This window comes from Hermetia illucens, chromosome 2 (assembly GCF_905115235.1).
Source record: "Hermetia illucens chromosome 2, iHerIll2.2.curated.20191125, whole genome shotgun sequence".
NCBI lineage: Eukaryota > Metazoa > Arthropoda > Insecta > Diptera > Stratiomyidae > Hermetia > Hermetia illucens.
In genome coordinates this window covers 19,015,735-20,169,167 of record NC_051850.1, presented here as the reverse complement: position 1 = coordinate 20,169,167, position 1,153,433 = coordinate 19,015,735, and the positions used below count along the sequence as shown (strand labels likewise).

Below are 1,153,433 nucleotides of genomic sequence, written 5' to 3'. Positions count from 1 at the left end.
TTCTGGAAAATCATCCCCATTATGATAACGCCAGCCATACTTATGACATACAGAGGCACTTTTTCCAATGTCATGTTAACCACCTTTTTGAAACAGTTACGCACAGCAGCTAAAATTCGATTCTATTCGAATCATGAAGTGTTACCTTTGAAGAGCCGTTTCTCATTTGTCGCTACTAGACGGATCCAGCTACCGGTTCCCCTTATATACTCATAGCCACGCGACGTCATCTGCGCGATTGTCAATTGTTTGATTGCCCGCGCATTGTGCGGACGCCGAAAGATATAAAAACCGTGGAAGCTCAAAACACTGGATATTTGCTTGAAGACAAAACATAAACAAATATCCAAAATGTCACTTAGCCGCTATAAGAAACGAGTCTTTTTTGCAAATCCTGGTCACTAACGAGAAAATCTCCACTTTGAAACGTCTAAACTCATTCCACGGACCAAAAAGATGATCATCTCGTAGACATACTAGTAGTAGTGACGGGGGAGTCGAATACAATGGACCACTACGGCCTGAGTGCTCAGAGGCTACGCTTCCCCCCTACCTTAAACATACCTAAACGTACTAGTATGGGGGAAAATAATATATGACGACCAACTAACCAAAGCCCTCTTTTTCACAAAAAGGAATGAAAACGTACGTGTAACCGAACGATCCACAAAGCACTGTAGAACCTCTCAACTAATCAATATCTACCAACAAATGTTTGGTTTTCCAGCAAGACTCAATGACCAACACACGAAGAATCAACGGTCAACACACACTTCACAAAAATGAACTTATGAAGAGAAGGTTAGTGGACGAACCCCAATAGTTACTCTGGAGACACCAGAAAACTTCAGAGAGAAATAAACAGTCTCATCGAACGTAACCAACAATTATTTAATTTAATGGTAAAAAAAATCGTGTTTCCAAAACTCGAAAATTCTCCATATGGAAAAATTCGGCTCACGCTTCTCCCTACAAGGCGCTGAAATTTGTCGTTCTGTGGCGCGGCAGTATTGGAGTGCGAATGCGAACGGATAGATGACGCCGCCGGCGCTCTCCGCGCTTTTTAGAACTCACCATAGGAGTGGAGAGATTAAATTTCGTCCTAGTTAAAATGAGAGTCCAAGAAACGCCAAAAAAAGATTAAATAAAAAAAAAGATTAAATAAAAAAAAAATGTAAAACAAAAAAAAATAAGCGACAAAAAAGATAAAAAAAAACAGAAAAAAGAAACAAAAAAAATAAGACAAAGAAAATTAAAAATAGAAAAAATAAACTAAAAGAAATAGAAACAAAGAAACCAAAACAGAACGAAAGAGCCCTCAAAAAAACATTAAAAAATAACATTGTTAAAAACAATAACGGAAAAAACATATATACAGTCTGTCAAGTAAGAGCGTGGTGGACTTCACCGACAGGTAATGGAAGATTTCGCTCTAATTCCTTCGCGAGCCGATAGAGGGAAGCTTTGTCCTTGATGCATTGCCAACAAAGATTCAGTTGTCGTTGATCTTTTGAAAGAGAATCACGTTAAACGCCATGAGTGCTAAGTACGCGTCGCGGTACGAGGCTGTGTTCCTTTGCATCCACCCGAAAGGTCTCAAAATATCGCAATCAGCGGTTGCTAAATATATGAGAAAGTCGAAGGCATTTGTACAGGAGTGGATACCGCGATATAAAGTCATTAAAAATGTCGATGATTTACCAAAACGTGGCTCGATAGGAAAAGTGAGCAAAAAAAGATGAAAAAAGAATAGTGAATCTGTTTTCGCGGAATTCTGCTTTGACACTGCGGCAAGGACAAGCAAAATTAATGGCAAAAGGTTTAGATATATCCTACGAAACTATCCGAACTCATCATTGTACTCATGATCTGAAATGGCGCAACACAATGACGAAGCCTCTGTTGACTGAAAAACATGTGACAAAGCGACTCACTTGGGCGCATGAGAATATTGATAGACTGGTCAACTTCCACCAATAGGCTTGTTCAACGGACCGTAAAACATGGAATAAAGGTGCATCTTTGGGGCTGCTTCTCAAAGCCGAGATTCGGCACTTTGCACTTCTTTACTGGCAACATAAATGCCGAGAAAATGATAAAAATCTACAAAAAGGCTTTACTGCCATCTGCCAAACGATGGTTCATCACAAGAAATGAAGATTGGATTCTGCAGGAGGACAACGATCCTAAACACCGCAGCAAGGTCTGTACTCAGTGGAAGACTCAATCTGGCATCGTTACATTGGATTGGCCGTCGCAGTCGCCCGATGCAAACCCTATTGAAAATGTGTGGGCGTATATTAAACGGAAGCTTCGTGGAAGACGCACATACACTTTCAAGCAGTTGTCTTACGAAATTCGTCGGATCTGGAGATCCTTGCCACTAGAATACGCCGTCAAATTAGTAGAAAGCATGCCTCGGAGATGCCAGGCAATTATCGATGCCGGTGGTGACTGGACACATTATTGACTGAATTGCATCATTGTTTGTAATGTGTACAATGAATATATGAATATGAAAGTTTCATTAAATAAATTTTTTTATAAATTAACACGACCACGCTCTTACTTGACAGACTGTAGTAGAATAATAAATACAATATTGCAGTATTAAATGGGTCGAGGAGAGGAGAGCGAAGGAGACTTCTTCAGCAGCCCGGGGATAAGAAGGACACTTGGAAACTTATTGCCCTGAAACACGTGGTGTTTCTTCTGTGTCAAATGTAAGTTACAGACACAATCAATTTTTCGCATTACGTCTCTGCTATTTCATTTTCAAATAGGCCGTGCTTCAGTTTAATTATCATTACACGCCATGACTTGCCGGGATTGGAACCCAGGCCAATGAGATCGAGAGACTGAATGCTCAACCGACTCGGCCATCATATGGGCACTTAAATTTTCGACAGGGACTGACAGTCGCATGGTTACAGTAGCTAAAGGCTTTCAGATATTGCCCAGGACAGTTGCAGGCGAATTTGGGAATATTTTATCAATTGGTAAGCTATCCAGTAGGTAAAGGCGTAAAGATCCTGGTTTCTATATGGCACCGGAGTAAATCAGAAGAATTAGAGGAATAAAAGACCTAAATAATTGAAATGCTCCGATTTGTTCGAATAACAACCCAGCGTTCGTGGTCGGTAATAGTCAACTCGAATAATTAGTTAACCAGCACTTAACCTCATGCTCATTAAACCCAATTTTACCAACTTTAAACTTTCTATAAATTCTTCTATAAAGGCCTTATAATGTGACAACAGTACGATTACCAGTTCAATTGTATTCATGTTAACACCAGAAAAAAAACAACAAAAGCTTATATAACAAACGTCATTAGATGCGCTTCAGCTCTCTTAAAAATACGAAATTAATTCTATAGCCCTTGGAAATAATCTATATTAAAATTCCGAATCCAAGGTTTATACCTGGAAACGTTCTACTTAAGTTCCTCGACTTGCAAGTTGATTAATGATACGACTGTTGGCAGCAGAGCTCCACATTAAAGAATGTTCGAAAAATATCAAACAATATATACGATACTCTCGATTTGATATCACACATAATCCTAATCTAAAAAAAAAAAAAAAAAATATCTACTGCGCAGTTTGCACTTCCTCATTCCCATTGTGTACTGATAGTGTTACATCACGAGAAGTTACGAGATATATTTCGTATTCATATATTGCACAGGATGGTACCACTGCGGAATAGATGACGCTGCAGCAACTAGCAAAACGTCAGTTGAAGTTCAAGGCTTATGGAAGAGACGTGTCATTCTGTTTTAATTATAGTGTACTCCATTCTTAATTTACGCAACCTTGAAATGGAACCTGCACCTGGTGTCCCCAGGCTCTGGAAGTAAGAGGACGCCTATCAATGATAACAGAAATTTTTCCTCAAGTTGTTGATGATGCTGCACACCACTAGAAGTTTGGAGCGCGTTGTTTACGCATGAGATTTTGGAGATAATTTTAAAAAATACGAACGCTGAAATTGAAAGATACTTGGCTACACAAACCGAATACTATAATAATAAGTCCGCGTCTATGCGAATTGTGACGATGAATGAATTGAAAGCGTTTATAGGACTCCTGTATTATCTAGGAATAAACAAAAGCAATTAGGTAGGAACATGATTTCGGAACTATGCTCTGTAAAGTATCGATGTCACAACGACATTTTAAATTTATTAACTGTCGAATTAGATTTGACGATAAAAACGCACGATCTGAAGAACGCGCTGCAGATGTTCTGGCACCAATTCGCAAAATTTGATGAGTGATGCCAAAAAGTTTTATATCGGGCAAGTATCATTTGACCCCGGCGAAAGTATACCAACGGGCGTAAATTGAGTGAGACGATTCGTAACACACCTCGAAATATCACATGTGGCAACTGGTTCACATCTATCGAACTGTTCAACGCTACGATGAAGGGGCTGGCCGAAATCGAGGAAAATTGAAAATTTCCACGACCCCCGGGTCGTAAAAATTTACAAAAATGCAAAATCGTCAGATTGCTGTGGGCGATACCTCGTTCGAACGAGGCGACCCAGATTCAGGAAATCCAAGAATTTTAGTGCTACGACAGTAACGCCAGATATACGAGAAAATCGACGGTCAGAGGAGCTGTCCGAAATCGAGGAAAATTGGAAATTTCCACAACCCCCGAGTCGTGAAAATATGCAAAAATGCAAAATCGTCGGATTGTTGTCGCCGATACCTCGTTCGAACGGGGAGGCGATCCAGATTCAGGAAGTGCAGATACTCTTTTGGAAATTCATCCCTGAAGTTCCGCTCTTTTGCCGAGTTTTTATTTTGGTCTAAGCTTCAAGCGTCCGCTCCGGGGTGCGTCGGTGGTTTTTGTTTTTTTCTGTCGTACGGGCATTTGGGGGTGCGGTCTGCCGACGTCATAGCAGGGTCTTTTGAAATTCGTTACAGCCGCGTCCTCGACTCAACTCAGAGCGTGAAACTTTGCTTTTGTCATGTCGCTAGACGACAAAGACGCGGCAGGATTCGCGGCATTCGAAATTTATTTCGAATGTCGCGAATACCAGCGGACAGATGACGTCACCGGCGCTCCATTCAGATCAGACCTCGCTACAAGAATGAAGAACAGAGTAGGTGACGAGAAACGTCAGATAAGAAAGATAATAATTGAAGTTAAGAAAAAAGAGGTTTGACATGTAATTTTTTCAAACAAACAAAACTAATTATTTAAGCTACAAGGGGTCCGTGGACCAGGAAAGAGGGAGTAAGTTGCTCCCCATTTGGTCCGGTCCTGCATTAAGTTGATGCGGACTTAGGACCCCATCATTCTCAAAACGAGTGCGTTTTCTATGTTTATTTTAAAATGTATTACTAAACTTTCAACATACTCGTTGTGTAAAATATGTATGTTTAATTAAGTCGTACTAAGACCAAAAGCTCATCGGGCCCTCAGGTGACCGCCTTCGCTGTACGCGTCCCTCCTTTTTGGCGGAGGAATCCGGAACTGTGGTTCGTCCATCTGGAGGCGTAATTCCAGATGTCCGGATGACGGGGATAATAATGTTGTCCGCGAAGCACAAGACGGGAAAACAATACCCAGACAGCGATAAGCCAGAGATGTTTGCTTCTACAATGAAACAAAATGTGGGGCAGATGTCTTTGATCAACTGTGCGCGAACTACACGTGTGTTCGACGGAACAACCGATGGACGTAGGAGTATTTTATCAATCTAGCCGCCCAAAACCCGATTTCTTAAAAACTGCCCTTATTTGAAATAATTGTTATTTTCAGGTAGCCGACTCCTCTATGCGTTACTTCCAGGTATGTTTTCTTTCCACGGTTCAAATACTTAGGTTTTACATTTAGTCGAAATTGAACATTGCTACCGTGCAAATCACAACTTTGAACGACCTCTGCGTAGAGGCATTTTGAATTTAGTTTTCTTGAGTGTTAAGTGAAGTTTTGGAGAAGAAAGTCATGGATTCCGAGAAAGCAGGTAAGTGTGTCGAATCTTTATATTTTTTAAATTTTCATTTGCCGACAAAATGTTTTCCTAAATATTTTCTTAAGGCACTGATTCCACGTTTTTGAACAGTACGTGTTCTGTTTTTATAGATACCAAAAAGATTGATCCCGCATTTTGGAAATAGTGTGACTTTAATTCATGCAGAAAATAACTGTTTAAAAGTCGATATCTTGTACTTGCCTATATTATGACATTTTTCTGTTTACAGTAGTAATGACTCGGAAACAATTATTCAATTATATGAAACATTTAGAGGAATACCTCCTAAACCTCGGACCATTTTCAAATGAGGATACAGTCAAAACAAAGAGATATACGTCGTTTGATATCGGAAATTAAGACCAAATTGTCAAATCCACAAAACATAGAAAAAATATTTGCGAAAAAGCACAAACTATGGTTAGACGGAACGTTTAGTGTATAAAAAAACTAAAACTCTGTCTAGAGGACGACAACAGATAATGTTTCCCATTCCAAACGGGAGAATCAATAGAAAAAAAAACGGAACAACTACCAAGAAAGAATGAATTATAAGTGCTCACATTGACTGCGCAATCTAAACTTCGTGAGCAAGGGAAAAGAGACGCTTCATTAGTGCTCAAGGATATAATTCCATCGCCAAATCGAGTGAGATAGTACAAAAAAGCAGTTAGTGGTAGCCAATCAAAAGAAAAAGCGCAGTTGACACCACAACAAGCTTTACCTATGTTTATAGAAGCTGATCTATCAAGAAGACAACACGAAATCATAAGCTATAACCCGGACATGTATCCTTGATACACTAAAATACAGCAAGCTAAACAGGATTTTTGTTTGAGGATTGGGGAGTCCTAAGTCCGCACCCACTTGATGGCGAACCGCACCAAATGGAGAGCAACTTACTCCCACTGTTTGTGGTCCACAGACTCCTCTTTTTGGGTTAAACACCCAAAGTTCAAAAGTTTAAAGAAGGGCGAAGATGGCTACGGTTTCATACCACCACACCGCTGTCCTGAGAGCAGTGCGACCGAAGCGGCTAGCAGATGTTATACGCGTTTACAATTCGCAAAACACGACAAGCGTGCGAATTATATTCATCGTAAATCCGCCCGCAGCTCGGACCGGAGCAAGACAAATTATCCTCAAACAAAAATTGTCTAGCTCCAGTCAAGCTTTGGTCCGAACTGCGGGTGGATTTACGTTAAATATAATTCGTACCCTTGTTGTGTTTTTCGAATTATAAAAGGGCTGTCTTCGTCCCTCTTTGAATAAACAGAATTACTAACCTGACGAGGAGTCCTTTCATATTACAGAAACTATAGCCAAACTTAAGCTCTAGAGTTTAATGAACTACACAGGTTCCAGACTGCTGATAGATCTTAAAAAAAAATAATGGAAACACTTCAAGAAGAAGAAGAGTTCCCTGATGCTTATGTGCAAGTAGGGATGTGATGGAGCAAAACAAGTGCAATACAAGCAAAGATTTCTATTCAGATGCCAACTGGTTTCAAAGTTCTTTTGTGCCCCTCCATCTGATTTGCTTCAACAATAACAGAATTTGGTGGCATAATCCGACTCCTTCATCCCCGCGTTATTACAGGTGATTACACCAGAACAAGAGTTGATATTGTCTAAATACTTGTAATCGGCTGCGGTATGCGAAAGCAAATTTGACGAAAATATCCCAGCCATGGAGAGTAAACTAGATAGCATGATCGGATTGGCTTTATAATTTCATGAAGAGACTAGCGCCCTCCGGAAGCAACCAGTTTGGCGAGGGCTACAAGCTTCAACATAACAAATGTTCCAAAATGTTCTACTTTACTAAAATATATATTAGGTAAATATAGTACAAATTTGAGCCTCAAGATATATACAACGTTATGGAAACAGGAATCACAACAGTGGAAAAACTAGACAGAGTGGTTGCACGAAAAGGATTCAAGCAAATAGGACGTATAACTTCAGCTGAAAAAGCATGTCTAGTGACTCTCCCAGCATGCATCCCAACGAAAGCTACTACGATTCCCCCTTTCTTTGTTTTTCCACGAATTAAGTTCAAGGAACACTTTCTCCAGGGTGCACCACCTGGCTCAAATGGAGATGTTAACAAATCAGTTTATAAAATATGTAAAACTGTGGCGCGGCAGGATTCACGCCACCGGCGCTCTCCGCTCAGTTTAGACACACGCCACAGGAGTGGAGAGCAGAGTGCCATGAAGGGACGGCAAAATGTCAAAATAATTGCTGGACTTCGACTTCGACTCACAACGACCTGTGAAAAAAAGGAATCGACATCTGCACTCCGCTTACATTTTGAGATATAAAAAGTTTTTATGAATTGTGTTAGTTTGTGAAATTAATTTTGCTTTTTAATTAAAATTAAGTTTAACAGTATATAATTCACTAAACACTAAAAAACATTTCATTCATTTTACGAGATGTTTGAAAGAGAAGTTCCTCTTTCCCTTGATAACCACAACTCCCACTTATCTATTGGGGAATTTGATTTGATCAAAGAGAACGGGGCTGGGGTTTGACCATTTCCTCCGCACTCCAGTCATAAGTTACAACCTTTGGACAGGAGTATTTTCGGGCCGTTCAAAAATGAATTAACTCTGGCTGTGCTCTTGGTTAACGAACAATCTTTATCATATTCCGTCAATAGTAAACATTGCATTCCCACTTGCTTTGACCCCAACTATCCCCAGACTCCCCTACTATTACAGAATATCTGCCAGGTGCTTGGTACCAACGATGTAAATCGACCTGACGTAGAGGTCGGTTCGAATAAATTGAAGAGAAAGATCGTGAACGCGAAATGCAAAAAGCGAACATGCAACGATCATCGTATTTCGTACTGCAGAATGTGCTTTTCGTATCTTTTTGCACAAGTTTGAACATTTTGAATTCGAAATATGTAACTTTTTTTCAATAAAAGATCATTATCATATTTCTTACAGCTTCGACTCCATATTTTCAAGAAAATTGTGCCAGTGAATGCATGAAGCATGATCCTACCAAATTTGGTTGAAATCGTACTACTATCAACCAAATTATAATAGAGCAAAACCTTAGATTGGATATCAGTACTAAAGTGAATAATCTCACATAATATATACATATACATTACGAGCTATGCACAAATTGGATAATATACAAATATACCTACCTGAAACGCTCAGCTGCTGATTTCCCAACTTGTTTTTGTTCCCCACTCTCAAATAAAAGGTGCGTAGACAACAACGTTCATCGCCTCAGAAAGCTGTTGAACACTTCCAAACCAATGTTTCTACGATATCAGCTTCAGAGTGGAAAAAATGTTTCCGAAATTGGTTTGAGTGTTTGTGAAAATTTGTAGATCTTAAAGGCGAATATTTCCGAAAACAATAAAACTCTTTGTTTCGAACTTACTACCCGCTCTTACATTGATCTTTCGAAAATATCAATCGGCAACTGGTTCTTGTCAAAACTTTATGACAATTTAACAGCTAGTACACAAGTTACAGTAGATTTCGTGACGCTACTTTTGTTATTTATATTATTTATTGTTATTTATGATATAATCATGGAAAAAAGGAATTTCGTGTGTTGATTAAACATTGCTTTTGGATAGGAAAAAGTATGCCATCCAAACAAAGGAGTGACTTGATAAATGTTACGAAGCCAAAACAATTGCTTTTTGCTTTACTAATTTAAAGGCGACTCTATCTATGCCGATGAAGCTTAGCGTTGTTCACGCGCAAGTATCATAAAGTCTATCGTAATCCAGAGGCAAAAATTGATGAATTAAAAAAAATACTCCAAGGGACAACATGGAGATTATCATGGAACAACAACTAATAAGCATATATAGAGCCAGTGTTAGACTCGGCTGTATACTAACCTCATGAAGGCAGATTAAAAAGGCTTTCTTAGCAAAACCAGGGCAAGATCAAACCTAGGCCAAAGTTGACAGGTCAATCATTCGGACCTGCTTTCTTGTTAAAGCTGAATGAGAAGCACAAGAAGGAGCAACTGCATCAGCCATATCATGGCATAGTACCCTGCCCTGTTTGGCAAGAGCCAGATTTCGTCTGCTACAAGGTCCTACAAAAGTGGTGAAAGGAACTTCCCATGCAAGTATACTATGTGCACATCAGCGCACATATTCTCATCACAAAAGTGTGTTTCAACCCACCTGCTTTGCAAAAGTGATCGTAGTAATCTGTATATTTTGCTTCCTATAACGAATGCATTGGTGGCTAACATCATAAATTCAAAGGAGGAAGTTGCTTGTATTTCCTTTAGAACCGCGACTCCCTTTGTTGTTAAATGTGGTTTCAATCTCCAATACTAGCTGATGTAAAGCCTCCTACCCTCTGCACCCCAGCCGTTGAAATCTTATGAGATAACTCTGCATTAGTTAGTAGGGGAAATTGACATGATAACAAAGAATGAAATTGCAAGGGCTAATGATATTAATGCACTTTGGAAAAATCCCTACAAGCGCCCTCAGCGAGCTCAACGCTAATGTGATCGAAAAAATTTTGTGATAAACTCCAGCAAATCTATTGTACTGGTTTTACCAAAAAATAGACCGAATTCAAGCTCTCAAATATTTTTGGAGAACAGCCTGAATGGATGCTAGATACAAACCTCAATTGGAGAAAACATGTCGACCATATAACGAACGAAACCAAGCGGGTATTGTTTGCTACAAGAGAACCGTAGACGAGACATGGGGATCAAAACCATACATGGTATACTACACTGGATATACCAGGACATAGTAAGACCCGTGCTTTTCTACGAAGAAAGGACTAATTCGTCCGTTGTTGCCGAAAACGTATTTTTTGTTTTCATTAAATATCGATGTTTTGAACACTAATTGTCCTTTTCATTGGTGAATCTTAGCCTTTTTTAAAAATTTTGACAGCCTAGCTTCTCCTTTCAGTACCCTAACCTTAATTACTTCTTACTTTCAAACGAAATAGCCAATTCCACCATAGCAAAATTAGCCTTAATGCAACCAGAAAATGTACAGCAGAAGAGAGATGCAGAAAACTTATTCCGGCTCAAGAGTTTGTGGCGCGGCAGGATCTGCAGAATACGAAATTTATTTCGAATGTTGCGGATGCGGACGGGACTCTCCACTCACTCATTTTCTGAACGCACCAGGGGAGTGGAGAATTAGCGGTGGAAAAATGCCGTTGGTTGGGACAGTAAGGACCGCATGGAAATAAGTCGGTCTCTTCTGTTTCCAACCGCGGCGGCGTACACACGCATTTCAAGTTAGCGAGTCAAATAAATTAAATTTGTCGTGTGAATTTCAAGTTATTGCCAAATTGGTTTCAATAAAGTTTAATGTTTGGATTTATTACAAAAGTTTGATTTCCGCGGTTAAAAGTTCCTTATCTCTGCATTATGGACGCTATAAAGACTAACCCACCAACCGAACTTTAAAAATGAGCAGGGATTTAAGTTTGTCAACGTTCTGCTCTACTTATTGAAATTCCTAGAAACTATATACTATAGAATATAAATAGATAAAAAATGAAATATGTATCACGAACAGAGAAGCATGGAGTGTATCTAAAACAAGACATATACTATAGATACTCCAAGGTCAACATACTACAGGCCTTGAACGCTTTTGAGTGTCTTCAAACTAAATCCAAATTAGTGCTAGAATATCAGAACTTCAAAATCCTGACAAGAGGCCACGAGGTAACGTTGAACTGGGTAGTGGCAAGAAAGAGATACCGATCACCATTTGTAAAATCAGAACCTGCCATTAGCAAATCCACGAATGGGAGAACTGTAAAGGACTGAACAATCAGACAATCAGACAATCAGACAACCAGACGATCGACAGAAAACAGCGGTGAAAAATTCATGCTAGGAGATAGATGGAGTCCTCCAAACAAGAAATTCGTCATATTTTACGTTTTTACTATCTGAGAGGTAAAAATGCAACGAAGGCGACCAAAAATTTGTGAAGTTTATGGGCCCGATTCTGTAACGATTCGCACAGCACAGCGTTGGTTCGAACGATTTCGTTCTCGTGAAGTAGATGTCGAAGATACACCCCGTACTGGTAGGCCAATCGTCGTAGAAACCGATAAAATCATCAAAATCGTCCAAGTAGACCGGCATGTGAGCATTCGCTCGATTGGCCAGGAACTGGGTAAAAATGTAACTCGTCGCAACTAAGATACAGTCAACGCTGTATCACTCGTACACTCGGTGTACGTGGTACTACGGTACGGAATGCCATCAGATTTTTTCAGGAGACAGGCCAGATCAAGGCCGACATCAATGCACTTCAATTCGAGATGGCCGCTTAGTTATAAGCAACGTGTTAAAAAATCGCTTTTGCACCGCTACTGAAGTTCGTACGCGTGTTTTTGAGGTGAGAAATGGCAATGTAAGTTAATGTACCATTAAAAGAAGACTGCAGAAAAAAATCTGAGGACTCTTCGCCCAGCTCGCGTTCTACATCTGCTCCCACAATCCGTAGAGCTAGACGCGTTTAGGCGGGAATATGCTGACTGAACTGCGGAAAAATGAAAGGACGTCCTGTTCTCGGATAAAAACAGATAGCCTTAAGAGGTCCAGATGAACGTCAATCGTCGAAAGGTTTACTCTATTCGCTATATTCAAAACAATAAATTATCAGGGAGGGGTAGATATCTCTTACGAGGCTCGTACGGATCTTGTAGTGGTCGATAAAAGCAGTGTGATCCTTCAAAGATACCTGGAAGATATTCTTCACAACCATGTAATACCTTTCGCACCATTCATTGCATTTTCAGATTCATGCATGACAACGCATGTTGCCATACCAGAAAGACCGTCCTAAGTACCTTAATGAGGTCGGGGGTTTATCAGGTCCAATTGAATACATTCGAGACAATCTCTAAAGATGAGCAAGAGTGCCAGCCAATACGGCCCAGGGCGAGCTCAAGGCTGCTGTGATAGAAGTGTCATAATAGCCCCCAATCGGATATCCAACATATCATAAGAAGTTTGTCAAACCGGCTCCAACAAGTTATAAGGACCAGAGGCAACACTTCAAGAATTCTTTTTCCTTTAATTTAATCTTAAAGTCTTAGATTGCATATCAGTACTAAAGTGAATAATATCCCATACAATACGCATATACATTACGAGCTATGCACAAATTGGATAAATGTCCACCAAATATATTTTTTTATAAGAAATACCTAAAACCTTGAGGTATACGCCAAGCTTCTGGTTTCGCGACTTGTTTTTGTCCCCCACTCTCAAATAAAAAGTGCGTAGACAGCAAGTTTCATCGCCTCAGAGCTGTTGAATTCTTTCAAAATCATGTTTTTACGATATCAGCTGCAGAGTGAAAAAAATGTTTTTGAAATTGGCTTAAGCGTATACCAAAATTTGTAGATCTTAAAGGCGAATATTTCGTAAAACAATAATTCTTTGTTTCGAACTTACTACGTGATTTAAAAAGTCCCCGCTTTTACATTGATTTTTCGAAAATACCAATCACCAACTGATTCTTGTCAAAATTTTATGACAATTTGACATGCAGTATACAAAGTAGTTTTCATGATACTACTTTTGTTATTTATATTATTTATTGTTATTTATGTTATAATTATGGTAAAAAGGAATTTCGTATGTTGATTAAACATTGCTTTTAGATAGGAAAGTATGCAATCCAAACAAAGGAGTGATTTGATGAATGTTATGAAAAACAAGTGAAAATAAAAAATTTTCAGTGATTTTGACCTGTCTGTGATTGAAATGTCGAAAAGAATTCAAAAAAAAATTTGAATTGTTATACATAATAACCCCATTAGAAATAGTCCATATTAAGAAGAAAAAAAAGAAACATCGAGTGAGTAGTGCACTCTGTAACGTAGATGAGCGGTCTATTTAGTGCGAAGCTTGAAATTCACATGACCCTGTTCACAAAATATGCCATCTAAGTGAAGAAGTGACTTGATAAATGTTACGGGGACACAACTATTGCCCTTTGCTTTACTAATTTAAAAGCGGTCCTAGCCTATGCCGATGAAGCTTAGCACTGTTCAAGTGCAAGTATCAAAAAGTCTATCGTAACACAGGCTAAAATTGATCAATTACGGTTCGACCTTCCAAAACTGGAAAAGAAGTAAACCAAGGGAAAAGATCAAGTGATCGCTGTCCTCTGAAGTTTCTTTTTTGAGGAACAAAACAAAACGTTTTATGAGAAAGGTGTAGAAATGTTGAAATATTGAATTTCCTATATCACTCCTCCAGGACAATGTTTCTCCCCTCTTAGCCTGGATACATTTTGAACCATGCAGGATGGATGTGCATAACAAACGCCGAATGCAAACATTTCTCAGAAACCCATGAGTATGCAGACGACAAAAGTGCCTTTTACATAACCCAAAATAATATATGTCATCAATTTTGGGGCAAAATCCCTACATAATTCGATTCTTATTCTTTCTAAAATATCACACATAAAAGTGATAAATTGTAGTAAATTCAAATCAAATCTTAAATGTGATCAGCATCATCATCAAATGCTGGCATAGATACTTGAACGTCTTCAGCGTAAACGATGTCCTTCTTCAAGGATGAAAAATTTAAACGCTTTGTTCATCATCCTTTTTCAGTTTGAACACCTCGTTCAAGATTTTTCTTGCAGTTGTTATGAATATATAAAGGGAGCCGATAACATCTGCCGGCTAACTTGTACCGTAGAACTCCCTTTTTATCATTGTGCAACTGCAGCTTTCAAAAAAAAATATTCAAAATGCAGAAAGTAAGTTGGCACTATTCAACCCAACCAAACTTTAGAGCACTGCCTAATGTGTATGGACGCGCTCCAAAATAATTGGCGTAGATTATAAAAAGAGAGTAAAACGCCTGTTGAGCGTAATAAAAACTCAACAAGATTTTGAAGTAAATGCAAATGTAGCAAGCAACCAATTTCAGTCGGCTTCCCGAGGAGCCCTGACGGGAGCTAAAACAAATCTCCAGAAACCGAAAACGATAGCGTCTAGGTATAATGTACCCGTTATTTCCCGCGGAAAAACAGTGATAACAATATAATCTAAGTAGAGTGTGACAAAGCACAGGCAAGATTGTTTATATATTCCGTAGTCGATCAATCTTCCAAAGGAGAACTATGACATACCCTGAATAGGAAAGCATTGGGTGAATTAATAATTACTGTTGAAATTTCGGAATCACTTTCTGACAATTCAACTGAACAAACCGAACTGGGCTTGAATTTTGCCACGAGAGGCAGCAGCATCGGCAAAGAGAGATATCAAAACGTCAGTCGCAACAACGCATAACCTTCTAGTTTAGTTTTAGTATTCTCGAATGGAATAAAGTGGTTTGTATTTAGAAATACCTCCTCGTGCTTCCTTTATGGAGAAAGATGTACACATGGCGATACACCCGCTCCCTATAACTTCATTAGTTTGTGGCGGCACAGGAGAGACCTGAACCAATGACTGGATCGCCAGCAGTGTGAACGCCTCCGTCGAGTGCGGAAGTATTGTTCTTGCAAAATATATTCTAGACCTGTTTCCTCCCTTTCTTTTATTAAAACAATAAAACAGGAGTTTTATAAAAAAAAGCAAATTTTTTTATCAACCCCGGCTGACCAGCATTTAAACCGAAACCTTTATGGCTGTATCAGCACCTTGGGTTTTTTCCTCTTTGATACGATCATTTTTGATCTTGTTGGCGGCGGTATGGAAGCGACCGTGTCCCATCTATCGATGAATTTGAGACTGATTTTCCCCAAAGCGGTGCGTTTAGTGTATACAAAAATGGATTTCCGAAGATTGATGACACGCTTCTTGGATCCAATACAGCATCTCCTAAGCATAACGAAGTCGTTGTTGCCTTCTGGGTGGAGAAACCACCTAAGGAAGTGATGGACTTGTCAGTGAAAGTTAGTACTCGGTGGAAGCGTTGTTCTTAATAATCTTTCCATTTTCGGTGTGGATTCCAGCTCCGACGCGGTGGTTCTTCGTGTTGATTCCAGTATGATGGTGGTAGACCTTTTGACCGGCACGAGACACAACTTAGAATCCAAGCTCCAATAAAAGCGACCTTGCGCAGAGCCTTCTGTGTCTTGCATGACGATTTCATGGTATGTCATGGCTGGTCACACCTTTGAAACCTTCACCCTTGATTACACCGAAGCAATCGATCATTTCATCTTGGACGAAGACTCAGCTGACTAGAATTGGCCTTTCAAGGTACTCTTTGATTCAATTGACTTTGTCCTCGATGGAGCCTCCATTCAATTAGATCTCCATGATGTGACCCAGGCTTCTGGCGTTGCTTGATTAAACGGGCAGTGACGTGGATTGACTTGCATTACCGGATCATCTTCTTGAAGTCGTTTTCGATGTTCTTGCCGAAATCTTCGGGCCATCGCTCGGAAGATTTGTTGAAAGCCTTCTTCTTGCTCTTGTACCAGTTCTTGTTGAAGCGATGACAACATTCCTCCGACAAATGCTGAGCCCATACGTTGAGGAGGGCGCGCGTGCCGAATAAAATCTCGATTCAGCCGACGGCACCCACAACAATCATTGGTGGGGTTTCCAAGAAAAGACCAGACGCAAAGTCAGCACAAAAAGTGCATAAAGTAAAGGGATGCATAACTTCTCGGCTCTCTGTCTCTTGTAAACCACGATTCCCTGCGTACACACCTGTGATGTACTAATCTATTCTCCGTTAAATAAATAAATATTTTATTCTTTCGTCTAAAAAGTGTGTTTTAATTTCTCCAACAAGTTGGTCACGGCGTATCTTAAAACTTCATTTTATTTTTCTGTGTTACCGGTGGCTACGACGTATTTAGTCAGGATCAATTTCGGGACCGTCTGCCAGATATTGATCTCTGGAAGCAGACCCTAAGCGACCGAAAATTTTTCGCGAAGTTCTATGGAGATATTCGACGTTTGGTGTCTGAACTGGTTGAGACCCCGCGAGGCAGCTTGCGGCTGCGAAAACATTGCTTGGCCATTGGTTAGATAGTTAAAATAGCGGGTCAAAAACGCTACTTGGAACTGGATGCAACGGAAGGCGAAAGCCGAGGTCGAAGTGGCTCAATCTTGTGGTACTTGCATTGCGGTGAGATGGGAAACCAATGGTAAGATTGCGAAGGAGAATTATGTAGGTTCTGTTAGGGCTTTGGCGTTGCGCGCTTCCAAAAAACTTCAGAGTTCGTTCCCCAGGGGAAGGGGACCGCAAATTTCAATTGCTATCACAACTCTAAACGCCCCGACTGCCGATCCGAACACCTATTATTCCTAAAAGGTTCTGAGGCCGTTGCACATGAGACTACAAAAATACCAAGCGACCAGGGATCAGATCTTCGAAGTAGCAGAGGTGACGATGCAAAAACCAAAGCGCTCTACTCTTCGTTTACGTCTAAATTGGCGCCGAGTAATGCACAATTGTCGTCTCACTACTCTACCGTTTTTACAAGTCGGCCCAATAACGATATTCCCCCATATGTGGGATGTTACAGTCTTGGGTGAACATATTTTAAGGCAGACTGATACCGGAGCCATCGTAAGTTGTTTGGCTTCGGATTACACCCGGAAAATTGTTAGCGACGATCCGTGCAAGTGGGAGAAATTATACATCGGTCTCAGAACAGCAGGCAGTGTCCATTGACATCACGTTTCGTGTTAGGACGGAATCGATGTCGTTCCTCCTTATCCCATCGTTAACTCAAAATTAATACTTTGGTGCGAATTTTGTGCGCAGGTTCGAACTCGCACAGGACTTATTTGCACCCTCCGTATGTTCAATAGGAAATGTCGATGTTGCAAGGCGCCTGGTTTTCGCCATTCACTCTTTTGGTGAAACCTGGAAAAGTGCGGCTTTGCCTTGATTCGCGTAAAGTGAACAGTGTCATCGTGGGGAACAATTGTTCTTTACCCTACCATCGAGGGGATTTTCAATTGTCTCCCAAAGGCTAGATTTATTACGAGTCTAAAGTTCAAAAATGCCTTCCGGGAAATTTCGCTGGATGAAGCGTCCAAAGATAAGGCTCATAGTTCCAAAGCGGCCACTCTATAATTTTGTGACTATGCCCTTTAGGTTCTGCAATACACTTCAAAATATGCAGCGACTGATGGACGAAGTAATCCTTTTTCAATTGCGCCATCAAGTTTTCATATATTTAGATGACTTCCTGCTCATCACAAAGCCCTTCGACCAGCATTTGTTGCTATTAAGCGAATTGGCTCTCTGTATAAGAAGCACTGGCCTGACATTTGCAAAGGAAGAGCAAATTTGTCACGAAGGAGGTTCGATACTTGGGGCATCGGTAATAGGACAATTTGTACCGATCCTGACAAAGTGCACGCCATCAAAGATCTTCCGCAGCCTAAAACTGTCAAATAACTATGGCGGCTTCTGGGAATGTGTGGATGGTATCAACGAGTTGTGCTGAATTACGCTTTGCTGACTGCACCGTTAACAGGATTGCTTCAGAAGAAACGCAGTTTTGCTGGATTGAGGAAGTCATATCGGCCTTCAACGCTCTGAAAACGAGTCTCTCCTCTTCGGCTCCAGGCTTGTACAGCCCCGACTACTCCAAACCTTTTCCCATACATTGTGACGCAAATCAACATGGCATAAGAACACGGCTAATGCTGAAGACAGAGGAGGGAGATGAAATTTCTATAGCGTATGTGTCAAAGTAGCGTATTCACCCTTGGCGAAACTGCATTATCACTGAGCAGGAATGTTCGACATTGCGCAAATTGGTGATTGGTAAAACCTTGAGTAATCTGCCTTCATGGTTTTATTGGCCTAAAATGGTTTGACAGGTCAAAGACCACATCCCTAATCGTGAAACGTACAAGACATCAAAAGCTCCAGGTTCTATTGGGAAAGCGTTCATCTCCGATGGGGTATTTCAACGCTTGTATATCGATCTGATTGGAAAATATCCCAGAGATCTCGCGCCGAAAACATAGGAGCAATAGTCTTTCTCGATTCTCTTTCGAAGTTTTCATTCGTGGAGCTGATTAAATGCTTTGCCGCGAACGAATACTTGGAGAAGGGGATATTTTATGTGTTTGGAATCCCTGGATCGATATTAACTATGGAGTATAATTCAAATATGTGGCATTCAACACATTGTTCGACCAGTTGTCCGTTGCGGTCACGCCACCTCAGTCAGTGTGGAAAGTTGTGTCGATATAAACGCATCTATTCGCCCGTGAGAATTTCTTTAGAAAACAAGTTTTCCATTTCGCGAAAAACGTAATAGCAGTTTTTCGAGAGCAACGAGCGACTGTGAAATTTTGCTTCTTTCTGTCAAAATCGTCCGTGGAAACTATTGTAATGCTTAAGACTGTTTATGGGGATACTGCCTCACCTAAGTAAAACCAGAGTCTACGGGTGGCTTTCAGGTTTTAAAAATGGAGAAATATCAATTGAATATCGAACCCGTTCAACGTCAAGAAGTGATAAAAACGTCGACAAGATCAATACCCTCGCTCGCGAAAACCGTCGCCGAACTAGTATCAACTCTATAACATATCTGCAATATTATGGAGTTCAATTCAGAAGATTTACACATGAGAAGCGTTACAGCTAAATTCATTCCTCGTCTTCTCGTAGACGACCTTCAAAACCAGCTCAAAGAGGAGTCTGAATTTGTTCCCAAGGGGATTACCGACGATGAAACGGGGTGCTTTGGGTACGACCCCAAAACATAGAAACAATCAAACCAGTGAAATACAGCTGGCTCCCTTCATCACAAAAAATCTCCCAAGTGAAATCAAACATCAATGCTCATTTGTTTTTTTTTTCGACTGCAGAGATGTTGTGCAGGCAGAGTTCGCTGTCCCGGATCAAACTTCCAACCAGAAGTCATATGCTACTTGGAGGTTGCCGAAAAATAATTGTGTAGAGGGGGAGTGGGGAATCAAAAAGAAACATATCGCAGTGATCGCTTTACATAAACGTAACAGAACATCAAAAGACATTTTTGAAATTTTAAAGCCTTTAAAAATAACGAGAAATTTTACGGTATTCTGGCAGAGCGAGTAACTTGCGTGAGACTGTGCTTCGGAGGCACGAAACACGAATGCACCGCCATGGTGAATTCGCCTCTACCCAAGCACCGAACTGCCACCGACACAGCTGATCACTTGACAGGAGGCGGGTCGCAAGAAAATTTCACTCTCTCTCACTAACTACCTGTCAGAGCGATCAGTCAAACACAATATAACTCTTACCAAAATCTTTTTGTTAAAGTATGAAAAAAGGATGGTAGAAAACCCAAGAATCCAAGTGTTAAGAGCGAAAGGTTCCATGCCAAAATGGATAGGATTCCCCAGCCGAAGTACTTGCCTAAGACCTTTTCCGCCGAGATGTGTGGCCCGATCTATCGGGAAGCGTGGTTTCCAGATCCAGGCGAGGATCTTGCGCTGTTGTTTCGCCACAATCTGTGTCGACGACTTTAGCAGGTTCGCGTAGGCAATGGATGAAGTAGACTGAGAATACGAACGTTCCCATCATTCGCTCCATCATACCGCCCCTTGTTGCAACAGAGATTCGTCGAGCGCTTCTCGCAATATGCGCACGTGACTCACAGTGACACAATCCCGGCCATCATCAGGGAACGTGTCCGCCTTAAGATCATTGTGGAAACTGGTGGCCATGAGTCAGTTTCAGTATAAGGCGAAGTATTCTTCATCGTCCGGCTCAAGTCTGCGCTGAAGTTCGGGACGAATTCCAAAGAGCGTGTATAGAATTTTCGGAAATTAACCCTTTGCATAGACCAAATATTCCCAGGCTCTACGCATCTGCACCAACCCCATGAATTCTATCTTAAATTAATGATAAGATTGCATCTCGACTGTGTGTGATACGTAGCTATTTCAACTACAATCAAGTATGTATTGTGGTGCAGTTACGGCTGCCAGATTCTAGAGCGAGATTTGCTTCGCGTTATTAGTTTGAGTGACCGAAAAGATCCACCATGGAAAATTCGTCTAAAGCGTCGACGTGATTCATTACGGCAGAACATTGCTAGACTGATTCAGATCAGCACTGACAATGCCAGCATACGGCTGAAAAGTAAAGTGCAGGGAGTTTATCGGAACTATGTCATCCCCAGTGAGGTACTCCTAGTTGAAATTTTGGACCCGCTTAAGAGGAAACCTTCTTCTAATATGCAGTTGGTTGCGACGATATGACGAAAGTCACTCCAGACCTGTGCAGAATGAAACTTACGCGGACCCCACAGACACATGACCGATTACTTGCTTACTAACCCTCTACAAGTTCATAAGGCCTATTATTACTGGAAAGGTTAATGCGCACCAGGACCCCAATAGGTCCCAGGTGCAGAGTCGTATTATGGGGTTGCAAATAGCTGTATGGCACTGAACCGCTCTTTATCTCTATTAAATGAAAATGGAGCCCTGGTTCCGCAATAAAATATGGCCTACGTGGTAAATACGAGATTATACACTTGATGTACTTAGATAACATCAAGTTGTACGCTGGTACTGACGACCACCTTAGAAATCCGTTGCAAATAGTAGACATGTTTAGCCGTGATATTCGGGTAAAATTGCGATTTGACAAGTCTCGAAACCAAGTCATCCGCAAAAGTCAGCCAGACACAGCATTTATCCCTTGCATGCGGCGGTTTGTAAAGCAAATTGAGGGTTGACTCCACTTAACTTGAAGGATCGATTTTTCAATCTTCTGAGTGGAATGAGGTCAGACCAGGAGCGGATCGATGAGTGGCAAAGCAAGGCATCGAAGGTAAACACTTTAATTGCTCTGGTAACCATTTCCAAACAGATGGCGTGGTTGCCATGCGAGCTTATAAGAAGTCCATAATGAAAGAGCAAGTGGAGAACGATCAGTACAGAATGTGTGATTCGGCGTTGGAAACGTTGGATCGTTCTTATTTATGGCTGCAATGCTACGGCACCTGTGCAATACATGACCGTGTAAGGCGATCCACCCAAATCTTGCATGCAGCGTTTCACGAGTGCCTCTGCCATGGTACGAAACCGAAAAGCCATCTTCGCTTTTTACTTTTTAAATGGAGATTGTTTATTGATGGCTCAAACAAAGTTGAAAAGCCGTTTTGCTCCACAATGGCAACATACTTTAATCTTTGGCTGTTGCACTTACAAGAAACCTATATTTTGAAACATAGACTTTAAAGTTCTGGAAAAAATCAAATGTGGAAAACACAAGTGGCATATATGTGCAGATTTAAAGGTAGTGGCTTTAATTTTAGAGTCGCAAACTGACTATAGGAAATATTGTTGTTTCCTCTATGAATGCGATAGCAGAACAACCAAGACGGCGTTGTCCTCCACATCAACACCTCTGATCGGCTCCCCAAAATCCACCCCTAACTCCTTCCTAACTACGCTGTCACTAATTGGTCGCATCTCAACCTTAATCTATGTGACAATCTGTCGACTATCCACCTCCCATACAGCCCTTCCCTTTCAGAAATCGATTCTGCCATGCAAAAGTTTACGGAAGTAATGCTAAGAGTTGGCCACAAAACTATCTCATAATCGCAGAAATTAATCCGAAGAAGGTAGGCTTCTAGTCAAGTGATAACAGAACCCCAGAGATTCCATGCTACTCCCGAAACTACAGGAAGTCCAACTACTATCCTGATCTGTGTCCAATTTTACTCTCGCCAAATCCAGCTGATCAAATTCTAAATTCATCAGCCGGCCTCAGTTCTGCTAATTCCAACTATTGTTAACCCCGAGCTTGAACTTCAAAACTAATCGGCGCAGTAAAAGCAAAAATTACATCAAATTGCATTACTAGAGGCATGCAAATTCGCCCCAGCATAGGTCAACCGCTTTGCCAAGCTTTAATAATCAGTCTGTTTCTAGCTCTCGACAGAGACGATCGCGTTTGTCAGAGCGAAAATTTTCCAAACTTGTGTCAAGTGTGCCGAATAAGCAATTTCGTGCGAACATAGGGCATTCTTTCCGAAGTGAAATAGTGACCAGTGCGTAATAAAAAGAAATGAGTGCGCCGCAACCAGATGGGTTCACGAAAGTGACCCAGAAGTAGCACCGCAAGGCTACCGATAGCCAAATCGGCGACCTTCAGCCGGAAAGCGCTGACAAGGGAGGGGAGACAGCGTCCGAGGTGAAGCTCTCCAGTGACTGCGAGTCCAACTCGCAAGCGGGCTCTGATGGGACGGTCAAGACCACAGTTTCGCTTGGCGCAATCGTCCTGCGCAAGCAAAACAAAACACTAATGAAGAAGCTGCAGTGATCGCGTCGCTCGAAGCCATGATCGCCCGTTCCTTCGGGGCATCCAGCCCCCCTCCGGCGCCAACCGCGCCAACTACACCAACCAAGGTGATGGACACCTACGTCCACGTGGAGCACCACTCGCTCTACCGTCCGGGTCCCACCCCGAGGACTACACCACATTCAGCGAGGCGAAGAAGCTGCATCCCGCCAGCGCAATCAAACAGCCACCACCGAAGCAACCTCAAAAGCCGAGACCATGTGGCGCGGCAGGATCTGCAGCATCCGAAATTTATTTCGGATGTTGCGGATGCGGACGGGTAGATGGCGCTGAACTCAGAAACTCTCCACTCACTAGTTTCCAGAACGCACCAGGGGAGTGGAGAACCAGCTGTAAAGAAATGCCGTTGGTTGGGACAGTAAGGACCGCATGGAAATAAGTCGGTCTCTTCTGTATCCAACCGCGGCGCGAGACATACATAACGTCACATCGCTCGTGACTAAATAAAGTTGAGCGTTTCCTCTTAAATTTATAATAAAAATTAGCTTTATTATGTTTTCTTCTGAATATTGAGTTATTGATTTTGATATTATTTGAATTTAACTTGTTCGTTACTGTTCTGGTCTAAAATAAATATATTAAACTCGTAAATTATTTTGTAAAAATGAAAGTAGTTTCGTTTCATAATGTCGGCTAGCATCCAAATTTCTTAATGAGTGACGTTCGTTGGGATAGATTTGAAGTTGATACGGTTTGTTCGCTTTAACTAACGAGTTAATTAGTTGCGATGAAACTTCTCAATATACATCCGCGCGAATCAACACATATCACACAGTAGCCTTATGCGGCAAGCATATGCATTCGAAGCTGACGCATTCCTTTAAAACCAATTTGCTAAGACCACCTGCTGCAGCCTCATCCAAGGTGGTAAGTCGAAGAATATCTCAACTCATGAAAGTCGAAAACCCGGATGCCTTCAAAGTTATCAAATAAACCATATCCCGTGCACTCCCTAATAACTACCTGCTCAAGAAATCAAGTAGTGCCGCCAAATTATCACAAAAACGCCGGTAGATTAGATTGCTTGACCGCGAAAAAAATCCTTGTGGAGAAGAATAATAAGTTCTTCGCATACACCCTCCCTTCTGAGAAGACGACCAGCAGCATCCTCCGAGACCTTAATACGACGTTCTCCCTTCGCTTCGCTCCGATCGCTTTCTCCTGACCGCAACTTCCATCGGCACAGGACGTACCTTTGGCATATAGTAATAGGGAAGTGTTCTCAGTATACTGTGATAGAACAGCATACAATTTTGCAAGAATTCGTATAAATAGTGACTTTGAGAATTAATAAGAAATAAAAATTTCTTAAAAAATAACGTGATCTATTTCCTTATAATTGGAACGTTCAAGTCCATCGGTGTTTCTAATAGAGAAACTTCCAAAGAACTATCGTCGGTACCAACGCGGAAGTCGTGAAAAACACAAAGGATCGAGCACCCTACAATAATTTTAAAAAAATAAAAACTTAATAAAAAGGGCCACATCCTCAACAGGCACTACATCCAGAAGGAGATTTACCTGTTTCATCATTTACCCCTCTATACGCAAAAACCGCAGCCAGCCGACGAAAACGCCGATAGCGTCGACTTTGTAGAAGAACTAAAGGAACTCTACAGAGCGACAACATTCAGAAAATGAAATGGAAAACCCCGAATTACAGCCCCCGCCCATTAGAACTGAGCTTTGAGGAAATGCTGAAGGATGCAGGGGATAATGAAACTTTCGCATTGAATACTTGGCTCGAGGAAACTCATACATTGTTAACACTAGTCCCCCAGGGACAGCAGTAAATCTACTTCTTCCGAGGGCTGCTGAGTAGAATTCAGGGACCAGCGAGGAACACCATACAAAAGGTCACGGAACTCAACTGAATAAACACAAAAACCGCGCTTATTTCATCATTTGGAGTTAGCGAATCATACACAGATAAAAGCAGCAGGATCACTCTCAAGACCATTCGACATCAACAACAGTCTGCGACAAGGGGATGCCCTATCATGCGTCCTCTTTAACCTGGCCTTGGAAAAAGCGATCCGTGATGCTGAGGTAAATGCAAGGGGTACGATCCTCTATAAGTCCACCCAATTACTGGCCTATGCTGACAATATCGACATCATGGGAAGAACGACCCGAATCCTATAAACTCCCTTCATCCAGATCGAGCAGGTGGCGCGAGTTTTGGGCTGCACATCAATGAAGGCAAGACGAAGTACATGGTGGCCACGTCAGCACCAAAAACCAAACAACCAACAACATCAAACCGCACTGATCAAACGAGAAAAAAAAAGATAGGAGACTACAACTTTGAGACCGTTAATAATTTTTCCTATCTAGGATCGAAAATCACAATCGATAACAACTATGACGATGAAATCGGCGCATGGTTGTTGGCAGCTAACAGAGCCTATTTCAGCTTACAAAAACTGTTTCACTCGAAACTTCTCACCATAGGGTTATAGGGTGATCTTGCCAGTCTTCATGCATTCTTCGGAAACTTGGGTTCTTAGCAAGAAAAATTGTCGGTGGATGGTGTATGGATGAGGATGATTCAGCCCGGGAAATCTATAAAGGCAATATCTATGGTAGAAAAAGAAGACGAGGGGAGGGGGGCCTCTAAATGGCAACAAGTTTGCGAACAAAACGGCGCATATTTGACTTAAATCGGATAATTCTATTATAAGTATGTTAAATAAAGCGTCAAATTTCGATCACAAATACATTTCTTTTTCCCCAACCTTTACTATTTCAAAAGCTCATCATCAACTCATCGTCCCAACTCTATCCGGCCCCTAAGCTTAACGGCGATCTTGTTCAGACTATAGACACCTGAATGCTCTGGCAACCCCGGACCAGTACCCCATCGCCCTTATCGAAGAGTACTTAGCAAATTGTCGTGTTTCTCGACCTTTTATTTCGCCGACAACTAAGACTGAATAATGCCCCAATCGGAAAAAGCGCGCGAGCAGCCACGAGGCCTGTGATGAAACGTTACCTTGCCCAATCGAGCAAAATCCCGCGGAGGAGACACTTCGGAAGAAAGTAAAGCCTCAAAATAAATAGAGTAACTAGATCAATAATAAATTGAACAAATAGTTATAGTAATTAAGTGGTTTCAATAGTAACATTTTCCATTAAAACCATTCAGGATTTCGTACTCTTAACAAACTTTGATTTCACTTAGGATTTTGTTGCAACATATGTGTCAGCAAGAGAAAGTGATCATCGGGCCCTACTTTTTCTAAAGAGAACGTCACCGTCAATAGTAACCGCTACCTAGAAGTATTAAACAAGTGTTTGCACCGTAAACAAATATCTCTGTCCAGAATATAGTTAAAAAAAAAAAAAAAAAAAAAAAAAAAACCGAGCGACATCACTTATTGCTCCCAAAGAAAAGCCTCCAAATTAGTTGATTTCCAAAAACACGGAGTTTGGCTGCCACGCAGTCAAGATCTTGCGCCACTGAAATATTTTATGAGGCCATCTGAACAGCATGGTATAATTAAACAAGTCAAGAAGCAGCGAGGCCCTAAAATCTGCGACTGGGAGTGAAATTTTAAAAATTATAAAGAAGAGTCGTAATCGTGAATTTCAAGAAAAAGGTAGTCAAATGCAAAAGACAACGTGGTTGTTCAAAAAAATGAATTTCTCATAAAATGACATGAGACCAAAGAATTCAATATATTGAAATATTTCCGCTCATTCGTGAAAATTCAAGAACAGTGTTCTCATAATCGTGAAGAACGAGGGGGTGTGGTGGTACGTCCAATTCACTGAAACTGACAGCAGGGGGCTGCGTTTCAATTTCAAAGTGACGTGTAAAAAGCGTCATCTGACGAAAATTCCTTCTTGCCCTGCTATAAACAACGCCTTCGAAGTCGTCAATCGTCGGTTTGTATTATTTACTATGAGGATGCTTGGTGTCTTACACGCCGGAGCCGAAAAATGGTTCGCCTTTATGGATCTACATTAGCCTCAATTTCCGAGAACGTATGCCGACTTAAGAGAAATTGTTAGCAGCGCCACAGAAAAAGTAAAAAATATGTCAATAAAAAGTGCAGGTGATGAAAAAGACGCCTAACATTAGAGAAAACCCTAAATTCCATCGGACTGACCATCTCAGGCGATGACAATTAGCGAAATCTCTCAACTCTCAACTCTTTAGATGGCGTGGTATCCTTAATAGGATATCATAAAAACAAAGTCTTTTGCGGAAAAATAAAAAAGGTGCAGCACATTATATGAGGAGCATAAGGGAACGGGCGACGCAAACCACGTTAGTCCCTGCAGCCGGAAAGCCTAAAAGTCGGAGAAGATGCGGCGTCCATGGTGATGCTCTCAAGCGACTGCGAATCCGACTCGCAGTCAAGTTTCCACAATACGGTCAGAATTTCCACTTCTGTTGGCGCGACCTGCGAGGTGGTCGACCTACGAAAGCGGAACAAGAAGTTAATGAAGAAACCCGAGGAAGCTCGAGAATAACTGCCGGCAAGAAGATCGGATTAAGGAGCTTACAGCCGTGATCATGCCGCTCGAGATCACGATCACGCGTACTTTTTTGGCATCCAGCACGTGATCGTTCGCTTCGAGCAGATTAAAAACAAGCAAATGCTGCAATGTAAGAATTGCCAGCGCATCGGACACGCGGCTACCAACTGCCACCTCGCTTACAGATGCGTTAAGTATGACCAGCTGCATGGTCCAGGCGAATGCGTCAAAACTGTTGAACAGCCACGTGCGTTAACTGTGGGGGCAACAACCACCCCACAAATTACAGAAAATTCCCTCGTGTTTCCAGGTGGTGGCAAGGAGAAACCCACACAAACGTGCGCCTCAAACCCATCCTCTCCACACAACTTCTTGTGACCTTTTCTTCATCAATAGTAATCTCCTTATCCAGTTCCATTTCTCACCAGTTCCCTCTGACCTCCCAACAATCCTAGGTGTTAGTGATCATGACGGTGTAGTTCTGTAGTTCTGCAGTTCTACATCAATGAACGGCTCCAAAAAATCCAACCAAAACTTCTTCCTGACTTGTTGTTTAGGATCTGCGGGATCCAAAGTCCACATCCACGTGATGGTGGACCAGACTAAATGAGGAGCAACTTACTCCCACGTTTTTTAGTCCATGGATCCCTAGTTTGGAGCGTAGCACCCCAAGCATTAAAAATCAAAAAAATCAAAAATTGACTGACGGTTTCGTTTCCTCATTTAGTCCGGTCCACCATCACGTGGATGTGGACTTATGATCCCGCAGATCCTAACACAACAACCTAGCTTTAGCCTTAGTCTAGCTTAGACTGCAACGACTGGCGTTTTAAGCCCAATATAATTCGCAACCTTGTCGTGTTTTTGCGATGATAAAAGGGAGCGTCTTTCCACCTGTTGGCACTTTCGGTCACGCTGCTCCCAGGGCAGAGGTGATGAGTTGGTGAGTTATACAATAACATGAACCACTGAAATCCCCCAAGGGATGTTACCAAACCATCCCACCTAGTCCCTTAAACTACAATAGTCTAACCACCCTCCAAAAAAAAACCCCGGCCAATTCCACGGCAACAGATACAACCCACGATTCAATTTCCTCAAAATACGCATTAACTCACTGACATTCCTTACAGCCCATCATACAACTCTCAACCTTTCAGACCCACCCACTTAATCTGCATACCTAATGACCAACCCTCCGAATACACCAATCTTTTGACACCCCGATTCTAGCCTTTTCCCCACAGGTCCACAGATGCAGATGAAATCCCAATCATAATCCTTAAGAAGTGTGGTAAGACCCTAAGTCCTCTTCTGCTTTATTGCAGCACATTTCCCCACCCTATGGAAACAAGCGCACACCCTACCTATCCCCAAAAAAAAGAACCCCTCCTTGTCGCCAATTGTGTAATTCATCGTCGCGGAGCGGTGGAATAACACTCTTTTTCTTTCTGTCCACTCGGGTTGTTCGTTCCCCTCCGTTCACCCAGCTTAACAGGCGCCACGCAGTATGTCGCAGTAGGACAAAGCGACATCGAGCAGCACGATGCCCTCTGTAGCACCTGTCGCAGTGAGTGTGTCCCGCTTTTGGGAGTCATGGTTCTGCCAATTGGAAACGCAAATGCGCATGTGGGCGTCACAACGGACACCACGTGCTTCAATCATGCCCTTGTGGCGCGGCAGGATCTGCAGCATTCGAAATTTATTTCGAATGTTGCGGATGCGGACGAGTAGATGGCGCGGAACTCTCCACTCACTCATTTTCTGAACGCACCGGGGGAGTGGAGAATTAGCGGTGGAAAAATGCCGTTGGTTGGGACAGTAAGGACCGCATGGAAATAAGTCGGTCTCTTCTGTTCTAAACCGCGGCGGCATACACACGTAACCACCTAAAAGAAAAAAACAGTGGTGACCCCGAGAACGCGCAGTCGACTTAGAGTTTTTTTTAAAAAAAAAAAAAGAAAAATAGTTAGTTAATAGTAATATTAAATTATATTCATATATTCAATTTTTTTTAAAAGAATAATAATTGAAAATCGCTGCAAGAGACGGCGTTAGGTGTTTCGCATCGTGAGTTCTCCATTTCTTTGGTGTTGTTTTGGTCTGCGCTGGAGAGCGTCCGCTTCGGTCGTAATTTTCTCTGTCCGTGCGTGCATTTGTGGGTGCGGCCTTCCGTGTCGGAGTAAAATTCACCGCGTTTCGTTTTAAATTCACCGCGTCTGCATTACAACTCGTACTTTTCGTGAAACAAGATGTCGTTTGATGGCAAAGACGCGGCAGGCCCATCAAACCCGCAAGTGACCGCCCTCGCCGTACGCGTTCCTCCGTTTTGGCGGCGGAACCCCGAGCTGTGGTTCGTGCATTTGGAAGCGCAGTTCCAAATGTCCGGCATCACATCGGACGCGACCCGCTTCAACTACGCGGTGGTCGGCCTGGACGAGGAGTCCATACTTCTGGTGTCCGACGTAGTGAAGTCGGCATCGTACTCGCAGCTCAAGAGCGAGTTGATCAGGCGCCTGTCGGCAAGCGAGTCGGCAAAATTAGACCACTTGCTGGCGGGTTTAATGTTGGGTGATCGAACTCCCAGCCAATTGCTTCGTGAAATGAGGCAATTGGGTGGGAGCAAGATCGGCGACGATCTGATCAAGTCGCTCTGGCTGCGTCGGCTCCCGGAGGGCACCCAGGCGATCCTAGCCTGTGTCTCCGGTTATTTGGAGGAACTAGCAAAGACGGCCGACCAGGTACAGGAGGTGTACGTTCGCCCAACCATAGCGGCCGTTCAACCACAGTCGGATGAGATGAGCGACTTATGGCGCGAGATAGCGGCTTTAACGGCCAGCGTGGCCGAGATGCGGGCGACGTTGGACGCTCAGCGTTCGAGTGCCAGATCGCGAGCTCGCTCACGGTCTGCCACACGAAAAGGGCGTTCGGGTAGCAGGTCGTCAAGACAGCCTGCGGACACAGGTACAAATCCCAGGACACAACTTCAAATCCCAGGAAAATAAAGACACTCTCCTTCCATCCAGAACGGTTAAAATAATTTTTGAAGGATCTGAGATTTCTAAAGACATTTCAATAGGAAACGTAAGAGGTGAGGTAGACCACTACGTAAATAGACCAAGACAATGGTTCTCTAGTGGTAGATTGGGACACATTTTGACAAACTGTAAATCTTAATTTAAAAATGCCTACGATGCAGCGGACCTAAGGATCACAATCAGAGGAAGGAAAAAATAAAGGTCTACGATCGAAATAAATCCGCATCTCAACACCAGAAAACTTTTTCCTGAAGCAAACCATCAAGAACTACCCATATCAAACCATCCCGGCTTCAAACACCTATAATCCTATACAGTGGTAACGAAATATCAAAAGGTCCTTTCGCAAACACTAAAGCTTATGACTAACATCTCCTTAAAAATACAAGATGCGTCCGTTGCAGAAGATACACACAAAGTCAAAAACTAAATTAACAAACTAAACACCTCGAGTGACTTAACGAAATTAATTAAAGAAATAGCAAATGGTCAGCGTTCTTCAATATAACATTCAAAGTCTAACCGTCAAAATTCAACAGAAATATAAAATCGGCCTCCTTCGCCAAAAATTTGCCTTGGAGTCAATTTCCCCCAGTGAAAATGGCATTTTGACATCCGAAACACAAACTAAAATAAAAGAATCAACCTTCAAAATCCGTAAAGGCTCTACCCACAAACCATTTTGGAACAGCAAACTGAAAAAACTTTTTGTTAAAAAAGACCTTTATTTGAAGCAAACAACAAATGGGTACTACCTGGGAAAGCCGCAAAGAAGAAAGCCTGAGACGGGATCTGGAATGAACTCTGTGTTGAAAAAGACACTAAGATGTCCTGGAAAAGCATCAACAATTTTAAAAACTTTCAAGAAGAAAACAGAACTTCGGGCTCTGAAAATGACCAAAAACACCTTAAAGGGAGAGACAGTGTAGAGAGTAAAAAAAATTGTTTTTTTTTTGTCTTAAAAAAACCTTCATTTTCTCCCGAATAAAACGCGGGCACTCTGAGCGCTGAATTCAAAAAATTCCCGCCCCTACAAGTGTACTTTGATTTTTCTGCTTGTCAGCTGGCCCGCTGCGGATTGGCTGGCGCACACTCGCTTCTCTTGAGTAGGGGAGCCAAGGATGAGAACTTTCCTGCATGGTGGAGGCTCTACGCTTTTGATAAAGCACTAGGTATTCGTGCTATTTATTAAAAGGCTGCTATTGTTGTTTGTTCACAACTGTTTGGTTAGATTGTTTACGTTTGTAAAGTACCTTTTTATTATTCAGTGAATAATAAAAATTCCCGGAAAGAAACTAAAACAAGCAACCAACGTGCTGGACACTCCAAAAAAGAAAATTCTACGGCAATCAACATTCCCAGAACGACGAGGAGGGAACTAACCAACGTCAAAACGTCAACAAGAAAACTTCGTACAAGCAACGAATTTGTTCTTTCCACAATACAGAACTTTGTGCATGTCATTTTGGAGTTCTTCTCGGTGTTCTTTCAGAAACAGTTAGTTGTGGAAAGTGTCATGAAAAAGTCGAGTTCGTGATCTCTCAGGAACGTGAACTAGGATTTAAAATAAACGTTCAGTGAAGTTCCGGAAAGTGCAAATCTGTTGAGATACCATCTTGTCTCTTTGGTTGTGGTTATTAGGTTAACCTAACACTTTTTTGCTATGAGGTTGCTTGGAATGGGTGATATCGACAAAGGAGAAATAATTACCTTATTTCATAAAAAATATAGCACACGACAAATGGCGGTCGTTTTGGGCCTTAGTCAGTCCTCGGTAGCTGACTTTTAAAAACAAAATTCGGGCCACTGGATCTATTGTCCGGAAACGGGGTTCTGGAAGGCCGAGAAAGACATCAGTCGAAAACTGATTGATGCGCTGATTCTATCTGCGGAATCGGTTCAAAGAGCTCAAGGATGTCATTGTGACAGAATTGAGGCATCAACGGTTCGTCGAGGGCTCAGAGAGGGTGGATTTCATGGTCGACGTCCCGCAAAGAGGACTTTTAAATGGAAGAATGCGGAAGCAACGCTATTTATAGGCAAAGGACCACGAAAATTAGACCCTGGCACAGCGGGAAGTTCCAATGAATCCCAATTTAATATTTTCGGCTCCACCACGTATGGTGAAGATCAGGTGAGCGATTGAATGGTGTATTCAGATCACAGTACGCCAACCGGTGAGCAGGATGATCTGGGTATGCTTTCCGTTTTATGGTTTGAAAAGACTTTCATTAATTGATGTAAGAGTCAATGGTGTAGCCTATAAACGAATCTTGGAGGAGCATCTGCATTGAAGAACAGTATCAGTATTCCGGTGGGATCATTTTTCAGGACGATTCTGCGACCTGCCACAGGTCCCACATTGAAAGAATTATTTTTTTTCATTTTCTCTAGCTGTTATATAAGAAATATTGAAGGCTTTCTATTTATGTGATCTTTTTTGCCTTGGAGGTGCGCAACCTTCTGGCCGAAAACTCACTAAATTAGCTGACTTGGTCCGGAAACAGCCCGGATTTAAACCCCACAGAAAACTTGTGGACACTAATGAAGAAGAAACAGAAGCCGAAAATCTTTTCAGCCTCCTCCTCTTAAGGACGTGAAATGATAAAATTGACCTGTAGATTCTGCAGGACTCGTCGACTATCAGCCGCTTAGAGGAGACGTGTTTCGAGATCTTCGGAAACCGAATTGTGTGCGACCTTTATCACGATGATTCCCTTGTGCGATAAAGTGTGTTTAGTGAGTACCTTTGCGAATTGTTTACGACGCTATGTCGTAAACAAACTCATTAGTGAGTGACCGCTTACGTAGACTATAGTGAAGTGAAACCATGACCTTTTGATACACTTGTGGTAGTGTGGTCTCGGGGTTGCGGCCGAAAAAAATTTTGATTTTTCGGCAAGAAGGAGCGAGGTACGAAATCGAGCCGCCCCAAGGTTGCCGAGGCTACGGTGGAACTCGACGAGATGGTCGAGTGTGGGCAGATTGCTGGCAAACTTGTCAGTTTTTTTTTACCCTAAGGGTGCCCTCCGAGAAGGAGCAGAAGAAGGCGGTCGAGAACCCCCAAGTTCTCGGAGCACGGCCTGGAGGTGACTGTAGCTCAGAAGCTTGGGCCTAGGGCCATCATATACGATGCCCACTGCTGCATTAGTGCCGATAAGCTGATTCATGAGAATCATCTCGCGGAAAAGATATCAGTAGAAAAGTCCCGGAAGAAAATTAAAATAGTCAATCGGCCGATCCGCGCGGGTCCGGAGGATGTGAGTAATGTTGTGCTGAAGGGAACTCTAGCAGTCATCGATAGGTTGACGGCCGCAGAAAAGGTGTATATGAGAATCATCTCGCGGAAAAGATATCAGTAGAAAAGTCCCGGAAGAAAATTAAAATAGTCAATCGGCCGATCCGCGCGGGTCCGGAGGCTGTGAGTAATGTTGTGCTGTTGGGAACTCTAGCAGTCATCGATAAGTTGATGGCCGGAAGTGGTTTAGCTACCGGGCTCGGTAGCATGACATGCTTCCTGCATGTTTTAGGTATCTTGGGTTTGACTGTAGGGTCGCCGATTGCAAGGCTGTGTGCGCCCGTTGCCATATGGCCTCCTCGTGCAGAAACGAGGTGAACTGCAGGAACTGTGCGATCCGGGGACTTCCGGCACGGCATATGCTTCGGCCAATGTTGTGCCCATTTACGCTGTAAGGGTGGCTAGAGCTCGCCACTGAGTGCCATGTCGCTCACACCACTGCAGCTGAACTGCGCCAGAGCAGCTGCCGTCATGCATGATCTCGGCCAGCACATGCGCGAGAACATTAGCGTGGCGACATGCGGGTGTTCACTGCTAGTCTAGATTGCGTCTGTGTTGAGAGCCTCACTAATGAGTGGGGCGTATGTGTCTCAATCACGGGGCCTTTAGGGCGGTGGTTATGTTCGGGTATGTACTGGCCACCTACAGACGACCTGGAGCAGTATATCGAGGTGGATGAGGTGTTCCGCGTATTCGCGGAACGACATTCATCCTGGGCATAAACGCGAATGCCGGTCTCCTCTAGCACATGATCGATGTTGATTAGCTTAGGCTCGCATATAGGCGAGGTGCCTTGTCTTATAAAGAGTTTCTGAGACAGTTGAAGGAAGAAGCGCTCAGGAAGGGGAAGAAATTCCTCCCCTGAGGAGTTGTGAGATCGAGGAGAGCATGGCGAGGCTCAGGTCTCGGTAGTCACCCGGCTGGGATCGGATGACTGGAGAGATGTGCAAAGCCATCTGGCAGGCCTTCCCATCTAACATCCTGTTTGTTTGAATGTTGTTTTCGGGAGGGTTATTTCCCTGCAATCTAGAAGGCTGCCAGGGTGGTTGTACTCCTGAAGTCGCCAGAGAAGGATAAGAATAGTCCTCGATCGTACAGGGCGATATCTCTTCTCCCGGCCCTTGGCAAGGTCCTGGAGAGGATTATGGTCCAGCGACTGGCGATGAAAATATCCCATCTGACGTCTAACAGGCAGTATGACTTCCGTACTGGTAGGGCCACCGACGACGCCTTGATGCATATGAAGAACTTTGCTGTCCGTTGTCCAAGCAAGTACGTCCCTGGAATTTTTGTAGATTTCAAAGGCGGATTAGATTACCTAAGTTGATCGTCTGTGCTGTCTAAAATTTGTGAATGGGACTGCCAGGAATTAGCTGTGTGGAAGAATTACTTCCATGGTAGGAAGGCATTCGTTCAAGGTGTCAATGAGCGTGTGTGGGTGAATGTGGAGCGCGGCTGCCCGCAGGGATCTATCGCGGGTCCATTTATATAGAATCTGATAATGGACGAACTGCTGGGTGAGCTTTCTACCGTCGTTGAGTGTATAGCTCACGCGAATGATCTCCTCATTCTTGTTGAGGGGAACACTCGTCTTGAGCTCGAGCACCAGGCTACTGAATACATGCGCATCGTTTGCGCTTGGTCCCTTAAAGTCGGTGTCGCGATCTCAATGGATAAAACCGTTGCGATTGTGCTTAAAGGCATCCTACGTCGTCCGCCATATGTAAGGATAAATGGCATTACGTTGAAAACCCGGCAGAAAGTGGCATACTTGGAGTCACGATCGCGGAACGCATGTCTTCGGGCGCACACCTGCGCGAGTTCAAACCGCGTCTGACTAAATTGGTGTGTATGTTGAGGCGTGTACTTAATCGATGCACATTGGCCTGAATGCAATGCTAACTATGAAGGGAGCAATGGAGGAATGGAGGTGAAAGGCATTCTTGAAATTTATAAAAGCCCAGTGAACTTGAGAGATGTTCGCTATCTGGACTGCACAGCTGATGACGACACGAATAAATATAAAGCAATCTCTGAGGCTAAACCATATGGAGAGCATCCTGTTAAAAAAAAGTATGTGTTAACCAAGTTAGCGAAAGAATGGGCTCGAGACTAAGGAACTTGGAAAAGCTTCACCCTTCTTTGAAAGGGAAACGCAAATTGACTGAAGCGCAAACAAATTGTCCAAATATTATGGAAATGTAATCAAAAGCAACCTTTTTGAGGTAGAAGAAATGAGAAACGCCATAATGGGCACCTATTACCATCGTGCCTCAACCAACAATGACCCTCGGCACTTTTACTGCTCGCAAGGTGAAACTCCATGGTGTGGCTGACAGCGGGCTATGGCAAAGAATGAAAAATACAAACAACAGGATGCCCTTCCCTATGAAGTTATAACTTCAATGGAACCAATCTATAAGGATCTAACAAAAGAAGAGTTGCTGATAAGATATGTACGAGTCTCTGATCAAAAGGCAAATGAAAGGGCACTTCACTCTTTGCTGCCAGCCCCGCGGAGCTGGTATACGGGGAGAAACCAAGGCTCCCAAGTGATCTGGCTTCGACAAGAGATCGGGTCTCACAGATTCTGGATTGCTGAGTCTGCGGAGAGACAACGTCCACCGCCTGAAAAACACACCTCCCACACGACACATATCCGCACCTGCCTGCGCGCCTAAGAAACTGGACACCTGCACGCACGTCCTGGCCAGGACGGATGCTGTCCAGAGGCCGCCGCAGCCTCCATACGAAGGCCCGTACCGGATTCTTGAGCAAGGAGAAGTTCTTCCAGCTCGAGTTCGCTTCGCCGAATGATGGGGAACGCAGTTCCGACTTCGGTCGCTGAAACCCCTAGGTTTCATCTGGGGGCGGAGTGATGTGGCGCAGCAGGGTAACATGTTGTTAATGCGAGGGACAGATGCCACCATCGGTGCTCTCCGTGGCGTATTCGAACTCGCCACGAGTGAGGAAAACCAACGGCGAAAATATATTTTAAAGTTAAATCGGAAATTGAATTACAAAGTTAATAAGTGAGAAATAATTCAAACTTAAAGTTAAATTTTATTGTCAAAGAACAACAACGATTGATTGACAACTGGTCACATTACGATTCTTGAGATAAGAAAATGATGTGCCATGTAGTAATCAGCAATTCAAAGAACTAAAACGCTGCTGTAACCCATAAATCGGGATTACCAGTTGCGGCTAGAATCCCATAACACTATCTTGGTACCATTGGTAGTAAGTTAATCTATGGCATATTCTCTAGCAATGCCAGTACGGAATCCACTCTCCTTATGTGGAGCGCAATTTGAGCGGTAGCCCTAAAGCCACACCGGAGAAAACTAGTGACAAGACGAGTCCCTTGGTGAGTTATTCAAAAAACGAATACCCTTAACATTTGAGAGCAGCGACTTCAGCACGTGGTTAACATAGTGATTCCTCAGGATCAGGCTACGAAACGAACCCGCCTGTTCTTTCATCTTGTGACATGGCAACAACTGCGCTTTACAGTAACTTGTGTGAAAGTAGCTTTTTCAAGCTTGCTTCAAATTAATTGTTATCAAGGACAGAAGGACTCCATAAGATTTAATACGTGCTACGAAAAAGATAATGGATATGTGGCTTATGTGAGCGTTTCTCTGGTGCCAGGTTTTCACCTGCCAGGGAGTCCCGTGAATTAGTCGCGCGCGATGCCGTAATAAATCATCGTATCATAAAATATGCATAGGACATGCGATCAAGCTGCTCAATGGTTGCACTTATTGAATCAGGTGACAATCAAAGTGAAGTTATTCGACATCTGAATTTAAGTCATTACTTTGTCTGGTGTGTGTACCAGAGGTATCCAACAGGCTGGGGTCTATACAAAGCGATGTAGGTCTGAATGAAAACGCCATACATACCAACAAGATGCTGCATGATGCCACCACCTCAATAAGAAATCGACATCTAAATGCAGCTCAACTGGAACAACACTTACAAGATGTTCAGCGAGTCAATAACAAGCCGTGAACAGTAGGAATATATCGAGATATTTTACATCCCACAGGTCACAAAAAAAAATTCGGAAGCAGATGTAATAAGTGTATTTTGATTAAACTTGAACGAATAAACGATAAAAGAGTAAAAAAAACGCATCTTTTATTTAAAAGAAATTGTAAATATCCTAAAGTGGTGACTCCGACGGGACCACTCTGACTGCGGCGGCTCGCGGAAAACACCGGCGCCATCTTTGCCTGCGCGGACTCGGGGTCGCTGGAAGTGTTGCCCGCCACGACTGACAAAGTACACGAGGTGTACGCACGCCCCGCGGTCGCGTAGGTTTCCCGTTCGGGGAGTAGATCTAGATCGTAGTCACGATCATCATAATCATCTCACGATGTTATCATCAAATATCAATACGATTAACATTTGTTCTTCGTTTACTCCAGGCTAAGCACAAAGAGGCAACCCGATCAAGGGATTTAACCGAAGAGGTTACTCTTAACTTGCTCATCAGGCGACCTGTCAGCAAGTGAGACAGCTAAGCTGAATCAATCGTTATCAATAAAATATCATTGGAAATGTCATAAACAGGAAAAAACAATAATTATAATGCACAGTACATATAAAAAGAGGCAGACGGCACTGGAAGGAGGCGTGAGCGCCACATAGATTTTCACGTCCGCCAGTCGACCACGGAAATCCCTCGATTTCAGCTGGAGGTGGCGTACTGTGGCTGAACGATAGTTAACACCTGCTTTACATTCCTGTTCGCAACGGGCGATGAACGCGCCCACCGGACACGCTAGCAACTAAGTCAATGTACGGCGTGCCCCTCGAACACGCCAACAGCCAGAAAGAACGCGCGGGCGGCCACGAGGCCGATGGAGAAACAGGACTCGATAGCGATTACGCACCAGAAGGGCCATGTTAACACCAAGTCGCCCCTACGTGTTGCGGTTTCCCAATGCACATTGAAAATTTCCCTCAAAACAAAGTTAAATAGATATCGAAGTGGTTTGTCAAAAGGCTCAAAGGAAAAGGATGTGGCGGCACATCGGAGGCGCGAACCTAGGCGGCATTATGAATCCGTCTCCGCCACTGCATCCAACGACCGCAGAAACAGCTAATGGACTGACATGAAACTGAGTTTAGAGATGTCATTCTTGCCGCCATAGGTTATTTCCTGCTGCAAGACAATAAACCCAGTAATCGGCACGTTCTACGAAAGCATTTTTTGCCGTACGTGATGCACTCGCTATAGTCATTTGTTTCGCCACCAAAATGCAGGTTATTGATGCGTGTAGATATCGTCTATCTAGGCGTCGTCATCGAGGTGACTCCAAGCTTAGGCGAAACACGATAGTCGATTACTACAGCAGAAACAACAGAACTAACTAAAGTAATCACTTCGCAGAGTGACCTGGCACTAGGTGGCGATTGGAAAACGGTCCAAATTGATGTGATTTTCCTCTTAAAAATATGATCGGGGCCGTATTACCGAACAAGTGATTATAACCGTGCTCGGGTGAACCTGTGGCGCAGCAGGATTCGCAGCATTCGAAATTTATTCATCTTCGTTACAAACTCGCCTCGCAACAGTAGTTTTTTTTGTCAGAATGTCGGTCGACAGCAAAGACGCGGCAGGTCCATAGGACCCGCAAGTGACCGCCCTCGCCGTACGCGTTCTTCCGTTTTGGCGGCGGAACCCGGAGCTGTTGTTCGTGCATTTGGAAGGTCGTCAGGACAACCTACGGTGATAAAGCGACCAGATGTACGCTCCCTTGTAAATTCGCGCCTACCGCAAAAAACTAGGTCCGCGGGGGATCGTGGCGACGGCCACCCAGAACGCAGCGCCACGTCGCCTATTTTCGACCCCCTCAGCAGGCGCAACTACCTCGTGGATAATGGTGCGGAGGTTTCGGTTCTTCCCGTACCCCGGCACCATCGACTTTTTCCACAACCGCTCAAACTGGCGGCAGCAAATTCATCCTGCATCAACACATACGGGTATAGGCAAGTGGAGATGAGTCTTGGCTTGCGTAGGACGTTTCCCTGGCGGATGTCACCTTCCCCACATTAGGGGCAGATTTCTTGTATCACTATGGGTTGCTGGTGGACTTGCAAAATAAGTCCCTTATAGATCCCACGTCCAACCTTAATTCGTCGGGCCAAATGGCATCTCACCCAGACAATAACCTTTCCGTTCTTTTAGAAGACATTACCGACTCTCGTGTTCGGATACTTCTCCAAAAGTTCATCCAGGTTACTACCGAGTGTAGTCTCTCAAAACCAGTGAAGCACAATATGCAGCACCACATTAACACTACTAGTTCCCCGATCTTCTCGAAGGTGCGTCCTATACCACCCCAGAAACTGGCTATTGCACGGAAAGAATTTGAACAACTTGTTCAACAGGATATCTGCAGGCCCTCAAACAGCTGTTGGTCTTCCCCGCTGCATATGGTCCCTAAGCCAAACGGCGAATGGCACCCCTGTGGGGATTACAGAAGGCTAAATGCACAGACTGTTCCTGACCGATATCCAACTCCACTCATCCACGACTTTGCGCATCACCTCGCCAATTGCCGCATCTTTTCGACCTTGGACTTAGCCAAGGCTTATCATCAAATCCCTGTAGCTCCAGAAGACATACCAAAGACGGCAATATGCACACCCTTTGGACTCTTCGAGTTCACCCGGATGACTGCGATACACAATATTTCGCAAACAAAAAAAAATTATTTGGTAATGTCGCGCCATAGGAAGGATAGCACGGGGCCTTCTTCCGCCTTAGTCGCCATTTCGGTCAGGGTTCCGACGTTTTCGCGGCGGAACCCTGAGGCGTGATTCTTCCCGTTAGAAACGTAATTCACACTGACGAGCGACACGACCAGCGCCAATAAATTCAAGCACACTTTGGTCGGCCTGAATATGGAATCACTCGTTGCTGACGCACTGAACGAGGGCTCCTATACCCAACTCAAAGCCCAGCTCATCAGACACCTGTCGATAAGTGAGACAGCCAGGCTGAACCACTTGCCTGACCCTTGGTGACCACACCCTTAGCTAGCAACTTCGGGAGATGAACCAGTTGGGTGGGGCAAAGGTTGGCTCCTCGTGGTTTCAGCGACTATCGGAAGGCAAGCAGGCCATACTAGCGTGTGCGAAGTACACCACAGCTGCAGATAACAACTAACCACTTAGTTGAATCACTATCATCATTGGAATTGTCATAAAAAAGAAATAGACAATAATCATAGTTCATGGAAAATACATATAAGGTAAGAAATTTATTGCCTTGTGCAAACATAGAATACAAGATAAGAATTTATTATATAAACTATGTAACAAGTAAGGACTTTGCTACATGCTTATATCGAAAGTAAGACTGTCACTTCGGTGCTGTCGCTTTAAGTGAAATAGTTTCCCTAGGAATAAATGGATGATCAATCGTTTCAATATTACGACCATAGCAAATATATTATTGCATAGAGCATTTCACACTCCTCCAAAAATATCGCAACTTTTATTACAAAATATAGTATACCAGCACAACATCAATTACCGTCGCGGTCGAAAATGCGCAATGATTTTTGTCCCCATAAAATTTAGAATAATGCGTTGGGAATTGCATCTCCTGTATATAGTCTTCTTGGACTGTACAATGCGACGCAAACCTTTGAGAGATTTATCCACTCTGTGCTGCGAAACTTCCACTTCATTTGGATGATAAGTCCGAGCTTTTAGAGCACTTGGAGTGGACTTTGGACCAGCATTGTACTCAGCATGGAGAAATATAAATTTCTCGGCCACCCGACTGCCCCTGAAGGCATCCAACGGACCCAGTCAAAGAGCGAACGATTTCGACCTTCCCGCTTTCGAAAAACAGTCAAAAATCTGAGAAGGTCTTTGGTCATGTTAAACCCCTATTGTCGATTATTAAAAAAAACCTGCGTTTAGAGCGTTTAAGTAAAGTATTGTAACTACAAATGAAAAAATCCAACCGTTGCTTGTTCAGGCACCTCAGTTGCGGCAAATAGTTGCTGAAATATGCATATTTGCAAAAGAATAAAATTTTTTCAGTAACATGTACGGAAACGGCTTGAATTTTTTATTTATAGTTCTATTGTCGTTTCTTGCCCAAGGCCGCCCACCATCAATCGATCCTTAACGCCTACTTGTCTAAGGCGAAGGACAAAGATTCCCGCCTGATTGCGTAGATCCCAGAGACCCACAAGTAACAGCTGGTGAATGCTAACACCTCTGGCATTCACTCATCAAGATGCATGTCGTAGGTGCTGCTCTTCATGAAAAGGGGAAACACATCTGGCAGCCGTTGAGCTTCTTTTACAAGCAGTTGACCCCGCTCAACGAAACTACAACACTTACGATCGTAAGTTGTTCACAGCAACGAATCGATTGGTCACTGCAAAGTATTTTTTGGCCGTCCATGACCCAGGACATTTAACGCGACATTTGCCCTGATAAGAAACCCTAAAGCCGTCTTCGCCTAATAGTTTGGGTGTTAAGCCCTAAATGAGGGGTCCGTGGACGAAAAAAATAGTAAGTTGCTCCCCATTCGGTCCGGTTCGATATCAAGTGGATGCGGACTTAGGGCCCCGCAATCCTTAAAAAAAATAACAACGTTGTTTCTGGCCCAGACAGTGCATTCCAGAAGTGAAAAACTACAAAACATGCAAGAAAAAAGGTAGGCGTGTTCCCTCGGTCCACCACGCGTTTCCAAAACAATCCATCTCGATTTAATTATCCCTTTACGCAATTTCAGGTATTCCCTCAAAGCACACAAGGCGATGCCTCTGAAAGTCATTTCTGCACAATTTTATACCGAGGTCCTCTGCCAAAAGTGGATTCCACCCTTCGATGTGGCGGCAATTATAATGGCCGAGCAAGGAATACAGTTTAAGTTTTTTCTTTCCTCAGAGTTCGGAAAACTCCTCGCCACCAGACAATCGCGTACAATCCGTGTTGCAATGGGATGCTTGAAAGGTTAGACGATCCTCCTTGATCGCAGTTCGTGCCACTCGTCGTTCTACTTGGCTTCCTGACAGTCCGTCGAGAAGGATTTACTGTAAGTCCCGCAGAGCTGGTATACTAAGAGATCTTGAGACTCCCCAGCAGCCCTATTCTCGACATCAGGTCGGGACTTAACACTACTGGTTTGTTTCGTCTCCCCAGGTGCGCAATAACGAAGTTGAAGCCTCAACCACGCGTAATCCGTGGCTGACATGCCCAGGGACCACGAATCCTGCACGCATGTCCTAATTAAGACGGACGCCTCTCGGAAGCCCCTGCAACCACATTACGAAGGCATTTCAAAGTCTTTGAACGAAGCCGACACCATTTTAGCCTTAACATCGAGGGCGCAGTCAAGGGGATCTCCTTAACTCGACTAAAGCCCTTCTTACAGGAAGAAACTGCAACCGGGAGAAGTGCACGACGCTAAATTTTAATTTGGGGCAGCCGAGTTGAGGGGGTTGTGCATTTGATTCCTCGCTCAAACCTCCTTTGGTTTCAGCTGAGGCTGGAATGCTGTGTCAGAGCGAGCAACTTCCGGGTTTAATACACCCAAATGCAAATGGCGGTGGCCACGACATCGAAAAACAATTTTTGACAGCGAACATTTTTTCTCAGTATCAGTGTAGAAATGGAGTGGACATCCGCACTCCTATTATCGCTTGAATTAATAAAAAGTGGCAGGTGCTGAGCAAAAAATACAATAGAATGCAAAGAACCGGGTGTGCAAATGTTACCGGGACTCTGAAGTCCTGCCCGACAGATGCTCTCAATGTACTCCTACACCTCCTTCACTTCGACGTTCAAATTAAATACGTTGAAGCGTACAGTGCTGAGAAACGACATAAGTCCGTATGTTGAATAGTGAAGTCCTACGATCATAGTTATATCCTAGACGATATACCTCAGTAATTCTGGGTATACCCTACGGACTATGCCACACGCAAATCGAAGTTCACGAGGAATTTTACTGTGAACTTTCCAACCACGGCAGAGTCGAAGACCGGCGAAGTACTACGGGAATATGACGCAGTAATCTTCACCGACAGAGTAAAGATAGTCTGATAGACAGCGCAGTCAAGTACGGCCTCCATAAATTTGGCAGTGCATTCTAAGCAGAAGCACTGGCGATAGTGAAAGCCCATCGATGGCTGAGGCATGATCATGATCTCAAGCATAACATAACCATTCTGCCCGACTACTAAGCGGCCATTAAGGTTTTTTACTCAGCACCGACATCCTCCGAGCTGGTGGAGTAGTGCAGCGACGCGCTGAATAATCTGGTCGGCATGCTCAAAGTCTCCTTCCTCTGTGCGCACAGTCATATTAACATAGAGAGGAATGAGCGGATTGATGGGCTCTGCTCTCAACAGTCCCTCGCTGGGAACAATCTCTGCCCTGTTGGTGACTGTTAAGAGTGGAACCTACTCGCACAACTTAGTTGCCGCGGACTTCAGATGGCGAAGGCACACCACAAACGCAAAGTCAGGAGAATTCCGCCGGCCTAGAGTAAGATCCGATCGTAAAAGCTCTTGTGCAATCTACACGGTGTACTAGTATAGAGACAGAAATGCACAAGTAATTTCTTTGTGATTGCCAAGCTCCAACTAGAGCCAGGCTACAGAACTAGATAAACCATTCTTTGAGGATCTCAGGGAGATCTCTAGCTGCAGGGTAGAAAAGCTATTTCCCTTCGTGAAAGGGGGTGGGCTGGCTCTGATCCACCTGGACTCTGCCCTCACCACAGCTGTCATGGTGGCAGAAAAGTTTATAGCATCAAAACGCCGCACCACAACGCTAATTGGCCTCCTCGAAGCAGCTACAGACAGTTTTGATGTATGCCGGTACTGTTGTGATCGCGATACTGCCAACAAGTACACAAGGAAGAACGAAAAAGAGAGCACTAAGTGCACGAAAAAGAGAGCACTAAGTGCGCGAAAGAGCGAGTAAAGAACAGTGTAGTGGCTGCCGTGGAATGAGTTCAAAGGAGGATAGAGGATTCGTCACGCTCTGGACGGCCGACGCGTGGTGCTCTTGTGGCGCGGCAGGATTCGAAATTTATTTCGAATGCGAGCAAATAGATGGCGCGCCGAACTCTCCACTCTTTAGAGTTCGCCACGGGTGTGGAGGACTAGCGGTAAGAAGGTGCCTTTGGTTGGTAAAGGGAAAGACCGCATGGAGATAAGCCGTTCTCTTCTGTCTTGACCACCGGCAAGTACGCACAGCACGCTTTCTTTTCGAACATGGATGGAAGAGAATTTATAACGGGTAGTCGAACTCATGGTAGAGTCCTCTGAAACGTCTTCGTGTAAAGGCTGTTTGCAGACGGAAATCAAAATTTAAATGCTATCCAAAACTGCAGTATTGGGAGCTCATGAAGAGTCAGTTGACAGTCGATCCTACATTCTTTTCGAGTATCATCCTATGGTCTGACGAGGTTGTTTAAATTATCGGGACGTGTGAATCGTCATAGCTAACCTGTATTGGGACTCCGCATTTCACATTGGAACAGCAGCCAAACGGGGAGGAAGTCCTCACTTTGGAGGGATTTGGGAGGCAGCAGTCAAAAGTATGAAACGTCATTTGATCAAACCCATTGGTGTGCACTTGTTAAAAGTGGAAGAAATGTTCACGCTGTTAGGACAAATCGAAACATATATGAACTCGACGCCCTTGACACCATTGAGCACTGATCTACATGAACTTACCGCTTTGACTTCTGGACATTTCTTGACGGGGGAACATCTGTTTGAACTGCCGGACGAAGTTACAGAAGACAATGTGACAAAAAAGTGGCAACTAGTACAAAGACTCAAACGACAGTTTTGGCAGCGATGGAGTTTGGAGAATTTGACACAGTTGCAGCAACGAGCAAAGTGGTTTAGTGAGAATTGGAAAATAAATGTGGATGACCTAGTCCTCATTAAATGCGAAAATCAACCGACTGGCCGATGGCCTCTAGAAAGAATTGTGGTAGTTCATCCTGGACGTGATGGACAAACTAGAGTAGTCACGCTGAAGACCGAAAATAACATATTCAAACGACCTATTTCGAAGATTTGTCCTTTGCCAAACAACGGGGAACAAACACTAGAGCCAACGATAGCTGACATTGGTATCCACCCAAATCGACAGAAAAGGAAACAAGAATATCGGTCTGTGGGAAAGACATCAAAAATGTCCAAACTGATGATCAACCTATTCGCTTTGTTAGTTTGTGTCACGGGGGCAAAAAGCAACTATACCTACCAAAAAGCACCCTGAACCGGGGATATATGTCGAGCATTTGGGTCAGGTCCGACTAATAAAAGGACAATTCCGGTTGGACATCAATCTCTTTAGTGAAGAGATCATGTCTGATCTAGAGCCCACTCGACAGATATATCAGAATATGTCCAATGTCTGTAAAGAAGGCCTACGATTACATCCAGATATACGGTGTGCGGAGCTTGTGACTCAACTGGAACAAGAAGTCAACATAACAATAGACGTTAAAGGGGGGAGTCAATGCGGGCTCCTAGGAAATCTGCTGCAAGGAACCATCGGAGTGAACGACGGAAGCTACGCAGACATCGATAAACTAGATGAAAATCAAAGGCAAATCATCAAAACTTTGGAGCACCACAGGCAACCTCTTGCTAAGCACTACCGCACTTGTGAAAGAGACACGACAAGCTCTTACCACTAAATTACACAATTACCAATCACAACCGGGTCAATATTCAACTCTTGAGAGCGTATCAGGCAGCATTCACTTGGCTGGAGCACACTCAGAGGCATTATGAAGCGATTTACAAAATTAAATCAGGAACATAAAATACTACCAGCATTGACCATAGCGACTACCCTCTCTCGAAATGCAAGAAAAGCTAGGAGGTTAACTAATCCTAGTTTCACAAGAAGTAGGCAAACCTGGCATTTCTACCTAGGGAAACGGAATTACGAGTTCCGGCTGGTTCCACATCGTTGAACGGAAGAAATCCGAGCTCACGCATTTCATCGGAATTCCACACAATTTAGGAAATGTAAATTTCTCAGCTCCCGGTATACAACAGGTTCAACAAGACACCATGCCCGCAACACATTCACGTGAAGAATACGTGAAGAAACAGTGAATACGACCCAACACTTGGCTGTTTTTTGCTTCTACCACGAATCCTGTCGTTCTCACTTGCAAGGAACAAAGGCAAGACCTGCAACTCGAAGGTGTAGGCATCTTAGAAATGGACCCAAGTTGCAGTCTGAAGAGTTCCACAGTACACCTACGTGAAACCCGTCATCATCCAACGATTTGACACAACACGACAGTTGTGTACGTACCATCAAAGACAATTCTCGAACGAGACGACAACTTCATTGAGGAGACTCAACCTCAAGAAGCCCAATTTCGGGCCGATACGAAGACTACTACTTGGCATCACACCTAAGGCATCAGACCATCGTATTAGGATCCGGCCTTGGGTTCGGGTTCCGAAATTTATTTCAAATGTTGTTAATGCGAGCGGATAGATAACCCTGCCGACGCTCTCCGAACTCGCCACGAGAGGGGAAGGCCAGCGGTAAAAAGTTCCGTTGGTTGGAGACAAAGGGACCGCATGGAAAACCAACCAACGATCCAACCACGATGAAAAGAACACGTTGTTCGATAACTTTAACAAAAAGTAAAAAAGATAAAATAAAGTTCTTCTTACCTTCTTGCTCGCAAAAAAAAGACATACCAAAGGCGGCAATATGCACACCCTTTGGACTCTTCGAGTTCACCCGGATGACTTTCGGGTTGTGCAATGGAGCGCAAACCTTTCAGAGGTTCATTCACTCGGCCCTGCGAAACCTCAATTTCTGTGTCGTGTCCTTGGATGTTTTGGTCGCTTCTTCCGCTAAGCACTTAGCCCATCTCGAGTATATTTTTCAACGTCTCCTTGAGGACGGGTTAGTCCTAAATGTTGAGAAATGCAATTTCCTTCAAACACAGGTGAGAGTCCTCAGCCACTCCATTTCCCCTGAAGGAATACAGCCCGACCCAGAAAAGGTGCAAGCAATTACAAGCTTCCCGCGTCCGAAAACAGTGAAGGAGTTGAGGAGGTTCTTGGGCATGTTAAATTTCTATCGTCGTTTCCTCCCCAAGGCCGCCCAACACCAGTCCGTTTTAAACACGTACTTGTCTGACACACGAGAGATTGTGTGGTCTGAAGAGGCTGTCTGCGCGTTTGATAAATCCTGTCAACAACTGGCTGATGCTACACTCTTAGCATTTCCTCTACAAGATGCACCCCTAGCGGTAGGTGCTGCTCTTCACCAAAAGGTGAATCAAATTTGACAGCCGTTGAGCTTCTTCTCTAAACAGTTAAACCCCGCTCAACGGAACTACAGTACCCACGATCGCGAACTGCTTGCCGCGTACCTAAGCATTAAACACTTCCGCTTCTCCCTAGAAGGCAGGTCGTTCACAGTGTTCACGGACCAGAAGTCTTTCACGTATGCTTGGAAACAAAGGTCCGACGAAGCGTCCGCTCGTCAGCTTCGACACCTGAGCTTTACAAGCCAGTTTACGTCAAACATCCAGCACGTGTCCGGCAAGGACAACATAGTTTCTGACGCTTTGCCACGTGTCTCCGAGGTTAACGAACTCGACTTCTCGGCTATCGCCAAGGCGCAGGAGGATGACGCAGTACTTCAGAGCCTCAAATCCAACCCCAAATACTAATTTCGAAAACTCTGAAAAGGGCCATACATTCCGGCCACTTTCGCAAGGCAGTGTTCCACGCGGTTCGCGACTTACCGTATCCAGGCATTAGGACAGCAAATCGGCTAGTCACCGAAAAATACTTCTGGCCCTCCATAAATGAGGATGTCAACTCTTGGGCCACAGCGTGCATCGCATGCCAGAAGTGTAAAGTCACCAGGCATGTAAGGAAAGAAGTGGGCTCATTCCCACGCACTCCCTAGCGGCTCCACACCACACACCTCGACATAGTAGGCCCTTTGCGAGACTCGCACGGTTTCAAGTATTGCCTTACAATCATCGACAGGGTCACGCGGTGGCCTGAAGCGGAGCCGGTATACGGGGAGAACCCAAGGCTCCCAGGTGACCCGGTCTTCGACAAGAGATCGGGTCTTACAGAGTCGGCATTGCTGCGCCTGCTGAGGGACAATCTTCGACGCATCAAAGCGACACCTCCCACCCGACACTCATCCGTACCTGTCTGCGGGCCCAAGGAGCTGGACACGTGCAAACACGTCCTAGCCAGGACGGATGCCGTCCGGAAGCCGGTGCAGCCTCCATATGAAGGCCGGTACCGTGTTCTCAAGCGGGGAGAGTATTTCTTCCAACTCGAGATCGGAGGAAACAAAAAGGCGGTCTCCTTATTAAGGCTGAAGACCGTGTGCGTCCCAAAACAACGTCGCGTTCGCTTCGCGGAATGATGAGGAACGTAGTTCCGGGTTTGGTCGCTGAAACCCCTAGGTTTCATCTGGGGGCCAAGTGAAATATAACCAATGCATTTATATATAAGTATTTAGTTATCTTTTGAACTACACCAAAAGTTACACTAGCAGCGGAATTTTTCGCGTTTGCAATATGTCTACTTTACGCTATGCTCATCAATTCCGCGACGATCTAAGCACCTCTCCCAACAAAATAAACGGCACGAACCTTCCAGTCGGCGCTGATATGGGACGTTCTCGGCTGAATTCAACTACGTGGCGGCCACGACCACGACGGCGGCTTTCCACGAAATGAATCCCTTGCGATCGCTCATTCGAAGCCGCGTTAGCGGTACTGCGTCTGACTCCTTCTGGCGCACGGTTAAGCTACCCTTCGCCGTCTTCGCAACGAGCGGTACACAAAAAACAGCCCGAACTGGCCCTGCGACGATGTCAGCCCTCGCTCAAGTCCTGACTGCGCTGCCTGGGCCCAATCGTCGCAATTGCAAATTTCCGCACAAACCTGCCTTTTCTCCTCGTTCCAATCAATCGGGAATTTTATTCCAATTATTCTCGAACTGGGCGAGTTCTTCGGGGTCACCTAGTTTCTAGAGTTCGACCAAACTGGTCACATGAAGACTTAAGAATTTACTCGTCAGTCACAGAAAGGAGAAGAACAAGAGAAGAAAAATACAACTGATCACCGTAGAGGCCAATAACCGACCAGTCACATATTACCCCATGCTGGTGAATTTTACGCTAAGAATAGAAGCTAAACTAATTTACAAATGGCCAAAAATGCAATGTCTGACTTTACTATACCTCATTTCACTAAAATTATATTTCTGCGCGATGAAAGTGCTGTGGAATAGTCATATCGCCTAGATTTCACACTATTACCAAGGTCAATTTCTTAAAATTAGTAAAAATCTTATTATTAAGAAATGATATCTTAAAATTATCATTGATGATATACTTTTGATCCAGATAATTCATGGAATCACACTGCCATATTCAATTCTTATAAACCCAGAAAATGAAACCAGCAATTTCCACTTTATCTTAATTATTTCCTAGTGTGACATGACTTAGTATGACTTAGCAACATAAACCTAGAGCGAATATACCTGATTTCATTTTCCGACCGTAATTCTATGTTTGAAAACTTAAAAACTACTCACAATACGTTGAATCTTATTCGTCTCATTCCGGTAAGAAGTTCGGATCAAGATAGTTGTATTGCTCGTGCTTAGAAAACTTCGAAGGCATGTAATCCTTATCAAATACGTTTGTTTCAAAACCTGCTTTATTAGAATCCTCGTCGTTTTCTGAGTCCTCCTCAAACGGGCTATTGGTTCGGGGAGCGTTTGAAGACGCAACGTGACTTACTCGTACTCCATTGAATTTATGATGCACTGGGTGCGAATCGTCCGACACTATTTGAGTTATCAAACAATCCGAACAATAGTCCACTGATTTATCTTTGCACGTAACGCAGTGCCAACGAGTCCCAATGATTGGCTCAACAGAACAGAAGTCACATTCAAAACCGATATGTTCACTGTATGGGCGATCTACATTATCCTTTTCCTTGTCTTTGCGGACACGCTGAAGCAGCTTCAGAATTCTACCTTTAGAATTCGTCTCCTTGTCGTCATCACTGTGCTCATCGACTATAATGAAACCTTGGGAAGGCTGTTCACGATCTAGCGAAGTTACACTGTTTGCGTGGGACGAGCCAGCTCTTTGCAAATGGTCTAGCGGAATGCCACTTGTAAAATCGTCATCGTCCGGCATTGTAACCGGTACATCATGCGCGGGGAAAAAGGTGGATGGTCGAAGGGAGTGTTTATGCAAACGATGATTTCTCGAAGCGTATTGTCTTTGAGCTTTTGGAAGACGGCCAGGAACAGGCATCCCAACTGAATGTAACTTTTTGAAAAACTTCTGGATTCTACTCGCTACCTGCTTCGTTGTACGATTGCCGAGAGCTCGAGCGATTTTTGCGAACCGACGCATTTCGATAGGTTCCGGGGGATACTCAACGAGAAGCTCCTCGAGTCGACGTTGTTCTTCACATGTCCAAAGCTGGAAATACACGAAAAAAATTATTCAAGCAAACACATTGCTGGGCATGCAGCATGGGATCGTACCTGATTAAATGTTTCAGGTTTGGTCTGGTCGAAAACCCGACCACGGACTACCAAATCTGGATTGGTTGCACTGTCCGTTGTTGTAGTTTTTGGCAATTCGGGAAATGTAACGTTGTATTTGGCAAAATCAATTTTTGGAAGCTGTAAGTTGGAAAGAAGAAATTATTAGTTTCAACGCTAGGGAAAATTTCTGTAGATAAAATTAATATTATTTTAGTTTCGTTTCACAGTTCCTTTTCGATGAAAAACTAACATTAAAGCTACTGCGCTTCTAGCAAATAGAACAATTCAAATGTACAGAATCGTAGCGGTAAACCCACCCCACAAAGCATCCTCTGACGACAGATTGCACAGTTACATCCTGGTGGTTTAATGTGAGTACAGTTTAGACCTAACACCACGGTATCCTTAAGACATGGGTTGATTTTGTGAATACAATCAGAGCCCCGCTATGACAAAACTGAGTGCATGACTCAGCATTCATCCTGGTGGATGCCTGATGCAAGGTAAATATGTACCGAACTAAGGAGTACGGCACCCGAGTTGATATGCAACTCGACGTTTCAGATCCGAAGGTCTCTTAATTCGCTTGGACGTAACCACAACCTCCACGAAACTCTCAGTACGGGGATAACCACTAATAAACGGACTGAAAGCACATGCCCCAGAAATTCTCCTGAGGCATGTGAACTCAGGGCACTATCCCGGTTGCCAAGGTACCAGTATAACCCTGGTAAGGTTTCGTGACCGAAGCCATTGCAGATGAGTCCCATGCAGGCTCGGGTCTGGCCGCCCTAAGTCATGGAGACCTTGACTGCCACACAGAAGAGACCCACGGTAGAAGATGCCATCAAATGCGAATGTTCGGAGGTAACTAATGTCCGGATCGGTATCACCTCTGCGAACTCCCGAGGCCAAAAACTCGCTGTGTTGGAAGTTGCCGAGCAATACGTTGCGCACACTGCGGGCTCGGGGCGATGTCCAATCTTCAGAACAGAATTGGAAACAGGTAGGACGCGTTCAACATGATTCTCATCCTACAAATCAACATGCATCGGAGTGCAACCGCTCACGAGTTTCTAGCGCAGTTTGCTGCGAAGACCAAAGCTGATTTAGTACTCATCAGTGGGCAGTACCGAAAAAAGAACCCAGTTTCATGGCACCCTGACATATCAGGTACCGCTGCCATATGGGTTCGGGAATGAGAAGATGCCGGACTTTCGACGCAGGTTTGATGCTTTGGAGGACGGTATCTTAGGCACGAATAGGCGGATCCTGGTCGGAGGTGACGTCAATGCCAGGGTGCTTGAATGGGGCAACCCTCACTCAGACTCCAGAGGGAAATGAATCCTCGAAATGGCGGCGAGAACAGAACTGGTAGTTCTAAACACCGCATCCACCCCCAACGTTCCGGCGCCCAGGCCGCGAGGGAAGCATTCTTCACTGAACGGATAGCGAGTTCTGGAAGACTTCTCGGCAAATGACCATCAATACATTGTCTTCGAAGAGGTGGACACAAACTCTCGGTATGCGTTCTTTTTGTGCATGGAACGTTGCGAAAGTGAATACCGGAAGATTTATCGAAACTCTTGGAACAGGTGGGGCCGCGCTGGAGGGTACTTCTAGGGGATGGTGGCGATGCAGTTGAGATTGTCGTAAACTCAGTTATGAACTTGACAACGACGGTTTCCGGAGCGTCCATGCCCTCCTGGGCATGGAGACGTGGCAAACCTTCTATGTATTGGTGGACGGTGGAAATTGCGGAGCTACGGAAAGAGTGTCACAGGCTTTGCCGCTTAACACAACGTCTAAGGCAAACGGAGGAGGCATGTACCATAATGACGGAGTTCAAATAAGCCAAAAGGAGGCCCCGCAGTGCAATAAACAGGAGCAAAACTCGCTGCTGGCGGGACCTGGTCGACGAGGTGAATGGGAAGCCGTGGGGACTCGGGTACAAACTTGTAACCCTGCGGAAACCCAGCTCGCTTAAGGCCGAGCAGATGGGCCGTATTGTACGAGTACTACTTCCTGTGCACCACGTACAAAAGAGTTGAAACAAGCAATCCTTCCTATGAAAAGCAGGAAGGCGCCAGGACCCTATGCGTATTCCAGCAAAGGTGTATAAACTGGTATTCCAACATAGTTCAGACCTACTGCTCGCCGCATTCAACGCTTGCCTGAAAGAGAGCACTTTCCCTGTTCGTTGGAAGGTGTCAAGGCTCGCGCTGATAAGCAAAAGGAAAGGCGACCCTGAGTTGTCGTCTTCATATCGCCCATTTTGTATGCTTGACACTGCTGGGAAAGTGCTCGAAAAGCTCATCAGAAGTAGACAGACGCTAAAGCGATACGCGCTGCCGAAGACTTATCTCCACGGCAGTTCTGTTTTAGAGCAAGTAGATCGACAGTTGATGCTGTCATACAAGTCATGGATGCCGTTCGACGAGCGGAGGCACATAGCCGCCGAACTCTTCGGGTGGTGCTCCTCATAATGCTTGACGAAACGCCTGTAATTTCGTAAGATGGAAAAACATTCTAGGCACACTAGACAATATTTTTCACGTGGCGAACTAGCTCTTACGGATATTAAGAGACTATATGAGGAAACGCTAGAGGATCAGAGGTGGATGGAGGTCGCCTCGGGGGTAGCATCCTAGGGCCGGGCTTCTGGGACGCTACTTATCTACTTAAACTCGACATACCAGAAAGGTCGCGCCTGGTCGATTATGCAGACGATGTTGCGGGGCTTGTTACTGGACGCACTGTCGCAAAGCAGACTCGGCATATTGATCCGACGGATAAGCGGATGGATGACTACTCATGGTTTCAATCTTGCACTGGAAAAAATGAAGTAGTCATCCTGACTAAAGAGAGAATTCCGACTCTGCGTCCCATATCGTTTGGCGAGTCAATAATCGTGTTAAACTCAATGGTAAAGTACCTCGGACTGACTCTTAACTCAAAGACGAGCTTTTCTGAGCAAATCAAAGCAGCAGTTGGAGTTTCGGCGTTAAGTAGGCTAATGGCAAATATTTGGCGTCCTACGTCTAGCAGGCGACGTCTCCTTCTGTTTTGCAATTGAGTTGTGGACGACACCCATCACACCTTTTTTTCTTATGGAAGGCGGGATGGGATTCGTCAGCAGCTCTATTTAAACACAGGGGATCTCTCTCCAGACAACATTGTCAAGGAGATGCTGAGGTGCGCCAACAGGTGGGGCCGTTCACCATGGTCACGGAACACGAGCCCCTTATTTTCCTTCTTAAACAAAAGCTCGACAAAGCGCCTCCTCACCAACTGAGCTTCATCGGCCAATTTACTTTCGACACCCAAAACGAAAAGACAACGTCGTTGTGGACGCTTTGTCATGAATCTCAGAGGTCACAGTACCAGCCGCGGTCAATTATGCGGCAATCACCGAGGTGCAGAAAGACGACGCAGAGCTTCAGAGCCTAAGGGCAAACTCTAAATACAAATTCAAGGAGTTTCATACCTTCGGCTTAAACTGTTTTTTACTCTGGGAGATCTCAGACAAGGGACCTAGGCCATTTATTTCGACCGATTTTCACAGTACGCGATATATTTCTGGCCATCCCTGAACAAGGACGTAAACAGACGTAATTATTTATCACGGACCAGGGAGTGCAATTCTCGGAGTTAGACAAGCTCCTTAGCTTCAAACGGCACACGACTACTGCATACACAGTAAAATGGGATGCTGGAACGTTGGCGCCGGTCGCCTTAGTGGCTCACAACGATCTGTCGTGGTCGCGCTCCTTGCCTTTCTTCCTCCTCGACTTCCGCACAGCCCCGCGGAGACGGTGTACGGAGAGAATCTGCATGTGTGCCGTGTGTGGACTATGCTGGATATCAGAGCAAGGTTAAGCGACTCCGGCATGCTGCGTCTGCTCAGAGACCCGATTTGGAAGTTGCGACCGACGCCGGAGTTCGACACCCGCAGGGACTTCGAGACATGTTCACAGGTCCTTATTAGGGTGGACATTCCACGGAGGCCGCTGTGCCCCTTTAAAAATCATGACCGTCGCCTCCGCACTCCTTCAAATTTAATATTCGGGGCGGGCCTAAATGGGTTTCCTTGTTGAGGCTGAAGGCTTTCACTCAACCAAAAGACGCTCCAAAAAAGTTCCCGCGAAGCGTCAGGTTCGCCCGGCAAACAGACTGGCGGGATTATATCCAGGGTTCCACCGCTGAATCCGCACAGTTTCAGCAGGGGGTGGAGTGATGTGGCGGCGCATCGGAAGCATGAACCAGGACTGCATTGTCTCCGCCGAGGCAGGGACTATTGAGCCAGCACCAACTTCGAGATATATCCTGTCGAAATCCGCGTTCTTTTTCAAAGCTCTACGCTCGGGAAGACAAGCGTAGATCTATGTCGTAATTTTGAATAAAGATAGGCGGTAAATTTATTTGAACCCGACAAATCGACTGGTCCAGATAGAATCTACCTTGTGCTCCAAAAACGTAGGCTTTACTCGAGGAATTAAAAATATAAGCAGCGAAGATGTTACTTGGGTACAAACCCAGGGCAGAAAACCAGGCCAAATCAAGGTATATAGATCAATTAGTCTCATCCCCCTCCTTGTCAAAATTTTAGCGAAATTATACGTTTTCCAACCTTTTTTTTTTCTCAAAGAAATCGGTTTAATCCTACCGCAAGAATCAACTGCACCTGTGTACGCATCGCGGTCGAAAAAGTTCACTCAAAATAAATTGAAATAAATGTGGAGTTGTTCGTCAAAAGGATGGAAGAAAAAGGGTTCTGTTTGCTGCCACAGGATAATAAACCTAACAATTGACACCTTTGTCGAAGATACTTCCTGCCGCAGTGAAGTAGTTGACGTTTGGGATAATGAGGGATCTAAGCCCACATCCACTTGATGTTGGACCGGACCAAATGAAGAACAAATTACTCTCACGTTTTTTATTTCATGGCCCCTCGTTTTGGGACATAGCACCCAAGTATTCAAAAATAGGGACTAACGGTTTCCCCCAGGGCAGAGGCAACTCATCAGACGCTGCCTTACCTCTGCCAACAGGTCGAAAAAGATCCTTTATATATTCGCAAAAACACGACAAGGGTGCGGATTATATCCAAGTTAAACCGCCAATACCAACGTAAAATCACCATTAAAACTTTGTACTCAGTGGCGACATACTTCAGGATAGTGGAACAGAGCAAGAACGGTCTGAACAGTTTGGGCAGCATACTGAAAAAGAGGGTGTCCCGCAAGGGTTGCACAGGGTGTAATCTACTTGCGTTTCTAAATAGCCGCTGACTTTAGATTATTAAGACTCATCACCTATGCTAATTCAATGAAAAACTGGCCCTTCTACAGCAAAACCCACTACCGACAATTTTCAGACCAGACGATACTTAACACCTATAGAATTACAGCCTTTTACACAGGACACCGGCGTACAGAGGACCATGCCGCCAAACCCGGCACACGGTGCAATGAGCATTATCGAGGACGGACCGGAGAGGGAGATGAACCTTCAGGCATATCCTTTGCGATTGTCCCGCGAGCCAGGCTGTGAACAATGAGCACTTCTATGGAGACCTTGAGGTAATCTCTAGTTGTAGAGTGTGGGGAGTGCTATCCTTCATCAACGCTACGAGTTGGCTCAAAAAATCTAGACCGAATAGCTTGTTTCCCTTAAGCTTCTCACAATAGTCACGGTCTCAAGAATTTGCCGCATCAAAGCGGCGCGCCATAACGCTAATTGGGGCCTTCCGAGCCACTATGGCTAAAGCTTTCCTTAACGTTAAAACCGGGTTCGTATTATCATGGAAGTAGCAACCCGATCAGCGAATTAAGGATAGAGCATCTCTCAAAGGCGGTCAAAGGGTAGTATGGGTCCCAGGGCGAAACGTGGATTGGTACCCACGATGGAACATAAAACCTGGGAAACGCCTGCTGAATCAACACCAACAGCTCTACTACCAAACCCTATCTCTACCTCCACGTGGTGATCGCTGGGAGTTCTTTTTTTGTGAAAAACTGCAGACGGAGAAGGATGAAGGCGAGTCTCCCGCGCCTAAAAACGGGACAAAATGTACCAACTGGTCCTCCAGGTTGGGGGTTGGGTAGGGCTGACAACCCTACATGGAAAACCGATGTTATGAAGCCACGAAAGGAGCCTCGGACAGAATGGATCTTGCAACGACGAACCCGACAACGGACTAACGATTTGCGCATTTTCTCATGGAACGTGCACTCCCTGTACAGACAGAATACTGCTGAGCAGCTAGCCGATACTCTGTCCCAATATAAGGCTGATGTAACAGCGTTACAAGAGATGCGATGGACAGGGACCGGTTTCCTGGAGAAGAGTTGCTACACCATATATTATAGCGGTCATCCAGTAAACCATGTGCTCGAAATAGGTTTTTTAGTCAGCCAAAAAATGAAACCTGCTGTTATCGGCTTTGAAAATATAAGCGAAAGGCTGTGCACTTTGCGTTTGTGTGGCAAGTTCAGAAATATAAACCTCATAAACGTTCACGCCCCTAAAGAGGAGACTGCAGGGTCGAAGAAGGATACCTTCTACGAGGCAGTTGAACGGACTCTCGAAGCTTGTCCCAAGTATGATATCAAAATCATACTTGGAGATTTCAACAGTCAAGTAGGGACGGAGCCCGTATTCAGGCGATACGTTGGCTCCCATAGCTTACATAAGGATACCAATGATAACGAATTGCGCATTATCCAGTTAGCAGCATCACACGAAATGATTGTTGGAAGTACCTGGTTTGCGCGAAAAGCGGTTCACAAACATACGTGGGCCACTTTCAACCAAATTGACCACGTGCTGATTGAACGCCGCCACCTCTCAGCCTTGATGAATGTCAGAAGATATGGGGGGGGCCAATATAGACTCGGACCAGTATCCCGTTGGCATGGTGGTCCGAGCTGGAATTACGACACCACCTACAATCCCCTCTGACAATCAGGTGAGAGTGAATAATGAAGGCATCCACAACACAGCCCTCCGCGACACCTTTAAGAATCCTCCGAAGAATTTTTGGCCCCCTACATGAAGATGGACGCTGGGCGGGTCACTTAATCCGTATGGATGAGGACGATCCAGCCCGGAAAGTCTATAAGGGCAATATCTATGGTAGAAAAAGAAAACGAGGCAGACTCTGCCTGAGTTGGAACGATGGCGTAGGTCAGGTCGCCAGACAGCTTTTAGGGACATCAAATTGGGGGACCTCAGCGCCAAACCGGGATGTCTGGAGTTCCTTATTAAGGCAGGCCTAGACCGGATACCGGTTGTTGCGCCGTTGATGATGATCACGCCCAAAATTGAAAGACGGAGTTGTCGCCCCAAATGGCTACATGTAACACTACGTAGAACACGGAAAAATCCAATAATCACTTACTCTACTGCTTTTTGGTATCGATGGGCGAACAACCACATTGTTGAGATCCAAATTCCTTAAAATAAGGCCATTTAAAGCGTTGACACTGTTCCACAAGTCAAATTTGTTAAACTCCGTATTAGGAAAATTTGCGTCGCCAACGTTTGGCACCCTGACCTTTACTCCACTTTAATGTGAGAGTGCTGCTGCAGGACATGATGGCCAAAGTAAAGAATCTTCCTCCCGGGGGACATGCAAGAGTCAGGCTAAGTGTGCCGTGTTCTGACCATCAACGGCTCTTCGAAAAATAAAGGATTTCCTGAGAATTTGTGAATTTCACAACACGCCTGCTCTTCCCCCTCAACCAGAAATATTCAGGAAAATTCGAAAGTTACCGCCAACGTGCACTCACCGACAATAAACCAAAAATTCACTTGAAAATCCAGACGCCATTCGATATACCGTTAGAGGACCGCGTGACGACGCGCAATTCGTTCTTCAATACCGTTAACTGAAGAGGTTAACGGGAGCTGAGGATAGGCACGTATAGCTGCAAAGTGGGTGGATTGCCAAATGTTGAAAATGGTTCGACTTACCTCAAAAATAGAAATCGGTGCCGGGACTCCCAGCTCCTCGCCAGCCGCTAGCTTGGCCACAAATGCTTCCGGGTCGTCGAGGGCCTTCTTTTCGGCCAATGATAATTTGTCCACTTCCTTTGTTGCTTGGATGCGCTGCGCCTGCAGGATTGCGATTGTTCGTAGGACGGCGGCATAGTCTGGGTTCCCACGCAATGCCAAGTGGTCTGACTCGAAACAGAACTCCTCGTTATCCACGTCGGCTTCGGTTTGATCCTCGATAAAAGGCGGATCCATTCCTGAGACTCGACACAACCGGCGAATAATGCGGCAAACACGGAAACTTCCCGGAGAGACTTAAAATGCAACAAGTCTCGCTTATCACCGACTGTTTGTGCTTCGTATGTATTCGAACAGCTGACCTAGTTCGGGCGCAAACCTACGTAACTCCAACGTTTTTAGATTATTTGTAGATTTGGAATTTGATTCTTTCGGATAATTCCGTAAGATTTTATATCTGAAATTATACCAATGCGTGCGTTATTCATTCAGCCTCAATCACCTGTTTTTCAATCACTTTCTTCCGAATAAAATTGAATGAAAATTGACAGTGGCAGCACTCCGCCCTAAATGTTGGTGAAACAAAACATGTGAGACGAAATCCATATGATTTTGACATTTCGGATGTGATTACAACCGGCAACCTCGTCCTCGTTTAGTGATTCCGGGTTTTGTCCATTTATTTTTAAAAAATGCGGAGAATGCTTATTAGACGATTCCACAACTATGCGTATTTGTGTCGCGAAAAGAAGCCGGAATCCGCCAAGGAACTGCTAGAAAATGCCGCGACATACGAAAACGCGAAACCAGCGAGTGCCGAGGACGAGTGGTACACTCTTCCCTACGCAGAAGGAAGCCCTCTCAAGCGCGGACAAGGAGCCCGCTCCCTCCGTCCAAATGTCGACCCAAAGGACACTTCCATAATTCTCTTCCCCGGCCAAGGCGCTCAATTCGTAGGGATGGCGAAAGATCTCCTGAAATTCCCCGGAGCGCGGGATATTTTCGAACTGGCGAACGAAATCCTTAAATACGACTTGCTTAAGCTATGCCTAGAAGGACCGAAGAAGGATCTTGATCAGACAATCCACTGCCAGCCTGCTGTCATGGTGGCTTCCCTCGCAGCGTTGGAACGACTCCGTGAAGAGCGACCGAAAGCAATCGATAACTGCGTCGCCACGGCGGGTTTCAGTCTCGGTGAAATCACCGCGTTAGTGTTTGCCGGAGCAATTCCCTTCGATAAGGCCTTGAAGCTGGTACAGGTCCGGGCCGAAGCAATGCAGAAAGCGAGCACCGAATTCCCGGGCGGAATGGCGACTGTTCTGTACGGTCCCGACTCCGAATTGAGTCTTGCCTGCAAAAAGGCACAACAGTGGTGTCTCGAAAGAGGCGTGGAGAACCCCCAATGCACAGTTGCCAACTACCTCTATCCGCATTGCAAGGTGATAGCAGGCAGCCGCGAAGCTCTCAAGTACATAGAAACGAATTACAAACATTTTAACATCAAAAGAGTCAGATCATTGCCAGTGAGTGGGGCCTTCCACACCGAACTGATGTCGTCTGCTGTTGATCCCTTCAAAAGGGCGTTGCGGTCTATCCAATTGGAAGATCCGATAATCCCAGTGCACTCGAATGTCGACGGCAAAAGGTACGCCAACGCCGCCCATATCGTTCGACAGCTCCCGAAACAGGTAACCAAATTCTCACCCTCAAGACCTCATCCCCTTCAAACCTCACTTATTATTTGTCATCCTCAGATTATCCGCCCAGTGAAATGGGAGCAGACGCTGCATATTTTATACGAACGAAAACAAGAAACCAACTTCCCAAGGACGTTCGAATGCGGACCAGGCCGAGGGCTCACGACCATCCTGAAACAAGTCAACGCCAAGGCGTGGGACTCTGCAATGAATGTCGAAGCGTGAACTAGTCTAAGCTCAAATGTTGTAAATAGAGTAGTCAATAAATTTCATAGAAAATTTTCCTTTCGCTGTTTTTTGTATAAAAATGCAATATTATTGTAAAAATAAGTCATTCAAAGTATTACCCATCGCTAGCTTCAACATTTTTCCGGGAGAGCTTCAGACTTTCCACGAATGAAGCCATTATTCGATGTCTTCTTCTTTTTCTTCAGCTTTTGTTCCGTTCACAAGCGGGGTCAACTCGCCGTGATCGGTTTCGCCATTTGGCTCTATCGAATGCCTGATCTGGGTGCAATCTTGAGGCTTTTAAATTCCCATCCAGCGTATCAAGCCACCGTTGTTTCGGCCTGCCTTTTGATCGTTTACCATCGACTTCGATGTTCTGACCAATCTTGGCAAGTGAATTCGTTAGCGCGAACCGCGTGACCATATCATCGAAGACGCCTCCTTCGCAATTTTTCCACGATCGGTGCAACGAACCTCATAACGATCGCGGATATTCTCATTTCGGATGTCATTAAAACGTTTCACGCCACTAGTCCAACGCAACACCTTTGTCTCCATTAGCGCAACACGCCGTTCATTGTCTTTTATAGTCGGCCAGCACTCAGAACCATAGAGAGCGATAAGACGGACGACATTGCGGTAAATTTTAGATTTGAGACGTTTGTTGATACGTCGATCATAAAGAACACCAGTTGTGGAACACTACTTCATCCAGGTTGCGTTAATGCGTGAAGCAATTTCATAACGCACACTTCTCCATTGGCTGATAGCGTTGACCCGAGGTATTTAAATTGCTCAGTTCTAGGCAGATCATTGCCGCTGATAGTGATTGTGCCTGTTTCACGGGGATCGGTCGTCAAAATGCGCTGGACGTTGGATATCCCGTTTGACGGTGTCCGTAACAAGAACAAAGAGGGGTGGTGAGAGGGCGTTTGCCAGTATTGGGGCTGTTTTCGCACAGTGTTCTGTTCAGTTGCATTAATTAAAGTCGAATAGCGTGTATATTTGGCCGAACTGACGGCGAAGAATCAAGGCCCACACCTTCCCCATGACTATGAATGAATACGTTTTTGATCACTCGTCACAGTGTGTTGAAGAAAAGCTTTCCTTTTTTGCCGCTGAAGCTCAACGTTTCTTAGTTTCAAATCATAAGAAATGCAAGTTCCTTACTTTCGAATAATTTCCGACGCTTGCAATCGCTTTCTGCACTCAACATGGATCCTCATCGAGCAATTAATCTAATTTAGCATCTTCAAAGGTTTTAGACCCCTCTTCACAGTCATCAACATCAAATTCACCATCTTTAAAACGACGGATCCAATCACGGCACGTTGTTTAATCTAGAGCAGCATTTCTGTAAACTTTTTTGTAACTCTCGACTTGCTACAGCCACCGTTTTCTTTGAATGAAATAAGAAAAGTAGCACTTCCGGCTAATGACGATTATTTGGCAGAAAATCAGACATTTTCACACAACTAAAAGTACATATGGCAGGTAGGTAGGTATCAGTGGCCACTCCGAGGAGCCCAAGTAGCGCTGTGGTGCCCCGTTTTGATGCCATAAACTCCTACGACCGTGACTGCGGTTATGAGAGCAGGGAGGCAGGGTCCAACCAACTCAGATCTTCAGAGCCAACCCGTAGCATTCACTGAGGTTCCCAAAGAATGGTTTACCCAGTGTCCGGAGTCGGATTTTAGTCGGAACTGGTCAATGCCCCGTGAAGGCGGCCGTAATCTTGAAAGCTTTTGCATGCGTTGTTGTAGTTCTTCTGGTGGAGCTGATCGGTCGTGAGCCATGTAAGCCGGGGAAACATACACTTCCTCTGCCCTCGCCTGCTCCAGTTTAACCACGACTAGGTCGCAGGAACTCAGCTCTGGGCACAGAAAAGCGTACAGACTCTTCCTGGCGAGGACACATGCTCCTTGTCTGTCCTCCGGGCACTCTCCGTTTATAGGGAGTAGAAAAGGTTGGCTGTTTGTCTGAAGTTCCTCCTCCGTGATAACAACACAGTCATCCATGGGAATCCTGGATTTTTGAAGGGGCAGGGATTGGACGAACTTGTCCTTATCCAAGCGGATCTTCGGCAATCAAATACGGGCGACCGGTCTCCTGGGAATTTCGTCGTAAGGGATGAAATTGAGTTTTACGCCCGCCCAGTCGTCGCTGATCTTAGCGGCGCACGAACCGAGAAAGTCCTTGAAGAATTGGTCCTCGCAAGCTATAACGTGGAACTCACGGACCACTTGAGAAGAATCAGAGCAGGGGATGAATTGGGTGTCCAGGAGATGCTCAGCGACAATCCTCCAACAGCCTGGCCTCAACACTGGTCCACACCTCCGGCGCTAGTTTGCCGCTAGCAGAATTACCATCGCCACACGTAAGTGGCTCCTGGCCACGTTGCTGAAAGGTTTCGCAGTTCATGGCTCGTCGGTTAACTACTTCTTCAGATGTTACTTAGCGTCTGAGCTCTTGCCCATTCTGGTCCGCGTACTTTTCTTCAGATGTTACTTAGCGTCTGAGCTCTTGCCCATTCTGGTCCGCTTGTGATCTTGATCGATTTCGTCTTGAGATCGATTGCGTTTCAGAGCGATGGGCTTTTGAATACAGGCTGGAAACCACTAGTCCTTTTGCCGCCTCGCTTTGGGAGTTCCCTGCGGTTGGTTTCAGCACAGCGGTGCTACGGCTTGCATCGACCGTACTGGTCTCGACGGCTACTGCCTCCCGGCTGAATGCCAGCAGCTTGTCGACCGATGATGTGCCTGGCATCACCTACCCTTCTTCTATCGTCGTTTTTTTTATTTTTAAAATTGAGTCCATGCCTTGGTTCTACGAGTAGTCTAGGAAGAATGTCCACGCTGGCTAGCCTAGAAACTGAAGGTGCCCCATGTATTCAGAGTTCGCATACCCCTCGGCGTATGCTGTTCCATCTTGGCTTCGGATCCTATTAACACCTTCAATACAGGGAGGACGATCCCCGGGATGTTGCTTCGGCCCGTGCCCCCTCCAGATCTACTTGCTCCTAACCCATGACCAGCAGACAAGCAGATCCTCGTCAGTTGGATGAACTAATGTGCCATTAAGTAGATGCCGGGCTCCAGACAACTCATTCATAAACTGCTTTCTATGTGTTTCTGGGTAATACCGGTATTCAGGACTCTACTTACCCTTCTATGCTTCAGTCATTAAAGTCTCACGGCAGAGACCACTCTGAGTCCTGCTGAAAAAGGGGAAGCAAAAAAACACTAAATTCTGAATGGATAAGCAAAATTTAAACGACAAGGGCAGAGATGTTTAATGGTCTCGAGAGTGATCCTGCTGCTTTTATCTAGCCTCGTACATTAGTCAGGGTCAGCCTAGTCAGTCTTATCAATTTTCTTGGGATACCGAAGTCGATGAAAAGATGGTACAACTGATGTCTATATTCCAACAGTTTTTCCATCGCTTGCTGCAGAGAGAAAATCTGATCTGTTGCTGATTTGCCTGGAGTGAAGTCTCTTTGGTATGTGCCAATGATGTTCTGGGCGTATGGGGTTATCCGACCTAGCAAGATAGTGGAGAATATCTTATAGATTGTACTTAGCAATGTGATACCTCTTTATTTGCTGCACTGCATGATATCTCCCTTTTTATGTATGGGACAAATAATGCCTCTTTGTCAGTCGTCAGACATTGATTCGCTATCCCACACCTTGAGCATCCGTTGATGAACCATTTGGTGTAATTGGGCACCTCCATATTTACCCAATTCGGCTGCAATTCTATCGGCTCCTGGCGACTTATGATTTTTAAGCAGTTATTGCACGGACTGTTTCTTCTATACCTGGTGATGGCAGCATTTGTCCGTTGTCTTCAGTTGGCAGGACCTAAAACTCGCCGATCTTCTGGTTGTTGATCAGTTCATTAAAATACTGAACCCATCGCTTCAATATGCCCATTCTGTCGGAAATCAGATTTTCCTCTATGTCTCCGCAGGATCATCCTGCTGGGTTGTTGGTAAAGCTTCCGCGCCTGGTGCGGTTGCTCCCTGCATTTTCGAGTTCACAGACCTGTTGGTTATCCCAGACTTCCTTTTGCAAGTCACTTTTCCGCTCGCCGGAGTTCGTGATACGTCTCCGCGCGTGCCCGCCTCCTTTGAGAATGCAACATTACTCGGCATGCGACATTCTTTCGTTCCGTTGCTAACTTACATTCATCGTCGAACCAACCGCTCCAACTTTTTTTGCGACTGGGTTCCAAGTATGTTTCTGGCCGTATTAATGATGACGTTCTTCAGGTGATTATGAAAATTATCTGTTGATGGGATTTGCTTTCCAGGATCTCTGTTGACTACGGTTATTGCGGTATCCATTTCCCCCTTATAAGTGTTACGGAGGGCTTTTTTGTGGATGGCTTCAGGGCTAGCTCTCACATGATTGTCATAGGAGACTCTAGGTGTTATTGTTATTGGAGCCCGGAGCACTATGCCAACGAGATTGCCCCCCCTTTTTTGTTCTGACATTCATCGAGGATGAAAGAGATGAACACTTGGTCAGTTTGGTTGAAAGTGGTCCCATCTGGAGGGGAACACGTTTGTTTATAGACCGCTTTCTGCGCAAACAAGATACTTCCATTAAGTATTTCGTACATCATCATTTCGTACGGGGTGCACAGAGAATCGTGCACGTACAATCCGGTCCATCTGCTCGGCCTTAAGTGAACAGAATTTCCAAAGAGTCCCGATTTTTTTAGTTACCACTTTGTAACCGAGTCCCCACGGGTCCTCATTCAGATTCTGCCAGCTTTGCTCCTGTTTATCGCGCTGCGGAGTCTACTTTTGGCTGATCTGTGCTCTGTCATTATGGAGCGTGCCACACTCCGGTCGTTTAGACGTTGTGTTAAGCGGCGGAGTCTGTGACACTCCTCCCGGAGCTCTGCAATTTCCGCCGTCTACTATTACATAGAAGATTTGCCACGTCTCGATGCCTTCCTGAGCATGTAAGCTTACGAGGAAAGATACTTGGGAGAACACATTGGAGTGGAAAGCCTATCGAGATCGCGGAAGCCAAAAGGGGATCGAGCGGGGCAAAGACTTTGGTGCTCACCAACACCAATTTTCGACCAAAACCGAACACGAATGACAGAAATGCTGTTCTCCGTCCGCTAAGTCGAAAACATCCGCCGCAACAAAGACACTTGGGGAATATGCAGGGTAAGTATAAAGTAGCCAACTGGCGCGTGGCGCGTACGGTCGAACCCTTCACACACGAGTCATTGAAGAACTTCGAACATGTGCGATGCTTTTCTTCCACCATAAAAATTCAAGTATTGAATTAAACGTTGGATTCTACCACGCCAAGAATTGCATAATGTGCTTTGATTAATTAGATTCTTGCAGAATCATTTCACGTTATTTTTGAGCAGCCAGGAGTTTGAGGCTCTACTGTCATTCTCATACTTGGGGTGATGTAATTGCTTTTAATACCGCATGACTGTTAGAGAGAATATGAATATTAGTATGTTCCTACCTCCTCCATAGATTCTCCTTGAAATACTAGTTTATTGCATACACATGCGAATGGAAAACAGTAATATGTTCACCTAGGGATTGTCACACCTCGGGTTCAATATATCCCAGCTTCAGTCCCGGCTTCCGTCTTAGATTTATCTCTTTACCACAGTATGAGTATGTAGTTCATCAGATGGTTATTATTTTAATGAATCCGGTCCATAAACTTTCAACTGAAGCCTTTACGCTGATAGCCTCACATCTACTTTCAAGGCTAGTAACTGTAGCAGAAGATCTGAACCCGACTCAAGTGTGAACTATTAGAGAAGGTCACCAACTTATTTGCTATGAAAATTCTACCGAATCCTGTCAATCCACCCTGAAATCAATAAAATAATAACAGAACCACATTCAAATAACAGTTAATATGTAACTTATAACAGGTAATATTGTGTTATGCTGTAATAGATAGTTCCCTTACCACATAATAGGTATCCAAAGCCATCAAATTGGTCTTAATTGTTATTTCGAATTAATTACAACCTCCGTCCGTGAACAACTGATTGATTATCGATGTCAGTAACCGATACAGTGATTTATCGTCCTAATGATCCCAATACATTAACAGCAATACCTAATGAATATTAAACGAATGCAGTTAAAACCTAATAACAGGACGTGACACAGGACCAACAATTTTTATGTTAAAACAATCGCTTTATTGTTTACATTCAACTTAAAACTAAAAATAAAATTTCAAATAGAAACGGATCAATTATTATCCATTATGCCGGCAATAGATCGAAATCGCTCACGTGTACCATGGGTACGTGCTGTTCATCAATCACAGGTCTAGAATTAAAATCACAAAGCAAGTGCTCCTTCAAGCCCCATTCCCAGTCCATTTTCTGTACAGCATGTAGACTTTCGGCTTCGTTGTGATGTCGTAGAACCATTGCTTCCTGAAAAAAGGATAAAACTTCTTTAATTGTAAGGCATTAGGTACTGTGTTTGCGGTTGACATGTCCATTGGATTTGATTGAGCTACTGATTGATAGTAATGGAGCCAAGTCACACGCATGTAAAGTTGTTCGGGTCTGTTATCTCTGCTTCAGAATCGATTTCAATTACCGTGGAAATTCCCACGGTTGAATAGTAATTTTGATAGAGAAGAGAAAATGAGCAACATTCTTACAAGGTAGAAACTGTATTTATTATATTTTATCGGTCCGCGTTCAGTGAGTTAGATTCAGAATGTACAGTTGAAATTATCAACTAACTAGTGAAAACCAGCACTTCGCTTCGGGCATAAAGGTTTTGCGAGCCACCCTTAAAATCAGTGCAAAATGATGCCACCCGTTGTACGCAAAGGGATTCATAGACCACAGGTTCTCACCAAATTTGGTGACAATTGGTTTAGTCGTTGCCGAGTAAATCGACTGTGACAGACAGAGAGATAGATCATGTGACGCGTCCATGTCTAGGAGGACCCCATTCCTCAGTAAAATACCAAACTACTGGTGGAATACTGAACTGACTGGCCTTCAGACTATCACCAGGCTAGAACAATGGCTCAGAGGGCGGTTAGCAGAATTGACCAAGAGCAAAAGGAGGAGGAGCAAGGGAGCAAGAGGGAATGCTTTAAGGAGCTCTGTTTGTAAGTGGACGTAAACCCGTGGGAGAGCACCTATAGAATCCTGATGAGGTGATTAAGAGGCCTGCCCTACCCTCTTGTTAAAAATCATCCAGGGGTTATTCCCCCCGCATGAGGAGGGCACTGACAGCTTCCAGCGACCGCAGAATGTGACGGCAACACGGCCAGTCCACAGTGATGAACTGCCGGAGATCTGCGCTAGAATAGGAGACAACAAAGCTTTTGGTCTGGATGGCGTACCGGATAGGGCCCTTAAGCTTGCCGTGAAACCCTGACAATTCACGGAAAGAGGAGTACTAGCAAACATTGCGTGGTGGGGACCCTGGACGTGAGAAATGCATTCAATCTCTGGCGAAGATTGGTATTCGTGTTTATCCCGCAGCTATTGTCAACAGCTATTTACAGGAACGGAGGTTCCGGAATGACACCGATGACGGACCCCAGGAGTACGTTGTCTCTGCAGGTATTCCACAGGGCTCCGTACTGGGCCCATTGCTGTGTAACATCATGTACAGCGATGTTCTTAATCTTCCGTTTCCGGAGGAAGCCACGATGGTGGCTTGGTTATTGTCGCGAAGGATCTCGAAGATACTGAGTTATACTCATGCGAAGCGATCAGTGCGGTTAAAGGTTGACTAGAGAGATCTGGTCTGATGCCTGCGGAGGAAAAAACGGTGGCAATCCTCTTCACCAAGCGCTGTAAAATAAATTATGCCGGTATTCAAATTGGGAATCATATCATCATTTCTAAGTCTATACTATACTTGGGATGATGGTAGACGAAAAGCACAGCTATAAGAAACACCTGCAGTATATTTGTGACAAAGCATCCATCGCATCTGTGGCCCTGGCAAGGATGATGCGGAACCTGGGACTGCCACGACATGATTCCAGGTTGCTTATAGCTAGGGTAGTCAGTTCGATCTTGCTCTATGTAGCTCCAGTTTGGGGAAAGGCATTACAGGTCGCATTTAACGCTAACAAATTGCATGCAGCCTACAGACGAACAGTCCTAAGGGTGTGCTCTGCGTTTAGTCTCCGATGATGCAGTATTCGTCATCTCGGGAATGATACCTATTGACACCTTGGCAGATGAGATGACGAACATATATAATGTGAAGTGTATCTCTCTTTTACCGCAGGCGCTGAAAGGGAGAGATCTCTAAATAGATGGTAAGAGCGGTAAGAACGCTCGGGATACGCTCGGTCGACACACAGGTTGATCCCTGCCATCAAGGAGTGATTGGAGGACGGCACGCTGAGATTAACTATAATCTTACCAAGTTTGTCACGGAACATGGAGTGCCAGTGCCTGTACAGGTTTAAACTGGATACCTCACCGGAATGTCTGAACTGCAATGGAGTCCTAGACTCAGAGCACGTATTCTTTTACTGTTTAACATTTATGAAAAAAGGAAGAAACTAAAGTAGACTCTGGGAGAGGTGCTGGTACCACAAAATCTGGTGGGAAGAACGCTATTATGTCAGGAAGACTGGGATGTGAACAATTCTATGGTCGCACCTATCCAGATCAAAACGGCGAATGGCAGAGGAATCGAAAAAAGCACGGATACGTATGCCGCGTAGAGACGAAAGGTGACCAAGCATATGGTGGTTCCACGGGGCATGGTTGAAGTCGGGGTGGTTTTAGCGGGTAAAAATACCACACGCTGGCGTGTCTAGGTATCTTTTGAAGATTTCTACCTCCTCAAAAAAAAAAATCCCTGACGATGTGTGTGTTCGCTTCCTGTGATTCTCGAAATGTCTACCACGCCTCAGAATCGGACTGATCTTTCATCTACGACTTTTTGCCTTCGTAGCTTATGATTGGATTCTGGAATGTGTTCTGGAATATCCTACCTTGAAGACGATGTAAACCCTTTTCAGAATGATCGTTTACTCTAAGTTCAACGATACAGGTTGGTCATTCTGGGGTTATGCAAGATAAGATGTTCGGACTTTGAAGAACACTCGTCTTCCTCTGAAAGAACTGTGCTATTGTACTCTGGGAGACCTGCTGAAAGTTAGCGTGAATCTAGTGTTGAAATCGTTTACCATGCTCTCATGCCTAGAAATCGATATCAAATAGAATATTAACTGCGAGATTCCGATCCAGAGTGAGGAACAGTTTATTATGCACCAATGGAGACTTCCGATGAAAAGGAGGAAGCTTTCTATAAGCACTTTAACGCAGCCCATGAAAGACTTCCTAATGATGACATGATGATATCAACGCGAAGGTGTTAATATTAAGCGGGCACATGATGGGAAAACACAATATTAGGGACCGTAATGGCAATCGGGAGAGATTCGCCGCGTTGTGCAGCTTCCATCGCCTCGTCATTTGCCGCACATTTTATTCAAAAGTAGATTTAGGAAGTTGAAATTAATGTCCATGTTTTTTCTACAGTTAATATATAAGTTAACAAAGGAACTAGGTGTTTTTCCTTATACTGTAAATATTTCTATTTTCCTTCCGCATATAATTGTTTTGGAGACCACGTGCCTCCTTCCTCAGTGGTAGTACCTAATTTAGGAAGGATTAGGTAGAGCTTTAGGAGGAGGTCACGGCCCGAAGGGAACGGCGTTGGAAAAGGTGAGTCAGTCATGCAGGCGAGTAATTGAGGCATCCCACTCTACAATTTCGCGACGGTGCTTCCATCTTAGTAGGAAACCAAACAACTGCTGGAACCAGGAAATCTCGATATTGAGATCATCGTGTCTGTGAGTGAGGAGACTTTTCCAAAGGACAAGAGGGGAGCCAGAAATCCGGCAGATGAAGAAAAAATACGGCGATCTTCGAAGTAGTCTTAAGAAAGCCATACACGGACTTGCTACAGACAGCTGTGAATTGAGGCAAAACGAACCCGTGGGGCGTTGCAAATAAGATTGTAATGAGCAAGATTCGTGAACAATTAACGTGCCGATAACCCTTGTTCAAAATAGTCGCAATTCTTTTCCCACAACAGGAAGAATATGAACCTCAGCCAACGGTTCCCCATCCCCGGGGTAACCGAGGAGGAACTACGAGAGATCTGCAGACGAAGTGGGGATAACAAGGCTCCGGGATTGGAAGAAATTCCACCATGCGGTTTTGGTCAACGGATGTTCTCCGCGCATATATTGAATTGTGCAGTGTTGTCAGGATCGGAGAATAGGATACTACACAGCGAGGTCTTGTTGGGAGTAGGGTAGATGTATGCGTTTACGCTCAGAGTGTTGAACTCCCGCAACAGTAAGCTGTCGGATTACCAACTAAACACCTCCCTATCAACAGAAATTAAACCTGGAACCATTTGATATATTACTTCAGACTAGCCGTCCCGGTTTCCCGGCTTGGAGAACCTTCAAGTCAGGGAATTCTCTTCACCAACGGGGGAAGGGAGTTGTTAGTTCAGGGACACCCTTACCATCCGGTCCCTCCGGTTCAATATTCTTCGCATTAAGAGCCCGAATATAATGCGCAACACGACTCCAGCTGCCAGCGTTCTTCAGCATCTCTCTGACAATGTTATCTGGAGAGACCTCCCCTGTGTCTGCATAAAGTTGCTGACCAAAGCCCTCCCATCTCTCGCAAGAGAAAAAGGTGTGCTCACAGAACACACAATCAGGAGATCGCGCGCCTTCCCAATCTTGTGTAGGTAAGACTGAAAACCTCCATTTCCGCTTAGAAGTTGGGTAAGGAAGTAATCAATCTCACTGTGCATTCGGTTTAGTCACGGGTCTAAATTGTCAATGCCCTCCTTCAACTTCCGCCGAGATGTCATCAGGACCCTTCTTGTTTTTCATAGTGAGAACCACTTCTTCGTGCTCTCTCATCTGGACGCTTTCCACGCTATTGACATCAACCCGTACAGGATGTCTGGGGAACAATGTTCGTACAATGCGCTGCAGAGTGTCCTTTTTCCTGATCTATACTGTGCCTTTATGGCGCATGCCTCCTCGTTGGCGTACAAATGTTGTGCCAAACGCCGGAGCTTATGACACTCCCTCCGTAGGTCGGCAATTTCTGCCGTCCACCAGTACATAGAAGGGTTGTCGCGACTGGGGCCTCTCCGGACCATAGAAGCCTCACACGCCAGCGTTATCAGGTTCATCACTGAATTTACGACGATGTCAGCTGCGGCGCTACCACCCCCCGGAATGTCCTCCAGCGCGGCTCTGCCTGCTCCAAGAGCTTCGATGAACTTCCCGATGTTCTGCACTGGACAGCGAGGTCTTACGGTAATAGCAACACCTTGGACATACTACCAAGACGACTTTAGACATTTTCAACGATCTACGCTCCACCTCAGAAGAAACTTTGGGACGATATTTGTAATAAGGGCGGAGTATAAAACTGATGATGTGTCACACTTCTTTTAGATTTCTTTTTTTGGTTACTGAGGATATCCGCGATCGTTATGGGGTAGCACCGATCGTGGAAAAGTTGCGAGAGAGGCGTCTTCGATGGTACGGTCACGCAATTCGTGCAAACGAGAATTCACTTGCCAAGATTGGTCTGAACATCGAAGTCGATGGTAAACGACCAAAAGGCAGACCTAAGCAACGGTGGCTTGATACGCTGGATGGGGATTTGAAAGCCTCGAGATTGCACCCAGATCAGGCATTCGATAGAGCCAAATGGTGAAGCCGATCACGACGGGCCGACCCCGCTTGTGAACGGGACAAAGGCTGAAGAAAAAGAAGAGGTTACTGAAGGAATATACGAGCTCGTCAGAAGATGCTACGCTCTCGACTATGGGCACAAATAGCCCAGTCTGTCGTGAAGAACGGAGTCTACCCGCATTGTTTGTCAACTGGTGACTCCTGATGCCATATGTTCAGTACCTGTACTAGAGAGAGGAAGATTTGGCTCTTCTATGAGAAAATCTTGACATGGACCTTACGAGTCATCTCTCGTTGATTTGTACGGGACAGTGGCCAATAGGGGGTCATACGACCAGATTGGGCATATGTTATGATATGCACTGCCGAAGTTGAGGTGAGGAAGGCGAGACTATCATACGATCGTCCAACCCTACCTACCGCCAAGCAGTGAACACTAGGTAAACCATTCTCTGGTGACTTTAATGGAGAGAGAGAGTTGTTGCCTTTCGTGCACTCCATGGGCTGGCTCTAAGGTTCAGAGCCCGTCAGATTCAAAGCCGTCCGCCTTATAGAGACCACGGGTTTGGCGATTGTGGCATCAAAACGGCGCACTAGAACGCTAATTGGTTTCTGCTACGCAGAGTGGCGTACCTACTTATTTCCAGGGAAAAATATCTTCTCCCTTAGCTCAGAAAGCGGGCGAATGGTCTATTGAGTTGACGGAGGCATAGAGGAACCACTGGCATTCAACATTTCACATGATAAGTCAGCAATAAAAAAGTTGCTCACGATGGACAACTACCCCCTTATGAATAAACCGCCTCCCCATAACATACCATGCAATATGGGCGACTTTAAGAGGGACGTCCAAAGATTTAAAAGAGAGCCTCTCAGAGATATAGGCAGCACACGCACCATTGGTCAGTTAATGACTTTATTTCGATTTGATTGGTGATCAGGGCAAGCTATCTTTTCCTCTGCCAAGCCCAATTTGGCCATTCGTAATGATGAATTGCTGATATGAATAGTTTCACCTCACTTCGACAGGCAAGCTGCAAAACAGATCACCGTTGTATTCTCTTGGATGTAAAGGCCGCATAATTCATCATATGTGCTTTTCATTCCTTTACAGATATCCCAATACAGAACCTTGAAGAAGTCTATATCTTACCAGACAACTCCATTTGATTATATAGATCCGAATAAATCTGGGTTTCCTGTCTAGATGGCCGAGTTAAAAGCAGTTTTTGGCGTTCAGCGTCACTAATTTGCACTTCTTTCTCTCGACTACCATTGCTGAGACAGCGACGGTAAAGCAAGTTTGCTACATATGGTCAGATAGTTTTTAGAATTGGGTTGGTTTAGTCCGACCAACTGCTCTTTACTTCGAGTTATCACCACGTCGACAGAACACGAATTTTACTTGATAATAATACTAAGCACCAATCAGTTAGGACGGACCATCCTACCTACTTAAAAAGAATAGAGACGCTTTCGTGGTGGTGCCAGGCGGTAGGTCAGTTGGGATATCCAGCGAGAACTTCCGCAACATTTAACACGTTTGAAGAATGGTGTACTTCTGCATAGTTTGAGCCGGACTGTGTGAGACCCCCAGATCGTTTAGGGAAGCTGTAAGTTACGTCATGAAGACGAACCAATCCTACCCCAATCAACAAGACTTTTCGATTTAGATATCAAATTTGAGCCTAGAAAGTGCAACTTGGAACAAACGTATAATTAGGTTCAATATTTCATCTTAATACCAACAATTCATCTTACCTTAATCTTTTCCCATTTATCGTCCACATCTTGTAGCCAACTAATAAACAACCGTCCATTGTAACGCGATCGTGCGTTGCGATCCTTCTCTTCCTGCTCAGGCGTTATCATATTATAAACCTCTTCGTCCTTCAAAATTGTGCAAGCCGAAAACGGCACTGACTGGCATGCCAAACTTCTCGCGGCTTTTCCATGAACGCGTAGAATTTCCTGTTCAACGGTCAATCCAAGTTTCTCCTTCTCCACAATGTGCTGCATCTTCAATTTGTGACGTTCCTTCTCCTGCGCTATAAAAAGATCCTTCATTTGAGCCGGTAGATTAGAGGGCAAGGCTATCGTAGGCTCCGAGGGTGTTTTTCCGTGTAAGACGTAAGTTCTGCGATTCATTAAATAGTCCTTGAAACCTTGCGGCGGACGAGGTTGAATCGGGAACAATGTGCGATGCTTTTTTTCAATTTGTTTGCGAATATTGAGGAACATCTGATAGCAATTAGTGAATGGGTGGTCATGCGGATGAATCTCATTAACAGAAGAAGTGGTCTCGGCATTAGACTGATTAGAAGTTGCGTTCGAAGTAGACTTGTTGGCCTCCTCCTGCTTGGCACGGATTTTACGCTTGCGTGGATGAAGCTCGACCGTGCTTTGCTGCTCAGTTTTCGATGAGCATGTCGACGAAGCAGAAGGGCTCGGGGCATTAATGGTCGTCTCATTTTCAGATTGATGCTGCGGTGGAGCTGCGGGGCTGGCATTGCTCGTACCAGACGTTTTTCCGGCTGCGCTCTCGTTGGCTTCATTACTTGCAGCAGGTGCAGCCGGTGAAGGTGAACTGCTTTGCAATTGAGGTGAAGAATTATTGGAGCCGCGATCTACACCTTGACCGCTGCCGCCAGAACGATGGGAGCTTCTCAAAACTCGTTGTTGGGCTCGTTCTTCGCTTGTTGCTTTTGAATTTTTCTCTTCAGAAGTTGCTGAAATGTTGGACGAGCTCCCCTTGCCTGTGCTTTCTGCGGGGCTAGCGCATCGTGAGGAGGCGCTCTCTTTATCTGCGGTCAATGAGTCGTTGCTATTCGAAGATGAGGCGACTACATAGGGGAGAGCAGCGTGGCTACGATTTGAATTGTTTTTTCCGTTACGCGAACCAGTCTCCATATCACCACTGGAGCTTTGTTGAGGTATAACAATTTTCAGAGGGGGTACTTTGGGACCCCCGTTGCCGAAATTATCACTACTTTTGTTTTCGTCTGTTTCCGCATCACTATCTGTCTGTTTGTTGGCTGGTTTCGGGCTAGCACATGGACTTTTCCGTTCGAGACTGGTATTAACTTTGGCCGCTATGCCCCCCAGAGATTTCGCAGAACTGCCTGCACTTTTCGAACCTTTATCTTGTCTCTGTGGAGCATTGCGATTGCCGGAGCCTGTTTTTCCTGATGGTTCTTTTACATTCTCCGAATCTTTTCGTTTTTTGCGTTTATTGTCTTCCTGTTCGGTATTGTCTTCATTGACATTTTCAACTTCCGAGTAAGGTCTTTTGGATTGCCCACCTGAGCTCACATTAGCGCTCGTTCCGCTACCTGAAGAGCTTGAGGTTGCGGGAGTTTCTTCCATAGATTTGTCATCAGATACAGCGGATTTGTCACTCTTTCGCAACTCGGTTTTGGTGTCATCACCTCCGCTACCGGTACCGGACCCTGCACTACCGTCTTTTGGTGTTGTTTTGAATTCATAGATATCTTCTTCGTCTTTATTGTTAACTGCTGCCGACGCCGCTGAAGAAGATGAATTCGCCGAAGACGCTGTGGTATTGGAGGTACTGGCACCTCCTCCCTCGGCCCCATCGTCTGATGACTTCTTTTGATCCGCGGGTTTCTTAATTTGTTGTGATGAGCGACCTGACGATGACGACGATGATGATGATGTGGTAGACGAGTCTGCAATGAAAGAAAGAATGTAAACAATTTGTCGATGGTTTCGATTGTGTGGATATGGGTAATCAGTGATGTGAGGCAAGCTAATAAGAATAAAAGGTATATGGGGAATGCGAGCGGCAGTAGCATTACAATGGAGGCATTGAGGGACCTCCCGTGGATTGGGTGGATTTTTTGTGTCTAGATAGCACTACTTCATTATAATATGGATTTGACGCCTCCAAATATGCTGATGGCGTCGGAATAATGTTATTGAGAAGCATTTATTGCATTATCGCCATTTCTCTTCTTTTATATTGTATTTAAAAATATGGGGTATGATTGTATGGTGAATAGCACATGACACAATTGTTAAAAGTAATCATCTTTGCACATATTTGCTGAGCTAAAAATCGACGAAAATCCCCCCAAAAATGAGAAGAAAGCTGTTACAACATTCACAATTCATTACACGTATGTGTTCTCACGGCGCAATTGTCGAGGTGGATGAACGTTAGCCTCTCGATATCTTGTTCCGGGTTCGTATCCTGGTTGCGTCATGAGTGTTTGTGTTTATCTTTGCGCTTGCCCCGGTGCTGTGGGCTTATCATTTACATAGCATTTAGTGTAATGATAATGAAAGTCAACACAATATTTCAGAAAAAGATAGTTTATCTTATTCTTAGTGAAAATAATTTGACACTGATTTCGGTGATTAATTTCGTTAAATTAAGGGAACATTTTGGGCAACTAGCTGCGGGGCTGTTTTTTTTTTAAGCATTCAATTTTTCACTTTTTCTATTGTACTACTAAGGAGATACTTAGACAATCACGGTTGAGATTCGAACCCTATATTTCTGTGCCTGCACACCTATTTTAAGCCTAATAGAGGGACACCCCAAATTAACTTTCCTACTATTTGACTCAAGGACTTGTAAGGTTCGTTTCATACGTAGTTCATTTTAGTTTTAGTTTAGGTCGCCGCCGACAAATGTAAAACGATGTTTCGACTTCAATATGGTGTCTATTTGGCACTTAATCGAAACCGTATAGAACCGAATACTCCAACGACACGAATAAGTTTTATCAGGTTTCAGTGCGGCTCGAATTCGTGTGCGAGGAACGGAAATAACAATTTTCACACACGCACGGTTGAGTTTAGGTTGTGACCTCACAGTGAGTGGATTTGGATGAAATGAGCAATTTACCGAATAAAAACCGTGTATTTACGAAAGGGTTTCGTCCAGTTCGGTTTGTTTTAGGTTGCGAACGAAAACCGAATATACGCCTACTGATGGCTATATCGTCATTGCTGGCGATTTTAATGATCATGTGGCTATAAGGCAAACGGAAACCGGTGCCATAGGGAAATGGTTGTAGATTACGCAAAGGGGGTGCCAAGCGCACAGGCAATTTTTGCAAAATAATTATATCCTCATAGCAGCCCGCCATTTTTTCATCGTCCATGACTGGAAAGTTGTTCTCTATGAGACCATCGTACCTCAACATCGGCCTTTATCGGTTGTTGATTGCTATTTGCGCATCAAGCCACAGATAAAAACAAAACATGAAAAACGACCTGGCCCGCTCCAAATTAAAAAGTGGCAAAGGGAAGAAATGACCTCTTCCGATTGTCGAATAAATAAAGGTCCGTGAGTAAAAACCCCTCTACAATAAGTTTCTCGTCAATAAAAACTTGGCCAATTAGCAAATCTACAAAAATGCCAACCAAGAAGCGAAGAAAGTGATCGCTGTTATCCGAGCAGCCTGAACTGACGGTGAGATAGATCTGTATCGACTTGTCAAAAGCCGACATCATAGCACACTGGGTATCGCGAACACTTTTGTTGCATTAGTGACAAGAACAGTACTTTGCTTAAGGAGTGGCAACGGACTGATGATGGCAATTTTTCCAAGCATATTTCATTTCAAAAATTTATTCATCCCCATTGCTGACATTTGGAGCAATTCCACCTGTCAGTGAGACTGGTGCTCTAAGGTGGCGAGGAGAAAGACGCGGCTGCAATCCTGTCGACCGATCAAAAGCAAATAGCCGAGGAGAACCTCCACGTGGCGGCACCGGAAAACGCTGTACTCACAATGCTCTAAGGCCTAATTAGGGCAGACCTGAGTCTTCACGGGACACACTCGAAATGGCTTAGTTCACGAAATCTCATCAGATGTATACTGGTGCCATAGAAACCGGGATAGCCCTCTGAGTTTTGTATGTCTCAGAAGGATTCCTGGGGCATGTGTTCTCAGTTCTGTTATTAGCGATTGGGCCCCTGGTGGAAGTTTCATGAGTAGAATTCGTAGAGTTGCATTTACAACTCGGGTGCCGTACTCCTTAGTTCGATAGAAATTCTGATAGGTTTTGCATCCACCAGTACCGGGGCTCTGATTGTGGTTACAAAATCAATCCGGGACTTAAGAAGACTTTAAAGTTAGGTCTCAATGGCGAGTACTTACGCTAAACCACCAAGACATAACTGTCAGCGAAACTGAATTTGAAAAGGCAAAAAAACGAATGAAAGCAACAGGTCCAGATAAGATGGCATCTGAGCTCTGGAATGCGAAGAGCTGGGACCCAACACTGTGGCACAGTGACCTTTTCATTCGAGTTATTGAGGAAGATAGAACACTATCTAGGGGGCGAGAAACCAAGTCCGTTCCAATATGGAATAAGGTAGTCCAGCAGCCCATGCCATGAAGATTTTGGAATGCATTCTCGACAATCGTGTTCGCTCGGAACTACTAATGCTCATGGAGAAACACCGTGAGAAGCATTTCTGGATCTAAAGAATGCGTTTGACTGTGTGCCATGTTCTGCGACAACCGTGAGTTGAATTTTGCTCTACGACGGTCCGAAAAGTAAAGTTCAAAATGAAACGGGTATATTAATACCGATTCGTGTCTCTGTCAACGAAGCGCTCTCTCACCTCTCCTATTTGTTCATATTATGGACAGTGTCACATGGGATATCCAGCGTCCAGCGCCCTAAACATTGTTTTATGCAGATGATGTTTTCTTAGCATCTCACAGCAAAGCTGATTTCGAGCAGCTTCTTCAAAAATCCGATATCCGAGTAAATTTGAATAAAACAGAATTTTTAGCTCTTAATGAAACAGGGACCATCCTTTTCAGTGGCAGGGAACATCCCAACTATCTCGGAACAATGCTACCAGCCAATGGTGAATTGCGTTATGAAAAACCTGGATAAAGTGGTGTTCCACAACTGGCGCTATCTGTGATCGACGTATCAACGAATGACTCAAATCTAAAATTTACCGCAGTATCATCCGCTCTGTCGCCCTACGTGGTTCGGAATGTTGGCCGAAATGACAATGAACGGCGGTGACACCATTCATTGGATGGTGCTCTAAAAGCTTCGCCACTGCATCCAGATTAGGTCTTTGACAGGGCAAAATAGCGTAGCCGATCAAGACGAGTCGGTCCGACTTTTGAACGGGATAAAGGCGGAAGAAGAAGAACAAGAACAATCATTTTTTCTAGTTGTTAGTAATCTGGCTTCGTTTGCTCGCAAAGAGTCAGAATGATCTCAATATTGTAATTTATTGTAGTTCAGCTTGAGATTAGCCTCGTCTTGGGATGCAACCCTCCGGGCCGTAATATTGAAAATCCATGCGGCGTTTTTATGCCACAAACTCCTAATATCATGACTGATGTGGTAAAAGCAAGGGAGGCAGAACCCAGCCAGTTGAGATCTTCACAGTCAGCCCGTAGTATTCACGAAGCAAAGCAGGTCTTCCCCTCTGCACCTGGATATCTCTCCAAGGTTTCCAAAGAATGGTTTACCTAGTGTCCGTCGTCTGGTTCTAGCTAGAGCGGAGCAATCGCAAAGGAAGTGCCTGAGGATTTCTCCCTCCTTTCCGCAGCATCTATAATGCGAATTGTGAGATATGTTGAGTCTGGCGGCATAGCTTTCTATAGGTCAGTGCCCCGATTATTGCATTTGCACGCGTTTGGTACACGAGCTCCTGTGATCGGGTCTTGTTATAGAGGAACCAAATCCTCCTTGACTTAGCAAAGCTGGTGAGACTTCGCACATCTAAAGTTAGTGGCTGCTAAGATACCGTTCTTGAAAGTCGCCAGGAGGACACAGACTGCGTCCACCGAAGGTATGCTATGGGCCCGGTATGGCCAGCAAGTTCATTCCCCTCTATGTCTTGATGGCCAACGACGAGAATTCAGCTCGTCTTTGCACTGTCTCACCATCCTGGACGAAGTCGCCACTGAGTATAATGACTTAATGGCCGCTTGGCAGTCGATCAGAACGGCTATGTTGGGCTCGGAGCTCGGATCACACCCCAACCATAGTCCGGCTTCCAGTATCGCTAATACTTCCGTTTGGAAAACACTTGCGAATCCTGGAACACCGCACCATTCGGCTACGCTGTGTGTCCGAGAAAACTCCTGCACCGACTCCACAGACCATCTTTGATCGATCGGTGAAAAATATTGTGTCATAACCTTGCATGACGTCGCTGGCCTTCCACTGTGCCCTGGTTCGAAAGTCCACAGCAACTATACTCGTGAAGCTGGGTTTCCGTGTGGCGTATTCCGTAGGGAGCTAACAGATTTTTCGAGGTACTTAATCCTGGATGCTACTATAACCGTACGGTTGGCCAGTGCTGCGTTTCGAGACATTGAGAATAACATGAAAGAATTTGAGCAATGTTTGGTTCGCTAGAGAATCAGACAACGAAATAAAATGTGGTCAGGTCATGTTCTCATTAAACAAATGAACATGTGTTTTAGCCAAGCTTAACGCTTACTCATTCCTCAGTTTAAGGAGGTTAAATAACAGTAAATTCAGAGAGAAGAGTCACTTGAAAGAAATGTATTGATGGCAAAAAACGTAGGACAACCTGTGATTCAAAAAATGTGTCGTGGTTACTCAACAAATTTTCCAACGTAACACATCGTTCAATAAGTCCCGGGACTAACTGTGAAAGCGACATTTTATCGGCAAAATTCTTTATTATTCATCAACATAATCTCCTTCGAGGGTTATACAATCATTCCAACGCTTCTCTAACTTTTCAATGCCATGTTTGTAGAACGATTTGTCTTTTGACTCAAAATGAGCCTCAGTAGCAGCGATCACCTCCTCATTTGAGCCAAATCTTTTTCCCTGGAGCATCTTTTTGAGATCCGCAAAGAGCCAGCAGTCGCTGGGGGCCAGATCCGGCGAGTACGGAGGATGAGGAAGCAGTTGGAAGCCTAATTCCTTGAATTTGGTCATCGTTTTGATTGACTTGTGGCACGGTGCGTTGTCTTGATGAAAGATGACTTTCTACTTCTTCATGTGGGGGCGTTTTTTCGCTATTTCGGCCTTCAAACGATCCAATAACACCATGTAGTAGTCGCTATTGATAGTTTTTCCTTTTTCGAGGTAGTCAATGAAAATTATACCATTCGCATCCCAGAATACGGACGCCATCATTTTGCCGCCCGACTGTTGTGTTTTTGCACGCTTCGGGCGGCTTTTACCGGTCGTACGCCATTCAGCTGACTGCCGACTTGACTCCGGAGTGAAATAGTGAATCCATGTTTCGTCCACTGTCACATATCGAAGCCAAAAATCCTGTTTATTGCGAGTAAACAGTGCCAAACAGCTCTCCGAATCATTGATACGTTGTTGCTTTTGTTCCATTGTGAGCAAACGCGGCAGCCATTTGGAAAAAACCTTTTTCATAGCCAATTTTTGGTGCAAAATAGTAAATGCACTACCAGTTGATATGTTCGCCATCTTAGCTATCTCGTGCACTTTCATTTTGCGGTCACCCATCACGATTTTCAATACTTGCTTGGTGTTTTCGGGAGTTACTCCCTCATTTGGCCGACCCGAACGTTCCGCATCATTTGTATCAGCACGACCGCGTTTCACGTCGAAAACCACCGACAAATGGTTATTTTCGACGGAGTAGAGTCCGGATAACGTTTTTCAAGTCATTGCTGAGCTTGAACAGTGTTTTTTCCCCATTAGAAAACAATGTTTTATCAACACACGAAACTCGTTTTGGTCCATTTTTTCACGATTGCAAAGGTAGCGTCAGTTTAACCACTATAGCTTCCTTGGTTATGTTTCGAATTACATCAAATTTTGACACATCTTATCTGAAGGTTGGTACTTGGTATATAAATGGCATTATTAGCGCCATTTCTACGCTAGTCCCGGGACTTATTGAACGATGTGTTAAAGCAGTCAATGAACGGCGCCTTGCGGTAATGGAGACGAAGATGTTGTGTTGGACTAGTGGCGTCACACGCTTTGATCACATCCATAAATGAGGATATCCGCAATCGATATAGAGTTGCACCGATCGTGGAAAAATTACGCGGGAGGCGTCTTCGATAGTATGGTCACATAATTAGCACTAACGAGAATTCAGTTGCCAAAATTGGTCAGAACATGGAAGTCGATGGTAAGCAACATAAAGGCCGGCCGAAACAACGATGGCTTGATAGGGATTTGGCAGCCTCGCGATTGCATCCAGATTAGGCATTTGATAGAATCAAATAGCGAAACCGATCACGACGCGCGAACCCCGCTTGTGAACGGGACAAAGGCTGAAGAAAAATAAGATAAAGCCAATCTGGGCTTATAGTGTACGGCTTTGGGGTTTTCATTACCACCATTTTTAACACTTTATAAGTGATAAATCGGCAGCTGCAGGGAAAGTATAAAGTGAATAATATTCGAACCCGGGGCACGAGATCGAGAGGCTAACGCTCAACCAACTCGGCCATCTTATGATCAAGTTGTCAGAAGAGTTAGAATCCCTAAGGGCTCATTAAATGTTGCTAAAGCTATAGTAAATTGTGTTTATCACATCTTTCAAAGGAGCTATGAAATATTAAGAACGAACTAATACCTCTCGGTCAAATCATAAAATTCAATTCGAACACGGATGTCTAGTAGGACTTTATTGTTGAACACAAAAACTCTCCCAACTGCAACAAACATTTCGACAATAAATCGTGTGCCAAGTTCTTAAATTAACATTTCACCGCATCGAATGAGCCTTCAAAGTATAACTTTTAGCAAGTGACCCCACCGTCGGCCATATCACATTCCTTTCTCACAAGCATTCATTTGTAATAAACGCAGTAACTTGACTGAGTGTAGTAAATTCAGCCATAAAACAGGGAGGAGCTATTACCTAATAATAACTTTAATATCCCCGTGCATATTTCAACTTTACTGCACTCATGAAGCTAAATTCATTTAATTAACAATAAGTGAAAAGGCAGCTTCTTCGCTCATACATAATATTTGCCCTACGATTTCTCCGTTTTATATTGTATGCGGTTGATATTGGCTACACGTTAAGGCTCTTATGTGCCCGCTTGAATTTGCCGTCAGAACGTCCTCCCATAAAACTCCATGAAGACTCGTTCATTGGAAATAGCCATTTCGCATTACCTATAGTTCTCAGATAATTTCCCTTGGAATATTATGACCATCATCTCTCTTACCGCAGAAATCCTCCAAGGAAATAAATAAAGCTACGACGTAATAAACAAGTTTTTGATAACTTAGCCATAACTATATCCTATTAAATTTCACAGATGCTATTATAGAAAGTGATCCAGGGACGTCGAGAATATAAGCGAATTGAATATCGATCTGGGGAGAGAGGTATCGATGGCAATGTGACATGCTTTCTTCTTGAATGTCCTTTATATCCCTAGGACTTTCTTTATATGAAGGGATCACATATTGGTATGGAAATACGAAACCTGGTACAATACTATTCCATAAAAAAGAGGAAGGAAGCCGAAGGATGGAAGGGACCAAATAAAAATAAGAGAAACCAAGGAAACATTTTATAACCAAAAAATCAAACTTCTTCTCAGTTCCTACTCTTGCAATATCCATTTATCATTTCTTAAGTGGTCATAAATAAACTATGCAATTTCTTCAAACTTTTTAGGTCCCGTCAAACTTTCTTTAACTCAATTTGGAATCGTCATTGCCTACGTTGCTTTTTGAAGAAAATATAAGTGACGTATCACCAAATATCATGAACGGACTTAAATGTTCCTCATCATCATCAAAGAAATTTGCGAAAAATTATTCAAAATGAATGCAAAATCAAATTTGAACAGAAGAAAAAAATGGCCCGACTGCGGGCGCCTAGCACGAAAAAATGAGACATCTGTGTCATCATCTTTAAGGGACGATCCGCGACTGAGAATACCATTTAGTGCTTCTTCTGTCTCAGGCGTCGATGAGGCGCAGCCGAAGGATGTCTCTCGGACATTATATATACCCTACCTCGATGTCTCTCGGTCGTTATATATGGAGATACCCCTTAATTGTAAATGGCACCCAATCTGATCCCAAACATTCGTTAGGCTCCAGCACAGTGAATCTATGGAAGACAAGATCTTCTAGCACTGAACTCCATTTTTGGTTTGCTGGGTAGAGATGACACCGCTCTTTCCTCCGCAGCTTTTTACTTTCCTTCCCATCCTAGCAGCCATTAGCACCTCCATTATCCTGTTTTTGAAATCCTAATTCCCACCCCGACTTCATATCATGCAAAAGCATTACATAAATGATCAGTTTAATTCCCTACAAAAATCCCTCCACCTTTAAATTTTCTGAAAGCCTAAAACCTATCTAAATATTATCCCATTCCAATACAGAAATGTTCAAAGACCCAAAATGATCATTAACTTTTTTTGTTGTTGTTTTACTTATATATTATTATACGATATATAAAGTGGACCAATAATTTGGAAAAATTAAGTTGAAACAAATGGTTAGCAAGTTACTAAACTATATTAAGGAGCATTGGTCCAGTTTTGCACCAACCTTCGGCGATTAGGAAATTTAGTACTTAGTGAAATACCTCTTTGCTTCTATCAAATGTTTTATTCTATTTGGCATAGAATCATGGAGTTTGCAACATATTCTGCAGTCTTACAGTTCATCAATGCCTTTTGTTGGAGTTCACTCTCAATTCTTTATAGGATTCAAATCCAGGATCTGTCCATGCTATTACTACTAATTTACAGGATGCGGTCCATTCCATTACACTCAAAGAGCCGCCATCATGTTCCACCGCTTCCTCAACTGCCAGTGGATGGATTTCTCGGGTGGGCCTTTCTCAGTGCCATGCCTTACTATCTGACTCATAATCATCATCAGCGAGGCAACAACCGATATCCGGCCTAGGCCTGCCTTAATAAGGAACTCCAAACATCGCGGCTTTACGCTGAGATCCACCAATTCGATATCCCTAAAAGCTGTCTGGCGTCCTGGCCTACGCCATCGTTAATCTCAGGCAGGGTCTGCCTTGTCTTCTTTTTCTACCATAGATATTGCCCTTATAAACTTTCCGGGCTCCATCATTTTCAGCCATACGGATTAAGTGACCCGCTCACCGTAAACTAGTGAGCCAGATTTTATCCACAACCAGATGATCATAGTATCGCTCATAAATTTAGTCGTTATGTAGGCTACGGAATCGTCCATCCTCATGTAGGGGGCCAAAAATTCTTCGGAGGATTCTTCTCTCGAACGCGGCCAAGGGTTCGCAATTTTTCTTCCTAAGAACCCAAGTTTCCGAGGAATACATGAGGACTGGCAAGATCATTGCCTTGTACGGTAAGAGCTTTGACCCTATGGTGAGACGCTTTTAGCTTAGGCTCGGTTGTTAGCAACAAAGCCTAAGCAGAAATATTAATCCATTTTAAATCTTAATTCATAAATATTAAGTGTTTCCTATTCACTTCTTAGTGGTGTATCCACACAGACTGCGCTTCAGTTTCACTATCATCACACTTAAAGCTGTGCAAGTAATAAGCTCACAGCAGCGAGACAAACTCAAGGCGAACACAGACACCCATGACTACTGGGATTCGAACCCACAGCAGCGAGATTGAGAGGCTGACGAGACTCTACCCCATCCACCATTGTGCCGTAAATTTATAATTGATCATTTTAATTCCTTACAAAAACCTCTCTCACCTTTCAATTTTCCGAAACTATAAAAGCCATTTAAATATTATTCAACGCTAATATATGTAGAAACGTTCAAAAACCCAAAAATGATCATTAGCCTTTTTTTGTTGTTGCTGTCCTTATATATTGTATGGCCCGGGCATATGCTATACATGCCCATACTGTGTATTTGCAAATACACTTTTGTACAGCAATACTTCTGCGGGATGTCTCCAAAATAACCCCCAATATTCGCGAGCCTGTCAAGCACAGACGAGTACAAGCACGTGTCGGCAGGACACTTTCGTGGAGCTACATTATTTCCAGGCGGATCTTCTCCGTGAACTTAGCTTTTTCTTGAGGATTTTTGGATAGCTATGCGTCTTTGGCTATCGCACAATTCATACTAAGCTATTACAAGGATGGAAAATAAAACATATCTATTTCTCTCTTGAGTTGAAAAAAGGAGAGAGCTTGTATTAGGTTGGAAACAGAAGACTGTGTCAAAGGGTTATACTCGGTCGTCCCCCCTTATTTTGCTCCTTCGCGTTTGGGTGCATACACAGAAGGTAGAGATGATCCCTTTTCTTTCAGCATGATGTATTGAAGAGACGCCTATTCTTCGTTGTCAGTAGGAGATTGATAATTAATTGGAAACGAAAGTACTGACATACTTACTTACTTGAGTGAATTTTATGCAAATCCATTGCATGAATTTAAAAAATTTTGGGGATAAAATCGAACTTTGTCATCTGTGAATTTTGCTGACAAGTTGGAGTTGAAAGATTGAGAGAGAGTTCAGAATTGTTCGAGAATTTGCTATCGACTCCTATGTGAAGCATATCGCGTCACTCACATCTATACACCATTGCTGTCGATTCCAGGCAATATGCTCCAGCTGCCCCACGACTTTACGAGAAGCTTGCATTCTTCTTTCATTGTTCTGCGTCATGTAGTTGTCAGGGGACCAACGCTTGGCCGCCCGGGGATAAGGCACTGATACACAAAAGGATATGTTCTCGGAGCTGTTCGAAAGGCACATGTCCCAGGATATCTTTCCTGCACCATGGAAGCGGCAGAAGCTCGTCTTGCTGCCTAAGGCTAGCAAACCTCCAGGGGACCCCCCCCCCCCCCCACCCCCCAATTGTCCAATATGACCCATATGTCTTCTAGACACTATGGGGAAAATGTTGGAGCGGGTTATTTCTAATAGACTACTCCCAGTCGTCGAGAGCCAAGGGGGCCTTTCAGATAGGCAGTATAGGTTCCGTAAAGCCAGATCAACCATTGATGCCATAAAATGGTTACTGGCTTGGCCGAAAATGCAATTCACGGAATGAGTTGTACCAACAAATATTGTGTCGTGATGATCATGGATGTGAGGAATGCATTCAACTTGGTCAATTGGAATCTTATACGAAAATCTCTGGGAACGATTGGTGTTCCCACCGACCTCGCCGCGATTATCGAAAGCTACTTGCAAAAGCGGACGCTCTGGTATTATACCGATGATGGACCCAAGGAGTACATTGTCTCCGCGGGTGTCCCATAGGGCTCTGTACTGTGCCCGCTACTGAACATCATGTATGATGATGTACTTAACCTTCCGGTTCCAGATGAGTGGTGGGTTACGTCGACGATATAGCACTGGTTGTGGTCGCAAAGCATCTGGAGGATGCTGAGTTGTGCTCAAGCGAAGCAATCAGTATTGTTAGGGCTTGGTTAGAGAGTGCTAGTAGAGTAGAGAGGAACCGATCATCATCACTAAGCGCCGCAAAAGAAACTACGTCTGTATTAGAATCGGGAATCGAATCATCACTTCCCAGCCGCCCATCAAATACTTAGGGGTGATGATAGACGCAAAACTCAATTTTAAGCAGCACATAGAGCATACTTGCCAGAAAGCATCCACCACGAGTATAGCTCTGGCAAGGATAATGCGGGCGGCATAGTTACAGGCTGCACATAGCGAGGGTGGTGAGTTTTATCTCGCTGTATGCAGTCTCAGTTTGGGAAAAAGCGCTGCATGTTTTAGGTAATGCACATAAACTGAGCACAGTTTACAGAAGAACAGCGTCAAGGGTGTGTACTACCTTCAGATCCATCTCAGATGATGCAGCGTTCGTTTTCTCAGGAATGATGTCGATTGACATCCTGGAAACCGAAATGATAAACATTTATAAGACCAGGTCCATCTCTTCCTTATTGCAGGTGAAAAAAGCCGAAAGGGAGAAATCCATAAACAGATGGCAACAGCAATGGGACCAGTCAGAAAAGGGTCGTTGGACTTTCAGGTTGATCCCTTCCATCGGGGAGTGGTTGGAAAGAAAACATGGGGAGATTAATTATAATCTCACCCAGTTTCTCACCGGCCATGAAGGATACCCTCAATACCTGTAAAGGTTTAAATTGGACACCTCGCCTAATTGTCCAAACTGCGACGGGATCCCAGCGCACGTATTCGGAGGAACTTAGAGGAAATTCTAGATTGCCAGGAGGACTGGGATGCGATCAATTCCATGATCGTAGTAATCCAAGATAAACTGCGAAAAATAGAAGAAGTGAGTAAGGCGCGATTACGAATCCCGCGAGTAGACGAAGGAGACCTAGCTAAAGTAAGCTAACTCCGCCCCGTGATGTAATACCTAAATTCCATATTCCAGCGTGCCCAGGCCAGAGTCTTTTGGAGATTTCCACTTCCTTAAAAAAAAAGACAGACAGTAAACCGATTTTAATAAGGTTTCGTTTTACACAAAACCTTAAAAAGGGTCCGTGGCCCAAACAAGTAGGAGAAAATTTCTCTTCAATTGATCCGGCTCGCCATCAAGTGGATGCGGACTCAGGAATCCTCATTTCTTAACCAAAAAAGAAACAGATATAGCTTCTGTAGCTTTCGTTGAACGTCAAAAACGTTTCATTAAAATTGAAACTTTCCGTGGCAAAACCTCTGCAGAAATTCGTCGGGCTTTAAGTGAGGGTGGTGGTAACTTTGGAGTGTCTTTGTCTAGTTAGAATAGTTGCTTTCGAGAAGGTCATGAAAGTATAAATAATGGTCAACGGGAAGGAAGACCCGAGAATATCAATTGATCACCTGACTCGGTGTTTTTCCATGAAGATCGTTAGACCAATATATCAGAAAATATTTTGTGCTGCTGAAATGTGAACTTCATTGTTTTCCTTATTTTGAATGCAACATAAGAAAATTCTCTTTCGATGGGCAGAAAAGACGCAATAACATTGCAACACAAATTCGCCGTTGAAGGTAATGTATTTCTTTTGCGAACTAGAATTGAAATGCCAATCAAATGGAAAGTCTATATTTCGTGCAACCGAAAAAAATCAGGCAGATGATCATCTCTGAAAGGGTCGTTTTAGGAGACCTCGTGTTATCGCGCCTTTTGGGTGAAATATAATAGAACAGTACCCAAAATATGGTCTGATTTCTTCATTTCACTACTGATTGGGTATAACAATGCATGCTCTAACGTCAGGATCATTATGGTGGACCTCGGTGCAAAACTGGGATATGTCTGGAGTTCCTTATTAAGGCAGGCCTAGACTGGATACCGGTTGTTGCGTCGTAGTTGATGATGGTCATTAAGGTTTATTCACTGCTCCAGTATAAACTGAGAAGTGTTGTCTCACCCCACACCTCGACATAAGTCCACTAGATTTCAACTTGTTTCTCAAGCCAAAGAACCCTTAGCACGGGCGGCGTTTTCCTTTTCAAAAGGAGCTTTTTAATCCGGTTAATGGACGAACTCAACAGTTGAACAGAAGTGGTCAGCTAGCTGGCAAAGGAAATCTTCAGAGGAATTGGTGATTGGGATGCAGGGGGACTACATAGAAAGGCTGCAGAGGGAGATTGCATATAATAGATTTTAACTTAAAATAACAAAATAGCGTGAATTAGTGAGATTATCTGAAACTATTATGAGAGTCCTCAGTACAATGACCGAAACTAAAATGCAATTCATTTATTTGTTTTAAGTCGAAGAGATAATTTGACTTCACTGTATAGTCGATAACTCTTCAATTTTCTGGTAAACATTGATACGATAAGAATAGATTTGAGCGGAATTTTCAGCTGATAACCATAATCGGAGGAATGAGGGAGGTCTACGACGGCGTAGTGATACCCAATACGTTGACCTTTGATTTCATGAAAAAATTTAATAAAACGGTAGATTAATTAAATTGAACAAAAATTATTTTTGGGTAAATCTACGGCATTGATTAAGTTAATAATATAGAATAAAAAATGATAAAAAATACAATTTTTCCAGGAAAATATCTGGAAAAATTTGATACATAAACGCTTGGTTTCACAAAGAGAAAAAAGGACAAAAAATTGGATTTTTGATTAAACTATTATATCATATATATCAGTAGATACGATGCTTAACTAATACACCTTTTATCTTAGAATAATTAGCGCCCAGTTCTAGGAAGAGAAGCTCTGTCAAACTTGAAAATTCCCCTTTTATCTAAAATGCAGTTGGCGTAATGCAGATAGCAGATTTCCGGAGGGATTCTCTTCCAGATAGTTATATAAGTTTTCGAACTACTTCATTAATAATAAGTTATCGGTTGCGACCTGAAGAGTTTCGTCTTATAAATGGGCTACAAATCAAGGACATCAATACCCCGCAGGTCGTAGTCAAACAGTGCAGGTTTAGGTCTCTAATTCACCTATTTTGAATAACTGTCGAGAAGATATTTAACAACTGTCAAAGGGCGCATTTAGAGTACAATATCGGAAGAGGTAGGTTTTAGAGTTAAATTTGCTGGTATTTGGAGGCATTTGAAATAGGAGGGAATTTTTTTGTAGGGTGTATTCCAACAAAAATTAGAAGAGAAGAGAATGAGAAGGATAACTGCTTTGCATAACGTGAACTCAATTTTTCGATTTTTTTTGGGCATACCTGGATCGTCGTTGAAGTCATTCAGCAGCTCCTGAGCAATGCTCATGCGACAGTTCTTTTAATCAAAATTTAACAGTTTTGGGACAAACTTTGCTGCCACACGTCTCATGCCGACTAATATGCCAACATCCTCAGCAACTTCTCTTAAGGTAATTCGACGCTTTTCCAAAACAATTTTCTTTACAGCTTCGACGTTATCATCTGTTGTTGATGTGCTAGGGCGTACAGATAGAGGTTCATCATTGACATCTTCTCGGCCATCTTGAAAGAGCTTGTACCATTTGTAAACATTTTTTGTACCCAGACTAACCGTATGCCTCTGTCAACATACTAAGTGTTTCAGAGCACTTGATTCCATTTTTTACACAAAATTTGATGCACATTCTTTGCGTTATTTTTTGTAATAATGGAAAATCGCCGAACACACTAAAACACGCCTAACTTTTCTATCTGCCAAAAACAAAGTATGCTATATACTTGAGACTGTGCACATTTATTGGGAACATGTATACCAACACGCAACAACAAAAGTTTTCGATATTCGAATGTACGTTGCCCGCGCAATTTGAAAATTCGCCTTACTTTTTGAACATGTAGAAGAAGATTACAAGAAATTGCAAAAGTGAAAGTTAACCGATCCAGATGGGATACTGTCTTTACAAGAAGTTTGCATTCTGGATATAATTGGTATTTTGGCATCATTACCCTTGGAGAACTCGAAGTTATCTTCTCAAGATAGGATTAATACTCCTTTTTTTTTGCAGTCCAGAACTAATTATATAGCATTTCATCAAGTAAACTCTTTTTTTTATATTCAATATTTAATTGAACCCTTTTAGTTTCATATCAAACTCTACAACAATTACTGATTTGCAAAGTCCTTTTTTCCACCTTCTATATTCAAAGCTTCCTCTGAGTAAGTTATTCAAATTCTTTTACTCAGCGGTTGTCCCGGGCAACTGATAACAGCAAAGTGTACCATATCAGTTGACAATTTGTTGGCATCTTAGTATAAGTCCTTGGGCCATCTCAAAGTTAATGATGAAGAAGTTTATTTCTGACATGTTTGTGATGAGTGCACAGAAAGTTGAAAATACACTTTGATAAACTTTAAATGAGCAGGTATCGATTCCAGGGGATTCGCAATTGCAGCACACCCTAACTATAGTTATCTTTTGTTCTGGAAATAATCTGGAAAAAACAGATAAAACAGTTGCTGGAAACACTCTGAAACATCTCTACTTTTTTATTTCGTTGGGATCAAATTAAATAATGGGAAATCGATACAACCTGAGTCCGAATGCCTAAAAAATACCACAAAAATTCATGGAACTACCTTAACTCTAAAAGTAAATAAAGTTTTCAAAAGAATGACAGACGATTTCATCCAGGGCAGAGACAACTCATCAGACGCTGCCTCACCTCTGCCAGGGGAGAAGCGTGGCTGGAAGTGGCAAACGTTCCTTTGTATATAATCGCAAACACGACATGGGTGCGAATCATATCCAAGTGAAATCCGCCTCTGTAGTTAGACCCAAACTAGGCCGATGAGATGATTAGAGCGTTGGCTTCTCTATCTCGTTGCCCTGGGCTCGACTCTCAGTTCTCGTAGATATTTGTGGCTGACTTGCTGCTGTGAGCTAATCACTTGCATAGCGTTAAGTGTGATGATAGTGAAACTGAAGCACAGTCTGATTATGTAGATGCCCTATACTCCAAAGAAGTTAATATTAGGCAAACATATCTACTAATTGCTAGAAGGCCAATTTTTTATCTAAGCTAATCTGATTGACATCAGAACTCTTAACATGGTTCTTGGATTTACGCAAGAAAGACCATTACACTCTCAGAAAATAAGGGTTTGGTGTATTTCTTTGAAAATGAAGACGGTGACACCGCTGTCATACAATTATGGGTGACCTTTTCTGGCCAAAATTTGAGAGAAAAGACAGCGCTGCATGCCGCACAATGAAATTTCGATACCTTAGGTACGTAAGCAATCCCATCAATTTGTTTCCCTTACTGTAGGATCCACAAGAAATCAGAAGCTTCACCAGAAAGAACAACGATCAGCTAGATTTTTTCCACACGCTCATACCGCGGGGTAAATTGCGACACCACCACTTCATTAGCAACCCGGCAAAAAAACTTTGGATTAAAGCAAAGCGAAGGGCTGACCCCAATATTATTTAACATAATTGCGGAGTATATAATTCAAAAATATACCAGTGGATCTAGAGGGTATGCTACTACACAAATCAATCCAGACGGTGGTGTATGCAGACGATCACTTTTTTATTTATTCATTATTAACGAAGAAAAATAACAGAGTAAACTCCAGTTACTTGTTTCCCTCTGTAAGATGAGAAAGTAAGAACCTTAACCTATGCCTAAAACCACTGATAGAAGAGAAGTTAAAGGGACCAAGCTGTTGTGCGTTATAACTTTGACAAAGTCAACAAATCGGGGAATGGAAATAGATTTCTAGTTTCGTGAAGGGCACATTGAAAATGTTTGCGTTTCGTCTATTATAAGAAACAGGACGACAAGTGATATCGTTAGAGGTGGAGCAATCCATCAAATACAAGGAAAATTTGAACAATGTGCATAAATCCTGATAGGTTCTATGCAGTTGTAGGAAGAGGAGGTCCAGAAAGTGGAGACGAGAGGGGTAGTCCTCAAAGGGTCAGTTTTTCTTAAAGAAGTGGGAATCGGTGAATTTATGTTGCACCTTTTCTACTCAAAGTTACGAGAGTCACCAGATCACGGAGCAGTACTGGAGCGATTTGAAAAGAGTTAAAAAAGGTTGGATGGAGTCAAAATCAGAGGACGAGCGAAGTATAATGTCCGAAAATTTTGATGCTCCAGTGGTGACTTCGTCCAACAATCTCTCTCAGATGGCAAGGAGATTCCCTCCCCACTGCTTTTCTTAGGTATCCTAACTCTTGAAGTTCCCCCTAAATGCAAGCCAAGTTACCACTGCGTTACCTGCATCATATCCTTACCAGAACTCAAATATGATATCCTTGCCAGAACTCAAATATCGGCTTTGGTTGTACGATAATATTTCTTCCTAATATTTGTGGCTCTCTCCCCATAAAGGAAAAGTAGACACTTAGGGTCCTCATGTTCATTCAGAGATTCAAACCTTGATAAGCTCCACCTTCCTTGCCCTATCCGGCCAATAAGTACAGCTTGCTATGGAACCTTTTGAAGATTATTGTGGATTTAAGGGAGGTCAAAAGACAATCTTGGGTGGCCAGAATCGACCAAGAAGGTCTCTTTACCACTGCCACCGGGCGTACATAACGTTCCAAAATAAAATCCAAAAAATTCCTTAGTAAGTTTTAAATACCAGCAAAATACCAATTTCTTTTATGTACGAAACTGGAAAAACAAATGAAATGGCAGATATAGGCACATGTAGGGCGTAATTTACCAAACTAAAATTGTCCTACCTTTCTCTCTGTCCTTCTGTTAACATATTCATGTTAGCCGCCCGAGTTCTAGGTACTGAAACTCCAGCTTAAGGTCGTAGGCACAGAACACGTAGGAGAGGGGGAGGTCGTTGATGAAGAATAAAAATAGTAAAGGGCCCAAAACGGATCCTTGTTGAACGCCAGAGAAGGGAGAGAAGGAACGGGATGTGCGGTTATCAAAAGAGACGCGGCAGGATCGGTTGGAAAGGTAAAAGACGAACCTTGAAATAAGTGACATGGGAACGCTGAGAGAGAAGAGTTTAGACAGAATTATCTTGTGATTTACAGTGTCGAAGGCTTTAGTAAAGTTAGTGTAGATAGTATGCACCTCCAGCTGTGAATTTAGATATTTGGAATAATAAAAAACTTGTTATTTCTATTTCGCTGATGTAGATATATTTATTTTTGCAAATACCGATATTTCGCGAACCACTTATTGCCTTCATCAGTGCTGGTGTGACTACACCAGCGAAAAAAAAACAAATTTTTATTATTCAAAATAATTAATCGCTGGAAATACCGCATAATTACACTCAGATTTAGATATTTGATCACAAAGTTGATGAAGTCGAGCAGTTTGGTGACAGTGAACCTACGTTTAATAAAACCGTGCAGCTCTTTCACCATGAGGTGACCAAAGTGGGTGGACAATCAAGATTTTGGAAGAGGACGAGAGAAGCGAAATGGGATGGCAATTGTCAACGAGAGTTCGATCGAGACTTTGCGACTTTTGTGAATGGAGATGATGAGAGCTTGGCCAGGAAAATGGTTATCTTCGAGGGTTTTGTTGAAAATAATTTAGAGGGGAAGGAGGGACGGCGATGGACGGAACAGTTTTAAGCAAAAAAAGGTTTGGTAGACCGTAGTACTTACCGCTGACATTGGTGTCATGATTGTTGCCAGTGAGATACTCGACAAGGAGAGAAGTAAGGAGGGAAATGGTAGGAGATACGGGCAGGCTGCATCCACCAGAGAGACAGAAGGTCAGGGAGGAGAGGGAATATAGACTGAGGAAAAGTAGTGGCAGAGTAAATCACAAGACAGTTGCGGAGGAGCCAGAGCATTTAATGAAAGGAGGAGATAGCTTGGCGAGAATGTGAGAGCAACGAATGTGGAAGCAGAATGGTTTTAGGTTTCTGCCCTCCAGTGAGCGTTTGAAAATAGCGAAGTATAGGTCAGAGGACAAGAACTTTTTTGCTAAAAGTGAGTTTTTGACAAAGTTTTTTTGTGAACTTCAGTGGTGAATCAGACAGATAAGAGCGCAGGAACTTAGGAGACGAAGGGACTTAAGAGGGAAGAGGACCTGATAATATGATATGGACGGTACTGAGTGCATAACCACATGTTAATGGAGTGAATAGGGGAGCCCAATTGATTGTCGCTAGGGCTGAGTTGAGACGAAAGTAACAGAAGCTAAACCTTCGCACGACAGGAGACTGGAGTCGGGTGAGCTGAGCATCAAACTTGAGAGACGTCAGAAACGTCAGGAGCAAAGTAAGAGGGGGCATGATGGGTTTAGGCAAGGCAATGCGTACAAAGGTTGGGCAGGACGAAATCAAGAATGGGATTTAAATGATTTTTGAAAACATTAAATGGGAGGGGTTCATGAAAGTGGATAAAGGAAGAAAAGGGTGAGTGGAGTTATTGGGGAAGGAAGAAAGGCCGGGAGTAGTAAGCCAAGAGAGCATAGGAAAGTGAAAGTCGCCAGAGGAAATCTTTGAACAAAGGAGGGGGTTGAGGCAAGGAAAATATACCCAGGATGTGATAAAGGGCAGACATTTGGCGAAACGACTCATACGGTCACACACACTGAATGCAGGAGGAGGAAAATGTGGTTTCGGTACGGTCGGAAGAGAGCGCGAAAAGACCCTAGTGAAGCTTGATGACATAGCAAAAGTAGTTGACCTTAGTACAAATGAAGAGAAGATTAAAATTTTGACGCAAACTAGAAAGTACCAATAAGGTAGAATGCGATTCTAAATGATTGCAGCTTCGAATGTGTTGACAGTTTTGTTTACTTAGGCACAACTCTCATAAAGGGCAACAACGAAATAGATGAAATCAACATGCTTCCCAACAAAACTTTTTATCTTGTAATGCTGATTCAGCAAAATAAAAATATACGTAGGAAAACAAAGTTCACATTATATAAAACTTTGGTTCAGCCTGTCCTATGACACGGCAGCGAGAATTGGTCGAACAACCAGCTGGAAGAGCAAAAAACCAATGTTTTCGAAGGTCCACTCCGCAGAATAATTGGGTTTAATGAAGGTGGACAACCGATGGGAAATGAGATATAACAATGAGTAGTATCTATTCTACGACGAAGCCGCTACCTACAATAAGATTCAAAAGCCCCTGGAGGCAATCAGTATAGAGCGTATGGACGTCAGGCGATTACTCAAAGGCAAGATGAAAAGTAAATTACCACCTGGAAAACCCAGAAAAAGATGGGAGGACTCAGCGAACAACGAAAGTTACACAATGTTGGTTTCCGAAATTAGAGAACGCGGTCGATCGGCCGAGAAGAATAGAGACGAACAGTTCGGACGTCCAAAGACAAACATCGGACTGTAGCGCCATAGAAAAATAAAAAGAAGAACAATAGAAGTTAATGAATTCTTTAAGGGCAAGTTATTCTAAAATTCGAAATAGAAAAATGAATGTTATTCCACGAAAAATGTATTTTGAAAGCTTCCTGACCCTTTGTTACCAGAATCAGGTTACTTGGACATGTAACATATTTTTTTTTATTAATTTTAAAAGACCTCTTACTAGAGCTGCGATTCATTAAATTCAATGTTAAATGAATTTAATCATTTTTCAAGAAATCCATTTGTTTTTTTTTATTTTTGTTTCGTTCAAAATTCGATATTTATTTATTTTATTTTATTATTTTAATTTTAATCCAACGCTTTCGGGGATGTGGAGCACTGAAAAATAAAAAATCCTTTTTCGAAAAATAAAGAGTTTTTTTTTTAATATCTACACAAATCAAGCATCAACACCTATATTTTCACCTACATCAAATCAACATTGAAATTTCAAAAACTTTCCCAGCCCTGCTCAGCAAAGTAGAAAGTATTCAATATTCAGTCCTCGGATATTGCCTAGAAATAGCATTGGATAACAGAACATGCATTCCAAGTTCTAAGTGTCGCATAAATCAATAGAAAAACGATAGCCAGATAGAGTGCAGCAGCAGCATTGGAACCCAAAACGCCATTAATATATTTATCGAGGTGGTTTGCGCACACAAGCCCATCTCCGTGTACCTATCCAGATCCCCGACCGGTAGATGATTCCCCTGGAGCATTCGATAATATCATGGTCACACAGATACGTGCCTATATGCAGAGTTGGTCCTGGCGGACAGTAACAGTTTGAGGTGTTCAACATTGAAATGCTTCCATCAAATATTATTCCAGAGCAAGTGGGGACAGGACTAATAAACAGCCTCTCAACGCTGAGCCGGACTCGACCCAGAGCCCCATCAAATAATATTTATTTATTGTAACAAGTATTCTGTTATGAATTCAATCACGTTTCATCGATCCAATTACTCGATTCGCTGTGGGAAAAATTGCACAGAATATTGAGAATATCGAGTCGATGCACACACATGTATCACATAAATGTTATACTTCCCATTAGAAATCATGTTTAATGTTTATGATTCATTGAATTTTAAAATTGGATTATCTTTGATCCTTTTGTGAAGCATTGATGCAACAGAGCACCCACACTTGAAATGTTTGTCGGAGCATGGACGTTGTTATTGGGAGGCATCTGGCCAATTTGAAATTGGAGAGAATTCGATTTAATTAACTGTGTTGCTACGGATCTAGTAACGAAACTGTTTGTGTTGCTTGTGGGGTGATATCCTAAATTGGCCTTTTAATGCCTGAAGGCAATCAATTTGTTTGAAGTTTGCACAAAATTAGTTGTGTGTGTACCAATAGCTGCTTGTCAAGTGCAGAGATGTAAATCGAAATTAATTTCAAATCGAAAACCGAATAATGTTATCCAACCTGTTGTCTGTTGATTGCAGTTTGTACTATAGAATCCAATGATTGTATCTATCGCTTAGCGTCCTTTTGACTATCAAAATTATAACTGCGAATCATTGAAATAATGAAAATTGGCTAATGAACTAACTTCCTACCCCAACGATGAGCCAAGGGTGGGTTTGACTAAACTATCTCTTTTTTCAGATATTAAATGTGGCGGTGCAGAAAAAAGGACAGAATTAGATAATTCGTGAACTACATCAAATCTAAAATTTACCCCAATGTCGTCTGTCTTGTCCCTCTCTATGGTTCTGAGTGTTGGCCGACTATAAAAGACAATGAACGGCGTCTTGCGGAAAAAGAAAAAAGAAGAGTAAAAAGCAAAGAATGCAACTGATTCCTTCGCAGTGCTCATACGATAGTAAACTCGAAAAGAGGAGAGGAGGCATTGCAGTCAGCTAAATTATTATCCTCATTTAACTTAGGTGCTCATTCCTAAGTCGACTGATATCTCACTTCCAGCCAGGATAGAATCCTCTTTACCGCCAGTGAACTTTGAACCGGGTACGCCAGCCTTGTGCTTTAGCCACACGCTTTCTGGACGATATCAAATATGTCATCATTTTTTGGAAAGTCAAATCTAGCCCGGAAAAACCGCGGGACCTTAAATAAAACTCAATCATCTCAAGAGGGAAGGTTGTTGTTGAAAATGTCTTCCGACACATTCACTGGACATCTCCGAACCCTAGCCAAACAGTTCGAACTACTTGACTACAATAGTAAGGAGGAAAGTCAGGGAAATCGGTGAGAACTATACTTCAATCTTCCATCATATCAAACATTGATGGCGCGACAGAGATTGTTTTCGCATAAAGAATGCAGGAAGTCCGGGTTGCCCCATGAAAACAGGAGACTTACAACGGAGGCATGTGACCCTGTTACATCGAAAGGAGGATATTTCACCAATAGGCAGTCTAACGACTGGGGGAACGACAATTCCGCTGGCTGCTATTTAGTAGTTTGGATTTGTACAATGCGTATACCAATCCGCAGAGGCAGGCAATATGCATAACACAGTAATATTTTAAAGAACTATGCGAGGGGCCAAACTCCTAGTCAAAGGGTAATATAGGTCTCAGGGCGAATCGAAGATTGATACCCACGATGGAGCATAAAACCTGGGAAACGCCTGATGAACCAACCTGCTCTGCTAGCAAACCCTATCTCCACCTCCATGTGGTGATCGCTGGGAGCTCTTCCTTTATGAAAAACCGCAGACGGATAAGGATGAAAGCGAGGCTCCTGCGACTAAAAACGAGACAAAATGTACCAACTGCTCCCCCAGGTTGGGGGTTGGGTAGCGCTGACAACCCTACATGGAAAACCAACGAAGCCACGAAAGGAGCCTCGGACAGGATGGATTTTACAACGACGAACCCGGCGACAACGGATTAACGATTTATATTATAGCGGCCATCCAGTAAACCATGTGCCCGAAATCTGCTCTTATCGGCCTTGAAAACATAAGCGAAAGGCTATGCACTCTGCGTTTGTGAGGCAAGTTTAGAAATATAAGCTTCATAAACGTAGAAGGCTGTAGATTCGGAGAAGGATACTTTCTACGAGCCAGTTGAACGGACTCTCGAAGCCTGTCCCAAGTATGATATCAAAATCATACTGTCAAGTAGGGCCCGTATTCAGGCGATACGTTGGCTCCCATAGGTTACTTAGGGATACCAATGAAACGGACTGTGCATTATCCAGTTAGCAGTATTGCACGAAATAGTTGTTGGAAGTACCTGGTTTGCGCGGAAAGCGGTTCACAAACATACGTGGGCCTCTCCAGAAGGGATCGCCAACCAAATTGACCACGTGCTGATTGAACGCCGCCTCCTCTCAGCCTTGATGAATGTCAGAACATATAGGGGGGGGCCAATATAGACTCGGACCACTATTTCTTTGGCATGGTGCTCCGAGCTCGAATTACGACACCAACCACAATCCACTCTGACAATCAGGTGAGAGTGAATACTGAAGCCATTCACAACACAACCCTCCGCGACATCTATAAGAGGGAAATGGATGCCGCAATAACCGCAGTCAACAGAGATCCTGGAGATGAAGCATCAACAAATGATCTTCACAACCACCTGATGAACATTATCATTGATATGGCCACAAAGATACTTGGCCCCAGCTGCAAAACAAATCGGAACGGCTGGTTGGATGATGAATGTAAGCTAGTTACAGAACGAAAGAATGCCGCATGCCGAGTAATGTTGCATTCTCAAAGAACGGGCACGCACGAACTCCGGCGAGCGGAGAAGCGACTTCACAGATGGGAAAAAGAAGCCTGGGAGAACCAACAAGTCAATGAACTGGAAAAATACAGGGAGCAAACGCACCAGGTGCGCAAGTTTTACCAACAAGTCAGCAGGATGAAGCCTTATACACCTCGATGCTCACCATGCCGAGATAAAGAGGGAAATCTGATTTCCGACAGAATGGGCATATTGGAGCGATGGGTTGAGTACTTTGATGAACTACTGAACAACCAGAACATCGGCGAGTTGGAGGTCCCGCCAACTGAACACGACGGACAAATATTGCCACCACCCAATATAGGAGAGACAGTCCGTGCAATTCATCGGCTTAAAAATCATAAGTAGCCAGGAGCCGATGGAATTACAGCCGAACTGGTTAAATATGGAGGCGACCAGTTACACCAAGCAAATCGATGCCGGACGATTGGCAACGAGGCATTATCTGTCTCATACATAAAAAGGGAGATATCACACAGTGCAGCAATTATAGAGAGATCACGTTGCTGAGTACCATCTATAAGATATTCTCCGCTATCTTGCTAGCTCGGATAGCCCCATATGCCCAGAACATCATTGGCAAAAAACCAAAGAGGCTTCACTCCAGGCAAATCAGCAACAGATCAGATTTTATCTCTGTGGCAAGCGATGGAAAACCTGTTGGAATATGGACACCAGTTGCACCATCTATTCATCAACTTTAAAGTCGCCTATGATAGCATTTTTTTCTTTTTGGAAGTAGGGTAGGTGAATGCGTTTACGCACAGAGTGTTGGACTCCCGCAACAGCACGCTGGCGGACTACCAACTAAACACCTCCCTGTCATCAGAGAACTAGCCTGGAACCGTTTGACACATTACTTCGGGCTAGCCCTCCCGCTCTCCCGGCTTTGGGAGCCTTCAAGTCAGGGAATTCCTTTCACCAACGGGAGGGGAGGGGAAGGAACTTGTTGTTAGTTCAGGGAAGCCCTTACCGTCCGATCCCTCCGCCGGTCGGGTTCAATCTTCTTCGTAGTAAGAAGAGCCCGAAAATAATGCGCAATACGATTCCAGTTGTCAGCGCTCTTCAGCATCTCTCTGACAATGTTGTCTGGAGAGAGGTCCCCTGCGTCTGCATAAAGCTGCTGGCGGAGGCCGTCCCACCTCTCGCAAGAGAAAAAGGTGTGCTCAGCGTCATCCGTCACTCCATTGCAGAACACACAATCAGGAGATCGCGCCTTCCCAATCCTGTGCAGGTAAGACTGAAAACCTCCATGCCCACTTAGAAGTTGGGTAAGGAAGTAATCAATCTCACTGTGCTTTCTGTTCAACCATGGGTCTAGTTTGTCGATGAGCCGCGCAGTCCACTTGCCCCTTGGCTCATTTTGCAAAGAAAGTTGCCACTCGCTAAGGGTGCGTTGACGTTTTTCACGGGTAACCACTTCTCTTAAGTTTTCGCCCTTACGGTGATAGATAGCTTTGCGCTCCTTGGCAAGGACGGCAACGGGGATCACTTCCGCAATCACCATCACAGCCGGTTCGGAGACGGTGCGATAAGCAGACGCCACTCCCAAAGCTCCCCGTCTCAGCACTTGAGCGAGGCGTTTACGATGCACCTCCTTGTCAAGGGCATCAGCCCATACCTCCGCACCGTAGAGAAGAACGGATTGCGTTGCTCCCATGAGGAGATGTTTCCTAGTTGATATAGGGCCTCCGACATTCACCATTAGTCGACTCAAGGCCGCGACTCCAACTGCAGCCCTGTTCGCTGCTGCTTTGATTTGCTCGAAGAAGCTCGCGTTCGAGAGAAGAATCTTCCGAAAGAATTGTTGGCCTCCTACATCAGGATGGACGATTCCGTAGCCTACATAACGACGAAATCTATGAGCGATACCATGGCCGTCCGGTTGTGGATAAAATCCGGCTCAATAGGTTATCTGTATGGATGAGGATGATTTAGTTGGGAAAGTCTATAAGGCCAATATCTATGGTAGAAATAGAAGACGAAGCAGACCTTGCCTGAGGTGGAGCGATGGCTTAGGTCAGGACGCCAGACAGCTTTTAGGGATATCGAATTGGTGGACCTCGGCGTAAAACCGGGAGTTCCGGCAGGCCTAGATCGGATACCGGTTGTTGCGCTGTTGATGATGATGATGATGATATCTATCCGGTAGCTTTAGGAATGAGGTAGAGAATTTTGTAGATTTTAAGACAAACATGAATCTAGATGATATTATCAACAAAATTGTTATGGTGGAGGTATGTAACCACGTCAAATGGCCTAACCATGGTTTTTGTTAAAAGTAACGACAACTGGGTTCACCTATCAGAAAAAGTAGGTTTTGCGGCCCAACATTTTACCCATACTTGAAGATTATTCAGACGCAGGTCCGATTGATTGACATACCTTCGAAATATGCCTTATCTCCACCCAATTGTAAAAAAAAATGGTCACTCTGTTGAAGCCCCAATATGTGTATATCCGCTGTTTAAGAAGCATGGGAGGAGATGTTAAAAAGGATCATATTTTTTATTTTTCTTTTATATTTGATCGTTTCAGTTATAAAGGTAAATATACTGAAGATGTGGAATTATACTCAAGCCATTCATGACATCATGGATTCCTTCGTAGTCTGTTACATATTGACCACAGCTTGGCAGTAGCAAGATGGTCTTATTGTAAAATTCAGATGACTCGGATAAGAAGAAAAAGGAGTTCCGGATTTTAAAGCATCCTCGTTAAAAAAAAATTTCCTTTCAAATTATTGTCCAAGGAAAGCAGTAATTCACAATTTTTCTCTGAGTGAGATTAGTTTTGCTATAATAAAATATGGCATCATCTCTATTCTCTAGCATTGGACGGTTTTGCTTTAACACTGCTTCGAGACGGTCTGGCTGCGTATAGTATACTTTCGCTGCTAGGATTTGGTTGCATAGTAGTAGTTCTCAGTGAATAGCCCTTCGAATATCCACTCAAACACCCAATAAGACCTTACAAGAGTGAAATCCCGCTCTTGATATTCAGGTGTGAAACACAATTGCTCAGGTGGTCTCCCTTGTTCTTGGGCCACAAATCGTGGGAAGCCAAAATATTAAATTTCAAAACATAACCATGGGATCGAATTCTACTTTTCATTAGGGATACGGTGTACGTTGAACCTCTCTGTTAGTTTAGCAATAGTTAGCATATCCTCCTCTTATAATGCCCATAATAATTGGTCGCTTTCAAGTTTACTTGCTCTTCCAGAACGCGACTGATTTCCGATTCATCTTTCTCCACCACGAGAAGCACTTTGGAGACATACGTTTGGTGAAGACGCCACAGGTCATACAGGAGAGACTAGATATTAACTACCCCTAGTTTAGCGGTCTCTTTTAATAGGACTTTTTCCAAGCTATACTTGCTGGCCTTCATCATCAACGGCGCAGCAATCGCCAATCAATAAGGAACTCCAGAACCCCGATTTTGCGCCGAGGTCCACCAATTCGATATTCCCTGTAGTAAAAGATCGCTTGTAAATGAGTGAGGGTAGCGACTGGGAACTGGATAACTAAACTATACCTGGCGGAAAAAATACTGACCTAGTCTTTATCACGAGCCACAGAAAAAAATAGGACAGTATAAAAAGGAAGAAAAACTATTAATATTTAGATTGATATCACATGGTATGTTTGGACAATGAACAGGGAAAGCATAAGAAACTAGTTGAACTTCAACATGCTTAATGCCTAACATTGGGGAGGCCAAAATACATTTACAAACTGCTAGTGACCGGGATGCTATAGTTCATCTTGCAACATCTGGCTCTTAAGTCGTTACAGGCCAATACTGATTAACAGTTTTGCACCAGAATCATTTTCATAGTTATAGGGGTAGGGTAGGTATCAGTGGCCGCTCCGAGGAGCCCAATTAGCGATTTGGTACGCCGTTTTGATGCCACAAACTCCTTAGACCGTGACTGTTGTTATGGGAGCAGGGAAACAGAGTCCAGCCGGCTCGGATCTTCAGAGCCAGCCCGTAGCATTCACGAAGGAAAGCAGCTCTTCCACCCTGCAGCTAGAAATCTCTCTGAGGTCCCCAAAGAATGGTTTACCCAGTGTCCGCAGCCTGACTCTAGCCAGAGCTGGGCAATCGCAGAGAAAGTGCATGAGGGTTTCCCTTCCTTCTCCGCAGCTTCGGCAATGCGAGTTGTAGGGTATGCCGAGCCTAGCGGCATGGTCCCCTATGGGCCAGTGCCTCGTGCAGACCGCCGTAATCTTGGCACAGGAGTTCTCGTGATCGGGCTAGGGGGAGGAGATGCAGGAGTACATTGAGAGCATCTGCCGGGCAGGACTGCAGAGCCCCCGTAGCACCTGCACACGCGGTTCTTTGAATCCTATTAAGCTTCATTCCATAGTTATATTTGACGGTGGTTTCGTTGCGATATGGACGAAAAGAGGGTGATAGAGGGTATATACGAAAACCACAAACTGCAGAAATCTTACACGTGAAATGTGGGTAATATGACTGGCGAAAATTGACCGAAGGTTATTCACTTCAGGAACTAACCATTTGAAAGCCAAGGACGAGTAGCTTCATCTGAGCAATTAGCTTCCACCTTCATGACGTGAGTCTATGCATTGCTGTGCCTATATTGATATGACAAACACAAAAGCAAGCAGAAACACTCATAACCAGGTTTTGAGCTTGGGATACGAGATGGAAATACAGATACTCAACCGCTTCGGTAATCGAACTTTTGAATGAAGGAAGGTGTACTCTATATGAATAGCCGAGCCCCGGTGAAAATCATCATCCCCTCCTTCCTTCAACGAAATTGTACATTTGACCTAGTTTTATTAAATTTTAAATTCCGGCTTTTCCGAGAAAACCTCGGGCCCTGAGGAAGTCACTCCTTTTCCCTCCCCTTCTAGCCATGAATAATGCAGCCCAAGCGATAATACGCCGCTCAGGGTTTTCCATTAGATGTGATAATAAATTTATATTTAAGATTGATTTTGAAATTATCGAGCTGACTTGACTATTTGTGTGGTTGTGACCGCTTCAACCCCAAACCGAAACTAATAATCTTAATAATTAGCCCCACATCTACTTGATATAAATTATCTCCAATATATGGAATTTATTTCAGATCAATAATCTTCCCTGCATATTAATACAAACCACAGAATGCATCTTCGATTCGATAGATTTCAATTGTATCTATAAACCATGCACTATCTAATTTTATTCAATTATTTTCAATTGCCAAGCAATACAGCGTTTCAAAGCGAATGTCTTTCGAAATTCTTTGTGTCTTCTGGATCAATTCAAAATATCTCCACAATGTTCGTTTTTGTAATTGATATATGCTAAAGGGGAGAGAAGCCCAGAAGAACTTAAATTTATCTTCGATTAATGTTTGCTATCATCAAGGGGCTATGAATAGAATATGTTTGCAATTCGAGGAGTGACGATGAATCATATATTTTTTATTTCTTTTTTTTTTAAAGGTTATTCCTGGGGGAATCGTTGACTGTAAGGGAATGACGTTGATATAATTAGACTTGCTGCACATTAAAAAATACGATAAGATTCATTGTGCACTGGAGAAGGGAATCTTTTCGGTTTTCTGTTCTTGCTTCCTTTTGCAGTGAAAATTATACAGCACGAAATGAGAATAATATTATATTAACATCTGTTTCGGGAAGAAATCATTAAAAACCGAAAAATTATGTGGATTTTTTCCTGAAGAGTTGGCGACATTTTCTCGACCGAAAGGACTCTAGTAGGTCTCGTTGGTTGTCCGGCGAAACTTTTAGAGATTCTCTGAGGGAGGGGGTTGCCAACAGCGAGGAGTTGTCTCCCTTCTGTTATGACTCCTGGTAATATACACCTTGCTATGGGTGCTGGAGGAAACAAAGGTCTTTGGGCAAGCATTTGCGACCAATTTAGCCCTAATATTATCGGCGGACACACTATGTGATCATTGAATGCAACTCTCTAAATAATCGATAGCTGGTACCTCCATACCGGACTCACGGTGGAGGCTAGAAAGACTGGACGAGGTATGTTCACTGGGAACTAGAGGTGGAGCATCTACCCACTTTATCAGGACTAGAATTCCAGTTGGTACAAACGGTCGAATAGTTAGGGGTACATCTCAAATCCATGCTAACATGGACGCATCATCAGGAACAATATCAGAAATTCTGTAGGTTGCTTTAGCGTCGGATTGCAATAGGTAGGACCTGGGGACTTCCACTGCAATGGATTCAGTGGATGTGCACATCATTTGGTGGTCAAGCCTGAACTTTGCTAACAGCAGAAAGTTGCTGCCTCAGATCGATTGCCTAAGTATTTCTGGAGCAATAAGGACTACGCCCCCCCCCCCCCCCCCCTTCATTTGGAGTTGAAAAGGAAAGCAACTAGCAGCGCATGACGGCTTGATAACAATCAGCATTAATGACAACCGTTATTCGGTCTAGGCCTGCCTTAGTGAGCAACTCCAGATACCCCTGTTTCCCAAGGAGGTCCAGTGGTTCGATATCCCTAAAAGTTATCTGTCGTCCTGGCCTACGCCATTGTCTTCTTTTTTTTTACTATATGTTGCCCTTACAGAAGTTTGTTACAAAAGACAACTAAGATTTCGTCCAGGGCAAAGGTAACTCGTCAGACTCTGCCTCTGCTCTGGGATCAGCGCGACCGAAGTGGTTAGCAGATGTAGTTCGCTCCTTTTTACTAATCTGCAAAAACGTCATAGTTGTGAATAATAACCCCGGCGAAAACTACCTAGTATTTTTAGCCAAAAGCCGACCGAAACTGAAATAATAATTGTTTGGAATTGACGGAGCCCTGAATCCGCCGGTATGTAAAGGTTTTGTCTTTGAGAAGACATTTTCTGTTGTTATCACCAAAAGAGAATTATCAACAAATGGCCACGAATCTTTTGGAAATGGCAGCTGAATGGGGAAATATGAATGTCTGCCAGCAGGCCAAAATATTTGTGAAAGAACCCGAGAGCAATATTTGTATTGTCCTTTAGATAACGGGCCATGAAAGCTCTAGTAAGAAATTTACCGAACACAGCTTTCTAAGCTACTATATGGAAAAAGGGTAGTCTCGACTATAAGTAGCCAATATGAGAAAGAGGCCGAGACGCCCAGCATTTCATATGCAGCTGCAAGGCTTTCCTAAATTTCGGACGAAGGGTTTTTTTCAACAAAGAATCTGTAAATTCCCAGCCTGTGGCTGATGTTCTTAGATTTGCAAAAACCTGCGAACGCTGCAGGTGGAAGGCCATTGGATAGGCGATTTCAGAGAATAGCACAATGGGTCTAACAAAAGGCCTGAGCGCTTGAAGCTGGGGATTTCCCAGTAAACTGATTTGTTACTAGTCGTTTTATTGTCAGGCGGGTCACATTGTGCTTGTAGGGATTCTAAGTTCCAGCGTTATCAGTTGTCAAAGGTTTTATTTTATTCGAACAGTGTTATCAGTTGCCAAAGCTTTGTATTGTTTCCTCGAACATTTTTGGTTCGTCTAGTCGGATTACGCCTGGATTTCTAAACAAGTACAGTTGGATAAATGAAATTTCCTTTTTATGTTAGAAATTGATTTGTCTTGCATTAGTGCTGCATATTGGTCTTTGCACTTTTTCGAAGTTTTGTAACAACATCGGTGCAGCCTCCTTTGATTGCGTTACGTTAGGACTGCATATCGGTCGTTGGTTTTTGGGGATTGGGGTTACCTGTGGAATTGTTCCCTGTCGAGCTTCAGTTTGCGTTATTTCTTCAAATGGATTTTCAAGAGATTATTGACGTCTATCAAAAAGGGTGGTTAAAATTGAAGAAATAAGGGAAAGTGTTTGTAAATTGGGACTAGAAAATTGGAGTTTTGAAAAATGTGAGAGCGTGTGGCAGGAGATTCAGCAGACCTACGCTGAATTCCTTGAAGATCATAAGAGACTTCTGGAATTTAAAGTACCAGATCTGCTGTACTTCCGTGAAGATAAGTTTGCGTTTATGAACAGCATCTACTTAAGAGCCATAGAATTCATCAGTCGAATCCATGCTAGGTTGGCTCCCGAGGAAAGTTCGATCGACCATTATCTGAGAGAATTAGAATGTGTTCTAAAGGGATATGTTCAGTGATAGAAGGACGAAGTAGTCGTATCAGTAATAACCCTAAATTAATTCAAGAGAGAACCTGGAGGAGACCCGAGGAAATGAGGAATATTGTTGAGCAGTCGACAGTACAAAGGTTTACATCTCCCCATTAGGGTTCGGTGGACCGAGGCCAGTGATTGATGGGGAAATAATCGTATAACCTCACACAGAGAATTTGCCTTCCTGGAATCGCGATTATCGGCCAAGACCCAGTCGTCCAGTGCCAGAGATCTCTGTGTCCCAAGGAGATATTAGTCACTATGCGTCATTCAGAAGTCTATTTAACTCGGTTTATAACGGCTCCGATATTGGTAGTGCGGAGCGTCGGATGATGTTCCAAAGTAAGTTGAGGGGCGACTAAAAGCGGGTGACAGATCACCTTGGGGTCTATGGGGAAAATTATGCTCAAGCATTGGATCTGTTGAATGGACGATACAGAAATCGACGAACTCTGATAAAGAAAGAAATCCAGGCACTCCAGGCATCCAGGGCAGGGAGTTTGACATGGCATTGCGAAATCCCAAAATTCCCATCACAATTAACGAGATGAACCTGTTTCTGAGCTGCAATTAGTCGTACGTCGAAACCCTTTTTGGATCTGCTATGACTATATACGACCGCCGCATATCCGTTACCTGCCGCACCACTGAATCCTACTAGCTACATTTCTTCCTTTGAGCTACTGTGCTAAGTCCAGCGTAGGGTACTCACCCCAGTTCATCTAGTGCCTGGCCGGACCAGAAATGACATCATCCCAACCGTAACCTTCCTGCCACAATCGCTGAATTTCGATTGCCATTTCGATGACGGGCAACAACCAATCGATCGGATCGTATATGCTGATCAATAGACTCAATACCCTTCGTTTTGTATTCACAATTTTCTCACAGAGGTGGATTCTATAACGAAAACAATCCTCTTTAGGAATATAATGAAACCCTAGGATTCTAATGCTGCATTCTGTCTTCTCGAGTTTTATATATGATTTGCTTACTTTCGTCAACATCCCGTAGAACCTTAGGGCCATTGGACGCCCATTTTGTTAGAGGCAGTTTCGGCTTCTCTAAAGTTTCTGACAGTTTTTTAACAGTGTCTTGGGCCTTCTCCAAACTATCTGCTTCATAGAACAAGTCATCCATATAAAAAGCGCGATGGATAACCCATTGAATCTCCTTATCACTGGTATTATCTTCTGCTGTGTCCGGATAGCTGAGTGGTTAGAGCACAAGGCTGTCGTACGGGAGGTCGCCGTTCAAATCTCACTGGTGGCAGTGGAATTTGTATCGTGATTTAACGTCGGATACCAGTCGACTCAGCTGTGAATTAGTGCCTGACTCAAAATTCATCACGGTCGGAAATTGCAGAACCATATACTTGGCATCGTGGCAAGAATATGCAACTTCAAATTTGTCTTTTCTAGTGACATTACCAAAATTTACAGACAGATATTGTTAAGGCCAAAGGATCGGAATATGTTTAGGATTTTATAGAGGGCAAATAGCGAGGAACCGTTGATGGAGTACTTCCTGAGAACCGCTACTTACGGCGTGGATCGCGCGCTTTGGCAGGCCATCCAAACCCTTCATCAGGCGGCAGAAGAGAATACCAGTGATAAGGAGATTCAATGGGTTATCAATCGCGCTTTTTATATGGATGACCTGTTCTATGGCTTACAAGCTGCGCCAAGTCAAGGAGAATTTGGCCCGTTTATAACATAGCCCGATCACGAGAGCTCCTGTGCCAGACGCGTGCAAATGCATGCAAGATTACGGCGGTCTGCACGGAGCACTGGCCCATAGGGGACCATGCCGCTAGGCTCGGCACACCCTACAACTTGCATTGCCGAAGCTGCGGAGAAGGAAGGGAAACCCTCATGCACTTTCTCTACGATTGCTAGAGTCAGGCTGCGGACACTGGATAAACCATTCTTTGGGGACCTCAGAAAGATCTCTAGCTGCAGGGTGGGAGAGCTGCTTTCCTTCGTGAATGCTACGGGCTGGCTCTGAAGATCCGAGCCGGCTGGACTCTGCCTCCCTGCTCCCATAACAACAGTCACGGTCTTAGGAGTTTGTGGCATCAAAACGGTGCACCAAAGCGCTAATTGGGCTCCTCGGAGCGACCACTGATATCCACTTACCTACCTACCACACTTCTCCCGAAGTATCCTGGTGCAAACATCTTGGCACCTCCGTTTAATATTCACGCATGAACCAATCCGACTTCTTTTTAAGCTCAACGTTTTCCGCTCATCTTTTTTCTTGGCCCAGGAACTGTCATACCACCTTATGATACGAGTTGCCTAGTTTGACGTTATCCCTTCGACAGGGGGTTAGGACTACGAACCTTCTTTCCAATGTTCGATAATGATTTTTTTCGTACAGCTTCTCACATGCCTGATCATCAACGAGATTAGCTTCTGGACCATATCCTTTTTGTCACAACCGCTGAATTTTGACCCTCAGCCTTATTATGACAGGGAATATCCAATCGATTGGATCATATATGCTGGCCACTAGATTCAATACCCTTCGTTTGGTATACATATTTTCTCACCCAGGTTAATTCTATAATGAAAACAGTCATTTACCTGGGCGTGTTCAGATGGTGTAGATTTCTTGACGCATCAAGGATCTTGTCAACAGTTTCTCACTGAGGGAACTAGAGGCTCCTATCACCATTCTTGTTACTTTATTTAACGTCCCTTTGATGTGCTTAAAACTAGGTGATGACAATCCGCGTTATTGAAGGTTTAATGCACTTCGAGAATATGTGACTGATAAATTGCCCTTAGTATGCCATTTGCAGTTGGTCTTATTCTGGGAGTTTCATGCAGGTTGGAAATTGATGCGTAAAGTAGATATTTCTTTTGTGTGTGCTGTCTGAGATAGTGTTTTCCAATCGAGAGCCGAGTAGATTTTGAACCTGAGTCCAGAATCTGTTGATCTGAAAGCACTCAGTAGGCATACCAATCTTCTCCCACATAATGCTCTACTTCTTATAGAAGTTCTACAATTATTCCCCTTTATGTGCCTATAACTTACACGTACCACCATCACTTTATCTTAATTTCATTAATTAGCAATAATTTAATTAAATTTTTGAGGCGGTATTCAATGCAAAGTATGCTTGTATGCCACCGACTCAGTTATGCTTACACATGGATAGCTCAATTAAAGAAGATAACATACGACGCCAAGACGCCTATGTAGTATAAAATCTTCTCATTAGCATTTTCGCTCTAAAGTTTTAATTGCTCAAATATTCACCTACATAAAAGCCAAACCATTTCATGACATTGCGGAACCAAAAGTTTAAGCACAATAGAAGTAGGAGTGCGAAGATTCGATAAGGTAATCTCATTATAAATTTTGAGTTGTTAAACTGGTGTTGAATTGGAAAAGGGCTGGAAAGTAGATATAGATTTTTCTTTGTTTGTCGCCTTTGTTTGAGGAAAACTTTCGAATTTCTTAAGGAGCGGAGTCATCGTTAGAAAATGTGCGATTTTCACTGCGATTATTTACTATTGACTATCACCAATTTTTGAATCTACAATGAGTCCTTTGTGCTAGTGAAATTCAACAATCAACACTTCAAATTGTATATTTCTGAAATAGGGACGCAAAAATAATCTATCTTAAAATCTTTCCATGGGATAAAATCTACTTTAATCGGACCGGAAAAGAAATTTGGTGGATCAATATCAGTTTAGATAAGATATTGATGACCATATAAGCAGGATTCACAAGGTAGCATAAAACTATGTGTCGAATTCGGTAACCCATCAACAGGATCGATTGAAATCATCATCAACGTTTCATAGATTATTGAACATAAAAATGCGTCATATAAATTTGATATGACCATGTTTCGAATGTAGTCTAATGAAATTCTTTATATGTCGTAAATCAGAAGGAAAAAGGTACAAACGACACATATTCAGAATACAAAATGGGATATTCCGAATTTATATGAAACAAGATACACATGTTCTCCTTGAGACGTTCGGGAATTTCCTATTTTATCTTCAATTTAATCCAAAAAAAAATATATCAAGTTAATAGATTTCAATTTTATATGAATGAGTAATATGGAAGCAAGAAAGCGCAGAAAGATGGATATTTTAGAAGTTGTTTTTTCTCTGCTTGTTTTCCCGGGGAAAGGGTTGAATTCCGTCAATATATGCATGTAGAAAACTTGAGCCATTCAGAAAACAAGTCAGGAAACCGGAAGCTGGACGCTTCAGATATGAAAGGTTTTGTGTATTCCTTTTATAAATACATTTGAATGTGGATTTGTCCCGTTAATACATAGTACGTTATATATAAATGCCAATACCCGAAAATTATAGTAATATACTATTATTAACTTTATTTGAACAGATATCGGTATGGAGCAAATGTCAAAATTAAGACCAGCTTCGGAAAGTACTAATCGAGAGCTTTCATTTGATATCTCATATGACTATATTTGGTGAAAAAAAAATGTACACCCTCCTTTTGCATGTAGGGAGACCCGCCCTTAAATTCAACGTAAAAGGATGTAACTCATTGTATGCGGGAGCGTTTATAGTTCGCACCTTTCCATTAAATTTGGTGGATTGACGCTATAACCATCTCCGAGAAAAATGTGTGTGACGGACAGACAGACAGACAGACCTGTGCGGAGTTTGTAGGTCCCCGACACAACGTGCACGGCGAAATAAAATGCCAAGTGTGTGCTATCAGATCGATGTTATTTGAAGGCCGAAACGAGCTACACTGCTCTAAGAAAAAAAAAAAATATTACAGTAGAAGTAGCAACACAAACGTCCTCAACATCAATACACCTGATAGGAACTCGAACTATAGCTGATAATCTAGCAGTGGATTCATTTCGTGAAAAAGAAATAGCAAAACCCCGCAAAACGGCATAGGGACACTAATGTAGAATTTTCAGAGCGGACTCCAAGTTTTCCCGATGAAAATCTATCAAACCATCAGGAGATACTCGTCAGTGACTGTACTTGGACTAAAGTAGAGCGAAAAGGTAGGTTACAAAAGAGGTCGCTGCCCGACGCACTGATTATAAAATCAACAACCGATCTGACATATGCAGAAATCTTGTGGAAAGTGAAAACAGACCGTTCCCTCTTGGCCTTGGGTGAACACGTGAACCGTATACGACGCACGCAGAAAGGCAAATTGCTCCTTGAGCTTAGGCCAGGGGAGAGTAAGACCCACGATCTATATAAGAAGATCGAGTCGTCACTGGACAAAGTAGCGGAGGTAAAGATGAGCCAGGACTCAATGCTGATTGACTGCAAGGACCACAAAAGCAGAGATCTGCGAGGTCTTAAAGACTCAACTCGGGCTAGATTCGATCCTTGAGTCCAATGTGATAAGGCTCCGAAAAGCATATGGTGGTACTCAGACTTCCACAATAACCTTACCATTCGAAGCAGCAAAAAAGGCTAATACTGTTAGCAAAATATGCGTCGGCTGACAGCTGACCCAGCTGTTGACTGCGAGAACGGATATCGCCAAAGAGGTGTTTCAAATGCCTGGAATTTGGACAGGTCCTTGAAAAGTTGCAAAAAGCGTGTGACGCTTCCATGCCCCGCCACACGGTACTCAAAAAATGAATGCCCAATTTCTGGTGGAATGCCGAAATCAAAGAACTTCGTAAAGTTTGCCTTAAAGCCAGAAGACACATGCAACGTAGCAGAAACCGGTTTGAGTCTGAAGAATTGCACAACCAATATAAGAAGGGGAGGAAAGAATTGCAAACAGCCATCTCTAGAAGTAAAACTGAACACTTTAAGAGGTTATGCAAGGAAGCGGACTTCGACCCATGGGGAGGTGCATACAAGGCAGTTATGGCAACAATCAAGGGAAAGCGCTCACCGTCGATCACCACCACAATGTTGGGACGCATAACTAGAGCATGCGACGTTGCTATACTGAGGCGTGGATTTCTCGCAAAAAGGCGCTCAAACTATTGGTACGACGAGATCGCGGGATTGCGAGATGCATGTTTTCGAGCTAGAAGGATCTGCCAACGAAATAGAGGAAGACCGGACTTCGATGAGAAACGGCAAATATATGTGAACCTTCGAGGTAGGCTTAAGCAAGCTATACGGACCAGGCAAGCGAGAATGCTTCAAGGAACGTTGCGTAGAGGCAGACCAAAGCCCCTGGGGAACAGCGTACAGGGTGGTTATGAAGAAGATGAGAGGGCGAACACCACAACTGACCTGCCCGCATCTTTTCCTCGATATAGTGATGGCGCCTCCCCCCAGATAAAGGGGAGGCAAACAACACAAGCAAGCATTAGACGTCTACACCATACCTCCGGTAACTGAGGAGGAGCTTGCGACAATTTGCTGGAGAATTGGTGATAACAAAGCACCCGGTCTGGATGCTGTTCTCAATAGAGCTTTTAAACTCGCTGTTAAGACCAGACCCGACTGGTTTATCAGCGTATTTGAAACATGCATCATAGGAGTTTTCCCCGACCGGTGGAAGAGGCAAAAACTAGATTTGTTCCCGAAGCGGAATAAGCACCCAGGACATCCATCATCATACCACCCGATTTGCCTCATCGACACGATAGGAAAGATGCTCGCAAGGGCCATCTACAATAGACTGCTCCCTATCATTGAATATCAGGATGGAGTATCGGAGCGACAATTTGGAGACCGACAAGCCCACTCAACCATTGACACCGTAGTCGTTGTTTTGAAGCTGGCTCAAGATGCGATGTCATCTAATAAATGGTGTGCCGTGATGACATTGGACGTCAAAAATGCGTTCATTTCCGCTAGCTGGGAGTGGATAAAAAGCTCACTGGCTAAAACGGGTGTCCCTAGTTATTTGATTAATTTCCTCGGAAGTTACCTCTCGGAGAGAGTACGATACGGATGAGGGATCCAAGCAGTACACCGTCACCGCAGGAGTACCACAGGGCTCAAGGTTGGGTCCTCTCCTGTGGAACGTCATGTACAATGGGGTCCTTGTCCTTCCCGTGCTAAAGGGGGCCACGATAATCGATTTCGCAGATGATCTAGGTGTGGTTGTTGTCGCGAAACAACCTGAAGGCGTTGAAACCATTAAAGCCATAAAAGTGTGGCTGGAGATGGTTCAGCTTGACCATGCGGAACAAAAGATCAAGGCGTTCTTGATTACTAACCGTAGGAAGAGGAATACAGTTAATATTTGTTTTGGTGGTCACATCATTACTTCGAAACCGGTTATCAAATCCCTGGGGGTGATGATTGACGCTGAAATCAATTTCAAGGGATACCTGGACTATGTAATATTGCAGTTTGAGAGGAAGCAATAGCGTGTGAGAGTAATCGGAGGAGGTTAAGTACGACTTACCACTTAGTGACACTAAGGGTGTGCAGCGCATTCAGAACAATATCAGGCGACGCAGGGTGTGGTTTTGCGGCACTGATCCCGATACACATTCTGTCAGGTGAGACACGCTGCCTGTACGAGGGAAGGAAAGTGAATTCATCTGAAAAGAATACCGAAAGGCGACCAGGCCAAAGTCGCTGGAAAAGTGGCAGCAACGGTGGAAGGACTGTTCTAATATGGAAAAAGAAAGGTAGTCCAGCAGAATGTTCAAATTACCGTCCGATCCGGTTACTTTGCCGTACTATGAAGATTTTTTGAACGCATTCTTGACAACCGTATTCGCTAAATCGTTGAAATAACCGTGAACCAAGCCGGATTTGTCAAAAACTGCGGAACTACTGACGCAATATACGCTGTGCGGTTACTCATGGAGAAACACCGTGAGAAGCATCGCCCTCTTTACATTGCATTTCTGGATCTAGAGAAAGCGTTTGACCGTATGCCACTCGAACTCATCTGGTATGGTTTACGACAACACTTAGCGCCAGAAGAACTCGTACGCTGGATTCAATTGCTCTACCATGATCCGAAAAGTAAAGTTCGAAGTATGGCGGGTGTATCAAAACCGCTTCGTGTCTCTGTTGGTGTTCATCAAGGAAACGCCCTGTCACCACTCCTCTTTGTTCTTGTTATGGACACCGTCACACGGGACATCCAACGTTCACTGCTTCATGCAGTTGATGTTTTCCTAGCATCTAATAGCAAAAATGATCTCGAGCAACTTGTCCAAAAATGGAATGATCGCCTCATGCAACACGATCTCAGATTGAATTTAAACAAAACTGAATTTTTGACGATCGATCCCCATGAAAAAGGCACAATGACTATCAGCGGCAGTGATCTGCCCAGAACTGAGCGATTTAAATACCTCGGATCAACGCTATCAACCAATGGAGAAATGCGTTATGAAATTGCTTCACGCATTAACGCAACTTGGATTAAGTGGCGTTCCACAACTGGTCTTCTTTGTGAACGACGTATCAACGAACGTCTCAAATCTAAAATTTACCGCAGTGTCATCCGTCCTGTCGCCCTCTGTGGCTCTGAGTGTTGGCCGACTATAAAAGACAATGAAAGGAGTCTTGCGGTAATGGAAAAGAAGATGTTGCGTTGGTCTAGCGGCGTGGCACGTTTTGATCACATCCGATGAGAGGATATTCACGATCGTTATGGAGTTGCACCGATCGCGGAAAAAGTTGCGAGAGATGTAATTCGTGCTAACGACCAAAAGGCAGGCCGAAACAACGCTTGATACGTTGGATGGGGATTTAAAAACCTCGAGATTGCACCCAGATCAGGGATTTGCTAGAACCTAATGGCGAAACCAATTACGACGAGCCGATCCCCTTTGTGAATGGGACAAAGGCTGAACGGTGGGAGGACTCTGGGGTCGCTGGACCCACACTTGGATTCCCCGTATTGAGGAGCGGATTCAGCGACGATACGGTGAGATTAACTACTATCTGATGCACTTCCCGTCAGGACATTGTGGTTACAGGAAGTATCTGCACCAATTGAGGCTGGATGATTCTCCCTTTTGTCCGGAATGTTGTTCCACACCTGAAGACCCGGAGCATGTTATATTTCACTGTCCACGATTTTACTCAGAGGGGAGCCTGGAAGACTCGCTGAAAATCAACTTAAGCCCGCAGAACATCGTTGGGGAAATGCTGAAGGCGAAGGGAAACTGGTGTACGGTGAACTCCACAATCAATATAGAAGGAATTTGGAAAGAGGAGCGCGCAAGGAGGACGCGAAGAACAGAAGATTTGGTCCCTTAAAAGACAGTGCACCCCGCGAAATAATGCATTGCGGCGGTTCCGCGGAGAAGGAAGAAGGAGAAAGTGGGGATGGTTTTAGTGGGTGAGAATCCCACACACTGCTGCAACCTGGTGCGGCAGTGTGTTTGTAAGATTTCCACCACCATCCATAAAAAAGATGACAGATAGACAATAAACCGATTTTAATAAGGGTTTGTTTTACACAAAACCTTAAAAAGGATTGTCTATCATTGAAATCGTTTCGGACTAAATCTTCTACCCCAACTTTCTTTCTTCTTAATGTAAAGAATTTTTTTACCCTTCCTGATGAGATATCGCCATAGTGACGATGTCATGTTGAAAAACATGAAATGTTAGCACGAGCGATATCAAATTTCCTTCTAATAATATCGTATTCAATGGTATCTTTTGTGTTATTTGTTGAAGGGTTTTTTTTTCTTGTAGGTGTGTTGTTGATTTGTAGTTGAGAAACTCCATGTTTTCGGGGAAAGTGTAATTATCCCTTTACCTTTTTTAAAAAAAGAAAATACGTTCTATGCCAAAATTTAATGCTTTATCAAAGATGATCAAGAGATAAACCTAAAGTATGAATGGATATGAATTTATGAAGTCCATCAGATGTAATTCTGTCCATTTTCAGTTTTTTTTTACAAAAACAAATGCTTTTCCATTATGTTTTAATGGATCTATACAACCCCCAACAAAATAAATAAGGAGAAATCATGGCATAAAGATATCTACTGGATTCCGAATAATATGAATACAAAATACCAACAATACTCCTCCATCTTCCTGCAAGTAGTAATCCAACAACGGACATGATAGTGCACATGATGTACATGTTTTAATGTGTGTATTTACTCTTTATAAACTTTTGTTGATTTAATTCATCTGGTGTTTATTTAAATGCCCATTACATTGATGTTTCTTAATTTTTCTGTTGAGAAGTTGAATTTGGAATCTCAAATTTTTTTGGTTGTTTTCTTTTTGCGTTAAATCTCTCGTGATATGTTTGCTGTGATTGATGGTTTTCCCAAGAAATTTAATATTTTTTGGAATATCCATACCGACAGAGAAGCTACGCCTTTTTCTCCACATTGAAATTGGGGCGTTGTAATTAACTGAAAAAATATGTGTAAGACATTTTAAGAGCATCGGCCGAGTTTGTTTTTAAATACCAGAAGTTGACTGACCTCAGTCGATCAAATGTATAATAATAAGCCAACATCACACTAAGCAAGAATGTATTTGGTACATATGGTAATTATTCAGTGTTAGAATATGGTTATAAGCGCGTTCATTAGTTTAATTTCAGTTTTCAGTAACAGCTTGCTATTAATTTCATATATACTTCTTCTCGAGGAATAGTCTTGCAAAGTGCGAAGAGAACATTAATAATGGCAGTCATAGTATTTAAAAGAAAAAGGCAAATATATGATAAACAAACGCCCTCAGAAAAAGGATTTGCGTCAGTTCATTCGCATTGTCCAGTGACAAGCTGATGAGAAAATTCATTCACTAATATGCGGCATATTTGTTTTCGACGTTTGGCCCCCTTTATTTACCAATTACACTCCTTTCAATTTCCTATTTCTCATCACAACGGCTAACTATTTAAGATTAATTTTAAAATGATAATTTTTGTTTTCAATTTTCTTTACAAAACTTTCTCGCATTTTTACTTCCCATGAAACCCTAAACCCTCTTCAAATATTGTCATGGTTAATAAAAGACATTTTCCAATATTTCGAAAATGATCATTGACCTTTTTAAGGTTTTGTGTAAACACAAAACCTTATTAAAATCGGTTTACTGTCTGTCTGTCCGTCACACGCATTTTTTTCGGAGACGGTTATAGCGATTGACACCAAATTTGGTAGAGGGGTGGGAACTGTGAATGCTCACGCATACAGTGAATTACATTCTTTTACGTTGAATTTAAGGGGGGGTCCCCATACATGCAAAAGGGGGGTGTAAAATTTTTTTTCATCAAATATAGTCATGTGGGGTATCAAATTAAAGGTCTCCATTAGTACTTTTCAAAGCCGGTCTTAGTTTTGACATTCGTTGGAAGGGTGGGGAGCGCAGGGTGTTGAAAGTGATAACTTCTTTAAGGGGGCGATTCTCAGAAACTACCAAACCGAAAAATCTGAAAAAAATCAACAGGCTGCCACTATATGGTGCCTGGGCTCCGAAATACCTTCCATGCCGATATCTGTTTAAATAAAGTTAATAATAGTATATTACTACAATTTTTTGTAATTGGTTAGAAACCCCCCTTAAGTCCATCCTAATACCATGAAATTTTACAGTGATATAGGCTATAATATAGAGCATGATCTTACTAAGTTTGATGAAAATCGCACTATTACTAACAAAGTTATAATACCTCAAATTTGTTGCTTCTTTGAAAATTGAAGACTATGAATGTCAATATCACCCGAAAGTGGATACTCTCACATAATATATGGATATATTACGTGCTACGTGCTAAGAAATACACAAAACCTTTCGTACCTGAAGCGCCCAGCTTCCGGTTTCCCGGCTTGTTTGTTGTTGTTTGCAAGTAGATTTAATTATGTTGCATATTGCAAAATGCATTACTAACGCTTGTGTCCGACTAAGGCTAAATTTTCTGCACCCAAATGCAAATGATGAGATAAAGTGGAACTTTTATTGGGTGGATGCTGGCTCGATGAAGGCGGCTGAGCCAGTGCTTTAGAGTTAAGAAGTAGCAGCGGGAGCACTTCAAATATAAAAGTTGCGGAAAGTGTGAGTGGCGAATTTTCTGCTTAATTTTTAAAGACACAAAAAAAAAAGAAGTCTAGTGCTGGTGACAGCGTGATTCTATGAAATTTACCACGAATTATTCAAATTTAATTTCAATGTGAAATCTTCAGAAACAAAATTTGTTTGAAGTTAGCACCAGTCGAGGAAAAGAATGGGGTTTTCGAAGTTTTCACCAGGCGTAGAAAATTCCCCATATTCTAAGTGTCAGATGTGAACGGTTTTGTGAATCTCTTCTATAAAAACATTTGAGGGGATATTTGTTCTATTAGTGCCTAGCACGTAATATACAGTCGCGACCAATGAAATGTGGAGAAGCTATAAAAGTTCAATAAAAGGGTTTTATGGAAACTCAGCTACTTTGTTTTGCAGGTAGTAAATTTTTTAGTGTAAATACATGCGACTTTGAAGATTTTAGACCAATAATGTGTGTGTGGTGTGACGCGACAGACAACAGTTAAAAAAACCCAAAGGATATCGAATGTGAAGAAAATGAGCGAAGTTGTAAAAGGGAAGATTTTGGTGTTGCGAGCTGAATCTTTAAGAGTGCGGGAAATTTCGGCTAGGATAGGGTACAGTAAGTTTGTAGTAGCAACTTTTTAAAAAAAAATTTGCTGAGACTGGGTCCACTGAACGAAAAGTAGGACCAGGAGCTCAAAGAGAGACTTCTGCAAGTGAAGATCGATTCTTAAAGAGGGTTAGTCTTAGAGACTTAGAAGGCATTTTGTTGGGCTTTGAAGGAACACCAGTTTCTACAAGGACTGTACGACGAAGGCTCCAACAGGCTGGGATATGTGCACACCGACCTGTTAAGAAACCGCGCTTGACCGCTCAAATGAAACGAAAACGCCTTGAGTGGACTAAAGAGCACAAAAGCTGGACTGTTGATGATTGGAAGAATGTGATCTTTTCAGATGAAACGAGGTTCATCGAGGACGATCAAGGCTGTTGATTATAAAAACATCCTGGAAGAAAATTTGGGACCTGACCTCGAAGAGCATTTTTCGCATGTGGATAAAAATTTTTGCCAACATTATTCCGCTTCTTGTCATCGAGGTCAATTGGTCTCCTTAATTCTTATTTCATCCTCAACAATAGCCTGCAATTTCAACTGTCTTACCTTTCCTAATTTTTAATAGGTCAAGAATTATTTACGCGAACTCAGTGTTTCCTATATGTTATGGCCTGGCAACAGTCCGGATCTTAACCCAATAGAGAACCTTTGGCGCATAATGAAAGTGCACATAGCTAAAGAGGCCCTCTTTCGCTATCTGCTAATTTAGAAGAGTTAGACAGAATAATCCAAAAGGTTTGGTATGAAGGCATTCCAACAGAAGTCTTGAAAAATTTAATCAGTTCAATGCCACGTCGAGTTATGGCGGTTAGCAAGCGAGAGGCAGTTTAACAAAATAATGAAAAATGCGTTTAATATGCACCAATATTACCAATATTACCACTTGAAAGATCAAACGTCAAAACGTTTAAAGGAATTTAATACAAATCTTACATAATTTTACTTAATTTTGTTGTTTGTAGATAGTCTGCAAATTGGTTGGGCGGATTTGAATAAAAGAGGAAATAAATACTAATGCCTTACATCTTATGACAAATCCACATCGAATCAAATCAATGAGTAGCATCTATAAGACATTCTCCGCTATCTTGCTACCCCTGCCCAGAATATCATTGGCCCATATCAAAGAGGCTTCACTACGGGCAAATCAGCGACCGATCAAATTTTTTCTCTGTGGCGAGTGATGGAAAAACTGTTGCAATATGGACATGAGTTGCACCATATTTTCGTCGAATTTAAAGCTGCCTATGATAGCATAGCCAGGGTAAAACTGTACACAGCCATGAGAGAATTCGGTATCCCGACGAAATTGATAAGACTGACTAGGCTGACCCTGACCAATGGGTGAGGTGAGATAAAAACAGCAGGACAACCCTCAAGACCATTCGACATCAACAACGGTCTAAGACAAGAGGATGCATGCGTCCTCTTTAACCTGGCCCTGGAGAAAGTGATCCGTGATGCTGAGTTAAATGCGAGGGGTACGATCCTCTTTAAGTCCACCCATCTACTGGCCTATGATGACGATGTCGACATCGCATACGATTGTTGGCAGCCAACAGAGCCTATTTCAGCTTACAAAAACTGTTCCGCTCGAAACGTCTCATCATAGGGTCAAAGCTCTTACTGTACAAGACTATGATCTTGCCAGTCTTCATGTATTCCTCGGAGACTTGGGTTCTTAGCAAGAAAAATTGCGAACTCTTGGTCGCGTTTGAGAGAAGAATCCTCCGAAGAGTTTTTGGTTGTAGGGACATGAGGATGGACGATTCCGTAGCCTACATAACGACGAAATCTATGAGTGATACCATGACCGTCAAGTTGTGGATAAAATCCGGCTCAACAGGTTGCGGTGGGCAGATCACTTAATCCGTATGGATGAGGATGATCCAGCCCGGAAAGTCTATGGCAGAAAAAGAAGACAAGGCAGACTCTGTATGAGGTGGAGATAGGGTTTGGTAGTACAGCTGTTGATGTTGGTTCAGCAGGCGTTTCTGTGTACCTCCTGTTCTGTAAATGTAAATAACCCAGCTTCTGGCTATGTTCTTTACCCAGAATCCGCTTCAGTTTTGAGGTTGCCTCAAGAGAGTTGGTCTCTTCGCAAAACCGTCTCCATGATGAACGTTTAGCCGATCTTATGCTCTTCTTTAGGGTATTCTGTGATTATTTTTAGCGATTTCAGCTAGCGGCTGAATCACGCTTCAGAGCACGATTGAGGAGCATCCTCGTCGTTCTCCTCTGTTTTGCCAAATCCGAGTTCCACCATGGTGTTTTACTTTTCTTTGGTATTTTGAGTGGACAGATTTCTTCGAAAGCTTCTGTTATGTTAGTTGTGATCATCTGGGTTGCCTTCTCAATTCTAGCAATAGATTTGATACGCCTCCCAGGGATCGTGATCGGGCGCTCAATACTATTTTATACGTCGCCGAACCTGTTTTCCGCGGATTCCGAAGTGGAGTGGGTGAAAGTGGATCTATGCCGATTACGAAATCAATGTGTCTATGATCCGAGAGTGTGATATCCTCTGATCCTCTCCACTCGCCGACCTGAACCGCGATGTCAGGGGATGCCACCGTGATGTCGATGACCCGCCTGACTACTTTGAAGAAAGTGGGTTCATTATCCGAATTAAGCATCTGCAAATCGGTGCCTACTAGATACTCCAGTAGTTACGATCCTCTTGCATTGATGTTGGAACTCCCATGTGGTAAAAGTTGACATCACATCCTGCTATTACCCCCTATTTTTGGCATATTGGATAGCTCTAATGAATGTTCCACTGGGAACTTCTTCTGTGTCATAGGGGAAATATGTAGAGCACCACAGTATCTCTTTATCTCCTTGTTGAATTTTTATGGTTAGTTTAGTTGATTTGGTGTCGCCATCACATACGTCGTTAACCAAATTAGCTTAGAAGTCTTTTGAGATTACCATCTAGGAGCGGGGTTGATCGCCTCCATTGGCATACAACAGGTCAGCATATTGGAAGTTTAGCCCCCCCGTCCCCCTACCCTACCAACAACCCACGGATCTACCGTTTGGTGGGTTCTTTTCAAAAATTCTCAGGCAAAGCAGGGTGTGTTGTGGGAAGATTGGTCCTGATTGATTTCCTGGAGAGCGATGGTTCAACGATGGCACAGTGAAATTAGTGAGGCAACCTGGTAGTTGCAAAAAACACTTGAACCGATTCAGTTTCGATGATTTTGTTAATCTACTTTTCGTGGCTTGTCACAAAGAGGAAGAGGTTGCAAGATGAAAGTTAGCATAAACTCGATAACGAGATATTGAAAGTGAGAAGAATGAAAGACCAGGCTCGAAACTTTCAAAATAACCCAAATGCATCTAGAGGATTTCCATACATACATCCAATGAAATTAAATGGAAAAAGCTGAATCCTGCTTGTTATCCCATTTCTCTTTTGCAGTACCACTAAGTTGACTTTCGGTATTTTACGTTTTCAGCATTTCGACGCTATAGTCGCATTGGAAATAATAATTTTAATCCGATTTTATCAGCCTAAGAGAATAAAAAAATATCAAAATGTTGCTTGTCAACATCAATATATCGTTAAATAGGAAAACGAGAAAATATTTCGTAATGAGCTTGACAGCAGGGAAACAAAACAAATCCTTTCCCACTTCGTCACTTTTGTTGTCCTGCCCTCTTGTGTGTGACCTTTGCCGCATGCAGATACAATAGGTTGAAAAATAACGAAATATAAATATATCGTAGCATAAAGTCCTCTGTAAAGTACCATTTCACCAGTAAGCGGAAATACAATTATGAATATTTATAATAGTGGAGCATATGCATATTTAATTTATTTGGAATGATAATCCATTTTAGAATACGCTGCTTACTGAAAGGAGATCACGGGGTCTAACCTTTCCAAAAACGTATATCTGTGCTATTATATAAACCTTTCAACTGTTTCAGTTTATTAGTCTTATTATAAGAAAGGCAATAACTTACGATTTTTATTCTTGATTCCCAAGAAATCGCTGAAATACTCACCTGGAAAGGATAAAGAAAAGGTTTGATTAAAATCAACGATTTGATTAAATAATCATTTAAAAAAATGCAAATGCAAATGAGCAAATTCTTATCAATGGTGAAATTTTTTGCTTTCCGTATTCGGTAAAGTATCTAACAAGTTTCTAGTCTAGTAGATTGTATCTTTTTTCAATAAATTTCTATATCTTTCAACTTTTATTACCTTTGACGTAGTAAGGAGTATCATTTGAATTATGATATGCTTTATAGCTTATCTGAAAATCCTGAACTATTGCAAAAGGATTGCAATTACTTAGTTTTACTTTACCCTATGAGGATTTGTTAATTATAAAAATGTAGAGTGAAACAATAAAATGGGCATTACAAAATCAATAAGCAGAAAAAAAATATCATTCAATGACTGGCCTTAAGTTAGTAGTATTTACAGTGTGACGCACGAAATTTCAACGTTCTTTCATTACTTTTTTTTTAACAAGAAAATAATACAGGATCGTTTTGAAATGTGAATATGATTTCAATAGAATCTTAAACTATGCAAAAAAAGAAAGATTTTTACTTAATTTTGCGTAACTTCTTTATGTTTTTATGGCGAAATTAGACACCTTTAAAAAAATATGACGTCTTTCGTTGGAGCACGCAGGCTCCTGTGGTGGTCCGAATTCAAAAAAATTAATTTCTTTCTATTCTGCAGACTTGTCCCAATATGTGGAACATCGAAAATAAAAATATTTTCTAAAAATAGCACAATGGTGATTTTATGATTTTTTTTTTCAAAATCGTTTATCTTTTTCATGTTAAATAGTTATTATTATAAATATTTTTGGAGTTCCAGATATCAGATTCAAATTTCAGATAATTGGATAAAATAGTTTTTTGTGATTGCTTCTCCGAAACGTTAAAAATATGGTTTCGAATAAAACGCATTTAAAGTTTTCACAATCCGTTTTTCGTAACAAGGCTTATTGATGAGATGTTCCAAAATTTTTTCTTGTTACTGTGCAAATTGTTATTTCCCGACAGAATATATTTTTGCATAATGCCTAGAACTTAGGCAGGAAACTATAACAATATAGGATCAAGGATAGGATATTACAGAAAGGGACGATTGGAGCAACCAGTGCCCGGCAATTTTCATTTTTATACCTACTCCAACGCGCTCTATTCTGTGCACTATAACTTACAAAATATGTTGAATTTCAATTAGACATTTTCACGACATATTTTTGGGAATTTGTAAAAAAAAAACAAATCGGAAAACCGGAAGGTAGACCCTTCAGATATAAAAGAGTTTGCCAATCGATACCAAAATCTACACCCGTTATTTCCATGTGTGAGAATCCCCCTTAACCTCAATACAGAACGATATTACCCAGTGCATACAAGGGGTGTCACAGTTCCCATCTTTCCACCAAATTTCGTATCAATAGGGGTAACTATTTATGAGGAAATGGGTGTGACAGATAGACAGACAGGCATTTCCAAATTCACGAAAAAAATAATATCAGTTTCAGAAAGTTCTAATCGAGACCTTTCATTTGATACCCCACATGACTATATTTGATGAAAAAATTTTTTACAACACCCCTTTGCCCCCCTTTAAACTCTGCGTGAATTTATGTCATTCGTTTCGGATAGGTATTTACATCACCTTCGCTGGCCAGAATTCCGTGAGAGACTGCTCTCTGCTGTATGAGACGCTGGAGGGTCAGAGCATGATGGAAATCACATCGGGAGTAGCTCAGACCGGATCTTTGAAACGGATCCCACGATAACCTGCTAAAACTGGACGTGAGGAAAGAAAAGCGCCTGGTCCGTTATGCTATGTTGCGACACTGGTTTCCGGACGCAAGAGGTAAGCGAAAGATTTCAGCCTTACTCTGAGAGAATCTATGTCGTCCGGTTCAATGGTAAAGCCGCCTTTTGCCTGGCAAGTAATATGCCTACGTCCTGGCAAATTAGTAAGCGCTTCACGTACAGCAGCCACTAGGCAACGACTTTTGAACAAGAGATGGGGACACATGGCAGGAAACCCGCATGCCGGAAACCAAATTGAAAAGAACGCCAAGGTATCCTGGTAAAAGCAATGGATGAACAAACATGATGGAGGTGTGGGTAGACCAGCCTAAAAAGGCAGATACCGCCACAGATAGAGCTCTCCTCGCCACATAATGCACCTAAAGCACGTGACGCATCGATGCCTAGGAAATGCTAATTCCTCACTAGAAGATACAATTACTGGAAGAATAGTGAACTGGCCAGCCTTTGATCAACTTCCCACCGAGCCAGACGAACGGCGAACGAGAGTAATAGGTAGGATCGATCAAGAGCAAAAGGAGCATGCCTATAAGGAAGCCTACAAGAACCTCAAGCTTGTTATCCAGCCGGATAAAAAGGAATGTTTTCAGGAGATCCATTCGGAGGGGGACATAGACCCTTGGAGTAGCGCCTATAAAATCGTGACGGGGCGATTCAGAGGCCGTTCATCTTCGCAGATCACGTGACCTTCCCTCTTGTTAAAAAAATCATCTAGGGATTATTTCCCCTGCAAGAGGGGGATACTGACAATTTCCAGAGAGCCCTGTATTCGACGCCGATTCCGGCAGTCACTAGAAACGAACTGTGGAGATCTCCGGTCGAATAGGCTGTCGCCGGGTCTTAACGACATATCGAAAAAGGTTCCTAAATTTGTCGTGAAATGTAGGCCGGATATGTTCGCAGAGTTGTTCGAAGTGTGCATAACCGAGGGGATTTTTCCTGCATCATTGAAGCGGCAGAAGTTGATACTGCTGCCTAAGGCTGGTGAACCATCCTTCTATAAACCCAACTATGTCTTCTAGACATTATGAGGAAAATGTTTGTAATTTATAGTAATTACTCGAGGTTGTCGACAGCCAAAGAGGCTTTTCAGATCAGCAGTATGGGTTCCAGAGAGAGCTAGATCAACCGTTGATGCCATCAAAATAGTTACTGGCTTGGCGAAAAATTTCATTTTCAGAGGGATGTAGTGTTTCCTATTTACTCTTTGTGAAGTATAGGGCATCCGCGCAGTCGGATCCTGCTTCAGTTTCACTATCATCACACTTAACGCTATATAAATGATAAGCTCACAGCAGTGAGATCCAACACAAGACAAACACGGATACCCATAACGACTGGGTTTCTAGTACCGAGATTGGGAGACTAACGTTTTACCCCCTCAACCATCGCGCCATCGAGCTTGTGGTTAGTAATTATGTAGCCTAACTAGATCATCCGTTTATGCCGCGATAGATGTTATTGATACCTTTCACATCTATTTTTTGATTCACGGTTGGGTTGGAGGGCCTGTAGGATCGTCGTTGCCGAATATTTTAATCTCATCAAAAAGGGATGTGTGGTTCTCGTTTATGTAGTGATTAAGTAGTGCCGTTTTATGTCCGTTTTTGTTCTTGAAGGGGGTTATACCAGGAAATCTTTGGTGGTGATGACTCTGCACGTGAGAAACATTTCTGCTGTTTTTTGATGTTCCCACCTATTTATAGCTTCTATTGTCGATAGTTACTTTCGAGAACGGACGCTCTGGTATGACACCGATGATGGACCCAAGCAGTACGTTGTCTCCGAGGGTGCCCCACAGGGCTCCGTACTAGGCCCACTACTGTGAAACATGTATAATGGCATACTTAACCTTCCTTCCTGGAGGATGTTGCGATGATGGGTTATGTCAACGATGTAGCTAGCACTGTTGTGATTGCAAAGCATCTCGAAGATGCAGAGTTGTACTCATGCGAAGTAATCGTGCTGTAAGGCTTGGTTAGAGAGTGCTAGATTACAATTTATGGAGGAAAGGACGGAAGCGGTCCTCATCACTAAGCGCCGTAAGAGAAATTACACCTAGCAGTACGCTTCATTAGCTTTGGGAAGCCCTACGGCCACAGTAACATCCAAGAGGAAATACCTCAAGAAATCTGGGTATTCTCCACGGACGATGCCACACGCAAGCTGAACTTCACGAGAAACTTTGCTGTGGACTTTCCACCCAGGGCAAAGTGGAAGACCGGCGGCGTGTTGCAAGGTCGTGATATAATATTCTTTACCAACGGTCTCCCAGGTTTCGCCAGTGTCTTCCAAGTGGAGGTACTGGTGATACTCTGTCGATGGCTGGAGCATGATCCGAGCCCCAAGCTTAACATAGCCATTCTGACCGACAGCCAAGCGGTCAATCAGGCCTTGTATTAAGCGACGACATCCTCTAGGCTGTGAACTAGAAAAGTACAGGGAGCAACCGCACCAGGCGCGGAAGTTTTACCAACAAGTCAGCAGGATGAAGCCTTATACATCTCGATGCTCATCCTGCCGAGACAAAGATGATTTCCGACAGAATGGGCATATCGGAGCGATGAGTGGAGTACTTTCATGAGCTACTGAACAACCAGAACATCGGCGAGTTGGAGGTCCCGCCAACTGAAGACGACGGACAAATACTGCCATCACCAAGTTTAGGAGAAACAGTCCGTGCAATTCATCGGCTAAAAAAAGATAAGTCGTCAGGAGCCGAATTACACCAAGTGGTTCATCAACTTGTGCTCAAGTTGTGGAACAACGAATCAATGCCCGACGACTGGCAAAGAGGCATCTGTCTCATACATAAAAAGGGAAATATCACACAATCCAGCAATTATAGAGGTATCACGTTGCTGAGTACCATCTATAAGATATTCTCCACTATCTTGCTAGGCCGGATAACCCCATACGCCCAGAACATCATTGGCCCATACCAAAGAGGCTTCACTCCAGGCAAATCAGCGACAGATCAGATTTTCTCTCTGCGGCAAGCGATGGAAAAACTGTTGGAATATGGACAACAGTTGCACCATCTATTCAACGACTTTAAGCCGCCTATGATAGCATAGCCAGGGTAAAACTGTACACGGCCATGAGAGAATTCGGTATCCCGACGAAATTAATAAGACTGACTAGGCTGACCCTGACCAATGTGCGAGGCCAGATAAAAGCAGCAGGATCACTCTCAAGACCATTCGACATCAACAACGGTCTACGACAAGCGGATGCTCAATCATGCGTCCTCTTTAACCTGGCCCTCGAGAAAGTGATCCGTGATGCTGATGTAAATGCAAGAGGTACGATCCTCCCCTCCTATGGTCTCCTATGGTGACGATATCGACATCATGGCAAGAACCACCCGAGACGTACAAACTGCCTTCATCCAGATCGAGCAGGAGGCGCGAGATCTAGGGCTGCGCATTAATGAAGGCAAGACTAAATATATGGTGGCAGCGTCAACACCGAAGACCAACCAACCATCAACATCAAACCGCACTGGTCAAACAGGAAGAATAAGGATAGGAGAATACAACTTTGAGACTCATACTGTACAAGACTATGATCTTGCCAGTCCTCATGTATTCCTCGGAAACTTGGGTTCATAGCAAGAAAAATTGCGAACTCCTGGCCGCGTTCGAGAGGAAAATCCAACGAAGAATTTTTGGCCCCCTACATGAGGATGGACGATTCCGTAGCCTAAACAATGACCAAATATTATGAGCGATACCATGACCGTCAAGTTGTGGATAAAATCCGGCTCAATAGGTGGCGATGGGCGGGTCACTTAATCCGTATGGATGAGGATGATCCAGCCCGGAAAGTCTATAAGGGCAATATCTATGGTAGAAGAAGAAGACGAGGCAGACCCTGCCTAAGATAGAGCAACGGCGTAGGCCCGGATGCCAGACAGCTTTTATGGATATGGACCTCGGCGCAAAACCGGGATGTCTGGAGTTCCTTATTAAGGCAGGCCTACACCGGATACCGGTTGTTGCGCCGTTGATGATGATGATCCTTCAGACTGGTGGGACAGTACCGAAAGGCGCTGAACAGTCTGAACGTCACGCTCAAGGTCACCCTCTTCTGGGTTCCCGGGCATAGGAACATACAGGGGAATGAGCGGGCTGCCGGATTTGGGGGGCTTACTCTTGACACGGATCTAGACGGTGTCTCGCTGGCACTACTTAGCGGGCCTTAAACGGTGAAAGCTTACTACTTGTGCCAAGTCAAGGATAATTTGACCCGCTTATAATATAACGCGATCAGTAGAGCTTTTGTGAAAACGCATGCCAATGCATACAAAATTACGGCGATCTGCACGGGGCATTGGCCCATAGGGGACCATTCTGCCAGGCTCGGCATACCCTACAATTCGCATTGCCAATGCTGTGGAGAAGGGATTGAAATCCTCAGGCACTTCCTCTGCGATTGCCCAGCTCTAGCTATAGTCAGGCTACGGACACTGGGTAAGCCATTCTTTGGGGACCTCCAGAGAGATTTCTAGCTGCAGGGTGGGAAAGTTGCTTTCCTTCGTGAATGCTATGTCCTGGCTCTGAAGATCTGAGCCGGCTGGATTCTGCTTCCTTGCTCTCATGACAGCTGTCACGATGTTAGGAGTTTGTGGCATCAAAACGGCACACTACATTGCTAATTGGGCTCCTCGGAGCGGATTTCGATACCTACCTACCTATACTACAGGATTACAGTACCCTATAGGTGGCAACATGGTCAACATTGCGCTCGCCCGATATTATTACCCTAATTTGATTCAGGTACTCGTTCGCAGCTGAATCGACTGGTATCCGACGTCAAATCACGATACAAATTCCACTGCCACCAGGGAGATGTGAACCGCGACCTTCCGTACACAGCCTTGTACTCTAACGACTCAGCTATCCGGACGCAGGAAGCTGGCAAAAGGTGGTCTAAATACATGATGCCTTCACTTCCTAATTTTTATTATTTACTTTTCTTTGAATAAATATGTATGTTTCATTAACTCCATAAGAATTTCTAGTAAAATACGGCCACGAACCTTTATTTTCACCATTTTTGAAAACGCTTGCGAATTAGAAATTATGGAAAAAATGGGAAGAGTCAAAACTTTTTTTCTAACACGACCACAGAATTAGAACGAACTCAAACTGATTGCAATAGATGCAATCTAAACCCAAACGAATCTTGAGAATTTCAGTTAGTTTTTGTCCCCAAGCAAAACTTTGCAGCGAAAAGCAAATATATTCCAAAAACATGCATACATTCACTCATAGCAATTTAATATTCTAAATCTAGTTCCAATCTTTTCCCTTACAACGTATCTAACTTGCTAAATAGCAAAAAGTGAAAAACCGAACTAAAAATTGTATCTTTTGTGGAATGTGTGAGAATGCGTAGTAGATAAATGAATGAATGAATATTTCATGAATTCCAGACGAGAGGGAATTGATTCAATTGTTAAAATAAACACATTATTAATATTCCACAAATCTGGTTCTGTGGAAGTACTCCTGAAGTGGACTAATCAATTCGCACTGTTGTGAGCCGATGGAATATGTGCGTCGAAAAAAGAGATTTGCATTCAAATTGAGTGTGTGTAATTGGAAGAAGTGGGTATGCAAAAACAGGCACAGATGCATTGTATGCGTGCTTTTATGGAGGTTTATATTAAACAGAGAAATATTTAAAGCGGACTGGTTCCAATCAATGTATTTCAAGTGGATGAAATTGAAATACTGTTTCGATCTGACAGTAAAAAACTGACATTTTTTCAAAACCTCTACTGTATCACCCGTCAACATTCATAGAGTGCATGTAGGTGTTATCTACTCCATTATAGATGGAATCGAAAGGAAAGCTTACTTTTCACTACGCGTATTTACTTTCCATAAGCAAATACACCATAGAAACACAATATCCGATATCCTTCTCTACGTGAAACATCAATTCATGATAAGCCACTCCCTGGAAGCATTTTCTAAGAATCATCATATCGATATCATTCCCACACACATATGATACTAGAATTTGCCCAAGGATCTAATGAAGTCATCAACATCCTTGGAATATGTCGATGTTGATTTTTCATATTTCTGGCATTTCATGTCTATCCTTCTTTGATTGCAAAGAACTTTGACAGCAATAAAATTGACTTTTCATGTTCTAAGTAGATTTTCACTGAACATTATCTTCTTTGTTACAAAGGAGTGATATGAAATCAATACACCGAGGCATTTGCTTTTCATTAATTTTTACTGAGCTCAGGAGCAACAATGAAGTTTGAATTTGGTTGGGCGAATTTGAGAAAGAAAGGAAATAAGTACAAATTTCTTCCATCATTTTATAGATTCAAATCGAATCAAGTTTCGCTGAGGTGTCTAGCCAATAAATTAAGAGAACTGAAACCATCGCTACTTTCATAATATAATAAGGGTCATCATATGTACACTAGTCAATCTGGGTTCTTTCGTGGGTTAAAAGAACCTCTGAAGACGACTGTTGGCAGCTGCATGAGTAGGACTAACTTAAAAGTCGAGAACAAAAAAATGTCAGAAATTCCGCAGGGGGCACTAGAAGCTTGCATTGCGAGTAAGATCAATTTTAAAACATCCCTAAGCACTCTCCCAGTATGCCTGTTAGCCGTTTGGCTTCCGTTCATCTGTCAAAATATGACAAGAAATGCAGCACATGATGGCTATCTGCCAACAAGGAGGACAGAGGGGAGAGAATCCTAAAAAATTTTGTAGACAAGCAAACATGTTAAACGCGGCGTTTCCTCTCGAAATTGGAAGACCCGGAGTTAATTTCTAACTAAGCCAATACGGTTTACAAGATACCGAACCGAACCAGCAAGTGTGAGGTGTCGGGAAGACATGGAGGAAGTGGAGCATCTACTGCTAAACTGGCAATGATGCTAGGCATTAGTCCCAGATTATTGTTAGTTGCGCACTAGTCCCATTTAGGGAACACGGTCAGCCATACATACCGAGGTTAGACAATTAAGTAATGAGACTGATTTTATTGCCGCGCTTGTGGTAAACCCGCAACCTTCAAAGTCCCTTCCCCTTCCCCGACATCCTTCCTCTCTGCATTGATATATTCATCATCGCTCTAGCTTGTTTAGTTTGCCTGCTGTGTCGTGTTGAGTAGACGTATGTTGGTGGTGCTCGCTACGAAAATGGAGAAACGAAATCTAGAGCAATGTGTCGCGATAAAATTTTGCGCCAGATTGGGCGAAACAGCTTCGGAAACGTAGGCTAAAATTGTAAAAGTGCATGGTGATAGTGCTCGTAGTCGTGCCCAGGTGTTTCGATGGCATAAAGAGTTTAAGGAGGGGCGTGAAAGCGTGGAAGACGAAGCGCGGAGTGGGAGATCAATCGAGGTGCTGACTGACGCGAATGCGCGCCCTAATCCGTGAAGATCAGCGTTTAGCAGTTCGAATGTTGGTCTCGGAACTCGGTATGAACCGTGAAACAGTCAGGCAAATTTTAACAGGCGATTTCGGGATGAAAAAGTTGTGCGCGAAGATGGTTCCAAAGAACCTTTCTGAGGAGCAAAAGCAGCATCGAATGACCGTCGCAGAAGACTATTTGGAACAAGTGGAAAACGATCCCGCGCTGCTTGATCGAGTTATTACATGCGATGAGAGCTGGTTTTTCCAATACGCCAAACGCCAAAGCTGACAATAGTTGTCTTCGCACGCGCCCCGCGCTCAAAAAAGTTCGCATGAGTAAGTCGAAGGTGAAAACGATGATTATTATCGTGCACAAAGAATTTGTTCCACCGGGGCAAACCGTAAATCAAGCCTACTATCGCCAAGTACTCGAAAGATTGCAAAAACGAGTCAACAGGGTGCGCCCAGACATCGCTCGTAATTGGATCCTTCATCACGAAAACGCACCGTGCCATACCGCCCTCAGAGTGTCCCAGTATTTAGCCTCTAAAGGGATCGCCGTGTTGCAACAGCCCGATATGTCACCCGGTGACTTTTTTTTTGTTCCCTAGAACAAAACCGGTGGTCAAAGGAATCCATTTTGAGTCAATTACGGACATCCAACCGGTCGTGATGAGGGTACCCGCGGACATCCCAGCCGAAGCGTTCCAGAAATGTTACCAAAAACTGGAAAATGCGCTGGAATGGCTGCCCAAGGGGACTACTGGCAGAGCTGTAGAATAATTTTTAAATATACGGTTTTTATAGAATCGGTCTCATTACTTAATTGTCTAACCCCGTATGTCAGAATTTATAAATAAATAATAAATATTGGGGGTTAGATGACAACCTTACACGGAAAACCGATGTTACGAAGCCACGAAAGGAGAGTAGGACAGGATGGAGCTTGCAACGATGAACCCGGCAATGACAACGGATTATCGATTTGCGCATTTTCTCATGGAACGTGCGCTCCCTGTACAGCTGATGTAAGAGCGTCGCAAAAGATGCGATGGACAGGAACCGGTTTCCTGGAAAAGAGTCGCTACACCATATATTATAGTGGCCATCCAGTAACCCATGTGCTCGGAGTAGGTTTGAGCAGGAATGAGCATATTGGAGCGATGAGTTGAGTATTTTGATGAACTGCTCAACAACCAAAATATCGGCGAATTGGAGGTCGCACCAACTGAAGACGACGGACATATGCTGCCACCACTAAGCGTATAAGAAACAGTCTGGGGGCGGGGGACGAGGGGGGCATTATCTGTCCCATACATAAAAAGGAGGATATCACGCAATGCCGCAATTATAGAGGTATCACGTTGCTGAGTACCATCTATAAGATACGCTCAGAACATCATTGGTAGGCTAAAGAGGCTTCACTCCAGACAAATCAGCAACGGATCAGATTTTCTCTCGGCGGCAAGCGATGGAAAAAACTGTTTACAAACATGTCATTGTTGCAGGCTGGGGCAAAAGTAATCACTCTATTGGAAAAAGCTATAACTTTTGTAAATGGCTCCAATTGTCAATTCGGTTTTGACATTTGTGAAGTAAACAAGCCCACAACACAAAAAAACTGGGACAACATGAGATGTTCGAAAGGCTGGCCGGCCCCGGAACAGTGGTTCTGCTGGGAGTATCGCTTCTGTTGCCCAAGATGTCGACCAGACGATGTGCCACGTAATTGGGTATTAGCCGACGGTCCATTCGCAAAATTTTGATGGAAGATTTGAAGATGTTCCCTTGCAAAGCGTAGACTGTTGACCGCTAAATCTGTCTAGCCTACGGTAGGAGGAAGATTTTTCATCTAAAATTATCATGAGCGATGAAGTTCATTTTCATCTTTCCGGTTACATGCATAAACAAAATAGTTATTTCTAGGACCCCGAAAATCGGTGTATCACCCACGAAGAACCATTACCCCCGCTCATACTTACAGCGTGGTGTGCTGTTTACGCTGGAGAAGTCATTGGGCCATTTTTCTTTGAGAACCCCGCGGGCGAAACGACGACCGTGGACGGCGAGCCCTACAGAGCCATGATCACCGATTTATTTTCTTTTTTAACCCTTTTTTATCTTATAGGTAAACCGTTGTTATCTTTATTGCTTTACGTAATCGAACTGCAAAATATATATGTTGAATTTCTTTGGTATGTTTGGTCTAAACAAGATATGGATTTTAATCCACGCAGCTAGGACCTTCACCTGAAACGTGGTTGACGCCGGTTCATCTCCTATATGCATTTGGGTCTTTTATATTATTCTGTTAAGGGAAAGTCGCACCGCGTCCTTTAAGAACTGTTGTGCTCCTTGTACTGGTCGTAGTGTACCTATTAATCATAGTATCTCAAGCAGGAGACGTTAGTATACTCCCTACTTCCAGATCTTTCAGCTTTGCATCTGGTATTAAGTGTTCTCCCAGATGCCTCGACCTACTTGGCACAAGTGCCGGACACTGTTCCAGGACGTGTATAGAGGTTTCGTTCTCCTAGCTTCCCTAGGTGATAGTTCAGCCGAAAATGACCACTATGATTCGGAGGTTCTTTTTGATGAGGTTTAAGCAATCCTTTGTGCGTATGGGTTCGTATCCCCTAATAAGCACCCTGGAATGCTCCACCCCTGGTAGGCCCGCCCAGTATAGTTCCCTTAATCGTTCCTCTTTATTTCTTAGATTCAAACCCATGAAACCGTTTCCGATTCCACAGGTTCTGGCCCGTGTAAAGGCGTCCCTGCTCCCTTCTTGGGTAGTTCGTCCGCTGCGTTGGTCTATTGCTTGGGTCCACGCATCCACAACAAGGTGGCATATACCATGCAAGTATCAGCTTCTGACTCACAATGTATAGATCGAAACAACGATCGTTTTATACTTGTGATTATGATCAAGAACCTGTCGATTCCCCTGGAACAAAGCCTATGTTCGATAAAAATTGTAGACCCGATCTACATGAGATGAGCCCGCGTATCGAACAAGACAAAACCTGAGAACTGAAGTAGAAGAAAACAAATCGGTTTGTACGTAGCCCGTAATGTATATATTTAGCACGCCAGGTGGGTACCGGGGCACTCTAACATTGTTGGTAATGAGGAGGCTGACAGACTGGCTCGCCGAGGGTCTGGATCCACAATGGTGGGGCAACAACCAGCTTGTGGAATCCAGCCATCTACTGTCAAGTATACTCTGAAGGGTGAAATTGCAAGGATGGAGTGGAGAAATTTGAATTCTTGCCGGCAGGCGAACGCAGTAGGACGCAAGCCATTGAATAGGTGATTCACGGGGATAGTACAATGGGTCTAACAGTGGCCTAAGTGCTCGGAGCTGCGACTCCCCCAAGTAAACTAAACTAACTAACTAGCACGCCAGGTTACTCACTTTTTTGTGATATTAATATTTAGTATGTTGGGTTGCAGTAAATTTACACGGAAAAGGCAAAGTCGAGCTACTGTAACTTTTTCAGTAATATTACGATTTTGATCAGATCATGCTTCATACTACAGTCTATGTTATTGCAAATTTTTATGACTCTGGATAAACTTAAGGGGGTTTTCTAGCCAAATTTCCAAAAATACATTGGGTAGATATCAATATGGAGGGTATTTTGAGGCCTGGAGACCGTATAGAGGTTGCATCATGAATTTTTTCAGATTTTCCGATTGGGCAGTTTCTGAGAATGTGCCCGTTAAAGAAATGATCACTTTCAAGCCTCTTTATTCTTCGTCTTTCCTACAGATGTCAAAACTAAGACAAATCGAGAAATTTTATTTGAAACCCATTACCGGTATATTCAGTGAAAAAAATTTACTCCCCCCCCCTCTTCCTCCCTTAAAGGCAACGTTGAAAAATGTGACTCACTGCATGTGTGGACGTTCACAGTTTCCACCTTCCCATCAAATTTCATGCCAATTGGAACATCCGTTTCTGAGAAAAGTGCGTGTGACAGACATACAGACAGACATTCAATCGATTTTAAAACTGTAAATTACCCATACCCGTAAACCACTTCGAAAGTCAGACTGCTCTACCAGGGGTGTGTTTGGCCTTAATTTAGATTCGATTAGAAAGGATTTATCTCTCTTGTGTCTCTCGTTTCCGTACTATTTCTTCCTATTGATATCTTTGATTAGGCAGGTTTTATAGATTCAATTATGTAGTTGGTCACTGAAATTTATAAAGAACACTTTGGAAACAAAACGTTCAAAATCTAATCGTCCTAGTGAATTTTACTACATATTTGCTTTGGAACTTATTCGTTTTGTTCTTTTTTTTGTTAACATTTTCAGACTCGTAAACTTTACCAATTTATAAATATCCCTGTGCTCCGAAAAAATGTCTGATTGAGATATCCTTCTGAATTGTTCAACATACACCACAATATCGGATGTCACAGCATTCAATCAATTTCTAAAATTAGACTACATGGAAGGAATCACATTTCTAATATAAATATGGATTTATACGATCTGCAGAAAGTCGGCCTCAGTCTGAAAACGGTTACACACTTCAAGGATAAAATAAAGAAGGAACAACACAAATAAAAAACGATAGCTTCGTCCTTAATTCCAAAAATAATTTCAGGTAAAATTCCATCTTCTCCCTTATTTTCCTCATTCCATCTACAAAAGCTATTATTCTTACTTTCGAGAAAATACCTCAAAATATCTAAGGATTGAATCCCTTTCTACATTTTTCATTAAACAATCATTTCGTAAAATATCCTTCGTGCTCAAAAGGGTTGTGTAAAATATTAATTTGTCGAATTCTAATTAAAGAAATCGGATAATTGGGATTTATTAGAAATTCAGAGTTAAGAAGGAGGAGTAGATTTGAATAAATTAAGGATCGTTTTACGTTGGAAATTATTATTGGAGAATATTTAAATAGCAGTCTGGAACAGGGGGTAGATCAAAGTTTATTAAATCTATAGAGTTTGCTGCAGCATTATCTAAGGACGAAACTCATCAATAATCATTTTGAGTTTTATAAACCACACTCAAGGACGGAATGATTTACTCCTTGAGTGTGGTTTATAAAACTTCTTACCTATTCGATTTTCTTTAATATCGACCAAAAGATGGAATTTTTATTTTCACAACAAACACAAAGACACAAAATGAAAACCATGACCCGAATCAGGATACTATAACGAACTGCGTAAGTCAAAGGATGACAAGATTTTCTGGAGTTCAATTTTGTCAACTACGACGATGATTCATTATAAATCGTCACCAAGATGGGGCATAAATAACCGGAATCGAAAGCCTTCTTGGAAATCATTTTTGAAAAGTACTTTAAGCTGTAAAAAGTCGGTAAACCGGAAGCTGGACGCTTCAGGTATGAAAGGTTCTGTATATTTCTTATATAAAGTCATTTGAGTGTGCATTTGCTCCATTAGTATGTAGGACGTAATATATGCATATATTTTGTGAGATTATCCACTTTCGGGTGATAGTCTTGAATTTGTAAAGAAACGACAATTTTGATCTATTATAATTTCGTTAGTAATAGTGCGATTTCCACCAAACTTGGTACGATTATGCTCTATATACAGGAGTGCCTCGGTGGTGGACAACTTAGCCACCGTGGCATCTAATACTACAAGTGTTTTAGATTTGGAGAAGGTGTTCAAACGAAGCACAACTCTGCCAAGAACACCAATTGCAAAGGTAAAGAATGATGGGCTAAAAGGAGATAGATGGCCAAAAAGGTGATTTCGACACCCATCGGATTTGATCAAGAAGTACTCCAGCAAGAGTAAATAGATCCATTCAGGAGAAGCTCATCAATTTTACGATCTCCTCCAATATCAAAGCCGGCAAAAGAGAAAGTTCATGGGAGCTCATCAATTGAAAAAGGTGAAGGAATCAGTAAAAGGAGTAATCTGGCCAAGACTCACCAAGAACAGAGCCCTGACCCAGAAGAACTACCTTTAATGCAGCTTGGGACTAAAATAGTTGAACTGTTTGAATTCATCAAGGACAAGCATAACGCATACCTCGCTATTAAGAACATGGTGAAAGCCATCAGGATGCTTTACAATAGGTCGCAGGAAGAAGTAAGAAAGCCTAAGGAAAGGCCAGACATCCCAGCCCCAACAGTGTCATAGGTGACCCAAGTGACACCAAAGCACAAGGATATCGATCTTCGATTAAATAAGAGAGTGCGAGACAAAAAGGGGAAAGTTTTGGGGAATCAACAAGCACCAAAAATCTAAAAAGAGGTCTTCAGCAGTCCAACAAACGGAACTAAAAGTTTAGTGCCCAAAGTACGAACCGAAGGAAAATAAGAACGGTGGTGCGAATTCGCCCGGAGGCAATTGTATCTCCAGCAGAGGACATCTAACGTATGCGGAGATACTGAAGAAGGTGGAATCTGAGTGGAATCTCCAGCAGAGGACATCTAACGTATGCGGAGATACTGAAGAAGGTGGAATCTGACCACGATCTAAAAGACCTAGGTGGAAAGGGGATCTCATGTTTGAACTGAAAAAATCCAGCGTGGGGAAAACTGACGGCTTTCGTAACCAAGTTATAAACTCACTTGGGGAGAATATCGCGTTTCGTTCCCAAAAACATGAGAAGAAACAAGGATCTCGATGAGGTAACATCCAGAGAAGAGATCTGTACTGCCTTGAACCAACAACTCAAGTTGGAGGAATTCACCGAAGAATCTATCGTGAGCCTAAGAAAAGCTTATGGCGGTACTTAAACGGCCACAATACGACTGCTTCTGAAGTCAGCGCAGAAGTTGTTGGCTGTAGGGAAAGTTCGGATTGGATTGGTTAAATTTAGGAAGGCGTTAACTGCAGTGAAAAAATGAGGTTAATACATATAATTCTCAATCATTGTAGGGTCGCGCAAGATTTGCTTGCGTAGACCACTTACGAATCCGCGATGGAGATTGCTATCATTAGTGAACCGTACAGAAATTTCTGCGGTGGGGTGTGGGTCACAAATTCGACTGGTGCTGCGGCGATATGGGCGTGTGGGCGTCAAGCCATACAATATAGCATGGGTCCGGCGGCTAGTGGCTTTGTTTGGGCAAAAATAAGTGGTATATTCGTATACAGCTGCTACGCCCGTTCGAGCCTCACACTGCCTGAGTTTGAAGACATGTTAGACGATCTTGTTCGCGTCTAAAGGTGATAACCGGTGACTTTAATGCGTGGGCCATCGAGTGGAGCAGCATAGAGACTAACGCAAGGGGCGGTGCTTATTGGAAGCATTCGCCCAGTTGGATGTAGTTCTGGCCAACGAAGACGATGTAAACACTTATCTGAAAGGGAGAACTGGTCCAATTGTAGATCTGACTTTTGTCAGCCCTGCGTTAGCACGTGCCATGTCCCGGCAAGTTAGTGAGGACTACACGTACAGCGAGCACCAGGCAATCACCTTTGAACTAAGGACGGTATGGCAGAAGACCCGCACTCCAGAAGCCGAAATCCAGAAGAACACCAGGATGGTCTGCAAAAGCGATAGATGACCAAATATTCATGCAAGTGTGGTTAGACCTACCTAGCATAGCAGGCACCTCCACAGATAGAGCTCTCCATGTTATACATACATGCATCTCTAAAGCATGTCACGCGTCGATGTCTAGGAGATGCTCATTCCCCACTAGAAGACCCAATTATTGTTGGAATAATGAACTTGCCAACCTTCGATCGATTTGCCACAGAGCCAAACGAACGGCTCAGAGAACAATAGGTAAGCTCGATCAAGGGCAAAAGGAGCATGCTTATAGGGAAGCTAGCTCTGTTTGGAAGCGAACATAAATCCGTAAGGTAGTGCCTATAAAATCGTGAGAGGACGATTCAGAGGCCGATCATCTCCCCAGATCACGTGCCCTATGCTCTTATTTAATATAATTTTGGGGTTATTTCCCCAGCAAGAGGGGGGTACTGATATCTTCCAGCGTCCCCTGAATGTGACGCCAATTCCATCAGTTACCAGGGACGAGCTGCTGGAGACCTGCAGTCGAATAGGGACAGCAAAACCGCGGGTGTGGATGGCATACCGAAACTTGCCGTCAAATGTACACCGGATACGTTCGCGGAGCTGTTCGAAACGTGCATGTTTGAGGGTATCTTATCTGCACCATGGAAGCGGCAGAAGCTGGTGCTGCTGCCTCAGGCTAGCAAACCTCCAGGGGAACCGTCCTATAGACCCAAATGTCTTCTAGACACCATGGGGAAAATTTTGGAGCGGGTTATTTATAGTAAATTACTGTCAGCTGTCGAGAGCCAAAGGAAAGCCAGATCAACCATTGATGCTATCAAAATGGTTACTGACTTGGCCAAAAATGCCATTCACGGAAGGGATTGTACCAGCAAACATTGTGTGGTGATGACCCTGGATGTGAGGAATGCATTCAACTCGGCCAATTGGAACCTTATATGAAAGTCTATGGCGACGATTGGTGTTCCCACCTACCTCGCCGCTATTATCGATAGCTACTTACATGAGCAGACACTCTGGTATAATACTGATGATGGATCCAAGGAGTATGTTGTCTTCGCGGGTGTCCCACAGAGCTCTGTACTGGGCCGACTACTGTGGAACACCATGTATAATGATGTATATAACCTTCCGGTTCCGGAGGAGGCCACGGTGCTAGGTTACGCCGATGATATAGCACTGCTTGTAGTCACAAAGCATCTCGAGGATGCTGAGTTGTGCTCAAGCGAAGCAATCAGTGTTTTTAAGGCTTGGTTAGAGAGTGCTGGACTGGCACTCTCGGAGGAAAAGACGGAAGCGGTTCTCATCACTAGCGCCGCAAAAGAAATTACGCCTGCATTAGAATCGGGAATCGTATCATCACTTCAAAGCCGGCTATCAAATATTTGGGGGTGATGATAGACGGAAAACTCAAATTTAAGCAGCACATAGAGTATACTTGCGAAAGCGCATCCACCACGAGTTTGGCTGTCGCAAGGAGGATGCCGAACGTAGGAGGACCGCGGCATACTTGCAGGCTGTTCATAGTGGTGGTGAGTTCTAGCATGCTGCATGCAGTCTCAGTTTGGGGAAAAGCGCTGCAGGTTTTAGGAAAAGCACATAAACTGAGTACGGTTTACAGAAGAACAGCTTGAAGGGTGTGTTCTGCCTTCAGGGCCGTCTCAGACGATGCAGCGTTTGTCATCTCGGGAATGATGCCAATTGACATCCTGACAACCGAAATGATGAACATTTATAACACCAGGTCCATCTCTTCCTTATCGCAGGTGAAAAGGCCGAAAGGGTTTTAGTGCCCTGGCCAGAGTCTTTTGAAGATTTCCACCTCCACAGACAGACAATAAACCGATTTTAGTAAGGTTTTGTTTTACACAAAACCTTAAAAATGACGAAAACTGACCTGGAAGGTGCAGTGTCGCAGCAATGACCTGCTAGTCAGTTCAGGAAGATGATGTCTAGAAGGACGCAATATAGGAAAAGTGGAAAGTATCCCTCAACGTCATTCTGCGTTAAAATTGAAGACCAAAATTTTTTTTTGTTTTTAAGGAAAATCTTAGCAATTAAATGTTGTTTCCACACTGGTGGTGAAGGATAGTGTTCAAGTGAAATAAATAGCAAGCGCACTGCAAATTTGCGGGAAAACGTTTGCGATTTGAAAATTAGGAGGAAGAAAAATGGGAGACCAATATTCGCAGAGTGCATGTGCAGCAATCATGGGGACAAAAGAAAAACCTTCCATATGTTTTCGTCAATGCTGTAGATTACCAATAGTAAAACTAAATCAATAGGTAAGCTAATTTGTGGTAAAGATAGCACACACACACACTTTCCCTACTTCACCGATCTAATAGTGATTCAAGTGCTTCTTCAAGTTACCTTGGCATTAAATTAAGCTCCTGCTCAAGTCCTTCAGCCTAGCTTATACCATGCTTCCTGATAGGTAGCGCCAACTTTAGATTTCAAGTTCTTTTTGAGATTTTCACAAAGATTAAATTGTATCTTTTTGTGGTGCTAAATTGCTTGTGTGTTAACTGATAGTCGAGGAGAACATCATGAAAATCTTTAACGTTGAGATAAGTGCCGTTTCCATCACTCTAATGTTCAAAGCAACTTCGTTCATAGAATTTTCGTTGGCTTCCATAAAAAAGGACTTTTTCATTTTCACATTTTACGCTTTTCTTATATTGTACACTTTGATGGAGTAGTTTTCGAGAGTTTTCCAAAAGGAAAGTAGGTTCTTAGTTTGGGGAGATTAAAACCGGGAGGATTGGGTGGCGCAGCAAGGCCACAAACTAACGGAGAGAATTAGTTTGGAGTAAATTGGAAGTTTGAAGTTTTGTTGTTAAACTTTTTTCGAGGGCTTAACTGGGTTTTTAATGATAATTTCATGTCTGGCTTTATCAGAAAGTATATCTGAAAAATATCAAGACGTATATGCAACCACCATCGGAAATACATCCGACAGCAATCATGGGTTGCTTGAAACCGAAGAAGATAGAGTAACATAGAGTAAATAGGTAGGGGAAGAATAATTCCTAACCGGGCAATAGGTGTTGGTGGTTGAACTATTGTTGAAATGGACTCCCAGCAGGCATTGGATAGGACACAAACTCAAATGGGGATACTTCAAAGAACTATGGGAAGAAATAAACATTAATCTTTCAGTTAATGTCTTTAATCCTGGTGTAAAATAATGTAAGAATGGAATGCTTACCGATGAGAAAATAGGTGGTAGCAATATGCTTTGCTTACAGGATAGATAGCATAATTTGGGGTGTGAGTACGTGCAAACGGAGAAAATGACTTTCGAAAGTCGAGTTTATCAATATTGCAATGTTGTGTAAAGGAGAATGAGTATCGAAGGTTCCAATTCTATACAAGCGACTTTCATTTATTGATCATCATCTAAGGCGTTGAGGTGAAAAGATGCTAACAAAGTTTTTTACAAGCCACCGTTGTTTCGGCCTGACTTTTTATCGTTTACCATCGGCTTCGATGTTCAGACCAATCTTGGCAAGTGAATTCTCGTTAGCACGAATTGCGTGACCACAACACCGAAGACGCCTCTCTCGCAATTTTTCCACGATCGATGCAACCCCATAACGATCGCGGATATTCTCATTTCGGATATGATCAAAATGTGTCACGCCACTAGTCCAACGCAACATCTTCGTCTCCATTAGCGCAAGACGCCGTTCATTGTCTTTTATAGTCGGCCAATACTCAGAACCATAGAGAGCGACAGGACGGACGACACTGCGGTAAATTTTAGATTTGAGAGGTTGCGTTAATGCGTGAAGCAACTTCATAACGCAGTTCTCCATTGGCTGATAGCGTTGACCTGATTTTAAAACGTGTCAAAGTATGACTGCCGCCTAGCAATAATGCATGATTCAGTATAAAGCTTTAAGAAGCTATTAAGGAACGATGTGTGCAATGATTAAAACATTTTTTCCAGGAACACTGAAATAAGAGGGAAGGGCACCATGTGATGGGGAAAGTTGTATTAAGGGTGTTTGGGCGGGAGTATTTTGGGATTTACTGAATCAAGGACTCCTGAAAAATCAGTTTAAATGGCGTGCACTCTGGACCATGCGTTAAAATACTTAACAACAGTGTTGGAGTTAGTAGACTTACGTTCTACGTGAATTCCCGTAGTGGCGGTCAAACATTACTGGATATATTTCTAAAGAATTTCAGAAAAAGAGGAGGGTAGCGGAGTTCACACCAAGAGCAGAATCTCCGCTTTTATAAAGACCAATGAGAAAGAACCCTTTTCAAAGTATTGGGAAATAATTCCTCTCGAGTCTTATTGAAGATTACGGTTAAGGTTTAGATAGGTTCATTAAGGTTGGGAAAATCGTGGAGAGCAGGCCTGATATTGTCATTATGTTTGGTAATGAGGAATTCAAAGAAGGACGAGGAAGGAGCAGGGGACGGGGTGGTAGTAAGCGGGAGAGTAAAGACGAATCAAAGAGGAGTTATACACGGATGAGAATGAAAAATTGTAGTAAGTTTGAAGTTAATGTGGCAGGATTCAGGTACTAAAGGTTTTGTACATTTCTAATATAAAGAGATTAGAGTGTGCGTTTGTCCCATTAGCACGTAGCACGTCATATATTATATGGTGATATTGACATTCATAGTCTTGAATTTGCGAAGAAGCGGCAACTTTGACCTATTTTAATTTTGTTAGTAATAGTGCGATTTCCACCAAACTTGATAGGATCATGCTCTATGTTATACCCTGCATTGTTGCATTTGGTGCTAGAATGAACTGCCGGGGGGTTTGCACCCAATTGCTAAAAATTATAGTAATATAGCATTATTAACTTTATTTAAACAAATATCGGTATGTATGATATTTCGGAGCCTAGACACCATATAGTGGCAGCGGCTTGATTTTTTTTTCAGATTTTTCCATTAGGTAGTTTCTGAGAATGGGTCCGTTAAAGAAATGAACAATTTCGACTCCCCGAACTCCCCACTTTTCCAACAAATGTCAAAACTAAAATGTCTTCGGGAAGTACTAACCGATACCTTTCATTTAATACCTCACATGACTATATTTGATGAAAAAAAATTACACCCCCCCCCTTAAATTCGGTGTAGAATTATGTGACTCACTGTATGCGTGAGCGTTCACAGTTCCTACGTTTCCACCAAATTTGGTGTGAATCGCTACAGCCGTCTCCGAAGAAATGTGTGTGACGGACAGACCGACAACCTGTGGGAAGTTCCCAGATCTTCCATCAGGCGCATGCCTTCGTGCGGATAAGGGAATTCCCGATGGTGTACGAACATGCACTTGTACGCATTTGGAGATGGACATGTTTATTATCCACAGGTCGGGCAGGTGGGAGAAAAGGCCCACCCGTGGACATTCGATGACTGGCACCCTGCCTGCATATTTTTTTTCTAATTTGTCACTTTACGAACGTCTTTTCAACAGGGTATTCTTCCTTATATTGGAATTTCACTTTTCCTTGCTTTTTGTTTACGAACATAAAACCGAATTATATGTTTGCTTTTGTAGCGTTATATGACAAGCCTGGAATACTTCAGATGATTTCTAAAGACACGTTAAAATCTACACTTTCGCACAATAAATTACGTCGCAGAAGCACTCCCCACTAATCTCCCCCGGCCAAAGTAAAAATATCCAAACCATCAACTCTCCGGTCCAACTGTTCTGCTATCCATCGATCAGCCGGTCCCGCTAATCCTCAATGCAACAATACATTTTCAGTCGTAAATGGGTTTTACATATTTTAGATAATGGTAACAAGGGGTAGCTTTTGGAAAAATAGAAATGCTGGCACGACCACGTTTGAAACCAACTACCCACCTTATGGATGAGGATGATCCAGCCCGGAAAGTCTATAAGAGCGATATCTATTGTCGAAAAAGAACACGAGGCGGACCATGCCTGAAATGGAGCGATGGGGGATGTCTGGAGTTCCTTATTAAGGCAGGCCTAGACCGGACACCGGTTGTTGCGCCGTTGATGATGATGAGAAGATGATAACATTGTAGTTCAACGGTCGATTTTAGGAAGCCAAGGGGAGGGAATTGTGACTTCGTGGCTGACGACTTGAGTTACCTAACCCAGGAAAATAAATCAGGATTTGACATTACGATGTCAGAGACCAGGACGAACATAATTATCCATGATATTACCGGTATTGAAACTCGGGGCAAAGAGATCCAGATCTTAACTGAAAATGATGCTGATTATGGATGGTCCTTTTTAGTAATTTAATGTGTACAGAAGGAGTTAAAAGAATAGGGCGCAGTTCTGCCATGGGTAGCTTCTGGATGGAACTAGCGTGCACTGCTTTCATCTATTTCTAAATTGATTCACGGATAAAACGTCTTCAAAATTGCGTCTGGTATCAGGGAAGCTAGTCCCACCCGAGACGAATACGAGGAGTAAAGATCTGATTTTTTTAGCCAGTCCAATGTGCGTGTTGATGAGTTGATAGTTCACAAAGAAGCATAGTAAAAACTCCCCTAAACGAGTTGTAGGAGTGCATATGACAGAGAAAAAAAAACAAAAATCAAAACCTCCATTTCGATGTAAACTGTAAACTCAGCTAGTTTCTAGCCATGGAAAGCATCTTCCCAATGATGACATTGAACATTGAGATAGATACTGCTTCCATCGTATATGCTCGTACTAATGTTTCGAGGCGGCGGCGGCGTCGGCGGTGGAACCAACCCAAAACGTGTTGCGCGCTGCTAACAGGGCCAGCATCCGACCCGAGAAATATTTTCTTTATTCATTCATGAAGAAGTGGCTTTGCTTCCAGTGAATATAAATTGCACAATTACTTTATGTTGTGCTGATATTATGAATCATAAATTCAGCAGCCATATTGACGATGCTGCTGCTGTTGCTGCTTCTGTATACAAGTTGAGTGCGCGACATTATTCTCGTATTACTTTTTACAGCATTCGCTGAAGGAAAAGGAAAATGATTGCGTATCGACGTTTTGAACGAGCTCTGGAAAAGCGGAGCGTATATAAATTTTATAGACAGTTCTCAATGAAAACATGGAAGATTTGTGTTTCAGAATGTGAAAAGTAAGTGGGAATTCTACTCCATTATTTGGAAAAATGGGTTTATTTAGAAGAAAAATTTTAGGTACCCATGAAAATGTATCACGCAAAGAAAAAGGAGAAATAATTTTTTTGTTGCTTGCTCAAAAATGTTCTAGGAATATGTGGATTGCGCATACACTCCTCTAGAGTGTTAAGCCAAGATCGTGGCTTGTTTAGCGTCCTCAGGACAATAAAAATATTCTGCGGCGAAATAAATAGCTGATTCTCTTGGATACTTAATTAAAAGTTTCTTCACCCTAAGAAACAAAAGCGGACAAACATCGAATTCAACAAAGAATGTAATATCAACCAATAGGAAGTCTACCAGTAATAATTTTCCACTCCAGACAAGGTGGATGACTCTAGTTGTGGAGAAATCACTCCAATTACTTGATGTGGAGAGGAACGTTTTCGACAGAAGTAGTTTTTACAAAGATCATAGTGAGACACTTCAAATAGTTTGTCTCCTCTCTGGGGTCGCCGAGGGACTTTAGCTGTTCGCTCACGATACGGGGAGCAATGTCCCCGAGGTGTCCGATTGAGAAATTCTGACCCCTAGATAGTAGCCTTGAGAAAGCCTCCCTGCGAAAAGAGAATCGCCAGTAACCGGTGCATGTCGAAATATGGACAGTTGGGGACATATCAAGAGCTAGCTCCTTCGGGATCCTGGTCAGGTAGTGTGCTTTGAACCGGTGTTAGTGGATCGTGTCCTTCCGAGCAAGTGGAGATCCGCCCGTTAGTTCCGGGCCCAGCTAAGGGTAGGTCCGGCCTCAGGTAACTGAAGTAGGGACTTTGTCTCCGAGGGTACACCCGTTCTTGACTATTGAGGTACACGATGCGCTGGTAAAATGGAGAACAAAGGAATAAGATATACACAACAAAAATAATAAGATACACAAAATTAGTAAAATAGCGGGGAAAAAGGAAGAGTCGACTACGTTTGGGCGCCGAACGAAAATCCGTCGCTCACCGCAGCGCCCAGTGAGAGAAGCAGGAAGGGCTGAAACACCAGACGAGAAACGGCGATGCACACGTTCAAATAAAGAGGAAGCTTCGCAAAATCAATTTTATATTATTTTCTATAAATGGTCATTGCAATGTATTCAGTTGGTTACAGTTGTATTCGTATCTAAATCTCATATTCGTCTACAGTCCAGAATGAATCATGAAGTTGCTGATTTTCTATTGCGATTGTTATAATCTTTTTTGATTAGAAATTATCAACTACTATATCATGATATCATACATGGTATTTTGTTTACTTAATTCTTGAGAAAATGGAAGTAAAAATCACTGAGAATGTCTACGACATTTCGGAAACGACTATGACGTCGATGCGTGAAATATTTCAAATTTCTTTGATTTATTTTTAACATCTGGTCATTCCTGTCAAGACAGAATTACCCCACTGAAAAATTCACATTTTCTTATTATTTTTGTGTTGGTAATGCTGTTCCTTTACTCCATTTTGTTATAAATATCATTCAATTATGACGATTGGTGATAGCGAGACGAATTTATTGTTGAATGGCTTCGTCAATAAACAAAATTGTCGTAATTGTACTGTTGTGTATTTCGTCCTCAGTGAGTTTTAGTCTAATTAGAGGCAAAGACTAACAATCACTGAGGAAGAGAACAACTGGTCCTCGAAATATCGGCTCTTTTTCAGTAACACTCAAATCCTATTGCTTTTATCTCATTCTAAAAATCAATCGCTCCTATTGGGAGATCCTATACAATTTCCCTATCAAACTTATCCCAGAATTCATAAAGTATATACCAAAATTGTTGATGCGTAATTAAACACAAAACAAAAGCAGGTACCTATCTGGCTTTAGAAAAACTGTTTTGATCGAACACTAAAAAGTGTCTAGTCACCGAAAACCCCGGCTTTTATCATGATCTCTTTTTCTTAAATTTTTTTTTTCTCTCTTTAAAACTGTCTGCCGTAAAGGTCAACTTTCAGTATTTCTGGGAATTCATTTGAAATGGGCAACAAAAGCTCTTATAATATTTGAAAATAAAATGGATTTTATCAACAGTTATTTTATGGATAAAAATAGAAAAATAAAAGATCATGAAGTTGAAAAAAAAAATTGGAAAAAATGAGATACACCCCCTTAAATGTGGAAGAGAAAATAAGGTAAAATATATTGGGACGAACCGTATGAGTTCATGTTGCGAATGACAAACAAGTCGGGAAACCGGAAGCTTGACGCTTCAGGTATAAAAGGTTTTGTGTTTCCCTATGTGAGGAGCATAACGTAGTTCTCCATTGGCTTATAGCATTGACCCGAGATATTTAAATCGCTCAGTTCTGGGCAGGTTACCACCATTGCCAGAACTCAGCGATTTAAATATCTGGAGGGGCAGATTACTGCCATTGAAAGAACTGAGCGATTTAAATATCTCGAGTCAACGCTATCAGTCAATGGAGAACTGCATAATGAAATGTTTCAAGCATTAACGCTACCTGGATGAAGTGACATTCCGCAACTGGTGTTCTTTGTGATCGACGTATCAGCGCACGTCCCAAATCTAAAATTTACTGCAATGTCGTCCGTCTGTCGCTCTCTATAGTTTGAGTGTTGACTATAAAGGACAATGAACGGCGTCTTGCGGTAATGGGGACGAAGATGTTGCATTGCACTGGTGGCGTGACACGTTTTGATTACGTCTGAAATGAGAATATCCGCGATCGATATGGGTTTGCACAAATCGATAAGCAGATAAGTAGATTCTTCATAAATGCGATTTTAATATTTCACGCGAATGTCAATTATTCCGGGTAATTATGACGTCAGCATCTGATTTGCATGGCTTTGGAAGCGGTAAATTCGCGCGAAATTGCTAAGTTTGAACTGCTATAACTTTGGCGTTAATTGCCAGATTTCTACGAAATTTTGCGTGTATATACAAAATATTTTCCTCTATGCTGGTACAAAATTCGGAAGTCCTAGGATGAATTTAAGGGGGGTTTTTCAGTAAATTTCTATAAAGTAGTAATATACTATTAGTAAGTTTATTTGAGCAGGTATCGGAATGGGACATATTTTGAGGCCTAGATTTTATCTAGGCGCACCACTCCGATTTTTAGGTTGGGTAGTTTCCGAAAATGAGTCCTGTCTCACTTCAAGTGCGTACATTTTGACTCATTACTCACGCACTTTGCAATTTATGCCAAAACTAATATCAGTTTCGGAAAGTACAAATCGATACCTTTCATTTGATACCCTACACAACTATATCCGGTGAAAAAATTTTTTTAATCCCCTCTTTGCATGTATGGGGAGCCCCCCTTTAAACTCCACCTAAATTTATGCCACTCCCTGTATGCGTGGGATTTTATAGTTCCCACCTGTCCACTGAATTTCGTTCGGATCGGTTTAGCCGTTTTGGAGAGAAATGCGTGTGACGGACAGACAGACAGACAGACATTGAATCGATTTTAATAAGGTTTTGTTTTACACAAAACCTTAAAAAGGAGCCGAAAAATCACACAAAAGAATTTTTCTCCTGGATTCTGATTGCCCACCAATTTGTGTTGTCAACAGATTAAACTATCTTTTCTCCTCTCCAGTGCAATGTCGTAACCATTTAGTTCCAGCCTTTTGAGTGAGGGTCAAATCCTCACTCTCACTCATTCAAATAACAATTGTGAGAATATCTCCACGGTGCAGTCTAAATAAGTCGTCAACCTTAAAAGGGGAACTTTCCAGAATTTTTTCAATATCTTTTATCATTTAATTTTCACTAATTCCATGAACTAACTAAATTTAGATTAAATAAACTAGATCATTGGCGTCCAGCCTTTTTAGGGATTTTAGGGTAAAAGTCATTACCTTGATCGGCTGTCGGTGTTGGGAAGGCAACTTCCGCACACTTCGGTGTTCCTGTTATGGGAAAAAGTCCAGAGAAAAATCACTAGAACTGAGCAGGTTGATTCCGACATAAGCCGAGTGGGAGCGCAGTTCTTGCTAGAGTCGAAGAGGAAACGCTCATCATGAAATGCGAGGCAGGGAACATTGCTCAAAAAGAATGTCAGCAAAGGCATGAAAAACGGGCTGATGGGACTGGAAGAGCTCCAGAGCCGCATTTCCTCCTACAGATGGACATAGATAGCAGCGGTCGACGCGCAAAAAGCAGCAACAGTCGTGCTTCTCACTGAGACCATCTACTACGAAGCGAATTGAGGAAAAGACAGAAAAAGAAGGACACGTTTGGAGGAGACTTTATCCAAGTAGTCTCCAGGGCCCAAAAAAGGCAAAGAAGAACAGAAGGAAACAACACCTCTCACAACCAGAAAACTGTCTGTCCAAAGTCAAGGCGGCTACGAATGGTAAATTACCAACGGAAAAGCCGAGGAGGCGAAGAAAGACCAGACGTCGGCTCTACTCATTAAACTGGTGGAAATCAAGACATTTGTGGAAATTCTTAGCGAGATCTTCTATAATATCAAGTCCGAACGCAGTGAAACAGAAATATCTTCCATACGGAAAACGAGATAGAGTCCTGTTTGGATCAGGCCCGAAGACAACTAACGAGGCGGCCAAAGGGCTGTTGGGAGTACAGAAAAGGCCAAAGAGGAGGAGATCATCAAGCTTGAATGCGCGGAGGTAAGCAATGCCCGGATAGCTATTATGTCTGTGAATTCTCGAGGCCAAAAACTCGCTATGATAGCAGTTGTTGAGCAATATGCGAGGTAACTCCTTAACAGCGGGAAAATCAAAATAGGATGGATAGTATGTAGGGTATGAATACGGATAGCTCCCACCAAGTGCTTCAGATGTGTAGACTATACCCACACGTTTACAATTTGCCGGGGATCTGACAGGAGGATAGCATGCCGTTCATGCGGCCAGGCAGATCACGAAGCGAAGACTTATAACTTGCAAGAGAATTACTTTCTCTGCAGAGATCGTGGCGCATTTGGTGAGATCATTGCGTACACTGTGGGCTCGTGCAGTCTTCAGGACGGAACTAGAAAAGAGTAGGACGCGGCTAGAATAATCCGTAGCCTACAAATCAACATGAACCGGAGGGCAACTTCTTACAAATTGCTAGCGCTGTTCGCTGTGGAAATAAAAACTGATCTAGTGCTAATTAGTAAACAATGCCGGAACAAGGATCGAGCTTCATGGTATTTCGAGCTATCGGGCACCGCAACCATCTGGGTTCGAGACGACAGCCAATATTAACTGATGCCGAAGATAGAGGGGAAGACTTTATCTGGATTCGGAGTATAGGAATAACATTTATTTAATACCGAAATTGGACGGTGCGAGACTTTTGTAGCAGGCCTGATGGTCTGAAGGACGTCGTTTTGACAAGGAGGGCTGAATCTTGATAGAGGTGACTTCAATGCTAGGATCCTTGAATGGGGCATTGCTCATCCAGACTGAGGGAAACGAATTGTGGAAATGACGGCTAGAACCGAGTTGATAAGTTTGAAGGCCGGATCCACGCAAATGTCCCGGCACTCAGGCTATGAAGGAAGGATCCCTGATGTAACCTTTTTGTCCGAATCACTGGCACCGTTGATGGATGGGTGACGAGTCCTGGAAGATTTCTTGGCAGGTGGCCACCAATACATCGCGCTCGAAATGATTGACCTTCTATGTACTGGTGGACATTCGGAAATTACCGACCTGCAGAAGGAGTGTCAATAGGCTCCACGTTTGGACACAGCGTTCAAAACGCCCGGGAGGAGGCATGCGTCAGAATGGTATCGATCATCTAAAAGCAGACTCCGCAGCGCGATAAATAAAAGCTACCCTCGGAGCTGGCAGGACCTAGACGACGAGATAATAGGGGATCATTGGGGACTCGGTTATGAACCTGTATTTATAACCACCACTGAACAGAGGGATCGCATTGTATGGGTTTAGCACTTTTGCACTCACTCTTTATTGCTGGGGAGTGAAAAGCATTTTTTTTCAAACCGTTTACGAGGTTTAGCTGAATAAAATGGGAATTAACACGACCAATTCAACGAATCAACTTGCAAGTGTGATATGACTGCTTTTTAATAAGACGTGACTAATTTTTCTGCGAATGTCGTGGACTACGTCCGGACTCGCCGGCGGTCAGGCTGCCAGCTGTGTCGGCAGAGGTGTTCTCACCGCCGGAAATACAGTCGGTGTTTCCTGCTTCCGATGTGCCGCCACACGGGCATTATTCCCTGAACAAGCCAAACGGGTTGATGCCGACAGTGAGGTAAGCTTAGAGAAATGGTCACTTTTTACCATGAAAGGGATAAAGGAGGCAGCTTTCACTATGAAAAACAAGAAGGCGTGAGGTATACACAACGTCCGTTTAGTAAGGCTGGTTCCAAAAATCAAAATTTACTGCAAGTATCATTACAATTACTTAATAATCTTCAAAATACATTTCTCCTGCATCGATGCACTTAGTTCGGCGTGTCTGCCAGTGGTCAGAAGCCCACTGGAAGTCGATTTGCAGAATGATGTTGAGAGGCTTTGTCGTCGTTGCTTGAATAGCCTTGATGATGTGGAACCGATATCCCTTGACCTGCCTTTTCATTCGCGGAAACAAGGGTGGAGGGGGATGGGTGTGTGTGAAGCAACGTTACCACGCCAAATTTCGCCAGAAGCTGTCGCACAATAATCGCACTGTGGAACAAAACTTTCGGCACCAGTCGCGCGCATACTTTCCTCTTGGCAAGATCCTCTCTACTTACATTTTGTACAACTCTTGTGCGGCCTAAGGCATCATCCCCATAAGCCTGTTCAATGAGTTTAAGGGTTTCCGACGATTTTTTCGGCTTCACAGTGTATGGTTGCTTGCCGGTGCGCTAAATGCTGGCGCAACGACACCACCAAAAATCCATCTCCTCTTTCAATGCACACCCGCAGTTGATTGAACTAGAGTGGTGGGCGAACTCCTATACCGAGCCCGAGGCTGCTCCGCCATCGTCCAGACCACTGCTCGATGCGTGCAGCGCTTGTATTAACAAGGGAGGGCATTTTTCCTTGCCGCAGTAGTGTTCGAAAAGCACATCAGGAGTAGACTTGCCTAAGCAATATGTGCTGTCGAGGGTTTATCTACAAGCCAGTTCAGCTTTAGAGGCAAATTAATGGTGGATGCTGTTACGGAAGTTGTGAATGGGTTTCATCGAACCGAGACCCTTAGTTTCCGAGCTATCTCTTGCGGATATTGAGGGATTATCTGAGAGACCGCTCCCTGCTTCATAAGAGAATTGAGATTATGCTGAGGATGTAGCATAGGGATCCATGCTAGGGCCGGACCCTTTGGAACGCTTCCTATGATAGTCTGATGGCGCTGGACATTTCAGAAGAGCAGCGCTTGAATTGACGCAAAGCAGACTTGGCATATTGATGCGGCGGATAAGTGGATGAATAACTGATCATGGTTTCAGCTTTTGAGCTGGAGAAAACCGAAGTATTCATCTTGATCAGAAACAGAATCCCGATCCTGCGTCCAATATTGATCAGCGAATTGAGAGTAAGAGAGTCAAAACCGATGGTTAAGTACTTTGGGGTAAAGTCTGACTCGAAAATGAGGTTGTTTAGGCAACTAAAAGCAGCAGTGCATAAGGCAGCAGCTGGATTCTCGGCTTATAACGAATGTTTGGGGTCCTAAATTTACCAGATGTCTTCTTATGGGTGCAACGCAGTCAGTGGAGTGGTAAATGATACAAGGTAACACCTTTTTCTCTTTTAGAAGATGAACTTTATGCAGTGACAGGGGAGCTCTGACAGACAACGTTGTCAGAGAGATGCTGAAAAACGCTGGTGGATTTAGTCATGTTGCCCATCTTATTAAAGGAAGATTGAGCTCGACCGTTGGAAAGAATCGTCTCGGATTCCTTGAACTAACAACTCCTGCCTCCTCTCTACTCCCTTGTTAAAGGAAATCCCTGACTTGTAGGAGAGAGAGCGACAGAACTAGCACGTAGTAATGTGTCAAATGGTTCCAAGCTAGTTCTCTGATGGCAGAGAGGTGTTTAGTTGTTAACCCGACGTTAAAGTGGTGTTACAAGAAGCGGTTTTCAAGTTCAAGTTTGATTACAACTCGTGCTTTCCCGAATCAAATTCGAAAATTGCTTTAGTATGATGCGTTTTGGTACATGTATAAAGCGAGGCCGCTGGTTGGGGGAAGCGGATCACAAGTGGGAGCGCGATTAAGACACTAATTCCTGAGTTAGCTTGTTCATGACTATCGCAGCGGATAAAACCGCCATGGGTAGAAGCTCTTCAAGGAGGCAATGGTGGGGAGGAACAAAGAAAAAAACTTTGTCTGGTCCCCCATCTAAATGCCAACCATTAACAAAAACTCTTAACCTTAGTGGTCGGATGACCATCATATCATCATATCGTATATTGAATTTCTAGAGCAAACTTAGGGAGGATTTTCCGGTAAATTTATAAAATTTAACTTAGCAAAATAGTATTATTAGCTTTATTTGAAAATGGGTTAGCACCCAAACCCGTGCAAGTGATGAGCTCACAGCAGTGAGGCAAACACAAGACGAACATAAACATTCATGACTACTGGGATTCGAGCCCAGGGCTAGTGGTCTACATCCACAACCACCGCATTCTCCTATTAGGGATGCAAGCGCGAAAAAATGTGGAAAATCAAAGCGTTTTTATACTTCATTAATTCATATATTTTTCCCAATATTTCAATCACTTTTTAAGGCCTTTAATAAAAAGATGAATCTGAAAAATTTTCTCAAGTACAACTCAGCCTGGAATGCCACAATACATTCACAGTGAAGCTCATAATGTTTTCGCTATGTCTAGAAATGTCTGTTTCATTTAAAACTGAATTTTAATTCCCCCTCGCATGCAAAACTACTCGTAAACACAGCGCACTAATAAAATCCATTCGTTTACTTCCTTTCCCTCATTCGAATAATTCTGTGCATCTTTCCATTGGGTGCTTATCGGCTACTCTAAAAATAAATTGTTTCATATAAATTCTGTAAGCAAACAAATGGGGAAATACGCAGAGAAGTAGTGCAAATAATCAACACAATATTAGTCACATTAATTTCAAGATAATTTTTAAATGTTCTTTCTGAACTTCATTAAAACTGGAAGAATTGAAAGTGTAAAGTTGCAACAACCATCGTCAGTGGGAAATTAATTATAAAATCGCAAAAATAAACACTTTTTGTTTAAGGAGAAATTTGCTGGTACGTAGGTAGGTGGCATTTACACGGCGCCATCCATGGAGACAATTGAAATGTTTGGAGAGAATATCAAGGCAAAATATTCTGGTTGATGATTATTGAGCTCGTTGCCTTTTCAAAAACATCATTTGTCTTATTTATTGATTTTGTTTTTCATTTTGATTTGAAATAATTTCATATTTCCCATGAAATTGGACTCGACATTTAGCTATAAATAGGATGCTGTAATTAATGGCATCTTTTGGCATTTTCTGACGTTTTGGGTTACTGGAAAACCCTATTTTAATGGTTTTAATATGCGTTCCTCGCTGGAATTCCACTGAGTAATTGAAATTGCAGTTCTAGAAATTGTTGACAAAAATGCGAAGTATTGATACGAGTTTCTTTATTTGTTTAATTTCTCTCATTTCTTCATAGTTCTTTTATGGTTTAACTATTGTTCCTTGTATAACGACAGTTTGAATACAAAAAAAGAGCCTGTCATCAGTGCCTCAATACTATGAGACACTGCATTCTTTGATGCAATTATGGAATATTTTGCTAGTAAAGGTTAACAGATTGCATGAGTTTGTATCTTAAATTAGTAATTTGTATCTGCAATATGCCCTAATTCGTTTTTTCTAATCCGGATGCGGTTATAGATCCCATGCCATTTTTTTAATATCCTCCATTTTCTTCCAAGTTCATACTGAACGCATCAGTCTTTCTTTAGATTACTTGGTAGGCTTTATGATGATTAAGTATATTTCCCTTACTATTTTCGTGGTGTCATTTTAATTGTTTACCAGACGTTCAGCTAACCCTACATACCTTTATCAGCGTTGTACGCTTCTGAAACTTCTTGAATACTTGACATTAATTCCTTGAAAGATAATACAGACAAACACATAATGCCACAGACTTGATGTCGTTTAAGGACAAATTGCCCAACGTTTGAGTTGAAAGACTTAATGACTTTGTTATTCTCACATACATTAATAAGCCTATTTTGACGCTTTTTCTACCTTCATTCATTCCATGATTTTTAAGGTTTTGTTAGTAAACGTTTGTTAACGCCCACACATGCAAAAAGGAGGTATACATTTTCTTTTTCACCGAATATAGTCATGTTGGGTATCAAATAAAAGGTCGCGATTAGTCCTTTCCGCAGTAGTAGTTCTGACATTTGTTGGCAAGGCGGCGAGTGCGGGGGTTGAAAGTCACGATTTCTTTGATGGACCCATGTTCAGAAACTACCCACAACTATTTGTACACTTCAATGTTCAATTTTAAAGTTAATATAAATAAAATAGTTTGTTTGCTTATCTAATCATCATCATCATCAACGGCGCAACAACCTGTATCCGGTCTAGGCCTGCCTTAATAAGGAACCCCGGACACCGCGGTTTTGCGCCAAGGTCCACCAATTTGATATCCCTAAAAGCTGTCTGGCATCCTGACCTACGCCATCGCTCCATCTCAGGCAGGGTCTGCCTCGTCTTCTTTTTCTACCATAGATATTGCCCTTAAAGACTTTCCGGGCTGGGTCATCCTCATCCATACGGATTAAGTGACCCGCCCACTGTAACCTATTGAGCCGGATTTTATCCACTACTGGACAGTCATGGTATCGCTTATAGATTTCGTCGTTATGTAGACTACGAAATCGTCCATCCTCATGTAGGGGGTCAAAAATTCTTCAGAGGATACTTCTCTCGAACGCGGTCAAGAGTTGCAATTTTTTTCGGTAAGAACCCAAGTACAATAAGAACTTGGACCCTATGGTGAGACATTTCGAGCGGAACAGTTTTTGTAAGCTGAAATAGGCTCTGTTGGGTGACAACAACCGTGCGCGGATTTCATCATCGTAACTGTTATCGGTTGTGATTTTTGACCTTAAATAGGATAAATTATCAACGGTCTCAAAGTTGTAGTCTCCTATCTTTATTCTTCCCGTTTGACCAGTGCGGCTTGATATTGTTGGTTGGTTGGTTTTTGGTGCTGACGTTGCCACCATATACTTTGTCTTGTCTTCATTGATGTGCAGCCCAAAATCTCGCGCGGGCTGCTTGTTCTTCCTATGATGTCGATATCGTCAGCATAGGCTAGTTGTTGGGTGGACATAAAGAGGATCGTACCCCTCGCATTTACCTCCGCATCACGGATCACTTCCTCGAGGTTAAAGAGGACGCATGATAGGGTATCCCCTTTTCGTAGACCGTTGTTGATGTTGAACGATCTTTATCTGTTCTCGCACATTGGTCAGGGTCAACCTAGTCAGTCTTATCAATTTCGTCGGGATACCGTATTTACTCATGGCCGTGTACAGTTTTACCCTGGCTATGCTATCATAGACGGCTTTAAAATCGATGAGAAGATGGTGCAACTGATGTCCATATTCCAACAGTTTTTCCATCGCTTGTCGTAGAGAGAAAATCTGATCTGTTGCTGATTTGCCTGGAGTGAAGCCTCTTTGGTATGGGCCAATGATGTTCTGGTTGTATGGGGCTATCCAGTCTAGCAAGATAGCGGAGAATATCTTATAGATGGTACTCAGCAACGTGATACCTCAATAATTGCTGCACTGTGTGATATCTCCCTTTTTATGTATGAGACAGATAATGCCTCTTTGCCAATTGGCAGGCATTGATTCGGTGTCCCACACCTTGAGCATCAGTTGATGAACCAATTGATGTAGTTGGTCGCCTCCATATTTAACCAATTCGGTTGTAATGTTATCGTCTCCTGGCGATTTATGGTTTTTAAGCCAATGAATTACACGGACTGCTTTTTCCATGATTGGTGATGGCCGCATTTGTCCGTCGTCTTCAGTTGGGACCGCCAACTCGCCGATATTTTGTTTGTTGAGCTGTTCATCGAAATACTCAACCGCTCTAATATTCCAATTCTGTCGGAAATGAGATTTCCCTCTTTGTCTCCGCAGGATAAGCATCAAGGTGTATAAGGCTTCATCCTCCTGACTTGTTGGTAAAATTTGCGCCGCTGGTGCGGTTGTTTCTTGTATTTTCGAGTTCACAGACCTGTTCGTTCTCCTAGGCTTCCTTCTTCCGTCTGCGAAATCGCTTCTCCGTTGGTAGGTCTCCGCGCGTGCCTGCGTTTTTTGAGAATGCAATATTACTCGGTATGCAGCATTCTTCCTTTCCGCCACTAGCTTACATTTATCGTCGAACCAATCGTTCCGACTTTTCTTGCGCCTGGGGTCAAGTATATTTGCGAACGTATCATTGACAACGCTCTTTAGGCGGTTGTGAAGATCATTTGTCGATGCTTCATCTCCAGGACATCTGTTAGCTGCGGTTATTGCGGCAGCCATTTCCCCCTTATAGGTGTTGATGATGGCTGTGTTGTGAAGGGCTTCAGTATTCACTCTCAACTGATTGTCAGAGGGGATTGTAGGTGGTATTGTAATTCGAGCTCGGAGTACTATGCCTATACTGACATTCATCAAGGCTGAGAGGAGATCAATGTGCTTGAAATTGGTCCCGTCTGGGGAGGCCCTCGTATGTTTGTGGACCGCGTAAATCAGGTACTTCCAACAACCATTTCATGCGATACTGCTAACTGAATAATCTGCAGTCCGTTATCATTGGTATCCCAATTTAAGCTATGGGACCCGACTTAATACGGGCTCCGTCTATACTTGACTGTTGAAATCTCCACGTATGATTTTGATATCATACTTGGGAGAGGCTTCAAGGGTCCGCTCAACTGCCTCGTAGAAGGTATCCTTCTCCGACTCTGCAGTCTCCTCTGTAGGGGCGTGAACGTTTATGAGAATTATATTTTTAAATTTGCCTCGCAAGTGCAGAGTGCATATTCTTTCGCTTATGTTTTCAGCATCTTTCATTTTTTGGTTGACTGAGAAACCTACTCGGAGTACATGATTTACTGGGTGGCTACTATAATATATGTTGTAGTGGCTCTTCTTCAGAAAACCAGTGCCTGCCCAACGCATCTCCTGCAACGCTGTAATATCAGCCTTATATTGGGACAGGGTATCGGCTAGCTGCTTGGCAGCTCCTTTACTGTACAGGGATGCTGCATGAGAAAATCCCCAAAGCGTTATTCCGTTTTCGTTGCCGGGTTCGCCGTAATCGAGGTGTCTTTTGTGGTTTCGATGTTGTTTTCCGTGCTTGGTTGGCAGCCCTACTCAACCCCCAACCTAGAGGACCAGTTGGTACAATTTGTCCCGTTTTTAGGCGCGGGAGGCTCGTCTTCATCCTTCTCCGTCTGCAGCTTTTCGTTAAGAAAGAGCCCCCAACGGTTGGGTGGAGGTGGAGATAGGATTTGGCAGTAGAGCTGTTGGTGTTGATTCAGCAAGCGTTTCTCAGGTTTTATGCTCCATCGTGGGTACCAATCTACATTTCACCCTGGGACCTATACTACCCTTTGACCGCTTGCTTGAATGGCTCAAGTGGTTAGAACGCTGCGTTGTCGAAGAGGAAGGCCGTGGTTCAAATCTCAGTTGTGGCAGAGGGATTTGCTAACGTGACTGGATGTCGGATACCAGTCAACTCAACTATGAATGAGTACCTGAGTCAAATCAGGCTAATAGTCTCGGGGATGTACATTGTACTTTAGTGTGTCGTTACCGTCTTGAATGAGGTGCTCTAACACACTTCAAGGCCCTGATCCAATTGGATTGTTGCGCCAACGATTATTATTATTTTTGGAAAGAAATAATTATTTAGTTAAGCTAATAGACAGAAAAAACGGCCGAAAAATGACGAATAAATAATGCAATCTGGCCATGAGTGTACATCGTTGACTGCCTGTTTTCTACAAAACTAACCGCTAAGTGAAGAATCAAAACCTACATCTGATATTTCCTATTTGTGACAGGAGAAAAATTGATGGAGGCAGGGAAAACACTGAAGCGACCTTAAGAAGTTATAGCGAGTTGAAACCCAGAAGCTCGTCACTCGTCAGATATAAAAGGTTTTGTCTAGTTCTTTGAGTGCAGAACTATACCATTTTTACGTCGCCCGTAAAGTATATAAACATTTAACATGTCAAACTACTCACTTTAGTGTGATATTGATATTTAATATTTTGCTTTCCAGTACATTTACACGGAAAAGACAACTTTAAGCTACTGTAACTTTATCCGTAATAATATGATTTTGATCAAACTTCGCGATATCATGCTTCACACTATAGCCTATATTACCACACATTAGGATAAACTTAAGTGGGGTTTCTAGGAAATTTCCTAAAAACAGGAATATACTTTTATTCACTTAATTTGAGTAGACATTGATAAGGAGAGTATTTTGCGGCGCGGACACTGTACAGTATGATGTATGATTTCTTTCAGATTTTTCTTTCGGGTAGTTTCTGAGAATAGCTCCGTTAAAGAAATGTTCATTTTCGGCCCCACTTTCCGCTTTTCCAGCAAATGTCAAAACTAAGACTGGTTTCGGAAAGTACTAATCGAGAATTTACATTTGATGTCCCAATATAGTAATTGGGTGAAAAATAATGTTATACCATCATTTTGCATGTTTGACATGTGTACACGAAATAGTGTCCTTTATGATGCGAAATTTTGCAGTCCTAGGATGAACTTAAGGGGGGTTTTTCAGTCAATTTCTAAAAGTTGATAATATACTATTAGTAAGATTATTTGAGCAGATATCAGCATGTGCCATATTTTGATCCCTAGATTTCATCTAAGCACACCTTCTTGATTTTTGGGTTGGATAGTTTCCGAAAATGAAGCCTGTCTCACTTTATGTGTGCATTTTGACTCCTTACTCGCGCACTTTGAAATTCACGCCAAACTAACATCAGTTTCGGAAAGTACTAAGCGCGACCTTTGATTTGATACCCCATGCGACTATATCCGGTGAAAAGTTTTTTTAAACCCAACCTTTGCATGTAACCCCCTTTAAAATCCGCCTACATTTATGTCACTGGCTGTATGCGTGGGAGTTCCCATCTGTCCACCAAATTTCGCTCGAATCGGTTAACCCGTTTTCGAGGAAAGTGCGTGTGACAGACAGACAGACAGACAGTGAATCGATTCTAATCAGGTTTTGTTTTACACAAATGTACAGGTAACATTATGAGTAGAAAAGAAGGAAAAAAATATTGACCAAGACTAGGACGTTTGGCACGAATCCTATAGAAATGAAAGAGTACAAGCAAACTAAGAAGATCCAGTAAAACTCAAAAGCAAAATGCGGAAATTCAAAGAACTCTACAGCGATCTAAACATCAACCATTGGAGATTAGATTAGAAGATTGAAATACACAAACTTCAAGGTAAATCTCCCGATGTTTTGAAGCAGCGATATGCATAGCTAACTCTCAGTTGTTTTCCTACGAGCCACTAAGGGAAGAACTGGACACAATAGTTCTTTAAGGACGCGGTTTGACTTCCTCTTAACAGAAGGGTAGAACTAGAAAAGAAGTCTGACGTCCCATTCTGTTCGAAGGTGAATTATTTGCAGTATTGAAAAAAACAAGTACCCAATCCTGATGGAGTAATTAAAGAGGTTATAAAGATACCACAAGCCGAAACACCAAGTGATATGGAAAAATAACAATTAATCTTGCTGAGTAAGGACAAATTGGATCCAACTCATACCAATCAATTCGTATGCAGACCTATTCCTAGAATGGTCGTAGCTGAGAAGATGATAGAAACAAGTTTGAAAATCGGGACTGGGAGAAGCTTTTTCGAAATTCTAGTGGTCCTTGGAGAAGCTGTACCGCTTTAGAACTCGGTAAATCAATTCGCCAGCTGCCATGCGAAGAAAACAAATAAGATTTGGTGTAACCCAGGTTTCATTCCAGGAGTGAAGACTTTTAGCTATCGAAAACGGACTGTCATTAATTACAAGAAAGTGCGGCCGCGCTTCGACGACAGTAGCGAGGGTTTTCAGAATGCTCGTTTTCTCCAAGTTGAGCGGGAATTCCAACGAATCAGCTGGACATTCAAAGCCTAACCGAAATAAGATGATGGAACTGTAGAGAGCAGTCCTTTCCCTTTTGCTTTTTAGTGGAGTGCCTTTGTACTCTGGAAAGCCAAGTGTTAGAGACGCGAATCCGGTGTCGGATTCCTTCTGACGGCTAGATGCGCTCTCTTAACCTGTGAGTCAGTTTCTGACAGACTCCTAACTGCAGGTTAAGGAGCATGTAGTGAAGAAGGATACTTTCTACAATACCTTGCTTGGACTTGTGGTGCAGAAATACGGTCTTGGTGACCGTAACCATGATGGTGGGAGGTCTGTAAATTTCCGCCCGGGTCGCAGGAAAGGTGGCAGACAGAGAGCAGAGACAAATGGACTATACAACTGATTCCTAACGTGAGAAAATGAATCGAATGAGATTTTGGCGAGGTAAATCACAACTTAACACAAATCTAACGACGTCTTATTATTGAAACGATGACTGGAACTGAAGAGCAGTGCACCAGATCAATATCTATTTATGGTATTTTTTGGAAAAAGAAACTGTGTCTCGATGAAGCATCACAACGACAAGCCACCTAAGCCAATAGAGTTTTGAAGATGGTAATCGAAGACGAAAACTTTAACCAAAACTTAGAAGCCTTGACGGAAGCCCAGACATGGGTTAGATTAAATGGGAAAGCATGTCTTTTCTGAACTTTTTGTAAGCACAGAGTTTGACATTGCATATTTTTGTACCAAATTCTGTGTTGTTTAGGGATAGCTCCAGACAAACTTTGGTCTGAAGTGTTGGCGGATTTACGTTCCATATAATTCCATCCACGTTGTGTTTTGCAAATTATAAAAGGCAGCGTATAACACCTGCTAACCGCTTCGTCCGATGAGTTACCTTTGCTCTGGTAGGAAACCGTAAAACGTCATCGTTGTCTTTTAATACCTAATGTTCTGTTTAAGATAGACCAACACTTTCGAACGGAAGGAACTAATAATTCCAGGAGTTAAAAATTTTAATCAGTCCAGAACTTCGTTCAGTGTGTCTTTATTTTTAAATTTTATGCACGAAAAGGGAACTTGAAATGGTACTTGAAGTTCGAAGTTAACAATTTCCTACTTGTCTGCTTCATCTTATAGTGAAGGAAAGCATTTGTTTTTTTTCAGAATTCTATTTTTTTTATGGTTCCAATATTCATAAAACGAAAAAGTTCTGGTTTCACCATTTGCCCATTTCGTATATATATGCATTTTGCCTCTCAAACAGATCAGATGACGTGAAAAATGATGATAATAAATATGTATAAGTTATAAAATTTTTTCTCCAACATCAGTTATATGCAAATTGCAGGTCATAGTGCATTTTTATGTGTTTCATTTCCATGCAGTCAACACTTATATGACTTTTATATCTCAATGGTTCGTGTGAAATCGTATTCGCAAGAGGAAAAAAAATATCTGAGAACAGAGAAAGAATTTCGCATTTGGCTATAAAAAAATTCACATGAAAAAACTATATAAAAATGCACAAGGAACTATAAGGCACGAACGAATCCTTGGAAGCAGCAAAAAGAGAGAATACATTTTATTTTATTGCCATGATAAAAACGTTTACCTATTACGTTACAATCTTGGCGTCTTGGGGAGTTATTGCTCTTTGTTGGATGAATTTGCTGAGTGGAAGGGGTACCTTGTTATGGGAAGGAAGTGGTATGTAGCACATTTTAAGAGTTTTCCATTCAAATGGAGTAAAATATATGCAAAATTCCGCTTCAGTGTATCATCATGCAATATTTCACAAAGCTCTTCTAAAATCTTGTATCTACAGTATCTCAAAAGATTGAGATATTAAAGTTTCATGAATTTCACAAAAATAAATATATTCTCAACTAACTCTCGAAAATGAACTTAAAAATCATCCGTCCAAGTCTATACACCAACTAATGTTAGAAACGCTCAATTTTTTTGGTTTTGTATCTAACTTTCTACTATAAAAACTTTGTTAGATTGAAGATTCATTCAAAAATAAGAGGCGTACTAAATTTATGTCATGATGCTAAAGACTTAACGTAAATATCTGACTTCACCGTTTACTTTTCATTCTCATGGTGGCACTCTATTAGTCCCGTACTATGCACGTACTTAGTACGCAAACAAGGCTATCTACTCACTGGCTTCATATTGAAGCTTAAGTTCTTTCATTATCTTAAATGCCTGGGAAAACTTACACAGTCAGCCTCCGAAGATATGAAAATCACCTAAGCCGAAATGAGATAGTAGAATAAAATTTCCTTTTATCATACTTTTATCTTCGATTAAGATAGAACAAATTCGGGAGTAGTATAGACTTTCAGGACCTTGTGCATATATGTCATCACAAATCTAGATATAATGTTAACGATGGTAATCTTATTGTAAACTTACCGTTCAGACATTTTAACAACAAAATATCGTCTTACCTTGAAAGAAAAAGAAAAGAAAAATTATTAATTTCCTGTTTGTGTATGTGGGATGGGGGAGAAGTTATAGCTTCTGAGCGTTCAGACCGTGTTCGCCCATTGTACTCGCCACCCCCATCTAACGGAATATTGCGGATTTGTTAACGTAAACGCATTTAGGCTCTGCCACCTGTCATTGTGGGAAGCTTGGTCCCCGTTTTTGAAGACAGCCTCAGCCAATGCTACTGGTACTCCGATTGCTGGTTCTGGTCGTGGCATGGGGGAGATTGACCCCAGATTTCATTTCCCTCTACGCCACAGTGACCAGGTATCCAGAGTAGTTTCACCGTATTGAATCTAGAGATAGACTTCAAACGGTTTTTGCATTCCTGAACGATTTTCGAGGTGATCAATGGACTACTCAAGATCCTCAATGCAGCCTGCTTGTCATGGCAGATTGCAATGCGCCTGCCCTTCAACCGCTCGTCAATCACCCAGTTTGACACCCTTAGGATCGCATAAACTTCGGTTTTAAAAACCGTTGCATATTTTCCCAAAGGAAAAGCCCACTTCTCGTTTTTATTCGAGAGGTATACTCCGGCTCCCTGTTCTATTTTTGAGCCATTGATGTAGAAGACTTCCGTATACTCTGCCACGCATTCCTCTGGGATTTCCCAGTTCTCTCTACGCATCAGGGTAATTTCATATTTTCTACCAAACAGATGTATGGGGACACGAAAATCGGAAGGCATTGTAAGAACTGGATTCAGTGCTCCCAGTAACTCTTCCAATGCTCTGTGCCCCCCACATCCGTTGTTTCCCCATAGATCAAATCGAATTAGTCTATGAGCTGCTCTCATTGTAGTGCTTTGAATAAATATATCCAGGGACTACAAATTTAGAGCTGCGCCGCAAAGTCCCTCCAGTTGCTCCTTTTTATGAATAATACCATTGTAGTTTTTATTTGGATTAACTGAAAGACCAGGTCTGAGACACCAAGTGTCTATCAAATCAACGGCAAGTTGTATATTTCTACACACCGTCCCAAGATCCCGATCAACAACAAGCACAGCCACGTCATCAGCATAAGCTTGAGCGTGTATTGGCAAATTTTGCAGTTCGCATAGTAGTGAGTCGATTAGCATACCCCACAGAAGTAGCGAAAGCACACCTCCTTGGAGGCAGCCTTTCATTGCTTCTGCTGTTAGATAGCGATCGACACTCACCTCTGCGCACAGCAATCTCTGTCTCCACTTAATTAAAGCATCATCAACACCATGCGCTCTGGCGGCACCACAAAGTTTTTGAAAAGGCGTCCAGTCAAACGCCTCTTCAATGTCCACGAACATCCCCATCGCGTACTCACTATTCAGAGTTGCATCCTCTATCTTTGTAACCAAAGAATGAAGAGCAGACCCCCCAGGACTTTCCACACTGATATGTTGGTTTTCATTAAGTGGGTGCGACCTAAGTGTGTTTCCACGAATGTAACGCTCAACCAGTCTCTCCAGACATTTCGGTAAGAATGAAATCAAGCTGGTTTGTCTGAGTGATCTTTCGCAGGTTTCGATATGAAGACCTTCTGTCACGAGGAAGGCACGTAGCTCAGAGCAAGACATCCTCAAACAATATTTCTTAGAAGTTGCTCTAAGTGCTCCATACCCTCCTTTAGCATTGCTGAATAGATGGCATCCATGCCAAGTGCATTGGAATGTTCAAAGGACAGTATGGCAGCTCTCATATTTTCATAGGTAACGACCGCTTTTGCAGTATTCCAGTTCCCCTTGCAGCACTTGCATGTTGAAAAGGTTGCAAGAACCGTCAACTCTCCCCTTACAACTTCTGTCAACCGTTCTCCCGGGTGGTGCACCTCCAGGAGGATCTGTACGGATTTCAGTCCGGAGCTCGTCCGGTTTTCCAAAAGAGTCCAACTTGGTCGATATATCCCTTTTAAGGACTCTGAACAGCCTTGAAATCTCTCTTTAGCCTTCCACTATCTCACAGTACGCTTTGGCCTGGGGAAATAGGACAAGACTCTTCATAGCATTCTAAAAGTGTGCAGTTCAGAATTTCCAATTCATCTTCCAACGCCAAAGGAGTCCTTAGTCGCCTAGGGAGCTGTACTTTGCTGCCAAGAAGTTGACTGAACTTTGTCCAATCCGTTCTCCTAGGGTTCCGTCTTTATACTGCAGACTGTTCGCCCGCAATAGTCATTGAATTCTAGATATCGTTGATCTGACAATGAGACCTCGTCTAGCACCCGCCAGTGTGTAATCAACATTTTTGAAGTACAAATTGTTAAATCAATTACTTCGCTTCTTTTCAGTCGCACAAACGTAGGGGCGCCCCTCCGTTTGCAGCCATGAAATCAAATAGTTTCCTTCGCTTTGGATTGTATTTGCTACTGCATCGCAACCTACTAAGACCACACGACACCACTTGATTCTGCATACGCTATCAGATCCTTTAGCTCTTGCGTCGGTAGAGTATACAAAGAATCATAGGGTAAATAAGCGAAGGTAACTATGTTTTTCCTCTCGCCATTAATCTGATATGATACGATAACTGTAACTAAGTCCTGGGAGCGAAACTGTCTCAGCATGGTAGCTTCTAACCGTCTTGACATCAGGACACAAGCTCTCGCTCTTATGGATCTTTCATCGTAGAAAATCCTAGCCCTCTTTACTGATCCAATGCCACAGATTCTGTTAAACCGAACCCAGGGCTCCTGCACCAGAAAAAATGTAGGGGCAGTCCTGCAGCTTTGTCAGCCTCGCTGCCAATAGATAGGAGGTTTTGGCATGGTGCAAGGTTGATTTAATCAATCTTTGTTTTTCGACATAAACTTATTATAATGTGTTATGGAAAACAGAAGCATTTGCCGCGGTCCGCGTATGGCGGGGCTTCCCTTACACCGCACCGCCAGAGATCCTGGCCTCCCCTCGTGTTTGATTTCTTTCGTTTTCATGTCCTCATCTCATCCCACAGAGTATTCGTCTGTTTTCAAATTAGCAAATTGAATGGTTTGCGGTGTCTGGTTTGCGGTGTCTGGTTTGCATAGATTCGATCACTCGAACTGGCATCAAGTCAGTTCCGTTTACGTATCTGGTTTTACTTTCTTCCGTCTATTCCTTGGAAAGTGCAGGAGAAGTTACTAGCAGGTAGGATTCATTCTGTAGTCCCTTCAACAGTGCAAACCCCCACACGGGGGTTCTCCCACTGTATCACTATCCTACGCACGAGGCTCCATTGTAGGAGAGTGCACCGAAGATGCTGCAATTTACTCTATATTGTGTGAGTCGAAGACTATTTTTCTTTTTCGCCCTCAAAATGGAGATGATGCTCTACAGTCCTGAGATGACTGAATTTCAGTCTATCTAGGAAAAAGTGGAGTACCATATGGTGACTTCCCCTGAACACATTCAGACTCTTTTGGTCCGGTTCGAATACCAAATTGAAACCCTTCACGTTTGTAGACTTGTCCTTCTTGGCATTCATGAATTTTACCCTTCAGTGTTCAAAGTCCGTGCCCGGGTTATGGTCACCCAGCATGCGGATGATGTCCTCTGCCTTCCTTCAGGGCGCGGAATTGCCTGCTGGAGCCACTTTAAGGCAACCTCGTCAGTGCACTTCAGCTCATCACGAAAATCTTGATTGTTAAATCGTGGCTTCGTTCCAAGCTTCAGCATTGTTTTCCACAGGCATTCCCGGAGAATGGTAAATTGTCCCTGACATTTTTTCATCCTTGGAGGAAATTCCCAAGGCAGTAGTCAAAACAGAGGCTGAAGCTTGCGCATACGTCCTCTTTCTTCCCGCCTTCGTGCCCGTATTCCTATGAGAAGGACCAGCTTCATTGAGATGTCTCTCGCTAATATGATCACCTCCCGGCACACCGGTCCTAATCCCTCGGGATGTGTGGATGTAAGCCTTAGTACGAAGTACAATAAAGCGTTGGCCACAACAGATGTGTTGGTCTTACGCTTCTTGCGCGAATTACCGCTGACAGAAGAGTCTGGTGCGTCCAGTTTGGATCTCACTGGGGTTACCAGTTTATCCCCACATTGCGCCGGAGATTCCGCTTCCTTGCGTCCGATTTCCCTGTACGTTACCGCACCTAGTGGTACAGCTACATCCACGTCTTCATTCCCAAGGTGCGTCATCTTCCTTCGCAGTGCCCTCTTCTGCCGCCGGATTGGGGCCTTTCCAGGTTGACGATGTCCGGGCCGCTTGGATCCATTTCCATATACCGGCGTTAAACCAGTAGCGTCTACGTCACCAGCTTTCCTTTCTTCCGCTCTTCTCGGTAAGGGTGAAGGAGAAGGTTCTGACAGGAAGGATTCAGCCTGTAGTCCCCCGCCCCCCTTAGTGGCTGAACTTCCCTTCTACCGAGCCTTTCTCTTCCGTTTGCGGGTACATTTGGCCTGTAGTACCGCGGATGGGCCCGACCGTAGTTGGATTTCCAGTTTCTCCGAAATTGAGAGTTACCGACCGTACTTTCCTTTCTAGCGAGCTTCGCCGTAGGCACTAAATGCAAGCTTTCCACTGAGTCGGAAAGCATGCTTTCTACAGATTTGTTTACAGCGGGGTATGAATGTGGTGGGGCCTCCAAAATTCGCGTCTCGGCGGCGACATGATTGCCGATGGTCGCGGGTGGATTCGAAGTCTGTGACTTCTTATCACTTGGAGAGTTTCAATCCTTCGTTTCTATATTCATGCTTTGGACGTCCTCAGTGTAATAGTAGACTACAACAGCCTCCCCCACCACATTAAGGGGGTGTCCGAGGCGGAGCATTAATTTCCTAGTAACAAAGAAATAATTCAAGCCACAGAAGTCGCTCTCAAAACTATCAATTTTCAATGCAGAATAATATTTATTATTTTTATTACCTCATCTCAGGTAATTTTCTATAAAACGACGTACATAGCATGTGCATACGAGAACTTCATATGCAAATGCGGACTGGATAGAATCACCCACAATAAAACTTTTATATCTACAGTAATTGAAATATTCCCTGGTCGCAAGGAAAACGCAATCGCTTTACATTTGCAACAATGTTAATTGTAAATCCAATGAAGGAATGAATTGTGAATATACGATTATAAAATGCATTATTCATCACATTCTTTGCATTTTTTCTAGATTTCAAGATTATAAATTCGAAACGTTATCAATTGTTGTAGCTGATGCAATATTATGATCCGTTGTGGTTGCGTTCTGTAAATATCTAACTACGTATAGATGACGCAGCGTTGTTGATAATTTGATATGGACACAAATGCAAACAGATAAAAAGATACTAAAATCTAAATATCGACGAGTGGATTTGTTGAGTTTTTGAATCAGCAAACTGTGATAAATTTAGTGTTTATTAACAGGTAAATAATAATCGGTGAATCCAAGAGTGTTTCATAACTGGGAAATATTGATTTTTAAAAATCTATGGGAAAGAAAAGATGTATTGATTCAATGAAAAATAGTTATGTGAACGCGATAAAGTATGATTAATGCGTTTATAATTGACAAAGATTGAGGGAAAAAGATAAAAATAGATAGTAATTTGGTTTTAGGTAAAAATCGTTTGAACTTTACGATGGAATATTGTATACCAAATAAATAGCGAATGCAAATTTTTTGCAATCTAATATAGTCATGTGGGAAATTAAATAAATTGTCCTTTCGCAAATTGAATTGACATGTCTAGAAAAACAATAACTAATATTAATTTTGGAATTACCGCATACTAGATATTGAGGAGTCATAGTGTACTAGTCTTAAAGTATATGGTCGGTTCCCGACCGTAACAGAAAGATACAAGATTTTATTTTAAAATATTGGAACTATATGAAAATAAATGTTTTCTCTTGGAAGATTTAGATATGTTTAATATACCAAATGATAAATAAATTCATAGATACGATTCCATCATTACATATAACTCAATTTCAAAGATAAAGACAAAAATATAACTGTTTTCGCCCGGGATCGAACCGGGGACCTTCCGCGTGTTAGGCGGATGTGATAACCAGTACACCACGAAAACTGGATGACTGTATCTTTAAATCAGACAATCCAAATTTATACCTGCCTTATTTATTGATATACGATCGAAATTTAATTCATCGAAACCTGATTAGCCACCCAAATATGCTTAGCTGATACGATGAGAAGCAGACGTTAGCTGATTATCTAAAAGACAGTCTACTAGATAAAATTTCATTTGGATGGAATATAAAAGATTTCGGAAATGTGCCATAGATTTTGATTGGTTCTGATTAACTTTATAATGTTTTATTTATTGGTTAATGATTTGTGACTTCTTTGGATCAGACAACGTAAGTTACAAGCAATTTAGGTTGTTTTTGGATATTTAAAAAAATAGCAAATTTCGTCTATATTTATTTCTATATTTAAGGGGGCCACCCTTTGTAAAGGCCGATTTTTTCGCTTTTTTTAGAAATTTTTTGTGAAGAACTGGATAAAGACACAAATACAAATTTCTCACCATATATTTATTCATATCTTGAGCATGTCTAATAATTTTTCCAGCGCGATAGCATAGGTCATTATTGAAATACAGAGCAATTTATACACCCATCTCCAAAGCAAGTCGGAATACCGGAAGCTTGCGCTTCGGGTATGAAGGTTTTGTGTTCATCTTATGTAAGAAACTTCAACGTACATTTTTCTATCCGTATATTACTACAAATTCAACAGAATCGTTCATATTTTTACAAACTACAAGGCATACGTACATATTACAGCCATATATTATATCCTCATCCTAAACAAACAAACTGCCCATTTCCGAATATTGTACATATATATGCACGCATATAAATTGATCGCACCCATATTTCCGATTTACTTCGTACGCAAAAGAATACATATATACATATATAGTATGTATATTAAATACGGCTGGTTGAATGTACAATGTTGAATTAGATACTACGCGCAAACTTCATTAGCGCGCATATACTATATACCTCCATACACACATGTCTGTTTAGAGTAATTGATATTCATATACAAATGACTAAAAACCTAAAACAAAATAATTCTTTGCGACCCCATTCATAAGAACTCATTTCGTTGTCGTATTGACGAATTGATGTGTGATGATGGCGTCATATAGGTTGCAGAATGCACGAAATTCACAAAAAATGGCAAAATTTCACTCCCTATAACTTTGTTAATAATAGTTGGATTTTCTTCAAACTTGATCAAATTGTGTACTATGTTATCCCTTACACCCACGCCAACTTTATTTGTGCAGATATCGGAACCGGATGTATTTTGAGGCCTAGATTTCGTAGAGATGCACCACTGTGATTTTTTCAGATTTTTCGAATGAATAGGTTCTGAGAACGAGACCTGTTACACTTTTTGAGGGTCATACTTTGAGCCCTCGCTCCCCTACGTATCACCCGATATCAAATGTAGAACTAGTTTCGGAAAGTAATAATTGAGACCTTTCATTTAATACCCCACGTGGCTATATTCTATGAAAAAAAATTTTGCACCGTCGATTCACATGTATGGGGAGCAGTCAGTTATGCCAAAAGAACCCGCAGTGCAACCGACCCGCCAGTTGAACTGAAAGCACCCATCCACGTACCGGTAAGGCAATTGGCATCACTAGTTGAATTCTGGACGTGGAAGACGTTGAGACCAACATTTTAGGTAGGTTTATTTTCTCTCAGCTTACATAAATAGGAAGTTCTCGCTTACAGCCTAAACAAACAGGTCCGGCCGGTTGTCCGAATAATTTTTTATTTGATCACTGACCGCTTGAAGAGTCCAAACTAACGGGCCAGCTGCATTCTATTCATGTTCCGGCCACCGATCAAGTGCGGATTGTTCAGGAGTAACTGACCGGACGAATTGAACGAGAATGACGGCTTTTAATATTTACAAGCGGCAAGCCTATAGCAGTGGGACAACACTAAGTCGTTTGTGTTCGAGTCCACTTCCATGGCCAACCAGGACTCGAATCCAGGGAAACGAGATCGAACGTTGACGCTCAACCAACTCGCACATCGCACCATTAAATTGGTCAACTGTACGTCTAAGGGTCGATGGACTATTTTTTTTTTACCTGAATACCACCGAAAAGGCTGTTGACTATGGAAAAAAATTGTAGGGCATCCCTGTCCTTCACGAATAAACGTATACTATGAGTGCGAGAGGATTGGTCGAAAACTCTTTGATAGCCAAATAAATATGTATGTTCAGTGACTATTAACCAAATTTGTAAAAACGTAATATTTTAGAATCAAACTGTTTTTTAAGGTTTTGTGAGAAACAAAACCTTATTAAAATCGATTCAATGTCTGTCTTTCTATTTGTTCTTTTTTAAGGAGGTGGAAATCTTCAAAAGACTCTGGTGTGGGATTTTTACCCAGCAAAACCACCTCCGACCATCACAATTTGGACAATCTGGTGAGGTGTCCAATTTAAACCTATACAGGTATTGACGATATCCTCCAAGGCCCGTGAGAAACTGAGTGAGATTTCAATTGATCTCCCCATGCTTTCTCTTCAGCCACTCTCCAAACGAGGGAATCAACCTGTAAGTCTAACGCCCTTTTTCTGACTGGTGCCATCGCTGCTGCTATCTGCTTATGGATTCCTCCCTTTCGGCTTTTTTCACCCGCCATAAAGGAGAGATTTGGTGTTATATGTGTTCATCATCTCGTCTGCCAGGATGTCAATCGCCATCATTCCCGAGATGATGAACGCTACATCATCTGAAACGGTTTTGAAGGTATAAAACACCTTTAGCGCTGTTCCTCTGTATACCACATTCAGTTTATGTGGATTGTATACCGTAAGATGGAAATTACCACCCCACCCTTGCTTGGAAGTGATGATAAGATTTCCAATTCAAATGCAGGCGTAATTTCTTTTGCGGCGCTTAGTGATGTCTGTCTTTTCCTTCGCGAGTGCTAGTCCAGCACTCTCTAACCAAGCCTTAAAAACACTGATTGCTTCGCTTGAGTAAACCTCAGCATCTTCAAGATGCCATGCAACAACAACCAGTGCTATATCGTCGGCGTAACGCACCACCGTGACCTTCTTCGAAATCGGACGGTTAAATACATCATTATGCATGATGTTCCACAGTAATGGGCCCAGCACAGAGACCTGTGGGTCCATCATTGGTATCATACCAGAGCGTCCGCTCTTACAAGTAGTTATCGACAATCGTAACGAGGTAGATGTGAACACCAATCGTCGCCAGAGACTTTTATATAAGATTCCAATTGGCCGAGTTGAATGCATTCTTCACGTTCAGGGTCACCACCATGTAATATTTACTGGTATATTCCCTTCCCTGGGCATATTAGAGCGATGGGCTGATGAACTACTGAACAACCAGAACATCGACAAGTTGGAGTTCCCTCCAACTGAAGTATAGAAGAAACAGTCCGTGTAATTCATCGGCTAAAAATCATAAGTCGCCAGGAGCCGATGGAATTACAGCCGAATTGGTTAAATATGGAGGCGACCAATTACACCTAGTGGTCCATCAACTTGTGCTCAAAGTATGGGACAGCGAATCAATGCCTGACGACTGGCAAAGAGGCATTATCTGTCTCATACATGAAAAGGGATAGGGGAGCCGCCTATGATAGCATAGCCAGGGTAAAACTGTACACGGCCATGAGAGAATTCGGTATCTCGACGAAATTGGTAAGACCGACTAGGCTGATCCTGAGCAATGTACGAGGCCAGATAAAAGCAGTAGGATCACTCTCAAGACCATTCGACATCAACAACGGTCCACGACAAGGGGATGCCCTATCATGCGTTCTCTTTAACCTGGCCCTGGAGAAAGTGATCCATGATGCTGAGGTAAATGCGAGGGGTAGGATCTTCTTTAAGTCCACCCAACTACTGACCTATGCTGACGATATCGACATTATGGGAAGAACCACCCGAGACGTACAAACTGCCTTCATCTAGATCTAACAGGCGGCGATTGGCGCGAGATGTTGGGCTGCGCATCAATGAAGGCAAGACAAAATATAAGATGGCAACGTCAGCACCGAAAACCAATCGACAACATCAAACTGCACTGGTTAAACGGGAAGAATAAAGATAGGAGAATACAACTTTGAGACCGTTGATAATTTATATTATCTAGGGTCAAAAATCACAACCGATAACAGCAATGATAATGAAATCCGCGCACGGTTGTGGGCTGCTAACAGAGCCTATTTCAGCTTACAAAAACTGTTCTGCTCGGAACGTCTCACCATAGGGTCAAAGCTCTTACTGGACAAGACAATGATCTTGCCAGTCCTCATGTATTCCTCGGAGACTTGGGTTCTTAGCAAGAAAAATCGCGAACTCTTGGCCGCGTTCGAGAGAAGAATCCTCCGAAGAATTTTTGGTCCCCTACATGAGGATGGACGATTCCGTAGCCTACATAATGACGAAAACTATGAGCGATATTCTGACCGTCAGATTATGGATAAAATGCGGCTCAATAGGTTACGGTGGGCGGGTCACTTATCCGTATGTCCTACCAGACATCACAAACCAGTGAAGGTGTTAAGTCGAAAACAAACGAATGATCTGCGCGCTGAGATGAGACCTTTTATGGATGAGGACATGATAATTGCAGTACTTCCAAGTGCGACTTTTTTCAGAGAAATCAAACAAGAGGGGGTTGAATCCCTGGCGGTACGACGTGGGGGAAATCCCGTCATACTCGGACCGCGACATATGCTGCCAACAGTTTTCCATCACATATTAGACTAGGCTTATGTCGAAAAACATAAAGATTGGTCAAATTCACCTGCAGCATGACAAGGACTGCCACTATATTTTTCTGGTGCAACAGCCATGGGTTCGATTTAATGGAATCTGTGGCATTGGAACCGCTTATTTACCCTATGATTCTTTGTATCCTCTACCGACGCAAGAACTAAGTGGTCTGGTAGTGTATGCAGAACCAAGTGATCTCGAACTCTTAATAGTTTGCGATGCGAATGTCCAACATTTTTGTTGGGGCCTATATCCTGAGGCCAAAACGGTGAAACGGTTCTTAGGTGGAATCGGGAATTGTAAAAACTCAGGAAATCAACCAGGCGACTTCTGAACCGTACTTGCAAAAGTAATAAGAATGAAGACTTCTGGAACTCACATCACTTCTGAAACTCAGAGCGTGAATATAAGAGGCTCGTTAGGTATTCGAAATGAGACTCCTTTCAAGCGTACTGTGAGGAACTGGAAAGCGAAAGAGGGACTTTAAGACTGTGCAGAGTTCTTAAAAGGGATGAGTCGACCAAGTTGGATTCTCTTAGAAAACACGATGGTATTTTCACGAGCTCCAGACTGAAATCAGTACAGACCCCCCTGAAAGTACACCATCCGGGAGAATGGGTGAGAGAAGTGGTAGGGAAAGGTTGGTGGTTCTTGCAATCCCACCGCAAAAGCGGTTGTTACTTATGAAAAAGTAAGAGCTGCTATACTGTCCTTTGAACATTTCAATGCATCTGCCATGGATGGCATCTATCCAGCAATGCAAAGGCACCGAGAACGATTGGTAAGAAATATTTTCTAGCAGATCTTGCTTCGGGTTATCCGCCTACCTCTTGGCACAAGGCACCGAAACCTGGGAAAGATGACTATTCTAATCCAGACAGGTCAGATTGATTTCACTTTTTGAAAGGTTTGAAGAGACTGTTTGAGTGTTACATTCGCGAAAAGGGGCTAAAGTCGCACCCCCTAAATGTAAACCAACATGCTGACTAACGTGGAAAGTACTGTGGGTCTGCTCTTCATTTTTTAGTTTCAAAGATAGGGGATGCAACTCTGAAGGGTGAGTAGGCGATGGGAGTGTTCGTGGACATTGAAGGGGCTTTTGACTGTGCGCCCTTCCAAAAACTCTGTGATGCCGCCAGAGAGCATGGTGTTGACGAAACTCTAATAAAGCGGATCTATGTTACGCTATGCTAACTCAGAGATTGTTTGTGTACTAAAGTGGGTGATCGCTACTTAACAACGGAAGCGACGAAAGGCTGCCCTCAAGGAGGTGTGGTATCGCCACTTCTGTGGAGTATGCTGATCAACTCGCTACTATGCGAACTGCAAAATCTGCCAATACAATTTCAAGCTTATGCGAATGACGTGACTGTGCTAGTTGTTGGTCGAGATCTCGGAATGGTGTATAGAAATACACAACGCGCCGTTAATTTGATTGACAGTTGGTGTCACAGGAATGAACTTTCAGTAAATTAAAATAAAACCAAAAAGGAGGAAACTGAATAGTGTTTGCCTTCCAGAGATGAGGGGTACACCCCTTCAACTCTCGGAAGAAGTGAAATATCTCGGAATTATTCTAGACAAGAAGAAGGAACAAACATGTAGAGGTAAATTTGGAATGAGCTCCCACAGCTTATGGGCTGTGTAGACGGATCTTTGCCCCAAAATGGGGATTCAGGTCTCATGTGGTAATGTGGATATAAGTTGCTATCATTAGGCCGATATTCGCTTATTTATCCGTAGTGTGGTGGGTTAAGCTGAGACAATAAGGTTTTCACCTTAAATTAGCCGCGATGCAAGGAACTGTGTTTCTGGGTATTACCGATGCCATGAGTACATTGTCTAAATGCATTACTCAATTCACAACTCCGGGATATATTCATTCAAAGCACTGTAATGAGAGTAGCTCATAGACTAATTCGATTAGATCTATCGGGAAACAATGGATGCGGGGACACAGAGCAGTGGAAGAGTTATTGGAAGCACTGAATCCACTTCTTACAATGTTTTCCGGTTTTCGGGTCCCCATACATCTGTTTCCCAGGGAAATGCGTGGCGGAATATACGGAAGTTTTCTACACCGATGGCTCAAAAACAGAACAGGGTTCTGGAGCCGGAGTATACCTCTCGAATAAAAACAACAAGTGGGCTTTTCTTTTGGGACAATATGCAAGGGGTTTTCAAGCCGAAGTATATGCGATTCTAAGGGCGGCAAACTGGGTGATTGACGAGCGGTTAAAGGGGAGGCGCATTGCAATCTGCATTGCATCGTTCAGGAATGCAGAAATCGTTTGAACTCTATCTCTAGATTCAATATGGTGGAACTACTCTGCTGGATATTTGGTCACTGTGGCATAGAGGGAAATTAAATCTTGGATGCTTTAGCAACAGAGGGTTCAATCTCCCCCCATGCCAGGACGGGAACAAGTAATTGGAGTATCAGTAGCGCTAAGCCTGTCTTCAAAAACTGGGAACGAGCTTCCCACAATGACAGGTGGCAGAGCTTAAATGCTTCTAGCTACAACAAACGTTTTCTGTCAGAACCGAACATGCACACCGCAAAGTTTATCCTGTCGAAAAGTAGGAGTATCGTAGTCATTCTGACAGGACGTATTTCACTAGCTGGACATATGTTCAGAATAGGAATTATTCAATGATGATACGTGCCCCTCCTGTTAAGAGGAAGCGGAATCCTTGGGCGCATCAGACATCAGATCTTCGGTGCCGATGTTCTCCAGCTGCGACGGGGTATATCGCATCCACAAACGGAAACCCTGCGATATGGTAACGAATTCGGGATGTGGGGGTGTCAAGTACAATAGGCCTCCACGGCCTGAGTGCTCAGAAGGTATAGCTATATATATACTGTACTGATACCCATCGCCATTCCTCGCAATTGAAGGCATATACGAGTAGTTACTTTATTTTTTCTCGACTGAAATTCTATAACATCAGTCATAGACAATAGGTACATAAAGTTAAAAGCAACCAGGTTTCCTGATATAATCAGTTGGGAAAACGATTTTTTTTTCAATCTATACATTTATTTTGCAATTTGGATAAAATTAGCCTAATTATAATGTATCCCTCCATGAAGCATAGTAGACAGAAGACAATTTTGGATCACTTTGTAACATGCTTTAACAGAAAAGATTTCAGTTGAGTTTTTCACAATCTTTCCTGCTCTAGATATTTCCAAATGTCTCAGCCATACAATTTCATGATGATGATAAAGAGCATAACATATTTTCAAGGCTGAAATAAGTGAAAGCTACAATGTTTTGCTCTGAACGCCTCCAGAGAGAGATAAACCAAGGCAAATCTTATCCATCCACAGACCCCATATTTATCAACTCGTATAATACTTTATGACATCTAAAAACCTTAAGATGCCCTTTTACACCCGGAAAAAAATATATAAACTTGTTATCCAAATTAGAGTCGCATTTATTAAATCCCAGTCCAAAGTAAATAAAGAGAAGGACGATAACTCCAGCTTCTACTTTATATAGTGATAAAGTAGAGGATGATTTACAATCTGCCCCTCTATATTTTTATAGGTGTCATTTCTGGTAAATATCCCGTTCGTTTTATCAGCAATAAAAGGGTAAGATATTTTAGTCCTGTGAAATTCATTGTCGGAGCTTCTTTTTCTATGGGTCCTATTCAGTTTTTTATTGTTGGAAGCGAAAGCATAAAAGCTCTCGATTAAGATACTAGCGTACCACGACCTTCCATTTGAAAAGATTTAGTAAATTACCGGCATTTAAGATGGTGTATTCAAGCATCTTTACGAGGGAGTCTGTGACGACTTGAAGAACGTAAAGAGTGACGAGAATTGTACTGAAAAGGATACAATTCACCAATAAATTCTGCCTGTCTGTAATTACCTTTTTGCAAATCTGTTGGTGTCATAAAAAATAATGTAACCAAATTAACTCTCCCTTGTAGAATTAATTGATCCCACTTGAACAATGAACTTGCAGATTCTATAAATCTGTGTACAGTCATCGGAGCCATTGTTTACCAATCGCATTAAGACCATACTGGAAAATTGTGAGTTTTAAAACTTAACACTACATAATTTCGTATTCACGGGGGCTATCAATCATAAATTAACGTTTCATTGAAAAATATTCGTACAATTTCATGCCTGATGAATGACAAAATACAACGATTGTTTTCCTATTCAATGAATCCCCCGATGATAGCCCCCATCATGAAAAATATTTAAATAAATAAAAAATATACCTATCATGTGCAAGTATGAATAAAAACACGTATTATATGGATGTTGATATGAATCCAACAAAGCCAGGTCATATCAATCGTTAATTGATTGATGGTTCAATGAATTCTCATGGTCTCCATTTCTGTTGCAACCATAACTCATACAATTCAGCTCTTTACTTACACACTCTATCGGGAATTTATTAATAACACCAGATCGAGTAGCATTTGAAGCTGATTTGAAGATTTAAAATTCATCGTTTAGTATTTCAGATTCTTTTGAATTTATGCGTTTTATTAGGAAAAGCAATCAATTACGCATTCTCTTTGTGAATATAATCTTTTGTGATTCAGAGTTGCAATTGCAAATTATAGTGATAAATGGGAACGGGGATGATTTTGGACAGTATCGATACTTTCGATATCGGTCTCATTTAAATCTGAATATGAAACGATCAATTATAGATGATTTCACTTGAAAAGAGAGATTAAGGTTAGAGCTATGCATAAATCAATTTAATATACATATATCTTTGATTACCTTAACAAATGGCACTGAGATTGAAACTTATATTAATTGCAGAGAGGAGGGGGAGGACTGGATATCCAAATCCAAATAATTTACTTGAATTCGTTTTCTGCTGTTATCGACGCGAGATATCACGGCTGGGGACAACATTTTCGTTTGTATTTATGTCGCCGTCACGATACGACAGAAACATCTAAATTTGCATTACCACAGGCACTGGCCAATAAGGGGCAATGTCTAACTCAAATGAAGCAGGTGCATACGCAAATAAGTCGGAATACCGGAAGGTGGACGTTTAGAAAAGGCTTTGTGTTCCTATGCACGTGTTTCCATTCATACATAGCTAAAAATTCAAAATATTCCTTGATAAATACAACTCCGCCATTCATATGAGTTCACTTTATATGATGATGACATCATGTATGCCTTAAAGTACAATAAACTTATGTGAAATTCTAAATTGTGAAATTTTATAACTTCGTTAATAATGGTTGGATTTCCCTCAAACTTTTCAAAATTGTGTACTGTGTAAGTTCTGCACTTCTAGTATGATTTTAAGTGCTGTTTTCGGGCGAAATTCTAAAATATGGTTATATGCTATTATTAATTTTATTTGGGCAGGTATCGGAATAGGATGTATCTTGAGGCCTAGATTTTGTTTAGGTCCATCATTACGAATTTTTTCAGATTTTTCGGTTGTATAGGTTCTGAGAATGAGCCCTGTTACGCTTTTCGAGGCACATATTTTGAACTCTCACTCCCCTAACTTTCTTGCAATAATAGATAAATTCATGGTTTGAATCAGGAAGTTGTTTGTTAGCCAAAGTTTTAAAATGAAAGATTGCTTTGGAAGATATTTTTCCGTTTTATTGGCTACAAATGTCTAATTTAAACAAATACTGTCCCCTACTTCAGTGTTTATCTTCTGAAAAAAGTTTCCCCGATTTGGGTTTTTTTATATACCTGTTCTAGTGATTCTAATATCCTAATTAGGCTTTTATTCTTCTCCTAAAAATTCTACCAAAGTGGAAAAATTGTTGCCCATGTCTGTGTTGTGGGTGGTCAAAGGGTAGTATAGGTCCCGGGGCGAAACGTGGATTGGTACCCACGATGGAGCATAAAACCTGGGAAATGCCTGCTGAACCAACACCAACAGCTCTACTACCAAACCCTATCTCCACCTCCACGTGGTGACCGCTGGGAGCTCTTTCTTGACGAAAAGCTGCAGACGGAGAAGGATGAAGGCGAGTCTCCCGCGCCTAAAAACGGGACAAATTGTACCAACTGGTCCTCCAGGTTGGGGGTTGGGTAGGGCTGACAACCCTACACGGAAAACAACCTGTTACGAAGCCACAACAGGAGCCTCGGATAGGACGGATTTTAAAACGACGGACCCGGCAACGACAAAGGAACAACGATTTGCGCATTTTCTCATGGAACGTGCGCTCCCTGTACAGAGATGAAGCTGATAAGCAGCTAGCCGATACCCTGTCCCAATATAGGGCTGATGTAACAGCGTTGCAAGAGATGCGATGGACAGGGACCGGTTTCCTGGAGAAGAGCCACTACACCATATATTATAGCGGTCATCCAGTAAACCATGTGCTCGGAGTAGGTTTCTTAGTCAGCCAAAAAATGAAACCTGCTGTTATCGGCTTTGAAAGTATAAGCGAACGGCTATGCACTCTGCGCTTGCGAGGCAAGTTTAGAAATATAAGCCTCATAAACGTTCACGCCCCTACAGAGGAGACTGCAGAGTCGGAGAAGGATACCTTCTACGAGGCAGTAGAAAGAACCCTCGAAGCCTGTCCCAGATATGATATCAAAATCATACTTGGGGATTTTAACAGCCAAGTAGGGAAGGAGCCCGTATTCAGGCGATACGTTGGCTCCCATAGCTTATACGAAAAAACAAATGATAACGGACTGCGGACTATTCAATTAGCAGGGTCACACGAAATGGTTGTTGGAAGTACCTGGTTTGCGCGGAAAGCGGTCCACAAACATACGTGGGCCTCTCCAGACGGGACCACTTTCAACCAAATTGACCACGTGTTGATCGAACGCCGCAACCTCTCAGCCTTGATGAATGTCAGAACATATAGGGGGGCCAATATAGACTCGGATCACTATCTCGTTGGCATGGTGCTCCGAGCTCGAATAACAATACCACCTAGAATCCCCTCTGACAATCAGGTGAGAGTGAACACTGAAGCCATCCACAACACAACCCTCCGCGACACCTATAAGAGGGAAATGGATGCCGCAATAACCGCAGTCAATAGAGGACCTGGAGATGAAGCATCAACTAATGATCTTCACAACCACCTGAAGAACGTTATCATGGATACGACCACAAATATACTTGGCCCCAGCCGCAAAAGGAGTCGGAACTCCGTCGAGCGGAGAAGCGACTTCACAGACGGAAAAAGGAAGCCTGGGAGAACCAAAAAGTCTGTGAACTAGAAAAGTTCAAGGAGCAACCGCACCAGGCGCGAAGTTTTACCAACAAGTCAGCAGGATGAAGCCTTATACACCTCGATGCTCATCCTGCCGAGACAAAGAGGGAAATCCGATTTCCGACAGAATGGGCATATTAGAGCGATGGGTTGAGTACTTTGATGAGCTACTGAACAACCAGAACATCGGCGAGTTGGAGGTCCCGCCAACTGAAGACGACGGACAAATACTGCCACCACCAAGTTTAGGAGAAACAGTCCGTGCAATTCATCGGCTAAAAAATCATAAGTCGCCAGGAGCCGATGGAATTACAGCCGAATTGGTTAAATATGGAGGCGACCAGTTACACCAAGTGGTTCATCAACTTGTGCTCAAGGTATGGGACAGCGAATCAATGCCTGACGATTGGCAGCGAGGCATAATCTGTCTCACACATAAAAAGGGAGATATCACACAGTGCAGCAATTATAGAGGTATCACGTTGCTGAGTACTATCTATAAGATATTCTCCACTATCTTGCTAGGCCGGATAGCCCCATACGCCCAGAACATCATTGGCCCATACCAAAGAGGCTTCACTCCAGGCAAATCAGCAACAGATCAGATTTTCTCTCTGCGGCAGGCGATGGAAAAACTGTTGGAATATGGACAACAGTTGCACCATCTGTTCATCGACTTTAAAGCCGCCTATGATAGCATGGCCAGGGTAAAACTGTACACGGCCATGAGAGAATTCGGTATCCCGACGAAATTAATAAGACTGACTAGGCTGACCCTGACCAATGTGCGAGGCCAGATAAAAGCAGCAGGATCACTCTCAAGACCATTCGACATCAATAACGGTCTACGACAAGGGGATGCGCTATCATGCGTCCTTTTTAACCTGGCCCTCGAGAAGGTGATCCGTGATGCTGAGGTGAATGCAAGAGGTACGATCCTCTTCAAGTCCACCCAACTACTGGCCTATGCTGACGATATCGACATCATGGGAAGAACCACCCGAGACGTTCAAACTGCCTTCATCCAGATCGAGCAGGCGGCGCGAGATCTTGGGCTGCACATCAATGAAGGCAAGACAAAATACATGGTGGCAACGTCAGCACCGAAGACGAATCAACCAACGACATCAAACCGCACTGGTCAAACACAAGCACGAACAAGAATAAGGATAGGGGAATACAACTTTGAGACCGTTTCTCCAATCTAGGGTCGAAAATCACAACCGATAACAACTACGATGATGAAATCCGCGCACGGTTGTTGTCAGCCAACAGAGCCTACTTCAGCTTACAAAGACTGTTCCGCTCGAAACGTCTCACCATAGGGTCAAAGCTCTTACTGTACAAGACTATGATCTTGCCAGTCCTCATGTATTCCTCGAAAACTTGGGTTCGCAGCAAGAAAAATTGCGAACTCTTGGCCGCGTTCGAGAGAAGAATCCTCCGAAGAATTTTTGGCCCCCTACATGAGGATGGACGATTCCGTAGCCTACACAATGACGAAATCTATGAGCGATACCATGACCGTCCGGTTGTGGATAAAATCCGACTCAATAGGTTACGGTGGACGGGTCACTTAATCTGTATGAATGAAGATGATCCCACCCGGAAAGTCTATAAGGGCAATATCTATGGTAGGAAAAGAAGACGAGGCAGACCCTGCCTAAGATGGAGCGATGGCGTGGGCCAGGACGCCAGACAGCTTTTAGGGATATCGAATTGGTGGACCTCGGCGCAAAACCGAGATGTCTGGAGTTCCGTATTAAGGCAGGCCTAGACCGGATACCGGTTGTTGCGCCGTTGATGATGATGATGATGTCTGTGTTTTACCTTTTTTGGGGAGAATTTTCGAAATGTGGAGACTCTTGTAGGAATCTGGTCTCCTAACATCGTTCACCTCCTTCAAGATATTGAGACATCTGTCCAATGATATGTGTGTCCCTGCTCTATTATGTGTCCGGCAACCGCGGACCTTATGTGTGGGCTATTCTTATTTTTAACGAATTCGGCCTCTTTTGAGTGTTCTAACACCCTAGTGTGGACTGGCCGTTTCGTTTGCCCTACGTAAATCTTGTCGCAGTCTGTGCAGGAGACCTTATAAATGGCGCTTTTTTCCGAACACTCTTTTTTACCCTTGACTGATAGTACCTGGATCCTAAGTAGGTATCGTCTGCTGCGAGGTGACCTGCAATCCATGTTTATGCAGCCGCCTTTTGATGGTCTGCATCCGGCCCGAGTAGGTTAGTGTTATCCATTGCCTAGGTTTTATGTTAACCTCCTAGAAAAGTGTTGAAAGTTGTTGTCTTGAGGCCTGGCGTAGTTTCTTTTTGATCCGATTTTCGATGAGGTTTATCATTCATCCTGGAAACACCCAAGAAAAACGGATACAACTGGAACCTTATCGAAAATGAGGTCAAAATGAAACTACTCCTACGAGAATCTCCACACTTCGAAAATTCCCCCCGAAAATAGGTTAAAGACAGACATACACAACAATTTTTCCACCTTGGTGGAAGTTTTAGGAGAAGAATAGAAGCCGAATTAGGATATTAGAATCACTAGAGCAGGTATATAAAAAAACCCAAATCGGGGAAACTTTTTTTAGAAGATAAAAACACTGAAGAAGGGAACAGTTGGTCCCCAAAGTACGTATTTGTTTTAGAAACTTTTACCTAATAAAACGAAAAGATAAGACCAGTTTCGAGAAGCACTAATCGAGCCCACTCACTTGATACCCCACATGACCATATTTTGTGAAAAAAAATTGCACCCTTTTGCATGCTTTGAGAGCCCCCCGTAAACTCAACACAAAATGGCGCCACTTGCTATGTGTAAAGACATTGACAGAACACATATTCTCATCAAATTTCGTAACAATAGTTTTCGCTGTTTCCGAATAAATTGGGTGTGGCAGAGAGCTGGACAGAAGGACATCGAATTAATTCTAATAAGATTTTACTTCACACAAAGCCTTAAAAACAGCGCCAATAAACAATAGTTACATACATAAAGAAATAGTTTGCCATTTTCGGTTTAAAACCAGCTTCAATCATATACTTAAAATTCAATTCATTTTTAATAACAGAACTGCAATCATTATGGAAACGAATACGTTTTGTAACGTCCTTTCTGAGCTATTGAAAGGACCAATTGTGAAGTAATTCTTACACTTACTGGGTGTTCCTGAAGTAAAAGTGATAAAGATTCAACCCCATCTCCCGAAGGGATGCAAAGTCTATGGAGGAGAGAGGTCCTCTCTCTTCAAACCAGATGAAAACTCGTGGCTGTCACTACCTCTGAAAAAGTGATGGACCATTAGATTGCGGTTTCTTGATATCATCATGGTAAAATTTAAAAGTTTAACCATACTCAGTGAGGAGGAGAGGAGAGAGGGTATATTTAGAAGAAAGAGGAAGCTTTCTCCTCTCGAACGCCGTAAAAAATTGCTACGGTCATCTCCTAAAAAAGTTATAGCATCCTAAACTGGGGTTATTTTCATTTAAAACGGTAAGATTTAACTTCACTATTCAACTCTAAAGAACTTCTGGCAAATCTGATGTGATTCTAATAGTACTGAAAACCCTCCAAGCCATCAGCCGGTAAACCGAGTTCACCTGCTTCCGTCTCTGAGAGTTTGTAAGTACCTCTACCCGCACAGGTGACGAGTAGAGCAGGATGGAGTGCACCACTCCGGCTAGAAGCCTCCAACAGTGTTTCCGCCCACCAATATTCGGCAACATTTTTGCAGGTGCCGCGGTGGAACTGGCTGCCTTTTGGCATGCATATTCTAGGTGTTCCCTAAAGCTAAATTTGGTGTCAATTATCACCTCTAGGTATTTGATAGCCAGTTTTGATACGACCATATATTTACCGAGTTCCATTTTCACAGTGTTATTTTCTAGCAGTTGGTTATTAAGACCGCCTCCGTTCTCGCGCCCGACAATCTCCGCCCAGCTCTTTCTAGCCACGACTTTACCGATCTTAATATTGCGTCCCGTAGACCTCCACATCTTCTGGATGTTTTGCTGTAACAACCACAGCTAGGTCATCAGCAAAGCCCCCAATTGTAGTTTCGTAGTCCCCTCTGAGACGGGAAGAGCAAGTATCCCATTATACCTGATATTCCACAACAGGGGACCAAGTACCGATCCCTGTCGTACCCCAGCTGTGACAATGTACTCTTTGGGGCCCTCATCCGTCCCGTACTAGAGAGTCCTCTCTGAGAGGGAGTTTTCCACCAAATTCGCTAAAAACCCGAGAACACCTATGTCAGCTAACGCCCCTTTAATTCTATTCCAGTTAGGCGAGTTACGGCACAGTAGCCACCAGAAATCATTGCACCTTTTGCCAGGTTTATTATCATGTTAACTGCGTCCACCGTAGAGTGGGCACGTTAAAAACCAAACTATTGCTGGCTTCGACGATTGGTAAGAGTCAGTTGTAGATGACTCTCTCCATCTTCTTTCCCATTGTATCCAGCAGGCAGATATGACGATACGATGCTGGGTTTCGAGGTGGCTTGCCAGGTTTCGGAAGCAACACCAACTTTTGCTTTTCCCACTGGACAGGGAATATTCCTTCTTGTAGGCGGTTGGGGATACCATCCAAACCTGGGGCCTTGTTGTCACCGATCCTACCATATATATTCCGCAGCTCTTTCACAATTACTGGAGGTATTATGCCCTCATTTATCTGGACAACCATTTGCCTTCATCTATTTTCGTGGTGGGGGAACTAAATGGTAACAATTTGTTTCAGGAGGCGCGGACAGGTCACCTGAGTTGATCTCTACAGTCTTTTAATTACCTTCCTGTAGACCTCGCCTCAAGGGTTTATGTTGGCATGGCCATACAGCTCTGAATGGCTTCTTTTAGGTGGCCACGCAGTTGCCTGTGTGCCTCCTCTCGGTCGTGGCCACCGGGCGTTCCCCTGAGCCTGTGGCAAAGCCTCCTTGCCCGGAAATATGCGGTCCGCAAGCTTATAATTTCATTGTTCCATCAGCAGTTGGGTTGCCTACTGGGGAGCAATCGGCTTCTGGGCATAGTAGCATCGCATGCTTCCGTCATTCATCAGGTGATTTGGGTGCGGGAAACGTGTCCCCCCAAAAGCTTTCGCTGTCCAGCCGAGCATACCACCCGGCATTCTGTGAGAACTCTTTTTTTTTAGCTCAATTTGTCCTTGATAAGGCGGAATGCATCAAAAGTTAACATCGAAGCGTCGCCGCACTGCCATCTTCCATTTTTTTGAAAGATGAACCCCAGGATATGGTTTATGAAGATGGAAGCAGCGACCTGGACGTTTCTTTCCCTGGCTCCGATATCGAGAAGGTGACTGACTGAAAAGCAACAGGTACGATCATCTGAAGGCAGTGATACTTCACCGTCTCACGGATTCATCAGACCGGCAACTGCATTAGTTATTCACCGTATTGGAGCTTGGCGATAGGAAGCTTTCGCAGCTTTTCCCACAGACGCGCGTACTCGCAGGATTGGCTGTCACTAATGACACGCTATGAGTGAAGTGGTTGAACTTGCTGTGCCCTAAACTGAGGAGATTTCTGAAGCGCGTAAGGTCTCTAGTTTCAACGCATATGCAATATTCGTAGGCGAGCTCGTAGTCTTCCATCTCTGCCATGAACCGTCTCTCCAGTAGGTTCCAGCATACGGCAAACGAATTAACAGCACTTGGACTCAATATGACCCAGTTGATATCTTCGACCAGGCAACTGATTTAACGTCACGCACCTCCGTAATAGAGCAACAGGAGCAAGGACATTCCCGCAGAAAATCTGTACGTATTCTACCGTAACAGCCGAAGTTCTCGATTAACTCAGGTTTCATAATTTCGTTGAATTCTAAGCCTGTCGTTAAGATGAAGTAAATCTAACGCCAGTCTTATATTCTCCATGCAGCTCACGCTTCGCCGAACGCCACGTTTGGGACGGACACAATGTCGTTCAATTTGGGTTTGCCGCGTTCGAACTCCTGGCAGCTCGCCATGGTAGACTTGCAATGGGTGATCACCGCCGGGGATTTTTTGTCCCAAACCGGCTTATTAATCGGCAAGTTAGGAAAGTCTTTGACTGGGCTTACCGCGTACGGCAACGAAGATGCTCTTCTAAAATTCGAGGATGTTTACCCTCCACAGAGCATAACCATCTCGCTTTCGGGCATACCAGTGCACCATGAGAATCGGTTTCCTGATATTCAAGCCCGGCGCAGGCTCGGCGGACCCCATTAAAAAGCAATTTCGTGATTTACAGGAGCAGGGTATCGTTCGACCGTCGTCCCACCTGTGTGCCAGTTCGCTTTATCGCTTTAAAGGCAGATGGCACATGGTGAATCACCATAGCGACTACTATGCCTGAACGCTAGCACGACTCCCATACGACCATTACCCGCTGTGTATCTTCGAGGATTTGTCGAGAGGCGAATTGTTTTCTGTAATCGACCTTCATCAGGCCTTTTACCAGATTTCAATCGCAGAAAAGGACATTCCGAAGATGGCGATCACACTTCCGTTCGGCCTCTTTGAATTCACCAGGTCACCAATGGCTCTCCGCAATATAACCCAGTCTGTGCAAAGTACCATGGATCACCTCCTGCGGGACTGGTTTGGTTGGTGCGAATAACAACGATCATTATCTTCAAAGTTTTCGACAAGCTTCACAACCTGGCGTATCCCAGCGTGACAGCCTTAGTTCATATGCTTCTCCAGAAGTACATCCAGCCAGGCATCCGAAAATATGCCGCCGGATGGACTCAACAATGCCAACCGTATCAACGCTCCTAGGTGCAACCACAACGCCTTGGGATTCTTCGTCAGACAACCGATTCGATCATACTCGTAATAACGTTGCAGGTATAAAGAATGCAATATTATCTAACCGTCATCGATAGTCTTTCTAGGTTGCCGCTTGCCGTCCGTCTTCAAGACCAACGAGGTGCTGTCTCCTGCACTTAGAGTGGATCCATGTTTTCAATTCGCCATTCACGCTTTCATCGGACCAAGATGTGCAGTTCGAATTAACAGTTTTTATCAAGCTGGCCAAGCTTCCCGGTATCAGTCTAATCTGAATAGCAAACGGCATCGTTGAGTAATTCCATTGAAACGCGCAAGGCGGTGCTAATGTTCATACAACCGAAATATCCCTTGGTTCGAGCAATTACAGACAGTCCTTCTCGGGACGACTCTTTCATCGTTCGTGGGAGGTTTATGTCATCTCGATATGGTTATTAAGCTTATACTAGCATCCAGGCAGGTCGCGATCAGGAAATTGCGTTCGAGTTGTTCTTATAGGGTCAACTCAGTACGAAAAGCATTGGAGCAGCCTTATACAGACTCGCATACGGTCATTCAACGCAAGTTACTCCACCTACGACCTAAAACCAGGACATTTTCAATCGGCAGTTCTCTCAACGTTAACCTCCACGTCGACATCAATTCCTTCGAAGCATAGTAATCAACCCGGGACCACATTGCCAGAGTGACGAGAGTCATCACCATCGGTCTCACAACCGATCACAAGACAACCAAATACACGCGTTTTCTTCTATCCGCAATAAGTGATCAGCGCTGCAGGGGAAGTGGCTATCGCGTCAGCGACATCGATTTCAATTTCATGCCGAAAGCAGAGAATCAAATCAAGAACAATCTTTACCGACACCTGGACGCTCTTCTAGCGCATTCAATTCTCACGTGGCGTCATTTTGAAAACAAGAAGAACACCGATTCCAGATTCTTCCTATTACAGTTGGATCATGAACTCCCCCAACGCTCTAATTCGAGAAAAAAAACATCCTTCAAGAGCTCTCTCGTGATTTTTGTCTAGCAAGAGATCAGACGTTTTTGAGGCTCTGAGATTTACAATTTGATAAAAAACTAATCTGAATTTTAGTCTTTACTTTCTATATGTGTCCTTTTCCATCCACGGAACGTTATTTCTGCTGACGGCGTCGCCGAAATAGATATCGCTCGGCACGCGGAGGATGGATCACTCTGCCATGTTGCTGCTATGTGTTATGTGAATCAAGTTTTTTACCCGGAACTGCGTCCTACCCTTATTATTTAAATTATGACTATAAATGGAACGATCAGCTAAATGTTAAGATTTTTCGATTTTAACTTCAATATGTATGTCAAGAGATGAGTAGATGATGCGTGCCCAAATTTATATAGCCAGGGTGATATCACCTTGAAGTGTAATATCATATGAACATCACCGAGTGCTATTCAAATATCATTAAACATCATAGCTTAACTAACTAGGAAAAGTGATATTACCCTTGTACTAAGTAATGTTCACATTACCAAACATCACCGAGTAATTGCGTGGATTGCTCGCATTGTTACAGTTCTTAATAGTGCAAATGGTATTGGCGGTTGTTGGGGGCGCCGGTGATGATTAGTGTGTTATCATTACCTGTTCTTTTGGCTGGCTTTGACATGGAAAAATGATGATTTTGCATGTATTGAAGTTCTACTCTTTATTCATTACCTACTTGATGCTGACATATATTTTACTCTGATATTTAATTAAGTAATTTGTGTTAATATCGGCTGCCGAGTGTAACACGTGACATTTGTGAAATAACATCACATGTAAGATTAGGGTAATGAGAGGTGATATTTGTGATATTATTTTGTAGGCTAATACTTTGTGATATCATTTTTTGAACTTGATGTGATATCACATCACCTACTGAGGTTTTTGAAGCTGATGTGATATCACATCACCTACTGGGGTGATATTTGGCGAATCATTAAAGAATGTAGCAGGGAAAAAAGGTAAGGTTATGTCGTGACAGACATATGAAATGAGCCCCGGTAAGTACGACAAATACTGCAAATTAATAACGGTGAAGCTAAACACAGTGTCCTTTTTTTGATTTTATAATAGGAATGAAATGACGAGACGGGCTTCGTATATTAAAACTGTAAATATATTCTGCAGCTGTCAAGAAGTTTTCATTTTCATAGTTGAAACTTTTATAAGCAAGAACGAACCGTCAAGTTCCAAACTTTAAGGAGTTATACCGTGGACAATGTTTTCTGCTAATTGCTTTGCAAATGCGAAATGTTCACGAGAAAGTTTGCTAAGCTATTAGAAATTACACATCTACATGTAGATGTTTGTCTCATCCTCCCCATTAATTCTGTAATGCAGGGCCCTTTACGAAGGTAACAGTTGCAGAAATCAAGTAGCAATCTAAATGTAGAGTCTCGAGCGGTCTTATCCATTTATCATTCCATTATATTCACATTATCTATTGTACTTTGCTCTAATGAATGAACAATTTCATTTGTATTTCTATCTCAAGGTAGTCGCAGACTAACAGAACTGTGGGCAAGGAAGTTTATTACTGATACCTACATATATATATGGGCAATCTGAATATCAAATCCTCGATGCTCGCTGATTATTTCTATTCATACCATTCAACGTTTTCACAGAGCCTCCATGGTCACTGCAGTATGCCCTTCCAAATCGTAACCACAGAACCATTGGAGAAATGTTTATTCAAGCAATAAGCAACAGAAACATTTGAGTGGCCGAGCAGCATACAAGTATTATAATCAGAGTATATGCAAATGTTACTATACCTAAAACATATTAACCGTATCCAGTGAGCAACACATAGGGAAAAGGAAGAGGGCAATAGAGGCACAGGGCCTCTTATTACGTAGACATGGTAACGAACTGATTAGTGCTATTAAGGGTTTTGCGTGTTTCTTTTGTACGTTGGTCGGATAGAGAATATTAAGTTCAATGACATACCGAGTGAATTGCAATAACAGGCGCAACATTAGCAAGAGTGCATGTAATGCACTTAGTGAAGCTAATCGCATGATTTGGTCTTTCAAATGATATGGAAGGGATAGGAGAAGATTGTGCGCTCACTAGGTATATGTCAGCTTTGACAGTTTTTCACAGGGATAAATGGATTCACCACATCACGCGAGTCCTGACCATGACCAATCACTAGCATCTCAAACCGTACATGAGATGACCTCCGAAAATTGAAGGCCAAAAGATCAAATAACAGAATACAAAGGAGGACATTACTCTATACAAAACGAATGGTGGAAGAACTACTTGCACCAGTGCCAGGATATGAACGTTTTCAAAATACAAAAGTTCGGCAAACCTCGAAATTGTCATGAGATGAACAATGAGATACAAGTATCTAACATACAAACTACGAACCACCTTCCGCATCTGAGTTACTAGTAGGAGTGAGTATTCCGGAATCACTACCGTAATGAAGTTCCTATCCTTATAATTGTCATTCATTCTCGACACCGAACCAACTAGAACCGGATAAATTACACAACAATCTGAATGCAATTAGACAACAAACCGTCTCTTAATTAAATATGTAAATGCATTCTAATGTGAATATGCGACAACAAGCATTAAGATTTTCAGTGATGATAACACCAGCAACAACGAGACAATCATTTTTCAAGTTGTTATAATATGGCCGCCATTCAGTCTATGCATGCTAAATTGTTGGAGTTGTCTGATATGCATTCAGGCTAAGTTGCTAAGCAACTTTGCGACAACTTTTACAGCTTACAGCGATTCTTTTACATGAGTAATATCGTAGTTGTTGCTATCAGCATTCATTTTTTGCTTTAGTTTATTTTCTGAGTATGGAAAGTGCTAAAAACAAGAAAAGAAAATCGTGATGAGAAAAATTTTTGATTTTCTGTAACTTAAGGACGATATACAAGTCGCTTAGTTGCTGTAAATGCAAAACATTTCTTTTTAGGGCTTCAAAGTTGTTAATGGAAGGTGACCGCGTTCAGTCAGAAGCAAACATTTTTTCAAATGCTTTCAATATTGATTCAACAGCGTCAAATAAGAAAATTAACTTTTGAAATTGAAAGTAAATTGAATTACCATTAATTCACGAGGAGAAATGACTTTGATGGGAACTTGGTAGTCGAGTGATTCTCAAGCATGAAATTGGATGGAAATGATTTTTTCTTCTCTAGAAAGGTTATGCTTCATCAAAGATTTTAGCAGGATAATATAGTAAAACAATAATATATGCGGGAATAATTTCTTTTGCGATAAGTCAATAATACTGCATTTTAGGTTTAGATTTATCTGGCGATTAAATGGTAGCACAGATTCAAGAAATCATCACTTTCGACCCACCGCACCCCCACGTTTCCAAAAACAAAACTAAGAATGGTTTCGAAAAGCACTAACCGAGACCTTTCATTAGATACCCAACATGACTAAACTTTTACACCCCTCTTTTGCATCTATAAGGACCCCCTTAAGCCCAACATAGAAAGATCTAACTACAAGTGTGCACAGTTCCCACCTTTTCACCGAATTTCGCGAAAAGTACGTGTGACAGACAGACGGACAGACATTGAACCGATTTTAATAAGGTCTTGTTTTATGAACGAAACCTTAAAAACGCCATTTTCGCTTACAAAATCGACATATTTGCTACAGTGAAGTAAAAAATAACTACTAATAAATATTATAAAAAAAAACTCGAAAGCGTTACCTCGGGTGAATGAAAGCTGGACGAAATGTGTTAACGGGAAGGGCTGATAACCCTAGACGAAAAACAATTCTATGGAAGATAGGTAGAAGTGGAGAAGCAACTTCACAGACAAAAAAGGAAATCTGACAGAGCCAATAGATTTGTGAGCTCGAGAAGTACAGGGAGCGGCCGTACCAGACGTACAAACTTTACTAACAAGTCAATACAATGAAGCCATACCCACCTCAATGCTCATCCTGTTGTGATAAAGGAGGAAATCGGATTTGAAGAACTGCTCGAGAATTAGAATATTGACGATTTGGAGGTTCTGGCAACTGAGGACAACACACAAATGTTGATATCACCAAGCATGGAAGACAATCAATTCATTGGCTTAAGAATCATAGCCTGGCAGGATCCGAGGGAATTATAGCCGAACTGGTTAAATATAGAGGTGATGAACTGAACCAAGCGGTTAGTAGTGTCCGCGTCCTTGCTACAGATACAGTCCTTCATTCGCCTTTTCAGGGATAATCTAAAAAGGGAATGCATTTACTAATATGTATCATAATATTCTTTCTTTTTCTTCTTCTTTAACACCCCGTAGCCTTCCTAATATACTTCTCCCAATTTACTTTTCCCGTCCTCGACATTCACTTACATTAATCACATAAAATTCTAAAATTAATATCATTTTATTTTTCAAAGCCTACCACCTGTTATCTTGCCCTAAAAATGATAAAATTTATTCACATTTGAACAAATTGTCACCTCGTACATAATAGCAATGCTAAAATATTGCATGACCGGTCAAAAGGGAACATTGATTTTGCACTTAAAATAGATGTTTGTTGTTTCTGTTTGAGGCGACTGAAAATGCATTTGACATTGGGAATTAGCGGCAACGAGACCAGCTGATCGATAGACAGCACACACAACTGAACCCGGTAGATCATATTTGGTTTTTCGGGGGTGTAGATGGGTATTGTAGAAGCTGAGTTTTTGGTAGCGGAGGGAATAATACATAATTAAAAAGTGAAGTAGTGATTGAACAAAAAAATATTAGCTTGTTTCACATGAAATGGTCGATTTGGCAATCAAGTGAAGCTAGTTGCGATTTTGCTATATCAAACCACCACCAGTTGGCGCTGTTGGTGTCGGATAATGAAGTATAAATACTCCCACATTTAATCAAGGAGTCATTTCAGTTTTGGCCATCGTTGTGATAACAGTGAATAAAAAGGAACAAAAGGATGGAAAAGAGCCAAGAACGTATACTTTGTCTTGAGTTCAAACTCGGTCATAAAGCAGCCGAGGCGACCAAGAACATTAACAGCGCATTTAGAGCTGATACGGTAAGCGAACAAACCACACGGCGGTGGTTCGAAAAATTCCGGTCAGGCGACGTAAACCTTCAAAGTGAGCTACGTGGACATCCAGGACCATCGATTAACAACGACGAGCTGCGTTTGCTAGTCGAATCCGACACACGTCAGTCTGTAAAAGGCACTGCAGAGAAACTGGGCGTACAATATTCGACAGTTTCCCGACACTTTCAACAACTTGGAAAGGTGAAAAAGCTCGAAAAATGGGTTCCGCATGCCCTTACGGAAATTTGCAGTTTTTTACTCTCCCATAACAGAAGCGATCCCTTTTTGCTCATACGACAATCGTCGCCGATCAGCACAATGGCTAGATGCTGATGAGCCACCGAAGCATATGCCGAAACCGAGCCTCCATCCGAAGAAGGTAATGGGGACTGGTTGGTGGTCTACAGCTGGAATTGTCCACTATTCGTTTTTGGCACCTGGAGAAACGATAAATACACAGAAATACTGTACCCAACTGCACCAAAAATTGACTATTCAACGGCCGAGATTGGTCAACAGAGATGGTGTGATACTCCTTCACGACAATGCACGACCTTATGTATCCAGCACAACGGTTCAAAAGTTGAACAAAACTCTGCGTCATCCACCATATTCGACTGGATGTCGGACACCAGTCGACTCAGCTGTGAATGAGTACCTGAGTCAAATCAGGGTAATAATCTCGGGCGAGCGCAATGCTGACCACATTGCCTCCCACAGTGTACTGTGGTGTACCGTTACGGTCTTGAATGAAGTGCTCTAACACACTTCAAGGCCCTGATCCAATATGGATTGTTGCGCCAACGATTATTATTATTATCCACCATATTCACCGGACCTTTCACCAACCGACTACCACTTTTTTAAGCATTTGGATCATTTTTTGGCGGAGAAACAATTTAGGAACGAAGAGGGTGTCAAAATTGCCTTCGACGAATTTATCAACACCGGACAGTTGGACTTCTACGATACTGGCATACATGGTCTTGAATCTCGCTGGGAGAAGTGTTTTGAATCGACTGGCACCTATTTTGATTGAATAAATAAATTTTTGTAAGCTTTACAATCGTTTCAAATTTTAGTACCAAAACGGCCATTTCATTTGCAACAATCTAATAATAAGATTCTGGAGGAAACTTTTGAAGTTGATGGTGTGAATTGCCAAAATGGATTAGACGAATTAGACCACATTGTCCTCATTGTTGGTTTAGGAATTATTAATGGAGAATCGTATTAGTTGATTTAGAATTTTTGGTTGAATTATTGACGCAATACTTTTTAGTGTCTGCGGGGTTTTTTTTTTCGAATTTGATGGTTTAGCTGGCGGGTTCGGTTATTTCGGTAGGAACTCGCGATTCCCCGCGTTTTTGATTTTCTTTTCTTTTCAGAGAGTCTTCACTCTAGGCAAATCAGCAACAGATTAGATTTTCATTTTGCGGTAAATGATGCAAGAATTGTTGGAATATGACCATGAGTTGAATCATCTTTTCATAAACGTCAAGGCCACCTATGATAACATAATCAGGGTAAAACTGTACTCGGCCATGAGAAAGTATTACAACAGATAAAAGCAGCGTGATCACTTTCGAGACCTGTTACCATTAACAACGGTCTAAAGCAAGCGGATCATATTATGTAACCCTGTTGATGTGGCCTTGGAAAAGGTAAATCGTGATACTCAGTAAATTCCAGAGGCCCTCTTCAAGCTCACCAAGCTGTTGGCCTATGCTGACGATATCGAAATTATAGGGAGAACAACCCGAAATGTACAAAGTGGCTTCATCTGGGTTGACAAGGCCGTGATTGGCGCTACACCTTAAAGAAGGCAAGACATGGTGGAAATCGCAGTACCAAAAACCAAAGAAACAACATCAAATAACTGGAAAACTGAAAACAATAAAGATAGGAGTGTACAGCTTTAAAACCTCCGATAATTTCTCCTTGGATGGATTCAGAGGAGCGAAGTATAAAATCTGACAATTTTGCTGCTCGATTGGTGACTTCGAAGCAGTGGGTGTCGAAGCGGAGCTTGTTGTCGAAAGTGACTGCGAGGTCTTGAGTGTGGTTCTGATTTGATTGGGAGGAGAGTAGGAAACGGAAGTGAGTAAGGATTTGAGCGAGTAGCACATTGAGTGACACTATCTGACGTTTAGCGCTAAACCATTAGCACCAGTGAACCAAAGTGTCTAGGTTTGATTGAAGGAGAACACAGTCGATATAGCGGAAAACAGTTTAAAGTCGTCGGCATAGAGCTAACATGGACAAGGAGGAAGATCATTGAAAATAAATAAAAATAATAAAGGGCCCAGAATAGATCCCTGTGGGACGCCAGATGAGGAGAAGGAATAGGATATTCAGGCATCAAAATAAACGCAGCAGAATCGGATGAAAAGGTCTTACCATGAAATAAATGATATAGGAATGCGTCAAGTGGAAAGTTTGGACAGCAGTATTGTGTGTTTAACAACATCGAAGGCTTTAGTAAAATCAGAGTACATAACATGTACTTCCTGCCTTGAATTTGTACATTTGGGCACAACGTTTATGAAGTCGTGGAGATTGGAGGCAGCGGACTTATGCTTAACAAAGCGGTATTGCTCTTTTAATACGAGGCGGCGAACAACCAGTCGCTGACATACCTTTCCAGGAATAGCACGACAGGAGCGAAATAGGACGGTAATTCTGAGAGAGAGTGCGATCGCCACTTTATGAATGGGGATGACGACAGCCTCTTTCCATAGGTCAAGAAGAAGGAAGATGGACTGACCAGTTTTAAGCAGAAAGACTTTGAGAGCCGATAATGGCGTCAAGCTTGCCAATGAGTAGGGGAATGGTAGGACGCTACATCCACTAGCGGGAGGAAAGAAGAGGAAGGAGAGGACATAGATTGAAGAAAAGTAGCGGCAGAGTAAATCACAACATAGTTGGGGGAAGTTAGTAGAGAATTCAATGGAAGGAGGAGATGGCTGGACGAGGCTGCGGGAGTTGTGAATGTGAAGTCAGAATGGTTTGAAGTTTCAGCGCTGCAGGGTGCCCTCAATACTGGCCAAATAATGCTTCTAGATTTAAGTATCATATTAACGATTAGACTTAGGAACGTAGAACCGACATCAGCATAGTTTTCAGGGGAGAAGAACTTCCTCCCAGAAAGTGTTTGTGGCGAAATTTTTAGTGGACTTCAGTGGTGAACTAGATAGGAGGTGCAGTCGGATGATCTGAGCACCAAACTAGAGAGCAGGGATGATGGGCGTAAGGAGCAACATAAGAGGGGGCATGAGGGAATTAGGAAAATCGCAGGATCAAGAGAGCGATTTAAGTGATTTCTGCAAAGATTAAATTAAAGGGCGGCCCAGGTTTTCATGAAAATGGATGAACAAAAGGAAAGGTGGCAGGATTTATTGGGAAGGGAAGAAAGGACGGGAGGAATAGCCAAGAAAGTAATTCTGAAAATTAAAGGAGTTTTTTGTTGATGCTATTTGAATATATTTGTTTTTATTATATATTTAGTATTAAACAATATCGGATAATCCTGGGGATCCCGGGAAAAAACTGTGCCTTTTTAGTTCTCGACGATTCACTTTAATGTGATACTGATATTCCACACATGATGTCTCAGGATGCAGTAAATTTACGTAAAAGAGAAAAAAATTCACCCACTAGAATTTAATTAATGTAGCTAGGTTTTTCACCAAACTTTCCAGTATTAGGCTCTATATTAAAACTCGCATTATTGCGACTTCTTCTTTGAACTTTTACGATTAGTTTAAAAGGGGTTTACGGCAAATTGACAATATACAACTAATTTTATTTGAGCAGATATCATTTTTGATTCGTTTACACAAAGTCTTAAAATGAAGAGAAAAGGCTACAAAGTTCAACAAAACATTGTTATTCTACGGAACTAGCTTTGTTTGAGGCATTTGTATCGGATATAAAAAAAAGATTATCAAGTATGAAATAGAGTACTAACAACACATGGACAATGATGTGGTTCGAAGATACATATAATTAGATTTTGCATTGTTCATGACCTTGTCAGGAATTGACTCCGAAAAAGATGTTACTCTGGAAACGACTGCCGTTAGGCAAAATAACTGTCACCTGTTTAAGTGGAAATCGTAGATAGTTATCGCTATGAACAGGATCACTCGTCCACAATACTGATTTACCCTTTGAATTTCTCACGATTCTGTTCTACTAGCAAAATTGAGAAATTGCGGGTACCGATATTTCAAGGTTTATTGAAGACCAGTCGTCTAATAATGCACCCATGCCTACGATTGGGATATTTTCCAGGAAAGTTAGCCTCCGGAAATTTGTTCAAGGTTACTGCACCACAACCTACTACCAGGGAGTAACCACAACTAAGGTGACATTGCACATAAATGATAATTGAAAATCTATCAGACATTTACTGCATCGTGATGGCGAGCACCTAGTGTCCGATTTTATTGAGGGTAAAGCATCGTATCTACTCACAAGGACAATTTTCTCTCTGAAGTATGTCAACTTGATTCGCTTTTTAATCGATTTTCCGAGTTTAACACAATTTGTTCTCTGGAACGACGGGTTAGTTATGGAACAGGGATCGGAACCAGGAAATTTGATTATGGAATTGGGTTAGTTCCTCGGAAAATAATGACCAATATACCAGGCAGAGATATTTGTCATTTGAATGTTCCGACAATCAATCTACGTTATCAGTTTTAAATAATAATGACATCAAGCACTTTGTGATGGGTGAAGTTCCAATGATTCATATGAAAATTTGAACTGATATCTGTAAGCGTAAATCTTTCTTGAGGAACTTCATTTGTACTTTTATTGTCCTTTTAAAATTCTTGGAAGTGGGGACACTACTCATTAAATTATCACCTGAAGGAAGTCGGGGTGGTATATTCGTTAATTTATAGCTGTTAGGAAGAAGCCTAGATGAACCTGCAATTTATACGTAGCTTCCCAGCTTCCTCAGAAGAAAAGGATTCTAAGATTTAAAATTATGAATAGACATATCAGAGGATAATGCAATGAATCTAATTTATGAGGCTTGATCTCCGGTTTTTCCCTTAACCTAAGAACCTAGTTGCGAAGGTTAATAACTTCATTGGTGTTGCAAGTAAGTTTCCAAGGGGACCAATTTGGTTAGCAATGCAAGAAAGAACGTTCTGTACGATTTTTACAAACGGCAATTAAGCCGTACTTTATGTAGATGGTTTTATCTTGTTTGGTTGCTATTGAAGAAAATGGCGACTTTCAGAAAACAGTGAGGATTATGTCTGTGCTCGGAATTAAGAGACTTTAACAAAACTGGAATAGTTATGCAATTTTAGGTGAGCCCGCATTTTTTTCACTCCGGGGCAAGTCTTCTCTAAGCTAAATTTAACTTTAGATCTGCAACATTTTCCATAAATCTAATAATTTTGAAACAAAGTAAATAAGTCAATGGGGTCAAGCAGTGCACTGTAGGATAGACTGACGCGGAACATAGCTCCCTGAGGCCAACCTATCTCTCTCTGAGGATGAGCTGTTTCTCCTCTGGGGCAGTGTGTGGCTTTTGAGGGGTCAAGCCTCTCGTCTAGCAAGACCATTAGCAAGTGGTAATAGCCACACCCTGTACGAGGTGACCCTACTATTAACAAAACGCTACGGATGGGGACTGGGTGTTATGCGAACAGTGCCTATTGGATAGTTTGCAGTCAGGAGTAACTTTCTGTATTCGAACGGAGCCTCACTGATACCTGGTCGCCTGAGTGAGTAAGTTAGACTTTACCGTGCTACGGGGGGCTATGACACCGCGGACCTCCTAACCCCCATACTCGTGAGAATAAAATGAGTACAAACAACAATGAAAAGAAAATAAAAATCAACAAAGCGGGGCCCCGTATCGCACAAAAACTGGTTAATCAGACGGAGGCATATCTCCGAAATTCTAAGAGCCAGGTGATTACACCCAAGAAGGGAGAAGTTGAGACGTCAAGCAGTGGATCCAAGGCGTGTCTGTTAACAAGTGCTGGGGATGATACACCAGGAGCCCACATGGTGACAGTTTTTCTCCCTAAAGCCGCGACAATAGAGACGGAAGACCCTATGTGTCTCCTAATCACCCAGAATGAAGATCTCCATACCTGACTATGGAGAGTCTTCAGAAGCAAGGTGGAGGACAAGGGCAAGGAGTTGCCATATCAACTACCAATTTGGCAACATACCCGTGCCTGTGTGCAGGGAAAAGCCGAGGAAAGATACCTCGGAGGAAACACCGGGTGAAAAATATACTGAAGTCCCGGAAGTAGTCTCGAAAGCCATTGAGGCGGAAAGGACTGGATCAACCAGGGAAGTAGATCTGCTGCCCAGTGAAGGCAGAAGCTAGACGACCTAGCCCTAGGACACCTAGGGCTCAGGGTGGACATCAATGTGCAGGAAAGCGCCATCGTAGGAGGAGGGCGATACTCTGACAGTGAAGAAGAGCTCCAAACAATAACGGAGCCAATGGCTAGCACTAAGATAGCCCAGATAAACTTCCACCATACGAAAGCTGCATCTGCGATAATTGCAAGTTCCAAGGAGAACATTGGAATAGTATTGACTCAGGAGCCCTGGGTGTACCAGGCGCAGATTCGCGGTCTGCAAGGAGGAAGCATGCAGGTAATTTGGAACTCCTGTTGTGAAAAACCAAGAGCTTGCATAATTCTTACACGTAATTTAAAATACATATGTCTTTCAGAGTTCTTAACAGTGGACCTTGTGGCTATCCAAGTCTTATTGGAAGTCGGGAGGAGCACTCGAGAGGCAGTCGTGGCATCGGGATACATCCCAGGAGACGAAATCCGGGCTCCACCGGAACAAGTCGCAAAACTAACGAAGTATTGTGAGAAGAGGGCGTTACCACTGCTCCTCGGGTGCGATGCCAGTGCCCACCACGAAGTCTGGGGAACCAGTGACACCTATCGTAGAGGTGAGTACCTTCTTGAATTTATTCTTAGCAATAAGTTAGAAATATATAACTTAAGGAACACTCCAACATTTGTGACCAGTACTAGACAGGAGGTACTAGATATAACTCTGGGAAATACTCTAATGAACGGAATGGTCAGGAATTGGAGGGTGTCGGATGAACCCTCTATGTCTGATCACAGGATAATCTGATTCGACATTGAGGGTAACTCCGAAATAGAAAGAATAATAGGAATCCTAGGAGAACGGATTGGGAATTTTTCGCAACGCATCTGAACAATAACATGGCTCACCTCCAAGGAGGCGATGACATCAGGAGCGAACTGGAACTCGAAACAGTGGTAGAAAACCTCAACACACTCGTTATTGACGCATATGAGGCCAGCTGTCCGGCTAAGGCAGTTAAGTCATCAAGAGATGTACCATGGTGGAACAGGAACCTGGCCAGAATGAGAATAGAGGCACCCGGCAAAACAAACCGGGGCAACAGGGCAAAACAAACCGGGGCAACAGGGCAAAACAAACCGGGGACTGGCAGAGGTAGAAAAATGCACTGACTGTTTATAGCAACGCGATCAGGGAAGCAAAATGGAACAGCTTCAGGGGATTCTGTGAAGCAACCAGGCTTTACAAGGCTGTAGCCAAAGACGGGGCAATAATTTCTGTCTGTTTGAAGAAGGAAAATGGGACATTTATCGAGAATGAGGAGGAAAGGGTACACCTGTTTCTCAGAACTCATTTCCCGGGGTCCTACCCCACGGTGGCAGACGACAACATTCTGCCTGACACCCCAACAACGAATAAACGGGGAAGAAAGGAGAACTGTAAACTAGCAAAAAAGGTATGCTAAGAAGCTAGGCTAAGGTGGGCAGTGGGAACTTTTGAACCACTGAATTCTCCCGGAGTATATGGCATTTTCCTAGCACTAATCCAGAGAGGCCTAGGAATTGGTCTCTCGCAAAAGTGGTCTTTATTCCGAAAGCGGGTAAAAAGGATTCTTTTCACCCTAAATCTTTCAGACCAATTTGCCTAACATCGTTCGTACTCTAAACGGTGGAGAACTGTATTAGAACTAACGTTCTAAAGCGTAATCCCCTACATTACATGCTTACCGCTTAGTATAAATGAGGCGGGGAGCTGCCTAAATCAAAGGAAGATTGATATTCTTTCTAGGCGGTCTCCCGAGTTACTTATACCAAGGGATAACATGGCAGCGAGGTTTCACTTCGATAAAAACACGTTGGAATAACAAGTCAAACTGGGAGAGCGTGGCTGCGACATACGGCTTAAATCAACAACTGATTACTTGGTACATTGACGGATCCCTTACAGCAGAGGGAGTGAATGCCGGTGTCATTGGTCCAAGGAAAATGTACTTTGAGCCAATGGACAGGTACACTAGCATATTCCAGGCGGAAATATACGCCATAGACAAATGTGCCTGCTTTAATCTACAGAGGAACTACAGGGGGCAGAATATAGCTATTCTCACCGATAGTCAAGCAGCGATCAAGGCAATTAGGTCCAACCAGGTGAACTCTAAACTGGTATGGGAATGCCTTGAAAGACTGAATACACTCGGCTTGTCCAATAAGGTCTGGATACTTTGGGTTCCAGGCCATGCTCGGTTGGAAGGCAATGGGGCAGCGGACGATCTAGCCACGAAGGGAGCAGGGACGCCTTTACATGGGCCAGAACCCTTCTGTGGAATCGGAACGGAACGGTTTCATGGCTAGGACACTAAGAAATGAAGAGGAACAATTGAGGGAACTATATTGGGCGCGCCTACCAGGGATGGAGCAGTCCAGGGTGCTAGCATAAGAACCCATACGCACAAAGGATTGCTTAAACCTCACTAAAAAGAACCTTCGAATCATAGTAGGAATTCTCACTGGTTACTGTCGGCTGAACTATCACCTAGGGAAATTAGGGATATCTACGAACACTGCCTGCAGGTTTTGTGCGGACTGTGATGAAACCTCTATACACGTCCTGGGACAGTTGCACGTGTGCAAAGTAGGCCGAGGCATCTAGGAGAACATTTAACATCAGATGCAAAGTTGAAAGACCTGGAAGTAGAGAATGTACTAAAGTTCCTGTCGGTTATAGGCCTGCTTGAAATACTATGACCAATAGGTACACTATAACCAGTAAAAGGGGCACAATAGTTCTTTAAGGACGCGGTGGGACTTTCCCTTAACAGAATAATAATAATGCAGATGCAAGCGAGTCGTTGGAGCAAGGGTAGTTTCTTGACAGTTTGTCTCTGTTCCGTCTTTAGTCAGCATGCTAAGGTAAGATAAGTACGGGCTTCAGAAGAAGATTGAAGCTGGTCAGGCCAGCTTCCCTTAACAGAATAATACTAATAATAATAATAAATAGGTAAATCTAAAGTACTAATTCTCCTCAACCAAAATTTCACGATTAATAATCCCACTTATCTGAACTAACCCTTTCGATTTCAACGTGATTATAGCATGCCATGCATTTTATTGCAATGAAACTTGCTGGTATAAATTGCAAGCCTTTTATTAATACCCACCACATCAAACCTATGTTCAGAGTAGCAATTTTCGAAAAAAGTAAAACAACAATTATTATTCATATGTAATTAGTTGGAATAGAAAAAGTCATTCATTACCATATCAACGTTATAAATAGCCTGAATGGATTTGCATCGGTCTATATGGAAGCAAGGACCCAGTATAAAATGGTGCAGTATCTTTCAGTATAAATCCGAATTTAATTTCTATTTTATGAGTTATGGAATGAGTGTGTTTCGATCCAGCACCGTCATATCTGCCTTGAATCAATATTGTGGTAGATAAACTACCATGACTAACGTTTTCAGACTGGTGTTCTAATACCTCAAGCGTTTAATTGCTTAATCAAGCGGGTTATATTAGAAAAAAAAATACTTCTGCAGAAAGATATGTATCTTTTGATTCCAGGAAGTAGTTTCAAAGAGTCTGATATGGGTGCCATCATATTGCTCAAAACCTCCACAAGACCATTTAATATTTCAGGGCTAGGCGTAGTTCAAAACTTTTCTCAAGCTGTTGTCGTGGGGACTTAGATTTTATCGGAGATTTCGTTCCGGAGCACCTTTACAACAGCAGTCTGTAATCTTTACTAGATGCACTCAGATAGAATTAATTCGAGTTGAATTAATTTCCAACTAGTAACCAGACCCATGTGTGACAATGGGTTATCAATGGTGCAAACACATGTAGGGGCAAAACTATGTAGTCCGTGCACACAAATATGCATATCCATATCTTTAAAGTAGTTTGAAGCTTGGACTGCAGCGAAATAGAGCATGCATGGTACAATTAATCCATACAGTGAATTTTCGAAAAGTAAAATGGAACGTAAGACGACGCATCGCTGGTATGACCGGGCAACCTCTACGCCACAACTATAAGCTAGCCGGGTCTGCTTCAGGTTTAGTTGTAGATATACTCGGTATCATGAAGTGCTGGAAGGAATCTTAAGTGATTGTCGCTCAAGTCCATTTTAAAAGCAAACACGACTTGCTTGCACAAATGTCGAGATATATACAACATTGAGTATTGAAGAAATTATTGTATTTAGTGTAAAATGGGGCAAGGGTGAGAAATTAGCAGGCGGAAAATTGTGGAAAATTTATGGGGATATTTGAATTGGTCTGGAAATCAATATTCTTAATGTAATAAATTATTGCTTCATTGTTTGGAAATGTTTATATTGAAAATTTTGATGTGTGGTATATATGAGGATGAGAGTAGTAAATTTCTAAGACGAACTAGAAGCAAGAAAAATTGGGGGTTGTTATAAGGAAATCTTTTCCGAAGACGCGAAGAAAAAGGAAGACACTACATTATTTATGACGTCAATTAAAATAATTAGGGACCAGCTTATGGAAAGCGGACTACCAATCTTTTTAAAACGAGCGCAATTATCTAGTTTTTCAGACTAGGTGTGATTTTCGGAAGAGATAAGTGGGTATATAGACCAGACATCAGCAGACTAATTGGAAGTAATCCTCGACTCAGACAAAACCAAACTTTGTTCAAAACTGCATATCTAGAGCAATTGTGTGATCTATCCACTGCCATTTCCGCTTTCCGATTACATCGCGTATAAGTGCCGACTGAGTTTTTCGTTTGAAAAAGTATCAGGCCAGCGTACTCCGAAGGGAGAACTCTCCGCTTAGGACCAGAATGTCCAGTTTACCATTGTAGAGCTTGCGCACATATCAGAAACCAATCACAGTTTTCGATAGCCAAAGGTCGTAGCTGTGAAATCAGTCCCTATCCGAGGGGTTTCTTGACGTTTCGGTAGCAATAGTTTCAAAATTTGCACATTGCTTGCATACTAATTTCTATCACTTTTAGTCGCCTCTTATCTCCTTTTTCTTCAGCTTTTGTCCCCTTCACGAGCGGTGTCGGCTCGTCGTGATCGACTTCGCCATTTGGTTCTATCGAATGCCTGCTCTGGATGCAATCGCGAGGCTTTTAAATCCCCATCCAGCGTATCAAGCCACCGTTGATTCCTTTTGGTCGCTTAACATCGACTTCGATGATCAGACCAATCTTGGCAAATAAATTCTCGTTAGCGGGAATTACGTGACCATATACCATCAAAGACGCCCCTCTCGCAGTTTTTCCACGATCGGTGCAACCCCACATCGATCGCGGATATCCTCATTTCGGACGTGACCAAAGCGTGTCATGCCAGTATTCCAACGCAACACCTTCGTCTCCATTACCATAAGATGCCGTTCATTGTGTTTTATAGTTGACCAACACTCAGAACCATAGAGAGCGACACGACGGACGACATTGCGGTAAATTTTAGATTTGAGACGTTCGTTGATACGTCGATCATAAACAATACCAGTTGTGGAACGCCACTTCACCCAGGTTAATGTGTGAAACAATTTCATAACGCAGTTCTCCATTGCTGATAGCCTTGACTCGAGATATTTAAATCGCTCAATTCCGGGCAGGTCACTGCCGCTGACAGTGATTGTGCTTGTTTCATGGGGATCGGTCGTCAAAAATTCTGTTTTATTCAAATTCAATCTGAAACCTTGTTGCATGAGGCGATCATTCCATTTTTAGACAAATTGCAGAGATCATTTTTGTTATAAGACGCTAGGAAAACATCATCTGCATACAACAGTGTATAAGGCCCTGGACGTTGGATATCCCTTGCGACGGTGTCCATAGCAAGAACAAAGGAGTGGTAAGAGGGCGCCACGGATCGTGGTACAGCAATTGAATCCAACGCACGAGTTCTTCTGGCACTAAGTGTTGTCGTGGAGCATACCAGATGAGTTCCGATGGCACCCGGTCAAACGCGTTCTCTAGATCCTGAAATGCTAGGTAAAGAGCGCGATGCTTCTCACGGTGTTTCTCCATGAGTAACCGCGCAGCGTGTATTGCGTCAGTAGTTCCGCAGTTCTTGACAAATCCGGCTTGATTCACGGTTATTTCAACGATTTCGCGAATATGGTTGTCAAGAATGCGTTCAAAAATCGTCATGGTATGGGAAAGTAACCGGATCGGACGGTAATTTGAACATTCTGCTGGGCTACCTTTCTTTTTCCATATTGGAACAGTGGTACTTTCTTGCCAGTCAGATGGTGTTCTTCCTTCCTGAATAATGTGACGCCACTAGTCCAACGTAGCATCTTCATCTCCATTACCGCAAGACGCCGTTCATTGTCTTTTATGGTCGGCCAACACTCAGAACCATAGAGAGCGACTGGACGGACGACCTTGCGGTAAATTTTAGATTTGAGACGTTCGTTGATACGTCGATCACAAAGAACTCCAGTTGTGGAACGCCACTTCATCCAGGTTGCGTTAATGCGTGAAGCAATTTCATAATCCAGTTCTCCAGTGGCTGATAGCGTTGACCCGAGGTATTTAAATTGCTCAGTTCTGGGCAGATCACTGCCACTGACAGTGATTGTGCCTGTTTCATGGGGATCGGTCATCAAAAATTCTGTTTTATTCAGATTCAATCTGAGGCCTTGTTGCATGGGGCGATCATTCCATTTTTGGACAAATTGCCGAGATCATTTTTGTTATAAGACGCTAGGAAAACATCATCTGCATAAAACAGTGTATAGGGCGCTGGACGTTGGATATCCCTTGCGACGGTGTCCATAGTAAGAAAAAAGAAGTGGTGAGAGGGCGCCACGGATCGTGGTACAGCAACTGAATCCAGCGCACGAGTTCTTCTGGAACTAAGTGTTGTCGTAGAGAATACCAGATGAGTTCACGGTGTTCCTTCATAAGTAATCGCACAGCGTGCATTGCGTCAGTAGTTCCGCAGTTTTTGACAAACCCAACTTGATTTACGGATATTTCAACGATTTTGCGAATACAGTTATCAAGAATGCGTTCGAAAAACTTCATGGTATGGGAAAGTAACCGGATTAGACGATAATCTGAACATTCTATTGAACTACCTTTCTTTTTCCACATTGGAACAGAGGAACTTTCTTGCCAGTCAGATGATGTTCTTCCTTCCTGAATAACCCGATTAAAGAACTCACTGAGCCAGTGTTGGGTCCCAGCTCTTCGCTTTCCAGAGCTCAGATGCGATGTCGTCAGGTCCCGTGGCTTTCCCCGATTTCATTCGTTTTATTGCCTCCTCAACTTCAGTTACGCTGACACGAGAGTCCTAGGGAGGTTTTACGTGAGTATTTATCTCGTGGACCTAATCCCACGGTCTTCTTAAGACACGGATTGATTTTGTGACTACAATCAGAGCCTTGCTGTGGCATGGCTCACCATTCATACTGGTGGATGTAAGACCCACCGAAATCTCTACCGAACTAAGGAGTACGGCACCCGTGTTGAAATGCAACACCCCGCTGAGACCCAAAGGTCTCTGTTCGCTTGAACGCAGCCACAACCCCCATGAAGCTCCCACTAGGGGGCCAACCGCAAACAACCGAGCTGAACGTACGCGGTTTCGTGATTATTGCCACTTCAGATGAGTCCCTATGCAGATTCGGGTCTGATCGCCCTTATTAAGCCTTGGGAGCATTCGCCTACTGCATCACGGCCGGCAAGCCAATACGATACAGCCTCACCGGCCACTTGGTTTTGGATCAGCCGACAGAGTTGCCGCCCCATCTTCCTCCCCGCCACCTCTGAGCACCAGTTACGCTGAGAGTTGGAACTACTCGAAATGTCGGCAATGATTGTGGACGTGGAGGATGAGCAAATTTTTCAGTTGAAATCTGTTCGAAATATTCTCGCCATCTATCCGTTGCGGCTTGACGGTTGGTAAGCAAAGTACCGCTCTTGTCACAGAAGTGTTCGATATTCTGTGTACGCTCGGTACGGCTTTTAGCAAGTCGATACAGATCTCTCTCGCCATTGCGAGTGTCCTGTTTATCATACAGATTTTTGTAATGGTTCGCTCGGGTGACAGCGACCGCTTTCTTTGCTTCACGGTTGGCATTCTTATAAATTTCCCAATTAGCAGGCATTTTATCGTCCAGAAATTTGTAGTAGAGGCGTTTCTTTTCACGGACTCTCATTCAAACATCATCATTCCAAAGCCAAGTATCTCGGTTGATGTACCACTTACCCGGCTTGGTGACCCCGAGAGTTGCAGAGGCCGCTTTGTGGATCGTGTCTTTCATTTGGTTCCACGATTCTTCCACATTCGTAATGGTCATTTCTTCTCACGAAATCACCACCATTTAATGCGCGGCGGGCTAGTGCGTTCCTCACGCGGTTTTATTGGTGGCTTCTTTCGCAGGACGACAATCAATGGGCGTTGTTGAAGTGCGATGGTCTCATAGGGAACGGCTTTGCAATCAGCGACGGTGATGAAATGTCGGCGTCTTATGAGAATATAGTCGATTTCCATTTTACTGTTCCCACTATAAAATGTAGGAAGATGAGACAATCGTTTGATGAACCATGTATTCATAAGTACAGGTGTCCGCAAAATCGATTATACGCTCGCCACCCTCATTCGGCGCTCCGAACCTCTTTCCCCCATGCCACCTGTTACCGTCTGCCTTTTCACCCACTTGACCATTAAAGTCGCTGACAATGATGATATAGTCGTCAGCAAGCACGTGACAAGTCTTTTTATTGAGAAGTTGCCAGAAGGCATCTTTCTCGGCATCAGGTCGACCTGTTTGTGGTGCATACGCGGTGAAGAAGTGAATAGTGCGATCAGCTGATATAATGGTGAGCTTCATCAGCCGATCATCAAATCGTTCGACTTCTTTAATGGCACCACGGAAACCTTGTGAGATGGCAATGTCAACATCATATTGAGTGTGTGGACTACCGAAATAGAGAAATTTATAGCCATTTTTACCGCGTCCGCGTTCAATGTCGCGTCTATTGGCACCAGAACACCGGGTTTCTTGAAGAGCGCAGATATCAATGCGCCTTTTCCGAAGGGTTCCTGCGAGTTGCTCGGTCTTTCCAGTTAGGGTATCAACATTTAGCGTGCAGCCACGTATTTGTTTTGTTCGTTGTGGTCGGACTAACTGGCTTACGTCCTGACTCTTGCCTATTTTTCGACAGGACCGGGGCCTTTCCTGCCGCCTTAGCAGAAAAGATTTTGAGTATATTCTTAAGCCCCAGCTCACAGGACTATTTCAAATTTGTTAGAAGTGCCTATTTTTGAGTAACATTTTTTGTTTCTTAGCTCTATGATTCAAAAGACGGCCCATCGAAGTTAATATAGAATAATGGGCAGTATGAAAACGAAAATGATTAGAAATGAAGGATCAGATTTGATGTGGAAGATGTGGTGACAAAAAAATAACTCTAATTTCCACTAATAATTATATAAATTATACAAACCTACGTAGTTCACATTTTACATAAAGTATATTCAAATTTGTTTGAGTTGCTTACCTGGAAAAAAAGAAAAGAATTTTTTGAGTAAACGTCGTGAAATATGATAATAAATAAGTATTATTTGTGGAAGATCTACTTTATATGATTGTTACTGTCCCAGAAGTGTCAAAAATAGCACTCATCGATACAAGGAATAATGACTGCCAAAGTAATTTCATTTATATAATTTTATATATTATTTATATTCTTCAAATCAGATGGAGCCAGTTTACATTCTACCACGCAGCTATGCTCATATATAATTGGTTACCTCCTCGTAATAAAAGTCTGTCGATTTTTTGAATATTTTGGGCAACAATATCAACATTAACTTCGGAAGTTACTCTATAAATTCGTCTTTAGATAGTCTCTAAAATGGATTGCGCTTATGATCATATTATAAATGCAAATTTCGGTGAAAAGCTGATGAAGGAACGAATTCACTACTGGCTCAAATCAATCAGGAATTTAGGTCACTTTCTTTGCATTCCGAGAAGTCTGTCTTGGTTCTTCTTAAGTTATAACTGTTTCTAATACTGGGGTTCAGTACTATTCTTGATTAAATACACATGGGATGTGAGTAGTTATTACTATTAAATGAGCACACTAAGGGAGTCGCAGGAACAGCCTAATAGCTTACTATTCATAAGTTGACAAGCCACCTCCATATGAACATTTGAACCCACCTAGATTATCTGATTTCCAGACAGCGAACTGAAAGCTCATCAATAGAATTCTGGAATTCAAGTGTGGTCTACTCCTCCTCCATCCGACAATATTCTTTCTAACAATATATATATTAAACCACACTGGTCAAATAGGAAGAATAAGGATAGGAGACTACAACTTTGAGACCTTTGACAATTTCTCCTATCTAGGGTCGACAATCACAACCGATAACAACTACGATGATGAAATCCGCGCACGGTTGTTGTCAGCCAACAGAGCCTATTTCAGCTTACAAAAACTGTTTCGCTCAAAACGTCTCATCATAGGGTCAGAGCTCTGACTGTACAAGACAATGATCTTGCCAGTCCTCATGTATTCCTCAGAGACTTGGGTTCTTAGCAAAAAAAATTGCAACTCTTGGCCGCGTTCGAGAGAAGAATCCTCCGAAGAATTTTTTGCCCTTACATGAGGATGGACGATTTCGTAGCCTACATAACGACAAAATCTATGAGCTATACCACAACCGTCTGGTTGTAGATAAAATCCGACTCAACAGGTTACGGTGGGCAGGTCACTTAATCCGTATGGATGATGATGATTCAGCCCGGAAAGTCTATAAGGGCAGTATCTATGGTAGAAAAAGAAGACAAGATAGATCCTGCCTGCGATGGAGCGATGGCGTAGGTTAGGACGCCAGACAGCTTTTAGGGATATCGAATTAGTGGACCTCGGCGCAAAATCGGGATGTCTGGAGTTCCTTACTAAGGCAGGCTTAGACTGGATACCGGTTGTTACGCCGTTGATGATGATGAATCAGTTTCCAAACAAGAAGCCTAGGGTCCGCACATGCATAAGAATTGCATGTGGGCAAAATTGTTCGACGATAACCACGATCACCACTAGTATATGGATAACACGTAAAGCAGGGGATTGCTGAGGATTACCCAGTTAGAGTGTGAAAGTTTTTGCGGAAGGGATATTTTTCGAAGCTATTCAGACCGAAACGCATTTCAACGACACGATCGTACATGTTTTTGTGTAAAGTGACTCTATCAGCGATTCAGCGGAATTATTCAATAGTTCTGAATGAAAGGACCCATACAGCCATAGAATAACTGTTTCAAACAGGTGTGTGAAGAGGCCGGCATAAATCCCTTGGGTAAGGCTTTCAGGATCTTAATAAAAAAGTTGCGAGAACTCTAGGTATTCTGGTGGAAGATCCTTCTTGAAATCATAACATATTAGGCACCTTTTTCGTTTACGAAGAGACTACGGAAATCAAACAGCGGCACAATTTTACGAGAACTGAATATGTCCAGTCGCCTCAGAGAAGCTGCTGGAAATATATAGAATCGTCACCAAGAACGGTTTAGATTTAGATGGCACTCTACCAACGCAGCTTTGAAGCGATAGAGAAAATGTCCAATTTAGTCGTGAATGGCAGGCTTCTACTTATCGTTGGAAGCAGTAGTGGTCTGCGGAAGTGTCTATAGGTTTCCGTATGGCCATTTCAAAATGCATACCATAAGTTGTGAACATGTCAAAAAGGGTTAGTATGTTCAATTCTGGAAGTTAGTAACAAATCACAAGGACTTCTTGAGTACTTGCTGAAGCTGGTCGAGAATTACTTATTGTATCGTATCTGGTATGGAACGGACGATGGCCCCAAAAAATTACATCGTCGCAGCCGGGGTATGATAAAGCTTGGTCCTATGATCCCTATTGTGCAATGTGATGTATAAGAGTTCTTTTGCTTGCGTCCGCGGGAGAGTTTACTATTATGTGTGTGACAGATGCCGAAGCCGTGGTTACCACCGCAAAATATCCGATGGCGGAGAATTATACAACGAAAATGGTTAAACCCCGACGAGAAAGGCCCTTTCTTCGAGGAAGGATGACGAAGCCGTGTTTACCATCACAAAATATGCGAGGGTGGGGGATTATGCAACGAAAACAGTACAACTCTGACAGGGAAAGCCCTTTCGTCGAAAAAACACTATCAAAAGAGAAGGTCGATGGACATACGATCATCTTGAAGCCGACTGTTAAATACTAGCATCTAGGAGTGATGATCGAAGGTTAGTTTAGATTCTAGTGAAATCAAGACCAAGAATGTTGCTGAATATCGAGTCGGAGATACACATCGGAGGATCAAGAACATGTGTTGAATCATTGCTTCAAATTTGAGGCTGAGAGGAGGATAAACATCGTGCTGGACGCACTCTGAGGATAATTGGGAAAAAGCTCAAGTCAACGAAACTCATTTGTCGTAATCTATCCAAATCATGACCAAGAGTCTCAAAGAAGTATTAAGTGTGTGAAAACAAGGTCCAACAAGGTCTGGATACTTTGGGTTGGAAGGCAATGAGGCAGCGGATGAACTAGCCAAGAAGGGAGCAGGGATGCCTTTACATGGGCCAGAACCCTTCTGTGGAATCGGAAACGGTTTCATGGCTATGAATCTAAGAAACGAAGAGAAACGGTTGAGGGAACTATATTGGGCGGGCCTACAGTCTGTTACATAAGAGCGTGGTCACTGTTATACGTAGATAAAAAATCAGAGCGTCCTGTTTCTTTTTCTATGACATAGAGGGCACCTCAGTCCTTCATGCTTTTTGTAAAAAGTCAGCTCTCTGTCAAATTTAGTCTTCAATTGAGTGGTTTTTCGAAATGAATGCTGTTTACGCCTTTCGCTTTGAGGCAATTTTTCTATGTTTGCATGAAAAAGGAACCAAATTAACGCAAACTGCTGCTGCGAAATATATGGGAAAGTCGAAGCAGTTCGTTAGCAAGTGGATAAATCGCTATAAAAAGGTCGGTAACGTTGATGATTTTCCTGATCGCGGAAGTGCAAGCAAAGTCTCAAAAAAAGACGAAAAAAAGATTCTCGCATTGTTCTCGAAAGATCCAACTTCGACTTTACGTAGAGCTGCTGTGAAATTGAAAGCAAAAGGTGTTGACATATCTTACGGAACGATTCGTAGGCACTTGCTTGCCAATAAACTGAAATATCGCAGTACTTTGGAAAAACCAATGTTGAATGCAAAACACGTTGAAAAACGAGTGGAATGGGCGAAGGAAAACTTGGACCGCGATTGGAGCAACGTAATTTTTTCTGATGAATCCTCCTTCTGGGCATTTCCGAGCATCAAACACGCCAGGACAAACTCCACCAGTAGGATGCTTCAACGGACTCTTAAACACCCCGTCAAGGTCCATGTTTGGGGGTGCTTCTCAAACAAAGGTTTCGGTACTTTGTTCTTATTTATCGAGAATTTAAATGCCGAAAAAATGAATAAAATATATCAAAAGGCTTTGTTACCATCTGCTAAGCAATGGTATATCAAGAAAAATGAAAGCTGGATCCTTCAAGAGGACAACGATCCGAAACATCGGAGTCGAGCGTGTAGCGAGTGGAAGGCGCAAAACGGAGTTGTCACTTTAGATTGGCCATCTCAGTCACCGGATGCAAATCCCATAGAAAATGTGTGGGCTCTGATGAAAATGCAGCTTCGCAGACACAAGCCATGTAATTTAGATCAACTTTCTCGACAAATTCGGAAAATTTGGAGGTCTTTTCCGGTAGAATATGCAGAAAAACTAGTGGAAAATATGCCCCGACGGTGCCAGGCCATAATTGACAATGCAGGAGATTGGACTTGCTACTGAGGTATTTGCATTGAGTATTGACGACCAAATTATCAATAAATTTGCGAATTTTCGAAAAATCAATTGTTGTTATTATTTAACAGTAACCACGCTCTTATGTAACAGACTGTACCAGGGATGGAGCAGTCCAGGGTGCTTATTGGGGGATACGAACCCATGCGTACAAAGGATTGCTTAAACCTCACCAAAAAGAACCTCCGAATCATAGTTGGAATTCTTACTGGTCATTGTCGGGTGAACTATCACCTAGGGAAGCTAGGGATATCTACGGACAATGCCTGCAGGTTCTGTGAGGATTACGACGAAACCTCTATGCACGTCCTGGGACAGTGTCCGGCACTTGTGCAAAGTAGGTCGATACATCTGGGAGAACACTTAATACCAGATGCAAAGCTGACACTTCTGGAAATGGGGAACATACTAAAGTTCCTAACGGTTACAGGCCTGCTTGAGATACTATGATCAACAGGTACACTATAACCAGTAAAAGGGGCACAATAGTTCTTCAAGGACGCGGTGCGACTTTCCCTTAACAGAATAATAATAATAGCTGATAGATGGGAATATCTTAGTAACTGATTTGAACTTTACATGTGGCAATATTGCACCCGAAAAGCCTATGTACCAGCTATCTAACGCAGTTCTATTTGTTCCTTTATGGTGCCAACAAGTGTGCTTGTATCGTCAAGTTTTGTGCCCCTTTTCGCCGGAAGTATTGCTGTATTATCTTTCCTTGGAGAAAAGTGCGGCGAAATCGCATGGACTGCTTGTGAAAGCATACAGCGCCAAGAGTTCGCATGTGCTAAGAATAGTTTCAGTAGTTCAAAGATGACTTTAGTGTAAAATATAGAGAACATGGACGACCGAAGAAGAAGTTCAAAGATGGAAAACTGCAACAAGTGTTGGATGCAGACTCCTGTCAAACGTAACAGCCGTTTGCTGATGCATTGGGGGTCGATCGATCATCTATTGCATACTGCCTAGAAACCATGAGAAAGACTTAGAAGGAAGGGAAATGGGTGCCACATGAATTGTCTTAGAGAGCCATTACAAGATGCCAGCAAGTCTGCGAATTGTTTTTTGATAGGAATAAAAGGGTAGGTTTCAGGTAGCCAGCCATCAAAATCCCAGCCAAAGAACTGTCATTTTCATACACCTAATATTATCAAAATTGTAGTCCAAAACGCACGCGTCTTTTAGACCTTCTTGACACAGAAAAATGGATATAACCCTATACCATTTATGTGCACATTACGGTTTTTGAGAAAACGTCAGACAAACGGTTTTTTAGGAAAATTTGGATTCGATTTAATGCAGGAGTCAGCAACTGTCATAACTGAAGCCGATAGAAAATGTATCCATTTTAATGTTGTCTGACTTGCAGCCAACTTCCTCTTTGCAGAAACCAAATCATCAAAAAAATCTGAAAAATGGGGTAATCTTCGAAATTTAGGCTCCTAATCAAGTCATTCCGATACCTCTTGAACAAAATATGGAAATCAATCAATTCAAAATATTTTCTACTATTTCATTGAGGAAATCCTTTTGACTTGGTTTGACTGATATCGGTATAAACAACAATATTGAAAAATTTGGTGCAAACTGGTGCCTTTTTAACGAAGTTAGGGTAGGAGGAGTTAATTTTTTTATCAAAAATGGTTGTGTTTTACATTATCCTGACAAACAAACTCAAATACCAGCAAAATATAAAACTGAGCATCAAATGTGAGCTACTATGGTCAGTAGTTTTGCATAAAGGTGAAATGTCATTCTGACTCGATAAATATCACTTTCCCCAGCAGAAACACGGAATAGATCCGAATGGTTTCATATTGTAAAGTTTTACATAATTTTCTCTATAAAATCATCGAATGAAACAATATTTCTCGAAATTATTAATATTATCCGCTTTACCATCACATCCTGTAACCAAACAAGAACTTAAGAGGGTTTTAAATTTCAAGAAAGAAGACATGAGACCATTAATTTCGCTATTTAAAATCTTATCCACAAATTGTAAATTATGCGCAAGACACTATGCAATTGCGAATATTGGCAAATGTCTGGTTGGATTGCTGAACTTGCAACGAACGGGCTGGACCGCTTGTAGCTTCTTCAGTTAAGGCCACTACGACAACGAGGCATCATTTTGCAAGGTGACGTACGTTAATATATCACACATTTATCGAGCTTGGAATTGGCAAGAAGTGGGCGCCGTTCATATTCATTTTCGAGTTTGTATCGAAGACAAGTGTTTTTGAATATGTGCACAATTTACGGCACCAAGTCCCCACATTTACCCCGTTCAGTTCCTCCTTTATGACGGTATGTGCGCCATGTTCCATGGCACTCGTCTTCCATTTAGCAATGGGCTCACCGGAAAAGCTGATTCGTGCCATATCTCATTGTCACATCTTTTTTCCTTGGAGCGGACGTGAAGCGCAAGTCGTGTTAGGGTTAATTGGAGAGCACGAGAAACTGGAAATGAACATCTTGGGGAGTTAATTTTTTGGGCGTTTGTTTGGTCTGCAATGTAACATCTGGGAGGAAATGGGGACTATAGTTAGCAATATTCGAAATGATTTGAATATGAGCACATATGCAGGGACAGGTATACTGGGAAGTGATGGTAATTATGAAATGTAATACAACTGACATATGGTTACGGATGAATTTACATGCAATGTGTGAGCTTCCATTAAAAACAGGAAAACGTATATGAGCATGGGTATCTATGATAATTTCCAATTATTGTCCAGATACAAATAGCTTGCTTTAACGAAAAATATGAGTTCAAAAGAGGCAATGATTTCCCCCTGCGACTTCAAGTGATTTAATAATTTGATCCAGTGAGTCAAAGATAATTACTAAGGAATGCATCTATATCTGCACGAACTGGTCTTCGCTACATCTGAACTGGTAAGCCCATTTCCCTTACGATTTCACTAACAACTGAGGCCAATTATTTAACACATTGTAGATTTGCCATGCAAACTTCAAATTAAGGAAAATCACATAATCTAGGCAGCGTGCAGCAATCGACAAAGGCAATGTCGCTTAGTTGTTTGCAACAAAAGGGGAGAAGACATGCAAAAAAATTTAACACTGCCACCTTTTGAAAGAAAAACCAACATTAGTCACCTCGACTGGGGCAACATACATATTCGCACATCTTTGCGAAACCTTCAATTCTATAAAGTTGCAACAATGTGGCCACCGACTGGATGAAAATACGTAACAAATAGAGCAACAAATATGTACACAAGCACGTATGCTGGCTCAAAAGAGAAAACTGTTTTCATCACGCTAATTGTTGTTAATTACTACTAAGCGATGTTGGGCTTATTTTTAGCCACAACATAAATTATTTCAAAATAGTTTGACTAAAGTGATAAAAATTGCTCTCAGACATTCTTTCTCGACATACTGAGCGAGCGATAAGAAAACTAGTAAAAATAGTATGGATTGTAGATAAGAAAGTTGTTCTTATCTAGAGGAGTGACACATTGAAGAGTAGGAAGCAACATAGAATTATCAGTTCAACATTATTTCTTTTACACGAAGTTATGGTGAGGATTTGGGAGATAATAGCATTTGAGATTGGTTGTAAATAGAATAGATTAGAAAATGGGCGTTTAGCTTGAAAACCTGCTGGGCCGAAACGATAAATAATTCGTCACTAGCGAGACCATAGCGAGGGAGAAGCATCCCAAGTTTGGCGAGCCAGATACAAGGACGCCCCGAACCTAAAATTCAAGCTCTTAATATGGATAAAGTACCAAGCGTGCATGTAATAGCGACAGAGGTATGGAAAAACGATAGTAATTGTACCAAAGATTGTCCATTTGTTTGTGCCAGCTCGTTTGACGTGAGCCTTGTGGCGGACTGCACTTCTTCCGGCCGATGATACATCGTACATTTGCCTGTGCTTGATATCGCTCCATCACAGCACTCCGCCTCCACAAGGTCGCCATTTGCCGTTAGGACCAGAAGGGGTGGAGACGACCAACTGCTGTTGGAAGGTTTGCATATACCGTCCAAGCGCTAGAAATCACCAATCAACAACTGGTAGACGCTAATCTTTTGGCATTCCCTTAACAAGATGCACCTCTAGCCGTGTTCGTTGATGCCTTAGACAGTAGACGCTGCTCTTCACCAATGCAACCGTTGGGTTTCTTCTTTAAACAATTGAATCCCGCTCAATGGAATTACAGCGCCTATAATCCTGAATTGCTAGCCACGAGCTGAATCTGGGTCGCATCCCCTTTCCAACGAGGTATCGCCCACAGCAATCCGCCGATTTTGCATTTTTCCAAATTCTTACAACACTGGGGTCGTGGCAATTTTCAATTTTCCTCGATTTCGTCGAATTTCCGCCATATTTCGCGTTATCGACACAGTATCGTGAAAATGCTTGCTTTTCCTGAATCTGACCTGGGGGTCGCGGAAATTTTCAATTTTCCTCCATTTCGACCAGCCTCTTTGGCCGTCGAATTTCCACCATATTCTATTGAAGGTAGACCGTTCACCTTGTTCACGGACCATAAGCTTCTGACAAAGCGTCCCCCCGCCAACTTCGGTAGTTAGCCTACTTCAGCCAATTCGCATCGGACATCCTACATGTGTCAGGTAAAGACAACTAGTCACTGGCGCTTTGTCCCGGATCTTCGAGATAAACATCCCAGCCGCAATCGATTTTCCGGCAATCGCTGTGGCCCAGAAGCATGACGCAGCTCTTCAGAGCCTGGAATTGGATTCCAAATACAAGTTCAAAGAGTTCAATATCTTTGGCTGACATTCTTCTATCTACCGCGATATCTCTGAAAAGGAAAGTAGGCCAAATATTCCGGCCGCACTCTGGCATTCGGAAAACGAATCGGCTAGTCTCCAGCAAATATTTCTGACTATCCATGAACAAGGATGTGAATTTTTGGGCTAGAGAAAGGAACGCATGACAAAGCTGTTAAGTCAGTAGGCAAGCTAAAAAGGAAGTAGGTGTATTCCCTAAGTCGACAAACCGCTTCCACACTATACACCGCGACATTTGTGAGCCTCGCACGGCTGCAAGTACTGCCTAATGATTTTTGATCGGTTTACCAGGTGTACCAATACCTCTGAAGAACATAACAGTGCCGCCATGTGCTGAGATCCTCTGTTGGGATTGGATTCCGCGGTTTGGTGTTCCCTCAGTAGTCATCACAGAACAGGGAATGCAATTTGAATCTATTCTTTTCTCGGAGCTCGGAATGCTTTTGGGTTTCAAATATCAGCGGACAACAACATACCGCTCGCAGTTTAATGGGATGCTAGGACCTTGGTATCCGACGCTGAAGCCTACCTACCTTGGCCGCAGGTTTTGCTTTTCCTTCAGCTTGGCCTTCGTACAGCCATCCACGAGGAATTTACTATCAGCCCTGTTGAGCTGGTGTGCAAGAGGAAAGATGGGCGTGAAGAGATCGGAAGCTGTTCCCAAATTAAAGCCAACATTTGGCCACACACAGCTAGCGGCCCATACCCCTAGGAAACTCGGGAGTCTGTATCTACGTTTTGGTCAGGACTGATGCCCGCCGGAAGCCGGCCTCTATAAGATCTTCGAGCTTGAGGAGTACATATTCAATTTGGGCGTCGGTGACAAATCCAAGACGATCTCTTTGGACAAGTTGAAGCCTTTTTTTCCAGGAAGCAGACCGCACTGGTAGGAAGCAAGGGTGCCGCCTTCGTTTTGACGTCCATCAGTCGGTCGCGGCAGAGTAGCCCTGTCACGAGTTCTCTAGCTGAAACCCCTAGATTCCAACTGGGGTAGGAGTGCTGTGGCGCAACGATACCAAGCACAGGCTAATGTGTCGTGTGCAGATTTTCCAATACTCGAAGTGGCTTTTTTGAGTGTAATATTTCAACATTCGACAGATACCAGTGGAAGTAGGAAGAATATTCCCCTTCAAAATAACGCAAATATCCCAATCATACTGGGCGGTTTTTAAACCACCATTCTCGGTAACATGTCGAAAATCAAGTAGTATGAAGAGTGCCTTCTAGAGTATGCCAACGCTTTTTCACATGATATACTGCTTACGATTAACAGCTGAAAAGGGTAAAGCACAAAATTCACCTTTGAATTAAGGAGTAAACTGTGGAACGCTGGATAGTGCTAAACAACTGTGATGACATTAGGGTTGGTTTAGAGTGAAGATGCGTGAAATTCAGGGCTTGGCTTGTTTCTGCCCATTCGGTATGGAGGATACCGTTCGCAAGTAGCTTAGTTGATGAGTCATGTGATTTTAGTATGTAGGTAAACTCTAGGGGGGGGGGGGGGGTCGTAACACGTGGCAAACGTTGGGCTAGCAGATTTCCAGCACAGAAGCGCGAGGTTACACTCAAACATCACTTTCTATTTAAAACCTTCATTAAGAATTGTCTGCGGTGTGTTGTCGGAATACTCTGACCTGATACAACTTCGTCAGGACATGGAACAGTAATCGGTAGACGAGTTAATCAGAAAGCGGAAGTGGCAGCGGATGGGTCACACCATAAGGACGACAACCCTACTGCTGGCTAGAGATGCAATGGAATCTACTACCCCAAGGTGGTCGACGATTGGCTCGGCCCAGGAAAGCATTGTAGAACAGTGGTAGAGGAGGAGTAAAAGCTTCTTGGAGAGAAGTGAATCAAATTTTAGAAAATCATGAGGGACGGCGCGTGGGTTGGTGGTTGCCTTATGCCCCATTTAAGGGTAACTGGCAGTCGTGACTATGAAAGCTGAGAAATTGGAATTGGATTTGTATGGTTGTGTTTGACGCGCAAGAGTATAATTGAGTAATGTTTCGTTTTCTAGCAGAGTGTCGGTGTTACTCCAGATTCAGTTCTAAGTGTAACATAGCGCAATGTATATCCTACGTGAACCATGATCTTGGCATTTCTGTTTCTAAAAATTATTCTTTGTATCTTATAAATATAATATATGCTGTCAAGTTGCGAAACGTTGGGAGAACCCAGTCGAATCAGTCACAAGACAGAAAATTCAGTGAAATATCGGCTATTTCCCGACCTCACCAACCCCCCCTCTCTAAACGATAGGTTTAGGTCATGAGGATATGATTTGTGAAAGCATCAAAATACCATTGCTGTCATGGAAAATTCTTACGAAAGATTTGTGGACGAATGAGGGATAATAAGGCTCCAGGATCGGACGGCATTCAGTATAAAGCCCTGAAGTCAGCTGCTAAAATCAGCCCCACATGATTCATAAGCCTTTTTGAATCTTGCATCGTGAAAGGTGCATTTCCCGTCCAATGGAAGAGGTAGAAATTGATTCTGCTACCGAAGCCCCAAAAACCTCCTGGCACAACGTCTTCACATTATTCTTTCTGACACTATGGAGAAGATGTCGGAAAGGGTGATATAAAGCAGGCTGCTTCCATCCCTCGAGCTAGTGAATGGTGGATCGGAGGCGGGAGTATGGGTTTCGGCGAGTCCGTTCTACGGTCGATGCGATAGCAATGATCATGGGACTTGCACAGTAGGGGGCGTTGGTAAGTGCCGCGTCGTGATGATGTTAGGTTTTGGAAATGCCTTTAATTCCGCTAACTAGTATTGGATTAGAAGCACATTGGCAAACCAAATGGCCCTGGTTACTTGGTTCAGTTAGAGAGATTTTTTGGTGCGAAGCAGATGACGCGCCGGAAGAATGTGTTGTGGCAACAGATGTTCCCCAAGGTTCAGCTTTGGGGCTCTTCTTATGGAACATAATGTACGATAGAGTGCTTGGTGTTAACGTACCATAGGAAGCAACGTTGATTGGTTTTACAGACAACTGGCGGTAGTGGTAGTTACGAAGAATTCCAAGGTCGTGGAACTTTATGGAAGTGAAATCATTCATGTCATCAAAGCATGGTTATGAATGGTGAAGCTGGACCTTGTCAACGAAAAGGAAAACAGACATGATGTCAACCTGGGCCTAAAGGGGCATTTGAAACAAGCATGGGAAATAGCAGCAGAGGCTGGTTTACCTCCAGCAAGCGTGATACCTAATATTGGAGTGGTAAAATATATACGCCAGCTGCTTACTCATCCTTTTATACATGGCTTCTGTCTGGACGAGAGAACTGGACGGTATACCGCCCAATTTTGGTGAGGTTGTGTAGCGCATATAGGACAATATTGTGGGAATGATTCCCATCTTCCATCGAATGTAATGTACTGTCTCTACGACAGGATGGCGAATGCGCCCGATGTGACTGCAGACTTCCGAAAATTCGCTAGTAGAGGCTGCAAAAAAAAATGGCGGCAGTGATGGGATAACTCCGGAAATAACCATTAGACCGATCCATACACTGATCCCGTGTATTGAGAAATGGGCCCAGCGAAAACACGGAAAATTGATTTAAAATTTAACACAGTTCCTTAAGTTGCATAGTGATTGCAAGAAGTGTTTGCATCGTTTTGGATTGGACGCGTCCCTCGACGGTCCTAAATGCACCAAAGGACCCAGGGTATGTTATGTTTCATGGTTCGGGATTTGCCGATGAAATGGGCAAGTTGAACGACCCCTTCAAAATAGTTGTCGGTCCCCATGATATCGTGGAGGAGATAATGAGCGTGGCAAACGTAACAACCGCAATACAAAAAAAGCTGTAGTAAATGAATGGGGTGCGGAAATCGCAACCGACGCATGATTTAATCGTTCTGGTGTAGACCAGAGCACTCCCTGCAAAGTAATAGTTTCCGGTGGTTCCGCGGGGATGTGGACGGAGAAGTTAGTAGTAGTTTTAGTGGGTGAGAACTCGACACATCTACAAACCATCCATAAACAAGTCGGGAAACCGGAAGCTGGGCGCTTCAGGTATGACAGGTTTTGTTTGTTTCTTCTGTGAGTATATTTACATAAGTGTAGAACTATCTCATAGCCCGTTATGTATATGCATTTAGCATGTCTGACTACCCAGTTTATTGTGATATTGATATTTAGTTCCCGTAAATTTACACGGTAAAGTCAATTTTAGGCTACTGTAACTTTGTTACTAATAGTACGATTTTGATCAAACTTGGAGATAATATGCTTCATATTATATTTTATACTTTTACCAACTTTTATAACTCTGGGATAAACTTAAGGGGGGTTTTACTCAATTTCCCCAAAAATATGGTAAAAATTCTATTATTAACTTAATTTGAGCGGATATCGATATGGAGAGTATTTTGAGGCAGCTTCATGATTTTTTTCAGATTTTTCGGTTTGGTAGTTTCTGAGAATGGGTCCGTTAAAGAAATCATCGCTTTCGACCCCTCCCACTCCCCGTCTTTCTAATAAATCTCAAAACTAAGACTGGTTTCGAAAAGTACTAATCGAGACCTTTCATTTGATACCCCACATGACTATATTCCCCCCTTTTATATGTAAGGGGACCTCCGCTTAATCTCAACGTAGAAGGATATCACTCACTGCATGTCTGGGGGTCCACAGTTCCCACCTTTTCACCAAATTTCGTGCCAATCGGTATAGCCGTTTCTGAGAAAAGTGCTTGTGACAGACAGACGGACAGACAGACAGCCCTACATTGAACCGATTTTAATAAGGTTTTGATTTGCAAATAAAACCTTAAAACGATACAAATTGCATTGTTACACCATGGATTATTATTATCGTTGGCGAAGCATGTTTCCAAGAAAAATTGCCGAGTTTTGTGGTTGTAGATGATTTTATGGTGATCATTATGTAGTTTTGTCACAAGCTTTTCGTGGTTTCGATAATTTGGGTTATGATTCCCAACCAGAGCCCAGTCTCCATAATGACCTTAATAACAGCGATGTAGGTTATATCTTAGCTGCTCTTAATATGAACTAACCTAGAATACTTCTAAGTTTTAGGCAATAGTGCTCTAGTCATGGATCAGTATATGAAGGAAGTCACGTTGTTATATTTATACGAATGACTTTTGCGATATTTTCCTCAGTTTTTCAGTTACGTGGACTCTGTAAATTTAATTTGTTTTTTTCGCATTTTTCGATATTGGCTGCTTAGTCACTTAGTCATATTCTTCAATTCTAAGATAGTTGGGCGTGGTATTCACTCATCCATGTCAACTAGTTGAAAGAATGTATTTTCTATAGCCCACAGCCTTTTCGTCATGAACGATTTCTACGAATTCTTAAATGATTCATCAACAGAATATTATGGGAAAAAGGCTGCAAAAAATGGGAATGGGTTCCATGAAAACGTTTAATACGCCTGCGTGAAGGCGAATTCAGAAACCAGATCAAAGCAAAGTTCGCAAACTGGACCCTAAGAATACTCTGCTTGCTACACAACAGACTGCATCACCCGCCATTCCGACTGTTGACTTCATGTAAGCTCGACTATTGTCTGCTTTTCTGATCTCTCTCTTTTGATCGAAAACGGTAATATGACAATCTTTAGAATGGTTTATCCAAAAATTCGTTTTTTATAGTGCGCCACCGACAGATATGCTTCAGAAGTAGCATTAGCATTAGTTTTGCTAGGCCGAAGAACCTACTTCGGCCTTCAGGAAACTAAAAATGAGTCCCTCCTCAGCTATGATCTTCCAGTCTCCACTTTTACGAACCCCTTTCTACGCATTGCGAAATAAGTCAACATACTGATATAGAAAATAGATGACGTGAGTGAACTTGCGATTTGTACAAGTCCAGAAACTTGTAACACCAGAGTAAATGCCCGAAACTTTCCACGGGCAACCAATCGAAGAACGTCGAACATGTGCAATGATTTTCTTCCAATATACGAATTCAAGCAATGTGCCGAGAGACGAATTTCTTGAGTGTAGTCTTTTTGTCTGTGATATAATCTTAGTTGCCCTAATATCCTGGCCTTTTAATGCCTGCACAAACGATTATCGTCATTCCTTCTATTCGTTCCGGCGTTAATTGCAGCTTTTATAGTAGTGTGTCTTTCCCTTTTTGTCTTTACAATGGAACTCTCTGATAAGTGGAATAAACAAATAAAAAGTATTTTGAATTTTTTAGTTTGAAGTATTAAATCTAAAGCCGAAAAGCCATGAAATCATTGGACATAAGATGAACTTTGAATTCACAAAACATAATCCGGAACTCCGAAATACAAGGATGAATATATTTCCTCGACCAAATAGATGAAAGATTAGATTTGCATTTAAATTAAGTGGTTCGCAGATACAGACAAGAAACAAATGTTTATACTCGGAGACATGTACGTAAGGAGTAAATACCCAAAAGTCAATAAGATGACAAACAACTCGGGAAAGTAAATTATAAATGAAGCATGAAAGAGTAAGATGAGTTGATCTATTTGTCTATGTTTAGATTGTTGTTAAGAACATAATTTTTAGATAAATTTTTGAATTTTGTTTAGTGTTTTCAAACCACTTCTCCATACATCGCAATGTACATAGATTACTTTCCATTGTTCGAGGAATTAGGGACGAGGACGGACGATTGCGACATCAAGAAGACCTTATGTTAGGATTTATGGCTTTCAACTATGCGAGGCATTGATTATTTTGGCATTAGTCTATTGTTCGGTGTGTTACTTTAGAATAAACTCTGCGAGCGACAGGAAGAGGAAATTCTTTCGTTGAGTAACTCTTCCTTCTTGAGTTCCGGAATTCTGGTGAATCCGGTCAAACATCAAAAGGGCATAACAACTTTGTATCTAAAAATCCAAGCCAGAAAATAAGATTCAATTGATAAATGAGACAGTGGAGGCTATATAGTAGTTATCTTATTTAATCAAATATATCTCATTTGATACATTGAATTGGGCACGGGAATGAAAGTACATGGGAACATTTTCATTCTTGTTTGTACCCAAGAAGGAAAATGTTTGCGGAATTCCCTTGCTAAGCAATTTCAATAGGAAACAATTCGGAAGTGTGAAGGGTTTCGTTGAATTTTTATACATGAATATCTAGGTATGGTGAACATACCCGATATTCAATTCGATGGGGTACTGACATTTTATCTCGTAGGGAGTACCAATCTGACGCAAAAGAGCTAATTTTGACCTACTGTAACTGTGTGAATAATAGTAGGATTTCCACCAAACTTTCCAATATGCAGTATACTAGAATATTAAAATATATACAAGTGTATTTCATGGGTCTAGGATGAACTTAAAGGGAGTTCGCAGTAAATTTTTAAAATATATTAATAAACTATTATATTATTAACTTTATTTGGGCGGATATCGGAATGGAGCGTATTTCAGGGTCAAGATGTCATATAGAGGGGTCATCATGATGTTTTTGAGATTTTTTTTTTTGGGTCTTTTCTGACAATGACCCTTTAATTTAAGTGACCCTTTTATGATCTCCTCACTCCTGTTTTGCAACGGGCTTCAAAACTAAGATCTGCTTCGAACAGTACTAATCGGAACATTTCGAAAAGTACTAATCGGGACCTTTCATTTGATATGTCGCATTGGGTGAACAAAACCCCCTTCTGCATGTATGCCCCCCCCCCCCCCTAACTTTAATCCAGAAGGATATAATTCACTGCATATGTAGGCATTCACAGTTGCCATCTTTCCACAAAATTTCATGTCATCACAAAAGCGGAGATCTGCGAGGCCTTAAACATTCAATTTTAACTAGATTCGATTCTTGAGTCCAATGTGATCAGGCTACATAATGCCTATGGTGGTATTCAGAACGACCACAATAGCCTTGCCATCCGAAGCGGCGAAAAAAGCTATTGCTGTTGGCAAAATTCGCGTCGGCTGGGTCAGCTGTCGACTATCGCCAAAGAGATGTTTCACATGCCAGGAATTTCGACATATTTCGGGAAACTGTACAGGCAAACACGAAAGATCTAAATTATGCCGCAGATCCGCAGAAGAAAGACTTATTGCCAAAAAGGCAATGGGAATCCTAAATGCTTGGTATGCAGAAAAACACAGGACCATATCACAGGCAGTTATAAATGTTCGGCGTTCAAGAAAGCGATTTCAGCTTTCAGTTAACGAAGTTCCTACAACTGAATTTAAACCAGGGCCCAAGGAGTGCTTGAGAATCAAATCGATCAATTTTGGATACATTGCGCAGAAGTAAAGTATGTTCCAGTGAGTGTATTTAGCATCGAAAGAAATGAATGATAGTCGGTTGGTGTCAATCTGGTGAATACAGCTGGTGAGGTAAAAATTCTCAGCCACTATTCTCCAAGTAATTTTTGACCGGTATAACAATGTGTGACCGAGCGATCTCATGATGGAAAGTTACAGACTCGTGCCTGGTCGCATATTCCGACTGTTTTTCTGTCAATTTCGCTTCAAACGAATTAATTATTGTCAGTACAACTGTCCCGTAATGGTTTCACCTGATTTCAGCAACTCGTAGTGGATCGGTCCCTTCTAAACCCACTAAATACAGAACCTTATCTTAAGAGCCGTGTATATTCGCCTTTGTCATCGATGTTCCTGGTTGGCCAGGCTTCACATACGATGCACTTCCGGTTATCATATTGTATTCATTTTTTGTCGCCTGTATTAATGTGATGCAAAAACGACCTTCTTTTGTAGCGTTCCAGGTACATTTCAGACATACATAATCGCCTTTCGACATCTCTCGGCTTCAGTTTGTGCAGGACCCAATTTCCTACCTTATGGATGAACCCCAACACTTTCAAATGCCTGGAAACGCCTAGTTCTTTTGCGAGCTCATCTTGCGTTAGATACAAGTCTTCACAGAGGAGGGTCTCTAATTCTTCGTTTTCAAATTGTTTCCCTTGACTCGCCCTGGTTTGCCCTTGATGTCGAAATCGGCAGTTTCGAGCGTTTAAACCACCCACTGTCTGAGAAAATATGATGTATGAACAATGTAAGCAAATTGTCTTTTTGACTTTGACAGCTAACCGATGCAGTGTTTCAGCGCACCCAATAGAATGAAATTCGCAACGCCATATCGATTGAGTGTATTGCGAACGTTGTTCGCTTACCGTGCAACATCAGACGAAGGAGTATTTGTGGTTCCAGGCATGGTCCTCATTGTCTCTTGGTGGTAGTATCGCAGCTGACATCGTCGTTAATTCAGTAATGAACCTGATAACGACGGCGTGTGAGGTTTCCATGCCCCGGAGGGGCCCCAGGCGCGACAAGCTTTCTATGTACTGGTGGACGGCAAAAATTGCCGACCTACGGAGGGAGTGTCATAAGCTCCGCTGTTTGACACAACGTTTGCACGCCAACGAGGAGGCATGCGTCATAAAGGCACAGTATAGATCAACAAAAAGGAGACTCCGCAGCGCTATAAATAAAAGCAAAGCTCGTGGCTGGTAGAACCTTGTTAACGAGGTGAATGAGTACCCGAGGGGACTTGATTATAAGCTTGTGACCCTGAAAATCGGGGCTCTGCGAAGACCAGATGGACCGAATTATACGGGCGTTATACCCCAGACACCCTGTACGGGTTGATAGAAATAACGCGGAAAGCGTCGAGGATTGCCCCCTTTTCATAGTGAGCGAGCTCGAGGAAAGGTTCTCACTATGAGAAACAGGAAGGCGCCCGGCCCTGATGGCATCCCGGCGTTTACAAACTGGTGTTCTGCCAACTGCCAGAATTGCTGCTTAAGTGTTCAACGCTTCCTTGAAGAAGGGGATTTTTCCTTGTCGCTGGAAAGTGGCCAGACTCACGTTGATCAGTAAGGGTAAAGGAGACCCGGAGCTCCCGTCTGCAGAAAAGTGCTCGAGAAGCTCATCAGGGGTAGACTCGCTGAAGCGATCCGCGCCACCGGAGACTTATCCCCAAGGCAGTTCGGGTTGAGAACAGGGAGATCTACAGTGGATGCTGTTATGAAGGTCATAGATGCGGTTCATCGAGTCGAGGCACACAGCCCCCGATCTCGACGGATAGTGCTCCTCATAACGCGTGATGTCAGAAATACCTTCAATTCCGTAAGATGGACAGATATGGTAGGCATACTAGAAAACTTATTTCACGTGCCAAGTTATCTCTTGCGGATATTGAGGGATTATCTGAAAGACCGCTCCCTGCTCTATGAGACGCTAGACGGCCAAAGGAGGATGGAAATCACGTCGGGAGTAGCACAGGGATCCATCCTAGGGCCGGACCTCTGGAACGCTTGCTACGATAGTCTGCTGAGACTCGATATGCCCGAGTCGCGCTTGGTCGGTTATGCAGACGACGTTGCCGCACTTGTTGCCGGACGCACTGTTGAACAGGCGCAAAGCAGACTTGGCATATTGATGTGACGGGTAAGCGGATGGATGATTGCTCACAGTTTCAGCCTTGAGTTGGAAAAGACCGAACTAGTCATCGTGAGCAGAAGGAGAATCCCGACCCTGCGTCCCATATCGATCGGCGAGTTGACTATAGAGTCTAAACCAGCGGTTAAATACTTTGGTTTAATGCTCGACTCGAAGATGAACTTCTTCGAGTAAATCAAAGCAGCAGCGGACAGGGCTACAGCTGAAGTCGCGGCCTTGAGTCGGCTAATGGCGAATGTTGGGGGCCTTATATCAACTATGAGATGTCTCCTTATGGGAGCAACGCAGTCGGTTCTGCTCTATGGTGCGGAGGTATGGGCTGATGCCCTTGACAAGGAGGTGCATTCGTAAACACCTTGCTTAAGTGAGAGGCGGGGAGCTTTGCGAGTGGCGTCTGCTTATCGCATCGTCTCCGAACCGACTGTGATAGTGATCGCGGGAGTGATCCCCGTTGCCTTCCTTGCCAAGGAGCGCAAACCTATCTACCGCTGCAAGGGCGAGAACTTAAGAGACGTGGTTGCCCGTGAAGAACGTCAACGCGCCCTTAACGAGTGGCAACTTTCTTGGCAAAATGAGCCAAGGGGCAGATGGACGCGCGGCTCATCGACAAGAACGCGCGGTGAGATTGATTACTTCCTTACCCAACTTCTAAGTGGGCATGGAGGTTTTCAGTGTTACCAGCACAGGATCGGGAAGGCGCGATTTCCTGATTGTATGTTCTGCAATGGAGTGGCGGACGACGCTGAACACACCATTTTCTCTTGCGAAAAGTGGGACGGCTTTCGTCAGCAGCTTTATGCAGACACGAGGGAGCTCTCTCCAGGCAACATTGTTAGAGAGATGCTGAAGAGCGCTGGCAGCTGGAATTGTATTGCGCATTATGTTCGAGCTCTTCTTATTGGAAAGAAGATTGAACTCGACCGGCGGAGGGATCAGACGGTAAAGGGTTCCCTTAACTAACAACAACTTCCTTCCTCCCTCCCCTCCCGTTGATGAAAGGAATTGCCTGACTTGAAGGCCGGGAGAGCGGAAGGGCTAGCTCGAAGTAATGTGTCAAACGGTTCCAGGCTACTTCTCTGATGACAGGGAGGTGTTTAGCTGATAGTCTGACAGCGTACTGTTGCGGAAGTCCAACACGCATTCAAGTACCCTACTCCGAAAAAAAAATGCCTCTTAGCGGACGAGTGCCGACACCTCTATGACCCATCATATGCAGTAAGTTAGCCCGCTATCTATCGTCAGAAACTAGCATGCAGTGAAACTATCTTGAAGTGGTAAAACAAATGGAATGATTCCCCTAAAGGACGCTGGACTCGTAGGATTATTCTATATGTCCCAAAATGGATCAAACGAAGGCGAAGTTAGCTACGACCTAACTAAATTCCTAAGTGGAAACGAAGGGTACCGTGCATACCTTTATTTCTTTGAGCGTGATAACTCCCTATATGGCTCAACGTGCGAGATGACCCCGGAGAATGCGGAGCATCCAGTTTTTAACAGCCTGTTCGCCGCACACAGAGCGAAGGTGGAAACTGACGCCGTTTTTTCATAGACAGGTTAGTCTATGAAAAAACTTGGACGCCGATGGAAAACGATCTACAATCTCCTGAGGAAGGAGGAGCTTCGGAGGAAAGTAGTAAATAATGGCACGAGTCGTAGTTCGTTATTGATCCTTCCCGGCGATGTAATACCGAGAGGGCGGTCTCACGGGGTAAGCGAAGCAGAAGGAGGTGGTCTTAATGAGTAAGAGTCTCACATAAACGTGCGGTAGGAGCCTGTTGTAGACTTTGAACGTCAAAAACGACAGGCAGACAGACAGGAAACAGATTTTAATAAAGTTTTGTGTTCAAGAAAGCCTTAAAAGCTGGAATTGGACCTCCAGAAGGGATCGTGTGATAAGAGTGAAACAGTCCACGTGCGTTTATTTGAGAGGAAGCGAAGCGTAATATCGAGTACCTGAAAAAATGTTGTGCTAAAAAATGTCTAACATCGTAGGAGGTATTTCCAATGTGAACGTAAATCCTTAATTAAAGGAAAAAATTATTTCGTATCTAAAAATATTTCTAAAAATATTATGTCGAAATATCACACAAAATACCAACTTGAAAAAGTTTATCCTTTATATCGGCCACAATTCGCCATTATCAAGGCACAATTAAAAGAAGCTAACAATTCTAATGGTGTAGTTAGAAACCTGTTATTACGCTCGTGTTTAACTCCGCTCTATCCGTAATGTTGAGATACTTTTTCAATTGTTCAATTGTTAGAATATAGACCACCTTCGGTACGTCAACTATATTTATCCAAATGTATTCAACAGAAGAACAAATAACGAAATACCATCTAATAATGGAAATATAAAGCAAAATTTACCTTTCGATTGTTGAGAGGCTGGTGTACGACGTTGCACTGGAGTATTTTGTTTGTTCATTTTGTCAGTTCTCTAATGACGTTTTCGCATTAATTTTATATTTTCAATTTGAAATTCCTACACTAAGTATACTTGTTGGTTGTATTTATTTTCTTTTTTCTTTTTTTAATTTTTGGTAAGACGTAAGCGCTTATGTTTACATTTCTTTAAATACGTTTATTAGATATAGTGGAATTATTAAACTAACGATCGGAGAATATAGAGTTGTGTATATTTACTAAATATAATGGATTTATATTGTTGTCACATGGTTTGTTTAATTAAAAGTAAAAACAGTCTGATTTGTTATATGTTGCGAACGAATGTAAAGTAACATTTGATAGAGGAAAAAACCAGAAATGTCGTCTAAAGATATCACATCAAGTTTCACTTAAATTTACATTGAATAGGAGTTGATTTTATCATACAAAAGTTATACCAATAAAACTTTTCGTCACTTTAAAAGGTTTACAACTTGCAGTTTACACTTGTACATTTTGCGTAATATGTTCTTCCATCACGAATCGGTTCAAGTATTAAGCGTAGACGAGAGTTATTAACCATTGTTTCACGCAGAAGAGCCTGGAAGTGGTGTTCAGATGATGTTGTGGATTTCAGAGTCAGAGTAATGAAAAGAAAACATCTGTTCTAAGAGCATGGGAAAACGTGTACATTTTCGAATATATATACATAATTAACTTTTTAACAGTGTATCGAAAATGAGAGCACATTTTCATCGTTATAAATATTTTGCAATTTTCATTTTTAAAAATGTTCTTAGATCAGACGTTTTGACATATAGCATAGCATTACGTAGCAGTGACGTTAAAAATTTGAGTTCTTTTGCAATTAATAAATGGTACAAATTACAGCCAACCTTACTGAATATAATAATAGCTAAGATAGAATCTTCTTCTTCTTTTTCTTCAGCCTTTGTCCCGTTCACAAGCGGGGTCGGCTCGTCGTGATCGATTTCTCCATTTGGCTCTATCGAATGCCTGATCTGGGTGCAATCTCGAGGCTTTCAAATCCCCATCCAGCGTATCAAGCCACCGTTGTTTAGGCCTGACTTTTGGTCGTTTACCATCGACTTCGATTTTCAGACCAATCTTGGCAAGTGAATTCTCGTTAGCACGAATTGCGTGACCATGGCATTGAAGACGCCTCTCTCGCAACTTTTCCACGATCGGTGCAACCCCATGGCGATCGCGGATATCCTCATTTCGGATGTGATCTAAACGTGTGATGCCACTAGTCCAACGTAACATCTTCGTCTCCATTACCACAAGACGCCGTTCATTGTCTTTTATAGTTGGTCAACACTCAGAACCATAGAGGGTGACAGGACGGATGGCATTGCGGTAAATTTTTGATTTGAGACGTTCGTTGATACATCGATCATAAAGAACACCAGTTGTGGAACGCCACTTCATCTAGGTTGCGTTAATGCGTGAAGCAATTTCATTACGCAGCTCTCCATTGCCTGATAGCGTTGACCCAGGTACTTAAATCGCTCAGTTCTGGGCAGATCATTGCCGCTGACAGTGATTGTGCCTGCTTCATGGGGATCGGTCGTCAAAAATTCAGTTTTGTTTAGGTTCAATCTGAGACGGTGTTGCATGAGGCGATCATTCCACTTTTGGACAAGTTGCTCGAGATCATTTTTGCTGTCAGATGCTAGGAAAACATCATCTGCATAAAGCAGTGTGTAGGGACGTTGGATGTCCATAACAAGAACAAAGAGGAGTGGTGAGAGGACGCTGTCTTGATGAACACCAACAGAGACACGAAGCGGTTTTGATAAACCCGCCAGACTTCGAACTTTACTTTTCGGATCAATTGCTGAACCCAGCGCACGAATTCTTCTGGCACTAAGTGTTGTCGTAAAGCACGCTTTCTCTAGATCCGGAAATGTAAACAGGGCGATGCGTCTGACGGTTTTTCTCCATGAGTAACCGCGCAGCGTGTATTGCGTCAATAGTTCCGCAATTTTTGACAAATCCGGCTTGATTCACCGTTATTTTAACAATTTCGCGAATACGGTTGCCAAGAATGCGTTCAAAAATCTTCATGGTATGGGAAAGTAGCCGGATCGAACGGTAATTCTTATAAATTTGTCAATTGCCCGGTGTTTTATCGTCGAGAAATTTGTGGTAGAGGCGTTTCTTTTAACGGACCTTCATTTCAACATCCTCATTCCAAAGTCAAGTATCTCGGTTGATGTACCGCTTACCCGGCTTGGTGACCCCTCGGGTTGCAGGGGCCGCTTTGTGGATCGTGTCTTTCATTTGATTCCACGATTCTTCCACATTCGTAATGATCGGTAATCGTGTGAGTGAGATCATTCCTTCTTTCTTCTCACCAAATCGAGACCATTTAATGCGCCGCGGGCCAGTGCGTTCCTCACGCTGTTTTATCGGTGGGTTAATTCGCAGGACGGCAATCAACGGCCGATGTTGAGGTGTGATGGTCTTATAGGGAACGACTTTGCAATCAGTGACAGTGGTAAAATGTCGGTGTCTTATGAGAATATAGCCGATTTGCATTTTTGTTTCCACTATAAAATGTAGGAAAATGAGACAATCGTTTGATGAACCATGTGTTCATTAGTACAAGGTCATGGGTGTGCGCAAAATCGATTCTACGCTCGCCACCCTCATTGTGCGCTCCGAACCCTTTTTCCCCATGGCACCGATTTATTTTAGGTGGAGATACAGATCATATATGAAAACATGTAGATGGAAATTACTCTGACAGTCACTCATAAGTGAGGTGGTGACTCTCAAGTTGAAAAATGCAGCTCCAGGCATTGAGGCACTGCAGAAGGTAGCGTCCTAATTTTGGTTCCCCTGTATTCCCATACCCATGTCTAATTGCAGCTGAACCTATTGCTTTACAGATGATGAGTTTTTCTTTGAATCTGGCTTCATAATCAGTTTGAACAAAAACATAAGTTGAATCTTCCCCTTACAGTCCTGTCCCACGTTAATTGGGAATTATACAACTATGAACAGGCGACCAGAACATTGTATCGGTTTTCGTGGTAATATACCAGATTTGGGGATTTGTTCCGTATGTTGACAACTTCCTTTCCTGTTTGACAAATGACAGATCATCAGTTTGATTGAAATAGGTTCATTGAATGAACAAGTTTTTGTAAGAAATGTAAATGTCATTTTTGAGAAGATTCAATACAGGTATTTTGCGTTTTTGGACATCGAAGGTGCTTCTGACAAGGCATTGCATGCAGGAATTCAGAATTCTCTGAGGACAAAACGTTATAGAAAAGGCACCAATTTTATTCTCATGAATACAACCAAAGGTTATCCCTAGGAAGCAGAACTACCATCAATAATGCGGAGTATGGTAGTTGACGAACTCTTAGAAGAGCTAACCCATGTTGGAATGAAAATACAGAGCTACACTAACGATATTGGATTAACCTGTGCATATGAGTACATCCAACATGTTAAAATCCAACTGGAGTTGGGAACTGCTGGTAACTGATAGAGGGCGAGGTTGCACATCAATACAGCAAGGCCGCTATAGTGCTATTAACTAGGAAGCGCAAGCTTGACTACTTGCTAGACATTACACTGCACGATATAGAAAACAGGAAACAGAGGTCAAGTATTTCCGCTTGAAATACACTGGCGATACCGGAAACCTATCGATGTCTGGGGCATGATCCGAGCCCCAAACGTAACATAGCCATTTTGAGCCACAATCAAGCAATCATTTAGACCATATATTCAATGAAGACATCCTCCAAGCTGATGGGGACGCTGGGGCTGGGGGGCACGCTCAGGGTCATCCTTCTGGGGGTTTGTGGTAAGAGAAACATAGAGGAGAATGAGGAGGCTGACGTACTGGCCCGCCGGGACTTTGTTCTTGGTAGTGCCTCTGGGGGGAGGTGTAGAGCACAATGTGTGTCCCGCTAGCAACTGTCACCGGTGGAATCTACTAGCAATATTTAGTAGAAGCGGACCTCAAATGGCGCAGGTTCATCGCCAAGTCAAGGAGACTTTGGCCCGCTTATAACAAGACCCAATCGCAAAAGCTCTTGCGCCAGGTGCGTGCAAATGCGTACAAGACTACGGACGGCTGTCTGCATGGGGCACCGGCCGGAAGGAGACCATGCCAGACTTGGCGTACCCTACAATTCGCATTGCCGAAAGTGCGGAGAAAAAGAAGAAACCCTCAAGTAATTCATTTACGATTGGCCAGTACTGGGTAGAGGCTACGGCTACGGAAACCAGATTTTTTGAAGACATCAGAGAGATCTGTAGCCTCAGCGTGGGAGAGCTGCTTCTCTTCGTAAATGCTACGGTCTAGATCGGGAAGATCTGAGCCGGCTGCACTCTGTCCCCTTGCTCTTATCACAGCAGTTATAGTGTTGAGAACTTGAGGCATTAAAGTGGGCACCACGGCGCTAATTAGGCTCCCCGGAGCCGCCACTAATACCTACCTACTTATTATTCTGTTTTGTCATGAAGATATCGACGGAGAATACTAGACCGGAGAAAACTTCGTGGCCAAAGAAGATAATTCAGCTACTTCCGAAGGGAGATGTGGAAAAGAAACAGAACTAACTAAACTAAAAAATTGTCTAAAGTAAATTTATTGCAGAGACGGAAGATCCGTCCATTTTTAAGGACTTCTCAATAACTACAATAACTACTAACTAACTACAGAAATATATCCATTTCAGCTCCAACTTGTGCAAATTTAAAAGGTATTCCTATGAATTGAAGTACGCGCCAAGCTGTTCAAATTAGCGATCCTGAAAGTAGTTTTTGAATCAAGGATCCAATATGCTGTATGCTCCTTGTTCGCTTTATTGTAGAGAATAGAGTACCCACATAATCTCTTTTCCATATTATTATGTTTTTCCTATTTGAATTTTAAGACTGGTCTTCAGCTTTATTCTAATCATACTTAATGCTCTACAAGTGAAACGAAGACTAACACAAGCATCCATGACCAAGCGTCATTTGAGCCCGAGCATCCAGATCGGGAGGCTGACGTTCAATCAACTCGGAAATGCACCGTCAAATTAGTACATACGAGAAGAGAAAGGCAAAAGCTGTTTGCTGGTCTATGCTTTGACGACGGGTTGATCGCAGTAACAGACCTCAAATCTCTCAAGTTTAGAGGATTTGATTTGGACAGCGCGATGGTTAAGTAGTTCGAGTATTGGTCTCCAAATTTCTCGTTGTTCTGGGTTCGACTCTGATCCCAAGTTACTTGAAATCTTAACGAAGGGGACGTTACAGGATTTAAGACACTCTCCAGATTCACTCTCAAGACCTTACAAAAGTAAGAAGACAACGAAGTCGAGCACAAACGGGACCAGGGGGATGGCTTCAGATATTGGAACCGCCTATGCAGGTGAAGTTAACAGCCGATGGTTATCATATCGAGGACAGGGGCCGCGATTATAGGAGCGAGCAAGGGAGCTAAAGGCTAACATGAAAAATATATCTCAGGAAATTGTTGATCTCAACATTAGAATCCTTCAGACAACAACGCAGAAGCTGTACAGTAAGCGAATTGCTTTGAAAAATTATGTATCAATCAAGCCATTCGGGACGAGTTCGGAAGTGACAGATGCTCACTAATGAACAAATAGTCAATATCTTGATGAAGCCAGTATAAAGACCACCATGCAATGTGGCATGGTTTTCGAACGGAGATTTTGAATAAAGCGGAATTTGAACAAAGGAAAGGACCAAAGAAATGTTCTTATCCTAGTTGCCATATCTTTGCTATTTTCCTAAACAAGGAAAATATATGTATCAGTCGATTCCTCTCTGCAACCCTGCGAACCAGGAGAGATATCCTGCATAAGGCCACTGTTTATGGTAGAGCAAATAGAAGAAGTGATCTTGCCCATGAAGGACAACAAACTAACCAGGACTAGATGGAATCCCGACCACTCGGTACTTCGACCCATATTTGGCAGTTTGGTGCTGATGAGGAAGAGCAGAGAAGACCTTTTTTTGCTGAAATCATAACTGAAAGCACACACAGATTGCAGCCGGAACGTATTACTCCGTTTCTAGTAATTGTCATTGGTACACGGTACAATTCATCCTTCTCTATGCCATGTATGGGCTAGTAACCTTAGTAAGCAGGTTCAAGTCGGGGGCTTTGCGTGTAGGGTCCTCTTACTGCACTGGTTCGGAACTATCGGTATTGGTGATAACGAGAGTAAAAGCGATCGTTTTGCATGATGCGGAGCGGAGATACATATTCTTTAGAAAAAGTCAGAAATATAAGCAAGGAGTTGCTTATGGAAGAGTACAAGCACGGGTAGATAATCAGAGAAGTGCAACCATAATATAGATGAGCACTGAGCGGGGATCACTATTACTAGCTACCCAGTGGACACAGCTATTTCTGGTTTTGATTGCACCAAATTGGGAAATCATGGTCGTATTTACTACCATATTTTCTTCTTCTATAGAAGACGGGAGCTTCTTTGTTAGAAGCGATCAGGTGCTTACCGACATATTGATTGAGGCCATGCTGAAAAGTGAACATATGTAGTGACGGGGTCCTCCTGCACTCCAGATATTCTTTAAACGAAAAAGATGCAAATGGATAGGAGAGATGACAAACAAACCCTTCTAAATGGCTGTAGGTTAGAAACCTAAAAGCAACAGAGTGGTGTTTTAGCAGGTAGTTTGTCTCAGAACAGCAGTCTGACAGTTTGGGAGAAAATGCATTTCAGCCCTTTATTCAAAACAAGTTGTCCAAGGGTTCCGGATGTGACCCAGATTGGTAGATATGAAAAGACGAATATTCTACCTATTTTGATAGTAACTAAACTAGTCAGGGAGAATGACAGAGGAAATGAAAAAAGGCTTCAACATAACAATTCTCGATTCAGATGTTACAGAGTGTGATTCCCAATGAACACATCGTGAATGCGCATTAAAAGGAAATCTTGCAAGATCGATCAGAAAGACAGAAAGCAACTGAATTCCAGGTAGAGAAGGAGAACGATAGAAGGACGAGTCTTTTAGATTGTCAATATCATGGAGAATGCTGTTTTGATATGAATAAATAATTAAAAAATGAAGAAACTTTCTTGGAAAACAAAAAAATTAAAACTCCGCGAGAAGCATCTCAAACATTGATAGGCCCGTAATTTGGATCGGGAAGAAAAATAATAACGCAATAATCGAAACTAACAGGCATTTCAATATCACTTCCTTATTGACAAAGTAACCATAGATACGTGGGGAAGGTAGGTCAGAAAAATAACAGGTGTCTGAACAGAATGTCATGCCTAAATATTAAAAAATATCTGGTGCAATTCAAAAAGTAAGGGTCAATCCCAGTGAACGTTTATAGGGAAAATCACCTTTGGACGTCTCCACCCCTTGCGTTTGAGGATTCTGATGGTGGATTTGTGGTTGTCTTGCTCCTGTAGGCTTGTCATACAATTGATAATGAAACTGAGGTGCAACCTCATTGTAAGCCATGCTCAAGCAGAAATATGTTCCTCAAATGGAAGGAACATATGAGGGGAACTTGTAACTTTCAGAGAAAAACAAGTCGGGAAACCGGAAGCTAGACGCTTCAGGTATAAAAGGTTTTGTGTATTTCTTTTATAAAGAGATATGAGTGTGCATTTGTCCCATTAGTATGTAGCACGTAATATATGCATATATTATGTGAAAATATCCACTTTCAAGTGATATTGACATTCAAAGTCTTGAATTTGCACAGAAGCGACAGCTTTGACCTAGTATAACTTTGCTAGTAATAGTGCGATTTTTACCAAATTTGGTAGAACCATGAACTTAAGGAGGGTTTTCCTGTTAATTACTAAAAATTATAGTAATGTACTATTATTAACTTTATTTGAACAGGTATCGGTATGGAGGGTATTTCGGAGCCTAGGCACCATATAGTGGCAGCCTCTTGACTTTTTTCAGATTTTTCCGTTAAGTAATTTTTAAGAATGGGTCCGTTGAAGAAATGATCACTTTCAACCCCACGGACTCCCTATCTTTGCAACAAATGTCAAAACTAAGACCGGCTTCGAAAAGTACTAACCGAGGCCTTTAATTCAATACCCCACATGACTATATTTGATGAAAAAAAATGTACACCCCCCTTTTGAATGTATGGGGACCCCTCCCCCTAAATTCGACGTAAAAGGATATAACTCACTATATGCGTGAGCGTTCACAGTTCCCACCTTTCTGCCAAATTTGGTGTCAGTAGCTACAACCGTCTCCGAGAAAAATGCGTGTGACCGACAGACAGGCAGTAAACCGATTTTAATAAGGTTTTGTGATTACGCAGGGATACAGGGAATACTTGAATTGCTCCGGACTGGATGAGTTCCCAGACCGTCCCAAATGCGCCGCCCATTTAGTGGGTGAGAATCCTGGCACAGCAGCATCTTTTTAAAATTTCCACCTCCACACATAAAAAAAAACATGAAAAATACTCGTAATTTCCTTCGTCCACTACCCCACGCAAATTATAGCATTTACAGGATATTCAACATAATTCGTGAAATTTAATGGACAATACTAGACTTTAAGATTGTGGATTCCATAGAACGCTCTTTTTGGATATGAGTAAATAACTATAAAAGGAAGATAACATCAAGGAAAAGATAAAATTAAAACTCTGTAAAAAGCATCTCAAAAATGGATAACCTCAGTCGAAAGATACTAGAGAGAGATTGTTCACTACTTTTAGGTAGGTAAGGTAGCATTGTGGATAATTTACTAATCAAACACAATTATCTCCAGGCCCCTAATTTACAGGTAGATCGGAAAGAAAAATAATAATGCAATAATCAAAATTCACAGATATTTCAATATCATTGGCTTAAAGTATAGATACGTGGGGATAAAGGGTGACCATTTGTAAAGAACAGAAATATGAAGAAGTCAGTGCTTAGAAAAATGTCAGATGTCGGAGGGAATAACAAAATGTGATGTCCAAATATCACAAGATATCTGAGACGATTGAAAAAGTAAGATTCAGGTCGGATGATCGTTTATAGGTGAAATCATATCTGATTTTTCTTGTCTTGATCCTGTAACTGCTGTCACAAAATTGATAATGAACCTGAGGTGCAGCCTGATTGCAAGTCATGCTGAAGCAGAAATATGTTTCCCAAATGCAAGAAACATGTGGGTGGAGCCTGTGATTTTCAGAAAATGAAATGCACCTTGGGTTGTTGTGAATGAGAATAATGAAGGTCATGGGGGTTTAACGTGAGTAGCTGCCTTGTAGGTATAATCGCAAGTTCCTCTTCGGACACGAATTTATTAGGAGACCACAGTCACAGCCCCGTCATGACTAGCACAGCGGTACTGGTTTATACTTAGTGCATGCTCAGTATTCATACCAGTGGATGCGAGGCCAATCTAACACCTCTGACGCAACTAAGGGGTACGACACCCGAATTATACGGCCCTTGAGCTCACAAGGAGCGCGACGCAAGCATACCTACAGCCACCATGAAACTCCCACAAGGGGGCCAACCGCAAATAATCGGGCCGAAAGCGCATTCTCCTGAAGCATATGCTCTCAGAGGGCCATCCCGGTTCTCATGGTACCAGATGACCTCCAGCGAGGCTCCATGGCAAGAGCCACTTCAGATGAGTCCCTTGCAGACTTGATTCTGAACGCCCTCTTTGGGTACGTGGGGACGGCACTGAGTAAGAATAATACAGAATTAGGTGAAATTATTTTCACTAACATTTTTTGGAGAAGTTTCGCGAAAAGAAATTATTACGGCGATGTGCGCATCCGCTGGTTTTTTTGAAGGGCACTATCGGCGTCAAGACTGCCAACATCTCATACTTTTTATACGGACTTTATTTATATTATACCAAAATCGAAGATTATTCAATAATAAATGTGAACGGACAGATAGCCCAAGTACCAGTGCATCGAAATCAGTTATGGGAAAATATAACTATGTAGAAAACAGTTCCCAAGGCATGGTCGACCAAAACCAACATTCGTTGCGTTTGTATGAAACCTGAGAAATGAATGTAGAATTGGTTTATTTCTGAGATCAATATCTTCTACACCAATCTACATTTCGTTGACTCTCCATGGCGTCCTAAAGCTTGGAAATATTCATGTCTCTTATCAATTTGCGAAAATCATTAAATTCATATGAGAAAAACAACTTCCAGATTACATTAATAGACATTATTTTCCGGACAAATATAAAATCATCAATTTCATCAATACCGAACACTATATCCGCTGAAGATACAATATCCCTTGTGAGCCAGCCATTCGACTTAATCTTATCTCAAAGTTTACTAACTATTTTGAAATGATCATCATCATTATGTTTCTCGCCTGAATCCACTTTATGCTCCCATCTCTAGTCGGCATCCATTTCGAAAGACTGTTAAGCTAATTTCTTACTTCCGTCTTCTTTTGATCTCTTCGTTTGTTTGTCTTCATCTTTTATTAAAACGAATGAAATGGCGCTTTTTTATAAGATCTGAGAATTGAAATAGATATTTTTGTATGCCTTTCCACAGTCTTTATATCTGTAAGCTGGTAGCCGGGTTACATAGTGTGATTGAGCTACTCAAAGGTTTTGTTATTCGTTTTATTCCATTGAGTAGTGTAGGAGTTTCAATTTTCCAAATGATTTCGATTAATCGTGTCTTGTATGTATCTTTTTCGATGAACTTGCTTACTCAGCATGAAATTGATAGTGTCGGGTCAGAGTATTAAGCAAGGTCTCCGGACAATAAACAATGAAGATTATTGACTCTATTTGAAGAAGTAATATTTCGAATGGTAATTTATTTACAATACCGACTAATTCTAGAAATCATACTTGGATGAATGTCCAAAGTTGCGGATATAAATCTAGCACTTTCTCAGATTCAACATAAAGAACAGATCGATGATATAGGGAGACAGAATAAAGATTTGATAGTACAAACAATGGTCACAGTTCCAAATTACTGAACTACTTCAATTATAAAAAATACTAACGGAAATGATGAAAAAAACCTATAAATCACAAACATCTTATAATTTCTCTGAAAAGCACTAGAATGAATCTTGAAGATCTCAAATATTGATAAGCGAAATAAAAGTGATTTTAATGTCAGATTTATGTTCTTCGTCGACTAAAGAACTGAACTTTTTAGATTTTTTATCGCATCTAAGCAGCGACTCATTCTCAAGAATTTCTTATTATTGTGTGTGCCCCACTCGAACGACTAATCACTATGTAGTGATCTGTTCAAGTACGCCTGGAAGCAACACATTCGATTGTCGGTTGTTGTCGATATTCTAAATTTAAAAGCACTTCCTCCGCATTAGCGTTAGTGAATGATTTCTTGAAAAATATTGTGATAGTGGGTGATTAGAATTGTAAACAATATAAAGAAGAATCTAATACGTTAATTGGAGTATCTTTCTTAGCTTTCATCATATTTTGTTTCTTCTAAGAGATCCAGGCGAACGAGTTTATTAACAATGACTAAATATCTACCTATTGGCAACAAAAAACATGATGAATGGCTCCAGATTTTCTTAGGAGAGAACGTTTTCCACTTTAATATGATGCTGACTATCCATGATGTTCTAAGGTGCAGTAAATTCACAGGTAAACCTCAAGTTTGGTTGTCCATAAATTTGTTAATAATAGTCTACTTTATATAATAATAGTCTACTTTGCACCAAACTTTTCAAAACTGCACTCGTAACTATAAACTATGGCAGTTTTCGAGTAAATGTCGATAGATAACCAGCCGTGTATCTTTACGATATTTTTCAGGTGGGCATTTTCTGGGAATGACTCCTGCCTTTAAGTCTGTACTTTCTGAGACACCTTCTTCATATCCTTGCAGCCAACGTCAACACTAAGACATTTCACCACCGTACATGGTTATATTCAGGGAAAAATGTTCACCCCCCCCCCCCCTCCTCTTGGTCCTTGAAAATTTGGGAAGCTTTCGTAAAGTCAACGTGATATATATGTCTCTTGTTTACTTCTTTGTGGAGCATAGGACATGCGTACAGTATATTCACTGTTGGTTTTGCTTCCACTTTGATATTCAATGAGCTTTAATTTTATTATCGCCACACGCAATGTGCAAGTGATAAGTCCCCGTTGAGATGAAGGACTGTCCAAGGCAAAATTACTACAATCACTCAAAGAGAATTTTGTTAAATGTTCCAGTTCGGTTTTTACCATTGAAGATCATCCTACCTTCTGTGTCATCTCTTTAATTCCATAATCGATGACAAAAACATGCTTATAATGAGCCACATTTCAAAAAGCAACAGGTGATTCCTTGAGGATAGTTGCAGCACTTTCTCTGGTATCTATGATTTGTTATTTATGCTGCCTTTTTTATTTTGCTCGTTATCATGCCCAGAGCACAATTCGTCATTGGCAGCGTTTAACAATACACAAAAATTATTCTGTTTGATGTATCAAGCGAAATTTAAAAAAAGTTGACTGAGGGTTTCGTCTAGGGCAAAGGCAACTCCTCAGATGCTGCCTCATACTGCCCTGGGAGCAGCGTGACCGAAAGTAGCGACAGCGTGATGAGGCAGCGTCTGAGGAATTGCCTCTGCTCTGGACGAAACCGTCAGTCAACTTTTTTTTTTTTTAAAACTTGAGTGTTTGACCCAAAAAAGTGGAGTCCGTGGACCACAAGAGAGAAAGTAAATTGCCCCCAAGTGGTCCGGTCTGTCATCAAGTGTGTGCGAATTCAGGACTCCCAGCATTCTCAAAAAAAAAAAGATTGGAATTTTTTCACTAGCAGCCTACAAGTTTCGAAACTTTATATATATCGAAACGTCAGCTGCGCTTCGTGTACGGGCTACCCTCCCTATTAACTATGGGGAAACAGTTTATTATTGGTTTCGGGAATGTGCGTACGCTCCTCGAAAACGGTATCGACGGCCTCCAGAATGTTCACTTTCTGCAACGTGACCTAGAATTTCACGGCTAAACTTATTGGGTGTAAGTGAAGTGAATTGATGGAATTGAGTACTCCTCTCTGGCTTGCGTCACTGTACCTTTATAGTCTAGAAAACCTAGTAGTTGTAAACGAGAATCCAATGCCGAACATATGAGCAATTATATTTAATTCAGAAGAGGCATTGTGACCTTGACGGGTGATGTGAATGGCAGGATGGGCTCTGATGACACCTTATTCGGGCATGTGACTATTGGCTATGGGCTTGGTGACCGTAACAACAACGATGAAAATCTCTTTCATATCCTCGTCATTGGCTGTACGCTGTTCGAGCAAAGGGCCTGCCACTAGATTAACTGGATTCCGACATAGCGACAGCGAAGATCTAATCAAATTGAGCGCATCGCCATCAGTAGTAGATACAGGAGTTGGCCTCAAAATGTGGGTAACACCGTCACATGAGGAGAACAAATTAACAAAGATAAAAAGAGATTCCTTTGTATCCTGCTTATTTCTCTGGCGACGAATTTTCTGGTGGAACATTGATAAGGGCTATCCAAATGACAAGAATAAAGACATTAACGAACTGCGATGCTAACACCTACCATATTTGTTGGGAAAATGCAACATAAACTCCCAATGTAGATTCTCAGTTTGAGACAATGAACAAATTTTGTTCAGGTGGGAGTTCCTTCATGGCATTATATTCTGGTATGGCGGTTCTCATTAGATAATCGTCTTTTTCTCGAGCCTTCATCCCACTCCCAGGCGGGGTCGGCTCGTCGTGATCGATTTTGCCATTTGCTTCTATAAAATGCCTGATCTGGATGCAAATTTCGACGCTTTTAAATCCCCATCCAGCGTATCAACGCACCGTTGCTTCGGCCAGCCTTTTAGTCGCTATCAACTTCGATGTTTAGACCAATCTTGGCAAGCGAATTCTTGTTGGGGCGAATTACGTGACCATACCGTCGAAGGCGCCTCCCTCATAATTTCTTCACAATCGCGGCAACCCCATAGTGATCGCGGATATCCATTTCGGATATGATCAAAACGTGTCACGCCACTAGTTCAACGTAACATATTCGTCGCCGGATGCCGTTCATTGTCTTTTATGATCGGCAAACACTCAGAACCATAGAGAGCGACAGGACGGGAGAATTTGCGGTAAATTTTAGATTTGAGACGCTCGTTGATACGTCGATCACAAAGAGCACCAATTGTGAAACGCAACTTCATCCAGGTTGCGTTAATGCGAGAACCCATTTCATAACGCAGTTCTCCATTGGTTGATAGCGTTGACCCGAGGTATTTAAATCACTCAGTTCTGGGCAGATTACTGCCGCTGTTTCATGGGGATCGATTATCAGAAACACAGTTTTATTCAAATTCAATCTGAGACCGTGTTGCTTGAGGGGAGTATTCCATTTTTGGACAAGTTGCTCCCAGTCATTTCTGCTATTAGACGCTAGGAAAATAGCATCTGCATAAAACAATGTATAGATGGCTGGACGTCGGATGTCGCGTGTGACAGTGTCCATAACAAGAACAAAGAGGAGTGGTGAGAGGGCGTTTCCTTGATGAACATCAATAGAGACACGAAACTGTTTTGATACACTCGCCATACTTCGAACTTTACTTTTCGGATCGTGGTAGAGCAATTGGACCCAGGGCACGAGTTCTTCTGCTACTAAGTGTTGTCGTAGAGGCTCTCATTAGACAATGGTGGGGGTATTAAACTCTGTCCCACCCTTTTTGCCTTTTGTATGTGCCTTCTAGCCCTGTAGCCTTCAACTCGCAGACAGGACTTCAGCATCCAAAATAGCATAGCCTCATTGAGATGAGCAGGAATTAGTTGGGGGTCAGATGATATGGTTAGAATAAAGAGATGACATCATCTCTTCCTGGCTACAGAGAGATGATATCATTTCTGTCCTAGTTATTGAGGGAATAATGATGTGTTGGCCAAAGTGATTGGAGCACCAGCTGCAAAATTTTGACCTTGTTCCCTAGTCAAAACCCGATCACAGTCCTAAATGGTTTTGGTTGTCTAAAGTGGATAGATATATGTAGTACATTGGCCTACTAAAGGCCTGAGTGCTGGAATTACGATTGTTGCCGAAAACAAAGTAGAGGAAATAGCTGTCTTCTATATAAGGAATATATAGCGTACAAACTTGGCACAGGCTTATTTTTCAATACCTTGGCGGCTCGTTAAGCTAATATTTGAAGGATTTTAGCTTCCCTTCTACGAAAAAGATTCAAAGACTAAATAATCGGACCATAAAAGATCGGAATAGTCAGTTAGCCGCTTCACTTCAGGTAACATGCCCACCAGAAAGGCCAATCAACTGAGACAGCGATTTTCAAAGAGAAATATGTCTTGAGCGCACTCAAGATGTACAGTGATCTGCGAGGCAGCATGGGATCGGTCGGGAGAAAATTACTTGGGGCTAAGTGGGTTGTACCATCACCCTCGTTACGGACTGATTAATCATGATCCACTGCTCTGCTTTTAAAACAGATTTACGATGAATGCTAGGAAGACTGGACTAGTTATTCAACTTCCGAAATTTTATAGTATTGTAGGACCGCGGAAGGTAGGACTTGGGGTCTTTCGCTATAATCGGTCCGCGGAATATAAACATCGACAATAAAACCACTTTTGATGTAGCAGAAAACTTCTGGCACTAATCTAAAACTCCATTTCCCTAAGCATTGCTGAAGTGGTGCAAGCGAAACTATCCTAAGTTTCCCCCATTCATTTGAAGATTGAAGGAGAAGCAATTGAAATCACATCTAAATTTGGTACAATTAGCGGATGTATTCATTCTGCTGGGACGGGACCTATTGTCCTCAATATTGCTAGCATTCCGATGTACTAGTCGTGGGGGCCCTATATCCAGTGTGAGCTTTGTTATGGGATCCTTTTTACCAGTTGTCCAATAGTTGGAAGTGACGAACGCCCAGTATCAGTGTCTTGAGGTCTAGCTAATATCGATGACATTGGAAATGGAACATTGGAAAATATGACGTAAGTTTTTCCAAGCTCCATTAAGAGGAATAAATGAGCCACAAGACACGAACCCGGCAGAATAGCCGCTTAGGAATCACTAATGGTCTCAATGATGAGCCTTATCTACAGGAGACCGCTTCACAAGAAATCAACTATGTACTGATGGGTAGTTGAAATTGCTAACTTAGGAAGTAAATAAGTTTCCGCGGATTGCACAGCGCACAAGAGGTCAAGACTAGGTATATCATAGATCCTCAAAGTACAAAGCCGCTGGCTATGACATGCAATGGAGGTATCGCCATCTCTTAATGTTTGACCTATCCACTGCCACTGTTTTCTTCCGTTGAACATGTCTACGGGTATCTGATCCGAACACTGTTGGTTTTTATTGACTTAAGACAGAGTGCAGCAGCGACACGAGTTGATAAAAGCTTGTAATTTTCAATTGACTGTCACTTTCCATGTACTGCTTACATCTAACAAAACAGGCATCATATTGGTGCGGAAGAAGCTCAACTTAACATGGATGTTCGGTATCTGCCTTTCTTTACTTTTCTTTTTAAATTCACAACCGCTGAGAGAACAGCAAGGTGTCATTTGGGTGATTGGGATATGTTTTTTTATAATTCGGTAAGACAGCCCCTTCGGGAAAACAAGAAAAAAGGATATTTTCTGCACTAATAGTAATATATTCATCTAATTCAACCTTTTTTGCAATGAAAAAGGATTATTGGAGCGTTTAGTAGGCTATCCAAGTTTTGCTTAAATGGCGCCCAACGTGGGACATGTACCCACGTTGGGCGCCAAATGGACAAAGTCAATTTTTAGTTGTCTAGCGGAAATTGTGATACTTTTTGTGATGAAGACTGAATTTTGGGAGTAGCTGTTAGATCCCCTAACAGCCTGATAGATTGGTTAATACTTCTAACAAGAAATAGGTACTAAGAGCAAAAGTACAGAATGATTCAAGGACTTTGAAAAACTGTTGAAAGCATCGGAAAAAGGGGAACACGTTTTCTATAGATTTCTTTGTTTGGCTTTGGAAGATCTGTGGAAGGCCCTCCACAGATTGGGTGGAGTTAAGTTTATACAATTGCTCTGAGTCACTCTAGGACGACCTAATATATTTCTTCAAATTGTTCTTTTTTATTGGGCGATTTTTATTGCATAGGTTCCGAAAGTTAGGTTGCATCTCCTAGTTAACGTCAGCGACAACCATACAATGAAAAGTTCCACTTAATCCACTCTCATTTTCAATGCAAAGACACCACAAAAACATTTGTCACTTTTCAAGTTCGCACTCGAGTGGCACTAATCAATGTTCGTGTCCATTTGCAGATACTGAGAGATCTACTTCCAAGAAAGAATCAAAACAAACTGCTAATCGCTTGGCAGCAGTTGGACGGAAACGATCCTCGGTCACGATCGTTGTATCTCGGATCCATGTAATGGTAGGTGATGCGTAGCGTCTTAGCCGGATCGCGGCTACATCACGTTTTTGATGCCATTTGATTTATCGCTGTGTGGCATCATTTGTTTATTGTCAAGCAACATCGTCGCTGCTTTTGTCGCGCACAAGAAAGCGACGCTTCCTCGAGCGTGTGATGACCGATCACGCGTGTGTACACTTACCGAGGTTCGCGCAACACCCGCATACTTGTGACGCGATTTCAACTCGGCGCAACGTGATTTCAGTTACAACAACGCCGATAACGAGACAATCAACTGATGAACAACGGTTAGCAGATTCCAATTACGTTTCAGATGCGATTACTGCTCGAGGGCTGCCCCCGGATAATTGAATAATCCAATTTTGGACTGTTGAAAACGATAACAGCGACAAATACAAGCAACGAAACTGAGAGCGCGCCACTAAGGGGGGACACGGGGAATCCGCGCTATCTGACAAACCAACAATCGGGCAGCACCTGTGTTCCATTCGCACACACCTAGCGTGAACAGGACAATGTACCGCAGCAGTTGGAGTCGAACTAGCGGACCGAGCAGATTGGCAGCTGCAGAGTCTGATTAGGCATTTCATTTGACAAAGCGGGAATGCCGCTACTAGTGGAGTCAGTGTTCAATAGAGTCCATTCCGCGCCCTCTCATGCCCACGGCACGTCTTCCAACCGTCATTGTATATGGACGCAATTAGTAAAGAATAAAACAAACGAAATTAGCATACGAATGGCGATTAGATTCTAGATAGCATCGGGAATCGAGTATCGGCCACCGATCCACAGAGTGGAAATGCATGTGTGCATCACCCCAATGGGCACATGAACACGAGGATAGATGAGTGAGCCGCGGGACGACTCAGGAGGCGAGAAGCTGGTTCACACATTCGCAAGCTGAGATGTCAAAATCATTCCATATAGCGGAGTCCACCCAGCTTTGTGGGAATGATGAACGACCTGCCCAATGCGAGCGGGTGTAGGCGCACAGAGGAAAGTCGGTGCGGCAAGGGGGCGGTTGTAAATCAGATTTGAAGGTAAGATTGCACGTTTGAGTGACATTCGAGAGTGAATCAATTTCGCTTTCTTTCAGGTGAGGCAACAGAGGGCTGAACTATATAATGATCTCCATATTCCGAAGGGTAAACAATCACTGCTACATGCCAGCACCTTCTAGGCGAGTGCCAAAAATCAACACTTTCGTCACCACGAAAGTTCACAATTCACAACAAATCAACAGAAAAAAAAACGGAATTATCTGTACTTTTATCTTTTTCAGAATTTCTCACATTGTCAAGCGATAAAAACTGTTTAATGTGTATGTAAATACACTAATAGTACCGGTAAAACTACCACCTTTAAACACCCACATCGACGTTGTAATTGTAACAAAACAGCAACAGCAATATAACAACAAGACGATAATATAGCAATAACAGGGGGGACACGCAGGGGGCGGAGTACCGCGACGTACTATCGCAACAACACACACGTATCTAGATTCGAAATCATTTGTGAACTCACAAAATGAGAGCGTTCCGAGACACTACAAGTGAATCGCACGACGGTTCCAAGTGTGTCTGCTACGAGGACACAGTCAGAATCAGCGGAAACGCAACACTCGTCGCACTCGGCACTGCAATATCTGCGACGTTGTAGTACTCCAACCCGTGGCCAAGCACATTGCCCCAAGCTCCACAGCTGTTATTGGAGCGCTGCTGAATGGAGAAAGGTCTCACTCGTTTAGATACAGAAAGTATCTGATGCGGCTAGGCCGGCTCGATGGCAGTCATACAGAGTACACCAAGCCAATAAGCCCCAACATGGCACCGAGCATAAACAGCAACAAGATTGCAGGCATGGAAGCTAGCCAAGCAGCTGATATGGTTTACGAATCTTCTGTATTTTAGCTGGCAAACGCATAATATCAGGCGCATGAATCAAACGTGGTGAGAACGCAAGGAGAACGAACCATCACAGATACTGAACGCAGAGAGACAAACAAATCCCACATCGGAAATATGGAAGCAATGAGAATATGCTGCGCAGAAATAAAGATTTGATTTTCGTGTGAATCAAGGGGGGGGCTTTGCCTCACCAACATCCGTACGAGTTCCCCACGCTGCAATTCATCTGGCATAGGGGATACAACAGTTGCTTGCCACACATGTTCCTAATGTCTGCAGGCGGGAGCGAATGACCACCGCAGTGAATTAATTTCATCTTGTAGGCGATAGAGAAGCGATTTATTGTGATGTTCTTTCAATTCAGTTGAATGAATTCGCTGATTTATGGTGTGCTGGAGAAAGAAGCAGCGAAACGAAGAAGCGCGCACTGGCGAGGTTAATTGCTAATAATGAAGTGCCCATTTGGAAGTGGAGGAGTTCAATGGGAAATGTAGAGCATTTTATGCTATCCATTCAGAGATAATATTGGAAATTAATCAGAAGTCTTTATGCGGGAACTAGATAAATATTTGAGTAGCTTGTTATACGGAAGGGGAGCCTGAAGGGGTGATTGGCTACATAAATTCCGGTCGATTAGCTCCTAAAGATTTTATTTGAAATTTATTGCTCCAATTATCTGGTACCGTGGGAGAATGTAAGACAAAAAACGCAATGCATTATTTTCGCAATTGAGGGTTGCTATTTATCTAGTCCCAAAATGAATATACCCCGGTATTGTTTGGCATAACTAGCATAAAGTTCTTCTCCTTAACGTTCGCCACAGCGCAAAATATCAGAGTCCTGTGTGACAGAAATATCATAGGAAATCTTTCCACCTTTATGGACCAAATTACATTGTGACAGAAATACAGGAGTTCACTTTTTAAAACAATAATAGTTCTAGTCCCTCAAAGAGGTTGATAGGCTCGGACGTAAAGTAGTTAGCTAAAAACATAGGTATGTTAAGAAGCGAGGTAGCTTAACCTTACTTCCTAAAGAAGCAATGAACTTACCAAGTGTAATGCAATGCTTGAATTTGTATGGTAAAAGAAAATCATTGCACATATTTGATTTTCTTCGATCACTTGCGCGTGAAAAATTTCGCGCATTTACTCTACTGTTAGTGCCATGCATGTGATACAGTGCATGGGTGCACCTTTGGGTGCACGTGGTTGCGAACCAATTAGCTCGTATCTTTTATCTATTCCGCAAATACGCAATATTCCTAAAAACTTGATTTGTTTCCCCTGTGTATAGTCTTCTTGTTTTTCCGGTTTTTTTTTTTCATAGGTCGATGCAGGACAAGAGTCAACATCGACCGTACGGTCAAATCGCTTCGGAAAATAGACGACGCTCTGTGTTTAGTGGGACCAGACTAGTGTGGTGTATTATAAGCTCTTGAAACATGACGAAATTTTAATCGCGAAACTGATGGGAAGTGTCGCCCTATGCGCTCTTAGCGAGGAAGTCCGGAATAAAGCGGAAACAAGCCAGGAAAATGGAAGCTTTACCCTTCAGGTATAAAAGGAGGAGCGATAAGTGCATTACAGTTCCGTGTGCACATAGCTAAAAACTCCATTGCCCTCTATTTTTTAGAAAGCGATTTAAAAAAAAAAATAATTTGATGGAAAGTACTGTATTGATAACAATCAACTTCATACGCTTCACACTCGGAGTTTAATATTATTAGCAAATGTGAAGAACTTAACCTACAACAGATACAAACAAGTTGGGAAATTGGAAGCTAGACGCTTCAAGTATGGAAGGTTTCGTGTATTTCTTTTATAAAGAGATTTGAGTGTGCATTTGTCCCATTAGTATGTAGCACGTAATATATGCATACATTATGTGAAAATATCCACTTTCATGTGATATTGACATTTAAAGTTTTGAATTTGCACAGAAGCGACAGCTATAGTAATAGTGCGATTTTCACCAAATTGGGTAGGATCATGGTCTATGCTGTAGCCTACATGGATGGAATTCTAGGATGAACTTAAAGGGGGTTTTCGTGTCAATTACTAAGAATTATAGTAATTATTATTAACTTTATTTGAACAGGTATTGATATGGAGGGTATTTTGGGGCCTAGGCACCATGCAGTGGTAGCCTTTGACTTTTTTCAGATTTTTCGGTTAAGTACTTTCTGAGAATGAGTCCGTTAGAGAAATGATCACTTTCAACCCCCCGCACTCCCCACCTTTCCAACAGATGTCAAAACTAAGACCGGCTTCGAGAAGTACTAACCGATACCTTTAATTTGATACCCCACATGACTATATTTGATGAAAAAAAAATTACACCCTACTTTTGCATGTATGGGGACCCCCCTTAAATTCGACGTAAAAGGATGCAACTCATTATGTGCATGGCCATTCACAGTTCGCACCTTTCTACCAACTTTAGTGTCAATCGCTACAACCGTCTCCGAAAAAAATGCGTGTGACGGACAGACAGACAGACCGTAAACCGATTTTAATAAGGTTTTGTGTTTACATAAAACTTTAAAAAGAGTTGGGCAGAAGTTGTTTCTTCAGGAATGGAATTTTAATATTTCACTAGAATCTCAATTATTCTCGTTAATTATGACAACAGCATCTTATTTGCATGGTTTTAGAAGCAGTAAATTTGCGCGAAGTTGCCAAGTTTGACCTATTGGCGTTAATGGTGAGATTGCCATGAAATTTGGCATGTGTGTGAAAGATATTGCCCTCTATGATGTTGCAAAATTTGGTAGTTCTAGGATGAACTTAAGGGGGTTCTTCAGTCAATTTCAAAAAGTTGGGTAATATAATATTAGCAAGTTTATTTGAGTAGTTATCGAAATGGCACATATGTTAAGTCTTAGATTTCATCTGAGCGCACCACCCTGATTTTTTTCGGATTTTTGGGTTGGGTAGTTTCCGAAAATGAGTCCTGTCTCACTTTAAGTATGTACATTTTCACTCCTTACTCGCGCACTTTACAATTCAAGTCAAAACTAATATCAGTTTCGGAAAGTATAATACTAACCGATACCCCACACGGCTATATCCGGTGAAAAAAAATTTAAATCACCCCTTTGTATGTATGGGGAGCCCCCCTTAAACTCCACCTAAAATTATATCACTCACTGTATGTGTGGGATTTCATAGTTCCAGACAGAAAGCGAATCGATTTTAAAACCTTCAAAACTACGCTCTGAGTGAACATTGTTTAGGTTCCTCTATTATTCCTTTTTTTTATTGAAGTACGTATTCCGAACTCAGGGAATCCTCCCCCTCGACCGCTATTATACAGATGCTGTATTCACAAATTACCAGGAATGTGGGGATAATGTACTAATGTCAATAATAATAATAATCATTGGCGCAACAATCCATATTGGATCAGGGCCTCGAAGTGTGTTAGAGCTCTTCATTCAAGACCGTAACGATACACTACAGTATACTGTAGGAGGCAATGTGACCAACATTGCGCCTGCCCGAGATTATTATCCTGATTTGACTCAGGTACCCATTTACAGCTGAGTCGACTGGCATCCGACGTCAAATCACGATACAAATCCCACTGCCACCAGTGAGATCCTTAACGGATCATTTCCTCATCTTTTTACATTTTTAAGATAGCTCTTCCCTCTTAGTTGCCACCGGCCATTCAGGATGGTACTTTGTCCATTACGTATCCCGACGAAGTGAACGAATTTATCGTCCGCACCTACTACCGTGTCACGGACAAAGTTCAGACATCGATTTTCAGGAACCAAGCCATATACTGGAACAGAAGGTTGCCAATCAGTACTGAGTAAAAATCTATCAAGAAGGCAGAGTCATACGTGCCACAATCGTCAAGCCCTTAACTGCGCTGATTAGGGTGTACTAGAGGAGAAACATTCGTTCGCAAAAAAAGGAAGAACGGAATAGTAAAAATTTAAGAGCCCTTAAGGATCAGTTAGTCAGCTAGGTAAACACTCGGTGACTACTGTTGGGAGGAGTGTTCCCAAAATACTGGCAGATATAATTACTTTTTTTTATTATTAAAATTAATAATTCAGAGCTTTTTCTTTTTGCCTTACTAAAAAGTTTTTTTCTCTGCAAATATGAATATTTCGGGGCGTATTTGCTTCCTCTCTCAGTGCTAGGATTCGATGAGGAAGGCGATTGTGGGCTTATATTGGTAGAAATTATCACGATTATCAATTATTGGGAAGTACAAAATAAAAAACAAATACCTCAGACGACCGGCAAATTTATACAAATTAGCCAGAAATACGAATAATCCGGAGTTCTATTGCAATTGAAATGAGTGAAATATATTACCAGGGCGGTCCGATAAGTACTTAGACGCCCGTTGGCACCACTTGTCGAAAGAGAAATTCACTATCGTATAGTACATTCTTGTAGACGCCCACTGTCAAAATTCCAGCCGAACCGGACTTGCAGTTTTGTTTTGACTACGTATAGAAGCGGACGTGTTTGAGGATTTTAGAAAAATGGAAAAGGGCAACATCGGTCAGTGATTCGATTTATGTTTTTGGAACAACGCAACGAAATCAAAGAGTGCTTGGATTCCCTATACGATGACTCTGCTCCTGCGATGGGGACCGACCGTAAAAAATTGGTTTAATGAGTTGCAACATGGTCGCACGTCGGGTTTTGGTGAGCCACGCCCAGATGTCGCGAAAACGACTACCACGAAGGATAGCGTGACAAAAATTCAGGATCTCGTATTGACAAACCACCGGTTGAAGATGCGCGAGATGTCAGTAGGCATTTAAAAAGGCGGTGTGGATCATATTCCGTATGAAATTTGGTGGATGCGAACTCTGCTGCCGCGTTTGTTCACTCCGGATAATAAGCGCAATCGTGAAACCACTTCAAAGCAGAATGACCGTTGACGAAATAAGGGTCCACTGGTACACCAGAGGCCACGGAACAGTGGAAAGCGTGGCCTCTCCTCGGTGATTGTGCTGCGATGAAGGTGAAGACTGCCCCATCAGCCGGAAAGGCGATAGCTACCGTTTTCTGAGATACACAAGGTGTGATTTGAATCGATAGCCTGTAGAAGAGCAAAAAGATCATAGAGCTCTACTATGCGGAATTATGGGGCCGATTCGACGCCGAACTGAAGAAAAAAAAAACACTTTCGCCGCCGCCACGTTCAAATCGGTCGAATTGGGCTACGAACTGCTACCCCATCCACCGTATTCGCCAAATTTTGCTCCCGTTAGATTTCTTATTGTTTCCAAACGTTAAAAATTCATTCGCCGGGCAGAAATTTGAGTCGAATGAGGAGGTCATCGCCGTAACGTATTTTGCAGACCTTGAGAAAACATATTTTTCAGATGGGTTAAAGAAATTGGGGCATCGTCGCATCAGGTGGTTGTTCTTTCAACGGGTCACGAAATTTGGTCAGATGTTTGCGAATCTGCAGAGTCAAATTCTTCTTCTTCTTCATCCTTCGTCCCGTTCAGAAGCGGAGTCGGTTCGTCTAGATCGGCTGCGCCACTTTGTTCGGTCATGATCTGATCGAGAGGTTCAAATCAGCATCTAGCGCATCAAGTCAAAGTTGTTTCGACCAATCTTTTAGTCTTTCCCCATCGACTTGATGCCCCACCACTTATCTTGGCAAGTGAGTTTACATCAGCGCGAATCACATGTCCATACTATTGAAGAGCCCCTCTCTCGTAATTCATATACGATCGGTGTAACCCCATGTCGATCGCGACACAGTGTTTCACCATATCTAACCGCGCAGTGTTTATTGTGTCAGCAGTACCGCAGTGCTTGACAAACCCGGCTTGATTCACGGTTATTTCAGCGATGTCGCGAATACGGTTGTAAAAAGTACGTTCATCCCCATGATATGAGACAGCTGGTGCTTTCTTGTCAATCAGATGGTGTTCTACCCCAATTAGCAATAAGTTAGAGATATATAACATAGGGAACACTCCAACATTCATTATATGAGGCCAGCTGTCTGGCTAAGACAGTTAAGTCATCAAGGATGTACCCTGGTAGAATAGGAACCTAGCCAGAATGAGGAGGGCAGAGTATAACTGCTTCACAGGACTCATTCCCAAGGGTCCTACCTCACGGGGGAAGGCGACGACAATCTGCCTGACACTCCAACAACGAATAAAAGGAGAAGAATGGAGAACTGGAAACTAGCAAAGGAAGTATGTTCGGAAGCTAGGGTAAGGTGGGCAGTAGGAACTTTTAAACCATTGAAACCACCCGGAGCAGATGATATCTTCCCAGCAATAATCCAGAGAGGCCTAGAAATCGTCTTAGAGTTTCTTTTAATGGTGATAAGGGGCAATATAGGCCTGGCATATATTCCAAAGGCGTGGAGATGAGCTAAAGTTGTCTTTATTCCGAAAGTGGAAAAAAGGATCCTTTTCACCCAAAATCTTTCAAATCAGTTTGTATAACATCGTTCATACTCAAACGTTCAACCGAAACTGTTTTGTGCCAGTTGATGGATGCATCACGGGGTGCCAAACAAAAAAAAACACTGTGCGTTCGCATTCGATAACACATCGCATACAGAGATAGAAGATGCCCTGATCCGCAAGGCAGTGGGAAAAACCCCGGCTTTCTAAACTGGCAAAATGTTAGAAAGCAGGCAAATAGAAGTACCGAAGTACAAATTCTACTGTCATGAATACTACTCAAGGTCGTCCACAGGGCGGGGCACTATCACCACTTATGTGAGTAGTGGATGAACTCCTAGACGAGCTAAAAATTACTGGAATACCAGTCCAGGGCTATGCGAACAATACACGTCCAGGGTTACGCGGACGACACTGTTTTAATCTGTAAGCGCAAATATAAGGATACCCTATGTAATAGAATCCAAACTGGATTAAGGGCTACTAGTGCCTGGTATTTAAAGGTAAGACTGCGTATCAATCCAGCGAAAACCACTATAGTACCATTCACTAGGAACCGTAAGCTTGATCACCTGAGCGCCATGCATGGCATGGATATGAAACGAAAAACAGAGGTCAAATATTTGAGAATTACGCTGGACCAAAAATTACTCTGGAAAATGCATATCAGAATCACTTGTTGAGGGTTCTGATGACTTGCAGGTCCATAGCAGGAAAAAAATGAGATTGCACTCCGAAGACACTACTTTGGATATACACTAAGGCCCTATGGGGCGGTAATTTGGGCAGAAAGAACCGAACGCAGCTTATATGCCAAGAAGTTACACAAACTCCAAAGACTGGCTTGCGTGTGTATCAGTGGGGCAATGATGACATATCCAAAGGCATCACTGAAGGTCCTTTTGGGATTCATCCCTCTCCATCTGCACATACAGATGCAGACAAGGAGGGCAATCTTCAGGATGGCCGGGAGTATTAGCGAGGCGGGGAGCTGCGGTAGGCGATATCCAGAATTATTGATACCAAGGTATAACATGACAACGAGGTTTCACTTCGATGAGAGGTTTTAAACACGTTGGAGTAACAAGGGAAACTGGGAGAGCGTGACTGTGATATACGACTTAAACCAGCAACTGATTGGTACACTGACGGATTCCTCACAGCAAAGGGAGCGAATGCCGGGGTCATTGGTCCAAGGAAAATGTACTTAGAGCCAATGGGTAAAGCACACTAGCAAGCGGAAATATACGCAGACAGATGTGCCTCTTTTTATTTGCAAAGGAATTATAGGGAGCTATTTTTACTGACAGACAAGCGGCGATCATGGCATTAAGGTTCAACCAGGTGAACCCTAAAGTCGTATGGGAATGCCATGAGAGACTGAATACGCTCGGCTCGCACAATAAGGTCTGAATACTCTGGGTTTCAAGCCATGTTGACGAACTGGCCAAAAAGGGAGCAGGGACGCTTTTACACGGATCAGAATCCTTCTGGGGAATCGAGAACAGGTTCATGGCTATGACATTAAGAAGTGAAGAGAAAACTATACAGGGCGAGCCTACCAGAAACGGAGTAGTCCAGGGTGCTTATTGGGGAATGAGAACCCAAGCGCACAAAGGACTATTTACACCTCAAGAAGACGAACTTCCAAATCATAGTGGGAATTCTCACTGGTCACTGCCGACTAAACTATCACCTAGGGAAGCTAGGGATATCAACGGACATTGCCTGCATGCTCTTTGGCGAGTGTGTAGAAAATCTCTATATACGTTCTGGGACATTGTCCTGCGCTTATGCAAAGTAGGTCGAGGCACTTGGGAGGACACTTAATACCAAATGCAAAGTTGAAAGATTTGGAAGAAGGGAATATACGAAAATTCCTAACGGTAATAGTCTTGCTTGACATACTATAGTTAATAGGTACACTAAAACCAGTAAAAGGGGGACAATAATTCTTTAAGGACGCAGTGCGACTTCCCCTTAACAGAATAAAAGAAAAAAAAAGATCTCCTCAATAATCCGATTGGTGAACTCACTGAACTAAAGTGTTGGTTTCGAGTTCTTCGCTTTCAAGAGCTCAGATTATATATCGTCAGGTTCTGTCGCTTTCCACGATTTCATTCGTTTGATTGCTTCCCCAAGTTTAGTAGCGCTGACAGTTACGGCTCTGTGGATGATCGTGGGTACCTGTCGCTAGGACTTAATCCCACGGTCTTCTTAAGCCACTGATTAATTTTGCGACCACAATCAGAGCTCCTCTTCGACAAGCAACAACGGTACCAGTCTACACTGAGTGCATGGTTCCAGCATTCATACTGGATGATGCAAGACCTACCTAAATCACTATCGAACTGTGGAGTACGGCAACCGTGTTGAAACGCAACACCACGTTTGAGGCCCGAAGGACGCAACCACAATCCCCATGAAACTCCCACTAGCGGGAGTTTGACTAGGGGACCCTGCTGAACGCACATACAACAGGAATCCCCCGAAGTCTGTGAATTCAGATTTCGTGACCTACTGCTACTTTAGCTGAGTCCTCATGCAGATTCGGATTTGATCGGCCTAATTAGGTCTTGCGAGCATTCCCCTACTGCCTCACGGTGGGCAAACCAATGTCATACAGCATCTCTCTCTACTCCCTCCTCCTTGGCCACTTGGTTTTCGTTCGGCCGACAGGGATGCCGCCCCCATCTTCCTGTAGAAGTGGAGGATGTACAAACTCTTCCATTCGAAACTGATCGAAATATTTCCGCCAACTGCAAAATATTTACTACTTTTCATGGTGATAATCTTAATCCGATTGGAGAGCGGAATATTATCATTGGTCCTTTCTTCTTCTGGGATTAAATAAGACAATCTGTCAACCATGGAAGGAAGAATAGGTGGCCTAAGGATTTTGGATTTATCTAGTACCAGTTGCTCCAATTTTAAGATACTCTAAAACTGAAAAACGAAATGGCTTCAAAAATGGAAAACCTTAAATTCATACAGACCTACAATTCATACATATATTTTCCTTCTTCGACTGACCGCATTTCATTTTCCTGCCCTATTTTCCTTGCACTTAAATATTCCGTAAGCAACCGAAAAGCAGTCGTTGAAGCTTTTAAAAAAATGGGGTAATGACACAGGTGTTGTGTAACAGATCTCGAAAGCTACACTAGTGAAAAGTGTCAGCAAAGGAGTGTACTTCCCTTGTGTAAAAAGCTGGAGTATCTGCTGGACGATGACATAAAAGAATATATTAAATTATCATAACCATAATTTTGAAAAGGTATTTTCCAGAAATATAAAATTCAGGCGTAGTAAGCAGTGTATTTGACGGAGTACTCATGCATAAAACGGTGAAGCTGTTTTCCTTTCAGGGAGGTGGATGCGATGCTGTAAACGCACATCGACAATAACAAGTATACAATGAATATGAATAAGATGAACGACATCAGCCAGTTTTGCATCTATCCAAAAACGGATAGACTCGTCAGACAATTCCATTAATATTCACTAAAAATGCCGCTCGCCATATACAACAGGAATCACGTTAATGTAAACTGCATGCAAATATCGCTACCTACATATGACCTAACTAGTATGGTACGTAAATAAAATTCCCCAGATCGAACGGAGAAAAAAAATCAAATTCAGATTTCCAGTAGAAAATCTAATAAAGGAAATTTTACACGGTTCGTCGCCGGGCTATAAATTTCTCAGCTCCACTGCCTGGTGTAATGGCATCGTTTTGCTTGCCTTGTATACAGAACACGGCGATGTTATTGTATTGGGCGCACCTATTGATTTCTACAACTCCTCAATCTTGAGCAAAAATGGGAGAGATATAACAAAAACACACATTCGTCTCGCAACCTAACAAATTCACAGACATTAATATTTATTAGACGGCACTCCGAAAACCTTTCCCAGCTCCTCGGCATTCCCAAGGCAAAGTGACGAGGCGGAGGCCGGAAGGACAATAATCCCAAAACAGTACCTGTGTATAAATGCCGTGCAATCCATCAGCGAAGAAAGCACTGTGACCGAAAGGCAACAATTCCACCACCAACGATTGGGGAGGTCCTCAAGGACGAAGGGACGGAGACGAGTTGCCTACATTATCAAAGGGACGAAGACTGAGATGCATCGCCAATGAAACGAATTTATCGCAGAGCCAATTAATTAGGGAGTTCAAGGTTCATTCCAGGTACCAAGCTTTTTTGTCGTGTCATAGGAGATCACAGGCAGGATTCAGATGACCCCCTCCCTTCCGGGACGCGTACATGTGCTTAATTCATTGCAAAATCGTAACCAGGTGACGGTTGGTGTCTCACGTGGATACTGTGAATATAAAACATTTTGCGGAATAACAAACGCCAAATGGGAATTTTCATCTTAATCGAGTTCCGTGGAAGTCATGCTATGCTCCTATGAATGTTCGAAGTTGGGGCATATTTAACTCCGCCCAGAGATTCATCGTTCCATTTAGAATTATTACAGTGAATTTTCCGAATAATTGTTCCGGAGAGAATTAGTACATTGTCGAGGGAGACCGAAAGCAATCTGTTCACTCTGCAAGGGGTAGTTTGACTCATGATAGGACCGCAACCATGGGGGAAAGACGGAAGCTCCCCTGGATGGTTGGGGATGTACGATATAATTCTACAACGCTGCCAACATGATATGAAAAATGTTATATACGAGCATGGCTCTCAGGATTCTTTTTGTTGTAGAAGAGTGGAAAAAAAAGTCATTGTATATGGTAGCGGAGGTGAATGAATTGGAAGGAAAAATTGATGGAGTTTAGGAAGTGAAAACCGATTAAAAATGGGAAATTGCATCAGTTGGGATGGGCTGAAAAGGGGACAAAATTGGGAACTGTGAGACCCTTAAAAACTAGCCTTAGAGTTTATAGTACACACATTTGACAGTGTGATGATTAAGTTGATAGAGCGTCAGCCCCTCGATATCCCATCCCGGGAATCGAACCCCGGGTACGTCATGAATGCCGATGTTCATCTTTGTGATTACCCCCGCTGTAGGTTTATCATTTGCACTGTGATGAATGTGGAGATAATGGAAAACAGAAAGTCATTTTTTGATGACTTTCAAAGACGAACGATCAATAAATGGTCAACAAACACTGACGGCATGGAAAATGGTTTCTACAAACCAGTAATGAATTTGCGAATCAGGGAAGAGCTCTTCTTTATTTCGACTTCTTGTAGATTGTTCAGTAATACCAAGTCACATCATGTAGGTTCTCCTTGGAGCGGTTTTTCTCATACAACACTTGGAAAAGCATTAAAATCAAATTGTTCCAAGAGGCCTATTGGCAGCGTCGATAAGGACCTTATATTTGTATCTTCGAAGCCAAATGACATCCCCCCATTTTATTACCGAGAGAAGAGGTGAGCTAAATTGAGACAAGCTAACTCCGCTACTGAGCAGAACAAAGGCTAAAGAAAAGAGAAAATTACGGATCTTCAAAACAGGTAAGTTTCCTTGAATAATCCTGCATTAACCTGGAAACTTTAAAGGGAAGATAAGCTTTTCATGGAAACTTGTAGGTAAACTAGAAGAAGAAGAATAAAACAGAATAAATTATAGTAATTTTAAATAGTTATCCTTCATCCCTTGATGGGGTATAGCGTCAGCTCTCCCCACGGCTTCTCGAGACGCCAAGTGCTTTTGGGAAGACCCACGTCGGCCATCTTGGGAGAATGGATTCCACTGCATGGCGTAGTACGCAATGCAATTGTCACCCCTCCTTAAGGTGTGACCTATCCACTGCCACTTCCGTTTTCCTATTACATCACATACGAGTGCCAAGCCTGTGCGCCGAACAAGTTCTTCGTTGCAGATGGTGTCAGGCCAGCGTACTCTGATAATACGACGCAGACATGTATTGACGAAAACTTGGGAGCTTTTGAGTAACAGTGGAGTTCATTTTCCATGTGCTACTCTCAAATAGCAACACAGAAAGAACACTAGCATAGAACAGTCTCAACTTGATCTTGGTGCTGAGATAACCGCATTTTAACATTTTAGACAGGACAGCGAAAGCTGATCTAGCGTTGTTAATGCGTCAAGCAACATCTAGTTTAGATGCCGCCGTCGGCAGAAACCACGCTTCCTAGATATACAAATTCATCGACGCTTTCGATGCTCTGCCCATTAATGCAGATAGGGAGAGTGCGATGATCCGTCAAACTGAGAATCTTGGTTTTGTGGGTGTTTATCTTCAGTCACTCCTATCTGTATCTTCACGCAGGTGCTCAATGTCACTCCTGAGTTCCAGATTGATTCAACTAAATTAAAGACGCCGGTCAGTAAGCTTAGACTCTAACGAAACTTTTGAAAAGGGAAATTGCCGATGCAACTAGACTTTGCATTAATCACACTGGCCAGCCAAATTTGTGGTTTGACCCCAACGCTTAAGTTTTACTTTAAAAGGAAAAAAATCGCGTATAGTCGTTTTAGGACTAGGTCCAACACTAAAAATTTTCTCTACTTTTTGAGAAGGCCATACGTCTGTGGAGGATGATGGTTGCGAACGCTAAACGGAAGCGTTGGCATGAAATTTGGTCTGATTTATTTGAGACAAAAGTTGTTATGTCCTCCTGGAAAATCATAAAGGGATTTCGTGGGTATTTTAATGACAGGCCCCCAACTAGGGATCCGAGGAAGAATGTGGAATATCTCGACTAACTAGCTGGACAGTGCAGCCCCCTACTCCTCACTCTCTTCCTGGTGGCCTCAGATATCCCACAGTATCTCTACCCTTGTCTTCAGAAGAGCTTACTGATGTTTTGTTCAAGCACAAACGCATCAATATCTACGCTGGTTGGCGCCTGAAGCCCTCTCGGCTTTGCTACAGGTTCTAATAGTATTCAAATTTTCCAATATGCGGATGATTTTCTTATTTTGGCAACCGGTGACAATTGGAACTCGACCTCCAAATGTCTGCAAAGACAGGTTAATCTCTGGCCTACCAATTAATACAATCAAATCCCAATCTATATCCTTTACGCGAAGCAGGATCCCAGCCCTGCTCATTACACCCTTGCTTATGTCAAATCCATTACCTTCTTAGGCAGGGAGATAACGAGGACTTGTTCGGTCATTTGAATCATTTGAACTCTATTATCCCGAAAACCTTCAAGGCCGGCAGGATGACTAATTTTGCAATTTTGGGGCCCTCACACCCCAGAAGCCCATCAATCTCTATAGATCGGTGGTAAGGCCTATCTTAGAGTATGCAGCAGATGAAAATAAGTTTAACTCTATATCTACTTGTATTTTGAGAAAATACCTGAGGCTGACCAGAACCACCTCCTTGTACAAGAATTTGCTTTGGCTAAGGAGCCGCCGTTCCGTTTCAGAAGGTCCCTCTTGCCAGCCATCTTCTCAAGTAAAAGGAAAGGAATCCTAAAACCTATAATTTGGTGATACAAAACCCGGACGCTGATAATGATCTCTCCTTGATCTATTGGTTTTCCGGAGCCTGTTTGACACTGCATTTGCCAATGAAGTTCCCGTGATTTCAAATAAGGTGCATTTGTCTTATGATTCGGGAGGAACCTGTTCCGCCTGTGCGGTGGTTGCTCCAGGTGGGACCCAGATCTCACGCTTTTCGTTGAATATCAGTTCAGTTTTGGCGGCTGAACTTATTGCTGTCCCCACGTACTCGAGGAGGACGATCAGACCCGAAGCCTCACCGGTTATCTGGTACCATGGGAACCGCAATGGCCCTCTGAGAGCATGTGCTCTTGGAGAATTCTTGGGGGATGTACTCTCGACCCGGTTATTTGCGGTTGGCTTCCTTGGGGAAGTTTCATGGTGGTCGTGGTTATGCCTACATCGCGGACAGAGCTTCTTGGAGCTCAAGCGTGGAGTTGGGCTGTACAACTCGGGTGCCGTGCACCTTAGTTGCGGTAGAGGTGTTAGATAGGCCTTGCATCCACTGGTTTGCATGCTCAGCTTGCACTCAGGCTCTGATTGTGGTCTCCGAATTAATCCGATACCACCGTCTTTGGTTCTTGGCATTGATATATCCGTGCCTTTCCGCCCTCTAACGGTTCGCTGTGGTGAGTACAGTCCCGGTGACCTTCCTGTTTCACACTTTGTTGGATACATTTATATTATCGAGCAGGCTTCATGCGTTCGTGCGTTCAGATTTACCGGCCTTCTGTTCCGTTCTGGGCAATTTCGAATGGAGATTTAATATCATCACTTTAACTTTATCAACGCAACAATGACTAAACATTCACAATGATCTTGCCAGTTCTCATGCATTCCTTGGAGACTTGGATTCACAACAACCAAAACTGCAAACTGTTGGCCGTTTTTGAAAGAGGAGGATGGACGATTCCCTAGTCTATATAATGGCGAAATTTATTAACGATACCACGATCGTTTAGTTGTTGATGAAATCCGACTCAACGTCTTGAATTTGCACCACCTTTCCGGCAATGATGTTCCTTTCCCTGAACATTGTTCTTTTTCTTCAGCCTTTGTTCCGTTCAGAAGCGGTGCCGCCTCATTTTGATCGGTTGCGGTTGCGATTTGGCTCGATGGTACGTCCGATCTGGATGGAGTGAGGCTCTCAAATCACTATCTAGCTCATCAAGCCAATATTGCTTCGGTCGACCTTTTTGCTGTTTCCCAAAGACTTCGATCCAAGTTAAGTACATAGAATAATCTACGCGGCTTAAACTTTTGCCCACCGCGAGTATCGATCAGTCAAAGTCGAATTTGCCAACATCCTCTCGATGTTGACACGGGCCCGACGATGGTAAGGAGAACACAATAGAAACTTTTGTTCGAAGTAGGCTTGGCTTGAGGTAGTGGTATATAATGGTCCAATTTCGTCCTCTAGGACGGTATTAGCTGTTTTATACTCAATTTTATATTTAGAGGTCATGAAAAAACAGCAAAGTATGAGGGGACTACATTTCTTCTCAGACCGAATACTATGGTTCATTAAAACAAATCTCTGCTCGATCCTTATCCGGTGGTAAAATGTTATATGTTCATAGGCCTCAAAAGCCAAATCTAGCAAATTATTTGCGTTGCCATAATTATGCCAAATGACGACGCACCTTTTGTTGCTGAATGGAGTCGTAACTAAGCGAAATTGTCGATTTTATGCTACCCAAAACTGCTAATTTATCTAAAAACGGCCGAAAAATGACACCAGGTGTCAATAGTGGGAATCATCGAGACCATTCGAACTATATATTCTCCAAAAGGAATTGGGAGCAAATCTCCTTCATTTAAAATAAATTATTATCCAAATCCGATGAAGAATAAAGACGTGAGGTCTGTCTCGATAGAGAGTCGGCATATTGATCTGGAGTGACCGCGGCGTCGCGACAGGAGCGGAATCTCATTTGCTTTTTTCTGAATTAATTTGCTAAAATAATGCATTCCATAATGTTCAATTACCCCAATTTTCGTCGCAGATTGCACATTATTGAATGCATTCGGGCGAATTGATCTTAACAGAGGGAAATGATCTGCCGCATCCGCGCGCTCATATTGCTGTAACATGTATTCTCGAAGTTCAATCGAGTTCAAGGCGAGCGTAGCGGCATGGGGACCGGTTCGTGAGTGGACAGCAGATCAACGGCTGGCGGGATTTAAAAATTTCATTGTTTTCGTTGAAGCCGTGTAGAGTGGAGTTGGTTGGTTTCTTGGTCTCCTGAATTCAGCTTCGGGCATTAAGTAAAGTGAATTTTTTTTCAAAATTCTTATAAATAATATACTGACTTGAAAAATGCATTCCATCCTCGTAATAAGTAGATCCAAGTGGATTTTTTTTTGATAAAACAAGCATTGAAAAACGCTGGGATTCGGAAAGGAATGGACGTCGTGGAGGCGTAGTTGGAAAGTCAGGGAATTAGTTTGCTGAGCTAGCGGTGCATAGTTTTGATGTCGTAACGACGTTAATCAAGTTTTGGTAGTTTTGTGCATGGGCGTGAGGCGGCAGGATGAAATGCGACAGAAAACATAGTTTGCCAAGAAGATGTCATTAACGAAGGGTAAAACGTTTGTCAAAGAGGAGTTTGTTTTGCTGTCGCTAATGTGAATTTCCTCGGTTTCACACTGGAACAATCGTGAAGTGATTTTGTGGTGAAGTTTTAGTTTCGAGTTGCGGCAGACCTTCCTCATTGAGTGTGCGACATCCATAGAATATTGCATTTATAGCCTTCATGCGGACCCACGCATCGGTATAGATACGTTAATTTTGTATTAATGACACGTGAGGAATCAAAGCGAGGCTTGCAAGAACGTGTCAACCGAGCACTTTGATGGAGATTCAGTCTTTGCAGGCGGAACTTCACAAACTTTTCAGGTTTCTGGAATAGCTCTTCCTCTCTAGGTCGTCTTTGGCCACTCAGGAGGGTCTTTTGATCATCCTATTTCCTTTAGGTTCATTACAGATCCGAGCGAATACCCTCGCTGTTGTATCTAAGTTTTCTCTCTTGTGAGCAATAACAGGGAGTCTAAACTTTAAAAGCGAATAAATGAAGGAACGTAAATCGGAGATTACTTCATCATCGAAAAAAGTTTCATTTAATAAAGGAATATCCAATTAGCACAGTAAATTATTCTAAAATTACCGCTCCCTTTTTAATTCAGGGTTAAACTCCGCACAAGTATTCAAATAGCTGACATCAATAGATTAAGGGTTCAATACTGACTGAGCTTTTATTCCACTTTTCAGAACTTGAAGGGGAAATCTTGATAATTGATATACCGGGGCTAAATTCGGACATATATGAGAGTCAGAAACCAGGCCGATGTCAACACTGAACGTGCTTAATGATAATCGAAACAGGTTGCATATCGTAGCCTACTGTTCCCATATCATTATGAAAGTAATATATTGAAATTCCTCACAATATTACAAGAATTATTTTACATTAACAGAATTTGCGATCTGATCTCATCACTCCCTTAAAATTTCTCTATTAAACACAAATATCAATCACCTCCTCTGGTAACATTTCTCCCTGCCTACCCAGAAAAGCTCACACGAACGCCCAAAAAACCCACCTCATGTTGATTTCAATCTAACAGAAATGCGAATATTTTAGACCTATCCGTGGATAAGCAAGTTTTGGACTGAGCGAGTGAAGTTGAGTTCATTGAATTTCTCTGGTTACCTTTTTCGGACTAATAAACTTTTCGTGTGAACAAATCATAACAGCCCACATTGGTGGTGCCTACGCCGCTGACAATGGACATCCATGTCGATTGGATTCGATGGACTCGAAAAGATATCGATTATCAATTACCAGATAGAAAAGATTAGGATATAAAGAGAGAATAGTATCGTGGGGCACAAGTGACAAGAAGTGTATACATTTGGATACATGCACGTGTGGAGCAGGCTAGGAGAATAGAAGGAGGATTAAAAAACAATTGGGATAATAGTTGAATGACCGTTCAAGGTACTTATCACGGAGTCCTTTAAACACAAGGATACTGACAATGGATGTTCTCAACTAAGAGCTGGATGAGAAATAGTGTGGAGTTTTACAGGGGAAAGAAGCCATTTCAGCTATGAACTGGAAGCTCATTCCATGTTGATAATTACAAAAATTGTTTATGTTTGATAGCCTGAGAAGTTTTCGATTCTTCAGGGCAAGTTCACCATAAAAAAAAACCCATTTATATAAAAGTTTCATTGACTGTAATTGGGTACTTGGTTTACAGTGGCCTTCGGACTACTCAATGCCAGATAATGATTATAAACATCCATAACATAAAACACAGTATATTAGGCCCACCAACAATAAGCCAGGATTAAAAACTGATGTACAATTGAAATAGGAAAAGTTCAATAAATTAAGGTGTCCCTACAAATTGTCTTCGAAGTAATCAGCGTTTTTCTAAGCGCTCTGGCGAAAATAGTCCGCCTACGAAAACCTTAAGGGGGTTCATTGAGGAAGCCAAGGAACAAACTTAGTCTGTTGAAGCTAAGGGCGGTCGCTAAATTTATTCTTGATTTGACGATGCCACCTTATCACGACCCAAAGAAGAAATCATGATAAAGAGATTTCCACTAAAATAAGTAGGAAATGTCTAAGATTGGTGCATGTACGACGGGCGCTCGAAAAAGTTGAAGACAAGCGAATTTATGCTACAAAAGAAGGTCTGCCGCTTGTATCGAGAATAGCTACACATGGATGGTATCTACAAAATCCGTGCGTCCGGAGTAGTGAGTTCTATTGTACATTACTTCGTCAGGAGTTAAAAGGATTAGATAATGTCTTCAGCAAGAAAGTTGAACTGGTGATTAGCAGTCGGTCTTGTTACGGACGATGCACTTTGCCTTTAGCGTAAGTTTAGTTCGCTTTATCCTTCGGGGTTTGTGACCTTTCCTGCATGTGATTAAATTCGGATTATTGAAAGCTTTATTCCAGGCTGTCGATCGTTGGTTGGCCCAGAACACGCTTCAATTCTACCAACAGGTTCAATTCGATCAGAAATCTTTCTCACGGTACTCGAAGATTTCGAGAACTAGAATTCATCGATGTCAGTTTCCGAGCAGCGAGAGTTAATTTTCAGGCTTCTGAAGCGGATAGCGTTTGAACAGTGAGGTTCGTTCTCAAGGTTTTGGAAGATGTCGAGCGGTAAGGGTCGAAGAGTTGATACCGCACTGTTTCCAGGTACGGATCCGATTGTGACGACGTAAGAAGCGGTGTTGTAGCAGCTGACGCGCCCTAGTATCTGGACTCTCGAGCTGGACAACGCTTCACTGAGGGATGCTAGTTGTTTCTCGTTATAACCTTTTGGAATCCACCAGAGCCTGATGACGAAACCATAGGCTAGGATCGCGCGAGTGGACGAATTACTTGATCGAAAATGTCGGAAAACGTCGCCTCGAGCGTTTCGTTCTGCATTTTTTTTAAGCAAAGGTCCTTGATACAATTTTATGTTCTGGTGTCGTCAAGCTGCGAGTTCCGCTTTACGTAGTTACAGCCACCACGTAGAAGTGATTTGTGAAAAAAGACTGTTAGGGAGGAATATCAACTCTCTGCAAATTTCCGAGCAGCAGGCGTCTCTGCCGACCGTTGGAGCACAAGAAGCGTCCTCTACGTCATAATTGTCACCGCAGCTGATGCTATTTCATTTGAAGCTTCGATATTTCGAGCATCTTCGCCTTTCGTACAAAGTAATGATATTGCGCTAAAGACGATCGTGCAAGGTAAATTTAGATTCGCTAAAGACCTACTTACGTTGGAAGTTGATTGGCCCGCACGACTAACAGGGAGTGTGAGGAAAGAAGTTGAAGTTGCTGGTACCATATATTTTCTTTTTTCTTAAGGGGGTTATCCCGAGTGTCGACTCCGAACGCCGTAATAAAGCGCGTACTTATGGATCCGAATAACATTCGAATGACTTCGCTAAAATCATAAGAATTGAAGCCAAGGCCTTACAAGTATTTCTTCAAACCTAACGTTTATGGACTAGATACAGCAGATTAATGGTCAGTTAAGATTTTATGGTTAAAAATTGCGTTTTTCTAAAAACTGCATGTACCTGCAGGTACCTTTGCGCTATGGTGGCAGCAGATTTTCAACATGCAATTTCGAGATCTATCCAACGAAATTCTTGAAAATTTCACGACCTATTCAGAACATATTTCTACGATCCGCAAACTAGGATAATGGCAGTTCACTCGGTAGTTTTTTTTTATTCATTAAAGAAGTCTTGAAAAAACACCAAAATTTACAAAAAAAAGTTCAACAAGGCACCAAAAATTTAGCTTTTAATATTTTTTAATAATCCTAGTTTGCGGACTATGATTAAGTCCGCACGTTAAAATGCCGTTTACTTTTTTCTTTAAGATAATCACAGCGCCCTCTAGCGTGGCAGCTGAAAAACACCTTTTTTTAGGAGATGCATATATAAGTTGCTTTGTATTTCAATAATAAACTATGCTATCGGGCTGAAAAAACGACTACGCATGGCCAAGATATTAATAAATATATGATGAAAAATTCGTATCTGTATCTTTATCCGTTTCTTCACAAAAGCTTTCTAAAAAAAGCGAAAAAACAGCCTTCATATGGAATGACCCCCTTAAATCATTTCCATGGCAAGCCTCTATAGAGATCATTTATGCAAAATTGAACATATTGGTTACCTCGATATGTGAGTTATGTTTTTTACATCTGAGGCAGAAGAGAAATCAGATAAGGATGTGGATCTTTCTTCTATGACGCAACATTGATAAGTTATCCGGTTCCACACGCGCGGTCGAGTTGGCATATTTATTTTTGTTTTCCAATTTAGCTTCGTGTATGTTTTCCATAAAATACTGCGATTCCTCCAAATGAATATTTCAGATTTTGATGCGACTCCAGCGCATCTTGCATAGGACATGCGAGCTTTTGTACATAACATAGGAAGGAGTGAGGTGTCCAAAAAGATAAAACGAAAAATAAGACAAAAAATAAATTCATACGGTTCCCTATCTACATACTCAATATTTCCAAAAACGCTTAACTTTGTTGATATGCTTAATTTTCCCAAAATTCATATCATTTATTGATTTGAATGAGATTCTATTGAGGTTGGACAGTATATACAGTGAATTGAGTGCTTGTTTTTTTTTCTCTCTGCTAACACTTGAAAAAGTACCATTATACTTTGCTTCGCGTTGAAATGTGCTACAGAATAGAAATGCGATCGAGCATCATTGCGCGTTGTCTATCATCGGTAAAACAGGCGAATATTTTTGTGAAATCCATGTAATACTATTCAATCCACCAAGGTCAATAATTACTATAATAAAATTTAAGAATTTTAAAGGTAAGTAGCTTACCAAATATTCTTTTTCGTCAGGTTATGAGAAAATAGTATAATTACAAGTATAGGCAGGAAAATTGATATTTCAGCAGTAAAAAAAGATGGCATTTCGGCTCTTATTTAGAATTAATGGCACAGTTATCGAGAAATTTGTCGATTAGAATGGGTAAGTAAAATCACGTTCGGGTGCTTTTCGGCCCATTCAGGTCATTTACCGTGCAATGTTCGATCTGAAGGTATCATTTGCTTTCGATATCGTTCAGCTGTCACAGTTTGATTTGGTTGCAGCAACTCGTAATACAGCATACCTTGCTGATACACAACATAGGCTTCTTCCCGTGGATGTCTTGTTTTGGTGTAGATATTGACTGTTTAACTGCCTTCACTCTTGTTTTTTTCGCTTAGGATTGTCATAGTGAATCCACTTTTCATCATCATCATCATCAACGGCGCAACAACCGGTATCCGGTCTAGGCCTGCCTTAATAAGGAACTCCAGACATCCCGGTTTTGCACCGAGGTCCACCAATTCGATATCCCTAAAAGCTGTCTGGCGTCCTGGCCTACGCCATCGCTCCATCTTAGGCAGGGTCTGCCTCGTCTTCTTTTTCTACCATAGATATTGCCCTTATAGACTTTCCGGGTGGGATCATCCTCATCCATACGGATTAAGTGACCCGCCCACCATAATCTATTGAGCCGGATTTTATCCACAACCGGACGGTCATGGTATCGCTCATAGATTTCGTCATTGTGTAGGCTACGGAATCGTCCATCCTCATGTAGGGGGCCAAAAATTCTTCGGAGGATTCTTCTCTCGAACGCGGCCAAGAGTTCCCAATTTTTCTTACTAAGAACCCAAGTTTCCGAGGAATACATGAGGACTGGCAAGATCATAGTCTTGTACAGTAAAAGCTTTGACCCTATGGTGAGACGTTTCGAGCGGAACAGTCTTTATAAGCTGAAATAGGCTCTGTTGGCTGACAACAACCGTGCGCGTATTTCATCATCGTAGTTGTTATCGGTTGTGATTTTCGACCCTAGATAGGAGAAATTGTCAACGGTCTCAAAATTGTATTCTCCTATTCTTATTCTTCTTCGTGTTTGTGTTTGACCAGTGCGGTTTGATGTTGTTGGTTGATTCGTCTTCGGTGCTGACGTTGCCACCATATATTTCGTCTTGCCTTCATTGATGTGCAGCCCAAGATCTCGCGCAGTCTGCTCGATCTGGATGAAGGCAGTTTGTACGTCTCGGGTGGTTCTTCCCATGATGTCGATATCGTCAGCATAGGCCAGTAGTTGGGTGGACTTGAAGAGGATCGTATCTCTTGCATTCACCTCAGCATCACGGATCACTTTCTCGAGGGCCAGGTTAAAGAGGACGCATGATAGCGCATCCCCTTGTCGTAGACCGTTGTTGATGTCGAATGGCCTTGAGAGTGATCCTGCTGCTTTTATCTGGCCTCGCACATTGGTCAGGGTCAGCCTAGTCAGTCTTATTAATTTCGTCGGGATACCGAATTCTCTCATGGCCGTGTACAGTTTTACCCTGGCTATGCTACCATAGGCGGCTTTAAAGTCGATGAACAGATGGTGCAACTGTTGTCCATATTCCAACAGTTTTTCCATCGCCTGCCGCAGAGAGAAAATCTGATCTGTTGCTGATTTGCCTGGAGTGAAGCCTCTTTGGTATGGGCCAATGATGTTCTGGGCGTATGGGGCTATCCGGCCTAGCAAGATAGTGGAGAATATCTTATAGATGGTACTCAGCAACGTGATACCTCTATAATTGCTGCACTGTGTGATATCTCCCTTTTTATGTATGAGACAGATAATGCCTCGTTGCCAATCGTCAGGCATTGATTCGCTGTCCCATACCTTGAGCACAAGTTGATGAACCACTTGGTGTAACTGGTCGCCTCCATATTTAACCAATTCGGCTGTAATTCCATCGGCTCCTGGCGACTTATGATTTTTTAGCCGATGAATTGCACGTACTGTTTCTCCTAAACTTGGTGGTGGCAGTATTTGTCCGTCGTCTTCAGTTGGCGGGACCTCCAACTCGCCGATGTTCTGGTTGTTCAGTAGCTCATCAAAGTACTCAACCCATCGCTCTAATATGCCCATTCTGTCGGAAATCAGATTTCCCTCTTTGTCTCGGCAGGATGAGCATCGAGGTGTATAAGGCTTCATCCTGCTGACTTGTTGGTAAAACTTCCGCGCCTGGTGCGGTTGCTCCCTGTACTTTTCTAGTTCACAGACTTGTTGGTTCTCCCAGGCTTCCTTTTTCCGTCTGTGAAGTCGCTTCTCCGCTCGACGGAGTTCGTGATAAGTCTCTGCGCGTGCCCGCGTTCTTTGAGAATGCAACATTACTCGGTATGCGGCATTCTTCCGTTCCGTTGCTAGCTTACATTCATCGTCAAACCAGCGGTTCCGACTCCTTTTACGGCTGGGGCCAAGTATATTTGTGGCCGTATCCATGATAACGTTCTTCAGGTGGTTGTGAAGATAATTTGTTGATGCTTCATCTCCAGGTCCTCTGTTGACTGCGGTTATTGCGGCATCCATTTCCCTCTTATAGGTGTCGCGGAGGGTTGTGTTGTGTATGGCTTCAGTGTTCACTCTCACCTGATTGTCAGAGGGGATTCTAGGTGGTATTGTTATTCGGGCTCGGAGCACCATGCCAACGAGAAAGTGGTCCGAGTCTATATTAATAATCGTTGGCGCAACAATCCATATTGGATCAGGGCCTTGAAGTGTGTTAGAGCACTTCATTCAAGACCGTCTATATTGGCCCCCTTATATGTTCTGACATTCATCAAGGCTGAGAGGTGGCGGCGTTCGATCAACACGTTTTCAATTTGGTTGAAAGTGGTCCCGTCTGGAGAGGCCCACGTATGTTTGTGGACCGCTTTCCGCGCAAACCAGGTACTTCCAACAACCATTTCGTGTGACCCTGCTAATTGAATAGTCCGCAGTCCGTTATCATTTGTTTTTTCGTGTAAGCTATGGGAGCCAACGTATCGCCTGAATACGGGCTCCTTCCCTACTTGGCTGTTAAAATCCCCAAGTATGATTTTGATATCATATCTGGGACAGGCTTCGAGGGTTCGTTCTACTGCCTCGTAGAAGGTATCCTTCTTCGACTCTGCAGTCTCCTCTGTAGGGGCGTGAACGTTTATGAGGCTTATATTTCTAAACTTGCCTCGCAAGCGCAGAGTGCATAGCCGTTCGCTTATGTTTTCAAAGCCGATAACAGCAGGTTTCATTTTTTGGCTGACTAAGAAACCTACTCCGAGCACATGGTTTACTGGATGACCGCTATAATATATGGTGTAGTGGCTCTTTTCCAGGAAACCGGTCCCTGTCCATCGCATCTTTTGCAACGCTGTTATATCAGCCCTATATTGGGACAGGGTATCGGCTAGCTGCTCATCAGCTTCATCTCTGTACAGGGAGCGCACGTTCCATGAGAAAATGCGCAAATCGTTGTTCCGCTGTCGTTGCCGGGTCCGTCGTTTTAAAATCTGTCCTGTCCGAGGCTCCTGTTGTGGCTTCGTAACAAGTTGTTTTCCGTGTAGGGTTGTCAGCCCTACCCAACCCCCAACCTGGAGGACCAGTTGGTACAATTTGTCCCGTTTTTAGGCGCAGGAGACTCGCCTTCATCCTTCTCCGTCTGCAGCTTTTCGTCAAGAAAGAGCTCCCAGCGGTCACCACGTGGAGGTGGAGATAGGGTTAGGTAGAAGAGCTGTTGGTGTTGGTTCAGCAGGCATTTCCCAGGTTTTATGCTCCATCGTGGGTACCAATCCACGTTTCGCCCCGGGACCTATACTACCCTTTGACCACCCACCCCCCCACTTTTCATCACCGATACAAAATTGATTTCTTTTTGTGCCTTTCAAGAAGCAGTTCACAAGTGCTATCTTTAGGTCAACTGGTTCAGTGCCGAATTTCCTTCTTTTTCGATGAATCCAAGTTTGTGTACGTATTGTCAAACTGTCGCTGAATCTACATTTAACGCTTCTGATAATTCCTGCAAAGTTCGACACGGATCTTCTTGGAGTAATGCTTCCAGTTCTTCGTCATTAAACTTTTTTGGTGCACGCACAAATTACCACTTTTGAATCGGCTAATCCCTGCATTTGCTGTCCGATAGTGCGTAGCCGCCGTAAGCTTCGACAAGCAACCTATGACTTTCAGCGGCACTTTTTTTTCCAATTTGGAAAAGTATAGAGAAACCTGCCGCTAATGCTTCTTCGTAACTATAAAATTTCCACTGTCGCCAGTGAAATTTGAACCGCAATCTTCCGTACGACAGCCTTGTGCTCTAACGAATCCGGACACAGACAAAGGGGGTGGAAAGCTCCGTTTAAATTCAAAACAGTATAAAACATTCGCTGGGGCTGATTGGAAAAAGGTAAGGCATAAACCAAATATTTAAGACTTTAATTATTACAAAAAGTAACTGTGACCCATTTTGGGTTTTTTTTAACTCCCCTTTAAGTCTGAAAGCGTTGATAGAAAAGTTTGTCTCCGTAGAACGACCAATAGATTCAACTGACAGTTAAGCACCTCCTTCAGCGTTGGTTAGGAGCCTGGCAGTCGTGGAGCTTATACCTGGTGGAAACAGTATGAACCTCCAACCAATTTTAAAAGTTTTAAACAATATTCTTTTGCCTTTTAAATAACAAATGGAAGCAAGTAAAAGATTTGTTCAGTCGGAACATCATCATTTTTCTGTTTCCTGACAGTAACCTAATTGAACACGTGATTAAATTTGAAGTTTTTTTAAGGCTAATAAATTTATATTCTATTATTGTATTTTGTAGTACTTTTGTGTGTGTTTTTTTAAATTCTCTAATTTTTCTTTTCATTTTTTCCTTTGAGAAGAAAATGGAACAAATAAAAGTTCGAAAAATGCTGCACCGTTATTTGAAAATATAGTTCAAAAGCAAAAGAAAATGATCCATGATACAACTGTCGGAATACCGAAGTTTAAGGTCGATGAAGATAAAGTCGAAAAACAGCGACATTCAGATTAACCACCCATTCTGGGTACCGAAGCTTCATGCATCGCTGTTGAGGCTAGCCTTTACAGTCGCGCTAATTTTTTTTTATTTTGACAGACCAATTACATTGCACCTTCAGCTCTTGGGAAATAAATGATTTAGAGAAGTGTATCACGACTCAGCAGAAGAGCTAAAAACCATGCCAAAAATTGCTGGACAATTCGGATGATGAGCGTTTTACATCGCCGAATTCTGATATGCGATAAAAAGTGTGCCGATTTCAGCAATCCAGACAAATAAAACCTGTGGTTGAACCTCGGGCGAATAGCATAATAGACTAAACATTATTGTGCGTTTAGTAAAATTTCGAAGAAAGTCCACTTTGAATTGAATCCAAACGGTCGGACTACTGACGCAGACCTTTACGTTGCCTAATTTTATTGAATGTATGCGGCGTTTAGCGAGAAATATTCTACTTTGCTCAACCAGAACTGGACACTTTTGCAACAGGGCAAGGCAAAACAGCACACTATTAGGCGAACAAATGAAAAGATAGAAAATCTCGCCAACATGCGATCGGGAACTTGGGCCTTCCTCCTATTTATCATCTATTCCGGTTAACGGCACGCTTGCTTCAAAAATCTCGACTGGATTGAAAGAAGGTGCCGCGATTTTTTGCCTCTCAGGACAAGGAATGGTACTGTGGATTGAGAAACTTTCTATTAAAAGGGTTCATGCCATTTATTCGAATAGCTTCCAGTCCGTAAGATGAAGTTTTTTAATTATCGTTTTATCTGCTTTGAAAATTTTAATAAAAAAGAACCTTTCCTTTCCCCCAATATTTGATTTTTTCATTTGATTCTTTCACGCCAACATATTTCACATATTAGGATTCTTTTCTACAAAACGATAAACAATACACTCTGAAAAAAAAAAAACGGGATCTAACTCTAAAAATGAAGTGATCAAACGTTCTCCATTTGTAATAGAAATTACACCAAATTTCTACATGAAACCTTTAATTCTTTTTCATGGATTGTGACAAGGATTAATTGGAAGCTTATTTCTGTTTTTCATCTACGTATATAGTTTGCTTTTGAGAATTAATTTTTGAAATATTCAGAGTAGTTTCAACCCAAACCCACAAAAATCAGTAAATTTTGCACTTACCTCTTACTGATGTCAAGTAGGAGACGACCGAAGCTGCTGCAACATCTGCCGGCGTTTTCCCTTTACGATTTTTAGCATGAACGTCAGCTCCTTTCTCGACAAGCATTTTAACCAATTTTAAATGACCACTAACGGCAGCATCATGCAAAGGTGTGTCGTCATCTAAACCTTTAGCATTGACATTAGCCCCGGCTTTAACTAATGCCAATGCAACATTATAATGCGCATGATTGCAAGCTTCGTGTAACGGAGTCCAACCTGATGGGAATGAGAGAAATCAGGTGAATAATATATTTAAAGGCGGATGATAGTATTGGTGTAAAAAAAACATTCTTGTGTGAGGGGCTTTGGGTCGTTAAAGGCGACTGAAAGGTATAGAAGTCTATGGACCAACAATCTGCAAAAAATCATATCCTCTATGCTAACGAAATGTTATTCACCTTTTGGATAAGGACTAATTAATCGACAAAGACTTCCAACTATCGTACAAAGATAGAATTCGTTTTTGGAATACGCGTACGCTCCACGAGAACTGAATAATTTGGTTGACCTACCCAGCAATGCTGATGTGTGCATCAACCCAGAATTTTTTTTCGAAACACTTTTCACGTATAGCATGTCCTGGATATCGATGTCGGGCACTAATATACGCCTTCCCTCTTCTACTTCTGGTCATTCTACGCCTATGTGGGACTGTACAGAACTAAATTTTTTGACGATTTCTGTCAAGTGATAAGTGTTTGCACAATTTCCAGGACGTTAGATCTGACAACATCCTTGTCATTATTACCACCCAAGAACTGGACGACGTTCGTCGAGACAACAAAGAGCTGTCCGCGACTTCTGACCTTGCAAACTGGACAGTACACACTCCATCTACTACGATACGATTCAATATTATGGGTCATTGCAAAAGAAATTGTTTATAAGACATGCACCCAAATGGACAACCCACGAGTAAAATGATACAGCAGTTTGTCTGGCTAGGAAGGGTTAGCTGTTTCAAACGCAACACTACGTTTGAAGCCCAAAGGGCGTTTGTCCGCTTGGAAGTAACTACAACCCCCCTAGGAGGGCAACCACAATAACCAAGCTGAACGTACATGTACAGGAGTTCTGCTGAGAAATGTAAATTAACCCTGACCTTAAGCCGCTTCAGATAATGATTGTGTTGGAACATTCGCCGATTTCATCATGGCCAGCAAATCAAAGTAGTAGAGTAGTGTTTTCCGGTGCCACCACATGGAGATTCTCCTTGGCCACTCGCTTTTGGTCTGGCAAACAGAGTTGTTGCCCCGTCTTCTTCGTCGCCACCTCAGATCACCGCCGAACACCTAGCGCCACTTGCGACGCTGCAAACGACCATTTCCTTGCCAATACTACTACCGCTGGTAGAAAACAGAATCGGCTTGTCTTGATTGGTTGCGCAATTTTGCACTGTCAAAGGCCTGATTTGGGTGCAGCTGTGAGGCTTTCAAATCACCATTCAGCATATCAAATCATTTCCCGACTTCGATGTTCAGATCAATCTTGGCAAGTGAATTCTCCTTAACGCCTATTACGTGATCATACCATCGAAGACGCCTCTCAATTTTGCTACGATTTCTGCAAATGCATATCGTCCTCATTGTTGATGTAATCATGGCGTGTTACGCCACTGGTTCAACGCAACATCTTTGTCTTCACTACCGCGAGACGCCGTTCATTGTCTTTTATAGTCAGCTACCACTAAGAACCATAAAGGGGGAAATGGTGGAAGACACTGCGGTAAATTTTCGATTTGAGACGTTGCTTTCATTCTCAATTCTAAGATATTTCTCCGTAGCGGAATGGACCGCACTGGGTTCAATGTGGTTATGAGCATCGACCAAATAGTAGCTTTGAGGGACCATCTACTAAATCCTGAGACAATAAATTCGGAAACCGACAAAAACTTAAGTGTAACTACAACATCTCGACTAAACTTAGGGAAATGGATTTCAAAAATTTTCATCGTTCGATTAAACAGTCGCTACTTCCTCTCGTCTTCGTTGGCGAACTGGTGCTGAACCATGTCAGTTGTGAACGGAATAAATGGATTCATACGCATTAGGGAACGTCTAGAATACTCTTTTGTTTGTCGGAACAAGAACATAATCCGTTCATTTGGTTTAAGAATCATCATGTTCTTATCTGACGTTCACATTTCGTAGCTTTGCATGGAGGCCCAAAATTAGTACAAGCTGCCCACGAGAAAATGATGTATTTTGGATTAAATTTATCAACATGATCATAGGTGTTCGATATTGCGTCCTTTCCAGCTATAAGTGCAAGAATGACCCGACCAATTTCTCAAATCGGAGTGGACTTCGTTGGTTATTTTCGTTTCTCTTGTAGTTAAGGCTGTATACCTTCAACTGAACAGGATACTTCCTAGTCAATGCTCTGCTAGTTACAAATCTAGAGTCCTTCGAAGCTGAAAATCTTCCTTTGGCATTTAGTTCACTTTAAGCCTGTATTCGATATCATTGTCTCCGCCTTCGGAGCTGCGCAGACCTACGAGGCCTTTGTAATATACAGTCAAAGAGAAGCGACGTTAAAAGTAGCTGAATTCCGCCGCTTATTCAATACTGCCTTTACTTTGCATTAAGAAGTTGCACTTGTGATCGCCAAGGATAATTTTTCGCGTACCTCGCGTGCACCGAATTTCAGTGGTTTCAAAGAAACAACTGTTCATTCGATGAAACGGTATTATCAATCACGCCGTGGGAAGGTACCTCTGAGCAGAAGATATCATTGTACTTTTTGTTTGCCAGCTGGTTCAGCAAATGAAGTTCGTGTTTTGGCAAATCTGATCTCTGCTTCAACAACGTCCAAAGTCTCTCCAGGCAAACGTTGATCATCATGTCCTTTTAAGGATAAATATGTGTCTTCTGTCAATTGGCTACTTGTTTGAATTATGCATCACATCCTCCCCAAATTTCCGTGTCCATGCCCTTCCTCCACCATTCTACGATGTGTGATCTATCCACCGCCGTGAGCGACTGGTCAGTACAGCGACGAATTTATTAATTTGTTACTGTTTCAGACCAGGGTACTCCGATCACTTGACGTAGACATGAATTAATAAAAGCTTGTCAATTCGGCGATCACTTTCTACGTGGTATTCCATATAGAAACACAATATCCATTGGCACAGAGTAGCTTCAAGTTAATGACGGTGTTGAGATAGTTGCGTTTCCATATTGTGGACAAAACCGCGAAGTTGGATTTAACGATGTTAATACGCCGGACGAATTGGTGGACCTCGGCGCAAAACGGGGGTGTCTGGAGTTCCCTACGAAGGCAGGCCTAGACCGGATAGCGGTCGTTGCGCCGTTGATGATAATGAACATGCCGGACGGCGTCAAAGCGTAATACAGGTCGCAGGGGGAAACGTAGATTGGTACCCACGTTGAAACATAAAACCTGGGAAACGCCTGCTGAACTAACACCAAAAGCTCTACTACCAAACTCTATGCCCACCTCCACGTGGTGAACGCTGGGAATCTCCTGCTCCTAAAACCGGAGCAAATAGTACCAATTTGCCCTCCAGACTGGGGGCTGGGTAGGGCTAAAAATCCTATACGGAAGACCAAAGTTACGGAGCCTTGGACTGAATTGACAGTACAACGACGAACCTGGCCTGACACTGTCCCAAACAAACAACTTGGTCGGCGCACAGGTTTGGCACTCATATGAGATGTGATAGCAAGACGGAAGAGGCAGTAGATAGGTAACATATTAAGGAGTTAGGTAACATATTACATTGAGGGCTATGAGATACAGTGGAATCCATCCCTATACCCCATCAAGCGATGAATGGCAAGGGTAGGCTCTGCTCACAATTTTGGCGTTTGGATTGGATGCCAATGCATTACCCTTGCTCGATATGATGCACCTTTCAGCTATGAGCTCAGAAATGCTGGAGTAGACTTCTCTTTGGCGCCGAGCGTCACCTGGTAAGAAACGGGAAACATTTAATAGGACCCCAAATAGCTCTTAGGGATATCGAATTGGAAGACTTCGTCGCAAAACCAGAATGTCTGGAGTTCATAACTAACGGACACGTCCTCATCAATGCTCGTGTTTTGGTAAAGCTGGCGACTAAACCACTTGCCTTTGTTTTAACGTCGAAAGTCACTCCGATTTGTGATCTTGTCTTTTTGGGAACAAATTTGTTTCTCTAGCCAAGTTGCCATTTGCGGGAGTTATGTAAATTTGTGTCCGGATAGCTCAGTGGTTAGAGCACTGGGTTGTCATACGGAAGGCCGCGGTTCAAATCTCGCTGGTGGCAGTGGGATTTGTATCGTGACTTGACGTCGGATGCCAGTCGACTCAGCTGTGAATGAGTACCTGAGTCAAATCAGGGTAATAATCTCGGGCGAGCGCATTGCTGACCACATTGCCTCCTACAGTGTTCTGTAGTGTACCGTTACGGTCTTGAATGAAGTGCTCTAACACACTTCAAGGCCCTGATCCAATATGGATTGTTGCGCCAACGATTATTATTATTATGTAAATTTTTCCTGGGCTCCATTAATGGAGCCTGTTGTGAGGTTATAATATATATGTTTGCCAGAAACTTCAATGTGGAGCATAGTGCGGTCGTCGCTGCCGGTATCCTCCTAAATTTCCGAGGATCCTACGCTCTTTTTTCTTATGCACCACGTAGCTCTAGGAGGATTCATTCATGCTAGAATAGTAGGTTCCATTGCATGACATAACCCGAAAGAAAGTTGCCTTTTCTCAGTGTGTGATGTCTCTACTGCCACTTCCATCTGCTCATTAACATGTAAACGAGCGAATGGTCAGTATGAATTATTAATTTGTTGTTGCCTCAGGCCAGAGTACCCTGATAAACCCAACGTAGACATGATTGATGAAAAATTGAAGCTTCCGTCGGCATTTTAGTGAAGGTGGATTTAGCGCTAACGATATGTCAGCCGCAAAAATAACGCTTCTTAAAAAATACTGTGCGACTGCTTCGATATTCTGCTCATTAATGCAAATAGGAATAATGCGATGACCATTCAAAATAAACACCTTGGTCTTCAATCCGACCCCCTTTGCTTCGTTCTCTAAATCCAGAACCATTTGATTAAGGTCCATGAATCGGTTAGAGAGCAAGAACATGTCGTCAGCCCAATGTATGTGTTTGGGGAAAGATGACCTCGTCCCCTGAATCTTTCGAGGTTCTCCGGGCAACAAAGCATGAAGGAAGTCACAGATAACGAGACGAACCCTGGAGTTGAAATTCTCCTAAGATTTTACCTCGATGCAGAACACAACACTTTGCGCGGTCATATGTTGCTCTGAAAACAGCTGTTAGTTTTTCCGGGGTGCTCGTCCTCCTGCGTATAGAAGTTCATATACACTCACTCTTTACGCTGCCGAGAGTGTGTTGAAATCTATAGAAAGGAGGTAGAGGCGAGATTTGAGCTCTGCATTCTGCCCCGTAATGATCCGGAGGATGTAAATGTGATAGATACAGGAGAATCTAGAGCGGAGCACACCCTACTCTTAGTCGAACAAGCTTTCGAGATGTTCTCTGATACGTTCTAAGATGATTTTAGCTAGTATTTTCACAACAGCAGGAAGCCTGTAAATACCTGTTTCCATTTTTTACATGAAAAACTGGTGCACTTGTTCATCTCAACATCTTTTGCCACCTTTAGTAGCGACGTCTGCATCATGTCCGTCATTTCCCTCTACCGTAAATATGGTGTATGTAGCGTTGGCGAAATAGCTGACCAATTTGCAATTCCGGACGTTGTCCAAGAAACTCGGAAACATATGCAAGTTTACATTGGGCCCGTACGCTACAATGAAACTTGGAGAAATTGGCTTTAAAAATGTTCACCGTTTGTTTCCGTTATTTGAGTCTACTGTCTTCGATGGAGAACTAATGTCGCACTGCATTAACAGTCGAATGTCATCATTCGATTATTCTGTCTAAGGATCATCATATCGGTCTCTGACCTGGTGTTCACATTTTGCAACGAATCAACGTTCTGCTTACGTGAGAATATTGGATTTTGAATTTGGCATACCCACATAACCGTAAGCCACATTGTATGCCAATGCAGCGCCTCTGTTTCATAAGGCACCCAATCCAGCAATAAGCTCAAGAACAGCCCGACTACTTTCTCATATCGAAGTGGACTTCGCCGATAATTTTTGGTTCTGAGCATCATGTGATCTTGAACAGAAAACATTTAAAGACGCATCGTAGGTTGGATTTCATAACTTCACAAGCATCGAATTTCGATAGTCTCAAAGGAGATATTCTACAAAATTCGCCAAAGAGAACAAAGTGACTTTTGAAAATTTCACCACATTTTTGTTTAGAATATGAGGGATACATATTCAGCAACTTATTCCCTTTTTTAGGGCATAGCAAACAAGTTCACAAATAGACAGAAAAACTGACGGTTTCGTAATCAGACGCTGCTTCACGTCTGCCCTAGGAGCAGCGTCCCTGGACGCAACCGTCAGTCGTGTTTTCGCCATTATATAAAGGAGCGCTTTACACCTGTTACCGATTTCGGTCACGCTGCTCCCTGGGCAGATGTGAGGCAGCGTCTGATGAATTGCCCCTGTCCTGGACGAGACCGTCAGTCTTTCCTTCCTCACCACATTGCTTGCGCCTTAAAGGACTCGCGTCCTTTTTACACCAACAACTCGGAAGATTTTGACAACACGTTATCAACGTTAGGATTGATCCTTACAGATAGTCAATCAGCCACACCGCTAGAATTTAAGTATCAGTTAAAGACGGTTAGTGTACCTGTCGTTAGCAGCTGGTTCAGTAAACCAAGTTCGTGTTTTAGTAAAGCTGCCAAGGAGATTACCTATGCCTTAACAACGTCCAGGCAAAGGCTGGTGATCTTGTCCCGTTTGAGGACAAATTTATGCCAGCAATCAAGTGACCACTTCGCAAAACATATCTCTGCGGCATCGCTGCCCGTTCCTGGCAAGGCGCTTCAACCTTCTTGTGATAAACTGGTGCTCTTCGTCGACTGGTAGTCCTGGTCATCCCATGCTAGCAACCCCGATTGCATGACATAACCCGTAATCGAGTTGTTACCTTTTTTCAAAGTATGACTTATCCACTATCACTTATTAACAAGTCCACGAATATAAGGCCACTACGCCAACGAAGTTCTTTATTTGTTATTGTCGATGTTCTGACCATTAACACAAATGGGAAGCGTGCGATGTTCACTCAGCCTGTTTATCTTCAGTCCGACTTCTCATGCCTTTTGGGTCGTTTGGCTCTAACTCGGTAAGAGTCATCAGTGTAGTTGAGGTTTGGACATAGCACCTTGAAACCCTCTACACACAACGAAGAAGAACGTCACGGGATATCTCGGTCAGATCTGTTTGTTGTTTTTTCACGAAACCCTTCGTGCGTAGAGCGTCCCAGACAACTTCCCTGTTCACATTCTCGAAAGCCTCCTTGAGATTGATAGAAAGCAGATGAAGCAGGGATCTAAATTCCACACACGGTTCTACAATTGATTTCAGGATGATGTCAGCTAGTATATTCACGACAATGTGTCCGAATAGCTGCGTGGTTAGGCTGTCATACGAAAGGTTGCGGTTCCAATCTCACTGGTAGCAACCGGATTTGTGTCGTGATTTGACGTCGGATGCCAGTCGACTCAGCTGTGAATGAGTACCTGAGACAAATCAGGGTAATAATCTCGGGCGAGTGCAATGCTGACCACATTGCCTCCTATAGTGTATGGTAGTGTCCCGTTACGGTCTTGAACGAAGTGTTCTAACGCAACTCAAGGCTGACCCAATATAGATTGTTGCGCCAACGATTATTATTATTACCTTCATGACAATAGTAAGTACACAAATAGCCTTCCTTAACTCTTTCCCAAAGTCTTCTTTTTTCCTCTAGCGTTTGGTTCACTCGTTAGCGAAGTCGACTCACCTGGATCGGGTTGATTTGATCTTGATTTGGGCTGGGTGGAATCGGGAATATTTCAAGTCCCGCAAGCGCCATCACTTTTTCGGGTGGCCTTGGATCGTTTTCCATTGGCGCAGATGACATGACCACACCATCAAAGGTGTTTCGCAACTATCTTCGTTTCCAAAGCAAAGAAGTGGCGTTTGTTGTCTTTGGTAGTAAATTTTGGATTTAAGACGTTCGTTGATGCATCAATCACAAATTACGCCAGCCATATGCGAGTCACCTCCTAAAAGGTGAGCTATCTGAGGTGTCTAAAGCGCTCAGTATTCAGTTTAATCCATGTCTTGGCTGTGGACTCTTGTTCTTTATGGATAGCACCTTACAAAGCGTTTGGTGATCGATTTCGAACTGAATGATATGGCGGAGATGGGTCTGTTCTGAACTGTGCAACAAATTCGAATTTTTTTTCGTTTCGTGGAGCAAAGCTGATGGATAAGCGTAGCCCAATGGATATGATACCGCAAGACTAGAGGGAGAGTATTTATGTCTGAGGTCGAAACAGTGGATACAAGGGTGCCGTGGAATTATTTCAGGAGTTAATAGCCTTTAAATTGTAAAATCAAAAGAAATTTGTTGGACTCACTGACTCTGGCGTAAGCAATTCTAGATATTCCTTGGGCGACCGTAATACTTTTCCCGTCAAACTTACCTGCGAAATCCGTCACATCTGGGCTTATTCCAGACTCCAAAAGTTTCTTCACCGTTTCCTGATCGCCTTTTATAGCTGCAAAATGCAAAGTGGTCTCGCCCCTTTCGTTCCGATCACGAGATCTTGCCGGTCCATGGGAGCTACCGGGGCTCATCTCTGAAATCACAAAAATTCCATAGTTCAGTAACCCGCCAACGTCTGATACCACAAAAGCAACTCACCAGCATTCGATGAGGACGACGGCGACGTTGACGAGGATGTCATTTGCATGAGAAGAGCCATTTGTTGGCGCTCAGACATTGGAGTGTTTGGGGCCGGACGGCCAGCACCTCCCCCGGAACCACCCGCGAAACCTCTTGGCCTTGATGGTGCGGGCATCCTGTTTACATCCTACAAAGGTCACGGAAACAATCAATTATCATTCGGTTGTCGGCAAAACAATGCGGCAAGCGGAATTTGTTTGACGACACTTTGACAGTGGCCGAGTTACGGGATGTAAACAACGAAAAGTGTCAATGCGCCTTTTTGACGTTTACGTGCAGGCGGCTGTCTGGTGATTTTTGCCCGCTCAAACGTTATTCGCACGCCGGTACTCACCAAAACTTTGCGCAAACTGGAAAGGCGACACTCAGCGATGCAATGGAAACGTCTGTTGTTCGCGACACAACCGGGAACGTGTAATATTTGCTAGAATTTCACTAACCGATGCGATTTCAGACACTCCGCCACTAGTCTCGGTTACGTTTACACGATGCAGTCGGTGGGAAAATTCGTCGTCACTCGGAGAGCACACGGTGACAGGACTGCGTGTATGGATACGGCCGTTGTGGATGGAGTGGTGAGTGGATCGCAAAAAATCTGCGTAGTTGCGCGCAACTACAAACAAATCCGGAATTGAATTGGGAGAATGGCGGACATTTTGGTAATGCCATGTGGAAGCAACTTTCATTGAAATTTTGAAGAAATTTTTATTGTTTTCTGAATGGACCGCATTTACGCAAATCTGTGGCGTGTACTGACGGTAATAGTAAAATAAAGAAGATTCAATTTTCCTTTCACAAAAATGAAAAGTTTCTAATATGGCTTCCTTGGTTCTTGTATATGCTAGAGGCCTCCACCGTGTATAAGATAAAAACAGTGCAGCACAAAAATAAACACCAAATGAGCGATTTTCCAAAAATAGGTCAATTCACTTCCAACTTTGAATATTAGTGTAGCTATTTCTGGAATTTGTGCTTTTAACCGCGATTTAGCTGAATTGACGTCTCAAATCTAAAATTTATCGTAATGTCATCCGTCCTGTCGCTCTCTATGGTTCTGAGTGTTCGCCGACTATAAAAGACAATGAATGGCGTCTTGTGGTAATGGAGAGGAAGATGTTGCGTTGGATTAGTGGCGTGACACGTTTTGATCACATCCGAAATGAGGATATTCGCGATCGATATGGAGTTGCATCGATCCTGGAAAGACTGCGAGAGAGGCGTCTTCGATGGTATGGTCAAGTAATTCGCGCTAACAAAAATCCATTTGCCGAGATTGGTCTGAACATCGAAGTCGTTGGTAAATGACCAAAAGGCAGGCCTAAACAACGGTGGTTTGATATGCTGGATGGGGATTTAAAAGCCTGGAGATTACATTCAGACCAGGCATTTGAGGTTGCAAGCATCGAATCCACAATGTTATTTACATACCATGCTTGTCCTAAGCCCAGATAGAGTAGGACGGTTTGAGCAACGTACTTTGCACTTTCCCAAGTCAAATAAAAATAAAATGCTGAGATCAAGGAAAGAGATAAATAAAATTTCGTTGGAGTTACTTCAGCCATCAGTTGTAGTGAGTAAGCCTAACCTTACCGTACACGGCGGGCCTCCCAACCCCTATACTCGTGGGAATCATACAAGTAATCTAGTAAAACAAACCGACAAATCAAACAACAAACAATCCGGACCCCGTACCGAACACAAACTGGCCCCCACACAGATGACTACACCCAAAAAGCGGGAATTTGGGCAGGCAAGCAGTAGAGCCGAGGTCAACATTGGTCTACTGGCCTACAACCAGCAAAGGTCCCCGCTCAAAACGAAGGGACCAGCGGAGGTCACCATTTCAGACGTTAGGGAGGAGACAAGTCTCAATGGTACAGGTGCTATCTGCGCTATCTGAAGGACGGCCTGAAACTAGGGGAGGTTCTTAAGAAAGCTCAGGACAGACCTAAGCCTTCAGCATCAGAGCCAAGAAAGCGAGGAGTAGCGGAAATCAGTCCACAATGGAGAAATGCTCGCAAGAGATCTGAACCCGAGCCCAAGAAAGTGGAAATCTCGGGGCGGCCAGGGGTGAATGCAGGAGCCAGGAGGCCCGTCGTTAGCTCAGCTAATGCAGTAAAAAGCATTTGACTGGCCATACTGTGAAAGTATTTCCGGAGCAAATATTCATTCGTGCAGAGCACGACAGACTAAGGAGCTCGTGTTCACCACCATATGCCTTAGACCATTTTCGACACGACAAACTGGCTTAGAACTATAGTCCCTAAAGTGGAGTCCTAGTCGAATTAGGCTCGAGGACAAAAAATAAAGTTATATTCTGTGAGGCAGTCAAGGGGTTTCTGGGAGAGAAAGCTTTGGTTTCCAGTCTGGAACCCATGTTAAAGTTGCATAATTCGGCAAGTCCTCATATGGCCTCCTCGTGGTGGCCGCTGGAAACTGTTTTCGGACGGGCCAAGAGTGTGTAGGGCCGAACTAGGAGTGGGCTCATTTAACTGACGAGGATCTGCTTGTCTGCTGGTCATGTGTTAGGGGCAAATGAATCTTGCGGAGATGGGCCGAAGCAAGAACTCGGGGATCGTCCTCTCTGCACTGGAGAAGGTGCTAATTAGACCCCATGCTAAGGTGAAATAGTATACACCGAGGGCTGCATGGCCAATGGGTAGCTTAGTCTTTAGTATATGAACTCTGATTACCGTGGGCACCTTCAGGTTCAAATAAGGCCTTTACCTTGGTAGCCGGGCTAGCCAGGGTGGACATTCTTTCCAGTCTACTCGTGGGACCAAGGCAATTATTAAAAAAACAACAAACTAATGACAAAAGAAGAAGTGGAGGACAAGTTGCTGGCATCCAACCAGGAGATAGTGGCCGTCGAGAGCAGCACACTTGCTGTCAGCCTGAGCACCACTGTACTGTAACCAAACTCAGAGACTTCCCGGTACGAGGCGGCAGGCGGATTACTGGTTTCCAGCTTGGAATCCGCTGCCGTGAAGTTGGGTGTAGAGGGTATCAGCCATAGTACTTCTAATCCGAAATCGTTGACGTCGGGGGCCCCCTCCAATGCAAAGATCGACAAGACCGTCGATCACCGAAAACCGGCTAAGAAGCGAAGGTCCACTAGAGTCCAGCTCAAGAGCCAGTACCAGAAGGCAATGTATAATATATTCTAAGCAAGATTGCTAAGAATAAGGAGGCCGGATAAAAAGTACCGTGCTAAATACCAGGTCTTTGATGAGCAATATAACACCAAACGCCTGGCAGACGAGCAGAAGACGAAGCCCATCGCTCTCGAATGCAATCGATCTCAAAACGAAGTCGACCAAAAACATAAGCGGGGCTGAGTGTGCAAGAGTTCGGGCGCTAAACAACTTTTGTGGTAAGGTAAGCAGCAACAGCCAGCCCACGAGGCATGAACTGCGAAACCCTTCAGCGACGTGGCTAGGAGCCACTTTCGTGTGGCACTGGTGGATGGCAATTCCACTTCGCTCTGCAATACCGGACGACGACCTGAATTCAATCGATGTCGTCAACGAGCTGTTGGCGGAGATGAGGATCGATGGGGACTGACGAAACTCATGGGGTAATCAGATTATGCTGACGGTAACGCAGCACTCGAAGTTCACCTCGGCTAATCTACTTGACATCGATATCGCACTAATTCAGAAGCCTTGGGTAGGAGGCGACCGAACCATTAAAAGGCTCCAAAGCAAATATTATAATTTATTCCACGTAGGAGACGTTGACCAGGACAGACCTAGAGCATGTATTCTTGCGAGGAAGAGTCTGCATGCTTTTCGGTGTCCGGACATTAGTTTCAGTGACCTAGTCGTGGTCAAAGTGGAGTAGACGGGGGCTTAGAACATATACATTTGCTCGGTTTACATGTTGACCGGCCAGCTCCGCCAGAAGAATTGCAATATTTGACGACTACCATAGGAACAAAGAAAGCAAATCTGCAAGGCATACGCTTTGGGACAGCTCCTAAATCAACGAAAAAGGTCATTCATTCTTTGATTTTATTTTACAAATCTATCGGTGTGCAACAGGGACAGTACACTAACATTCCGTTTTTCAAGCTCGGAGAACTGTAACGGTTGGGAGGAGGTTCTTGATATCACCCTACTAACCGACGATGGGATTCTTAGGGTAAAGAACTGGAGAGCGTCTGACCAGAGATCCTTTTCAGATTATATTATAGTTGGATACTTTTCAGTCTAGATTACATCGTAGAGATCTCCAAACGTTTCAGAGATTTTAGGAGAATCAACTGGAGAACGTTTCGTCAAATTATTTAGAACAAACTCTCCGGTGTGAAAATTTGCAAGATTGGCACGACAGACGAACTGGAGTCAAAGCTCGGGGCTCTAGAAAAGGCATTCGATACCGTCTTTAAAGGCTCGTGCCCTGATAAATACAGCAAGAAGATACTACCACTATGGTGGAATGAGGATCTCTCCAGCCTCAGGAAGATGACCAGGGAAGTCTCCAACATCTACTACCGGCATAAATATTGGCAGCCATACAAGGACTGCCTGAAGAAGTGCAAGTCAGCCATCAAGACCGCCAAGAGGCGGTCTTGGTTGGACTATTGTCAGAACATTGAAGGCACCTGCTCAGTAAGATTCTGTCCAAGGAACATAGGAGCACATCCAATCTTAAAAAGTCGGAATTCTCCTGGACGGAATCTTCTGATGAAACCTTGGAGCTGCTGATTTAGACGCACTTTCCCGCTAGCAAAAAGGATTGTAAGTCAGAGCCTTGTTTGGAGGGTCTGCAGCCACCCCAGCCCTGCGAGACTATCAAATCGGTAATTACCGAGGGTAACATTGGCTGGGGAGTAAACAGCTTCTGCGCATATAAATCTCTGAGTCTAGATGGCGCAATGCCAGTCATGTTACAGAAGCAGCACGAAAGGGTTGTGCCGTGGCTTGTCGAGGTTTACTGGAGCTGTATCTCTTTGGGATACGTACCACAGTATTGGAGAGAGGGAGCATTCAATAATGTTAGTACCAACGCTATCAATAAAGCCTCGGCCAGTATTGGATTGGAGGGTCTTGGAGGCAACTACTTGTTCGGAGCTGTGAGCAGAGGCACGCCCGAGGGGGGCGTCATCTCTTCGCTGTTCTGGTAAATAATGATAGACGAAATTTAGCGTATGCGGGCGACCTTTTGATATCAGTGTCAGGGATGTTTCCCTCCATTACGAGTGACATTATAAAAGGAGCGTTGGAAAAGGTGTACCTGTGGGCCGTGAGATGCGGACTTGGCATAAACCCAACCAAAACGAAACTGATGCTATTCACCACCAACAGAAGGGTATCTGAATTTCAAAGATTTGTTCTTTACTTAAATATAAAGTATCTAGGTATAATCCAGGATCGAAAGCTAAATTGCAGATTAATCATAATACTGCGGGTTAAGAAGGCCTATATAGGTTTCAATACCTGTAAGAGAATCTTTGGAAATAAATGGAGTCTCCGGCCGAAGATGGTTATCTGGATGTACACAGCTGTGGTGCGCTTCATCCTAACATACGGGGTTCTATTGTATGGTGGCAGGTTTTGAGCAAAAAGATAGAACGAAGATTAATAGGATTCAAAGAACCGCGTGTGTAGGTGCTACCGGGGATCTTCACTTCTGCCTGTCAGATGCTCTTAATGTACTTCTGCATCCCCTCCCCCTAAACCTCCACATTAGCAGTAGTGTCGTCAGACTACGTGAGACCGGATGCTGGACAGCGAAACCCTACGGTCGTAGTAACATCCTAGACGAAGTATTTCGGGAAATCAGGGTATTCCCCATGGGGTATGTTACACGTAAACTGAACTTCACAAGAAACTTTGCTGTGGACTTTTCAATCAGGGCAGACATGGAATTCAGATAGCGAAGCCTCACCACCTGCCTCAGGTGGTGAGAACAAAAATCTATCGCGAGAGATTCTGTGCCAAGTGCATTTAAGATTATGGCGCTCTGCATGGAACACTGTTCCATACGGGACTATGCCGCCAGACTCGGCATACCCTACAATTCGCGTTGCTGAAGCTGCGAAGAAGAGGGGGAAACCCATGGGCACTTCCTCTGCGATTGCCCAGCTCTAGTTAGAGCCAGGCTGCGGAAGCTAGCTAAACCATTCTTTGGGACCTCAGGGAGATTTCCAGCTCCAGGGTGGGAGAGCGGCTTCCCTTCGTGAATTCTAATGACTGCTTCTCTAGCAATAAAGGATTATGTTGCTATATCACTAATAAGGTCAAAAAAGTTGCAAAGGTAATTAATTTCGTGACGGGTGTTAACTGTCTTATTCTGAGAGAGGCACTTAAAAAATATAGAGGGGTGGTACGATCCGCCTTGAATTATGCCACCTTAAAAATTTTGAAGCTCAAACACCGTAAGAATAAGATAAGAATCTCTCACGGCCGCTTCCTTGAGGTGATTTCTTGGCCTCACCATACCTACCCCAGCTTATAACTCTTTGCCCTAACTAACAAGCCTTCCCCTTCCTTCAGAAAAACCCTGCTGGCGGCGAGAGAAATTTTGAGTGCCAAATTCTTAAAAGGCCCCTCAAGTTGGGGCCAAGGAATACATTCAAAGTCTTCCTTGCTTGTTGTAAGAGGTGACTGGGGGTTAGAAATCTGAAAATTTTGGAATTTCAGTGCTACACTCTGGAACGCCGAGTGGTTGCAGATGCGAATTAGGATGCCTTCTCTAGACGCGGTTTTTGCAAGAAGGGAAACTTTCAATATAGTGAAGAATGATGTTTTCTGCGAGTACTTGCACGCAGTTCAGGGAAGGCTTCCTATATGTGGCATTGTGATCATGGTGGGTGATCAAAATGCCAAGGTGGGCTTTGGTAATACCTTGCTGGGACATGTGACAAGCGCGGTGTTGGCGACTGTAATGATATTAGTGGATTGGATTTCAGCAGCACTGTCTCCCCATTTGTGATCCATTTTTCGAGCACATAGTCTACCGTAAAGCCAGTTGGGCCATACCATACGATCGACCACTTCGCAATCAGCAGTAGATTTAGGAGTTCTCCTGAATCCCCGAAAGGGATCACCATCTAATGCTCGCAGAACGCAATGACTTCAGAAGTGTATATTGCATCACCAAAGAGCTTGCATTTGGTCGCAAATCTTTCGATGGTCCTTTGAAGGGCTCCTCATTCACGATGGCGAACAACTGAAGAGGTGGAAAGAACACTTCATCACGGTCTTTCACCGTATCACATCCGGTGAAGTCTCTTCTCTTGTGGATGGGATGGCTAGTCACCGTAACGGACATGGACTGCTCTTCCAGCAGAAGAGAAACCATTTCGGGCATTAATGGAGTCTGATACTATTGCATATGAAGAACTTGGTCACCGCACAGACCCGGCACCCGCATGCGATGCGATCGGAAGGCGGAAGTGACGGTGGATAGGTCACATATTAAGGAAGGGGCGATAATTGCTGGCGACACCATGCAGTGGAATCCATTCTCCCAAGATGACCGACAAGTTGATCGCCCCAAGAGCACTTGGCGGAGAACAGTGGAGGAGGAGTGCAGATGTTTCGGGAATATCTTCAGGGGGAGCTGAAGCGCATTTCAAGTAACAGCGGACGATGGGGCAAAAGTAGGTAGGTTGCGGTGTGCAGGTTTGAGGATGACCCGGCATATGGTCTAGAAGGGTAATATCTATGGTAGAGAAGGAAGACCCGTCTTAGATAGGTGATGGAGTTGGTTAGGAAGCCGGACAGCTACCAAGGATATAAAATGGTGGACCTTGGTATTAAAACCGGGATGTCCGGGGTTCCCTTCCAACGCGAGGTTAGACTGGACGTCAGCTGTGGCCCCATTGATGATGAGAATCTCGGACTATTAAATGTAAAAGATTAATCAGATGTGAAAATGACACAAAACTTAGAGAGAAGAATGCATATTTGCGATTATGCAACCTATCCTTATTTAAAGCTCACCTTAAGAGCGTCTTACATAACCCAATGACACTTCCATTTTCAATGTAAATAAACCTTACCCCAGAAATGGGCACGAGACCATCCAGTAAAAAGCAGGTGCTATGAATTTCGAATTGCTAAGCTTCCTTGTCTAAAGGAAGTGCACATTCCCTTGACTTCATTCCACGTGGATATTTATAATTGCACCATTCACTTTTTATGCTGAGCCATTCATACTGAAAGCCACAACATTGTCCCGATTTCTTGTTCATTGACATTCATGTGTGTTACGTACGTTGGGTTCGCTGGTTATTCTCTTGTTTTGCGAAAACATTCCGGCATATCCTTGTGGGAATGGATTACACATGCTGTACGCGAGGCTCTCTTTAAGTGTGCTCCTAGATTCAAAGTCTACTGCAGTCACAAGTTCTGAGACCGGAAAATCTTGTTAGACTTTTGGGTTGGGTGAAGGGTTGTTCTCGATGGGTTACCACAACATGAAATTTGAAATTAAATGGAATTGGTTGAATTTGCTTGAAAATCCTTTGGAATGTGTAGACATGTATTTGTGTTTGCGAATGTTTTTAAAGTGTTTGTGGTGTTTGTTAGGAGCCCCGGCGAAGGAACATGTAGATGTCCAGATTTGATTCCATTAAAGAAACTTTATCGAGACACTTACATTTGTTTGTAAATTGGTTTGCAATAATAGTAAGTAAGTTGGTACCGGTGGCCACCGCGATGGACCCAATAAGTGGTGTGGGGTCCCGCTTTGATGTCACAAACTCCTGAGACCATAACTACGATGGTGAGACCACCGGGGCGGCAGAATTCAGTCGGTCCAGATCTTTAAAGCTAATCCATAAAAACAACGAAAGACAGGACCTCACCCTTCCTACAACTAGAGTTTACCTATAATCCTCAGAGTGGCTCCAGCTAGACCTTGGCACCTGCAAACAAAACGAACGAGGGTTTCCCAACTGCTCCGCGGGGTATACCTACGATATCTTGCATACCCGCCGTCATCACGTGAAAACCCTGCATTGGGTGACCCTCCGGTTCGAATGAGGTGTCGCCGACAGCAACCCGACGATTTTGCAATTTTGTCTATTTTTACGACCCGGGGGTCGTGGAAATTTTCAATTTTCTTCGATTTCGACCAACCTCACCTTCCGTCGATTTCCTGCTGTATCTCGCGTTCCCGGCATCGCAGCGTAAAAATTCTTGCTTTGGGTGAATCTGGGTCGCCTCCCCGTTCGAATGAGGTATCCCCGACAGCAATCCGACGATTTCGCATTTTTGCCAATTTTTACGACCCGGGGGTGGTGGAAATTTTCAATTTTCCTCGATTTTGACCAACCCCGCCATCCATCGATTTCCTGCTATATCTCGCGTTCTCGGGATCGCAGCGTAAAAATTCTTGCATTGGGTGAATCTGGGCCGCCTCCCCATTCGAATGAGGTATCCCCGACAGCAATCCGACAATTTTGCATTTTCGCCAATTTTTAGGACCCGGGGGTCGTGGAAATTTTCAATTTTCCCCGATTTTGACCAACACCGTCATCCATCGATTTCTTGCTATATCTCGCGTTCTCGGCATCGCAGCGTACAAATTCTTGCATTCAGTGAATCTGAGTCGCCTGCCCGTTCGAATGAGGTATCCCCGACAGCAATCCGACGATTTTGCATTTTTGCCAATTTTTACGCCCCGGGGGTCGTGGAAATATTCAATTTCCCTCGATTTCGACCAACCCAACCTTCCGTCGATTTCCTGCTATATCTCGCGTTCCTGGCATCGCAGCGTGAAAATTCTTGCTTTGGGTGAATCTGGGTCGCCTCTTCGTTCGAATGAGGTATTCCCGACAGCAATCCGATGATTTTGCATTTTTGTCAATTTTTACGACCCGGGGCTCGTGGAAATTTTCAATTTTTCTCGATTTCGAACAACCCCGCCATCCGCCGATTTCCTGCTGTATCTCGCGTTCTCGGCATCGTAGCGTAAAAATTCTTGCTTTGGGTGAATCTGGGTCGTCTCCCCGTTTGAGTGAGGTATCCCCCCCTCCCCGACAGCAGTCCGACGATTTTCCATTTTTGCCAATTTTTAGGACCCGAGGGTCGCGGAAATTTTCAATCTTCCTCAATTGCGACCAACCCCGTCAGCCGTCGATTTTTTGGTATATCATGCGTTCTTGGCATCGTAACGTAAAAATCCTTGCATTGGGTGAATCTGGGTCGGCTCCCCGTTCGAATGAGGTATCGTCGACAGCAATCCGACGATTTTGCATTTTTGCCAATTTTTACGACCCGGGGGTCGTGTAAATTTTCAATTTTCCTCGATTTCGACCAACCCCGCCATCCGTCGATTTCTTGCTATATCTCGCGTTCTCGGGATCGCAGCGTAAAAATTCTTGCATTGGGTGAATCTGGGCCGCCTCCCCATTCGAATGAGGTATCCCTGACAGCAATCCGACAATTTTGCATTTTCGCCAATTTTTAGGACCCGGGGGTCGTGGAAATTTTCAATTTTCCCCGATTTTGACCAACACCGTCATCCATCGATTTCTTGCTATATCTCGCGTTCTCGGCAGCGCAGCGTAAAAATTCTTGCTTTGAGTGAATCTGGGTGACCTCCCCGTTCGAATGACAGCGATCCGACGATTTTGCATTTTCGCCAATTTTTACGACCCGGGGGGTCGTGTAAATGTTTAATTTTCCTCGATTTTGACCAACCCCGCTATCCGCCGATTTCTTGCTAGATCTCACGTGCTCGGCATCGCAGCGTAAACATTCTTGCTTTGGGTGAATCTGGGTCGCCTCCCCGTTTGAATAAGGTATCCCCGACAGCAATCCGACGATTTTGCATTTTTGCCAATTTTTACGACCCGGGGGTCGTGGAAATTTTCAATTTTCCTCGATTTTGACCAACCTCACCATCGGTCGATTTCCTGCTATATCTGGCGCTCCTGGCCTCGGATTGTGAAAATTCTTGCTTTGGGTGAATCTGGGTCGCCTCCCCGTTCGAATGAGTTATCGCCGACAGCAATCCGCCGATTTTGCATTTTTGTCAATTTTTACGACCCGGGGTCATGGAAATTTTCTTCGATTTCGACCAACCCCGCCATCCGTCGATTTCCTGCTATATCTCGCCTTCCCGGCGTCGTAGCGTAAAAATTCTTGGATTGGGTGAATCTGGATCGCCTGCCCGTTCGAATGAGGTATTGCCGACAGCAATCCGACGATTTTGCATTTTTGCCAATTTTTACGACCCGGGGTTTGTGGAAATTTTCAATTTGCTTCGATTTCGACCAACCTCGACATCCGCCGATTTCCTGCTATATCTCGCGTTTCCGGCATCGCAGCGTAAAAATGCTTGCTTTGGGTGAATCTGGGTCGCCTCCCCGTTCGAATGAAAGTCCTGGGGGTTTAACGTGAGTACCTGCCGTTAAGGCATAATCCCACGGCCCTCTTCGAACACCGATTGATTTTGGGACCACAATCAGAGCCCCGCCATGCAAGCACAGCGGTTCTGGTTTCTGGATGCGAGGCCTATCTAACACCTCTGCCGCAACTAAGGGGTACGGCACCTGAGTTGTACAGCGTAACTCCACGCTCGAGCTCCGAGGAGCTCTGCCCGCGATGTAGGCATAACCACAACGCCCATGACACTCCCACTAGGGGGCCAACCACAAATAACCGGGCCGAGAACACATCCTCCAGGAATTCTCCTGGAGCATATGCTCTCAGAGGGCCATTTCGGTTCCCATGGTACCAGATAACCTCCGGTGCGGCTTCGTGGCAGAGCCATTTTAGATGAGTCCCTTGCAGACTCGGGTCTGATCGCCCTCCTCGAGTACGTGGGCATTCCCCATTCGAATGAGGTACCGTCGTCAGCAATCTGCCAATTGCCCATTTTGTCACGGCCCGTTGGTCCTAGGGATTTTCCGTTTTCCTCGAGTTTTGCCAAGCTCGGATTCCGTCAATTTTGCGCGATATTTCGTTTTCCCGGTATTGTAGCGTGAAAATTCTTGGATATCCTGAATCTAGGCCGCTCGGAGCAATTCGACGATTTTACTTTAACTTTCACGAAAGGAACTCCAGCTTTTCGAAAGGACACTTCATTATTTTTCTTTAATACAGTTATCAATTTTTTCCTTTCAGCGATAACACTGTATCGACACATTTCAATCCATGAGCAGCACGCCCATCTGGAACATTCACTTCACCGTGCTGACCTTTGCACGCAATGCAGCTCACTTGCATTTCCTTGAGATTCCTTTTCTTGGACAGTTGGAAGCTTTCGGACATGTCGTTCTGCTTATCTCAAAGCCGGTTTGACGAACACGTAAGAGGCTCAACCAAACTCCATCCTCAAAGGAGACAACGTACTCCATGAAAACGTGCGACTCTAGGTCGAGTCCGCTAATGTATAACAACATGCCGAAAAGGGGTGGGGTGGTTGTGGGGCAGAAAGATTAAAGCGTCGCGGGACGAGTGGGTGGCAATCTAGCTTTCATATTAATCCACGCCGCCAATGCTACTATGCTCATTTTTATACGAAAAAGTGTATGGTGGGCTGCTAGGGGGTGGTGGGATGCATGCCATCCTAAACGATGCTCTCTGCGCGGTTAGGAAAGTGTGTCAAAGCTTCTCTTTCCTGCCTCACTATTCACGACACGATATACCTTAGCCATTGTCTTGGACGGACGAGTTTTTTAGTGGCAGGCATTTTGGTTTTCTAACGTGTCACGGTTGAGCCGCTTCTCGTAAGCCCGGTAAATCGGCGTGTCCTTGTTGTACGGTTTTCGTGTTTATTGCTCAGCTGATGCGGACCGTTAAAAACACTCGGAAAGCGTAGAGCAACCCTTAGTCTTCCGGGAAAAACTCATTGTTAGTGGACGCGTTATTTCCGGTGTTTTGGTGTTTCATACTGTGTTAATTCTCATGTGTGAAATTTCGTGGCGAATTTGAGTGATAGAGTTTGTTACCGTTGGAAAAGTGGCCAGTGGTTGGTATTGGATTGTTGTGAACTTTCTGAGGAAAGCATCGGAAAACATAAAAAAGTGAAATTGCAGCAGTGCATTTGCAGCAGTCATGTTTCCCCATGCCACGTGCATGTGCACCGGCAATGCGGGCCGGCGGAGTGCATCCTCTCCTGGGACAGGAATGGGACGCGTCGATGGCCAGGAAACGCCTGCGAGACGGCGGCGCAAAGTCCAGTCGCTGTGGGTAATATGCTCTCCCAAGGTTCCTGCTGATAGTGGCAGCAATATTGATGCTGGACACAGTGGACATGGAAATCAGGTCAGTACAGAATATTATTGTTCTTACCTACATAGAAATTTTGGAGGAAGGAAACAGTAAAGATAAGGATACGCATCTATTTATCGCCAAATTTCCCGATTTTATCCCGTATGCTGATTTGGCTTGTTCACGTTTTAGTCCTTGTTCTGGTACGGTACCAGCACGAGGCTATAGACAACAATCCTACCCCCGCCCCTCTCTTCCTTTCAATGTACCAAATCCTTATCGTTGTTTGGGTTTTCAACGTCGACACTTTTCGGATTCTCTTGAATCCTTTCGGTCTCGTTTCGGTTATCTCCGGATGATTCCATACGAAATTCTTGAGAGATATAAGAGGCAAAACCCGGTTAATGAGGATGTGATGGCGATAGGCTCGTATGTGTACATAAGGAATTGTTTGTACGTTCCATGAGGTTAGGCTTGTTATGTAGGAAAATGTGCGATATAAGCTATGTACATCGGATGATATACATATATAGAAATGATAAAATAAATGAGGTAGCCTGCGCTTTATGATGGTGCCACTGACTCAATCATTTAATGGGCTCTTCTTGGCAGGAGTCTATTGAGACGATGGAATTCGTTGGATAATAGCAACTCTTTCTGTAATGCGAGGAATGAACTGAATAGGCTGTTCCAGGCAAATCCGATTACAATAAGCTTTTGACAATTAACGCTGATGCCAGGGTTTCTTATAAGTTTTCTGGTGTCAGGAGAACTGCGTAGTATAGTGGAAGCCACTTATTATTGTGTTATTTTGAGTGGTTTTTAAAGTCACCAAATTAATATAATGAAGCTGTAATCAGGCAATTTACTTTGCGTCGTGAGATTAGTATTCTCTATTCAAATGTGCTTCCTTCAATCTCCAAAGGAACTACAGGGGGCAGAACATTGCTATTCTCACTGATAGCCAAGCAGCGATCAAGGTATTTAGGTCCAACCTCCAAATGGTATGGGAATGCCTTGAGAGACTGAATACACCCGGCTCGTCCAACAAGGTCTAGATACTCTGAGCTCCAGGCCATGCTGGGTTGGGTGGCAGTGAGGCAACGGACGAACTAGCCAAGAAGGGAGCAGGGACGCCTTTATACGGGCCAAAACCCTTCTATGGAATCGGAAACGGTTTCATGGCTATGATACTAAGAAATGAAGACGAACGGTTGAGGGGCGGGCCTACTAGGGATGGAGCAGTCTAGGGTGCTTATTGGGGGATACGAACCCACGCGCAAAAAGGATTGCTGGATTGGAAGGCAACGAGGCAGCGGACGAACTAGCCAAGAAGAGAGCAGGACACCTTTACACGGGCCAGAATCCTTCTATGGAATCGAAAACGGTTTCGTGGCTATGACACTAAGAAATGAAGAGGAACGGCTGAGGGAACTATACTGGGCAGGTCTACCAGGGATGGAGCAATCCCGGGTGCTTATTGGGGGATACGAACCCACGCGCAAAAAGGATTGTTTAATCCTCGCCAAAAAGAACCTCCAAATCATAGTGGGAATTCTCACTGGTCACTGTGGGCTAAACTATCACCTAGGGAAGCTAGGGATATCTATGGACACTGCCTGCAGGTTTTGTGCGGAGTGTGATGAAACCTCTATACAATTCCTGGGACAGTGGAACTTGTGCAAAGTAGGTCGAGGCATCTGGGAGAACATTTAATACCAGATGCAAAGTTGAAAGATCTGGAAGTAGGAAATATACTAAAGTTCCTGACGGTTATAGGCTTGCTTGAGATACTATGATTAATAGGTCATCATCATTAACCGCGCAATAACCCGTATCCGGTCTAGGCCTGCCTTAATAAGGAACTCCAGACATCCCACCAATTCGATATCTCTAAAAGCTGTCTAGCGTCCTGAACTACACTATCGCTCCATCTCAGGCAGGGTCTGCTTCGTCTTCTTTTTCTACCATAGATATTGACCTTATAGACTTTCCGGGCTGCATCATTCTCATCCATACGGATTAAGTGGCGGGTCACTTAATCTCTCTTAACTCACCGTAACCTATTGAGCCGGATTCTATCTACAACCTGACGGTCATGGTATCGCTCATAGATTTCATCGTTATGTAGGCTTCGGAATCGTCTATCCTCATGTAGGGGGCCAAAAATTCTTCGGGGGATTCTTCTCTCGAACGCGGCTAAGAGTTCGCAATTTTTCTTGCTAAGAACCCAAGTTTCCATGGAATACATGAGGACTGGCAAGATCATAGTCTTGTACAGTAAAAGCTTTCACCCTATGGTGAGACGTTTCGAGCGAAACAGTTTTTGTAAGCTGAAATAGGCTCTGTTGGCTGGCAACAACCGTGCGCGGATTTCATAGTCGTAGCTGTTATCGGTTGTGATTTTCGACCCTAGATAGGAAAAATTATCAACGATCTGAAAGTTGTAGTCTCCGATCTTTCTTCTTCCCGTTTGACCAGTGCGGTTTGATGTTGTTGGTTGGTTGATTTTCGGTGCTGACGTTGCCACCATATATTTCGTCTTGCCTTCATTATTGTACAGCCCAAGATCTCGCGCCGCCTGCTCGATCTGGATGAAGGCAGTTTGTACGTCTCGAGTGGTTCTTCCCATGATGTCGATATCGTCAGCTTAGGCTAGTAGTTGGGTGGACTTAAAGAGGATTAGCATTTGACTCGGGGTCGCTGGAGGTGTTGTCGCCATGACCGATAAAGTCCACGAGGTATACGCACGTTCCGTGGTCGCAGAAGTCTCTAGAGACACACGTCGGGAGGTGGAGACCTCAAAGAAATGGTAAAGACGCTGGTGGACGCAGTCTCGAGGTTTACGGCGACAGTAGGTACTTTGTGTTCTGAAGGTAGATCTCGATCACAGTCACGGACGAGGTTTGCTTTCCGAAACGCGCGTTCGGGTAGTCGCACGCCGGGACCCTCATCGACGTAAATTCGGACCTCAAGTGACTAAATTTACCACCGGATGCACTTTTAAAGCAACATAAAACTAGGCTCAAAGGGTGCGTCTACCCGAAGCGCAGTACCACGTCGCCTTACAGTATTTGATCCTCTGAGCAGGCGTTGCTTTTTGATCAAGACAGGCGCGGAGGTGTCGTACTCCGGCCAAACACGTTGATTCCGCAGAACTTGCGACTGGCTGCCGCGAACTGCTCTCCCATCTGCACTTATGGCTACAGGCAGGTGGACGTTAGTCTCGGACTGCGCCGTTCGGGGCGATTCGTAGTGGCGAACACTAGGAACCCAATTTTAGGCGCAGGCTTCCTATGTGTCACTATGAGCTGTTGCCGAACATCGCATTCACGCGCTCTTCAGAAAATACCGCAACCTCACTGCTGAAAGTAGCTGGAGTGTCTTTTGCATTGACTTTTTCTAGGAATGACTTAGATTCCGAAGTGGTGTTAATACAGCTGTGTTCAGGATGCCTTCGGGTGCCACTGGCATTTGCTTGTAGGTCCGAGTCAAATTTTGTATTAAAAGGATACTGCTACCCTGAAAAGTTTTTTTAATCAGTTCCACTTACCACCACCTGCCGGTGCCCACCTCGAATTCCGGCGTGTGTTGGTACCATTGTAAGTTTGCGAATTATTCCACGAAATATACCACTCTATGTATTTTTAACGTGACTCCAAAAATCTGAGTTCGCTGGTGGGCGTGGCGACGTCTAGCCGAAGTGCAGCAACACGGCGCTTTACAGTGTACGATCCCCTTCGTGGGCGCAATTATCTGGTAGACACAGGCACGAAAGTTTGGGTTCTTCCTGTCTTTAGATCCAACAAACTATTTCCTGAGCAGCTTAAATTAGCGGCAGCAACTCCACGTCCTCGTAACTTACGGCTACAGGTAAGTAGACGTGCGTCTTGGATTGCGTACGACCTTTTCGTGGTGCTTCATTTTGGCTGACATCAGTGTCCCCATATTAGGTGCAAACTTCCTATGTGACTATGGGCTACTGGGAGACATGCAGCATAGGACTTTGATAGACCCCACAATTTCTCTTCGGTCGTCAAGGAAAGTTTTACATTGCTCTAACAACAATATTGTTTCTAACATTTTTAAGGATGGTGCCAATCTATGCATTCACGCACTTCTTCAAAAATATTGTAACATTAGTTTCGAATCTAGTCTCTTCCAACCAGTTAAGCATGATCACCAGCATCCCATTATCACCACTGGTTCCTCAATCTTCTCGAAGGTGCGTTCTCAACCAAAGAGTTTGAAAAGTTCCTAAAGCAGGGTACATGCAGACCTTCCAACAGCAGTTAGTCATCTCCTCTCCATTTGGTCCCCAAGCCCAACGGCGAATTCCAGACCGATGCCCAATTCCACTCATCCAATACTTTGCGAACTATTTGGCAAACTGTCATATTTGCTTGACCTTGGATCTCGCGAAGGGCCACCATCAAATCCCAGTAGCTCCCGAAGAGATTCCAAAGACACCAATTTGTTTATCTTTTCGACTCTTCGAGTTCATGATGACTTTCGGTTTGTGTAATTCCGCGTAAATCTTCCAGGGATTCAGCCACTCTGTTCAACAAAACTTGAACTTCTGTTTCGTTTACCTAGATGACGTTCTAGTCGCTTCTTCCTCCGAGCTCAGAGCATTTGGGACATTTTGAGTTCATTTTTGAATGCCTCCTTGAAAATGGCTTAACTTTCAATGTTGGCAAATGCAAGTTGCTACAGCAGCAGTTGAAATTTTTAGGCAGTTGAGGTGCAGGTGATTGCAAGCTTTCCGCTGCCAAAGACTGTCATGGTAAACTACCAGTGGCAGTCGATTTTTCGGCAATCGTTGTGTTCCAGAAACATCATGGAATTTACGATCTTTGGCTCACATTCCTCCATCGGACGGCAACAAGTATTGCCTCACGATCATTGTCCGTTTTCGCGGTGGCCTAAAGCAATACCTTTGAAGAACATAACAGCACAGGCCCTTTGTCGAGAGTGGATTCCCCGTTTGTGGTGGTGTTCTCGCCGTCATCATCAGCGGCTAGGGAATGCAATTTGAATCTACTCTCTTCTCGGAGCTTGAAAAGCTCTTGGGATTCAAACGTCAGCGGGCAACTGCATACCATGTGCAGTCCAATAGAATCATACAAGGTTGGCACCGGACGCTGGAGGCAGCCATTATGGCGCGCGAGGGGCTGTGCTGGTCACAGGCCTTTCGTTCCGATTTTCCTCCGCACAATCGTCCGCTAAGAGTTTGCTGCCAGTTCTGCTGAGCTGGTATACGAGGAGAACCTTCGACCCTTTGGCGACCTAATCCTCGACAAAAGAGGCGGTCCTGGAGAGGCCGGATTGTTGTGCCTACTAAAAGAGGCCGTGCCCAAATTAAACCCACCTCCGCTTCTCGTCACACGAAGCCGGCGGTCAGCACCCCTGAGGAGCTTGAAGTTTGCATCCATGTTCTGGTGAGGACTGATGCCCTCTGGGCGCCACTACAGCTACCATACGGGGGCTCCTATAAGGTACTCGAGCATGGGGAGTATTTGTTCAGTCTGAACGTCGGCGGCAAGCCCAAGACGATCCCTTTGGACAGGCCTTTCTTTGAGGAAGCTGAGGACACTTAATTCAAACTTCTTGTTGTAGAATCATACCCATTTTTAAAGTTGCCAAAAACCGAAAACAAGCACAGAGGCGGATTAAACTATGACTATCACGTTAAAATTTGAAGGTGGTATTGCCTAAATGTAACATACTAACAAAAAGGAAACAAAACTTAAATGGGGTCAGTAGGAGTATCACAGGATGATGCTTCCGGAATTTTTTTCCCCGAGGCAGTATTTGATGCCCTTCGGTGGAAGTTTTCGGTCCTGTCGTAAATATTATCGTTTGCCGTAATGAATTCTGTTACCTATATTTGTTGGTATTCTTCTAACGGTATCAAAATATATGTTATGATAATTGCAATCCCAAAATGCTTTTAATTAACGCTGCTATATGGCGTATTAGCCATATAGCAATGGGAAAATGTGAAGCAAAGCGGAAAAGTTCCATTTGAATAATCAAAGGTGGTAGCGCTACACATAAGAGAAATAATTTGACTACGTAGCGGAAATCAGCACTGGCATTATTAACATTTTGATCATAATTATTATCATTGTTCGATATAATAGAGATTATATTTATCATATACTTAGGAATTATAGATATCTGCGAAATAATGATAAGGCGGCACATGTTCATAATTCGTACATGGAGCCCCTAATTGGTAATTGGATATGTGGTAAAAAGGAAAGCGTTTTTCAGGAATTTGGGAATTCGTTTCTTTATTTTCAATGGAGAAATAATTGTTGATGACATTAATTATTAGAATTTTTTTTTTAATTTATTGTTCTTTTTCATTTGATTGTGAGGAGAAATTTCTGTATAGGTTACGGAATCGTTCATCCTCTCGTAGGGGGACCAAATTTCTTCGGAAAATTTTTCCATTAAACTCAGCTAATTACTCATGAATTTAACTTGCTTAGAAGGGAAATCTCTCAGGACTTGCGAGTGGTTCAGAACACTGCAAATACTCTCAGCCTGCGACTATACTTCAGTCACACGGTATTAAATAAAGTGCGTTTCATACGTTTAACCTTACTTTAAAATTAACCTTTTTAGGATCAAATTGACATCATGATTCAAAGTGAATAATACCACTGCATACAGTAACTATAGGCGGTCAAAGGGTAGTATAGGTCCCAGGGCGAAACATGCATTGGTACCCACGATGGAGCAAAAAACCTGGGAAACGCCTACTGCACCAACACCATTAGCTCTACTATCAAACCCTATCTCCGCCTCCGCGTCGTGATCGCTGGGAGTTCTTTCTTCATGAAAAACTGCAGACGGAGAAGGATGAAGACCAGTCTCCCGTGCCTAAAAACGGGACAAATTGTACCAACTGGTCCTCCCGGTTGGAGGTTGGGTAGGGCTGACAACCCTACACGGAAAACCAAAGTTACAAAGCCACGGAAGGATCCTCGGACAGGATGGATTTCAAAACGACGAACCGGTCAACGACAATGGAATAACGATTTAGGTATTTTCTCATGGAACGTGTGCTCCTTGTACAGACCGAATGCTGCTGAGCAGCTAGCCAATACCCTGTCCTAATATAAGGCTGATGTAACAGCGTTGCAAGAGATGCGTTGGACAGGGACCGGTTTCCTGGAGAAGAGCCACTACACTATATACTATAGCGGCCATCCAGTAAATCATGTGCTCGGAGTAGGTTTCTTAGTCAGCCAAAAAAAGAAACTTGCTGTTATCGGCTTTGATAATATACGCGAAAGGCTATGCATTCTGCGTTTGCGAGGCAAATTTAGAAATATAAGCCTCACAAACGTTCACGCCCCTACACAGGAGATTGCAGAGTCGGAGAAGGATACCTTCTACGAGGCATTTGAGCGGATCCTTGAAGCCTGTCCCAAATGTGATATCAAAATCGTACTTGGAGATTTCAACAGTCAAGTCGGGAAGTAGCTTATATTCAGGTGATACGTCAGCTCCCATAGCAAACACAGGGATACCAAATGATAAGGGACTGCGGATTATTTAGTTAGCAGTATCGCATGAACTGGTTGTTGGAAGTACCTGGTTTACGCGGAAAGCAGTCCACAAACATACCGGCGCCTCTTTAGACGGGACCATTTTCAACCAAATTGACCACATACTGATGAAATGCCGCCACCTCTCAGCTTTGATGAATGTCAGAACATATAAAGGGGCCAACATGGGCTCGGATCACTATCTCGTTGGCATAGTGCTCCGAGCTCAAACTACAACACCACCTACGATCCCCTTTGACAATCAGGTGAGAGTGAATACTGAAGCCATTAACAACACTGCCCTCCGTAACAACTATAAGGGGGCAATGGATACCGCAATAACCGTAGTTAACAGATGTGCTGGAGATGAAGCATCAATAAATGATCTTCACAATCACCTGGAGAAGGTTACTATTGATACGGTCACAAACAGACTTGGGTTTGACGATGAATGTCAGCATTCTTCCGTTCCGTTGAGAATTGTGCATACCGAGTAATGCTGCATTCCTGGAGGACGCGGGCACGCACAGAGACTTATCACGAACTCCGGCGCGGAAGTTTTACCAACAAGTCACTAAGATGAAGTCTTATATACCTCGATGTTCATCCTGCCGAGACAAAGAGGGAAATCTGATTTCGGATAGAATGAGCATATTGGAGCGATGGGTTGAGTACTTTGATGAACTACTGAACAACTAGAACATCGGCGAGTTGGAGGTCCCGCCAAGTGAACACGACGGACAAATACTGCCAAGTAGAATGGTGCGATTATATGCTTTGGGTGGTGATGTTTCTTTATTTCCTCCATTGGCTAACATACCAATAAGGAGTGCTCCCCTGACGCTTCTTAATTAGCGAACCATGAAACCCGAATGTGTGATTGTTCACCAGCGGAAAGCTATTGAACTTTGGAAACAAGGAGGGTTTGCTGTTGACCTTCAAGCGAAATGTGAATGTATGCTGTTGCGTCATTCAATATTGAGAGGCACTTGAATATTTAGGAAGCTACTACATTTGATTACCTTAGGGATGTTCGGAAAGAGGAAACTTTAGAACATCGGCACATCCGAATTTTCTGTCCATTTATAAGAAGTAACTTATCAAGCTCGCTGTTAACTTCAGTCCCTCATAAGAAGCTAGTTAGCATTAAGTTGCTCACAGTTGTGTCAATTCAGTAGATTGAGTCAAGCAATCCTGATGTGTGTCGATAGATTGCTCGCTAACGTTCTAACTATGTAAGGTTGGAGCTAAAATCAGCTTTTGGCAGCATGCAGGATTCATTTCAGCAGCCAAGTCGCAGAGCCCAATGGGCTAGTTTGAAAGGCATTTAAGGCCGATAGAGCGCAAGAGGAGGTGGAGATAAATGACAGGATACCTTGTGTAGTGAATTTTGAGGGAACCACAAAGGGTACCTCTTTCCCGAACATTTGCCAATAGCGACCTCGCAGGGCCCCCGGAGCGATGGTTTATGGGTTGAGCGTAAGCGTGTTAATCCTACAGCTCTTGGTTTGAATCACGGTCGTTAAGGGTCTCTGTGTTTATTTTGCCGCTGTAAGCGTGATTAAAATGAAACAGAAACACAGTCTGAATTTGTGGATGCTTTATACACCACTATGGAGTGAACAATACCCAGGTGCAGCTCAAATGAAGGTAGTTAATCTCGTGAATGTCGGGTTGTTCTATGAACATTTCAGCCCTTTTGCGCGACTACAAAAAAGTCAATACGGCAGTTGTAAAAGAGACACTTCGTCCATTGAATAGGCGTTACCTGCATAGCGAGATTTTAAAATTGAAATAAAAATATAATGGCTTGCCACTTGTGGAACCGGAAGCTTCGAATCTAGCAGCGAATGGTGATAAAGAAATCACGTTGGCTTGCATCCTTATCTATCCATCTAGACTTAGATGATGTTGATGCACGGCTTTTTTGGAGTCTCCGCCCTACCTTGCCAGTTCGAGGTTTTAATCATATTTAGATGGTCTTTTTGGTATAACTGAAATAGCAGGTCTCAAGAAAATGTTTGCTCATCCTTATCAAATTTAGCGGCATTGTCTCCAGCCCCTGCATTTATCGAGAGTTGTCCAGCAAAACGTCGTTTAGGTAATGACCTGTATTGCGGAAATCATTGAAGATGAAACTTTCGGAGCTTCTTTTCCGCCCTTCTACGAAGCTTGTCTCGGACAGGGAAACCGTGCTTGGAAACAAATAAAAAAATTATATTGCGAATTGAATGAGAATACTCCACACATGGTAATCTGCAAAGGCTATCCCCGCTGTGTCGCAAACATATCTGTCAAGCAGTGGATCATTTCCACTGGTAATGTCCCTCTCATTGAAGATTGGTACACTATCAACAGGATTTCCTAAGGTTGACAGGAACTTGTGGGAGGTGCAGGCAGGAATCTGTTGATTGTTCGGATCAAAGTTTTTCCTCATTAACCTTACATATACATCACGACAAATTGTTGTTAATTATTTAAAGTGCCGAAGAAGAGGAAGCTAAATTCTAAAATATTAGTAAATATAAATGGATAAACGATAAGTACTTTGGAGACAGGTTTCTTCCTTTCAGGACTATTAAGTCAAACCATTGTGACGATTGGCAACGAGGCATTATCTGTCTCATACATAAAAAGGGAGATATCACACAGTGCAGCAATTATAGAGGTATCACGTTGCTGAGCACCATCGTTAAGATATTCTCCGCTATCTTGTTAGGCCGGATGGCCCCATACGCCCAGAACATCATTGGCCCATGCCAAAGAGGCTTCACTCCAGGCAAATCAGCAACAGATTAGATTTTCTCTCTACGGCAAGCGATGGAAAAACGGTTGGAAAATGGATAACAGTTGCACCATATATTCATCGACTTTAAAGCCGCCTATGATAGCATGGTCAGGGTAAAACTGTACACAGCCATGAGAGAATTCGGTATCCCGACAAAATTGATAAGACTGGCTAGGCTGACTCTGCCCAATGTCCGAGGCCAGATAAAAGCAGAAGGATCACTCTCAAGACCATTCGACATTAACAACGGTCTACGACAAGGGGATACCTGGCCTTCGAGAAAGTGATCCGTGATGCTGAGGTGAATGCAAGAGGTATGATCCTCTTCAAGTCCACCCAACTACTGGCCTATGCTGACGATATCGACATCATGGGAAGAACCACCCGAGACGTACAAACTGCCTTCATCCAGATCGAGCAGGCGGTGGTTGGAGCGAGATTTATATGGTGGCATCGTCAGCACCGAAAACATCAAACCGCATTGGTCAAACGGGAAGAATAAAGATAGGAGAATACAACTTTGAGACCGTTTTCTCTTATCTAGGGTCGAAAATCACAACCGATAACAGCTACGATGATGAAATCCGCGCACGGTTGTTGTTAGTCAACAGAGCCTATTCCAGTTTACAAAAATTATTTCGTTCGAAACGTCTCACCATAGGGTCAAAGCTCTTACTGTACAAGACTATGATCTTGCCAATCCTCAAGTATTCCTTGGAGCCCACCCCTGGGCGGGTCACTTAATCCGTATGGATGAGGATGATCCAGTCCGGAAAGTCTATAAGGGGCAGTCTAAGGGGTAGAAAAAGAAGACGAGGCAGACCCTGCCTGAGATGGAGCGATGGCGTAGGCCCGGACGCCAGATAGCTTTTAGGGATATCGAATTGGTGTACCTCGGGGTACGCGACGGGAAGTCTGGAGTTCCTTATTAAGGCAAGTCTAGACCGGATACCGCTTGTTGCGCCGTTGATGATGATGACGAAAGATTAAATTTCAAATATAATAATCCTTAGCGGAGACTACAGACCCTTCCTTATGATAGCGATCATGACGCTATCTTAATCGAGGTTCTGTATGATAGAAGAGAAGTTCTATTAAATGCTATGGAACACGAACGCCATAGGCTGAACTTCAAGAAGGCTAATTGGAAGAAATTCCAAGAGAAGTTTGTTCGGGGATATCGGGGGCAATGTTCTCCCGATGAAGGAAATGATGGTCTGGTGGCGCCCAGTGATAAGAACCTGATAAACGAGGGGCATAATGAATGATGCTCTGAAACTTGAGCTGTTAGGAAAGCACTTTGAATCAGTCCATCGACCCAGAACGGATATAAAAGCAACACGACTTTCCGAAATAGTGAAGAGGGACATCAACAGATTGAAAAAGAGCCTGAACGGTACCCGGTTTCAGTGCTGCCGATCCAAGCTGACCTTATATCGGATGATCAATTGCTTGAATACTTTCTCTCATATGAAGAACTTCTCTCCATATTCAGACGGGTAAATAACAAAAGGTCACCCGGCGTGGATGGAGTACCGAAGATAGTGTTGAAGCATTTACCGGACGTTTGCATCCTATTCAATAATCTGTTGAATAACTCATACTTCCCACGACAATGGAAGAAAGCCCGTGTTTTCCCCGTCTTAAAAAAGGGGAAGGACTCTTCCAGTTCAAAAAGTTACCGCCCAATCACCTTGCTGCCCCATATCAGTGAAGTGATTGGGGTATTGGTGTTAAAAGGCCTCAAAGGACACATTAAGAAAAATGATTTATTATCGAATGCACAATTCTGATTCCGATCCGAAACTAAGGATCTTTAAGAAGAGATGTTTATGAGCTTGCACAGGGCTAAACAGGACAACTGCGTCAAATTATGAACATTACGTAACCAATGAGGCGATGTATGAAGCTGTTGACGTGTCGAGAATCGATACGCGATCGATCGCGTGGTTATTTCCATGGGTAGGCGTTTTCTTCAATTTTGGAGGTTCCCTTGCCTTGACAAAAGCTCGCTTGAAAACTCGAACAATGAAACCGTAAAAGTAACCTGATAGCAGAAAAAATTTAAATAACAAATTGACAGATAGATATAGATAGATTTTTCAACTCTTTTGCGACATCGCAAGCCGCTGATCATTATACTCCGGAGATTTTTGCATCATCGCTTTTAGGAAACGTCTTAAATTCGCCGAAAGTTTGAAGGGACGCAAGCAGGAAACTATCTGACTTGACACATTAGATAATTGTATAGTGCATCTGTTGCTTGCTTGGGTGCTTGGATCAATGGCTTATCTCATTGGTTTTACACTTTTAATCTTTATAAATGCAAATGGCTAAAAAAGAAGGAGCCAGCTTCGGAAATACCAGTAAATGTAAGTAGATAAATGATAATCAATTGCTAATAAACATTTATCTGAAGACCTTAATATTCCAGCACTTATGAGTCAAAACATTGTAAAGTGAGGGCTTTATGGAATATTTTCCCTTTTATAAGCGAGGGTCTCTTTTTTATTCAATATCAATCCACATTTTGAGTAAATTTCAATTACTCATCATCATCAACGGCGCAACAACCGGTATCCGGTCTAGGTCTGCCTTAATAAGGAACTCCAGACATCCCGGTTTTGCACCGAGGTCCACCAATTCGATATCCCTAAAAGCTGTCTGGCGTCCTGACCTACGCCATCGCTCGCCATCGGATTAAGTGACCTGCCCACCGTAACCTATTGAGCCGGATTTTATCCACAACCGGACGGTCATGGTATCGCTCATAGATTTCCTCGTTATGTAGGCTACGGAATCGTTCATCCTCATGTAGGGGGCCAAAAATTCTTCGGAGTATTCTTTTCTCGAACGCGGCCGAGAGTTCGCAATTTTTCTTGCTAAGAACCCAAGTTTCCGAGGAATACATGAGGACTGGCAAGATCATAGTCTTGTACAGTAAGAGCTTTGACCCTATGGTGAGACGTTTCGAGCGGAACAGTCTTTGTAAGCTGAAATAGGCTCTGTTGGCTGACAACAACCGCGCGCGGATTTCATCATCGTAGCTGTTATCGGTTGTGATTTTCGACCCTAGATAGGAGAAATTGTCAACGGTCTCAAAGTTGTATTCTCCTATCCTTATTCTTCCGGTTTGACCAGTGCGGTTTGATCTTGTTGGTTAGTTGGTTTTCGATGCTGACGTTGCCACCATATACTTTGTCTTGCCTTCATTGATGTGCAGCCCAAGATCTCGCGCCGCCTGCTCGATCTGGATGAAGGCAGTTTGTACGTCTCGGGTGGTTCTTCCCATGATGTCGATATCGTCAGCATAGGCCAGTAGTTGGGTGGACTTAAAGAGGATCGTACCTCTTGCATTTACCTCAACATCACGGATCACTTCTCGAGGGGCAGGTTAAAGAGGACGCATGGTAGGGCATCCCCTTGTGTATGACCATTGTTGATGTCGAATGGTCTTGAGAGTGATCCTGCTGCTTTTATCTGGTCTCGCACATTGGTCAGGGTCAGCCTAGTCAGTCTTATCAATTTCGTCGGGATACCGAATTCTTTCATGGCCGTGTACAGTTTTACCCTGGCTATGCTATCATAGGCGGATTTTCAATGACTGGTTTCATAATTATGATATCCTTCGACAATTCTAGAGTTGGTCCTCTCTTAAGATGCTGTGACACTTCATGTCATCATGTTATGACAAACCTGTGAGTCTGCAATCAGTTATTAAGACGTGATAATCAATTAAATATTGATACGGCTTACTATATAGAAATTATTAAATTTCATCCGGTTTGATAGCAAAAAAGTATTAAATATCGCAATTTGCAAAGATTGCTTCCAAAATGCTTCTACTCCCGAAATGATGCTACCTGGAAAGAATTCATTTCACGTGGTTAGTGATTCGAAAAATTTCGAAAATATCTAGCAGAAAATATGAAACTTGAGAGGCCCACCCATATGTCGCAAGGAATGCGTAATTTTCGGTGCTTTTGTCGGCATATCAAATTCGCAACATATGCTCAGGCATATTGGTAAGTTGTTGGTCAGAGTTGATTAGGGAAGCAATCGATTTTACGCCCTGAAAGATTTCAATAAGAAATATCAGGTAACGATTAGTTATCGGTCTGGCACCCTTCCGATTAGAGTCATTCATTAGTTTCTTTGGCACTAATGGAAACTTTTTTAGATAGTTCTTTTAAATTACGCTCTGGATTGAGTTCTAATTAAGTTTAATCAAAACATCACAATAAAAAATAAATATTTGGAAACAGAGTGGGGTTGATATGGTACGAAATTCGACTAGCGTGAAAAGAAGGTAATTTGATACGGGGTATGACACATGTGAAGTTAACTTGAATTTGTGCGGTCTATATCGGTGACCTTGGGGTGGAAAATAATACACAACCCGTTCAAGAGCCTGGCAGTGAACCAAAATTGGATCATATTCAGCATCACATTCTTAGTGAACTCATTCATGCTAACTTGAAGTTCAATGCATTTGAAGACTTTCTGGCCCGGAAGTAAAGATGTCTGTATCTTTTTGTATGGTTTCCTTAACTAGGACATAGTGTGTTAACTAGGTCTATGCTGCATCGCCATCAATTGTTGTTATTGCTTTCAACATTCCCTAGAATTGGTGAGATGTTTTCTTCTGTGTTTTCTCTCCTTTTACTTTTCTAATATGTGTAGCTTGAGGACGACCCACTTGTCGGCTTTCTTGGGAAAGTAGATTCTATTGAAGAGCGTGATTGGCACTGGAATGTCCATTTTTCTAATATGAAGACTATCCATTGTCTCTTTTAGGTTTTAGCTAAGTCGTTGGCTGCATGTGCAATGGTGATTAAGGCGAAGATAAATTTTAAGCTTTTGTAAAGAGCCTTAATTTTTACGAATTTTAATGATCCGGAGGGTGCGACAAATCGTTAGAAATAGGAAGCAATTGTATGAGAGTTTCCTGCAGTTTATATGCAGCCTCTTCATAGCAACGCTGCAGATTACTGGGCAGATGACGTCTGTATGTTTTCAGCCCTTTTTAAATAGCGTCTCTTTTGACTTTGGACAACATTTCTGACTTTGGTAGGTCGCCTTAAAGGAAGCGGTGGCCATAGTGTAGCGGAACTTATAAAGGTGTGTAGGGTCCCCATCACTGCGGCAGGTGCAATCCTGCTTTCGCTTTTTCCGGAGGCAATCAAAAAGGGAATGCTAACACCTTTCGCAATATAATTCTCCCAATTTCCTTTTTCCCTTCCCCGACATTCATTTATATCAACCACTTTTTGTGTTTATTATGGACACTGTCACACGGGTCACAGCGTCTTATACACTGCTTTATGCAGATGATGTTTATCTAGCATATCATAGCAAAAGTGATCTCGAGCAGCTTGTCCGGAAATTGGAATGACTGCCTCATGCAAGGTCTCATATTAAATCTGGATAAAACTGAATTTTTAACGACTGATCCTCGTGAAATATGTGTGGTTATGAATATTGGTCGACTGGGAAAGTAATGGAGACGAAGATGTTGCATTGGACTAGTGGCGTGACACCTTTTGATCATATTCAAAATGAGGATATCCGCAACGGAAGGGTTTGCGGGGAACAGTTGGTTTTTTTAACGTGTTTTGAGTTGAATTCAAATTTGGAAGGAATTTCGTAAAGAAACATAATGGGCAATTCTGAGGGCCTAAGAAGTTTTTAGTCCCGTGAGAAGTGGATCGTCCAAAGATTCTTTTTTGCAGAATTTTCGTGCGACCCGCATGAAAAACGGTAGAATTGCGAGTACTTGTCGCTAAGACGGATCAAGTAACATTTCTTCATAAATTATTTTTTCCCAAACCTCGTGTGCTTTGAAATTGACAAAATTAAAAATATTTCAAGTATAAATTAAATTTTTTTCCTCTTTAACGGCGCTGGTGGTGGTGGCCGGTGGTAGATCGATGTTATTTTTTTTTTATTTTTCATTTATATTTTTTATTGAACTTGTCCATATTTTATTTGTTTCTTTTGTTTAATTTTTTTAAGATCGAATTGCATAACCCTTTAGTGGATGAATGCTCTCTCTCTAATTCTCTTTTCAATTTGAGGACCTGGATCCCGATTCAAGAGATAGTTGAATATCATTGTCTTGAGAAAGTGACGAAAAGTAAAAAGAAAGTACCAGGTAAGGTGTTGTAAGCACTTGAACTCGTAAATCGAAATCAAGTAGCGAAGTACGATGATTGAAACTCCTCTAAAAAGGATCAGACCTGTCTCCATCATCACAATTTGTCTGGCGTCCACGCCTTCCTTTTCTACCATAAATCGTCTTTTTCTTTAGCCGTTGTCCCGTTCACAAGCGGGGTCAGTTCGTCGTGAGCGGTTGTGCCATTTGATTATATCAAAGCCTTGATCTGAATGTAGTCCCGAGGGCTTCAAATCACCATCCAGGGATCAAGACACCGTTGTTTCGGTCGAACTTTTGGTCGCTTACCATCGATTTCGATGCTCAGACCAATGTTGGCAAGCGAATTCTCGTTAGCGCGAATTACATGGCCATGTACGATCGGTACAACCCCATATCGATCACGGATACCCTCATTTCGGTTGCGATCAAAGTGTGGCTAACGATCTGTGTCTCTTTCCATTAGCACAAGACGCTGTTAATTGTCTTTTCTAGTCAGCCATCATTCAGAACCATAGAGGGTGATGGGGTGAACGGCATTGTGGCAAATTTTAGATTTGATACGTCTATTACAAAGAACACTAGTTGTGGAACGTCACTTCTTCCAGGTTGCACTAATACGTGAAGCAATTTCATAGCGCAGTTGTCCATTGCCTGATAGCATTTATCCGAGATATTGTTTCATTTAGATTCAATCATTTTTGCTATGATACGGCAGGAAAACATAATCTGCATTAAGCAGTGTATATGGCGCTGGACGTTGGATCCCCGTGTGACAGTGTCCATAATAAGAACGAAGAAGGGTGGTGAGAGGGTGCGTCCTTCACGAACAGAGAGGGAGAAAGGAAGCAGTTTTGATTCACCCACCACACTTTGAACTGTACTTTTCGGATCGTAGTAGAGCAGTTGGACCCAGTGTATAAGTTCCTCTGGTACTAGGTGTTGTAGTTGAGCATATCAGATGAGTTCATGTGACACACGATCGGACACTTTCTCCAAATCCAGAAATACAATGTAAAGAGGGCGATGCTTCTCACGGTGTTTCTCTATGAGAACCGCGCAGTGTGTATTGCATCAGTAGCGCTGTTCTTAACAAATCCGGTTTGATTCACGGTTGTTTCAACGATTTCGCAAATGCGGTTATCAAGAATGCGGTCTTAAATCTTCATGGTATGGGTTATCATTCTTTTTTCTTATTGGAACTGTGCTACCCTCTTGCCAGTCATATGATGTTCAACCTTCCTGAATAACTCGGTTGAAGAATTCACTGAGCCACAGTGTATCCATCCATCGGTCGCGATCGCTTTCTTTGCTTCCCAGTTAACAATCTTGTAAATTTACGAATTAGCTAGCAGATCTTTATTTCAATATCATCATTCCAAAGCCTAATATCTCTTGATGAACCGCTTGCCTGGGTTGTTGACCCCGAAATGATATAGTCAGTCAGGGTAATACAAAATACGTTGCCACAAATCCTACTCCTTTACCTGGACTTGGGACCAGCATTGTATGTTAATAACATGGCGGAGTTCTTTTCTACCATAGATACTGCCCTTATAAACTTTCTGAGCTAGATCATTCTCACTGAAACGAAGTGCTGTAAGAATCCCTAATAGTAAAGCAACCAACAGTCTTAGAAATGGAGGAGAAGTGGCCAGCTCTGAGATACTAAGACGAACGATAAGATAAGGAGAGGAGTGCAGTCGAAATGTTGCGAAAATCTTTTCAAGGATGATTTGAAAGATGCCATATGAGTTACATTTTAAGCCTGAGTGAAGTTACAACTCGGGATAGGGTCGTGTAGTTCTCCTAAAGTAATTCAAATTGGCCTCGCCTCAACCATTCCAACCCAAGATTCAATTTGCGGAGACAAGGGTAAGTCCATGCATTTCGCAGGCGAGTATTGCGGATTTCATTTTGACAGTTTATATAACTAATTGGGGAAAGCATGAATTTTGTTACCATAAAGTTTAGTGCGGGAAAAGAGCTCCAAGGGTAAATTAGAAGTGTCCTGAAAGTTGGCAAAATTTTTTCGAAAGTTTTAAAAGTCGATATTTGAATTTAAAGAAATGAAGGTTAATTCGTGATCATCGGCTTAGGAGATTGTCGCTCTTGGTGCAGCCCTCGCTATCATTATCATCATTAACGGCGCAACAACCGGTATCCGGTCTTGGCCTGCCTTAATAAGGAACTCCAGACACCCCGGTTTTGCAAAGTCTGCCTCGTTTTTTTTTTCTACCATAGCTTCTGCCCCTATAGGCTTTCCGGGCTAGATCATCCATATCCATATGGATTAAGTGACCCATCCAACGCAGCCTGTTGAGCCGGATTTTATCCACAAATAGACGGTCATGGTACCGCTCATAAATTTCGTCGTTTTTTCGGCTACGCAATCGTCCATCCTCATGTAGGGAATCAAAAGTTCTTCGGAGGATTCTTCTCTCGAATGCCGCCCAAGTCTCCGAGGAGTATATAAGGACTGGCATGATAATAATTCTGTTCAGTAAAAGCTTTGACCCTATGGTGAGACGTTTCGAGCGAAGCAGTTTTTGTAAGCTGAAATGTTGGCAGCCAAAAACCGTGCGCCGATTTCATGTCATAGCTGTTACCGATTGTGATTTTTGACCCAATATAGATGAAACTATCAACGGTCTCAAAGTTGTATTCTTCTATCTCTATTCTTCTCGTATCGTAACCAGCGCGATTCGATGTTGTTAGTTCTTTGGTTTTTGGTGCTGACATTGCCAACATGTACTTCATCTTGCTCACAGTAATTTGCAACCCAAGATCTCGTGTAGCCTGCTCAATCTGGATGAAGGCAGGTTGTACATCTCTGGTTATTCCCTCCATAATGTGAATATCGTCAGCGTAGGACAGCAATTGGAACGACTTGAAAAGGATGGTACCTCTTTCATTACCAGGTATATATTGGACCCCCCCCCCTACAAATATATTCATTAAGGCTGAGAGGTGGCGGCGTTCAATCAACACGTGGTCAATTTAGATGAAAGTGGTCCCATCTGGTGAGGCCCATGTATGTTTGTGGACCGCTTTCCGCACAAACCAGGTATCCATTGGTATCCTTATGTAAGCTATTGGAGCCGACGTATCGTCCGACAACGGGGTCCATTCATACATGACTGTTAAAATCTTCAAGTATGATTTTGATATCATAATTGGGACAGGCTTCGAGGGTCTACTCAACTGCCTCGTAGAAGATATCCTTCTCAGATTGTGCAGTCGCTTTTGTAGGTTGTGGACGTTAATGAGGGTTACATTTGTAAATTTGCTCGCAAACGCCTATGTTTTCAAAGCCGATAACAGCAATTTTTATTTTTTGGCTGTCTAAGACACCTACTCCGAGCACATGGTCTACTGGATGGCTACTATAATATATGGTGTTGTGGCTCTTCTCCAATAAACCATTCCCTGTCTGACGCATCTCTTGCAACGCTTTCACATCAGCCTTATATTAACATTATTTACTGAGTAGCATTCGGTCTGTACAGGGAGCGCACGTTCGATGAGAAAATACGTAAATCCTTATTCCGTTGTTCTTGCCGGGTTCGTCGTTTTAAACTCCATCCTGTCCGAGGGTCCTTTCGTGGCTTCGTAACGTCGGTTTTCCGTGAAAGGTTGTTAGCCCTACCCAATCTCCAACATGCAGGACCCGTTGGTGCATTTTGGGCTGTTTTCAGCCGCGGGAGACTCGGCTTCATCCTTCCCTCCGTTCGCAGTTCTGGGGGTAAAGATTGGGTTTAGTAGTAGTAGTAGAGATTTTATACTCCATCGTGGGTACCAATTCACTTTTCGTCCTGGGACCTATACTACCCTATGACTGCCAGAGCGGCATTTGATGGTGCAAAATATTATGGGCTGCACCGAGGTAAAATCTCAGCGGAATTTGAGGTCGAAAGTGGAGTCCGCCAAGATTTCATCTTGTCACCGATATCTTCTTATTTTTTGTGGCGTTCCTCATGCTGTCTTGTCCAGTGGAGGAGGAGGAATTCAATGGATTATGACATCTTTCCTCAAACACCTCGACTATGCCAATGACTTTTGTTTGCTCTCTCATCGGGTCATGGACCTTGACTAAATGGCTCTAGATTCCGAAAGAGAAGCAAGTACTTACCAAGGTTCTTAGTCTGACGGGCCATGACACTCTCTCTGTCTGCATTAATGGACAGAGCATCGAAAGTTTCGATCAATTTATAGATCTAGGAAGCGTGGTTCCCGTCGGCAGTGGTACCGAACTGGATATGACCCAACGAATTAACAGCGCTGGCTCTGAAATTCAACACCAAAATGAGGTTGAGAGTGTTCTGTGCTAGTGTTCCTTCTGTGTTGCTATGTGGGAGTAGTACATTGATAGTGATCCCCACTGTCACTCGAAGGATCTAAGACTTTGTCAACACCTGACTGCGTCGTATCATCGGAGTACGCTTGGCTCATACTATTACAAATAAAGAACTTGTTCGACGCACTGACCTGGCACTCGTACTTACTGTGATCGGAAGGTCGGAAGGTAACACATTAGGGAGGGTCGACAAACGCATTACTGGCTATGCCATGCAGTGGAAACTACTTTCCCAAGATGGTCGATGAGTGGGTTGCTCCAAGAATATAGGGCAGAACAGTAGAGGAGTGCGGGTTTTTCTAGACGTCCGAGAGGTCAGGATACTCAGCAATGTTGGGGTTTAATTAGAGTTAGAACTATGAAGAGGTTTGTAAGCAGTTATCTGTGAACCGAATTCTTGGACTGGTGCGCGTGAATAACGTATAGAGCAGCACAAAACAGTTTTATCTCCTGTTCCAAAGCTATTTTGGTGAAGTTCTAGATCCTTATTGCAAGGAAAGCAACAAGGTTTAAAAGGAGGTCGGATGTGGGATGCAGGAGGAAGGGCCGCAAGATAGAGATAAGTAGTCTCCCATTTTTCAGTTTGAACTCCGTTTAAGTGAAAGCAGGATCTAATAATAGAGCATATACTGGTATTCCGGGCTGTACTTTCTGTAATTAGCGCCAGAAGCAAATGTTGCCATGTCCTTTGCATCGCGTAAAATAAACACAATTATTTTTCCCGCATATACATAATTTGATTCGCATCCTCTTGTTCGTATTTTACTCCTAGATTACTACTGCACCACTGCGTAATATCCATTCTGTTTATTACAGTCTTGCTGAGTAAACAATCCCCATAAAATCTGTGTACATTTCACAACTTTACTCCACTTGAATCTGCCTTTATTGCTCTAAAAAATCACTGGCCCAAAAACTCTAAAAGCATTCTGTAATGCGGGGAGGGGGGGCCTATTTCATTACTAATTTGAAACGTTATGTGCTGAAGCATCATCAGAAATGAATGAAGTGGAAAGCAACATCGAAATGAGCAATGAAATTTTAATCAATCCGATGGGAAGTCAACATTGACTAATTGATACAACTGGAAAGAGCGTGTATCCACTGTAGTAGCTTTCAAGTGGTCATAATCCGGAAATTAGGTCGCTGTAAGTTTGGTGCGATTCGATCGATATCATGGCAATTTTCAGAGAATCTAATAATTAATCAATCGAATTTGTCATAGCGAGTTGTATTCGATTCGATCATTTCCTAATGAGTCTTTTTACAGATGTTTGCATTGTTTCAGCGGAAAATTTCATAGTGGGGGATGATATCATGTGTCCTCGATAGATTGGATTAGTTTCTAACAGGCAGGAGAGAGGCTAACATCCCTGACAGGGGACGGAAAGTTATATATTTTATCTGTTATGCATGAAAACCCAACTTCTTCTGCAGTCAAAGGAAATTACAGTCCAATACCTTGAATTCACGAGGGGGAGGTTATCCTTGATTGGAGTTAGAGTCATTTTTCCACCGGGGGCTCGTAGGGGAGAGACATGGGATGATTTCAAAACGGGAGGGATTTTGAAAGTGCTTAACATTTACTGTTATTATGCTTATTTTCGCTATTCACTGATAAAACCATAATCAGGAAAATGTCCACCTAAAACCTTGGAAACTAACAACCACCCGTGGAGGACGAAATTTGCAATTCAGGCGTGCTCACGTTCCTCTCCAAGCGGATATTCATTTTGTTTTGTGTGTGTACCTTTAGGAACCACTAATATTGGCCATTTGTATTGTTGTCCATTAATTCCACATAAGAACGACAGGGCGTAGGCGCTTTCATTGCCTCGTTGAAAAGGTAGAGCACGCGATTTCGATGGAATCTTTTATGTGCACGTGATCTGGTAATATAACAAGGTCCTTGATCCTCATGCTCTACTTATGTACATACCTGGCATTGTCTGAACGTGGATGGCAAAATATGGTCACCTGCTTTCTAATATTGTGGAGCTGATGTATTTTAGCAACTTGTGGATTTTCGAAATCCACAGGTAGGGGACCGAGGCCTGCTCTTGGCGGGGTACACTTTCCTGGCACGAATACTAAACATTTGCTGGCGATTATTGGATTTCAATTTAATGATAGAATTCAAATTCAATGGTGGAATCGTCCAGAACGCTGGAAAGGTATATTTTATGATTGTTGTGGGATTGAATAGATATAGATATTAAATTAGATGTAGTTGAGTTTTATCGGTGACGAAATAATAGTAGCCACTTGAATAACAAACTTTTTCATTTGCATGTTGTCACCAAATTGTATCTTCATCGTTTATCTGCATCTCAACGTCTTTAAACTTTAAATAATTACAGTCAGGCGTTCGGAATGTTGTAGTTTTGTAGGCGTATCTACTCACATTATGATGGTTGGTTCCTCTCCTTTTTTGCAGCGACGACGGTTTACTACCAGGCACACCGTCAACGATGCATATTTTATTACCCACGAGATTCCTTCATTAGCATAATCTCGTAGGAGTGAAAATGGTTAAATTCTTTCGCTGATGATTGATTGAAGTTAATATTAAATAGGAGTGCAAGTGGCGCTAGATAAGCTTACGTAACATTCATTGATTTTTTGTTTATCATTTAATTGTAGACGCATGGATAGGTTTCCGCAGCGTTTTTCAGTATCTCCAAAGACACTGAACACATTTCTATCGATTCACTATAAAAGTAGACATAATCAGAAGGTACACCCCAAATATGAAAGGTTTTCTGGCTTCCCTTAGCTTTTGGAAATACGCATTGCAAGAAATGGTACTAAATATTATTGTTTCTGCTAGATCACACCATTTGTGTTGGAGTAATTTCCTCATTCTTTCATGTGATCCTTAGCGCTCTGACTTACTGCAACTCTCTTAATAACAATTATGATAAGGTCTTCACCAAAGTTTTCAATTTTATTGTCTACTAAGCGTCTGTGCTCGAAAGGGGGAACTAAAAGTGAGGATGGGAATTAATTGCTAAGGATTTGAAAAGATTCCTGGACATACTAAACTTCTACCGTCGTTTCCTTAATATCTTGATTGATTGGTCTACATCCACTATTCAGGCATTTGAGCCAACTAAACAATAGCTGCTGGACGCATTCCCTCAACAAGTTGCACCCCTAGCCGTTTCCGCAAATATCTCAGACATCGCCATATGTGCTGCACTTCATCAAAAGTTGAAATAAAGCTGGCAGGCATTCTTCATGAAACAGTTGAACCTCGCCCAACGGAACTACAGTGAGTTCTTAACCGCGTACCTCACAATAAATTATTGTCGCTATTCCCTAGAAGGTACGCCTTTCATACTGTTCACGGACCACAAGGCTTTTACATTTGTCTTAAAACAGAAGCTCGACGAAATGTTTTCTCGTCAACTCAGACACCTGAGCTTTATAAGCCCGTTCACGTCCGACATCCAACACGTTTTTGGGATGGATAACGTAGTTGCTGACGCTTCGTCACGCATTGGTGGAGGCAGGAGGTGGACATCTCTGCACTGAGGAGAAACTCCAGGGAGTTCCCCATTTTGGGCTCGACCTCTACTTTATACTGCGAGATCTCTGTAAAGAGACCAAGGCTATACATTCGGCCGCTTTCCGCCAGTGAGTTTTTAATGCCACTCACGATCTGGTGCACCCAAGCATCCGGACAATGAACCAGTTAGACACTGTGAAATATTTCAGGCCATTCCAGAACAAGGACATCAATTCCTGGGCCAGGCAGTGTACTGAATGTCGGAAGTGTAAAAATTAGAAGCATGTGAGAAAAGAAGTAGGTGTGTTCCTCAGGTCGCCAAGTGTTTCCACACCATTGGCCCATTGCGAGCAGGGTTTCAAGGATTGCGCGGTGGCCTGAAGCGATTCCTTTAAAAGACATTATGGCATTATCATGTGCCGAGGCCCTCTATCAAGAATGAATTCGACGCTTTGGTGTGCTGGCGATCATCATCACTGACCAGGGAATGCAGTTTGAACACTCTTCTTTCTCGAAGTTAGGCAAGTTTCTAGGCTTAAAATGCCACCGGACAACTGCCTACGACTCTCAGTTCAACGGGATACTCGAAAGATGGCACAGGATATTAAAGTTTGTGGTTAGAGCACTGGGCTGTCGTAGCGGACGTCGCGGTTCAAATCTCACTGGTGGCAGAGAGATTTGTTATCGTGACTGGATGTCGGATACCAGTCGATTCAGCTGTGAATGGGTACCTGAATCAAATCAGAGTAATAATCTCGGGCAAGCACAATGCGGACCACATTGTCTGATCCTTCCTGGCAGCAAGCCGTGCCTCTCGTCCTACTTGATCTACGGTAAGTCAGCCGGGAGGAGTTTGCTGCAAGCCCCGCGGAAGAACCTGAGGCAGTGCTTTACGTGCGATCGAGCCTAAATCCAACCTGTCGGCTGCGTCTATTCAGGGACACCATGAGCCGGATCAAGCCACCGTGACCCACAAACGATGCGAAAAACGTTGCCAGCGTGCACAGGAATTTTTAGTCGTGAACGCACGTCTTGATAAGGACCAGCGCCTTTCGGAAGCCGTTGCGCCGTCACCATATGATAGATCTCACAAGGTCCTTGAGCTAGGTTCACACCATTTTACCCTTGATGCCGGAGGTGCGCCAACAAGGTCTCGATAACTCGAGAGGGAGTTACGCCTCGGACTTTCACTGAAGTCCTGTGGCAGCACATCGGAGGCATGAACTACCAGTCTGTTGTTCTTGATTTTATGACTGAGTGTTTTATTTGTCTTAATGTACAATAGTTACGTTAACTATATAATCATACTCTTTTAAAAGACTATCTTAAGGTAAATAAATAGAAAAAATTATACAACTCAGACGAAAGTAATGATAGTTTTTACTTTCCACTTTCGGCATTTTACTCTGACGGTTCAGTTTCGAGAGTGTTAGTCTGTTGATATTTTTTCGTCTCTGCCTCCTGTCAGGCGGTCAGCTGTGCCCGCGGTCGATCAATATGTTGGCAGAGGCGAAATCACCACGACGATGCGCTCTGGGTTCATGTCTCCCATTAATCCGCCCCAGCTGAAACCGCGTGGGATCAGCCAATGGGGTTAATGGGCGAATCTGACGTTTCGTGGACGTTTTTATCGCGCCCGCCGGTTTATCGAACGGTTTCAATATCCGCTCGGGCGCGGCTCGAACGTCAAGGTTAAAGGAGTGCTAACCTCACTCCACAACTCTAAAGAAGCCCTCGTATGATGGTTGCAGCGGCCTCCGAGAAGCGTCCACCCAAATGAAGGGAGGCGCAGAATCTCCCCGTACACCATCTCCGCGGGACTGGCCGTAAATTCCTCTCGTTGGGCTGTCCAGAAGCCAAGGGCTGTGACCACGGTGGATCGTCCCGTGCCATTAAGGCGGCCTTTAGTGTCCGGTACCAACATTCCAGCATCTCATTGGCCTGCGGATGGTATATAGTAGTCCTGTGACGTTTAAAACCAAGGAGCTTGCCTAACTCTAAGACAAGAGTAGACTCAAATTGCATTCCCTGGTCTGTGATGATTATCGCTGGTACACGAAAGCGCGGGATCCACTCTTGACAGAAGGCCTCGGTATATGAATGTGCAGTAATGTCAGTCAGATTTATTGCTTCAAGTCACCGTGTAAACATTTCGATGATTGTGCGGCAATACTTGTGTCCGTGAGAGTCTCGCAAAGGATCAATGATGTCGAGGTGGATGGTGTGGAAGCGCTTGGTCGACCTAGGAAATACGCCTATTTCATTTCTTACGTGCTTGCTCATTTTGGTTCGTCGTCCTGATGCTTGGGTGCGGAAGATCGTGTACTGCGTGAAATACTTCCGTGCGAAGATCGACCGGAATGAATGGCCTAGATCCCTTAACGGAAGTCTCGCAGAGTAAGAGGGAGTTTGAGCCGAAGATAGGACACTCCTCGAACTTGCATTTGAAGAGGTTAGAATTTCGTCTGCTACTTGTAGTACAGCCTAAGATTAATACAATTTTTGGTTTTTGGTTTTAATCGTAAATGTATTGGTGTCCGGATAGCTGAGTGGTTAGAGCACAAGGCTGTCGTACGCTGTCGCGGTTCAAATCCCACTGGTTTCAGTAGGATTTCTATCGTGCTTTGACTTCGGATACCAGTCAACTCAGTTCTTAATGAGTACCTGACTCAAATCAAGGTAATAATCTCGGACGAGTGCAATGCGAGCAAATGCCAGTAGTGTAATATCAACAAGCTGTTATTTCACTGTGTTCAAACGTATGGGCGGCCTCAGAAGTTTTACCTGGTTTCTTAGGAATATGCATTTCCCAACGGTTAGAACCACTCTCGCCTGAAGGAGACGTTGGAAGACGTATTCGAGATGGTCCAAATGCTCCGTTTCGGAAGAAGAAGCGACCAAAACATCATTCAGGTTTCAAATGGCGATGAATGATCTATCGCCCCGCGAATTAGCCTGCATCGGAGCACTAGAGCAGTGCACATTAAAAGCCCTCGGCCTGTCGAAGAAAAATTCTCTGGATCTAGCGGTGAGGCTGCACAGTTAGATCTGGCCACGTGTCGGATCATTTTGAAGTCGAACGTCCACGGAGGTGGTCACAAGACGTTTCAAGAAAAATTTAAATAAATAATTGTCCATAAATAATAATAATTATAAATAGGGCCTTTTTGAGGCCTCACCAAAATCATGTTGCCCTACGGAGAAATCTGTAGGGCGCATATTTTCCAACTCAATGGAAAGCTTGCATTTAGTACCTACGGCGAAGCCAGCCTGAAAGGAAGAGTCTACCTCTCGAATAAAAGCGAGAAGTGGGTTTTTCCTTTGAGCCAATATGAAACGGTTTATCTAGTTGAAGTATATGTGATCCAATGGGCGGCAGACTGGGTGATTGAAGAGCGGTTGAAGGGCATGCGCATCGTAATCTGCAGTGATAACCAGGCTGCATTGAAGGCATTGAGTAATCTTTTGATCACCTCGAAAATCGTTCAGGAATGCAGAAACGGTTAGAACTCTATTTCTAAATTCGCTACAGTGGAACTACTCTGGGTACCTGGTCATTGTGGTGTAGAGGTTAATGAAATCGCGGATGCTTTAGCAAAAGAGGGTTCAATCTCCGCATGCCAGGACCGCAAGCAGCAATTGGAGTATTAGTAGCATTGGCTAAGTCTATCTTCATAAACTGGAAACAAGCATAATGACAGGAGGTAGAGCCTAAATGCTGTCAGACACACCAAACTTTTCCTGTCAGAACCAAAGCTGGTCCGCAGCAAATTCTAGGTTATTTGTCAATCCCGATTTTTGGTTTCTCCTGTTCTACCAAGTATGTCCTTTAAGCTCTTTCTTTTTTCGTATGTTTATCACTGGGTCATCACTTTATCTAGAAATACTGGTTCTCTGGAAGCTAGCTGTGAACTCCTGCGTAAGCAGTGAGCATTATTTTATGTTGAGTTCAAACGGGACTCTCACAACCTAAACTAGAAGAATGGCTGAAGAAGATTGGGTGTGGTTCCGATCATCAAAGGTAAGCATTATTTGGGTTATTTGACTATAGTAGTAGCATATATAATGAATAAACACACATTATTGATTAGCTAAATAATGTCCTTTAATTCCAATAATATCCACCTCCTTTTCTTAACAGTTCCATCCTTTATTTGCATCCGTTTTAATCAAAATGGGTTACAAGAAATATTATACAATTGTATTTTCGGATATGCATATGCGTATAAATGAGAAGTTACGTTCTAAATACCAGGAAACTACAAAACCTTTTATATCAGAAGCGTCCAACTTCCGGTTCGTTGCAAAATTATGCATGAGAGACAGGCAGACTGGGAAGCAGACAGTGAATTGATTACCAACGACTCAGTCTCCATAATTTCTTAAAATGGATTGTGTCTAATTTGCAACTAATTTCTTTTCCATGACAAGAAGACAGATAAAAAAAAAACTTGTTTAAAACTATTTAGCCCAAAAACTAATTAATTCCTTAAGAAAAGGTGCGTGAGGTGATCTAGAACGTTTCTGAAACACCTCTTTCATTTGGTCGTATCTTTTCTATATCAAACTAATTTTCTTTAAATTATTTATAAACTCGCATAACTGTGATTTTCGTCTATAAAACAGATTGTGCCGAGCCCCCTCAAATTTGAATAAGATAAAAAATAAGAAACAAGAAGAGCAAGTTTTTTTTATTCTGCTATACATATATTGACATGTGCCAGGTTGTGTTTGAATTAGATAACATTTTTATCTTAAGGAAATCAAATCAGGTCGTAAATCTATTTTTGTTCAAAACGAGGTAATTAGTCTAATTAGTCAAACATCAATTAAACAAGAATACAGGTATGTGGAATTTGTTTGAAAAAAAAAACTAAGGAGGATGTAGTCATACTTAGCATTAGGAGCAGGATATAATTATATAATAAAATGCTTTTTTGCTACCGTGGTAAATTCAATCTTGAATACTCATTTGTCTAAATCATTGGAAGGATTAATTAAATAACTCATTGCTTAAACCTAGGAAACGAAAGAAAAAAAAGCACCGCGTCCTTAAAGAACTGTTGCGCCCTTTTTGCTGGTTATAGTGTACCTATTAATCATAGTATCTCAAGCAAGTCTACAGCCGTTAGGAATTCTAGTATATTCCCTACTTGCAAATCTTTCAACTTTCCATCTGGTATTAAGTGCCAGATGCCTTGACCTACTTTACACAACTGCCGGACACTGTATAGAGGTTTCATCACACTCCGCATAGAAACTGCAAGCAGTGTCCGTAGATATCCCTAGCTTTCCTAGGTGACAGTTTAGCTGACAGCGACCAGTGAGAATTCCCAATACGATTCGCAGGTTCTTTTTGGTGAGGTTTAAGCAATCCTTTGTGCGGTTGGGTTCGAATTCCCCCTTAAGCACCCTGGACTGCTCCATTTCTCGTAGGCCCACCCAGTATAGTTCCCACTACCGTTCCTCTTAATTTTTAAATGTCATAGCCATGAATCCGTTTCCGATTCTAGAGAAGGGTTCTGGCCTGTCTAAAGGCGTCCCAGTTCCCTTCTTGGCTAGTTCGTCCGCTGTCTCATTGCCTTCCAACCCAACATGGCCTGGAACCCACAATATCCAGACCTTGTTCCCATACCAGTTTAGAGTTCATCTGGTTGGACCTAAGTGCCTTGATCGCTGCTTGGCTGCCGGTCAGAATTGCAATGTTTTGCCCCCTTTAGTTCCTTTGGACATTAAAAGTGGCACATATGTCTGTGGCGTATATTTCCGCATGGAATATGCTAGCCTTCTGATACATTGGCTCCAAGTATATTTTCCTTGGACCATTGACACCGGCACTCTGCTGTGAGGGATCTGTCAGTGAACCAAGTGATGAGTTGCTGGTTTAAGCCGTATGTCCCAGCCACGCCCTCACAGTTTTCCTTGTTACTCCAACGGGTATCAAACTTCTAGGTGAAACCTCGTTGTCATGTTATCCCTTGTTACACGAGGCTCTAGTAAACCTTAAACCTATCGCATAGGGAATCCTCATATTTGCCCCTACAGGTTAAAACAATGTTGTCGGCGTAACCCTGGACTTGTATTCCAGCATTTGTTAGCACGTCCTTGAGTTCGTCCCATACCATACTCCACATAAGCGGCAATAGTACCCCGCCCTGTGGACAACCTGGAGTAGTTTTCATGACAATAGAATTTTTACTTGTCTGTACTTCTATTTGCCGACATCCTAGCATTTTGCCCATCCAGAAAGCCAGGATGTTTCCCACTTTCTTGCTGCTCAGGGCATCTCGTATCTCCGTGTGCGATGTGTTGCCGAATGCTCCTTCAATATCCAAAAATCTACACAGGGCTACTTTTTTTGTTTCTATAGCATCCCGTAGTATATCCGTCAGCTGATACAGAGCAATTTTAGTTGACCGTCCTGCCCGGTAAGCGTGTTGCCAGTGGTGTAGGAGATTACGCTTTAGAACGGTGGTTCTAAAATAGTTGTCTATGACATTTTCCACCGTTGTGAGTACGAACGATATTAGGCAAAGTGGTCTGAAAAATTTAGGGTGAAAAAGATCCTTTTTACCCGCTTTCGGAATAAAGTCTACTTTTGCCCATCTCCATGCCCTTGGTATGCTAGGGCTATGCTCCCCCTTATCACCCTCAGAAGAGACTTTGAGATGATTTGTAGGCCTCTCTGCATTAGCGCTGGGAAAATGCCATCTACTTCGAGAGATTTCAGTGGTTTAAGAGTTCCAACTGCCCACCCTACCCTTGCTTCTGAGCATACCTCTTTAGCTAGTTTCCAGTTCTCTTTTCTTCCCTTTTATTCGTAGTTCGGGTGCCAGGCAGAATGCTGTCGCCTGCTACCGTGGGGTAGGACCCCGGAAAGTGAGTTCTGAGAAGCAGGTGTACTCTGTCCTCTTCATTCTCGATAAAAGTCCCATCTTTTTTCTTCAAACAGAGAGAGGAAATTGCCCCGTCTTTGGCAACAGCTTTGTAAAACCTGGTTGCTTCAGTGATATGTTCGCTCCCTTCACAAAATTCCCTGAAACTGTTCCCTTTTGCTCCCTGATCCGTTGCTATACGCAGTCAGTGAATTTTTGTACCTCAGCTAGTCCCCGGTTGAAGAGTTTTCATACCTCTGTTCTCATTCTAGCTAGGTTCGTGTACCACCATGGTACATCCCTTGATGACTTAACTGTCTTAGCCGGACAGTTGGCCCTATATGTGTATATGACGACTGTTCCGAGATTTCCACCACTGTTTCTAGTTTTAGTTCGCTCCTGATCTCACCGCCCCTTGAAGGTGAGTCATGTTGTTGCTCAGGTGTATTGCATAGGGCTCCCAATCCGTTCTCCTGGGATTCCTTAATATTCTTTTGATTTCGGAGTTGCCCTCAAAGTCGAATCTGATTATTCTATGATCAGACATAGAGGGCTTATCCCACACCCTCCAACTCGTGACCAGCCCGTTCATTAGAGTATTTCCTAGAGTTATATCTAGTACCTTCCGTCCAGTACTGGTCATAAATGTTGGAGTGTTCCCTAAGTTACATATTTCTGACTTATTGCTAAGAATAAATTCAAGAGGGTGATCACATCTTTGATTGGTGTCGCTGCTTCCCTAGACTTCGTGATGGGCGTTGACATCGCAGCCGAGGAGAAGTGGTAACCTTCTCTTTTCACAGAACTTCACTAGTAGAGTGACTAAATCCACTGGAACCCAAATGTCGTCTCCTGGGAAGTATCCCGATACCACGACCGCCTCTCGAGTGCTTCTCCTGACTTTAAGACTTGGATAGCCACAAGGTCCCCGGTCAAGAACTCTGAAAGACAAATATGCTTTAAATTACGTTTAAGAATTATGCAAGTTCTTGGTTTTTCCCATGTGGAGTCCCAAATTACCTGCATGCTTCCTCCTTGCAAACCGCGAATCTGCTCTCGGTACACCCAGGGCTGAGCCAGCACAATTCCAATGTTCTACTTGGAACTTGCCCTTGCAATTACCGCAGATATAGCTTTCGCGTGGTGGAGGTTCATCTGGGCTATATTAGTGCTGGCCATTGGCTCCGTTATTGTTTGGAGCTCTTCTCCACTGTCGGAGTATCGCCATACTCCTCCGACATGGCGCTTTCCAGCGCGTTGCTGTCTACCCTGGGCCCTAGAAGTCCTAGATCTAGGTCGTCCAGCTTCTGCTCCTCACTGGGTAGCAGATGTACTTCCGTGGTTGATCCAGCCTTTTCCGCCTCTATGCCTTTCGGGACTTCTTCGGGGACTTCGGTATGTTTTTCACCCGGTGTCTCCTCGGAGGTGTCTTTCCTGGGTTTTTCCTTGTCCACGTACCCAGCTATGTTGGCAAATCGATAGCTGATATGGCAGCCCCGAAGTTTGATTTCCTCCAGGGATCGGTTATCTACCCCCATCGTGAGGACTCAGGCCTTGCCCTCCACTTTGTTCCTGAAGACTCTTCGTAATCGCGTATGGAGTTCCTCATTCTGAGCGATTAGGAGGTCCATGACCGCGGCTCTCGGGAGAAGAACTGTCACCATGTGTGCTCCTGGTATATTACCCCCAGCACATGTTGAGAGTTCTGCTCCTTCCCAGCCTGGCAATTTAGGAACTATGGGTCCAAGCCACTCTGCAGTGTCTTCCGTCGCGCAGTCCACTAGTATATGATCTGGTCGAAAGCGTATCCCGGTGAATACAAGTTTCGCAACCTATCCCTTGCGTATCTGTTTGACGACAAAGTTTTCGATAGTTTCCTGCTCCTCATGAGTGAGTATTTGTTTGGGAAACATTTTTGACAGTATGGCCAGTCGAATGCCCTTGACTGCACTAACATAGTTAATGGCAGCCTTTTTGATTCCTGCCTTCACCCTTGGCTTGCTCGGGTTTTTTCCCTTCTTGGGTTCAGGTTTGGATTTTCTGGGAGCATTCCCTTCATGCGGGCTAATCGCCGCTGCTCCCCGCTTTTTTGGCTCCAAAAAAGATAGCTTAAGTCTGTCGTAAGCGTTCTTAAGGGCCTCTTCTTATTTCAGGCCTTCCTTCAAGTAGCGCAGGTACCACTTAACACCTGCGCCACTGAGATCTGTCTCCTTCGTGACTTCTGATATATTTACCTCAAACGGGCTTTTGCTAATCCTTGGATTTTGAGCAACGGTGTTTGTTGGTTATTGTCCTCGCAGTATACCAATGATGACCTTGGATCCACTGCTTGACGTAATAACTTCTCCCTTCTTGGGTGTAATCACCTGGCTCTCAGTATTTCAGAAATGTGCCTTCGCCTGGTTAACCAGTTTGTGTGCGATACGCGGTCCCGTTTGTTTGGCTGCATTTTTTTTTGTTTTAATACGGGTACGCAATTGATTCCCGCGAGTATGGGGGTCAGGAGCTTCGCCGTGCCATAGCCCCCCGTAGCACGGTAAGGTCAAACTTACTCACTTAGGCGACCAGGTATCAGTGACGCTCCGTTCGAACACAGTCAAATACCCCCAACTGCAAACTATTCAATGGGCATGGGTCGCATGACACTCTGGATTGGGGGAGGTCTTTTTCGAGTCCCCAGTCTAGATCCATTGCGTTTTGTTAATAGTAGGGTCAACTCGTATAGAGTGTGGCTACCACCACTCACTAACGGTCTTGGTAGATGAGAGGTTTGGCCCCTGGAAAGCTGTTTTTTGAAAAAGGATGCTGGGAAAGATTTCGAACCTTGGGAAGGCTACCTCAGAAAAGCTTTTACTTTACATATGTGGGCTGGAAATATCCACGGTAACTAGTTCCATATGAAAGGTCTTGATCAGAATTTTTCGAGGTATAGGAAAACATCTTTCATCTGGGTTTTTGACGACGTTCAATCCTTAAGTATCAACTCCAGTATTAGAACCTGGAATAGAATAGATCCAGATAGTAAAGCTAACAGCCTCTCCAGGATCTGTCTTATTTGTTTTGGATTTTTTTCCCAAAAAGGTACTCAAATTATTTAATACAAAAGGGGGCAATTCGGCCACCGTTTGGAGAGTATGTACGTTACTAACAAAAGCATTTCTTTCGATAGAAGATCGATACTCATAAAAGTGTCGAAAGCAAACAAATCCCAGCCATTCTTTTAGGTTAATTGCGTTAATGAACTCTAGTCGAACAGTTAAGGCTTTTCTTGTGTACCCAATTAGGCAAATTATATCCTGATTGTATATTCAATGGAGCGTAAGTGAAATATGTGAAAAGGGAAACGAGAAAATTTCCTTCCCTTTTTTCACCCATGAATAGACAATAGAGAGTCAACAGAGTAAATAAAAAATTGAACTAATTAAACGTTTGAAACTTCCTTAACGTCTTCATTGTGAAAAAAAAAGTCACGAATTTAATTAATTCCCCTTTCCAGCCAACTTTTGGGATAATCGACTAAAAAGGGAAAGGATTCGCGGTGATCGCTGAGGTTCTAAAAGATTGTGTTGTTGAAAGCATTCAACTAGCAATTTCATTCCAGCCTTTCTCCCTATTATAATTTAGTTCCCGAGAGGGTTCGCTCCTGGAATGGAAAAGAGTAAACTGCATTGAATTTCAACACTGAGATTTTTCGTTCAGATAGAATTGAGGAAAGTGTGAAAAGGTTTTCACCTTCAGTCGCTTCTATTTTATTTTATTTTATTAAATTCATCTCCCTCAGGAGCAGAATGTGTCTATGTGACTTTGGAAAAAACCCGAGCGGAAAGTTATCTCGGAAATGTTGGACTTTTCCACTTTTTTCATTTTACATAGTTATACGATGTTAGCGGGTGGATTCACAGGAAAGTGAATTAGTAGATGGCATTGCATCTTTTGAAGTTTTCCGGGACAGAATTTTGTAGCTGTTCTGGCTTTCGTTTTTTTTTGTTTTTGTTTAGAGCGTGTCTCTTGAGGCTTACTGGTTGCCTCTTTAAAGTGGTTTGGACTCCTGTCGATTAAAAATGAAGAGTAACTGATGAAAAAATAATAACAGGATGCAGGTCATATAAGATAATATACACACACACTGAATGGACTTTTGGTGCTGGGCCTTTAAAATGAATAAAAGATATATAATAGCTGCAGATTACCATCCAAAAAGTCGTATTTAAATAGCCCCGCGCGTGTTTATGCTTTCACTATATTACAAATCCAAATGCTTCTTTATTGTCAGCATTGAACCGTTGGACAAAATGCATTTAATTGCTCGCTAACACGGGCATGCACATAATATTGCGATGCTTACTATATGATTTTTAAATAGGATTTTGGTTGAAGGTTGTTGGATTTTTAGTAGAAATTTCGAAGCAAAGTTAATTAACTTATTGAAACTGAGACTTTAATGTTTATGATTATGGGATCTGGATACGATCTATTAATTTGAATATTGAAAAAGAGGGAAGAGGAAGGACAGAATGAAGGAACACAAGAATTTGCATGCCGTAAAATCGGGGAAATTAGAACAAATTGGTAAATCGATCTATTCAGATACAAATTTCTCGTTGAAGAAGACCTTTCCAAGGCTATTTCGCCTAAGAAAGTCCATAAGTAAAATATGAACTTTAGGGTCATCCCATTCTTTTCCTCACACTGCTTGTTATCGTCACCCTAATTTTCTTCCTCCTTACCATAATTCGGTTCTCGAAAAAGATCTCTGAGTCGTTTCCCATCCATGATGGCCCATTGTCAAGTTTTAGTATTTATGGCAATTCTGAAGATAAATCTCTGAATCATAAGATCCTCATTAACCTACATGATAATGCCCAACAATTTTCTCATTTCAGAGCCTTTTCAGACCTGTATGCAGCAGTTTTTGACTATTAAGTGAATGAGATGAAAATTTAAAATAGTTTCGAATATCACGCCATTCAGTCATGTTCATTTCAAAGTATGTTCCAAAGCGTGTATGGGGGCTTAGCATTCAATTACCCAAAATTTTTATTGTGATCCTAGAGCTGTATAAGTTCGTCCAGTATTCCAGGAGAGCATTCAGACGCGGCAAGCCTTCTATATATTGGTGGGCGGCGGAAATTGCAGAGCTCTGGACGAAGTGTCACAGACTCCGCCGCTTGACACAGCATCTAAACGACCGGGTGGTGGCACGTACCATAATGGCAGAGTACAAATTAGCCAAAAGGAAACTCCGCAGCATAATAAATACGAGCAAAGCTCGCTGCTGGTAGGATTTGGTTGACGAGGTGAATGGGGTCCCACTGGGACACGGGTACAAACTGGTAAACCGAAAGATACGGGGCCCTGCAGAAACCCTGTTCACTTAAGGTGATGCAGATGTACCGCATTGTACGGACACGCGGAGAGCTCCCAGCACTGCCGCTAGGACCCTATGATATCTCAGCAAAGATAGACAAGCTGGTGCTGCAACATCGGCCAGACCTACTGCTAAGCGCATTCAATGATTGTCTGAAAGTGGGCATTTTCTCTTCTAGTTGGAATGTGGCGAGGCTTGCGCTGATCAGTAAAGGGAAAGACAACCCTAAGTTGCGGTCTTCATACTGACCACTTTACATGCTTGATACCCCCGGGAAAGTGCTCGTAAAGCTCATCAGAAAAAGACTGGCTGCCGGAGGCTTATCCCAACCGCAGTTCAGCTTAAGAACAGGGAGATCCACAGTGGATGCTGTCACACAGACCGTTTATCCCGTTCGAGCTCCGCGACTATGTGCCTCCGATCGACGGATGCCGCTCCTCGCAACGCTTTAAGTCAAAAATGCATTTATCTACGTAAGATAGAAAGTAATTCTATTCACACTAGACGTCCCTTACGGATGCTCTATGAGACGCTATATGGTCAGAGGAGGATGGAGGTAACGTCGGGGGTAGTGCAGGGATCCATCATAGGGTCGGAATAGACTCGGCATGCCAGAAGAGTCGCGCGTGGTCGGTTATGTAGATGATATTTCGTCGTTTGTTGCCGGGCGCACTGTCGAACAGGTTCGAAGTAAACTTGGCAGATTGATGCTACAGCTGAGCCGCTGCTGCTCATGGTTTCAACCCTGGACTGTAAAAAACCGAATTAGTCATCCTGATTAAAAAGTGAATTTCGACCCTGCGTTCCATACTGGTCGGCGAACCGATATTCGAGTCAAAACTAACGATTGAACTGACTGGACTTAAAGATAAGGAGTTCTAGAAGATTCAGGTCTAGGTTGACAGAGTACCATCCTGATCTTTCGCCCTCCATAACCTCTTCGATTCCTTCGGGCACTTTGACTTTTCAAGCGAATTGTCTTCCGAAGTATTTTTCCTCGGTTTTTTCTTATGCGTATGCACAATGTCATCAAATCTGTAGTTGATGGTGAACCCTGAAGAATTTGCCTTTGCCTTTCCCTAGGTTGTCTCTTCAAATGAGTATATTCCTGCAGTGCCTTTGTCGATTGAATTAATGTAAATAATTAGAGATTTTTAAGCACTTTAAACCAATTAGCCTCACCTTTTTCGTGCTGAAGTCCCTAGTCCCTACAGTGCATCCTGGAAAACCACTTCAGGACAATTATGGAGAGAATTCCTTTCTGTAAGTCCCAGCATACCTATCTCAAAAGAAGATCCACAGAAACCGTTGAGTAGTCACTGCAGTACAAGCAGTATACCCTACCTGGTTTCCTGAATATAGAGGGACCTTTCAATAACGTTAGTATTAACGCGCATCAAGGAAGCCGTCAAGGCTGGATTGATGGAGGGGAGGGAGTATCTTACGGATTAATTCCATGCTAAGTACCAGTACTAGTCGGATCTGGGAGGAAACCACTTGACCCACGCCCTAGGGTGGCACCATCTCGCCGGTGCTCTGGTTAATAGTGATGGACGAAATTTTACGAATATTGGAGAGCAGCAAGGTGAAGGTAGTGGCGTATGCCGACGACTTGGTGAGATTAGTGTCACGGATGTTTCCGTTCATTATGAGCGACATAATGGAAGGTGCGTTGCGAAATTTGTGCCTGTGGGGCACAAGATGCGAACTCGGCATAAACCCAACCAAAGCGTAACTGATGCTATTCACCACCAAGACAAGGATACCTGAATTCCACCCACTACTGTTGAATGAACATAGATTGGTTCTTTAATCCTCGATCCAAAACAAAATTGACGATTGAACATAGAACTGAGTGTTAAGAAGGCCTGTATTGTCTTCTACGCCTTTAAGAGAACCTTTGCACAGAAATGGGGTTCCCGGCTGAGGGTGGTTCTCTGGATTTACACCGCTGTGGTGCGTCCAATCCTAACGTATGGCTCTATTCAATGGTGGCAGGCTTTGAGTAAAAAATACAATAGAACGAAGCTTAATAGGATTCAAAAAACCGCGTGTGCAGCAGGGTGCGGCAGATGCTCTCAATGTACCCTTGCATCTCTTCTCCTCCTCTCCCTAGACCTCTACATTAAATACGTTGTAGCGTACAGTGCGGTCAGACTATCTGAGTCCGAGTGTTGGACAGCGAAGCCCTATGGACACAATAACATCCTAGACGAAGTACCTCAGGAAATCTGGCACTTTTCACGGATTACGTCACAGGCAAGTTAGATTTCACGAGAAACTTTGCTGTCGAGTTTCTAACCAGAGCAAAGTGGAAGACCGGCGTGGTGTTGCAAGGTTATGACTCAGTATTCTTCACCGATGAACCAGAAATGGTCTGTGAAGTCATCGTGGGAGTTTTCTCGAATCGTATGGTCTCCCAGGTCACGCCAGTGTATTCAAAGCAGAAGTACTGGTGACACCTGAAGTCTGTCGATAACAGGAGCATGGTCCGAGTTCCAAGCGTAACATAGCCATTCTGACCGACAGTAAAGCGGCCATCAAGGCGACAACATCTTCCAGGCTGGTGGGGCAGTGCAGAAACGTGCTGAACAGTTTTGGCGGCACGCTCAAGGTCACCCTCCTCTGGGTTTCTGGGGCATAGGAACATAGAGGGGAATGGGCGTGCTGACGGATTGGCTAGGCGGGTACAGTTGGTGCTTCGTTGGCGGCTGTCAAGGGCGAAGTATACATGCACTACTTAGCAGCCGCGGGCCTTAGATGGCGAAGGCTTATCACCTGAGCCAAGTCAAGGAGGATTTGGCACACTTATAACATAACCCGATTACGAGAGCTCCTGTCCCAGACGCTTACAAATGCATTCAAGATTATGGCGGTCTGCATGGGGCACTGGCCCATAGAGGGAGAAGGAGGAGGGGGAACCCTCAGGCATTTTCTCGCGAGTGCCCAGCTCTAGCTAGAGTCAGGTTACGGACACTGAGTAAACCATTTTCTGGAGACTTCAGAGAGGTTTCTAGCTGAAGGGGGAGAGAGATGCTTTCCTTCGTGGATGCTACGGGCTTGTCCTGAAGTTCCGAGCCGGAAGCTGCCTTTCTGTTCTAATAACAGCTGTCATGGTCTTAGGAGCATCTGGCATCAAAACGGGGCACCACAGCGCTAGTGATACCTAGCTATGTTACCTACCTAGCGAATAGCATCTGGTATATTTGGTATAGTATGGATATGCAATGTAGCAACTGGTAGTTTTCGAAAGATAAAGAATCACTTGAAAAAGGCACAATCTGGTATCTGATATCCGACTCTCAGTTACTTTCTAAAAACCGTAGGCTAAATATTAGACGTCTCCTTTGTCTTCAGTGACAAGTGGAAATCATATATGCAAATTTATGATACTAATTGCCATTTTTCCATGGATACCTTAATAAAAATGCATTTGATATATAAATCACTTTATGGGAGGATTACAACTCAACCCCTCCTTCAATTACATATTTCGGTCCAGCTTCCAGCTAAAGTTCAATAGGATAAAACCACTGGACTGTAATTGAGCCCATAGAGAGGCTAATTAATATCGAACTCTGCTAATTACATGTAACCATAATATCGTCCATATTAGTTAAAAGCCAAATGCAAGGTACTCATATTTACACATCCCAGTGAAGCCAATTTTACGTTATTGACCACTCATCCAAGTGATTAAATTACAAAGCTAAACTCCATTTGTTCCTTGTCGTTAGTTCAGCCATTGTTCGTGTAAAATTACTGCTAGAAAATTAGATATTAAAGCAGAAAATAAAATGAAAGAATCAACTGGATTATGAATTATAAATGGAACCACCTGTGGCATATCCGGTATTTTGTAGGTATCGCGAATTTAACAGTGAAAAAGCAGATGTTATTAATGAGGGGCGGTTCCAGTTGTACTGTGTCATCCAGTAATTATCAACAGTTTTACATATTGTCTACTATCATTTTGAGAATAGGAAGTAGGAGTGGATTTTTGATAATGTGCAAATTAGTACACGCGAAATAACCGAGAAGAATTTTATTGCAATCAGCAGTGGAATTAGTTGATTAATGTTTAGATATATGGGCTTTTGCTTTGTGGAAAAAAAGGTAATTAAAAGCGTTTATAGGTTTAATTATTATTAGTAGTTCACTATTACCTGATGAGTTTGATTTTTAAATGGAGGGGGAAATCTTGAAAAAGACGCTGCTGCGTCAGTTGGATTCACACCCACTAAAATCCCCGCTATTTTTTCCGCCCATATCACCGTGGGACCCCTGAAAAGCTACTTCGTAAAGAGGAAGGAGGAGAAGAAGTCTCTACCAGAATAATCGAATCAAGCACCCGTTATGATTTCGGGTTCGATCCGGTTCTTAATTTTCTTAGGTCCTCAGGACCACATTCATGACGCTATGGGATCTGACAAATACGGTGAGGCATCGTTCACGGATGTTGAACACTGGAATATAACATGAACCGTGTCCAGCGATGAACTGCGTCAGGGAGTCATTCCATCACACTCGTCTTCGCTTGAATGATCTCTCCATTCATCGATTAAATGTGTAGGTCCAGCGGCCTTTTTGGGAGTTATCCCACCGTTTTTGACATCTCCTGTGTCTCCTCCCTGGCCACTTTTGGCAAACCGGTAGTCACCTCCCACATCTCGCTTTTTTCTCCTGATAGAGGCAGTGCGTCTCATTCGCTATAAGATTCAAAGGGACCAGGGCATCAACGAATTCGAATTTTGATAGTATTGTTTTTATGCGATTGGCTACAAGGACCGCCTTTGATCTCCTTGAAGTTCCAAGTCCACGTGGTGTTTTGTAGCTACCCTCACAGTCAGGTCGTCTGCAAAACCAAACAACATTATCTCCTCTGGTACGTGGAGACCAAGTAAATCTGTTACACACAGAGAAGCCTCTCAGAGAAGCAACTCTTGATTACCCGACCTAAGTAGCCAGGAACCTTTAATCTAAACCCAGTTGGCTGAATTAAATGCATTCTTCACATCTAGCGACATCACCATCAAAAGCCAACGTTTCTTGGATGAAATCCACGACCACTGTTATCACATCGGGCTTGTGGAAACCTATACTCTCGTATCATTAATTCATTAAACGGAAGCGACCTGTTATCTATTATCTTATATATTGTTATCTTCCCAACGCCTTTCCAGAGTCTCTAAAAAACTTACCTACAAAAAACAGACGATGTGTAGATAGGCCCTGAGGAGTTCGTCGGCCTTCGGTAGAAGAATCAACTTCTGCCTCTGGGCTGGAAACACTCCTTCCACCAAACGTGATTCAAATATGCTTATGAACCACTTAGACCTGAGAGCTTTGTTTGCAATTGATCCTGTGCAATAAGGGGGTCTTGTTGTCCTCAATTCGCCTACAGATCTCCAGTGGATCCTCATCTGTAACCCTTGTGATCGAGAAGACGTCTGCAGAAACATGGCCACGGCCAACTCCCTTTCAGCTGTGGAAAAAAGGCTGTTAAAATCAATATTTTGAACAAGAGCCGCGGGTATGTCACGAAGGCTTTTTTTTGCTCGCATATTTTGTTTATAGCGACCGTAAGCAACCCTCTACAATTTCGTATTTGCCTTAAAGCAGAACTGTTTATATAGTCCCGATTGCTTTCCCATTTGCCGCTCTTAAGGCTACTATAGACATCTCGATGTTGTTCCTCCAGTTCCTGATGTTCCGACTCCCTCCTTGCCCTGTCGGTTGTGGTCTCTAACATCCTACACCAAATTGTCTAGTTTCTCATCATATTGTGCTATCGTTGGGCTGGGCGGAGTGTAATAAATTAAATATGCAATTCGTTGATTTTGATACTTACGGGGTGCGACCCCCGGGAATACCATTGTTTCCGGTATGGTTTGTCATCCCAATGCTCATATAGTAGCTCTTCCAGAGTACCTCCAGATTCGACTCTCGAATGATATATGAGAGCAGGTCTTCAGTTGCATCGATTAATTTTTATCAACTTCGGTTCCATGGTACCAGTATACCCCTGGTAAGGTTTCGTGACCAAATTGCCACTTCAGATGAGCCCCTGTGCAGTCTCAGGTCTGATCGCCCTGATTAGGCCTTTGGACATTCGCCTATTGCAAAACGTCGGTAAGGGGGTGAAAAACGGGCTAATGGAACTGGAAGAGCTCCTGGACAGGATTTCATACTATAGGCGAATATGGAAAGTAAGACAAAATCCGCAGGAAGCAGAAACAACCGCGCTTCCCGAAGAGAACACCACGAGTACCAAACGGATCGCTGACAGCCCATTGCAGAGCGAACTTGGTAAAAAACGAAAGGAGGAAGGGACACCTGAAGGAGACTTCACTCAGGTACTCTCCAGGGCTGAAAAGAAGAAGGCGAAGAGGATCAAAAGACAACAACACGTCGCGCCATCAGAAAAACCTCTGCCTAAAACTAAGGCGGACACGAAGGACGGAGTGCCAAAAGAAAAGGTGGGGAGACGAAGGAGGACTAGACCGCTAGCTTTGCTTATTAAGCCGACGGAAGGCAAGACTTTTGCGGAAGTCCTCAGCAAAATTCGTTACAAAATCAAACCCGAAGACAACGGAGCGGAGGTGTCTTCCATACATAAAACGAAGGGTGGTGGAGTCTTAGTCGAACTAGGCCCGAAGACTATAAATAAAGTCACGTTCTGTGCAGCAGTCAAGGGGCTTCTAGGAGAAAAAGCTTTGGTTTCTAGCCTGGAACCCATGTGTGCTTTAGAAATCCGAGATCTTGGCTGCCTCACGGAAAAGAACGAGCAATACGCGAGGAAGCTTCTAAACAGCGGGAAAATAAGAATTGGTTGGGTAGTGTGTAGGATACGAATTCGGGCCGTCCCAACCAAATGTTACAAATGTTTGGACTATGGGCACGCATCTGCAAACTGTCGGGGACCTGACAGAAGGGCGACATGCCGTAAATGCGGTCAGGCTGGCCATAAAGCGAACAGCTGCAATGAAGAGGAAAGCTGCGTCCTATGCAGGGACCGTGGCGCGACTGATGAGAGCATTGCGCACACTGCGGGTTCGAGGCGGTGTCCAGTTTTCAGAGCAGAACTGGAAAGAGCTAGGATACGGTCAACATGATTGATTCGCATCCTACAAATCAATATGCACCGGAGTGCAACCGCTCACGAGTTGCTAGCGCAGTTCGCTGCGGAGACCAAAGCTGATTTAGTACTCATCAGTGAGCACTACCGAAACAAGGGCCCAGTTTCATGGTACCCAGACATATCAGGTACCGCTGCCATCTGGGTTCGGGACGGCACCCTCCTGGGCGTTCTTGCTCAAGGCCGAGGGGACGGCTTTGTCTGGATTCGGTGTTCAGGGATAACGTTTTTTAGTGTCTATCTTACGCCGAATGAGGCGATGCCGGACTTTCGTCGGAGGCTTGAGGCTTTGGAGGACGCTATCTTAAGCACGGATGGGCGGATCCTGGTCGGAGGTGACTTCAATGCTAGGGCACTTGAATGGGGCATGCCTCACACAGATTCCAGAGGGAAACGAATTCTGGAAATGGCGGCGAGAACAGGACTGGTAGTTCTAAACACCGGATCCACCCCAACGTTCCGGCGCCCGGGCTGCGAAGGAAGCATTCCAGACGTAACCTTCGCATCGGAATCACTGGTGTCGCTGGTGGACGGGTGGCGAATTCTGGAAGACTTTTCGGCAAGTGACCACCAATACATTGCTTTCGAAGTGGTGGACACAAACTCTCGGTGTGCGCCACCCCAGCGATCTTTCTGTGTATGGAAGGTCGCGAAAGTGAACACCGGGAAGTTTGTCGAAACTCTGGAAACAGGTGGGGCCACGCTGAAGGGTACTCCTGGGGGCGGTGGCGTCGCTGCTGACACTGTCGTAAATTCAGTTATGAACCTGATAACGACGGTCTGCGGAGCCTCCATGCCCAGGAAAACATCGAGGCGCGGCAAACCTTCCATGTATTGCTGGACATTGAAAATCGCAGAGCTCCGAAAGGAATGTCACAGGCTCCGCCGCTTAACACAACGTCTAGGCGACCGGGAGGAGGCATGTACCATAATGATGGAGTACAAATCAGCCAAAAGGAGACTCCGCAGCGCAATAAACAAGAGCAAAGCTCGCTGCTGGCAAGATCTGATCGACGAGGTGAACGGGGATCCGTGGGGACTCGGTTACAAACTTGTAAAAATCGGGGCTCTGCGGAAACCCTGTTCACTTTAGGCCGAGCAGTTGGACCGCATTGTGAGGGCACTCTTCCCTGCACACCCCGTATGGGATGGTGACGTCGGCGCGGAGAGCGCAGAGGACTGTCCACTTTTCTCTGTAAAAGAGTTGGAACAGGCAGTCCTCTCTATGAAAAACAAGAAGGCGCCAGGACCCGATGGTATTCCAGCAGAGGTGTGCAAGCTGGTATTCCAACACCGGCCAGACCTACTGCTCGGCGCATTCAACGCTTGCCTGAAAGAGGGCATTTTCCCTGCTCGTTGGAAAGTTGCGAGGCTTGCGCTGATCCCTAAAGGGAAAGGCGCTCCCGAACTGCCGTCTTCATATCGTCCACTATGTATGCTTGATACTGCTGGGAAAGTGCTCGAAAAGCTCATCAGAAGTAGACTCGCTGAAGCGATACGCGCTGCCGGAGATTTATCTCCCCGGCAGTTTGGTTTTAGGGCAGGGAGATCGACAATTGATGCAGTCATGCAGGTCGTGGACGCTTTCAATTCCGTAAGATGGAAAGACATTCTAGGCACACTAGACAATACCTTCAACGTGCCGAACTATCTCTTACGGATTTTGAGGGACTATCTGAGGAACCGCTCCCTGCTCTATGAAACACTAGAGGGTCAAAGGTGGATGGAGGTCACATCGGGGGTAGCACAGGGATCCATCCTAGGGCCGGACCTGTGGAACGCTACGTATGACAGTCTACTTAAACTCGACATGTCAGAAGAGTCGCGCCTAGTCGGCTACGCAGATGATGGCGCAGCGCTTGTTGCTGGACGCACTGTCGAACAGGCGCAAAGCAGACTCGGCATATTGATGCGACGGGTAAGCGGATGGATGACTACGGGTGGCGTCTGCGTATCGCACAGTCTCTGAACCGGCCGTGATGGTGATTGCGGGAGTTATCCCCGTTGCCCTTCTTGCTAGAGAGCGTCAGGCCATATACAAGCGCAAGGGAGATGAGCCAAGGGAGGTGGTTGCTCGCGAAGAACGGCAACACACTCTAGACGAGTGGCAGCTCTCTTGGCAAAATTAAACTAGAGGCAGATGGACTGCGCGGCTCATCGGCAACTTAGGTGCGTGGCTGAATCGGAAGCATGGTGAGACTGACTATTTCCTTACCCAATTTTTAAGTGGGCATGGAAATTTTCAGTCTTACCTGCACAAGATTGGAAAGGCGCGTTCTCCGGATTGTGTGTTTTGCAATGGAGTTGTGGACGATGCCCACCACACTTTTTTTTCTTGTGGAAGGTGGGATGGGGTTCATCAGCAGCTCTATTTAAACACAGGGGATCTCTCTCCAGACAACATTGTGGAAGAGATGCTGAGGACTGCTGATAGCTGGAACCGTGTTGCCCATTACGTTCGGGCCCTTCTCGTTGCTAAGAAGATAGAACTCGACCGGTGGAGGAGCCGGATGGCAGGGGGTTCCTTGAACTGACAGTTCCCTTCCTCCTCTCCCCTCCCGTTGGTGAAAGGAATTCCCTGATTTGAGGGCTCCGCAAGGCGGGAGAGTTTGGGGGCTGGCCCGAAGTAATGTGACAAACGGTTCCAGGCTAGCTCTCCGACGATGGGGAGGTGTTTAGTTGGTAGTCCGACGACGTACCGAATCGGGAGTCCAACACTGTGTGCGTAAATGCATTCACCTACCCTACTCCAAAAAAAAAAAAAAAAAACTGCATCACGGCCGGTAAGCCAAAGCGAGTACAGCGTCTCCCGGTGCCACCACTATGGAGATTCTCCTCGGCCACTTGGTTTTGGTTTGGCCGACAGGGTTGCCACCCCGTCTTCCTCACCGCCACCTCTGAACACCTCACTTTGGATGTGATCAAAATGTGTCACGCCATTAGTCAAAAGCAACATCTTCGTCTCCATTACCGCAAGACGCCATTCATTGTCTTGTCTGTCGGCCAACAATGAGTTCCTTATAGCCAGCCCCAGTTTGGAGAGAGGCGTTGTTGATTTCAGTGAACGCTAACAAAACTTATAATCTCACCCAGTTTCTCATGAGTACGGAGGATATCGCCAGTACCTGCATAGGTTTAAACTGGACACCGCATGCACCCAAAGCATGCATTCTTCCACAGTCCAAGATTTCCACAAAACCTTTGAAAGGGGAAGGGGGAAAGAAAGGAATAATAGGTCAGGGGAAAACTGAAATAAGGGCTATTCAAAGGAATGGATTCGTAGACAGTACTATGTCCTACGGACATCGTTTTGGCACTCATGAATATAAAGGCTTTGGAATTTATTCATATTTAGTCATACTAATGAATGCAAAAACGAGCCCTTTCCCATTCATCATCTCGATCAATACACAAAAGCTCACAGCTAAATGCGATTTTGCATATTGAATTTATTGGAAAAATTTCAAAAAAATTGGAATTTCCAGATCTGAATCATTAGCCAGTTAAAAGGATATCAATCATAAATTCATGAATCGCCATTCGAACATAATTAATTTTCCTGTAACGACTACTCGACTGCTCTCCACTATTCACTCCTTTTCGAGCTCGTCAATGATAGGAAAAAAAATTGTTTGGCATTAATCAATTTATAGGAAACGATTTCCACAGGAGCTTTTACATGGTCCTCTTGCCATCCTATGCAACCCCAATGAATTCAGTTCGTTTCCCTTACTCAGTAAAAGTTTTCAACTGGGTCAATTACATTTAAAAAAAGTTGACTAGAAATCCTGGTACAGAGTTTAGGCGGAGAAACATCATCATTAAAACTCCTTTAATCGATAATATTCTTTTGACTTCACTTGGACTTGTAAAGGGCTCTATAAATGTCCTGATAAAATGTTAAATAGAAAAATTGAATAGATGTTCAGTGGAGTTCATTTTCGCAGGAAAAAATGGCTCCTTAAGACTTCTTAGAGTTGGTATTTGACTTAAGATTGCAATAGCTGGAACTTGAGAACTAGAAAACAGAAATCGAATATATTGATGAACACTTTCTTGGTATGGAATCTTCAAGTGGAAGCTCTCCAGTGCAACTTCGGAAAATTGATGAAATTGTACTGCATGGACTGCATCTTCTGAGATAGCTGCGTCGATGCAGGTATCTGTATCTTGAAAATCTAAAGGGCTTAAACAGCAGAGCAATCTACCCTCGGTTTCACATTTTTTTTCGATGCTACTTCCTTGTACATGAAAACATTCAAGTTTCTTAATTAGCTTCTTAATTTCTACGGGGATATACGTGTACAAAGGCATATCAAAGGAATCCTTGCTCGTGACTCACAATATAATTAAACCACAAAATAGAAAATGTGCGTAATTGAGCATTCAACAAAAAATCGTATCTAAATATGTCTTCACAGTAGAGATGAATCCATTTTGTATGTTTCCTTCCTGGGTAAGTTACCATATAGAGAACTATGAATAGGAGTAAAATATGTAGACGACAGGACGTAATGGGAACCTGTAAAATTTCATGAGCACCCCGGGATAGCTGTGTAGTTAATTAAAAAAGTTTTCAGTGTTTATTCAAGTTGATTTCGTAGCTTCCGTATCCGCATTGGCGTCGAAACCGCAAAACCATATTCTTGCTGAGAGCAATTCATCAACAACAAAAACAACAACAACAAGGATTCATCAAGCTGATGCGCAACGTTTCTGAGTTTCAATCAAACTCTCCGACATCCCACAAACGTTTCTATGCTTTGCTCTAAGAAAAAAAACTTTTTGAAAATTGCAAACGAAAATTAATTAATTTGCATAGCTCCTTATATGTGGACAGATATACATCCCAGCCATGTTTGTCCTAGACCGATTGATTCAGGGGCAAAGAGAGGACTTCCTGGTTGCATTGGAAGTTGAGATGGAGTAAACATTTTCTTAGTAAGTACTTCCTACTCTAGTTGAATTAACTTTGCTTAGGGGTTGATGCAGGCGAAGGGTGAAAGTTTTCAATGACAGGACACATATGTTATTACAGATGTTCAAAGCAAGACCTTTCAGTAAATTCTTTATGCAAAACTTCATCTTTCTCCGCCTTATTTATATCCCTTGCTTAGAAGAAAGATATCCTTACAAAGAATAAATCCATCAAAGTATAAACAAGTTGGAAAACCGGAAGTTAGGCGCTTCAAGGATGAAACGTTTTACTGACTTTTTATGTAAGGATATTTGGTTTCACCATCCGATCCTTAGCGGCTCGCTTACGATACGGGGAGTGGCATCCCCAGGGTACCCGAACAAGTAGTTCTGACCCCCTAACTGACATACTAGATAATAGCCTGGAGAAAGCTTCTCGGTGAAGAGCGAATTGCTATTGACCGATACACGTCGGGACACACTGGGAGTCCCCGGAGCAGCGAACAACTCCTTGTTAAGATCGATGGGGTGATGTAAACCTAGCTCAGCGAAGCTTCTTCGCGACCCTCGTCGGATAGTGTGCATTGATTCGGTATTAGTAAACCGCGTTGCATCGAGTGAACGCTGATCCGTTCGTGAGTTCCGGGATCAACTAATCGTAGGTAAGGCTTCAGGGAACTGGGGCTGGGGTTCGTTCCTGAGGGTATACCCGTTCCTGAATATTGTGGTCCACTACCCTTGCACACGATGCGCTAGTAAAAACTTAAATGGCGAATACAAACAATACAAAAGTGGAGATAGTGGGAACGGAGAATGAGCTGGCTACGTTTAAATGCAGCTCGAAAATGCCTTGCACGCTCCAGCATCAGCAAGGGCTGAAATACCCGACGAAACATCGGGATGCGCAAACAGAGAAGAAGATTCGTAAAGTGGTACGGCTCCTGCAAGGAAGACGCCAATGAAAATGGTAACCTAAATAGTACCACGCAGTTTTATAGTTGCGGAAAGAGACACATAGGAAACTGTTGAAACCAGGTAATTTTGAATATAAGCAGAGTGAGAGAGCTGTCGACTGCTCTGACGAACGCTGAAGAGGAAAGGCTTATTGTGAAATGTGCGACAGTTGTAAAGCGCAGGCGATCTACGGCATTCCTCTAGAAAAACACCAACAAAGGGGTGAAAAACGGGCTGATGGCGCTGGAAAAGTTCCTGGACAGAATTTCGTACTACAGCTAGACATGGAGAGTAAGGGAAAATCCGCGGGAAGCAAAAAGAACCGCGCTTCCGCGAGCGGTAAACGGATCGCAGACAACCCATTGCAGAACGAACTGGGGAAAAAATTGAAGGAGGAAGGGGCATCTAAAGGAGATTTCACTCAAGTACTCTCCAGGGCTCAAAAGAAGAAGGCGAAAAGGGACAAGAGACAACAACACGCCGCGTCATCAGAAAACCCTCAACTTCAAATTAAGGTGGACACGAAAGATGGAGCATCAAAAGAAAAGGTGGGGAGACAAAGGAGAATTAGACCGCCAGCGCTGCTTATTAAATCGACGGAAGGCAATACTTTTGCGGAAGTCTTCAGTGAAAACAGTCACTAGATCAAGCGCGAAGATAACGGAAAACAAGTCGGGAAACCGGAAGCTGGACGCTTCAGGTACGAAAGGTTTGTGTATTTCTTAGTACGTAGCACGTAATACGTCCATATATTACGTGAGAGTATCCACTTTCGGGTGATATTGACATTCATAGTCTTCAATTTTCAAAGAAGCAACAATTTTGAGGTATTATAACTTTGTTAGTAACAGTGCAATTTCCACCAAACTTGGTACGATCATGCTCTATATTATAGCCTATATCACTGCAATTTCATGGTACTAGGATAAACTTAAGGGGGGTTTCTAACCAATTACAAAAAATTGTAGTAATATACTATTATTAACTTTATTTAAATAGATATCGGCATGGAGGGTATTTCGGAGCCCAGGCACCATATAGTGGCAGCCTCCTGATTTTTTTCAGATTTTTCGGTTTGGTATTTTCTGAGAATGGCCGCCTTAAAGGAGTGATCACTTTCAACCCCCCGCGCTCCCCACCCTTTCAACGAATGTCAAAACTAAGATCGGCTTTGAAAAGTACTAATCGAGACCTTTAATTTGATACCCCACATGACTAAATTTGACGAAAAAAAATTTTACACCCCCCTTTTGCATGTATGGGGACCCCCCTTAAATTCGACGTAAAAGGATGTAATTCACTGTATGCGTGAGCGTTCACAGTTCCCACCTTTCTACCAAATTTGGTGTCAATCGCTATAACCGTCTCCGATAAAAATGCGTGTGACGAACAGACAGACAGACAGACAGAAAGACGGACAGACAGACAGACAGACAGTAAACCGATTTTAATAAGGTTTTGTGTTTACACAAAACCTTAAAAAGGGTCTTTTCTTCAAAAACTAAGGCTGGTGGTGTCCTAGTCGAATTAGGCCCGAAAGGCAACAAATAAAGTTACTTTCTGTGACGCAGTCAAGGGACTTCTGGGAGAGAAAACTTTGGTTTCCAGGCTGAAAAAGAACGAGATAAAAGAGGCCATCAAACGCGAATGTCCGGAGTTAACTGATATCCGAATTGGTATCACTTCTGTGTACTCCCGAGGTAAAAGCTTACTGTGGTTGAATTTGCGTAGCAATATGCGATGGAGCTTCTAAACAACAGGAAAATCAGAATTGGTTGGATAGTTTATAAGATACAAACCCGGACCGCCCTAACCAAATGTTACAGATGTTTGGATTATGGGCACTCGTCTATAACCTCTCGGGGACCTGACAGAAGGGATGCATGCCGCGATTGCGGTCAGACAGGCGATAAAGGGAACACCTGCAACGAAAAGGAGAATTGCGTCCTATGCAGAGACCGTCCCGCCTCTGATGAGAACATTGCACACACTGGGAGCTCGGGACGGTGTCCAGTCTTCAGAGCACAACTGGAAAGAGCTAGGACGCGGTCAACGTGATTCGCATCCTACAAATCAATGTGCACCAAGGTGCAACCGTTCACGAGTTGCTAGCGCAGTTCGCTGCAGAGATCAAAGCTGATTTAGTGCATATCAGTCAGCACTATCTGAACAAGGACTCAGCTTCATGGTACCCTGCCCTATCAGGTACTGCTGCTCTCTGGGTTCGGGACGGTACTCTCCTTTGGATTCTTACACAAGGCCGAGGGGGGTTTAGGGCTAACTTTTTTCAGTGTCTATCTAACACCGAATGAAACCATGCCGGACTTTCGACGCAGATTTGATGCTCTGGAAGACGCTATCATGAGCACAGAGTGGCGGATTTTAGTCGGGGGTGACTTCAATGCCAAGGTACTTGAATGGGGAATGCCTCACCCAGACTCCAGAGGGAAGCGAATTCCCGAAATGGCGGCGAAAACAGGATTGGTAATTTTAAACACCGAGTTCACTCCAACATTACGACGCCCAGGCTGTGAGAGTAGTATTCTAGACGCAACGTTCGTGGTGCCGCTACAGCTGACACTGTCGTAAATTCAGTTATGAACCTGATAACGACGGTCTGCGGAGCTTCCATGTTTAGGACGGTATCGAGCCGTAGTAAACCTTCTAGGTGTTGGCGAACGGCGGAAATTTTAGAGCTCCGGAGGGAGCGTCATAGAATCCGCCGCTTAACACAACGTCTAAACGACCGGAAGGAGGCATGCACCATAATGACAGAGAATAGATCAGCCAAACGGAGACTCCGCAGCGCAATAAATAGGAGCAAAGTTTGCTGCTGGCAGGATTAGTTGACGAGGTGAATAGGGACCCGTGGGGTTACAAACTAAAATTAAAAAAACTAAAACCCTATTCACTTAAAGCCGAACAGATGGATCGTATACGTACGAGCACTATTCCCACCGCACCCCGTACGAAATGCTGATGTCGACGCGGAGAGCGCGAAGGACTGCCCACTTTTCTATATAGAAGAGTTGGCACAGGCAGTCTTCTCTTTAGAAAACAAGAAGGCACCTGGACTGGGTAGTATTCCAACAGAGGTCTACAGACTGGGGTTTCAACATCGGCCAAACCTACTGCTCGGCGCATTTAATCGTCTTCATATCGCCCACTTTATATACTTCAGATTGCTAAGAAAGTGCTCGAAAAGCTCATCAGAAGTAGACTCGCTGAAGCGATATGCGCTGCCGGAGACTTATCCCCACGACAGTTTGGTTTTAGGGCCGCTGAGCCCGACGGGTGATGCTCTTCGTAACGCTTGATGGCAGAAGCGCTTTTAATTCCGTAAGATGGAAAGACATTCTAATAATACAAGACAATAGTTTCCACTTGCCGAACTATCTCTTACGGACATTGAGGGACTACCCGAAGAGCAGCTACTTGCGCTATAAAGCGCTAGAGGGTCAGAAGAGGATGGAGGTTACGTCGGAGTAGCGCAGGGGTCCATCCTAGGGTCGGACCTCTGGAACGCTTTCCATGATAGTCTACTGAAACTCGACATGCCAGAAGACTCGCGCCTGGTTGGTTATGCAGATGATCTCGCGGCGCTTGTTGGTGGATGCACTGTCGAGAAGGCGCAAAACAGACTTCGTATGCTGATGCGATGGGTAAGTGGATGGAGGGTGCTCATGGTTTCAATGATGCACTGAAAAAGGCCCAATTATCCTGACTAAAACGGCAATTCCAACACTGCGTCTCATATCGTTCGGTGAGTCGGTAATCGAGTCAAAACGAACGGTAAAGTACCTTGGACTGACTCTTGATTCAAACAAGCTTTTTTGGGCAAATCAAAACAGCAGCGAACAAGGGTGGAGCTGGAGTTTCGGCGTTAAGTAGGCTAATGGCAAATATATGAACCGGATGGCAGGCGTTTCCTTGAACTGACAATTCCTCTGCTGCTTTCCTCTACTGATGGTGAAAGGCATTCCCTGATTTCAAGGCTCCGCACGGCGGGGGCTCGCCCAAAGTAATGTGACAAACAATTCCAAGGTAGCTCTCTAACGATTTTTTTAATTGGTAGTCCGACGACTTACCGTTGCGGGAGTCCAACATTCGCCTACCCTTCCCCCAAAATAGGGAAATTCGCAGGGAGTATTTTGGAACCTGGATACCAAGGGAGCCGTGGTCTGATCAAAAGGTTGGACCAAAAAAGTCTAGAAAGAAGATAGAGAAAATGAGGATCCATCCCGAGGCGACCATCATCTCAAGCACGGGTAGTATGTCTTATGCAAGCTACTAAGAAGAAAGAAAGCGAACCCTGATCTTAAAGACTTCGGGGAAATGTAAGCAGGATTCGGAAGAACTAAAAAAGGATCTCATGTTGGAGCTGAAATGGTTCGAAGTGAGCAAAGCCGAAGGCTTTCGCAGTTAAGTAAAAAAATTACCTGCGTGCTCAAAAGCATGAAGTCGTTATCGAGTGCAGGGACCTCGATAAGGTCACTTAGAAGGCAGAAATGGCATTGCCTTAGCAGAGCAGTTCAAATTGAACGGCTTGCAGGAGGCATTCATTGCAAGCCTCAGAAAGACGAATGGGGGCACACAGACGGCGGCCGTCCGGCTACCAGCAGAAGCAGCGCGGGAAGGTCGGTATTGGGTAGATAATCTGTCGTCTTGGAGAGATCACTTCGAAGAGACGCTTCAACTGTCTCTTGTGCGGACGTCTGACGAGAGCATGCACAAGTGAAATTGATCAGTTTGACCGACGCAGACGTTGGTCACATTGTCCGGGAATGAAGTAAGGATCTCAAATGCATGTTGTACAATGAAAAGGACGGTCAGAACAGCGGCCCGAGTTCAAAAGGGATACGGGAACCCTGTAGAAACCTCAACAATAATCCTGGGTGGGGTGGATTTGTGGACATACGGGGACCAAGCCTATACATGAATGTAGGAGGCAGCCCACAAGTGAGTTCGTATGAGCAAAAATAGATCGCATGAACATCTTGCTCTACTCCTCCAAGTCTGACTTTGGGTGAATTCGAAGGCATACTGAGTTGGTCTTGAACGCAATAGGACGAAGACTAAAATTCATCACCGGTGACTTGTGTGACACTACCCCCAAATTGATCACCAGGCAATCGTCTTTGACCTGAATAGCAAGCCAAGCGGCTGGAGACCTGCTCGTCCAAAAATGAGGAGAACGTCCGATTTATCTCCAAAAGCAATTGATGTGCAAGCATTTATAGATGTATGGTTAGACCAGGATACTATGGCAGACATACCCTCGGAGGGAGCTCTTCATATCACGGAGTGTATTGCGATAGCATGCGATTTATCGTTGCGGAGATGTTATACTTTCCCCAATAAAAGGGCCAACTGCTGGTGAATGATCTGACCTTCGATCGGCGAGTGATCAGGTCCGACGGAGGGCCCGGAGAGAAATAGATAAGATTGATCAGGAGGTGAAGATACGTATTTACAAGGAAGCTCGAAGAAACCTGAAGCAATGCAAGAGGGACTGCTTCAATCAAATCTGCGCGGAGGCGGATATAGACCCATGAGGAACCTCCAACGGAGTTGTAATTAGGAGATTCAAAGGTCAGACAGCTCCGTCCTGTCCCGACCTCCGACTGAAAATTGTTCAGTATTTTTGCTCAGGGGATCACGAGAGGTTACAGTCTGCAGACGCCTTTAGATGTCGCTGTAATACGGGTAACGGCGAAAGAAGTATTGAAGATTTGCGTTAGCCTGGGAGGCAACTAAACACCAGGCCTGCAAACCACATACAGTGCTCAAAAGGTGTACCCGGTTTATAGAAAAACCACGTCAAGGGTGTGCTGTAATTTTAGAACAATCCCAAATGGAGCGACCTATGATGGCGATCGACATTTCGGCCGATGAGACGACGCGCATCTTGTTTAAACTGGACAGCTCACGCAACTGTCCCAACTGAGACGGTATTCCACAAAAGAAGAGTCTAGTGAAAATATTGGGAAGAACAATGGCACTAGAAAGTACAATTGGGAAAACGCTTGCATGCCAGGAAAACTGGAATGCATTTAACGACATGGTGGGGCGTAATCAGTGTAGCTTGAGAGAGCCAGAGTAGGTGAGAAAGTTGCAGTTGCGATTGCAATCGATGGGCGAAGTGAGAGACTAGAGTCATGTCAACCCCGCGATGAAATACGATTCCGCGGAGAAGAGGACAGGAGTGAGTCAGGGGGTGGATCTACCAGAGTCTTTTGAAGATTTCCAGCTCCATAAAAAAACAAAGACACTTGGACGGACAGACAGACAGTAAACCGGTTTTAACAAGGTTTTGTTTTCAACAAAATTTTGAAAATGACATAGACATATGCAAGAGTTCCAAAGCATTGACGTGATTTAATTAAAGATTTCGTACTTCCAATTTTACTCTTCCAAAAGTCTCGCCTGAAATGCTCACACTTCCAACAGACATAATAATGTTCAGCCAATATGCACTGGGAAGCGAAAACTTTCGTCCCAATGGAACCATAAAATCGCCTGATGGGATTTCAGTTTTAATGGCCAAACTTGAAGGGATGAGTTTATGAAGTACAACAATTTAATCTTCACGCTTACCTCCCAGGTGTAACTCAATGCTCGCAGCGGCAAGATAAAGTTTCTCCTGAACTGTCGTTCTCTATGCATCATGACCATCCAATAACTGATTAAGTATTTCTTACCACAATTCAAGAATTCTTAACTAGCTAAGTTAGATTACGGAGTCCACATTAAAGATGGTTTGTAGAGAGAACACTTTCAGAACTTGGAAATCAATAATGGATTTGAAATATTTTTCGTGTAAAGTTCCTTAAAGTTGGGAAGTGTTAGAAAGTCATGGTTGTAATCATAAAGTATTTAGGTAATCACAAATTTGGTTAGTGAGTCCGTCATTACGACTTTTGGACATTTTAATTGAATTTTTACTCAACTATTCAATCAACAGGTAAAATGTCTTTTTTGAAAGACTTTTTACTCTCGGTAAATTCGCAACTATGGCATTCTGACGTGGGCCATGTCGCCGGATTGATATTCTCTGCCGTCGAGGTGTCATCTTCCAATCTATCGAAGCCAGAGTTCGTATCATCCCTTGAGACTTGTCTATAAGGGCGTTAACCAGAAAATGAGCCTCGGATTAGACGGACCGGCCAACAAAGACGGATGAACGACTTGCGCATTTCTTATAGAACGTGCGCCTCCTGCACAGAGCCCCCTATAGAGGAAACTACAACATGACAACGAGGTTTCACTTCGATAAGAAGTTTGAAACACGTTGGAGTAACAAGGCAAACTGGGAGAGCGTGGCTGCGACGTACGGCTTAAACCAGCAACTGATTACTTGGTACACTGACGGATCCCTCACAGCAGAGGGAGCGGGTGCCGGTGTCATTGGTCCAAGGAAAATGTACTTTGAGCCACTGGGCAGGTACACTAGCATATTCCAGGCGGAAATTTACGCCATAGACAAATGTGCCTCCTTTAATCTGCAAAGGAACTACAGGAGGCAGAACATAGCTATTCTTACCGATAGCCAAGTAGCGATCAAGGCACTTAGGTCCAACCAGGTGAACTCTAAACTGGTATGGGAATGGCTTGAGAGATTGAATACACTCGGCTCGTCCAACAAGGTCTTCATACTTTGGGTTCCAGGCCATGCTGGGTTGGAAGGCAACGAGGCAGCGGACGAACTAGCCAAGAAGGGAGCAGGGATGCCTTTACACGGGCCAGAACCCTTCTGTGGAATCGGAAACAGTTTCATGGCTATGAATCTAAGAAACGAAGGGAACTATATTGGGCGGGCCTACCAGGGATGGAGCAGTCCAGGGTGCTTATTGGGGGATACGAACCCATGCGTACAAAGGATTGCTTAAACCTCACCAAAAGAACCTCCGAATCATAGCGGGAATTCTCACTGGTCATTGTTGGCTAAACTATCACCTAGGGAAGCCAGGGATATCTGCGGACACTGCCTGCATGTTTTGTGAGGAGGAGGACGAAACCTCTATGCACGTCCTGGGACAGTGTCTGGCACTTGTGCCAAGTAGGTCGATACATCTGGGAGAACACTTAATACCAGATGCAAAGCTGAAACATCTGGAAGTGGGAACCATACTAAAGTTCCTAACGGTTACAGGCCTGCTTGAGACATTATGATCAACAGATACACTATGACCAGTAAAAGGGGCACCATAGTTCTTCAAGGACGCATTGCGACTTTTCTTTAACAGAATAATAATAATAGAGGAAACTGCAGAGTCGGAGGATATCTTTTACGAGGCAGTAGGAAGGATACTCAAAACCTGCCGCAACAACCAAGTATAAACTGAGCCCTTATTTAAGCGACATGTTCGCACTTAAAACTTGCATTCAACGACAACGCGAGCACCTGCTTAGGCCTACCACAAACTCCGCCGAGTAGTTTTATCAATAAGTCAACAGGATGAAGCGTTATACACACCGATTTTGTAGAGACAAACCTGATTTAATTACAGCCAATCTAGCTGAATATGACGACAATCAACTACGCCAAGCAGTTCAGCAACTGATAGTTAAAGTCTAGGCGAATTGATCCCTGACGATTTTCTTTTCCATGCATAAAAAGGGTGATATCACGCAGTGCAACCATTATAGTGGCATAGAGCCCAGAACATCATCGGCCCATAGCAAAGAGGCCATAAGAAACTATTAAAATATGACCATCAGTTCCACCAACTTCTCATCAAATTCAAGGCCGCTTATGATAATACGTCCTCGGGCTTCCGAGTAAACGCCTCCCCAACCTCAAAGAGCTACCCTGGAACTTTTTGGCACATTACTTCATTTCATCTAGCTCTTCTACCTCAGGGAGCCTTCAAATCTGGGAATTCCTTTCACGAAAGGGAAGGGAAGGGAGGAAGGGAGCTGTTAGTTATAGGTAATCCCTACCATCCGGACCCTCCACCTATCGAGCCCTATCTTCTTCGCAACAAAAAGAACCCGAACGTAATGCGCAACGCAGCTCTACCTTTCGGCGCTCCTCAGCATCTTCCCGACAGTGTTGTCTGGAGAAGATCCCTGTGTCCAAGTAATGTTGCTGATAAATCTCATCCCACTTTCCACAAGAAAAAGGTATGTTGAACGTCGTCCCAATTGCAGAACATACAGTCATTAGATCGTGCCTTCCCAATGTTGTACAGGTTAGACTACAATGCCCCCGCGCCCATGTGGAAGCGTTGCGTGGTACTTCCTGGGTTGCGTCGCCGTCCTAGGTGTCGTATCACTTTGCGAGTCTTTATTTGCCCATCCCATTGTTTCGTCGGATATTTCAGCCCTTGCTGCGTCCTCCTCTGGGTGCTGCGGTGCGCAACGAATAAACGTAGTCAACTTTTTCTCTATTCACACTGTCTCTTCGGTTATATCATTTTTGTTCTCCATTGAAGTAGACTATAAAAACATAGCCACGTAAAAGCTGTACACGACCATGACAGAATCCAGTATACCGAACAACTAATAAAACTAGTCTGACGCTGACCAATGTTTGAGAGGAGATAAAATCAACAAGGTCACATTCAAAACCATTAACCAGCAACAATGTTCTAAGATAAGGGGATGCCCTATTATGCATCCTTTTAAACCGGGCCCTGGAAAATGATCCGAGACGCTAATGTTAATGTGAGAGGCTCCATTTTCTTTAGGTCCACCCAGCCACTGGCCCATGCTGGCAATGTTGATACATATTATGGGAAAAACAAGCTGATATATATAACCTACCTTCTTCCAGATAGGGTAAGCGGCATGAGGGCAAGACGAAGTGTATGGTAGCAACGTGAGCACCAATAACCAAAGAGGATGGTCACGAAAGTCTGTTTCTGCATAAAATTGCGTTCAATATGCCGCGGTGGGAGGGTCATTTATCCCGTTTGTATGAGGACGATTCAGCCCAGTAAGTCTATAACAGCTAGCTAAGGCCATACCTCAGAAGATGCGGACCTCGGCGCTAAACCGGGGTGCCTGAAGTTCCTTACTTAGACTGACCTGAACCGGATGTAGCGCGGTTGATGATGATGATACACATCAAATGATTAGTCCCGTTTTCCTAATCAAAGTTCATCAGCAAAGTCCCAACAACTTTCCGGAAATTTTTCAATCTAGGAATACATACAAGCAAACTCAGGTATTCAATATTCACTTCCATTATGATTCATTCGACAATAAACTCCAGCTGGGAGTTTTTGTTTCGTTTGAAGTAGCTAGGTGAATGCGTTTATCCACAGAGTGTTAGACTCCCGAAACAATAGGCCGACAAACTATCAATGAAACACCTCCCAATCATCAGAGAACTACCCTGGAACTTTATTTTTTCAGGCTAGCCCTCCCTCTCTCTCGCCTTAGATTGCATTCAAGTTAGGGGATTTATTTCACAAATGAGAGGAGAGAGGAGGAAGAGAGTGACAAATTTACGGAACCCTTTGCCATCTGGTCCCTCCACCGGTCGACCTCAATCTCCTTTGCAGCAGGAAGAACCCGTACGCCTTCTTCTGTCAACTCTCCTCCGCATCTTTCCGACAACGTTGTCTGGAGAAAGCTCCCTTGTGTTTACATAATGTTATTGACCAAATCACAAGAGAAAAAGGTGGGATCGGTGTCGTCCGCCACTCCATTGTAAACCGCACAATCAGGAGAGCGTACCTTCCCAATCTCGTGCAGATAAGGCTGAAAACCTCCATGCCCACTTAGGAGTCGGGTAAGAAAATAGTTTGTCCCCAAATTGCTACGCAGTCCTACGCCTCTTGACTCCTTTTGCTAAGGCAGTCGCCACTCGGTTAGTGTGGGTTGCGGTTGTTTAGGAGCAACCACCTCTTTTAAAGTCTTCGCCCTTGCAGATGTAGTTGGCCTTAAGTACCTCACCAAGGAAACAATGATGGTCGATCCCGCGATCACCACTAAGGCCCATCAGACGTATCTTCTTATATCCTCCTTTTCTCCAGTTTAATGCAGTGAGTTGTCTGCTGTCCATTTGGCGTTTACATTGTTCCCAGCAGGAAATGCGGCTGTTTATGCTTTCCATGCGTTCCCGTTTATCACGCTTTTATTGAAGTCCTTCTCAAGGAACACTGTCGCACGTTTCCTGATCCTCGGCTTTAGCTAGGACAGTCAATTGCGCGTTCACTCAGTTCGTGTCCGAACAAAACTGCTCAGATCTAATGACTTTGTCTCAACTCTTTTTCTGGAATAGGAAGACTAGAGCCGTCCCCGCATCGGCAGCTGCGCTCCTTTGAGTAGCTTCCTCTTTATTTGGACGTCACAGTATCTCATTTCATTTTCTTGCTGCGCTCAAATGCAGTCAATTTTTCCTCTTTTCTTGATATTTTATCGTTTTTTGAATTGCTTTGTTTTTGCTCTCCATGGTAATTTTACCGTGCGTGTGGAAGGAAGCGGGCCGCAATAGTTAGGAATGTGTGTGTCCTCGAAGGAAAGATTCAATCCCCTGAGGCCTGACCTACGCATAGTCGATACTGAAACTCAGGGACGAATCAACATTTGCTTATAACAACGCGGTCCACTAATTCCGCCCAACTCCACCAGGGTCTCATAGAGCCTGGCGACTGATACACGCCACAACTACCATCTTGGTGCAGCTAGGCTCACATTATCTCATCGACGTAGATATAGAGCTGCTGATGGCTCCGAGGACTGGCAGTGTATCTCGCCGTATACCGGTCATTTGTGGTTCATTCTTCACTAAAAGGTTTACTCAAGGCTGTTATCTCGGACGCAAGTTTACTGCCTTCTCGGGAGCGACACTCCCCTCCGTACCGTGGGTGATCCGTTAAAGATCAGTAACGACCCCTGAGGGTGAGGAATAACTGGTGGGGGCGGGGGAATTGTCTGGAGTTCTGTATAAATTTATCCTCCTTCTTCAATCCCACTAAAAATTCGTAGCTTTCAAGCAACGATGCTGACTTCCGATCCGTTAGAGCTGCTGCTGACAGCATAATTGCCATATTTTGCGCATAAATTTCAATGATCATCCGTCACTCTGTATCCGAGATCGAACTCCCATTTAGTGGTTTTTTCAGTAAAGTTTTCATCACACTACACCTAACATGGGTAACAATAGTAAAGCATTACCAGTGAACGTGGCGACTTGGAAAAGCCGAAAAACCGATGATATTTTGGGTCGTCATATTTGGCCCTGATAATTGCTCGCTTTCCGTTTTGTCCCGGCACATACTGCGCTGCATTTCCCGAAATTCATCACGGTACGGCTACTAAGAAATTTCAGTAGTAAACCAGTCCTCTTCAGAACGAAACCGACAACTTATCTTGCGCTAGAAAAAAAGAATGCTTGATAATATGTTCCAGCAATCTGTTCAAGATACCAACCGTTTGGTCACAAGGATAGTTTTCCCGCACCGAAAGACTGCCGTATTTCATAAGCGAACCGCGTTAAGTTTAGTGGATCGAGAGTGAATATCCCTGCGAGTAAACGCCGTAATACCCGAGCTAGGCCAAATGACCATTAAGTGATGATCTCACTGAAAGCCGATGTCGATGGCTCTCTTGTTTCGCACATTCAAAAGACAATTTCTAGACCTCTCCTTGATTGCAATGTGGTCAGTCTGATTGGATATAAATTGTTGATCAGTTGAACTCCAACTTACCTTGTAGGCGACTCTGTACTCCAACAGGTGCACAAACCTCTTTCATTTATCAATAAGGACCATGCTTCTTTATCACATGTTCGAACAAGATATTATCATCATGGGAAGTCTCTCCTGAACTGTATTTAGTTGCCCATAGAGGCCCTTATTTTCCTCTACATCGGAAGTCTCCGTTGGCGCGGTAGCCCTACATTATTGACATATCCTTGTTCCTCATCCAAAATCTCAATGTGATACCGGCTCCCCGGACAAAAGGACGTCACAACCTTGCTGGAATACCATAGCATATTGCCGTAAGAGTGGGAGGGGATCTCAATTCGCTTCACTCTGAAATGTCCAGCCAGTTTCACTGAAAATCTCGCCGAAGTTAGAGCAAATGAGCATTCTGGGAAGTCGGATATCGTCGTCGAGAAGTCTGCAGATCCAAAACCCAACCATAAGCCCTCGACAATGCCCTCTTGTCGTGAATCAAAACATTTAGCAACGAAGTTGGTAAAGACCAGAAGATTTGAAGAAGTAAATCCATGTTTTACGAAACCAGGCTACTCTTTGACAATGAGGTGACCGGAGTGAGCAGTCAACCAGTCGTTGACGTATCTTTCAGGATTTCGGAGCAAGAGGAGGGAAGAGAGATGGGGCGGTAGTTCACAGTAAGAGAAGGTCTTTGCCCTTGAGGATAGGTATGATACGGACCTATTTCCGGAGGTGGGGAAAATATACTTTTGTTGTAGATTATATAACAACAGTCCCTTTCGGCGGAGTAGTATAGGTCCCTGGGCGAAACGTGGATTGGTACCCACGACGGAGCATTAAACCTGGGAAACGCCGGCTGAACCAACACCAACACCTCTAGTACCAAATCCTATCTCCATCTCCACGTGGTGATCGCTAGGAGCTCTTTTTTTATGAAAAACTGCAGACGGAGAAGGATGAAGGCGAGTATCCCGCGCCTAATAACGGGACAAAACTGGTCCTACAGGTTGGGGGTTGGGTAGGGCTGACAACCCTACACGGGAAACCGATGTTACGAAGCCACGAAAGGAACCTCGGACAGGATGGATTTTACAACGACGAAACCGGCAACGACAACGGATTAGCGATTTGCGCATTTTCTCATGGAACGTGAGCTCCCTGTACAGACCGAATGCTGCTGAGCAGCTAGGCAATACCCTGTCCCAATATAAGGCTGATGTAACAGCGTTGCAAGAGATGCCATGGACAGGGACCGGTTTCCTGGAAAAGAGCCGCTACACCATATATTATAGCGGCCATCCAGTAAACCATGTGCTCGGAGTCGGTTTCTTAGTCAGCCAAAAAATGAAAACTGCTGTTATCGGTTTTGAAAATATAAGCGAAAGGCTATGCACTCTGCGTTAGCGAGGCAAATGTAAAAATATAAGCCTCATAAACAGAGGAGACTGCAGAGTCGGAGAAGGATACCTCCTACGCGACAGTTGAGTAGACTCTCAGCCTTGATGAATGTCAGAACATATAGGGGGGGCCAATATAGACTCGGACCAATACCTCGTTGGTATGGTGCTCCGAGCTCGAATTAAAACACCACCTATAATCCCCTCTTACAATCAGGTGAGAGTAAATACTGAAGCCATGCAGAACAAAGCCCTCCGCAACACCTATAGGGGCAAAATTGTTGCCGTAGTAACCGCAGTCAACAGAGCTTCTGGAGATGAAGCATCAACAAATGATCTTCACAACCACCTGAAGAACGTTATCATTGATCTGGCCACAAAGATATTTGGCCTCAGCCGCAAAAAGAGTCGGAACGGCTGGTTTGACGATGAATGTAAGCTAGCAACAGAACAGAAGAATGCCGCATACCGAGTAATGCTTGATCCTCAAAGAACGCGGGCACACGCATAAGCTTATAACGAACTCCGTCGAGCGGAGAAGCGACTTCACACACGGAAAAAGGAAGCCTGGGAGAGCAATGGCACCAGGCGCGCAAGTTTTACCAACGAGTTAGTATGATGAAGCCTCATACACCTCGATGCTCATCTGCCGAGACGAACAGACAGAATGGGCATATTGGAGCGATGGGTTGAGTACTTTGATGAGCTACTGAACAACCAGAACATTGGCGAATTGGAGGTCCCGCCAACTGAAGACGACGGACAAATACTGCCACCACCAGGTATAGGAGAAACAGTCCTTGCAATTAATCAGCTTAAAAATCATAAGTCGCCAGGAGCCGATGGAATTACAGCGGAACTGGTTAAATATGGAGGCGACCAATTACATCAAGTGGTTCATCAACTTGTGTTCAAGGTGTGCAACAGCGAGCCAATGCCTGACGACTGGCAACGAGCCATTATCTGTCTCATACATAAAAAGGGAAATATTACGCAGTGCAGCAATTATAGAGGTATCACGTTGCTGAGTACCATCTATAAGATATTCTCCGCTATCTTGCTAGGCCGGATAACCCCATAAGGTCAGAACATTGGCTCACCCAAAGCTTTTGCTGTATAAGACAATGGTCTTGCCAGTCCTCATGTATTCCTCGGACACCTGGGTTCTTAGCAAGAAAAATTGCGAACTCTTGGCCCGGTTCGAGAGAAAGAATTTTTGGCCCCCTAAATGAGAATGCGTGATTCCGTAGCCTACATAACGATGAAATCTGTGAGCGATACCATGACCGTCAGATTGTCGATAAAATCCGACAGAATAGGTTACGGTGGGCGGGTCACTTAATCCGTATGGATGAGGATGATCCCTCCCGAAAAGTCTATAAGGGCTATATCCATGGTAGGAAAAGAAGACGGAGCAGACCCTGCCTAAGATGGAACGATGTCGTAGGCCAGGACCCCAGACAGTTTTTAGGGATATCGAATTAGTGGAACTCGGCGCAAAAACGGGATGTCTGGAGTTCCTTAATCAGACAGGCCTAGACCGGATATCGGTTGTTGCGCCGTTGATGATGATGATGATGATGATGTTTCGCGATTTACTGCCCCGCTTTAACCTTAATCGTATTGTCGGCTTGTTTGGCTTCTTTTGTAGGTCCCAAATCATTCAACTCTGTGTTGTACAAAATTCATTTTAAATCGATAAATGAATTGAATCTGTTAACTTAAAACAATCGAAGTATTAAATATATTTGCTAAAATATGTACTTTTCTTATCGTTTCAGGTGAGTACGACGACATCAATTTCGCTACTTTTAAAAGGTGGAAATCATAAAGATGTAAGTTGAATGACACCAACTATTAGATTTTGAAAAGGAGTAAGCAGACTTTAAGCAGGTCCAAAAAATAAATTAGACGGAAAGACGAGTTTAGCCAGGATGTCTAATCTTTAACCTGTTTTATTTTCTTCTTTTTCTTCAGCCTTTGTCCCGTTCACAAGCGGGGTCGGCTCGTCGTGATCGGCTTCGCCATTTGGCTCTATCGAATGCCTGATCTGGGTGCAATCTCGAGGCTTTCAAATCCCCATCCAGCGTATCAAGCCACCGGTGCTTAGGTCTGCCTTTTAGTCGTTTACCATCGACTTCGATGTTCAGACCAATCTTTGCAAGTGAATTCTCGTTTGCACGAATTGCGTGACCATACCATCGAAGACGCCTCTCTCGCAACTTTTCCACGATCGGTGCAACCCCATAACGATCGCGGATATCCTCATTTCGGATGTGATCTAAACGTGTGACGCCACTAGTCCAACGTAGCATCTTCGTCTCCATTACCGCGAGACGCCGTTCATTGTCTTTTATGGTCGGCCAACACTCAGAACCATAGAGAGCGACTGGACGGACGATATTGCGGTAAATTTTAGATTTGAGTCGTTCGTTGATGGTCGATCACCAAGGACACCAGTTGTGGAACGCCACTTCATCCAGGTTGCGTTAATGCGTGAAGCAATTTCATAACGCAGCTCTCCATTGGCTGATAGCGTTGACCCGAGGTATTTAAATCGCTCAGTTCTGGGCAGATCACTGCCGCTGACAGTGATTGTGCCTGTTTCATGGGGATCGGTCGTCAAAAATTCAGTTTTGTTTAAATTCAATCTGAGACCGTGTTGCATGAGGCGATCATTCCATTTTTGAACAAGTTGTTCCAGATCATTTTTGCTATCAGATGCTAGGAAAACATCATCTGCATAAAGCAGTGTGTAGGGCGCTGGACGTTGGATATCCCGTGTGACGGTGTCCATAACAAGGACAAAGAGGAGTGGTGAGAGGGCACTTCCTTGATGAACTCCAACAGAGACACGAAGCGGTTTTGATACACCCGCCATACTTCGAACTTTACTTTTCGGATCGTGGTAGAGCAATTGAACCCAGCGCACGAGTTCTTCTGGCACCAAGTGTTGTCGTAAAGCATACCAGATGAGTTCGTGTGGTACACGGTCAAATGCTTTCTCTAGATCCAGGAAGGCAATGTAAAGAGGGCGATGCTTCTCACGGTGTTTCTCCATGAGTAACCGCGCAGCGTGTATTGCGTCAGTAGTTCCGCAGTTCTTGACAAATCCGGCTTGATTCACGGTTATTTCAACGATTTCGCGAATACGGTTGTCAAGAATGCGTTCAAAAATCTTCATGGTATGAGAAACCTGTTTTATATTGGAAGATAAAAGGATCTTTGACATCCTTTTTCGCTCCCAGGAAAAATGACGGGACAGCAGTAGAGGCTGATGCTGCTGCTCAAGACTGGTAAACCTCCACGCCAGCCCTGTTGAACCTCTGTCGTAATCAAGTGGTTTTCGCTCTTTTGTTGGTCAATTGTTTTTGCATCAGGGGAGTTCTGCAAAAATCTAAAACAATGAAAATGTTAAGATATAAAATTGTTAGAAGCAACCATGCTGAGACAATTCTGTTCCCAGGACCTTGTTGCGGTCAACTTACAATACCAGGGTAATGGTAAAAGGAGAAACGTTATAGGTGCCTCTGCCTACTTACCTTATGATTCTTTGTGTCCTCCGCCGACGCAAGAACTAAGGGATCTGGTAGTGTATGCAGAATCAAGTAGCCTTGAACTTTTAATAGGTTGTGGTGCCAACGCTCAGCATATTTGTTCGGGCAGTAGCAAATGCAATCCTAGAGGAGAGAAGCTGTTAGATTTTATCACTTCAGCTGGTCTGATGACCGTGAACGTAGGCCCTTACGATCGTGGGGCCAAAAAGAAGTGAAGTTCAATGAATTTCTCAGCAATAAAGTACAGATCCCTAGGCGACTAAGGACTCCTTTGGCGCTGGAAGTTGAATTGAAAACTCTATGAAGAGGTTTGCCCTATTTCCGGAGGCCAAAGCAAGAACTGTAAAAATTCAGGAAATCAGCCAGGCGACTTCTGATCCGGGCTTGCAAAAGTAATAATATAACTGGTTAAATTTTAGGAGCGGTTAAATTTCACACCGTGAATATAAGAGGCTCGTTAGGTGTTCGAAATGAAACTTCTTTAGAGCATACTGTCAGGAACTGGAAGGCGAAAGAGAGACTTCAAGGTTGTGTAGAGTCCTCAAAAGGGATGAGTCGGCCAAGTTGGGCTATCCTAGAAAACTCGACGGTGTTTTCACGAGCTCCAGACTGGATTCCCTTCTGGAAGTACACCTCCCGGGAGAACGGGTGAGAGAAGTGGCAGGGGGAGAGTTTATGGTTCTTGCAACCCCTTCAATACGCAAGTGCTGCAAGGGCAACTGGAACACAGCGAAAGCGGCTATTACCCATGAAAAGGTGAGAAATGCATTAATGTCCTTTCAACATTTTAAAGCACCTGGCATGGACTGCATCTATCCGGCAATGCTAAAGGAGGGTATGGAGCACTTAGAGCGACCTCTACGGAATATTTTTCGAGGATGTCTTGCTCTGGGCCACGTGCCTTTCTCTTGGCAAAAGGTTAAGGTAGTCTTCATACCAAAACCTGGAAAAGATGACTATTCTAATCCAAAGAACTTCAGACAGACCAGTTTGACTTCATTCTTGCTGAAAGGTTTGAAGAGACTGGTGGAGCATCACATTCGTGGAAACACACTTAGGTCACACCCACTTAATAAAAACCAACATGCTTATCAGCGTGGAAAGTCCTGTGAGTCTGCTCTTCATTCTTTGGTCACAAAGATAGAGGATGCAACTTTGAATGGTGAGTACGCGATCGGGGTGTTCGTGGACATTGAAGGGGCTTTTGACTGTGGGCCTTTTCAAAAACTTTGTGATGCCGTCAGAGGACATGGTGTTGATGATGCTTTAATTAAGTGGATCCATGCTATGCTAACGCAGAGATTACTGTGCCCTGAGGTGGGTGTCGATCGCTATCTGACTCCAAAAGCAACGAAGGGCTGCCCCCAAGGAGGTGTGCTTTCGCCACTTTTGTGGAGTATGCTGATCAACTCACTACTGTGCGAACTGCAAAATTTGCCAATACACAAAGTTTATGCTGATGACGTGAAATATACAACGCAGCTGGTGCCTTAGACATGGTCTGTCAGTTAATCCAAATAAAACCACAATGATATTATTCACAAACAGAAGAAAACTGGATGGACTTTGCCTCCCTGAGATGAGGGGTACCACCCTTCAACTCTCTGAAGAAGTGAAATATCTAGATAAAAAGCTTCTTTGGAACAAACATGTAGAGGTAAAGATGAAACGAGCTCTCACAGCTTATGGGCTATGCCGACGGATCTTTGCCTCGACATGGGGACTCAGGCCTCATGTGGTAATGTGGATATACGCTGCCATCATTAGGCCGATGTTCGTATATGCATCGGTAGTGTGGTCGGTTAAGGTGAGACAAAAAGGTTTTCACCGGAAACTAGCCGCACTGCAAAGAACTGTGTGTCTGGGTATCACTGGTGTCATGAGCACGACATCCGGCGCAGCTCCGAATGCACTACTCAATTTGCAGCCCCTGGATATATTTATTCAAAGCACTGCAATGAGATCAGCTCATAGACTAATTCGATTAGATCTATGGGGAAACTACGAATGTGGGAGGCGTAGAGCATTGGAAGAGTTACTGGGAGGAATGAATCCAGTTCTTACAATGCCTTACGATTCTCGTGCCCTCATACATCTGTTTGGTAGAAGATATGAAGTTTCCCTGAAGCGAAGAGAGAACTGGGAAATCCCAGAGGAATGCGTGGCGGGATATACGGAAGTCTTCTACACCAACGTCTCAAAAACAGAAGAGGGTTTTGGAGCCGGAGTCTACCTTTCGAATAAAAAGGGGAAGTGGGCTTTTCCTCTGGGACAATACGCAACGGTTTTTCAAGCCGAAGTATATGCGATCCTAAGGGCGGCAAACTGGATGATTGACGAGCGGTTGAGGGGCAGGCGCATCACAATCTGCAGTGATACCCAGGCTGCATTGAGAGCGTTAAGTAGTCCTTTGATTATCTCGAAAATCGTTCAGGAATGCAGAAACCGTTTGAACTCTATCTCTAGATTCAATACGGTCGAACTACTCTGGGTAACCTGGCCACTCATCTCGGACGCTTTAGCGAAAGAGGGGTCAACCTCTCCTATGCCGGGACCGGAACCAGCAATTGGAGTATAATTAGCATTGACTAAGTCTGCTTTCAAAAACTGGGAACAATGACAGGTGTCAGAGCCTAAATGTTGCTCGACACCGAACCGAACATGCATGCCGCAGAGTCTATCCTGTCGAAAAGCAGGAGGAGCTGCAGGTGTATTGTGGGCATTCTGACAGGCCATAATTGACTAGCTGGGCATATGTTCAGAATAGGAATTATTCAAGATGATACGTGTCCCTCCTGTACTGAGGAAGCGGAATCCACGGAGCATTTCCGTCTATGGACGCATCAGGCATCAGATCTTTGGTGCCGATGTTCTCCAGTTGCCACGGGTAGCATCACATCCACTAACGTAAATCCTGCGGTACGTTAACGAATCCGGAATGTTCCGTTAGACGGTGGTGGCGAGTACCATGGGCCAACACGGCCTGAGTTCTCAGAAGTTGTAGCTTCTCCCCCCACCACACACACATATATATATGTATATATCATATATGGCATACCAGGTTTATCCTCACCTAAGTTGCAAACGCAGAGCTGCATGCGGCCAGGCGCGTGTCATGGGTTGCAGATAATGACATGACCAACCGGGTCAGCTACGAATATCGCAAGTTAATTTTGTAAATAAATAGCCGCGGACAAGCAGAACGTTTCTCTTTGTATTCGTCCTCCCTTACCGATTCTTCCCTTTCAGGGGGAGTAAACCTCCTTAACAAATCCGTAATCCGGGGTGAAGGGATCGACGCGCCTATCGGATGAATTGCAGTGACGTTACACTGTATTTCAGTGGCTCCCCTCCAAATACCCTCCCTACCTTTGGAGGTAACCATGGGGCATTGCAACATTGGGGCTCTGTTGCAGGGTTGACTGCCTCCTTAATACTCGTGGGAAAAAAATTGGGGAAAACAATTCAAATTCTTTTAATGGGACCCCAGGGACACGAAGACAGTACCCAACACGGTTAAGGGTCGTTCAACAACATCAGAGTGGCTCTTCGCCCTTGGATGTTTTGGCGGTTATGCTGTCAACCACCAGGGACGGGAGACCTTGGCGTCGTATGGTTTGGACGAACCAACTCAACGAATTTATCGTCCGCGCCTATTACCGTGTCACGGATTTGGAACGGAATCCATCAGGATACAGACATCGACTACATGACGCGTTCATAATCCGATTTCCGGAGCTAAGTCATATTCCGGAACAGAACGTCGTCAACCAGTACTGGGTGATAGTGAATAACAACCGAGTTGCCTTACCAACTAGGCAACAAATCTTCCAAGAGGTTTCACTCGAGCTCGGACTGGAGTCATCAAATTACCGGACTAGTCAAAGGAGTAACACAAGTACTCCACCTGTAAGGCACTCCATGAATCCAGTAGTCAGGAGAAGCTTAGTAACTGGGGATGTCCACCCAATTTATAATGAGGCTTTGACCGCATTCCAGGTTGCATTCACAGAGTATGCTGAGATTCTCCCAGACGCTAGGCCAAAGATCCCAAAACTGAAGTTTACTTCGGCAACTACTAACATCATTGCTGCCGTTGACAGAATTTTGGCTGATCGTTAGGCTAGCGAGATTACTGTTACAGAGGTTATTCGTCTCCATAATCAACATCTTAGAGCGAATAACAGAGGTATGCGCAGAAGGACTTTACTGTTCTGGGTGTTTCGACTCAACAAAAGAGTCGAAAAGTTGAGAAAGGAGATTGGTCGTGGACGCAAGCACTCCTTGGAAATCCATCACCAAGAGTGCACAGATGCGTTGCGAACATCATTGGAAACTACCATCTGTCCAATGATATGCCAATCGAAGAAATCCTCGAGGTGCTGAAGCAGAAACTTGCGGTATGCTCTAATCGCATCCGTAGGTATCAGAAAAGCTTTCAGCGAAGGACAGACAACACCTTGTTCTTCCAGAACCAACGGGGATTCAACAAAAATCTCACCAACTCAGATAGGGAAAGTAATCTCGATCTGGATCAGGCAGAAGACTTCTGGAGAAGTGTTTGGAGCGAATACAGCCGTTGCAATTTAGAAGCAGCGTGGCTTCCACACCTTATGCGTTCATGCGAGGCTCTCCCCGAAATGACCATGCCTGACGTAACTGAAGTCGACGTTGAAGCAGCCCTTGACAAGGCAGGTAACTGGAGGGCGCCAGGAGTTGACAAGATTCACAACTTCTGGCTGAAGCGGTTCAAGAACACTCACAGGATATTGGCAAATCAATGTAATCAGATGATTGCCGATCCTGATTTAGTTCCACCATTTTTCACCAAGGGGATAACTTTCCTCATCCCCAAGGAACAGGGTGTCTCTTGCCCTTCAAAATGTCGACCAATTACTTGTCTTCCTACCATCTACAAGGTCTTCACTTCAGTTCTGCGCGCGAACATTTCAAAAAATCTTGATGTTCATAAATTGATAGCTGAGGAGCAAAAAGGATGCGCAAAAGGCTCCCGAGGCTGCAAAGAACAGCTTGTAATCGATACGGTAGCTGTAAAGCAGGCTGTCCACCAAAAACGAAACATCTCGACAGCCTACATCGATTGTAAACCAGCCTTTGACTCCATATCACATTCGTGGTTACTACAAGTGTTACGCTTGTATAACATCAACCCGAATGTCGTTCTTCTACTGAGAACAGTAATGAAGAATTGGAGCACGAAGCTATCGGTATCTTCGCAAATATCAGGAGAGATACCAATCAGGCGTAGCATTTTCCAAGGCGACTCTCTAAGCCCACTATGGTTTTGTTTGGCTTTGAATCCGCTATCCCATCTTTTGCATGAAAGCAAATACGGGTTCCAAGTCAAGCATGGCATATTGTCGAAATGTACATTAAGCTATTTAATGTACATTGACGACATCAAATTGTATACCAAAGACGAGAACCAACTTCGCTCCTTGCTGGACATCACTATCCAGTTCAGCAGGGATATCGGCATGCAGTTGGGTTTGGAGAAATGTCGCATAAAAACAATTGTTCGGGGAAAACACACCGACAACGAAGGATAAAGCCAAAATAACATCTGAATTGAGGGCACGGATTCCGACGACGTCTACAAATACCTCGGCATATTGCAAGCAACAACGCTTGCTGTGGCAATAATCAAATCTAAGTTGCTGGGGGAATTTGAACGGCGTCTGGATCTTGTCCTTAAAACTGAGCTGTACGGGAAAAATAAAATCATGGCAATCAACACCTTCGCCATTCCCGTCCTTCTATACACTTTCGGTGTGATACAGTGGAGTAATACTGATTTAGAATCTGTCAATAGACGGGTAAGGGTAGTTCTTGCAAACAACAACATGCACAATAGAGCTGCCGAAAAATTGAGGATCACTATCCCACGTCATCAGGGAGGAAGGGGGGTACTTGATTTAAAAACGTTGCACTACAATCAAGCGCATTCTCTTCGTGAGTTTTTCTTTGAGAAACAATCCTCTAGCCAAATACATCAGGCTACCGTCATGGCAGGTAATAAATTATCTCCTTTGAACTTGAGAAGCAGAGAATGGGATCCCATGTCGAATGTTACTTCAGTCCAACAGAAGATCGACATGTGGAAAGAGAAACCCATTCACGGAAGTCATATAACAATTTTGTTGTTGTCAGGCCTGACATCGAAGCCTCCAACAAATGGTTGACTAATGGTGTACTTTTCTATAATATGAGATCGAAGTATTCCTAACTTCAATTCAGGATGCTTCGCTCTCAACAAAAAATTATAAACGGTACATTCTTCACGACTCCTCAATCACCAACTCCAGTTGTAGGTTATGCAGCTGTGAAGAGAAGACCATCCAGCACATAACATCTGCGTGCAGGATGTTGAGCAGTACCGAGTACACCAATCGTCATAACTCCGTCTGCAAGATTCTCCATCAAAACCTTGCGTTGAAGTATAACTTAGTGGCAACCTACCATCCTTACTATAAGTATACTCCGCAGAGAATCTTGGAAAATGATCGGGTCAAACTACTGTGGGATCACACTATTGCCACCGATCACAGTGTTAATCATAACAGACCCGATCTAGTTCTACTTCTGAAGGAGGAACGATCGTGCTTTATAATCGATGTAGCCGTACCGTTGGACCGGAACACTGTTGAAAAACAGCACGAAAAAATCCGGAATTACGGCCCCTTGGCAGACGATATGAAGCAGACTTGGAGACTACAAAAGATCGAAGTAGTCCCAGTAGTAATTTCAGCGACGGGATTAGTCCCGCTGAACTTACATAAAGCGCTGAAAACGCTCGATCTTAGGGCTGGACTATACATGTAGATGCAAAAAGCGGTTATTCTTGCAACTTGTACTATGGTCCGAAGAGTCCTTTCCGGTAACAATCTGACCTAATGGGTTTCAGTCTTGATCCGCACTGTCTTCGATATAAGATCCATGTCTCTGTAGTGTAGAACCTCCGCGTCATTGGCTGAAGTGTTTGCGACAATCGGGATGTAGTAATACATTTTCGCATGGTCGCACACACTTTGCGTTAAAACGCATCATCACTGTGATGCGAGCCTTTGGATGTTGCCTTCAGTCCATCCTTAGGTTGGTCGCCCCTCGGTCCGGTTGGGCGGGAAGAGGGTCCGTGGGCTTTTTGAACTATATATAAATTGTACTAAAGGTTGATATGTAAGTCAAGATTGTTTATGATTGTCAGCTTTGAATTACAGGTCAGTTGCTTGAAAATTAGGTTTAAGCGAAGTTAATTCATTGACCAGTGTTGCAATTACCAATTATAAACACAAATGGCTCTAAATTGCGTCGTACAACGTTAAAACCATTCGATTAGTTGGAGATGAGCATTCGAATGCTAAAGTTAAGTGCTGTAGGCAATGGTTAGTACTTAGATGGGGGACTTTCACTTTTTTTTTATATATTATTAACAGTTCTAGACAGTTAAGTGGCCGGAAATTGGTAAATAGAACGACTTCAATACTCCTCTATAAAAGCAAATGAAGAGTGATAAAGGGAGAAGGTCAGCTAACTCCTGAGGAACTTGAATTTCAATTATAGGTTATGAATTTAATGCTCAAAAATAGTACGAGATAGTTATATAGTTTTCACTAGAAATTGTAGTAAAAAAGGAGGGATCATCCTAATTAATGCCAATCAAGTATCAAGGATGTATAATAACTAAGAACTGAATTACAGTATCTAATATACTAAATACAGCTGGATACAAACCTTCGATAATTAAATCCATTTTGAGGAAGAATAGGAAGAGTGCAACTAACCACTCTTTATGACCAAAGCATAGTATAATGATGACAGACGCATATTTGCTGTCACCCACTCGACAACAACCAGTAAACTGCATAAGTGGGAGGTTTTGTAACGTAGAAGTTGGAAGTTGTCCCAAACAGCACCAAAAATCAGCTGAAGAACAGACGATGAAGGACAAAAAGGACCTTTGGGTGAAACGAAGTATATTAAATAATTTGTCTGGCATACGAAACGCTATACATAATACAAGCGAATGGGCCTATACCTACGAGACCAAAAGAGCATCTGGAGGTGGCTGACGTAGAAATTGTGCAAAGGACAAGCTACCGGAAACTTGCAGGATGCTTTATGGTTGTCTACAAATAGTTCTGCTGGGAACTTATGTTTTATACATATATATACTAAGCATTCATATGTATATTTTTGTAAATATTACATACAACAGAATATTATATTGCGTACAAGAGAATAATGCGTACAACAGGACATTCCACTGAATATTTCAGTTTGCAGTAAATTGAAGTGCTCCCGGAGCTCCCATTGTTCCGAAACATAAAGAATAGCCAATTATTCAGCAATAGCTTTCATTGGTCCTATATCCTAATTACTGATACCTAAAAAGCTGACAATACAAGCAATAAAAGTTTTATATCAATGCAATCTGTTTATTTCGCCCCCAACCAAATGGAAATGAAAAGTAGAAAGTCTCATAAAAGCCGTCATTATATTTGGATGGAAAAAAAGAAATCTCGTCCAAACATAGCAAACAAAAAAACAGGATGATGTACAAACGTACAATGCGGGCGTGTTCCTTTTCAGAAATTTATAACCTAATAATGTTAATTTATTACCCGGGACAATATGCAAATTGGATCCCCCAAACCATCCACCAGAGACGACATCAACGAAGAAAGCACAGAAAAAAACGATGTTCATTTTAATTGTTAGAAATTTATTTTTAGATTTTATGATTTTTTAATACAATTGCCAATATGTTCGCATTTTTTTTTTGTTGCCAATGACGCAAGTAAATTTCAAATCTAGGTATTTTGCATTTGTAGAGAGTGAAGCATATAAAAATCCTGACAATTAACTAAGTTACAAAAAAAAATATATAGAGAGGGGAATCAAGTCCGGCGACTATGAAAAATCTTCATCTTTTGTAGATTTATTCATATCAAGACTGGAAAAATTATCTGGGGAGACACATGCCTATGAGTAGGTCAACTCTAAAAGGAATAATTTCAAAATTCTTTTTTGAAAACAACATTTTTTATTCATAAATAACAACAAGCAACAATTTTAAAATCTATTTAATTTAATTAACTTTAGCGGCTAACTTCGTCCAACATAGAACAAATTAATTAAATTAGGGCGACGATTACAAAAAACCTGTAATCTAATCTTATAATCAACTAATTCTAAGGAAGGGCTGGGGAAGAGCGGGGGCAAGGATGAGACAGGGTTTAGGGAGGGGGGAGTCGAATAGAAATGGTCTGAGCCATTTTATTTAGGAGAGAGACGTATTGAGAGTCGGGGTGGGAAACATTGCGTAGGATTACTCTACCCTCGTTGTTATGGATGACCTTGCGAGAATTGATTCTACAAGAGGAAGCCTTTCTGGGTAATTTTAATGTTCAGATGCTCGGCTTCTTGAGGGTTGGGCTGTAACTGATATCCTTGGTAGAACGAGACCAAGGTTGTCAGGGCCGTAAAGAGGAAGTTAGTTTCGGAGTGGAAATTATTGTATTTCCTGGACATTCTTGTATTTCCTAAATCTGGGCCGCGTCCCCGTTCGAACCACGTTCGAGAGAAGAATCCTCCGAAGAATTTTTGGCCCCCTATATGAGGATGGACGATTCCGTAGCCTACACAATGACGAAATCTATGAGCCATACCATGACCGTCCGGTTGTAGATAAAATCCGGCTCAATAGGTTACGGTGGGCGTGTCACTTAATCTGTATGGATGAGGATGATCCCACCTGGAAAGTCTATAAGGGGAATATCTATGGTATTATAGAAAAAGGAGAAGAGGCAGACCCTGCCTAAGATGAAGCGATGGCGTAGTCCAGGACGCCAGACGGCTTTTATGGATATCAAATTGGTGGACCTTGGCGCAAAACCGGGATGTCTGGAGTTCCTTATTAAGGCAGGCCTAGACCGGATACCGGTTGTTGCGCCGTTGATGATGATGACTCTGAGGGTGGATTTTCTGCGATTTCTTGCGTTTCCGGCATGGCAGCGTGGAAATTCTTGTATTTCCCGAATTTGGGCCGCCTTCCCGTTCGAACGCCCAACGAAATCCGACGATTGTGCATTTTTGCGATCCGGGGTCGGGGAAATTTTCATTTTTCTAGGCTTTTTGAATGGGCACTCTGAGGGTGGGTTTTCTGCGATTTCTCGCGTTCCCGGCATGGGAGCGTGGAAATGCTTGTATTTCCTGAATCGGGTTCCTTATAATCCCTTCTATCAATTGAAAATTCTGGGCCCTTGAGGAATCTCTGGAAAAGGAACCCTCCCTTTGCCACCCCCTTTAGATAGGTCTGAGGATTGACATTCCAGTAAAATTTGTAAATGTAGAGGTGATTTATGCCTGAACTTTCAGTTGGTTATGCTACTATCTAGACAGCTAATTTATTTAGCCACCAGAGATGCGGCTGGATGTTTAGCTTGTGAACTAGCCCAGATGTTGATATGGAATTAGAAGTTTTTTCTACATTGAAGAGGCTGCCGATTGCAGATGCTTGCCTTTGTCGCATTCACAAGTTGGGTCGGCTCGTTTTGGTCAGTTCTGCCGTTTTTTGATCAAAAGCCTGATCTGAATGCAATCGTGAGGCTTTCGAATCCTCGTCTGGCGTATCAAGCCGGACTTCGGTGTTCGAACGAATAGTATTATTCTTGTCACGGGTTTGCTCGTAGATTTTGGCGTAGGTTGAGAGTAGAAAGAGCCATCAGCTCAATGGGCGTCCAGTAGCAAATGATTACTTGAAAGGACAGCAAACGACTAATGGTTGTAGAGCATTTTTGAGGATAATTGTTGTGATTTTGTCAGTCCCCATCGAATTTTTGGTTTTGTTCTGTTCAATAAAGTTGGCAACTAATTTTGGATTAGCGAAGTTAATTGGTGAGACAGAGCCAGTAAGCATCTAAAGATATCGGAATCATTCTCATCGTGTCTTCGCAGATGCGTTTGACATTTTTCAAGAATGAGTAGTCCTCAACCTCACTAGGTAAAGTAATGACTGTCTGTCTGACTGATTGCTTGTTTGTAACTTTTGGTCTTGCATTTAAAATCAAAAATCAAAGATATCAAGAATGCCACCCATCTGTAGCGCGAACCTAGGCACCATTATTTATTGGGCTCCGTCGTTGCATTCAATGGCCGCAGAATGAGACTAGGGTGACAAATATCTTTAACATATGTTACCTCGTCAGCTGTTTCTATGGCCATTGAATGCAGCGGCGGATGCGAATTCATTATGGTGCCTAGATTTGCGCCTCCGATGTGCCGCCACATCACTCCGTCCCCTGGTTCCCGTTCCGGAAATCTAACCCGGGCCTTCCGGATGAAACCCAAATATCCTAGCCTAGTAACTGTCAGGAATGTCCGCGCTTCACTTCATGCTAGGTTATCACAGATTCAATGTCTAACTTGCAAATCGGGTGAAAACTGAATTTGCACGCTCTGGAAAAACGAAAAAAAAAAAATTGGCGACTGTCTCGAAATTGAAGTAATTTCAGTTTTTGAATCAGGAGTCGAAACTGTATTCTTGTCCACGAAACATCGATTGGAAAACACATATGCACTACTAGAAACCACTTGATGCACTTGGAGGAGGAATTGAAGCCACTTGTAGTTGCCCACGAATTTTGGAATAGTTACTGTCGCGGCGCAACAACTGGTATCTGGTTTAGGCCTGCCTTAATTAGGAACTCCAGACAACTCAGTTTTACGCCGAGATCCACCAATTCGATATCCCTAAAAGCTGTTTGGTATCCTGACCTACGCCATCGTTCCATTTCAGGCATGGTGCCTCGTCTTCTTTCTCTACCATATATATTTGTACACTTTTCGGGCTGGGTCATCCTCATTCATAAGGATTAAGTGAACCGCCCACCGTAACCTATTTTATCTACAACCAGACGGTCATGGTATCGCTCATAGATTTCGTCGTTATCTAAGCTACGGAATCGTCTATCCTCATGTAGGGGGTCAAAACTTCTTCGGAGGACTCTTCTCTCGAACGCGGCAGGATGAGCATCGAGGTGTATAAGGCTTCATCCTGCTGACTTGTTGATAAAACTTGCGCGCCTGGTGCGGTCGTTCCTTGAATTTTTCCAGTTCACAGACTTGTTGATTCTCTCAGGCTTCCTTTTTCCGTGCGTGAAGTCGCTTCTCCGTACGACGGAGTTCTTGGTAGGACTCTGCGCATGTCCGCGTTCTTGGAGAATGCAGAATTACTCGGTATGCAGCATTTTTCCGTTCCGTTGTTAGCTTACATTCATCGTCAAATCAGCCGTTCCGACTTTTTTGGGGCTGGGGCCGTATCAATGATAACGCTCTTCTGGTGGTTGTGAAGATCATTTGTGGGTGCTTCATTTCTCCGACATCGCTGTGGGTATTTCGCATCTATTTGTCCTTTATAGATATTAAGGAGGACTGTGTTATGAATGGCTTCAGTATTCACTTTCACCTGATTGTCAGAGGGGATTTTAGGTGGTGTTCCAGCTCGGAGCACTATGCCAAAGAGATAGTGGCCCCCTTATATGTTGTGACATTCATCAAGGCTGAGAGGTGTCTGATCCCATCTGGAGAGGCCCACATATGTTTGTGGACCGGTTTTCGCGCAAACCAGGTCCTTTCAACAACCATTTCGTGCGATACTGCAAACTGAATAATCTGCAATCTGTTATCATTGGTATCCTTATGTAAGCTATGGGAGCCGACGTATCGCCTGAATACGGGCTCCGTCCCTACTTGACTGTTGAAATCTCCAAGTATAATTTTGATATCTTATTTGGGACAGGCTTCGAGGGTCCGCTCAACTGCCTCGTAGAAGGTATCTTTCTCCGACTCTGCAGCCTCCTCTGTAGGGGTGTGAACGTTTATGAGGCTTATATTTCTAAACTTGCCTCACAAACGCAGAGTGCCTAGCCTTTCGCTTATATTTCCAAAGCCGATAACAGCAGGTTTCATTTTTTGGCTGACTAAGAAATCTATTGCGAGCACATGGTTTACTGGATGGCCACTATTATATATGGTGTAGTGATTCTTCACCTGAGAAACGGTCCCTGTCCAGTACATATTCGGTTTTCCGTGTAGGGTTGCCAGCCCCACCCAACCCCCTACCTGGAGAACCAATGGGTATAATTTATCCCGTTTTTTGGGACGGGATACTCGCCTTCGTCCTTCCCCATTTGCAATATTTCATTAAGAAAGAACTCTCAGCGATCACCACGCGGATGACATAGGGTTTGGTAGTAGAGCTTTTGGTGGTGGTTCGGCAGGCGTTTCGCAGGTTTTACTCTCCATGATCGGTATCAATCCTGGTTTCTCCCTGGGGCCTGTACTACCCTTTCACCGCCAAAAATTACTTTGTTTGCCGGAAATGTTCTTCCTGAACCCAGTGGATAAGGCCATTCGGAGGACTTGCCCATCAGATTTTACAACATTATAATTTCCTATTATAGTTGACTAGAGATCGAAAAAAATTGAAGAAACTCTTCGAAAGCATTATTGGAGACGGAATAGGCCGCCGTTGGCGGTTTTTGTTAAAGGAAATGTCGTTTTTGTATTGTTTCATTACCAGGAATGCTGTGTACCAGGAAAGCCTACAATGATAGAAGAGGCACAGCCGAATCATTTTGAAGCAGAATCACACCATATGGTAGTGGAACGTTGTTCAATATGTTGCTATAATCTTCTGATGATTATTGCTGCTGATTCCTAGATCTATGATTCGCTTTCCGCGCGACTTTCCGAGAAGTTATCAATCCTCCTCTACTGTTCAACACTAAGTGGTTCAAGGGCTAAATTTCTAATTGGTGATCTTGGAAAAGTGAATTTTATCCAACAATTGTTAATCCACCTCAGTTTGTGACTTATCTATTGTTATTTTCCCTTTTCTCCTCACGAACAAAGTGAGGTAAATCTCAATTTCTGTAGTTGCTTGCATTTTTTACGGATTGTTAATGTCCTAAAACCTGTTCAGCTTTAATTCAAAACCTCACTAACAGGAAGTTAGGGACATAAATGGAGATGCGACTGCGCTTTGTGCTGACGACTTGACCAAAGTTTATGAGTTATCAATTCTCTGGTTTTCCAGCATATTTTGCTAGACGTATTCTTTGGAGTTTTCATATATGCTTTTCGGCATGAATAAAAACTCCATTTCCCGTCAGTTGGATCCACCGGGCTTCACATTCTCTCTCTTGTGGGTCTATTTGTCGGTACAAAAGTTGGCTATTCAAACAATTTTGCCGATTTTTTTAAGGAGTTCCCCCACAACTTTCAAATCTTTTCCGATTTCTGTTTCGGCGAGGTGACTCCTTCTCTAGTTATCCATCCTGGGTTTAGCTTTCACTAAGCGTTTCTCGTTTGCAACATTTTTTTTTAGGGGATGAATTGAGACTCGATGGGCTTAATTACATTATCATTTTGTAATCATTTTATTTATTTATCTGCAGTTGTCAGGATCCTCTAAATGACAACAGTCGCTCTATAACCTAACAAAACTACTTGGCCCATTACCCTAGATTCAAAATTCAAAGATTCAAGATATACAGCTCAATAAGAGATTGCAGATAGCAAGAGTGAACTCCAAGCAAATGTAAAGTTCAAATAGCAAAAATAATAAAACAAAAGTTTTACTACTAAACCGGATTCCAATTAAGGAGACCCGAACACGGTATTCTAACACATAATTTTAACACATTTGTGCCATTTAATACCTCTCTCTTAAATTTGGATGAATTTGTTTCCTCCCACCATTTCCTCATTTATTGTTGTAATAAACCCCTGTGAAAGCAGAATTGTAGAAAAAATGGTATTTTAAAATTTTTTTATGGTTACTGTTAATGTACTTTTCCAAGCGAAAACATTTTTCCACATCGGGAAAGAAATGAATCATTAGAATATCGTAAAATGCTTTTATGGCTAAAATGAATATCTCAATATAAGCTGAAAAGAGCAATAGATATGCATTGGATGTTGATAAGTTTAAATTTTTGGTGGAAGATATTTCAATGTGAAAATTGGGTTATTTAAAGTGCAAGGAGGAAAGTGGAGTTTTGACCGCGCGGCAGCTGAGATATGTAACTTGGGTCAGTGATTGATATTGTACCCGGGTTCGATTCCTGATCTCGCTCGTGGTAAGCTCATCACTTGCGGAGCACAACTCTCAGGATAATAAAACTGAAACGTAGTCCTCTTGATAGTAAACTTCGGTATAGCGTTAAGACCAAGTTTTTGGAATTCAAACTTGCAGAAAATAGAGTTGAAAATTATGAAGGTGAGTCAAAAATCCGATAAGTGAATTAGGTGGGTTAAGTTCTGATCAGATAAATGCAATGATATAACGGATCACTACAGACTTAAAGAATAAAGAAACTGGAAATGACTCCTGAGAAAGAAAACCTTGTTAAGATCGGCTTACTGTCTGTCTGTCTGTCTTTTTTTTGTCGATGGAAGGTAGAAAGCTTCAAAAGCTACCTCGGGATCTTGACATACGGTTATGTGGGACTCTTACCTACTAAAACCACCTCCTTCTCCTTCTACACTCCGCGCGGGACTCCCATTTGATATTACGTCGCGGGGCTGGGTAAGAATTCATTTTGCGCTCGTGTTTGCAGCCGTGTTTCTCTCGCGTTCTACCGGTTGACTTCTTCCTGCCCAAGCTTCTTAGCTATGGCTGCAATCACCTTTTTGACTTTGGTTCATATCCCCTTTGCTTTCCCCATATGATCCGTTATATTTTCCGGTGTAAAGTGCTCCCCTGTTGTAGCTTCCAATGCAGCCCTTTGGGCTGCGAATCTCGGGCAATGGAAAAAAACGTGTTCTGCGTCCTCTGCATTATTTGGGCAGTTTGGGCAAAATGGCGAATCATCACGCCCAAATCTATACAGATATGCTCGATAGCCTCCGTGTCTGCTCAAGAATTGAGTTAGGTTGAAATCTACGTCGCCGTGGGGCCGCTGGATCCATTTCCGAATATCCCATATGATTCAGTGGGTCCAGTGGCCTTTTTTTGAATCGTCCCCTCCCGCCATTTCGCGACAGTTTCAGTTCGTGCGAATTGTCGTCGACGGGCAGGAGATTCTCCGGTAAAATACGCTCCGTCGTAAAGTCGTTATCTTTCTTTCGCCTTAATCTCAATCGGGACAAATCCTCGCAACCAGCGCACCGATATTATTTGCCTTGGTTTCTGCACCTTCCACATGCAGTCTGAAGTTTAACCTCTGGTCCATCATTACGCGTAAGTACTTAAGCGCGGGCTTGGAATGAATTTCCAACTTTGATCTTAATGGAAGTGCATTTTCTCCGCTTGGTAATAAGTACTACTTCCGTCTTATGTTTTGCGAACTGCAGACCAGCATTCTCCATCCAGGATTTAATCTCATAGACTACTTCATTTGCATAAAGCTCGACTTCTTTGAGAAGGCGTACAACAACCTTCTTCTTCTTCTTCTTCTTTTTCTTCAGCTTTTGTCCCGTTCACAAGCGGGGTCGGCTCGTCGTGATCGGGTTCGCCATTTGGCTCTATCGAATGCCTGATCTGGGTGCAATCTCGAGGCTTTCAAATCCCCATCCAGCGTATCAAGCCACCGTTGCTTAGGTCTGACTTTTGGTCGTTTACCATCGACTTCGATGTTCAGACCAGTCTTGGCAAGTGAATTCCCGTTTGCACGAATTGCGTGACCATACCGTCGAAGACGCCTCTCTCGCAACTTTTCCACGATCGGTGCAACCCCATAACGATCGCGGATATCCTCATTTCGGATGTGATCTAAACGTGTGACGCCACTAGTCCAACGTAGCGTCTTCGTCTCCATTACCGCAAGACGCCTTTCATTGTCTTTTATGGTCGGCCGACACTCAGAACCATAGAGAGCGACTGGATGGACGACATTGCGGTAAATTTTAGATTTGAGACGTTCGTTGATGGTCGATCACAAAGGACACCAGTTGTGGAACGCCACTTCATCCAGGTTGCGTTAATGCGTGAAGCAATTTCATAACGCTCTCCGTCACACTAATATCGTCCGCGAAATCAATGGAGGCCGCACCAGTAGGAAGGTCTAGCGTCAGTACTCTGTTATACATAATAATCCACAAGACTGATCCTAGGATGGACCCCTGTGGAACTCGGCATGTCGTTTGGTGTAATTTCATTCTTTCATCTGATTCGCAGCATAGAACCCTATATATTAGGAAGTAGGCAACGATACGCACCAGGTAATTTGCCACGTCTTAGTTGATTAGGGACTCAAGTATCTTGCTCTATCTAGCGTAATTGAAGGCGTTGTTCACATCGAGTGCGATTATTGCACAACATTTGTGTTAGCTACTAGGACAACTGCATCCGTTGTAGACCTCCCCTTTTGAAAACTGAACTGATTCTCGGAAAGACCGCCATCCTTGCCGGCAATTGGAAGTTATCTGTTATAGATTACTCGTTCGAATAGTTTGCCAGTAATATTTGGAAGGCATATCGGCGGGAGGACGTTACTATTCCTTTAAGCAGAGTATAGCAAGAAATTGGGGAGGAACGTTTGCCTTTGACTCTCGACATTATTGCCTTATCAAATCACTTATATATTTCCATAACAGACAGTAATATTGCCCTCTGCGGAATTGCTAGATCCTCCATTAGGTGTATCTTTTCATGCCGATAAAGGTGGGCTTGACAAGTTGATGCTTATGATGCTAATAAGTGGATACTTGCTTGGATGAAAATGGTTATGAGAGGGATATCCAGAAAATATACTAATCATGAGCGAAGAAAGGGAGAGAAGTTTTTTATGCGTTGCAGGGTCCTGGAAACCCAATGTCGATGGTTCTGTGGAGTGGGTAACTGGGCAAGCGGTCGTCGATATTGAACGAATATAGTGCCATAATAAGGAAACCTGATTTCTGTAGCGGGCATGCCGGCGAGGATCGAACTAAATTCACCAGTAGGTTTATTTCTAAGGAGCACGGCTGTCCAAGATTTTCTTAATAGTAGGGAGAAGGTAGTGCAAAAAAGGTGGGGGGATATCATTTTGATGCTTTAGTTCTTGAAGGAATTGGGGAGAAATGGTCAAATAAAAGAACTGTGAGAATCCACAAAGAAGAAAAAGATAGTTCACTGAAAAATATGGGTTATGATGTCTGTAGCAGTGGGTCGTGGGGTTCTGTGGTATTGTGGCGTAGGAACGGATGAGGTCGTTGTCATGAGATTGAAAATTGGATAGGAAGTTAATGACGGAGTTGAGGGAGTCTGTCGATACCCGTGGAGTTGACATTGTCATAGAGGAACTAGTTGGAATGGCGATAGGAATCGAGCGTGGCTAGAAGGAAGAACCCTCTATCGCATACGATTATTCGCTAAATTTGGTGAGACGAGAGATCGCACCAGGCTTCGTCATCTATGCGCTTGAAGATCTTTATATAACAAAACAGTTTTCTATCGGCCAAATTAAAGAATTTTTGTTAAGGATGCATCTGGTGCTGGAGATTATGGAGTTGATATGGAAATTGGTGTTGCACCCCAAGGTACTTGCTGGAATAGGCAGAAGGGATAGAAGCTGATCCGACATTTATATTCAGGTTTCGTCCGTCTGCTGTCATCTTCCGGGATGACGATAGCTTCGCACTTGGTTGGGTTTAGAAGGAATTTTCAGGAATAAACGAACTTATTGAGGGATTGACTGGGACAGCATGACATAAGGAGTGTTGGTAGGTTGCTGAAGTGGGATGTCAGCAGCAAAGAACTTGAGACTGACGGTTGAAGATAGAACTTAAGATCTGCATGGTGGGGGTGGAATTTGAAAAAAAATGCATAATTTAAAGATCAGGTTTTCCTGCCTGACGGAGTCGAAAGAGGGAAGGTAAATTGGCTAGAATGATCCCTGAATTAAAAAGATGCGATAGGAAGGGGCCAAGACCGCGATCTGATCAGGAAAGGTGGACTTCTTGTTGTTGTGGGACAGTATTATGGATTCTATTGCGTGGAGGGTGACGTCTAGAATAGGAGATCAGACTTCAGTTGCGTGGTCTGGTGGAGGGATTGGGAAGTAAAGGTTGAGTTAATATCCAGGTCAGAAATATGGAGTCTGGTGGTTTGGTGGGCTGTGAGAAAGGTTTCGGCAACGTAATGTGCATGATCTTTAGGATAGATGTTTTGCGGGAGGGAGCTGGCTAATCAAGGTTTGGCTAAGCGGGACATGTGTGCCGTAGTTGGCTACATGTATGTTAGTTCACGGATATGCCTCAATGTTGAACACTGATATAAGATTGCTAAACTGCTATCAGTATGAAGAAATTAATATAAATAGCATGTACTTCCTGTTGTGAATTGCATTTAGCAACGAACGAAGATCTGAAGGTTTCAAGCTGTAGATCTGTGTTTCACGAAACCATGCTGCTCTTTGACCGAAGTGTGCGGTCAATCAGTCGTTGACGTATCTTTCGAGGATTTTGGAGCAAAAGGAGAGAAGAGAGATGGGACAGTAGTTTACAGTAAGAGAAGGTTCTCTGCTCTTGAGGATAGGAATGATAAGGGCCTCTTTCCAGAGATAGGGAAAGTAGCATTCTTCTAGAATTTTGTTGTAGATATAGTGATTGGGAAGGAAACGTGTTTTCTCCAGTTAAGAAGGAAGAAGTTAGGAAGTTCATCGCGGTCAGGTCCGATGTTGGATTCAAGATTACCAATGCGGAACTTAACCAAAGAAGGCGTAAGGAGAGGAATGACCAGAAGTTACAAGAGACGTAGGGGAGCGGTCAATGGAGAAAACACGGAAGAACAGTACGCGCAGAGAAGGTCACAAGATTGTTGCGGGGAGTTGGCAGTGGAGTCAGTAAAACTGATAGAAGAAAGGAGGGAGTGGATTCGACTACGAGAATAGCGAGCGCGGGGCCAAAAGGTTTTCAAGTTACCGCGGTAAGAGCTGCCTCGACGCACAATAAGTACCCTTTTCTGCGTTTTTGACACTTCACAGTGGAGTGCATAAAGCCAGTGGAGTGCCTTAAAGTGAGCAAGGTCAGCGTCATTTCTAGAAGCCCGGAACTTCTTCCACAGTGCAAGTTTTAGGCGAATGTTATTATTGTGAACCAAGTTGGATACGAACGCAGGCAAGCAGGGGAAGGAGGCACATAACAGGAGAAGAGATCGAACAGGATATTTTAAAAGTTGCTTAGAGCTTGATCACACGTTGAGTTATGTGAACCTAATTGATAGACGCTCAAGCTGAGTTGAGACCGTCAAATTTGGCTTCGCGGAAGTTGATCGGTTTTGGAGTTTGAACGAGGGAGCTCCTTTTCAAATTCAAGCGGAGGGGGTGGTGAACGTCAGTTTTGACATACGGAGATATGTAAAGAAATAAAGAGAGTTGACGTTGGGAGAGGTTGGAAAGGACAGGACCCAGAGTGCGGACCAAGGAGTTTTTGGTAATATTGAAATTCAGGGTAAAGTAAGTGTTCATAAAGGAAGAAAGTCGAAGGAGAGAATGGGAGAGGTTGTTGGAAGGAATTGGAAGGCTGGGATGACTAGGCCAGTGGAGCATGGAGAGGTAAAAATCTTGGCAAAGGAAGAAAGGGAGGGAGGCGAATCTGACAGTAAGGAGTTCAGACAAACTGTCAAATAATTCTTCATACAGGTAAGAAGGACAAGCATGGGGGGTCTATAAACAAGATATGATAAACGGGTGGAAGTTGGGCGTGGAGACATGCGGAGCAACACGGTCAAAAGGAAAGCCACAGGAGGAGAAGACGAGTTCGGCGGGGAGTGTATCTTTTATTGCAATTAGAACCTCACCGTCGGCGGGCTTACCGGGCCCCTCCCAGTCCCTGTCACAGCGGAAGGTGGAGTACCCTTCGGGGTGCTCGGAATTTAATACAACATAGTCCAGGCAGCTTTCGAAGGGCGGTGAGGTGTTGCTGAGCTAGCGCGGCTAGATTGAAGGCTCCTAGCTTGATTCTTAAACCCCTAATATTCTCGCTTGAATGACTGGTTGAATATACCTTCAGGCCAGAAAGGAGGGTTGCCGAGAACGTCAAATTCATGAAGATAAGTCACCTCGGTGGTCTCTCGTATGATGCTGTCTGATGAGTTATCTTATCTGTTTTTTTTTAAGGAATAGTTGTTAGCTCAATAAGAGGCTTTCTTCGACCCAAAAAGGGAGATAAGAGGGAACGGCGTGGCTGTAATCCTAAAAAAAGTCGACTTTATTGTTTCTAAGTATTAAACATCCTTCGGACTGAATCCATTACTCGTGGCACATATTATTCGGTGTAATCTCTGACAAATCGGCAGTGGTCGATCTCGGCTTCTTACATTGATCGACTCTCTGTCAGGCCTTTGTAGGCCATTGTGTAGAACCACTGACTACATATAGAGGTTTGAGTGTCTATTAGATTTTTTTTTTTGAGAATTGTGGGGTCCTAAGGCAGTATCAACTTAATGCCAGGCTGGACTTAATGGGAAGCAACTTACTTCCTCTTTTTTTGTCAACGGACCCCTCGTTTAGGGCTTAGCACGTAAACCTTAAAAAGATGTCAGGCGATGACGGCTTTACGGTTTCTTACCGAGGTGAAGCAGCGTCTGACGATTTGTCTTTGCCCTGGTAAGAAACCGTAAAGCGATCATCGCCTGACGTCTATTAGACTGTCAGGATATCTACGCCCTTTGTAAGGATTGGGTTGATTGCGCTAGAATTGATAGATTGAATTTAAGTTAATCCAGAGTTGGTACCCCACTTAAAGCCGTAGATATCTAGGCGTATTTCGTGGATTTGGACAATAGAGGGTCTTCTCCTGTTCCTGCAATCTTATCTTTGGGATACTATTATCTATCTCCAAAGACGCTTTGTGTGAATGATTTAAGTAAATCTTGAATTTCGAACTATTTGGAGAAATTTGAAATTAACCCTTCTGGTCCCATCTGAATTTTCCTTTATCAATTTCCTCGCCCGCCGCTTGAGCTGTTTCTTAGGAAAAGCTTTCACTTTCACCGGAAATTTCTCCTCCGATAAAAGAGAATTTTCTCTTAAAATTACCGGCGCAAGTCTAGCAATATGTCTGGGAGCACATATAAATTATTGATCGATATAATCCGAATTTGTATTTCTACTATCACCCTTGCCGCTTTACTCGACCATCTCTCTTGCTCGATAAAAACGTTTCCATAGCAACTCATTAGCGTTGATAAGGAGAGCTTTTCTCGTTTATCCTTTTCTATTAATTTCTGCCGATTGTTGTATAGAATGAATGGTCCTATTTTGCCATTTTCTGCAAATACTCGCATCGTAGGAATTGTATTTGTATTTTCTGGGCTTTTCCGAGAGAAAGTGGGTCTTGACGCTGGTGTCGTTTTATTTTGTGTGGGAAATTTTCTCTTAGAAGCTTTCATTTGGATATGGAAAACTGTGCACGCTAATCAAATAGTGCAGCTCTGGATATGAGTTCAATCACCTCGAGATTGACATCTTTTTTCTCTTCGATTCCTCGCAGGATATGAGCCACTCTGACACAGAACATTTCGACAGTTGGGGGATGAGTCCTTTTTTCTTAAAGCGGGTTCACGTCGTCTTGTCTTGTCAACTGTCCAGATCTTCTTAAATTGCTTCCAAACTCGGTTTCTTCTTTTATTTCATCTTTAATATGTAACGCTAAGAAGTATTCCATTTCTCAGCTTGCGCCGTAGATGAGAAAAAGACAAAGTGAGGGCTTGAAATTTGATGATTACCTTGTCAAGGGGAAATAAGTTTTCGATTGAAACCTTTGATGTTGAAATTATTTTGGGAGGAGGAATTAGGGAAAGGAAAAGCCTTTTCCAAACAGACCTAGCTGAAAGGTGTACTTAATTCCGCTTCTCTAGACATGTCGGCATCTAAGAGCAATCAAAGGAGGTCTATTTTTAGATATCTCACCCCAAATACTTGTATAGATATATTTTTCGCTGTCACTTCAAAGGAGGCATTCGAATAACTGCCAAAGTGAGTATTGCACTGAAGTAAGGATTTGGTGAATGAATAATAATTTTTGCTTTTAATTGGCATGTGGTAGATTGCTGATGGGTTCTTCAGATTTTAGCTGATAAAGAGCAGACGCAGATGTTTTTTGTTGTCATATTAGAAAAATAATTTCTTGTGGAGAAAAATGGTATTATAGAGAATATAAATAAACGGTATTATAGAGAATATAAATTTTAGCCCCCGACATGACGATGGACGATTCCGCAGCCTACATAACGACGAAATCTATGAGCGATACCATGACCGTCAGGTTGTGGATAAAATCCGGCTCAATAGGTTACGTTGGGCGGGTCACTTAATCTATGGTAGAAAAAGAAGACGAGGCAGACTCTGCCTAAGATGGAGGGATGGCGTAGGTCAGGACGCCAGACAGCTTTTAGGGATATCGAATTGGTGGACCTTGGCGCAAAACCGGGATGTCTGGGTTCCTTATTAAGGCAGGCCTAGACCGGATAAGACTTTTCTACGCAGGAAATTTTTTGGGTGATCTTCAAAAATTGATTGTTGACAGTTTCGGGCAACCGTGCACAAACCTTAGCTGGACTGAGTCGAGACAACAAATTTATTTTTGTTTAAGGATTGCATGGGCCGGACCGTATTAATTTCAAGGAGTGACTCTTTTTTTTCAGATGGACAAGTTTGTTCATTTCCAACCATCGAAATGAGATATGCATGTTGTCGCGTTATTCTCTAGGTTTCAGGATACATAACTAATCCTTTGGCTCTTTTTCCGAGTCTACCTCTTGATCTACCTGTAATTTTTTTGAATCTTTTTTGAGCATTTATTGTTTTTATTTATTTAAGGATTTCTTCTTTACAAAGCATTTCATTTTTGATTTTGGGGAACTGAACACACGTTCATCTGCCAAGATGTCAATCGGTGCCATTTCCATATCATTAAAGACTGTGCTATTCAAGACAGTTCAAGAGGTGCATCACACTTCTGAGGCAGATTTTCGATAGACTGAATTTCTTGGATATTGAATTAAAAGTTATGTAGTGAGCTTCAAAAACGGCTGGTGCAAGATTAGCTACACAATCCTGGCTCCTAATGCCGGAATTGCAGGGACAGGAAAATAAAACTGCACAAACATTTTCTATAAATTTTTAATAAATAAAAAAATAGCAAAATAACATAACATAGACCTTAAACAACTGTAAATTTAGTCGACGATAAGTAAGCCCAAATATGATTTGAAATTGATAGCGCTGGGCTGCAGATTCTCGGGTAACAATCAGTTGCACTGCATACGAAGTGATTCAAAATCATTGCGTTTAGTACAGGGTCTTGCTCGACCCGATCACTTGTGACAACCGATTGGGTTTACTTCTGGTAAGTAGCCTGACCATTCTTCAGTCGTTTTTTTTCTAAGAAGTGGAACTCTTCAAAAGGCTAACTTCGAGGTTCACCATCACTAAACCCACCTCTCGTCAAGCTACGACTGAGTTTTCCCCTCCAGCAGCTTTCTTTGCATATTTAGGTTTCGTTTTTATTGGAAGAAGGCCCTGTGGTCCACTTTGGTTAGCTTCGCTGATGAACTGACTGTTCCTCAGTAGCTTAAATCTTTAGGCATCATTTATGTTCGCGGCGTTCGGCTCTACTCTTTTCAGTTGTCTCATTATATTAACGCTATCAGTCAATTTTCGGCCTTCGTTTTTCTCATGTGACTAGTCGGTGGCTATGTTTAATTGCTTGGTCTTTGATGACTTCACTAACCAACTGTACTTTCAGGCCCTTATGCATATCCTCATTACGAATGACCCAGGAAACGCTCCCTACTTCCAAGTATTTTATTTTGAAATGCTTCTATACCTTCAGATTTGATTCTTTGTCGCAGCCCCGGCGCTGGATGCCGTACGTCCATATGGCCTTTTCTGGCAATTCTTTTGGTATTCTGCCTGTAAGTTCATGCCCAGAAGCTTAATTAGGAGGCACATTTGTTTTAATTTCTGTCCCCAGTTCATTTAATTTTACACGGCATATTGGGTAATGATTCACTTTTCTGACAAGGGTTAAGCATGTAGACGGCTGTGTATCTAGATGCTGGAAGGTATTCTTAAGATACTTCGCTAACAGATCTGCCTTATCCTGTGTAGAACGAATCGACTGCTCGTTTTTGTGTTTAATATGGAGAATTTGTTGTCTGGGTCTCTTTAGATATTTCGCGGCCTTCCACAGAGAGCAGCCTGTGTCCTTTTGTGCTGTAAGATTTGAGACACATCTACTGAAGCATTCGCTTCTACATTTGTTAATTAAGACCTTTAGCTAGTTTGTCAGAAATTTTGGAATTTTTTGTTTTCTGTTGTGCGGTTTCTATGCCATAGTTTGCAAGCTCTATGCTTCTCCGCAATTAGTTCGCTAATCACTGCACGACGGTACGTTGTCGTTCTTCACGAGCAAGCACCTCCCTGTACTCTTCTCCCTTGCTCTTGTATATGGCTTCACCCTCTGTAGTAAGAAGGGCAACGGGGATCACTGCCGTGATCACCATCACGGCCGGTTCAGAGACAGGGTGATACGCGGACGCCTTCCGCAAAGCTCCCCGTCTCTGTTCTTGCGCGGGACGCTTACGATATACCTCCTTGCCAAGAGTGTCAGTCCATACCTCTGCGTCGTAGAGCAGGGCAGACTGCGTTGAACTCATCAGAAGACGTCGCCTGCTAGACGTGGGACCCCAAATATTAGCCTGCTTAACGCCGAAACTCCAGCTGCAGCCTTGTTCGCTGCTGCTTTGATTTGCTCAAAAAAGCTCATCTTTACCGCTGGTTTTGAGATGCAGGGTTCGAATTCTAGTTTTAGTCAGGATGACTACTTCGGTTTTTTCCTGTGCGAGGTTGAAACCATGAGTAGTCAACCATCCCGTCGCATCAATATGCTGAGTCTGCTTTGCGCCTGTTCGATATAGCGTCCCACAATAAGCGCTGCAACATTATCTGCATAGTCGACCAGGTGCGACTCTTCTGGCATGTCGAGTTTAAGTAAACTATCATAAGTAGCGTTCCAGAGGTCCGGCCCTAGGATGCATTCCTATGCTACCGCCGACGTGACCTCCATCGTCCTTTGACCGTCTTGTGCTTCATAGAGCATGGAGCGGTCCCTCAAATAGTCTTTATATCCGTAAGAGATAGTTAGGCATGTGGAAAGCATTGCCTAGTGTGCCTAAAATGTCTTTCCATCTTATGGAATTAAAGGCGTTTCTGACATCCGCACCGCCATCCGCACCGCCAGTCAGTCGAACGGCATCCACGACTTGGATGATAGTAAAGAAATTTCTAAACTTCTTCTTTAAAATCTTTTTATATTTTTACAACTTAAACAGATGAAAATACAAATTAATCTTCATGCTTAAATTGAAGAATAATAGGAATAGATGTCTATCTGTACAACTCCAATTCTGCACCAATTACGGCAGACCGTACCCACAATAGCATCAACTGTCGATCTCCCTGCTCTAAAACCGAACTGCCGTGAAGGCTGGGGCTGCCCGGATTCGTATCATACACACCACCCAACCAATTCCGATTTTCCTGCTGTATAGAAGCTTCCTCCCGTATTGCTCGACAAATTCTACCACAGCGAGTTTTTGGCCCCAGGAGTTCGCAGAGGTGATACCAATCCGGACATTGACTTCCTCCGAACATCTGCGTTTGATGGCCTCTTCTACCTCGTTCTTTTCTGTGAGGCAGTCAAGGTCTCGGATTTCCTGAAAACACGTGGGTTCCAGGCTGGAAACTAAAGCTTTCTTTCTCAGAAGCATCTTGACTGCTTCACAGAACGTAACTTTTTTTGTTGTCCTCGGGTCTAGTTCGACTAGGATTCCACCACTTTTCGTTTTATGAATGGAAGGCGCTTCTGCTCCACTATCTTCGGGTTTGATCTTGTAACGGATTTCCACAAAAATCTTGCTTCCGTCGGCTTAATAAGCAGAGCTGGCGGTCTAGTCCCCCTTCGTCTCCTCGTCGTTTCTTTTGGTCCTCCGTCCTTCGTGTCCACCTTAATTTTAAGCAGAGGTTTTTTTGATGATGCGGCTTGTTGTTGTCTCTCGTCCCTCTTCGCCCTCTTCTTTTGAGCCTTGGAGAGTACCTGAGTGAGATCTCATTCAGATGCCCCTTCCTTCTTTCGTTTGTTTCCCCAGTTCGCTCTGCAATGAGCTGTCTGCGATCCGTTTGGCACTCGAAGTGTTCGCATCGGGAGGCGCGGTTGTTTCTGCTTCCCGCGGATTTTCTCTTACTCTCGATGTCCGTCTATAATATGAAATTCTGTCCAGGAGCTCCTCCAGGTCCATTCGCCCAATTTTTTACCCCTTTGCTGGCGTTTTTCTGCAGGAACGTCGGAGATCGCATGCGCTTCATAACTGTCGCGCATTTCTTAATAAGCTTTTCCTCTTCAGCTTGCACCAGAGTAGTCCTCGGTCTTCCCACTCGGCTTATATTCGAATCCATTTGGTTAGTTTCGGCAGTTTCCACTGTGCCTTTTTCTGCAACTATAGCACTGTGTAGTACTGTCTGGGTTCCCGTCTCCGTTGCAGGTGCCTCATCACTTTACGAGTCCTCCTCACCGTCTGCGCATCCCGATGTCTCGTCGGGTATTTCATCCTTTGCTGCGACCTTCGCTGGGCGCTGGGGTCAGGGACACATTTTCGTGCCGCGTATAAACATAACCAGCTCATTCTCCATTTCCACTATCTCCTTGTTTGTTTTGTTTTGCCATTTAAGTTTTTTACGAGCGCACCGTATGCAAGGGAGCGGGCAGCATTAGTCAGGGACGGGTATACCCTCGGGGACAAATCTCCTACCTCAGTTCCCTGGGGCTTGACCTACGATTAATTTACCCCGGAACTCAAGGACGGATCAGCTTTCGCTCGGGGCAATGCGATCTACTAATACCGGTTCAATGCACACTACGCGACCAGGGTCCCGAAGGTGCTGGTTCCTGATACACGCCATAACTACCACCTTGGCAGAGCTAGACTCACATCACACCATCGACGTCGACAAGGGGTTGTAAACGGCTCCGGACATTCCCAGTGTGTTCCTTTGGGTGTCGGTCATTAGCAGTTCCCAGAAACTTTTTCGAGGCTACTACCTAGGACGCAAGTATTATGCCATCTAGGGGGTCAGAACTATTTGCTCAGGCACCTCGGGAACACCACTCCCCGTATCGTAAGCGACCCGTTAAGGATCGTTGACGACCCCTGAGGGTGCCTACTACAGGTTAGTAGTACCTCTTTGACCCCCTGTTCCAGAGCAGTGATTTGATGATGAGTTGAACGCATTCGGTTTTATTGAGCATTTTTGCAAGTTTCCGGATAATTTTTGCGTGAAGTATAGAGCGCCCACATAACCTCTTTTTTCGGAATGTCATTTTCTGCTGTGTGAGTGATAAGCCAGTAGCTGCGGGATCGCACAAGGACGAATACTAACATCCATGACGAGACAGGAATGTTATTGGGCGTCAGGAAGGACTGCTGCTTTCAAATTGTCAACAACAACTTTGTCATTCTTTAACCTTTTTATTACATATTATACAAACCATCAAAGATTATGGATTTCGAAGAATGTTCAGATAGGGTGAAGCGTTTCAGGAACAGATTCTGCCATTTCGATGATCGTGGGCTTATTCTACGCTGAGTGATTTTTGCTTTGGGAAAGGAATTCCTGCCTATGGTAAAGATATGTGAGAATGGAGAGGACAGGGCGTCAGAGTCTAACTAATTTTTCTAGTATTCACTAGGAGCTGAACTTTCTGCCACTTTATGCACTATAAGCTCGCAAGGGAAATAGTGTTCTAATCCCCGCCCCCTCCTTTTGTATGACGATTTTGGTAACAAAAAATAAGTTCGCATTCCCGATGAGAGATCCTTACTTCCGGGCCTGGATAGACTTTTTATTTTGTGGCATAGGGATTTTTGAGAACGCCCTATGAACTTTTATTCCTATTCTTCCAATCCTGGCACTGAAGAAGGAATCGACTCTCCAGTGCTCGGAAATATGACAAGGATCTGATTAAGGATACATGTTTTAGGAGTCCTGACCTAGTAATTGATTGCAGACCATGTTTAAGAGACAACAGTTCTCTGGAACCTTTGAGACATTTTTTCCTGACTTGGTTGCTTATTTAGTTTTTGGGCTGGACCTTGTCTTATAACGCTGGATTCGAGGTGTCCCTTAATTTTCTTCCCGGATTTCCTAGAAAATGGAAGTTATTCTTTTCATTTATCATTTAATTAAGCATTTTGATTTAAGATACAATTGTTAACATGAAGCTTTTCTTACTACTTTCGCATCGTCGCTCCCTCATATACGAGTATCTATCTACTTTAAGATTTATACAATGTTAAATTACGCCGGTAATAACATTGATACCCCTTGGACAATAAGATGAAATCTTGGCAGCCCTGACTAAAGTACAAATGTTCCGTACTGACCGTTCAGAGATCCTTACAAAAATGAAGAGTATCTAAGTATTAGCATTCTCTTCACAATTGAACCAAAGCTTCCACAGAAAAAAGATCTTTTAAGTCAACAACCATCATAATCAGATACGGTCACCTGAGCAGAAGTCGCTAAGTAAATGAAGAGAGTAAATTCCTGGGCCAAGTCAAGTTTCGAGTACTTCGGTAGTACCGAGCCGGCCATAAATTGAGCAAGTTCAGGTGCTCGCGGTACCTCAGCTTCAGATACTTCTCTATCTTCTCCCATTTGCTTATCACTAGAAGATTTCTCACAAATACATCCAATCCAGTATTATACTTTGATGGAGTGACGCGTGTGTGTACGTATCAGAAATGGGGAGCACGCGACTTGCACGTTGATTTCCACAGATGAGATGGGCTGAGAGCAGTCATGCGCGCAGGAAGCGTGTCTGCACGTTCCCAGTGCTCCGTTGTCGTCGGCAACTTGCAAGTTGTTTACCCCATGGCGTGGAGACTAGTGACAGGTGCATATTGCCAGGTGAGCTAAAATTTCTAATTGTGAAAGACTTTCTCATTTCGTATGAGTTTAGTGCGTATTTTTACTTTTGTTGCAATTCACTCAACATTGGATTTGTAAAGTTTGTTATAAACAAAGATACTTTCATTTTCATTGGGAAAATTCTATATTTTGACGTATCGTATAGTTTGGGGCAATATCAAGAGATGACTTTCCAATTCCATTTTCAATTTGCGTGCAATAAAAATCTCTTCACCTAAAAGTTTTTTTGTGAAATGCAGTATGAGATGATCAAATCTATCTTTGATTATATATAGATACTATTAAGATTTGCTGCTTTTGCTCGAAGTACTCTACAAACAAACAGTTTTGAAAGTAAAATTTACATCCTTGTCCCCCTGGAATCTTTAAGTCATCCGAATCTTTACCTTCAAAAAGTATGCCACGCCAACTGTATCTCTTATTATCGGACAATCGGTTTTCTGTGACTTCCTTCAAGTCACATAAGTTGCGAAGGATATGGTGTTTCTCAATTTCGATGATAGTTCTGTCTGCCATAGTTGACCTGTAATGGTCGACACCAACCTAAATGTTCATTCCCTCCCGCTTCAAATATAATGGGGGAACCCCCTAAAAACTTGGGAGGACTGATGCTTGTCGGAAGGTGGTTAGGGCAAAACCACCTCAATTCATGTCGTCGTTTACGCTACTTTCAGGGTAAAGGTGAAGCAGGTACGAATACCTAAAGCCGCCTTCATTTATCTGTGAAACTTGGGTGCTACACTGGAAACGAAGAGTCCGTGGTCCAAAAAGAAGGGAGTAAGATCTTACCCCTTTGGTCTGGTCCGACATGAAATGGATGTGGATTTAGGATCCCTCAATCCTTAAATAAAAAAGCATTCTTTGTTTTCCGCGACTTCTTATTTACAGAGTTACCGTGCCGAGTACTGTAGTCCTGTAGTGTACCCAGTTGGTCTAAAACACTTCAACGCCCTGATCCAACATGGATTTTTACGGCAACGATTATTATTATTATTTCCGAGTTGTCACAATCTCGGCAGATGCCGAATTTTACCTAATATTAGCACTAAGTGCCAAGCATTTAGACTCGGATGATCCTATCTACTTACATTACAAAGGGGAGCTGGTGGTGGTGGCCGGTGGTAGGTCAATGAGAGAATCCGTCGAGAACTCCCCGCAACATTGATCACGTATGCAGAATGGTGTACTTCTGCAGGAAATATGATTCCTGGATGAAAAGTGACCGATGCTCTCAATATTCTGCACATTAGTGTAAGTAGAAAGAATATTTTTTTGTTGCTGCCTTCTTATTTAAATCTAGGACCATTTGACTAGGGTCCATTGTTCAGTGAGTGAGCAAGCAGATATCATCAATACCGTAATTAGGTGCATCGTTACGTTGGAATACCTGCTGAAATTAAGCTTTGTCGAGGAGTCAACACACAAGAGAACAAATCAAGTTTTTTGGGGGTAAGAAATCTCATTGCGTATTTGCAGGGTAGGCACGAGCTAGCTTACTAGGCCGTGGCCCTTGGGGTTCATATATTAGTCTATTGGAGTGTCGATGGCGTCTAAATGGTTTTCTTGTGTGTGTTTCCTTATCCCATGTGGCTGCCCTTAAACAGCTGTCGAACATGTGCAATGCTTTTCTTTCACCATATAAAATCAAGCAATGCGCTGGGAATGAATCTCCTGTGGGTAGTCTTCTTGAGTTGAATATTTCCATTTTTTGGTCCGTTCTAAGAAACGCTTGATAGTAGTTTACTATGGCGAGGTATGATCGTTGAGTTGTAACACCCTTCAGCGGGGGCATCTTTATAGGAGCGTTTATTTTTGCTGGCTTCGGGCAATGATGTAGCCAATTTTTTTGACTTGATCTTGGAAAGAGAACTTTTTCCAAGCGAATTTTTGAACTTCGCATGATGTCGTTTATGTTTTTAATGGATATCTTGACAATGCCGGTGATGGGTGATGCCTTAATCGTAGGGGAAAGCTCCAAACCTAACGTAAGTCGTTTGGCAATTGCTGCTATAATGGCATGGTTGTTGACTCTTCCAATGTTAACCTTTCATGAACATTGACTCGAAAGTTCATCGAATTTCAGCAGATTTTTTGTGTTTTGTTTGGTCACAAGACTTCACCAGTGAAATGCTATTGTTTTGGAATAGGGCCTGTTCCATTCCGAGAAACTGAGCTTTATTGATTGTTCCATCATATGACGTTGTAAGTCAGCTCATGGATTATATTGATATTTAATTCGTTGCCCAGGAGGAAGTTGACTGGCGTAGCGTTTGAAGAAGTTGACGCGAAATTTACGTTGTTTGGCACCAGTCCCTCGCTAATGTAATTAGTCTGATGTGGCTGAGCCAGCTTACTTATCGATTATTTATATTACAACCTCCTAAATTTTTTTCTGAAACGAAGACTTCAGTTTTCCATTGAGATCTTCAGATATTGCGAAAATTGATTGGTGAAGTTGAGATCTTTGGTCGTCGTGTAATTGCAGTCCTCTCTATTCTCCGGGATACAGGGATTTCTTGGAAAGCTTTATCCTGCTATTTTTTACGGAGAGGTTTTTCTTTGATTTTGCCTGTGAAGGCACCATGGTTGAGTTGATTGAAAGTCAGTCTCTCGGTCTCGGTGTCCCGAGCACGAATCTATTATCGTCATAGATGCTTGTGTCTATCTCCATATTGTCCCACTTTCTCGGCTTCCCACATACAGGATATCAAGTGTAATAATAATAAAAATAAAGCACAAGCGTGCTGGAAATCAAGGAAGGAGAAAAACATAGCTATGTAGACAATCCCTACAAAAGAGCGAACAGGAGAAACGAATTTTATGATTGTTTGGTCAAAAGCCTTTTGTGGACTCATGGCCGCGCCAAAAACCATTCGTGCACGTCTTCAGAAGTGTGGTACGTATCTTAAAGAGATACAACTCCAGTAAGTCTGAACAAGCCACGGCAAAACCCTTTCCTGCTGCTCCGGTTGCATGACTGGCATTATGCATTTGGCCGCGGAAATTTATATGCCGAGAAGCTGTTTATAGCCCATCCGTTTCTATCCTCGGTAATTACTAATTTGATTGTCTCGCACGGCTAAGGTGGCCACTATCCCTCCAAACAAGGCTCTGACTCACAGCCCTCCTCGCTGGCAGGAAAATGCGTCTGAACAAGCAGTTCCAAGGTTTCACCAGAAGATTCCGTCCAGGAGCCTTTCGAATTTTTAAGAAAGGATGGGCTCTTTTGTTCCTTGAACAGAATCTTACTGAGCCTCCTGGTTTCGCTAGTGCTTTCGATGTTCTGGCAACAGTCCAACTAAGACCGCCTCTTGGTGGTCTTAATGGCCGACTTCTACTTCTTCTGGCAGTCCTTATATGGCTGCTAATTTTTATACCTGTACCAGATGTTGAAGTTTTCCCTGGTCAGCTTCTTGAGGCTGGAGAGCTCTTGACTCCACCCCGGTGGCTATGTCTTCTTGCTGTATTTAGCAGGGCACGAGACGGGAATCGAATGCCTTTTCCAGAGCCGCGACATTTGCCTCCAGTTCGTCTGTCTTGCCAATCTTTCCTATTTGCGCACCGGAGAGTTTGTTCTTAATTACTTGACCAAACTTTGTCCGTCGATCCTCCTGGGGTCTCTGAAAGGTTAGGAGACCTCTACGCGAGATCTAGACTGAAAAGTATCCAACTGTGATCTGAGAAAGATCTCTGGTCAGACACTCTCCAGTTCTCCACCCTAAGCATCCAATTGTCAGTTACTAGGGTGATATCAAGGACCTCCTCCCAACCGTCACATTTCTCCGAGCTGGAGAATGGAATGGAAGGTTGGTGTACTACCCCTATTACACAGCTATAGGTTTATATTAATAATAAAATCAAAGAATGACTCAATTTCTCGTTGATTTCCGAGTTTCTCCAAAGCGTATACCTTGCATTGGCGTCGCAGCCTATCAACAGGTTGGCTTTCTTTGTTGCTATGGTGTTCTTCAGATGTTGTAGTTCTTATGGCGAAGCTAATTGGTCGTGAGCCATGTAAGCCGAGGAAATATACAGGTTCTCTGCCCCGCCTGCTCCAGTTTACCATGACTAGGTTGCTGTAACTCAGATCCGGGCACAGAAAAACGTGCATACTCTTCCTCGCTCTAGATCTGTCCTGATCAGCGTCTACTGTGCTGTGGAATAAATTAAAATAGATATTTGTTTTGGAGCCATTTGATGGTTCGGTCGTCTACGACCCAGGGCTTTTGTATTAGTGCTTGCGTGGGGGTTCGTCAGTCCTCGTCCTCATCTCCTTTAACAGCTCGTTGCCGGCGTCGATTGGATCTAGGTCGTCGTCCGATTTTGTAGAGCCGACCACTTTGACCTTTGCGTTCCTGATTCCGAACCGCACTTTATAGTCGACCTTTTCCAGTGCATCCAAGCACTCTCCGTTTATACGGAGCAGAGAAGGTTGGCTGTTTCTCTTGGGTTCCTCCTCCTTGGTAACAACCCAGTCGTCCATTGGAATCCTGGGATAAGTGGTTCTTGGCCACGTCGCTTAAGGGTTTCACAGTTTGTGGCTCGTTGGCTAGCTGTTGCTGCGTACTTTTCTCCAGATGTTGCTTAGCATAAGTGCTCTTGCCCACTCTGCTCTGGTTGTGATCTTGTTCGACCGCGTCTTGAGATCGTTTGCATTTGAGAGCGGTGGGCTTCGTCTTCTCCTCATCTGTCACTTGTTTTCTGTTTTATTTCTCAACAATCGCCTGGTATTCATCTCGGTCGCCGACAGTACCGGCCTCCTTATTCTTAGCAATCTTATTGAGAATATTGATGACAAGACACCAGTAGGCTTTCGATTCTTAGCCGGTTTTCGGTGATCTACGTTCTTGTCGGTCTTCACTTTTGAGGGATCCCCTGGCGTCGAGGGTTTCGGGTTAGGAGTACTATGTTTGTTATTCGCTACATCTAGCTTGACGGCAGTGAATTTCGGGCTGGAAACCACTAGTCCGTCTCCCGCCTCGTAACGGGAGGTCCCTACGGTTGGTTTCAGCATTGCGGTGCTACATGCTGCTCTCGATGGCTACTGTCTCCTTGTTGAATGCCAGCAGCTCGTCCTCCGCTGATACGCCTGGTATCACCACTTCTTCTATCATCGGTGTTTTGTTTTTAAGGTCCTTATTAAAATCGGTTTACCTCTGTCTATCTGTCTGTCCGTCACACGCATTTTTCTCGGAAACGGTTATAGCGATTGACACTGAATTCGGTAGAAAGGTGGGAACTGTGAACGCTCAAGTTTAAAATGAGTTACATCCTTTTATGTCAAATTAAGGGGGGGGGGGGTCGGTTCCAATACATGCAAAAGGAGGTGTAAGTTTTTTTTCATCAAATATAGTCATGTGGGGTATCAAATTAAAGATCTCGATTAATACTTTTCGAAGCCGGTCTCAGTTTTGACGATTGTTAGAAAGGTGGGGAGTGCGGGGGTTGAAAGTGACCCAACCGAAAAATCTGAAAAAAATCGGGAGGCTTCCACTATATGGTGCCTGGGCTCCGAAATACCTTCCATACCGATATCTGTTCAAATAAAGTTAATAATAGTATATTACTACAATTTTTAGTAATTGGCTGTAAAACCTCCCTTAAGTTCATCCTAGTACTACAATTTTGCAGTGATGTAGGCTATAACATAGAGCATGATCTTAGCAAGTTTGGTGGATATTGCACTATTACTAACAAAGTTATAATACGTCAAAGTTGTTGCTTCTTTGAAAATTCAAGACTTTGAATGTCAATATCATCCGAAAGTGGTTACTCTCACATAATATATGCATATATTACGCGCTACACAAAACGTTTCGTACCTGTAGCGTCTAGCTTCCGGTTTCCCGGCTTGTTTATTTTTTTTTAATTGAGTCCATGTCTTGGTCCCACAAGCAGCCCGGGAAAAATATCCACCCTGGCTAGCCCGGTCACCAGGGGAAGGGTCTTATTTGAAATTGAAGGTGCAAAAGGTATTCGCAGTTCGCGTACTAAAGACCAAGCTCCCTATTGGCCGCACAGCCCTCGGTGTATGCTGTTCCTTCTTGGCTTGGGGTCCTATTAGCACTCTTCAGTGCAGGGAGGACAATCCTCGGGCTGTTGCTTCGCAAGATTCAGTTGTCCCTAATACATCACAAGCAGACAATTAGATCCTCGTCAGTTACACACTTGGCGCGTCCCAAGACGGTTTCCAGTGGCCACCGCGAGGAGTCGTGTGAGGACTTGCCGAATTATGACTATGTTCGGTGAAAAAAAATGTACACCCCCTTTTGCATGCATAAGGATGTGCGGCAGGTAACGGTGTTTCTCATTCAAGAGCTGGTTGAGCTCTACCTCGCACTTCGTTCGAATCATTTCGTCAACAAGAACATATAATTTTGGCTCTGTCTTTCGTTAGCCATAAGTTTTCCTATGATAATTATCTTTATGCGACATTTCTCCAAATCCAACTGCATGCAAATACCCCTACTGGGATAGTTACGTCTAGAAGGAGGCAAGTTGGTCCCTGGCGTTGGCAAACAATTTGATGTCGTTAATATACATTAAATGGTTTTATGCAAATTTAGACAATATGGAGAACGCATTTCCTTTCAAGCAAAAGATGGGACAACGGATTCAATGCAAAACAAAGCCATTATGGATTGGAGAGTCGCTTTGGTAGATTCCATGCCTGATTAGCATTCCTATCGTTTTCGATTTCTACATTGACACCATAGGCCAAAAGTCCAGTTTTTTTATACTTCTGTGACCATTCTGAAAGTGTTCAGAGCTGCTTTAATTGGAAAAATTATTTATAGGAATCGAGCCTCACGTGCTAATATCTGAATTTCAAATTTCAATTGCTCACATGTGCTGTCGATTAGTTTTCCGTTTATTCCAGCCGTACAAATAAGGATGACCTACGATTTCATGGTGTATTAGAATGAATTTATATTTGGGGCAAATCGCTTACCTTATTCGGGGATACTTCGCTCATAGCGTCCGTTATTCTCCCGAGAAATTTAGCTTAGCGTCTGGCAATGCTTTCTGTGTGCTCACCCCAACCAAACTGAATGCCTGAAATTCTTGAGTTGGAGTGCTTGCAGTATTTCTTGCTGAGAACTTTTTGCTGTTGTGCTCCATCTCGTCTAACGGGAGCCATGTGTGACGAAGTCGTCACAACCAGGAGCTACGTCATCGTTTCGCCACACATGGGGCTGACTGGCTGGCGGCGGCCCGTTGGGGCTACCATGGGAGTTTCGTGTGATACTACGAACACATGGAGCATGGTGTGCTGGTTAAGCTCTCAACATCTCCGCCGCCAACGTCGTAATGATATGGAGCCGTGCAGCTCCCGAGCTTAATGTACAGACCGTGCTCCCGTCAGTGTTGGGGGCCACGCTCAGTTTTGACTCGACCAGGCTAAGAGTTGCGAGCTCTGAAAAAACGACGACGACGACGAGCCCAAAGATCGAAAGAATTTTCTTCCCTGTCTGCTTGGAGTATTTTCTTTTTGAGAAAAAATCTGAAAGTCTGAAAGTAATTATACAATTTTCCAGCAAGAGTTACCCGGGTTGGAAAAGTTCGTCTGTGTCCCGTGCGAGCGGCTTCCATTGTCGGATTTTGTGTTTTCGTCTCAGCTTTTCTTGGTGTCCAGGCGTTCGCCGGGGTGTCTGGAGCTTCGTGGAGCGCGTTCATAGTCCGGGAAATCAATCGAATCGGAGAAGTCCTTATCTATTGCATCTTCCTGGCTGTCCTGCAATCGCTCGCGGAGCTATCGGTCTGCTCGTCGGGACAGCCCTGTCACGGAGTCCTTGTCCAAGCGACGATAACTCAATTTCAAGAAAGAATAGCTCCATTGAGAGATGCTATCTGAATTGTGCATTCGCGTAGAGTGACGTAGCGCGCAAGTGCCCCCCTCCCCTGCAGGTGGTCCGCCGGTAAATGCACATGCAGCTGGAAGCGCGGGGGTGGTCGTTCCTAGCACCTGCCGCAGCCGGTCCCGTCGCTCCTGGACGGGGTTATCGTGATCGCAGCCCCTAGAAGGTCTGGCAGGCTCCTTGGACTACGTACGGTTCAACGAGGCTCCCCAGTTAGTAGTGCGTCCTGGTTGCAACTGATAGTGTGCGGTGCGGGCAGTGTACCGAGCCAAGTGCAAAAGTGCGCCCAGTGTGAGCAGCCCTCGAGTTGATTGCAACTTCCAAGGTTATATCTCCTTCGCAGTGAATGCAAAGTGTGAAAAAAAAGCGAAAATTACAAATAAGATGAATGAATTCGTGTCAGGAAAATGAATTAAAGTGTGTGCACCTCAGTGATGGAAGCTAATCCGTTCTTTTCGATTTTAGCGCCCAATGTGGGGCTGAATGCCCGCGAAATCGTGCTCGCTCTCATGGATATGCGAAAAAATATCAACAATTGCGCGAATGATAAATCAAATTGGATTCGGATGGCGACAAAAACATCTAAAAATAAAATCTTGAATTAATATTTCACTCAGTGGATTCCATCATAAATTACGAGCTGGTCAGGGAAAAAGTGAGGATTTCAGTTGGCGCATTTTATTCTGGTATCTCCGACAAATTACTCGGATACCTCTCACCTGGGCCTCAGGCACGTCTCACGCTACAATCGCTGGCGGCGCCTTATCAGTGATAGGCCCAACTGGTAGCGGGAAGCGCTAGTTGGGGGACCGTGATCAGGTCTCACCATAAACAAAATTCAATACACAAATTGTGTGACTGACAATTTCCTATAGATTAATTGGGAGAAACAGGAATGGGAAGTAGTGTGAGGTAGAGTTTACGGGAAAAAAAAAGAGGTGTGTGCTTGGGTTCTCGGGAGAGGTTTTTGTATGGGAGTTAGAGTGGCTAGAGGGGGTCTTGCGCTCCTCAGACTGATTATTATGCTTCAATTTGGTGACGAAAAGTAACGCATTAGAGAGTAATTTATTAAAGTAAGTCGAATCCCATCCATTTGAATACGATAGTTTGAGCGAGGACCCCTTTTCTCAGGGGGAAGGAGGGAGTGTTATGGAATCGTTCAATGATTATGGCTTGTTACTGAAGAAAGTTTTGATGATTTGTGTTGACTCAGAATTACTACTAGGCAAGGGATATTATAGGAAATTTGTCAAAATTGTCGCTTGCCTTCATTAACTTAATTTTGTGAATGTTTTTGGTGGAGGAACTAGATTATTGTTTTTGGGGGTTGGTCAACATTCGAGCACATTTGAGTAGCTCCCACTCGGTTTCTGACCCAAACCTCGCTAGAAATTCAATTCATACTTTTGTGATTATCCAAAGAAAATTCGTTTTCTGATTTTTTTTCAGACGTCAGTGTAGTGTATGATACGTGGCTTAGAATAACTTGAGGAGTTTAATTTCTCAATACTCACTAGACCCCCGTGCGAGACTCTAGTCTTCTTTTATAGTCTAACAATCCATAGCTTCATGATATCTTTAATTCCTACTAAGTCTACATTCCTATTTCATCGACAACGTCCCAAAAAGATGGATTTGCTTTTCACTCATGACTTAGGGCTTCTCCCTTCAAAGATATCTCTCGGCATCTCCTCAACTTATCAAGTTGAATATTTAATCAAGAAATCGCGTAAAGATGAAGAAAGTTTTGAATGCATGTCGGAATGTGCAAATACAGAATTCTGCATGCAGAGATCCTTGAGAGGGATGTTCTCCTTAGAAAGAATGGCAATGACACTTTTCGACTTCTCTGTTGACTCCAGAATGGTTTTATAGAACAAAAGCATGTAGAACTTCTTTTTGAATAGGTCACGTAGTACAAACTGAATTGCGTAACAATCCAGAAAATAAAATCACTAGTACGTGGTGATACCATTGATATGATATCTTCACGAGTGGCAGAATTTTAGTAAACAGAAATTTCAGAATGCGTTTATAATCGTCTAATTTCTTAGGTTTGTGTGTTCCTCTCCATGGAAATTTGTTGCAATTCTGATCTTGGGGTGCATTTTTTCTCAAAAAGGAAATGGTTCTATGGTATATGTCCTATTAAATTATGGATGAGGTGGTTACAGATGGCTTCTGGACTCCTTTTTAAGGTTGTGTGTGAAACGAAACCTTATTAAAATCGGTCTACTGTCTGCCTGTCTGTTCGTCTTTTTTTTAAGGCGGTGGAAATCTTCAAAAGACGCTGGCCTGGGCACGCCAGAGTGTGGGATTTTTACCCACTAAAACCACCCCCGACTCACGCAACGCCTCCCTCCAAAAGAGGCAAGATTAAGTACATCGTTGTACATGATGTTCCACAATAGTGGTCCCAATACAGAGCCCTGCGGGACACCGGCGGAAACAACGTACTCGTGGGGTCCGTCATCAGTGTCGTACCAGAGCCTTGTTTCAGTTAAATAACTATCGACGATAGCAGCAAGATAGACGGCAATACCAACCTTTGCTTGGGATTTGCGTATTAGATTCCAATTGGCCGAATTGAATGCATTTTTCAAGTCCAGGGTCACTACCACGCAATATTTGCTGGTACTACCCCTTCTGTGGATTGCATCTTCAGCCAAGTCAGCACAAAATTTGATGGCATCAATGGTTGATCTGGCTTTACGGAACCCATACTTTCGATCTGAAAGGCCGCCTTGGCTCTCAACAACCGCGAGTAATCTATTATAGATTACCCGCTCAACATTTTCCCCACAGTGTCCAAAAAACATGGGTCCGTGTGAGAATGGCTCACCTGGAGGTTTACCAGGCGTAGGCAGAAATTTCAACTTCAGCCGTTTCCGTGCCGCTGGAAATATTCCTTCGGATATGCACGCTTTGAACAACTCAGCGAACATGTGCGGCCTGGATTTCACGTCAAGCTTAAGGGCTTTATTCGGTACTCCGTCCAGGCCCGGCACTTTATTGACTCCTATTCTACCGCAGATCTCCAGCAACTCGTCTCTGGTGGCTTGCGGAATCGCCGTCACATTCAGAGGTGGTTGGAATGTGTCGGTGCTCTCCTCTTGCTGCTGGGGAATAACCCCTGGATGATTTTCAGCAGGAGGATGGGGCACGTGATCTGCGGAGACGAACGGCCTCTGAATCGTCCCATCACGATTCTATAAGTACTCTCCCACGGGTTTACGTCCGCTTCTGAGTAGAGCTCCTTAAATCATTTCCTTTTGCTTCGCTGGATGGCGAGCTTAAGAGTTTTGCGGGCTGCTTTATAGGCGCATTTTTTATGCCCTGATCGACTATACCCCGCTTCCTTTTTTCTTCCACGAATCTAGGACATTGGAAGAATACGTGTGTTGGGTTCTCTGGGACCCCGTTGCAGTTTGGACGATTAGGTGAGGTGTCCAATTTGAACCTGCGTAGGTATTGACGTTATGCTCCATGACCGGTGAGAAATTGGGTGAGATTATAATTGATCTCCTCATGCTTTCTCTCCAGCCGCTCTCCGATGGAAAGGATCAATCTGGAAGTCCATCGACCCTTTTCTGACTGGTCCCAATGCTGTTGCCATCTGCTTACGGATGTCTCCATTGCGGCTTTTTTCACCTGCGATAAAAAAGAGGTGAACCTAGTGTAATAAATATTCATCAGCTCGATTGTCAGGATGTCAATCGGCATCATTCCCGAGATGACGAACACTGCATCATCTGAGACGGTCCGGAAGTCAGAACACACCCTTAAGGTTGTTCTTCTGTAGACCGTATTCAGTTTATGTGCATTGCCTAAAACATGCAGCGCTTTTCCCCAAACTGGGACTGCATACAACAAGATAGAACTCACCACCCTGGCTATGAGCAGGCTACAAGTATGCCGCGATCCTCCTACGTTCGGCAGAGCCATACTCGTGGTGGGTGCTTTTTCGCAGGTTTGCCCTATGTGCTGCATTCGTCTATCATCACCTCCAAGTATTTGATAGCCGGCTTGGAAGTGATGATACGATTCCCGATTCTAACGCAGGCGTAATTTGTTTTGCGGTGCTTCACCAATTGCTAGGCTCCCATGAGCTTTCTCTTTTGCCGGCTTTGGTATTGCAGAAGATTGTAAAATTGCTGTGCTTCTCCTCAATGGATCTATTTGCTGCTGCTGAAGCACTTCTTGATCAGATCCGATGGGTGACAAAATCGCCATTTTTGGCCAGCCATCTCGTTTTTGGTGTTCGGATAGCTTAGTTGTTAGAGCACAAGCCTTTCGTGCGGAAGATCGCGTGATTTGACGTTGGATACCAGCCGAGTCAGCTGTGAATGAGTACCTGAGTAAAATCAGGGTAATAATCTCGGGCGAACGCGATGCTCATCACATTGCCTCCTATAGTGTACTGTTGTGTACCGTTACGGTCTTGAATGAAGTGCTCCAACACACTTCAAGGCCCTGATCCAATATGGATTGTTGCGCCAACGATTATTATTATTATTTCCTTTTAGCCCATCATTTTTTTGTCTTTGCAATTGGTGTTCTTGGCAGAGTTTTGCTTCGTTTGAACACCTCTTCCCCCAAATCTAAAACACTTGTAGCTTTAGATGCAACGGTGGCAAAGTTGTCCACAACCGAGACACTGCGGTCGAGGGATTTCGATGGTCGGGAGCCCGCTTGCTCACTCCCAAAAGCCGTCGGTACTGGAGTTCCGAGCCCCTGCACCGTAACTTTATTCCTTCTCAATTCGTCCATGTTGGTTTTATTTTCTGGGTGTCCTTCCCATAGCCATTTTGGTCCACGCACCAGAGATGAATAAACACTAGCCCATGCACAGTCGGAAAAGAAAAGTGCTGGAACACATATTTATACATCAGTAGGTATACCCCTATCCGCCACCTGGAATCGCGCCTGATGGGAGATCTGACAACTCCTCACAGATGTGTCTGTCTGTCTGCCCATCACACGCATTTTTCTCGGAGATGGTTCTAGCGATTCACACCAAATTTGGTGGAAAGGTAGAAACTGTGAACGCTCAGGCATACAGTGAGTTACATAGCTCTATATTGACTTTAAGGGGGGGCCCGTATACATGCAAAAGGGGGGTGTACATTTCTTTTTTAATCAAATATAGTTATGTGGGGTATCAAATGAAAGGTTTCGGTTAGTCGGTAGTCCGAAGCCGGTCTTAATTTTGACATTTGTTTGAAAGGTGGGGAGTGCGGGGGTCGAAAGTGATCATTTCTTTAACGGACCCATTTTCAGAAACTATCTAACCGAAAAATCTGAAAAAAATCAAGAGACTGCCAGGCTGTCTAGGCTCTAGGCTCTATACCTTCCATACCTATATCTTTTTAGTAATTGGCTGCAATATCCCCTTTACCATGAAATCACGAAATTTTGCAGCAATGTAGACTATAACATAGAGCACGATTCCCCATGATCCTGCCAAGTTGGGTGGAAATCGCATTATTATTGACAAAGTCAAAATAGGTGAAAGTTGTCATTTCTGCGAAAAATCAAGACTTTGAATGTCAGCATCATGTGAAAGTGGATATTCTCACGTGCTAGGTACTAATGGGACAAATATTTTATAAAAGGAAAACCTTTCATACCTGAAGCCTTCAGCTTCTAGTTTCCCTACTTATTAAGGTTTTATGTGAAACCAAACCTTACTAAAATCGGTTTAATGCCTGTCTCTCCGTTTGTCACACGAGATTTATTCCGAAACGGCGTCACAATACCCTTCAATTCGCATTGCCGAAGCAGGGGAGAAGAGGAAAAAACCCTTTGGCCTTTCCTCTGCAATTCCTTTATTCGAGCTCGGAGCACTATGTCGACGACATAGTGACCCGAATTTATATTGGTATTTCTCTAGATATTCTGACATTTATAAAGGATGAGAGGCGGGTACGTTCGATTAACAGGTCGTCAATTGAGTTGAAAGTTCATCTGGGAAGATCAAAGTTTCCGACCAAATCAGCAATTTCCAAAACCCGTTTATGTGATACTGCTGGTTGAATATTCCGCAGTCCGTTGTCATTGGTAGTTTTATGTAAGTTATGGGAGCTGACGTATGGTTTGTATCTGTATTCATACCTGGGGCAGACTTTAAGCGTTCGTTCTACTGCTTCGTAGGAGGCAACAGTCTCTTTTGTAGGGGCGTGAACGTAAATGAAGGTTATCAATCCTACCTAACCCCCACCAATCGGTAAAATCTGTCCCGTTTTCAGTCACGAAAGACTCGCCTTTATCTGCAGTTTTTAATTAAGAAAGAACTCCCAGCGGTTATTACGTGGAGGGGTAGATAGGGTTTGGTAGTAGCTTCATAGGTTTTATGTTTCATCGTGGGTACCAATTCACATTTCACCCTGGGACTTATACTATTCTTTGACCGCCTTTGGAATTCTTACCCAATCAATTAAGTTACATTGATGAGTCTCTCTTTTCATCTTCATCAAAGAGTAAGTCATTGAAGGGAAGGACGCGCTGTTCTTGATGATGATGGCACCGAACTTAATGTCGCTCGACACAAGATCTCACTTTGCGTTTTTTTTACAAAATTTGAAACTGCAATCACCTCAGCCCCAACGTCACGGTCTGTATTTTTCTGCGCCGTTAAGAAAGCACCGATCTCTCTGTCATTTTATCGGGATACTTGGGGCTGCACAACCAAGAATGTGGAATTGTGTTGACTTTCAGGTCAGATACCCGTGGATAGGGGGCGATGACGGCGGTAGGTAGATCACACATCACGAAAAGGCAGCAACTCCATTGGTGGTTATACCTTGAATGATAAAGGACTGATTGAAACGCCAGGGGTTGGAAAACCAAGCCATGATAATTCGTTCACAAAATCAATCATCATAAAGAAAATGATTTTGTCTTGGAAGCAGTGTGGTGGAAGTGGTTGCTAGATGTTGACTAAACTAGCTGTTTCCAGGACCAAAGTGGGGGAGCGTCTCCGTTCAGACGGAAATCCGAATATATCGGGATGGATCAGGCGACTTTTACTACTAGCAAACTTTATCATGATCCTTTTTCTCTGCGCTCCTCGAAACTCAATCTGACATCCCCAGGTCCTTAATCATCAATACCAAGCTGACCACATTATCACCAACCCAGATATTGACAGTGCTGTTTTTCTTGTCGTTGATTATTAGGATTCGTTTGTTCTTTTGCGCTGTCGTATTCCCAGCTGTTAATCGATTCTATGAATGGCGTAACCCGCATTTCCGCTTTGGTAAACCACCGGCTTAAAGAATGACAGCAGCCATAGTTTCTAAAAAATAGAAAAGGGAATGTGAAGACAGTAGTGCGTTCGGTGATTTTTTAATTTTTGTTTGTGAAACCAAAGTTTGCCATTTCCAAAGTCAATTAAGAGCAAACCAAAAGTATCAGTGAATCGATTGGAACTGGCCTCAATAGATAGTTTAAGAGCCCTCAGGTCCTGCTATGTTTCGAAGTCGATAAGACCACCCATTTATCCAACAAGAGTCGCAGAGAGATTGCTGGAAATGACTTTTGCCCATGGACCTCTGTCGCGCAAATTTCGCTTATAGATTTTTGACGGTTCGTGTTGTCCATGTAACTCGTTCAAGGCTATTTGGAAATTCTGGTGTTGTTGCTTCACCTCCTTATTATTCAAGCTCTCCCTCACCCTTTGACAGTCTTTTCGCTTGATGCACGTCGATTTCAACGTCTTTGCTACCGGGTTCCATTAGTACTTTGGTTTCCTGCTGAGTAGTAAAGACCATCTCATCATAGTAGCGCCACACGTCCGCGTTATACGCTGAACCTATTCTGTTTTTTTATTGTCGCTTCTCTTGGATTATTGGTTTTTTTTTCAAAAGCCATGGGCATTTCGGTGGACTAACCAAGCACTGTCTTTGGTGTTCTCCTTTATTGATATCTCCATCTTTAATATTATAGAAAATGGTCCAATGGTCATTGTGGGTATATACTCGTAACTAGTTTATCTCGTTTGTCACCATAACTCAATCCCTCGATAGGCGGACACGTCTTAGACATTGATTAATACTTTGTCTACCTCTGTGGATGCTTAGAGAAGGATTTGTCTAACAATATTACTGAACTATTCCACTTAGCGGCAAATGCGCTAGAATCGTTATTTCAGGATGGTGTGCTGTAGTATATAAGTTTGGATGCTGTCGGCATTTGTTTCCAGAATCCTAGATTTTAGATTTAGATGCCATGTAGATGTCCTACTTAAAAACGAAACTCATTGCCGCCAATGGATCAAAAAAGTACCTTTTCATTTGTTAAATTTGGCTGTCACAAATCTAACCCTCCTCCCTCCGGGAATAGCTCAGCTTCAAGCAATTTACATCCTATTATTCACCCACATATGATATCTAGCCAGCAAAATCGCTACTGAAAATTCCAAGGATATCATCATCTTAAACCAAGAAATTCAAATACTTACCAAATTTTAATTACCAACGGAGGTCAGCCTTTAATTGTTTTCACTTACACACTACCCTTTTCCATTGTAGGCGAAATGTCGCAAAAAATGGAATTCCAAATTATATGCAAACAAGTTGAGAAAATTTTTTATCCAAATATCCATTTCAGTAATGAAGTCCTTCTTGGAAGTGTATGGAGAGAGAGGGGAGGGGGGTGTGCTCTCATTTAACATTTACTTTACAAGTTAAATAGCGGCATAGAAAGCAAGTAGTCATACAATGAAAACGGATTTTTATTTTAATGGAAACCAGAAATGTGGTGGAAGGAAAAAAACTTATCTTTTGTTTTGCTTGCATGAAAATAGGAACGGTAGGAGGAGGGGGAACAAAATGCTAGAAGAGAACGGAGAAAATGCCTATGTTACCACCGAGTGGAAGGCAGTTTAGCTTTTCCGGTGTATTAAAGTAAATTGGAAATGGTTACAATAAACAGGTTTGAGTGGCCGCAACTTTTCCTGCAAAAGATTTTATGGTTCACGGGGATACCAAGGATAATTTTCTTATTAAATAAAACTGTTTAGAGTGGGGGTTGAGTTGGATGACTTGCAAATATTCCTCCTATTTTTGGATAGTTGGCAAGGTTCCCTATTGCCACGAGAAATGTTACTATTGAAGGTAGGATGCAGGTTGATTCAGTGTAAATCAAAATTTCTTCACTGCGCGAAGTTTCCTTCTGATTCATAGAACAGAAACATAAATAAATTTTGAATATCCATTCTTGAATATTTTCGAGGCTTTGAACTCTTTGACTGATATAACCTCGAATCTTTGGAAAGTAGATAGTTTTCTGATAAATACTACAAAGGATTGCTATATTCTTTGTAATCCCAAGCGAAGCTATGAGGGTTTGGAGCGGTTATGGTGTCATAGAAAATAACGCATATTATTCCGTGGGGGATTCCTAAGGAGCCTAAACTTCACTTACGGGTGCGCTTAGCAGATCGTAACGGTAGACTTGGGATATTAAAAATTTATGATGGGTTCTACATTTGTTGTTGTCAGATAATCAGCGTTGTTGCGATGCTTAGGTGAAGCCTCACCACCCTGAGTCAAGCGAGCCAGTAAATGCCCCGAGAGGACAATGGGGAAAGTAAAAATACATTTGTCAGTCGGAAATTTTTGACAGCTACTTTTTTGAGCGACATGTTCCTCTCGTAAATTTTCTCCACAATTGGTGCAAGATTAATGCTTAATACAGTCTGACTTTCTGAATGTGGCGGAATCGCCCTTTTTGGAGATAAATTCCACACACAGTGGCAAATGTCATTGTTTGGTAATGGTGCCGTCAGGTTTTCTTCAGGGAATGTTATGAAGTAAAAATTTAACCCACTGAGATGGAAAATTATAGAAAATCTCTTTCACTGTCCCGATTTTGAAATTCCTTTGATCCTTCAAAGAAACCTCTGGAATTCAAGGTATTGATGACAAACAAGCGGTGAAAGCGTTTGGGCTTTAATAGATGTTTGGCTATTGACAAGGTTTCATCAAGATCTATCCTTGATGAAAGATTTCGAATCTTCTGAGGAACACATTTTTCTAGTGGAGGTAGTTTTTCTGTTATATCGAGATAAGATTTATGAGCAAAAATGCATGCTCTTCCTTTTCCAGCGCATAAACAGGTATCGAAGTTTATTGGGGTAAGGGTGCGTGAAAGCTGCCTGTCAATTTAGTATCTAGAATATCCAGCTAAGATAAGGTTCCTGAAAGATTTGGCTTGGGAAGTCGCAGTTTATATACTTCCTATTTGTGACTTTTTGAATGTGTTGAAATTGTATCTGGGGATTTGTGGACCTTTGGGACTTTCTGATTTGTCGTGAGAAGTTTTTGGTTAAGTAGATGGAATCGAAAGTGATTAGTAGAATGTTTCAATTTAGGCGGTTAGTTTAGTGTAGGGTAGGATCTCATTTGAATATAAATCCATACAGTCCACACTCAAGACTGTGTCATCTGTCTAAGGTCGGATATCATGACTGATCCGCCTGGTGAGAACGTCAGAGAAGCGGAGACAATGGTTGCGCATTGCTTCTAGCCAGCGATTAGGTTTTCTCGTCGCTACCTCTGCTACTCCGGACAGTTGTTTGAGATGCATTTAATGCTCAACTCCCCCCTCCCCCCCCCCTCTGAATGAAGGAAAAGTGTGCGATTAGTTAGAATGCGCACTTGAAAAACTCTAGGTCTTTGCTTTTCTCCACCGAGCCATGCTAGCCGGAAAGTAGAGAAATGACATGTGTACGTCGGGTTTAAGTTCACAGCGTTGCACTCTACCAAATGGTCTTGCGTTAAGTCATCTTATTAGTCCTTAAACTGCTGACGAGAAGCCTTATGAAAATGCTTCCAGGTGGAGAAAGAACTGCTAAATGGGTAATGATGTCGATTTGCTTTTAAACGCTAGTTCCCAGAATACCATGATAGCGCAGAATCGATCAGTGGTGAATAGTCTAATGTCTGGATGTTTGTCAAGTCAAGTTCGACGGATCAAGGATATACGAAAATTTAGTAATGATGTGAGAGGGACTGAAGTCACCAAAGAAAAACCTGCAGCGTTAATTGGTTGAAAAATAATTTAGGAGTAGGGAAGATCAGGTTGGTAGGTATCAGTGGCCGTTTCGAGGAGCCCAGTTTGCGTTGTGGTGCGCCGTTTTGATGCCACAAACTCCTTAGACCGTAAGTGCTGTTATGAGAACAGAGAGGCAGAGTCCAGCCAGCTCAGATTTTTAGAGTCAGCCTTTAGCTTCCACGAAGAAAAGCTGCGATTCCACCATGCAGCTAGAAATCTCTCTGAGGTCCTTAAAGAATGGTTCACCCAATGTCCGTAATCTGACTCTAGCTAGAGCTGGTATTTATTAGTCTGGAGACATTAATCTGCTTTGACCAGGTGAGCTGGTGCAAGCAGATGAGGAATCTGGGTCGAACGCAATAGTGGGCTGCAATCACGCAGCAAAACCCCATTATCAATTGAAGACTAAATTTTTTCTAGTTGGTTCATGGGAAATAGGACACAACTCAGCGACTTTTGAATTTGCTGAAGGGGCGGTTAGGAATTTGGTACGACCTCGAGGCAGGCCCGTGTGTGTAAATTTTTGCTGATTGAATTTATTATTCATTATCTTATTGAAATCGTCATAAACTGGATCCCAATAAAGAAACGGGGATAGCAAGGAGAGCTTTTCAAAGCTAATAGTAGCTATGCTGTCTTTCAACCTGTTGCCGATTTCAAGAAATGCGGTATGCCGTTTGAATTAATACCACATCCATTGATATGAAAGAAGATTCCAAACGAGCGATGTCTCCTTTTCTTACGCTTCTGTTTCCCTTTAAGCTAGATTTAAGCCTCTTGATGTTTCGCTTTTGTTTGATCAACTGCAGGTTCTCAGACAGGAAGCTAGGGAGTAAGGCGAATCGTCCTCCATTATAATCTATGATTTTAATTAATTTTCAGGCAAATTTATTTTATATCCTTCGAAATAACATGTATTTAAAGCAACATGCGTATGCCAGCGTTTCACCCGTCCGTCAATGCATCGCTTGAAGGCGGCTAAAGAGATGGCCTCGTCTCTTTCTGTTTTTTTTCGGCTTCGAAAGGCCATGCGAACGATTGTTGACTTGTTTTCATGCTAAACTCGTAGACTCACGTCTCATCACCAGTAATTATGCGATTAATGAAGTTCGGGTCATTATTTGCTTTAAAAATCATATCCTCAGCCACCGTCTTCCGATGCTACTTTTCACGAAATTCAGGTCTTTTGAGATGAACCGGGAAGCGGCACGTCTCATTCCAGGAATTTCCACTACAATACGCTGAGTGGCTCCTTATGGATGTCAAGCTCACTAACAATCTTTGTTAGGCTTATATAATGATTTTCGCGCACCATTTTTTTCATTTTTTGACGTTTTCATTGAGGTTTGACTTGGATGTCCGTCCAGGATGAGGCAAATCCTTTACCACTGGACGGTCACTTCTAAAGTCTTTATGCAACTCATATGCCCGAGTTTCCGGCAGAACAGACTCACCAAAGGTCGCTTGCAACACTTTGAATGCATCAGGACACAAAATTTCGTTAGCAACACAAAATTTCACACACTGTGTCCACTTGACGAAACTATGCATGCTAAAATGTGACAAGTTAGCTGATGCTTTTGCCATGATCCTGGTTCTCACCAGAATCATATTACCTGTGTCAAGTTAGCTAAACTATTCCTATATTGGAAAAGTTCCATTTTTCTTATTGTCTTGCGGGGTTGTCTGTTCGACTCCAAGTCAGAAGATTCGGGAAAGCATCTCCCCAGGGTATATTAACAGATATACGAGCGTTTAAAGTTTTCCAAATGGTGCTCCCACTTTACGGCCATTTTCCCAGCTCACACGTTCGGTGAGAGCATCTTGTTGAGCTCTTAGCTGGGAGCAATGACCTTCTTCATTATACAATAGCATGATAGATCCCAATCATGTTGGCCAAATGTCTGCCTTCTCAGTTTATGCTTTAATGGCAATCTCATGTATCCCACGATTGAGAATTAACTGAGAATCTGGATGAACATTTCTACGGATTGTGAGCTTGGATCTCAATGTAAGATCAGTCCTCTGATCTTTTTGACATCTCTGCACTCATGACAGGGATGATGACTTCATGACTTCAGTTGTCTTTGATTAGTTATGACTATTGAAGTCATGAAGTCATCAGATACAGCGAGGTTTATGTCCTTCTGGGGTGTCTACTGCTCCTGCCAACAATACCTCGGGTCACGGGTCATACAGACAGTGTTAGGCAACTGTTCTGGAAACAGCGGGGCTCCCGAAATCTTTCGAAAAACTTTCCAAAATTTCTTTAAACAATTTTTGAAAGTTTTTTCAGAGAATCCTTTTTCAAAAATTCTTTGAAAATGATTTTTTTGTTTTTTGAAAATCTTCCTAAAATATTGACATGTAAGTCAGTTGAGGTGATACCAACTTAGAAGTAAAACAAAAAATAACCAGCTCCATCATGTAGAGTTCATTTAAATCATAGGATCTCTTTGGAACCTGGAGCTAAGCTCCGTGCGAGTTAATTTAGTTTGTTTAACTAGGTGGGGAAGCCGCAAGTCCAAGTATTCTGGCCTTTGCTATGCCTATTGTACTATGCTCTGCAATCGGCTATCTAATGAGCTCTTACCCGCGTTGTTCGCAGGCTTTTGTAAAACATATTCCAGAGGCAGATTCTTGAGTGAAGAAAACCTTCCCGAGGTACTCTCGTCTTACTTCTGAGGAAGCCGGGTAGCATATGAAATGCAGGTTGTCTCCTCTTCTACCTCATGTTACATATACTCGATACCAGCACATCAACTTTTTTTATGTGACAGCTTAGGGGTCCCGTTAGTAATCCTAAGAGGGCTTTCATGTCCTACTTCTTGAGGGATGATAAACTGCCGTTCTAGAGGTCCGATACTCATTGAAAAAGAAGGGCCTGCCAGCAGGGATTCAAACTTCTTCATTTGATTTCGAGGATCCTTGCAATCTCATCCTCCAGAGCAGACTTGGCAGTGGATGGCCAGATGTCAAATGCTAGTCTGTCAGTATCCTTCTTACTCTGTTCCGTGCTTCATTTAATGTAGGATAGAAACTGTAGCCACTGAGGAAGCTGGGGCAGACAGCCGTGGTTTTCCAGCTAGTGTTGTCAGAAAAGGACATCACTTTACAAACTGGGAAAAATCCTTTCTTTGGTGTCAGCAAATCCTGTAGCTAACCAATATCCGCATGTTTTGAACGTTATGTATTTTTTTGAGAAAATTTTTTATAAAGATCAGTTTTTTTATTGTGAGTATTGCTCATGTTATGGTCAATCATAAATCGTTGAAATGACTGATATCGCCTTAAGTGTAGTATCGATGATATCATCTGGTATCATTGGGAGAGAAAAAAAGATATCTAACTTTTTGAAGCGCCAGTGCGAGGCTTAGGTTCAGTTATGGGGTTATACGTTGCAACCAGTTATTAATAGTATTTTTGCGGTTTTTATGAGCTAAGATCGCGATAAGAATTCCTTTAGGTTTGACGATTTGGCATCTGGAGCTAAAATTTCTGTTATATCTGTTGCTGTGGTATTCATGATTTAAGGAATGGCCCTTTGAGATTATTTGAATTTGGACTTCAACCGTGCGGGTGATTTACAACCCTCAATTCACCAAATATAAAATCTCTTCAACATTGACCAAATACAATTGATCATTTGATTTTTTTTGATTAGACGTTAACATACGTAAATTTTTTTCGCATATACATGTTGATATTAATCGCACAAACTCGTTATGCGGGCGGATTTATATCAGTCAAATGACCGACGACAAAAAAAAATCCCCAAGCAAAAGATCTATCGGAAAGCTCAGATAGCAGAACTCTATTTCAGTTGGGGAATTTTGACGCAGCTCTGGTGGTCTCAGCCCATACTATCTTGGCGGCTAAAGCGGTGGCTATTATTGCCCCATAAAAACGTGAGCACTATCGAAACGATAGCCACAACTGAGAATGGCCGATATGTGTACACGGAATTGGGTATGGCCACATGGAAGTATTCCAATATATGTGCATATGGAGATGGCGTGTGAAATATCGGAAACCTTTCCCGCTCAACGATTTGCTAAATAGGCGAAAAATTGACAGCAAACAGAGTCAGTGGAGCGCAGATAATCTGGAGATATTGAGATACTATTTGTATCTAATGGCTATGTTATGTATTTGTATAGTGAAGTAGATTTTTCTGGATTTTGTTTCCCATTGATTTTTGACTCAGCTTCGCTTTGAAGTGTTTGAATTTATTGGGACGGCGAAACTTGTATATTTAATGGGATTAGCAGCGAGAAGTCCTGGTTTCCAAAGAACCGGTTCAATCCAAGATTATATGTATTTGGTCATAATGCACGAATGCTAGTTTTCGCTTGAGTTGGATCAGAAACAGGATCCTGTCTTAGTTTATAACAAGCTCCTTTTTATTAAGTTTTTGCGTAAACACAAAACCTTATTAAAATCAAAATACTGGTCTGTCTGTCTGTCCGTCTTTTTTTTTTGGCTGGGGGAAATCCATCATGGATGCGCATCTGGAATCTAGGACACGCATGCCAGACTCTTACCGACTAAAACCTCCCAAATTTTCTCCACACTCTCCTCGCGCGACCACCGTTTCGGTATTGCTTCGCGGGGCTGTTCAGTTCTTAGCTGTTCACTCTAAACGAGCTGTTACCGCTTTGCGTAGCGTTAATTGCAGTGGCTTCCCTCCTATGTTTCCGCTGTACTTCTGCTGCTTTTAGTTGCTGCATTGCAACTACCGCGTCCCATGTTGTATTCGATTGCATCATGTACCTTATCAGATTTTGCACCGTTAAGCGGGTATTTAGCTCTGTTTCAAGTTTTCTTCTTGAGCTTTTAAATCTGGGGCAGGCGAAGAAAACGTGTTCAGCATTTTCGGCTCTACCTTCCGACGTAGGACAATCGGGCGATTCATCTAGACCGAACCTATAAAGGTAACTCCTGTACCCACCGTGTCCGGTTAAGAACTGAGTCAGATCGTAACTCGTCTCACCGTGGATTCGCATAGTCCACACGCTTATGTCTGGGATAAGCCTGTGTTTCCACCGCCCATTCTCCGCCTGGTCCCATGCTGCTTGCCATGCAGCCAGTGATCGCAAACGCTTACTTTGCTTGTTTATGCTTGCTTCCTGATTTTCGTACAGATGACTTGCCTCATCGGTTAGAATATCTACCGGGATCATCCCCGCAATCGCACATGCTGCCTCATAAGATGTTGTTCGGTAGGCGCAACATGTTCGGAGAGCGCTTAATCGATATGTAGCTTGAAGCTGTCTACGATTTTCTCCGATTTTTATCGCCGACGCCCATATTGGTGTTGCGTATAAAAGTACAGAACTGACGACTCGCGATAAGAGTAATCGTCGACTGTGCTTCGAACCACCTACATTTGGAAGCATCCTTGCCAGTGTTGAGCAGATTGTCGCCGCTTTCTGCCCAGTAAGCTTTAGATGGGGTTCAAAGTTTAGCTTGGAGTCGAATATTACTCCCAGGTATTTCAGCGATGGCTGTAAAGAGCACCAGCTTCATCTTGTGTTCGGCAAGCTACGGCGCGTGGTCTTTAAGCCAAGGCTTGATCGTCCGTATAATCTCGTTTGCATATATCTGTACTTCGTCGGGGGTCATTGGATGTTATGACCACTCCAAAGTCATCTACAAATCCGACAACAACAATTTGTTTAGCTATTGGAAGCCGTAAAATGCCATTATACATTAAGTTCCATAGCAGAGGGCCCAGAACAGACCCCTGCGGAACTCCTGTCCTTATTACATACATCTTCGACCCTTCGTTCGTATCATAAAGTAGCTGTTAGAAGTAATCGAAGATTATATTTAATATGTATTTTAGTGCATCTAGCAGAATTGAACGCGTTCTTGATGTCAAGAGTGACCAGTGTGCAGTATTTTCCTTCGTCGTAGGCTTTTCTGGCTAGTTCAAAAATCAGTTTGGTTGCATCAACCGCTGACCGAGCCTTCCGGAAGCCAAGCTGCCTTTTCCATAAATAGCCTCCACTATCAATTAATGGATATAACCGGTTATAGATTACCCGCTCAAGGACCTTGCCTATTGTATTCAGAAGACAGATAGGTCTATAGGATGTTGGTTCACCTATCGGCTTACCTGTTTTCGGGATCAATGCAAGCTTTTGTATTTTCCACTCTGCGGGGAAGGAGCCTTCTTTTAGGCAGTCTGTAAATATCCGTGCACACATGCTTGGTGCCATTCTCATTGCCAATTTCAGCGCCTTATTGGGGATTCGATCCATGCCGGGGATGCTGCATCCCGGACCCTTTTCACTGCTTCCAAAACTTGGTCTGTGGTTACTGGAGGTATGTCACTCATTGGTATGATAGGGAAGATTGTTTCCGGATGTTGGGGGAACGATGTCTAAACTATCTCCCATAATAATCTAGGACACATAATAGGAGGGGACCTTTTGCCTTTTATTGCTGACATAACGGACTTGTACGCTCCTCCCCATGGATCTGAGTCTGCCTCATCACAGAGTCGCTTGAAGCTATCATTTTTACTTTTCGTGATGGTCCATTGCAACTTTTTTCGTGCCTGTTTATATTCAAGGTACCGTGGCTCATACTCTGGCATGTTTCTTCGGCGTTGACTCTGCATTTGTCTGTCCGTCTGTCTGTCTGTCTCTCTGACTGTCTGTCCGTCACACGCATTTTTCTCGGAGACGGTTATAGCGGTTGACACCAAATTTGGTAGAAAGGTGGGAACTGCGAACGCTCACACATACAGTGGGTTACATCCTTTTACGTTGAATTTTAGAGGGGGGGGGGTCCCCATACATGCAAAAGGGGGGGTCTAAAATTTGTTTTTCATCAAATATAGTCATGTGGGGTATCAAATTAAAGATCTCGGTTAGTACTTTTCGAAGCCGGTCTTGTTGGAAAGGTGGGGAGTGCGGGGGGTTGAAACTGATAATTTCTTTAAGGGGGCCATTCTCAGAAACTACCAAATCGAACAATCTGAAAAAAATCAGGGGGCTATATGGTGCTTGAGCTCCGAAATACCTTCCATACCGATAATTCTTAAAATAAAGTTAATAATAGTACATTACTATATTTTTTTATAATTGGCTGGAAACCCCCTTTCAGTTCATCCTAGCACCACCAGCAGTGATGTAGGCTATAATGTAGAGCATGATCTTACCAGGTTTGGTGGAAATCGCACTATTACTAACAAAGTTATCATACGTCAAAGTTCTTGCTTTTTTGAAAATTGAAGACAATGAATGTCAATATCACCCAAAAGTGGATACTCTCACATAATATATGATTATATTATGTGCTACGTACTAAGAAATACACAAAACCTTTCGTACCTGAAGCGTCCAGCTTCCGGTTTCCCGACTTGTTGGCTTTGCTTGCTAGTATAGTGTAGCTAGTGTAGTGTAGCATATTCCGTACATTGAGAGGCCAATAATGTTTGATTCCAATGGCGCGGAAACTATTCTGCTATTGGGAAGAGAACTGCTTAGATCTTGTGAACCATTCTTATAAGCTCATTCAACTTTCACCACTTCATATATGATTCCACTCTGTCATACCTCTAAGCAATTCCCCCAATGACTTCCTACCCCCTTCAAAGTGCATAAATCTACAGAATATGTAAGATATTTGGGCTAATAATCGTCGTATTAGCTGTGCCACGAGAATGATTATGCGCGCACAACTTGGGCTATCTTTAGAAGAGGCAATCTACGATCTGTACCACCAAAGGTCGTAAACCTTGGCGCGGGTGCTATTTTTGTAAGTACGACCGCGCTCAATGGGCAAACGTACGAGCGGATAAATCGAGCGGATACAGGGGGACGAAGAGGGATCAAAAAGGGGGTCTCGTTGCCGCTAAAAAGAGGAGATAGTGACAAATTGTTAGCATTGATATTATGCATGGTGTCCCTTTTGGCAAGCTTCGTTGTAAATATCAGTTTGTTGATGCAAATTGTGCCAACTGAATAGATTAAAAGCAAAAGCCAGCAGGGCAGGCCTTGGGTTGTCTGATTGTGCAAATTTACGGATTAATTTTCGATATCCCTTTGAGCAACTCTGTTGAAAGAATGTTGATGAAAGCTTTGTAACTGAATTCATAAGAAAAATATTTCAACAACAGAATCCTGAAATTTCAAATATGTCGCTTAGTTATATTTAGATTTCTCTCCCTAAATATTAAAGTGGGCACAGTGTAAAAGTAGACATTTATCAACTGCATGGCATTCCGCCAAATAATTCGAATAATAAATGACTGGAAATCATAAAATCTGTGAAGGCCACTTAGAGACCATGTATAAAAACGGATTATAATTACTACAGAATCCTAGGTTCGTAAAGTCTCTGATACGAATATATTTTAAAAAGGCAAAAATAGACGGAAATGAAGTGAATTCCAGCCACTCTCGAGAGTATTTTTTGAATAAGAATTTTCGGTTTACTATCGGTTCCCCTTGGATTTTTTCTTTGGAGGTACACATTTTCAAGATATCTTGGTCGAGACAGACCGTGACTACCTTTAAGTATTACAGCACAGAGTGGAGTTAACGTACTCTAGCTAGGTCTCCATTCGTCCTTTTGCGATAGTCGCCACCCTACACATCTCTCTACCTCAGTTTATATTGTGTGGATTATAGTGTTGCTTGCATTTCAATTTTCTTAACATGCGAATTTCCTGTAACAACAATATTTCGCAATTTGGGGGCGTCATGTTCGCCATCACTCGCAGCGGTCAGTATAGTCTTCAATCCCTTTCGTTCGTCGATCCGCTTCCACGATTCCGCAGTCAGCCAGATCTTATGATGTCTTTTCGGAGCGTGACCGACGAATTGCGCAACGAGAAAAAAGTATTTTTTATGGTGACCCAATGCTCACCGATATTCTCAGCTGGGTTTCTCAGAATATCTGCCGATCAATAAGATAGCTTTCCCCCTGTCAAACGACAACAAGCCTGTATTTCTCCATCACTTGACCGAGTAAGGTGTTGTCAGATCCCACCTTGACATTGTTGCCATTGGTCCATAGGGTGTTTATGTGGTCAATACAGGAGGATCCCGAGCGGAAACCAGCTTGTTCTCTGTCGATCAAGCCTTCGAGATGTTCTTTGATCCGTTCCAGAATTATTTTAAAAATACCCCAGCAGTAGCCCTCCAATTATCACACTGAAATCGGGTCAATTTCTTTATAATTTTGACAATCGCCTCTTCTTCCACTCTCTGGAGCAGATCTAGGATTTCCAAGATTTCCGTACGATTGGAAACAGCAGATCAGCAGTAACTGCAGTTTCGGCGGGAGGACCGTCAAGCCCAGCAGCTTTACTCCGTTTGAGTGCACTGATGGCCGAAATGATTTCTCTTTTGCTTGGAGGAACGGTCCGCACCCGCATACTACGGTGACTAGCCTTTTCATCTACAAGAGGAGGAACTTCACCGGATATAATACGGTTAAGGACCTTGGTGAAGCGTCCTTCCACCTCTAGAGTTGCTCGTCATCGTAGATGAGAAATCGATCGTTGACGTCTTCCACAGGATCATCGAAAGATTTACGACCACATGCAAGCTATTTCCTTCTGTGGTATACACTTCTGAAATAATTGCGTTCTGCGCCGTCTTCCGCTTCTTCGACCAGCGCATTAGTAAATTCTTTCTTCCCTCGTTATCGGAGTTCGTGGACATTACGCCTGCCATCATCCACAGCAGTCAATAGAGGTTCCAATCCGTTCCGTTAATCGATCAGCTTCCATGAATTCGTAGTCAGCCAGATCTTATGACGCTCCTCCCAGAAAAAAACATTTTTGATTGCAGCCCAATACTCATTGATATTTTCAGGCGGGTTATTCAAGAGTATACAAGCGGTCGATGTTGAACTTAAGGGTTCGCAGCTCCTCTACTCTGCGAGAAATGGCGGACGCAATACACAAGCAAGCGTGGGTGATCATCAAATGGTGATTCCTTTCAGGAGCGATTTCACCGCCTCTGCTGTTATTCACATCCAAAAGGCAGCTTCTAAATTTACTGCTGATCGCAAAGTGGTCAATTCCATTGCTCGTATGGTATCAGTCAGTTGAACCTACCTGACTTCATGGTAGGCTCTGTGCTTGAACAATGTGCTGTCAATGAAGAGGCGATGTTAGCTGCAGAAATCTACGAATCTCCTACCATTATCGTTATGTTTACCAAGACCGTGTTTCCCCATCACATGTCCGAGAAGGTGTTGTCTGAGCCCATCTTGACACCCATCACGATTACAGTATTACCTTTAGGCAGCCTCTCCTGAACTGCGTCTAATTGCTTTCCATGAGCATCTGTCTCAACTATATCGGGAGTCTCCTCTGGTGCATAGTGCTTTAAAATTGTGCAGGCTCTCCGTTCAAAAAAGTACGCCTTGCGGTAACCGTCAGAGAAAATCCGACACCGACACATTGTCATTAGTCTGGCAAGAGGGAGTGGAATAACTATCCAGAGTCCCACGAATTCACTTCATTTAGCCTTTTGGAATGGAGTCCCACGAATTCACTTCATTTAGCCTGTTGGAATGGTTGAAATTCTTGCTCGAATAGGAGATAGCGAGTATTTTGAGTATACCGCCAATTATGAAGCGGTAGAAGTTGTAGATATCTGCAAACCTTTCATAGTTGTCGTTGTGGCCAACAACATCACGCCCCTATTACTTTCCTGATATCGTTTAAAAGGATAGGCGTATTCAAGAAACTATTCGAAACTCGTTCGTGATTCCAAAAATCTGTGCGGTCAGTATTTACTTGAGGCGCTGTTGACGTTTCGATAGTAAAGTTGTTTCACAGTTGTTTTGTAGATTTCTTGTTCACAAATGTCTATCACCTGCTAAAAGTGACCTATAGGGACTATTTTCAGTATATTCAAAACCCCAAGTTAACGGACTCCGGAATATACCATCGTATACCAAGCGGAAACTGGCAATATGAAGATCTTACCCCTCCCAAGCGAAGGGCAACTACTTCAACTGATAGTGAAGCTGTCATTAAAGCCTTGGAGTTGGTGGTTGTGTCTTTCAAGTAAGTAAGTTAATATGCGAACTGAACAGTCAAGATGCCTCTATCAAAGTGTGTTTCTTCCTGGTTCCTGGGGGTAGGAATATTGAGGAGAATGAGAGGCCGACAAACTGGCCAGGTGAGAATCCACTTTTGGCAGTCTTTCGATTCGAGCAGTATGCATCTCGTTTGTTGCTGTAAAAGATGGAATCTACGCGTATGATACTATTTATGAGTTGTTCATTCCAGACGGACCGGTTCAGTCAACTTTATACCATGCAGGAGAGAAAGAAGTGTAAAGTTTTCGAGCACTTCTTTTGTGAGTACCCAAAACTCCAACTTGATCTAGATAGAGATGCTCGGTAACTGTAAAGAAGTTTCTAACTGGACATACCTACAATCTTGTTTGTGAATTCTGCCAATTAGATCGGACAATTAAATCCTTCTGAAGATGATTGTGCTTCACTGTTACTGTTTTGGGTCTGTACCAAAATGGCGCATTGTAGCAATAATTGTGGTATGCTTTACAGAGTATATTCGAGGTTGTGACGTATTGCTATCAATATTGTGATCGACGTATCAACGAACGTCTCAAATCTAAAATTTATGGTTCTGAGCGTTGGCCGACTATAAAACACAATGAATGGCATCTTGCGGTAATGGAGACGAGGATATTGCGTTGGAGTAGTGGTGTGACACGTTTTGATCGCAACCGCACTGATCGTGGAAAAATTGCGAGAGAGGCGTCTTCGATGGTATAGTCATGTAATTCGCGCTAACGAAAATTAGCACATAATTGCTAAGAGTGCTTTCGGAAATATTAAGAACTGTTACTTTGGCTTTCACTTTTTGAGATATTAATTTGGTTAAAAGAGAAAAATTCAGTCGTCGAGGGCTGGGGTATATCTCAGTCAGGAATACTCGACGCTAAGGTGTTTTATCTTTCCACACAAGTTAGCTAAAGATTCGCCCGATTTTAACGGCCATTTTGGAGGAGTACCCAGCGGCAATGTGCTCCAATGCCGACACATTGGCTAGTTCGAAAATTTGTCTTTGGGACTTGCGACTTACAATCGTAGACGTTATGAGGCGTAACCGTGGTATTTTTAACCTTTCTGCCACTTCCAGGATCAACAACAATTGAGATGGTCCTGAGATACCAAGCATGCTGCTCCAGTGGTTGAGAGTATATCAAATGAAAGATTGGCGAAAGGACGGAGGGAATGGATTTTGTGTGCTCGAATTTCTGTAAAGAGTTATACCATATATATGCTTATCTGCATCGATGGGTAGAACATCGTTGACAAAATGATCGAATAAAGTCGGTAATAATGTTCGTCTTCAAAAGGAATCTGTGCAGGATAATTTTGGGTTTTTGTCTTCTAAGCAGCAAGGACCACACAAGCGCCCCTCCAAATGTCGCACTCTAGACGGGTGTCTTTTTTTGGAATCTTTACTGTCATTAGGCATTGACCCCGAGTTGATTTTACTTTTGTTTCTGGTACTATTCCGTGTCTGGATGTTACGCTGACTAACTACATTATTCATATGAGGTAGAACCTCACCGGGTGTTAAGAACCATTGTTCAAATGTTCTCTCCATCTCTTAACCTGCTCATCATCGTAGATGAAGAGCCAACTCTTGACCGGACTACCGTAAGCCTTGCGACTTCTTTTGGTAGTGAAGTCCTTATTATTTGCAGTAGCTTCTGTCTATCTGGTCAGGGCAATAACAAACTCTCTTTTGTCAGGGCTCACGTTACGATGAGATGTGAATTAAGCTACGTGATGAGAGTTGGGGCCTAATGCTCCTGGATCTGATTTCGAGTGGGTCTTGACACACTACTCACACTACAATCGGAAACGAGCTACGTTTGGTTGAAGCTAGAATTCACGCTGCCTATGCGATTGATGAGCTGAGAAATTTCATTTCCTTTTTGCACTCCATATGCCCAATATGAAGTTGGTGTTGACTGCGTGAATTGTACATTGTAGCTACATCATAAGATTATTATGGATTCCTCAGTTTTCTGCACTTGCTGGTTCTAGTCCCGGCATGAAGGAAGCTGAATCTTTCTTTTTTGCTAAGGCATGCTGGACTTCATTTCTCTCTACACCATATGAACCAGGCACCCAGGGTAGTTCCATCACATTGAATCTAAAAATAGAGTTCAGTTTCTACATTTCTGAGCGATTTTTGAGGTGATTAAAGGACTACTCAACGCCCTTTAGTTTAGCTTGGATATGATCAGCTGTAGATTGCGTTGGGCCTACCCTTCAACCGCTGGCAAATCACTCGGATTGCGCCTTAAAGACTCCATACACTTCAGTCTGAAAAACTGTTGCATACTGCCCCAAAAGAAAAGACCACTTCTCATTTTTATTCGTGAGGTAGACTCCGGCCCCATAACCCTGTTCTGTTTTTGAGCCATCGGTGTAGAAGATCTTCGTATACCCCGCCACGCATTCCTTTGGGAATTCTCAAATTTTTCTATGTTTCAGTATAACTTCATATCTTCTATCAAACAGATGCATGGGGACTTGAGAATCTGAAAGCGGAAATGAATTTGCCTCCACGACTGTTGTTTCCCCATAAATCTAAACGAATTAGTGCATGAGCTGCTCTCCTTGCCACCTTCCACATTGGTAAGCCGGCTTCGTAATGAAGAATTTAGTAATTTTCTGCCAAGAGGATAGCACGTAATCTAAAGTAAGATATGCCAGAGAAATATTTCTTAGCAGCCACTCTAAGTGTACTATACCCTCCTTTAGCATTGCTGGATAGATACCATCCATGACAGATGCTTTGAAGTTTCAAAGGAAAGTATGGCAGCTCTCGCTTTTTCGTTGGTTCCAACTGTCCTCGGAATTTACCTTTCACCACTTACGTGTTGAAGGGGTTGCAGCAACCGCCAACTCTCGCCTTACACTTCTCTCAGCAGTTTTGCCAGATGGTGTACTTCCAAGGGCGGCTGTACTGATTCCACAGTATGCAATTCGTGAAAGTACCATTTAGTTTTCTAAGAAAATTCATCTTGGCTGACTCGTTCCTTTTAAAGACTCTGTATAGCTTTGAAAGACTTGAAAGCGGCTTCTCATTTCGAACACTTAACGAGCCTCTTATATTCACGGTGTGAGCTCCGGAAGTTTAATCAGATCTCATCTGTGTTCCTTTTAGAAGCAAGATTCCGAAGTCGTCTGGCTGATTTCCTAAGAGTTTCGTAATTCGCGGCTAGAAACCGTGTGTTTCTAAATCATCTTCTAGCGCCAAAGGTGTCCTTATACGCCTAGGGACCTGAACTTTATTGCCAAGAAGTTATTTGCGTTTTGTTCAGTTCGGTTTCCTAGGATTCCGCCTTTTCATGAGACCAGCTGAAGTGATGAAATTAAACAGCTTCTCTCCTTTGGGATTGCATTCGCTGTTGCACTAACACATTTGTTGAGTATTCGCATCGCAAGCTATTAAAAGTTTGAGGTCACTTGATTCTCGATACGCTACCAGATCCCTTAGTTCTTCCGTCAGTAGAACACACAAAACACACAAAAAATGGATGTCAGCCTCGTTGTCAGCAGATAGGAGGAAGCTTTGGCATGCTTCAGGTTAATTTGAACAACCTTTATATTTTTTGGCAGAAGCTCAGTTTAATGTGTAATAGAAAACAGTTTAAAGGGTATGCTATGGTCGGTGTGTGACCAGGTTTCCCTTAGAATGTCCCGCCAGAGTCTCAATCGCCTTATGTTTGATTTCCTTAAAAATAGGCGCGTTGTTTTCCTGTTGGGGTCATTGTGTAATAGGTCCCAGCTGCACGCCAGTATCTCCGTTGGAAAGTGCAGTCGGCTTAAAGTTGTATTGTGTTGTGTTCAGAGCTAATTAGGAACAATTTGATTATCTGGGAATATCTTCGTTGGTTGGACGGAATATTGTACGGATTTCGGAGTTATTACGTTCAATCTAGCTGTTGCCGCTAGGTTCTTTGTTTTCGCCACCCTCTAGTTGCCTGCCAACAGAACCTATTTCAGCTTCCAAAAACTGTTTCGCTCGAAACGTCTCACCAAAGGGTCAAGGCTCTTACTGTATAAGACTATGGTCTTGCCAGTCCTTATATATTCCTCGGAAACCTGGGTTCCTACCAAGGAACATTGTGAACCCTTGGCCGCGTTCGAGAGAAGAATCCTTCGAAGAATTTTTGGCCCTCAAAAGGACGAGGATGGACGATTCCGTAGCCTACATAACGACAAAATCAATAAGGGATACCACGACCGTCTGGTTGTGGATAAAATTTGGTTCTTCAGTTTATGGTGGGTGGGTCACTTAATCCACATGGATGAGGATGATCCAGCTTGGAAAGTCTATAAAGGTAGAAAAAGAAGACGGGGCAGGCCCTGCCTGAGATGGGGCGATGACGTAGGTCAGGACACTACACAGCTTTTAGCGATATTGAATGGACCTCGGCGCAAAACCGGGGTGTCTGGAGTTCCTTATTAAGGCAGGCCTAGACCGGATAGCGGTTGTTGCGATGTTGATGATGTATGGTTAAAAACTGAAAATTTGGCAGGTTATGAATATTTGGCTTAGAGCGCATTTATGTGCGCCCTTGGGCCCGTCTGGGGTGATATGTCTAAATATTGTTTGATGAGAGGCCAGAAGGTTTAATAGTAACACTTTGATTCCTTTGTAACAAGAGATAAAATGTTTATTATTCATCTGGCAGTACCAGGAACAACCATTCAAAAAATCAGTACGCTAACGTTGGTCTCTCCGCTAAAACTCCACTCCAGGTTCGAATTCTGGTTAAGTCGTGGATACTTGCGTTTGACCTTGTGCTTGTCCTGTTGCTCCAGGCTTATAACGAGCAGTGTGGTAGTCATGAAACTGGAGCAGAGGCACGGGGGGCCTAAAATAGACCGTGTGATTGCCAGATGCTTTACAAAGTAGTGAGACCTGTTATGGGAAGATGCAATTCCTTTCTGCCAGGCTAGTTATCAATTCAACCTTGAAACCATCCCACGTGTACTATCTTCGGAATATCTACTTTATGATAATAAACGTTGATCCCCGCTGGAACTATTATCATAATTATTATTAACATTTGAATTATCCATGAATACTACACACGCTATTGTTTGTTATCGAGAATTCTCGATAAATTTATATCCACTAGTTCTCTAGCCCTATTTCCATGAATTTGCTTTTCGCATTAGATAGAAAATAATTCCGTTAGTACTATTGATACGATAAGTTGCAAAAACAAGATAGATAGAAAAGGAATATTATTTTTATCAGAAAAAAATTTCTCCTCATCATTGCTTGTGCTCTTGGTTTTTGGGCTTTCGTATCAAAACAACGCATAAATTCCGACATGTTTTCATTTTTGTACTTGGTGAGAAATCAGAGTTGTCATTGGCCTATCAGGGAAAATAGTACTTGATAATGCCTAGAGTGAATCTAGCGGCCTTTAACAAGTTTCTGTTATCTAATTAAGCTATTCATTCATTCTATTTATACTTCAATGAGTGCGACCGCCGGGCGCGACTATATTACCTTGTCTGAAAAAAAAATGGATAATAAATTCGTGTTCTAGTTTTCTGCGGTATTCACTGAATTGTTGGAGGTGGGAATGATTGTTAGGGATCAAATTCAAATGGAATGTTGGACTATTAATTGCACACTTTTTGGAATATTTATGAATGATTGGATACAATTAATCTATGGAAAAGCCAGTACGGAATGTGGGGCTTTTCATTTCCTCGTTAATTCTAAGTGGTTTGTGGACGACAATTCGGTAGTTGCAAGGAGTAACTGGGAAAGTGGACTTTCACTCAAAATGAATCAAGTTAATTTACCATTAGCTCTAGTCTTCCTACAGTGCAAGAAAAGCCGACAGCTTGAAAATTCCAACGATTACATCTCATGAATTTATTAAATCCAAGTTGCAGAGCTTTTACGTACTTAGGAAAGCTGCAGCTAATCATTAATAAATTTCACTCAATTTGAGTGAAAGTGGTCTTGCGCTTTATCCCCTGCGACCATTGAATTAATTAAATAAAATATGAGTCCAAAAACTTATCTTATCTGGGATGATTGCCCATTTCCAAAGTGCCATTCATATTTTGTGCCAACTTACTTTTTCCCTTGATTACATCTACAACGCTAACAAAATCCATTGAGTGAAATTGTTCGAGAGTATCTTTTATCGTAGGGTTCTGCTCATATCGCTTTTCTTTATCCTCCACAGTTTCCAATTGGTGCTACGTATAATTTTAAGGAATACAATTGAAACAAAAATTCAACAGATATAAATTTCAAATACATTTCTGTGAGTGCTCAAAGTCTGTAAACAAAATGTTAAGCGCCGAAATTTCGATTTAAGGAATAGAAAAGATGTAAAGAATTAAGCCATTTTAAAAATGATATCAGTGTACGTTAGATGTGTATCGTAAGTAACAGGAATATGTACATGGATAAATAGAGGAATTGTAGTGGTTTTAGTCTTCATCGATTGCCCTAATACCAATTGAACTCTTTGTAAAAAGATAGAATCGAATTGTTTTGTTTCTAATCCTTACAACGGCAACGTCTTCGATATAATTTAATCTATTTCGTAGAAAGTAATATGAATAGATACCATAGAATTTGAATGTTAGATATTAAGAAATAAGAAAATTACTAAAATGTGTTTTAATGAGAATTATAACTATCATTGTAAACAAAAACAACCGAGATAAATTGTTTACATTGCGGAGCTCAATTTCTCGTCCCTTCCTGCAAATCATCCTAAAAGTACGGCTCTTTTGGGAGGTTCGATTTTTGGAAATTAGTGAAATATTAGTAAAATAAGCATTTATTCGTGAATAATCTGTGTAAAAGTTAAAAAAGGACGTAAAGCAGTTTGAAATTTAGTGCAAAACCAATATTCGGATTTATCTAAACTAAGGCTCGAATTGATAAGCGACTAACTAACTAAAAAAAGCCGTCACAGTGGCCGCGTCGAAAGGAAAACGTGACACTCAACAATATGAAGAATCCGCGACTGATTCGGGTTGTGGTGCTGTTACCGCCAAGGAAACGGTAGTGGCTGTTAGTGGTGATACAGTGATAAGTTGCTCGACCGGTGGTGGTGGTGTTGTGGAAGCTTCCGATCCGGACGGAAGTAGTGTTACGCGAAAATGTTGTATCGGTGGCGGTGGTAGTGACGATGCTGGTGGTGGGGGTGGGATAGTCAGTGGCCGTGGGAATGGGAATAAGGGCGGTCCGGGAAGCGGGCGCTATCGTGGCGGCGGCTATAGCCTGTGCCATCGGTTGACTACCCACTCAAGCACCACCAGCGATATTCAACAATCGACTAGTGCAACGGCGGAAACGATTGCCACTAGTTCCGGTTTGATCGTTAGTTCGCGTCAAGGATCGGTAGATGGTGCGATGCAAAGATGCGGTTTGTGCTCTCTATTGTCGCGCCTGTTGCGTCGGGCAATGTGTGTTGGTTCGAGACGTGGAAGCGGAGAGTCGTACTATCAGGAGTTGGCTGAAACAGCTGTAAGTAGTTATTTTCGATATTGGACATAGGATGCAAAAAAAATTACATTTGCTGGACTTATTTTCCCCCGAATTTGGATGTTCTCCTTATCATCCTTTTTGAGGTGTACTCCAAGATATATGAAACTGTACTTACTTCCTAGGTTTGAGGGAGAATTATTGTCAAGTTGTTATTATGTTGGCGGTGATTGTCTTGTTTAGGCTATAAATTTTGTTTTGGAGCTTTTGACTCTCTGCTACTGACACCAGATACAGAAAAGTTGCATTCATACTTTTTTTTTGGAGTAGGTACGCACTGAGTGTTGGACCCCCGAAATGGAACGTCGTCGGACTACTAACTACACACCTCCCCATCGTCAGATAACTAGCCTGGAACCGTTTGTCACATTACGCCAAGCTAGCCTCTGAACTCCCCCGCCTTGCGAAGCCTTCAAATCAGGGAACCCCTTTCACCAACGGGGTGCGGGTGCGGGGCAGAGAAGTAAGGGCTCCTCCACCGTTCGAGCTCTACCTTGTTGGCAACAAGAAGGATACGAACGTAATGGGCAACACGACTCCACCTGACGAATTCCATCCCAACTTCTACAAGAAAAAAATGTGTGATAGGCGTCGCCCACAACTCCATTACAAATCACACAGTCCAGAGATCGTCCCTTTGCAATCTGTGCAGGAAAGACTGAAAACCTCCATGCCCACTTAGGAACTGGGTAAGGAAATAGTCAGTCTCCTCACTCTTCCGATTTAGCCATGCGCCTAAGTTGCCAATGAGCCGAGCAGTCCACCTGCATCTAATTTCATTTTGCCAAGAGACTTGCCATTTATCTAGAGTGCGTTGCCGTTCTTCACGGGCTACCACCTCCCTTGACTCTTCTCCCTTGCGCTTGTATATGACCTGTCGCTTCTTAGCGGGAAGGGCAAGAGACAGGCGGTTTAGAGACAGTGCAGTATGTAGACGCCACCTGAAAAGTTCACTGTCTCTGCATTTGGGCGGGACGCTTACGATATACCGTCTTGCCAAGAGCGTCAGCTCATACCTCTGCGCCCTAGATCAGGATAGACTGCGTTGAACTCATCAGGAGACGTCGCTTGCTGTATTTGCTCAAAAAGCTCATATTTGAGTCAAAAATCAGTCCACCATTGGTTTCGATTCGATTATTGACTGGAACGATATGGGAAGGGAAGGGTAGCGGTTCCTCAGATAGTCCCTCAATATCCGTAAGAGATAGTTCGGCACGTGGAAAGTATTGTCTTGTGTGCCTAGAATGTCTTTCCATCTTACGGAATTAAAGATGTTTGTGACATCAAGCGTTTCGAGGAACACCACCCGTTGAGCTCAGCGGCTATGTGCCTCCCTGCTCTAAAACCGAACTGTCGTGGGGATAAGTCTCCGACAACTCGTATCGGTTCAGCGAGTCTACTTCTGATTTCCGAGCACTTTTCTAGCAGTGTCAATCATACAAAGTGGGCGGTATGAAGACGGCAACTCAAAGTCGCCTTTCTCTATGCTGATCAGCGCAAGTCTCGCAACCTTTCAACGAGAAGGGGAAGATGTCCCTTTTCAGGCAAGCGTTGAGTGCGCCGAGCAGTATGTCTGGCCGATGTCGGAATACCAGTTTGTATACCTCTGCTGGAATACCATTACAACTCTTTTATAGAGAAAAGTGGACAGTCCTCGGTGCATCATCCCGTCATCATCCCATACCAGGTGCGCAGTGAATAGTGAGCGTATATTGCAGTCCATCTGCTCGGCTATAAGTGAACAGGATTTTCTCAGAGCCCCGAGTTTTCGGGTTACCAGTTTGCAACCGAGTCTCCATGGGTCCCCCTTCACCTCGCCCACCAGATCGTGCCTGCAGCGAGCTTTACTCCTTTTTATTACACTGGGGAATCTCCTTTTGCCTGATCCGAACTCGGTTATTATGGGCCATGCCTCTTTCCGGTCGGCTAGACGTTGTGTTAAGGCGCAGAGTCTGCAATTTCCGCCGCCCATCAATAATTAGAAAGTTTGCCATGGCTTGAAGCCCTCTTGGGCATGAAAGCTCCGCAGGCCGTCATTATCAGGCTCATAACTGAATTTACGACAGTGTCAGCTGCAGTGCTACCACCCCCAGGAGTATCTTCCAGTGCGGCCCCATCTGTTCCAAGAGTTTCGACGAATCTCCCGGTGTTCACCTTGGCAACGTTCCATGCACAGGAAGAGCGCTTGGGTGGCCTTCGAAGGCAATGTATTGATGGTCGAACTCGTGACCAGTCCATCAGCGATACCAATGACTCCGAGGTGAAGGTTAGGTCTGGAATACTTCCCTCGCAACCTAGGCGTCGGAACGTTGGGGTGGATCCCGTGTCTAAAAGTACCAATTTTGTTCTCGTCGCCATTTCGAGAATTCGTTACCTTCTGGAGTCAGGATGAGGCATGCGTGAAAGACGCTATCCCTAAACACCGAATCCAAACAAATCCGTCCCTTCGGTCTTGGGAAAGAACACTAAGAACGGTGCCGTCCGGAACCCAGATGACAGCGGACCTGATATATTAGGGTGCCATGAGGCTCGGTCTTTGTTTCAGTGCTGTTCATTGATGAGCATTAAATTAGCTTTGATCTCCGCAACGAACTGCGCTAGCAAATCGTGACCGGTTACACTCCGGTGCGTATTGATTTGTAAGATGCGAATCATGCTGACTATGATGATACTGATGTTCTTTCCAGTTCTGCTGTGAAAACTAGACACCGCCCCGAGTCCACAATGTGCGCAATGTTCTCTTCAGACGCGCGGGTCCCGGGATAGGACACAATTCTCCTTTTCGTTGCAGGTGTTCGCTTTATGACCTGTATGACCGCATTTACGGTATGTCGCCCTATTGTGAGGGTGCAGATGTGTGCCCATAATCCAAACATCTGTAACATTTGGTTGGGGTGGCCCGGATTCGTATCTTACACACCACCCAACCAATTCTTATTTTCCCACTGTTTAGAAGCTTCCTCGCGTATTGCTCGGCAACTTCCACCACAGCGACAGGCATTCGCGTTTGATGGCCTCTTCTACCTCGTTCCTTCCTGTGAGGCAGTCAAGGTCTCGAATTTCAGAGAACACGTGTGTTCCAGGCTGGAAACCAAAGCTTTTTCTCCCACAAACCCCTTGACTGGTTCACCGAACGTAACTTTATTTATTATCTTCGGGCCTAGTTCGACTAGGACTCCACCACCCTTCTTTTTACGAATGGAAGACACTTCTGCTGCGCTATCTTCGGGGTTAATCTTGTAACGGATTCAACTAAGGACTTCCGCGAAAGTCTAGTCTTGCCTTCCGTCGGCTTAATAAGTGGAGCTGCCGGTCTATCTTCCTTCGTCTCCCCACCTTTTCTTTTGGCGTTCCGTCCTTCGTGTCTGCCTAAATTTTAGGCAGAGGGTTTTCTGATGGTGCGACGTGTTGCTGTCTCTTGTTCCTTTTCGCCTTCTTTTTGTGAGCCCTGGAGAGTGAAGCCTCCTTCTGATGTCCCTCCCTTCTTTCGTTTTTGCCCCAGTATATTCTCTTCGGGAGATGCGGTGGTTTCTGCTTCCTGTGGATTTTTTCTTACTCTCCATGTCCGCCTATAATATGAAATCCTGTCCAGGAGCTCCTCCAGTTCCATTAGTTCTTTTTTCACCCCTTTGCTAACGTTTTTCTGGAGAGATGCCAGACGCCGCATCATTTTGTGAGTTTTTCTCTCCGTCTGCGCGTCCTGATATTTCGTCGGGTATTTCAGCCCTTGCTGCGTCTTTCTCTGGGGGCTGGGGCGAGCGGCGTATTTTCGTGCTGCAAACAAACGCAGCCAACTCACTCTCCACTTCCACTATCTTCTCCTTTGATTTGTTTTTGTTCGCCATTTAAGTTGTTTACCAGCGCATCGTGTGCAAGGGAGCGGGCCGTAATAATCAGGAACGGGTATACCCTCGGGGACAAAGCCCCTACCCCAGTTCCCTGATTAGCTGATCCCAGAACTCACGGACGGATCAGCTTTCGCTTAGGGCAAAGCGGTCTACTAATACCGGTTCAATGCACACTACTCGACCAGGGTCCCCTCCTATCGCCTCAGATGTCAGCTACAGGTAAATCAATGGTTTGCTGCGCTCGGCATCACCCTCCATTTCATATTTATTCCTTTATTACGAGTAAACTGCAGAAATTGTTTTGATGGCCAAAGGTCGTAGCCGCGAAGTCCATCCTTATTTGAGGCGTGCTTGACGCTCCAGTAACCATAATTTGCAGGTTGCTAGCCTGAATTCTTTTCTTTTCTTTCTAGTCGTTTACATCCTTTTCTCTTCGTTTAAGTCATCTTTTGCAATAAGCAGATACTATTTGCGTGTCCATCATCAATATCGGACTAGAGTTTTCTGCTTTCCGGGTAGTTATTGGCGAAATTAAGGAGATAACTGGAAATATAAACCGTTGCTAGGGGTCTTCCAATTTGTTTGTGGCTGGTCAAATTTGGTGCATTCCTCATATCCTGTCATCCATTTTCAGCCAGTTTAATAGTTTCAGTAGTTAGCTCGCTTTTTAGAAACCACCCTGCCAATGTGAAAGGCTTTCAGTTCATCAATAATCCAGAGCAGTCATTATTAGGACGATCGCTCATTTGGAGGGGTTCTAGTTTGTCTCTGTAATGTGTGCTCCGAGCAGCTCAGGTTTCGTCCTCACTGCTAGCTTGCAAGTTTTATTAGGTTCTCCCCTCGGATCGGCAATTTTTTGATTAGGATCCTTTCCTTGGTGAATACTGGCTCTTCGTGATTCGCAGGAAGGTATGACATCTGACTGAAATGATTACAATCCTCTAGAGACTCAGCGCAAACTTATGTTCTTCTTTGAGCAGAGTCCTTTCCCTGCATAGCTAAATTGATGCCTTTTAGGCCTCTTCATAAGTTTGTTCTTTCCTTCTTAACCAGTCTCTCTGCTCAGACACCTTTAAGAAAGTGTGTACGTCCACCGCTTTAGTTGGTCCCCTGATCAGCCACCCTATTTATAGGTTTACAGGTCTCCTATAGGCTACATCCTTGCTCAGCAATTTCTTCGGAATCGGTGAATAGGCTGCCAAACATAACCCCTCGATTGTTAAGATGAATCATGTTTTCATAAAATCTCCCTCCCTTTCCTCTCGTTAGCTATGAACAGGTACGTATAGGGACCTGTTCTGAAGGATTGGAAGCGTTCTTGTTTCTTAAAAGGTTCCTTTACGAGTACATGCAGTTGGCAATTTTTGCGAATACAGAAGCTTTCCAGTGCATAAATCTAAAATCTTGCAGTTTTTACGACACTCCTTGCAAGCTCCTTGACTTTACCAAATTGTGTTAAGGTGCCACAGTTTTACAAGGAGCAAGCCATTACAGCTGCCTAATTGGAAAGCCATTCAATCGTTAATGACATCAATTCGAATGGATTTCTGAGGCTTATTTACAATCTTGATCATTAAGAAGTAACTCCATTCTGGGCACCATTGCATTAACCCACATTCTACTTGAAATTTATAGATAAATATGATAATGTATTTAGATAAATGTGGATAGTATATGACTTGTATATATCTAAGACCAATCTATAGATATGTATCATACAAAAAGTGGTCTCAGCAGAAACTTTACGATCATGATATGATGTTAGTGCGTTTATGATCCCACTAAACAAACATATGTTCGCATATAAACAGTCACGATTTTTACACTTAAGATTTTATGATTTTTCTGTGTACACCAAAAAGTATTTCACGGTCGCCAGCTATGACGTAAGAAATTTATCCAATAACACGAAAATTTAGCAAATGAATTACGGTCAAATTTGATGGTGCGAAACATGCTGTTAAATGCATGATAGAGTATCTGATTTTTTGAGATTTCCATTGCATATGACGAACTTACGAGAATAAAGCTGGGTAGAATAATTACTACAATAAAGAAACCAGTCTGTCCATATTCTATGAATAGAATGAAAATTTAAGTGGGTTTTCATTCGAATATTCTTTCTGATATTGAGTTTTTACATAAGACTTCGTTCAGTAGATATTTCTATATTAAGATATTACTGCACATTTTGGTTTTAATTGAATATTCATACATTTTGAAGTGCCATTTTTAGCCGTAACATCAAGGTAGTACTTGTCGTACTAGCCTGTCATGAATGTTTATATTCGTCTTTGTGTTGATTAATCTGAAGAGCAGGGAGTACCCGTTACTTTGCCCTGTGTTGAGAAGCGAACCTCCTGGGTTTTATAAATCCCCATATTCTTGCCTCCATTTGCATAATTTTCCTATATTCTCCTTGCAATTTGCTTCATGTCTTTACGCCATCCTTGGAAACTGTGTTGCCCCGAAGAACTAAGTTCTGTCATCTTAAATTTTATGTCTGTCAAACCCTTTTTTCTGTTCCTCTAATATCCTTAGAAGCCAAGACCACGAGTTTCAATATTTTTTCGGAATTTTACAACGCAGCACTGGTCATTTGGTTGTCCACTCCTGAAAGGTATTGCCTTAGACCTTGGAAAATATTATACTACCGGTATCGTCCAAGGGCTCCAACTCTAATTTTTCCACTCTCTGCCCATTTTATGATTCAGCTTTCAGACCATTCATGAACTGATTACTCGGTTGCCTATTCATCCTAGGGGTAATTGAGTGCTGCGAGGGGAGTAAAAACCTGAAAATAAAATGCTGCTTCAAACCCAACGCTTGGAGACAATGCTCAAGGGTATCATCGGTCCGCGTTTACGGACCAAAATCTACCTCGTTTCTGCGACCCAATCTTACGGGACCACCATTTAAAAATTACTTCATGGGGTGGGTCTGCTGTTAGGTTCATATGGTTCGGGTTTTCAGAGCTTTGCTCGTTCAATAGTCAACTGCGGAGATGGTTATTAGCCTCCCCTTCGTTGCTCAGCTCAATTTTTATAACCTCAAATCCGGGGATGGAAACTCTTCTGGGTCTCCAAACATATTGCAATATCTAGGACAATCTAGAGAATAATCCATTTCAAAATGATGTTAATATTGATTGGAACGTGGTGGATCCATTTCTTAATATTACATAGAAATAAGTTTCTTTCTTCACTGATTCCTTGGGGACTTCTGGCTGTGTTTCGCTTCCCAAACTTTTGACAATTTTTGCACAAAAGACGGCGTAGTATCGGCCGCCTTTTGATAAGCATGATAAGTGATTGGCGGTGAAATTTTACTTGTTTCGCTTTTTCCTCAACCAAAGTCAAATCGGCACCTTTCAGCCAGTTTCCATTTTTTCTTCCCCCGTTGTGTAGGCCTTTACATCTTTCAGATGTTTAGTGGTCAACTCCATTATGCATCATATTATACATTACAGGACCTAATATCGAGCCTCGTGTTACGTCCATTATGATGATGTGCTTCCTGAGTCCATCGTTCGCGTTGCACCAGAGAGCTTCTCTGACTAGTCTTGCTAAGGAATACTCCTCAGCAAGCGGGTTTCCGATTTTTTATTATGTTCCGTCGGAAAGTAAGGGAATATGATGCTGGATTCGTTAGATCCTTATTAGGTTTATTATCGGTCAGCCTTACTGTAGGGAAATTAATATGCCTTCTCTCTGGTATGTTTCGAAAGTATTCGCGAATTCTCGGCCTCTTCACTCCAAGCTTCAAAGTTTGAACTCAAAAACTTCCAACTCCAAAATTTTCTTGGAAATATTATCCGAACCTAAAACTTTGTTTTGCTGGTCCTTCTAAAAAAGAATGTGCTACTATAAAGATTTCAATATTTTTTCTCCAGTTCTCGATCTTTTCCCTCTTGTATTCCGGGAAAGTCTCCCTTCGGGTTCTCATTTCCTTCTAGGAGCGCCGAGAATGTTTCTGCTTCAAATGCCTCAGCAAACCAGCCAGCTTTCCTAGTTTTCTCACTTCGACTTTTAGGGTCGGAAAAGATGACCAGATGGACCCTCTACCTTTCATGAAAACTTCACATTCTTTCTTTGAGGCCAGTCCCTGTTCATAGATGTTCTTGTCGATCAACTTGAGCCATACCGGTTTTTTTAGCGGTGAAATCTTTTTGCTTTTTGCGAGTTCATTGCCCGATTGATTCGTTACACTGTTTCCCCAGTCTCTTTCCAGATTTGTCCTGCTAAAATTTCATGATGTAGGGAGGGCTCCTCCCTCCCTCCTGAGGCTCATCTACCCACTCAACATTTTCATACCCCTGTTACTATGGCGTTCTGTCCTGTCCTGTCCTGTACCTCGTTTTAATGAATATGTATACCACCATTATTTTATCACCAAGTGAAAACAAGTCGGGAAACCGCAAGCTGGACGCTTCAGGTATGAAAAGTCCTTCTTTCTTCTTTCTTTTATAAAAACATTTGGGTGGAGACTTATCCCCTTAGTATTTAGCACGTGTATTATGGGAGAATATCCACTTTCGCATGATACTGACATTCAAAGTCTTATACAGAAGCGGCCAATTTGACCTTTTATAGCTTTGTTAGTAATAGCGCGATTGCCACCAAACTTGGTAGGATCCTGCTACATGTTAAAGCCTATATTGCTGCACTTCAGTCAATTACTAAAAATTATATCTTCGGTTACGTATGTCGTTTTTTTCGGCTTATTTTTTAAGGAAAAAAAGACAAATTTTATTTTTTAAATGTCAAATACTGAGTTTTTATTCCTTATATACCGGTGTTTCGAGGACCAGCTGTCCTCCTCCTCAGTGAGTATTTCTCTGACAGACAAGAAATAAAAACTCATTATTCGGCAAAATAAAATCTGTCTTTTTTTCCATTATAAAAATTATCATCGTCATCAACTGCGCAACAACCGGTATCCGGTCTAGGCCTGCCTTAATAAGGAACTCTAGAGACCCCGGTTTTGCGCTAAGGTCCATCAATTCGATACCCCTAAAAGCTGTCTCGTGCCCTGACCTACGCCATCGCTTCATCTCAGGCAGGGTCTGTCTCGTCCTCTTTTCCTACTATAGACATTGCCCTTATAGACTTTTCGGGTGGGATCATCCTCATCCATACGGATTAAATGACCCACCCAAGGTAACGTATTGAGTCGGATTTTATCCACAACCTGAAGGTCATGATATCGCTCATAGATTTCGTCGTTATGTAGGCTACGGAATCGTCCATTCACAAGTATGCTACGGAATTGTCCGTCCTCATGTAAGGGGCCAAAAATTCTTCGGACGATTCCTTTCTCGGACGCGGCCAAGAGTTCGTACTATCTTTATTGTTTTCGTTTGACCAGTACGATTCGATATTGTTCGTTCTTTGGTTTTTGGTGTTGACGTTGCCACCATGTACTTCGTCTTACCTTCATTGATGTGCAGCCTAAGATCTCGCGCCGCCTGCTTGATCTGGATGAAGGTAGACTATTCATTCGGGGTGTTCTTCCCATAATATCAATATTGTCATTGTATGCCAGTAGTTCGGTGGACTTGAAGAAGATGGTGCCTCTCGCATTTACCTCTGGATCGCGAATCAATTTCGCCAGGGCCCAGTTGAAGGAGACGCATGATGGGGGATCTCTTTGTCTTAGACCGTAGTTGACGCTGAGTGGCCTTGAGAGTTATGCTGCTGCTTTTATCTGGCCTTGCACATTCGTCAGGGTCAGCCTAGTCAGTCTTATTAATTTCGTCGGGATATCGAATTCCCTCATAGCCGTGTACAGTTTTACCCTGGCTATGCTGTCAGAGGCAGTTTTAAAGTCGATGAAAAGATGATGCAACTGATGGTCATATTCCAATAGTTTTCCCGTCGCTTGACGCAGAGAGAAAATCTGCTGTGTTGCCGATTTACCTGGAGTGAAGCCACTTTGGAATGGGCCAATGATGTTCTGGGCGTATGGGGCTATCCGGCCTAGCAAGATAGCGGAGAATATCTTATAGATGATAATCAGCAACGTGATACCTATATATATTCTGCACTGCGTGATATCTCGATGAATGGCACGGACTGCCTCTTTTATGTTTGGTGGTGGCAGCATTCGTCCATCGTCTTTAGTTGGCGGGATCTCCAACTCGCCGAGTTCGCAGACGTAATGGTTCTCCTAGACTTCCTTTTTCCGTCTGTGAAGTCGACTCTCAGTTCCACGAAGTTCTTGGTAGGTCCCTGCACGTGTCCGCGTTTTTTGAGAATGCAACATTACTCGGCATGCAGCATTGTTCCGTTCCGTTGCTAGTTTACATTCTCAAACCAGTCGTTTCGACTTTTTTTCCAGGCGGGGCCAAGTATGCTTGCTGCCGTATCTTCAGGTGGTTGATCATTTGTTGATACTTTATCTCCAGAACATTTGTTGACTGCGGTTATTGCGGCATCCATTTCCACTTTATAGGTGTTACGGAGGGCTGTGTTGTGAATGGCTTCAGTATTCGCTCTCACCTGATGGTCAAAGGGGATTGTAGGTGGTGTTGTAAATCGAGCCCAGAGCACTATGCCAACGAGATAGTGATCCGAGTCTATATTGGTCCCTATATGTTCTGATATTCATCAATGCTGGGAGGTGGCGGCGTCCAATCAGCACGTGGTCAATTTGGTTGAAAGTTGTCCCGTCTGGAGAGACCCACGTTTGTTGGCGGACCTCTTCCCCCGCAAACCAGGTACTTACAACAACCATTTCGTGCAATACTGCTAACTGAATAATCTGGAGTCCGTTATCATTGGTATCCCTATGTAAGCTATGGGAGCCAACGTATCGCCTAAATATGAGCTCCGTCCCTATTTGGCGATCGAAATCTCCAAGTATGATTTTGATATCATATTTGGGAGAGGCTTCGAGGGTCCGCTCAATTGCCTCGTAAAAGGTATCTTTCCCCCACTCTGCAATTTGCTCTGGAGGGGCGTGAACATTTACGAGGCTTATACTTCTAAATTTGCTTTGCAAACCCAGAGTTCATAGCCTTTCGATTTTATTTTGAAGCCGATAATAGCATGTTTCATTTTTTGACAGACTAACAAGCTTACTCCGAGCATATGTCAGCCCTACCCAATCCCCAACCTGGAGGACCAGTTGGTGAAATTTGTCCCATCCGTTTTTTATTAAGAAAGAACTCCCAGCGATCTCTACGTGGACGTGGAGATAGGGTTTGGTAGTAGAGCTGTTGGTGTTGATTCAGCAGGTGTTCCCCAGATTTTATGCTCCATCGTGGGTACCAATACATGTTTCGCCCTGGGACCTATACTACCCTTTGATTGCCTTGTCCGTCGAGCCGGATAATTACAGTTTATACTATTATTAATTTTGTTTAAATATATATCAGTAGGGACGCTATTTCGGAGCCTAGGCACGATATAGTGGCAGCCTCTCGATTTTTTTCATCTGGGTAGCATCTGAGTATGGGTCCGTGAAAAATATGACCATTTTCAAAAGGGTCGTTGGATTTACAGGCTGATCCCTTCCATCTAGGAATGGCTGGAAAGAAAGCATGGGGAGATCAATTATAATCTCATCCAGTTTTTCACTGGCCGTGGAGGATATCGTAAATACCTGCAGAGCTTTTAGTTGGACTCCTCACCTGAAGACCCAGCACACGTATTCTTCCAATGTCCCAAGTTCGTGGAAGAAAGGAGGAACCTAAAAGGGAACTCTAGGTGAAGTCACCAGAAAAATTTGTCAGGAGAATGGTAGCTTGTCAAGAAGATTAAGATACGGTCGACTCCATAATCGCAACAACCCAGGGTAAATTGCGAAAAGCAGAAAAATTGAGGAAAGTGCGGTTACGAACCACGCGGGGAGACGAAAGCAGAGCTAGCTGAAGTAAGCTAACTACGCCCCGTGATGCAATACCTAAAGGGTTTATTGGGTAAAAATCCCACACTCTGGAGTGTCTAGGCCAGATTCTTTTGACCTCCTTAAAGAAAAAGACATACGCACAGTGATTCAATTTTAATAAGGATTTGTTTTACACAAAACCTTAAAAAGCTGTTCTCACTGGGTTGTTTTGCTTTACATTGCCCAAGATTCTTGACGAAATGCTAACCTTTCGGTTTTCTTTCGCTATCTCTCTGTTACTTTGAGTGCTACCACGAAAAGCCAGAGTTGTCACTCCTGAGAGTTTCTTACAAGTGGTCCACCGCAGTCGTTGGGTATTAATGATTGCCACTTGCCCACTGCACTGGGTTCCAGAAGCTCTGCCCCTTAAAAAACTTATTTTTCTCTCTCTTTCTTCCTTCATGATTGCCTTATTTCCTGAATATAATTGCCATAATTATTTACGTGCTCCGGAGGGTTCCACCCTATTCGGCCTATCCCCGGAGCAGACTTTTATCTGGTTGGAGATGGATGGAGTTTTGCATGCGAGGCCATTGGAAACGGACTGACCTGAAATGGAGATTCTGCACATTATTATATCCTGTGAAAAAGGAAATGGGTTCCGATACTCACAAGAGGGGTGGAAATCGTTTTTTCATAAAATTACTGGAAAGGGATCTCTTAGTGGGGTATCATTAAATCTACTAACAGAGAGCTCGATGCTGTTTGACATTTCTAACCGCACCCGTCCTCAGGGCATGGAATTTAGAGTGGAACAAATTCAATATTGGCCCTTTTTTTGCTACGCACTTACCTGGATCAAAGGACTTTCACAAAACTCCTGCATTAGATTTTAATGCTGTCATATTTTTTTTCCAGTTAAAAGTTAAAAGTTTTTTTTGATAGTATCTGCCATGCCTTCCATTTCGTCCGATAATCGGCTCATAATGTACTCCTTCCAAGGACATGCACTTACTATCCTCCCTGATCAAAATATTGTACGTTTTATCCCCACACATTAGATGCATAACTGCAGCTCGACTAAAGTGCTTCCTGAATTAGCTTCTGCTTCCTTATAAGAGCATTGTCTTAAGGGATGAGTTTAACATTTGCAGCTCCATATTTCCAGCTGGTTGGAAGCATCTCTAATCGGGTTTACATTTGCTGAGTGGTCTTCTCATTAATTTCAGCTTAGTTTTGGCGTCAGTATTGATCCTGCCACTTATCTATGTGATTACTACCGTTCCGTACGTATGTATTCTCGTAGGTAATTGAAATCAGTCATCTTCCATTTCTTGGAATAGGATAATGTTTTGTGTTATCAGAATGACGCTCGGAGAGTTGATTCCATTGTGTTGTTCCCTCCTTTAGTTTTCCGTGAATTTAGTTTCAATCTAGCTTAGTCCAGACCGTCCAGCAGGTTGAGTGATGTCTATCTGATTACCCTTGGCTGCGTCTTTGTTTGGTTGCTCGGTTTATCTCGTATTCTGATGGATAATATCTGTGAGATTCAGCATCCTTGATTGAATTTTTCATTTAATTGAAAAGAATTGCTTGGAAGAGTTCTATGAATTTCGAGTCGTTGCAAGGAGTGCCATTTTTCCTCCTTTATCTGAATCTAATCTCAATCTATCTATTTTCCCTCTGTATACGGCATTCGTGAACTTATCTGGCATCAAATGAATTTATCTGGCATTTTGTGGTCATTCATTGCGCAAATGATAATAGTTGTTAGGTTTCCAGCTAACGCAAATCACGATCTAACTTATCAGACGCAGGTAAAATAATTACTGTCCATGGGATGATACAAGGGGTGCGGGGGTGAAGCATTAAAAACTTCAAAAGCTGATAATGTATACATGCAACTTGGAGATTGGACAATCAATTGTCGATTATTCAAAACTTAGATACAGAGACGTCCAACAGACGGACGTGCCTATGTATGTCATGTACATTATCTCACCTCACTATGAATAAATTCATTTATTAGCGTCTCTTCTTTGCCGAGTGCTTTTACTCAAGGAAAATTTGCGCATGCTTGAGCGGATTTTCACCTTTAATTAGATAACAAGACGCAAAGTGTTAAAAAAATTGTGGGAGTGTTTCAATGAGTTTACAAACATTATTCTTGTATTATTTGACGATAACAGAGTGCTGCTGCTCATGCACACGGTGCCAGGGGATCTTATCTTTATTGTTGCCGTGCGAAAATAGATTCTTTTTTTTTCGCTACAATTGAGTGAATTATTTAGCATTACGCAAATTCGTAATTTGAATCATCGCGGCCTTTCCAGCGGCTAAATTAGTTAATTGTTGAATACGTCGCTGTGCGATATGGCTGGATTGACATCATTAACAGAATTTAGTGTTTGCGTTTGATAAAAGCGAATTTCAAGTTTAATTGAATGAGAAGGCGTAGTTATGTGCAAATTTTTTAGTATTGATTTTTAACATTTGCTGGCAGCAACCTTGGCTGAGAAAATATTTACTTTATTTGTTGATCATGTTTGCAGTGTGCCAAAGATTGTGTACATAGTAAAATTGTGATTTTTGGATTGGTTAGAGTTATTTTTATTGATTGATATTTACATTCTTTTTTTATGATATGAATCTCATTACTGGAGGTCATAGATTCGATCCGATTTGGATATTTGGAGGTGTACGTTCAGGAAAATATTCGCGGTTCCCAATAATTACACCCTGTATTTCAAATCACATAAAAAGGCTCTTTTTAAGGTTTTGTGTAACTCTTCAAAAGACACTGGTCTGGACACTAAAACCAACCCCGACTCCCTCCCTGCCCCGCGAAACCACCATAAGGTAAGGTATTACATCACGGGGAGGAGTGAGTCCACTCTATCTTAGTCACCTTTCTTCTATACGCGGCGCACGTAACCGCGCTTTTCTCCTCTCCTCTACCTTTCGCAGTTTGGTTTGGATAGATGCGATCATGGAGTTGACCGCATCCCAATTCTTTTGATGTGCTAAAATTTTCGACACCAATTTGTTTGGTACCAGCACCTCTCCTAAAATCTCCTCTAGATTCCTCCTTCCTTCCGCAAATCTCAGACAGTGGAAGAATACATGCTCTGGGTCCTCTGGGACTTCATCTAAATTTGGACAGTCGGATGAGGTCCCCAATTCAAACCTGTGCAGGTATTGGCGATATCCTCCGTGCCCCGTGAGAAACTGGGTGAGATTATAATTAATCTCGCCGTGCCGTCTCTCAAAGCACTCCTTGATGGTAGGAATGAACCTGTGAGTGCACCGATCCTTTCCCAAGCGTTCCCGCCGCTCTTGCCATCTATTTATGGATCTTTCCCTCTCAGCCTTCTTCGTCTGCGATGAGGGAGAGATTGGCTTCGCATTGTATATGTTCGCCATTTCATCTGCTAAGATGTCAATCTACATCATTCTAGAGATGACGAATGCTGCATCTGAGACAGTCCTGAAGGCAGAGCATACCCTCAGGACTGTCCTCCTGTAGAATGCACTTAGTTTGTTAGTGTTAATCCGCAACACCTTCCTCCAAACGGAGTTTGTATAGAACATGATTGAGATCACAACCGATTCTAATACAGTCTTAATTTCTCTTCCGGCGCTTAGTGATAAGGACCGTTTCTGTTTTTTCCTCCGCAAGTGTCGGACTAGAGTTCTTTAGCCAACTTTTAACAGCACTGATTGGATCGCTTGAGTATAACTTAGCATCTTCGAGATGCTTTGCGACAACAGCTAGTGCTATGTCGTCAGCGTAACTCGCCACTGTGGCTTCCCTCGGAAGGGGAAGATTAAGCACATCGTTGTATATGTTGTTCCATAGTAGTGACCCCAATACGGAGCGCTGCGAGACACCCGCGGAAACAACGTACTGCTGGGATCCGTTGTCGGCGTTATACCGGAGCTTTCTTTCAGTTAAATAACTATCGACGATAGCAGGAGGTTCACCTGGAGGACCAGACTTAGACAGAAATACCAACTTCGGCGGCTTTCATGCCGCTGGAAATATCCCCACGGACATGCACGCTTCGAACAATTGGATTTCACGGCAAGCTTAAGGGCCTTATTCGAAACTCCGTCCAGGCCCGGCTCTTTATTGTCTCCTATTCTACCGAACATATCCAGCAGCTCGTTTCTGGTGACTGGCGGAATTGCCGTCACATTCAGAGGTGGTTGGAATGTATCGGTGTCCTTCTCTTACTTGGGAAATAATTCCTGGATGATTTTCAGCACGAGGATAAGACATGTGATCTGCGGAGATGAACGACCTCTTCATCGTCTCATCACGATTCTGTAAGCACTCCTCCACGGGTTTACGCTCGCTTCGGAGCAGAGCTCCTTAAAGCATTTCCTTTTGCTTCGCTGGATGGCGAGCTTTTTGCCCTTGATCGACTCTACTTCTCGCCCTTTGAGCCACTCTTCTGGCTCTGTGGCAGGCTGATCGAAAGGCAGCCAGTTCACAATTCCACCAGTAGTTTGGTCTTCTACTGGGGAATGATGCCCATCTCCTAGGCATGGACGCGTCACATGCTTTGGCGATACATTGGGCCAAATGGACGATTCATTCCGTAGAGTCGCCTGTTTTATCAGATTGATCTAACCAGACCGCTATAAAGGTTTGCTCTTCCAAAGTTTTTGCAGACCAATCTGAAATTGTTCTCGGTTTCAGGCATGATGGGTCTTTGCCCTGCTGCTGGATACATGTCTCAAAGAAGATTGCCTGGTGATCGCTGTGGGTGTAACGTTTGCTGACGCACCAGGACCTACACGCGCCAACGCAGGGCTGACAAAGGTCCCACCTTTCTGAATTTCCACCTCAGATTCGAACGTAGTCTGTCCAAGTAAATCCTGAGCGACCCTGCAATGATTGAAGAATAAACCTCATTTTCTCATTGCAGTGAGTACTATCCTAAATTCCGGACATTTACCACTTCCGGCAATATGTCGGTTATCCTGTCCCTCTTTTACTTCGCACAATAGGGATTTGGGGTCCCTATTGTACCCCCTGGCAATATGGTCCCTCTCCCCATACCTTCTGCATCGATTGGATCGATCATTGCTGCTGGTGCATACCTTCGCGAAATGCCTAAACATGAGGTATTTAAAGCACCTCTTTACTGAAGTTTGTTCTCTTAAACGGCAGACAACCCATCCGATCCGAATTTTTGTGGCCGCCAAGAACTTCTGCGCTGCCCCGCTGGTACTCGTATTGTGGCCGTTTGAATACCGCCATAACCTTTTTGTAAACCTAAAACAGACTCCTCGGTAAGTTCCTCCAGCTTAAATTGCTCCATCAGAGCAGTATAAATTTCTCCTTCCGATGTCACTTCATCGAGATCCTTACATTATATGTAGATCTCAAGTGAGTTTTTGACTTGAGTGCGAAATTCATCAGTTTTGCCTATGCTGGATCTTTTCAGCTCGAACGTAAGATCCCCTTTCTGGATTTTTCGGATTTTGTTCACATTTCCGCTTAGATCTTTTAGGTCGGGATCTGCTTTGACCTTTCTAAGTATCTCTGCGTAGGTCAGATTGCCCTTACTGGAGATAATAATCAAATCTAGACGAGTTCACACTTTTGCTTTTCCTTGGCTTTTTTGCTGGTAATTTTAGCCCATCCATCGTTTTCTTTCGACTTGGTCTTCGCAACGCTGGTCGACTTTTCTACATTCGCTGTACGTTTTCCTCCTTCTGAACTATTGGTGCCGGTTTTCAGAATGTCCTGTTCACCTTTTTTTCTCTTAGGCGCCTGCTGATTATTTAAAGGATCCTCCTCTTTTTCACGTATCCGTTTATTTCGCCGTGATTCGATGGTAGTACGGTTAGGCGTGACTTGGGTAGCTTGTGACACTGTTGGCACAGCGAGGTTCCACGTATCTTGAGTATTCTTTTTCTCCATCTGTGATCTATTATGGAGGACTCTAATAGCCCTCACCGCTGCTTGGAATATGCTAGTGTGCCTTCCTATTGGCTCTATGTACATTTTCCTTGGACCAATGACCCCGACACCAGCTCCTTCTGCTATAAGGGATCCGTCAGCGCATTAAGTAATCAGTTGCTGATTGCAACCGTATGTCACAGTCACGGCCTCTTCCCTTGTCTTATTATTCCAACGTTTTTCAAACTTCTTATCTAAGTGAACTTCCTTGTCATAATATCCTTTCGTATGAAGAATTTGAGGTACCGCCTAGAAAGAATATCAGTATTCCTTCGATATAGGAAGCTTCACGCCTCTCTAATACTTTCGGTTATCCTGAAGACTGCCTCGCTTGCCTGCATCTGTAACTCCAACTAGAGAGGAGTTATTTCCAGAGGACCAGGGATGCCATTGGACATATCCTCATTGCACCACTGATACACAAGCAAGCCAGTCTCTGAAATTTGTGTAACTGCCTGGTATGTGTGCTGAGTTCAGTTCTTTCTGCCCAGATTACCGCTTCACACGTAATCAATGGCCTTATTATTGCAATGTATATCCAACCTAGTATCTTCGGGGTGCAATCCCATTTTTTACTGCTATAGACCTGCAAGTCGTCAGAGCCCTTGTAGCTTCCCTACAAGTGTTTCCGGCATGCGTCTTCTTGAGTAATTTTTGGGTCTAACGTAATTCCCAAATATTTGACCTCTTTTTCTCGTTTCACCTTCACGTCATGTGACTTTATGGTTCTCAGGAGATCAAGCTTACGCTGCCGAGTGAATGATGGTGGTTTTGGCTGGACTGATATGTAGCCTTGTCTTCCTGCACCAGACATTAGTAAACCTTAATCCAGTTTGGATTCTATTTCATAAGGCATCCTCATATTTGCCTCTATAGATTAAAACAATGTCGTCCGTAGTACATCCGTCAGCTGATACAGAGCAGCTTCAGTTGACCGTCCTGCCCGGTAAGCGTTGTGACACTGATGTAGGGATTGCGTTTAGAACGTTTTTCCAATATTCTACACCGTTTTTAGTACCAACGATGTTAGGCGAATTATTCTGAAAGATTTAGGGTGAAAAGGATCCTTTTTACCTGCTTTCGAAATAAAAACAACTCTTGTCCGGCCCCATGCCTTTGGTATATATCCCAGGGTTATGCTGCCCCTTACCACCCTTAAAAGATATTCTACAATGATTTCTAGACCTTTCTGGAGTAGTGCTATGCAGCTGACATCTAGTCCGGGTGATTTCAGTGGTTTAAAAAATACCACCGCCCACCATTCCTTAGTTTTTGAGAATAACCCTTTTGCTAGTTTCCAGTTCCCCTTTCTTCCCCTTTTATTCGCTGTTAAGGTGTCAGGCAGAATATCGTCGCCTTTCACCGTGGGGTAGCACTCCGGGAAATGAGTTCTGAGAAGCGGGTGTGTCCTCCTCAGTCTCGGTAAATGTCCGTTCTTCCTTCTTCAGAGACACAGGATATTGCCCCATTTTTGACTACAGCCTTGTAAAGCCTGTTGCTTCTGTGCTTTCTTCGATCCCTACACAAAATTCCCTGAAGCTGCTCCGTTTTGCTTCTCTGATCACATTGCTATATGCAGTCAGTTCATTTTTGGTACTTCGATATTAAAAGATACGGTTACTAGTGGAGTCCTTTAAGTCTCTTCAGTATTCTGCTTCAAAATTCAATGTTGATAAGCATTTGGTTGCATTCAATTCCAATGAACGAAATTCTTCTGAAAGAAATTGATATCATGGTGAATAATCGAAAAAAGGGTAATGAAAAAAAACGGACGGCTTGCATGTTTACTTCGACGGGGCTTCGAAACAGCCGAGCCAGACGTGCCAGCCACCTTTATGCAGTCTGTAAAGGAACCGATTTGTCCTATAAAATATTTACGACTTCAACATAAGCCCACGTAGTGAAAAAAGAGGCCATTGAATGAATAGGATAATGAAAAGCATTTTCACCTTCTGTTGATGAAAAAGGTTCACATCTCACCATGCGGAGAAAAAATCTCCTCAGTGTAAAACTTTTTAGGGTTTTCTTTTCATTTAGGTCAAATACAATACATTTTCTGATGGAAAAGGTTAACTGAAAGGGATCTTTATAGAATTCAAACAAAATTGAGTTTTTTTTGCGTAATATTGAAAAATTGCAAATAACGAACGTATGTTGTCTGTATTAGACTAATACGATGAATGGGTCGAACATAAGTTTTTCTTTGGCTTGTTACGTACAATCGTGAGTAGATAGAATAAAATTTGGGGAAATTGGGGACTGTCAGAAATGACGATTGCCTACAGTGCGCCTATAATTATGTGACTTTGAAGAGAATCGAGGGTGTTTTAAATAAAGCGTTCATTCAGGGTATTGATTGTGGGAAACTTACGATTCTGATTTCATTCTCAAGTAGTCATAGCCCGATATTGGAAATTGGTTATATGCGATGCAAGTTTCATTGATTTATTATAGCTGTCACCACCGCTGGAGAGAGAAAAGGCAGAGATTTCAGTGAATTCCTATCTAATCTGTTTGATCTACTATCTATCTATTTTCGCCGCCTCCTTCATCGAGTCCGAGCATTTGTTACATCACGAGTGCATTTTCCATGCCTTCTTGACAACAGACTAGTTTTCAACGTTGAAAAATGCAGATTTCATCACAAAAGCTGGTGAGACTTCTAGGCCATTTCATCACCCCTGACGGTGTACAGCTAGACCCAGACTAGGTGCAAACGGTCGCAGGTTGTTCGCTGCCTAAAACAGTTAAAGAGCTTAGAAGGTTCTTAGGCATTGTAAACTAGTACTGTCATTTCCTGCCCAAAACCACGTATCATCAGGTCACACTCAACGGTTTCTTGTTTCGGCCTAAAACCAAGGAATCCCGGAAGATCGTATGGATCGTGAGGCACTTGAAACTACCAAACGATTGCTGGTAAACGTTCCACTTTTGACATTCCCTCAACAGTTTGCACCCCTAGCCGGATTTGATGATGCTCAGTCATCGCAGTAGGCGCTCTTTTTCACCAGCTGGTGAACAAAAACTGGCAGTCGTTTGGTTTCTTCTCTAAGAAGTTCAGCAGAACTACCTATGTTTGTGATCTATTAGCAGTGTATCTGAGCATCAAATACTACCTTGGCATTCCCACGCCAACTTCGGCACGCCGATGCTTTGTCCCTAATTTAAGACTTCAACATCCCAGTCGCAGTTGATCTTTTGGCAATCATCGGGACTCAGAAGGATGATGCAAATCTTCAGAGACTGTAGTCGGACTTCAAATACAACTTCACTGAGTTATTAATTTCCGTGCACCTTCTTCTATCTGCTAGGAGACCTCTGAAAAGGAGCCAGGAAAGGTCATATATTCCGGACGTTTCTCGGTAGGAAGTCTTTCGCTCGGTGCACGGTTTTGGCATCTCAGCATTCAGATAATAAATCGACTAGTCTTTGGCAAATATTTCTGAACGTCCATGAACAAGTTCGTTAATTCTTGGTCCAAGAGTGTATCGCATGTCAAATGTATGAAATTACTAGACGTGATAGGGAAGAATAAAGAATATTACCTACGTCGATAAAGTGTTTCCACACCAGACATTGTAGGACCTTTCAGAGATTCGCCCAGCTATAAGTGTTGTCACACAATCGTTGATTTCTAATTTACAGTACCGTCATGTGCTGAGACCCTCTGTCGAGCCATAATAAATGCTTTTTTCACGGAGTTCGGAAAGTTCCCTGGGTTTTAAGTTTCGTCAGCATTCTATCAGTATTCCAATGGGATGCTGAATCGTTGGTATTGGACGCTGAAGGCCGCCATTATGGCGCGCGACGATCCGTCCGGGTCGAAGGTTTTGGCTTTTGATTTATTTGGTCTCCGTCCAGCTGCCTGCGAAGAATTTGCTGCTAGTCCTGCTGATCTGGTGTGTGGGGGAAAGAGAGTTCCAGGCTACATTGGGTTAGAAACCAACCGAAGCAGCGAACCAGTGGGCCAGGAAAGGTGCGGCCACAGCACTATACGAGACCATTCTGTGAGACCGGAAATATGTCCATGGCTACGACATTGAAAAATAAAGAGGAACGGCTTAGAGAACTTTTGCTGGTCGAACTTACCGGGAATGGAAAAGTCCAGGATGATCACGGGGGAATACGAACCTAAGTGCTCCAAAGATTGTTTAAACCACATCAAGAAGAGCCTCCGGATCATAGTGGGAATATCCACTGGTCAATGCAGACTGAACTGTCCCCTGGGGAAACTAGGATCCGTTAAAACCATCTGCTGCTGGGACCACTATGGAGTATAACTTCGTAAAGAGCATTTGATTCATATATTACAGTAAAGACGTATTTGCCAAAAAGAAAGTAGTCCCTCTACCGGAATATACGAGTCGGTTTCTTCTCAAATCTAGTGCGATTCGTTATCAATTAGAGAAACGACTTAGAATCACTCAAATTCTTTGTTTTTTCTCATCCGCTTCGCCTTTCTGGTGCGATCCAGTTCTAAGAGACCGGTTTGTATGGCTACTATTGTCGCGTTCCCCACCGTTGAACCTCCCTCTGACATACATTCGGCATCATTCCCGAGAGACACTTCTGAAGGCAGAGCACACCCTTAGGACTGTCCTGTAGATTGCACGCAGTTCATTAGTGTTAATTGACATCTACAACGCATCTCCCCAAATTAGGGTCGTAAAGACCATGATCGAACTCACCACCCTGGCTACAAGCCCTCCAAAGTTCGGTATCATCTTTACAGTGCCATACCCGCAGTGAAAGCTTTATGGGAAGAATCACTCATGTGTTGCTTATTCTTGAGATTCTCATCTTTTATCACAAGCATTTAATGGTGAGGAAGTGGTAACATGATTTCCAGTTTGAATACCAGCATAATTTCTTTTACGGCTCTTGGTGATGAGCAGCGTTTCGGTTTCTGACCAGAACTCTAGTCATCGCTTAACAGCACTGATTGCTCACATGAGTATAGCTCACTAGCTTTCAGATGCTGGATCTGGCATTACGGAATCCATACTGTAGATCTGAAAGGCCTCCTCAGATCTCAACCACCGGGAGGACTCTATTATATATTATGCGCTCAAACATGTATCTCACAGAACATAGAAAACATATGGGTCTGTAGAAGGATGACTCATCCGGAGGATGCCAGCTTTAGGTAACAGTACGAACTTTTGCCGCCTCCATACTGAAGGAAATATGACTATCCCCTTTGAATATCTCCTCGGCCATGCAGGCTTCGAACAACTCGGCGATTATGCCCGGTATGGATTTCCAGACCCGAAGCTTTGCTGTCGCCTATTCTGCCGCAGATCTCCGTCAGTCGTCTGTCGTTACTGCCGTAATTGCCGTCGCATTCAAAAATCTCTTAAAGTTTTTAGCGCGCCTCTCTTGCTGCGAGAACAATCCCTGGATAACTTTTCAACAAGAGAGTTGGAGACATGATCTGTAGAGATGACCAGCCTCAACTCTATAAGCGCTATCCTTTCCAGCTGACCACACCGTAGACATCGGATGCAGGTTTTCTATTGAAGTGGAAACCCGTCTTCCACAAATTTCTCCATTGGGGGTCATGGATCTGGTGAGGAGTCCCAAATCCATGCCTCAGCCAAGACCTAATTTCTCAAAGTGGCGGGTGAATTCGAAGTCTCTGACTTCTTACCACTTGGAGAATTACAATCCTTTGTTTCCATCTTCATGTGTTTTTGGACAGCCTTAGTATAGTTGTAAACTATCGCAGGTTTCCCCACCACGACAAGGTGGTGTCCGAGGGTTAGAGTGGCGGTGCGTAGGACTTCCGGGAAACTTCGGGAAACTAATTTAGTACCTCACGCAATTTCTATCATACCAAATACTCTAGCAGGTATTCCTAGAAGCCAATTTGAAATTCAGATCTCTTATAGCGATAACACATCCTCTCCTGAATTTCATTCAGTTCTCCACTCAAATTCTGCTCTTTTCTTCCATCGAAGGATCTCATTGGTGCTTGGGTCTATCCAGCTTTGATGGCTTTTATATTCCGTCAGGAATCCGGAATTCAGATCTTAATCTAATCCGGCTGCCGGTGCGTAAATATGTGATTGCTAGATTTCGTCAATATTAATTTTTCATCTGACATTCACATTTGCCTGTCTTGTCGCGTCGGCTAAGGAAAATTGACTAAAGGGTCATCGATACCGCCATCGAGGGAGGCATATATAATCCTCAATCCGTAGCCAAAAAATTCCACAATCTCTGTGGAATTTCTCGATATTCGTAAGATACTATGGACTAATTAGAAGAAACTCTCTGCAGAAAATTAAGACAACAGGATAAATCCTCTTTATCCTCCCACAACCAATATCGCCAAACAGAACTCTCAAAATTAATATCCATAAACCCCTACTTGACCTGTTCTCTCCTGGATTATTAGTTTTGTGCTTTGGAAAGAAGAATGAACACAGCAGCATGTAGGTGACAAGTGCTTTCAATTAGATGCCAGCAAGCATTTAGCCCCCCATCCCCCCACCCCTATATGAATCGCGTGGGCGATGAGCATTCAAAACCTGAACCTGATTTTGGCTGTTCATTCAAATTTATGCTGCTTCAGATTTCAGTGCGAATTATTTTCTAGAAAGTACTTGAATTTAATTAGGAAGACTGAAGCTATTATAATGCTCAAATTTTCCTGACAGGAAATTTTCAAACGCATTTTGAGAGGATATCTAAGTAGTTGGATTTGGAACTTTATTCGCCAGTGGTGTCTTTTCACTCCTTAGAATTGCTTAGAATCTGAAACTGCTCGTGAAAATCTACGTCATTGATGAAGAAAGGAGAGAGTGCAGTTTTCCATGGTATATCATTTACGTCAGGATATAATCTGAGAAGAAATCTTCTTTGGAGGTTCACAACTGCAGATATATCCTTGCAGTTGAATTAAGCTGGAAAACAAGGAAAGAAAATTGAGAAGAACATAACGCTTAGTCAAGAAACGACTAAAAAGCAAAGATTTTTTGAGAAATGTGATATAAGATACAAGATTTCCAGGGGTTGATATATCCATTTCTGCTTTTATTTGTCTTTGGTGCTGGTTTCATTTTTATCGCTTTTAATAATGCGTCAGTTCAGACAGGAGGTACAATATTTGCTTTATATTATCTAGTTGCATCCCTTATTTGAGTGAAGAAGGATGCGACAGATGAAACTTTACTTCAACGATGAGGATTCCTGAAGAAGGAAGGAATAATTTTAAACTAATAAAATACCTGGAGATAAATCAGACTAGCTAATTAGAACAAAATCCCAAATTGACAGACACAAGGGCAGGGTCAAATGCATACTCTATTTTGAAAGTAGTGTCATCAACATTTGAATTATATATTCTTCATCGTCTTTTGACAACGTCTATCTGGGTGGTCTCTGCAGCAAAATATCAACAAACAATATAAATACATAACATGTCATTCACTGCACGTAAGGAAAATCGTAATTACAATATCCCCTAAAATTTCAGGTCACTAGGTGAATCAATCTCTGAATAAATTACCTGTGGCAACGAAATGGAGAGGGAGACAGTAAATTACTACTAATAAAATTCTCTAGGCTAACAAACCGTTCAATACTTCTCCAATCAAGTATATTAGAGATCGGTAGTCGATGTATGTAATGTTACAAAAATGGTATCACCTTAAATTGTAATATCACATTGACATCACCGAGCACGTTCAAAAAATTTCCAAACATTGCAACATTACTTTACATCGCCCCATTAACTAACATTACTGCATTACAGAAGTTATGTTGTAATATGATATCATATTTCCAAATATCACCTAACATTACCGTTCTTCATGGTACAAGTCGCGGGGAGTATCGGGCTGTTATGCGCTTGCTTTAGACTAGCTTCGGTCTGGCTTTTAGGTTGACTTCAAGAAGGATTGTTACCAACGGCGGGAACGGCGGACGCTTATTAAATTATCCAATACTTTCAACAAATGTTATTGCATATGGATATCTTCGCAAACCCTAAAAAATGTTTTCCCGGAGCACTAACATTAAATAATAAGGTTGATATTAATGCTTGGTGAACTGTTAATTGAGTCATCACAGATCAGCGTTGACCGAAAAAAAGGAGAAAGGGAGAATCGGTGCAAGAGAAGAAGAAGAGGGGAAATGATGCAATGGGCAGAAATGTCTTTGGCTGTGATCAAGGTTCGAAATATAAACAAAATTTATAACTCCGGCCCTACTATTCATGCGATGAAAACCAGAGAAATTGCACTTTTCACGCATAGGCAGAGGAAGCTCGTTGGAAATTAGTGAAGTCGCGCCCTCTCGATAGGTGATAAGCGAACCAACCATAGGCACAGTTTCTGTAGAAGTTCGCGAACACTGGATCACTCACCAATCATTTGGGTGGAAACGTATTTGTGATGTGCCTCAAAGCTCTGAAAAAGGTTTTGAGTTTCGCTTCCATTGGGAATACTACATTTGGCTTGGACTACACTGTGTTAAGTGACGAGCGAAGCCTACGTCGGCATTCGCGCCAGGAGGTCGTGACTACAAAAAACGAGGAGGCAGACATTGGAAAATTTTGACCATAAATTAGAGCGGGCAGTGCTGGAAAATCCTTGACTAAAATGGATAGAATTGAAGAAATTGTGGGCTAGCAACCTACAAATTTTAAAATATTACTGCTGCCGAAACGACAACAACACCTCGTATAGAAACTGACGTCATGGCTACGACCCTTGGCTATCGAAAACGGACTACGATTGGTTTGTGGAATGTGCGCGCGTTCCTTGACAACGGCAACGAGGGTCCTCAGAATGTTCGCTTTATCCTACTTGACCGAGAGTTCCAACGTTGGGATATTGGGGGATATTTTGGGCCTAAGTGAAATAAGATGTTGGAACTTTGGAGATTATCCTCTCTCTCTTGTGGCAATGTGCTTTTGCACACTCAGGAAAGTCAAGTGGTATCAGGCGGCAATCTTATGTCCAGTTTTTTTTGACGACTGGGACGCCCTGGGAGCCTGACAGACTTCTGATTTCAAGTTGCCCGTTAAGGAGCATCACAATTGTACAATTCTACGCACTAACGGCGACTTACGATGTAGTGGAAAAGGATGCTTTTTACGAGCAATTACATGCAGTTCAGGGGAGGTTTCCTGAAGGTGACATTGGGATTGTGATGGGTGATTTGAATACCAAGATGGGTTCTGACAACAACTTGCTCGGACTTGTGATGGGAAACACGGTCTAGGCGACCATAAAAGAACTGGTGGGAGATTTGTGGATTTCTGCAACTTACATCGCTCGTCATTGATGCAACATTGTTCGAGCGGAGAACTTGCCATAAGGACAGGTGAGTTTCAACTGACTGACATCGTGCGAGCAATCAAATCGACTACTTTGCGATCAGTAGTAGATTTAGGAGTTGTCTTTTGGATGTGCGTAACAAGAGTTGCACTGACATCAACCTTGAAAGGGATTACCATGTGATGGTCGCTTATGTTCGTTTGAGTGACGCGTCCGCCATTTCTGACATGGGAGGCTAGCTGCAACCCCTCATGTTCAACATCGACCGCTATCTTGCTGCTCGGACGGCAGATATACTGAATAACCGGCCTGAAAATATCGATGGGCATTAGGCTGTAATCAAAAATTTTTTTTTTCTGGGGTGGTATGCAGGCAATGTCCCGGAGGGGCGTCGTAAGATCTGGATGACTATGGACTCGTGGAAGCTGATCGATGAACGGGACGGGTTGGAGCCCCTATTGACCGCTGTGGATGATGACAGGCGTGATGTCCTCGAACTCCGATAATGCGAGAAGAAAGAATTTGCTACTACGCTAGTCGAAGAAGCGGAAGACGGCGCAGAACGCAATTACTTCAAAAGTGTATTCCGCATTAGGAAAGAGCTTGCATGTGATCGTAAATCTTTCGATGGTCCAATGAAATACGTCAACGGTCGATTTCTCATCCACGTGGATCGGACGCTTCACCAAGATCCTTAACCGTATTATATCCGGTGAAGTTCCTCGTCTTGTGGATGAAATGGTGACTAGATAATATGCGGATACGAACTGTTCCTCCAAGCAGAAGAGAAATCATTTCGGCCAACTATGCACTCAAACGAAGTAAAGCCGCTGGGTTTGATGGTCTTCCCGCAGAGTTTTTTATCGCGGCACCTGCATTTACTGCTGATCTGCGCTTTCTGTTCGTACTGAAATCTTGGAAATCCTAGATCTGCTCCAGAGAGTGGAAGAAGGGGGCAATTGTCAAAATCATAAAGAAGGTGACCCGTTTTCAGTGTTGCGATTGGAGGACTATCGCTAAAATAATTCTGGAACGGATCAAAGAATGTCTCGAAGGCTTGATCGACAGAGAACAAGGTGGTTTTCGCACGGGATCCTCTTGCATTGACCACATCAACACCCTATGGACCATTTTAGAATCTTTTCTGCACGTGCTCTTCATAGATTTCGAAAAAGCTTTCGATAGCGAGTGTGTCTGGAGCGCTCTGCACAAGACGGGCAGTCCAGAAAAATTAATAGGTATTATCGGAACGACATCATATGTCGCTGACGCAAAATGACACATGTTGCATTGAGGTAAAATCTTGTTTGATTTTGAGGTCGAAAGCGGAATCCGCCAGGGTTGCATCCTGTCGCCAATATTATTTCTTCTTGTTATCGGGGACGTTTTTCATGCTGCCTTGCCCGGAGGACGTGGAGGAGTTCGATGGACTACGACATAGTTCCTCAAATATTTCCCCTACGCTGCTGGCATCTGTTCGCCCTCACACTGTCTCACTGGGTCACGCACCTTGGCCAAGTAGCTGCGGACTTCGAAAGCAGAGTTGGACGGAAGATAAAACCCAATAAAACCAAGGTTCTCAATCTAAAGGGTCATTCCCTCTCCCTATCTGTATAAATGGGCAAAGCATCGAAAGCGTCGATCAATTTGTATATCTAGGAACCGTGATTTTTGTCGATGGTGGCACCAAACTGAATGATGCCCCGACGTATTTGCTGCTCTATCTAAAATCTGCAAATGCCGTTATCTCAACTAAATGATTAAGTTTAGATTGTTCTGTGCTGGAGTTGCTTTTTTGTTGCCATATGGGGGTAGCACATGGAGAGTGAAGTTCACTGTTGTTCAACAGCTCTAAGCCTTCGTCAACACCTATCTGCGTCATATCATCGGAGTACGCTGGTTTGGCACTATCTCAAACGAAGAACTTGGCGGACGTCTCTGGACGTCATGGGGGAGCTTAAAGGCATTTTAGGTAATGGCGAACGATGGCGCTGGGTGTGGTTGACACACCATACCCCACCAAGGGGTGAATGACAATCGTATTAACAACAGGATGGTTCTATTATTTGATAATCCTGAAAAGGTAGTTGAATTATTCAACATGCAAAATTGTCGAGCCTTTTGCTTTTATCATATTTCGGGTATTGAATCTTATGCTCTTAATTTTCTGGTATGGTATGATCACGTAATTCGTGCTAACGAGAATTCGCTTGTCAAGGTTGCTCTGAACATCGAAATCGATGGTAAACGACCAAAAGGCAGGCAGAAACAACGGTGGCTTGATTCACTGGATGGGGATTTAAAAGCCTCGAGATCGCACCCAGATCAGGCATTCGATGGACCCAAATGGCGAAACCGATCATGACGAGCCGAACTCGCTTGTGAAAGGGACAAAGGCTGAAGAAAAAGAAGATGAAGAATTTCCTGAGGGTTTATTTCAATTTGTCTTGGATGACAGACGAATTTGATTTGCTTTTTACGACTTTTGGCATGTGCTATTGGTAGTGTGTGTTTTCCTGTCATCAAAATGATGTATATTACCTTCCTTATTATTTTTCATTATTTCGGCACCCACAGTCAAGGTGTAACGAATAATATTGGAAAGAGTGGAAGTCCTTCCTTGACTATCCTGTTTGATTCCAAAATTTGGTTTATTGACGATTATGTAGAATTGGCGGACTTGCACTTCAGGTGTCTAGGGACTTTTCCTTATCTACGATTCCCCCCACCCATTGTTCTGCAGCGGAACATATAGAACGCTCTATAGTTGTCTGGAAATATTCGATATACTTGATAAAATCAATAAATAAGTAGTCGAACTTATTTTCTGTGGTCGAAGCGAGACGATGGAGAGGAGTCTGACTAGCTTGGTGTAGTGGGGGGAGTGTTTGGAAAGTAAAGCCAACGTCTCCCGTGGGCAGATGTTTAGAAGTATCATAACAATGACCATGCAAAGGATTCTCAGACAGAGCTAAAGCGTGAAGTTGAAACTTTAAAAAATTGGAAAAGGAAACCGTTGATATAATTAAGCAGACCTACCTAGATAGTGTCATGAGCTGCCTGACTGTTTTTGAGTTGCAGAAGTTGTCCGGGGGAAGGGAGCTCGACAAGGATGATGAACGCACCAAATGTGACAGAAGTGAAACAACTTCTGGACTCTGACAATTGGACCATTCCTAAGGTACTGCTTGAAGTTTCATCATAGAAAACTTGTAGTTTGTCACAAGATAGAAGATAGAAGAAGTTAGTATCGTATTTTAAATACGTAAATTTGAAGGTGGGCTCCCGCACATTTGTTGTATTGACAGTCGCTGTAAACAATTCTGCTCAGACTCCGTAGGACCTTATATTAGTAGTTCTTTATTTTGAGGATGGTGATTATTGTCACTCGGGAGAACTAGTTCTGGGCTGCTGTTATTCATGTTGTTGGTGTCCTAATATTACACCCCTAAGTCTCTACAGGCAATTAGCAAGGGTATAAATGTGTCTTTTCACCGTTTTCTTGAGAGGCGGTCGGTGGTCCATTTATAGATTTTTGATTGCGTCATTTTAGTGGAAGAGGCCGGTTTTTATTATAATGGATTCTTTTGTTGCATCTTTAGCCTTAGCGAGAATCCCTTCGTACTTCTAATGGTTTGGTAGCAATTACATTCATTATTCTGTTAGCGGGAAGTCACACCGCGTCCTTAAAGAACTATTGTGCCCCTTTTGCTTGTTATAAAGTACCTATTCATCACCATCTCAAGCAAGTCTATAATCGTTACGAATTTTAGTATAATCTTCACTTCCAGATCTTTCAACTTTGAATCTGGTATTAATTGTTCTCCCAGATGCCTCGACCTACTTTGCACAAATGCCAGATACTGTCCGAGAACGTGTATAGCGGTTTCATCACACTCCGCACAGAATTGCATGCAATGTCCGTAGATATCCCTAGCTTCCCTAGGTGATGGTTTTGTCGCCGGTGACCAGAGAGAATTCCCAATATGATTCGGAGATTATTTTTGGTGGGCTTTAGGTAATCCTTTGTGCGCTTGGATTCGTGTACTTCAATAAGAATCTTGGACTGCTCTGTTCCTGTTGGCCCCACCCAGTGTAGTTCCGTCAACCGTTCCTCTTCATTATTTAATATCATAGTCATAACCCACGTAAGCGGCGATAGCACCCCGCCCTCTGAACAATCTTGAGTAGTATTTGCTATTTGCTTACTCTCTAGCAATTCGCCCATCCAGAAAACCAGGATTTTCCCACTCCTTTGCGACTCAGGGCATCTTGTATCTCTGTGTGCGATTTGTTGTCGAATGCTCCTTCGATTTCAAAAAACGTACCCAGTGCTATTTCTTTTGCTTCTATGGCATCCCATAATACATCCGTCGGCTGATACAGAGCAATTTCCGTTGACCGTCCTACTCGGTAAGCGTGTTGACACTGATGTAGGGGGGTTACGCTGTAGAATGTTAGTTATAATATAGTTGTCTATGACCTTCTCCACCGTTTTGAGTACGAACGATGTTAGGCAAATTGTTCTGGAAGATTTAGGGTGAAAGGATCCTTTTTACTCGCTTTCGGAATAAAGACCACTTTTGCCCATCTCCATGTCCTTGGTATATATCCCAGTGCTATGCTCCCCCTAACCACCCTCAGAAGAGTCTCTAGGATGATTTATAGGCCTGATATCCACTGCTCCCCGCTTATTTCGCACTGATAAAAATGGCTTAAGTCTATCCTGAGCCTCTTTAAGGGCCATTTCTTTTTTGCTTTAGTACGGGTACTCATTTGATTCCCACGAGTAGGGGGGTTCGGAGGTCTCCCGTGCCCTAGCCCCCGTAGCACGGTAAGACCAAACTAACTCACTCAGGTGACCAGGTATCAGTGAGGCTCTGCTCGGTTACAGCCAGTTATCCCCGACTGCAAACTATCTAATGGGCACGGTTCGCATGACATCCTGGGTTGGGGGAGGTGCTTTTCGAGATTCGTAGCGTTTTGTTAATATTAGGGTTACCTCGTACAGGGTGCGGCTATCATCACTCACTAACGGTAGACGAGAGGCTTGGCCTCTGGAAAGCCACACATTGTCCTAGGGGAGAGACAGCTCACTTTTAAAGAAAGATAGGTTTACCTCAGGGAGCTATATTCCGCGTCAGTCTATTCTGCAGTGCACTGCTTGACCCCGATAGCAATTACACAGGGAATGAATAATTTCAGCTCCATGAATAGAAATGGCTATGCCGTTGGCTGTATGGTAGGGAATTGCTTTTAAAATTGCTCAGAAACGCTTCAACACTTCTATGGATTTTCTTTTGGATACTTAATAAACAATACATTAGATCAATTTGTTTTCCATAAACCTTCTAGAAGTCCAGGAATGGTACGCATTTCTGAACAAATGTCCTGAAATTAAGAGCAGCCTCGTAATGTGAATTTTATGAACACTATCAGCTGAATTTTGACGGCCCCCAATCTGCGACGACATCTTACCTAATTTATTCTAATGGAAATGCGAATACTAAATATCCTTCGACTAATATCGTTTCGAGAATATTAATCAAAATTAAACCTGAGATATGCTCCTTAGATAAAGTTTATCATATTTCAACATTATTAATGGCTTGGCTTTCCACCTCATCTCAACGGCAATGATACGTTCACGTATATTTTCTCATCTGTGCCACACATAAAAACGGCCACTTCGCATTATATACCAAATCTGAACCTCACGAAGCTCCACCCCCCTCCGATTCAGTGCTTGAGAATAGAAATTGACAGAATTTAGTGAATTCAAAAATTTTATTAGAAAAGCTCTGCTCCCGAGTTCGTTATTAAATAAAAATCGATTTTCAGCTCCACAACAGGATATTTATACTTAGAAAGCTTTCACACTGTGCACGCTCGGAGAAACAGGATCTGCTGTTCGCCTCTGATGCGTATCTGACGTACACGATGTTATTGAGCAGCACAACACCTCCTGTGCACATTCCGGATTTCGTGGAGAAAGCTGAAAGAATCCTTGAAATCGATAGAATCGGCACGGGAAGAAGGACGAAAGGGGAGGCTCCGTCATACAGATACACATCTATAGCCAACCTTACACGTCTCCTTCTATCATCTTGCCACTGATACATGCGGTAGAGACGAAATGTTTTATAGGTTTTTACCCTACTTTCGCAAAGATGGGAAAGCACTTTCAAGGATATTTCGGTGCGGTGAAACAATCTCCCGGTATCGTTGTGGAAATTTGCCAGGAGCTCGCTATAAAAACGCATGGTAGTAGATTATTCCCTTGACGGTTGAGAGAGTAGTGTAGTGCTGTTATTAGCGCATTCAATCCAACGTTGCCAGAGTGGGGTGAAAATGCTTGCAGCGGTTAGACTAGAGTGGTTGGGAACATGAAGGGAATCTTGGACTATGATAGTTTGCGAAGCAGTTTTGAATGCTATTGGAACGTATACGATTGATGTTTGCAATTGCATCAGCGTTTTATGAGCGAATTATGCCAATTCTTTCATTTCTGATAATGCAATAGCGGTTTGCGAATAACGTGATTGATTTTTGTTCCGAGGTCGAGTTTGAATCCGCAGTTTTATTATACTTGGGACTGGAATTGCGTTTGCCAGTTTTACGGCTGAATCTACAGTTTTTTCAAGGAAAGTTCTGAATAGAGTGATATTTGATGATTCCATGAATCAATTGTATTATACCGAGAAGGATAACCTAATCTCCTGTACAACTGATATGAAATGGGACTGTATGAATAGCTGGGAGCTCATAATTGGAAAATAATCCATATTAAGAAAACCATCAAATACTTTACGCACAACAACGAAAGGTCGTCAATATTTGTCGAGGTTAGATGTTTGGTGACAAACTTTTGACACTGGTTTTTATCAAGGAAGGAAAGTTTGTTGCCAGTTTTGTTTTGGGTGATGCAAACCAGAGTCCTTGATGAAGTTTTACTGATGAACGATTTTGCCCATAACTTCATCTGCAAGTTGGCTTCATACGTTGTCAAAAATAGTGAGCACTAGTATTATCGGGTACCTCCCTCTTCCCCCTAATGCGACAACTTTTCAATCTACAACTAGCTTTTTGCTGAAAAACTGACCTCCTTAAATTTTTGATATTCTTTAGTGACAGTTACGTCACTGGGCTTTACGTGGCTACCTGCCTCGTGGATTTACTCCCACGGTCCTCTTCAGACTTGGATTGATTTTGTGACCACAATCAGAGCCCCGCCGCAGCAAGCTACGACGGTACCAGTCTATACCGAGTGCATGGTTCAGCATTCATACTGGTCGATGCAAGACCTACCTAACTCTCTACCGAACTAAGGAGTACGGCACCCGTGTTGAACCGCAACACCACGCTCAGATCCGACGGACTCTGTTCGCTTAAACGCAACCACAACCCCAATAAAGCTCTCACTAGAGAGCGAACCGCAAGCAACCGAGCTGAACGCACATACAACAGAAGTTCATCTGAAGTATGTGAATTCAGGGGTTATCTCGATTCCCATGGTGCCAGTATACCCCTGGTAAGATTTCGTGACCTATTGACACTTCAGATGAGTCTCGGTGCAGACTCGGGTCTGATCGCCCTAATTAGACCTTTGGATCATTTGTCTACTGCATAACGGCTGGCGAACCAATGTGATACTCCCGGTGTCACCACTATGGAAGTTCTCCTCGGCCACTTGGTTTTGGTTCGACCGGCAGGATTGCCGCCCCGTTTCTCTCACTGCCACCTCTGAGCACCATCCTTCAGTGACTTTTTACTTTTTTCGATGACAATCTACAGTCGGCTTCGAAAGGTAGGTACTCATCATTCTTTGGTAAAAAATTTCGCACGCTACATGGCACATTACTATTTAGGCCCTAAGTAGCCCCAGTAGGGATGGTCGTGTTTTCCCTTTCATCATATGGGCAGACAATATGGCTTTCATACCAGAGGAGAGTAAGTCAGCCACAATTAAGAGCGGGAAACAGCCTAGAGTTACCCCATAGGACCAAGAAATCACTGATGAGTGTGGTACTTACTGTGGTCATCTCTTCTTTTAATTATTTTTGTACCGTCTAGATGAAAAAGAATATGAAGCTTCACAATATGATGTATGAGGCCACTTCCATGAATTTTGAGTAGGACATTTGCATGCCATTCAAGCACGATAAATGAGGGGAGGGGTGGGACCTGTAGTTTGCTTACTTTTTCAGCATTTCCTAGTTTCCAGCATACATTAGAAGCCTATATGCTTGATGCATACTGAAATAGAGTGGAAAATGCAACAAATAATATTCGAAAAAATAATTAATTTCTTATTGGTCTAAGCTTTTGAATGATGATATATGCATGAAAGTCTCACCGCGGGATGAACTAGGTAATTTTTTTCGACATTCTCGACCTTTTATCTGTTTGTACATGGAGGTGGTAAATCTTAGAAAGACACGCCCGCTCTAGCTCTGCTACCACAATGTCGGAGTTAGAGCGATGCATTTGGGATTCGCACACATTGGAAACTACCACAGGTCTTTTTAGCCCCAGAACGCTGACTACCATTTAAGCATTACTTCGTGGTTTGCCTTTAGGCACTCACGATTCTCGTCCTTTGAGTTTTCCTGTTCCTTTTTCCTTCACGAGCTGTTCTTTATTTTAACAATTGCGGAAGAATTGGTAAGCCAGTTTTGCTTACACCTCAGCACTTTACTGTCCGGGCTCACGTTCCTTCCAAGTGCTTTGTTCAAACTGCATCCCCTCATCGCGAACCTGGGCTGTTGGTTTCTCCGTTTTTCCGCACAACTTTGGCCTTTCATTTTTTTTTTGAATGAATGCGTTTACGCACAGGACTCCCGCAACAGCACGCTGGCGGACTATCAACTACACACCTCCCTGTCATCAGGGAACAAGGCTGGAACCGTTTGACACATTACTTTGACCTTGCCGCATTTGGGCATTCCGTGTGTCCCTCCACAAGTCTTGCGCGGTGTAGTGCAACCATTTCATTGGCTAGTATGGGGGATCATGCTCACCATCAGCAATACTTCCTCATCTGATGTGGTCCTAAAAGCCCTGCAAACCCTCAGAGCTATCAGTCAGGAGCCGTGGTGGCTCTAGCTGCCTTTTGACATGAATAGTCTAGGTTCTACCTAATGTTCATTTTATCATTATCACCCTCAAGTATTTGACAGCTTGTTTAGAGACGACCATATATTCTCCGACTTCCACATTTACGTTTTTTTTTCCAATGATTCGGTATTAAGACATCCGCTTTCCAGCCTGGTCTTTACCGCTCTCACCAACTCCATTGCATTAGACTCCACATCCTCTCTCCCTCATAATTATAACCATGTCATCGGCAAAGCCTCCTCTGGGGCGGGAAGCAGAAGCACTCCATTATATAGGACATTTCAGAGCAAAGGACCGAGTACCGAGCCTTATGGTACCCACACTGTGACGATGCACTCTTTGGGATACTCATCGCTTCCGTACCAGAGAATTCTCTCTAAGAGGTGATTCAGCCTTACCAAATATTCTTGGACACCTATGCCAGCTAATGCGACTTTTATTCGGCTCAAGGTAGCAGAATTGAATGCATTTTTGGCATTTTGTTCCACCGTGACACAGCAGCCACCAGAATTCAGTGCGCCTTTGCCAGGCTCAGCACCTTGCTTATTGCGTGACAGACCATTGCCGCTATCGATGGCGGGTAGAAAAAATATAGCTCCTGTGGTGCAGGTTGAAGGACATAAGTTCAGCAAAGTAAAATAATGGATTTTCATTAAGGAGGTCGGTTCTATTAGATAAAATTTCTGGTTGCATATCAATTGGAAAGATATCGGCTGCGGCTGGTACAAATATCCTGGCACGATCAGATCAAAGAGAGGACAAAAGAGGTCCTGAAGTTGACCTAAAAATAAATGAAAAGAAGATCAGATTTTTCACACAAACTAGAAGAAAAACGTCAGTTGAATTTGCAGTTTTGTACATTAAGGAGTAATTCTCACAAAGGACAAAAACGAAGGAGAGAGAAAATGAAAAGATACCCAAGGAACAAAATGTGACGGTCTGTAGGACATTTATTTGACCGGTGTGATGGTAGCGAGAAGTGGATAATGAACTTAGCCGGAGAGCAAAAAAGCAATGTTTTCAATTGGGAATCCACAGAACAACCTTAGGTTCAGAGGGGGATTTCATGGCGAATCAGAATCGGTCAGTAATATTGGATTTCAAAAGTTCCAGCGGGATCGCCATCTAGAACACACGGATGACAAAAGAATTCTCTGGCACTTACTTAAAGGCAAGGTCGATGGGGAATGATCAACTGGGAAACCCTGAAACAAATGTGAGGACCCAACGAGCAATGCAAGTTTCACACTGCTCTTCTTCTTCTTCTTCTTTTTCTTCAGCCTTCATACTCTTCACAAGCGGGGTCGGCTCATCGTGATCGATTTCGCCATTTGGCTCTATCAAATTCTTGATCTGGATGTAATCGCGAGGCTTTCAAATCCACATCCAGCATATCAAGTTTCAGTCGGCCTTTTGTTCGTTTACCATCGACTTCGATGTTCAGACCAATCTTGAAAAGTGAATTCTCGTTGGCGCGAATCACGTGCCATACCGTCACTTGACTGAGAAGATTGAAAACGATGACTTGACGAGGCAAAGGGCCGACATCAGACTATTGTGGAAGAATATTGGGCATCATGTCAGTTGACGCTGCCCCTGCTTTGTCGCTCGCGTAAGCGAAGTGTTCCTTCAAGCTTAATCTGTTATCTAACTTAACAGTGAGGTATTTGATATAGTACTTCGAATCAATCACATCTTGGCCTGTATGGAAATTTAAGGGTTCTTTCGTCACTTTATTATTGCTAGCTAGCTTCAGACTACTTAATGCTTCCGCTTACGTTACCATCTTGACAGATCTTTTACATGCCCAAATAACATGTGCGATATATACGGTATAGCTGATATGGTTATACGTTACGTCTAGAGTAATGGCCGCAGTATTGACCTAATCACCTGCCTTTTGCCAAATACTCAACTGGGACTTGGTCAGTGTCAGAGGCGCGCGTGCCCTCTATGAAATATTCCTTGCCGATTTACAAAATATACAGAATATACGTGGACGAATTCAGTTGGTTTCGGCGCCTTCTACTACAGAATAAATGTATTCCTTAAATTAAAGTTGATGATAGCACAATGTTTCTTCGTACCAATCTGTCATCTAGGCTGCAAGTCCGGCTTTGATATGTCTCCTAGCTATGATCGGCAGTAGACTATTGGATTCAATGTATTCCAGTAACTTTCCCATTATCATCATGATCCCTAATGGTACAATAACTGGTGTGCGCTCTAGGCCTGCCTTACTAAGACACTCCAGATATCGCCGAGGTCCACGAATTCGATATTCTCAATAGTTGCCAGGTGTCCTGGCCTACGCCATCAGGATCTGATACGTCTTATTTTCAGATATTGTCTTTATAGACTTTCCGGGCTGCATCATCCTCACTCATACGGATTAGGTGACCCTGGCAAGATCGTTGTCTGAAATGGGTTCTGTTGGCTGTCAACAACTGTAAGTGTATTTGGTTTTGCAGCTGTTATTGGTTGTGATTTTTTAAGCCTCGATAGGAGAAATTACCAACGATCTCAAAGTTCTACTCTATAGTTTCTATCGTGTTCACTTGACTCGTAGTATTTGATGTTGTCGTTGGTTCGAGTTTTGGTGCTGATATTGCCACCATATAATTCTCGTCTTACTTTCATTAATGTGCATCCCTATATTTCCTGCCGATACCTGCTTGCTTGATCTGGATGGGGGCTGTGGTCTGTTTTTCTCGTTATGTCAGTATCATCCGCATAGGTCAGCGTTAGGTGGACTCGCAGTACATAGTGCCCTTTGCATTACCATCAGCATCAGAGATCACCTTTTCTCAAGCTAGGGTGACAAGGATGTTTGTTGTCCGTTGTAGTAATAATTTTTAGTCAAGCAATGACTGCCGGCGTATCACCTGAATACAGTCTCCGTCCCTATTTGGCTGTTAAAATTTCCAAAAAATATTTGGAGGTCACACCTGGGCCAGGCTTCCAGGGTTCATTCTAGTGCCTAGTAAAATATATACTTCTCCGACTCTGCAGGGGCATGAACGTTAATGAAGTCTATAGTTTGATATTTGCCCTACAACGACAAAGTATATAGAGTACATATCTACTTATCAAGTTTTGATAGTAGAGTGCTCCTAGATCTTGCGCCTTCTGAGGAGAAGTTCTCCTTTCTGCGTTCTGCTAATACCTATAATCTTGTCCCCCAAACCGGTGGCGCTGGATCTTCTTCGCCTCTCCATAGTCTCGAATGTACGGTTTGGTGTACTTTTCGCCTTTACAACTGCTACTGAGTTAATACCAAGTTAGCCAAAGGAGACCCCCTGCGGTTACAGCGAAAAGTGCTGTGTTTAGTTTGATTTACTTTTCGTGGATTCTTACTGGTTGGAAGGCTACTACCACAGGGAAAAACCATTTCGTATACTCGCTATCAATGCTGAGTTGCACGGGACTCAATTGGTACCTGACAAGAGCTTTGATTAGGACGCACGGAAACCGGGACAGCCCTTTAGTAACTGGACATTGTCAAAGAGATGCCTTCCGGTTTAGTTGTTTCGCCGATCGGTCCTCTTATAGGAGTTTCATATCTTTTTTCTTTCTTTTGGAGCGCAGCGTGAAGTTGCGTTTGATTTCAATCGAGTGTTGGTACCCGAACCAAACAGTAGTGTTAGTTGTCTCGTATGCAATGGTGTGATTCCACTTGAAGAAAGTTCCATTGAACGTCAGCCCTTGATATTATTCGACCCTTTAATGGGAAGTGGAATTAGGCACTTTATGGCAGTTCATCGAAAACCCTTTTACTCCTTACTTCCGTGGTTGCCTCTTCCATGATTCCCTTTGCGAAACCCGTTGGAGTCCCAGACGTTGCGCTCCTTCTAAGCTGCTTCTTTGGAGGTTTTTTATAAAGTTAGAAGCTTTGCTGCAATATCCTAGGTTTTTTACTTTCTCAACTGTTCGCCATTTTGGGTCTGTTCGGCGCCGATTCGGGGGGAGTGGGATAGTGATGTGTGTTCCGTGTCGGCCTGATGAACACGAGACCATGTGCCCGTAACGAATTCAGGCAGCTATCGGTCGGGGAAACGAATAGATGCATGTAGTAGTTCAAGGTATGTCGAAATTGTCTTTCACATAGTGATTTGCGGAAGTGCAATCAAGGTGCGGTACCTGGAGTGCAATAAAGGTCACCATACCATGCTGCATTTCAAAAAGGCATTAAGTGCCAACACAGCTTATCAACCTAAGGGGATCCCAGGCACAACATTCTTCCTACTAGCAACCCTCTAGTAAGAGCAGAAGGTCCGACCGGGAGAAGTTTCGTGTTTTGCACTTTAGTCGACCCTGGATTTCAGACATCATTCATCGTAGTCGATGCGAAAAACAAACAAGGCGTAAAGGCAGGAAACGTGTTGGCGTCAATTTCAGTGATCACTGGTATCCACACGCCTACAATCTGGAAATCAGCCAAGGTCAAGATAAGACCTAATTTCGATTCGAACTTCGAGCTGTCGGTTGAGGCTTATGTACGATGTACGATCATTGACGACCTATCTACGAAATGGGAATCTGACGGAAACCGACTCAGGTTGGACAAACTACGACTTGCTGATCCAAAATGGAACTTCAAGACGGGCATCGATCTGGTGTTGGGAGTCGAAATATTTGAGGAAATAATCGAGCCACGGATAAAGAGAGGAAATTCTTTGATGGCCTAGAAGATGAAATTAGGTTGACTACTGTCGGGCAAAGTTCCCACCGGGTCATCAGAAGTCACCACATTAGTGTCAAATATATCCAAGGCAGAGTTCCATACAGTGCTAAGCGGTTCTTCGAGACGGGGGCTGCTTCACACGATGTGACGGCCTTTTTGTCGGAGAGGATAGGGACGTATTCGTATTGAAAGCCCCACCACCAAGATACGACCGGTTTATGATGCTTCGGGGAAAACCTCGAGTGGTACCAGTTTAAATGACCTGCTACACACTGGCCCTAAACTTAAGGATTACCTAACGCAGATATTGCTAAAATGGAGGGAATTTTAATATGCCGTATCCCCCGATATCGAGAAAATGTTCCGTACGATTAACATCCAGTTAGGTTATAGGAGCTCCCAACGAGTATTATACAGGCCGACTAGGGACACGCCTGCTCAGGAATATATGCTGACAACAGTTTCATTTGGCGACGTGCCTTGCGATTAGAATGCTGTTACAATTAGCGGATGACTAGGGACAAAGATTCCCCGTCGCTGCGGAAAGACTACGAAAGGACTTTTACGTAGATGATCTCCTATCTGGAGCAGAAACGAAGAGGGACGGGCAAAATCTGGTACAGCTGATGATGAAGCTGTTGAAAGCTGGACGATTTAACCTACGTAAATGGGCAGTATATGATCTCGAATTGTTAAATGGGAAATAGTACTGGACGCGCTGACTGCTACTCTGGGTCTTCTATGTCGGACGATTTCCGGTTCAAAACCGTTAAGTATGAGCCGTTCAAAAAGTTGACGAAGCAACAACTGCTGTCAAATATTGCGGCGATATACGATCCACTGCCACAATGATAGTCGGCGCGAGGATATGAGGTTCTGGAATCGGCTGGGATGGCGCTACTAGACCAACGAATGCGCTTAGAAGCCGAGCTGCTAATGTTGGAATCGATTCCAGTTCCTCGATGGGTACAGTACACAAATCCAAGAAAAAACTAACTGCGTGCATACTGTGACGCGTGAGACTCTGCGTACGCCACTGCCATCTATATCAAATCAATTGACACATAGGGGAAAGCACCCTGTTGTGCGCAAAGACACACGTCAAGCTGCTAAAAGCAAAGGCAACTGCCGCAATTGGAGCTGAATTGAGCCCTTCTATTATCCGAACTGATGCTGGTGGTACATGCTACGATGCAATTACAAATATCGAAGATACATTGCTGGTGCGAATGGCTTAAGAAGGATCCAGCGAGCCTGGACAGTTATGCCGGAAATCGGGTGGCCAAAATACAAAAAAATAGCGAGGCAGCCCGGTCTTGGGGATATATAAAATCAAATAACAATCCAGCAGACTGCGCCTCCTGAAGAATTAGCTGTAAGAAGGTTGTAGGGTATCCACTATGGTGGAACGGACCTTAATGCTTGACAGAAAATTGTATACCTGATCATGTAGAGTGTTTAGTAAACCTACTCAATAATTTCGACCTATTGGAACGATTCTCGTCATTTTCGAAACTGATAAGGGTAACAGCATACAAATTCTCCATCGACGGATTAAAGATGGTCTGAGGAGTCAGTGCAGGGGTTTTTTTTTCAGATTCACAGTATTTCCAAGCCAATTCCAGCCAGAGGTGCTGGTGATACTGAAAGCATTTCGATGGCTGGGGCCTGATCCAAGTCCCAAGTGTAATATAGCCCCTCTGGCCGACAGTCAGTCGATGAAGCTATGCAGGGGCGCCTTGAATAGGCTCGGCGGCATCCTCAGTTACCTTCCTCTGAGTTCCTGGTCAGACGAACACAACGGGCTGACGGACTGGTTGGTAGCCCTACGGTGGTCGCAGTGGGCATCCTGCTGCTGACTATCTATGATGGAATTTACTTGTACTACCCATCAGCCGCTGACGTAAATGGCACAAGTCAAGGAGGATTACGTGCTCCTAAAACAAGGTCCGCGATAGCCAGGCGTATGTAAATCTATACAGACTTACGGTGACCTGCACGTTCCATTGACCTATAGCCAACAGACTTGTTATACCGTACAATTCATATCGCAGTAGATGCAAAGAGGAAGGAGAAATCCCCAATACTTCCTTTGCGATGGACCCCATTTATCTGCAGCTAGTCTGCTAAGGAAACAATCCTTTGGAGTCCTTAAAAGGATATTTAGTTACTGGGTGGGGAGCTGCTATCCTTCGTGAATGTTGCAGGATTTGCTGTCACGGTTGGTGAAAATGCTTGGCAACCCGTTCCCACATGAATACTTGAAAGTTTTGGGAAGATGTCATTCTTCCATTGTATTAAGTTAATAAAATAGATTTGGAGAAATAAGGAATGAACTAGAATATCCTCCCTTTGAAAATGAGGCTAGAATTGTTCGGGGGTGAAAAGATGGTTGCCAATGTGTTCCCTTTGAAAGCGAGGCTCCTTTCTACGTATTTGGAAGTCCCCCCTAGACCATTTTCTTTCATAATCAATAGGATCATGTGGCCACGTCTCAATATTCGTAATATCCGAATCCATAGCTAGGATATATACATAAATATTCATGAGGCATTTGCAAATATCTTTCTTTGATTCTATCCTCACCCGGCATCAACTGCGAAAAATCGCTCTAACGATATCGTAATTATATAAGGCGATGACTTTCAAAACACATTTCCTCTCGCATTTGAAATTTTCTTGAGGATTCCAATGGTTCCGTACATAATCATTAAACGTACCAAATATTTACAAATCCAGCTTTTTGATCCCATAACATGCTGGCAATGCCATTAGCATTATTGTTTCGTTGCTCCTAGGATACAAATCGTTGTTGAACGGCTGAATTACTTTTAAGTGGCTGTCATTCCCAGACAAAAGGCAACCCCATTACTAGGTTTTCTGGATTTCAATTTCTTCGGCATCAACCGACCCCGACAACATTAAAACTGCGTCATTAAATGGTCAGGTTTATTTCATCCCTGCTGTCGCTCTAATTTTGTCTGTTCCGGCTCTTTATCCTTATTGCTTCTTGTTTCGGGTTTTGCTATGAGCATGACTAGGGCATCCGTTCGTTTGCTTGTCTGCTCCTTGCAGGGGCAAACGTATTTGCTCCCTTCTATTCATCGCGACTTATTGATTTTTCATTAACCAGGGAGAGTACTCTTGACACCATTCCCACAGCCAGTCATATGCTGTGATGTGTCTCCACCCGGCTTTCAATTTTCCAACTTTTCACAGAATCTCTAAATGGTGAAAGCACGCTGGGAAAGTGAATGTACATAAGATACTCTCTAGTGGAAGTACCGTTCGTGGTAAAAAATTACTTTTCTTCTGTTATAATTGATCAGGTGCTGGGGCAAATATAGACAGACTGGCTTTGCAGAGATCAAGTGACACAAGAGAGTAATATCAAACATTCATTGAAAATGTTTCTTGGGAATTAGACTCCCCTTTTTACCTCACATCCCAGGGGATTCAAACTTAATTCAGTTTACGTCATTTCAGAATAAAGCCTGTGACTTGCGAATTAGGACTAGATTTTTCAAGCGAATTTGCAGATACATCTTCCATCTACGGAATAGTATCTACAATAAGACCATGTAAGGCACATCGCTTATTTCATTACAGAATGTTGCTTACGACACAAATGGCTTGCGTTGACTGAATACTAACTAGGATACTACGTACAATCGAAGCGGTGATAAAACAAAATGAGAAAACGGGGCCTAACTTTCTATAGAAATGCTCTCAGGGAACAACATACTCCACCCTCTCTGCCGCTCAACTAATTAGTACGCTAACTTCAAACCAAGTTTCTAAAATACAAGGAAAATGCGAAAATAGTGAATAGACGAGATACGTTCACAAATTTACGAACTGTCAGCACTTTGCAAGTTTCTAATGGTATCCTTTTTGCCAATTTCGCTGGGAATGCGTCTTGCCAAGACGGATTGAATGTTTCAACTTGGAATTATGACTTTTCAATTTTCTTGACTTTATTAGTTTGGAGCTGGATGACGGCAAGAATTGGTTCGTTTCTGAAGTCATTCGTTTGCATCGTGAGCACCGGGAGAGGAGACGAAAGGATGAGAATGGAGGAAGCAATGCTTTTCGGCATTCTCCTTGACGAATAATAAGTTTGCGCTTTTCAGGTCACGTACTCCAAGGAGTCAAACGTCTGACCTATATTTCTTCGTAATGTTTGTCAAGTGACAGGATTTAGATAAATTCTATTGCCTAACAATTTGACCTTATGGGTCCATGGTTCTCTATCGAATTGATGGCTTAACTTCACTCATGCTGTAGGAAATAGAAGGTTCTTTTATGGAACTGTTTAGCTAAAGGATTGAAGGTGTTTTTCATGAGTGTTCAAGTGAAAGGTTCGAGTCATTTTATTTTCTTAAAAGTAAGGATGGGAATGAAACTCTATTCTGAGCATACAATAGATCGTATATGCCCATGAGTGCTATTGGCATGACTTCTTAAAGCTTCCTTTTGATTTTTGTTTTTATTGTGAATCATTATTAAACTCGTTTCTGTTTCAGTGTGTCTCTTCTTTTTAATTGTAAACCCTCTTTTGACGACTTTTGTGCCATTATCCTTGATAGTACACATGTCGTGATTCGACGAGTGGCTTTATGCTATGCTGTCAAAAAAGAAAGGTCAAAGATCAATGTTACCCTCCCTATGACTTAAAATGTTTCAAAAGTGGTTACGTGTTTTTGTGACTTTCAGCAATCGAACTTGTGACCAATGTATTGCTGCAGTTTAGATGGACTCCGGTTCTACCAGCAACACTGCATGATCAACAACTTTCACAGACTGTAACTTGAGAATTTCCCCCACGACACATTTTTATTATTCTGTTAAGGGAAAGTCGCACCGCGTTCTTAAAGAACTATTGTGCCCTCTTTGCTGGTTATAGTGTACCTATTATTCATAGTATCTCAAGCAAGTCTATAACCGTTAGGAATTTTAGTATATTCCCTACTTCCAGATCTTTCAACTTTGCATCTGGTATCAAGTGTTCTCCCAGATGCTTCGACCTACTTTGCACAACTGCCGGACATGATCCCAGAACGTGTATAGAGGTTTCATCACACTCCGCGCAGAACTTGCAGGCAGTGTTCCTCGATATTCCTAACTTTCCTAGATGATAGTTTAGCCGACAGTAACCAGTGAGAATTCCCACTATGATTTGGAGGTTCTTTTTGGTAAGGCTTAAGCAATTCTTTGTGCGTTGAACGAGCCGAGCATATTCAGTCTCTCAAGGCATTTCCATACCAGTTTGGACCTAAGTGCCTTGATCGCTGCAATGTTCTGGAATATGCTAGTGTGCTTACCCATTGGGTCCAAGTACATTTTTCTTGGACCAATGACACCGGCGTCCGTTCCCTCTGCTGTGTGGGATCCGTCAGTGGACCAAGTAATTCGTTGCTGGCTTAAGCCGTGTGTCACACCCACGCTCTCCTAGTTTGCCTTGTTACTCCAACGTGTTTCAAACATCTTATGCAAGTGAAACCTCGTTGTCATGTTATCCTTTGGTATCAATAATTCGGGATACCGTCTACAGAGAATATCAACTTTCCTTCGATTTAGGCAGCTCCCCGCCTCACTGCAACTCCCGGCCATCCTAAATATTGCTCTCCTTGCCTGCAACTGTATGTGCAGATGGAGAGGGGTTTATCCCAGAAGGACCTCTAGGGATGCCATTGGGCATGTCCTCATTGCTCCACTGATACACTCGCAAGCCAGCCTTTGGAACTTATGTAATTCCCTGGCTAGTGTGCTCAGTTCAGTTCTTTCTGTCCAGATTGGCCTTACCATTGTAGTGTATACCCGAAGTAGTATCTTCGGGCAGCAACCTCATTTTTCTCCTGCTACGGACCTACCAATCATCAGAGCCCCCGTAGCTTTCCGACAAGTGCTTCCAATATACGTCCTCCAGACTAATTTTTGGTCTATCGTAATTCCCAAATATTTGACCTCTATTTCTCGTTTCAACTACATGTCGTGAAACCTTATGGCTCTCAGGTGATCAAGCTTACGTTTTCTAGTGAATGGTGCTATGGTGGTTTTAGCTGGATTGATCTGCAGTTCTCCTTTCCTGCACCAGGCACTAGTAACCCCTTTGATTCTATCACATAGGGTATCCTCATATTCGCCCCTACATATTAAAACAATGTTCGTGTAACTCTGGACATGTATTCCAGTATTTGTTACCACATCCAGGAGTTCGTCCACTACCATACTCTACATAAGCGGCGATAGTACCCCGCCCTGTGGACAACCTTGAGTAGTATTCACGACAATAGAATTTGTACCTGTTAGTACTTCTATTTGTCTACTCTCTAGCATTTTGCCCATCCAGAAAGCCAGGGTGTTTCCCACTGACTTGCAGCACAGGTCATCTTGTATCTTTGTGTGTGATGTGTCATCGAATGCTTCTTCGATATCCAACAACGTAGATCGTGCTATTTCTTTTGTTTCTATTGTATCCCGTGGTATATCCGCTAGCTGATACAGACCTCCCTGCCCGGTAAGCGTGTTCACTGATGTAGTTGATTGCGTTTTAGAACGTTAGTTCTAGTATGAACGATATTAGGCAAATTGGTCTGAAAGGTTTAGAGTGAAAGGATCCTTTTTACCCGCTTTTGGAGTAAAGACGTCTCTATGCCCTTGGTATATATCTCAGGGTTATGTTGCCACTTTCCACCCTCAGAAGAGACTCTAATATGATTTTGTGGCCTCTCTGGATTAGTGCTGGGAAAATGCCACCTACTCTGGGTGATTTCAGTGGTTTAAAAGTCCTCGCTGCTCACCTTACCCTAGCTTCTGAGCATAACTCTTTTGCTGGTTTCCAGTTCTCCTTTCTTCTCCTTTTATTTGTTGTTGGAGAGCCAGGCAGAATATTGTCGCCTGCCGCCGTGGGGTAGGGCCCCGGGAAATGAGTATTGAGAAGCAGGTGGATTCTGTCCTCCGCATTCTCAGTAACTGCCCCATCTTCCTTCTTCAAACAGACAGGGGATATTTCCCCGTCTTTGGCTACAGCCTTGTAAAGCCTGGTGCTTTCTGTGATTTGTTTGATCCTTTCACAGAATTCCCTGAAGCTGTTCCGTTTTGCTTCCCTGATCGCGTTGCTATACGCAGTTATTGGATTGTACCTCGGCCAGTCCCCGGTTTGTTTTGCCCAGCTAAAGAGTTTTCGTACCTCTGTTCTTATTCTGGGTAGGTTCCTGTTCCACCATGATCTCTCGATGACTTAACTGTCTTATCCGGACAGCTGGCCTCATATGCGTGAATGACGACTTTGTCGAAGTTTTCCACCACTGATTCTAGTTCCTCTTCCTGATGTCCCCGCCCCTTAAAAGTAAGCCATGTTCTTGCTCAGGTGCGTTGCATAGGATTCCCAATCCATTCTCCTGGGATTCCTTATTATTCTTTTTATTTGGTATTATAGTTACCCTTAATGTCGAATCTGATTATTCTGTGATCAGACATAGAGGACTTGTCAGACATCTTGCAATTTCTGACTAGCACGTTCATTACAGTATTTGCTAGAGTTATGTATAGTATCTCCTGTCTAGTGCTGGTCACAAATGTTGCAGTGTTCCCTATGGTAGAACCCGGATGTCGTTTCCTGGGAAGTAGCCACGACTGTCTCTCGAGTGTTCCCCACGGCTTTCAGCGGGACTTAGATAGCCGCAAGATCCCCGGTCAAGAACCCTGAAAGACACATATTACATATTACGTTTAAGAATTACCGCAGATGCAACTTTTGCATGGTGGAGGTTTATCGGTCATCTTAGTGCTGACCATTGGCTCCGTTATTGTTCGGAGCTCTTCTCCACTGTCGGAGTATCACGGTCCTTCTCCGACATGGCGCTTTTCTGCGCGTCGCTGTCCGTCTAAGCCCTGGAGGTCCTAGGTCTAGGTCGTCCAGCTTTTGCTCTTCACTGAGCAGCAGGTCTACTTCAGTCCTTTTGGCCTCTATGGCTTTCGAGAGTTCCTCGTGGACCTCGGTATGTTTTTCAACCGGCATCTCCTCCGAGGTGTATTTCTTCGGCTTTTCCCTGTGCACGTGCACAAGTATGTTGCCAAATCAATAGTTGGCAGCTCCGACGTTTGGTTACATCCAGGGGCCGGTCATCAAGCCCGATCGTGAGGAATCGACCCTTGCCCTCCAACTTGTTTCTGAAGACTCTCCATAATAGCGTATTAGGAGGTCTGTGAGATCTTCCGTCTCTATTGTTGCGGTTGTCGGGAGAAAAACTGTCACCATATGTACTCCTGGTATATCATCCTCAGCACATGTTGATAGTTCTGGTCCTTCCCGGCCTGGCAATTTACGAAATATGGTCCTAAGCTTTCCTGGTCGAAAGCATATTTCGGTGAACACAAATTTCATAGTCCATCCCTTGCACATCTGCCTGATGACAAGGTCTTCGATGATTTCCTGCACGAGTGAGTATTTATTCGGGAAACATTTTTGGCAATATGGCCAGCCGAATGGATCGCACTAGCATAGTTAATGGCGGGCTTCCTAATTCCTGCCTTCACCCCTAACCTGCCCGGGTTTTCTCCTCTTTTGGGTTCAAGTTCGGATTTTCTACTGGGAGCATTCCCTTCATGCGAGTTGATCTCCAATGTTGGCTTAGATCTATCCTGAGCCATTTCTGGTTTCAGGCCTTCCTTGAGATAACGCAGGTACCATTTAGCACTTTCACTACCGAGACCTGTCTCCTCCCTGACGTCTGATATATTTATCTCAGACGTGCTTTTGCTTGTCCCTACTTTTTGAGCAGTAGTGTTCGTTGGTTGTTGTCCTCGCAGTGTACCAATGTTGACCTTGATTCCACTGCTTGGCGTCCCAACTTCCTTCCCCCTTCTTGTTTGTAATCATCTGGCTCTCAGTATTTTGGGGATTCCCTCCTGATTAACCAGTTTGTGGCAGTACGGGGTCCCACTTGTTTGGTTGAGTTGAGGTGAGTTTTTTTTTGTTTTATTACGGGCACTCATTTGATTCCCACGGGTAGGGGGGTTAGGAGATTCACCGTGCCATAGTTCCCCGCAGCATGGCAAGGCCAAACTTACTCACTGAGGTGACCAGGTATCAGTGAGGCTCCATTCGAATACAGTCAGTTACCCCCGACGGTAAACTATACAATGGACACGGTTCGCGTGACACCCTGGATTGGGGGAGGTGTTTTTCGACTCTCCAGTCTAGATCCGTAGTGTTTTGTTAATAGTAGGGTCACCGCGTACAGGGCGTGGCTATCACCACTCACTACCGGTGTTAGTAGACGAGAGGCTTGTGCCCTGGAATGCCACACATCGCCCTGGAGGACAGATAACTCACTCTCAGAGAGAGATAGGTTGGCCTCTGGGAGCTATTCCGCGTCAGTCTATCCTGCAGTGCACTGCGTGACCCTAAAAACGACACATTGTGTGGACTGCCCTTCTGATGGATACACATCAGTTATAGGATATAAGATATCTGTGTATTTCACTGTCCATGACTCTTCTTGCATATGTTTTACACGCGATTTATTTGTAAGTAGAGAAAAATCTTAATTTGAAAGCTAAAGGGAGATATTAAGTATTTCCGAAAAAACAACATAAAATTTGGCCTCATATTTTTATTTACCATATAATAAAAAAAAAAACTGAAAATTATAAATATAAAACACTAATTGATTTTTATTTTTCTTTCTAGGTAAGTACATCAGAACTAGACGTAAATAAGATAAAGTCTTTATTGTAAGTATAAGAGGATTGCAACCTGTGTTGGTTTAATATCTTCAGCAATATTCACTATTCTTAAATATACTATGATTAATTAGTTAGTTTAGTTTAGTGGGGAGAGCCGCAGTTTCATGCACTCAGACCTTTTCTAGGTCCATTGTACTGTCCCCGGAGATCGCCTAGTCATCGGTTTCTCGCCTCCAGAGCCAGAGAGTGCGCGTCGTTTGAGATCTGAGGCAGCTGGGCAGCTGTATACGAAGGGACAACAAAAATGCCGCTGGGTTCCTCAATTCAAATTTCTCGATTCGGCTGCGTGAATCCTTGCCATTTCCCCCTTCAGAGTTGACTTGACAGTGGATAGTTGGATTCCAAAAGCTGGTTCGGGCCCCACCATTGCGGATTCAGACCCTTCGCGAGCCAGTTTGTGAGCGTTTTCATTACCAGCGACGTTTGAGTGCCCTGACACTTTCAGAAGAAATATTTCATTGAGCCGGCCGAGTTTCAGCAGCACCTGACGATAACTCCACACCAACTGGCTTGATATATCGTTGCTGTTTAGTGCTGATAATGCTTTTCGATAGTAGGAATAGATTCGAACGAAGCGATAAGTGCAATCGCCGCTTTACAATGCTGCAAATTTATTTGAGAGGTATGTCACCTCATCTACGGTTCAGGTGAAGATGCCGCGGGCTACACACATCCTTCGATGGTTTTAGAAGCCGACACTTGTGATCTGACGGTCCCAAGTCCGTGGTAGAGCCAGTAGCCCATTTCCCCCAAGCGCTTTTAAAATCCGGTTCAGGAACCCCAATAATGAGGAAAGTTCCTGCTCTATCGGCTCTGCCTCCTACTTTGCTACCCAGTAGCATCCTGGTGGAGGTGTTGAGGTTACTCTGGACTCCAAGTTGTTCCAGGACCTCAGCACCATTACGGTTTTCATCTGGAAGCCAGAGAAAGCACTTTTTTAACAATGGTAGTTCGGAAACAAAGCAAAGTTTAGCCGTAACATTTTACGGTACGGTTCGGACTCGAAGAGTAGTGCAATCCTTTGCAGGATGCAATCTTTGCAGCTAGGAAGAGTTTATTCCTAAGCACGCTCACGCTGCTCTGTATCGTAACTGGAAGACGAGTGCCGTCATACATGACCCATCCATCGGCTTTAATAACTTTAGCAGCAAATGAGCTGTTGCCAACTAAGCCTTCTTTGCAGCCATTCGAGTTGAAAAGCTGGGATCGTCAGAAGACCGCTGCCGCTTTGGTTTGCCCATAGCCGCGGATGTCCTAGATGATCCTTTCCCATCAGCACTTTCACAACTCGTGGGTTGTGTTTTGCCCACAGGCATTGTTTTACCGGAAGGCTGTTTGCTGGCGAAAGACAGATGCTTACCTATAAGTAAGACTTTACCCTAAGCGGGTGGATTGTTGCCCGGGGTCAGGAATGCTGACAGAAAGGGACTGTTTCAGCTCGTTCGTTATGGTCTGGGTCCCAATAGGGTTGGTTTCCACTTGAATAGGCAGCGAATCTGAGTTTAGACTCAGGTTGTCCATAGAAGAGCTCAGGGTTGCCCCTTCGCTCAAGGTTGGATCGTGATGATAAAAGTGCTGTTGATTTCCTTTGCTTTTTAGATTTTTAGTTACTTCATAGTGGATCGCCATGGCCCTTGTTTTACCGGGGAAAATAAGTCGCAGGGAAGTCACCCGAAAATCAAATGAAATCAATGCGGCTAGAAAAAATGGAAATAAAAGAGCAAAACGTTCTTGGATGCGGATGTCCCGATTTCATGGATTGCGTTCTCATCTGAGAATCTCTTTGTTCAATGGTGCGGGTAATTTAGTCCTTTACTTGGAATCTGGTGACCTACTTATGTTGAAGTGCACTTATTAGAACACTAGGGCCTCACTGGAGGTTTGGAGGAGGAAAAGCTCCTCAAATTAATTATATATCGGAGTGGATAATATTTTAACAACTAGATATCATACAGAGGAATTTTTTGGTTGGGTAGCCTTCGAGAACTACTCAACATTCAGGGGAAAAATTTTGCATGATCTCTTTAAACCCAATGTAAAATTAAGTTTTGAGGGTTCACAGCTCTAACCTTATCGGATTTAAGCCTTTACTACGGCGACTTACGTCGGTAGGAAGAGCTGCTAAAGCAAATATTGATTTTGTGACTTGAAAAATCCTACCCTTATGTCTCCGGCCTATTTTACATAGAAATTATGTCGACTTCTTATAACGTACATCTAAGCCAAACCCGGTCTGGACGCTTTACTTCCCACCATATCAAAACAGTGTACTTTAAAGGCAGTTTGCCACTGTTGAGATCAGAATATGACTTGAAAAACTTGAGCTTGGGAAATTAAAAATGCAGGTATATAACTTTGAAAAAAAGAAGAAAATGAATGAGAAATACAGCTGATCGTCTACTCTACGCGTACTTGCTTGTCGTCTACTTATGCATGCAGGTCGGGTGTTACTGACACAATGCATATCGTACCGAATTTTTCACCATTCATTCAGTTGCCCATAATACCGGCAATAGCAGAACAACAATAACAACTGATATGAGATGTAAATGTAACAAACAAATTTGATTGGAAGCCACGGGTTAGTAGGGTCATTTATTTTTACAGGGGGATGATACGAACTTCCTATGGCCTGTCTGGCAAGTCAGTTTCAGACAAACTCTTGTTAATTGATGAAGAAGGAAGGTAAATGTCCTGGTTAAGCTTAAATTGTGCTATTTTTCTCAGTCATGGTTGATCTGGATGGAATCGAAAGCCCCTTGAACCATCATCAAGCATATCAAGTCAATGTTTTTTGGACGGCCTTTTGGTCTTTTCCCATCGACTTCGATCCTCAAACCAAACTTGGCAAGTGAGTTTGCATTAGCGCGAATTGCTTGATCATACCATCGAAGGCGCCTCTCTGGCAATTTGTTTACGATCGGTGTCACTTCATGTTGAGCGCGGGTGTCCTCATTTCTGATGTGATCATTGCATGTTATGCCGCGAATCCAACGCAACATTTTCGTCCCCATTACCGTGATGAGTTTTGGATTATCTAGATGGTAAAATTAGCAATGGAGGGTCAGATACTCCCTTTCTTATTGGTTGGTATTTGATAACATCTCTGAAATTATGAGGCAGATCTAAGGAACATCAATCATCTTTACCGACTTCCAGACAAAACAACTAAGCAAGTTCTAAAAATATTCCCAGACTGCTGTTTCCATACAATAATCGAATTGTGTTCATCATATTACCTATCAGACGCGTACTTTTAATACGGTTTTCCATGAGTGCTTTATGTCGCGATACAAAAAGATTAAAATCTAAAATTCAAAGCTTTAATTGTGAGTGACAAGCAATGCGCTATTAACGTGCGTTTTATCGGCAGCACAGAGTGGTACGACCAGTGCCTAACAAAAGTGAAAATTGTTCCTCTACTACTCCGACAACGGAGGCATTTCGGCCAAACCGCAAAGATGACCAAAACAACACATTACAAAAGTGCAATTAAAAGATTGTTACGGTGTGGCGGCGAAGGCGAGAATAATAGATGCGAAAACTTAATAAGCATTTCATTGTATTATTTCGATGATTTTTGGACTTGGAACTGATTGAATTTTATTGATTTATTGATTGGAATTAGTCGTTAGTGATAGATTTTGATTTTTTTTTTTTTGCTGAAAAATCCAAAAAGTCAGTTGAGGATTTAACTGGTTTTGTAGATGAATTCGCAATAAGAATTCTATTTAAGGAAAGTAGACATGCTATTTTGCAATTAATGAAGTCTGCCGAGAAAATAACGAGGTTCAAGCACTTCGGCCCAGTTTCTTTTTGTATAGTGACGGGTCGATGTGAATATTATTATGGCGTAATTGGTTTCTGATGGCGCCTTGAACTGATTTTGCCGAAGCACGAGTGTTGAGTGCATATTTCTTTGCAGCTGTAAACAATAATATTTACATAGATGAATTATATGGAATGATGAGAGAGTGTTGAAATACTCAGTGAAAAGTTCAATTTGTTGCAAGATTAATGTTTTCGGATTTTGCATGGTTGGATGGCTTCCACTAATTTACTCTACAAAGGAAAGGCAAACATGAAAACCAGCAACGATTTGCGGTTTATCTTGCACTAAATCAAAACCATTCTATATATAAACCATATAAAAGTCTCCTTAATTTGGTTTTATTGGTTTGGTTTATTCATTGGAAAGTAAGCAAATAATGACCCGCCAAAGTCGGGACGCAGACTAGGTGAATTCATTAGTTAAATCCATTTACGCAAAGATTGTTGAGCTTCCGCGGTGACAAGCCTTCGGGGCATCAACTAAAGGCGTCCCCGTCTTCAGAGAACTATCCTGGAATCACTTGACATACCAGTTTTGGCTAACTTTGATTCCGCTCGCCCGCCAAGGCAGCTTTCAAATCAAGGAAATCCTTTTACTAACGGGAACAGACAGGGGGAACCTGTTAGTTCAATCAGTCCCCTGCCACTGGGTTTCTCCGTCGATGGAGTTTAATTTTCTTCGCATTATGAAAAAAACCCGGATGCAACGCGGTACACTTTGACCATGTTTTTAGTCAGTAGGTTAGGTGAATGCGTTTACGCATATAGTGTTGGATTCCCCCAACAGTACGCCGGCGAACTACCAACTAAACAACTTCCTATCATCAAAGAGTTACCCTGGAACCGTTTGACACATTACTTCAGGCTAGCCCTCCCGCTCTCCCGATTTCAGGAGCCTTCAAATCAGAGAATACCTATCATCAGTGGGAGGGGAGGGGAGTAAGGGAGTTGTTAGTTCAAGTTGCATAAGGAAGTAGTCAATATCACCATGCATTCGGTTCAGCCACGGGGCTAAAATGTCGACGAGCCGCGCAGTCCATCTGTCTCTCTTGGCTCATTTTGCCAAGAGAGTTGTCACTCGATAAGGGTGCGTTGACGTTCTTTACGGGTAACCAGTTTTCTCCCTTCCGGCTGTAGATAGCTTTACGCTCTTTAGCAAGGAAGGCAATGTGGATCATTATCGCGATCATCGGTTCCGAGACAGTAAAATAAGCAGACGCCATTCGCAAATCTTCCCGTCTATATACTTGAGCAGGACGCTTAGAATGCACCTCTTTGTCAAGGGCTCACATAAGAAGAGGTTTCCTAGTATATACAGGGCCCCTAACATTTGCCATTATTTGACTCAAGGCCGAGACTCCTGATGTAGCTCTGCCCGCTGCTGCTTTGATTTGCTCGACGAGGCTCATCTTCGAGTCGATTATTAAACTCTGGTATTTAACAGCTGGTTTTGACTCTTTTCACCGATCGATATGGGACGCGGAGTCGGGATTCTCTTTCTGGTCAAAAAGATTGCTTCGGTTTTATCCGTCGCGAGCCTGAAACCATGAGCAGTCATCCATCCGTTTACCCGTTAGATCATATGACAAGTCTGCTTTGCGCCTGTTCAACAGTGCATCCGGTAACAAGTTTCACAATGTCGTCTGCATAGCCGACCAGGCGCGACTCTTCTAGCATGTCGAGTTTTATTTATTTATTTAATTTAACGGACAACAAACAGAGTAAATTCCAATTAATTATTGAGGAGAAAGCAAAAAACTTATCCTATGCTTAAAACTATTTAAAGTAGGGAAGTTAAAAGGACCAAGCTGTTCTGCATTATAATTTCGGCAAAGCCTAGGAATCGGGGAATGAAAGTAGACTTCGAGCTCTGCGAAGGGCACGTTGAAAATGTCTCCGCTACGTGTGTTATAATACGCAAGACGGCAGGTGATCTCGTCAATGGCGGAGCAGTCCATCAGACCCCAGGAAAGTTTGAAGAATGCGCATAGATCCAGATAGGATCTACTCTGTTGTAGGAAGGGAAGGTTCCGAAAGCGGAGGCAGGAGGGGTAGTCCATACGACGGAAGCTTTTCTTAAAGAATAGGCAACGGGTGAATTTACGTTGCACATTTTCAAGGGCAAGACAAACACAGTTACGGGAGGGTGACCCGATCACGGAGCAATACTCGAAGGTATTCCTCACAAGGGAATTGAAGAGAGCTAAGGAGGATTGGGTGGAGTTAAAATCAGAGGAGGAGCGAAGTATAAAGGCTGACAATTTTGCAGCTCGATTGATGACATCGACGCGAGGTCTTGAGTGGAATTTAAGCAGGATAAGGAATGTCCGTTAAGAGAGTAGGAGAAGGAAGTGGGTGAGGATTTTAGGGAGTAGCACATAGAGTGACACTTTCTGACGTTTAGCGCTAAACTATTAGTCGAGCACCAACGAACCAGAGTGTCCAGGTTAGATTGAAGGGAAACACAGTCCATAGGCGACGATATAAGGTCGTCTGCATAAAGCAAACAGGGACAAGTAAGGAGGGGAGGAAGGTCGTTAATAAAAAATAAAAATAACAAAGGATCCAGAATAGATCCTTGTGGGACGCCAGAAGAGGGGGAGAAGGAGCGGGAAGTACAGCCGTCAAAAGAGACGCGGCAGTTGGAAAGGTAAGAGACAAGCTATAAAACAAGTTGTATGGGAACGTTTAGGGACGAGAGTTTGGATAGAAGTATCTTTTAATTTACAGTGTCGAAGGCTTTAGCGAAGTAAATGGTATTCACTTCTTGCCGTGAATTTAGACATTTGGCGACAAAGTTGGTAAAGTCAAGCAGGTTGGAGGCAGTGGACCTATGTTTAACGAAGCCGTGTTGCTCTTTCACTATGTGTTGGCCAAAGTGGGCGGACAACCAGTCGCTGATATATCTTTCCAGGAGTTTGGAACAGGTGGAGAGGAGGGAAATGTGATGGTAATTCTCGGCAGGCGAACGATCGCCACTTTTGTGAACGGGGATGATGGGAGCCTCTTTCCACAAGACGGCTATCGTAAGAAGCGTTCCAGAGGTTCGACCCTAGGATGGATAATAATAATAATAATCGTTGGTACAACAATCTAATTGGATCAGGGCCTTGAAATGTGTTAGTGCACTTTATTCAAGACCGTAACGGTGCACTACAGGATTATAGTACTCTATAGGAAGCAATGCACTTCCCCGAGATTGTTAGGTACTTATTCACAACTGAGTCGACTGGTACAAATCCCATTGCCACCAGTAAGAATTGAACCACGACCTTCCGTATGACAGCTTTGTTCTCTAGCCACTCAGCTACTGGACACATTCCCGATGTGATCTCGATCCTCCTCTGACTTTCTAGCGTCTTATTGAGCAAGGAGCGGTCTTTCAGAGAATCCTTCAATATTCTGGAATATATGCCCATCTTATCGAATTGAATGCATTTCTGACATCAAACGTTGTAAGCAGCACTATCCACCGAGATCGGCGGCTATGTGCCTCGGCTCAATGAATCGCATCCACGACCTCCACAACCGCATCCATCATGAATCTTCCTGCCCGGAACCTGAATTGCCATAGGGATACGTCTCTGGCGCGGATCGCTTCAACGACTCTTCTCCCGATGAACTTTTCGAGAACTTTCCTGACCATGTCAAGCATACAAAGCGGTCGGTATGCAGACAGCAGCTCCGGGTCTCCTTTTCCATTGCTGATCAGCGCAAGTCTCACTAGCTTTCAGCAAGCGTTGAATGCCTGGAGCAGCCAGTCTGACCGTTGGTGGGATACCAGTTTGTAAACTGTGAGAACCGTTTCGACGAGCTCTCTTCTTGTAAAAAGGCGGCAATCTTCGATGCTTTCCGCGCTATTGACATTAACCCGTACTGAACGTCTGTGGAATAACGCCCGTACAATGCAGAGCCCTGATTTTCCGGGCGACAAGTTTATAGGCAAGCCCAGACGAGTTGTAATTCACCTCGTTAACCAGGTTTTGCGAGCTGCGACCTTCGCTTTTATTTATCACACTACCGAGTCTCCTTTTTGCTGATTTATACTTTGCTTTTATGACGCATGCCCCTTCACGGGCATATAAACATCGTTCCCAACGGCGGAGGTTATGACACTCCCTCCGCAGGTCGGCAATCTCTGCTATCCACGACTGTATTGAAGGCTTGTCACGGCTGGACCCCGTGCGGGGCATGGAAGCCTCACACGGTGTCGTTATCAGGTTCATCACTGAGTTTACGACGGTGTCAGTTGTTACGTTACCACTGTTCCAAGAGCTTCTACGAGCTTCTCAATGTTCACCCTCGCGACATTCCACACACTGGGGAACGCTGTGCGCATTTCCAGGATCCATTTACCTCTGGAGTCTGGCTGAGGCATGCCCTATTCGAGGGCTCTAGCATTAAAATCCTCTCGTTTGGCGTCAGGTAAACGCTATCCTTAAATACCGAATCCAGACAAACTTATTCCCTCGGCTTTAGGCGAGAAAATTAAATCGTATGCCGCCGCGAATCCAAACGGCGATGATACCCGATAAATCGAGATGCCATGAAGTCGGTTCCCTGATCTGGTATTGCCCTAGATCAGCCATGGGGTGGGCTTTCCTTTTCTGATAAGCACTAACTTCGCAACCTTCGAGAGACAAGGAATATTGGGCAAACGTTAACTGCGCATACTGCCAATACCGTCGAGTTCTGGCGTTTTCTTATTTTTCATGGAGAGGACTATCTCTTCCAGCTTTTATATGATGAAAGGTTGGCAGTTCTTTGTCCTTTTATCGCTGTTGGCATTAACTTTAATCGAATGCGTAGGAAGTAATGCCAGCACAATGCGGTGTAATTGTTTGGCATGAAGTAAGCACTTTTCCCGTAGATCCCCGGGTATTCGCTAATCGGGATCATCCCCTCGTCGACTAGCTGCTGTCAGCCGCGAGTTTTGCTTTTGTTTATCGCACTTCGGACTCTCCTTTACCTAGTCTGTGCACTGTCGCTTTCGTCCCTGCTTCGACTTATGTCTCGCTCCGTTCCATGTAATCACTTTGCGTCAATTATAGCCACCAAGTAAAATTATTCGACAGCATACGTGTGGTCACAAAAGAGTCCTTCTTTTGCCAAAATATCACTTACGATCATTCCTGCTATCACGTATGCTGCTTCATCAGATATTCTTTGGTAAGCACAGTATGTTGGGAGTGCATTTAGACGATATACAGCTTTCAATTTTAATCTGGTTACTTTCTTTTTCAGTGCAGTTTTCCACACTGGGGCTGCGTATGGTTGGGTTACGCTAGCCACCCGTGAGAAAAAGAGACGAAGGCTCGGGCTTGCTCGCGATTATATTTTGTAGTTGTTGCATATTTCACTTGCGGGCTGTGAATATGTGTGCGCCCTTACCTATCTAATCCAGCAGGGAAGCTGTATGCTTGTCTTTCGAAATCAGAAAATTCAAACGAAGGAGAGATTTAAGTATTTTACATACATCCTCTTTGTTCGTTTCTTGACTGGCTTATTATTCAGTACTTGCATACTACTTGCATAAAAATTGTAGATAGGTATGTCACTATTCATTTCCTGCTTGATTTTTGCATGTACATTTTGTAATCCTGGCAGACAGTGGGGTTGTTGAATACGTTTTCGAGTACACTCTGCAGGTCCTGGGCCGTTTGGTAGTGATTGAGGTTCAATTGTTAGGACCTGCTTTGTGTACAGTGTTCATTGCATTTATAAAAAGCGGACCCGTGCTATTGCCTTAGGTGTAAACGCTATCGATGTTATTTATTTGCCTGCAGAAAAGACAGTTGATTTTTTATCCCCAATGCGATATTTTCTTCCACATTTACGGCATAGCTTGGATCTGCCTAAATACCAAACACCCAAAGCAGCTCTTTAAAGCTATCTGCTCTCGCAGCCGGCAGACTACCCAATCTATTCGGACTTTGCCGGAAGAAATAGCTGGTTTCGCATTTTCAAGCGTTGAACTTACCACCGCAATTTGTTTGCCAGCATATATTTTTCGTAGCCATAGAACATCTGCCTCCTGTTTTGACTGTATTCTTAGTTGGGATCGTAATGGAAATTTTCTCCTTTGCAGAAATTTCGTTCAAGCCCTTACATTCAATGACAGTTCCTCCTAGAGTAAGAATTTGTATTTCATACCGAAATCACCAGAAGAACACTTAGCAACATTTTTGATCCGACTCCGAACCTTTAAGAGCCGCTATCCGACTTTAGACTCAATAAGCACTAACTCGTAACTATATTTTATGCACCGCAAACCAATTTGTTTTAGCTGGGCTGCATAGATAAAATGTGCTTAATTGCACACTAGTATAGTTATGTGCATAGCATTACGACGCAAATTATAAGAAAAGGATCATTTTGTTTCAGAAAGTGAAAAAATCGAATCATCATTAAAGAAGGTCTAGGGAGGGGGTGATTTCAAGGTTGATAGGTTTGGGTAGAAATTTTCCAATGCTATTTGAAGGTAATTATTTAGAGGTCGTTAAATTGTGGGGTGGTGATATTGGTAAGAAAAAAAGGAATTAGGAATTTAAGCGGCATCAGAACGATCAGGCCGAACGTTGCATTTGATTGCGTCCAGGAAAAAAACTGAACAGAAAAAACGATATTCTGAAATGAAAATTGGTTTCACGCAGTGTTCATCCCATGCTCTTAACGAAGTAAAGTCATCCTAGAAAACCTTTTCGCATTCCTGTTGAATGCAAGAAAACTGTCTTCTCTAGCTGATACCCATAATCCCTACTCTACCTGTGAATACTCTTACTGAACCCATTACATTTTCCATGTTGTTACGCCAAAAGCGAATCCTAATCCTTAACACGAAAAGCATGTATACGTCTAAAGTGACACGATGAAATTGTTAACACAACAACAACATTCTCCTAATTAAATTTGAGTTGTATTGTTCAAGCAAAATGCAATTTCTAAGCTTTGATGCAACCCACAATATTCATGTTTGTCTGGTATTCAAGCACATGTGACAAGGATTATGTAGAGGAGATGAAATATTCGTAGTTTATATTCTAGTGCGCTGTGCTGGCGAAAATATGGTTGATAGAATATAAAGTGATTGTTGATAAAATGCTGGATTATAATTGAAATAAAATGAATTTTCTTCCACTCAGAATAAGATATTTTTGTGTCAAAAATATCTTTTCTTAAATCGGTACGGTATTATATCAAGATTTCTAGATTGAGGAGCTTGTTAGCCAAAGAACTGTATGCCGGTGGAGTACACCCAAGTTCATCTCAGAAGGGCTCCATTTTTAAGGCTTTGTGTGAAACAAAATTTTATTAAAATCGGTTTAGGGTCTGTCTATCTGTCACCCTGTCTATCTGTCTGTCTGTTACACTCTTTTTCCCAGACACGGTTACTCCTATTTATACGAAATTTGGTAAAAAAGTGAGAACTATAATTCCCCTGGAATGAAGTGAATAATAGCGTTTTACGTTGATTTTAAGGGAGCTCTCCATGTATCCAATAAGTGGGTGTGAATTTCCTTTCAACGAAAATAGCCAAGTGAGGTACCAAATGAAAGGATTTGATAAGTTTTTCCAAAAGTGACCTTTTTGATATTTGCTGCAGGAAGGTAAGGACTGGAAGGTAATAATGTGTTGCACGGACCCAGTTTCAGAGACTACTCAATCAAAAAATCTGAACAAAACAAGAGCTGTCACTATATAGTGTCTAGGTCTCAAAATCCCCTCCAAAGCGATATCTGTCTAAATAAAGTTAATGATAATACTGTTTTTTTATTAGCATATTTTTTTGAAAATGACTGGAAACCCCCTTAAGTATATCTTAGAATCATCCATTTATTATAGGTCCCAGTTTCCCCGTCTGTGCAAATTTCTTGCAATGGACTGACTTTGAATGTCAGTATCACACTAAAGTGAACATTCTGAAAAACTAGATGCATCAATATTATAAGCTCGGGGCAAATGCCCGCTCAAATATTTTTATATAAGAAATACACAAAACCTTTCATACTTGAAGGACAAGCTTCCGGTTTTCGACTTGCTAAATTAAGTTTGTCGAGTTGACATTTTACTTACAGATGGTAGTTAAAATTTCATCAATATGTGGGCACTTACAGTTGCGACTGGTTTTAAGCATTCTTGAAGTCCATGTTTCCTTCTTCGTGGTCTGCTCTGAAATTTCGGGATTGGCACTGATCTCATTTTCATGCTCGTCACAGTGGCCGTCCCTCATCAGTGCAACGGGCTAAAGTGAGTTGATCTTTTGAGCGTGACGAACGCCAAAATATTGGCAAAGCAAAAAGGTAGATTCTGCATCTTGTACTTCCAAACTTCCATAGCGAATGGTTGGAAGATTGTCCACACCGCCATGAAACCATGGAAATGTGTTGATCTGTGAGCTTCAGTGAGGCATACGATCTTTGCCGGTGTAAAATAAAACCTTATTAAAGTAGTTTAATGCCTGCCTGATTGTTTAGCTCTTTGTCTGTTACAGGAGCTTTACTCGGATACGGCTACATTGACTGCAACGAACTATGAAATCCCAAGCATATAGAGAGTGGCACGAATCGTGTGTATTTTGAAGGGGAGCTGCCCATACATATGCAGGCATGGGGTGTACAATTTTGTTCTCAAAATTTATCCGTGTGGGCTATCAATTGAAAAATCTTTGTAAGCGCTTTCAAAAACAGTTTCCACATCTAATACAAAACACGTGAGTGAAGCCCGAAAAGTACAAATTTAATGTGAGGCAGGACCTGCTTTGAGCTTACTCAGCTTACTCAGTAATCTGAAAAAAAAAATCACGATGTATCAAGGCTTCACAATACATCCTTTTTCGATTCCTATTCAAATAAATTTAACAGCAGCAACCCAAATTTGAATTTGACCGGGAGACCCGCCTTAAGTTCAGCTCGGGATGATCACGATGTCAAGTAATCTGAGGTAGCCCACTGAAACGGAATGAAAGCCGCTTGAGGATGTCAATTTTTTCTGGCCGAATTTCCAATCTTAATACCCCTTTCCTGTTCGGAGAAATATATCCGGTGATTGGGCTTTGTTAGTTGGGTCCATTTTCTTAGGTGTCTACCCTGCGAACCCTGCATTTAGTTTTCGCTGAGGTGGGGTAGGATTATCGACTAGGTTTAAGGTTCCCTGGTTACTTTTTCAGTGGATTAGTTTGGTTCATTAGCATCGTGTTAGCTTGCAACGTAATTATCGACAGTATCTACTGCATCCGAAATGTCGCTTGAAGGATTTAATGACGACTTGGCGGTTGCGAAGCAGATGAATTCGACCAGATATGCTTTTTTCTCTACCTCTGATCTTAAAATGTACCTAGATGAGTTTGGTAAAATTCACACAATCTTGCCTATTGTTGTGGGTGCAATTATTCCTAGGTCCATGATTTAATAGGGATGCATATTTTTTTCTTCAAATATCAAACAAAAGGCCTTTTTGAGTAGTTTCTGCAGAAGTTATATAATTTAGTCTTGATATTGATTGCAAATTATGGATGTGAAGGATGGAAATATATAAATCTGAACGTTGTGGCTCCACAGCTCGTTTCGAGCCCTAGTCTCCAGAGTGAACTGCCTTCAAAAGTTTTGATCCTCTCACTCTATCTCCGACTATTGGATCCTCACAGCATTTTGTTGGCTTTTGCATTGGTTTCTACTCTTTTGATTTTGCCATGAGTATCTTTTCAAGTACTGTTCACCTATGCATCTATATTATCGTGAAAACTTCCGGTTCATTAAATAGTTCGCACAGTTTGCTACACAGTACCTCATCCGCCAGATAATTTCGTCTCCGGATCTCATTTCTTTTAGGATTGAGGGATTCTGGATTAATTGGGGAGAAATTTTTCCCTACGGACGTTACCTGCTAAGTACCTAGCTTTATAAAAAAATGGCAAAATGACAAGTCGTTCGTTGTTAACTATCTAAGTAAATTAAGCTGTCTACATTTTCGGTGTCACATTTGAAGTTTGGCATGTTTTGGTTGGCGTAATAATTTTTGCTTTGCTTTCATTTGTTCATAGGCAAGCTTGCTTTGCTGCCTTGCCAAGGTTTATAAAAAAATTCTCTCGTCGACGTAAAAGATCGTGTCATGATATTAATGTCGCAAACCTCCACGCACCTGCTTCCGATGTCAAGAGGCAGGTTCATCCGCTCCATGGCAGAGTTTGGATGATACATATGGAATTGGGACATAACAGTCTGTATCCGCCGCTGTACCTTTTTCAGATCAGTTTCCGTTGAGGGTTGGCGAACACATTCAATGCCCTTACTTTATTCTTTCCCGAGAGATGCGATTTCAGCACCAGCTTTACACGTCGCAGAAATTCGGATAGCAGAACATCCTTCAGATCACTAACTCGAGCACGAGTTCCTTGAAGAGTTCCTAGGTATTTGTAGAACCTTGTAATGGTCACAGCTTGGATGTGGAGGTCACTAATGCTATGTCCGGCATGCGGCTCGTGATGACCTTTGCGGATGGCTTGGATTCGACACTTGTCTCATTCTAAGGTGGTCGTCAGCTCGTACTTAGCCCGTAGGCCATATTTTATTGCAAAACCATGCCCTCTAGCATTATTTAGTAGCCATGAAAAGGGGGCTCATTGCAATGAAAAACTAAAGAGGGCTTAACGAATCCCCCTAGAAAATGCCCCTCCATATATGGAGAGGCTCTGAGCTATTGGTACTCTCAGGTGAGCGCACTGATGAGGTGGTATCCACCCTTCCATGATTGTTGCCAAAAACATGTTTGGGATCAATGCGATACAGATATAGGACATCGATAAGCCAGGTATGCGGTCCGCTGTCGAAAACCTTGACATACTCGATAAAGCAACTAAAGAGGTTTCTTTGGCTTCTAGTTGCTTTGCAACCTCTTGACCCGACTTGGCAGCCCTTCTACTTCTACAGAATGTTGTCGGTCATGAGGTGCGTACTGACCCTAATACCCCCACTAATAATGGACGTTATGAATTTGTAGAGGGTTGGTAAACAAGTAATCGATCTTGTGTCTGCGGGTTCTTGCACCGTCTCCTTTTTAGGGACAACGTAGATAATTCCCGTAGTGAGGAAGGGTGACCTGTTTTATGCTATGTGCCAACCGACTGTGTATACTGGTAAATTTTTTATACCAAAAATTCTACACCCGATCTGCATAGACCAGGACCCCTACAGTTCTTTGGGCTGTTTATGCTCGTCGAATCTCTTCTTCGGTAACATCTGGAAATTTCATGCTAGGCGTAGTGGCATGGCGGCTGCATTCGCGGTAATCCATTCAGTATGCTCAGCATACTGGGCGGGTAACCCCCAAATTGCACCTCAATATTCTTTTGCTTATCTCACCGAAAACTGTACTGTCTGGACGCTCTGTTGAGATTCATCGAGAGATCTGAAAAAACTCCGCTGGTTCCTAGTGTGCGTTGTATCCTGAACACGTGCACTTTACTTCTCACCCGTCTGCTTCCCCCGTAGGTGTCATCTTGATCTCGACTCGAAATATTTTGAAGGAGTTTGTCGTCCTTTCAGCCGGGCTCTGCACTTCTGGGCTACTATCTCGTCGTGCAGGCTTTATATCTAGGAGGAGGAGTGGAGAAGGAGGAGTGGATTGGGTTTTATTCCAAATGTCTTCGATTTACAACACTTGTATCTGATTTTAATGAGGTAGAAATTGGAGTCACAGTTCACTCCTCGATTTCTTTTCTTTTCATTTAGCTTTTGTCTCGTTCTGAACGCGAATCGGCTCGTCGTGTTCGGTAGCACCATTTTATTGTGTTACAGGCCTGATTTAGAAGCAGTCGCGAGGGTTTAAAATCCCCATCCATTGTATCAAGTCACCGTTGTTTCGGTTAACCTTTTCTTTGCTTACCATCCACTTCGATATTCAGACCAATTTTGGCGAGTGAACCCTCGTTAACACGAATTACGTGACATAGTAACGAAAGGCTGATGCTGTCTCTCAAACCAAAACTGAAAAGCCGAGGAGAACTTTCGTGTGGTGATATCGGGAAGTACTGTATTTACTTCTGTTTGCTGGCTGTGATGTAGTAGGCGAACGCTCTAAGGCTCAATAGTGGCCATTAGACCCAAGTCATCACAGGGACTCGTGGCTTTGCGTCACGAAACCTTATCAAGAGTATAGGGGTACCATACGAACCGGGTTAGCCCCTAAATTTACACGTCTCAGAAGAATTTCTGGTTCAGATACGTTCAGCTTGGTTGTTGTGGTTGGCTCCCTAGTGGGAGTTTCATGGCGGTTGCGTTTAGGTCCAAATAGACAGAGATCTTTGGGCCTTAAACGTGGTGTTGCGTTGTGCCTGTCTTAAAGGTGCTATAATTGTAATCACAGAATTAATCCGCGTCTTAAAAAGATTGCGGACATAACCATCAAAAAGCAATCGTTTTGCATAAAAGTATAATCAATTATTGTTGGTTGTAAGCTGATCATTTAAACCCTTGGGATTGAATGTTTGATGGTTGGTTTGAATTTTTTCTCATTATGAAGGCGACCACAAACCGCATGATAGTTTTTCCTTATAAAAATTAAGTGTGATTTCATGTTAGTAATCTCGTAGCCAATCCATTCCGTTTCCTGAAATGCTAGGACTTTTAAGCTATATATTCTGTTGAATTTTTGTGGATGATGGTTCGTAAGGACATAGATCCAGAAACACCCAGCCCGGAAAGCCAGTCCGAGCATTGTTTCCTCTGAGGTGCTTTTTTGCGGTTGTTCATTTGCAGCTTGTGGGGCCTCCCAGCGGACATTATGTGGAGGTTTAATATTGCGTTTGGTGAAAGAGCTGCAGGTATTTCTTTGCAGACAGTGTTCTTTTGAACACTTCAGCCGGTTTCATGTCATTATCAAAGTTTTTACGTGTCCGTCAATCAAATGTAGGGGATCGCACCGCAGCGGACGCGAAGCTAAAATGGAATAATAAAAAAAAAGAAGACTCTACCACCCGAGTGCCGCGATCGAGAAGTAAGATCCATGACCGACCACATCCTCAATCAATGCCTTTCCTGCCTCAGATTTTCAGGAGATGCGGCTTGCGAGGAAGCCGAGTGCGTCGATCAAGAAGGAAGATCCATGACCGACCTGCCTGCCTCAGATTTTCAGGGGGCGCGGCTTTTTGGAGTACCCACCCTTTCTTGGCATCATCAAAGTGAAGAGAAGAAGAATGCCCCTCAGCACCGGACATCGTTGAAGAACTTCTTTCGAATCTGGTTTTCTACAAACGGCAATATAATAGTGCCATTTTGCTAAATCTTGATCTTATTTCTTACTTACAGGGAAACCTGAAAGGTCCTGGGTTCAAATCCAAGCCACTGTCATGGATGCTTGCGACTGTCTAAAAGGGGTAGGATTGCATATAAGATGATTTTAGGAAAGGCGTGAACACTATAACAAAATGTTTGCCTTTTAAAGAAAATCAATCTGGAACTAAGGAAAACCTTGAGGTTTATTTCTGAATAAAATTACTGGGGCCGAAAAAAGCCTCAACTGGCTGTAATTCACGACATAATGGTATCATTCACCCCTATCTCTTTGATGGAAGAATAGTTCATTATAGGGACATAAATCACTCATAGTAACGCCTCGAAGAGAAAGTTCCATGTGATTACTTACAATCTGAATCCAAAATATAACGAAAATTCCTCTGCTGTTTTCACTAATAGATATGGAAAATCAAAATTGCTGACCAACTGTCTGATTATAATTATCGCGAGACGGAATGACCCTCACAAGTTCACTCGCTACGAGCGTGGGGATGCAAGACGATTAATAGAACATACAAAAAAGTATTAATAACTGGGACTGGGCTTCGATTCAGATCCACATAAACTTCCCCCTCCCCCATCCACCCATGAGCCTACTCATCTTGAGGATATGGCAAGTGGTTTTTACTTTCTCGGCAGCTGTAAATGTTTATAATTACAACTTTTAAAGCTTTATTCAAACGTGTGCATGTCCAATCTTTTTTGTTCCATTTTCCAGGCTATGGGGTCAATTGGGGCGGTGTAAACATAAACATTGGAATGTGTGGAGAATGGGAAGCGGCCGGGCCGCGCCGCCCGTCCGATGGCTATTATTTTGTGTTTATTTTATGAGAGTTGAGAATTGATGAAAACGTGGAAAGTGCTCTGACGTAAAATGAAACTTTGAACGACCAGAAGCACCTCTTTATCGCACTTGGTATTTTCTTTATGCCACAATATTGTTATTATATTGCTGCAGCTCATTTTGATTTCAGATTGTATTAGAAATATGGGGTGAGAACTTTTTCCAACCATGAAATGAGTGTTTTTGTGGTCATTATAAATTATTAAGGACTGTACGGCGCAAATTTCTAATCGTGAAAATTATTTTGTTAAAAGGGTTTTGTTTACATCTGAATCTAAACGCTATTCCATCTTTTCATCATTTCAACGTTGTGTTTTCCAATTTTTTTTGTTTTGAAAGCCTCAACATTCAACAACGCATGCAAAGGATACTAACAGTCCTTTTTAAGATTTTGTGTAAAGCAAAACCTTATTAAAATCGGTTTACTGTCTGTTTGTCTGTCTGCCCCTTTTTTATGGATGGAGGGACAAATCTGACCAAGACACTGCCGCACCAAGTTGCAGAAGCTTGCGGGATTCTCACCCACTAAAATCACCCCCACTTTCTTCTTCTTCCTTCCCCGCGGAACTCCCGCAAAGCATTACTTCGCGGGATGGACTGGACTTTAAGCGACCAAGCCTTCCGTTGTTCGCGTCCTCCCTGCGCCCTCCGCTCTTCCAAGTTCCTTCTGTATTCTTTTGATTGCGGAGTTCACCGCACACCAGTTTCCTTCCGACTTCAACATTTCCCCAACGATGTTCTGCGGGCTCAGGTTGGTTTTCAGGGAGTCGTCCAGACTCTCCTTTCTGAGAAAAATCGTGGACAGTAGAACATAATATGTTCCGGGTCCTCAGGTGTGCAACCACATTCAGGACAAAAGGGAGAATCATCCAGCCTGAATTGGTGCAGGTACCTCCTGTAACCACCATGTCCTGACAGGAATTGCGTCAGATGGTAGTTAATCTGGCCGTGTCGTCGCCGGGGAATCAAAATTTGGGTCCAGCGAGCCGGCGAGCCCTCTGCGAGTCTTCCCACCGTTGCTGCCACTTCTCCAGCGACTCTCGCCTTGCCACCTTTCGATATTCTGCATCCTTTTCAGGAGGATTCATTTTCCTATTCTCGTACAGGCAGCGTGTCTCATTTCTATCGGGATCATTTCCGCAACAACACACGCTGCCTCGCCTGATGTTGTTCTGAAGGCGCTGCACACCCTTAGCACCACCAAGCGGTAAGTCATATCTACCCTCCACCTTACTCTCACACGCTAGTGCTTCTTCCCTAACGGGCGCCGCGTATAATAGTGTGGAGCGAACCACTCCGGCTACAAGTAATCTGCGACTGTATCTTGGGCCTACAATGTTAGACATCATCCGCGCTAATGATACGCTGGTATTTGCCGCTTTCTCACAGGTATAGTCCAAATGTCCCTTGAAATTGATTTTAGCGTCAATCATCACCCCTGGGTATTTGATAACCGGTTTGGAAGTGATGACGTGACCACCAACACCAATATTAACCATATTCCTCTTCCTGTGATTGGTAATCAAGATCGCCTCCGTCTTTTGTTCCGCAAGGTCAAGCTAAACCATTTCCAGCCACGCTTTTATGGCGTTGGTGGATTCGTTAGCGTACATTTCAACATCTTCAGGTTGCTCCACGACGACAACCACAGCTAGATCATCTTCGAAACCGATTATCGTGACCTCCTTTGGCACGGGAAGGACAAGGACCCCATTGTACATGACGTTACACAGGAGAGGACCCAACACTGAGCCTTGTGGTATTCCTGCGGTGACAGTGTACTGCTTGGATCCCAGATCCGTGTCGTACCAAAGTGTCCTCTCCGACAGGTAACTGTCGAGGAGCTTAGTCAAATAACTAGGGACACCCGTTTTAGCCAGTGAGCTTTTTATCCACTCCCAACTTGCGGAATTGAACGCATTTGTGATGTCCAACGTCAACACGGTACAGAATTTTTTAGACGACATCGTGTCTCGAGCCAGCTTCAAAACAACGTCTACGGCGTCGATCGTTGAGTGGGTTTGACGAAATCCAAATTGTTGCTCCGATAGTCCATCCTTATATTCAATGATAGGGAGCAGTCTGTTGCAAATGACCCTTTCAAGTTTCTTTACTGCCGTGTCGATGAGGCTGGGTACTTATTCGCTTCGGGAGCAAAACTAGTTTTTGCCTCTTCCACCGGTCGGGGAAAACCCCTTCTACCATGCATGTCTCAAAAACGCTAACAAACCAGTCGGGTCTGGTCTCAACAGGGAGTTTAAAAGCTCTATTGGGAACAGTATCCAGACCGGGTGCTTTGTGATCACCAATTCTCCTTCAAATTTGCGCAAGTTCCTTCTCAGTTACCACAGGTATGGTGTAGATGTGCAATCCTTGCTTGTGTTGTTTTTGCTCCCTTTTATCCGGGGGGAAGAGCGCCATCACGATATCGAGCAGAAGAAGCGGGTAGGTCAGTTGTGATGTTCGCCCTCTCATCTTCTTCATAACCATTCTGTACGCTGTTTTCTCAGGGGCTTTGGTCTGCTTCTGCGCAAAGTTCCTTGAAGCGTTCTCGCTTGCTGGTTCATGTAGCCTGCTTAAGCTTACCTCGAAGGTTCATATATACTTGCCTTTCCTCGTCGAAGTCCGATCCGATTCCTCTAGATCGTTGGGAGATTCTTCTAGCTCGAAAATATGCATCCCGTAACACCGCGATCTCTTCATTCCACCAATAATTTGAGCGACTCTCATGCTCTCATTATGCGTCCCATCATTTGCACTACCTTTTCTGTAGCCGCACGACGGGGATTTTGGCCTCCCAATAGCATCTCTATGAATGCATCCTCTTCAAACTTTTTCATGAACCAGCCCTGGTTTCCAGCTTGACGGGAACGCACATCGACGCATGGCCCATATTCTATTTGGAGGAAAATCGCCTGGTGAGTCGCTGTGAGTATAATACTCACTGACAAACCATGTCATTCTCCTCGCCACTGTGGTACTCACATATATCAGATCGACTATTGAGCGCAACCATGTCCCACGAAAAGTGGAAATATTTCCCGTATTGGCAAGCACCAAGTCTAGCTCCGCGAAAGCCTCGCGCAGGATACCGCCCATGGTGTTCGTAATGCGACTACTCCAATCCACGGCCCACGCGTTGAAATCACCCGCGATGATCTTGGTGTTTCGGTTTCTTGCATCCAAAACTAGCATACCTAGCATTCCTTCAAATTCTGCTATCGTCGCGCTTGGTCGAGCATAGCATCTATATATATAGACACCAGCTATTTTTTCCCTAACGAATCCAACTTCTGGAAACTCCATCACTTCTTGAATGGCTTGATTTCCACATGCTTATATTGTCGCCTTGTCAGTTCCATCTGCAGTCCAGGCACCGCTATTATTATTGCGATAAGGCTCGCTGATTATGGCAGCTTCGATTCCCTTCTCTTAGATGGTCTGCGAGAAAAGGTCTTGCGCTGCCTCGCAGTGGTTGAGGTTGATTTGTATCAACCTCATTTCTTTACTGCATTCAAGACTCTCCTAAACACAACGTAAGCTTATGATTGCCGTTTACGTGCCTCCGTATGCCTTCCTCAGTCCCCTGATTGCGGAATCTTACAAACCAAGTGGTCCAAATTGATTTTCTAAGGCGTCGCGGATATCCTCCTCCTATCCGCGAATATCCTCCTTCATCAATGGTGCACATTGTGTTTGTCCTTTATAAATTCAGACAACTCTACTATTTTACCTCCGAGTAGGGCAAACGATGATTTGTCCGGATTAGTAGCCTTCCGGGAGCTTCCCTGATTTCCTTCTTCATCAACGGTGATTTCGGAGGAGATTGCCTGATTGTCGAGTTTCTCCTAAATGGGTCAAACACTAAGTCCTGCGGCATGTTCCGACCAGGTGTATTAACTCGACTATGGACTAATGAACCAGTTTGTGGGGCATCTTTTCGTGTATTTTGAACAGGCGTTCTCGGGAGTGATATACTCCTTTTAAATGCCTCTTTCTCCAGGCTACTTGTAGTATTCGATGTCCAGGTGACAAGTTCAAAGTTGCGTTCCTTTGACTTCCCAGCCATACGAATATACAGGAGAATGACTGACGGATTGGCTAGGAGTGGCTCCGCTGGCTCTCTCAGGCTGCAACCTATGGCGACTGTGAAGGTTGGAAAATACTCGCATTACTTGACAGTTGCTTGCTGCAGATGGCGAAGGCTCACTACCGGTATCAGATTTAGGAATATCTGGCCCTTCAGCAGTAAATCCGCCTGCAGCTTTTGGGTCAGACGCGCATACAGGATTACGGCGGTTGATGCGTGGCATTAGCCTATAACTGACTATTTCGCCAGTCGCGACATACCCTCTAAGTTCCTCCACCTATTGGACATTTTTTTACATTTATTCGGCCTAGAAAGAAAGGAGGAGGTGATAGGATGGCTTATATTCGGGAGAAGTTTGAAAATTAGGAGCCGGCATGGGTCTTCGTCCCTCTTTGATTTTTTTTAACTTTGAGTGTTGGACCCAAAAAAGGGTAGTCCGTGGACCATAAAGAGTGGGAGCAAGTTGTTCTCTATTTGATCCGATCCGACATTAAATAGATGCGGGCTCAGGATTCTTCTCTGCTAACTCCGGCCAAGCTTTGAATTGCGGACGGATTTGCGTTGGATATAATTCGAGCCCTTGTCATATTTCGCGAATTATAAAAGGGATCGTGCAACACCTGCGAGTCGCTTCGGTCACGCTGTTTCCATGGCAGAGGCGAGGCAGCATCTGGTGAGCTGCCTCTGCCCTGGTACGCAACCGTTGCCTTCTTCGTCCCTCTTTTAATTTTTTGTAGTATGGGTGCCAATGATGTGAAGGTTTACAAAATTGGAAATGGGGGACTAACTACAGTAAAAGATTACTCTACTTGGGTAATTAAACAGACGATTGTGAGTTTGAAAGAGTGAGACAACTGATGAGTTTGAAAAAATGCTCTTTGACGAGGGAATAACAGATTAGAACGTGTACAAAATCCGATTGGAAATACATTTAAAGCGATGTTCGCTTTTAAATATGTGGAAGCAATGGCGAAGCTTATTATATTCTTTTGACCGGAGTCCTCCTATTTGGGATGGAGAGTTATCGAACCAAACAATTAAGCAAAAAATGATCCAATAAACTGACTGCAGCGAAGCACCTTAAAAGCATCTTACTCTTCTGAGGATTTGAGGATAGGCTGTAAGGATTTGAAGACACTATTTGAATTGTCGATACCTTTGAAATATTAAGTATCTGGAAGTAGCAAAAGTCAATTACTATTTTAAGACCTCTTCTTTTGAATTCCAAAAGACAGGCTTGCGTTCGGATGGTTAGGCTCTCGCTGCGAAGGTAGGGGGTAAAGTTTATTGATATACCACATTTTCAACAATGATTTCAAAGTTTGTCTAAATGTGTGCTTCTCGATAAGCCCATACGCAGGAGTGATCGAATTTCGTAGCTAGCGCCAGGATGACTCAAAAGATAGTCTTTGTTGAAAACTACTGATTTCGAAGGTTAAGCAACGGTTGGTAGGACTACTCAGCACTCTAGGCAGCGGCACGTTCTGTAATGAAGCAGAGCTGCCAGTTGTACAGTCAATGACGTTGCTGGGTCTAGGCCGACTACATCAACGGTGGTGCCAAGAGACGTATAAACCAATAGTTTAGGATCAGTTTGCGCTACAAAATCAGCGCCTTCAAATAAGTGTCTAGAATGGCGAGTTCTGTAGTAAATATTAAGGAGTTCAGGGTGTGTGCTATATAGAAGTACGCTAAGGCCAATCATCTCTCGTGATGGTACTACTCCCACTACCACATAAAATGCATCAGAAATAAGTTGTATGGGTCCATTCGATCGGAAATCGACAAGCAACTTTGCTTCGGCTATCGAATCTTCACATCGCAGGAATGCCTCGGTTGATGACCTTACAATACCTTTGTTTTCCTGATAATAACCGTAGGCTTTTCAGAGTTGCAGGACGTTTATTGTTTCTAATTACCTCTACTGGTGATGCCAGTGGAACTACATTGTATCCGCAAATATTTCGTTGCTACCAAAAATTCCTCTCGCAAGATTGACCATTATGCCGGACATTTCAAGATGTTCAAACAGCAATTGAAGGTTTAGTATGTGTTACTCAGCACTTTCAATATACCAAACATAAAACTCCAACCCGCAGAGTACGTCGTCCGTAAAAGGCCATAACGATTGGGTGACATACTGGAGACTGAATGTCTTAACAATAAATGCAAAAATTCGAACGGCGTGGCCACGGCTATCCTGCGAATTTACGATTCCGCAATTCGAATTTGGTGATATTTTTTTTATAGATAAATTTTGGAGAAGATTATCCTTCCACTGTCCGGTGGTAATGTTTTGGGTTGTGCGGCAGCGGATATAGGTCGGCCTTCGTACAGGTTTTAATCGCTCTTAATCGCATAGCCTTCAGGTTCTTTCTATCTTTGGGACTAGATGCAGAGGGTTTGTCCCTGGACTATTTGAAGGGCGACAGAATCCATTGTTCTAAATTTTATGCCAGTGCTACTTGGATCGATGGTTATGTACATGGTAGCACCATGAAGGATATTAAGCTTTTCGCGATGGCTTTTATTTCCGAGACCTAGAAGACCCTCTGTCTGTGTTACCTACTGGACTGGATTATATCGAGCAACTTGCGCATGTACGCCAATGCGTCCCTAATACCGTCTTGTGAAGGCATTGCAGAAATGAAGCAAGATTATTGCATTGGCATGCCAGTCCTGAACATTTTGTCAGGTCCAATATTTTTCGTTGGTCTTCACGTTACTAGCTTATCGATGAAGTCGGAACATTTGCAAAACAATATCAGTTGACACTTGGGAGCTACGAGGGCCTTTGCCCTTTACTTCGAGTCTAATTCATAATTCTCTATTCTTCGTATCTTCCAATGTAGTGCATGTCACCTCCACAGTTCTAAATTAGCCTTTAAGTCGGGTGACTCTCAATACTGTTCTCCTTTTCCAGAACGCTGGTATTTTGAATAGTACAATAGAATTTGGCTGAGCTGAGTCATCGGTCGAGAAAACTGGCTTCGCGTCACTCAATCTATCGTCGTCTGACACAATGATGCAATATTTGTTACAACAAAGAGCATCCGTATCATTTCAGAGATCTGTAGCATCCTTGGAAACTGTGCTCAGGGATTATGGGTGGATGGAGATTTTCCAAAATGACCGCGATATTTGAATTTTAGAGGAGAGAGGCTAACATCTTTAGCGTTGTGGCTTTCAATAAAACCTAGGCAGACCGTTTGAATGAAGCGGTGATATTTTTGATTTCGCCCAGGGAGCTATGCTACTCTTTGATCGCCTAACTCGATGATCCTAAAATTAAATGCTGGAAGTCAGGATGAGGTGAGATCCTGGTGAACTCAAGTAAATCGGGACTGAGGATATTTTTTGGGTTCGCCGAATATAATGGAACAGATAATGTGTTATTATTTCGCATATGTGAACTCCAATGATGATTGAGTAAGGTCAGGATTTAAAATAAGATGACTTGCTCGGGTATTTAGGGCTGGATAAGGACAGGAAGGTATTATTCATTTTAGAGCATTCTTCTTCGCCATTACTCTGGCGAAACGTTGGCGCACCTTGGTTGTTGTCCCCGGAGTTTGGAGCACTCGTCCGAAACCACATCGCTAATCACGCTTATCATACCTGTACGTCAGACGACAGTTGACTGCCATAAGAGCCATTTCCTGGCAGTTTTTGCACTGCAACACTTGTTTGTTTCGAATTTCACCGCAACGCGTTATTATGTTGTCTATTATTTCCATGTTTGAGAATGTCTTCTTGGCAAAAGGGGAGTCAAAGGTAACCATCAAGAGATCTTGGTGGACAATCATGGCCTTCGTCCAGATTCTGCCCACGGGCTTGATACTGATGACACCAAATGGTCGTAGAGTAATCTGCGGGCATTGTTGTCAAAATTTTGTAAAAATTCAAAAGGGGAGGGCAGATGGTTTCTTCAACACTTTTGAAATTTATTAGCAGCTCAAGATCCAAAAGCGGAGTTGTTTGATTTATTGTTTATTAGTTGCGCTGGTGTCATCTTCAGGATTGTTGCTTTTAGGTTGACGATTAGGTAAGGACCGACTTTTCGAGTCTTTGACAGTATTTATGGTTCCTAGTTTGGACGTTGTATTTTGGCAATGCTCTATCCGATCACATCCGCTCCTGTTGCAATTAAGTCATTTATTATTAACAACGATTCCTCGTGTTGGTCCCATTTTTAACGTAACGGGGGAAACCACAGAAGGTTTTCGGAATCGATTTTTGTATTATATAGATTATTAACTTGGCGTTCCCAGAATACGCTGCAAAAATTTCAAAGCGAAATTCATGCTCCTTCAAATCTTATGTTCGTAGAATCGAGTAATTATCGGGTACAGATTTAGGCTAGCGTGTTTAGGAGGTAGTCGCTTTGTGCCCTTTGTAAATTCATTACACTATGTAAGAGCACTTATTATTACTTAACGTTAGTCCCTTCAATGCAACCGATGCCGCTTCTGAACAGAACAAAGGCTAAAGGAGGAGAAGAAGAAGAAAGTCGCTTCTGCAGGCGTATTTGTATTTGTTATAACTGTGTTCTGTTTGGAATGAAATGTGAGAAACGTCTTCATATGCTAAGGGTGACTTTTCAAATGATTTTTCTTTGGAGTGTTTTTCTCAAAATGACTTTTTTCACGTTTGAGAATTCCGAGTCAAAAACTAATGCACCGATTATTATGAAATTTTGACATGTGATTCCTTATAAAATTGCGAAGATTATGAACTTTTATGAATCTTTTTGGTTTCAAATAAAAATTGGATACGCCACACATTAGTTACGACCTTCAGAGGACTACAACTGCCGCCTAGTTTTACTTTTGGTTTAAATTAATCAAAAAAAATCTGAAAAGTCGCTCGAAATATGACTAATATAGTCTCTAGACTTTATTAAACTCCAAATAAGTCTTCCCGCTAAAAAAAAATCTCAAAAAAGTTCGGAAAAATAAGCCTCCGAATATGGTTTCCTCCTCTTAAACCAAGTTGAGCCTGGTAGACATCTCCATGTCTAACCTATAATGACAGCTGGTTGATACTTCCAATCCATAACTTCTTCCAGGACAATCGCCTAAAATTATTAGGGGAATTACTCAATACAAGCCATACCACCGATATACTGCGTTATGTACTTGGGAAAATATACCTCACCCCCTAAAAAAATTGCTAAAAATAAAGGCATAAAAATGTAAATTCTTCAATCATAATTTGAACCCTCGAATTAATCGGAAAAAATTAATAAAATGTTAATGTTTTAATATCTTTAGGTAGTATTACAGCTATATTTTATGGACATAAAATATCTTATCAATATTACTAAAAATAACAAACCCCTTTCGTAGTTGCGTGTTCTATTTTTACAACTACGGTTTTACTATCATCCACAGGCTTATTCTGCTTCCATCAATAAATTTTATTGGATACAAACTCAAATTCAATAGTCAATTATCTACTTCTGTCGTCAATATTCGTATTTACACAAGACAAAAATTGATTGTATTTCACATTCCACTAAATATTCTTGAGACATTGAGTAATCAACCCCCGTCTATTCTCAAGTGTTCCATTTAAAATTACTTCCTTGGAAAGCAGTCACGAATTAACTGAACCATTTTAAGCATTGCGTGTCACGCGCACTTCGTAAAAAGGACACTTTCAGGGTGATTAACTTCATAAAAATAATTCAACGGGAAAATACGCAAATCCGTCGTAATAACGAAGCTTCATTTTCCTTGGCATCCTTAACAAGAATTCAGTAGAAATGACAGAAAGAAGAATAGAAAAAAAAAATAAAGGATCGGACAGAATGAGTTGTGACCATGTCAAATGTTATTAAGGATGTCATTGGGATCATGATGAAGTACGTATACGTATATTCGCATCTGGCGACAACGAAATCATCTAGTGAACTCATCACGAGAGTTCATATTTACCAATAAGATGGAGATAACATGCCAAGGACATGGGAGCTAAGCTTCGGCGTCGTCGTCATCATTGACAGCACTTCTGATTTCCCAAGATGGTTGTTTCGCATTGTTCGGATCGAATTCATTCAGAAATCCTGACGACAGCCAGTGTTCAGTTTTGTCATATTGGCAAAGACAATAGAAGCTTTCAGATATTAACCCTAGAAGTATTGTTAGGTTGACCTATGCATATGGATGAAAAGGATTCAGAAACTGATGACACTCTGAACTATTCACCAGAATGAAACCAACTGGAAGGTTAACCTTCATTTCGGTCCAAATTCGTTGGGTATGCCTCGCTGCTACCCCCTCAACGCAAGTACTAAAGAATCGTAATACATCCTGGGATTAAAACATATCCTTTCACCCACACTCCACGAATGAGAACATTACGCAAAATTGCCGCATGTGTGTTTAGCTGACTATCACAAGCTTTTAGCTCTATTTTTAGAATACAGAAGGGCAGAGGTCTTGGCAGATAGTGAAAATGTCCTTTGCAGCAACGGAATAAGAGCCTATAGACCTACATTATGTCAGAAAAAAAGCAGAAGATGTCTAATACATATTTGAGCAATTTATATTTATTTGTATATAAGTAGTAATGAAGTCCATTGACCAACAACATTAACGAACCAATATTTTTCTTGTTAATTGGACGTGAATGGTGCATTTAGTTTCCGAGGAAGACTTTTCATAAGGAGCCACTCGACATGTCAGATAGTGTTTATAACTAGGCACTGTCTAGTTGGGATCCTTTCTAGGTTAAAATGAGTCAATTTCGATAAGTCGTACTTGTTCTGTAGAAATATGGTCTCCATATTGTGTCCATAGTTTTTTTCTATTTGGATATTGGGAAAGAAGGCTTCGAATAGGGTGGAAAAGAAGACCGAATTAGAGGCATACTATTTTCCAAAAACTGCACCACCAAAATCTTTGAAAAAAAGTAAGCATCATGGCTGTCTCATAATTATATTCGTGGATTTTGTTTTTCACCCAAGGCACAGTATGTTGATCAATGTGAGCCGTCCTTGTAATGGCATATGGGATTACGAGATGGTCAAAAAGGCAATCCGGATTGGTTAAGGTTAACTAAGAGGTAGAACTATCCTAAAAACCCAAAGAAATAGCGTGAAAGTTACACTATAAACAACGCAGTTCCAGAGAAGCGTTCGATATGCCCTTGCATACCTCTGTGCTGGTCAGGTTTGGGAAATCGAGGAGGTCCTTTTTGGGAAGCCCAGCCCTTCTTCAATAATTCGGAACAGGAACAAGCAGTATTATTTGCGAGAGGAGCTTCAGGAGCTCTTCCTCTTTTACTTAAGTTATTGGTATAGCTCCTTCTCTTAGTTCCCTATATTTATGTTGTCCTTTGAGAGTTGTTTTAACGATTCACAACACAATTATTAATTGTCAAAAACAGTCTGGGAATACAGGGTGTTGGATATGACGTAATTTCAATAGTTGGTCATATTGCAGAAGGCACTGCTGAACCTTTGATGATCTCAGTGGTGTAGACGTCAGTTAGATCAGTTCTGTTTTAAGAGAAAATTATGACGGTTCTGATGCAGTATTCGATTTGCTCCCATTCATTCTTCTAATCCATGACCTGCATGCCGCTTCGACATTTTCTGTCACCAATTCCTGACCATAAATAAAAATTCTCATCATCATCGTGGCACTACAGCCCGACTACGGATCTTTGGCCGCCAGGATCGTTGTCCTGCAATTATTTCGGTCACGTGCCCACATCCTCCAATCTAGGAATTCCAGTAGTTGCTCAGCTTCAGTAGATATCTACTCTCCCTTCGTGCTCTTGGTCTTCCTCCTAATTTCGCTCCGTTGACACGTCGTCCGTTCATAACCCTTTTAGGAATGCGATCGTCGCTCATTCGTTGGCATGTCCTGCCCACTGAAGGCGTTGTAGTTTAACGAATTTTGATACTTCTAGCTCATCATACAGTTCATACAACTCATGGTTGGACCACACCACCTATCACGGTCGCGAACTGCTCTGAAAATTCGCCGAAGGACTTTCTTTCGATTGCCTTTACAAATTTTCGCAGGCTAGGGTTAGGGTCTATGTTTCGCACCCATAGCATAGCGCTGGTCGTATGAGCTCCGTGTTTCTGTAAAGACGCTTCGATTCCACTATGAGAAGGACCGAGAAGAAAGTCTTAGTCGCTATATATATGGATATGTAGACAGCTTGTCTACGAATTCAATGTTGAGGTCCCCTAAGTTGATGCTCGAATGATCTGGTGTCCTACTCCTTGATTGCATCATTATTTTCATTTTGTTCTCATTTATGTATAGTGCCACTTCTTTCGTAGCGTTTGCTAAGAGTATGCGGAAGTTGCTCTGCGTCGTTCAGTTTTCGGGACATGATGTTTATGTCAATTGTGTCAACTTAATAAGTAGCGTCACGATGCCGTGGGTATCCATTGCTCGGATAGCGTATTCAAGTACGAGGTTTAAGAGCGTCGCGTCGGCACCAGTCCATCGCCCTGCTTTAAACCACTACATGTTTCAAAAGGATCAGTTTACCTGTTCTGGATTCTCACCTGCGAGATGAATTGGTCACAGACATCTTCGTGAGTTATATTAGTTTAGCTGGTATTCCAAATTACAACATTATGTAGTACAATACTCCATGATCTATACCGTCGTATCATCATCATCATCAACGGCGCGACGACCGGTATTCTGTCTGGGCCTGCCATAATACGGAACTCCAGACGTCCCGGTTTTGCGACGAGATCAACCAACTCGATATCCCTTACCTGACCTATGCCATCGCTCTATCTCAGGCAGGGTCTGCCTCGTCTTCTTTTTCTACCATAGCCTTCATAGACTTTCTGGACTGGATCATCTTCATCCATACGGATTAAGTGACCCACCCACCGCAACGTGTTGAGCCGGATTTTAATCACAACGAGACGGCCGTGGTATAGCTGATAGATCGTTATGTACGGAATTGTTCATCCTCATGTAGGGGATCTTCGGAGGATTCTTCTCTCGAACGCGGCCAAAAGTTTGTAGTTTTTTTTTTGCTAAGAACCCAAGTCTCCGAGGAATACATAAGGACTGGCAAGATCATAGTCTTGTAGAATAAGAGCTTTGACCCTATGGTGAGACGTTTCGAGCGAAACAGTTTTTGTAAGCTGAAATAGGCTCTGTTGGCTGCCAACAACCGTGTGCGGATTTCATCATCGTAGCTGTTATCGGTTGTGATTTTCGACCCTAGGTAAAAGAAATTATCAAAGGTCTCAAAGTTGTAGTCTCCTATCTTTATTGTCGTTTGATCAGTGCGGTTTGATGTTGTTGGTTGGTTGGTTTTCGGTGCTGACGTTGTCACCATATACTTGCCTTGCCTTCATTGGTGTGCAGCCCAAGACCTCGCGTCGACTGCTCGATCTGGATGAAGGCAGTTTGTACGTCTCGGGTCGTTCTTCCCATGATGTCGATATCGTCAGTAGTTGGGTGGACTGAAAGAGGATCGTACCCCTCGCATTTACCTGAGCATCACGGATCACTTGAGGGCCCGGTTAAAGAGGACGCATGATAGGGCAGCACCTTGACGTAGACCGTTGTTGATGTTGAATGGTTTCAAGAGTGATACTGCTGTTTTTATCTGATCTCGCACATTGGTCAGGGTCAGCCTAGTCAGTCTTATCAATTTCGTCGGGATACCGACTTCCCTCATGACCGTGTATATTTTTACCCTGGCTATGCTATCATAGGCGGCTTTAAAGGCGGTGAACAGATGCTGCAACTGTTGTCCATATTCCAACAGTTTTTCCATCGCTTGCCGCAGAGAGAAAATCTGATCTGTTGCTGATTTGCCTGGAGTGAAGCCTCTTTGGTATGGGCCAATGATGTTCTGACCGTATGGGGCTATCCGGCCTAGCAAGATAGTGGAGAATATCTTATAGATGGTACTCAGCAACGTGATACCTCTATAATTGCTGCACTGTGTGATTTCTCCCTTTTTATGTATGAGACAGATAATGCCTCTTTGCCAGTCGTCAGGCATCGATTCGCTGTCCCACATCTTGAACACAAGTTGATGAACGACTTGGTGTAATTGGTCGCCTCCATTTTTATCCAATTCGGCTGTAATTCCGTCGGCTCCTGGCGACTTATGATTTTTAAGCCGATGAATTGCACGGACTGTTTCGTCTATACTTGGCGGTGGCAGTATTTTTCCGTCGTCTTCGGTTGGCGGCACCTCCAACACGTCAACGTTCTGGTTCTTCAGTAGTTCATCAAAGTATTCAAACCATCGCTCCAATATGCCCATTCCGTCGGAAATCAGATTTCCCTCTTTGTCTCGACGGGATGAACATCGAAGTGTATAAGGCTTCATCCTGCTAACTTGTTGGTAAAACTTTTACACCTGGTGCGGTTGCTCCCTGTACTTTTCGAGTTCACAGACGTGTTGGTTCTCCCAGGCTTCCTACTTCCGTCTGTGAAGTCGGTTCTCCGCTCGCCGGAATTCATAATAAGTCTCCGCGCGTGCTCGCTTTCTTTGAGACTGCAACATTACTCGGTATGCGGCATTCTTCCGTTCCATTCTAGCTTACATTCATCGTCAAACCAGCCATTCCGACTCTTTTTGCGGTTGGGGGCAAGTAACATATGTTTGTGGCCGTGTTTATAATAACGTTCTTCAGGTGATTGTGAAGATCATTTGTTGATGCTTCACCTTCAGGTCCTCTGTTGACTGCGGTTATTGCGGCATCCATTTCTCTCTTATAGGTGTCGCGGAGGGTTGTGTTGTGGATTGTTTCAGTTTTCACTCTCACCTGATTGTCAAAGGGGATTCTAGGTGGTATTGTTATTCGAGCTCGGAGCACCATGCCAACGAGATAGTGATCCGAGTCTATATTGGCCCCTCTGTATGTTCTGACATTCATCAAGGCTGAGAGGTGGCGGCGTTCGATCAACACGTGGTCAATTTGGTTGAAAGTGGCCCGTCTGGAGAGGCCCACGTATGTTTGTGGACCGCTTTCCGCGCAAACCAGGTACTTCCAACAACCATTTCGTGTGACCCTGCTAATTGAATAGTCCGCAGTCCGTTAGCATTTGTTTTTTCGTGTAAGCTATGGGAGCCAACGTATCGCCTGAATACTGCCTCCGGCCTTACTTGACTGTTAAAATCCCCACGTAAGATTTTCAATCACACCTGGGAGAGGGTTGGAGGGTTCGTTCTACTGGCTCGTAGAAGGTATCCTTTTCCTGCTGTTCAGTCTCCTCTGTAGGAGCGTGTACGTTAATGAGGCTTATATTTCTAAATTGGCCTCGCAAGCGCAGAGTGCATAGCCGTTCGCTTATGTTTTCAAAGCCGATAACAGCAGGTTTTATTTTTTGGCTGACTAAGAAACCTACTCCGAGCACATGGTTTACTGGATGGCCACTATATTATATAGTGTAGCGACTCTTCTCCAGGAAACCGGTCACTGTCCAACGCATCTCCTGTAACCCTGTTACATCAGCTCTATATTAGGACAGGGTATCGACTAGCTACTTGGCAGCTCCATCTCTGTATAGGGAACACGTTCCATGAGAAAATGCGCAAATCGTTATTCCTTTGTCGTGGCCGAGTTCGTCGTTGTGTTATCCGTCCAGTCCGAGGCTCCTGTTGTAGCTTCGTAACTTCGTTTTTCCGTGTAGGGTTGTCAGCCCTACCCAGCCCCAACCTGGAGGACCAGTTGATACAATTTATCCCGTTTTAGGCGCGGGAGACTCGCCTTCATCCTTCTCCGTCTGCAGCTTTTCGTTAAGAAAGAGCTCCTAGCGGTCACCACGTGGAAGTGAAGATAGGGTTTGATAGTAGAACTGTTGGTGTTAGTTCAGCAGACGTTCCCCAGGTTTTATGCTCCATCGTGGGTAACAATCTATGTTCGCCCTGCGACCTATACTACCCTTTGACCACCTGATGGGTCGCCATTTTCAGAACCCCGACGACCAATACTATAGACTGTTGCTCGAAGTCAACCTCTTCTCAGAGTTTACCCGCCATTCGTATTCATACGAATTTGTCTTTCGTCACATCAACACCGTCCGGGCCCCCCTTGGAACCACTTTCTCATCGACCTATGGCAGGCAGTATCAGTGATCACACCTTCGTCGTGGATGATAACGCCGTTTTTAAGACGCTCTTGACGAACCACTTTGAAATAGGTGTATCTTGTCCTTAAAGATACATTGCCACTGTTAGTCCTCCTCCGCCAGCCAATTCAATGTCAGTCCTCTCATTTCCCATCCAATAAAACTCTTCAGCACCCAGCTCAGAAAAGACTACCATCTTCGGTCTCGAGACAGACGATATTAGCTTTTCCATTACAGTCTACACAGCCTTCAACACTGTCGCTACGGCCCAAGTTGCGTGCTGGACACATGCCCTTTACTTACCATCAAGCTCATTAAGGAAAGAGTTGCTATGGAACCCCGAATTTCCGCGACCACTGGAGGGTATTCGAACAGCGATAGGCTAGATCATCCTGAGCTACGGCCATCGTCGAGTTAGTTCTATCGCAGCTGCTGAGTCAACCAGACGCAACCCTCGCTGGTCTCGTCGTATCTACAGCCCCGATGTCTTTATTGATTTCGTTGCAGTGTACTGAATTTATCCTTTTACCGGCAATAAACTTCTGTCTTTAAATCGTCATGTATCATGTAATTGGCTCGCCGAGATCCACACCAGATATCTTGAATACAAATTTTCGATCTTTAATGAGAGTATTTTAGTCGTCCCATACCTGAACTAGCCTTCCTACAACCTCCTTTCACCACCAAGACAAGGATACCTGGATTCCATCTACCACGGCTGAATGAACAAAGATTGGTTCTTTCCTCTAATGTAAAGTATTTGGATGTAATCCTGGATCCAAAGCTAAATTGGAGATTGAACATAGAACTGAGGGCTAAGAAGGCATGTATAGCCTTCTATTCCTGCAAGAGAACCTTTGCAAAGAAATGGGGTCTCCAGCGGAGGATGGTTCTCTGGATGTACACCACTGCAGTGCGTTCGATCCTAACGTATGGCTCTATTGTATGGTGGCAGGCTTTGAAGAAAAAATACAATAGGATGGAGCTTAATAGGATTCAAAGAACCGCGTGTGCAGGTGCTACTGGGGCTCTGCAGTCCTGCCCGGCAGATGCTCTCAATAGACTCCTGCATCTCCTTCCCCTAGACCTCCACATTAAATACATATGTTGCAACGTGAGGTGCCGTCAGACTACGTGAGTCCGGATGCTGGGCAGCGAAGTCCTACGGCCACAGCAATATCCTAGATGAAGTACCTCGGGAAATCTGGGCGTTCCCCACGGACTATGCCACACGCAAGCTGAAGTTTGCTGTGGGCTTTCCAACCAGGGCAAGGTGGAAGTGTTGCAAGGTTATGACACAGTATTCTTTACGGACGGATCAAAGATGGTCTGTGGTGTCGGCGCGGGGGTTTTTACGAATACACACAGTGTATCCAAGTCGTATGGTCTCCCAAGTTTCGCCAGTGCCTTCCAGGCGGAAGTACTGGCGATATTGGAGGTCTGTCGATGGCTGGAGCGAGATTCCAGCCCCAAGCACATAGCCATTCTGACCGACAGCCAAGCAGCCATCAAGGCCTTGTACTCACCGATGACATCTTCCAGGCTGGTGGAGCAGTGCAGAAACGCGCTTAACCGTCTGGACGGCACGCTCAAGGTCACTCTCTGGGTTCCCGGGCATAGGAACATAGAGGGGAATGAGCGGGCTGACAGATTGGCCAGGCAAGGCTCTGCTCTTGGCAGTCCTTCGGTGAATACAGTCGGTGTTCCGTTGGTGACTATTGGGGGCCGAGCCTGCTCGCACTACCTAGCTGTGCCAAGTGAAGGAGAATTTGACCCGCTTATAACATAGCCCGATCACGAGAGCTCCTGTGCCAGACGCGTGCAAATGCATTCAAGATTACGCTGGTCTGCACGGGGCACTGGTCCATAGGGGAGTAGCCCGCCAGGCTCGGCATACCCTACAATTCGCATTGCCGAAGCTGCGGAGAAGGAAGGGAAACCCTCTTGCATTTTCTCTGCGATTGCCCAGCTCTGACTAGAGTCAGGCTACGGACACTGGGCAACCATTCTTTGGGGACCTCAGAGAGATTTCTAGCTGCAGGGTGGGAGAGTTGCTTTCTTTCGTGAATGTCACGGGCTGGCTCTGAAGATCCGAGACGGCTGGACTCTGCTCTGCTCTGCTCTGGACTCCCTGCTCCCATAACAACAGTCACGGTCTTAGGAGTTTGTGGCATCAAAACGGCGCACCAAAGCGCTAATTGGGCTCCTCCTGTCTACCCTACAACCTCCGTTGAATGCCACATGATATTAGCATATTTTCTACTAAAACACTCCAACTTCGGTTGGTTTGGTCTAAAAATAATGTTTCTGCACCTGCCATATCCAAATTTCATGCAGTTTACTGTTCTTAATATTCCACTCATGACCGTGAATGAAAAATAGATGGAATACGAGGAAAACTTACGTCAACACCCAATCAGATCAGATAATAGCTCTTTTTGCAGAAGTCATTCTCTGAAAGATTGCCACGATCTAAGCAAACGTAACGTGTTCATTAATTGTTTTCCCGAGGGGGTTATGATTGCGTTAGATGATAAATTGCAATATTTTAATCCCCCCGAAAATGGATAGTAGCCCCTTCAAACACATCGTGATAATCAAAATAAATAGTTTGAACAATTATTATTCGCAAATGCGATGTCAATACATCTCTGTCCCATAAGTAATTTCCTTCAATTCATTTCATATCAACATTATCATGTCGTAGAGTTTTTTTGTGTAACAAATCACGGTGAAAATACGTCAGCATTTTAAGAGCTTTTGATTAAAGGTCGTTTTTCGAAATTAGATATTTTATTATCTATTTTGATTACATTTATTTTCTGCTTTAAACATGTCAGATATGAAGTGCTCATTTGTTCTACATTTAATCTCTGGGGATTAATGTCTGATGGTTATATTATGTCATTCGGACTTTTTTTTTAGTATTTGCCAGAAGATTTCGTCAGCATTAAGAAGCTTCCCGTCGAGATATCTAGAGGGAATCCTTCCTTCCCTGCAGAATTTTGACTGCCCACTTTTGAATGATCACATAAAATTTATGAGATTCACTGAATAAACAATCAATGTTTTGATTGCAATGTTTACTTTTGTTTGAATCTCAGATACTCCGCAATCACGGTTAATTTATATGTAGAGGAGATTGTGCCTCAACTTTCAGTGGGTGGTCGCCTTGGTAATTTTGGCTCGATTTAATAGCAGTTATGAGTTTTATTCAATTACAGTGTAAGCAAAATATTTGACAACATCTTCAACTCTAAAGATATTTTTAGTTTTAATGGATGCAAATGGAAATCTTAAAAAGACGTTGTTGCGCCTGGTTGCAGCTGTGTGTGGGATTTTTACTCACTTAAACCACCCCCACTTCTCCATCCGTGTTCCTGCGAGACCACCGTGAAATATTACTTCGCGGCTAGTGCCGCAGACAGTCTGGGGACTCGTCCCTTTGGGGAGAAGAGTGGAGGATTGGACGTCATCCATCTAGCATTGAAAAAGTCTCTCCGAGAAGTATTGACTTGCTAAGTAACCAGAGTCACCAAGTTTAGCCAGGGTGCCTTAAATTCTACCCAAGTTGGCCGAGTTTAAATCAACCTCTGCCTCATTTTGTGGGCAGGAAATACTTCTTTCACAATGCGGGAGTCAAATGTTCTTATGAACCATGAGGACCTGATTTAGCAGCCAACTTCAGGGCTTCGTTCGGAATCCCGTCCAATCCCGGAGCCATTTATGTACATTATCCCCAATTCGTCCATATATCTCCCGGTAGGTCCTCCTCGGTCATCCCGCAAATCGAGAAAACATCCTGTTGAAAGATTTCCTTCTAAAGTCACCAGCAATGTTTCTTTCTGAAAAGCTCCAGCAGATCAGCCAACTATCCCGACTTTCATACTTCACTTGCGCATTCGATTGTCGGGTTCTCCATCTCTAATGTCGAGATGGCCTGGTGGTAACTGTGGATGCAGTATTTACTCACCCACAGGATCATCCCTCCCGCCAACGAGGCACTGGTGTAAGTCAGATCAATGGTCGAGTCTAACCATCTATCTCGGAAGATGGCCACGCATCCGACGTTGGCTAGTAAAATCTCCAGCTACGCGAAGGTTTCAAGAAGGACTTAGATCCTAGTGTTTTTCACTCAGTCTCCGGTAATAATTTCATGGCTGTGGTCTCTAACTTCCTACACGAACTGTCTAGCATCTAGTCATATAGCGCTACTATTGCACTAGTTGGGACGGGGTGTAGATATGAACGACATTAATTTTGCTTCTACAAAATCGATTCCCAGGAATGTTATTGTTTCTTGTATGTCCTACCTTGTACATGCCTATATCGCCTCGTTTCCAAATGAATCGTTCACCTAAGTCGCACTATCCTATCTTTGGTAAGATTCACAGACTATTACAACGCCCACATTCGACTTTCGAATGATTTGAGAGGGCAACTCTTGAGCTGAGGTTGATTTGTATCGACCAAATTTAGCCCTCCGATTCAGCTCCCTCCTATATGTCGAACATCTGCTACCACCTCCAACGTGCCATTCCTTCTTTCCCTTTGCACAACACATCGTGGGTATCCAGTGTAATCTTTGATAATATGGCCTTCCTCTCCACACTTCCTCCAACCTAGCGTGCTTACTAGCGCATGCTACTGTAAAGGGTCTGAAGAAGCATTTCTTGAGATATACTTTCCCCCACAATTGGCACACGATCGAATCTACGAGTATTCTTAACTTCACCTTTCAGTTTAACCGCTGATTTCATCGGCAAGCTCCCATAAGTCTTCCTTATCGCACTCCCTTCTATTTTGCTAGAGTTGAATTATTCCCTTAGCATCTCTACTAGGTCCTTTCATTCGATTACTATCTCTTGCTTTCGAAATTTTACTTCTGCTTGCTTACCTAGTACTTTTTCCACTTGCCCTCGAAAACTCTCACATACTTCAGGAGAATTCCTGTGATATGTGCGTTCAGCTCGGTTGTTTGCGGTTGGCCCCTACTGGCAGCTTCGTGGGGGTTGTGGTTGCGTTCAAGCGAACAGAGTCCTTCGGGTCTCAGCGTGATGTTGCGTTTCAACACGGGTGCCGTACTCCTTAGTTCGGCAGAGATTTTGGTAGGTCTTGCATCCACCAGTATGAATGCTAAGCCATACACATGGTATAGACTGGTACCGTCGTAGCTTGCTGCGGCGGGGCTCTGATTGTGGTCACAAAATCAATCCGTGTCTTAAGAAGACCGTGGGATTAAGTCTACAAGACAGGTATTCACGTTGAACCGCCAGGACTCTCGTACCCTCGAAAACTATCCACTTTTTTCTCGCTGGATTTGTTGGTTTCATCAGATCCCCTTTCTGCATACGTTTGATATGACTTACGCTACCGCCCAAGTCTGTCAACTCCGGATCGGCTTTGAATTTTCGGTAAATATCGACATAAAATATCCCCTTTCTTGGAAACGAACGAAACTTCTATTTCTCTTTTTGATGCTCCTTTCTGCCCATCTTTGTACATTGCTCGTGTTTAGGAGCTACCGATTTTCCAATTTTGTCAATGTTGGGACCGCAATCGAAGAATTAGCAACTTTTTTCGGGCTCAGATTTCTTCGGCGAAAAGCTTTTTTCTTCTTGACCGCTTCCTGGGTGCCAATTATTCATTAATTCCATCCTTGTCCCCGTTTCCTGTTTCCCGACGTTTTCACCTACGTTTTGTTAAGGAGGTGTTCCCTGTGTTCCTCGCGTGATTTTGCTACATGACGCTTGGGAGTTTCCTTCCTACTGCCCTAATGTAGGAGAGCTAAATGACCTCTGATATTTTGGTGGATATCCCGTCTCTCCTCGACGAATAAAAGAATTCATTTATGCGTTCTCCTCATGAAAGAAACGCTGTTGCAGTTTGCAGCCTTTTTCGTGCGCCTTTCACAACAACAGCTTTCTGTCCATCTCGATTACCAAGGGTAACGTTGCCCATTGTGGTGACCTTCCTGGTTTCGAATTCTAACAAAAAGGATCCGGTGTGGACCTCAATTCCACTCTACTATTGTCTCTTATAGCATTACATGAAAAAAATGCGGTCGCCGGATGCAGATGGCCGGGTGCACGCTTGCCCACTCCCAAAAACCGCCTGTGCTAGGTTTTTTCCGAAGCCCTGTACCTTAAAAAAACTTCCTTTCCCGTCTTCCATATTCTTTCCATAGCTAATTTTGTCCACGGGTGGATGTCTGCTTCCACCTACCCGCGTTCAAATCTCATGTCTGCGTTCAAATCTCATGATGCGTACATGCTCATAACACTTCTGTGAATATTCCCTTATCCGCATGTACCCCCACTAGATAGAAGATTTGGAAACTCCACATAGGATTTTAAAGGTAACGGTTTAACTGGGAAGAGTGCATATCTTCCGCAGGTTGCAGGAAGGAAAACCGAGTCCGGAGTGGAAATTATGGACGCTCCATCCAACGAGGACTCTGGAGAGTACTCCTCTTCCGCTTGCCACACTAATGGCAATGTGCTTTGTACTCTGGAATATGAACTCGTACTAGGCGCGACTCCAATATAGGGTTGCTCCTGACGGCTTGACTTAAGAGCCGATTTCTGACAGATTTCCAAATGCAAGATTACGGTCCAAGTTGAGGAGCAGGTACGCTCTAACGGAGACTCCCTATATATAGTGGAGAAGGATTCTTTCTGTGAGCAATTTGACGCAGTTCAAGGGAGGCTTGCTAAAAGTGATTTGTAATCTGAATGCCAAATTGAGCCTTACTCGGACATGTGATGGGGGAACACCATCTTGGCGACCGAAACGACAATTAGGGGAGGTTCATGGATTTCTGAAATTTCCACCGTCTCGTCACCACTTCTCGCAGTGTTGGAGAGCTGCGACTCCCCCGAAGTTCAACACCAACCGCTTGTTTGATCCAGCAGTGGGAGAGCTATCTTACTGATCAGATGGCAGATATGCCGAGTAATCCGCTTGATAATATCGAAGAGCGTTGAGTTACCAGCAAAAATACTCTTTTCTCGGGTGCTACATAGGTTGTCGACCACGCGCCGAAGTGGCGTCACAGGATCTAGTTGCCTGCAGGATTCTGAAAAGGGATCAATTAACGGAAGGGATTGAAGGCTCAGGTCGGTCTCTACTGCGCTGGTAGCGTCTCCTAGCTTTGAGGCACTTTTTCCGACATTCCTCAATTTCTGAATTCTTCTGCCCTTGCGTTGAAGTCTTTACTTTGGGATTGGAGCGACTTGCATTGAAGGATAGTTTATCCAGCAATGACGTGAATTCCTCTAATGTGGGCTCGGTGCTGTGTAACAGCTATAGATGTAGATCCCTCCAATCTGGATGTTTTTTCTCATCTCCTATAGCTTGACTTCCGCAGCTCCATATCGCCGCCTTACTGTTTTTGTCTGCTATCCATACTCCGCTATGCAGATTCTCGTATTGTCCGGATACAATGGCAACATCAACGTTGTTTTCGAATACAGTTTGGGAAAGTAGGTCTTGGGCCGCTCGACAGTGATTCAGATTGAGTTACATAAACTTCATTTGACCTTATTTATGAACGCCTGTCTGAACACTGGACATTTACTGCTTCCTGCAATATTGGCGCTGTCGCTATTTTGTGCTTCCACACAGAATAGGCAACTTGTCTTACGAGCTAGTGCAAGCTTTCGCTATGTGATCAAACTGCCAGCATTTATGCGCTGAACTCTGCTCCCGTAAACGACAGACTACCCATCCAATACGTACTTTGTCCACTAATAATAATCGCTGGCGCAATAATCCATATTGGATCAGGGCCTTGAAGTGTGTTAGAGCACTTCACTCAAGGCCGAAACGGTACACTACAGCGTTACAGTACCCTGTAGGAGGCAATGTGGTCAGCATTGCGCTCGCCCGAGATTATAACCCTGATTTGACTCTGGTACTCATTCACAACTGAGTCGACTGGTATCCGGCGGCAAATCCCGATACAAATTCCATTGTCACCAGTGAGATTTTACCCGTAACCTTCCGTACGACAGCCTGGAGCTCTAACCACTGAGCTATCCGGACACACGTTGTCCCCTGTAATCGCCTTTTTCGCTGCTTCAATAGGAAGACTTATAGACGCTATCTGCGTGTCACCGTACGCTTTTCTAAGTCGTAGCACATTAGATTCACTCACTGATTGTAATCCTAATTGGGTTTACAAGGCTTCACAGATCTCAAACTTTGTGGTGACTTCATCCTAGTCCTTGCAATCGATCAACACTGAATCATTACTCATTTTGATCGCGGCAGCTTCACCTAGTGAAACTTCAATTTTCTTCCGCAGGTCTTCACTTTCTTCATCACCAGCTTTAAGTTTGAACACCGCCTTTCTGTGTTTGTCTTATCCGCGTGACATTTGGACTTAGATCAGTCAAGGAGGCGTCTGCTTTAACGTTGCGTCAGATTTCCGCGTACGTCAACCCGCTGGTTTTTGTTGTTATCAGAACGTTCGACCTGGCTCTTTGTCGAAGCTCCTTCTTAGGCCTTACCTTCGTCCAAGTGTCTTCGGTGCTGTTAGTGGCATTTTCCGCATGACCAGATAAGCTTCCGTCGTTCCCAGGTTGCGCCGGCATCTGTTTCTCTTTTTTTATTTTTCGCTGTTCGCTGGGGAGATTGCACTTCTTCATTTGGGTCTCGTTGTCGCTTGTTCCGCATTTCCGAGATATTTTTTTCACTTTGGAAGAGTTCTTTGTCAAAGAGCTTTTTGGGACGAGACGTCTTCTTTGTCGTTCGGGTTGCTAAGGCAACCATCCATATTTGTTGGCTTTTCGGCACTGTTCCTTCTGCATGTGCTTTCACGTCCTCTTTGGCTTTGAGGTATGCTGTCCTGATAAAAAGCACCTGATCTTTAATCGCGTGGTGTACGTTATTACGTTGGTTGACGTACTCCATTAGAATATTGATCACCGATCCCAGCCCCGTAAATGCGTCACCCTCGGGTTCAGCAGTAACTACACCGCTGCAACTCTTATGGTCCAACATGCGTTTGTATGCCGGTTCCACAGGCGGTCATCGCACTAATTTGCCGCTTCGCTTGAAAGGATCTCTCGCGCTAAAAGATGACAATGGCGACTCCCCACTGGCCATTTTGTTGGTGGGAAGCCAAACGGAATCCTTTGCTTCCTTCACTATCTGTCTGTCTGTCTGTCCGTCACACGTATTTTTCTCGGAGCTGGTTATATCGCTTGACACCAAATTTAGTGAAGAGGTGGGAATTGCGAACGCTCACGCATACAGTGAGTAACATCCTTTTACGTGCAATATGGGGGTAGACATTTTTTTTCACCAAAGATAGTCATGTGGGATACCAAATGAAAGATCTCAGTTAGCACATGGACATTTGTTGGAAAGGTGGAGAGTGAGAGGGGTCGAAATTGATCATTTCTTTCGCGGACTCATTCTCAGAAACTACTCCGTCGAAAAATCTGAAAAAAATCATGAGGCTACCACTATGTGGTGCCTAAGTTCTGAAATACCTTCCACTCCAATACCTGTCCAAATAAAGTTAACAATAGTATATTACTATAATTGTCAGTAATTTGCTGCAGAATTCCCTTTAAGTTCATCACCGCGAAATATAGGTTATAATATATAGCGTGATCTGACCAAGTTTGGTGGAAGTCGCACCATTACTAACAAAATTATAGTAGGTGAAAGTTGTCACTTCTTTCCAAATTCTAGGCTTTGAATGTCAATATCACCCGAAAGTGGATATTCTCGTATAATATATGCATATATTACGTGATACGTACTAATGGGACAAATGCATACTAAAATGTTTTTATAGAAGAAATATACGAAACCTTTCACACCTGGGCCGTCCAGCTTCCGGTTTCGCGACATGTTTCTCTGTGTTGCTATACCCATGTAGTACATGGAAGTGAACTCCGCTGATATTCAAAAGCCCCATACAGGTATTGGTCTGTATCGTACCATCGAAGTACGCTAGCGCGATACTATCTCATAAGAAGAACTTCGTCGGCGTACACTCCTGCCACTCGCACGCACTATGATCAGAAGGCGGGAGTTTTAATGGATAGGTCACATACAGGAGGGGCGACAATCCCATTGCGTGCTACGGTATGCAGTGGACTCAACCCTCCCAAGATGGCCGACGAATGAGTCCCCCGAATGGCACTTGGCTCAGAACTGCAGAGGACGAGTGCGAGCGTCTCGGGAAGTCGTGGGGTGCTGAAGGGCATTTTAGGTAACCACGAGCGATGGCACCTAGGTGTGGTTGACACAGTATAATCCACCAAGGGGTGAATGACAACAATATATCTTACTCAAGAATCAGTCCTGTCTTTGGAGGATTCATCTTCTTTCCCCCGCCCTCTTGACTTGGTATTTCGAATCACTTGACTTATATTGGAGCTCTTCACTATCAGATTGAGAATGAGCGACAGTTTTTGGATTCAATAAATATTATAGAGGAATCTTTTGTTTGGGAAATTATTAATGTAAAAACCCAGAACTAATGTCCCAGATCTCACCACTAAAACCACGGTAATAATTTATTTATAAATCTTATTTCATAGGGACATTGTTTCAATTCCGGCACCCACCCGGCATCAAATTCCAGCAAAAAAATAATGGCTTCATTGAAATTTGATTGCAGTTGCCTTTTGTTCCAATCGTTGCATATCACATTCCTCGTCGAATGAATGTGTGCAAGTGCAATAATAATAATTAATTGAAAGTGTGACAGTGCTAAGCCAGCTCCATATCGCACTATAGCAGATTATCGCACGTTTTTATGGCTCTTTTGTGTTGTTGGAATTCATAATAAATTCCGAAGGGGTTTGACAACGATTAAAAAAACCATTTCAGAATTGGGCCATAACGATAAATCCATTATCGTCTGGTGGTTTGATATCGCATATCGTATGTATGGCCAAGCTTGCTGGTGGGAAAGCATGGGAAACCTATGTTTCTGCCTCGGTTCGTCCCATTGTTGTTGCCACTTAGGCCATGTTATAATTATTTGAGCACATTCTCCCAGGCCATAACAGGCGACAATTGTCCTTTTCTGATCCAGTGCAAATGTATAACTATTTAATTTTGCACTTATGTACATTTAAACATACCTAAGTGCTGTGTGCAATTTTACGTTCACAATCTAGTTTTGTTTCAATGCTTAGATACGAGGTCAACGATTTCAGCGCTAGATAAAAGTTGCTCCAACATTCGAGAAACACGGAGTCCATTGACGGCATGTGGTATTATTATTTTGCAACAACTACCCCCATATGTGCTTGGAATTATTACGACTGCAGCGCAGCATGAATGCATTGCATATGCAATTTCATTTTTCTACGGATGTCATAAACTAAAATGTTGATGAAAATATATTCAACTGATGCCGTCATTCCAAACGCAAATCATGTAAAAGTGTGTGGCTTGTACGTGCAGTGGAAAAGAGATTATCTCGATGGAAACGGACTGCCGACATGAACACTCCACTACCTCGAAGACTACATAATCTAGATATAATAATTGCAATTAAAAAACTGAGATTTTTATTTTTGATTCAAAGTTTATTAAATATACATATGCATTTCTGATTACCATTCCCATGGGGCCGGCAATCTGCATTCTGAGGACATTTGACATTTGTCACCCCAGTCTCATGTCAGTCCGTCAGCTGTTTCTGGAGCCATTGAATACAATGGTGGAGGTGAATTCATATTGGCGCCTAGGTTCGCGCCTCCCCCCCACATCCCTTCGCCCCCAGCTGAAACCCCGCGGGTTCAGCGAAGCAAACCGTCCGCGTGATCCCGTCAAATGAGAGTTACTGGGCGAATTTGACACTTCGCGGGCGCTTTTTCGAAGCTCCAGTCGGCTCGTCGAAGGTTTTCAGCCCCGACAAGGATACCCACTTAGGCCCACCGCGGACGTCTATCTTGAACGAGTGCTCGCCCCGTTCCAGAACTCTAAAGGGGTTCTCGTATGGTGATTGCAACGGTTTCCGAGGGGCGTCCTCCCTGATGAGAACCTGGTCACACGTCTCGAGATCCCTGGGGGGATTGACCTCCAATGTCGCGTGTCAGCCCGGTGGAGTTGGCCGCATCTTCAAAATGGCGTCCCTAAGCAGACGCAGCATTCCCAAGTCTGATGTACAGAACAGGATCGGTGGGGAGGCGTAGATTCTCCCCGTAAACCATTTCCGCTGGGCTGGCTACGAACTCCTCTCAGTGGGCTGTACGGAGGCCGTAGAGGACGAAAGGCAAGGACCCCGACAACGACAGATCGTCGTGAGCCGTTAGGGCGGATATGTCCGTGATAATGACGGCTGAATCACCAAAGCGCGGAATCCATTCTCGACAGAGGGCCTCGACACAAGATTGCGCCGTAATATCAGACAGAGATATTGCTTCAGGCCACCGCGTAAACTTGTCGATGATTGTCAGGCAATACTTGAATCCGTGCGAATATCGCAAAGGGATCATGTCGAGATGGATGGTTTGACAGCGCTTGGCTGACTGAGGAATCGCACCAACTTCTTTTCAAACGTGATTGTTGATCTTGCACTTCTGGCACGCGATGCACAGTCTGGCCCAAGAATTTACGTCCTTGTTCATGGACGGCCAGAAATACTTTTCGGTGGCTAACTGGTTCGTCGCCCTGATGCCTGGGTGTGCAAGATCGTGAATCGCGTGGAATACTTGCCTGCGAAAATCGGCCAGAATAAATGGTCTGGGTCCTTTACTTGAGGTTTCGCAGAGGAACTACGAGTTTGATCCGAAAAATTGGAAACTCCTTGAATTTATATTTCGAATTTACCTTCTGACTCTGAAGTTCCGCGTCGTCTTTTTGTGGCTCGCCGATTGCCGTATAATCGACCGAGGCAGAGACTGTGACCTCCGAAATTCGAGACAAAGCATCTGCAACAACACTGTCTCTACCAGACATATGTTGTCTCTACCTCTACCTAAGTTGGCTAGGGAAGGCTTTATCGGGCTTTTCTCTAAGCGCGAATGTAAGAGGCTTGTGGTCCGTGAGCACAGTGAACAGCTTGTCCTCAAGGGAAAAACGGAAGTATTTTATAGTGAGGTACGCGGCAAGTAGTTCACCATCATAGGGGCTGTAGTTTTAGCTGGACTGAAAGGAAGGTTTGGAAAGAAGCTCAAAGGTTGCCAGATTTGATTCACCCGTTGGTGAAGAGCGGCGCATACCGCTGTATCTGAGCCATCAACAAACACAGCTAGGGGTGCATCTGACTGAGAAAATCCCAGCAGAGTTGCTTCAACAAGCTGCTGTTTGAGAGTCTTAAAGGCATGGATGGCCTTAGCAGACCACGCAATCTCGCGGGACTCTAGTTTTGGGCCCTTCACAGACGGAAAAAGAGGCCTGGGAGAACCAGCAAATCTGTAAACTCAAAAAGTACAGGGAGCAACCGCACCAGGCGCGGAAGTTTTAGCAATAAGTCAGCAGAATGAAGCCTTACACATCTCGATGTGCATCCTGCCGAGGCAAGGAAGAGATCCGATTTCCGACAGAATGGGCATATTGGAACGTTGGGTTGAGTACTTTGATGTGCTACTGAACAACCGGAACGTCGGCGAGTTGGAGGTCCCGTCAACTGAAGACGACGGAGTACAGTAGTATTGAAGAGACCGTGCGTGCAATTCATCGACTTAAAAACCATAAGACGCCAGTGCCGATGGAATTACAAACGAATTGGTTAAATTTGGAGGCGACCAATTATACCAAGTTGTTCATCAACGAGATATCACACAGTGCAGCAATTATAGAGGTATCACATTGCTGAGTGCAATCTTAAGATATTCTCCACTATCTCGCTAGGCCGGAAAGCTCCTTACGCCCAGAACATCATTGGCCCATACCAAAGGCTCACTCCAGCCAAATCAGCAACAGATCAGATTTTCTCTCTGTGGCAAGCGATAGAAAAACTACTGGAATATGGCCATCAGTTGCACTATCTTTTCATCGACTTTAAAGGCGTCTATGACAGCAGTGCGTACAGTACAGTAAAACTGTACGCGGCCATAAGAAAATTTGGTATCCCAACGAAATTGATAAGAGTGACTATGCTGACTGACAACGGTCTAAGACAAGAGGATACCCTATCATGCATCGTCTTCAACCTGGTCCTCGAGAAAGTGTTCCATGAAGCTGGGGTAAATGAGGGAAGTATCATCCTCTTTAAGTCCACCCAACTACTGGCCTGACAATATCGACATCATGGGAAAAACAACCCGAGATGTGCAGTCTACCTTCATCTAGATCGAGCAGGCGGCGCGAGATCTCGGGCTGCACATTAATGAAGGCAAGACACAGTACATGGTGGCAACATCCGCGCCAAAAACCAAAGAACGAACAACATGGAATGACACTGCTCAAATGAAAACAGTAAAGATAGGAGATTACAACTTTGAGACCGTTGAAAATTTCTCCTTTCTAGGGTCGAAAATTACAACCGATAACAGCTATGACGATGAAATCCGCGCACGGTTGTTGGCAGCCAACAGCGCCTTACAAAAACTGCTTCGCCCGAAACGTCTCACCATAGGGTCAAAGCTCTTACTGTATAAGACTATGATCTTATCAGTTCCTCGGAAACCTGGGTTCTTAGCAAAAAAAAATTGCGAACTCTTGGCCACGCTCGAGAGAAGAATCCTCCGAAGAATTTTTGGCCCCCTACATGAGGATGGACGTTTCAGTAGCCTACATAACGAAATCTATGAGCGATACCACCACCGTCAGGTTGTGGATAAAATCCGGCTCAACAGGTTACGGTGGGTCACTTAATCCGTATGGATGAGGATGACCCAGCCCGGAAAGTATGGTAGAAAAAGAAGACGAGGCAGACCCTCCCTGAGATGGAGCGATGGCGTAGATTAGGACGCCAGACAGCTTTTAGGGATATCTCTTTGGTGGATCTTGGCGCAAAACCGGGATATCGGTTGTTGCGCCGACGGGATACCGGTTGTTGCGCCGTTGATGATGATGATGATTCTTAATTCGTCTACTTCGATACTTTACATTAGCGGTGATAGTAAGATTTTATTCTTTCCCGTTATTAATGACGTCCTTCATGCTACCTTTCAGGGGGGGACATATAGAAATGGATGAGGTCATCTGCTGCTTGCTGTCACATTAGGTCTTGGGTAGAAAGACATTAGTAGCCGTTTTGAGGAACCTAGTTAGCGCTCTGGTGGGTCGTTTTGATGCCACTAATTGGTATGGGAAGGGCAAGAAGAGCAGAATTCAGCCAGTTAAGATCTTTAGACTCAACCCGCAGCGTTTATAAACGATAACAGTTGTTTCTGGGGGGGTTTCGAGTCTGACGGTATAGTTCTCTGTAAGCCAATACCTCTTGCAAATCACAACTAGGGTTTGATTAAGGAGGGTCAAATTTTCCTCGACTTAATGCGGATATCTGAAGTTAGCGGTTGTTAAGTAGTGCGAGTAAATTTAATACTTAATGTTCCGCTTAGGACTCGGATCGTGTTCCAGCCATTGAAAAGTCTTCATTATCGCCAATATCTCCGCTTTGCGAATCCTGGAGGATCGTACTCTGCTCATCGGTGAAAACTGCCACACCAACTCCGCAGATCATTTTTGATTCGTGGTGAGAATACTGTGTCATAAACTTGAACACATTACCGTTCCTCTAATCTAGCTAGGGTGGAAAAACCAAAGGAAGAGGTGAGGTATTTCATTTAGGATGTTACTATAGCTGTTGTGTGTGAAGAAAAAATACAATAGAACGAAGTTTAATAGGATTAAAAGGACCGCGTGTGCAGGTGCTACTGGGGCTCTGCAGTCCTGCCCGGCAGATACTTTCAATGTGCTCCTGTATCTCCTCCCCCTAGACCTCCACATTAAATATGCTGTGGCGTGCAGTGCCGTCAGACTACGTGAGTCCGGTTGCTGGGCAGCGAAGTCCTACGGCCTCAGCAACATCCTAGATGAAATACCTCGGGAAATCCGGGCATCCCCCACGGACTATGTCACACGCAAGCTGAACTTCACGAGAAACTTTGCTGTGGACCTTCCAACCAGGGTAAAGTGGAAGACCGGTGGCGTGTTGCAAGCCTATTATTATTATTCTGTTAAGGGAAAGTCGCACCGCGTCCTTGAAGAACTATTGTGCCCCTTTCACTGGTTATCGTGTACCTGTTGATCATAATATCTCAAGCAGGCCTGTAACCGTTAGGAACTTTAGTATGTTCCCCACTTCCAGAAGTTTCAGCTTTGCATCTGGTATTAAGTGTTCTCCCAGATGTATCGACCTACTTTGCACAAGTGCCGGACACTGTCCCAGGACGTGCATAGAGGTTTCGTCCTCCTCCTCACAGAACCTGCAGGCAGTGTCAGTAGATATCCATAGCTTCCTTAGGTGATAGTTCACCCGACAATGACCAGTGAGAATTCCCACTATGATTCGGAGGTTCTTTTTGGTGAGGTTTAAGCAATCCTTTGTGCGCATGGGTTCGTATCCCCCAATAAGCACCCTGGACTGCTCCATCCCTGGTAGGCCCGCCCAATATAGTTCCCTCAACCGTTTCTCTTCGTTTCTTAGATTCAGAGCCATGAAACCGTTTCCGATTCCACAGAAGGGTTCTGGCCCGTATAAAGGCATCCCTGCTCCCTTCTTGGCTAGCTCATCCGCTGCCTCATTGTCTTCCAATCCAGCATGGCCTGGAACCCAGAGTATCCAGACCTTGTTGGACGAGCCGAGTGTATTCAGTCTCTCAAGGCATTCCCATACCAGTTTAGAGTTCACTTGGTTGGACCTAAGTGCCTTGATCGCTGCTTGGCTATCGGTGAGAATAGCTATGGTCTGCCCCCTGTAGTTCCTTTGCAGATTAAAGGAGGCACATTTGTCTATGGCGTAAATTTCCGCCTGGAATATGCTAGTGTACCTGCCCATTGGCTCAATGTACATTTTCCTTGGACCAATGACACCGGCACCCGCTCCCTCTGCTGTGAGGGATCCGTCAGTGTACCAAGTAATCAGTTGCTGGTTTAAGCCGTATGTCGCAGCCACGCTCTCCCAGTTTGCCTTGTTGCTCCAACGTGTTTCAAACTTCTTATCGAAGTGAAACCTCGTTGTCATGTTGTCCCTCGGTATCAGTAATTCGGGATACCGCCTAGAAAGGATATCAATCTTCCTTCGATTTAGGCAGCTCCCCGCCTCACTCATACTACCGTCCATCCTGAATATTGATCTCCTTCCCTGCATCTGTATGTGCAGATGGAAAGGGGTTAATCCCAGAAGGACCTCCAGGGATGCCGTTGGGCATGTCCTCATTGCCCCACTGATATACACGCAAGCCAGCCTTTGGAGCTTATGTAATTCCCTGGCTTGTGTGCTGAGTTGGGTTCTTTCTGCCCAGATTACCGCTCCATAGGTAATCATTGGTCTTACTATTGCAGTATATATCCAAAGTAGTATCTTCGGGCTGCAACCCCATTTTTTTCCTGCTATGGATCTGCAAGTCATCGGAGCCCTCGCGGCTTTTCGACAAGTGTTTCCGACATGTGTCTTCCAGCATAATTTTTGGTCTAGCGTGATTCCCAAATATTTGACCTCTGTTTCTCGTTTCACCTCCATATCATGTAATGTTATGGCTTTCAGGTGATCCAGCTTACGCCTCCTAGTGAATGGTACTATGGTTGTTTTGGTTGGGTTGATCCGCAGTCCCACCTTCCTGCACCAGGCACTAGTAACCCTTAATCCAGTTTGGATTCTATCATATAGGGTATCTTCATATTTGCCCCTACAGATTAGAACAATGTCGTCCGCGTAGCCCTGGACTTGTATTCCAGTATTAGTTAACACGTCCAGGAGTTCATCCACTACCATACTCCACATCAGCGGCGATAGTACTCCACCCTGTGGACAGCCTTGAGTGGTGTTCATGATAATAGAGTTTGTACCTGTTTGTACCTCTATTTGTCTGCTTTCTAGCATTTTGCCCATCCAGAGTGTCAGGGTGTTTCACACTCCTTTACGACTCAGGGCATCCTGTATCTTTGTGTGCGATGTGTTGTCGAATGCTCCTTCGATATCCAAAAACCCGCACAGTGCAATTTCTTTAGTTTCTATGGCGTCCCGTAGTACCTCTGTCAGCTGATACAGAGCAGTTTCAGTTGACCTTCCTGCCCAGTAAGCGAGTTGACAGTGATGTAGGGGATTACGCTTTAGAACGTTAGTTCCAATATAGTTGTCTATGACTTTCTCCACCGTTTTGAGTACGAACGATGTTAGGCAGATTGGTCTGAAAGATTTAGGGCGAAAAGGATCCTTTTTACCCGCCTTCGGAATAAAGACCACTTTTGCTCGTCTCCATGCCCTTGGTATGTAACCCTGTGCTATGCTCCCCCTTACCACCCTCAGAAGAGACTCTAAGATAATTCCTATGCCTCTCGGGATAAGTGCTGGGAAAATGTCATCTGCTCCGGGAGATTTAATTGGTTGAAAAGTTCCCGCTGCCCATCTTAGCCTAGCTTCTGAGCATACCTCTTTTGCTAGTTTCCAGCTCTCTTTCCTTCCCCTTTTATTCGTTGTTGGGGTGTCAGGCAGATTATTGTCGCCTGCCGCCGAGGGGTAGGACCCCGGGAAATGAGTTCTGAGAAGCAGGTGTACCCTGTCCTCCTCATTCTCGGTGAATGTCCCATCTTCCTTTTTCAAGCAGACAGAGGATATTCCCCCGTCTTTGGCTACAGCCTTGTACAGCCTGGTTGCTTCTGTGATCTGTTCAATCCCTTCACAGAATTCCCTAAAGCTGTTCCGTTTCGCTTCCCTGATGGCGTTGCTATACGCAGTCAGTGCATTTTTATACCTCCGCCAGTCCCCGGTTCGTTTTGCCCGCTTAAAGAGTTTTCGTACCTCCGTTCTCATTCTGGCTAAGTTCCTGTTCCACCATGGTACATCCCTTGATGACTTGACTGTCTTGGCCGGACAGCTGGCCTCATATGCGTCAATGACGATTGTGTTGAGGTCTTCCACCACCGTTTCTAATTCCAGTTCGCTCCTGATGTCACCGCCTCCTTGAAGGTGGGCAATGTTGTTGCTCAGGTGCATTGTGTAGGATTCCCAATCCGTTCTCTTGGGATTCCTTATTATTCTTTTTATTTCGGAGTTACACTCAATGTCGAATCTGATTATCCTGTGATCAGACATTGAGGGTCCATCCGACACCCTCCAATTCCTGACCATCCCGTTCATTAGGGTAGGGTAGGTAGGGTTGCAAGCCTATGACACAGTATACTTTACGGACGGATGAAAGATGGACTATGGAGTCGGCGCGGGGGTTTTCTCGAATACACAGTGTGTCCAAGTCGTATGGTCTCCCAGGTTTCGCCAGGGTATTCCAGGTGGAAGTACTGGCGATATTGGAGGTCTGTCGATGGCTGGAACGTGATTCAAGCCCCAAGCGTAACATAGCCATTCTGCCCGACAGTCGAGCGGCAATCAAGGCCTTGTACTCAACGACAGCATCTTCCCGGCTGGTGGGGCAGTGCAGAGACGCGCTCAACCGTCTGGGTGGCACGCTCAAGGTCACTTTGCTCTGGGTTCCCGGGCATAGGAACAGGGGGGAATGAGCGGGTTGACGGATTGGCCATGCAAGGCTTTGTTCTTGGCAGTCCCTTGGCGAATACAGTCGTTATTCCGCTGGCGGCTGTCAGGGGCTTAATTCTAAGTCTAATTGCACTACCTAGTAGTCGCGGGCCTGAGATGGCGAAGGCTTACAAGCTGTGCCAAGTCAACGAGAATTTGGTCCGCTTATAACATAGCCCGATCACGAGAACTCCTGTGCCAAACGCGTGCAAATGCATTCAAGATTACAGTGGTCAGCACGGGGCACTGGCGCATAGGGGACCATGCCGCTAGGCTCGACATACCCTACAACTCGCATTGCCGAAGCTAGGGAGAAGGAAGTGAAACCCTCATGCACTTTCGTTGCGATTGCCCAGCTCTGGCTAGAGTCAGGCTGCGGACACTGGGTAAACCATTCTTTGGGGACCTCAGAGAGATTTCTAGCTACAGGGTAGGAGAGCTGCTTTCCTTCGTGAATGCTACGGGCTGGCTCTGAAGATCCGAGCCGGCTGAACTCTGCCTCCCTGCTCCCATAACAACAGTGACGGTCTTAGGAGTTTGTGGCATCAAAACGGCGCACCAAAGCGCTAATTGGGCTCCTCGGAGCGGCCACTGATATCTACCTACAGGGAACAAAGCAGCAACCAATGTTTTGCTACGTGAAGACAACTTCGATAGTCAGGAGGATGAACTCATGGTAATGTCGATCAAAGCTGCTGAGGGTGTTCAAGGATGTTTTATATACCATATGATTTTTTAACCTCGATTGTAGGCCTTGAACGAATTTCGTTCGTGTACTCGTCATGTTTGGCTTTGAATCCGCTCAGGAAAGCAAGATTCAGCAACCGTTCTCAGAATTGACATTTGATAACCTTCCAAGAATTCGGCCAATTGGGACTTTTTCTGGGCCGCTGGCACTCCTACAACCAACCATGGCATCAGCGCCAAATAGCAGAGCATTGGCAATTATGTATAAAAATTGATTGCTAGTGATACCCCCACCTCCTTCATGAATGCATAACTTGAATTGCCCAGTTTAGTGAAAGGGAAAGTCTTGCTGGGGTGGTGACTGATGGGGGTGGTGGAAATCCGCTACTCACAGCCTCCCTGCGAATTTAATGCAACGTGGAAGAGGGTGGGTTATTTGCGTTTTATAATTAGACTCAAAATCGTCAAGTATGAGAGGGGGATCTTTTTGGGGATCTACCGAGGACCCGATATCTTCTGCACATATCTAACTAAAATCAGTTGTTGGGGCGTCATGCTGGTATAGGTCCAACGTCCTTACGTTCGAGCTTGCCGCTTTTTTTGGTCGCTCCAATGTTGGATACTCATGTTAGACTGGTGGCAGAAGTAGCATCAGGTGGGAATATCAGATACATTTTTGGCAACTCTAACCAAAAATCGATAATATCCGTTTTTTAGACTAATTTCTCTATTGAAATAGGTAACACCACTCGACATGTTTCGAATATTTGTAACAAACAAAGTGCTAACAAAAATGAATCTTAAATTGCAATAGATTTTCCGGAAGCTATTCGACCACAAAAACACGAAGGCAATGACCGCTGACAAATCGTCAATTTGTGGGAAAAAATGCCTTAAATGCATGCAGAAAAAGAACACCCGGGAAAGCCGAGGCCAACAAATCTAAACTTGATACTTTGGGGAGAAAATATAAAAGCAAGTCCTGATTTGGGTCAATACCCGTCCATCAACTTGAAAACGAGCAATGTGAAAGGAAAATCATGTTCTAGTTTGAAACACGTGTATGAAGTTGCGTTGGAAAATTGCGAGGAAATACCTTTTATCTACAACTCCAAGTGCCAAGTGTGGCCTTGTTTGTATGTGTTGATGATCCTAATCATAATAAATTTGACGGGAAAATGATTGAATTGAAATAACCGGAATCGTTTGATCAGCGTATTCTAATGAGGGCGGATTCGCATGTGGAAGTTTAATTGCATTGAACACGATGTTTACCTACAAACGGGTACTATCGAAATATTATTTTTGCTTCGCAGTCATCCATCAATTTTGTGTAGGATTTTTTCCGGGAGCTTTTCATTTAATGTCATGTTGGTATGTGAGTTATGCGTAGGCCTCAATATTTGACGTGCTTTTTAGAATAATTAAAATTTCAGGAAAAAATATGAAAATGAGCTCTTTCGGTCCTTAGAGTTGCGCTAAATAAAAGGATATGTTTTTTAGTTTTCCCACTCAAGAGCCCGAAGAGAATTCGGATTTACAACGAATATCGATTACCTGGCACATCCCTGGTGGGCATTCTTTGCTGCTTAGTAGGAAAGATGAAGTATCTTTTGTACTATTTCATACTATTACTGCTTGTTAGATGTATGACGATTCTTTTGTCGCCATTGCTTTCAAATCATAGCGAGGATTTTTCAAAATAAGATCTGCGAATTCAACCTGCTTTTTGTCCTTAGTTCAAAAAGGAAAAGCATGCCTTGTATAGCACCGAAGAGCACCAAACACATCTATTATACATCCACACATCTAAAATTATTCAGTATCGCATCATAATACGAATCCATACCTCCATCTGATATTGAATTGTTCGCTCCCATGTTGGCTTTGAAGAGGATTGAACCTTTCTCATGAATAAGTACCGAATCATGGTATTGACATGTTCAGCATAAAATTGAAGTATCACTCGTCGATTATATTTTTAGGATCACTTAATTTGGCTAGTGAACCTAACAATTGTTCGTTGCATCTAAGAATAGAATTCAGTTTATTGTTGAGATGATGTAGGACGAAGGAGGGATGCGAAATGATTATGAACTCATTTCATATCTAGTCCTACCACAGGACTAGAAATTTGAATGGAAACTCAAGTGTGCTATTTTTGAATTATTGAGATAAATTAGTTTTTGCAATCTACACAGAATTATTTATAGAAACGCTTGTTTTAAAATTAGAATGTTTGAAAGACTTGGCGTGGAGAGGGTCCTTCAGATTTTAGGGGTCGTTTCTCGACGAATACCATAGTTTACCATCTGAACATACTTTGCATTTGAGCATGTTCCATACTTGCAGGGGTTTCAGCCTGGTATTTGGTATTAAGTATTCTCCCAAGTTCCCTGTGGAGTTGCCAAATCTTCTGTCAGGCACGTCCCATCGTGGCGATAAGGGAGTGTTCGACGGATGTGTTTTGGCATACATGACTAGAGGTTGTCATCATTTCCAAATGTCATAAAGGGTCATAAGGACTCAGATTCCAAAATCACCCATTTGGAAGATAATGTTAGCCCCATTTGACGGTCCCAGAAAAAAAATAATGATATAACCACGGAAAAATTTATAAGCCGAATTGGAAAGTCTTTAGGTCAGGAAACTAGGGCTGTAGGACCGGAGTTCACTATAGTCTACGAGGACCTGAATGAGAGCACTATACAAGAGAAAGCTCGGTAAGTACCTGGAAACGTAGCTTGACTCTACCAGACTACAAGAGTCCGCGGTGAAAATAAAAATAAGCTGATTTGTGAGCCGACTTAGTGAGTAGGTGAAGCGAAACCTTGATTTCGATCAGATTGCAAAGGCTTGCACCAGTTTAAATGACAAGTGGAAGCAATGCAGAAGAGACCATATCATCAAGAACTGTGAAGCTGATCCAAATTGCTTACTGTGCAAAGGAAAGGAGGACGTTCACCATCAGAACATTGCAGACCCGACAAAGTAAATCCCGAATACATGATATAAATTAACCTCAACCTCTGCCAAGCGACGCAGGACCTAGTTTCACAAACATTCTGCGAGGAAGACATCGATGCGGCCTTAATTTGTGTGCTATATCGAAATCACGAATATAAAAATCAGGAATTAAGAAATCAAAGGCAAATGGAGCTCCGAAAAGAGCTCTTACAGGCGGCCAAAGCTTTTGAGGGATGCAAATTGGAGTTCCGGGTGCTCAAACCCGATATGTCTGTGGATGGTACGACTAGAAAAAAAGTTACTCAAATCACCAGATCGATGACGTAATTATTGTATGCTTCTATGCCCACAAGGCGATTACTCCCTGGTGGGCAACCCATTTGCGGGTGGAACCAAGAAATTGCAAATTGGCCAGTTGCATCGAGACGAAAAGGAATATTCCCTACTAAGTGGTAAACAAATAGGTCAAAGGATAATATTGGTCCTGGTCCTTCAGGTTGGGGGTTGGGTAGGGCTAACAACCCTACAAGGAAAACAACTTGTTCCGAAGCCACAACAGGAGCCTCGCACTGGACTGATAACACACGATTTGCGCATTTTCTCATAGAATGTGCGCCTCCTGTACAGAGATGGAGTTGGCAAGCAGCTAGTCGATACACCGTCCCAATATAAGGCTAACGTGAAAGCGTTACAGCAGATGTATTAGACAGAGACTGGTTTCTTGGAGAAGAGACACTACACTAATACATTAAAGCGGTCATCCAGAAAACCATGCGCTCGGAGTAGGTTTCCTAGGCAGCCAAGAAATGAAAGCTGCTGTTATCAGTTTTGAAAACAAAGCGACCGGCTATGCACTCTGCGCTTGCGAGGTGGGACCACTTTCAACCAAATTAACTACGTCTTGATCGAATGCCGCCACCTCTCAACCTTGATGAATATCAGAACATATAGGGGTGCCAATATAGACTCGGATCCCTATCTCGTTGACATGGTGCTCCGAGCTCGAATAACAACACTACCCAATATCCCCTCTGACAATTAAATGAGAGTTTTCACTGAGGCCATCCACAACACAGCCCTTCACAACATCTATAAGAGGGAAACGGATGTCGCAATAACCGTAGTCACCAGAGATCCTGGAGATGAAGCATCAACAAATGATCTTCTCAATCACCTGAAGAACCTTATCATCACGGCCACAACATACTTGGCCCCAGCCGTAAAAAGAGTCAGAACGGCTGCTTTGACGGTCAATGTAAGCTAACAACGGAACAGAAGAATACTGCATACCGAGTAATGTTGCATGCTCAGTGGACGCGGACAGGCGCAGAGTATTATCACGAACACCGTCGAGCGGAGAAGCGACTTCACAGACGGAAAACGCCGAAGGAAGCCCTGGAGAACCAAGAGGTCTCGAAAAGTACAGAAAGCAACCGCACCAAACCCGCAAATTTTACCAACAAGCCTTACACACCTCGATGCTCATCCTGCCGAGACGAAGAGGGAAATCTGATTTCCGACAGAATGGGCATATTAGAGCGATGAATTCAGTACTTTGATGAACTATTGAACAACCAGAACATCGGCGAGTTGAAGGTCCCGCAAACTGAAGACGACGGACAAATACTGCCACCACCAAGTATGGAAACAGTCCGTGCAATTCATCGGCTTAAAAATCATAAGTCGCAAGGAGCCGATGGAATTACAGCTGAATTTGTTAAATATGGAGGCGACCAATTACACCAAGTGGTTCATCAACTTATGCTCAAGGTGTGGTACAGCGAGTCAATGCCTGACGACTGGCAAAGAGGCATTATCTGCCCCATACATAAAACGGGAGATATCACACAGTGCAGCAATTATAGAGGTATCACGTTGTTGAGTACCATCTATAAGATATTCTCCGGTATCTTGTTAGGTCGGATAGCCCCGTACGCCCCAACATTGGCCCGTACCAAAGAGGTTTCACTCCAGGCAAATTAGCTACAGATCAGATTTTCTCTCTGCGGCAAACGATGGAAAAACATCAGTTGCACCATCTTTTCATCGACTTGAAAGCGCCTATGATAGCATAGCCAGAGTAAAACTGTACATGGCCATGAGAGAATTCGGTATTCTGACGAAATTGATAAGACTGACTAAGCTGACCCTGACTAATGTGCGAAGCCAGACAAAAGCTGCAGGATCACTCTCAAGACCATTGGACATCAACAACGGTCGACGACAAAGGGATGCCCTATCATGCGTCCTCTTTAACCTGGCCCAGGTGGAAAGCGATCCGTGATGTTGAGGGAAATGCGAGGGATACGATTCTTTCTCTTTAAATCCACCCAACTACTGGCGAGGTCTTAGGCTGCACATCAATGAAGGCAAGGCAAAATATATGGTGGCAACGTGAGCACCAAAAACTAACCAACCAACAACATTAAACCGCACTGGTCAAACGGGAAGAATAAAGATAGGAGACTACAACTTTGAAACCGTACTGGTCCTCTAATCTGCTTATATATTGTATAATGGCGAAAATGAAGGAGACAGTCACGCACAACAGACTGCTACCCATCATCGGAAGCAGGAGCACTAATATGGGTGTCAGCGTCCATTCATCGCTGGGCGTCGTGAGCATTGGGAATAATTTGACAAAAGGCAGGCTGGGTTCTGGCGGCTACTGTGCTATGTTGCCATTGAATGTCAAAAATGAGTTTAGTTCCGTGGAATAGAATCGAAGTAAAGGGGCTTTGGCTGTCTTACTTATGCCTGACTATTTGGCTGGCTTGGCTGAGAATTACCTCATAGAGAGAACTCTCTGGTACGTGACGTACGGGGGCCTCAAAAATGCATCGTTGCAGGGGGGTCCTACAGGGCTGGGCCTCTGCTGTGGGGCTTCCTCTTTCCATCCCTGAAGATGATTATCGGTTTTGTGCATGACCTCCCTGTAATTATAATAGCAAAGCACGGTGAGGATGTGAAGGTCCACGTCTATGGTTGAGACAATGAGAGCGACAAAGTACTGGCTACAAAGAATCGAGGTAACTATTGTATATGACAGAATAGGAATGACTTAATAACGTACGGTGAAGTGTTAGTTTGTACAGTATTGATACGGGGATAGTAATGTCGAAGGAGAACTGGCTTACGAATTCGTCCGCAATCGCAGTATTATAAAACGAACTGCAAAAGGAAAGGAACAGAAACACGAATGCCTACCTGCTGCTCGACACGATCCCAGAACATCTACGGAGGTTTCATCACTCTGCTCGTACAACCAACAGACAGTGTTCACAGGCATCTCTAGCTTTTCCGGGTGGTAATTTACCTTAGGAAACCAGCCAGCATTCTTGCTATGATCCTAAGGCTCTTCTTGGTGAAATTTAGAAACTGTTGCGAAAGCTTAGTTTCATATCCTTCCATGAGCACTCTTCTGCTCTTAGCAATTTTTCCAAGCTCCTTCAACCGTTCGTTTTTATTCCTTCGCGTTATTGCTATGAAACCCTTTTCGATTGTCTGAAAGGGTGGCCCGGATAGCGACGTCCTTGATCCTTTCCTGGTCACTTCATCCGCTGCCTCATTCTCTTCTAACTCAATATGGGTTAGTTTGCAGTTTACCCGATTTAACCTTAACAACACCCTGGATGCCGATCGGAATTTCAATTTTCTGCCACATTTATTTCCTTTAGAGGTTGAAGGAGACACATCTGTCGATGGCGAATACTTTCGCCGGAAATATGCTAGAGCACTTATCATTGCATCAAAGTATGTTTTCCTTATAACTCTCTCCTTGGTTCTCTTGCGCTGACACCCTCTATTGTGAGAGACCCGTAAATGTACCAGGTTATCAGTTGCTGGTTTAAGCAATACGCTCACGCACAGGCTCTTTCAATTTGCGCTGTGGCCCCATTGATTTTCAACTTTCTTGTCGAAATTATAATTCGTTGTCATGTTATTTAAAATCCTAATATGTTTTCTAGGTCTCTCAAACTAATGCGGTGCAAATGTAATCCACTCCGTTTCGTTTCTTTTGTTTGATGGTTCCATGGTCACTTTTCTCTAGCGTCTGAGCATAATTGTTTTGCTTGTTTCCAATTTTCGTTCGCATCCTTCGGTTATTGGGGCTTTAGGTCGAATGTTGTCATCTTTCGTCATGGGATTAGACCCTGGAAGATGCACAGCAGAAGCATTTTTCCTTATTCCCGGTAGATGACCCATCTTCTTATTCAGACGGACAGGGGATATTGCTCTATTCTTGGCTGTAGCTTTATAAGTCTCGTTTCTAATTTGGTTTGTTCAACCGGTTGACAGAATTTTCTGAAACTGTTTCGCTCTACTTCTCTGGTCGCGTTACCATACGTCGTCAATGCATCGTCGGCTTGTTTCGCCTGGTTGAGAAGGTTTTGGGCCTCTATTGTCATCCTGAATAGGCTGCTGTTCTGCGGGAGTACATCCCCTGATGCGTGGCTGTCTTAGTCAGACAGCTCATATACGTCATGGCACAGGCACAGGTCTTTTACCACTGCTTACAGTTCCAGTTTGTTCATGGTATCACCGCCCAACTTGGGTTGGCTTTTTGGAAAAGTCATCTTTTATTATCTGCACAAATCCTGTTTGTAGACTGAGCCAGCACTACTCCAATTCTGTCCTTGGAAAATATCCTGGCAGTCACTGAAGATGCAGCTTTTGTATGGTGGAGATCCCCCATATGACACTGTCTGCTTTGAACCCTAGAAGATCAGGATTTAAGTGGTCCAGCTTTCCCTCTTCAATGAGCAGCACAGTAGACTGTGACAATGTAGGTCCTTGGTATATCCTCCCCACCACATGTCGTTGTTTTTATCCTGGCAGTTTATGGACTGTGGCCTTCTGCCATCTTTCTCGCCTAATTTACTCCTACCAGTACCAGACCTGGTCGAGAGCGTATCTCAGTGGCCACCTGCTCAGCGCTCCATGCCTTGCACATCTGAATGAAGGAAAAGTTTTCGATGGTTTGCAACTCTTCCCGAGCGAGTATGTACTCAAGTGGCTAGTGCCCTTTACAGCACAAATATAGTTAACAGCGGGCCTATCTTCGCCCCTGTCGTTCGTCTCTTTTGGTTTCGGATTTGTGTTGCTTGGAAGCATTCCTCTCTTGTGGGTTGACCTCCGCTACTCGCTTCTGTTCAGTTTCGCTGTTGGAGGCTTAGGTCTATGATACCTCATGTTCCGAATCTAGGTCTTCCTTCAGTTAGCGCAGATACCTAAATAGGCTCCTGCGCCATTGAGAGCTTCCTCCTTCCTAACGTCTGATATGCTGACGTGAGACGTACGTGGTCGTTGCCTTCTGATCAAGGATCTTAGTTGTTGAAGTTAGCTCCACTGCCTGGCTTCCCAACTTCTCCGTTCTTCGGTGTTGCCAACTGGTTATCAGTATTGCGAGGATGTTCCTTCACCTGATGCACCAGTTTGCATTTGGTATGATTATTTGCTGTTTTTCTTATTTGTATTAATTTGCTGGTTCATTTGGTTCAAAAGAGTATGGAAGGCGGATGAGTATGGTGAAGCTTACTCGCTGAAGCGACCATGTATCAGTGATGATTAGCTCGATCACGCGACTGCCAACTATTCGGTTCGATTCGCATCGAACCCTCTGGATTGGAGGATGTACTTTTCGATTCCCCATTGTAGTTCCGCAGCGTAACAGTAGGATCACCTCCTACAGGATGTGGCTACTACCACCCACGGTTAGTAGAGGAGTGGCTTGGGTCCTGTGGAGCCAAATATAAATCCCAAGGCGAGATAGGTTAGTTCACAAAGAATTAGTCTGTCTTGAAGTCCACCGTTTGACTGCTCAATACATACAGATATCTTTCTGCCTTGTACACTTCAGGTGGCGATCCTATCTTTAAATTGTTGTGAAGAACTTCCAGTTCACCTTTCTCTTAATGTTAAATGATTGCAGCTTTTTCCACTTCCTTACCACGAGAAGTCGTTATCTCTCATCAAATTTCAATTTGAGTGCCAACATGATTCACTCACCGAACAAAAGTACACTCTCATCTGCATATCCTGTTTTATATTGTACCTGAACTAAAACTGCGCTAGTATTCTGCTCTAGATACGAATATCTACGGTACACACCCATGATTTTCATCCATTTTATCCATGCATCTTGTACACTTATCCTTCTCGCTTCAAATGAATTTCGAATGAGGATAGCCGTGGATATATGTGCATAGTCTGTAGACCCAGAGTAATCCTTTAAATTTATCTGAACTGGAAACAGTGAGAAGTCCTATGACTAATTCATAGGCGATGGCTGTATGTACATAGTCCCCCGACTGTCTCCTCCGTTTCCCGTGTGTACGTTGGCTTATTTTTGTGGTTCAGGATGCAATTGGGTGTCGAGCACGGAAGTCCTCACTTGGAAAAATTTAGCGTGTGATGGTAGTTTACGTCAGTGGCACGTGATGCAATTTAATCCTGAGTACGGGAATACTTAGTTGAGAAAATTCAGCATTAAATGTAGGGTAGGGAAGCCTTCATAGGGGTATATATCCTGACTAAGTTACTAAGTAAAAGTACAATACAAAAGTGGGAAGTACGATAACCTGAACTACTCATAATTCATACAATTCTCCACGAGGCTTAAAAATCGATAACCTCCCTAAGTTGAGACCATCGTATGTCAATAACTTAACCGCCCCTGCATGAAAATAGAGACATTTCGTAAGCTTCTGTCACTCTTCCTATCGGACAAGTTCTAGTTGTACTCAAACTTTTGAGAGATGAAGACTCTGCCTTGACATCAGCCTAATAAATGTATAAGGATATTTTCATATATGCAAAAGGATGATGTGCCACTGAAGTGATATGCAAACTAATATGCTCTAGGGATAAGAGAATTTCTTGTGTTACCGCCTTGGATCTTCCTGATTAGATTTGAAGTGGTCAGGACGATATGGATCAGACGATTCGAATAAGATGTATTCTGGAGGAAAAGTCGAAAAAAACCTCCACTCGTTGAATTTTATATAAAAACGGGCGGGTGGGGGAAGGAGCTAGGATGGGGGCTGGGATGGGGAGCATGCGGGAGGGGTTTGGGAAAGGAAGCTAGCAGTGATGCTGAGGATAGGTGGGTTTTGAAAATTGGGATCAGAAGTAGATTCCCTTGTAGAAGATTACTCTACCGTCGGGGACGAAAAGGAGGTTTCGGGTCTGGGGAGATAGGAGGGGAACAGATGAGCTCGTAGAAGTTTCTCTTCGACGATCTCGATCTGCATGGTCTGGGAGATAAGGGGATTTGCATGGGATAGGCATTTGTCGAGGAATTTGAGGGCATGATGGGCTAGCACGGCATCAATACGGGGCGTTTGACAGGAGTCGTAGAGGATTTGGTTGGAGGTGTATTTGGAGCGGTCTTCGTTTTTGTAGATGTTGGAACATTGCCGTAGGATTCTGCATTCTTTGAGATGGGGTCCTTTGATTTGGTAATGGAAAGTGTCGGACCAGAAGATGAAGCCGAAAATGAGGAGTTGACGGATAAGCTGCTTCTAGCAAAACAGCTTGACTTTCTGAGGCGTTGGGCTGCTGTATTTTAGGATTGGGTAACGAGATTTGAAGGCACCAGTTGCACGGCTTAGTGCCTTCGTGATATGTGGGAAGTGGGATAGACGGAAATTCATTGTCACCCCGAGGTAGGTGACTTCCTTTACGGTAGGGATTGTGTCATTGTGGATCTTCAGGGATGGGGTTAATATATCGGTCCTTATTTTCGTTGTCATCTTAGCATTACCGCAGAATACGATGCTCTCGCACTTTTGCGGATTTAGGGATAGTTTCCAGCGGGTAAAATACCGGTAGAGCTCGTCCAAATAGGAATTCAGGCAGTCTTGACCGGCTGGGATATTTCTGGTGGAGGTCTAGAAGATGATATCATCCGCCTATCGGAGCATTCGGATTGGATTTGGATGAGGAGTTGGTTGGGGTAGGTCTGCGGTGAACAGGAAGAAGATGGTAGCGGAGAGGACTGATCCCTGAGGGATGCCAGCCGGACTAGAATATGGAGAAGGGAGGTGTTCATGGAGTTGGACTTGGGATTTTTGCCCCTCAAGAAAGCTAAGAATTAGCTTGCAGAGATGTGGATGGAAATGGAGGACTTCGGAAAGCTTTTATGCTAGTCCGTATTGCCATACCGAGTCGAAAGCGTTCTTTATGTCAAGGAGACATGCTATAGTCGGCACCTTCCGGTTGTGACCGAGGAGGACGTCCAATTTGAGCACGATGAGTGCATGCTCAATCCAGTGTTTGGGTCGGTTAGCGAATTGGAACTGGATTGAATGATTGGAGTCTCAATCCTCGTCGATAATGACTTTTATAATCCGCTCGAATATCTTGGCGGAGGACGAAAGGATTGAGATAGGCCTGAAACTATCGGGATTTAAAGGATTTTGGTTTTTTTTTTGGGATAGCAACAATTCAGGACTCATCCAATCTGTAGGGAAGTGGGGGTTGATGAGGCAGTGGTTGATGATGGAGGACATGATCGGAGCAATGCTAAGGGCGCATTTTTTGAGGACCATAGAGGGGATTTTGTCAAGTCCAACTGATTTTTTGTTTTTAGAGGCAACGATGGCTACCCTGGAGGAGTCGGGACTGACAAAGTGAATGGGGAGTATATGTGGGGGTGGGGGATTTTGTGTAGGTTTGGGAATGAAGTATTTATTTTGTATGAGTTGGCGAATGAGGTAGGAAGGGTGGGAAAGGAGTTGGGAGATTCTCACGTTTACCTCGCTGTCGAAACGAGGGTGCAGTGGTGTGCTTGGAGGAAGTGGTGAGCCAGTACGTTCACCTTTTCAATGGGTGGGATGTTTTGGGGTAGAATCGCCTTTTGTTAGACCGATTTACCTAAAAGCGGGCGGGTTTTCCTGAGTTCCCTGTATATACCAGGATTCAGTTCGGTGTTGGAGAGGCGATTGTGGAGATGCTGGGTGTATAGGGTGAAGATTCATTCGCGGATGGACCTGTCCAGTTCACGGATTTCGTAGAGGAGGTGAGAGGATTGCGGAGAGTATCTATTTTTAAATAATCTCCGCCTGAGGGTCTTTTTTGTAGTGGATGTCGGTTAGGCTGTGCTTGATATCCACTTTTTTATGTACGAAACAGATTATGCCTCTTTGCCAGTCGTCAGGCATTGATTCGCTGTCCCATACTTTGATTTAATAACATATTATCTAGTAAGAATGGTATTCCCAACATAGTCTTGAAGCATCTGCTTGGGACGACTGTCAGAAATTATTGTCTTCTGTACAGGAATCTATTGAACAACTCGTTCTTTCTATGGCAATCAATCTAAGAACTTAACCCCTGAAGAGATTCCACATATCAAATGTGTCCTTATGAGTGGCGAAATTTTTGTGCGCCCCTCATCGCAGCTGAAAAATTAAGACAATTAACTACCTTATTCTGGTGGGACTGGACTTCACTTACTGGTGTCCTGGAGAAGTTAAGGACCTTCGGAAGGAAATGTTTCGATGTTTGCACAGAGGTTGGCAGAAAAGCGTCGTTTTTCCTCTTCTCCATATTACGGAGATGAACTTCTTGATGATGATATGATAATTGCGAGAGTCCGTCCATATTAAGAGTAAAGCGATAAGTAAGTCAGTCGACGGATGCCACTACTCTGTCGTCACGAATGGTGGGAATACCAAGAAACCGGCTCTGGAGAAGGCATTCGATAGCGTCTTTAAAGTCTCATGCCCTACTAAATACAGCAAAAAGACCCTGCCACCGTAGTGGAATGAAGATCTCTCTAGCCTCAGGAAACTGACCAGAGAAATCTTCAACATCTCCTACAGGCAAAAATGCTGGCAGCCATATAAGGACCGCCTGAAGAAGTACAAGTCGGCCATCAGGACCGCCAAGAGGCGGTCTTGGCTGGATTATTGTCAGAACATCGAAAGCACAAGTGAATCCGCGAGGCTCAGTAAGATTCTGTCCAAGGAACATAAGAGCCCATCCTTTCTTAAAAGTCGGAAGGCTCTTGGACAGAATCTTCTAGCTAAACTTTGGACCTGCTGGTTCAAACGCATTTTCCCTCCAGCGAGGAGGACTGTGATTCAGAATCTCGCTTGGGGGGTTTGCTGCAGCCTCAGCTGTGCAAGATTGTCAAATCGGTAATTACCGAGGATAGGATCAGCTGGGCTATAAACAGCTTCTCCGCATACAAGTCTCCAGGCCCAGATGGCATAATGCCAGTCATGCTACAGAAGCAGCAGGAAAGGGTTCTGCCGTGGCTAGTTGAGATTTACCGGAGCTGCTCTTTAGGATACGTACTGCAGTCCTGGAGGCGCGCACTAGTAGTTGTCATACCGAAAGCGGGCAGGCGCGATCATGAGTCCGCGAAGGACTTTCGACCAGTTAGCCTGACCTCTTTGGTACTGAAGACCCTAGAACATGTCCTGGACATTCATTTAAGGACGATTATGGAGAGAACGCCTTTCTCTAAGTCCCAGCACCTCAAAGGAAAATCCACAGAAACCGCCCTCCACAAGGTCGCTGCAGCACAAACAGTATACCCTTGCTGCCTTCTTGGATATAGAGGGTGCTTTTAACAACGTCAGGGGTTGAAGGGGTATCTCACGCATTGGATTATATCCATGCTGAATACCAAGATAATCTAGTCGTATCTGGGAGGCAATCACTTGACCAGAGCTACATTGGACAGCAGCGGGGTGAAGGTGGTGGCGTATGCCGACGACTTGGTAATATTAGTATCAGGGATGCTTCTGTCCATTATGAGCGACATCATAGAAGGAGCGTTGCGAAAGGTGTGCCTGTGGGTCGCAAGATGCGGATTTAGCATAAATCCAACCAAAACGCTGATGCTATTCACCACCAAGACAAGGATACCTGAATTCCATCTACCACGGCTGAATGAACAAAGATTGGTTCTTTCTTATAATGTAAAGTATCTGGGTGTAATCCAGGATCCTAAGCTAAATTGGAGGTCGAACATAGAACTGCGGGTTAAGAAGGTCTGTATGGCCTTCTATGCCTGCAAGAGAACTTTTGCGGTCTCCGGGCGAGACCGGTTCTCTGGATGTACACCGCTGTAGTGCGTCCGATCCTGACGTACGGCTCTATTGTATGGTGGCAGGCTTTGAAGAAAAATACAATAGAACGAAGCTTAATAGGATTCAAAGAACCGCGTGTGCGGGTGCTACTCGGACTCTGTAGTCCTGCCCGGCAGATGCTCTCAATGTACTCCTGCATCTCCTCCCCCTAGAGCTCCACATTAAATATGTTGCAGCGTGCAGTGACTCAGACTACGTGAGTTCGTCGTGGGTCGGCGCGGGGGTTTTCTCGAATAGACACAGTGTATCCAAGTCGTATGGTCTCCCAGGTTTCGTCAGTGTATTCCAGACGGAAGTACCGGCGATATTGGAAGTCTGTCGATGGCTGGAGCGTGATTCGAGCCCCAAACGTAACATAGCGCGTAACGTAACGCGCTTAACCGTCTGGGCGGCACGCTCAAGGTCACTCTCCTCTGGGTTCCCGCGCATAGGAACATAGAGGGGAATGAGCCGGCTGACGGATTGGCCAGGCAAGGCTTTGCTCTTGGCAGTCCCTCGGCGAATACAGTCGGTGTTCCGCTGGCGGCTGTCGGGGGCGGAGTCTACTTGCACTACCTAGCAGCCACGGGTCTGAGATGACGAAGGCTTACAAGCTGTGCCAAATCAAGGAGAATTTGGCCCGCTTATAACATAGCCCGATCACGAGAACTCCTGCGCCAGATGCGTGCAAATGCATTCAAGATTACGGCGGTCTGCAAGGGGCACTGGCCCATAGGGGACCATGCCATTAGGTTCGGCATACTCAACAACTCGCATTGCCGAGCTGCGGAGGAGGAAGGGAAACCCCCATGCACTTTCTCTGCGATTGCCCAGCTCTAGTTAGAGTCAGGTTGCGGACACTGGGTAAACCATTCTTTCGGGACCTTAGAGAGATTTCTAGCTGCAGGCTGGGAGAGCTGCTTTCCTTCGTGAATGCTATGGGCTGGCTCTGAAGATCCGAACCGGTTCAACTCTGCATCCCTGCTCCCATAACGACAGTCACGGTCTTAGGAGTCTGTGGCATCCAAACGGCGTAACAAAGCGCTAATTGGGCTCCTCGGAGTGACCATTGACACCTACCTACCTACCCCCTACGAAGAAACCGAAAGCATTTAATTTTTTTTTCTGTTTTCCAGCTAGTGCACAAGATTTTCTGCAACTGATTTTGATTTCCATTGAAATTCAATCTCCACACAGCTATGAATCGCAGTCCTCCCTATTTAGCATAATTATACCATGAAAACCCACCCTTTTCCCGCAAATGCAAAGCAAAAATGGCATTCCTGGTCAGTGAATAAATCGAAACTGTAAGCAAACGTTTACATTTTACGTAGCTGCTCCAATTTTCAATGTATGTTAATAGTGGCAGTGAATAGATGCTCAGCATGTACCAACATCCATGGCGACATGGATGTGAATAATAAGTAATGACTCTGGTTGATATTCAATTATGGTTGAGAATTAAAGAGATGAATGATAACACTATCGACATTCATTTTTTCCCGTTGCTATCGCACTCCAGGATCATATGTACACATACTATACATATGTATTTACTCAAGACGAAATAGGAGTAATAGTGACAGCAGGATGTCACATTATATTAAGAGTAATGATGCTCAAGGGGGTGAATGATGTTGTAAAGATGGGGAGAAGTGTGGTATTCTTCCTTAGGTTTTTGGGTCATTGAAGTTTCCTACGTCATTTAGTAGACGCAATATTCTGGTAATGCCTCATTCTCTGCTTCACGGTAATGTTGAAAGACATGGAAATATGTTCTTTCCTTACTTTAGGAAATACTTTGGACACGCAAGACTTAAATAAATTTATTGTTCTATGCTAAGTGCAACATTTCACTTCCTAATGGTTTGCCGTTTTTTTTACATAAAAGGCAACCTTGTTCTGGGGGAAGGGGAAGCTTTAGAAATATTCAAGGAAGATGGAACAAGGACGGGATATTATAAGATTATAATATATTATGCGTGCGCTTGAAGCGCTGAATTTAGAATTCTAGAATGTGTTGAATATCAACGTGTTTAAATGCAGCAAGCAACTTACGAATGGGAAAGATATTTTCATAATATTTGAATGGTTATATTATCTACACCTTTCGCATGTAAATACCACTCTAAATTTAGATCTAGATTTTTCTATTTCGTAATTCTTTTCTAATTGTTTTTTTTTCTACTTACAGGTAAGTCGTTAAATTTTTGCTTACGGAACTGCTATCTTCGTGGAGAAAAGTGCAGTAAGATTACAATAATTTTGGGAAAAATAGATATCACTTTATACTAGTTTGAATTGTAATTTACTCATACTTATGTGTACTTATCGCATCGGGTCATACTATACGGTGATTTGAAGACGACAATCTGGGGTCTTTGACAGTTTTATGATCGTACGTTTCAGTCTCAAGTTATAGCGCGCCAATAATGGAGTCCACCAAGCAAGAAATTCGTCATATTTTACGTTTTTACTACCTGAGAGGTAAAAATGCAACGAAGGTGGCCGAAACAAATTGTGAAGTTTATGGGCCCGATTCTGTAACGATTCCCACAGCACAGCGTTGGTTCGATCGATTTCGTTCTGATGTAGCGGATGTCGAAGATACACCACGTACTGGTAGGTCAATCGTCGTAAAAACCGATAAAATCGTCGAAATCATCCAAGTGGGCTGGCATGTGAGCATTCGCTCGATTTGTCAGGAACTGGGTAAGGACCATAAAACCGTTTGAAACCAAAAAAAGCTGGATGTTTGGGTGTCACACGAGTTGACGCAAAAAAATTTGTTGGACCGAATCAATGCCTGCGATACACTGCTGAAACGAAACGAATTCAACCTTTTTTTGAAGCGGATAGTGACTGGTGATGAAAAGTGGATCATATACGAAAATCTCAAGCGAAAAAGATCGTGGTCGAAGCTCGGCGAGCCGGCCCAAATCATCGCCAAGCCCGGATTCACGGCCAGGAAGGTTTTGCTGTGTGTTTGGTGGGATTGGAAGGGAGTCATCCACTATGAGCTACTCAGCTATGGCCAGACCCTCAATTCGGTCCTCTACTGTGACTAACTCGACCGTTTGAAGCAGGCGATTGGCAAGTAGCGGCCAGAATTGGCCAATAGGAATGGTGTTGTGTTCCACCAAGATAACGCTCGGCCTCACACATCTTTGATGACCCGCCAAAAGCTACGGGAGCTCGGATGGGAAGTCCTATCACACCCACCGTATAGTCCGGACCTGGCACCAAGTGATGACCATCTCTTCCGGTCCATGCAAAACGCTCTTGGTGCTACTAAGTTCGCCTCAAAAGAGGCTTGCGAAAACTGACTGTCTGAGTTTTTTGCAAATAAGGTGGGGGGGGGGGTTATAAAAGGGGGATAATGGAGTTGCCTTCTAAGTGGCAACCAGTTTGCGAACAAATTGGCGGATATTTGAAATAAATTAATAAATCGTTAAAATTCGATCACAAATACGACATTACTTTTTCCCCAACCCAATGTGAAGACCATAACTTTGCTCACTCTCATAATAATGGAAAAGATCTGATAAGCGTTTCGGGAAGTTTTGATTGAAGTAATTCATCTAATGTATCAAACGGTTCATCACTTAGATTTTAATGAATGAATGATAAACACCACTTGACAGTTCATTAACTAATCTCCCTGTGGAATTCCTGTGAAACAATTTCTTAAAGCCCATGACGTCTAACTTTACATGCTTGCAAAAAACAAGAACTCCATCGGGCTTGGAAAGTTCCGAAACCACTTCCTGCCCTCCCTCATTAAGTGTTTTTTGAACGTTCACTTCATTGCAAGCTGAAAGTGCAAATTACACCCATCCTTAAGAAAAGTGGAAATTCCCTCCTTCTCGATAGCAATAGGCCTATTTCCATTCTCTTAACCTCTGGGAAAATCTTCGAGCAGACCATCGAATTAATTGCTGATCCCTGAGATAGTTACAATTATATCCACAATTTTCAATTCGCCAACCGTAATTGGTAATTTCGTTAAACACGCCCATCTTATCCTTAAAACCATTGTTTTGTTAAGAATTAACCGAAGGACACCAACAATAGCCTATCTCCTTAACATAAGGAAGAGTCGTCCGCAGACTGGAAGACATTTGACTTTAACTCGAACCACGGTACGCTACTCCTTAGCTTCCTAAATTGTCACCAGTCCTAAATGAAAATTCGGTAGCAGCTGTTGACGCCATATAATAATCAAGACAGCATCCCAAAAAGCTCTACCCTTTCTTGCAATTGCTGCCCCTCCTCAATGTGTGACCTATCCACTGCCACTTTCACCTTCCAATGACTACGCTAACGGGTGCCAGGCCTATGAGCCGACCAAGTTCTTCGTTTGCGATAGTATCAGGCCAGTGAACTGCCATAAAACAGTGGTTGGCATGGGGCTTTTGAGTAAGAGTGGAGTTCACTTTCCATGTACTACCCCCTTTTGTCAGGTAGTTTCATACCAAATGTCAGATCTTAAAAGGTTAAAGAAAACTCGATTAGTCTCAATCGAAATGTGTTTATTCCTCACAATATTCACCGGTGACATTCATGGTCCGTTGCCAACGTCTTAGCAAATCAAAAATTCCTTTTTGATAAAAGAAATTTGGTACCTTTCGCTCAAAAGATTTTTCGAAGGGTGAAATTACAGCGTTTCGGTTGGAGTAGCACTTCTCATGGAAATAGTTTCCCAGACTATAGAAAAAATGATAGTCTGTCGGTAATAGCTCTGGAGGATATGGGGGATAAGCCAAATTTCCTACTGCAACTCCTGTAGCTTCTGCAGGGTCAAACGTGATACAATCGGTCGTGAGTTATTCTGTAGCAAAATTGATCCATGCTTATTCACCAGAGAAAGCTGTTTTAAACGCAATTTTGCGTGCATTTCATCCAATTGTGGACAGAAGGACTCCGTAGATATCGTTTCGCCGAGAGTTAGGAAAGAATAGTGCATAACGCCTTTAAAAATCCACCAAAGAGTCGCCATTACCTTCTTAGGATGTAGTTTTGCTCTTGCTTGGTTCCTGGGAGCTTCTCCGCGATCCAACCACTGCCCTGAATGTTTCCTGTTATCGCACAGGATCCATTTTTCATCACCATCAAGTCAAAATTCTCTTCAAAAATGATTCCTTCTTATGTCGCATCAGCAATGAAGAAGCTCCCTCAACTCTGCGTATTTGGTTTCTTTCGGTTTATACATGTGGAACACATCGATTTAGTTTTTTCACTTTTACAATTTCTTTATGACGGCGACTAATGGTTGGTTTCGATACACACAAATTGATTGACGCCTTCGATGCTCTGCCTGTAATTCGGCTGAGAACCTTGGTTTTGTTGGTGGTTATCTTCAGTCCAACTGGACTTGCCTCCCTTTCTAAATCCAGTCATTTGGTCAGGGTCCATGACCCGGTGAGAGCGGCGAGAGAGCAAACAGGTGTCATCAGCGTAGGCGAGGTGTTTGAGGAAAGACATCATCGTCTATTGAATTCTTCCACATCCTCCGAACAAGGCAGCATGAGGAACGTCACTAATAAGAAGAAGAAATAACATCTGTGAGCACATGCCACCCTGACGGAACGCTTTGGATCTCAAAATCGTCTGAAATTTTACTTTACATTACATTTTGGGCCATCATATGTCGCTACAGTAATAGTTATCAGTGTCTCCGAAATGCCCCTTCTGCACATAGCATGCCAGATACCCTCGGCTATCGCGCTGTCGAAAGCTTTCTAGAAATCAATGAGGAGTAAGTGAAGTGGAGATTTAGACTCTACGCGTTGTTATGACTTTCGTACCAGGGCAGAAGCAACTCATCAGATAATGCCTACCCTGCCCTGGGAGCAACAGTGATCGAAAAGGCTCGCTGATGTTATACGCTTCCTTTTATAATTCGTAAAACACGAAAAAGGTGCGAATTGTATTCAGCGTAAATTCGCCCACAGTTCGGACCAAAGCTTGGCTGGAGCCGTCTTCGTCACTCTTTTACTTTCCGAACCTAGTAGCTCATCAATTAGTCCTTTGTAATGTCATCTCCTACGTAGTTCGCATTTTCCTGAAGGACAAGATGCGTAATTTGGACATTTCTAGCCGTAGAAGAATTTATAACCTGTTCGTCATCCATCATCATAACCCAATCTAGAATTTAATCCAAAAATATACAAGTAAATCCGTAAAACCATTCCGCGGCTTGCAAAGATGTTAATTGCAATGACATATTACTTCAAAACATTTCCGGGCTCGAAAACCTCATATTGCGTCACAATCCACCTGCTAGACCGAAGCTTTAAAGACGGAGTTCATCCCTTCGACAGCGTCAGTGCTGCTATGGCTAGATAGGCGGAGAAATTCTAAGAGAGGTGTCTGTCACACATCAACGATTTACTCGCCTAGTCCCCAAAACATCGCTGAGTTGTAACATAAGCCATTAACCCGCATATTACTACTTTTTAGAATTGTAACGTCCTCCCCCCCCCCCGCCTCACGATGAAGCTCCTTGTCAAGGGCATCAGCCCATACCTCCGCGCCATAGAGCAGAACCGACTGCGTTGCTCCAATAAACAGGTGTCTCCTAGTAGACATAGGGCCCCCAACTTTCGCCATTAGCCGACTCAAGGTCGCGATTCCAGCTGCAGCCCTGTCCGCTGCTGCTTTGATTTGCTCGAAGAAGCCCATCTTCGAGTCGAGCCGAATTGATTAAGTGGAATCATAGAAGAGTAGTGTCTACTGAGGTGACTTAGTAGGATACGTTCGAGGGTTTTCCCAATATTGGAAAGAAGAGAGATATATAAGGCTCATATCTTTGAAATCGTCCTAGCACCCCTTCTTAGGGATAGGTATAAGGAGGGCTGATATCCAAGATACTGGGATGTGGCCGTTGTTCAGGCAGGTGTTGAAGAGGATCGCGAGACGTTCACTAATGGTAGCGCATACTTCCGCAGAACAAATTAAGAGATGCCATCGGGGCCCGAAAATTTTTTATTGTTGGGCCGGGAGATTGCAAGTTCGACTTCTTCTAGGGAGGTAAAAATGGAGGCGACCGGGCCTGTTCTGACTATATCACCTAGGCATCTGGGGCAAAAGGGGCAAAGGTAAGACCCTTCCAAAGCTCAACCTTTCATCGCTGACAGTATTGGCGACCTCCAGATGGGGTCCGCTGGCGATTTATCTTTGAATGAGTGGCTGAAATAGTTTACGCAGGCGGATATTTTTTCCTCAGGGGATTGACACTGAAGATTACCTATTTTTATCGGGATTTAGTTGAAGTTAATAATTTCCAGCCAATCGATTAATTATTGAGAAAATTTGTGGGCCAGGTTTGAGGGATTTGAGGAGTTGTTTGTAAGATACATTTAGCTCGGACCGAATAGCTCCATTGATTTTGCTTGTCAGGTGTTTGATGATCTCGGAGAGGTAGAGAGGTAGTCAACGTTGCATCTGTTCGGTTACCGGTGAAATAATTGTTTCCTGCGCTGTAGTAGTATGTTCCTATCGCGGACTAAGAGGAGGGTTGAGGGAGAAAGGCACCCGTATTTATAGTAACCAGGTTCTTTAACTAGAGTGTGTTTGCCAATTGTAGTTTTGAGGGCAAAGTTCACTTTCCGGATGTATCTAGCTCAACATTAGAGTGAATGCGCGATTTACCCGTACTGGCTAAGTCGCTTTGGAAATCGTCCCAGTTTGTCAGATTGAAGGATGGATAAAAATGCACTCCCTCAGTTCAAAAATGTCTTCCTGAAACCGCGCTCCATCTGCGGTTGCTATGCTCGCTTTTTCCAACTCGAGCGAAAATTCCAAAGACATGAAGAAAGCCACGAATGCAAAGTCGAGTTGTTTCTGGCGGCTTCCGTAATGCACGTACTCTTGACTTGTGAGTCGGTTTCTGACCAAGTTTTCACTGCAAGGCTCGGGTTTAGGTTAGAAGGATCCAAATTGGCATCCATAAACGGAGAGTTCTGATATATGGAAGAAGGATGTTGTTTCGAACAATTACACGCAGTTCAGGGAAGGCTTCCTAAATGAGACGATGTGATCGTGATGGGTGATTTGAGTACCAAGGTAAACTTTGACAATACTTTGCTCGGACAGCCAGCTATAAGGTCAGTTGGTTTTCAACTAGCCGACACTCTATGAGCAATCCGATTGTCCACTTCGCAATCAGCAGAAAATTTAGGAGTTGTCTCCTGGATGTGCGTGACACTCGGCTTCGAAAGGGTCACCATCTGACGGTCGCTTACGCATTACAGCCGCCATTTTTCGCAAGGTTGGAGAGCTGCGACTTCCCAAGTTTAATATCGACCACTTGTATGATGCGGCTGTCGCTCGACAGTGGAAGGGTTGTTTTGCAGATCGGATGACGATATACTGAGTAACCTTCCAGAGAATAATGGGAAGCATAAGGTCGCTATCAAAAATGCTCTTTTATTGGTTGCTAGTTAGGTCGTTGGCTACGTCCTGAAGAGGCGTCATAGGATCTAGCTGACTGCGGAATTGTGGAAGCGGATCGATGACCGGAAGAGATTGAAAGCTCCATCGATCTCTACGAGGGGAGTAAAGCCGCTGGGCTTGGTGGTCTCCCCGTAGAGTTATTTACTGCAACACCTGCAGTTTCTGTAGATTTCTTATTTCCACTCATATGGAAATGCTGGGAATCGGAGACCTTTCCCAGTAGTCAAAGAAGGTAATCTTCATTAAGCGCCCAAAGAAGGGCAAACGTTTTGAGTGTAACAACTAGAAGGCTATCTGTGTGCTTCATGCTGTTGCAAATATAATAACTGGAATACATAAAAGAATGAGAACTTATTGGACAGAGAGCAGCTTGGTTTCCCCTCCGAATCCACCTCACCTGCGTTGACCACGTCGACACTCATTTCTCATTTTTGAACAGTGCACGGTTCTCCGCTTCACCTGTTCTTCGATGATTTCGAAAAAGCTTTCGATAGCGTGAACAGGAAGCGTATCTGGAGTGCTTTACGCAGGTGTCATTCAGGAAAAACTAATAGCTATTATCAGAGCGACATACTATGGCACAAAATGTCACGTGCTGCATGGAGGTAATATCGGCGGGGAATTTGAGGCCCAAGACGGGGTCTGCTAGGGTTGCATCTTATCACCGGTATTATTTCTTCATGTTATCGGTGGCGTTATCCTTGCAACTCTGCCAGGAGAATGAAGTTCAATGGAAGCTTCCCTCATTCAAATCTCAATGATTACTGTCTGGAATATATTCCGATCTTATGGGGAAGGTTGCAGTTTGTATGCCGGTAAATACCTCAATATTTTTGAATTTGTACTTTCTTGGAGGACTTTTCATTTACATTTTCACATTTATTTTGATGACTATCCTGTCTTGTTTGTTTATTTCACCATAGTCTTATCGACTTTCCAGTAAGTACGCCTTAGCCACAAACTTTGCTCCAAGCACTTGTTTACGTCGTCCTTCTTATCAACTACTCCAGTTGTAAAAGGAAACAGATAAGTGACTTCCTCGGCTGTCTTTCCGTAAAATATAAATCAAACACAATATTTTACGCATCGAGTATCTTATTTTCCTTTGGTGATTTAACACGTGGATTTGAACTTAATCAATTTTTTAGTATCCCAGCATCGTTAGGATGTGACCGGAACCGAGCATCCTATCGTCCACAGGTGAGTGAGCCTCGGCTAAAATAAACGTACGCTCTTCAAAACTGGGTTCTTTCTAGTTCACAACGTACTATACGCGTATAACCTAATATGAGCACATCAAGGAAACACGTGTTATTCCTGTCGTTTTATTTGAAGAACGTGAAAGGTAGCGTAAACAGATACATGGAAATGATGGAGCTATTCTGTTATTGGGAAGTTCAGTTGGTGGGGATTGGGCTCTTTATGTCCACGATAAAAAACAGAAATGAGGAAGTTTTATATCAAGTTTCATTGGGAAAATACTGTAAATGGTTTTTCTTTTTACTTCAGAACGAATGATTTTATTATGGTAGATGGGATATCCTGTTGCAGCCGCCTCAATGAAGTCATACGTTTCGTAGATTACATCGAAATGTTCATACATAAACATTCATAGATTTGACGGTATAATGCTCCCCAGAAACAGTGTTTAGTTTTCATGAATAAAATATGAGATCTCAAAATATTTTATGATTTCAGAATTCAAATCCTGTTGAAATATTTCACGAATATTTTACAGGTTTTTTAGTGGTTTTCTTTTCAAATGCTTTGTGGAAGTTTTCGTTTGGAGACATATTCAAATGAAGTACGTATACCATGTTCTGTTGAATCTAATCATCATTTGATATCGCATTTTTCACAGAATATAATGCTTGGGAAGTTAATTCAGATTTTGATGTGATAGTTCAGGAGAAGTGTGGGTATACGTAAAGAAGGATGTATATATTGTTTTGAGAATTATGGGGTCCTAAGTCCGCATCAACTTAATGCCGGACCGGACCAAGTGGAGAGCAACTTACTCTCTCTTTTTTTTTGGTCCACGGAGCCCTCGTTTAGGGCTTAGCACTCAAACTTAAAAAAATGACGGGCGATGACGGCTCTACGGTTTCTTAGGGCAGAGGCAAATCGTCAGACGTCTCCATTTGGTCCAGTTCGGTATTAAGTTGATGCGGACTTAGGACCTAACAATTCTCAAAAATATATATACCCATAAACGATGGTTGCAATATTTTCTTTACAGAGTATAGGGGGCTATCAAATGAAAGGTCTCGGTTCACACTTTTCGAAGCACGTGTTAGTTTTGTCAATAGTTGCAAAGGGTCTGAAAAGGTTCAACTAGTTCAAGGGACCATTCTAAAAAACTATCCTTACGAAATATCTGAAAAAATAGTCTTTAAGTCCATCCTAGGCCCCTTAAATTTTGAGAGCATATACGTTTCAATATGAAGCATCGTACTGGAAAGTTTTCCGGAAATTCCATTATTATTAGCAAAGTTATAACAAGTAAAATTTGCCTCTTTCACGTCAAAATTAGTGCTCTCTAAGACATAAAATGTCAATATGATATCAAATCTCATATATATACTCCCAGATTTCGTGGTCTTGTTGACATCGGACGTCGTACATTAGTTGTTACCCACAAACTTGAAGGCAGGATTAAGTGAACCAGCAGTTGATCACATAATGCTTTGGAATAGACCTAATTTAATAGTAAAAAATCAGGAGGTGCGGCTTGCCTGTCAGTTTGCATCGTTGACGCGGCGGCTGATTGACTGAAAAATGATATTCAGCAATCCGGCCTGCCGAAAAGGAGATTAGTGAAGCCAGTACACGTGTGCGTTAATGCACCCGGGCGATGGTCACCGCACAGCGGTTGTCAGCAAGACCCGGCAGGTCTTTCAATTACTTCTAAACAGCCCACATCTGGCCGCATATTAGACTGAAAACATATGCACGCACTGACAAACTGGTCGGCATCATCAGTTCAACTCTCGCCGCGAAAGCCGTTGAGAAGCAACTTTTTGTAGAATCAGACGGAATATGTTATTCATTTGTAGATACGTATTTCGGACACCAGTTGTGCCCCTCCTCAATACATAATGAAGAGAAAGAGTTGGTTATGTACTCGATTCTATAGTATGTCGGCACCTTCATAGTATGTATAGACCTTCAAGATAAAGTGACGTATCCTTTCATTAATCGCTATCTTTCTCAAAAATGCCAGATGAAAATATTCCACATAAAAATTGGAGGCAGAACCTCCTTGGAAACTGATGCAGCTGGTATTTTAGACGATAGATGACAAATTTCGCTCCTTTACTCGAAATTCTCAATATTAACATAGTTATAAGCGTTTAAAGTTTTTCCCAAGATTCCTCCAAATTTCGGTAATTTTCCTGGCACCCAGACCCCCCAACCTATATACCATTTTGAAGCTCAGACCCCCCCCCCCCCCCCCCCCCCTTAGTAGTGGTCACGAGTTTCGTTTCTTTTCTCGAAATTCTCAATATTAACGGAGTTATAAGTGGAGCAATCGAAATCTGCCTCGCAAATGTGTAATGCATTGCCATTGATTGACCTTTTTGAAGCCTATCGCAGTAGGAAACTTACCCCGACTGCATGGTTTCTTGGATGACGGCTAGTCTTTACGGTATAGTCGCATGTATAGTAGCCTTATATCGGGGCAGCGTATCAGCTTGATTCTGAGCGACTCCGTAAAATTACGTGCAAATTGTTATACTTATGTCATCGCTAGGTCGCCCGTTGCATTTCCAGTTTAATCCATGGAGATTGTTTTTCTTCCAACCTGGAGGATTACTTGACACGCCTTTTCAGATTTTAGACTCGGAATCATACTTCCTCTCCTGAAGTTCTTTGTAAATAGAAAGAACGCGCAGCGGCCATTGCGTGGACCTCGAGATAAGGTTTGGCAACAGAGCTCTTGGTTATGCCTCAGGATGTGTTTTACAGGTTTCGCGCTGCATTCTGGGTATCAGTCCTTACTTTGACCCTGGGTACTACACTATCCTCGAACCTCTATCCCATGCAATGGTCATGGTTCATGGTAATCAAAAAGAGACTGTATGAAAGTACTATACTTCGCAAAGGAGTGAACAGAACGGACACAACCGAGAAACCCAAAAAAATGAGAACTGATGAAAAGCAGCCCACAAAAATCAAAACAAAGTTAATAATATTCTGTTGTTACATGCTCGCTGCGATCTGCTGTCTCAAATTGACTACCGGCTAAAGCAACATCTGGTTGAGTCTAGGATTCCAACCCGAAACCATTTCAAGCCAAATTTATTAAGTGTAGGTGGACATGCCCTCTGCTAGCTCCCTTATCAATCTTCTTCTTTTTCGCCTTCAGAACCCTTTGAATGTAACGTGCCACTCTGCCCCATTGAAGCACGACTTCCAGAGACACTTGGGACCCTTCTGCCTACAGACGTCAGCGATGGCGCTCACATCTTCTGCAGAAGAAAACATTGCAACCAACATTTTCCACTACCTTGCAGTAAATGCAATCCTTGATTTCCTGATTGTGTGCAGGAAAAAGTGAAAATACTCGTCTTCGCTGCGTAGCTGGGTTGCTGCCTTCCATTGAACCACAGAGGTACGTCTATCATGAGATTTGTCGTTCATCCCTTGCTTCTCTTTGCGAAGATTGGTGCCATGTGCTGAAAGTGCGGGCTCCTTCTTCACGGCTTCCTTATATCCATCACTCGTTCTAAGGCACCTCAGCTCTACAGTATAGAAAGTGTTCGGAACAATTCCGGCACTGCTGATTCCAAGACAGAATGATAGGCGAACGCAAGCCGTATAAGATACTAGACCTTTAACATTCTAGCTGCGGTGCTCCAAGTCCACACAAATAATTTCATCTTTGTGTATATCATGATGCAGAGGTATTTCACCACCAGCTTCAACAAGGCTATACATTCAGAAACGCGAATAGGAAGCACTTAATGGGCCCTCTTCCTCCCACTTCGGTTTTTGTCCAAAGCTAGGCAGAATCCGTGCTCAGTTATCCATCTGCTGATTCCCCATATCACCATTCCCAATATCAGCTGAACTGGCTATACTGTGCGTACGTGCTTTAACATCATCTTCATATCCGACCAGATATGTTTCATAAGGTATCTCGAGTCATAGCAGACTGTCGTGTGGGACATTCAAAGGGACCAAACTAAGGATAAATCCCGCCACCGCTGTAATCTTAATTCTATGCTATCTTTCTCTCGCAAAAGTTTACCTGGAAGTTGCAAGTTGTCCCAACTCGTAGAATTATTTTCTACATTTTGCGTCAGAAGGAGCATCACTCGACGCATCGCATCAATTGTTAATCCCCTGGCTCTACAGTCATATTGTCTTGGCGAGAAGCCTAGTGCAGCACATATTATGTCAGTCAATCTCGATACCCTGACGGCGCCACATGACCGCCTTTATCTTCATTTATCAGCATAAGCCTTGAAAGCTTCCAGTGGAAGAAAAAAACATCCGCTATCAAACATGCGTTGAATTCTTGGTGGGGAATACCCTCCGGTTCCGGTGTTTATTTTCCCTCAAGAATTGTTTCTCCACAGTGGATATCCCTTAGAACTCTTATCGGCATCGTCAGCTCAGCTGAGGTAGACAGGAAATATATCTGCACAATTTCTTCCATCTTTACTGCTCCCATGGAACAGGCTGATCATGAGCACCCGATCCTCGGAAGTCTGAAGCATATCTTTCGTAGGCTTAAAATTTTGGTCATCCACCAGTACACAGGTGGCTTCCCATAACGAGGTTTCCTTTTGGGCACCGATGCATCGCAAGCTGCGGTGATAAGGCTCATTTTAGAGTTCACTACCGATACAATGACAGTTCTTCTATTCGCGACCAGGTCTTGTGGCTCATTTATCCCTTTTGTGAAAGCTTCGGCAAATTTTCCAACGCCCATTTTCCCAATTCTCCGTTTGTACTGGTGAGCGCGAAATCTTTCTTTCTAAGGAGTCACATTAGGGATAGTGCTTCCACAACCAGGCTATCGGAATGTCGGAGTTCTATCGATATATATAGTTCAAAAAGCCCACGGACCCTCTTCCCGCCCAACCGGACCGAGGGGCGACCAACCTAAGGATGGGCTGAAGGCAACATCCAAAGGCCCGCATCACAGCGATGATGCGTTTTAACGCAAAGTGTGTGCGACCATGGGAAAATGTATTGCTACATCCCGATTGTCGCAAACACTTCAGCCAATGACGCGGAGGTCCTACACTACAGAGACATGGATCTTATATTGAAGACAGTGCGGATCAAGACTGAAACCCATTAGGTCAGATTGTTACCGGACAGGACTCTTCGGACTATAGCACAGGTTGCAAGGATAACTGCTTTTTGCATCTCCATGTATAGTCCAGCCCTAAGATCGAGCGTTTTCAGCGCTTTATGTAAGTTCTGCGGGACTAATCCCGTCGCTGAAATTATTACTGGGACTACTTGGATCTTTTGTAGTCTCCAAGTCTGCTTCATATCATCTGCCAAGGGGCCGTAGTTCCGGATTTTTTCGTGCTGTTTTTCAACAGTGTTCCGGTCCAACGGTATGGCTACATCGATTATGAAGCACGCTCGTTCTTCCTTCAGAAGCAGAACTAGATCGGGTCTGTTATGATTAACACTGTGGTCGGTGGCAATAGTGTGATCCCACAGTAGTTTGACCCGATCATTTTCCAAGATTCTCTGCGGAGTATACTTATAGTAAGGATGGTAGGTTGCCACTAAGTTATACTTCAACGCAAGGTTTTGATGGAGAATCTTGCAGACGGAGTTATGACGATTGGTGTACTCGGTACCGCTCAACATCCTGCACGCAGATGTTATGTGCTGGATGGTCTCCTCTTCACAGTTGCATAACCTACAACTGGAGTTGGTGATTGAGGAGTCGTGAAGAATGTACCGTTTATAATTTTTTGTTGGGAGCGAAGCATCCTGAATTGAAGTTAGGAATGCTTCGGTCTCATAGAAAAGTACACCATTTGTCAACCATTTGTTGGAGGCTTCGATGTCAATGCCTGACAACAACAAATTTTTTATATGACCTCCGTGAATGGGTTTCTCTTTCCACATGTCGATCTTCTGTTGGACTGAAGTAACATTCGACATGGGATCCCATTCTCTGCTTCTCAAGTTCAAAGGAGATAATTTATTATCTGCCATGACGGTAGCCTGATGTATTTGGCTAGAGGATTGTTTCTCATAGAAAAACTCACGAAGAGAATGCACTTGATTGTAGTGCATCGTTTTTAAATCAAGTACCCCCCTTCCTCCCTGATGACGTGGGATAGTGATCCTCAATTTTTCGGCAGCTCTATTGTGCATGTTGTTGTTTGCAAGAACTACCCTTACCCGTCTATTGACAGATTCTAAATCAGTATTACTCCACTGTATCACACCGAAAGTGTATAGAAGGACGGGAATGGCAAAGGTGTTGATTGCCATGATTTTATTTTTCCCGTACAGCTTAGTTTTAAGGACAAGATCCAGACGCCGCTCAAATTCCCCCAGCAACTTAGATTTCATAATTGCCACAGCAGGTGTTGTTGCTTGCAATATGCCGAGGTATTTGTAGACGTCATCCGAATCCATGCCCTCAATTCGGATGTTATTTTGGCTGTATCCTTCGTTGTCGGTGTGTTTTCCCCGAACAATTGTTTTTATGCGACATTTCTCCAAACCCAACTGCATGCCGATATCCCTGCTGAACTGGATGGTGATGTCCAGCAAGGAGCGAAGTTGGTTCTCGTCTTTGGCATACAATTTGATGTCGTCAATGTACATCAAATGGCTTAATGTACATTTCGACAATATGCCATGCTTGACTTGGAACCCGTATTTGCTTTCATGCAAAAGATGGGATAGCGGATTCAAAGCCAAACAAAACCACAGTGGGCTTAGAGAGTCGCCTTGGAAAATGCCACGCCTGATTGGTATCTCTCCTGATGTTTGCGAAGATACCGATAGCTTCGTGCTCCAATTCTTCATTACTGTTCTCAGTAGAAGAACGACATTCGGGTTAATTTTATACAAGCGTAACACTTGTAGTAACCACGAATGTGATATGGAGTCAAAGGCTGATTTATAATCGATGTAGGCTGTCGAGATGTTTCGTTTTTGGTGGACAGCCTGCTTTACAGCTACCGTATCGATTATAAGCTGTTCTTTGCAGCCTCGGGAGCCTTTTGCGCATCCTTTTTGCTCCTCAGCTATCAATTTATGAACATCAAGATGTTTTGAGATGTTCGCGCACAGAACTGAAGTGAAGACCTTGTAGATGGTAGGAAGACAAGTAATTGGTCGACATTTTGAAGGGCAAGAGGCACCCTGTTCCTTGGGGATGAGGAAAGTTATCCCCTTGGTGAAAAATGGTGGAACTAAATGAGGATCGGCAATCATCTGATTAAATTGATTTGCCAATATCCTGTGAGTGCTCTTGAACCGCTTCAGCCAAAAGTTGTAAATCTTGTCAACTCCTGGCGCCTTCCAGTTACCTGCCTTGTCAAGGACTGCTTTAACGTCGACTTCAGTTACGTCAGGCATGGTCATTTCGGGGAGGGCCTCGCATGAACGCATAAGGTGTGGGAGCCACGCTGCTTCTAAATTGCAACGACTGGATTCGCTCCAAACACTTCTCCAGAAGTCTTCTGCCTGATCCAGATTGAGGTTACTTTCCCTACCTGAGTTGATGAGATTTTTGTAGAATCCTCGTTGGTTCTGGAAGAACAAGGTGTTGTCTGTCCTTCGCTGACAGCTTTTCTGATACCTACGGATGCGATTGGAGCATACCGCAAGTTTCTGCTTCAGCACCTCAAGGATTTCTTCGATTGGCATATCATTGGACAGATGGTAGTTTCCAATGATGTTCGCAACGCATCTGTGCACTCTTGGTGATGGATTTCCAAGGAGTGCTTGCGTCACACGACCAATCTCCTTTCTCAACTTTTCGACTCTTTTGTTGAGTCGAAACACCCAGAACGGCAAAGTCCTTCTGCGCATACTTCTGTTATTCGCTCTAAGATGTTGGTTATGGAGACGAATAACCGTGGCAGCTGCAACGTAGATCAGGCTGTGAACCTCTGTAGCAGTAATCTCGCTAGCCAAACGATCAGCCAAAATTCTGTCAACGGCAGCAATGATGTTAGTAGTTGCCGAAGTAAACTTCAGTTTTGGGATCCTTGGCCTAGCGTCTGGGAGAATCTCAGCATACTCTGTGAATGCGACCTGGAATGCGGTCAAAGCCTCATTATAAATTGGGTCGACATCCCCAGTTACTAAGCTTCTCCTGACTACTGGATTCATGGAGTGCCTTACAGGTGGAGTACTTGTGTTACTCCTTTGACTAGTCCGGTAATTTGATGACTCCAGCCCGAGCTCAAGTGAAACCTCTTGGAAGATTTGTTGCCTAGTTGGTAAGGCAACTCGGTTGTTATTCACGATCACTCGGTACTGGTTGACGACGTTCTGTTCCGGAACATGACTTAGCTCCGGAAATCGGGTTATGAACGCGTCATGTAGTCGATGTCTGTACCCTGATGGATTCCGTTCCAAATCCGTGACACGGTAATAGGCGCGGACGATAAATTCGTTGAGTTGGCTCGTCCAAACCATACGACGCCTAGGTCTCCCGTCCCTGGTGGTTGACGGCATAACCGCCAAAACATCCAAGGGCGAAGAGCCGCTCTGATGTTGTTGAACGACCCTTAACCGTGTTGGGTCTTCGTGTCCCTTGGGTCCCATTTAAAGAATTTAAACCAAAGTCCGCAATTTTATTCCCACGAGTAATGGGGAACCAGTCAGCCCTGCAACAGAGCCCCAATGTTGCAATGCCCCATGGTTACCTCCAAAGGTAGGGAAGGTATTTGGAGGGGAGCCGCTGAAATACAGTGTAACGTCACTGCAATTCATCCGATAGGCGCGTCGATCCCTTCACCCCGGATTACGGATTTGTTAAGGAGGTTTACTCCCCCTGAACGGGAAGAATCGGTAAGGGAGGACGAACACAAAGGGAAACGTTCTGCTTGTCCGCGGCTACTTATTTACAAGATTAACTTGCGATATTCGTAGCTGACCCGGTGGGTCATGTCATTATCCGCAACCCATGACACGCGCCTGGTCGCATGCAGCTCTGCGTTTGCAACTCAGGTGAGGATAAACCTGGTACGCCAGGTATATAGATAAGTTTGTGTAAGCCGAGAATCTGGTTGAGCCATATCCCATGTCGAGGGTTTTAATGTTTAAATCATCTTCAACTAAAACTTTTTCTTGTGTTCCAAATCTCGTCCTCTAAGAAGCCAAGCGAACGTTGATTCGGTTAGTGTAACGTAAACGCCCTTGAGATGACCTACTCGTCGGCCATGTTGGGAGGCTAGATTCCACTGCACGGCAAAACCAGGAATACAATACAATTGTTACCCCTCCTTAATGTGTGACCTATCCACTCCCTGTCCTTTCCATTAATGCAGCTAGGCAGAGTGCGATGACTTGGCTGACTGAGAAGCTTAGATTTGCTGGTGTTTATCTTCAGTTCAACTCTACTTGCCTCTTTTTCCAAATCCAGAGCCCTTTAGCGAAGGTCGGGGTGAGAGGACAAACAGATGTCATCTTTGTGGTCGAAGTGTTTGAGGAAAGATGTCATCGTCCATTGACTTCCGCCGCATCCTCCGGATAAGGCAGGATGATAATAAGAAGAAATAATATTGACGACAGGATGTAAACCTTGCGGACTCCGCTTTGGATCTCAAAATCCTCTGAAATTTTACCTCGGTTCAGCACGTGGCATTTTGCGCTATGCTCCGAAATGCCCCTCCTATGTAGAGCACTCCAGATAGACTTTCTTTTCACGCTATCGAAAGGTTCCTTGAAATCGATCAAGAGCAGTTGCAGCAAAAATTTAAGATAAAATCTCTTCACAAGCCACATTTAAATTATTTCGCCTCTTTTTTTCTAAAGTATATAGACCTCTGCTCGGCACAATGGAGAACGTTCAGAATGAACCCTCCTAACACGATTACTGCTCGGAAAGCTCCTTATCATCGTACTAGCACTGGGCGCATACGGCACATATTCTTACTGATGGCGCCAGCTCGTACTTCAGACTTCCTTGTTAAAAAGAAGAAGCTGAACCACAATCATCAGCAAACGTCTAGTGGATAAGGAATCTCCGATATTGACCATGAGCCGACAATTCACAAACAATCTAACCACAGCCTTGTCTGCTCGAAAAAGCTCATCTCCGCTAATTTAACCGCCGACTTCAATAAAGGCATGATTTCACCTACCCGAATAGGAAGGATTCTGTGAACCCTGCCCTTGGTTAATATAACCACTTCGGTCTTCTCAAGGGCTTCAACATTATCCGTGTATCTGACGATCCACTAGGTATTTTAAATCGTAGCAGACTATCGTACGAGGCATTCTAAAGGTTCAAACTGAGGATAAATCCCTGTACTACCCTCGATGTGACTTCAATTCTATGCTGTTCTTTCTGGCTCTGGAAGAGCAGGTTGTTGTCCTTAAAATAGTCTCTCAATATCCGCAAAAGGTCGCCTAGGATATGGAGATTATTTTCCAGCCGCTTGACCCGATCAGCCAGAAAGAATTGTTTTTTATACCTTGGGGGCTATGTGCCTCAGCCAAGCTCACCGCTTGGACCACTTCGCATCAACTGTGGATAACCCGCTCTAAAACCATATGGTTTGTCTCCCGAAGCACCCATTGCGTCAGTCAGTCTTCGCCGAATGAGCTTCTCAAGCAGCTTCCCGCTGTGTCATTGGCATTGCTTATCAGTACGAGCTTCGGTACTGCTTATCAGCACGAGCTTCGCAACCTACCAGCAAGAGATAAAAACACCCGCTGCCAAACATGCGTTGAACGCGCTTGGTGGGAATCCGGTTTATACTTGAATACAAGTTTCACTTTTCCACTAACACCATCTGCTCCCGGCGCTTTTTTGTCCTCATGGCCAACTCCGCTTCCTCTAGTTCCTTTAGAGTGATGAGTGGGCATTCCTCAGTACTTCCCTTCTGAAGGCCAACGTCAGTTCGAATGAGGTGGAAGGAAGGATTTCTTCCATCTTTGCTACTCCCATGGGACAAGGTGAACGATGAGCATCAAGTTTTTCCTAATCAACCGATACTCGATGCCCCATGAGTCTCAGTTAATTTCACTGACAAACCGCTGCCAGCTGCGTGATTTTTACCTGTTGATTTTACTTTCTGGTATTCTGCTAATGTAGGGGTACTTGATTTTGATCTCTTCCGTGCCGCAAAATCCAACAAGGTCTGAGGGACATTCTTCGTAGGCTTGTAATTTTGACTGTCCATTAGTATACAGATGACTTCCCGTGACGGTGTCTCCTTTTGGGCGCCGATGCATCGTGAGCTACTGGGATAAGGCTCATTTCGAATTGTTTCTAACGATACAGTTGCAATTTTTCAATTTATGGCTCACAACACCCGCCCATGGATTGAAGAACTGCGACTACGTTATTGAACTCAAAAATGAGAGAGCTTCAGTAAATTTGCCTTCGTTGATTTTCCTGATGTGCCACCTGTCAGGTCCGAAAATTGACAGGAATAGTTTATAACTTCGAAGAAATTGTACTGGTGATCCCTGGTCGTGAAAGTTTCCTGTATCCTCCATCGTTTCCTTGCTGACACTAAGTAGTTCATAGCAAAGCTCACGTCAAAAATTGTGCCTTCGGAACCAGGGCATCCTAATGTCAGAATGCTACTGATATTAAGGATAATAAGTTTCGCCTTGGCGACCATTTCCAAACTCTGTGTGTCTGGTTGAGCGATGTCTCATTCGAGGTCCTAGAATTAAAGTCTGCTCCAACTAGAACACTCCTTTCCGTGTTTCGACACTCGACCTTCAATGGGCCGAACCCTTCGATTCTGAAAATTGGACATAGATAAATTTTGAAAAAAATTAGTCCTTCGGTCTTTGCCCTGGATTCGCAATAAGTGACGATGGTCGAGTAGTTTAGCATTTTCCAAAGTTTGAATAAATGCAGTTTCTGAATGTAATACATGAGCAAGACCCGAGGGACGTCCTTGAAAGCGTAAGCGCTGCGGTTCCAAATTGTACGCTTGGAGTAGTTGCCTAATGTATGCCGTTAATCTAATAATCGTTAAGGTATTCGTTGATTATGTGATCGATCATCGATTAGGCTCATAAGAGCTGCAGGATTAGCATTAAATAGACTTAAAACAGGACTACGACGATCGAATGTAAGAACTGTCGACAGAGGTTCGTGCTTTCTTATGATCTCCTTCAGTCTTAGATGATGTAAGGCGCGAACATGGGATTTCCACCCTGTCTGCCATCTGTTGGTCTAACAACATTAGAGGTGCCATTTTCCAGACAGTTCCTGGTATCCATGTACGAAAATGTGGAACGTCTTGTAATTTCCAGGATTGAAAACTACCGTTTATTACTTCTGGGACGTTCATCAATACCGAATGATGGTGTTGACATATTCTTTAGTGATGTAGGCAAATGCATCGTCCTTTACATAAACCTAAGTTGTAGCCTAATGCGCAATGTCTCCATTTGTCATCATAAGGTCTCATTCGTCTCTCTGGATTCGGAGAGATATGTCGAGATGATAAATGACTTTTTTTAGGGGAAAAACTAGAAAATAGTTCATGCTTCAATCGAAACACGTGGTCCCAGCAAGAAGGGGACATAGCTCATAGTGAAAATGGGTCCATGAATTCAGTTCGGCACTCATGGCGAGATAAAATATATCCCGAAACGAAAGCGTGCCAAATTTAAGTGTATAGAGCTTAAAATGTGTTGTTTATAGAAGAGACAAGCATTGCTATATGTACAACTTACTTGCAATTTTCGGGAAGTTGTTTGTTTGAGATCCAATCAATCAAATCTTAATCGTTTAATCAGTGGTTGTAAAGATAAGAGGTAATTTAAATTGGAAAAGAAATCAATGGCAGCCAAGTAGAAACACCAAGGTTATCATTGTAAAAATGTAGCGTTCTAGTTCGAGCAGTGAATACATCCTACGAGAATCCCCTTAACTTACTTTTGAAAGTCCAAATTATAACCAGGATAAATTCGAAATTTAAAAGGCAACGAAGACGGCTTCCACCTGGGCAGAGGCAACTCATCAGAAGCTTTCTCACTCCTGCTCCGAGAGCAGTGCAACCGAAGTGGTCAGCTCCACAAAATTGATAAGGTTGGTGCAAACCCTACCACTATTTTGTAAAATGATATTTGTGACCATATCCAGAGAACCATAAAATCTTTCACACTCCCCTCTTTCAATCTTCTTTTCAACAACAAATCAAACTAGGAGATAGTGGAAATGGAGAGTGCGTTTATATGCAGCACGAAAATGCGCCGCTCGCCCCAGCGCCCAGCAAAGGATGCAACAAGGGCCGAAATACCCAATGAGACATCGGGATGCGCAGGCGGAGAGAAGGACTCGCAAAGTCATGCAGCACCTGCAATGGAGACAGGAACACAGACCTTACCACTGAGTGCATTAATTGCGGAAACAGGCACAGTGGAAACTGACGAAATTAACCAAATGGTTTCGAATATAAGCCGACTTTCAGGGCCGTCGACTACTCTGGCGCAAGCTGAAGAGGAAAGGCTTATTAAGAAATGCGCGGCAGTTGTGAAGTGCATGCGATCTGCGACGTTCCTTCAGAAAAACGTCAGCAAAAGGGTGAAAAACGGGCTATTGCAAATGGAGGAGCTCCTGGACAGGGTTTCATATTATAGGTGGATATGAAGAGTAAGAGAAAATCCGCGGATAGCAGAAACAATTGCCCCTCCTGATGAGACCACTACGAGTTCCAAACCGATCGCAGACAACCCATTGCAGAGCGAAGTGGGGAAAAAACGAAAGGAGGAAGGGACATCTGAAGGAGAATTCACTCAAGTAGCCTCCAAGGCTCAAAAGAAGAAGGCGAAGAGGAACAAGAAACAACAACACGTCGCGCCATCAGGAAAACCTCTGCCTAAAATTAAGGTGGACATGAAGGCCGGAGCACCAAAAGAAAAGGTGGGGAGACGATGGAGGACTAAACCGCCGGCTCTGCTTATTAAGCCGACGGAAGACAATATCAAACCCGAAGCTAACGGGGCAGAAGTGTCTTCCATTCGTAAAATGAACGGTGGTGGAGTCGTAGTCGAACTAGGCCCGAAGACAGTAAACGAAGTTACGTTCTGTGAAGCAGTCAAGGGGCTTCTGGGAGAAAAAAGCTTTGGTTTCCAGCTTGGAACCCACGTGTTCCCTGGAAATCCGAGACCTTGACTGCGAAAGTAAGGTAACCAGTGCCCAGATTGGTATCAACTCTACGAATTCCCGAGGTCAAAAACTCGCTGTGGTGGAAGTTGCCGAGCAATACGCGAGGAAGTTACTTCCTGTCGGGGACCTGACAGAAGGACAACATGCCGTAAATGCGATCAGGCAGGCCATAAAGCGAACAAATGCAATGAAAAGGAAAGCTGCGTCCTATGCAGGAACCGTGGCGCGACTGATGAGAACGTTGCGGACACTGTCAACATGATTCGCATTCAACAAATCAATATGCATCGGAGTGCAACCGCTCACAAGTTGCTTACGCAGTTCGCTGCGAAGTGCAAAGCTGATTTAGTACTCATCAGTGAGCAGTACCAAAATAAGGACCCAGTTTCATAACACTCTGACATATCAGGCATCAAGGTGCAAGGAAGTTGAGCCAAGAGAGGTTGTTAATCGTGAAGAACGGCAACGCACTCTAGACGAGCGGCAGCTCTCTTGGCAAAATGAAACTGGTGGCAGATGGACTGCACGACTCATCGGCAACTTAGGTGCGTGGCTGAATCAAAAGCATGATGAGACTGACTATTTCCTTACCAAGTTTTTAAGTAGGGATGCATGTTTTGAGTCTTACCTGGACAAGACTGGAAAGGTGCGATTTCCGGATTGTATTTTTTGCAATGAAGTTGTGGACGACGCCCATTACACTTTTTTTCTTATGGAAAGTGGAATGGGATTCGTCAGCAGCTCTATTTAAATACAGGGATCTCTCCCCAGACAACATTGTCGAAGAGATGCTGAGGAGTTCTGACAGGTGGAGCTGGTTGCCCATTAACTTCGGGTCGTTCTCGTTATTAAGAAAATAGAGCTCGACCGGTGGAGGAGCCGGATGGCAAGGGTTTCCTTGAACTTCCGCCTGCCCCTCCCGTTGGTGAAAGGAATTTCCTGATTTGAAGGCTCCGCAAGGCGGGAGAGTTCGGGAACTAGCCCGAAGTAATATGCGGTTCCAGGCTAGCTTTCTGACGATGGGGAGGTGTTTAGTTGGTAGTAGTAGGTGCTGAATCGGGTGTCCAACACTATATGCGTAAATGCATTCACCTACCCTACCCCCAAAAAAACATACAATGGGGGTATGAATTAAACCGAACGGGAATACGCCTAGATTTCAGACCAAGCCTATCTGGAGCTAGAAAAAATATAAATCCATTATAGCCAAGCCAAAATGTACTCTATACTACAAAATTTGGTGCAAACCCTACTACTATTTTGTAAAATGACATTTGTAACTATATCCAGACTCGAAACTGGTTGAGATAAGGTTCACACCAGAGAACCATAGAATCACACCCGCCTCTTTCAATCTTCTTTTCATAGTGGCGTTGAGTTCTTTCCCTGAACTTTGAAACCCTCTTTAAGGACTCTCCTGCTTGCACTGACTTACTTTATTTTTGAAATAAAAGATGAATGGCATTCTAAAATTCAACCATCAAATATCCGCATCTGAATTTTTCCCAAAATTTATTCGTTCTAGGAAAACTTCCAATCAATTAAAAAATTTATGCACCTGTTCCAAACGTATCTCGCAGCTTTTCTTGTCCAACATCAAGAAATATTAAAAAAAAAATTGAAATTAGTATCGTTAATTCATAGTTGTGTGAATGAAATTGACCATATCACTCATCTTTCGTAAGTCAAAGTCTTCTCCGCCTCACTGCACACACGAATAGAAGATAGAGGCGTGGTGTTGAGTGATAAGTTGTGTAATAGATGACGAGCAAACGGGAAAATTAACCAAACATTCGTGTACTATTTTGTTGATCTAATTGACGGATAGAACCAGACGATCTTATTCTTGGATAAGCGACGTCTTAATTGAAATGGAATGGTCAATTTAAGATAATTCACTGCTAGATACATTAGCGCGAATGCAGTGCATTCCTGTGATGTTCTAATTAAAGATAAACTGTTCGCCGTCTGATCAATAATCAGTCATGCCGTTATTGAAAGTCAGATACGAGGGTGTATTTGCGCTTATCTCGATTAATGTAAACATTTCGTATGAAAATATTTTACAATTTGCTCTGGTGTGTTTACACTTTTGATTGCATGAATTTAAAGGTGCTTTTGATATATTTAGGTGTTATCTTTCAATGAATCGATTGTCTGTATATTTCCAGATATTACTGGAAAAGATACTTAAAAAATTTTCACAGAGGAGATATTTTTCCGCCAAACTTATTTATTCTACCAGGCTCGACGGCAAAGTTTTTACAGTTGTGCCAATGAGAAAACTCTGTGTAGATTTATTTAAAAATTTACTTTTTTTGAATGCTTGGCATGACTCCATAATAGTGATACCACCTGAACCTCTTTCTGGGCTGGAACTAGGTGCATGTATAGCCTGCAGTCAAAGTTGTAGTAACTTCAGGGAACCAGTTGTCTTGTGGTCATTTATACCTGAATATCCTTTGATATATATTTATTTTTAGAATTACCAGAGAGAAAGCTGAAAGTTAGGAATTCGTAGCAATAGATACTGAACGTCTCACGAAGGAAGTTTTGAAAGCATCGCGGTTTTGTTGGGAGTAATCACGTGTGGTTACGTACGCTATTGAGGAGCAAGATTTCAGTGTATCAACTCCGAATGCTGTAAATTACCTAGTTTTTCAACCAGATATATACTGAGGTCAAAAAGGAGTCAATTTAGTAAGGGGTTCTTAGCCATCCCTTCACTTAATTACCAATTCAAATCACGAATATTAATTTCAATGAGATGCGCCCAATGTGGGATAAACAACTCGTGAATGGTTTCAGAAAAATCGTTTTGTGTAAAACAAAATCTTATTAAAATCGGTTTACTGTCTGTCTGTTCGTCGGTCTGGCTGTCTGCCCGTCACAAGCATTTTTCTCGGAGATTAGAGTAGCGATTGACGCCAAATTTGGTGAAAAGTGTGTGAACGCTCACGCATACAGTGAGTCACATCTTTTTACGTCGAATTTAAGGGGAGATTCCATACATGCAAAAGGGTCACGTGGGGTATCAAATCAAAGGTCTCGGGGAGTTCGGCGGGTCGAAAGTGACCATTTATTTGACGGAGCCATTCTCAGAAACTGCTCAACCGAAAAATCTAAAAAAAAATCAAGAGGTTGCCACTTATGGTGGCTAGGCCCTGAAATACCTTCCATACCGATATCCCTTCAAATAAAGTTAATAATAGTATATTACTATAATTTTCAGCATTTGTCTGCAAAACCCCCTTTAAGTTGATCCTAGCACCACAAAAGTGGTACAGCAATGTAGAGTATAATAGAGCTTGATCCTGCCAAGTTTGGCGGAAATCGCACTATTTCTAACAAAGTTATAATAGGTTAAAATTGTCACTTCTTCGGAAATTCTAGATTTTGAATGTCAATATCCCTCGAAAGTGAATATTCTCACATAATATATGCGTATATTCCGTGTTACATACAAATTCACATTCAAATGTCTTTATCAAGGAAATACACAAAACCTTTCATACCTGAAACTCCCAGCTTCCGGTTTCCCGACTTATTTATTCTTCATAACTGGTTTGGAACAGCTTGCATAACGCAGACAATTTGTAGGCATCTTTATGTTTTTAGACCTATCATGGAGCCTTATTTTAATAATTAGCCATAATAAAGGAAACGAAGCGCCGCCACGAAGATCTTGGTTGGTTGGTTGGGTTGGGTTGGTATCCACTTGCTCTCAGTCCGCGAAAGATCCTGAAAGAACTACATAGGTATATTATGACAGAACTCCGATATTGAGAGTCTCAAATGTCTGCCTGTGTAAAAATTAAAATGATTCCTATTTTATGTATGACATTGTTCGTAAAGAGCTACTTAACAGGAAACAACTACGGGGAGCGAGAAGTGACCGCCAGGCTCCAAATTGTCTTAATTCGTACCCCAAACATGAATTATCTGACTTTCTTTAGCGAGTCGGAAAACCAAATAATGCATGTTGTTGTATATATTCCAAGCAACCGACTTTTGAACCCTGAAAGAATTTTCATTTATGAACCTATTTCATGAAATGTATACCGTCTATCAATTGAATGTCGAACACACGTAGCTTTAGTATGGATGTTAAGAAAGGCTTTTATACTGTCAACTGACATTACCATGGTGGACGGACATCTTTCGTGGAATATTGGTGAGACTAAATATGGCACATAATTTTAAATCAAAAACGGCCTTCCTTTGGAAAAGAAGGGTCCATTTGCTCGTTTTTACAGCGGGTACTATCCACATTGCTCCTAAGGTGAAACCAAGCCAGAGGAGCTATCTATTCTTGGGTAGGATAATACTTCAAGCAAAATGCCACAGCGACTAGCGGACCTAGGTTACCTACATCGTTCTGTCGATATTGAATGTTTTCTCCCCTGTGCGGCAAAGTAATTACAAATCATGGAGGAAACAAAAGCTCACTGGTGACCTTCTAAAGTCGGTACATATCAGAAAAGCAACTGTATTCCATACAAAACTATCGTAAGTAAGGAGGTCGATATTGCTGGAGAGCTTCACGAAAAATACGTGACTGAGCACCAGTCCCCATGAAGACAGTAACAAATGCCGGAATAACCAGCAGGAAACAAAACTAAATGCTTGAAAAATCAGTTGTTTTGTGGTCATTTATACCGAAATATCCTTTGACATATATTTATTTTTTGAATTACCAGAGAAAAAATTTAAAGCTAGGAACCCGCACAAACAGATGCTGAATGTTTCACAAAAGAAGTTTTAAAAGCTGGGTTTGTTGAGAGCTAGCACCAGTGGTTACGTATGGTGTTGATGAACAAGATTTCAGTTTATCAACAAATTAACCAGTCCTTCAACTGAAATCAGATAAAATAGTGTCCAAGTTTCTGCTCATTGGTTCATAGGAGTCGATTTAGTGATGGGTTCTTGGCCATCCCTTCACTTAATTACCAATTCAAGTCATGAATATTAATTTAAATGAAATGCGCCCAATGTGGGATGAATAACTCATGAAATGGGTTCAGAAAAATCGTTGTCCATCTACGATCATATTTCCCATTTAAAATAAAAAGATACACTGGAGGATGTAGAGAAATTAACTTTGTACAACTTAGTTGTACAAAGTTTGCATAAAATTGTTCAGCTAGCTGATGAGCTAGGTACTCATTTTGGGGTGAGCGTAGTGCAATATTTTCGGCAAAATGTGGGGGCACAGCGCATCTTTTTTCAGGACTTCCGGAGAAGCTTGTATTCTTCTTCTACTGTTTTGCGCCATTTGGCTCAAAGGTGAGCCAGTCGGTTATGCTGAGATAATAGGATCCATTGAATATGTAAGGAAAATGTTTCTGCTTGGCCTATCCGCTGTTACTTCCGTCTCCTGCCGAAACGTTTCACCTGATATTGCTTCAAGCTAGAGTATCTCGTTTCATATAACAGTGCAAAGGGATCGTTGTTGCGAAACAATTCAAACCTAATGTTGGTTTTGACATAATTGCATTTTCACATTTTGGACAAAACAACGATTTTCGTTGTACGTTAGGCAGATGCAGTTTCATTGAAAACTCATATACTGACAATCGAACTCGCACTAGTGGACATCTTTCGCCGAACATTTATGAAGCTAAGTTGGGGGTATCAACTTAAATTGAGGTAGCGGGGACCTCAGAAAGTAAGACGAAGGAAGAATTTTCGATTTTCAGCACTAATACTTTTGTTAAAATTGTTATAATGATTGCTACGATCCCCCCCCCCTGTATTCGCCGAAGGACTGCTAAGAGCGGAGCCTCGCCTGGCCAATCCGTCAGTCTATGTTCCTATGCCCGGGAACCCAAAGTAGAGTGACCTTGAGCGTGCCGTCCAGACGGTTTACCGCGCCCCTGATGTCGCTGAGTACAAGGCTTTGATGTCCGCTTGGCTGTCGGTCAGAATGGCTATGTTACGCTTGGGGCTCGAATCTGGCTCCAGCCATCGACAGCCTTTCAATATCGCCAGTACTTCCGCCTGGAATACATTGGCGAAACATGGGAGACCATACGACTTGGATTCACTACGTGTATTCGAGACAACCCCCACGCTGACTCCACAGGCCATCTTTGATCCGTTGGTAATGAATACTCATCTAACCTAATCTAATCTTGCAGCACGCCGCCCCTGCTCCACTTTGGCTTGGTTGGAAAGTCGACAGCAAAGTTTCTCGTGAAGTTCAGCTTCCGACTGGCATAGTCCGTGGGGAATGCCGAGATTTCCCGAGGTACTTCGTCTAGCATGTTACTGTAGCCGTAGGACTTCGCTGCCCAGCATCCGGACTCTCGTAGTCTGACGGCACAGCACGCTGCAACGTATTAAATGTGGAGGTCTAGGTGGAGGAGATGCAGGAGTACATTGAGAGTATCTGCCGCGCAGGACTGCAGAGCCGCAGTAGCACCTGCACACGCGGTTCTTTGAATTCTATTAAGCTTCATCCTATTGTATTTTTTCTTCAAAGCCTGCCACCATAGGTAGGATCGGACGCACCATAGCGGTGTACAGCCAGAAAATCATCCTTGGCCGGAGAACTCATTTCTTTGCAAAGGTTTTGTTGTAGGCGTAGAAGGTTATATAGATCTTCTTAACCTTCAGTTCTATGTTCACTCTACAGTTTAGCTTTGTATCTAGGATTACACCCAAATACTTTACATTAGAGGAAAGAACCAAACTTTGTTGTTGTTAAAAGCTCCCTCTATATCCAAGAAGGGAGCTAGGGTATACTGCTTGTATTGTAGTGACCTCTCAACCGTGCCGTTTGCCTCGTGGAGGGCGGTTTCAATGGATTTTCCTTTAAGGTAGGCATGCTGGGAGAGAGAAAGGCACGCTCTCCATAATCGTCCTTAAGTGAATGTACAGGGCGCGCTCAAGGGTCTTCAGTACGAAAGAGGCTAGGCTGATTGGTCGAAAGTCCTTCGCGGACTCATGACCGCACCTGCCCGTTTTCGGTATGAAAATCAGTTGTGATGCAGCTCCGGTAAATCTCAACCCAAGGTTCTCACTCACAGTCCTCCTCGCTGGCGGGAAAGCGCGCTTGAACCAGCAACTCCAAGGTTTCGCTAGAAGAAAGGATGGGCTCTTATGTTCCTTAGACCGAATCTTACTGAGCCTCGTCGATTCACTGGTGCTTTCGATGTTCTGACAATAGCCCAACCAAGACCGCCTCTTGCCGGTCCTGATGACCGACTTGTACCTCTTCAGGCAGTCCTGCTGGAGAGATCTTCATTCCACCACGGTGGAAGTGTCTTTTAGCTGTACTTAGTAGGGTACGAGACTTTAAAAGCGGTTTCGAATGCCTCTTCCTGAGCCCCGGCCTTTGACTCCAATTTGTCTGTCATGTTAATCTTACCAAATTGGGCACCGGAGAGTTTGTTCTTAATAACTTGACCAAACTTTCTCCAGACGATCCTCCCGGGGTCTTTGAAGGGTTTGGAGACTTCTGCGGCGAGATCTAGACTGAAAAGTATCCATTCGTGATCAGAGAAGGATCTTTGGTCAGACACTCTCCAGTCCTCCACCCTAAGAATCCCATTGTCGGTTATTAGGGTGATATCAAGGACCTCCTCCCAACCGTCATAGTTCTCCGAGCAGGGAAATTGAAGGTTGGTGTACTGCCCCTGTTACACACCGATAGGTTTGAAGTAATAATAAAATCAAAAAGTGACTCGTTGATTTTCGAACTGCCCCTTGCATTGGCGTCGCAGCCAATCAACAGGTTGGTTTTCTTTATTGCTATGGTGTGCGTCAGATGTTGTAGTTCTTTTTTTGGAGCTGATCGGTCGTGAGCCATGTATACCGAGGAAATATACACGTTCTCTTCCCCTGCCTGCTTCAGTTTGACTACAACTAGGTCGCTGGAACTCAGTTCCGGACGCAGAAAAGCGTGTAGACTCTTCCTGGCGAGAATACATGCTCTAGGTCTATCCTGATTAGCGTCTCCTGTGCTGTGGAATAAATTAAAATATTTGTTTTGGTTCGGTCGCCTCTGACCCACGGCTCCTGTATTTGTGGAATGTCGATGTCTTCCTCTAGGAGGAAGACAAGCAGATTAATCGAGGCGCACTTTGAGTGCTGTAGATTTATCTGCGTTACCCTCAGGATTATCAGCTTGCGTGGGGGGTTCGTCAGTCCTCGTCGGACCGTCGATCATCATCTCCTCCGACAGCTCGTTGGCGGCGTCGATTGGGTCTAGGTCGTCGTCCAGTTTTACAGAGCGGAACACTTCTACCTTTGCGTTCCTAACTCCGAACTGCACTTTATATCTTTGTCAGTGCCTCCAGGCACCCTTCATTTATACGGAGTAATAAAGTTTGTGTCCGGTGTCCGGATAGCTGAGTGGTTAGAGCGCAGGGCTGTCGTACGGAAGGTCGCGGTTCAAATCTCGCTAGCGGCAGTGGGATTTGTATCGTGATTTGACATCGGATACCAGTCGACTCAGCTGTGAATGAGTACCTGAGTCAAATCAGGGTAATAATCTCGGGCGAGCGCAATGCTGACCACATTGCCTCCTACAGTGCTCTGTAGTGTACCGTTACGGTCTTGAATGAAGTGCTCTAACACACTTCAAGGCCCTGATCCAATATGGATTGTTGTGCCAACGATTATTATTATTATTATTATTATTAATAAAGTTTGGCTGTTTGTCTGAGGTTCCTCCTTCTTGAAAACAACCCAGTCATCCATGGGAATCCTGGGGTTTTGAAGGCGCAGGAATTGGACGAGCTTGTCCTTATCCAAGCGGATCTTTGACAACCAGATGCGAGCGACCGGTGTCCTAGGAATCTTGTCGTAAAGGATGACATTGAGCTTTGTAAAAGTCTCTAGAAAACTGGTCCACGCAAGCTACAATGTGGAACCCACGGACCCCGCGTGGAACCCGCGTGTTTGCCTTCAGTGTCCAGGAGATGCTCAAAGACCATCCTCGACAGCCTGGCCTCAACACTGGTCCACGCCTCCGGCGCTGGTTTGCCGCTGGCAGAATTGCCATCCGCCAGTGCCACACGTAAGTGGCTCCTGGCCACGTTGCTGACGGGTGTCGCAGTTCGTGGCCCGCCGGTTTACTGTTGCTGCGCACTTTTCTTCGGATATTGTAAGCAATATCCGATGAAAAGTGCGCAGGACAAGACGCTAAGGCGTCTGAGTTCTTGCCCACTCTGCTCCGCTTCTGATCTTGCTCGACCTCGTCTTGAGATTGATTGCGTTTCAGAGCGATGGGCTTCGCTTTCTGCTCGTTTGCCAGCCGTTTACTATTGTATTGCTCAACAATCGCCTGGTATTTCGCCTAGGTATTTGTCATCACGCTCGTGGACAGTACCGGGCTCCTTATTCTTAGCAATCTTGCTGAGAATATGCATGGCCTTCTGGTACTGGCTCTTGAGCAGGACACCAGTGGACCTTCGCATCTTAGTCGGTTTCCGGCGACCGACGTTCTTGTCGATTTTCAGTTTCGAAGGATCTTCCGATGTTGAGGGTTTCGGGTTAGAAGTACTATGTCTGGTACTCGCTACACCCAGTTTGACGACAGTGGATTCCAGGCTGGAAGCCACTAGTCCGTCTGCTGTCTCGCTCCGGGAGGTCCCTGTGGTTGGTTTCAACACAGCGATGCTACGGCTGACACCGAGTGTCCGTCCGTCAAAGAGAAGGTGGTGCAACTGCAGACACTGTTCCAAAATCAAAATGGTTCAGATGGAGTTGATGTCAGTGCAGGAAGATCCAACCGAAAACCACATGTATCAATCAAGTTTTCGAGGTGCTGTCTGAAGATCGTTAAGGCTGTTGCGATGTCAGGAAGCATGCAAATACCACTGCAATCGTTGGGCACTTTCTTCGGATTATGTTTCCTAATTTATCACAAAGTTGGACTTGGATCAAGTGATTCTGATCGCATTTTTAGATGTCTCTTGCAAAGCAGAAGTTCTAAATCCTGTTTCATCATGGTTTGATTTTTTTTTGTAGTTTCTATGGTGACACTAGTCGCTAGAAAAACCCCTGATTTTAGCTTATTTCTTCTCTCTCATGGTCTCGCCTTTTTGCAAAGCCTTCTATAATAATTTGTAACAGCAAGTTTACTCTATATATTTCGTGAGTTAATTATAGATATTTCGTTCGAAAACTGTTAGATAAATATTCACGTGTGAATGTGATATTTAAGATAAACTTCATGTATGCTTCTCCAATTTAACATTCTTGGAAAGAACGCTTGAAAAACCACGGAATTTTCCTAATAAGCATTCAGACTATTGACTCCCGTGACTAAGTAACACTAAAAACTTTGGTCAACAACTTACCCAAAGGAAGCTCAAAATAATATCTAATCAAATAAAATATTATTGGCCTAATAATAGCCAAATATCAATGTGCAGAAAGGTAAATATTTGGCAATTTTTTTGATAATTTCTCCTGACAATAAAAAGTCCGTTTTCAATTTCAAATTATGACATAATGTTTCCTTAATGTCTCTATCAGTGCGAATGGGCCGATTGTGTTTTGTGTTCTAATTAGCACTGATCAAATTTTCACACCATCGATAAATTAGGTGATACGCTATTGTCCGTTTACGATGGAGTGTTCCCCGCTAGCTTGGCTAGTTAGGTTAATTTGGCTGAACTGGTGATGGAAAATTTTCCTCTTTTCCGCATCACTTATAATTAGGTACTCTTTTCGGTTTCATGTTATAAATTAGGAAGTGTTTTCTTTTGAAAATTGAGTTTATGTTTAGGTTTGGAGAGTATGGTATGGTCCGAACTTATTTTTTCGGTTTCGGTTCTCGGTGTTTATTTAGGTATATTCCATGTTTTGCTAGGAAAACGGAGAAATGCGTTTTCAGATGCTTTGGTACTCCGGGCGTCTGAGGCTGCTGTAAATATTTTCTGGGTTACATATTGAAGTCTTTGACTTTGATATTTTCGAAAGTTTGCTAGTAACCACACGTTGAAAATGCTTTAAGACGTTTGACTGCTGAAGGATCCATGACAAGCTGCTTCTTCGGCAGGCTATGGAATTCGCCGGAACGTGAATATTTTACAATTAAAAGCTTGTGGAAAATATTTGGAATTTGTTTATAAAGAAGGAACCATAAATTTATTATCAGTCTGATTCATAAATGGTTAATTTTTAAGGTTTTGTTGCAAAACAAAACCTTATTAAAATCAGTTCATTGTCTCTCTGTCTGTCCCTCTGTCTTTTTTTTTTTGTGGCTGGGGGAAATCTATCATGGATACGCATCTGGAATCTAGCCGGACTCTTACCGACTAAAACCTTCCATATTTTCTCCACACTCTCCCCGCGGGGCCACCGTTCCGGTATTGCTTCGCGGGGCTGTTCAGATCTTGGCTGTTCACTCCAAACGAGCTGCTACGGCTTTGCGTGGCGTTAATTGCAGTGGCTTCCCTCCTATGTCTCCGCTGTACTTCTGCTGATTTTAGTTGCTGAATTGCAACTACCGCGTCCCATGTTGTATTTGATTGCACCATGGGCCTTATCAGATTTTCCACCGTTAAACAGGTATTTAGTTCTGTTTCAAACTTTCTCGTTGAGCTTTTAAATTTGGGGGCAGGCGAAGAAAACGTATTCTGCATCTTCGGCTGTACCTTCACACGTAGGACAATCGGGCGATTCATCTAGATCGAACCTATAGAGGTAACTCCTGTATCCAGTATCGGTTAAGAACTGAGTCAGATCGCAACTCGTCTCACTGTGGTTCCGCACAGTCCACCTGCTTATGTCTGGGATAAGCCTGTGTTTCCACCGGCTATTCTCCGCCTGGTCCCATGTTGTTTGCCATGCAGCCAGTGATCGCAAACATTCACTTTGCTTACTGTCTGTCTGCCTTCTTTTTTATATGTTGGAAGGTGGAAAGGTTCAAAACCTATTCCATAAAGTCAGGTCTGATCGCCTTAGTTAAGTCTTAGAAGGTTCACCTTTTGCATCACGATCAGCAAATCAAAGTGAGTACAGCGTTTCCCGTTACCACCCCGTGAGGGTTCCACAGAAAAACTTCTAAGGATGCCGTTGGAAATGTCCTCCTTGCATCAGTAGTACGGACACAAGTCTTTGAATTTTGTGCCCTGGCTGTTGTGCTGAGTTCGGTTCTATCTGCCCCGATTAATCATTGGCCTTACTATTGCAATGTATATTCAGCATAGCATGACCTAATTCCCAAATATTTGATACCTGTTTCTCATTTAACCTCCATGCAATATAGCCCAATAGATCTCAGATGATCAGGCTTGCACTTCCTCCTGAGTGATACTCTGGTGACCCTGGCTCGAGTAACGTGCGACCATGCTCTATTGCACAAGGTATTACTAACTGTCAATGATTTGCATTGACGGTGCTCTCACATTTGCCCCTACACATTAATACAATATATTCAACGTAAACCTGCCTCTATTTTTTACTGTTCGAACACCGAAGTATAAAAATGTCAGATAGGATTTCATTTCTATAAACCACCTTCGATTTGTCCTACCACAGTCACGCGGGTTCGCTATTTAGGTATGATTTCGGGAGGTGAATTTGGCTTCAGGTACTCGTGCTTCTATTTCTTCGGATTTGTCTAATCCTTATTTCCTTCAGCAGTTCATTCAGTGTGTCAACAATTGCGAGGGAAACCGTAAGCCAATTTTGCTCCGGTCTCAGCACCTGCGAAGTTATATTCTCCAGTTCCAAGATCTTTCCCAATGCTTTGTTCCGATTTTATCGTGCCCAGTGAAATATCACGTATTCTCGATCCCATCCATCCAGTCCGAAGCGACCCAGATACTGTCTGTTGCAGCCACTATGTCTTGTAAGAAACGTGTTTCTTTCGCTAGAGTATCGGCCGAACCATGGTCGCTATCACCAGCAGTGCTTTATCTGATGTATGTAGTTGTAAAAGCGCTGTAAATCCTCAGAGACATCAGCCAGCAAACTGAATTCGCCTACTTCCTTCTGTGACAGTTCGCCCTGACAGTCTTCGCTCATATAGGTAACGTGTAAAACAAGTGCCGCAGTGGTATTTGATATGCCATTTAGAAATGACTGCATGTCCACCGAACACACAGAGAACCCAGTGCCGATTCCTAACTCCCATTGTAATGAGTGCTCCAAAAAGAAAATCTTGTCTGTGAGGTAATTTTTGACCCGACGAAAACCCATGAACACCCTTCTTCAACCCATGTGGCTGTAATTAGGCCCTGTTCATGGCACCAGCCACTCACAACTTTTCAATCCACATATCTTCGGCGGGAATCCAACGAATTTCAATTTTTCGCCTTTTTCCTATCCGAGGTGCAGCAAAATTTTCTTCGATTCTTCCTAGGATCAAACTCAACCGATTTTCCACCATATTTTGCGTTTCTGATTCGAGGTCTTCTCCTTTCGATTTTCAATGGATTTTCCGTGATATCTTGCGTTTTCGCCGACATTGCATAAAAATTTTGCATTTCCTGAATCGGGGGCGCCTAGCTTTCGATCGAGGTATCTCCCACGCGATTTCAACGATTTTCAATTTTTCAATTTTCTTCGATTTTCCGTAGGCTTGAACTCAATGGATTTTCCGTCATATCTTGCGACCATTTTGCCGATCCAGCAAAATTTTCAATTATCTTCGATTTTCTGTGGGCTCGAACTAAATGGAATTTCCGCGATATCTTGCGTTTCCGTCGGCGTAGCATAAAAAATTTTGCATTTCCTGAATCGGGGCGCCTCCCCTTTCCAGCGAGGTATCCGCGCGAGAATACGACAATTTTCGATTTTTCACCTTTTTTTCGACCCGGGGTTCAACAAAATTTTCAATTTTCTTCGATTTTCCGTAGGCGTGAACTCAATGAATTTTTCCCCATATCTTGCGGGGGTTCAGCAAAATTGTCAATTTTTCGATTTTTCACCATTTTTTCGACCCGGGGTTCAGCAAAATTGTCAATTTTCCACGATTTTCTGTTGGCTCGAATTCAATGGAATTTCCGTGATATCTTGCATTTCCGTCGGCGTAGCATCAACAATTTTGCATTTCCTGAATCTGGTGCGCCTCCCCTTTCGATTGAGGTATCTCCCACGAAATCCGAGGATTTTCAATTTTTCGGCATTTTTCCTACCCGGGGTTCCTCGGCTATTTGGTTTCATTTTTAATACATTTCCCTGTATCTCTCTATTTGTTACCTTGATTTCTGCTGGCTACTCTAAGACTTCCGTTTTAGCGTGGTGATCTATTAACGCACTTATTTTCTCTGCTCAATTTGGAGGAATTTTTTTACATTGGGCAATGCCCATGTAATTTTATGGACCCGGGGGTGTAGAAACCATACTGAGATTTTTGCTGTTGGCGACCAGACTTTGCCTTCTGCAATGCACATTTAAAATTTAAGAATTAATAAACTGGTAATGATTCAAGCGATTGGGCCATAGGCAAAAACCATGCGAAATTGTTGGAGTAGGCGAAGAGGCATTGCTAGACGGGAAATCTAAGAAGATCAAGAAATGGCTGCGGCCGTGCATGCCTCTGTACTAGTCAGACTTGGGAATGTGGGGGGTCCTTTTGGACACTTCCGTCCCTCACGAGCTAGTTTCCATGATTTTATGTGTCATTCAGCCGATACGTGGGACCGTACTGGAAAAGCCAAGCTAAATTCCAAAAATAAAAGGAATGGACCCGCAATGAACTCACATGAAATTTTAGAAACCGCGCCCAACGTGGGGGCAATCATTCGTTAGGTTTCGAGCAAGACATTCGTTTGGTTCTAAAGGTGAACCTGCGGAAAATAGCCAATTCCAGATCCCAGCCTTGTTTTGGTGTGCCAGACAGTGAAACAATCGCTTCTAAACTTTGTTCACAGCTAGGCTTCAAATTTTAGATTACAACCTTTTTCTCCGGAAGCATAACCCTCATTTCCCATTCCAGCTTGTAGTACTACTTGGTCATCCCCTAATATTTCGCTGTTTCTGGCTTCTGATGTCATACGCTTCGATTATCATGATGTCTTCAAGAGACGTCTTTTCTTAGTTGTCAGGAAGAGAATGTTGGTTGGTGTAAGGCATTCGGTTGGAAACGGAGGTATGCTATGGTTATCTGCCCCTCGTACTGCGTCTCTTGTCAACTTTCTGACCACAAACAGCGAAGACCAGACTATAGTGAGGCGGATTTCGTCAGGATTTCTTCACCATTTTCTCTTTTTGTTGACAAGAAGAATCAGATGGTTGGAAAGCATTCGATTGGATAGCAGGAATCGGAACTAGGAGCTGGATCTGGCCGTCCCCAACGGTGAATGCTCATTTTATTTTCGGATTCTTGATGAAGAGTGAATTTTCGCGTTTTTTTTCTTTATCTTTTCTGATAATGTTTACGAATAGAGATCGTTTCAAAATGCACTAACTAAATAAAATATCCTGTTATGGTATTTATGGGTCTATTCATTAAACTCAAAGAGGATTACAGTGCTTGTCTTTGATATAACATTCATTGGGGTCCTTTTAACAAACACAATTACGAGAGGTTGCTATCTCGACTGATTTAGTATTATGAACGGCATCGACTTCACTGCCAGGTAGACTTTACTGTTTCTATGCCAATTGTTGGATAGCACAATATCTCCATTTATATTTTCTGCCCTCTGTGACCGGTGGATGCTCTTGTGTGTACTGAAATCAGAGGAAAGATGCTTTGATTTGTAAATTCCTTTGAATAAAATTACATAAGATCTTTTTGTAAATAAAGCAAATATCTCTGCCTGTAATTCCTTTCCTAAAAAGAACTCAATGCTGTGGTATGAATTCCAAATTTAGACTACAGATAGAACATTCATATAAAAGATTTAATGAATCAATTTATGAGAAAATCTGTACGAATAATTTCTTAAAACAATAGATTGAATCTAACACTGCCTATTATAGTCTATAAATAAAATATACAAATATTATATTAACTTTTATTTATTTTTCTTTCCAGGTAAGTCAAATAGGAATACTTTATCTGTTTTAATTGGTAAGAAAATACGAAGATAAAAGACATAAAACATCGAAATATTTGCAGAGGTTTGGGTAAAAAGATTGTCCGAATATCTAGGGATACATTTGCAGGTAATGTTTTGACTGGTACAAGTCTAGAATTTCAGATTTCGTAAAAATGATGAGGTTATCTTCCACTAATAGCCTCATATTAAATCAGAAGAAGAGATGTATTTAGGTCAGATACTTTCTTCTACTTCTTGCTGATTCCAGGATTACTTTTACCCGGGGTTTGAATTTTGCTTTCGAAGTAACTGCTTGCTTTTTCCTTTTCGCTGCCCTACTTGTATGAGTGAAACATAGTCTTATATCTATCAGTGAAACTTCATTCGGGAAAAAATCACATAGAAACAGAGACTATGCAGTTGATTTTCCTTTCCCAAAAGAGAGATAGGAACTATACCACGCATTCATTAAGCAGCTGTAGAGCAATTGGCGCCGAAATTTGAACACCAGACTAATATTTGTGTAAAACAAAACCTTATTATAATCGGTTTAATGACGGCCTTTCCGTCTGTCTGCCTGTTTTTTTACAGAGGCGAAAATCATCGAAAACCCCAGTGTGGGAATTCAACCCACTAAAATTTCCTCTCCTCACCGGCTATGCATCACAGAACTATCTATAGACATCTAACCGTGGGACAGGTTAAAGCCCTACCAGCATGCTTCTACAGTAAGAATTCTTCCCTTCCTACTCCCTTTCGAAGTTCCTCCTGATTACCAGCTTACAGTGCTATTAACTGAATTCCATACTTCTTGGGATTCGAGCATTTGCAGAATGATCGTCTGCACTTGTAAGAAAAGTTCAAGCTGTTCTCTCTCACTGGCAAATCTTAAGCACACGAAGAGTATATCATGTCCGTTTAGACATTCAGAGCAAAAAAGAGTCGTAATGTCAAAACGATATAAATACCTTCACAATCAGAAATTGAGTCAACTGATGATGGCCATCCCCATGGCTGCGCCTAAACAAAAGCTGGGTATTTGGAATCAGCCTGTGCGTCTACCTCCTCCTATGAGAATTATCCCAAAGTTTTTGCCACGCCCTGATTGTGCATATCCTCTCCTCCCATGGTCGATTTTCGGCATTATGGTCACTGTGTGGTTCCCAGTTTTATAATCTTCACATTTTCTCAGCCAAAATATCAATGGGTACCATTCTCACAACTACGGCAGTGGCTTCGTCTGTTGTTTTTCGGAATGCGCTAGTAACTCTTAACGCGTTTAGACGATATATTGATGGTAATTTCCTCCGATAGGTCTGAACGTTTAGGGGCTTTGTCGAAACTGGTGATGCGTACATCAAAATAGATAAGCACACTCCGGCTAACAAGAACCTCTAGGAGGTTTGGGTCCTTTAATATTAGGTATCATACCAGTTACCGCAGTTACAACTTTCTTATTATCTCCCCGCATAGCTTAAGGGTTCATTGAATGTCAATCTATTATATAATCCACTATGACACTGAAGATTTTGATGAAAGGCTGGAACTCTATCACATACTGTCCCATGCGAAACTTTAGAACTTCTTTCAGTTTAGGTCTGCTGAGTAGAACAGCGTTCTGGCAATTCTCATTGATGTGATACCAGTAACTTCTTGATCAACCTGACCAATGTCTCACATCTCACAGACAACATCCACCCGATATTTGTCTACTAGTGCAATTGCAATGTTGTCTGCATAGCTAATAAGAGTCGCTTCTCGCGGGAGTTTGATGCATAGCACATGGTCATACATCACGTTCCAAATTAGTGATCCCGAAACCCATCCTTGAGGAGCTCCTTCGGTTACCAAATAATCAACTGAACCTACGTCGGTGCCATAGAGGAGCTTTCTATTCACGAAATAATCCCTGATGATTAGCTGAACACACGTGGACACATTCCGCTGAGTTGAAAGCTTTCCTCACATCGAGAGTACTGATAGTATTTTATTTTTTATACCTTTGCCACCTCATACCTGAAATTGCTTCCTCTGCCAGATTGACCACTGCGTTGATAGCATCCACCATAGATCTAGCACGGAAACTGTATTGTTGTGTGGACATGCTCCCTGTTTCCTCTGCACTTGGGAGTAATGATGCACTCCAATAGCTTTCCCATACTACCTAGTAAACAAATGGCGGTGAATTGCAATTTTTTGGTAGCAGCACAAGCATCTAGTTCATCTAGATAGGTATTAAAAATGGAAATAAACCACTCTGATCTTGCTTTTATTCGTCCAGCCCCGGTGCTTTTGTAGCCCTTATTTTTTCGCACCTTCGGGGATGCTTTCTTCCAGTCGCAATAATGCATTTCCTTTTCTGTGGCAACAAAGTGGTCACTATTCTTTGCTGTGGAAATGGGCACTTGATCTGCGGAGTCCTGCTTCTTTTCAACTTAGCCATTATCGCGCTATTGTCCTTCCACCCCAACCCGAAGGATTGCCGTCAGCTTCTCCGCTCAGTTCTTTAAAGCAATTCCGTTCACTCTCACGGATCTCCTTCGGCTGCTCTCTCCGCCTTTCTCTACGCATTTTCCTGCTCATAATTCGCGCGTTGGTAATTTCTTCTTGCTTGCAAGCATTCGACACGCAATTGCCTGATTTCGTCTTTCCACTGCGGTTTCGGTAATCTGTGGGCATTATTTCTGCGTCTTGGCATAGAAGCATCATAGATCGCTATCACGTTTCCAGCATTTTGGTCAATTTTTCTCTCACTGTACCTGGGGGAGGGGGAAAGAAAGAAAATTTCCGCGCCAAACATCTTCGAATAGCCCTGCTCATCCGATAACTTTGTGTCTCTCGGATTCCCATTCTGTTGTTCTCTATTACCCGTGATGGTCGCTATGTCTGTAGTGTTCACTTGCTCGATAACGTGCCTCATCAACGCACTGCTTACGAAGGTAATATCTACCACTGAACCTCTTCTCCTTTTATGGATGCTATAGTTACTTCCGATATTAGCAAGCACAATATCCAGGGAAGGAAAGCTTCCAGCAGCACCAGTCCTCTGTTATTAAATATTGTGCTTGCATTCTCCAGACATCTAGAACACAGCAGGAGATATTTTCTGCCGAATCCTAAAGACAACCCATCCGATCTCGACTCTGCCAGCTCCAAGCAATTTGTTTTTCAAAAAAAAAAAGCTTGCCAGCTGATGAGTGCCGCTTGCATGTCATCTTACGCTTTCCGCAAAATTTTTGTTGCGTCGATACTCCCGGCTTGAATTTGAAAATGCCGCAAAAGTTCCCTCCATATGTGTTCTTACGTTGTAATCTCGTCAATATCCCTACACTTCATAGTCATTTCGTGGGTTAATTGCCCTAATTAATTAACCTCCTCACTTACGCATCTATAAACAAAGTTCAGGCAGTTGAGCGTCCTTTGATCCTGCGTCGTTTGAAGTTCCAGAAGCATTTCTCCGTTCTGTGTTATTCGAATTACTTTGATATTGTCTCTATGGCCACTTAGGTCAGATCTCTCTTGACCTCTCGCAGAATCTCAACGCGATAAGGTCGCCTCTGCCCCCGATAACAATCGCATCCGGACGGGGCTTCCTTCGTTTGACCAGTAACTTCGACTTCACAGTTGTCCAAACATATGCTCCCATCTTCTGGAATTTTATTTGCAAACCCTACTTCAAACCGTTGTCCCCCCCCCCCTTCCCATCTTTCTCTTTTTGACTCTGTGGGGCTCGGCTTTGTTTTGGTGTTGTGGACTTTATACCAGAATCCCCCATTCTTCCTCTGCTCCTTTTTACGCCCTCTATATCCTACCACTTTGGACCTGTCTGAGTGGCTCCTTCCATTCTTTTGTCAGCAATAGGTACCTGCTGCAAAGGGCACCATAGGAGTTTGCAACAGTCTTGTATTTGCGTGTACTGGGCCCTCGAACCTAATTCGCCCATGCCCTTTTAACGGTTATCTTTAAGATTTCGGACAACCATCACAATACACCGATGAACGTTGTGCTTCGGTCCGACGAATTCGTAAAGCGTATTGCAAGTATTACCCATCTCCTTCAGGAAATTTTCCACCCTAAGTACTTTAGCTAACACTGCATCAATTCTCTTGTCGGTGGATTTCACCACTTCTTCCTTGCTGTGCTCAGTGCAAGCTTTGTCAATGTCAATATCTAGGCCTCCATCCGTGTTCACGTGCAGAGCGTTACATTATACCAGTTCGCCTAAAGGGATCAAGATTCATTACCTTCTTCTTTTCACTTGCTCCTATAATCCCATAATCAACAAAAATCAATCTTTCCTGTCCTTCAATGTTAATGTTATTTCGTTGTTTTAATTCATTTTTAAGGTTTTGTGTAAAACTAAACCTTATTTAAATTGGTTTACTGTCTGTCTGTTTGTGTGTCGGTCGGTTTCTCGGAGACGGTTATCGCGATTAAACCAAATTTAGTAGAAAGATGGGAACTGTGAACACTTACGCAAACAGTGTGTTACATCCTTTTACGTGGAATTTAAGGGGGGAGGGGGGGGGGGGCGACAGATCCCGATACATGCAAAAAAGGGGGGGGGGGGTAATTTTTTTTCATTAAATATAGTCATGTTGAAAAGTTGAAAAGAATCAGGAAGTTGCCACTATATGGTGCCTGGAGTCCGGAATACCTTCGATACCGATATCTGTTCAAATAAAGTTAATAATAGTATATTACTACAATTATTAGTAATTGGCTGCAAAACCACCCTTAAGCTCATTCGACACCACGAAATTTTACAGTGATGTAGGCTATAATATAGAGCATGATCTTTCAAAGTTTGGTGGAAATCGCACTATTACTAATATAGTTATAATAGGTCAAAGTTCTTGCTTCTTTGCAAATTCAAGATTAAGAATGTCAATATCATCCAAAAGTGGCTACTCTCACATAATATATGCATATAATACGCGCTACGTATTAAGAAATGCACAAAACCTTCCGTACCTGAAGTGTCTAGCTTCTGGTTTCCCGACTTGATTTTATTCTGGTATTAGCCCCACATTCCGGCTCATGTTCGCGTTCGCGTTCACCTACCACAGCTTCTCGCTACTCCTATAGAAGCTGTGTTCATCAAGTCGTCCTTTCCCCCCTTTGAACTGTCCACCTGTCAAACAGTAGGCAGCCACCCTAAGTTCCGTAAAGTTTCATTAATTAATCTCTCTACACATCTCCTGAGTTGTTTGGACCAACTTAGGTGCTTCTCCTTATTTAAAGCGTGTTACTTTCACTAGACCACAAACCTCTAAAGTGGGTTGTTGGATTACGAAACCCGCAGGAAACGTTCAAGTCAACAGACCAGTCACCGTATCACCCATAGGCGAGGAGCATCAGCGTCCCACTGACATGTGCGTATGGGAAAACCGCTTAAAAAATGATACAGATGGCTAGTTTACCAGCTTGCATAATAACTTAGAGCGCAAGGCTGTCGTACGGAAGGTCGCGGTTCAAATCTCACTGGTGACAGTGGAATTTGTATCGTGATTTGACGTCGGATACCAGTCGACTCAGCTGTGAATCAGTACCTGAGTCAAATCAGGGTAATAGTCTCGGGCGAGCGCAATGCTGACCACATTGTCTCCTAGTGTACCGTTACGGTCTTGAATGAAGTGCTCTAACACACTTCAAGGCCCTGATCCAACATGGATTGTTGCGCCAACGATTATTATTATTATTATTATAATAACTGGGAAGCAGGTGCTGTCAACCAGTCTTCCCCTTCCAACGACCATCGGAAATTCTCTTATCCACACGAAGGGGTGCGCTTAATAGAGGATCTGGCAACTCCTCATAGGCCTGTTTGTTTATATGACTGTCTCCCACACCAATTATCTCAAAAACGATTACTCTTATCGCTACCAACGGTGGTAAAAAGGTGGCAACTGTGAATCCCCTCGCTTGCAGTGAGTGACAGTGAGTTAGTTGAGTTATAAGGGAGGAGACGTCCCAATACATGCAAAAGAGGATTGTAATATTTTTTTCGGATGTAGTCAAGTATGTAGGGTATCAAATGAATGGCCTCGATGAATATTTTATGAAGCGATCGTGAGTTATGACGGTTGGTTCGATAGGGGGAGTGTGGGAGTTGGAAACTGATCATTTTTTCCACGGACCTGCCATGCCTGTCTAAATAAAGTTAACAATAGTATATGACTATACTTATATAAGAAATACACAAAACCTGTCATACCTGAAGCTTACAATTACGTACAAAGTTTACAATTTCCCAACTTGCTTCCTATTGTGTCAGTCGTTCTTAATATCGGTTCATTCGCTCAGAAAATCTTTAATCTATTGTACTTCAATTCTCAATCGAAAGCGGATTTTCTTTACTTCCGCCCACCCCTTTCTTTCTGTGTTTAATATTCTTTCAACTTCCTTCGGCCAATTAGCTCATTTGTACCAGCTCAATCTTCCCATCCAGAGCCTGCTTCAAGGGAGTTAGTTCATCTTAACAGATACACTAAAGAGTAATTCAAATTCGTAAGCTTATTGATGGAAGGAGTTCTACATAAAGGTAAGGATGTTCCACGAAGAAAAAATCGCAGCTATTAATCTTATTTACAAACATTTTCCCTCCATAAACGGAATTATTGCTTTGGAAAATCTTATTATCTGTAGACTCCTATAAAATTTCAATTTATCACAGGACAACCATTGAAATTTCTTACCTGAAGCTCAACCCCTCCACCCACCCTACCTTCCCTTCTACTTACCCCACGCACTGAAATTTTCCAGCTACGTATTATACCCACATACCAACCTGGAACTTTTCCAGCTCCAATTGGATCGTAACATAAATTAATTTCTGAGCAAAGCAAGGTGTACTTATCCACTGGATGATAATCCCTCGCACTCAATTCCAATCCCGGACGGATAAATTGTAGCGAATGAGTAGATTAGTTGGTGCGGAAAGCGGAAATGCAATTGGATACTGGCCCACTTTGTCGTCGCTGATCTCCCCGTGTAATAAATTCCTCTGGTGGTCGGCATTGTTTTTTTCTTGTGCGAGGCCTTTTCCCTCCTCCCTGTGCTATCTTAATTTCAGCTCCGAGTTTCAGTATCTGAGCTTCGTTTAGGGTAGATAATGTGTAGTACATGGATACTGATTTAGGCGGAAAAACAAGACAATCTTCTTTCTTATTGTCCCACTTCGCCATGAATTTTTAACGAAATCACTTAATGACAGAATTAGGTAGACGTTCTTGGGATTAGCGAGGTTGTGTGGCGGAATATATTGTATGGTAGTGCCTGTTTGCGTCATTGGTGGCAAATTCATTCACATTACGCATTCATGAACTAAGATGACAGCGGTGGGCCTCTAAAAACAAATGTTGGAATCAAACCCGAGTATACACTGGAGCTTCTAAATAACATACCACTTTTTTTGATAGAAAGTTAAAATTATTTGAGTTCGAACAGATACGATAGATAACCCACCTAGAATCACTTAGATCCATGCCATTCTACATTAATTACAAAATCATACACTGGTCTGATGAGGCAGGGGTGAAAAAGGGGCGATTTTCCCCGGGCCTAGAGTTTTCTCCGGGGCCCGGAATAGAAATTTCAAAGAAAAACAGGGATGATATGGGGGTCCGAATAATTTTCACCCTAGGTTCGTGTAATTTTTGCCTCAGGTTCAGTTTTTCCGCATAATTTTCACCCCGATCCCGGAATTCCTCTCTGCGTCCCTAACCACACACAATAATTCCTTTCAGTTTCCATTCGGTGAATGTAGTGTAATTAGCAGGATTTAATGTGAACATAATCGACATAATTGAAAGACAGCCATTTCTGGGAAATCATGTGAAAAGCATCTTTCGGTTTCATTTCTCTGTGTATCTTTTTTTGAAGTCTGAAATTTACCAAGAAATAGTTCATGCCGAATATTTCCATGTGGGTGTCATGGAAATTCTAGCTTTTCTTGACCGTTGCTACCTTAATTTGCAAATGCTTGTAGTGTTTGTCTCTTCTAAGCAGGACTGATGTATACTTTCTATAGATAGACGGTACTTACTAGAAGAAATGTTTTCTTGCCCACTACTAGCGTGGCCACCAACGGTTTTCAACTTTCGGGATATGCAGTTCACAACTGCCTTTATATCAATTCAGCAGAGGAAAGCTCGTTAAGTGAAAGAATGAAGTAGGTGCTACTGCCATTAGTTAAGGGTTACTTCGATTTAATAGCAACAACTTCCAGTTTACTCTAATCACAAATCCTGTGGCGCAAGGAAAGGATATGGAGAGATGCACCTTTCTAATGTTACAGCTCTGAAGAGGAGCAAGACGCAGCTGGTTTCAAATCTTCGAACCACACTGTTAAGTTACCTGCCCTAAAGCTAGAAGTGTGAGTTTTAGTGTGAATGGTTTATTTAATGTCCGCTGCCTGGCTTTGGATAGAGTCGGATATTCGCAAAGAAACTGCATGAAGTTAGGGGGAATTATAAAGTAGGCCGAGTCTGGCAATCTGGTCCCCTATGAGCTTTTCCACATGTCTGGCGTAAAATCTCTATCGGCTTGTCATAGGAGGGCCAAATATTCCACAATTCAGCCCAGCAGTGGGCGTGTGCTAGTCACAGCTGAAAATAATGCTAGTAGGTTCCGTTTTCCACTGCAGCCAACGCTACCCAGGCTACGAACGCTCCAGACTATTCATCTCGTCCCACCACTGCCTCATCATCACTTTGGAAAATGTCACCATTGATTCTCAGGCTTCATCAATGATCAAAATTGCCATATTCCACTTAGTGGTCGGATTACACCAATAATAAGTTTAGCGCTTCGACGGCTTCACATACTGAAAGGTTATGCGTTTGCAGCCCATTTTTAATTTGTGGAATTATAACCTTACAACACTGTGCCTCCCTTTTACCGGCCTGGCTAGGAATCCTATGTCGGAGTTTCTCCAGAACTCCAGCGAAGATATAGTATAACCTGCTGAAGATGCCATTAGCCCTCAAGGTTGCAGTTCCAAGATGTTGCTGCGTTCGAAAGGACGCGGTGTTTAGTATCTTAATTCTAGGAGCAATGCGCTATATTTGTATTTGATAAGGAATTTTTGAATCAAACCTTTATTTTTCACACTGCATTCTCTGCAAGTGAAACAAACTGTGTCAACTTTTTTAATCCGTAGTTCTCCCCAATTTAACTTGGCATATATAACTCAATAAAGATACTTTATATTAAGGAAAGTGACAGCATTTGTCCGCTCAGTCACGCAAGTGGAATTTGGATACCTTGGCCTTAAAAATGTGTAAAATCAAATCAGATTTAGTTGGATTTATATCAAGTTGCATCCTATGGTCCATAAACTCCTTTAAAATCTCACCGATAATGAATCCCTGATTCAAATAGAATCACATCCTTAAGATACGCTACCACCTTCAGTTCGCCTTGTTTCACTACCCAAAGTATCGGAAAGGTAGCGCCGCGTTAGGAAGTGCCGCTGGCCGCAATCCGGGTTAAATGGCCACAGTTCAGATCTGATTAGAGTAACCTAGTTTTTAGCATAGAAGCTGTCAAATAGTCATGATTCCTGATCCTTATAGTATAGTATATAAAAACACATAACCTTTTCTCCTACAAATTTTTTCTTCCGTTTATAATACATCGAACGTACTTTTAATATTTTTGTTATAGAAGCTGTCCAAAGCGTAAGGTACTCCTTCAACCCTAATCTGATTAAAATCTCTAAGAAAGCTTGGCTGCATAGATTCCTGAGTGCCCTGTTTATGTTCAGGAAGACACCTAAGAAGTATAACTTTTGATACTATGTGTGTACCAATTACCTGATGGAGAGCAGTCTTTATCTTTGAGGTATCTGTAGTGAGAGTTAAAAAATCTTAAATGATTAGCACACGTTCTGTAGCTTTCGACACAAAGGAGGTACTCATGACCATATTTGCCTAACCTCGGTATAAAAACCCGCACACTTTTCCAGTCAGTCCAAAGTCAATTTGCTGTTGTATCTTGCACGACTTTAAAGTCTTGGATTGCTGCCTGTAGGAGATACTGAATACTTCCTTAGTCACCTTGCGGAGATTAGGCACCGAAGTGCAGGGCCATTTTGGAGCGTTGTATTGGGTATGAATTTTTGAAAACGCCTTCTATCGTCTGTTCGGAAATCATAACATTTGACTACATTTCACCTGGGATGCGAATGCTACTAATAAGGTGGAACTTTAACTCGAACAAAGCGACCAAACTTACTCCAATCAGTTCTCTTAGTATCCACTTTTGATTTGCGGAAAATTTCTCATCGGACACTCTCTAGTTCATCATCATTATCAACGGCGCAACAATCGGGTATCGGGTCTAGGATTGCCTTAATAAGGAACTCCAGACTCCGGTTTTGCGCCGAGGTCCACCAATTTGATCTCCCTAAAAGCTGTTTAGTGTCCTGACCTAGGCCATCGCTCTATCTCAGGCAGGGTCTGCCTCGTTTTCTTTTCCTATCATAGATTTTCCGGGCTGGATCATCCTCATTCATGCGGATTAGATGATCTGCCCACCGCAATCTGTTGAGCCGGATTTTATCCACACCCTGAGGGTCATAATACCGCTCATAGATTTTGTCGTTATAAAAGCTACGGAATTGTCCATCCTCATATCCGCAGCCAAAAATTCTTTGAGGGATTCTTTCATATGCAGCTGGAAGGCCTCCTCAGATTTCCAGCGAAGATGCCACGACAGCAATTATTTTCAACGGAGAATCTGTAGATTCTCTGTACATTAGATAGGCGATTCTAGAGAATAGAACAATGAGCCTAACAAAAGGCCTGAGTGCTTCGAGCTATGGTCCTTCCCCCCTAAACTAACTTGTTGCGAGTCTGAGACGGGTCGCATTGTGATTATGAGGATTTTAAGTTTATAAGCCGAAACAGTCTAAAATGTCTACCTATCTACCAAAATAACCCTTACGGCGATGTGAATGTCTCTTTATGCACGATAGGTCAGATAATTTTGGGTAGCAATAGTATGCTTCGCTGAGAAATTTCTTTAACATGTTGGGGAAGCTCTACCATCCAGGATTGTTGGAGGGAAATCGTTTCTCACAGGCTTCAGCACCCACAGACTGGTAGTGGAGTCAGCGAAGAACTTTATCCAATCTTAACACTTAGAGCTTAGATTTGACACATCGGGGTCAATATTCGATTGACGCAGTTAGAAAGAAAGGGGGGAGGGCATTTCATCGAAACGTTGGTAGTTTGCGTGAGAAGCACTTTCATTGGCTGTTGTTGAGCGCCAAGTGTTTATCGATTTCGTGGTTGCCTGCTGAATTTGCCAAAGCTGCTCTTGCTGGGGGAATAACTCATTGATGAACAAGAGTGTAGATCAAGCGATCTGCTGAGATGAACGGTCACTGAATCTTCCTATCATGATTCAATAAGTCCTTCTCCACGGGCTTAGATCCAAATCTCTCTCTTTCTAGAGCTCTTTACAGGCATTCGCTATTGTTCCGCTGAAAGGCGTCCTTGATGGCTTTGCAGGCTTTTTATCGGCGTGCTCTTTTCACCTCTCATGGATCCTGCTTAACGCTTTCTGGGCCATTTGTCTGGCTCGGTGACAGAATGATCAGAGGCAGTGCATTTCACCATACCACCAGTAGTTGGATCTTTTACCGGAGAATGTGCAACTCCTAGGGATCGGCACGTAACATGTTTTGGAGATAGAGTGCTCTTTTTAAAGAGGCGCCTGCTTTATTAGGTTGGTCTAACCACACTTCTATTAAGGTCTGCTCATCCAGAGCTTTTGCAGAGCAATCTGATATCTTTGTCGGTTTCGCGCATGATGGTTTTTTGCCTTGTTTGCGGTGGGTGTATTCTTCGCTGACAGGTCAGGACATATGAGTTACCAGTACAGGGCTGACAAAGGTCAGGTCTACGATTGAGGCGGACCCTCTCTTCCGAATGTGTTTGCATCACACTCGTTAGCTACAACTATATCTTACTGCGCAAAGGCTTAATTCAACAAGGTTGTGATTATACCAATTTCATTAAGTTTGATGGTGCCTCATTCATGCCCTGTTTTCGTACGGCATAATATTCGCATTATGAAGACAACTCATCTCGATGTCACCAAATAAGTTTTTTCTGGCCGATTGCTCATATTCTTGGATTTTAATTGAGGAAAGCAAAGATAGATTTTTCAGTCCATGGCTTCAAACGGTTTATTCCGTCCCCGTCCCATGACACTAATGATGCTAGTTTGGCATTCGCATTCCAGACGCCCGTATAGGCTATCCAAACCATTACCTTCTTCAGCTTAGCCAACTCGCTGGCTTCCCAAACAAGTAGCATGGTGCCATTCAACGGTGTGATAAGCGGTATGGTAATCTACCGTAGTTCTTTCCCTGCTTATTTAGTTGAGGTCGAATGTGGGTCTCACAGCTTTATACCCCAGGCAGAATAAGCTACTGAACGTGCTCTGGCAGGGGTAAGAGTTACTCCGGGTGCTCTTTTAGAAGAGTTTAGTTTCTGACTCCAATCTTTCCCATTCGATTGCGCTTGGAGTTTCACATTCCGGTTTTAAGTAACGTCTACGGCATTTTGCGCAAAGTGTGCATTTCCGCTGCTCTATTTATTGTAGTAAGCTGTGATTAAGCATTGTTTCACCGTGAACTGCACCTAAATTTACAGATGCTTGACAATCTAAGTTTGACTCAATCCAGTCTTAATTAGTCAACGCCATATCTGGGTTTATCGTTTGTTTTGACTATTTTTATTGGAATCTCCATATGTGGTGGACTGGATAATCACTAAGGAGGAGGAACCCTAGACGAACAGCAGCCTTTTCTCCCCGGCGTGAACTGACGAACTCCTTACTGCTGAGGATAGATAAATTTGCAGCACTCGAATTGCACCTCAGCTAATCTGTTGGTCTTCTTCCTCGAGCAAGATATCGAAGCAGCACTATTACAAGAGCCCATTTTTATAATGGATTCGAGAGCACAAGAGACACTATGCGGGACGGACCTCGAGGATGTATTCTCGTGAAGAAGAGTCTGCACACTTTTCTGTGTTCGGACCATTATTCCAGCAACCTAGCCGTTCTGAAACTAGAGCAGACGGGAGTGAAGAATGTGTAAATTTTCTCGGTTCACGACACATCTGCTCCGCCAGATGAACTGCAATATTTGACGTCCAATATCGCAGCAAAGAATGTCAACCTGTTGATGGCTGCGACGTCAATGCAAGGCATATGCTTTGGGGCATCTGCTTCAGGTATTAATATTGGCAGTCATACCGAGTTTACCTGAAAAAGTACAAGCTGGCCATCAAGATTGCCAAGAAGCGGGGCTGCTTTGGACTATCGTTAGAACATTGGAAGCACAAGCGTATCTGCGAAGCTCAATAAGAATATGTCCAAGGAGGGCTTATCCTTGCTTAATAAGTTAGAAGGCTCCTGGACGGAATCTTCTGGTGAAACCCTGGAGCTGCTGGTATAGATGCGAATAGAATGGCTTTCTCTAAGCCGAAGCCTATCTGCAAGACAAATCCGTAGAAACTGTTCTCCGCGAGATAATGGGCACCGTTGAATGGTCACTGCAGTACAAGCAGTATACTCTGGCTACTGTATTGGATATAGAGGGTGCATTCAACAACTTTAATACCAGAATTGGATCAGAAGAGCATCTTACGCATTGGATAATAGCCATGCTAAGAACAAAGATCATCCAGTCGGATCTTGAAGGTGACTAATTGATCAGAGTTGTCAGCAGAAACATGCCCTCAGCAAAATGAACAAAGATTGGTTCTTTCCTCCAACGTAACGTGTGAGTCCGGGATCCGAAGCTACATTGAAGATTGAACATAAAACTGCGGGTTAAGAAGGCCTGTATAACCCTTTATGCACCTTTGCGAATAAATGGGGCCTCCGGCCGAGTATGGTTCTTCAGATGTACATAGCCGTAGTGCGTCCCATCCTGAAGTACGGTTTTTTTGTAGGGCAGCCTGATACCTAAGCAAAAAGTACAATAGAACGAAGATTAAGAGAATTGCGTGTGCAGGTGCTACCAGGGCTCTACAGTCCTTCTCGGCAGATACTCCCAATGTACTCCTTCTACCTCCACCCCCTATACCTGTACTTTAAATGCGTTGTAACGTGCAGTGCTGTAAGACTACGTGAGTCCGGATGGTGGACAGCGGATCGCTACTGTCATTGTAATATCCTTGTCGAAATACCTCGGGAAATTTGGACATCTTTCACGCACTACGCTACACGCAAGCCGAACTTCACAAGAGACTTTTCTGTGGACTTTCTAACCAGGGCAGAGTGGAAGTCTTGCAACAAGACTATGACACAATATGTTTCACCGACGGATCAAAGATGGTCTGTGGAGTCGGTGCGGGAGTTTTCTGAGATACACACAATGTATCTGAGTCGTATGGTCTCCCAGGATCCAGTGTATTCCAAGCGCGTGTACTGGTGATACTGGAAGCCTGACGATGGCTGGGACATGATTTGAGCCCAAAGCGTAACATATCCATTGTGGCCGACAACCAAGGAGCCATTAAGACGTTGTACTCAAGGACGACATCCTCCAGGCTAGCCGAGCGGGGCACAAACGTGCCGAACAATCTAGGCTCAAGATTATCTTCCTCTGGGTTCTCGGTCTAGGAACATAGAGGGAAATAAGCTGAATGACAGATTGGCCACGCGGGGTGCAAGACTCACCACTCGTGGCAAGTCGAGGATGATTTGGCTCGCATATAACAATAGATACAATATTACGGGGTCTGTATGTGCCAGGGAATCATGACGCCAAACTCAACATTTCTTACAACAGGTATTAGTGAAGCCGCCAAGAAGAGGAGGAAACCCTGAGGTGCTTCCTTTGCGATTGCTCAACTTTAGCTATAGCCAGCGCACGGACGCTAGGTAAACCATTCTTTGAGGACCTCAGAGAAATCTGGCTGTCTAGTGAGAGAGCTGCTCCTTGGTGGATGCTATGAGCTGGCTCTGAAGATCTCAGTCGGTTGGACTGTGTCTCCTTGCTCTTATCACAACATTCATGCTCTTAGGAGTTTGTGGCATCAAAACGGCGTACCACAGGGCAAATTGGTCTCCTTAGAGCGGACACTTATACCTACTTCCCTGCCTATATGTGAATTGACTGAACTTCGCTTACGATAAGAGTCTAAGAACTGGTATTTCTAGGAATATTTTTATCAAAATTTTTTTTTGCTGGTAAATTACTCTCCCCTAACAGTGTTTATCATAATAAAGTAGACAGACCCACACCCCAGACAGGCAATAATTCAACAAATTGGTGGAATGAGCAATTTACAATCCGAATCAGAGCCACACTTAATTTCCTGTTCGACCCCGCGCCAAACATGTGGTAACGAATACGACGCATGTAAATATGTCTGATAACGCGATTATATCGGGCTCCGGCAATGTTTCCGTTTCGGAGAGTGATACTTACCAGCATTACTGGCAATAATTTTATGAGGCCAGCGAGGGTGGTATTTGGATTGGTGGTGGTTGTTCTATATCCCTAGAGAAGATATGGTATTAACTGCGTATGTTCGAAGTTAGTCGCTAATTTTTGGGGAAATGATGCTCACGCGATGGTGTAGGAACATATATTTAAGAATAGGGTGAACCCATGGAATATCTGTGCCAATTAAATCCAAGTTGCATTTAGAGCAAAAACCATTATGTTTAGCCCTACTTGAACTTTGTTGGTATCCAGGAAAACCGTCAAGTTTTCACGTTCCCGTGCTAGAAACCACAAAATTTAAAATCATCCCCTGTTCAGACACATACATGGCTGCCGTGATAGTAGGATAAAATTTCACTTATCGTTTGCCAGCATTTTTGAAATTCAAAATAACCATCTTCTAGATGAATCCAAAATTAACGGTGTTCTCACCCATGCCACCCCCAAGTTGCTATTCATCTACCATTTCTTGGCTTCACAGCCGAACAGTCCCTCCGCTCGGAATCATAATGAATTCATTCAAATTTCCATACAAAATTCAGACAGGGTGCATGTGTCTATCAAGCGAAGGTAAAAGCCATCACCAAAATTCACACTTCACTAAATTTCCATATAAGATCACGTTGAATTGATTTTTTTTTCCATTTTTTCCGCCCCTATTTGCCTTTGGTACTTTTCACCTGATAATACAAGTGGAGAAAACTTTCAAAACAAAATTTTCGAGTTCGTTGAGTGGAACCGCAAAATGAGTAAAATATTCAGAAATCTACATTCCGCAATGTTCTCAGCTGGATGTCGAGGACGCCAGGACTTCTTTCTGGAATGTTCATATGTAGTGGAGAAAGGACATGAAGCATCGTTTCTCAGGATAAGTAGTTATACGCTAGATTGGACTATTTCAACATTTTGTAAAGAATAAATTCAAGGAGGTGTTTGCTGTCTGGAGGTAATTTTGTTTATACGCAGGAAAATGAAGTGCGGTGTGGAAAATTTCATAAAATATGCATGAACGTATGTATATGGGGAGGTTTTGTAAATTTAGAACTGGAAGCCTGCATCGAGGGTCACGGATAGACTGTATCGATCCTCTTCATTCTCATATAGACGATCCATAAAGTTATTTTCGGAATAATATACGTTTTCTAGGTAACCAGAGAATCAAATAAAATGTCCTTTTAAATTTCAAAGATTCACCTTAACCGTGGAAAAACAATTCCCTGAAAAATCCTGCTTTCAACGATTGAAGTAACAAACCCCCATTTTCAATGAACTTGACTGGCAAAAGAAAAACTTTTCTTTTTTCTTCTAATAATTCAACTGCCACTCAGCCTACGCAATCAACCCTCTCAATTTACTTTTCCCCAGTGTAGGCACGAGTGAATGTAGTCATATCGAATACTTTTTTCCACTCCGCCATACTGGAAAATCTCGCATGGGAAAATATTTGGCGGTTATTTCAATTTCTTAAAGTGATGTTTTGTAAAGATTCGGGAATCTGGGAGGGTTACTTGGAGTGGAAAAGTTTCCACAACAGTTTTGTAATACGACATGTATTTATGGGTCTCGCTTGTGTGTAGGCTAAAATTTCACTGTGTTTATTTTATATATTATTACAGTTGACAGGAGTTTTTTGGGTAATTTAGGGTGAAATTTCATATGTATATAATTATTTATCTACGAAATAAGCCTTGGGAAAGTTTCTATAAATCTTCTTTTCATGTGTGTCTTCTGCAATATTAATAAGCTCCGTATATTTGTAGGATTTATACATATGCTGTGCCTTTATTTATACTTTCATTAATGGATGGAGGTGGAAATCTGAAAAGATGCTGCTACGCCATGTCGCAGTATCATCTGTCTCGTACCAATGATGCTGTTACGCACGTAGACCACCAGCTACCTAGATGAGGGAACAATCTATTGTATGTCACCTTCTCCAATATTTTCCCCCTATGCCAAAGTAAAAAGGACATACCAGGCTGTCCGCTTGGGTAGGTGAACCGATTACCTCCCCCACCACTATCACTATTTACGATTAAAATGTGCTTATGAACTCCTTAAGACTGCCTGTCCAATCCCGAAGCTTCTTCTTCAACATGACATTCGCAATTCACGCAAGTTCGCCCAGCTATCTCCTCCTTTCATTAAATGCTTTTACTCCTCTGCTAACTCCCCTCAACTATTTTGTGGTTTCCTCTGCTGCTACACTTCCCCAGTCTATGTTCTTTCTCCTCCCTCTTTTTGCCTTTCACTAGTGGTTGCAGCTCGCTTTGTATCTCCTATAATTCCTCCCCTGAGTGTTGGATCCCGGCAACGATACACCATCGATCAATCAACTAAACACCGTCCCATCGTCAGACAGCTAACCTGGGACCATCTGCCATATTACTTTGGGTTAGTCCCCCACTCTTTCGCTTTTGGGAGCCTTCAAATCACGAAATTCCTTTCATCAACGGGAGAGGAGAGGAGGAAGGGAACTGTTAGTTCAAGGAACCCTGGTCGTCCGGCTCCTCAACCGGTTGAGTTCCATCCTCTTTACATCGAGAAGAACCTAAACGTAATGCATTACATGACCTGTCAGTGCTCCTCAGCATATTCCAGATAATGTAGTCTGCAAGGTGCTCCTCCTGTGTCCTCTGTGTTTAAATAAAGTTGTTTCGAGTTCCATGTTACCTTACACAAAACAAGATGGGATGGGCGTCGTCCGCTACGCAATTGCAAAACTCGAATTAAGATATCGTGCCTTCCCAATATTTCGCAAATGTGACTGAAAACCGACACACCCACTTAGTAATCATCATCACCATCAATGACACAACAACCTAGATGCAATAGATATTACCTCTTAGAGACTTTCCGGGCTGCATCATTCTCATCGATACGGATTAAGTGACCCGCCCACCGTAACATATTGAGCCGAATTTTATCCACAATCTGACGGTCATTGTATCGCTCATAGATTTCGTCTTTATGTAGGCTACGGAATCGTCCATCCTCATGTAGGGGAGCCAAAAATTCTTCGGAGGATTCTTCTCTCGAACGCGGCCAAGAGTTCGCAATTCTTCTTGCTAAGAACCCAAGTTTCCGAGGAATATATTGTATGAGGACTGGCAAGATCATTATCTTGTACGGTAAGAGCTTTGACCCTATGGTGAGACGTTTCTACCGGAACAGTTTTTGTAAGCTGAAATAGGCTCTGTTGGCTACCAACAACCGTGCGCGGATTTCATCGTCATAGCTGTTATCGGTTGTGATTTTCGACCCTAGATTGGAGAAATTGTCAACGGTCCCAAAGTTGTATTGTGAATGAGGCTTGAGGTTTTTCCGGGCTACATTTTAGGCATGCTCCTTTTGTCCCTGATAACTCCTTCCTGCCGCCTCTGAAATCTTCGTCTGGCTGGGCGGCAGTCTGCCTGAACCAATTCACTAGTCCACTAGTATTTGGATCTTCTACTGAGCAATGAACACCTTCTAGGCATGGATGCTTCACCTGCATTGGCGCTGCAGTTTGTGACGTGCTCTCTCCGTGGGAGCGCCTGCCTTGGTAGGTCTTTTAAGAAGTTTCCCTCGTTCAATGCTTTTACAAGTCAGCCTAGTACCCCTCTTGGCTCTAAGTATCTTGTTTCCCTGGCCTTTGGCTTCCTCCTCAGTTCAAAGATGAAAGGGGGTTGCATTACCTTCATTAGTAAAAACGAAATCCAGCTTGGTAAAAGTCTTTAGTATACTTCGTCCGTTTGCGCTAATCTCCCTGCTTCCCCACTCAAGGGCCCAAGTGTTGAACTCCGGGTGAGGGTTATCCCTTCCTTCTTTTCCTTCGACCAATAGACATTTGGGGTCCTTATTGCACTCCTTAGCAATACGTTCTTTTTCCCCACACCTTCTGCTTCGATCGGATCGATCGGTGCATGCCTTCAAAAAGTATCCAAACATGAGGCACTTGATGCACCTCTTTAATGAAACCTACTTTCGCAGGCGGCAGACAACCCACCCAATTGGAACCTTTCCGGCCGACAATAATTTCTGCGCTGTCTCCACTATTGGTCGCATTGTGGTCGTTTGAGTATTAGCTTTTCTCAAGCTCACGATGGATTCTTCTTCCAGTTCCTCCAAATTAAATTGTTCTTTTATGGCAGTGCATATTTCTTCGCTGGATGTCACTTGGTCAAGATCCTTGCACTCTATGTAGATCTCTCTTTGGGCCCGCACTGTCACATTCTCCCCAAACGAGTTTTCCACTTCGGTGCGAAAACCGTCGGTTTTGCCCAAGCTGGATTTTTTTTGCTTAAATATGAGATAGGGTCTCTGAGTCCTTCGGATTTTGCTGACTTTGCCACCCAGATCTTTTAGGTTGGGGTCAGATTTCATCTTTTTAGAATCTCCGCGTAAGACAAATTGCTCTTAGTGGAAATAACGATTGCCTCCGGGCGAATTCGCACTTTTGTTTTATTTTTCGGCTTTTTATTAACGACCTTCCATCCGTTCATCCACCATTTTCGTTCCCCTTAGGTTTCCCTTCGATTGCTGATGGTTGCACTTGGGGCACAGGCGTTTTACCTTCCCTGCCTGTAGCTCCGTTCCTCGGAACTGCTTGTGTACTTTTTTTCCTCTTAGGCGCCTGGCAGGTCGATAATATTACGGTTCGGTGCCACTTGGGTCGCCTGTAATGGAATGGCAGATTGTGGCTTTTCTTGGGACCTCTTTCTTCCTCCTGCGACCTATTATATAGGACCCTGATATGTTTTAATAGCTTGGTGCTCGTTATGCTTGTCCTCGATGAACACGGACAATTTAATTATTTTCGCTCCAAGCTGCTTGTAAGGTAATTCCTCCGCGTCGGCGCTTTGTTCTCTATGAGTCTTGGCCGGATTATTTCTTCTAAACGCACCTTCTGCCGAAGCATTTTATATTTTGTCATTTTTGGGATTGGTGGAGATCGAAGAATTGAGGAGCTTCTCCTGAATAGGTCAATTTCTTGATCACGGAGTACCTCCTGCGGTCGTCCCTCTTGGACACATGCAAACTACCTTAGTCGGGCAGCGACCTCCTTTCAACCCGTCATTTTTTGCCTTCGTCATTGATGTTCTTCGGGAGGTCTTGCTTCACTTGAACACCTCTTTTTCGAACTCTCAATCGTTAGGCATTAGAGGCCACGGTGGCCAAGTTGTCCCCCGGGAGACTGCGTTCGGGTAATATCGATAGCTAGGAGCCCGCTTGCTCACTCCCAAAAGCCGCCGGTGATAGGGTTGCGACCGCCGCACCGTAAGTTTCCTCCTTCTCTTTTGTTCCTTCTTGGTTTTATTTTCTGGGTTTCCTTCTTATAGTCACTTTTGTCTACACAGAAAGAAAAGAAAAGAAAAGTACATGAATACATATTTACCTATCATTTACGGGGTCGCACCTGATGGGAGATCTGGCCAGTGTTCACAGGTTGCCTGTCTGTCTGTCACACCCGATTTACTCGGAAATGGCTAACCCAATTTGGTCCGATGGCATCGTGTCTGAAAATGGTCTTATCGAAAACGCTACCAAAGATTTTTGCCCGGAGATTGATGTTTCCTTAACTTTGGCTTCAGTCCGTGCTAGTAACTGAAGTCTTATATCAACTGTGCCTTACTGCGATGTTGGGTACTACATTGGTTGGTCCGTTTAATGCTAGTTTAGGTCCTATAAGCGAGACTGATTTCCGATTGCATTTGAGGAAAATCAGACGTAGACTTCGGGTTATCCCTAGCTGGAAAATTTTGGTTTTTAATTTAGTGTTCTCTCAAGGAACTGCCATGATCATTTCCAGGGATTTCATTTTGACGAAAGAAGGCTAGTTGAAGTTGGATGGGATGGTTGCCTAGTACCCAGAATCTACCGTTTAACTTAGCTTCCGCAACCGCTGTGCTTGCTGGGTACATGATTCTTTCTCTCAATATTCGATTGCAGCAAAGGGTCAGTTTCCTCCCGCAAATTTTCCGCAGCCCGCAATTGATCGACAAGAACAATGCAAAATCATACATGCTTTTACCGACTCAGGAGGAAAATGAAAGAACTTGGCTGGAAGGTTTTGCAACATCTCCTTTATAGTCCTGTAATTTTCCTGCCAGGTTTTTATTTCCTTTGATTGTTGGGACACTCATGATGACGTAAAATTGGCTTCAGCAATGAAATGTGTATCTGACAGATTTTTTCAACAGAAAATCCTGGAAATTCCCCACTGATGAAATACGGTTTCCAGGCAAAAATGATAGAAGGATTTTTTAAAAATGGAGAATATTTGCTTCAATAATGTTAAGTTTAAATATAAATGCAATGATATAAATTTTTCTGACAGAAGGCTTGATATTTCCCCCAAACTGATAATTACATATTATGCATACTTCGCCATTGAATTTATTGAAAATATTCATCAGAACCATTAATGAACATTGTGCCAAAACTTCCCACCCTCGCCTCTGTTCAAGTGCGTCTGACTTTCAAAAATGTCATACAGTGGATCGCAGAGACTGCACCATTTGTAATACTCACCGAGATAAATTCGCAGCTTATCATAATTCATTTTTCGTCGTCGTCTCCATGGAGCAAGTGACGAAAAGAAATTAATCCGCGAATGGAACTGGTAAAATACTGTTGAGCGTCCTTTAGACAATGGCCAGGCGGTGGGAGCTTCTGACAGAAAGGATTATTCGTATAATTTTTTGCACTTGTTTCAGCTCTTTTTATTGCCTTCCAGCTAATTTCGTCGTTTGTAAAATTTTCAACAATTTATCAATGGAGCATTTGCTTCCAAGTTTTGACAGGACATTAATAAGAGACTTATGGCGAGAGCTGGTGGAAAGGATGAATGTTGTCAGTTTGTATCATAAGGAATCGGAGAGCTGAAATTATGTAGAGCCCTTATCTGCTGTCTATCAAATTAATTAACTCTTTTAAGCTTGGTGTAAGTTGGTGACAGGTGCACTACAGTTGTAACTTCGTATCTGGAAAGTGAATGGGGTAGTTACTTCTTTATATCTCTAAGGATGCCTTCAAGCATAATATGACAGAGGTGCTTTGAATTGAATTTTATTTTGTAAGGATAAAAACCAGTGAACAATCTATTTATCCGCCATGGGCTACTTATTCGGAAACTCTCAAACCAATATTTACAAAATTAATGGAGAAATAGAGGCTGTCGAGCTCCCTGAATTCAACTGATAGACTTTTTGTTAAACTTGTTGAAAATAAATGTTTGTATTCAAATGGAGGCAATAAGGTGACTGTGACATTTTAGAGTTACATCCAACGTATGTTGCACGTGAAGTGATGGACCGCTGCATTCTCGTGCAACCAAATGCACTACCGAACCCAGCTTTGCTGACCATCTTGGAGTAGCCCAGTGCTCAGGTCATACCATGACATGCTACCAGTCCGAATTTGAATGCAATTGGACGTCTTTGGAACCAATTAAGGCAAAGTGTCCGATTCGCTGGATAAAGTGTACATAAGCATATATTTGGATGGCTACTTAGGTTGTCAGAATTTGTCCTCATCAACTCCTTAGTTTTGTGTTTTATGGACAAAATCTTCAAGTCACGATTAATATTAAAGTTCCCAAAATTACCACGTTGCAGAAGCAATTATTCTCAGTATCTTAGACTGCACTCTCTGAAAAATTTCAGTGTTGGGTGTGTAACCATGGGTTCCGCTGCCAATGCAAGTAAGCCTTTCGTCTAGGGTAATTCTCAGGTATTTCACCTCCTTGAAATGAGGAATGGGTATGCCGTTAAGCTTAATCGAGGGACATGTTTGTTTCTACAATGTGCAAGTGACATGACTATGATTCGTTGGTTTTTATTTTCTAGGCATCACCCATTGCTTCATATCATTTTCAAGGTTTCAAGATTCATGGGTTGGAATCTGTACACAGTCGCCTTATAGTCAGTAAAGGTAGGGGTGGATAAGCGTTCATTTTTGTGGTCAAATAAAGTGGAGGGCCAAAGATACTTCCTTTGGGGTAACTCCATTTTCATGTTTGATTCTCGTAAGTTGCAGTCTTTTAATTTAAAAAGGAACCTCCTGTCGGTGAAATACGACATTTTTCTTGGCTGTTTCCAGGATGTAGTTCATTTTTGTATTTCTTCTCTCCTCATTGAGCGGTATTGTGACAATCCTGTGAATCATAAAGTTGTATGCCGCCATCTTATGTTAGTAATCGTGGTTTGAGGTATATGTGACGGTTCGTTGTGTCTGGGTCGGTTTCCTGTTGATGTCGAACTCAAAATCCCCTCTTTTCCGGATTATTTTTAAATCTAGGAACCGGTATCTCCCCTTCCTTTTCGATCTCCATGGTGAAATCGATGTTCCTGTGTGCCCGGTTGAGTTTCTCGAGGATTGTTCCTGCTTCTTTCCTTTTGATGATTGCTAACACAACGTCCACGTATTTGATCCAGAATCTCGGGAATGCCCCAACTTTTTGGAGTTCATTCTCCAGGTTCTTCGTTAATTCCTCACATAGCAGCGGTGCTTTTTAATGTTAGAGGTTACTATGGAGGTAGGAATCGTACTTGGTAGTTTTTATTATGAAGTATCATACTAGTTCAGTAAACCATCCTGAGTGTGAGTATGATGTCCTGAGTCCATACCGACTTGTTGGAACCATCATCAAACAGACTTCCTCAATCCTAATAAAAAATTAGTTCTGCCTCAGTTACCTTGGGAAGCAAGAGGTATAATGGACACTACTGTCGTGTTTGGGTATTTATATAAGGAAGCGAACGACAATAACTGGCAACCATTATTTTTCAGGCTGCTCCCAGGGAATTTAATGGACTGGGCGCTTGCATGCCATCTCAGAACCGAATTGCAGGTGGATATGTGGTGATCAGATTCTGTTTCGAAACAACGAAAGTGATTAATTATCATTTCTGATGTTTGTAAAATTCTTATAGACTTTCAGTAAGTAGCTTTTCCCTTTTCACAAATAATTTTCATTTTACATATAAGTACTTGCTTTCGGGATCTAACGTACTTACTCCCTTCATTAGTGCTTAGCTCATAGCTACTTTAGGTGTCTCCACAATCTCTCGCCTTTTTAGTTTTGGATCTTGCTGGGCCAGTGCCTTGATATCATTCGAACCAACGTCGGTGGGCCGACCGCTGCGGGGTTTACTTTCCAGGCTCGTATCTCCGGATCTTTCGGTGGGCTTCCGAAGCTCGTTTGCCTTTCTTGACGTAATAAAGTAGAAAATGGCGAAAATGCACTTTATTCTCCGACGTGGTAACGGATCTGCAAATTAAACTTTGCAACCATTTTCTGAATCAATGTAGTAAAGCCAGCAGTTTTAGCACAATACTGCCTACGCCTAACGCCTGCCATATACTCTTCGATCGCCTTGTCAGTTATGCCTCATGAGTCTGCAGTTAAGTGTGTGCTGGAACGTTTGTGGGGTCCCGCTGATCTGTAAGTTTCGACTGTACAGTCAGTTAGTGATTGATTGGGGCTAGTCGGTTATGATCGAACGACGGACGTCAAAACGCACGCGGTGCTAACACTTGCATCAGGTGGCGTTCGCTTCCTGGAAGAAAGGCTGCAGCCCGTCTAAGGAGACCGTATTGGACTTGCCATGGAAGTCCATACTGAACGCAGGCTCCCTATGCTCCAGAACCTTATGAAGGTATAGTGCCTGCAGCAGTCTCCGGGTGGCGTCAGTCCTCACCAGAACGTCGGTGTAAACTTTAAGCTTCCTAGGGGTAGAATTGGTAGCAGACTCACGGACGGACGGCATCTGGGACCGGCACCCATCGCATGCCATAATGCCTGCCTGCTGTGTCCGATGCCAACGTTCCAGCACGTCATTTTACTGTGGATGGTATGCAGTTTCCCACTGGTGTTTGAACCCCAGGAGCTTCCTGAGCTCTGAGAATTCCCTAGTCTGTGATGATTTTGGCGGGAGCACCAAAGTACGGAATACACTCTATACTGTCTAACTTTTACACTTTTGACATGCAATGCACTCTCTGGCCCGAGAATTGAATAGCTCTTCATGGGCGGCAAGAAATAGTTGCTGACTAGCCGGTTCGCTATCTGAATGACAGCGTACACTAGATCGTGCACTAGAAGCGTGCACTTCCTTACGAAAAGCGGCTGGGATATATGGCGTAGATCCCTTTTCGGAGATCTCGTAGTAGATAGAGGAAAGTGAGCCGAAGATGGGCAACTCTTTAATTCAGTTGAGCCGGATTGAACTGATTTGAGAAGATCTGATGAAGAGCAGCTCCTACTGCGATGTCTGAGTGTCGACGAATACGGCAAAGGGGGCATCCTGCTAAGGGGTTGCCAAAAATGTAACATACAGCTAGTAGACGTTACACTTTTAGCATCTCCTGCTTGGTTGTTTGAAAAGCTTAGACGGCTTCCGGAGACCACACGACCTTCACATTTGTTTGATTCTAGGATCAGACAGGAAGGGGTTAAGTGAAGCCTGATGGGGAGCATCTTTGGGCACGAAACGTCGGCAGAAGCTTGCCATATCCAAGAACCTCCTAAGGTCTTTGACCGTCTTCGGCAGCGGAAACCTAGCATCTTCTCTAGGTCGGGTCGTATGCTGTTAGGAGGGATCGAATGGCCTAGAAATTTTACCTACTACTGGAGGAATTTGCAATTTTTACGGTTAAGAATTAGGCCATTCTCAAGGAGATGTTAAAAAATGTACTCGGGATGTGCCAAATGTTCAAACTTGGTGGAGGATGCAACAAGAATATTATCCAAGTAGGCGAAACAGAAGTCCAAGTTTCGTAGCACAGAGTGGATGAATCTTTGGAAGGTTGGCGCCGCATTGGATAGGCCAAAAATCATTCGTGTGAACATGAGGAGTTCGAAAGGTGTGCAAATCGCTGCTTTGGTTGTCTGTGCAAAACATACACAGATAGATGAGGATAGGGACAGATCATTAATAAAAAATAGGAATAATGGGGCGCCAAGTATAGAACTCCAGAGCAGGAAAGCAGGAACGGGATTAGTAATCGTGACAAGAAACTCTACAGGAATGATTTTATAGGTAGGAGAAGAGTCGTGAGAGGATTAAGGAGAAGTTGAGTAGATAAAGTTTTGAGTGGAGAATATTGTGGCCAAATGTATCATAGCCTTTGGATAAATCGGTGTAAAAATCGTGCTCTTCATGACGTGAATTAAACGAAGTTGATAGAGACCAGAATGTTTGAAGCAGTAGACCGATGCTCCACGAAACCATGCTGCTCTTTTACTATGAGGTCACCGAACTGCGCGCTCAACCAGTCGTCAACGTATCCTTCGAAAAGTTTGGAGAAAGAGGAGAGAAGAGAGATGGGACGGTATTTCAAATCTCCGCTCTTAAGGATGGGGCTGATAAGCGCATCTTCCCAAAGATAAGGAAAGTAGCATTATTCGAGGCTTTTGTTAAAGATTATATACAGAGGGAGGGAAATGTGCTATTTACAGTTAACAAGGATGTGGTTAGGAAGCCCTTCGGGATCAGATTCAACATTGACGTTAAGATTACCAATGAGTAACACAACTAAGGAGGCGTAAGGAGAGAAATGGCGAGAGATTCGGCACAGTCGGCATCTCAAAAAGGCGTAGACGACGAGAAAGTAATCACAAAAGAGAAGTAAAAACAGAGTAGGTAGCAGGGTTGTTGTAGGGAGTTGGTAATGGAGTCTGCAAAATTGATGGAAGAAGAGAAAAAATTGAAATCTTGATCTGTTCCTGTGATTATAATATCTTAATTAGGCTTCTAATCTTCTCGTAGTCCTTCCTAAAAGTTCCACCAAGGTAGAAAAAATGTTGGCCATGACGTGCTTAGCCTTTTTTCGGGTGGAATTTTTGAAGATGTGGAGACTCTCGTAGGAATCTAGTTTCCTAACGTCGTTCACCTTCTTCAAAATTTTGGCGTTGTCCAACGACAAATGGTGTCCCTGTTCGATTATATGTCTGATAACCGCGGACCTTATGTGTGGGTTATCCTTATTTTTATCGGATTCGACCACCGTTAAGTGTTTTAATATCGTGGTGTGGACTAGCCGTTTTGTTTGCCCTAAGTAAATTTTGTCGCAGTCTGGGCAGGAAATCTTATAAATGCCGCTTTTTTCGGTACACCCTTTTTTACCTTTGACTGATTGTAACTGGGTCCTAAGTAGGTATCGTCTGCTGGTCGAGGTGACCAGGAATCCATGTTTATTTTGCCGCCTTTTGATGCTCTGCGTCCGACCCGAGTAGGTTCATGTTATCTATTACCTAGGTTCTGTGTTCACTTCCTGGAAGAGTGTTGAAAGTTGCTGTCTTGAGACCTGGCGTAGTTTCTTTTTGATCCGATTTTCGCTGAGGTTCCTGTTGTATCTGTTTTTCTTGGCTGTTTGCAGGATGTAGTTCATTTCTTTATTTCTTCTCTTCTCATTGAGCGGTATTGTGACCATCCTGTGAATCATAAAGTTGTATGCCGCCATCTTAAGGTGGAAATCGTGGTTTGAGGTGTATGTGATGGTTCGTTGTGTCTGGGGCGTTTTCCTGTAGAATTCCTGTCCAATTCAAAATCTCCTCCTTCCCGAACTATTTTTAAGTCTTGGAAAGGTATCTCTCCTTCGTTTTTGATCTCCATGGTGAAATCGACGTTCCTGTGTGCCCGCTTGAGTTTCTCGAGAATTGTTCCTGCTTCTTCCTTTTTGATGATTGCTAATACAACGTCCCGTATATGATCCAGAATCTCGGGAGTGCCCCAGCTGCTTCGAGTCCATTCTCCAGGTTCTCCATAAATACCTCGCATACCAGCTGTGAGAGGGGGTGCCCATTGCTGCTGCAGGAGGTTGTTTTATAAAATTTATTCCTGAATGTGAAATAGGATTCACTCATGCACGTGAAGGCCAGTTTGTTATACAATTTATTCAGTTATTCGGATGAGTTTTCGTGTGTCATGATCCATTCCTGGAACAAATGTAGAGCTTCTTTCATCGGTACGTTTGGGAACAGGTCTTTTACGTCGAAGGATTATGTATGTAGTATGTCATCACTTTGTGTCCCCCCGGCCTCGTTGAGTCTGGCAATGACTTCTCTGCCGTTTCCAACTGCTCGTTTTCCTATTTTTAGGCCAAATATTTTGATTTCTTCTAAGAGCCACTTTGCAATATTTTGGATCGGTGAATTCGTTGCTGCTATTATCTCTCTGATCTCGTTGCCTTCTTTATGTGTTTTGAGGAGGCATTTGATTCTGGGCAGAGATGGGTTAGGCATTCTCAATTCGGCTGCTTTCTTAATAATGGGCTTACATTCAACCAGTGCCTCTTTCACTTTTTAACGGAGACTGACAGAGGGTCCTTTCTGATGACGTGAAACTTACCTTCTTCTAATTTTTGGCGTACTTAGTCGTCGTATACTCTTTTGTCCATGATGACCACTGCGTTTTCTTTGTCTGCCGGTAAGTAGAAAACGGGTTTCTCTTTTAATTCTTTAATGGTTTTGTGATGGTTGGACGATGCTCTTTTCTTTGTGGTCATTCGCTTGGTGGGGGTCAATAGCCGCCTAATTTCTTCTTGGGTGCCGGCTTTTTCCTCTTGTAATTGTTTGATTTTTGCCTCGATGTCAATTACGATGTTCTCTTTGGATTCATTGGATCTGTTGATCACATAGTTGGGTATGAATTGTTCCTGCGGTTTCTCTATTGCACCCTGGCCCGCTTGTGTTGTGGTGAGCGCCTTTAATTTCTTTTCCAGTACGCTCGAGCTTTTTGACAGGTGTAGATCCTATTGATTTTCTCCCATATGTCGGTCATGTCACCCTTTCTCCCATGGATGTTCTTGCCGATTTTTAAGTGGGCGAGTAAGCATGGAGTTTGTTATGTTCTAGCCTCGTGTAAAGTGACTTGTGTAGGTTGAGGGGGTAATGAAGGCTTTTATTTAAGATATCCGATTCTTCGTTAAAGAAGAAATGGTAGTAATAGCGCTATCCTCCCTAGTATCATATTGGATGGATACCTAAAATTTGCTTATTTCTAAACAAGCTTCTACCAAATTCCACCAATATTTGAATTCACTGAGTTCATCCTAAATTTCCATTTTTCTTGACACCGTCACAAAATCCGGTAAAGAGGTTAATTGCTATCGAAAGTAATGCAAATGCTATGCCCCTTTAACATTTAACATGGGAAACACTCTATGCTGTGAAGCCTGCATTTTATCATTTCCCTCCTATATTCACAGTAACGTTACCTGTCCTTTTGGTGTAATAAATCTCTCCACTTTGTAATCCATTGTAAAGCTAAATTTAAATGTTTGCCGGGGAGGGGTTGGGAAAGTTGTTATTCGGACGACATGCAAAAGCCAGGACATGCTTCAACTTCCGATGATAGCTAACAAAAGGCTATTTCTGAACTGCAAAAGTGCATTTTGTGCCCAGAAGCATTTCACCTCTGTGTATGGCCTGAACTTTGATTTGTAGTCGCTCGTTCCAAGTTTTTCTAGATTGCATGTCGGGAACAGTCTTGATTGCGTGTTTCAAGAAAATAAACAAAAACATGTAAGCAAAGTCGAATTATATGTACATATATGTATGTATCTTTCTTGCATATCGAAGCTATCGCTTTTATAATTATATAAGTTCCGTGGATGAGTTGAAGATTTTGAAAAAATGTTTCTAGTCTCCGTTTCATTCACGAGTGAAACCCAGGAATAGAGGGTGAATGACGTCCACAATGCCGGGGGTTGAAAACCTGTTTGTATAAAAATTAGAAACCTTAATTGAGAACATAGAAGGAACCGCAAAATTAGATTCCAGCACACATAATTACTACCGAATGAACGTTAAGGCTGGCGGCTCCATTTCCATTCATTCATGTCGGTCTCCTTGGAACTCCAAAATAAACACTTCCATGACATACTCCTCAATGCATTTGACAACATTTGGTTTTATACATAAAATTTAATTACAATATTCCCAAACAATTCTCATTGAAATCTGCCAGCAGCATTAAAACTTGAATGAAAATATGCAAATAAAATTTGATGGCGGTCTTAAAATAGGCGCGTGACAATTAGGCCACAATTGAAATGAATAGCTTTAGCACGAACTGATTTAATTGGCAATCGTTTCTGAAGAACACTTCAATCAAGTGTCACGAAAATGTTAAGATGATCGGATCAATTATTTTTTTTAATTTAATTAATGTCTAATGTGACAAATAAGATAAGTTTGATTTGCGGTGAGCTGATTATTGTAAAACAAATCAACTGTGAAATTATTACATTTCACGAAACTTTCCTCTTTTGATAGGTTCTTTTTCGCATAATACTTCCCGATTGCTCTGCCAGCCTCGTGACTCTCACCCCGCTTCCCACAGATAAGCCACTCAGACGGATGAGTTGCACTTCGTGGTGGATTGCATCGTTCCCTTGCGGAGCCCGGACTAATCCGTGTTAATTAGCTTGTGCCTCCACACAACCCCACGCCCAGCCGATACCGTGCTTCAACCTCAAACCTGACTCCTGACCCGCCAACTTCAGGGGCGCAGATCAAACTTTACGCGCCGTGCACCCGTTGACCGGAGACAAGAGGCTTGAACCTGGGCTACAAGGGCTCTGTGATTTAAATCTTCCCACGGTGTCCCCGAGCAAACGCAGAAACCCAGCGATGGAAAGGGCCGACCTGGAATCGAAAACAGGATCATTGGGGAGTCTCAAATTCTCCTGGTATACCAACCCGGCAGAACTGGCGGCAAACTTCTCGATATGGGCTGTACGTAAGGCAGGACTTGCGAGCATAAGGAGTCATCGTGTGCCATTACAGCAGCCTTCAACGTCCTAAGTCAGCGTTCCAGCATCCCATTGGATTATGGGTGGTCCGCAGTAGTCCAATGGCGTTTTAAGCCTTTGAGTTTGCTTAACTCCAAGAACAGGGTAGATTCGAACTGTGTTCCCTGGCCAGTGATAACTTCGGCTGGAATTCCAAAACGTGGGATCCATTCCCGACAAAGAGCCTCGGTCAAATATCGTGCGAAAATGTCGGCCAGGGGAATTGCCTCAGGCTACCGGGGGAACTTATTGATGATTTTAAGGTAATGCTTGTAGCCACGGGAATCTCGCAAGGGACCAATGATGTTGATGTGGATCGTGTGGAAACGCTTGGCAGACCGAGGGAATGAGCCTTATTCTTTTTGTACGTTCTTGGTGACTTAACAGTTCTAGCACGCGAAGCACTGTCTGGCGCCGGAGTAAACATCCTTATTCATTGAGGGACAGTAAGGTTTGCTAGTGACATGTCAATTAGTTGTCCACATACCTGGGTGCGCAAGATCGTGCACTATATACTTCCTTGCAAAAAGTGTTCGGAATATATGGCCTAGGTCCCTGTCAGAGGTCTGGCAGAGTATTTCAGAGGTTGAGTCGAAAAGAAGAAACTCCCGAAATTTGTATTTAGGGTTGTCTCTGAGACCCTGCAGCACTTCATCATTCTTTTCTGTCTGCGCGATTGCCGGAAAATCGACGGTGGTAGTGATTTTTGACTTCTGAAATGCGTGACAAAGCGTCTGCAACTGCATTGTCCTTGCCGGGCACGTGCTAGATGTCCGAAGTAAACTGACTTATGAAGTTGAGGTGCCGGGGATGCTTTGTCGGGTTTCTGCTTAAAAGCGAGGGTATACCAGTCCACTCAGCTGTGAATGAGCACCTGAGTCAAATCAGAGCGAGCGCAATGCTGACCACATTGCCTCCTACAGGGTACTTTAATCCTGTAGAGTACCGTTACAATCTTGAATTAAGATAAGTAGGCGTTGAGAATCGCTTGATGTTGTGCGACTTTGAACCGACGAAAGAAGCTTAACATGCCCAAAAATCTTCGCAGATCCTTGATTGTTTTAGGTTATGGGAAATTTGTGATGGCTAGAACCTTGGCCGAATCTGGATATATTCCCTCAGCGGAAATCGTGTGGCCTAAAAACTTCGCCTTCTGTTGAAGAAATTTGTATTTTTCAACGTTAAATATTAGACCAACCTCATGGAGACGCTGGAAAATACTTTCAAGATGTTCCAAATGCTCAGACCTTGAAGAAGAGGCGACCAAAACATCATTCAAGTATACGAAACAAAAGTTAGGGTTTCGCAGGACAGTGTGGATGAACCTCTGAAAAGTTTACGTGTGAATTCGAAAAGTCCGAAGGGTGTGCATATTGCCGTTTTCGGAATGTCTTCTGGAGCTACAGATATTTGATATGTCTTGGTTAAGTCCGAGGTCGTGATATTTTCACGGCTGTTAGCGAACTTGTGCACAAAGTTATGCATGAGTGGTATGGGGTAGCGGCCTGGAATGGTCTGAGCAATCAGATGTCTGTGATCGCCACGTGGTCACCATTCGGCGTTGGGCTTTGAGACCATGTGTAGTGGAGAAGATCAGCAGCTGTTTGATGGTCTGCAAATACCCCGCTTCAAAAAAGGGAGCTTCTCGGAGGTCATAGATGCACCTTCGAGAAGATATGGGAGCCGGTAATGTTGATGTGGTGTTGTACACCATGCTTAGCTGGCTGCGAGAGACAACTTTCGGTAGTTATGTTGCTGTATTTTTGAACGAACGCGCGTATGCGAGGGTTTACTACTTCTGTCAGATGAGCTGGTGTCAATTTTTCCTGAGGGCTTGAGCAAAGTTACGGGGTCTATAAGAGACCAATTCGGCAAATCCACTAGCAATCCATAGAGGCCTAGAAAGTCTGTGCCCAATATGGAACTGCTCAGATCCACTATAACGAAAAGCCATGAAAACACTCGTCGAAGTCCTAGACTCACGTGCACTTGCCTGTAGCCGCAAGTGTGTATAGTTGAAGAGTTTGTCGCCGCTGGTTTAAGTTGTTGCGGAATCAGTTGGAGGGTGGACTGAGACGTCTGCGCTCGTGTCGATTAAATAACGGCGCCTGCTCAAAGGATCATAGACGGTTAGAGGGCTTGAAGCTTCGTTCTGAGTAGCCATTGCCGCAGCTCCCAACGTGTTTAATTTGTTGATGCTGTGAACATGCACGGGCTGGTACACTTCTTTGCCTTGCGGTGGTACCAGCAAATTGCAGGACTCGTTGAGGTCCCGGACGCGCGACTGCCCAATCTCTCATTTCGGTTAGCGTACAGCGAACGAGGACCTACATTCCGAACGCGAATTCCCACTGTTTCCTGCTTGGAGACGGTAGTCGAGAGGGTGGCCAACGTTTCCTAAAGTTCAATAATCTCGTTCGTGGCCTTTCGCGACACTTCAGTGACCACGGGGCGCGCATGTACCTCGTGAATCTTGTCAGCGGTGTTCGCTAACATATCCAAAGATCCGGAGTCCGCACAAATCAAAGATGGCTTGAGTGCTTTCCGGAAGTCGATGCAACTAGAGCGACTTCAGACGATCAACCCCGACCTTGTCCCCGCCTAACTGCTTCATCTCACGTAGCAATTGGCTCGGGGAGCGGTCGCCAAAGGTGACCTCCATCAGCGAGTGATTCAACTTTCCTAACTCATTTACGAAAGTCGCTTGATGAGGGTGCGCTTCAACTTTGAGTAAGAGCACTCTTTAAGCACGTCCGCGACGAGCCCAATCGACTCCTCGTTCAGGCCGACGACCGTATGATTAGATTGCGTGCAGCAAACTGCATCTCAATTGACGGAACTAGGCCTTACGTCGTCAAAACGGTGGCACCCGTACCACCGGAACTCACCTCCGAAGCGGAACCACTCGAGCCCCAATGTCAATGTCAGGACGAGGAACCAAGAAAACCAACGTAACGCCAGAGGTCACAGCCTGCCTAAATTTATCTTTAAAAAGCCTTGCCCCGGGCAAATATTGTCCAGATTCATAAGTTTTTATTGATTTGCGCCTTTGCCTTTTCTCGATCACCATCCACCAACGTTACACTTAAGTGACTCCTAACCAGATCGCTGAAGGATTTCGTAGTTGGTAATTTCTTACCTGTTTGCAGACGTTGCTTGGCGTCCGAGCCCTTGTACACTGTAGTCCGTTTGTGTTGACGTTCCACCTCGTCTTAAGATTGATTGTGTTCAAAGATGGTGGGCCTCGCCTTCTGCTCGCTTCCCAAGCGTTTGTTGTTATATTCTTCAACAATCGACTGGTATTTGACGAGAACCTTTTCATTCCGCTCCTCGACAGTACTGGCCTGCTCACTTTTGGTATTCCTTTTCAGAATATGAATGGCTTTTCGTTATTGACTCTTGAGCAGAATTCCAGTGGACCTCTGTACTTTTGCGGGCTTCTGATAGCCGATGTTTTTAAGGGGACCTCCTACGTCGACGGTTTCAGGTTAGGCGTGCTATGACTGGTATTTGCTACGCCCACCTCGACAACAGCGGATTCCCAGCTGGAAACCACTAATTCGTCTGCCGCCTCGGGGTTGGAGATCCCTGTTTTGGGCTTCAGAACAGAACTGCTATGGCTGGAACCGATTGTACTGTTCTCGACGACTTCTGTATTTTCGCTGGATGCGAGCAGCTCATTTTCCGATGATGCACCTCGTCGCATCATTATTTGTTTGTTTGAGTGTTGACTATCCCCGCCACCAGGGTAAAGGTCTTATTTGAAACTGAACGTGCCCAAGATATTCAGAGTACACATACTAAACACCAAGCCCCCCTTGGCCCAGCAGCCCTGGTGTTAGCACCTTTTCTAGTGCAGGGAGGACGATCCCTGGGTTATTGTTACAACTAAGACATGACCAACAAGCAAACAGATCCTCATCAGTTGAATAAGCCTACTCCCGGCCCAACCTTGCACAGTGTTGGCCCATCCGAAGACGGTTTTCAGCGGCTACCAAGGGAAGTCGTGCGAGAACTTGCCGGATTATGCAACCTTGACCTGAAGCGTTATCAGACCAGGAATATTGGTACCCTTACTTATAGCACGCCAATCTTAACGAATTATATAATGCGCGGAATTTTAATGAAAATGGCGGCCTGTATAACTTTATCTAGATTGTATTTCGCCTTTCTTCATAGTTCTGTTTTCAAAAACGAGGTCACTTGCTTTTTTGAAAAGGGTTTGTTAAATAAATTTAAAAAAGGGGAGGGCCCTGCATTCCCCTTCCGTCATACTTTTCTCCATCGGACATTTCTGCTTGCATTTGAGACGTTAACTTACTGTCATTCGTGTCAATTTTCATTTCAAGCTTGAAGTGTCTCCGCAAATTGTTCTGTCAAAAATAGGACCTATGTAAGTGTATTTCTACCGTAATGTATACTTAAAGGACTTCTGCGGATTCACTGGGAAAAAATGAAGAGTGTGCATGCAGATCCCTGGACACAAAAGTAGATACTAATATTTTATCCAAAACGCGTCTGTCGTCCTAGAAGCAGAGTCCTAGCGCTTTAGGTCATACCATGGCCTGTTCATATTATTCAAATAATCTACACGGAAACGGTTTCACGGCAATTAAAACTTTTCCTACTTACGATTTTCATTAAATATTCAAATAACTTAGAGGATATTCTGAAGTTCCTTGAAATGAAAGCAGTTTCCATTAATTCCGTAAGTCTCTCGAAAATTGTTCACCGCATGTTTAGTACTTAAGTTCTTAAGCTACATAGCAGACATATTCTGCCAGTTGATTTCCAAGTTCTTACGAAGTCAAATTTATCGGAATACATGCATGCGAGTAATCTCCACGGCTAACAAGCTTATGATTCTCTCGAGGTCTTTTCACTTCAGCATAAACCGCTTCTGCTTGCTTCGAAGGACTTTGCAATCTACTTGTTTCCTAAAAGCAAATAAGTTTTTTTTGGGAATTTTCGGAAACAGACCAAGGCAACTTTCCAGTTGGTTCCTTGAATTAAGTCCTCGTAAGTGCGATATCTAGTTCCTCATTTATACCTCTAGTCGAAACCCCGATGCCTCTGATGGATAAAGGGGAAAAAATTCATTAATTCTCCCTTAATTTTTCGTCCTTTAAAATATAAATGGGGGGTTATGCCTAGTTCCTTGATTGCCAATGTATGGATTTAAACTTAAAAACCACCCCAAGGAGTTCTATTTGCCTCACAATTATGGGAAATTACGGCCGATGAAAAAGCTGGTGTCACCTACATGACTAATCCTTTACGGAGTTAACATGTCATATTTAGCAGAAAACGCAGACTTCAAGGTACATTTCAAGTACTTTCGGAAACTAAGAACCTGAGTAGGTTCAATAAATCCAACACTGAATAAGTCATTCAACCCGCGTATCCTCATTGTACTTTCTCCAGAATCATAAAGACAGGAGGTGATTTAACTTCACGAATTAATCAGAAGAGTACGAACTTTCTGAAACTTCCAAATGTCCCCTGGACCAATTCGTTATTATTTTCGCAGGACACACGTTTCGCCAGAATGAAATAAATGAGAAAAATCAAGTGATTTGAAGAAGTTTTACTTCATTCAACATCTGAAATTCGCCACTAGAAACATTATTCGTGCAGGAAGAAGTTTATCATTCAGAGTCATTTACTGTACATGGAGGGCAATTTTCAACCCAGAGGGATAACTTGGTCTTTGCCAGATTTGTAGCAAGAAATTAGTAAGGATATAATATAATCTTTATTGCTGTAGGAATCGTCTTCTGAGCCTGCTGTGAAAATTGGAATCCAGAAGAAAAAATAATTAAAGTTATAAACAACAAGATTAATTAGTAAAGGTGGCAAAAATCAACTGTTAATGAAATGCCTTGGATATGATTATAAGTTTTGTAATTTGATGGATGCTAAGCCTACGTAGTCCCTTCAAGGCTGTGGAGAAAGCAATCTGTCTAGAGTGTCTCGCTAGCAATAAAATATTGTTTGTTGGAACTCCTACTATAATAATGTGCAAATTTATTGATAAAAGAAATATTTCGCGAAAAGTATGTTTAGATGGCGATTTGGTTCTATGCTGTAGACACACCCTTACTGGACCCTGCCGCTCCACATTGCTCCTCGTAATTTGCCGACGCTATTCGACCATACACTCAGCCAGTTGCTTCGGGAAATGAGGCAGCTGGGTGGGGATAAGGTCGGCACCGACTCCGGGAGAGCACCCGCGCCATCTTGGCCTGCGCGGACTTGGGGTGGCTGGAGGTGTTGCCCGCCACGGCCGATAGAGTCCACGAGGTATAAGTACGTCCCGTGGTCGCGGAAGTCTTAGAGACACACGTTGGGAGATGGAAAACCTCAAGGAAATGATAATGACACTGGCGGACGTAGTCTCGCAGCTTACGGCAACGGTAGCTACTTTGCGTTCGGGATCGCAGTTACGGTCAAGGTCTGCTTCCCTAAAAGGGCGTTCGGGTAGTCGCACGCCGGGAACCTTATCGGCCTTGACAATTTGCTGGTTCCACCGTAAATTCGGAACTCAAGCGACTAAGTGTACCACTTTTAATGCAGCATGTCGCCTTACAATATTCGACCTTCTGAGCAGGCGTTGCTTTCTGGTAGACACGGGCGCGGAAGTGTCGGTTCTCCCCCTACCCCGTCCAAACATGTTGTTTGTATAAAAGTTGCTACGGCTACAGGGAGGTGGTCGTGTGTCTTGGATTGCGCCGAAGGTTTTTCGTGGCGATTCGTTCTGGCGAACATTAGCCCCCCCCCTCCCCCATTTTAAGCGTAGACTTCCTGCGACGCTATGGGCTGTTGGTAAACCTGCAGAACAAGGCCCTATCTTTACAGACGTCTAGAAAAATTTCCACCTCTAAAAACGACACTGTCTCGATTATTTTCGAGCATGTTGCTGACCATCGCAGTCGAGCACTCCTCAGAAAATACGCTATATCACTGCTGAATGTAGTTTCTCTCATCCTCAGGCTCCCTAATTTCTTCAAAGGTGCATCCTCTTTCATCCCAGAAGCTATTCCACTCATCCATGATTTCGTGCAATCACTTACAAACTGCCTTATTTTCACGACACTGGACCTTTCCAAGACGAATTCCTGTCACTCCCGAAGGCATATCGAAAACGGCTATCTGCACACCTTTCGAACTCTTCGAGTTCACGATTATGAGTTTTGGTTTGTGTAACGCTGTATAGACATTGCAGAGATTCATCCACTCTGTCCTGCGGAACTTAAGCTTTTGTTTCGTAAACATGGATGATGTTTTGGTCGCTTCTTCTTTCGAATCCGAGCACTTGGACCATCTCGAATGCATTTTTCAACGTCTGCTTGAGGTCCCACTCATTCCAAACGTTGAAAAATTTAGATTCCTGCAGATGCAGGGGAAATTTCTCAGTTACATGATTATCCTTGACGGAATCCAACTTGACCCAGGCAAGGTTGAAGCGATGAAGAACTTTCCCCAGCCACCCACGATGAACGATCTGTGAAAGTTCTTGGGCATGATAAACTTCTATCGTCGTTTCTTACCTAAGGCCTTCCATCACCAAGCGATCCTCAACCCTTAGTTGTCTGGGCCCAAAACGAAAGACTCTCGCGAGGTTGTATGGTCTACTGAGGCTGTCCAAATGTTTGAAACTGTCAAATAACAGCTGGTTGATGCTACATTTCTGGCGTTTTCTCGACCAGATTCACTCCTTGCTGTGTTCGTCGATGGCTCAGACACAGCGATTGGCGCTGCTCTTTACCAACTTGTGAACCAAACCTGACAACCGTTGAGCTCTTTTTCGAAACAACTACCCCCGCTCAGCGTAACTACAGCATCTACGATCGTGAGCTGCTCGCAGCGTACCTCTTCAACAAATACTTCCATTTCTCCTTTGAGGGCAGGCCGTTCACCGTGTTCATGGACCACAAGCCCCTTACTTTCATGCTTAAACAAAAGAACCACCAAAGCGTCCCTTCGCCAACTTCGCGCATTTTATCAGCCCGTTCACTTCTGATATCTAACACGTGTCTGGAAAGAAAAACGTTGTTACAGACGCTTTGTCTCGAATCTCGGAGGTCTCAGTCCACGCCGGAGTCGATTACACGGCAATCGCAGGCGCGCAAAAGGACAACGCAGAGCTTCAGATCCTGAAGCCAAACTCCAAATACAAGTTCAAGGAGTTTTCTATCTTCGACTCAAACTCCTAGTTACTCTGCGAGACCTCAGAAAAGGGACCTAGAAAATTAATTCAGGTCGATTTTCGTAGAGAAGTAATTAACACAATACACGATATTGCGCACCCAGGCATCAAGGACGACGAACCGGTTAGTCACTGAAAAATACTTCTGATCTTCCACGTAAACTCTTGGGCCAGTAGTGTATCGTGCTCCAAAAGTGCAAAATCAACAGGCACGTAAGAAAGGAAGTGGGCCTATTCCCTAGTCCCGCGTAGGTCATCATCATCAACGGCGCAACAACCGGTATCCGGTCTAGGCCTGCCTTAATAAGGAACTCCAGACATGCCGGTTTTGCGCCGAGGTCCATCAATTCGATATCCCTAAAACCTGTCTGGCGCCCTGGCCTACGCCATCGCTCCATCTTAGGGAGGGTCTGCCTCGTCTTCTTTTTTAGTCATAGATATTGCCCTTATGGATTTTCCGGGTGGGATCATCCTCATCCATACGGGTTAAATGACTCGCCCACCGTAACCTATTGAGCCGGATTTTATCCACAACCGGACGGTCATGGTATCGCGCATAGATTTCGTCATTGTGTAGGCTACGGAATCGTCCATCCTCATGTAGGGAGCCAAAAATTCTTCGGAGGATTCTTCTCTCGAACGCGGCCAAGAGTTCGCAATTTTTCTTGCTAAGAACCCAAGTTTCCGAGGAATACATGAGGACTGGCAAGATCATAGTGTTGTACAGTAAGAGCTTTGACCCTATGGTGAGACGTTTCGAGCGGAACAATTTTTGTAAGCTGAAATAGGCTCTGTTGGCTGACAACAACCGTGGCATTGCGCTTAAGTGGAGGGTAAGTCATTGCGCTTAAGTGGAGGGACGTATTGGGTATGGGAATGACAAATCTACCTAGGGAACTACTCTACCTTCCCTGTCGATAACATGGTTACCACTAAAATAAGGATGAAGTTTTCTTTGCTAATTTCAATCCCCTTACACGTGGCGATTAAGGGGTTTGGATGTGGCAAACTCCTTTCTAGTGATTTCATCCTATATCTAGTCATAACAGGATCAGTGCCTGGAATTTTTGCTGGTAATGGGACGGAGGATAAATCTTTCTTTGAGGTATAGCCTGGATCCGAATGTAAGCAAAGGTCTAATTAACTGCATTTATTAACACCGATTAAAACTTTGTTAACAAGAGGGTTGGACAGGTTAAAGGAAGGATGGGGATTCGAGTTAGAGTCATGCTGAGGGACACCTTCTTGGTATTGGAGGCCATTTTCGGAGTCATTCTCATTCTTTTCTCGCGAAAGACGGGAACCTTGAGGATTGAGAGCAAGTTTCCGAATGGTGGAGTAGACCGAGCTGACCGCGCACTATATCTTCCGTGGAGGTATGTTTAAACGATGAGGTCATCGGCATATTCAAGGATGTTAGTTAGGTCCTGGCCCGAAGCGGGCTTAACGATATCTGCTATGAATAACAGGAAGATAATTTTAGAAAGGACGGTAACCTTTTGAAATTCCAGCACGACTAATATGTACGTGAAGAGAATGACTACTACTGAACCATAACCTGAGATTGCCACTCATTTGGGAAGGTGAGGATCAGCTTACAGTCAAGGATGCTCTTCAGCTTACATATCGATGGGTCGTTATTGCCATACGGAATCGAAAGCAAAGAGACAGGCTGATGTCTTACAAGTGATTTTGACCAAGATATCGGTTTTAACGATAGGGAAGCAGTGTTCCACCAGGTGACCCTGTTTGAAGATTTGCGCAAAGGTTGAGAAGATGGAGATAGATTTGTAATTACCAGGAAGGCGAGAATTTTCGTTTGTTTAAGAATTGGGGCTATTTGTATACCATTCCAGCCCACTATGGGAGGGGGGGCGTTCAATGGGCAATGATTAATGAAAGGATAGGAAAGGACTATTAGTTGCATTTCTTCAGGATAATAATTGGGATTTTGTCAAGTCTGGTCCATTTCCTGTTTTTTCCTCTGCTTAATGGGATCTGTGACTTTTATGGGCTTGGGAAAACTGATTGCTAAAAACAAGCTCCGGAATCTAGCTGGGAGAAGCGGAATATGTTATTTCAGTTTGGCTGGTTAGGAGCATGATACTATTGGTTTAAAGGTGGCGATTAATGTATTGTCCTCCATTTTATACCTTGTGTCACGCATGTGGAGTGCGGAATGGTGGACTTTGTGAAAATGGCCATCTGCCTATCCGGGAGGGAGAAGAGGGCAAAATATCATCGCAGCCTGCAGTTTGTCTTGTATGTCGGGAGAAAATTTTTTTCCGAATTTTATTTATTTGGAGTTAGTTCTATGCTGGACAGGTGGTTGTGGAGCGAAGGATATGTAGGATTCCTCCGTGGATTGAACTATCGACATCGAGGATTTCGTTTTTCGGAAAGGATTACTGCAGAGAGTATATATTTTTCTAAGTCGTACGTTTTTGTTTCTAGGAGATATCGTGCAGGATATTGTCAGAAAGTGTTATCTACGGTATCATTCAATTCCCGGCGGTTTTGAGGAAGATAGATTTGAGATAATCTGGATCTAAGAGATCGCTTAATAAGCCGTGAAGTGAAGTTCCTGGATTCAGGTGCTGTGAGTGACGACTGGCGGATGCCTCCGAAATTGTAAATCAAGAATAATGGAACGTTTGCGTGTTTGGATTCGGATTTACGCTGATGCTGCTACCAATTCGGAATGAGTGGCAATTCCTTACATTTCTGTTAGGGGCCGCAGTGACTACTGTTTCGTTCAGCGAGACTTATTCTCCGCTAACGATGTCAATAGTAGTCTGACGTTTAAGTTGCCCTCGAAGATTGGAGACCACGATTTGCCAACCGAAAAGGTTCGTTTCGTGCTGCAGATTTTGGTGGTGGAGTGGTCGTCTGGGTCAGAGAAGTGCGTTTAAGATGCAGCAGTGAGTGGGTGTATTTACAATGGGTAGTATCAGTCAGTTCGAACTAGCGCAAATCTTAAATGGTCTGATTGATCGGTGCCGAAAGAGCCGATACAATGGCAATTGCGAAATGTATGGGCGAATAATACGGATAGTCGGGTGAAGGAAGGCTTTGAAATCAAGCGAGGTTTGATGGTTTAGACAGGGTTGGTGTTGGATGGAAGAGCCTGCTTCTGGGTGTTCCTCCTAGCCATAACTTTGGGTAAGTTAATGCGCTTGCGGCAATTGGTAGGGTATCCGTTTGTACTCTAGTTCACGCATTTAGGGCTTTTGTCTAGCTTTTTGGAACACTCTGGTGGACTACGTGTCTCGTCATATTTCACGCAGTGATTATTATTATTCTGTTCAGGGAAAGTCGCACCGCGTCCTTGAAGAACTATTGTGCCCCTACTGGTTATAGTGTACCTATTGATCATAGTATCTCAAGCAACCCTATAAGCATTAGGAACTTTAGTATGCTCCCTTCTCCCAGATCTTTCAGCTTTGCATCTGGTATTAAGTGTTCTCCCAGATGCCTCGACCTACTTTGCACAAGTGCCGGACACTGTCCTAGGACGTGTATACAGGTTTCGTCATCCTCCTCGCAAAACCTGCAGACAGTGCCCATAGATCTCCCTAGCTTCCCTAGGTGATAGTTCAGCCGACAATGACCAGTGAGAATTCCCACTATGATTCGGAGGTTCTTTTTGGTGAGGTTTAAGCAATCCTCTGTGCGAATGGGTTCATATCCCCCAATAAGCACCCTGAACTGCTCCATCCCTGTAGGTCCGCCCAGTACAGTTCCCTCAACCGTTCCTCTTCATTTCTTAGATTCATAATCATGAAACCGTTTCCGATTCTACAGAAGGGTTCTGGCCCGTGTAAAAGCGCCCCTGCTCCCTTCTTGGCTAGTTCATCCGCTGCCTCGTTGCCTTCCAACCCAGCATGGCCTGGAACCCGAAGTATCTAGACCTTGTTGGACGAGCCGAGTGTATTCAGTATCTCAAAGCATTCCCATGCCAGTTTAGAGTTCACCTGGTTGGACCTAAGTGCCTTGATCGCTGCTTGGCTATCGGTGAGAATAGCAATGTTCTGCCCCCTATTATATTATTCTGTTAAGGGAAAGTCGCACCGCGTCCTTGAAGAACTATTGTGCCCCTTTTACTGGTTATAGTGTACCTGTTGATCATAGTATCTCAAGCAGGCCTATAACCGTTAGGAACTTTAGTATGTTCCCCACTTCCAGAAGTTTCAGCTTTGCATCTGGTCTGCCCCCTATAGTTCCTTTGCAGATTAAAGGAGGCACATTTGTCTATGGCGTATATTTCCGCCTGGAATATGCTAGTGTACCTGCCCATTGACTCAAAGTACATTTTCCTTGGACTAATGACACCGGCGCCCGCTCCCTCTGCTGTGAGGGATCCATCAGTATACCAAGTAATCAGTTGCTGGTATAAGCCGTATGTCGCAGCCACGCTCTCCCCTGCCTTGTTACTCCAACGTGTTTCAAACCTCTTATCGAAGTGAAACCTCGTTGTCATGTTATCCCTTGGTATCAGTAATTCGGGATACCGTCTAGAAAAAATATCAATTTTCCTTCGATTTAGGCAGCTCCCCGCCTCACTCATACTCCCGGCCATCCTGAATATTGCCCTCCTTGCCTGCACCTGTATGTACATATGGAGACGGGTTAATCTCAGAAGGACCTCCAGGGATTCCGTTGGGCGTGTCCTCATTGCCCCACTGATACACAGAGCTTATGTGTGTTTGTGTGCTGAGTTCGATTCTTTCTGCCCAGATTACCACTCCATAGGTAATCATTGGCCTTACTATTGCAGTATATATCCAAAGTAGTATCTTCGGGTTGCAACCCCATTTTTTTCTGCTATAGATCTGCAAGTCATCAGAACCCTCGTGGCTTTCCGACATGTGTCTTCCAGAGTAATTTTTGGTCTAGCGTAATTCCCAAATATTTGACCTCTGTTTATCGTTTCACCTCCATGTCATGTAATGTTATGGCTCTCAGGTGTTCAAGCTTACGCCTCCTAGTGAATCGGACTATAGTGGTTTTGGCTGGGTTGATCCGCAGTCCCGTCTTTCTGCACCAGGCACTAGTAACCCTTAGGCCAGTTTCTATCACATAGGGTATCTTCATATTTGCCCCTACAGATTAAAACAATGTCGTCCGCCTAACCCTGGACTTGTAATCCAGTATTTGTCAACACGTCCAGGAGTTCTCCACTATCATACTCCACATCAGCGGCGATAGTACCCCACCCTGTGGACAGCCTTGAGTGGTGTTCATGACAATAGAATTTGTACCTGTCGGTACTTCTATTTGCCTGCTTTCTAGCATTTTGCCAATCCAGAATGCCAGGGTGTTTCCGACTCCTTTGCGGCTCAAGGCATCTTGTATCTCTGTGTGCGATGTGTTGTTGAATGCTGCTTCGATATCCAAAAACGAGCACAGTGCAATTTCTTTTGTTTCTATGGCATCCCGTAGTACCTCTGTCAGCTGATACTGAGCAGTTTCAGTTGACCGTCCTGCCCGGTAAGCGTGCTGACAGTGATGTAGGGGATTACGCTTTAGAACATTAGTTCTAATATAGTTGTCTATGACCTTCTCCATCGAGTACGAACGATGTTAGGCAAATTGGTCTGAAAGATTTAGGGTGAAAAGGATCCTTTTTACCCGCTTTCGGAATAAAAACCACTTTTGCCCGTCTCCATGCTCTTGGTATTTGTCCCAGTGCTATGCTCTCTTTTACCACCCTCAGAAGAGACTCTAAGATAATTCCTAGGCCTCTCTGGATAAGTGCTGGGAATGCCATCTACTCCGGGAAATTTCAGTGGTTTAAAAGTTTCCACTGCCCATCTTAGCCTAGCTTCTGAGCGTACCTCTTTTGCTAGTTTCCAGTTCTCCTTCCTTCCCCTTTCATTCGTCGTTGGGGTGTCAGGCAGAATGTTGTCGCTTGCCACCGTGGGGTAGGACCCCGGGAAATGAGTTCTGAAAAGCAGGTGTACCCTGTCCTCGTCATTCTCGATAAATGTCCCGTCTTGCTTTTTCAAGCAGACAGAGGATATTCCCTCGTCTTTGGCTACAGCCTTTTACAGCCCTGATCGCGTTGCTATACGCAGTCAGTACATTTTTATGCCAGTCCCCGGTTTGTTTTGCCCGGTTGAAGAGTTTTCGTGCTTCTGTTCTCATTCTGGCCAGGTTCTTGTTCCACCATGGTACATCCCTTGATGACTTAACAGTGATACTGAAGTTGGCAATCCGTTCGAAAGAAGCGCCGTGTGATAAACCACAGGCTCATACTACAGCCCCTTGCTTAGCCTTCGTACTGAAGAAGGGTTTAATAAAAAGGAAGATAGGGATGCCTTGAGCCTTTAGGTCCTTAGTAATCTCCTGTGCAGATTAAGTGTGTTCTAGACCATGGATTATTAGTGATGTCGTTTTCTCCGTGAGGGGGGAGTATAGTTGACGTCTGGTTCTTTGCGAGAAGGCCTTTTCTTGTGCAGTAGTCCGCCTTGTTTTTGAGGAGGATCAGCTGATCAGAGTTTCCCAATTTTTTAGTCTGGAAGTCCTTGGTAAAAGATCTATCTGGATGATTCGGCCTGAAATTTTCGGCAGGTTCTACAAAAACGATTGGAGGAATTTTGGTTCTTGCCAGGCTCGTCAGGGTGCCGTAAAATTGTAGGTAGGTTCTACGAAAACAATTTGGGGGAACTTTGATACTTGCCAGCTTCTTCCGCGGCATTCGTTGATGTGACTATCGCTTGATGGCTGTTGCTATGTTGTTTTGACCGACTGTTTCTGTTGTGATGACTACTAGGCTTGTGACTGCTGGCGCTGTTGTGACTGCTGATAAAGCTCGATCTTTGAAAGGGACTAATTTTTATCCTTTTCCTTGGGTTTGCTTCCCGCGGCAAGCAATCGCTTGGATTTCAAAGATACTGATTGCCACCTGGTTGTTCTATTCTAGTGCAATCCTATCCTTTGTCCCTACACGCTTAGACGTCGAAGCATCCTCATACTCAAACTCCATTTCTGTTGTATAGCCCGAATACTGCGTTTTGGGTTCTACAGGCGGTACGGTTGAAGTTATATGAGACGGTATTTATTATAAGCATTGTTCGGCACACTCCTGGAGAAATTTCTCATTATATTGCACTGCAAACCCCTCAACCTGGATTACTTGACAATGAATCTTTAAAAGATTCTTAGTGACGTGGTGACCTTCCGCTTTGAGCGCAGTTTAATTGAAGTAATTTCTATGCTTTAAGTTTGAAGCCAGGTTGGGGTAAAATGCTTGAGTGTAATATTTCTGTTCTTCCTTTTTCCAGTTGGGCAAACAATATTCTTCAAAGGTTAAGTAAAATTTTCACTGAAACACACACAATGTGTAGGTTCGCAGTTCAGATATATGCACGCTTACTCTCTGTATTATAATACCTTCCATAGTGTGAAAACATTGTATTTATTTTTCTATAACATGATATTCGCATTTGTTCAGCTATTCCGGCCATTTTGTTCTCATTTATCCTTCGATTTACTTCGAATGTTGTACAGTGGAAAGCACTTCGCTCTAAGCCCTACAGGGGCTCTCGAGCATCTTACATTTCTCAGAGCGTGGGACGGCTATGATATAAGAAAACTTTAGGTCAAAAGTGGTCAAAAATGTTTATTGGTTGATTCAAAAAAGAGAAAAAACACGTGAGCAAGCAGCCTAGACTGAAATTCTTAAATCATTCAAAATGGTAGTGTGAGAATTGGGGACATTTTTTTATTCGAAAAATTAAGGTCGAAGCTTGTTGAGAAGATCTTTTATTGGGAAAAGTTTCCATACAGTAAATACGAACGTATACTTGTTGCCTGTGGGTTTATGGAACTTTGAATGTAACACAACTACTTAAGAGGAGATTATATCATCTAATTATTTTTTAAGTGAACCAAATCTTGTTGTGAATGTAATATCAAATGCTCTCATGATGCAATTCATTCAGACTAAATTGCCTTTTTCGGTATGTACTAACCAAAATTTACAAGACCGTAATGCCTAATCACTTATTCTTTCCCAGTCGCTCCCTTGAATTTGGTTTTGACATTTTCCTTTCTATTCCATAAAACAACAGCTGAAATTTTCATTTTCCTCTCAACTTTTCACATTTACGCTAAATGGCAAGATATTCAGAAAAGGAACAGAAGCCAGAAGGAGCGGAAAAAGTGAGTGTGCGTCTACCAAAAAACGGCCTCAATTACCGCTGTTTCATAAAACCTTGGCGTTTCTTACTTTCGCCTTTATCTTTCGGAAATAATAATTTATCTTTTCTATCTTTAGCTCGAAACGTCATCATCGTCATCATCATCATAATCATACTTTTGCGTCCACTTGTGCTATACGTGAGTCTGCCAGCGAAAATCATTTCAATGAAAATTTTCAATGGAGTTGTGCTTATTAAATGTCTGTATTTGCATAAATAAATGATTCCTTGGCAAAGAACTCGTGTCTCGTCTTGCACAAAATCTGACGTGGGAATCTGTACTTTCATTTCGGAAAAGACGTGGATCTGAGTTACCATCAACACTAGGTCATTTTTCATTCAGGGCATTGAATGCGGAGCTGTGAAAGTTGGTTATTTCCACCAACAGCTAGTTAACAGCTCTAACCAGGAAGGAAGCCTTCCGGGCTACGCCCTATTTTTTATGGTAAATAGCATTCTATTTATAAATCAAACCGTGTTCCTTTTAACATCAAGGACCCATTTCTAGTCCCTTCATGGCAGCACAGTACATTAAGTGCTGCGAGAGAAAGTGCTCTTCACCATATCCTCTAGTCGCGCAGTTCTTGGGAAAATTCGAGTCGCTGCAAAACAATTTTCCCCACTTAAAGTCTTCCTCATGAATAATCAAAAAGACGATGGTAATTAAATAGGGTGTCTAATACATACATATTTCCATGGAGCTTACTTTGGGTTCTCTAGCGGAAATCTGCATCAAGTTGGCGTTTCTCAGGGTCGTTCCTGGCTCCAATGAGCACACGGTACACACGTGCGTATGGTGATCAATCGTCCTTAGGTGCACGCTGTACGTAGCTCTATGCTCGTTAAATGTTATCCGCCCTCGTGTTTGATGATTGCATTAATTTATAATTTGGGATAAGTGGTGATATTCGGTCTTAAGGAATTTCACTTTCGGTATAAAGGACGCAAATATAGTAATTAGTGAGAGAGGTATTGGGGTAGAAAACACAAGGGAATTTTTTGTTATATACAACAATTTATTGCAAATTTAGACAAAAATTATTTTTTTATAATTAACATCTACCAACTTAAATAATGTATGATCATCTGTTCCAAATAAATAGCAATTAAAACTTCGCCGTGTTACACAATATCTAACGACCGGGAGGGGGCATGTACCGTAATCACAGAGTACAGATAAGCCAGCAGGGATACTTACCGACAAACTTCTATGGAAGCTCTACGGAAACCCTGTTCACTTGTAGCTGCCCATCCCTTACGGGCTGATGATGGCAGCGCGGGGAGCACCGAGAGCTGCTCAATTTTCTCTGTAAAGCCGCTGGAAAGGTCAGCCCTTTCTATGTAAAACAAGAAGGCGCTAGCATTTGGTGGTATCCCAACGCAAGTATATAAACTAGTGCTCCAACATCAGCCACACCTACTACTCGGCGTATTCAACGCTTGCTTGAAAGAGCGTATATTCTCTTATCACTGGAAGATGACGAGGTTTACGCGGATCAGCAAGAAATGAAGGGTGGCTCTGAGTTGCCGTCTTCATACCGCTCACTTGGCATGCTTGACACCACCGGGAAAGTGCTCGAAAAGCTCATCAGAAGTAGACTCGCTGAAGTGATACTTGCTGGCGGAGATTTATGCCCTCGGAAGTTCGGCTTTCAAGTAAGAAGATCCATAGTTGTGGATGCCGTTAACCAAGTGGAGGTACACTGTCCTCGAGCTCCACTGGTGGTGCTTCTATTAATGCTTGACGTCAGGAATACCTTTAATTCCATAAGATGGAAGTCATACTAGGCACACTGAGCAATGCTTTCCCCGTGCTGAGCTATCTCTTGCGGATGTTGAGGGATTATCTGAGAAACAGCTCCCTGCTCTATGAGATGCTAGAGGGCCAGAGGAGGATGGAGGTCACGTCGGGGGTAGAGCAGGTATCCACCCTAGGCCCGACCTCTGGAACGCTTCCTATGATAATCTGCTTAAACTCTACATGAAAGAAAAGTCGCGCCTGGTCGGTTATGCAGATAATGTCGCGACGCTCATTGAGGATGCACTGTCGAACAGGCGCAAGGCAGATTTAGCATATTGATGCGGTGGGTAAGTGGATGGATGACTGCTCATAGTTTCAATAGCGATCGGCGAATCCTTAATCGAGCTAAAATCAACGATAAAGTATTTTGGACTGACTCTTGAAGCAATGATGAGCTTCTTTGAGCAAATCACAGCAGCAGCGTAGGTTCGCAGTAGGTTTCAGCTGAAGTTTCGGCTTTAACTCGGCTAATGGCAAATATTAGGGGACAATGTCTAGTAGGCGGCGTCTCCTGATGAGTTCAACACATTCTGTTTTACGACGCAGAGCTATGATATGACGTTTTTAGCGATACGAATGGGAACGTATACTAGTTAAGTGGCATCTCTCTCTGTAAAATTGAGACCAGAGGCAGCTCATTGGTCACTTACATTTCGATAGCCAAAAATTTTCAAAATTTGCAGGTTGCACAGACAAATTTCTATTTCTTTTTTGGTCGCCTCTTGCAACGAGCACAGAAGACTTTGGGTATATTCTTAAGCTCCAGCTCACAGGCATCATATAGTGACCCTGCTGTTTCTAGAAGAGATGGTTTCTTCTTTCAATACGTATCCCACAAGTTTAGTTTAGTTAACTGGGGGGAGCCGCAGTTCCGAGCACTCAGGCCGTTATTAGGCCCATTGTACCCATTGTACTATCCCCGTAAGTTGCCTATTCAATGGCTTCCCGCCTACGGTGTTCGCAGGCTTTAGCGAATCTGAGAACATTCTCAAGAGGCAGAGAGTGTACAGATTCTTCATTGAAGAAAACTTTGTCAAGGTGTCTTCGTCTGAGATCTGAGGATGCCGCGCAGCTGCATAAAAAGTGCAGGGCTGTCTCCTCCTCCTCCTCACATTGGCTGCACACAGCCGAAACCACTACCCCAATCTTTTCCATATGGTAGTTTAAGGGGCAGTGTCCCGTCAAAAGTCCTACTAGGGTTTTCATATCCCACTTCTTAAGGGACAACAAAAATGCCGCTCTAGTGGCCCTAGGCTCCTTCACAAGGATTTTCGCTTGCCGGCAAGAGCCCAAATTGCTCCACTCGGTTGCGTGAATTCTTGCAATTTCACCCTTCAGAGTAGACTTGATAGTAGATGGTCGGATTCCAAGAGCTGGTTCTGGCCCCACCATTGCGGATCCAGACCCTCGGCGAGCCAGTCTATCAGCCTCCTCATTACCGGCGATGTTAGAGTGCCCCGGCACCCACATCAGGAATGTTTCGTTCAGTCGGCCAAGTTTCAGCAGCACCTGATGACAACTCCACACCAACTGGCTTGATATGTTGTTGCCATTTAGTGCTGATAATGCCGCCCGACTGTCGGAACAGATTCGAATGGTGCGACCCCTCCATATCTGTCGCAGACATTCTTCTGCTGCCAATGAAATGGCATATATCTCCGCCTGGAATATGGTCGTCATTTTTCCGAGGGGACGGGCCAGTTCTATAATCGGATTCTCCAAGAACACACCTGCACCCTATCCATCCTCCGTGACTGGCCCGTCGGTGAAGATTATTAGGTCTGTAATCTGAAAAGACTCATGGCCACTTGTCGACCATTCTTCTCTTTCGGTGATTACGACAGTGTATGTCTTTTCAAAGACGAATTTGGAAACCATATGATCGGTCGGCATCAGGGCGGCCGCATGTTTTTCAAGTAATTTCCAAATAGACGCATGCCCGTTGGATTGGCCGCCTTTCCACGCCCCAATGGTATCGAGCCTATATACGTCGTTGGCCGCTTTCCGTTTCACCTCCAAGTGAATGGGGGGTAAATTTAGGATAGCTTCAAGTGCCGCAGTCGGCGTAGTGCTCATTGCTCCAGTAATACTTAGGCATCCAAGTCTCTGAATCTGCGTTAGCAGCTTCCTGCTGTTAGCAAAGTTCAGTCTTGGCCACCAGACGATGCATGCATACATCAAAATGGGTTTTATTATGGATGTATACATCCAATATATCCGTTTAAGTGAAAGTCCCCAGGTCTTACCTATCGCATTCCTACAGCACCAGAGCAATCTGCAGGATTTCTGGTATTGTTCCTGGATATGATGCTTCCACGTTAACTTGGAGTCGAAATGTACTCCTAAGTACTTGACTGTTTGTGCCAGCTAGTTTTCCCCCTGCTAAGGTGGGTAGCGTATAGCTGCCCCACCTGACGTTCCTAGTGAACATAACTAGTCCAGTCTTCCTAGCGTTCACCGTGAGTCCATTGCTGTGGATTACATGCGGTCACATATTGTGTCCGCAAACTTGCCGGTAATTATTACGGCTAGGTCGTCCGCAAATGCTTGCGCGAAGACTTTTTTGTCCTCCAGGAGCCACCGTAGGGTATCCATCACCAAGAGCCATAACAGTGGAGAGAGAACCCCTCCCTGTGGGCAGCCCCTGAGACATCCTGCTTCGATAGACTTCTGGCCGACCGATATGTGGATTTTTCTCCACTCTAGCATGTGAAGGATCCAACTGATTAGCAGCGGTTCGATGTCCATGAATGCGCCTAAGGCGTATTCTTTTTCGGACATCGCCTTTTCAATGTTTGCCGTAAGTTCATGGAGTGCTGTCTCCGTGGATTTGCCTTTCTGGTTGGCGTGTTGCCTATGGTGAAGTGGCCATTTAGGAATGTGTGTGTCCCTTATGAACCGATCTACTAGTCTTTCTAGTCCTTTTAGCAGAAAGGACGTTAGACTGATCGGTCGAAAGCTTTTTGTGTCTGTGTAGGTGGGTTTTCCTGGTTTGGGAATGAACAACACCTTCACATCCCGCCATTTAATTGGAATATAAGCGTTCGCGTGCGTATCCACCAAAATCGCTTTCCCTATTGTTAACGTTATTTACCTGTACTTTGATTTTACCTGGCAAGGAACTGTAATGACATAAAGTGGTCGGATATAGCCGGAGACAACCAAGAGGAGTCAGCTCTCCTTAAAACCTAAAAGGATGGTAAAATTGAATATGAAGGTCCGTGCGCAAAAATTTAAACTCAATTTGCACGTGCTTGTATGCTTCTATACTTGCCAGGCTCAAGAATGGGGGGAATCCTTTGAACACTTCGATCCCTCATGTGTCATTATGGTGTAGACGGTACAGAATGATGCATCAATAACGGACACTCTCTGTGCGTTTTTCGATTGGCTCCATAAAGATATCGCTGGTAAGTCGTGATAGCGGATTATCCATGTTGGCGCCCGCTATGATTTTGATATGCCGATTCCTGAATTTAATATAGCTTTCACTCATACATAGGGTATCTGGTTGTTGGTATGTCAGGGTAGAGATGATCTCACCAGCTCACCGCAAGTCTAGGTGCCAACTGGACCGTTCCGAACAATATAATTCATACCCTTGTCTGATTTGGAATAAACAAAACGAGAGCAGAATTTTTTAAATTTATTGATTTATTTATTTAATTAATGACAATATCCAGAAAGTAAATTCCTAGTTACATATTGTCCTCTGACGGAGGAGCAAGTAAGTGGTTTATCTTCCGCGTAAAATTAAGGAAGGAGAACGAGCCAAAAGACTCAAGCTGTCGGATGTTGTAGGGCCGACATAGTCTCGGGATCGGGGAGTGGAAGTAAATGCCGAGCCTCGCGAAGAGTACTTCAAAATTGTCCGCCCTATGTGTACTCCGAGAAAGCAGACATTTTGGAAGTTTGATTGATGATATCAATGAAGTTAGAAGTGAAACAAAGTTTGTAATCGAAGATCATTCGCAGTTCTTGAAAGGAGGCCAGAGTCAGTAGTGAGAAGGGTTGTCCCGGCAAGAAAGTAGGGAAAGGATGTGGTGGAGGGTCCAAGCGAATAACACATCCAGTGGCATTTGCTGACATTTAGGGTCAGCTCTTTAACCGAGCACCAGCGGACCAAAGTATCTGCAAGAGAGCACAGTCCAACGGAGATGAAACCGAGGCAAAGAATTTTAAGATCGTCAGCGTACAGCAATCATGGAGAGGTGGGGATAGAGGAGAGGTCATTGTTTAAAAATAGGAATAGTAGGGGCAAAGTATAGAGCCGTGGGAAATACCAGAGAAAGGAGAGAAGGAACGGAATGAGTATCCATGAAAAGAAACTCTGCAGGAACGGTATAAGAGGTAGGAGAAAAGTCAAGATATGATTGAGGGGAGAAGTTAAATAGAGAGAGCTTGGATTGGAGCCACCTGTAGCCGCTTTCGGTCACGCTGCTCCGCAGGGTAGAGGCAGCTTCTGATAAAATCGGTTCTACCCTGTGATCGAAATCGGCCAGCTACAAACATTTTTTTTTTTAATTATTAGACACATTCCCACGGAAGGAGTGATCAGTGCTCTAAACCGAAGGAGCAAGCTACTTCTCAAATTAGTGAAGCGCGCCATTAAGTAAATGGGCTGAGGACCACTCACTTCTAAACAAAACTAGTTATATCAACCAGAACGATGCTATTGTCGTATTTTTCTTCTCTATTCCCACTGTGACTCATCATTTTTTGCTAGTTTTTCTTCTAAGTATGCCAGTGCGTCCTTTGTTGGTATGCTAGGGAAGGCCAACTTTGTTGAATCTTTGCAATAGGCATCGCACTATTTTCTGTGTTGGTGGGTTTGTCGATGCTATGCTCTGACACATCCCATTGCCTATTTTATGCACTTTAACTCGTGGAAGAGAAGGATTTGTTATCCTGAGCGCTACTGGGTTATCTATTACATTCTAGCATCCCTTAGGGGTCTTCTTAATTCGTTTCATCGAGTCCAGTTGTGTGTTCGTTCTTAAGTCGAGAAATTTTCCGTTTCCCAGCTTTTTCATGATTGCTTCGTCGTAATTCTTTATGTCCACAATCACAACTTTGTTCCCCTTGTCGGATTGGAGATAATGAACTGGTTTACTCTTTAATTCTTTGACAATTCCTACTTGGATATTCCTTCCTTTCCATTCTGCTGCTTTCTCTATTATTGTCGCTATTGGCTTTGCTATCTCTTCTTTGTCCTTTTTATATTTCATGGCAGTTTCGATGTTGATGATGACTTCTTCTTTTGAAATTGTATTGTTATGCATCGCATAGTTGGGTCCATCATTAAGAAGTTGTAACTGTGTTCCTGAAAGTTTGTTCACAACGAGGTCCAGGATGATTCTACCCTGCTCTTGATTTCTACTGGTTTTGTGTATCTAGAAAGTGTTAAATCATTAGTAGCCTGACACATCACCGAGGAGAACCATGCAATAATGAAGGATAATTAAGGGTAAGACGGAGGTATAATGGCTGACATCATCATCATCATCAACGGCGCAACAACCGGTATCCGGTCCAGGCCTGCCTTAATAAGGCACTCCAGACATTGCGGTTTTGCGCCGAGGTCCACCAATTCGATATCCTCAAAAGCTGTTTGGCGTCCTGGCCTACGCCATCGCTCCATCTTAGGCAGGGTCTGCCTCGTGTTCTTTTTCTACCACAGATAGACTTTCCGGGCGGGATCATCTTCATCCATACGGATTAAGTGACTTGCCCACCGTAACTTATTCAGCCGGATTTTATCCACAACCGAACGGTCATGGTATCGCTCATAGATTTCGTCGTTATGTAGACTAGGGAATCCTCCAAAACCTCTTCGGAGGATTCTTCGGCGGTAAGGCTGCTGCTCGAGTTCCGGCCTTAAGTCGACGTTTTCTTCTGAGTGCATGGCAATCTGTTCTTCGGAGGTATGGACTCATTGCCTTGATAAGGTGGTGTATCTTAATCACATTGTACTTCGCGCGCGGTGTCTGCCTAGACTCAGCCTGTCTCAGAACCGGCCATGATGTTGATCACAGGAGTAATCCCCTTGGCACTCGCTGCCAGGGAGCGTAAAACTATCTACAAGCCCAAGGGAGAAGTCCCAAGGGAAGTGCTTTCTCTCAATGAAAAGCAACGTACACTAAAAGAATGGCAATTTTCTCAGAAAAATGAGACAAAAGGCAGATTGCACGACTCATCAGTAATTTAGATGCCGGGCTAAATAGAAATAACATATTGAGATTGAGGATTTCCTTACCCAGCTTCTAAACGGGCATGTAGGTTTTCAGTCTTACCTGGACAAGATTGTGAAGGCACGATCCTCTGACTGTGTATTCTAGAGTGGTGACTTTGACTTCCGAAAAGGCGCTTTCTACAGTGCCCAACAGTGTGGCCTCTACATCATCTCAGGAGTCTATGCACCAGGCCTCTCAGTCTGAGTTGATTCCGTCTGCAATGCCGTCCCACATCAGGGTTGCTTCCACTGGCTCTACATTACAGCTTCCGATCCTGTCTCGCTTCACCGCGCCTACAATGGGACAATATCCGCAGCCTCCTCAGCAAGTCACGAATCGGAACACAGCCGCTCCACTTTTTGATATCGTTCCTGTCGCCAACGAAGCTCCACTTCCCGCCGCTGCCATATATCATGGCACTTCATTCACTCATACCAGTGGTCCCAAGCTAAAGGTGGCTTCCCCACCTAATCCGCTTTTTATCTCCAGGCTAGCGTTCGCGACTTCTACGGACGATGTTCCGAAGTATATAAAGAGCAAAGTTGGTTTACTTTCTCCGCTGTCCTGCGTTAAATTGACAAAAGACAACAACACCGACCGGGTGATTGCATGTTTCAAGGTGACTTATCCACATGAAGTTGAAGTCCTCAGCAACCCTTTTTTCTGGCCTGAAGGTGTATTCATCAAGCCATACAAGCGCCCCAATTCACGGGTAAATTTCAGGGCAACCCGCCTGCCTCGCCGAGCTATGTTTACTGTCCGATTATTTTATCAGAACATTAGGGGTTTAAGAACCAAGCTGAAAGCCTTCAATTTATCCGCACTGGCTCAGCAACATCATGCCCTCTGTATGTCCGAAACCTGGGTGGACGATGCCATATTAAACTCCGAACTCCACGAAGGATACTCCACTTTCCGCTGTGACAGGGACCGGATTCATCTCCTAAGCCCACTGGCGGTAGGGTCCTAATCGCAATAAAAGTTACACTCCCCGCAGAATTCGTCTTTTCCTCCTCTGGTCTTCCTTTTGATTGTGTTGCTCTTCGTCTCTCTCCGCCCAACTTCCTCCCGTTCATTGTATCTTATGTGCATGTCCGCTGCACTTGCCCTTCTCACCTGTATGAGGAATTGTTTGACAGTTTGTCTGAGCTCCTTACTGTCATATTCCTTTCCATCCCTTTGCTCCTTTCCGGAGATTTTAATCTCCCGGTGCTCCACTGATCCAATCATCCTAGCCTTCCAATTCCTTCTGATCGCCTCTCCCATTCTTTCCTTCCACTTTCTTCCTTTGTTCTGCCCTGAATTTCAATACCACCAAAAACTCCTTGGGTCGCACTTTCGATCTCTTCCTTTCCAACCTCCCCAAGCGCCACCTCTCTTTATTTCGTCACACATCCCCGTATATTAAAACTGACGCTCACCACCCCGCGGTTGAATTTGAAGCGGAGCTCCCTCGTTCAAAACCCAAAACCAACATAAATCCACCAAGTTCAACTTCCGCAAAGCCAATTTTGACGGTCTGAACTCAGCTTTAGCGTCTTTCAACTGGGTACATATATTAAGCCACTCATTGTGTGATCAAGCTCTAGACACCTTGTAGAATATCCTGTCCGATCTCCTCTTCTGTTATGTCCTTTCTTCCCCTCTTTGCCTACGTTCGTACCCAACTTAGTTCAGAACGGAGATTCTTATCATCATTCGCTTGAAACATACACTGCGGGAGAAGTTCCGGGCTTCTAAGAATGACACCGACTTTGCTCACTTTAAGATTATACGCTGTGAAGTCAATGGTCAGAAAAGCGCGTAAAAGGTACTTACTGAGCGTCGAAGCCGCCCTTGCCCGCGGTAACTTAGCGCCCTTTTGGTCTCACGTTCGCATTTCCCGTAATCCCACTCAAAACAAAACCTTATTAAAATCGGTTTAATGTCTGTCTGCCTGTCTTTTTTTTTTCGGCGTTGGAAGGTGGAAAGGTTCAAAACCTACTGCTGACTCCTGCCACGCAGTTATGTGAGACTTTTACTCACTAAAACCTTGTTTTCGTCGTAGTTCTTCCTGCCAAAGCTGTTGGTGAATAGCTTGCAGTTCCCTTACAACCTGGTTCCAGGCATCCGTTGACTCCAGCATAAACTCCACAATGTTTTCGGGTGTTAAACGCATTTCTGCAACCGCTTCCATTCTTGTTCCGGTGCGGTGCGGTGAACCTGGGGTAATCAAACATGACATGCTCTGCATTCTCAGCTACGTTACCACATCTTGGGTAGCATGGCAATTCGTCGTGACTAAATCGATTTAAATAAGCACGATAACCTCCATGTCCACTTAAGAATTGTGTTAATTCGTGGCTTAATTCCCCATGGTTTCGTACAAACCATCTCCGAATATCCGGAATGATGCGGTATGTCCAACGACCAGTTTGGGACTCGTCCCATCTCTTTTGCCACCGTTCGATAGATTCCCACCGTGCCAGCTGCCATCGAAATGCGCTAGACTCTCCAGCTGCATACGTTTTGTCGTGCCCGTCTGTTTGTCTATTTGTTTGTCTGTCTGTCTGTTTGTCACAGGCACTTTTCTCAGAAACGGTTATACCGATTCACACGAAATTTGGTGAGAAGGTGGGACCTGTGGACCCCGAGATATGCAGTCAGTGATATCCTTCTACGTTGAGATTTAGCGGGGGGGGGGGTCCCCATACATGTAAAAGGGGGGTGTAAATATTTTTTTAACCAAATATAATCATGTGGGGTATCAAATGAAAGGTCTCAATTAGTACTTTTCGAAGCCGGTCTTAGTTTTGAGATTTATTAATAAGGCGGGGAGTGGGAGGGGTGGAAAATGATGATTTCTTTTCCCGAACCATTCTCAGAAACTACCCACCTACCCACCTCCATATCGATCGGTGTTCAAATCAAGTTAATAATGGTATATTACCATATTTTTGGGAAAATTGAGTAAAGCCCCCTTTAAGTTTATCTCAGAGTTATAAAAGTTGGTAGTAGTATAAAATATAATATGAAGCATATTATCTTCAAGTTTGATCAAAATCATAGTATTAGTAACAAAGTTACAGTAGCTCAAAGTTGTCTTTACCGTGTAAATTTACAACCCGAAGTACTAGTTTAGTTAGTTTAGTTACAAATGGGATAGTTCTACACTCAAATATACTCACACAAGAAACAAACCAAACCTTTCATACCTGAAGCGCCCAGCTTCCGATTTCCCGACTTGTTTATCAATGACCTCGCCTCCATCCTTACCTGTCCGTATTTGCTTTACGCAGATGACCTTAAATTGTTTGTCTCTGTTTCGTCTCCGTTGGACTGTGCTCTCTTACAATCCAACCTTGATAATTTAGTCCGTTTATTCCCTTAAACCCTCCTCAACATCCTTTCCTATTCTCTCAGTGGACAACCCCGTTCACTACTGACCTCCTTCAAAGACCTGGGTGTAATATTCGACGAAAAACTTCGTTTCAATTCCCACTTCGTTGACATCATCAATAGAGGTTCTAAAATGTCTGGTTTTATCCTACGTTCCTCCTCCGAATTTACCTCATTCCAGCCCTCCTTAACACTCTTCTATTCCCTTGTCAGAAACATCCTTGAATATTGCTGTGTAGTCTGGTCCCCCTTCCGCATTCGGGACTGCCGAGCTCTGGAAGTTGTACAACGCAAATTCACCCGGACCCTCTTTTACAAAAAGAACCTTCCATGGATTGATTATCCGCCACGACTCGGCACCCTTCCTTGATATGTGCACCCTTTTCAAACTCTGCAATTGTCTGATGGACTGCTCCGCCAAGTCAGATATTACTTTCCGTATCGCCTCGTCTCATGACATACGTATTGCGGACATTTTTTATGTACCCTTCGCGGAGCTTGAGATTTACTTCCACTCTCCGATCCGAGGCTATGCCGGTTCTGCAACGCCCTATAGCTTGGGTCCTTCGACTCTATTTCCTTTTCTAGTTTTAAGCCTAGAATAAGCCATTCACTTGCTCCTCCCTCTGAGGACAATATGTAATAAGGAATTTGGTTTCTGTGTACCTGCTTATTAGTCATGTGACTTCCTTTTTGCTCTTCTTGCTTAGTTAATTGTGTAGTGGAAGGGTTCCGAAATGGTAGCTGCTTTGCCATTTCCAGAGTAAGTTCTCTTCCGAAGTTTATTGAGGTTCTCTTGATTAAATCTAGTAGGTCGTTGAATATATTCACTGCACTGTAGTCAGTATTGCACTTCTATTACTCGTCAAACCAGAATGCAAATTAAGCGCTACTATAATAGAAGGGTACTGATTCCGATATTATCCTTTCATAGAAACTTGCGTAATTTGAGCTCAGATACTAAATTGTCATTTCCCATTGCGCTGCAACCACCATAATAACGTATAAATTTTAATTACTCTATCGATTGCGAAACTTCCATAAACCTTATATCAATTACACTGAATGGGATCAAATGAAACAGTAATATTCCATGACTACATACAGGATATAATTGATTCAGAACAAACATGACCTGCAATGCTACTCTGGCAACCGCATTTGTAAACGGCCGCATTACAAAATACCTTAAATGGTATCCCTCCAAGTTGAGTCGACTCTTACGGAAATGTTATGTACCAAAACAGCAAGTCTCAATTGCCAACAAAGATTCAATTACCCGAAAATAGTATCCGGGGCTGGCGTGTAGCTTAGCTGGTACAGTACGGGTAGCCGCATGCCACTAACAGATTTCCATGTTAATTTGGGAGTCTAAACAATTGAAAAAGTTTCAGGGTATCGACATGCTAGCCGGATTTAATATGGTTTCATGTACGGGCCTCGCCTATAGTGCTCAGTTACCAGGGGTAGTATTTCAGCCTTGCAATATTGATCCCCTGTATTCGTCCGAAAGTTTCTGGCCAAAATGTGGAAGTTTCCCTTAATGAAGTACACAAAGATATAGAGTATCTGCTTTCATGGTGCAGGCTTCCGGCTTTGGACATGGATAGAACTAGATACAGAAATTGCTGGATATTGCAGCATTTCAAACAAGGATCCTTTCATTATCCATCCAAGGAGAGGAATTTAACTTTATAACTTGGAAATGATACCAGAGTAGATGTCTCTCCATTTCACATAGATGGATTCATTGAAGCGTATGGGATGCAACTTAATCTATACAAAACACAAAAAGTTGATTATATCGTCGCGCCGTAGACGACAGTGGAGCCTTCTAAATCTCCATCAATGGTTACGACAACGAATGTCTTCCTCTCAATGACCGTAACTGGTAGCCAAGAGCCCGTTGTTCGTAATCGCATTTAAGTGGGCACTGGGAATTATTGAATGGCCACAAGAATGTTCCTCGCCTACGTAAACGGCATATGTGTACACTGTGGAGCAGCTCATCAGCTCCTCATTCTGGTATCTTGCTGCGGGACCTTAAAACGCTTTTACCGAGCATTCTTCAAACGATTACGGAGCACATGTAGCGAAAATGGTCGTGGATAAAATGTCTATTATCCAGCCACCATCACGAATCACGTCCATTATCGTTACGATGGAATTGCGAATGAGAATATCAAGGGTTGTTGGCATGTTGCGTGCATATCGATGTTGGTAGTGAGGTGAAAAAATCTAGGCCAGAAGCAAGGGAAGGCATATTGAGTCCCATCGGGAATATGGTATATTCCATGAATTGTTCTAGTAGAAGTCAAACGTAACTAGATGAGATAGCCCTATATGAATCCTTGCGGTTGCAGCTAGCGTCTCTCATTTGAATTTTTATTCGTCAGTCATCCCCTGGTTACCAACTCCCCAACTACTCATCCATTCGAACCAGCTCCATATTTTCTACCAGGAGTCACTATGGGTTTCGTGTAATAATTCATCCCAGCTTTTTCAGGACAAATGTCACTTGCCTTTCCAGTGAAGCGTAAGGACCAAATATGGCCGACATCGACTAGAAGGATAATTGCTTGCTTATCTCGTATATGAAGTATCTGACAGTAGTCAAGAGCACATTTCTTGACCAGGATCGACATATAACGATCTCTGTTGATACTTAACCCTTAAAAATGCTTTTTGGTGTCGGTTACTTTAATGTAATGGCAACGACGGTGAATTCACCTGGTGTGAGCTAAACATCGCAATGGGAGGCGTTGAATGGGGATAATCGTAAATCTGTGCTTATTTCGCAATGGACTCCCTGATGTACGAAGTGCAGCGTCTCATAGAGGACAGTTGGTTGGAGTGTAAAAGGGAACCGACGTGGACGTTTATCGCATATGTTTTCATTATTCAGAAGTGATAAATTACGTTGATAATTGATTCATGATTCATTTAAGATTGCTTTTAACCATAAGATATTCCGTGGGTCTCATCCTTTTATGCTCATTTTATATAGTGAAATACGTTATAAAGTTTCATCATTTAGTTTGGAAGTTAGTTTCCCCGCAGTAGATATAAAACTTTCTGAATGTTTTTTCGTTGACTATAGTATATATGCACTGTATATACGGTATTTTCCTTATGGCAACTTATTTGAGACCATATAGGCATAATTACTATGAGTTTACCAAGAATTCACCTATTTACATGCCCTATGCAAAGCCCATAAAAGAAGCAGAATTTCTCAACCAGTAATTTGCAAACTTTCAGTTCAATCTTTTCTGTTGGTGGTTTTGAAATTTAAGATTAGCTAAAACTCAGACAGATAATTTCTACCACGTGTTCGTGTGACACTTTTGGAAGCCTCTCCACTCTCAACAACCTCAGCCCCCAAAGTCGAGGCTGAAATTGTATGAGCCTCGTTCGAGGACGTCGTAGGGTTCATCGTAAGGTGGCTGCAGCGGTCTCCAGTAGGCGTTCGTCCTAATTAGAACGTGCGTGCAGGAGTCGAGGTCTCTTGGCGTATGGTGGCGGCTTTAGCTTCCGTTCTGGGTTCTTGAGCAAACGCAACAACTCGTGCGTTACATGGTTCTCCCCCGTGTAGCGGCTCCGCAGGGCTCGCAGTAAATTTCTCCTGACTGGATGCCTGAAGTTACAGTAGGACAGGTGGGATTACTTGCGTCCAAGAGGGGACCCATCCCATTGGGCTATGGGCAGTACGCGGCTTTCTGATGGTGTTTGAAGCTGAGGAGTTACCTAATTCTAAGGAAAGGGAAGATTTGAATTGCATTCCCAAATCGGTAATTATATTCAGTCACATTCTCAGCAAGGGACCTCCGCACAAGATCGTGCAGTAATGCCTTTCAGAGGTATCGCCTATGATCACCGCGTTAACCTTTTGATGATTGTGAGGCAAGTTTGACAGAAGGTCGATTACGCCGAAATGGATTGCGTGAAAACTCTTGGTGAACACACCTATCTCTTGCCTCACATGTTTTGCGGTTTTGCACTTCTAGCATACGATCCATTATCTGCCCCCACAATTAATATCCTTACTATTGGACGAGCCAGAAATACTCTGCGGCAAATAACCGATTCATTGCCCGAATGTCAGGGTGCCGTAGATTGTGAATGACATGAAAAACTTGCTTGTTAAAATCAGCTGGAATATAGGACCTTGGTCCCTAGTTTGAAGTTCCGTAGTATACATAGTATAGCCATAAGTTCTGGCAGTCGATGCGTATAGAGAAAAATGTTAGGTCGCCGAAACTGGTAACACTGCGCACGGAGAGTACCTAACCATACCACGCTTCTGTCAGACTTTCAGGTTCCGAAGGTCAGTAGCGCGGGAACGACAACACGATGAAGTCCGGTAACTGCGAAAAAAGAATCGCGATTATTGCATTGCACCAATGTGGGAATACGCCGAAAAAAATTCATAGTTTGTTAAAAAACCTGCAGGTAAACGAACGATTCGTTTTTAGGGTATTAACTCGATACCGTGAACTAGCTGATGTGGTTGACAGGCCGCGGGAAGGGCGCCCGCACTCCATACGTCGCCCGAATGTCGTGCATGCTGTGTGTGAGCGTGTCCGTTGCAATCCTCTCTGCAAGCAGAAACGAATGTTGGCGGAAATGGGCGTTTCATCTATAAGTATGAGTCGTATTTTACGAGAAGATCTCTCGGTGCGTTAGCCATATGTTAACGCCAAAACTGAAGGATATACGGCGAACTCGGTGTGCTGTTCTTCTGCAACGATTTCCCGGTCAAAAATATTGTAAAATTCTCTTTTGTGATAAAAAAATTTTTACCATCGAAGAAAAATTTAACCGACAAAATTATCGAGTATATGCTCACAATTGCTATGAAGCCAAAGAAAATGCTCCACGAGTCCATTATTTCTGCGAGGTAACCGTCAAAACCAATGCGAGCGTGTACGAAAGGATGTTAGAAGATGTAGTCGAACCATTTAGTCAATCTCTATTCGCTGGAAAACTGTTGTGCTCCAGCCGGACTCGGTCCCCGCTCACAAAGCCAAGATAATTCAGCAGTGGTTAGCGGGGCATGTTCCTGACTTCATAACCGCGGATAAATGGGCCTCAGGAATCCCAGATTTAAATCCTCTGGACTACAGCCTTTAGGCTAAGTTAGAGGACACTGCCTGCGATCGAACTTACACAGATTTGGAGAGTTTGAGGGCCAGTATTGTGCGTGCAGCTCGAAAAATGCCGCTGCATGTCGAGGGTGAAGCATGGCCTTACAGATTTCGGGCCTGTATAGCTGCTAGCGTCGGCCATTGTGAATAACTTCTCTTTTCAAATAGTCTACTTTTCGATTGATTTGGTTTATTACTTCGTAAGAAATAAAGATTTGTTTGACTGACAGAACTATACTACGTATACTAAACGTGAAGTCGAAGACAGAAGACTTAGCATGCGAGTATTTCGAGTTGGTCTGAGGGTTTGAAGAACTGCTTCGTCCTTTTGTACCTCCGCGATTGCCGAAAATCGACGGTGGTGACAGCTCGTGATCTCTACAAAACATGGCAAAGCGCGTGCCATTACCTTATCTTTGCCAGACACCTGTTAATTTTCGGAAGTACACTGGTTGATAACGCTCAGATGCTGAAGATCGAAAGGAACCGCTTTGTCTGGCATCTGTTTTAAAGTCAAAGTCCTTTTTGTTGTCGACTGAGCCAGGATGTGGAATCCTCCAAAGATATCAGCGGCTACGTACTAAACCACACCCGTTCGCCCTTCGCTTTTCCTTTTACGCCACACGGAACTCTTTTTGCACATTAGCTACGAATGTCACTAATTCCTGCGATTTGTCTTCCAGAAGCTGCACGCCCGAAATGTTGGTCCTCCATGGCGCGAAGTGACTTCAATAGAAAATTGTATGGTCTGCCTCTTATTCCTCGCCTGGGCATGCCGGCGAATCGTCACGCCCAAACCTGTGTAGACATTTGCGGTATTTACCGTGACTAGATAGAAACTGTGGTAACTGGAAACTATGGTCACTACAGGCTCCATGGTGATGATCGACCTATATACGGATGAACGGAAGCCGTTTATACGTCCATCGGCCTTCTGTTGAGCTATCCCATCGGGTCTGCCATCTGACTATTGATCATGATCTTGCCTCGCTCTTTATCAATTGCACATCGTCTTGAGTTCTGGTTTTCCTGATGTAGATTCGTGAAATTTCTTCAGCCAATAGCCTGGCTGTAACAATATTTACGAGAATTCGCAAGAGTGTTACCTTTTTTCGACGTGCTCTACTGCACGGGGGGGGGGGGGGGGGGGTTGGCGATAGCTCCTGAACACTGAAGCCCCATCTAACGGAATATCTGGGATTCGTTAACGTATCACAGGATTTCCATCCTAACTGGAGAACATCGGCACCAAAGATCTGATGTGTGATGCGCCATAGGCGAAAATGCTTCGCAGATTTCGCCTCCTCATTACAGGAGGGACACGTATCATCTTGAAGAAATTATTCAAGATGATACGTGCCCTCCTGCTTTTCGACACGATAAACTTTGCGATAGGCATGTTCGGCTCTGACAGGAAAAGTTTGGTGTGTCTAGCAGCATTCAGGGTCTGGGAAGTTTCTGCTCAGTTTTTGAAAACAGCCTTAGCTAATGCTACTGATACTCCAATTGCTGGTTCCGGTCCCGGCATGGGGGAGATTGAACCCTCCTTTACTAACGCATCAGAGATTTCACTTTCCTCTACGCAACAGTGACCAGGTACCCATAGTAGTTCCATCGTATTTAATCTAGAGGTAGAGTACAAATGGTTTCTGAATTCCTGAACGATTTTTGAGGTGAGCAAAGGACTGTTAAACGCTCTCAATGCAGCCTGGCTATTGCTGTAGATTGCGATGCGCCTGCCTTCAACCGCTCGTCAATCACTCAGTTTGCAGCTTTTAGGATCGCTTATACTTCGGCTTGAAAAACTATGGCATATTGTCCCAATGAAATAACCCAGTTCTCGTTTTTATTCGATAGGTAGACTCCTGCTCCAGAGTCTTGATATAGGCCCTGGTGCGTAGCACAATAAAGCGTTAGCCACCACAGATGTATTGACCTTGTGCTTCTTACGCATTACCGCTGACAGAAGAGTCTGGTGCATCCAGTATGAGTCTCACCGGGGCTACCAGTTTATTTCCACCTTCCACAAAAGATTTCGCTTCTTTAAGCCCAATTTCTCTGGACATTACCGCACCTAGTCTGCCTGTAGTCCTGCCTCCTTAGTGGCGGAAGTTCCCTTCTCTCGAGCCTTCCTCTTCCGTTTGCGGGTAGATTTGGGCTATAGTACCGTGGACGGGTCGGCCGTAGTCAGATCTCCAGTTTCTCCCAAGTTGAGAGTTTCCGTACTTTCCTTTCACTTCGTCGTAGGCACTGAGTGCAGGCCTTCAATTTAGTTGGAAAGCATGTCTTCTACAGATTTCCAGATTCCAAAGGGGGCATGAATGTGGTAAGGTCTCCAAAATCCGCGCCTCGGCCGCGACATAATTGCTCATGATCGATTCGAGGTCTGTGACTTCTTACCACTTGGAGAGTTCAAATCCCAAGTTTCCATATTCATGACACCCTTAATGTGGTAGCAAAGTCCCCCACCACGGCTAGATGGGGTCCGAGAGGGAGACTTGCCAGCACTTATTTTTAGTGCTAAAAGCGGGACTTTCTCGATATTTTGTGGTGTAATTCCCTTTGTTATGTTCCATCCCTTTGTTTTCGGGTTATTTTCCTGCATGTGACAGCTGTTGGTGAGTGCAGTTCATGTGCATGCGACGAAAGCTAAACCTTAAATTCAATTTGGTGTGATGTGCTCTTAGCAGTTTTGGCACTGGACCAATGTTGATTTTTTGTGTATTTGTTCTGCTACTATTCTACGATTAAGGACATGCGTTGGAAAAGTTATGATGATTTATGTATTCCCGTTTGAACGTGCGTTGAGGCTCCTTTGGACTGCTTATTATGCACTACCTTAACTACAAAGCCTTCATTCGCCGATCGTGGCTAACGTTGACCAGGTCAATGTATGCCGGTAATGATCACATTAAATTGTACAGAAAAAGTTAAAATGTATTTTCCCTTTTGCGGAATATTATGATCTAGTTCGGTCTGATCCATGACGGAACTGGAACTGAAACCTTGGGTACGAGGTCAAGAAGCTGGTGCTCAAACAACTTGGTAGTCACTTCCTCAGCTTGTTTAGAATGCACTTAGGGATTGTGAATGCTTCGATTTATTTCACGAAACTGCCGAGCACTCTTCTCAAGGGAAGCGCCCTGTTTTTAGTGTTTGAATTCTTTCCGGGTTTGCTTCCTTCTTATTTGTTCCATTAATATTATGATTAATAGATGTAATTCAGAACTGAAATATCAGTTGATTTACATAATCTTTTAAACTACGTATTCTGTACAAACTCGTTTCGTTATTCCAATATCCATCAATATCGAAAATGTACTTTGATGAACAATCATAGAAAGATTTAATTATTTTCCCCCAAATAAATTGGGGAGCGTATCAATGGCAAAAATTTCGTTTTTTTATTTCGAATGTATTCAAAATGATATCTGGAATTGCTGTCTGTGTTATTGGTAAGTATCCAATTTATAGGCAATGAATAATAGACTCCCCAGTCAGTTTTCCTTTGAATAGATTTACAAAAGAAACTCCCAAGAGCAATGGAGAAAAGCTCTTGAAAATTAGGTCCTTTTCAAATGCTAACTAGGAAAATTGAGAAAGCTTATTAGAGCAATCAAATGTGGATTAGAAGTGTGATTGATCATGTTATATATATATATATACATTTATACACTCCCACTTTTATTGGAGAAAATGAAGAATTAAATTTGGAATTCTTTTGTGGAAAATATAAGAGAAAAGGGAAAATTCACAAATTATTCCTTCAGCGCTTATACTTAGGTTTGAACCTGAATATTGTGGTTTGGCATTCAATTTATATATACATTTGTTTGTAGGTGCATAGAATAGAACGGAGGTAATTTATTAAAATCACAGATACTTTGTAGAAATCACTTTTCACCGCCATACCCTTTATATACATACATACATATATTCGCATGCTTGATAGTTATGATTTGCTAGTCCTTGTATTGAAGAAATTCTTCATTTTCATTTTCAGGGATCACCACCATCACCCAAAAGCACATCATTCAAACATGTGAGTAGCTAAGAGAGCATTCAAAACCGCTGCTGTGACCATTCTTAACACTTTTAAGTTATTTTGATTGAGAAATTGTTTGGATTTGATAAAAAATAATGAATTTGGGTAATTTAAAATTGCTTGAAGTTACATTCGCTGCTTTTCCGAAATGTTCATTCATAGTAATGTTTGTAAAAGTAAAAATGATTATTACCAATAAGATTAGATATAAAGCACTAATTCCACATTTCCTTCCCGGCTATTAACCTCAACAAATACATATCATTCAATGACTTCTTCAAGTTTAGATTGAGGGAAGCAAGTTAGAAAAATAATTCAATCGTAAATTTGCTCCTGATGCGAAAAAAAGGCGGACGCCAGAAACTTTGAGCTTCATGTACAACAGCTTTAGTGTTCTGTTTAAAAATTAAAAAAGTATCATTTTTTCGTCCTGACTGGTACAGCGGTATATGTTTATACTGACTACAGGCTCAGCATTCATACCTGTGCATGGGAGGAGACCTACGAGTATTTAACACCTCTGGCGTTATTAAAGAGTAGAGCCCCCGAGCGTAACTTCACGCTACAAGGAACCCTGCCTGCGCTATGGACACAACTATCAATCTCAAATAATGGGGTCGAGAAAACTTACCCAGAAATTCTCCACGAATATATGCTCTCAGAGAGCGATCCTGGCTTCCATGCTACCGGAAAACCTTCGGTGAGACTTAGTAGCAAGGGCCACTTCAAATCATCAGGTTCCAATTTGGTCGCCCTCCTCAAGTGAGTGGGGGCGGCATTCCTCAACGGCTTAACTGGAATCAGTCAACTCTTCTTTTTTTTCTTCAGCCTTTGTCCTGTTCACAAGCGGGGTCGGCTCGTCGTGATCGGCTTCGCCATTTGGCTCTATGGAATGCTTGATCTGGGTGCAATCTCGAGGTTTTCAAATACCCATCCAACGTATCAAGCCACCGTTGTTTAGGTCTGCCTTTTGGTCGTTTTCCATCGACTTCGATGTTTAGATCAATCTTGGCAAGTGAATTCTCGTTGGCACGAATTGCGTGGCCATACCATCGAAGACGCCTCTCTCGCAACTTTTCCACGATCGGTGCAACCCCATAACGATCGCGGATGTCCTCATTTCGGATGTGATCTAAACGTGCGACGCCACTAGTCCAACGTAGCATCTTCGTCTCCATTACCGCAAGACGCCGTTCATTGTCTTTTATAATTGGCCAACACTCAGAACCATAGAGAACGACTGGACGGACGACATTGCGGTAAATTTTTGATTTGAGACGTTCGTTGATACGTCGATCACAAAGAGCACCAATTGTGAAACGCCACTTCATCCAGGTTGCGTTAATGCGTGAAGCAATTTCATAACGCAGTTCTCCATTGGCTGATAGCGTTGACCCGAGGTATTTAAATCGCTCAGTTCGGGGCAGATCACTGCCACTGATAGTGATTGTGTCTGTTTCATGGGGATCGGTCGTCAAAAATTCGGTTTTGTTTAAATTCAATCTGAGACCGTGTTGCATGAGACGATCATTCCATTTTTGCTCAAGTTGCTCGAGATCATTTTTGCTATCAGATGCTATTAAAACATCATCTGCATAAAGCAGTGTGTAAGGCGCTGGACGTTGGATATCTTGTGTGACGGTGTCCATAACAAGAACAAAGAGGAGTGGTGAGAGGGCGCTTCCTTGATAAACACCAACAGAGACACGAAGCGGTTTTGATACACCCGCCATACTTCGAACTTTACTTTTCGGATCATGGTAGAGCAATTGAACCCAGCGCACGAGTTCTTCCGGTACGAAGTGTTGTCATAAAGCATACCAGATGAGTTCGTGTGGTACACGGTCAAACGCTTTCTCTAGATCCAGAAATGCAATGTTAGGAGGGCGATGCTTCTCACGGTGTTTCTCCATGAGTAACCGCGCACCGTGTATTGCGTCAGTCGTTCCGCAGTTCTTGACAAATCCGGCTTGATTCACGGTTATTTCAACGATTTCGCGAATACGGTTGTCAAGAATGCGTTCAAAAATCTTCATGGTATGGGAAAGTAACCGGATCGGACAGTAACTTTGAACATTCTGCTGGACTATCTTTCTTTTTCCATATTGGAACAGTGGTACTTTCTTGCCAGTCAGATGGTGTTCTTCCTTTCTGGATAACCCGGTTAAAGAATTCACTGAGCACAGTGTTGGGTTCCAGCTCTTCGCTTTCCAGAGCTCAGATGCGATGTCGTCAGGTCCTGTTGCTTTCCCCGATTTCATTTGTTTTATTGCCTCCTCGACTTCAGTTGCGCTGACTGGTGGAACTGCTCCAAATGTCGGTAATGATTGTGGAAGTGGAGGATGATCAAATTCTTCAGTTGAAATCTGCTCGAAGTATTCTCACCATCTATCCGTTGCGGCTCGACGGTTGATAAGCAAAGTACCGTTCTTGTCATTAACGCAACAGAAGTGTTTGATATCCTGTGTGCGTTCATTACGGCTTTTAGCAAGTCGATACAGATCTCTCTCGCCATCCCTGTCCAGTTTATCGTAAAGATTTTTAAAATGGTTCGCTCGGGTGACAGCGACCGCTTTCTTTGCTTCCCGGTTGGCATTCTTATAAATTTGCCAATTAGCAGGCGTTTTATCGTCGAGAAATTTGTGGTAGAGGCGTTTATTTTCACGGACCTTCAGTTCAACATCATCATTCCAAAGCCAAGTATCTCGGTTGATGTACCGCTCACCCGTCTTGGTGACTCCGAGGATTGCAGAGGCCGCTTTGTGGATCGTGTCTTTCATTTGGTTCCATGATTCTTCCACATTCGTATTGGTCGGCAATCGTATGAGTAAGACCGTTTCTTCTTTCTTCTCACCAAATCGCCACCATTTAATACGTGGCGGGCCAGTGCGTTCCTCACGCTGTTTTATTCGCAGGACGGCAATCAATGGTCGATGTTGAGGTGCGATGGTCTCATAGGGAACGACTTTGCAATCAGTGACAGTGGTAAAATGTTGGCGTCTTACGAGGATATAGTGGATTTGCGTTTTACTGTTCCCACTATAAAATTTAGGAAGATGGGACAATCGTTTGATAAACTATGTATTCATAAGTACAAGGTCATGGGTGTCCGCAAAATCGATTATACGCTCGCCACCCTCATTGCGCGCTCCGAACCTCTTTCCCCCATGGCACCTGCTACCGTCTGCCTTTTCACCCACATGACCATTAAGGTCGCCGGCAATGATTACATAATTGTCAGCACGCACGTGACAAGTCTTTTCATCGAGAAGTTGCCAAAAGGCATCTTTCTCGGCATCAGGTCGACCTGTCTCTGGTGCATACGCGGTGAAGAAGTGAATAGTGCGATCAGCTGATATAATGGTGATCTTCATCAGCCGATCATCAAATCGTTCGACTTCTTTAATGACATCACGGAAACCCTCTGAGGTGGCAATGCCAACACCATATTGAGTGTGTGGGTTACCAAAATAGAGAAGTTTATAGCCATTTTTACCGCGTTGGCGTTCAATGTCGCAGCTTTTGGCACCAGACCATCGGGTTTCTTGCAGAGCGCAGATACCAAGTACGCATTTTCAGAAGGGCTCTTGCGAGTTCCTCGGTCTTTCCAGTTAGGGTACCAACATTTGTTTTGTTCGTTGTGGTCGGACTAACTTGCTTACGTCCTGACGCCGTCCATGCGTCAAGGACCCTTGCCCATTTCTCGACAGGACGGGGGCCCGTCCTGCCGCTTCGACTGAGGTGGACGCCCTAGCATTTCTCCGAGGCTTGTGACTCAATCCGATCATCATGTTTGTAACGACATAGTATGCATTTTTTTGGTCGACCTGTCGCGGGGCCTGTCACCAAGAGAGATCAGGTAGGATTTAGCATGGTAGAATAGCTCCAACTATACTCTATTTGTCTCTTTCCCTGATCTCAGCATTTTATTTTTGTTTTACTGAGGATAGTACAGAGTACGTTGCCTCAAACCCTCCTCCTCTACCTGGGCTTGGGACCAGCATACTATGTTGATAGCATGGCGGAGTTAACTGGAATCAGTCAACTACCACCACTCAACTACCGCTCTGATTACAAGAACAAGCACAACGAACATCAAGCCATATGAGTACCGCGTAAAGCAATTTGGATCATTCATGGCAGGTCTCATTAAAAAAAAAGTCGAAAGGAAAAGGTAATTCCATGCCTCGATTGTAACATAGGAAACGACTACCATGAATGGGCGACTTAATCACTGCAAGGTTTTAGGGGTTTATACCTAGAAGTCATAAAAAACAGGAAAGATTGAGGAAATTATATTTTTCTCCAAACCATGAAAGCAAACAATGATAGAAAATTGATGCTTTTCTACTACTTTTCTTTGAGATACCAGAACTCGACCGATTTTTCCTTTTCAAAAAACAAAAACCTTTGAGAGTTCTTGGTTGCCTCTTGGGCATAAGGTTAGCAATCAACCACACTTCTCGCACTACGAAACGCTTAACCAAAATCTCTTAAACTACTCGCTATTCCGCGGAACGGGCACAGATAAGAATCGCTTTAACCCTCTTCTCGTTTCAGCCTTAGCCTTCATACCTTCTGCGCCAGCTTCTTGGATGCGCACTGTGATTTTCTCAAGATCGAGAAAACGACACTTTTGGTTTGTAGTGTGATATCACCGGAATAATTGTAACACCAGAATGTCCACTGATCACCACAATATCAACGGTATTCACATCAACTTTACATGAATCAGAAATGAATTTTCGAGTAAGGACAATATGCAAAATTAAAACAGCGAAGAGACGACGGGAATAGTACTTTCCTTTGGATTTTAGAACTTCTGCGGCAATTGGTACACACGAGTTCCCTGGATTTGTAATAATCACAATTAAGCCTTTGGACAATTATCCGCAATGGCAGAAGTCAAATCGCGAGCAATACCAGCACTGGTGTTGAACAAATCATCTCGAGTCCTTTCAGATTTACGTGGCACGTCCGCTGGGATAACAACTCCATCGGCGCCTTTTTACCCTCCTGTCTCTGTTGAGGTCTGAAAAAATCCTCTTCCAGAGTTCGGATAGGGGCTGCTCCTTACCGCCAGATGCTCCACTTTCTTGAAAGGTAAGAACGATCTCCGTCTTCTCCACCCGCCAGTCCAGCAGTTTTTTCGTCTCAATCCAAACTTCTGGTCTTGTCAGCCGCCAGTCCAGCTGTTTTCTTCGTCCCAATCCAAACTTCTTCTATTTTCACCCGCCAGTCCAGCTGTTCTTTCCGTGAACCGCTCCCCATGCCGCTACGTTCGCCTTGAACTCTGCTGATTTCATGTTTCAGCAACAGGTGTGTGTGCCTACAGATGCGGCAAATCATTCCCCTCTGTCAAGATTAATTCGCCCGAATGCATTCAATAATGTGCAATCTGCGGCGAACATTAGGATGATTGCACATTAAGAAATGCATTGTTTGAGCGAATTAATTCAGAAAGAGACAAATGTGATTGCGATCTCGTCGCGAAGCCGCGATCACTACACTGTCCCTGAATGTGAACTAAAAACACAAGTGCAAGGAAGCGCAGTCGATTTGAGGCTTTTGCGCCGTTATTTTGGTAGAGAGGCTTAGCCAGTGAGCATTCAGACCACAGTGGTCCAATATACAGAACGCCACTCGTCTAACATTGTAACCAGCCACCTAGAGTACTTCCCACCTATTGAATATAGGCGTGAAGTTTAGTTGGTCAAATTAGTATCCTCAAAATAATGTTAACTCAAGATTAGATTAAATATATTTTGTTTTTCTTCCGAGTTGTCAAACTCTCGACAGATGCTGGATTTTATCTAATACAAACATTTAGCTTTGAATGATCAATCCGTCTTGAACTTCACGCAACATCGAGTACCTTTGTAGAATGGTGTACTTCCGCATGGTTTGAACTAGAATGTGTGAAAGTCCCAGGACATTTAGGGAAACCGCAAGTAATTTGGGTACAATAACTGTAGCTGATAATATTACAGAAACTACCTTCTCGAGACGCAAAATTGCTTTAATTTCCCGAGCGAGGGCCTCATAGTTCACCTTCTTCACCACGTATCGCCGATCAAAGTTGCTATTACCCATATTGTCAACTAACAGCACGACAGGCTTGTTGTGTGGTGTATGGCGATCAATTAGAATTCGCCGGCCTCAATATATGCTCTAAGCAGAACTATCAATTAGTGACTGAGACTCATGCTGGTAGACTGGACATATTACCGTGACCAGCTCCTGCTTCTATGCAAGGTTTTGATGATTCCCCTTCCATAGAACATTGTGTGTGTGCTTTCAGAAATGATATGGTCCAACGTCTGTAACACCAGACCACACATTCCTCACTGGTCGTTCTCCATCCACTCTCTCATTATGAGCTTTTTATATGCTCGGGTGACGGCCACGCCTTCCCGAATGGCACAAATAGCTCCCTCCGTATCAACTAAGAGCTCCTCAGCACTCAGCCATCTATTCGACAAATCCAAATCGACCAATGGTTGCCAAAAATAATTCACGTGTTTATCGTGCATTCCCTTCGAATTCCATTGAATGATCCGCTCCTGGTCAGACATCACCCCACCCTCCAACCTCCGAAGTCACGAGGCAGGTTTATCCGCTCCACGGCAGAGTTTGGATGATGCACTGGGAATTTGCATAGCACTGGTCGTATGATGATTTTGTATTTGTGGAGCTTCGTGTTTCTGTGCACATGCTTCGATTTCATTATGGGAAGGACTGAGAAGAAAGTCTTATTTGCTAGCTGTATCCTTTGCTTGACCTCGTCAGTCTCATTGGCGTCCCTTGACCAGCTGCTACGCTGATATATAAAGCTGTCTACGAATTTGATGTTGAGGTCCCCTACGTTGATGCTCGAATAAGCTGGCGTCTTACTTCTTGATTGCATCGTTGTTTTCGATTTATCCTCATTGATGCGTAGGCCAATTTCAAGAGTATACAGATCAGTTTTCGGGACAAAATATTGATGTCATCAACATAATTCTGGGTTAAGGAACCAAATAACCTACTTTAAACTTTTTTATAATAGTAGGATTTCCACCAAACTTTCCAGTATGGCATTCCATATCACAGCCTTTCATAGAATTTTACGATTCCAGAATGAATTTAAGAAGGACTAACTTTATCTGAGCAGAAATTGATATGGAATGTATTATGAAGCATAGATGTCAAGTAGAGGCGTAAGCATAATTTTAACATTTTTTCATAGTATAGTTTCTGAAAATGAGCCTTTAAAATAAGTGATCACAATCCAACTCCCGCACTCCCCCTTATTCAACTGATATCGAAACCGACACATGCTTTGGAAGGTACTAATCGAGACCTTTCACCTCACACAGCTATATTTGGTAGAATCCCTCTTTTGCGCATATAAGGACTCACCTTTAAACTCAAGAATAAAACATGTGATTCACTGCATGCATGGCGGTTCATAGTCTCAGCCTGTCCACCGAATTTCGTGTTAATAGGTAGATCGAATGCGGATACTTGCTACTTCAATGGTCACAGGTGACCCATATGATATCAAATCCCACGGCCATCAGCCTCTGTCTAAATAAAAGACTGCGAGAAAAAGAGAGGAAATCTTCAAAGACATGAGATCTATACGCGGTGCCAGGATCTTGATGATATGATATACAGACAATGAATCTGCACTACCATGAAACAAAAATATAAGTTGGAGCATTTTGGAGAAGAATCTATAGCCAGTCTGAGAAAAGTCCCCAAGCCAAGGTGGAACAGCATACGCCGAGAGCTACGTGACCAATGGGGAGCTTGGTCTTTAGTATGCGGACTCTGAATACCTTGGGCACCTTCAGTTTCAAATAATACCCTTACCCTCTGCCTCCCTGCTCTCATAACACCAGTGATGGTCTTCGGAGTTTGTGGCATCAAAATGGCGCAACACAGCGCTAATTAGGCTTCTCGGAGCGGCCAACCCCTTTCAAACAGACGTCAAAACTAAGACGGACATCGGAAAGTATTAATCGAGACCTTTCATTTGATACCCCACTTGACCATATTCGGTGAAAAAAATTTACATCCCGCCAATTCGACGTAGATAGAGCGTATTCCAAAATTTTCACCAAATTTTCGAGAAAAATGCGTGTAACAGACAGACGGACAGGCGGACAGAAAGACAGACAGTAAACCGATTTTAATAAAATTTTGTTTCGCAATATGCGTGGGATTTCATAGTTCCCATCTGTTCACCAAATTTCGCTGGGATTGGTTTAGTCGTTTTAGAGAAAAGTGCGTGCAACAGACAGACAGATCCTCAACCCATTTTAATGAGATTATGTTTCATACCGAGCTCCAAAAAAGTATTATACTTTAAATGCGGCATTGATCGGTTCAATCGGTAACAGAAACCCTAAATGAATTTTATAAGGAGGAAAGGAGAGACGGGACATGCTTTACATTTATTGAAGTGGCTAATTGTCCAAATTTTGGAAGAGGCTAACTGCAAAGAGAAAAGGAAGTGTTTTGAAATATACTTCAACCAGCACAGGATCGCTCAAGATTTGCTTGCGCAGACCACTTACAAACTCGAGATGGAAATTGACATCATATGTAAGTTAACCCTATAGAAGTCTTGAAGATGGCTTATGGGTCGATGCTATTGGTGGAGCGGTGATATGGAACGGGTCGAATGGTAGCCTTGTGTGCCTAGAAATAAGCAGTACATACCTGCACCGAAATGCACCACCAAGTCCTACATTGTTTGAATTTGGAGCCAACCTCGTTCAGCACGCAAGATGATGAAGTTCAATGATGATTGCCAGTGACTTAATGCGTGGATTTTCGAGTGGAGGGTTCGTAAGGATTCGCACTTTGTTAGAAGTATTTGATCAGTTAAATATTGTATTGGCCAACGAAGTTGAAATGCGTACAGGGCGGGAGACCCGTGTGCCTAAAAGTGTGCAAAAGCCCTGGATGAGCGAATATTTATAGAGGTGTGGATGCCTAAGAGGGCGCTAGGTATGACCAATCAGGGGAAAAATAGCATACAATTAAGGAAACTCACCAACTGCCCATCCAGCAAACAGCATCTCTGCTCGGAGGCGGACGTAAAGCGATGGGGAAGCGTGTAAAGGATCGAGCTGAGACGATCCAGGGGTCAGATCATATGTTATCTTGTTATTTAGGGGTTATTCCCCCAGCCAGAGAGGGATACTGACTCCGAAGACGAGTTGAAAACTACGGAATTGATGACCGGACGGTAAACCGGATAAGGTCTTTAAGCTCGCTAAAAATCTAGACTATGCTTTCTGGGCGCTATGGGAAAATATTCGAGCGGGCAATCTATAAGATATGCTCCTAGTTGTTGAGAACTAGGGATGCCTTTTAGATCGACATTATAGGTTTCACATCAATCGTTGGTAGCATGGTAGCAAATATTGTATAGTGGTGACTCCAGACGTGGAGAATGAATCCAATTAGGTTGATTGTAATGTAGGACAGGAGTTGCAGCCAACGTATAATGTTGCAATGTATCTAGTTGCTAGAGTCGATCTATTTACAACAACGGAGGCTCTAGTATGACACCGATGATGGATCCTGGAAGCATGTTACTTCTGCAGGTATCCCTATTGTGGAACCTGGGTCAGGAGGTGCCCACGGTGGTGGGCTATTATTATACACGCAGCATTGGTTGTAGTCAAAAAAGATTTTGAAAATGCTGAGTTGTATTCATGCGTAGAAAATCACCAAATACTAAGGAGTAACGGTAGATGCAAAACGACGAGTATAATAATAATAATAATAATAATCGTTGGCGCAACAATCCATATTGGATCAGGGCCTTGAAGTGTGTTAGAGTACTTCATTCAAGACCGTAACGGTACACTAGGAGGCAATGTGGTCAGCATTGCGCTCACGACGAGTATTGTCATCATTAACGGCGCAACAAGCGGTATCCGGTCAAGGCCTGCCTATGCACCCCGGTTTTGCACCGAGGTCGACCAATTCGATATCCCTAAAAGCTGTCTAGCGTCCTGACCCACGCCATCGCTCCATCTCAGGCAGGGTCTGCCTCGTCTTCATTTTCTAACATAGATATTGGCCTTATAGACTTTTCGGGCTGGATCATACTCATCCATAGCGATTAGGTGACCCGCCCACCGCAATCTATTGAGCCGGATTTTATTCACAACTGGAGGGTCGTGGTATCGCTCATAGATTTCGGCGTTATGTAGGCTACGGAGTCGTCCATCCTCATGTAGGGGGCCAAAAATCCTTCGGAGGATTCTTCTTTCGAACGCAGTCTACAGGTCGCAGTTTTTTTGCTAAGAACCCAGGTTTCCGAGGAATACATAAGGACTGGAAAGATCATAGGCTTGTACAGAAAGAGTTTGACCCTATGGTGTTTACATTTTAACAGATATTTAGAGATCCTTTTAGACGTTGCCGCTCGTGGAGTCCGTTTTGAGAGAAATGAATTTCGTGTGAATTTTAATTAAATAATACACATTAAAATTTTAATTTTTAAAAGCCTAAAAAAACAATTGATTTTCTTTTTATTAAGCCGGACGACTACCCTACAAAAACATTTTCATTCCTGTGAAAACATTTTCACTATTTTAACATTCTAATGTCTGCAAATATACCCAGGAAAACTGTTATTCCAAAGCCCTCGGCCAAAATACCGCCATATAATAAATTGTAGCTTTTTCTACCCTCATCTTTTACAACATGTTGGTTTTTCCTGTATTTTTTTTTCTATTTTGACAATTTCATAGGAATTAAAAAGTGCTTTAAAAGGGCAGCCTAATGCCCTCTGAAAATGTCGAATAGAATTCAGCACGGCCATCATTCTGACGACAAGGTAGTTAGACATGCTTTAGATAAGACTCCATTTTGTTGTTGTCGCATTTGGTCCATGTAATCCCCTGAAAGGATAATGGCTTTGCTAGGACTAAAGACAAAAGCTGCGGTATGGGTCGTTACTGTAGTAGTCTATGCCGCTGGGAATTCATTAATTGGATGTTTTAAACGTAGACTAAATGTACAGGACGTTAATCTGACACTCAATTTGTGCTTACCGGCGAAAATTGATTTTAATTAAATAAATTTAGGTCAGAATGAATAAATCTAACCAAAATACCATTTAGGATTCTTTGTGTGTATTTGGATTATGAAAAAGACCGAGAGGTATTTGGAATATCTTCAGGGTTGGAAACTAATAAGCTCTTGAAATGAAATGCTTTGAAATGGACCATGAAGGGACGTAAATATGAATAGGTATATGTAAATGCGAATCACCCTTGGTTGTCCAGGTCTCCCCATTAATCTAAGGAGATTATTCGAAACATCCGGCTTGGTAGGGTGGAGTTTCAATACTTCAAAATGCGTTACATATGGAGGGTCCAGGTCCGGTATGAAAATCTCAGCCCCTTGCTTTCATTTAATTTCATAGTTTTCAAAATTTCGATGTGGATCAAATTTTACATACATAGATATGTATGTGTAAGCGAGTACGGATAAATTGAATTTGACATTCTCCCTATTCTACCATTTATATTATATATAATTATACATAATACAATATTTCAATTAGAAGGTGAAGGTAGCGATAAATTTGCCCCTGGCAATACTTTTGTTTTGTTTTTCACAAAACCTTATTAAAATCGACAGACAGTAACTGTCTTTCTGTCCTTTTTTTATGAGTTGAAAGGTGGAAAGGTTCAAAACCTACCACTGGCTCCTGCCATACGGTTATGTGAGACTTTTACTCCCTCCTTCTCCTTCGCTTACCCCGCGGGACTGCCATTTTGGTATTACGTCGCGGGGCAGGATCAGTTACGAACTGTGCCTCGTGTCGTTATTTATAACTTTCCTCCGACGCTCCTCGTTCCTCAGCGGATTGTGGATTGTCTTCATTAATTGTTCCACCGCCCACCCCAGATGTTTCAGAGGCTAGCGTGTGGTCCACGATATTCTCGGTGTCAACCGTGCCTGGGCGTCAATTTACGCCTCCGCTCTGTGTGGACTGAAGCTACATAAAGCAAAATGGAGCTAACAACTCTCGAGATAAGTAATCGATGGTTTTGCCTAGGCCCATCTGTATTCGGTAACATTCTTGCCAACAATGTAGCCACCCCGGAAGGTTTGGTTGCAGAATTTTGAAAATGGGATTTGAATTTCAGTCTTGGGTCAACCATGACTCCTAGGTATTTAACCGTTGGCTGCGACTGTATAATGTATTCACCAAGCCTGACCTTTATCGGCGTTTGCTTCCTTTGCTCGGTAATCAAAACTACCTCGGCTTTATGCTCGGCGAGCGTCAGACCAGCTTCCTTTAGCCACGACATGATTTCAAAGATTGACTCGTTTGTAAGTACCTCGATTTCATCAATATCTTATGCCACGACAGTCACTCCCATATCGTCAGCGAAGCCAATGATTGCCACTCCTTTGGGCAGTTGCAACTTTAAAATTCCGTCATACATTATTATCCATAGGAGAGGACCGAGGACTGATCCTTGTGGAACCCCTCAGGTTACTGTATACGTCTTAGGTCCATCGTCCGAATCGTAACAGAATGTCCTCTCCCGGCGAAATTCCATGACTATGTGCACCAGGTATATAAGAGCGCCCAGTTTGGTCAAAGCCACAATTATTTTGCTCCATTTTGCATTGTTGAAGGCATTCTTCACATCGATTTATTGGCCTCCATTGCTTTTTTCGCAATTTCGGTTCGGTTCGGTTCGGCTTTATTCATGATCTTAACCTTCTACACAATTGCAGAACTTATGGCTGTAGATACCAGACTCATCTTTACTCTACAAAATTAAAATTTGCATCGCAAATAAATAAATTCGTTCTATGGTATGAATTACCCAAGGAAAAGTGAAAAAAACCTTGTTCAAAATTACTAGATCTACTTAACCTACTTAACTTAACTTGAACTACCTTAACCTAGAATTTATGACGAGCATTGGATATTTATTAGAGGGTTGCCAACAGTTCTACAGTTGTTCATAAATCTGACGGAGTTCGATAAGCATAAATCTTCAACATATTTGACTTTTGCCTCATTGTGCAGTTTTTCAGTTGAAAAGTCAAACGATTTGTTTAAAATTACTTTGAGGATTTTATTTTGCGCACGCTGAACTTTAAGTTTATGTGTTCTTGCACATTGAGACCAAACCGGAGCACAGTATGAAATAATTGGTTGGATAACCATTCTAAACATAATCAATTTATTGTCTACCGATAGTTTAGAATTTCTGTGTAGCAGCGAGTAAAGCGAGCAAAATGATTTAGATATCTTCGAACAAATTGAATCAGTATGATCTTTAAATGTAAGTTTTTTATCCAAGACGACTCCTAAATATGTTAAGCTATTACCCCACTTAATACTCTCCCCAAGAAAATTTATGTCTCTGCTTGGCAGCTTAGCTTTGCATCTCTTTTTCGTAAAGAACACAGCTTGTGTTTTAGAAGGGTTCACTTTAATCTTCCACCTAAAATAAAATTGATACAGAGAATCCAGCTGGTTCTCAAGAGATGACATAATTGTTGAAGGATCGTTAGAGGAAGAAATAATGCCAACATCATCGGCAAATGCAGCTAGTTTACACCCTGGGGCAGTTGGAATGTCCGAGGTGTAGATATTAAACAGTGTAGGGCTTAGTGGAGAACCTTGAGGAACCCCCGCTGGAATCGATCGATCTGAGGATTGTTTGCTACCTACTTTTACTGTAAACCATCTTCCAGTTAAAAATGATAGTAAAAGCTTGACCAGATATATTGGAAACCTGAACAGTAATAGCCTGTATACCAACCCATAGTGCCAAACAGAGTCGAACGCTTTGTGAATATCTAAAGTAAGAAATCCTAAGGACTCTTTATCTTTGAAAATTTTTTGGATTTCGCTGGTCACCCGAAACACCTGATGTGAAGTTGAGTGTTTGGGTCTGAAGCCAAACTGAAAATCAGGTAATAAATTCGTTTGATTCAGAATCTTATTAACACACAACAATTTCAACAAAATGATTGTTGCCCTTTTTAGGACCTACCAAGGCTCTAACGTGGGGTAGCTAATTAAGTTTCCCAATTCAGATATTTGCCATTTCTATGCGCTTGCTGATGCATGCTATGAATTCATGTGATTCTGAGGCTCCAGTGTTTGTTAAGTCCTTATCGTCACAGAGCAGGTCAACGTTGTAGTCATCAACTAATTGGATTCTGAAGATACAGTCGATCATTTCGGCGATGATATCTAACCGGTGATCTTCCTATCCCTTCATGACCCGTAGGACTTGCTCTAGTAGCTGCTAATGAAAATGAGCTGGTGACCTGGGTGCAACGTTTGATTTATCGCAAAATTTCGCATTATTTTCGAGATGGCGGCTTTGTAAGACGTTTTGAATTTTCGTTATTCTAAATGAGGTGCAAGTGGCCAGAATCTACGGATTCTTAATAATTTCATATTTCCCCTTAGCAGGAGGATTTAAATTGGCGCTGTATACTGCACGAGGTAATCGAACTTAGTTTTATTCTTGGTGTCTCATGCGTTATTCAAATGATCCAATATTTTGGGTATTTTTCGCATAAAGTAACAAATTTTTGTTATATGATTTCTCACTGGCTGAGATTGTAATTGATCTCCCTATGCTTTCTCTCCAGTCACCCTTTTCTGGCTTGTACCATTGCTGTTGCCATCTGCTTATGGATCTCTCCCTTTCGGACACCATTGCCGGGATAACGAACGCCGCATCATCTGAGACGGTCCTGAATGCAGAACACACCCTTAAGGCTGTTCTTCTGTAGACCCCACTTAGTTTATGTGTCTTGCCTAAAATACGCAACAGTGTTCCCCAAACCAGGACCGCATATAGTCTGCAAGTATGCTGCGGTCCTCCTACGTTCGGGATCATCCGTGGTGGATGCTTTTTCGCAAGTATGCTCTGTGTACTGCTTAAAATTGACTTTTCCGTCTAAAGTCACCCCCAAATATTTAATGGCCGGCTTGGAAGTGATGATCCGACTACCGATTCGAATGCAGGGGTAATTTTTCTTGCGGCGCTTAGTGATGGGGACCGCCTTCGTCTTTTCCTCCGCAAGTACCAGTCTAGCACTCTCTAACTAAGTCTTAGCAACATCGATTGCTTCGCTTGAGTACAACTCAGCTTCCTCGAGATGCTTTGTAACTACAATCAGTGCTGTATCGTCGGCGTAACCCGCACCAGCTTCTGCCGCTTCCATGGTGCAGGAATGATACCCTCAGACAAGCACGTTTCGAACAGCTCGCGAATATATCCGGTCTACATTTGAGGCAAATTTGTGGGTCTTATTCGGTATCCCGTCCAGACCCGGATCTTTGCTCTCGCCTATTCGACTGCAGATCGCCAGCAGCTGCCTCCTGGTGACTGGTGGGGTCGGCGTCAGATTCAGGAGCCGCTGGAAGGTGTCAGTACCCCTCTCTCCCTGGGGAAATAACTTCTAGATTATTTTGAACAAGAGCATAGGACACGTGATCTGCGGAGATGATCGGGCTCTGAATCATCCTATCACGATTTAATAGGCAATACCCCACGGATTTATGTCCGCTTCTAAACAGAGCTCCTTAAAACATTCCCTTTTACTCCGCTGGATGACAAGCCTGAGGTCCTTGTAGGCTTCTCTATAGGCATGCTTCTTTTGCCCTTGATCCTACCTACCTACTGCTCTCTGAACCGTTCGTATGGCTCTGTGTTAAATCGATCGAAGGCTGGCAAGTTAACTATTCCACTAATAATTGGATCTTAACCAATTTTTTTCACCGAAGTTAATGCCTTCCTAAATTCTGGACATTTACCACTTCCGGCAATATGCCGGTTATTCCGTCCCTCTTTTCCTTCGCACAAAAAGCATTTGCGTTTCTATTGCACTCCTGGTAAAATGTCTTTTCTCCCCACACTTTGGACATCGATCGGGCCGATCGATGCCGCTAGTGCATCCCTTCGCGAAATGTCTCGATCGAAATCCAAATGTGAGATCTATTCTCCTAGTCGGTAAACAACCCATCCAATTTGAACCTTCCCCACGGCCAACAACTTCTGCGCTGACTCCACTGGCAGTCGCATTGTGGCCATTTGAGCACCGCCACAAGCTTTTCTTAGGCTCACGATAGATTGATTGCTGAATTCCTCCAACTTGAATTCTTGCTTCAAGGCAGTGCAGGTCTCTTCTCTGGATGTTACCTTATCGAGATCCTTGCACTGGATATAGATCCCATATTTTTGGGAACAAACCACCACATTCTCCCCAAGTGAGTTTATAACTTGGTTACGAAAGCCTTCAGTTTTTCCCACGTTGGATTTTTTCAGCTCAAACGTGAGATTCCCTTTCTGGGTTCTTCGGATTTTGCTGACATTTCCGCTTTAGTCTCTTAGGTCGGGGTCGGATTTCACCTTTTTCAATATCTCCGCATACATTGGATTTCCTTTCCTGGAAACCACGATTGCCGCTGGTCGAATTCTCACCTTTGGTTTCTTCTTCCTTTTTAAGGTTTTGTGTATACTAAAACTTTATTAAAATCCGTTTATTGTCTGTCTGTCCGTCTGTTTGTCTGTCACACGCATTTTTCTTGGAGACTGTAGCAGCAATTGACACCAAATTTGGTGGAAAGGTGGGAACTGATACAGTAAGTTACATCCTGTTACGTCCAATTTAAGGGAATACATGCGAAAGGGGGGTGTACATTTTTACTTCACCAAATGTAGTCATGTGGGGTATCAAATGAAATGTCTCCGAAGCTGGTCTTCGTTTTGCCATTTTTTGGAAAGTCGAGGAGTTCAGGGGGTCGAAAGTGATCATTTATTTAACGGGGCCATTCACAGGAACTGCCCAACTGGAAAATTTGAAAAAAAAACAAAAGACTGCCACTATATGGTGGCTAGGCTCCGAAACACCTTCCATACCGATATCCCTTCAAGTAAAGTTAATAATAGTACAATACTATAGTTTTCAGTAATTGGCTGCAGAACCCCCCTTAAGTTCATCCTAGCAGCACAGGCTATAATATAGAGTTTGATCCCACCAAGTTTGGTGGAAACCGCGCTATTACTAACAAAGTTATAATAGATCAAAGTTGTCACTTCTTTGCAAATTCTACATTTTGAATGCCAATATCACCCGACAATGGATATTCTCCCATAATAAGCGCATATATTACATGTTATGTACTAATGGGACAAATTCACACTCAAATCTCTTTATAAAAGAAATACACAAAACCTTTCATACCTGAAGCGTCCAGCTTCCGGTTTCCCGACTTGTTTTGTTCTCGACCTTAACCAACCACAGTTCTTATTTTCCTCCTCCGGTTTCGCTTCGCCAGCCGACATTCCTACTTTAGGGACTTCTAAACTCTTAGTTTCATTTGTTAGAGTGGGCAAGACCCTTTTTTCCGTTTTGGTGCCTGTTGATTCCCCAAAGCTTCCACCTCTTTTTCTTGCATTCTGCTACTTGATCGAACAACAGTGACTTTGTGCTTTGGTGTCACTTGGATCGCCTGTGACACCGTTGGGGCTGGGGTGTCCGGCTTTTCCTTAGGCCTTCTTTCTTCTTTCTGCGACCTATTGTAAAGCACACTTTGATGGCTTTCATCATGTTCTTAATGGCTCAAGCTCAACTATTTTAGTCCCAAGCTACATAAAAGGTAGTTCTTCTGGGTCAGGGCTCTGTTCTCGGTAACTCTTGGCCAGATTGGGGGGAATGTGAATTTCTTTTCATCAAATATAGTCATGTGGGGTATCAAATTAAAGGTCTCGGTTAGTACTTTCCGAAGCCGATGTTAGTTTTGACATTTCTTGGAAAGGTGAGAAGGGCGGGGGGTCTAAACTACCAAACAGAAAAGTCTAAAAAAAAATCAAGAGGCTGCCTAGGCTCCGAAATACCCTCCATACCGATATCTCTTTAAATGAAGTTAGTAATAGTATATTACTATAATTTTTAGTAGTTGGCTGCAAAACCACCCTTAAATTTATCCTAGCACCAGTAATGTGGGGCATGATACTATCAAGTTTGGTGGAAATCGCACTATCACTAGCAAAGTTATAATAGATCATAGTTGTCGCTTGTTTGCAAATTGAAGACTTTGAATGAGTTGGTTAAATATGGTGGGTAAAGTAATACTTCCAAATAAGTACTGCAAACTGGTCTTTGACGGATTTTGCCGTATGTGGTGATGCATTGTAATGCAAAAGTATCATTTTCCTATTTCCCATTGCCCATTCTGGTCATTTTTCGACCAAAACTTGATTCAAGTAGACCACTTGCAGTTGGTAGCGGTCAGTATTTACTTTTCCCCAAGGCTAGGTAGTTCCAGATACCTCACACCAAACATACAGTATCACATTCCTTTCGGACCGGCATGGTTTCGTCAATGGTATTAGTGGTTGTTCGCTATCGACCTATGATATTTCTCGTTTTCGATTCTCGAAGTAAATCCATTTCTCGTCGCCCGTCACGATTCGATGAGGGAAACTTCTTCTGTTGCATATTTGATGCGGGTTTTTCGATGTGTTCCTCCTGTTCTTCATTTGTCATTCAGTGAGGTAATGGAGTACCCACTGTCCTGATCTCTGAGCTTTTGGCATCGCTTGCAGACATCATAAAATAATTAAACGATTGACTTTCAATATGTCTGCCATATGCTACTGACTCTATGTGTCCTCTTCATTCAAATTGGTTTCCAGTGTTACGTCTTTAAACTTCTTTGGCTTTCTACCACGTTCTACACTGTAGAAATCATCTTTCCAAAGTGCGAAATCAAGCTCGATGCACTTTTCTTTAGTAGAAAGTAGAAATGTAATGATTGCCGCGCGTGGATGCACTCAGGCCCGAACTAGCTTATTTGAATAAAAATACTTTGTTGTAGAACGCTACGAAAAATATTTGATAAGAGATTAGATATTGTCTGCTATTTGTAGTTTAGCCTTAAATTGATAGACCAGTAGGATCCTCCAAACTACAATTTTTATTTTTCAATGTAGATATATATTTCGGGAGCAACTTATCCCCTTCATCAGTATAAAGCTATTCCCTATTTGACACGAAAATCCTTGGAAGATGTCAAAGCACCTGGAAAAAAAAACTAATCAAAAGCTCTTGGTAATCCTGCACACAAACCTAGAGCCATCTATGAGTGAATAGCGATTTTATATGTGCACACCTGGTGTTTGATAATTGTATGTACTTATTATAGTAATGTACGACAAAACCATCAGCTGTGATAATGAAAATACATATGCATAGTCCACACAGCAATGAGAAGACATATTAAGAGAAACAGCACAATGAGAGTGGTAGGTTCTTCTTATAACATTTCCACTACTGCAAAATTTAGATTACTAACTTTGACGAAATACTATTATTGGTGCTTGGAAGCATCTTATCTGCTTCTCTTCTCCCCATGCACGCTCCAACAATTCTACCAAATTTGAACAAACAATTCTCAAAATTCGAAAGGAATACAACGTGAGAAGCTTCCCAATGAAGATAGATTTCATTCATGTATCCACTTAATATGGAAGATATTTCTAATTAATGCGATGACTAATGACATATCCGAACTATACATTTACCTATGCGTAATTCGTTCACGGGAAAGTCTCTCGATGGACTGATTCCATTACGCTTCATACTATGCTCGGCGCCTCACACTGCCATTGACCCAATTTTCTGTTTGTTGAGTCACTGAGTCAACCGGTTCAGGGTACTATGGCCGTTGAACAGGCTCTGCACGTTCGCCAAATAAACGGGTGCTAATTGCGAGTGTCAATGAAATGCCGATTTCTCAGAAGATTGAGAGTCGTTCACGTCTAACCAATTGATGTTTGAATTCGTCAGGTAAAATTGACACCTGAACCGGTGAAGAGCTGGAATCCAGGTGATGGCTGGCCAGGCTCTCGGTTCGGAGCTGACGTAGATGGAAAATGGAAAGAATTATCCTTGGAATTTCCTAATTAAACATTCTTTGATAAATGTTCTGAATGCTAGCGTTGTATGAAGATGTGTGGGATAAGATGATGATCAAACTTAGCAGGAATGCTTATTTCACATTTTCCTATTGACTCAATGGAATGATGCAGTGCAGGGACTGCATATTAGCGACGGAGTCATATTTAACAATAATGCGATTCCATAACTCATCTCGCTTCATAACTTATTTAACTCATAAAAAGCCTGGAAATTCCGTTTATTGAAAGTGCATACGAAATTCATTACTTTTTGATCAAACCTCAGGCTTTGAGCAAAGGAAATTATATTAAGGTCCATTTGTCGTTAATTAAGCACTACCGGTGTGCAGTTCAAAGTGGAAGCGAATTTTCCGGCGATGTATCCTATTCACGGAGAGTTCCTGCTGCTAAATGACATATGAGCTTGATATTTTTTTAGATTCCACTCCATCGATGGAAATTTTTTCATGTCAATAAATTGCTGATAATTCAATTATTTAAATTACATAAAGTATCCCCAGTTTTTCTTTGAATTCTAGGGCATTATTGTAAAGCTTTGACCATTTTGCAGCAAGTTTATCTTGGTTTAAATTAGGAGGTAGTTTGTTAGCCGAAGTCTTAAAATGGAGCGGGAAGGGCAATGGGGATCACTCCGTAATCATAGCCAGTTCAGAGACAATGCGATAGGTAGACGCCACCCCTAAAGCTGCCCATCTCTGTACTTACGCAAGGCGCTTTTGATATACCTCTGCAATAAACTTAGGGGAAATAGGAGGATCAGACGATCATCCTAAGTGGCCGAGAACGACCTAGAGGGAAGAGTTATCCCAGAAACCTAGAAAGTTGGCGAAATTGACCGTGATGGTCCGTCCGCAAAACTTTATTAGGGACATCCTCTGAAATAATGGCCTGAGGATGTCAAGGTTGGGAGCGAACCTCACGGGCCGCGCCTCAATCACGATCTGAGGCAGTAGAAACCATGATCGGAATTGCCATCCGCCGTGGATCTTCCCTCTCGATCGTGGCAATCGGGTCCGGAGACTTACGGCTCCACGCTCGGTCGAGCTTTTTTTTATTTTCCAATTTTAGCTCGCATGCTGGTTCTTCTTTTCGTTAGGCCGTCGCGAATTCTTGTTGTCTATTTTTAAATCCGTTGCGGACCCACGCATCAGTATAGACACGATGATTTTGTATTAATGACACGTGGGGAATCAAAGGGCTCAAAGGACCGCCCCCCATATTCCCGGGCCTGACTAGCACAGAGGTGTGGAAGAACGTGTGGACTGAGCACTTTGATGGAGCGTGAGTCTTTGCGGGCGGACCAATCAATTTTGCGAACTTTTTAGGTTTCTGGTATAGGTCTTCCCTCTAGGTCGTTCTCGGCCACTTAGGAGGATTGTCTCATCCTCCGTCTTCTCCTAAGTTCATTACACCTCGTTGTCAAGAGTATTAACGTATTAGCCTCCGCTCGGTAGAGCAGAACAGGCTGTACAACACTCATTAGAAGACGGCGCTTGCTAGATGTAGGGTCCCCAATGTTTTCCCTTAGCCTACTTAAGGCTGGAATTCCAGCTGTAGCCTTGTCCGCTGCTGCTTTGATTTGCTCGAAAAAGCTTATCCTACTATCAATCCACTGGCTTGATTCGATTATCAACTCGCCAATCGATGTGGGATGCAAGGCGCGACTGTTATCCTGAATCTCGAGCAGACTATCGTAAGAAGCATCCTATGATCCCTGCTTTGAAGTGATTTCCATCTTCCTTTGACTGTATAGCGTCTCATAGAAACGGTCACATAATCACCAAATATTTGTAAGAGATAGCTCGGCATTTGGAATGTATTTTCTAGTAGTGGGCTTAGGATATCTTCGCATCTTATAGAAATGCATTTTTGACATCAAGCGTTACGAAAAACACCAGTTTGTATATCTCTGTTGAGACACTATCATTTCCTGGCGCTTCTTTTCTTTCATAGAGAGAACTACTTCTTCTAACTTTTTTATGCCAGTTTCCGGCCCTACTGTTGTCAACCCATAAGGGACGTACGGGGAATAGTGCTGATACAATACAGTGCATGTGCTTGACCTAAAGCCAACAATGATTCCGCAGAGCTCAGACTTTTCAGGTTACCGGTTTATAAGCGAGTATCCACGGGTCGCCACTCACCTCCTCAACCAATTACGGCCAGTAGCAAGCTTTGCGTCTTTTTATCGCACTGCGGAGTCTCGTTTAGGCTGTACTGTACTTTGTTAGCTTGCAGCATGCCTTCTCCTGGTAGTTTAAGCATTGTGTCAAGGATCGTAGTTTGCGACCCTCCTTGTGGAATTCCGCCGTTTAGAAGGTTTGCTACGAGTCGATGCCCTTATGGAAGCTCCGTAAGCTGACCTTATCAGGTTCACAATTGACAGTTTTAGTTACAGCATCACCAAGCCCAGGAGTATCCTCCAGCTCGGCTCCACCTGCTCCAAGAGCTTACACGCTCAGAGGGAGCGCTGGATCAGTGCACATTGAGGTGAGGCGTCACCCCACGAGAAGTCTTCCAGAGCTCGCCACCGGTTCATCAACGACATCAGTGATTTCGCCGCAATGGTTACGTCAGGAACGTTTCCTTTCCAACCTGAGTGCCGAAACGTTGGTGTGGATGCGGTATTAAAAACTACAAGCCTTGTTTTCGCTACCATTTCGAGAATCCGTATTCCTCTGGAGTCTGGGTGAGATATGCCTGTATCTTGGCATTAAAGTTTCCCTCAACCAGGATTGGCTCCAGAGCATCAAGCCATCGTCAAAATTCAGACATCGTCTAATTCGGTGTTAAATAGCTCTGAAAAACATTATCGTTGAGCACCGAAATCAGACAAATCTATCCCATTGGCCTTAGGCAAGAACCCAAAGGGGATTGGACCCAGATGACAGCGGTGCTTGATATGGCATGAAGCTGAGTCTCTGTTGTAGAACGGTTCACTAATGAGTACTAGATAAATTTTTATGTCGGCAGCGAACTGCGCTAGCACTCCGGTGTATACCAGTCTGTAGGAGGCGGATCATGTTAACCCCGTCCTAGTTTTTTCTAGTTCATTTCTGAAAAGTGAACATTGCCCCGAGCCCACAGTATGTGCAAGGATTCGCTTTATACCCTACCTGATTGTATTTGCGGAATACTGACCTCCTGCTAGGCCCCAGACCACGTTGCAGACGTGGGGGAAGGCCCAAACTCGTATTCTGCATACTACCCAGCTAATTCTAATTTTTTCGCTGTTGTTCCCGTATTGCCCAACACCACAGCGAGTTTTTAGCATCAGGAATTCTCTATGATTACATTGCAGCTAAATCCAACTACCGCCAATTATCTGCCACTGCATGTGACAGAAACCTTGACTTTCTTAAAATGTTCGAGTTATATTTTCGGGACATTATATACAAAATGCCAGAAAAAAGATTCCTTTTTTTGAAAACATTAACTACCTTTAAGGGCGGGGTTAATAGGATCGTCAATGAATTTATCTAGATTTATTTGTTTTTCAAAACTTATTTGATTCTTCTTCCTTTTTGCAGGTAAGTGATTATTTGGGATATATACATGTTAAGACCCCTCAACTGTAAGTATAATTTGGCCTGAAGCTTTCACCGAAGATCGGAATAGATCATATTGATTAGGAATAAAGTGGCTCAAAGACATTCCCTATGAAAATTCATCATCATAATGCTGCAATAGTCCACCCCAGCTTGCAAATTTTTGAAGAACGCACAATTACCATGAAAGTAAGGAGAGATCAATGTGACCATCCAAGTTAACAAGAGTCAAATATGACAGCCATCTCCCAATATCTGATAGGTCAAAGTTACAAGAGATGCCAGAGATCCCAATTCCAGAGATTGACACGAGCTTTTAAACGATGGTCTGTCGTCACTAGTTCTCCACTACATAATCGCCTGTTCTGATTTGAGCTACATCAAATTATTATCCCAATTCACCATAAGGTCCAACCATAGGTAATTCTTTATCATTTGAAGTGTCATTAACTGCACACTTCACTTTGCTGCTGTAGGAATTTTGAATCACAAGCGATATCGACTTCATGGCGAATCCTCTCCTCTTTTATCACGGTTTCAATTTTCCCTTAGAATTCCTTGTTCGAACCCAGTTCAGTCTGGTCGCAATAGCCCCTCGAAATTTGTCACATAAATCACATCGTCTCGATTCAAAATTTCCAAGAAGTCGCACGGAGGCCAACACAGAATAAAGTGAATCTACGTAAAATCCGCTATACAATATGCAAGTCTTTCAATGCTTCGAAGTGTTTTCACCAAAAACAAAGCGCGATACTTTGTAATCTCCAATTTGTCTTTGGCCCCAATACACGCTTTTTGGTCGGTCATCTGTCCGTTGACCTCCATTCAATATCGGTTGATCCTACATCTATTAGTTTTTCCCATCCTTCTGTTCAAATTAGTTCTCAGTTCCCTGCTACAATCTTCTCATCTTCAACTATCACCCACAAGTTACCCAATGTCGGAATTGTGCACTCAGTTGATCATTAAGCCAGCAATAACATAACAAAAATGTAAAAAAAATGTTATCGAAAATTAAAAGTTTGTGAGTTTAAGAAGGTAATAAAACGGAAATTCAATTAACACAGTAATAAAAGTTCATTCTTCTGGCTTTAAATTTAGGAAGGAAACTCAGAAACTGGGAATTTCGGTCAATGGAATCAGAAAAACTATATTGCAGGACAGGGCATGGTTTTGGAACTGAAGTCATCTGAATATACTTTTCCGTCTGCCCTGTATGCTGCGAAAACAGCGAACTCTATAAAGACTTTGTATGATTGTCAATCCATTGGGGCAGGAAGATGTTATCCATTTGCGAACAAAGTGTCGGACTCCTGCTTCAGATAGACTACTGCCTAAAACACACCCGAAACCATTGAATATATTAACTTAGGCCTGGTCTATTCAGTGTCGGAGCATACACCTCGTGCTTTAGGGATTCTCAGTTACCCAGCCGTCTCTCCTATCCATCGTCCTCTCTACACTCGTTCCATTTTACCTTTGTGTCCTAGATACTTGACAACCTTCCGCTAGCAGGCAGTGGCAATGAAGCTCACTTCAGCAGAAGAAAACGATGTGGCAGATATTGTATGTAAAACGGAAATGATCTTGTCGGCTGAACAATGATTGAACCACGACCGCATAACCCTTGATTCTCTTCCTCAGGATTATTACTCTATAGTTGAATACATGGTCCAGTACTTCGTCGGGAACACCGACCGGTCACTGCTTTCATGTCGCTGACTGCTCCTGGTAACAGCATGCTTTTTTCTTTAGATCTTGGTGCGGAGTTTCCTTTTCGCTCTCTTGTGTTCTACAGATTTTAGTTTCTTAGGTTCTGTGCCGACCAAGTCTGAGTCAGTGCCATCGTAGGCTACTTCCCGCGACAGAGTCTCCTTTTGGGACTGGTAGCATCATAAACTGTCCTATTCGCGTCCGGGTTTTGCGAGAGTGAGAGAGTGTTGCAAGTTTTTGTGAAGCACCACATCGGGAAGAACGTTTGCTCTTCGGTGAATTGTATTGTTGTTTGAGGGTAATTGTACAAAATGTTTAAGCTACAATTTTATAAACTTTATCTTTAGATTTGAGAGGAGCTATCTACAGCTAACTACACTTTGTTTTGTTGAACACCAAGACAGTATGAAATCGACTCATTACAGATCAAATGAATTCTTCATATTACCAATTGTGAAGATCCATATTGTTGTTAGTTTGTTAGACAAGCTAATATCAGGCCAATCTGAAGGGCTTCTGGTCATGGATACTGCATTTCCACTGGTTTGCAGAGGATGAGAGAATATTTTGGGTGTGAAAACCCAACCAGCCTAACCAGTCAATAGTTCAAGATTGCCCCTTGATCATAAACTAACATCAGAAGTCTTTTGAACAATATGACTTCAGCAGAAAACCTTTAATTTGTTCATTACAATGGGTTCACTGGATGTACTACAGAAATTGAAGGTACTCCAAAAAATATATCTAAAAGTTCTGTTCGTCATCAATTAGCGGAGCGACAAGAACTACTTCATCAAAGGTACTCTTTGCATTTGGAGACTAACCGAAAAGTAAGTAAGTAAGCAGATATCCAAGAGGTAATTTTGCGGTGCTCTCAAAAAATAAAAACAAAATCTTTGCTAACTCTTGACACCGCAAGTGATCAGAGATTATCTGTGCGGCAGTCACTGTTTGATTTGAGATGGATTGCTTTACGTAAATAGCGTAGTGACGAACTGATCCTGAGGGACGAAAGTGGTCTTATCCCTGAACATCTCATCCAGTGGTTTTTGGCAGAACACATCTTCAGTTCTAGACTTGTTATAAATCTTACCTTCTTACTCGGCAGAAAACCCCCTCTGGGAGACGAAAAGGATAAGCGTCTTTCACAGTCACACTATTCTCCTTACGTGCATCAACACAAGGATGCATTTTGTTAAGGTTCACCGGCGCTCTCCAACTTTTTGTTGACTTCCAAACTCACTAGATCGTAACACTACCATCAGGTACTACTTAAATTCTGAAGATTATACGAAGGAGTCCTACAATGGATGTCAGGGTATTTAAACTTCGTTAGAAACGGAAAGGCTCGCAACAGTTCCATAATGATGAGACCGTTGTGCTCAAGGTAATGTAGTGAAGTAAAAAACTTTTTGTGAGAAGATATTTTTAGTGAAGAAAAGCTGGGATTTTTGCATCCAACAGTATCCTTCGCATATTTCAACTTCGGATTATAGTCAACCCCAACATATAGTTCTTCGTCGTCATACTTGTGATATCTGTCGTTTTTCGGACTTCGTTATTCTTATATGAACTTAATCAACTACGACTATGCTTAATTATATGCTCTTTGATGACTTAATTAATCAACCCAGGTCCCTACGTAGATCCTTATTTACCTATTTCACGTCTTGTGCAAGATGAAAATGAATGGTCGATCTGGGTTATTTTAATATGATTTTGCATTTCCTGGTCGGGGCGGGAATAAGATGCCGTTAGAATGGCATTCTTAGTGTTTTTAAAAAAAAAAGGCTTTCAACTATAACCTTAATGGTCAATATGCAGAAAAGAGGTGAGGTTTTGAAGACGAATTCGGGGAAAGAAACATGGGGCAATTGTGACCTGAGTGCTTGGAACTATACTATACCCCTCAGTCATTCGATCATATATCGGTGTTTCAACAATTCGGGAACAATTTCCTTTGGATCAAGAGAAGGGCGTATTACTGAGTAAGGACCCGAGAATAGACTGAAGAATATCTACAGATCCTCATATATCTATGCAATATGCCACACCTTGCATCAAGGAAATATATATCCTAATTGAAGGACAAGAAGGTCAAAGGAATTTTGTGTAACTGCCATGTAAACATAGACATGGTTCTTTTCCGAAACGGACTGAATTTGAGAATGCCAGAGCTGAATAGAGTTCGCCTTAGGGAAAGTGCTCTGCACTGAGTGTTTGCTCAGCATTTATGCTAGTGGATGCGAGACTAAGCTGACAATTCTGTCATAATTAAAGAATGGACAAATCCATACCCACAATATGATCATATGAGAACAAATAAAAATATCTGGGCCGAAAGAATGTCCCCCTTGAGGCATAGAATATCAGAGGGCTATTCCAGTTGTAATGGTGGCAGATAGTCCTTAGATAGGCTTTACAACGACAGCAAGACTAATAAATAAACACCCCTTTTTTGGATACTTCAGGCAGATCTTCTTGTTCGTTAGCCTTCGCTCCGGTCATAAACAGGATCGGCTCATCGTGATTGGTTGCGCCATTTTGCTCTGTCATTTTGTGATATAGATACAGTCGCGTGGCTTTCAAATTACAATCCACTGTATCAAGTCATCATAGTTTCGGCTGGCCGTTTGGTCATTTTCTACCGATTTCGATGTTTAGATCTATCTTTCATTGGCGCGAATTACGTGATCATACCATCGAGGACGCCTCTCTTACAATTTTTCCACGATCAATGCAGCTCCATATCAGTCGCGGTTATCCTCACTTCGGAAGTCATCAAGGCATGATACGCCAATAGTCCAATGCAACATTTTCGTCTCAATTACCGCGAGACGCCGTTCATTGACTTTTATAGTCGGCCAACACTCAGAACCATGGACGGCGACAGGGTGGGTGACACTGTGGTAAATTTTCGATTTCAGACGTTCGTTGATACGTCGATCACAAAGAACATCAGACAGGTATACGCATACATACAGGGTAGTCCAAAAGTCTTTGCACATAGTCCAAAAGTCCCTTCACACCAAAATAAAACGCGGAAACAAGCTGAAAGATCGATATATTGAGGAAAAGTGAGAACGAAACATTGCTTAGGGTCTATGGTAAGTGTTCTAATTGCGCACCATCGCAGTTGATGCAGTTGTGGAGGCGTTGAATGCACTCTTCCAGAAAGCGTTTTCTATATTTTGAAAAGCATTATAAATGTGCGCCTCTAACTCTATTGCATTGCATGGTTCACGAACGCATATCTTGTCCTTCACGACACCCCAGAAATAAAAATCCATGGGGGTCAGGTCAGGGGAACGGGGAGGCCATTCAATGGTCCAAGCCGACCGATAAAACGTCCCTGGAGTACGTCATCTAGGTAGCCACGGACCATGACTGCATAATGCGGTGGCGTTCCGTCTTGCTGGAACTACGGGTAATCAAAATTGAGCTGCTGTATTCCTGGAAGGAAGTTATCTTGCAGAATCTCCAGGTAGCTGTGAGTGTTGACCTTGCCGTCAAAAAAATAAGGGCCGTAAACACCTACCTCCGAAATTACAACCCACGCAGTCAATCCTGGCTGGTTTAGCTGCTGTTCCAACGTGAGATGAGGATTAGTGAAGTCCCAATTCAGGGAATTATGACGATTCACGTATCCCGATAAATTAAACTGAACCGTCGTGCCACGGGATACTCGAAGGAATGTCGACTGTCAACGGATTCTTGATGAGCTCATAATACTGCAGTCTTCGGTCCGGGTCATCTTATGTTTCAGTTTCTTTATTATCACTCTTCAAGCTGTGCGGGTGATAAACCTAGGGTAGCTGGACAGTTCAAAGATGAACACAAACATCCGTGACGAACCGGGATTCGAACCTCGGAGAGTGAGATCGAATTTTTGGATTATTATCGCTTGCGTTGTTTTAGAACTTTAAAATTTAACTCCTATTTGACTAAGCATTCCGTAATTTGCAGAAATTATCTCATAAAGGATAATAGTAAATTTGAAAAGAAAGCTTCCAACTGTGTCATCATAAATGAAAGGCTTTCACAAAATTCGTTATTCGAGTATTTCCACGAAGGAAATGAAACCCTTTTGCCTGAAATTCTGTAATTTTTTTCGGGAAAATTTTTCAATTTATTTGCATAGACCTGCATATGGGTAGGAATGAAGATACGTTCAGATATATATATGTAGTATATCCATAAGCCAGGCTTATATTTCCAGAGCTCTGGCTCTTTGGAGTGCTTTGATTCCTTCCAAATTCATATGAGCGTGTTATAATTTAATTACGAAGTCTCGCAGTATTCGGTTTCCATCAAAAACCCAGAGGTTATTTTCATTTACAGTTGCGAAAAAGGCAGCACGAAAGTGTGTCAAGAACAGTGCTCTTGCTTTTCGCTTAGAACACTTTGAAATACTTTTTCTAGAGCCTGAATTCGCGTCGGTACACATATGTGTCTATGGTATGTGGCCAAGTATGAGTGAAGGATATCCTCCCCTATCTAACGTGCACGGTACATTTGCATACGTGAAACCTATCCAAGATGCTTTCCTCATAAACACCCACCCATGATAGCTGCGGGCTAGAGGCAGTATGTGATGATCTAAACAGATTCTCAGGGTCTGATGGAAAAATGAAGCCATTCATGGATTCAGGATGTAAATTAGTAATTCACGTGGCAATATTTTAATGATAACTCATACTGGTGGAGGGTACACACATAGCCCACATTTATGTATCTGAGTGGAACGCAGACCATATTTACGGGGTGAAACATTGAGCATCAACATGGGGTGAAATATGTTTTGCTTTAATCTTTAGGAGAGTGGAAGGGTTAGTGTATTGACGTTGGAGGCGATCATTTCTTTACCTAGGGATTCAAAACAATGGTTAATATTAGAATTAACATAAGCATATGTAAGTAACGAAACCACAAATGTGTACGTAGTTAATAGCTCCTCTTCAAAGTTCTGGAATAGTAAAGGGATCAAGAAAGTTTCAGTTGCCTTTATACTAAGTATGTCGCTAAGGAGCCTTTAAAAGGGTCCAGCCACTTGCGATTCTAAAATTGCTTCTGCAACTCATATTTAATCACAATTATTCCCCCTGGAGTCATATAGCAGTTAAGATTGAAATGCTAGCAGTTGCACCATCACTCCATCGATTAAGGCCACCTGTGGCAGCATGACCAGGGTAAACCTGTACAGGGCCATGACAGAATTCACCATCCCGACGAAATTGATAAGACTGGTTAAGCTGACCCTGACTAATGTGCGAGACCAAATAAAAGCTGCAGGATCACTGTCGAGACCATTCAACATCAACAGCGGTCTAAGACAAGAGATGCCCTATCATGCGTTCTCTTTAACCTGGCCCCGGAGAAAGTGATTCGAGATGCAGATGTCAATGCAGAGGCACCATCCACTTCAAGTTCATCCAACTACTAGCCTAGGCTGACGATATCGACAATCGACATCATGGGAAGAACCACCCGTAGCCGTACAAACTGCCTTCATCCAGATACAGCAGGCGGCGCGAGATTTTGGGCTGCACATCAATGAAGGCAAGACAAAGTATATGGTGGCAACATATATGGGGACAACCGAAAACCAACCAACCATCAACACCAAACCGCACTGGTCTAACGAGAAGAATAAAGATAGAAGACTACAACTTTGAGATCACTGAAAATGTCTCCCATCTAGGGTCGAAAATCACAACCGATAACAGCTACGGCGCCGAAATCCGCGCAGGTTGTTGTCAGTGTACGGAGCCTATTTCAGCTTACAAAAACGTCTCACCATAGGGTCCAAGCTCTTACTGTACAAGACTATGATCTTGCAAGTTTTCATGTATTCCCCTCGAAGACTTGCGTCCTAATCCTCCGAAGAATTTTTGGCCCTCTACACGAGGATGGGCGATTTCGTAGCCTGCATAACAACGAAATCTATGAGTGACACTACGTCCATCTGGTTGTGGATAAAATCCGGTTCAATAGGTTGTGGAGTGCCGATCACTTAATCCATATGGATGAGGATGATGCAGCCCGGAAAGTCTATAAGGGCATCATCTATGGTAGAAAAAGAGAGAGGAGACAGATGCTGCCTGAGATGAAACGATGGCCTAGGCCAGGATGCCAGACAGCTTTTAGGTATATCAAATTGGTGAACCTCGGCGCAAAACCGGAATGTCTGGAGTTTCTTATTGAGACATGTCTAGACCGGATATCGGTTGTTGCGCCGTTGATGGTGATTATGAAATTAGATTAATAAGATCTCCTTGCGTTGTTGGTACTACAGTTAATGTGGTGCACCTGGAGGAAAGTTTACAGAAAACCTCCAATCGATGTAGTTGGTTTATCTGACAGAAGGGTTGAAGAGGTTGGGTGAAGGAGGTGGGAAGGGTTTGGGAATGGGATGGGAAATGAGTTGGGAACAGCCGAGGCCGGTTTGCTTGGGTGAAGAGACATATTAAGAATGGAAATTGCGACGGAAACCACTCTCCCTCCTATATTCCCCCGGGATTATCGTGGAGTATTACTTCATCACAATGGTCTCCACTGGAACGTAAATATCACGCTTCTGAGCCGTTTTGAGGGTTCGTTCTAGTTCCCTGAGCTGCAGGAAGACTGTACAGAAACGTGAGATATCGAAGAGAATCGACGGTCAGAGGGTCTGGCGAAATCGACCGCTCGAACCGGGATTCAAGAGCGTCATAGATTCAGCAAACGCAATTATCTTCACGCTACGATGGCAGAAACGCGAGATATCGCGTAAAATCGCTGGTCTGGGGGTCTAGCTGAAATCGAGGAAAATTGAAAATTTCTACGACCCCCGGGTCGTAAAACTCAGCGATAATGCACAATCGTCGGATTGCGGTGACTGATACCGCCTTCGAACGGGGAGGCGACCCAGATTGAGGAAATGGAAGAATATTGACGCTACGATGACAGAAACGCGAGATATCGCGTAAAATCGACGGTCTGAGGGGCGAGCCGAAATCGAGGAAAATTGAAAATTTCCACAACCTCCGGGTCGTAAAAATCATCATAAATGCAAAATCGTCGGAATTCTGTGGGTGATACCTCGTTCAAACGGGGAGGTGATCCAGGTCCAGGAAATGCAAGAATTTTCACGTTACGATGACAGAAACGCGAGATATCACGTTAAATCGACGGTCTGCGGGGCAAGCCAAAATCGAGGAAAATTGAAAATTTACAGGACCCCGGGGCCTTAAAAATCAGCAAAAATGTCGGATTTCTGTGGGTGATATCTCGTTCGAACGGAGAGGCGACCCAGATTCAGGAAATGCAAGAATTTTCACGCGACGATGACAGAAACGCGAGATATCGCATAAAATCTATGGTCAGAGGGGCTAGTCGAAATCGAGGAAAGTTGAAAGTTTGCACGACCCGAGGGTCGTAAAAATCAGCAAAAATGCAAAATCGTCGGATCGCTGTGGGTGATACCTTGTTCGAACGGGGAGCTAACCCAGATTAAATCCGAAACGAGAGATATCGCGTATAATCGACGGCCAGCCAGGCTTCTGGAGGAAAATTGAAAAGTTTCGCTGTTATTGTGGACAATACCTCGTTCGAGCTGGGCCGTTCGGACTTGACTGTTTCCTCCTCTTTAGGAAAACTTAGAACTCTGTGTGTGTGGCCAGATAACTGGGTTTCAAAAATGGTCGATATTTCCTTGAGGGAGTCTATTGATATTCACATGGTCCCTTTTTCATGTGACTCTGACGATATTTCAATTTTCCTGTCTCAAAAGTGCGCTTGCACTACAGAAAGCTGCATTTACGGAAACCGAGTTCTGCCTATTAAACTCATTTTATTTTGGAAATAATGCCTTAGGAAGAAGGATATTTTAAGGTAGAGAATAGCGCTGATTGGGAAGCTAAAGGTTTAGTCTGGACCTTTCTTTACTATTTGATATGTTATTTCCCCCCACCTCCCCCCACCCTTCATACCTGCGGAACAAACGCTCTGGTAATCGAGGAAGTCCTAAGCTCCCATCTACACGTGGAAATTAATTGGGGACTACCATTTTTTCTGAAGTCACAAAGTGGTATGTAATTTGAAGGTCATGGTAATTTCCCTATTTTCATTATAGGTTGATATCGTATTACAGATTTCAATTACTTTATATCTCGGCTTTGCTTCTTTGTGTACTTGCGTTGCTCCGTTTTGGAATTATCCTGGAAAGCCCAGAGAGTATCCAAGAAAAATTAAATTAATTTATGCTTTGAGTTGCTGGTATTCAGTAAATCATAAAAACGAATGGTTGAATGAACAAATATTAACATTTTATGAATATCTCGGAACAAAAATTTGAATGTATTTTCTAAAATTAAACGTGGCCATACACGAGAAGGGTGAGCATACACCACCCATGTCCGTTTGAATCATACCTAAAAGAAATACAAAGAAATGTAAAATACTTGCTATATAGATACATATGAATATATTACATTTGAAAGGTTGATTTGATTTGATTACACTAAAAAATCAAATAAAGAAAGAATAAAATACAAAATTTAATCCAACGAATTTCCATCCTTTATGTAAATATCTCAATTTTCTCACAATAATCGTTCACAGAATGTGGAGTGTCTGTCTATCCACTCAAGTGACTCCTAGGCCTCTACGCTCATGGAATGGAAAAACGACAGAATATAAAAATCCAATTCCAGTTATATTTTCCATTCTACCTTCAGCCCGTAACTAGGTTGGATCAGACATTCCTTCTTTTACGTCTCCCACATGGAGTGTAATCGTTATCAGGATACAGACACGTAATTCAATGTTGAGGAGATGAATCTGTAGGTGATGTACATATGTGTAGGATTGGATGTAGGTTTCCATGAATCGTAATTTCATATAAATGTGTGTGAAGTCAACTTTCGAGTATGTACATTGAAAGCTTCATATCTGAATCGAAGGTCCTTGAACCACTTTGGACGATGGTGATGCTATGCTTCACAGGCGAACATTTTTAAACAAGATGACGTAACATGAAGTTTGAATGTGGATGAACATTTTTATGTGTGTAAATATTGAGCTTTCCTACTTCTAGTTTTTGGCTATAGAAAATGTGATACTTCTTGGTGTCCTCCTGTTGTCATTTTGTTCAGAATAAAAGGCAACATAGCTTACGAGATAAAAACTATAAATTATTGGATGGTATGTATTACTCATAAGATATAATAATATTAGGCAATGCCTTGAGAACAGATTTAGGTATTCATTTTAAAAGGTAATTTTGCTTATAAATTCGTCCCCAAAGCCCAGCGACCCTGAAATCTGCCCCAACCCCAATTTTTACTCAATCATTCGTAAATAAAAATGGCCACCGACCTTTTCTTCACTTAAAATTCACAAGGTATTGCTATGTGCCTTCACTTGTTAGCGTCCAATTAATTGCATTTTCGCCTAATGGATCGGGGTAGGTAATAGAGAAATACTTGTCTATATAAGTTGTGAACCTGACAAATGCGCGCTGCAGTATTCGCAAGCCAATAAGTTCAACCTGGAGGTTTCTTTCATTGTGCACGGGTGGTGAAATTTTTGATAAATTATTCAAAGCAGGAGGAAACGGATTTTTGTTAAAAAAATAGAAAGAATGCTTAACGATTTCGTCCAGGGTGCGAGTTATATCTGACTTAAAAGCGCTAGTACTTTAAGCCTAAGTCAGGCTGCAGCTAAATTTTTGTTTGGAATATGAAGTGACAAAGCATCTGATGAGTTGCTTCTGCCCTGGACGAAGACGTCAGTCTTTCTGTTTACTTTTTGAATATTTGGGCGCTATGCCTAAAATGAGGGGTCCGTCGACAAAAAAAATTAGATTAACTTGCTCTCCATCTAATTCAATCCACTGCAGTGCCACCCCAGAGATACTTCTCGTAAACCGTTTGTTTCAAAATACTCCAATCAACTGGGTTGATAGCACGAGACTTGGGAGGCTACGGAAAAGTGGCGATATTTCCACTGGAAAAATACTTAGCGGCATAGCAGAACACATTGCCTTCCGTAAAGTCTGTAGAATCTCCATTTCCTCCATTCTGTGTTTAAATAGCAAATTACTAGACTTTTCAGTATTGTTGCTAGTTCTTGGTGCCTCCCGGAAAGTATAAGGGTCTAGGACTTTAGTTCACTACCACTCCCTAAACTATGGTGGAATGAGGGTGTTCGAGCGCAGGAAGGGTGGTACTTTTCTCCTGATCGCCGTCAATCGAAAACAAATTGATCTGTCAATGCCTTCAAAGTGGATTCATCACTAAACAAGAGCTAAAACACCAAAACTGGACCCAACAAGTTTTTGTAACATCGAACACTTCGAAATTACTTTTCATTCAAGTCCTACCTTTTCCCAACATCGTGAATCGTCAGTAAATGTTTTATATTGCTTTGCGAAATTCAAATGGACCTTATTCATTGTCTCTGATGAATTTTGGCCTTTTTGTGGGACGATATAGTTTGAGACCAGTTTCAGCACATTCACGCTTTACTGTTCAAAAGGACAAAAAGACCCCATCAATTTTTTTGGAACTTTCTTAAATGGTGGTTTGGGGTTCGCTAACCATCTTTGCGTGCCTCCATGGACATTTTTAGCATACGTAGAAACTGTACTCACACTTACCCTTTTTAATCAGGCAATTTCTCGGAAATTATGCCGATTACCATGAACGAAACCAACAATATGCATATCATGAAATTACATACATCAAATTTTCATAGTTCCGTTGAAATCAGCGGAGCTCGTAATTCGATGGCACTGAACTATGGATGTGGACTTAAGGCGCTCGTCCACTAGTACCGATATGATACGACACAACAGGTTTGCTAATGCCCACTGGGAAGGACACGACACGACAGATTTGCTAACGCCCATTGGGAGTGACAGTTTTCAAGGTAAACATATTGAAAACAGTATTATTAACTTATGTTTGGCCTAGGAAAATGCCTCCGGCGGCCTCAGACAACAGACACACAAACGTCCGTGCATTTTTCAGGCACCAGACAGGTAAATAACTGCATCAGACAAATGTCTGTTTCCCACAAAACCGTTTTCTGCAGCAGACAAATATCTGAGTCTGTGTCACGCACCAAACGGACATTTGCCAGACATATGTCTGAGCTAGTATCAGACGTCAAACGGACATGTTCGCTGAGTTGTTCGAAGCGTGCATGTCCGAGGGAATATTTCCAGTGGCATCGAAGCAACAGAAGTTGATACTTCTGCCTAAGCCTGGTAAACCTCCAGGTGAACCATCGGCATACCGACCCATATGTCTTTTGGACACGGTAGGGAAAATGTTAGAGCGGGTAATCTATAATAGATTACTCCCGGTTGCTGAGAGCCAAGGCGGCCTTTCAGATAGGCAGTATGGGTTCCGAAAAGCCAGATCAACCATTGATGCCATCAAATTGGTTACGGGCTTGGCTGAAGATGCAATTCACGGAAAGGGTAGTACCAGCAAATATTGCGTGGTAGTAACCCTGGATGTGAAAAATGCATTCAATTCGGCTAATTGGAATCTAATACGGAAATCTTTAGCGAAGGTTGGTATTCCCGCCTATCTCGCTGCTATCGTCGATAGTTATTTAACTGAAAGGAGGCTCTGGTATGACACCGATGACGGACCCTAGGAGTACGTTGTTTCCGCGGGTGTCCCGCAGGGCTCCGTATTGGGCCCACTACTGTGGAACATCATGTACAACGATGTACTTAATCTTTCCCTTCCGGAGGAAGCCACAGTGGTGGGTTATGCTGACGACATGGCATTGCTTGTTGTCGCAAAGCATCTCTAAGATGCTGAGTTATACTCAAGCGAGGCAATCAGTGTTGTCAAATGCTGGTTAGAGAGCTTTGGTCTGACGCTTGCGGAGGAAAAAACAGAAGCGGTCCTCATTACGAAGCGCCGAAAGAGAAATTACGCCTGTGTTAGAATCGGAAATCATATCATCACATCCAAGCCCACCATCAAATACTAGGGGGTGATGATAGACAGGAAGCTCAGCTTTAAGCAGCACCGTACAGTATGTTTGTGATAAATCATCCATTGCTAGTATGGCCCTGGCGAGGATGATGCCGAACGTGGAAGGGCCACGGCATACCTCTAGGTTGCTTATAGCCAGGGTGGTGACCTCAATCATGATCTATGCGACCCCAGTTTGGAGAGAGGCGTTGTGGATATCAGTTAATATTGGCAAACTGAATGCAGTCTACAGGAGGACAGCTCTGCGGGTATGCTCTGCCTTCAAAACTGTCTCAGATGATGCAGCATTCGTCATCTTTGGAATGATGCCGATTGACATCTTGGCAGATGAGATGGCGAATATATACCATGCGAAGCCAATCTCTCCCTTATTGCAGACGAAGAACGCTGAGAGGGAGAGATCCGTAAATAGATGGCAAGAGCGGTGGGAACGCTCGGGAAAGGGTCGGTGGACTCACGGGCTCATTCCTGCCATCAAGGAGTGGTTGGAGAGACGACACGGTCAGATTAACTATAATCTCACCCAGTTTCTCACAGGACATGAAGGATATCTCCAATACCTTCAGAGGTTTAAATTGGAGACCTCACCCGACTGTCCAAATTGTGATGGAGTCCCAGACGACCCAGAACATGTATTCTTCCACTGTCCGAGATTTGTGGAAGAAAGGAGGAATCTAGAGTCTCCAGGAGAGGTGCTGGTACCAGAAAATCTGGTGCCGAAAATGCTAGCACATCAAGAGAATTGGGATGCGGTCAACTTCATGATATTCGTGATAAACTGCGAAAGGCAGAGGAAAGGAGAAAAGTGCGGTCACGTGCGCCGCGTATAGAAGAAATGGGATTAAGCTATAGTGAGCTGACTTCGCCCCGTGATGTAATACCTTATGGTGGTTCCGCGGGGCAAGGAGGGAGTCGGGGGTGGTTTTAGTGGGTAAAAATCCCACACGCTGGTGTGTCCAGACCAGTGTCTTTTGAAGATTTCCACCTCCTCAAAAAAAAAAGACGTCAAACGGACATCTGTCTGATGTCCGAGGCACACCCAGCCACACCCAACAGAAACAGACACATGAAGCAGTCATTTGTCTGCCTGATGTCTGACACTTTCTCAAGCATTTCTCTGAGTGGTGGACTCCCGCAACGCTACGTCTTCGAACTACCAACTAAACACCCTCATTATCGTCAGAGAGTTAGCTTGGAACCGTTTGTCACATTACAGCCCGAAGTAAGAAGCCCCCGAATTGTTCCGTCTTCAAATCAGGAAATTCCTTTCACCAACGGGACGGGAGAGGAGGAAGGGAACTATCAGTTCAAGGAACGCCCTGCCATCCAGCTCCTCCACGTAGCTCTATCTTTTGCCAAGAGAGTTGCCACTTTTAGGGTGCGTTGCCTTTCTTCACGAGCAACCACCTCCCTTGGCTCGTTTCCCTTCCGCTTGCATATGGCTTGGCGTTCCTTATCAAGAAGGGCAACGGGGAGAACGATCACTATCACGGCCGGTTTAGAGGCAGTGCGGTACGCAGATGTCACCTGCAAAGGTCCACGTCTCTATACTTCCGTGAGGCGCTGACGATATTCCTCCTTGCCAAGAGCAAGGTGCTCAGAGGTGACGGGGAGGAAGACAGGGCGGCAACTCTGTCGGTTGAGCCAAAACCAAGTGGCCGAGGAGAACCTCCATAGTGGTGGCACCGGGAGACGCTATATTGTATTGGCTTGTCGGCCGTGATGCAGTAGGCGAATGCTCCAAAGGCCTAATTAGGGCAATCAGACTCGACTCTGCATGGGGACTCATCTGAAGTGGCAATAGTCACGAAACCTTACCAGGGGTATACTGGTATCATAGGAACTGGAATAGCCACTGGACTTACGTATTTCAGGATAATTCCTGTCGTATGTACGTTCAGCTCGGTTGTTTGCAGTTGGACCCCTAGTAGGAGCTTCATGGGGGTTGTGGTTGTGTTCAAGCAAACAGAGACCTTCGGGTCTCAGCGTGGTGTTGCGTTTCAACACGGGTGCCGTACTCTTTACTTCGGTAGAGATTTTGGTAGGTCTTGCATCCACCAGTATGAAAGCTGAACCATGCACTCGGTATAGACTGTTACCATTATAACTTGTCACAGCGGGGTTCTGGTTGTGGTCACAAAATCAATCCGTGTCTTAAGAAGACCGTGGGATTAAGTCCACGAGACAGGTACTCACGTAAAGCCCCTATGACTCTCGTGCCAAGAGCGTCAGGCCATACCTCTGCATCGTAGAGCAGGACGACCCGCGTTGAACTCATCAGGAGATGTCGCCTGCTAGACGTAATACCCTCAATATTTGCCATTAGCCTACTTAACGTCGAAACCTTAGCTGCAGTCTTGTTCGCTGCTTCTTTGATTTGCGTAAAAAAGCTCATCTTTGAGTCAAGAATCAACATCAACTGTGGATCTCCCTGGCCAAAAACTGAACCGTCGTAGAAATAAGTCTACGGAAGCGCGTCAACTTCAGCGAGTCTACTTCTGATGAACTCTTCAAGCATTTTGCCAACAGTGTCAAGCATACAAAGTGCGCGGTCGTTCCCAGTGGACGTTAGCAAAATTTTAGGACCCTTCATATCCAAACAAAAAACGGGTCTTTATTCTTTGTCTCGATCGACTAGTCACGTGTGCGATGAGGGCAGGAAGTTTTTAGTACCAGTTGTGTCCAAGAGTAAATTTGAACACGGTCGGATCAAGAGCATTCAAGAGTGTGCATTTTGTCCACTTCCTGACAATACCACGTCCTTCATTAGATTCGTAATCTATTGTTATTTTGATGTATCTATATATGACAACATGCAGGGCTTCTGGAACAAGTTAAGTGAAGGACTGTTACCTTGGTACTCATGTAAATCACCCTCGAGTTACCTCGAGTTAAACTAAAACCAAAATTCCTAGGAAGCGGGGCAGTTTGTGAAGTGGATCGTATTATCCGAATTGCATTAGGAGTTGTCCTTGATGCTTGAATAGTGCTTGAGTGTCATTCATTCAGCTTTATTTAGGATATTTTTAGTTCGCATCCACGTGGCTGAGGAACTGATGGAGCTATCAGCTCCGAACACCATTCTCACTGGTACCGCGTCTTGAAATTTTCCGGTGTTGAGCCCAGCTACCCCAAGATACCATATTACCACAGACTTTCACCGAAGGGATCAGAAGGGAAATCATCATCAAAACACTTTGTTTTCATATCTCAAAATATAAAACCTCTTTCTTGTTTATTAGTATTATTAGTACCTTATTGTATTATCTATTGAATTGACGACAGAATAGATTTCCCTTAATTCAAGGGTATTTACCTCCTTTACTCCTAACCTCCTGTAGATTTCACAGACACGGAATGTGGATCTCTATTTATAACGGGTGAAGGATGCCGAGGCAGGAAGAAGACCCCAAAGCACTGCCTCATCGACAAGGCAAACCGGGATCTAATGAGAGCGTGATACATTATGGATCTTCCTTCTGGATTGCAGTACTCGGGGGACGAGTTCTGTGGTTTCACTCCCTTTATGAGTGCCTATTAGGATAAGCCTTAGTTTCCATTGTACCCTTTCAGTCAAAAGCTTTACAGAAAAACACGGAAGGAAGAGAGGAATGTTTTTCACCCTCCTGGGATGAGAGGCACTACTGCTTAAATAGCAGACTGGAATACAAGGCACCATTATCCGTGAACAATCGTAGATTCCACAGAATAGTTGTCACTCGAGTGGCCCAGTAAAAGGCATAACTAACTATATTGCACCAAATTCACTCCAGACCACATTTTGATAACATGAAGAGTTGCAGACGATTTTTTTATGAGTACGGACTCAGATACTCAGGTTTCATCGAATAAGTCCTACAACTATCTGGAATATACTGAAAATTGGTTTTCAAAATATAGAATTCGCATCAACACTAAAATGACACAGCCTCCGCTAAGATCGTGAGTAAATACCCCCAAGAGCCCTCAACAGAACGAAGTAACATATCCCGATATGCACTTCAGGACGGTTTTTGTATTTTGTTTTTCACAAAAGATTCATCTCCCGGCGCATTGCTTGAATTTGTATGGTGGAAGAAAAGCATTGCACATGTTCGATTTGCTCCAATCACCTTCGCGTGAAAAAATATCTCTCATTTACTATGGTGTTAGTATCGTCTATGTGATCCATGGGATGGGAAAACATACCCACAAAAATCTTTTAGGCAGCATCGACACACGTGTCAGTTAGTTACCTGATACTTTTAGGAAACAGAAAAATAAAGACACAAAAAAGAGGTCCTAAAATACGAAATTTGGATGCTGCCTCTTATCGTCCATTGCATTCAATAAAAATTTATTTTCATATATGTACATATCTGTAGTACTTGAAAAGCTACAAATCCATTCGTTTATTTCGGGTAGTTACATCTGATTCGACTTCTCCTAGTTCGTTGACAAGTAGCGTATGTCTTTGATGTGACTCGAAATTACGCTACCGTATGGGTTGTCCCCATATCCATGAGCATACAGGTACAGTAGCACTCCCTGAAAAAAGAAAACTAAATGCGTACAAAACAACAAACAGACAAGCAAACAAACAAATATATTTGTCAGATCTTGTGCCCTTTATGTCAACAAATTTTGATGGAAAGGTAAACACTTCGGTACGAGTCAATAGCTGATATCCGACACTATGTTTACACGAAATTGTCGCATTTCGTATTTAGGCCATCAAAATCTTGGGAATGGAATGGAATCAACGGTTGGTTACCTACATACGCACGTTCATATTATGCAATTATACAGATTCGCACACATGTGTTTTGTTGAAATGCGAATGTGTATAGGCACTGGAAATGATATGGAACAACAATGTCAGGACAAATAAATGTTAAGGATGTCAATTAAATCGAAATGGAAATTGAACAAGATGAAGTTCTAGGGGAGGTTATCTACATATGTATGTACATATGTAGATTGCAAATAGCAAAGTAGCGCAATCTCTTAATGGAGATTCCTTTGTGTGTATGCCGAGCGAATCACAAATTCAGCCTCTCCATTACAGTCCATTACAACAAGGCTTACTTGGTGGAAGGAGAGAATTAGGTACTAGCACTGAGGAAGGAGGCACGTGGTCTCCGAAACAATTGTATGCGGGGAGAAAATAAAAAGATTTACAGGATAAGAAAAAAAACCTAGTTCTTTTTTCAACTATTTCAACTTTTCTCCTACATTTCGTTAATCACTGAGCTTTTCTTGAGAAACCACCAACTTTTCTCATTGCTTATTAATCAAATTTTTAAACTCTTTTTTTTTATTAACCAAATTATAGTTTTGCTTTTGGTAAATAGGTGAGATACTTCACTATTCGCCTTTCCTTTCTGTGTAAGTCGGTTCTTACCCCTTGCTTTTTAATGCCTCCTGAGAGAATCTGCCTACCATCTTGCTTTTTCAGTTCAGAACCTCTTCCTCATCTATTGAAAAATTTTGCCCACATGTGAGTCGTCAGCGAAGTGAAAAGATGAAAAAGCGAAGGTCCGAAGTCAAGAGTCGGTTAGGACATCTTTGAACCACCCGACCCGAAAGGGTCTGCTCCAAGAAGACCGGATACAGGAAGAGCAAATCAAGTATCTAAGGGGCACGAAATGTCATCTCGTATTGTTGGGGTAGGGGCGAGATAGCTAACTGGCCCTTGTAGTTCATGTGCGGAGTTTTTTGCGCGCATTTTTCGTAAAAGTTGGACATGCGCAATGATTTTTCCCCATCATACATTTTCGAACAATGCACTGGGAGTTGAATCTCCTGGGTTTAGTCTTCTTGTTCTGTTCGGCTTGTTTTGAGTAGCTCTCTCGAACTTTTTAAGGACCTCCCAGTTTCGTGCTGCATTAATCGCCTTGAAGTTTAAATTTGTTTAAGATGTTTCTTTTGGTCCGATAAACATTATGATCAGGATTTCTTTTTTGGGTCAAATTAATGTTCTGCATTTTTATGCAGATGCAAAAGTAGCGTTCCTGCACTGCCCCATCAGACTGTAGGATATCGCCAATGAATACAAAGCCTTAATGGCCACTTTACTGTCGGTCAGAATAACCATGTTACGCTTGGGGCTTGGATGCAGTATCCCCCGTACTTTCGCTTGGAATACCCTGGCGAAACCTGGGAGACCTTACGAATCGGATACACTGTATGTATTCGAGAAAACCGTTGCACCGACTCCACAGAAAATCTTTGATCCATCGATGAAGAATACCGTGTTATAGCCTTGCAACATGCCGCCGGTTATCCACTCTACCCTGGTTAGAAAGTCCACAGCAAAGTTTCTCGTGAAGTTCAGTTTGCATGTGTCGTAGTCCGTGAGGAATGCCCAGATTTCCCAAGGTACTTCGTCTAGGATGTTACTGTGTCCATAGGACTTCGCTGTCCAGCATCCAGACTCACGTAGTCTGAGAGCACTGTACGCTTCAACGTATTTAATGTGAAGGTCTTGAGGAGGAGATGCAGGAATACATTAAGAGCATCTGCCGGGCAGGACTGCAGAGCCCCAGTAGCATCTTTACGCGCGGTTCTTTGAATCCTATTAAGCTTTGTTCTATTGTACTTTTTGCTCAAAGCCTGCCACCATACAGTAGAGGCGTGCGTTAGGATAGGATGCACTGCAGCGGTGAAGATCCAGAGAACCCTCCTCGGCCGGAGATTCCATTTCTTTGCAAAGGTTCTCTTGCAGGCATGGAAGGCTATACAGACCTTCTTAACCCGCAGTTCTATAGCTATGCTGGGGCGTGTCTCTGTTCACAGCTCTGGTCAAGCGGCCGCCTCTCAGATCCGACTGTATTATATTGGCTCTTAGCATGGATATTATCCAACGCGTAAGATAGCCCTCCAATCCAATACTGGGCAGGGCTTCAGTGATGGCAGTGACCGCTTAGCTGCTCAAATTACCTCGTGGAGGGTGGTAGGCATGCTGGGGGACTTAGAAAATGGCGTTCTCTCTATAATCGCTCTTAAATTGATGTCTGAGACGCGCTCTAGTGTCTTGAAGACGAAAGAGATGAGTACTACGTTGGTCAGTACTATATCTGACTCGGCAAATGGATCTAGTACATTGTACTCCCTTATATATCTCGGATCCGTGCGTGGTCAGCGCAGGCAAATCCTATGGAACCCTACAATGATTGATTTTTATTTGAATTAACCTCATTTTCGCGTAGCTGCTGTTACTGACGGCAATAAATCTTCTATCTCCCTTCACATATCAGGAATTTGGGATCGCTATTCAACTCTTCGGTATTATATCCTTTCATCGGTATCGATCAGACCGATCAATGCGTTTGGTATACATCTGCGAAGTGCCTAGACATTATTACTCCGAATTTGTTTGGCCTGAACTTCTGTGCTGCCTCCATTGGTAATCGTATTTTCGCCGTTTGAATACCGCCATAGGCTTTTCGCAAATTCGTAATAAACTCCTCCGTAAGTTCCACCAACTTTAATTGTTCCTTTAAGGCAGTGCAGATTTCTCTTTTCGGCGTTATTTCATCGGGATCCTTACACTGTATATACATCTCATGTTTTGGACCAATACTGCCGCATTCTCCCCAAGTGAGTTCTTAACTTAAAAGCGGAAGCAATCAATTTTGTTAACGCTGGATCCTTTCAGCTTCAACAAGAGATCTTTTTTCGTGATTCTTCGGATCCTGTTGACATTTCAGCTCAGATCAGATCTTTTACATTGATATCGGCTTTGACTTTTTTTGAGTATCTCCGTCTGTTTCGATTCCCTTCTGAAACTTTAGCGCTCTTTTTTGAAAATGCGTGTATGCCTTTTTACTTCTACTTTTTCCCGCATTCCCACTCATTTTCCCGTACTCTTTTATTTGGCGGTAATTTGACGGTAGTACGATCAGGTATGTTACTGTAACACCGTTGTGGCAGCGGTTTCGGCATCTCCTTGGAAGTTATTCCTTCTACTTACGATATGTGATAGAGGCCTGCACTAACTCTCACTATGTTCTCTGTGGCTGATTCTTGAAGATGCTTGTCCATAATAAACTCAGATAGCTCAACTATTTTAGTTACAAACTGGGTAAAAGTTAATTCCTCTGGATCAGGACTCTGTCCTCTATGGACTCCGGCGTCATTACTCGAATTATTGATCGTCCCTGTGGTGACCGTAAAAGGTCTCTTTCCCATTTTCAAGGTTCTCAGAGTTGATGAGGTTCTCCTGAAAGGCTCTTTCTCTTGGTTCTGGAGTACCTCCTGCTGTCGCCCTTCTTGAACAAATGCGCTGGTTGTTGTTACCATTCCAGTGATCTGGTTTCAGTTTATCTTCCATCGACTTTGTTACTGGCGTTCTTAGTAGGATGATACTTCGTTTGAACACCTTCTCTGAATCTAAATCACTTGCAGAATAGATGATGATGTTGTCCACCGTTGAGGCACTGTGGTCGAGGGATGCCGGCGGCCGAGAGTCTGGGCGAAACACTGCGCCGTAAGTTTAAGCCTCTCGTCTTCCATGGTGGTTTTGTGTTTTGCGTATCCTTCCCACATCAAATTTAGTCCACGCACCAGAGATGAGTAAATAGCTGCTGGTGGGCAATCTGAAAAGAAAGTGCATGAACACATATTTATACATCAATGCCAACTAAGGTCACATTTGATGCGAGATCTGGTGTGTGTGTTTGAGGTAGGGGAGAGGTAAAACCCCTCAGCACTCAGACCTTAGTGGTCCATTATACTCGATTCCCCCGTCTAACGGATTATCCCGGATTCGTTTATGTATCGCAGGATTTCCGTTAGCGGATGTGATGCTATCCGCTGCAGTCGGAGCACATCAGCACCAAAAATCTGATGTCTGATGCGTTCGTAAGCGGGGCACTCACATAGAAAATCTTCCGTAGATTCCGCTTCCTCATTACAGGATGGACACGTATCATCTTGCATAATTCCTATTCTGAACATATGCCCAGCTAGTGAATTAATGATTAACCGTAGAGATGTATCTGCGCTGCTCTCAATATGACTTACTTGCGTGGTGGGTTCATCAGCCCCCGCCAGACCGTCGACTCTCCAACAGCTCGCTGGCGGTATCAACTGGGTCTAGGTCATTATCTGGTTTTGCTGAGCGTAATATTTCTACCTTTGCGTTCCTGAAAACAGACTGAACTTTGTGATCAACCATTTCCAGTGACTGCAGGCACTATCCCTTTATATGGAACAGACAAGTTTGGCTGTTCGCCTGGGGTTCCTCCTCCTTGATAATCATGGGAATCCTGAGTTTCTTAAGGCGATGGGAACGGACGAGCTTGTCCTTATCCATGCGAATCCTCGGCAATCAGATACGAGCAACCGGTCTCCTGGGAATCTCATCATAGGGGAATCCTGAGTTTCTTAAGGCGATGGGAACGGACGAGCTTGTCCTTATCCATGCGAATCCTCGGCAATCAGATACGAGCAACCGGTCTCCTGGGAATCTCATCATAGGGGATAATTTTGAGTGCCCTCCTTTGCGCCGCTGATCTTAGCAACGCACGAATCGTGAAAGTCACTAGAGAATTAGTCACTAGAGAATTAGTGTATCCAGTTCGTTCGCTTTTTGCGTCCAGGAGAGACTCGATGACCACTTTCAACAGCCTAGCCTCAACTCAGGTCCACATCTCCGACGCTAGTTTGCCGCTGGCGCAATCCCCATCCGCCAGGCTGCCGAAATAACAATGGCTTCATACGCTAGATGATGATGATGAAAAAAAATGGGGGTCGAGCTCCTGGATAGGAGCAAAGCTAAATAAGTACTTCCTTCGAAGAGCTTTCTTCATAAAACAGATAGTTCTACCTTCATTTTTAAAGGTTTTAAAATCGGGTGGTCATTTTACACATCCACTTCCACATTTAATGTGTTTTTGGGGAAACCCAAATAGCACTTTTTTCCAAAATAAAGACCAATTCTCTGAGGTTTAGTCAAAGGACATCTGATGAATGCTTTGATTTCCTGAGTTTATTTGCAAACCCAGGTCTCTCCACATAATGGAATAATGTAAAAGTCAGAATAACAGCTTGATGGACGGAAAATGAGAATATTTTCACTTTATTTCTACATCATCAGAAATATAGCGCAAAATATCACCACTACGGACTCAGGCTCAACCATTACCAATCAACATGGTTCAGGCGAACCAACTGAATGATTTACTATGGTAAAAGTTTGGTTTCAATATTTTATCATATTTTAAGGATATCTGCTTGCCTGTGTCAATATAGAAATATACATATAGACTGCGCATATGCTATATTCAGCAGGTTCAGCTACGTAAGGTGTTCATTCGGACAATACAATTTTCCAGCACTTAGCTCAGTATTACCAGTCGCCTTGTCATACCCAGCTTTATGGAACTCGTCGACATTTTCAACAGAACGATGACTTCATTTCCAAATCTCTATCGCCATATGTATGCATATCATAGAAACTTTCCCGGAGAAAACTCCATTCACGTCCTCGCATCAGACATATGTCAGCTGAAATGGCTCTATAAAAGGATGATGGCTCAATAAATAACCCAAACTTCGGAAAACTTATCCGTTCCACCCAGCCGAGTGTGACCTTCGTGATAGAGAAATTATTGTCAACCCCTTAGGAAAATTCAGGAAAATTCAAAAAACGTCGCACAAAATGCCATACAATACTGGAATAAGCCAAAAAGGCTCTCCGACAGAGAAAATAATTTGCATTTATCTTACTCCGCCAGTTCCCCGCAATCGTCGCCAGACAATACACATGGATATATAGATATATACGTCAGTGAGGGTTTTTTTAGTATTTTTTGAAGTTCCAAAAATCCCCAAGACATTTTTCCACTTGAATTATCCAACCTATTTCACCTGGTCGGCGAGGCAGGAGGCCCAGCAAAATCGTTCTGATTTGGTCCCAGGCTTCGATTCGAACGTAGGAAATTGAATGAAAAAAGGAAACTTTCAAAGCAAAAGATGGGATTTTCACAAAGACTTTAGTTTGCTCGAAATCAAATGAACTCGGTGAATCGTTGGGACGTCAACATTTTACAATGGAAAATTCCAAATGGGAATGAAGATGGAGCGAAGTCGGAAAAGTTGTATTCGAACTAATTCAGATCTGGCACGAACATTGTTGTAGAAACCCAACTAAATCGAATAACAATTCAGATGGCATTACCCTTATTCTCAATGGAGATTTACGGGAGTCGTGGCGGGAAATAAAGGAACATGACAATGGTGGGGCCAACGACTATGAGTTGCTATTGTGGTAGTGAGACCGTGTCGAACAAATGTAGGACACTTGATGAAAGATTTTACAGAATATCCGGATATCCTTGGGCAAAAGGGTCCCTTTTTTTATTTGTGTGATGGATGGTTTCAATAGGAAATAGGGTACCCCGAACAGCATAGGCGGGCAATCAATTAAATGGAGCAAGCACCCGGCAGTGTGATTAATAGGCAAGTTTGTCGGCCTAGCTCCAGCCGAATGGAGGGAGGGTTTTAACTTATTGATGCCAAATAAGCGTAAGTTTTGGGGTATAAAAAGTGCTCAACTTTCCTTTCCCTACAATGCAATAAAAGTTAATTGCCTCTTATACGTTGAAGTGCTGGGGATTTAACTATGTTGGTTCCTACCAGTCGCACAATGATCCCTTCGATGAAATTCTTGATTGGCATTTCATTGAATATTTAATTTGCAACGGCTCACTTTTAATAGGGAAATCATGTTTCCTCGTGAGAAGGTAACATTCGCGTAGAAAATATTTATTAATGAGCGCGGTACACGATGTTTACTAAGATTTTGGGTGTTGAAACTGTTGTTCCAGATTAATATTACCTGGGTTAATTTTAGAAACGTCATGTTTTTTCCATTCGAGATTGATTGGGAGAGGTAAAAAATGAATCGGCACAAAACTCTGAAATACTCCCTCATTATAGCAACGAATGTACTATTGTGGAATATATAAGGGTTGACCCGGCAAATTACCAATAATTTTCAGGAATACGAGGATCCCAAGCTTATTGATATTATGGATATAGGACGTCTGACACAATTAGTAGTGGGGTCGACTCGTTTGGATCGGGGTTTTTTTTTGTCTTGGATGGAAGCTCATTCTGGGAGGAGTCGAGGAATTTTTTCAAATCATTGCCTAGCCATTGTTGTTTCAGGTCACTTTTGGTCCATAGACATGGAAGTTTAGGTCAATCTAAGCTAGCGAGTTACCATCCTTAGAGCAGTTATACAGCGTCATTCCATTTAGGTTGCTACAATCTCCAAAATAATTTCTAGGCCATGTGCTTAAAACGCTCAGTTCTGAAGAGGTCGCTGTTTCTAACAGTGACTGTATCAACATCATTGCGGCAGGTCCTACTTTTTTCCAATTAGTCATATACCTTACTTCATGAGGTTAATCGAACCTTACTTTTACATTCCGCATCGCGGCAGGACATGAGATTGATTATGTTGCCCTGCCAGTCAGATTATTATAATATTATTATTCTGTTAAGGGAAAGTCGCACCGCGTCCTTGAAAAACTATTGTACCCCTTTTACTGGTCATAGTGTACATATTGATCATAGTACCTCAAGCAGGCCTATAACCGTCAGGAACTTTAGTATGTTCCCTACTTCCAGATCTTTCAGCTTTGCATCTGGTATTAAACTCCCAGATGCCTCGACCTACTTTGCTCAAGTGCCGAGCACTGTCCGAGGACATGTATAGAGGTTTCGCCATACTCCTCACAAAACCTGCAGGCAGTGTCCGTAGATATCCTTAGCTTCCCTAGGTGATAGTTCAGCCGACAATGACCAGTGAGAATTCTCACTATGATTCGCAGGTTCTTTTTGGTGAGGTTTAAGCAATCCTTTGTGCGTATGGGTTCGTATCCCCTAATAACCACTCTGGACTGCTCCATCCCTGGTAGGCCTGCCCAGTATAGTTCCCTCAACCGTTCCTCTTCATTTCTTAGATTCATAGCCATGAAACCGTTTCCGATTCCACAGAAGGGTTCTGGCCCGTATAAAGGCGTCCCTGCTCCCTTTTTGGCTAGTTCGTCCGCTGCGTCGTTGCCTTCCAACCCAGCATGGCCTGGAACTCAAAACCGGACCTTGTTGAACGAGCGGAGTGTATTCAGTCTCTCAGGCATCCCCATACCAGCTTAGAGTTCACCTGGTTGGCTATCGGTGAGAATAGCTATATTCTGCCTGCTATAGTTAAAGGAGGCACATTTGTCTATGGCGTATGTTTCCGCCTGGAATATGCTAGTGTACCTGCCCATTGGCTCAAAGTACATTTTCCTTGCCAGTCAGATGTCTGTCCGCCTTGACCTGCTTAACCTGCACTCAGTACAAACCAGCACTACTATGCTAATCAAGGCGGGGCTCTGACTGGGGACCTCAAACCAATCCGTGTTTGAAGAAGACGGTAAAATTACATAGCAAGTAGCCACACTAAATTCTCAAGACCAGGACCCAGTTATACGTAAGAAAATTCTATTCTCTATCGATATTTGGTCGAAATACTCTCCCTATTCATCCATTACTCCTCACAATCGGGAAGTAAGTTACCATCATTGTCATTATCACAAGAGAAGTGTTGGAATTCCTAAGTACGGTAGTGACGGAATTTAGCTAGTCACCGAAAGGTCTCTGTCTCATTTGCGAGTGTCAAATTTATCCTTCGCGAGAGTCGGATTAATCGTGTTTTGAAGGTTTGAGACGTTTGAGACGTTTCCATGTATGACATCTGGGTATCATTCTTCGAAGGCTACATACGTGGGCCGATGGATGGCTAATGGATCGCTAGGAGGTGTCGCTGTGCTGATCATTCTTTTGAATCGTTTGCAAGTTTCATTGACCCTCTTTTTGACCGTGACTCCTCAGAAAAGCAATCCCTATTTCATTCGTTGGGAGCCGAAGCACTCTTCTCTTTCTCTGAATTATAATGTCCTTTGCGAAAATAAGGCTCTCAGGGACGGTCTGATTGAAGTAGAATCGATCTTCTACTTATTGTTACCGCTATGAAATGTAGAAAAGGGTTGCAACCGTTAAGCCGTGTTCGAAAAATAGAAAGTGGTGACCAAAACCGGCTGCCACCATTATTGCACGTGCGAAAACCATTATCCCAAGAGACATAGCTATTGAGGTCACCTGAAAGGAAGATAAAATCGTGGGAAAGTCCTCAATGATATTAAATTATCTTGTCTATAGTGCGCAGTTTTTTTTTATAGTGAATGAATCCCTTGCGTATTTTAATCAGTTCTCCATTCTCAACTGTGAGGACATCAAAGTTAAGTTGCCAGACCCGTCCTTGTTCCTTTCTTTCCAAGACCCCAGCTTATATAGGCTTTCTTGGAGCATTGTACGAGTACATCAACTTATCATTTTCCTTGTCAGTTTGTCATGGGGCCTGTTAGCTGGAGAAATTAAACAGGATTAACTATGCTGGGTTATCCAGTTTCAATTATATTTTTTTTCCTGGGTTAAGTTTGACTTTACTAAGGATGCTGTTGGATATATAATAATTCATTCCATTAGACGCATCCCTTCGTGCGGATAAGGGAGTGTACGAATGTGTTATGGGCATAGAAATGCATGCATCAGATGTGCGCGTGTCGTATCCCCTTACGCAGACCGAATAAGTGAAACCAAACTCCCATCCGTTGATAAAAATTCGCTATGGAAAGGAAATGCAATCAAACCAAATATGGGGGAAATGATTTTTTTTACGGTATAGGACTTGGGAATAGTACCGGGGTTTTTTTAGGGGGCGGCAAACAGCACCCCGGTCAGCGAGCGTACTACAGGAGATAAAAACCGAGTAGAAATGAGATCCACTTCGTATCATTTTCATACGAGCTCGAAGTTTGAAACTTCAGCACCTAGGGTGAATTTACCCTCGGACAAGATTCGTCACAAAACGCGGAAAGGAATACAAATAGTTAGTTAGGATCTACATTGCCGATCACCCGGGAGGAAGATGAACTTCCTCTTGATTCATTTTGCCAGGAGAATTGCCACTCAGTGTGTGTGCGTTGCAATTCTTCAGGGGCGACCACTTCTCTTAAGTCTTCGCCCTTGCGGGTGTATATGACCTTTTATTCCAGCGCTAGGCTCAAACCATGAGCTGCCATCCATCCGTTTGCCAGTGGCATCAATAAGTTAAGTCGGCTTTGCGCCTGTTTAACAATACGTCCCGCATCAAAGGCTACAATATCGCCTGCACAACCGGCCAGGTATGTCTCTTCTGGCATTTGAAGTGCTAGCAGGTTATCATTCGAAGCGTTCCAGAAGTCCGGTCCTAGAATGGATCTTTGCGCTACCCCCGACGCGATCTCCATCCTCCTTTGGCCCTCTAGCATCTCCTAGAACAGGTAACGGCCTTTCAAATAATCCCTCAGTATCTTTAATAGATACCTTGGTATGTGGAATGCACTTTCTGCCCAGTGCGCCTGTGTTCCCCAGCTCAATGAAATGCATCTACGACCTCCATAACAGCCTCAACCTCTCTGTTTCAAAACTGAACTGCTTTGTGAATGAGTCTTTGGGAGCACGCAACGCTTCCACGAGTCTACTTCTCATGAGCTTTCCGAGCATTTTCCTGGCCGTGTTAAGCGTATATAGCAGTCTGTATATAGATGACAGCTCAATGTCTCCTTTGTCTTTGCTAATCATCGGGAGCATCGTCACCTTCCAACAACAAGGAAAAATTCCTTCAGGGAAGTATGGAACGCGCCAACGAACGCGGTTCTCGCTGCCATTTGCAGGATCCTTTCCCTCCCTCCCTCTCCAGGTCTAAGTTCAACCAAAGACAAATTGAAAAAAGAAGATATGAGTGGAATCTATAAGGTCTAGAATGTGAAAAAGTATATATTGGTCACACTGAAAGACTAGTGACCACAAGATTCGAGGAACACATAAGAGAGTACACCAAACAAAAAAGCGACGACCCTCGAAACATCAAGTCAATGGTACCAAGGCATATGGTGGAAGAGGAACATACTCTAGCGATGGACAATGTGGTATGGAAACCCCACCTTTGAGACGCAGCGGAAAGCATATGTATTATCGAAGAAAGGAGGCAGGTACCCTTGAATCACGATGAAGGAAACTGTCCAATTTCAACTTTCTTCAGTATCTCATTGGCGGGTGAGCGAATATTACATTAAGAGTGACCACTAGGCCATTTTTCAACTTTTCCAACGGAAGAGCGGCGGTTTCAACAGAAATTGAAAAACTTAGATAGCCGGTTGATTCACTAGAGTTTTTGGGAAAGCGAGAAATCAAACTATTGGTGGAACCAGGAAGTCGCGCTGTTCAAATCATTGTCCCTCATAGCGAGGAGAATTTTTTAAAGGATAAGAGTCAAGCCAGAACATTGGTGGCCGGAGAAGGAATAACGCGATCTTGAGAGTAGCTGTAAGAATAGTAAGGATAGCATCATTATTACTGGCAGTTGTGCGTTGTGGAATGTATGAACCTATGGGGCGCTGCCCACAAAGTTGGAAAGAGCAAGGTTTGTTGAAAAAAACTGCACTGGCACTCGTTCAAAATAAATGAAGCTCTTTTCCAATAATAAGAAGTAACTATCTTCGTCAATTCACGTCTTCTCAATCCATGGGTTGATCGGGGAGAACTATAAAAGATCTGTGGACGAATTGGGGTGGTATATATATAGACTGCTCCTGTTCGTTAAGCAAGCGGGTGGTTTTTCGGAGGCGGTAATATGGATTTCGGCGAGCCCATTCTGCGGTCGATGTGACCATGGATCTTGGGAGGCATCGGTCGTTCGAATGCCTTTATTTCGGCATGTATCTGGATACTAACTTTGGATAATCCAGAGTTACTTTTCGGAAAAACTCTTTTGGTGCGATAGGAATGACACGCGGAGAGAATATGTTGTAACAGCAGGCGTTCCACAAGGTTCCGTATTGCTGATCCTGAAGTGGAACATAATGTATGACAGGACGCTTGTCCTTCAAGTACCAAAAGAAACAACGCTGATTGGTTTTGCAGACGACCTGTGGCTGGTGGTAGTTGTGAAGAACCACGAGGACGTGAAAGTCTATGGAAATGTCAATGAAAATTTTCAAGCATCAAAATAAGTGACCAACAGTGACAAACGTTCCTACGCTCGTGGTATTCAGGCTAGGGAGTTATTGTCCACCACGCCGGCGTTGTTCCTCCTTTATTTTCCGGTCTAAGGATCAACATTTCTGCGTTTAAAATTCTGCAAAAAATTTCCTTCCTTTCAATTTTCTCAACTTCTTCCTCAACCTAGGTAGCATTTCCCAGTTCTCTCTCCATCCTAAACTCGACTGAGGTTGCATTTTAGGTCAGATGTCCATCTCAGCGCTCAGTGTTGGTCCATGTTGTCTTTCCAAGATTCCAAAATTTTTTTTATGACTTATGTGGGATGAATGTGGCAGAGACCCAGAGAGGACCCTCTTTTAAGAACTGGAAGAGTCAGTAAGTTTGAACATGGACGGCTGTTTGTAGCTCTGAACTGGTGGTTGACAACAGTCGGTTACCATGTTGATCTGGTCATCCACAAATCCCGTGGTCATTACATATGGTACAAATAAAACAACATAATTGGGACACTACTGTCAAAATATTTGCTATAAACAAATCGAATATATTCTCATCTATTTCTTGTCTTAAAGGATTACACTTGTCGCTAATATTAAAAATATCTTTCCCACGTTTCTGTAAACATATAAACACAAGCTACTCATATATGTATATATAATAACAAAAATATATTTCATCTTCCCAGACTCAACTCAAAATTCTGACTTTGTAAAAAATTCACGGCCTTGGTCACATGCAATTAAAACTAGAAAAATTCACAAGATACACATTCCTTTCGAAAACCGCTTAAAAATTCAGGATCATTAGCTTTCCATTATTGTAAAATGACACAAATCATATTTCTGTGACAGATGTTCATAATTTTTTTTCATGGTTTCACCACCAATTGAAATTTTTATTCAGACCAAGGAGTTGATATTTCGCAAAAAGGCCCATGTGAGTGAAAGATACAAGTGGCAAAGTATTCATTACAAAAATTGTATTTTAGTATTTTTAAAACCGGTAGCGATTAAATATAGAATGAAAGCGACGACAGATAACATAGTAGAAATTTTCCGTGCGGATGTTTAGGCATGGACGTGGTGACAACCGAACAATAAGTAGTGATAGTATCAAAGAGGGTTTATTTTCAGTACCACCCAGGCCGCTGCTAAGAAAGTTGACTGAGTGTATGTAACTGAATATGTTGCTAAAACAACTTAATTGAAAATGCTAAATCGAGGAAGAATGAACTATCATATACACTTAGAATTTTCAAGGCGAAACGCACTTGAATTGCATAGTCTAGTCAGGGGTCTGTGGTGACAAGCTTTTTGCGAAAAATACGAGCCGTAATTCAATTACTGGAACAAATGCTGAACGCGAAACTATAAACGTGCATATGGGAAGTTCGCACTTCCACCAATGTTCATACTATATATGCTTCTCTTATTATAATATATATCCTGAAATAAGGCAATGGTTAAATGTTTCTTATAAGATAGCCCTAAAGAAAATGGCCCATTGGTGATATGTAGTTCCAGGTTATGAGGAGGCATATCTTTTAGATTTTTAAGGTTTTGTTTGTGAAACAAAACCTTATTAAAATCGGTTCAATGTCTGTCTTTCTGTCTGTCTGTCCGTCTGTCGGTTCGTCTGTCTGTCAGTCTATCTGTCTGTCTTTTTTTTTTCTTTTTTGAGGAGGTGGAAGTTGTCAAAAGACACTGGCCTGGACACACCATCGTGTGGGATTTTTACCCACTAAAACCACCCCCGACTCCCTCCCTGCTCCGCGGAACCCCCATCAGGTATTACATCATGGGGCGGAGTCAGCTCACTCTAGCTTAATCCCATTTTTTCTATACACGGCGCACGTGACCGCGCTTTTCTCCTTTCCTCCGCCTTTCGCAGTTTGGTTTGGATAGATGCGATCATGTAGTTGACCGCATCACAATTCTCTTGACGTGCTAGCATTTACGGCACCAGATTTTCTGGTATCAGAACCTCTCCTAGTCTCCTCTAAATTCCTCCTTTCTTCCACAAATCTCGGACAGTGGAAGAATACATGCTCTGGGTCCTCTGGGACTCCCTCACAATTTGGACAGTCGGGTGAGGTCTCCAATTTAAACCTGTGAAGGGATTGGAGATATCCTGCATGTCCCGTGAGAAACTGGGTGAGATTATAATTAATCTCACCCTGTCGTCTCTCTAACCACTCCTTGATGGCAGGAATGAGCCTATGAGTCCATCGACCCTTTCCCAAGCGTTCCCACCGCTCTTGCCATCTATTTATGGATCTCTCCCTCTCAGCGTTCTTCGTCTGCAATAAGGGAGAGATTGACTTCGCATGGTATACATTCGCCATCTCATCTGCCAAGCTGTCAATCGTCATCATTCCAGAGATGACGAATGCTGCATCATCTGAAACAGTCCTGAAGGCAGAGCATACCCTCAGAGCTGTCCTCCTGCAGACTGCATTCAGTTTGCTAGTGTTAACTCATATCCGCAATGCTTCGCTCCAAACTGGGGTCGCATAGAGCATGATTGAGGTCACCACCTTGGCTATAAGCAACCTAGAGGTATGCCGTGGCCCTCCCACGTTCGGCATCATCCTCGCCAGGGCCATACTGGCAGTGGATGATTTATCAAAAACATACTGTACGTGTTGCTTATAGCTGAGCTTCCTGTCTATCACCACCCCCAAGTATTTGATGGTCGGCTTGGAAGTGATGATATGGTTCCCGATTCTAACACAGGCGTAATTCCTCTTCCGGCGCTTCGTGATTCCAAACCCATACTGTCTATCTGAAAGGCCGCCTTGGCTCTCAACAGCATTATAGATTACCCGCTCTAACATTTTCCCCACCGTGTCCAAAAGACATATGGGTCGGTATGACGATGGCTCACCTGGTGGTTTACCAGGCTTAGGCAGAAGTATTAACTTCTGTTGCTGGAAATATTGCTTCGGACATGCACGCTTCGAACAACTCAGCGAACATGTCCGACCTGGATTTCACGGCAAGGTTAAGGGCCTTTTTCGGTACTCCGTTCAGGCTCGGCGCTTTATTGTCTCCTATTCGTCTCTGGTGACTGGCGAGATTGCCGTCACATTCAGAGGTAGTTGGAATGTGTTGGTGCTCTCCTCTTGCTGGGGGAATAACCCCTGGTTGATTTTTAGCAAGAGGGTGGGACACGTGATCTGCGGAGATGAACGGCCTCTGAATCGTCCCATCACGATTCCATAAGCTCTCCCCCACGGGTTTATGTCCCCTTAAAGCATTTCCTCTTGCTACGCTGGATGGCGAACTTGAGGATTTTGCGGGCTGCCTTATAGGCGCACTCTTTCTGCCCCTGATCGACTCTACCTACCGCCCTCTGAGCCGCTCTTCTCGCTCGGTGGCAGGCTGATCGAAGACCGGTCAGTTCATCATTCCACTACATCTGTCTGTCTGTCCGTCTGTCTGTCACAGGCACTTTTCTCAGAAACGGCTATACCAATTGACACGAAATTTGGTGAGAAGGTGGAAACTGTGGACCCCCACACATGCAGTGAGTAATATCCTCCTACGTTGAGATTTGGGGGGGGGGGTCCCCATACATGTAAAAGGGGCTTATGTTATGTCAGCAAAGCTCGTGACTATTTCAAGTATTTTATTAGGAAAATGCAGATTCTTCTGTGAAATGTGATTAGATGTTTCAAATACATTTGGCTGCGCCAGAGTAGGGAGGCCAGGTTCAACCCTCGCCTTGAACTTTTGTGCTAATTTTTTAATCATTTTCATGATGGGAACTTGATTTCTGCTCCGAATAGTATAATGATGGCAACATTTTCATTTAGCTTCAGTCACAGAATCATTGTTTAAAGGATGCATATTGGAAAAGCCCGTTGTCCTCCGTATAACAATGTTATAGTGCAAAATCAATCTTGATTGCCTTTTAATTTAGTAACATCTTGGGCACACGCTCCCGCTCACAGTGATTTAGTGGTATACCCAAATGTCAGCGGACATTTTGTATTCCCAATGTGATGTAAAGACTCTGTACATTTCAATTTTTTTATTAAAAATGTTTCTTTTATTTCAGGTAAGTGGCTTCCGGAATCTCTGCATACGCATATGTGTAAGCCAATTTTAATTACTTTAATACCTGATTGCTTATATTTTTAAAATAATAATAATATTGCCCTAAAGATTTACTCTAGGAGCAATTTGAACTATTGAGCTTCTTTGAAAAAAAGCGTGCAAAAATATTTAGTGTTCTGTCATCTAGGAATGGTCACATTACCCTAAACATGCATATGATGCTACATTATCAACATCAAATATGAATACTCGGCAGCGAATATTATTTATGATTAGAGTGAGTTTCCCTTCACTTATTACATTCATAGCGTAAAGACATGGCAGCCCCAAATAGATATCAATAAAGAATGAATTAACTTTTCAGGCAAGAGAAGAAGAAAAAAACAAAAGATTCCATATAAGATATTAGATAGATCATAGAATATTTTCACATGCATAACACAGGGAATCATGATTTTTACGAGCGAGCAATATGTCAATGTGAAGTTATTATATTTTGCTTGGTCAAAGAATCAAAATCATTCCTTCAGACGAAAGCCAACCCAGAAGACAGATTCGCAGCCATAGTCGGCTACACACATACCAATCAGCAGCCGACATTAATTACAAAGCGATAATCCCCAAATGCATCTGAAATCATTTTCTAGCCCAAAGGCAGCCATAGCCAACCCGAAGTCAACCGAAAGCCAGCCAAAAGTACAGACAATTATAACTACAATAGATTCGCAAGTAATACTTGGCGTAGGCACTTGACAACGTTTTGCAATGTAATATGATATTACAGAACAATAACTACCACAGAAGTAATATCACAATCAGTGCAGTGTTGTTAGGTAATGAGGTGATGCGAAGTAATGCTTCGATGGTCGGTAATGCGGTGATGTTAAGTAATACGGTGATATAATACTGGATCTCGCTCGGTGATGGCAATGTGATATTTTAGTTTAAGGTGATATCACTTTTGTGATATTACTAGCACAACATACCCCTTTCTAATTATTAACATTATTAGAGTATATTTAATTAGAAACGCTCTAAGCTGTGCGATGATGCATATTTCTATGAACTTTCTGATCTTTATCATTAATGATGCGATAGTCCACATTGCCTTGTGTTTCTATATATTCCCCTCTGACAATATCGCTGTTGAGATCTGGTTATCCTACTGTATGCGTCAATCCTACCAATTTCCTGAGCTGCACCTATTAATGTTTTGATATGTAGACGTTTTGAAGTTTTGCACTGGAATAATTTTCCTACCTTTTCAGAAGCTTCAGGACCAAAAACAGTATTTTTGTTATGACGCAAGTGGTCTTGAACAGTTGATCATCTGCCCACAACTGGGAAAGTTAAAATTCTCATAAAATCGCAAAAGTAGGGTAGCGCCTTCTGTGAATGCAGCCCACCATATCATAAAACGTATAAAATAACACTCTAAACTGTACATAAATTGGGACGACCAACTGGAGAAGCTGGCAAAATACTTTTGTTGCAGTCGGTTAAGTTAGTTTTCTTTGTCTTCCTTGGGAACAAATGTTTCGATCTTTTCATTGTATCGTCCTATACGTGTTTAGATGCGGGCTCTTCATCTTCCTCTCTCCTAATTTTTGACTATTGGCAGTCACATTCTGCAATATACAGAGATGAAAATATTTTCTTTTTGCTTGAACGTAAGTACGTTCATTAAAAAGTACCATTTTGTACCTTTTTGCGACATTTTTTATTACTATTCAGTGGTCACAGGAAGGAAACCAGGACCGGGATAACTTCCTTATGGACTCCCACAAAGTCACACGATTAACCTAATTCTGTTAAAGTCTCCATTTTGAACTGATTTATAGAAAACTGAAGTATTAACTTAAATTTATTATCGAATTTAATTCGCAAAGGAGGCAAAATACCATCCTACTAGTTGCTAATCCTCATCTTCAGAAATTGCTAGATTGAGGGCCGCTGGGAGGTTAGTAGAGGTGTTTGCTTTCAAATATAATTCGTGATGAATTTGCTGAACTATTTTCTCATTTCAGTTTTTTACTTCATCAGCAGTATTTAAGTCCTGAACATTGACTTTGTTCTTTTGTAATCAAAGGCTGGATTCAAGGGAAACTTTCCTGCGAGATTAATAAACATGTCAGAGTGACAGACCAACAAAAATCGTCTGCCTGGTTGTACTGAAAGTTGTAGACACACATAACATATAAGAATCACATCATCTTCCAGAATATTCCAGTACTTCTTAAACGAGGGTGATGACAATGTTGGAGGCTTTTTGGTAACCATGGCGTTACTCAGCTCCCTAATGAAATATAACCATTTTAATTGACAGGCAAACTACCGTGTAAGCCTTAAAATCGGCGGGAACATTCTGTACGATGTTGAGTACAGATATGAACTGAACAATCTAGCCGGTTCGCTCAAAGTTTGGCTCCTCTTATCCGACATAGAGTGAAACAAGTGGGACGACGAGCAGGCCGCTCTCAGAATCTTCCGCTGCCTCTGAATCTACTTGCACTAGATATTTATCAATTGCTAATTCCGGATGGCTCAGGTTGATCATTATATTATGAAAGCGAAATTTTGTGACCTATTACATCGCTCCGTTTTAAAACGCTGGTCAGTTCAGAAATCGGAAACTTGAAATTTTTATTTGGCTTAGCAACTGTAATATAATCGTCAAAAAACCATCCTGAGTGGCCGGAGACGACCTACAGGAAAGGGCTATCCCAAAAGCAAAAAAAATGGCCGTCGAAGTATTCCGTCGACACGTGGTTGCACGCCTCTGCGCTAGCCAGGCCCGGCAATGTGGGGAAGGGGTGTTCTTCGAACAGCTCAATGCATCACGTTCCATTTTTACAAAAATGCATGTCTCCTTTCCGGTGCGTGGCTTCCGGATCCTGGAAAAGACTTAACACGGGGATTCACGTGCACCTAACGAAATGAACACAGGTGAGCTAAACCTGGAAGTGGAGCTGGAAAACTCCGGGCCCAAGTGCCGCGATCGAAAAGGAGGATCCACCATGGATCACATCCTTGATCATTGCTCCTTCTGCCTTAGATGTTCAGTGAGACGCGGCCTCTGAAGTTCCCACCCTTCCTTGACATCTTCAAGCCATTATTTTGGAAGGACATCCAATATATTTGAAAGTTTTGCAGGATAAGGAGGAGGAGAGAAGAAGGGAGTCCCCACATTTCAAGAGAGAAACTTCATATTAATATCTCTATAATTGCAGAAAAACTTATGGACAAACTCATGCACATTCCTTTGTAAGTCAGTAGAAAAGAAAAATAAATGAAGTAGAGAAGAAAAATTTACAAATTTAGATGCACGGTAAACGCGTGAATTACCTACCTTTGGCAGCCATTTGTCGATTTCCATTTGTCGAACAGATGACTGTGTGCTGGGGAGCTCTTTGCTGAGACGGAGGAATTCATGTGTGTCATTCAGGAGAGCGTTGTCGACACCTAAGCTTAGAGACGTTGGACCATCTCATTTAACAGCGCAGCCTGTTGTTGCACCGGTGCAATACATGAACATGCATAATGCTCTATGTAAGGAGATCCATCAGAACCTTACATACAAAAATGGGCTGATCACGGGAACATGTCCGGTTCATTGATATGAACCGGAAGCTGTAGTTGATAGTTTTGTTTGCAGCCTGTATTGGGGCCGGCCAGTTCCAACTGATCGCCATATTCCACACAACAAGCCTGACTTGCTGTTAGACAAGACGGGTCGCTTCGCGCATATTATTGATTTTGCTATCCCCAAAATAGCAACGTCGAACGGAAATGCGTGAAGAAGAAGCTGAGCTATTGGCTCGGGAAATCAAAGAAATTTGGCGTCTCGAGCGGGCGGTTGCAATTACTACAATATTGTCAGCCACCGGTACTGTACCTAACTCCTACACGGGATCCCTCGACTTCTTGGGACTCTCACAGAGTCTGGTTCAAACCATGCAGATATATACCATTCCGTACACGTGCTCGATGTTGCGGGAAGTTCTCGGCGTATTCTCCCATTGAACGGAAAACTGGTGTCCGCAATATTCTGAGAATTTTCGGGAGATTACTTTGACCTGCTGACTACAACAAATATATATGAGAGCACTTATATGAGTTAATTCTCCAAACTGAATATGTCAATCCAGGATCTTGGTGGACACAAAGCGACCCCGCTAGAGACCGTTGCATGGGGTTAACGGGACTAAAATGTTTTTCGCGAGTCCTTCCGTGGCGTTGATTTCTTACGGGATCAATGCGCAAAGTGAGTAAGCATGTGCGGATTATTCATGAATAGATTGGAGATACGCTTCAGTCGAGCAAGTGCCTGTCCTGATTCTGGAGCCGTGGGCGGATTGTCCTGGGCACGGAACAGCCGAGCCACCGCAAGCAGATGCAGGCACAATGCCAGAAATTCTTAAGCGCGGAAAAATCAACCCTCCAACTTTCCATTGAATTCCGTCCTCGGAGCTCCTTCCGTCAACACAAAAGTTAGAAAAAGAAGTCACACCGTCCGGCATTCGCTGATTTTTAAAAAAACACACGCTTCTTTTGAAGGTTTTGTCTCTGTCTGTCACACGCAATTTTCTCCAACACGGCTAAAGTGATCCGAATGAAATTTGGTGGACATATGGGAACTATGAAATTCCTCGCACATGCAAATTTACGTGGAGTTTAAAAGGGGGCTCCTCATAGATGCAAAGGGGGGATATAAAAATGTTTTCCATCGAATATAGTCATGTGTGGTATCAAATGAAAGACTTCAATTAGTTCTTTCCGCATAGTGCACAGTTGAATATTTAACTATTTACACGTTGAACTGCCATACACTCATCGTTCCTCACATAGGTAAACACAAAAGTTTCTATAACCGAAGCGTCTAGCTTCCGGTTTCCGACTTGTTTGTAAGTTATTTTCTGCCCCGACATTTCAGATTCGAAGAAATTTTGTTGATCCTTTCCTTCCTCTACTTAACACGTTATTGCTGCCTGTAGGCCAATCTTTAAGTGGAAATCCTATTGCACTGCGTTTATCTCTCTGAATTATGAAGTCCAGAAAGAGAAACCTGTTCTAATAAACTATTGAGTCATACTGCCAACATATTGTATGGTCATGACAGAATAATAGTGTTAGATATATTTAAGAAGATTCGAATGTTCACTGTGAAGGTTATACCTTCTAAGTCATTGCATCAACCTAACATGACGCCCATAAGTGATTAACAATATAATTAAAAAGTACTAAAATTACTTCAGGAAATAACATAACAGTTCACATGACAATTAAATAAACAACATTTATTGTTTACAAATTAGTTTTAATGGTAAAATACAATAAATCACCAAAAGATACGTGTTTCTTTAAAAGGTAAATTAACAATCCTTTTTTTTTGTAAATTTGAAAATGAATCCTGAAAGCCAAGACTTCTTGAAAGGAATTAGAATTAAAGAAGTTTGTACAAATTCGGAGTTTGTACAAACTTTGCACTAAGGAAGTGAATAAGTTGTTCATTAATAAAAAAAAAAATTTTACAACCGACGAAAGCATCGTTGTTAATCCAGTTTCATTACTTTCTTCCCTGAGAGCAATGTGAATACTCATTAATGGTGCGGAAATTTATTTAAATAAAGTAAAAAGGAAATATTTTAAAATAACAGTTGTTTACTCATAAATATGTTTACAATTTTGACGCAGACTTTTTGTTCACAACTCAGTTATAAATAGCAATTCGCCGTGACTTCAGTGCATCTGTAACTTGGTTGATTCGCTGTTCAAACTAGATTGCATTCAAGGGTGAAGTTAGGATAATTACTCTCCCTTAAAGTTCCAAGAATACTGGCACAATAAGTTTAGAAATTGCTCATAATATGGAATTAAATTGAATTATTTGCCCTACTCCTATACATCAAATATATCTTGCCTAATTGTCTACGCATTGAATTTTGACAGACGTCATTTATATAAAATTCCAATGTTACTACATATAATAATTTAGGTAAACGACCATGTAATTTCTACTTTTCTCATTTGTAAGTTCTGGGACCCAAATAAATTTCATAAAAATATTAGAATAAAATGAGGACATTTTCCCATAATTAATTCTTTAACCTAAAACTTTTGACATATTTCATAAACAAAACGTTTATTGACCTTTTCCCTGTTCATAACTTATTTCATAATCTCAATCTTTTTCTTTTTGTTTAAAAAATTTTGATTTGGAGCAAATAAATAATAGAAAACTCTTTCTATCTTTTATCTTACACACATGTATCTATTATATAATGTCCCCTCTTGGATACTATATCTATAAAACTTTTCTTAGATTCAACCCGGACGAAATTGAAAGATCAAAATCAAAAAGTTCCGAATAATAAGAGACGAATGAAAAGAAAATCACAACCAGTCGAAATCGATGGCAGACAATTAAATGACTTATTTTTAATTCGATGATGGAAAATTTTTGGCATGCAGCCCGATATGTATTTTTTTTTTTTCATGGGAAAATTCATTTCAGACAATCTGTTTGTGTCCAATAATGATTGTTTTCCCGACAATTTGGCATGAGTCCTGGCAAAAATCACAGTGATACTTGTCACAAATTGAAGCTTTTTGCGCAACGTATCTTTTCTGTTTAAGATTGGTTTGTTTGATTATTTGGAATGAGGTACTATTGGTGATTCGTCTACTGATTCTATATATTCATGGAAATCTACTTTTTAAACGACTCAACAAAAACTGTGCAATGTATCCCTGGAGAGAAGTTTTTCAGACGCAAATATTTTTTTAGCAGTAGCAAAACTGCATTCTACGAGGGAAATGTCTTAATTATTACTTTTTGTTAATTTGTATTATAAATTTGGCGCCCGTGAAGCATTCGAATTGAATTTTATTTTAAATAAACTTGAATATATAGTGCATTATTGTTAGTTACACCCGATTTAATCCTTCAGATTTTAATTGAAAGGCGCTATCATTTCTAAACCGTGTGGTTTATTTATAAATATATACACGTTTTTGTGAATTATAGAATAGAATAGAAGGAAATAGTATATAATGGTCAGTATTTTTTTCGAAGATGTTAAATGAGGTTCCGAATTAGACTGCTTTATCTGATGAAACATTTCGAATAAGACCGGAATGTGAGCATAAACTGATAATATCTCGTCCGATTAGGTAAAGTCTCATACAACAATTTAAATTTTCTCTCTATTTTTGTTTTGATATATGGAGTAACTATCTATTTATATATATCTATCAATCTGTAACGTCATAGTACGATCCCTCGGTGAGGGTTGATACCTACGACTGAGCAATAGCTCTGATGCCAAATCTTATCTCCACCTCAGCAAGGTGATCGCTGGGAGTTCCTTTCCACTGAAGGCTTCAAGCGGAGAAGAATGAAGCGGGTCTCTTGGTTCTAAAATCGGGAAAAACTGAGCCACCTTGTCGTCTACGGTAAACTGCCTGTAAGGCTAAAGACTTTACCCGAGAAAACTACCTGCCACTAAGTCGCAAAAGGAGTCTCGCACTGGATTAGAAATATAACGATGGATGCGCATCGAAATTGAACTGATTGATAATTTGCGATGTTGCAATAAATTTGCATAAAAACAACAACTTTGACCTATTATAACTTTGCTAGTAATAGTAGGATTTCCACCAAACTTGGTAGTGTCATGCTCTTTATTAAGGCCTACAAGCAACATGTTATGGACTTGAGTGAATTTAATTATTATTATTAATTATTAGTAATTATTATTATATTATTTATATCGATATGGAGGGTAGGATAGGTAGGTATGTATCAGTGGCTGTTCCGAGGAGCCCAATTAGTTGCTTTGGTGCGCCGTTTTGATGCCACAAACTCTTAAGACCGTGACTTTTGTTATGGGAGCAGGGAGGCAGAGTCCAGCCGGCTCGGATCCTCAGAGCCAGCCCGTAGCATTCACGAAGAAAAGCAGCTCTCCGACCCTGCAGCTAGAAATCTCTCTGAGGTCCCCAAAGAATGGTTTACCCAGTGTCCGCAGCCTGACTCGCAGAGAGAGTGCATGAGGGTTTTCCTTGCTTTTCCGCAACTTCGACAATGCAAGTTGTAGGGTATGCCGAGCCTAGTGGCATGGTCCCCTATGGGCCAGTGCCCCGTGCAGACTGCTGTAATCTTGAATGCATTTGCACGCGTCTGGTACAGGAACTCTCGTGATCGGGCTATGTTATAAGCGGGCCAAATTTTCCTTGACTAGGCACACCTTGTAAGCCTTCGCTATCTCAGGCCAGTGGTTGCTAAGTAGTGCGAGTAGACTCGGCCCCCAACAGCCGCCAGCGAAACACTGACTGTATTCACCGAAGAGCTGCCAAGAGCGGAGCCTCGCGTGGCCAATCCGTCACGGTTGGGCGCGTCTCTGTACTGCCCCACCAGCCGTGAAGATGCCGTAGCTGAGTACAGGGGCTTGGTGACCGCTTGGCTGTCGGTCAGAATGGCTATGTTACGCTTGGGGCTCGAATCACGATCCAGCCATCGACAGACATACAATATCGCCAGTACTTCCGCCTGAAATACACTGGCGAAACCCGGTAGACCCTACGACTTGGATACTCTATGTGTATTCGAGAAACCCCCCCCCGCCCCCCCCCCGGACTGCATAGGGTAAAGAATACTGTATCATAGTCTTGTAACACGCCGCCGGTTTTCCACTTTGCCTTGGTTGGAAGGTCCACAGCAAAGTTTCTCGTGAAGTTCAGCTTGCGTGTGGCATAGTCCGTGGGGGATGCCCAGATTTTCCGGGATATTTCATCTAGGATGTTGCTGTGGCGTAGGACTTCGCTGCCCAGCATCCGGACTCACGTAGTTTGACGGCACTGCACGCTGTAACATATTTAATGTGGAGATCTAGGGTGAGGAGATGCAGGAGTACATTGAGAGTATCTGCCGGGCAGAACTGCAGAGCCCCAGTAGCACCTGCACACGCGGTTCTTTGAATCCTATCAAGCTTCGTTCGATTGTATTTTTTCTTCAAAGCCTGCCACCATACAATAGAGTCGTACGTTAGAATCGGACGCACTACAGCGGTGTACATCCAGAGAACCATCCTCGGCCGGAGACCCCATTTCTTTGCAAAGGTTCTGTTGCAGGCATAGAAGGCTATACAGGCCTTCCTGGAGGGTATTTCGGAGTCAAGATACTGTATAGTGGCAGCTCCATGTTTTTTCAGATATTTCGATTAAAAAACCTCTGAGAATGGGTCCGTGAAAGAAATGGTCACTTTTCTACTTCCGTACATCCCCATTTAACATTAAATGTGAGGAAGTGAAATTTGCTTTGAAAGGTACCAATCAAGACCTTTCATCTCATACATGACCATATTCACCGCATAATCAGTTTACACCAGCCTTTCGCATGTAGGGTGTAATAGTTTCCACTTTTCCGCCAAATGTCGTGCCAATAGGTGCAGCCGTTTCTGAAAAAGGTACATGTGATATTCGGAAAAAACACAGACAGAGGAACAGGCAGACAGCTACCACGAAACTGTAGAATCATGCATACGGTCGAACGGAGAAGGCGTTTCACAGAGAAGAAAAACAAGTATGTCAATTGGAAAAATAGAAGGAGCAACCTCACCAAGTGGGAAAGTGGGAAGTGGATGAAGCTGGACGCCAACATATCGATACTCATCCTGGGAAAACAAAAATGGAAATCTGACACCTGAGGAGCCCAATTAGCACTGCGCTGCATCGTCTTTGTGCCACAATATCCTAAAATCATGACATTATAAGAGCAAGCACGCAGAGTCCAGTTGACTCAGATCTTCAGAGTCAGCCCGTAGCATTCACGAAGGAAAACTACCCTGCAACTAGAGATCTCTTTGAGTTCCACAAAGAATGGTTTACCTAGTATTCGTAACTGGGAAATCACAAAGGAAGAGCCTGAGGATTTTTGCCTCTTCCCCGCAACTTCGGCATTACAAATTGTAAGGTATGCCAAGTCTGGCAGCATGGGCCCTTCTAGACCAGTGCCTCGTGCAGACCGCCGTATTCTTGAATGCATTACCACCCGTCTGGTGCAAGAGCTCTCGCGATCGGGTTTTTTGTAGGTGGGCCGAATTCTTCTTAATTTGACGCAGGTGGTGGGCTATCGTCATCTAAATTCCGCGGTTCCTAAATAATGCAAGTAGACTCCGCATCAGCCACAGTAGCCAGCAAGACTGTTCCTCACGCTCATTCCGCTCTATGTTCCTACGACCGGGAACCCAGGAGAGGGTGAACTTAAGCGTGCCGTCCAGACTATTCAGCACGTTGAGCGCAAGGCCTTAATCGCCGCATGGCTGTTGGTCAGAATGGCAATATTACTCTTGGGCTGAGAACATACCCCAGCCTTTGGCAGGCTTTCAGTATCGCCAGCAATTCCGCTTGGGATACACCGGCGAATTTTGGGAGATCGTATGACTCGGATACACTGTGGGTATCCGAGAAAACTCCAGCAGCGTCTTCGCAAATCATCTTTGATCTTCGGTGAAGAATACTGTGTCATAGCATTGCATCCGGACATACGTAGTCTGACAGCCCTGAACGCTACAGCGTATTAAATGTGAAGGTCTAAGGGGAGAAGGTGTAGGAGTACATTGAGACCGTCTGCCAGGCAGTACTGCAGAGCAAATGCTATTCTTAAAATCAAAATCTTTGTTAAACTTGGTTTTATTGTACCTTATACTCAGCACCTGCCCCAACATGCTACCATACGTTAGGATGGGATGATCCAAGAAACTATACCCATGGAAACAACTGACAAAAAGAACGTACCTACGCAAACAACCAGCGGATTGCATGAAATAGATATTCTGAAATTATCCTGTTGTTGAGCAAACTCCTTCTTTGGCAAGGGTATGCTTATTTTCGTTACGTTGTTCTTTTTTTCAGATTTTGCTTTGTGGAAGGGATCAAATTGTTATGCTACTATTCTAGGCCGAGGGTTTTTGGGGCGATCCACCCATCGACCACTCTTTCGGATCGTTGTCCATCTTGTACCAGAAAAGCCTTTTCGAAAGATATCAGTTGGCTGAATTTAGTGAATTCTTGATATCGTCATTATTGCGCAGCACTCACCATCAGATATTGCCTCCGGAGCTGTATCTGTGAGCATTGATATCGCCGCAACAATCAGTATCAGCTCTTTGAACGGGATCTTCCCCAAGTCCAAAGACAAATACAGCAATTTGAAGAAAGTGCAAGAGGTGGTCTTTGGGCTTCGGTACCAGATCCAACTTCTGTTTCACTTACTGGACAGTATCCACCATTCAAATGTGTTTAAAAACCACTCCAGCCTGGTTTTAGAAACCGCTTTATTCGAAATCTTTTCAATCCTGCAGTCTTCTATTTTCCAATGCGTCTCTAGATCGAGAACACTTCCTATTGACCAAGGTGAGGTTCACACTCCTCCTACTGAAGGAAAAGAGTTGTAATTACTACTATTTCAAACAAGGAACTAACAGTGCTACTTGTTTTGCTGGCTACACTATGCGATGGAACGCTCTCCCCAAAATGGCTGACGAATGAGTCGCTCAAAGAGAACATGTCGCAGAACAGTATTGAAGGAGTGCGGACATCTTGGGGCGCGGTGGGGGAGTTGAAACGCATTTAAAGTAAACATGAATGGTAGTGCGTGGGTACAGTTGACGCGCTGTACCCCAGCGGCGATAGATACCATATATATTAGTGTTTATCTGAGGGCATATATGGTCTTAAATCTGGATAGATACCAGTGGCTGCTCCAAGGAGCTCAATTAGCGCTGCGGTGTGCCGTTTTGATGCCACACACTTTTAAAACCATAGCCCGACTTTAGCTAGTGCTGGGTAATCGCAAATGAAGTGCTTGAGGGTTTCACTCTCCTCTCCGCAGCTTCAGCAATGCGAATTGTAGGGTATGCCGAGCCTGGCGACATGGTTCCAGTGGTGGTGGACCAGTGCCGCGTTCAGACCGTCGTAATCTTGTATGCATTTGCACGTATCTTCAGCGCATTTCTGCGCTGCCCATGAACCGGTATGATGTCGGCGCTGAGTACAAGGCCTTAATAGCCGTTTGGCTTTCGGTCAGAATAGCTATGTTATGCTTGGGGCACGAATCATGCTCCAGCCGACAGACTTCCAGTATCGCCAGTACTTCAGCTTGGAATACACTTGCGAAACATGGGAGACCATACAACGACACTGTGTGTGTTCGACAAAATCCCTGCACCGACTCCACAGCCCATATTTGATCCGTCGATGAAGAATAATGTGTCGTAGTCTTCCAACATGACGCCCGTTTTCCACTCTGCCCTGATTGGAAATTCCACAGCAAAGTCTCTCGTGAAGTTCAGTTTGCGGAGTGGCCAGATTTTGCGAGGTACTTCATCTAGGATGTTACTATGGCCGTAGGGCTTCGCTGCCTAGCATCTTGATTCACAAAGCCTGACGGCATTACACGCAACAAAATATTTAATATGGAGGCCTGCGGGGAGGAGACACAGGAATACATTGAAAGCATTTGCCGGCCAGGGTTGCAGAGCTCCTGTAGGGCCTGCGCACGTGGTTGTTTGAATCCTATTAAGCTTCGTTCTATTGGATTTTTTGCTCAAAGACTGCCACCATACAATACAACTGTACGTTAGGATGGGACGTACAACAACAACAGATATTTTAGATTGGAGGAAAGAATCAATCTTTGTTGATTCAGCCGCGGTAGGTGGAATTCAGGTACTCTTGTCTTGGTGGTGAATAGCATCAGCTCTGTTTCGGTTGGGTTTATGCTGAGTTCGCATTTTGTAGCCCACAAGTACACTTTTTCCAACATTACTTCCATGATGTCACTGATAATATCGGGAAACCCTCCCTGACACTAATATCAGCAAGTTGTTGGCATTTGCCACCGCCTTCACCCCGTTTCTGTCCAATATTCGACAGAAATGCGCCACCCTGGGGCGTGTTCACAGCCCTGGTCAAGTGGTTACCTCCCAGATCCGACTGGATTATCTTGGTTCTTAGCATAAATTTTATCCAATGGGTAAGATACCCCAAAAATCCAATACTGGTCGAGACTTCCTTGATGGCGGCAGTTAAAATATTTTTGAATGCTCCCTCCCTCCCTATCCAAGATGGCAGCTACGGTATACTGCATTAACCGTTCAACCGTGCCAATTAGCTCGCGCACAACGGTTTTTATGGATTTTCCTTTGAGGTAGGCATGCTAAACTTGAAGAAAGGCATTCTCTTCATAATCGTCTTTAAGTGGATGTCCAGGATGCGATCTCAGGTCTTCAACACGAGGATATGAGGCTCATTGTCAAAAGTTCTTCGCGGACTCATGGGCGCACTTGCCCACTTTCTGTATGAAAACTACTCTTGCGCGTCTTCAAAACTGTGGTACGTATCCTAAAGGGATACAGTTGCAGTAAATCTCGGCAAGCTTTCCTGTTGCTTCTGTAGCATCACTGGCATGATGCCATCTGAATCGGGAGATTGATATGTGGAAACGCTGCTATGGCTCGCCTGGATACATGCTCTAGGTCTGTCTTGATCAGCGTCTCTTGTGCTGTGGAATAAAACATAATATAATATTAGCTTTGGAGCCCTTTGATGGTTCAGTCACCTCCGATCCAAGGCTCCTGTAATAGTGCGATATCAATGTCTTCCTCCAGGAGGAAGACAAGAAGACTACCCGAGGCGCATTCCGAATGCTGAAGAGTTAACTGCGTTACTCTCAGCACGATCTGCTTGCGTGGGGTTTCGTCAGACCCTGTTAGGCCGTCGATCCTCATCTCACGACGACAATTGGGTCCAGGTCGTTGTCCGGTTTTGCAGAGCGAACACTCTCATCTTTACATTCCTGACTCCCAACCGCGCTCTATAGTCTAGTTTTTCCAGTTCCTTCCAGCACTCTCTGTTTATATGGAATAGGAAAGGTTGGCTGTTCTTCTGGGGTTCCTTTTCCTTGATAACTATCCAGTTGTCCATGGGCATCCTGTGGTTTTGAACGCATTTTACGAACTTGTCCTTATCCATGCGGATCTTCAGCAGCCAGATGCGAGCGACCGGTCGCCTGATACTCTCGCCGCAGGGGAACTTGAGGAGCTTTGAGCTTTACGCCTTCCCAGGCGTCGCTGATATTAGTGCGCACGAACCGAGTAAATTCCTGGAAAATTGGTCCTTGCAAGCTATAACGTGGAACCCACGAACCACGAGCGCCACACATAAGTGGCACCTGGGCATATCGCTGAAGGTTTTCGTAGTTCATGGCTCGCTGCCTGCATTAGCCGAGGTTGCTTAGCATCTGACCTTTTGCCCACACTGCTCCACTTCTGTTTTTGTTCGACTTCGTCTTGAGATCTGTTGCGTTTGAGAATGGTGAGCTTCACCTACTGCTCATCTGCCAGGCATTTACTGCTATATTCCTCAACAATCGCCTGGTATTTTGCGAAGTCCTTTTCATCCTGCTCGTCGGTAGAACTGGCCTTCTTATTCTTAGCAATCTTGCTGAGAATATGCACGGCCTTTTGGTATTGGCTCTTGAATAGGGCTCTAGTGGACCTATGCTTCTTAGCCGGTTTTCGCGGACCGACGTTCTTGTCGGTCTTTGCTTTTGAGGGGACATTGACGGTTTCGGGTTAGATGTACTATGGCTGGTACTCGCTATACCCAGCTTGACAGCAGTGAATTCCAAACTGAAAATCACTAATCCGTCAGCCGCCTCGCTCAGGGAGGTCCTTACGATTGGTTTCAGCACATTCATCCATGCAACGGCTGCCACCCATTGTACTGCTCCCAACGGCTACTGTCTCCTGGCTGGATACTAGCAGTTCGTCCTCTGATAATGCGCCTGGAATCACCACCTCTTCTTCCCTCGTCGGTTTATTATTTTTGTTAATTGGGTCCATGTATTGGTCCCACGAGTAGACCAGGTAAGGATATTATTTGAAACTGAAAGTGTCCAAGGTGTTGAGAGTTCGCATACTAAATACCAAACTTCCCATTGGCTATGCAGCCATCAGCGTATGCTGTTCCACGTTGACTTGGGATCTTATTAGTACCTTCTCCGATGCAAAAAGGACGATCCCCGGGCTGTTGCTTCAGCTCATCTTCCCACTAGATCCACATGCCCCTAACACATGACTATCAGGCACACAGATTCTCGTCAATTGGATGAGCCTATTCCCAGCCCGGCCCTACACACTCTTGGCCTGTCTGAAGACGGTTTCCAGCGGTCACCGCTGTCGGTCAGGATGAAAGATCAAACAGGGTAGGTTCTCCTATATTTCACATTTGTTATTTTATTGAAAATATACAATTTAATAATGGTCATTTCTTCCTTCTTTCATTATGTGAGTGTGGCCATCAAACTCTGAAATTTTCTCTTAAAAGCCACCCATAATTCAATCTATAAAATTTTCCAATATTTACTCATCCGGCAATTCCACCCGAATTGCAACAATGCAATTCGTGATAGAATTTGGGTTAAAGTTCATAAAAGAAAACCGACGCGGCGCCGAATAATAAAAGAAATGCAGACTGGATGCTTTCCACTTAAGATGCTTCCAAAAATAAGAATATCGTTTTGTTGATGCTGCGCCAAAATAGTGGTTGTTGACCCGAATAAAATTCTTCATTTGGACTGCGTTTTATGTTCAACTCCATAATATTAATTTTATCGCGTGTAGTTGAGAATCACATAATTTCCATTACTACGTCGCCCCCCTCCCCCTTTTAACTGGTACTCATTATCATGCAAGACTTGAAGTTTTCTTGGCGCTTCTTCTGTCAGAGACATAGTTGCCTACATTCATTTTCCACAAATTCAATCTTCATTTTCACGTTATTTATAAGATAATAAAAAATCTTGAGGTCGGCGAATGTCTAATTTAACTGTTGCTGACATGTTTATGACGACGAGTGTTATAGGCGAAGGTTGACGCTGTTCAAATATAATTTTCATTAGAAAATTTTCAATTTTCATGTTTGAAACGCTCCTACGCTTGTTTCGTTGACGATTTTCTAATGATTTGTGACATAAGGTGTAAAAGCCAATGTAACTTTGAATATAAAATTAATTGTTTGACGCATAGTTTTCCAAGTGACGCAAATCCTAAAATTCACATAAGATGCTCAGCATTTCTAGGGTGACATAAGAAAACTCTGCAGAATTAGATAATAGTATTCTCCCTGGATGTTGGTTTCAGTCTATATTTCGACGCAGCTTATCATTCGATAAAATGTTTCACTCACGCGGTTTTCAGTATGTTTCAAGTGCTCACCGTGAAGGGGTGAACATAGATGAACACCGAATTGGATGAAGTAGTATTTCCCAGCTTGATAAATCAAATAATAATAATTTTATTCTGCTGCTTCCAATGATTACCGCATTTCGGAATGTTGTTTTAGTGACTAAGAGCACAATGAGGCAGTCATCCCATATTTTGATTCTGGGAATGTTATTTATATATATGAAAGCTGAATAGCATTACGGATAAAAGTTAAAATAAAAATAGCTGTCCTTCAATGGGATCCAATGAGATACATTTCCACATTTAATCTTGGTTCCCACAGTCAAAAGCTACCGCATAACTTTATGATGAACAATATTATTTACATGGAAAATTACGGCGGAAAAAGAATGAAATAAATTACTTTTTAATGTGACGAATATCACATAACCCATCTAGACAAAAAGGTGAACCCAAAAAGAGAAAAAGATTGAAATGTGCGTAGTAATTTGGCAAGAGTGTCAGGCTTACCTCTAACGAGTAAATCGCGTCAAGGAGACCAATCTATCTAGCAAGTGGAGATCGGTTGGTGATGTATGAAACATCTCATTTCGCCTTAAAGTGATTATATGTACATACGTAATATTACGATCGCCTATCAAGATCCAAACATTAGCAGCCATCAAAACACCGGTTAACATCACAACATCACAAGATTACCGCATCACCACTCAGTAGAGAAGTTACGGTGATATTTCTTATGGTAAGGGTAATTTTTGGTAATATCTGTGCCAATATGATATCATATCAGAACACATTACCAAACATCACCATTTTTTTTTGCAGAAGTGCCAGTTGTCGAGTGCAGAGCCGATGCCGACTATCGCATGTGAATTTATTAGTATTATGATTTTCTGTTCTTTTGGTTGGGTTTGGCCTGGAAAAATTATTTCAGGTTTGCGTGTGATAACGTTTAACTATGGAGATTTTATGCAATGTAAAGCAAAGTAAGAGAAATAGTCTTGATTTCCTGTTTTTTGCATGTGAAAATATCTGAAATATGTCTTATTCCTCTTCTTCTTATTCTTATTATTTATTTGGCACTACTGTATATTTCATGCTATGAATGTGATAAATGCTGGGCAAATATCACTCTAGTGATAAATAATATTTGATAATGTAATGATACATATATGTGTATATTGTTCAGGCTAAGATGGTGAAATGTTAGATATTCTCAAAAGTGATCTTATAACACATTATTTACAAAGATGAACTTTACACCAAGAAGTGACATTTTAGCTAATGTGGCTAGAATCAACAGATAAGTGTGAAATTCGCTGAAAAATCCTAATAAGGGAGAAATAGACTTTACGCTAACACATTGGAGAACCGAGGATGATTTCAATAGTTAGGCGGGAACTTCTACTGCTCTCTCAAGGGACTTTGGATTTCATCTGCGGTTGCTGTAAATCAAGGAAAGAAAAAATTGCTATATATAGTTAGAATGGGTTGTAACCAATTGAATGAGTCAATGAGTCGAGGTAAGAGAGCATAGAATGTACCCAATGAGCAGTTGCCAAAGTGGTAAAAATTTGTTTATCGGCCCTCTTGCCAGTCTACTTAAGGGGGTCATCCTGTGTGTCGGATCGAAGGAATCGATTTTTTTTGGTATCAATTGTATCTAGATATAGTGTATATGGATATAGTGTAATGTGTAATGATTAAGATTTGCATCAATAAGTTTTCTCAGGCATCACAACGGACACCACGCGCTTATCGGTCTCGATGAAGAGACCATCGGGCTAGTCGCGGACGTGTTGGAGGACGGCTCCTGCGACTGGAGTCAGTCAGTGAGGAATCGAAGTTAAGTCGCTTGCTGAACGAGCTGACTTTGGGCGACTGTACCTTCAACCAGCTGCTTCAAGAAATGAGGCAGCTGGGTGAGGATAAGAACTTCTGAAAACGCTCTGGTTGCAGCGACTCCCGGAGAACAACCGTGCTATTATGCCCAGCGCGCACTAAGTGCCGCGGGAGGTGCTATCCGCCACGGGCGACAAAGCCTACGAGGTGTCGCGGACCCCCCTCCCCTGTGAACGGAACAAAGACTGAAGGAAAAGAAGACGAATTTGATCTCGATCGCAGTCGCGCAGGTCTGCTTCCCGAAAAGGGCGTGGCATGGGGATTCCATCGGATGCAATTTTAACGCAGCAGAAAACTAGGCTCGCTGAGTACCTTACAGGTGTTTCAATGCTTAACAACGACCGATACCCTATCCCCCTCATCCATGATTCCGTGCATTCATTGACAAACTGCCGTGTTCTCTTGGATCTTGGATCTAGTCAAGGCGTATCACACTGGTCAGTAATGATTTCAGCTAAAACTTCAAAGCATGGGATCCATTTTCGACAAGGGCCTCGGCTCACGATTGTGCGTAAATATCGGCTAGAGGTATTGCTTCAGGCCACCGCGTGAACCTATCGATGATTGTGAGGCAATACTTGAAGCCATGCGAATCTCGCAAGGGGCCAATGATGTCGATGTGGATCGTGTGAAAATGCTTTGTAGACCGAGGGAATGAGCCTACTTCTTTCTGTACGTGCTTAATGCCTTTACACTTCTTACATTGTGAACGGTCTGCCTCCTAGGGAGTATCGGAAGTATTTTTTGCCATGTACGCGGCTAATAGTTCACGATCGAAAGTACTGTAGTTCTATTGAGTCGAAAAGAAGCTCAATGACTGCCAGATTTAGTTCACCTTTTGGTGAACGGCAGCCCCTATTGTGATGTCCGAAGCGTTGACGAATACGACTAGGGGTGCATCTGATTGAGGCAATGCCAGAAGCATAGCTGTCGTTGGTAGCTCAAATGCCTGGACGGCCTTTGTGGATCACGCAATTACGCTTGAGTCTTTGGTCTTGGGTGGAGACAAGTAGGATCGCTAGATTTTATGCGGCTTCGGGCAGAAACGGCAATAGAAGTTTAACACGCCCCATAACCTTCGCGGATCCTTGACTGTTTTACGTTGTGGGAAGTCTATGATGCTCTGAACCTTGTTCGGATCCAGGTGGATTCCCTCATAGGAAATTATGTGCCCTAAAAACTTCCCCTGCTGTTGAAGGAATTTACATTCCCCAACGTTAAGTACAAAACCAGCCTCAAGGAGACGTTGAAGGATGCATTCGTAATGTTCCAAATGCTTAGACTCTGAAGAACAGGGGACGAAAAGATCATCCAAGTCTACAAAACAAAAGTTAAGGTAATCTCTGAAAAGTTTGTGCAGTAGTGCAGACGTGGTGCTGTACATCATGCTTAGCTGGCTGTGAGAGACTATTTTCGGTAGTTATGTTGCTGTATTTTTGAAGAACCGCGCGAGGGTCGACTTCTTCAAAAATGATTGAAAGACGTATAGTAGAGCAGGCGCAAATTTTCTTGAAGACCTGGGCGAAGTTTCGGGGTCTATAAGAGACCTATTATGGAGATCTACTAGCAATCCATAGTGGTCTAGAAAGTATGCGCCTAATATGTGGCTGCTGATATCAACTACAAAAAAAATTGCCATAAAAACTTTTGTGGAAGTCCAAGACTTATTTGCAGCGGAGTTTGCCGGTTGTTACGGAATCAATTTGCGGTTCCGCGATGCCAGGAAAACTGAGACGTCTGCGCCTGTGTTGACCAGATAGTGACGCTTGATCAAGGTATCATACATTTTTAGGTGACTTGGAGTTGCGTTTTGGGTAACCGAAGTGGTGAAAGTTCACGGACTGACTTGATTTGTCGATAAAAATGCGGTGATACCAACACATTGCAGGACTAGTTGAGGTCCCCGACGGGCGACTACTCGATCGCTTATTTCTGTTGGAGGATCGCGAACGACATATCTCTCATTTGCATTGTTCATCTGCATGCTAATCTTTAGCTTCCTAGAAATACAGTAGCAAATGTCCTCTCCTTACCGCAATCGTTTTCTCAATTTTTAACGGAGTTCGCCTAAATTCATATTTAAACGAGTTTCAACAAGTACGAAGTGCACATCCATTCGGATCCTCTACAAAATTTCCAAAACATCACGCACCATCATCAGGCTAGCATTGCGCTAGCTACATCTTGGGACTGCCTGGAAAAGTCTAGCTGGCCCTTGACTAGTTTGTTGTCCTGACTACTGAGTTAGTTTGGGTCTGGTAATGCATCTTTAGGCAGGCCTTACCAGCGGTTAGAATCACAATTAACACTGCATATTAAAATACCATCAGAAAGGTTTTTATTTTTTTTTAATTTCACTTTCACAGGATTGACAGACTGATGCTCAACTAACTCGGTCAATGCACTGTAGCAAAGAATAACCACTCAAATTTATAGCCTTTCTGCATTTTCTATTCTGACGTTATCTGCAAAAAATTAATTAGGCCTCATCTAGTATATTTAACTTAACGCCATTAAAAAGGCAACTCTAGCGAAGCTCATATTAGCTCCAAGATAATGTTTTTATGTAGGCAGTATCTGGAGTGAACCATTAAGCTTCAAGCTAGAACTAAGTTAGACAACGTCATTTATGTGGAAGCTTTTACCAGGGTCATGATAGATATTCTAAGCTAGGTGATTCCTAGAGAAAATTTCCTAGCTTCGTCCTAGAAAATCCTAGCCAACGCCGCTAAGGGGTGACTTTAGCCAAAACCATGTTACATTTGGATTTATTTACTCTAGGTAGCTTTCGAAGTACATTTTTGAAATGTTAAAAAGATGAAAAGAGTAGTTTTGTGACATCATTGAGTAGTTCCATTGAGCTCCTTCACTTCGGATGAACTCAACAATTGATCCGAAAGAATACCTTGCAGATGTTACCTATATACATATGTATTTCGGCATGTTTGTTAACAGAAACTTATAGGAAGTTTCGTCTTTTTACAATGGAAAGATATACAGTGTTGAAAATTACCATACCTTGGAGTGAGGAGCTTACTAATTTTGGATTAAAATGGAAGCGAATGGGAAGTCGGAAATGTTGCAGTACGTTTTGTAACATCTGCAAAGCACGTGTGAAGGAATTGTTGAAAACTCTTAGCTGATGCGTTCACGCTTTGACCGCCATAGCCGCATTTGCTCAGTATGTCATAAATAACTCCTTTACGCATTGCAAAAACCAAACCGTTAATGTGTACCGAAAATAAATTAAAATTTGCAATATTAGTATGAGACCACGTTTTCTATGTTTACCCACATACTTTACCATCCAATGTCACTTAGGTATGTCCATCAAAAATTTTATATGGCGGCTTTATTTCCTTTTATGTGAACTAGAAATATATCACTTTTGTCACTTTATCTAATCATAATTTTGATTTAAAAACTGTTTTCGTTGTTCATAAGTTTGATCAGATGATGCGAAATAAACAAAGTTCACGTGATTTGGATATTGCGAAATTCTGTTGAGTAGGAAAACAAAATGTGATCATGGAATTATAATAAAAATTCTCATGTTTTTATATTCAACGCGTTGACGTATGTTTTAGTCAATATTTATGATTGTGCTTTCCTTTTAGGAGTTCAATATTTGATTTTTCAATTATTCCAATTATGATTGTTGAGTGATATTTCGAATTGCATGTAATAAAAATAACTTTGAAATAATAAATGTTTTATTTGTTTTAAAATAATCAATTTTTTGAAATTGTTTAGTGCAGTACATTTTGGTAGTCTTCAATTATAAACATGTTTGAAATTTGCTGCTTCAATAAAGGGGACCAGAAATGAGTACCATGATTAAATTTGCATAGAAGGAAGTTAGTATCCTTCCTAGCCTTGCTAGTTTCTGAATAATGCATTATTCTTTTAATTTTTTGGCGTACAATTTAGAGATAAAAAGTGCAATTTTAACTTGACGTAGTTGATTTAATTACTCAATTCATTAACTAGCTCCATCAGTTAACCACTGTGGGTAAATAAGATTACCAAATTATATTTTATTATTAATTAATTTTAATTTAATAATATTTAATTTAAATTAATAGTTATTTATTTAATAATTATTAGAAAGGAGTGACCTCTCTCTTCCGGTTCGTTTCTATGCTCGACTTGACAAAATTTTCTCATGACAATAAATACAAAATTGTTGAACATAAAACCTTATTAAAATCGGTTTACTATCTGTCTATCTGTCACACAAAGATGGGAAGTTGGAAACTGTGAATGCCCACGCATGTGAGTGACATCTCCATATATGCAAAAGAAGGTTGTACAGTTTTTTTTTTCACCGAATATAGTCGGGGTATCAAATGGAAGGTCTCGACAAGTACTTTCCAAATCAGGTCTTGGTTTGGAAGCAGATTTTGAACGGACGAGTGAAGGGTCTTAAAGGTGTCACTTAAATAAAAGGGCCATTCTCAGTACCCATCAGAAAAACCAAAAAAAAATTATAATGATGCCTCTATATGACATCTAAGCTCGGAAATAAACTTAATACCATTATCTGCCCAAATAAAGTTAATAATAGTAATTAATATAGTTTTAAAATTTACAGCGAACCCTCCTTAAGTTCATCATGGACCCATCAAACTAGAAAGCTTACTATTATTAACAAAGTTACAAAATTTTTATATTAACCTGGGACATATTTAAATAAATTTAGGGTTTTTGGGGGAAGTTAAAAGGTAGAAGAGTTTTGTAAATAAAGTTGAAGATGAAAAGTATCACTTTAAAATTAATATTTTGAGATAAGTTGGAATGAGGAATAGAAAATCGGGAAGAGTGTAATGGAGACGTTATGAATCTAAATGTGGAACGAATGAAATAATACCGATGCCAATCACATTCCGCCTTTGGGATAGCTGAGAAACTGGTTAATCTATAAAAATGCTTTACCCTAAAGAGGGTCGATACTTTTTGGACTTGCTGCAGCCTTTTTGATACCTAATTTCTGGGAAGGGAGGTAGTCTGAGATTTCCGTCGGTGATCCCTTTGTCTATACCGATTGCCTCCTTACCTCTACTAACCCATCTGTCAGCAAAAGCTCTTGAATCCACAACGTAGTATTTTCCTGATCAAACTTTCGAATGTATTCCTTTTACCATTCGTATATCATTGAGCTGCCAGCAATTCAAAGGGCAAAGGAAAGGATCATCCGGAATTTGAATAGAAGCTATTCACAATTAATTAAATTATTAATTATTATATTAAAATGCAAATAACTATTCCGTTTCCAATTATAGCCCGGCCTTATTATTTTAGAGTGGAACTTAGTCCTTTTTATGCCAATCCGAATATTTTGAAAATGGATGACTAGGTTACTGCTTTTAAGACGCAATTCTTTTAGCGCCTAGTGTTTGATGTACCATGAGTCTGGTGGCTGTGCCGGGCTTCTTTTTTCAAAGTACTCCACTAAAAGCACCTCCTTTCTTTCTTTGTGCGATTTTCTTCCTGTTCTTCTGCCTCCTCCTTCTTGCAGATTCTGCTTACTGGACGCTTGATTCTACCATTAAAAGTCTCCTGCCTTCCATAGACTCTTCGATATTTACCATCAGCTTCCTAGCATCCCAGTAATTTCTCTTGTTTGCATTATGCTCTGATATTTAAGCTACTTCCTTTTACTAAGCCAAGATAGTAAATCTTCCAGACTCTCTCTGACTCATTTGGTGACTTCAAATGATATGATATAACCCTTCCCGAGGTTTGAAGGCATTACGTATCTCCATTATTGTAAGTAGGATTATTTATCTCGAAATCCATAATCTTCTAAACTAGACGTTGCATTTGTAATTGCTCCCAGAATCGATTCACCAACTCTACAAACCTACTACTTCTCAAAGAGCCTGTAGTATTTCGGGTAGCTTGGCCGTTGAATGAAGGAGCTAGCTGACAACGTCAAACGCACAGAGGCGTCTGTGTGCGGCTGGCTGATTGAAATCTGCCTTGCCTCCACTAAGCAAGGCGAACTATAGTTTTTTCGCTGTTTCTGGATAATCCGCTCCAAATAAACAAAACGGTACCCAGCCATACTTGTGAGAATCCCGCTGCGAGTATCTTTTCTACCTTCGTGGCAATCCCATCAGACTTGGGTAATTTCAATGTTTTCAGTACAGATGACTATTGTTCCGCGAATAGATCAGAGAATCAGTTGTCATTTCTAATTCTTTCTTTAGCGATCCATGCCTAGGGACCAGTACTAACGATATATGCTGGGGCTTCATCATTCATGAGCCCATTGACAGGTTTGTTTTGTAGTACCTGCATAGGATCTTGCAGCCTAGTTCTTAAGAATTGCTGTTTAGATCGTTCATCTTTTTGCATCTAAGTATAACCAACTTCAAGTTTCTGTAAACTTGCTTGAAGTTTGGATTTTATTTATTTCAAATAATGTGAGTTTTCGCTTAGAAGCACCTCATTTTTCGGTGCCATATTTTTTTTTCTCGATTACAACAATTGTCTGAGTTGACACTGTAAATAATGGACTGGTGATCCCTTCCGGTAACATCTTCCAAGATTTTCTATTGTTCAAATGGTCTATATGAACAGACTATATAAGCTTCTGGTCCTAACGTGATGCCCGGGATGATTCCAAAGGATTTTAGTTTTCTGAAAGTTCCAGTAGTACCTATGTCCTCTCTAGTCAGTCTGACATATCTAAAAGACATTCATTAAATTGTCTTAAATTTAAAGTTTCCTGCTATTGATTATATAAGGGTGATATTTTCTCCTTGGAGGGGTAGTAAAGGGTGTCATCAACACCTACACTCCATCGTCCGCGATTCACGGAAACGTGCTTCAACTCCGCACTCGCCTCCCTCCTCTGAGATGCTTAGCGGAAACCAACCGGCTCTCTGTCGATCAATCTTGTGAAATGTTTTTTAACGCATTCTAGCATTATTTTAGAGGGCAGGGACATGCAGATATTCGTCCAACTGCCGCGCTTAAAATGGGTATTCTACTTTGATCTTTCAACGATCATCACCTTCTTCCATTCTCTTGGAAAGACCTCAAATTCCTAGGATTTCCATACCTGTACATCAGAAGCAGCGATAAATAACTCTGCGGTGAGAACGCCAATCCCAGCGGCCTTACTAAGTTTGTGTTCTGCTCAAAGGAATAGTTCATATCCGCATGCTACGATGGCACATTTCACGGTGGTTACATTTCATCCACAAGAGGAGGAGCTTCATCGGATGTGATACGGTTAGTAACCATGGTAAAGTAGCTCTTCCATCTCCTCAACTACTCTTCATCCTGAATGAGGACTCGATGGTTAGCGTGCTTCACAGGACCATCGAAAGATTTGCCATCACATGCAAGCTTTTCAGTGAAGAGTTGGCATTCCTCGGTACCCATTTCCACATCGACAGCGTCAACTCGGATGGGGTAGACATGAAAAGGACCTGCACGGTTTCTTCAATCTTTAGATGGAACAGGGTTCTGTTAACATCGTTGATTAGCTTCTATCGGCACCGTGCCTTCTGCCATTTTGTGATAGAGTTTCTTTATCTCCCCCATTTGTATTCTGTTGCTCTAAGCAACACCTCGTCTTGGCCTCTGACACGCTGAGCAATCCGTTTCCTTTGGAAGCCAATGTACTATAAGCTGCGGGATTAAATTTTGCAACGTCGATTTTCCCGCTGTTGCACCCGGCAAAATTTACTGATGATTACTGGCCGCGAAATCTTCTAGTATCTTCCATTGTTGGATCGCTGACTCTAAGGACTCTGTAGCCGAAGTTACGTCAAGAATAGATCCCATCCTGGGGGAAATTTCCAAAATCTGTATGCCTCAAGAATCTGGTTGAGGCATGCCCCATTCAAGGGTTCCGACTGGAACTCTCCCTTCCGTGGTTCGTCGTCATTCATGGCGGTGAACCTATTCTGAAAACTGGGTGTAGATTCGTTCGGTGTACTTTGCCGACAGACAAGTCTTCGCCTTCGGGTTCGCCACACTTGTAACATAAAGTATTTCTGTCCTGACCTTTGCATTCCCTGCTATATGTCCGTATTTCCAGCACTTAAAACAGCGGGTTGAAATTGCCATTCGCCTTATTCCGCAAACCATTCACCCGATCTTCATTTTCCCATAATAGAGAAGTTGGTCGATTTCAGCGACAGTGACAGCGGCCGAATTTTGTCCTCTGGAGTTGACAAACGTAACTCCCACCTTAACGATCGATTTGGGTAACCTCTTTTTATCGCTTCATCCGTCTTTTCCGTATTAGTGAGACAGTCCAGATCCCTTATTTCAAGGTCTAACTGTCTTTCAGGTGTTTTGCTGACTTGCAATCAGTCCCAGCATTTCCTCCACCTCCATTATGTCATTTTGGATATCTATGGAGATGTTTTGCTGGACGATGGTAGCAGTCTTCTGTTCCGGTAGGATCGTTCTGCACCTCATGAGTAGCCGTTCCTTCTCTACCGTTGCCTTTCAGATAGGGTCCATCGTCTACGGTGGAATGATTTACGTTTCCGCATGGTTGTGGAGGTCACCCTTTTTTCCTGACGAAGGGGTGCCCAGCAACTTGAAGTCTCATCGCTCTTGCTCTGAACTCGAATTCGGCAGCGTCTCTTTCTTTTGGTTGCCAGAACTGTTAGCCTCTACGGTGTCGCTCCCTTTTTCACATCCAGTCGCCTTCGTTGTTAGAACAGCGGGTCTTTCTACTTTTCGGTAGGTGACCGTCGTAACATCGCGTCTCTTGCAAAGGGATTTATAGTGGAATCTCCTACTTTAGCGCCAGAAGCGATAAGCGTAGTGTGTTGTTGCTCCTTCTAAAAATGTCTACTATTGCTGGTTGTGTTGTCGCTATTGTTGGTGCTGTCAATTTAGTTAGGGCCCCAGCTGCAAGCCCCTATCTCCGCTAGAAAATGCAGTCGCTTTAAATGATCCTCGTGATTATCTATGGGAGCAAGGGGGTCCTTATGGGAGTTTGTGTTCGGAGGTGGGATCAGGCACTAGTTAAGAGTTCAAGCGAGCCTGCACTACCAACTTAATGGTGTCATAGCTTTGTGATTCATCCTATTAGTTCAGGGGTGGAAAAAAAGAGTTTGATTGGAAATCCGAATCTCCAGTCGCATAAATCTTTATTTGCGAGGTGATTATATATAAACTTAAATTGGACTCATTTTATGTAAACAAGGTACTTCTCAGAGACAAATGGACAAACGTTAAAATAATTTTCACAAAAGCAATCAAGCTATATTGGCAATTCGCCATTACTCGTCGAAGCTTCAAATACAACAAATCAGGCCACTTGCGAATAATGGCTTCGTCAGCCAATCTGAATTTCTAGCCATTCCCATCTGCTTGGAACATCAGACAAATCAAATGGATTTCGACGGGGAGAGCTTCCCTTTGCTTCGAGCTCTCGTTGATCAGATAATATCCCGTAATACCATCAGAATCGTCCGGCATCCGTTCTTCATTTATTCAGTAACCATAGTGATTCCTAACTACAAAAGCCAGATGACACCATATCTGCGAGAGGACTGAAAACAATGCAAGTCTACATCAACGGTAACATCACTTATAGCAACGTCAACTTCACAGATTTCTCCCGTGAAGTCCCTGGTCCTGGATAAACTTTGGAAAGAGGAAACTCAAATTCTCAGCGAACTGTAAACTGTAATCAACAGATTTGATATTTGCACCGGTGATTTTAACACGATAGGATTTACTTTTTTCATGTTCTCTTTTTCACGTCCTGGCGAACAGCGTAAAAAACCTGATGCCATTAGGGATGTCGAAGAAAAGATTTGCGTTATGGTCACGAAGTCCATAAACTTTTATGTTTAAGCGAGATTTTATTCGATTGGTGAGAGCGAATGAGCTCGGGGCAGGATACACCTAGACGGAGGTGTGTTCAGATACTTGGTGGCAGATAAATTGTTCTGATGTGCATCGAGTTTTCTGAAGATTGTTGGGGGTGAGTACTGAGCTGTTCGTCCTCTTTCCACAAGGTTTGTGGGGAGCTGATTCTTAAGTGCTCTATGGACATTTTTTAGGTGAAAAGTCTCCACCTTCACCTTTTTCTTCATAATTATTCGATTTTCCTTTATTTCGTAAGCACAGCCACAGACCGCACTACTGCTTCCAATTCGATATTTAAAATTGGAGGCAAAAAATCGAGTCTAACCTTAACTCAAATCCTCTGTAGCGCCGTTAACTCACGGAAATTTTCATAATATCGTGAACTAAAAAGAAATGATGTAATTTCCCGGAGTACTTCTTGCAAGGATGCAATTTGATTACATTCCATTTTCTTCGACATTGTAGCCCCTTATAAACGTGGAGAGGAAGCAAATCGGATATGACGATTTTTTCTCAAGGAAGCCAGATGAATTGAGATGTTACAATGTTTGTAAAGTACACCTTCTGTTCCAATATTCTCATTCCGTTTTAGCTTTTCGCTAACTTTTTCATGTCACGTTCTTTGACTTTCGTCTGCAGATAGTTCCCGCGAAAATCAATATTTTCACTATTTTTATCTGTTTTATGATAGAGATAAGGACTTTATAGGGGTTCTGAATAGTATTTCGTTTAAGAGGGAGTGTATTTTTTACTACAGCAAAGGTTCAACTTTCTAGTGCTGCAGGTAGCGTCGTAAAGATCTGCAATGTTGCATTCGTTTTAATAGTTTTAATCAACCGTAGTGCAGTGGGTGACGAATAGAAAATGGAACTATCACCTTCAAAGGACTTCGAATTTGTTGGATTAATGTAAATTATTATCATTGTTTCCATACATATATATAAATCTTATGCTACATATGATAATCCAAAAGATACAAACAGCCTCCCTCGGGTGGCACGAAGGAAGCCGGTTCTTTATGAAAATTTTTCCGGCTGGTTTACCTGTATTTGTAAGATTTCTTTAGGCATACCTTGAATCACCGTATCCTTGATTTAATATTTTCCAACGGGAGGCCCAGGAGGAAATACTGAATCTCACCATGTTTTCCTTTCAGCTATGGATCTAAATTGTCGATGAACCGTGCAACTCTTTTGCCTCTTCTTTTTCTTCAGCCTTTGTCCCGTTCACAAGCGGGGTCGGCTCGTCGTGATCGGCTTCGCCATTTGGCTCTATCGAATGCCTGATCTAGGTGCAATCTCGAGGCTTTCAAATCCCCATCCAGCGTATCAAGCCACCGTTGCTTAGGTCTGCCTTTTGGTCGTTTACCATCGACTTCGATGTTCAGACCAATCTTTGCAAGTGAATTTTGCACGAATTGCGTGACCATACCATCGAAGACGCCTCTCTAGCAACTTTTCCACGATCGGTGCAACCCCATAACGATCGTGGATATCCTCATTTCGGATGTGATCTAAACGTGTGACGCCACTAGTCCAACGTAGCATCTTCGTCTCCATTACCGCAAGACGCCGTTCATTGTCTTTTATGGTCGGCCAACACTCAGAACCATAGAGAGCGACTGGACGGACGACATTGCGGTAAATTTTAGATTTGAGACGTTCGTTGATACGTCGATCACAAAGAACACCAGTTGTGGAACGCCACTTCATCCAGGTTGCGTTAATGCGTGAAGCAATTTCATAACGCAGTTCTCCATTGGCTGATAGCGTTGACCCGAGGTATTTAAATCGCTCAGTTCTGGACAGATCACTGCCACCGACAGTGATTGTGCCTGTTTCATGGGGATCGGTCGTCAAAAATTCAGTTTTGTTTAGATTCAATCTGAGACCGTATTGCATGAGGCGATCATTCCATTTTTGAACAAGTTGCTCGAGATCATTTTTGCTATCAGATGCTAGGAAAACATCATCTGCATAAAGCAGTGTGTAAGGCGCTGGACGTTGGATATCTCGTGTGATAGTGTCCATAACAAGAACAAAGAGGAGTGGTGAGAGGGCGCTTCCTTGATAAACACCAACAGAGACACGAAGCGGTTTTGATACACCCGCCATACTTCGAACTTTACTTTTTGGATCATGGTAGAGCAATTGAACCCAGCGCACGAGTTCTTCCGGTACGAAGTGTTGTCGTAAAGCATACCAGATGAGTTCGTGTAGTACACGGTCAAACGCTTTCTCTAGATCCAGAGAGGCAATGTAAAGAGGGCGATGCTTCTCACGGTGTTTCTCCATGAGTAACCGCGCAGCGTGTATTCCGTCAGTAGTTCCGCAGTTCTTGACAAATCCGGCTTGATTCACGGTTATTTCAACGATTTCGCGAATACGGTTGTCAAGAATGCGTTCAAAAATCTTCATGGTATGGGAAAGTAACCGGATCGGACGGTAATTTGAACATTCTGCTGGGCTACCTTTCTTTTTCCATATTGGAACAGTGGTACTTTCTTGCCAGTCAGATGGTGTTCTTCCTTCCTGAATAACCCGGTTAAAGAATTCACTGAGCCACAATGTTGGGTCCCAGCTCTTCGCTTTCCAGAGCTCAGATGCGATGTCGTCAGGTCCTGTTGCTTTCCCAGATTTCATTTGTTTTATTGCCTCCTCGACTTCAGTTGCGCTGACTGGTGGAACTGCTCCAAATGTCGGCAATGATTGTGGAAGTGGAGGATGAGCAAATTCTTCAGTTGAAATCTGCTCGAAGTATTCTCGCCATCTATCCGTTGCGGCTCGACGGTTGGTAAGCAAAGTACCGTTCTTGTCATTAACGCAACAGAAGTGTTCGATATCCTGTGTGCGTTCATCACGGCTTTTAGCAAGTCGATACAAATCTCTCTCGCCATCCCGAGTGTCCAGTTTATCGTAAAGATTTTTGAAATGGTTCGCTCGGGTGACAGCGACCGCCTTCTTTGCTTCCCGGTTGGCATTCTTATAAATTTGCCAATTAGCAGGCGTTTTATCGTCGAGAAATTTGTGGTAGAGGCGTTTCTTTTCACGCACCTTTATTTCAACATCATCATTCCAAAGCCAAGTATCTCGGTTGATGTACCGCTTACCCGGCTTGGTGACCCCGAGGATTGCAGAGGCCGCTTTGTGGATCGTGTCTTTCATTTGGTTCCATGATTCTTCCACATTCGTAATGGTTGGCAATCGTATGAGTGAGACCGTTTCTTCTTTCTTCTCACCAAATCGCCACCATTTAATGCGCGGCGGGCCAGTGCGTTCCTCACGCTGTTTTATCGGTGGCTTAATTCGCAGGACGGCAATCAACGGCCGATGTTGAGGTGCGATGGTCTCATAGGGAACGACTTTGCGATCAGTGACAGTGGTAAAATGTTGGCGTCTTATGAGAATATAGTCGATTTGCGTTTTATTGTTCCCACTATAAAATGTGGGAAGATGAGACAATCGTTTGATGAACCATGTATTCATGCAACCCTTTTGCCTCTTGGCTCATTTTTCCAAGAGATTTACCACTGAACCAGGCAACCGCCTTTCTCAAATCTTCTCTCTTACAGCTGTAGATGGTTTTACGTTCGTCAACAAGGAGGGCATCGAAAATCACTCCTATGATCAACATCATTGCCAGTTCTGACTAAGTGCGATAAGCAGATGCCACTCGTAAAGCTTCCCGTCGCATCAGTCCATACTTTCGAGCCATAGAGCAAACAGATTACGTTGACCCCATATGAAGACGTCGCTTGGTAGATATAGGGACCCTAACATTCGCTATTACCTGACTCAAGGCCAAGACTCTTCCTTCAGTCCTTTTCGCTGCTTCTTTGATTTACTCGAAGAACCTTATTTTCGAGTTGCGCATTAAACTCAATTTCGGTTTTTTTCCAGCGCAAGGTTGAAACCATGAACAATCATCTATCTGCTTACCCGTAGCATTTATATGCCAAGTCTGCTTTGCGCCTGTTCAACAGTGCGATCGGCAACAAGTTGGGCAATGTCGTCTGCATAACCGACCAGGCGTGACTCTTTTGCCAGGTCGAATCTTCGCAGACTATCATAGGAAGCGTTTCAGAGATTCGATCCTTGGATCCACCGTGAACTTCCTTGCTCAGAACTCCCAGATCGCTTGAGCGTGCCTACTTCTGATGAGCTTTCCGAATACTTTCCCGGCTGGTTGAAGAATACATTAAATATATATCTAATCAACTCAGCCGTCATTCCCCTTGATTCACTAAGTTAAAGTAACAGGTCCCTATTCTGAGCCGTTTTAAATTTGGACACTTTTTTGCCACTTTCCTCTAATTTTGGGACAGTTTTAACACTGTGCAATATACCGCCATACCAGATTTCGCTTTTATAATCAGAATGGGGTCGGGCCTCGGTGTTTTGCTCTTCTTCCCCATTCGCTTTGTAGCCACTTTCGTCCATACTCCTTCTCTGACGTCGATCCGTTTCTGACTTGTAGCGCATTCTCCGTTCTTGACTTCGTTGTCAATTTCAATTTGGAGTGGGCTTCCTTTTACCAACGAAGGGTTCAATTCTGGGGACCAAGAATTCTTTCAAATAGGGGTTTTTGGTTTTCTTCTTCTGCAGTTCTATAGAAAGTTTTCATGTTCCCAATTGCATTCCCCTTCCCATTGGTTGGTAGACGGAACTTGGAACTTCTTTTTACTTCCCCCAACGTCTCAACGAATTTCCCAATCTGCTCACTAAACTTGTGGAAGTTGCATTTCTCTGCGACTAAGTCTACCGTCATATTTGTGTTTAGGGCTAAAATTCACTGGCATTCCATTATGAGCTTGTCGACGGTGATTTCGTGATTTTTGAGTTCTTTCCGAAAGGATTCTTTTCGTTCGTCGATTTTAGATCGCCATTACCCGTTTAAAGCAGTTGTTAGTGTTTGGCTGTATAGCAGGGCCATGCAAGGGTCGACGCAAACCTTTATGCAATCTTCCTCTCAGAGTCGGATCTAGTTAGGTATGGTCGATTTGAATCTACATAGCCAAATTAATGGTGACGAAAAATGAGCCGTTCGTTGAGGCATATTAGGGTTTTAATAGGACCCGAAGACCCAAAGGACCCGAAGACCATACCATTACGTTAAGATTTCGCATTACTTACTCAATAGAATGTAACAACCATCAGCCCAAAGTTAACAGTCAAAATCGGGTTTCTTTCTTTAATGTTATTTTTTTTGTTTAGCTTTTCACACCTACGGGCAGGTATCACATATGGCCTTGGGTTCCGGTACAGAGAACCGATAACCCTCTCTCATTGGATGCTGATGAATCGTCTCTTCTTGTGATGAGAGTAGGACTTGGTAGCAGAACTTCATGTGGTAAGCCAGAGCGCATTTTCCAGATTAATTGAAGCATGCCCTTTAATGTGGAGGAGAGCATACTAACCTTAAAAGGGTTCGCAGTCACATGTATCTGAGACGCGCTATTATGACTCAAAAGGCTGTAGAATTAGAAGCTATGATTTGAGTATATTAGGCAACTCACAGCCATATCGGAAATCTTGGTTTTAATCCAAACGGTCATAGAAGATCAGATCAGATTTTCTCTCTGCGGCAAGCGATGGAAAAATTGTTGGAAAATGGACAACAGTTGCACCATCTGTTCATCGACTTTAAAGCCGCCTATGATAGCATAGCCAGGGTAAAACTCTTCACGGCCATGAGGGAATTCGGCATCCCGACGAAATTAATAAGACTGACTAGGCTGACCCTGACCAATGTGCGAGGCCAGATAAAAGCAGCAGGATCACTCTCAAGTCCATTCTACATCAACAACGGTCTACGACAAGGGGATGCCCTATCATGCGTCCTCTTTAACCTGGCCCTCGAGAAAGTGATCCGTCATGTTGATGTAAATGCAAGAGGTACGATCCTCTTTAAGTCCACCCAACTACTGGCCTATGTTGACGATATCGACATAATGGGAAGAACCACCCGAGACGTACAAACTGCCTTCATTCAGATCGAGCAGGCGGCGCGAGATCTTGGGTTGCACATCAATGAAAGCAAGACAAAATATATGGTGGCAACGTCAGTACCGAAGACGAATCAACCAACAACATCAAACCGCACTGGTCAAACACAAGCACGAACAAGAATACGGATAGGGGAATACAACTTTGAGACCGTTGACAATTTCTCCTATCTAGGGTCGAAAATCAGAAGCGATAACAGCTACGATGATAAAATCCGCGCACGGTTGTTGTCAGCCAACAGAACCTCTTTCAGCTTACAAAAACTGTTCCGCTCGAAATGTCTCACCATACGGTCAAAGCTTTTACTGTACAAGACTATGATCTTGCCAGTCCTCATGTATTCTTCGGAAACTTGGGTTCTTAGCGAGAAAAATTGCGAACTCTTGGCCGCGTTCGAGAGAAGAATCCTCCCAAGAATTTTTGGCCTCCTACATGAGGATGGACGATTCCGTAGCCTACACAATGACGAAATCTATGAGCGATACCATGACCGTCCGGTTGTGGTAAAAATCCGGCTCAATAGATTACGGTGGGCGGGCCACTTAATCCGTATGGATGAGGATGATCCCACCCGGAAAGTCTATAAGGGCAAAATCTATGGTAGAAAAAGAAGACGAGGCAGACCCTGCCTAGGATGGAGCGATGGCGTAAGTCAGGACGCCAGACAGCTTTTAGGGATATCGAATTGGTGGACCTCGGCGCAAAACCGGGATGTCTGGAATTCCTTATTAAGGCAGGCCTAGACCGGATACCGGTTGTTGCGCCGTTGATGATAATGATGGTCATAGAAGCTAGGACAAACTTGCCAACTTGCGAAACTAAATCATTGCAAACCCTCAGTGATAAAATATTTACCTCCTCGGCATTTTAGCAAAGCTAGTAGATATTATAGAATGCCGCATTTTATTAACACTTTTTTTTAAGCAATCAGAATCAGAAACGCAGTCATTTTGGTTTCCATTAAGGAAATTCTATTAATAAGACGGAGCAAAACTTTGACAGCTGTTGACAGTTTTGAGTTAACCTTTGTTGCTGACTGCGAAGGGCCTTAATTCTGACGCCTGTCTGACGAAAATAAAGAGCAATAGAATGCGATTATATATCTGAGTTGACAATGAAGACCTTGCCCGCAAACTCTGAAGGGTAATATTGGCTTCGGTGGCCTAATAATGTATGCCAAGACACAAAACAAAAGAAAAGAACTTTGGCATGCTATTGGAATATATGGAACCTTTGATTATGATAGGTCCAGATCCATCAGAAGCGACAGATACTGTCCCACCTGGACCCGTTGAATCTTAAGTGAGAGCCATTCGATTGGTCGTTCCCTTCGGCAAACAGCAGCAAAGTCTTTCGAGACCAAGACCGAAAAATGTGTTCATTTCAAGGTTTCTACCGCGTTGGGCTTCTATTTAGCGAAGCAACTAATGATTATTTTGAAGGTGTGTGTACCGAGAGCAAGTGAAATTTTTTGGCGTTTGTCATTTGTAAAGAATCACTGCAGTGCACTTTACTCACTTCCTTCTTCTTCATTATTCCTATCGACCGACCTCATCCTCGTTGTTTGGAAAATGTACGCGTTAGATCTCCTTACTAAAAAGTCACTAAGTATTTGTTCTTTGTTTTATCTTTTGTTGAATTGAAAAATCTTGAAGGTGCCTCTATTTGACGACAGTCCGGACCAATAGATGAGCAATTATCTTTTCCTTTTGTTCCGATCCACAGACCCCTCCTTTTCGGGAAAGCCCCACCATTATTCAAGAATGGGATATAAAATCTAGGGAAGAGTTAGCTCGTCAGATGCTACTTCACCTTTGCTCTTGTAATAGAATAGCCGAAAATATTGTTCGTTCCCTTCTATAGATTCGCAAAGACGACTTGGGTGTGAATCATATTTAGGACGAAAACCGCGTATCGGACCAATTGAGGGAAGCTGTCTCCGTTTTTTTTTTTGACTTATGACCTTCAAGTTTTAGCAAAGAATTTTTCTATTTTTCAGGATGAACGGTTTTATCCGTGGCATGCACACTCCTACGTAGGGGTGTGAACAAACGCTGGCTCCTTGGGCAGAGTTGGGGCAGCGTCTGATGTGTTGCTCTATCATTGTCGAAATCGTTAGTCCTCATTTTTAAAGCTATAGCCTTTTTAGCAACATTGCAAATTATGCCCTTTCCAGACAAGCGGTTGAGCCATTGCAGTGCAACCCATTGCCAGGTTCTGGCTAATATGATACTGATATTGTTGAATTTCGAGGAGCAAAACTTAAGTCAAAAATAAAATGAGTATATGCAGGTATGTTCTTGTTGTATCTTAATCATAGTATTCGTGACTGTAAGCGATAAATGGTACGTTATGGGACTTCATTTTTTTGGCAAAGGTGTTCTTCTGCTTCCTCCCTCGACCTTGAAAGCATTTGAACCTACTCTTTCCTCGTGGAAATTCATAGTATAAAAATGACGACTGTTTTGGCTTGCAATTAGTGATTTCTTTTATCTGATCTTGTCCTTCCTACAAAACCGACCATTGTTTTCAGGGGGCTTTAATTCCTTTGGGTTCCTTTGTTTAGTTCCATACTAGTGGATAGTGTCCTAGTCTGATCGTTCTAAGCGCACGTGTGGATGAAAATTATCTCGGAAAGAATGTGTAAAGGTCCTGAGAATACATAATTCGAACAAAAGATGCAAGAACCGTTGAGTTAAGAGGCAGGATTTTTTCGGGAGTGAATGCACTCCAATTGGTCCTAATTCCACCTAAACTTCAAATTAGTGTGGTTAATTGCCACTCGTCACGTAGGACTTCCTTCGAGAGCTTTGCGATGCATCAATTACTTTTACAAGAGAAGAGAGACTCTGGGAGAGTTTTTTTTTCAATTTTTATAGCAGAAATGTAGTGGAGCGAATATATCGGAAAAATGTTCAGAGCTACTGTTCCATAATTCTAGTTGGTTCCAATTTTAGTTAGTTAACCAAATTTATAAGATAACCTACCTTTAAAGAAAGGCTGCATATCTCAGCTTGGAGGTACACGTCATTATGGAGAACCATATTGTAGTCGGTTCAGTGATCATGTTTAGGCTATATGTTTTGCTCCTTTAAAAACACATCATACATTATCCTACATTGATAAACCTCCGCCTCTCCCATTGATTGATAGCTCAAGGTTGAATTTTCTAAACCAACCCCAGAAAAGGAGGAATGTTTATGGGGGATGAAGGGGGTGTTCCTGCAAACCCCTTGCACATTACGACCATCAATACCTTTTTGATACAAAATTATCTTCTTTCAACAGCGGATGACCGCTAAAATTCTTCAACTGGGTCCTTTTTATTACTCCTCAATATTCACCTTATCCCCTCCACTTCTGGGGGTGGGGCATGCAAATCAAATTTTACCATGACAGTAAGTGGTGATCGCCACGATTTAACAGGGTTTGAGAAAGAGGACTTGTCTCTTGGCTCTTAAAGCCATCCATTCCCCCCGCGTGGATGGGTTTCAAAGTTGACTCCCTATCTTGGAGCACTGTAATTTTTTATAGGGGAAACGACCCTCTCTCCTTACTGGGGGTAGGGTTCAAAATTCAAAATTGACTATGATGATATATTGAGGAACCATAACATTACGAGAGAATGACATACACGAGATTCTATCGGGGTCGAGGCTTCCCTCTCCCTCCATAAACTCCTCACCTCGTCCGGAGCTGGGGTTGGAACTTCAACTTTTAGCGATTCATGCAGTTCCTAGAAGACTAAGGAAAACATTCTGCCCTCAGAATGGGTGGATTGTTGAAGTCAAGGTCTCATTCCACTACTCAAAATTGTAATCGATGATGGCGTTTTTATACAAATTGATTATTTTTTACATTCAGTTATCCTTGCATTGATATATCATCATTTGGGGAGGAATAGTAACTTCTATTAACAATCGTCAACTTCCATCTCATTCCTCTACGTTACTACAAAATTTCGCCTTCTTAGAAACCTCATTACTTTGCCTCTTATACAACTGCACTCTGCGTAGAAATTTCTGTTCTGTTGCATATCGTCACGTCCGCAGATATTTGAATTAGTCGGAGGAAATACTGTCTGCGTGCTTGGGATCATTTGCGTAAATGACAGCACAACATGTTTGTAAATATTCCGATTTGAATTAATTGTATTGCTAGACATGTCAACTGGCATTAATTACTTCGTTTCCATAATTCCCGCTGGATTCAGTCTCAGACAACTTCTTGATGTCGCAGCTAGATATGCACAATAGCGCTGGAGAAATTGGCACGTACATAAATGAAACCACGTCTGCTATGATTTCGTTGCAAAGGGAAATTTCGCTATTTACGCAGTTCTTGGCTATGTTGGAAAGTAAAAGTTTTATGACGGATTTAAAGAAAGGAGGGTTATTGTATGTCTCCAACTAACCATCTCGTTTTACGTGAAAGTGACAGAAGAAACCTTTGGCTGTAGTTTGCAGGAGCCTCGATGGAGAATTATTATGAAGTTATCTTTTCTTGATTTATCTCGCTGCACCGTATTTAAATCTAATATACCGACTCATGCAGTCTGATAGTATTGCACGCTGCAGTGTAGTTGATGGTCCAGGGAAGGAGATATAAGAGTATATTTAGGGTAGCTGCCGGGCATGATTGAAGACCCCACTGGTACATGCACAAATAATTCTTCGAATCCTATTCCTTGTTTAGCACGGGTGATCACATAATAGGACTATTTGCTCGGATAAGACAAATCACTACTGTACATCGAGAAAACCATTTTCGGCCGAAAACCCCATTCCCCGATCCTATTCTGGTTAGAACTTCCTTGACGTCTTTGGTATTACCGTTGTTGAATCATCCCTCGATCCCCAGAAAAGCAGTTAGGGTACAATACTTTTAGTAAAGCCATCGCTCAACTGTGCTGTTTACCCTTTCTGTAGACTTTTGAGGTAGACGTGATTTAAAGAAGGACGTCGCCTCTATGATGGTTCTAAAGTCAGGCTGATTGGCCGAAATCCTTCCTTAGAAATTCCTTATAAGGCCTCAGAGATTGGACAATTCTTCATTCCACCACGGTGACAATGTCTTTTTGCTGGCAGGACAGATTTTAAAAGTGCTTCGAATACCTTTTCCAACGTCTCGACTTTCGACTCCAGTTTATCTATCGCGAGCATATCTGGAAATTTATCCTTTTTACTTGACCGATCATATTCCAGTAGCTCCTCCTGGGGGCATTAACAGTAAGATTTAAACTAAAAATATTCAACTCTGATCTAAGAAGCATTTCTCATTAGGCACTCTGCAGTTCTTTAAGTCTCTTTATCGGTTGGTAGGGTGGCAAATGCCTCCTCCCCACCGTCAAAGTTCCCAGCTTGGGGAACTGGAAAGTTTGACAAACTAAATGCATAAACATTCCGGGCTAAGTACAAATAGGGCAAATAACCATTCAAAAATGCTAACGTAAGTAATACACAAAACCGTGTATATCTGACGGGTTTAGCTTTCGGTTTTCGACTTGTTCATATATGTTATCGGTTTGTCCCGTTCAATGCCTCAATGTCTTCTAGATTAATGCGACGTCGTTGAATCTGTTTCGGAGGAAGACCAGCAGATTAGTTGAGGTGCATTTCGAATGCTGTAATCTACGTTTAGGTACTCTATATTAAGATTAAAAATGGTTGGATGGGAATATTCCTTCATGACCACCACTCAATCCAGGGATCCTCTGGTTTTGAAGGTGCAGAAATTGGACGAATTTGTCTATTTGGATCTTCGAGTGAGCCACTGGTCTTCTGAGAATCTCGTCATAATGAATAATCTTATGCTTTACGTCCTCCCAGTCGTCGGTGATTTTAGCGGCGCTTGAACCGATGAAGTCCCGGGAGAATTTGCCCTCGCATGATATGGTGCTTATTTACCCTATTTACCTTTGCCTTTCAAGACAGATCACTTGGTCTCAACCCGGGCTCCATTCCAAGTGCCAGTTTGCCGCTAGGGGAAATAATATCCGCCAGGGTCACCCGTGAATTGCTCCTGCCCACGTCGCTGGAGGGTCTCGCAATGTATGATTTGTCGGCCATCCGTCGCTGCTTTGCTGTTTGCAGAGGTTACTACCAAGCGTTAGGTGAGTTAAGTTTTGCCTTCTGCTGCCTTCCCAGGTGTTTGTTGATGTATTCTTCCACAATCGCCTCGTATATAGCGAGGTACTTTTTTGTACCGCCTGTTGTTCTTCAAAATCTTGCCCAAAATATTAATGGCCTTCTGATTTCGAGTGACTTTTCGAAAGGTACAATGATCACCTTGGATGGTTCCATCTCTGACTGAGTTTGAATAAAACAAAGTTTTTAATGGTCATCTTCAATAAAACAAGCACTACAACTGTCAGTGACAGCGACTTGCTTCACTAGCCAAAAGTGACTAGAACATCGAAGGCGATAAGGGATAGCCAAAAGATTGACCATCATCATCATCATCAACGGCGCAACAACCGTTATCCGGTCTAGGCCTGCCTCAATAAAGAACTCCAGACACCCCGGTTTTGCGCGAGGTCCACAAGTTCGATATCCCCAAAAGTTGTCTGACGTCCTGATCTACGCCATCGCCCCATCTCAGGCAGGGTCTGCCTCGTCTTCTTTTCTACCATAGATATTGCTCTTATAGACTTTCCGAGCTGGATCATCCTCATCCATACGGATCAAGTGACTCGCGCATCGCAACCTGTTGAACCGGATTTTATCCACGACCAGACAGTCATGATATCGCTCATAGATTTCGTCGTTATGTAGGCTACGGAACCGCCCATCCTCATGGGGGGGCCAAAAATCCTTCGGAGGATTCGTCCCTAGAACGCGCCAAGATTTCGCAATTTATCTTGCTAAGAACCCAAGCCTCCGAGGAATACATAAGGACTGACTTGATCCGGTTGAATGTAGGCTGTACATCTTGGGTTGTTCTTCCCAAAATGTCAATATAGTCTGTGCAGGCCATTAGTTACGGGAATTTGAAGAGGATGGTGTCTTTCGCATTTACATCTCTATCGCTAATCACTTTCTCCAGAGGCAAATTAAAGAGCACCCATGATTGGGCATCCCCTTATCGTAGACCGTTGTTGATATTAAATAATCTTGAGAGTGATCCTGCTGCTTTTATCTAGCCTCACACATTAGTCAAGATCAGCCAGTCTTATCATTTTCGTCGGGATACCGAATTCTCTCATGGCCGTGTACAATTTTACCCTGGCTATGCTGTCATCGGCGGCTTTAAAGTTGATGGAAAAATGGTGCAACTGATGTCCATATTTGAACAGTTGTTCCATTGCCTACCGCAGAGAGAAAATCTGATCTGTTGCTGATTTGCCTGGAGTGAAGCCTTTTTGGTATAGGCTAATGATGTTCTGGGCATATGGGACTATTCGGCCAAGCAAAGTACCGGAGAATATCTTGTAGATGGTACTCAGCAACGTGATACCTCTATAATTGCTGCACTGCGAGGTATCTCCCTTTTTATGTATGGGACAGATAATACCTCGTTGGCAGTCGTCAGGCATTGATTCACATTCCCACACATTAAGCTTCAGTTGATGAACGAATTCTAACTAAATCACTTAAATTTGAGGACTTCCGCTTCCCGTCTTCCTCCCTGCAAAACTCATCTTAACAACGGGCATCGTCTAATATAGGTCAAGGCTCTTACTGTACAAGACAATGATCTTGCCAGTCCTCATGTATTCCTCGGAGACTTGGGTTCTTAGCAAGAAGAATTGCGAACTCTTGGCCGCGTTCGAGAGAAGAAGACCCTGCCTAAGATGGGACAATGGCGTAGGCCAGGACGCCAGACAGCTTTTAGGGATATCGAATTGGTGGACCTCGGCGGAAAACTGGGATGTCTGGAGTTCCTTATTAAGGCAGGCCTAGACCGGATACCGGTTGTTGCGCCGTTGATGATGATGATGATCGTCTAATATAATGGTCTAAGGAGCCAAGCCAAGACGGGAACCTCAATGGCGGCGGCGGAGGAAAATCGATTCGATCAAGGAGGTGATCCGTCGTGGATTTTCCCTTTAGATTACGGCACTCGAACCTGCAGTTTTATGGTTCCACGCGCTCGATCGAAATGTTATCTTTTTACTTTAATTTTCGGGTTTCGAACGTTGACATGTTGATCTTCCAGTTTGGTTAGTTGGTTTGATTTTCAGGTTCCGGTGCGGACCTATGCATCGATTAATGGACACGTGGAGTTTTTGTAAAATGACACTTGAAGGAATTGAGGTGTTCAAAGTACCCCGCCCCCCACATTTCCGAGTCTGGTTAGCAAACAGGCAAACAAACGCGTGTCGACGGAATAGCTTTTCTATTAGTAGTGAACCTTCAGGGTAAAGTTCGTCAACTTCCTTTTCTTTTTAGGTTTTAGGATAGCTCTTTCCTCTTGGTCGTCTCCGGCTATGCCGGATAATCATCAAGATGATATATTTGAAGGAATCTCCTGAAGGCGGAAATTCTTTATCATACCTTAGCGAGAGGTGGATTAAGTGGATAAAAAACCCACACACGCACGGAAAATTAACTCTGGGGTTAGTATATGACTTTCGATTTCGTCCAGGGCAGAGGCAACTCATCAGATCCTGCCTCACCTCTGCCTCCTTGACCTTGACCGTAGTCGTAAAAAGATTGTATTTGCTTTCTTGTATCTTCTTGAAAACACGACATTACAACGAGAACGAAATCCGCCTCGGCCGAGGCTAAAATAAACTTTTATTGGAGAATCGAGGGATTCCGTCCCTCTGGGGTTAGTCTTTTCCAGCTTTTCATCTACAAAACTAAAACGCTTTTCTACACTCACAGGATATAGGATAATTGTAGAAACCTGAAAAGAAAATTTGTCACAAAATCGAAACAGAAAACTGAGTTGGTGGACAACACCTCCAAACAGAATTGAGCCTTTCAAATAGCCCCTTTTTCATAAATTAAAATAAAAGCCATTTCCAAATTTTATGGCTGCCGGTATGCCTTACTTCCTCCCATGTACATATGTGTGGCCCAAACTCTAATAAGCACAGTTGAGTTTCCGTTTGCCCTATACAATTTAGCTCACAGCTTTCTTCCATTCACCCATTCTGGAAATAAAACCAGGTCCTGAAAGTCCTGCAGCTTTCGTGCCCATTAACATTCGGCTATTGAGGTTGCAACAGTTCTTCAGCGTCCTGGAATATGGTCAACCGAGTCCCTAATGGGTGGATTAAAACTTTCCAGTATTGCATGCACATTTTACACTTTGCATTCACTTATCGCTTAGCAACTTCGTCCCATGACTGCAAAGCATATACGTACGTATTTATGTGCATAGATGTACAGACGTATCTATATTTCACTTTTAAGTACCATAAACCGTGTGTCAACTTTTGCTAATGGCAAAATGGTACATTCACACAAAGCCTCACCTTCGGGTTCAAATGAGATTCTTGCAGGAAGTATTTTATGAACATAATGAGTTTGAAACCACCTTGATCGTTCCATTGTCGTTTTCTCTGCAATGTAGCTATTGTACATATTTCTGTTTCCTAGATTTATGCTTTGGTGCAGAGGCAGGTGGCACATTACTCGCGAACTAACTTTGGAGAATGGAAAAGATTAAAATCTCCAGCAAAAGATATAAGCCCTTTTGAGCAAATTTAACAAATTGAAGCTGTAGCTATCCCTCCCAATCGTTTGTAGAATTAACACTATATCTAAAATCTTGTACTTGGTTATGTATTATTTCACGAAAGATACCCTTAAGTATTGCTTACGTATATCATGACTGTCATAGATCCTTAAGTAGGACATCGCACGCATTTACGTATAAAGTGCTATGGTATCAAGCAGTCTACCAAATGTAGGTTTGAGGTAGTCAGTAAAATACGAATCCTTGAATGAATAGCGTTTCTATTACACTTTATATCTTGCAGTAAAAAATATCCTGAAACGATAGAAAAGATGAATAAATTTGAAAAAAGGTTCCAATTAGGAGTCAACGTGAACTCCGATTCGAGTGTTAATTGGGACTCATTTTAAAATTCAAACTCGATACGATCGAATGGTTTCCTTCTAATGACAAATGTTCAAAACCTCTGGATTTTCCATACTGATTCGATATGGCACCTACGGAGTTTCTGTAACAAACTTTGCTTTACACGTTTACAATGTTGATAGCGGTTGGCTTTGACATACATGTAATACCTCAAGAATAGTATTTGCTTCCGAAATGTTCGTGACATGCCCACAAATGAAACATTGCGGCGCCTTACATAAGATACATCGAGTTGACAGTGACGAAGAATTTCGAGTAATTTTGCAAAGAGTATGTTGTCCCTCGCTTGCTCAACTTCTTATCGTGGATGACCTATGACTATTTTGTGGTTAAAATAATTGCCGTGTTTTAATTAAACTTCAAATGCGGAAATTACGCAAGGTTGAACGTTAGGTTACTCGCATCTGCTAAATGGTTGCATTATTGTAAAGTTACTTCTTGCATGAAATTGAGGTGAAGCTGGTAAGAAGGTTAAGCATAACCCTGCAGGGATGTTTCCTCCATACAGTTGCAGACATTAGTCTCAATTTGTACCCACAAACTACGAAATTAGAAAGTTGCGAACATTTGTGGTAGTAAATAAACCTATGGAAATGATACTTAAAATTCAGATGCTGGGTTGGGCTGAGCAGAAGATTCTTGTGACTACCTCAACCATTCGATGTAAGGAAGAAAAGAAGTCAGCAAGTATGTTTCTTATAGAAATAACAGAATAGATGTAATTGCTATTTGACAGTGGAACCAGTTGGTTTTCGTGAGCCTGAGTTATATCTCAGAAAGGAGAGTTGTAAATTGAGAACATTCAGGTCCGCCTGCATTAGCACCTATGTGCAAAGCAAGTATTATATACTTGGAACTGAAATGAAAATCTTCAAACTGTCATTTTGTCTGTTCATTGGGCTCGATGAATTTATTACCAGAGCAACAATTCTGACCCTCTCAACATACAGATGGGATTGCGATGGTAGAAAAACCATCCTCAGTGGCTCAGTGCTCAAAGAACCTCTCTGCATTTCCGAGCCTGGCTAGCACAGAAGCATGCAGGCGCGTGTCAAAAGAGCACTTTGATGGAGCTTCAGTATTTAGGGGCGGACCTTCATGATCAATTTCGCCATATTTTTAGGTCTTTGGGGTAACTCTCCCCTCTTGGTCGTCCACTCAGAATGGTCTTTTGACCATCGCAGATCCATTTAGTCATTACACATATCAATTAAAATAAAATTCAATTTGAGTCCGTTTGGGAAGGATCGTACGACCGTTTTATTTAAATTCCAAATTTTTATCAGGCCCGTTCACACATGTTACAAAACAAGATGCGTTCTTCGAACAAGGTCCTGTTATTATCTTAAGATAAGAATATGTCAGTGGAAAACTACAACTATGGTACAGGCAATATAAAATACATTATGCCTGCACCCAATAATATTTATTCTATATGTATGTACTAAATATTCATATTGTGCTATTACTACCCCTCCCCTTAAGCTGATTCGTCCCGAATCTGTTTATGATCGGCGATGTAGCGTACGATACGTTCGATTTCATTTTCGACGTCGAAATTCATAGGTCGGTTAGGTCGTCTGATCGTCGGCTTACCACGGCATTTTCTACGCATTACTATAATACCAGCCGGAATCGCTGTTGCCACGACGAGGACAAATGCATACCATGCATACTCATTGTTGTTGACTTTGTCGGCATCAAATTGTCGGATCTTCTCCAAATTGCGGAGATGTACCTTATGCAGGTACGGCAATGTCGGCTGTGTCGAATGTGCTGACACATTAAGCACATTGCAGACTGGTTTACCCTTACCTTCCTTACAATTAACCAGTGGCAGTGTGTTTTTTTTGCACTCGGCAACATACCTATTACTTAAATCTAATATGGTATTGTTATGAATTACAGGGTACACAACTATGAGAGAACAAATAGTAATTATATTTGGTACTTTAACTAAATATTATATTTAAACACATTATTACTAATATATATTTTTACAGTAGAAGATGAAGTCAATTCACTTATAGTAATGGGCATTTCTTCCTGTTTTACGATTGAGAGGACCCCTTGGTCTGTTAAAATGACAGGATTAACAATGTTTAATTGAGCAAGGGTAACCGAGTAGACAGCGTTCGCTAATAAGGATATTACTCTTTGATTTCTAATGGTAATAATTTGAAATAACTCAGGAAATCTTGGTTCGTTGATATCATAATACTCTTTTTTTATAAAATTTATGCGCTCTGTCAATTCATTAATTTTCTCAGTTAGCTCAGAATTAATTTCTACCTGCTGATTTTGTGCGCCTACTAGCCTAGACTGTCGTTCTCCTAACAAAACAAAGTCATCGTGATCAGGTGTACCCGCAATAAATTTGATAGCAGAACCAAGGAAGTCGATTGATCGTCTATGCCTGCGTTCACCAAGCTTTAGAGACGACAATAATCTAGACATTTCATTCGCATCTGCGTCCAATGATTCCTTCTGTTCCGATATTGAAAACATTTTTCTTAAATCACTAATATCTCCTATTATACTTTCAAATTCAGTTAAATTTATATTATGGATAAGGTATATATAATCTTCGTACAGTCCCACGTCCGCTTTTCGTAATGATATATAATTAGATGAACTATAGTCAAAAATTTTACCGGCGACGGTGGTGACCAATGTTAATCTGGAAAGAGAAACATTAACGAATATTATCTTTGTGCACCTCTTTACCATCTACTAGTACCGCAGTACCTAAATCTTTCTGCACATTTTTCCTATCATACTTATTCGAAAGCTTATTCCCACAACGTTTATTCCTTTTGACAAATATTACTTGCCCCTTTTTAAATTTTCTATTGACCCTTTTTTTGTTGTGATAATTATTTTGAGCTTTTTGGGCATTTAACAAAAGTTTTTCCGTATTAAGTTTATTTGAATCAGAAATGTTCCAAAGTAAGTCAATAGGTCTTGCTTTTGTTACAGAGTGTATAGAATTGTTATACTTTATTAACGCTAATTGGATAATTTCACTAAGATCTGTAAGTTGCATATCCTTTTTTATCGCTCTCGATATTTCTGCTAGAGTTGAATGGAATCTCTCGACTTGTCCATTGCTTGTACTGTGCATAGCTGGAACTTTATGGTGAGACATACCAAAGTGGTTACTAATAAGGGATTATATAACATTTGAACAGAGTGATGGCTCATTATCCGTAACTAATATTTTCGGATTTTTGAAGAAACCAATTATTTTCGTAAGAGGAATTTTAATATCTACAATTGAACGTGAATCAATTTTTAACTAATCTTCACGAGGCGGAATCGAACTTTACTGTTCTCACGATAAGCTCGCTCTTGTGAGATGCCCGGGGAATTTTCGTAATAGAAAAGTCGAGATCGGATTGAAAGAAATCAAAAGATTGGACTTGTAAAGATTTGACTTGATTTACTTTATTTAATTCTTACAATACTTTTCTATTACTCGCGCTGAAGTGATCTGTCTCGCGGTTGGGAACAGAAGAGACCGACTTATTTCCATGCGGTCCTTACTGTCCCACCCAACGGCACTTTTTTACCGCTGGCTCTCCACTTCCCCGGTGCGTTCTGAAAACGCGTGAGTGGAGAGTTTCCACGTTCAGCGCCATCTACCCGTCCGCATCCGCAACATCCGAAATAAATTTCGAATGCTGCAGATCCTGCCGCGCCACATCACTCCGCCCCCAGTCGCCACAAATTTGTTCCACTAGAGCATATTTTGAAAATTTGTCTATGCACGTAAGGAAGTAGTTATTCTGAGTACTGTAAATATCCATATGCAGGATTTCACCAGGATATTTGGGCAATGGCGTATTTAGACTCTACGCAAATTTTACAATTACTAACGAATTTTTTTATTTCCTTACGAAGTCCAGGAAAAAAGTATGTATCCAGAATTTGGTCATAGTTCTCCTTCGCTGAACGATGTGCTCTATTGTGTTCCATTGCAATAGTTTCCAGCTGATCATTTTCATTTATTAAATCCATCACAATCTTTTCGGTATGCTTAAAACGAACCGAGGGAAACAGATTGATAATATCATTCTGTATTTTTCCAAGAATTTCCAAAGAACAGTGGACCCCATTAACTACCTTCGCGTCAACTATCTCCTTTAACTTTGAATATAGACTTTCGGTGTTCGAAAAATCAATTTCGTGACGTAGGTACCCATTAAACAATCTAATTGTTGTCACTTTTAGATCCTTGCCCACCGAAAGAATAATCTGACTTTTAAAGCAATTTATAGGTGTTGACACTGTCCTTGTGACCTGAGATAGGGATACCTCACTGTTATAGCAATTTCCGCTAGATTCACCATTTCCAGTAAGATTCTGAATATACTGGCGAGACAGCGCGTCTGCGACAACATTTTGAGACCCAGGCTTATAATGAAAAGTCGGTGTGAATTCTTCGATAAAGCTTTTCCAACGCTTTAGCTTGGTGTTAGGATTTCGATCAGATATCGCGAATGTTAGTGGTTGATGATCGGTATAAATGTGAAGATTGTTTACTCCATAGAGATAATTTCTAAGAGACTGCAATGCCCATACTATGGCAAGCATTTCTCTCTCATTAGTCGCATAGTTTTGCTCAGTCGCACTAAGCGTTCGTGATACGAAAGTAATCGGATGTTTGTCCTGAGATAACACAACACCAATTGCTACCGATGAGGCATCAGTTGTGAGCTCGAATGGTCTGCTGAAATCCGGAAAACGTAAAGTAACGTCCTCTGATACTAAAATCTGCTTTAACTTGTTGAAGGCATCTTGAGCATCCTTCAACAATGTAATTTTCTTTTTTTCTGACTTTTTTGCACTAACATTACCATTTTCTCCTCGCAATAATTGAGTCAAAGGTTTTGCAATTTTTGCATAATCACGTATAAACCGTCGATAGTAACCCGATAATCCTAAGAAGGATCTAAGGCCCTTAATAGTAGTTGGCTCTTTGAAATTAAGAATAGCACTTACTTTGCTATCTGCAGTTTTTAAACCATTTTCAGATACAACGAAACCCAAGAACTCGAGTTGCGTTTTGAAAAAATTACATTTTCCGAATGAAATGCGCATATTCGCATCTCGAAGCTTTTTTGTTACTATTTCAATATCTTTTAAATGACTCTGAATATCGGAAGAAAAAATTATAACGTCATCAATGTAGACGTGGCAACGGACTCCTATGTCGTCCCTTAATACATCATCGATCGCTCTCTGAAAGATACTCGGAGCATTTTTCAGACCAAATGGCATTCGACAATATTCGTATTTGCCATTATTAACGGAAAACGCCGTTTTCTTACGATCTTTTTCTGACAACAAGATTTGATGAAAACCTGATGTTAAATCTAAAGTAGAATAATACTTGGATTTTCCTAAATTCGACAATATAACTGAAGTATCTGGAATAGGATATTTATCCGAAACAGTTTTCGCATTGAGTTTTCGAAAGTCAATTACCAGACGTAGTTTAGGATTTCCCATTTCATCTACACCCTTTTTATTAACTACCCAAATTGGGTTATTATAAGGAGAAGAACTCTTTCTGATTATACCATCACGTAGCATAGTTTCAACCTCAGAATTTACAAATTTAGTTGCCGTCATCTGGTATGGGTAACTCCTTGAATATATTGCTTCGTCAGTGGTAGTTTTAATCGTAGCCACAATGTTAGTATTATAAGGCAATGCTTCATTTGGATCAGCAAATGCTTTTTGATTTTCCGTAACGATTTTCTTAAACCCGTCTACACCTTCCTCAGGAATAGAATTGTAATCTAAATCCTGTAGGAGATTTATTTGTGTGCTATTAGAAGGAAAAACCTCTTGAATTCCACCTATAGAATAAAGTTTACTACCAGTGACATCAATCATTGCATTGATTTCCTTTAGAAATCTGTAACCTATAATTCCATCCATATCATTTATTTCAGACAATACATAAAAATCAGAAGTACGTCCCATAATGCTTATCTGACATTTCGCGGTGATACGTGTTTCCCCATGAATGCAATGTACATCAAATTCATCGTTTTTTAATTTAGATACACCAACTAGAAATGGAAGATTTTTCACATAGTTTCTTTCGGCACCTGTGTCCAAAAGAAGTTTAATTTTCTCACCGTTTAACAAAGTGTGTTGAACGTATGGAAGACATGCTTTTGATTGTAAAATGTCTACAACAGAACTATCCTTTAATTTCTCTACCCAGAATGTGTTCAATTGATGTCTTTTTGAAAAATTATTGTTTGATGATTTCGAACGAAAATTATTGTTTGATGATTTCGAACGAAAATTATTATTTTTTCCCGAATTTTGTCTAAATCTAGACGTTGATGGATCTACATCCATTGGTTCAGGTTGAGATTGGGCTCCATCTTGTGTAGTTTTGTTAACCACTTTATAATGTGGACTTTTACCCAAATTACTCGTATGTTCCCTATCAGAGTTCGAATTAGCAAAAGCAGCGGCGAAATTATAGCGTTGTCTGTTAGACTCTAGTTCCCGTGCGAGAGCCAAGGCAGGTGGTAAATCTTTTGGTTGACTCGCAAAGAGAGTATCACCGATAGGTCTTTTAATACCAGAAATGAAAATACGCAATGCGTCGTCTCTATACTTTTCATTCAAGGATTTCAAAACTACGCTTTCATCGCCATATTGCATAATAGCTTTATTGGTTATTAAGTCAATTGTTTTTCTACCATATCATAAAATTGTGGAATAGAAAAACGACCTTGTCTAAGAGTAGACAATTCCTGCTCGAGTAAATACAGTGGTCTCTTATCGGAATACGTACGGTCCAATCTAGCCAATATAGCGTCAAAATTCAGTGGTGTACTGAACGACGATAAAACCATATCAGCAGAACCAGTAATTTTGTTACGGATAATAGCAACAGCTTGATAATATATGTCAGAACCAACATATGGTTGATACGGCTTTATTGCAGCTTTGGCTGACTGTCGCCATGATGGATACTTATCCATAACACCGCTAAACTCGTGCATTGATTTTGGTAAGTCAAGCCTCATATTACCATCAACAACCCTACTTGTGATGGCAATTTCCTCATACCTCTGTACAGAAGGACCCGGTGTCTTCAGTTGCTGCAAAGAAGACTGAAATTCTTCCCTTAATTGCGAAACAACCACATTAATATCACTCTGTTTTTCAACAGGTGGTGCTGACGCTCGCAGTTCCTGTATGGTAGAATGAAATTCCTGCCTTAACTGAGAAACAACACTGTGAATGTCACTCCCTTGAGTTGACGGACCTGGCTGAGATTTCAATTCCGCAATTGCGTCTTGAAATTCCTTGCTAAGCTGAACAGCTAATGAAAGGTTAACTCTTTCAATCATATTCGAAATAGCTTCGGCAGATAAAGACATTTCTATTACTTTTTTTCTAAAAGATTTAAAAAAATTTAAACTGTCGATTCGGTTAACCCTGTAATCGGCCCTTTTTAAGCTTAAATTTCTCAATTTAATATGTTAGGATGCTTTTAAATTAATTGTACATACATAATACTCGTACAGATATTCATATCTGTTTGCAAGTTAGACACACGCCACCAGTTGATTCGATTCGCTTTGATTAGATATCTCGTTCACCCAGTCACAGTCACTTGTTGCAATGTTGCAATATGTAGGTACGTCTGAAAACTCCGCTACCAGCCGCTTCACTCGATTATTGTTTCGTTTTAAATTCGCGCGATCGTGAACATTTATATAACTAAATTTTCACACACTTTTTTACGAAATTAATACCGACTCCTTATACAAGGATTAAAGATTGTGGTTCAAATCACGTTGGGCGCCAATTAAAATAAAATTCAATTTGAGTCCGTTTGGGGACGATCGTACGACCGTTTTATTTAAATTCCAAATTTTGACTAAAGACTACTTACAATATTTCTTACAAAGTAACCTATCTTGCAAACATTATCCTATCTTTATCATGTGTCGCGCACATGTCCATATTGCATTTTACAATGCGCAGGTCAAAGTGTCTTCATTAACGACCACACATTTCTTACGAAATAGGGTACAAGCAATATAAATAACATTATGCTTGTACCATTTTTATTATCAGGCCCGTTCACACATGTTACAAAACAAGATGCGTTCTTCGAACAAGGTCCTGTTATTATCTTAAGACAAGAATATGTCAGTGGAAAACTACAACTATGGTACAGGCAATATAAAATACATTATGCCTGCACCCAATAATATTTATTCTATATGTATGTCCTAAATATTCATATTGTGCTATTACTTATCATCAACGGGTTCTTAGGAAGAAAAATTGATAACTCTTGGTCGCGTTCCAGAGGAGAATCCTCCGCAGAATTTTTGGCCCCCTACATGAGGATGGACGATTCCGTAGCCTACATAACGACGAAATCTATGACCGATACAATGACCGTCAGGTTGTGGATAAAATCCGGCTGAATAGGTTACGATGGGCGGGTCACTTAACCCGTATGGATGAGGATGATCCAGCCCGGAAAGTCCATAAGAGCAATATCTATGGTAGGAAAAGAAGACGAGGCAGACCGTGCCTGAGATGACGCAGGTCAGAACACCAGACAGTTATTAGAGATATCGAAGTGGTGGACCTCGGCGTAAAACCGGGATGTCTAGAGTTCCTTATTAAGGCAGGCCTAGACCGGATACCGGTTGTTACGCCGTTGATGATGATGATGACATATCATCAATCGGTCCTTCCGTGACATGCAATCCCCGTACCAGACCTTTCAGCGGCGTTAAATAATACTGTTTGATAAAAGTTCAACTTGTTTTGCGCTGGAACCTTCAAAGGAAAACTTTTACGTCTGCTTCTGATACACCATTACTCATCGTTGTGCCTTCCAAATAATTGCTAGCTTAGAGATAAGTTTATTTTCGACACCCTTAGCTAATAAAAGTAGGCTAGTAGGGCTACCTGCGGCCCGCGTATCTTCTTCTTCTTTTTCTTCAGCCTTTGTCCCGTTCACAAGCGGGGTCAGCTCGTCGTGATAGGTTTCGTCATTTGGCTCTATCGAATGCCTGATTTAGGTGCAAAATTAATCATTACGAAGGCGATTCAATAAGTACTGGGTTTGACGACAGAGGGCGTTCCTGACGGAAGTTAGTGTTATTATCTTGTGCTGCCAAATATCAAACGATGGCAAAACAAATTTTAGACTGATTAATAGGTTAGTTTGGGCGAACATTCGTCGACCAGGACTCCTTGCCCGAGGAAATCATTCAAAAAAGCGATAACATGATTCTTGCTGATCGATGAACGAAAGTCCGCGAAGTAGCAGATACCGTAAGTTTGTCGACCTAAATGGCAATTAATATTGTACATGATAAGTTGGTGATAAAAATTGTGTGCGTCCGCAATAAGTGGATGCGGCTGTTAACTTCGAAGTTGTGTTTGGAGTAATTTAAGCGAGATTCAAAGTAGTTTTTGCGTCCGATTGTCACCGTTGATGAAATCAAGTACCATCGTTATACACCAGAAACATCGGCCGAAAAGGTCATGGGGACGATTTTTTGGGATGCGAACGGCGTTATCCTCATGATTTTTTTAGAGAAAGGAAGAAATATCTTTGGCAATACTACAGTGAGTTATTGGAAACACGGCCGCATTTGGCGAAAAAGAAGGTGTTGTTTCACCATAATAACGCACCAGCGAATTTATCCGGAGATGTCACCTCCAAACTACATGAATTGCAGCCACACTCCCTGTTTTTTGTTAACACATTCAGTTTATTGATCATATTTGGTTTGTACATAGTTTATGGCTAGACTTAATACTAAACTTATCTCTAACAGTATAAAACTTTTCCTAGAGACTAACATTTCGTATATTACTGGACTTAAATTAAGGTAATGCTAACTTATCCTGAGACTTATGCTATAGAGGGGAAAGTCAGGAAAAACCCCTCTTATTTTGTAGTTTATGCGGCGAGATTATTGTTTTGCGTGAATGGGTGGAGGAAAGATACATATAGGGGATGGTGTTGTTATTGGGCGGTGGAGTAGACGAGGCCAGGCCGATGTCGATCGTATGGGCGGATAAAAAATATCAGTTTGCCGTTGTGATAGCTGCTGTTCTGAGAGGACAGGGTTAGGAGGTCTGCAGCGAGGGAATGGTGACGGTATGGGGGGTTCGTGTTATGGTTGCGGATGTGGGAGTAGAACTGGATGAGGCTATTTTCGTGGGTTTGGCATTTGGTGAGGAATTTGGTCAGTGAGGTGAGGAGGATCTGGTCTATGCGGGAGCATTTTATCTCGTCATAGACGGCTTGGTTGGGGTGGAGATATGATTGGGAGAGGAATAGTCGGAAGAACCTCCTTTCACGTACTCGTAGACGCTCCATTTGGGATGAAGAGACGTCGCACCATGCGACGAATCCGTATGTGATTAGGGGACGGATCAGCTGCTTGTAGCAGTAGAGTTTGACTTTGGGGGAGATAGCGGAGTCTTTCTTAAGGATGGGCCATAAGGTTTTTAGTCCTGTTAGAGTTTTTGCGATGATGGAATTTACTTGGGGCACGGATGATAGGCGGGTATTGAGGGTTATTCCCAGGTATTTAGTGGATTGGACGGAGGGAATGGTGGATGTTCCGATTTTGATCTTGAGGTTGCGGGTGTCGGCTCGCATCTTGCGGGTAAAGGTGGCTCTACCGCGGAAGATGATGGCTTCACATTTGCTGGGGTTGAGGAGGAGTTTCCAGGATTGGAGGAGTTTGTTGAGCGTTAGGATTGTGGTACTGATGCGGTTTTGGGCGGATTGTATGTTTCGGGACGAGGTGTAAAGAATCAAGTCGTCAGCGTATTGGACGGTTTTGACCGTTAGTGGAGAGTTGGTGGGGTGTTGGAGTGGTATATCGGCGGTATAAAGGGAAAATAGAGTTGCTGACAGTACTGAGCCTTGGGGGATGCCTGCTGGTGGATTGTATGGGTCGGATAGGGTATCGTGGATACGTACTCGGGCTTGACGGTCGGACAGATAGTTGATGATCAGTTTGCATAATTGCGAATGGAATTTGAAAGTGTGGGAGAGTTTGTAGGTGAGGCCTTCGTGCCAGACTGTGTCGAAGGCTTTTTGGATATCAAGGAGGCAAGCGGTGGTGGGGATGTTGTTGTTTATCTGGGTTAGGATGTCGATTTTAAGAACTAGGAGGGCGTGTGAGGTGCCGTGGCCACGCCTATTGGCAAACTGGAAGGAGGGGATAATGTCGTGGTCGGTGATGTGTTGGAGCATGATGTCGTGGATGACGTGCTCGAAAATTTTCGATGTCACGTTGAGGAGGGAGATGGGGCGGTAGCTGCTTGGGGAGGCTGAGGGCTGATCCTTTTTTAGTATTGGAACGATATGGGATTCTTTCCATGGAGAGGGAAAGTATGCAGATAGCAAGCATTGGTTGAAGAGTTGGGCGAGGAATGGGCATAGCGATTTTGAACATTTTTTTAGGATGATGATAGGGATATGGTCAGGGCCAGATGACTTTTTGTTGTTTCGGGAAAGGATGGTGGATTCTACTGTCTGGGGTGTGACGGCATGTATTGGTAGGCAGTTGGGTGCTGTCTGTTGGGGTGGGGGGATTGGGAAATGGGTGTATACGGATGGTGTGGTAATTAGGTTGTGGATGTATTGGCGCACCGCCGTTTCCGTGGGTGGGTCGGACAGATGTAGAGTGGTGCTATGGGCTGCCAGGAAGCTGTTGGCAATCAGGTCGGCGTGGGCTTTGGGGGAGGTGTTATGGGGGAGGACGCTGGCTGCGCGCGGTTTCGCGAGGCGAGGGCAAGTACCACGTAGTTTGCTGCACGTTTGCCTATTGAGCGAGATATTCGCGTGCTTCACAGCGTAGTGGTCAGCGTATAGCGTCTGAATGTGGGATTGGATGAGGTGTGACAGGGAGTAGATACGTGATTTAAGGAAGTTAAACTGGGGAGCGTATCTATGGCGGTGGAGTTGGCGTCTTAGGGTGGCTTTCTGCTTGATGAGGTCGAGGACATGGGGTGGGAGGGTGATTAGGCCCTGGTAGTTTAGGGGTTTGAGGGGGATGGTTTCATTGCAGGCTTGTTGAGTTAACTCCGTGAACTTTTCCACGGCGGAGTCGATTTCGGAAGGAAACGGATTGGACGGGAGGCAGATAGTCGAGAGTTTGTCGGATAGGTTGTGGTTGAGTCGTTGCCAGTTGGTGGCAGCGTAGTTGGGAAGGAATTTAGGCTGGGATTTGGGTAGGCGATCCGTGGTGTTGAAGTGGAAAATCACTCCGTCATGGCCACTCATGCCTGGAATGGTGGGAAGGTCTTGGGGGGAGGTGGGGTGGCTAGGGTGGATGAGGAGGTGGTTACTTACCAGGAAGAGGTCGACGAAGGAGTGGGTATTTCGCCGGTGGTAGGTGGGTTGGTTGGTGGGGAGGAGGGTTAGCTGTAGAGGTTGGGAGTGCTGCGTGTACCAGTTGGCTAACATATTGCCATAGGCGTTTATGGTGGTGTTATACCATGTATTATGTTTGGCGTTTAGGTCGCCCCTAGTACGAGGGAAAAACGTTTGTGTTGACTAACTGGTAGGGTTTTGAGGTGCTGTGCTAAGTTGGAGATGTCGGCGGGATTAAGGGTTTGGTCGGGGCAGTAGAGGCTGCCTATGAATATGATGGAGGACGGTGTAGCTATGGAGACGACGGTTAACTCAATGGATGAGGCGATGGTGGATGGGATGTAAACCCGTTGGGCGTCTATGGGATTTGCTACTAATATGGCTGTGCCTCCGCCTTGGCGGTCAATGCGATCGGAGCGTGGTATAGTTGGGGATGTGCAGCTTATGCCTAGGGTTGAGTTTGGATTCGGTGAGAAGGAGTAGGTTGGGTTTGTGGGCGGAAAGAAAATTGGTCAATTCGTGGCGTTTTTGTCGGCTGACGACAGAATTGACGTTCAGTAATACCACTTTAGTGGACATTACTGGGGGATACTTGGCAGAGGAAGGAGAGGAGCGCGAGTCTCTTCTCCATTGGTGAGGGCAGAGAGTTGTATGTGGGGAGGAATGTGGTAAGTTGGGAGGCTAGTTGGGCTGTGGAGGTGTTGAATAGTGAGAGGATCTCGGAGTCGAGGTCGAAACTGGGTGTCTGGCGCGAGGCATTCCTAGCCATTGCGGCGTATGAGAATGGTGGGGATGTCGGGTTTGTGAAGGGATAATCTGGACGAGCTTCGGTTGGGGACCGGGTTTGGTTGGTGGGCTGGGGTTTGGTTTTGTGGGGAGGGATTGTTGTGACTGGCGGGTGCGGGCTTGGACGAACATCGGACAGTTGCGATAACTCGCCGGATGTGTGTTGGCTCCGCAGGGCACTGGCGTGGACCGTGGGGGGTGTTGCATTTAACGCATCGGTATGGCAGGTTGCAGTTTGACGCAGCATGCCCAATGCGCTGGCAGTTCCGGCATTGAGCTATTTCGTGGAGTTGTACTGCCTCAAACTTGACGATGCAGTGGAACATCGCCCTGGCTTTCGTAAGGGTTGATTGTTGGAATTTGGGGGAGAACGTTACAAGGAAGAGGTGGAGGGGTTTTGTGTTTCGTCGGGACGAGCTGGTCTCGTACTGACGGACGCTGATGGCTTCGGAGATGCCGAGGCGGTGTAGTTCCTTGAGTATTTCCTCAGGGGATTATGTAAAATCTAGTCCCCGAAGGACTAGGTTGACGGGTTTCAGATGTGTTGGGGTATACTAGAAGAAGGGGTGGTTACCTTCTTTTAGAATATTTTTGGCCGATTCATAATCTGCCTGGGAAGTGGCGAGGACGTGGGTGGAGTGAATTGAGGTTTTTTAATGTTCGTAGGGATCGTGGACAGGATTTGGGTCGTAATCTTTTTTGTGGTTATGGGATAATGCGCGGATAATTAATGGTGGAAATTTTTCCTGACTTACCTCTTGTTTGTTTGGTTTAGTTGATTGGGCGGCTTGTGGTGTGGTTGTGGTGGCTGTTGTTCGGGTGTGGGTGGATGGCTGTTGTAACTGCTGAGCAGGATGATGAGCGGCTTTCATTGGTGGTACGGTTAGTTGTGGTGAGGTTGTATCTGTTGTTGTTGGAACTGTTTTATGTAGCAAACTGGGTTTCGGAATTGTAATTTCTTCCCGAGACCGTTTTTCTCGGTTCTCATTCGCTGATGTACCTGGTGTGTTGTACTGTGGTGTTGTGTTGGTGAGGGCTATTGTCGATTGTGTCAATGAAGAACTGAAGAGGGCACTGAGCCGGTCGTACCAACTCGTCATCTCCTTCAAGGAGGTCTTGAGTTCTTGGACTTGTCTCCTTAGCACGGCGACATCGTCTTCATCGTCATCGGTTGATTCGAGAGCCATAACTGGCTCGCTGTCTTCGAGGGCAGATTGCCGACTGTCTTCGGGGACAAATTCCCGACTGCCTTCGGGGCTGGATGGGGCCTCGCCTTCGCTGTCCCCATAGAAGTGGATCCTTTTGGGCTCAGGATCCATCCCCTCTGGCGACAGTGACCTATCGTCAACTTGACGCTTTGACATTGCGCCACACACAACTGATTTGTTTGGTATCACTTCTTTCACTATCGTTTTACTCGACTCACTTTTGAAACGCGTCCGATCCGCTCGGACGCTTGACAGCAACTGGCCACACTCCCTGTATTCACCCGATCTGGCTAGCTGCGACTTGTTCCTTAGCATGAAATAATGGCTTGCGAGAGAAAATTGTGCTCAAACGAGGTAGTCATCGTCGAGACAGAGGTGCATTTTGCAGAGTTCGACAACTACTGTTTTTTGGACGGTTTAAAAAATATCACGAATGTTGGGAGAAGTGTATCTTTCTAAAAGGGGATGGTAGGATTTGTTTTTTTTTTTTAAATATTGTTTTTATTTCTAACACAGGCACTTATGGAATCGCCCTCATGTATCATCATTACAACTTCAGTCAAAATCATCTACACATAAGACTTAAAGGAGTCGAATCGCCCGTCGTTTCGGTCTCCCGGAATTTCTACCAAACATTTTCAGCGACAAACTTACCCCACAGATTTTTGCAATGGTAGCCGAATTTGGGTTCGCATTGAAATCAGTATCGCTATACATATTATCAAAATATGGAGCGCCTCGGAACCAGCCTTTTGATTATTTGACACATCTGTAGTGCATGACATTATTTGAATATCAGAAACTTGGGCTCGACTTTAAACTGTACAATGGAGAGCCCATTGATGGTTACACTGTCGTTTTAATTGCCATTAGACAGCGTGTTCCTATTATACCTAGCTCCTTAAGCACTCGTCTCTATGACTCCATCATTGCCCATATTTTTTCCTCAAAACTCATCGTGTCCATGACATATGATATACACTTTCCTTTAATTTTGCCAGGCCACCTTTTTGAAAAGTTTTTTGATTTATTTTCGGATGTTAAATATCGTTAGTTAAGGTAATTAGTCTTTACCAATCAACACCATTTATATCACCTCCTCGTATCTACCTTGCTTGGTGTTTGTGAATTCTTGTTCCTTAGGGAGGGAGGGAATTCCAAATTTTCTAGGCATCCGTCCGCAATTCCTATTCATGGTACATTTCTTCCGCTGTTATTATAAAATTCGCTAATCGAACGTCTTCATCATCATCAACCTTTGTAACAGCCGCTCTGCCTAAATAAGCATCTATAGAATTCCGGTTTTCTGCCGAGGTCCACTAATTCGATATCCATAAAAACTGTCTGATATCCTTGCCTACACCATCGTTCCCCTCGGACTGAATCATTCTCACCCATACGGATTAACTAACCTATCCACCGCAACCTTTGGAACAGTATTTTAGCGGCATCCAGACGGGCATGATTTCGTTCATAGATTTTATTCTTATATGGGAGTAGATAGGAGAAATTATCAACGGCCTAGAAATTGTAGTCCCCTCTATTTATTGTTCCTATCTGAGCAGTGCCATTTAATACTGTTGCTTCTCTGGTTTTAGCGATTCTTGTTTTTAGCCTTTGTCCCGTTTGCAAGGGGAGTCGGCCCATCGTGATCGGTTTCGCCATTTGCTTCTATCAAATGCCTGATGTGGATGCAATTGCAAGGTTTTTAAATTTCTATCCAGCGTATCAAGCCACCGTTGTTTCGACCTGATTTTTGGTGGCTTACCATCGACTTTGATGTTCAAACCAATCTTGGCAAATGAATTCTCGTTAGTGCGAATTACGTGACCATGTTATCGAAAACACCTCCCTCCCATTTTTCCCACGATCGATACAACTCCAAATCGATGGCGGATATCCTTATTTCGGATGTGACCAAAACGTATCACCCCAATAGTCCAACTTAACATCTACGTCTCCATTACTGGAAGACGCCGTTCATTATCTTTTATGGTCGGACAACACTCAGAACCATAGCGAGCGACGGGACGCACGACATTGTGGTAAATTTTAGATTTGTGGCATTCGTTGATACGTCGATCACAATGAACACCAGTTGTGGAACACCACTTCATTCAGGCTGCATTAATGCGTGAAATAATTTCATAATACAGTTCTCTACTGGCTGATGGCATTGACCTGAGATATTTAGATCGCTTAGTTCTGAGCAGATCACTGCCACAGACTGTGATAGCTCCTGTTTCATGGGGATGGGCCGTCAAAAATTTAGTTTTATTCAGATTCATTCTGAGACTGTGTTGCATGAGTCGATCATTCATTCATTGGATAAGTTGCTCGAGATCAGTTTTGCTACGCTAGAAAAAGATTATCTGCATAAAGCATTGTATAAGGCGGTTGACGTTGGATGTCCCGTGTAATAGTGTCCAGAACCAGAACAAAGAGGAGTAGTAGGCATAATCCCACGGTCCTCTTCGGACACGGATTCATTTGGAGACCACAATTAGAGCCCGGACACGAATTGATTTGGAGACTACAATCAGAGCCCTACCATGACTAGCGCAGCGCAACTTCACGCTTAAGTTCCAAGGAACTCTGCTCGCGATGTAGGCATAATCACAACCAGCATGGGGGCACTCCACAAGGGGGCATCCACAGTAACCGGGCAAAGAGAACATCTTCCAAGAGTTCTCCCATAGCATATGCTCTCAGAGGGCCATCCCGGTTCCTATGGTACCAGATAACCTCCGGTGAAGCTTCGTGGCAAGAGCCACTTCAGATGAGTTCCTTGCAGATTTGGGTCTGATCGTCCTCCTCGAGTACGTTGGGCGTTCCCCAACAGATTCACTGGAATTAGCTCGAAACGGAGAACCGCATCGAATAATACATAAAACGTCAAAAGGCAATACTTACACAAAACACAAAAGGCTGCTGGCGGTTCACCATGCCCACTATGGCCACTTGCCTATCATACTGCAGGCGAAGCAACGTCGGCGAAGTCCCTACTTCGTAAGAACGCAGCAAGCGTGAATCCATTAGCGCATTGAATTGAATCATTGCTAGTAAGATGCTGGCTAAAATCATAGATACCGTTCACCACGTGAACGCAAATAGCGTCTAGATTATGGATATAATGGTACGCTGGACAGACACTGAGAACATGGAGCAAGTCCTCTGGGTCTGCCCTACACAGAACACAACCCTAACTGGAGACAAGGTTCCGCGAGAAGAGAAACTCATTCAAGCTACCATACCCCGTTAGCAGGTAGCCCATTTCAAGTCCACGATGGAACTTCCTCTGACGTACTCATTTGTGGCCCGGCCTTTCCCACATTCGTTCCATCTAACCTGCCAGTTAGATGTTACACTCTCATCTAACAATCTTTTGACCGCAAGCGATCCTAGACCCTCCACCTAATCAACACTTACTAAATCCGTTGGCAGCAAAGGTTCGCCCCTCCTTACCCTGTAGGCCGTGGCACGCCGGGCTATCTCGAGAGGAGGAATACCGTACAAGACCTGCATGGCGTCGGTCGAAACCGTACGATACACAGGAAGGCACGCTAACAACGCCACTCGCTGACAAGCGTAGAACAGTTTCCTGCACTGTGCCGTCATCGCAAAGTCATACAACATAGGGGACCCGTACGTAGCGTTGCTGACAGGTGGAATTGCTTCAAATTTCGGCAATACTGGTGGAAGTGAAAGAAAAACAATTTCTTCCATTGAAATCTGTTCGAATTATTTTCGCCATCTATCCGTTGCGGCAAATTAGAAAAAGAAAAAAATATGACATTGCAGCTACAAAGAGAGAACCCACATCTCCAAGTACACTTCCAAAAAAATGTATTAGTGCCATTGACGTGTATCTTTTTCATCTTTTTCACTATTTCTATTTAGAACACGGCCGAGCCACTTTCTTCTGTTTCAGTTCATTGCCAAGCGATACGACGCGAAGAAATAAGCTTGCTTATCTTGGTCTTATCACCGGATTCTCAGTTCACAGGGCACGAAGTGATATGACGATTTTTAAGGTTCTGTGTAAAACAAAATCTTATTAAAATCGATTCAATGTCTGTCTGTCTGTCTGTCACACGCATTTTTCTCCAAAACGGCTGAACCGATCCGAACGAAATTTGGTGGGCAGATGGGAACTATGAAATCCCACGCATACAGTGAGTGGCATAAATTTTGGTGGAGTTTAAAGGGGGGCTCCCAATACATGCAAAGGGGGGATTCAAAAATTTTTTTCACCGGATATAGTTGTGTAGGGTATCAAATGAAAGGTCTCGGTTTGTACTTTCCGAAACTGATATTAGTTTTGGCATAAGTTGCAAAGTGCGTGAGTAATGAGTCAAAATGTACACACTTGAAGTGAGACAGGATTCATTTTCGGAAACTACCCAACCTAAAAATCCGGAAAAAATCGGAGTAGTGCGCCTAGATGAAATCTAGGCCTCAAAATATGTCCCATCCCGGTATCTGCTCAAATAAACTTACTAATAGTATATTACTACTTTTTAGAAATTTACTGAAAAACCCCCCTTAAATTCATCCTAGGACTTTGGAATTACCAGCATAGAGGACAATATTCTGTGTATACTTGCAAAATTTCGTAGAAATCTGGCAATTAACGCCAAAGTTATAGCAGTTCAAACTTAGCAATTTCGCGCGATTTTACCGCTTCCAAAGCCATGCAAATTAAATGCTGACGTCATAATTACCCGGAATAATTGACATTCGCGTGAAATATTAAAGTCGCATTTATGAAGAATCTACTTATCTGCAGCACTTTTTAAGATTTTGTGTAAAACACTTATGTGAAATCTAATCTTCGAGAGATGTCCTATTCCGGTATCTGCTCAAAAAATTTACTAATAGTATATTATCAACTTTTAGAAATTGACTAAAAAACTCCCCTCAAGTTACTCCTAAGTGTACTAAATTTTGCACCGACATAGAGGACAGCCTCGTGCATACACATGCCAGGTTTCATAAAAATCCAACTATTAATGGGAAAGTTATAGCAGTTCAAACTTATCAATTTCGTGCTAATTAATAGCATCCTAAGCCATACAAATAAGATGCTGACGTCATAATTAACGAGAATAATTGAAATTCGAGTAAAATATTAAAATTCCATTCAAGAAGAATCTAATTCTCCCTAGCCCTTGTTAAGGTTTTGTGTGAAACAAAACCTTATTAGAATCGATTCGATGTCTGTCTGTCCGTCTGTCTGTCTTTTTTTTTTTTTTTTTTTTTTTTTAAGGATGGAGGTAGAAATCTTAGAAAGACACTGCCGTGCCAGGTTGCAGCAGCATGTGGGATTCTCACCCACTAAAACCACCTCCACTTTCTCCTTTTTCCTTCCCCGCGGGACCACCGCAAAACATTACTTCGCGGGGTGGACTGCGCTTTACGCGACCATGCCTTCCGTTCTTCGCGTCCTCCTTGCGCGCTCCGTTCTTCCCAGTTGCTCTTGTATTCGTTTGATTGCGGTGTTCACCGCACACCAGTTTCTCTCCGATTTCAACATTTCCCCGACGATGTTCTGCGGGCTTAGAGTGGTTTTCAGGGAGTCTCCTCTTTTCTGAGAGAAATCGTGGACAGTGGAACATAACATGTTCCGGGTCCTCAGGTGTGCAACCACATTCAGGACACAAGGGAGAATCATCCAGCCTGAATTGGTGCAGGTACTTCCTGTAACCGCCATGTCCTGACAGGAATTGCGTCAGATGGTAGTTAATCTCACCGTGTCGTCGCTGGATCCACTCCTCAATACGTGGAATCAAAGTGTGGGTCCAGCGACCCCTCTGCGAGTCATCCCACCGTTTCTGCCACTTCTCCAGCGACTCTCGCCTTGCCGCCTTTCGGTATTCTGCATCCTTTTCAAGAGGATTCATTTTCCTTGTCTCGTACAGGCAGCGTGTCTCACTTGCCAGAATGTCTATCGGGATCATTCCCGCAATGACACACGCTGCCTCGCCTAATATTGTTCTGAAGGCGCTGCACACCCTTAGCGCCACTAAGCGGTAAGTCATATTCACTCTCCTACGATTACTCTCACACGCTAATGCTTCCTCCCAAACTGGTGCCGCGTATAATAGTGTGGAGCGAACCACTCCGGCCACAAGTAATCTTCGACTGTACCTTGGACCTCCAATGTTAGGCATCATCCGCGCTAATGATACGCTGGTATTTGCCGCTTTCTCACAGGCATAGTCCAGATGTCCCTTGAAATTGATTTTAGCGTCAATCATCACCCCTAGGTATTTGATAACCGGCTTCGAAGTGATGACGTGACCACCAACGCGAATATTAATCGTATTCCTCTTCCTACGATTGGTAATCAAGACCGCCTCCGTCTTTTGTTCCGCAAGGTCAAGCTGAACCATCTCCAGCCACGCTTTTATGGCGCTAATGGTTTCGTTAGCGTACATTTCAACGTCTTCAGGTTCTTTCGCGACGATAACCACAGCTAGATCATCTGCGAAACCGATTATCGTGGCCTCCTTTGGCACGGGAAGGACAAGGACCCCATTGTACATGACGTTCCACAGGAGAGGACCCAACACTGAACCCTGTGGTACTCCTGCGGTGACGATGTACTGCTTGGATCCCTCATCCGTGTCGTACCACAGTGTCCTCTTCGAAAGGTAACTGTTGAGGAGCTTAGTCAAGTAACTAGGGACACCCGTTTTCGCCAGTGAACTTTTTATCCACTCCCAGCTTGCGGAATTGAACGCATTTTTGATGTCCAAGCATTTTTTAGACGACATCGCGTCTCGAGCCAGCTTCAAAACAACGTCTACGGCGTCGATCGTTGAGTGGGCTTGACGAAATCCAAATTGTCGCTCCGATAGTCCATCCTTATATTCGATGATAGGGAGCAGTCTGTTGTAGATGACCCTTTCGAGCATCTTTCCTGCCGTGTCGATAAGGCAAATCGGTCGGTATGATGATGGGTGTCCTGGGTGTTTATTCGGCTTCGGGAGCAAAACTAGTTTTTGCCTCTTCCACCGGTCGGGGAAAACACCTTCTATCATGCATGCTTCAAACACGCTGATAAACCAGTCGGGTCTGGTCTTAACAGCGAGTTTAAGGGCTCTATTGGGAACAGCATCCAGACCGGGTGCTTTGTTATCACCAATTCTCCGGCAAATTTGCGTGAGTTCCTCCTCAGTTACCGCAGGTATGGTGTAGACGTCCAGTGCTCGCTTGTGTTGTTTGCGCTGCCCTTTATCCGGGGGGAAGAGCGCCGTCACGATATCGAGAAGAAGATGCGGGCAGGTCAATTGTGGTGTTCGCCCTCTCATCTTTTTCATAACTATCCTGTACGCTGTTCCCCAGGGGCTTTGGTCTGCCTCTGTGCAAAGCTCCTTGAAGCATTCTCGCTTGCTGGTCCGTATAGCCTGCTTAAGCCTACCTCGAAGGTTCACATATGCTAGCCGTTTCTCGTCGAAGTCTGGTCTTGCTCTAGCTCGTTGGCAGATCCTCCTAGCACGAAAACATGCATCCCGTAACACCGCGATCTCTTCATTCCACCAATAGTTTGAGCGCCTTTTTGCGAGAACTCGTCGCCTCGGCATAGCAGCGTCGCATGCTCTTGTTATGCGTCCCATCATTTGCTCTACCTTTTCCGTAGCCGCACCACCGGGATTTTGGCCTCCCAATAGCATCTCTATGAATGCATCCTTCTCAAGCCCCTTCACGGACCAGCCCCGGTTTCCAGCCTCACGAGAACACGCATCGACGCATGGTCCATATTCGATCTGGAGGAAAATCGCCTGGTGGTCGCTGTGAGTATAATGCTCACTGACAAACCATGTCATTCTCCTCGCCAATGTGGTACTCACATATGTCAGATCGACTATTGAGCCCGACCCTGTCCCACGAAAAGTGGAAACGTTTCCCGTGTTGGCAAGCACCAAATCTAGCTCCGCGAACGCCTCGAGCAGGATACGGCGCCTGGTGTTCGTAGTGCGACTGCCCCAATCCACGGCCCACGCGTTGAAATCACCAGCTATGATCTTGGGGTTTCGACTTCTTGCATCCGAGACTAGCATACCTAGCATTTCTTCGAATTCTGTTATCGTCGCGCTTGGTGGAGCATAGCAACTATATATATAGATACAAGCTATTTTTGCCCTGACGAATCCAACTTCTGGAAACTCCATCACTTCTTGAATGGCCTGATTTCCACACGCCCATATTGCCGCCTTGCCAGTTTCATCTGCAGTCCAGGCACCGCTCTTATTGTTGCGATAGGGCTCGCTGATTATGGCAGCTTCGATTCCCTTCTCATAGATGGTCTGCGAGAGAAGGTCTTGCGCTGCCTCGCAGTGGTTGAGGTTGATTTGTATCAACCTCATTTTTTTACTGCATTCAAGGCTCGCCTAAACACTGGGCATCTGCTGCTGCCTGCAACGTGCCGACAGTCGACGCCCTTTTTTTCCTTGCAGAGCATGCATTCAGGTTCAGCCTTGCACTCCCTGAACATATGGCCTTCTCCCCCACATTTTCTGCAACATTTTGACCTGTCACAGTCACCGGTGCATTTCGCCGCTATGTAGCCGAATTCCAGGCATCTAAAGCAGCGCTTAAGGGATACCTGCTCCCTGAGTCGGCAAGCGACCCAACCTATTTTTACTTTCCCAGCCACCAGCAGTTTGAACGCTGCTTCAGTTGGTAAGCTTATGGTTGCCGTTTGCGTGCCTCCGTATGCCTTCCTCAGTCCCCTGATTGCGGAATCTTGCAAGCCAAGTGGTCCGAACTGCTTTTCTAAGGCGTCACGGATATCCTCCTTGGTCGTGATTTCGTCAATGTCCTTACATTCTATGACAAGCTCCTGCTTTCTGGCCCGTACTTGAGCTTCTTCTCCTAAGGACTTCTCCACCTTGCCGAGGAAATTTTCCACCGTTTTGCCCGGAGACTTCTTCAGCTCCAGCATCAAGTCTCCTTTCTGGGAGCGTCTGATTCGGCTGACGTTTTCTCCAAGGTCCATCAGCTCAGGATCGGATTTGACCTTCCTAAGGATATCGGCGTAAGTCATATCCCCTTTTTTGGAGATGATGATTAATTCGAGCCGTAATCTTCTATTCTGCGTCGTATTTTTCCTTCCGCCAACCTTGGTCCATGCTTCCTTGGTCCCTTTTTGAGGCTTTGCCTCCCTTGGGTCAATTGGAGCCGGCGCCGCAGTTTCCACGATGTTGGTAACTTTGTTTCCCTTGCCTTTTGCCGGTGAGAGGCCTTTTTGCCTTTTCGCGTCCTGTGAGGATCCGAAAGAATCGTTCGCGCACTCTCTACTCTTCTTTTCAAGTTTACCGCCCTTCGGATTTTGAGGGGGTGTCACTTGTGTTGCCTGGGTGACGCTTGATTTCTTCGAGGCGTTTTTTTCTTCCTTGGCACCATTGTATAGTACCCGAATGGTACGGACCATGTTTTTGATGGCCTGGTGCACGTTGTGTTTGTCCTTAATAAATTCAGACAACTCTACTATTTTACCTCCGAGTAGGGCAAACGATGATTTTTCCGGACTCTGACATAGCTCCTCCGCTTGGTTTTCACAATGGGCGCTAATGTACTTATTAGCCTTCCGGGAGCTTCCCTGATTTCCTTTCTACATCAAGGTTGATTTCGGAGGAGATCGCACGATCGTCGAGCTTCTCTTCAATGGATCAACCACTAAGTCCTGCGACATGTTTCGACCAGGTGTAGTTACCCCGCTATGGGCTAATAACTGACCAGTTTGTGCCCCATCTTTTCTTGGGTTTTGAACAGGCGTTCTCGGGAGTGATGTACTCCTTTTAAATGCCTCTTTCTCCAGGCTATTTGTAGTATTTGATGCAACGGTGGCCAAGTAATCCACCACCGAGGCACTGCAGTCGAGGGATATCGACGGCCGGGAGCCTGCTTGCCCATTCCCAAAAGCCGCCGGTACTGGGTTTCCGAAGCACTGCCCCTCCTTCTGTTCCTCCATGTTTAGTTTTATTTCTGGGTATCCTTCCCATAGCCAATTTTTATCCACGGGCGGGCGTTTACTTCCCACCTACCCGGCCTGCGCATAAGCATGCCCATACACGCACACCTCCAAATGCGTATATGTGCATATTCCTACGCATCCGCCGAGCATTCCCTTATCCGCACGAGGGGACGCGCCTGATGGGAGATTTGGCAACTTCGCACAGGCCCGTTTGTCTGTTTGTCTGTCTGTCTGTCTGTCACAGCCAATTTATTCGGAAACGGCTGAGCCGATTGTCACGAAAATTGGTAGGAGTATGTGACCTGCCGTTCCCTTTACATGCAGTAACTGACTAACTGAACTCTTAAACATTTCAGACGTGATCAAAACGTGTCCCGCCACCAGTGCAATGCAATATTTTCGTCCCCATTACCGCAAGACGCCGTTCATTGTCCTTTATAGTCAACACTCAAACTATAGAGAGTGCAAGACGGACGACATTGCAGTAAATTTTAGATTTGGGACGTGCGCTGATACGTCGATCACGAAGAACACTAGTTGCGGAATGTCACTTCATCCAGGTGGCGTTAATGCTTGAAACATTTCATTACGCAGTTCTTTATTGGCTGGTAGCATTGACTCGAGATATTTAAATCGCTCAGTTCTTTCAATAGCAGTAATCTGCCCCTACAGGTATTTAAATCGCTGAGTTCTGGCAATGGTGGTAACCTGCCCAGAACTGAGCGATTTAAATATCTCGGGTCAATGCTATAAGCCAATGGAGAACTACGTTATGCTCCTCACATAGGGAAACACAAAACCTTTTATACCTGAAGCGTCAAGCTTCCGGTTTCCCGTCTTGTTTAATTTGCGGAAAGTATTTTGTGATTCTGACAACCTCCTTGGTCGTAAAGTAGTTGATGTTCTTGAGTTCAGTCTTCAAAAAATGGGGTTATGTTAAAGCGACGATATCTAGACCAATCATATTCAACGATTGGCTAGTTTTCCTCAATTTAGATTTTCTTTCCGATATATCACAAAGATATAATCAATAAAAATCGAACTGAACACTTACCAGCTGAATCCGCTTTCCTCACTCAAGCTCTGTACCTCAAGTCTCCCCCCCCCCCCCCCTCCCAACAAGAAAAAACAAAAACTCGAAAACGATGCCGCCGTTCAGTTTTTAATCTGAACAACAGAACAAAGAGCAGGCTCAGCCGTTCTTTCATCAAACCCACCTCTATTTGCATTTTTGAAAATCCTCGCAATATCACCTGTTTCCACAGCTATACCTGCATTCATAAACCCGTTGCGATTTCCAAATGAAAACGCCAAAAATGCAGTTCTAATACACAAAATGACTATATCTATATGAAAACAACAACAAAAATGAATGGTTACTGATTATTTTCAAATATTCGAAAAGTGTTATTGAAAATATTTCGTCAGGGGTGTCGAAAAATACGCGCTCTGGATCCTCTGGGAATTCATCGCAAATCAGAGTGAAATGTCTAGTTTAAACCTGTAGAGGTACTGCGAAAATTTTTCATGTTCCGTGGAAAACTGGGTTAAATTTTAATTGACCTCCTCATGGCGTCTCTTCAACGACTTCTTGACCGTACGTATCATGTGCCCATCGCCTCTTTCCTGAGCATTTCCATCGAGTTCGGCATCTTTCTATATATCTCTCCTTTTGGTGTTCATATCTTGCATGTCAATCGGCGCCATTCCTAAAAAGACAAATGCTGCATCATCTATGCCGGTCCTGAAAGTAGAATACTTTCTGCAAATTAACTATACACAGTTTGTATGTCTTACATGAGATCTGAAAAGCCTTTTTCCAAATTGGGCCTACATTGACCAAGAACAAGTTGACCACTTTGGACATAAGTAGCCTACACGTATACCACGGCTCTTCTACGTTTAGCATCATCCTTTTCTACTGTCTATCTGTCACGCTCATTTTGCCCAGAAACGGTTACACCTATTACGAAATTTGGTGGGAATGTTGGAACTGCCAGCTCGCATGGATACTCACTGTATCCATCATCGTTTTCTGTCAAATTTAGGTTCCCTTCATGTAGAAGGGGAGTGTTATTGGGTTTCAAGTAGTACCTTCAGAAGCTGGCCTTACTTTTGACATTAGTCGTAAGTGAGGGAGAGCGGGGGCTAGAAAGTCATCCCTTATTTCACAAATTAGAAATTAGAAATATTACAGCCAATTACAGAAACAAATAAAATTTCCTAAAAATAATGTATAATGCATGCATAATACAAAATAACTTCAAAAAGTTGACAAAGAATAACTTCTTTTTTATTTTCTTTTCAGGTAAGTGACTGTTTTCCTAATAAAACTTCAAAAGCTGGCAAATTACCATAAGTATCTTTTTAATTAAGATTTTTAACTTTAAATATTTGAACAAGTCGAGTCTATGTACTTTAAAAATTAGCGTATTCAATGAACAGATACTTAAATTTACTCAATGTTCGCTTACTGAGCTTTCAGTGGATGCAATTCCAAATAAGAAATAAGTCGAGAAACCGGAAGCTTGACGCTTCAGGTATAAAAGGTTTTGTGTTTCCCCATGTGAGGAGCATAACGCAGTTCTCCTGCGCAAGTTACTGCCATTGCCAGAAATGAGCGATTTAAATACCTCGAGGGGCAGGTTACTGCCATTGTCAGAACTCAGCGATTTAAATATCTCGAGTCAGTGCTATCAGCCAATAGAGAACTGCGTAATGAAATTGCTTCACGCATTAACGCAACCTAGATGAAGTGACATTCCACAACTGGTGTTCTTTGTGATCGACGTATCAGCGCACGTCTCAAATCTAAAATTTACCGCAATATCGTCCGTCTGCCGCTCTCTATAGATCTGAGTGTTGGCCGACTATAAAAGACAATGAACGGTGTCTTGCAGTAATGGAGACGAAGATGTTGCATTGGACTGGTGGCGTGACACGTTTTGATCACGTCTGAAATGAGAATATCCGCGATCGATATGGATTTGCACCGATCGTGGAAAAACTCCGAGTGAGGCATTTTCGATGGTGTGGTCACGTAATTCACGCTAACGAGTATTAACTTACCAATATTGGTCTGAACATGAAGTCAATGGTAAAGAACCAAAAAGCCGGCCGAAACAACGGTGGCTTGATACACTGGATGGGGATTTAAAGGCCTTGCGATTACAGCATGATCAGGCATTTGATAAAATAAAATGACGAAACCGATCACGACGAGCCGACTCCGCTGTTGAACGGGACAAAGGCTGAAGAAAAAGAAAATTATGTGAGGAGCGACGAGCGCACGACAGCTCCGCGTCACATAGTTAAAAATTCCATTGCCCTTAATTTTTGAAAGTGCGATTTAAATAAATCATTTGGGGTTAATAGCCGGATTTCTATGAAATTTAGCACATACATACGAAATATTGTCCTCTATGCGAGTACAAAATTCGGATGAATTCCTAGTCCTAGGATGAAATTAAGGGGGTTTTCAGTAAATTTCTAAAAGGTGGTAATATACTATTAGTAAAAAATATAGGACAAACGGTTTCGTCCAGAGCAGAGGCAACTCGTCAGATGCTGCCTCACCTCTGCCCTGCGAGCAGCGTAACCGTGAGTGCCATCAAAAGGAAAATGCTCTTTTATATATTTGGAAAAACACGCCAAGGGTGCGAATTATATCCAATTGACACCTCCAACCTCCTCGTCTGACGAGTTGCCTCTGCCCTGGACGAAACCGTTTGTCCTATATTTTTTGAATGCTTGGGTGCCATGCCCCAAACGAGGGATCCGTGGAACAAAAAGACGTGAGAGTAAGTTGCTCTCCATTTGGTCCGGTCCAAGAGCAAGTGGTTGTGGACTTAGAAACCCTCACTTATCCTAAACAATACTATTAGTAAGTTTATTTGAGCAGATGTCGGAATGGGACATATTTTGTGGCCTAGATTTCATCTAAGTGCACCACCCTGATTTTTTTCGGATTTTTCGGTTGGGTAGTTTCGGAAAATGAGTCCTGCCTCACTTTAAGTGTGTACGTTTTGCCTCCTCACTCGCGCACTTTGCAATTCACGACTAAACTAATATCAGTTGCGAAAAGTACTAATCAGGACGTTCCTTTTGATACACGACCATATCCGGTAAACAAATTTTTTGAATCCCCCCTTTGCATGTATGGGCAGTCCCTTTAAACTCCATCTGAATTTATCCTACTGAATTTCATTCGGATCGGTTTAGGCGTTTTGGAGAAAAGTGCGTGTGACAGACAAACAGACAGTGAATCGATTTGAATCAGGTTTTGTGTAAAACAAAAATGAATTTTAGGAACATAAAACAAAATTATGCAGCATTTATCATTTAATACCCAATTGTCCATTGTTTTGAAAGGATGCTTTCCTGAATAAATCAGAGCTCCGGATTTCCGTATCGAAATTTGGTAATTCGCCATAAAATGCACAACATATTCTTCCCCTTTCAATTTTAATTAAACTCTTTCCAAGATATCCACGTATTACACGCCATTGTAATCATTGCCTATGGCTCCATTTTCTGCAATTTCCGCAGACACTACGACCAATAAATTTCCCAAGTTATTTCCTATCACCGTTTTGTGCGATAAATTTAGATATGAATTCCTTCGAGACCCCATTGTTCTTTCCGGCAAAAGTTGAATGGACATTTTTGTCATGTGTGACCTTTTCCATGGAATTTCATTTGGAATTCCGAACATACAGAGCATTGTAACACCGGAAAGCTACCCTGAAGTGACTTTCTTGAATTCGCTTGTGTGCCGGCATTAAGTTATTTCCTATGCAAGGTAACAAAAACCGCGCACTAGCGTTGAATAACATGTCAAGCCTTTCAGTTCAGAAGCGTATCCAATCCGTGCTCAAATATCACGAGCTAAATAGTTGCGGACATTCACACACGGCGAAGAATGTATGCTTCCTGTACGAACTCACTCTCCGAAGGATACTTCAGGTTTTTGAAATACATGAATAAATATATCGATCAGGTTTGTCCCGTGATAGTTTCAGGTGAAAAGGGGCTTTTGTCTATTACGTGAAAAGGGGCGGGACATCTTGTTGTTTCTTACATTTTTCGCGGAAACATTTAACTATCCTTCAATACTTTATCTCAAAATTTATCCTGTACGGGTTCCAAATACCTTGTCATGCCACTTTCCGTTCGGAGGAAGTACATTTTTATATCCGTCCTATTTTCCGGTGCCCTATTGTGTTCTCCCCAAAAATTACAAAGCTCCTGAAAGATACGACAGCGAAAATAATTTCCGGATGCTATTATGAGGTTACGACATTTTCTTTGAACTTTCCATTCCGTGCACAATAACTAGAATATTCCTGTTCGCGGTTAGTTCCTTTTTACGTTCCGGCCTTGTGACCCCAGTATCCTTGCATACGGTCGTGGATCTGAACCGCGCTTGAAACTTTCGAAAGTGTGTCAAGAAAGAAAAGGGCGCATACCCACGCAATTTAGGTTGAGCTGTATTTAGATACTTTCATTCTCTTGCACCAGCAGGCGATGCAAGGAATGGGTGAAACTTTGTAAAGTTGAAATGTTGAAGTGTTACATTCTAGCTTCACTGTGAATGCTGTATTTCGTTTAGGTTACAATGTCTTGTAACAGCACCTGGCACAGTTTGCTGGGAGGAACAATGTAAGTAGATGTTAGCCATTCGAGAGGAAATAGTAATTTCCATAAACATGAAGTACGACAAAGCAGATAAGGAATGATTAGGTGGGAAAAGCTCTTGAAAGTAAGAAATCCTTCAACAGTGTAGTTGGAAAGGTCCCCGGAGAGCTGAGCTTCAATGTTGGTTGCAGTTTATCTTATCTTTTATGTAGTTTAATATTCGAAACGTCTCTCAACATGTCAATCAGTATAAACTGGTCACTTTGAAATTATACATTACTTCTTACAAATCTGGTCCTAATAATGAATACCTTCCCCTCATTTTGAATACTATAATTTTAGGAATTCTACAGAGATGGCAATAAACTTGAAGCTCCTAGTTCGATACAATTGACATTGGCGATATAGTCACTACCCTACCCTCTCATTTTCATGTAAGGATAGGCTTAATCCAATCCAGTAAATTTAACTATGGCACAGTCATAGAAAATTTTTGAAAATTTATTAAGTCGGACTGGTTTGTCAGTTCCACTGAAGCATCCGCCGACAGGTATTCACTTGCTCCCTTGCTAGCTATTTTGGAAAGTTCTGTCGAGTTCATGGTACTTTGGTCTGTCTGAAGTCATTTACAGAATTCGCATCTCTCTCACCCAAAGGGAAATTGAAGCTGAGACGACATATACGTATCTAGATTCCTCGCCTTCCCTTGGGAGTAGGCTGTCTTTATGTAGTTTGGACGTCAAGTTTGTAGGAGAATACAGAGTGGGATCGTGAAGTTGGGAAAACTTCAGCACTAGCAAAGTAAAAGAGTCAATGTGGCGGAAGCGATGACATCAACAAGATCGCGTCACATTACGAACAATAGATTCAATATTCGTCGAAGTACTCTTCTTCATAGTCAGACAGAAGTCCGTTTGAGTGTCTGGATAAACTAGGAATCAGCCAGTTTCCCTTCCATCTCGAACAACTCCAAACATTTTATCTCAATTTAATGGTAAAGTTGCGCCTGGTGAGCATATTAATGTTTCGCTACTGGAAGTCTAGTCACCTATGCACTGTTAGACTGCGCGGCTATGAGATCAGCTTCCACTTTGTTGGTATCCACAGCAAAAAGTTGGCTCAAATCATGTGCTGACACTGGGCTCTTTGACATGGGTGAAAAATAATATGGAGTTCAGATGGAACCAATGTATTTGAGGAACCATTAACGATCCTTGAGACCTCTTAACGAATCTCAACAGTGCGACCGGACAAGCTAAATGAATACATTTTGCAACAGTACGCTGTCGGACTACCAACTAAATACTTCCCTATCATCAGCGAACTAGCCTGGAACCATCTGACACATTACTTCGGGCGAGCCCTCCCGCTCCTCTTTGGAAGCCTTCAAGTCAGGGAATCCCTTTCACTAACGGAAGGGGAGGGGAGGGAGGTAGTTGTTAGTTCAGGGAACCTCTTGCCATCCGGTCCTTCCGCCGGTCGAGTTCAATCTTCTTCGCAATAAAAGGAGCCCGAACATAATGCGGAACACGGCTCCAGCTGCCAGCGCTATTCAGCATCTGTTTTTGTTTTTGTTTTTAAAATCATTTTTATTTTTAAGAAATAGGTAACAATAGTATATGGATTGGAAAAATAAACAATAAAAAACAATCTTTTAAAATAACAAAAATAACTTAAATCTAATGGCCACTGTGGGCTCTCAAAATTTTTGAATAACGATTTACAGACAGAGAAGAGAAACAGTAAGAAATGAAAATCTAATTTTACAATAAGTTGTCGGGAAATGGTCAAAAACCCGACAGAATTCACTTGGCCTTAGTGGCAAATAAAGAAATATAAAAAGTAATAATAAATATTTGATCGCTTCAAAAGACACTTTTAACTTAAATTATTGTTCTTAAAACTATCATAATTATAGATTTTATATTACACATTTTTTCTTTTTTTTTTAAAATAACATCCATACAAAAAAAAACAAACAAAAAACAAAACAAAGAATAATAACGTATGTATTTATAAGTTACAACTGGAAACAAAATCAGCACCCGTTCAATGTATACATATTTACAAAGCCCCACCAAGAAACAAATGGCAGGACTGAGCACGGCCACCGCTAACCGGCATCCCGCAGCCACCAGTACCAAGATTTCTCTTTTTCATCCCGCTTAATGTCAATTGCTCTCGCTCTGGAGTATCTCCAGTCGAATCCCGGAGCCCCCACTGTCAAATTCGGGGGGTATTCTATCCTTTTGTCCGTGGCCCGCCTATGTATATGATACATAACCGGATCACCGGCAGAATCAAGAATTAGACCATTCCTATCAAGATACATGAACGCTTCGGGAGGAATGAAGCCTGTCGTGAGAGTTTTCTCGAAATACCCATCATTTGGGTAGAACGGCTGCGAAACCCAAGGGTTTTCACCATGCGAAGCAGATCGCACTATATGATTCCGAATCAATCTGACGATAACTGTATCGATTCTTGGCACAGCAGCAGCTGCATACATCACTTCATTAGTTACATAGTGCTCATAGTTTGACGAAGCAGTCCTATTAAGCCCCGTGCAAGCACGCAGACATTTCCGTTCAAAGATCCTTATTTTCTCCATTTGGCTAGCACTCAAATTAAACCAGATAGCACACCCGTAGGTAAGCACCGGTCTAACCAAAGTAAGATAGCAAATAATCTTAACCTTCCGGCTAAGATGTGGAGCATAAAAGAGTCTTCGAAGAGACATGAATGCCTTGCGAGCGCTTTCTAGCGCGACTTTAACGTGCTCGTTAAATTGGAGACGCTCGTCAAGGCGCACACCCAGGTATCTAACGCACTTCTTATGAGGAATGCGCTCTGAACTATCCTCGTTCGCGACAATGTGGAAATCTCTCCAATTCCTTTTCAAGTTCCTACTGGCATACGTCAAGGAATTTCGAAACAGAATCGTTTCACACTTTTGCGCATTGATTTTCATCCGCCAACTGTTCGTGAAGAACTTAATATCATTGAACATCTTCTGAAGTTCAACTTGCACCTCAGTTACCTTCTTGTGCGCCGTGTAGGCTATCAGATCATCAGCAAAGGCAACCAACGACCTTTTAGGAGATTTATTAAAATCGAAAGAATTGAGCAATTCGCCGGCAAATACCGCAAAAAGTGTAGGCGCAGTCACTGTCCCTTGCTGTAATCCATTCAGAACATGAAATTCTCTGTTAGTAGTGAGATTTCCGTCCGTAATAACAAAGTACTTGCCATACAGCATACTACACATCATCGCTACGAGGTGACTGGGAAACTCATTCTTCAGACGTTACCTTCGTTATTGCATGTATTGTCGAATGTCCAGATCGAAATCCGAATTGCGCGTTCGGCAATAATTCCTTCTTCTTGATATGCCCGTTCAAGGCTTTCAATACCAAAACCTCAAACACCTTGCTGATGTTAGGCAGCAAACTGATTGGGCGGTAGCTTTGAGGGCTGGATGAATCCTTCCCTCTCTTTAAAATCGGGAATACTCGGGCTTTCTTCCATTGTCCTGGAAAGAAGGAATTGTTCAATAAATTATTGAACAAAATGCAATAATTACGAATGGCAATGTCTGGTAAATGCCTGAGGACCACGTTGGGAATGCCATCCATACCGGATGATCTCTTATTGTTCACTCTTCTGAATATGGAAGTTAACTCAACACATGAGACAAAGTAATCAAGCAGATTATCACTCGGTATGAGATCTGCCTGCAACGCAGAGCTAAATTGGAGAACTGTGGTGCCGTTCAGGCTATATTTGAAATCGTGGACATCTCGTTCTACAATTTCCGAAAGTTGCGTTGGCTCTAAGTCCGTTCTGGGCCGATGCACCGATTCAAAGTGCTCCCCTATAAGTTCGAGTTTCAGAGCATCATCCATCACGATGTAATTGCCTTGCGCATCAGCAGTTACACTATTCGTGTCTATACCTGAGTCAATAAGGTGTTGTATCTCGCTGCCACCGACTTTAATTCTCGGCACAGTTATTCGTGACTTCTTCCGGAATAACGTATTTATCTTAGTAAACATGGAATCTGGATCGCTTGGTGAAATACCCTTTAACTTCTCCCGCCACTGGGAGTTCACTTCATTTACGTAATGTTGACGGATAAGATCCCGCGCGATCTTTAGAAGTGATTTGAATTCAACCAATATGGGATGATGATAGTCCCCATATCTCCGATAGATTTTGTTGATGCGAGTGAGCAGAAGGCTTTTCACTTTTTTCAACCGTTTTATGGCTGCAGTTTCATATCCTTCCATATTATTGCGAGGTTTAATTTTAGGGACGACTTGTTCAATTGTTTCCAGCGTTAAGTTCTCCAGCTTGAGAAGATACTGAAGTATTTCCTCGTTGCTCAAGTTCCTGTCACCTGGTGCAATTGTACTATCGTTTTCCCCATCAAGAGGTGGGCATTCCTCTCGATATCCCCGAATAAACCTCTCTTGGAATTTCTTCCAATTTGTTTGTTTAAAGTTCAGCCTGTGGACACCACTGTCCATCGGCAGAAGGCGAACTCTTCGTCCATCAAACAGAACTTCAATAAGAATAGCGTTATGATCGCTATCGTAAGGAAGAGTCTGTAGTTTCCGTTGAGGATTCCTAAAATTAAAGTTCAAGCGCGCGTCAGCAATGCACAAATCCAAATAGGAATTTGCCCTGGGCCAGGTTGGACTCTCTGACCCATATAATTCGCATTTATACTCTATCTGGTATTGCTCTATCCAAGATTTGAGGAATACCCCTCTGGGATTGTTTGTGGCGTTTAGCCACGAGGTATGCTTAGCATTCAAGTCGCCAGCTATAATATAGTAATTATGCAGCCTATTCAGTTCGAGTATCGTAAACAGAGAATGGAATTCCTCCCTGAACTTGGCTCGGTTGTTTCCCACTGCATAGACTGACAGAATGTATAAATTCCCTCCTCTAGGCAGTGAAAAAAGAATACATGAGACTTCGATACACTCAAAGGTTTCAAATTCAGGCCTATTAATATGCCTGAAACGATAATGGCGACCCACAAGTATTCCGGTACCACCTCCCCCATCACAATTTCGTCTATCGTTCCTCACGAATTCAAAATCCTTGAATGTTATCGAATGCCTCGGATTGAGGTGGGTTTCTGAAATCAAGACTATGTCAGGCTGTTGTCTGGCAGCGAAATCAAGGAGCTCCGCTCTTCGATGGATTCCTACGATGGAATTCACATTAATCGCGATGATCCGGAGACCATCCAGTGGTACCGCTGTGACTGCAGACCTAGCAGCGGGCATGCTGTTTGTGTAAATATTCTGTTATGCTATTTATTTTTGTATTGTGTACGTGTAGCGTATGCTGCATGTTTTCACACATGGTTAGTATTTTATTGAGGATAGTGTTCATCCCGCCACTTGCATCTTGTTGGGGCTTCTTAGCTCCCCCTTGTCGAACTACTTCTGCAAATGGGATCCCCGAGACGATTGGTGCCGAAGGGACGGTACCATCCAACGCCGCTAACACCGCTATTCAGCATCTCTCTGACAATATTGTCTTGAGTAAAGCTGTCCGATCTTTCACAAGAGAAAAAGGCATGTTCAGCGTCGTCCGCCACTCCATTGCAAAACACATAATCAGGAGATCGCACCTTCCCAATCCTGTGCAGATAATACTGAAAACCTCCATGCCCGCTTAGAAGTTGGATAAGGGATAACTCAATCTAACTGCGCGTTCGGTTCATCCATGGGTCTAAACTGTCGATGAGCTGCGCAGTCCATCTGCCTTTTAGCTCATTTTGCCAAGAGAGCTGCCACTCGGTAAGAGTGCGTTGACGTTTTTCATGGGTGACCATCTCTCTTAAGTGTTCGCCCTTCCGGCGGTAGATAGCTTTACGTTCCTTGGCAAGGAGGGGAACGGGAATCACTCCCACGATAACCATCACGTCCACTTCTAAGACAGTGTGATAAGCAGACGGCACTCGCAAAGCTTCCTGTTCCTGCCCTTGAGTAAGGCGCTTACGATGCACCTCCTTTTGAAGGCTATCGTCCCATACCTCCGCGCCATAGAGCAGAACGGGACAGCCCGTTCTTACGGAATTGAAGGCATTTCTGACATCCAGCATCCAGCCTTGGCTCGATGAACCGCATCCACGACCTCCATAACAGCATCCACTGTGCATCTCCCTGTTCTGAGTCCGAATTGCTTTGGGGTTAAGTTCCCGGCGGCGCGGATCGCTTCAATTTCCGGGACGTGTCAAGTATAGACTGCGGTCGGTATGCTGACGGCAGTTCCGGGTTTTCTTTTGCCTTGACGCAAGTCTGGCTACCTTCCAACAGCAAGGAAAAATGCCCTCTCCGCTCCTTTTTGCTGATCTATACTCTACCTTTATGGTGCATGCAACCTCGTTGGCGTGTAAACATTGCGTCAAACGACGGAGTTTATGACACTCCCTCCATAAGTCGGCAACATGAACAAGGACATGGAAGCCCCATATACACGCTATCGTTATCAGGTTCATCACTGAGTTTACAGCGGTGTCAGGTGCAACGCTACCACCCCCCGTAGGCCCCCCCAGCGGGACACTATCTATTCCTACCGGTGTCACATTGGGTATTTCAACCCTCGCTGCTTCTTTCGCTGCGGTGAACGACGCATTTTTGTGCTGCGCCCAAATGCACTCAGCTTTTTCTCCTGCCTTGCTATTTCGTCTATTTCTTTTCTGTTCGTAATCGCACCTCTGTGGATAAAATAATCGGATTAAATGCGTATGGTATCGTTTCACTGACATGTGTATCTGAAACATATTCAAGGGTTGAAGATCGATCTGAAAAACGCTGAAATGTGCATGTCCGAATCCCGAATATATTACTCACATTTTTTTAGAAGCAAATGAGCCTGTTTTGTGATATCAGAAATAGTGACGTGGCTGATAGCACAAAGTTGCTGCCAATTTGACTGGTGACTAGCTTATTTTGACAGCGAGGAGTTTGCGGCTTTTTCATATAACTATCTGCAAAGCATATCGCGGGGTTAATTCATGTAACTTTGGGAATCGGTATCTAATTTGAGGGTGAAGCAAGTTGAGCAGCAGCAGTTCGTTTGAATTTGTTTTTTTTTCGATTTCTCAAGTAGATGGCTGTTCTGAAGATCCTTTCACCATTCAAGGCCGGGTGAAGAATGTACAGTGCGAAATATGTGGCTCTGCTTTTAAAATACTTGCTCATCACATTTCTGGGTATACTTTGATGGCGGCAGTGCATTTCGTGAACAGAGATAATGGTGAATCAAAAGTGATTCATAGGAGAACAACACCTTATCGGAAGTGCTTGATCAAACTGAAATGCCACTGCTAGAAACTCATAACGATTACACGTAGGTATACCTGTTAGCGGGAATATTTCGAGCAGGCTTCAACAGAAGAATTTGCTTATCTTCTGCTTCTACTTCTTCTTTTTCTTCAGCCTTTGTCCCGTTGACAAGCGGGTTCGGCTTGTTGTGATCGATTTCGTCATTTACCTCTATCGAATGCCTGATCTGGGTGCAATCTTGAAGCTTTTAAATTCCCATCCAGCGTATCAAGCCACCGTTGTTTCGGCCTGCCTTTTGGTGGTTTTTCACCGACTTCGATGTTCAGACCAATCTTGGTAAGTCAATTCTCGTTAACGCGAATTGCGTGACCATACCATCGAAGATGCCTCTCTCGCAATTTTTGCACGATCGGTGCAACCCCATAACGATCGCGGTTATCCTCATTTCGGATGTGATCAAAACGTGTCACGCCATTAGTCTAACGTAACATCTTCGTCTCCATTACCGCAAGACGCCGTTCATTGTCTTTTATAATTGGCCAACACTCAGAACCATAGAGAGTGACAAGACGGACGACATTGCGGTAAATTTTAGATTTGAGACGTTCGTTGATACGTCGATCACAAAGAATACCAATTGTGGAGCGCCACTTCATCTAGGTTGCGTTAATGCGTAAAGCAATTTCATAACGCAATAACAGAGAGGAATGGGGAGAGAGAAGAAGCGGTTTTGAAACACCCGCCATACTTCGAGCTTTACTTTTCGGATCGTGGTAGAGCATTTGAGCCCAGCGCACTAGTTCTTTTGGCACTAAGTGTTGCCGTAAAGCATACCAGATGGGTTCGTGTGGTACACGGTCAAACGCTTTCTCTAGATCCAGAAATGCAATGTAAACAGGGCGATGCTTCTGACGGTGTTTCTCCATGAGTAACCACGCAGCGTGTATTGCGTCAGTAGTTCCGCAGTTTTTGACAAAACCGGCTTTATTTACGGTTATATCAACGATTTCTCGAATACGGTTGAAAGAATCAATCCGTCGCGGCTTGACGGTTGGTAAGCAAAGTACCGTTCTTGTCATTAATGCAACCGAAGTGTTCAATATCCTGTGCGCGTTCGTTACGACTTTTGGCAAGTGGCAAGTCTTTCTCGCCATCTCGAGTGTCCAGCTTATCGAAAAGATTTTTGTAATGGTCCACTCGGGTGACGGGTAACGACATTGCATGCATTTTCTTGGTCGGCCTGTCGCGTGATCTGTTAATGTCGTCAGAGCTTCAGGAACTTGGCGGGAAAGCCGTGGGGAGGAGGGGTTTGTTTTCTGGAATGTATTAGGCATTTACAAATAAGAGGAAGAAGATATGTATAAGAAAATTGGAAAGCCATGATATGCCAACAGCAGAAGTTATTTAAAGGAAGGTTCGAAAATTAGGTTATCTTTATCTTTAACTCCCACAAACTCACGCTTACCAAGGGGCATAGCAGCCGGTTCCTCCTTACCAGATCGCGTAGAACGATGTAGTCGTTATTTCATATTCACCGCTTCAACAAAATGAAAAGTATTTCGATTTTATGTTACATAAATTTATATTACCCACATTGGGCGCCAAATGGAGAAACTTGTACTTTGCTGTCAAAGTTTTGTATCCGAAATTTTTCGCTTACCACAGCTGATCAGTTTTGGACATATTCGAGTTTAAATGACAAGCTAGGTTTTTTTAAATTTTCCTAGGGAATTTTGAGAATTGAAGCGATTGCACTTATTAAGATTGTTTATACTGCACAACTTACCATAGCTGAAAAGACTTAGTCTGTATCACTTAAATATTGATTGTATCTGAACATGAATTGATTTGCACTAATAAAGCTATCTATCTATCTATCTATCGAGTTTAAATGAAAAAAAATCGAAGCCTTGCAAGTAGAAAACGAGTGCGAGGAAATTAACTTGATGCCACTTTGCTTCTAGTTGGTTTAACTTGCTGCGACCACTGGGACTAAAATTTAGAATTTTCGTGATATATACTGGCTAAACCTTTCTTTTTTCTTTAAATGCGTAATTAAAAGCTCTGAGATTTGTATCCTTTTGTCACTGTCTGCTTTTCCAATGGTCTTATCCAGAAGCTGAAATTGTAAAGTGGACACCGATAGAGAAAAGGCAAGGAAACTACTTTTCATATATGGCGCCCAATGTGGGGATTACTTAGTATATTTTCCTAACTTGTAATTAAGGAGTAATTACGGCTCTTTGCACTTAAATTTTTAATTTATTCAAAAAGCTTTCATTCGGGTTAATGAAATGAAATATCTGCTTCATTTTTCAAGTTATCTCCGTAAACATTTTGGGTACTTTCTTGCAATTTTAGTACCGCAATTCAATCCCTAATAGAAAATCTGACAGAAATTATTGATTTTTTCTGGACCCATATTTGATTACCCAAAAGTTTTTCAGCAATATATTTGTAACATTGGCAAAAAAATCATACTTTAAAATAATATTATACATACTACTGTGATCAAAAAGTATGGTGAAATTGTCATTTAAAGCTCCCGGGCATTAGGAAGGCAAGTAAATTTTTTTTTTTCCTAGGTTGATAAGACTGTGTATATCCTTTGACAGGCGTCTGTTTGTCAAAAGGTTTAATTATCTCCGAGTTAAATGTGTTTTTGCAAACAACCAAAAGCGAATTTTTCGATTTTTGCAATGGGTGATTTTGTTGAGCAAAGAACTTGCATCAAATTTTGTTTGATGCAACTCAACGAATATGCTTATGAGGACACTTTGAAAATACTGCGGAAGGCCTTTGGTGATCAACCTATGGCACAAAAAATGTTTAAAAATGGTACAACGAGTTCAAAGCGGGCTGAGAACGCGTTGAAGACGAACTGACCTCTGGACAACCATCAACGCCTACCGACGAAGCCCACGACCAAAAAATCAAAGATTTGGTACCTGAAAATCACCAATTGACAATTAGAGACCTCGTCAATAGTGCTGGAATATTATTAAAAAATTAACCAATTTGGTTAAAATATGTTATAATAATTAGTTAAATTGCGAAATTCACCATTTGGCTTAGGGACCATATGGAGGCAGCTTCTGGGATGGTAGGCAACGCACCTCCGAGAAGATAGGGGAACTAGCAATGTTAATGTGGTGCTGCACATTGTGCTTCACTGGTTTAGAGAAACTACATTCGGTAGTAATCTGGCTGAATTTTTGGAGGAGTGAACATGAAAGTCAGGAATGTCCTCCAAAAGTACGGAAAGATTGTTTTTGGGGTGAGATTAGATTCGGCCTGGCGAATTAAGTTTAGTCTACAGGTCTATAAGGGACCTGTTCTGCAAGTCCTCCAACAACCCATAGTGACACAAGAAGTCTGCGCCTAAAACGGGGAAACTGACATCCACCAGGATGAATCGCCAAGGGAAGGTCCTACAGAAGCCAAGACTCACGTCCACTTGCCTGTACCCGTAGGTGTTAATACGCGGGGAATTTGCCGCCACAAGTTTCAAAGATTCAGCGAATAGTCGATGGTGCCGGGTACGGGAACAACCGAAACCTCCGCACCAGTATCTACAAGACAACTGCGCCTGCTGATAGAGTCATAAATTGTTAGGCGATGTGGCGCTGCATTCTGGGTGGCCGTCGCCAGGACCCCCCGCGGACCTAGTTTTTTGAGGTAGGCGCGAATTTACTCGGGAGCGTACATCTGGTAGCTTTTTCGCCGAATCTGCGATAGTACCAACAAATGCTTGGGCCCGTAGGTTGTCCTGACGACCTGCTACTCGATCGCCCTTTTCGGGCAGTAGACGGCGGGCGAGCTCACGACCTGCTGCTCAAATGCTGAGCGTCCAACGTCACCCTCATTTCCGTCATGCTGGCTACACGCTTCAGTTCGCCTAATTCATCCGAAGGCTGCTGAACGGCCGCTATCGTAGGACGCGCGTACACCCCATGCACTCTGTCAGCTGCAGTTGCCAGCGCCTCCAAAGAACCAGAGGCGCACGCGAGGACCGCCCGGGTGCTCTCCGGAAGTCGTCGCAGCCAGAGCAACTTCATGAGGCCGTCGTCGATCTTGCTCCCACCCAATTACCTCATTTCGCAAAGTAATATGCCTGGGAGTTTGATCGCCCACCTTCAAACCTGCCAGCAAGTGATCCAGCTTAGTTAACTCAATTACCGACAGGCTCTTGATCAGCTATGTTTTCAATAAGCTGTAGGAGGCTGATTATGGTGATGCTGAATTTGATGGGGTTGAAGCGATCACGGATGCTGCGTATTTTGCACGTTCTATTCTTGCAGAGCTGATATAACTTGGTGTTGAACGGCTTGTACTGCATTTGGTTACACCGATTACTGTTGATGTTGCTGCTGTACAAGATATTGCGTCTGGTTCGAGTGTAGGATCACATATTGCTTTTGCGCTTTGTTTAACCGAACTCAGGGTCATCTATTTATTAAAAAATTAACCAATTTGGTTAAAATATGTTATAATAATTAGTTAAATTACAATCATCATCATCATCATCAACGGCGCAACAACCGGTATCCGGTCTAGGCCTGCCTTAATAAGGAACTCCAGACATCCCGGTTTTGCGCCGAGGTCCACCAATTCGATATCCCTAAAAGCTGTCTGGCGTCCTAGCCCACGCCATCGCTCCATCTTAGGCAGGGTCTGCCTCGTCTTCTTTTCCTACCATAGATATTGCCCTTATAGACTTTCCGGGTGGGATCATCTTCATCCATACGGATTAAGTGACCCGCCCACCGTAACCTATTGAGCCGGATTTTATCCACAACCGTACGGTCATGGTATCGCTCATAGATTTCGTCATTGTGTAGGCTACGGAATCGTCCATCCTCATGTAGGGGGCCAAAAATTCTTCGGAGGATTCTTCTCTCGAACGCGGCCAAGAGTTCGCAATTTTTCTTGCTAAGAACCCAAGTTTCCGAGGAATACATGAGGACTGGCAAGATCATAGTCTTGTACAGTAAGAGCTTTGACCCTATGGTGAGACGTTTCGAGCGGAACAGTCTTAGTAAGCTGAAGTAGGCTCTGTTGGCTGACAACAACCGTGCGCGGATTTCCTCATCGTAGTTGTTATCGGTTGTGATTTTCGACCCTAGATAGGAGAAATTGTCAACGGTCTCAAAGTTGTATTCCCCTATCCTTATTCTTGTTCGTGCTTGTGTTTGACCAGTGCGGTTTGATGTTGTTGGTTGATTCGTCTTCGGTGCTGACGTTGCCACCATGTATTTTGTCTTGCCTTCATTGATGTGCAGCCCAAGATCTCGCGCCGCCTGCTCGATCTGGATGAAGGCAGTTTGAACGTCTCGGGTGGTTCTTCCCATGATGTCGATATCGTCAGCATAGGCCAGTAGTTGGGTGGACTTGAAGAGGATCGTACCTCTTGCATTCACCTCAGCATCACGGATCACCTTCTCGAGGGCCAGGTTAAAGAGGACGCATGATAGCGCATCCCCTTGTCGTAGACCGTTGTTGATGTCGAATGGTCTTGAGAGTGATCCTGCTGCTTTTATCTGGCCTCGCACATTGGTCAGCGTCAGCCTAGTCAGTCTTATTAATTTCGTCGGGATACCGAATTCTCTCATGGCCGTGTACAGTTTTACCCTGGCTATGCTATCATAGGCGGCTTTAAAGTCGATGAACAGATGGTGCAACTGTTGTCCATATTCCAACAGTTTTTCCATCGCCTGCCGCAGAGAGAAAATCTGATCTGTTGCTGATTTGCCTGGAGTGAAGCCTCTTTGGTATGGGCCAATGATGTTCTGGGCGTATGGGGCTATCCGGCCTAGCAAGATAGTGGAGAATATCTTATAGATGGTACTCAGCAACGTGATACCTCTATAATTGCTGCACTGTGTGATATCTCCCTTTTTATGTATGAGACAGATTATGCCTCGCTGCCAATCGTCAGGCATTGATTCGCTGTCCCATACCTTGAGCACAAGTTGATGAACCACTTGGTGTAACTGGTCGCCTCCATATTTAACCAATTCGGCTGTAATTCCATCGGCTCCTGGCGACTTATGATTTTTTAGCCGATGAATTGCACGGACTGTTTCTCCTAAACTTGGTGGTGGCAGTATTTGTCCGTCGTCTTCAGTTGGCGGGACCTCCAACTCGCCGATGTTCTGGTTGTTCAGTAGCTCATCAAAGTACTCAACCCATCGCTCTAATATGCCCATTCTGTCGGAAATCAGATTTCCCTCTTTGTCTCGGCAGGATGAGCATCGAGGTGTATAAGGCTTCATCCTGCTGACTTGTTGGTAAAACTTCCGCGCCTGGTGCGGTTGCTCCCTGTACTTTTCTAGTTCACAGACTTGTTGGTTCTCCCAGGCTTCCTTTTTCCGTCTGTGAAGTCGCTTCTCCGCTCGACGGAGTTCGTGATAAGTCTCTGCGCGTGCCCGCGTTCTTTGAGAATGCAACATTACTCGGTATGCGGCATTCTTCCGTTCCGTTGCTAGCTTACATTCATCGTCAAACCAGCCGTTCCGACTCCTTTTGCGGCTGGGGCCAAGTATATTTGTGGCCGTATCCATGATAACGTTCTTCAGATGGTTGTGAAGATCATTAGTTGATGCTTCATCTCCAGGTCCTCTATTGACTGCGGTTATTGCGGCATCCATTTCCCTCTTATAGGTGTCGCGGAGGGTTGTGTTGTGGATGGCTTCAGTGTTCACTCTCACCTGATTGTCAGAGGGGATTCTAGGTGGTATTGTTATTCGAGCTCGGAGCACCATGCCAACGAGATAGTGATCCGAGTCTATATTGGCCCCCCTATATGTTCTGACATTCATCAAGGCTGAGAGGTGGCGGCGTTCGATCAACACGTGGTCAATTTGGTTGAAAGTGGTCCCGTCTGGAGAGGCCCACGTATGTTTGTGGACCGCTTTCCGCGCAAACCAGGTACTTCCAACAACCATTTCGTGTGACCCTGCTAATTGAATAGTCCGCAGTCCGTTATCATTTGTTTTTTCGTGTAAGCTATGGGAGCCAACGTATCGCCTGAATACGGGCTCCTTCCCTACTTGGCTGTTGAAATCCCCAAGTATGATTTTGATATCATATCTGGGACAGGCTTCGAGGGCTCTTTCTACTGCCTCGTAGAAGGTATCCTTCTCCGACTCTGCAGTCTCCTCTGTAGGGGCGTGAACGTTTATGAGGCTTATATTTCTAAACTTGCCTCGCAAGCGCAGAGTGCATAGCCGTTCGCTTATACTTTCAAAGCCGATAACAGCAGGTTTGATTTTTTGGCTGACTAAGAAACCTACTCCGAGCACATGGTTTACTGGATGGCCGCTATAATATATGGTGTAGTGGCTCTTCTCCAGGAAACCGGTCCCTGTCCATCGCATCTCTTGCAACGCTGTTACATCAGCCCTATATTGGGACAGGGTATCGGCTAGCTGCTTATCAGCTTCATCTCTGTACAGGGAGCGCACGTTCCATGAGAAAATGCGCAAATCGTTGTTCCTTTGTCGTTGCCGGGTCCGTCGTTTTAATATCCGTCCTATCCGAGGCTCCTGTTGTGGCTTCGTAACGGTTGTTTTCCGTGTAGGGTTGTCAGCCCTACCCAACCCCCAACCTGGAGGATCAGTTGGTACAATTTGTCCCGTTTTTAGGCGCGGGAGACTCGCCTTCATCCTTCTCCGTCTGCAGCTTTTCGTTAAGAAAGAGCTCCCAGCGGTCACCACGTGGAGGTGGAGATAGGGTTTGGTAGTAGAGCTGTTGGTGTTGGTTCAGCAGGCATTTCCCAGGTTTTATGCTCCATCGTGGGTACCAATCCACGTTTCGCCCCGGGAATAAATTACAATAATATACATTAATACTTAATAATAAAAATTAATTAATTTTATAAATCAATTCAATTATCAATTGCTCTGTCTATCCAACGCATGGCTGCGGACTGTCAAAAATTCAATTCAATTCTGTTTTTTACGATTTGATTTCAAGGCCTACCCCGCGTCAAGTCTCGATCGTGTGAAACTTTGCTGTCTGACTATCAGGACCACTTGAAATGCATCATTACTGGAGACGAGACTCCGTGCGACCTCTGGCTATTCAGCAAACTCCAGCGGCCAATGCGGGGACGCCGTTTTGACACGATTCAGGAGATAAAAACCGAATCGTAGACGGTCTTCAAGGTTATTCCGAAAAAGGACTATTCCCACTGTTTCCGGGACTCGAAAAGGGCGTTTTATTGAACGGGGATTACTCTGAAGAGGATGAAACTGATTTGGAAGAATAGTTTACATTTTATAAACAAATTCACCTTACTTTTTGATCACAGTAGTATATCCAATGTTGACTCCCCCAATGATAGGTTAGTTCTACCTGCAAGAAACGCTAGATCGCCACTAGGAATGTTCCCTGTAGATTATAAATGATTTGAACTTAACAGTTCGCCATCAGTAAATGGTGCATACCTTCGTATGTCATCGTTTGCCGTCATTTCTCCAGGGCTGATCTGGTCCCATTCTCGAATTTTTCGAAAGTGCTACTAAGTCAAGTAGCCAAGTAGCAAGTCATAGCTGACTTGTCCGTGATGATTACCATGTCTTGAATTCCAAAGGATATCTGACCGTATGGCGACCATTCTCCCCTTCCCTCCTTTTCCGGAAACACATAATGTCCGTGCAGATATTCAATAGCAGACAAATATCCTTCTTTAGGGGGCTATAAGTTGCTGTAGCAAAACGAATTCGATGAGCATAAAAATTCTGGCCAATATGAATAATGAAGACGGAGCCGATCGTCTGTAGTATCCAGCAATCAAAAACTATGAAAATGTGGCGACTTCCTTCATCAGAACCTTTAAACTCTATGTTAAAGCTCCACAAATTATTTCAAAACAAGTATGTAAAATTCCATGAATGGATATAAGATGCCGAAAGGATCCACTTTATAGTTGTTACTTTGGGCCCACCATATTGTGAAGAATCTTTCAAACTACAGGGGAGTTCCGGGAAAAAATATTTATGATAGACCCTTGATAGCTTGAAGTGATTAAAGAACCCAATTGCTCTTAACGTCATTATTCCAAAATTGTTTTCATTTTAAATCGAAACAACAAGCAAACAAACACAACTTAGAGGAAACGAATACATACTTGCCCTGGGAATAGCAATAACAAGATGATCAAGTTGGGGGCATGTTTTCTTTTTTGTTTATTTTGTTTGAAGTAAAAATTGATATAAATAACATGACAAACATAAGAACAAGGCAAGGATGAAAGGAAAACCACCTCATGAGAAATATGCGAGAGAAAAAAGAAAACAAATCAAGCCTGGAAGGCATCCAATGATTCAAATAAGACACTCGTTCCGTAAGGTCAGATTACCTACCTCATGAGAAAAGGAAATCGAAATGGGAAAACATGTTTTCCTTTTCTCCATCTGTTTGTAGGCAACGTCATGAAGAATGTAAGGAGTAGACGAAAAAAAATGGAGCAAACATTTGGGAATAGGAGATGTAAGCGAATATGGCGCGCATGTTACCCGGCAACCCGGAAAATGGTGGTATTCAGGACTTGTGTACCAATGTAACAGTGGAAAGTGAAAATTTAATGTCCTCAATTTAAAATGTATGCATCAACCTCATACTAAATTATTTTTTTATGAAAGTGTTAAACGTTGAAATTTCGATGTACGAAAGTCAACGTTAAAAACGGATGCATGGCGTCTTTCCATTGTTAGGCGGTTTGTCTCCACACCACTTGTCTTGTCACCACAGAATTCGTTGAAAAGAAAATCTTATCTTAAAATATTTTAATGTTGGTCCATCTTTTTTCATGAATGGAGCTGGAAATTTTAGAAAACACTACCGCGCCAGATTGCACCCCCTTTCTCCTTCTTCTTTCCATGTGAAATCGCCACAAAGCATTACTTCGTGGGAAAGACTTCGCTTTAAGCGCTCAGCCCATCCGCCCTTCACACCTACTTCTCCTGAATCCTTTTGATTGCCGAGTTCATCGGGCAACAGTTTGCCTCCGACTTCAACATTTACCCTCACAACGTTCTGAGGGCATATGCTGATTGTCAAAGAGTCTTCCAGCCTCCTCCATGTGTGCAACCACATTCAGGGCAAAAGGGAGAATAATCCAACCTGAATCACTATACCCTCACAGGAAATGAGTAAGGTGGTAGCTAATCTCGCCGTATCGGCTCTGAATCCATTCCTCAATACGAAGAGTCGGCGTGCGGGTCGTGGACCCTTTTGGGAGTCATCTCACCGTTGTTGGCACTTCTCCCCGTGATTACGCTTTTCAATATTTTCTATCCTTTTCAGGAAGACTCCTTTTCTCATACAGACCGCGTAGCTCACTTGTTGGAATGTTTAGCGGGACCAATCCTGCAATAACACACGCTGCCTCGCCTGAGATTATTCTAAAGGCGCTGCACACCCTTACTTTCACTAAGTGATAAGTCCTGTTTCTCCCTCCTCTGATTGCGTTCACATGCTAGTGCTTCCTTTCAGGCCGGTGCTGCATATAATAGTGTGGACCGGACCACAATTATCGTTCGGCTGTATATTGAGTCTCCTATGTTATGTATCATCCATGATAATAATACGCCCGTATTTGTCACTTTCTCACAGGCATAGTCCAAGTGTCCCTTGAAATTTATCTTCGTGTCATCATCCCCAGACATTCGACAACCGGCTTTAAAGTGATAAAATGGCCACCGACACGAACACTAAGGAAAGGAATATTCCTACAGTTGGTAATCAAGACCTTTTGTCCAGTAAAGCTAAGTTGAACCATCTCCAGCCGGACTTGAATGGCGATGATCCCTTCGTTAGCCTGCACTTCCAATTCTTTAGGTTGTTTAGCCACCGGGGCTAGATCATCTATGAAACCGATTATCGTAACCTCCTTTGGTACGGGAAGGACATGGACCCATTATGCATCGCGTCCTATAGAAGAGGGCCCAACACCGAGCCCTTTGCCTCTTGCTGTGACGGTGTATTGCAGTCCCTTATCCGTATCGTACCAAAGTGTCCTTTTCGAGAGCTAGCGTTCGAGGAGATTAGTCAAATAGCTAGAAAAACCCGTTTTAGCCTTTGTACTCACTCCCAACTGGTTGCATTTAATTTTGACGTAAAATACATTTATTACACATTTATTATAGGATATCGCATTTCGAGCCAGGTTCAAAAGTATGTCTACGGCGTCGGTCGTTGAACCAGTTAGACGACTGTACACCTGACCTGATTTCCATTCTTCAACGGTGTTGACTTTGGAGAAGATTGTAGGATCATTCAGCTTCTCCTAAATGGATCGAACACTAGTTCCTTCGACATCTTCCGACTAGGTTTAGTCATCCCACAGTGATTGCGGCATTCGTTTGCGAACCACCTTTCCGTGTCTTTGCAACAGGCATTTTCGGGAGTGACGTACTCCTTTTAAATGCCTCTTTCTCTAGACTGCTTGTAATATGAGATGCAGGAGTGGTTAAGTAATCCACCGCCGAGAGATATCGACTGCCGTGAGCCTGCTTGCTCACTCCCAAAAAAACGCCGGTGCTGGAGTTCCGAACCCTTGCTCCGTAAGCTCTACTCTCCTTTCTTCCTCCATGTTGGTTTCGTGGTTTTTTTTATGTTCTTTCCATAACAATTTTTGTTTACGGGTGGCTGTTTTTCTCCACCTAGTTAATCTGCGCGAAAACACGCCGATGCATGCACACCTCCAAAATGCATGTTCCTCCTTACCTGCAAGAAGGGACGCACTAATTGGGAGATTTTTAAACTTCACACTGTCTGCTGAGAAGGGGGAAATCTTCAAAAGATCCTAGTGTGGACACGCCAGTGCGTGGGGCTTTTACCCACTAAAATTACTTTCGACTTGCCCCCTACCCTGTCGAACCATTACAAGCTTACTCTATTTTAGACTGCTTTCTTCTATTCACGACCAACGTAACGGCAGTTCTTTGGTTACCTCTGCCTTCCGCACTTTACTCTGGAAGTATCCGATCCTGGAGGGGATCGCGAACCAATCCTCCTCGCATGCTACCATTCTCCCCATAAGATTTCCTGATAGCAGCAACTCGCCGAGAGTTTCCTTTCTTCCAAAAATATTGCACAGTAAAATAATACGTGATCCACCTCCTCCGGAAATCCATCACAGTTTGGACAATCTGGTGAGTTGTCAAGTGTAAACAACCCTTACCTTATAGAGCAATACTTGTTATGGATGCTTTGTCAAAAGCATTCTGCTCATTTAGCTGCAACTACAACCATCCATGGCTTCCTCCGAGATCGGAAGGTTAAGAACATCGTTGTATCTGATGTTACACAGTACTGGGCCCAGTACAGACCCTAGTAGGACATCCGCGGAGACAAAATACTCCTGGGGGCCGTCATCAATGTTATACCAGATTCTTCGTTCTTGTTAATTGCTGTTGAAAATAGCTGCGTGATAGGCCGGAATACCAATCTTCCCCAGAGATCCCTATATTAGGTTCCAATTGAATACATTTCTCAGGTCCAGGGTCATTACCACGCAATATTTTCTAGTACTGCGTTTGTGAATTTCCTTTTCGGACAATTTGATGGCATCAATGGCTGATATAGTTTTTCAGAATCCGTACTGCCAATCTGAGTGGTCTCCTTGTGTGTGCATGCCTTCTCGAGATGCTCAAATATGAGGCATTTGCACGTCTTAAGTGAGATCTGTTTTCTTCAACCGCAGACTGCCCATCCAATCTGAAGTTTTCCGGCCGGCATAGGTTTTTCGTAAGCTCACAGAGTTCTCTGAAATTTCCTCCACCCCGAATTGCTCGATGTCACCTGATCAAGGTCCTAACACTGTATGTATGTAGATCTCATGGTTTTGGGTGCGCATTGTGGCATTCTCTTCAAGCAACTTTTGAACTTGAGTTCAAAAACCATCAGTTTTTCCCACGATGGGTCCCCTTTTTGAGTTCTTTGGGTCCAGTTGACATTTATGCTCAGATCTTTTCGGTCAGGATCATCTTTGACTTTTCTTCTTCAAGTATAACAGTTTATTCTAGAAGGATCCAATCGTGAAGTGGATCGCATTTATGCTAGCATTCTCCGCATTAGATTTTCTGGTATTAGCAACTCGCCTAGATTTTCCTCTGGGTTGCTCCTTTCTTCCAAAAATCTTGGGCAGTAGAAGAATACGTGCTAAAGGACCTGTGGAACTCCACCACATTTCGGACAATCTGGTGAGTTGCCAAAGTTTAAACTTGTTCAGATATTCGTGATATCCTCAATGCTTCGCGGGAAACTGGGCAAGATTATAATGGGTCTCACAGGGCAGGGATGAACCTGTCTGTCTTGCCATCTATTTACAGATCTCTTCCTTTCGGCGTTCAAGTATTAAAAGATTTCCCTTTCTGGAGGTGATAGTTCGCATTTTTGCTTCTCTTTTCGCTTTTATGTTGGTGAGCTGTATCCATTGCTTTGGTTTCGCTACGCTTGTCGACAATCGCACTTTAGCCGTATGCTTTCCCCTTCTGAACTTTAAGTTGCATTTTCAGGATCCCTTTCTTTGTTTCATATTCTATTATTTCACGATGTCATTTGTGTGGCCTGCGATACCGTTGGGACAACAGATTTCGGCGTCTCCTTGGAGTAACTTTGCTCCTCCTGCGATTTACTGTAAAGAATTCAAATAACCCTAATTATATTTTATGGCTTGGTGCACGTTATGCTCTCCCTCAATTGTTTTTGCCCCAAACTGGGTGAAGGGTAGTTCTTCCAGATCAGTTACTCCTTTTATATACTCCTCCACTTTTTTCATGTATTGACTTTGCTTGTACTTTGTTTTTAGCATCTTTAGCATTGGCGAGGTCGCATTTTCTCAGAATCTAGACGAAAAGGATCGTAATTTTTTTTTCACCGCTTTGCGGTGTCTAGACTTCAAAATACCGCTTTATTGTGTCTAGGCTTCAAAATAAAGCTCTCATGATGACCGAATGGCTCAGATTCGATACTTGTCTAATCCAAATTTCATTCAAATATTACGACTAAACGTGTCTACTATTCGTAATAGACCCCTAAAGTGGTCATCAGTATTAGTATACGACTTGATGTCATTCAAGTACACCAAGTGTGCCAGCTTGCACTCTAGCATCGTTCAGTAGCATGAAAGGGGGTTCAGTTGCATGCAGAACCAAAGAAGACTCAATGAATCCCACTGGAAAATGCGGATGGGCTCTGAGGGGTTGACTCTCTCAGATGAACGCACTGTCAACATGGTAGGGACGTGTGCGGGATGCTGTGAAAGCACTTGGCATAACCGATATAGCAGAGAGATTTCTTTGGCGTCTAGTTGTCTATCCAACAACTACCGTGTTGATAATCGGTTACTCTTTGTCATCCCTTGACCCTACTCACCAGCTTCTCGGACAGAATGTTTTTGCGCTCGAGGTGTGCATTGACCCTTCCACTAATAACTAACCTTTTGATTTTGTAGAGGGTCGGTAAGCAAGTAATTGGTCTTGTGCTAGCGAGCTCCTGCACCGTGTCCTTCTTAGAGATAAGATAGGTAACTCCCCCAGTGGGGGAAGGCGGAAATTCCTCACCTGATTTATGCTGTGTACAAACCAACTATTAATACTGGTACACTTTTTATATTAGAAATTGTGTATCCGATTTAGACCGGGGCGCCTACAGTTCTTTGAGCAGTTTTGAGATCATCAACCCCCTCCATGGGTAACACCCCCAAAATTCATGCCAGGCGTAGTGGGCATGGCGGGCGCCCTCGCCGGTAATCTACTCAGCATGCTCAGCATGATGAGTGGGTAACCCCATATTCCAACCCAATATTCTTTTGCTTCCGTTGCCAAAAACTATAATATCGGGACGCTCGTTGGGATTCCTTGAGAGATCTGAAGAAACTCCGCCGGTTCCTTGCATAAATTGAATTCTGGACACGTATGGAGTGACTTTTGCCCTACCATCGCAACCGACTGCATACGAAGGAAAGTTTCTGCTTTAGTGTGTCCAGAATTGCAACTACGGGTGGCTCACTATGGATAACATAATTCTGGTAAACCCTCTGCACTTTATTTTTCATCCGTCTGTTGGCATCGCCAACGTTGATTTGAATCATCCTAGTAATGTCCTGTCTTAGTGAGTCATGCCGGCGTTCCAGACGAATTTTCCATCGGTAAGTCAAACTAATAACACGAAATCGAATTTTTTGACCATGTAGTCTGACAGTCGCAACTACACCACAATACACAAGTGATTGTGATTGCTGCACCAGCACACAGTCAAGATGTAATCTCATCATTAATATGGCATGGCACATAGAGCGCGGGGATACCTGGTCTATGCGGAGAATCCATCCCATCCATTCTCTATAAGTTCTTAGGAATTTGTCCCGAACCTCAGCGAAGACTTTAACTGGACGATAAAGGAGAGTACTTCGACGAATACTAAAACTTTTGCCTGCATTACAGCGTCGTGTTGTTGATGCTATCGCCTCTGCCTCCATCGACTCTTGGTCACCAGATTCCGTGATGACTTTAAGTCGAATACGTCCGATGATGATGGCCAGGATTGTGTCGCTGAAAATAATGAAGTGGTGCTGGTCTGTAGCTCGCAGCGTAGTCATGTGCGACGTGTCTCTGGTGCAACAAGGGCGGTAAGATGTTGTACCTGCCCCCATCATCGTTATTTCGTAGTTGGAGAGAATGATAAATAGGTTCATTTCCTCAGTCCACTTCAGCCGCTGCCTACACAAACCTGTTGACTTGGTTGCCACAGATTGTGTGTGCAGCAGGCAGAGTCATACTTCTGGTCATATTGGCGTCTAGACGTCGAACCGCCCCGCGATTAGCAGTTTCGACGCCATGCTATCTATTAGGGGACTTCGACCCAATGATCAGACGACTCTCGCCGGTTATCCATACCGGACCTCAAATCTCTCCTTCTCTTTATCTTTGAGTTTGCATTTTAAACCCCCTGAAGTTTGCCCTAGGATAACCAAGTAATTCTTTAAATATATGTATGGTATTTGCAGCTTGTGTTAGTCTCAAGATACGTGCCTCATTGAACTACACCAAAAGGTGACGACACTCTGACTCATGCTCCCCTTTACCATTCGCTATATTCCTAGAATTGTACAAGCTTGCTTCCATTATTACATCCTTAAATCAATAAAATCGATAAATACATAACGATTCCCCCCGTTATAAAGCATATTTATAAATGAGCGTCATTTGTTGGAAGCAAAGTTCTAAATAACAAGGCGACAAGAAAAGTTATTTTTTCATACTCACCGAGTCACACAGACTTCCTCCTTTCAGTTACTGTCATGAACAGATCGAAATGAAAGCAATAACTTCACTTCCTCATGAACCCCTGAAATATCTAAATAACGCTCTATACATTTCCCTCCATCACTGTGTATCCCGCAGTGAGTTTCAATTCCCAGTAATATACTATAAAATGGTAGATGAATTTTCTCTGGAATTTTCATCCGTGCCACGAAAAAAATGAAGGAAGAAAAAAAAAACTAATTTGATTTTTCCTGCTTGCATGGAGTAGATTTCCTCCTTCTTGTGATATGACGTCAATCTTATCCTGCTCGTGCCTTTTCCCCATACGAGGCTGACATCAATCTAGAAGAAATAGCTTTCAACCTGTCTCAAAGAATTTGATTAATGCAAATATGATGAAGTGAAAAGGTGACTGATGAAACTAGGGACGCTGCTGCCAGTTTGCATGATGCACCTCGCCAATATCAGGACGTGACTAATTTTGTCTCCATCCATTTATGCAAATGTGGGCTGTGTGTGTTCGCTCGCATATTGCTCTATTTACCGCTTGTGGACGGGAAAGTTTGCAAAACGGAAAAAATAATAAAGGATTTGATGCATCCTGTGGGAAATTCGTTGAGATACGGAAACAATTAAGTTTCCTTGTTCGCTTTTCCGCTATCAAATGAAGCACTCACTCACTGCGTTCTTGAATGAAAATAGCATTTTTCATAACGTTGGGATTTTTATTAGGTCACATGGCAGAATCTGCGTAGTATGTTCGTCGGCTAATAAAAATCGTAACGTTTTGATTTAATCGAAAAAGAGCTTGACTCATTATTCGTGAATTCCTTTGACGATAGCTACTTCCATGAAATAAATGTCCTGTGAAGTCATTTATGTTGTCATTATTATGCTCAATTTCTTTTTTTAATTGGACCATTCTTGCACACGTCTACAGAATAGAATAGAAGCCGGAATTCAAGCTTTTTCGATTTTCGGCATGAACACAAAAGCAAGTGAAATAGGATCCTTTCGCTTCAAAGGAAAGCATCCATGTCCAAACGCCATTTTATTTCTCAAGGCCATCTTATTCGAATCCTGTGAAAGCGTGTGGAGTTATACATTCCAAATCCTCATCAGACCACTTCATGGAACTTCTGTACGCTATTTCCTGAAATTTATTTTAAGAAAGGTTCGCCATTTGTGTGAATTTGTAGATAAATGATTGCCAAATAAAACTAGGTAGGTTGTAAAGTGTGACTCACGCCTATGTGTCGTTTCTATAGATTTTCAGCTTGGAATAATGACAAATATCCTTAATAGATTCGCACCAGATAAAGGAGCCTATGTGGATGATGGATGATACATGACCAAGGATAGAAGGATGAAAACTACCTGCAACTCTACATATAACCGTGGTTTATGCGAATGTTGGTTCTAATCCTAACAGTATGGAGCCAGAACATTGGTAATCTGTCAGCATTCATATTACGAGTACTCATCGCCGAAAAACCGAGTCTTTTATCTGTGTCAATTGCTTCCTGCAGTCATCATTCAAGCGGTAATATATTGTGCCCGCAAACTTGTCGATAATTATGACGGTTAGGTCGTCCGCAAATGGTGTTAACTAACAGGAGTCATACGCATAGGGTGGAAACCCCTCCCCTCCTTCAATATATGGATCTTTCTCCACTGCAGTATGTGGAGAATCCAATTGATTGACAGCGGATCGATTCAATCCTTGCCTGTTGTGTAACAAATTAATGCAGACAGTACATAGTATCTTCGATGTTTTTTTTTAAGGATGGAGGTGGAAATCTTAGAAAGACGCTGCTGCGCCAGGTTACAGCAGTGTGTGGGATTCGCACCCATTAAAACCACCTTCACTCTTCTGCCCCTCCCCGCGGGACCACCGTGAAGTATTACTTCGCGGGGGAGGCTCTGGTTCGCTACACCTGCACATCCATGTCGCGTCTCCGTCGCACTGCCTTCCGAGCTCGATTCAACTCCAGGACTTTTGTCTGCACCACGGCTACTGCCTCATTTACCGCCATCCAAGATCCTATTCAACCTCCTTTTGTGCTGCAGAAATCTGGGACAATGGAACATAACGTGCTCCGGGTCCTCGGGTGTAGCACCGCACTCATGACAGTTGGGAGACTCGTCCAACTCGAAGCAATGCAAGCACTTCCTATAGGCACCGTGTCCCGTAAGGAACTGTGCCAGGTGGTAACTCAATTCTCCGTGCTTTCGGTCGATGCATTTCTCGATACACGGGATCAATGTATGTGTTCACCGCCCCGTGTCGGAATTATCCCACCGTTGTTGCCACACAATTCTCTCCTGATGGCTTTTCGGAAATCCGCATTCACCTCGTCTGGATTTGCCTTCCGTTTTTCGTAGAGCCAGTTTGCCTCGCTCGTTAGAAGATCTATAGGGATCATTCTCGCGATAACATACGCTGCTTCCGTCGACGCCATCCTAAATGCGCTGCACACCTTTAGCGCAATTGGCGGGTACGCCGAACTTATCTTCATCCGGTTTACAGCGTGGTTCAATGCTCCCGCCCAGACATGGGCCGCGTATAAAAAGATCGACTTCACTACTCCCGCGATGAGTAGCCTGCGACTATACTTCTGCCCTCCCAGGTTAGACATCATCCTTGCGAAGGAATAAGCTAGCATTTGCTACCTACTCCCGCTCATAATACAAGTGTCCCTTGAAACTCAGCTTGGCATCGATCATCACCCCCAGGTATTTGACAATTGATTTTGAGACCACCTCACGATTACCAGCCCGGATATTAACCGTGTTGTTCTTTCTGCGGTTGGTAATGAGGACCCCTCGTCTTTTCGTCCGCCAGGTGTAGCTTGGTCATTCCATGCCATGACTTGATGGCATGAATGGCTTCATTTGCATAAAGCTCTACATCCTTTGCAGATGATTTGCAATTGCAACTACCGCCAGGTCGTCCGCAAAACCAATCAGCGTTGCCTCCTCCGGCGCGCGTAGGCCAAGCACTCCGTCGTAAATTATGTTCCACAGCAGCGGTCCCAATACAGAATCTTGAGGCACACCTGCTGTCTCAATGTACTCCTTCGGCCCGTCGTCCGTCTCGTATCAGAGAAGTCTGTCTGAAAGGCAGCTCTCGATTAGCCGAGCCAAGTAACTAGGAACACCCAGTTTAGCCAAAACGCCTTTAATCCAGCCGCAGTTGGCTGAGTTGAAAGCATTTTTGACATCCAGCGTCACCAGAGCACAGCATTTGCCCATGACCATATTGCCGCTCTGTTCGGAATTCTGTCCAATCCCGGTAACACTAGGGATCGAGAAGATGTCCTGAGGAGCTGCCAGTTGGGGTTCACTTTCATCCTGCTGCGGGAAAAGAGTTGTAATTATTTGCAACAAGAGCCGTGGGCATGTCACTTGAGGTGATTTTTGCCCGCGGATCTTGTTCATTACAACTTGGTAGGCTGTACCCCCACGGATTCGTATTAGTCTCCATGCAGAGCTTCTGGTAGCATTCCCGCTTGATTCTCCGTATGGCCTTGTTAAGGTTGCTTCGCAGATCCCTGTATTCCTCCTCACGCTCCTGGTGCTCCGGTCTTCCCCTTGTCCTGTGGGAAAGTCTTCTCGCTTGGAGACAAGAGGATGTCAAGGCAGCGATCTCCTTGTTCCACCAGTAGTTTGGCCTCTTGCCGTGGTGCAAACGTGCTCGTGGCATCGTAGCATCGCATGCTTCGGTTACACGCTGAGACAGTTGTGTGACCCTTTCCGCCGCTGTTCCATCCGGATCATGGGCTCCCACCAATGCCGCCAGGAATGTCTCCTCCTCGAAACCTCCGATAGACCAGCCAACCGCTTTAGCCTTTCTACCTCCAGAGCGTCGTTGATTGCTTCCTCTGATTTTAATGCTGAGGAAGATGGCCTGGTGGTCACTGTGGGTGTAGTGCTCACTCACTTGCCAAGCCATCTCTCTCACCAGTGATTTTAGGGCTGCGGTCTCTAGCGTCCAACACCAGACTTTCTAATATCTCCTCATATTGCGCTAAGTTTGCACTAGGAGGAGTGTAGTAACTGTAAATATCGACACCGTTGACCTTCGCCCTTATAAAACCGGCTGGGAGTGCATTTCTTCCTGAATGGCCTGTCTTCCGCACGCCCAGATTGCGGCGTTGCGAGGCGAATCCACCGCCGAAGTCGCACTGTCGTGGTTTATGTACGGCTCGCAAATTACCCCGACATCCACATTCGACTCGTTTGCGAGAACAAGTCCTGAGCTGCTTCACAGTGATTGAGATTGATTTGTGTCAATCTCATTTGCCTGTACGGTTCAGCTCCCTTCTATATGCCGGATATCTGCTGCTTCCCACAACATGCCGGTCATCCACGCCCTCTTTCCCACTACACAGCATACACCGTGGATTTCCGGTGTAATCTTTGATGAGGTGGCTCTCTTCCTCACACCTCCTGCAACTCCTCGACCTATCATGCTGGCTAGTGCATGCCCCTGAAAAATGGCCGAAATCTAGGCATCTGAAGCATCTCTTTAGAGATATCTGCTCCCTGAGCCTGCACACGATCCAACCTATTCTTATCTTGCCCGCGGTAATCAACTTAATAGCTGATTCTGCCGGAAAACTTATAATAGCGGTCTGTGTGCCGCCATATGCTTTCTTCATCCTTTTTATGGCACTCTGGTCTATATCGCTAAGGTTGAACTGTTGCTTTAGCGCAGCACAGATGTCCTCCCGTGAGGTGACCTCATCTAGATCCTTGCATTCAACCACTATCTCCTGCTTCCGAACTCTTACCTCAGCTTCCTCTCCTAATACTTTTTCAACCTTGCAGCGGAAGTTATCAGATCCCCTCTCTGCGTTCGCCTGAGGTTGTCGGTGTAGAACATATTTCCCTTCTTGGAAATAATTATTATTTCCGGGCGGAGCTTCTTTTTATCCTTTTTCCTCTTGTTGCTCACTTTAATCCATTGTTCGGGCCTCCTAGGGTTGGTTTCTTCCACTTTCGTAGGTATTATGGCTGCAATCATGAGATTACCTACTTTCGCGAGTACTCTCGCCGGCCCCGCCTTCTTTGGTGAAGAGGCTTTTTCTTCTCCAGGACTTGCTGCGGTCCTAGGGGCTCACTGGTACCGTCTCTACACCGTTTCCCCGTTTTCCCGCCTGCCTTATCTTGGGGAGGCGTCACCTGTGTTTCCCTTGTAACCTTACCACCTGATGCTTGGGAATTCTTTTCTTCGAGTGCCTTGATGTAAGACAATTTAATGTCTCACCTAATTTCCACTCCACTATTATCTCTTGTAGCATTAAATGCTACAGTAGCCAAGTTTCCCACTACTGAGGCACAGCGGTCATTGGATATCGACGGCCGGGAACCCGCTTGCTCACTCCCAAAAACCGCCGGCACTGGGTTTCCGAAGCTCTGTGCCGTAAAAAAACTTTCTTTCTCTTCCTCCATATTTGGTTTTTTTTCTGAGTATTCTTCCCATAGGCAATTTTTATCCACGGGCGAGTGTTTTGTTCCCACCTACCCGGCCTGATGCGTACATGTGCCTGCTCATAACACATCCGCCGAGCGTTCCCTTGTCTGCACGAAGGGAAACGCCTGATGGGAGATTTGGCAACTCCACACAGGTATCTTCGATGTCTATGAATATGCCTAGGGCATATACCTTTTCGGATATTAGTTACTCAATTTTTGCCATAAGCTCGTGGAGTGCTGTCTCCGTGAGCTAGCGTTTCTTGTAGGCATTTGATCTGTCCTGGTCGTCCAGATCTTCTGGGAAACTATGTGTCCTTTATAAACCGATCTGCTAGTCTGCTTATGGAATAAATATTACCTTCACATCACGCTAGGCAATTCAGGGCCAGCCTTGTAAGCCTAGGGTATCCCTTCCCCTAATTGTCAAAGCAAGAATTATGTCATCTAGGACTGAAGATTTGTATCTATTCAATTTTTGAAATGTAGTCCAGTTTCTTGGTTGAAGGCTCTCTGCGACGGTTCGCCCTGAGCTGTAATTTTGGATGATGCCTGGCAAGTGTACTTCAGCAGATTTGTTTCTCAATCGCTTTCTGTGTATCTTCCGTTTGTAAACGTAAGTAGTGCAGCTGCTGACTGTAATCTTGCAGAAAGCTCAGAGCGCGTCTGGGGTGTGTCCCTATCCTCCTATTGATAAATTTGAGTTCTACCATGGTGTTTTGCCGGCCTTTGGTGTACTGAACCAGTACAGAGTGCGGCAGCATAACTTCCTTTTTAAGGTTTTGTGTAAACACAAAACCTTATTAAAATCGGTTTACTGTCTGTCTGTCTGTCCGTCTGTCTGTCTGTCTGTCTGTCTGTCTGTCTGTCCGTCACACGCATTTTTCTCGGAGATGGTTATTGACACCAAACTTGGTAGAAAGGTGGGAACTGTGAACGCTCACGCATACAGTGAATTGCATCCTTTTACGTCGAATTTAAGGGGGGGTCCCCATACATGCAAAAGGGGGGTGTAAAATTTTTTTTCATCAAATATAGTCATGTGGGGTATCAAATTAAAGGTCTCGATTAGTACTTTTCAAAGCCGTTTTGACATTCGTTGGAAGGGTGGGGAGCGCGGGGGGTTGAAAGTGATCACTTCTTTAAGGGGGCCATTCTCAGAAACTAACAAACCGAAAAATCTGAAAAAAATCAGGAGGCTGCCACTATATGGTGCCTGGGCTCCGAAATACCTTCCATACCGATAATTCTTAAAATAAAGTTAATAATAGTATATTACTATAATTTTTTGTAATTGGTTAGAAACCCCCCTTAAGTTCATCCTAGTACCATGAAATTTTGCAGTGATGTAGGCTATAATATAGAGCATGATCTTGCCAAGTTTGGTGGAAATTGCATTATTACTAACAAAGTTATAATACCTCAAATTTGTTGCTTCTTTGAAAATTGAAGACTATGAATGTCAATATCAGCCGAAAGTGGATACTCTCACATAATATATGGATATATTACGTGCTACGTACTAAGAAATACACAAAACCTTTCGTACCTGAAGCGTCCAGTTTCCGGTTTCCCGACTTGTTTCAAAACTCAATAAAAACTATTGTATGCATCGGAAAATATTTATTTATTTTTTATAATGTAGGTACATGTCCAGAGTTTTTATTTACATTGTTTTGAAGATCAGATCTGTTAGGTGACGTCCCCCATTCACCATACATTGCGTAAACCGATTTCTGGCGTTTGTCATGACTCTTGTTAGCATAGCAGGTGTTATGTGGGCAATTTCTTCTTGGATGCTGGTCTTCAAATCTTGTAGGGTTCTTGGACGGTTCACATAAACACAGGATTTCAAAAAACCCCATAGAAAAAAATCACAAGGGGACAGATCGGGAGAGCGTGCCGGCCATTCCAAATCGCCTCTAATTGAGATAAGGCGCTCTGGAAAGTGTTCCCTCAAAACAGCCATCGATGCTGATGAAGTGTGTGCTGTTGCACCATCTTGTTGGAAACAAGTGTCCCCCAAATCCAAATTTTCTAGCCGTGGGAAAAAAAAATCTGTAGCATGTTTACATACCGGTCCGAATTCATTGTCACTGTAACCTGATTTTCCTCAAAAAACCAGGGACCAATAATTCCAGCTGAGGAAATTGCACACCACACTGCGACTTTGGGTGAATGCAAAGGCTTTTGATGCAATTCTCGAGGGTTGGTGTCAGCCCAGTAGCGCATGTTTTGTTTGTTAACCGAATAGCACCCTCGGGAACGACATCAAGAAGAAGCTCACACGCGTTCATCCGAAAATTGAAGTCACGTTCTGAAAGTTCCTGCACTATCGCCATCTTTTAGGATGAAAATGAAGATCATCACGAAGAATTCTCCTCACAGAACGATCGGATAGTCCAAGGGCAGATGCGTGCTTGCGCGCAGAACGCCGTGGCGATCGCAACATTGACGCTCTCACTGCTTCAATGTTCCCAGGTAATCTAACGGGCCAAGGGACTCCAGTTCTTCCTTTTGTCGCACTTGCAGTTTTTCTGAATGTAGTGACCCATGTAACAATTGATTTGCGGTCTGGGACGGGAACCAACGGGGCTAAATTAAAGCGATTCCGAAATGCACGCTGTGTTGCAATAACCGAACATCCGCTTGAAAAGTAAACCTCAACGGCAAAGGCACGCTCCTCACTATTTCAACGCATGATGGCAACTGAACCGTGTCGGGACAAAACTTTACAGTATCCCCTCTTGAACGAGACCACTAGCGCTCCGCTATGACATCAACTAACTGAGTGGCGCGCATTTTAAAAAAGGAAGTTATGCTGCCGCATCCTGTAGTTCTTTTTGAAAGTTTCTCTCGTAATAATAGTGATTATTGGGGTTGTTTTCTTTATTTCGATAATGAATTTGATTCACCTTCCAGCGATCATAACTGGGTCGCTCAGCTCTAGTTTTTACGCCGTGCAGCCTAGTTTATGATGTCGGGGCGTTAAAATTCACTCTGGTATTATGTCAAGCTTTTGCTCTAATGCATATTGGATAGCTTTGATGAATGTTCCAGTGGGAGCTTCCTCCACGTAGGAAGCGAAAGCAGAGCACCAAAGATTTTCCTATCTTAGTGTTGATGTTTTATGGTCAATTTGATTGTTGTGGTATCGTCAACAGATAAGTCGTTAAAAGAGGGATCTCTTCAAACTACTATGCTGGAGTGGAATCTGCCTCTTCCGTTCGTATACAAAAGGTCATCACGTTAGATGCTCGAACCCTCCAATAGCCCATGCTTCTTGCATGAAGTAAAAAATGTCTTTCATCAATTGACCTGATAATTGATTAGTGCAGTGACCGCTCTACATTAATGCTGGAGCCAACGGGTCCAAAAGTATAGTAGGGCTAGCAGCCCGTTTGTTGTTGAACATTCCTAATATTCGGTTCAGAAACGCTAATTGTAAGGAAAGCTCTCTCTCTTTCCACCTGCTAGGCGGTTTAGCAGCATTCTCATGAGGTGTTAAGGTTACTCTGTTCTAAAGCCTCAGTACCATTACGCATCTCATCTTGCAGCTAAAGTAGGCCCTTGCTGAAGGATGACTGCTCCGACCCCCTTTTTAGAGTTAGTCCCTCACCCCTTCATTTATCGTTGAGGAACGAATAGTAGTGCCTGCTCCCACTTCTTTTGCTTTCGTCGGTAAAGTTTAGTCGTAACCTACTGACTCAATACAAAACTTTGTACCATGCCATCACATGTAGTCCTTTGGAGTTTTTTCCTAAGTTGTTCTCTCCGCTCGCCATCCACTATGCATCAGTTTCAAGGATATTTCGGAGCCTAGGTACTATATAGTGGGAGCCTCAAGTTTTTTTTTCAGATTTTTCGGCTCGGCAGTTTCTGAGAATGGGTCCACTAAAGAAATGATCAGTTTCGACTCCCCGCACTCCCCAACTTTCCAACAAATGTCAAAACTTACACTTTGGAAATTACTAACCGAAGTCTTTCATTTGATACCCCACATGCCTATATTTGGTGAAAAAGCTCTTTTGCATGTATGGGTACCTCCCACCCCTTAAATTCGACGTAGAACGATGTAACTCACTGTATGCGTAAGTGTTCACAGTTTCCACCTTACCACCAAATTTGGTGTCAACTGTTATATATGTGACAGACAGACACACAGTAAACCGATTTTGATAAAGTTTTGTTTTACACAAAACCTTAAAAAGGAAATGTTATAAGATATTTTGGAGGAAAAGTAAAAAGAAGCCTTCAGCATTCTCAATCTGCAAGGTCTGGACGACAAGGGCATTAGAGTGTGTCTGACATTTGGTTAGGAAATCAAGGGTCTGACGGACGAGGACGACATCGAGTTTGACAGGGGTTGTATAGGATTTGGTTGGAGAGATATTTGAAATTTTTTCGTTTTTGTAGATATTTTAGCACTGGCGGAATATCTTCTCCATGGGGCGGTGAACTATCGGACCAGAAGATGACGCCAAAAGTGAAGAAAGGTTTGATAAGCTGTTTGTATCTGAACAGCTTAATATTTATAGCTTACAGTGGGAATGCGTGTGTCATGGATTTTGAGAAAAGGACGGCAATTTCTCTCCTTATTTTTGGCGTGATCCTCATGTTGCCGCGAAACACAAGCGAGGACACATTTTTCTGATTTCCCTGAAATTTCCAGGGATCAATTCGATGTTGGAGAGGCGTTTGTGAGGGTAGTCGGTATATAAGGTTAAAATTCGTTGGCGAATTGACCGGTGAAAGTTACGGATTTCGTCACTGAGGTGAGGGGACTGCGGAGAATATCTATTTCTGGACAGTCTCTACCGAATGGTCTTTTTAAATTTGATATCGTCAAGGATGCCACTGGGTAGAGAGATGAGGTTACGATACTTGAGGAAACGAGTTGGAATCAGTTCTTTAAATACGCGATGAATTACCTCAGTGTACTGGCGAACTGTTCTTTCGATGATTTCGTTAGATACCATGCTGTTGGATGGAAGAGTTTGGACTTAAGGATCTGGTTAATGAGCTTCTAGTTCACCTTCTAGTAATCCAAAACTGAGAATGGGGAGAGACGAATGGCTCTTTCAAGAAGTTTAATATCGAGGATTACAGCATCGTGGTCGCTAATGCCGGGGACGGTGTCCAGGAAAGGATATATATTAGGATGGGGATTAACAATAATGTTACTGCTAATGATGAAATGATCCACATGTGAGTGATAGTAGCCTTCGTGGAAGATGAGAAGGGTTGGGCTAAAGTGGGATAGGTTGATGTTTGGACGGGTGTTTGCTAAGAAACGGGGGAGTCTTACCCCATTCTAGTTCGACCATGCAACGAACCAAGGCTGGTGCCTGATGTTGCGATAATATTATGGGGTACCAGGCTTCACCTCGTGCTTTTGGTTAGCAAGCGCAAAAGCTTTGAATCCGTTGGAAATCGTGGGCATCGAGGGACTGGTCCGGACAGTAGAGAGCAACGACGACCGAAGATGATTGGCTTTTCAAGGAAGTGAGAGAAACTTCGAGTGATTTGAAGCTGTTGGCGTGTGAGAAGTTTTGGAAGGACCGGAATTTCTTGGCAATAAGAATGGCTGTACCACCGCCGATGGAGCGAGAATTGGATTGTGGGCGGTCAGTGTGGTAAAGTTTGAAGTTGGGAAAGCTAGGTTTGTACTTACTGCAAACTTGTTTCGCATAGGGGTTTGTGTTTGTTAAGGTGTAGCTCGAACTCGTGTTTGCGGGTGCAGCCAATGATGCATTTGATGTTCAACCCGATGATCCTATCGACCATTGATGTAAGTCAGAATACCAACCATCGCGTTGAACATCTGCAGATCCAATCCGACATTAAGTGAATGCGGACTTAGGACTCCTCAATCCTTAAACTCCTGGCAAATTCAAGGAAGTCAGGATTGAATACATTAATGGGCCTACTGGGTGGCACTGTCCGGGTGTTATGGTGCCAGTTTGCACGGCGTCTGCTGGGTAGGAAACGGGAAAGTGATGCTTGCTTTTGAGCATTTTTCCTCGTCATGACTCTAATGAAGCTTGGACAATTTCGGTAGTTTGCAAGGTGGTCGTTGTTCTCGCAATTAACGCAGTTTGGCGCCTGCTTCAGTGTTTTGGAGTATTCGTCCTAACCATGGGCCTGGTCACACTTGACGCAGCGATTGATTAAGTGGCAGTTGATTACCGCATGGCCCCGCTGGCAGTTCTTGCATTGCAATACCTGTTTGTTCTTAATTTGTTCGAAGCGAACTATAGGATGCTCAATGGCTTTAATATTTTTGATATGTTCTTCTGAAAATGCCGCGTCAAATGTAAACAGCCAAAGGTTCAGCTGTACGCTTCCTGCACCTTCAGTTCTTCAGCGATATATGTAGCTGACAAAGTCGAATCAAGGCCTCGAGGGATAAGACTGATTATATTTCGGAGGGAAGGGTGTAGGTAAAGAACTTATTATTGTTCTCCACCAGGATTTTCTTGGCCGTCGAGTTTTGGGGGGTAATGATTTGATGAGAATCACCTGGCTCTTGAATTAAGTAATTATCGGGAAGGGAGCGTGAAATGTTCTTTTTGATTTGTTTAAAATTTATTATAACGAGTGGTGGAATTTTTCGACCTACGTCCTCGTTTTAAGTGGCCGGCGGTTGTGTCATGCCTGCTTGATCGGCCTAACTTGGTTTGTAGTTGGTTAAGCATGAACTTGTGCTGCCTGCTTTGGTGCTTTGGCTTTCTGGTTGATGTTGCTGAGTCGTTGACATCGTTTGTGGGTTGGGTCCCTTAAATGTTTCTTTGATTGTTTCTTCAAAAGAGATGATGGTCGCTTGAAGCCCCCGGATTAGATCCTCCTGCGACTTGTTTCGTGAGAGTGCCTCATCGAGTTTCCTCATGATAGGCGAGTTTTACTCCTTCATCAGAGCTCCTTCTCGATTCCTGTGAATTTCGCTGGTGTCCCATGGCGACTCCGACTTATCGTCCATTACCACCGTTGACTCCAATTCAAAGTCGGACTCGAGTACTTCGGATGGGGGAATACCGCGGAGCTGTTCGCCGGTCACTACCTTGAATGTGCCCTCCGCTGAGGACGAACTCATTCTGACTACTGCCTTTTTAACGTTTATTGTTATTGGGTCACCGACAGGCCGACCATAGTCAGGTTTCCAGTTCCTTCTTGTTTCAAAAACTTTTTAATAATCCTTTTGAATTACACGGGCCAACTAACTCAACCAATCTCGGAGCCGGCTTGTAGCCAATTCGTACACATATTCCGAATAGTTGCACCTCGATAAACTCAGGCATCGGAAAGACGTTCTGTAGAACTCTTGGCTGAGGCCTATTCTCCTACTACTGTGAAAAAGGACTCTACATTAATTAGTTTTCCAATTCGCTTCATCTCAGTGAGAAATTCCCATCTAATAAATAACTCCTTCGTAATAGCTAGAGTAACCTTCCAATATTCGCGTGTAGTATCACCAATGATTAGAAATACGGTAGCTCTGCCTATTTCAGTTCAAATTGAACCTTCCATGCAGTCCTTTCGAAACGAAATAGTACTTTTCTAAACAAAAACTCCAAAATGTAGATAATATCCAAATACAGTGTTTGTAGCATTGCATCACGTAAAAACAACGATGAATAGCGACGTTGAAAATACTTCTGTCCATGATATTAATTATGAATGTTTCTTATCCTAACTTCACTTCAAACTCACAGAATATTAAAAAGATGATCCCCGCATCGGATTCCGTGAAAGTCAAAGTTATCTGTTTAGCATCTGGTCACCCTACAAATGAAAACATTTCAAATGACCGCCAACGTTGAGTTTCAGAGCTAAAACTGACATAACTTTTCTTTCTTTGACATTAACTCATAAAATTTTCAAGTCACGTAAAATCAGATTCATCGAACCCAGAAACTTTTTCAACTCTTCCCCCTCCTCTGGCCTCACCCTAATTTTCTTAAACTTCCCTTTTTCCCTAAAACAAAATAAAAACCAAACTCATTCTACTTTTATACAACATTTCTTACACTTCTCACTCAAAAAACAAAAAAAAAAGAAAATCTTTGAAAAACAGAACCGAAAAGAAAGAAAAATTTACATTCTCCGTTGAGTATTTTAATAGAATCTGCCGGAAAAGAAAGATGATCCATTACAGGAGGAAACAAAGGATACGTAAAGCTGTTCAAATCTTTAAAGTTAAAGAAACCCAACAAGAAACTTTTGTCACACCGAACAATGCGGAATGAAGTAACGTCGTCCAGTAGACATATTCAAGGCTTAAAGGGATTTCTGCATTCTTGAGTGTACGTAGCGTTGTTAAAGGACTTTTGTTTTATGGAGAACAAAGTGATATTAACCTTTTTAGTGAAAGTACAAAGATTACACAGTACGTTTGCTGGAATTGTTCCGCGCTTAAAGTATTAATAAACTTGCTTATTCCAAGTGAATAACAAAAGTGGAATAGGCCAATTTGAAGGGAAAGGACATTTCTCTTCCTTCAGGATAGTTGGATACAAATAAGTTAACAAAAGATACATAAGACATAAAGCGAAGAGACTTACTATTATTCTGTTAAGGGAAAGTCGCACCGCGTTCTTAAAGAACTATTGTGCTCCTTTTGCTGGTTATAGTGTATCTATTGATCATAGTATCTCGAGCAGGTCAACAACCATCAGGAACTTTAGTATGTTCCCCCCGGAGGTTTTTTTTGGTGAAGTTTAAGCAATCCTTTGCGCGCATGGGTTCATATCCCCCAATAAGCACTCTGGACTGCTCCATTCCTGGTAGGCCCGCCCAGTACAGTTCCCTCAACCATTCCCCTTCATTTTTTAATGTCATAGCCATGAAACCATTTCCGATTCCAAAGAAGGGTTCTGGCCTGTATAAAGGCGTCCCTGTTCCCTTCTTGGCTAGTTCGTCCGCTGCCTCATTGCCTTCCAACCCAGCATGGTCTGGAACCCAAAGTATCCAGACCTTGTTGAACGAGTCAACCGTATTCAGTCTCTCAAGGCATTCCCACACCAGTTTAGAGTTCACCTGGTTGGACCTAACTGCCTTGATCGCTGCTTGGCTATCGGTGAGAGTAGCAATCTTTTACCCCTTGTAATTCCTTTGGAGATTGAAGCAGGCACATCTGTCTATGGCGTATATTTCTGCCTTTAAAATGTTAGTGTACCTACCCATTGGCTCCAAGTATATTTTCCTTCGACCAATGGCACCGGCACCTGCTCCCTGTGCTGTGAGGGATCCGTCAGCGTACCAAGTAATCAGTTGCTGGTTTAAGCCATATGTCCCAGCCACGCTCTTCCAGTTTGCCTTGCTACTACAACATGTTTCAAAATTCTTACCAACATGAAACCTCGTTATCCCTTGCTATCAGCAATTCGGGATACTGCCTAGAAAGAATATCAATCTTCCTTCATCTGCATCTGTATGTGCAGTTGGAGAGGGGTTAATCCCAGAAGGACCTCCAGGGATGCCGTTGTGTATGGCCTCATTGCCCCACTGATGCACACGCAAGCTTGTCTTTGGAGAATGTATAATTCACAGGCTTGTGTGCTGAGTTCGATTTTTTCTGCCCAGATTACCGCCCCATAGGTAATCATTGGCCTTACTATTGCAGTGTATATCCAAAATAGTGTCTTTGGGCTGCAATCCCATTTGTTCCTGCCATGGACCTACAAGTCAGCCCTCATCGCTTTCCGACATATGTCTTCCAGAGTAATTTTTGGTCTAGCGTAATTCCCAAATATTTGACCTCTGTTTCTCGTTAAGCATGTCCATCTAACCTTATGGCTTTCAGGTGATGAAGCTTACGTCTACAATATTTTGGCTGGATTGATCCGCAGTCCCACCTTCCTGCACCAGGCACTAGTAACCCTTAATCCAGTTTGGTTTCTGTCACATAAAGTATCCTCATATTTGCCCCTAAAGATTAAGACAATATCGTACCTGTATTCCAGTGTTTGTTAGCACGTCCAGGAGTTCGTCCACTACCATACTCCATATAAGTGGTAATAGTACCCCGCCCTGTAGACAACCTTGAGTAGTATTCATGACAATAGAATTTGTATCTCTCGGTACTTCTATTTGCCCACTTTCTAGTATTTTGCCCATCCAGAAAGCCAGGGTGTTTGCCACTCCCTTGCGGCTCAAGGTATCTTGTATTTCTGTGTGCGATGTGCTGTCGAATGCTCCTTCGATATCCAAAAACGCACACAGTGCTATTTCTTTTGCTTCTATGCATCCAGTAGTACATCCCTCAACTGATACAGAGCAGTTTCAGTTGACCGTCCTCCCCGATAAGCGTGTTGACACTGATGTAGGGGATTGCGCTTTAGAACGTTAGTTCCAATATAGTTGTCTATGACCTTCTCCACCGTTTGGAGTACGAACGATGTTAGGCAAATTGGTATGACAGATTTAGGGTGAAAAGGATGCTTTTTACCCGCTTTCGGAATAAAGACCACTTTTGCCCGTCTCTATGCTCTTGGTATATATCCCAGTGCTATGCTCCCCCTTACCAAACTTAGAAGACATTCTAGATGATTCCCCTCTGGATTAGTGCTGGGAAAATGCCATCTACTCCGGCTGATTTCAGTGGTTTAAAAGTTCCCACTGTACACCTTACCCTAGCTCCTGAGCATACCTCTTTTGCTAGTTTCCAGTTCTCCTTTCTTAACCTTTCATTCGTTGTTGGGGTGTCAAGCAGAATGTTATTGGCTGCCGCCGTGGGGTAGGATCCCGGGAAATGAGTTCTGAGAAGCAGATGTACCCTGTCCTCCTCATTCTTGGTAAATGTCCCATCTTCCTTCTTCAAACAGACAGAGGGTATTGCCCTGTCTTTGTTTACAGCCTTGTAACGCCTGGCTGTTTCTGTGATCTGTTCGATCCCTTCACAGAATGCTCTGAAGCTGTTTCGTTTTGCTTCCCTGATCGCGTTGCTATACACCAGGTTCCTATTTCAGCATGATACGTTCCTTGATGACTTAACTGTCTTAGCCGTACAGCTGCCCTCATAAGCGTCAGTAATGACTATGTTGAGGTTTTCCACCACTTATTGTTTGGGATAAGTGAGGGATCCCAAGTCCACATCCACTTAATGTTGGACCGGTCCAGCATCAAGTGGATGTGAACTTGGGATCGCTCACTTATCATTATCATCACCAGCATCAACGGCGCAACAACCGGTATCCGGTCTAGGCCTGCCTTAATAAGGAACTCCACACATACCGGTTTGCGCCGAGATCTACTAATTCGATATCCCTAAAAGCTGTCTAGCGTCCTGACCTACGCCATCGCTTCGTCTTAGGCAGAGTCTGTCCCACTTATCCTAAACAATAATTTAGCTTTAGTCTAGCTTAGGCTCAAACTATTGGCGATTTCGCTTGGATATAATTGGCACCCTTGGCGTGTTTTTCTGAATATGTAGGGGAGCGTTTTCCAATTTTTGCCACTCACGGTAACGCTGCTCCCAGGGCAGAGGTGAAGCAGCGTCTGACGAATTGCCTCTACCCTGGACGAAACCTTTTCGTCGATACATTTTTTTCCACCACTGTTTCTAGTTTCAGTTCGCTCCTGATGTCACCGCCCCCTTGAAAGGAGCATTGTTGTTGCTCAAGTGCATTGCATAGGATTTCCAATCCATTCCCTTGGGATTCCTTATTATTCTTTTTATTTCGGACTTACCGCCAATGTCCAATTTGATTATTTTATGATCAGCAATAGAGGACTCATCCGACATTCTCCAATACCTGACCAGGCCATTTATTAGAGTATTTCCTAGAGTTATGTCCAGTACCTCCTGTCTAGTGCTGGTCACAAATCTTGAAGTGTTCCCTAAGTTATATATTTCTAACTTGCTAAAAATAAATTTAAGAAGGTAGTCAGCTCTTCGATTGGTGTCGCTGCTTCTCCAGACTTCGTGATGAGGGTTGGTATCGCAGCCGAGGAAAAGTGGAAACGCCCTCTTCTCGCAAGTACTTCACCAGTTTAACGACTTGTTCCGGTGCAACCCAGATGTGGTTTCCTGGAAAGTATCCCGATGCCACGACTGCCTCTCGAGTGCTCCTCCTGGCTGCTAATGAGACTTGGATTGTCACAAGGTCCCCGATCAGGAGTTTTGAGAGACATATATATTTTAGTTTACGTTTGAGAATTATTCAACCTCTTGGTTTTTCTCAAGAGCAGCCCCAAATTATCTACATGTTCCCTCTTTGCAGACCGCGAATCTACACAGACAGCACTATTCAAATGTTCTCCTTGGAACTTGCCCTTGCAATTACCGCAGATGCAACTTTCGCATGGTGGAGGTTTATCTAGGCTATCTTATTGCTTGCCATTGGCTCTATTATTGTTTGGAGCTCTTCTCCACTGTCGGGAGTATCACCCTCCTAGTCCGACATGGCGCTTTTTGCGCGTCGCTGCCTACCCTGAGCCCTAGAAGTCCTAGGTCTAGGTCGTCCAGCTTCTGCTCTTCACTGGGCAGCAAGTCTACTTCCCTGGTTGATCCAGTCCATTCCGCCTCTATGGCTTTCGAGGCTTCTTCGGGGATCTCGGTATGCTTTTCACCCATTGTCTCTTTTGAGGTATCTTTCCTCGGCTTTTTCATTACATGCACGGGTATGTTGCCAAATTGATAGTTCATGTGGCAACTCCGACGTTCGTTTGCCTCCAAGGATCGGTCATCTACCCCAATCGTGAGCAGTTTACCCTTTTCCTCCACCGTGTTTCTAAAGACTCTCCATAATCGCGTATGGAGATCCTCATATTGAGTGATTAGGAGGCCCATGGGATCTTCCGTCTCTATTGTCGCAGGATTTGGGAGCAAAACAGTCACGATGTGTGCTCCTGGTATATCATCCCCAGCACATGTTGACAAATCTGCTCCTTCCCAGCCTGACAATTTAGGAACTATGGTCCTAAGCCACTCTGCATTGTCTTCCGTCGCGCAGTCCACCACTATAAGACCTGGTCGAAAGCGTATCCCGGCGAACATAAGTTCTGCTGTCCGTCCCTTGCGCATCTGCCTGACGTCAAAGTCTTCGATGGTTTCCTGCTCCTCATTTTTGGCAGTATGGCCAGTCGAATGCCTTTGCAGCATAGCTAATGGCGGGCTTCCTTATTCCTGCTTCCACTTATGAACTGCCCGGGTTTTCTGCCCCCTTGGGTTCAAGTTTGGATTTTGTGGGAGCACTCCCTTTATGCGGGCTTATATCTGCTGCTCCCCGCTTTCTTGGCTCCGGTAAAGATGACTTAGGTCTATCCTGAGTTAGACACTGTTTAATATTTTGCAATAATTATCATTCTAAAAAGATAGGCATATCTATTTTTTCGAAAATTTGGACTATGGTTCCATTCAGACTACCTCAAACAAGCCCGATCAACGCGATACGGACTTAGAATCTCCTCAATCAACAACTTCTGTGATGTGATATGTATGGTATACTTCGCAACCATGTTATGTTTGCGGATTAATGAAAGGGAGCAACTCACCCCTCACTATCACTTACGGTTACACAACTTATAGGGCGGAGGCAAGGGAACACCTAATGAGTTGTCTCTGTACGTGATGAAATCTTAACCCAAGTTTAATTTTGTTCCAAAAAAGAGTCCCTTCATCAAAGCACGCTTTTTCCACAATTGATGGATATCACCAATTGGCCACGAACTCAACACTCCCACAATCCGGTAGACCCACAGATTTGCACAAAGATTCCATCATAACTGACCATAAGTCCTTACAGTACAACCGGATGCCTATCCCTTCCGGATCAACCGACTTCAGTTTGAATCAATAATTATGATCGATATTGCACCATCTTCCACATACCATGTTACCTGCAAACACCACCATTAGACCTTATTCGCAAGCAATAACCATCTCTTCGTTATTACACCACAATCAGGACTTCGTATCTGATAGAAGTGAAAACACGGAAATTTCAACAAGCCTACTATGCCGCCACTATATCCTTGTTAGTTGGCTGCAATAGGAAATCACTTGTTGGCCTGTTCGAAGGTGGTTCCAAGGTGTAGCGGAAGCAAAAGGGAATCGGAGAGCAAACATTATACACCACGACCGGCAGGACCACTGAAAGTCATAAATTTCAACAACCAATCTTGATTATGTACGTTACGACTCCATTCAGTGGATTCAATTCGAGTCTCCTTAATTGTATAAATCCTGCCACCATGTGCAAAATGACTTCACCTTCCAGACGGGGACGACAAAATTCCCAACTTTATCTTTAATCTTAACCGGTAATATCATTTTTGTGTGAAGTTGATAAACTCAAAATCAGGTGAGTGGATAAGTGGGCGCATAGATACCACGATAGCGAAGATATGTAGTATAGGGAATGGATATGTGGGGAAGGATATCAATTTAATAATGTAGAGACACCAGACATGCCGCTGTTGGCATTTTCCCTCTAGCGTGGAAATGCGGTTTTTGATTGAAAAGTGATAAGCAACCGCTTTTATCGTGAAACTTTATCCTTAACATAAATCAGAGACCACTAAAGTAATTAGTGCCAACCGCAATTCTAGTTTTAATTACTTCTCGTGGCTTATATGATCTCATATTATCCTGCTTTGTTTTTTGTTTTCAATTTATTCTGGAGCTATAAACTGAAAGTTTATCTACGTTTTGTGATGGAATTAGTTTGCAGATTTGATTTAGTTTCAAATGAAAATTGAAATTAGAATATAATCCAAAATTTAAGAGATGGCAGCTGTGACATCAGAAAGGGTTTGTTTTTAGCAAGTGTCATTTCTCATTAGACAGCTGTCAAAATTTCAGTGATATCCATCCAATGACAGAATGAGTGGGGGTAGCAGAGAGACAAATGCAAGGGGCCCCAGTTTATTAGACGCTCTCGCACAGTTGGATATCATCATCTGGCCAACGAAGGATATGTAAAAACCTTTCAGAAAGGGGGGTCTACCTCAATCGTAGATATAACTTTTGTCAGCCCTGCACTAGTACGTGGTATATCCTGCTGCTTTATCAAGGACTACACCCACAGCGATCACCAGGCAATCTTCTATGGTCTATCGGTGGAGTCACCGGGCAGAAGATCATCATGCCCGAAATCGAGAAAGATGTCAGGCTGGTCTGCAAAAGCTCTGGATGAGCAGACCTTCAAAGAGGTATGGTTAGACCAACCTAATAAAACAGGCACCTCTACGAAAAGAGCTGTCCATGTGGCCCAATGCATCGCCAAAGCATGTGACGCGTCCATGCCTAGGAGGTGCTCATTTCCCAGTAGAAGCCCAAATTACGGCCGGAATACTGAATTGGTCAACTTTCGATCACCCTGTCACCGAGTCAGAAGAGCGGCTCAGAGAGCGGTAGGCAGAATCGAACAACGGCAAAAGGAGCGCGCCTATAAGGAAGCCCGCAAAATCCTCAAAGTCGCCATACAACGGAGCAAGAGGGAAATCTTTAAGGAGCTCTGTTCGGAAGCGGAGAAAACCCGTGGGAGAGTGCCTATTGAATCGTGATGGGGAGATTTAGAGGCCGATCATTTCAGCAGATCACGTGTCCTTCACTCTTGTTAGAAATTATCCAGGGGTTATACCCTCGGCAAGAGGAAAGCATAGAAAGCTACCAGCGATCCCTGAACGTGACGGCAAAACCGCTAGTCACTAGATATATAACAAAGCTCGGTGTCTGGATGGGTGTGCCAAATAGGGCCTTTAAGCATGCCGTGAAATTCAGACCGGACATGTTCGCTGAGTTGTTCGAAGCGTGCATGTCCGGGGGATATTTCTTACATCATGGAAACGACAAAAGTTAGTGCTACTGCCTAAGGCTGGCAAACCTCCAGGTGAGCCAACCTCTTACAGACCTATTTGTCTTTTGGATAATAGATTACTCCCGGTTGTTAAGAGCCAGGGAGGTCTCTCAGATCGTCAGTATGGGTTCCGTAAAGACAGATCAACCATTGATGCTATCAAAATTGTTACTGGCTTGGGCGAAGATGCAATCCAAGGAAAGGGCAGTACTAGCAAATATTGCGTGGTAGTCACCCTGGATGTGAGAAATGCATTCAATCCGGCCAATTGGAACCTAATATGGGAATCTCTGGCGAAGATTGGTATTCCCGCCTATCTTGCAGCTATTGTCACCAGCCATTTACAAGAACGGAGGCTTTGGTATGACACTGCTGACGGACCCCAGGAGTACGTTATCTCTGCTCAGTACTGGGCCCACTGCCGTGGAACATCATGTACAACGATGTACTTAACCTTCCCCTTCCGGTGGGAGCCACGGTGGTGGACTACGCCGACATAGCGCTGGTGGTGGTACTCATGCGAAGCGGTCAGTGCTGTTAAGGGTTTGAAAGAGAGCTCTGGTCTGACGCTTGCGGAGGAAAAAACGGAAAAGATCTTTATCACCAAGCGCCGTAAAGAAATTTTACCCGTACTCAAATTGGAAATCATATCGTCACTTCTGAGCCTGCCATCAAATACTTGGGAGTGATGATAGACGGAAAGTTCAGCTATAAGCAGCACGTGCAGTATGTTTATGGCAGAGCATCCACTGCAAGTGTGACCCTGGCAAGGATGATGTCGAACATGGGAGGGCAACGGCATGCTTCCAGGTTGCTTATAGCTAGGGTAGTGAATTCGATTCTGCTCTACGCAGCTCCAGTTTGGGGAAAGGCATTGCAGGTTACATTTAACGCTAACAAACTGAGTTCAGTCTATAGAAGAACAGCCCTAAGGGTGTGCTCGGCGTACAGGACTGTCTCAGATGATGCAGCATTCGTCATCTCTGGAATGATGCCCATTGACATCTTGGCAGATGAGATGACGAATATATATACTGCGAAGTCTATCCCTCCTTTATTGAAGAACGCCGAAAAGGGGAGATCTCTAAATAGATGGCAAGAGCTTGGGAACGCTCGGGAAAGGATCGGTGGACACACAGGATCATCCCTGCGATCAAGGAGTGGTTGGAGAAATGGCATGGTGAGATTAATTATAATCTTACTCAGTTTCTCATGAGGCATCGAGGATATTGCCAGTATCTGTTCAGGTTTAAACTAGATAACTCACCCGATTGTCCAAACTGCGATGGAGTCCCAGAGGACCCAGAGCATGTATTCTTTCACTGTCCAAAATTTGTGGAGGATAGGAAGAACATAGAGGAGACTCTAGAGGAGGTGCTCGTACCAGAGCATCTGGTTCGAAGAATGTTAGCATGTCTGGAAGACTGGGATGCGATCAACTCCATGGTCGTATGTATCCAGAGGAAACTGTGAAAGGGAGAGGAGACTAGAAAAGCGCGGTTACGTACGCCGCGTAGAGACGAAAGGGGATCAAGCTAAAATGAGCTGACTCCGTCTCGTGATGTAATACCGTACGGTGGTCCCACGCGGTTTAGGGGGAATCGGGGGTGGTTTTAGTGGATAAGAATCCCAGATGCTGGAGTATCCAGGCCAGTGTCTTTTGAAGATTTTCACCTCCTCAAAAAAAAGAGAGACTGACAGACTACTGGGTATAGTACTATCAATTTTTAAAGAAAAGTTGGAAGTGATCGTGGCCATGATTACTTTCAATAGCGAATAAACGGAAACATGTGGTTGACTCTCAAGTTTTTAGTGATTTTTCGATGGAATCCTGATGTGTGTTTGTATCGATACTTGAATGTCGGCGAAACAGAGACAAAGGAACAGTTTAAAATGTGAATTTTTAAAGGCAAACGGGCTCTGAAGAAGGCACATGATATTCTGGGATTTAAGCGAAATTATCTCTACTAATTCAACGCTAAAATTATAATATGACTTGCGTTTTCGTCCAGGGTAGATGCAACTTATCAGACGCTGCCCCACCTCTGCCTTGGGAGCAGCGTCACTGAAGTGGTTAGAAGGTGGTGTTTGCTCCGCTTTCTTTTGTCAAGAAAGGCTTTAGCCAGATCAGGCAGATCCTTTTAATCGTGCCTCCAACGGCTAAATACTAAAATGATGTAAGCCTCGCTTAAGGACTTCAAAGGATCCCTCGAAATGTGGCTGTGGTATTGACCACCGACTGCGTGTGACGGACTGGACTGCGGGTTTTATGCAATTGTCCGATCACGCTTGAAACCGATAAGCCTCCTGAGCTCTGTGGAGAGAGCAGATTCAGGCTATATTTCCACACCAAAGCGGGCAATCCACTCTCAACAGGGGGCCTCGGCGCAAATTGTGCGGAAGTGTTTTTCAAAGGTATCTCCTCAGGCCACCGCCAGAACTTAATAATACTTGATGATACCTGGAACCGCGAGATCACTAGGTGGAGTGATGCATAACGCCTCTTTCTTTCTCTTTCCTCACATGTTTTGTAGTCTTGCTCGTCCAGCCCAAACATTACTATCCTTACTCGCGGATGGGCAAAAATACTTTGTGCTAGCTAACTGATTAATTGCGCAGATGTCTAGGTGCGCTAGATCGTGAAAAGCGTCAATTTTTTTGACTTCGTTAATATAAATCGGATGCAATCGAATTTCCTACGTTTAAAGAGAACACAAACTCCTTTTGCCCACAGGAAATATATGACTCATTTGCTGATCACTTTCAAAATTTCAGTAGCAAAAGTCCCGGCCTCGACTTAATCTTTTCCTTCTTGTTAGTTCGACGCTTTGCACGATTGACCACTCCTCTGTACACGATTTTTCAAAAATCGCTATCGATGGAGGTCTTCCTATCCTCACGGAAATCCTCCCATCTCACGCTTGTCTACACGAGTCTCGACAGAAGGTTAGTTGGAAATTATCTAGGAATTTTTATTTTGTCAACATCATCATCAACGGCACAACAACCGGTATCCGGTCTAGGCCTGCTTTAATAAGGAACTCCAGACACCCCGGTTATGCACCGAAGTTCACCAATTCGGTATCCCTAAAAGCTGTCTGGCGTGCTGACCTAAGTCATCTCTCCATCTCAGGCAGGGTCTGTCTTGTCTACCATAGAGATTGCCCTTATAGATTTTCCGGACTGGATCATCCTCATCGGATTAAATGACTCGCCCACCGCAACCTGTTGAGCCGGATTTTATCCACAACCAGACGGTCATGGTATCGCTCATAGATTTCGTCGTTATATAAGCTACGGACTTGCATCTATGGAACGAGTTAACTGCCCATTTCTCTCGCTCCAGTCATACTAATTTAAATAATAGAGTGCAATCTTTCGGTTGACGGCTGTATGCATTTGTCAGACCCGAGATGAAACTTGGATGATGGCTGGGGAGCGCACCTCAAGCAATTATTTTGCCGTTTTTCAGCACTTTCTGTGGACCTACCGCTCTGTAAACGTAGATAACCCAGCTGCTGGCTACGTTCTTTGAAAGGATCCGCTTCAGGTTTGAGGAGAGTTGGTCTCTTCGCAAAATTGTATCCATGATTATGGTTTAGTCGACCTCCTTTAGTCTTTTCTTTAGAGCTCTTTGGGCCTCTTTGTACCGATTCCAGCCAGCGGCTAAATCAGACTTTAAACCGCAGTTGAGGGGCACCTTTGTCGTTTTCTTGTGTTCCGTTAAGTCCGAGTTCCTCTATGGTGTTTTACCATTCTTTGGCGTCTTGAGTGAACAACTCTCTTTGAAAGCTTCCTTCACGCTAGTTATGATCATCTGCATTGTTTCTCAATTCCAGCAATGGATTTAATGCGCCTCGGGCGCTAAGTTCTGTCTTGTGCTTCGCTCAATGTGTTGTATGTGGATTCCGAAATAGAGTGGGTGAAGGTGAATCCATGCCTATTACGAAATCCGACAAGAGCCGCAATGTAAGAGGATGCCATTGTGACGTCGACGACCTCTTCCCTGACCACGTTGGAAAAGTTGGTTCATTACCCAAATTAAGGATCTGCAATTCGGTTCCTCCGATAGTCCCGATCCTCTCGCGTTGATGTGAGATTTTCCCCAGTATATATGGTGGGCATTAACATCACATCCTGCTATTATTCCCATGCTTTTACTTTTGGCATATTGATGATGATGATGAATGTTCCACTGGGAACTTCGTCTACACAATAAGGAAAATAAGCAGAGCACTATAGAATTTCTTTGTCAGTTTGATCATTGTGGTGTCGCTATCACATACGTTTTTAACTAATAACTTCGAGGTCTTTTGAAACCAGCATGAAGGAGCGGTGTCTATCACTTCCATTGGCACACAACAAGTCAGCATGTCGGAAGTTAATGCTCCTAATTTCGGCGCCAGCAACTCATGGTTCTTGTATGAGGTATATACATGTCTTGCAACTATTAATCCGACGGCTGATAAGTGCGGTCGACACTTTACAATGTTACAAATTTATTGGAGAGATATGGCACCTCATTCAGATTCAGATGAAGATGCTATGGGCTACACGTCCCTTTCGATGCCTTTAGGAGCCGACATTTGTAATGTGACTGTTCCAAACCCGTAGTAGAGCCAGCAGCCCGTTTGTTCTCGAACCCTCTTAATATCCGGATCAGGAACGGAATAGTGAGGAAAGTCCCCTGCCTATCGGCTCCTTCCCCTGCTTTACTGCCTAAAAGCATCCAGGTGGAAGTGTTGGGGTTATTTTGAACACCAAGCTGTTCCAGGATTTGAACATCATTGCGCTCTTCTTCTGGAAGACAGAAAGAGCACTTTTTAAAAGATTGCAGCTGGCAAACCCTCCTCATGGTCAGTCGCGCACCCTCACAAACACCGTTGAAAGAGGAGCAGTACTGTCTGTGCCATCCGTTCAAGCTTTCGTCGTTAAAGTTTCCCTATCACCTATCGATTCCAAGCGTAGTATATTCCCATGCGATGATGCAGTCCTTGCAGCTAGGTGGAGTTTCCTCCTAAGCTGCTCACACTACTCGGTATTATAACCGAATAGATTGGTACCATCATACAAGACCCATCCATTAGTTGCGATAACCTTGGATGTAAACGAAGCCTTCGTCGTTGCTGGCCAAGACCTCTTTGCAGTCAATTGGGCCGAACAGTTAGGATCGTCAGAAAACCGCTGTCGCTTTGGTTTGCCCTTAGCCGCAGATGTCCCGGACGGTTCTATCCCCGCCGGGAGATCGTTTGCTCGAAGCTGGTTTGCACGGAGGCGGCTTACCCAAGGGCGACTTGTCCGAAGACGGTTTGCCGGGAAGGTGTTTGCTGCCCGAAGACAGATGCTTAACCTTAGGCAAGACTTTAGCCTCAGCAGGTGGCGCGGGCTGGAACCCAGGGTCAGGAGCGGTGTTAGAATGGGACTGGTTCGGCTCGTCACGTAAGAACTGGGTCCCAATTGGGTTAGTTCCCACTTGAATAAGTGGAGAATCTGAATGTAGACTTAGGTTCTCCATCGATGAGCTCAGGGCTGCATCTTCGCTAAGGGTTGGATCGTCATGATCGAAGGTTATTTTGCGCTTCTTTTTTGTTAGTTTTGTGTTTTTAATTTTTACCGGGGAAAATAAGTTGGTCGTGGTAGAGCCTCTTTTTGCTGAGACAAGACTTGTTGAAACTAGGAGTCGCCTGGAACTGGAGGTCACCGTTCACGGCCACATCTTAACCCCTGGGACCATTCAACCTTCGGCACGGTACTCACTTAGCTTCAGGTGTCTGGTACTGAACCTTAATCGCACTCTTTCTATTAGACAGCAAAACCTCCATTTTCATTTGTCCTACTTACACTGGTATATATGAAGCAAATTGGTAGCTATAACGCTGATTAACAATTTGAAAGCTTTTTCAGTACATCTCTACACCGTGCATTACCTAAGTGCTATTTGACAAATCCATGAAACGCGATTTCGTTTCAAAGAATTGCTTTATGAAACATGAAATTGTAATATTTAAATAGTGAGAAATTAGGAAGAATATCAAACCGTGTCATAAGTACTGTTTTCCTATGACTCCATCACGGTTTCTATATGTGTGAATTACTATCGAACGGGGATGTTCCGTTGATTCATTCATATGTATCCCACCATCCAATACAAATTAATCTTTGGCGGCTCATCATCTGCAAACATTTCCACTTAGCATCTTCACTTGACTATCTTCTCCTGACACTTTTATGACTCAGTTTATTCGCGCTAAGAAGAAATTTCCGAATTCACTTTTACGCAATTTGCCAACTGCATTAGCACCTTCTTATGGCGATGAATTGGCAAATAATAAACCATTTATTAATACATCAGCATGTATGCGGATCGGGCTAAATATCCAATATTTGCGGATCTCGAAATCAGCAAAATTTTTGTAGTTCAGTCGAAAAGTTTGGGAAATTCCTTGTAAAATGTTTAACTAATTTCGTGCATTTCCCGATGCTTAGTTCCAACCACTGACATCAATTTGTTTTGCGTTAAGTTAAGCATGAAGTATGTTTGTATGACTAGAGTTTGCCATGAACTTCAAATCCGAGGTAATCCACTCGGTTCCCAATAATTTTTCATACTTCTGATTCTGTACAGTGGAAGAAATAAGATTATGGATTGGGACTGTGTGACTGATAAATGGGGGACATCTTACTTTATGGGTCCGCGTTCTGCAAATATTGCAGCTTTGAGATTCTGAATATCTCATATTCCAATCTCTGCAACTGGGTACTGGTTATTCAAAATTCATTCAAATACTGGTAATTGAAGTTACTAGAAAGTCACAAGCTATATTATAGATACATCGTGATAACCGCCTTCTACCTATCTCCTTGCGAATGAACGTTAACGAGTGTATCTACATCAAATTTCTAGATATTCCAATCATAAATTGCTTCTATAATAGATTAGTCCATATTCAACATATATGTAGAAAACAGAATATTCAAAAAATATATCTTCTAACTTTCAGATAGTGGTGGTCAGTATCCCTTTCCAGGATGCAGCATTTTTTTCAAATTTTAATCAATCAAGCCATAGGGAATCATATTTCCAGGATCTAGTGTACCTTTTTATTTCCCAAACATGAAAGTCTCTCTTAGTATTCTATGTGCATTGCTTCGGACGACTGAACAGCAGACGTTTCGCAAACAGATTAATGATCCACCATCAGATACAAATTTCCGTACTACAGATTGCAGAAATATCTTTAGCGAGAGCAAATCCACTGAAGTTGAAAGTAAAATATTCGTTGGACAGCGTGATTTAGAGGAAAAAAGTGAAGTGAGAGAAGACCACCAATTCGGTGCAGAAACTGTTTTTCTAGTATTCGATTAGCTGTTTCACATGGTTCATGTAGTATTCTTGTTTGTTACTATCAGTGCGGATGTGTGGTATCAATATCTACAAAATTTGTAAACCACCTTTTGAATCCTAGCATATATCATTATTTCATTCGTGTACATGTAGAATCACTTTTTATATTCGGTTGAAAAGAAATAAACGTAACTTCTCCTAAGAATAAAATATTTGTCAAATTAATCCTGCAACGAAATACCGATCAGTCTTTTCCTATATCGTTGTAACAATTTATAAATATTTGCATATACATACATATTTACGACGCGATAGCTAGTTTGACATCCTCCCCGTTTCGTTGCTCTAAGCTCAGCCTCGATCGTCATGGATGTTTGTATTTTTCCCGGTGCTTGTCTCGCTACTGCAGGCTTATTAGCTGCCCAGTATTGGGATTATTCTTCTTCTTTAGCGAGTCAGCTAAATCCCTGTTCAATTGATACACAAAACCTTGATACCACACATTGTTGATTTTGTTAGAAATATCTGGGTAAATATTATATTTTTAATCAGATTCGTGTCTCTGTTCAAAACTGATATTGATAAGCTACTGGATGACTAGATAAAAATGACAGAAAATGAAATTTTAAAAAAATTGCAATATTGGAAGATATCAAGCTGGAAAAAATGCTTTCCCCGTTCGAGCACACGATATGGGCCCTCATAAGGCGGTTGCAGCGGCTTGCAGACAGCATCCGTCCTGACCAAGACGTGCGTACATTTATCCAGCTCCTTGGGTGCACTGGCTACCGAGGATACGTGTCGGGTGGGTGGTGTCTCAGCAGACGCAGCAATCCTGAGTCTGTGAGACTCGATCTTCTGTCAAAGACCGGGTCGCCTCAGGCTCTCCCCGTATACCAGCTCCGCGGGACTCGCAGTAAACTTTTCCCAGCTGGATGTTCGGAAGCCAAGTAGGACGAGAGGCAAGACCTGTGTCCAAAACGGATCATCCCGGGCCATGATGGCAGATTTCAGCCTCCGGTGCCAATGTTCTAGCATCCAATTGGATTGTGGGTGTAAGTAATGGTCATATGGCTTTTGAAACCCAGGAGTTTGCCTAGCTCCGAGAAAAGGGTGGACTCAAACTGCATTTCCTGGTCAGTGATTATCACTGCCGGGACTCCAAAGCGCGGTATTCACTCTCGACAGAGGGCTTCGGCACAAGATTGCGTTGTAATGCCAGCCTTAAGCATTGCTTGTCGATGATTGTGAGGAAATACTTGAAGCCACGTGAATCTCGCAAAGGGTCCATGACTTCGAGATGGACACTGTGAACGGCCTGCCTTCTAGGAAGAAACGGAAGTATTTGATACTCAAGTACGCAGCGAGCAGTTCCGTTGAGCGGAGTTCAGCTGCTTAGAAAAGAAACTCAACGGTTGCCAGACTTGATTCACCTTTTGGTGAAGAGCAGCACCTACTGCGACGTCAGAGGCATCAACGAATACGGCTATGGGTGCATTTTGTCGAGGGAATGAAAAAAGTGTAGCATCAACCCGCGTCTGTCGAGATTTTTCAAACGCCTGGACAGCCTCTTCAGACCACACAATCACTCGTTTAAAACAGACTGGTGGTGGTCGGTCTCGGGCAGGAAACGATGATGAAAGTTTAGCATACCCAACAACCTCCGCAGCTCTTTCACTTTCTTAGAATGCGGGAAGCTTGAAATTGCTTACGCCTTGTCTGGGTCGATGGATTCCGTCAGGGGAAATGGAATGGCCGAGGAATCTAACCTGATTCTGGAGAAATTTGCATTTGCCCACGTCTAGGAGTAGTGCGGTCACATGGAGATGTTGGAAAATGCATTTGGGATGAGCCAAATGCTCAGCAGAAGCGACCAGAACATCATCCAGGTATACGAAATAGAGATCAAGATTTCGCAGGACCGAGTAGATAAACCTTTGAAAGGTTTGCGCCGCTTTGCACACCGCAAAAATCATCTGAGTGAACTCGAAGAGTCCAAAGGGTGTGCATATTGCCGTCCTTGGTATGTATTCAAGGGCTACAGGGATTTGGTGATGGGTCTTGGCTAAGTCCAAGATTGAAGAGATGCGGCAGTTTGCGAGATGGTGCCCAAAGTCATGGATGAGTGGAATGGTTGGGCGTTTAGCCTTCGGTAGTCCCCGCAGGGGCACTATTCGCCGTTTGGTTTAGGAGTGGTGTGGAGTGGTGATGACCTAGAGCTGTCTGAAGGTCGGCAGATACCCTGTTGAATTAGTTGCTCGAATTCCTTACGTGCTACAAGAAAGACTCTTACTTGGGTGGGTCGAGATTCGCCCAGACGAAATGAGGATGATTGTGGGCTCTATAAGTGACCTGTTCTTCTAGCTTTATCCTCGAATCGATGATGATACCAACATATGCCAGGGTTCGTAGGTTGTCCAGACGACCGGCTACTCGATCGCCCTTTTCGCTTAGTGTTCGACATCGCTCTCAATTCGGCCATGCTCGCAACAAGAGCGGCCATTTCGCGTTTTAATTAAGTCAATTCCTCGGCGGGCTCTTTTATGGCAGATAATAGAGGACGCGCGGGCACGTCGTGTACTTTGTCAGCGGCGACAGCCAGAGCCTCCAAATAGCCTGCCACGTATGCGAGGACGGTGTGGGTATCTTCCGGAAGACGCCGCAGCCACAGTGGTTTTAGCAAGTCGTCGTCGATCTTGCTCCCACCCAATTGCCGCATTTCACGAGGCAATTGGGGGTTCGATCGTTTTGCTGACAGGCGTTTGATTAATTCGCTCTTGAGTTTAATATACGAGGCATTTTTAACTATGTTGGAGACGAGGACGATGGTCTCCTCATCTAAGCCCACAACTACGTAATTAAACCGGATCGCGTCAGCCGTAATTACCGACATTTGAAATTGTGCCTCCAAGTGGACGAAACATAAATCCTTCAGCCGGCCTTTTGCTTGCTTCCCATTGATTTCTCTCTGTTCAGGCCAATCCTCAAAAATAAGTTCTCGTCAGCGCGAATTACATGTCCATATCATCAAAGACGCCTCTATTGCAATTTTTTCACGATTGGTGCAACCCCGTATAGTGTTATATACTGATCCAATTCAGTATCGTTGTCCTCATTACTGCGAGGCGCCGTTCATTGTCTTGCCTTGTCGGCCAGCTCCCAGAACCATAGACATCGATACGGGGTCGACACTGCAGTAAATTTTTGGTTTAAATCCGTTGAAACATTTTCCTATCTGGGGTCGAAAATTACTGCCTAAAGCAACAGACCATATTTCGGATTTCAAAAACTGTTCCACTAGAAATATGTCACCATTCTAATGGATTTCTCGGAAAGGTTCTTAGCAAGAAAAAAAGCGAGCTCTTAATCGTGTTCGTGTGAAGGATTTTTTGCCACCTTCTCTAAGCGTATATAACGATGATATTTATGAACGATTCCACGGCCGTCTAGTCGTGGATGCGGCTGAATAAATGGCAATGAGCGGGTCACCTAATGCATTTGGGTAAGGATAATCCAGCCCGGAAAATCAACGGAGGCAAAATCTATAGTAAAAAAGATGTGTTGGACCTTGGATCAAATTGTTCAAAGAACTAGAATATCTGGAGTCTCTGATTTAAGCAGGTCTACACCGGACGTTGATTCTTGTGCTACTAATGATGATGATGAGAATACCCCGATACGATGCGTACATGAATTGATGAAAGTTTGTAGCTTTCAAGGAATGACGTTGGCCACTTTCTATGAATTATTCTCATATATAACACAGCTAACTTTAGCATAGAACAGTCTCAACCTTGGGTTTGTTTTTAGATTTTTGGCTCCTGGAAGAGGAGGGATGATTCGTAGCCTAAATAACGTAGAAATTTATGAGCATTATCACCACCATTTTATTATGGATATAATCCCGCTGAGGAAGTTTTAACAGGCAATATTTAAAGTTGAAAAAGAAGATGTAGTTGACCCTCCTTCAGATGGAGCGACGGCATTGGCCTCGATGCATGGGTGGTGGAAGCCGCGGCAAGACCAAGTCATTTGTATATTTTCCATTCACTTTGTATAGTGTATCCAGACCGTCTCAGCTTCCAGTGAGACTGTGTTTCAATTAGATTATCATTTCACTGCATACTGTGGAAGCTATAACCTTAGCGCACTACTACAGCAAGAGGGCGAACAGAAATATCGGGACGACTGGGATCCGAACACGGGCAACGGAGGAGTAGCCTACATTCAGTAATTTTAGATTTGTAGCATATTTGATCAAGGATTTGTTCTTATGGTATGTTTGATAATTGCGCTTCTAGTTTGTTGAACAAAAAGTTTAAGCATTTCTCCCTTTCCGGTATAAGCTTTCTTTGACCGTTGATTCTGCAAGATAGTCATATATCCTTTATTTTGTGCATGATGTGTGAGGGTCATTTTCCAAGCTTCCTTTTGCAACTATTCTTTTTTCAGTTGATAATCGTTTTAATTGGGTTCTTTACTTAAGGTCCATTTTCTTTGCCAGCCTAGAAGGGTGTTTTTTCCTTCTCACTCTTTCACTGATCAACATATGATACTTTGATTATGCCGAAATCGGTGACAGATTGGGCAAGATGTTTTTATCGAGTGAATCAGCCAATATCCAGGCTTACGGCTCGAGTAGAAATAGCACTTATGTGCTTCTCTGCTTTTGATGTTGTTAGTGTGAATCCCTATAATCCATTTTTCGCGTTAATCCCCTAAAATTAAAGGACTTCAAGAAGGCTTACAAATCAAGCTAAGTCTTCTTCTTCTGAACTACAGGGCGTGCAGTTGTTTAAGTGATTTTCACATTCATATCTGTGTAGTATCCTGCGTTTTGTCGGCCTCAATTTTTTTTGGTCCCGTGGATACTGATATCGTCTTCAACTAATATCGTACATTTTCCTCGTTTTGCGTGCTGGTATGGATAAGTTGATTGATACAGGCAGTAACCACGGGTAGTAACGTTGGTAGATCTGGTAAGGTGTCTTCCTAAAGTAAAGCATATGCCTCTTTTCTCAGTATATACATAGAAAGATTTCCATCTCTCTTAAGTACTCCTGTACCCCTTTTGCGTCCGAGTTACGAGAAGGTTGAAAGAGTGCAGATTTCTGGGCAAGTCCTGGAGGTAGCTGGAACGTATTTTAGCAAATCGTTAACTATGGCGTGATACTCCACCTAAGGGTAACTGGCAACCATATACTGAATACAATAACAAGAGGCCAAAGAAACCTCTTTAGTTGCTATATCGATTATGCCAAGGCTTTCGATAGCGTCCCGCATACCTGGCTAATCGATGTACTACATCTGTATCGCATTGATCCGAAATTAATAAAGTTTTTGGGGACAGTCATGGAAGGATGGCATACCACCTTATCACTGCGTACATTTGAAGGCGGCTAATATCTCAGAGCCCATCCGTATACGGAGGGGCATCTTCCAGGGGGATTCGTTGAGTCCACTTTGTTTTTACATGGCATTGAATCCCCTTTCATGGCTACTGAATGATGCTAGAGGGCATGGTTTTGCAATAAAGTATGCCTTATTCACTAAATGCGAACTGACACACTTGATGTACTTGGATGACATCAAGTTGTATGCTGGTACTGACGACCATCTTAGAAGTCTATTGCGAATAGTAGAAATGTTCAGCCATGATATTCGGATGGAGTTTAAATTAGACAAATGTCGAATCCAAGCCATCCGCAAAGGTCATCACGAGCCGTATCCCGGGCATAGCATTGGTAACCTCCACATCGAAGCTATTATCGAGACAGACTTCTACAAATAGCTAGGAATTCTGCAAGAAACCCATGTTCGAGTTGGTGATCTCAAGGATAGTAGGATGCTCTACTGTGCGAATTCCTGCGACGTATAAAACTGGTGGTGAAATCGCATCTCTCGTGGAAGAATAAGATAAGCGCATTGAATGTATACCCCATTCCTTCACTGGTTTATGGATTCGAAATAGTGCCATGGACGAAGGCCGATCTGGAATACGTCCAGGGGCGGATAGGAACAACTATCTCCGAATTCCGAATGCATCATCCAAACTCTGCCGTGGAGCGGATGAATCTGCCTCGTAACATTGGAGTTAGGGGCGTGGTTGACGTGACGGCACAACATCATCGCCAAGTCGACTCACTGCGCGCTTATTTTTACAGCAAAGAGGAGGGGAGTCCTTTGCATGCTGCTGTCTGGCAGACTGTGGGCTGACTCCATTTAATTTGAAGGATCAATCATTCAATAATGCTGTATGTAAGGTTATTCATCAAAACCTTGCTTACAAGCATGGACGGGATCACGGGAACATGTCCGGTTTACCGATATGAGCCGCAAGCAGTACTTGATAGTTCTGCTTACAGCATGTGTTGGGGCCGGTAATTTCTAACTGATCGCCGTATTCCATATGACAAGCCTGATGTGCTGTTAGTTGACAAGACGGGTCGCTCCACGTATATTGTCGATGTTGCTGTACCCCATAATAGCAACATTGAAATATGTGGAGGAGAAAGTGAACTATGAGCCATTGGCTCGGGAAATCACAGAAATTTGGCGTCTCGAGCGGGTGGTTGTAGTTCCCATAATATTGTCAGCTACAAGTATTGTACCTAAATCCCTCAAGGCCTCATACGTGCTCGATGTTGCGGGGAGTTCTCGACGGATTCTCCCATTGTCCTACCACCGGCCACTACCATCAGCGCCCCTTTAGCTTTTAAATAGGTAAGATCGTCCGAGCCTAGATGCTTAGCTCTTCATGCTAGTATTTGGTAAAATCCGGCATCCTCCTAGATTGTAACAACTCGGTATAATAATCGCTGGCGCAACAATCCAATTGGACTAGGGCCTTGAAGTGTGTTAGAGTACTTAATTCAAGAGCGTAACGGAGGCGGTCAGCATTGCGCTCGTCCGAGATTATTACCCTGATTTGACTCAGGTATTCATTCACAGCAGAGTCGACTAGTACCCTACGTCAAATCACGATACAAATTCCACTGCCACCAGTGAGATTTGAACCGCGACGTCCTATATGACAGCCTTATGCTCTAACTACTCAGTTATCCGGACACACATTTACTGATTATACTTGGTTAATGCGTAAATGCAGGTACTCCATTTTCTCCCTAACTATGGGATAGGCAATGGGTACAGGTTGTTTTGTCTTCGGAAGTTATCCGTTACGACAACGTTCCATAACGTTTCAACTTCTGTAAACCTGTTGCCACTTCACAGCCTCTATAGTTAGTTGGGTGTTACAATACACACTCTTATTGTTGGAACATTTTAGTGATCCTTGGTCTCTCCTTCTTAATATGTCCCCTCGATCTAGAATCTTCAAACTTTTTCTACTTAGATCTTCTGGAACGTCACGTTTTTGACACTTTAAGTGGAATTTCCTAGCCGTTAGCTCACAATGTCTGTTGTTTTTATCTTCGTACCTATGTCATAGGATTTTTCCCATGTCTGGCCTCTTGGGGAGAGCCCTATTGTTGTTGTTACTATTATTGTAGAACAATTAATGTATACCCTTTAATCATTGCTGTCGCCTGTAAGTTTTACCTGTCAAGTGTTGATCGATTTCTTTATTATTAGTCGGCAGGGAAAGTTACGTGTTCAACTGAGTTGCGATAATCGGTCCAGACCTGTTTTAGTAAGGAAATGCAAGAACCCCGATTTTGTGCTGAGGTGCCCGAGTTCAAGATCCCTAAGAGTCTTGTGCCCTGGCTCACGCAATGACTCCATTTGAAACAGAGTCTGCCACGTCTTCTTTTTCTACCGCAGACATTGCCTCCGGACTGGATCATCCTCATTGATACTGATTAAATAACCCACCCATCCCAACCTATTGAGCCGCATTTTAGCCACAATCAGGCGGCCGTAGTATCGCTCAAAAATATTGTTATCATATAGCCAATGGAATCGTCCATCCTGTAGGGTGTCAAAATTCTTCGAAGGATTTTCGATCGCGGTTAAGATTGTCAATTTTTCTTGCAAACAACCATGTTTCCGAGGAATACATGGAGACTGACAAGATCATTATCTCGTACAGTAAGGACTTTGGCCCTATTTTATTTATTATGGTAAACATCCTTACCAATCCATCAGACAGGGTGAATTTTTTAGGATGGCTGATCCATTTTTTTTTTGTTTTCAGTGCATTCCATAATAGTGCTCGGGAGAACTAAAAAAAAAAAGTTTTCTATCACATGGGAGTTATGCAACGGTTATCCAAAGCTACTGCACACACATAGTTGTGAGTTGACTTTATTAAGGAAGGGTCCTTATTGACCTTCGCGAAGTTGAAGAGGATCAGGAATTTTACCTTTTGACCCCTTCACAAGTTAAATATGTCCCCGAAATTTATTTCTCGCCTACGCACAAATGTTCCAAACTCTGGCCTATTTCAGAAATAGAATAAGAAGAATAAAAATAAATTTAATTTAATATGGATCAACTTCTAGCTATCTCTTTGCTTTCCTGAAGTTCATATGCAAAATTCCAAGCAGAGTAACTCCAACATTTTATTCGAACAATCCACCAACGTGCCTAAGTTCAATGTTCCCCTTACATATTCAGCTGATTTCTATTACCCGAACTAAGTAGAAACTTCTCACGTACGGAATAGATATCAAACAATAAGATTCCGAATTAAATAATTGTTCATATGTACGAATGTAATATACATTATGGATGACATAAAACAAACGTACCTACATACGTCAGCACCGTTTTGCTTTGACGTATTGGGAGGCCTTTTATATAAAATAATTAAAATGCTCGAGTTCCGTTGCACTTTATTGTATGGAAATATGAAAATATATTTATTATGGAAACTGGTATGAGGAAGATACGAAAAATTTTATTTCAATTACACACGATATGAATGAGAAATGAACTTGTAGAAATTGTGGGAAGAATTCAATTTATTTCCTATTATTTCTTGGATGTAACATTTAGGGCTTTGACGTCAATTGGTTCATTCAATATTCTGTTCTCATTTGATTTCTGGTTTTATTCTTGATTTCAAGGAGAACTTGAGATAAACTTTGAAGGTATTTAATCAATATGCCAAACCTACGCAACCATCACTAACAGCAAAACTTCCTTCTTGAAACAATTGGAAATTATTCCTTGACCTTCCTTGAGCCACATGATTCAATTTATATATTGCTTTTCCAACCTCCATATTTTTCAAGTTGTGCAAAATAAATCTCACATTTCCGGTCCTATCATTTTATAGTAATATAAGAGTTAGGCTCCTAATTTTTTTCAGAGTTATGTGAACAATTTTGTTCACATCCAATTTCTTCCGGAACTCCTGAATTTCCCAAAAAAAAGACATAAAACTTATTCCGATCCACGTATGGTCACATCATATATTTAATTCAAATATTCCTTTCATTTTACTTTAGTACTCCTGGGCGTGTATTTTTATAAGTATAAAGGAATCAGTGGTTATTTACCACCAAAGAAGTAGCTTCAGCTCTACGGAAAGCTTCCCGAGAAGACTGCACACCTCCCCCCCTTCAACTGCTGTGTAACGTATTCTACTAGGCAAACTTCTTGTCAGTTATTCTGGAATAGTAGTTTCCACCGCATGGAATAGTAGGTCGGACACTGTCTCGGAACATCTGTGGAGCTTTCATTACTCTCTTCGCAAAATCTATAGATAGTGTCGCAACATATCCTTAGCTTCCCCAGATGATACTTTAGCCTGCATTGACTGGTGAGTATTCCCACTATAATCCGGAGGTTTTTCTTGGTGAGGTTCGAGGGTTTGGGTTTGTACCCGCCCCCTAGACTCTTTCATCCCTAGCAAGTTCCCTCAGCCGTTCCTCTTAATTTTTTAATGTCGTGACCATGAACCTATTTACGACTTCTGGCCCGTATAGCGGCATCGCTGCTCCTTTCCTGGCCGGCTCGTCCGCTGCTTCATTGCCTGCTAATCACATGTGGTCTGGAACCAAAAGTATCCAGACCTTATTTTACGAGCCGAACGTGTTCAGCCTGTTAAGGCATTTCCATACCAGTTTAAAGTTCACCTGGTCGGACCGAAGTGCCTTAATAGTCACTAAGCGATTAGAATAGCCACCCCCTATCTTTCCTTTGGAGTTTAAAGAAGGCACATTTGTCCAAGGGGTGTATTTTCGCATGAAATATGCCCATTGGTTCAAAGTGCATTTTCCTTGGACCACTGATACCAGCGCCTGCTCCCTCTGCCATAAGGGACCCGTCAGTGTACCAGGTAGTCAGTTGCTGGTTTAAGCCGTCTGCCAATGTCACACTCTCCCAGTTATCGAAGTGAAATCTCCTGGTCATGACATCCCTTGGTATCAGTAATTCGGCATGCCGCCTAGAAGGAATATCAGCAGCTCCCTGCCGCACGGTTGCTCTCGACCCTCCTTACCTGTACGTGCAGATAGTGAGGAGCCAATCCCAGTAGGACTTCCAGGAATGTCGTTGGCCATGGGCGCGTTTGATGTGTTGCAAATGTTGTTCAACAGATTTTAAACATGTTTGAAATCTTTTGCGCACCGAAGAAATTTGCGCAACGCGATGTGTTGTGTATGGGCATATTGTGCTTCGTTGCGTGCAATATTTTTCAGCTGACGGTTGAAATCTACTTTTCTTTAAGGTAGAATTTCAACCTCATCCGTGTCGGGGTGGGAAGTTTATGTACGAGGAAAGGGAACCCCGCCTTTACAATGTTATGGCTTTTCAAAGTGGGGTTCCTTTTACATCAGCATGACCAAGTTTAATTTCCAAGCTTATCCGGCGAGAAGGACAGAATGGGGAGGACGAGTCTCTTTTTCTAACTTCGTTAAAGGACAGCGACCCTTTAAAGGATAGGGTTTAGTTTTGAGCCCTATTTCCGCAGTGATAGAGGATGTCCTCCCTATCAAATTCCCTCTGTCTAATGGGTGATATCATCATGGTAAAGTTGGGTTTGCCAATCATACCCCCGGACAGTAAGAGTGTAAAAAGGATATATAGAAGGAAGAAAAATGTCCCTCCCTTCCACTCCTCTTAAAGTTACGGCACCCAGAAAAGGGGCTAGTTTCGAATCATAAATAAGCTGTTAAAGTAATTATCGCCCCAATGTGGAAGAGGGGCTACAGAGTGAGCCACGCCCTTACTCTCCTACCCCTCCCGCTAACAATACAGGTAGATGCAATACCATTAATAGCATGTTACTCGTACCGTTTCCAACTAGTAACTAATCTTGGAACAAAATTTCACTAAATGTTTTGGAAATGCAATTGCACAACCCAAAGTCGCGCATCGCCCAGTTGCGCAATTTGTTTGACAATATATGGCCCATTAAGAGAACAATAAATGGAGAAGTTCATCGGTACATAGATTTCAACTGAAGAATTTGCTCATCCTCCACTTCCACAATCATTGTCGACATTTGAACTAGTTCCACCTGTCAGCGCAACTGAAGTCGAGGAGGTAATAAAAGGAATAAAATCAGGAAAAGTCACAGGACCCGACGACATCGCATCTGAGCTTTGGAAAGCGAATACCTGGGACCCAACACTGTGGCTCAGTGAATTCTTTAAACGGGCTATTCAGGAAAGAAGAACACCATCTGACTGGCAAGAAAGTACCACAGTTCCAATATGGAAAAAGAAAGGTAGTCCAGCAGAATCTTCAAACTACCGTCCGATCCGGTTACTTTTCCATACCATGAAGATTTTTGAACGCATTCTTGACAATCGTATTCGCGAAATCGTTGAAATAATCGTGAATCAAGCCGGATCCCCATGAAACAGGCACAATCACTGTCAGCGGCAGTGATCTGCGCAGAACTGAGCGATTTAAATACCTCCGGTCAACGCTATCAGCCAATAGAGAACTGCATTATAAAATAAATAATAATAATATCGTTGGCGCAACAATCCACATTGGATTAGGGCCCTGAAGTGTGTTAGAGCACTTCATTCAAGACCGTTACGGTACACTATATTACACTGTAGGAGACAATATGGTCAGCATTGCGCTCGCCCGAGATTATTACCCTGATTTGATTCAGTTACTCATTCACCAGTGAGATTTGAACCGCCGCCTTCTGCTACGACAGCCCAGAACTCTAACCACTTGCGCCATCTGTACACTGTTATGAAGTTGCTTCACGCATTAACACAACCTGGATGGAGTGGCGTTCCACAGCTGGTGTTTTTGGTGATCGACGTCTCAACGAACGTCTCAAATCCAAAATTTACCACATTGTCGTCCCTCCTGTCGCCCTCTATGGTTCTGAGTGTTGGCCGACTATAAAAGACAATGAACGGCGTCTTGCGGTAATGGAGACAAAGATGTTGCATTGGACTAGTGGCGTGACATGTTTTGATCACATCCGAAATGAGGATATCCGCGATCGTTATGGGGTTGCATCGATTGCAGTAGATAGTGCACATTTTAGAAAAAGGTAGGCTCCTCGGAAAGACCGGGGGAGCACATTTTGGCGAAGGTCCACGATAGCCCGTTGTAATGGTTGATGCACGATCTCATATGTGGTATAATGTGAACCCTATATCAGATATTGGTGCGGAATTAGATTTTATGACCCGCTGAGATAATAGTAACCCTTGCGGTCTGCAACTACAGTACTACATCAGCGATGCATATTATGGAAAAACACACATCGGAGCTGCTCTGCATAGATGTAGACTTTGGGTCCGGGGTTCCAATTTCACATCACATATGTATATCGGTGATTCATCAATAAAGTGATAGTATCGTCACGACAGCAGGGGTTTCAGGATTCGACTAGAGATACTGGAAAATGATAGCAAATTATGTTAAGCGTGCCAGAAAGAGGAATCCTATAATGGTTGCAAATATAAGGTAACACAATGAATGAATTTTTAAATTTTTTTCTATCGGATATACATACTAGATTACCACGAAATCATTTCTATAAAGTAGGTGTCCGGATAGCTGAGTGGTTAGAGCACAAGGCTGTCGTACGGAAGGTCGCGGTTCAAATCTCGCTGCCGGCAGTGGGATTTGTATCGTGATTTGACGTCGGATACCAGTCGGCTCAGCTGTGAATGAGTACCTGAGTCAAATCAGGGTAATAATCTCGGGCGCGCGTAATGCTGACCACATTGCCTCCTACAGCTTTCTGTAGTGTACCGTTACGGTCTTGAATGAAGTGCTTTAACACACTTCAAGGCCCTGATCCAATATGGATTATTGTGCCAACGACTATTATTATTATTATCTATTCAGGATATACTGCCAGTATCGCTCCAAACATACCCTTTAGAAAAACCTCAAACCTGTGGTGCCAAGTAATATACAATAGGTCACGGCATAGTTTCCTCTCCATTAGTATACAAGTGCCAATGATACAACTTACCAGAAGAGTGGAATATTCTTAAATTCTTCCTACTCTTTATCAGCAATAAGTGAGTGTCAAATACCCCCGACTGAGGCACAGTCCATCAACCATGCCTATGCGCTATCGTTAACGATTTTCTGCAATGTACTGCAGTTCCCTCTTGGACTTCCAGCGAAGCTTGCACTCTTTTCCACTGTTCTGCAGCGTGTGTTTCTGGTGTGATCCACTAGGATAGTGGATTCCATTGCATGCCGTACTCAACAGTAGATTTCCCGCCGTTTCTTATTGTTTACTTAACCACTACCACCATGTAACCCTGACGGGCTCCGTTTTGGACTTCAAATTTCTCAGACATTTTACCACGATGCAGCAAGTGACATGATGCACCACCATAAGTCGCCCCGATAAAGGCCACTAGCTTTCTCGAAATGTCCTTCCAACGCAAAGTATTCTAAATACTCTCCTTTTCACGTTGTCGAAAACTTTCTCGCAATCGATAAAGAGGAAGTGAAACGGAGATTTGAACTTCGTTCACTTTTCCAAAATGATCAACAGGATGTTAATGAGTTTGCTAATGTGCCTAGCATATCTGTCCATCTGACGAAATTGAAGGCATTTTTGACATCAAGCGTTAAGAGGAGCACTATCCGTCGAGATAGGCGGCTGTCTGCATCTACGACGTCCATAACAGCATCCACTATGGATCTCCCAGTTCTTAACCTGAACTGCCTTGGGGATAAGTTCCCGGCAGCACGGATCGCTTCAGCGAGTCTACTCCTGATGAGCTTCTCGAGCACTTTCCCGGCCGTATCAAGCATACATAGCGGTCGGTATGCAGACGAGAGCTTCGGGTCTCCTTTCTCCTTGCTGATCAGCGCGAGTCTGGCCATCTTCCAGCAACAAAGAAGCAGCAAGTCTGGGAGCTGGTGGACTACCAGTTTGTAGACTTCCGCCGGGATGCCATCAGGACCTGGCGCCATCTGTTTTTCATGATGAGAACCGCCTCTTCGAGCTATTTTCTTGTGAAAAGGAGCAATCCTCGATGCTTTCCGCAGTATTGACATCAACCCGTACTGGAATGCGGTCCATCTGGTTGGTATTTAGTTTGCATGGCGTCCGCAGAGCTCCGATTTTCCGGGTAATAAACTTACAGCCAAGTCCCCACGGGTCCTCATTCACTTCGTTGACCGGGTTTTGTCAGGTGCGAGTTTTGCTTTTATTTATCGCACTGCGGAGTTTCTTTTTTGCTGATCTATACTCTACCTTTATGGCGCATGCCCCTCGTTGGCATGTAAACATTATGCCAAATGGCGGGGCTTATGTCACTCCCTCCGTAGGTCTGAAATTTCTGCCGTCCACCAGTACATAGAAGGATTATCGCGGCTCGGGCCCCTCCGGGGTATGGAAGCCCCATAAACCGTCGTTATTAGGTTCATCACTGAATTTACGACGGTGTCAGCTGCGGCGCTACCACCCCCGGAACGTCCTCCAGCCTGCTCCAAGAGCTTCGACGAACTTCCCGATGTTCACCCTCGCGATATTCCACACTCAGAGGGAGCGTCGGATTGGTCCCCGCGGGCAAGTAGCGTCAACCACTTCGAACGCGATATACTGGTGGTCACTTGCCAAGAAGTCTTCCAGGACTCGCCACCCGTCCACCGATGATGCCAGAGATTTCGACGCAAAAGTGGTGGCAGGAATGCTTCCTTCACAGCCTGGGCGTCGAAACGTTGACGTGGATCCGGTGTTTAAAACTACGAGCCCGTTTCCGTCTGGAGTGCGGCTAAAGCATGCCCCAGTCAAGAGGCTTAGGATTAAAATCATCGCCTTTCGTTTTCATTGCAGATCTTTGCTTAGTGACCTACCTGGCCGTATCTCCGGCATGCTGTTCTCCTCTCAGGTCTCTTGCTAATTGCTGACGTGTGCCCATAACCCAGGCACCTGTAGCACTTGGTGGGGAATATCTGCATTCGTACTCTGCATACTACCCATCCAATTTGGATTTTACCGCTGCTAAGCAGTTTGCTCGCAATATGCGGTGAGTTTTTGGCCTCGCGCATTTACAAAGGTGATACCTATCCGGGCATTGGTTGCCTCTGGACATTCACGTTTTATCGCCTTCTTCATTTCGTCAGTCATATACCGAATTTCTAGAGAGCACGTGGGCTCCAGGCTAGAAACAAGAGCCTTCTCTCCCAATAACCCCTTGACCGCTTCGCAGAACGTACTCTTACTAGTCCTCTTCGGGCGCAGTTCGACGCGGACTCTGCCACCCCTCGTTTTCTGTATTGAAGACATCTCTGGTCCGTTGTCTTGGGGCTTCATTCTGTATCGGATTTCACCAAGGACTTCCGTAAATGTCTTGCCTTCCGTCGGCTTAATGAGCACAGTCAACGGTCTAGTACTTTTTCGTTTCCTCGTTTTTCCTGCGGCCTCCTTGTCTTTGGACAGACGGGTCTTTTGGCAGCGTAGTCAGTTGTTTCCGTTTATCCTTCTTCGCCTTCTTTTTTTTTTTTGGTCCCTAGAAACTACTTTGATAAAATCTCCATCAGGCACGTCGTCCTCTTTCCGCTTTTTCCCCCAGTTCGCTTTGAAGTGGGCCGCTTGGCGCAAGTAGCATTCTCAGCGAGGAGCGTGGCTGTTTTTGATTTTCAATCATCTTCCGCTGCTCTCAACGTTCGCCTATAGAAGGAGATGCGATCCAATAGTTCCTCCAGTTCCAACAGCCCGTTTTTGGCGCCTTTGTTGACGTTCCTCTGGAGGACGTTCCCGATCGCATACACTTCACCACTGCCGCGCATTCTCTGATGAGCCTTTCCTCTTCGGCTCTAGCTAGGACGGTCGACTGCATTTGCACTCGGTTCGATTCGACGGCTCCGAGGACGCAAATAGACTGTCAATTAAGAGATCAGAACTACTTACTCGGGACCTCAGGGACGTCACACTCCGTATCGTAAGCGACCCGTTAAGGATCGTTGACGACCCTTGAGGGCAGTGTGAAGATAATAAGACTGAAGTGTCTCATCGATATACGCTTGTAAATCTCTGTGCTAATCATTGTGCTGAAAGGTCCCAAAGTACCACAACAAATTGTCGCAGCTGGATATTGACGGCTGGGAGCCCGGTGGCCACTCCCTAAAATTTCCGGTACCAAAATTTTTAAGATAGTGTCTTTAAACTGAGATCCACGAGGGTAAATACTGACCTAAAATTTCGCTATTGTCGCACTTTTATTTAAGCGATAAAAGAGATTTCACACTCACATTCGAGTAATACCGGAACTATGATTATCCACTATACTCGTATATTCTTGTTTAAGCAACCTAAATAGTATTTCTAACTAATTCCTCTGGAAAAGCTTATGTTTGGACTAATATGTCCGCACAACTACTGCCGCTACACGTAGTACCCGTAATATAAGCTCGTTAAATCCTAAATTCGTATCTATTCAAGATAAAGATTAAATTCCGATGAATCCGTTTTACATTCCAGAAAAAGTTATTATAATATATGATTTCCCGCATATCTATCAGAAATAAATCATTTGCTAACCCTCCTTGCATAGAAGACGGATGCTTTCCAGAAACAAAGCAGTTCCATCTGGAATGATTAGATTTTATTCACCTTTCTTCCTCGAATGTGGAGTTGTAAATATCATACAAGATTTCCTCTGAACGTGATACCATAACACGATAATAAATCCACGAGATGTCTTAGCAATTTTTCCAGAAAAAATCTTGCTCAAATATCAAGCAGTCAAAAAGCAACACATACGAGCCCAAGATATAAATTTCAGAGGTTTCGCGGCTGCCCCGAGAATTTCATATTAAGAACATGTGACTTGGCTGGCCCAAAGGTAAAAAATTTATGACATTGTCCGCACGTAATCACTTGACATCGTCAATTTGCTCTACTCTGCTGTTCGCCATTTCGTGGTGTCTAATTCAATTCAGGGGCATCAATCAATATTCACTGCACACTACAGTAAAAATATCAGAAGGAAGCATTGCTTGGCCTTCCGAGCGCTTACATTTAATATTTACCTGGTTCTAGCGGGGCAACATACGTACGTACTCACCTGAGCCACACAATAAATTCTATCTTACAGCGAAGCTGCGCTACGCTGCCATAAGTGAAGCAATAAATTTCAAATTTAACACCTTGCAATATTCTGTGTTTCAAAGTATACGGGGGCCATTGGTAATCTCCGCGAAAGGCCAATGGCGCACAGAATGTTGCATAAATATTCGTACCCCTTTGAGAGACGTAAATAAGGCGATGTATGCAAAATGGTGCTTACGCCATATGTGAAAATCTAATAAATTTTTAATTTTCTTTTGCTCTCAGACAATATAATATATTTCCAAGATTCTGCGGGAAATATGAATATCTTATCTTTTATCATAGCAGAAGCTTTAAAGATTCATATAGGGAGTGTGGCAGTTGAGTTATCGGTTTTTAGGTCTTCTATAAAGCATCCTGTTGTATTGTTCCTTCGGTACTTATGAAAAAATCTATATTAATCTTGTCTCCAACTAACACCTGTCTGGACCATATTTTGGCAGAAAATAACAGTTTCAATAATTGCGTAAACTTGAGGAGGGTTTTCCACAAAATTTTCAAAATGGAAAAATATAATATTATTTACTTTATTTTAGCAGATATCATGATAGGAGATGTATTCGTAACATTATCATGATGAGCGATCAAAGCGCTCAAAGGAGCCCCCTCCCCCCCCACGTTCCCAAGCCTGACTATCACAGAGGCGTGCAAGAACGTGTCAACCGAGCACTTTGATGGAGCTTCAGTATTTGCGGGCGGTCCTTTACGGTCAATTTCGCCAACTTTTTAGGTTTCTGGGATAGCTCTTCCCTCTAGATCGTCTTGGGTCACTCAGATTCTCAATATTGTTCCCGGCTAGGCTCAACGTACGCTTGCCTTCACATTTCTAGTTTTACGTTTTACACCTTTTCCCCCGGAAGCAAATGTTCCTAAGCCTCAATGTCCTTTCCCACCTTGGAAAGTAGAACTTCCTGCCCTATCCTTGGTAGAATACCGCAAGAGCTAGTTGTTTGATGTGTTTATCTTTGAGGCTAATCGTCCCATAGGTGATTGCCTTCCAGAAGTCTCTGGATTTACGGGCCTTTGCGGTTATATGCTGAAAGGTATTGTCGTCCGAGTTTCTGAGGAGTGTCCTTCCCTACCTTTATGTGAGACGGCTATCTCTTCGTTTCACAACTTGAAAAACTAAATATTCTTTCTTCTTCGTAAGGATGAAGTGACGGGTGAGATGAATCCTTGATGGAATACGGTGGTAGTCGGCTATATGCAGTGCCGTTCCGTCCGCAATGATTCATCTTCACTTTGTTCTCTGACTTCAAATGAGGAAGATTGAATTCTCGCGATCCCAGGGGAGCAACTCCATTGTTGCTTCTTCCTTAATATGCACTGTGTACGGAGGCTTTCCTGCACACATGTAAAACACACGTGCTGAGGTTGGGATGGCATTTAGATCATTCGAGAGTTTTGCTGAGTTGTCAATAAGGGAATTTCGGGAAAGAGGTGTCCTCCCAATTCATTATTTCTTCTTCTTTTTTCGAATATCTAATTAGTTGGTCGCTATTTTAAGTTAATTCTTTATTTGATTTTTTTCTTTAGTTATTTACATTATTTTCTTGTCCTTCCTTGTTCTTTTTTTCACTTCCCTTTCATCATTTTTGCCTTTTCTCTTATTTGGCTTTGTTTTCTCGGACTTCCTTTTAGTCGTTTTATTTTAGAAAAGGATGTCAAGGATGGGAGGGAACCCCACGGGCAGCGTCTCAATGGCCACCTGAGGCAGGAGAAGGAAGGATCGAGACTGCGATCCGTCGGGGATCTTCAAGAGTTCTTTTGTTCTTGTTTCGTTTTTAGATCCGGTGCGGACCCACGCATCGGTATAGACACGTTAATTTTCTTCAAATGACACGTGAGGGATTAAAGCGCTCAAAGGAGCTCCCCACCGCCCACTTTCCCGAGACTGGCTAACACATAGGCGTGCAAGAACATGCCAACCGAGCACATTGATGGACCTTCAGTATTTGCGGGCGGACCTTCACGGTCAATTTCGTCAACTTTTTAAGTTTCTGGGATAGCTTTTCTTTCTAGGTCGTCTTCGGCGACTCAAGATGGTCGTTTGATCATCCGATTTGCATTAAGTTCATTACAAATGGCGCCCAAAGTGGATCCTAACATTTCCTGGATTCAGGTCTAATATTTCTTATTTACAGGTTTTCTGAATCAGTGGAAGATAGCCTATTCCGGCTCACAACTTCGTTTGGTGGTGATGAATAGTGAATCAATAGATTGTCAAGATTTCTCCCGGCTAGGCTTCACATACACTTGCTTTCACATTTCTAGTTTTGGGTTTTACTCCTTTTTCCCGGAAGCAATTGTTCCTAAGCCTCAATTTCCTTTCCCACTTTGTAGAATAAAGTTTTTCTATCTCTTTCTTATAGTATACCACGAAAGTGTGGTGAGTGTATTCCGTTTTGTTTCAAAGGGTACGGTGTAGACCTCACTAGGGAAGCCTCAGGTGTCGGTGGAGATGTGTCCAGACTCCGTAGGGTGTCTTGCTCTGACCTTCGTTTTGTGTGGTGTTTTGAGACTCTAGATCCCGTTTCTGCGATTGGCGTAACTATATATCAATCCTGGATGTCCTTGTTTCAGATCGTACTCTGTTACGACACTGATCCAATGAATCATCTGCATTGCAATTATTTCAAAGAACCGGTCATTATGCTTGGTAGTCGGCCAATGCTCAGAACCATAGACGGAACAAGGTGTGGACGAAACTGGGGTAGATTTTGAATTTGAGGACTTTTTTTATGTATCGATCAGTCGTAGGACCTCACTTCATCCAAGCTACGGCGATGCCTCAAGCAGTTTCACCTCGCAATTCACTGTTAGCGGACGGCATTCAGTCCAGATACCTCAATTGTTCAATTCCCCGCAGGTCGCTTTCATTAATGATAATACCAGTTTCATCGAGGTCAGTTTTCGAAAACTTTATTCAAAATCAGCTGAAGACCGTACTGCGGGAGACGATGGCTTCATTTGCAAATCGCGAGTGTTGGTAAAGTCGACTATACTCTCGTCGCCCTCATTGTGTGATGCAATTCCTTCTCCCTTTTAAGATCACCCTCAATGACGATATATTCACTAGCAGACACCTTGTGCATCTTTGTCATTCTCAATATCGAATCCCCCTGTCTACGGTGTGTATATGGTGCAAAACTGAACGCTAGCCGGTCATCGAATCCATCGATTTCTTTAATGACATCAGGGAAACCGCCAGTTAACATTGCATGGTGGAGTTCCTTGTAGAGTGCAAATATCAATACACCTCTTCCGAAGGGCTGCTGCGAGTTTCTCCGTCTATCTAATGTAACCACCGACATTTAGTCTGAAAACACGTACTTGCTTGACTTAGACCAAATTGATTACGTCCTGACGCTGTCCGTGCACTAAGAACCCTACTCTTGATAGGACCAGGGCAAGCCCTGCAGCGTCAAGATTGGGTAACAGCACAGCATATTTCCGAGGCTTGTTAGATGATAATCTTTTTAACGACATTGAATTGGTTTTCTTGGTTGGTTCTGTCACAGGAACTGTCACCAAAAGAGATCAAGTAGGATTTAGCATAGTGGAGTAACTTTAACTATACTTCATTTGTCTCTTTTTCTGATTGTGGCATTTTATTTTTATTTTGCTGGGGATAGTACTCTCCTCTTTCATCTGGGCTTGGGACCAGCGTTTTATATAAATAACTTCTTTTTGGAGATAGGACAGACAGAGTGCTGAATTTCCTCAACCGTACCTAGTCAGACTATCAACTAAACACCTCTCCGTCGTCAAAGAGCTAGTCTAGGGTCGTTTGTCGTTACTTCGACCTAACTCCTGAGCTCTCCCAAATTGGGGAGCCTTCTAAATAGATATTTCTTTTCATCAATGGGAGGGAGAGGAAAAACGGAACTCATAGTTCATGGAACCCTCTACTACCCGGCTCGGGTACCATTCAAGCTCTATCTTCTTTGCAACGAGAAGAACCCGAATGCAATGCATCTGGGGAGAGATCCCTGTTTTTATTTAAGTTGTTGATGAATCCCATCCCATCTTCCATGAGAACAAGGTGTGATGGTCATCATCCATAACCTTATTGCAAAACACACAATGGGGAGATCGTGCCTTCTAAATCTTGCGCAAATAAGACTAAAAGCCTCCGTGCCCACTTAAGAGATGGGTAAGGAAACAGTCGCTCTCACCATGTTTTCGATTTAGCCACGCCAATAAGTTGAGAATATACTGCACAATCCATTCATTTTGCCAAAGGAGTTGCCACTCATTTAGTGTACGTTACTGTTCTTCACGAGTAACCAACTCTCTTGACTTTTCTCTATTGCGCTTGTATAGAGTTTAGCAAGAATAACGACGAGAATCACTATCACGGCCAATTCAGAGACAGTGCGACAGTGTGAAAGGCTAGCTCTTTACTGAGAGCGTAACCCCATACCTCTGCGCCGTAAAGCAAACAGACTGCATTGTTTTCATCAGAAAACATCGCCTACTAGACATAGGACACCCAAAATTTGCCATTAGCCGGCTTAATGCCAAAACCACAGCTGCGGTCCTGCCCACTGCTGCTATGATTTGCGTGAAAATGCCATTCCAATGCCAGTCAAGCGTCAGTCCAAGTTACTTTACCGTTGGTTTTAATTCAATTATCGATTCGCCAATCGATATGTGATTCTCTTTCTTCTCTGTTTAATAAGGATGACTACTTCGGTTTTTTTTTTCCATTGTATGGTTGAAACCATGAACAATCATCAATCCGCTTACCCATTGCGTCAGTATGCCAAGTCTGCTTTGCGCCTGTTCGACGGTGCTTCCAGCATCAAGCGCCGCGACATCGCCTGCATAACCGACCAGGCGCGACTCTTCTGGCATGTCGAGTCTAAGCAGATTATCGTAGGAAGTGTTCCAGAGGTCCTGTCCTAGGATGGATCTCTGCGGTAACGCCAACCGAACATTCATACTCCTCTGAACCTCTAGCGTCTCATAGAGCAGGGAGCGGTTCCTCAGATAATCCCTCAATATTCGTAAGAGATGATTCAGCACGTGGAAAGTATTGTCTCGTTTGCCTAGATTATCTTTCGATCTTACGGAATTGAAGGCATTTCTGACATCAAGTGTTACAAGTAGTACCACGGGTCGACCTCAATGGTTGCCTCGGGTCCATGAATTGCATCCTCGACTTGCATGACAGGATCCACTGTGAATCCTCCCGTTCTAAAACCGAACCGCTATGGGATAAGTTTTCGGGAGCACATATCACTTCAGCGAGTTAACTTCTGATGAACTTTTCGATCACTTTCCCGGCAGTGTGAAGCATAGTCGGTATACAAGCGGCAGCTCAGCGACGCTTTTACCTTTACCGATCAGCACAAACCTCGTCACCTTCCATCGAGAAGAAAAATGTCCGTTTTCAGCCAAGCGTTAAATACGCCGAGTAGTAAGGGCGATCGATGCTCGAGCACAAGTTAATATTCCTCTCCCAGGATACCATCGGGTCCTGGCGCCTTCTTGTATTTCATAGAGATTACTGCGTTTATCAACCCTTTTAAAGAGAAAAGTGAGCAGCCCCTCGCAATTTCCCCGCTGCTGTCATAACCCCGAACTCGATGCACATAGAATAGTGCCGATACAATGCGGCCCATCTGCTCGGACTTAAGAGACAAAGATTTCCGTAGAAACATGATTTTAGGAGTTACCAGTTTGTAACCGAGTATCCACGGGTCCCCATTGAGCTGGTCGACCAGTTCCTGCCAGCAGCGAGCTTTGCTTCTGTTTATTGCGCTGTGAAGTTCATTTTTCGGCGATCTGTATTCTATCATTGTATTACATGCCTCCTCTAGGTCGATTAAACCGCTGTCCACCAACCTATAGCGGACTTGCCATGTATCGATGCTTTTCCGGGGCAGTGCACACCGGGAGGTTGCGTGAACCACTTCGAACGCGGTGTATTGATGGTCGCTTGCCGAAAAGTTTTGGAGAATTTGTCACCCGTCGACCAGCGACAATGATGATTGGATCACGAAGTTTATGGCGAGATTGGTTCCCTAGCAACATCCGGTGTTTAAAAATAGATTCCTGTTCTCGCCACTGTTTGGCGAATTCGTGTCCCTCTAGATTCGATGTGAGGCATGTTCCATTCAAGGGCCCATTGAAGTCATCCCCCTCCACTAGGATCCGCCCCTCCGTGCCCAAGGTAGGGTTCTCTAGAACATAAAGCCTGCGTCGAAAGCCCGGCATCGTCTTATTTGGTGTTGGATAGACACTGAAAAACATTACCCTTAAACACCAAATCCAGACAAAGCCGGTCTTGGGGGAGAACACTGAGATGGATGTCTTCCGGAATCCAGATGACAGCGGTACTTGATAGGTTGGGGCGCCATGAAGCTGGTTCCTTGTATTTAATGATGAGCTCTAGAGTAACTTTGATCTCTGCAGCGAACTGCGTTAGCAACTCATGAGCGGTTGCACTCTGGTGCAAACTGGTCTTTAGGATCCGGATTATATTAACCGTGTTCTAGCTCTTTCCAGTTCTGCTCTGAAGACTGGACACGGCACGGAGCCCGCAATGCTCTCATCAGACGCGCCACGATTCCTGCAGGTATTGGCTTTACGACCTGCGAAGTAATGAGAGCGATTACGATCAGTCATAATTGAATTTCTATGATGTCGGTGACCCAAATCAATCAACTTCAAGAGTAAAACAATCGTCTCACATTAGAGTTCTTGACAGGCGCTATCACTGTCAGTGACATCATCCGACCGAGGACTGAGCAATTCAAAGACTTCCTGACAATATATCAGCCAATGTTAAACTGGACTATGAAGTTGCGGTTAGCGCAACCTGGGCGAAGTGATGCTGGGACATTTTCTGGGAGTGACCATCGATTTAATTTGGCATTTTTTAATCCCCTTCCACTTCCTCTTTCCAACTAATATTAAAACTGGTAGCTTTTGCTTCCAATGTACTTCAAACAGCCAAAAAATGGATGCATGATCGTCCGATCACAGTGCATGTGACAGACAGCTAGAGAACCAAAGAGAAACCAGTGGTCAGTCCGGAATCAAGTAACCTTCTGGGCGAACCTTTATTCAATAAGCTTTTAAAACTGCATCACTAATGTATTCAAATGATTCATTTATAATACACTTATGCCGACCAGAGGGAAGGATGGTGGTCGCTCAGGTAGAATTCCGAAAGGTGAGATTTACTGTCAATGTCAGTACGGTAACGAAAATTGTCGAGGCAGCCACAGGGACTAATAAATCTCGTAAGATGATAGCTTTCGATGTGATGAATGTCTTCAATCCTGCCATAGACCTAAAACATGTCGAATAGCCTAGGGGTGCCTCAAGAATCTATCCTCAGTCCTCTACTGTGGTTAAAGAGGTGGTAGCATGACTATCGTGATACATAAATAACCGAGATTTTTTTAGACGGAAGTCAAAACTGTTGCCGTAGCGCTAATATCCGAGTATATCGTATCACTTCAGAAATAACTTGGAAAAAGGAATCAAGTGGCTAATCCTATCCGACAGTGATAATATGATGAAAATCCCGCGGAGTAAGTGAAGAAAAAGTAGATGATTTCGGTGACTCATTGTATAGAGACACGACGGATGGTAGTAACCTAATATACTTCCTTCTTTCACTTTTTACTCATCCTCTGCAGAGACAGGAGCGTAGATAAAGGACGAGATACAACCCAAACCAAAAATCCTACCACTAGTGTGAAGTTGCAGTTGAGTTTCGCCTGATTTGTGCAAATTTAACCATTAAATTAGTATCAGTCAGCCATTGCATCCCTTCTAATGTCTCCTATCTGAACTTCAAATGAAGTCCGACGTTTTTTCTAGGTCAGAGTTTGTACATTCAGATATTCTATTCTAGACTTTAAAAGCTCAACCTCCCCTTTGTCCTTCTCTCCTCAGCAGCCCTTATATTCAAATATTTCCGGACAAAGAATCAGCATAAAATCGCAACAACTTCAGTTGAACACTGCTTCCACATGTACGCATGGAATCACCGTCAATATTTTCCTTCTAGATGGATACATATGTATATACACATAAAGCCATTTATAATTTTTCATTTGTATGATTGAACAATAAATGTCGGATTATAGTACGAATTGTAAATTATATCCGGATCTCGTTGTGCTGTCCGATAAACTTTTCAAGTGTAAATACGAGTACGAGTACAATTTTATATTGTCAATCAATTAATTGAACAATAAGATCTTCCGCAATCAATAGCATTCACGAATTGTATTTAAACAATGGCACTACACCCATCAGATGGTCAAAATGTGCGTAACAGGGTAGCTTTTCCATTGTTAATCAAGTGGAACTCGAACTTGGAATTCAGTGGATGCAAAATGGATTTTTCATTTTGGCATTCTTTCACGAGCGTGAACTGCAAATATTAAAATGGTAGAAACAAAGTAGTTGGGAATTATGAATAATTAAAAAGGAACTGCATAGTTGTTGATAGTTATTGATGATGACTCTATATTTTGAATATCATGAGGGGAACAATTGAAAAATTCCTTGAACCCAACAGCCTATGTTGTTAGCATGAAAAAAATTAAAATTATATGCGAGAAGCAACGTAAACTTCGCGATACCCCTGAATAGTGGCTCCCAAGCTTCATGGATTCATTAGGGTTTAACTCTTTTGAATTTGGGAATTGACACTTCAGATTTTCTTCAGGGAAAAATCTCTGAAATTTTGGTTATTCTAGTGTGATTGCAGCGCAATTGGGGAGTTACTCAGAAGTCCTAAAACAGAGACATATGTTTTTCAGGCCGGCGAGGTTAATTCAGCCTTTGAGATTATCAAAGTTAGTGCCCCTTCGGCTCTTGACTTGGGTAGCATCAAGTTCACTAATCCTTCTGTCATTGATTGTGACGCCAGTCTGCATACCATAGGATCAGCTCTAATACAAAAGGCTGAGAAAAGAGATGAATGTGGCATTGGAATGATTTCAATGGAAAACAAAGAGAGAAAAGATATGAAGTTACAATATGTCAAGATATACCAGTACAATCTGCACGGTAAACTAGTCAGATAGCCATAAAAGCTTTAAGAATTGTCTTTCATCATATTACATCGTAATGACATCTAAAATCAATTCCATGTCGGGACCTGTGTTAGTTAGTAGTTACGTCACTATAGGTTTAACGTGAGCACCTGTCCAGCGGACCTAATCCCACGGTCTTCTTAAGACACGGATTGGTTTTGTGTCCACAATAAAAGCCCCGCTGAGACAATCACAACAATCTATACTGAGTGCGCGGCTCAATTTATTCATACAGGTGAATGCAAGTCGTACCTAAAATTCTACCGAACTTTGGAGTACGGCATCCGTGTTGAACTGCAACACCACGTTTGGGGGCCGAAGGTCTTTTGCTCGCTTCAACGCCACAGCCGCCAAAAAGCTCACACAAGGGGACCCACCGTAAACAATCGAGCTGAATTCAAATGTTCCAGGATTTCTCCTGAACATGAGAATTCAGGGGTTACCCCGCCTCGCATTGTACCCCACAGATAAGTCCCCTTGCAGACTCGGGTCTGATCGCCCCAATTAGGTTTTGAAGCATTCGTCTACTGCATCACGGGCAGGAAACCAAAATCAATACAGAATTTCCCGGTGAATCGTACCGTCTTTCAGGGTTTGGCTTCGTTTTTCAAACGATGACACTGGTGATATGAAATGCTTTCCGGTATGTACGAAAAAACCGGGCAAGGAATTTTATAAAATGGCGCATGCCTACTAGACCACAGCAATCTGCACGGGACACTGGTTGATAGAGAACCATGCCTTCAGACTCGACTTACCTTGAGTTGCATAGAAGAGAACTAGATCCACATGCACTTCCTCTGCGATTGTCCAGCTCTAGCTAGATCCAGTCAACTCGTATACCGCGATTTGACGATCCTTAAGAAGTTTCTGATGGTAAGCGAAGAGAAAAAGTATTTATGTGAACTCTACAATCTGCAAAGGCTATGACTTTGTGTCTTGAAAATGATAAGCTCTAATTGCGCTATGCTTCGTGAAGCGGCTCAAACTAGTAGCTGTTTCATGAAGTGATGACCATGTCAACGATTTTTCGCCGATCTCAACACTTAAAATGAATGAACCAAAAGGAGATAAGGTCCTCAGGAAATGATGGGGAATGGGAAGCACTATTTTGGCTTGATTTCGATGATGATTGGTCCAGAGGTAAAGTAGATCCAAAACCAATGTCTTAATGTTCAAACGAGAGGTTATCTGAAGGTCCAGTGGGAAGGAAACCACAGCGTCAGCGTAGTTGACCGAAACAGAATACGTGACGGAATCCTCCTCCTGGAAGGAATTATTATGATTGGGTCGCTACTGTTTAGGGTAAAAAAGTCTTGCAGAGAAGTCTCAATTTATTCTTTGCTATTTCTTACTATTCTTCTATACATTTCAAAGTTACCCTCAACGTCAATTATTATAATATTATTCTATGATCCGACATAGAATGTTCATTCGAAATTGCCCTATTCCTGATTAGCCCATTCATGAGGGGGCGGGTGAAGTTGCCGTACGCTGACGACGCGGTGATCTTGCTTGAAAGATTTACTCCCCATTATTTTCAGACTTTGAAAAGTAGCCTCGAAAAGAAAGCTTAAATCCAATCAAAACTGATCACCACTTAGCTAAAGGTACCCGAACTCTACCTTCTTACGACTGAAGGAACAAAGACGCCACTTTCTTCCAAGGTAAAGTACCTTCGTGGGAAGTTAAATTTGAAACAAAACAGAACTAGCAACTATGAAAGTCACCATGGCTTTCTATGCTTCCAAACGGTCTTGGTGAACAAATGGGAGCATTGTAAATGCACATATCTTTAGTTCGTCCCATTCTTACTTATGGTTTTGCTGTATGTTGGCCTACGCTGAGCAAGTCTAACAGGGTGCGAAGGACCATGTGCATGGACGTTACTGGGTCTTGCCAAGCAAACGCCAACAACATATTCTTGTATTCTCTTCCTTTCGATCTTTATATCGAATGCACGGTATTACATAATGCGGCCAGATTCCAAAAATTGGAAGCAAAACATTTTGGACCTGACTTTAGACATATCCAATGGACTGTTCAACATGCTGTATGGGCTTCGAGAGTAATTTTGCAATGCGATTCCTAACCAGGGGGTGGGGGACTGGCGGGTATTTTTAGACGAGGGGCTAAAAATCAGCTATGGAGCTAGAGCGGTTTTCTCGAATGCTTACAACATATCTGAATATCGCAGTCTTCTAGGGTATGGTATCGTCTCTCAGGGGCAGATAAGATAAGGTAATATAAGAGGCTTTCTGATGCATGAGATGTGCAGATTGACCTAAGCGTGTTGGCAATTCAATGAAAGTTTCTCTCCTCTAGGCTACTGCCAGCCATTAGGAGCGCAGATTACATCCCATTTAATATGGTTCAGATAGCGTAGGTTCACTATTGTGTTAAATCGGGGAAGATTTGACCCATCTACAGCAAAGGGCACGTGGCTTATTAGTCGAATTACGACGATCTGCACGGGATACTGGCCAAGACGAGGCCATGCCGATGAACTCAGCATGCCTTATAATATCCAATGCCGAAGTAATAGAGAGGAAGGAGCGTACTTAATTGGCGACTGCTAAAGCCACACCCTCGGTTCTAATTAGATGAAATCCACGGAGTAGCTAAAAGAATCACAGCTTGCACAATTTTACTCTTCCGCCTCACACCGCCTATGACCTTAGAAGTTCTGTCTTCAAAACGGCTCACTGCCGCACTTTTCTATGTCCATAATTTTTTAGTTGCCGTGTTGACCACAGGACAAGTGAGTAGACAGCTCTCAAATTTTTTGAGATTTGGGGTCTAAAACGTGCAGGTGACGTACAAGATCTGAATGATTAACTTCTCCTGATTTAATACTCGAAGAAAATAGCCCCAATGGAAACACATAACCTCAGCAATGGAACTGGAAGTTTCAACCGTCCAACCCAAAAAAAGGCAAGTTAAAGAAGACCACAAATTACAGGAGAGCTAAAGAATCCTTTTATACATCGCTACGATATCCAAATCGGCATCGCTGCATGTCATCCAATGGAGAATAACCAAATTCAAATTGACAGGCAGTTAAGAAGGTGATTTAATACCTAGAACGGATAGGGAGATTTCTGACTAGGCCATTCATCGGAATATTGCCTGCGGTTATGTCTACGGCCTCTTGTCTGATGCCAGTCACAAATGTTGTGCTGTATTTCTTACATTGCATGTTTCGGTGCACCTCGTTGTTTGTGCTAGTATCGTAATCGAAGAGTATCGGCGGTGTCCTTCTCCCAGAGTGTTTCACCAGCCTAACGACTTGCTTCCAATTGAATCCGTGTGGAAGTTTTTGAAAAGTGGTTCCACAGCACGGCTACCTATCAAATTCTCCCACTAGATTCCTATGGAACTGGACAGTAATGGAATCTTCAGTTACAAACTTTTCAAGACATATATATGTATTTCAATTTGAATTGACGAACTCTTGGCTTTTCATAAAAGAGGTCCTAAATTCCATGCAGACCATGAATCTATCCGCGGAATATAGAAGGGCTTTTGAGGCAGTGCTATTCCGATCTTATTCTTGGAAGTTACCCATGCAATTTTTTTTTGTATTTTACGTGCTGAAGGGTTCCCTGAGCATATGTTAGCAGTGGGCATTGGTTCCATAAATGTGTCTAGTGTCAGAGTATTGTCTCCCTACTAGAACATGATACTAGTCGGTAACACGCAGTTGTCCTTGAATTTTAGAAGAGACATGTCCAAATCTTTCGAAGTCTCTCTGTGATTTATCCAAAGTTGCAGCAGCGGGGGCACTATCCGCTGTGCTTCTTGGCTTGCCTTCATGATGGTGAGAAGGTCTGCTAACAACATTTTCAGAGCTTGTCCATGGAAAAAAAGCACACTAAAGAATAAGTCAACGTCGACAGATAAACCAGCAAAAAAGTTGGAAATTAATTCAAACTTGCTTGAAGAGCATTTAGTGGGTAGGATAGCTAGGCCCAAATTGTCAGTTAGTCGCGTTCTGGAAGAAGAAATGAATTTCGTAGAAACTCTTATTTAATTGTTAGTAGCGTCAGAGCATAGCGTATGCGTATGTGTACTAGCTCAACACCTCCCTGTCATCAGAGGACTAGCTTGGAACCATTTAACTCATTACTTCGGGCTACCGCCCCTACGCTCCCGGCTTAGTGAAAATTCAAGTCAGTCAATTCCTTTCAACAACGGAAGGAGAGAGGGGGGAAGAGGATTGTTAGTTCAAGAAACCCCTTACTATCTGGTCCCTCCGCCAGTCGAGCTCAATCTTCTTGGTAACAAGAAGAGCCCGAGCATAATTCGCAACACAACCTCATCTGCCAGCGACAATGTTTTTTGAAGAAACCTCCCCTGCGTCTGCATAAGGCTGCTGACGTAACTCATCCCACCTTTCACAAGAGAAAAAGGTGTGTTCAGCATTGTCCGCCACTCCATTGCAGAATACGCAATCAGGAGATCGTGCCTTCCCAATCTTGTGCAGTTTAGGCTGAAAATCCCCATGTACACTGAGAAGTTAGGCAAGGAAGTATTCAATCTCAGCATGCTTTTGGTGCAGGCCACAAGTGCCGCAACGTCGTCTGCGTAGCTGACCAAGCGCAACTATTTGGCATGTCGGGTCTTAGCAGACTGTCGTAGGAAGCGTTCCAGAGGTTCGACCCTAGGATGAATCCCTGTGTCACACCCGACATGATTTCCATCTCCCTCTGGGCCTTTAGTGTCTCATATAGCATGGAGTTAAACGATCTTTCAAATAGTCCCTCAATATCCGCAAGAGGTACCTCGGCACGTGGAATGAGTTTTCTAATGTGCCTTAGGATATCTGCCTATCTTACGGATCTGAAGGCATTTCTGACATCATGCATCGTGAAGAGCACTATCCGTTGAGGTCGGCGGCTGTGTGCCTCGGCTCGATGAACCGCATTCACGACCACCATAACAGCATCCACCGTAGATCCTGCTACTCCGAACCTGAACTCCTTGATGATAAGTCCCCGGCAGCGCGTACCGCTTCAGCAAGTCTACTCCTGATGAATCTTTCGAGCACTTTCCCGGCCTTGTTATGCATATACAGCGGTCGGTATGCAGACGGCAGTCATTTCATTGATTAACGCGAGTCTTGCCACCTTCTAGAGGTAAGAAAAATGCCCTCTTTTAGGCAAGCCTTGATCGCCCCGAGCAGCAAGTCTAACCGTTGGCGGAGTATCAGTTTGTAAATTTCCACCGGGCAACCATCAGGACCTGATGAATTCTTGTTTTGTTGGTGAGAACAGCTTCTTCGATCTCTTTTATTGTGAAAACCGGGCAGTCCTCTACCCCTTCCGCGCTGTTGACAACAACCAGTACGGGATATCTGGGGAATAATGTCTGGATAGCGTGGTTCATTTGACTAGTAGGGGGAGTTATTTAGTAGAGTTTCACAAGTTTATAGCAAATCCCCACGAGCCCCCATTTACCTCATTGACTAGGTTCTGCCAGTCGCGGGCTTTGCTTTAGCGTTTCGCAATGCGAAGTCTCTTTTTTCCTGATCTACACTCTGCCTTTACGGCGCATGCCTCCTCGTTGGCGTGTGAACGTTGTGTCAAATGGCGAAGCTTATGACACTCCTTCCGCATATTGGCACTTTCTGCCTTTGAACAGTAAATAGAAAGCTTGCCAGGACTGAAGCATGAAAGTCTCACATGCTGTCGTTATCAGGGTCATCACGGAATTTACGACAGTGTCAACCGCGAAGCTACCATCCCCCGAAGCGCCCTCCATCGCGACTCTGCCAGTTCCAAGAGTCTCGACGAATTTCCCGATGTGCAGTCTCGAAACCTTCTCAAGAAGGAGAGCGCCGTGTTAGTCCACGCAGATATGAAGCGTCAACCTTTTCGAAGACGATGTGCTGGTGATCACTTGCCGAGAAGCCTTCTAGGGCACACCACCGTCCTACTGACGGTGCCAGAGATTCCTTCGCAGTCTGGCTGCCGGAACGTTGTCATGAATATGTTTAAAACTACAAGCCTGGCTCTGGCCGCCATTTTCAGGATTCATTTTCCTCTGGAGTCTGGCTGACGCAAGCCCCATTCAAGAGCCCTTGCATTAAAGTTACGGCGGAGTGAAATAATGGCAGAAATCCTCACTACATCGCTTGAAAGGGATTAGTTTCTGTATTTTGGATTGAAATTTGAACATATTCCATTGAGAGGGTAGAATAACCACTCACTGAGTTCAAATAAACAACCCCAGGGTTGGTAAGCACCGTACGTCACTGTCAATAAGAACATTATGTAGAAGCCACACTGTGTCACCTGTTTTTTGGATACTCAACAGGACGGATTAAAAATTGTCACGCGGCTGGTTTACATCTCTTATTTTTAGTCTTTGATGTCTTCTCTAATTCAGACAGAAAATCTGCTTTGATGTATCAATGAATCTTTATAATTTTTCTTTCCGGATTGATGGGCAGGACTAATTGGGAAAAATTTTCTTCCACTTTTGTGGTCCACGGACCCCCCTTTTTGGGGTAAACGCCCAGATTCTCAACGGAAACTGACGATTCCATTTTGGAAAGTTTGGTTGCTTTGCTCAACAATGAGGGACCAATGGGTCACAAAAGTGAAAGAAAGTTTCTCCCAATTGGCCCAGTCGGTGATCATCTGGATGCGGATTTAGGACTTGCTCAATCCTGAAACTTCATTTTGGCCTAGTTTGGGCCTAAATATAAGGCGATTTTCCCCTGGGTATAATTCGCACGCTTGTCGTGTTTGCGGTTGTGTATTCAAGAGCGATTGTAGTGACGCTGTTCTAAAGGTAGAGGTGAGGAGGCGTCTGATGAATTGCCAATTCCCTGGAGGAAGCCGCTGGTCGTCGTTTTTTCCTACTTTTACCTAATCTCATTATCTTCTCTTAATTTTTTCTAATTGGTTTACAGATGCTTTTTTCTGCAGGGGTTCATTTTCTCTCCCTATTTCGTTATTTTGCAATCCAATTTACGCCTGGGGCCTTGAAGTGGCCATCTTTTATTTTTAGATCGATCAAACTTTAGAGTGAATGAATGAATGAAGTGTTCTCCAATTTTTATTGAAATTTTTCGTCTAAAAGTAGCATAGCTCCTAAATATACATCCATATCAGATTGAAGCTGTTCAAGCCCCATAATACGAGCGCTTATCAAAATTAATTAGTCTCTGTGAAGTATATTGAAATAGCCATTTTTGATTTTAATACTTTGATCCCATTCCAATTTCAAACTCTCCTGAATTATTAATTGAGTTAAAAGTCTCTTTGCCTAATAATTCCAATACCTTTCTAATTACACTATCCCTAATTCCCTCGGTCCTTGACAGGATTTCTTTGTTTGCTTTTTCTGGCTTCAGCATTAAGCTAATCTCATAATCTCAAATTGGCCATATCCGGATGCCTTACAATTTCTTTACTTAGTACACCCAACAAAGTTCCTAATCACTACACCGCTGCTAGGAGCGTTATTACCATGATGATGATGTTAACACGCACACACTCGCTCCTGACAAAGGGTCGTCCCAGTGCGTGAATCTGTGTAATGTTGTGATCAATAAACGCTCAAGATTAAAAGTACTCGTTGCCTTGTAGCCTTGAACAAGCATTACAAGGCTTCGCGCCAACGTTTATTGAGGCGAAATGTCGAAAAAGGTCCAGATATAGCAGGATCCGTTCTTATTGCTTTATATAGCAACCATTTTCTTCCGGATGTAATTCGCCTAGCATACAGTGAATACGTATAAGCTGGCTTGGTTATGTGACGAGAATCCTGGATGATTGTATAATTTACGACAGAAAGGAGGCATCCAGGAAAAGGTAAATTGGGGGAAAATTTTCTTGACTTCGATACCGAGTAAGCTTTCGCGGATGTTGTCTACGCTGGGATTCTATAGATACATTTATCGTGATATTGCTCACATGTTTAGGTACCATTTTGGTATGTATTTACACAGGATTTACATAGGCTCACGCAGGGTGATTTATGGATTCTACTTCAGCATTTAACTCTGTGGATTCGCAACTCCTTATGAGGTTATTTGCCGATATGTAGCATTTCTCCTAGTTCCACCAAAAGTTCACACGAAACGAATCCAATCTACAAATTGAGAAACTGCAGGACACGAAATCGAATCCTCGATTTTTAACAGAATGTTGAAAATGTCACACTGTAACATTTCATTTCATTTCTCTCCAAGCTATTACCAATTGTATTCCATTTGCAGTTTACCTATTTTTAGACACTCTTCATTCCTGTCACTTTAGTATCTATAAAAGACAATTGTAACACGGTCATCACTTCCAGCCCACCCTACAAGAAAATGTCAGACTGAGCCCAGCAGAGACATGCTACGTATGGCAGAGGTAGACGCTTCCAAAGAACTTGGTGACACCAGCAGGTAATTCCCCCCAGGAAAAGACTTAGACAAAGTGAATCTCGTCCAATAAATCCATCATTTATTGTCACTTTTTCCGCTTCCCCGCAAATCCCTCTCGTTTGGTGGTACTAACTCCCATAATGCTATCCGAAACAGAAACTTTGGAAAGACATGTTCTTAAGGAACTCCTTAAGGTTCAGCTAACGACGCGACTAAGCATGGCTATAGAGAACTCAGGGTTCCTTTTTTCTCTCATTGAGTTTCTTTCGCATTTTACGCCTCATGAAATATCTTATGTGTCTGCTTCGTTCTCAAATTGAACTTTCAAATAGGACCAGGATTATGATGGCGGCGAAATGGAATAGTAGGAGGGTTTTCACGTTACGTTTTACAGGACTGTGCGATAAATCCGACGAGAACGTTTATTGCCTTCCCTTAATCGAATATTTAGACACGCGTAAAGGGATCCGTATTAATAATAAGCGCTGAGAATGAGCGCAGCATTTGATTAGACGGAGAAAGTTCATTGTCGAGAATTTAATTCAATTACTTAGTAAACATGTCACTCGTCATTGAAAAGAGCCCATCCTTGGATTGATGCTTGTTTGACTTGATTTAAATTTGTTTAAAATTATACACGGAGTAGCCGTTAACACTTGAAGCTTGAGTTATAAAACTCTTGAAGTCAATTCCTTTTTTTTCCTTTGAAGGCTTGACCGATTACATCGGTCACCGGCCTCCAGTATGGTTGAGTCCAGTCTTCTCGGTTCACTGACTGCGTCATCCAGTTGAATAATTTGAAAAGTGGTCTGCTATGCCCGTCAAGTGAATTTGCCCATCGATTGTCTGGTATTCTTTGAGGTCGTTTTGCTTTGATGATACGCAGGTGCTAAATGTTTCTCCCAAATCTAAGATTGATTCAAATAGGTTGAAGGCGCAGATCAGCAACTTAGAGCCTCTAGCAGGCATTACTAATCTTACTAACACTTTGGAAAGGGAAATTCCTGATGCAACTAAACCTTGACCTAACCACGTGGGCCATGCCGAAGTGGTGGTGGCTCCCTTTGGTTAAATTGTATTTCAAAAGGCAGTAAATCGTGTATAGACGATTCAGGGCTAGATCCACCATCGCAAATTTTCTCCTTTTTGAGGAGACCAAACGTCTGTGCAAAATGGTTGTGCTGACGCGAAGTCTAAGCGTTGGCGTTGGCGTGAAATTTGATCTGACTTATCTGTGACGAAAAATGTCAATTCCTTCTGGAAATCCATGAAAGGTTTTCGTGGTTACCTTAGCGGCAGTTCCCATGTTGGGAACCTAAGAAAAAAATTGAATATCTTGATTTTCTGCTTGGGCTATACAGGCCTCCTTCTCCCGCTTCTCCGGATGTCCTTAGGTATTCCACCGTTTCTCAGCTTTTCTCTCTAGAAGCGTAGAAAGCTGCATTGCTAAGACACAAGCCTGCCTCCGCCCCTAGTAGGGATTATATCACCTATCAGCATGTACGCGTGCTGGCGCCGGAAATATTCTATGCACTGCTACAACAGGGTTAACCTCGTCTGATGCTGTTTGAGTCCTCCTGAGAACTTGTCTATTATTGGGGTGGTACCCATCCCAAAAACACTTAAAGACCAAGAACTTTTGACCAGTTACCGCCATGTTGCTTTCATTAATGTGTTTGCCAAACTGCATAACTCAATGATCAAGGTTTGTATCAATAATTTTATTGATGAACAGAAAGTCCTGCCTGACAACTGCTATGCCTATTCGCCAGGCACATCTGCATCTGCGAAAAATGTCAGTAGATGTTGGTTGTGGTGCTAGATGTGAAAATTGATCTGGCTTTCCTCAGCGACATTATGTTACAGTTCCGTTTTCCTGCTGAAATTGTTTTATGGGTGCCAAGGGTAATGTCCAATCGACGCCTACAACTTGGACTGGGCAGCGTTCAAATTAGAAATGGAATTCCTAACGCGTGTTAAGTCCAATGTTATTTAATATCTATACAACATCCCTGCATAATAAATGCTCTGATAGCGTTGAAATCTTCCGGACAACTTCCTCATTTTGGCCACTGGAGACGATTGGTTGTAAATGCGTTTGCTAATGAATACTGAAGATTGGGTCTACCCATCAACATAACCAAATCCCAATCTTGATCCTTTAAAAGAAGCAGGGTAACACCCCTGCTCATTCAAATTAATAATCATACCCTTGCCCATGTGAAATTCATCTCCTTTTTAGGCAAAGAGATAACAAAGACAAGTTCGGTCAAAGACCACTTGAACTCCATTATTCCTAAAATCGTAAAGACAGGCAGATTGCCTAATTTTTTAACTGGTTTTCCTTGGGGTTTCACTCTTTGTAAAGCCATCAATCTCTGTAGATCTGTGGTAAAGTTCATTATAGAATATGCCGCTATGTCCACTATGAGTCCGCCAAAATATATAAAACAAGCTCAACTCAATATCTGCTTGTACCCCGAGAAGATACTTGGGACTACTGCACCAAATTTTTCCTTTGGCCACCCAGCCTCTCCATTTTAGGGGTGCTCTTGACAGTCAAATAACTTATTAAATTAAAGGAAAGTAATTCCAGAACCTTTGATTTGGTGATTTGGAATCCGGGTGCTGTAAATGATTTAGATGTTCGCAGGATATTCTTCAGTATCGAGAACTGAGTCCATTCACAGGGGGCTACGAGATCTGCTCCAATATCTAGTACGATAAGAGGCTTAGGTCAAGAAGCTCCTATCCTCTGTCCTCGGCCCCATGTCCCATGTCCTGTGTCCTGTGTGCTGTGTCCTCTGTCCAGTATCCTATGTCTTCTGTCCTATGCCCTCTGTGCATTATTCTTTGTATTCTGTCTTCTGTCGTCTGTCTTTTGTCCTCTGTTTTCTGCCTTCTGTCCTCTATCATCTGTCCTCTGTCCTCTGTGCTCTGCCCTCTGTCCTCTGTCCTCTTTCCTCTATCCTCTGTCCTCTATCTTCTGTCCTCTGTCCTCTGTCGTCTGTCCTCCGTCCTCTGTCCTCCGTCCTCTGCTCTCCGTTCTCCATCCTTTATCCTCTAGCCCTCTAGCCTTGCTCTCTACCGTATTAGGATAGCAGAAATGAAGATCATTCTAGCACAGAAGAAAGCAAATTAACAGTGTGGCGTAGAAAAATGATCTTCCACTCTGTTGTCCAAAATTATTAAGGAAGAGCAGAGAGCAATTAAAATCAACGCGAGAACCATCAGGGAAATAAAGGCGCTCAAAGGCATGTGATTTTTATTTGCGTTAAGGACACAAGGGTATATTTAAGATAAAAAATCTTCACTGACTTGACGGAGGCTTTAAGGTGCCACATTTAAAGAGGCATACATTATCAACCGTAGAAAGCCTGCAACAGAAACCGTGCATAACTTTCTGGACTTTGGGAAGATCCTTATTGTATGGGTCGTCTATCGCTTGGAAAAGCAGATCCCCTTAAGGATATGTTTGATGTATCTCTAATATGGATATCAGGTGAGGGAATATGTAAATGCTTTGATAGATATGACTGAAGTACATACTCCGGGAAAACATGACGTTGTCAGAGAATGTAGCATCAGTGAACACTACAGCTATTGTAATCCCTAGCAAATCATCTTTGACCTAAAAAAAGCAACCAGTTGATTAGGAGCGTGCACACTCAGTAAAGTGAAGAGCGCGAGGCTTGGCTGCGAAAACAATTGACAAGCAAGTATTTAAAGTGGTGTGTTTCAATCAAGAAACCACATCAGGCATATATTTTGAATGCGCCTCTCATCCCCCGGAGTTCATCACAAGCAGCCCAGAGAGATACATGCTCTCTATGGGGTTAGGTTGACCCTATACGTGAGATCAAAGTAACTTTAAGTTAACTATATAACGAAACAAAGAAACTGCTTTAAACAGCTCTGCGCAGGAGAGGATATAAACACAAGGAGAAGAATTAAAGGTCAGGCATTTCCAAAAATGACATGCCTCTCACCTACTAGGATTATTTTCTTAGGATGATGGAAGGGCCACAGCTCCCAGAAACCTTTATATTCGGTAGGAACATAACAACACATTAACAAGGAAAAAAGTACTGGAAATTTGTAGCAGTCAAATAAAGCCTGTCCGGATGGCTGAAGTGGTTAGAGCGCTGGGCTGTCGTAGCGAAAGATAACGGTTCAAACCTCACTGGTGGCACAGAGATTTGTTATCTTGACTGAATTTCGGATACTAGTCGACTCAGCTGTCAATGAATACCTGCGTCAAATGAGGGTAATAATCTCGAGCGAGCGCAATGCTGACCATATTGCCTCCTACAATTTACGACGCAAAACCGGGATGTCTTGAGTTCCTTATTAAGGCAGGCCTAGACCGGATACCGGTTGTTGCGCCGTTGATGATGATGATGAAGACGACTGTTAACTGTGGAGTTGTTTGAGGCAGGTTTATGTTTTCTAATCACTCCTTTGCAGAGCTTGGGAGACTGTCTCACCAGAGATACTTCTGGGATCACAGTTGAATATTTGTCAGTCCAAATCTTGCTGTAGAGGTGTCCAGCCCTCTCAGAGCCCCAGAAGGATCGACTCGAGGAAATGTGGTCAAATTGTCCAAACAAGCCTTCTGGCACGTGAATACGAGGAGGATTCTAAAGCTGAAATTAACGTCCATGTTTTTTTTACAGTTAATATATAAACTAAGAAAAGAACTAGGTATTGTTCCTTATACTGTAAACATTTTTATTCTTCTTCCAATTGTTTTGGAGACCACGTGCTTTCTTCGTCAGTGCTAGTACCTAATTAGGGTTAGGTATTACCTAATTAGGATTAGGTATTAGCACTGAGGAAATCAAGGCAACAAAAAAGAGCTCTGTCATGGCTTCTACATACTAATCCTAGCTGCATTTCTTTTGGTTATGTACCGCGCTCCTGTGCTTGCGCGCCCGTGGTTATCATATCGAAACCGGAGAGGTGTGGCCCTGCGTCTGCGAAGGTCTTTTGGCCCATCAGCCTTGCCACGCTAGCAAGAAATGTCATCATAGGTGGAAAAAGTGACTATGGCATAGCAAACTAAGATAATCCAATCTACTGTGGGAGGTAGCAACATGACCAGAGCTGTGAGCAGAAGGACAGCCCAAAGTGATGCTATTTCTGGTGCTCGGGATAATAGTGATGGATAAAATTCTACGGATATTGGACAGGAGCGAGCCGTGGGTGGTGGCATATGTCAACAATTTGGTGATATTGGTGTCAGGGATGTTGTCATCCTTTTTGAATGAAATCATGAAGGACGCATTGGGAAATGTGTGCGTTTAGGCTGCAATATGCAGACTTATCATAAAACCAACCAAAATGCTATTTACCATCTAGACAAGAACACTCGCTACGCTACCTACCACTTTCCTTCAATGTAGTCTGAACCGAAAGCCTAACGTTTACAAGCAGTCAAGGAACCATTGAGGCAAAATTCTTCAGGTTGGTGGGGCACAGCCGGGACGCTATAAACAGTCTGGGCGCCGCGCTCAAAGTCATCTTCAATATAAAGGGGAATGAGCGAGTGGATAGACTGGCCGGGCGAGCTCCCCTCTTGCAGTCCTTCTGTGGGCACAGGTAACGTCCAGCTAGCAACTTCAAAGTAGGGCTCCACTACCACTACTTACTAGCCACTGACTTGAGATAGGCCAACTCGAAGAGAGTTTATCCTCGCGAGACCTTTTGAGCCAGACGCGTGGAAGTACATACGTTATTACAGCGGTTTACTTGGAGCAATGGCCATGGCACCAGACTCAGCATACCCTTCAATTCACATAGCCGAAGCTACAGATAGGTAAGACATCACATTAAATAACTATGATTAAATTCATACCTTACGGTGTGGTTCGGCTATTGGCCTTACCTTCGTGGGTCTTTCACTAGCTTTTGATATATCCTGAACCATTAGTGGGTACCCTCATTCATTGCGATCAGAAATTGACATGGAAAATAAACCAGACGCTTGGGAACTAACATGTTGGGCTAGTCTACGAAAATAACTGACGCGCATGCATTTTTGGGGATGTAATTAGATCAGAAAGCTGTATTTATATTTTTGAAGAAGGCCTTCCGTGTTGCAGAGTGCCTCATGAATGACTATGGAGTAGTAGATGCGCCTGATCAGGAGGCATTAAGCGGGGCAAGAGCGGTTGCTTCAAACAACTATGTGCAACGGTGATTATAAACCTATGGGAAAATAGCGACACATTTGTAGAAAGTAGATTTAAAGGTCAGACATAAAACCGCAGAAAGGGTCTTTCACCCGCATTAATAGGAAAAGAACTGCAAGAGATATGCAACAGGCTGTGAAAGAGCCAAGACTGTATCTCGACAGTATGCCAAACAAGTGTTTTAAACTGACCATTAAGTCGAGACTGAACATATTTGTAGATTTGTTCGAAGAGTTTTTGGTGGATAAGACCTAGCGTATTCATGGAAACGATGGAAGTTATTTTTGGTTTGAGAATTGAGGGATCTCAAGATGCGATCCATTTGATGTCGGACCAAACCGATTGGAGAGAAACTTACTCCCTCTTTTTTGGTCTACGGACTGCTCTTTTCGGGCTGCGGTTTCATACCAAGACAGAAGCAACTCGTCACACGTTGACTGCGAATTTTGGCCAAAGCTTAGCCAGAGCTAAACATTTTGGTTAAGGATTGGGGGATGCTAGGTCCGCATCTGTTTTGCAGTTTGACTGGACCTAATGAAGAGAAGCTAGTTACATAAAGCTGGTAAACATCTTGATAAATTATCATCGTTCCAATCTACATCTCTACTTGGAAATATGGAGAAATGCTGAAGCAAGTAATCTACAACAGATTTCTTCGCTTTTTTGAGAGTCTGGAAGGCTAATCAGACCAACAATTTGTCTGCTGCAACAATTGACGCTATCCAACTAGTTACTGACATAGCTGAAAATGCAATCAACGAAAATTATAGTACTGGCAAATATTGCGAAGTGAAGGTTGCTGATGAAAATTGGTGTACTCGATTACTTTGGTACAACACGGGCAAGGTACCCAAGAAGTCGGCATACCGCAGGGATCAGTTCTGGATCCACTATTGTATAGTGATACTCTTAAAAATCGTGGAAGCCACAGTAGCGAATTACGCCAATAGCATAGCAGTATTTGTAGTTGTAAAGTGTCTCGCAGATATGCGATTTGAGCGAATGCAAAATACTGCTCTGGTATTCGCGGAGGGTAAAAAAGAAGCGATACTAATCATAAGGCGTCATAAGAAAACGGCTCCTGAAATCAGAGTGGTGAACCATATTATCAATTTCAAGCAAAATTGGGAGCATGCTTGCACATCCAATCTCAGACCCTGGCAAGGATAATTCTGAATGTGGGGTGCCTACAACGCATTCTTAACCTGCGTATCACCACAGTGGTGAACTTCTTTTTACTCTATTCTGCGTCAGTTTAATTTCTTGCATTGTATACCACGTTGTGGTGCACAGAGGGATAGTCTTAAAAGTGTGCTTTGCCTTCAAGGCCATTTCGGATGATGTGCCACAGACAGTTATCGGAATCATGCCAATGTCATTTTGCTCGATGATGTTATGCGCATCTATGGCTCCGGTTTGCCATCTGATCACCATGTGAAAAATTTCGAAAAAGAGCAATCGCGCAAACGACAATGTCGAGCAATTTCTCACGTGGATATTGTAGATACTTGCATCAGCTTAAACCAGTCAGTTATGCATGACCAAGTTGCGATGATATCCTGGAAAAATTGGAGCATGTCTACTTCTACTAACTCGTATTTGTAAAGGAGAGGAAGAGTCCTTAGGAATCATTGGGAAGGATGAAATAACCAAAAAGTGCAGTTGGAGAAACGGTGGCTTGTCATTAAAATGTCTTAGCCCCTGTTTTTTGCCAAACAATATTTTATACAATAAATAGATAATTTTTACATTAGATACCGACGATTATGCCTATTTTATTGCTTTATAGCTAGGGAAAATGTATGAATGCATCCAAAACAAAATTCAAATTTATTTAAATCTATTTATAAATCTCCAGCTGATAAGCCTTTCTTTCCTTTTTCTAGGCTCCAGATGTAGCTACTATGGAAACCACGGATAGCTCTATCTACATACGCTTAATTCGTAAGTACAAACCATTATTCGATTATGTAACCGGTTAAAACTGAGACGCAATAACCCTTCCTTACTGCCTTGCAGTTTAATATACAAATGAGTTTCCGTTTTTCTGTGAAATTTAATATTTACTATAATTAAAAAACAAAAATTATAACCGGCATTGTAAAAACATCATAAACTTTTCAATAAAAAATGTTTTCAATTTCCAGTTGAAATCTAACCATTTCAAATGTGTCGAAATTAATATATTTCACGTAAATAACTTGAAAATGGAAATATTTCCTTTAAATGACTTTATTTTCCATAAATAATTTGAAGCAATGCAAGGCAATAAAAAGTTTTATTGGAAATTTCAATTGTTCATAAAATTGATTAGTTCTGCTAGCATGTAACAAAACAAAACAATATTAGTTCTGGAATAGGATGATTAGTATAATTATTTGAATAATTGTTTTTCATTTATGGTGGAGAAGTTAATCAACACCAAGATTGTCCACGCACCAGTGTTTATTGAAAATCAAACACTGTGAAATAGCATTCAGCTATATTGCTAAAATTAATGTTTCTTTAAATAATCATTGGTAAAATCAACAATTTTTTTGCTATTTTGCAATAGTTTTGTATTGTATTTCGAATATGCATAGTAAACCACCCAAATCGAGAAAAAAACCTTATCCTCTGATATCATTCAAGCGCTCAAATATATTAAAACAAAAATTATTATTGCGAGTCAGATTCGACTCAATAGGCTACGGTTGGTCTCCTAATATGTATAGGAAGAGATAATCTGTATGGGTAAAGATGATTAAAATTATCATTTCTTGACTTGTTGCGGTGGTTGTTTTAATCAATCGTCTATAATTGCAATTCATATACTGGTGCCAAGGATGCAAGGTCGCTTTATGTGTCCTAGCTCCATCGTCAGTTGGTGCAGGATTATAATTATACCGGAGTAGTCATCAAGCGGACGTGGTGGTGCACAATGGACAATTCAGAGAATAGTACAAGAGTCAGGAGAAAAAGGAGAAAAATAGATTTTCCTCGGGAAGGAAGGACTCCCTCCATAATTGAAAACACCGCTGTATTTACATACCCTGTGGATGCTGTGCTTTCTCGAGTATATATACAGCTTTCTTTTCGAATTGCTAGTGGTTTACAATAAGACCATGCTTTAGTTTCACAGGAAAGACGAACGCCTGACGCGTCATTGAAATCCCAGGGATACAACAGTCAAAATAACATCTTGAGTTGACACAATTTAACCTTACCTTGAAAATGATTGAAGAAGTCCTTGTCCTTAATAGTAAGAACTTGAATTGTTCATTTTGACAGAACTCCCTTGACGCCCACTTTGCACCATCAAGAAAATTTTTGGAAATGCTAGAAAAAATGGGTGCAGTAAAATCTCTCATCTAAGCTCTGGAAGCTTCATGGAGTATACCACCCTCGTTATTTGCCGCTTCTAGTCGACTGCACACTTCAATCTCGCCAGTTACTGACATTGGGGATCAGCCTTGAGTGATTAACCGGATGGGGAAAGTGAATAATTCCTTTCCAATAGCACCAGTGACAGAAAAAAACCTAATTAACCATTAATTCGGGTTCGCGATTGTCTGGGTCAGCTCATCACGATTGGACGATTTTTCTCGATTGTCGTTCTCCCATGTCAACTATTTTTCATCACAAGCCACCAATCGCTCTAAAAATGGGTCGATTTCGATATGTTGAAACACAGAATCGTAAGGATTAAATCGGCCCAAAAGATTCTTTTGCGTCAGTGCGGTATATGGAAGTTCTTCTTGAGACAGTCTTATGCAAATGGTTTTAATGGTTTTCTGCTTAATTTTCGGTCCCCATGCAACTGAATTACTGCTCACATGCCGGCACAACGATTTCCATGAATTTGTCGAAATGTTGACTTTTGGTCTATCAGAGCGTACCTCATTTTCGGCATCCATATTGTCAGCACGTTCGATCGAAGAAAGGCGTCGTGATGTGAGCTTTACAGCGTCCAACTGCATGAAAATCTTTTTGAAGAAAAAAGGAACCTTTTTGAATTTAAGAACGACACGAATAATTCGTCAAAAAGGGAGATATAAAGATTCTAAAAGTGCATCTAACGAATAAATGCTTTTTAAACTACAATTTTCTAAATATCAGGTTGGCGAACTCAGGTGGTCCATACTAGGAAGATTAGGCGGCCCTGAATTTCATGTGGAACTATGAGGTTTCCGCAAAGTTAAGACGAAGGTGCCGTTTTACGGCCTTCTTCAACAATCAATTCGCACTGCACATTTTCAGACTTGCTGAACGCGACGAGTAGCGCAGCAAAAAATTTTCTGAACAAATGCATTAGGGAATACTATAAGGAGCCTTTTAAGATCCAAGCCCTTCGAGCTGCGGTTCTTTCTGTTTAGCTAACCTAACCTTTCTTCTGACAATCATCATCATTAACGGCGCGTGTCCGTTAGTTTGGTAGAAATCCTACTATTTTTCGACTTCATGGAATTAGAAGTTGAAATTTCATTATTTTGCAGCATATTCAATTAATTTGAAAAAATCATCATCATCAACGGCGCAACAACCGGTATCCCGTCTAGGCCTGCTTTAATAAGGAACTCTAGCCATCCCGGTTTTGCGCTGAGGTCCACCAATTCGATATCCCTTAAAGCTGCCTGACGTCCTGACCTACGCCATCGGTTCATGTCAGACAGGGTCTGCCTCGCCTTCTTTCTCTACCATAGATATTGCCCTTATAGACTTTCCGGATTTTGACCAGTGAGATTCGATGTTGTTCGTTCTTTCGGTTTTGGTTTTGGCACTGACGTTGCGACCATCTACTTCGTCTTGCCTTCATTAATGTGCAGCCCAAGATCTCGCGCCACCTGCTTAATCTCGATTAAAGTAGGGTTGCTCTCTTCCCATGATGTCAATATCGTCAGCATAGGCCAGTAGTTGGGTGGACTTGAAAAGGATGCTGCCTCTCGCATTTACATCGGCATCACGAATCACTTTCTCCAGGACCAGGTTAAAGTGGGCATCCTCTTGTCTTAGACCGTTGATGTCGAATGGTCTCGAGAGTGATCATACTGCTTTTATCTGGCCTCGCACATTGGTCAGAGTCAGCCTGACAGTCTTATTAATTTCGTTGGGATACCGAATTCTTTCATGGCCATGTACAGATTTACCCTGGCTATGCTATCATAGGCGGTCAAAGTCGATGAAAAGATTGCGTAACTGATGTCCATATTCCAACAATTTTTCCATCGCTTGCCGCAGATGCTGCAGAGAGAAAATCTGATCTGTTGCTGATTTGCCTGGAGTGAGGCCTCTTTGGTTTGCGCCAATGATGTTCTGGGCGTATGGGGCGATCCGGCCTAGCAAGATAGGGGAGAGTATCTTATAGATGATACTCAGCAACGTGATACCTCTATAATTGCTGCACTGTGTGATATCCCCCTTTTTATGTATGAGGCAGATAATGCCCCATTGCTAGTCGTAAGGCATTGATTCGCTATCCCATGCTTTGAGCATCAGTTGATGAACCGCTTGGTGTAATTGGTCGCCTTCATATTAAACCAATTCGGCTGTAATTCCATTGGCCTCTGGCGACTTATGGTTTTTAAGCCGATGAATTGCACGGACTGCCTCTTCTATCCTTGGAGGTGCAGCATTTTTCCGTCGTCTCCAGTTGGCAGGACCTCAAACTCGCCGATGTTTTGGTTGTTGAGCAGTTCATCAAAGTACTCAACCCATCGTTCCAATATGCCCATTCTGTCGGAAATCAGATTTCCCTCTTTGTCTCGGCAGAATGTGCATCGAGGTGTGTAAGGCTTCATCCTCCTGACTGTTGGTAAAACTTCCGCACCTGATTCGGTTGCTCGCTGTACTTTTGTAGTTCACGGACTTGTTGGTTCTGTCTGTGAAGTCGCTTCTCCGCTCGACAGAGTTCGTCTCTGTGCGTGCCCGCGTTCTTTGAGAATGCTAACTTGCATTCATCGTCGAACCCCCTGTTCCGACTTTTCTTGCGGCTGGGGCCAAGTATCTTTGTGGCCGTATTTATGATAACGTTTTTCAGGTGGTTGTGAAGATCATTTGTTGATGCTTTTTCTCGAGGACATCTGTGGACTGCGCTTATTGCGGCATCCATTTCTCCCTTATCGGTGTTACGGAGGGCTGTGTTGTGAATGGCTTCAGTATTCACTCTCACTTAATAATCAGAGTGGATTGTGGGTGGCGTCGCAATTTGAGCTCGGAGCACCATGCCAACGAGATAGTGATCCGAGTCTACATTGGCGCCCCTATATGTTCTGACATTCATCAAGGCTGAGAGGTGGCAGCGTTCGATCAACACGTGGTCAATTTGCTTGAAAGTGGTCCCGTCTGGAGAGGCCCACGTATATGTGTGGACCGCTTTCCGCACAAACCAGGTACTTCCAACGACAATTTCGTAACGGTAGACTACCCTGTAACCTGTAGGAGACACTGCGGTCAGCATTTCGCCTGCCAGATATTGTTACCCTGTTTGACTCAGGTACTCATTTACAGCTGAATCGACTGGTATTCAACATCCAATCACGATAACAAATCCGTCTATCAATAGTGGGATTTGAACCGCGACCTTCCGCCACGACATTCCAGCGCTCTAACTACTTGAGCAATGACAATGTGATAGCTGTTGGATAATTATTCGTTTGGAGAAAATCCTAAGAATGAGAATGGGCTAATTTCTAAGAGGTTAACTATATCACAAAAGAAAAACTACATCTACATCGGATATAAAAAATGGCTGGGGAAAATTAGATCCTTCTTGAATGGAATTTTAGTATTTCAATCGAATGTCAATTATTTTCGTTAATCATGACGTCAGCATCTTATTTATATGGCTTAGGATGCTGTTAATTCGCACAAAATGGATAAATTTGAACTTCTACAACTTTGACACTAATAGTTGGATTTTCATGAAACTTGGTACGAGGCTGTGCTCTATGTCGGCACAAAATTTAGTACACCTAGGATGAACTTTGGGGAGTTTTTCAGTCAATTTCTAAAAGTTGATAATATACTATCAGTAATTTTATTTGAGCAGTTATCGGAATGGGACATATTTTGAGGCCTAGGTTTCATCTAAATGCACCACCCTGATTTTTCTCGAATTATTAGTTTAGGTGGTTTCCGAAAATGAGTCCTTTCTCACTTTAAGTGCGTACATTTTGACTCCTCACCGGCGCACTTTGCAATTCACTACTAAGCTTATCTCAGTTGTGGAAGGTACTGATCGAGACGTTTCATTCGATACGCTATACTACTATATCCGGTGACAACATTTTTTGAATTCTCCCTTTGCATGTATGGGAAGTCCCGTTTAAACTCCACCTAAATTTATGCCACTCACTGTATGTGTGGAATTTCATAGTTCCCATCTGTCCACTAAATTTCGTTCGGATCGGTTTAGCCGTTTTGGAGAAAAGTGTGTGTGACAGACAGACAGACAGACAGTGAATCGAAGTGAATCGATTTTAATAAGGTTTTATTTTACACAAAACCTTAAAAAAAACGTAAAACCTTACCAAAAATTTGGATCCATGTTCGATATCAAAAGCTGGCTTTGCCATAGAATAAAACCACCATAAGAGGTCTTCACAGCATAAATACCACGTGGCCTTCCTTGGGTGGGGGTAAAGGACCAATGGAATTTCCCAGAAGGGGTTTACCGTTATTCTTAGGTAACGGCAGTCTTTGCAGGGTTACACCTAATGGCAACAAGGCGCCTAATAGCCGGCACCACCCCCGAAAAACTGTCATACAAGAAGCTGAAACTACAAGTGTTATGTCACCCAAAGTAGTAACAGTAGATTTCACGTCGAGATAAGCAAACATGCTTTGCAATGCTGCTGAATTGCTCATTTTCACCTAACCTTGCTCTTGAACATTGAATTTTAACAACCAAAGTACATAACATACAATAATATTGTATAATTCAGAAGTTTTTTATTTCCAGACAAACAATGGATTTTTCGAAAAGCTCTGACTTACCAGCATTCCTCGCTAAATCGTACCTCTTGTTATTTATTGCATTTACTTATAACACTATCTATTTCGCGCATTTTCAACTTCAAAAAGTTTATAAACATGTGAACACCGCACTCTCGACGACCCTCATAGTTGCCTGGCGCTTAAAAAAAAGATTCAATGCTAATAATGCGAGCAGTTATCTTTTCAAAGCTTAAATGCCTGAATGTCTACGAAAGTCGTTCATTATATGGAGATACAGATATAAAGTCTCATCTATTTTAATTATTTCATTTCTCTAAATTATATGACGGTGATGACGTTAATTATTCTCCACGTTATTTTGAATGGATTTTATTTGATTTTATCATTATCATTGTTCGTTCTTACGCACACTTCAAGTTTACCAGCGAAACGATAAAGATGGGGGGCACTGTATCAAGGCTGAGTTTAATTGCAAACATCGAACAACTAATTTGTCATTTCGATGTCCTTAACCGAAAAATGTAAATCAAATGGAAAATGTGTTTAACAATATAATAAATTGTTGCCTTCGTAACATATGGAGCGGCTGAAATTATTTTTTTTACTGTTGGCTTTTGTATAATTAATAAGAAAGTTTTGTCAATCGCTCAAGTACTGTTGTGGGTAAAGGTGCGCCGCGGAAGTAGTGGTTTTAATTGAAAGTGGTCAATTGATGGGTTCGGTCTTCGTATGTTTATCTAATTCAATTTTGATATTTAATGCGAAAGAAAAGTGAAAATCCGGTTAGTATCTATCAGATTTTATTGTCCTTCACAGAGGGTGCAGACGGATTTAAAAAAGATAGTGTTAGCCATAAGAGTGCGAAACAGGTGGAAGGTTCAATAGTACCTAGAATTGTGAAGCTAATGTTATACTTTTTTACCAAAAACGTCTTTGAAAAATTTGCCAAAGTGACATAAACCATAAACCTTGAGAAACAAAATGCATTTGTTCTATATCATGATTTACAAACTAAAGGATCTGGCGAAATATTACAGTAAGTAGACAATTGACATTGAAAAAATCATACCCCAGCGAAAAGGTGTTGATTTCCATACGTTCTGAAGATGAATTCCCCCTAACGCCGTGATTGGGATTTAAAACTTTTAATATTTCCGAAAAAGATTAAATGCCCAGTGTCCCTCTAAAATTCGTTTTCAGCAGCTTTTTCAGATTACTTGAATTGTGATTTCTGCATTATGAAATGGTTATAGTTAAAACTTTCTTCCATATCAATTTCGCCACTTCTTGGGCACATTAAGGTCCACATAATACCATGGTCCTATTCGGACACGGATATTGATTTAAAAACCACAATCAGAGCCCTGTCGTGTTTAGCACCGCGTTATTGATTGCTTCTGAGTAAACATTCAGCATTCATAGCAGTGAATGCGATGCTTATCTAACACCACTGCCGCAACTAAGGGGTACCGCGCAAGGGTTATAGGGTGGAGCCCCGAATGCGATCAGCTCGCGGTATGAGCACAATAATAGCAAGAATGAGCAGGTCATCTCCGTAAGCAACGCCTTCAACCCCCAAAGTAACCTCACCCAACAATTCATTCATCATTAGGATCCATGCAAATCGAGAGATAGATCCCTGTTGGCAGCTGCCCCATTTTGACCCACATATGCTCGTTGATACCTTGATTGAATGCTTTTCGACCATGGAAGCAGCTCTTCCATAGAATTACTTCCTAGTGGCTGTACTCTCGAATGTTTCAACAACACAGACAATCAAATGCACCTTTGAAAACTACAAAGATTCCAAGTATAATACATATTTGATAAGACAATAGACAACAAAGTTTTCCATATGCATTAAGGCCTATTCGGTGAACCTGCCAGTTCGGAAGCATTAATCCTCTTTCAACACCAAATAGAATGTTTTCACCCCCGTCACACAAACATAATCCCATCCAATAACTTGCCAAAGATGTGATAAACCTGCACGAACGGGGATTGTGGTACCTATAACCTTCCATAATGACTTCCGAAGCTACGAAATCAACAGGCAGAAAGCACTCTGCAGACAGGAGCTAATCGACAAGGTAAATAGAGAGCCATGGACCCTCGGGTATAAGCTGGTTTCAAAAAAACACGGTACCCATCAGTCACCGTGTTTTATGGAAGCAGCGAAGATAGAAGAAATCGTGCAGGCCTTTTTTCCTGTCCACCTTACCAAACTGACACTGCCGATAAAGCAATCAGTACTGAGGAATGCCCAATCTTCACTGCAAAGGAACTAGAGGAAATGGTCCTGTCCTTGAAGGACAAGAAAGCACCAGGACCGGACGGTATTCCCAGCCAATGTTGAACAGCGTATGTAAATAAAAACTGGACTTGCTACTCGGCGCAATCAACGCATGTTTGAGTGTTTTCCCATCCTGTTGGAAACTTGTGAGACTTTTGCTGATAAGCAAGGGTAAAGGCGACCCACAAGCGCTGCTCAGTACGTTAGACACAACGGTGAGGCTGCTCGAGAAGCTCTTCAACCCTTGAGTGACTGACGGAATATGAGCGCAGTGCAATTCGTCCTCTTTTACAATTCTGAAATATTGGCTGACTCCCTCAGTAAGGAAATGTACCGTAAACGCCTAGCGCAAGTGCAAAGACGAATGGCTCTGCGAGTTGTGTCCGCCTATTGTACCGTCTCCGAGCCAGCTGAAACGATGACAGCGGGAGTTATTTCCGATCGCTTTCCATGCTACCAAACGAAGAGTTAAATACCTCAAGAATGGTGAGAGAAATAAGGAAACTATCACTTGTGAAGAGAGAGCCCGTACTCTGTGTGCGTGACAACAATCCTGGCAAACACATTCGAGATATAGCTGGGACGCGCATCTCATAAAAGACATGCGACCGTGGTTCAACCGAAAACACACTAAGGTTAACTATTACCTAATCCATCTGCTCAGCGGACACCGGTATTTTCTGTCATACCTGAACACAATCCGGAAATCACCGTTTCCTGACTACATTTATTGCAAGGAGGTGATGGATGATGTCTGCAACACCTTTTTCTTCTGCAGAAGGTGGGAGCGCATCGTCATCACCTTTCGATGGAAGGGAGTCTTGTGTCTCCGGACACTATAATTTAGACCTTGCTGCAGTGTGAAGACACGTGGAGTCGAGTGGCACATTATACTCATTGCATTCTAGAAAAAAAAAAAGAGGGAGATAAATAGAAAAGATGCCAGGGTAGCTGGGGCTCCCTGAATTCACGTGGTTTTGCACCTAGACTAAATAGGCCTGGCCTGAGGTAATTTGTCAAACGGTGCCAGGTCAGAGTCCTGGACTCGCCAGGGGGATGCTTTAGCCGGTAGTCTGACTGAAATACAAGCTCGGCACTATGTGTGTAAATGCATTTCACCTCCCAACCCCAAAAGAAAAATAACTACAGGAGCATAACAACCCTGACAGTCTTGAAGAATGTAAGGAGATATACACTGAATATGATATGAAATGTCCCCGCTAAATTCTGCTTTGTTACATTGTCATCACATTGGATCGGTTACATTCGGTCTCAGATTATCATGATAAATTATGATTTACGTCCTGCAAAACTAGTGTACTCTTTCGATGGTTATATGACCCTATAGTATATTAATTAGGCCCTTTACTCCTTTCAGCATATCACCTGTTATACATTGGACATTGCCTTGGCAAGTTTTCTTCAATGACGTCCCGCCCTAAAATACTTCCTTGTTATGTTTAAACTGAAACGCGTTTATTTTGATTTAAATATTCTCACAAAAGTGTCCATCCTTTATAGCTTCGCCCTAAATGTTATTCCTCTTCCATGTGATTTACAATGGGAAACCTATTCCGAGTCCCACTGAAGGGATGTAGTCCACAGAGCAACATTCTTACGCCTTTCTTTGCTAACTTTTCCGCTGCTTCATTGTTTTTCATCCTAATGTGGCACAAAACCCAGAGTTTCCGGACTTTCCTCAATATATTTATTCTATCAAAACACTCTGTCTGAAGTTCATCATCATCATCAACGGCGCAACAACCGGTATACGGTCTAGGCCTGCCTTAATAAGGAACTCCAAACATCCCGGTTTTGCGCCGAATTCCACCAATTCGATATCCCTAAATGCTGTCAGCCGTCCTGACTTCCGCCATCGTTCAATCTCAGACAGGGTCTGCTTCGTCTTCTTTTTCTACCATAGATATTGCCTTACAGACTTTTCGGGCTGAATCATTTTCATCCATTAGAATTAGGTGATCCGCCAACCGCGTCCTATTGAGCCGGATTTTATCGACAACCTGACGGTCATGGTATCGCTCATAGATTTCGTCGTTATATAGGCCTCATGTTGAGAGCCAAAAATTCTTCGGAGTATTCTTCTCTCGAACGCGGCCAAGAATTCACAATTTTTCTTGCTAAGAACTCAAGTCTCCGAGGAATACATGAGGACTGGCAAGATCATAGTATTGTTCAGTAAGAGCTTTGACCCTATGGTGATACGTTTCGACCGGAACAGTGTTTTTAAGCTAAGATAGGCTCTGTTGGCTGACAACAACCATGCGTGGATTTCATCATCGTAGCTGTTATCGGTTATGATTTTCGACCCTAGATAGGAGAAATTATCAACTGTCTCAAAGCTGTAGTCTCCTATCTTTGTTCTTCCCATTTGACTAGTGCGGTTTGATGTTGTTGGTTGGTTGGTTTTTGGTGGGGGGGGGGGGGGTGTGAATTTAAAGAGGATCGTACCTCTTGCATTAACCTCAGCATCACGGATCATTTTCTCCAGGGCCAGGTTAAATATGATGCATGATACGGCATCCCCTTGTCGTAGACCGTTGTTGATGTCGAATGGTGTTGAGAGTGATCCTGCTGCTTTTATCTGGCCTCGCATATTGGTCAAGATCAGCCTCGTCAGTCTTATCAATTTCGTTGGGATACCGAATTCTCTTATGGCCGTGTACAGTTTTACCCTGGCTATGCTATCATAGGCGGCCTTAAATTCAATGAAAAGATTCTGCAACTGATGTCCATATTCCAACAGTTTTTCCATCGCCTGCCGCAGAAAGAAAATCTGATCTGTTGCTGATTTGCCTGGAGTGAAGCCTCTTTGGTATGGCCTAGCAAGATAGCGGAGAATATCTTATAGATGGTACTCAGCAACGTGATACCTCTATAATTGCTGCACTGTGTGATATCTCCCTTTTTATGTATGAGAAAGATAATGCCTCTTTGCCAATCGACAGGCATTGATTCGCTGTCCCACACCTTTAGTACAAGTTGATGAATCACTTGGTGTAATTGGTCACCTCCATATTTAACTAATTCGTCTGTAATTCCATCGGCGGTTTCTTCTATACTTGGTGGTGGCAGTATTTGTCCATCGTCTTCAGTTGGCGGGACCTCCAACTCGCCGATGTTCCGGTTGTTCAGTAGTTCATCAAAGTAGTCAACCCATAGCTCCAATATGCTCATTCTGTCGGAAATCAGATTTCCCTCTTTGTCTCGGCAGAATGAGCATTGAGGTGTTGAAGGGTTCATCCTGCTGAATTGTTGGTAAAACTTTCGCACCTGGTGCGGTTGCTTCTCCGCTCGCCGGAGTTCGTCACCAGTCTCTGCGCGCCCCTCATTCTTTCAGAATGCAACATTACTCGGTAGGCAGCATTCTTCCGTTGCTAGCGTACATTTATCGTCAAACCAGCCGTTCCGACTTTTTTGCGGCTGGGGCCAAGTATGTTTAGGGCCGTGTTTATAATAACGTTCTTCAGGTGATTTTGGAGATCATTTGTTGATGCTTCATCTTCATCTGTCGACTGCGGTTATTGCGGCATCCATTTCCCTCTTACAGGTGTTGCGGAGGGCGGTGTTGGGGACGGCTTCAGTATTCACTCTCACCTGGTTGTCAGAGGGAATTCTGATGTTGTAATTCGCACTCTTAGCACCATGCCAACGAGATAGTGATCCGAGTCAACATTGGCCTCCCTGTATGTTCTGACATTCATCAAGGCTGAGAGGTAGCGGCGTTCGATCAACACGTGGTCAATTTGGTTGAAAGTTTTCCCGTCTGGAGTCATAATTGTTAATTTAGAGAAATGTAGCATGAACATGGATTTGATTAATTTTAATATGACTTTGGGTGCGAATTTGCAACAAGTCGGGGAACCGGAAGGGAGACGCTTCAGCTATGAAAGGTTTTATGTATTGCTTTTATAAAGGTATTTGAGTGTGCATTTGTCCCATTAGTACGTAGCACGGATTGGCATTCAAAGTCTCGAATTTTTAAAGGCGCCCCCACCATGACCTATGTTTGTTTGTTAGTAACAGTGCGATTTTCACTAAAAATAGTAGAATTATGCTCTATGCCTCTATGCCTAAATTGCTGCAAAATTTCGTGGTGCAAGGATGAACTTAAGAGGGGTTTGCAGCCAATTCCGAAAAATTATAATTTTCTATTATCAACTTTATTTGAGCAGATATTAGAATGGAGGGTATTTTAGAGCCTAGGCAGCATATAATGGGGGCCTCTTGATTTCTTTTCAGATTTTTGGGTTGGGTATTTTCTGAGAATGAGTCCGTTAAAGATATTATCACTTTCGACCCCCCGCACTCCCCGCTTTCCCCAACAAATACGACAACTAAGCCCGGCTTCGAGTACTAACCAAGACCTTTCATTTGATACTCCACATGACTATATTTGGTGCAAAAATGTACACTCCCCCATTCGCATGTATGGGGGATCCCCTCAAATTTGACGTAGAAGGATGCAACTGTATGCGTGAGTGTTCACAGTTCCCACCTTTCAACTAAATTTGGTCTCACTCGCTATAATCGTCTCCGTGAAAAATGCGTGTGACAGACAGGCAGTCAGGCAAAAGGACAGACAGACAGGGAGACAGTAAACCGATTTTAATAAGGTATTGTTTTACACAAAACCCTAACAATATAAAAATGGTTAGCTTTTTGCTATGCGGCTGCCAAAGAATTTAAAGACTAACAATTACCTATTTCAACCCTGTTAAAAAACAAAGTACCTCTACCTACTTACCAAGTTGTTAGAATAATTACAGATATTATGTTATTTTCCATTAAAATTATGCATATATGCCGATGTTTTAAGCAGTTAAAAATCTATATCCAACCATATGCTATAAGGTAAATTATATTTCTACTTCAGAAAAAAAACCATTGCTAATTAAGATTAAAAAGAAACTTGGCAAAAATCATCATTGAATGAACACTGTCTCAAAGATAGTCAATCATTATCAACTAGACCTTCAAAAAACTTCATTCAAACATCTTGTAACTGATTTGATCTGATTCTATTCCTAATAATCTAATTTTTTTTAATTTACCTTTTTTAATTTACTTCTACCGGCAAAACTACTCCACAGGTGTATCATTTATAATTATAAACCTCCCGTTATGAATAAGCATGAATTATTCAATCTAAATATAGGTTTCTAGAGCCGACAAATAAAGATAATATAATAACAATGACAACAATACGACAATGTTTAAGTAGCAAAAATGGAAGATAATTTTTCAGTTTATTGTTGAAATAGTATCGAGCATAGATTGAATATTTAACCCATTTAATCTGATGAGTTTGACAACAGTAAGTAAACGATGGTTTTCGCCTTGAATGAAACCAAATAAATAGTAATAAACAGATAACTATCAAATCATATTTTGATGATATTATTCGTTCAAATTTAGGGGAAAATTATATTAATTATTTACTTTATAATTTTTTTCTTCCGTCATTTCATTTTTTCTTTGCGGTTTGTGGGTGTTGAAAATAAAGAGTTGTTTTTCAGGAGCTGGATGCTATTTTTTTGCAATCTGATCTGATACTAGGACCCGACCCTCTAAATATCGATAAATGCAAAATAATATAATACATGAAAGTAAAAGCTCCTGGACCTTTTAATTTTTATATAAAATTTAAAAGGGAAGAGGATTGTCAATTTTTATAATTTATAAACGATACATATAGCAATGAACTATGTTGGATTAGGGTGGTCAAATAAACATCTTGAGTAGCCGAAGGCAACCTAGAAGGAAGAGCTATCCCAAAACCTAAAAGTCGTCCTTAATCATTTTCCAGGCGAAATCCAACGCCAAGCAGCTTACGGCAGCTCCGATTTCGATCGATCCTGAAAAACGTTTACCCAAGCCTATAGCATTCGCATACAAGCGAAAATCATTGCTGGGCCGACTTATGAGAACGGCAGAGTAGTGGAGACGGCGGTTGCGCGTTATTCGCCGCCAATATTGCCATAAGTGAAGTGTTGGGCGCCTAGGCTTTCTCGTCGTCATCTCTGCTACTCTGAAAATCCGTTCTCTGGCCGCTTAATATTGTTGCAGTCTTACATGCAACGGCCTCAAAACCGAAAGCATCGGTTTCAAGAAGTAATTGGTGGTGGAATCAAATCTGGGTAAGGCATAGCTAAATTTTCGGACCGCTTCAACACGGTAACTTTCGGAGTTACTCTGGAAGATGTTGTCGCAATGCCTGCGCAGTCACGTGCGTCTAATGCAGGAACGCGCTGATAACTAGGGCTGAGCTCTGGAACTAGATATTTTAAACGCACAGGCTAACGAGTATTCGGGCAAAATAAAATACTTTGGAATCCTCCCAGCAGTCTTCGAACAAATCTCCAATATGCCGACAATTCAAGCAAAATTAATCAACACCAATTTCTTGGATCTCACACCATAGATTTCCTGAGATGCACCTTATGTCAACACCCTCATCAGATTCAGCAGAATAGCTATGTAATTGGTGAGAGAGTTTACATGAGAGATCATCATCATCATCAACGGCGCAACAACCGGTATCCGGTCTAGGCCTGCCTTAATAAGGAACTGCAGACATCCCAGTTTTGCGCCGAAGTCCACCAATTCGATATCCCTAAAAGCTGTCTAGCGTCCTGACCCACGCCATCGCTCCATCTTAGGCAGGGTCTGCCTCGTCTTCTTTTTCTACCATAGATATTGCCCTTATAGACTTTCCGGGCGGGATCATCCTCATCCATACGGATTAAGTGACCCGCCCACCGTAACCTATTGAGCCGGATTTTATCCACAACCAGACGGTCATGGTATCGCTCATAGATTTCGTCATTGTGTAGGCTACGGAATCGTCCATCCTCATGTAGGGAGCCAAAAATTCTTCGGAGGATTCTTCTCTTGAACGCGGCCAAGAGTTCGTAATTTTTCTTGCTAAGAACCCAAGTTTCCGAGGAATACATGAGGACTGGCAAGATCATAGTCTTGTATAGTAAGAGTTTTGACCCTATGGTGAGACGTTTCGAGCGGAACAGTCTTTGTAAGCTGAAATAGGCTCTGTTGGCTGACAACAACCGTGCGCGGATTTCATCATCGTAGTTGTTATCGGTTGTGATTTTTGACCCTAGATAGGAGAAATTGTCAACGGTCTCAAAGTTGTATTCTCCTATCCTTATTCTTCTTCGTGTTTGTGTTTGACCAGTGCGGTTTGATGTTGTTGGTTGATTCGTCTTCGGTGCTGACGTTGCCACCATATATTTTGTCTTGCCTTCATTGCTGTGCAGCCCAAGATCTCTCCCTCATTGCCGCCTGCTCGATCTGGATGAAGGCAGTTTGTACATCTCGGGTCGTTCTTCCCATGATGTCGATATCGTCAGCATAGGCCAATAGTTGGGTGGACTTGAAGAGGATCGTACCTCTTGCATTTACCTCGGCATCACGGATCACTTTCTCGAGGGCCAGGTTAAAGAGGACGCATGATAGCGCATCCCCTTGTCGTAGACCGTTGTTGATGTCGAATGGTCTTGAGAGTGATCCTGCTGCTTTTATCTGGCCTCGCACATTGGTCAGGGTCAGCCTAGTCAGTCTTATTAATTTCGTCGGGATACCGAATTCTCTCATGGCCGTGTACAGTTTTACCCTGGCTATGCTATCATAGGCGGCTTTAAAGTCGATGAACAGATGGTGCAACTGTTGTCCATATTCCAACAGTTTTTCCATCGCCTGCCGCAGAGAGAAAATCTGATCTGTTGCTGATTTGCCTGGAGTGAAGCCTCTTTCGTATGGGCCAATGATGTTCTGGGCGTATGGGGCTATCCGGCCTAGTAAGATAGTGGAGAATATCTTATAGATGGTACTCAGCAGCGTGATACCTCTATAATTGCTGCACTGTGTGATATCTCCCTTTTTATGTATGAGACAGATAATGCCTCGTTGCCAATCGTCAGGCATTGATTCGCTGTCCCATACCTTGAGCACAAGTTGATGAACCACTTGATGTAACTGGTCGCCTCCATATTTAACCAATTCGGCTGTAATTCCATCGGCTCCTGGCGACTTATGATTTTTTAGCCGATGAATTGCACGGACTGTTTCTCCTAAACTTGGTTGTGGCAGTATTTGTCCGTCGTCTTCAGTTGGCGGGACCTCCAACTCGCCGATGTTCTGGTTGTTCAGTAGCTCATCAAAGTACTCAACCCATCGCTCTAATATGCCCATTCTGTCGGAAATCAGATTTCCCTCTTTGTCTCGGCAGAATGAGCATCGAGGTGGATAAGGTTTCATCCTGCTGACTTGTTGGTAAAACTTCCGCGCCTGGTGCGGTTGCTCCCTGTACTTTTCTAGTTCACAGACTTGTTGGTTCTCCCAGGCTTCCTTTTTCCGTCTGTGAAGTCGCTTCTCCGCTCGACGGAGTTCGTGATAAGTCTCTGCGCGTGCCCGCGTTCTTTGAGAATGCAACATTACTCGGTATCCGGCATTCTTCCGTTCCGTTGCTAGCTTACATTCATCGTCAAACCAGCCGTTCCGACTCCTTTTGCGGCTGGGGCCAAGTATGTTTGTGGCCGTATCCATGATAACGTTCTTCAGGTGATTGTGAGGATCATTTGTTGATGCTTCATCTCCAGGTCCTCTGTTGACTGCGGTTATTGCGGCATCCATTTCCCTCTTATAGGTGTCGCGGAGGGTTGTGTTGTGGATGGCTTCAGTGTTCACTCTCACCTGATTGTCAGAGGGGATTCTAGGTGGTATTGTTATTCGAGCTCGGAGCACCATGCCAACGAGATAGTGATCCGAGTCTATATTGGCGCCCCTATATGTTCTGACATTCATCAAGGCTGAGAGGTGGCGGTGTTCGATCAACACGTGGTCAATTTGCTTGAAAGTGGTCCCGTCTGGAGAGGCCCACGTATGTTTGTGGACCGCTTTCCGCGCAAACCAGGTACTTCCAACAACCATTTCGTGTGACTCTTCTAATTGAATAGTCCGCAGTCCGTTATCATTTCTGTTTTCGTGTAAGCTATGGGAGCCAACGTATCGCCTGAATACGGGCTCCTTCCCTACTTGGCTGTTAAAATCCCCAAGTATGATTTGGATATCATATCTGGGACAGGCTTCGAGGGTTCGTTCTACTGCCTCGTAGAAGGTATCCTTCTCCGACTCTGCAGTCTCCTCTGTGGGGGCGTGAACGTTTATGAGGCTTATATTTCTAAACTTGCCTCGCAAGCGCAGAGTGCATAGTCGTTCGCTTATGTTTTCAAAGCTGATAACAGCAGGTTTCATTTTTTGGCTGACTAAGAAACCTACTCCGAGCACATGGTTTACTGGATGGCCGCTATAAGATATGGTGTAGGAACTCTGTGGCTGATGAACGCTGTTACATCAGCCCTATATTGCGACAGGGTGTCGGCAAGCTGCTTGGTAGCTTCATCTCTGTACAGGCAGTGCACGTTCCATGAAAAAATGCGCAAATCATTATTCCGTGTTCGTTGCCGGGTCCGTCGTTTTAAAATCCGTCCTGTCCGAGGCTCCTGTTGTGGCTTCGTAACAAGTTGTTTTCCGTGTAGGGTTGTCAGCCCTACCCAAACCCCAACCTGGAGGACCAGTTGGTACAATTTGTCCCGTTTTTAGGCGCGGGAGACTCGCCTTCATCCTTCTCCGTCTGCAGCTTTTCGTTAAGAAAGAGCTCCCAGCGGTCACCACGTGGAGGTGGAGATAGGGTTTGGTAGTAGAGCTGTTGGTGTTGGTTCAGCAGGCATTTCCCAGGTTTTATGCTCCATCGTGGGTACCAATCCACTTTTCGCCCTGGGACCTATACTACCCTTTGACCAACATGAGAGATGTTCCTCTAAAATTTCGCTTTGCTGCACTAACTTGCGCAGCTCGCGAACCGTGCTAGCTGGAAAATAGAAAAGTTGCCTCTGAATGTCAGGTCTCAGTCCACGACGTAGCAACTCCACCAATTTTTCTTCCGTTAAGGAATTTTCTAGCCTATTGGCTAGCGAACGCACAGCTTTATAGTAATTATCGACATTTTAGGATGGACCTTGTGTATGCCCTTGCATCAGTTCAAGGATATCCCAGTCATCTAGAAAATCCTTGAACTGTTGGCGAAGAGCCTCACGAAAAGAGGTTCACTCGTTTCGTCCGACCGACTGGTGGTAGTTGCAGTACCAATCTACTCCTGTGCCTCTGAATAGGGTGTGTACATAAGTATACAGCAGGCCGAAATCCCCCTCTAGGGTTGGGATGGCATTTTGGCCATCCGAGAGTTTTGCCGAATTAATTAAAGGAGTTGAGCAATTAAGGGTGAAGGAGTCCTCAGGGTACATATTTTTGTATGTTATTTTTCTGTTTATTGTGGTTATTGAAAATTTAGTTTATTTCACTCTTTTTTTACTTTCTTTTTATATTATACGATTGACATTATTGTCACTTTATCTTTTTGCTTATTTAAACTTGGATTTTTCTTTTGGCATTTTCGTACATTTTACGGTTTTATTATTTCTGTGTGCATTGATATTCATTTCGTTTTCTTTCTGCCTTGAGCATTTTGTTTGGCTTTTCTCGAATGGAGAATTGGTCCATTATTTTTCTTTGTCATTAGAAATATGTCCCATCGACGAGATCACGGGTCTCACGACCTTTCTCGCCTTCCTTCGACGTCACCTTTAGGCCAATGGAGCTCTGCTGAACCTGACCTGCTAACGCAACACGCTGATTGGCAGTGATATCAGGCCACGAGGAGAGATCCTGTAGATTGGGTTGTTCCTTCCACGCAGGATGCTAGGGTGACAGACGACTATGTCGCTTCACGAAATGAAGGACTGGTTCGAGGGCGTTCGTCTGCGCTTCGAACCTCGAACACAAATACGCACTTAGAGAATCAGGCACTATACCATCGGCCTGGTTCACCTCGTGTCGCGTATATAGGAGACAGATTTGACGCTAGACGGAATGTAGACAATTTTTACAGGCATGACGATAGATGAAACGTAAATTTTTACAGACATGACAACAGGTCCCTACCCGGAAACTTTGACGGATATGACGACTGATCCGGACTTGACTATATGTATGGCGAGGATGACGATGACGACTCGCCTCACGGATGTCATACACGACCCCTCAATACCTTCTCAGCGGATCGTGTCTACACTATCATGGCATCCTGGGGTCTAGTTTTTGATGGCCCCCCAACATCTCTGCCCATCAATCACGTCCTCTTCGGCGTGAAGGCGCTATCTCAATCAACGCTAACCCACAACACTTCATTACACAGTATATGGATGGAAGCTTTTTATGTATTCGGGATCTGCAAATTTTCGCCCAAATATTTCAGATCTTTGGTGGGAATTTCATTCCATCTTATATTCGTTCACTCAACTGCTGCTTAGTTTTGGATGTAGGCTCTATCAAGATACACTCCTTTAACCTGCATCACACATTTTCTGTGGGATTCAAACCGGGAGAGCATACAGGCCAATTTGCCCAAACATTCGTAGAATACTTGCAAATTACTCCATAAATAGTCGAAGCTATAAACTTGGGCTTACTTTCAGACGTATTTCCAAGCTCTTTCTGGATCAGGACAGTCGCAGATAGTTGAAAATACCACGCTTTAAGCCCTCAGAATGGAGAATTACTCACTATGCCTTATGCGAACCAGGAATTGTGCCAGGAGGCATTAAGCTTCTCCTCAACTCTTCAGGGCAAGGAATCAGCATGTAGGCTCAGCGTAATCTTAGCATCAATCATCACCTTCAAGTTTTGAACAACAGGCTTTCTTCCGGTTGATAATCTAACTCTTTCCATCTTTTCCATCTTTTGTTCCGCTTTGAGACCTTGTTTTATCCATTTCGAGCTGGCAAAACGGCTGTATTTTTAATGACCAAAGCCACTACGGTACAGCATTCATTTTAGGATGCCTTCAATACCATTCCTATAGTAACGATCGCAGAATGAACTTGGCGAATGCCAAACCGTAACTCCAATAGTTTATCCTTATATTCTACGTTACGAAAAGTCTATAATAGATGACCCTCTCTAATACCTATCTATAACACAAATCAGGCATTATGGGGTCTCTTATTGGGCTTTGATAGTAAAACTAATTTCTGTCTTTTCCACGAGCGAGAAAGATACCTTCAGGCCTTACATAAACTAATAAGCAAGTCAGGTTTAGCCTAAACAGCTAAAATGCTTAGTTTTCTCAGAAATAGTTGTTGTTACACGAAATTTGATGGTGAGATTGAAACTATGAATCTACAAGTTCACAGAAAATATCCTCCTACATGCAAACTAGTAATCCCCCTCAAAGTCATACTAGAACCATTTAATACCGCGATAACATAAGCCGACAATATGGAATAATATTCATTCTGATGCGTCGAGCTTTCGGCACCTGACTTGCTTATACTTGGTGCTTTTCTTTTTTTTGGTAGGGAAGTGCACTGCATTTACGCACGAAATGCGGGACTCCTGTCTTAGATAGACCACCGATAAAAAAAGTCTTGGATTGCCTGGGACTCTAACCCGGAACTGTTTGACACACTACTTCAGGCCAGGCTTATTCAGCATAGGAGGAAAACCCCGTGGATTCAGGGAGCCTTAGCTATCCTACCGTCTCTCTTATCCATCTTCCTCTTTTTCGCCTTAAGAATTCCTTGAGTATAACGTGCCACTTTTCTCCACGTGTCCGAGGACGCAAAACAACCTTCCACCGAAAGATGATAACACTGCAAGGGGTGTGGCAAGCATCATCCATCATATCCTTGCAATAAATGTAGTTGGGTGACCGTGATTTCCCCCATGCTCGTTGAGCTGGTGGTTTGATTGAATTGCAGCCACAAGTGTTTTAGGAGATGCGCGGTCCATCTACCCTTTGATTCTGTTTCCCACGATTACTGTCTTCACAGGCGACATTTTGCTTATTTGTCCCGCTTGTCTGAGGTATATAAACCTCCCCTTGGCAGCATGGAGAGCAATCGGAATAACTCCTCCTATCATCATTACTGATGGCTCCAGAACGGTACGATAGGCGGACACAACTCGCAGAATCCCTCGTCTTTGTACTTGTTCTAGGCACTTGCGGTGCATCTCCGTGCTGAGGGAGTCAAGTCATACTTCGGAACAACGCCTTCTGAATAAGGTACCTTTGCATTGGACATCAGTTGGCAGATCGCAAACTTTTTAGCTGCAATCTTGTCTGCGGTGTTGTCAATCTGCTTGAAGACGCTCACGTTTGCGTGGTGGCGGGGTACCGCCGCTTTGACAAGACCATAGTTTGACCAAACCTAACCCTTGAACTTGTGAGAACCTTCTCCTTGCTGAGAACAACAAATTAGGTTTTCTCTAGAGCTGGGGAGATTCTATATTTAGCCATTTAGCTGCTTACTCGCCGGTTCACTACTCCCAGTGTTCACTGAGCTTGCTCTACTGTACGTGTAGTAATCCGTGCCGCAACATCATCCGCATATCCGACCATATGCGATTCATCAGGTATCTCGAGTAGTAAAAGACTATCGTAAAAGATGTTCCGAAGGTCTGGATCAAGGATAGATCCCTGAACTGCCCCGATGCTACGTTCATTCTGCGATGTCTTTCCGGGTCTCATAGGGTAGGGCGCGTCCTTTAAATAGTTCCTCAATATCTGCAGTAGGTAGCCTGGAGTATAGAAACGATTGTCTAGTGCCTCAAGCATGTGGCACCACCTCGCAGAATTGAAGGCGTTTCTTACGTTTAGGGTCACAGGGTTCATTACTTCCCCACAGTGGTGAGTGTGTGCCTCAACTAGTTTCATCGCTGCAACTACCTCCTCAATGGCACCAATTGGGGATCCCCCCCCCCCCAATAAAATTATTTGAAATAATTAAGACTTGTCACTTCCTTTCGCTAGTATAATAATATTTACTAACCTTGCAAATACTGATATTTCGGGAGCCACTTGTTCCCTTCATCAGTGCTTCGAGTCTTGTAGTTATGTGCATTTTATGTGTCCGTTTGAAAACCCTGCACTTCATGAATAGTTTTTCTTCCTCTACCCTTGTCTTAGGGTGTCTCGGTGTTTGTTATAAGCATTGGACTTTCCCAGAGTGAAGTATAATTTAAGATTTTGGGGATTTGCGAAAAAGAGTGAAAGATAACCTGGGTTTCTAAGTAATGATAAAAGGGATTACTAATAGATCAATCAACATATGAAGGATACAAAAATCCCGTTGAAAGAAAAGATCTTAACTTTGCCTCAGTTATAGTTATAGGCTATGTTCCGGAGTAAATTAGAGGATAACTTCCACCGATTTTCAGCAATAGCATGTGACCATAAAATTCGCCACCATTCGCTCTTTCACCTTGTCAGGAAAATCAACAGATTTTTTTTTTACTTCTATCTGAATAAGAATTCTGTTTAGCAAAAACCGTATTTCAGGAACTAATTGCTTCTAATATCAATGCAGCTCGTGAAGGATATTCTTAGCGTAAATTCTTTTTCAATCAAATCTAAGAACTACCGTAATTACAAAATATATATCAACTATTACTGATAGGAATGTTTTGTATGATTCAAATGATGTAATGTCCATGGTTTGATGCCTGTATGACAAATTGTGGAATAATAAACACCTTTCCAACCTCCTTTTGCAATAGTGCTTTACCCGAGTATATATTCACTTCATGAGATATAAGATGCATGTTTGCATGCATGTACGACGTCAGATAGCTCTCATAAACATCGCTACGAAATTTTGGGGATATTCCACCAAACAGTATCCGCCACTGCTGCTTATGACTGACAGGCAGATGAGGAAAACTGACCTACTCTACTATGGTTCCGATAATCTACAAACTTAAACAAATTATTGGAGCACGAGCTAACAAACAACTTGTATCGTTAGATACCGATAATTAAAATATTTTTTCCAGTGGGCGAAAATCAGCTACACCTTTTTCTGCAACCTATTAGCACCTCATTTATATACGCAAAAAGAAATATTTGCATATGTATATAGATACAATATAAGTGTTACGTGCAGTTTATTGCATACATTTCGACGTGTATGTTTCATCTTGAATTATCATTATGATAGACGTATCGTCACTAATCAGTCGATTAAAATGTTCTAATTTACTCGTTCTAAATAGACTTTTTTTTATATTCATCATAGGAATATTGGGGTCAGTAGATTGGGGAATTCAGCTTTGAGCCAATTTCAATGAAGTCAATATTTGTCGACCTAGGTGAGGTAGGCATTGTTGCTCGAAGACAGTTGGTAAATATGATATATCCATGAATTGAGTTCACTTGAAGGAGATAATTTATTTCTATATTTTAATTTAAAGTGTATAACATGCTATTTCATGTTTAATAACATTATTAAAAGCGGTTTACTGTCGATCTGTCCGTCCAAACAGTATATTCATCTGTCCGTCCGCTTGTCTGTCTGTCAATCTGCTTGTCACACCCATTTCCTCAGAACTGGTTATCCCTATTGATATGAAATTTGGTCAAAAGATGGGAACAGTGAATCCACTTGCATGAATAGCACTGTTTTATGATGAGTATTAATTGGAAAGGTTGGTGCAAAAGGGGGGTGTACATTTTTTTCTGTCTGCTTTTCGAAGCAGATGCTAGTTTTGACATTGGTAGGCAAGGAGAGGAGTTCACAGGTACGAGAAGGGTCAATTATTTTACAAACCCAGTAACTAACAAACCGAAAAATCTGAAAAAATCCATATGTCCGTGCAAAGCCTCAAAATATTCCCCGTTACAATAACAAATAAAGTGAATCATGGTATATTATTATATTTTGAAAATTTACTGCAAAGTTAGGGTGATCCTAGATCCGTAAAATTTTGCAATAATCATCATCATCAACGGTGCAATAACCAGTATCCTTATCAAAGAACTCCAGACATCCCGGTTTTGCGCCGAGGTCCACCAATTCGATATCCATAAAAGCTGTTTGGCGTCCTGACCTACCCCATCGTTCCATTTCAGGTAGGGTCTCCCTCGTTTTCTTTTTCTACCATAGATATTGCCCTTAGATTTTACTGGCTGGATCATCCTCATCCATACGGATTAAGTGACCCGCCCACCGTAACCTATTGAGCCGGATTTTATCCACAACCTGACTATCATGGTATCGCTCATAGATTTCGTCGTTATGTAGGTTACGGAATCGTCCATCCTCCTGTACGGGGCCAAAAATTCTTCGGAGACTTCTTTTTTTGAACGCGACCAAGAGTTCACAATTTTTCTTGCAGAGAACCGAGTCTCTGAAGAGGACTCTCTGGTCTTGTACAGTAAGGGCTTTGACCCAATCGTGAGATGTTTCGAGCGGAACAGTTTTTATAAGCTGAAATAGGCTCTGTTGGCTGCCAACTACTATGCGCGGATTTCATCGTCGTAGCTGTTATCGGTTGTCGTTTTCAACCCTAGGTAGGAGAAATTGTCAACGGTCTCCAAATTGTAGTCTCCTATCTTTATTTTTCTCGTTTGACCAGTGCGATTTGATGTTTTTGGTTGGTTGGTTTTTGGTGCTGACGTTGCCACGATATATTTTGTCTTGCCTTCATTGATGTGCAGCCCAAGATCTCGGGCCGCTTGTTCGATCTGTATAAAGGTAGTTCGTACGTCTCGGGTCTTTCTTCCCATGATGTCGATATCGTCAACATAGGCCAGCAGTTCAATGGACTTAAAGAGGATCGTACCTCTTGCATTAACCTCAGCATCACGGATCACTTTCTCCAGGGCCAGGTTAAATACGATGCATGATACGGCACCCCTTGTCGTAGACCGTTGTTGATGTCGAATGGTGTTGAGAGTGATCCTGCTGCTTTTATCTGGGCTCGCATATTGGTCAAGATCAGTCTAGTCAGTCTTATCAATTTCGTCGGGATACTGAATTCTCTCATGGCCGTGGACAGTTTTAAACTGGCTATGCTATCATAGGCGGCCTTAAGTTCAATGAAAAGATTCTGCAACTGATGTTCATATTCTAACAGTTTTTCCATCGCCTGCCGCACAAAGAAAATCTGATCTGTTGCTGATTTGCCTGGAGTGAAGCCTCTTTGGTATGGCCTAGCAAGATAGAGAAGAATATCTTATAGATGGTACTCAACAACGTAATACCTTTATAAGTGCTGCACTGTGTGATATCTCCCTTTTTATGTATGAGACAGATAATGCCTCTTTGCCAGTCGTCAGCATTGATTCGCTGTCCCACACCTTGAGCACAAGTTGATGAACCACTTGGTGTAATTGGTCGCTCCATATTTAACCAATTCGGCTGTAATTCCATCGGTTCCTGGCGAGTTATTGTTTTTAACCCAATGAATTGCATCGACTGTTTCTTGTAAACTTGGTAGTGGCAGTATTTGTCGGTCTTCAATTGGCGGGACCTCCAACTAGCGGATGTTCTGCTTGCCCAGTAGTTCATCAGAGTACTCAACCCATCGCTCCAATATGCCAATACTGCCAGAAATCAGATTTCCCTCTTTGTCTTGGCAGGATGAACACCCTGCTGACTTGTTGGTAAAACTTGCGCGCCTGGTGTGGTTGCTCCCTGTACTTTTCGAGTTCACCGACCTGTTGGTTTTCCCAGGCTCCTTTTTTTCCTCTGTGAAGTTGCTTCTCCGATCGCGGAGATCGGGATAAGGGTACGCGCGTGCCCGCATCCTTGAGAATGCAGCATTACTCAGTATGCAGCATTCTTCCTTTCCATTGCTTGCTTATATTCATCGTCAAACCAGCGGTTCCGACTCTTTTTGCGGCTGGGCCAAGTATGTTCGTGGCCGTATTTATGATAACGTTCATCAGGTGATTATGAAGATCATTTGTTGATGCTTCATCTCCAGGATCCCTGTTGACTGCGGTTATTGCGGCATCCATTTCCCTCTTATATATATGATAGAGGGCTGTGCTGTGGATGGCTTAAGTGTTAACTCTCACCTGATTGTCAGAAGGGATTCTGGGTGGTGTTGTTATCCGAGCTCGCAGATCCATGCCAACGAGATAGTGATCCGAGTCTATATTGGCCCCCCTATATGTTCTGACATTCATCAAGGCTGAGAGATGGCGGCGCGTGGTCAATTTGGTTGAAATTGGTCCCATCTGAAGAGGCCCACGTTTGTTTGTGGACCACTTTCCGTGCAAACCAGGTACTTCCAGCACCCATTTCGTGTGACACTGCTAATTGAGTAATCCGCAGTCCATTATCATTTGTATTTTGATGTAACCGATGAGAGCCAACGTAACGCCTGAATGCTGGCTCCGTTCCTACTTGGGTGTTAAAATCCCCAAGTATGTTTTTGATATGATATCTGGGGCAGGCTCCGAGGGTTCGTTCTACTGCCTCGTAGAAGCTATCCTTCTCCGACTCTGCAGTCTCCTCTGTAGGGGCGTGAACGTTAATGAGGCTTTTATTTCTAAATTTGCCTAGCAAGCGCAGAGTGCATAGCCGTTCGCTTATGTTTTCAAAGCGGAGAACAGCAGGTTTCATTTTTTGGCTGACTAAGAAACCTTCTCCGAGCACATGGTTTACTGGATGGCCACTATAATATATGGCGTTGCGACTCTTCTCTAGGAAACCGGTCTCTGCCTAAGGCATCTCCTGTAACGCTGTTATATGAGCTCTATATTGGAACAGTGTATCGGCTAGCTGCTCACCAGCTTCATCTCTGTACAGGGAGCGTATGTTCCATGAGAAAATGCGCAAATCGTTATTCCTTTGTCGTTGCCGGGTTCATCGTTGTCTTTTCCATCCAGTCCGAGGCTCCTGTTGTAGCTTCGTAACTTCGGTTTTCCATGTAGGGTTATCAACCCTTCCCAATTCCCAACCTGGAGGACCAGATGGTACAGTTTATCCCGTTTTTAGACGCGGGAGACTCGCTACATCCTTCTCCGCCTGCAGCTTTTCGTTAAGAAAGAGCTCCCAGCGATCACACGTGGAGGTGGAGCTTGGGTTTTGTAGCAAAGCCGTTGGTGTTGGTTGAGCAGGCGTTTCCCAGGTCCAATCCACGTTTCGCCCTGGGACCCCTTTGACCACTGCTCATAGATACATAGCCGAAAAATGGATGCTAATGGTTTGGAATAAATAGTAGGTGGCATAATGCGACTGTCAGGAAAAGAAAATCTGTGTCCGAGAAAAAAATGAGCGCTAAGGAAATCACCTTCCGTCTTGAACTTACCTTCCTCTCTCGCCAGGTCTAGCCTAGCCCAGCCGATTAAGAAATTGCTTCCCAGATGCAGGCATGGACTGATGTGTATTTTGAATGACGGATCAATCAAAAGAACAAGTTACTTTTAAAGGTGCTTTTGCTAATGACGAAATTAATTAAGATGAAAAGTTTTCTTCATAAGTTTCTCGCCAAGTAAACGGCAGTCAAATGGCAAATCTGCAGGAAGGCACACCGTACTTTGTTTACCGACCGATAAACCACGGCGGACAGATAAGCAAGTAGAATACCATCTAGGAAGCACGATCGTTTGTAGTACGGAAAAAGAAATTACCATTTGATTCCAATGGTTTTCAATTTCATGAAAAATTTTTAACACATCATGTACCACGCCAAATTCACTATAAAGGGACTACTGACGCTTTCTGCACAGTTCATTTCTGGAGCTAGAGGAGGTGATTGAGTCTGTGCCTCGCAAACTCATCTATTATGCGAACAACCAGTGTCAGAGGAACTCGTCCACTAGGCTAAGTTGTTCTAGCGCGACCCGAAGAGTAAAGTTCGAAGTGTGGCAGATATATTGAAACTGCTTCTTGTGTCTGTCGGCGTTCATCAAGGAATTGCCCTCTCACCACTCCCCTTTATTTTTGTTGAAGACACTGCTACACGGGACTTCCAATGTCCAGCGCCTTATGTAGATAATGTTTTCTTAGCGTCTCATAGCAAAGCTGATCTCGAACATTTTGTTCAAAAATGGTGCAGTCGCTTCATTAAATATGGTCTAAGACTGAATTCTCGATGGGTACTCCACTTTCCGCTGCGACAGGGACCGGGATGCTTCTCGTAAGTCCCCCGGCGGTGGGGTCCTAATTGCTATAAAAGATTCACTCCCCGCCGAACTTGTCTTCTCCTCCTTTGGCTTGCCTTTTGATTGTGTTGCTCTTCGTGTCTCCCCGCCCAACTTCCTCCCGTTCATTGTTTCTTGTGTATATGTCCGCTGTGCTAGCCTTCTCACCTGTATGAAGAGTTGTTTGATAGTTTGTCTGAACTCCTTACCGTCAGATTCCCTTCCCTCCGTTTCTTTCTTTGTGGAGATTTCAACCTCCCCATGCTCAACTGGCCTAATCATCCTAGCCTTCTAATTCCTTCCAACAACCTCTCCCATTCTTCCCTCCCACTTTCTTCCTTTATCTATACTTGCTCTGCCCTGAATTTCAATACCACCAAAAACTCCTTGGGCCGCACTCTCGATCTCTTCCTTTCCAACCTCCCCGAGCGCCACCTCTCTTTATTTCCTGGTACATCCCCGTATGTAAAAACCGACGCTCACCATCCCGCGGTTGAATTTGAAGCGGAGCTCCCTCGTTCAAAACCCAAAATCAAGCGTAAACTCACTAAGTTCAACTTCCGCAAAGCCAATTTTGCCGGTCTGAACTCAGCTTTAGCGTCTTTCAACTGGGTACATATATTAAGCAATTCATCGTGTGATCAAGCTCTTAACACCTTCTACAATATCCTCTCTGATCTCCTCTTCTGTTATGTCCCTTCTTCCCCTCCCTGCCTACGTTCGTACCCAACTTGGTTCACAACGGAACTTCATATTACCATTCGCTTGAAACATACACTGCGGGAGAACTTTCGGGCTTCTAAAAATGACGCCGACCTTGCTCACTTTAAGGCTATACGATCTACTGTGAAGTCAATTGTCAGAAAAGCGCGTAAAAGGTACCTATTGAGCGTCGAAGCCGCTCTTGCCCGCGGTAACTTAAAACCCTTTTGGTCTCACGCTCACAACTCTCGTAATCCAACACAATCTGTCCTTTCTTCTATCAGCTTCGCTGACTCCACTGCCAATTCTCCACAACAATCCTGCGAACTTCTCTGCACCTACTTCTCTTCAGTGTTTTCTCTCTCGAGCCCTTCACCCTCTACACCTTTCATAACCACAGACTCCTCTGAATCACTAGCCATTCCTCTCCTTGCGCCTTCCTTGGTTGAGTTCCTCATTGGTAACCTTGACCCCAATGTCGGACCTGGCCCCGATGGGCTTCCTAATCTCTTCCTCCTTAACTGTAGAAAACACATTTCCCTCCCCCTGTGTATAATCTACAACAAAAGTCTAGATGAATGCTACTTTCCCCGTGTCTGGAAAGAGGCCCTTCTCATTCCTATCCTCAAGAGCGGAGGCCCTTCCCTTGCTGTGAACTACCGTCCCATTTCTTTTCTCTCCTCTTGCTCCAAAATCCTAGAAAGATACGTCAACGACTGGTTGACCGCGCACTTCGGTCACCTCATTGTCAAAGAGCAGCATGGTTTCGTGAAACATAGATCAACGGCTTCAAATCTTCTGGTCTTTACCAACTTTGATGCTAAACGCCTGAATTCACGACAGGAGGTACATGCTGTTTATACTGATTTCTCCAAAGCCTTTGACACCGTTGACCATAACATTCTCCTCTCTAAACTTTCATCGCTAGACTTCGCTCTCTCAGTCATCTCCTGCTTTTGCTCCTATCTCTTATACCGTTCCTGCAAAGTTTCTTTTCATGGTCACTCATCTGGTTCCTTCTCTCCTTTCTCTGGTGTTCCCCAAGGCTCTACACTTGGCCCACCTACTATTCCTGTTTTTTATTAATAACCTCGCCTCCATCCTCACCTTTCCGTATTTGCTTTACGCAGGCCACCTTAAATTGTTTGCCTCCGTTTCGTCTCCATTGGACTGTGCTCTCTTACAATCCAACCTTGATAATTTAGCCGTTGGTTGCGTGAACAAGCCTATTTCCTTAAACCCTCCCCATCATCCTTTTCCTATTCTCTCAGTGGTCAACCCCTTTCACTACTGACCTCCTTCAAAGACCTGGGTGTAATATTCAACGATAAACTTCGTTTCGATTCCCACTTCGTTGACATCATCAATAGAGCTTCCAAAATGTCTGGTTTTATCGTACGTTCTTCGTCCGACTTTACCTCAATTCAGCCCTCCTTAACACTCTTCAATTCCCTTGTCAAAAACATCCTTGAATATTGCTGTGTAGTCTGGTCCCCCTACCGCATCCGTGACGGCCGCGCTCTTGAAGCTGTACAGCGTAAATTCACCCGGACCCTCTTTTATAAAAAGAACCTTCCACGGGTTCATTATCTGTCACGACTCCGTACCCTCAATCTCCCCTCTCTACAGCAACTTCGTATCTTCCTTGATATGTGTACTCTTTTCAAACTCTGCAATGGTCTGTTGGACTGCTCCGCCAACTCGGATATTACTTTCCGTATCGCCTCGTTTTATAACACACGTAATGCGGACATTTTTGATGTACCCTTCGCCGAGCTCGAGATTTACTTTCACTCTCCGATCCCGAGGTTTTGCCGGTCCTACAATGCCCTACAGCTTGGTTCCTTTGACTCTATGTCCCTCTCTAACTTTAAGCGCAAAATATGCCATTTACTTGCTCCTCCCTCATAGGACAATATGTAATAACAAATTTGTTTTCTGTGTATTGTCCCCATTAAATTAATAAATAAATAAATAAATAAATAAATGAACAGTGTAATGAGGTCATTACTCACAGTGGCAGCGTTCTACCCACAACTGAATGATTTAAATCTTGCTATTGCTATCGCTGGGAACATTTGTGCAATTTGCATAAAGTGACCTTCCATAAATGACATTCTTTGTGATCGACGCAATGCCTGAAATCCAAAATCCACCGTAGTGTAGCCTGAGTGTTGGCCGACTGCAAAGGCAATGAACCCCGCCTGGCTACTTCTTGAGAGTAAGATGTTCTATTGGATCGGTGGCCTAACCCTCTTCCTTTACATCCGAAGTGAAGACCTCCGCAATCGACATGGGATTGCTACAATCGTGGGAAAAAAGGTCAGAGACGTTACCAATGGCGTAGTCATATAGTTAGCGCTAGATAGCTAGGATTGGTCTGAATATGGAAGTGGATGGAAAATGGCAAAAAGGTTCGCCTCTCTAACTTTACCTGGACTAAAAAGGCCAAAAAAGGGACGTATTCGATCAAGATCAACGGGCCCCCGACTGAGAGGCGGGGGGGGGGGGGGGAGTTCCCAGGAAAAGTTGCCTTAAGTGATGTCAAGGTTATTCTGGAATCTATTTTATATAATTTTTCATTAAAATCTCTCAGATAATATCATACTGCCCCAATTTCAATTTTAAATATTTATCTACGTCATTGGGTAGATTTCCAATATAAACATATAAGGTGATGTGAAACTAAAATTCAATTAAAACTTGATGCATTTCGCCAAATGACTCAACATTCTAATTTATTCTATATCAACTTGAAACATGTTCACAACAGGTATTACCTGAAACTATTATATATTTGCCATTGGCAATTCACTTGGTTTACCGAGAATACTTCTTCTAATTATCTATAACTTTGCTGATGCAGCTCGTCCTAGAAACAACCGCCATAAACAGCGAGTTCAAGCATTCAATGATTGGACCTTCCAGGCCAAATTAAGGAAAAAGAAACGCATAAACTCCCCAACAATTCCCAGCCACATTAATTTATGTTTTAATCGGACAAGTTTCAATAAATGATATCGTTTCATTGGAATGAGCATAAATTAATTTCAATGAATTCCACATTTGTTGGTCCGATTATAACAAGTGGTTGAATACTTGTGGGATAGTTTATGCTAATGTGTATGCACGTATGTTCATTTACATAAATGCCTGTGGATCTAGTTTCAACTACACATAGAAACGATTAATTTGATTAGAGGGAATTTCTGATTTGGTAGTTCTGAAGCCGCCAACCTGGATTTCTGCTTAAACGGCGTTTTTACATTCCACATTGTTTCAAAATATAAATTTCTGTAATTATTAATTTAGTGGTTCAAATGAGGAAATACCACTTCCACATCGTACAAGTTACTAACATGCAAATGAGTTAAAACTTTATTATTTGTGTAAATTGATCCTGTTGACATATTTGGGTCTCTAGGAAGCGTGTGGCTTATGAAACCGTCTTGTGAGCGACTAAGTCACGCTTCACAACTGCTGGTACCACTTCGCGTGTTTCGACTTCTGGAAAAGTGCCTGTTGTGCAGTTATCGGTATCTAGATACATAAGCAAATGGAGCACCAGGTTGCATTATAAATACTTTGTAATGACACATTTACATCTACTCCACTTCCCACAATATCAAACCATTCACCACTTTTAATCGCAATTTAAACTAGTGCGCAGCAACCATTCTCCTTGGAACAACAAGAATAACTTTAATACGCGACATTTCTGTAAACAAAGATGCTATCGAATCAAAAATAATGTTTAACTTGCCATCAAAAATCGATTTTTTTTATCTTTTTATCATTTACTAAAAATGTAAAGATTGCACTGTTTACAAAGTCTATTTATTATTTACGTCTTGTGTTTCAATTTGGTCAGGTAGGTCGCATCGAAATAGATAGCTTTGCGTGGGCTTCGATAACTTTCCTTCTTCAGAAAAATTCGTTTTGTTTTACGAGTATACGAGTAGTGCTGCATTACATCTTTTCGTTTAGTTTTTTTCGAGAACATTATAGATATGTCAAGATCCAATGGGTAGATAATGGCACTCAAGTTTAATTGATTGGCGATTTTATTATGAAATCTTTTTTGGAAGCCGAATCAGTCGGATTGAAATTGGAAATTATAATAAAAAATATTTTTATTTTTACGATTCATCCCATACAGTTACAAAACACGTGTACGTGTAGGATCAGTTCGTTCTCTTATTGTCTCAATGAACAAGCTCTTTCATATATAAACCTACTTCAATATCTAATTACAACCTTCGACTATAGGCACCATTTTAATTACCACTGGTGAGTGGAATTAATTGTACTTTTAGAATATCTCATTTATCTTCTGGTTCCAATTTTTTCTAGCCCTTATCAATATTCGTCAGCTCCCTCAAAACCTTGGATATTGTTCCCTTAATGGACTACCCTACTTACTTTGAAATTTTTAATCCTCCTTAACTCCTTTTGAATCCTTCTTTTAATCCTCCTTAAATGTGTAGTCCTTTTAAGTGTTGTTAATTGTCTGTCCCTTTTCTGACATTACCTGCAACTCACGTAATGCGGTCGTCCTAATGATGCCTGCATTATTGACAGTGATTCTGACCTATTAAAAACTTAGCGAAGCTTACTTTCGGAGAGCTTTAGGTCTCCATTGCCTATGTTCCTACCCTTTTCAAACAGCATATAAAATCCAGCACAATCATAGTGGTTGCTGCCACAACATAACCAAGCTCTAGGTATTAGCAGTATCAGAAACTCAATATTTTTTACAGTCACACCTTTTACGTCTTTTTAAAGTTTTTCCACTTTGATGTGGTCGTAATGCCCTTCTAATTTGACATTTATCTCTTCTTCATCATCAATGGGCCAACAGCCGCTCTCCGATCTAGGCCTACCTTAGTGGGGAATTCCAGGCATCCCGGATTTAAGCTTTCTTTTTCTACCATGTATATTATCCTTACAGACTTTTCGGGCTGGAACGTCGTCATCCATACGAATTAAGTGATCTGCCCACCGCAACCTATTGAACCGGATTTCATCCACAACCAGGCGGCAGTATTCTAATTCTCCTCTCATCTCCTAACTTTATTTCATGGAAATGTGGTTTTCCTTTAGCCTCCATTTTCTACTCTTGGTTCTCGGACGACAGAACAGGGAGCCACCTTATTCAAAACAATGTTGAAACTGTCAAGAATTGATTGCATATGTCAGTCGCTTTACGACAAACATATTGTTAGTGCCACTTAAAATTTGTTTGGCGGTCATAATCTTATCCAGGATTCAAACTGGGCGAAATATCCAGAGAGTTTCACTTTCACTATGTATCCTTTTCTAGAATTCGCAATCATGACAGCCCCCGTTTCCCATCCATTTGTGCCATTTCAGTACGTACTTCACCGGTCCTCCCAATGTTTTCCCATTGCAACCAAGGTTAGAATGACTGCAAGGCTATAGAAATGGTCTCTTCCGGGAAGGAATATACCAGCTATTTACCACCACATTGCTAGTAAAAGGTCCCAGTAACATCTACTGTGGGGCACAATAGTTCTTCAAGGACGCGGTGCGACTTTCCCTTAACAGAATAATAACATCTGCTGTGACGATGTTCTCTCCGAACTCAACGTGATTCGTGTGCCGAAATTCCTTTTAGAGCTTTCTGAAAGACTACCCCGAGACAAGTTTCACTGGGTACTGGGTCATTCCCGGCAATAGGTCTTTGATTTCAAGAAGTGTAGTTAAACGAGTGGGATCTAGGGGCGACAGCATTTGTAACCACTAACCGGTCGCTACCAACTTATCTATCATGCTTTTTGAATCCATAGTGGAGTGGTTCCGCCGAAGCCGATAGTGTCGCTCCATTACCCCATAGCCATTCCCACGACTCAACCGTTAATCTTATTCGCAACGGCTACGCTTACTACCATAATAAAAGGCTCTCCTCGTTAACGTGTCAGTCGAAATTTCATTTACTTCTCTGAAAGTGCTTGTATGTCCGATATTTGGGAGTAATCTAATATGTGTCGCTTGATCGCGAAATTGATTTGCAAGAGTTAATCCGCCGTCAACTCGCAATGATATACATAGATTTACGCCAAACGCATTTACCGAAATTTCGAATAATCCGTTCCTAGTGTTTTGTTAGGTCAGGTGCATAGTTGCTTGGTTTAATCATTTGTACCCAAGCTAAAAATCATTCCAAAATTGCTTATGCGTACTGTTTCCATTAATTCAATAATGATCTCTTTCTTTCGTTCGAGATATTTCTCTGATTTCTTAAGTTACAGTTCAAGGATTCTAATATCTCTAAGTGCGAATGACATTTTTTCCTTGACCGTGGTGATTCATGTACTGGTGTGCCGGTGTGCCAATGGCCCTTAGATAGTTTCACCATCCCCATCCCATTTGGCAAGCCATTAATAGCTGTGCTTGGCATTGCACGCAGTCATGCGCTTGCAACCACGTGGCCTCATATCAATGTACTGCATCACATACCCTAAAGCCAGAACTAATTTCCAGAATTTTTCTCGAGCACGCCTCCTTCAGGGTCAACTTTTGTTGCTTCGAATATTAGGTGGCGATCAACACCCACTTCAGCAGAGAACAATCTCTGCGTTAGCATAACATAGATCGGCTTAATTAAAATATTATCAACACCATGCGCTCTGGCAAACGCTCCCTCAATGTCCACGAACACCTCTATGGTGCACACACTCTTCAGAGTTGCATCCTTTATCCTTGAAACCAAAGATTGAAGAGCAAACTCTCAGGACTCTCCACGCTGGTAAGCATGTTGGTTTCCATTAAGTGGGTGCAACCTAAGTGCCTTCCCACGAATATGACGCTCAGCCAATCTCTCCAAACCTTCCAGCAAGAATGAATTCAAGCTGATCTGTCTGAAGTTCTTTGGATTGGATTAGTTATCTCTCTCCTTCTGTATGAAGATTACCTTAACCTTCTGCCAAGAGGTAGACACATAGCGCAAAGCAAGACATACTTGAAAAGCATTTCTTAGCAATTGCTCTAAGGGCTCCATATCTTGACTTAGCATTTTTGGATGGATGCCATCCATGCCAGGTGCTTTAAAGTATTCAAAAACAGTATAGCAACTCTCACATTTTCATTGGTAACAAACAACCGCTTTCGCAGTGTTCAGTTCACCTTGCAATACTTGTGTGTTGCAAGGGTTGCTAGAACCGTCAACCTTCCCCCTTCCACTTCTCTCACCAGTTCTCCCGTGTAGTTCCAAGAGGGTCTATACTGATACCAGACTGGAACTCGTGAAAGTACTATCGGGTTTTCTAACTTGGCCGACTCATCTCTTTTAAGGACTCTGCACAGCCTTGAAGTCTCTCTTTCGTCTTCCAGTTCCTCACAGTACGGTCTAAAAGAGTGACGTTTCGAACACTTAGCGAACCTCTTATATTCACGCTGTGAGTTCCTAGAATTTGATCAGTCTTCGTTCTTATTGTTTTTTCGGTTCAGAAATCGTTGATAGATGATTTCCTGAGTTTCCGTAGTTCCCGGTTCCACCGCTTGGCTTCGGGAAATAGGACAAGCCTCTTCGCAGCACTCTAAAAGTGTGCAATTTAGAATTTTCAAATCATCTTCTAGTCCTTAGTCGCATAGGGAGGTGCACTTTATAACCAGCAAGTTTATTGAACTTTGTCCAATCCGTTTCCCTAGCATTCCGTATTACAGGTCCTTCGCCCGCAATAGTCAGATTGAATTCTAGGTATCGGTGATCAGACAGTGAGACCTCATCTAGCATCCGCCAGTGTGTAATCAACTCTAACATTTTTGAAATACAGATTGTTAGGTCAACTACTTCACTTCTTCTCGGTCCTATGAACGTAGGGGCGCACCTTACGTTTGCTCTCATGAGACCAACTGAAATGAAGAAATCAAACAGATTCTCTCCTGTTAGATCGCATTTCCTACTGCCCCAACAAACGTTCGCATCGCAACCTATTAAGAGTTCGAGACCACTTGATTCTGCAAACGCTCCTTGATTCCTTAGTTCTTGCGTCGGCGGAAGACACAAAGAATCATATCATAAATAACCTGGGGCAGCTATCATGCTTCTCCTCTCGCTATTAATCTGATATTTTACGTTGACCGTAACTAGATCTTAGGGACAGAACTGTTTCAGCATGGTTGCCTCTAACCGCCGTCACATCAAGACACAAGCTCCAGGTCTTATGGATTTTTAATCGTAAAAGATCCTCTCCACCTTTACTGATCCAATGCCACAGATTTTCTTAAATCGAACCTATGGCTCTTACACCAAAAAAATGTAGGGACAGTCCTGCAGCTTTGTTAGCCACGAGGCTGCAACATTATTCAGTATGCAGTATCCTTCCACTCCATTCCTAGCTTACATTCATCGTCGAACTAGCCGTTCCGACTTATCTTGCGGCTGGGGCCAAGTATGTTTGTGGTTGTATCAATGATAACGCCCTTCAGGTGTTGTGAAGATCATTTGTTGATGCTTCATCTCCAGGATCTCTGTTGACTGCGTTTTTTTTGCGGTATCCATTTCTCTCTTATAGGATTGACAGAGGGCTGTGCTGGCTTCAGTATTAACTCTCACCTGATTGTCAAAGGGAATTCTAGGTGGTGTTGTAATTCGTACCCGGAGCACCTTGCCAACGAGGTAGTGATCCGTGTCTATATTGCCTCCCCTCTCCTCCTTTACGTTTTGACATTCTTAAAGGCTGACGGGTGGCATCATTCAATCAACACTTGGTCAGTTTGGTTGAAAGTGTTCCCGTCTGGAGAGGCCCATATTTATTTGTGGTACTTCCAACCAATATTTCGTGTGACACTGCTAGTTTGTTAGCATTTGAATTTTGATGTAAGCTATGGAAGCTAACGTATCGCCCGAATACGAGCTCCGTCCCTACTTAACTGTTGATTTTGATATCATCCCTGGAATAGGCTTCGAGGGTTAGTTCTACTGCCTCGTAGAAGGTATCCTTCTCCGATTCCCCGATGGTTTAATGGATGGCCATTATAATATATAGTGTAGCGGCTGTCCTCCAGGAAACCGGTCCCTGTCCAATGCATCTCTTGCAATGCTGTTACATCAGCCTTATATGCGCCAAACGTTATTCCGTTTTCGTTGTCGGGTTCGTCGTTGTAAAGTCCATCCTGTCCAAGACTCCTTCTATGGCTTTGCAACAGCGATTTTCCGTGTAGGGTTGTCAGCCTTATTTAAACTGCAACCTGGAGGACCAGTCGGTACACTTTGTCCCGTTTTTAGGCGTGGGAGACTCGCCTTCATCCTTCTCGGTCTTCAGTTTTCTATTTGGAAAGAACTCCCAGGATCAGAGCCATTCTGTGGAATCGGAAATGTATTCATAACTACGCCATTGAAAAATGAACAAGTACGGCTGAGTGAACTTTAATAGGCGGACTTATCAGGAATGGAACAATACAAAGCGTTTAAGGGGGGTGCAAATCACGCTTCTCGCTTCATATCTAGGTTCAGTCTGCTGTAGGAAGGTGAAGGTGGCAAATAACGTGCAGACAGGTAGGGTGCAGTTCAACTTGGTATTCCTTGGATCCCTGGGAGTTCAGAACTGAATTGGGCCCTCCGGATTTTGACATTGCTTTATTTCAATTTCCGAAGGAGGAGTGCTCCTAGGAACTCACGTAGCGATACAGAGGTCAATCCACTGCTGCTTGGATACACACCAAACAGTTGTGCTTATTTAGTAATCTAAGTGTGGCGCAATAAAATGAATTTTCTTAATATTTCTATATAAATTCAAAAATCATGCATTGCACAATAATTTTCCCGTTTCCATCCAAAGTTCAAGCTACAATATACTGCGTTTCAAGGTTCTCATTTTCTCATATGTTGGGAGCATTTTAGCATACCTCATTCTATCATAACTCATTAAACTTCCCGAGATCAAGCGGTGAAGTCGAGATTACTATTAGATACAAGCATCGAACCAATTGTGTCTGATAGATTAATTTAATCGCGATTCAAAATCCATTTCTGCCATGACCCAATTTGTGAGAATTTATATAACGGGTTTGGTAGATATTCAATTGGCAGATCAAATGCTTTGAATACAAAATCGCACGAGACCCCAAGAAACATGTTTTATAAGGCTTGCACTAAACGCTATGTAAATCAACCGCTTTTCCAAGAAACAAACAAATAAGCTCATATCGCTTAAGGAACAATGTCCCTCATCTTGGACTTCCTGTTGGGTTTAGAATTTCTGATTCCATACGCAGCCAAGAGGGGTCGACAGAATATGTATCTTTCCCCCGAGGTGAATAGTTTGCCCACGGAAGGTCATTATGTTGACTGCCTCGTGATGTTGGGCTTGTTCAATTGATAGTGAAAGTGGCCCCAGCTTCGTGCCGCTACGAACAACTTTGCTAACAAAACTTCAAAGATCTCGCGGAAATTTCTCCACACTCCCCGGCATGTGAACCATCCACAATCATCATGTTCATGTAACACAACAGGTGAGCGGCACATACTCACCTTGCACCATTGGGTTTGCCAGCTAAGTTAGTTTCTTGGCGCACTTCTCCGTTGATAGCCAAAACTATACACGTTTCTTGAGTTTTGTAGTTTTTAACGGAGACTAAACTGAAATTTTGCAAGCTTTTTGCAGATACTCGTAGTATAAATTTTTGGATAGTCCGTCATCATTGTTTTGAGCGCAACAGTTTCGCCCGCAGCTGAAATATAAGTTTTATTGCCAAAGAGCGTGTTTTTGAGTATAATCGACAGTTTTGCACTATCTGGTGTTAGCAACTTAGACGTGGTGTGTAATGTGCAATGCTGGGTTTGATGTGTGGTGAAATGTGACTTCTTCTGGTCCTCCCCTTCTCACTCGTCAATAAATCGAAGAGTTTTCAGCGTTTAGTGGGCTTCAGGTTGCCGCGGTATTAGAGACTGTCTATTCCGAAAGTGTATTTCAGTCGCCTCCAAACGTACGCTACTGATGAATATTACACACTTAATTATACTTCGCGACACATTGCTAAATTTTGCGTGTTTGCTCAACAATTTAAGCATTTAATCGTGCACTAAGTTGATACCCAAACAAACGTCTTTTTTGAGGGAATACCTGCGTGAAGTTGTGGCTCATTACAATAGAAGTGAAAGAGTGTCTCATCGCTTTGTGGAAACAAGGTTGTTGCATCTTCGAATCCCACCGATCTTATGTGCTTATGGTGCTCATGTCCAAATCTGCAGTTTTAGCCGCCTTCAGACATACCAGTGAGTGTAAATTGCGCAATGTTTCAATTCGATCGTCAACAGGAGTAAATAAACAAAGATTGAATGTTTTGAAAGAAATTATCAAGAAAAAAGTTTAAAAAGTGTAAATAAACGATTTTCCACTCGTTGAAAAGTATTAATCATTTAGCACTTGGAACGTGATTTCATTTGATAAACACTACAGAAAAGATACAAATATGATCTACGAGCACAGTCCAGTGGCAACAATTGTCAGGCTTTATCTCGGTAAGTGGTTTATGATGCATCCCTCGCTTGCACAATAAGTACACAAATTTCCCTATAAGTATATAACAATAAACATAAATACAATAAATACTACGATACATTATGAGGAAGAAAGTTGTGGAAATTATTGGGGACTAGAATGGTTTAGCAGCTTTCAAGGTGATACATTTCCGGATTTCCGGCAAGTTTTCACATTTGCCATGAAATTATTTAGAGATTCGGAGATTTTTTGATGTAGATACGCAAATTGGCTGCTATCAGAGATGCTTTCGACATTGATACTGTGTCTCTATTTATTCATATTGTATTATCAGTATTTAAATTTCTTGGGGTTTTCCATATTTTAATCCCGTTTTAGACTTTGATAAACTCTGCGGATTGTTATGGGAAATTTATTTGAGCTCGCAAGGTGTTCAAATATTGTAAATCGATGAGGTATTCAGAGTGATATATAATTCAGGATAGTTGGTTTTATGGTTTGTTTGAGAATCACACAAGTACCGACTATATAATTAGTATGATACCAGCGAACTAGAGATGTTGCATAACTAGACTTAAAGGCTTTTGAGATTATATACAAAAAATCTGCCTTAAGGGAAGTGATCCATCTTATTAAAATCATGCCACAATTAGATCAATTGATTTCCGCTAAATAATTTTCTTAGATCTAGTTACCCCCTTAGACTTAATTCCCTACCTTACGTTAACCAATTTTTTAGAACTATTTACCTTCCTGCACATGATGTAACCGGCTCTAGCTATCTAATCCACTTAATCCAATTACAGTGTTCAAAATTCTTACCAAAGCAAAACGGCTTTCTAGTGGCTTATTACGCAGTTCCCCTATTGTATGGAATGCTAAGTTACTACCTATCATCTATTACCCCAACCATCAATAGTTGGAAAACCGAAGATTCCTTTTAAGCAGGTCCAGATCCAACCGCTTTTGAGAAGAAAACAGGTATTAAAAAATTACATGGGGATTAAAAGGTGGCCTGCGTGGTCATGCTGAGGCGAGGAATTGCAGTACCTATCAAGTAGTATATTTTTTTTTTGAATACCATTTTTTTAGAAGCAGGTCCCACGTAGGACGCTGTATTTTGCATTTGTGTTCTTTTTAGGACCTCGCCTGTGACTTCTACAAAATTGGCAATAATAATATAATGTACCTATAGAGACTATAAATCTACGCAGGTAGAATTCATTCACTCTTTTAGATTTCATGCTGGTCGGATTCAATACAATAGAAGATAATACTGAACTGGTTACTAGTTGGTGCTGCATGTACCTGGTCTGTCTTATGAAATCCCCTGGTTGAGATTAGCGACTTCTTCAATAATTAGACTAATTGGGAAAACGTGGTATTTGAAATCTTCTTTTTCTCCAGCCTTTTTCCCGTTCACAAGCGGGGTCGGCTCGTCGTGATCGGTTTCGCCATTTGGCTCTATCAAATGCCTGATCTGGATGCAATCTCGAAGCTTTTGAATCCTCATCCAGCGTATCAAGTCACCGTTTTTTCGGCCTGTTTTTTGGCCGTTTACCATCGACCTCGATGTTTAGACCAATCTTGGCAAGTGAATTCTCGTTAGCGCGAATCGCGTGACCATACCATCAAAGACGAATGTCTCGCAAATTCTCCACGATCGGTGTAATCCCATAATGATCGCGGATATCCTCATTTCGGATGTGATCAAAACGTGTCACGCTACTAGTCCAACGCAACATTGTCGTCTCCATTATCGCAAGACGTCGTTCATTGTCTTTTATAATTGGCCAACACTCAGAACCATAGAGAGCGACAGGACGGAGGACATTATGGTAAATTTTAGATTTGAGATATTCATTGATACGTCGATCACAAAGAACACCAGTTGCGGAACGCCACTTCATTCAGGTTGCGTTAATGCGTGAAGCAATTTCATAGCGCAATTATATAACATTGACCGGAGATATTTAAGTCGCTCAGTTCAGGACAAGTCACTGCCGCTGACAGTGATTGTGCCTGTTTCATGAGGATCGGTCACCAAAAACTCAGTTTTATTTAGATTTAATCTGAGACCGTGTTACATAGGGTGATTATTCCATTTTTGGACAAGTTGCTCGAGATCATTTTTTGTATTACACGCTAGAAAAACATTATCTGTATGGTGTATAGTTTGCTGGATGTTGGATGTCCCATGTGACGGTGTCCATAACAAGAACAAAGAGGAGTAATGAGAAGGCGCTTCCTTGATGAACACCCCTTGATGAACACCAACAGAGACATGAAACGGTTTCGATACACCCGCCACACTTGGAACCTTACTGTTCGGAACGTGCTAGAACAATTGAATCCAGCGCAAGAGTTTCTCTGCTACTGTTGTATTGTTGTAGAGCATACCAGATGAGTTCGTGTGGCACGCGGTCAAACGCTTTCTCTAAATCCAGAAATGCAGTGTAAAGAGGACGATACTTCTCCCGGTGTTTCTCCACGAGTAACCGCGTAACGTGTATTGCGTCAGTAATTCCGCAACTTTTGACAAATCCGGCTTGAGTCACGATTATTTCAATGATTTTGCTGATATGGTTGTCAAGAATGCGTTCAAAAACCTTCATGGTATGGAAAAGTAACCGGATTGGACTCTAATTTGATCATTCTGCTGGACTACCTTTATTTTCCCATATTGGAAGTGGGGTACTTTCTTGCCTGATAGTGTTCTCCCTTCCTGAATAGCCCTATTGAAGAATTCACTGAGCTAAACTGTTGGGACGCTTTCCAGAGCTCATATGTGATGTCGTCAGGCCCTGTGGGTTTCCCCGATTTCACTCGTTTTATTGCCCCCGCGACTTCAGTTGCACTGACAGTTACGTCACGGTGTTCTTCGTCGGTATCTGTCCCGTGGTCTTCCACGATCTTCTTTAGACACGGATTGATTTTATGACCACAATCAGAGCCTCGCCGCAGCAACCTACAACGGAACCAGTCTATACCAAGTGCATGGTTCAACATTCATACTGGTGGATGCAAAACCTACCTAAATCTCTACCGATCTAAGGAGTACGGCACCCGTGTTGAAAGGCAACACCACGCTGAGACCCAAAAGTCTTTCTTCGCTGGATCGCCCATGAAGCTCCCACTAGGGGGCCAATCGCAAACAACCAAGCTGAACGTACATTTTATTTCAACGTCGTCATTCTAAAGTAAAGTATCTCGGTTGATGCACAGCTTACCTGGCTTGGTAACTCCAAGGGTTGCATAGGCCGCTTTGTGGATCGTGGTTTTCATTTGGTTCCACGATTCCAACGGTTCGGTAATCGCGTAGGTGAGATCATTTCTTCTTTCTTCTCACGAAATCGACACCATTTAATGCGCGGCGTTCCTGTTCGTCCCTCACATTGTTTTATCGGTGGCTTAATTCGCTCGACGGCCGATGTTGAGGTGCGATGGTGTCATAGGGAACAATCTTGCAATCGGTGACGGTGGTAAAATGTCGGCGTCTTATGAGAACATAGTCTATAAATTGTAGAAAGATGAGACAATCGTTGGATGAACAATGTATTCATAAGTATCCTCTATCATGATGCTACTACCGCCGTGTTTAATTGTTGGCTCAATACTATGTTCTTCTTGAGCCACTTTTTTTAAAGTTTTTTATTGCGTAATGAACACTAAACATTGTGTTTTTTGTTTTTCAGTTATTTCCTGAAATGCCTTTATAATATTTAATAATCAGTTAATTGGAGTCGCAGTATAGCTGCCATTGTGTCGAGCTGAAAAGGGGATTCTAGTTTAGACAGCCGAAATCTAGATGTATTTTGGGGCGTAATAAAAATAACCCAGAAACATTTATTGTATGGGTTTTGTTATCAGTTTTTTACTGACATTTAAAAAAAAGAAATCAAAACAATAAGACAACCAAAAAGTTTCCAAAATTGTGGAAAATAAAAAATTCGGCTCCTGGTTGACATGATTCCATCCTTCTCTACCTCCTCCTAGAATCATGAAATGGCAGTAATATAGGCTATAATACAGAGCATTATTCTGCCAAGTTTGGTGGAAATCCCACTATTACTACCAAGTTATACAATAAAAGGTGAAGGTTGCCGTTTTACTAGAAATTCGAAAACTTTGAATATTAGAAGCCCCCGAAAATGGATATTCTGACATACATATATGCATATACATTACGTGCGGGGCGGAGGGATGTTTTTATAAAAAAAAGTACACAAATCGTTTATACCTGAAGCCTCCAGCTTCCGGTTTCCCGACTTGTTTATAATTCTTCCTGAAGGTTCCAGTTTCCTTCGTGATGTTCTTCTGCGCTTTGAATATGCATTCTGTCATCTTCTTTTGAACTGCTTACAGGAGACTTCCAGCTATTTTGAAGTTATTGGCACGATGTATAAAACATAGAGAATATTAGATATAGGATCAAGAAAGGCAATTCGGTTCGACGGACCAACTGCCAAGTAATACCGCCCTCGGCAGATATATGTGGGATGTCCTTTAATGCCTTTTCTATTGCTTGCTGCATCTTTTTGTCTAAGACCGGATACCGGTTAAGACGCAGCTTGGTGAGGTGACGTGGCTTACGGTGACTTTTTTCTGAAACAACGAAATGTTCGTACGCAAGGTGACGTGACGCAGTTTATGAGCGTTCGTGAGATGCGGTACTTCATGACGCAGTTTTCACTAGTGACCGCAATCTGCGCTGAGTTAAAGGTAGTAACTTTTGACTCCTTGATCATAACTTATAATTTAAAAAATTGTTAAAGGATTGCTTAACGATACAATTATATTTTTTATTAGAAAATTCGCCTTTAACTAAAAAACAAAAATTAAAATTTCACGAAACCCTTTTACAGGAATATTTTTAAAGTCCTAAATAAAAAAAAATCGAGATTTTTGTTTAGGAATTGAGAGAGTCCTAAGTCCGCCATGATGGAGGGGAGCTTATTGTTTGCACGCAAGTTGCCGAAATCATACGACTTGTGGCTTCATTCAAGGCAGACGCAACTCATCAGACGCTGCCCTGGGAGCAGCGTGATCGAAGTGGTATTTGCTCCCTTATATAAAAACACATAAACATGTGTGAATTATGACCAGAACAAAAAACTTCCTAATAAAATTCGAGCCTAAGCCGGTCTGCATAGAATGGTTTGCAGACTTGTGACTCTCTCAGTTCAGGGGCCAGACGATCGGTTTTCAGTCTATTTACAGATTTCTAAACTTCCGGAGATGCCCAACTTCCATATTCATCAAACTGTGTACAATATTTTGCAGTTAACCATGGTAATATTGTGGTCCTTGTCGATCATATGCCTGGCTAACAAAGTTTTCAGTTGGCCCGCTAAAGGTCGTAAATTCCTTCATCTGTAATCTCTCTTTACCTCGGATCAATGCTCCTATTGAGCTAGCACTCCGAATAGAAATGCACCCCTAGCGCCGTAAAACAGAAATCGGGAGCAGCGTCAGCTTGGTATAAAATATGTTTCGACATAAAAAGGAACGTTGACTTTGTATATAAACTGCTCCCCATCCATTTCAAAAAGTAATGTAGGATAACTAGTACAGGCTAACTTTATCATTTTAGAGGTTATATGTCTCTTCCCCTAACATAAGTCGCACTAATGAGAGTATAATCTGATCCCCCACTGTAGGATAGACTCCTTACAATGAGTATTGACAAGTGCATCTAACTTGCCCGCTTATTTTCGGCGAATATCCCGTCTCCCCTTTTCAGGAAGACAGGGGATATTGTTCTGTCTCCTTTTTCAGGAAGACAGTGCTTCTGAAATTGGTTTAATATACTTAGAGATGTTTATGAAATGCTCGCCTGCTTGCTTACTTATATACATATATTATTGAACCTTGTCGATACTTTATTCTATCCGGTTTGCTTTGCCTTTTTAAGGGTCTGTTAATAGCTCTTGTGCTTCATAAATTAGTTAAGTCGCCATCTTTATCTTACAGTTGGTCTAATATTCACCCAAAATGATGTTTCTAATTCGAATGTGTTTCGAATATCTCTGCTAATCTGTCAACGAATTGAATTGTACCTCAGATATCTTGCATAGGAATCCTAGGTAGTCCGTTGGCCTCAGCTCATCAATTTTTTTATAAGGTTTATCTTGGATAGTGTATCCATGCATTATTTTGTTGAAGCCCTTCCTGTTGACAATTGCTGAATACAGCTTAATCAAAAATTGTTTTACTCGATCCGACGATTTGCAGTATAATTTTGCTTTCTCAGTTTACTGAAGTATCAACAGACAAAAGTGTCTTTTTCAGGTATAGCAGTTATCGCCGCTGAACCGTAATTTGATGAATTTACTCAGAAGAATTCAATGTTCTCTACAGTTTGAAATTTCTTAAGAAACCAGGTTTTCACTGCCCACAATTTAAAAGACACTCGGTACTGGCAAAGCAATATTGGTTAGGTTTGTTTTCCTCAGACAAATTGTATAGGACCCATAAAATTGCTCTGTTTGCCATTCTACTGTAAATATATTTTGACATTCGACCAAGATTGTCTCAGAGTGTTTAATAGTTTCTCGATTGTTATACATGGATTGGCTATCAATGTGCAATTATATGATTCTATAGTCCGACATAGAAGGCTACACTTTCTAGTTCCTAACTAGCATCTTCTTAAGAATATTTCCTACGCCGATGTCCAAGAAAAATTTCAGTTTATTTCTATGAATGAATTGAAGAAGCACTTCATCAGTTAGTGTCTTTCCCTTTCAATTATTTGCGTTACTTTTGCAGCCGATGAAAAGTGGTTGCACCTTTTTCCCACTGTACTCCACCTATTCGATCAACTCGGGCGCGGTTATTGCTCGTCGTGGACAGGGTTTTGAAACGGAAGTTAAGAATCACTCGGCCGCAGATGGTATGAAGAGAAAAGCCAAGCCAAGCCAAACTCCGTTGAAAAATCGTGGTGGCCTTCCCTCTCCCCTTAAAAAGCTATGGCGCTTCAAACGAGGGAGGGGGGTATTTTTATATCATCATGGTTCAGTTTGAGTTGCTAGCCACACCCCGGAAATGGAGGAAAACAGAGGGTATGTAGGAGGTTGCAGAAGGTCTCTCGTTTGTAACACCGTTGCAAAATTGTGGTGATCATCCCTTGCACTCACGCGGGTATGGCGAGGGGAGCGGCCCGTCTCTACAGCCCCACTTACACATCGCGACCATGATTGACCTACCAATAAGCTTACTAGTGATATGAAAGCGCCCTTAACTTTTTAAGGCGCAGTAGCCGTTATAACATGTTAGCGGCGGCAGAGGAGTGGAACTTTTTCCTTTATCTGCATACCTTCCTTAAAAACTCTCCTTCGGGGCGAGGTTGGCAACTCCATTATCAAAAGACTCCCCATTTGAAGGAGGTGACCGCCATGATTTTCCACGGAGTTTGAGAGGGAGGATCTGCTGCGTTTCCGTTCATACCCTCCTTGACCCCTGCGGACTTGGGGTTCAAAATTAAACTTCACCGCTTTGATGTGAAAGCAGCCCCAATGTGAAGGGTAATGCCTTTTTAAGAGGGTGTGTGTTCGCCACAATTATTGGCCGATATTAGAAAGAGGAACGCTCTGCTTTCTACTACTTATCCTCCCCATCCCCTCCCTCTCACGGGGTAGATTAGATAATTCAAACTTCACCATGATGATATAAAAAAACGCTTTAAGGGACAATAACTTTTTACAGAGGGGAGGAGTGAACCCCACGGATTTCCTTTGAATTTTAAAAGGGGGCACATCCCTCTTACCTCTCCATAAATTGTCTGCTCCATCAGGGGGTGTGTTTGAAAATTCGATTTTTATAATTAATTAATTTTCTTTTGGATTTTATTTAAACCACGAACGGTCGGAATTCTAGTCGAATTACCTCGTATTGCATCGTTTCCAACCCGTCAATTAAAGGTTCGAAACAGTCTAGTCTAAATTAACGTATGCATCTTATCTAGCTATTATAAAACTCGTTGAACTAACATCTTAATCCAAAATCTAAATTAAATTAAAGATCTAAGAAAGCAGCGTGAAAATCATTGTTCTCAGAAATCGCTTCTTTTGCAAAGTTATGCTGTTTTTTCGGAACAAAGTACCAGAGACCACAATACACATAATTACAACTTTTTTACCTGCAATGTACATTTATTTGAACAATCTGAATGGCATGGATTTCATAGAATGAAAAGAAATTCGGAAAACTATTTGAATTTACGGAAATAGGCCGTATTTTGAGACTTTCTTTCTAATTGCAATACATACGTAATTATATTGTACAATACGAAATTTTAAAACTTGACTTAATTGAGATTGTTTCCAATTGTTACAAAAAACATAGAAAGCAAAAAAGAAATGAAGAATTGGATCAGTAGTTTCGCGTTATGTGGGAAAAAATATCACCTAGCTTTTTTCCTCCTTAACCTACTATTCGACCGAAAATGAGTATCTTAGATCGAACTTTTATTAATTGAAAGCTGTGTGTAGTAATCAAAAAAAAATAATTAGCCTCTACCAACCAAGTTTCAAGAAATGGATTTTACCAAGAAGATAAAAGGATTTCAAGAGAAGGAGCACAATCCTGCATACATATATGTCAAAATAATATTATATTTTTGGATTAAGCCGTATTGCTAGTGAAGTGACAAGATACTCAAATGCTTGATAATTGACTAGCTTTTCTCGCTTACCAACCTTCTAATTTTCCAGGATTTCATTGATTTTTTAGTATTCCAAATGTGTCATTACAAAAGTTGAAAGCCAATCAAGAAAATTGACAGGAATCCCTATCTAATCGACAAAACTGTATCTGACAAGCTCAGGATAGGAATCAGTCATGGCTTATTCATAATCACGGAATGATTCCTGAAATTACTCGTATATTTCGAATTTTGCATAATACAAACGGTTTGACAAGAATGCAAATCTTTATCTCTCTGCTCTGAAGTCAGATAGTAATTAGCATGAATAATTGCTAATTGTAATCATATTTATTGCACAAATTATACAGATATTACTGGATTTCTGACGAAGCGGTTTTCCGACTGGTTGAATCACAGGCATGCAATTGAAAGTCGATTAGATATTCAGTTAATCAATATGGTAATCGCTAGGTTTTCTTGAAACCCTGTTAAAATGGATACATTTGTTCCTTTAATTCTGATGTAACTACATAATATCTTTCTACCTTCATTTTTCTTATCATTATTACTACGCAGTAAAATAAGTTCCCATTGTAACCTGCTTTTTTTTTGGTTGTAATATAGTGGAATTTTTGTGAACTTCGATATCGGTCTTATTGACAAAATAAGTGAATCAAACTGAATTCCTTGTTCCCATTATCATTAAAACCTGCAAAAATCTTATCAATCCACTTAAGATAACACTTTTTCAACATCTTCCATTTTCCTGAAGAATGTACTTAAACTTCAGCCGTATCTTCAACACAAGTACTCTTTGTAATTTTAGTTCTCTAGAGGTTAGGCAGATATAGATACAACCACGTACTATATTTTCACATATCTATGTGAGTACGATGTTCATTTGTACAAATGTAGTTTAAAAAGAAAAGTAAGTGCAATGACCAATTCAGTTCAATGGTCTTCACGCTTCGTCCATTGTTCACTGACTTTCAGATCTCGAAGCGTAACAATCTGTAAATTCAATTGACTAAACTTGGTCTAGACTATCTAGGCACGAGTATACATGTATATACGTTTGTGTGAATCTAGATTTCTATGCTGAATATGTACGTTTATGGTACATAACATTCATTACTTTTTTTTTGTTGCTTGGAAACGGCTGGCCAATCTAAGCCACCACTAAACCCCAGCGAAGACTCTTCTGCCAACCTGTTTTGCATCTATGGAAATATGTTTCTGCGATAGCAAATAATGATGAGTTATGACTTTTGAATTAACTTAATGACAAGCGTCTTAGCATAGATACAGCTATAGCACACGTCATATATGTCTGCAGTATGTTAATACTTGACCCTCTTGTAGCGACAAAACAAGCAACATTACCCACGAAGGAATTTGTACCCAAAAATGGACTGACTGGCGTTTTGACTGAAAGTTCAATCCTGCCCACATGCACTTAATCCACGAGTATATGGACATATTCGGAGCACATAGTCATACATAGTAAATTGTAGATACATGTGTATCGCCAAATTAGATTGAAACAATTTCTCTGATAAACATTGATGTACTATCACGAAAAAATGCTAACACATTGCAGTTTGTTGCCAAATATGACAAAAAAGGGAACAATTCCTCCGAATAGGCTACAAACTAGCTGTTATCTGCAGTCTAGTTAGTAATTCCGGAGACCATATACACGGTATGGCCATTATTGTTGCTGATTAATACTATACAAATAAGATAATCTGATATTGCATATTTTGCAATCGTAGACAATACGAATTCGAGTTTTTTTTATTTTGAGTTTATTGAATTTACAATGAATATTGATAATCATAATTGCTGCATTGCTGAATGGCAACCATACATTTATAATTGCTGCGTGCACAGTTTTTTTCCCTGAAAACATAACACGAGCTCATAATTTTAGTATCTTTTTTACATAAAATAAGTGTGTTGGTCAACAAATTGTGATCATAAGCGATTCTTGGGTGGTATCACAGGTGTCTTTCACGTAAAGTAATAAATTAACACCATTTATAATAAATTATATAAAGTTCCAATTCCAATTGAATATATTAAGTTGAAAATAATACTTTAGAAATCCACACTAAAAAAAACGGTTCCTCCTATTTTGGCTACAGTTGGTTTTATTTCAACAATTACCGCATTTCGGAAATCAGTTGTTCTCATCATCTGTGCTTCACTGAAAACTGAAAGAAAAACAACTCTTCTGGAGAACGATATTTGTTTAAATATAGCAAATTGTAGCCAAAAAATAAATATCCATTTTTTTTCTTCTCACTTGGAATCCTGGTTACCAATCCTAGTTGTTTAGAAAAAAGGCGTACCCTAATTCTAACATATAGCGTTATGAAATAGCAATAGCAATTTCGTAATACTACAAATGATCATTGACCTTTTTCTTTCATATAGGATTACTTATGCTGCATATTATTATGTGCAATCCCAACATTTGTTAAGCAGATGATTTTGATCGAATTAAGCTCAGTCCGAAGGTGTCCTTGAAGCATCGGTTTTCCTGTCTAAGTATGAAATTTGAAAGAAACCATAAGAACTAAAATGAAAAAATTGATGGGCGTCTTGAATTTGCCCTCGGAAGAAGTTATTCGTCAAAATATTCGGTTCAAGTGGCTCATACGGTTTGCTTGTATTCCTGCGTTGCTGTCGGTGATAAGTGGAGTTATATTATTCAGTTTTCAACATACTCGCAATTATACATTGAGTGAAGTAGCACTCAAATGATTGAAATTTCCAACAATCGACCCTCCATTAAATAGCAGGTGTACTACTACGACGAGAGTTTCCCGGCGTTTCAAAGAGCATCTTTTCCGAACACTGGTACTCCGAAGAGGTCCTTTCCTCTCCATATGAAAAAATCAACTTTACTAGGTTGCGCATGAATTCACTTGAACAACATTTGAGTTAAAGGACATCAAATTTTCCAGCGTAAGCCATCAGAAACTTAGCATTTAGACAAACGGGAGGGAACCATTTTCACCACTCAATTAGGCAATCGTTAGTTTTTTGCCAGTTGTTGGAATTTAGTGAAGAATTATATCTTTTTCCAAATAGGCCCTCATTTATTAAACCTCTAGTATTCTATTATATATGTTCGATTTCGCCATTTTTAAGGTTTTGTGTAAACACAAAACCTTATTAAAATCGGTTTACTGTCTGTCTGTCTGTCCGTCACACGCATTTTTCTCGGAGACGGTTATAGCATTTGGCACCAAATTTGGTAGAAAGGTGGGAACTGTGAACGCTCCCGCATATAATGAGTTACATCCGTTTAAGTCGAATTTAAGGGGGAGTCCCCATACATGCAAAAGGGGGGTGAACATTTTTTTTCATCAAATATAGTCATGTGGGGTATCAAATTAAAGGTCTCGGCTATTACTTTTCGAAGCCGATCTTAGTTTTGACACTTGTTGAAAAGGTGGGGAGTGCCAGGGGTTGAAAGTGGTCATTTTTTTAACAAACCCATTCTTAGAAACTACCCAACCGAAAAATCTGAAAAAAATCAGGCGGCTGCCACTATATGGTGCCTAGGCTTTGAAATACCCTCCATACCGATACCTGTTAAAATAAAGTTAATAATAGTACATTACTAGTTTTTTTAGTAATTGACAGGAAAACCCCCCTTAGGTTCACTCTAGAATCACGAAATTTTGCAGCAATGTAGGCTACAGTATAGAGCATGATCCTGCCAAATTTGGTGAAAATCACACTATTAATAACAAAGTTATACTAGGTTGAAACTGTCGTTCTCTGCAAATTCAAGACTATGAATGTAAATATTACTTGAAAGTGGAAAGTTTCACATAATATATGCATATTTTACGTGCTACATGCTAATGAGACAAATGCACACTCAAATCTCTTTATAAAGGAAATACACAAAACCTTTCATACCTGAAGCGCTGAGCTTCCGGTTTCCCGACTTGTTTAGGTTTGTGATAGCTCTCCTCTCCTGGTCGTCTGTGGTCACTCAGGATGGTCTTTATCCTTCATCCAATCATATTAAGTCACTACATATTTCCGAAAGCTCTTTATATCTCTCTTCCAGTAAGACAAATCCAAATACACCTCGAGGCCGTTAATTAAGCATATAGGATCCGATAATTCAGAGAAATATTTCAATGAGGGTCGACGGTCGTCTCTTAATTACTAATCCGGCACCACCTAAGCATTTCAGATGTTATAACTTCGCCTAGACAAATTCGTGACATTATTTCACGATCTATCTGGTATTTGATTGCACGGGGAAAACGGTGTGGGCTATAATTACAATAGTTTTTTTTATTCAACTATCCGGACACACATCGACCTTCCCACGAAATCTCTATTCCAACTACTATCGTCCAATATTGGATAAATTCAAAAACGTTCAAAAAACAGCCGCAAACTGAAGCAATGCTTCCTTCCTAATAATGTTCACAAATCTAAACCCTCCAAAAACAAAACACTGAGGACAACATCCACGATAGATACTTTCCAACCTAGAACTCTTAGTCTCATATGTTGACACAAGGAAACTTTCTTCCGGGTTCAGATTTCGGGCAAGGCAGCACAAATTTAACACCCTCTGCAACAACAATACATCCAGGCTGCATTATGTCGTTTGCACATGGTGCTGTGCGGTACCAAAAAAGTTTCGCAAACGAACAGACGTGAAGATTTCTCTATTGCCTGTAATGAGCTGTTGGGAAAAATGCACCCGATAGCATGCAATTAGAAGAAAAATTCGAAGCCAATGTTCGGCGTGTTTCTGGATGTCTTAAGTTGTTAGAGCGCTGGGCTGTCGCTTGGGGCATGGAATAGGGTAGTCAGGCCAGCAACGTTATTTTGCTTTGAGGGTTTCCCGAAACTCGACTGCTATTATTAAAGTCAACGCACCTAACTTCAATTCTAAACCGATTATTAAATACTTGTGGATGTGATTAGGTTCGACCTATTTGCAACCACCTGCGAGGTATTCCTAAAGGAAGGAATCTTTCTTATTCAATGCACTCTCTTAGAGCAATCAAGTCGCGACCGGGTCAAAGATTTTGGAGGCCTTATCAGATGTATGCATGCAAACCCGGGTGGTCTGCCCGCGCCATTATTACCTCCCTCCAAAAAACAGTAAAGGAAGGCTCGGCCGAAGGAAACTTCTGCCACAAATGAGGGGGACTATAGGCTAAACCTTACCTAGTGATGTGGATGCAACTGGTCCAATACCAATATGCGGATCAGATTCATGCAGAACAGACATCGTGAATTTGAGAAGGCATTGCGAAATAAGGCGAAGGTCCTTGGTAATAAGGGCAATCGGCTTTGTTGCATTACAAAGTGTGGCAGTATTCCTGAAATCGGACGCAAGGGGATTGAATCCTCGGCGAAAGGTGGGGACAAGTTGACAGGATGCGTTAGGTTCTTCTACGATTTAAGAGCTTGAGCCTTTCTTGGAAGGAAAAGTGCCATAGTAACACTTACGTACCAGCCCTATGGATCCCTGTGTCCCCCGCAGGTGTTAAGGGATCTGATAGTGTATGCCGAGTCGAGCTGTCTTGAACTCTACATAAGTTGTGATGTGAATGTTCAACAGAGGAAAGAATCTATTTGATCCCTTCGCTTCAGCTGGTCGCATTACTGTGAATGTGTGGTATGCTTCAACATTTGTTGGATTATGGAGAAGTGAAGCAATTGTTGACTAGTGAAACTGACAACAACAAAAACTTAAATGTAAATAAATTAACTAGACGACCTCTAAACCGCGCGTATTTTGATTATAGTCCACCTTTTCTGAAATTCATGCGTTGTTTGACTACATTTTCTCTTCAGAAATGCAATGACTTATTAAAGTGGATAGGTTAGCCCGATCGAGACGTTTCGCTGAGACCAAAGTTGTGTTTCAATCCTTAACTAGTAAATTCTTGTCAGCGCGAATTACATAACTATATCATTGAGAGCGTCTCTCTCGCAATTTTTTCAGGATAGGGGAAACCGCCTATTGATGGTGGATGTTTCCATTTTCGATGTGACCATAGCGTGGTGTGTGATTGATATTATATAACATCTTTTTATTTACTACCGCAGGGTGTCACTCATTGTATTTGATAGTCGGTCAGCACTTAGAAGGCAATAGGCCGGATGATACTGCAGTAGATTCTCAATTTGAGACTTTCGTTGATGCGATGATCACAAAGAGCACCAATTGTGAAATACAATCTTATCCAAGCTGCATTGATGAGTTAAGATATTTTATAGTGTCAATGGTAAACGGCTGATAGCATTGACCCGAAGTACCTAAAGCGCTCAATTCTGGACAAATCGTTGTTAACAACAGTGGTAGCTTCTCTTTCATTAGAGGCGGTCGTCAAAAACCCAATTTATTTCAGATTCAGTCGGGGACCGTCCTGCTTTGGTTGGAAGTAATCCCGTCTGGAGAGGCCCACGTATGTTTGTGGACCGCTTTCCGCGCAAACCAAGTACTTCCAACAACCATTTCGTGCGATACTGCTAACTGAATAATGCGCATTTCATTATCATTGGTATCCCTATGTAAGCTATGGGAGCCAACGTATCGCCAAAACACAGGCTCCGTTTCTACTTGACTGTTGAAATCTCCAAGTATGATTTTGATATCATACTGGAGACAGGCTTCGTGGATCCGTTCAACTGCTTCGTAGAAGGTATCCTTCAGACTGTGAAAGACAATGAATGACGCCTCGCGGTAATGGAGACAAAGATGTAACATTGGACAAGTGGCGTAACACATCATGATCACGTCCGAAATGAGGATATCCGCGGTCTATATGAGTCGCGCAATGGTCACGTTATTCTCGCTATCGAGGGAGCAAATGTCCGACTGAAACAACGACTTGAAGATGGCGATTAACGATCTTGGTGATTTAAGGCTTCGGCCTGAGAGAAGAAATAACTTTCTCTTTGTTTCGAAAGTGTGTTCATATTCTTTATTCTAGGAATCGATGCCTTTTTATCAATTGTCCTATAGTCATTGGTGGAGAAGGTTGTAAGGGTCCAAGCCTCTGAGGCTCTTTACGCAATTTGATGCGCACGTTCGACTCTACTTTGTACAGATACTGACAGAAAGGGTCTAAAATGACACTGTGTAAGTAGACATAGGTTTTTTTTCTTCTTTTATATTTCTTTAAGTCAAATATATATTTTGCTGCCCTTTTATCCTGAACAGCGAGTCTATGAAGTATATCATTATTAATGAAGCAGAAAATCTTCTGTTCTTGAATACAGTTTTTAGTGATGGTAGTTCGTTTGATTCAAGCTGCGTTTGTAATATTCACTAGAAACTAAAAAGTAGTCCCCCTTCCGCTTATAACCCGATTAATGCATCACTTCTAATACTTCCTTCTTCCGATTAAAAAACGAATCAATTAAGCAATATCTAATTGAATGATATTTCCAAACAATGAATTTTCCTTCTGAAATAGATACCAAACAGAGAAGAAATCGAAATAATTGGACTTTATTCTATCCTTATTATCTGCATCTTTACCATACTCAACAGCTGCTTTCCGTTCTAGAAGAAACCTTGATCATTCTGAACGTAACCAGATGATTTATTTCAACAAATGTAATTAATCTTAGTTGACGAGATATTTCATCTCGATATTCTCATTGACGCATCTACTTCCTCTCTTTTCGCATAATTTCAATGGCACCCAAAGCGGATAAAGGCCTACAACTTGATTTTCAGATGTAGGCATGTATCTTTGGCTCCCCACAGTGGTGTAAACTTCTAGAGCGTGTGGAATCGATATTCAGAAATAATTACTTGGATGGCATTGCGTTGTTCATTCAATCTGAAAGTACAAAGTAAAAGTTGATCCGATGCATTCCGTTCTAAATTCAAAGCGGAAGATAGAATTCAAAGCTATTTGTTAGTAATCAATATCTATTTGTGGGGTTATGAGAACATGGAGCATTTCGCAAAAAGATACGTTGGTTTGTTTTAGTAACAATAAATATTGATTTTAGAAGAATTTTGGTTTTTCATGTTGTCTCGGCACTTTAGAGGTTTTTCTTTTCAAAAAATTTGTTAGGCTACTTGTTTTGCTCTTTGGTATGAATTAGGAATTTCCCCATCAAGAACTACTAGAGAAGAGACCGTCGATTTGTTAGGAAAATTTCAAGACAAAAATGGATACGAAAAGTGCATTCCAATGGTTGGTATTTATATGTGTATTGTTTGTGCAAAGTACATTTGATTGTACGCTAACATGAAGATATTCCCTCAGGGTTCGTCAACCATGCTTAAGGGGTCACTTACAATACGGGGAGTGGCGTTCCCAAGGTGCCCGAGTAAGAAGTTCTAACCCCCTACCTGACGTAATACCTGCGTCCTAAGTAGTAAAGTTTCCCGGGGAAGAGCGAACTGCTAATGACCGATACCGGGACACACTGGGAATCTCCGGAGCCGTCGAAAACTCCTTGTCGACGGCGATAGGGTGATGTGAGCCTAGCTCTGCCAAGGTGGCAGTTGTGGCGTGTATCACGAGCCAGCCCCTTCGGATCCTAGTGGGCTAGTGTGAATTGAACCGGTATTAGTAGACCGCGTTGCCCCGAGCGAGCGCTGATCCGTTCGTGAGTTCGGGGATCAGCTTATCGTAGGTTTTGCCTCAGGGAACTAGGGTAGGGCCTTTGTCCACGAGGGTATACCCATTCCTGACTATTGCGGCCCGCTCCCTTGTGCACGATGCGCTGGTAAACAACTTAAATGGCAAACAAAAACAAAACAAACGAGGAGATAGTGGAAATGGAGGGTGAGTTGGCTGCATTTATACGCAGGACGAAAATGCGCCATTGGAATACCCGACGAGATATCGGAACGCGCAGACGAAGAGAGGGACTCGCAAAGTAATGCGGCACCTGCAACGGAGACAGGAACCCAGACCTTACGACGCAATGCTATAATTGCGGAAAGAGCCACAGTGGAAACTGCCGAAACTAACCAAATGGTTTTGAATATAAGCCGAGTGGGAGGGCTGTCCGTTACTCTGGCGCAAGTTGAAGAGGAAAAGCTTATTAAGAAATGCGTGGCAGTTGTGAAGCGCATGCGATCTGCGACATCCTTCCTGAAAAACGTCAGCGAAAGAGTGAAAAACGGGCTAATTGAACTGGAAGAGCTGCTGGACAGGATTTCATATTATAGGTGGACATGAAGAGTAAGAGAAAATCTGCGAGAGGCAGTAACAACCGCGCCCACGACGAGAATACTATAAGTACCAAACGGATCGTAGAGCAAACTGGGGAAAAAACGAAAGGAGGAAGGGATATCTGAAGGAGACTTCACTCAAGTACTCTCCAGAGCTCAAAAGAAGAAGGCGAAGAGGAACAAGAGACAACAATCCGTCGCGCCATCAGAACAATTTTTGCCTAAAATTAAGGCGGACACGAACGACAAAGAAAAGGTGGGAGACGAAGGAGGACTAGATCGCCAACTTTACTTATTAAGCCAACAGAGGCAAAACTTTTGCGGAAGTCCTCAGTGAAATCCGTTACAAGATCAAACCCGAAGATAACGGAGCAGAAGTGTCTTTTATTCGTAAAACGAAGGGTGGTGGAGTCCTAGTCGAACTAGGCTCGAGGACAATAAATAAAGTTACGTTCTGGGAAGCAATCAAGGGGATTCTGGGTAGTGTGCAGTATATGACTCCGAGCCGCCCCAACCAAATGTGACAGATATTTGGATTATGGGCACATACCTGCAATGAAAAGGAAAGCTGCGTCCTATACCGAGACCTTGGCGTGACTGATGAGAACGTTGCGCACACTGCAGGCTAGGGGCGGTGTCCAGTCTTCGGAGCAGAATTGGAAAGAGCTAGGACGCGGTCAACATGATTTGCATCCTACAAATCAATACGCACTGGAGGGCAACCGCTCACGAGTTGCTAGCGCAGTTCGCTGCGAAAACCAAAGCTAATTTAGTACTCGTCAGTAAGCAGTACCAAAAAAGGACTCAGTTTCATGGCACCCTGCAATATCACTTTCTGCTGCCATCTGGGTTCGGAACGGCACCCTCTTGAGGGTTCTTTCCCAAGGCCAAGGAGATGGCTTTGTCTGGACCCGGTGTTCAGGGGTAACGTTTTTTAGTGTCTATCTTACGCCGAATGAGACGATGCCGGCCTTTACACGCAGGCTTGATGGTTTGGAGGACGCTATCTTAAGTACATATCACTTAAATATTGAAAATTGCGGCGCCCGGGTTGCGAGGGAAGCATTCCAGACGTAACCTTCGCGTCGGAATCACTGGTGGCGTTGGTGGACGGGTGGCAAGTTCTGGAACACTTCTCGGCAAGCGACCATCATACATTGCCTTGGAAATGGTGGACAGAAACTCGAGGTGTGCGCTACCCCGGCGCTCTTTCTGTGCATGGAAAGTTGCGAAAGTGAACACCGGGAGGTTTGTCAAAACTCTTGGAGCAGGTGGGGCCGCGGTGGTAGCGCTGGAGCCGACAGTGTCGTAGCGACCGGGAGGAGGCATGCACCATAATGACGGAGTACAAATAAGCCAAAAGGAGACTCCGCAACTCAATAAACAATAGCAAAGTTTCGTTTCGACAATGATGGGGTCCTAAGTCCGCATCAACTTAATGCTGGACCGGACCAAATGGGAAGCAACTTACTTCCTCTTTCCTGGTCCGCGGACCCCTCGCTTAGGGCTTGCACCCAAACTTTTCAAAAAAAGTGAAGCGATGGCGCTTTACGGTTTCTTACCAGGAGTAAGAAACCGTAAAGCCGCCATCGCTTCACTTTTTTGAATAGCAAAGCTGCTGGCAGGATCTGGTCGACGAGCTGAATAGGGACTTGGTTACAAACTGGTAAGTTGGAGCAGGGAGTCCTCTCTATGAAAAGCAAGAAGACCGCGGGAACCCCTGGTATTCCAGCAGAGGTATACAAACCGGTATTCCAACACCGGCCCGACAACTGCTCGGCGCATTCAACGCTTGCCTGAAAGAGGGCACTTTCCCTGCTCGTTGGAAGGTGGCAGTTTAGTTTTAGAATAGGGAGATCCACAGTTGATGCTGTCACACAAGTCGTGGATGCCGTTCGATGAGCGAAGCATATAGCCGCCGAACTCGATGGGTGGTGCTCCTCGTAGCGCTTCACGTCAGAAACGACACTAGACAATACTTTCCACGTGCCGAACTATCACTTACGGATATTGAGGGACTTTCTGAGGAACCGCTCCCTGCTGTATGAAAAGCTAGAGGGTCAGAGGAGAATGTAAATCACGTCGGAGGTAGCACCATCCATCCTAGGGCCGGACCTCTGGAACACAATCTATGATGGTCTACTTAAACTCGAAATGCCAGAAGAGTCGCGCCTGGTCGGCTATGCAGATGATGTCGCAGCGTTTATTGTTGGTACTTCAGATACAGTGTGGCAAGGACAAGCAAGTAAACAGATATTGGAGTCCTGCATTTTTGCTGTGGTTAAAACAAAATAGTATTGAGTTCCACCGATTAAAACAATATTCGCTTGCATTTTTGATTGCTTAAGTGCAAGCGAATATTGTTTTAATCCTTGAAACTCAATAATGCTATTGAGCAAGATAAAAATAGAAAGCATTTATGAGTATACATGCTATTTGGATAATGACCAAAATGATTCCCTTTTCCATTTATCAATGGCATTTTATGAATTCAATTTGGATGTCACTGTAAAACATATTTGGGCGTTTTGGAATCCTTTGATCAATTTAATTTGAATTCGAGAAAAAATTCCGGGGTAGTGTGCTCCTGAAAAGGGAGTTATCATACACAATAATGTATTCGGTCGACCCATTGACTTCCATTCTATTGTTTGACAGATTTTTTCGAGGAGGTGAGCAATAAGTGTACTCCACTTAACTCGAATTTAGAGGGCGCCTGGTTGAATTTTTTTTCAGGAATCCTTAGCACATGAAAAGAGTCTATTATGCGAAGGTATCGTTGAATATCTTCAAATGGATTCTATACAAATACTCACGAAATATTTCCAAGTATTCTCGTAAATATTCTGTATATACTACAAATAAATAATTATTTTTTCCAATTCAATTTTATTCAATTCCAGCTTCGTCTGCATCAAGTCTGGATTTTTTGGTCTTTACTGGTCAATTGTGTTGCTTAGCAATGCAAATTCCTTGATTTCTTTCTCGTCTTTCCCCCAATCCAGGTGATGATTTTATTGTTGGTTTTGCCAAGACAGCTCTCGTCAAGGCCGTTTTCAAAGTGTCTGAAAATTTTTTCACAAATCCTTGTTGAAAAATTCATATAAAGATAATGTAAATGGATTTACTTTTAATTAAGGAATTTATTATCTGCGGAATTACGTCTAGTCAAGATTTTTTTTTTATTTATAGCTTTGTCTTCCAATTTGTTCTGTTAGATGTTTAATAATTTTCGGAAAATTTATTCATTCTTGTAGACACAATAAAGTCTGGAAAAGTAAATTGCAGGGACAATTTCTGTTTGATCTTTTGGAATTAAATGTATGCATCTGAGGAGCGTATATCTGTACCATGTCATCGGGGTATTACGTCACTGGGCTTTACGTGGGTACCTGTCTCGGAAACTTAATTCCACGGTCTTTTTAAGACACGCACTAATTTTGTGACCACAATCATAGCCCCGCTGCGACAAGAACAGCGGTACCAGTCTATACCAAGTGCATGGCTCAGCATTCATACTGGTGGATACAAGACCTACCTAAATCTCTACCGAACTAAGGAGTACGGCTCCCGGGTTGAAACACAACACCACGTTAAGGTCTGGAAGTTTCTGTTCGCTTGAACATAACCACAATCCCCATGAAGCTCCCACTAGGGGGCCAACCGCAAACAACCGAGCTGAACGCACATACAGCAGGAATTCTCCTGAAGCATGTGAAGTCAGGGGCTATCCCAGTTCCCATGGTAGCAGTATACCCTTGGTAAGGTTTCGCGACCTATTACCACTTCAGATGAGTCTCCGTGCAGACTCGGTTCTGATCGCCCTAATTAGGACTTTGGAACATTCGTCTACTGCATCACGGCCGGCAAACTAATGTGATACAGCGTCTCCCTCTGCCACCACTATGAAGGTTCTGCTCGGCCACTTGGTTCTCGTCTTGGAGTTACGTGGTGCACAAGTGCAAGAAAAGAGTTTATCCTTCTCGAAACGTTGTGGGGTGAGCGGAAGTTCATTTCCAGGCACGCTTCAGAAAATATCGCATCATCACTGAAATTAATTTCTCCCAGCCGGCTAAGCGCGATGTGATGCAGAGCATCAACACTACCGGTATCCCGATCTTCTCAAAGATGCGTCCCCTATCACCCCAAAAGCTAGCTGCTGCCCAGAAAGGGTTCGAAGATCTCATGAAACAGGGTATTTGTAGATCTTCCAATAGCTGCTGATCACCTCCACTCCATATGGCCCCTAAGCCTAACGGTGAGGCCTTATGTAGATTACAGGCGTCTGAATGCTCAGACAATTCCCAACCGATACCCTATTCTACTCATCCCTGACTTTGCAGATTCATTGATAAACGGCTGTGTTTTCACGACCTTGAATCTGGGCAAGGGATATCACCAAATCCCTCTTGCTATCTGCACACATTTCGGACTCATCGAGTTCACCAGGATGAAACTTGGCTTGTACAATCCTGTACAGACATTTCAGAGATTCATCCACTCTGTCCAACCAAACTTGAAATTCATAGACGATGTTTTGATCGTGTCTTCTTTCAAACCTGAGCATTTGGATCATCTCGAGTGCATTTTTCAACGTCTCCTTCAGGCTGTGCTCGTTCTAAACGTTGAAAAATGCAAATTCCTACAGAAGCAGGTAAAATTTCCTTTCCACATGGTCTTCCCTGACGTAATTCAGCCCCACCCAAACAAGGTTGAAGCCATCAAAAATGTTCACTGCCAACCAAGGTGAAGGATCTGCGAAGGTTCTTGGGCATGTTAAACTTCTATCGTCATTTCCTGCCCAGCGCCGCTCATCACCAAGCGATCCTCAACGCTTACTTGTCTGGGCCCAAAACGAAAGACCCGCGTGAGGTTGCGTGTCTACTGAGGCCGTCCAGGGATTTGAAACTGTCAAAGAACAGCTTGCTGATGCTATGCTAGTGGCATTCCCTCGGTAATATGCACCCCTAGCCGTGTTTGTCGATGCCTCGGACACAATGGTTGGCGTCACTCTTCGCCAACGGATGTGTCAAACCTGGCAACCGTTGAGCTTGTTTTCGGAACAATACGTCCTTCTTCATTAAATACTTCCGCTTCTCCCTTGAGAACAGGTCGTTTACAGTGGTCACGTACCACAAGGCCCTTACTATCGCGATTAAACAAAAGCCTGACCAAGCGTCTCCTCGACGAACTGAGCTCCATCAGAAAAGACAACGTCAACGCGGACGCTCGATGGATCTTGGAAGTCACAGTCCTCATTGCGATCGATTGTATTGTAATCATCGAGGCGCAGAAAGACGACACAGAGTTTAGAGCCTGAGAATAGACTCCAAACACAAGTTCAAGGAGTTTCCTACCTTCGGCTCAAACTCCTACTTACTCGGCGAGACCTCAGATAAGGGATCTAGGCCATTCATTCTGGCTGATTTTCGCAGGAAATATTTTACGTTTGGACTAGACAGTGCACCGCGTGCCAGAAGTACAAAGACAACAAGGACGTAAGAAGGGAAGTAAACCATCCGCTTCGAGATCATTGTTTCTTTCCGTGATTCGCACGGATACAAGTATTGCCTCACAATCATTGACAGGTTTACGCGAAGCAATACATCTGACTGATATTACGGCACAAGCAAGTGCCTGCCAAGAGTGGATCCTACGCTTTGGTGTACCAGCCGGAATCATCGCGGACCAGGGAATGCAGTTTGGGTTTACCCTTTATCGAAGTTAGGCAAGCTCCTGGATTTAAAGTGTCACACGACCACTGCATACCATTCGCAGCCCAATGGGATGCTGGGACGTTGCCGCCAAGCACTAAAGGCCGCCCTAATGGTTCGCGGCGATCCGTCGTGGCCGCAGTTTTTGCCTTTCAACCTCCTCGGCCTTCGCACAGCTCATCGAGAGGAGTTCACCACTAGCCCCGCGGAGATGGTGCGACTTCCCGCCGACCCTGTGATAGACTCCAGCATGCTGCGTCTGCTCAGGGACGCCGTTTCAAAATTGCGGCCGACTCCACCTTTCCGCCGGTGGGCGACACCCCTAGGGACCTCAAGACATGCTCGCAGGACCTACCACCATTCTGGGTAGGATATGTAGATAATGTTCATGCCGTGATCAAAATGCAAAACATAAAATCCATTTCAACAGTGTCCAGAAGAAAATTGCCTTCATAATGGAAATTGACCGCAACCTCCCTTTCTTGGACCTTAAAATAATAAACAAGGAAAGTCAGGCGGAGCCGAACATTTACATACCACAAATTTCCAACCATGAATGGAGTCAAAAAATGCTCCTTGGTGCCACTAAGTAGGAAAATTTCGACGAGGAGAAGGAGTATCCTCAACACTCAAGAAATGAAAGAAGATATTGCAGAGAAGACAGAATTGAATGACCTAGAAAACAACAAAGGATTCCCCTGTGTTTACTCAAGTGCAGCGCATTGTATCGGAAAGCTCAAATCGAAAATTAACCTAGTCTCGATACTCACAGACAGGAAGAAGCAGCTAAAACAAACTGGGTTCCACAAAAAACAGTTTGCAACAAAATCAAAATAATATGATCTATAGAATTGACTGTCGAGAAGTGAGTAATGGCAACCAGGATCAAAGGACACATAAATTCATCCGACCCCTCTTCTTTAGGAAGAACTTCTTCCTGCTGGATTCTCCTGCCCATTTCCACTCTTTAAGTTTTACTTACCTTCTTTAAAGTGTACACATTCTGGTCAAACTCTTTACTAGCCTGATAAACTGCCCAACCTCTAGTGACATCAACTGCCGTAGAGCACGTAGATATTTTCCGAGTTTCTCTCGCGAGCCCTTACTCTCTTTACACTCCTCGATTGTGAGTCTGTACCGGTTTTGCAGCTATTTAGAATTTGGTCCCTTAGACTTCTCATCCTAGTATAGTTTAGGTGTGAGTTGAAATTTTTACTTTAAGAGGAATTTCGCGGTGCGCTTTTCAACCAGGGCAGAATGGGGAACTAGCCATGTTTTACGGGGTTATATCATAACACAGTGTTTTCGAGTTTCAGACGATACTAGTGACTTGGAACATGATCTGTAACATATTCATTCTGGCCGACAGCCAAGTCACCATTAAGGTCTTCTGGCAAATCTCAAGTGACGCGCTGAACAGTTTGGGCGACACGCTCAAAACCACCCTTCTCTAGGTTTTCGATCATAGGAACATAGATGGGACCAACCTAACAAACTACGACTTCAGATGGCATGCGGAAAATCAAGGGTCCTGTAGGTACCAATTATATAATTCTTTGAGGACCACAAAAATGTCTCTAAATGTATTCGTTCTTCATGAACTTTGTAGAGTAGATTCTGCTGATATTATCTCTCCCTCAACAGTGGGAGTGTTAGAAGTTTGTGGCATCAAAACGGAAGACCAGAGCGTCAATTGCACTCCTCTGTACCGCCACTTGCCCCTAACTAACTAGGCACCTATCCCCTTACTAAAAGAAGTTTGTGATACACGAATTTATCTTTTAGATTAGTTTAAAAACCGCAGATAGCAAAAATAGTATTATATGAAAGAATCGATGGCCCAGACAATAAAAACAAAATATGATTACGAAAAAACTGTAAAAAGGCTTTTATGATCACATGCTGGCCATTAAAATACCCTTACTTTCTGCACCCTCGAGCTCATATCCACAACGGATACATGCGTCATAACCAGCAATTTGCAATGAGTTGGCATTTAGTTCTACTGAATCGAAATTTCCCATTTGTTCCTACGCACAAAAGGATAGGTGAACGTTGATGATAATATGCCAGAGGGTATGGCCTTTATTCATGAAAAAGCCACAGGATACACTATGTATTCTCGCCTATACCGTGTCCTACAACCTTGATTGCAACGCAATCATGTTTAAAAATAAAACTCAATTTCGGATATTGCGGTATATCTTTATCTAAAACAACCAATGTTTTTGTAGAGCCAACAGAATGCAGCCCCCCTAATTTGAAAAATCTTGAATAAGTTTTGGGGTTAACCGCGGATTCGCTATTCTCCCTTCATCACTGATCGATTTGTAAACATCGTTTCAGTGAAAATTGCCTTTTACCTAACTTTTTCCATTGCATCAAGTATGTCATTGGAAGTGTTTTGAAGGTAGCTTTCTGTCTTCCCCAGTACCGCATGTGTCAAATTTGAAATGCTTACCCTTCTATTCAGACAGCGAGCAAAGGGAGCTTTTCCACTTTTTTTCAGACGAATTTCCAATTTTCTTTATAGCGTGTGAACGAGCTTGATTGAATTTTTTTTCTCTGGATGAAAACTGGTCGTTGGTTTACGCTTTGTACATATATAGGGTTTCTACTCTCGGAAAGAGAATTAATCCGCCACAGATTACAAGTGAAACATGAGTGGGGCGAGAAAAAAAATGGCATGTAGAAAGAGTAATGGAAAAGTGAATTTCTAAGCTTTGGACAAGTTTGAGTTGTCGGTGGATTACACATAGAAGGGAACAAGAAGACGGAAACCTAGGTAAAAGCTTGGTAGGGTACACAGTGCAATTTGCTGGGAGTCATGAACAGATACTGTCAAATGTATGGCTTCATTTGTGTGTTAATCTTTTGATCACAGAAAGGCTTGAGTCAGAATTGAAAAATCGACATCAATAGCCTGAATATGGTATAACAGTGTAATCGGATTTGTGGATTAAATGTTAGCTTGCTGGCGTCAAGAAGTTGCTTAGTTGCTAAGGCTTTCATATGTTCATGCTTGTCAGGCCAGCATGCTACTAAACATGACTGTTTGACAGCAAAGCCAGCAAGAGCTACTCTAAGCTTCCATATAGACACTATATGTGAATATTGGATCGTTAAAAATGCACTGCACTATGTAAGAATTTAAAATTATGTCCTGACACTTGCTCATTTTTAGGGTAATTCCCCGCCCGCCTTGAATAATTTTTAATAATTTAATACTTGCTTTCCGGAACATCCATAATTTAATATTAATTTTTTTTTCTTTTACAGGTAAGTCCTTTCTTTCAAAAAACATTGATAGTAAATTTGTAAGTATTAATAAAATATAAATTTATTGCCAGTTGAATAACTGAGTTTTTCAGCACAAACCAGCGTAGATCGTATGAAGAAATATCTCCAGAAAACATATCCAAATGTTTTCAAAAGGATCTTCCTGCAATGACTATAAATTTAGCCCACCCGAGAACCAACGGTTTTTTCGATGAAATGCATACATCCTAGAAAAGATGAGACTTTACTCCCTCATACTAGCCATGAACCATTGGAGTGCCCTGCGTCTCGTTACTAGACAGGGTCAGCAATGTGATGGGTCCTTTCGAAACTCCAGTTCCTCATGTGTCATTCACAAAGTTTTTGCGTGTTCCTGAGGCGGTGCTTGGAACCGCATCAAACCTGAAGTACAATACCGAGTATAACCCGGGAATCTTACGAAAGCACGCAGGGTTAAATTTGGAGAAAATAAAAAAATATATATCGGACAATAGTACGTCTGGAACCGAAAAGCGCAAAACCTGTGTGCCGCGATCAGAAGGAAAGGTCCACGATTGGTCGTATCCAATATTACTACATCAGATCTGCAACTGGTGCGGTTTTTGTGGTAACCACCTTGACATCTTGAGACTACCAAAGTGGAGAATGTTCCTTGGAAGGGTGACAAGGAAGTTTCTCAAGTTTGTTCTCGGCTAGGTATCCCGTGCATTTGTCTTCATTTTTCAAACTTTAGGTTACACGCATTTCCTCCAGAAGGAAGTGTTGCTGAGCTTCATTTCCAATCTCACCTTATAGAATACAGTTTTGAGTAGGGTACCCTCTCTGATGTTACTGGAGATGCGGCCAGGCACTGAAAAGTGTCTTATCGCAAATTCTGTTTGCGTTGTGTTTAGGTTGCTTTAGGTCTCGCGAAGGAGCGTTTGGAGTTCTAGAAATATGGGGGAAGGTTGTGACATCCAAGCTTTTGGGAACTGGCTCTACTTGACTTTATGTGAATGACAGTCGGTTGGAAATGTTAGAACGTAGTAAAATACTATACTTGGCGACCCCAAATACTTTACTTGATTCCAAACAAGAAAGTGTGAAAAATATAACTTTTCAATCTATCTATTAAATTGAGGAAGTGGATAGAGCGCGTATTAGGTTGAAAACGGAGGATTATAGCCGGTGCCCTCCCCCTTTTCTTAGTTGTCGGAGGAGGATGTTGTCCTGAGAATTCCAGCATGGAAAAGAGGAAAGTCATCAAGGTTTCGCTTTTCTTATTTTTGCATTTAAAGAAGTGATTGATTATTATCAAGGGTCTTCCTTCCTGCTGCCTTTAATGTTTTCTTTGTGTTAACAAGCTTAAAAGAACCGAGTGTGTGGTATTGACTAAAACAACGTCTAACTTCCTCCTGCCCCTGGAACCAAAAATAGTAGGTGGTGGGGTCACCGCATCCTAATTTGATTCCTATTCTTCTATACGCGGCACTTAAAACCACGCTTTTCGGGTCTCTTCCGCCTTTGACAGTTTACTCTTGATATATTCGGGTGACATATTAGCTTTTGTCATCCAAGATTTTCGATATCAGCACCTCACCCAGAATTTTCTTTTTTTCCACCAATCTTGTACAGTGAAAAAATACTTTTTCTGGACTCTTGGGAACTCCATCCCAGTTTCGACAATCAGGTAAATTGTATAATTTCCCGGCTTACCCGTACGTGTATGATATTTTCAGACCAAGAGGCGGTTGGATGGATTGTCAACTGTTAAGGCGTAACTGATAGGACTGCCAAATCATGTATGGCTGTCTCAAGTGTTCACAATACTCCTGCTCTATATTTATAGATCTCTACCTTCAGCGTCCATCCTCTGCTTTGAAGGGGATATGGATTTCGGCATAATTTCCGAAATAACTGTTACCGCACCACTGGAAACGGTCCTCAAAAGCAAAACATATCCTAAGAACTGTCATTCTGTAGACCGTGCTCAGTTTGTGCGCATTATATTCGTTTTGAAATGCCTTTCCCGAAATAGAAACTGCACAGGCCAATATTGAGCTCTCTGTCATGACAATAAGCATACCATAGTCCCCTACGTACGGCACTATCCTTTGTAAAGCCATACTGGCTGTGGATGATTTATAGCAAACACTCGGCATGTATTGTTGTTCCCCAAAATGATGATCAGCTTGGGAATAATGATATGGTTGCCAATTCTCACCCGAGCGTAGTACCAATTACGGTGTTTGGTAGTGAGGATCGCGTCAGTTTTTCCCTCTACAAGTGACAGTCCACCATTCGCTAATCAGACCTTAGCAACGGTGATAATTGCATAACTCTGAATCTCCTAGATACTTTGATATGCCTACTTTGATTGCCTCCGGAATCGGAAGATAAATTACACTATTGTACATGCTGCTCCACAATAATGGGCCGAGTACGTAGTCCTGTGGAACACTTGTGGAGGCGCTATTTTCTAGAGACCCTTGATCAGTGCTGTACCCGAGCCTTCTATTCGTTAAAGGGCTTTCGAGAATAGCAACGAAATAGATGAAAATACCAAATGTCGGCAGAGATTTCTGTATTAAGCTCCAATTACTCGAACTGAACGTCAAGGATCACTAACACTGCCAAAGCCACTAATAGAAAGTATCCCCCCAAACATGCCCGCTTCCAACAACTAAGCGAAAATGTCTAGTCTTGATTTCACCATGAATTTAGGTATCGTATTCGGTATATCGTCTACACAACGTCACAACAAAGCTCCGGAGCTTTGTTGTGACCTATTCTACTACAGATCCAAGAGTTTCGTCTCTGGTTACTGTGTTTAATTTAAATAGCCCTGGACGGTATCAGTGCCCTTTTTTTTACTGGAGAGTAAAACACGAGATCTGCGTTGATGAGCAGCCGCTGTAGAGTTCCTTAAAAATTTTACTTTCATTTCCGGATAAAGGTCCTTAACCATCCCCTTTTGTTCCTCCTGATAGCCAGCTTGAGGTTTTTGTAGACTTCCTTATAATCATGCTGCACCTAGTCGATCCTACCTACCGGCCACTTAAGCATTCGTTGATTCGGTAGAAAGTTGATCAATAGTTGATTAGTTCTCCATAGTGTCAGTATCCTGGTATTCTACTGGAGAGTGTACATCTCCTAGCAATGGACGTGCCACAAACTTTGGCGTGTTATGAAAAATTCTTTTCGCCGAGGGTTGTCTAGCACCTCTGCCTCTGTGTATATATCGTGCTCTCGCCCAGTTGGATCTGTGACCCAAATAGAACAGTTGGGGTTCACACAGGATGGCAATTCACTAATTCCCATCTAAAATTCGTAAGTTGTCTGCTAAAGTAAATTTTAAGCGACCCAGCCAATGAGGTTTACTTGAATAAACTTTTCTTTCCAAAATTTCGGCATTTTTTTTTTTGTTAGTTGGGAAGGTGAATACATTTACGCACAGAGTGTTGGACTCCCGCACCAGTACGCTTCGGACTACCAACTAAACACCTCACTGTTATCAGAAAACTAACCTGAAAACGTCTAAAACGTCTACTTCGGGCTAGCCCCCCCCCCCCCCCCTTTCACCAATGGGGGGAGGGGAGGAAGGGAATTGATAGTTCAGGGCACTACTTACCATCCGGTTCCTCCGCCGATTGCGCAATAAGAAGAGCCGGGACATAATGCGTAACATCATTCCAGCTGCCATCGCTCTTCAGCATATCTCTGACAATGTTGTTTGGAGAGAGCTCCCCTGTGTCTGCATAAAGCTGCTGACACCCCTCGCAAGAGAAATAGGTGTGTTCAGCGTCGTTCGTCACTGGATTGCAGAACACACAATTAGGAGATCGTGCCTTCCCAATTCTGTGCAGGTAAGACTAACTACCTCCATGTCCGCTTAGAAGTTGGGTAAGGAAGTAATCAATCTCACTGTGCGTTCAGTTCAGTTACGGGTCTAAATTGTCGGTGAGCCGCGCAGTCCACGCGCAGGAGGACAACGGGGGTAATTCCCGTGATCACCATCACGGCCGATGCTGAGGCAGTGCGATAGCCAGACGCCACTTGCAAAGCTCCTCGTCTCCAGACTTTCGAAAGGCACTTACGATGCACTTCCCTGTCAAAGGCATCAGCCCATACCTCCGCGCCATAATCAACTGCGGTGCTCCCATACGAAGACGTCTCCTGGTAGATATATAGCCCCCAACATTCGACTCTAGCTGCAGCCCTGCCCGCTGCTGCTTTGCTCGAAGAAGCTTATCTTCGAGTCGAGCTTTGCATCTATAGTCAACTCGCCAATCGATATGGAACGCAGGGTCCGGAATCTCCTTCTGGTGAAGCTGACTACTTCGGTTTTTTCCAGCGCAAGACTGAAACCGTGAGCAGTTATCCATCCGCTTACCTGCCGTATTAATATGCCAAGTCTGTTTTGCTCCTGTTCAACAGTGCGTCCGGCAAAAAGTGTCGCAACGTTGTCTGCATGACCGACCAGGCGCAAATCTTCGGCAACAGCGGACTATCATAGCAAGCGTTCCAGATGTCCGGCCCTAGGATGGACCCCTATGCTACTGCCGACGTAATTTCCATCCTTCTCTAGCCCTATAGCGGCTCATAGAACAGGGAGCGGTCTTTCAGATAATCCCTCAATATCCGCAAGAGATAGTTTGGCACGTGGAATGAATTTTCTAATATGCCTAGCATATCTGTCCATATTACGGGATTGAAGGCATTTCTGACATCAAGCGTTATGAGGAGCACTATCCGTCGAGATCGGGGGCTGTGTGCCTCTGCTTGATGAACCGCATCTACGACTGAACCCGAACTACCTTGGGGATAAGTCCTCCGCAGCGCGGATCGCTTTAGTGAGTCTACTCCTGATGAGCTTTTCGAGCACTTTCCCGTCCGTGTCCAGCATACACAATGGTCGGTATACAGACGAAAGCTTCTGGTCTCTTTTACCCTTGCTGATCAGTGCGAGTCTGACTACTTTCCAGCGAAAAGGAAAAATGTCCTTCTTCAAGCAAGCGGAACACCAGTTTATAAACTTCCGCCGGGATGCCATCAGGACCTGGCACCTTCTTATTCTTCGAGCTCTCTCATTGTGGAGAGGGGAAATCCTCGACGCTTTCCGCGCTATTAAATCAACCCATATAGAATGTCTGGGGAACAATGTCCATACAATGCGATCCATCTGGTAGGTACTTAGTATGCAGGGCCTCCGCAGAGCCCTGATTTTCCGGATGACAAGCTTTTAGCCAAGTCCCCACGAGTCGTCATTCACCTCGATGATAAGGTTCTGCCAGCCGCGAGCTTTGCTTTTATTTATCGCAGTGGGTTCTGTTTTTGCTGATCTGTACTTTATGGCGCATGCCTCCTCGTTGGCATGCAAACGTTGTGCCAAACGGCGGACCATTCAACACTCCCTCCGTAGGTGGGCAATTTCTGCTGTCCACCAGTCCATAGAAGGCTAGTCGCGCTGGGGCCCCTTCGGGGCATGGAAGCCTGCCACGCCCCGAGCGTCCTCCAGCGGGACTCTGCCTACTCCAAGTGCCCTGACAAACTTCCCGATGTCCACCTTCGCGACATTCTACAGGCAATGGGATCGTCGCGTTGATGCTCGCCGGCAAGTAGCGTCAACCACTTCGAAAGCGATGTGCTGGTGATCACTTGCCTAATGAAAAAGTGCCTAAAAGCAAGGAGATACAATCGAGTTAACTTTCTTCCTAATTCAGAGAGTATGACGAGCTGAATCATGCATCAGCATGTAAGCAACAACACCTACATCCTTGTCGGTCACGTTGCTCCGTAGGACAAAAGTGAGATGGCGTCTGAAAAAATGTCTCTCTCCTAATGGGCAAACCATCAGCTATGTGAAGATAGGGTATTATGGGCGAAGTGGACAACATCAACTAACTTTCTAGCAATACTAATCATACATTGATTTCCTCGAAAAGCAAAAGTCTTAATAACTGTAATTTATATCAAAACGAGGAAACCATTTCTAGAAAGCTCGAACCAGAAGAACTTTTCAGTATTGATGCTTCCGCTTAAGACAGTGCCCACATAAAATAACGTCCTTCCTCAAGTCTCAGGCGTCCTAGGCCTGGAAAAATATGTTATTGCCGTCCTTTTCCACTTTTTCAATAGCATAACATTTTTCTATTGCCTTTTCCTCCAAATATTTTCTCCATTTCCTAACTTACTTACATACAACCAGTGAAATTTACTTCTTTAAATATGTGTTATTGAAATGTAATTGCAAAAACTTTGCTTTACTGTCTGTTCCCCGAAATCAATTAATGCTCAGCGTTTCAGAAAATTATTCGCTTGAGCTTCGTTTTATTTATTGTTGTTGTGCTATTGCTGGCATTATAGGCAACTTTACGGACGGTAAGAATATTGGGTAGTGCTGGGTTGTTGCATAATAGGATCAGAGGCCAACTAAAATCTGTTTCCCCTATTCCGATGGCGATATCTGGATTGGCGAGATACTCTACTCCAGCCGGGGCTTGGCCTGGATATAAGACACGTGGTTTCTGATAATGACGTAAGAAGAACTGTAATGCCAAGAACCCTATCTATTTCCCGAAATGGTTAGTATAGCGACGAAGAAGCGTATGTCGATGGATGTTTCGCGTCAATGTAGGCACTACTTTCTTAAGAGAACAAATCGTAAAGCCTAAAAATTTACACAATTTTTGTGGAGCTATTATCATCTCCCCTCAGGGGAGGGCAAGCAATCAATCTAAAGATAAAGGCTAGAAATAGAATAGTCTAACCTTGTGAGCCACATATTTGTATGGCGTATCGTTTGCAGCCACGGTTTCACTTGCGATATACCGAGAGTGTCGTGGCAAAAGTATATACTCGGGTAATCTTTTGGTGACCCAACACTCTTGGTTTATAACACATGCCCTCGAGGCAAAGCAAAATGTAGTATACCACGAACCGTCACAGTCCGATTCACGAAATTACCCTAAAATCCAATGTGTGTTTTATACAGTAAAGAAGGAAGATGTTAGGAAACCCATCGGGGCCAAGTCCGACATTGGGGTCAAAATTACCAATGAGGAACTCAACCAAGGAAGGCGTAAGGAGAGGAATGGCCAGAGCTTCGGAGCAGTCTGCAGTTAGAAGAGGCGTAGACGGTGGAGGGGTCGAGGCAGAAAACACAGAACAGAAGTAGGGGCAGAGAAGGTCGCAAGATTGTTGTGGGGAGTTGGCAGCGGAGCCAGCAAAACTGATAGAAGAAGGGAGAGGTTGGGTGGTATTCCGAGAGTTGCGAATGTGGGACCAAAAAGGTTTCAAGTTACCGCGGGGGGAAGGGTTGCTTCGATGCTCAAAAAGTAGCTTTATGCACTTTTTTAATCATTGACTTCACAGTAAAGCGCATGGCCTTAAAGTGAGCAAGGTCGGCGTCATTTTTAGAAGCACGAAACTTCTTCTGCAGTGCATGTTTCAAGCGAATGTTATTAAGAATCTCTGTTGTGAACCAAGTAGGGTACGAACATAAGCAAGCAGGGGAAGAAGGGACATAACAGGAGAGGAGATCAGACAGGATATTGTAAAAGGTGTTTAGAACTTGATCACAAGTTGAGTTGCTTAATATATGCACCCAGTTGAAACACGCTGAATTCAGACCGTCAAAGTTGGATTTGCGGAAGTTAAACTTAGTTGATTTACACTCGGTTTTGGAGTTTGAACGATTCCTCGTTCCGCTTCGAATTCAAGCGCGGGGTGGTGAGCGCTAGTTTTGACATACGAGGATGTGGAAGGAAATAAAGAGAGGTGGCGTTCGGGGAGGTTGGAAAAGAAGAGATCGAGAATGCGGCCCAAGGAGTTTTTGGTGGTATTGAAATTCAGGGCAGAGCAAGTGTTCACAAAAGAAGAAAGTAGACGGGAAGAATGGGAGAGGTTGTTGTCATACAGGTGAGAAGGGCAAACACAGGTGAGGTATACAACGGGAGAAAGTAGGGCGGCGAGACACGAAAGAAACACAGTCTAAAGGAAAGCCAGAGGAGGAAAAGAGTTCCGCGGGGAGTGTATCTTTTATTGCAACTAGGACCCCACCGCCGGTGGACTTATGAGATGCATCCCGGTCCCTGTCACTGCGGAAAGTGGAGTACCCTTCGGGGAGCTTGGAGTTTAATTTGGCATTGTCCAGCCAGCTTTCGGAGATACAGATGGCTTGGTGTTGTTGAGCCAGCGCTTATAAATTAAAGGCCCCCAGTTAGGTTTTTAAACCCCTAACTTTCTGATAGAACGGACAGACAATAAACATAGATCCAGTTATATCGCTCAGTGAGGCAGGCGGGTTGTCCTGAAATTTACCCGCGAATTGAAGCCTTTGTATGGCTTGATGAATACACCTTCAAGCCAGAAAGAAGGATTGCCGAGGACGTCAGTTTAGTGAGGAGTTGAAAGACACAATCACTCGGTCCGTGTTGTTATCTTTTGTCAGTTTGACGCAGGGCAGAGGAGGAAGTAAACCAACTTTGCCCTTTATGTACTCCAGTGCATCGTCCGTAGAAGTTGCGAACGATGGCGTAGAGATATTGAGCTTCTTAGGCTGTATTCCGATTCGTGGCCTGCTGAGGAGGTTGCGGATATTGTCCCGTTGAAGGCGCGATGGGGCGAGACAAGATCGGAGGATCGGTGGACCGTAATCTGTTACATAGGGGCCGCGAAGTCAGCTCAGATTGAGAGGCCTGGTGCACAGACTCCTGAAAAGATGTTGAGGCTACACTGTTAGCCACAGTAGAAAGCCCTTTTTCAGAAGTCAAAGTCGAACAAGTTCCTAAGCCATCGGGAACACGTAGATAGCGATGCTTAGTAGATCGTTGCATTTTTGGCGGAATTCAGCGACTGCGCCGAATCGCTGGGCTTGGTTAAGTCATCCTTGGCAGAAAGAGAAGTAGAAACAGCTGAAGATATAGTTAATACCGCCGGTAGAGAGACTCCGTTCGATTGTGGTATCAAAGTAGAAGCCTCAATGGCATGCTGAATGGCTGCCAAGGTCGGAGACTGTTTATTAAGCAGCTGTATCGCATACAGCAAGGTGGAGTTATGACAGGTGTTGCAGTGATAGGATATGTTGTTGCAGACTTTGCTCGAATCTCCAAAAATACTGCAGAAATATCTCGGCATTTGTTGTGGTAAGATTTCCCGCAGCAGCCATCGCAATCGAGGAACTTAGAGCGCACCGATTCAGGATCCTTAAATCAAGAAACGGGAGCTCTCCATTAACCTCTATTTCCATTGTAAATTTAAGGTTCAGATGTACCTTATTCAGAGCCTTCAGCATCTCCTCCACTTTGTCTTCATGGGCAATGATGAAAATGTCATCTACATATCTTGACCAGATCTTTGGGACCAAGTCTTTGGAATTGTCAATCTTATCTATGAATACGTCATTCAAAAAGGGTGAAAAGGGTTTCCCCATTTCCGATTTTTTCACCCCCTGCGACGTCGAAACTGATAAAAACGATGAAAGAGCTAAACATCGACATTCATTCAACTTCTACTTGGAAATTCCCAAAGATATAATAGTCCTATTGCGTGTCAATGCTCTTTAGAAAGATACTGGTATTACTCAATGCTTTACATATAGATAGTTTTAATAAAAATTATTTTGAAAAAATTGAGTTGAATTTAGATTTTCGCTATTAGTTTTCAACATTGTAAATTATGAGTTCACATGTGAATGAACTTTATGGAGAGTTGCATAACAGCCGAAATCATTCAACCAAACTTTTCAACTATTATTGCATCCATTAAAACTGAAGAAGGCTCTTCCCATAAATGCATTCAAAATTATATAAAAACATGAGGAAATTCATTTTGTTTTCAATAAAAGTGCGCATAATAATACTCGCATAATTTATCGCAGCACGTTCATCCATCTTCCTCCATTGGATTTACGATGAACACATGCAAGGAAAATGCACTGAAACTGTTGGCGTTCATGAATTAAAAAGTTTTTTTCTGCGAAGATAATAACGGCTGTAAACAAAAATGTAATTTCGACCGAATCGAGAAAATATTTAAATATTTATTGCTACTGAAATGAGGAGGAGGCTGGGCATTCATTAAGGGGCTTAAGCGCATGTTTGCTGGTACCTACTTAAATATCGAAGTTCTTCTATGCACAGATGTGCATATGCGGGAAATTAATGGGTTTCATTGGAAATCCAAAATTACTTCAGAAATTCCCTCTTACGATTCAATAAAATGAAACAATTCAAGTGTATCGTAATTTTAATATTCGCAAAAGCACACACTCCAATTCAATAATCTACAAAATAAATAAACTGAAATCAACAAAAAGATACTCAGATACAAATTCGTGTACTGAACAGGTGCTTCAGATTTTATTGTATCTATTTGTACATTGTGGATTATTTATATAGCCGACAATCTTATTTTTGGACGGCTCAATTTTCCTTCGTGCTCTTGTTTCTCTGATTGTATTTTGGTATTTTCATTTTATGCGGTCCAGTGCAAATGACGTCAGTGCAGTAATAAATCTCTGAAATGTAATATAATTTAATAGGTGCCGCGCTAAGTGTTGCGAAGCAATGGCTCCGATGAAAAAAAGAAAAAAGAAAACGGTAAAGAAAATTAAGTTCTTGGATAGATTTAATAGTTTTGCACTAATTTTCTGATGAATTTACTGTTGTGAAGAGAGAAATTTTCAAGAGCTTGGCAAATCTAGAATTTTTTTCGCATCTGTGATGTTGAACTTCCAAGATTTGGAGTTATATTTGCTTTTAGCGGTTTTGGCCGTTATTTATGATATTTGGATATTTTTAAGGTTGTGTGTGTCTGTCTGTCTGTCGGTCGCACGCACTTTTCTCCAAAACGACTAACCCCATCCGAACAGAATTTGGTGGACAGATTAGAAAATCCCACACATACAGCGAGTGGCATAAATTTAGGTCGAGCTTAAAGGGGGGCTCTCCATATATGCAATGGGGGGATTCAAAAAAAATTTTCTCCGGATATTGCCGTGTAGGGTATCAAATGGAACGTCTCGGTTAGTACTTTCCGCAACTGATATTAGTTTAGTCGTGAATTACAAAGTGCACGAGTGAGGAGTCAAAACATACGCACTTAAAGTGAGACAGGACCCATTTTCGGAAACTACCCAACCTAAAAATCCGAAAAAAAATCAAGGTGGTGCGCTTAGATGAAATCTAGGCCTCAAAATATGTCCCATTTCAATATCTGCTGAAATAAACTTACTAATAGTGTATTACTAACTTTTAGAAATTTACTGACAAATCCCCCTTAAATTCATCGTAGGACTTCCGAATTTTGTATCAGCATAGAGGACAATATTTCGTATATACGAAATCTGGAAATCTGGCTATTATCACCAAAGTTATAGCAGTTCAAACTTAGCAAAATCGTGCGAATTAACTGCTTCCAAAATCATGCAAGTAAGATGCTGACGTAATAATTAATGGGAATAATTAAAGTCGTGAAATATTAAAGTCGCATTTATGAAGAATCTAGTTCTTTGCAGCCCTTCTTAAGGTTTTATGTAAAACACTTATGCGAAATCTAATTCTCGAGAGATATACCATTCCGGTATCTGCTCAAAAAAATTTACTAATAGTATATTATCAACTTTTAGAAATTAACTGAAAAACTCCCCTTAAGTTCATCCTAGGTGGAATAAATTTGTACCGACATAGAGGACAGCCTTGTGCTTACATATGCCAAGTTTCATGAAAATCCAACAATTAGTGTCAAAGTTATAGCAGTCCAATCTTATCAATTTCTTGCGAATTAATAGCATCCTAAGCCATATAAATAAGATGCTGACGTCATAATAATTGACGAGAATAATTGACATTCCAGTGAAATATCAAAATTCCATTCGAGAAGAATCTAATTCTCCACAGCCCTTTCTAAGGTTTTGTCGGAAACAACACCTTATTAGAATCGAGTCGGTGTGTGTCTGTCCGTCTGTCTGTCTGTCTGTCTTTTTGTTTTAGGAGGGGGAAATCTTCAAAAGACTCTGACCTAGGCACGCCAGAGTGTGGGATTTTTACCCACTGAAACCACCCTCAACTCCCCCTACCCCGTGGAACTACCTTCAGGTATTACATCACGGGGCGGAGTTAGCTTACTTTAGCTAGGTTTGCGCCTTCCTCACTTCTTCTGCTTTTCGCAGTTTCTCCTGGATTACTGCAATCATGAAATTGATCGCAACCCAGTCTTCCTGACAGGCTGCCATTCACCGGACAAAATTTTCCGGTGATACCACTTCACCTAGAGTTTCCTATAGGTTCCTCCTTTCTTCCACGAACCTAGGACACTGAAAGAATACGTGCGCTGGGTCCTCTGGGACTCCCCCGCAGTTTGGACAATTTGGCAAGGTGTCCAATTTAAACCTGTACAGGTATTGACGGTATCCTCTATGGCCGGTGAGAAACTAGTTGAAATTATAATTGATCTCCCCATGCTTTTTCTCCAACCACTCCCCGATGGAAGGGATCAGCCTGGAAGTACAACGACCCTTTTCTGACTGGTCGCACCGCTGTTGCCATCTGCTTATGGATCTCTCCCTTTCGGCTTTTTTCACCTGAGATAAGGGAGAGATGGACCTGGTGTTACAAATGTTCATCATTTTGGTTGTCAGGATGTCAATCGACATTATTCCCGAAAAGACGGTCCTGAAGGCAGAACACACCCTTAAGGATATTCTTCTGTATTACCTAAAACCTGCAGCGCTTTCCCGCAAAATGGGACTGCATACTGCATGATAGAACTCACCACCCTGGCTATGAGCAGCCTGCAAGTATGCCGCGGTCCTCCTACGTTCGGCATCATCCTTGCCATACTCGTCGTGGATACTCTTTTACAAGTATGCTCTATGTGCTGCTTAAAATTAAATCCTCCGTATATCATCACCCCTAAGTATTTGATGGCCAGCTTGGAAGTGGTGATACGATTCCCGATTCTAATGCAAGCGTACATTTTTTTGTGGCGCTTAGTGATGAGGATCGCTTCCGTCTTTTTTTCCGCGAGTGCCAGTCCAGCACTCTCCAACCAAGCCTTAACAACACAGATTGCTTCGCTTGAGTACAACTCAGCATCCTCGAGATGCTTTGCGACCACAGCCAGTGCTATATCATCAGCGTAACCCACCACCGTTGCTTCCTTCGGAACCGAAAGGTTAAGTACATCATTATAAGTGATGTTCCACAGTAGTGAACCCAGTACAGAGCCCTGTGAGACACCCGCGGAGACAACGTACTCCTTGGGTCCATCATCGGTATTATACCAGAGTGTCCGCCGCTCTTTCAAGTAACTATCGATAATAGGCGCGAGGAAGGTGGGACCACCAATCATCGCCAGAGACTTTTGTATAAGGTTCCAATTGGCCGAGTTAAATGTATTTCTCACATCAGGATCACCACCACACAATATTTGCTGGTACAACCACTTCCGTGAATTGCATTTTCGTCCAAGTCAGTAACCATTTTGATGGCATCAATGGTTGATCTGGCTTTACGCAACTCATACTGCCTACCTGAAAAGCTCCCTTGGCTCTCGACGACTGGGAGTAATCTATTATAAATGACCCGCTCCAACATTTTCCCCATAGTGTCTAGAAGACATATGAGTCCATAGGAGGACGGTTCGCCTGGAAAGATACCGTCTTCGCGAACATATCCGGTCTACATTTGACGACCTTATTCGGTATGCCGTCAAGACTTGGGGCTTTACTGTCACCTATTCGACTGCAGATCTCCAGCAGCTCGTCCCTGGTGACTGGTGGAATTGGTGTCACATTCAGGGGGCGCTGCAAGGTGTCAGTACCCCCATCTTGCTGGGGAAATAAACCATGGATTATTTTCAACAAGAGTATGGGCCACGTAATCTCCGGAGATGATCGGCCTGTCTGTCTGTCTGTCTGTCTGTAACAGCTGGATGGATTGTCACGAAAATTAGTAAGTTCTGGCAATTACAGTAACCTTCCCCTCGAGATATTTAAATCGCTCAATTCTGGCAATGACAGTAGCCTGCCCAGAACTGAGCAATTTAAATATCTCGAGTCAATGCTATCAACCTATGGAGAACTGCGTTATGTTCCTCACATAGGGAAACACAAAACCGTTTATGCCTGAAGCGTCAAGTTTCCGGTTTCCCAATTTGTTTTGGAAATTACTTCCTAAACTATCAACCTGACTGCATGGAAAAGTACAGAAAACTGGGAATATTACTTTGTAGCCTCCCTCATTTAACAATTTATCTAAACACTTAAAACTTGATGTCACATAAATTCAAATGAATAACTGCTCAACCGACGACGTCTCACACATTTCTAGATAATAATATCTCACTATGCATCCGCAATTATCAATTTATTTTCGCTAAGTAATTTAATTTTCCGCTCGTGATTCACGTCATTTTCTAGAATTTCCCAGGCATCACCTAACTTTTGGGATCAACACAAAGAACAATAAGCACTTGGGATGCATGTTTCCTATATATGAATTCCGTATTTCCCGGAGCTTTCATGTTAATCCTCTGAGATATGTTTTCCGCTTACTAGTCTTTTTTGGCCATGACACATGTAGCATTGTTCAGCCAAATGTGACGATAACTGCGTTGTTTTGTGTTATATGTGTGGCATCAGTTCTTAGAATTTCACTTAATTAGAACTGCGAGGAGCAAGCAATCAGATTTAGTTTGAATTAGTATCTTATTTGATGAAAAATCAACCAAGCTCTCAACCGAGACGAGAAAATTATTTATTTTGATTTCTCCTTTGAGAAAATTACTTTTCATGAGAAATGTTGGAATAAATCAAAAATTCCTTAATTGTGTGCTCAGCCTAAAAATTAAAAAAAAATGATAAAAATAATTCTTAAAAATACCAAAACAACTCTAGTCTTATATCTTTGATTGTAAATCTTAATAACTGTTTCCTCCTCATAATAATCCTTAAATGTTCTTGCAATCCTTATAGGCCACTAAGTAGCCTCTAGAATTTAAACATTCAAGTATTCATAAAATTCACATCTTCCATTCGCATACACATTTCTTTCTCACCTTTAATTTCCTACATTTTCTAAGCCATTTATTTCGCCGGTTTACCTGCTACTATTCTTACTGAGTTTTATTGACGCAAAATGCATCATAAAAATTTTGCATAAAGTGTTTTGTGGGTAATAAAGTCGCGGCAGTCCTAGTTCTTTTATTCATTCCCAGAAATTTCTGCATCAATACCCTAACATGTGAACAAAGCCGGTGAGTTGAAAGATTCAAATTAATGACATGAAACAATGAACTTAGCCATTATTTCACACGGAAAGTAAATGTTACCGTCAGTGTTCCGTGGCACTAGTTCAAGCGTGATTGCTGAAACCAGAGGCATATTTGTGGTGTATTCTTGAGGGTTTTGCAGAAAACAAAATCTTATTAAAATCGGTTCATTGCTTGTCTGTCTGTCTGGTGATGAAAAGTTTCAAAACCTACTGTAGGCTCCTGCTATACTTTTACTCACTTCAGCTACCTTTTTCTCCTTCACTTACCCGCAGGAACAAATATGAAGATACCCTATGTTACCAGTGCCTAGTGCAGGAAGGTGGGACTGCGGATCAATCCAGCCAAAACCACTGTAGTACCATTTACTAGGAGACGTAAGCTCGATCACCTAAGAGCCATAAGGTTACATGACATGGAGGTGAAACAAGAAATAGACGTCAAATATCTGGGAATTACGCTAGACTAAAAACTACTCTGGAAGACACATGATGACCTGCAGGGCCATTACAGGAAAAAAATGGGGTTGCAGCCCGAAGATACTATTTTGGATATGCACTGCAATAGTAAAGCTAATGATTACCTATGAAGCGGTAATCTGGGCGGAAAGAACTGAACTCAGCACACAAGCCAGGGAATTACACAAACTCCAATGACTGGCTTGTGTATGTATCAGCGGGGCAATGAAAACATGCCCAATGGCATCCCTGGAGGTCCTTCTGGGATTAACCCCCTCTATCTGTACATACAGACGCAGGCAAGGAAAGCAATATTCAGGATGGCCGGGAGTATCAGTGAGGCGGGGAGCTGCCTAAACCGAAGGAAGATTGATATTCTTTCTAGGCGGTATCCCGAATTACTGATACCAAGGAGTAACATGACAACTAGGTTTCACTTTGATAAGAAGTTTGAAACACGTTGAAGTAACAAGGCAAACTGGGAGAGCGAAGCTGGGACATGCAGCTTAAACCAGCAACTGGTTAGTTGGCACACTGACGGATCCCTCACAGCAGAGGGAGCGGGTGCCGGTGTCATTGGTTCAAGGAAAATGTACTTGGAGCCAATGGGTACGTACACTAGCATATTTCAGGCGAAATTATACTGCCCCTCCTTTAATCTCCGAAGAAACTGCAGGGGGCAGAACTTTGTTATTCTCCCCGACAGCTAAGCAGCGATCAAGGCACTTAGATCCAACCAAGCGAACTCTAAACTGGGAATGGCCTGAGAGACTAAATACATTCGGCTCGTCCAATAAGGCTTGGATACTCTGGGTTCCAGACCATGTTGGGTTGGGAGGCAATGAAGCAGCGGACAAACTAGCCAAGAAGTGAGCAGGGACATTACACGGGCCAGAACCCTTCTGTGGAATCGAAAACGGGTTCATGGCTATGAAATTAAAAAATGAAGAGGAACGGTTGAAGGGACTTTACTGGGCGGGCCTGCCAGGAATGGTGCGTTGCAGGGTGCCTTTTGGGGGATACCAAAATGAATCTCCGAATCATAGTGGGAATTCTCACTGGTCACTGTCGGTTAAACTATCACCTAGAGAAGCTTGGGATATCTGCCTGCTGGTTCTATGCGGAGTGTGATGAAATCTCTATACACGTTCTGGGACATTGTCCAGCACTTGTGCAAAGAAGGCCGGTTCGACTTTTCCTTAACAGGATAATAACACCCGCATGATAGCCATTATGTCACGGGGCAGGAATAGGAGCAGTTACGTTCATCTTGTTATTTCTCACTTTCCTCCGAAGCTACTCCCCACCTCCTCTAACGCCTTTCAAGTTTTCTTCAGAGGCAAGCATGTGTTCCACTATATTTCCGGGTGACAGCAGCGTTCAGGCGACAATTTCTAGCTGGGCTTTGTTCGCGGTAAATCTCGAACAATTACAAACAACTTGCTCCGAATTCTCTGCAGTCATCTCACATATCGCGCAAAATGGGAAATGGCTACGAACAAAGCGATACAGAAATTGGATTATGTCATAAATAACTTCTCCACTTGATACATTTGAGGCAATTCTATGTGTCTTGTGTCCCATCTCTTTTGCTATTCCAACAGGCCTGAGGAAGTGGGGATGAAAAAAGGGTGAGGGGAATCCTCCGTGCCCAAAGTTTCCTCGGGGGACGTTTCAGGTATGAAAGGTTTTGTGTATTTCTTTTATTAAAACATTTGAGTGGTAATTTTTCCCATTGTATCATGTCATGTATATGCATATATTAGGTGAGAATATCCACTTTTACGTGATACTGGCATTCAAAGCCTTGAATTTGCATAGAAACGAGAACTTTGACCTAGTATAACTTTGTTAGTAATAGTGCGATTTTCACCAAACTTGGTAGGATCCTGTTCTATGTTATAGCCTATATTATAAAACTTCATGATTCTAGGATGAACTTAGGGAGGGTTTTCCGGTCAGTTACCAAATACCAATTATATACTAATATTAACTTTATTTGAACAGATATCGGTGTGTTTCCTGTTTATTTTCAAATTTTCCTATTAGGTAGTTTCTGAGAATGGGTCCGTGACAACTTCCGACTCACCTGCACTCCCGACCTTTCCAACAAATGTCAAACTAAGACCGACTCCGGAAAGTACTAACCGAGACCTTTCATTTGATGCCCCACATGCCCATAAATGGTGACAGATATGTACACCCCCTTTTGCACCCAGGCCCTGTTTTTCCACATACTCATGTTATAAAATTACGTCTAATTTCAATGTAACTTGAATGAAAGCGTGTCGAGAAGTTGGTGTCAAGCCAATAGAGCTGATCATAACATCAACTGGTCCCTACTACCTGATATCTATTGTCCTCCCGCACTACTCACTTTCTTTAGGATCGTCTTTACATAGGTATAAAGGAGGCATTCATGGGCTTAAGTAAATTTCTACACTCCGAGTATTCGAAATTGGAAAATAATGAAGATGATACTGATTTCTCACTCAGAAAACTTAGTTTGAGAAGATATGCTTAGCTTTCATTTAGTAAACACAGGTAGTGTTATATGTGTTTAGCTCCGCATTTGATTCACTTCTTTTGTACCCTCTGTCGCCTGTAGTTACCATTGCTGATAATTTTCAAACATATACCCTAGCTCCAAATACTAGCGTTCCCCAAGTTGCTATTATTCGGAACTAACGCTTTATCTATGTTTGAATAATAGAGTATTTATTTTAAGTCTTGCGATACAAGGGTTACAGGGGAGATATTTTCCTAGTCTCTAACTTCTTAAGAAACAGAAAGTTATTATACCTTAATCAATGCGGCAAGGACTTAAGTCGTGAATTCTTATGCTACTAGCCTTTAACTTGAGTGCTTCCAGACTTGTCAATATTGTTGGTCTCTATTCCTATAGTCAACACATTGCTATGTTCCATATATTCCGAAATGCCAGCTGGATTTCTGTCACATGATTGAAGTACTCTAACACGCTTAAAAACAATAGGCAGTTTGATAATTAGATAAGATAGATAATTTATCTAGGATAACACCTTCAAATGGTTATCGAGCGACTATAGTTGACTGAGATAAACTGATAACACTTTTGCTCGTAGGCGTAATCCTTACAAAGGCATGAGCTCCGAAAAATGCTAAACCAAGCCTTCCTCTAATGCCGTTAATGTTTTCACTTAGTTAAGGCCTATAATCTCTAATAAGGATAATGAATTTTAAGTCACAACTTTCACGCTTCTTTTCGCAACGAAATTATATATATGTTTTTCTATTTAGTCCTTTGTGAAGCGTAGGCAGGTCTGGCGAGACGAGGGGAGGGAGGTAAGCTTCATTCTCCCCGGACTGAGAAATTTCTCGAAAGCCTAGAAAAGAGACTTTAAAACGATTAGATTCATTTGACAAGACAGAGAGGTCAGCATTTACTCCGGTGCTGATTTTTTCTGTGTAGTCCATATCATACATGAAGTAACTTCTTTTGGTACCGAAACTTCGTAAACCTCCAGGCGAACATTGTCCTATTGACCAACATACATATAATGATAATCCCGGGATGCTGATGGCCAGAAACTTTTGTGATTCGCAATTTGGTTTCCATAAATCAATCGTCACTTTTGAAATCATAAAATTGGTTACCAGTTTGGCTGGAACTATATAAATTTGAGGAATGCTTAAAATTCCGCCAATTACATAGAATCAAATTGTATGTTCCCTGTTTCCAGTTGATATTCCGGTCTCAAAATGCACTACTTCCATATGTATCTCTATAGTGTGAAACGTCAGATACAACGATGTACTTTACGTTTAACAAGTGGGTAACGCCAAAGGTAGAATTAGTTGTGGTGACAAAACATCTTAAGGATGCCGAGTAGTGCTCAAGTGAAGGTAGAAATTCGGGGGGCAAAAAGTGTTAAAACAAAATACCGAACCCAGGCGATGTGCAGCATACTTGCAAGTAGATTCTCCAAGCCTGATGAAAAGGGAAGCAAAAAGGTGATCATCCTCGTAGATCTTGCCTTTCAAGTTCCGAAACTACCCATCTGAGAGACTACCCTCCATGGATGGACATAAGCCTATTATAGAGAGCCCGTTCGAAAAGTTTGTCTGATTCTCTTTAATGGGTATATAGGCCTATAGGGCGAAGGATTCCTTAAAAGTTTATTTCACTTTGACATAGGCACTAGCTTCCGCTGCCACTATTCATCAGAAGAAACCACTACTTTCACGGTAAATGTTTGGGCGAACCAATTTACAACTTTCTTCTTCACTAACAGAGTTTTATTTGGGACACCGTCCAAACCTTAGACAATCTTCCTTGTGTACTCAAGGATTTCTTCTGTGGTTACCTCGGGAATTTCATCAGAATCTACTTATTTGGCTGGATAGATACGATTTACTTGGAAAGTAATAGTGATAATATCCCGCAGCAAATCAGGGCTGGTGATCGGATGTGAGCGTTTAAGCTTGACTCATGATATAACCGTCTTCTACGCACCTCCCCGTGGGTTGAAGTCAAATTGCTTACATGACTTTGAGTTTAACGTTAAGTTTGAGAGATGTCCTCAGAATGCAAATGGGGAGTGTAACACTTTCTCCAAATGTTCCAAATGTTACTACAATTAGTACCTCTCGTTTTTGACAACAGTTGCAGAGGGAGAGTGGGGGATGCAAAGTGGTCATTTGTTTTAGCGAGCCATTTTCACCTCGTCAATGTGACCAAAACGTGTCACACCACTCTTCCAAAGCAACATAATGCACGAAGCAATTTCATAACGCAATTCTCCATTGGCTGGTCGCACTTTATTTTGTATGACATTCCACAGCAGTGGACCCACTACCCAGCCTCGTGGTACTCCCGCTTCGAGGCCCGCATGTGTCCCGTACCAGGGAGTCCCATCTGAGAGGTGATTCTCGGCCAGTCCCAATACGAGACAGTAGCTACCAGCATTTAACGCCCCTTTTGCCATACTCACCACCGTTCTTGTTGCATCTACCGTAGAGTTAGCGCATTGGAACCCATACCGATACCCGACAGTCCATGGCCGCTTTCGACGACGGGTAATAGGTTGTTGTAGGTAACTCCCTCCATCATCCCGCCCATTGTATTCAACGGGCAAATCTGACGATATGATGCTAGATCCCCAGCAATTCTCTTGAACCTCGTCTCTGGTGACTAGCGCAATTGCCGTCACATTCAGAGATGGTTGAAATGTGTCCGTGCCCTCCCCTTGCTGGGGAATAACGGCTGGATGGTTCTCAGCATAAGTGTTAGACACGAGATCTGCGGAAATGAACGGCCTCTGAATCATTCCATCACAATTATATAAGCACTCTCCATGGGTTACATCCGCTTCTGAGCAGACCTTCTTTAAGCATTTCCTCTTGCTTGGCTGGATGGCAAGCTAGAGGGTTTTGCAGGCTGCCTTATAGGCGCACTCTTTTTGTCCCTGATCGACGCTACCTACCGCCCTCTGAGCCGGTCTTCTGACTCTGTGGCAGGCTGATCGAAGGCTAACCAGTTCATCATTCCGCCAGTATTTTGGTCTTCTACTGGGGAATAAGCACCTCCTAGGCATGGATGGGTCACATGCTTTGGTGATCCATTGTGCAAATGGATGGCTCTCTCCGCGCCTGCTTTATCAGATTGATCTAACAACACCTCTATGAAGGTCTGCTCACCCAAAGCTTTTGCAGACCAACTTGAAATCTTTCTCGGTTTCAGGCATGATGGGTCTTTGCCCTGTGGCTCGATACATACCTCAAAGAAGATTGCTTGGTCATCGCTGTGAGTGTAGCGTTGGTTGACGCCCCAGGACATACCACGCGCTAGGGCAGGGTTGACAAAGGTCAGGCCTACAACCGAACCTGGTCTCGCTTTCTGTTTACAGCACCTTCGTTACCCAAAGCTATGTCCATCTGTGCAAAAGCTTATAATAAAATACTCCCCTTGGCATCTGATTCTCTACTACCCTACTCTAGGGCCCAAGCACTGAAATCACCAGCAATCATTTTTGGACTTCATCCCTTGGCGTCGAAAACAAGATTATCAAGCATTTGCTCGAATTCAGACAGTGGCAAACTTGGTGCGGCGTAACAGCTGTATACCTATACACCACTTATTTTCGCCCACACAAAGCCTGACTTGCAGTACATTGTATGGCCTGTCGACGGCAGGCCCATACTGGCGCTTCACCAGTTGAATCTGTGACCGATTTGCTACCGTGATGGTTTCTATACGGTTCACTTATGATGACGACTTCCATCTCAGATTCGAACTTGGTCTGCTCAAGTAAATCCTGAGTGACCCTGCAATGATTGAGTTTTATTTGAATAAACTTCATAGTCTCATTGCAGTGAGCGATTTCCTAAATCCCGGACATTTACCACTTCCGGCAATATGCCTGTCCCTCTTTTACTTCGCACAATAGACATTTGGAGTCCCTATTGTACTCTCTGGCAATATGGTTTTTCTCCCTACACCTTCTGCATCCATCGGATCGATCAATGCTGCTGGTACATACCTTCGCGAAATGCCCAAACATGAGGCACTTGAAGCACCTCTTTAGTGAAGTTTGTGCTCTTAAACGGCAGACAATCCATTCAATCCGAACTTTTCCGGCCGCCAACAATATCTGCGCTGCTTCCGTTGTTACTCTTATTGTGGCCGTTTGAGTACCGCCAAAGGCTTTTCATAAACCCATAACAGACTCCGCGATAAGTTCTTCCAACTTGAATTGCTCCATCAGAGCAGTACAAATTTCTCCTTTTGGTGTCACTTCGTCGAGATCCTTATATGGTATGTTGACCTCGTTTGGGCAGGCACTGCGGCATCCTTCCCGAGTGAGATTTTGACTAAAGTGGGTAAGTCATCGTTTTTGCATACACTAGATCTTTTCAGCTCGAACAAGAGATCTCCTTTCTGGGTTCTTCGGATTTTGTTCACATTTCCGCTCAGATCTTTTAGGTCGGGATCAGTTTTGCGTTCTCTCAGTATTTCCGCGTAGGACAGATTGCCTTTACTGGGGACTTTCACTCGCATCTGGGTGAGTTCCCACTTTTGCTTTTCCTTTCGCTTTTTTGCTGGTAACTTTAGTCCATCCATCGTTTTCGTTCGTCTTGGTCTTTGCAACGCTGACCAACTTTTTACATTTAATGTATGCTTTCCTCTTCCTGAATTATTAGTGCTGGTTTTCAGAACTGGTTGTCCGCCTTTTTTCTCTTAGGCGCCTTCTGATTATTTAGAGGATCCCCCTCTTTTTCACGTACTCGTTTATTTCATACGGTGTCACTTGGGTCCCTTGTGACACTGTAGGTATAGCAGGGTCCGGCAAATCCTTAGTATTATTTTCCTCCATCTGTGATCTATTATAAAGGACTCTAATAGCCCTCACCATATCTTTTATGGCTTAGTGCACGTTGTGCTTGTCCTTGATAAACTCGGACAGCTCAACTATTTTTGCCCCAAGCTGGATGAAGGGTATTTTCTCCTGATCGGGACTCTGCTCTCTATGAGCCCCAACAGGGTTACTCCTTTTATACGCTCCTTTACTCCTGGCATTCATTGACCTTATCCTTTACTGTCTTTGACATTAGGAGAGATCTCATAGTTGGCGAGTTTGTTTCGAATGGATCCTTTTCTTGGTCCTAGAGTAGCTCTTGTTGTGGCGGATCTTGAGCATATACGGTTGGTGTTATCGCGGTTTTTGTCGTCCAACGATTTGTCATCAGTTCATCTTTACTTCTTCTTGTTACTGGTGTTCTCGGTAAGGTCGTACTTCACTTCAACACCTCGTTCTCGAGATCTAAATCACTTGTAGCATATGCCAAGAAGGTCAAGTTGTCCTCCACCGAGGCACTGACTGTCTGTCTGTCATACGCATTTTTCTCGGAGACTGTTGGAGCGATTGGCATCAAACTTGGTAGAAAGATGGAAACTGTGAACATTCACACATAAAGTGAGTTATATAATTCTACGCCGAATTCGAAGGGGGCTCCCCATACATGCAAAAGGAGGGTGTAATTTTTTTCGATTAAATATAGTCATGTGGGGTATCAAATGAAAGGTCTTGATTAGTACTTTCTGAGACTGGCCTTTGTTTTGGCATTTGTTAGAAAGGTGGAGAGTGCGGAGAGTTGAAAATAATAATTTCTTTAACGGACCCCTTCTCAGAAACTATCCAACCGAAAAATCTGAAAAAAATCTAGGTGCTGTAAATATATGGTGCCTAGGCTCCAAAATTCGCAAGGTATCGACATCTGTTCAAATAAAGTTAAGAATAGTACATTACTATAATTTTTAATAATTGGATGCAAACCCGCCCCCCTTAAGTTTATCTTAGTATACAAATAATAATATAAAGCACGATTCTTCCAAGTTCGGTAGAAATCACATTATTCCTAACAAAGTTATAATAGGTCAAATTTGTCGCTTCTTTGCAAATTCAAGACTTTAAATGACAATATCCCTTGAAAGTTGATATTTTCACATAATATATGCATATATTACGTGCTACGTACTAATGGAGCAAATGCACATTCAAATGCCTTTATAAAAGGAATACACGAAACTTTCCAGCTGCCGGTTTCCTGACTTGTTTTGTCGTAAAATGGGTGAACACTAATATTTCCTTCTGTTGCTTATTGCTTTTGATATTATCTAAGATTGCTATACTACTACGAATATTCAGGGACATTCTGGATTGTGACAACCTTCTGAATATCAGCAGAGCTTTAGATTATTTTTAGCGACACCTACTCGAGAGACCTCCTTGGATTCGCCTTCATCTTATTGTATTAATGTTAACCTTTACGCTGAACTACTTTTCGTTACGTCCCGCGCTGTCTATAGTATTTTTGCTCATGTACTCAACCTTGATGAGGGCAACTCCCGATGCGGTCGGCTGTGGGTAAAAAAGGGGATTTACAATTTTGTTGGACTATTGTGTAGTAGCTGACAAAGTGGTGGACCGACCTCGTGGGACTTGCTGGAAAAATGGTTTCTCCCGAATAGCGGAGCCATCAATACAATTTTTGATTTAAAAATTTGACTGTGAAGTGCTCCTCTCGTTCGCCTAGATACTATCGTTTTCAGTTGCGAGATACGTGCTTTTGGTCACATCAGAACCTCCAGAGCAATACACATCGATTTTCTAGTTATTTTGCGTCACGAGATACCAGGGCTTTCCGTCAGTAATGCATCGGGCAGCTACCTTTGGAGATGAGAAGCTTTCATAAGATATGACCTAGCCTCTCATGCTCTACGTATCATTTTATCCGGACAAATATTTGGTATATGATTCATTCGCCAGTATAAATAAATATAAATTTATTGTTAGAGGCTATTTGGCGTATAAATCAAAATGACTTGGATTTATTCAACAAAACCATCTGCGCTCATAGCTACATGTGTACGTGTTATCTATAATAATCGTTAAATCTTTGTATCTTCCTTAAAATGTCTAAGATACTCAAATGGATAAAATAGAATCAATTTCGCCTCTGGTAACGTCTGGCTCAATAGCATTCAAACAGATATGAAAATATTTTCTTATGGCCTAAAGAATAATCCGAACCCATTCTCCTAAAATATTGGTTCAGCCAGTTAACCCCTATAGAATGTCAAATAAAACTCTGGAATACAAAGTGCATAAATTCTCAATACCATAAATTAGAATAATCTTTTAACATCGATGACCAATAATAACAATGCGTAGGTCAGTTTATGCGAATTGACTTCAACATCTCCATCCAAATGTCATCATATTTTTATCACATAAGATTGCTGGCAGAACAACCAAAACAAATAAAGTCTGTCATATCTATTTTCGATTTGAAATCATCTTTCTAAACCACTTTCGCGTGTCTAAATTTAGACGCGTGCCCAATCAACTTTGCCAAAAATTCCTTATTTCATTTGGCGGTCCGATTCTGATTTAAATGTGTGCCTGTTTAAAGACCATTGTATCTGAAAGATACTTAAATTTACTACATATTAACCTCATACTTCATGTAGGAATAATGCCGTAATGCTGGTTTGGTTCAGTGGTTCGTTTTGTCCGATTGTAGTTCTTCACAATTAAATTGTTTATGTACTTCTATTTTGCGTCCAAGTCGCGCAATTGTTCACAAACGTAAACAAACCTATTTAAGACATCAATGGCGTGCTTACACCCCCTCAGAAGGCTTTTAACACATTCGATGTGTATTCTCGTTTGATCTTATTCTCGAATAGTGTAATCCATGTTTACATCTGTTATTATGATGAAGTAGGATCCACTTTTCAACTGTGCCCCGAATACAATTATCCAATGATTGTTGACGGATTTGTTTACAAGAGTCATTGAAATATTCAAATACCATCGACTGCAACTGACTACTCAATGGTATACTTAAATCCATAATTTATGAAGCTTGCTCCCCTGGAATGTGTGGTTCTACCGTATCCAGAGTGGCCTGACTCCACGATGACTGAATCAATCTGCATAATTTGAGACGGGCCCCGTGCAAGCCACTCTAGTCCCTGCAAGTACACTTGCTAATCTGAGCCCATAAATCAGGCCTTTCTGTAATGAAAGTGTTAAGTCAAATGAATGACCACCACAAATTGCTCGCCATCGTTGAGTGGACATTATCACAATGAGTGCCTTGTAAAAATGGGACCCAGCGTTCATTGCCAAGCCTACTTGTTTTCTAATAGCACGTAAGCCTCTTTTCTTCGACGGACATTCTTAATGCAAATCCATTATGATTTACTCGAGTTCCATTTCACCAGCGATGAGTAGGAAAACTATTTTTTCCATTTTCCCAGACGAACAGCGAGCGTAATTCTAAGGAAATGCGAACTGGCGTTCTATAAAACCAGTGAGCGTTCCCACTACACTCTTCAGTGTAATGAAAACAATTTACTTTGAAGTTTCAACTGAGAATATTATCTTTTTGCATCGAATGTGCGCTCATTGTTTAAAAATGAAACTAATAATTAGAGTGGCATCACGCAAGCTGGGAAAATATGTTGGCTTTTCGAGTGGTACGTGTCAAGTGATAGTTTTTTCTAGCGTGCCTGGATTATATGTACATAAAACGCGGGGCGAATAAATCATAAATCAACAGGCTAGTGCCGGCCATCGTTAATATTTAAAGTGTATCTTACGAGTGTGCTCTTACATATATAAATCTATAATGAAATTTGCCGGGGAAAATAGATAACTTGAACTGAAAAAGTTCATGGTGATTGTAGTTTTCGTGAACTCCGCCAATACTGGAGACAATCAGCAAGCGCCATAACCCCCTCCACGCATCATCATCATCAACGGCGCAATAACCGGTATCCGGTCTAGGCCTGCCTTAATAAGGAGCTCCAGACATCCCGGTTTTGCGTCGAGCTCCACCAATTCGATATCTCTGAAAGCTGTCTGGCGTCCTGACCTACGCCATCGCTCCATCTCAGGCAAGATCTGCCTCGTCTTCTTTTTCTAATATAGATATTGCCCTTATAGACTTTCCGGGCTGGATCATCCTCATCCATACGGATTAAGTGACCCGCCCACCGGAACCTGTTGAGCTGGATTTTATCCACAACTAGACGGTCATGGTATCACTCATAGATTTCGTCGTTATGTAGGCTACGGATTCGTCCATCCTCTCGAACGCGACCAAGAGTCCGAAATTTTTTTTTGCTAAGGACCTCCCCGGTTTGATGTTGTTGGTTGGTTGGTTTTGAGTGCTGACTTTCCCATCATATATTTTGTCTTGCCTTCATTGATGTGCAGCCCAAAATCTCGCGCTGCTCGATCTGGATGAAGGCAATTTGTACGTCTCGGGTCATTCTTCCTATGATGTCGATATCGTCAGCATAGATCATTAGTTGGATGGACTTTAAGAGGATCGTACCCCTCGCATTTACATCAGCATCACGGATCACTTTCCCCAGGGCCAGGTTAAAGAGGACGCATGATAGGGCATCCCCTTATCAAAAACCGCTGTTGATGTCGAATGGTCTTGAGAGTGATCCTGCTGCTTTTATGTGGCCTCGCACATTGGTCATGGTCAGCCTAGTTAATCGTATCAATTTCTTCGGGATACCGAATTCTCTCATGGCCATGCACAGTTTTACCCTGGCTATGCTATCATAGGCGGTTTTAAAGTCGATGAATAGATGGGGCAACTGATATCCATATTCCAACAGTTTTTCCATCGCTTGCCGCAGAGAGAAAATCTGATCTGTTGCTGATTTGCCTGGAGTGAAGGCTCTTTCGCATGGGCCAATGATGTTGTGGGAGTAAGAGGCCATCCGGCCTAGTAAGATAGCGGAGAATATCTTATGGATGGCATTCAGCAACGTGACACCTCTATATTTGCTGCACTGCATGATAGTTTCTTTGACAGATAATGCCTCTCTGCCAATCGCCAGGTATTGGCTCGTTGTCCCATATCTTGAGCACAAGTTGATGAACCACTGGATGTAATTGGTCGCCTCCATATTTAACCAATTCGGCTGTAATTCCATCGGCTTTTGGCGACTTATGATTTTTTAGCCGATGAATTGCACGGACCGTTTCTCCTAAACTTGGTGGTGGCAGTATTTGTCCGTCGTCTTCATTTGGCGGGACCTCCAACTTGCCGATGTTCTGATTGTTCAGTAGCTCATCAAAGTACTCAACCCATCGCTCTAATATGGCCATTCTGTCGGAAATCACATTTCCCTCTTTGTCTCGGCAGGATGAGCATCGAGGTGTATAAGGCTTCATCCTGCTGACTTGTTGGTAAAACTCCCGCGCCTGGTGCGGTTGCTCCCTGTACTTTTCTAGTTCATAGACTTGTTGGTTCTCCCAGGCTTCCTTTTTCCGTCTGTGAAGTCACTTCTCCACTCGACGGAGTTTGTGATAAGTCTCTACGCGTGCCCGCGTTCTTTGAGAATGCAACTTTACTCGGTATGCGGCATTCTTCCGTTCCGTTGCTAGCTTACATTCATCGTCAAACCAGCCGTTCAGACTTTTTTTGGGGCTGAGGCCAAGTATATTTCGTGGGCGTATCAATGATAACGTTCTCCAGGTGGTTGTGAAGATCGTTTGCTGATGCTTCACCTCCAGGAACTCTGTTGGCTGCAGTTATTGCGGTATCCATTTCGCCCTTATAGGTGTTGCGGAGGGCTGTGTTGTGAATGGGATTGTAGGTGGTGTCGTAATTTGAGCACAAAGCGCTATGCCAACGAGATAGTGATCCGAGTCTACATTGTCCACATATTTGCATATTTGATTTTTATCCACAAAATTAACATTTAAACATATGCAACATTAATTCCATCCAAAGATCCAAAAAAGGCACTTATTCCAACGATTCTGACACAGGAAGTATCACTGCATGTTTTCTTAGGCATTCTGGATAATGTCTTTTTCTCCTCTAAAATCTATTACCATTCACAGATATTTAGATAGACGTGATTAAGAGGCACTTGGTAATACTCCTTGGTGATAGTAGTTTGGAGGAACCGTTTTCCCCCTGAAATAAAAAGACAGGAGCTTTAATAATTTATTTTGTTGTTGAGAACGCCTGTCCGCACCCATTTGATAACAGACCGGACCACTTGGGAAACAACTTACTTCCTCCTTTGTAGTACAAGTCTTCTTTTTTGGGTTAAACACCCAAGTTTTCCAAAAAAAGAAAAAGTTGACTGACGGTTTCGTCCAGGGCCGAGGCAACCCATCAGACGCTGCTTCACATCTACCTTGGGAGCAGCGTGACCAAAAGTAACGGCTGCGAACTCCTCTCGCTGGGCTGTGCAGAAGCCGAGGAGGACGAAAGACAAGGACCGCGACCACGAAGGAGCGTCATGAACCATTATAGTGGCCTCCAGAGTCCGGTTCCAATGTTCCAGTATACCATTGGACTGCGGATGGTATGCAGTAGCCCTATGGGATTTGAAGCCAAGGAGCTTTCCTATTTCTTCCCAAAGAGCAGATTCGAATTGCATTCTCAGGTCCGTGATGATAATGGCTGGAACACTAAATCGTGGAATCCATTCTCGACAGAGCGATTCGTCACATAATTGCGCCGTAATTGCTTTAGGCCACCGTGTAAAACTGTCAATGATTCTGAGGCAATACTTGAATCCGTAAGAGTCTCGCAAAGAGCCGATGATGTCGAGATGGGTGGTGCAGAAACGCTTGGTTGTTCCTTGTTGACCTTGCACTTCTGGCACGTGTTTGGCCCAAAAGTTTACGGCCAGAAATATTTATCAGTGACTAACCGGTTCGTCGTCCTAAAGCCTATTTCCGCAAGGTTGTGAGTCGTGTGGAATACTTCCCTGCGAAAATCTGGCGGAATTGATGGCCTGGGTCCCTTATCTGACGTCTCGCAGAGTAAATAAGAGTTTGAACCGAAAATAGGAAACTCCTTGAATTTGTATTCGGAATTTTCCTTCAGGCTCTGAAGCTCTGCGTCCTCTTCTTGTGCCTGGGCGATTTCCGTATAATCGACCGCGGCGGGGACTGTGACGTCCGAGATTTGAGAGAACTGGCTAATAAAACTCAACTGCCGAAATTGGCAAGGGGAGATTTTGTCTAAGCGCGAACGTAAAGGGTTTTGTGGTCCGTGAACATAGTGAACGGCCTACTCTCATGGTTGAAACGGAAGTATTTAATTGCAAGGTACGCGACGAATAGTTCACGATCGTAGGCGCTGTAATTGCGTTGATCTAGGTTGAGCTGCTTCGAAAAGAAGCTCAACGGTTGTCAGATTTGATTCACCCATTGGTGAAGAGCGGCGCCTACCACTGCATCAGAGGCATCGACAAACACAGCTAGGGTTACATCTAGCTTAGGAAATGCCTGCAGTGTTGCATTAACAAGCTATTGTTTGATTGTCTCAAACGCATGGATGGCCTCACCAGACCACGCAACCTCGCAAGAGTCTTTAGTTTTTAGCTCAAACAAGTAGGCGTTCAGGATCGTTCGTTGATGAGCGGCCCTGGGCAAGAAACGACGACAGAAATTTAGCATACCCAAGAACCTTCGCAAATCCCTGATCGTGGTTGGTGGAAAACTCTTCATCGCCTCAATTTTGTGGGGGCGGGTTGGATACCGTCAGGAGTTACTAAGTGGCCGAGAAATTTCACCTGCCTGTGGAGGAATCTGCATTTTTCAGCATTATCCAAGTCCGGTCACAAGGAGACGTTGAAAAATGCACTCGAGATGTTCTAAGTGTGCAGATTATGAAGAGGAAGCGACCAAAACATCATCCATGTAGACGAAACAAAAGTTCAACCTTCGTAAGACATAGTGGATGAACCTCTGGAAAATCGCAAGCCGAAAGTCATCCAAGTGAACTCGAAGAGTCCGAAAAGTGTGGAGATTGTCGTCTTCGGAATGCCTGTGACAGCGACAGAGATTTGGTGATACGCCTTGGCTAGATCCATGGTCGACAAACCACCGCAGTTCGTTAGCGAGTGCTTAAAATTATGGATGAGTGGAATGGAATATCGATCTGGAATTTTCTAGGCACGACGCCTATAAACTCCACATGACCGCCATTCCCCATTTCGTTTAGGGACTAAATGAAGTGAAAAGGACCAACAACTATTGGATGGTCTACAGATACTCTGTTTCATCAAGTTTTCGAATATTTTCTTCGCAACAGTAGACTTCTGGGGTGAAAGTGGGCGCACCTTTGTGAAGATTGGAGAGCCGATAGTGTTGATTTCGTGATATCGGGGCACTCAGCGAACCTATTTTTTTGTTGTGCCAAAGGTGCATCCGGTGGTGCATTTAGTCGTCTGAGCCCCGTATTTCCGATGGTATCAGTAAACCGTCGAGGCTGATGAAGATCCCGGCGAGCGACTGCTCGAACGCCTCCTTTCGGGAAGCAGACCTCGACCGTGATTGCGATCGAGATCTACCTCCCGAACGCAAAGTACCAACCGTCGCATTGACTTGAGGTCCTCGACTTCCCGAATTATATCTCGGGAAACTTCCGCGACCACGGGGCGCGTGTACACATTGTGTATTTTGTCGGACGTGGCGGACAACACTTCCAGTGATTCCGAGTTCACGCAGGTGAAGATGGCGCTGGAGCTTTCCGAAAGACGCTGCAGCCAAAGTGATTTCAGAACCTCGGAACCAACCCTATCCCCACCCAATTGCGTCATTTCACGAAGCAACTGGCGGGGGATACGGTCACCCGGCGACAGGACATTAAGTAAGTGATTGAGTTTTGCCTCCCCACTCACTGAAAGCGTCTTATTAGCTGCTCCTCTAAGCGCCGAAACCACGCCATCAGATTGCGCCGCCAAAAGGGAAGCACCCTGACAGCGACTGCTGCTAGCGAGGGAATTTTTCGGAATTCTCCTCGCGTGACATAACGTAGCAGAATCAGGGTGGGAAGGAGGTGAGTGGAAAGAACAAAAGGACATGGCGGGGGAACACCAGAGCGAAAACGGCTGTGGCCCCAAACGAATTGGCGTCCACCGACGAAGCAATCTCCGCAGCCACACAAAAACAAGTCGGGAAACCGGAAGCTGGACGCTTCAGGTACGAAAGGTTCTGTGTATTTCTTACTACATAGCACGTAAATATATGCATAAATTATTTGAGAGTATCCACTTTCGGGTGATATTGACATTCATAGTCTTGAATTTTCAAAGAAGCAACAACTTTGACGTATTATAACTTTGTTAGTAATTTCGTGGTTTTAGGGAGGGAGCCGTTTTGAAGTCAATTACTAAAAATTATAGTAATATACTTGGAAGGAATTTCGGAGCCCAGGCAACATATACTGGCAACCTCCTGATTTTTTTTCAGATTTTTCGGTTGGGTGGTTTCCGAGAATGACCCCCTTAAAGAAATTATTACTTTCAATCCCCCGCACTCCCCACCTTTCCAACAAATGTAAAAACTAAGCTCCGAAAAGTAATAATCGAGACACTTCATTTGATACCCCACATGACTATATTTGATAAAAGAAAAGTTACACCCTCCTTTTGTATGTATGGGGACCCCCCCCCCCCCCCCCCTAAATTCATCATAATAGGATGTAACTCACTATATGCGTGAGCGTTCACAGTTCCCACGTTTCTGCCAAATTTAGTGTCAATCGCTATAACCGTCTCCGAGAAAAATGCGTGTGACGGACAGACTGACAGACAAACAGCGTATGGAAATTATCAAATTTCATTCAATAACGAAAAAATTGATACCTTTAAAACCGTGTTTTCTATTAGATACATCAAAATACACACAAATTTTCTCCCCTACAAGCAATTTCCTCCTGCAGAAATTCGCGGCAGGAAACATCAATAACCTATCAACATGGATGTTAAATAGCAAATGCATGTCACTGCAATTCTCCATTGCATCATGTCATTCAACAGCACCGAATTCATATTTTTAAACAATATTCTTCCCCACGCTACAATCCCCCGTGACAAAAATCATTTGAAATAGATGTAATCTATCAAATGTAAACGTGGTAGCTTCCCTGAAAATGTTCAGGTTCCGCATTCAACATCTCCCTTCAGACAAGCACACAATGCTCGTACATCAACATCCATCTCTTCTGTCACTGAAAACTACATAACTTCAATTTGCATATACGAGTATTATACAGAATATGTTTCTACAGGGTTTCTGTCATGAGGGTGAAACCCGGGGAGTTCAATCATCCGAAGAATGATGGGAGTGATTTTGTAGTGTTTTTAGTTAAGTAGTTTTGTTTGCATTTGTTCTCAGTTGGTCCCATTTTGGGGCAGGTTTTAGATTAGATTTTATTTTATAATCACTTGAGTAGATACAGTAGGGAGTATCCTTTGCTTTTTAGCTTTTTAGCGTTTGTTTCAGAATATTTCAATTATATCTTATCTAATATGCTCTTATTCCATCTTTTTCAGGTAAGTCCTCAATAACAATAATATATAGTCACATGCGTAAGTATTGCGAGAAATAACTCTTAAACACTCATTTCTACCTTCTTTCCTTGAAAGGAAGGAAGGATTTCAGCAAATTCGTATCCTATCCAAAGAAAGTTGGCAAGAAGATACGAGCTTCAGCACTTTAATTTCGAGGTACTCGTCTTCCCAACTTCGGCTTCTTCCTTTTTAGGAATTGGTTCTCCACTTTTCTCGGCCCGGGTGGAGCATCAAACTTCAGGCCAATCTCAATTTTTATCGGGGCTAATTACCTGACCGTACCATAGAAGACACAGTGTAGTAAAGTAAGTAAACTCAAACAACATACGCTCCGAATGATTTCGATCATGCAACGGCCTCCTCTAGGTTGCAGACCAGGAATCGACCTACTGTGTCAACATCTACTGTACCCTAACACTTTTGGTTTGGTTTGACTATTGAGCGTTTCCCAGCGTTTAGCTGATTGTCGCTTAGTTTGGGGATCGAGTACCGGTTATCTGTTTGCACTAACTTACCCGTTGTACTTTCCTGAGTTGAGGCTATTGACAGATCCTGCAAAGAACATAAGAGATTTATATGGCCAAATGATCATCCTGAGTGGTCAAGATGACCTAAAATAAACTATCTAAGTGGACCATGAAGATCTTCCCGCAAATACTGAAGCCCCATCAAACCACTCGGTTGACACGTTCTTGCACGTCTCTGTTTTAGCCAGGCTTGGGAATGTGGGGGATCCTTCGAGTGCTTCGATTCCTCATGTGTCATTATACAAAAGCGTGGGTCCGCACTAGTTCTGAAAATCACGAAACAAACAAGGGAATTCGGAACGGCCTAACGGGTCAAAACAGAACGTGAACTAAACTTACAAAACAAAAGAAAAATGGCACGATCGCACGCGCGGAGCCGTGAACCTCCGGACTCGAATTCCGCGATCAAAGGGTGAATGATCCACGACGTATCACAGCCGCAATCATTAATTCCTCTGCGTCAGTTTTTCAATGAGGCGCGACTCATCAGGTTCCACCCTTTCCTCAACATCCTCAGGCCTTTATTTGAGAAGATGTCCCTAAATGTGTAAGTTTTGTGAGAGGAAAGTGGAAGGGGACTCTCAACTCTCGAATAAGTAGGTAGATCAGTACAATTGAGGCTCGTTAGCTAATGGTTCATCAAATGCCTATATTTCGGGAACAACATTTTTCCATCATCAGTGCTGGGAGTCTGCATGCCGAGATATGTTTTCCCAGCGAAAGAAACGACAAAGTATTTTGTTCCTCTAATTAACTTGATAACTAGCATGAGAAATAGCTCCTTTGCATCAGACATCGATTTTTTCATTAAATTTACGTCGTCTGCGAAGGCTATTTGAATTGACTTCTATAGTAGTCTTCTTCGTCAATAAGGATTTCCCCTATGACGGCATTGTTTTGAGCCGAAATTAGCTTCAAATTTTAGTTTTAGATCGCCAATAATTTCAGCTGAGGAGACCCTGCTTGTCATTCCCATTTTCTTATCATCATCATCAATGGTACAACAATCGGAATCCCGTCTAGGCCTGCCTTTGTAAGGAACTCCAAACATCCCGGTTTTGCGCGGCGTTCCATCAATTTGATATCCTTAAAAGCTATCGATGCCCTGGTCTACGTCATCGCTCCACCTGTGGAAGGGTCTGCTACGTCTTCTTATTCTACCATAGATATAGCCCTTGTGGACTTTCCAGGCTGGACCATCCTCAACAATACGGATTTTGTGACCCACCCACCGGGACCTATTTAGCCGGATTTTATGCACAACCAGACGATTGCGGTATCGCTCATAAATGTCGTCGTTATGAAGGGTATGCAATCGCCCGTCCACATGTAGGGGACCAACAATTCCGTGGAGGAATCCTCTCGCGAACGTGGCTAAGAGTAGAGAGAGTGCGATTTGATGTTGCTTCTTTGTTTCTTAGTGCTGCAGTTGTCACCATGTACTTCGTCTTGCTTTGATTAATGTACAATCGAAGATCTCGCATGAATAATTTTCATAAAGGTACATCGAGTAACACGTGGTCAATTTGGTTGAAAGTGGTCCCATCTATAGAGGCAATATATGTTTCCGCGTAAATCAGGAGCTTCCAACAACCATTTCGTTCGACACGGCTAGTTGGGTAATCCGCAGTCCGTTGTCGTTAGTAGTTTTGTGTAAGCCATGGGAGCCGACGTATCGCCTGAATATGGGCTCCGCTCCTAGTTGGCTGTTAAAAAAAAAGTATATTAATATCAAACCTATGACAGGCTCCGAAAGTTCATTCTATCACCTCGTAGAAGGTAGCATTCTCCGGCGTTGCAGAATCCTCTGTAGGGTTGTAAACGGTGATGGGGCTTATATTTCGAAATTTGCCTCGAAAACGAAGGTTACATAGCCTTTTACGTATGTTTGCAAACCCGATAAGGGCCTCTTTCATTGATAGGAAACTTACTCCGAGCACATCGGATGGTCACTATAATATATGGTGTAATGGCTCTCCTCCAAGAAACCGATCCCTGTTCAGCACACCTCTTGTAATGGTGTCTAATTCCCTATATTGGGACAGGGTATTTGCTAGCTGCTTGGAAACTCCTGTTCTGTATAGGGAGCGCATGTTCCATGATGAAATGAGCAAATCGTTAGTTCGTTTCCTTTCGTGGCTCCGTAGCATTATTTATCTGTGTAGGCTTGTCCGCCCTATCCAATTCCCAACCTTGTCCCGTTTTTAGGCACATGAGGCTCACCTTTATCGTTCTTCGGCTACAATTTTTCATTTAGAAAGAATTACCAGCGAACATAGAGCTGATGCAGGCGTTTTCCAGCTTTTTCTGCGCCGTCATGGGTACCGATCCACATTTATGGTTTTGAAGTTTGTGATGCAAGATTTATAGTCTGCCGCAAACTCTCTATTTTTCCAGAACCTTCTGCTTTCACCAGTGAACCATTTTTCCTTTCATTGGCAGAAATTTCCTTAAGGAGATGAGTTTTCGGACCCTCAATCAATCGCTGCCTTGATAGCCAATCCTATGAAATTTTAATTTGCCACATAGGATGCTCATCTACAATTTATGAGGATGGGATTAGGTGGTACAGATATCATAAGCTGATCAGCAATGAGATACAACGTGATATACCCTCTCTGCCTTATCTATCACACTAAAAAACTTCACCATTCTCTGACAGGGGAGCCAATCGTGATCGTGAACAGTAAAAGTATTCAACCATTTGCAGAGCTGGTACTACCGCTGGCTGATTGAAATACTGTTCTATTTAAAGTCGTACTTATCGAGCTTTGATGGTTGCTCAAACAGACCAAAAGGTGACCATAAGCATGGTGAATGCATATTTACGTATTGTTGCCATAACCCCTTATGTAAAACGTTCCGCCGCAACCATGGCTTTGTATTGAAAAAAAAACAAATTGTGTAAAACTGATCTTACTTTTCGTAATAAAAAGAGAATAAATATAAAAATGAGTACTCATAACAAGGGTCTCAAGAAAACTACTAAGGACAACCAAGCATTAAAATTCTATTAGACTTCGAGAAGCCTAATTGTCAGGTTAAGTCGTCTGGCTTCATGTTCAGTTACAGTATCTTTCGAGGGTAGATGCAAAGACGCGATATTAAAAATGAGTCAATAGGCACCACGGAGCTGGTGGTCTACACGAAGCAGGGAGCGTGCGGAAGAAAGAGAGGCTCCCCCTTCTTCAATCGCGATGAAATCCCAAGGTCGTCACCCCCTTTGAAATCACTATGGCGTTTTATAGTGCTTTATGTGGAAATCATCATTGAATTGAGTCATCAACCCGAAGGGCTATATAGTAGGAAGCAGATGGCCTCTCTTTTTTCGTGGCAGTCATCCACTTAAAAAAAAATATCCCGGCTTAAAATAGGGTTGTTTTGATATTGCAATGTGAGGGTTTAATTTCTAATGCCATCCCCGAATTGAGTGGAGAGTGGATGACTGAAGAAGCGAGGGGTCTTATCTCTCCAATTCTCTTAAAAACAGTGATGTTCGCCTCATGAAAGGTTAAGATATCTTTTAAAAATTTACGACGCCAGATAGGGAGATTATCCCCGCGATTTGGAAAGTTAATTGAAGAAGAGGCCTGAGCCCTGTATACCTTCACGGTTTCCCTATTCCTGCGGTTACAAGTGGAGGCAAGTTTGAATTTCTTCTTCTTCCTCATCCTCCTCTCGTGCACCTTCTCCCCACCCTGCGTATGTGGGGGTGAGATTGGAAAATCATACATTACCGTGATGAAAACGAAAAAACACCCTTATAAACGCTTTTTTGGGAGGGGCGGGCGATGCGATTTTTTAGCAGAGTTGAAGAGGCCAGATCCCTCACTTCTTCTTCCATGCTTTACCCATCGAAAATTAAACCCTACTATTATGCCGCCGAGATACCCCTATGACTTTTAAGGCGGGACGATCGTCGCTCTTTTTCTACGAGATCAGAGAGGGGAAGTACCCCTCCACCCCCCTGGGAATCTGGTTGAAAATCCAATTATTGCCGTTGTAATATCAAAAAGCACTTACTTTCAGGAAGAATAACTCTTTAAGGTTGGTCACCACCAGAAGTTTTCATTGGGGTTGGAGAAGACGGAGCTGTCCCTCTCTCTCCATAACCTAGGGGAGTTTGAAATTCAACTTTTGGCAGGAAGTTATCAAGTGGATTAACATCGGAGCCAAAGGTTAATGCTATAGCTGTTGCAATTACGATTAAGAATTTTCCGAACCAATTCAGAATTTTTCAAGCTAATTTCAAAAATTTACAAACTAACTTCAGACTTTTCCAAGTCAATTTCAGAGTTTCACTCTCTTCCGGATTTTCTTCAAAGAGTCCCAGCTCCACCCTTATCTATCAATTCTGGAATTGACTTGAAAAAGTCTGAAAGTAATTTGAAAAGTTCTGAAATTCTGAATTGGTCTGGAAAATTCTAAATTTGATCCTAAACCTAATTCTGTAGGACATGATAGAAATGCATCAAAGTAATTGTTTAGGATAAGTGAGGGATCCTAAGTCCACAACCACTTGTTGTTGGACCGGACCAAATGGAGAGTAACTTACTCCCACGTGTCTTTAGTCCGCGGATACCTCGTTTGGGGCATGGCACCCAAGTATTAAACAATTGTAGGACAAACGGTTTCGTCCAGGGCAGAGGCAACTCGATGAGTTGCATCCTTGGCGTGTTTTTCCAAATATATAAAGGAGCGTTTTCCATCTGATGCCACTCACGGTCACGCTGCTCCCAGGGCAGAGGTGAGGCAGCGTCTGACGAGTTGCCTCTGCCCTGGACGAAACCGTTTGTCCTATAATGCATCAGAGTTGCTTAAAATCGGCATGTCTGGCGTGAATATAAATGGTATCTCCCTTAGTGTGATTTTTTCCTTTGTAAGATCGTATTCTTAGCTGGCGGTGAATACAGTATCACATTTTATTTACAGCTCATATGCCCACTTATGTAATTTGATTGGATACAGAAAAGAAGTCTCGAACTGCTTCCTGGTAACTTCAAAGCTTTCAGATACATTAAGACAGAATGATTTACATCCACCCGTAAATGGCACCAAAATTTACGAAATGCGGTACTTTTCCATTGCAATCCCGAATTTCTCACGTATACCAATCTCCCTCCTCAATTAGCAAAAAGCATTTCCCAACCAAAGCCAATTTGAGTATTAAATTCAACACTAGACCCATGAATAGCTAATCACCAGGGAAAAAAGTCACCTCGATAAAAATGGTCATCATCAGCAGCCACTGTCATTACTAATACAACCGCAACGTGTAATTAAAGTCTCATTAAAATTTTATTGAAAGCAAAGCATGAAAATTTCCTCAAAAACCCAATTACAAGTTTTAGAAGTGAGCCAGCGTAATTGTTGCTTATAAACTCAATTTTATGGGGACACGATTGTAGGCACTTTTGGTTCCACTCATGTGAGGACATTATTGGAAAGTTTCAGCCTTTTCCTGACAGGGTTAGGTAAACTTTGGATGGCGCTAGTTATTTTGTTGTACTAATAGTCGGAAAATTGTTGCGTGAAATTTTCAAACTTTAGCTTTGTATCAACTTTTTTGATTGGACTTTAATATGTCAGTCAAGTTTTCTGGTGAATTTTATGGAAAAACGCTTCTTTGAATGAACAGAGGTAATCGGTTTAGGGTGCTTTGTGCTGGACTCAATGGATGGGTTAATTGCTTTACTATTGGTTAAATTGATTAACATGGACATCCCTTTGGGTTTTAGAATGACGTCCTTTATTGAGTTAAACGGAAAAGTGACTAAAAGAGCTTTGCTAACTCATATGACCTCAGTGACAAAGAGGGGCAAACGTAACTTAGGAACCGAACCATATTTAATTTTGATCATATTTTTATCAATGATCAAAAAGGATAGTATGATAAGGCAAACGCTGGCACACGGCATCAAAGTTAAATACTAGCGGATTCGAACTAAGAAGTGGCTCTCGACGAGAGTATTACCACCGATCCCACCTTTCCTTGTCATTATTGACGCACTTTATATTGCATCGAATGGAGGGAATGGAGGCCTAGGATAAGATTCCACCAAAACCTCGGTTATCCCACTGAACTATGGATATTAGCATGATGGCTTTAGATCTTTAAAAATAGCAAGGAGAGTCAGATTGAAGATTTAAACCATCAAATCAAAAGTATACAGCCTCAGCCTTAGAAACTACAGGGTGCAGCATAACTTCCTTTTTTCAAAACTCAATAAAAACTATTGTATGCATCGGAAAATATTTATTTATTTTTTATAATGTAGGTACATGTCTAAAGTTTTCATTTACATTGTTTTTAAGATCAAATCTGTTAGCTGACGTCCCCCATTCTCCATACATTGCGTAAACCGATTTCTGGCGGTTGTCATGACTCTTGTTAGCATAGCAGGTGTTATGTTGGCAATTTCTTCTTGGATGTTGGTCTTCAAATCTTGTAGGGTTCTTGGACGGTTCACATAAACACGGGATTTCAAAAAACCCCATCGAAAAAAATCACAAGGGGACAGATCGGGAGAGCGTGCCGGCCATTCCAAATCGCCTCTAATTGAGATAAGGCGCTCTGGAAAGTGTTCCCTCAAAACAGCCATCGATGCTCTTGAAGTGTGTGCTGTTGCACCGTCTTGTTGGAACCAAGTGTCCCCCAAATTCAAATTTTCTAGCCGTGGGAAAAAAAAATTCTGTAGCATGTTTACATACCGGCCCGAATTCACTGTCACTGTAACCTCAATGTTCTCAGGTGATCTAACGGGCCGAGGGACTCCAGTTCTTCATTTTGTCGCCTTTGCAGTTTGTCTGAATGTAGTGACCCATGTAACAATTGATTTGCGGTCTGGGACGGGAGCCAACGGGGCTAAATTAAAGCGATTCCGAAATGCACGCTGTGTTGCAATAACCGAACATCCGCTTGAAAAGTAAACCTCAGCGACAAAGGCACGCTCCTCACTATTCCAATGCATGATGGCGACTGAACCGTATCGGGACAAAACTTTACAGTATCCTCTCTTGAACGAGACCACTAGCACTCCGCTACGACATCAACTAACTGAATGGCGCGCATTTTAAAAAAGGAAGTTACGCTGCCGCACCCTGTATAAATTGAAGTTTTTTGTCTTTTCTTGAAAACTATCACTAAACATAAAAAATGATATTTTTTTCATATTTACACACTTTGTGTACTTTACCTCTCTTAATTATACCTCCGTGACGTTCACTTATATTAAAAATTTAATTCTTGAAATGATCAATTTTATGTTTTTATGTTTACAACCACATTGGACCATTACCATATAAATATAATATTTCAGATTTTAACTTGACAATTTCCTAATATTGCAAAATTATCGATTACCCTTCGCTTTCACATAGGCTTTCTCATGCTGCATATTATTCTATGTAATCCCAACGTTGGTTTCTGACTGAGGGGAATGGGGATTCGTTTTTGTAATGAGGCGACTCGAGGCATACGGCTTATGAAAATTTGAGGCAGTTTTTGCTATTGCTACCGCCAAATTTGAATTTTAACTTCAACGTCGGAGTCAATCAAAGGAATATCAGTGGTACCTGAATCGACTTAAGAAGGCAAAACAGTGAACAGCTGGATTCATGAAGCTTAAGAGCTGTTGCCGGGATTTGTAAAGAAATAAGCGACACTCCTGTAGTGAGAAGATAAATGATAATTTCGGTCCCTGCAAGGACGTGGTGATTGGATTGACACCAAGTTTGCATTAAGTAACTATAGTGTGAAATCTGAGGAGCTGCCCATTAAAGGCAAGGATAAATCGGTCATGCGAATGTTTTAAAAGTCCGCGTGGGAGTCCGAAATCGCGGAAGTGGAGACGAAGCTCATCATGCGGAAAGTCCTTGACGGAGCTCGATGCAGTCAATGTTGATACTTTATTTGGTTTGCTATTCTCTGGGTCAAAACTCTTCGTAGACTTCCATGTCTTCCGATAATCTATGCGCATGGTCGGCGGGAATTGGACCTTTTGTGAAGATAGACTCGAAATTTGAAGTGTGAATTCACCTTGAAATTCGATTGAAGTTTAAAAGCAAATGTAAAGAAGGTTCATTTTGATCTCAAATAATTGGTATGAGGTCAGTGTGGAAGAGGATTCATCCAGAAAGCCGATCTGCAAGAACTTCTAATGATTTTTTGTATTATCATTAAGTTCAATATTGTCTTTGTTGTTACTCAAATGGAATTTAAATTTATTGTCGTTTAAAAAAGGTAATAATACAAAAAAAAAAAACGCCGCAAGAGACAGTGCAGGACCGTTTTCCGTTCTTTCGTTTCTTTCTGTCCCGAATCCCGCTCGTTCCACTTGCGTGTTCTTTCTTTTAGGTTGTGCACTTCCGCTAAACGATATCATCTGTAATAGAGGCAAGTCCTACGGTAACTATCGCGTCCATACGGGTGCCGTCGGTTTGGCATACGAACCCCGCAGCATGGTTTCTCCAACTCGAGGCCCAATTCACTTTAGCTGGTGTCACAACGGATGCCGTCCGTTTTAATTACAAGTTGGTGGAGCTGGACGAGGAAGTAGTTGGACTTGTCTCCGACGTCCTCAAGGACTGCTCTTACAAGGACTGAAAGAGCAACTCGCCTGTCAGTAAATGAGACGGCTAAATTTAACCCCTTACTGACAGAGTTAACGCTGGATGACCGTGCGTCAAGCCAAATGTCGCGTAAGATGAAGCAGTTGGGTGGTGACAAAGTCAGCACCTACACCTACAGTCTCTGTGGTTGCAGAGGCTTCCGGAGAGCACACAAGCCATCATGACGGGTGCGAATTTGGGGATCTCTAGATACGCTAGTCGTCACCGCGGACCAAATCCATGAGGTCTACGTGCGATCCATGGTTTGTGAGGTGTCCCGCGACAACTTAGGTCAGATGGTTCAGGTACAGCAGATGGTGGCAGCATTAATAGCCACCGTCTCTTAATTTTCAGAGGTCGCCGGTGCTTTGCGCTCGGCAAGTAGGACTAGATGAAGGTTTAGATCCGCCTTCTGAAATAGGTGATCGGCTGGTAGTTCGTCGAGACCTTCGGCAAGTACCGGGGCATGCTGGTACCATCGATTACCACCTTGGAAAGACTACAAAGTGTGCCAACCCTGCAATTTCTCACCAAATATATCAGACTTGTCGGGATTTCTGGCGACTGCCACCCGCAGCACCACGTCGGCTCATAATCTACGACCCTTTGAACCGGCGCAACTACCCGGTGAATACAGGCGCTGAAGTCTCGGTTCTTTCCCTATTCCGGCGTAACAATTTAATACCAAAATCATTCAAACCCGCGGCGACAAATTCTTCATCGATCCACACGTATGGCTACAGGAAAGTGAACTTGAGATTAGGACTTCGACGAAAGTGTTCTTGGCGCTTCATAATCGCAGACATCAGTACACCCCCTATTGTATTTACCTGTAAATCTCTAGCGCTACTTGGGGTTTAACATTTTTCCGTTGCCTAGGTGCAACTGAGTAGTTTTTTTTTTTTGTTTAAAAATAAGATACATCCGTAATAACTACTCCTTTCATGGCTGTAAAGGGAATACATAGGGGTTTTGAATACATATTTTTAAGAATTTTCATTATATTTTTAAACTCAATCTTACCTATTTCTTTCCTTTATTTAAAAAATTTCATTTTATTTCTTTAGTTTTTCTTTTTGATTATTTACGTTTTTTTAAACTTTTATTTTTATTATTTATTTTATTTTATCCCTTTATTTTTATTCTTTATTTTAATATCATTTTTTATGCATAAATGATAATGAAATGAATAGATACAAAACTTTTGATTTGAGGACACCCTCATCCTTTCCCTCTCCCTAACTCCTGCCAATCTCTGATTAATAAAAGGTGCATCCTCTATTTTTATGGCCTGTAGATGCCTCATGCAGAAGGGGAGCACCACAGACCACTTCTGGTTGAACATCTTAGGTAGGAGAAGCATCAATTAAGAATGCGATCTTCCCTCCCGATCGCGGCACTCGGGTATCCACGCGCGCAGTAGAGCTTTTATTTTTTTCTTTGTTTTTTATTTGCAGGTTTAGTTCGCTTGTTGCCCTTTTGTTCGCTTCGCATGAAGTCCCATATTTTTTGATTTTTCAGGTTCCGGTGCGGGTCTATGAACCGGTTAAGGACAGGTGATACATCAAGTTCTGAAGTATTCTCCCACCTCATTATCGAGCTTGGCTAACATAAGGACAGGGGACACATGAAGATCTAAAGTGTTCCCCCACCCCATTCCCGAGTTTGGCTAACGTAGAGACAAATAAGCGTATCGGCGGAACACTTCGGTAGAACTTCAGTATTTGCAGGTGGAGCAAAATTATTAGATTTTTCTGATGGTTCGCCACTTTTGGTCGTCTCTGACCACTCAGTACGGTCGTCTGGATATCGTCCAAATTACATTAAGTTACTGAAGGCTGTTCGAAAATTCCATATAAGTCAAAATGGCAATTTGAATGTTGTGCTTCATTTCTGATGTCAGCTACCCCAGATTAATAGTCAACAAAATTGTGCTCACGCATATGTATATGCGTGTTCGTGGGTGGGGTGAACGAAAGGCGTACTCGCGGAGCCTTCAGAGAGTAGTGGCCCAATGTACTCGACGCCTCCGATTCCCAGATTCGATTACGTATCACAGGATACAGATATACCAATAGAAAGGAAAAGCGTTTGACATGCTTCGGGTTGATCTGCCCAATATTTACTGGTATCCGTATAGTCTTGGAAAATGCCAAAGCATGTTGAATCACTGGTCGGACCAGATTTTTCTTATACTCAAGGCAAGAACTCAGCCCCCTTCAAATCGAGTACTATAAAAATCAGCAGATATGGTGGTTCAGCAGTGCTTTGGTCCTCATTTACAAAGGGTCTGGCTTTTTTACGCAAAACATTATTTCGTTTTCGGCTTAGCTTAGCCTTTGGAGAGAAGCCCAATGAAAATCTGACTGGTTTGAGCCAAAGACCATATTCGTACTTCGCTCTTCAAATGAAAATAACGCTCTACAGTTTCTGGGGACGTTTGAATTTTATCTTGAAGACCAAAATCTTTGGTCCCGGCTCCAAAATTTTTTCCACAACCACTCTTGATTCAAAATTCTACAGAAACCAAAAAAATAGACCTTGTATCGTGGACAATGCACAGATATGTTAGTTCTACGTTTTTTTCGCGCATTGCTGCTAGCCGAAGAATCTGCTGCGCCATCACGCCGAAGGTTCGGCTTCCTTGCTACAAATTTCTCCGAATAATACAACACCTCATTGTACAGCAACGCTTATATCCTCATTTCCAGAGAATATATATATCCTCATTTTCAAAGAACTTCGCCTTCCCCTGGCGGCGGTTGTGACTGTTCTATTTTTTCTGGTAGAACGAAGGGAAAGGGTTCTAATAGACAGGATTTGACTTGTAATCCTTCTCGCTTTAGTAGCTTGCTTCTACTGTGCCTTCCTCTGCCATTTTCTATTTGGACCTCCGTGGTTTAATTTTTATATTCTCCCACTATGGCAGTTGTCGTACCCTCCTCTCCAGCGGTCTCCAGGCGGTCTGCGCATTCTCTCTATTGAAATCGGTAGCAAGCCTTCTGCAGATCTGTCTTATCCGTGGAATACGGTGGGGCCTCCAAAGCATGCGGCAGCGACTTGATTGCTCAAAGAGTGGATTCGAAGTCTGTTACTCATCGTTTGGTAAGTCATGTTCCTGTGTTATACCCCGTTATTATACTAGTGAACTAATACAAGCTGCCCCCACCATTTCGAAGTAATCTCCAAGAGAAGAAAAAAAAAATTTCCATGAACTAATACTGTCTGATCTAATGGGAAAAGGACGAAGCGAGGATCATCAAAGACAACACAAGCGTGAAACATATTAAATTGTTCCATAAGTACCGACGGTTGGAGACTACTTGAACTTGAACTTGGGAACAACAGAAAGAGTGCTTCGATGCTAATTTAATCAAAGGGGGGGGGGGGGGTTGGGGAATTAAGCGAGCTCCATTCTCTTCGATGATATGTTGCAATTCTCATGCCGATGAAACCCAATATCCTATTCCTCCCTTCTGATGATTAAGGGGAATAGACACTTGATATTTTGATGTTGGATAATCTGTAAGGTCACATTTGCTAATTTCTGAATTTAAGGGTTGTCTGCACCCACTAGGAATAGTCGTTTGTTCTTTCAAAATTGGGATAATATTTAAACATCTTAATTTAGCATTATTCTTATTTTTAATGGGGTAATCTTAGATTGTTGTTGAGGAAGTATTTTTTTACACAATTTTCAGCATTTCTCGAAATGAAGTGCTTTAATACACATCCAACTTGGTTGAGAATGTATTCCGAATGTGAGGACATTTTCAGAGTTCCCTTGGAATTATAATCGAAAGAGAAAATTAATACAGAGAAGTTACAGTACTATACCAATCTCTAGCGAAAAGATACTCGATATACAACCCTTCTTTAACTTTCTACATATAATCTCTTGATAACATGCTTTTCCAAAGAGCCCTCCACAATGTAGCAATTTCGCTTCTCCGCGGAGACCCCATTTAATTTTCCCATTGATTATAAGGCCACGGCTGTTGGGAAAGTACTTTTGGAATGTCTTTTCGCACAAAATTCCATCTAAAAAAATTATTAATTAACCTATTGTGAACATCCGCTGTTCTACTTATGTGCATGCTTTGCATTGATTAGCCCCGATACTGTGTGCTCAGGGTGTTGAAAATTGTTCGTCTAAATGGATAATCACCGAGAAGGATATGAATACATAAAACGATAATGTTCACTATCTTCTACCATGATATTTTCGTTTGAGACTATTGGAAATCAAAGCTTTTATGATAAAGGCAAATTTTTCAGTCGATTAATATACAAAGGAAAACTTTAAGTCAGAAACCATACACACCGTTTTTGCTATAATTTCTCTGGAAAATTTTTTCGTAACATATTATTTCAGTTAGCTGAATTCTTTAGCCAACACTATTTTAGAAATTATCAAAAAAGTCACATAATTCCAATAAAGGGCTCTCAGAGCGTTCACTTTCTCCTACCTGAATGACGTTTCCAGCGATATAAACTGGACATTCTGGGCCTAAGCGAAGTGAGATGGTAGGGCTCTAGAAAATGTACTCTGGAAAACTTGCGAATTTCGTGTCAGGCTGCTTCTGACGGCTACCACAAGGCGTGCTCTCATGACCTAGGGCACTATCAACATTGTCTTTATCTCTGATTGTTGGCCACGTCCCGAAAGAACGGTACAAAACCTGGTTGCCTCCAGTGGGGCATCTATGACATCTATGACCTGGGGGCTCTGCTGATGGCTAAGAGCGGTTCGAAGTTCCTTTACCACGGAAAAGTGCGAGAAGTGTAATGTAGTGTGCTCTGTGAGAAAAATAATTCAACCATTATGTTAGTCAGGGAAGTAGAAGTGGTGCCGAATAGTATCGCGAACTTGCAGATGATGATCCTATGTGGGATGTTAACGGCGAATGTCACAAAACGCGCCAAGAAGAAGATTCCTGAGACAATCCATTCTAATGGCAACCTACTAGAATGTTGTTCCAACACTGGACACTTGTGTGATGCTTTGGGCGCTTTCGGGACAGCGAACACCGAATCCAACCAAAAAATTTGAAAACACCATATTGTGAACATTATTAGGCAAGGGCTCTCCGGGAACTCAGTAACAAATTTCGGACAAGCTCACTGCAAGGATTCATAAGGCAGGGAAATGGGCCACCATCAACCAAACGAAAGATAGATGGAAAAGCCGAAAGTGGCCTGAGAGCTACTTCTTCAGAGAAAATTGCTTTTGCATCAGATCTTGACCAGAGATGAGAAATGGATCCACTTCAATAACCTGATGGGCAAGAAATCGTGAATTTTACCGGCCGAGCCCCCTTCATTGGCGCTAAAACCCAACCGCTTCTGCCAGAGGACTATGCTGTACCTCCACTGAAACTAGTGGAGCATGGGTGTACCAGATGCTGATGAAACCTAGTCAGACAGTCATGGCTAAGAAATATCCGCAGCAACTGGTCAACTTGAATGAGCAAAGAGAGACGTCAAAGTCATTTTGCAGCACTTCAATACCGTAGTCTTTTCATTGACGCAACTACTTTCGGTGTAACACTCTACAAAGCACGATGGAGTTGGACAATGTTTCATGTTTCTTCTGCGAGGGCATCTGCAACTAATGCATGTCTGGCGGAAATGTGTGGCAAGGGAAGGAGTATGTTTTGCATAAAGGACTTTTTATTTCAGACTTGAGAATGTCCTTTTGTACACCTTCGTCCCTGACGCACGATTGTACAAAATTTCACATACTCTTAAATCGATGCGTGGGTCCGCACCGGAACTAGAAAAATTAATAAAGGACTATCTCATGAATCAAGCGCGAACTAACGCTGCAAAATACAAAAAAAAATAAGTGCTCGCCCGCGTCCGTAGAGCTTGTGGAGGGTCACAACGAATCACATCCTTAATTGATACCTCGCGTGTCTCACATGTTAACGCGGGGGGACAGGCTTCCATCCTGCCTTATCATCCTCAGGCCATAAAAATAGAGGACCCCTCACGAAGAGAGACCCTAAATCAAAAATTTATATCGATATATCACTATAATTCCATAGATCGTAATTACGCCAATAAATCCAACGTTAACAAAGTAGAAATAAATTAACTTAAAAATAATAAGAAGAAGGAAATGAAAAGCAAAACTGAAACCATAAAGGAAGGAATACCTCCTCCTCTGAAAGCCGTCGTAAAGATGCTGGGAGTCCGCACCCACTTAAAATGTTTGAAACATGTCACTAGGATACTTTAGTATTGTCTCAACTTCAAGTAAGAGTAAATTTAAGGCGAAAGCCATTCTACCTGCATTATTTTTCAAAAAATTGAAATACCTCCTCCTCTGAAAGCCGTCGTAAAGATGCTGGGAGTCCGCACCCACTTAAAATGTTTGAAACATGTCACTAGGATACTTTAGTATTGTCTCAACTTCAAGTAAGAGTAAATTTAAGGCGAAAGCCATTCTACCTGCATTATTTTTCAAAAAATTGAGATAATTTGCCAGTTTACCTTCGCTCGATATGCTGCTAATTTGTCGGCCCGGAAATGACCCCAGGGGCTAGGAAAACAACAAAAGCTACTTCGAATTCTTCTATATTTTGCGTCGAGTCGTCCTTAATCAAACTGACCTTTTTCCAAAAACAAAATGCCCTTATAATCCGAATAATCGTGTCTGCATTTCGCCCTAGCCCGAATCATGCGCTCGAAATGCATTTAATAATAGGCAGCATGATCAACTTTATGTGAAAACAGCAACAAAAAAAGATAATGATCAGTTTTGAAATATTTCTTATCTTGTTGGTTAAGTTTAAAATGTAGGAGAATTTGTGGGTAAAATTGTCAAAAGAACAAGAAAAATTATCATCTATAAATAAATTAATATTTTAAGATAACTGAATCCCGGGATGAGAAGCAGGGTAATAGAGGTATTGAAGGAAGTGAAGTAAGAACAAAGCCAAATGCTGTATACTAACAAATAACTTTCCAGTCTGTTCATTTTAAACCAACCCGAAGGCAATGATGCACCTGTTGCGACCCCGTTGACATTACAATCCTACCAGACACACAATAAAACCTTTTTGGGGGAGAATCCCTATGTTGTTGTCGAGGGGGTCTTTCGTTCTTCTTGCAAACGGTTCTGTGTCGTTTAACCTTGTCGCAAATAAAGAAAACCTTCCGATCCGTCTGTTCAGGTGTAAAACCCTATTATGTAGACGGTCTTCCTTGTTGCTGATGGGTGAGTAATAGGGAACATGGGAATCAAATTTCACAACATAATCTAATAAACCTCCTCCACAAATGCACTAACAATTCGCTGCTTTTAACGTTCTTTCGTTTTTCAGAACGCAACTCCCCACTTTTGGAGTCTTCAAATTAGGGAATCTTTGTCACCAATGAGAGGAGAGGTGAGAAAAGAAGTTGTTAGTTCAGGGAACCCCTTGCCATCCTGTCCCTGCACCGGTCGAGTTCAATCTCCTTCAAAATAAGAAGAGCCCGAACATAAAGTGCGGCACGAATCCAGCTGCCAGCGCTCTTCAGCATCTATCTGACAATGTTCTCTAGAGAGAGCTTCCTTGTGTCTGAATGATACTGCTGGCGAAAACCGCCCCACCTTTCGGAAAGGAAAAGGTGTGTTCATCGTCGTCCGTCACTCTTAGAAGTAAGATAAGGAAGTAATCAATCTCACCGTGCATTCGATTCAGCCGCGGGTCTAAATTGTCGATGAACCCCGCAGTCTACCTGTTTCTTGGCTCATTTTGCCAGGAAAGTTGGGTAAGAGTGCGTTGCCATTCATCACGGGCAACCACCTCGCTTAAGTTTTCGCCCTTACGGCGGTAGAGAGTTTTACGCTCCTTGGCAAGGAGGACAACGGGATCACTCCCGCGATCACCACCACCACCAGTTCGGAGACTGTGCGATAAGCAGACGCCACTCGCAAAGTTCCCCGTCTCTGCACTTAAGGAAGGCGCTTACAATGCACCTACTTCTCAAGGACATCAACCCATACCTCCGCGCCATAGAGCAGAACTGACTGCGTTGCTCCCATAAGGAGACGTCTTCTAATAGATATAGGACCCCCAACATTCGTCATTACCCGACTCAAGACTGAGAATCCATCTTCAACCCTGTCCACTGTTGCTTTGATTTACTCAAAAAAGCTTATCTTCGAGTCGAGCATTAAACCTTGGTATTTAACCGCTGGATTTGACTCTATAGTCAACTTGTCGATCGATATGGGACGCAGGGTCGAGATTCTCTTTCTAGTCAAGATGACTACTTCGGTTTTCTTCCAGCGTAAGGCTGAAACTATGAGCGGTCATTCATCCGCTTATCCGTCGCATCAATATGCCAAGTCTGCTTTGCGCCTGTTCAACAAAGCGTCCGGCAACGTCGTGCCGCAACGTCGTCTGCATAACCGACCAGGCGTGACTCTTCGCGCGTATCGAGTCCCAGCAGACTATCGCAGGAAGCGTTCCAGAGGTCCGGCCCTAAGATGGATCCATGTGCTACTGCCGATATGATTTCAATCCTCCTCTGGTCCTCTAGCGTCTCATCGAGCAAGAAGCGGTCTTTCAAGTAATTCCTCAATATCCGCAAGAGATAGCTTGGCACATGGAATGAGTTTTCTAATATGCCTAGCATTTCTATCCATCTTACGGAATTGAAGGCATTTTTCACATCAAGCGTTATGAGAAGCGCTATCCAACGAGATCAGTGGCCATGTGCCTCGGCTTGATGAACCGCATCCACGATCTCCATAACAGCATCCACTGTGGATCTCCCTGATCTGAACCCGAACTGCCTTGGAGATAAATTCTCGGCAGTGCGGATCGCTTCAGCGAATCGACTTCTGATGAGCTTAGAGCACTTTCCCGCTTGTGCCAAGCATATACAGCGGATGTTACGCAGACGGAAGCTCCGGGTCTCCTTTTGCCATGCTGATCGGCGCGAGTCTGGCCACCTTCCAGCGATAAGGAAAAATGCCCTTCTTCAAGCAAGCGTTGAACGCCCAAGCAGCAAGTCTGGGGGTTGGTGGGACACCAGTTTGCAAACATCCGCCCGGCCTTCCTATTTTTCATGGTGAGAACTGCTTCTTCCAGCACTCTCATTGTGAAAAGAGGGCAATGCCCGAAGATTTCCACGCTATTGACATAAACCTGTACAGGATGTCCGGAGAATAATGCCCGCACAATGCGGCCCATCTGGTCAGTACTTAGTATGCAGGGCGTCCACAGAGCCCCGATAAGCTTAGAACCAACCCAATGGGTCCTCTTTCACTCCGTTGACCAGGTTCTGCCAGCTGCGAACTTCGCCTTTATTTATCGCGCTGCGGAGTCTCCTTTTTGCTGATCGTTTGCTAATCGTTGGCGCAACAATCCATATTGGATCAGTGTCTTGAAGTGTGTTAGAGCACTTCATTCAAGACCGTAACGCACACTACAGTACACTGCAAGAGGCAATGTGGTCAGCATTGCGCTCGACCGAGATTATTACCCTGATTCACAGCTGAGTCGACTGGTATTCGACATCCAGCCACGATTACAAATTCCACTGCCAGCAGTGAGATTTGAATCGCGACCTTCCGCTACCACAGCCCATCGCTCTAACCACTTGGGTCATCCGGACACGATCTATACTGTGGCTTTATGGCGCATGCCTCCTCGTTGGCGTGTAAAAGTCACGTCAAACGGCGGAGCTTATAAGACTCCCTCCGTAGGTCGGCAATTTCTGCCGTCTACAAGTACAGAAAGCTGCGAGAGTACAGAGAAGGTTTTTCACGGCTGGGGCCCCTCCGGGGCGTTGCAATGGTCATGACTGAATTTACGACGGTGTCAGCTGCAACGCTACCACCCCCCGAAGCGCCCTCCAGCGGGGCTCTACCTGTTCCAAGACCTTCGACGAATTTTCTGATGTTCACCCTCGTGATATTCCACAGGCAGGAGGAGCGTCGGGTTGGTGCGCGCGGGCAAGCAGCGCTAATCACTGCGGATGCGATGTACTGGTGATCACTTGCCAAGAAGTCTTGCTAGACTCGCCACCTGGACACCGATGATGCCAGAGATTCCAACACAAAAGTGATGTCAGGGACGCTGTCTGGTCGCCGAAACGTTGGCGTGGATATGTTGTTTGAAACTACGAGCCCCCTGGAGTCTGGCTGAGGCATGTTCCATTGAAGGGCCTTACATTAAAATCATCCCTACCAAGATTTGCAAATCCGTGCCCGACTTCCAAAGCATCAAGCCAGCACCGAAAGTCCGGCTTCGTCTCATTCGGCGTCATGTTAAACGCTAAAAAACGTTATACAAGCAAACCCATTCCCTCGGCCTTGGGCAAGAACACAAAGTGGAACGTCGTCTTGAACCCTGATGGGAACGGTATCCGATAAGTCGAGATGGCATGAAACGGGGTCCCTATTTCGGTATTGCTCGTTGATTAGCACTAGATCAGCCTTTACTTCCGCAGTGAACTGCGCTAGCAACTAGTAAGTGGCTGCATTCTGCTGTATGTTGATTTGTAGAATGCGGATCATGTCATTCGCGCCCTAGCCAGTTCCGCGCTAAAGATTGGACACCGTCCAAAGCCCGCGGTGTGTGCGACGCTTTTACCAGACGTGCCACGATCCCTGCATATACAACCGGAATCGAATTCACTGAGACCAGGAATCAAGTTTGAGGCCACTTTCAATAGGGCTTCTCCCATCTTGGACTCCATGAAGCTAGCTCGTAGTAACAAATCGCCATTAAAGGGATGATCGTCGCTTCTTGGCAAATAGTTTTATGTCGTCTTCTATTTCTTTTTCATAGAGTATTTGCCTTGAAGTGGTTTGTACTTTTAAATTCCATTACTTTAACAAAGAAATTTGTGCAGTGATGACACCTGAGGATGAAATCGGTACTTTCATCCATGCAGGTGTCGCGATCTGATCCCTAAATATCAATCTGACAGGAAAATAAATACATGTCAAGTGGTTGTATCCCAATAAAAGATAAAGTATCTGTATCCTTAATCTTTTCAGAAAATTTAAATAGATTTCAGAGCATATCTCTCACTGCAACCGTGCATCCCTCCAGCCCATTGAGCAGCATCAATCAATACGATTTTCTATCCATAAACGAATAAAGCAGTAACAAATGTTTCGCATTAAAAAACCATTTATCACATGGTAAACTCCCTTCAAATCTCGATTCCAACAGAAACTAGAAAATGTTATATGTATGACTGGCAAAATTGTTACTGAAACCCTTTCATCCTTTCGCACGTATCAGAAAATCCGTTTTGAAACTTCAAAGAAGTTGGAAAATTTCTTGTGCTTCTTCAAGCAAGGAAAAGGGTCGTTCGGTATAACATTCACCAAAGTGGAATTCCAATCATTGGAATAGCATCAAGTTCTCTGAAGAATACTCTTCTAACATAGTTTCCGCTACATCACTGTTCCAATGGTTTCGGAAAGGCTTTAAGAAATAATATATCAGTAAACATGTATCCGTTGGGTATGAGGAAAATAGATTCATTGTTACATTTGCCATTGTGAGACTCATAAGAAGTTTCGAGATAAAATCATGTACTGGGGGGAGGGGGGAAGTTTAAGTGTTGAACGCTATGTTCTGCAAAATTGAAAAATTGATTGGAAATTGGAAACAGGTGAATATTAAATTCAAGTTTTAGGTGATGAGATTGTTTCTCTTCTGCTTACTTTCATGATGTCACTATCTGGTTTTGAAGAAGAATATCTGATATAGACGTAATGTTCAAACATTGCGAACATAAATTTAATTTCAAGAAACAATACGGGGTAACATCTTATAAACAAATTTACACTGTAACAAGTCGGGAAACCGGAAGCTGGACGCTTCAGTTACGAAAGGTTTTATGTATTTCTTAGTACGTAGCACGTAATATGTCCATATATTATGGAGAGTATCCACTTTCGGGCGATATTGACATTCATAGTCTTGAATTTGCAAAGAAGCAACAACTTTGACATATTATAACTTTGTTAGCAATGGTGCGATTTCCAACAAACTTGGTAAGATCATGGCACTATATAGTGGCAGCCTCCTTATTTTGTAGTTTTGTAGTTTCTGAGAATGGCCCCCTTAAATAAATGATCACTTTCAACCCCCCGCATTCCCAACCTTTCTAACAAATATCAAAACTGAGACCGGCTTCGAAAAGTACTAATCGAGACCTTTAATTTGATACCGCATATGACTATGTTTGATGAAAAAAAAAATTACACCCTCCTTTTGCATGTATCGGGACCCCCTTAAATTCGACGTAAAAGGATTGACTCACTGTATGCGTGAGCGTTCCCACTTTCTACCAAATTTGGTGTCATTCGCTATAACCGTCTCCGAGAAAAATGCGTGTGACGGACAGAGAGATGGATTCGAAGGACCCAAAAGGGTCACTTCATGTTTGAGCTGAAAAAAACCAGCTTGGGGAAAACTGATAGCTTCCGAACTCAGGTTAAAAACTCACTTGAGGAAAATGTCACAGTACGGACCCAAAAACATGAGGTCTATATACAGTGCAAGAATCTCGATGAAGTGACATCCAAAGGAGAAATTTACACTGCCTTGATGGAACAGTTTAAGTTGGAAGAACTTGCCGAAGAGTCCATTGTGAGTTTGCGGAAAGCCTATGGCAGTACTCAAACGGCCACATTGCGATTACCAGTGGACGCAGCGCAGAAGTTATTGGCAGCCGGTAAGGTTCGAATCGGATGGGTTGTTTGCCGTCTGAGAGAGCAGATTTCTCTAAAGAGGTGCTTCAAGTGCCTCGCGTTTGATCATTTCGCGAAGGCATGTACCAGTGGCATTGATCGGTCCGATTGATGCAGAAGGTGTGGGGAGGAGGGCCACATTGCCAATGCGTGCAATAAGGAACCCCAAATCCTTATTGTGCGAAGGAAGTGAGGGAGGGGATTATCGGCATATTGCCGGAAGTGCTAAATGCCCGGAATTTAGGAAGGTGCTAACTTCAATGAAAAATGAGGTTTATTCAAATAAACCTCAATCATTGTAGGGTCGCTGAAGATTTACTGGAGCAGACCATCTACGAATCCGAAGTGAAAATATAGAAAATATAGAAACTGTCACGGTGGCGTATGGGTTACAGATTCGACTGGCGGAGCGGCGATATGGACATGTAGTCGACAAGCCACACAATATACTGGGGATCAGACACATAGCGGCTTTGTGTGGGCGAAAATAAACGGGTTGTATGTGTACAGCTGTTACGCCCCACCAAGCCTGACACTGCCCGAATTCGAGAAAATGCTTGACAGTCTTGTTTTCGACGCAAGGGGTCGTAGTCCAAGGGTGATTGCTGGTGACTTCAATGCTTGAGCCCGTGAATGGGGTAGCAGAGAGACAAATGCAAGGGACCGCAGTCTATTAGACGCTTTCGCACAGTTGGATATCATTCTAACTTACGAAGGATATGTAAACACCTTTCAGAAAGGGAGGTCTGCCTCAATCGTAGACCTAACTTTTGTCAGCCCTGCACTGGCACAAGATATGTCCTGGTGCGTCAGCCCTGTACTGGCACGTGGTATGTCCTGGTGCGTCAGCAAGGACTACACCCACAGTGATCGCCAGGCAATCTTCTTTGGGCCCTAGGGTGGAGCCACCCGGCAGAAGACTATCATGCCCGAAACCGAGAAAGATGTCAGGCTGGTCCGCTAAAGCTCTGGGTGAGCAGACCTTCATAGAGTTGTGGTTAGACCAACCTAATAAAGCAGGCGCCTCTACGGAAAGAGCTGTCCATGTGGCCCAATGCATCGCCAAAGCGTGTGACGCGTCCATGCCGAGGAGGTGCTCATTCCCCAGTAGAAGACCAAACTACTCGTGGAATGCTGAACTGGCCAGCCTTCGATCAGCCTGTCACCGAGCCAGAAGAGCGGCTCAAAGAGCGGTAGGCAGAATCGACCAAGGGCAAAAAGAGCGCGCCTATAAGGAATTCCGCAAAACCCTCAAGCTCGCCATCCAACGAAGCAAGAGGGAAAGCTTTAAGCAGTTTTGTTCGGAGGCGGACGCAAACTCGTGGGAGAGTCTCTATAGGATCGTGATGGGCGATTCAGAGGCCGATCATCTCCGCAGATCACGTGCCCTTCACTCTTGTTGAAAATTATCCAAGAATTATTCCCCCAGCAGGAGGAGGGCATAGACAGCTTCCAGCGACCTCTGAACGACACGGCAACATCGCCAGTCACCAGTGACGAGCTGCTGGAGATCTGCGCTAAGATAGGAGATAACAAAGCTCCGGGTCTGGATGGCGTGCCGAATAGGCTTCCCGTGAAATTTAGACCGGACAAGTTCGCTGAGCTGTTCGAAGCGTGCATGGCCGAGGAGATATTTCCTGCATCATGTAAACGACAGAAGTTGGTGCTACTGCCTGAGGCTGGCAAACCTCCAGGTGAGCCAACCTCCTACAGACCTCTTTCTTTTGGACACTGTAGGCACTGTATAATAGATTACTCGCGGTTGTTGAGAGCCCGGGAGGTATCTCAGATCGCCAGTATGGGTTCCGTAAAGCCAGATCAACCATTGATACCATCAAAATGGTTACTGGCTTGGCCGAAGATGCAATCCCCGGGAAGGGCAGGACCAGCAAATATTGCATAGTAGTGGATGTGAGAAATGCATTCAATTCGGCCAATTGGAACGTAACACGGGAATCTCTGCCGAAAATTGGTATTCCTGCTTATCTTACAGCTATTGTCAACAGCTAGTTACAAGAAGGGAGGATTTGGTGTGACAGCGCGGGGCTCCGTACTGGGCCCATTGCTGTGGAATATCATCTTCGATGTACTTAATCTTCCTCTTCCGGCGGAAGCGACTGTGGTGGGCTACGCCGACGATATAGCGCTAGTTGTGGTCGCAAAGCACCTCGAAGATGCTGAGTTATACTCATGGGAAGCAATCAATGCTGTTAAGGCTGGAGAAGTCTGGTCTGACTTGCGGAGGAAAAAATGGAAGCGGTCCTCATCACCAAGCGCCGTAAAAGAAATTTTTCGCGTATTCAAATGAGGAATTATATCATAACTTCCAAGTTTGCCATCAAATGCTTGGAAGTGATGATAGACGGGAAGCTTAGCTATAAGCAACACGTGCAGTATGTTTATGACAAAGCATCCACTGCAAGCGTGGCCCTGGCAAGGATGATGCCGAACGTGGGAGGGTCACGGCGTGCTTCCAAGTTGCTTATAGTTAGGGTAGTATGTTCGACCCTGCTCTTTGCAGCTCCAGTTTGGGGAGAGGCATTGCAGGTTGCATTCAACGCTAACAATCTGAGTTCAGTTTACAGAAGAGCAGCCCTAAGAGTGTGCTTGGCATTCAGGACTGTCTCAGATGATGCAACATTTGGCATCTCTGGAATGATGCCCATTGACATCTTGGCAGATGAGATGACGAATATATATAATGCGAAGTCCTTTATCGCAGACGAAGAACGCCGAAATGGAGAGATCTCTAAATAGATGGCAAGAGCGTTGGAAACGCTCGGGAAAGGGTCAGTGGACACACAGGCTCATGTCTGCCATCAAGAAGTGGTTGGAGAGACGGCATGGTGAGATTAATTATAATCTTACTCAGTTTCTCACCGGGCATGGAGGATATCGCCAGTACCTCTTCAGGTTTAAACTAGATACCTCACCCGATTGTCCAAACTGCGATGGAGTCCCAGAGGACCCAGAGCATGTATTCTTCCACTATCCAAGGTTTGTGGAGGAAAGGAAGAACCTAGAGGAGACTCTAGGAGGAGTGTTCGTACCAGAGAATCTGGTGCGGAGAATGTTAGCATGTCAGGAAGACTGGGATGCGATCAACTCCATGGTCATATCTATTCAGAGCAAATTGCAGCCAGAGGAGACTAGAAAAGCGCGATTACGTACGCCGCGTAGACACGAAAGACGACCAAGCTAAAATGAACTGACTCCGTCCCGTAATGTAATACGGTACGGTGGTTCCACGGGGTTTTGGGGGAGTGGAGGTGGTTTTAGTGGGTAAGAATCCTACACAATGGCGTGTCCAGGCCAGTGTCTTTTGAAGATTTTCACCTCCTCAAAAAAAGGCAGACAGACGGACAGACAGACAGTAAATCGATTTTAATAAGGTTTTGTTTTACACACAACCCGGGTCTGGTGAGAACTCGCCAATTAAGATGAGCCTAAACATCCATGCGGATGGGAAATATTCCAAAGGCGGACCAAAACACCGATGATTTGATACATAAACGATCATATCATTTACGGTCTCAGAATCTTTCTTTTCACAAATTAACCTCACTGACCTGATCCAGTATCTAAAAATTTGAATTTGCATGTGCGGTGCATGAACCATAAATATGCAGATTTATGTAACTGAAAACAGCCTTATGCAGTTATTCCCGGATCAAGTTGAATTCATCTCGGAATATCTTGCATGGAGATATGGATGTTTTATTTCCTCATCTACTTAGATATGCTTGGATGTCTTCCGAAAGTTAATTTGACGTCCAAAGATACAAGGCTAGAGCGACTTTGCATAACCAAATTCTCCACCAACACTCTCAATTTGGCAGACGGCATTTCCGCATAATTGCTTTCCAAGCATTTTTGGATTATGGACACCAATTTCAATGATAAGATGAACTGGAGAATATAACTCCAGCTTTAGTTTCTTCCTTAATCAAAGCAGGAAAACCTGACTCGATCCAAAAACATAGGCATAATTGACGACTTCCACCCGATATTGAGACTCCAACGTCTGGCTAATAAGTATCTTATCCAGTTGCTAATTATCCAAATAATATTTGAGAAGATGAAGTGCTTTAGTTTCCAGCAAATAACATTTCACCAGTTTCTAAGGAAGCTACATAATGACAAGGACTCACCGCTTAAATATTACGAAGAAATTATTCTTGATCTGCAAAGGCTGCGGCAAGGAAGCTGAAGGCACTGAGAACTATGTATGTGCAGCGTGAATAATGTGATCATTAATTTTGCTCAGTTCAAATTTCGGGAATTTACGTAGACATACATACACTCATACATATTCTGAGGCCCATAAGTTAATGTTTCCAAAATTTAAATTGGGTAGAGTCAATATTTCATGTCAAACCGTTGTGGACTTGGCAGAGAATTTTCAAACTTAGAAACTACGGATGTTTTGGGATAAGTTGTCAAGGATATACTGAGTTGAAGGAAGGTCATGTGCAAATATTAATTAATTCTTGTGAGGCTGGGAAGGCTTGTTTATTTCATTGGAGTAGTGAATTCTGTTTGCTCAATCTGGGAATATTTATCAGAATCAATACGAAGGTCGATGATTTCCAATTCTGGAATGCAAATAACAACTTGTAAATTGCTTCAATATAATTGTCAGTTTGCAAATTCCACCATAATGACTGGATTAAAAGGCAAACGTAGGTTCTGCTGTTTGGTACCACCCACAGCAGGAGCTGATCTGAAATTATTCGCAATTGATGCAGAAAATAATCTTACAACAACTGTTTCCCACTTTAGAAACACCGCTTGTTTGATGTACAAGCAACCTTCATATATAGGGTTTACCAATAGAGACGCCCCTTTTTTGAAACGTCATTATAAACAAACGCATGAAGTTATACTCAAGTGTCAAAGCGTGTTTTAACAGTCAAGGTCTGCCATTTAACGCTGTCGAAGTACATGCCACAAGAACGTCTCCAAATTATCAAAATTTATTATAAAAATAAGTGGTGGAGTGATTGAACCCTATTTACGATGCTGGAAACATTTGCACTGTCAACGGTGATCGCTACCGTACCATGCCGACTGACTTTTCCTTTGAGGAAATCATTGGAGTGCGCCACATGTGGTTTCAGAAGGACAGCGAAATTGCTACACAGATGGCAAAACAATTACATTACTGAAGCGCAAGTTCGCAAATAGGATTCTTTAAAAAAAAAGGCCCCGTCACGTTCACCGAATTTAACAGCGCCTGACTTGTTTCTTTGGGGATATGTCAAATCCATGGCCTACTCCGACAAGCCTGCAACACTTGGCGAGCTTTGCGACAACATTGAATGGTGAAATAATGCTGTATGTGGGGGTTTCTCGTATTCGGTCCTTCCGGCGGTGGCAAGGAGGCCATATGAAAGATGTTAGGTTCCACAAGTAATGGCATTAAATTCTCTTCAAAATAATGAAAAGTAAATGTGATGTTTTAATTGAAGTTTAAACAAGTCGGGAAGCCGGAAGCTAGACGCTTCAGGTATGAAAGGTTTTGTGTATTTCCTTTAGAAAGAGATTTGAGTGTGCATTTATCCCATTAGTATGTAGCACGAAATATACGCATATATTATGTGAGAATATCCACTATCAAGTGATGTTGACATTCAAAATCTTGAATTTACACAGAAGCGACAGCTTTGACCTATTATAACTTTGTTAGTAATAGTGAGATTTTCACCAAATTGGTAGGATCGTGCTCTATGCTGTAGCCTATAGTCTCGCAAAATTTCGTGATTCTAGGAGGAACTTGAGAGGGGTTTCCCTGTCAATTGCTCAAAATTATAGTAATGTACTATTATTAACTTTATTTGAACAGATATCGGTATGGAAAGTATTTCGGAGCCTAAGCAACATATAGTGGAAACCTCTTGAATTTTGTCAGATTTTTCGGTTGGGCAGTTTCTGAGAATGGCCCCGTTAAATAAATGATCAGTTTCGACCCCCCGAGCTCCCCGCGTTTCCAACAAATCTCATAACTAAGACCAGCTTTGGAAAGTACTAACCGAGACCTTTCACTTCATACCCCACATGACTACATTTGGTGGAAAAAAAATTTACACCCGCCTTTTGCATGCACGTCTCCTTAAATTAGACGTTAAAGGATAAAACTCACTGTATGCATCAGCATTCACAGTTCCTACATTTCCACAAAATTTGGTGTCAATCGCTGTGATAGTTTCCGAGAAAAATGCGTGTGACGGACAGACAGACAGTAATCGGATTTTAATAAGGTTTTGTTTTACACAAAACCTTAAAAAGGTGAGGCGGAGTAGAAAAAAAGGGGGGCGGGAGAGGGATGCGGATAAGAAGCTAGGAGGGTTGGTTTAAAGAATTGGCAGTCAGAGTAATTGCCAGTGTAGAAGGCTCTACTTTGGGAATCGTCTCTTCGACTTTGTCATTGGAAGGATAAGAGGATCTGAGGAAACAAATGAGTTCAAAGAAGGTTGTCTTCAATAATTTTGGCCTGCATGGCGTTGGAAACAAGAGGATGGCGATGGGATTGATATTTGACCAGAAAGTTGAGCGCATGACGGGCAAGGAAGGCGTCGATACGTGGAGTTCTGCAGGACTCATATCGGACCAGAGATGTACCAACAAGTCAGCAGGATGAAACCTTATACACCTCGATGCTCATCCTGCCGAGACAAAGAGGGAAATCTGATTTCCGACAGAATGGGCATATTAGAGCGATGGGTTGAGTACTTTGATGAGCTACTGAACAACCAGAACATCGGCGAGTTGGAGGTCCCGCCAACTGAAGACGACGGACAAATACTGCCACCACCAAGTTTAGGAGAAGCAGTCCGTGCAATTCATCGGCTAAAAAATCATAAGTCGCCAGGAGCCGATGGAATTACAGCCGAATTGGTTAAATATGGAGGCGACCAGTTACACCAAGTGGTTCATCAACTTGTGCTCAAAGTATGGGACAGCGAATCAATGCCTGACGATTGGCAGCGAGGCATAATCTGTCTCATACATAAAAAGGGAGATATCACACAGTGCAGCAATTATAGAGGTATCACGTTGCTGAGTACCATCTATAAGATATTCTCCACTATCTTGCTAGGCCGGATAGCCCCATACGCCCAGAACATCATTGGCCCATACCAAAGAGGCTTCACTCCAGGCAAATCAGCAACAGATCAGATTTTCTCTCTGCGGCAGGCGATGGAAAAACTGTTGGAATATGGACAACAGTTGCACCATCTGTTCATCGACTTTAAAGCCGCCTATGATAGCATAGCCAGGGTAAAACTGTACACGGCCATGAGAGAATTCGGTATCCCGACGAAATTAATAAGACTGACTAGGCTGACCCTGACCAATGTGCGAGGCCAGATAAAAGCAGCAGGATCACTCTCAAGACCATTCGACATCAACAACGGTCTACGACAAGGGGATGCGCTATCATGCGTCCTCTTTAACCTGGCCCTCGAGAAAGTGATCCGTGATGCTGAGGTGAATGCAAGAGGTACGATCCTCTTCAAGTCCACCCAACTACTGGCCTATGCTGACGATATCGACATCATGGGAAGAACCACCCGAGACGTTCAAACTGCCTTCACCCAGATCGAGCAGGCGGCGCGAGATCTTGGGCTGCACATCAATGAAGGCAAGACAAAATACATGGTGGCAACGTCAGCACCGAAGACGAATCAACCAACAACATCAAACCGCACTGGTCAAACACAAGCACGAACAAGAATAAGGATAGGAGAATACAACTTTGAGACCGTTGACAATTTCTCCTATCTAGGGTCGAAAATCACAACCGATAACAACTACGATGATGAAATCCGCGCACGGTTGTTGTCAGTCAACAGAGCCTACTTCAGCTTACAAAGACTGTTCCGCTCGAAACGTCTCACCATAGGGTCAAAGCTCTTACTGTACAAGACTATGATCTTGCCAGTCCTCATGTATTCCTCGGAAACTTGGGTTCTTAGCAAGAAAAATTGCGAACTCTTGGCCGCGTTCGAGAGAAGAATCCTCCGAAGAATTTTTGGCCCCCTACATGAGGATGGACGATTCCGTAGCCTACACAATGACGAAATCTATGAGCGATACCATGACCGTCCGGTTGTGGATAAAATCCGACTCAATAGGTTACGGTGGGCGGGTCACTTAATCCGTATGGATGAAGATGATCCCACCCGGAAAGTATATAAGGGCAATATCTATGGTAGGAAAAGAAGACGAGGCAGACCCTGCCTAAGATGGAGCGATGGCGTGGGCCAGGACGCCAGACAGCTTTTAGGGATATCGAATTGGTGGACCTCGGCGCAAAACCGGGATGTCTGGAGTTCCTTATTAAGGCAGGCCTAGACCGGATACCGGTTGTTGCGCCGTTGATGATGATGAACTGTGAGTAAAGGTTATCTAAGTAAGGATTCAGAAGAGCTTCACCACAAGAAATATCTGTGGTGAAAGTATAATGGATAAGGTCATCCGCGTATTAAATAATTTCAATAGGACACGGGTGTGGAGTAGGTTTGGGGATGTCAGTGGTGACCTGGAAGAAAAGTAATAGGAAAAGTATAGGAAAAGGAAAGATACTTTTGGATATTGACTATGTATTTCCGCCCGTCAGCCTTCTGGACAGCTTGCGTGCTCATCCGAATGTTTAATTCGGTTGGCGAATTGAAACTCGGGAGAGAGTTGAAGGAATCACAGTGCTCGTCGATGAAGGATTTAATAAAGTTTTGACGGAGGAAGATAGGAATCAATTCGGTCTGCAGCAATCAGGATTAAACGGCTTAAGGTTCTTTTTTGGATGCGAGTAATGCAAGCACTCTTCCAATCGACGGGAAAGTGGGCGTTAAGAAGTCAGTGGTTAATGATAGAGGAAAATGTGCTGAAAATATTGAGAGAAAATTTTTTAAATCTACGGAAGGTATTTTGTCGGGACCCACTGATTTTTTTGTTTTTGGAGGCCGCAATCACAGCCTCTACTGTTCATCGGGATAGGTAAAAAGTTTGGAAAAAAGATTTTAGCTATGGTTACGATTGTAAAAAGTAGGTAAGAATTAGAACTGTAGGATGCGTTGGTGCGCTTGAAGCAAGTGATTTGCTAGGGTGTTCAGCATTTCGGGAGTGAAAATATTTTGCGGAAGGATAATGGTTTGTTGGGTTGTTCTGCCTAGATGAAGGCGTAGTTAGGAAAACTCCCTCAAGGTTTCATGATTCAGTTCTACATTGGAGAGGCGTTTGGGGAGGTGATTGGTATAATGAGTTAAGATTCTTTCGCAGATTGACCTGTCAAGGGAAAGGATTACATTACGGAGAAGTGACGGCTGCGAGGAGTATCTACTTCTAAATAGTCTCCGCCTTAGGGTACGTTTGTATTTGATATCCTCGAGGATGTCACTAGGTATCAGTTCAGCACAAACTGACAGTGTATTGACGAACTCACCAATCTATGATATCGTTGGAAACTGTTTCGTTGGAAGGGAGGGGGAGCGGTTTAAGTTTGGATTTGAGGATTCCGTTGATGGGTTTCCAGTTTGCAGTCCGGAAGTCGGGGACTAAGGTTGTAGATGGCTCTGTCGAGGAGTGCGATATCTAAGATCACGGCATCGTGGTCACTAATATTGAGCACTGCTTCTAGGAAAAGGTGGGTTTTGGGATTTGAGGTTTAGACTGCTGCTGATTAGGAAGTGGTCAGGGTAGGAAGTTTATTAAAGGTGAGAAGGGCCGGGCTGAAGTGAGTTAGGTTGATATTGGAATGAAAGTCAGTTATGAAACGGTGGAGAGTTTTCAGGTTCTTCTTCGACCGTACGTCGAATCAGGACGGATGTCGGTCATTGAGGCCTCCACCTATAATCACAAACCAGGACTTGCCCGCTTTCGGCTGTGCGGCAGAAGAAAAGGATAAGACGGATGTCATGGGTACCGAAGGACTGTTTAGGACAATAAACAGTAGCAACGAAGATCAAGGACGATTGGGTTTCTTAGGATATAAGTGTAATCTTAATAGACCTGAAGCTATTTGGAAAGGAATTTGTTAGAGAAGAGGCTGACCGTATCGCCACAGGTTTTTCGGCCTTAAAGATTAGACTGTGGCCAGTCAATTCGGAATTGGTTGAAATTTGAAAAATTGGGCTCATGCTGATAACGCAGCCGGGTTTCACACAAGATCATTATGTCGGATTATTCTCGCCAAGAAATAGCTCGAGCTCATGTTTGCGAGCACGACCAATTATAGAGTTGATGATCAACTCAATGATCTTAAGGTCCATTGATGGACGTTGGGATAACGACCATTGCGCTGAATATCTGCTGGAATTTCTGCGATTTCCTGGCAAAATCAAAGAAATCGGGGTTATAGATGTTCGAGGAATTTATCTGTTGAGATGAAAAGGAAGTTGGTTTGTTACTCCGCACGACTCTTGCAAAGCCACAGATGGCCGTGTGAAAGTGAGATTCGTGATCATTCTAGGAGTTAGAATAGGAGTGTAGTGTCCGTTTTTGAGCATTCCTTCTGAAAAAATCGAGACCGGAGTACCGCGATCGAGAGGGAAGATCCGCAATGGATTCTCAATTTGTGTCTTGTACTCGGCCTTTTGGGGTTCTCAGTGTTCGTTGACATAATTTACCCTAGAAACTCACTGATTCGACCAACTAACTTTCTCCCTCAACTGTCACCAACTCCTGATACCAGTCAACAGCGCCCACAGTGAAGAACAAATAAGCATGCTTCAATAGCAAATAGAAGTTTCCTTGCGAGCCAAATCTGAAAAAGAACTTAAAGAAACGGGTAACGAGTCGTGTAAATCCCATTAACATAAAATGTAGGTTGAAATTAATGTCCATGTTTTCTTTTTACAGTTAATATATAAATTAAGAAAAGAACTAGGTATTGTTCCTTATACTGTAAATATTTTTATTTTCCTTCCGCATAGAATTGTTTTGGAGACCACGTGCCTCCTTTTTCTGTGCTAGTGCCTAATTCCATAAAAGATTAGGTACAACAAACATCTCTAATGCATTTCTCAAACATCTCGAATGCATTTTTCAACGTCTCCTTCAGGCCGGTCTTATACTTAACATTGAAAAGTACAAATTCCTTCAAGAGCAGGTGAAGTATTTAGGCCACATAATTTCCCTTGAGGGAATCCAACCGGATCCAAACATGGTTCAGGCCATCATAGGCTGCAAACACCTTAAGACGCTCAAGGATCTGCGAAAGTTTTTGCACATGTTAAACTTTTATCGTCGTTTCTTGCCCAAAGCCGCATAGCATCAAATAATCCTCAATTCCTACTTGTCTGGACACACGACTACGTGGTCTACAAAACCCGTCCAGGCTTTTGAGCTAGCCAAACGACAGCTGGCTGTCTACACTTCTGTCATTTTCTCAAACAGACGCACCCCTAGCCGTATTCGTCGATCCCTCAAACATCGCAGTAGGTGCTGTCTTTCTCCAAAAGGTGAACCAAATCTGGCAACCGTTTTCTTTTCTAAGAAATTGAATAAATCATCATCATCATCAACGGCACAACAACCGGTATCCGGTCTAGGTCTGCCTTAATAAAGAACTCCAGACATCCCGATTTTGCGCCGAGGTCCACCAATTCGATATCCCTAAAAGCTGTCTGGCATCGTGACCTACGCCATCGCTCCATCTTAGGCAGGGTCTGCCTCGTCTTCTTCGTTTTTCTACCATAGATATTGCCCTTATAGACTTTCCGGGCTGGATCATCTTCATCCATACGGATTAAGTGACCCGCCCACCGTCACCTATTGAGCTGGATTTTCTCCACAACCTGACGGTCATGGTATCGCTCATAGAAATTGAGTAAAGCTCAACAGAATTAAAGCCGCTATGATCGTGAGCTATTAGTCGGGTACATGGCAATAAAGTACTTCCTAGAAGGCAAGCCGTTCACGGACCACAAGTCTCTTACCTTCGCGTTTAAGCTGAAGCCCGACGAAGCGTCCCTCGGCAACTCCGATACCTGAGTTTCATAAGCCAGTTTACTTCGGACACCCAACTTGAGTCCAGCAAGGGTAATATAGTTGCAGATGTTTTGTCACGCGTTTCAGAGGTTAAAATCCTTGCCACGGTCGATTTTTTGGTAATCGCGGAGTAACAAAAGGATGGCGCAGTGCTCCAGAGCCTCAGGGACAACTCCAAAGGGAAATTTCGGGAGTTCCTCCTTTTCGGCTCAACCTTCGAAATAGTCTGCGAACCTGCGACCTCTAAAAAGGGACCTAGGCTATATATTCCGGCCGCTTTTTGCAAGAAATTATTCCATGCAGTACACGATCTTGCGCACCCAGGCATTCGGACAATGAATCGGCTTTTCACTAATAGATATTTCTGGCCATCAATGAATAAGGATGTTAATTTCTGGGACAGTGCATCGCGTGCCAGAAGTGTAAAGTCACCAAGCACGTACAGAAAGAGTTAAACTCATTTCTTCAGTCTACAAAGCGTTTTCACACGATCCACATCGACATTATTGGCCGCTTGCGACAGTCGGCATGGCTTCAAGTATTGTCTCACAATCATCGATAGGTTCACGCAGTGGCCTGAAGCAATACTTCTGGCCGACATTTCCGCACAGATGTGCACCGAGGCCCTTTGTCGTGAATGGATCTCACGCTTTGAAGTTCCGGCCGAAGTCATTACGAACGAGGGAATTCAGTTCGAGCCTACACTATTCTCGGTTTTGCCGCCAGTTCCGCCGAGTTGGTGTACGGGGAGAACTTGAGACTCCCCAACGATCTTGTATTCGATATGAGGTCAGCCGTTTCCACCACTGGAATTTGCATTTTCTCCTGGGCACCGTGACAAGATTTAAATCACCCCCGCCACCCCGTCATTCATTGACGAGGGCTAACACACCCAAGGACCTGAGTGTCTGCACGCACGTCCTGATTTGCATGGATGTCTCCCGGAGGCCCTTGCAGCCACCATATGAGGGTCCATATGAAGTACTAAATAGAGGGGAGCGCTTCTGACGGGTGAAAAATAGTTCATAAATGAGAACGGCATTGTAGTAGACGGATAGGTTTGGTGTTACTCTTTCACTATTTCTGCTTTTTCTCTCTTCGCTCCTGAAAAGGTGCCGAAAAAAATTATAAAACCAAAAATCTGATTGCAAATTTTTTCACTAAATTAGCGTAATGATATGAATTACTCATAGATCTCAAGCAAAAATATTTTCTTTATTTTCAGGTAAGTGCTATTTCTTCTTTTCCAACGACAAACTTTGTAAGTAGTGTGCACAATACTTCTTTATTACTATCCATCATTCAATGACATTCGTACATGCATATCCATATAATACACACATTGGGCCATATTACATTCCATTATTTAGCATATTAACAATGTCACAAAACATTGAATATCTGTATCTACACTCGTCAATCGATTCTGCTGCCATTGGCGCCATTGACGAAACATATTTTTTTTATCTCTATTTACGTTTTTAAATTATGCGATTCGGCATACTATTATTGCAAATATGTAACTAGTTCCGATCACGAATAAGTTGTCAACCCACACGACCTTACCTTGCATTACAGCACGGGTACGCCAATCAATGGGATATACATAATACTGTTTTTGAAAAATGGTTAATCATGCAATAATTGTTGGTAATGAGTAGGTGGATGGTATTTAAGGGGAGTTTTGATGAGATATTTACCGTTTTTCAATGTGATACCATGGGGAGTCCTTGAAGCGTTGTATATTATAAATAATGGGGCTAAAACATATGGTTGAAACTAAAGTATTTTCAACTACAAATCTTCAGTTGAAGTATCTTCAACAAAAGAAAAGTATCTTCAGAAATATCAACTCCTAGTGGGTACCCTTAAAACTGTTTAGTATTCAAAATTATATAAACTTCACGTTTTAAAGCATCACCTTACCTGCATTTGTTAGCATTTTTGTAAAAATGTGAATGAAAAGCCGAGTGGGTGGCTTTGGGGCGCGCCAAATACTACGTCTTAGTATAATTGTATTCTCCAATTAGACTTTAATTTATTACATCGTTTCCAGTTTAGTAAATGCAGTGTTCATGTAATACTCATTCGCCTTTTGAATTTCAATTACCGAATGTTGCTGAAAATGATTAATTGTTACGATTGAAGGGCAGATGCATTATTCTTATGTAGATATTTACATATGTGCAAATATTTATTAATATTGAAAAATTCACGTGAGAGATTTCTAGCTAAATATGACTGAGTTTTACTAATGAAGAAACTTTTTGTGTTTTAAAAAGTTAATTTAAAATGTTGACTTATGTTAACGAAGGGAACAAATGCTTCCCGAAATGGTGAACTTTCGGTAATAAATTTATAGCCAAAATTAAGTTAAAATTTCTATAAAAATTGGCTGACAAGCACATCTTGTACAAAAAGATAAAACTCAGAATTGTATATTTAAAATTATTGGACAAAAGGATCTGATCCTTATTGACGTGGGGCAAAACCGTTGATTTGCAGTCAAATAAATAATTTTTCGTAAAAAAAATGATACAATTCTGCACATGAAAATAAACTTAAACAAGTCGGGGAAACCGAAAGCCAGACGCTTCAGGTAAGAAAGGTTTTGTGTATTTCTTTTATAAAAATATTCCAGTGGACATTTGTTCCATTTGTACCTAGAATGCAATGTATATGCATATATTATGTGAGACTATTCACTTTAATGTGATACTGACATTCAAAGTCTTGAATTTGCACAGAAGCGATAACTTTGACCTACTATAACTTTGCTAATAACAGTGCGATTTTCACCAAACTTGCTAAATTAGGTATATAACTTTGCTTCCACCGGTTTTTTCTCGAAATTTAGGGCTTTATTTTGACTGAAAGTATTCTTCATCGCTGGCCACTGCTTTTTCCCGTCTATCCAAAGGACTGGTCTTCCTCTGAAGCGATCCACGAATTAATTCAATTTTTCTCACTTTGTCGTGCCTTTCCTTGAACTGGATCCGATTTTCAACAAGGTCCGTCTCAAACGCACCAGTTGAGGTCGATATTGTTCGCTTGTAATGGTTCCAGTCCGGTGTGAATATTGGGTCCGGCTATCGATGTGGCAGCATGACCGGACAAACCCCATGATTTTCTGCGTTCGGGATTATCGTAGTAAACCCATTTTCGTCCCCAAGACATGGTGCAGAAGCCCCTTCGGTCGTTGCCTTTGAAGCGACTGTTTACAAGCAAACAAACGCCCTTCATCGATCCTCGGCTTCAACTCGCACGGCCCCTAATTTTCCTGCTTCTGAACCATTCCCAGGATCTTAAGTGGCTTGGAAATTGCTGGCTGAGTCACATGCACTTATTTCGCCAACTCTTCTTGAGTTTGGCACGAGTCTTTGTAAAGTAAAGTCGGCAGCTCGTCATCTTCAAACACTTTTTCCCTTCCACCGCCATGCCGCCCTTCTACTTTGGAATTATTATTCTTGAAGCGCAGGAACTATTTACGACGCGTTCTGTCACTAATAGTTTCCTTGCCCTACGGATCCGAGAGCATTCGATTAGCCCCAGCTGCAGATTTCTTTGAATTGAACGCGTAAAGTAAAACTTCCCGCAAATGACGAGAATTCCGGTCGTAAACTGACATTTTAGAGCTGGTGCTGATGCTTTTGATGAAAATGACACTTTAGACCCGACATTTCTATTCGCCACGTGTCTCTAGAGTCATATATTGGAAAACGGCGGAAGCATAGTTACACTTAATATTATTATTAACTTTATTTGAACAGATATCGGTATGGAGGGCATTTCGAAGCCTAGGTACCATATAGTGGTAGCTTCGTGATTGTTTTCAAATTTTTCTTAGAACCTACCCAGTTAGAATGGGTCCGTGAAAGAAACGACCGCTTTCTAACCCCCGCCCTCTTCCCTTGTGCATCAAATCCTAGAATTGAATTTGAAAAACACTAATCAAGACTTTTCTTCTGATACCCCGCATGACTATATATTTGGTCAAAAAAATGTACACCCCCCTTTTACATGTGTGGAGACTAACCCGCCCCCCTCCCTTAAGTTCTTCACAGAACGATGTAACTGGCTGCATGTGATTGCATTCATAGTTCCCACCGTTCCACCAAATTCCGATTCAATTGGTATAACCGTTTCGGATAAAAGTGCGTGTGACTCACAGACAGACTGAAAGACAGATAGTAAACCGATTTTGTTTTACATAAAACCTTACAAAAGGGCGGGGGGGGGGGGGATTGAATTGTTTATCAATGGAATTTTAATATTTCAATCGAATGTCATTTATTCAGTCTCGTTAATTATGGCGTCAGCATCTTATTTGCATGGCTACACGGGTACATTAGGAGAAAGAAAAATATACATCACCCTTTCCATGTATGAGGACCCCCTTCAAACTCCGTCGAAGTTTATATCACTCACTGTATGCTTGGGATTTCATAGTTCCCATTTGTCTACCAAATTGCATTTGAATCGATGAAGTCCTCTGGGAGCAAAGTGCGTGAATCGATTTCACTAAGGTTTTGTTTTACACAAAACCCTTAAAAACAGCCCTTAAAGTAAACCTAGATGAGAATGTCAAAAACAGATAAATTTCAGAATAGAAAATAACTAAAAAGTGCGTAACTTTTTGTAAAAACCTTCCTTAAGTATATACGAACCAAAGCGCACGACAATTTGTGTCTGACAAATGGTCTGAGTGGGCTCAAAAGTGACCCAAGTAAGCTGAAGAGAATAAGCAAGCAAGACAACTTTCACGGTAAGAGACGCCCACCTGAAAATCGACCAACAAGGAGAAGGAGGTCAGCGAGAAAATTGAAAAACAAAGTCAGGAAATTGGACTATTAAAAGTGGGCTTGGCTAATTTTAAGACAACCGTCATCATCAAAACTGAAATGTTAGGTCAGAAAAACCTAAAAGCCCCTGTGTCTGATGGCCAAACTTTCTAGAATATTTACAAGACCCAGTCCCAGACTACTGCAGTGAGCAATAGGTGGAGTCATCAAGCAAGGTCAGTGCATTTATTTTGGCTTTAAGGCGATCGCCGGCTAAGATATTGCAAGCGACCACAAAGGAATAGCAGAATCACTTCACGGATGCAAGCGCTAGACCGTCTATATGGTTGAGAACACATGAAGAGCATCTACAAGACGAAGCTTCAAAATAGAGCCCAGGGATACTCTACAAGAACTCACTCAGAACATCAAAAGGTTGATCTTTCTCTCCTTTGAACTTCGAAGGAAGCATTAGCATTCAGTCTCCAATTCAAAGCCGCAAAACCCACAACAAGAACCAAGAATAACAGAAAACTAAGAAGAAATTGTAGTCCAGTATATGAAGGGAAAGGTGTGGACCGTCATGGTGAGGATTCGAAATATCGAATCTCGTCTACGAATTCGGGAAAGAAGTAAGTGCCAACTTTGTGGGGCAGAAGTTGTTTGGTAAATTTACTGCCCGCGGGACCGTCATAACAGACTCAGCACTTCACCGTGGCGAATACGATCCTTGCATGAACATACTTATTGAAAAATTGAACTGTGTATAACAACTAACGCTGTTATGACCAGATCGATACTAAGGACGCCATGCCCTCCGATCAGCGGCGGAGGAAACAGAAAAAGTATATTGCGAAATAGTCAGGGAAATCAAACTGTTCGATTTGAAGTTTTCCCTAGTTGCCGATATCACCAAAGAATGCATAATTGAAATGGATTTCCTTCCTGCACATCACTTCAAATTGGATCTAGGTTCACGAATGCTAATATGGCGAAACATCAGAATCCACTCCCTTATCCCCTAGGTAACATTATTGGAAACTGTTATCCGATTTCTACAGTAACAAGGATTGACGAAGAATACCAGGAGCTACCAAGAAGCAATCAGAAGGCGAGGATGAAGGTCACTGCAGCACTGCTACGGGTCAGTAATCTGCAAGGAGATCAACACCACCAGGCTGTAAAACTCCTGGAGTAATTCTGCGAACTATTTTCTACTCAGGATAACGATCTTACAAACTGGTATTTCCAGTGAAATATTGAATAGATGTTGGTAGTGGAGAACTGATACGACAGCCTCCTAAGAGGATTCCTCTGGCAAAACAAAATGAAACCCCCTTGATGATCCAGACGATCCAAAAAGAGGGTATCTACGGGCAGTCCAAAAGACCTTTGACTTCAATGGTAGTCCTCGTCAAGAAAAAAGGATGGCAATACTCACGATTAAATGAAATGACTAAAAAAGACAGCCACTACCAAGAATCGATGACATCATGGACACTTTGACGAATGCGCAATGGTCCTCTATCCTCGATCATAAAAGTTACTACTGACAAGTGGAAATAGCGAATAAAGATAAGGAGAAAACCACTTATACTGTGAGCAATGGCACAATGATTCTCTACCCTCGATCTTCAAAGTGAATACTGACAAGTCGAAATAATTCATAATTCAACGTTATGCCAATTAGACTTTGTAACGTGCCAGAGATACTCAAAAAACTAATGGGTTTCATGTTGCACGGTGCGAATTTGAAACCTGCGTTGCCTACTTACAACACGTAAACAACTTACAAGAAGTATTTAAACGGTTCTGTAAAGAAGTCAAGTACCTTTTTCACATAGTATCCGTCGAAGGTGTTAAAATGAATCCGAAGAAAACGCTCGCCATAAGGAACTGGCCTACCACGAAAGATAAACATCAACTTCATAGTTTCCTAGGATTAGTCATGTGTTATCGTCGATTTGCCAAAGGATTTGCCAGTATTGGGAACTGTCTTTGTCAGTTGACGGAGAAGGACAGACAATTCAATTAGCATGAACAGCATCAAAAAGCCTTTGAGGAATTGAAAAGACATCTGTGTGAGTCTCCCGTTTTAAGCTGCTCAAGCCCCGGAAGAAGCTTCATTCGGATTCCGACGCAAGCTATGTTTGAGTTGGAGGAGTACTCTCGCAGGAAATCGATTGGCAAGTAAGGGTCCTGTGTTATTACTTCAGGGTACTTTGAAAGCACTTGTTCCACGATCAAAGGTTGCTGGAATATTGAAAGGGCCCCACGGAGGAATCCTAGCTAAAGTACGTGAGAGGTACTTTTGGGTCCATTTTCAGAACGATGTGGAGGACTGGTGCGTAATTCTACCACTTGTGCTTCAAGCAAATGTCCACAATGCCGATCGAGAGGTGGAATGCCACAGTATAACGTGGGAGCAAAGTTTGAAAGAACAGCTATCAATACTACTGGACCATCTCCGGAGTCTGAAAAAGGCAACAAGTTGGCTGTTGTTGGCTGCAATGGATTATTTCAGCAAATGGCGGGAAGCTTACGCCATTCCAAAGCAGCAGACTACCACCATTGCCGATCAATATGGTTACCCGATTTGAATTTCCTCGGAAATTACATTCCGACCAAGGAAGAAACTTTGAATCTAACGTCTTCAGACGAATGTGCAAACCTCTGGGGATTCACAAAACCAGGACAACACTATTGTACCCACAATCGGACGGAATGGCCGAATAGTTCAATAGAACTTTGAAAGCGAAGCGAAGAACAATGAGACTGGGACCAGTACATACCGCGTTTTTAATGGCCTTTAGGATTTCAGTGCATGCGGCATTTGGAGAAACCCCATCCAGAATTCGATTTTGTAAAAGTATCCAAATTCCAGATTTCATGTTTGGAGTACCACAACAACAGACGAGGGATCCAGGGGACTATGTATCCGAACTGCGAAATCACCACCATCACGAATCTGTAAGGAACAAAATTCGTTTAACAACTGAGCACATGAAAGACCGATACGACTCTTGTGGATTCCAAAAAGATGACTTGGCCCCTATGTAATAATCGCACGCCACACGTCATTAAACGTCGTATACCAGATTCAACTGCCAGAAAACCTCGGATAAAAATGAAGGTTGTGCTTTTGCATCCATTGGCAAAATATCAGAGCAGCATTGTCGAAGGAACAAACTTAGTTCAGGACGAACAAGAACTAAGCAGGGTGTACTGTTGCGAATTTCTCCATATTGGAAGAGGAGGCATCTAGAAGCTTCTTGAAACAAAGCCAATCAAATAAATAGTAAAAAACAACCGTCAGAGTAAACCTAGATGAGAATGTCAAAAATACGTCAAGTTCTGGTATAGAAAATAACAAAAGAATGTGTTTTAGATTCTTTCAAAAAATTTTCTTTAATATATAGGAGCCCTAGCGCCCAACAATATTTTCCTAATTATAATAATTAGAGTTTTTTTTATTAAATTATAAATTATCTTAATTAATTATTTTTATTTTATTTATTCAACTTACTTGAATATTAACCAATGATCACTGGCGCTCCAAATAATAATTTCTCTGTTTCTCATCTGATTTTCAGTTTTGATAAATTCTCATTGCAAAGTACCCAGTTCCATTCGATAAAATATGAGATCCTAATACGTACATGCCAACAATTCATCATATCAATGATTCACAACAGTAATTGCATCTCAATTCTAACACACTCATGTTTGCTTATGTACAAATCCCACTATATCTCTTGACATAGTTTACCCTTTGGGGATGTACTCTGAATCAGAAATGACGTTGTAATATGCAACAGGATCTAGAGCCCAGATCCACACTTCTGGAATAAGGATAAAATTCTATGCAGATCCTCGTACATATGTAGGCACTCTACACCCAGCAGGGTTCCAGGCAAATTCAAATTGTTATTCATATGAATGCTTCTCAATAGCTGGTATGGCTACTCGTCTCATCAATATCGAATGTGTTAATTTGTAGACCTAACCACAAGAGCTACTCAAATGAAAATGCCTTTTGAGCAAGGATGCAGAGATGAATTGTAAATACTGAATCGCATTTGGAATTTATAAGATTGATTTTCATTGAATGTTTGATGCTGTTCGGCATAGCTTTCAGATATGATTAAGCAACCTTTTCATCAGATGCATTTCATTAAGTTTGAAGTGAATGAAGTCGAATGGTTTCCGACTTTCCTAACATTCTTGGTTAGAAATCATTTCGTAAATTACATTCCGCTGCTATTACTTATTAATGATGATGTGGTGATGCTGCAACACATACCAAGCTATAACCTTCTGGAGCGTTCTTCAGTTTGGCACTTCAAAAGCGATTCGCTCTCTGCTTCATATCCCCAGGTTCTTCCTGTGGTCGATTTTTTTGGTACCCTGTCTTCAAACGCTTGTCCGAGGATTAGATCCTCCCTTCCATATGATGGACCCATTGCAAATCTGGTTTGGTTTGACCATTGATACAACTTATAAATTTCTGCTGAAACTTGTCGATCTGCTTTTTCAACCCCCGTCTACTAGTAGATGCCAAATTTGTTTTCTTTTGTGGCCCTTCCTTGAGTTCATAATCATAACGGGGAAAACCTCATAAATTATCTTATGACATGCGATAATTCATCGCTGAATTGCGTGGTGTTCTATGCCATTCTTAGCGAATAAGGTAAATAAGCGAACTATATGTTCGAAATTTTGTTCGCCCATCAGGATAATCTGCTCCATGAATACAGTTATACCCAAAAACCTTCGCAGATCCTAGACTATTTTAGGTCTGTGATGGCTTGAACCTTGGCTGAGTCTGATTGGATTTCCTTAGGGGAAATTGTGTGCCTTAAAAACTTCACCTGCTGTTGACGAAAATTTACATTTTCCAACGTTAAGCACAAGACCGGCCTCAAAGAGACGTCGAAAATGTATTCGAGATGTTCCAAACGCTGAGAATCAGAGAAGGAGGCGACCATCACCCAAGTACATGAAACAAAAGCTAAGGTTTCGCAGGACAGAGTGGATGAACCTCTGAAAAGTTTGCGCCGCCAAAAGGCATCTATGTGAACGCGAAGCATACCTTCTGGAGTTACAGGGATTTGATGCTACACCTTGGCTCAGTCCAAGGTCGTGAAAACACGGCAGTTATCGAGGTTGTACGCAAAGTCGTGGATACGTGTTATGGGGTAGCGAACTGGAATGGTCTGAGTATCCAGATGTCTGTAATCGCCATAAGGTCTCCATTGGACTTTGGGACCATGTGTAGTGGAGAAGAGCAGGAGCTATTTGATGATCTCTAAATGCCCTGCTTTAAAAGTGTGTCGAATGCTTTTCGGATGGTAATAGACGCACATTAGAGAAGATATGAAAGTCAGTAGTGAGGATGTGGTATTGCACATCATGCTTAGTTGGCTGAGAGAGACTACTTTGGGTAGTAAAGTTGCTGTATTTTTGAAAGAAGGGGAGGGTCGGTTACTTCTTCAAAAATGATTGAAGGACCGACAGTGGAGCAGGTGGCAACTTTGCCTGAAGGCAAGGGCAATATTACGGGGTCTATAACTCACCTATCCTACAGACCACTAGCAATCCATAGCGGCCTAGAAAGTCTGCGTCCAATATGGGATTACTGATGTTCAACAAAATCCGATGATAACGTTCGTTGAGGTTCTTGACTTATGTCTACCTACCTGTCGCCGGAAGTTTGTATAGTTGAGGAATTTGTCGCCGTTAGTTTAAGTTGTTGCGGAATCAGTTTGTGATTCCGCGATACCGGGAGAACTGAGACATCTGCGCCTGTACTTGCTCAAAGGATCATATATTGTTAGACGGCGTGAAGCTGCGCTTTGGGTAGCCAATGAGTTCAATTTTTTTGAAGTCATGGATATGCACGAGCTCTGGTACACTTCTTTGCCTTGCCGGTAAAGATGCAGTGGAACCAACAAATTGCAGGACCCGTTGAGGTTCTCGACACGCGACTACCTATTTCGGTTGGGGGGCTGCAAACGAGTTCGGGACCTACTCCCGAATGCAAAGCTCCGACTGTAGCCGCGAGGGTTGACACCATCTGCTGAAGCTCGGAAAATTTGCCCGTGGCTTTCCACGACACTTCACTGACCACGGAGGCAGTTGCTGCACTGTTATCGCACGACATTTGCGAATTAGCCGAATTTACGTGGAGAAAACGAAGAAAAGAGCCCCGTAACGAACGGAAAACGTGAGAACTTAACCACAACCGAAACGTATCCTGCGCAAAAGTTTTCTTGAAAACTTGAAAAATAATAAAATATGCAACGTTTGAGAGAAATGTTTAGTGAGCCATCCTCGAACCGTTCCATTGGTTTACTCGACAGTATGAAAAAGCTGCTGGAACTCATTCTACCCTCATTCTAGCTGCTCCGGTAGTAGAGCTAGGAGTAAGCCTCGAAGTAAGTAGTATACCATATCATACCATACAACGGTCATTTTGGTAGGAAAACCATAAGACAGAATGGTGCGAAAAAATACTCTGCTATCATCATTTTTGTGCCTTTGTGCCCCCCTAGGGTGGTGTTTAAGACTACGATCAAAATCTTCTCAATTTGTAGTAAAAAGCGATGAAAAGGGATAGAGATTGGCCGGTTAGCAACCTGCAAATTTTGCAATTTTATTGTCATCGAAACGTCAATAACACCTCAGATAAGGACTGACATTACGACCACGATTTTTGGCTAACGAAAACGGACTATGATTGGATTCTGGAATGTGCGTAAGCTTCTCGAAAACCATTGTGACGGTACTCAGAATGGTCGCTTTTTCCAACTAGAGCGGGAGTTCTAACGATATAAGATGGAGCTAAGCGAAGTAAGATGGTGGGGATTCCGGAGAGTACGCCTCTCTCGCTGGCCTTGATTGGCAATTTGCTTTTGTGCTATGGAGAGTCAAGGGGTAGCTGCCACGAATTCAGTGTCGGATCGTTTCTTACAGCTACCGCAAGGCCGATCTCTTGACCTGAGAGCCGATTTCTGATAGAATTCTCACTTCAAGATTTCGGGCCAGATTAAGTTGAATCACAGTTGTACAGTGTTCTGCATCAACGGAGACTGCCGACATAATGAAGAATGATGCTTTTTACGGAGGGAGGGGCTTCCTAAAGGTGACATTATGTTCGTGATGGGTTATATGAATGCCAAAATAGGCTCTGACAACACGTTGTTCGGATATTGTGATGGAGAAACATGATCTTGGCGACCGTAACGATAATAGTTTAAGGTTTGTGGATTTTTGCAGCTACCACCACCTTGTCACAAAGCCTGCCATAAAATTTGGGTTTCATGATCAGCAGTAGACTTAGAAACTGTCTTCGGGATATGGGTAAGAAGATAGACGCTGACATCATCCTCAAAAAAGGTCACTATCTCATGGAGGCTTACCTTCATATGTGTTTCATCTTTCGCAAAACTGCAATCTTCTAAATTCAACATCAACCTTGTGTATGATCCAGCTGCTTCCCAACAGTAGGAGAGCTATTTTGATGATTGGACGACAGATACATTGAGTAACCCGCCTGAGAATCGATGAGCACTGGGTTGTCAAAAAAAAATGCTATTTTTCGGGTGTTGTAGAGGTTGTTGGCCACGTCCCAGAAGGGCATCATAAGATCTAGTTGATTGCAGGATCGTGGAAGCGACTTGATAAACGATAGATATTGAAGGATCTATTGACCGATGCGAGTGATAGTGAGTGTGGTGCGCTCGGAATCCATAGAAGTCCAGCGCGTATGAGGGCAACATAAAAATAAAATCCGAAATTGTTACACTTAGAAGTATTCTGCCTATTTCCGTTCAATGAGTAAAAATAACGGAGACGTATCAATGTCCACCGCCAACATCAGATATTGTTGAAAAGAACAGATGACTAAACTACAGCGCTTACATTATTTTCCTTATACAGAAATTACTATCAAAAATATCATCTCCTAGCTCTTGCTTCATGACCTTTAGAACTTGTGCTCCGGGTTCAAATCCTGGTGGGATCCTATATGCCCATGCGTATTCCGGCTTATGTAGACCCACCGCTGAGGCATAATGTCACCAATAAAATAAAAATGATAGGGAAAAACCTCTCTCTCTCTCTCTGTTTCTCGTTTTCCTGGATAGATTGAAATTCAAATTTACCAAAGAAATGTGGATAGGGTAGGTGAATGCGTTTACCACCAGAGTGTTGGACTCCCACAACGGTACATTGTTTACCGATTACCAACAAAACACCTCCCCGTCATCAGAAAACTGCCCTGGAACTTCGGGTTAGCCTCGCGCTCTCTCAGCTTAAGGAGCCTTCAAGACAAGGAATTTCCCCTCCACCTCTCCACCAGTCGAGCTCAATCTTCTTCATAACAAGAAGAGCCCGAATGTAATGCACAACATGCCTCTGTCTGGCAACGCTCCTCAGTATTTTTCTGATAGTATTGTTTGGAGATAGTTACCTTGTATCTACATGAGGTTCCTGACGAATAGTTGGTTACCATGGCCTTTGTTTTACTTTTGGTTGTATCCAGTATTTTTCTTCTTTTCCAACTACCTATCATCTTCCATTATTCCCTTTTCAGATTCCTAAATCCCACCCTTACTCTACATTATACAAAAGCATTAACTTTTTAGGTTTTTAGGATTGCTGACAAATGACCATCGATTATCGACCAAGTCGTTTAGTCATGACAAATAGTACTAAATGTGAGGCGCAAAGTCATTTGGTTTTATTACGATAAACCAGGGGAAGACAGCTTATTCCAGCTCCCAACTTCATTTTGATGTATCGGATGGACCCCCAAAGTTTCTAAACTTTATTCCCAGTTAGGGTCCAAGTATTATATATACCTTTTTTCCCGCAAGGAGGAGTAGAAAAAGAAATTTGAATATATCCTTGGAATACCCAAACAATATTTTGCATGAACAATTGGGTAAGAAGAAGCGAAGTTCAGCGCTGCCTTACTTTGGACCAGTTCAGACACATGTTGACCATCTCGAACAGGGAGTTGGTCTTATTTCAGCGTAATCGGTAGGACAAATTTGTTCATCTTGCTTCATAATCTCGATACGGGTCGTCTCCAACGACCGCTACTTGGTTAGCCATTTCTTTTTTTTTTTTGACACTTCCACTTGGCCAACCTTTCGCTTGCATTATTGCAACTCTAAGTCTACTTTAACATTCCTCCTTCTGTCATTGCAGTAAGAGTTTTATGAACAATTACATAGCTGGGGTAGTTAAATAACAGTTAGTTTATAATATATTTATGAATTTATAAATTTTTAATAGTTTGCGGATCTATTGCAGTTGGGTTGTCCAAAGTTTGTGTTGATGGGGTATTTACGTTTGATGTTTCAACGTCCTGGCATCTGTAATTGTTGGTTTTACTGGTAAGGCCGTTTTTTCTAACGAGGTAAGGTATCATTTTTCAAGCTCAGCAGTATTGATCTAATTATCTTTGTTTGATTTCGCTGGATTATTGCTAGATTGGACTTTCTGGCTGATCCCCAAAGCTCCCATAAGACCAAATTAGCTTCAGCCGTGTTTTATATAAAAGAATTTTTGTGTTTAGGTTCAGTTTAGATCTTCTATTTAATAACCAATAAATTATACGGAATAGATGTTTCATTTGGCCCCTCTTTTCTGGATATGGGTCTTCCAATTCAACTTCCTATCCAGGTGTACTCCTATGTACCTCACTACTTCCACTTGCTTTATTGTTGATACTTATTGGTCTGCAATTTTGCTTCCTTGGAGTAAATGCAATTTGCTCTGTTTCACCCGCGTTAATCTTGATATTCCATCTGGTGAGCCAATCCATGACCTTGTTAACATGTTCTTAGAGCTCCCTTGGGACCGTTGTGGGGTTGCTGTGTGAGCAGAGTAATTCTGTATCATCAGCAAAAATTGTAGTTACGATGTGTTTACTGGTTGGTATCCTGGAATAAGGTTTCTGCTTGTTATTACTGGCATTAGCTTATCTAACAGGAGCCTTTCGAAGATTTTGGAAAGGACTGGCAGTAGACTAATGGGTCCGTATGATTTCACGTTTGTTCTGTCTTTCCCTGGTTTCGGGTGACTATTATCCGAGCGTTTTTCCAGTTTGCCGAATAGCGGCTCTCCCTTTTAGTGGCATTTCTTTGATTAACCTGCCGGCTAACAAGTCATACCGGGGGCTTTGTTGGTGTTCACTTTTTGAAGCTTTCTGCTCAAAAAGGCGAGGGAGAATTTGAGTTGTCCAACGTTATTCAGTATATTGTCTGTAGGTAGTAGTTCCAAGTTTGTGAATTCTTTTTTATCTGGAGTGGAGGCTTCGGCAAGATGCTGAGCAAAAGCTTCAGCTTTGTCCTCATTGCTTATAACCCATTTACCCTTAGTGTGCTTGATAGGTGTTTCAACCAGTATTGGTTTTTTAATTCTTTTAGACACTTTCCATGTTGAATAGTCTGTGTCGACCCTATGGCCCAGGTTTTCCAAATAGTCTTGTACTTTATAGTTTTTGTTTGCATTCAGTTCGTGGTTTAAGTGCTTTAGTTGCATCGTTGCGTGGTTTTTTTGAGCTAGGGGATCTATATTTCTGCCCATTGGCTTTGGCTTTTCTTTTCGCTCGAAGGAATTGAAGAATTATGCTATTGTAGTGCTTATAAGTTCCGGTTTCTTTATTGTGGGATGTTGGGGTGGCAAATTCCGCGCATTCTGCAATTGTCGCTACAATATAGCTAATCTAATTTTCGGGCAGAAAGTGTTATCGAAGCTGTTGTGATATTTGACCCAATTTGTCCTAGTGTTCACTAGCCTTTTCTCCGCATGGGTGAACGCAGGGGCTTCGCTAAGAGTTATTATTGTTGGTGAGTGGTCCAATAAAAGATCGTTGCTTGTTACAACCTTTATTAGGTGTGAGTTGACGTTGTTTACAACTCCAAAGTCGATGATATCGGGGATGTTACTGGGGTCAGAAGGCCAATAGGTGGGCGAGCCCCCTGTTATACAATGTAAATTGTTCTTAAATATTGATTTAAATAACTCTCTCTCACTCTCTCTCTTTCCCTTTAGGGGTGGTTATTCGGGAGGCCCGGTGGGGGACTTGGCATTATAGTCTCCTGCTGCAACGAATCTGCTTCCTAGTGAGTTAAACAGTTTATTGAATTGTTCCGCTAATATTTTGCGCTTGGGACGGCAATAGATTGCGGTGTCGCAGATATGACCAAAGCAATGTTAATTGCTATATAATAGATAATTTGCAGCTGTCTGCAGACAATTGGGAAACGTTTAATCCGGTTCCAAACATGGATTGACCCGCCTCCATGTAGGTTAGCAATTTAAAATTATTTTTCCAGTGAAAGAAATTTGCATCATCGCAGAAAGAGAAGCCTATTTTACAGACCGCGAGAAATCGTTTTTTTTTTTGTTTCTTGAAACAAAACCACAATATTGTCAGACTACTGAAATTGGTGTTTTACTCTAGGTGAAAGCTTTAAACTGTTTTAAAAATGTTTTTGCAGTAACAAATTGATTTTTCCACTGCGCTGCCTACCTCTATCAATATGTTATCCAAGAGATTCCAAGAGGTGACAACAGTTCAATTTTATCCGCTCTAATAATGTTCGAAAATCGGGACTTATCAAATAGAGGTCACTAAGGTACCTCTTCAGAATTCATAGCCGATGATTCCATCTTTGCCTATTTGCGGGCCAAATTTTTATTGTTTGAAGAACTAGTTAGGTCAAATTATCCCACAAAATATTCCAGGTGACCTTTGGGTGTTCTAACATAACCGGAAGTATCATCATCATCATCAACGGCGCAGCAACCGGTATCCGGTCTAGGCCTGCCTTAATAAGGAACTCCAGACTCCCGGTTTTGGGGCGAGGTCCACCAATTCGATATCCCTAAAAGCTGTCTGGCGTCCTGACCCACGCCATCACTCCATCTTAGGCAGGGTCTGCCTCGTCTTCTTTTTCTACCATAGATATTGCCCTTATAGACTTTCCGGGTGGGATCATCCTCATCCATACGGATTAAGTGACCTGCCCACCGTAACCTATTGAGCCGGATTTTATCCACAACCAGACGGTCATGGTATCGCTCATAGATTTCGTCGTTGTGTAGGCTACGGAATCATCCATCCTCAGGTAGGGGGCCAAAAATTCTTCGAAAGATTCTTCTCTCGAACGCGGCCAAGAGTTCGCAATTTTTCTTGCTAAGAACCCAAGTTTCCGAGGAATACATGAGGACATGATCATAGTCTTGTACAGTAAGAGCTTTGACCCTATGGTGAGACGTTTCGAGCGGAACAGTCTTTGTAAGCTGAAATAGGCTCTGTTGGCTGACAACAACCGTGCGCGGATTTCATCATCGAAGCTGTTATCGGTTGTGATTTTCGACCCTAGATAGGAGAAATTGTCAACGGTCTCAAAGTTGTATTCTCCTATCCTTATTCTTCTTTGTGTTTGACCAGTGCGGTTTGATGTTGTTGATTGATTCGTCTTCGGTGCTGACGTTGCCAGCATATATTTTGTCTTGTCTTCATTGATGTGCAGCCCAAGATCTCGCGCCACCTGCTCGATCTGGATGAAGGCAGTTTCTACGTCTCGGGTGGTTCTTTCCATGATGTCGATATCGTCAGCATGGGCCAGTAGTTGGGTGGACTTGAAGAGGATCGTACCTCTTGCATTTACCTCAGCATCACGGATCACTTTCTCGAGGGCCAGGTTAAAAAGGACGCATGATAGCCCATCCCCTTGTCGTAGACCGTTGTTGATGTCGAATGGTCTTGAGAGTGATCCTGCTGCTTTTATTTGGCCTTGCACATTGGTCAGGGTCAGCCTAATCAATCTTATTAATTTCATCGGGATACCGAATTCTCTCATGGCCGTGTACAGTTTTACCCTGGCTATGCTATCATAGGCGGCTTTAAAGTCGATGAATAGATGGTGCAACTGTTGTCCATATTCCAACAGTTTTTTCATCGCTTGCCGCAGAGAGAAAATCTGATCTGTTGCTGATTTGCCTGGAGTGAAGCCTCTTTGGTATGGGCCAATGATATTCTGGGCGTATGGGGCTATCCGGCCTAGCAAGATAGCAGGGAATATCTTATAGTTGGTACTCAGCAACGTGATACCTCTATAATTGCTGCACTGTGTGATATCTCCCTTTTTATGAATGAGACAGATAATGCCTCGTTGCCAAGCGTAAGGCATTGATTCGCTGTCCGATACCTTGAGCACAAGTTGGCGAACCACTCCATTATGCCACAAAATATTTCAGATGACCTTTGGGTCTTCTACCACAACTGGAGGTATACCATCAAGTAAAACATTAAACTCTACCGTAACACTTGAACTTCGGTTCCTCCGATAAATTCCATTTGCAGAGATACTTCGAAAAGACTTTCGATATCCTATTCCATATTACCAATTCTTCCTCAGTTACTAGCTGCGGCGACTATTCTCTTAGGGTGTCCTTTTATACCTAAATGTTGCAAGAAGAACTGGAACTCTACGGGAACGGTGGTTACCATTGAAAAAAAGGTGCGGTATCATCCTTTGAGTGTCTCATGGATGGCATCTATCCCGTGGTACTAAAGGAGCATTGGGCTACTCGGAAAGGAGAACCCAAAGAGCTTTACTGAAACTCTTTTCAGCTTCCACTTTACATGCATCTATTTTCATAATTATGTAAGATGAAAACCCGGCTAGCCATACCCGTAACTGCCTTTTCTCTTAGATAATTTTAAATTGATCACATTAAGTACCTCTACTATAGCAACCCCCTTTGCTCGATAGATGTTTTAGTATATTACGTTCATTAAGATATTTAAGATATTTAAAAAACTCTCACTTGAGCAAGGATCTCATACCTGGGTCTGGTGTCCTTCATAATCAATCTTGATTTACATGCAGCCATATTGCCTCTACAGGAGTAACCCATAGCAACCGCCACCCTAGGAGAAAAACGATCACCACCTTTCAAATCATCACCACTTTCAACAACAATTTTACCACCAATTAGTATTCCATTCATTCACGTATAAATGAATCCATTCTGTTACTCCCAAGCGGGTATGGTCCGAAAGGGAGGAGTTGTTTTACTTCCAAATAATATTTGTTTATTTTTCGCATCAACATTCATTTTAATATCATAAAATCCATTTCATTCCATTATAAATTTTCTTGTATTTGGTTTCATCAGATTTCATTGTTTCCACCAACGTAGCATGTAGGCTTCAATGAATCCTTGTATCTGTATTGAGTTGGTGAACATATAAATTCAGCAACCAAACAGCAAAGGTACTCCAATATCTGAATGCAAATAATCCTTGTTTTCAATACGTTGCGGCTATGTAAATATTATCAAAATTTTATGGTTATTACGGTGGTGGAAGGAGATATTTACATTTTCTACAGTTTAGATGAGATTAATTCCAATGATTGGGAGTATATAGCATAAATCATATTTGTTCAGGGTGGGCTAGAGCTGGTGGAGCAGCCTGGGAATGTATATATAAAGCGGGATGAGGTAGATGGCGATTTTCATAAAAGCCTGCACCTGACCAAAAATATCGTAATTATCTTTTAATATGTGCGTTTTTCACACAGAGTATTGTAACTTTAATATGTCACTTTTTTGCCAATAGAATTTGGCGAGTTCAGGAAAAATCCAAAAAAATCCTTTTTAGATAATAATGACTGAGTTGTTAAATGCATTCACGCCCACGTGTGCAAAATAAAAAAATATGTTAACGGTCGTTCCCAGCCTCTTTGCTACATTTAATTAAGGGTAAAGATGACAGATTTATCTGAACAACTTTGTAGTATCGAGAATTTTCATGGAAAACTAAGATGGATGAGACATTCAAATTTTATAGATTCGAGCGCTATCATTTCCCCCCTGAAAACAATGTGACCATAGGTGGTGCCCATACGAGGTTTCCGATCTCAGTTTAATGTGCATCCTCTGTTAAAGGAAAAGATATTTTCATTGTAATTTAGATTTTTTTTCCGATTCCCTTATTCTTTCGTTTTAATTCTACTTTATAAGAAGTAAATATATATATTGCCACAGTATCACAATGGTTTTATTAATATTAACTAGATTAATAATACGATATTCTACTTGTATAAAAAGCAAAATATTTACATCTGGAAAAGCGTGAAAGATGGATAATCTAAATATTTGTCAACAGAGTGCTACATCAGGAGTAAACAGACTTAAAAGAATCTACTCCTGTTTATACTAGTAACCAAGTAATTGAACAGCAAGAATGGATCTATGAGAAAAAGTTTTAAGTACATCGCTACACATTTACTTGATCTACACACCTGCATCTGCGACAGCATTATCTTTTATCAAACGCTCGGAGATATCCACTACATATCTAGCTCTCTACATATTATCCAGTCATCCGTCTACTAGTACAGTTTCGTTTTTCAAAGGAATTGTTTACCATTGTGATTTGCTTAAATTTCTCCAGCTACTAGAATAGCATTGAAGATAGATAGATTTTTCATCCAAGAGGTGTGAAAGATTGTACTCATTGGCAAGAAGTATGTTATGTCGTAGAAAATTGAGGCAGGATAATGTACATATAAGAATTGTGACACGTTCTAATAATAAAAAAATCCGGACATGGATGGTGAATTGTTTTCGTTTAATGTAAATCCATAATGATGGTGCTTCCTTTTCGGTATGGTAGGAATTTGACCTCGTAGTCTCCCTCATCATCGTTCATCTTCGTAATTCGACCAACGTAGAGTGTGGATTGAATTCAACTAAGACATCATCATCTAGAACATGAAGACAGAGTAATTTTGTAAAGTGAACAGGCTTTTAACTTCCTTTCGGATGTCTTCTTCTTGGAAAGTGGAAGCGGCTTCTTCTTTTCTGCAATGGCTTTCATTTCCGAAGTGCTAATAATCTTGCCTTTCTTCCTCGACTTTCGATCAGTTCTTAACCAAAAAAATCTTCAGGGGAGAGGAACGCTTGATTCGAACCAGCTCCTGGGTGAAAAGAGCTACCTTCTGCGTAATTTGAAGTTACTTTTTAAGGTTTTGTGTAAACACAAAACCTTATTAAAATCGGTTTACTGTCTGTCTGTCTGTCTGTCTGTCTGTCTGTTTGTCGTTTTTTTTTTTTTTTTTTTTTTTTTTCCGATGGAAGGTGGAAAGCTTCAAAAGCTACCGCAGGCTCCTGCCACACGGTTATGTGGGACTCTTACCCACTAAAACCACCTCCTTCTCCTTCCACTCTCCCCGCGGGACTCCCATTTGGTATTACGTCGCGGGGCTGGATCAGAATTTATTCTGCGCTCATGTCAACATTCGTGTTCCTCTCGCGTTCATTCTTTCGGATGACTTCCTCCTGCCTAAGCTTCTTTCCGATGGCTGTAGTAACTTTTTCAACTTCGGTCCATATCCCCTTGGCTTTCACCATAAGCTCCATGATATTTTCGGGTGTAAAGTGCTCCCCGGTTGTAGCTTCTAATGTAGCCCTTTGGGTTTCGAATCTGGGGCAGTGAAAAAAGACGTGTTCTGCGTCCTCTGGAATGTTTGCACACTGTGGGCAATATGGCGAATCATCACGCCCAAATCGGTACAGATATGCTCTATAGCCTCCGTGTCCGCTCAAGAATTGAGTTAGGTCGAAACCTACTTCGCCGTGAGGTCGTTCGATCCATTTCCGGATATCCCATATGATTTTGTGAGTCCAACGGCCTTTTTCTGACTCGTCCCACTTCTCTTGCCATTCCGCGACAGTTTCACCTCGTGCGAACTGTCGCCGACGGGCAGGAGATTCTCCGGTGAGGTACGTTCGATCGTAAAGTCGTTGTGTTTCTTTCGCCAGAATCTCAATCGGGATCATTCCTGCTATCACGCAAGCTGCTTCATTAGAAATTGTTCTGTAAGCGCAACATGTTCGGAGTACACTTATGCGATACGCAGCTCCAATCTTTTTCTTATTTATTGTATTTCCCAGTGCATCTGCCCATACTGGGGCTGCATACAGTAGGATCGAACTGACCACCCTTGAAATAAGGAGTCGACGGCTCGGCCTTGGGCCACCTATATTTGGTAGCATTCTCGCAACCAGCGCTCCGATGTTATATGCCTTGGTTACTGCACCCTCCACATGCAATCTGAAATTCAACCTCTGGTCAATCATTACACCTAAGTACTTAAGTGCAGGCTTGGAATAAATTGTTTGCGTTCCAACTTTGATCTTCATGGAAGTGCACTTTCTCCGCTTGGTAATAAGTACTACTTCCGTCTTATGCTCTGCGAGCTGTAGACCAGCATTCTTTAACCAGGATTTAATCTCATAGACTGCTTCATTTGCATAGAGCTCGGCTTCCTCGAGAAGGCGTGCAACAACCGTCACACCAATATCGTCCGCGAAACCAATGGAAGCCACACCAGTAGGAAGGTCTAGAGTCAGTACCCCGTTATACATAATAATCCACAAGAGTGGCCCTAGGACAGACCCTTGCGGAACTCCGCATGTCGTTTGGTAGGATTTCATTCCTTCATCTGACTCGCAGCACAGAGTCCTATCGATTAGGAAGTCGGCAACAATACGCACCAGGTACTTCGCCACGCCTAAGTTCATTAGGGACTCAAGTATCTTGCTCCATCTAGCGGAATTGAAGGCATTCTTCACATCAAGTGTAATCACTGCACAACATTTGCCCTCGTCAAGTGCGGTCTTAGCTGTGTTAGCTACTAGGACAAGTGCATCGGTTGTAGACCTCCCCTTTCGAAAACCGAACTGATTTTCGGAGAGACCGCCATCCTTTTCGGCAATTCGAATTAATCTGTTATAGATTACTCGTTCGAATAGTTTACCAGTATAATTAAGAAGGCATATCGGCCTGTAGGACGAAGCTTCACCCAAAGGTTTGTTTGGCTTGGGGACTAGAATTAATTTCTACTTCTTCCATTGTGTAGGAAATACTCCTTCTTTAAGGCATGTGGTGAACGCCTCGGCAAACATATTTGGAGCTATTTTTACTGCTGCCTTCAGAGCTTTATTGGGGACGCTATCCAAGCCAGGTGCTTTGTTTCCAACAATTTTATCCGCAGCTTCGAGGACCTCCTTTTCGCTTACCATTGGAACTTCGGCGGTGTCTATCTCGACAGTGGGAAGGTCAGCGGTACTCACATTCTGCGGGAAAAGATCCGTTACTATCTCATCAAGCAGAGTAGGGGAAGAGATCGGTGGGGAGCGTTTGCCTTTAACTTTCGATATTACGGTTTTATAGGCGCCACCCCAGGGGTTCGTATCAGCTTCATTACACAGTCGCTTAAAGTGTTCGCTTTTACTTTTCATGATGGCCACATGTAGTTTCTTCCGAGCGTTTTTATATTCTTCATGTAATTGCTCGTATCCAGATCGGTTTCTATTTCGCTGACTGCGTCTTCTGGCCTTGAGGCAGGCCTTGCGGCATTCTCCGATTTCAGAATTCCACCAAAAGTTCGGAGCTCGCTTCTGTGATACAACATACCTTGGCATGGATGCGTCACATGCTCGTCGCAACTTCTCGCCAATCTGCAGAGCTTTATTTTCTGCGCTTCCTTCAAGCGCTGTATTTTGCTGCAGAACCTCTACGAAAATCTCCTCGTCAAACCTATTAGCTGCCCACCTTTCAGCTCTCGTCCGAGACCGTTTCAATCGTTTTCCATGTCTGATTTCAAAAATGATGGCCTGATGGTCGCTATGTGTATATTCGTCACTGACATACCACTGCAGATCCTTAGCTAAAACATCGCTAACAAAAGTGACATCTATCACGGACCCCATTTCTCTCTTACGAAAAGTGTTCACGCATCCAGTGTTAGCCACTACAAGATTCAGACGAGAAAGAGCTTCGAGTAATATTCGTCCTCTTGCGTTCGTTTCTCGGCTGCCCCATTCGTCAGCCCATGCGTTGAAATCTCCAGCCACTATCTTAGGACTATGATTTTGTGCGTCTGTTACTAGCCTCTCCACCAAAGAATGGAACTCCTCTGTCGTAAGGCTTGGAGCCGCATAACAGCTGTAAATAGATATTCCGCCTATTTTTGCTCTAGTGAAGCCATTCTCGAGGATCTTGGTGGTTCCTTCTATGGCCCGATTACCGCATGTCCATATCGCTGCCTTTCCGCTCTTATCCGCGACCCATACTCCACTGTCTAGGTTTTTGTACTGCTCGCAGATAATAGCAACGTCGATTTTGTTTTCGAATATCGTCTGGGAGAGCAGGTCCTGAGCCGCTTGGCAATGGTTCAGGTTTAGCTGTAGGAACCTCATTTGCGCATAGTGTTGATCGCCTTCCTATACACCGGACATGTGTTGCTGCCTGTTACATGGGCGCTGTCAATGTCGTTTATTTGCCTGCAGAACAGACAATTGGGTTTTTCTTCGCAGGCTTTTGCAATGTGGCCTTTATTTCCGCATTTACGACACAGGTCGGACCTATCGTGAACGCTAGCACATTTCTTCGCCACGTGCCCAAATTCCAAACACCTGAAGCATCTTTTTAGAGTTATCTGCTCTCGTAGTTGGCAGACGACCCAGCCAATCCGAACTTTACTGGCTGTGATAGCCTTTTTGGCCGCTTCAAGTGTTAGGCTTATGGACGCAGTTTGTGTGCCGCCATATGCCTTCCTCAGCCGTAGAATATCTCGCTCCTGGACCGACTGTATTCCCAACTGGGATCGTAGCGCTTGACAAATTTCGTCCTTCGTTGTGATCTCGTCCAAGTCTTTACACTCAATGACCACACGATTTTGACTGAGCTGTCTGTCTGTCTGTCCGTCTGTCCGTCTGTCTGTCTGTCTGTCTGTCTGTCCGTCACACGCATTTTTCTCGGAGACGGTTATATCGATTGACACCAAATTTGGTAGAAAGGTGGGAACTGTGAACGCTCACGCATACAGTGAATTACATCCTTTTACGTCGAATTTAAGGGGGGGTCCCCATACATGCAAAAGGAGGGTGTAAAATTTTTTTTCATCAAATATAGTCATGTGGGGTATCAAATTAAAGGTCTCGATTAGTACTTTTCAAAGCCGATCTTAGTTTTGACATTCGTTGGAAGGGTAGGGAGTGCGGCGGGTTGAAAGTGATCACTTCTTTAAGGGGGCCATTCTCAGAAACTACCAAACTGAAAAATCTGAAAAAAATCAGGAGGCTGCCACTATATGGTACCTGGGCTCCGAAATACCTCCCATGCCAATATCTGTTTAAATAAAGTTAATAATAGTATATTACTACAATTTTTTGTAATTGGTTAGAAACCCCCCTTAAGTTCCTCCTAGTACTATGGAATTTTGCAGTGATATAGGCTATAATATAGAGCATGATCCTACCAAGTTTTATGGAAATCGCACTTATTCTAACAAAGTTGTAATACCTCAATTTTGTTGCTTCTTTGAAAATTGAAGGCTATGAATGTCAATATCACCCGAAAGTGGATACTCTCACGTAATATTATATATGGATATATTACGTACTACGTACTAAGAAATACACAAAACCTTTCGTACCTGAAGCGTCCAGCTTCCGGTTTCCCGACTTGTTCTTATACTTGTGGGAGGAACCATTGGGCGACTCACTTGGCACAGTATAACCATGTGTCTTGAATGGTTGATCATCTACAGTGCTTGCAGGCGATCGATCAGTCACATAGTCCTATAAGAAGTCTGCTTCCGTAAAAACATGTCGATCAAATGGATGAATCTCACTTTTTTTTAATCCTGAAAGTATATTGGAAGGTATCATGCTTTTCTAATGAGCTGTGTTCTCGTAGGATGCTGTTTCCCAACGTTTTGCATCAAGTAGATGCGGACTGAAGACTCCCAATCCCTAAAAGGTTGTCTGGCTCCGGTCAAGCTTTGGTCTGAACTGTTGGCGGATTTACGTTCATTATAATTCGTGTGTTTGTCGTGTTTTGCGAATTATAAAAGGGACCGAAGCGGCTCGCAGATGTTATACATCTGCGAGCCGCTTCGGTCACGTTGCTCCCAGGGTAGAGATGAGGTAGCCTCTGAAGAGTTACCTCTGCCCTGGTAAGAAACCGTAGCTATCTTCGTCTCTCATTTAATTTTGGAAACTTAGGTGGTAAACCCCAAAAGAGGAGTCCGTGGACCATCAAGAGTGGGAGCAAGTTGCTCTCCATTTGGTCCGGTCCGGCATCAAGTGGATGCGGACTAAGGACTCCGCAAACCCTAAAAAGGTAATAGAGTGGGGTTCTTTCCGGAATTGAAGGTCTGGCGAACGAAATATTTAAGAGTTCTAATGATATCCAACTGGTGGGGTGGCCACACCAAGTGTGTCTTGAAATGCTCCTTAGGTCATATGCTCCTCAAGATGGATGGTGTCTTTAGTGTCTTTTTCTATACTTGTGGCTTTGCACACTTGCTTCATGTCTTTTCAACCACTTTTCGCTAAGGTTTTTGTAAATTATTGAAGAACAGATTTCTTTTGTGAAAGAAGTAGCGGAATTCTTTAAGAGAAGTTGAGGTGCCTTTCCAAAAAATCATAAAACCAGTCAAAGCCTGCTTCTTTCTCATTTTCCCATGATGATGGATGTGGTCTTTTGTTCATCACTGTCATTCCATATGCTTCTCGCCGGCAAGATGCTACTATTAGGCCATAATATATTTCAGAGCACAAAATTAGGAAGTTTTTCTCAGCTCTGCTGGGAAAACCATCCTGAGTAATTAGGCGCATATTCTCCTCACTATGTTTTTTCGTTTTCTTCACATATCATGATAACGTGACTTGATTCAAATTATTTAGAACAGCAGCACGTCTCACACTGCATCCGCTCAAGATCGTGTCCACTGCTGCCTTTATATCGTCTTCAACAAAGATTCGCACCAATCTGAAATAAAAGGAAGAAAAACAGCTTACTGCCCATTGAAAAACACATAGGGCACAATGAAACACTCATGGGACTCCATTAAACGTTTAAGTGTTCCCCGAACATTTCCTTCTGCATATTTCATCATGTTTGTCATTCCATTTCCAATTTTCTGTATCACTTTAAACGATCACGTATTGCAATGCTTTGAACAAGCTAGCGCACCATTAAATGCGTTTTGCCTAAGGGGGTCGTCCGGGCTATATGTATACATCTTTCATCACATCACTCGGATTATGAATTTTCTGGCTCCACGCGCACTTTTTCAAAATTTCAGTTATTTTCCGTTGTTTCATCTATGTTATTCATTATACAGAGTCCAAGCGTTGCTCCTGGGGTACAAAAAAGGACAAATCAAGTGAACACCAAACAGCTGCTCAGAAATGGGCAACTTCGAAATTTGGCTCAAAATGGCAACGTTTTTAATCACTTCACACTTTAAAGAGGGGTATAATGCTGCAATTATGAAAATACCGCATATCGCCGTCTGCACTCCTTTTGTAGTACATATATAACGATCCCAGCTGAATGCAGAGATTTCATTCATTTCAATGCCTCGTTCAATAGTTCCTTCATCATCAGCAACGGCGCAACAACCGATATCCGGTCTAGGTCTGCCTTAATAAAGAACTCCAGACATCCCAGTTTTACGTCGAGGTCCACCAATTTGATATGCCTAAAAGCTATCTGGCGTCCTGACCCATGTCATCGCTCCATCTCAGGCAGGGTCTGGATCGTCTTCTTTTTCTACCATAGGTATTGCCCTTATAGACTTTCCGGGCTGGATCATCCTCATTCATACGGATTAAGTGACCCGTCCACCGCAACCTATTGAGCCGTATTTTATCCACAACCAGACGGTCGTCCATTTTCATGTAGGGGGCGAACAATTCTTCGGAGGATTTTTCTCTCGAACGCAGCCAAGAATTCGCAATTTTTCTTGCTTAGAACCCAAGTCGCCGAGGAATACATGAGGACTGACAATCATTGTCTTGTACAATAAGAACTTTGACCCTATGGTGAGACGTATCAGCGAGCGGAACAGTTTTCGTAAGCTGAAATAGGGTTTGTTAGCTGCTAACCACCGTGTGCGGATTTCATGATCGTAGCTGTCATCGGTTGTGATTTTCGACCCTAGATAGGAGAAATTATAAACTGCCTCAAAGTTGTAGTCTCCTATCTTTGTTTGACCAGTGCGGTTTGATGTTGTTTGTTCGTTGGTTTTTGGTTCTGACGTTGCCACCATATATTTTATCTTGCCTTAATTGATGTGCAGCCCAAGATCTCGCACCAATCACCGCCTGCTCGATCTGGACGAAGGCAGTTTGTACGTCTCGTGCATAGGACAGTAGTTTGGTGGACTGCAAGAGGATCGTACCCCTTGCATTTCCCTCAGCATCACGACTCACTTTCTCCAGGGCCAGGTTAAAGAAAACGCATGGTAAGGCATCCCCTTGTTGTATGATGTAGTTGCCAATTTGATTCCGGGCATAATTTCATTTAGGGTGCTTGTTACTGAGGACCTCTTCCGTTTTTTCTTCCGCAACTGTCAGACCAGAACTCCCTAGCCGAACCTTAACGCACTGCCTGATCGCTTCAAATGAGTATAACTCAGCATTTTCGAGATTCTTGGCAACCGCAACCAGTGCTATGTCTTCGGCATAGCCTACTACCATAACTTCCTCCGGGACCAGAAAATTAAGCACATCGTTATACATGATGTTCCACAGCAGTGGAACATGTACGTAGTCTTGTGGAATACCCGTAGAGACAGCATGCTCCTGGTGTGCGTCATAAGTATAATACTAGATTCTGCTCTTGTAAATGACTATCGACAATAGCAGCAAGATAAACGGGAATACCAATTTTTGCCACGCATTTCCATATTAGGTTCTAATTGGTCGAACTGAAAGCATTTCTCACGCTCAGGTTCACCACCACGCAATATTTGCTGGTATATATGAGCCTGTAGGAGGATGGTCCACTTGGAGGTTTGATTGCCTTAGACAGCAGTACCAACTTCTGCCCCTTCCATGGCGCAAGAAATATCTCCTCCGGGGGATTTCACGGCCTTATTCAGTACTACGTCCAGGCCCGGGTTTTTACTTTCGCCTATTCTATCGCAAATCTTCAGTAGGTGACTGCTGAATTCGCCGTCACATTCAGAGATCGCTGGAAATTGTCTATCTCCCCTCTTACTGGGGAAATGACCCCTTAATGATTTTCAACAACGAAGTAGGGCACGTGGTCTGCAGAGATGAACATTACTATCACGATTCTATAGGCGCTACCCCACAGGTTTACGTCAGCTTCTAAGCAGTGCTCTTTAAAGCATTTCCTCTTGCTCCGCTGAACGTTTTGCGGGCTTCTTTATAGACGTGCACTTTTCGTCTCTGATCGATCCTGCCTACTGGCCTGTGAGCCATTCCTCTGGCTTGGTGACAGGCTGATCGAAGGCTGGCCGGCTCATTATTTCAACAGTAGTTGAGTATTCTACCGGAGAATCTACATGTCCTAGACATGGGCGCGTCACATGCTTTAGTGATGCATTGTGCCAGATTCTGTCTATCCGTCTGCCTGTCTATCTACCACACGCATTTGTCTTAGAGACGGGTTTAGGGATTGACACCAAATTTGGTAGACAGGTTGGAACTGTGAATGCCCACACATATAGTGAGTTCCAACGTTTTACGTGGAATTTAATTTAAATACACAAAGATATCGTACCTGGAGCATCCAGGCTCTGCTTAACCGACTTTGCAAAATGAATTCCCAACACCTTTCAACTGAGTCCACCCACGTTTCAGTTACAAATTTCAATGTTTGCAAATTTGATTCCGTCGATTTTTGCTGTATCGATTTCGAAATTTCTCGTTCAAGTACAAATCAGTATGGTTTCACGGACGAAAGTTCAACGCTGCCTCAATTGGGACGACGATAAACACAAGTACAAAACCCAAGTTTACCCAGAGAAGATCTGATCCAAATTATGCAAGTTAATCACTTTTTTCAGTTTCTACTGAAAACAAAGTTCGTGACTCTATAACTTATGCCATTTCACTAGCGCACGGACGATCTCATTTCATCTCCACCATCCACACAACTGTCCATCTAGTTGTCCTTAGGACTAACAATACATTGCATAACAGCAATAAAAAGTAAATAAATATTTTTGTTCATGAAGAAGCCGCGGATTATCAGGCTTCGGGAGACGGGTAGACATTTTTCAAATTATATTGAATAGTAATTTTGCTAAAGAAAGATTCATGTATAGAAAAGGAGAGCGATAAAAGCAATTAGCTGTCGATTTCAGATGACTTTGAAGCAAGCCCAGGAAACGAACAAGATGCTAGCGAACGGAAAGCCAGATGAATACCACTAGTTTATTAATGGTATTCTTCATTGGCTCTTTATGAGGGGTTATTTTTCCAGATTACTGACAATATAGGCCCACTAGTTATATGGGTTGTTAGTGGTATTGGAACAAAGATTTTTTCACAGGAAAATTGACCTTTTAATTAGATTGTGAATTAGGAAATTCCTCAAAAGTTATCCGGAATTGATAGTGAAATCTCATAGACAGAATGACAATTGAAAAGAATGCACACGAAAGCTGGCAGTATCGACATGATTGACCTCAATGCGAAAAGATGCATAAGATATTCCCTGTTCTTTACTAAGGCTGACCTAAACCAGAAACCGTTTTTTTTTTGAACCATTAATGACGATAGATTTTATTGAACTTCCTTTAACTACCCTTTAATTACTTATGGATGCCGAAAACAACGTAACCTGTGACCATCACCATCTACAAAATGAGGTGTCAACTGCAGAAAATGATATGCTGATATCAATTAACAAGTAGTAGCGTCCCTTATAAATGGCAACAAAAGTGTACCTGTCGTAACAAATGTAACTTTTCCATTTACTTTCCAAATACTCTAATTTATTTTAAATTCAAATGTTGGGTTGAAAATATGGAAAACCACGAAAATAGTTCTTTTCCAGGTGTTGTCACTATCGTAACACATTCCGCCTTCATCACTTTTCTATTCCCAAACTTTGTGTTTTTTACATCTATATGTATATCGTGTCACCCACCTAATCTGAAATATTCTGTAAATAGTACGTATGTAAGTATACCAGCATATGTTATGTCAGGCTTAGGTCGAAATGTGGACATTCATCACTAACATGAGATTTGATGAATTTCAAAAGACCTGAAGGGAATACATCTGTATATTCGGAGAGTACGACCATAGTCCAGGACATTCGGATTGGACTTGGCCCCTCCAGGACACTAGCTGACCCAATTCCGAGTGTAAGCATGAAAGAAGTGAGTGACATTGGTTACAAGCCTATTTATCCGGCAAACAGCTTCTGGACGCAGACTAGCATTGATAAAAACCAAACACTATTGTGTGCACATACATAAAACCCATGAATGGTAGTGTTTTCGGGTGTAAAAGGATCACAGGCAACACCAGGAGCGTGAATATTTGACTGAAATACACTCGGGAGAATTCCATTGAAATGAAATGTCGTGGTTTATTTGGTCGACAGGACTTAATGGGGATTTATGCATTGATAAACCGCAAAATGTTGCTTCTAGGGAACAGGAATACTCAGAATTTCTCGTATGTGTGTTGTGTGTATATGTCCTAGTTCTAGGGAAGGTGAGTATTGCCTAAAGTTTGTAGGTCTGTTCATATTCACAAATGGAACGCAATTACAGGATTATTTCCTCGAAATTTTCAGACATGTAAGTTCACTTAGAATCATTCCGTTCTCTGGGAATTAATTAGCAAATTATGTTCAAACTCTACCCACCCGTCATTTTCGGTTGATTCCATGTGCAGGAACAAAGGATCGAAACTTGAAACATTATTTGGTTCGCTTGAAGTTCATTTCTATTTCCAGTTAAAAGCATGTGGGTATATCCATTTCAATTTGCTTTCGGTCTGCCTGTCACAGTGAATTTTTTTCAGAAGAAAATGTCGAAATTACTGCCTACTCGGCGGATATACGTCATAATGGATGCACGATCTGAATCAAATCTTTCCGCCTTTGGTCACACTTTTGAGATATTCGACATGAGAATTGAGCAAGTCCTTGTTTCAAAATGAAAATATAATAGCTCCATGCGGGAACAGCTGTCTGCCTGAAAACCAGGAGCAAACGTAGTAACGCTTCCATGCACAAGGAAAATGGATGATAGAAGTTTTATAATTAGCTTGGCCGATGTTGTTTAATCAAAAGATGTATGGGACAGTAGGACGTGCGGCGAAGGCTAGGGAAAGCCGGTGAAGAAGGGCATTGAAACTAAACGCGGTTTGTTGACTTGAACTGGTATGGTCCCGGGCAGTTTTTGAGGGTTCCTCCATATAATGGCTTTCGTAAAGATCGGGTACTTGTGGCAGTTGTCATTTGACGCAGTGATGATGAAGGTGGCAGTCCGTTGCCGCATGTTGAATCTGAACATTCACCAAAGAGGTTTACCAGCTTTAAGTATCAAAACGAGTTTCTTCCTCTCCCGTAATGCTGGAAGGTTTGCGTCAGCAATGCATTCTCCATAGAGATATACCCCTGGTAAAGTTTCGTGACCAATTGCCACTTCAGATGAGTCCCCGTGCAGACTCGGGGCTGATCAGGCCTTTGGAGCATTCCCCTACTGCATCACGGCCGACAAGCCAATGCGATACATCGTCTCCCAGTGCCACCACTATGTAGGTTCTCCTCGGCCACTTGGATCACACCTCTACGCAAGTAAACTAACCTATCGCTTTCGTTGATCCGCTTGAGGGTCTCCCCATGATGGTTCTCGCCGATTTTCTAAAGGCGCTTCCTGCCCTGAAATAAAATTGCCTGATGAATTGTGAAGATGATCCCCTAGTAGAAGCTAAGATGTGTCATGCCCTGCGCAGTGGTAGTCAAAGTCAGTCTCCAAGTTGCCAAAATGTGTTCTTGGGCTCTCTGAAAATAAAATTTGGGGAAGCGTAGTTGCTATCTACATATACGTTGTCTTACATAACTGACAGAAAGCTGCCCCGTTCGATTCCGTATGACTTGTCTGTCGAACTCTCATGCTGCATGTTCGCCGGTATATGAAAACATCATTGCAAAGAAGCCCATATGATCCATTTGGAGAAAAAGTCCAAAAATGCAAATCCTGAGCGGCTCTTCTAAATGTGATATGGATTCAATTTTATTTTTCCGAACCATTTAAGACTTGCGGTTTCGTCCAGGGCAGAGGCAACTCATCGGACGCTGCCTCACCGCAGCGTGACCGAAGTGGTTACAGGGTGGTATTTGCTCCCTTTTGTTAATTCAAAAACAAATCATGTGTATGAATTATAACGAACACAAATTCGCCTTGTCAAATTTTAGGCTTAAGCGGGGCGAGGCTAAAATAAAATTTTGTTTAAGAATTGAAGGATTCCTAAGTCCACCATCCACTTAATGGCAGACCGGGCCAGTTGGAAAGCAACATGCTTTCGCGGTTGCGGTCCACAGAACCCTCATCCTTGGGCAAGCACCCAAGACGCAAAATTCCGGGGTGAGGAAAACCATCCTGTTCTCTTTTCCCTCAATTCAAGCCTGTTCTTGCGTAAATCTTTGAAGGAATTTTATCTAAATATAGTGACCGAGAAAAGTTAAACTTCTCCGTTCTAAAACTCATCAACCAGCTGTTGGTAGCTTACAGTTCCTGATTCCTTCCTTGAATTTAGTAGCAATAGTAAAATAGGGACAAAGTTGTCGTCTTCTTTTCAAAATCTCACCACATTTGGATTCAACCATTCTTGAATACGGAGTCATGCTGTCTCACCCATTCCGCAAAGAAAAAGCGAAATTATTGCAGGCTCTTCGCTAGAAAACGAGCCATTTTCTAAAGGAATAAAATTGTGCTATTTTCCTAGATGTCACGCGTTCAAAAAGGTTTGAAACCATAAGCTTAGATTCAACATTAAACATTCGGTGCCAGTGAATGCTCACATAATCCTGGAATTCTATCTGAAAGGCAGAAAATTAATGGTTAAATACAGCTACTCGAAAATAATGCACTAGATTCTCTTATATCTACCATAAACGGCAGATTTTCCTGATAATAAACACCGCTTCAATGTTAACTTCGTAACTCTTTAGAATTGGCGCCCAACGTGGGAACTGCACCAAGAGGAAATAACAAATATTTATTTGAATCCATGCTACCAGAACGCTCAGCATTAACTAAAAAATTTTCCTTCTTCAGCCCTTGCCTCGCTTGGCAGCGGAGTAGCTATTTTTCCCGGTCATAAAATTTGTCCGGATGGATTCAAGAGGCTCTCAAATCACGATATAATATATCAAGCGAGCGTTTGACTAGACCGCAATAATCGGGCGAATCTTATCTCAAGCCTTCGACAATGCAAAGATGAATTCAAATGCATCATCATCGTCAACGGCGCAACAATCGGTATCCGGCCTAGGTTTTGCGCCGAGGTCCACAAATTCGATATCTATAAAAACTGTCTGACCTCCTGACCTACGCCATCGCTCCACCTCAGGCAGGGTCTACCTCGTCTTCTTTTTCTACCATAAATATTGCCTTTATAGGCTTTTCGGGCTGGATCATCCTCATCCATACGGATTAAGTGACCCGCCCACCGTAACCTATTGAACCGAATTTTATCCACAAACCGACGGCCATGGTATCGCTCATAGATTTCGTCGTTATAAAGGCTACGGAATCGTCCATCCTCATGTAAGGGTCCAAAAATTCTTCGGAGGATTCTTCTCTCGAACGCGGCCAAGGGTTCGCAATTTTTCTTGCTAAGAACCCAAGTCTCGGAGGAATACATGAGGACTGGCAAGATCATTGTCTTGTACAGTAAGAGCTTTGACCCTACGGTGAGACGTTGCGAGCGGAACAGTTTTTGTAAGCTGAAATAGGCTCTGTTGGCTGACAACAACCGTGCGCGGATTTCATCATCGTAGCTTGCTACGTAGTAGTTCCTTTTATATCCACACCGTTTTTCTTAGAACGGTTTCGAGCTCTAGTTGGAGGAATACAAGACGGTTATGCCTCTTTCCTCAGTTTCAAAGTTGTAGTCATTGTTATTTCGGCTCTGTTTTCCATGCTTCCCGTTTGATACTATTAAACAATTCTAAAAAATCGCCGAAGGGCTAATACAAATCAACGTTGAGCTCGAAGGACTTTTCTTCGTAGAGATTTAATCTATTGTAGATCGTCGTAGCTTCTATAATTTACGTCGGGACCTTAGGGGATATGCATTGTTCATGCTTCCACATTTTTGAAGGAAGCCGATTATCAGGACCATTTTCTTCACTTTCCTAGTATGTGCATTAGCAGTCCAATAAGATTGTCTTAACCTCTACCTAAAAACTAATTTGGGTCATTACATTTTTTTTTTCCTACACAAATGGAAAGCATACATTTTACCACATACATTGCAATGCCTTTTTCACCGTGTTTTATCAAATTTCAATCTACCGTCATTCATCGAGATTTCAATATAAGTAACATAGTTACCATTACCCTCTAAAGGAAATACGGCACGTCAGCCACACCTACACACCATACTGTCGATTTCCGGTGATGCACTTCAGCCCCCTCAAGACTTTTCCGAGTAACCTATAGACCTATATCAGAGGCTGCTGTATCTCCTGAATTGACCCTTCGTAGAGCATAGGTTAACTAGTTCTTACGGGCTGCTCCGGATTGTGGGAGTTTCCTCCGGGTTTCCTAGTCCAGTTGTGTCATAAAGTACTTTTCAAGGGTAGGGTAGGTAGGTATCAGTGGCCGCTCCGAGGAGCGCAATTAGCGCTTTGGTGCGCCGTTTTGATGCCACAAACTCCTAAGACCGTGACTGTTGTTATGGGAGCAGGAAGGCAGAGTCCAGCCGGCTCGGATCTTCAGACCCAGCCCGTAGCGTTCACGAAGGAAAGGAGATCTCCCACCCTGCAGCTAGAAATCTCTCTGAGGTCCCCAAAGAATGGTTCACCCAGTTTCCGCAGCCTGACTCTAGCCAGAACTGGGCAATCGCAGAGAAAGTGCATGAGGGTTTCCCTTCCTTCTCCGCAGCTTCGGCAATGCGAGTTGTAGGGTATGCCGAGCCTAGCAGCATTGTCCCCTATGGGCCAGTGCCCCGTGCAGACCACCGTAAGCTTGAATGCATTTGCACGCGTATGACACAGGAACTCTCGCGATCGGGCTATGTTATAAGCGGACCAAATGTTCCTTAATTTGGCACAACTTGTAAGCCTTCGCTATCTCAGGCCCGCGGCTGATAGGTGGTGCGAGTAGACTTGGCCCCCGACAGCCGCCAGCGGAACACCGACTATATTCGCCGAAGGACTGCCAAGAACAGAGCCTTGCCTGGCCAATCCGTCAGCCGGCTCATTCCCCTTTATGTTCCTGTGCCCGGGAACCCAGAGGAGAGTGACCTTGAGCGTGCCGCCCAGATGGTTAAGCGCGTCTCTGCTCTGCCCCACCAGCCGGGAAGATGTCGTCGTTGAGTACAAGGCCTTGATGGCTATGTTACGCTTGGGGCTCGAGCGTGATACTTCGCAAGAGGACTATTAAATACTTTGCTTTCTGCTTATTAACACTAAATTCACCATTTCGTAACTCACTCATTTTTCTCGGCCGTAATTCCCTTTCTTTACAATTGCATCTGTCAACGATAAATTGATATTTATATTCTCAAAATATTCTAGCGATTCTACTTAGACTTTTCCCCGAAATTGCATTTGCTTGGGACAAGGCGCCTTAGAATACCCCTTTATCCTCTCCAGATTAGCTCATCTTTGACATGTGACTGCTTGAAGTATAAGTTTTTTCTTGCCAATCACCTGTTGTTCATCGTGTAAAACTCAACTTATCCGAAACAGCTGAGCTTAATACAGTTTTTTTGCACACACATGGTATTGCGACCATAAACCAGCCATGCAATATCTTCACCTTCCGTATAGTTGCCCATGGTGACAGCAATGGCATAATAAGACCAGACTGAGAAAATGAAGAAAGGAAAAAATTTAGTATTGGAAGTTAGGGATTAATGGATTTAGGGGGTATTCTACTAGAGAAATTTCAAAACACTGATTTAAAACGGAGCGAATAATTGCAAATATCCATTTTGTTAAACAAGGGTTGAAGTATAGACTAAAGGAACAAGGAATTTTGGATAACGGCGATTAATAAAATGCTCTAAAGTATAAAGTGGTTTATCATAGCTAAATATACCTTGCACGTGGCAGCGGAGCAAGTTAGGAAATCAATCCCCTGTGATTATTTTAACCTGCGAGCACTACAGGTTGTACTTCTTTATCAGGTTGACTAAACAATTTTTCTTGACATCCCAGGCTATATAAAACAGTGCCGCCCTTATAAAAAATGATCGATGAGTTTGACTGCAGCTCATGCGACCTACTTATTTGTGATTTAACTTCGTTGACAATTTTTTTCACCATCCCCTGTTCCGAAAGAACCCCTGTCCAATATGTCTCTCTTAAAAAGTTTTCCTAACTACGCACATACAGGCAGTTAAATCCATATGATATTCGCCATCCCCTGAAATTACCTTTTCCTACTAAATAAAAACTTTTAATGGAAAAAAAAATCTTTTGTTTTCCTATGAACTTTATGAAATTGCATAAGCTTACATGGATGCAACACTTTGTGAGAATAACTAAAATGAACGGCAAAGGTAGTTCCTGGTTAAAACTTTATTGCCATTCCTTGCAATTAGATTGGCTGGGTTGCAATGCCAAAGTGGAATTAACCTGAATGTAATCTCAGGACAGTACTACGCATTTTCCAGAGTTGAGTTTATGCAAATTTTATTTTCATGATTCCGAAAAAAAGGAGGGAAACCACGCTGTCGTATGTATGTATATGCGTTGTAAGTTTCGTTGCAATTTCATTAGGGCATTGGGAGATGAAAGTAAATTTATAGCGTTAATTGAATTCAGTGAAGGTGGATATACAGGTAGGATAAAAAAAATGATTTACAATGTGCAGCATCTGTTCTATATTGCTTGGCAGCTCTCAGTTTTGCCCTCCCTCTCCCTCTGTTTGTACCTGTTGGAACTGACCGGATTTCCATTTTTTTCTCTAGTATTTCCATTCCATTTTTTCCTTTAGTAAGTGGTAAAGTTATCTTTATGATGTTTAAGGATTTGTGTGAAAAATCTTTCTAGACCTATTTTTTCCGTTGCAAGGTGGAAAAATGCACCTACCGCTGGCTCTCTCCATTCGGTTTTGGGATGATTTTACTCATTAAACCACCACCATACCGTGGAGGTGCCACTCATGTCGTTATTTACTACTCTCCTCCAAAGGTCCTCCTCCTCCTTCCTTTACTAATTTTTACACCGTCCTCCAAGTTGTTTCAGAGTCTGGCATGTATTTTCGGGTGACAACAACGTCCCGGAGCAGTCTTTACCTTCGCTTTGCATGCTCCGCATCCTCTAGAATCATCTCATATGTCGAGCAATATGGGGAGCCGTCACGTCCAAAACGTTTGTGCGGTCCCCTTCGTGTCACCTGAAAAATTGAGTTAGGTCGTAGCTAACTTCACCAAATCTTCGTTTGACCCATTTTGAAACATCTAAGATAATCGTGTGTGTGTCCAGCGTTCTTTAGGCAAATAATCCTATGTTTTTTGCGTTCTAAAATTGCTTCGCTTCGTGCTAATTGTCGACAATTGGTGCAGGGCTGGCTGATTGCTTATGCTAACTCATAGAAGCGTCGACCCTCGTTCAGCAAGATATCAATGGGGACCATGTCTGTTATCACATATGTTGCTTCCTCAAATGTTGTACGGCAAGCGCATGACGATCGCAATATACTCAATCGGTATGGGGCTGTGAAGCCAACCACAGTTACTCCTTTCTGGAAGTTGTAATTTCAAAATTGCATCGTACATAACTATCCACAGGAGAGGATCGAGGAACGATCCTTGTGGAACTCCGCAGATTGTTTAATACGTTTTGGGTCCATCATCAAACTAGTAACACATTTACCTCCCCTGAAAGAATTCTATGACTATGCGCACCAGTTATTTGGAAGCACCCTAGACAGCTAGTTTGCCTCCTTTTGCAGTATTAAAGCATTTTTCGCATCGAGAGTAACTAGCCCACAAAATTTGTTTTGCCCTCTATTGCTTCCTCCGCAATTTTCATCAGAATACTGATCTCTTTGGGGATTAGAACTGCCCATCTGGAAGATCATCCTCTCTTTTCACGACCGGGTTGACAAGACGAAGGATCGCACAAAGGCATATCTTGCTTCGTGGCTAGTGGTTGCCTCCATTTTTCTGTTAAAATCCGTTCTTTGAAGCACGCCGTAAACCTTTCAGCGAACCACTTTGGTACTATTTTAACGGTCACTGCCAGAGCTTTCGACACTTGAAAATTATGGCAAGAGCAAATCAGGGTTGGTGATCGGTAGTGAGCGTTTATCCTTGATTGATGCCATGACTGCCTTGTGTTCACCTCCTCATGGGTCGCAGTCCGCTTATTTGCATAACCTCTTGAAGTATTCAGTTTTACTTATCGAGATGGCTGCTGCAGTTATTTTCTTGCCTTTCTTTATCGCTTGTGCAACTTTTCAGACTCAGGGCAGTTCTTGCAATGTTGGCTGTGTTTCTTGACTTTAGGGCAAACTTTGCAAAGTTTTTCTATTATTATATTTCCCGGAAATTGGGCATTCGTGCGTACAGTGCGAGTGTGTCTGCTTTTGTCCTGCGGTTCCCATCGGCATCGTTTCTTGCTATCTAATTTTATGGAACATTTGCTTATCAAGTTTCTTGGATTCCCTGCTTTGCCCGCTAGCGCAGATTTTTTGATATGCTTTTCTCCTGTCCTACGTTCCATCTGGAAAATCATACCCTGATGGTCACCAAGCATATATTCCACGCTCACCTGTCATTAGCGATCCTTGGATAATGTTGGGCTAATAAACATAAGATCTGGCACCGCCCCGTGTCCCGCCTCCGAAAAGTATTGACGCCGCCAGAATGACATTCAGAAGTGATAATGCTTTGAGCAATATCCGTGTTTTGCTACTACCACAATCTTCTGGTCAAGTTTCAAAATCGGCTGTTGAGGATGCTGGGAGTCCTGAGTCCACATCCATTTGGTGATAGACCGGACCACTTGGGAAGCAATTTACTTCCACTTTTATAGTCCACGGACCCCTTTTTTTTGTGTTAAACGCAACAAGTTTTTCAAAAAAGAGGAAAAAGTTGACTGACGGTTTCATCCAGGGCAGAGGGAACTCATCAGACGCTGCCTCACCTCTTCCCTGGGAGCACCGTGACCGAAAGCAACGACAGAAAAGAGTCCGTGGAGTACAAAAGAGGAACTAAGTTGCTTCCCAAGTGGTCCGATCTGTCACCAAGTGGGTGCGGACTCAGGACTACCAGTACCCTCAACAGGGGATTCACTTCGGCCTAGTTTAGGTCTGAACTTTCACTTAAATATAATTCGCATCGATTACGTGTTTGCGATTATATATAAATGGAGCGATTGCCATCTGCTTCCAGGGCAGAGGTGAGCCAGCGTTTGGTAAGTTGCCTCTGCCCTAGACGAAACCGTCAGCCAACTTTTTCTTTTTTATTATTATTATTGCGCTGGGGCGACTTGCTTCGGAAGCTAATCTTTCCACCATTGACACGAATTCATCTACTGTGGGGTTTCGTGCAGCGTAAATATGTGAATGCCGTCTACTTTAGCTCATATGAATTCGTCATCTGGGCTATTTCTTGTGTTGTCAATTGCCCGGTTTCCGCCGGTGCAGAGTGTTGCTTTGCCGCTTCAGGCTGATACAAAAGCACCTCTGTGGAAACATTTATAATATTCGCATACAATGGCAACATAAATTGTATTTTCAAACACGTTTTGAAGGAGCAGGTTCTGAGCTGCCTGGCAATGATTCAAATACCGCCGTAGGAACTCTATTTTCGAAAAGCTGAAATCGCCTTTTTGATCCCCCAACTTCTGTTACTGCCTATGATATGGTCGATGCTATTCTTCTGTGTTTCTCTGTACAGCAGTCATTTGGGATTCGTATTGCACTTTTTGGCGATATGCCATTCTTCTCCGCATCTTCGGTACAACTTAGACTTATAGTAGTTGCCTGAACAAGGATCCAAATTCTAGGCATTTGAAACAACTCTTTTGCGATACCTACTTTGTCAGCTGACCCGACCATCGCGAATGTTACCAGGAACAACAGCTTTTCTCGCTGTAATATCACTATATTCATTACGTAGCCTTATCACATAGGACTCAAGGATCGAATTTAACGCGAATTGAGTCCTTAAAGCCTCGCAGATCTCCAATTTTGAGATGATTTCATCTAGGTCCTTGCACTTAACCACTATTGAGTCCCGGTTCATTTGATTTTCTTACGTCTGTCTATCTGTCTGTCATACCCATTTCTTCAGAAATGGTTACACCTATTGATACGGAATTTGGTGGGAAAATGAACATTAAATCCCGCCGCATGTAGTGAGTAACATCGTTCTACGTTGAGTTTAAGGGGAAATACATTTTTTTACTGAATATAGTCGTGTGGAGTATCGAATGATGGGTCTTGTTTAGTACTTTTTAAAGCAGATGTGATATTCGCTACCAGGTGGCGGAGTTCGTGGGTTCGAAAGCGGTCAATCACTTTTGTTTTTGACTCTAATTCTTGTTATTTACAACTTGTAGCCCCTAAAAGAAAGATGATGTATCAACCAGGACAATGCCACCTCTTTAACGACTCTTAGTGAGTAAGTATTCTGCTCTCCCAGGCCTCTCTTTCTCTTTCCAAAAAGACTATACGTTTAGACCCATATGACTCTAGAGGAAGTCAATCGTGAACTGAGCAGATGATAAAATGTCATTATCTCATTGAAATATGAGAAAAGCAATAAGCGAGACGAAGCTCTATAAATGGTCCATGACGGATAAAGGAATGGACAGGGGGAATATCCTTTAATGCGCTCCTCGTAGCAGCTGGTCGTTGGATATATTTTGGAACTCTTGATTTGTGTGCTAGATGTAATATCTACCTTGCATTATCATAATTTAGGTAATCTCAGCATTTAACCTTGCATTTTTCTTCTCTTTAGTGCCAATAACTCCGATATCTTCCGCCTAATTTGACTGTCCGAATTTTTCGGGAATTCTCAAAAATATTTATAGGGTAAGATATACGAAGGATATGAGGATGGATTTTTCTGTAGCTTCTTGAGTTCTGAAAGTAAAAGGGCGTTAAAAGCTTCCATATCTTCAAAACTTCACGCCTGGAAGTTTCATTCCACCCCAAAGTTTGACAGGCAAAAGTTCTTTTTCATATATTTCATGAACTCCCTCAAGAGACTCTTCCATGAATATTCCCTGAATATTTTCCACAATACCAAACAACCAACTGAAATAACAGAATAATTTCAAGAACAACAATATATATAAACGAGACTAGGGAATACATAATCGATGGTGAAATGTTAATTCCCATTGGTCTACTTTCTTCACATAATTAAACCCCCCAAAATAATGGAATATTTCCCCCAAAATGGTTGGTATTGAACTCTCTGCACCTAATGAATCATTTGCATAACCATAAATTATTCAGTCAAGAACCTACAAATTTTTGGTCATTAGCGTACCGAGAAAACTTCCGGTTCTCTTTCTTTTATCCATATCTATAGTGCACAGATACATCCAACTTTCTCTACTAGAGAAAAAACCTAACTTTTCACTTTCTATCCACTCAATATAGTTTATCAGCAATTCAAATCGTCATGCTCGACTAGGAATTATTCATAAAAGCACGTGTCGTTTAGCATGAATTCTCAGCAAAAACAAAGGCCAATATAATAGGTTGGACAGCTTCATACATATAAACATAAAAGGAGATCAGCCGGCGAATTTATTATGTTTACAGATTAGAACATGTCCGCCAGGACGTAAACAGTATCGTTACACATGAACTTATTGTGGCATTTTAATATTGGTATTAATCGGTAAATTGTGACATTGCTGGTGTTGTTCAAATATTTTTAAATATTTTAACCTTTTTTTATTATCTCAATAATCCAAAGGCAATGATACTTTAGATGTAGATAGTCAATTAAAGACAAAAAATTTAGCACGCCCCTAAATTGATCATTTCAAAAATTTAGTTAGTAATATTTAGACAGGCATGGATATTCTGTTTTACTAAAGGAGGCTTGCTGCCTTTGTCATGCTCACAAGGGAAATAACAATTTAAAACGTCAAGAAACCCCACGTTGGGCGCCAAAAAATGAAACCCTTTTAAACGAAAAGTTGAAAAGGAAAAGAAATGTTGGCTTTAAGTTGGGATGAAGACGGGAACAAACGAAAACAGTAAATGTCTCATACAATCGAATTCAAACACGATTAAGTCTTAAGTAAGGCTTTGAGGTGCCACCCATCCTGGAATATCCAGGCCTAACAATATTGGAGATTATGTTTCTGAAGAAGCTCTCTTGAGAAGCGAAAGCCAAGGGAAGGTATCTTCAAATCAAATAAAAACCTAAAAACCATCAAACTCAAAGTAATTCATTTCAAACCTATTTATCAAGTATCTGGGGTTGGTGACTGACTGAAAGATCAATTTCATAGGGCACTATGGCCTGAGAAAGCGGCAAACACCATGACGTTACTAGCACGGTAGGTGCACCAAATCATAGGCCCGAGATACAGCCGAAGATTACTTGTAACCGAGTGGCACGCTCACCTTATTATACGGAGCATCGGTCTGGGAGGAAGCACTAGCGTGCCAGAGCAATCTGGGGGAGATAAACCTGGCCTATTGTTCAGTGGTACAAAGAGTGTCCGAAACCTTCAGGACAACCTTCAGCGAAGCAGTCTGTTATTGACGGAATGGTCAGAGTGAATCTTCTGACAAGTGAAACACGCTGTCCGTACGGGAAAAGAAGAATGAATCTACCAGAAAAGAATACCGAAGAACGCCTAAACGAGAATGATCGTATAACACACTAATCCTGGGGATAGGTAGGTAGGTATCAGTGGCCCTCCACTGAGCCTGGAGGACACAGGGAAATTAACTACCATCTGACATGACTCATGACAAAGCATGGTAGCTACAGAAAATATTTGAAGCTGAATGTGGTTGCACAGCTCAAGAACGAGAGCATGACATGTTCTATCCTCTGTTTGTTTACTGCTTAGAAAGGAATCACTTTTCATCAATTACAATATAATAACTCCCCTAAAGCGCCCTTGCACTCCGTGGCAGGTTTTGTGTTATTTTCGACCCTAAATGTTTTCCCCACATAGCTTTTGCTATGTGATAAAGGATAGGATATAGCTTTGTTACCCCATATTATAGCCGCTTGGCTTATTGTATGCCTAAGTAGCACATTCATTGGGCTCTTCTCGAAAGGACGGGAACAAACTGGGATTATATGTTATTTCAATCCACTTCATCTACTTCGTTGCAAACTCCGCATATTTGGGTTCCAATATAGATACCCATCGGTACGCAAATGCTTACGTAGAAGACAGTGTAGATTATTGGGCGCTTTGAGTGTCCAAGGTATCAGGCGATTGAATTCTGTCCTCCGTCCATTCTGTACTTCCTACTGACGCACTCAGACACATGTTGTATTTTAGATTTATTCTAAAAACCCGGGCTAGGACATTAGCTTCAAAGTCGTTCTCCGCTGTCAAATTTTCCGAAATACTTACCGGAGCTTATAATTCCAGGGCGGTTGATGTTGTTTTTAAGTTTCGGCCTATATAATTGCAAGGCCTGCTGGTAGGAAAGGTATTGTATTAAGATCGACGGTTGCATATTTGTTGCATCGGCACCGATATGGGCGAAAAGCCCGATATTTTAGGTTTTTCCTTTCTAACTCAGCTAATCTGAAAATTCGCTTCAGATTCACTTTCATCTCACTTAATGTTGTGCACTGGGACCTACTCTATAGACAAGGAACAAAAAGTTTATTACAGGCAGTATAGGACCTTAATTAAAATACTATATTTTACTCTAACGCCAGAGAGAGGACGGGGGAAGGTGTGATATTGAGTTACAATCTCAAAATTATACAACGGATAACTACCCCGCATCAAACGGGAAATAATGGCTGTCCACGCTAAAAATGCACAATATATCATTGCCAGGAAATCGGAGCAAAAATTAGATTTAAACAGAAAAGGATACGCTTTATCTCTGAGACAGAAACTTATCAAAAGAATTAAAAGACAAGTGCATGTAAGAGACATACAAGGCTCAAAACGAAAAGTTAACTGCTGATACCCAAAAGTCTGAAAACCCTTTCCTATTTACCGTGCTATCTTCTTCTGACCCAATCTTGATCCGAAGAATGGTGAGAATATCGGGAGCCCATATTACAGAAAGCTGACATTCTCACTCTGAAATATGCCTTGCAAACTAAATGAAGCCAGTGAAAGTAAAGACCCTAATCGTGAACTGTTACTGATAATATCTCACACAAGATCTTGCATTGAAGAGGTGCGCACTAGTAATTGGTTCCAAATACAATCTAAGGAGTGAAACTCTTAATTAAATGTGGCCAGTCACCGTCAATTTCAACCCTATTAAGATCTCACCAATTCTCTTTAGTAATAATGACCGCTTCAGTTTTGTGCCAGATCCAGGCTGACTCCGTGCTTCATCATCCATACGTCAATTCGCCGCATCGCCGTTTTCGGGATCCATCTGTTCGATTGAGTGTGACCTATATGACAACGTTATCTGGGTATCCGATCGCACAGAAAGCCCGGAACATCATGACAATTTACTTCTTCTTTTCTTCTTCTTCTTTTCCTTCAGCCTTTGTACCATATCGGTTTCGTCATTTGGCTCTATCGAATGCCTGATCTGGGTGCAATCTCGAGGCTTTTAAATCCCCATCCAACGCAGCAAGCCACCGTTGCTTGAAACATGACCGCCCATCTTGCAGAAATGGTAGCGTTCCTTAAATCCCGGGTAACGAAAAGGAGAGCACGTCGAAAGCAATGATCGTGTTCCTCAGTTCAACTGACCGACTACTTCCGCGATTGTGTCGACTGTAAACCTCCCCACTTTAAAATCGTACTGTTTTGACGATAGGTCTCCCGCAGCTACATCCCGCTGTACCCAACATTTTAAATAATCAGCACGCTGACAACAAGTTCTTTGTCTTTGCTTATTGGTACCAATCTTTTAATCTTCTTGTGGAATGGGGGAAAGTACCCGCTTGCGTTGATTCCACTGAACACTAAGCCTGATTATTGCCAAAATATAAGCTTTAGGAGTTCGCTTGGGATACCAGTGGCCTCATCACTCCCTACTAGGTCTCGGGAACAAATTATTGCCGCATAAGGACCCTAGATGAAATCATCTCTCCCACCATGGCGCTGTACTAGAAGCAACAGGTTAGCCCCCCCCCCTCCCTTCCATCTGCCCCATCAGTTCTTTCGCTGTTGCAGAATTTAGACAGTGCTGCTTGGGTTTTCACTTTCTGGGAAAATTCCCTAAAAAGATCTGGCATCTCATCACATTCAGAACGTGAATCACGTCTTCTTTCTGCATACTACATTCGTCACAGTAAAAAATCTATCTAATCTATTCTTCTTCATGTCCAGGCTCACTATTTTTATTAGCCTAGTACTTGAAATACCAAGTCAGAACAGCCCTTCTCCATGCCCTACGGCTTTTAATTTCCAGCCATCACGAACTTGTTTCGCTTTTTTCTCAGGTATGATATCTATGACCATTTTTTCCCCTGAAGTTGCCAGACTTCTCCTTTCAGATTGTTCTCATTTGGGTGGGTCCGTCTGGTCGCTTCCTCTAAGTCTTTCTTGTGCATAAATTGATACAGCCTCTTTATTTCGATGGTAGACCTCGATTCGTGGCAGAAAACGGCGGCTTTCGTTTTCAGAAAGTTCTGGACTGCCCCGCGGAACGCGGTCTTCTTGTCAATGTCCAAATCCAATAAATATACAACTGGTTTGAGTCCGCCTGGTATATTTAACATTTACGCTAATATCTTCAGACATAGTGTTGTTGCGCATTTTTCAGAAGACTTCCCCAAAAAGCCTCCCATGAATTAGCTTGACGAGAACAGCCTCTCGGCGTGATTTGTCCTTTTCTTTTCTTTAATTTTTGTTATCGCAGTTGACATAAAATTTGCTATGGTGTCCTAGCCACATGGTTGTTACCACATTTTTGACTTTTTTCAACTCTGCTTGGTTTATTTAGTTACAACTTTGCCGAGTTTCTCTGGGGTATCATTGGCAGCAGATCTCTATCGTTTCTTCTTCGTCTTCTTTTTTATAGTTTCATGTTGCAGGTTGAGAAGGTATCACATTAGGGACTCGATTTCCCCTCAAATGCTCTTCAACGATCTTGTAGGAGCTTCGATTTTGTGCGAAAAGATATCCTCTGCATAAATACATAAAATTTAGTAATAAGCAGTGCGATTCGTGATCACCAATTTCAAACGAAAAAGAGCTGCGCATTAGTACATACGTAAGTTCTAAGGCTGTAAATGCCTTCCTTGGTTCGAAGAAAATCAGTTAAATTCTTGCTAACTAGTTCTAGGAGGAAAAGCCCGCAAACGGTTATATATATAATAGAGGGAAATTCATGACTACCGGAAGACTGAAGAAAATGAGCCGCGGAACGCTATGTAGGCTGTAAGGGCGAGATGATTGCGGTACCGGCGAAAACTTTGACAATTCAATATAAACAATTAAAGGCTTTTACGGGAATTTAAACAACGAGGTTTCCTTATCCGTCCGAAAATTTGTCCTTTTCATTGAAGGCGAAGAGTTCTCAATAAGGATCAACGCCGCTGGTCTTTACGAATGCTTTACTCAACCTTAGCCTGTCCGTTCCCCCTTTTCTTCGTAGTGAATTTCGATCGACTTGCATCACTTTCAGAGGCTTACGGCGGCTATACACTTATTACAATCTGTAATTGAAATCCTTATGTCGATAGCAATTAGGTTAGTTCCGGAAGTATAAGTTTGTTGAAAATGCTTTTAATTTTATGTGTATCCTAACTAATGCTGCCCAAATCGTAACCACAGAAGCTGTTCAGCCTCGTCCTTCACCAAAGTGTATCAGATTTTACTTGTCATTGTAGAATATAACTTCCTTAACCTGCAAAAACGTCCAGGCTTCCAGTGTGTGAAAAACGCACACCTTTCCAGAACGGTTCCGTTGCTTCAGAAATCCACTATACGTTTGAATTTTCCTTTGAGGATCTTTATTTGAATTGCTTAAATTAGCGCCTGATACATGGGTTGCAAACTACTTACCATGTTCTTCTTTTGACTGTGAAAAATCAAAAATTTCGCTTCCAGCCCATTGTTTGCATTCCCATCCCCAAACAGTTTTTGATTGACATTAATGCGCGTAATTATTCTCCTATCATCCACGTAGACCGATCTCCCATTCAACATCTCATATGTGGCTGAGTTTTCTGTGTAACAATCGTTACCCTGTCTGATCTTTGTTCCCAATGCCCATCTAGTTGCCCATAGTGACAGCAATAGCACAACCGCAATATCAACTGGGTTTAGATATTTATTGCAGAACATTGAAGATGAATAGATAAAAATTTTCTAGACTTCTTTCGTGACTGAGGATTTTGTTCAGAAGCAGCTCCGTCCTGTGGTCTGAAAATGGTTCCCAGGTTGGTTGTTTCTCGCCCAGCTTACGATATGCTATTATGTATTTTGAGGGAGTGTTATGCAAATCGCCGAATCGTTTCCCAATAACAATGCACTTTCTTTGTAAGACTATTAATCTACTCGTCTACCAGTACTGTCCCAAATTCATATTTTTTTTAAAAAAGATACTAAACAACGAATATCTAAATTCCTCCATTCTTATTAATGTGCGTATTATTTTCTAAATAACTCAAACACTTGCAAGAATAATAAACCATGCATTATGCACTTCAGAATACAAATATTTCGCTAACATTGCAAATTTCGCAAACGGAGCTTATAAACACCCAAAACAGTCATAAAGATAAAAGTATTCGAAATCTCCTTCTTAATCCACCAACTGCATGGAAACACATTTGAAGGCATAACAAAATTTACATTTAACATCACGTTTCCCAAGACGTGCCATTCACAATTAAAAAAAAAAGTCCAAAGAGAAAAGTTTGCAATTGACAAATCTTTTTATACTTTTACTCTGACGTGTTTGCTTTCGAAGGGGTTGAACCTTTACCCAACCATATTCAGATGTTGAAAGCATTTTATAAATTTTATTTGCGGTTAGAAATTCTTTTTATCAATTTTTTTTTTTCCATATTTTGTTTCATTTTATGAACGTTGCGGTTGGTTTGTTTTGCTGAGCTTACCCAGGGGACGGAAAATATAATAAAATGCGTGGGTTGTGAAATTGCAAACGAAATTCATTTATTCCAACAAAGCACAAGAGTGGAAACGTGCTGTGTTCGATTATGAAAATTTGTTTGGGACAGATGGAGATTTCTGTATCATCAGTGAAAGGTGCTGATGGTTCAGAAGGAGTCATATAAATTTTCATGAAAATATCCATGTCGATATGTTCATGAGTGCTCATATCTCACGATGTCCGGTTTCACTTTCCGGGAAGGCGCGTTAATTATATTTTTTATCGGAAATGATACTTATTTGGGCTGTTATCCTTCAGATCATCTCTAAAGAGATTCTGTTATACTAACTCAGGAAAAAAGACCCAAACTAATTGTGTTATTTCCTATAAAGCTCAAAATGTTATTTAAAAGCCCTTCCAAATCTAACCATTCAGAATATTAGCAACAAAGTTCCCCGCAGATTCCCAGCGATTCCAAACGTACTCACAAAATTGGCAATTCAAAACCTTTTACTCTGTCCTTTCTTCTAAAATAAGTCAGCATCCCTAAAATTCTAATGGACCTTTCTAATAAATTTTCAAAATTGCACCATTGCATCCGAAAACTTAAGCCAACATTAAAAAGCTTTCAATGCTCCGCTGGTAGCGATTTCAGAAGCAACAGAAAATTATTTCTCACCGCACTGGATACCTCCAGTATCATAATTCACACTAGTACCACTACCCCTTCATTCACTTCCGAAACTTTCCAAACTAGTTCAGCACAAAAAGGGTTGAAGGGATCCATGTATCTCTAACTTTCTAGTTTTTCGCACTCCCGAACACGCTGCATTTCAGTTTGGACACGGGAGTCAGTGCAGATAAGATTTTAGCTTACTCTCTTCGAGATATTTACGTTAGATAGTGTCCTCTTGAATGGTCTTAATGTGACTTACTGGAAACTCGGAAACCAATAAACCCTAACGCTCCAGAGATAAGTGCTAAATGAATTTATGGAAAATTCTCAGTAAAGTGCTTTCTGCACGGTAAACTGACACATGCTCCCTTTGGAATAAAACTTGATGGAGTTTTATTAACTTTGTAAAATTTCCTGTAGAAGTGCATAAATTGTTTTCACCGTGGCAGATCGAAATGTGTAGTGAATGCATGAAGGGGGCTGGGGTAACTCCTCAGGGTGTAAGTTGTTCTGAACAAGATTTATTACTCAAAGTTGAAATGTGAAGAATGAATTTAAAATAAAATATTTTAGGAAACGAAATAGTATTTGTTTGGGAATTGTATCTGAAAGATATAATCCCATAGTTGGCAGAGAATCTAATTTATCTGAACAAAGTTTCCACTGGTTTGTTTTCGTTTCAAACCTTCAGAGTATTCGAAAAAAGTGCATCTTTCCGAATTACTCTCTTATTTGGGAATCTGACCTGAACTCGCACTGAGCAGGTCCTGTATTTGGATGCACCCTGGGTAGGACCTAGAAAGTCAAATAGAACCACGATAATTTTAAGCGGCTTGACCGAGAATAAAGTATAAAAGATACAAAACAGATAAGATTGTAAAGAAAGATAGGAAGAGGCAAGGGAACTGAGACAGATTTTGTCGAGCTGCATAGGAAAAATTGGAGGAGATGCATGAACCTGAATGGGTTCGGGTACCACAGAGATTCGATAAACCCTATTTTAACTGAATGAGCCACTTTCGAGTGGACTAGTGGTTTCGTCATCTCATCATTACTGCGATTTTATTCCCCTAGACTATTCGTTGGATTTTGTAAGTTATAACTACCGCTTTGCTTCAGATTTCTGCCTAACTCTTCAAGAGACCCACTCAGTGAGCTCCTTCAGCACAGGAAGGTAGATAATCTTTGTGATGGGCTCAACTTGCATTTTATCGTTCTCTGTAATGAGCACGGCTTGCGTTTTATCCGATGCAAGTATCAGTTCAACATTCTCGATCGTACCTTCCTTACTAGAATCCTCTTGGCCATCCACGCCCTGGTTACAGATGAATCAGTGACCATTTGATGGCTATGAGAATTTGTTTGTCTCTGCGGAAGTGAAACTGTTGGTATAGCAAGCCTCCCAGACCAGCAATAATTCCTGATTATTCTTAACGAGGAAATCGACTCTGTAATCGCAATTTTATATTTGCCTCTGCGTAAGTCTGTCTGAAATAAATTATCTTGCTTCGATGTGTAACTAGCTTCGAGCTTCTACCAGCTGCCTTATAGCTAGACTTTCTCATTTCGTGGCCAGTGGCAAAAGTAGTAGATATGCTTCTTGGGTTGCTAATTTGACATAATGGCACATGAATAAAGGTCAGAATCAACAATTGTTGACCAACATTTGCTATTCTGGTTCAGCCAAACCTCCACATAAATGATAGGTTTCTACCAGGGCAGAGGTAACTCATTAAATGCTGCCTCACCTCCACCCTTGGAACAATGTAACAGAAGTGGCTACAAAGTGGTATTTACTTGCTTATATTATGAACGAAACCGCACAATTTGAGTGTTTGCCCAAAATTGAGGGGCCGTGGACCACCTAAGCTTCATCGTGTTTAGGCCTAAATTTTACTAGGCAGTTTTTGTCCTGGTGATAACTCATACAGATGTCCTGTTTTTGAATTAATATAAGGGAGCAAATACCACCTTGTAGCCACTTCTGTGCTCCAAGGTCAAAGGTGAGGCAACGTCTGATGAATTACCTCTGCTCTGGACGAAACTGCAAGTCACATCATTTTTGAAACTTGTGTCCTTGCCCAAGACTGAGGAACAATAAACCACAACCGTGGAAGTAAGTTGTTTTCCAACTAGTCCTGATGACCACCACATTTTTTCCCGTGCAGGCAACCAGCTCTTTGACTTGTCTCTTTAGATTGAAGACTAAGGAAAATTGAGATAACAACCTAACAGAACCGAACCTTCTTTTCCGATAAGTAATCATTTCACTTTCGTTAACCAGTAGAATGTCTAATTACTCGAAAACATCAAGAAAATGTCGTATTCTCTGAAGTCACCGACAATGCCTAGTTCCTCCGCGTTCTTTTAATCGATACGGGATGTCCCCGAACTCAGCGTTTTGATCTTTGGAGAAAACTAAAATCCTTGTGCCCTCCATTCTTGTTGATAAGAAAACAATTCCGGGCTATCTCACACAGTCCTCTATAATCAGGATCCTGTTAGTCCGTAACAGCTGCCGAATCGCTCTCATACAGATGAAATTTTGCATGGGATTCATTCGTTGTTGCACCTTGTGTCTAAGATTGTGGGTCTCCTTCTTTTTCAGCCTTTATCCCATTCGATAGCAACTTATCTGGATCATATTTGCTACTTTTTTCGGGTACAAGCTTGGTTGAGTGGAGTTGACAGGTCTTCAAATAATCGCCCAGCGCGTCCTGTCATCGATTTCTTAGTTGCCCTTCAGGTCGCTTCCCATCGATTTGGAAGTTTATGCTAATCTAAATTTGCGAGCTAGCTATGATCAATGCATAAGTCAAGAAAATACCACCGGAGGCCCTTTTTTGCAACCTTTCCAAATGTATATCGATAGCGAATGTATCTATTTCGAAAGTGACTTGTGCGACCATAAGCTTGGTCGTAGTGGGGTCGACTGGTCTTCAAATAACCGCCTGTCATGCAATCGACTTTTTAGTCGCCCTTTCGTTCGCTTTCCGATAATTTGGAAATACAGACCAATCTCTGCTAATGAGATATGATCAATGTATAAGATATTGCAATACCATCGATATCGATAGGGAATACGCTTATTTCGGAGGTCATCCAATTGTAAGCCTGGTCGCAGTGGACTCTAGCCCTAGCGATCAGCATGTTACGCCATCGCTGCTTCAGTCGCCCTTTAAGGCACTTACTTTCGATTTGGACGTTCAGATGAATCTCAGCTTACTACTATGATCAAGACGGAAGAATTGACAATTACACTAAAGGCGCTTATATTGAAACCTTTATTAATGGATATCGATAGCGAATGCGATTCATATAGATATGACTATAGCGAACTATGCAATTAATTCAGCGCACGATAACCGTGAGGCAGGGTTCGTTGCCTTTGTGGGCTACACAGTGCTCAGAACCACGAAGAGGGACAAGGCAAACGAATCTGGCATAAATTTTAGATGCCAGCAAAGATCGCCAGTTGTCGAGCATTATTTCGGTGAGGTTACTTTACGTGAAGTGATTTCACGGCGTGATTCACCATTAGCTGAGATACTAGTTCAAAGTTTTTAAAGCACTCAGTTCTACGCACCTATGCAATTCCTTCTTTAAAAAAACCTTAAATAACCTCGAAAGGAACTATTGGAGCAGAACATTGCTATTCAAACCGATAGCCAAGCGGCTATTAAAGCACTCAGGTCTTAGCAGTGTGAATTTCAAACTGGTATGCGAACGGCTTAACAGACTGAACACTTGCGGTTCGCCCAATAAGGTCTGGATACTCTGATACTCCACACCACATTGGGTTAGATAGTAATGGGGCAACAGACGACCCAGCCAGGAAAGAAGCGGGTACGTAACTATACGGGCCAGAGGCATTCTATGAAGTTGGAAATAGCTGCATGGCTACCGCACTAAACAATGAAGAAACAAATGAAGAGGAACAACTGGGAGAACTGTACTGGGCAAACTTACCGCGAATGGAACAGCCCATGATGCCAATGGAGGGATACAAACGTAACCGCTCGGAAGATTGTAAACACAAAATATCACTTGTAATCTGGCAAGCGAAAAACGCTGTAAACTGAAATGGCTCCGCTTGATGAGAAAAAGAACGAAAAGACGGTAAAAAAACATACAGGTTTCGTTTGTTACTCAATTTTCAAATAATAACGAATCAAAGATTTCTGTGGTTTCAATTTTGCTATGACAAGAGCGATCGGAATTTGCCGCGATAAGAATTCACTTCCACAAGTTATTGAGAAAGCCATTGAGATTCGCTACCACGAGGACCATCAGGGTTCGTCACGACGAGAGTTATCGAGATTCGCCTTGACGAAAATCCTAGCAGCTCTGATGGAGAAAGCGGTGTCATCGAAAGAATACCCTCATCCAGGGGCTTATCAAAATTCGTTTAAATAAACAGTTCCGTCCTGTTTGCTAGGCTAAGGAGATATTCGACTAGGTGCGCCAACTCTCTCTTTTCCGGGTTCGTTGTTCATCAAAAAGTATACCTACATCACCCAAAGGCGCTGCAGCTTGTCTAGTATGATATGAGGAACTATCTCGTCCTCCTCATTTCCGAGTCTGCATGCTGGGTCTACTGTATAAACACCCATCGTGTGCAATTGCTCCTGGCTGGTGATTAGATTTATCAGTGGCCTCATCTTAATTTTATTCAGTTTCAGATAAATTTTTGACAGTTTTGATTTTTCGTCCATCCTTTATGTATTTTCTGTGCTTATGCTCCACCGCAGTCGCTCACCAATAGACTAGTTGTGTAGTTTCTCTCAAGTCCAGGTTCTGGCCCTACGAACGGTGATTGCTATCCTTTTTTGTTTGCATTGATTTGAGCTGATATAAAAGGTTCTAAATCTGCCTGGCTGTCAGGAAGAATATGGAGTATGACGTTGGCGTGCAATGGCCGAGATGGTTTGGGCATCAGTTTTACGATCTGAATGTCGTGCGTGGGTTTAAATGTCAGTGAACAGTACACTCATATTCTTTGACCTGAAGAGCAAGTCAAGCGGTTGAAATCCTGCTTGTCCAAAAATAAGGAGAACGTCAGGTTGGTCTGCGAAAGCAATTGACGAGCAAACTTTCATAGATGTGTGATTGGACCAGGACACTATGAAAGGTACACCATGGGAAAGAGTCCTCCATTTCACGAAGTGTATCGGGAAGGCTTGCGACTCATCAATGCCGAGACATTGTACTTTCCCCAGTAGAAGGTCCAACTGCTGATGGAATAATGAATTGTCAGATCTTCGGTCGGTGTGCCCTCGGACCAGACGAGCGGCTCAGAGGGCAATGGGTAGGATTGACCAGGAGGTTGAACAAGGAAGCCCGAAGAGACCTGAAACTGGCTATACAGTGAAGCAAGAGGGACTGCTTCAAGCAACTCTGCGCAGAGGCGGATATAGACCCATGGGGAAGCACCTCCAAGGTTGTGATGGCGAGATTTAGATGTCAGGCAACTTCACAAGTTACAAGTTCCTATCTTCTACTGAAAATCGTTCAGGGTTTGTTCCCTCAGGAGAAAACAAGGGATTACAGTAGCTGTAATACCCCCAGTAACTACGGAAGAGGTACTGGAGATTTGCGGTAGGCTAGGAGACAACAAAGCCTCCGGCGTCGACGGCCGTCGAGTCGAGACCAAACATATTCGTATAGTTGTTTGAAGCATACTTGGCGGGTGGGATTTTTCCTGGGATATGGAAAAAACGAAGGTTAGTGTTGTTGCCTAAACCTAGTAAGCCTCCTATTGAACCATCTTCCTACAGGCCTATATGTCTATTGGACGCTATGGAGAAAATGTTGAAGAGAATAATCTACAACAAATTGCTCCTGGCTGTAGAAAGTCTGGGAGGCTTATCAGGCTGAAAATTCAGCTTCCGTACGGCCAGATCAACGGTTGACCCCATCAAACTGGTCACTGGTTTAATTGAAAATGCGATGCACGAAACGGATGTCACTAGCAAATATTGTTCTGTGATTATCCTTGTCGTGCAAAATGAGTTCATCTCGACCAGTTGGACCCTTATAAAGAGGCCATTGGTAGCGATTAGTGTACCCCCCTGCGCTAGTCGACAGGTACTTAACAGATTGAAGGCTCTGGTACGACACAGACAAAGGAACTAAAGAATACATTGTCTTTGCGGGTGTTCCACAGGGCTCTGTTCTGGACCGCTATTGTGGAACATCATGTATAATGATGTCCTCAACGTCCCAGGTGCTAGCGAGGCCACAATTGTGGGTTACGCCGATGACATAGCGGTGATTGTTATTGCAAAAGATCTGGCAGATGTGGAATTGTATTCATCCGAAGCAATCACTGCTACAAAGAAGTGGCTGAAGGATGCAAATCTTGCACTCGCGGAGGAAAAAACAGAGGCTGTGCTTATCACGAAGCGACGTAAAAAAACCACCCGTATCAGAATGGGGAAGCATATCATCACTTCAAAGCCAGCAATTAAACACATTGGAGTGATGATAGATGCAAGGCTGAATTTCAAGCGCCACTTACAAAATGTTTGCACCAACGCGTCCAATGTTAGCATCGCCCTGGCAAGAATGATGCCAAATGTTGGAGGCTCACGATGCACTCGTAGACTACCTATAGCTAGAGTGGTGAATTCTACTAACACTAATACTTCTTTACGCTTTACGCCAATTTGGTCAACTGCATTGCACACCGCATGCAATGCTCGAAAGATGAGCGTGATGTATAGAAAGACCGCCCTAATAGTGTGCAGTGGTTATAGAACCATCTCGGATAAAGCGGCCTATACAGTAGCTGGAATGATACCAATCGACATTTTGGCCGATAAGATGGCACGTATCTATGATGGACCCGATTATTCCTCTGATCGGCAAATGAAAAACACTAAAAGGGAGGAATCCTTAAGCAGATGATAGCAACGGTGGGAACAGGCAAAAAAGGGTCAATAGACCGACAGATTGATTCCCAGCATCATCAAGCAGAGAACGCAGTTTCTCACGGGACATCGCGGTAACCGTAAATTTAAACTGGACAGCTCACCCAACTGTCCCAGCTATGACGGTATTCCGGAGGACCCGGAGCACATTTTCTTCCATTGTTCTAGATTCGCTGAGGAAAGGCAGAGTCTAGACGAGACATTGGAAGGAGCACTAGCACCGGAAAATATAATTGGAAAAATGCTTGCATGCCAGGAGAGCTGCAATTCGGTGAACGACATGGTAGGGCGGATGCAGTGTAGATTAAGAGAGGAAGAATAGGCAAGAAAGGCGCGGTTGAAAATGCAATCGATGGGCGAAGGGAGAGACTACTTTGTGGTGGCTCTGCGGGGAAGAGGACAGGAGTTAGGGGGTAATTTTAATGGGTAAAAATCTCACACGCTGGAACATGTGTACCAGTGTCTTTAGAAGTTTTCCACCTTCGGAAAAAAAACCTCCAGGACTGATGACCGATCTCTCAGGAATGAGGGAGTCCTGAGTCCGGGATTTGGGAGTTAAGGGAAAACTTTTCCTCGTTTTTTTTTATCCCCGCGGCCTTCTTTATGGAGCACCATTTTTTCAGAAATGATAAGTATTTCGCCCATGATAAAGGAAAATCAGTCGCTGCCTCATGTCTGCCTTCAGAACAGCGTGACCGAACATCGTTCCCAGGTATTATTCGCCAAGCTTTTTTTGTTAAAGTGTGAGTAAATAGATGACAACTACCTTAATTTCTCTATGATCTTCACATCAGTCTCTCCCTTTAATTAGTACCTAAAATTCCTTCAAGTTTTAACTTTTAGATGGTGTACCATATGTCGTTATATCGTAGTTTGATACTAATTATGAGTTCCATCCGAAATACTTCCCAACCAGCCATACTCTAAAGGAAGTATTCATTATCTCATTACTCTTTCCTATCTAAAATAATCCAAAAATAATTGAGGATGGAAGAGAACTGAGGGTAACTTTCAAAGGTTGCTAGACGACGATTCGAGGGGACTCTAAACAAAAACAAGCCTGTTTCCGGCGTAATAAGTTTTTGGGGATACTTATAACGTCATCAAACATGAGTTGTGTTCATGCCATAAAATCAACCTCTACAAAGGCAAGGTACAGAAATATTCCTCCATATCAACCATGAACTTTCTGTTAAATTTGCTTCATTAATTTATCAGTAAATTCGCAATTGAATTTTCCTATTTCTGCATGTATTTAGCTGTTATTGTGCGAGCCCTCGAATAGGTACAGAAACGAAGCCCTGCTTTCAACCCCGTACTTATCAGAGTATTTACGATTGCCGATTCATAACTGCCTTTTGTATAAGCTCCTTAATTCAAACCACATTATTACTTGTAATTACAAGTTTACAATGCTTATCGTAGTTCAAAGTTTCAACTCCTCCGCTCCCCGGTACTTTCAGCTCTGTCCTCCACTCCGTACAATGCAAGCAAATCCTTTGGGAAAGTACCATTCGTTTTATGGGTTGACTTCAACCTTCGCTCCCATGCTGACGACGACTCACTCATAAGGAGCTTAAACAATATTCAAAATGTGTTGGCAATCTTCCATTTCAGATTCGCAATTCAGAAATCCCATCAGCTCTTCCCAGATCTACAGTCAAACGGTCGTTGTTCCCAATTATTCCAGTCTCCCTCTCTCCAGCTTTCTGCTAGGTTCTGTGGGTATGAAATTATTACTCAAGAGGATTGAGTGTATGCAAATTAAAGATTTTTGTCTGCTTCCATGATCATGGTGATGTCGAATGACAATGGAAATGGCGCTGTCATCTAGTCTAGAGAGCGTAATCTATGCGTAAGCTTTTGACGTCATAACTTGAAAAGCCCATGTCTAAGGATTTGCAAACATATGGCAAATATAAGTCGATGCTAAAGATTCTTGCAAGTGATATATTCCCGCACATGGTTTGAAGGAGGGAGCGCTATTCTATTACGTACTGTTGAAGTTTGTTTGCTAATGAAGAAGGTTCAGCCAAATTATAGGTTGATTGTTGGCCGGATATACCCTTATACATATGTCTATATTATTCAGATTAATGTGGCCTTGGTTTCATGTCTCAATTAGAAGACTTCTCCTCATTAGGATCCTTCAACATACACGTTTGTTGACAGGCATATAATAAATGACTGGGAGGGAAACCTTTACTTAATGACTTACCCTTTCAACCTATGTTTATTATTAACTATTTGGCTTCATAAAACATACTAATGAGTGATGCGAAGGTTAAAGAGATGGGATTTCTCGGCAATTATCCTTAACAGAGCTTGAATTGGTATGTGTATCCCTGAAGTAGAATCAGGAGCAGCACCCGAAAATAGGAAAACTACGTATAAGCCCGTTTGCATACGCCTTTAAAGAAATAGTGCAAAATCTCGTAGTGAAAACATTTCGGAAAGATACATCCTCCCTCAAAAGAATAAGATATAAGTACTCGTATTCACTCATTTTTTCACCAGACAGAAAATAATACTGCAAATGAGATTTATTCCGGTCAAATTTTCACTGGACCATTTCAACTTCTAAACCGCTTTCGAACCACTATTTTTCCACTTATGGGTTTGACCCTCTATGAAAATTTACTTGGGGATACTTTCCTACCCTAGTAATTTTTCCCTTTGTCTACTGTGCGTATCTACATTGCTGTCTACAGAACACAGTAACATTCTTGCAGGTAACCTCCACTGATCCCTTATTAACCTTTTCTTCTTTGTCCTTCGCAATCTTCAACATTTGAAGGGGATTACTGTTTTAAAATGTTTTCTTTCTGGGAAATAGTGACCTTTTAGAATGTATTGCTCTTATTGCTATATTTTCCAGGAAGCAGCTTAAAGAGATATCAGAACTCAAAGAAAGAATCTTGAAAAGGTCCACAGTGGATGAAAAGTCTCAATCAAATCAAGGTACTTTGGAAAGTTAAGCAAATTTAGGAACTATGGAATGTGAATGGGCTTGATTTGATTAGATTTTATTGGAATATGCACATATGTGTATTGCAAATAAGGGTAACTGTAGGAAGCCTTTTATATTTAGCTTTAGATACTGCTTCTAATTAAGTTATGTTCACCCTATATAGCAGGAAACAGAGCACAAACTTGCAGTAATACATTTTTTTTTAAAACAATCTGCAAATTCAACTTGGAATCCATATATTTGCATCTTTATTGTACAGATTCAACACTAATTCTTGTTGATGTCATAGTTACACTCTTTCTTAAATTGCGACCTATTCACTGCCACTTTTGCCTTGAAATCAACACGTCAGCCGGTATCTGGTCCGTGTGCCGACGTAGCTTTTCACTTGTGATGGCATTGGGCCAGAAAACACCGATAATATGACGGAGAGTAGTGTTGGCGAAGACCTGGAACATTTAAGTAATCCTGATCATCATCATCAACGCCGCAACAACCGTTCCAGGCCTGCCTTATTAAGGAACTCCAGATATCCCGGTTTTGCGCGAGGTCCATCAATTCAATATATCTAAAAGCTGTCTGGCATCCTGGCCTACACCATCTCAGGCAGGATCTGCCTCGTCCTCTTTTTGTTTTCTAGTAATAGTGGGGGTCATTTTCTACATACTGCTCCTACATACCACTAAGATCACGTTAACCGGGAAGAACCTCAACTTGGTGTTGGTGTTGAAGCATCTTTCTTGAGATTTTAGATGAAACAGTGAAGGCAAATTTAGCAAGTTTCGCGCCTACAGAAACAATGCTACGAAAATAAAATATTTGGCTGATACCTTCAATATTCCGCCCCTTAATGCAGATAGCAAGAGTGCGAAATCCGCCAGACTGAGAATCTTGTTCTTCTGTTCTTGGCTTACCTACTTCCCCAAATTCAAGGCCATTTAGCCAAGATCCATGACTCAGCAAGGGAAGAAGCAGATGTTATCACTATAGCCGAAGTTTCTAAGGAAAGATGTCAAGTCTTCATTATGCTCCAAACAACCAGCATTAAGTACGTGACCAAAAAAAAAGATGCCAATACCATTGGCTTCAAATTTCTCAAAAATGTTGCTTCGATGCAGCGCATAACGTCCCACCCCTCGCAAGAGCAGAGCACACAATTAGAAGATCGCGCCTTCCCAATCCTGTGCAGGTAGGACTGAAAGCCTCCATAGCCACTTAGAAATTCGGTACGGAAGTAACCAATCTCACCGTGCGTTTGGCTCAGCCATAGGTCTAAATGATCGATGAGCCGCGCAGTCCATCTATCCCTTAGCTCATTTTGCCAAGATAGTTGCCAATCGGTGCCCTGACCGCAGCTGCTTTGATTTGCTCGAAACATCTCATGTTCGAGTCGAGCATTAAACCAAGGTTTTTAACCGCTCGTTTTGACTCCGTCGTCAACTCGCCGATCGATATGGGACACAGGGTTGGGATTCTCCTTCTGGTCTGAAACCTTGAGCAGTCATCCATCCGCTTACCCGTCGCATCAATATGCCAAGTCTGCTTCGCTCCTCTTCAACAGTGCGTCCGGCAACAAGTACCGCAACGTCGCCTGCATAACCAACCAGGCGCGACTCTTCGGGCATATCAAGTTTCAGCAGACTATCGTAGAAAGCGTTCCAGAGGTCCGGCCTATTTGCTATTTCCGACGTGATTTCCATCCTCCTCTGGCTCGTTAGCGTTTTATAGAGCATGGAGCAGTTTTTCAGATAATCCCTCAATATCCGTAAGAGATAGCTTGGCATGTGAAATGAGTTTTCTAGTGTGCCTAGCATATCTAGCATATTTGTCGAGATCGGCGGCTGTGCGTCTTGGCTCGATGGACCGCATCTACGATCTCCATGATAGCATCCACCGGGGATCTCCCATTCTAAACCAGAACTGCCTTGGCGATAGGTCCCCGAGAGCGCGGATCGCTTCAGCAAGTCTATTCCTGATGAGCTTCTCGAGCACTTTCCCGGCCGTATCAAGCATGCACAGCGGTCGGTATGCAGACGGGAGCCCCACTTCCCAGTTTCAAGGAAAAATACCCTCTTTCAAGCAACCGGTGAACGCCTCAAGCACCCTTTTGTAAACTTCCGCCGGGATGCCATCAGGAACTGGCGCCTTCTTGTTTTTCATAGTGAGAACCGCTTCTTCGAGCTTTTTCATTGTGAAAAGGGAGCAATCCTCGATCGTTTCTGTGTTATTGACATCAACCCGTACAGGATGTCTGGGGAATAATGTCCGTACAATGCAGTCCATCTCGTCGGTACTTATTATGCAGAGCCTCCGCAGAGCCCCGGTTTTCAGATGACAAGCTTATAGCCAAGTCCCCACGGGTCCTCATTCACCTCGTTGACAAGATTCTGCCAGCCGCAAACTTTGCGGCTGTGATCCCTCTGTGACATGGAAGCCTCACACGCCGTCGTTATCAGCTTCATCACTGAATTTACGACGGGGTCAGCCACGACGCTACCACCCACTGGAGCGTCCTCCAGCGATGAGAGACGAGACGCACTGAGAAGGTCCTTTCTTTCACTTTTTTGGTCCACGGACCGTTCTTTTTGGGCCCAGTACCCTACATTAAAAGGTAGGATATAAAAAGTTCTTCAATTAGTCCGGTAGGCGATCAATTCTTAAAGGGCAAATATCTATGTGCAAAATATCAGCCCCGAAAACAATGAAAGAAAAGAGAAAAAAGCACTAAAACCAGAATCAGGGAGGAGCTTCAAACGATAAAATGATGTAAATTAGCTCGTAAGGTAATAACCGGTCCTAAGATTAAATGTCTATAGGTAACCCGTTGGGATGAGGTTGGCGAGGATAAGCACTTTTAATGGATGAAAGTATCACACCGCGGTTTCCAATTCTATCGCCTTCTTTAAAAAAGCAAGCACTCATCGAATCTGATAATGTTTTTATATTACTATTCTGTTAAGGGAAGTTGCACTGTATCCACCATTATGCCCCTTTTTGCTGGTTATAGTGTGCCCAGTCACAATATTATGTCAAGCAAGCATATAACCGTTAGGAATTTTTCCCTACTTCCAAATTCAACTTTGCATCTGCTATTAAGTATCCTCCTGGGTGTTTCGATCTACTTTGCACAAGTGTCGGATACTCTCCCAGAACTTGTATAGAGGTTCCGACGCACTCCGCACAGAACTTGCAGGCAGTGTTCGTAGATATCCCTAGTTTCCCCAGGTGATAGTTTAGTCGGCAGTGACCAGTGAGTATTCGACTATAATCCAGTGGTTCTTCTTATGGAGGTATAACCAGTCCTTTGTGCGCATAGGTTCGTATCCCCCCATAATCACCTTGGAGTGTTCCATTCCTGGTAGGCCCGCACAGTATAGTTCCCTCAGCCGTTCCTCTTCATTTTTTAATGTCATAGCTATGAACCCTTTCTCGATTCCACAGAAGGGTTCTGACCCGTGTAAAGGTATCCCTGCTCCCTTCTTAACCAGTTCATCTGCTGTCTCTTTACCTTCCACCCCAACATAGCCTGGAACCCAGAGTATTCAGACCTTATTGTGCGAAAGGAGCGTATTCAGTCTCTCAAGACATACCCATACCAGTTTCGAGTTCACCTGATTAGATTTAAGTGCCTTGATCGCCGCTTTGCGGCCAGTCAGGAAAACTCCCTCTAATGCCTTTGGAGATTAAAGGAGGCACATCTGTCTGTGACGTACATTTCCGCCTGGAATATGCTAGTATGCTTACCCGTTGATTCCAAGTACATTTTCCTTGGACCAATGACTCCGGCATCCGCTCCCTCTGCTGTGAGGGATCTGTCAGTGTACCAAATAATCAGTTGCTGTTTTAAGCCTTATGTCACAGCCACGCTTTTCAGTTTGCTTTGTTACTCGAATGTGTTTCAAACTTCTTATCGAAGTGAAACCTCGTTGTCTTGTTATCCCTTGGTATCAATAATGCGGGGTACTGCCTGGAAAGAATATCAATCTTCCTTTGGTTTATTCAGTTTCCCGCCTACTCCCGGTCATCCTGAAGATTGCCCTCCTTGCCTGCATGCATGGTTCTGATAAGTTTGACAGAAGAATATACACTTCGTTAATAAGATTCTGGATGGAACGAGGATATTTCAAACACGTTTAATGGTCAACTGCTGATGGACTGTCTCCACTTGGTAAGGGAACATCTTCAGAGGGTCAAATATATCGCACGTGGTTTCCTTTGAGTCTTCCATCACATTTTAAGCCACCGGATAAACATGCTGGGCGGAACGAACAGTCGTGGGCTGTGCAGCATCATAAATGAACTGACATTCGATGCCATTTCCAATAGTCATTCCATTTGTCAATGGAGAGATTTTGGGCCACCTATTTTAAAACCCCTACAAAGCTCCATATTACTTCATTACGCTTATGATATTTGATTAATTTCATTAGCTCCTTTGCAACTTATAATGACGTTATTTTTATACTTTCTTCAAGATTTATCTCAAACTCTGAGTCGGTTATGTGCAGAAAAAATTAATTGTTTTATTCTACCTGCCAAGGTATTTATTCCACATACCATTCCTGTTTCTAAGTAATTCGTCAACAGTTAACTAAATACTTAATACTTTCATATTATTCATCTAATCAAATTCTTACTCGAAGTATACCACAAAATAAAGCATATTGCATCTCCTATCTAAATCTTACAGTATTCAGATGAAAAAGATTGTAAATTAGCTATTTGATGTCTTGCCAAATACGAGACTACAATTTATTTCACTTTCGTCGAATTCGAATTGAATTTATTTCAGAATTAATTGATGTTAATTGGGCTTGCAATCGAGGGAATTCCTTAATTTGCGAATGTTTAAAATAAGTAATGCACACAATAATGTTTTGATTTGTCATTAAAAAAGGATTAGTATCTTTTACTAGTTGAGCTTGATAGGTGCGTTGTGCTTTATGTTCGCCAAAATGAGTCCTTTGAAAGCGACAAAAAGGAGAGAGTTCTGATAAGAACTAGACTATGCCTCATCGCTACTTCATACGAAATGGGGACAGAATTCGAACCTGTGACATAAAAACAGGAAGTTAACGCCCAATCATTTCTCTTCATATAGATAAATGGTGGAAATTTTTCTCCTCAGTAGGCAGAAAATTCTTTTACCTTAACCTTTAGCCTTGATGAATATCTTTCCTGCATTTAAATCTTATTTCTGAATTAGCGGAAAACCCGAAAATATATAAAAATGTCATTGAGTCTTCTCTCTTGAGTATCTCGTGATAATGGTTTGTCTTTATTATATCTTTTGAAAGCATGACAATTTTATGATCTTTTTTTATTCCCAGGTCTTATTTGAGCTGCCTAACGCACATATATTTCACTCTATATGACCTTTCAGTCTTCAGTCTCGAATTTCACCTTTACAGGCATATCTCGTTCGCTCTCCAGTTTCAAGGGCGCAAGTTCATGTTTAGATGGTTCGAGAATAATAAGATTTCTGTCACCGAATGGTGCATTTCCTAAGTTTGATGAAAATAAAACAGACTTTATCTGGGTGTAATTCGGTATTATTTTGTTTAAATGATTTCCTCAAAATAGAAGCCATCTAGACATCAAGGCTTTATCTTGAGTGAAGAGGAAGGTTCAAAAGTCAACCAAGCAAACCTTCAATTGAAGTACGACTTTTAACACAACAGTGGAAAGGGGAAAGTACTTAGAATTATCTTCAACTAAGAGATAAAACAAGGTTTAACATAAGTAACTAAAATATTGGACAAAAGCCTGAAACTTGGCACCTATCTGCCATATCATACTTGTATTCTGTTTATTCCTTAATAGGGGCTAGAACATCAGCACAGTCTCTTTTTCCTACTTTCATTTTTCTCATTTCTCTTTCAATTTTATTAACAGTACACTTATGTGTAGGTGATATATCTATAACGTAAGCATCCATGACCCAACCCGGAATCGAACCCGCAGCAGGAGAAGTTGAGGTTTCAATCGACTCGGCCGTCATCATCATCAACATCAATTCTTCGGAGGATTCTTCTCTCGAACGCGGCCAAGAGTTCGCAATTTTTCTTGCTAAGAACCCAAGTTTCCGAGGAATACATGAGGACTGGCAAGATCATAGTCTTGTACAGTAAGAGCTGTAACCCTATGGTGAGACGTTCCGAGCGGAACAGTCTTTGTAAGCTGAAATAGGCTCTGTTGGCTGCCAACAACCGTGCGCGGATTTCATCGTCGTAGTTGTTATCGGTTGTGATTTTCGACCCTAGATAGGAGAAATTGTCAACGGTCTCAAAGTTGTATTCTCCTATCCTTATTCTTCTTCGTGTTTGACCAGTACGGTTTGATGTTGTTCGTTGATTCGTCTTCGGTGCTGACGTTGCTACCATATATTTTGTCTTGCCTTCATTGATGTGCAGCCCAAGATCTCGCGCCGCCTGCTCGATCTGGATGAAGGCAGTTTGTACGTCTCGGGTGGTTCTTCCCATGATGTCGATATCGTCAGCATAGGCCAGTAGTTGGGTGGACTTGAAGAGGATCGTACTTCTTGCGTTTACCTCAGCATCACTGATCACTTTCTCAAGGGCCAGGTTAAAGAGGACGCATGATAGCGCATCCCCTTGTCGGAGACCGTTGTTGATGTTGAATGGTCTTGATAGTGATCCTGCTGCTTTTATTTGGCCTCGGATATTGGTCAGAGTCAGCCTAGTCAGTCTTATTAATTTCGTCGGGATAGCGAATTCTCTCATGGCCGTGTACAGTTTTACCCTGGCTATGCTATCATAGGCGGCGTTAAAGTCGATGAACAGATGGTGCAACTGTTGTCCATATTCCAACAGTTTTTCCATCGCTTGCCGCAGAGAGAAAATCTGATCTGTTGCTGATTTGTCTGGAGTGAAGCCTCTTTGGTATGGGCCAATGATGTTCTGGGCGTATGGGGCTATCCGGCCCAGCAAGATAGCGGAGAATATTTTATAGATGGTACTCAGCAACGTGATACCTCTATACCTTGAACACAACTTGATGAACCACTTAGTGTAACTGGTCGCCTCCATAGTTAACGAATTCGGCTGTAATTCCATCGGCTCCTGGCGACTTATGATTTTCTAGCCGATGAATTGCACGGACTGTTTCTCCTAAACTTGGTGGTGGCAGTATTTGTCCGTCGTCTTCAGTTGGCGGGACCTCCAACTCGCCGATGTTCTGGTTGTTCAGTAGCTCATCAAAGTACTCAACCCATCGTTCCAATATGCCCATTCTGTTTCAAATCAGATTCAATCTTCGTCTCGGCAGGATAAGCATCGAGGTGTGTAAAGCTTCATCGTGCTGACTTGTTGGTAGAACTTGCGCGCCTGGTGCGGTTACTCCGTGTACTTTTTGAGTTCATTGACCTGTTGGTTCTCCCAAGCTTCCTTTTTCCGTCTGTCAAATCGCTTGTCCGCTCGCCGGAGTTCGTGATAGTCTCCGCGCGAGCCCGCGTTCTTTGAGACTGCAGCATTACACGGTATGCAGCATTGTTCCGTTCCGTTGCTAGCTACGTTCATCGTCAAACCAGCCGTTCTCACTCATTGTGCAGCTGGGGTCAAGTATGTTTGTGGCCGTATCCATGATAACGTTCTTCAGGTGATTCTGAGAATCATTTGTTGATGTTTCATCTCCAGGATGTCTGTTGCCAGCGGTTATTGTGGCATCGATTTCCCTCTTATAGGTGTTGCGGAGAGCTGTGTTGTAGATGGCTTCAGTGTTAACTCTCACCTGATTATCAGAAGGGATTCTGGGTGGTGTTGTTATTCGAGCTCGGAGCACCATGCCAACGAGATAGTGATCCGAGTCTATATTGGCCCCCCTATATGTTTTGACATTCATCAAAATTGAGAGGTGATGGCGTTCGGACTGCACGCTTCTTCCCTACTTGACTGTTAAAATCCACAAGTATGATTTTGATATCATATCTGGGACAGGCTTCGAGGGTCCGATCAACTGCCTCGTAGAAGGTATCCTTCTCCGACCCTGCAGTCTCCTCTGTAGGGGCGTGAACGTTTAGGAGGCTTATATTTATAAACTTGCCTCGCAAATGCAGAGTGCGTAGCCGCTCGCTTATGTTTTCAAAGCCGATAACAGCAGTTTTAATTTTTTGGCTGACTGAAAAACCTACTCCGAGCACATGGTTTACTGGAAGGCCGCTATAATATATGGTGTGGTGACTTTTCTCCAGGAAACCGGTCCCTGTCCAACACATCTCTTGTCACGCTGTTACATCAGCCCTATATTGCAACAAAGTATCGGCTTGGCAGCTACATCTCGGTACGGTATTCCTTTGTCGTGGCCGGGTTCATCGTTGTATTATCCATGCAGTCCGAGGCTCCTTCCGTGGTTTCGTAACCTCGGTTTTCCGTGTAAGGTTGTCAGTTGTTGGAGGACCAGTTGGTGAAATTTGTCCCGTTTTCAGTCGCAGGAGACTCGCCTTCATCCTTCTCTGTCTGCAGCTTTTCGTTAAGAAAGAACTCCCAGCGGTCACCACGTAGAGATGGAGATAGGTTTTGGTAGTAGAGCTTTTGGTGTTGGTTGAGCAGGCGTTTCCCAGGTTTTATGCTTCATCATGGGTACCAATGCTCGTTTCCCCCTGGAAACTATACTACCCTTTGACTACCGACAACTCGGCCATCGTATCGTTTTATTTGATGCCGAAAGCTAGCCCTGTTTTAAGATGCATATTTCATTTTATACCAAAATCCCAATTACACGTGTTTCCTTGTTGATAAGGTCTCCATGTGCAAATATGCCTCAATTACATTTGGGAATTCGAGCTATTTTCCGATGAAAACCATGTTACTTCTAATTGGTCTTCACTTATTCATCTGAACGTTTTCCACTGGGACACTTTACATCCCTCGCTCATAAATTCAGCTACATACATTCAATTACCAGATAATTTCCTAATGGGCACAATCATTCCATGAAAATCATATCCATTCCACATGAGCATGTAATACTATATATCCGCATATTCTCACAACAAAAACAAAAACATATTTCACCGTAAATAATATTAAATTTCCTTTATCCTTCAAATTTCAGCCGCCTCGAATCAACAGGAACAACAGCGACGTCAATCGCAGGCTGAGAGAGAGAATTGCCTTAGGCGTCGTGTTTCCGATACAGACCAGGATCGTCCATTACTTGAGGCTCTACTATATGATGAAAAGATAGATGATACAAGCACAAGACGTCGGCACGTGTGTAACGGTCGATTTTTAACAATGCACAAAAGACGTCGCAAGAAGTTAACAACACGGAGTCTTGCTCAGGACTCGGCTATCCTTGATGATGTCCTCCATGGTCAAGTTCAGTGTATATTAAATCAAGTTGGTAATTGGCGATTTAATGCGTTCACATTGGAAACCGTTACTGGAGGTGAGTACAGAAATTATTACTATTCCAATGATATCTTTCAGATACATTTTATAGGTACGATTATACCATGTTAGCATAGTGAGAAAGATAGGGCTCATCCAAAATATCATTTACTCTAGAGCCTACCCTACAAATTTATCACTACTCCCTACTGTTACTTGGAAGATGCCGAGGCTTGCTCCTTGATATCTATAAATTTGAGTCACAAATATTTCTGTAATGTGAACTTTATTGTTTTTCCCTAAATAATTAAGTAGCAAATCCTTGGAGAATACATTTAAAGCAAATGTGGAATGTGAGGTGGTTTAGGGATGGTATGTCAGGAAGAAATTCTTGTTATCTAAGCATAATTCTTCCTCCCCTTGCGAAGCTTTTGTGTTCTGAAATATTATCTCTTATCTTATTTGTTCAAAATGGAATGTACTACTTTATATTCCATATATTTATATAACATTCAACAGTTTGGGGAAAATTATTCAACTAAGGTTTAAAACTTTTAAATATCCGCTTATCTGCGAATGGTTTTAAATTCAATTCCTGATAACAGGCAAAAGATGTTCTCTGGCCACTATTTAATATCCAAAAACCAATGAAAAGAACGAACTTGTTTCGTTCCAAACTGCTAAAATCCACAAAATTAAACATTAAAAAATTCAAATGGTCCCCCTTCCAAATACTGAACGCTTTAAACAATGCTTAACTTCAGTTTTCGGGCGTGAATCGAATATATTTATTGTACACGAAATATTGATCTTTTGATCAACCCAACACCCAAGGTTATCTAAAAGTAGCAATCAGTGCGTCAACTACATCTACGCAACATCGTTTGCGGTTACCTGATATGCGTTTCAGCTCCCCCCATTACTTCCCGAGACGCTCGCGCTCATCCTCTACTGTACTGTGTCAAGTGCCCTTCGGACGAACCACGCGTCCCCTATCTTAGGAGAGAGGATTCCCCTGCATGACAAAACCAGTAATGCAATTGTCGCCCCTCCTTAATGTGCGACCCATCCTCTACGACTTCCGATCACAGTGTGTACGAGTGCTAGGCCGGCGCGCCGATCAATTTCGTCGTTTGAGATAGTGTCAGGCCAGCGTACTCCGATGGTACGACGCAGACAGGTATAACGAAAGCTTGAAGCTTTTAGGTAACAGTGGAGTTCACTTTCCATGTGCTGCCCCCATATAGCAACATAGAAAAAACACTAACACAGAGCAGTCTTAACTTGATCTAACTGCATTTCCAAATTTTAGACAAAGCAGAGAAAGCGAATCTAGCACTATTAATGCGTCGGGCAACATCCAGTTCGGTGCAACCGTCGACAGACCAAGGTTCCTAGATATACAAATTCATCGACGCCTTCGATGCTTTAGCCATTGAGGCAGATAGGGACAGTGCGATGACCCGCCAGACTGAGAACGTTGAGTTTATTCGTATTTATCTTCATTCCAACTCTACTTTTGTCATTTGGCAAGGTCCATGAGCCGGTGAGAGAGCAAACAGATCGGGGTAGTCGAGGTGTTTAAGGAAAGTTGTCATATTCCATTCCACAAGGCAGCATGAAGAACGTCACCGATGACAAGGAGATATAATATACACTCCCTGTTCTCTCTTGTTAAGCACATTCAGGAGGCAACTCGGTCGGTCAGTTGAAACCCAACTGACTTTATCGCAGGCTCTGTGTTCAAACAATGTGCCACCAATGACGAGGAGGTGCAAGTTGCAGAAACTCACGAGCCTCCCACCATTATCGTTACGGTTGCCAAGGCCGTGTTTACCCATCACATGTTCTAACAAGGTGTTGTCAAATCCCACCTTTGCATTCAAATCACGGTCGTAATATCACCTTTAGAAAGCCTCCCCTGAATTGCGTTTAATGGCTCGTAGAAAGCATCCTTCTCCATTATATCGGAAGTCTTCGGTGGAGAGTAGCTTTGCACAATTGTGGTGACTCTTAAATTGGCTCCCAGGTCAAGAGAGCGCGCCTTGCGATAGCCGTCGGAAAAGACCCGGCACGGCGGTAGATTCGCGTCTGCTATCACTTGGCTTTCCAGAGTACAAGAGCACATTGCTGCAAGGGGGAGTGTAGTACTCTCCAGAATCGCACTATTTTACTTCGCTTAGGCTCAGAATGTCCAGTTTATATCGCTGCAATTGTCGCTCAAGTTGGAAAAAGGGATCATTCTGAAGATACTTGCTACCGTTGTCAAGGAGCGTGTGCACATTCCTCAAACCGGACCATAGTCCGTTTTCAATAGCTAAAAGTCGTAGTCGTGAGGTCAGTCTCTATTTGAGGCGTAGTTGACGTTTCGGTGGCAATAAAGTTTCAAAATTTACAGATTACTAGCCCGCAAATTTCTGTCCTTTTTAGTCGCCTATTACAACAAGTAAGGAAGACATTGAGTGTGTTGCATATCTGTTGAACTCAGCCCTGGCGATGATCAACTAGGCTTCCATCTATGTTCTATTAACGTACGTCTAACCCCATCGCACTTTCATCTTTATGCCAACGACTGGACTCCTATGATTTTTCTAGTTTTCAGCCCGTTTTCTTTTACATTGAGGAAAGTTGGCCATCGAAATATGTCGCAATACTTCTGAGATATGTAACTAGCAGGTTATTCGCCCACCTTGATCAGCATTTGAGCAGCCATACACGATCAGTTTCCCATCAATCTGCCATAAGTTAAACCATCAAAGATTAACTGATAAGGAACTGAGGAACTGATATGTTTGTTATAAATAAGATAACAGAAAAAGGTAAGGCCATGCATTCTATTAAAAATCAGAACCATTCGGAAGTGATACTTCGACCAGCAACAGTATGACAACGGCACAGAACTGAGCCTATACAACCTACTGATCGATTTTATTTAAAAATTTAAATCAGGTCAGGTTCATCAATCCATCAATCATTACCACAAACGATCTGTCTGCCATGCCAGCTTTGTAACTTCTTCTTGTAATTTCTTCTAGATTTCCTTCTTCATTTGCAGAATGTTTGACATGAACATCGAAAGGCGTCACAATTCTTCTGAGATGTGTCAATAACTTGTTGCCCACCCAGTTTAATGAGAATATAGTTCAAGAGTAATACGTATATAACATCGATCCACTGCTATGAACCTATTTGATTCCATCAACTTTGCGACCAAATGTCTAAATTCTCGTGAGGAAATGAATATTATTTACACTTAGAAGACTAAGACCTTCGACACCGTAAATTATGTTACGTCTGGCCAAACTGACCACACTCGACATTTTTCTGTCACATGCTATTCGCCTCCTACTTTTCTAACCGATACCGCAACGTCTCTTTCCATTGTTGTATATCCCACTCCTTTTCTATTTTCTCTGACAAACCACTGGCAACCATCCTTAGTCTCCTACTATTTTCATCTTTCATCAACAACCTTCATTCTCCTCTTGCCATGCCTAACTATTTAAAATCCAGGATATTTCTTTAGACGGGGTAGTCGAGGATAATGGTCCACCATGATCTGAGTGCTTAGAGGCTATGCTTCTCTTCCCCACCACAAACGCACGCACATAGGCCTATTTTCCTCTGTAGCTTCCTTAATAGATCATGTCTTCATAAATATCCATATTTTCATAATGTCGGGCTATATATTGCTTCCTTCTTCTCATTTCGACTCAGTCTAATCCTGTTTAATACTTTTTAACTCCCTCGTTAGAAGCATTCTCCAGTTTGCTCCGTGGCCTGTTCTGTTCTTGTACTTCTTCGGAGAGAACTTCCTCGTTTACACTACATTACCGGTCTCCACTCTTCTAAACTCCCTTGCCTTCTGCGGCGATGCCAATCATCTCCAGAAACTTACCTGGAGCAAGATAGTCGAGAATTGCCTGATATAATTTAGTCACCTTTTTTCTGCTGAAGTGATCTACTCCCCAAAAAATATCTAATTGCATGGGGAGAAGGAAGGGCAGTTTACTCACAGCTTTCATATTCTGAACATCACATAAAGAATCAGGTCCAATGTCAGAAATACATTCAAATAAACACAGTAAGTTTCTTAAAAAGAACTTTTATTGAATTTCTGGTCCCAACCATCAACCTCACCTATTAATGTTCAAAGTGGTGACCCCGAGTTCAAAAGGAAAATTATCGTGTTCATCGTCGAGAATGCAGAGAACAAGCAATAGCCCTGCAGACACGGGTGTGATTGCGATCGCACAAAGATTTCCCGGTTTCAATCCCAACGACCCCAAAATTTGGTTTGAAATAGTGAAGGCAATCTTTGTAGGATTTAACATAACAGATCCACAATGCTGCCACTACGGGATGTCACCGAAGTCCTTGACATATTACAGATTACTCACAAAACCGCTTAGGCAAGCAATTAATAAAGCAGTTATGTGCCAGCCAGATGGAAAAAACGAAGGACCCCATGGAGACTACTTCTCCCTCTTCCCTCCAAGTTTCTCCAGTGTCTTGATGATACCACAGATCCAGAGCGGCTCATGCCAGGTCTGTGGTTAAAGCACTTGCCATATGCTCTTCAACCGATTATTGTGACGATGAATTGTCTGCCATTGCAAACTGCAGTCAACCTAGCTAATAAAGTCTACGCGGCACATCCGTCAAGTAATGCGGAAGCAACATCAGATATAATAACATCCACGCAACCAACAATCAAGTCAACTCTCAGTTACACGCGGCCAAACAGGAGTCCCACCCCATGAGTTCTTTTGGACGTAAAGATCAACCCTCTCATTCCCAATCGTGGTCACAGCCCAGATCTGATAATCTTCGTCCCCCAGGTATATGGTGATATTACTGGAGATTTGATGCCGAAGCGACCAAATATATGAAACCGTATTACCGGACTTCGGGGAACGCCAGGGGGTGTCATTACAGATAACTAGCAGCGCCGTTTCATCCTTTTCATGCCACCTGTTTATGCTCGACCAAAATACGAAATTGGTAGACCCCGACGCAAAACTACGATTACTGACCAGCAGGGCAGTAGGGATATTAAGTTGTTTGAACCTTAACATTATTTAAGGAGCACGTTTCTCGGTATATACGGAACCTGTATATAGTTCAAAAGTCTTTTTTGTCGGCGACACTATCTGCTTTCAACTCGTTGGGTCTTGGTTTTGTTATTCTCCTTCTCTGTTTGCATCGCTGGAAGGTTTGCGTTCTCCACAAACTCCACAAGGGAGTAGCACGGTGGTTTAAAGGATCCCTTAAATCTTTTTGTGGTACCAACTAGTCTGTATATCCTTTCTGACTGACCATGTTTGCAATATCACCCAACTCCACTGGCTACCTGGTCTTACAATTTAAATACATAGTCATTGTTACAAATGATCCGACTATGGGAATTAATAAAATTCAAAAAGAAATTCCACCCCCAAAATTCCAAATCCTCTCACCAAGACCTCTGCTCCCATGACGCTTTTCTAGCCAGGACTAAATTCAACAACACATTTTTGCATGCAAATTGAACGTTTAATTAAAATTTCATCAACTTCTGAATTGATGCCAAATACTTAAAGTCAATAAAATTTTCATATTTTCACAGTCTTTCCCCCATTCACACAAACCACAGTGAAAAGCAAAAACCTTCAATTATTCAGACTAGACTAATCGACGAACGACCTCTCCTGAAGTTTACCAAAAGTTTGACAAATAAACCACTTTAATATTTTGGTACACATTCAACTTTCACAAATTAACTAAGCAATTTAATTGGAATCAAAATGCAAATGGAGCATTCGCTGTTAATTGACAAAACTGTAAAGAGGATAACAACATAAAAATTTGAAACACTGAAAAAAGGATGCGTATGAATAGGATTTCCTTCATTAGCGATGGTTAATGGGAAAAAACGTTGAATTTATCATCACACTCAAAAACTGCACCTATGAGTAGCATTACAGGCATTTTGAGGAAGTGGATTTCAGGAATGGTCGAAAATCCACGTATCCTACGGGAAACTGTATATCCTCTGAACGAATCAGTATGAAAATGAATGAGGCCAACTCGTTAATTATCGAAAGTGATATCGATTTTTCATTTAATTAGGGATGCCTTGCATGCACCTTTGTTACTGAATAGTGAAAAGTTTTGGTAGGCAAGGGTATGAACGTATATTTTTTCAATTGGATTGACACATTTTGGAACAGAGAAGTCGTAGGGAAATGTCATGCAAATTTACCAAAAAAAAATTAAAAAACTGGTTTCCCATAAGTGAGCCTGGCGAAAATAACAAAACTGTATTCAAAGATTTTAATTTAATTCTTATAATTTCACAAAAGATCATACATTCCCTACCAATCAAAAACAAGTTTAACAGTTTCGTTTGATGACTTAGATAAGGGTACAGTTTCGCCAGGATATCTTTAGATTTACCTCTAAGATATGATATAACCGTGGCTAACCACTTTGAATTAAGATATCATACAACCTCCAATGTATCTGATTAGTTGAAAGTATGCACGCTATGCTTACTACTTATGGAGATAGTTTTGACCCATACGTGTCACCGTTGCTGCTTTTTAAGGTTTTGTGTAAACACAAAACCTTATTAGAATCGATTCGATGTCTGTCTGTCCGTCTGTTTGTCTGTCTGTCTGTCTGTCTGTCTGTCTGTCACAGCCGATTTATTCGGAAACCGCTAGACCGATTGTCACGAAAATTGATAGGAGTATGTGATCTACCATTCCCTTTACATGCAGCAACTGACGCCATTTTGTCTTAAGTTTAAGGGGGGCTCCCCATACATGTGAAAAGCGGGTGCAAAATTTTTTTTCATAAAATGCGGCCATGTGGGGTATCAAATGAAAGGTCTCAATTAGTACTTTTTGAAACTGGTTCAATATTTGATATTGGGTGAAACATAGTGGAGTGAGGGCTCAAAATATGACCATCGAAAAGTGTAACAGGTCTCGTTCTCAGAACCTATCCAACCGAAAAATCTGAAAAAAATCGCAGTAGTGCATCTCTATGAAATCTAGGCCTCAAAATATATCCGGTTCCGATATCTGCAGAAATAAAGTCAATAATAGTATATTTCCACATTTTAGATATTTATCCGGCACCCCCCTTATGTTCATCGCAGAAGTATAAAATTTAGCATAGGTATAATGAAGAATATGGTGCACAATTTGGTAAAGTTTGAAGAAAATCAAACCATTATTAACAAAGTTATAGGGGGTAAAACTTTACAATTTTTCGTGAATTTCGTGCACTCTACAACCTGCATGACGTAATCATCACATATCAATTCGTCAATACCACAACGAAGTTCGTATGAATTGGGTGGAAAAGGATTATTTTGTTTTAGTTTTTTAGTCATTTTTATATGAATATCAATTATTCCAACGAGACATGTGTGCATGTAGGTATATAGTATATGCGTGCTAATGGACTTTGCGGGTAGTGCCTAATTCAGGTAGATATAAGAAGTAAATCGGAAATATGGGTACGATCAATTTATATACGTGCCTATATGTGTACAGTATTCGAAAATAGGCAGTTTGTTTGTTTAGGGTGAGTGTAACATCTACGGCTGTAATATGTACGTATGTCTCGTAGTTTTGTAGCTGTATACGGATAGAAAAATGTGCGTTGAAATTTCTTAGATAAGATGAACACAAAACCTTTATACCCGAAGCGCGAGCTTCCGGTATTCCGACTTGTTTATTGTTTTCCCGAAAAAATCTCACCGTCCATATTAGAGATAAAATTATAATTAAAGATGCATGCCGGTTATAGGGACATAATCCTAATACAAATGTACAGTAAAACATTCCTGGTGCTTACCCTTGATAGAAGTTTGAAACACGTTGGAGTAAGAAAGTAAACTGGGAGAGTGTGACTAGGACGTACGGCTTAAACCAGCAACTGATTTCTTGGTACACTGACGGATCCCTTACAGGAAAGGGAGCGGGTGCCGGTGTCATTGGGCCAAGTAAAATGTACTTGGAGCCAATGGGTAGGTACACTAGCATATTCCACGCGGAAATATACGCCATAGACAGATGTGCCTCCTTTAATCTCCAGAGGAACTACAGGGGGCAGAACATAGCTTTTCTCACCGATAGTCAAGCAGCGATTAAGGCACTTAGGTCCAACCAGGTGAACTCTAAACTGGTATGGGAATGCCTGAGAGACTGAATACACTCGGCTCGTCCAACAAGGTCTGGATACTCTGGGTTCCACGCCATGCTGGGTTGCAAGGCAATGGGGCAGCGGACGAACTAGCCAAGAAGAGAGCAAGGATGCCATTACACCGGCCAGAACCCTCCTGTGGAATCGGAAACATTATGAAATGAAGAGGAACGGTTGAGGGAACTATACTGGGCGGGCCTACCAGGGATGGAGCAGTCTAGGCTGCTTATTGGGGAATACGAACCCATGTGCAGTAGGTCGAGGCATCTGGGAGAACACTTAATACCAGATTCAAAGTTGAAAGATCTGGAAATAGGGAATATACTAAAGTTCCTGCCAGTTATAGGCTTGCTTGAGATACTATGATTCATAGGTACACTATGACCAACAAAAGGGGCACAATAGTTCTTTAAGGACGCGGTTCAACTTTCCCTTAACATAATAATAACACCGCTGATAGTCAAACTAGTTTTAGTTCTATAGAGAAACTACTGCGTGATTACTGGACGATTCATTATCGGTTGACTTATTTAAGGGGTTTATTATCTAAAGTTGTGTTTTCTCTTTCAATCGTAGTATAATTTTCGCTGACTTTGACTTTGCCAGGCTCATTGGCTCAAATTATGTTTAGTAACCCTCTATGCTGGAGCTTGATACTTCCCAATTTCAAAGCATTTTAGTACATTCCTAATTTTGTTGAGTAATAATGTCGAGGATAATGCAATTCCAGTTTTCATTAGTTCGTCAGGTATCATGTCGTCCTATTCCTTCAGAAAAAGAAGCAAACAATTAAAATCGCCGCAAAATTACCTAAAAATGAGATTCCCCCATATTTTCCCCGAATATTTGAGTGTTATTCGAAAATTCTAAATAGTATAGCCTCCCAGAAGCCAATCAGGTATATTTTTGGCAGTCATTATATCTGATAAATTCTGAATAGAACTGAGTTCTACCTATCCTTTTGGAAAACGACTGCGATGAAAAAGGCGCTGTCCCTGTCAGTGATAGCTGTCGAGATTGAAGCTATTTACGTATCTCGGATAAAATTGCACTATTTCATTGCTCCATTCGTCAGTGCAACTTAGCTGTAATGGTGTTTTTTGGGATCGATGCATCGACGAAAGTTGCAAATCCAAAATCTTTCACCCTGTAATTCTCTATGGTTCTGCGTGTGGCGGACTAACTTAGACAATGAACAACGACTCGCGGCAATGGAAACGAGAATGTTGTCTTTGATCAGAGGCGGAGCACTGAATCGCTGAAGATATCCGCGATTAAAATGGGATTGCACTCATCATGGAAAAATGACGACCGGAACATCTTAGATGGCATGGTCATGTAATTTACATTGAATGGAACTCAGTAGCTACAATCTGAAATTGGTCCTCTATTTGCCGAAATCTTCACCTCCTCCACACTTCTTCATCTTCCGAGCAGAACGGCATATGATCCGTGTTATCCAATAAACCCTCTCATCTGTTTTGGAGTTTTCCATCTGTTCGTTTACGTCCCGTTCTGCCCTTCATTAGGAACTCTTCTGTCATGCACCCACTCTGCATAATCAGCTGACCAAATCTGAACTATGTGCTGTTTTAATCGTACCATTGAACCTAATTTGTCATGGGTCTTCTGAGCCGTCGATGTTGGAAGGCATTTTTACCCACATTACGTTCTATTCATTGTCCATATTTCTCGGCAAGAGCTCTGAAAACCGCTCCTGGACTCAGATATGGACCCCATGATAATTATTTTTTTCTGAACAGGTAATCAGCCCGCAAGAATAGGCCGCAGAATCAAAGGGGAGGAGGGATGGGGCGGATACCCATTCACCTGGGTGCATGGAGCCCAATATTAGGCAAATCCAAATCCCTCTAACCAACAATCGAAGGTCTCCTACTCATTTACCATTCTTCCAGACCTCAACCTCCTGAGGCGCAGACTATTATGTCTCCTCCCCTTGCCTTGGCATCTCAGGCCATTAGATTGACGAAAAGTAGCATGACCATGCGGTGGCCATATCACACAAGATTACATGAAATAGCTTTGTGTGAGCTACGATAAAATGGGTACATACCAACCAACGAAGACGAACAAAAAAGTAGAATCTGAATTAGTTGTGAGGCACCTAGTGCCGAGTGTCGCTCTGATGTGTTTTATTCTAGCTAACAAATTTGCAGACCAAATAATGAGCTGAATATTAAGCTGGTCAACAAAACCGATGGATGGACAAACTTCTGAGAGAAGGAAGTTAAATCAGGTGTCCGCAGAGAGAGTAGGAGCGAGCGATGCAGGTTTTTAAGGAAATGAGGCTCAATGCATAGGTGATGCACATGTCCGCCAGAAAACCTAACTATTAGAGGAACACACAGTGAACTATCTAATCATCGACCTGAAGAATTGCCTAAAGGGCGAAAAATAAAACTGATTAGGATAAATAGCAAGCCTGCAACGAAATTTAAAGAAACTTTATATCTATCAGCTGCTGATATATGCTTGATATTATTATACTCTGCTCAGAGACGAACACAATTTTTCGGTGAGTGTCTAAACAATTGTGACAGGGCAACTAAAAAGCCATAAGTTACCATGCATTGTGTGTTCTTAATAAAAATATTCAGGGATTTTTACTTAGTGAAGGAGGATTCACGGCAGCCATAGTCGTTGGTCGATAAATAGTAATACCTTCAGTAGTTTGAGAAGAGCTTCTGAAAATTTGCTCTTCGATATGGAAAAACAAAGTTTTGGCCCTTAAAGCAAGTATAATAAGGCCTTCAAGCCTGAATATATAAGAGGGGCACATTTACTGAATTGTGTGGAGCAAGCATTACAAAAGATATCTTCCCTGCTTGTCCGGTACAAAAATTAAGAAGTAATACCAAAACAGGAGCGCCACTAGGAAAAGGTATTCCTTCCCCATTTACTGTAGATGGAGATAGAAATTCCAAAAATATCTGTGGTGACACCAAGGAGAAACCACTTATTTCTAGCAAAAAAAGCTGCTGGCAATCATTAAAAAGAAAGTGGATTTAAAGAAAGCTCCAGAGCCTGACCTCATCGTGGTTAAAATATTGGGGAACTTCCGGGAATCACAACCACTTTCGTGGCCTACATCTTTAATGGAATTTTACGACTCATCTACTGCCCTAAAACATACAAAATTTCAGAGATTACCATGATTCCTAAATTTCGGAATGATCAGACCTAACCAGCATCCGACAAACCGTACAACTTCTCAAAATCGTTTACAAAAAAATTCTAGTTTCCAAAATCACATCATGGAAAATAAAGTAATTTTTCATAACAAGTTCGGCCTTTGAGAGAAATCTAATCCAATCCAATAGGTTCTTAGGATCCTCCTTGAAACAGTTGCTCGGCCGTGACAGAAGGTTTGGACAAAGTGTGTTGCTACCGGTATAGTTGAATGTAATTTTGAAATCTTTCCTCTTGGAGCTCAAATTCAGAGCAGAACAGAAGAGCTTCATATTTTTTTTTATTACAATATTGAAACTGGACCCTCCCAAGGCAGCGTCCTAAGATCGAGAGTCTACCTCATCTGCATTTCGGACCAACTAACTGCCCCCCACTTGAAAACCTCAACCATTGCAGATAATGATGCTATTTTAAGCATACTCTCTAATCCTCAAGGTGCATGAAACATTCGATGAAACTACGTTGGGCAAACTGAAAATTGATTTACCAAATCAAAGGTTGCAGTCGATGACATAAAGCCCCCTCAAGAGAATCAGAGAGGTAAGCACCTAAATGGAGGACTAACGTGAAGGACACATCTCGAGACAAAGGTCCTCCAAATAAAAAAAACATTAATTGACTTCTAAATAAAAAGTACCTAACTCTACTTAAGAATAAACGCCTGTACTACAAACCTGTCAAAATTCCAATCCGAACTTATTGAGTTGAACTTTTAAGTTCAGCGTGCACGAGGTGCTACAAATGGGCCAACCCAAGCATAATACAGACCTTGGTATATGAGCAATGAAAACATTCAAAGATACCTCGAAATTGCGACAACAAAAGAATATATTTTATTCCAAATAAGGAAGTGCAAAAACAAACAAGCTTATCATCATAATTCCTCAGCCAGTAACTTCCTTCGAAAGTTTAGTGTCATTCATTAAAAAGTACAAACTTAACTTATTGGAAATTAGGTAAAAAACAAATGCAAAACCGGCTTTCCAATGTCGCGGTCCAGTGACTTCATCCTCCAATTTCTTTTATCTTATAGCATCTCCCCGTCGGCATTAACTGCGTCTTTCCATCTCCTCCTCGGTTTTTCCAATCATTAGGGTATCCCTACGGCGTCCATACACTGGAGTTTTTGTAATCGTTTCAAGGTCATGACATCAGAACCTCCGCTTTGTTTCTATTTGTCACTGTCCTATTTAGGTCTACCAGCGTCTGAAAAGAATAGGGTTATTTTGACCCAGTTTGAATGACAAACGGGTCAGTTAGCATTTTCTGAACCCACACTTGAGCTATCGTGCCCATCGATTTTATGTGTTATTGTCAGATGTGTCTCCAGATGTCACTATACTTCCAGCTGATTTGTTGTAGATCAACCAGCACTTTACCATCTCTTCTACCAACGGGTCCACTGCAGGAATGGAGTGTTCATGTTCTAAACAAAAATTTCCGTTGATGCGGATGAGCTGGAAGGATTTAGGCGTTCTGAGAAGAAGAACGCCCACCTTCTGTTTATCAAAGTACCCCCGCTTGAAAACTATCTTTAAGCAATCTCACTACGTTAAACGCTCGTTTGATGTCGTTTGCTGCTACCTATGTCAATGCTTCCCGGAGTCGAAGCAATCGGATGAATTCACCCCCCCCCCCCCTCTCGTAAATATGAATTTATTTCCTTTTCTTGAGATAGCATAAACGCCGGTTCAGCCAGCATCTAAATTTTTGTGATGGCAGACTTTTCATCATTTGTGTAAAACAAAACCTTATTAAAATCGGTTTACTGTCTGTTTGTCTGTCTGTGCGTCTGTCCGTCTGTCCCTGTGGCCGTCTGTCCGTCACACGCATTTTACTCGGAGACGGTTTAATTGATTGACACCAAATTTGGTGGAAATATGGGAACTATGAACGTTCACGCATACAGTGAGTTACATCATTTTACGTCGTACTTAAGGGGAGATCCCCATACATGCAAAAGGGGTGTGGAAATTTTTTTTCACCAAATATATTCAGGTGAGATGTGAAATGAAAGGTATCGGTTCGGTATCGGTTTCCGAAGCCGCCCTGGCATTTGTTGGAAATGAAAGTGATCATTTATTTAGCGGAGCCATTCTCCGAACCGAAAAATCTGAAAAAAAATCAAGAGGCTCCCGCTATATAGTGGCTAGGCTCCCAAATACCTTCCATACCGATTTTCCTTCAAATAAAGCTAATAATAGTATATTACTATAACTTTTAGTGATTGGCTACAGAACCCCTCTTAAATTCATCCTAGTACCACAAAATGTAGGCTATAATATAAAGCTTGATCCTACCAAGTTTGGTGGAAATCGCACTATTAGTGACAAAGTTATAATAAATCAAAATAGTCACTTCGTTAGAAATTCAAGATTTTGAATGTCAATGTAACCGAAAGTGGATATTCTCACACAATATATGCATATATTATATGCTAGGTACCAATGGAGCAAATTCACACTCAATTGTTTTTTTAAATAATTACACAAAACCTTTCATACTTGAGGCGTCCAGCTTCCGGTTTCCCGATTTGTTTCTTTTTCTTCGACCTTTGTCCCATTCACAAGTGGGGCCGGCTCGCTGTAATCGGTTTCGCGATTTGGTTCTATCAAAGGCCTGATCTGAATAAAATCGTGGGGCGTGTCGAACTGATTACCATATTTGTGCTAGATTCAAAATCATCACTACTTTCATGAAGATTATAGGTATAACCAGGCACTGTCTCACCACTGTCCTCAAAGCAGTGTGACCGGGTGCTAGGGAGGTTTTTCGTTAGAAATAAAATCCAGGAACCACTTCGGTCACGTTGCTCTCAGATCAGAGGTGAAGCAGCATCTAACTAGTTGCCTCTGTCCTAGACAAAACCATAGTCGTAATTACGTTCCTTTCAAAACTTCTTAATATTGCTATAATGCTAATTTTTCATTGGTTACAAAATTTCAAGCTATAAATCCTAGAATCAACCTCCCACATGTTAAATATTCCCTTTTTTTTCTTACCTTTCTCTGAACTTTCCAATGCAAAAACATCCCAAAAATAAATTGATCTTCTCTTCTTCTCCAAGCAACGGAAAACAAAACAATGAAACGAACAAATACAACCCTCATAAAATTCTTCCATCCATTGGTTAGTAACTAGATAATACTATCCATTCTTATACCTTGCCATGTAAGCAAGTGTACGCGTGTAAGTCGTGCAAACGTCCAATCCCAATAATTTCCAACGAAACAGATAAACCAACCTTAAACTAAGATAAACTCTCCAGTGCTCCCTTAGATTCCTTATCAATTCAAAAGAATCAACTAAATCCTGCTTAAAGCGATTGTTTCGATCCTAATTGCAGGTTTTAGTGAAATCCCTCGAGCATTTCACCATTGCCATCCACCACTCACCTAACCCATCCAACTAGAAGAAGAGAAAGAAAGATTTAAGATGGATAATAATTTTCCAAACGAAAATACCCTCAAAGTTCCTGGAACGAAAGTCTAGTAAATTAATTATGTCAGTTCGACGAAAAAGCTGTATATGTATCTACAGGTATAACGGTTACAACATATCTCTCACCGAAATTTTCTTGCGTAATGGATAATTTCATCGCCGTCAAGAATCTCAATCTCCAGTAATAATTCAGTCATGAATACATCCCACCTTTTTGTTTTCCTAATTGAGGGGTTTTTCGAAAGTCTATAAACATGGAAAACTGCGGACGAGTAGGCTTTCGGTATGGGGATAAGAAGGCTCCGTTGTGGGATTAAGATAGACTGATGCCCAGCATCTTGTAATTTTATGAGAAAATTCATTGCTTTATTTCGTTGAATCCAATAACATTTCTATTTATAGGTATGTACTTATATACATGTAAATGTAAGTAAGGCAAGGGTTGAACAGTTGGTTAGTGGGGGTGGAAAACCCAAGTCAAATTAAAGTTGGACTACCTTGGACGATTAAATCGCCTTTTCAAAAGATCCCAAACTTCACCATCTACTTATGAAAGTTTCAACATTTTCGAATAATATTTTAATATTTTGGATAAAATTAAATGAATTTTTCCCAATTTTTAATATAAATTCATTTTATTTGAAGCCCGTAAAACTTGTCATTATTATTTTATTTGCCAACTATTTAACGTCGCTCCCTATGGTCCCTCAGATAAATTTTCGATATTTAAAATCAAATCGATATTCTGAGGAACATCATGACATCCTTTATTAGGCGTTATACTAGATATTCATCAGTATATCTTTTCACGAATGAATAAAAGGGAATAGCTTGAAAGGCAGTAAACGGTCCTCAAAAATTTTCAATTACATGGTCTAAAAGGCTAACCATAAACCTCATAATTAATTCCGCTCCGTCATCAAGGGATACAATATGAGTGGGAATATTTTCAAATTATTTCCTCTGATCTCAATGCGGTGGTAAATATCAAGGATGATTGGGGCATACAATATAGGTTAAACCGTGTTGCATTTTAATTTGAAAGTGGGTTATCATATCCTCTAACGAGAAATTAACCATGAATACTGTGGTTGCTTCCTTCTACGAATCATATGTCAGATAAGTTTCAGATAAAACTTGCGAAGGAATATCTTCTTTCAATCAACTATTATTGGTTTCAAGATAAAACCAATAACCAAGGACCACAAGTTTTGCGGAGGGCCGGGATGGCCATCCAGGTAAAGTATGGTCAATAGCAATTGAAGATCTGTCCTAAAAACTATTGAAAAGGAGGTGCAGGAAGAGTACCTCATTTTATTCAACCTCCGTCTTTATCCAACCTCCTTGAAAGGAGTAAAACTCACTACCATCGAAAACATTGGCTTCTACCGCTGTAACATCGTAGGCAACTCTTATCCTCTATGCAGCTACCTTTCCTATGAAAGATTTTTTTGCCTTCGGATTAGCATATGCTCCCTTGCTGACCGAAAGAACATTTTCACCCACTCAAGTCTCAACTTCAACCATTTCCCGCTTAGTCAAATGGGTGCCAGTTAGACTGCCCTTTGTCCTCAGACTAACAGATGCTACTTTCTCGCACAAGAATTTGACTCTTGAAAAGTAGGGCCTTCGACCGCCTTCGATCCTTTTATACGTCAAGTTAACGAAGGATAGCGATCTCCTGCATGGTCAATCCTTCTTTCTGGAGACAAAATATGTTCATTAAGCTTCAGCTGTGCCAATTCGCGGACGAATTTCAAAGCAATACGCGCTCCTTGATAATCTATGTGACTATGTGTAAAATTCTGCTATTAAAATGTTGGGAACTTATGAACTAGCAAATTAATCCTGATTACAATGACCTATCCCTTCGATTCTCATCCCCTGCTTACCGTGCAATTATGGCTTTCATTTCGGTCATCCTACATTACCACTCATACCCTGCCAAAAACCTTCGACGCTCAGCTGACTTAATTTAACCCCCCTCCCAGCGTAAATTAGGCTAGTTCGACTTTCGTAAAGCCAACCTCCCCAATTTTAACTTACCATTAGCAGCTTTAAACTGGGATCGCATCCTAGTTCGCCGCCATACTCCCTCGACCCCTCTCCAAGTTGAACTCCTCATTGATAAGCTTGATGTTAATGTACGTCTTGGCTCTGATAGGCTTCTTAGCCCTTTCCTACCAAACAAATCACTTTTCTTCCTCTGAACCCTCCTCATCATTCCTCTCCAAAAGATAGAAACCCCTTACTGAGAATCTTCGAGTTTTTTCCATGCTTTCCTCTCACTCCGAAATTCCTATTCATATGTCGGCAATTTCTCGACCACCACATGCGGAAAAACCACATAACTTCGAAGAATATAGGTCCACTGCCTTTTGTCCAGCCTTCTGAACTTTTCCAACTTTCTTGCTAAATATTAACTAAATGTGTCAATTCCTGTGAAAACTAAAGGAATGACAACTCTCTGCTAAAAACGAGGCGAGGGGCAAACAAATTGCGAGGTTCATAAGAAATGTGGGTCAGTGTGTCAGTGACCTCACATCATGAGTAGGGTGACCACTTTTTTTCCCAGCTTCTAAACGAGCAAAGAAATTATCAACCTTACCTCCACCAAATCGGTAAGGCACGATTTCAGGACTATTCACTCTGTTTTCTTGTGGAAGAAAAGGGTGCATTCATCAGCACCACTGCGCAAACATAGAGAAGCTCTCTCCGAATAAGAGTCTCAAAGAAATGCTGGGGAATGCCACCGATGATAGGATTTCTTGAAGGATCCCTAAGATGGAAAAGCGAAGTAATGTGCCTATAGGCTCGCTGCGGACGAAGAGGTGTTTAGTTGGTAGTATCGTTGCGGGAGTGCACCCACCATGCCCAGAAAAAACGCAGAGTATCATGGTCTGACAGGTAGCCCTTCTGGTAGTTGTTGTTAGATTCAGAGGAAGGGTTGTAGTTAACATTCAAACAAAAGTGGGTGCTGTTGCGCTTTTTAACAGGATCGCCATATATCCACCCTGCTAGAGGTGTGACCTTAACAGTCTCTTTTTGTTGTATGTAGTTAATAAAGCAATGATCTTCGTCACAAAAAATATGACCATCCTTTTTGGAATACACGCCAACTTTTCCACGTATAAACAGCATCTTACTGTCTTCCTCCCTTAATTTCTCTGTAATCTTTGGTGTATTAATTTTCGGTGAATAAGTTGACACTGAATATTATCAAGTGTTGTTCGCAGCTATAATGCTGCATACCAGCCCGCCTCAAATATTACCTCCTATTCCCTCCTAAGACAACCCCTTCCATATTTGAGCTGATTTCAAGACTTTGTTAAATACTTCGACAGAAAGCACCGTTTTAGTTTATCCCTCCTGAGCATTTGTCTTTGATTTTTATCAATCCTCCTTAACATCCTTCAATTCCTCAACAGTTCTCTTTTTTCTCTTCAGCCTTTGTTCCGTTCACAAACGGGGTCGGCTAGTCATGATCGGTTGCGCCATTTTGTTATATCAAAAGCCTGATCTGGATGCAATCGCGAGGCTTTCAAATCCTCATCCAGCGTGTCAAAACGCGGCTGTTTCGGCCGGCCTTCTGGTCGCTTCCCATCGACTTCGATGTTCAGACCAATCTTGGCAAGTGAATTTTCGTTAGCACGGATTACGTGGCCATACTATCTAAGACACCTTTCTCGCAATTTTTCCAAATTCGGTGCAACCTCATATCGATCGCGGATATCCTCATTTTGGATGTGACCTAAACGTGTTACGCCACTAGTCTAACGCAATATCTTCGTCTCCATTACCGCAAGACGCTCTTCATTGCCTTTTATAGTCGGCCAACACTCAGAACCATAGAGAGTGACAGGACGGACGACATTGCGGTAAATTTTAGATGTAAGACTTTCGCTGATACGTCGATCACAAAGAACACCAGTTGTGGAACGCCACTTCATATGACGGTGTCCATAACAAGAACAAAGAGGAGTGGAGAGACGGTGCTTCCTTAATGAACACCAACAGAGGCACGAAGCGGTTTTGATACACTCGCTACACTTCGAACTTTACTTTTTGAATCGAGGTAGGGCTATTTAATCGAGCGCACCAATTCTTCTGGTACCTGCTGTCGTAGAGGTTAGATATTGTCTTCTATTTGTAGTAAAGCCTAAAATTTATAGACCAGTAGCTTACTCCCAAACTTCAATTTTTATTTTATTTTACAGGGTAGATATATATTTCGGGAGTAGCTTACCCCTTTCATCAGTATAAAGCTGTCGTAGATCATACCAAATGAGTTGGTGTGGCACATGGTCAAACCCCTTTGTCTAGATCCAGGAATGTAATGTAAAGAGGGCGATGCTTCTCACGGTGTTTCCCCATGAGTAACCGTAGTACAAAGTACAGTTCTTGTCATTTGTGTTTGTTTTTGTCGGCTTTTGGCAAGTCGATAAAGATCTCTTTCGTCATCCCAAGTATCCATAAAGATTTTTGTAATGGACTGCGCGGGTGAAAGTGATCGCTTTCTTTGCTTTCCGGTTGGTATTCTTGTAAATTTGGCAATTGGCGAGGGTTTTATCGTCGAAAATTGTGGTATAGGAATTTCAACGTCATCATTCGAAAGCCAGGTATCTCAATTGATGAACCGCTTCCCCGCCTTGGTGACCCCGAGAGTTGCAGAAGGATCGTGGTACTTTGTAATCGAGTAAGAGAGATCATTTCTTTTTCCTACTCACGAAATTGCTTGAATCGCAAGTCAGCAATCAACCGCCGATGTTAAGGTGCGATGGTCTCATAAGGAACTGCTTTGCAGTCAGTTTGATGAACCATGTATTCACAATAAGAAGGTCATGGGTCGCCATAAAATTGAGTGTACGCTCGTCACCCTTATTCGGCGCTCCTAACCATTCTCCCTTGTTGCCGTGTACTTTTTCTACCACACGACCATTAAGGTCGCTGGCCAGGATGATGTAATCATCAGCAGGCACGTTACAGGTCTTTGGATCGGGAAATCGCCAGAAGGCGGCTTTTTCGGCATCAGACCGACCTGTCTGTGGTGCGTATGGGGTGAAGAAGTGAGTAGTTTGATCAGCTGATATAGTGATGAGCTTCATCAGCGGTCATCGAATCGTTCGACTTCTTTAATGGGATCACGGAAGTCTTCTGAGATGGTGAGCTACCAAAATAGAGAAGTTTAAGTTATTTTTACCACATTCGCATTCTGTGTCGCAGCTTTTGGCACCAGACCATCGGGTCAGCGTCTCCTTTCGGAAGGGCTCTTGTGAATTCCTCGGTTTTCCAGTGAGGGTACCAATATTTAGCATGCAGACACGTGTTTCATTTGCTCGGGCTAATTCTCTTACGTTGTGACGCCGTCCACACGTCATGCCGTCCATTTCTCGACAGGACCGGAGTCCATCCTACCACGTCAACTAAGGTGAACGCCCAAGCATTTCTCCGAAGCTTACGACTCATCACGATCATTGGATGCACTTTCTTGACTCTTTCCCTGATCTCAACATTTTATTTTTGTTTTACTGAGGATATTACAAAGCACGTTGCTTCTAACCCTCCTAATTAATCTGCGTTTGGGACCGGCATGCTGGGTACATAACACGGCAGATTATCCGGTCCAACAGCTCAACCGTTTTTATAGCCAGAAGGGTTGTTTTTCTGGCGCAACGACGGGACCGGTGATGTGATCAAGATCAGTAGGCTAAGTTCTAAGGAAGAAACCCATTACAAAAAAGATGGCTTTTATTCAGGGCTGTTGCATTCCACATTATTTTAAACATTCCAAGAGTGGTAATACTAATGATATAGCTCAGATTTTTGGGGCTAAGTTGACGACGGGGAGTTGTTTAGTTTGTATTCGAACAGCTTCCTATTGTAGGAGTCCAACTACCACCCTCCAACCACTCGAAAACTAAATGCAGAATATCTTGTGCTACCAAGATACCTTTCTGGTTATTGGGGTTAGATTCCAGAGCCATCTACTTGTAACCACGACGCTAACACCAGAACTAATTCCCGGAATTTTTCTCGTACACGTACCCAAGAAAATCAAACATGCGCAACATGCTTTCCACCATACAATTTCGAGTAATGAGCCGAGAGACGAATCTTCTGCGTGTAGTCTTCTTTATTGCATAGAAATGTATTTTTTTTTAAGCCTTCATCTCCTATTCTCGGATCGCGGACAACAGAACTTAATTCAAAACTATGTGGAAACTGTCAAGAATTAATCACAAATGCCAGTCGTCTTACGAAAATTTGTTTGACGTCAATAATTTTATCCTGAATTCAAACTGGCTGAAATATCCGGAGGGTTTCATTTTCACTATGTATTTTTTTCTAGAATTCGTAATTATGACGGCCCCCGCTTTCCCATCCACTTGTGCCATTGTAGCACGTACTTCACCGATGCCACTGTTTTCGAGGATAAACCTCTAAATCCTCCGAGTGTTTTCCTATTGCAACCAAGATTAGAATGACTGCAAAGCTATAACAACCATCTCTTCCGGGATTAAATGCAGAAGCTATTTAGCACCTCCTTCCTAGCAAAGGACTCAGTAACATCTGCTCTCTCTGGGCCTGTGATGATGTTCTCTCTGAGTTCAACGTGGTTCTTGTGTCGAAATTCCTTTTAGAGCTTTCCGAAAGGTTATCCCCAAACATGTTTCGCTACGTACGTAGGAGCAACTCCCAGCAGTAGGCCTTTGATTTCAATTAGCCAAGTTGAATGCGTTAAATCCAGCGGCGACAGCACTAACCGGTCGCTTCCAACTTATCTAGCGTGTTTTTGAATCTATAGCAAAGTGGTTCCGCCGAAGCCGATAGTGCCGCTCCTCCATTCCATAGGCATTCCTACGACTCAACTTACTGCCATAATAAAGGACTCGGCTCGTTAACGTGTCAGTCGAAGTTTCATTTACTTCTCAGAAAGAGCTTGTATATCCGTTATTAGGGAGTAATCGACATAATATGCGACGCTTGATCGTCAAATTAATTTGCAAAAGTATATCTGCGGTCAATTCTCAACGATATACATAGATTTGCGCCAAACGCATTTACAGAAATTCCGAGCAATCCGTTCCTAGTCTTTTGTTAGGTCAGCTCCATGGCTGCTTGGCACAATCATTTGCACGCGAGCTAAGAATCACTCAAACGTTGCTTACCCGGAATATTTTCATTATTTCAATAATCGCCTACTTCTCTCCTTCAAGACATTTCTATTGTCTTAGCACTTTTTGAGACTACTGCTCCTGATTCCTTAGGTTACAGCACAAGGACTCTGAGACCGCTAAGTACGGATGACGTTTCTTCCTTGCTAAACAAATTCTGCTTGCTGTTGGAAATATCTTTCTTCTTCTTATCTGCGATTGAATCATTCTTTTATTTTCATTTTCTTTAGATGTCACCTATCACTTTCTTCAGCGCGGACTAACAGACCGTGGCCTCGTGGTTGATGTATTGGTGTGCCGGTGTGTCGATGGCGGCTAGATAGTTTCCCCATCTCTACCCCATTTGGCAAGTCATAATCAGCTGTGCAATGCCAAATGCTTCCAACCATGTGCTTGCATCTACGGCGCAAACATTAGAACTAATTCCTGGAATTTCTCTCACGCACACAAGAAGATCGAACGTGCGCAATGATTTTTTTCCACCATACAATTTCAAAGTAATGCGCCGAGAAACGAATTTGCTACGTATTGCAATCCCCCCTAATAGCACCAACACTGGATTTCTGATATACACTCTTCTTCCATGAAAAATCTGAGTATCTTTCATTCAAACCTACCTACGCAGGGAAGACTTTCCGTATGAACGTGCGCGACTGATCAAAAGATTTTTTTAACTCAGGACGAGATTCCCAGATTGGCGAGGAATGTCATCCTTCAGACTGCTGATCCCGATTTATCGGATAAACTAGTTTCCACGACTTTTGTTCCTTCATCCCGTTTTCTGAGCCCTCAGATTCCCGATCATTGTTCGTTAATATACAGGATTTAAGGTGCTGTAGCCTTTATTTATGGTGCCCTCGTATGGAACATGCTTTCTGTGCCCTAAAAACCGTAGCATGCATGGATGCGTCTTCCCAAATCCCGCATACCAACTCAGCATTAGACGTGCTTCATTCCAAAATATTTGATCTCCCCTCTCAGTCTCAATCTGAACACACAATTTATAAAAAAAAGGGTGAATAACGCCACGGGGCTTATTCGATGGGTTTCCTAGCCTGTACCCTACAATTTCCTCTTAACTTAATTATCTTAACTAAAAAACATAAAATAATCAAAATCATGTTAAATATAAAAGATATTTAACCAATTTTTTCTTCCATTTCAGGACGCTCACTGCCTGTTCTATGTGTTCATTTGTTCCATTGGTACGGCCTTTTGGACCATTTTAATTTAGATGTAGTTAGATTATGGAAATTATTTACCCTAATCGAGGAGGGATACCATAGCACAAATCCGTATCATAATTCAATACATGCGACTGATGTAACACAAGCAATGCACTGTTATCTACAGGAACGTAGAATTCTTGAGAATTTAACACCCGTAGAAATAATGGCATCGCTTATTGGTGCTGTAACACATGACCTCGATCATCCTGGGGTAAATCAACCCTTTCTCATCGCTACTTCGAATCATTTAGCTGCTCTCTATGAGAATACATCAGTTTTAGAAAATCATCATTGGCGCTCGGCTGTTGGTTGTCTATTAGAAAGTGGCGTAGCTGAGCAAATACAGGATATACGACCGGAACTTGAAAAACAAATTGCTTCCTTGATATTGGCAACTGATATCACAAGACAAAATGAATTTTTGACCAAATTTCGCGATTATATCGAACAGGACTCACTGGATATGACTAAGGCTGAAAATCGACATTTCATTCTACAAATAGCACTTAAATGTGCTGACATTTCAAATCCATGCCGGCCATGGGACATCAGCAAAAAATGGAGTCAGAAGGTATGTGAAGAGTTCTTCCGACAAGGTGACTACGAAAGGCAACTGAACCTGCCAGTGACCTCTCTCTGCGATCGGTACTCAATGTCAGTACCGAAGATTCAAGTCGGTTTCTTTAAATATGTAGTCACGCCATTGTTCGTCGAATGGCATAGGTTCTTAAACACCGATCTTTCCACCAGAATGATGAAACACCTTAAGGATAACCAAGACCAATGGGAAAGTAAGGTAGCGGCCGAACTGGCTGAAGAAACGAAAACAGAAATCTCAGATGCAGAACTTTTGGAAGAGGACTTTGATGATGAAGACATCGAAGTTAATGCGGATATTTCAGACAGTTCCGAGGTACTACTTCCGGAGGTGAAACTTCCCCGGAGAAGCTCTCTTCAAGTCCCCACATTTGGTGCAACCCGCTTCGATCGCAGGCATTCCGTGCCGGTTAACCCACCGAGAATTATCTTACCGCCACGGGACAACGTCTCACGATCAGCGATTCGCGAGGATATCGAATCAAAATTGGATGATAGTTTCTCCCTCCTCTCATCAGATAGTGATAGTGGTCCAAGAAAATCGTCCACAGGCAGCGTGCCAGATCGGGAACGTCCTCTCAGTGCTGAGACTTTGGTCCCTGAATTGAATATTGCAACCATGAGCAATAGCGAATGTGCAGACCGTCTCAATTTAGTTATGCATGGAGCTGGACTTTCAAGTGCTAATATGTTGGCTGCCAATAGCGCTTCCAAACATTTGATTCGTCAACAAACCTTCCCACCGCTTCAACCGTACATGCGTACCCGCTACATGTCCGCAACGGCCGAAATGTCCAGTTGTTCTGAAGCATTAGAAAAGCATTCAAGCTCTTCCGATTCACCGCCAGATAATGATCGTGAACGTGGTATTCTCACTGCTTGTGGCAGTAAAAAGGATAAAAAGGAGGGTGGTTGTAGTGGTAAACGCGAACAAGACAATCTACAATGTGTAGCGGAGAAATCTTGCAAAATGGTCAAATTATCGATACCTGAACAAAAGGAGAATATGGATCCGACAATGCTCAAAAAAGGATTGGCACGGAGGCGAGGTTCAGCGCCGGTTGCTGTCGCCTCACCACCAAAGACCACTGCAGAAGAATCTGTTTCATTGCTGATTCGTACCTGTGATACATTTATGCGCCGCGGTTCGATGCCGGCTGAGGTTATTTATAAGCGTAAGTATTACAACTATCTCCAAAACTCCTGATAATACGACATTTTATCTTTCTCCCCTACAGCATCAAACGACAAGCAATTAGAGACTTTTTTATTAACAACCCAAAATCTAACTCCATTTCAACGTCGTGGATCCGTTCCATGTGATAATAAGTCTTCGAATCGTTCTAACAATAACAATTGTAACGGAAAGACACGTAATCGTAAGAAATTGTTAAGACGTCGTTCTTCTGGCGGTGCTGAAATTTTAACTCCCATACTCGCCGAGGCTGAATTGGCTGCCGGCAGTAGTAGTGGCGGTACTAGCGGATCGTCTGCATGGTATCGTTTTAAGCGTACTGATCGATCAAAGTCTGATATTGAATCTTTATTATCGCGACGCAGAGGTTCACTTCCTGTTGAAGTGCTAGCCGTATGCCATACAGGTAAGGAAGATTTTAGTTAACATCTTAGAAAAGATAAAATTTTTTAAAATTCAAATAGAGACCACGACAGCAAGAATATTTCTGAACAATTAGTTATTAGTAAGGACATTTTTGTTAAGTTCACAACTTCGGTTTCATTGTTTTGTCTCCTGAATTCCAAATTCAAGCCATTATGGACAAAAAGGAGTTATAAGTTATCCACCGCTAGCCACTACTTCCTTGCATCCTCGTATCAATCCAGGATCGAAAAAGAAAGTCACTTTTTGAAACAATGCGACACTCGATCCAGTTTTTTACTTCCTCATAGGAGTGGAGAGTCCTAGGGGGTTTTACGTGAGTACCTGTCTCGTGGACTTCTTAAGACACGGATTGATTTTGTGACCACAATCAGAGCCCCGCTGTGACAAATAACAACAGTACCAGTCTATACCGAGTGCATGGCTCAGCATTCATACTGGTGGATACAAGACCCTACCTAAATCTCTACCGAACTAAGGAGTACCGTACCCGTGTTGAAACGCAGCACCACGCTGAGACCCGAAGGTCTCTGTTCGCTTGTACGCACCCACAACACCCATGAAGCTCCCACTAGAGGCCAACCGCAAACAACCGAGCTGAACGCACATACAACTGGAGTTCTTCCGGTTCCCATGGTACCAGTATACCCCTGGTAAGGTTTTGTGACTATTGCCACTTCAGATGAGTCTCCGTGCAGACTCGGGTCTGATCGCCCTTATTAGGCCTTTGGAGCATTCGCCTACTGCATCACGGCCGGCAAGTCAATGCGATACAGCGTTTCCCGGTGCCACTACTATGGAGGTTCTCTTCGGCCACTTTGTTTTGGTTCAACCGACAGGGTTGCCGCTCCGTCTTCCTCGCCGCCACCTCTGAGCACCTCATAGGAGTGGAAATACTAGTAGGCCAGATCATGTTCTCGTAGTCGGATCAAAATGTGAACAATATGGGGAGAATACGTTTTTTTTGTTGCTCGAATCACCAACGTCAGTTATGCTTTAAATCAATCGCCTGTGGTTATTTCACTCAATTCTAACAGCTATTAGGTTTCCAGTCATCTCGTAATAAATATTCTCCCAGGTACCTCAACTTACTATGCACAAGTGCCGGACAATGTCAAAAAACATGTTTGAAGGTTCCGTCACTCTCCTTCCAGAATCAGCAGGCAGTGTGCGTAAATATCTCTAGTTTCACCAGCTAAAAATTCAGCCTGCAGTATCCATGTCCACTGAACAATCCTAGTTTGAACAGGAGACTCTTCAAACAATCTTTCGAGCATTTGAGTTCGTTTCAGCCAGTGAAAACCCTGAACTGTTCCATTCCAGGCGGCTTCACCCAATAAAGTTCCCTCAGCCGTTCTACTTCGTTTTCCAGCGTGATAATCATGAACCCATTTTCGATCCCCCAAAAGGACTCTGGTCCATGCAGTGCATTGATCCGCAGCCACGTCTTCCTACACCAGGTATTATTATAGTTATTTGTAGTCCAATTTGAATTATGTCACATAAGGACAGATTAAAACAATGTCAACAGTGTAACCCTGGACCTGTATTCCAATGTTTGTTAGCTCTCCTAGGAGTTCGTCATTAGTGCTGGTAGTACACCACCCTGTGGAAAACCTTGACTGGTGGCCATTAGAATAGAATTTCTACTTGCCGGTACTTGTATTTACCTTCTCTCTAACATCGTGTCGATACCGAAGACCAGGGTGTTTCCCACTCCCTCACGGCACATCATGTCTCTATACACGATGTTGCGTTGATGTCCAAAAACGCACACAGTGCTATTCCTTTTGGGATACCATAGATCCCGTAATACATGCGCCAGCCGATACCAGGCAGTATCGGTTAATCATCCAGTCCGCTCCAATATAATTGTCTCTTTGTCTCGTTTTGAGAACAATCGATGTCAGGCCAATCGGTCGAAAATATTTGGGACAAAAAGAATCCTTTTTACACCCTTTCGGAAAAAAGATCACTTTTGCCCACCTCCATGCCCACGGTATATATCCCAAGGCCCGCTTTGCTGCTTGGTCCTGTCCTTCCAGTGGCCTCTACAACTCCTTCCTTCCTTCTTTCTTTGGTTCTTCCTTCTGCACATGCGCAGATATGATGCCAAATCTGTAATTGATGAAGCAGGTGTGGTGTTCAATTTCCTCCAGAGATCGGTCATCTTACCAGATCCTAAAGAATTTGCCTTTACTCTTCTCCTTATTTCCAAAAACTTTCCATAATTGCGAGTGGAGATCTGTCTTTTGAGTAATTACTAAGCGCAGAAGCTTCTCTGTCTCAATCGCTGCGGCTTTAAGAAGGTAGACTGTCACCATGTGTGTCCCTAGTATATCATTCTCAGCACAAGGCATCAGGCATCAATAATGACCTTAGACGCATTGATGTTCATCCCTGTTATTTTAACATTTTTTTTGTTTGTTGTGGTCTTCACAGAAGGCCGATATTGACCTTGGTCCTACTGCTTGATTCTCTAATTTGTCGCTTCTTGGGTAGAGTCCCCTGGTTCTTAGTATTGCGGAGATATGCTACCGTCTGATGGATGTCCTTAACGGCTTTTTTTATGGTGGTTTTTCTTTTCTTTTTTCTTTTTTTTTAAATTACTCTTTCATTTGATTCTGACGAGTGTGGGAGTTGGGGGTCCACAGAGGCCCGTGTAAGTAAAGCTAAGCCTAATACATTGTCATCAATAATTAACAAATACCCCAAAAGAAAAGTTTTTTACGTTCGAAATTACCCTTACCTCTTACCAGATTTTTGGTGCTAGAACTATAACCTCCTCTTTTGAATTTCTCCTTCGCTAACCAATTAATCAAGAGCGGACATAAAATAACAGATACAATCTCCATTCCATTGTGAAATTTGCGACCGAAGTAATTACACAAATTAAAGTTATTGTTATTTTCGCAATAAATTTGGAAATCTGATGCCTTATAAAATATTTAAGAGATTCAGGAAGAAATTAGTAAATCATTGAACGTCCAAGACGACTGAGACATGAAACACTAGAAAGGGTGCTCTTCATATGTTCTTCCTAGTTTCAAGAGTCCCTTTAAAAGGGATCATCTCGATAAGGGGCGAAAGTAGAAAATAAAACAACGTTCGAGCTATTGTTCCTATCTACACCAATGGAGAAGATAGGAAAGGATTGGTCACAAACACAAAAAGTTAGCTCCCAGCAGGAAGAAAAAACTGAAACTCTCATTCGGAATTGCAAGTCCCAGAACATGTGTGGAAGCTCTATTATTCTCCCCACAGAATATACTGACAGTATCCGTAGATATTCCTAGCTTCCTCAGGTGATAATTTAGCCTGCAGTGACCAGTGAGGTTAAATCATCTTTCGTGCGCTTGGGTTCGTTTCCCTCCATAAGCACTCTGGACTATTCCATTTCTGGTAAGTTTTCCCAGTAAAGTTCCTTCATTTGTCCCTTTTTGTTTTTTAATGTGGTAGCCATGAACCCAGTTCCGACTTCACAGAATGCCTCTGGTCCGTACAGCAGTGTCGCTGCTCCTTTCCTGGCTAGCTGATCCCTTGCCTTCCAACCCAATTCGGCCTAGAACTCAGAGTATCCAGACATTATTGTGCGAACCGAACATGTTCAGTCTGTTAAGGTATTCCCATACCAGTTTGGAATTTACCTGGTAAGATCTAAGCGCCTTAATAGCTGCTTGCCTGTTGGTTAGAAAAGCGATGTTCTATCTTCTATAGTTTATTTCGAGGTTGAAGGAAACACATCTGCCTATGACATATATTTCCGTCTGAATTATGCTTAAGCTTATGCGCTTATGAGTAAGCATTGGTTCAAAGTACGTTTTCTTTGGACCAATGACCCCGGCACCTGTTCCTTCTGCGATTAGGGATCCGTCAGTATACGAGGTAATCAGTTGCTGGTTTAAGTCGTATGTTAGTGCCACGCTCTCCCAGTTCGTTCTGTTGCTCCATCGCCAGGACTGAAACAACCGCAGCTCGCCTTCAGGGTTGAAAACAATTAAGCAGATAAGATCTTGTTGAATTTTAGTCGCTCATACTAGTTTTTACAGCTATTGTGCTTGTTCTTCTAACTCATTGGTCTCGATCCTTCTTATTTGTGGCCACCTTTCTGGCCATTTTAACTTATGGTTAGTGATCCACAATATAATGATAGAAAAAACCTTCCTAGACTTAGCAACAAGTTTAAAAGTTTTGTTTAGAATTTTATCCAACTCATATTGCACAAAAAAAATCCTCGGCTACCCCAGGTAAGTAAACGTATCTCAATGTAAACAAAGTGTATTTGCTTTCACTTGATAATGAATCGCACCTCTTTGGGAGAAACTGTGCCCCGTCTATTTAGTATAGTGAAAAATCTTCTTTTTCTTCTTTGGCGTTTTCATTGGGGTATATTCCCGGATTCTCTCGACCATAGGCTGGTAGGAGACAAGCCTGCCAATTGTTACCGTTCAGACGGCTTTTGAGACGTATTCCATCGAAATGGGTGGTGAGGCATTCTTAGCGAGCATTCTTTCTAAACTTCTCGATGAATAATGCAATGCCAGATCGATCATCGATTTCTTCATTTCGGAGGTGATCATGCTGATCTTGCACAACATCGCCATTTCCGTCACCCCCAAGCGATTTTCAACCTACCATAGAAAACGACCGAGTGTAGTTTAGACCAAAGATGGTCTGTGGAGTCGGCGCGGGGATACACACAGTGTATTCGAGTCACATGGTCTCCAAGGTTTCACCAGTGTATTCCAAGCGGAAGTACTGGCGATACTGAAAGTCTGTCGATGGGTGGAGCGTGATCCGAGCCCCAAGCGTAACATAGTCATTCTGACCGAAAGCTAACTGGCCATCAAGACTTTGTATTCAGCGGGCATCCTCCAGGCTAGAGAAACAGTGCAGAAATGCGCTGAACAGTCTGGGCGTACCCTCAAAGTCACTCTCCTCCGAGTTTCTGAGCATAAAAACATTGAGGGGAAACATGCTGACGGATTGGCCAGGGCTCCGCTCTTGGCAGCTCTTTGGCGGGTCCAGTCGGTGTCTCGCTGTCGGCTGTCAGGGGCGCATTGCCGAAGCTGCGGAAAAGGGGGTAACCCTCATGCACTTTCTTTGCGATTGCCCAGCTCTAGCTAGAGTCAGGCTACGGACACTGGGTAAACCATTCTTTGGGGACCTCAGAGAGATTTCTAGCTGCAGGGTGGGAGAGCTGCTTTTCTTCGCGAATGCTAAGGGTTGCCTCTGAAGATCCGTGGCGGCTGGAGTTTGGCTCCCTGCTTCCATGACAGCAGTCACGGTCTTAGGAAGTTTAAATTTGATCGCGATGAAACCTAGTTGTGTAGAACCACTTCATCCAAGTTGCAATGATACGCAAAATAATTCTTTAGCGCGATTCAGAGGTAATTGAATAGCTCGGTTGTGGGCAAGTCGTTATCACCGAATTTCATTAAGATTGACCGTCTGAAACTCTATTTTCTTCAATTTTCATGGTAGGCCACGTTACAAGAACCGATCATGCTGACTTTGAACAAACTGCTTAGGATCAGCTTCATTGTCGCAAGGAGCTAGCATAGAGTAGTGTGTAATGTATGAACATTGGATGTCTGGCGTGACAGTGTTCTTATTCAAAACGAAGATGAATGATTAGATGGACCTTCCTTCGCAGATACCGACGGAGACGCGAGCGGTTTGATATACCTGCAAACCACCTCCAACTCTTCCCTTTGAATTATGAAGAAACAGTTTAGACTCTTCTTCTCCTTCTTCTCTGTTGTCGCTGTGCATACCAAACGAGTTTGTGGCTTACGTGGTTAAACGCCTTCTTATTATCTAAATAGGTAATGTTGAAAGTACTATGTCTCTCATTATATTTCTTCAGAATTTTCATGGTGTGCGATAATAACCGAATAGGCCGATATTCTGAACGTTTTACCAGAATTTTTTTCCTGTTGGAGCCATTGCGTTCGCTTTCCAGTCATTCAACTAGCTAGCTTTAAGCGTACCAAAGCTCGGCTAAAATGTCTGATTTCGCAGTATCGCATTTGATTCAGTCTTCAACCCTCTAGAGCTGATAGGTAGACTTTACCAAATGTCGGAAGTGCTGGTGGAGGTATCGGTTTTTGACAATTGGATACAGATATCTATAGCCGTCGCAGGAACCATGCTCTTTGTGATGGGCAGCTCGCGCAACGGCGACTACTTTTTTGCTTCACATTTTGTACCTTGGTAAACCTGCCAGTTAGCCAGTACTTTACCATCAAAGAACTTAAGAGAGAGCCATTTCTCCAGACGAAAGCTTTTTTGGGCATCGCGTCCCAGAGCCAATTGATGGAACAGCTATGAAATTGTGGAATAGCGCTTGATCTTCCTTACGTGAACTGAGAAATATTGCCTCTGTTACGCTTCGCTTCACATCGCTGTCTTCAGAGCGGGTACTCCAAAAACCAATTTTTCTTTGCGTAAATTCTTAAACTAAACGGAAGCATGTAGTCAGCGGAGCGTTCTACGAAAAAGCAATGGGGAAAACCTGCAAATCGATAGAATTAGTACCAACAACCTCTGTATAGAAAGCCAAATATGGACAAAAGTGGCAGGAAACAAAGTTCCGAGCCAGAAGGGACTGCTTTCGGACACCTTTCATTTGGCTTAAGGAAACAGTCCCCGCCCGAATGTTAAACTGACAAGCCATTTCATTCAACATCGTGGAGTGGGTCATTGACAGATTTTCCATCCACCAGATTATTATCACGTAACCGACAAGTTGACTTCTGTTAGAGAGAGGAGACATTCAAGATATATATCGTCCAATCAGAAAGGCACTCTCCCAAGGCCAGACGACATCCAGACGACGAAAGCGGACCGCATTAGCTTAGAGGGATCGAAGTTCTCTACCTTCTCCATGTACGAAGTCTATGTTGGTGCATAACATTTATGAGTTCGTGGGTAACTTTGTAATTCAAGGGATCATTCTATCATCCCCCCCCCTAAAACCCGCAGAAATCTGAGACAAGAAGAACATTGATAGAAGATACAATCTACCGTGTATCTTCTCTCTTGATTGTAACACCTTAGCCGCGATATTTTCCATAATATATTTCAAGTTTGGTGCGGTCGCGCGTATCGGATAGAAGGCACACTAAATCTTGTTAATTGACGCTACTGGGACGCTAGTGTCTATTGTCAAGCCTGATTAGTACAGAGGCCCTCCCGTTAGCCGAAAAATTAGTCTACCTGTTAGGCACGATGGTCGCATCCAACGCAAAAAGATAATTCTTGATTCACAAACTGTTTGCCCACAAATCTCTGCTCCTCTGAGTAGCCTCGTATGGCAAATAGAGAATCCTTTAAGTGAATTGTCAGTATGCAACTTACAGGAGAGTCACTACCTCAGCGTTACATCAACTTTCTTGGTCTCTTTCAGTAAATACGATTACCCCGGATGAGGTGCGCCCTCCCTACATTTATCCTTAGACGCTTAAGTTTTGTGCAGCTATTCAGAGTGTATTAACTCTTCCCTCTTTTTTTAAACAAATGATCGAATTCTAAACAACTAAATGAGGGTAAGATATTGTGGAGGGCCAGGTAACGGTTTGCTGACTATTATCCGTAAGAAAAAACCTAAAACCCAGTTTAGAACATTTTCACACTCTATAACATATAATCTATAAAAGAAAGACGTAGTCAGAATATGTTGTCTTTGGACGGCGTACATTTGTTTGAGGACGCCGCTTAACTGACCACTGTGAGCTATGAAAGACCACCTGGAAGCTTTTATGAGCCACAAGGCGAAATTTAAACTTCCATTATTATTAGCGAATGGTGACCACCTGTAGTTTGTCAGAAATATCAAAAATCTCCCACCTTCTTAGATTGTTATTAAAGCGGTAGGCAAGGGGTGTCCAAGGATACTTCTGTTGAGTCTCAATTATACGCAGACGGGCCTACACAGCTTCGATTCGCGAATTACAATCGTGCCCTTTCACTCTGCCCCGTGACTGATGCAAGTCAACTACTGGATAATCTTCTGGAGGTTCCAAGGCTTTCTAGATATTAGGGTTTACGACTGCCTCGTCAATATGGGCTTTCACGCCGACAATTAAAAAAGAAATATTCCCCAAGGAAAACTTCCGATCATTAATTTTTATCATTTTACTATTTAAAATTAAAACTTGAAATTCGGGGAACATCTAATTTCCAAAAATACCCCAAAGATATTGTGAAGCATCGGTACCAACGTCTTCTTCATTCATTCATGATCCTTTGTACGATCCTTTGTTGCAGCTTCAAACTTTCTACGATATTTCCCTTATTTCTCCCATTTTGGTATTCCTACATATCGCGGGACTGACGAACGAAATTAATTTTTCTATCTCTTCTTTCATTCAAAATCACTACTTGATCAATTTTCTAATATCCCAAAAATTCAGACGACTTTTTCTCATTCCGTCCGTAAAAACACTAAAGATAATACCCGATAGGTCCTTTAGTATCTAGCCCTTTATCTCAATTCCCCAAAACTTTGGTCTGTACCGGCCGGGTGATTTACCGGTTCTTCTGCTATCACCTATAACAAGGCACCGCCAATCTTTTAGTCCCTGAAATTATCAATTCCATCCAGCTTCTTTTCGCTGCTTGCATGTACATGCTGCAACAACAAAAATTCAGCTTCACAAGCGTGAACTCTCCAAAAATTCTCTATTGCCCAAATCAAGGCGTTAGGCAAAATGAATTCGATAGTACACAATTAGGAGAAAAATACGAGGTGAATGTTCATTTTAATTTGCAATTTGTGTAAAGTGACATCGACTTGATAATAATTAAAATTGTTGTTTGAAAGATATTGTTTTTTATATGCGAAGTCGTACAGAAAAATAGCAAATGCTGTGTGCAATTTTGTGAATTTGTTGGTTGACATGGCACAGAGGCGTGGATACTATAAACTATGTATTGAAAATAGTTGAAAAATATTTATTCGTTTTAGTTCCATCCTACAACTAATAGAAAAAACTGCGGATACATTTCAAATCTGCGTGGAAATTACAGTATCGTTATAAACTATGCAACATCATTGCCGCCTGAGCCATTTAGTTATAATCCGGAATTCACCAATATAATAGCTTCTTTTCGTGTAAACTGGGAAATTTTTTCGGATCCAATGTATCTGCATATTTACCAGAATTTCGGAATATGATCTCCAATTCCTTAAGGTAGAGCCTTATGCAGCACAAATTTATTATTCCAGAAAAAATATACATATATAGTATTTACGTTTCATGATCCATCTGTTTCGTTATGTGCTAAATTCAACCATAAAATGGTTTTTCTTATAAAGCAGAGATCATTTTCCATTTTTCTGCAGTAATGGCATTCCAGTTCCAGTTTTTAGGGAAACCCCTTTTATAGTGAATTACTGTCAGAATCCCAAAAAATATTAACCTATTGACAATCGTTAACCTTGGATTTTAAATCTTAATTATTTTATTATTTAACTTTTTACTAATTTTTTCCCATCTCGTTTCAGGTACATTGCGCCATTAAAAAGCGATTGTTATTTATTGTTTTGTGTGCGCAATTAAATCGACTGCATCTTTATTAGATAAACTACGTTCAAATTTTGTGTGTTTAATTGATATAATGCAAATAAATTATATTGAAAAAAAAACAAAACAATTTAGAATGTAATTTAACAATGTTGAAGAAAAAAACCAACCAAGCTGAAATGGAATGTAATTAAAGAAAAGAAACAAAATTAATTAATATTAGGTGTTAAAAAAAAAATATGAGAAAAACATTGAACTGAATAACTTATTTTAACTGTAATAATGATAATGGTAATGAACAACAATTTAATATAATTTAAATGAAGCAAATTTTCATACATGACTTTTGGGCTGGTCTCAAAAGTGATTTAGCAATCAAAAAACAAATCCATAAAACAAGAAAAAAATGGTAAACCATCAATCATAAATATTAAGAATCAAATAATAAATAAATTATTGTATAATGTAGAAGAAAAAAAACGGAAGCAAGCGAAACGCAAAGCAAACAATTTCAAAAGAACTTGGCGAATTCTTTAAGTTTCTTATTCTGTTTTTTGATTAAATAAGCTAGTGTGACCTGAAACGGCTAATGCAACAGAGGATGGCAGGAACGAATAATGACAGCGGCGATAGTACGAGGAACCAAAGCATCACAATTTTCAACGTCAGCTGCGCTTCCCTGCAACAGTGGAGCAACAATGCATCCAGATATATAGTAACATGCATACGAGTATATGGATAAATATATTTGAGCAACAAACATGTCAACATCCGATCATCAATCATCAAATAAATCTTCATCTTCATTAAATTCAACTGTTTGTAAGAGATAAAATTGTTTGGAAAAAAAAAATAAAACAATTAATTAAAAAGAAACAACTAAAATGTCGCGCATAATATTGTATTTATCAACTCTCAACAGCTGAATCTGCAGAGAAAAAAAAAAGATATAGATACTGAAACTGTTGCTGAGAAATTGTCACATCCTCTGTAATTAGATAAATTTCTGTTCGTTTGCAGTTTTATAATGTCAATCAAATTGTAAGATTGATTGTTGGTTGTCCGCAAAAGGTCAGCTCGAAAGAGTCAACAAACTCAACGGAAATGTTCTTTTTATTTCAGTAAATTATTGTTGCCTTTAGCCAATTTTGGCTCGAAAGAATTAGGCCAGAGGCTGTCATTTTGCGTCTAATCCAAGGTTTTGGTATGCTTAATTGGCGATCGTTATAATCGTGTGAACAACAATTTAAAGTAAAGTGTGTAGCTGGGAGAGAATGGTCAATGCCTACAATGTTGTATTTCTAATTGAAATTTGGCAGAGTTTTTATGGACGAACATTTCTTGAACGATTGATGTATGTATAATTGATTTAATTAATGGGGGCCATTTGAGTTAGGCAATGAACAAGTGGTAATTGATTTATGAGGAGGATAATACTGAGAGTTTAAATTGGATCTTCCATCATTTTAATTTGTTTTTGATTTACAGCATGTGTAGAATGAAAGGGTTAGAAATTCCAAGTGTTGCTATCCCCAACTATATAAAGTTTGTACCCACCAAGAATGACCTTCTTCTCACCCACAGATCTGTCACCGCGGTGCTTTGTCGCACAACAGGTTCAGCTATCAACTGGTCTCCTATGGTTGTTCTTTATTTTCCTTCGAAGATCTACCTTCCTTACAAAATTATAGACCACCTTCATGACTTTTTCCATCGCCTTCTATATTTTTCCCGAATCTTGCATCTGCTTCATGATATTGCCCTTCCCCCTCCCTCCATGAATGTTCAAAAAGAGGATGCTGCAGATCGTCCGAAACAGAAAAATGCTGGGCTTTTATACTCTAAGGAGACTACTAACTCAAAACTCAAATAAGCTAATAAAAGTACGACAACAGAATTGCAGCCTAAAAGACTCACCTGCGCAGATGCGTTCCGTGTATCAACATGGACACATATTGATTTTCACGTGTGCGATACATCAAGCCTAGTGTCAAGTGGGACGCTCGGGTACATACCTATATGCAGTTACGCCCTGATAGTTTTACGAGGTAGTTTGGAACTTACCCATGGTCTAATGACATTGTAATAGGATTGATTTTGTGACCACAATGAGAGTCTATACTGAGTACATAGCTCAGCATTCAAACTGGCGGATGCAAGACCTACCTAAAACTCTGCCGAACTAAGGAACCGGGTTCCCCTCCTCCTTCCATTAACATATGACCAAGCACTCAAAACCTTCCATATCATTTTATCGAATTTTCTTCCCTGCTACGTCTCCCCTTCTTTCCTAAGTGCCTACGCTCTTACCCTGTCTGGTTCACCACTGAATTCCACAAAACACACACACAAACACGTCAAAAACACACTATTTTTTCAAAAATCTCCCTACCTCGGTCAAATCCTTAATACGTAAGTCCAGGAACGAATATTTGACCATTGTTGAAGACTCACTAAAGCATGGAAACCTCAAATCTTTCTGGTCCCACAATCGCAACTCCCGCTGTCCTGCCCAGCTATTCCCTCCGTTCATTAAATTCTCTGGCTCCTCAGCTAATCCCCCCAACTATGTTTTGATTTATTTTACCACTATTTTTTCTCAGTCTGAATTCTCCCACTTTCCTCCTCATCCCTCCCGCCAGTGGAGTCGAGTACTTCATTACAAACTTAATGCCACTGTCGGCCCTGGCTACGATGGTCTTCCAAAGCTCTTTTTGCTTGAAACTAGTCAGTCCATCTCCCTTGCCCTATCTTTTATTTTCAACAAAATCCCCGAAGGGAATCATTTTCCCGGCTTGTACAAAGAGGCTCTCACCATCCCCATCCACAAAGTGGTGATCCTATGCTTTTCGGGAATTACCGTTCCATTTCCTTCCTCTCCTCCTATTCCAAAATCTTGGAAAGGTACGTTAGCGACTGGTTGTCCGTCCACTTTGGCCACCACATAGTGAAAGAGCAACACGGCTTTATTAAGTGTAGGTCCAGTGCCTCCAACTTGATTTTATTAACTTTGTCGCCAGATACGGCAAGAAGTATATACCATTTATACTGATTTCGCCTTCGACACTGTAAATCACAAAATACTTCTATCCAAACTCTCGTCACCAAGTGTTCCCATACCACTTGTTTTATGGTTTGCCAACCGATTCTACCTCGTCTCTTTTGGCGGCTGCACATCCTACTCCTTCTCCCCCTCCTCTTTTGTCCCACAGGTATATATCCTGGGTCCTCTGTTATTTTTATTTTTTAACAACGACCTTTCCCCCCTTCTTACTAGTTCCTGTTTGCTCTATGCCGACGACCTTAAGCTGTTTCCCGCTAAATCGTCGCCAATAGACTGTTTTTCCCTTCAACCTAACCTAAACACTCTGGTTCGTTGGTGCTCTACTAATGGTTTAACGCTAAACGTCAGAAAGTATCACTCTATGCGCTAATCGATTAAATCCCCGTCCACTTCCTATTCTCTTAACGGACATTCCTTATCATAACTAAATTCCACTCAAGACCTCGGAGTCCGCTTTGACAATTATTGCCTCGAAGTCACCAATGGAGCAACAAAATAGTTAGGCTTTATATTTCGCTCTCCTCTGATTTTGAGTCCATCCAACCCCCCTCCTCTCTTTAATTCCCTCGTGAGGAATACCCCCTCGTGCTGCTCCGTAATCTGGTTACCTTCCCGTAATTGTGATTGTCTTGCTCTTGAACACGTGCTGTGTAAATTCACCCGTTCCCTCTTCTTTATGAAAAACTACCCTCATGTGAACTACCCCTCTCGGTTCCGCTTTCTGAACCTCCCCTTCCTACAACAGCGTAGATCCAATCTGGATTTATACACAGTTTTTAAACTTACCTCGGATCTGATGGACTGCTCCGCCGCTAACGACATCACATCCCGTCCTGGGTCTTATAACATACGTAGCGCAGATATTTTCAACGTGCCCTCCGCAAAACTCGAAGCCTACTTCCATTCCCTGATTCCTAGGCTTCGCCAAAGTTACCACGCATCACAGCTTGGTCCTTTTAACTTCTTTTCGTTAAGTAGTTTTAAGCATTGGATAAGATCATTGCTTTCTCCTCCTCCTGAGGACATTAAGTAATTGCTTGTTATCCGGTAAATAAATAAATAAATGCGGCACACGAGTTGTTAATGCAACTTAACTTTTGAGGCTCGAAGGTCTCTTGTCCACTTGGACGTAACTAACAACACTAGGATGCCACGCGCGAATAAACGGTACTGAAGATACACTCCCCAGGAATTCGCCTAAGCCATGTAAATTCAGAGAGCTATTCTGGTTCCCATAGTACCAGTATACCTCTTGTGAAGTTTCATGGCTGAAGTCACTTCAGATGAACCCCCGTACTGACTCAGGTCTGATCGCCCCAATTAAGCCTTGAAGCCTACTAGCTTCCCGGTGCTACCACGTGGAGGTTTATTCTCGGCCACTTGGTTTTGGTTCAGCCGACAGGGCTGTTATCCAGTCTTTCTCCCCGCCACGTCAGAGCACCACATAAATATCAACAAAAGACTATAAATTTCTGCAGATGTTATTAACAGACTGTCACACCATACATGTAAAGAACATATCCGCCGAGATCAGCTTCCATAGCGCATCTACCCCGTATCCGGTCAGATATTTCTTTGCCAACTATGAATCTTTAGCCAATTCTCCTGTGAGGTCTTCTTGTCATCCGGGCACTCTTCCTCAGGAAGCGCTTTCTGTCGTAGTTAACTTCCGCATGTGTCAAATGCCATTTACTGCTGAAACAGACGTAGCCTGCGCTTATTACTCATGAAAGATATTGGATTCGTAATTTCAACTCTTGCATTTGTTGCGTTAAGAAAGTGTCTACCTACGTCCACAAAAACGTCGATGGCAGCACAAGCTTTTTTGGTCGGATGTTGTTAGGTAGAAGAAAGATATTTTTAATACATTTAGTCAATATGCAGCTCCGATTTTTTAATCCAGAACAAGCGTCCAGAGAAGAGCTAGGCATAGCACAAGTAAAGATCCTTGAAATGAAGAAGTTTCAGCGTGCCCCATCGAAGCACCGAGAAACACGGTAATTAGATCAATTATACTATTTCACGGAGAGTCCCATTATTTTCACGCCGGAGCCATTTTTTCTCTTTCAGGCCCCTAATATTTTACCCGATCCTTGTAAATAGCGTGCTGCTTCGTCACTATCCCTTATTCGTTAGCCGGTCAAAACTAACTCAACTTTATGCTCTTGTAGTGTTAGACCAGCCAGTATTTTCAACCAGGAGCTAATCTCACTGATTGTCTTGTACGATCTTCCCAAGGCATCATGCTACGATAGCCATTCCGATGTCATCTGCGAAGGCATGCCATCGCTTATTATCATCCGCAAAAATTAGCGAAATTACAAACTGCTTCAGATGGTCGCTGACCCTTTTCCATGTGAAATTATACGAAACCATGTAGAAGGACTCTATTTTTCTGGTTAATCCCTCGATTATTCTACCCCGTCTCGTAAATTAGAGGCCTAAATGCTTGGCACTAGTATTAGGTAAAATCCGGCATCTGCCGACATTGTGACAACTCGGAAATAATAATCGGCGGCGCAACAAACCAATTGGATTAGGGCCTTGAAGAGTGGTAGAACTCTTCATTCAAAACCGTAACGGTATACTACAGGATAATAGTACCCTCTAGGAGGCAATGTGGTCACCATTGCGCTCGCCCAAGATTATTATCCTAATTTGACTCAGGTACTTATACATAGCTGAGTCGACTGGTATCGGAGGTCAGATCACGATGCAAATCCCACTGCCACCAGTGAGATTTGAAGCGCCACCATCCGTAGGACAACCTTGTACTCTACCCACTAAGCTATCCGGACACCATACTCAATTGTCGTCTCCGCAATTTTGGTATCCACAATTTAGCTCACCGTACTGATAACATCGACTGCAGGTCTCACCTATCAGCTTCTGCTTGTTCAGGATACCACCCTTCCATTTTCCTATGGACCTAAGTTTGTTGCTGTTTAAATAGTAGCCAATTGCTCCCAAGGGCTTGTTTGGATTCGAAGTCAATACCAGCTTCCATTATTTTCACTGCGCCAGAAAACTCCTTTCGAACACGCCGTAACTGCTTAAGCGAACAACTCTGGTACTGTCTTGACGGTCACTGAAAGAACCTTGTTAGGGACGTCTTCTAAACCTGGAGATTTGTTTTCAGCAGCCTTCTTCACGGCTTCAACAATTTCTCCGGTCGTTGTTTGAAAAACTTCATTGCGGATTACCTAAGTTACCAAATGTAACTTTAAATTTGTCAGTGTTGTAAAGATTTAGTTGAGGCAAAGGCAGCAACTTTAGAACTCGAAATTGACTCTCGCCTCCAACGCAGTCCAGAATCTGTTATCTAAGGAATTGAAGTCCGTACTCGTAAAATGCCACTCTTCCTCTGTAATGGCACGGGAAACATTATCGGCTAACCTCTCCTGGTTTTTCTTCGCTTCATGAGCGTGACCCGATAGCAGATGAACACAGCAGCCGTCAGCATGTTAAAAGAGGGTATACAAAGGAGGCGGATTCACTTTGTCCACAACAGCCCCATAGAACTCGCCTTTCTCTACAAAATGAGCAGCCTACCACTGATGATGATGACTACGTAGGATCTGTGGAGCTAGGGTTTTATAACAGCTTCGTATGTGAACCCTATAATTTTAGCTTTCGATTAAGATAATTTTTCCATCCAAAAAAAGAATTCCTCGGGGGTCTATTTTTTGCAAACCGTTTTAGCAGAATTTTACAGTTCCTACTGATTTTTAAGTCTATTGGTGAATAAAGGATTAAGATGCCTGTGATAAACCCCTATACCTAAATTGTAACGTAAAGATAAAATACAGTGGGTTTCGAAGAGGGTTGCGAAGAACACGTGATTGCTCCTACTCCTACTCCTGAATATCAGACCGGTTCCTGTTACAATGGCTGAGACTTCTAACTTTAAAACAAGGTTTCTGGAATACTGGATCACGATTTCCGGGTGGTCGATTTTCCATGGCTCGGTTAAATAGGCCAAAGTTTCCATTTCCACTTATACCCCCTGATCTCTGCACTACTCGCAGCACACTGACGAAGCAAATAGCGTCTACTAGCAATTCACGATTCCTCGACATCACCTACCGCGTGTGCTGCCCCCTCCCCTCTACTACCGTCTGTCGTCACGCATAGCAAATATTTGGAGTTATCATTGCAATGTTTAGCAACGTGAGCGTCCCTTGGAAGAGGCGAGGGGGGAGGATTGTGGTTTAAGGATTTTTGAATTTCGAGTAAACCGCCCCGAAGACAGTGACGAGGCAATGCCTGATCAGTTACATCTGTCCTGAATGAAACCGTCTCTCACAACTTTTCAGAAAAACAGGCCCTAAAGTACCTAAAGTAAGGGGCCAGAAAGTAGGGGAACAATTTATTACCAATTCTTCCAGTCCGTCATTAAGTGGACGAGAACAAGTGACTTTTCAATCCAAACAATAAAGTTTGTATCCGGATAGTTGGGTGGTTAGAGCACAAAGCTGTCGTACGGAAGGTCGCAGTTCAAATCTCACTGGTGACAGTGGTATTTGTATCGTGATTTGACGTCGGATACCAGTCGACTCAGCTATGAATGAGTCAAATCAGCATCACGCGGCGAGCGCATTGCTGACCTCATTGCCTCCTAGAGGGTACTGTTATCCTGTAGTGTACCATTACGGTTTTGAATGAAAAGCTTTTCAAATAACTTAATGCCTATTACCGAGCTGTGTCTCAGGAAACGCCCTCCTTCAATTCTCTCACTTGGCTCTAATCGCATGAAGCTTATGATCGAGAAAAGTGACGAACCTGATCTGGACGAGCCGACCCCGCTACCGAACGAGACAAAGGCTAAACAACAAGATGAAGTTTGTGCGCCCATCGATCTGTCAGGAACTCCCCCAGTAATTACACGATTTTCTCTTAACCATACGCTTTTATCCTGCGCTCATTGCCAATAAGTCTGCAACCTGCAAACCTTCTGATCTATCAGGTGATAAAGGGAATTTATTTGTTCTTTTTTTGTTTCCATTCTGCGAAATTGTCAGCATCTTTGCCCATATAAACGTTGTATAGAACTGTAGATATCTCACCCTCAAAATTATGAGTAGTCTCCTATTATGTTTCGGCCCAACAACATTCTGCAGCATACATGCAAGGTCACGGTGGCATTTGCGTTCCCTTGAATTTATTCAACCATCACCTCCATATACTTGATAGGGGATTTCGAAATAGCCGTATGTCCAACGACTTCCTCTTTAATCGCGTTCTTTTTTTTGGGACTCGTTTTCTCCCTCGGAATGAAATCAGCTTTTTCAACCTGAATCTCACCTTCCTATTTTGCCCGTTCCATAGGCTTCAGCACTCCCTGGATTCACCCTCCATCCTGCACCAGATATAATTCTGTCGAAGAGGAATTTCTCCAAAAATCGAAGGACACTTACGTCAGAGTAGAGTTGAATGCATTTTTAACGTCCACCATCTCCACGACGCTTCTTGCCTGGGTGTCTGCAATGCTTGTTTTAGCGTGAAGTGAGTGAGGAAGCGTCCCAAGCGAGACCACAGAACAGATAAATGACGATTTCCCCTGAGTCCAGCTGGTACTTTTTCTGCAACCTGCCTTCTGTCCCCTGTGCTCTAGGGTTGGCTGATGCCTGGTCCCCGGATTATTAGGTTGGGATAAAGGTACCAGCTTTTGTTCGGCTTTTGTTTCTTGTCAGTGGAGTTATTAGTGAATCGGCCAGATTTAGCCTTCACTGATGCTTCAAAGCTTTGTTCATTATGCCATCCAAAACTAGAGCTTAGTCCTTCCCCCTGTTTTCTGCAGCTCCTTCACAGTGGCTAGAGTTGCAGATTTCGTCGTGCGACAAAAAGACGGTCAGTTTTTTTTGAGAAGTAACAGTATAGTAGTATACCTGTAATAATCTTTATGCTTTCTCATTTCGTTTCTTTCTCTAATCCATAACCCAAGGATTTCTGTTGACATCCTCGCACAATCATCACCTCACATCAACAGATCCTCGAAGAAAATGCAGCATTTTTATAACCATTTAATTGCTAATTGTTTGTCTTTTATAGAAGGAAACTTATACTTTTTATCAGTATCTTTCGAAAAGTGTCCCAGGCTCAAGCGTTTTGAAATTTCAAAGAAAAAAAAACAAACATTAAATAAAAGGACTCCCTATTAACACTTTGGGTTAGGCACATAATGGACTGACAATGATCGAGAAAATATATGGGCCAAATAAAAGCATAAAATATTTCTGTGACTAAAACTATTATCATTAGAAAGGTAAGCAAATGTTACCAATAAAATAGAAGGAAAAACCAATATGTATGTATCTGAAACATCATCTACTCTCTATCTACCTAATCTATTCAGCAATACTAAAATAGTAAAAATATACATTAAAAATATTAACAAAAAAAAAAGAAAATGTTTCGAGGAAAACTAACAAGAAAGGACCAGTAAATTCAGAATCTCAAAAAAAAAAGTAAAAATAAATAAAAAGACATTTAGTACATCTTTAGCAATGGGAAAAGTATGGTTTCTTCTTAAAAGAAAATACTTAACAAACTTATCTAGAAAATTCAGAAGTGTCTCTTAAATATTCTCTCTGATTTCTTTAAAAGTCATTGAAAAAACAAAGTCAATAATCGGACCAATCTTAAATTACTGACTTCTTATACAGCTAACCAAATTTAACAATCTAAACTGTTATATGTAACCGAAAGATATTTTTAAAGAATATTTTAGTGTGCAAAATGTTTAGAATGTCTTTAGCTTTTCGAGCATGTATGAAACATGAAACCAATCATTAACACTATCAACATTTACCACATTTTTTTAGTTAATATTGTTGCTCATTTTAGAAACGTACTCTATTTTTAGAATTGATACAAGAAAAAAACCCTTTACTTTTTTTACTTTTATTTTCACCGTTTTTATATACTCTAGAACGTCTTTTTATTGCATTCTGTTAAGGGTTCCTGCCATTGAGAGTAGTTTATCCTACTATGTCAATAGACTATAATTGGATCATTCGATTCTACTAAAACACTCGTTCCTCAAGAGGTACTGTAGATTCACTCCGCTATGCCAAATTGCGCCCTAATCTTTACTAGCCTGGAACCGTTTGACACATTACTTCCGGCTAGCCCTCCCGCTCTCCCGGCTTTGGGAACCTTCAAGTCAGGGAACCCACTTCATCACCCACCAGGGGAGGGGTGGAACTAAGTTGCTAGTTCAGGTTAGTTCAGTCTTCTTCGCAATAAGAACAGCCCGAACATAATGCAGGTAAGACTGTAAACCTCCATGTCCACTTAAAAGTTTGGTAAGGAAGTAATCAATCTCATCATGCGTTCGATACAGTTACGGGTCTATATCGTTATTTTGCCAAGGGAGTTGCCACTCGGTAAAGGTGCGTTGACGTTCTTCACGGGCAACAACCTCTCTTAAGTTCTCGCCCTTACGGCGGTAGAAAGCTTTGCGCTCCTAGCCGGTTCGGAGACAGTTCGATAAGCAAACGCCACCCGCAAAACTCTCCACCTCTGCACTTGAGAAAGCTGCTTACGACGCACCTCCTTGTCAAGGGCATCAGCCCATACCTCCGCACCATAGAGCAGAACCGACTGCGTTGCTCCCATAAGGAGACGTCTCCTAGTAGATATAGGGCCTCCAACATTCTCGTCATTCATCGTCAGGATTCTCCTTCTGGTCAAGATGACTACTTCGGTTTTTTTCCAGCGTAAGATTGAAACCGTGAGCAGTTATAGATCCGCTTGCCCGTCGCATCAATATGCCAAGTCTGCTTTCCGCCTGTTCTACAGTGCGTCCGGCAACAAGTGCCGCAACGCTGCCTGCATAACCGAACAGGCACGACCCTTCTGGCATATCGAGTCTCAGCGGACTATCGTAGGAAGCGTTCCAGAGATCCAGCCCTAGGATGGATCCCTGTGCTACTCCCGACGTGATTTCCATCCTCCTCTGACCTTTTGGCGTCTCATAGACCAGGGAGTAGTCTTTCAGATAATCCCTCAATATCCAGAAGACATAGCTTGGCACGTGGAATGAGTTTTCTAACGTGCCTAGAATATCTGTCTATCTTAAGGAAAGGAAAGGCATTTCTGACATCAAGCGAGCACATTCCCGACCGTGTCAAGCATACACAGCGGGTAGTATACAGACGGGAGCTCCGGGTCTCCTTTACCCTTGCTGATCAACGCAAGTCTGGCCACTTTCCAGCAACAAGGAAAAATGCCCTCCATCAAGCAAGCGTTGAACCCCTTAAACAGCAAGTCTGGCCGATGACGAACACTAGTGTGTAAACTTCCACAGGGATGCCATCCGACCCTGGCGCCTTCCTGTTTTTCATAGTGAGAACCGCTTCTTCGAGCGCTCTCATTGTGAAAAGGGGGCAATCCTCGACGCTTTCCCCGCTATTGACAATGCCCGTATAATGCGGTCCATCTGGTTGGTACTTATTATATTATGCAGGGCTCCGCAGAGCCCCGATTTTCCGGGCGATAAGCTTATAGGCAAGTCTCCACGGGTTCTCATCGACCTCGTTGGCAAGGTACTGCCAGCCACGAGCTTTCCTTTTATTTATAGCGCTGCAGAAAAAGGAGACTTGTGAGCTATACTGTGCCTTTATGGCGTATGTCTCCTCGTTGGCGTGCAAATGTTGTGCCAGGCGGCGGAGCTTATAAGACTCCCTCCGCAGGTCGGCAATTTCTGCCGTCCCCCAGTACATAGAAGGCTTGTCGCGACTGGGGCATGGAAGCCTCACATGCCGTCTTTATCAGGTTCAGCACTGAGTTTACGACGGTGCCATTTGCGACGCTACCAAAGCCCCCCCCTCCGGAGCGTCCTCCAGCACGGCTCTGCCTGCTCCTCCATCCATCCACGCGACATTCTACAGGCTGAAGGAGCGTCTTGTAGGTGCTCGCAAGCAAGTAACGTCAACCACTTCGAACGCGATGTACTGGTGATCACTTGCCGAGAAGTCTTCTAGGACTCGCCACCCGTCCACCGATGATGCCAGAGATTTCGACGCGAAAGTGCTATCTGAATGATATGCTTCCTTCACAGCCTAGGCGCCGAAACGTTGGCGTGGATCCGGTGTTTGAAACTACGAACCCGGTTCTCGCCGCCATTTCCAGATTCCGTTTCCCTCTAAAGTCTGACTGAGGCATGCCCCATTTAAGGATCCTGGCACGTAAACGCTAAAAAATGTTATCCCTAAATATATGATCCTGACGAACCCATTCCCTCAGCCTTTGGCAGCACGAAGTCGAACGTCGTCCCAAACTCAGATGGCAGCGGTGCCCGGTAAGTTAAGATGCCATAAGACCGGGTTCCTGTTTCAATATTGCTCGTTAATTAGCACTAGATCAGCATTAACTTCCGCAACGAACTGTGTTAGCAACTGGTGAGCAGTTGCACTCCAGTGCATGTTAATTTGTAAAATACGAACCATGCCATTCGCACCCTAGCTCTCTCCAATTTCGTCCTGAAGATTGGACACCGTCCCGAGCCCGCAGTGTGTGCGACGTTCTCACCAGACGCGCCACGATCCCTGCAGAGAACGTAACTTTCGCTTTCATTGTAAGTCTTCGCTTGATGACCTACTTGACCGCATCTCCGGCATGGTGTCCTCCTATCCAGTCCCTTGCATGTTGCAGACGTGTGTCCATAGTCCACTTGGTGGGGACTATCCGCATTCGTACCCTGCATACTGTCCATCCAATTTAGTTCTCACGCTGCTAGGAATTTTCTCGCATATTACTCGGGGACTTCCACCAAGTGAGTTTTTGACATCGAGCATTTACAGAGGTGATACCTATCCGGGCATTGGTTACCTCTGGACATTCACGCTTTGGAGGACGCTCCTTCACTTCGACCTTTTCTGTGAGACAGTCATATCTTGGGTTCCTAGAGGGGGGGGGACACATGGGCTCTAAGCTGGAAACAAGAGCCTTATCCCCAATAAGGCCTTGACTACTTCCAAAACGTACCCTTGCTAGTCGTCTTCGGGCCCGATTCGACGAGACCTCTCCTTCAGGCACGTCGTCCTCTTCCCGCTTTTTCCCCATTTCGCTTTGCAGTGGGCTATCTGCGGTCCGTTTGATGCAAGCAGCGTTCTCAGCGAGAGTGCGGCTTTTTCTGCTCTTTAATCGTCTTCCACTACTCTGCACGTTCGCCTATAGAAGGAGATGCGGTCCGATAGTTCATTCAGTCCCATCAGCCCGTTTTTTGACGTCTTTGCTGACGTTTCTCTGGAGGAACGTTTCCGACCGCATACGCTTTACCACTGCTGCGCATTTCCTGATGAGCCTTTCCTCTTCGGATCTAGCTAGGACGGTCGCTTGCCTTTTCACTGAGTTTGTGTCCGAATCCATCTGCTCAGGACTAGCAATTCTGACTTTGGCTTTTTTCGGAACAAGGACACTATAAGATATTGGAGTTGCCATCCCGGCACGATCAACCGCGCCACTTAATAAGGCTTCCTCTTTCGTGTATGCCAGCCCTCGCTGCCTCTTTCGCTGATCGCTGCGGTGAACAACGCAATTTTCGTGCTGCGCCCAAAAACAAACAGCTCTTCCTCCGACCCGTTCAAAGTCACTGCCGACCCCTGAAAGCAAACAAAACTACGACCTTTAGTTCGACTTCCTGTTCCCTACAGAAGAATGAACGGTTGGGTACCTTATATAGCAAAGAAATTTTTGAACGATACTATCACGGTGGTCTTTTGGGCTCTGTTTTGATCATGTCAGGTTCTTCCACATAGGCCACAATCTAGGATGATTTGCTAGTACATGGAAAATTGATTAATATTCAGGCCTAAGACAATACATAACGAAGAATGGAATGGCAATGGAAACCACTATCTCAGAGGACAGTTTGGTAACGGAGCCTGCTACTAACATTATTTGCAATCCTGGCTCGATATGTTGGTCCAACGAGATAGTGGCCGCTGTCGCTATTCACTCCATGGTATAAACACCCGTCAAGGATGCTACAAGCAATTCATTTCTCAGTGAGGACATAATTAACCTAATTGAAGAAAGAAATTCAACTGTTAGTTCCAGGTACCCCTTGTCAACCGACCCCTCCACCTCTCAAGCTCTATCTACTTCGCAATAGGAAGCACCTGAACATAATGCACAACACGACTTCATCTATCAACGCGTCCCTCTGACCCTTAAGTCTCCTTCCTTGCGCTTGTATATGGCTTTGCGCTCCTTAGAAAGAATGGCAATGGAAATCACTCTGGCGTTCACCATCACGGCTGATTCAGAAGCAATGTAATATTCAGACGCCACCCGGAAAGGACCCCATTTCTATACTTGCGCAACGCACATACGATACAGCTCTTTGCCCAGAACATCAGCCCATGCCTTTGCCCTGTATAGCAGAATAGACTGTGTTGCATTCATTAAAAACCGTCGCCTGCAAGATGTTGGACTTCTAATATTCGTCATTAGTCGTGTTAAGCAGCCTTATGTGATGTTGCCCTCATTTACTCGAAAAAGTTCATCTCCGAGTCGAGCGTTAATCTTGAGTATTTGATCGTTGATTTTGACTTTTTGATCAACATCGTTCCGATTCTCTTTTCGGCCAAGATGACCACTTTTGTTTTTTCAGCGCAAGGCTGAAACCATGAACCGCCATCCATTGGATTACCCATCGTATCAATATGCCAATTTTGCTTTGCGTCTATTTAACAATGCGCTCGGCAATAAGTGTCGCAACATTATCCGCACAACCGACCAAGCGCAACTCTTCCGGTACGTCAAGTCTTAGCAGACTACCTTGGGAAGCATTTCAAAGATCCGGCCCCAAAATGGATCCCTGTGCAAACCCTGACGTGGTCTCCCCTCTCTTCGGGCTCACTTGCATCTCATGGAGCAAGGGGCAGGGAGGAGTTTCTCAGATAATTTCTCAATATCCGCAAGAGATAACTAGCACGTGGGATGAATTGTCCAGTGTGCCCAGCATATCTTTCCTTCTTTGAAAATGCTAATTCAGAACAGAGGTCGCGCCTTGTCGGTTCAATACTCCGAGTTCATTGCGATAGTCGTCGTTTTATTTCCAGTCCTATTCAAGACTCAATTCCAGAATAATATTATACTGCGAACAGGTTCTGAGTCTGTTGCACAGCCCTTAGCCTGCCGGATCAAATGGCTTATCTCTACTATATACTTGAAGGCACTGAAAATTCGATGTTCTAACCCTCTCGCGTGCTACTTGGAATTGTATCTGGTTTACCAGCGTGGGGATGGGAATAGGATTTGTTAGTAGCGTTGAAGGTGTTAAATGAATTTGCATCACAATCTGAAAACCCCCCTGATGTACACAATATCCTTTGATTCCCAAGGGCCTTTTTTTAACCTAATATTTCTTGACATTGTTTATTGATTTTTTTTTGTCTATAATCAATACCTTATGTTGCCTCTAAGACGGTTTGCATTATGCCTCTTACTTCCGCATATCTATATCAGCTTTCCAGATGGTTTAATGGTTAGAGCGCTAGTTTGTCACAGCGGAGGATCACGGTTCAAATTCCACTAGTGGCAGAAGGATTGTGACTGGATAGCGGATACCAGTCGACTCAGCTGTTTGTTAAATCTGAGTAATAATCACCATATTGCCTCCTAGTGCACGGCTACGGTTTCAAGGCCCAGATTCAATTGAATTTTCGCACTAACAATTATTACTATCTTTCCGAGCTGTCACAATCTCGGCAGATGTCAGATTTTACCTAATACCATGCCAAGCATTTAATCTCGAGAATGGTGCATTTCTGCATGGTTTGAACCAGGCTCTGTTAGAGTCCCAAAACATCAAGGGAAGCCGCGAGGGATTTGAGTAGAATATCTGAACCTCAACCACCTTCTCTAGACACCAAATTTCTTTGATTTCTCCAACCATTGACACAAAACTCACCTTCTTCTCGACGAATTTCAATTCAAAACTACTATTATGGAGGCTAGTAATATCAGTAATATATGCCGAGCAACCCATCTTGTCAACTAAGGTTTTTTATGCGGTATATGGCGATCAGTTAGAGTTTTCTAATCTCAATCATCATCATCAACCCATCACAACCGGTATCCGGCCTAGGCCTGCCTTAATAAGGAACTCCAGACATCCCAGTTTTGCGCCAAGGTCCACTAAATCAATATCCCCAAAAATCATCTGGCGTCCTGACCTACGCCACCGCTCCATCTCACCGTCTTCTTTTTTTTCTACCATAGATATTGCCCTTATAGACTTTCCGGGCCGGATCATCCTCATCCATATGGATTAAGTGAACCGCCCACCGCAACCTGTTGAGCCGGATTTTAACCACAACTAGACGGTCGTGGATAGTTCATAGATTCCGTCGTAATGTAGGCTACAGAATCGTCCATCCTCATGTAAGGGGCCAAAATTTCTTCAGAGAATTTTTCTCTCGCTGCCAAGAGTTCGCAGTTTTTTTCGCTAAGAACCTACGTGTCCGCCCCGAAGCAGCGTCGTGTCCGTTTTGTGGATTGACGGCGAACGAAGTTCCGGGATCAGTCGCCGAAACCCCTAGGTTTCATCTGGGGGCGGAGTGATGTGGCGCGGCAGGATTCGCAGCATTCGAAATTTATTTCGAATGTTGCGAATGCGAACGAATAGATGGCGCGGATCTACCCACTTTGCGGAGCTTGCCACGGGAGTGAAGGACCGGCGAGAAAAGTGTGCCATGAGTTAGGGGCAGAAAAGAAACACATGAAGCGAGACTCTCTTCTGCCTCTAACGAGCATACAGTGACACAAAATATTAAAGTTAAAATACAAAAGTCTAAATATTACGCGCATGCAAATGATCAAAGTTCACTTAAAGAAATTCTATTAAAATGATTCATGTTCACAATGTTTGGCTTAATAATTCTCATAGGAATTAACTATAAAGAAAATTAAACCTTCATTGATGTGCAGCCCAAGATCTCGCGCCGCCTGTTCGATTTGGATGAAGGCAGTTTGTACGTCTCGGGTGATTCTTCCCATGATGTCGATATCGTCAGCATAGGCCAGTAGTTGGGTGGACTTGAAGAGGATCATACCTCTTGCATTTACCTCAGCATCACAGATCACTTTCTCCAGGACCAGGTTAAAGAGGACGCATGATACGGCATCCACTTGTCGTAAACCGTTGTTGATGTCGAATGGTCTTGAGAGTGATCCTGCTGCTTTTATCTGGTCTCGCACATTGGTCAGGGTCAGCCTAGTCACTCTTATCAGTTTCGTCGGGATACCGATTTTTCTCATGTTCGTGTACAGTTTTACCCTGGCTATGCTATCATAGGCGACTTTAAAGTCGATGAAGAGATGGTACAACTGATGGACATATTCCAACAGTTTTCCATCGTTTGCCGCACAGAGAAAATCTGATCTGTTGCTAATTTACCTAGAGTGAAGCCTCTTTGGTATGGGCATTCATGTTCTGAGTATATGGGGCTATCCGGAATAGCAAGATAGCGGAGAATATCTTATAGATGGTACTCAGCAACGTGATACCTCTATAATTGCTGCACTGTGTGATATCTCCCTTTTTATTTATGGAACAAATAATACCTCTTTGCCTGTCGTCAGGCATTAATTCGCTGTTCCTCACCTTCAGCAGTTTATGAACCATTTGGTGTAATTGGTCGCTTCCATATTTCCAGCCATTCCGACTCTTTTTGCAGCTGGGGCCAAGTATCTTTGTGGCCGTATCTATGATAATGTTCTTCAAGTGATTGGGAACATCTGTTGATTGCGGTTATATCGGCATCCATTTCCTTTTTATATGTGTTGTGGAGGGCTGTGTTGTGGATGGTTTCAGTGTCAACCCTCACTTGTACAGGGAGAGCTCGTTCCATGAGAAAATGCGCAAATCCTTAATACGTCGTGACCCATTTTGAATGGTATACATAAATCCCTCCGTCTCTGCAAAGAACCGTCCAGCTCACAGGCGAATCACGTGTTTACCGTGCATTGCCTTCCATACACGGATCGGCTCCTGGTCTAACTTTACCCCACTCAGAGGATTGAAAGATCGGTGCAGCATACCAGGGACCCGCTTGCCGCAAATAATCACGTATTGAGTCGATTTGACGGTAATATGGTGCCGCAATTTCAACCACACCCTTGCCTCCGATGTCATAAGGCAGGTTCACCTGTTCATCGGCAGAAGTTGGGTAATGCATTTGAAATTTGGAAATAATAATCTTTATCCGCTGCTCGACGTTTTCCAGGCCGGTCTTCGGCCATGGCAATATTTCAAATGAACCCTTATTTTATTCTTCTGCCAGAGATGCGATTCCAGTACCAGCTTCACACGTCACCAGAATTGGGACAGCAGAGCATCTGTCAAATCACAAACTTGTGCATCAACTCTTTGCGGAATTCCTACATACTTGTAGAAGTTTGTCTCGATTATTGCTTGGATGTGGAGGTCACCAATGAACTATTAGTTCTCTTATAATATGCTTTAAAAATTCGGTACCCAACGTATTTGAACCGTCATGGATAACCTTTCTCCTATTATTTCTTCATCTTTTTTTACTCTCTTAAAAATGCTCTATGTAGAAGAGGTACGGTCTCGTCGCTAAATATTCGAAAAATAGAAAGAAAGTGGGAACAATGAGTACCAGAAAAAAGTACCAGCAGATGGTCATTGCAATCCAGAATCTGGTGACTCCATTTAAACTGCAATAGTTCTCTTTCACTATGATTGATGTCAATGACACAAGCTAAAATCATTTTTTACAGGACTATCCTAATTTTAGAACTGAAAATTTTATGGTTTACTTTTTTTTACTTCTTAGAGATGCATACTCCGCAATTGACCAAC

The 1,153,433-nt window shown here is 43.0% G+C and overlaps 5 protein-coding genes, 1 long non-coding RNA gene, 1 other non-coding gene and 1 pseudogene across 23 annotated transcripts; 3 read left to right on the top strand and 5 right to left on the bottom strand.

Annotated features, from left to right (window-relative positions):
• Positions 1 to 15,914: 15,914 nt before the first annotated feature.
• On the bottom strand, positions 15,915 to 16,639 carry LOC119647694 (annotated as a pseudogene).
• Positions 16,640 to 45,742: 29,103 nt separating this feature from the next.
• Positions 45,743 to 46,435, top strand: LOC119647693. Its single transcript, XM_038048776.1, has one exon. The coding sequence runs from the start codon at positions 45,743 to 45,745 to the stop codon at positions 46,433 to 46,435; it is 693 nt and encodes a 230-aa protein (XP_037904704.1).
• Positions 46,436 to 50,303: 3,868 nt separating this feature from the next.
• Positions 50,304 to 60,129, bottom strand: LOC119649149 (ZZ-type zinc finger-containing protein 3). The gene is made up of 3 exons (XM_038051160.1): positions 59,728 to 60,129; positions 51,748 to 51,888; positions 50,304 to 51,682 (listed from the first exon to the last, which is right to left on the bottom strand). Exons 1-3 carry the CDS (start codon positions 60,001 to 60,003, stop codon positions 50,798 to 50,800), a joined length of 1,302 nt encoding a protein of 433 aa, XP_037907088.1. The 5' UTR covers positions 60,004 to 60,129; the 3' UTR covers positions 50,304 to 50,797.
• Positions 60,130 to 60,395: 266 nt separating this feature from the next.
• LOC119648153 (probable malonyl-CoA-acyl carrier protein transacylase, mitochondrial) lies at positions 60,396 to 61,707 on the top strand. Its single transcript, XM_038049724.1, has 2 exons — positions 60,396 to 61,454; positions 61,521 to 61,707. The coding sequence occupies exons 1-2, from the start codon at positions 60,459 to 60,461 to the stop codon at positions 61,686 to 61,688; spliced, it is 1,164 nt and encodes a 387-aa protein (XP_037905652.1). The 5' UTR covers positions 60,396 to 60,458; the 3' UTR covers positions 61,689 to 61,707.
• A 6,165-nt stretch (positions 61,708 to 67,872) lies between these two features.
• LOC119648132 (ankyrin repeat domain-containing protein 12) lies at positions 67,873 to 293,790 on the bottom strand. Of its 7 annotated transcripts, XM_038049668.1 has the most exons (6): positions 293,504 to 293,790; positions 293,128 to 293,296; positions 292,907 to 293,062; positions 284,253 to 284,510; positions 75,200 to 77,127; positions 67,873 to 68,138 (listed from the first exon to the last, which is right to left on the bottom strand). In XM_038049668.1, exons 2-6 carry the CDS (start codon positions 293,282 to 293,284, stop codon positions 67,962 to 67,964), a joined length of 2,676 nt encoding a protein of 891 aa, XP_037905596.1. In that variant the 5' UTR covers positions 293,285 to 293,296; positions 293,504 to 293,790; the 3' UTR covers positions 67,873 to 67,961. The 7 variants fall into 7 exon arrangements, with proteins under 7 accessions (XP_037905596.1, XP_037905597.1, XP_037905600.1 ...); XM_038049669.1 differs by lacking the exons at positions 284,253 to 284,510; positions 292,907 to 293,062; positions 293,128 to 293,296; positions 293,504 to 293,790 and adding exons at positions 237,476 to 238,094; positions 256,292 to 256,670; XM_038049672.1 differs by lacking the exons at positions 284,253 to 284,510; positions 292,907 to 293,062; positions 293,128 to 293,296; positions 293,504 to 293,790 and adding exons at positions 237,476 to 238,094; positions 256,306 to 256,670.
• On the bottom strand, positions 174,805 to 174,877 carry Trnav-aac. The gene has a single exon. It is a non-coding gene; the product is annotated as a tRNA-Val (tRNA).
• A 117,029-nt stretch (positions 293,791 to 410,819) lies between the features above and the next one.
• LOC119647762 lies at positions 410,820 to 1,135,403 on the top strand. Of its 11 annotated transcripts, XM_038048883.1 has the most exons (10): positions 410,820 to 411,040; positions 411,098 to 411,743; positions 439,729 to 441,026; positions 667,984 to 668,022; positions 895,712 to 895,769; positions 1,031,766 to 1,031,801; positions 1,099,255 to 1,099,590; positions 1,122,723 to 1,124,558; positions 1,124,622 to 1,124,984; positions 1,134,513 to 1,135,403. In XM_038048883.1, the coding sequence occupies exons 3-10, from the start codon at positions 440,913 to 440,915 to the stop codon at positions 1,134,527 to 1,134,529; spliced, it is 2,799 nt and encodes a 932-aa protein (XP_037904811.1). In that variant the 5' UTR covers positions 410,820 to 411,040; positions 411,098 to 411,743; positions 439,729 to 440,912; the 3' UTR covers positions 1,134,530 to 1,135,403. The 11 variants fall into 11 exon arrangements, with proteins under 11 accessions (XP_037904811.1, XP_037904812.1, XP_037904809.1 ...); XM_038048884.1 differs by lacking the exons at positions 411,098 to 411,743; positions 667,984 to 668,022 and adding an exon at positions 726,418 to 726,453 and having other exon boundaries at positions 410,820 to 411,077; XM_038048881.1 differs by lacking the exon at positions 411,098 to 411,743 and having other exon boundaries at positions 410,820 to 411,077.
• On the bottom strand, positions 629,750 to 630,324 carry LOC119647765. The gene is made up of 2 exons (XR_005248933.1): positions 630,001 to 630,324; positions 629,750 to 629,930 (listed from the first exon to the last, which is right to left on the bottom strand). It is a non-coding gene; the product is annotated as an uncharacterized LOC119647765 (long non-coding RNA).
• Positions 1,135,404 to 1,153,433: the final 18,030 nt, after the last annotated feature.

What these genes read in the sequence shown, in the direction of transcription:
- LOC119648153 (XM_038049724.1), top strand. Translation starts at nt 60,459, where the DNA reads ATGCGGAGAATGCTTATTAGACGATTCCACAACTATGCGTATTTGTGT. An exon ending in TTCGACAGCTCCCGAAACAG is followed by an intron (nt 61,455 to 61,520) that starts GTAACCAAATTC and finishes TGTCATCCTCAG; the next exon opens with ATTATCCGCCCAGTGAAATG.
- LOC119647762 (XM_038048883.1), top strand. Translation starts at nt 440,913, where the DNA reads ATGCAAAGATGCGGTTTGTGCTCTCTATTGTCGCGCCTGTTGCGTCGG. An exon ending in TATCTACATACGCTTAATTC is followed by an intron (nt 895,770 to 1,031,765) that starts GTAAGTACAAAC and finishes CTTTATTTTCAG; the next exon opens with GTAAGTGCTATTTCTTCTTT. An exon ending in GGCTGAGGTTATTTATAAGC is followed by an intron (nt 1,124,559 to 1,124,621) that starts GTAAGTATTACA and finishes TCTCCCCTACAG; the next exon opens with CATCAAACGACAAGCAATTA.
- LOC119648132 (XM_038049668.1), bottom strand. Translation starts at nt 293,284, where the DNA reads ATGCCCGCACCATCAAGGCCAAGAGGTTTCGCGGGTGGTTCCGGGGGA. An exon ending in AGATGTGACGGATTTCGCAG is followed by an intron (nt 284,511 to 292,906) that starts GTAAGTTTGACG and finishes CATTCCCATCAG; the next exon opens with GTTGGACTCCGTTACACGAA. An exon ending in CTACTTGACATCAGTAAGAG is followed by an intron (nt 77,128 to 284,252) that starts GTAAGTGCAAAA and finishes CTTTCATTGCAG; the next exon opens with ACTCGTCTACCACATCATCA.
- LOC119647693 (XM_038048776.1), top strand. Translation starts at nt 45,743, where the DNA reads ATGAAACGTCATTTGATCAAACCCATTGGTGTGCACTTGTTAAAAGTG.
- LOC119649149 (XM_038051160.1), bottom strand. Translation starts at nt 60,003, where the DNA reads ATGGATCCGCCTTTTATCGAGGATCAAACCGAAGCCGACGTGGATAAC. An exon ending in CACCGATTTCTATTTTTGAG is followed by an intron (nt 51,889 to 59,727) that starts GTAAGTCGAACC and finishes TCCAACTTACAG; the next exon opens with CTTCCAAAAATTGATTTTGC. An exon ending in AACCTGAAACATTTAATCAG is followed by an intron (nt 51,683 to 51,747) that starts GTACGATCCCAT and finishes GTGTATTTCCAG; the next exon opens with CTTTGGACATGTGAAGAACA.